The sequence below is a fragment of the Thunnus albacares genome, chromosome 17 (genome assembly GCF_914725855.1).
Source record: "Thunnus albacares chromosome 17, fThuAlb1.1, whole genome shotgun sequence".
Lineage (NCBI taxonomy): Eukaryota > Metazoa > Chordata > Actinopteri > Scombriformes > Scombridae > Thunnus > Thunnus albacares.
This window is the reverse complement of record NC_058122.1, coordinates 25,961,513-27,085,987: the sequence shown is the minus strand read 5'-3', so window position 1 is coordinate 27,085,987 and position 1,124,475 is coordinate 25,961,513. Positions and strand designations below refer to the sequence as shown.

Below are 1,124,475 nucleotides of genomic sequence, written 5' to 3'. Positions count from 1 at the left end.
ACCTGAGAATATTCACTTTTAGGAAACTGGAATCAAGAGAATTTTAATTTTTTTTCTTCTTTTTTGTCAAAATGGCTCAAAATGATGAATCAGACGTTAATTGACTGTTGATCAATTTATTGGTTAATCGACTAATAGTTGCAGCTTTATCTGTAAACAAGTTTTAAGTTTAAATTATATCGACTGTAAAATGTTGATTTATTTAGCATTTTGATTCCAGATTTTTCCAAATTGATAATGTTTGTTTGTTTGTTGTAGATTTTGACCTAATTTTTAGTAAATTTCCTCAATATTGTTTTTATTTGACTTTAAAGGGACACTACACTGATTTTACATATTAATCTTAGTGAACTCATCATGACGAGCAGTTGTCTAGCCTGTGAAAACAGCCGTGTCATATCTTTTGTGGCTCTGGAGGATCTCTCTCTAAAGGCTATAAGAGTAAATAACCCTGATGATGTCATAGTGATGTCATCAGGGTAGGGCTTGAGACTTTAAAAATGTTTAACAGAAAGTCAAACAAAGTGTTGCAAACTGGAGGAGTGGAGTTTGAAAGATGTGATTTGAAGATTCCTCAAGCAGGGAAGTTCAATCAAATGATGCCAAATGTTGCATTGTGGGAAATGTAGGATCCAGTGTTTTTCTTTTTTGGAGCTTGACTCATACTGAGGATTAAAAATAAGGATATCTCAGCATCTGTCGCCTCGATGTTGACCACTGTTTCAATGATTCTGTCTGTTGTGAGTCACTGAAATGTATGAAAGTGTTAGACCACGTCACGGAGGGTCCTTTTAAGTTAACGAGGTTAACATTAACTCAACATGGACTGTATATCCTACACGGCAAGTGAAATATCACATCTGTGCTGCACCAGCTGCTCGTAAATCCATCACTAAGTTTGTGCTTTAAGTCCTTCTGAGGGTCTTAGTAACTGATAAGTTAGTTTCAAACTAGTGATTCACTAAATCAGGTTGAATCATTAATAAATGTCACATCTAGTAAAGACTTTAATGTGTAAATTGGGTGTCAGTAGATATCTGTAGAGCTGTAACATAACTTCCAAAAATAACCATTTATGGAGCCAAAAGATAAAACAAACTTAACTGTGAATCCTTTGTGACTTGATCTGCATACCTGGATAAATAAGTGTGTTGTATTATTAGTAATATTGATGCAGTTTACAGTGAGAGGGAATTATCAGATTATGCTAAGCTAACAGACGTCAGGTCAGATATGTAGATGTAACAACTCATCTCTACGTAGGAACTAGTTTGTGTGGTTTTAATTTAGTGATTTAGTGTAAATCTGCACTTATTAATAACAAGACTGCTGCAACCGGCTGCTGTAGTTGTGTTAATTTTTAGGCTTTGACATGTTGGATAAATGACTGTTTTACCAGTGAGAAGAGTGTCGTCGTTCACAGTGAAGCTGCAATGATTAATCAATTGATAGAAGATTAATTGGCAACTATTTTATTAAAGGAATAAGTCATTTTCAAGGAAAAAATGTCATTTTTCCTTATTTATTATTTCATTTAATTGAAAAACTAGTCCTAGTCACAGTTTTCATTATTTGATTTCTGCTCTGTGTGGTGTCAACAGGCCAGAGGTCAAACAAAGGTCAGAGGTCAACCCGACTCCCATCGACGCACCAGAGGCCGACCCCGTCGCCAGTGACGATCCAGACGTCAGCTCGACCTCCTCTGAACCACCGGTGACCGACTCCGCCGCCCGAGAGCCTCAGGTTGATTCAACCGCCGACGGTGATATTTCCAACATGGCCGACCAAGCCGACGACAGCAAGTTCCTCTTCACGGGAAACGACTTTCGCAACAGCGGGGTGGCGCAGGCCGACTGGGCCGCCAAGAAGATGGTGTGGGTGCCGTCGGAGAGGGAGGGCTTCGAGCCGGCCAGCATCAAGGAGGAGAAGGGTGACGAGGTAATGCACGCCTGATGATGTCATCGCTGTCAGACGGTGATGCTGTAGTCACATGACGTATTTTAACCCTTTAATGGTCCTACCCAGAGTTCATCTGGGCGACGTATTTTAATACGTTTCAATCGACCACACAGTGTTTTTAGTTATGACACTTGAGTTGATCAATCTGCATAAATTTGTCTCCATTAAAGTAAAATAAAGTGATCAGATTATCGTACTTGGCTTTATTGGATCATTATTGCCAGAATAATAATAATTAATAACCATATTTTCATTGAAACGTCTAAAAAAATGTACAAAAAATCTAAGTAATGCAATGATTTCAAAAGAATTATGTTTGATTCATCACATTTACAACCGTTTTATAATCAGAAAAGTTTGCAATTTTTAAGTTTTGGTTAAAAATGAAAAACAAACGTTAGCACCTTTATCGCTAACGGACATTTTAACTGATTATTACAAAGTCATCAGACATTTTTAGGTATTTACATCTGTTTAATAATCCTTTTGAAACTTATTTAATAAAAATGATAGGATTACCTCCAAAATAAACATGATGCATGCTGGGAGTTATTTTAACTTTCTGGTAGGAATCCAGATGATTCTGGAGATGTTTTGGGGCGTAACACTCTTTAAATGACTGTCAGAGAGGTACAATTAACTTATCAACAAGATATTACGTCTCAAAACGTGCTCTACTGAACGACTGAGAAAACCATTAAGAAGTTAAGTGTCTACATGGCTGAGAAATCACCAGCAGAAATACAGCTGTGCTTCACTTATTCTCTAATCCTGTTAAAAAAAAAAATCACATCTGCAGGAAGCTGAAAATAACCGGGTTGGGTTACATCAGTGCATCTTCACACACCGACTGATCCTGTTTTAACCAACCAGAGTCACACACATTTTATTTATGTGCTTATACTGAATGTCTGATAATCTGAAAGAAATCTGACTTTAATCTGAGTTTAATCACTTTTCCTTCAGCTCATCGTCCAGCTACATGTACACATGTGGATTATTAGAAACAGAGGAATTGGATATAGTTTAAAGATTTAAAGATGTAGATGTAAACAGGCATAAATTGGCATAAAGTTATATACAGATAAACTGTTAAACTGTTGCTTCTTAATCCCACAACATATCAACATTTCACAGAGCTGCTTGATATCAGGACATATTTATTAAGTGATGTTATTGTAAAATGATCAAATATCACAGGAGGATTTATTGCGGAGGTGGTTTCTGGCTGCAGGTGCTGGTGGAGTTCTCCAACGGTCAGAAGACGAAGGTGAACAAGGACGACATCCAGAAGATGAACCCGCCCAAGTTCAGCAAGGTGGAAGACATGGCCGCCCTCACCTTCCTCAACGAGGCCTCCGTCCTCAACAACCTGCGAGAGAGATACTTCTCCAGCCTGATCTACGTGAGCAACACACACACACACACACACACACACACACACACATATGTGAGCCCCCTTACTGACATATTGGCTTCCCTAAACCTAAACCTACACCTGACCTTAACCCTTAAACCAAGTCTAAACCCTCAGACAGCCTCTCTGAAGGAGTTATTGAACATACAAACTGGATATTTGGACTCAAAGTGGACATGAAACGTGCATGTTTTGGCGCTGGTAGTGTGAAAATATATTTAAAAATATGTTTTTGCCTAAAATTTGATTGTAAAAAGTTGTTAAAAACACAGATAACGTCACTAGCTATATCTAGCTAGTGACGTCACTGCCTGCGTAACGGGGTTGGTCGGTCGGTTCCGTTGAACGCCACATGTTTTTTGAAAATGGAGGAAGATGAACTCGAAAGGCCCGTTGAGTCTGTGACAAGTCCCGTTGCATACGAGCCAATAAGGTGAAGGGAACTGAGCAGCGGTACGGGTGGAAAATCCCATTTTTAGGGACCAAACAGTCAAATTCTGCTTATTTACTAAACTTGTCTTCAGAGAGATTTTGCACAGGTCAAATAAAGAGAGAGTGATGATTGTGAAAACTGCATCTTGGGCTCATGTTATGTATATTTTAATGTACATTTTTAAAGGATTTATCACCACAGACTGCAGAAAAAACTGTTTAAACATTTAACGTCTGGGAAAAGTAGATGTAAAATCAGCCGCAAAGTGTTTTTATCTTTGAACAGAAAATATTAAATTTCATCAAGTCCTTCTGAACATCTCTTTAATGTGAAACCTGCTTTTTTAATCCCATAAAGTGCTTATTGACATACAAACCAAAGGCTGAGGATAGTACAGATGACACTACAGTACGATGGACCCAGTGTTCTTCTGCCAAAAATAAAAACTGACTGTCTGTGGGAAAAAACGTCAACATTTCAGCCTAAATATGAAGAGAACAGCATCAGAGTGGAGGTCAACGGGTGACCACAGACTCCCTGTTAAACCCCAGCGAGTTGTTTAAGGACTGTGTTCAGAGACTCAGGATGTACTGGGAGGATCAACGGCTTATGTTTTTTATTATTTCAGTCAGTCTTACAAAGTCTAATAAGGTACGGGATGTAAAATTAAAATCCAAGCTTATGTATCTAATACAGAACTGCCATGAAGATCGGTGGGAGATAATAAGTCGTGTCCCTTCGCTCCATATATGAGCAGAGAGTCTTTAAGCGGCCCAAAATAAAGAAAGTCATACCCTGAACTCTGAATATGAGCTGGAAGATGACGCAGAGTCCCAGAAAGTAAACTAATTATGTTTCTATTCATGGCAACGTTAACAGAGATTAAAAAAAGCAACAATAACCGGCTGAAGAGTTTGCAGGATATACATTTCATGCAATAATGAGTTTTTATGAAGATGAATTAATGCAGATTTACGTTCATGGAGTTTTATGTTGGTTATTTTTGAGACGATACAGTGAAAAAAGGAAAAATGTCTCTTCATGAAGCAAAAACATTCAGATGTTTTATAAAGTTCTGATTCTCTCAAATGTTGCAGGGATTAGTAAAGATTATTTACCATTAATTACATTAATAATACTCTTTATTTGTTAGTTATGATCCTGGACAGTCGTTACTTCTAAAAAAAAACCCAAAAAAACTCAAACACCCCCATAGTAAAGGGGAAAATAAACAAACAAAAAGATAAAAAACACAACAACAACAACAATAATAGTAATACTTTTGATTAAGAAAAAAATTAAATAAATAAATAAAAGGTGAGTTTGGCTCTGTGGATCTTGACGTAAACACACACAGTTTTTTATTATATTTCTATATAAGTTTATTAATTGTTTTGTCAGTGCAGCTCCGTCTGTATCAGTTAAAGTCACAGTGAAATGAGAATTAAAGCATCTTTGTCTTCAGTCATGTGACGTATAATAATAAGTAATAATAATAAGTTTATTTAGTGTAGCATCTTTCACAGAAATGAAATTCACAAAGTGCTTCACAGGAACAAGAGTTGAAAATAAGACCATAAAAACATACATAGTGTAAAAAACATCTGCCACAAGTTAGAATAAAATAAAATAAAAAATAAATAAATTTTAAAAAATAGAATAAAAATGTGTCTGAGAAAATCACTTAAAAAAAAACAAATAAAGATACAGAATCCAGATATAAAGTCGACTAAATATCAGCTGACTGCATCATTAATGGTCCTAATTATAAAAGTAACACTACAGGAAGAAATAAAAAAGGAAAAACTGCATTATAGTTACAAGAAATATACAATTACATATATACATATAAATAGTATATATATACCTATAAACACAATGTTTTTTTTTACAATATGTGCAAAATTAATATGTAATATATAATGCAAAAAAATGTAGCAGTGGGAGTGAATGATATGTAATGTGCATAAGACCAAAAATAACAGAATAGTTCAATGTAGATTTCACAGATACAGATTAATATATTGAACAATGTTCAATCTATGGATGAATAAGAATTTATCTTATATCAGGATAAAAGATCATTTTATTGTGGTGAATTTCCATAATTGTAATAATCATGAATCTCCTCATATGAGAGACTTGATGAAGCTCGTTAACTGATTGATGTTGAATTGACATTAACCTTCATCTCTTCAGTCCTTCGTCATCATGTCTGTAAGAACGTGAATGTTTGTACATCAGGTCGGATTCTTTTTATTAATGTTGGCGAGAGTCTGAATGTGTCCTTGTTTGTTTTTCACTTATAACGATGTTCATAAGAATATTCTGATGATTATCAGGATAATATAGTTAATCATAATTATTGTAGCCAGAACAATCTAATCTATAATATGTAGCTCATGTGAATAGTTTGTTTTTTTGTTATTTCTGTGATGAAACATCTCAGGAGCTCTTGATGTTTAACTTGATGAAGGTTATTAATTATTAACATTATTTACATTCTTCACCAACGATCAATAAACCAGATGATCTTTGGCTTTGTTGGTCATGAAGCTGATTTACCAACATGAATTAAAACCCAAATATTAAAGAGTCAATAACTTTATTGACCCCAAAGGTCAATCGTTTGCAGCAGTACAAACAGAGGAAACAAACAAAACACAGAATGTATAAAAAAAGATTTAAAATCATATATACAAGTCAAAACAGTTAAAAATGTAAAATACAAGAAATGCATGCATGTTTTAAATGGCCACATTCTGTCAACTTCTGTTCATATTATTATAAACACATAATAAAACACATGATGATAAGTTATCATGAGTATTATAACAGCAACATGAACAGCTGATCCTGCTGTTATGGCGTTCTGTCATGTTGTTTGTTGTTTTTGTTTTTGCTTCGATATTTTCTAAAATGTAGACTAAAGCTGCAACGATAAGTGCAACTATTCTGATAATCGAATAGTCATCTAAGCAGAAATGAAACATTTGCTGGTTCAGAGCTGTCAGATGTGAGGATTTGTTGCTATTCCTGGTTTTACATGACTGTAAATTTAATATTTTGGGGGTCAAAAAAAGGACAAATAAGACATCACCTTTGACAGAGTTTAGTTTTATTGACAAAACAATTCATCAATAATAAAATATAATCATAAGTTGCAGCACTAATGAAGGCATCAGGTGGTCACAGGCAGCAAAACTCAACACACGAGCTGACGATGTAAAATAATGCAGAATTCTTCTTCCCAGACGTACTCCGGTCTGTTCTGCGTGGTGGTGAATCCCTACAAGATGCTGCCGATCTACTCTGAGAAGATCATTGAGATGTATAAAGGCAAGAAGCGTCACGAGGTGCCGCCACACATCTACTCCATCACAGACAACGCCTACAGGAACATGATGCAAGGTGACTGTACTGACCGATCAATACATTGTTGAGTTTCCTCACAGCTGATTTCATTATAGAATTAACAGCTTTTTTTTAATGGAAAGTGGTTCAAATGTGAGATTGAGGTTTAAAGGGTCAGTTCACCCAGTTTCTGACTTTTCCTACAGCAGCTACGTTCGGTTTTATCTGCTCTCTGATTTGACATTTCTGCCTTCAAACCGATACAGTAGAGCTGGATGGAATTTAATTAACAGTGTTCACAGAACAGCCTGACTCATACAGGATGTAAAAGGTTCCCTTAAAGTTGTTTTCCTTACAACTGGTGGACAAACATGACGTATCGACGGCCGAAGAGCAAAACCTCCCATCTGCAAAATGCACTTTTTTGAGAAAACTTGATGAAAAACAAGTTTTTTTTAGTTTTCTCAAAAAAGTGCATTTTTCAGATGGGAGGTTTTGCGCTTTGGCCATCGATATACAACATGTACACTGATATACCTGCAATTATCTGGGCTCTAGTTCACAGCATGGAACCAGGGTTATGTTAGTGTAACTTTACTAACGTTATTAACTGCAGACTACAAGCTGCTGACAGGGAACAGCAGGCAGGTGAGAGGATGATGTAGAAGTTGACTGAGAGTTAAACGTAAGAAAAAATCCCAGTTCACACAAGCTGCAAACCACCAACCAACTCTCAACACTGACTGGAGGTAAATGATAAAATATATTTTTATGTTATTTGGGTGAATTGACCACTTGATGTTGATTCAATTTCACACAAATAAGCATGAAAACTCTCTGCAGAGTGAGCTCTGTGTTCCTGATGTAACTATGTGTTTCTGATGATCTGAATAGAGTGAGACACACAGAGAAGCATAAGTTGAATCAGGGTTTCTGTCACATGCAGATACAATGAACAAGCCAACTTGAGCTGGGATCTTTTATACCTTATACATATGTTTTCCATTATCAGTGGAGTTATGATACGGACCTGTCAACATGTCAGACATCTTGGCGTCGTTCCTATCAAGCTACTGAATTTACAGCTGAGGGCCCCTCGCTAGATGATGCTCCAGTTTGTCTTATTGATACATGAAGACGGTGCCTCGACTGAAGGTTTCTTACATTCCTTAAGATGCAACACAAAGAAAATACCTGATATCACCTGACTGACTCGGCCCTTATTATTATTATTATTATTTTTAATTACATGTTTTTCTCTTTAACTCCATATTCATCATATATGTTATATGTTGTTGTGAGTTTATCACCACCACCATTTGGGACAATAAAGTTCCTAAACACTAACAGTCGCTGGGTTTGGAGCTCAGTGGCAGCTGATTGGTTACAGCGTATAACTGCAACGTCCCTGATTGGACGTCACCTTTAAACCTTTGTTTCCTGTCTGTTTCTCCACTATCAGCTGTCAGATGAAGGCACAAACGCCCAAAAAAATCACAGACTGACCCAGCGTGGGTCAATATAGTGATATATTTTACATTTTTATGTTCTATTTTACATTATTTACTGAGTACTTGACTTGTGATACTTGTATTCTCTCTTAACTTGTATATTTTGATGTTGTGTTGAGCATCTTTTTTTCTGATTTTTCTGATTCTGATGCAACACTGGGTTGAAATAAATCCAGTAACCCAACAGTAATATTAAAAGTGAGTAGAGTACTTATTAGTTTGTGACTGACTACTACTGCTGCTGCTTCATCTATCTACTATTTTAAGGACAAACAGTCACATTATAGTACGATATGCCTCCAAAGTCCCAGTTTGTTGTATGTAACGGTGGTATTTTGTATGTTGCAGTCTCTCACAGCACTTTATGAAACAGCAAACGCACAGTTACAAACTAAAAGTCGAGCGGTGGCCCCGACTGAAGCCTCGGAGCGTGCTGTCTCGTCTCCGGATGGTCCACCGGTGACCTCAGACCAACTCCGTACTTTCCATTCAGCTCCAGGATGGCCATACATGGAGCAGTGAGACAAGATTACAGCGACGGAGCCCCCGCATCCACCTGCTATTTTTAGCTTGATATGAGTGATGGAGACTAATCTCCCGCTGAGAACCAGATCTCAGAGCCGGGTTTTGCTATCGTGTCCGCGTGAAGTGGCACCGCCTCAGAGTTCATGTTTGGTCTGTTCGGCTTGGCTTCAACTAAGGAGTTCGGCTCAGTCAACATTTCACATTATTTCCCCCTTTTAACATCCCTCCCTCCCTCTCTCTCTCTCTCTCTCTCCTTCTCTCTCCACAGACCGTGAGGATCAGTCTATTCTCTGCACGTGAGTCAAAACATACAATATTTAACCTTTTTTTCCATCACACTGAACCACACATGTGATCACACTCACACAAACTTGTCTCCATCATTTGAAGGGACACTGCATTGACTTACATTTATTCCCTGAAGACCCAGTTCATACTGGATATTAAAAGATCCTTCAAATGTGCTTACAATTGAAGTGATGGAGGCCAAAATCCACAGTGTGTCCACACAGTCATTTAAAAGTCTCTGTGAAGCTTCTATTCAGCTTCAGCAGTCTGAGTTAGTCATATCAAGTGGATATCTGACACATTTACAGTCTTTTTAGCATCAAATTCCCTCTTTGTGTTTCCTCGGACAGTGTTTCCCTGTTGAGCTGCAGGTGGAAGTATAGTAACAAAAAGAGGAACTTTGGCACTAAAAAGACTGTAACGTTGAAAGATATCTACTTGATTTGACTCATTTGGACGCTGAAGCTTCATATTAGCTTCAGATAAACTTTTGTCCTCCATCACTTCCATTATGAAGGGATCTTCAGTATGAACAGGAGGAATGATTACAGCAAGAAAAACAGCTTTAATGTTCATTTGGGCTCCTGACTGAAAAATTGTGAACTCGTCCTTTAACCATAACCTGAACCGTTGTCCCCAAAAGGGGAGGCGAATCCCCACAATGTGACAATGTAAACAGATTTATGTATCAATTAATCTGCTAATTATAAGTGATTAGTTGTTTGGTTTATAAAATGGCAGAAAATAGTGCACAGTCCCCATGAACAGCTTCCTAAAGATTTAGTTTTCTGTGTGACTCGACAATTAATCAAATATCAAAATTGTTGCTTATTATTCTGTCAATTGACTCACTGATTATTAAACTAATTGTTTCAGCCCTAATTGACTGTACATACCAGCTACAGTTAAGAATAAAAACATAATTTCCTTCATACAATCCTGATTGTGTCTCTTCTCTGTTCCTCGTCTCGTCTCTTCCCATCACGTCTCCCAGAGGTGAGTCTGGAGCTGGGAAGACAGAAAACACCAAGAAGGTGATTCAGTACCTGGCCGTCATCGCCTCCTCACACAAGGGCAAGAAGGACGTCAACCCTGTGAGTAGAAACGCCTTCAGAAACTTTACCAACGTGCTTTAAGAGATGCTTAGAAAGTCTTCACAGCAGCTAAATAATGAGATAAAAACATAAATAAGGTCTGCTCCTCTCAGGTAACTCTTTTAGATCTTATCTAGGGGTGCAACTAATGATCATATTCATGATTGATTAATCGGTCTATTAATGTTTCCAAGTAGCAACTTAAAACGTCTTCTCTCACAGAGAACTAAAGAAACCACGAAATATTCACATTTAAGAAGCTGGAATCAGAGAATTTGAGCATTTTTTCTTAAAAATGACTCGAAATGATGAATCGATTAACAAAATAGTTGTTGATCTGTTGATCTGGTGCTCTCCTTTAATTTCACAAATATAAATATTAGGTTATAAGTCATTATTTTGCCTTAAATGTGAATCAGAATTACAGCTAACCTGAACCTTTTTCCATACAGCCCTCAGGTCAGGACCCCTTCTGAACTGAAAGGGTTACAAACAGTATAAATTTCAGTGTATTACACACATGAATTGTGGTTTCATTAAAGACTAAAAGCTCACCTAAAGTCCACATGAATGCACTTTTTTGAGAAAACTTGTTTAAAAAAGAATTTTTTTTTTAATATATCATATATATACTATATTACTTTATCATGTGGTATTGTTTACAGTCTGTTTGTATGGTTATTATGGTATTGTTAACACATAATATAGTAATATAGTCCAAAAACAGTGTATTATGTATTGGGTATCCTTACCCTCTGCAAGAAAACAACAAGTTTTTTTTTAGTTTTCTCAAAAAAGTGCATTTTTCAGATGGGAGGTTTTGCTCTTCGGTCATCGATATGTAGAATTAAATGAAAAAACGAACAAGAAGAAAACAAATATGTGCATTTTTAGCAAATATATAATGTGTGTTTCAAGTCAGTTTCAATGCACTTTACATCACTTTTGGCTCTATAATGAATTTAGTCTGTTTATTTATATTTTACACATTTTATGATGAAGCTGTTCCACAATTCAGTAAACTTAAGATATGACTTACCAAAGCTGTGATATGAAACAAAACTGTAATTTAATCTGAAGGCAGTTATATTTTACATGTTTCAATGTACATGACAGGATTCAGTTGCTGCCGCTGCGACCAAGGTGAGGAAACAGATTAGTGTTGTTTGTGTTTCTGCTGCTGCTGGAGCTTCATTTTCACTCATCAAACTGTCTGAAGAATTAAAAAAACAGAGACATCAGTAGACTTCATATCTTTCCCAAAAATCCTCCATATCAGCCGCTCTTTGCTCAGCTTCATATGATCCGGGGATGAACTATCTGTGGGGTGTTTGTTTTATGGTGTTTCATTGACGCTTGACTCTGCTGCTCTGCTGCGTTTCAAGCTGTCGTGTGGGTGTCCAGTGTTGAGTAAATGTCATATTTGATTTTCACTGGTTTTCTAACCAGTTTGTGTTTCTTTCTGCCAAAGCAGCAGCAGCAGGCAGGATCTCTGGCTTATGTGAGTATAAAACCTCATACAGACATGTTTGTGCACATTAAAATTACTTAGATGTGTGAGTTGTGTATATTGTATTGTTAACTTTGTTTTATTTGTCTTTATTGAACATTTAGCATCATAGTGCATTGCATAGATAGGCTACACATTTCCAACAACAATAAAAAATAACCAAAAATAAAATAATAAATAAATAGATAACATTTAAATTATTATTATTAAACATTAATCCATGATGTCATTATAAAATTAGCAAAGCCAGTACATACATAAATGAATAAAAGGTGATAACAGGAAGACGTTATGGTAGTTGTTTAGATGTGTAACCTTGTTTCGGGCTGCAGGGGGAGCTGGAGAAGCAGCTGCTGCAGGCCAATCCCATCCTGGAGGCCTTCGGTAACGCCAAAACCATCAAGAACGACAACTCCTCGCGATTTGTGAGTTTTTAATCCACCGCAACCATTTGGTCTTTTAATTATCTCAGTAACCAATCGAGTCCTGAAGCCGCTGTCGTCATCTCTGTCCACAGGGAAAGTTCATCAAGCTCAACTTTGATGTGACCGGCTATATTGTCGGGGCCACCATCGACACCTGTATCCTTTTCAAGAAAGAATTTAAATTTTCATGTTGACGCCTGGGATTTTCTGTATCTTTCCTGCCTGATAGACCTCAGCTGTTGTCCAAAAACTGTTCCTTCATCACGAGGAATTCGGTCACATTAATTGGTTTAGAAACGGCTCCAAAGACTAACAACAGCGATCATGGAAGTAACCACCGTGATGTCACCCATTGGTTTGTGGACTCCGGTTTTGAAGCCTTGAGTTTACATTTTGACCGTCGCCATCTTGGATTTTTGGAACCAGTAGTGACCATACTTGGATGAGAAGGGGGAGCTGACCCTAACACTAGCTGCTAGCTGCTAGCTTGGTTAGCACGGTGCGTTTACAGTCTATGGTTAACTGTGATAATGCTAATGCTAATTTTCGCTAGTGAAAAACAATTAACTTCAATTAACTTTCATGAGCTGAAAACACACCGAAATAGCGACAGCAATGCTATACTCTGTGAATCTGGTGTTACGCCATGGTTACATAACCTAACCGATGTTGTCACCATGGTAACGACTTGCCTCCGATGGCACCCACCTGTCACTCAAAGCAACCACGCCCTTAATTATGCGTAACTTTAAGCCTCAATAAAATTTACACGGGTAAGTTATATAAAAATTCACCCTATGTACAGTTGTCATGAACGCGGGAATTAGCTACAGAAACCAAACCATTTTTTGTACCAGGCTGTAAAAGTGTTTATTTCTGCTGTAAATTTGGGTATTTTATCATGGAGGTCTATGGGGATTGACCTGCTTTTAGAGCCTCAAGTGGCCGTTGGAGGATTCACTTCAACGTTGGCTTCATTTTTCAGCCCCAGAGGTTGCAGTTTGGGCTCTAAACGTGAGAGTTATTGACAATAGGAAAAATATAGAAAATCACCAGCATTATCCTTTAAAACTACTAGTAAACATGAATTAGACAACCAATTATCATTTTAAAAATATAGAATTTATTTATCCTTTATTCAACCAACAATAATTACACAACAAATAATGATAAATAAATATAATAATAATAACAATAAATAAAAAATACATTATGGAAAACATAATACAAAAAATCTTGGAATTAAAAGATCAGAATTTAGCAAAAATGAAATGATAGAATTGTGACTAAAAGTGATAATAAGAATCATATGTGAGAAACAAGCTGAGTTGTCTAAAACAACCAATCTAATACTATCAGACAATGACTTAATGACACACTAACACACAACACAAAACATCAGCAGCCAGTCTGCAGGCGGAGGGAGCAGCGTACATTAAAAAAACTCTTTTACTCAGTTTCAGTGCAGACTTTGGAAACCGTGAATGAAAATGAGCCCTGAGAATGAAGGACAAAGCTGTTCACACATTTTTAGTGAATCAATTAAAATAGATAAGGTGGTTGTAACCTGAAAATTGGAAAAAAAAGTATTATATAAATTAATGGAAATATAATGGACTGCATTTATATCGTTCTATCATCCAAAGCGCTTTAATATTTGCCTATTTGCTACTGTGCAAGGTGAGCAAATGGGATTTAGTATCTTGGTCAAGGACACCAGACTGAATCATCAACTCTGTGATTAATGGACGACCCACTCGCCCATGTGAATTAAAGGAGTATTCCACCAATTTAGCATCGCACTACTATAACTTTTTTGGACGCAGGATGGACAGTTTTTTTAAAAAATTGGATCAAAATTGATGGAGCAGAACCAGAGATATTTATATATTTCTTTGTTGTCAAAAAAGATGTGACAGACATGGTTATCTGCTTAACCCTCTCCTGACCGGATCAGACCTGCTGGAGAAGTCTCGCTGTATTCGTCAGGCCAACACCGAGCGAGCTTTTCACATCTTCTATTACATGGTGGCAGGAGCCAAAGACAAGATGAGGGGTGAGCAGAGACAATACGAGCAAAAAAACAAACATAAACTCTTCTCTTACGTTTAGATTTTTTATATCCTTGAAGGAACAATATGAGATTTCCTGGGAAATCCTCTTGTTTGCTATCTTACTTAGAGTCAGGTGAGAAGGTGGATATCCATGAGGTGTTTAGCCTAGCTTAGCACAAAAACTGGAAGCAGGGGGAAACTGCTGTGCTAGCTCCATGAAAAGTGAAAAAAGACAAACATTTTACATTTCTAAATCTTCTAAATAAAGAAAAGATACATGGTGTGAACTTTAGAGTTCTTGGAAGGTTTTTTTGATGGCAGTTTCCATCTACTTCCAGTCTTCATGCTAAGCTAGGCTAAATACATCATTGACCTTTGTACTGGACACACAGAGAAGAAACTGATAGACAGCACTGTGCAAAAGTTTTAGGCACTAAAAGTAAAGTGAGAATGCTTTTTTAACTTGATACAAAGTTGAGTAAACAGCAGAAACAGGTACTCGGCAGCTCGGTTGTTCCTGCGTCTTGGAGAAGTTGCCACAGTTCTTCTTCTTCTGTGGATTTCAGCGTCTCAGCTGCTTCTGTCTCTTCATGTTAATCCCAGACTGACTCCATGATGTTGAGATCAGGACTCTGTGGGGGCCAAACCATCTGTTGTCTTGTTCCTCTTGTTGTTGAAGATAGTTCTTTATGACTCTGGCTGGATGTTTGGGCTCATTGTAATGCTGCAGATTACATATGGGACCATCAGACGCCTCCCTGATGGTGTTACGTTATGGATATAAATCTAAACATCTATACGATATAAACTAAACTGCCTAAAACTTTTGCACAGTGCTGTAAATGTTCTCTGCTCTGGGTTTGACAGCTAACAAATTGTCCATGTTTCATTAAATATCACCAATACTGTCACATGTTTGCTTGTGTGTGTGTGTTTTTAGAGGAGCTGCTGCTGGAGGACTTCAGCAGCTATCGTTTCCTGATAGCGGGACACGTGGAGATCCCGGGTCAGGAGGATGACGAGATGTTTGATGAGACTCTGGAGGCCATGAAGATCATGGGCTTCACCGATGATGAGAGATTAGGTATCACACTGCTCAGTGTTTCATATTTGTCTGTCCACCCAACCATATTCTAACCTTCTTTACAGTTGTTCATGTTGTCCAAATCCTGTCAAGAACTTGCTGTCTTAACAGATGAAGAATTTCTTTGTCCTCTGACACATAGACAACCATTTAAAAGGAAACCTGTGATGCAGAGCTATGCAGCTGCCCAGCACACCTTTGACTTTAATTTAACTTTAACTTTAATGTAGTAGCTGATCACAAACAGGTTGCACCAGCTTCATAAATCCATCACTAAGTTTGTGAGTAAAATCCATCTTAAATTCTCTTAGATATGTAAATCATGCTAGGCAATATCTGTGTCTTTGTAGCATCACAAGCTTTAACATCCAGAAATGACAGTTTTAGAAGCCAAAAATATAAAATAAATCCGCCAAACCTTTGCAGAACGTAGGTCTGACTTTGTTTTATTTCTATCTGCTTACCTGGAGAAATATGTGTGTTTTAGCATTAGTCATGTAGTTTACAGTGAGAGGGAAATATGCCATTATGCTAAGCTAACCAACGTTATTTGCTCATTTAGATCAACATTGTTTGCATAAAGTTTTGTAATTTGAGGTATATTGTGTTTTCTGTGTAATATAATAAGTCAGGTCAGATATGTTGACCATATTCTGTATCAACTCTTTAGTCTTAACGGCTCAAATATTAGCATGCTAACATTAGCTTTGTCAGTTGGTTCAGTCAGCTAGCTTCAGTTAGTAGCCTCGGTGTAAACATTTAGTAGCATCTCATCTCTGTGTAACCACTACGTAGTTGTTGTAACTGGTTTTAATTTAGTGATGTGTAAATCTTTATTTAGTAAACACTTATAGTACATTATAACAAGGATAAGTGTGATTTTACAAACAGCTGGAGCACTTACTTCCCCAAGGATATCATTATCTCTGATGTCCATCACCAATAAATCTCCATAAATCCACTTAGAGATCGTTTGAGAATCATCACATTTTTTAAGTTTTCATCAATCCACATAGTTGTCTATACATCCGCGGCTACAATACAAACAGGAACCGCTAATAGCTAAATTCAACTTACTTGTAACGGCGCCAATTTACCAAAATGTAGACAAATATCGACTAAAAACGAGTCTGAAAAGAGAACAGCAGGTTTTATTTTTTTCAGTTGTATTGGTTCCCAAATAGGCCGATATATTGTTGTTTGCATGTTATCATGTATCAGATTAGTAAAAAGATTTTTATAGTTTAAGCACAAGCAGCTCTACCTGCCAAAACACATCAGAGATCCACTTTAAAATACGTTGCTCTGGACAGGATTTAATTTAATTGTAATTGCAGTAGACTGGATTAAAATCACCTCCCCAAGAGAAATAAATACAGTCCAAATGGGGCTTAAGTTAAGGTAAAATCTCTTTCAGGACATCTGTAAACATGCTGGAGATTTATTCACCATCTTGTTGTCTTTCTCTCTTGCTCTCCTCTTCCTCGCTGCAGGCATGATGAAGGTGGTTTCCACTGTCCTCCAGCTGGGCAACATCAAGTTTGAGAAGGAGAGGAACAGCGAGCAGGCGACCATGCCTGACAACACCGGTAACCGTTTTAAATATAACACTAGTACGGTAAATTAACCAGTAGTGGGGAGTAACTAAGTGGTAGTTATACTTTACTTTAATATTTCCATTTCATGCTACTTTATACTTCTACTCCACTACAATTTAGAGGGAAATATTGTACTTTTTACTCCATTACATTTATTTCACAGCTTTAGTGACTAGTAACTTTATTACGTTTAAATATTATTTTACTTAAGTAGGATTTTAAAAGCAGGACTTTTACTTGTAATGGAGTATTTCTACATTGTGGTATTGTTACTTTTACTTAAGTAAAGGATCTGAGTACTTCTTCCACCACTGAAATTAACCTCTAAACTTCTTTGACCTCTTCTCGTCTTATCCATCGACCCCAGCCGCCCAGAAGGTGTGTCACCTGCAGGGTATCAATGTGACCGACTTCACCCGGGCCATCCTCACCCCCCGGATCAAAGTGGGCCGAGAGGTGGTGCAGAAGGCGCAGACCAAGCAGCAGGTAAAACAAACCTCACTATCTACACCAGTTATTTACTTTCTCTAAACCTCTTTCAGTATGATGTAGAGACCTTTGAAATCATCCGAAAACAAAATGAGAAAGAAGGTTTTCTCCTCTCTCTCTCTCTCTGTCCATCTCTCCCCTCCTCCGTCCTTCCTCCTCAGGCTGACTTTGCGATCGAGGCTCTGGCTAAGGCCATGTACGAGCGTCTGTTTCGCTGGATCCTGGCCAGAGTCAACAAGACGCTGGACAAGAGCAAGAGGCAGTCGTCCTCCTTTCTGGGCATCCTGGACATCGCTGGCTTTGAGATTTTTGAGGTGACGGATTTCTGAAAACACTCATTTAAATACTGTTTTGTTGTATGTTGTTATCTTATGTATTTAGCTCCTTTTGATCTTTACAGTAAATCTCTGAAACATACAGTAACAGCCAGTAAGCAGAGCAGCTGTGGTTGCTAAAACACGACTAAATTAACTTTCTTGGGAAAACAAAAATAACGTGCTCATGTTTATTTTCTAAGATCTGTTAATTCTCTTAATTATCTTCAGGATCCTCATGTTTATTCATGTTTATGTTTATTTAATCAAACTAACAGCAACAAACTATGTTTCTCCCAGGATCACGTGTGTGTGTGTGTGTGTGTGTGTTCATAATAGTGATTATTACCTGCTGATGATTGGATTTTTAAGCCTCTGTTCACTTTTATTCGAATACAAATACAAATAATTTTGCTGCCTCAACAAATACAGATACAAATACAATACTGGGCTCTCCGCACATCCCTAGTATATATGTATGTATATATATATATAGATTCATGTGCAGGCGTGTTGTCATTTATGCCTAATGAAGGTTACTTAACCAAAATGTCGCTATTTAGTAATTTAACCATAAGTGCTGACAGTGTGCGGGAGTCAATTTTCTGCTCTGAACTATATTATGAGATAATGAGATAATTAAGTCAAGCTGTAAAGATTCATCAGCCTCCACAGCTGAGGATCCTGTAAGACTCTCTACACATAACCAGACCCAGTTATGACCAGTATAACCATATAAACGGTGTTTCGAAGCACGTTTTAAATAACACGCGATCATCGTTTCTCCTTCCTCAGGACAACTCGTTCGAGCAGCTCTGCATCAACTACACCAACGAGCGTCTGCAGCAGCTCTTCAACCACACCATGTTCATCCTGGAGCAGGAGGAGTACAAGAGGGAGGGCATTGAGTGGAACTTCATCGACTTCGGCCTGGATCTGCAGCCCTGCATCGAGCTCATCGAGAGGCCGGTCAGTGTTTCACTTTACCAGCCTGTTTCAGACAGAGGCTGCATAAAGGAGCAGTATGAGATAAATAAGGAGTTTTTAACTGGAAATAATGCAAAGATATTCCAGTAGAATATAAATATAGACCTGGAAACGTGCAGAATATGTCCCCTTTAGATATAAAATATTAAAAAGCGTTGTTCTGGACCTGCATCTCAGCCAGTTCCTGTCCCAACATCCAAACTCTGACTCTGAAGACTTTGAAGAACACAAGTAATCGCAACAGGAAACAAATGCACTGATATGACCTCAGATCAAACCTTTGTGTCCTTTGGTGTCCTGCAGAACAACCCTCCAGGCATCCTGGCCCTGCTGGACGAGGAGTGCTGGTTCCCCAAAGCCACCGATTTGACCTTCGTGGACAAGCTGCTGAACACCCACACGGGTCACGTCAAATTCTCTAAACCCAAACAGCTCAAAGATAAGCTGATGTTCAGTGTTCTGCACTACGCCGGCAAGGTGAGAATCACCAAGAGCTTCAGGAGGGATCAATAATCAGTCAAACTGTAAACAACACAAACAATTTGATTATTGTTTAAAGGGTATAGATGGTGAACACATTCACTGTCCTGCTGCCAGAAATGATCACTGGAGCGTCAAATGTGGATTCATCCGCTGTTGAAAATAGTCCCGAACAAACGTTCTATTTCCTGTTTGTTTGCTGAAAGCTACAGTATGCGGCTGTTTTAGGAAATTACTGAGCATTTTTAAAAATGAAACTACATATTTGTGAGTTTTATTTAAAGATTTACATCTTCAGAAGGAACAAACGGTCAGAAAGTACTGAGAGAGACTCTGATATTGTTTCATTTATTGGTTTTGGTATTTTAATGGGATTTGTTGACCATTAATATGTTTACTTTTTATATCGATGGCTGAAGAGCAAAACGTCCCATCTGCAAAATGCACTTTTTTGAGAAAACTTGTTGTTTTCTTGCAGAATGCTTTTTGTTAAGGACACCAAATACATAATACACTGTTTTTGGACTCTATTACTTTATTATGTGGTATTGTTTATGGTATGTTTGTAATGGTTATTACGATATTGTTAACACATAATATAGTAATATAGTCCAAAAACTGTGTATTATGTATTGGGTGTCCTTAACAAATAGCATTCTGCAAGAAAACAACAAGTTTTTTTTTAGTTTTCTCAAAAAAGTGCATTTTTCAGATGGGAGGTTTTGCTCTTCGGTCATCGATATGTAGTTAAAAGAGCCAAACAACATAAAAACATAAAAAAACAACACAACACTATTACACTAAGCCAAACAATGCATCATATATTACTGACATACTGAGCAAAACAAAACAAAAATCTATATTATTACAATCTTTTTTTGACCAAAACGATGATTTTCTAGTCCAATAAGTTCAAGTCCAAGCATTTGATTTTTAAAAACAATGTTATTATCATGATAACTTTACACTAAATTGAAGTTCTCTGTTAACTAAAATGTGTTTCAACGTTTCCAGGTCGACTATAACGCAGCCGACTGGTTGACAAAGAACATGGACCCTCTGAATGACAACGTGACGGCTCTGCTCAACAACTCATCCAGCAACTTCATCCAGGATCTGTGGAAAGACGGTCAGTCCTCCACGAGAGGGAAACATGTCCTCGTTTACCTCGTTTCAGCTGGAAGTTTCACCGTAAATCTTTTAAGTCGTCATGGTAATAAAACGCAGTGTGTATCTTTCCCGTGTCAGTGGATCGAGTGGTGGGTCTGGACACCATGACCAAGATGTCAGAGAGTTCAGTGCACACTTCCACTAAATCCAAGAAGGGCATGTTCCGCACGGTGGGCCAGCTGTACAAGGAGTCTCTGGGCAAGCTGATGACCACGCTGCACAACACGCAGCCAAACTTTGTCCGCTGCATCATCCCCAACCACGAGAAGAGGGTAGGTCGTCTGTGGAGCTTTGAAATGAATCAGACGTGATGTGTTGTGTGTTTTTTGTGCATGAATTATGATAACCTCAGTCAGGATTTTTATTCCTCTTTAGGTATGAAAAAAAATATTTGATTTTTTTTAAACATGCATTTTTCAAGGAGTTTTTCACATGTCCACTCAGGTGGACAGCATGCGTTTGAGTTTTCAACTGAAGGATTATTATACATTATTTGAAAACTAAAAAATAATATATATTTTCAAAGTTGTTAAACTAATGTTTTAACATATTTTAACATATTCTAATACTGTTCAGTGCAATGCAGAACACTGAAACTTGTTCCTGACTCCTCAGCCTCTTCCCTCTGTCTTACTGCATTAATTAGCACATGAGCTACAGATGACTTGAAATGCAGAAGATCCTTCTTTTCTAATCCAGACATTCTTTTGAGGTGCCAGACATTCCCTCAGCATCCTCAGTATCCTTAGCATCCTTTGCCCCCTCAGCATCCTCAGCATACTTATCCTCCTCAGCATCCTCAGCTCCCTCAGTATCCTTAGCCCTCTCAAAACTGCAAGTTACATTCTAATAACATAAATCAATTGATTTACAACCAAAAAAGTTACTGCAGATGAAGTATTTTCAAGAACAACAAAGTTGCAGTAATAGTATAATTGTAGTTGATGATTAATCATCATTTTCTCCCGACATACAATCAGTACTTGGAAATTTTAACATTTGTATTACTCCTTAGTTGTTACTTGATGTTACAAAATTTTATTTACCTGCAATGGTCTACTACCACGGAAGGATTGGCAAGATGTTCCTGAGCTGCTGAGCATTTCCGGCCAGCCGGCGGCCATCTTGGTTTTGAGAACTTTGTGTTGCATTTATAAAGGCTGGCCAATGGATGGCAGTGTATGGGATGACGCACTAGAGTCCACTGTGTTGGCTGATATGCAACTATACCATTAAAACCCCATGCATATATAAGAAAACGGCTTTTGAATAGCTGTCCACTGTAGTGACCACCATGCATGAAAGGGTTAAGCTACAGTCTGTGGAGAGGAGATAATGACTGACTGACTGTACGTTCAGTGATTGTTGGTTGGCTGCTGTGCTGCAGGCCGGTAAGATGGACTCCAACCTGGTTCTGGAGCAGCTCAGGTGCAACGGAGTGCTGGAGGGCATCCGGATCTGCAGGCAGGGATTCCCCAACCGCATCGTGTTCCAGGAGTTCAGGCAGAGGTGAGTCTGCAGGGCTCAGGATGGGGTTCAATAGCACTTTATCAAATTCTGAATCTTTTTGAATCTGAATCTGCAACCTCACCACTAGATGGCACTAAATCCTACACGCTGGACCTTTAATTCAATTCTGAAGGATCTGGGAAATAGTACTCCTGTCTGATTGTTTTTAAATTTAGTGTTCTTACTTAGATTGTTCTGGAAAATCACACCTGTTTATGACTCTCCCGGGTCAAAATTGACCCGGGAGGACAACAGGACAGTTTTCATTTTTAAAAATGCTCAGTGGTTGAAAACTAATCAGCAACAATTCTGAAAACTGATTAATTGTTAAAGTCATTTATCCAGAGTCCATAACCTCGATGAGACTGAAGTTCTAGATGCTAATCTTAGCATGCTAACGAGCTGATGTTCATCAGTGGTTTCAAATCCTGACTAAGAAATTATGAATTATTTTTAACTATAGTTGAGATCAGAGGAAAATATGTTGATGGATTGTGGCAGACTGGTTTATGTAAAAGTTTAGTCAGGATACTGTTTTAAAACCATCTCAATTTTTTTGATGACAGCACATAATGACACCTGTTGTCTTCACGGGTCTAAATTGACCCGTGAAGACAACAGGAGGGTTAACTGGATTGTATTATTGTTGTAACTATGTTTTTATGCTGCCGGGTCTCTGCTGATGAAGGATGTAACTGATGATGTGTTCACTGGTTTGATAAATAATAGGAATAAAAAGAGTAGTTCCTAGTTTTGGCTTGTTTTAAGGAGTACTGTGTGATCATTTAATATCACAGTAAAGTGTCAAACTGTCTGTTGTTTCCTGTTTGCAGGTATGAGGTCCTGGCTGCTAACGCCATCCCTAAAGGCTTCATGGACGGGAAGCAGGCGTGTTGTCTGATGGTGAGCTGGATGGAGCTGAACACATGGAAAAAAAATATTTGTGCATATTGAGTTTGACTCATCGGTTGTTTCCTGCTCTCCTCTCCTTCAGGTAAAGCACCTGGATCTGGATCCTAACCTGTATCGTATCGGTCAGAGTAAGATGTTCTTCAGGACGGGAGTTCTGGCTCAGCTGGAGGAGGAGCGAGACCTCAAACTGACTGTCATCATCATCTCCTTCCAGGCACAAGCAAGAGGCTTCCTGGCCCGCAAGTAAGAGAAAAATACTTAGACTGATATTAGTGTCCCGGTGCCTCTAAATGAAGCTTTCGTCTGATTTCTTCTTCGTGTGTTTGTTTTCAGGGCGTTCAGTAAACGTCAGCAGCAGCTGACCGCCATGAAGGTCATCCAGAGGAACTGCGCCTGTTACCTCAAACTCAGAAACTGGCAGTGGTGGAGACTCTTCACTAAGGTTACACACACACACACACACACACACACACACACACACACACACACACACACACACACACTGACTGTTTACATTACATTAGTCTAGTAAATATGAGCATAGTATGTTAGATATTACTTAAAAATGAGCATGTTAACATGCTAAAATACAAAATGTTACATACATGTCAGGTTAGCAAAATACTTTCGTCAAAGTCACATTTGATTGGATCAATTTGTGTTTACGCCTCTGAGCTCAAGATGACTCATCAAACATTGGAAACTGTTTTACAGGAAGTAAAAAGACAAACAAGACAGACATTTTTTTTAAACATATATTTGGCATTAACAAGAGATAATTGAACAGTTAACACAAGGACACAGGATTAAAACTTTCACTTTCACTGTTTCTTTAAACATGTTAGCGTTAGCTGTGCTTTAGTACTGAATGCTAGCATAACATTAGCATTTTGTCAGGCTGATATCACCACAGCTGAGCCTGAAACTGAGGCTGACAAAGTCCTGCTTAGACTGATGAAAGTTGAGCCAGATAGCTGAACCTAAGGTCCTATAATGGCCGCCGTACAGAGATAAACTCTTTTGATTCGGGTAACAACGAGGCCCTTTTCTCTGGAACCATTATCAGGATAAATGTCTACTAGAGAAATGACAAAGTAATCTCTTCATTTATTATCCAACATGACTTTTTCTTGTTTGTGGCGTCTCCTGTAAATGACATGAAATCATGCACTTTATATCTGGAAGGAAAAGAAATCAAACTAACTCCTGGATGTGTGTGTGTGTCCGTCTTTCAGGTGAAGCCTCTGCTGCAGGTAACCAGACAGGAAGAGGAAATGGGTCAGAAGGAGGAGGAACTAAAGGTGGCGAAAGAGGTGGCGGCCAAGACCGAAGCTGAACTGAAGGACATCACCCAGAAACACACTCAGGTGACACAAATACAGGTTTTTACAATGTTTTCTATTTTTAAAAACTACATTTCTAGACATGATTCAAGTGTCTGTTTGCGTAGCTGATGGAAGAGCGAGCCCAGCTGGAGTCGAAGCTTCAGGCGGAGACGGACCTGTGCGCCGAGGCCGAGGAGATGAGGGTGAGACTGGAGGCCAAGAAGCAGGAGCTGGAGGAGGTGCTGCACGAGATGGAGGCCCGGCTGGAGGAGGAGGAGGAGCGCAGCAACTCACTGCAGCAGGAGAGGAAGGACATGGAGCAGCAGCTACAGGTGAACACAGTATTATTATTATGATTTTAGCCATAAAAACACAGCACTACCATAGTACTGTGTCTTATTTTCAGGACTTCAACCAACTAATTATTGATTAATCTATTTGTTTTGTCCAACAAACATTCTGAAATCCAAATATATATTAACTTTAAAATGATAAAAACTTGAGAAATGCTGCAAATCTTCACATTTGAGAAGCTGCAATCAGCAAATGTTTGACATTTTGGATGAAGTGCTATAAAATTATGATTATGATTTACTGCTGACTTTTCCTCTGATATCTTTGAGGTGAAATATCTCAACAGTTATTGGATGGATTTCTGAAACATTTTGTACAGAAGTTCATGATCCTCAGAGGAATTTTAGAAGAAGAACTTGAATTTCTTCCATACTTTGGTTTATGACCAAATACCTGCAAAACAAATGACACACAGCTGTACTATGTGTTAATTAGCAAATATTAGCATGCTAACATGCTAAACTAACATTTATAAATTACATCAGCTTGTTAGCATGCTAAGATTAGCATCTAGAAGTTCAGTTTATTTTATTTTACTCCTTTTTTGCTTCTTACCAGATGTGTAAAAAAATATGAATTCTTAAGTGACATAATTAAAGATTAGGAAAATACCCTTTTTTTAAGATTAGTAAATTTTAGAATATTTTTTTAACAGCAGCTTAACTTAGGAACACTCGAGCTCAGCAGATATATTTGCCTATATTGACTTATTGTAGATATATTGATAATGATGGCTTACTGTAAAATGTGCACCTCAGTACATATTTTGGTCAAAACTCAAAGATGTTTGTTTATGTTATGTGTTAAAAATAATTTCAGCGTTATCTGTTTGTTTTTTTTAAATCTCAAATATCAATATTGGTATCTGCTTTCAAGAAATATTATATTTGACTATAGTGAACACAGATACACTTGGAAAGTTCTTATAATAATAATAGAACAGTTTTGTAATTCTGTTTTACTCCTTTTTGCGTTTTGTTACACGCTTCTCTTGTACCTGATCCATGAGTAAGTTTTGCTCCAGTATCTTCTGACTCTTTTGGGCGTTTTAAACTGTGCTTTCCTTTATTTATGAGCTATACGTTACCTCACGTGTATTTTCCTGCAGCTTTTGGAAGGCCACCTGGCGGAGGAAGAAGACGCTCGGCAGAAGCTGACGCTGGAGCGAGTGGCTGTGGAGGGAAAGGTGAAGAAACTGGAGGAGGACATTCTGCTCATGGAGGACCAGAATAACAAACTGCAGAAGGTATAAAAGGAGCAGTTTTGTGTGTTTTTAAACATTTCACACGCAGCGCATGCCGTACTCACATGCTCTCATGTTTGCAGGAGCGAAAGCTTCTAGAGGAGAGGCTGGCTGATATGAACTCCAACCTGGCCGAGGAGGAGGAGAAGTCCAAGAACCTGACCAAACTCAAGACCAAGCATGAGTCCATGATCTCCGAACTAGAGGGTCAGTCAGCACAAGCACAATCCTCTGTCTGCTTGTATCTGCTCAATACTGTGGAACTTCATTAGTCCTTGAGTTTAGAATATTAAATAATGACCCTAATGATATGTTTTAACCAAAAAAGAACGTTTTATAGAGTTGTATTCACTATATCGAGTGTCTTTTTCCTCACTATGTGTCCAGTGCGTCTGAAGAAGGAGGAGAAGGGTCGTCAGGACATGGAGAAGGCCAAGAGGAAGGTGGAGGCGGAGCTGGCCGACCTCCAGGAGCAGCAGGCTGACCTGCAGGCCCAACTAGCCGAGCTCCGAGCCCAGCTGGCCGCCAGGGAAGAGGAGCTCCAGGCCACAGTGGCCCGGTAAGACGGACGAAGAGGATGTCCATTAAAATCCCACAAGACAATCTGGTGTTTAAACGACATACTGAGGTTTCAGGTTCTGGAGACCCTGAATATTCAGAGCAAATTTCAAGGAAATCTGGTCATCAGATATCATGTTTACAAAGCTGATAATTTGTCCTGATTGGTGCTGAAGGCGTGTAACCTGCTAATCAGACTGAATCGTCATTTCATTTTCACTTGTTTTGAATTTCTTGTTGGGATGTTTTGTTTTATTTTGACCAAACCAGTGACATATCCATCCTGTCAACGTCATTTTCAGTCAACAGAAGCAAGTAATGGTTGCTACCGAGGAGTTGTTAACTTAAAGTCCCCTTCCACTGTTTTGACATTCATCAGCTGAAAGTAGAAAGTTTTACCTGGTTAAATCTGCTCCTTCTTCCTGATTTCACTTTCATATTCATAGATTCAGAATTTTGTAATGAGGGAGAAGGAGTAGATGCCATTTTAAGGATTTTAAAATAGTGATTATACTTTTTTTTGTGGGTAAACATATGAAATGTTAACCTTAAAAGACCTTATTCAGAGGTGAAACTTTCTTCTTGTGTCCGCAGCTTGGAGGAGGAGAGCAGTCAGCGCGGGGCGGCGGTGAAGCGTGTTCGGGAGCTGGAGCTCCTGCTTTCAGAGCTGCAGGAGGACATGGAGGCAGAGAAAACAGCCAGAGGGAAGGTCGAGGCGGCGCGACGGGACCTCGGCGAGGAGCTGAACGCTCTACGCAGCGAGCTGGAGGACAGCCTGGATACCACCGCTGCCCAGCAGGAGCTACGGTCTGTTCAAACTGACGTATCTCACATATCATGTATGTCAACTGACTGATCCACAGTCTGAAGATCAGTAATGTTTGTTAGTGTTTGTACCTTACAGGCTGAAAACAGGTTGTGAATGAATGTTCTCAAGTGTATAAATTATTCATTCATATAGCCCAATTTTATTTATTTTTATTACAAATTTGCCTTAAAGGGCTTTAAATCTTAGACCTTGATGCAGAAAAACTCTCCAGAAATCTATTAACAGGTTTAAAAAGGAGGAGAAACCGCAGGAAAAGCATCAGAAGAAAGACATTTATGTAACATGTTGTGCTATGAAGGTTTATTCATATAGCAACTTTCAACAACAAGGCAATTAATTATGATCTACATAAGCCATAGAAAGGCGAAAATAAAAAGACATTAATTCAAGATATTAAAGAAACACAAGGTGACATGAAGACATAAGTCATAGAAGATAAAAATACGAATTAAATGTAATAAAAACAGTGCAGCCAATTTGATTAAATAAAAGGTTTGTCTGCTGGTTAAGACGCATGTCATGTAAACACAACGTCCAACCTTTGTTACATGTCTCATGTCTCAACTGTCGTTATCCAATAAAGGCATAAAAATGCCCCAAAAAATATTTTAAAAAAGAAAAAAAAAAAGAAAAGTTTCAAGCCTCAATACATTTTTCTTCAGTTTTCTCACCAGTTGCTTCATATGGAGCTTTAAAAAAGATAAAGAAAAAACATATTTATCTACAGATAGTGGCTCAATCTCTGCAGTAGAAACAGTGGTGACAGGTGGAAGGTTTTATTGTAATTTATAAACAACATTACTTTCCTTTTTCTGCACTTAGAACCAATTTCAAATAATTTAGTAGCAAAGTAAATAACAGTGTCGTCTGCATACAAGCGGAATTTTGTAAGCTGCCGTAATCAGATTTCTAGGCTGCGTTACTGTCGTATGTGTTCTTGTGTTGATGTGTGGCGTGTTTTGCGGTCGGCAGGGCGAAGCGTGAACAGGAAGTGGCCATGCTGAAGAAAGCCATGGAGGACGAGGGGCGGAGCCACGAGGCCCAAATCCAGGACCTGAGACAGAAACACAGTCAGGCTGTGGAGGAGCTCAACGAGCATCTGGAGCAGGCCAAGAGGGTACACACACACACACACACACACAAACACACACACACACACACACACACACACACACACACACACACACACATACACACACAAACACACACACACACACACACACACAAACACACACACACACACACATTACCCCAAAATGTATTGATTTATTCTGTGGGCACATGTTAAATTAACTCATTCTGAGCCCCCTAGTGGCCATATGTCATGGTTACAGTGCACTGTTATTCATGCAAACGACTCTCTCTCTCACTCACCTGTCCGTCCAGGTGAGGGCCAGCCTGGAGAAAGCCAAGCAGGCTCTGGAGAAGGAGACGGCCGACCTGAGCGCCGACCTGCGATCCCTCGCCAGCGCCAAGCAGGACGTGGAGCACAAGAAGAAGAAAGTGGAGGGTCAGCTGAACGACCTGCACTCACGCTTCAACGAGAGCGAGCGGCAGAGGATCGAGCTGGGGGAGCGGGTCTCCAAGATGACCGTGAGTAATAATATCGAAGCATTTTCATTGACAATTAATCTGTTAATTATTTTCCCAATTAACTGATTAGTCGGTTGATCCATACAATGTCAGAAAATGATGAAAAATGTTCCTTCCTCTTGTTCTCTGCCAGCTGGAGCTGGACAGTATGACAGGTCTGCTGAACGAGGCGGAGGGAAAGAACATCAAGCTGAGTAAAGACGTCTCCAGTCTTTCCTCACAGCTCCACGATGCGCAGGTGAGAGACGACTATATTCTGTTCTTCAACATGGACGCCAGTTGGGTGTAAAACTTCCAGACCGCAATGAAATATCGTTACTAGAGCTCAACTGATGCATCTTTTCCTCACAATCTCTCCTTCTTGTCCTCCAGGAGCTGCTGTCAGAGGAGACCCGTCAGAAGCTGAACGTGTCCGGACGTCTCCGTCAGATGGAGGAGGACAGGAACAACCTGATGGAGCAGCTGGAGGAGGAGACCGAGGCCAAACGGGCCGTGGAGAGGCAGGTCTCCAGCCTCAACATGCAGGTCAGTAACTTCAGAGAAGCTCAGAGACAAATCAGTGTTGTTAGAGAAGAGTAAACGGTGTCATTCTGTCTACTAATCTATCTAATCAAACTCCTTTAACCTCTCACTGTCTCACCTTCTGTCAGCTGTCCGACTCCAAGAAGAAGCTGGACGAGATGTCGGGGACTGTGGAGCTGTTGGAGGAGGGAAAGAAGCGTCTGCAGCGTGAGCTGGAGGCGACCAACAGCGAGTACGAGGAGAAGGCCTCGGCGTACGACAAGCTGGACAAGAGCCGGAGCCGCATGCAGCAGGAGCTGGAGGACGTCCTCATGGACCTGGACAGCCAGCGGCAGCTTGTGTCCAACCTGGAGAAGAAGCAGAAGAAGTTTGATCAGGTCAGCCGGCTCTAGAGGGGTTTCTGGAGGATTTCATTGTGTGTTTGACTCCACAAACAGACGTAAAGGCCAGATTATACAATTTATAGATATTTAGAGTACATAATCTTATCTCCATTAAGGCTGACACTGTCCTCAGACAGTTATTAGACAAAGATGAGTGAAACATCATCTGTAGAAGCACGAAAGGGGAGAAAGAAACTTTTTAAAACTAATTTTAGACAACAATTTTCTACTTTTTGTAGGTTTTGTTGAGTTATGGGACATGATTTAATTAATTTTAGACACCCAAATCATTTTGAAAAGTCTGTCACACTGGCATCCAATGATAATAAATAAATAAATAAATAAATAAATCCACTGTTCACTCTACACTGGAGACCCACTGTAAGGGCGACTCTACTGGGGTCTGACCCTCACTGTCATTACAGCAATTGATTGAAAATGAACCGACACCGCAAACCACAAAAGACATCATGAGGATTTACAGCATGAAATAAAAAACATGAAAGTAGTCCACAGGGTCGAGACTGGGACCGATCCAGATAGTTGTGATGAAAAGGTATCGGCTCACGGACAGATGTTTGCTCTGGAAATAGCAGCTGTCAAAAAACGACCCACAATGCTTTGTTCAAACACTGATCGTTGAGCCGTTAAATAAACAGCCAGTGAGTTAGAGATCACGCAGCTGCTTTGGGTTTCAAAAATGGCCTTTCTGTGTTTTTTTTTAAGTGACATTTTGCAGGTGAAGCACACTTTGTTGGTTGAAAACATCAATATTTTGTTAATTCTGAGGCTGAAGAGAGTCTGTCTAAATCCTGCCCAGACCTTCCTGCCACAACACAAAATATGGAGGGTCATGTGTTGATGAGAAACAGTGTGAACTGATATATTTATATTCCATGAGACAGACGTTTAAAAAGCTCCACAAAACATCTCAGTGTGAATAACTTCCTGTTCATTTCATTTCTAACGTCCTGTGATCTCCTTCATCATCGTATTCTTCAGATGCTGGCGGAGGAACGCGCCGTGTCCTCTAAGTTTGCAGAGGAGCGGGATCGAGCGGAGGCGGAGGCGAGGGAGAAGGAGACGCGGGTGTTAGCTCTGGCCAGAGCGCTGGAGGAGAACCAGGATGCTCTGGAGGAGGCGGAGAAGACCATGAAGGCCCTGAAGGCTGACATGGAGGACCTCATCAGCTCCAAGGACGACGTGGGAAAGAGCGTAAGAAACCGCTTCCTGAGGTGACGTTGATTAGAGAGTTTGACATGTCTGATCATCTTTCCGTCCTTCGTCAGGTCCACGACCTGGAGAAGGCGAAGCGAGGCCTGGAGGGCATCGTGGAGGAGATGAGGACCCAGATGGAGGAGCTGGAGGACGAGCTGCAGGTCGCTGAGGACGCCAAGCTGCGTCTGGAGGTCAACAGTCAGGCTCTGAAAGCCCAGCATGAGAGAGAGCTGCAGGCCCGAGACGAGATGGGCGAGGAGAAGAGGAAGCAGCTCCTCAAACAGGTGGAGTACAACCTACTGCTGCTAGTCCTTATATCTTTAACATCTCCTCATGCTACAGGAGCTTTGATGTTGTTGCTCTCATCCTCCTTTAATTAGTTTATTAGTTTTCATAGTTTATCTGCACAAGTCAAAATCATTCTCTCTCTGTCAGGTGCGTGAGCTGGAGGCGGAGCTGGAGGAGGAGAAGAAGCAGCGAGGTCAGGCGTCAGCTGGGAAGAAGAAGCTGGAGGGGGAGCTGAAGGACATGGAGGACCAGCTGGACGCCACCAACAGGGGGCGCGACGAGGCGGTCAAGCAGCTCCGCAAGATCCAGGTATTTATTTAACTATGTTATATACTTATTTTTCTTAATATTACTTTTGCCTGATGTCATGATAACACGGTGAATGCATTGAAACTAGAAGACGTCACTTGTCAAATGAAGCCTGATACATGCATCATGGCCTCACAGTTCTTCTGTTAGAAGCTTTTACATTTGGCCAAATAGGTTAAAATTCTATAAAAAGGGTGGATGTTAAGGGGTTAACTATTCACCTGAACAATTAATGATGTTGTATTTGGTATTATTGTAATCCTTGACCATCAAAACATGGCGGTAGACGTCACCTTGTCTGTGTTATCATGTCTGGTTCAAGTGATATGGTGCAAAATACGTAATTCGGTTATGGCGGAAAGCAAAATGGACGCCATGGATGCCACAAAGTTATTATTTAGAGCCATAAATGATCAAATAGTTGCTTTTATTTACTTTAACTGAAGGGAGAAGCAGCTCTGTTATTAATCATAAATTTGATCAGATTCTAGTAAGAAGTCTGATTGTTTTCTGATCAGTTTCTGCTTGTTAATTTAACTGTTTGCTGCTAATACAAACAGTCCAGTGGGTTTAATATTATATATTATATTTTGTCCCAACACCAAGTTCATTTTGAGACCTTTGTTGAGTCTCTTTCTCCTTCATGTCTTGTCATTTCTCTGTAATAACAGCTTAAAAAGCCCCAAAAATACTTAAATACTGGATATTTTCCATATTTCAAATAACACAAGAGGAGAGCTTATAGATATGTAATTATTATTAACTATTATATATTGTTATTTCATTCTCTCAGTGTTTTTAAATGGTTTGTAGAATTTTTGAAAATTATTGGAATGTATTTACTGACTGTGTTGAAAGTCAGAGGGTTAAAGTTGGCCTAATACTTTTAAAAATCAATATTCAACATCTTAAAACATCAGAGTTACTCAGCGTTACCTACATGACGCCCCTCTGCTGTCCTCGCAGGGCCAGGTGAAGGAGTTCCAGAGGGACCTGGAGGACTCTCGTGCAGCCCAGAAGGAGGTTCTCGTCACAGCCAGGGAGTCTGAGCGCAAAAACAAGACCATGGAGGCCGACGTGGTCCAGCTGCAGGAGGTGAGGACGTCAGTCTGCTCATCACGTGTCACCAACATCTTTAGAGCTTCTCGTGGGGTTTAAACAGTCCAACTGGGTGATTTTTGTTCAAAAAACATGAGATATCTCACTTTAAAAACCTCTGAAGCTCTTAGTGTTATCAGATTATTCCTTATATGCGGCAAACTATGATTTAATAAATCTTTAAAAACAGCTCACATATAGTTTGATTTCAGCTGAATCATCAATGGCAACTTTGATTGTTTTTTAACATCATGTTGATTTGTTGTTGTTTACCTTTTCCCTCCGTCCGTCTGTCCAGATGTTGGCAGCAGCTGAGAGAGCTCGTAAGCAGGCGGAGACAGAGAGAGACGAGCTGTCTGAAGAACTGACCAGTAACTCCTCTGGGAAGTAGGTGTCCTGTTAACACTGTTAGTATCTATTCACAGTCATCAGAGAGGAGATCAGTTAATGGGTGGAAGAAGAAGACGTTAGTGATGAGAGGAAATGAAGCATTTCATCAAACATCACCTTCACTTGTCGCCACAGATGAGACTTTTTACTCTACTGGGGACAATTAATGTTTACTGTTAGTTTTTAATGTCATGGATTACAGTAAATAAAGGGGAGGATGTGTCCTGAAGGTGGCACTAGAGAACCGTATTCACTGACCCCTCTTCTCATCTCTCAGTTTCTACATCCTCGCCTCCTCTCCTCGCGTCTTAGTCCCACCTGAGATGCGAACGGAGGAGTCGAGGAAACAGACATTTAACAAAATGAGACGTCCTCGCTTCAGAGGCGTCATGTCAGTTAAATATAAACGTGCTGCAGAGCTGCATCATCTGTCCGTTGTTGTGTTACAGCCTGCTGCTGTATCTTATGATCTCTGACAGATGAGCAGAACAGTGTTCATGACAACTTATATATTTACTATTAATTCCAATTGCAACATGGCGTAATATAACAAGAATGTACTTATATATTTTATTGTGTGAAGCACTACAAGTGGTTTGTATATTCCACCTGTGTATCTTCGCTTATAGCTGCTCCGGAAAGCCTCCTCTCTCCTCAAGATGCGTTTTAGGAATTGAGACGTCCTGAAACACGGCGCGCTGAGATCGATTTCCGGGTCACGGGGCGAGAGGACGGAGGAAACGAGGAGACGAGGAGGCACAAAATAGAAAAAGAGCCCTGTGTATCTTAACTTAACACTAGGAGTCCTCAATTATAGTGACTATTTTACCAGGTGATTCATTGATGGCCATGAAATCTGTTGTTGCAGTTGGTGATTATTTACACAAAAGTGTGAATTGGTGTGATGCTTAATTCTGACAGACGCAGTTATAAGTCCATCCTTGTGTAAACCATTACTGCTGGTGTTATTCCTTCCAAATCCTTAATCCTGCCATCAAAATATAATATAAAAGTCATTATTATGATTATTTTACCAAAAAATCCCGATGTGAGGTGAGAGGGCACATTACCTGCAGGTGTCAGTCACTCAGGAGGTTTGTGAAGTTATGAATGACACGTCTCTTATTTTTAGTTTTAGTCTCCAAACTCGGCCTGTTAGGAGCGACTTTTAGCCCGAGGATGTTTTGTGAAAACGGCTCCTGGAGTATCTTTTTTTTTTAAAAATGTACAGATATCCAGCCAGTAGTTGTTGAGATATCTGATGTTTCAAGAATTCAAGAATTTGTAAAGACTAAATATAAACATCTATTTTGGATTTTTATCACCTTGTTAGGACGTCAGTTATGTTAAATGTTTTGTTGTTGCTACAGACTTAAGATTGTAAAATTGTGCAGAATGAAAGTTTTGTGACACTAACAGGAATTAGAAAGAACAATTAAATCTCACTCCAATCAATTTTTGGGATTTCTATCTCCCTCAGATGATTCTGAAGTTATTCATTATTTAATTTCATGTATGTTCTGATAATCATGTGAAACAGTAAGATTTTCTTCTCATGTTCACTCTCGTCTTCTGTTCAGGTCCATGATGTCCGATGAGAAGCGTCGTCTGGACTCTAAGATCGGCCAGCTGGAGGAGGAGCTGGAGGAGGAGCAGGCCAACGCCGAGAGCCTCAACGACCGTCTGAGGAAGAGCCAGCAGCAGGTGGGTTCAGGGTCCAGAGGGGACCGGAGCAGGGTCGACGTGGACTAGACGAGACTCTGATTTGACTAGAGAAGCCTCAGAGGGAACAAGGGAGGTTTAGAGGGGACTAGATTGTAGGTTTTAGATAGTTATATGAAAAAAACAGTATGCTATATTTAAACATCTATACTGTTAAAGCAATAACTACTTTATAATAGATAATATAACTAGTTATACTATAATATAGTTACTAGTATTTGCATTTTTACCACAAAGAGCTTTTTCTGCCTTTCTGTATGATTGATGCTTGATTCTAACATCTGATTAGTAGAATATTAACTGGTATTAAAAATATTTGTATATACGTTTGTATATGTATATAATATATGTTTTTACCCCATAAACATGCAGAGAATGAAGGGTTTTTTTGCCCTGAGTAGTGTCTGCAGTCGACTCAGATCAGTATATCAACATTTTTATCAACTCTGATCTTCTTTCATCTGGATTTTACTAGTCGGACGGTGAGACGACACAGATGATTATTAGTAAGAAAATCAACCTGAGACTGTAAAAGTGAGGAGAACAAAATAAGAATTAGAAAAATGAATCATCAAGCTCATGAAAACAGGAGGAGAAATTAGATTTTGATATAAAAACACTCAAAAATGATCTTTTTTTGAACACATATTTGTCATTTAACGAGACTAACGGGTACTAGCTACTCGCCCTTCTCTGACTGTTTCTTCCTCTTTTTTCTTAATTTTTGTCTTGCTCCGTCCGGACTCCTGCTCTGCAGGTGGATCAGCTGAGTGCAGATCTGGCAGCGGAGAGATCCGCCTCTCAGATGCGGGAGGGATCCAGGCAGCAGCTGGAGAGACAAAACCGGGAGCTGAAGGTCAAACTGCAGGAGGTCGAAGGTCAGGGACGCTCCAAACTCAAATCCTCCATCGCCGCCCTGGAGGCCAAACTGAGAGAGGCGGAGGAGCAGCTGGAGTTCGAGAGCAGGTAATGATGGGAAATGGAGTTCAGTTCCACATCACCTGTGACAGGTAGAGCAAAGAGACTTTATCAAAATACTGTAAGATGAGTTGAAACACAGAGAACAGATGCAATTTACAGCTGGATGCTGTTGGTTAGTAATTTAAAAATCTGTTTGACATATAAAATTAGACATAGACTGACTACATATATTATAATGCAACATTTTGATCTAAATACACTCCACATGATAAAGATATTTAAAGATTTCAGAGGTTTTATTATTTGTCACAGTGTGGCAAGCCCTAGTGCTGTGCTAAAAGGCTAATGTGAAAAATAAGAATTAGAGAAAACAAATATAAAGGATACAAATTAAAAGATAAAAAATTATAAATATATGTAAAATGTACATTTGTCACAATTTTAAGGTAAAATATATAATAAAATATTGTACATGCTTGAGTGTCAATATGCAAACGATTCTCTGAAGTCAGAGTTCACCATCCTGATGAGTCTCTCTCTTAGCTAACGTATGCTAACGTATGCTAACGTATGCTAACGTGGCTCTTCGCTTCCCTCACTCACGACTTTTCCTCACGTCTTAGCTCCACAGTTGGGAGGTCGTTCTTCTAACTTCGGTGTGTTCATGAGCGTTGAAGTCGTAATGTGGAAACAACATAGACGCTACAAAGACGATGTAGAACGTTGCTTTACCTGACTTATTATCAGAGCTAATGCTAATAAATAACCGATCTAACTAATCTAGGTCACTCTACATGGACTACAACTAACGGTTACAGCCTGATACCATATTACAAATTACATGAGCAAAAAATTGATCTGCAATATGTGAATTAATAAAATGCCATCAACCAAACATTTACTTTCGTCCGCCATGTTTCTGCGTACTGTATATGACGTCAAATTCGGCAAGACATACCAAAATTTTCACCGACTTTCCAAATTGTTCCGACTTGTAGGGGCGTTCACGTGAAACTCATTTTTCTGATTATTTTGACACCACATGAACGCCACAAAAGACACGAGGACGGAGGAATTTACTTCACCAAACGGGACGGCAATTTTTTTTTTTTCTTAGGATGGTGATGGAATGACCCGACCTACTCTGCCTCTGATTGGCTAGTACTCGTTGCCGTCATTGGTTAGGTCGGTTAGGTTTAGGCAGACTAAAAATCTGACTATTAAATCTAATTTGGCTTCAGAATAAGAGTCACTGTTTTGTTCTGTACATTAACATTTATGATGACTTTTATTTTGTAGAGAGCGTCAGACCAACGGCAAGAATCTGCGTCAGAAAGAGAAGAAACTGAAGGATTTAACCATCCAGATGGAGGACGAGAGGAAGCAGGCACAGCAGTACAAAGACCAGGTAACACGCTGCACTCCGATCCTGACCTCAGTAATGACAGAGAGTGATCGATTAGAGCTGCAATAATTAGCTGATTCATTGATTAGTGATTAATCTGCAACTATTTTGATAATTAAATAATCAAAAATGCCAAAAATGTGCCTCTTAAAACTGATGATTTCATATTTTTCTTTGTCGAATATGATGGTAAACTAAATATCTTTGGGACATTTTATAGACAAAACAATTAATCAAGAAAATAATTGGTAGATTAATCAATAATCTCCCAAATAGCTGCCAAAACAAAGGCGATACCTGACATAACTCATCGTGCTTCCAGTCATAAACATGTAAATTAACTTTGTGCAGGCGGACAAGAGCAACTTGCGGGTGAAGCAGCTGAAGCATCAGCTGGAGGAGGCAGAGGAGGAGGCACAGCGCATGGCGGCGGGCCGCAGGAAACTGCAGAGGGAGCTGGACGAGTCGAGCGAGGCCAACGACGCCCTCAACAGGGAGGTGTCTTCACTCAGGAGCAAACTGAGGTAACTGCAGGAAGCTGCTTAATCAGGCCTGCAGCAAACAGTCACTACTGCAGCTACAGCAGCAGGAAACATCCTCTCATAACGGACAGATACAACTTAAATTAACTTAAAATATTTTATTTGTAACTGGTTAATCGTTTAAAATTGGTGAACTGATGAATTACATCACTAAGAATTATTTATTATTTGAAATTTAAGCTGAGGACAAACCGCTTCAGATGCACCGTCTCGTTTTCAAGACAAAAAAACAAAAAATAAAAACAAAAATGAAACAAAAAAACAAAAAAAAACAACAGAAAATAAAAAATTAAATAAAAAAAACATTTCTAATAATGATGAAAAGAACACAAAACAACCAGCAGGTGTCTCACAAAATCCCAAACTCCTACAGACCAAACAAAACTGACCACAAACTAAAAGGATACAAATAATAAAAGATGAAGATAAATACAGTCAAAAACAAAAACAAGAACATCTGAAGTAAACAAGCAAAGAAGTCGTCTCGGTCTGATGAAGCTTCTTTATAGCTGCAAATTACTGACAAAATAGTGAAGTTATATAAATGTTAATAAATTCATGTAATTAATAAATACTTATAGTTCTTATCGTCTCTGCTGGTTCCATCATTGTTTGATTGTAAAACTGTGAAAAAGGTGTTAAACTGTATTCAATCTGGTGTTTAAAAAGTCTCACATTTCATTTGGTGAAACCTGAAGTATGTCTTTAACCTTCTCTGGTTCCAGCTTATCTGATGTGAAGTTTTCCTGCTTTTCAGTCGTATTTTTTGGATTTTGGACTGTTGTTTGGATAAAATGAGACATTTGAAACCGTCCAATCGGGCTCTGAGAAACTGCGAAAGGCATTTTTACTATAATATTCATTTTATAGACTGAATTGGTCAGAAAAATAATGAAAAAAGAACCAATAAAAGATTAAGTGATCATGAGAATAATCGTCAGTTGCAGCCCTAGATTAGAAATGTATGGAAGATGAAGCAAGTCACAAAAATAAATGCTACTAAAAAAAATCATCATCAAATTAAGTATTCAGTTAGAGTATCCTCTGAAGGTGTAATCCTTTAGGATTCTTTAAATTAGTTTAACATATCACAATTTTCTTTAAAAAAAAATGTTTTTGGTGCATTACCTAATCCATTTAACAACTATCAATTTAATTTTCAAATTCAAAAGAGAAAAGTAGTAAAATTCTCTAAAATCTCCCTCTGGGACAGTAAGAATTGTGTGTTTTGAAGACAGAACAGCAGATTAATCTGTTAGGAAATATTAAATTATTTGAGTCTCCTGCAGCAGTTTTACAATAATAAAAATGACACTCGTCCCTGAATCTTTGTAATAGTGTCTGTGAAGGCATGAGATCATTTGTGATTTTAAATTTCCTTTCCCTCCTTTCATGTCTGGCTGCTCTTGCTTCACACTTGTCCTCAGACACCTCTGATCTGCAAACTGTCCTCACGGCTTCGGGGTCAAATTCTCCTTCACTTCAGCTTCCTGTTCGCCATCTTAACCCCTTCCAGTTCAAACCTGCTTATCAAGATTTCAGGGGCTTTAACCTCTTTTTAAAAAAATATAATCTCGCTTTATAAACAAACCACCAAGTGCCCCCCCCCCGCTCTCAGTCCTTCCTCTGTCCTTCGTCTCCTTCTGACCCTCCTCTTCCTCCTCTTTCTCTTCCTCCTGGTGTGTCGGGTGTTCCCAGGCGTGGCGGGGAGGCGGGCTACAGCAGTCCCAGTCCTCGGAGCGGCGGCGGCATCAGGAGCTTGGGGCTGGGAGGAGGAGGAGGAGGAAGCGTCAGCCGGAGGAGCACCATCAAGGAGAACTCAGTGGAGTTCCAGGAGGAGGAGCCTCGGTCCCCGTCTCCTCCCACCTGCGCCTCCCCCGTGGAGCCCCGCGGGGAGGTCTACACCTGCTCCCCCGACGAGTAGAGGGACCAGACGCCACGTTTAAATTGGTGTCACCCGAGCGTGCCTCCACAGAGCAGCATTTCTGTTCCAGAAAATATTTGTAAAAATTCAAATTTAAAAGTTTTTTGAAGTAATTTCAACCTCTAAATGTTTCTGAAAACAGAAACACAGGAGGACGTTTTAACGACACTGAGGATTTTTGTTGAAATTAAAATTTATTTTGGCCTCTGAGTAATTAAAAAAAAGAAAAAAGAGAAAAAAAAAACAACCAAAAAGGAAAAATCTCCCAACAAAACAATACAGTAGAAAACACACAGCTGACCGCATCGACCCTCCGTACGAAATACAAACCTGTCTGACAAAACTTTTATACAATTTCATTAAATTATTTGTTTAAAATTTTAAATGTACAAAGCTTGTAAAATCAATCCACAAACATTTTAATAATTTGTTAATAATTTCATTTGTTTTCCAAACAAATATAACAAACATTTGCTGTTTATTCGAGATTCTCAAATGTGAAGATTTGATGCTTTTTGTTGTCAAATATGAAACTAAACTGATGTTCAGATAAAACAAACAATTTGAAATTACAGCAGGCCTTGAACATTTGCTTTCTGACATTTTATAGACAAAACGAGAAAATAATTTACAGATGAATCAATAATTTGTAGCTCTGATGAAGTAAATTTTTTTCCTTTTTCTTCAATATCCACATTCCTCTGAAGTCATTAATGTTCCTCATTTTAAACAACTTTTATGTGATAGTCGTCAGGTTTGCCTTTGTTTCAGAGAAATTGCTCCAAACACTACAGATCCCATGATCCTCAGCAGCGTTTCAACAAACCACACTTTGTAGCAGCAATCAGGAACAAAATATTGATCCAAAAAATGATTTGATTCAAACCTCGACGTTAATCCAAGTACTACAAACATCAGACGTCATCGTCATGGTAACTGCTTCATTTGTTTCAATGAGGCAAAATCTCAAGTGTTCGAGCTCTAACACACAGTTACATGATATTATCTATCAAATGAATGAACCAATCCTTCATTACTCTGTTTGGTTCATTTAAATCTAAATTATTATTATAGTTTCAGCGGATGGTTTTATTGTATTTCTATTGTTATCTGATTGTTGGAGAGAAATATTGGCAGCTTCAATCCAAAAATACTAGTTTACCTAAAAAAAACTCAAAACGCTGACGAACCAAACTTTTCTCTGTTGCATCATTTCTTCCCTCCTCTCTGCAGCTCTACTAGGTGACTGATATTTTACTCTCCTGTGGTTTTATCTCCCCCCTTTTAAAAATAAATAAATACATTGGTTTTTAAAAAATTAACAAAACTCAGTTCAAGAGGTCAAAGTTACATCTGAACCTGACTGGACAGAAGAATGAAATTTTGTATATATACTTTAGTAAATGGTGCCGTTAAACAGGACATTTATACCATCATGGCGAGTATTTTAGTGCCGTTAAACGGTTTCTGTTTAAGGTTTTTGTGCCAAATTTGAACCCAAACATAGAAAAGATCACCTGCAAGCAAAATGCAAAAGCAGGCATATTAATTCTGTATCAAACAGACTATTGACGACAGGAATCTGCATCAGTAGCTGCTTCCTGTTTGAAACTGAACCTAAGATTAATTTACAAGATAACGATCAGCTGACGGAGTCGAACTGAAGAAAGACTGGTTTATACGTCTTTAATCATTGGATATACCGACACGTTATTAAACCAATATATTTTTATATTTATAGATTCCAGATTATTTATTTGGGGGAAATAAAACCTCATTATTTAAATAAAGAGAAATATTTAACTAGCAAATACAAGAAAATATGGATTTTAAGTCCTCAAACAAGGATAATAATTCAGCATGATTATTTTCACGTTTAATTTCAACATATTAATATTCATTTATATTCCAGGTAGTTTAAATGATTCCCGTATAAGAAGTCAACTTTTCTTTACACACATCCTCAGAGGGTTTTTTTGTTTATTTGGAGACTGAATGTAAAACTTTTTTAACCCAACTGTTGTATATTCATTCTTGAGATTGAACAGTGTGATTTAAACACAACACATACGGTAAAACTCATGAATATCTTATAGATGGAAGATATTAGCTGACTTGTGATGACTGCTGTGACGCAGGACTTTCTGCTTTGTGAACCAATGAAGTGCTATTAAACCTTTACCCAAACCTCACAGCTGTGTCACGTTTCCTTTCAAAAAGAAATAAAAATCAATAAGAGGTTGTTTTGTTTTTTTTTACATTTCAAGTTTTATTGCTTTTTGAGAAGCATCATAAGCAGCACTGAAGGTAAAAACAACAAACAGGTCTTAGCACTTAGTATGTGAGCATGCAAATACTTTAATAGAGTCACATAAACAAAACAAAAAAAAAAAAACACCATTTCCCGCTTCTGCTTTCTCACACTGACCTTTGACCTTTACTGTAAAGTGTGCTGCTGCTACAGCTGCTTTGCACTCGCCCTGAGCAGCTCCTACCACGACCTACATATTTAACCTACGTTAGTGATCCTAAAGTAGAGGTACAGTATTCAACACTACAAGTCAACCTATTACATACTTTTCTCTTTTTAACATAAAACACAAGTAGCCTTCACTGAAGTATTCATATCTCCTCATTAACATGAGGAGTTTCCATTTTCACTCCTGCAAAGACAGAAGTGGAGCTCTGCAGAGGGCTTTATTTATTTTAAAGAACGCCTCCTGCAGTCTGAAAGTGCCTGATCTACTAGACGGCTACGCTGACGGTGCAACAATGGAACGAGACTATAAGTATAAGCTTCTGCTAGCAGCGCTTGAAAGGATGAAGCTGAAGATTTTCTATATTATTCTTATTGTCAACAGATCTCATGTGCAAAACCAAACCAATAATAAACTGATCTACTAACTAGTATTGTGTGTGTATCAAAGCCTGATATTTATTATTTATTCCTCTGTTGTTGTTCCAGAAACTATTAAAAACACGTCAGTGAGTCAAACCGCTGCACTGAAGAACTGAAGAGTTTGGTCACGTTAGTTTGTTTAGAAACGGCTTCAAACACTAATAACAGCATCATGTTTTCAGTCTCTGGAGAGTAGTTCTGTGTACGGCAGACGCTACTGAGCATGTGCAGGAAGCCTTTACTGTTTACAGCTTCACTAGCTTGTTGTCACAACCTCTGGACTTTGTGCGTAAGTTCTTTCCACTGCACATAGTTTCACTCTTTAATCAATTACCTGTCAGAAGATCTAAAAATATACATTTTTACTTTAACATCACACTGATTTGTGAATCAGGAATATATTCTGTTGTTTATCTCCAGAACCGTAGGTGCTACATGTACCAAAATTTGAAGTGCATGATCATCTCATCTGCACATGTACGCCAAGTTTTGCACTTTCATTACTAGTAAGAAGTTATAAAATTAGTTTTTCCATTAAAATTGCAGTACGATTTTAACAAGTTTTAACATTTTTTATATCTCAGGAACAGAAGGTCATAGTGACACGGGACAAAGACCAGTGTGATCAGCGTGTAGGAACCCATCCCCCCACTGGGAGTTGATTTCAGTCTGTATCACTGACCATTCAGCAGTAATAAAATGAAGTCCTACAGTGACGTCATACAGTTTGGGAGGAGCCAGACAAACACAGGAGACTATAAAAGCTGACGTACAGATTCAGCTCATTGGAGCTTTGTCCACCACACTGATCTCATCCTTCCCAACACGGTGCAGTAAACCTTTGACACGGGAGGCATTGTCAGCAAAAATAAATGACCTCAGACAGGACCTGCCATTTATTTTGCAGTTGTTGGACACTGCTGTCACCCTAGAATACAGTACAGATGTTGATCTGTACATAATGGCCACTTTGTTCAAGTTTGGCCAAAAAGAAAAAGTCCCACTTACACTCGACTTCACTGACATCATCTCTCTCCATGTTGCATGCACCCGAGGACCCAAACACCCACATGATGTGGTCCAGATATGGTCTGCAAGACCTTGTTGGGTCAAAACCAAGTATGTGTCTGGACCGTGTCTGGTCAATGTGTGAAACAGTCAGTGGTCGAGTCCATAATGTGACTTTCTGGATAATAAATACTCATCTGTAATTTTCTGTACTGGTCCCAGTAATATTTGCTGGTAAAGTGCAGTGAAGTAGCATCAAAACATAAATACATGCAGCTGCAAGAACAATACTTTACACTCATATCTTGAGATGTTTGATTTGAAAGAGAACTTATTTTAATTCTGATTATCTGTTAACTCTCTCTGTTCTTTCATCTGTTTCACTCTGCAGACGTCTCTCGTTTTTCACTCTGAAGTGTTTAATCAGAGTGATGGATATTTCTGGTGCTTGAAGTCTCCCTCTGATGCGTCTATGAGCCTTTTTTCTGCCTCTTTCCTGGTCAGGAATTACGGAGGCTGCAGTGGAAATTACAAATGAAATATTTGACAGCATTCTGGGTGAAAATTCAGGAGGCTTATCTCCACCCGGTTACCGCAGTTAGTCAAATCAAGCGCACCTGCAGAGCAGCCGCCCCACGCTAAACGGGTATAACAGCTACACGAGTCTCCTGTTTTACCTGCAAGACTCGTGTTTTAACGCTCGTTTGTGACGTGACAACCTAAAGCTGACGTCCTGGTATCAGTTCAGTTATAAAATCCAAACGCACCGCTGAGCATCGATCACACTGGACGGTAGAGGAGGAGACGCAAAGTCTGTTTAAACAGGAGTTTAGTTGACTTCTCTGCATTTAACACCACAGCTGAGAGCAGGAAACAGTCTGCTGTCCTCTGATTCCATCATCTTATGCTAATTAATTCTTAAAGTGTAACAGCCAATGAGGAAACTCCGACACTGCTGCCCGACCAATGGTGTAACTATAAAAAACACACACACACTAACACACATTTACATTCACACTCAAACGTGATACTTGTTGGTAGATCAGTTCATCGATGGTTTGGCTCTGCACGTGAGATTTGTTGAATATGAATAATATAGATAATCGCCTCCTTTTTCCTTTAAATTCATCTTACAGCCTTGACAGTAGTGAAGCCAGAAATGTGAAGTTTGTCCTGAGGGTGGCGCTGCGGGAAAAGGTCATGTGTTCATTCAGTCAGATACCAACAGCAGCTTTTAAACTTCCAGTTGAACTTCTGCTTCTATCATCAGGGACGACGTAGAGGCAGCGACGCTTCCTCTCGCACTAAAGCAACAATACATCCAGCTACATGTAGTCACCTTTTAAAAAAAAAAAAAACACTATATTTCCTCATTCAGAGTCAAAATAAACAACTGCCAGAGTGAGAGTGAATCATACAGTAAATGGTTCTGTAAAACCACAAATATCAGCTAAAAAAGAGGCAAAAGATCTCAGCAGTGATAAATGTCTGTGCCTTCGTTACGACAAACAACCATCCGTTCACATTTGATTCATCGTTTGTATACAAAAAAATATCAATTAAGGCAGCTGTACATGCAGTACCGCTGATGGGCACAAGGTGTAGGCTGGGTCTGGATTTAAAAAGTGCCAATTTCTCTTTCAAATACAAAGTAGTAGTTAGTAAATTGTTCCATTCAACATTATGCTCTAGATAATTTTTCTAACGTCTGTCATAGTGGTAAAAAAAAAAAAAACAGTGTTTCATTAAAAACATTAAGGCTTGCAGAGGTGTGTTTAAAAGTGTTTTCTTGATTGGCGGATCATATTCAGTCGAGGTGTTTGCTGCTTTTCTTGACGAGACATGCAGCTCGAGGCCAGTAGTTAGTTCAAGCTAAGTGCTGAAGTGCTGAAAGGAGTCCTGTTAATAAACAAACAAAACACTCTGACATCCCAAAGTATCCACAGTACGATATATCATCTATGATGGCTGGTGTCCTGAAGAGGCGGAGGGGGAGGGAGTCTGAAACCACCTGTGTGATGTGCGACTCGGTACCGTTACGTGTGAGAGATCCGGACTGGACGGACGGGAAGGACCGAGCGGCTCGGAGGGAGGGTTAAGGATCGAGGTTGGAGAAGTTTTCACCTTCAGAGTAGCAGCTTGGGTCCGGCTCCGAAGTCTAACCTCTTGACCAGCCTGTAAAATACAACAAACACACTTAAAGGGTGGGATCTCCATCATGAAGCAAGTTCAATTAAAGTGTGGTGCTTTTATTTTGAACGTTTGATTGACATGTGTACTGTCAGGTGTGTAGAGACAATAAGTAACTGCAGCTGGACAGAAAAATACTCATATTTGAATGGAGAGTGTGAGCGAACCCACACCTTTTTGAACATTTACTGCTTCCACATAGTTTTAGATACAGACTTCATTTGAACTTTAAATGAGTCATCAGACTTTGACCTACAAATCTTGAATTTACATGTTTTTTCTATCTTTTATTGTTTTTGAGATATTAGAGTGTGAGTTTTAAAGTCTTTTCTTGCTCCTCCTGTGATTTTATAATGAGTGTGTATTGCGGAATGTTTCACAGCACTGAGGGAGTGACATCACCAGGAGCAGTTGGAGAGGAGGATTTTAGAGTACGCTTCTTGTGAAATCTCCTCATAAATCCCATGACTTTGGCCAAATCTTACATTAAAAATCGTATTTTAGTGGGAAATTTCGTGGCGAATCCATTGATACAGGTTTGAAAGTGGTCAGACTTATAGTTTAGATGTCAGAAGCCTCTGTTTGACACAAAGTTCATGCCTCCCCTTTGTTTTACATTGTAAGAGTGATGTGGCACTGCAACTTTCAGGGCTTATAAAATCCAAACCGTTCGAGTTATTACAAAGTTTTTAACAACTTTTTATTCAGCACAGTGTCATAAGTCACCTATTAGAGTTTGAAGCCGATAACATTAACGTCCTCAGAGGAGATAGAGTTTGTTCGGGGGCCAAAATTGGGGCAAAGTCTTATTTTGAAAGGCTAATTGTGGACTTCCTGTTGGATTTAGGTCAGGGGTGTCAGCGTATGATTTGTAGGTCTTGATGAGACGAATAATTGAGTTTTGGTTTGATCTCTCTACGACATTCTGACAGGCCATGGCGGGTATTTTAGTTACATACATACTCCTGTTTTACAGTAGTCCTGCAACTGTAATTGCGAGCCCTGTCAGCTTACCCCTTGTTGTAGAGGCCGTTAGTAGGATGCGTGTCTGAGGAGCTGTTCTGGCCTGCCGCCGCCCCCTGTCCGCCCCCGTGGCCTCTGCGGTTAGCGGTCTGCTCGTGGACGTAATCCCGACATGACGCCAGCTTGGACTCCAGATTCTACGAGAAGTGAGGGAAACAGTTCAAATCCTTCTGTAAACTTTCAGCTTCAGATCGGTTTTCTACCAAAGCAACAACACCAGCAACACCACGAGGAAAAGAAAACGTCTAAACGAATCTAAACCGCTCCAGTAAATTGTAGTCCGACTGTTCAGAATAGATGTTTCTGTTATGATGAGGTGCAGGTATTTGATCATAAACTAACGTACTGGACAAATTAAAATCTTGACCTGATGATGGCGCTAGATGAAACATGAATATCTGTACAAAACTTCATGGCGATCCAATCAACAGTTGTTGAGATATTTCACTAAAAGCCACAAATGTGAACCTCATGGTGGCGCTGGAGGAGAAGTCAGAGAATCATCAAAATCAGCAGGATTCATCATCATCATCATCATCATCATCGTCAATGTCTAAACAAGATATTTAGTCAATAAGTTCAATAGTTGAGATATTTTAGTCTGGCGCAGTAAACAGCCAGAAACAAATAATCCACAACTGACAGTGAAGTTTCAGTTAAGAAGTATTAACTGTAGTTGTTAATGTGTTGTGTCCAGTAGTGGAGCAGCACATGTGCATGAAGTGCAGATGTTTCGACCCCTGAAGTTATTTTTAGTAAATGTTTCCAAACCCTGCAGTCTGGGCACAGGCTGCGTCTTTGTTTGAGTTGTCAGCACTGTGAAAACACTGTCAAATGTACTTATTACTATAATTATCCACTGTGTGTTTTGTGTTTGTTTGTTCTCTATTTGTTCTTAAAAAAAAAAAAAAAAAAAAAAATCAATAAACTCTTGAGCTCCGGAGAGGAAGAAGTAAAAACCAGAAGCACCCTGCAGCGTCTCATGATGATAAGTCATCCGTTAATAGAAGCAGCGAGGGTGAACCGGTCGATTCAACAAACATGGAGTGTGCTTCTTACCCCGACTTTCCTCAGCAGCTCTCCGACGATGTTCAGAGCCGAGATCCTCGCCGACGTGGTGAGAGGAGTCCCCGAGAGGCTTTCACCTGCAGATGACGTGTAAATCTGGATTAAAAATCATTATTTAGACCCTCTGCAGCTGTTTACTGTTTGTTTGCTTGAGAAAATCTTTCTGTAGACTGTGTTGAAATGTCCTCTGGCAGCAGGAAACACTATAACTTTTGTAGGCTTGGAAGCATAAAATCTGAGTGAAAATCAGTTTAAATGAAACAACATTTTTCTTAATAACAGGTCTTTAAAAAAAGCCTTATTGACGAAGTTCCCAAAACTATGTTCCTTCAGATCATTGAGCAAGAAACTGAGAAATCATCTGTGACAAGTGAAGTGAAATGTTTATGTATAATGAGGTTTTTAGTGACAGTATTGGTGTGAAACATTGATGTATTGTGTTGTGGTTACTAAACTAAACTAAAGACAGCGATGCTCAGTTGCATCATGCATATTTTCTGTACTGTGAAGTGCTGAAAGCTCTTGGTAACAGGCTGGATACCTCAAGTACTGATGACCTACATTTGAATAAAAAAACTCTTTATTCTAGTTGGAGTGTGACAGGAAGTGAGGAGGATAGTTAGTTCAAGGTTATAACTGTGTTCATAGGCTACGGCTGAGTGCTCCCAGGTCCGTGTCCTGGGGGTTGGGATACTCTTATGAAGATTTCAAAACACACATGAAGCACAGACTGGTTGGGTCTGGATCAGCTGATGGACTGACCTCTGCTGATGGAGGGCGCTGGCGTGGTGAAGGACTCAGCGGTGGCAGCGGCGGCTGGAGGTCTGGAGGGCGTGGCGGCAGGGGGGACGGGCTGGTTAGAGGACGAAGACGTGGTTTTGTCTTCTGTTCTTTTGTCTTGAGGGGTGAGGGGTGGGGTGGGCAAACCCGCCGAGGAGGAGGAGGAGGAGGATGAAGGCTCTTTGGTTGAACTGCTGAGGGACGGTTTCCTGTCTTGTACCTGCTGCTTCTGCTGCACCGCCAGCTCTTGTCTGAGGTCTGTCACACACATGAAGGACGACAGTTACAGATGTGCAAAACAGACTTAAAAGTGGTGCAACAGCTGTCACCTTCACCCGCTGAGTTCATGATTGATCTGAATTCATACTGATACATAAGCTGCAAAATACAGAACCAATAGTGTTTAGACAACAACTAAAGTCTACAGATATATCAGGCTTTAGATACACCAGAGTTACACCAGACTTTTAATTTGACGGCCATTATGGTCGTTAGTATTCCAGCCATATAGAACAACTATCAGACATATGTTTAAACAGCCATAAATGGCCTCCATTTAAACAACAATAAAACACAAACGCTATGATCCAACAAATGTATTTTAGTCAGCTGAATGAACTCTTCACAAACTGAGCATATAGGCTACAACAATAAATAAAACTAATAGCCTTGCTGTTGTTAATGAAATGCAGCCTGCAGCTCCGCCACCACCTCCACCTGCCGCTGTCTCCCCGAGCCCGCCTCTCACCGAGGCCGGGGAAGAGTTAAACCAGCTGCATCATGTGTCAGGAACCAAACATATAATAATATGTTAGTTTCAAGCGCTGTAAGCTGCTGTAACTGTCATGCACCCCGCTATAAGTTAAACGTTTCCCTACTGATCAATTACATGTTATTTAACCGTGGAGCTCCGGGCTGCTCCGTTAGTTTCACTGTGCCAAACGCTGGATGTAACCTTACCTGAGAGAAAACACGGTAAGACTTTTCAGAGTTGTGTTAACTGCTGTCGAGCCTCAGTGCAGGACTGATGTCTCTTGCCACGCTTAGTCACATGACCAAACACTCAATGAATCTCTCAATGTCTTAACAGTGGAAGCAAAACCAAACTTTAGCATCATGTAAGTTTGTATTTAAGTTGTCTTGGCAACATATCTTATAGGCCACACGATATTAGGCTATTTAATTTCAAGTTATTTATTCAGCAATCTGCATATTTCCCACTGGACATTTCAGCCGTTGATATTTTCATCTGCTAGACAACTACACGTGACGGACAACTACCAGCAGGAAGCCGGCATATACCAGCTAACGTAAACCCTGCGATACACACACGATACTTGTTAGTAGATCAGTTTGTTGTTGGTTTGGCTCTGCACATGAGATCTGTTGACAACAATACAGAAAAATCAGCAGCCTTATTTGACAGACAGAACATCTCTCAGCTCTACCTCTGGCCTCGTCCTTCAGTCTCTGGACGGACTCTAAGAGATTCTCCTTCTCGTCCAGTTCGCTCTCCAGGAAGGCGTTCCTCTCTATAACCTGGTTCATCCTCTGCTCAAAGTCCTCCAGTGACATGATGGTCGCTCTGAAACACACACACGACACAGTATCAGTGAGGCTGAGGAGACTCGAGGTGATTGTTACCACAACACCAGCAGCCTAAACATCTTCAGGCTGCTTTTCTCCAGCGCTGTTACTTTGTACTGTCAAACTTATAAAGCTGGTGGAGAAGTGAAAATCAACAAGTGTCTTTCAAAGTTAAAAATTAGAACAAACGTACTTTTCACAGTCTGCCTCGTTTCTGTTTTTTTTTTTTTTTTTTTTACCTCCGTTTAATTTTGCAAACATGGCTGATATTTACAGTCATAACATTTTCAGTTATAATCCTAAAGATTTGAATGTAATCAAACCCCAGTTGTGATACTATTATGTTTTTTTTAATGGATTTATACTCAGTCGTTACTCTGTTTATGTTGTTTTCATTGTTAGTGGTGGAGGCTGCTGTTCCTGCACTGGATTCAAACGGCCTTCACACACATGTGACTCAGTAAAACTATGCAGCATGTAATTCAGTGTTATTGTTTGTAATTTCACCTCTTTAATATCAGCCTCACTGTTTACTATCAACACAGAGTCAGAGCTGTATCGAGTTACTGCTGATGCTAACCCAACAGTTTCTACTGCTGCTGCTGGTTCACATTAAAAAACAACTGGTGAAACACAACAATAGTCTACAAAACAAAACAATCTTTCAGTCTTTTTTTGGCATTTTTGACAGTAGATTTAAATACTACAGGAAATAATAGAGGAAGAAGAAGAAGAGCAGCAGCATGTCAGCACGATAATCAACTCCTTAATGCTGTGACTGACTGAGTTCTTCATCATCATCAGAAATACATCAGAGGAGCGACTGGTGTTTTGTCACACCTGCTGATTGTGGGGACAGTTTCACAGAGATATTTTAGATCTTTAGATCTGTGGATAAGCAGAAGTGAAGAGCAACAGGTGTCCTTCAAAGTTAAAAATTAGAACAAAAGTACTTTTCATAGCGAAGGGAAAACACAGTAAGGCAGCCTGCCTCACTTCTGTTTTTACCTCTATTTAGTTTTGCAAACATATTTAAAACGTGTTTAATCAGACTGTGAAAGCCTCGTGGATTTCTTCAATTCATGAGTACAAAATTTTCCCTCAACTTCTTTAAAGTTATAATCCTCAAGAGTTTAATGAAATCCATTTATGGTTTTGGGGTTTTTTTTTGCATTTACACTCTATAATTATCTCTCTTTATAGTCGTTTTAAGTGTACATGGCGGAGTCCCCAATTCTTTCTTCAAATTGCTTTCACAAACTCTCACAGTAATGAGCTCTGCCTCATTACGAAGCTACAGCACCACAGGTCTGCACTGAGATTTAATGCTACTGGAGGTTTCTGTATTCTTGGGGCGGGAGCAACAACATAAACACAGGAAGAAGGTCCTGAAGAAGCTCCATCTGTTCATCCCAACATGCAGAGCACACCTGGCTGCAGGAGCCGTTTAGCTCAAACTTGAAGAGTACGTCTTGTGCTTCATTCAGATTTAAGTCGGATCAGGTTCCCACCACAAATGGACTCCATATTTCATCTCTGACCACATCCTCAAAGGGTCTCGGTGTGGTTGTTGTGGTCTGAGTATGATTGCTGTGTTCAGATCTGTCCAAACAAACTGTACTAAAGGAGGAAAATGAACCGAAACACATAGAGCAGGTCTGAGAACGTCCTTATTTTATGAACCAGACAGTTTTGTGCGACGGATGAATTTAAACGTCTATCTGAAGTCTGATTATTAGTCTCATCAGGATCAAGATTAAGTGTAAAACCAGCCTCAGGACTGAAACCTTAAGAATTATCATTTTAACACGTTAAAGGACCAGTGTGTAGAATTTAGTGGCATCTAGTGAAACAGACTTGGCAGAAATGGAATATAATAATATTCATAAAAATGTTTTAATTAGTGTATAATCACCTGAAAATAAGATCCATTGTGTTTTCGTTAGCTTAGAATGAGCTCTTTATATCTACAGAGGGAGCGGGTCCTCTTCCACGGAGCCCGCCATGTTTCTACAGTAGCCCAGAACAGACAAACCAAACACTGACTCTAGAGAGAACCACCAGGAGGGATATTCAGTTAGTTGTGATCTGCAACCTCACTGTTAGATGCCTCTAAATCCTACACTCGTCCTTTAAGTGACTTTCTACCAACTCAGTTTGCGGATGTGCGGATGTGTGTGCGTGTGTGTGTGTGTGTGTTTGTGTGTGTCCTCTGACCTCTTGGTCCTCTCCAGGTCATCGTTGGCCTGCTCCAGCTCTCGGATGTATTTGTGAAGCTGGTCTCTGATGGCCGTGGTCTCGGCCAGGTCGCCCTCCAGGTTGGAGATCTGTCGGTAGGCCTCGGAGTGCTGCGTCTCGTACTTCTCCTGACAGGAGGCAGAAGGCGGCGTCAGAGGAAGACAGATCAACATACAGAATAGAAAGAAGAAAGGTGCAGGGAGGCAGAAGAGAGAGAGAAAGTCTCTGACTAATAACTGAACACATGAGCTTAACATCCCTCAGAGATTCAAGAGGATGAATTTCAACTTCAAAGCGTTACTCCTGAAGCGGTATGTGGAAGTGGAATCATTTAAATATCCCAAACCTTTGAGGCAATTTAGTTAAACCAAAAAAAATCCAGTGATTAAAAGAACAGCCAGCATCCACAAGAGAAATAGGTACAGCAAAGAACACATGGATTACTATTTCAGAGGCTGTGGAATCCTTTAACTTCATCACATGGTGAGAGCGGCATATTTGTACTTTTTTTTTGCCTTATGGTGGCAAACATCCGGCGTACAGAGCCTGCAGGAGGCAGTGTGAAGCTCCCAGCTGCATGTGGCAGGAACAGAGGACAGGTATGACACTGTGTCAAGCTTCAGCATGCTTTCACTAAATTCCAAGAAGTCTCTGCATACTGGTCATGCATGTTGTCTCGGCTGAGGCCCTCTTCCTGCTCTGAGAGGGACAACAAGCCTTTTCAACGTCAGTAGTTTCTTATTCACTGTGTGCACGTATATGAACTGGATTTTAACGTTGTGAATGAGTCGGTTCTTCCTGTTAGACCTCAGACCTGGCACCAATAACTTAAACAGTTCATATCTAAAATCTATCCGTTTATTCAGCTTTTACTTTTTGCTGTAAATCACTGAAGTGTTATTAGATGCTGTTAAATCTCAAGTGTCAAGCTGTGTGTTGTAAATATTATAAATGAATCCTGGTAAAAGTTTCAGTGCTTCTATAAGTTTCATTATTCAGTATTCATCATGTTGCATTAAATATATCTTAGTTATGGTTCCTTCACCTTGTAATGGGCTCATAGTTGTTTAATAAATTTAACTTGTTGGCTGTTTCACGTTATTTATAGTGACATGACTTTCTAAAGAGAGGAAGACTGAGACAAAGAGCTGACACCTGAAGGAAGAGCTTCTTCATATACAGCTGTTTGAGAGCAGCAGCCAGCAGCTGAATCATCAAGGTTTGTTTATGTTCACACAGGCCAGCGTGATGGAGGCCTCCGCACACTTCAACTTTACCTCTGACCAACATACCACAGCACAACTACATTATTAACTGTTCTGCAAGATTAACTATAATGAATCTTCAACGTAAGCAGTGATAATAAAATGTTACATTTACAGAAAGAGTCTGAAATACGCAGTTTGTCTCTGTGTGTTTTTTTAATTAAAATTTGTTTTTTGTTTTTTGGGGGGGTTTATTTTTGTAATAGAGCCGCTGCCCCTCACGACGCCTGAGCACATCTGTTTTGTGATCTAAGCCGAAGGAAAAACTAATAATTTCTCCTCTTTACGGGGAGAACCGGGAGGTGAATGAACTATGACATAACATGATTTATGGGAAGTACTGCCGTCCCCTCCAGACACAGACCAAGCAAGAGTCATCAGCTGCCTTTTCTTGCCTTGAATCAATCCTCTGTGAAAGTGTGTAACTGGCTGTGTGTGTGTGTGTGTGTGTGTGTGTGTGTGTGTGTTCAGACAAGAGCACCAGTGAAGCCTATTCACCAGAGGCAAATGGGAGCCATAAAAGCCAATGTACCATCAGCTGATGATGGATATGGAAATCCCCAGTCAAATCCACTTTAACGGGTGGTCAGTTAGTTGAATGCTATTGAAATGACCGTGGTCATCTCTGATAAGGTAGCTTTATGCTCCGGTGTGGGATATGAAACCTTGTTGAGACAATGACTTGTATTATAGATGCTTCTCAAAGCCTTCATGGTGGGTTGAGAGGAAACACTGCGAGACTAGTACATCTATCTTGGTGCACTGGGACAGAACTGCTTTATTCCTCAATTATTCAAGCATCCACGGTGTGATGTGTTGTCTTCAATGACTGCAGGACAGTTTCATCTGCATCTGTTTTTTTTGCTTCATATCTCTACATCACCTCAAGTGGTAGTTTCCTGCTTTTCAGTGCATTGAAATGTCTTGTTTAGAAAGCTGGGATGAGGGATATTAAAATTCTTTTGCCAGTATCTGATAACTGTTAACGTCCTCCGTACCTTGTAGTTTTCCAGCTCCATGCGGAGGCGGTTGTTGGCAGCGAGGAGCTCGCGGTTTCGTGCCTCACACTGTTTCAGCTCCGTCTCCAGCTCCACCTCATAGTCCCGACTCATCTGCTGGAACTCCTGCAGCTCTTCCTGGGCTTCCTCCGCGCTGCTCACACACACACACACAAAAAAACATAGGAGTAGAAGTCACATGATACCTTGGGACATTTTAACAACAAGTCAGTTTGAACTAGTTCGCCTCACAACACATCTCTCTCACTTTAAGACCAAAATAATTACACAAAGATGCTGCCTGAGAGGTTTGCTAAAATTAATCTAATCCAGACCTGTTTGGATAAACAACATAACTTGATTATTTTCCCACCAAACCACAGGATTCACTGGGAATTATGGGTTTAACACAAGAATCTAAACATCGCAAAAATATGTTTAAAAAGGAAACCACCAAAAGGTTCACAATTATTTGTCTTGCAGGAGTGTCTGCACACTCAGATTTAAACAAACTGAAATGCAGAGCAGTGAAAAGGTATTCATTATTATACTGCATTCATTACCAAACCTCAGAAGTAATGAAAGATGATTTTCTTTTCATGCGATCACAAGCAATTATCCTGCCTGCACAAGCTGTCAACCTGTTCACACAAGACATTAGATCCAACTTGTGCACACAAGATAAATAAATATCATCTTTCAGGATTTGAGGGTCTCTGTAATTTGCATGAAAAGTAGGGAAAACACATCCAAAAAAATATGACACACTAGAGCATGTCAGCAGTAAAGTCAGCTGAAAGAGGCAAAAAATACTTATACAGCAAAAGAAAACACCTCAGGCAAATGTCTGATATTTTAGTTACATCCATGTCTAAAATCCCAGATACAATATACTCTCATCTCATGATACAGAGTCAATATTATGTGTACAAAGTAAGTCCAGGTCATCACTTTAGGAACCAGCTGTGAAAACGGAGTCTGGTCTGATAATGAGAAGTTAAACAGAGGAGAGGGGGGCTCACCTCTGCTGGTGCCTGGCAGCTTGTTCCTTCCAGTACTCCAGCTCTTCCTCCAGGGACCCAAACTCTGGAGGCTCCGGATCCCCCATCTCCAGCCCGGCCCCGGTGGGGAGACAGACTCCTCGCGGTCACAAACCACCAACACTGACCTGCAGGACTGTTAAAACGAGACGGTTAGACAGTAGAAACTCCATTTAGAAATCAGGCAATTTATCGTTAACGTTACACCGGTTAATGGCTAATCTTAATTTATCATAAAACATCATTTCAGACGATTTATTGGGATTTTCATGTACATTCGGCGAAGGAGTAAACCATTAAGAAACACTATATTTAAAGTAATGTTTGCTTACTTAGGGAAGATAACGGAAATTCAGCCCAATCTCATCCAGTCTCAACCTCACAGTTACAATAAATAATGTTTTTTTTAATATAATAAATATATGCGGAACTGAGAGTTATATTTTATCGGTTTGTAAAATATGTTTAACTTAAGTCATGTTTGATAACTTCTGAAATGAATTAGATAAAAGACTTTTTGGGAGTCTGGCCACGTCAAGCTGAACTAAAAACGGGAACTGAGTTGAAACAAAAAACAACCGTTAACTTATAACGGGTATTTCAGGATATACCGTCGTGTGGTTTATCGTTACTAACACCTGCTTTTATTGACATTAAAGGGAATTAGCTCAAAGTATTAACAACAAAACTACAACCAAGTGAGAGGAATGTTCTTAGCTTGTAAATGAAAACAAGTTAGCTCGTCCAGCTAACGGAGTCTAGCCTTAACCATTTAAACCCCAGCTGACATAAACACCGCTGCTGTAACTTACGTTCAAGCTTCGTTCGACGCGATTTTAACGGCCAGATACTTTTTCTAAATCCTCCTCGTGTGCCGTTAGTTTTACCGACAAAGTTTGCCGGTTAAACGTTGAGCCGAAACGATGAAAGAAAACTATTAGCCGACTCGCTCGAAGTTGGAACCCACAAAGTTGTTGCTGCCTTGGGAAGACGTCGAACAATACATGTTGCCGTTCATATTGTCCAGACGAACTAACCAATCACAAGTTAGATGACAGCCTCGTCACCTGTTGCTATTGGTCAGTAATCTGTCAATCGATTAGTGATGGGCGGGATCGGGGATCGTTGTCCAATCAGAGTGGTGATATCAGTGGGAGAAAGGGGGGGTGGTGGGGGTATCTGCATAATCTGCACAGTCTAGACGTTTTGATGGATTACCAGCACGGATGTATTATAAGAGCATCCATGATTATAAGAGGCCGGTGCTGCCTTCTGGTGCTGTCGGAAAGATAAGACAACAACAAAAACAACAATAATGATAATGTATTATTATTTTATTACTTTATTTATATAGCACTTTTCAAATGTGTGCACATCATTGGCAAAAGATTATTTTTTTTAAAGTAACAAGATCTGGTATGAGTCTGGTTTGCAGTGGTAACTACATACACTCACAGAGCACTTTATTAGGAACACCTGTGCAGTCTAATATAGAGGCTCTGCCATAAATTCTACTTTTAGAAAGCTTAGACAGTTTCAGTTTTCAGCTCTGTTGATGGGGCGGATATCATATTAGGAACATAAAGTAGAATTATCACCTTTCTGACAATGTCAACAAAAACTGAAAATGTATAAGCTTCTTAAAAGTAGAATTTATGACAGAGCCGTTGTATTGGATTGCATTAGATTGCACAGGTGTTCCTAATAAAGTGCTCTGTGAGTGTATTTTTAGTATAATTAGTCAAATTTGAGATGAACTTTTCTCAGTTATTTCTGTTTTATGCTACTTTATACTTTACTACTTTTCAGAGCAGTGAAGTACTACTACAGCTGTTACTAATTACTTTTCAGATGAATATTTTACTCACCAAACATCCCTTTCTTTCATGCAAAATATGATGATTTGTTGCTATTTCTTTTATTTTTTTTCCTTATACAGGAAATGGGCTTCCATAGACAATAAAAAATTAAATAAAAACTGTTCTTCTTCTCCTGAGTTGTGTTCTGTGACTGCTGGGACAACCTAATACTCACACACAAAGTACCATATACTTCTGGTTCTGGAGCTTTCAACCACATCTCACAGTCTTCCTCGGTGGATGGAGTTTGCTCATGTAGACAGCTCAGTTTGGAGGGAATTTCACATTCAGCTAAAGCTAAATAGTTTATCCAGATCATATGTTTGTAAGTATTGCAACACAAATATGCAAGAAACTGGTACTGTTGCTGATATCTTTATAATTGATTATCAAGAATAAAAAGAACGTGAACCTCAAACTCTTAGTGATGTTCACGAAAGTAATAAATTCCCTTTCATGTGTTCTTAAATGTGCTTCTATTTAGTTTTTAATAAGCCCAACCACAGACAATATTGAGTTAATTGACCATGCATTGAATACTCACATCTCCGTTGATGTAAGAACAAACATTTAATTTAAATAAGGCCATAAACAAGCCCAGCCAGCTTCCTACAATGCACCAAAAATTACTGTTTTATTCAGATCAACAGGTGAAAAGAAACAAACAGCATTAAGAGGATTTACACATCATATCATCTTCAACATCTTATTGCTGTTTTCTATGTCATTTCTTATTATTATACTATTATAATATCTTATTATTCTTAATTATTGGCCCTGAATACAGGTCCCCTCCACCTCCTGCTCTGCATCCTCTCACTTACCTGACGTGTGACAGTGGTTAATGTTTCTGAGGGTTACTGAAGGAGGGCGTGTTGAACGGCTGTCTGGCACCTGACAGCATCCTGGACTCTGATTGGGAGGAGTTTCACTTCCTGTCGGTGGGGTCAGAGGTCACACTGGGTCATCTCTGTCCTTTTGCAGAGGGATTAACGAGGCCTATCTGATCCTGGTTAATCCACACGCACCATCACTAGAGCATAAAGCTGTTTTATATATACACACACTGCATTCCACTTCGTCCTTGCTTCATATCTGAGCTACATAACTGATGTTTACAGAAACTCTGAGGTCACTTCAATGCTGCAGCTGGCTGATTCCAACTATTTTATGTGCTTTTGGGTGGTTTCATTTACTGTATAACAATACATCATATTTTATTTGATCACATGTGCAGCAATCGGTTGGTCTAGCACTTTGGTCGAGCCTGAAATATCTTAACAACAACCCCCTTATGAGTCAAATAACAGCCCAGAGTCATCTGGAAAGGATTGTTTTAGATCGAGGTCGGTGACAAGAGGTGCCAGAGCCTTCACTGTCATCGCCCTGTGACCTCCGAACGCCTCGCCAGAGCAACTCAAGCTCGCCATTTCAGTGTCGACCTTCAATTCCCTTTAAAAACACACTTGCACAGTCAGGCAGTGTCATGTTTACAGTCTATAGCGTCTGTCTTTTATTGTGCTGTGATTACTTTATATCTGTATTTGAATGTTTGGTTTCTGTTTGTTTATGTTCATTATGTTCATTTTAGTGTTTTTAATATCTGATTCTATGTTTCAGTTATCTTCGGTGTTCTCTACTCTGCAAAGCACTTTATAACTATTATCTTAAAAGGTGCTTAACAAATTAAATTACAGCTGTTCATGTTTCCCAGAGGGTGAATCCCACTGACTTTGGTGACCCTCTGACCTCCTCTAGCGCCACCATGAGGTTGATGTTTGTGGCTTTCAGTAAAATGTCTCAACAACTATTGGATAAAAGGGTCATTTGTAATAACTTTGGTGATGTCTTGACTTTTCCTGTAGAACCATCATCACATCAAAATGTTGGTTTATGATCAAATCCCTGCAAAACTCCCATCAGCCTCACCTGTACTTTGATTTTAGTGCTTTACAGCAAAGGTTAGCGTACTAACACTCTAAAAAAGATGGTAAACATGGTAAACATCACACCTGTTAAACACTGTACTGTAGGCGCTCAGTCTTCTTTTTATTACCTGATTCTGCATCTTATCTTTTACATTTTTGACATTTATTAAACTTTCATTGTATTTAACTCTTAAAACATTTACCTCAGTAAAACACCACATAACAACAATTAATAGATTAGTCAGCTGAAAGAAAAATAAAATTGACAACTATTTTGTATTTTGGTTTGGGGATTTTTAATTAATTTTTTATTTTAACCTTTAAAAAAAAAAAGAATTGAATGAAGCATTGAAGTGAGAATCTACAAAACATAAATTAGATTTGGTAAACTGATTGTTGCTGTTTGGGTAAAATCTAAAATACTTACTGCTCAAATGACCGACTCTTGGAAGAATCTCACTTTACAGAGATACGAGAGTTTCACTCAACGTTGACAATATAAATGAAATAGAAACAGAAACGCTGACTCAGAATCTGTTGAGATATTTACATCTTGATCTCAGTTGTCATGTGATCACTTTTCTGTTAATCGATGAATCATTTAAGTTATTTTTCAAGCAGAAATGTCAAACATTCGATGGTGTAAAGCTCTGACGTGTGAGAATTTTCTGCTTTTCTTAGTCGTACATCATAGTAAACTGAATATTTTGGATTTTGGACTGTTGGTTGGACAAAACAAGAGATCTGATGTGATATGAATGAATCCAAACGATTAATCAAGAACATAATTGACAATTTATTCGATGGTGAAAATAATCATTAGTTTTAGCTCTAGTGCTGTATAAATCAAGTTTATTGTCATTATTATTATTATTTAGTGAAAGTGCTTCTCCTTTGGTTGTAGGTAATTATAATCTCTGCTGAGGAGGTTTTTCTTTCTGTTCATGACTTTTTAATGACTGAGATGTTCTTTAAAGTGTTACTGCTGTCGTCCTTGTGTCTTAATCCGCTCCAGGAAGCTGATTCGACACCTTAAACGCTGTTCGTGGCTTAACTCTGACACAATTTACCAATCGAATCTCATTAAAACCTGTGCTCACGACATCATCAGATTTACTCAACAGAACAGAAGAGAGGTGTGAAGACTCAGTTTGACTCTGGTTTATTCATGTCTGGTGCCTTTTCAGAAAGGACATAAAAGTGTTCACACAACAAAGAAGCGTCCTATTTCTGAACATATCAAAGCACTAATGCTGCACTACGACATCGCTGAGGTTCTCACAGTTCGCTGTAAACCAGTCATCACAATATCATGCATAATATGGACTTTCATACACTGTTTTGAACCATATTGAACATTTTTAAGAGGTTTTATTTTCATTTTGTACACGAAAAAATTGAATGTGTATGGTGTTATTGAAGCTTATCTACAGAAGAGCTGTGTCCAAACCGCTAGCAGTGTGTATAAACTCGGTTCTAACTAGTGTAACTGATAAATCGAGATACTTTACCCATAAAAGTACAATGCATGACTTTTCACATACTATGTGTATATTCAGCGACAAAATCTTCAAATTTCTTTTCCATATTAAGTTTTTCAGCTTTACTAAAAAGGTCATTAGAATCTAAACAAGAGTGAACAGTGGGTCATAGGTTTAATTAACTGAGGATGTGTTACACGATAAGGTATCTGGGCTGATGGCAACCTATTCGGTGTTTCAAGTAAGAGGACAGGATTAAGATACTGTAGCTTCACAGGTCAAACTAGGAGACACAACACAAGCGGGATGCACTGATACTGATCCTTTCACAATAACGCATAACGAGCCTGTTAGATTGGAGGTGATGAACTTAAGATCATTGTTATCCGTCTTAAAGGAACAGTTAAAGTTACGTGAAATTTAGCGGCAGATTTTTAAAATTTTCAACATAAGCTGTTTCCCCCTGCTTTCCGGTCTTTATGCTAAGCTAAGCTAACTGGCTGCATGCTGTTATATAAAGAGTATTTCCCAAAAAGCGGGACGATTCCTTTACATCTGTATGTCCAACACTTCAACTCAGAGGTACATACCTTTCAAAATTACCGGTAAGATCACCATAAAAATAGTTGTGAATATTTATGATCCCTGGACGATGATTCCAAATTATTTTGGTGACACCCTGACCTTTCCTCTTGAATTATTTTCTCCTTGAACACTCTGACAAAGTGTCTTGAAACCTATAAAAGCTGTGTTTCCATAAAATCTACTGTTTTCATGATCCCTCTAATGTTTTTTGATGACCTCCTGACCTTTCTGCTACCCATCATTTCTTTCTTTTTAATATTTTATGGGCAGATTAGTGAGCACATTCTTACTTCCCAGATGACGAGCGCTTCTGATTTTTCTGTTACATCAGTGCATCCCAAAATAAATTCAGAAATTCAGTTTAGTTATAATTGTACACACACATACACACACACACACACACACATATATAATTATATATATATATCTCATGTCACTAATGACCATCAACAGTCAGCCAAACAATGCAAGCTTGCAGATCAGTGCTCGGGGCAGTCTTGTCACCAAGAGAAGGCACGACTGGTGTAAAGCAGGAATATCGAGCCCTTAAATCTGGTCTCAGGTGCTGCAATGCATTATGGGCTCAGACCGACCCAGTGCCACCGGCACAAAAAGCAGTAACGACCCACCATCACAGCAGAGGTGTCCTCTAAAGTGTCTGGTCTTAATTCAACTGAAACCTCATTTTATATGTTGTTCCAACTGTAGACAACGTGTGCCTGGCTCTAGCACTTAGACCCGACATCCCATAAATGAATTTCACTTTGCTGGAAAAGTTTTCTTAATGATTAAACTTCTTATTTGTAGATCTTGAGTCTACAATTACTGGCAGGATTCTGTAAAAGGATGAATCCTAATCATTTTTGGGGACCCCTTGACCTTTCTTTCAGCACCTTCATCAGGCCAAAATCTCCTCTTTATACCCCTTCATACGCAAGAAATGTCTGAATCTAATGAGCAGTTTGCTATAACATTTACTAAGCACCTTTACGCTCTCCGGATGATGAACCTACTACTAGTAATGCCTATAAGAATTATCTGTATCTTGTTTATTTCCTCCAATACTTAAGTATTGTGGGCCGGTTTGGGACTAGTGGGGTTTATTCACATTACAGCAGAAAAACAAGGGTCCTATGCTACACGTTTTGTCAGTCCCAGCGTTGCCAGATGTACGATAAATGTTGTAGTTGTACAATCATTTTGCCCTCTGTATGATCAATAATGCCAAAAGTCCCATAATGTACGATAACTTGATCATTTTGTGACACTTAGTGTTATGGAATTTTCCATCTTTAGGGGTTACAGGTTGGAGTGACATCGGATCAAGAAGAAGCCTTGAGGTCACACTGTAACTCTTAAACTCTCCTCGAGACGTCAGCTGTCTGTGAGGTTTTGGGGAAGGCAGAAACCTCTCTGATAGAGGGTATATCAGCATTTCCACGGTTACCGAGGTCAGAGGAGGCTTCCCTAAACAACACAGATGGGTGGACAACACAGTCAGACGCTCAAACCAAAACTGGTAAAGTGCAGTCCCTTGTTTAGAAACTAGTGAACCAATCAGACTAATTTTTCATATTGTAGGCCGATAAAGACGAGGACTTGGACCTTCAGAGACAGCATCGCAGCAGATCACTCTGGTGTTGACTGTTTTTCGTTCTCCACTTGGCCAAGTGCTTCAATAAACAGTTTTCAGCATTAAGACATCAAAAGTCTTGTGTGCGCCTTTCTCCACTGCTGACCATCGCTCAAAATATCCACAACACTTAGTATTAGCAGCTATAATCAGTCTAGACTATCTCATTTTAATTAATTTCTTGACACGATCAGGATATTAAAATATGGATCCTACGTCTGTGTTTACGCATCTCTTCTCACATGACGTCTTTCCAGCCAATCATGCTTGTTGTGATGATGAACGTGACTCATGAGCACGGCTGTAGTTCTCCCAAGAGATTATTGCTGCATCCATGTCAAAAAAAGTAAAGAAAATGAGATTTGTAGGTGGTGTCAAAAAGTTGTTTGTCTCAATAAAGACATGTTTTCTTAAATTACACATTTAAGCCTTTGGTACGATACTTTAACGTTTCCCATCAGGCAACGCTGGTCGGTGCGGTAGTGTTCTGCTCTGGAACTGCTGGTCGTGCTGGACTAAACGGTGCCACAAGCCTACAAGCTACAATGCTAATGTCGCTAGCAGTAGATCGCTACGTTTCACAGACTCAAACTGTTTTTCTATGCAGATATTTTACCAAGCTGATATCTTTTTTTTTTTTTAATCTGGTCTTAATATGAGGCTAATTTGTTATTGTGCAGCTCTGAAAAAAATCAGACACACAAGTTATTAGTTTTTCATCTATCTTACAGTTCAAGCAGAGGTCGACTGTGATTGGCTGCACCCACAAACGTCAGCGTAGCTCGGGTCAAAAAATGTAACTTTCGCTGCACCCCTTGCTCCGCTCAGCGCACCGCGGACATTTGCAAAAAGCCATTGCCGCACACAACATACATTAAAGTGAAGGAGGGGAACATAAAAGCTGTTTTTACCCCCCCAGTAATGTGAACACACCTTTATGTTGCAAAATCAACTGTAAAAGTCGGGCGTAATAGTTGTTAAAACTGAGTATGAGTCCATAATTGGAGACTCCAGCGGTTTAGTGTAGTACCCATATATTTGGGGAGCCTGCGAGAGACAAATTTAAGGAAAGAATTACAAATTTATGCAGCAGAGGCTGAGATCCTGACTTCAGTCCCTTGGATGAGTCAGTCCTAAAATCACTGGGTCCTACAATTCCCATGATGCACCACAAATCTTTCATTACATCCATCCTGCCCACATCCTTCAAACTCCATGCACTGAGAAGCCTCCTAGCCCACGCCAGGACCACCCCGATGACTTTGCTATGACATCATCGGGGTTATTTATTTGACAAAGCTTCTCCAGAGCTGACGAAGACGTTATACAACTGTTTCCACACGCAGAGTAGTACTTATCACACTGAAAAAAGTTGGTGGACTGCCCCTTTAAAGAAGTCATTCTTGTGTGTGTATGCAGGATTTCACCACCGTACCTGATATTAACATTATAACAGTTATTCGCCAGCTGTCAGGGTGTGTTTGTTTACTGTTGAGTACTGTGCTGTTTGTTATTTGTTCATTTTGAAGCCCTAATCTGAATTGATTAAAGTATTATACACAAATTATAACTACTATATTTTCTTATTAACCTGTTTCAGTTGTGTTTCATTATCCTCTTTTATCTAAATGCTTTCCCATGTTATTAAGATTTCATTTTGGGGGAAATACGACATGTTTTTAGCATAAAAAAGGTCCAATAAAACAATAATATTCAGCGCAGGAAGATTAAATCAACATATCAGCGGCTTCAAGACCAAATATGTTATTATTGTTATTACACTGGCCTTCAAAACCCATATCTGTTAAACTGTTGCGTGTGTATGTGTGAGTGCATGTCTCCAACCAGTAACATGCTCTTCAGTATGTGGGTGCAGGTTAAGCAAAAGAGAAAACCCGTCAGTCCTGCTAAAGCTCAAAGGTCCGAATGACAGAAGCAATGTCCTCCTCCCTTCAGTTTTCCCTCTGGATCCTTCGCTTTTTTCGGGCCAAACGGGCCTCTCGCATCTCCTCCAGAGTCTTGCGGGGGTCCATGACGAAGGCCAGAGCCACGGCGGCGGTGCCGTCGCCGCTCTGCCGTGAGAAGCACAAGAAAGTGGCCCAGAGGAAGGCGCAGCAGCCCATGAAGGCTGTTCGCATGTGCAGCGGCATCAGGACAAAGTTCAGAAACTGTGAGGAGGTGAAAAAAATGTGACATGAATTATAATGTACTTTCATAACAGGTTACATAATGTCACTGAACAGCCTTTTTTCAATGGAAACATACTTTAATCCTGTGTAGATTTAACATCTGTCAAAGCAGAGAAGTCCAGTATTATCACTACTGTAAAGAACAAACAGTATAACGATGCTCTTGTTCATTCAATGAATATTTTGTTATTTACAATTTAATTTAATTTGTTTATTCTTGTAGTTTAAGATGTTTAGTTCTACATTTTCACCAAACGTTATTTCTTATTTGGATCAATAGTGATGATGAAAGACTAATATGAAACAGTTCTTATAGAAGTCAACCTAAAATCAATAGTTTGTCAATAAAGTTTTTAAAGAAGTTTATATTACAATCTTCCGAGGTAAGTTTAAAGGGAAACCTCATGAATTTAATTCTCATTTAATGTGTGTTCCTGCATTGTTTGTATTTTACATTGTGCTCAACAATGTTTCCACAATTGTACACAATTATTTTCATTTTAATTAACATTTTTTTTATAAATGATTTAGATTTGTATGCCTTTATTGTTATACAGTTAGTTATTAAGAGTAAATGTGGTCAGATGGGCGACGCTGGCTGCTTCCCAATGTTTATGCCTCTTGTAGATGAGCTCAGGTTCAATGATGGATTATTAAACATTAAAAATAAGGAAATGATTTATTAAAGTTTACATAGTTTGATCAATGCTGTTAAAATTGGGTTCCTTGACTTAAAATTCAGTTTCAGTTAGATAAATGGAATTATGTTGATTCAACGTTTAAAGTAGGATAAAAGTAGGACTAATTAATAAATTATGAATTCATGAATTCACTTTATTCCTCTTCCGTATTTCTTGTTTGGTGACAGAAATACCAGCCAGTCATCCATCACCATCAACGGATTTAATGTGTTTTCACTGATTATGAGATTTTAATCAGATTTGATACACATATTTATTAAAGTTGTACTTTTACATCAGGTTTTAGTGGACATATATGAGGCTAATACATGTCATTTGTGGCACAAAATGGTCAAAGCATGAAACATTTCTGTCAGACAGCACAACAACAAAGATTTTAGTTTTTCCTTTTTAAATCTATAAAAGCAAAAAAAAAAACACAACAGATATAAATGCCCACAAAAGAATAAATTGTTTTCAAGTTTACCTGCATGAATGGCCAGTACATGAGTCCAGTCTGCAAGTGAAGATAGGACATGATGAGTGTTGTGTTATAAATGCAGATGAAGATACTTAAAGATTAGATCGGACGTGTTGATCCTTAAAACACCATAAAGCATCTTTCTAAAGTTGTGGAAATAGACTGTGTGCAAAGAAGCAGCACATACTGCAGCTAACATGCACTGAATAGTATTTTTTTTATCATAAAAAACTGGATTTACATTCATTTCTCAAGAATAAAATCGTTTTCATGACAACACTGCAGAACCATCAGTCTGTACAATCTCATATTCAGCCGTCAAGACTTATTGTTGAAAAGAGTCAAACTTTTCTCAGTGTTTCCTCGGTTAGAAATGAGCAAAGAGTATCTCAAGATAAGACTGAAAAGGAGACACTGCTGTACTGGTATTAAGAACATGCAGTGGTGGAAGGAAGTACTCAGATATTTCCAGGAAGTAAAAGCAGAAAACGCCTATAATAAAAAAAAATTACTCTGTTACAACTTAATAAAATCCCTGCATTCAAAACTTAAAAGTGCAGTTAAATGTGCATGACAAAAGTAAAAGTACTTAATCTCCTGTTGATGTTTTATATATATATATTTGATTATTATTACTGATTTTACAGTTGTAGTTGGAAGAGTTAGTTTAATCTATAACAATAATTCTAATCTAAAATCTTAATCTAAACAGCTGTCAAATACAAGAAACACAAAATGTGAATAATTAAGTACTTTAAAATTGCACCTAATTGCAATATTCTAATAAATGTACTTAGTTACTTTCCACAACTGTTGATCTGAACATTCTTTCAGAGATTTTAGGATTCTGTAATCGACTAAAATGACGGATTGAACATGCAGAGCCTTAATTCCAGCCTTGATTAGAAAATGGCTGCACACGTATCAGAACCATGAAGCGTTACACCTCAGAATCACCCTGCACTTTATATCTTGCAGGATTTCAACTCTGAAAACACGCAGAAACTCGCTGACTTTTTTTTTTTTTATCCGCTGGCAGTACTCACGACTGAATTACCCCGTTTGCTCCCGGGCTTCGTGCCCACTGCGCAAAAGCAGCAGTGGCATAATCTAGGTTAATCTGGTTGTGAGCTCGCAGCGGCAGTGACCGTGTGTGTGTGTGTGTGTGTGTGTGTGTGTGTGTGTGTGTGTGAAGGGAAGGTGACTTTCCTTCGCTTGACGCTGCTGAGGCCTTCCTTACCTTCCAGGTGTTGAAGAACTTCTCCCTCCAGTCTTCAAATATATCCTCCTTATCCTCCAGGAAGCTCACGCCTGCAGGACAGAGGAAACGTTTACGCAGGTTTTGTGGTAATAAGCGATTGTGCGCCGTTACGCACGATTTAAAACGTGCGTAATGACTCCTCACCTTGGCCCACATGATGTTTGACTGACAGACAACCTTGATAGGAAGCCTCATCACGTCACTATCGGCTTAAATGCCTGTATTCCCATATACCAGTCGTACTTCTTCCTGCTTTTCTATTCAATGACGCTTTAACGTTTTTAATGACTCTGGGGGGTTGTGACAAAGTAGCCCCAGTGAAAGAATTACAGCAGTCCAGCTGAGCCATTGAGTTATGTTGTTATAGTTAAAAAGAAAGGAAAAATGTATCTCAACAAAGACATTGTGGGCTTGTGCTCCTGCTCTGATGGTTTGGTTACTTTTTAACTTGAAGTTAGTGATTTAGGATGTTTTTGGCATCAGAGGACATTAGACGGTGGTCTTCAAGCAGAGATTAACAATCTACTGTTTGTTTCTTCCCATTAGCTAGACTGAATCATTTGCTACATTGAGATCAGGACATCTTACCCGTGTAGAAGACACTGGTGCCCAAAGGCGACGCAAAGCTTTGGTCCAGCAGGAGTTTGCGGAAAACCATTCCTGCGGACTTTCCAGGAAAACGCCGCTCCAGGGCCCGCAGCCAGAAGTAATTAAAGTTTCCATGGAAGCTAATTGCCACGATGGCCACATTGCGAGTGTGTTTCCAGTCCATGCGCTCCTTCTGAGCCATGAGTTGGTGCACCAGGTCACCGCCGGCGAATAAGCACCCGTACAAAGTGACATTGGCCAGCCAGGGGAAACGTTTGGCGGCTTCTTTCAGCACAGCTCTCCTCATTTTGGCACAAGGAGGAGAAGCTGGGTGTCCCGTGTGCACTTACAAATTTATGCTGGACGGACTTCAATACAGCAATCAAGACGCAAGCATAGCAATTAAATTAAACTGACTAGGCCCTGATGTCAGCCGGCTGGCCGACACGACGCAATCCATCTGGTAATCAGGGAGGTATTAGACGTTTCCAACAGCAGCAGGAATATCATACATGATCAGATCCCAGATGATGAGAAATGCCGAGTCCGCCGGAAAAGTTTCTCAAACACTCCTATTGGCATATTCACGCTCTGCGTAAGACCTGCCATGACTCCACTTTGGCCACTTGGATACTCTAAAACTATCGCGTCCCGGAGTTAGGCTATGCGTGCGTAAAATGCGCCTGACAGTGATATAGTAACAGAGAAGCTTGTGGAAAAGGCTCCGTTTGAACACACATATAAATCTAGATCATTCTGTCTGCTCTGACTCTGCGTGTCGCTCCCGGTGAATCAGGTGCCTCTCCAGCAAATCCTGTGGGTCAAGCGCTAATCTGAAGGATTGTCTCGGGCTGCCCAGGCGTACATCATTGCGTAACTGCGTCACTGATATCAACAGCGCCAGTGTGCTGTGCAGAGCGCTGCTCGACCGCGCGTTCAGCCAGTCCATGCACTGTCAGATCAGTGGCGAGCACAGAGAGCGCAACGCACTGAGCTGCTCCCTCCCCCTCTCTCTCTCTCCCTCTCTGTGCGTTACTGGCGTCACTGAAATTACAGTAGGCTAGTGGCAAAACGGTTGTAATAATAATTAAGAATGTTAAGAGGAAAGACAATGAAGGTGTCGTTGCAAAAAAACAATTTAAAAAAAAAGGCTCTCATTTTTTCCCGAACTGTAAAATTATTGATTTGAATGAAGAAACTACTGACAACTACACTGTAAAAAAAATAAGTTATTTCACTGAAATTTACTGTTATTTTACAGTTTGTTTGTTTTTTTTCTACAGTAAGTGTAAATGCCATAAAAACACAGTAAATTATTTTTATTAAAAATATTCACCATAAAATAAAGGCTGTAACCTGTAAATTAATATAATGGAATATTGTAGTTTTTTTAACATGATTTTTCAATTACTTAATGGTCTTAAATATTACTTTACATTGAATTCTATGAAAAAATACAAATAATACACATCCTATTACTGAATGTAAAATTAAGGCAACTTTCTGTTTTTTTTTTACTTTAAATTTCATGTAAAAAAAAAAAAAAAGTAAAAAAAGTAATTCTAACCTTAAACCTAACCTTAAATAATGGCTTGTTTTATACAGTACTCTTTTGTAAATTCATAGAATTGTCCAATTTATCCTTAAGACTGCCCCATCAAAGCACAAATTTCTGGATGTAAAACACAAAAAAATGATGTAAAATTATATTCAAATTATCCTCCTTTAACACCCATTAATGGTATCTTGAGAGCTTTAGGTTTTAATTGTATGTGATTATCTCATCTATTTACAGTAAATTCATGGTAAAAAATATTGGTTTGATACTGTACAAAACAATAGGATCATGCGAAAATGGCTTACAAAAACATAATTTTAATAATCATTACCTTATATAAACATTATCTGAAAGTAATTACAAGCAACTATCCAATATATCTACAGACTTTTCCAATTAATGTATGAGATTTACTGTATATAAATAGTATTTGACAGTAATTACAAGCGACTATCCAATATATCCATCTGACACTCTTCTTCAGAGGGATATTTGTTTGATATTTGTCAGTTTGTTTTGTGCATTGCATTGTTGGAGAATATTATCCATCAATAGCACACACAAAAATAAACCAAAAGTCAATTTTGTCACTTCTCCATTATGAACACACTAAACATGTAAACCTGTTGTATACTGAATGAGTGATCCAACTGTGGTGAATGACGAATGAGCAGAATACGCTGAATGAATTTATAGATAGGCATTTATGCAGTGACTAATCTACACAGATTGTGAACATCATATGAAGCATCAACTATTGTGCAGTAAATCAGTTTGGGACATCTCATCCAGGTAGCATCAGTTAGAATCAAGCTCTCACTGGACAGTAGCCTCCATCAGCTGTGATCATGTGGAGCCACTTGATAACTGGCAAAACACACTCAATGTAATTCTGTAGACCGTTTAGAGACTCATCCTACCTGATAGGAAGGGACTGCTTTACAGCTATTATGGAGATAGGATGAATAATTTCTGCCCACTAATAACTTTGTCATCATACATTTGACATTTGAATATTGTATTGAGATAGACTTGAAAAAGTCCAAACCTATCCTTGAATCTACTTAAATTTTTAAGAATGCTACAGGAGGCATTCAAGTTCGTTTCCCATACAATATGTTATGTCAACACTGTACTGATAGATATTGACATTTCTGTGAGTGAAACCCATGGATTTACAAATGTAGTTTTAAATTTTGTCTAAGAACAATTAATATTGTATCTTAGCATGTGTGTGTATATCACAATATGTGTTGTTATGTACTTTAGTAAGACTTTTATACCACTGCCTTTAAGCCAAGAAATGTACCACCAACATAATCCCATCATCCTTGATAACACTATCATGTTTAGTACTGTTCTGCTTGTTTCACTTTCAGAACACTAAAGCTTCTATCAAAAATGCAAAATTAGGAATCATGCAATGGCTAAATTGTAAATACTTTGATTAATGGAGTAACCATATTCAAGAATTTTACCCACCTGTCCGTGGACAGGAGGGGACTGACTCTGCTCCCCCAGAACTCTGCAACCCCTGAGATTGGCCAGGATGCATCTTCTGGGTGGGCAGACTGAAACTTTAAAACAGTGTCTTATCTGAGACTCTGTGCTGTTTTGGGCTGCTTTTTGCTGGTTGCTGGTTCTTACTGCTTTTGTCTTTTGTCTTCTTCCTCTTCTTCTTCTGCCATACCAGTTGAAAGCTTGCATTTTGCTAGTTTGAAGATGTGATTCAGAACAATAGGGGGTGAAACCTCAGAATGTAGAGTCATGAGTTGAAGATCAAGCCTAAGACAGCATAAACCAGGAGCTCTCTTCCAATGGGAACTTTCCAGCTTCTTACCCCAGCACATCAGACTCCATTCTCCACAAGAAGCCACCCCAGGGAGCAAGCAAGTATTCATACAAAACCTTCATCAACTTGCTTAAACCCTAGTGCTTTCATGATTTGTAATTTCAATTGGCAATTCAGAACTAAGCTGTTGTACCGTTGATTTGACTCACTGCTTCTCATTTGTTTATCAGGTCTCTCATACTAAGCTACACATTAGATAACTCTACATCATGTATTTCAATCGTTCACTAGTCACTAGTCATAGCCTTGTGTACCAGTTTCCCTTTCCCTCTTGTGTCTTGGCTGTACAATGTTGTCGTGTTTAGTACTTGTAGCTGTAGTACAGTGGAAACCGCTTATAGTGATCACAGTTACAGTGATCAACTGCTTATATGGATCAAAAAGCTCAGGACAGAATCATTCCTATACAAATGTTGTTTAAATAATTCGCCTCCAGTGTTCATTTTGGGTCTTTTCATACATGAAAACAAAAAAAACGGAAAAAAAGAAAACTAAGGTAACTCTATTTTCTTTTTACCTTGCTCCAGTAGTTCACGTATGAAGTGTGTTTAGCGGCTGCGGCACCATCATCAGGCGTTGCAGCACACCTCTGCAGGGTTGTGTGGAGGTGCGGGGTGTGGGTGTTTATTTGTAACTGCCGTGAAACAATCAGACAATAATGTTTTCTTCCTCTCATTCACCGGCTTTCTCGCTACCACTGCTCGCTCTGCTCATTCACTTTCTAGCTCGCTCGACCACTGCTTCTCTCTCTCTCTCTCTCTCTCTCTCTCTCTCTCTCTCTCTCTCGTCTATTTAAAAATGAGTCGGGAAGCTGTCAGGAAAGCCTAACTTTACCTTTAATGTTATCAAATGAGGAGAAATGTCCTCCCCTCCTCCTAGTAATGTTTTTGTCTTCCCTCATGGCAGGGTTGTACAGCGTTACAGGTTGCGTTTCTCCAAAAGTTGATTCTGGTTCAACTTTCTTGCTGCGGCCCCCATCCTCGTAGCCTAAATGCACAATGCACAACCCGTCAGCCTGCCAGCTGGTTACCTGAGGCTGCGTGCATATTGAAATCATAACGGGAGAAATAAATCATTTTATCTCAATGAAAAACGCAGTTTCCTTGAAGCCAACGAGATGCAGCAGTGAAACAACCAGCATTTGAAACAGCTGTTCTGTATTTTGAAACAGTCAATAAAATTCAGTAAATAGCGAAGCTGCTCGTTTCATTACTTAATATTCATGTAATAAATATACAAATGTCAATTAGATGGTAATCTGCAATTAAGAAAAAGAAACAAAATCGGTCATAATATTCATCCACTTATAGTGATCAATTTGACCTGGACGGAAGTGATCACTATAAGCAGTTTCCACTGTATTAGTAATAAATGTATATGTAACTAAAGTGATATTGTTGGTGTTTGCTTGTGCTTGCATCTCAGTCACTTAACCTTAAAAGACCTTATACCCTCGCAAAATCATAATTAAGATTAATAACAATCATAATTCTAATAGACCTTTCTTGCGTGGCCAACAAGGAGGACTATTTCCCTATTATTATACCTGCTCTAATATGGGTTATGTCGCTGGACGAACAATTTCATGTTGGAGTTGTGCACAATAATATAATTCCCCCGTAAAATCATAAAGATATCTGAGTGCACAAATTCCTACAACTAGGTGTTAAAAGAGCAAAATCCCCTGCACAGATCTTTCTATATTAGTATGTAAAGTAGTAGTACTATAATGTAGTATCCATTGTTTTTTTCAAATTGAATGTGCTGAAGCACAGAGCCTGAAGAACAAAAAATGTGTAACTGTACAAATACTTACTGCCTGGACTGTATATTCCTTGTAAATATAGTATAGTTTTTCCTTTTTTAAAAATTTCTTAGTGCAACTTTTATATACTTTGTTCGATTTTATTGCCAATTTCAATGTTTTATTCTATTCTAATTTGAAATATTTTAGTATTTGTTCATATATGTTCTGTGTAATGAGGAGTTGGCTACAACTACATTTCACTGTGCAATCCTGTATTGTATAATGACAATAAAACTGAACGTTGAACCTTGAAATGGTCTTTAGTTTGGGAATCAAACCTCCAACCCTGCCAGTGGTGATGCCTTGCTCCTCAGTGAGTTTTGTACTCTGTGTACTGTGTGTGTGTGTGATTCTGGTATATTTGCTGCTGTAGCTTTGACAGCAGGAGTAAAGCAACAATAAAATTTCACGCCTCAAGTTGCATGCATGTGAATATTATTGAAACATTTTCATGACAAGTTTTACAAATCACATTTCATCTTTTAACAGCTAAGAGATCCAGACAGTTCAAGTGCACTCTCTACACAGTGTGAGTGTGCTGATGTTTCTTTAAAGTGCCCCATCAAATGAAACTTCCTGCACTGCTCACAGCCGGGAGGCTTTTCTACAGTGTGAGTGCTCCGATGGTTCTTTAAAGCTCCAGATTGAGTGAAACTCCTACCACACTGCTCACAGGTGTAAGGTTTTTCTCCAGTGTGGATACGTTGGTGATACTTCAAATATGTTGAGGAAGAGAAGCTCTTCTGACATTGCTCACAGGTGTAAGGCTTTTCTCCAGTATGAGTTCGCTGATGTTTCTTTAAATCTCCAGATTGAGTGAAACTTCTACCACACTGCTCACAGGTGTAAGGTTTTTCTCCAGTGTGAGTCCGCTGATGTTTCTTTAAAGCTCCAGATTGAGTGAAACTTCTACCACACTGGTCACAGGTGTAAGGTTTTTCTCCAGTGTGGATACGTTGGTGATACTTCAAATATGCTGAGAAAGAGAAGCTCTTCTGACACTGGTCACAGGTGTAAGGCTTTTCTCCAGTGTGGAGCCGCTGATGTTTCTTTAAATCTCCAGATTGAGTGAAACTTCTACCACACTGCTCACAGGTGTAAGGTTTTTCTCCAGTGTGGATACGTTGGTGATACTTCAAATATGCTGAGGAAGAGAACCTCTTCTGACACTGGTCACAGCGATGTGTTTTCTCCACAGTGTCGGCTCGCTGATGTGGATCCATTTGTCCTCCTATGAAACTCTCCTCACCCTCATCATGAGGTCCAGCTAAGTTTTTGCTTGTTTGTTTCTATTATGCAAAAAGAGAGAAAGAGAAAGACACAAGGAGTGTAAGAAGTTTCCTGATGCATGAAAAACATGGACGAGGTGAAGAAGGCATTTCCTTTTCCAAGCCAACAGTTTTCTATTACTAAACACCTGTGAGTGCTGTATGGCTCTTACATCATGGCCACTTACCAAAAGAACAAAGAGACACTGTGTTTAAATCATTCTCTGTGTATTCAAATGTGTTTGTTGTCAGTTTAACTCATGGTGAGATTAGCTTCACCTGTCAGTTAGCTGCTAACAGAGCCTGAAGCATCAGAACTGTTGCTATGGTTACAGGCAATTTAGTCTTGAGCCTTCATTTAAAAGAGTGACCAGAACTAAATACATACACATTTTTAGAGACCCTATCCAAATGAAATCAGTGTTGTATAATGTCACTGATACATGTAGCATGTTTCTTGTCCCACCAACATTTGTCAGGTGTGTTGTCTGGTTCTCACCTCTGCTGATGAGCTCATTTTATTGCTGTTTGTCTTCTCCTCTGCTTCATATTCCTCCATCTATCATCATAAAATAAAGACACAAAAAACAGCCAAGTTGACAAAAATTACAACAGTACACTGCTAGAAGTGATTGTCAACCACAGACAGTTAAATAAGACTTATTACTCTGACACATGTGTAAACAAACTTATATAACCCAATCAGACTGTGCAACTCTGAACAATCATACTTCTTTGTGCTTTTATGTTGTGATTTTTTAAATAACTGCAATTAACTATCCATTAACTATACATTAACATAGTTAGCTTAATTAAAATGAGCACATACTTAGTTATTTGAGAAATATAAGTGTAAATAATAGCACTGAACAATTTGGCATTAGCTTGAAGTTTGGGTTTCTGTGCAGTAAAAATACTATTTTGAATTTTAGCTACAAGTGAGAGTTATGAACATCAGACACGACCAGCAGACATTTAAAATAAACTTCCAAATCAAATTTTGTTAATGACCAAACTCACAGTTAACTAACAGTTTGGCTCCTGAGTTCTCTGTCTGTCAGTGTGATTTAAGTTGATGGTTTATACTGGTAGTTTGACCTGCAGACCATCAACTACCAGTATAAACCAGCTGAATAAAGCCGGTCTGTTCTCACCGTTTCTGTGCTGATGAAGTTTAACAGACTCCTGCAGGTGATGGGCGTCTTCACTGAGCTCCGAGCTGCAGGTGTTGACAGGATGCGCTTGATTGTTTCCATGGCAACCGCGGCTGAATCCGATCCACAATAATAACATCCTGACATCCAAACGTTTATTGAAAATAAACACGTCAAACCACGAAGCCTGTAAGTCTGGATCATTTAGTGAATTTGCCACTTGATCATCATAATCTTCATTTATTGCAGTAAAACATTATTGATAGATGATAACATGGTCATTAAGTTGATCAGTGTAACCCCAAATAAAAATTCACATAGTCAACCACGGAAACGTTTTTTTTAATTGTAACTTTATTAACAAATCAATATGTACCAAGGCTACAACATATGTACGACATAAGTAGAACAAAGAGTAAATACCGATTAATATATATATATATATATATATAATGTTACCTTCCAGTCTATTTCTCTTTTATGTGCAGCATGTGGGATTACAAAATATTTTTAAAAAGAAAAGAAAATATTATTTTCCAGTCACATTGCCTTAAAAAAAAAACAAAGAAAAATGTCCTCATAAGGGATTATGATGATCTCATGTGAAAGTCTACATTTGGTGCCAGTGGGGTAAAATCAACAACCACCCAACAACGAAACGGCAGCATTGTTAATTGGTCTTCACTTTAAGTGATTAAAGTACTAACACACGGTGTAAATACAACAAGGCCAGTTAGTCAGGTGTTGATTGGGTGTCTAGTTGTTGGTCTTCCTCCTTCTATTCTGTCTGATACTGAAACTCCTCCTGCAACTGTCTTTGTTATGACTACAGCACAAAACAGAAAAACTTTCTGAAAGTCTGCTTCATTTCTGTGTCAGAGTGCAGAACTGCAACATCAAACTACTGTGAAGTAAAACAATCTGCACTCCTGCTGTTTCCACTATGAACCACAAGGGGGCGACGTCACTCCTCACAACAGCCTCTGTTCACAGGTCAATTAAAGCGCCTCAACAGCCAAAAGCAAACACATTTTGTTTTCAGAGTGATTTTCATATATATATATATATATATATTATTCATTCAGTTAGCTGTTCATTATATTTTCTTAAAGTTTCTTCCTAGAAATAAACTGCTGCTTAGAAACTTAACACAACCAACATGACTGTTTCATGAACTTTGACTCCATTTTCTCTATACTGTAATTACCAGATGACACAGTTCTTTCCAGGACTCTTTAAAGGAAACTATTAGGAAATTTCAAGTCTAAAGGCCGTTTCAGTGACTATCATTCTGGTGGAGAAATATTGAATCTTTATTTATTTATTATTTAGGCCAACCTTAAAATTAGTCGTATTAGCCCCATTTGAAAATAATAGTCTAAAAATACTGAAATCAGACAAATAAATGTTGACAGAGTAGAATATAAACTTTGAGGGACATGAACTCACTGTCCTGATATTGTGTTGGAAATATTCTTTTTTTTTTTGAATAACTTTATTTATAAGTCAGGGACAATATAACAAGATAGACCACAAGACTAATGTTAAAAATAATTACATAAATAATGAATGGACAGTCTAGAGCTGCAGCAATAAGTCTATCAATGGAATAGTCATTAATCAACAACTATATTGAAAATCAATTAATCGTTTTGAGTCAATTCTTGAAGAAAAAATATCCTAAAACTCTCGTTCCAGCTTCTCAAATGTGAATATTTTCTTGTTTTTTTAGTCCTCTATGACAGTAAACTGAATATCTTTGGGTTGTGGCCAAAACAAGACATTTTAGGTTGTATCTCAGGCTTTGGGAAATGGTCATTGACATTTTTCATTATTTTAATCAATTATTTGAGAAAATAATGGACACATTACTCACTAATGAAAATACTCATTAGTTGCAGCAATGATACAGTCATCCATCAGTCTGTTATTAGTATTAACAGGTAAAAACAACTGACTAAATATTCACAAAGAAATGTTAAACTAATTATTTACTTTACAAAATGAGCATAAATGAGAAATATCTTTATGTTTACTGACGGATTTGTTACATAGATAAAAGTTGAGGTGAACTCCACTTATCGAGTCTGAAAGAAACTTTGAATGAAGGAAATTTGGTTGACCACCAACAGTAAATATCATTTTCTTATCCCAGATCCTTCAATACTGAGTTCTGGGATTTGTTTAGAAATGCTTTTTTATAATGGTTGATTATTGAACAGGAGAACTGAGAATCATAATCTTCTATTAATAAAAATTAAACAATGCAATAGAAGATGAAACACCAGCAGTGAAAGAAGTATTCAGATCCTTTACTCGAGTAAAAGTACCAATACAGTAACATAAAAATACTCCATTACAAGTAAAAGGATATATATGACATCATTAGATTATTAATAGTGAAGCATCAGTGTTAGAGCAGCATGTTACTGTTGTAGCTGCTGGAGGTGGAGCTAGTTTACACTACTTTATATACAGTTAGCTAGTTTAGTCCACTGGTTCCCAACCTAGGGGTCGAGGCCCCTCCAAAGGGTCAGCAGATAAATCTGAGGGGTGGTGAGATGATTAATGGGAGAGGAAAGAAGAAAAAACAAAGTTCTGATACACAAATCTGTTCTCAGTTTTTGGACTTTTTCTCTAATCTTTGATTTTTGCTGAAATATTGGATCATTTGAACATTTATTGAAATGAAAGCATGTGAGAAGTTTAGAGGGAAAAATCACTATTTGGTGGAGCTGTTAACAACTCATAGACATGTGAAATGTGACCCTGACTACACACTGCTTTTTGTAAGACGTCAAAAACCAAAAAGGTTGGAAACCACTGGTTTCATCTATAACAATGTGTTGTATTTTAAAAGCTTGTTATATTATCCATTGTGTCAAATCTTCATCTGAAAAGTAACTAAAGCTGTCAAATAAATGTAGTAGAAGTATACAGTAGCATCACATGGAAATACTCAAGTAAAGCACAAGTACAGTAACATTGTACTTAAGTACAGTAACGTTAGTTGAGTAAATGTACTCAGTTACTTTCCGCCGCTGATAACATTACATCCAGATTTGGACTCACATCAACTCATTTCATCAGCTCCGCTGTGACCCGAGGAGGCGGGGAGAACGGAGCACCTCTCATTCCAATTGGCTAACTTGCTTGCCGATCGAAATAATCTCGCCTGTGATTGGCTGTCGTCCTTAAAGCCTCGGAAGTGTCATTTTTGGACTTGAGCAAAACTTCAGTTTATCGAGCGGTGGTGTGGCGGCGGCTTCGAGCTGATTCACAACTTTCGGGGACGAAATGGCCACCAGAAAGCACTAAAACAGGTACGTTTTTGTACAACTCTTCTCCGCATAAGAAGGGAGACCTTTTAATTTCACAGGTTAGCCGTTGTTTTTTTAGCAGCTAATGAGATTGTGTTGGCTTGCTCTCTTCAGCATGACCCGAGTTTCATTGTCTTTTGGCCACAAGCTAACTTAGCTGTAACTTTCCTAACTGTCTAACGTGTCCTGAGAGAAGGTAACCTACCTAGAAACGCCACATAAATGTGTTCATGTCGTCTTGATAATAAGCAAATTCATAACTACTAGCTTAAACAAATCACTTATCAACCATCCACTCACACAGTAGCGCTCTTTCAGTCTCATTTACAGTTAGGTTTTTTTTTTGCTACTTCGTCTGTTGTCATCACCGTTTTCATCTTTTAAATTTGACATTTTATCCATAAAGTTGTTGCCTGGTGAATAATTTCTACGCCGAATTTACCTAAATACATTGTTAATTCATATAAACTCCTGCTTGCATGTATTATGAGGTATTTAGGTTTGCGGACAGTAGCGCCAATTTAAAAATACAATATTTTGCAACGGAGTTTGGGACAATTTCCCTCCTCAGATTAGATAAAGGTTAGATAATCTGCACCAGAGCTACTAACAAGCCTCCTCGTGACATGCAAACTGGAAAATAGGAGAAAATATGCAGCATGAATTATGTAAATATGCATTTTACATTCTTTAGCTGCTGAAAAAGATCAGAGAAATCCACATTGAGGGGTTGGTGGGTGGGCGGAGGGTTAATTTGATGGAAATAAGCACAAAATACGGAAGTTGTGGAGAGCGAGTGTAGACATGTCTGATGTTTTCTTGTCAGTCTTCTGCTCTAATAATAATATCATGGGGTTTATGTCTGAGTGCCTTTCATAACTTTCCTGTTAGTCAGAGCATGTGTAGTTGCATGCAGCTTCTTTAAACAGCCTGCAGGTCCTTTTTTTTTTTTGCATTGATGAAACTTGAAACATTCATATTTGGGTCATAAATCCATTCAAGTGCATCAAAACAAAGCGCTGTTATCTTTTTCATCTAAATAATCTACTGTAAGTAGCAGCTAGTATGTTCATGGACATTAAGAAGAATATAAAAAGTAGAGCTGCAGCGATTAATCGATTAGTTTCAAACTATTAAATAAATCAGCAGCTGTTTTGATGATCCACTAATAGTTTGGAGTCAGTTTTTAAGGAAAAAAATGTGAAAAATCTCTGATTCCAGCTTCTTAAATGTGAATATTTTCTGGTTTCTTTAGTCCTTTATGACAACAAACTGAATATCTTTGGTTTGTGGACAAAACAAGACATATTTCACCATTTTCTGACAATTTATGGACCAAACAACTAATCGATTTAAATGAGGAAATCATCAACAGAGTAACTGATAATGAAAATAATCATTAGTTACAGCCCTAATATAAATACACAGTAATTAACCAGAGCAAACAAACACTCACTAAAGCAGTACAACAAACCTTTTCATGAATTTAATTTGATAAGTCAATATTTGTCATCTCTGTTGCAGGAATTGTGATCTATCAGATGGCTTTCCCTCTCCTTTGACACATTGTCTTAAAGTATTTCTTCACTTGTCATGACTCGGTTGCAGCGACTGCATTGTTAGGAAACATTTCTGACACTGTTGCGCAGGCTGTCAGACGTGTCACAGCAGGACAGTGGGTCATCTTCCCATGCAGGTTGACCTAAATACTCTGAAAAGCACACTGCTGCTTTAGTCTCCGACTGCGTATTTACATAAAAAAAAATCATAAAAACAATTAAAACAACAAGAAGGGGATTAGTGTCAGTGAGTTTGTAGCCACACCCGGATCATATAAATAGATAGGAGATTCTTCATTTTAGAAATAGCAGCTAGACGTTTGCTTGGCTAAACGCCTGGCATTCACTTTAGTCTTTGGTAGGTTTTGGAGAGAGATTATAAACTATGGGATTAAACAGGGAGAAACAACCAGAGCCCCTTTTTTTTTTTTTTTTTTTTTTAGAGGTTAAAAAAAAAAGTGTAGCTGCTAACGGCTGCTGCTCTGAGCGTTTTGACTGTGAGACGGTAGTGGTGGGTGTGAGTGAGCGAGCGAGCGCATACCTGCATAATTCTGTATCTCTGCATTTGCATTCACGTGTGTATAAATGCAGACGCTGTCGGTCATTGGTGGAGTTTTGTTGGGTGTGTTGTGGCCGTAACAGTAGATCACTGTTTTGGTTGAATGTTTTTTTTTGTGGGATCTGATCTAAATGTTCTGTGAGAATCAATTCAGGTTCATTCAAAGTGATAAATATATACAGCACAGTACACATTAGTCAGTTAAACGGCACATTTGATCTTAATCAGTTAATCATTTCAGTCGTATTTGCTGGTTGTAGCGTCTCAAATGTGAGGATTTGCTGCTTTTCTTTGCCATTAGTGTGAGACGATATGGAAAAAAATGAAACATCACAACATTTTTGACCAAATACCTCGATATCGTGACAATATTGTAGTAAGATTTTTGATAAATAAACATCAGTAATGTGGATATAATGACTAAGTTTACAGTAACGCAACTGTTAAAAGCAGGAAAATACAACACTTAGTCTCATATCAGGATATTGATATAATATCAATATATTGCTCAGCCCTATTTGCCATATATGGAATATCTTTATGTTGACAAAACAGGCAATTTGAAGACGTCTCGTATTTTCACTACTTCTTGATTGTTCATAGACTAAATAAACTCAACCAGACAAGAAAATAATTGGCAGATCTTCAAATGTCTTGTTTTTGTTGGATCAACAATCCAAAAACCCAAATATATTAAATTTACTATCATGTAGGAAACATAAAAGCTTCAAATCCTCACATTTGAGAAGCTGCAACCTGCAAATATTTAGCATTTTTCCTTAAAACTACGATTATTTGCTTATTAAAATAGTTGCTGATTAATTTTTTGTCAGTTGATCAATCAATTAATCAACTTAAACTCGACTATAATCACAATAATCTTAACTTTAAGTAGTGATGAGAAGGTGAAACCACATCTTGTGAACCGTTGGCTGTTTTAAAAGCTGTTCATTATTGTACAGACGGCAAGTTTAAATGGTCCTATTTTGGATTTAAAGTTGAGACGCTACACCTATCATAGCGTAATGTACGATGCTCCTGGGCCACGTGACGGTGTAGTGTGTACTGTATGTGGCAGAAATGATGAGGCCCGTTTAGCGACTTCCTCTTCAGATGCTGTGAAGGAAGCGTGGCCGACCGCAGCAGGAGGCCAGGTTGTGTCACTTCTGTCAGCGCTGAGGAAGACGTAGCCATCTAAAGACTGAGGTGAACGTTATTTTCAACCGTCATACCGTATCTTATATTATATATATATATATATATTTATATTGCCAAAGAATATTTTGTGGCCGTATATATGAGTTACAGGAAGGGATCGATCAGATCAGCTGGGTCGGTGTCAGGGTTCCTACTGACTGTAGAAGCTGTTTATTAGTTTGTTTGTTGGTTTGTTTGGTTCTTTTTTTACCAGAACAAAACAGGCAGCAGAAGCCTCATTTCCTTCTGCTTTTTTAATGTCACCTCACATCCTCGTGGTGCATCAGTGAGCCTTTTGATTCTACATTTGATTGACTTTTGATTTTGATATATTGACAAATGACCCAATAGGACCCCTACTGGGTATGATGACACCCAGTACGGGTCCTATTGGGTGTCGGTCAGACTGAGGGCTGCGCAATATATCAAATTACTTTGATTCATTTCAATTTTTGTTTATTTCATGATGTGTAAAATGTGTAAATGTGTTAGAGGAGGGTTAGTGGGGTAACAGAGAGGCTGGTGTTGGTGTCAGGTGTCTCTTATTGTTCTGCATCACAAAACTTTTGAAGAATCTGATGTGCAATAACAGATAGACGGCAGGAAGTAACCTTTGCTTGAATGGTTTTTAAAGTGGGGAAGAAACAAATAATTAATGGACTCCAAATTTGCAGCAACGTTATTAACCCATCCTCCCCTTCATCATCATCATCATCATCATCATCATCATCTCACATCATGCTCAGGTTGATCTGGTTTATATGTTGGGAGTATGAAGTTCTGCTCGATTATTTCACCGAAAACGATTCACTTTCACATGTCTGTAACAGGAAGACCTTTTTAGGGTAGCGTCAAAGGAAATTAATCTCATCTTCAGTTTCATTATGTCTGCAGTGTAAACTGGGATTTCCAACGCTGTCTCCATTTTCTTATATCAGTTTCAAGTGAATTCAAGTCAGAGTTTGTGGGTATGATGATGCTATCAAATATGTTTTATGATTATAATTCGATTTAATGAGAATCTCTGTTTAACATCTTGTCTTGTAGGTGAAATGATGTTGTTGAAGTGATCTTTCAGATGCATTGCAGGAAATTTGGGGGTTTTTTTTCCAGTTCAAACCAGTTAGAGCTGTAAGATTAGTCGTTTTATCGTATCAGTTGACAGGAAATTAATCAGCAACCATTTTCATAATTGAATAATGGGTTTTGGTTGCAAGTGTACTGAAAAAGTTGCTGCTCTTAGCTTCTCTAATGTGATGATTTGATGCTTTTTGTTCGTCATACATGATAAAAACTGAATACCTTTGACTGTTGTTTGGACCAAATAAGGTATTTAAAGATGTAATCTTTGATTCTGAGGTGTTATGACGTGACATTAACACTAAATGGCAGATCAATCGATAAAAATAGTTGCAGCCCTAAAACCTGTCAGAAGTACTTTGGCTTTTGAGTGAATTTTGTTGTACTGGTTTCAGTGGTTTCTGTGTGTCCTGTTAAATCACTGTAGAGGTTCAGCTGCCAACTCTCCTAAACTTTTATGCAGTCGTGTCACCATGGTGACGCTAACACTGACGTTAAAGCTGTTGTTTTAAAACTAGATGAACTCTGTGTGTTGATGTTACTTTGTTCTGTGCTATCAGTTTTCCCATACACCGAGAGGCTTTAACATTAACACGCAGCCAAAATAACCAAACGTAGCGGAGCAGCAACATTATTTTAGTGATTTTTGATAATAGACGTTAAGGTCACAGGAAAGAGTTTATTAAACTGACTGTACTTTACCTGCTGAGGCAGCCAAGAAGTGTATTCTGTGGTCAGCATAGTATAATAAATATACCGCTTTTGCATTGAGAGGAAGGTTTATGTTGTGCGATAGGTGGACCACACTGAGCAGCTGTTATCCAAAGTGTATTATGGTCAATATAAAGGTCAATATCAGTCTAATCTCTCTCTGCTGGCTACAGAAGTCAAGAGTCAAGCTTTAAGTGTTGTTGTGAAGTGACTGGCTGGTCGGTCAATAGGCAGCAGGCTGGTAGCAGTAGGAAGTGGTTTTCATGTTGCCACACATCCTCTGTCTGTCAAAGTGCCGTATAGTTTTTGTTGTGCAGGATGCAGTATTATTCTGTAGCCGTCTTATAGAGGCGGATCGATCATCCTAATGATTCTCAAAGATTCAGTTTATTGTAAAAATATATCACATTCTGCCCTTGATTTGATTCAGTTCAGTTTGATTCATTCAAGTTTTTCCACAAATGTAAATCAGGATAAGTACTTGTCATTATCAATAAGCCTACGATTTGGTTTTTCAATACAAAATATCAAAAAAGTCATGAAAAACTTTCCATTGATTTGCCAGAATCCAAGATAACAAGCCAGTCAGTTCATAAAGACATAAAACAAAGCTGGAAGCAGAGGATTTCTGCTGTCACCTATAATTTTTCTTTCGATCAACTAATCGTTTCAGTTCTACCTAAACTTATTGAACCAACAATAAGCTGCAGCTATTGTTTATTTTAATTATCATTTAATCTGCTGTTTTGATATTCAGTTTATTAACACTTGAGACAAAGAAAAGCACCATATTCCTCATGACTGAGAGGCATTTTTGCACAAATGACTTAAACGATTAATCAATTATCAAACTAGTTGACAAGTTTCAGTAATAATGTCACCAGTAAAAATGAGGTAAATAAAGAAACAGAGTGAAACTGATTCCTCTGGCCGTGATCTTTCCAAATAAATCTGTGAGCTTCTGCTGCCGTCTGGTTTCATGTTACGCCGTATCTTCAGTCATGTTTTGTTAAGTTTTCTTCTCTCTTCGTGTGCATCAGGAGGTGGGAGGATGTCTGTGGAGGTGGACGTGTTGCTGCAGGAGGCGAAAGAAAGCATCGAGGCGGCCCAGAACTACCGCAGTGAACTCCAGCAGCGTCTGCATGGCCTCAACCAGGCCCGCAAACAGGTAGCCGTTCACACTTCTACATTTTTAAAATAGGCTAAACAAGCCCGGGTATAGCGCCACCGAAGCTCCTCCTCCTTCAGAGTCATCATTCTGGTTTCTTCCTCTTCTTCTTCTTTTGTGAAGGAAAAAAAAAAAATGTCTCGTGTTTCTGAGATGTGATGGACTCTCTCCTCTCTGAATGCCATCTTTGTCTGTTGCAGTCACTTGTACAATCTCTCTATCAAACAAACTCAACCAGAGCAGGGCGACGTGAAGCGTGTTAGCCTCTGACACAATCCCAAGAGAGTATATTCTCTCTCTCTCTCTCTCTCTCTCTCTCTCTCTCTCTCTCTCGCTCTGCTATCTCTTCCTTCCTCCCGCTGTCTTGATTTACCCGTCCAGCTGCTCACAGTAAACAATGCTGCTATTTCCTGTTGCTACAGACGGACAGCGAGCCTTAGAGGAGAGATGAAGGAAGAGAAAGAGAGGAGGTCAAAACATCAGACTGGGACATGTTGGGATTCTTCAGTTATTACTGATAACACTAAAATCTAAAAGTTGGATTTTTATTATGTTCTGTTTTACATTTTTCAATATTATTACTGATGGGAGAAAGGGCACTTAGTTCACTATCTCGCTTTGAGGAATGTAAACATCAAGCTGAACTTCATGCTAACGCAAACATGAAGCTTTGCCTGAATAAGGCCTAAAATTGTCAAAATTATGATTTTAAAATGAAATAAATATCTGATCAAACAATTAATAAACAAGTCTCCAACTTTCAGTACGTTTTTCACACTCTGGTCTGCAGACACATTTTGTTTAGCACCAAAAAGTTATTGAGGTTCGATACCCAATTAGTCGACTTGATCGAGAGAAAAAAATATTTTGATAATTGATTTTTTTCATGTTTCGAATGATTAATAATAACCAGTGAATGACATCAATCAGTCTCAGTATCAGAACATGCCAGTGATCAGTTTGATCCGGCAGCATGGCAGATACAGATGCAGAGGGCTAGGGTTAGGGGTTAGGGTAGGGTTAGGGGGTTAGGGTAGGGTTAGGGTTAGGGTTAGGGTAGGGTTAGGGGTTAAGGTTAAGGTTAGGGGTAGGGTTAGAGGGTTAGAGTTAGGGGGTTAGGGTTAGGTTTAGGGGTTAAGGTTAGGGGTAGGGTTAGGGTTAGGATAGGTTTAGGGGCTAGGGTTAGGTTTAGGGGTTAAGGTTAGGGTTAGGGGTTAAGGTTAGGGGTAGGGTTAGGGTTAGGATAGGTTTAGGGGTTAGGGTTAGGTTTAGGGGTTAGGGTTAGGATAGGTTTAAGGGTTAGGGTTAGGGTTAGGATAGGTTTAGGGGTTAGGGTTAGGTTTAGGGGTTAGGGTTAGGATAGGTTTAAGGGTTAGGGTTAGGGGGTTAGGGTTAGGATAGGTTTAGGGGTTAGGGTTATACAGATTATTGATCCGGCACTTTGGTTCAGAGTGAAATATCTCACCGTGGATATGACACAGGCCTCCATCATTGATAAGTTGCTTTGGACAAAACAAATACTAAAACTAATAGTTTAACTCCCATCAGCCGCAGCTCTACTTTGAGCTTCCTTCCTTCCCCTATAAATGTCTCACAGATCATCGACAGCAACCATCCAGTTAACGGTTGTACATCCAGGAGTGCTGACTCGGCTACAGTCGGACTTTTAGATTTAGCTTCAGATTATTTGTCTGTCGTGCAAAAAGTTTCTTCAGCCCTGAATAATAATAAGGAAGTTCAGAAATAGACATCTGCTCATACAAATTAAATTCTGTTTTCAGCACTGTCACTGATAGAAACCAGGCATGAAGGCTCATACTGCAGTTCCCAGAACCACAGACTCAAGTCAATGAAAAATGTTTTCTTATAATCTATCTGAAAGGAATTTTTTAATGTGGATAATACTGTAGAGTGCATTGCGGATACTAGCAAGGGTATCATTTGTATCATTTCTCGAATACCCGCGGACCCCAGGACCACATTTTGGGAACCGCTGCTTAAACCGCTGATTGCTTGCAGTGCAAACCTGAACCAGTCTAAGCCCCCAGTTTCCATGGTGGTGGTGAAATCTGCTCTGGATATGTTTGCTTACACACAGTGAGCACGGAAAAAATAAGTGATATGAGCTATAATGTGAAAAGCAGCAATTCCCTAAGAGTAAAGATCCAAAGGGGAAAAGAGAAAGTATTGGTCCTCTCTCCCTTTCAGCTACATTTACTGCTGAGTCATCATCAGATGAGTCAAACTCCAACAGAAGCACATATGAACTTTACATTATAAACTAACCTAAAGTCTGTCAAACTGATACCCATCAATGTCATTTTCAGTCCACTTGGAAGCTGTGATGGGGGTTGATAGGAGCAGTTAAATTGACATTTTTCATTACAATTGAGGAATTTTAGAGTGTAAGAGTGGTTATTCTTGTAAGTCAACTTAAAACAACCTGTACAGCTGCATCAATCACACCATTTCCTGTGTAGAATGTACAAAATGTCCCTCTGAAATGTAATGGTGTAGAAATATAAAGGAGTATAGTGTGGTGGAAAGAAGAATTATTTATTTATTCTGTTATTTATATCCTGTTCTGATGTCGGATGTTAAACATGGTGAACATATATAAAACTGCTGCCTGCAAGTCAAAAGTCAGGGCTTCAGTCTGTGCTGAACTCTCCATTTGCAAAATTACTTCTACTTCCTCCGTCTGTTTTGTAGCCTTTGTTGCTAACATTGTTGTTCACTCTCATATTTCGGAACTGATTTGGGCTCCAACATGTACAGATGGATTTGAGAAGTTCATATTTTGAGTAAAAAAACAAGAAAAAGAAGTCTCCTTAGATGCCGTTTCCTGAAGCTAACCAATCAGAACAGAGTGGGATCATCAGGAGGCGGGTCTTAAAGAGACAGGAGCTAAAACGGCCTGTTTCAGACAGAGGCTGAACTGAGGGGCTGCATAAAGGACCAGTAGAAGATAAATAAGGAGTTTTTAACTGTAAATCATGCAAAGATATTCCAGTAGAGCCCCAGAATATAAATATAGAGCTGGAAATGTGCAGAATATGTCCTCTTTAAGGGGCCAGTGTACTCTGTCAGAAGTGTTTGTCAGATGATTGACAAGCTTTAGAAACCTCTGATTAGCGACGACTGTGTACAGACATTTCAGTAACTGTCAGAAACCGACGAGCCGACGTTCACGCCCCTTCACGCCGTCATTGGTCAGCTGCTCGGAGGTGAGGAAGGAGTCGGTGTTTGAACTTCTCTCTCTCTCTCCCTCTTCTTTTCATTCTTGACACGACTCTTCACACTTTCCATGTCAACAACACAGTGTAACACTGTGACTTCCAGGAGAAACTATATGTGTTTTTAACTGGAAGTCATGCAACGATATTCCAGTAGAGTCCCAGAATATAAACATACATCTTTAAATAAGGTCTCACTTACAAAATCATAGAGAATACAGCTCCTGGTTACTTCACTGTTTCAGTCTTATTAGGGATTATCATAATTATGCAACAAGAGGTAGTTTAATTAATGTTGTTCTTATTAGTTTCAAGAGCTCCTCAGGCAAAAAAAACACATTTATACATGCTGCAGTTCTCCAGGATCTCTGAAGCGACAGCAAACTGAGAGGAGTTTGAAAGGTTTGGTAAAGGAATGGTTGCCAAATAGTCATAAGTCTGTTTTGTTTGTTCTCATAAGTTTGTTTTGCTTGTTTGCATAACTCAGTCACTCTGTTTGTTTTGTTTTACATGTGTTTAACCTGTCTCGCATGAGTTGAAGATCTGCATTTTACCCACTTTGCACGATGGAAATATAAGCTCAGAGCTGCTCTCTGAAACTGAAAACATGATCGCTGTTATTAGTCTTTGAAGCCGTTTCTATATAAACCACAGTAACCATTGTCTTCATGATGAAGGAACATGTCACTCAGTGCAGCGACGTGGCTCACTGATGTGTTTTTAATAGGTTTTGGACAACAACAGAGGTCTACGGCACAGAGGAATGAGATATATCAGTCTTTAGATACACACACACACAATACTTGTTAGTAGATCAGTTCATCGTTGGTTTGGCTCTCAGCAGCTCTTTTCCATAAAAATGTCTAATCAAAATAACATCTTTATTTGAATTCTTGTTAAGAGGAAATACAATTTAGGAGATAAAATCAAGGAAAGGAAATCCAGAGTAAATAAACCAAACTTAAACTTTCATTCTTAGTTCATAGTTTTTGTTTGGAAATGTTAAAAATGTTCACAAAAATGCTGCGACACATACGTAAGTTTTATGTGTATTAGACACCCTCCGCCCCATCCCAGCTGTTCTATCGTACATTATCCTGGATCAAGTATGCGGTGGGGTTTGTTTTCCATAACCTCCTTCTTTCCCACAGAAGAGATGGATCACCAGCAGAGGATAGAAATCCAGGAAACATCACTAACACACACACACACACACACACACACACACAGAGACAAAGAGACCCAGTGAGTAATAAGAGAGGAGATACCAGAACGTGTTTGAAATCTCAGACAATACTATCACCGCTGCATCTCGTCTTGGTTAAGAGTAGGAGTCCAAACATTTAGGAAAATTTTTCCTGACCCGCCTAAACGTCATATCAGCTCCTCCAGTGCAAGACAAATAGTATGACGATATTTTTAGTGTTACTATTATTTTACCAGCCACCAAAATATTGATCATTGCTCGTCTGTTTCGTGCTGATAGTCGTCAGGAAATGATGCGTTGTCTCCAGTGGAAAATGTCCTGTGTTAGCTCAACTCACACACACACACACACACACACACACACACACACACACACACACACACACACACACAAGGTTCAGTGTGTATTCTGGCAAAACCCCAGTGTGTTTTCCATTCTCACAGTCAAACTGTCCCGGTTTTTATCAGTGCAGCAGTTGTCAATCAGCCTTCTGTTTCCTGCTATCTCTTGTGTCTATCGTGCCCTCTGTATGCTCATTGTGTAGGCATATAAATGTGTGTGTGTGTGTGTGTGTGTGTGTGTATGAAAGTGTGTTTTGTAAAGAGGAACTGAAACATGACCATTACTGCTGGTGACAAGCCAGTAAGCTTCCTGACAAGCTACTGTGTGTCATAGGCGCAGTAGTAGGTGAAGTTATGATGTGTTTTTGTCTGTATGTCCGCTGGCTTTCACCACAATTTGATTAATATTCTTTGTTTCTTTGTCTTACTTCATCTCGAGAGATAATCATGTTCTCAGTTCAGGAACTACTGTAGAGTCTAGATCTTCTTTAGCTGATATTTGTTTCCGTTTTGGGAAATTGGCGCCATTTAAAAGTACGTGGAATTAGCAATTATCACTTCCTGTTTTCAGTGTACCAATAGCAGTACAGACAACTATCACTGGATTACTGTGAGACTGTAGGAAACTTACATATGTGATGTCATTCAGGCAAGATTTGTGTCTTTATTTTCTGTGATTTCTAAGCAGGTTTATGGACGTTTGTTTGTGATGCTCATCAGAGATGATGATGATGATGATGATGGAAACCTCTTGAAGTTTAAGTCACACTAAATCTCAAAATACTGTGTGTGCTTCATGTCTGGATTCAAATTTGACTGAGTTATGTTCAGAGTCATGTTGAGAGCTGATTATTCTAATAATCGATTCATTGTTTTAAGTAAAAAAGTCAAAATTCTCCAGTTCCAGCCTCTCAAATGAATATAATATCATATATGAATAAAGATGTTCTTGTTTCTCTACTCTTCACTGATTAGTTAACTGAATATCTTTGGATCGTGGGCTGAAGACATATGAGGTTTGATCACATTGGGCTTTGATAAACATTGATCAACATTTTTCACCATTTTCTGTCATTTTATAGACTAAATGACAAATCGAGTGATCGAAAATGAAAATAATCGTTATGTTTTTTTGGAAATCTGAGGACATGTCACATATATTTACCTTCTAAAAAAAGTATTTTTATTGTTTTTCAGCAAGTTGGATTATTTCTAGATGCTGAAAACATTCCAAATATAAAAGCTGTGTTGTGTCAGTGTGTGTTTTCTGTCCTGCAGCTCCACACATGTCTCTGAGTGTTTGTAAACAGGAAACCAGTCCAGACCGAGTGTCATGACAGTCTGTCAAGTAGTTGTCAAAACCTCTTAACATTTCCCTCCACAGACACTCTGATAGTTTCAGAAAAAAACTGTGATAATCGTTTTTATAGATTAATAGGTTGTTCTGTTAAATGTCGGCTGTGAAGGTTTGAAACTGTAAATGTGAAGCAGGACGATACTTAATAACAACAAACGCTTTTTGAGTTTTCTGGGATAAAAGTGAAGACATTAAGTGCAGTTACCGTGTCTTTTAACAAGCTAAAAGGACACTGTGGTGATTGTTGTCAGTCTCACATCCTCACCTCTTTCTTACCTTCTTCCTCCTCCTGTGTGTGTGTGTGTGTGTGTGTGTGTGTGTGTGTGTGTGTGTGTGTCGTTCAGGTGCGGGGCAGCTCGGGTCAGGCCCGCGAGGCCCTGCGGAGGCACTTCGCGGAGCTGCAGACGGCGGCCAGTCGGTTGCTGACGGAGCGACTGACCGCCCTGCTGGCCGAGGTGGACGCCATCGAGGCCGACAGCGTCAAACCGCTGGATGACTGCCAGAGCCTCATCGAGCACGGGGTGGGCCAGGCCGACGAGCTGCTGAGAGAGGGTGGGTCTCAGAAATACAACGCTTACATCTGCTGTCGGACAACATCTGCAAAATGTGTTTTTTTTTTTTTTAAATTTCCAGGAAGGAAAGAAATGATTTTTCTACTCGTTAGAAACAGCTTTTTCTATTGTTATGTGATGCTAAAATACAGATCTGTAGGTTTTGGACTGTTGGTCAGACAGAACAAGACATTTGTAAATGTCACAGTGGAAAATTCCCCAACATTCTGACTTTTTTTGTTTTTGTCTGAAAACTTTTTCATGGAAGTGTTAAATATAGCCTCTCTCTGTCTCTCCAGGGGAAGCAGCTCTGCGTTGTGGTCTCGGGGAGAAAGAGGACAAACTGGGTAGTTTCACAAAGAAAGCCATGCACATCCAACTGGACAGGTAGGACAGACGCTAACTGCACCTGTAACTGTCCTGCACAGTAATTCATGATGTTTTATATTCACAGTGTGCAGTTATTCCTCTCTATTCGTGTCTCTTCTAACTGTGTCTGTGTGTGTTTTCCAGTCTACCAGAGGTACCAGCGTTGGTGGATGTCCCGTGTGTTTCAGCCCAGCTGGACGACTCCCTGCTGGGGCTGCTGAGGGAGCGAGTGTCCCGCCACGGCTCCGTCTCCTCCCACCCGCCCGTCCAGATAGAAGAGCTGCAGGAGAGACCGGGCAGCATCCTGGTCCGCTGGTGTAAGGTCAGCAAGGGAAGGGGCACAAACATGGAGAGAATACTCACACACACACACACACATAACGAACATGTCGATGTACGAGCGAAGTGCTTTAACGTGTTATATGTCCGCATCAGGTGGACGAGGACTTCGCTGCCGCGGATTATCGGCTGCAGTACCGGAAATCTGGCAGCGGAGGGAACCAGTACGAGGACGCCTACATCGGACGGGACTGTGAGTTCCTGGTTCTCCACCTGGACCCTCACACCGATTATTTGTTCAGGGTGTGCGCCCGCGGGGAGGGTCGCACCGAGTGGAGCCCCTGGAGCATCCCACAGACGGGATACACAACGCTGGCGCCGCACGGTAGGAGAAGCTGCTGTTTCTGACCCAATGCGGGGTGCTGCAGGGCTTAAAATATTATGGTATTATAGTTTAAATGTGTTTTCAATGCTGTGAACACCACAAACCAAATTCCCTTTATCTCTGTTATATTGGTGTGAGGGCAGAAATCTCAGAGGTAAATATCTAAAACCTTGACAAAAAAACCCCCTAAATATCTGCATGTTTGGATACGACAGGAGGCAAATAAACACAGACAAATGTAGACTTATGTTTTATAAACTTTAAACTGAAGGGCAACACACACTGGCAGCTCGTGATGTGTGTCAAAATGCCTGCAGCCATTATTTTCCTATGTAAGCTCACACATCGGCGGCGTTTTGAACGTGTCATGGGTTGATGCGAGTCAACGTGTCAGGATCGTCCACTGTCACTGTTACTCAGTGTCGTCGTGTGTCAGTGCTCCAGAAAAGCAGCATTTTTTTCCTTCATTAGAGACGGTAGAGAGAGCTAACAGGACATGAGGGGAGCGATTACATGATGCGTGTCTTAAACCCCTCGGCAACCGAGACGCCCAAAAGTTTTATCGCATTTGCAGCCGGGACATCCCATCAGCTGTACCACAGCTACTTCTGTGTGTGTGTGTGTGTGCAGACGGCGTCAGATGATGCGTGTCAAATGATGTGGCTCTCTGTGACGCACGCTCGCATGGGTGAAGTTAAATGTCCGTCATGCTTTTCTCTCAGCACATGTTCGCGAGCGGACAGATGTGCAAATCCAACGGACACACCCAGAGTCCAGCAGATCCAGTATCAACATTCACAGTGATTCACAGAGGGATTCAGACGATCCAAATAATATCTTTCCCTCCCTGAAACTACATTTGCTTATGAGCTGTGTGTGTGTGTGTTCTCTCATCATCTAGAGTGGTGTCCGGGCACTGAGGGTTACATCCTGAGCAGCAGGAGAAACATCGCGCTGCGCAATGACTCCTCCCAATCACGCTGCCCCGTCCTCTACTCCAACGCACCCACCTACTTCTGTGGACAGACACTGACCTTCAAGTAAGTGCACACACACACACACACAGTAAATCCACACAGAGCCCATTCAGATACATGTAGATTTATTTGTGCATTTCAAGTGGCAAATCAAATGAATTAATCACCGTTACTTACACATTTTTGATAGCTGTAGTTTGTAATCTATACATGAAACTGTGTTTTTGTGTGTGTAGGATCTCGGCGGCGGGTCAGATGGATCGCAAGGACGCTCTGGGCGTTTGCGTGGACAACGGGAGCGGGAAGGAGTCGCTTCAGAGAGACCAGGCTGTCTGCATTTCCACCAACGGTACGCTGACACAGAGAGAGGCTGAGGCTGATCGCTCTAACTCTTATTAGGGACCGAGCCCAAAATGCAGAGGACTACTGTAAAACAATAGAGTCCTCGCCTTTAGGAATGTCGTAGAGAGATCAAACCAAAACTCAATTATTCGTCTCATTAAGACCTACAAATCATACGCTGACACCCCTGACCTAAATCCAACAGGAAGTCTGCAATTAGCCTTTCAAAATAAGACTTCGCCCCAATTTTGGCCCCCGAACAAACGCTATCTCCTCTGAGGGTGTTACTGGTATCGGCTTCAAACTTTAATAGATGACTTATGACATTACGCTGAAAAAAAATTGTTAAAAACTTTGTAATAACTCGAACGGTTTGGATTTTATAAGCCCTGAAAGTTGCAGTGCCACATCACACCTTACAATGTAAACCAATGGGGAGGCATGAACTTTGTGTCAAACAGAGGCTACTGATGTCTAAACTATAAGTCTGACCACTTTCAAACCTCTATCAATGGATTCGCCACGAAATTTCCTACTAAAATATGATTTTTAATGTAAGATTTGGCCAAAGTCATGGGATTTATGAGGAGATTTCACAAGAACTGTACTCTAAAATCCTCCTCTCCAACTGCTCCTGGTGATGTCACTCCCTCAGTGCTGTGAAACATTCCGTAATACACACTCATTATAAAATCACAGGAAGAGCAAGAAAAGACTTTAAAACTCACACTCTAATATCTCAAAAACAATAAAAGATAGAAAAAACATGTAAATTCAAGATTTGTAGGTCAAAGTCTTGTGACTCATTTAAAGTTCAAATGAAGTTTGTATCTAAAACTATGTGGAAGCAGTAAATGTTCCAAAAGATGTGGGTTCGCTCACACTCTCCATTCAAATATATGAGTATTTTTCTGTCCAGCTGCAGTTACTTATTGTCTCTACACACCTGACAGTACACATGTCAATCAATTGACCAGGTCATGTGGGTTAAAAGTCTTTTTTTCTAAAAATAGACTTGATGAAAATTAGGAAAATAATTTGTTTTACACACAAACTCATCAAGAGTTTTCAATTTACTAATTGAAATTCAAGTGAATGGGCACAAAGCTTACATAATTTTGATGACACAGGTGTGAGCAAGACAGACATGTCTCACCCTGCAGAAAATTCTCATCCTGTCAATCAAACTTTCAAAATAAAAGCACACCACACTTGTAAGAATTATCCCTCATTTTCAAAAAGCAAAATAATCTGATCTCAACAGGCCAGAGTGCGAGGTCCCGACCAACGCTGCTTGCAGCTTTAATTCAGATTTAATATTGATTAAAGGAGTATTTCCTCTAACATCGGTGCTGAAGTGCTGTTACAGTAGTTTATAGATTGTTTTTTTTTTCTTGCTCAGGTGCTGTTTTTGTCAACGGCAAAGAGATGACCAACCAGCTGCCCGCCATCACCGTGGGCTCCGCCGTGACCTTTGACATGGAAGTGGTCAACCTGTTCCCCATCAGCAACAACAACCTGAGCGAGGGGGGCAACTTCAAGCTGAGGGTGACCATTGGCTCAGGGAACCGGGAGGTGGTGTTTGATTGGCTGGTGGACCAGGCGGTGGACTGCCTCTCCTTCGGCTGCTCTTTCGTCCACTCCGGCTGGAAAGTGCTTGTGTTTTAAGGGCTCCGTCACTTTTTATTTTATTTTTTATTTTTTTTAAAAAGAGGAAGTCAAAAATGAATCCTCCAATGTGCTGGAGTTTAGGAACCCTCTCACAGGCTCAGTTACATCCAGTTTAAACGTTTCTCTTCTGTTGCTTTTCCTCTCACACCTGAGACACGAACAAGGGCGGCTGTAAAATCTGGAATCAAAGGAAATCAATCTTTAAAGTGACAGACTTCCAGAGTTATCTTTCCACATCAGCAGCTGCATGCAGCCTGGAAAACTGGGAATTCTGTCAGGAGTTTTCCATACATTGGAAAATGACAATATTGACCAACACGTCCAGGAAAACAGTCGGCCGGCTGAAGCAGACCTGTGAACTTCTGCCGAGATGCTCAAATAGAAGTGAAACTTTGTCAAATACATAATTTAAGAGTTATGAAGATGAATCCTCGTCTGTCCTGCGGCTACAAAATAAATTTCCTCTGGAGTACATTTTCACAAACTGTAGGATTATAACTTCATCCTTCATTTATTTTTAGAGACTAGTTCAAACTGTAGCTCCTGCTTCTCCAGAGGGAATATTCTTTGTAGCCGCAGAATAGATTATGAAGATTACAGACAAGTAGGGCTACAACTAACGATTATTTTCATTATTTTCTGGTTTAATCAAGTCAAGGCTTTGTCTACAAAACATTAGGAAAACTGTGAAACATGCACATGCAAGATTACCCACAGCCCAAGGTTATGTTGTCAGATGTTGTTGTCAGAACTCAAAGATAATTCAAGTAAAAGCAGTAGAATCGCTAATTTAAAAAGCTAAAATCATTAAATGTTTGGTGTTTTAGCTTGAAAACAGACTTCAACAATAAAATAATGGATAATAAATTGCCAGTGAATTTTCTGTCAGTCGACTATTTGCTTAGTCGTCTAATCGTTGCAGCTCTACGGACAAGTTTTGATGAACGCTTTGCTGCATTTATAAATGACCGGAACTTTAGTTCTGCTTATTTATACAAAACAGCTGCTTGTTTCTTTGGCAGCGGAGGCACAGATTCGCTGCCATTACATGCTCGCACAGTAAATAACCGGGTTACTGTCGGCGTTCTGCAAATAATCTGAATTTGTCACAAATAGACGACAAAATCGGTTTCTACATTCACGGTAGAGAATCAGAGCGATTTTCTCCTGGAGAAAGGTGATAATTTCTCAGACATGCATCACTGATTGTCCTCAGACAAGAGAAACTGTGACAGTAGAGCAGCTGAATGAAATATAGGATCATTTCACATCGTGGTTCAGTCTTGTATTTAAAATAATTGAACTCAAAACTGAAACTAACACAAAGTCGCCTCTAAAAGTGTAAATAATGTTTTCAGCTGCTGAAATGTTCACATTTATCATCAGCTAGCAGTTTCTCACATTAATAAAATACACTTAAAATCCATTGTCTTAAAGTACTTAAAAGATTTTCACCCTGCTGCGTGTACACGACCGCGTTCAGACGGACAACAGCACTGTGTGAGATAGTAAACGCCGACGTTGGCCAATCAAAAAAAACATGTATTTCTACAGTTCACCTCGCAATTGTTACTACGTGATTTCCTCAGTATTATAAACCTCTGTGAAGTGTTTTAACGTCTGTTACTCAAACCGCACTTTGTGGGTCGTATTGTATCGTCTCACCTGTACCTGAAACGTCGCTCCCACGCCATCCGACGCACCTCCTTGTGTGTTTTTTGGGGTTTTTTTTTTTGAGCGCAGGGACTCCACATGTCCTACAGTTTGCTACATGATCTGATTTCTCTGAGTAACCTTGTTTCTTGTGTGCATGTAAACATACTGACTGCCTCTCTGGATGGAAATCTGATTGATCCCGATGATTCCAGACTCTTTTTTTTTTACCCAGCAGTGATCCAGATCTTCTTCAGTCTTCAGGGAGCCACGTTGGAGGAGTGATATCTGTTTTTTTTGAAAAGTTATCTCATCACATTTTTCTGGCTTCTAGTTTGTTTATGTTTCAGTTTGATTCCCGGGCCTTCTTACAAGGTTGTCCATTGTTTACAGCTTTGTGGTTTTCTCCTTGGCACATCCCTCGCTGCGGGGAAAGAGTTGATCTATGCATCGTCTTAATTTAGCTGCATTAATAGTTTGACACCTCATAGATGTAAAACACAGCCTGTCTGGACACACACTCCGTTCCCAGGAGGCTGCAAAGAGGACAGATGTTAAATTCTTTTTGCTTTTTAAGGGTTTGTTGTTTTGTTGTTTTTGTTGTTTTTGTCAGAAGCAGGAAAGCAAAGTCAGACACTTTACAATCTGCCGCTGCCTCTTTAAAGGGTTTAACTGCTAAACCTGCTGGACTTTTTTTGTTTTTCATTTAAACAAAAACTCGTCACTGTGAAAGTCGCACCTCCTTTTTGTATTGATTTTTTTTTTTTTTGCCTCTTAAACTAGTTCATCATTTAAAGGGTCAGTTCACAAAAAAACAAAACAAAACAAACACAAACCGCCCCGAGTGTTATCTGTCCGTCATTTTGCAGAGACAAATCAGCTAAATCTCAGCCTGATACAGGAAACCCTCCTACAAACTCAATACGGCACCAAATGTGGATTCATCCGCCACTGAAAACAGTCCCCGACAAATGCACTATTTCCTCCTGGTTTGTTTGTTTTCAAAACTACAGCGTACTGTTTAAGGAAATTCCTTGCAGCTTCACACTTTAATTCGTATTGACCCTCCTGATCTCTAAGCCAATCAGAAGCTGTTTGGAAAAAGCAGAGGCTGACAAAAAAATCATGATTTTTTGCAGGTTTCGAACCTGAAAACATCCCAGCAGGCTCAGTGGAACAAGATCTGTGCTGCTTGTTGCAAACAAAAACCGAAAAGCAAAGTTTCTGCACATGTAAAGACGTCCAGAGACTCATCTGTGAACAGTTTCATCATGAAAGACTTTTCTGCAGAAGAGCAGCTTTTAATAATCATAAACTTTTTTTTAATTATTATTATTATTATTATTATTACTTTCAGCCCATTAGGATTGTGTGACTTAATTATTTTGTTTTCTCAACATAACAAAAGTGTTTTCTTGTGACTGTGACTTATGGTGCCAATTTTATTTTTAAGATTGTAATCCAGACATAATAATAACAACTGTTTTTTTTTTATCCTGAGATAACGACACGTCTTTAGATAATGTGAAAACTGAATCATTATCTTGGGATAAGACACTAACAAAGTAAATATGAGCACCATTAAATTTTAGATAATTTAATCCGAGATAAAAAAAAAAAAACACACTGCTGAATAAGCACAGCTCAGAAGATGAAAACAATTGATCAGCCGTTGAAAACGTACGTGAACTGTTACCTTTAAGAAAGACACGTTGCTCTTATGTTTTAAATCCACAAACTAGAAATAATCTGAGCTACAGCGGATGAACTGTCACCTTTAAAATAATCCTTTTTCAAGCTGTTACAGCTGTTGAATCATCAACTTTTTTTTTTTTAGCTTTTTTTTTTTTGCAAAGACAATCCTAACAGATTTTGACGAAGTGGGAGGTTGAGCGCGTGACACCGAGCTCGTCAGCTCCGGATACGAGTGATGTTATTGATTAATCTGCTCCGACAGCCTGAATTATTACTGTATGTGGCTGCTGTTATATAAGGGGATCCGTGTAAAGACGTGACTGTCTGTGTTTAAGTGTTGATACAAAACATGTTTGACGTGTAAACAGCAGAAAAACAAGGTAAAACAAAGGACTGAGAGCTTCAGTTATTAGTTTAACGTCATAGTTAAATGAAGAGTTCAGTTTAAGGTGGTTTAATTGGCATTATAACAATTATTTTCACTATAAGCAATTACTTTTTTGATTAGTTGATTAATCATTTGGCCTATAAAATGTCAGAAATTGGTGAAATATTCTCCAGTTTCCAGCATAAAGCCTCATTGTAAAAGCATCTTGTTGTAATAATAGTTTGGGGAAATATTTGTTTTCATGCTGAGAGTTGGAAGATTTAATTTAAAATAAAAAAAGGGAAAAAAAAATCTATCAGTGTTTCTAACTCTGGTACATCATGGCGTCCCGTTACGGTTTTCCACAATATTTATGTTACTTTGATGAATATATTTGTCTCCTGTCAGTTTTATTTCTTTTTTATTTGAAGTATGTTGTTGAGACTGAAAGGCCTCTTGTCAGTTATTTGAAGTCTTGCTTTCATCTACATCTGGCAAACTTCATGTCATTAAGTCACATTTTGGCTTTTCTCATTTTAAAGTCTAAACAAAAGAAAGGCTCGTGTTCAATCTTTCCACTGTGTTGATATTAAAGTTTATTCATGTGCAGATTTGACACGAGCATAAACATCAGTCGATGTTTGTTCTGCTCACAGGAAGCGTCCGCACCGCTGACTTGTTTTTTTTTTTTTTTAAATTTTTAAAAATACAGTAGAAAGTTTTGAGCCATTTCAGGAAACCAACACCTCGTCTTCTGCTCTCAGGTGGCCACAGATTTTTTTGATCAATGAGTCAGCCCGGCTTTTGTTTCGTCCTTCAGAGATGTTTCCTTGTTTTTCTGCTGATCTGAGGTCAGTGTTTTTGTCTCTGTGGAGGACAGTGGGACCATGAACGGGTCCAGCTGATGGTACAAATGAACACAAACTCACTGTATCTTCTTACTAACTTGAAGGAGGGAAAACTGGTGACTGACCACGTTTAAAAAAAAAAAAAAAAAAAAAAAACAACTTTCAAAGCGTTTGGCAGTGAGCAGAGTGACATCTGCTGGTCAAACCTTTGTGTTGAATTTGTTCTGACTGCTGTCATCCTTGATATTTTGTTCAATAAAGGTCATGTTATATAAATTAATCACTTTGATGCAGTGAGTGTGGACTTGATTTTTGCAGAATTACTCTACAAGTATGAAACAAATTTAAAATCAGTTGGACCAGGGGCAAAAATGAGCTTTCTTCAACTTTCTATGCTTTGTGTATGTTTTAGTTTATTGTCTTACAAACTTATTAAGTAAAGCACGAAATAATGTGAAATAACAGGTACTAAATAAAGATCCTGCACACTCACTCAGGAGTTTTTCACTTTTTCTCAGGTTGAAGTGGGGCAGAGATACTAAAAAAACCCAATATATTCTATGACAAATTATTCATAAACAGCCTCTTTTTATGGTTTTCTAGACCTGTTTTTTAAAAGATTCTCTGGCCTACACATTGAGATCTTAAAAATCAATTTTCAATATGATTAATATTAAGTTTTACACCCAGTTAAAGAAATAGAGATCTGTAAACCACTGGAGGAAAACCAGCAGGATGCTTTTATGATCAAATAATTTTCAAAAATGACAAGTAGACAAATGTTTATTACAGTCATGCCAATTAATCCCTTTTAATTTAAATTTCTTTACCTTAATAGATCAATGATCAAAATAAACCTTTTTATAATAAACAGAGGTTTTGCAGTGTGACCGCACTGAACTCATGATTTTACATTTAAAACAAACACTAACTCGTTACAGCGAGACGCCGTTCGTGGTGGAATTACGTGACTTTGTTGAATCAAGGCATTGATACAAACTACATGGTGATAACTCAGCTTTAAAAAAGGTCGACAGTGTGTTGAGTAGCTTGATTAATGCATAATATCGCCGGAGAGAATTTAATAAGTCAGCAGCTTAATAAAACAAAACGTTACTGAAAGAAAGAAAGAGACCATGTGGTCGACAACAGTACAAAATTGTTCTTTTAATAGAAAACCATTCTGACTCAACTCAAAAGTTCACAACGTCAAGCTGGTTTTACATTATTGTTTGAAGAAAAGTCTTGTTTTCTTGACATGGCTCCTCCCATCTTGTGCAAAATGCTGCTGGTCTCGTGAACGGACAAAAAAAAAAAAAAAAAAAAAACCCTTTAAAAATCTACAGAAGGCTCCATCCAAACCAAAAAGTGCTCTGCACGTCACTCAGAACTGTCACATATATGAACCCAAACAGCGAACCAGACTTCTGCGTGCTGGATTTGTCACCGTCAGATCTCTGATTGATGTAAAGCTTTTTCTTTTTTTTTTTTTTTTAAAGAGCGGGGCTATAAAACGAGAAGTTCCTATCAAACCTCGAAATATGATCAGTTCCCATGTCAGTCCCGACAGCTGGCTACATCTGCAGGCTCGTACTGCATATCATCTGTTAAATATGGAGCAGTAAAACTTCAACTTTAATGCAGCATCAGCGTCTGAACTATGTGCTGTTTCTCTCACTGATGCCAAATTTTCAGATTTCAAGGCAGTGAGGACACCGGGTCACATGGTGCCAGTTCACAGATGCAGCCTGAGTCTGCTCTGAAGATTTTTTTTTTTCCATTTTTTTTTTACAAAAAAAAAAAAAAAAAAAAAAAAAGCAAGAACATTTTCACAAGAGCGGAGAAATCTGCAGCAAATTCATCCCCTTTGGTCTGTAAACTAAGAAACTACAAAAAACCCTCCAGCTGGTTTCCAAGCAATCATAATCCAAAGCTAATTTATTACACATAGTTTCACAGAGTTTTATATACATAAGAGTTGCAGTGGGCGGTTGCAGAAACAACACGAGGAAAAATATACCAAAAATGACAAATGATAAAAGAAATACGCGGCTATTTGCTCAACTCCAGTTAATGATGATATTGATTGATTGATATCTAGCTGTGTGCTGTTTCAGGCTCTGCCTCCTTCTTCATTAATCATTCTTCTGTTAATTAACCATTTGAGTTGATAAAAGGAGGGAACAACACCCATCAGCTGTTCCCAGAGTCCTTTTGTTTAACTGTCCAAAAGTATTCAGTTTATAATGATTTCAAAACAAAAGCAGCAATTTCCTCAATTGAAGAAAAACTGGAACCAGCACCTGGATAAACACCTTGAAAAACGTAGAATCAGTAACTTATTTTTGATAATTCATTCACTGTGGATCAACAAACTCAGCGTGGCCTTTTTGTGGACTGAACCTGCACCTCCACATCTACTCTCCTCGACTTCAAACAAACACTCGACTCACACGACACTTTTCAAAATAAAGGCTGCAATTCTGAGAGCTACTGAAACGCGACGCTGCGTCACTCTGTTAACGCGACAACAGATTCTCTCTCTCTTGATTTTTGGACTTCAAAGACGGAGGATGAAACGTGACACTTCCGGGCTCAGCGGAGAAACAAACAAACAAAAAAAAAAAGCAGTGATGCATCCTGGTGTTTGCGAGCGCTGGCAGTGGAGGTCGCTGTAAGAAGTGGGCCGAGACTTATTTACTCTGAGTGATTAAAAAATAAAATCTAGCACCAGTAGTAGAAATGAACCGGAAGTGTGAGTTCATGCACACTAGTGTCCCACTTCTTATCTGCTTTTTTCCCCCCTGGTAAATCCAGTTTATTTGCCTGCTTACAGAGTCTCAGCTGAGCCCTCAAACCGGATACTGAGCTAGTTTGTATTCGACTCAAGTCACTCAGCACTTAAAAAAACAAACAAACTAAGCATCATGATAAATAACAATATAATGATGATCAATGTGGTGAAGTGAAAGTCTGATATCAGTAACGAGTGAATCATTAAGAATTAAATGTTCTGAGACCGAAATCCACAAAAAAAAAAAAATGGCGTGAAAGAGCAGCAGAGTTCAGGGAGCCAGAAACCGAAGCGGCTTCATGTCGACTGTTGAGGTTCAGAGCAGGACCTGGAGACCTGGATCGGAGTCCTGTGACACTAACGTGCATGTAAACACACTCAGCGGTTAGAAAGAAAAAACCTTTGGTGGAGTGTTCCCCCCCGGAAGTTCACACCGAGGAAGACGACAGAAATGATCCCATGTGAAGTTTTCTGTTGACGGAGCACAAAAATCAAACCGCGAGTTTTTAACATCTGAGCGCGTGCGGCGTCAGATTTTGAAAATTACAGTTTAGAGAAGAGTCGGTGTTTGTTGAGGCGAGAAGGAAAAGCTGCGTCTGTAAGTCGATCAGCTTTATCATTTTGTTTTTTTTTCTAAAACACGGTGGAAAAAAAAAAAAAAAAAAAAAAAAAAATAGAGTCCAGCAGCCAGATGTGATCAGATGTTTCCCTGTTGAACCTTCCAAAACCGCTGCAGAAAAATATGTCAAAGCAGATTTCCAAACTTCGAGATCAAAAAAAAAAAAAAAATCCTAAAAAATCTGTGCTCGGCTCAGTTCAGTCCACAAAATCCAGACCGAGGAGGACTGGATTTGTTTTGTGGACTGATCCGTAGTTAATAAAGCTGGTGGGCTGGAAATGAAAAGAAGGAGAAGAAGAACATGTGGCAGTATTTGGTTGTGAGCTGAATGAACCCTAGTGTGGGAATCTGTCCGGACACTATGTGGGAGAAAATAATGATTTCATAGCTTCAAGTTTTCTGAATGTCTGACTCCCCCCCCCCCCCCCCAAGTTATAAAATGCTTCTGAAGTGTCTCTTCAATGTAAAAATGTGAAAAAAAAAACACCTTCCATAATTAAAAGTTTGTCTAGTTTACGATGTTACCTGCCTTTGAAAACATCATCCCTGCAGTAACCTGTGTGTGTGTGTGTGTTTTGTTTGTTGATTCTGGCCTTTGCCATCTGCCTTTTTTTTTTTTTTTTTTTTTTTTTTTTTTTCCAAAACCCAACGTCCTGTTTGGGATCTTTGTGGCTCTCCGGTTTAACTTCTGCCAAAAACAGCAACTCTCAGTCTGAATCCGGACTGGAGAGTTTCTGCTCCCGCTGGTTTCCATTCTCCAGGCAGCCGCCGCCTCCGCCGCTAGTCTCATCGCTACAGGGTTTATACTCAGACGGATCGGGATCGGGATCGGGATCCGGCTCCGGCTGGGACTCCACGGCCGTCTCCCAGTCCTCCTCTTCCTCCTCTTCCTCGTCCTCTACCTCCTCCTCAACCCCCCCCACCCCTCTGTCTTTGCTTCTCTGAGCGGCCTGGTTCTGGATGAGGCGGAGTCCCGCCATGGCCCGGTCGATGGTCGTCGTGCTGATCAGGTTGAAGTCGTGCATGCTGATCAGGTGAAGCAGGAAGTTGCGGCAGAGGTTGTGCTGGACGATGTAGGCGCCGTGGTGCTCGGCGAACACCAGGCAGGCCTTGTTCATCTGGTTGTCGGCTATGAAGCTGGAAGGAGGACAGACAGAGTTAATACGATGGTTGAAACTTGTCTCTAAATACACCATTTAATGTGTTTACATGCTCAGAAGAGACCAGTTGACTGTGAGAAATCAGCTGTGTCTTATATAAACTGTAAAACCTCAGTTTACACATGAGATATTATTTTTTAGAAGAATTAGGCCAAAACAAACTGAGAGTTTTAAATAAGTCAACAATCGTGCAGCGCCCGAGGCTTTAAGCGGCTTTTGCGCACACACACACACACACACACACACCCGTGCTTCATGACGTGCAGGTTCCACAGCTTCATGATCTCCTTCTCGCCCTCGTTGACGTCAGTGAACTCCTCGATTTGCTGCAGTGAGAGCAGAGCAGTCAGACAAGATGTGGGTGATATTTATTCCAAGTCAATACAAGTGAAGAGGAATATTATTACTTAATTATATTATTAGTTTTCCCAAAGTAATTGACTGAAAAACGCAGTGAAGCGTCTGTGGCTGCAGCTTCCAGAGTAATATCACAGGAACGAATCTAGAGTCTCTGAGAAAGCTGAGGCACGATTTAAATTCACCGTTGTTGTTGTTTTTATTGATAGTGCAAGATAAGTGATTAACACGGAAACCACGCAGGAGAAGGCAAGAGGAAGAAGCGACAAAACAGGCAAGAGAATAAAAAGTCACATCAACAAAAAGAAAAAAGAAATGGTTTCATACTTTTTCTTATTGTACTATGCACACGTGTGTGTGTGTGTGAGGCAATAGAAGGGAGAGAGAGCAACGATGGGCGGATAAAACAAACAACAAAACAAAGCTCCATGGACGTATTAAACACTGGATGAGGATCCAAACATGGCGTCTCTCTCACATGAAAATCTTTATTGAGCTCTTGGTGGATTGTAACTATATACCGAACATGTGATCATTCAAATAGCAATTTTTTTGAATGTGAGGAGTGTTTCTTCTTCTCTTTCTGGGTGCAACAGCATCATGTGACCTGTGGTTTATTTTATGCTTTATGTTATTTGGTGCTGACAGATTAAAGGGGTGCTCCGGATATGCAGTATTTGGGGGACCTGTGAGATAACCTCCCTCACTCACCTTCCCAACTTTTCCTGAAACAGACATTCATACCCGCAACTGTCTGTTTCCACATGCTTAGCAGGACTCCCCCACGAAGAGTAAACTGACCTTTACGGTCTTCTCTTTGAGCCAGTCGGGGTCCCTCTCATCCTCGCTGTCCACCTCCATCTCCTGAGGCCGCAGCGGCACGCAGCTGTCACTGTGGAAGTAGAGGCGGTTGTGTCCGCTGATGTACGGCCTCTGCTGCTCCGGATCACCGTCCTCCGACTCCAGAAACTCAGACAGACTCGGCTTTGTCCTTTTAGGTCTGGACGGAGAACAGAGACGGGACAGCGGGTTAAATCCTCAGATATTCTTGGCATCCTTGTTAGGAAATAAGGCTCGTAGAGAAGCTAAATGATGAAAATAGAGAGTAAATGTTTCAGTCAGTACCTGCAGACCAGAATGTGAGTAACAGCGGTTCTTTTGACGGGGCCGTTCCTGCTGAAAGCGAAGCCCGGCTGGCTGTGGATGTCCTGAGGGTTTCCTGCATATGAACCATCGTAACTCTCGTTGATAGACACCTCGATCTTCGCTCCTTTAGCATGCGGCTGCCAGAGGTCACAAAGAGGTGTGTGTAAATAAAAAAACATCAAAACAACATAGTAAACCACAGTGGACTCCAGACTGGATTATTAATGCCATGTCAATTATTTTCCTTTATTAAATCGATCAGTTGTTTGGTCTATAAAATGTCAAAAAATGGTGAAAAATGTTGATAATTGTTTCCTGAAGTCAAAGGTGACGTCTTCAAATGTCAAATTCTGTTCATTTAAGAAACAGTAACCAGACAATTGGGACTTTTTTCCTTAAAAAACATAAATAAAAAGATTAATTGATTATCAAAATGATTATTTTTCTGTCCGTTTATTAATTATTATAACTAATAACTGCAGTATTTGAACATACATCCTCAAATATTGATGAAGAACACGGTGACGATCAGTAGGGATCGGATGATAAGAAATTTTTACAAATGTATAACTGGACAAAATAATGGATTTTTTTTTTTTTTTTTAAATATTTTAATTGAAAACACAATTTATATTCAATAAATTCATATTTGGATGCGACTATGTTCACATTCTGTAGCGTTTATTTGCATGAGAGGGAGAAATAAAGCTCTAGTCAGACAACTAGAAGAAAAAATGTTGTAAAACACCTCAGATTAAAGCTTTGTAATCTGAACAGATGTGGATACTGTTATGGAGTTTTCCATCTTTAGGGGTTACAGGTTGGAGTGACATCGGGTCAAGACGACACCTTGAGGTCACGCTGTAATTCTTAATCTCTCCTCGAGACGTCAGCTGGTCTGTGATGTTTTGGTGAAAGCAGAAACCTCTCTGATAAAGAGTATATCAGCAGTGCCATGGTAGGCCAAGACAACAAAGATAGGTGGAAAGTGTAGCCAAATAGAAACTAGTGAACCGATTAGACTGATTTTTCATATCGTAGGCCGAGTTAAACACTCAGACTGTCAGAGGGCAGAACGGGAAGAGACAGCATCCGAGTTACACCAACTTGGATGTTCGCTGTTTTCGGTTCTGCTTCATCAAGTAACTTACAATAAACATTCTCAGCATTAAGACATCGAAGGCTCGTGTGTGCTTCTCTCCACTGAAGTGTTGACCATCGCTTAGAAATATCCACCAACAGTTATAACCTGTCATGACTCAAGACTTTCGCCGCCTCTGTAACATTTTTAAAAATCACTCAAACTTCTCATCATTTCACACCTTTGTTATCAACGTCTAAGGATAGAGGATGTTGTGTTGCTGTGCAGTTGAATGTAGGGACGCCGCGGTGAGGAAACTTCCCCACTGGTTAATTAACTTGTCACAACACCGGTGTTACCAGTTAGACCAGACATTTCACAAGATAAGATGGTGCTCAATATCTGTAGAGAGCTTACTTTGATCTTTAACGTTAGATTTTTAGTTTAGCTCTTCCCCTTATTTAAGAGTTAGTGACGGCGGGCGTCAGGCTGTTGCCAGCGGGTCGCCCTCTGCGTACAGCCGGGCTGCGGCGCACACAGACGCAGGGACGAGCTGGCGGACGACCAGCTGGTTAGAACCAGTACCGGAGCAACCCGCCTGTCATCCGGAGAGAGAGCAGGCTTAACAGGCAGAGAGCGGGAGAGTTTCTGCAGAAAAAACAAGCACCGAGATCCAGGGAGACATGAGAGCAGCTGCTCGCTAACAGCGACGTGTGTTTACAGCAGAGAGCAGGAGGGAGGACAGACGTCTCACTCTGCTGCAGACTCACAGACACTTTCAGGTTATGATAGTAGCGTCTGTCGTCAAAGTTTTGATAACACACTTAATATTTTTTCTTTTATTTGATGAATGTGGGCACTGATACTTTCTATTTAAAAAAAAAAAGATGGTGGTCAAGTAATGTAATCAGTGTATGTTTTTTTATTTAAATCTTTTATCTTATTATATTTCTTGTGTAGTATGTTAGTATATTATTTCATTTTTGTATCTTACATCGCCTGCTTACTTTGTAAATACACATTTTAATCTTGATTCATGTATAGGTGCTGTAAGTGCATCATTATTTATATTATTATTACTAAGGAATTGAGAAATTAATGCAGATGGATGGTTTGTTTGGCTTTTACATTTATTTATACTTATACTAAATACTTACTGATTTCATCATCTTGTCAATAATCAATTATTAATATAGACACTATTATATATAGCTAAATGCAAGTTATCTGAGACTTTACTTCATTTATGCAGGTTTTGTTTTGCCATTTGTCTCGGTCTTTTATCCTTATATAGTCAACACACCAATATTTAGCTTTTAAGAAGTCGGTTATTTTACAGTCAGCAAATTTCACATGAGCTACTTTTTCAGTTTCTATTTCTTTTAAACTTTTAGTTTTACTTTGACTCAGTAGTTTTCTTAATTTGTCAGGATATTTCCGGTGTAAGTCCGTCTCACCACGTAGTTGAAGATGAAGCGGGAGTGGGACAGTTTGAGGTGTTTGACCAGACTGTAGAGCTTCCTGCAGTTGAGGGTACACCAGGGACAGTGGAGGTCGTCTCTGGCCTCCGTCTGCTGCCGAGTGTTGTGGTTGTACTGGAACTGGACAGAAAAACACAGACGATGGATGTGAGAGAGAGAGAGAGAGAGAGAGAGAGACAAAAACGCCTACTGAACCCTGAGCAGAGACGGAGGCAAACTCATATTAGAAACTGAATTTTTCCGCTCTTGGTCACAGACATAAAAGTGTTTGTTTCTCTACGTTATAAACATATAAACTATTTTTAATCAAGGTTTCCAGTTTGACTTTGGACACATGAAGCTACAGCTGTTGGGGGAAATGCATAAAATTGGGTTGACCACAGCAGGAAAAGCACAGGTGTAACTACTAACAGGAACTAACAGGTTCATTCGGCCAGTTCAAGGGCCCTGGCGCTAATAGCTCACTGGTAAGGCTCCATAACATCATCTTTTCAGCCAGCAGCTGTCCTCTCAGCTCAGCTGGTGGTGAGGACACTAGCTGTGCTAACACTGGTGCAGTGGATGGAACTGATGTCTCGCCTCTGGTCTCGCCTCTGGTGTGAATTAGTGTTAAAACTCGGCTTCATTCATGCCGAGTTTGATTACATAACGCTGCAGCCTCATGTGAATCCAAGGACAACCCCGATATTTCCATAATTTCAGGACGCAAAGTGGAACAATGACAGATAAGTGACGTGATAATGTTTTGTTAAGATGATAAATAAGAAGATGTGGGTCATAAAACTTTTTGTCTATTATTATATTATTATTACATATGTGAGCGGACAAAAATGACATGTGGAGTTCCCCAAGGCTCCGTTCTGGGTCCTCTTCTGTTCAATATCTACATGCTACCACTAGCTCAGATTATGGAAAACGACAAAATATGTTACCTCTCGAATGATCTGATTCCTGGTGATTTGTAGTTATAACGATGATAAGTCTGTGATAAGGTCAAATGCAGACTCTCAAATGCAGATCAAGGAATGCTACGTGGATGTCAAGTGAGACTCTAACCTGGTAGAAGATCCTAAGTTTCTGTCGTGGCTCGGCCGAGATTAGTTCTCTTCTAGTTTGAACGTCAGCGTTGATGGATTCTTTAACAGCTGCAGCAGCACAAAGGAGAAAGACAAAGAGTTTTAAATGGAACCATATGATTCACTTTTAACAGAGCAGATGAAAAGTTTCACCACTGTCTGATTAACTATAATTATTTATATGAAAAGAAACAGATTTCTTGCTATAAAATCTAAATCATTACATGTGCCGCTGGTTTTTGAGTGACTTTGTCTTTTGCTCACCCAGTGTGTGTGTGGCTCTCAGGGTGCTGGGTCTGGGGTCCTGGTTGGTCTCAGAGTTGCGGGTGGCCAGAGGTTTAGCTACAGGTGCAGTGGAGCGATCAGAGGAGTCACTGGTCCAGCGCAGGGTGAACTGCAGCGTGGGACCCTGAGAGAAACTCTCAAATGGAGGCAGGCGCTACAGAAGGAGAGCAGATGGTTTCACTACGCCTGCTTTAAAATGATAAATCTGGTCATATTGTATTGTCTGTGTATCCAAAGAGCTTCATTGTTGTCCAAAAACTATTAAAAACACATCAATGAGTCACACCATCCCACTGGGTGACATGTTCTTTCATCACCATGAACACACACACACACACACACACACTGCGGTTTATTTTAACTCAATCCCACACACACACACACACACACACACACCATCCTGCTGCCAGAAGTACTGACTAGAGAACCAAATGTTGATTCATCCACCGCTGAAAATAGTCCCCAAGAAATGCACTATTTCCTCCTGTTTGAATGATGTTTGCTAAAAACTACAATGTGCAGCTATTTTAACAAATTACTGAGCCTTTTTTTAAAAAATGAGACTATATATATTTGAGGCAGAATTTTAAAGATGAGATTTTCAGAGGGAAACAATGGGCTTGGAGCTGAAAGCCACAGACAGGGTCTGGAAGTTAGAAACTTCTGGGAGACAAAATAACACATTGTTTACTTTGGTCTTTTCATGCAAATGTGTTGACATGAACAAGAACATTGAATATCAGTAGGCTTATCCTAACTTTTAACATGACTATTAACCAGGTTAACTCCAGATTGACTCTTTTCAGAGGAGTCCCAAAACCATACTGAAACATCTGTGTTTACAATCCAAAAATGAACATTAACTCTTACAAATGTAAAGTTTTTTACATCCCTGGTAAATGTATTTGTGTGATAAAACATAGAGAGAGACACCATGACGGTGACAACATAACATTTACATTAAAAGGCCCTGAAAACATATTTTCTCAGTCAGATTTCTTACTATCAGACATGGGGTCCTACATTAACACACTATTTTCTGCCAGAGTTAAAACAGTTTTGGTTATTTTTGCATTCCTGTTCTTGATATTGCTTTTCTCACTGATCTGAGGTGGATTTAGCAGCATTTTAATCTAAATTTGATACTAAACTACTGTTTGTTTATTAAAGAATATTTAACGGTACAGAGAAAGACTTAAACCCAAGTTTTCATGGACTTTGAATATTACAGGAGACATTTCAAGCTGAAACATTTTACTTAATTTAATTTTATTTAATTCTATATTATATAAAACATTACGATCGCTCTAGCAGTATTGGTTTCTCTTATCTTAATGAGGCAGATGGAGGACGGTAAGATTCAACCAACTAACAGTGAGTTTAAAGGTAGGATCATGTTTTTATATGTTCACAGGGTCACTAAATTTTTGTTCTATGAGTGTAAAAAAAGACTCTTTCCTGTTTATGTCAGTCAACTTGATCTGATGGCTTTTTTTGTTACGGTTGACCTCAGCCTGTGAAGATGAGTCAGATTGTTCAATGAACAGGTTGAGATACAATCTTGTATCGCACAAAATTAAATCTTTGATGTGCACGAAACAATACAAACACACGGACTGAACCATAAGGTACACGTTAATTTAGACGTGTGGAAATATCTTCAGTGTGAAGCTTTGCTGGATCAACATTAATGCTTCCTCCCTCAAATTGCTTTTACAAGTTTCTCTCTCGCACAAACCTTTCCGTCCAGGATGGTCTCCCAGGTCGCCCTTTTCTTATTGACGGGACACTCCTCCATCTCTTGCATAGACACCTCATATTCCCCATCTAACAACTGCAGACGTCTGCACAAAAAGCACACGACAACAGTTTTTCACTTGCTGCAAAAGAGATTATAACAACACTTTTTCCTGTTTGTAAGAAGGTGACAGTTTGTGTCAATATGTGTGTGTGTGTGTGTGTGTGCTTTTCACCTGTTTTTATCAAAGACAGTCATCTGAGCCACAAATGTGGTTTCTCCCTCCTCCCTGAGAGAGGAGCTCCTCCTCTTCCTGTTTATAACTTCCTCTGTAAAATCTGAAACAGACACACAGTGACATGTACCCCTTTCTCTGCCACACAAGGCTGAAGATGAAGGTCAGGATCAGAAAATTTGATTTATGTATCCTCGGTGATCACAAACAACCAGATACCAGTGTGGTGATCACATTCTGATATCCCCCAATCAAGGAAAAAAGATACTTGATTCTTTTTTTTGTAGTGTAATTCTTGATATGATGAAAAATTGTCATATGATTTATCGTACTAGCCCAAATGTAAGACGATATTTTACTCTGGAAATCACACTTGAAAAGGTGGGGTCATCTTATATTTGAGGACGAGACAATTACGTGTTCACATGATCAGAAATCCTCTCTGAATGGAGAGAGTATCACTGCGACACCGGCTTCAATAAGGTGTGTTGCATTATGGGTTGTTTCTAGCATTAATGTTGCTAGGATAGTGAGTGTATTTAAGTGAGTCAGCTGTAAAAGTGTTTGGTTAGCTCAGTTTAACCTGAAGGACTCTCTGAAGGTTTGTAACATCTTCATAACAGGACTGCTCTTGTTAAGGTCTTCAATGACATTCACTTAAACACTGACAATGGCAGAATTACACTATTAGTATTACTGGATCTGCATTTGACACGGTTGACCACAACATATTACTAGACAGACTGGAAAACTGGGTGGGACCTTCTGGCACAGTACTGAGCTGGTTTGAATCCTACTTAAAGGACAGGGACTATTTTGTGTCTATAGGTAATTACACATCTGAGCGGAGTTCCCCAAGGCTCCATTCTAGGGCCTCTTCTGTTCAATATCTACAATGTTCCCACTGGCTCAGATAATGGACAACAACAAAATATGTTACCACAGTTATGCAGATGACACACAAATTTACATAACCGTATCACCAGGGGACTATGGTCCAATACAAGCGATATGAGTAAGTGCATTGAACAAATCAACGACTGGATGTGCCAGAATTTTATTCAATTAAACAAAGACAAAACTGAAGTCATTGTTTTTGGGGCCAAGGAAGAGTGTTTAAGAGTCAGCACTCAGCTTCAATCGATAATGTTAAAAACTAAAAACTAAGCCAGAAATCTTGGTGTAGTCATGGACTCAGACCTGAATTTCAACAGCCACATTAAGACAATTACAAAGTCAGCCTACTATCACCTAAAGAATATATCAAGAATTAAAGGACTTATGTTTCAGCAGGATTTGGAAAAACTTGACTACTGTAACGCTGTCTTCACAGGTCTCCCTAAAAAATCAATCAGACAGCTGCAGCTGATTCAGACGCTGCTGCTCGAGTCCTCACTAAGACCAAGAAAGTGGATCATATCACTCCAGTTCTTAGATTTTTACACTGGTTTCCTGTCTGTCAAAGAATTGATTTTAAGATACTGCTGTTGGTTTACAAAGCACTGAATGGTTTAGGGCCGAAATACATTTCTGATCTGCTGCTCCATTATGAACCATCCAGACCTCTCAGGTGGTCTGGGACAGGTCTGCTTTCTGTCCACAGAGTAAAAACTAAACCTGTTCAGTTTTTATGCTCCACGTATCTGGAACAAACTCCCAGAAAACTGCAACTCTTCTTTTATGTCACAGCTGAAGACTTTTCTGTTTGCTGTTGCCTTTTATTAAACCAAATTTGAGGGTTATTCTCCTGTTTTATCCGTCTTATTCCTCTTTAGCTTCTTTTGGTTTCCAAATTTAACACTTGTATTGTACAATTGTATTTAAATGTCTTTTTACTTGTGTTGCTTTTATATTCTGTTTTGATGCCTTTTATGCTCTATGTAAAGCACTTTGAATTGCCTTGCTGTTGAAATGTGCTATACAAATAAACTTGCCTTGCCTTTTTCTGTGACGGAGGAAAAAAATGAAAATGACATCTTTAAGGTCCAAATCGCCTGTCAAGCAGCCAAGGATTACTGTTGTCACAGAGGACGAGGAGCTCAAACAGTCTGAAAAATGTCAACTGCCGAAGAAAATTATTTTGACTGCTTCCAAAAGCCTGACAAGAGAGAGTTCGAGTGTGTGACTGATGGACAAGATGCACAAATGTGGGATTTATGTTCTGTTTTCATGGGAGTATTTCAAATTACAACAGAGGATGAGGACTCTCTTCACCTTGGATTAACAGTATCTCTGGGAAACTTTCACATTCCCAGATCCCAGACATACACTGATATGTATAATATGTACAGAAATAACAGTAAAAACTACAAAAATAAGACCCAAGTACAACAGTACCTCTGTTGTGGTGAGTCTCTCCGTTGGCCAGGCCGTTGATCTGCGCTCGGGGGTATCCGGGCCTCGATACTCTGAAGAGCAGCGAGTAAGACTTGACCATGTGAGAGTTGCTGGGTTCAAACTCGCTACTGGGAACCAGCAGGGAGGGGAAGGATCCTGGCTTGGCCTGGCCTCCGGCGCTTGTGTCTGGGTTCAGAGGAACCTGCTTTTTCCCTGTAGGGACCTGCTTTACTGGGCAGCTCACATCCTGGACAGGACACAGGAAAAAGGGCTTGTTTATAGTTCTGATGTTCCACTAATTAACCTTCATAAAGCAGAAAATAGCACGACGACATCACTGGTGTTGTGTGCAAACTTCACAAAGTCCACTTTTCAGTAGCTAAGGCTCCTGTTTGTTACTTGTTGATAAGACATGCACACACCTTCCTTTTCTTGTGGCAAACTTTGACCAGCAGCACCTCCAGAGAAACAGAGTTCTGCTCATTCTCACTGTCCTGAGATGGCTTCCCTAAGAGCACAATAATACATAACCAGACAAAGGACGTGAAGTCAGTGGAAATGCCAAATCTGACAAAAGCTAAAAGGAAGTCTGAGAGGGACAAACTTACCAGCTTTATGAAAGAAGCCAGTAAAGGTGAGCTGCAGATTAGAGGCCAAGCTGGAGAGAAAAAGCAGAAGAAACTTATTACTTTTCCATTAAATATTAATAGGTGATGTTATGTTTGATCAAATATGCACTAGACAGGAAGTTCACATGGTCTGAGAATGGTCATGGTCACAGAAGAAATTAATCATTTATCCACTTCTGAATCAAGTTTTAAGTCAGGAAGTTGCATGATTAAGACAGGAAACTGGTTTATTCATTCATTTACTGATACACATGGACAGTCTAATTACGTATACACTCCCAACAATAGATAGGATATGGGACTGATATGTTGGAAAGTACTGACTGAGGCCAGCATGTCCCCGCTGACATCTTCAGGTCTTCTATATTTGGGAAATATGCTTATCTTGATAATTTGATAACAGAACATTGAGTCATATTTGGAGCACTGGGGAGTTTTGGCAGAGACAAGTGCTTTCTAGAAACTTAACAGAGACCGGAGAGAGAATGTTTACCTGTGAGTCTCCTGTTCGCCTCTCATTTTTTCCACTTTGAACAGCAGATTATCAACCTTCGAGCTTTTCCTGTACATGCAGACGAACAGCAGGTGTTAGTGACCTCACCACCACCACCACCACCCAAAAATGACAAAACTACAGGCAGAATAACACATCACCGAAACACAGGAACATTTTTTTTTATCTAGAGAAACTTCAGAGCACTTTTTCTGGACATAGATTGACTCCATTGACAAAGTCTATTAAACAAATATTTGCTTTTGATGGTCACCTTTTCCCCACTAACTCAACTGTAATGTACTTCAGGCTGTGTTCATACAAATACAGACACATCACTCAACAAAAGATGCTTTAAATACTCTGTAACATAAACACAGTATAATTTGAAACATACATAACTGAGTTCTGGTACAAAACTGAAACAAACAAATATTAAAAAGGCCATAAGAATCAACAATGACGCACCAGACAGTCAGCGGTCTGTGAACGTTGTAGCAGTTATATGAGTTTTAGTCAATATTTGCTGATAATCAAAACAGCAGTGAGTAGTGGAGATGCTGTTGTAAACTTAACTTAAATCTTTTCACCGCTTTTAAATGTTGGCAGAGAGTCCAGAATCGTTTCCATTTGGATTCAGCCACAAAAAGCCGCGTGAAATATGTGTTTATTAGTCATTAGTAACATAACCTGACCCACACTGGATTTTTGAGGCTGATATCATTTTTTGAGAGTTTAAAAAAATCTGATAGTAAAGCATAGACAAAACATCCTGATACGGCTCCATTCGATTTGTTTAAGAAAAAAAACAACATTGTGACCGGGTTACATACAGAGCAGGATGTTTTACAGTGTAAAATTCATCTGTGTAACGGTGACACAGTTTCTAAATTACTTTATACCTATTGCGTAGTTTCTTTACTGCATTTTTTTGTTACTTATCAGCCAACATATATACAGATTAGGGCTGTAACTAACTGTTATTTTTGTTATCGATTAATATTTTAGTCTACAATATGTTTACTTAGGTTTTGGGAAATTGTGATGACATTTTTCAATTATTATTTGACATTTTGTAAAGTATTCTTTTATCCAATCACACGTCAAGAACCCCAAAATACTCTTTTCATAGACAGTACTGTGCAAAAGTTTTAGGCACCCTAGATGTTTAGATTCTTATCCATTATGCAATACCATCAGGGAGGTGTCTGATCAGTCCAAAATGTATTCATGACATGACAATGACCCCAAGCATACAGCTAGAGTCATAAAGAACTACCGAGTCCTGCAACATGGTTGGATGGTGTGGTTTGGCCCCCACAGAGTCCTGATCTCAACATCATGGAGTCGATCTGGGATTAACATGAAGAAGCACTTGAGATGGCCTAAATAATAAATCCACAGAAGAACATTCTTTCTCCAGGATGGTTACAACAACCTGCCCGCAAGTTACCATGAAAAACTGCGTTAAAGTGAACCGAGGAGAACTGCTACTGTTTACTCAACTTTGTAAGAAGTTAATTGATAAATTAAAACAATTTATAGCAATATTTTTGAGAGCATTCTCACTTTACTTTTAGTGCCTAAAACTTTTGCACAGTACTGTCCGACAAAAGCATCAAACAGTCGCATTTGACAGTGAAATTTTGGCATTTTTTTCTGGAACACTGAAATTATTCGATTGTGTGATTAATTTTCTGATGATCTGATGTTATATCTTACACTACACTGTAACTTTTATTCTCCTGTTTTATCTCTTATACTTGAGTTTCTTTTTATTTCCAAATTTAAACACTTTTTAAATTGTATTTAAATGTCTTTTTACGGTGCTTTTATATTCTGTCTTGATGCCTTTCATGCTCTATGTAAAGCGCTTTGAATTGCCTTGTTGTTGAAATGTGATATACATATAAACTTGATATATTTGGTATATGAGCCTGGCCATTTTATCTCTAATCTGTACTGTTCAGCTGCTGTTGGTATAGGTACAGGTGTGCAGGTGTTTTGTTTACTTGCTGCACAGAGCTGTTGATTCAAATCGGCTTCAGTGAGATGTTTTGTGTGCCGCGTTTAAAAAAATAAAATCAGATGCTACCACAGCCAACCGGCTCAAACCAGCGGGTCGGGTACTAGAGTGCATCATTAATACAGAGTTTGGTGAGCGCACATAAATCCCAGCGCAACTCTGCCCCAACTTCAACCTGAGCGCACGTCTAATGAGCCACAGTAAGTGAAAACACCTGTGAGGCTGTGCAAAGCGGCACAGAATGAAAAAAAAAAAACAAAAAAAAAAAAAACAAAGCCATCAGTAAGTGCGGCCTCCTTTTTCATTTTAATGAAACCACCGTGTTGGCTCATAAAGCCGGGGTCACTCTGGCTCAACTTTTACTGCAATACAAGGCAACAGCATCCAGCAACGCACTACACTGACCAAATATGTGCACTCGCTCACTCCTGGTAGATTACTCTGTAACGTGAGCACCATTATTCTACTGTTGGAAATGATTGTACACAGTTACACACAAAAAAAAACACCTAAAAGATTTGCGATCCAGCTCAGATAGGATGGGTTATGGACCCATTTTTTTTTTTTAAAAAAAAGGCACTTTCAAGAAGGCAACAGAAGAGAGAAGCTCTGTTTTGTTTGCACAGAGCTTTATAAAGAGGCGCACTATATCACGACCGTGGCGTGGAACGCCTCGCACGAACACTAAACCAGTTTGATTTTCAGTAACGAGTCAAAACAAGTCCAGAAAATTAACAGCATTTGATTTAATTTATGAAACCTCCTGTCTGTTTCCTAGTTTCTGCTTTGTTTTTCTTTTTTTCAGTTTTTCATGCTCTGTGAATGATTAATACAGAACTGTGGAGTGGCCCCGTGTGGAGCGTATTCATATCGAATCACAAGCAGTGTTTCATGTGACCGAAGTGTTCACGAGTGCAAGCAGAAAGTGAAACTGAGCCGAGTGGCAGAGACGCGTCACCTGGTTCACTACATCCACTTCAAATCAGGAATAACACACACACTAATCTAACGGCAGCCATTTTAAGTCCCTGACCAAGTCCAGAGAAATGAACACAACTTACTGAACCTCAATGAAGAGAAGCAGCAGTCTGATGAGTCAATGTCCAAAAAATAGATTGAAAAAAACAAAAAACAAAAAACTATTTAACCCGAAACATGAGCTTGTTTCAGATTCAGATAACAATTATTCTGAACATGCCAACATAATTCATCTCTATATCTTTTAAGTTTTAATTGATCGTAGAGAGGATAAGATATAATGAGAAAATATAAATGACGAATCAAAGAAAATTGGTTTCAAAAGACTTAACTTGTTAATGTAATCTTTAAAATATTACATGAACTTGTGCTGTAATACAATAGGAATTACATATCCGTAGATTACTAAATGAAATACTGTAAGAATTTCTTTAAACGCAGAAGAACTTTTCTTTTGCACATAAATATGTTTTTGGACAACGAGAACAACAAAACAAACATAAACAAACAGCTGCCAGCTTGTCTTTCACATCGGAGGTAATCTTTCGATACCAGTGACAACATGATACTTGCGGTTTGGTAATAATCCCAAGACAATACTTTCCTGATAATTATACAATTTTCTACAAAAGTCATAACACAAACAGTTGTGCAAGATCAAACATTTGGTGCCAGCTGTATGCTTTAGATACTCAATAACACAATTTGGTTGCTAATAAAAAGCTAATTATAACCCAATTTTTCAATTTGCATCTGATTGGTGTTAATTGAATTTTCATTGATAAAAATCAGCCATCACAATTATTCAACCCGCCCTTTTAAACGCAGTATAAACTGCATGACCTGCAGAGCTGGCATCAACATTAAAAACCCATGTGATAACACCAGACAAAGTCCCTCCATATATTTTAACACACTCTTTAAGCACAGACTGAACCACAAGCAGTAGCATGTGTACCAGATGGATCTTTTTTTTTGTGTGTGTGTTTCTGTGTGTGCGGCGTCTGTATGCAAAGCAGCCTAACTGAAAACTTCCCTCCTATCTGAGCTCTAACTGATCCAGCCAGCCCCCACCTACAGCAGCCGACACGTCGGTTAACTTTCACTCAAGATAACAGTTGACCTGTTTTCTAAGAGACAAACTATTTAACACAAGCTTTCAATCCGACAGTTATGAAACCTAAAGCAGAAAGAAACAAAGTCACGAGATAAGATCCTTTGACTAAAACACAAGGGTGCCTCAGGAGAGCTGATTTGATTTTCTGAAAAAAACTACTGTAAAACCATCATGAACGGACACAAAACAGCACATGAATGAACAGCACATTTTTTACCTTTTGGTGTTATTCCTTGAGTTTCTGTGGGACATGTAGGTGAGTGTCCTGTGCAAGAATATAGGCTGAAAAGGAGGAGTAGTAAAGTGAGGTTACAGTTCAACTTCAACATGCCAAGAGGGACAGAAAAGTTTGAACTTATCTGAAATGGGAAAGTTGATCATGTGACCATATCAAAGAGAAGGCGACACTCACAGCTATCAAGTTCCTGGTGCGCAGGAACCTGTAGATTTGGGTTGGCTCTGCGAATAAATACAGTTGCATCATCATCACATTACTTTATGTATTATTCATCGTTTAAAATGAAGACTCTGAATCTGACAAACACAGATTGATCAGTCACTTAGTTAATGATCATGTCAACTTTGTTAATAAATCTTCTCAAATGTGAGGATCTGCCTGCACGTCTTTGCTTCACATTTATATACATATATATACACATATTGGGCTGGCAAAGTTTGACGTTTGATGGCATCAATTTGGAGTATTCTTAAGTCATTTTAAGACATTTTATTTGAAACAATCCTTGCTTGTAGTCCAGCTTCCAGTGCTTGGAAGACAGTTAAAACACGTGGTTGAACAGGAACAACAGAACGACTTAATAATCTACCTGTGCCCCAAAAACTTTTACTTCATCTAGTAAGTTCCCCTTGATTGAAATATGCAAAAACAACCAGAAAACATGCAGCTACCAAAAGTTATGCGACAAAAAATGTTAAGTATGACAGCAGTGCAGCACGTACAATTACTAGTAAATCAGCATTAACCATGGCTAAAATTCAAAGTGTACAGTAGTAGCAAGAACATGAGTCGTCTAAGATGATGAAAGTATGCAGTAGGTTAACTCTACAGCTGTAAAATTATGTATTCCTCCAGCTATGCAGCCACTCATCTCACCATTCACATGGCCACTATAAAGCTTCCCTGTGACCTTAATGATATATTTAAACAAACAACTTGCTGGCAGCAGTAACTCACTCTCGAAGGCCTGCAGGAACAACTCGTGGTCGGCTTGAATGAGTTGCATGTTGGGCTTCTTGGCTGCAGCCATCGCATCGGAGGACGACTGATATAACCCGTTAGCTTTCCCCCCGGAGCCAAAACCCACCGGCTGGCTTCCACCTGAAGAGCTCTGCTTATGTGGGGCCATTGCCAAGACAAAATGTCCAAAGAAACTATCCAACCACCAGATGTGAACTGGTGTGAAAAAAAGAGAAACTCCGGTCCTTCCTTTGTCAAAACAAAAGAGCAGCGATTCCAGAAAACAAGCCGCTTAGCAGAAACGGCGTCGAGGCTTCATTTTAAAAGCGGATTACGTGAGTTTCAGTGTTTTATATTTGACATGGGTGTAGCTACGATCTAACGTTGTCGTTTAAGTGCCGGTTTCGCTGCTCGAGAGGCCGGTGAGCAGGCTTGAAATGCGCGAAACAAGAGCGCAGCCTCCGGCAAGCTGACGCGGCTTGGTAGCTAACTGGCTAACTTCCTTAGCCGGCTAGCTCTGCCCGGCGCTCTGACTTCACTAATAAAGAGCTCCAAAGCTTCTGCGAAACGACGACTGCTTAAACACAAAAACTGCATACATCCTCAACGGTTTCGGTACCATAGTTTCACCAAAATTCCATTATTTCTCGCCGAGCGCCGGTTTGCAACTTGGGCTAGCGGTACTATAAAGAGCAACAAAATAAGACGAGTGTCATCCCGTAAGTATTTTCAAAATAAATTCTAATAGCTAGCGTAGTAATCATAGCGACATTAAAGGTGCACTATGTGAGATATGGCCAGAGTTTTACTTAAAAACATTCAAAAATTAACTGAAATTATCAACAGAATATGAAGAAATAACAGTTTTGATGTTATGTTCAAGACGTGAATGTATTGTGTTGCAGAGATATCTACTGAAGTTCGCATGCTAACCAGCTAGCCCCAGCCTGTCTCATAATACCACTTTGTACTTCAAGAGGCAATAGTGAGTCACTGTAGCGTCCAGTCTGCTCTCAGTTCAACATGAGAGGATGAAGTAGCACCTCTTCTATGTTAGATTTATTCAAGCAAACGTTAACTCAACGTTAGCGTTAGTCAAAGTCATAATCACTTAGATGGCTAACTAACAGAGCACTGATAATGCACTGTTGATTCGCCACTAACATACTGAAGTGTAACATAACGGACACCCCAATTTTCTGGTGATATGCTGCCCCCAATTGCTTTGGAGCAGGTGGCCAAATCTCATACAGTGCACCTTTAAAGTGTTACAGCAGACACTTGACATAAATCAAAATGCAAAAAAAGAGACAGAAACAACTGCAATTAAGGTTAAATTATGTACAGTAACTAAATAGACTAACTCAAACCTAAAAAAATAAATAGATTAACTAAAAAAATAGAATAGAGACTAGAGATATAACCATAACAATAATATATTTTTTGCTGAGTATACACTGTTCAATGATGTTAATATGCTATAGTACACTGTACATTAGTGCAAGTCAGGTGGATATTGCTAAGGTAGTAAGGTGACTGGATGTTAGAACTGAGTGTACTAAATATTGATACCTGAATAATTTACACAATGTATATATCCATATCATAACAGACAGTACTTTAAAGATTATCAAAATATGAATCTCAAATATAGCTGATGGCTAATGTAATAAAATAAAAGTCCAGGTGAGCAAATCTGTCCTCACTGTCAGAGGAGTAATGAAAAGATAAAATCATTCAATAAGAATATGAAATACTCTGAAATACTATTTATATCGAGGGAAGTTTAAGTGTCACAACAGTACACAACAATAGAATACATTGAATATTAAAATGGAAAAGGTTATTATTATACATTGTGCAGTAATTATATATGTAGTATATATTACAATGAGAGTAGTGAGATAGATAGTGAGATAAAAAAATAGTTATCCAATGTGCAATGATTATATACATAGTATATATTGAAATATGATTAATAAAATGAGTATAATTATTATTATTATTACAGTGCAATGTGCAATATAAACAATATTATTATTATTATTGTACATTGTGCTAATACATCTCCATGGAAACACTAACTGCATTAAAAGCATAATTTCTGAAACTGTTACCTTGCGCAATTGTATGCTTTTAAACTGAAGGCAGAATGAGATATTTCTGCCTCTTGCGGACTAACTTCGACGACTTAACTAATGTAGTTTGGAAGCGTCCACTATTTGTGTTGAAAGATCCCGCCTTCTAACTGCTATACCCAATCACTGTGCTGGCTTGTGAAAACGAGAGCTCTCATTGGTGGGAATATTGGCCGATCTCGAACTTCAAGCAGGAGATGAAAGCAGAGTTATATTTGCCGCCTGTAGCTTGGCGACCCAGTTTTTTTTTTTTTTTTTTTTTTTTTAAGTCTATTAAAATTCTTACTTTAAAATAGATTTAAGTAAAGTTACTTACTATAATACTGAAACGACTAAAGCCTTAAGTGGCCAAAGAGCCAGAATTGTTTATAATCCCTTCTTTTCCTTTTAGAAAAGATGGACTACACCAGAGCCACCCAGGTTCAAGGATGTTAACTGCAAACATTCTCCAGTGTCTCAGCTTCTCCACGCCAATGACTGATCATTGAAAACACTTGTGCCACTATCTGCTGTCTTGCAGACCTACACGAAACCCACTTTACTACATGACACGCCCCACCTTACCCTTGACTCCTCACCCCTCACCCTAACCATCTCAATGCTCATGCCTAAACCTATCCAAGTGGATGTGTCATGTAGATACTAAGAGTCCACAGATAGACCTACTTGTGTGCCACTCTGGACACGGATATTGTCACTTCCTCTCTGCCCAAAGCTTCCTCAAGCCCTGGGCATATTATTAATATGATGAAATATCTTATCTCTCTTATCGATTTTATTTGTCTTTGTTTTGTCTTTTTAATCTATTTTATCTAGTTTTTTTAGTCAAGCTTTTATTTAACTCTATTTTATTATTATTGTTATTATTATTATTATTATTATTATTATTATTATTATTATCATTATTATTATTATTATTATAGCTTTTAAATCTGTTATTATATTTCATTGACATCATTTTTCTTTTTGTTTTGTTTTTTTTTATCTTTTTTGTTGTTTTTACGGTCTACTCTTGTTCTTTCTTATTATCGCCTTGTCAGTCATATGTGAAGCACTTTGAACTGTACTAACCTGTATGAAAGGTGCTATACAAATAAAGTTTGAATGATCGATTGATTTCCTCAGATTTTTACTTTTTCTGTAAGACACAGACCATCATGATTACTCTCATTTAAAGCTATTATGAAACACACACCAGTTAATATGAAGTGTCCATTGACCAATCTGATTGCTGCTAGAAAAGATGTTGGGGCTCAAGGTAAAAGTTGCTGTCCCGGTCCATACAAGCCTCTTGGATGGTGCTGTGTTTGTGTATTGAAGCCCACTTCTGTCACTCTGCCACAGGAGGTGAACCTCAGCAGGACTTAAGGTGGTGTACAGAACGGCAGCAACATGCATGTTGAAGTCTGTTGTTGTGGAGCAGTGACTAAACAGCGATGTATGACCTGAGGCAAGAGACAAACAAGTATAAGTGAAATAATAAAAAGTGTTTATGATAAAAAATAAAAATAAATAAATAAAAACACACACATGACAGTACACTAACTCTGAGCTGATCATATAACTCCATAGACTACCACTGTGGTGACTCAAATATACACAGTAACAACAAAACAACAAAAATTAAACATAACCTGCTTCAGTTTCATAATACCTCGGTGTACGACCTTGAAATGAGTTCATGCTTATTAAACTGTTGACAAAGGTCTCATGATCGCATGACTTCAGCCAGATATTAAAGTTAGCTGAGTGACATTAAGTTACACAGGGGCCATGCTAACAGCTGGGCTAACTGTGTGTGTTGTCTCGGCAGCAGCTTGTAGATTTGCACTTGTTGTTCCTAGCACTTGGTTAACTTTCAGGAGAGCTTGCGTTAGCTAGCTAATATTTTCACTCAATTTCAACATCAATTACAAATGTTATTTACATCTCAGATCTTCTACAGATTTTCAACATGTCTCTTCTTTAAGGTGTCTTCCTAAAGGCCCTGAAAACTGCCGTCATCATGCCACTCTTAAAAAAGAACAATCTAGACACTTCACTAATGAGCAACTATAGGCCCATATCAAACCTCACATTTTTAAGTAAAATCATTGAGAAAGCTGTTTTCTAACAGCTGAACAACTTTGTTGTACAAGCACTGAGTAAGTGCATTGAACAAATTAGTGATGTGCCAGAATTTTCTTCAATTAAACAAAGATAAAACTGAAGTAATTGTTTTTGGAGCCAAGGAAAAACAATTAAAAGTCAGCACTCAGCTTCAATCGATAATGTTAAAAACTACAAACCAAGCCAGAAATCTTGGTGTAGTCATGGACTCAGACCTGAATTTCAACAGCCACATTAAGACAATTACAAAATCAGCCTACTATCAGCCAAGAATATACCAAGAATTAAAGGACATATGTCTCAGCAGGATTTGGACAAAGTTGTCCATGCATTTATCTTTAGTAGACTTGATTACTGTAATAGTGTCTTCACAGGTCTCCGTAAAAAAAATTATCAGACAGCTGCAGCCAATTCAGAATGCTGCTGCTCGAGTCCTCACTAAGACTAAGAAAGTGCATCATATCACTCCAGTTCTTAGATCTTTACACTGGCTTCCTGTCTGTCAAAGAATTGATTTCAAAATACTGCTGTTGGTTGATAAAGCACTGAGTGGTTTAGGGCCGAAATACATTTCTGATATGCTGCTATATTATGAACCATCCAGACCTCTCAGGTCATCTGGGACAGGCCTGCTTTCTGCCTCCAGAGTAAAAACTCAACCTGGAGAAGCAGCGTTAATTTTTTATGCTCCACATATCTGGAACAAACTCCTTTATTAAACCAATTTGAGGGTTAATATCTAACACTGCACTGTAACTTTTATTCTCCTGTTTTATCTGTCTTATTCTATTTTAGCTTCTTTTTTATTTCCAAATTTAACACTTTTTAATTGTATTTAAATGTCTCTTTACATTGCCTTGTGCTGCTTTTATATTCTGTATTGATGCCTTTTATGCTCTATGTAAAGCACTTTGAATTGCCTTGTTGTTGAAATATGCTATACAAATAGACTTGCCTTGCCTTACCTATAATTGATTATGCTGAAATTGTCTGTCTGAACACCTCTGATACTTATCATAGACCCCTAAATGTAGTAAGCCAGGAGCTGCTCACGGGAGGGGAGGCTTCTGGGGGATACTGATTTACTTTGTTTTAGCAGCGCGGGGACCAAAAGGGTCACAGAAAGTCTAAATGGAGAAGCTAAATGACTCAGCAAATGCAATAGTGAATCGGAAAAGGAAAAGCAGCGGGGAAATGGAGATGCAAATGGGAAAAGGAATTTCCCTTTCAAATGCCTGATTAAAAGCTATACTCTTAATTCAGTTTGCAAATTCAGTTCATTATTTCTCTTTTTAAAACTGCATTTTCAAATAGATTTTGAAATTAAGTTTTTTACTTTGGAATTCATCAATGTATTTTCAAATGATGTACTTATTGACTATTTTGAAGTTGTTTATGTAAATCCCTTTTTAATTTGAACAATTTACTGATGGACAATCATTTCATTTATAAATTCTTTTTATAATTCCTCTTTTTATCACCCATTAATAATAATATCAAATAATGAATGACTTTGTAATTTATTAATTCCTGTTTTTGATTGTAAAATTAGTTATTGCTATTTCTGTGACCCTTGTGGTCCTCCACAGTGGGCTGGCTGGATGATGTGGTTGAAATCTTTATCATGATAAAAAAATCTGATATATCGCAATAGGGCATAATAGATGCAAAATCACTGATGTTTTTTCAGAGGCTGAAGTTAGCTATTTGGCATATCTTATAGATATTTTAACATATGACTTACAGGTGATACTATCTCTTTCACTAAGTAGTTATACTGTGCCCCATTTGCATCACCAGGTTACCAGGCGGTGACTAAGTGGTAAGGTGTTGGTCTCATAATCATTTGAATCCTGTTCATGCCTTGGACCTGTGTAAACTGTAAAACTCATTTTTTGAGTATACCTTTATATTGTAGATTTTACACATAAATAGAATAATCTTTATCGGCCAAGTACTTTAACACATAAAAGGAATTTGGCTCCAGTTTAATGGCTCTCAGTGCACATACACAAAATAGCAACTCAACAATCTTCAGAAATATCAGTGGTGGAAAGTAACTAAGTACATTTACTCAAATACTGTTCTTAAGTGTTTGAGAGACGTGAACTTTACCTGAGTATTTCCATTTGATGCTACTTTATACTTCCACTCCACTACATTTCAGATCAGCTGTGCTTCTCTGGCCTCGGCACTGAAGTCCAACCCCTCTCATCTGAGAGAGCTGGAGTTCAGTGGAAACAACCTGCAGGATTCAGGAGTGACCCTGCTGTGTGATTTTCTGGAGAGTCCACAATGTAGACTGGAGACTCTGAGGTCAGTTCACTGACTGTCTGTTACTATTGTTAATCTTAATGTTTAACAACTGAACCTCATTTATGTACATATATAACTTGAACTCATGAAGTTAATTTCCTTTTTTACATATTTCCCTTTTTTTAAGGAAACTATGGCTCAATCTTTTTTTTTTTCGATAGGTATGTCATAAAATATGTTCTCATTCTCTGGCATTATCTTGGCCAGTCAAGAACTGAGTAGGCTAGTAGTTTGATGCATGAAACAAACATCCCTCATGATTATGTGAGCACTGTCAAATAGAGGAATCAGTGAAGCATGTAATTTTTCACTGCCATAAATACTCTTGAGAATGAGAAACATTAAAGAGGGCAATTTGGAAGCTTGTAGTGTAAGAAATGAGTCTAAAAAATGTTTTTGCCATCAGGCTAGGGAGTTTATTCCGTTATTTAATAGAAACTGGGCTGTTCAAAAGAATTTAGTGTTCATTTTCAATATGCAAGATTGTTTGCTTTGTATCTATGACACTCCGTGTCCTTGTTCTGTTTCATTTACTTAAATTAAGATTAATCATGACAATTAACTTTAGTCTTTGTTGTTATTTGATAACCTCTAATAAATAAGACAATTTGTGTGTGGGCAAGTAAAAACTGACTTTGGATAAGTAGATTTCTGACCCTCTTGCCTGACTGGGCAAGTGAAAAAAAAAAGTATGTTTTTGTTTTGTTTTGTACTGTTCTGTTACTGTGCATATGTTTTAATTATGACCTGCTGAGGGACTGCAGATGAAAATGAGCTGTAAGCTAACTCTGGTACAGCACATCTAATGGTAACATTTATGTTTAATATTGTACATGGTCCCTTACAAATACACTAAATAAAATGATGCCACAATTAGAACTGAACAGGTGAATGTTGAAATTCAATTAGTGTCATTTTATTGAAATAAAAAATATTCAGATATCATTCATCAGCAACAAGGTATATTATTGTCCATTAATATGTTATCTGATCTGACCCGGGCTGATAAACTGTGATTGAAACACACTGAAACAGTAGAAACTACATCATCCATCAACATGTTTCATGCAGCAGCAACACTTGCTGGACAAAACACTCACCTACAGTCAGTGCAAGAGGAAATACACACACTTCAAGTAGTACCACAGTGTAGAAATAATTCTTTCACAGGAGTTGATGTTTCAGCTGACTTACAGTACTGCAGTGTGTGACTGTGGAGGAAAGAAGGAAGCAGCCAGGAACAGAAAAAGAAGTCAAACTCAAGTGTAAATCAGGATTTAGATGTTTTTCTTCTATTTTAAATGAAATCTATGATCAGTGAAGTTTTAACTGGATTTAACTTAAATTATTTTTCATGTCATTAAATCAAAGCTTTCATTTATCAACTTGAAGGTCTGGTCTGGTTTGGATCGGCCACCGAACAGGACAGGAACAGACTACAATGGACAGTCAGGTCTGCTGTCTTGCCCACCATCCAGGACCTGTATGTTGTGTCTGCTTGAGTATCACTTCAACTTATAATACAAGTTACAGCATTAATCAGATGGAGGCCGACTCTTTAGCGCAGCAGTGGCTATTTTATCTTGTCTTAGACTATAGGTGTGCCTTCTAGTGACTCTCCAACAGGTGTCAGTAAGAGGCCACAAATCACAATAAATGACAATGTACACCTCCAGAGTCAGGAAATGGGCAGGGAAAATCGCTGCAGACCCCTCACATCCTGGACATAAGCTGTTCCACCTTCTCCTCTCTGTACACTTAAACCACCAGACTCAGGAACAGTTTCTTCACCCTTGCTGTCACACTTATGAACAGTTCAGTCACTGTAGCAGTATGCAATAAACCTGGAACACTATAATACGCACTGCACCTACAAATATTTATTTTAGTTTGAAATACAAAATGTGCAATAACGTGTATGCATTTCATGCATTATTTGAACAGGCTGTATATACTGTACATAACCATGTACTATAAAGTTGTTTTTTTTACCATTTTTTTACCATTTAATATTTATGTCAGCACTTTTCACTTCTTTGCACTGTTTGTGTCATCTTTACAGTTAACAGAAACTGTTTCACCGGTATATAGTCATTGCTTGTGTATATTTCTGAAGATTGTGTTGTTTTTCTGTATAAGTACAAGATCTCATCATCGCCTCTGACCCTCAGCAGTGGCCTTCACTCAGGCCTCTAATCCTCCAGGTCTGATGGCTCCAGGATGAGGATAGCACACTGGGTGAGTACACAGTTTCAGTTCAGCATCATGCTTTTTCCACAGCTGATCTGTACTGATGAGTGCCAGTAATCTCACTGGGTTGTGCAATTCTTCTTCACAGTCACTAGAGACCCTGCCTGATCTGAACCGTAAGGTTCTCTGTGATCACAATGAATGGATATGTCTATAACTCTGTGACATCATCAGGAGATCTGGATCAATGGACCTAATGCTGCTTGTCAAGTAAATATGCACTTGTGTTTATTCTATGGTGCAATGTTACATTGTGCAAGGTGTTTTTAGTTAAGTAATGTCTATTTTGCTTGTCTGTGTTTTTTTATTTAGCCTGGTAAAAGCTCCTGTGTCTCCTTGAACTGGTCTCATCTTCAGTACTTCAGCACATCAGTGCAACATGGTGAGGAATGAAACTTTTACTGCTGTTGGGTCATAGACAGACATTTGATGTTAATTATATCACATTCAGTCATACTGACTTCTGTCCCTCCAGCATCTGTCCAGACTCTTCTGGTTATCCTCCTTCACCTTATACCTCCATACATTCCTCCTCTGGTCAGACTGCAGCCTCAGCCCTCAGCTGATGATGCATGGTACCAGTATAAAAAAAACATCAGAACTTTGTTCCAGATGAGATTCGATCCTGTGCTTGCTTGAGAAGACAGCAACAGGTTACGTCTAGTCATGAAAGCCCTTTACACATACCAGCAGCTGGCCACTGTATGAAAAGCTGAGATAGTGTCCGCTATACTAACAAGGAGAGCTGATTTGAAGGACAGATGTGGTTATTGGAGTTTGGTTGTTGTTTTACTAATAATAATTAATATTGTTTCATTATTCATTATTCTTCTATTTGCTTTATTTAGATTAGATTTTTATAGTTGTTTCTTTAGTTTAATGTGATCTATAATAAAAGTTAAATAAAAGGAAATAGATCATGAAAAGAAAAATCTTGTTTGTGGTTCTTATGTTGTTCAGACCAACAATTAACACAGATTTTTAACTAGATGGTGAATCAGAAAACAAATGAAATGTAAAACTTGGGAGTGATACACTTGAGTTGAATCTATAATTTGTCTCCACTCAGTGATGTTGTGATGTATCAGATCAGTCCGATCAGCTGCAGTGTCCAATCAATAACTGATTTCCAATAAGGGGGTGTGTTAGCCAGTAAAAGACTGCCGTGAAGGCTGCTCTCATGTATCCTTGCTCATGGCTCCTCAGAGATCCTGTTGTCACTACAGGATTTGAGTCATTTTTGGTGGAGTGGCACATGCGTGAACGGATCCGCCATTTTGGACAGCTAGGTACAGCAACACCAGTTGGACAAACCAAGTTGTCACTACATGTGAATGTCAACAGTGGATTTTACACACATTTCTCTCAGCACATGAGTTATTACTTAAAAATGTTTGGTTCATTTTCAAATTCTTTGGCAAAATGCAAAACTGTACTCATTCAATAATGTACCTGAATGTGTTTGTCTGAGCTCTGTCTTGTGTTTCTTCCATCTTTGACATTAATTTGATAAAACGCCGGGACTTTTTTCTTTTTATTTAGTTGTCTTTATATTGTTTATTTTGTTTTTGTTTTGTTTATGTTCAAGATGTAGTTCAAGTAGTGTTGCCGTACCAAGCTGTCCAAGATGACGGATCTGCTCTTGCATGCCCAACTCAAATCCACAGTTGACTCAAATCAATTCAGATTAAATTAAAATGAAAAAGAGCAGCAAGGTCTAAGAGATATTCCATCATTTACAACAATTTACAAGAATTATTTACAGCTCTTCTAATGAAATACTGTTGGGATAGGGGGAGGGTATTCAGGGTATGAGGATGTCTTGTGGGTGTTTTAGGGTCCTCAGGATCTAGCAAGGCACTGGCACTGGGGTATGTTGGGAGGTACTCAAGGTATGGGAAGGTACTTGGGGTATGTGGAGATCCTCAGTGGAGGAACTTTGGGTGGCAAGGTGGTTTTAAGGTGGTGTTCAGGGTGTGGGGGAAGTACTTGGTGTATAGGGAGGTAATCAGGGTTCTGGGTTTTACTCAGGGGATGGGAGAAGTACTTTGGATATGGCAGGGTACTTGAGGTATGCAGAGGTACTCTGTGTACAGTGTATGGCCTTTATGGTATGGGGGGTAGGGGTACTCAGGATATTTGGAGGGTATTCAGGGTATGGATAGGTGTCTTCAGGGTGTGAGGGTGATAATCAGCATGTGGGAAGGTACCCAGGATATAGGGAGGTAATCAGGGTTCTAGGGTTTACTCAGGGTATGGTGGTCAGTATTTGGGATATGGCAGAGTACTTGAGGTACTTGAGGTACTCAGTGTATGGGGAGGTCCTCATGGTATGGGGGCAACGGGTACTCAGGACATCTGGAGGGTATTCAGGGTATGGGGGACCACCCTAAAGATCAAGTGGGATGACGTAGCCCTCAGCTGTGTTTGATTTAAAGTCCTGTGCTCCCTCGTGCCTTTAGTGTTTTCAGTTCTCTGATCTTTTATTTAACTTGTTGTGTAAAGTGTGTTTGAGCCCTGAACCTCCTAGAGTCAGTTACTGGTGCAGGAGCTGGTTAGAAACTCTTAAAGTTTTTATTTCCACCTTATATATTACCTGAAGAATCTTAAAAGCATGAGTTTGTAACTTCCTCAAACTGATGTTGTGTAACTGCCTGACAGGCAGTCAGAGGAGATAAACATCTTCACCTAATAGGGAACATGTCCATATTTCGTAAGATGTTTTTCGTGTTAGCTCCTAAAAGTTGCCATTGTCACCGCTCGACTGTTGGGTAACTTCCCGAGAAGACAGATGCTGCGATGGAGATAACTTCTGTGTGCACATGGTGTTTAAAGATTTGTTGGTTTCAAACAGCTGACACATGTATAATCAGTTGGACTCATCATATGCCAAGTAATCCTTATTTATTCCATGATTTATGTCCATTACCAAAACAATGGCCATGGCCGTCATTGCCCCTTGCTCTGGCTGTGATGCCCCAAAAATCATTGTAGGCCCTACACAGTATTTGTGCCCCTGCTACTGTGAAAATCTTGAGGTAGCTTTAAAAGTGTCTGTGGTCTCTTAGAACAGCAGCAGTCCTTGCAGCTTGGATATTAAGAAAATGGGGTGCAAGAAAATATGATTATATAATTTTTTGTAAAAATGTGGTTTAAAAATGGATAAAAAGTCAATTCATGACAGCTGCTGGCAGACAACCACAACAATGACATATTATCTTGTACGCATATACTCTTTGGTAGAGGGAGTATGATGCCAGTGAATGGCGACCAAACGAAATGGACTGTTACCTTGATTAAAATTATGGATTTCTCTAGGCTTGAAAATTGTTAGAAACATTTGGGATAATGAAAGATGTTGATGAGTCATATTAAAGACTCCCTCTCTCTCTCTCTCTCCCTCAGTTCAATTCAATTCAATTCAATATGCTTTATTGGCATAACGTTGTGGATCAAACATGTTGCCAAAGCAAAAAGTTACATATAAACAATAGAATATGAAGAGTAAATAATGAACACACACACACACATGGAGTACTGCATTTCAGTACTCCCAAGAAGACACCCCCTGCTGTTGAGTTTCATTCCTTTATTTGACTCTTTGACTTTATGACACACACTCTCCCTCCCTTCCTAGAAGAACAGGTATGGAAATTTAGAGTTGTCAGAGAGCGAGTAGAGGATTGCTTTACTTCCTTTTTTTTTTCGCTGTACGTTTTAGTAAGAGACATAACATTAAGGAGGAATATAATAGGACAACTTCTAATGTTTGTGTTTGTTGTTATTAATATTAAAAAAGTGAATTATTTATATTTTTCATGTCACTTCTTTTTTTTCTTATTGGAAAGTCAAGTTATTTATTTGTAGGTTCCAAATCCTCATATTTCATTTTCAGTATTTCAACATTTTGTGACATTGAAGGCCAAATGGCCTTGCCCATAAAATGACAAAATTCCAAGCCTGTTTACAACTCATCTCATATTGGAGTATGCTGATGTTGTATATCAGGCTGTATCCAAAACTTATCTTCCTCCTCTCAATATAGTTTATAATAAAGTATGCAGATTTGTTCTTGGCTGTACTTTCACAACTCATCATTGTATAATATATGAAACTCTTAATTGGCCCTCTGCCATCTTACGAAGACAGTGGCAGTGGCTGCAGTTTATTTTTAAATGTATAAATCTCAATTAACATTCAACAAACATTCTAATTATCAATTTAGACATTTTATAAAGCTCTTTTTCCTGTTTCTGCAGTCTTTAAGTCAATAGCTAGGAAAGCCTTTATGTTTAAAGCTCCCTTTGATTGGAATAATCTACCTGTAAATATTTGATCCATATCATCCTTCCACTTGTTCAAAAATGCCCTGTCCTATAGGATCAGTTGTACTTGTCCATAATAACACATCTATAATTATGTTTTATAACTTTATTTCTTAATGCTATCACTGACATGAATACTTTTCTATAATCTATGAATGAATTATTATTATCCATTTTATGCTCTGCTTGGAGTATGATTTGATTTAGATTTTTTGATCTTGTATGTTTTATTATTTTATATTTATTGGGGGTTTTAGTTGTTTGTTTTTTTTGTCACATTTGGTATGGTTTAATTATCTTGTTGTCATTTTGTTTTGTTATTTTGATTATTCCTAATAAAGAATTTCCAACTAGCATGAGTTTGTAACTTCCTTAAACTGATGTTGTATAACTGCCTGACCAATAGTCAGAGGAAATAAACATCTTCACCTAATAGGAAACATGCCCATATTTGGTAGAAAGTTGAGGGGGTTGTCTCCTAAAAGTTGCCGTTGTCACCGCTCGGCTGTTGGGTAACTTCCCAAGAGGACAGATGCTGCGATGGAGATAACTCTTGTGTGCACATAGTGTTTAAAGATTTTTTGGTTTCCTATAGTTGATACATGTATAACTGGTCAGACTCATCATATGACATCCAAATATTCCTGATTTATTCCATAATTTGCTGTCCTCCAAGTGCTTAATAGTCAAATGGTACTGTTCATGGCATCATCCATGCCCTGCCCTTGCCTGTAAGCAAATTAAAATGGATCTAGTACAGAACTGACCTCTGCTTTGAGTACAGACACCATGTATTTTTCAAAGTATTTCATCACAATTGAAGTGAGAGCCACCGGTCTATAATCATTATTTTCAATTGGACAAGGTTTTTTTGGATACAAGCGATGTAAGCATTTTTTATGTTTTCATAACATATGTATGTTACACTTCACATATTGTTTAAAACCAGTGAGCAACAGATCTAATTTACAGTGATTAAAGTCCCTTAAAATGAAAATAGGGGCCCCGGGTGTATGTTGTAGTTGCTGGTGAATACACCGCACCAATTATAATGTTACTCAACTCCCTTGGAAGATAGACAGGTCTCAGGGACAGGCACTGCAATTCAATGTTAGTGTTGCATACAGTCTCTCTCATGGTGTAATGTCTGCACCAGCTGTCACTGACAAACAGTGAGAGACATATTATCTCACATATGAATTCTAGTACATGTCCCTTAGGCATTATTCCCTCATGGCTACTTAAGGAAGTGCTGGACACTGTTGGGCTTAACATTTTGTCAATAATCAATAGCTCTCTGGTCTATGGTTATGTCCCAGCTTGCTTTAAAACATGCTGTCATTCACCCTCTGATCATCAAAACCTAAGTTAGATCTGTCTGTTCCTAATAATTACTGACCAATCTCAAAGCTCTCGTTTTTGTCCAAAATTCTTCAAAAAGTAGTTTTCTCCCAACTCATCTCCTTCTTGAACAAACACAGCATACTGGACAAATTTCAGTTTTAGGACACTCCATAGCACAACCATCAATCAAACCATGCCATAATTTTAATCTCTCTGTAAAGCACTTTAGTCAATGTGTGTTTGTAAGTGTGCTCTATAAATAAACTGACATGACCTGACCTGACTTGGAATTGTTTGGCATGTTATGAACAATTCCCAAATAATTAGTGCCAGAAATAATCCTGGTGCAAAAGTAGCCACGGTGTTCTTAACCCAACACACACCTATTGCAGTCACACCACACAGACCAGTTAAAAAAGAGGCCGAGTCATGGTCACAAGCAGAACAGTGCCACCGTATTATGATAACAATCAGACAGTTGATCTGATAAACTCTTTCCCAAGAGTAATTTTAATGTATTCCTCTTCCAGTGGCTAACTGTCCATATTTAGTCAAACGTGTGAGACTCATGAAGCCGCAGCATCATGTTTGGATGGTGAAATGTATATAAGTAGAGGTGTGATTGTGGAAGCTGTGCTCAGCTGGTGACTGTGCTGGCATCAGACAACACAGGTACTGGCATCAGACAACACAGACACTGGCATCAGACAACCCAGGTACTGCTTCTTCTTCTCTGTCTGTTTATCTGACATATTAAACTAATACAAATCCAGCCTTCATACTTTAAAACAGAGCAATAAGAACTGTTATTGCTAGTCATATCTCTATCATTATTATTGTTGTTATTGTTATTATTGTTGTTATTATGCTTCTTTGTCTCTCAACCCAACCGGTCAAGGCAGATGGCTGCCCACCTAGAGCCTGGTTCTTCCCTTTAAAGGGAGTTTTTCCCTGCCACTGTTGTTGAGTGCTGCTCATGGGGGAATTGTTGGGTCTCTGTAAATGAGAGAGTACAGTCTTGACCTGCTCTATGTGAAAAGTGCTCTGAGATAACTTTTCTTATGATTTGGTGCTATATAAATAAAACTGAATTGAATTGGATTAAACAAAACTACTTCTAAAGAACCAAAAAACTCATTTATAAACCAAATTTATTGAATTAAAGGCTCTACAATTATTTGGTCAACTTTAAATATGTTGGCCTCATGTCCAGAGCTATGTGTCAGTATGTTGACTGTCCTTCTTCTTGTGTTTCAGGTTTTTGCGTCAAGATGACTTCCTTTGTTTTGTCCACCTTCTTCTTTGTCTCTTTGGTTGTTCTTTGTTGTTGTGATAGTCATTTTGGCCACAAGGAGCCACAAGTGCACCACTACCCCATGTTCTAAATAGGACTGAAAGCATTCCTGTTTTAACTGCTATTGGCTGTTAGCGCGTTAGCTAGTGGGCTAGAGATGGAAAAAAAAACTTTGTGGCCAAAATGAGTATTACAACAGAGAACAACAGGAAAAAAAAATCACCTGCTACTTTCACACCTGAAAAAAAAAAAAAAAAACTTAGAAAAATGATCCTGGCAAAACTTTTTTTTCATCTGGCAAAACTTTTTTTCACCTGTTTCACAGAGGAAATTTTTTAAAAATTTTTTTATGGAACTTAGAAAGATTTCAGGTTTCATGGCACATAGTGTGTTTTATTAACAAATACTGTAATGATAATAGTCCAAAATTATGTAAAAATGCAATGATGCAGGACCCCCAAACCCCCCAGCCTTTGACCTGGTTATTTTATTTGAGCCAGGTGATTAAATAATCATACTTGCAGCTTGACCGCTGCAAGTATGATTATTTAATCACCTGGATAGCATCATAAAACAATAACAATCATATCATATCAGCAAAATGGTGCAGAACAAGAAAAAATGCCGCCAGTCCTCTATTGAACATCTTAGCTATGGATACATATCCTTCTGCTTTTTTCCAGTCACCTCAGACTCTTGCTGAAAACAAAGTATTCGAAGCGTGTTTTCAGTGACGTATTAGTAGTATTTGTAGTGTTATCAGTAAAGTATTAGTAGTATTTGTACTGTGTTTTCAGTAAAGTATTGGTAGTATTTGTAATGTTTTCAGTGAAGTATTAGTAGTATTTGTAGTTTTTTCAGTAAAGTATTAGTATTATTTGTGCTGTGTTTTCAGTGAAATATTAGTGGTATTTGTACTGTGTTTTAGTGAAGAACAAGCTCTGATCTAGAACATAGGATATGGCAGTTGGTTGGTAAGTGTTTTTGAAACTTCCTGGTTTCCCTCTCTGAGTTTCAATAGGTGGGTCAGCTGACGGAGTTCACACTCTCTATTGTTGCCCTGCTTTGAAAATCTGAAAGTCGTTCAGCCGTGGTACTTCCTGGTACTAAAACACACAAGCTCAGTTGTAGCGTCAGCCCTCTTTGTGCGAAGACCAAATTGGGACCTGTGAGTCCACTGAGCGAGGACACCAACTGGTCAGTCCTTCTCTACTATGTATTCACGTAGCCCGCCACAGTCACAATAGGCTACAAAGACATCCCCTGTCATTCAAGGCTTTTAAAAAAAACGCATCTGTCATTGGCAATGCAACCCTGAAATCCTCTATTCCCTCAGAAAAGCCTCTTCTACTCACTCCTCCTTTACTCTTGGCCCATGGAATTGGGTGTAAACAAAACAGAATTTATCCAACACTTACTCTCTCACACTCAACAAGCTGCTTCAGACATACTAGGCCATGGTTCACTACGTGGTCTACGATAATGGCCAGAGCTCGTTTGACATATTCACATCTTCCCCTCCCTCTTCCCCATCCTCCCTTACCTCCCCATCCTCTTTTTGCCCCTCTCCCCTCTGCCATACCACCATACACACGGACACCTTCTGCAGCACCTGCTTCTCCCTCTATTCTCAGCTACTGGAACCCTTGGCATTATATGTGCTTGTGAGTGTTTAGTACTGCAACACTTTGCACCTGTGGGATGGGATTGGCATCATGTGTTCTCCATCACTCGTCAATTGTGGGAAGGGAAGTGACTCACTCCAATCACACATCATGCTTGCCTTCTCTTGCAATGCTCATTGTACATAGTATTTTGCATGCAATGATTAACCCAATGAACAACTGTGTCAATATGAGTGGGAAATGTACATAGCCAACTGAGAAAAGTACAATTTGTGTTGGCTGTCATGTCATAGTTGAATGAGAATTGCCCCTACACAATGACAATTGTGTTTAGGGTTCTGCAAATTGTGCATTTTGTGTGAACTCAGTGAGAAATTAAATAATGTTGTGGTCAATTGCGTTAATGGTGTGAGGTTTTGAGGCACTGTTTAGAGAATGAGGTTACACATTTGATGACTGCATCAAAACAATTTAGAGAAACTGTTTTCCAATAGGAATTCCCCCAAACAATGCAACATCTTAATAGGAAATTTGTTGCGTGCCATTTTAGTTTATAATGCTCATGATAATCAAACATGAGTACTCATATTGTCTCAACAACATGAAACCATCATAATACATGTGCCAAACAATAACCAAAGAAGATGAGCTCTGCCACAACAGTAAATGATTTTAATTCACATTTAATATTTCACAGCATCCTGCAGACCCATGCCACTAACACATTGCACCTGTGTCTTTTCTCTTTCTTTTATACAGTCTCCGTACTGAACCCAGCACCAAAGGACATCACCTCTAACAGAAAAATGCAAACAGATCAATTTCTTCTGTCATCTCCTATGTCAAGACAGAAGAGACAGGCTAGATCTTCCACCTCAACCCTGAAATGGGTTCGTATGCATTCTGGCAATTCTCTCCCTAGTCTGCAAATGCGGTTGTCAAGCCGGTTACTATGGTCGAGGTACATTGTGCCGCTACCCCGGTGTTGCCAAAGTGTTTACATGCTCCCAGTTTGAGATCCTGGTGAACAAAGACAACTTTGAAGTTTTGGAATGGACATCCAGCAGCAACGGTAAAGTGCCTCAGAATTCAGTCAAGACCTGCTCCAACCAAGACATATATGTTGGAAAGAACGTTTATGGTCTTGGGAAGGTGCAAGTTAGACATAAGCACTTCTTTCTTCCCTGGTACGGTACCTTGTATAAGTACGCTTCCTACCAGGTCCTGACCTTTAACAAGAAAATTTCCAGAGAGCACATTTCTGATGTCAAGTACAACATTAAGGCAGCTAAAATAACCGGTTATAGCCCAAAGATCATGGTCAAGTCTGCCATAGTCAATAATCGGTGGATCCCAATTATGAAAACATTAACGTTTTCAAAAAAGTATCAGGAGGAGAAAAGGTGGGGCACTAGCATTGCCATCACGGCTGGTGTCCGTGCTAGCATCACTGCCGGAATCCCATTCTTCAGCTCGGCAGGTTTTAAGGTCAGTGCTGTGACAACAAAGCAATGCTCCAGTGGGAGCACCATGATGATGTCGAAAACCCTCTCTATGAAGGAGGACGTATCTGACCCAGAAGAGCACTCCTGCATTGTCAGTCTTTGGGGACATAGGTACAGGGTAAAAGTGCCTTTCACAGCACGGCTTAGTTGCACCTACCGCAACGGGGTAACCAGACGAACATCCATCTCTGGGATGTACAGCGGTGTCAACGTTGCAGGCTTCAGTGCTGTTGTGGATCGCTGTGATCCTTTATCCGATGCTCAGCATTGAAAGAAAAATGGAAGAGTCCTTAAAGGGGACCTATTATGCTCATTTCCAGCTCCATATTTTTTTTATTTTTTATATGTGAACTCCACTAGAGTAGCTTTGCATGATTCACAGTTAAAAAAATATATATATATATATAAAAAAATATATATATATGTACATAAACAAAATATAGTGGTCCGATTTTGCTTCTTGTTTTCATTCTTTACTCAAAAAATAGATCCATACTGTTGGAGCTGAAATCTGATCCAAAATATGCGAGTGGACAACATGAATATCCGCAGCAACAAAGATTACAGCAGGACATATCTGGCCCATTACCTGCTTATTGTTTGATATCTTTATCTTATCTGTGTTCAGCTCTCAGTACTTTTGTGGCTTCAAACAGAATCTCTGTGGTTTAAAGTTTAGTTTCTCTCTGCGTTCGTGTTTGTACTTTCAGATGTCTAGCTTATTTTACTCTTTACTGATAGCTTTCAGCCATATCAGATTTGTGTTAAGTTACTGCTGATGGAAACCCAATATTTCCTGTTTTTGCTGCTTCAAATTAAAAGCTTTTAAATTACTAAATAATGGGAGACATTTATTATGAAGAATTTACAGGAAAATTAAATTTGTTTATCCACCATTTTAGCTGAGCTTTAGTGGCACAATTCATCAATAAAACCGGTCAACACAACAAGATATGGAGATATTTTAAGCTCTTTGTTCAGCTGATCAGTCAGAAATAATACAGGGAGGAACAATGCAAGCAGCATCAGCCACAGAATACCATAATGTTAGTAGAGTGGAGCAGCGAACTCCAACCGGAACAGCTGACACACACACTGCAGTACTGCACCATATAAAGAAACCTGTCAAGAGTTGACATCAGCTCGGTTTGAAATTATAAAGAAATGTTGGAAACTGAGCATTCAGAGCAGTCTGAAGCTGGTTCTTATTGCTCACAGGGATTACTTCTACTTAGATTTACCTCATTATTTGACACTTTGGCCATGTTTAGTTTGAAAATCCAACTTTGTAATATTATATATATATGACTGAAAATAAGTAAAAGCATAACAGGTCCCCCCTTAAGATATCTGATATAATAAAAAAGTTAAAAATTTAAAGTTAAATATTGGTGAAGTTCTACTAAAAAGCTAAATATAAACCTGCTTTGTTCTTTAAGTGTCTTACTAGCCCTAACCTTTATTCTAGCATTTTAACTTTTCCTTCATGTTTTAGATGTGTCATCTAAGAAACAAATGCAATTTATGAAAAAAATAGCATTTTACTGCTATATAACATATGAACTTACAGGCAAACTAACCGCAACATCTGTGTTACAATCACACAAATATTCAATAAATATGTAGGAACATCCAGTCAGGAGCAAGAGCATGATAGTAGTATGAAACAACTTAGAGATAAGTGGTGCTTGGACAACAAGTGTAACAAATGAAGGACCCAGTAAAATGCCCCAAAGTGCAAAAATGCTAAATATAGGCTACTATATATAACTATACTCTGTTTTCTAAACCAATTCACCAAATCTGCTGGCGGATTAGTATTAAGTTATTACATGCAGTCATCAGAAACAGCAGATGAATGCAGTCTTATAATTTTAGTGTCAAACATTACAACAACAAAGTACAAACTCAGCGTCTACCTTTATATTAAATGATATCATACATTCTCTGGAGAAGAAACATCACTGTGTTGCACTGTTTGTTGACCTTTACAAGGCTCTTGATACGGTTGACCACTGTAATTTACTGAACAAAGTATGTTGTCTTGGTTTGTATGATCCTGCTCAAAAGTGGTTTCATGCATATTTGTCTGAAAGAACTCAGACGAACTGTCACATCAACCTCCCTTTTAACAACCAAAGGGGTACCACAAGGTTCTATGCTTGGTCTATTATTATTTGCAGTCTACATAAACGTTATTATTCTAACACAGACTAATGACATAATTTTTTATGCAGATGATATCATTTTGTATACACATTAAAGATGTGCAGAGCCCAGTATTTGTATTCATATCTATATTTGTTTAAGCAGCAAAATGATTTGTATTTGTATTCAATTAAAACTGGAATTTGGCTTAAAAATCCTGTTTTTGTTTTTTATTACTCTTTTCATTTTAGAAAAAGAAAGTGTTACAATAAGTGTTCATGAATAAACTACCTTACGAAGGAGGTCCCTACACTGGGTCTCGAACTAGAGTCTCCCAGATCATAGACCACTATGCTGACTACTGAGTTAAAACTTTGCTCATTGCCTCATTGCAGACAGACCTCTACCTATGTATACACCCATAACACAGAGACAGCACATTGTGTAATGTGCAGGGAAGAACTTCAGAGGCAATTATTGCTTTGAACTTTTCATTTATTGCCTATTTTTTACAACCTAACTTTTTGGAAAGGAGAAGAAGAACAACAGGTTATGGACAGTCCCTTGGGAGCACTTTGTGTGTGTCAGTAGCTCAGCTTTATCTCTGGGGAACACCCCCAACTTCAGGACTTATGTCCATATAAGAAATGTGCATCATGGCAGGTTGATGTGACTCCCCTCGTTGAGACCTGCTGATAGATGTAACAGCGGAGCAGAGGACAGAGACTGATAGCGATGTAACTGACCTGCACACTGGTATTTGACATGTTTATTTTTTCTTCCCCAAAACAAATAATTTAAAAAATATTTGTATGAAATAAATATTCATAAAAAACCCATTATTTGTGCTTTTTTGAATAATGTATTCAGATCCGGACACACCACTAGTGCATACATTTTAATTGTGACCTGCTGAGGGACTGCAGATGAAAATGAGCTGTAAGCTCAATAAAATCTATGATCAGTGAAGTTTTAATTGGATTTAACTTGAATTATTTTTCATTACATTAAATCGAAGCTTCCATTTATTAACTTAAAGGTCTGGTCTGGTTTGGATTGGCCAGCGAACAGGACAGGAACAGACTACAATGGACAGTCAGGTCTGCTGACCTGCCCACCATCCAGGACCTGTATGTTGTGTCTGCTTGAGTATCACTTCAACTTATGATACAAGTTAAAACAATAATCAGATGGAGACCGACATCTTAGTGCAGCAATGGCTATTTTATCCTGTCTTTGACTAGGACACTTTTGTGTGCCCTCTAGTAACTCTTACATCTAATGTGGTATTCTTGCCAACAGGTGTCAGTAACAGGCCGCAAATCACAATCTATGACAATGTACACCTCCAGAGTCAGGTAACAGGCAGGGAAAATCACCGCAGGTCCCTCACACCCTGGACATAAGCTGTTCCACCTTCTCCCCTCTGTACATTAAAACCACCAGACACAGGAACAGTTTCTTCCCCCTTGCTGTCACACTTATGAACAGTTAACTCACTGGGGCACTGTGCAATAAACCTGGAACACTATAATATTTACTGCAATATACTTTACTGTCCCCATAGGGAAGTTTGTCTTGGACTCAAATGCTGCACACATGACACATGACATACTGTCTTATCATATAGCTGCTTCCATAGTAGTACATAGTAGCACATCACACCACAAATTACACATATTGCACATATTAAACAACCAGTGATAAGAACAAACAACATATTACACAACTCCTTGTGTAATTAAGCTACATTATTTAAAACATTATTTAAAATTTCAATTGAGGTAGGCACAGATAAGTTTTTTAAATAGCTGAGTTCAAATTGGGGTACTCACTCGTCTGCCAGAGGGTAGGAGCTCACACTTGACATGCAGAACATGAGATCAGACACTATTCTCTGTGCTTGCCTGAGAACAGACTGCTCATATATTGAGTGGAAGGACTGGTGTTCATCCCTTCTGTAATAACTGAAAAAACTTTGTCAATTGGGCCTATAGATCTTCAGCTACACAACATCTTTTAGTCTCAAAATTGGTCAAACAACTCAAAAATAAAAGACAGTACTTCAAAATTGAAGAAAAACACTCAGTCAGACAGAGTTCAGTGCAATATTAGATTTACTGTGCAAATAGCGTAATACAATAAACCGAGGCTTGGTTCATAAAGCAAAAACCTAAAAACCGAATAAGAAACTATCATATATACCCTGGAGAGCTCCTCCCAATGTGGAGCGCCAGGGTTCCTCCCATGTCACAACGTCCAGGTATCTTCCACCATTAAAACCTCTTGCCACCAAATTTGATATATTGCCAATAATGATCTCAGTGGACAGTCCCTGGCATTTGTTCAACATCACCTCTTTCTTCCACCATTATTTATCTTGGCTTATGTGCCTTTATTAATTACACTTACATATTGGTTTATAACATTACCTAACACACACAAAACAGCTTTTTAACATTAAAGCAAGTTACTTCACCTCTTTTTCATCTCCTCCTCACCTTCTGTCACCCTGCTGCCACATCATGCTCCTGTGGGCAAATAGGCAAGTCCCTTATCTTCTTCTTGACATGTTTATGCCAGCAACGTATTTTATCTTCTGGTGGACTTATACTGCTTATATCAGCACCTTATTATCTCTTCTGGTGGGCTCCACCCCTGCCACCATCAGGCTCTGGCTGGTACCTGTGTCCACTCATGCTTCCAATTTTGGCTAAACATCTACGACACAGTCCACATTGCCTATAAATTTTCCTGACCTGCTCATGCTTTTTTTGTAAGAGACACAGACTTCATACACCCACCGTACCTCTCCACCTGATACAAAGACACACATATGTTAAATCATTTTGTTAGGATTAAATGTATTATATGCATATACCATGTTAATCACATAAAAAACCGGGCACTTTGCACCAGATGCACAGTTTAAATTTTAATGGTACAGAGAGATTGCCACACTATGCTGATAAAGCAGTTTCACAGTAAAAATGAGTGTTTCTCCAATGTTTCTTTGGCAGACAGAAGATGTCAGGAGGGGCTGTAATCCGAGCTGCCGCTAATGTTTGCTCAGCTTGTTTCTCTGATAAATTAAGATAGTCTAAAATCCTTCATCCAGTTAAAAGATATAACAAACCGTTATACAGACTGTTATGGATTTCTCTAGGTTTGAAAATTGTTGGAAACATTTGGGATAATGTAAGATGATGATGAGTCATTTTAAAGACTCCCTCACTCTCTCTCTTCCTCTCTCTCTCTCTCTCTCTCTCTCTCACACACACACACACCCCTCTTGCTGTTGAGTTTCATTCCTTTATTTGACCTCTTTGACTTTATGGCACACACTCTCCCTCCCTTCCTAGAAGAACAGGTATGGCAATTGAGAGCTGTCAGAGAGCGAGTAGAGGAGTGCTTTACTTCCTGTTTTTTACTGTACGTTTTAGTAAGAGGCATAACATTAAGGAGGCATATAATAAGACAACTTCAAGTGTTTGTGTTTTTAATTGATATTAAAAAAGTGAATTATTTATGTTTTTCATGTCACTTGTTTTTTTTTTCTAATTGGAAAGTCAAGTTATTTATTTGTAGGTTCCAAATCCTCTTATATCACTCAATGGCCTTTGTTCCCTAAAACATTTTGTAACATCAAAGGCCGGATGGCCTTGCTCATAAAATGACAAAATTCCAAGTCTGGTTACAACTCATCTTACCAATATTAGATTATGCTGATGTTGTCTATCAGACTGTGATCAAATCTTCCTCTCGATATAGTTTATAATAAAGTATGCAGATTTGTTCTTGGCTGTACTTTCACAACTAACCATTGTATAATGTATGAAACTCTTAATTAGCCCTCTACCCATCTTACAAAGAGAGTGGCAGTGGCTGCAGATTATTTTTAAATGTATGCATCTCAATTATCCTAACTATTTAAAACAGTTAATGGTACCTTTCTCTTCTAATGATCAATTTAGACACTCTATAAAGCTCTTTTTTCTGTTCCTGCAGTCTCTGAGTCAATAGCTAAGTAAGCCTTTATGTTTAAAGCTCCCTTTGATCGGAATAATCTACCTGTAAATATTTAATCCATATCATCCTTCCACTTGTTCAAAAATGTCCTATAGGGTCAGTTGTACTTGTCCATAATAGCATATCTATAATTATATTTTATAACTTTTCACATTTGGTATTGTTTAATTTATTTTTTATATTATTTTTGATTTTGTTAAATGTTTTGTCTAATTTTGCTTATATTATATTATTGTTGTTGAGTACCCCATTGAAAACAAGGTGGTACATATCAAATGATTATTCCTAATAAAGAATTTACATCTAACATGAGTTTAAAGTTCCTCAAACTAATGTTGTGTAACTGCCTGACAAATAGTCAAAGGAGATAAACATCTCCAACTAATAGGAAACATGCCTATGTTTGGTAGAAAGTTGAGGGGGTTGTCTCCTAAAAGTTGCCGTTGTCATTGCTTGGCTGTTGGGTAACTTCCTGAGAAGACAGATGCTGCTATGGAGATAACTTTTGTGTGCACATAGTGTTTAAAGATATGTTTGTTTCACAAACATACAATTGACACATGTATAACTCATCATATCACATCCAAGTATTCCTGATTTATTCCATGATTTGCTGTCCTCCAAGTGCTTAATAGTCAAATGATACTGTTAATGGGATCATCCGTGCCCTGCCCTAGCCTGTAAGGAAGTTGGACCTCTGCTCTGAGAACAGACACTATGTATTTTTCAAAGCATTTCATCACAATTGAAGTGAGAGCCACCACAGGTCTATAATCATTACTTTTTACTAAGGTTTTTTTGGATGCAAGTGGTATAGGCATTTTTTATGTTTTCATAACATTTTGTTCAACATCAGGGAGAGACAGATCTGATAGACAGTGATTAAAATCCCCTAAAATGAAAATAGGGGCTCCAGGTCCATCCTCTTGGACTGCCTTAAGCATGTTGTTAACATTCAAAGACAGGCCCTTCAGTGGTTTGCCTCCTACCTCTAAGACCAACCAGCCTTTGTTAGAATTGATAACAAAGGCTGCAACCATCTCCTGTAAAGTACCACAAGGCTCCATATTAGGCCCTATTTTGTTTTCCCTGCATATGCTTCCTTTGGGGTATATTTTCGGAAAGTATAATATATCCTACTATTGTTATGTTGATGACAGCCAGCTATACATTCCACTGAAACCTTGTGATCTATTCAATTCAATTCAATTATTTTATATTTATATAGCACCAAATCACAACAAAAGTCATCTCAGGGCACTTTTGACATGGAGCAGGTCTAGACCGTACTCTTTCATTTACAGAGACCCAACAATTCCCCCATGAGCAGCACTTGGCGACAGCGGTAAGGAAAAACTCCCCTTTAACGGGAAGAAACCTCAAGCAGAACCCGGCTCTAGGTAGGCAGCCATCTGCCCTGAACAGCAACAACAACAACAACAATAGATACATGACTAGCAGCAACAAACAGCAACCACAGCAGAGGGGTGTTCCATCAACGCAGCTAAAGAAAGCTGCGCTTACTTGAAAAAGCCTGGCTAGAATTAACGTCAACTTTCACTTGAGGCTCAAGTTGTTCCACTAACGCAGTTTAGCTGCGTCTAGTCAACGCTAAGTCTGGCCAGACTGGAATAAGCTTGAAGTGTGCGTGTGCACAGAGTACATAAGCAGCCCAGAACAGTCGATTGTAGAAAAGACGATACTATGTCACAAAAAGAAGAGAAAACTAGAGCGGTGTTCTTCTCCGCAGCAGAACAAACCTGCTAGTGAAAGTATATGAAGAATATAAAGGGGTTTTCACCAAAAAGGCCAATACTGCTACAATTAACAAGGTGAAGGAAATGGCTTGGCACAAAATTGATGACAGATTAAATGCATACCTGTAGGCTGGTAGTGATGGTCTAAAGGTTAGAGGAGTGAACTTATCACCAGAAGGATGAAGGTTCAATCCCTGCATCCGGCTTGAAAGTGAAGAGCAGCGCTTGTCCCTGTTCATGATTATATCTTTATTTGTTAATAAATGAGCATTCAGTAGTATTGCCCTTCAGATCAGTGTGGTTATATTAACACTGGCTAGATAATATCAGATGTATAATTAAAATTACAGTGTCGGCAACTTAAGAGAACCAACTTACCAACATTATCATTCTCTTTGACACATTTTCTCTTTCACAAAATGTCCATTAGCAAGCGCCAATGAAAGTTAAAAATGAAATTGCAGTTGGAGATAAAGAAACTGGAGAAGGATATGAATACAGTGAAAACCGCTTAGTGATCACATCTGTCCGGGTCAAATATCACTATAATATCATAACCTTTTGTTTTCCTGTATTTCTCATGCAGATTACCATCTAATTGACATTTGTATATTTATTACCCTACATGAATATAGAGTTACTGAATTTTATTGACTGTTTCAAAATGCAGTACAGCTGTTTCAAACGCATTGTGAGCATTTTTGAAGCAGCAGGTTCTGACTTTTGTCAGTGAGTGAAAAAGAAGTTCCTTCTTTTCCCCGGCGGCAGAAAAGGCGAATAGAGCGGTGAATTTTGCTTACTATAAGCAGTTAATACTGTATAGGCCTACATTTAAACACAGCAGAAGGACATAATTTAGCCTTTATTGAATTTTCTTTTTGTCTTCACAGCTTGAACAAATGAGTGAATGAATAAATAAATAACTTCAAAATAATGCAGGCACACTTTTATTTCTTAAATTATAAACACTAAGCTTTTAAATAAAAGGGTCCAGTCCAATACAGGAGTGACCATGAATAAAATAGGGATTTACTTAAGTATTTTTGTAAAAGTCCCTCACAGTTCTTCTATTTTATGTTTCCTGAACACAGACAAGTGATGCGAGTGTGAAAAGACACTTGATGTCTTTTGAGAGTCTGATTCCGTCTGTTGGACATTCTTTGACATGCAGCTGAGTTAAGCTTGACCATTAGCCTGTCACGGAGCAGGCTAGTTCTGCTGACTAAGTAACCATGGTTACTGAGCTGGGACTCATATAAGCCGCAGTGATGGAACGGAACTCTCACTTAAATTAGCGAGGCTTAACAAAATAAGCCAGACTATCCCATTAGCCAGCTTGATGGAACACCCCCCAGGTGAAGGACAGAAGAAGGACATTAACATGTCAGCGTGGTTCATGGGGTTTCCTGCGGATGAGAGAGCACAAAGAACTCCAGGGCGGAAGTCAAGTTAGTAACATGCAGTAATGGTAAAAGAATACATACATACATACTATACAGTGTTAACTCCCTCCTAAATTGCATTGAGGATGTAAAATCCTGGATGGCAAAAAGCTTCTTTCACCTAAACCAGAGTAAAACTGAGGTCCTAATCTTGGCCCTAAATTGTGGAATAGTTTGCCACTACATCTTCCCCACTAGATCTCCCCCTCCATTGATATCTTTAAAACTAGTCTAAAGATCCATCTCTTCTCTTCTTAATTGTCATCATGATGTCATGCCTGACCACACTCAGGCTTTTATTTGTTTGTATTTTATTCGTTGTTTGTGCATTGCTGTTTGTGTTGTAATTTTATTTGATTTTCTATCTAATTTATGTCTGTGTTGTTACTTTGAAGCTGTGTTTTTGTTTGATTGTAACCATCAATCAAATAATCTCATAATTTCAATCTCTCTGTAAAGCACTTTAGTCAATGTCTGTTTGTAAGTGTGCTCTATAAATAAATCCACCTGACTTGACTTGACTTGACCTGGTATTATTTGGCATGTTATGAACAATTTCCAAATAATCAGCGCCAGAAATGATCCTGGTGCAAAAGTAGCCACGGTGTTCTTAACCCAACATATGCTTATTGCAGTCACACCACACAGACCAGTAAAAAAAGAGTCATGGTTACAAGCAGAACACTGTATTATGATAACAATCAGACAGATGATCTAATAAACTCTTTCTCAAGAGTAATTTTAATGTATTCCACCTCCAGCGGCTAACTGTCCATATTTAGTCAAATGTGTGAGACTCATGAAGCTGCAGCATCATGTTTGGATGGTGAAATGTGTATAAGTAGAGGTGTGATTGTGGAAGCTGTGCTCAGCTGGTGATTCTGCTGGCATCAGACAACACAGGTACTGCTTCTTCTTCTCTGTCTGTTTATCTGACATATTAAACTAATACAAATCCAGCTTTTATATTTTAAAACAGAACAATAAGAACTGTTGTTATTGCTAGTCGTATCTCTATTATTATAATCATTGTTATTGTTATTATTGTTGTTATTATGCTTCTTTCTCTCTCAACCCAACTGGTCAAGGCAGATGGCTGCCCACCTAGAGACCAGCTCTGCTTGAGGTTTCTTCCCGTTGAAGGGGAGTTTTTCCGTAACGCTGTTACCGAGTGCTGCTCATGGAGGAATTGTTGGATCTCTGTAAATTAAAGAGTACAGTCTTGACCTTCTCTATGTGAGAAGTGCTCTGAGATAAATTTTGTTATGATTTGACGCTATATAAACGAATTGAATTGAATTGGATTAAACAAAACTACTTATAAAGAACCAAAAAACTTTGTTTATTGAATTAAAGGCTCTACAATGATTTGGTCAACTTTAAATATGTTGGCCTCATGTTCAGAGCTATGTGTCAGTATGTTGACTGTCCTTCTTCTTGTGTTTCAGGTTTTTGCATCAAGATGACTTCCCGTGTTTTGTCCACCTTCTTCTTCGTCTCTTTGGTTTCATTGGTTGCTGCCGTCGATCCAGCTGACCTCAAACTGCAAACCACCGACAGAACTGAGGATGTAAAATGTAAGATCTGCACACAGATTAAACACTGATCTTCTGTCAGAAACATTTAAACTCTTATAAACTAAATATCTGCAGAATGTTATATTTTTGGTCAGAACAAATTTTATTAAGGAAATATTTCAGGAACAACAAGCAGCTGCTTAAAAATCCTTTCTTGTTCTTATTTCATGTTACTGTAGACTAGTGTTTTCCAACCGGGAGTGGTACCACCCCTCAGGGGGCATTCAGAGCACTGGAAGCAATATTTTTGAGAGTGGGGCATTGAGGTGTTCTTGGGGGGTGTTTGTGTGTGTCTGTTTTTAATGCCAGTTTAGTCCTACATTTGAATGCACATTTTCACAATTTTATCATTAGACTTAATGTTTTTTCACAGTGCTGTCAAGTCTATTTTGCTCCATTTTACGCACATAACTGCAGTCAAATTTGTGTATTGGGCTCTGAGTGCTTCCAAAACACAGGTGACCTATGCTCAACACTGTACGTGAACGCTTCCTGTGTAGACACAGGGAGGCCCTGCTGATGCTGCTCTACTAAATGTGCCTATGCTTTCTGTGTAGACACAGAGAAATTATGCTGAGTCTCCACTGCGTTTTGCTGTCATTTATGGTTGTGCTTGCTTCTCAGTCTTCTCTGCTGCGCTATTTGTCAGTGTTTGTGTTTAGCTTAGTTTTTTTTAAAAGATAGATTTAAAAAAGATTAAACAAAAAAAACAACAATTCTTCAGTAATTAAAAAGAACTGATAACAGTATTGACAAAGACCCGGCCTGATAAGTGTAGGCCTATGGATAAGATAAAGATAAAATTTTAACCATACCCGTCCCTACAGCTGGCTAGTGGCTACAGCTTGACTGATGGGAGGATGAGAAAATCGCTGGTCAAATCCATTCACTGTAAGCCTGTTTTACCAATGTTTTGTGATTACTATTTTTTAATAAATATTAAATCAATTATCAACTGGGTAGCATCATAAAACAACAAGAATCATATCATGTCAGCAAAATGGCACAGAACAAGAAAAAAAAATGCTATGGATACATATCCTTCTGCTTTTTTCCAGTCGCCTCAGACTTTTTCCTTGGTAGGCTGCTCTTCTTTTCTGTTGGAACAATTAAATAAAATGCTCCTTGTTTGGCACAGGCACCAAATTACCACTTTCTGATTGGTTGCTGTTTGTGATCAATAACAAGATCTAATTAAAGTTTGAATGTCAAATTTCTAACTGTTGCATTTGTTTGACACTCATAAATATAATTACTATCCACATGGCTTTTTTGCTCCCTGGGAAACTAATGATAATGATATTCCAACTGTCCAGTTAAAAATCTGTTATTTGGCATCCAATGACATGCTGTTTTAATGATATAACACAAAATAATAATCAACATTAATACTGAGGGAAGACAATTAGTTTACATTGTAATTGACAGGATCATCATCTGCATCAAAACAATTTAGAGAAACTGTTTTCCAATAGGAATTCCCCCAAACAATGCAACATCTTAATAGGAAATTTGTTGCATGCCATTTTAGTTTATAATGCTCATGATAATCAAACATGAGTACTCATATTGTCTCAACAACATGAAACCATCATAATACATGTGCCAAACAATAACCAAAGAAGATGAGCTCTGCCACAACAGTAAATGATTTTAATTCACATTTAATATTTCACAGCATCCTGCAGACCCATGCCACTAACACATTGCACCTGTGTCTTTTCTCTTTCTTTTACACAGTCTCCGTACTGAACCCAGCACCAAAGGACATCACCTCTAACAGAAAAATGCAAACAGATCAATTTCTTCTGTCATCTCCTATGTCAAGACAGAAGAGACAGGCTAGATCTTCCACCTCAACCCTGAAATGGGTTCGTATGCGTTCTGGCAATTCTCTCCCTAGTGGAGCTGTTTATATTTACAACACCTACGGAAAACGCTATGACTACGTCTGCAAATGCGGTTGTCAAGCCGGTTACTATGGTCGAGGTACATTGTGCCGCTACCCCGGTGTTGCCAAAGTGGTTACATGCTCCCAGTTTGAGATCCTGGTGAACAAAGACAACTTTGAAGTTTTGGAATGGACATCCAGCAGCAACGGTAAAGTGCCTCAGAATTCAGTCAAGACCTGCTCCAACCAAGACATATATGTTGGAAAGAACGTTTATGGTCTTGGGAAGGTGCAAGTTAGACATAAGCACTTCTTTCTTCCCTGGTACGGTACCTTGTATAAGTACGCTTCCTACCAGGTCCTGACCTTTAACAAGAAAATTTCCAGAGAGCACATTTCTGATGTCAAGTACAACATTAAGGCAGCTAAAATAACCGGTTATAGCCCAAAGATCATGGTCAAGTCTTCCATCGTCAATAATCAGTGGATCCCATTTATGAAAACAATTACGTTTTCAAAAAAGTATCAGGAGGAGAAAAGGTGGGGCACTAGCATTGCCATCACGGCTGGTGTCCGTGCTAGCATCACTGCCGGAATCCCATTCTTCAGCTCGGCAGGTTTTAAGGTCAGTGCTGTGACAACAAAGCAATGCTCCAGTGGGAGCACCATGATGATGTCGAAAACCCTCTCTATGAAGGAGGACGTACCTGTCCCAGAAGAGCACTCCTGCATTGTCAGTCTTTGGGGACATAGGTACAGGGTAAAAGTGCCTTTCACAGCACGGCTTAGTCGCACCTACCGCAACGGGGTAACCAGACGAACATCCATCTCTGGGATGTACAGCGGTGTCAACGTTGCAGGCTTCAGTGCTGTTGTGGATCGCTGTGATCCTTTATCCGATGCTCAGCATTGAAAGAAAAATGGAAGAGTCCTTAAAGGGGACCTATTATGCTCATTTCCAGCTCCATATTTTTTTTATTTTTTATATGTGAACTCCACTAGAGTAGCTTTGCATGATTCACAGTTAAAAAAAAAATATATATATAAAAAATTATATATATATATGTACATAAACAAAATATAGTGGTCCGATTTTGCTTCTTGTTTTCATTCTTTACTCAAAAAATAGATCCATACTGTTGGAGCTGAAATCTGATCCAAAATATGCGAGTGGACAACATGAATATCCGCAGCAACAAAGATTACAGCAGGACATATCTGGCCCATTACCTGCTTATTGTTTGATATCTTTATCTTATCTGTGTTCAGCTCTCAGTACTTTTGTGGCTTCAAACAGAATCTCTGTGGTTTAAAGTTTAGTTTCTCTCTGCGTTCGTGTGTGTACTTTCAGATGTCTAGCTTATTTTACTCTTTACTGATAGCTTTCAGCCATATCAGATTTGTGTTAAGTTACTGCTGATGGAAACCCAATATTTCCTGTTTTTGCTGCTTCAAATTAAAAGCTTTTAAATTACTAAATAATGGGAGACATTTATTATGAAGAATTTACAGGAAAATTAAATTTGTTTATCCACCATTTTAGCTGAGCTTTAGTGGCACAATTCATCAATAAAACCGGTCAACACAACAATATATGGAGATATTTTAAGCTCTTTGTTCAGCTGATCAGTCAGAAATAATACAGGGAGGAACAATGCAAGCAGCATCAGCCACAGAATACCATAAAGTTAGTAGAGTGGAGCAGCAAACTCCAACCGGAACAGCTGACACACACACTGCAGTACTGCACCATATAAAGAAACCTGTCAAGAGTTGACATCAGCTCGGTTTGAAATTATAAAGAAATGTTGGAAACTGAGCATTCAGAGCAGTCTGAAGCCAGTTCTTATTGCTCACAGGGATTACTTCTACATAGATTTACCTCATTATTTGACACTTTGGCCATGTTTAGTTTGAAAATCCAACTTTGTAATATTATATATATATGACTGAAAATAAGTAAAAGCATAACAGGTCCCCCCTTAAGATATCTGATATAATAAAAAAGTTAAAAATTTAAAGTTAAATATTGGTGAAGTTCTACTAAAAAGCTAAATATAAACCTGCTTTGTTCTTTAAGTGTCTTACTAGCCCTAACCTTTATTCTAGCATTTTAACTTTTCCTTCATGTTTTAGATGTGTCATCTAAGAAACAAATGCAATTTATGAAAAAAATAGCATTTTACTGCTATATAACATATGAACTTACAGGCAAACTAACCGCAACATCTGTGTTACAATCACACAAATATTCAATAAATATGTAGGAACATCCAGTCAGGAGCAAGAGCATGATAGTAGTATGAAACAACTTAGAGATAAGTGGTGCTTGGACAACAAGTGTAACAAATGAAGGACCCAGTAAAATGCCCCAAAGTGCAAAAATGCTAAATATAGGCTACTATATATAACTATACTCTGTTTTCTAAACCAATTCACCAAATCTGCTGGCGGATTAGTATTAAGTTATTACATGCAGTCATCAGAAACAGCAGATGAATGCAGTCTTATAATTTTAGTGTCAAACATTACAACAACAAAGTACAAACTCAGCGTCTACCTTTATATTAAATGATATCATACATTCTCTGGAGAAGAAACATCACTGTGTTGCACTGTTTGTTGACCTTTACAAGGCTCTTGATACAGTTGACCACTGTATTTTACTGAACAAAGTATGTTGTCTTGGTTTGTATGATCCTGCTCAAAAGTGGTTTCATGCATATTTGTCTGAAAGAACTCAGACGAACTGTCACATCAACCTCCCTTTTAACAACCAAAGGGGTACCACAAGGTTCTATGCTTGGTCTATTATTATTTGCAGTCTACATAAACGTTATTATTCTAACACAGGCTAATGACATAATTTTTTATGCAGATGATATCATTTTGTATACACATTAAAGATGTGCAGAGCCCAGTATTTGTATTCATATCTATATTTGTTTAAGCAGCAAAATGATTTGTATTTGTATTCAATTAAAACTGAATTTGGCTTAAAAATCCTGTTTTTGTTTTTTATTACTCTTTTCATTTTAGAAAAAGAAAGTGTTACAATAAGTGTTCATGAATAAACTACCTTACGAAGGAGGTCCCTACACTGGGTCTCGAACTAGAGTCTCCCAGATCATAGACCACTATGCTGACTACTGAGTTAAAACTTTGCTCATTGCCTCATTGCAGACAGACCTCTACCTATGTATACACCCATAACACAGAGACAGCACATTGTGTAATGTGCAGGGAAGAACTTCAGAGGCAATTATTGCTTTGAACTTTTCATTTATTGCCTATTTTTTACAACCTAACTTTTTGGAAAGGAGAAGAAGAACAACAGGTTATGGACAGTCCTTTGGGAGCACTTTGTGTGTGTCAGTAGCTCAGCTTTATCTCTGGGGAACACCCCCAACTTCAGGACTTATGTCCATATAAGAAATGTGCATCATGGCAGGTTGATGTGACTCCCCTCGTTGAGACCTGCTGATAGATGTAACAGCGGAGCAGAGGACAAAGACTGAGATAGCGATGTAACTGACCTGCACACTGGTATTTGACATGTTTATTTTTTCTTCCCCAAAACAAATAATTTTAAAAATATTTGTATGAAATAAATATTCATAAAAAAACCATTATTTGTGCTTTTTTGAATAATGTGTTCAGATTCGGGCACACCACTAGTGCATACGTTTTAATTGTGACCTGCTGAGGGACTGCAGATGAAAATGAGCTGTAAGGTCAATGAAATCTATGATCAGTGAAGTTTTAATTGGATTTAACTTGAATTATTTTTCATTTCATTAAATCGAAGCTTCCATTTATCAACGTCTGGTCTGGTTTGGATTGGCCAGCGAACAGGACAGGAACAGACTACAGCGGACAGTCAGGTCTGCTGACCTGCCCACCATCCAGGACCTGTATGTTGTGTCTGCTTGAGTATCACTTCAACTTATTATACAACTTACAGCAATAATCAGATGGAGACTGACATCTTAGTGCAGCGATGGCTATTTTATCCTGTCTTCGACTACAGGTGTGCCCTCTAGTAACTCTTACATATAATGTGGTATTCTTGCCAACAGGTGTCAGTGAGAGGCCATGAAACACAATATATGACACTGTACACCTCCAGAGTCAGGAAACAGTCAGGGGAAATCACCACAGACCCCTCACACCCTGAACATAAGCTGTTCCACCTTCTCCCCTCTTTACACTAAAACCACCAGACACAGGAACAGTTTCTTCCCCCTTGCTGTCACACTCATGATCAGTTAATTCACTGTGGCACTGTGCAATAAACCTGGAACAGTATAATACTCACTGTACCCACAAATATTTATTTTAGTCTAAAATACAAAATGTGCAATAACATGTATACATTTCATGCATTCCTATATATTTGAACAGGCTGTATATACTGTACATAACCACCTACTATATGTACATAAAGTAACATGTGAACATCTGAAGATTGTTGTGTTGTTATCTGTGTAAGTACAAGTTCTCATCATCACCTTTGACCCTCAGCAGTGGCCTTCACTCAGGCCTCTAATCCTCAAGGACTGATGGCTCCAGGATGAGGATAGCACACTGGGTGAGTACACAGTGTCAGTTCAGCATCATGCTTTTTCCATAGCTGATCTGTACTGATGAGTGCCAGTAATCTCACTGGGTTGTGCAATTCTTTTTTACAATCACTAGAGACCCTGCCTGATCTGAACCGTAAGGTTCTCTGTGATCACGATGAATGGATATGTCTATAACTCTGTGACATCATCAGGAGATCTGGATCAATGGACCTGATGCTTCTTGTCAAGTAAATATGCACTTGTGTTTATTTTATAGTGCAATGTTACGTTGTGCAAGTTGTTTCTAGTTAAGTAATGTCTGTTTTGCTTGTCTGTGTTTTTTTTAATTTAGCCTGTTAAAAGCTCCTGTGTCTCCTTGAACTGGTCTCATCTTCGGTCCTTCAGCACATCAGTGCAACATGGTGAGGAATGAAACTTTTACTGCTGTTGGTTCATAGACAGACATTTTATGTTCATTATATCACATTCAGTCATACTGACTTCTGTCCCTCCAGCCTCTGTCCAGACTCTTCTGGTCGTCCTCCTTCACCTCAGACCTCTACACATCCCTCCTCTGGTCAGAATGCAGCCTCAGCCCCCAGCTGATGATGCATGATACCTGTATGAAAAAACATCAGAACTTTCTTCCAGATGAGATTCGGTCCTGTGCTCGCTTGAGAAGACAGCAACAGGTTACTACCGGTCATGAAAGGCCTCTACACTTACCTGCAGCTTGCCGCTGTGTGAAAGGCGGAGATAGTGTCCACTAAACTGAAGAGGAGAGCTAATTTAAAGGACAGTTCCGGAGTATTTAAACTTTCCCTCAAATGTGGTTATAGGCGTTTGGTTGTTGTTTTACTAATAATAATTAATATTGTTTAATTATTTGTTATTCTTCTATTTGCTTTATTTAGATTAGATTTTTATAGTTGTTTCTTTAGTTTAATTTGATCCATAATAAAAGTTAACGGGGAAAATAACAGAACATGAAAAGAAAAATCTTGTTTGTGGTTCTTTTGTTGTTCAGACCAACAGTTAACACAGATTTCTAACTAGATGGTGAATAAGAAAACAAATAAAATATAAAACTTGAGAGTGATACATTTGAGTTTAATCTATAATTTGTCTCCACTCAGTGATGTTGTGATGTAACAGATCAGTCTGATCAGCTGCAGTGTCCAATCAATAACTTATTTCCAATAAGGGGGTGTGTTAGCCGTGAAAAGACTGCTGTGAAGGCTGCTCTCGTGTATCCTTGCTCATGGCTCCTCCATGTTGTCACTACAGGATTTGAGTCAATGGTGGAGTAGCACATGCGTGAGTGGATCCACCATCTTGGACATCTAGGTCCAGCAATACCAGTTGGACAAACCACATGTTGTCACTACATGTGAGTGTCAACAGTGGATTTTACACACATTTCTCACAGCACATGAGTTATTATTTAAAAATGTTTGGTTCATTTTCAAATTCTTTGGCAAAATGCAAAACTGTACTCATTCAATAATGTACCTGAATGTGTTTGTCTGAGCTCTGTCTTGTGTTTCTTCCATCTTTGACATTAATTTGATAAAACACCGGGACTTTTTTCTTTTTATTTAGTTGTTTTTATATTGTTTATTTTGGTAAAACTGTTTGGTTTACATTCAAGATGTAACTCTTTGGCCTGAAATGTGATAGAGATGGTTACTGAGTGAATTACTCTGTTTCTACACCAAACATTTTTATGTAATAACTCATATGCTGTGAAAAATGCATGTAAAATCCACAGTTGATCGTATAGTGACTCAAGTCCTGTAGCAACAACATGTGGTTTGTCCAGGTAGTGTTGCCGTACCCAGCTGTCCAAGATGGTGGATCCGATCTCGCATGCCAAACCCAAATCCACAGTTGACTCAAATCAATTCAGAATAAATTAAAATGAAAAGGGGTAGCAAGGTCTGAGAGATATTCCTTTATTTACAACAATTTACAACAATTATTTACAGCATTTCTGATGAAACACTGTCAGTATAGGGGGAGGGTATTCAGGGTATGGGGATGTCTTGTGGGTGTTTTAGGGTCCTCAGGATCTAGCAAGGCACTGGCACTAGGGTATGTTGGGAGGTACTCAAGGTATGGGGAGGTACTTGTGGTATGGGAGGTTCCTCATGGAGGAACTTTGGGTGGCAAGGTGGTTTTAAGGTGGTATTCAGGGTGTGGGGGAGGTACTTGGTGTACAGGGAGGTAATCAGTGTTCTGGGTTTTATTCAGGGTGTGGTAGAAGTACTTTGGATATGGCAGGGCACTTGAGGTATGCAGAGATACTCAGTGTATGGCCTTTGTGGTATGGGGGGTAGGGGTACTAAGGATATTTGGAGGGTATTCAGGGTATGGATAGGTGTCTACAGGGTGTGAGGGTGATAATCAGCATGTGGGAAGGTGCTCAGGATATAGGGAGGTAATCAGGGTTCTGGGGTTTACTCAGGGTATGGTGGTTGGTATTTGGGGTATGGCAGGGTACTTGAGGTACTTGAGGTACTCAGTGTATGGGGAGGTCCTCATGGTATGGGGGCAATGGGTACTCAGGATATCTGGAGGGTATTCAGGGTATGGGGGACCACCCTAAAGATCAAGTGGAATGACACGTAGCCCCCAGCTGTGTTTGATTTAAAGTCCTGTGCTCCCTCGTGCCTTTAGTGTTTTCAGTTCTCTGATCTTTTATTTAACTTGTGTAAAGTGTGTTTGAGCCCTGAACCTCCTAGAGTCAGTTACTGCTGCAGGAGCTGGTTAGAAACTCTTAAAGTTTTGATTTCCACCTTATATATTACCTGAAGAATCTTAAAAGCATAAGTTTGTAACTTCCTCAAACTGATGTTGTGTAACTGCCTGTTAGAGGAGATAAACATCTTCATCTAATAGGGAACATGTCCATATTTCGTAAGATGTTTTTCGTGTTAGCTCCTAAAAGTTGCCATTGTCACCGCTCGACTGTTGGGTAACTTCCTGAGAGAACAGATGCTGAGATGGAGATAACTTCTGCGTGCACATAGTGTTTAAAGATTTGTTGTTTTCACGCAGCTGACACCTGTATAACCAGTTGGACTCATCATATGACAGCCAAGTATTCCTTATTTATTCCATGTGTATGTTCACTACCAAACAGGAAGTAGCATGTCCTTCATGTAGGGAGGTGGACGGTTTATGTCCCATCACTGACCTGACCTTCACACACAAAATCTGATTATTTTGTTTGAAAAAGATTCACTTATAAAGCTGCTGCAGTGGATTCCTCAAACATCAGTCACTTCAAAACTGAATAAATATTCATGTAATTTATTAGAAATTGAATCAGCTTTGCAGACTGATTTTAATACCCTACAATACTGGCTCACAGCTAATAAATTACTACTCAATAAAACTAAATCTCACACTATGATTTTTGCCAAAGCATTAAATCAATATCTAAAGCTTATTAATGTGTCATTGCCTGTCTTGATGGCGCTCCACTGCAAAGAGTTGAACACACCAAACACCTGGGCTTATGGCTTGACCCTATGACTTGACTTCATTTAAATGTCATATTAATGATATTGTGAAGAAACTGAACCTTATTATATATTCAGTGTTCTTTACCTATCCAGAAACTGCTCTTCATTTACTGTTAGAAAGAAGCTTGCATTACAACCAGGGTAGGAATTTCATGGTGGCCACGATCGCCACAGCCGTCCGTCGTTGCCCCCTCATTCTGGCTGTGATTCCCCAAAAATTATTTCAACCATAGCGCTGACATATTATCTTGTATTCGTATACTCTTTGGTAGAGGGGGTATGATGCCATTGACAGGTGACCAAATGAAACGGACCATTGCCTTGTTTAAAATTATGGATTTCTCTGGGTTTGAAAATTGTTGGAAACATTTGGGATAATGTAAGATGATGATGAGTCATATTAAAGACTCTCTCTCTCTCTCTCTCTCTCTCTCTCTCTCTCTCACACACACACACACGGAGTACTGCATTTCAATACTCCCAAGAAGTTTCATTCCTTTATTTGACCTCTTTGACTTTATGACACACACCCTCCCTCCCTTCCTAGAAGAACAGGTATGGCAATTGTCAGAGAGTAGAGGAGTGCTTTACTTGATACTACTATACTATATGATACTATAATATGACAACTTAAAATGTTTGTGTTTTTTTAATTGATATTAAAAAAGTGAATTTTTATTATTTTTCATGCCACTTCTTTTTTGTTTTTTTTTCTTATTGGAAAGTCAAGTTATTTATTTGTAGGTTCCAAATCCTCTTATTTCACTTAATGGCCTTTGTTCCCTAAAACATTTTGTGACATTGAAGGCCAAATGGTCTTGCCCATAAAATGACGAAATTCCAAGCCTGGTTACAACTGATTTCATGTTGGATTACGCTGATGTTGTATATCAGGCTGTATCCAAAACTTCCTCCTCTCCATATAGTTTATAATAGAGTATGCAGATTTGTTCTTGGCTGTACTTTCACAACTAACCATTGTATAATGTATGAAACTCTCAATTAGCCCTCTACCCATCTTACAAAGAGGGTGGCAGTGGCTGCAGATTATTTTTAAATGTATGCATCTCAACTATCTAACTATTTAAAACAGTTTATGGTACCTTCCTCTTCTAATGATCAATTTAGACACTCTATAAAGCTCTTTTTTCTGTTCCTGCAGTCTTTAAGTGAATAGCTGAGAAAGCCTTTATGTTTAAAGCTCCCTTTGATTGGAATAATCTACCTGTAAATATTTAATCCATATCATCCTTCCACTTGTTCAAAAATGCCCTGTCCTATAGGATCAGTTGTACTTGTCCATAATAACACTATCTATAATTGTGTTTTATAACTTTATTACTTAATGCTATCACTGACATGAATACTTTTCTATAATCTATGAATGAATTATCCATTTTCATGCTCTGCTTGGAGTGATTTGATTTTGATTTTGTATGTCTTACTTGATATTTATCGGGTTTTTGTTGTTGTTTGTTTTTTTTTTGTCACATTTGGTATTGTTTAATTATTTTGTTGTTATTTTTGTTTTTTATATTAAATGTTTTGTTTAATTTTGCTTATATTGTATTATTGTCTTTGAGGACCCCCATTGAAAACAAGATGGTACAAGGGGTTCAAGAGGTTATTCCTAATAAAGAATTTATTGAGTTTGTAACTTCCTCAAACCAATGTTGTGTAACTACCTGACAGGCAGTCAAAGATAAACATCTTCAACTAATAGGAAACATGTTTGGTAAAAAGTTGAGGGGGTCATCTCCTAAAAGTTGCCATTGTCACCGCTCGGCTGTTGGGTAACTTCCTGAGAGGACAGATGCTGTGTTGGAGATAACTTTTGTGTGCACATAGTGTTTAAAGATTTGTTTGTTTCCCGCAGTTGATACATGTATAACTCTTCGGACTCATCATATGACATCCAAGTATTCCTAATTTATTATTAATAGTCAAATGGTACTGTTAATGGCATCATCCGTGCCCCATCCTTGTTTGTAAGCAAATTGGATTGGATCTAGTACAGACCTGACCTCTGCTTTAAGTACAGACACCATTTTTTTTGTCAAAGCATTTCACCACAGTTGAAGTCAGAGCCACAAGTCTATCATCATTATTTTCAATAGGACAAGGTTTTTTTTGGAACTGGAATAATGATTGACTTTTTCCAGATGGCAGGGCCAGTTTGTGAGTCCACAGACCACTGGAAAACAGGGCACCATGCTAGGGTGAGTTCTTCTGCACAGGTCTGTAAGAGAAGATCAGAGATGCCATCTGTGCCTGTGGATTTCGTTGTGCATACATGTCTAAAAAGTGACTGAGTCTTGTGTGGGTCAACCACCAACCTGAAGCTTGGGTTAGTAGTTGAGATGGTCTCCAGCACATTACATTCCAAAGAAAAGTCCTGCGTTTCAATCCTAAGAAAAAACTCATTCAGTTCATTGGCTTTTTGCAGATCATCATTAGTGATGAGGCGCTTCCTATTTGTGTTCATAACTTTCATAGAGTCCCATATCTTTTCTATTCTATTCTATTGAGATACAATTCTGGTGTATAATCTCCCTGTGTTCCTACCTTGCATCCCTCAACATTTGGTTAAGTTCCTTTCCTTTTTCTTGATTTCTGAAAGCAATATTTTTCTGATTGATGCAATCCTTTACCTTCTTAGTTATGTAAGGCTCATTGTTGGGATACATGAATGTTATGGCACCAATTACAAGTAGAAGCCCATAGCGAAACGCACATATATGATAAAAAAAACTGTGTCACCAAAAGGTACAGGCTGGCTCACTGTAGGCCATCACTCTCACACATAATGCACACATATGTGTACTTACACACACACACATACACAAACAGATGAAACAACCAAAGTCCGTTCCTATCTTTAAAATGTCTTCCTCCTGGTTTTACTTGTAGGAAAGTTCAGAGCTCTAACAATGTCACTTTCCAATGTCATCAATGTTAAGTCAGGCATGATTTAATTTTAATTTAATGTTTTGATTTGACGTTTTGATCTTTAACAGATGTTTTGGTTTAACTGGTGACTGTGACTGTCTGTGTGGATGTGGATTGCAACGAGATTCAGAGTTTCATCTCAAGCAAGCTATTTAAAAAGAGTGATGTCAGAAAAATAAGTGAGGAAATGTGAATGCTTCTTGTTGTTAACACCTGTTTCGGTTTAACTACTGACTGTGTTAACTAGCAACAGAACAGGTTAAGGGGTCAAAGGCCACATATAGGTTTAGGCTCTTTCCTTCCTGTGTCCTTGGGAGATGTGGCTCTTATCAAGCATACATGGGCATATAGATGTATACCTTGTGGCTATAATCATATAAGCTGATATACTGACCGATCACAGATCATTTCTCTGTTCCTTCTGCAACTATAATAGAATAGGTTTGCTCTCTGGTCTATGGCTAAAAAATGCTAAATATAGGCTACTATATATAACTATATTCTGTTTTCTAAACCAATTCACCAAATCTGCTGGCGGATTAGTATTAAGTTATTACATGCACTCATCAGAAACAGCAGATGAATGCAGTCTTATAATTTTAGTGTCAAACATTACAACAACAAAGTACAAACTCAGCGTCTACCTTTATATTAAATGATATCATACATTCTCTGGAGAAGAAACATCACTGTGTTGCACTGTTTGTTGACCTTTACAAGGCTCTTGATACAGTTGACCACTGTATTTTACTGAACAAAGTATGTTGTCTTGGTTTGTATGATCCTGCTCAAAAGTGGTTTCATGCATATTTGTCTGAAAGAACTCAGACGAACTGTCACATCAACCTCCCTTTTAACAACCAAAGGGGTACCACAAGGTTCTATGCTTGGTCTATTATTATTTGCAGTCTACATAAACGTTATTATTCTAACACAGACTAATGACATAATTTTTTATGCAGATGATATCATTTTGTATACACATTAAAGATGTGCAGAGCCCAGTATTTGTATTCATATCTATATTTGTTTAAGCAGCAAAATGATTTGTATTTGTATTCAATTAAAACTGGAATTTGGCTTAAAAATCCTGTTTTTGTTTTTTATTACTCTTTTCATTTTAGAAAAAGAAAGTGTTACAATAAGTGTTCATGAATAAACTACCTTACGAAGGAGGTCCCTACACTGGGTCTCGAACTAGAGTCTCCCAGATCATAGACCACTATGCTGACTACTGAGTTAAAACTTTGCTCATTGCAGACAGACCTCTACCTATGTATACACCCATAACACAGAGACAGCACATTGTGTAATGTGCAGGGAAGAACTTCAGAGGCAATTATTGCTTTGAACTTTTCATTTATTGCCTATTTTTTACAACCTAACTTTTTGGAAAGGAGAAGAAGAACAACAGGTTATGGACAGTCCCTTGGGAGCACTTTGTGTGTGTCAGTAGCTCAGCTTTATCTCTGGGGAACACCCCCAACTTCAGGACTTATGTCCATATAAGAAATGTGCATCATGGCAGGTTGATGTGACTCCCCTCGTTGAGACCTGCTGATAGATGTAACAGCGGAGCAGAGGACAGAGACTGATAGCGATGTAACTGACCTGCACACTGGTATTTGACATGTTTATTTTTTCTTCCCCAAAACAAATAATTAAAAAAATATTTGTATGAAATAAATATTCATAAAAAACCCATTATTTGTGCTTTTTTGAATAATGTATTCAGATCCGGACACACCACTAGTGCATACGTTTTAATTGTGACCTGCTGAGGGACTGCAGATGAAAATGAGCTGTAAGTTCAATGAAATCTATGATCAGTGAAGTTTTAATTGGATTTAACTTGAATTATTTTTCATTTCATTAAATCGAAGCTTCCATTTATCAACTTAAAGGTCTGGTCTGGTTTGAATTGGCCAGCGAACAGGACAGGAACAGACTACAGCGGACAGTCAGGTCTGCTGACCTGCCCACCATCCAAGACCTGTATGTTGTGTCTGCTTGAGTATCACTTCAACTTATTATACAACTTACAGCAATAATCAGATGGAGACTGACATCTTAGTGCAGCGATGGCTATTTTATCCTGTCTTCGACTACAGGTGTACACTCTAGGTATTCTTGCCAACAGGTGTCAGTGAGAGGCCATGAAACACAATATATGACACTGTACACCTCCAGAGTCAGGAAACAGTCAGGGGAAATCACCACAGACCCCTCACACCCTGAACATAAGCTGTTCCACCTTCTCCCCTCTTTACACTAAAACCACCAGACACAGGAACAGTTTCTTCCCCCTTGCTGTCACACTCATGATCAGTTAATTCACTGTGGCACTGTGCAATAAACCTGGAACAGTATGATACTCACTGTACCCACAAATATTTATTTTAGATAAAATACAAAATGTGTAATAACATGTATACATTTCATGCATTCCTATATATTTGAACAGGCTGTATATACTGTACATAACCACCTACTATATGTACATAAAGTAACATGTGAACATCTGAAGATTGTTGTGTTGTTATCTGTGTAAGTACAAGTTCTCATCATCACCTTTGACCCTCAGCAGTGGCCTTCACTCAGGCCTCTAATCCTCAAGGACTGATGGCTCCAGGATGAGGATAGCACACTGGGTGAGTACACAGTGTCAGTTCAGCATCATGCTTTTTCCATAGCTGATCTGTACTGATGAGTGCCAGTAATCTCACTGGGTTGTGCAATTCTTTTTTACAATCACTAGAGACCCTGCCTGATCTGAACCGTAAGGTTCTCTGTGATCACGATGAATGGATATGTCTATAACTCTGTGACATCATCAGGAGATCTGGATCAATGGACCTGATGCTTCTTGTCAAGTAAATATGCACTTGTGTTTATTTTATAGTGCAATGTTACGTTGTGCAAGTTGTTTCTAGTTAAGTAATGTCTGTTTTGCTTGTCTGTGTTTTTTTTAATTTAGCCTGTTAAAAGCTCCTGTGTCTCCTTGAACTGGTCTCATCTTCGGTCCTTCAGCACATCAGTGCAACATGGTGAGGAATGAAACTTTTACTGCTGTTGGTTCATAGACAGACATTTTATGTTCATTATATCACATTCAGTCATACTGACTTCTGTCCCTCCAGCCTCTGTCCAGACTCTTCTGGTCGTCCTCCTTCACCTCAGACCTCTACACATCCCTCCTCTGGTCAGAATGCAGCCTCAGCCCCCAGCTGATGATGCATGATACCTGTATGAAAAAACATCAGAACTTTCTTCCAGATGAGATTCGGTCCTGTGCTCGCTTGAGAAGACAGCAACAGGTTACTACCGGTCATGAAAGGCCTCTACACTTACCTGCAGCTTGCCGCTGTGTGAAAGGCGGAGATAGTGTCCACTAAACTGAAGAGGAGAGCTAATTTAAAGGACAGTTCCGGAGTATTTAAACTTTCCCTCAAATGTGGTTATAGGAGTTTGGTTGTTGTTTTACTAATAATAATCAATATTGTTTAATTATTTGTTATTCTTCTATTTGCTTTATTTAGATTAGATTTTTATAGTTGTTTCTTTAGTTTAATTTGATCCATAATAAAAGTTAACGGGGAAAATAACAGAACATGAAAAGAAAAATCTTGTTTGTGGTTCTTTTGTTGTTCAGACCAACAGTTAACACAGATTTCTAACTAGATGGTGAATAAGAAAACAAATAAAATATAAAACTTGAGAGTGATACATTTGAGTTTAATCTATAATTTGTCTCCACTCAGTGATGTTGTTATGTAACAGATCAGTCTGATCAGCTGCAGTGTCCAATCAATAACTTATTTCCAATAAGGTGTACACATTCAGGTACACATGTACCTGAATGTGTTTGTCTGAGCTCTGTCTTGTGTTTCTTCCATCTTTGACATTAATTTGATAAAACACCGGGACTTTTTTCTTTTTATTTAGTTGTTTTTATATTGTTTATTTTGGTAAAACTGTTTGGTTTACGTTCAAGATGTAACTCTTTGGCCTGAAATGTGATAGAGATGGTTACTGAGTGAATTACTCTGTTTCTACACCAAACATTTTTATGTAATAACTCATATGCTGTGAAAAATGCATGTAAAATCCACAGTTGATCGTATAGTGACTCAAGTCCTGTAGCAACAACATGTTGTTTGTCCAGGTAGTGTTGCCGTACCCAGCTGTCCAAGATGGTGGATCCGCTCTCGCATGCCAAACCCAAATCCACAGTTGACTCAAATCAATTCAGAATAAATTAAAATGAAAAGGGGTAGCAAGGTCTGAGAGATATTCCTTTATTTACAACAATTATTTACAGCATTTCTGATGAAACACTGTCAGTATAGGGGGAGGGTATTCAGGGTATGGGGATGTCTTGTGGGTGTTTTAGGGTCCTCAGGATCTAGCAAGGCACTGGCACTAGGGTATGTTGGGAGGTACTCAAGGTATGGGGAGGTACTTGTGGTATGGGAGGTTCCTCATGGAGGAACTTTGGGTGGCAAGGTGGTTTTAAGGTGGTGTTCAGGGTGTGGGGAAGGTACTTGGTGTACAGGGAGGTAATCAGTGTTCTTGGTTTTATTCAAGGTGTGGTAGAAGTACTTTGGATATGGCAGGGCACTTGAGGTATGCAGAGATACTCAGTGTATGGCCTTTGTGGTATGGGGGGTAGGGGTACTAAGGATATTTGGAGGGTATTCAGGGTATGGATAGGTGTCTACAGGGTGTGAGGGTGATAATCAGCATGTGGGAAGGCGCTCAGGATATAGGGAGGTAATCAGGGTTCTGGGGTTTACTCAGGGTATGGTGGTCGGTATTTGGGGTATGGCAGGGTACTTGAGGTACTTGAGGTACTCAGTGTATGGGGAGGTCCTCATGGTATGGGGGCAATGGGTACTCAGGATATCTGGAGGGTATTCAGGGTATGGGGGACCACCCTAAAGATCAAGTGGAATGACACGTAGCCCCCAGCTGTGTTTGATTTAAAGTCCTGTGCTCCCTCGTGCCTTTAGTGTTTTCAGTTCTCTGATCTTTTATTTAACTTGTGTAAAGTGTGTTTGAGCCCTGAACCTCCTAGAGTCAGTTACTGCTGCAGGAGCTGGTTAGAAACTCTTAAAGTTTTGATTTCCACCTTATATATTACCTGAAGAATCTTAAAAGCATAAGTTTGTAACTTCCTCAAACTGATGTTGTGTAACTGCCTGTTAGAGGAGATAAACATCTTCATCTAATAGGGAACATGTCCATATTTCGTAAGATGTTTTTCGTGTTAGCTCCTAAAAGTTGCCATTGTCACCGCTCGACTGTTGGGTAACTTCCTGAGAGAACAGATGCTGAGATGGAGATAACTTCTGCGTGCACATAGTGTTTAAAGATTTGTTGGTTTCACGCAGCTGACACCTGTATAACCAGTTGGACTCATCATATGACAGCCAAGTATTCCTTATTTATTCCATGTGTATGTCCACTACCAAACAGGAAGTAGCATGTCCTTCATGTAGGGAGGTGGACGGTTTATGTCCCATCACTGACCTGACCTTCACACACAAAATCTGATTATTTTGTTTGAAAAAGATTCACTTATAAAGCTGCTGCAGTGGATTCCTCAAACATCAGTCACTTCAAAACTGAATAAATATTCATGTAATTTATTAGAGATTGAATCAGCTTTGCAGACTGATTTTAATACCCTACAATACTGGCTCACAGCTAATAAATTACTACTCAATAAAACTAAATCTCACACTATGATTTTTGCCAAAGCATTAAATCAATATCTAAAGCTTATTAATGTGTCATTGCCTGTCTTGATGGCGCTCCACTGCAAAGAGTTGAACACACCAAACACCTGGGCTTATGGCTTGACCCTATGGCTTGACTTCATTTAAATGTCATATTAATGATATTGTGAAGAAACTGAACCTTATTATATATTCAGTGTTCTTTACCTATCCAGAAACTGCTCTTCATTTACTGTTAGAAAGAAGCTTGCATTACAACCAGGGTAGGAATTTCATGGTGGCCACGATCGCCACAGCCGTCCGTCGTTGCCCCCTCATTCTGGCTGTGATTCCCCAAAAATTATTTCAACCATAGCGCTGACATATTATCTTGTATTCGTATACTCTTTGGTAGAGGGGGTATGATGCCATTGACAGGTGACCAAATGAAACGGACCATTGCCTTGTTTAAAATTATGGATTTCTCTGGGTTTGAAAATTGTTGGAAACATTTGGGATAATGTAAGATGATGATGAGTCATATTAAAGACTCTCTCTCTCTCTCTCTCTCTCTCTCTCTCTCACACACACACACACACACACGGAGTACTGCATTTCAATACTCCCAAGAAGTTTCATTCCTTTATTTGACCTCTTTGACTTTATGACACACACCCTCCCTCCCTTCCTAGAAGAACAGGTATGGCAATTGTCAGAGAGTAGAGGAGTGCTTTACTTGATACTACTATACTATATGATACTATAATATGACAACTTAAAATGTTTGTGTTTTTTTAATTGATATTAAAAAAGTGAATTTTTATTATTTTTCATGCCACTTCTTTTTTGTTTTTTTTTCTTATTGGAAAGTCAAGTTATTTATTTGTAGGTTCCAAATCCTCTTATTTCACTTAATGGCCTTTGTTCCCTAAAACATTTTGTGACATTGAAGGCCAAATGGTCTTGCCCATAAAATGATGAAATTCCAAGCCTGGTTACAACTGATTTCCTGTTGGATTACGCTGATGTTGTATATCAGGCTGTATCCAAAACTTCCTCCTCTCCATATAGTTTATAATAGAGTATGCAGATTTGTTCTTGGCTGTACTTTCACAACTAACCATTGTATAATGTATGAAACTCTCAATTAGCCCTCTACCCATCTTACAAAGAGGGTGGCAGTGGCTGCAGATTATTTTTAAATGTATGCATCTCAACTATCTAACTATTTAAAACAGTTTATGGTACCTTCCTCTTCTAATGATCAATTTAGACACTCTATAAAGCTCTTTTTTCTGTTCCTGCAGTCTTTAAGTGAATAGCTGAGAAAGCCTTTATGTTTAAAGCTCCCTTTGATTGGACTAATCTACCTGTAAATATTTAATCCATATCATCCTTCCACTTGTTCAAAAATGCCCTGTCCTATAGGATCAGTTGTACTTGTCCATAATAACACTATCTATAATTGTGTTTTATAACTTTATTACTTAATGCTATCACTGACATGAATACTTTTCTATAATCTATGAATGAATTATCCATTTTCATGCTCTGCTTGGAGTGATTTGATTTTGATTTTGTATGTCTTACTTGATATTTATCGGGTTTTTGTTGTTGTTTGTTTTTTTTTTGTCACATTTGGTATTGTTTAATTATTTTGTTGTTATTTTTGTTTTTTATATTAAATGTTTTGTTTAATTTTGCTTATATTGTATTATTGTCTTTGAGGACCCCCATTGAAAACAAGATGGTACAAGGGGTTCAAGAGATTATTCCTAATAAAGAATTTATTGAGTTTGTAACTTCCTCAAACCAATGTTGTGTAACTACCTGACAGGCAGTCAAAGATAAACATCTTCAACTAATAGGAAACATGTTTGGTAAAAAGTTGAGGGGGTCATCTCCTAAAAGTTGCCATTGTCACCGCTCGGCTGTTGGGTAACTTCCTGAGAGGACAGATGCTGTGTTGGAGATAACTTTTGTGTGCACATAGTGTTTAAAGATTTGTTTGTTTCCCGCAGTTGATACATGTATAACTCTTCGGACTCATCATATGACATCCAAGTATTCCTAATTTATTATTAATAGTCAAATGGTACTGTTAATGGCATCATCCGTGCCCCATCCTTGTTTGTAAGCAAATTGGATTGGATCTAGTACAGACCTGACCTCTGCTTTAAGTACAGACACCATTTTTTTTGTCAAAGCATTTCACCACAGTTGAAGTCAGAGCCACAAGTCTATCATCATTATTTTCAATAGGACAAGGTTTTTTTTGGAATTGGAATAATGATGGACTTTTTCCAGATGGCAGGGCCAGTTTGTGAGTCCACAGACCACTGGAAAACAGGGCACCATGCTAGGGTGAGTTCTTCTGCACAGGTCTTTAAGAGAAGATCAGAGATGCCATCTGTGCCTGTGGATTTCGTTGTGCATACATGTCTAAAAAGTGACTGAGTCTTGTGTGGGTCAACCACCAACCTGAAGCTTGGGTTAGTAGTTGAGATGGTCTCCAGCACATTACATTCCAAAGAAAAGTCCTGCGTTTCAATCCTAAGAAAAAACTCATTCAGTTCATTGGCTTTTTGCAGATCATCATTAGTGATGAGGCGCTTCCTATTTGTGTTCATAACTTTCATAGAGTCCCATATCTTTTCTATTCTATTCTATTGAGATACAATTCTGGTGTATAATCTCCCTGTGTTCCTACCTTGCATCCCTCAACATTTGGTTAAGTTCCTTTCCTTTTTCTTGATTTCTGAAAGCAATATTTTTCTGATTGATGCAATCCTTTACCTTCTTAGTTATGTAAGGCTCATTGTTGGGATACATGAATGTTATGGCACCAATTACAAGTAGAAGCCCATAGCGAAACGCACATATATGATAAAAAAAACTGTGTCACCAAAAGGTACAGGCTGGCTCACTGTAGGCCATCACTCTCACACATAATGCACACATATGTGTACTTACACACATACACATACACAAACAGATGAAACAACCAAAGTCCGTTCCTATCTTTAAAATGTCTTCCTCCTGGTTTTACTTGTAGGAAAGTTCAGAGCTCTAACAATGTCACTTTCCAATGTCATCAATGTTAAGTCAGGCATGATTTAATTTTAATTTAATGTTTTGATTTGACGTTTTGATCTTTAACAGATGTTTTGGTTTAACTGGTGACTGTGACTGTCTGTGTGGATGTGGATTGCAACGAGATTCAGAGTTTCATCTCAAGCAAGCTATTTAAAAAGAGTGATGTCAGAAAAATAAGTGAGGAAATGTGAATGCTTCTTGTTGTTAACACCTGTTTCGGTTTAACTACTGACTGTGTTAACTAGTGTTGTGGAAATTTTCTCTCGAGAAAGAAGGCACGTGGAGACATAAAGAAAGCATTAAACATTGTTACTTGTTGAAGCAGTTGTAAACACTGTACAATCCATCACATCATCAGTAACAATTATACAAATGTCCAAACACAAACAAAAATACAATCATCTTGTATTTTTGGAGAGAAAGCATGTTGTTCAGCTGGCCCTTTCCCTAAAGCCAGCCCTTTCTCTAAAGATTGTGAACTCAAACTAGACAGCTTTATACCTCTCCAGAAGCAAAGCTAAAAACAGTCTGGTCCCTAAATGGACACTTCCACAAACCGGTACACCTTCTTACAAACAAGTATGGTCTCTAAAACAGTAGGCTTAAGACAGATATCTCTAGCTAACCCCAGAGGTCAGCAAGCAACCCTCAGATAGAAACAGGTTCAAGAGTTCAACTAGCCTAGGAGTAGGATTTCTTCACCAACATGTGTCCCCAAAATGACGATGACATTACATTCAGTTGATAACAAACATTGACTCCTTAGTTTGAAAACATTTGTAACATATATACAAAAGATTTATAAAATGATAACCTACTATTCAATTTGCTTTCACATTCCCTCCTTTTATCATTTCATAATCCTTTGTGCATATCAGAACTCAAGAGACCCCAAACTCAATACATTTTCCTTGAAACCTAAACACCTAAACACTTAATCATCATTACATTGCAACAAAAACACTACATCTGATGTAAAATTAAACCTCTTTCAACACATTCCAAAAAGGTAAACATGAGATCCCCTTTTAACAACCCACAAATCCTTGACTCTTCTTACATTGAGACATTCTCAAACATGAAACTGCATGTATTATACAACACTCAGTGTACAATAACTAGATGAAAAGTGTCCCATGATGATGAACAATGTCCCTTGCTCTGATGTTTCTCCTTGTCCCAGAGCCATATACCTGGGTTCGATAGTGACGATCTTACCAAACCTCTCAACACTGTCCCAGAAACTTGATTTTGCTCGTCCCAGCCTTGTGAGAACAACTCTTGCAGTCAGAGTTCAAGCAGGCTCTTCTCAGAACCAGTCTTGCTCAGACCCTTGCAGCCACTAGCTTATAGCAAGTGTTGAATCGAGTCCTTTTGTCCTTGTATTACACCAGGCTTATCCACACGACCCTCCTGGTCCTTCCTGTGGCTTCTTCACAGCCCTGGTGCCCCGAAGCAGCTTCAGTTTTGCTGTCCAAACTCAGTTCAGTGTCGTTCATGACCACATGCCTTCATGTGAAGGAGTTGGGGGAACTGCTGCACAGGGTTATTTTAGACCCTGCCTGTGTGTAGGCCTCTCTGCTTACTCTGTCCCACAAAACCTTTCAAAATGACTTGACACTCGATGACATCTTCAACAGTCCCATTTCGTCCAACCAAGCTGTCCAAAACTCAAACACAGTCAATTAATAACAACATCACAGTTGAAACACGACTTAAAGACAGTTGAAACAGGTGTGGGCCGAAGCTACAGCATGTCATATCTACCCTTTTAACACACATCATGTTTAACCGTGCAATGCAACAACAAAACAGTCATACACAAATTCTATATCAGAGTTGTAGGTCTCTTCAGTTCCTCACTGATTCCCTCCTGTGTTCCATAATCTAAGCACATCTCCATCATCAGAAAGAGCCTAATCATGTGATGCATCAATAAAACAAACCCTTGTACAACCACTTAAACACAAACAATATTCAATAACTTTGGTTTCTTACTTAAGACCTATTTTTTTATCTCAGATTCCTAAGAGAAACATGTTGTAGACTCCCATATTGAGGAAATCCTGAATTCTTATGCCACTTTTGGCAACAGAGCCATCATAACTCACTTTTCTTTTCTTTTTTTCTTTTTTTTTTCCACTTTTCCTTTACTCTCCCGAGTTTAACAACTTATTGCTAACATTTGCTTTGGAAAGTTAAATCTTTTCTGAACTCTCCTCTCATTAACTTCTTTGCAGGTAGGAGCTGCAGACACATACCCGCACAGCAAAATGCAGTAACTCAAACAAAGAAAAACAGTACCGTACAGCACGGACTCGAACCGTACTAAGCGCTTCTTAACAATTTACGCAGGCTCACATATTGATAGAACTCTGATCTCACCTCGTATTTTAGGCCTTTTTGGGGACTCTAACCCCTTTTATTTCTATGGCTTTTGGTTACGCAGGCTCACATATTGATGGAACTCTGATCTCACCTCGTATTGTACGCAGGCTCACGTTTGTTGTTCCCGATCTTACCTCGCACTTTTAGCCCAGGGGACTCTAACCCCTATTAGCTTTTATCAAGGACTCTAACCTTGAAAGGGACCCTGGCAGCGGACTCTAACCCTGCCTCTTTTCTGTGCACTTTTTAGGCAAGAGAACACTTTTCTCTCCCTTTAGGCAAATTCCCTAGGAATTCCCTCTCTAAGCTTAGAGTATCTATGACGCCATTAAAACTTCAACAACCACCAATGCATGCCTTCGAACTAAACTCCCTTCCTTTCCTAAAAATTTTGGAGGCAAATAACAAATGCAATTTCCACCGAATTAATCACAATTACCAACAAACCAAAGATTGCTTACCACTGTCCCCATTTCCTGGAAGGTGACCCCAGCCTTCTCGCAAAAAGACCCTAACCTACATAGGTCCCCGAGGTTTCTGCAATCTCCTAGGATCGGTCCTGGCCACTGGACAGGTCAACTCTCCCAGGAAAAAGGTCAGTGGGTTAGCATCCCGGACGAGCCCCCAAATGTTGTGGAAATTTTCTCTCGAGAAAGAAGGCACGTGGAGACATAAAGAAAGCATTAAACATTGTTACTTGTTGAAGCAGTTGTAAACACTGTACAATCCATCACATCATCAGTAACAATTATACAAATGTCCAAACACAAACAAAAATACAATCATCTTGTATTTTTGGAGAGAAAGCATGTTGTTCAGCTGGCCCTTTCCCTAAAGCCAGCCCTTTCTCTAAAGATTGTGAACTCAAACTAGACAGCTTTATACCTCTCCAGAAGCAAAGCTAAAAACAGTCTGGTCCCTAAATGGACACTTCCACAAACCGGTACACCTTCTTACAAACAAGTATGGTCTCTAAAACAGTAGGCTTAAGACAGATATCTCTAGCTAACCCCAGAGGTCAGCAAGCAACCCTCAGATAGAAACAGGTTCAAGAGTTCAACTAGCCTAGGAGTAGGATTTCTTCACCAACATGTGTCCCCAAAATGACGATGACATTACATTCAGTTGATAACAAACATTGACTCCTTAGTTTGAAAACATTTGTAACATATATACAAAAGATTTATAAAATGATAACCTACTATTCAATTTGCTTTCACACTAGCAACAGAACAGGTTAAGGGGTCAAAGGCCACATATAGGTTTAGGCTCTTTCCTTCCTGTGTCCTTGGGAGATGTGGCTCTTATCAAGCATACATGGGCATATAGATGTATACCTTGTGGCTATAATCATATAAGCTGATATACTGACCGATCACAGATCATTTCTCTGTTCCTTCTGCAACTATAATAGAATAGGTTTGCTCTCTGGTCTATGGCTAAAAAATGCTAAATATAGGCTACTATATATAACTATACTCTGTTTTCTAAACCAATTCACCAAATCTGCTGGCGGATTAGTATTAAGTTATTACATGCAGTCATCAGAAACAGCAGATGAATGCAGTCTTATAATTTTAGTGTCAAACATTACAACAACAAAGTACAAACTCAGCGTCTACCTTTATATTAAATGATATCATACATTCTCTGGAGAAGAAACATCACTGTGTTGCACTGTTTGTTGACCTTTACAAGGCTCTTGATACAGTTGACCACTGTATTTTACTGAACAAAGTATGTTGTCTTGGTTTGTATGATCCTGCTCAAAAGTGGTTTCATGCATATTTGTCTGAAAGAACTCAGACGAACTGTCACATCAACCTCCCTTTTAACAACCAAAGGGGTACCACAAGGTTCTATGCTTGGTCTATTATTATTTGCAGTCTACATAAACGTTATTATTCTAACACAGACTAATGACATAATTTTTTATGCAGATGATATCATTTTGTATACACATGAAAGATGTGCAGAGCCCAGTATTTGTATTCATATCTATATTTGTTTAAGCAGCAAAATGATTTGTATTTGTATTCAATTAAAACTGAATTTGGCTTAAAAATCCTGTTTTTGTTTTTTATTACTCTTTTCATTTTAGAAAAAGAAAGTGTTACAATAAGTGTTCATGAATAAACTACCTTACGAAGGAGGTCCCTACACTGGGTCTCGAACTAGAGTCTCCCAGATCATAGACCACTATGCTGACTACTGAGTTAAAACTTTGCTCATTGCCTCATTGCAGACAGACCTCTACCTATGTATACACCCATAACACAGAGACAGCACATTGTGTAATGTGCAGGGAAGAACTTCAGAGGCAATTATTGCTTTGAACTTTTCATTTATTGCCTATTTTTTACAACCTAACTTTTTGGAAAGGAGAAGAAGAACAACAGGTTATGGACAGTCCCTTGGGAGCACTTTGTGTGTGTCAGTAGCTCAGCTTTATCTCTGGGGAACACCCCCAACTTCAGGACTTATGTCCATATAAGAAATGTGCATCATGGCAGGTTGATGTGACTCCCCTCGTTGAGACCTGCTGATAGATGTAACAGCGGAGCAGAGGACAGAGACTGATAGCGATGTAACTGACCTGCACACTGGTATTTGACATGTTTATTTTTTCTTCCCCAAAACAAATAATTAAAAAAATATTTGTATGAAATAAATATTCATAAAAAACCCATTATTTGTGCTTTTTTGAATAATGTATTCAGATCCGGACACACCACTAGTGCATACGTTTTAATTGTGACCTGCTGAGGGACTGCAGATGAAAATGAGCTGTAAGTTCAATGAAATCTATGATCAGTGAAGTTTTAATTGGATTTAACTTGAATTATTTTTCATTTCATTAAATCGAAGCTTCCATTTATCAACTTAAAGGTCTGGTCTGGTTTGAATTGGCCAGCGAACAGGACAGGAACAGACTACAGCGGACAGTCAGGTCTGCTGACCTGCCCACCATCCAAGACCTGTATGTTGTGTCTGCTTGAGTATCACTTCAACTTATTATACAACTTACAGCAATAATCAGATGGAGACTGACATCTTAGTGCAGCGATGGCTATTTTATCCTGTCTTCGACTACAGGTGTACACTCTAGGTATTCTTGCCAACAGGTGTCAGTGAGAGGCCATGAAACACAATATATGACACTGTACACCTCCAGAGTCAGGAAACAGTCAGGGGAAATCACCACAGACCCCTCACACCCTGAACATAAGCTGTTCCACCTTCTCCCCTCTTTACACTAAAACCACCAGACACAGGAACAGTTTCTTCCCCCTTGCTGTCACACTCATGATCAGTTAATTCACTGTGGCACTGTGCAATAAACCTGGAACAGTATGATACTCACTGTACCCACAAATATTTATTTTAGATAAAATACAAAATGTGTAATAACATGTATACATTTCATGCATTCCTATATATTTGAGCAGGCTGTATATACTGTACATAACCACCTACTATATGTACATAAAGTAACATGTGAACATCTGAAGATTGTTGTGTTGTTATCTGTGTAAGTACAAGTTCTCATCATCACCTTTGACCCTCAGCAGTGGCCTTCACTCAGGCCTCTAATCCTCAAGGACTGATGGCTCCAGGATGAGGATAGCACACTGGGTGAGTACACAGTGTCAGTTCAGCATCATGCTTTTTCCACAGCTGATCTGTACTGATGAGTGCCAGTAATCTCACTGGGTTGTGCAATTCTTCTTTACAATCACTAGAGACCCTGCCTGATCTGAACCGTAAGGTTCTCTGTGATCACGATGAATGGATATGTCTATAACTCTGTGACATCATCAGGAGATCTGGATCAATGGACCTGATGCTTCTTGTCAAGTAAATATGCACTTGTGTTTATTTTATAGTGCAATGTTACGTTGTGCAAGTTGTTTCTAGTTAAGTAATGTCTGTTTTGCTTGTCTGTGTTTTTTTTAATTTAGCCTGTTAAAAGCTCCTGTTTCTCCTTGAACTGGTCTCATCTTCGGTCCTTCAGCACATCAGTGCAACATGGTGAGGAATGAAACTTTTACTGCTGTTGGTTCATAGACAGACATTTTATGTTCATTATATCACATTCAGTCATACTGACTTCTGTCCCTCCAGCCTCTGTCCAGACTCTTCTGGTCGTCCTCCTTCACCTCAGACCTCTACACATCCCTCCTCTGGTCAGAATGCAGCCTCAGCCCCCAGCTGATGATGCATGATACCTGTATGAAAAAACATCAGAACTTTCTTCCAGATGAGATTCGGTCCTGTGCTCGCTTGAGAAGACAGCAACAGGTTACTACCGGTCATGAAAGGCCTCTACACTTACCTGCAGCTTGCCGCTGTGTGAAAGGCGGAGATAGTGTCCACTAAACTGAAGAGGAGAGCTAATTTAAAGGACAGTTCCGGAGTATTTAAACTTTCCCTCAAATGTGGTTATAGGAGTTTGGTTGTTGTTTTACTAATAATAATCAATATTGTTTAATTATTTGTTATTCTTCTATTTGCTTTATTTAGATTAGATTTTTATAGTTGTTTCTTTAGTTTAATTTGATCCATAATAAAAGTTAACGGGGAAAATAACAGAACATGAAAAGAAAAATCTTGTTTGTGGTTCTTTTGTTGTTCAGACCAACAGTTAACACAGATTTCTAACTAGATGGTGAATAAGAAAACAAATAAAATATAAAACTTGAGAGTGATACATTTGAGTTTAATCTATAATTTGTCTCCACTCAGTGATGTTGTTATGTAACAGATCAGTCTGATCAGCTGCAGTGTCCAATCAATAACTTATTTCCAATAAGGGGGTGTGTTAGCCGTGAAAAGACTGCTGTGAAGGCTGCTCTCGTGTATCCTTGCTCATGGCTCCTCCATGTTGTCACTACAGGATTTGAGTCAATGGTGGAGTAGCACATGCGTGAGTGGATCCACCATCTTGGACAGCTAGGTCCAGCAACACCAGTTGGACAAACCACATGTTGTCACTACATGTGAGTGTCAACAGTGGATTTTACACACATTTCTCACAGCACATGAGTTATTATTTAAAAATGTTTGGTTCATTTTCAAATTCTTTGGCAAAATGCAAAACTGTACTCATTCAATAATGTACCTGAATGTGTTTGTCTGAGCTCTGTCTTGTGTTTCTTCCATCTTTGACATTAATTTGATAAAACACCGGGACTTTTTTCTTTTTATTTAGTTGTTTTTATATTGTTTATTTTGGTAAAACTGTTTGGTTTACGTTCAAGATGTAACTCTTTGGCCTGAAATGTGATAGAGATGGTTACTGAGTGAATTACTCTGTTTCTACACCAAACATTTTTATGTAATAACTCATATGCTGTGAAAAATGCATGTAAAATCCACAGTTGATCGTATAGTGACTCAAGTCCTGTAGCAACAACATGTTGTTTGTCCAGGTAGTGTTGCCGTACCCAGCTGTCCAAGATGGTGGATCCGCTCTCGCATGCCAAACCCAAATCCACAGTTGACTCAAATCAATTCAGAATAAATTAAAATGAAAAGGGGTAGCAAGGTCTGAGAGATATTCCTTTATTTACAACAATTATTTACAGCATTTCTGATGAAACACTGTCAGTATAGGGGGAGGGTATTCAGGGTATGGGGATGTCTTGTGGGTGTTTTAGGGTCCTCAGGATCTAGCAAGGCACTAGCACTAGGGTATGTTGGGAGGTACTCAAGGTATGGGGAGGTACTTGTGGTATGGGAGGTTCCTCATGGAGGAACTTTGGGTGGCAAGGTGGTTTTAAGGTGGTTTTCAGGGTGTGGGGGAGGTACTTGGTGTACAGGGAGGTAATCAGTGTTCTGGGTTTTATTCAGGGTGTGGTAGAAGTACTTTGGATATGGCAGGGCACTTGAGGTATGCAGAGATACTTAGTGTATGGCCTTTGTGGTATGGGGGGTAGGGGTACTAAGGATATTTGGAGGGTATTCAGGGTATGGATAGGTGTCTACAGGGTGTGAGGGTGATAATCAGCATGTGGGAAGGCGCTCAGGATATAGGGAGGTAATCAGGGTTCTGGGGTTTACTCAGGGTATGGTGGTCGGTATTTGGGGTATGGCAGGGTACTTGAGGTACTTGAGGTACTCAGTGTATGGGGAGGTCCTCATGGTATGGGGGCAATGGGTACTCAGGATATCTGGAGGGTATTCAGGGTATGGGGGACCACCCTAAAGATCAAGTGGAATGACACGTAGCCCCCAGCTGTGTTTGATTTAAAGTCCTGTGCTCCCTCGTGCCTTTAGTGTTTTCAGTTCTCTGATCTTTTATTTAACTTGTGTAAAGTGTGTTTGAGCCCTGAACCTCCTAGAGTCAGTTACTGCTGCAGGAGCTGGTTAGAAACTCTTAAAGTTTTGATTTCCACCTTATATATTACCTGAAGAATCTTAAAAGCATAAGTTTGTAACTTCCTCAAACTGATGTTGTGTAACTGCCTGTTAGAGGAGATAAACATCTTCATCTAATAGGGAACATGTCCATATTTCGTAAGATGTTTTTCGTGTTAGCTCCTAAAAGTTGCCATTGTCACCGCTCGACTGTTGGGTAACTTCCTGAGAGAACAGATGCTGAGATGGATATAACTTAAGACCTGACCTTCACACACAAAATCTGATTATTTTGTTTGAAAAAGATTCACTTATAAAGCTGCTGCAGTGGATTCCTCAAACATCAGTCACTTCAAAACTGAATAAATATTCATGTAATTTATTAGAGATTGAATCAGCTTTGCAGACTGATTTTAATACCCTACAATACTGGCTCACAGCTAATAAATTACTACTCAATAAAACTAAATCTCACACTATGATTTTTGCCAAAGCATTAAATCAAAATCTAAAGCTTATTAATGTGTCATTGCCTGTCTTGATGGCGCTCCACTGCAAAGAGTTGAACACACCAAACACCTGGGCTTATGGCTTGACCCTATGGCTTGACTTCATTTAAATGTCATATTAATGATATTGTGAAGAAACTGAACCTTATTATATATTCAGTGTTCTTTACCTATCCAGAAACTGCTCTTCACTTACTGTTAGAAAGAAGCTTGCATTACAACCAGGGTAGGAATTTCACGGTGGCCACGATCGCCACAGCCGTCCGTCGTTGCCCCCTCATTCTGGCTGTGATTCCCCAAAAATTATTTCAACCATAGCGCTGACATATTATCTTGTATTCGTATACTCTTTGGTAGAGGGGGTATGATGCCATTGACAGGTGACCAAATGAAACGGACCATTGCCTTGTTTAAAATTATGGATTTCTCTGGGTTTGAAAATTGTTGGAAACATTTGGGATAATGTAAGATGATGATGAGTCATATTAAAGACTCTCTCTCTCTCTCTCTCTCTCTCTCTCACACACACACACACACACACACACACGGAGTACTGCATTTCAATACTCCCAAGAAGTTTCATTCCTTTATTTGACCTCTTTGACTTTATGACACACACCCTCCCTCCCTTCCTAGAAGAACAGGTATGGCAATTGTCAGAGAGTAGAGGAGTGCTTTACTTGATACTACTATACTATATGATACTATAATATGACAACTTAAAATGTTTGTGTTTTTTTAATTGATATTAAAAAAGTGAATTTTTATTATTTTTCATGCCACTTCTTTTTTGTTTTTTTTTCTTATTGGAAAGTCAAGTTATTTATTTGTAGGTTCCAAATCCTCTTATTTCACTTAATGGCCTTTGTTCCCTAAAACATTTTGTGACATTGAAGGCCAAATGGTCTTGCCCATAAAATGACGAAATTCCAAGCCTGGTTACAACTGATTTCATGTTGGATTACGCTGATGTTGTATATCAGGCTGTATCCAAAACTTCCTCCTCTCCATATAGTTTATAATAGAGTATGCAGATTTGTTCTTGGCTGTACTTTCACAACTAACCATTGTATAATGTATGAAACTCTCAATTAGCCCTCTACCCATCTTACAAAGAGAGTGGCAGTGGCTGCAGATTATTTTTAAATGTATGCATCTCAACTATCTAACTATTTAAAACAGTTTATGGTACCTTCCTCTTCTAATGATCAATTTAGACACTCTATAAAGCTCTTTTTTCTGTTCCTGCAGTCTTTAAGTGAATAGCTGAGAAAGCCTTTATGTTTAAAGCTCCCTTTGATTGGAATAATCTACCTGTAAATATTTAATCCATATCATCCTTCCACTTGTTCAAAAATGCCCTGTCCTATAGGATCAGTTGTACTTGTCCATAATAACACTATCTATAATTGTGTTTTATAACTTTATTACTTAATGCTATCACTGACATGAATACTTTTCTATAATCTATGAATGAATTATCCATTTTCATGCTCTGCTTGGAGTGATTTGATTTTGATTTTGTATGTCTTACTTGATATTTATCGGGTTTTTGTTGTTGTTTGTTTTTTTTGTCACATTTGGTATTGTTTAATTATTTTGTTGTTATTTTTGTTTTTTATATTAAATGTTTTGTTTAATTTTGCTTATATTGTATTATTGTCTTTGAGGACCCCCATTGAAAACAAGATGGTACAAGGGGTTCAAGAGATTATTCCTAATAAAGAATTTATTGAGTTTGTAACTTCCTCAAACCAATGTTGTGTAACTACCTGACAGGCAGTCAAAGATAAACATCTTCAACTAATAGGAAACATGCCCATGTTTGGTAAAAAGTTGAGGGGGTCATCTCCTAAAAGTTGCCATTGTCACCGCTCGGCTGTTGGGTAACTTCCTGAGAGGACAGATGCTGTGTTGGAGATAACTTTTGTGTGCACATAGTGTTTAAAGATTTGTTTGTTTCCCGCAGTTGATACATGTATAACTCTTCAGACTCATCATATGACATCCAAGTATTCCTAATTTATTATTAATAGTCAAATGGTACTGTTAATGGCATCATCCGTGCCCCATCCTTGTTTGTAAGCAAATTGGATTGGATCTAGTACAGACCTGACCTCTGCTTTAAGTACAGACACCATTTTTTTTGTCAAAGCATTTCACCACAGTTGAAGTCAGAGCCACAAGTCTATCATCATTATTTTCAATAGGACAAGGTTTTTTTTGGAATTGGAATAATGATGGACTTTTTCCAGATGGCAGGGCCAGTTTGTGAGTCCACAGACCACTGGAAAACAGGGCACCATGCTAGGGTGAGTTCTTCTGCACAGGTCTTTAAGAGAAGATCAGAGATGCCATCTGTGCCTGTGGATTTCGTTGTGCATACATGTCTAAAAAGTGACTGAGTCTTGTGTGGGTCAACCACCAACCTGAAGCTTGGGTTAGTAGTTGAGATGGTCTCCAGCACATTACATTCCAAAGAAAAGTCCTGCGTTTCAATCCTAAGAAAAAACTCATTCAGTTCATTGGCTTTTTGCAGATCATCATTAGTGATGAGGCGCTTCCTATTTGTGTTCATAACTTTCATAGAGTCCCATATCTTTTCTATTCTATTCTATTGAGATACAATTCTGGTGTATAATCTCCCTGTGTTCCTACCTTGCATCCCTCAACATTTGGTTAAGTTCCTTTCCTTTTTCTTGATTTCTGAAAGCAATATTTTTCTGATTGATGCAATCCTTTACCTTCTTAGTTATGTAAGGCTCATTGTTGGGATACATGAATGTTATGGCACCAATTACAAGTAGAAGCCCATAGCGAAACGTACTTATATGATAAAAAAACTGTGTCACCAAAAGGTACAGGCTGGCTCACTGTAGGCCATCACTCTCACACATAATGCACACATATGCGTACTTACACACACACACATACACAAACAGATGAAACAACCAAAGTCCGTTCCTATCTTTAAAACGTCTTCCTCCTGGTTTTACTTGTAGGAAAGTTCAGAGCTCTAACAATGTCACTTTCCAATGTCATCAATGTTAAGTCAGGCATGATTTAATTTTAATTTAATGTTTTGATCTTTAACAGATGTTTTGGTTTAACTGGTGACTGTGACTGTCTGTGTGGATGTGGATTGCAACGAGATTCAGAGTTTCATCTCAAGCAAGCTATTTAAAAAGAATGATGTCAGAAAAATAAGTGAGGAAATGTGAATGCTTCTTGTTGTTAACACCTGTTTCGGTTTAACTACTGACTGTGTTAACTAGCAACAGAACAGGTTAAGGGGTCAAAGGCCACATATAGGTTTAGGCTCTTGCCTTCCTGTGTCCTTGGGAGATGTGACTCTTATCAAGCATACATGGGCATATAGATGTATACCTTGTGGCTATAATCATATAAGCTGATATACTGACCGATCCCAGATCATTTCTCTGTTCCTTCTGCAACTATAATAGAATAGGTTTGCTCTCTGGTCTATGGCTATGTCTCAGCTTGCTTTAAACATGCTGTCATTCACCCTCTCATCAAAAAACTTAACCTAGATTTATCTGTTACTGATAATTACTGACCAATCTCAAAGCTCTCGTTTTAAGCCAAAATTCTTGAAAAAGTAGTTGTCTCTCAACTCCGAACAAACAGAGCATACTGGACAAATTTCAATCAGGTTTTAGGACACTCCATAGCACAGAGTTCGCTCTCCTGAGGGTAACAAACAATTTGTTCTTATGTTTAGATTCAGAAAATGACACTATTCTCATTCTTTTAGGCCTCTCGCCTGCCTTTGATACAGTCGATCACTACATCCTCGTGGACTGGCTTAAGCATGTTGCTGACATGCAAAGACAAGACAGTGGTTTGCCTCCTACCTCCAAGACTGATCAGCCTCTGTTAGAATTGATAATGTGTCCTCTTCCTCTGCACCCATCCCCTGTAGAGTACCACAAGGCTCCATGTTAGGCTCTATTTTGTTTTCCCTGCATATGCTTCCTTTGGGCTGTATTTTCAGAAAGTATAATATATCCTACCATTGTTACGATGACGATACCCAGCTGTATCTTCCACTGAAACCTTGTGATCCATACAGTTTTTAACTCCTTCCTAAATTGCATTGAGGATGTAAAAGCCTGGATGGCAAAAAGCTTCCTTCAGTTAAACCAGAGTTAAACTGAGGTCCTAATCTTCGGCCCTGCAGACAACTCCGCAACCACATTCAATGCCCTCGGGCCTCTGTCATTGAATGTAAAGTTCCAGTTGGTGTTATTTATGATTCTGGTTTTAAATTTGATAAACAAACAAATCAACTCAGTTGTCAGTACTAGCTTCTTCCATCTGAGATCACTTGCAAAGTTAAAATCATTCCTGTCCACTAAAGATTTGGAGACTATAGTTCACACCTTTATTTTCTCTTGCCTCAACTCCTGCAATTCTCTCTATGTAGGAATCAGTCAGTCAGCCCTACAGCTAGTTCAAAATGCAGCAGCGAGACTCATCACTGGTACTAAGGAGAGAGACAATAAGTACAGAATTGATTTGGTTTTAAAGCATTGCATCTCCATTCCACACACCCAGTTAAAAACTAAAGGTGATCGAGTGCTCTAGGTTGTTGGCCCTAAATTGTGCAATAGTTTGCCATTAAATCTCCACTAGATCTCCCCCTTCCATTGATATTTTTAAAACCAGTCTTAAGACCTATCTCTGTTTTTTAGCCTCTTAATTGTCATCATGTCATGCATGACCACACTCTGGCTTTTGTTTGTATTTTATTTGTATTTTATTTGTTGTCTGTGCATTGCTGTTTGTGATTTCATCTGATTTTCTATCTTATTTATGACTTCGTTGTTATTTTGAACCTATGATGTTGTTTGATTTTAACCATCAATCAAATAATTCCATAATTTTAATCTCTCTGTAAAGCATGTTGGTCAAATATCTTTTTGTAAGTGTGCTCTATAAATAAATTGACTTGACTTGACTTGACTTGGAATTGTTTGGCATGCTGTGAACAATTCCCATATAATCAGCGCCAGGAATAATCCTGGTGCAAAAGTAGCCATGGTGTTCATAACCCAACATACACCTATTACAGTCACACCACACAGACCAGTAAAAAACAGAGGCAGAAAAGCAGCAGGACATGAGTCATGGTTGCAAGCAGAACAGTGACACCGTATTATGATAACAATCAGACAGATGATCTAATAAACTCTTTCCCAAGAGTAATTTTAATGTATTCCGCCTCCAGTGGCTAACTGTCCATATTTAGTCAAATGTGTGAGACTCATGAAGCTGCAGCATCATGTTTGGATGGTGAAATGTATATAAGTAGAGGTGTGAATGTGGAAGCTGTGCTCAGCTGGTGACTGTGCTGGCATCAGACAACACAGGTACTGGCATCAGACAACACAGACACTGGCATCAGACAACACAGGCACTGGCATCAGACAACACAGGCACTGGCATCAGACAACACAGACACTGGCATCAGACAACACAGGCACTGGCATCAGACAACACAGGCACTGGCATCAGACAACCCAGGTACTGCTTCTTCTTCTCTGTCTGTTTATCTGACATATTAAACTAATACAAATCCAGCCTTTATACTTTAAAACAGAACAATAAGAACTGTTATTGTTAGTCATATCTCTATTATTATTATTGTCGTTATTATTATTATTGTTGTTATTATGCTTCTTTGTCTCTCAACTCAACTGGTCAAGGCAGATGACCACCCACCTAGAGACCAGCTCTGCTTGAGGTTTCTTCCCGTTAAAGGGGAGTTTTTCCGTAACGCTGTTACCGAGTGCTGCTCATGGGGGAATTGTTGAGTCTCTGTAAATGAGAGAGTACAGTCTTGACCTGCTCTATATGACAAGTGCCCTAAGATAACTTTTGTTATGATTTGGCGCTATATAAATAAAATTGAATTGAATGGGATTAAACAAAACTACTTATAAAGAACCAAAAAACTCTGTTTATGAAATTAAAAGCTCTAAAATGATTTGGTCGACTTTAAATGTGTTGGCCTCATGTTCAGAGCTACTTTTCAGGATGTTGACTGTCCTTCATCTTGTGTCTCAGGTTTTTGCGTCAAGATGACTTCCCGTGTTTTGTCCACCTTCGTCTTCGTCTCTTTGATTTCATCGGTTGCTGCCGTTGATCCCGCTGACCTGAAACTGCAAATCACCAACAGAACTGAAGATGTAAAATGTAAGATCTGCACACAGATTAAACACTGATCTTCTGTCAGAAACATTTAAACTCTTACAAACTAATATCTGCAAAATGTCTTTAACTACCTTCTAATGAGGACAAAATGATCAGCAGTCCTTTTCCAAACATTTACTCAAATATGATAATTATGCACAATAGTCTGAAAATAAAAACTTTACAAAACATCTTAAAATATTTGTGCTTTAAAAGTTTCAGCATGTTGCATAAACAATATGCTCTGATTTATTTAAACTCTTTAAAACTGATCAAACCTTTAACTCTTCATCAGAACATGTCCTACATTCAAATCACATTTTCACAATTTCATCATTAGACTTCAGAGTTTTCCTATGTTTTTTCACAGTGCCGTCAAGTCTATTTTCCTCCATTTTATGCGCATAACTGCAGTCACATTTATGTATTGGGCTCTGAAAGTTTCCAAAACACGTTCTCTGCTTTCTGTGTCGACACAGGGAAATTATGCTGAGTCTCTACCACGTTTTGCTGTAATTTATGGTAGCTCTATCTTCTCAGTCCTCTCTGCCGCTCTATTTGTCGAAGTTTATGTTTAGCTCAGTTTTTAACGTATATTAAAATTAGGCAAATTCTTGTAAACTTACTTACTGGATCAAACCAGTCCTCCTCTCAACCAGCAGCAGAGGGAGGAGGACAGGAGGAATGCCTAATAGTGTGTGTGTTCTTCATTCTTTCTAAACTTCACTCAGTATTTTAACGTCAGGAATATGATTTATTTGATTGACATTTTTGATTTCTTTCCTGTGAGATATTATTGGATTTATATAGTGATTTTGCTGATGGAAACATTACTGAAACAATATTTTGTCATATTTAAAATAGAAATCTATTCTAATCCTGTTCTGAATTTAATCTTTTTTCTTTTGTAAAGATAATTTGAAAAAACAACAAACAATTCTTTAGTAATTAAAAAGAACCGATAACAGTATTGATAAAGAACCGGGCTGATAAGTGTAGGCCTATGGATAAGATAAAGATAAAATTTTAACCATACCTATTATAAAAATTATGATTACACTGTGTATGAGTGTTACTATTTTATCTAGATCATGATGAATTGTTCCTGTCTTGTACTGCAACTCTGCAACATCAGCAGACTCATCAGCTAAGGTTAAAGGAAGTTCAGCATTATATTTGTAAAGAGGAAGATGTAGAAATTAAAATTCATTGGAGACAGGGTGAGACATGTCATCTGGGGGTCAGTTGGGCAGGATGGCTCCTGGACAGGAGAACTAAAAACTGACATGATGTTATCTGTATCTGTAGTCTGTATTTGATAGATTAAGAAAGGAACTGTAACGTCCACTTAAGGTGTATAAAACCCTGTTGTAGGCACTCCTCTGGGAGCCTTTTACTTTGTAACCTCATCCTGTGTGTTGCATTGTGAAACACTCCTTCTTGTAGAAGAAAATAAATTCTATTAAATTTTGATACTTCGGCTCCGGTCTCTATTGTAATTTGGTCATTAAGATGAAATTTTCTTAACAATACCCATCCCTACAGCTGGCTAGTGGCTACAGCCTGACTGATGGAAAGATGAGAAAATCACAGGTCAAATCCATTCACTATAAGACTGTTTTACCAATGTTTAGTGATAACTATTTTTCATGGCACATGGAGGGGGGGGGGGGGGGGGGGGGGGGGTAGTGGATACTGGATAGGGGGGTGCTGGCCCAAAAAAGGTTGAAAACCACTGCTATAGACGTATAGGAATAAAAACAGACTCAGCAGTTTGTCTTGATGTGAGTAAAACAGACGAAAAAAGTACAAACACTCTCCAAAATGTCAGCAGCATTAAATCCACAAATAACAAAATCTCCAATGTTAGCTGATCCAAAATGACTACACATGAAAACACAGTTCAAATACTGTGTTTTCAGTGAAGAACTAGTAGTACTTGTAGTGTTTTCAGTTAAGTATTAGTAGTATTTGCACTGTGTTTTTAGTGAAGAACAAGCTCTGATCTAGAACGTAGGATATGGCAATTGGTTGGTAAGTGTTTTTGAAACTTTGTTTTTGGGTTTGATTTGGATTGAAGCTGTTGTCAGGCTGTTGTTAGGCTTTGTTGCTTTGAGAATCTGAGAGGGACGGGTTAAGCCGTGATACTTCCTGGTACTTAAACACACAAGCTGCGCTGTAGCATCAGCAGTAGGATCAGTGTGAAGACCGAACTGGGTAAAGACCTGCGAAAGCCTAGTTAGTCCTTTTCTACTATGTATTCACGTAGCCTGCCACACTCACCATGTGCTACAAAGACATCCCCTGTCATCTAAGGCTTTGGAAAAAAACATATCTGTCATAGGCAATGCAACTCTGAAAACCTCTATTCACTCAGAAAAGTCTCTTCTACTCACTTCTCCCTTACTCTTGGCCTATGGAATTCCCAGTTGGCTGTAAATGAAACAGAATTTATCCAACACTCACTCTCTCACACTCTACAAGCTGCTTCAGACATACTAAGGCCATGGTTCACTACGTGGTCTACAATAATGGCCAGAGCTCGTTTGACATATTCACATCTTCCCCTCCCTCTTCCCCATCCTCCCCTATCTCCTCATCCTTTGTTTGCCCCTCTCCCCCCTGCCATACCACCATACAGACAGACACCTCTTGCAGCGCCTGCTTCCCCCTCTATTCTCAGCAACTGGAACCCTTAGCATTATATGTGCTTCTGAGTGTTTAGGTGCTTTGCACCTGTGGGATGGGATACACATCATGTGTTCTCCATCACTCATCAATTGTGAGAAGGGAAGTTACTCACTCCAGTCATACATCATGCTGGCCTTCTCTTGCAATGCTCACTGTACATAGTATTTTGCATGCAATGATTTACCCAACGAACAACTGTGTCAATGTGAGTGGGAAATGTACATAGCCAACTAAGAAAAGTACAATCTGTTTTTGCTGTCATGTCATAGTTAAATGAGAATTGCATCTACATGATGACAATTGCATTTAGTGTTCTGCTCATTGTGCATGCGCATTTTGTGTGAACCGAATGAGAAATGAAATAGTGCCTTGGTCAATTGCATTAATGGTGTGGGGTTTTGAGGCACTGTAATAGGAAATTTGTTGTGCGCCATTTTAGTTTATAATAATCAAACATAAGTAATCATACTGTCTCAGCAACATGAAAGCATCATAATATACATGCCAAACAATAACCAAAGAAGATGAGCTCTGCCACGACAATGAATGATTTTAATTTATATTTAATATTTAATAGCATCCAGCAGACCCATGCTACTAACACATTGCACCTGTGTCTTTTCTCTTTCTTTTATACAGTCTCCATACTGGACCCAGCACCGAAGGACATCACCTCTAACAGAAAAATGCCAACACTTCTGTCCTCTCCTATGTCAAGAGAGAAGAGACAGGCTAGATTTTCCACCTCAACCCTGAAATGGGTTCGTATGCGTTATGGCAATTCTCTCCCTCGTGGAGCTGTTTATATTTATAACAGCTATGTAAAACGCTATGACTACGTCTGCAAATGTGGTTGTCAAGCCGGTTTCTACACTCCAGGTGATATGTGCCGCTACCCCTATAGTCACAAAGAGCTCAAATGTTACAGCTTTCAGGTCCTGGTGAACAAAGACAACTTTGAGATTTTGACATGGAAGGACAGCTCCTACGGTAAAGTGCCTCAGAATTCAGTCAGGACATGCTCCACCCGAGACATATATGTTGGACAGAACAAGTATGGTCTTGGGAAGGTGCATGTTAGTCAAAAGTGCTTCTACCTTCCCTGGAAAGGTAAGGAGTATTGGTACAGGCACTACAAGGTCCTGACCTTTACCAACAGAATTTCCAGAGAGCACATTTCTAAAGTCAGGTACAAGATTTGGGAAGCTAAAACAACCAATTACCCAGAGATCCTGATCAGGTCTACCATTGTCAACAATCAGTTGAACTCAATAATAAAAACATTCACGTTGTCAAAAACTTATAAGGAGGAGAAAAGGTGGGACACTAGCACTGCCATCACAGTTGCTGGCCCTGCTAGCATTTCTGCCAGACTCCCATTCTTCACCTTGGCAGGTATTAAGTACAGTGCTGTCATAACAAAGCAATTATCTGGTGGGACCTCCATAATGTTGCCGAAAAGCATCTCTATCAATGTGAAGGTACGTGTCCCACCACAGCACTCCTGCAGAGTCAGTCTTTGTGGACATAGGTACAAGATAAAGATCCCTTTCACAGCACGCTTCAGCCGCACCTACCAAAATGGGGTAACCAGACGAACATCCATCTCTGGGATGTACAGCGGAGTCAACGTTATTGACCTCAGGTCTGTTGTGGATCGCTGTGTTCCTTTATCCGATGCTAAGCGTTTGTCACTGGAATAAAAATGGAAGAGTTCTTAAAGGGGACCTATTATACTCATTTTCAGCTCCCTATTTTTTATTTTTGGACTCCATTAGAGTAGCGTTGCATGATTCACAGTTAAAAAAGACAAAAAACCCACAAACAACAAAAAAACAAACAAACAAAAACAGCATAAACAAAATATAGTAGTTGGATTTTACTATACTTATAGACAGCATAAACAAAATATAGTAGTTGGATTTTACTATACTTATAGACAGCATAAACAAAATATAGTAGTTGGATTTTACTTCTTGTTCTCGTTCTTTAATCAAAATATAAACTTCCGCTACTGCCAATACATCCATACTTGTTGGAGCAGAAATCTGATCCAAAATGTGCGAGTGGACAACATGAACATCCACAGCAACAAAGATTGCAGAAGGACATATCTGTTTGGTAAAGCCCATTACCTGCTTATTGTTTGATATCTTTATCCTATCTGTGTTCAGCTCTCAATACTTTTGTAGCTTCTCACAAAAACTCTGTGGTTTGAAGTTTAGTTTCTCTCTGCGTTCATGTTTGTACTTTCAGATATCTATCTTATTTTACTCTTTACTGATCACTTTCAACTGTATCAGATTCATGTTAAAATACTGCTGATGGAAACCCAGCATTTCCTGTTTTTGCTGCTTCAAATTAAAAAGCTTTTTAATGACTAAATAATGGGAGATGTTAATTGTGAAGAATTTACAGGAAATTAAATGTTTATCCACCATTTAGTGGAGCTTTGTTAGCGATGTAATTCTTCAATAAAAACTGGTTGACACAACAAGATCTGTAGGTATTTGGACCTCTTTGTTCAGCAGATCAGTTAGAAATAATGCACAGAGGAACAGTACAAGCAGAATCACCCAAAGAAACGCCATAATGTTAGTGGAGTGGAGCAGTGAACTCCAACAGGAGCAGCTGACACACACACTGCAGCAGACTACCATATGATGAAATCAGTCACAAGTTGACGTTGGCTCGGTTTAAAATTAGAAAGACATGTTTAAAACTGAGCGTTCAGAATAGTCTGAAAATTGGTGCTTTTGGCTCACAGGGATTACTTCTACATACCTTTACCTCATTAGTTGACAGTTTGGCCACGTTAAATATGAAAATCCAACTTTGTAACATTATATATATGACTGAAAAGAAAGTAAAAGCATAATAGGTTCCCCCTTAAGATATCTGACATAATAAATGTCTCCAGGGTAGGTTTCAGTAGTGGTTGCAGTCAGAGCAAAGAATAAATGATGTCTAATTAAGTTTGTTTTTTTCAAAACCAATTCTCCAAATCTATGCATCTCTGCTGGCTTATTAGTATTAAGTTGTTACATGCAGTCATCAGAAACAAGATAAATGCAGTATTATAATTTTAGTGGGTTTTTTTTTAGAGGTTCTGTGCTGTTTTTGGTCTATTAGTATTTACAATCTACATAAACAATGTTATTATTCTAACACAGACATGATTTTTTATGCAGATGATACAATTTTGTATATTCCAGTATTTGCATTTGTATCTATATTTGTTGAGGCAGCAGATTTGTATTTATATTTGTATTCGAATAAAACTGGAATTTGGCTTAAAAATCCTTTTTTTGTTTTTATTACTTTTATGTCTTGTCTTTTTTTTATTACTTCACCACTTTTATTTTAGAAAATGAAAGTGTTACAATAAGTGTTCATGAATAAACTCTTACAAAGGAGGTCCACACACTCTACCTATTTATACACCCATAACACAGAGACAGCACCGTGTGTAACATGTAGGGAAGAACTTCAAAGGCAATTATTGCTTTGCACTTTTCATTTATTGTCTATTTTTTACAACCTAACTTTGTGGAAAGGAGAAGGGGAACAATAGCTTATGGAGAGTCCCTTGGGAGCACTTTGCATGTGTCAGTTGTTCAGCTTTATCTCTGGGGAACACCCTCAACTCCGGGAGTGATGTCCATATTTGGAAATGTGCGTCATGTAGCAGGTGGATGTGACTCCCCTCATTGAGACTAGGTATATATATATATATATATATATATATATATATATGTGTGTATATATATTTACCACCATTATACTCCTTTAATTGCTTACCTATAGCATTGTTCCTTAACTTTTCATTCAAATTTTGTCTCATGATGCTCTATAAGACTGTAACCTCCAAGAATTTAGTTTTTTTCTCCTCTTGTGCTTCATACAGCTTTCCTTCTGCAACAAGTCAGTTTTTTAATAAAATTCAATGCAATTTAACATATTTTTACAGCTACGTTGCAATCTTCTATCTCGTTATTTCAAGTTCAGCATCTTGTTATTTCAGGATAACAAATGTTTTCTTGTGATAACGGGATAATTATCTCAAGATAGATAATTATCCTGAAATAAGGAGATAATTAACTTGTGATCTTGAGATGATAATAACACATTGCAACCACTGCTTTGTAGAGAACAAAAAAGTTTTCATTAAAACATGAACAAGTGGAAAAATGCAGAGCTTAGACGTTAATTATGATTTATTATTTATTATTCAAACATATTCCCTTTAATAGTGGCCATTGTAGTGGTTTGTCAGAGTAACATATAGTAGTGCGTACAGTACACTGAAAAATAACCCCAGAAAGTCAGGTACAACAGCAAGTGAACAATATTTGATTGAATCATTAGACCATATTTTTAACGGTTAGTAAGAAAAAGCATGAGAAAATGGGTAATGACAATCTCAAAACAGTGTCAACAGTCACAACAAGCCTTTCCAAAACACTTAGACAACAATAAATAAATAGATGGACCTCTAAAATCCCACATCTCCGACCCCTTCTCTTCCACATGAAAAAATAGGTCATATATAGGTTGAATTAATTCCCAGTGTTTACTTAATTCTTATCCTGGTCTGTCACCTGAAACCAGGACTGACACAGACCACAGCAGCCGAAGGCATCTGTAAGTTTTTTAAACCCCTGCTCTGACTTTACCGTAACAGTGTAACAAGATCATTTCCAGCCCTTAAACTAACTCTGCAAGTTAGAACCACTGACTGTCCCTCTCACGGCTCTGAGGGAGGTTTGTGCAAGACTCAGGAGTCCAATTTCAACCGATTATCCCCAGTTTGACCACGGCTACACATTCCCATCAAAGCACTGCTGTGTATGACAACATAGCATGACATCAATTTTAGAAAGTGGAACACACCGTCTTCTGGGAGTCACATGCTGGCACCCTTATCCTCCCACCTGTTGGAGACAACACATCTTCACCATATTTACCAACTAAATCCTGCTATCTCAACATTACAACTTAATTATCTTGAGAAAATAAATTGTACTGTAATAAAGAATTAACTACAATGTTTTTGTGACTTAAATGTCTCAATATCACATTTTATGGTTTATCCAAAGTGGGATCCAGCTTGGACACTTTTCTCTCAGCTTTGAGAGAGACAGAGGCGTCGCTGAGCACAAATGTCAGAGGGGAGAGGAAGGAGGCCTGCAGAGTATTAGTTAAGACCACCTTTTGTTAACTCAAGATAGAAAAGTACCCTTCATGAGATAAATGCCAGGATATCAGGATAATGAGATAAATTCACTAGTATCTCAGGGATACAGTCTTAGAAAGCTATGCTATGCTACAAAAACATCCATCATTTCCTAATAAATGGCATGATTCATTTGTAAACACAAGGCAGTTGATCTCAAGGTAACTTTGTTGTAATCTTGTAAGAATAGGGTTAAAGAACTTAGTAGCAACCAATGTCACTCCTTGCGTCCACAACAATTCAAGTTTTAAATCCAACAGCATCTCCACTGTCCAGAGAAAGCTGTCATAACCAACAATGACTAAACCTCTCCACCACATAAATCGTCACCCACCATCACACACGGGGAAGGTGTTTAATCTAATGGCATCATCTCAGATGACTTTTCTAGACAGTGAAGTCTTTCAAGCTTGGCGAAATAATGTCAAAGTGCAAAGTTGCCTCGAGAAGCTATTATGATTTGTTATTAATGTGGACAATGATCTGCAGACATCTTCTCAGGACAGTTTAACATCCAAAAAACATACAGATAGACAGACAAAGCGCTCACTACACGCACATTGATGGAGTCCTTATTAAGTTTTGTTGCCTTTGTTTAGTTTCCCATCAGTGCTGCTGACCTCAATTGGGACCTCCTAACCATTATCAAACATGCTTGATCTTCAACTGTGAGCAGTCATTTGAGCCAAACTGTCACATTTGCCAATATCAGGATGGAAACTACCCTGAGCAGTGGGCATTTGGCCTTGGTCAGTGTTCAGGTTCAGTGTTTTCTCCATAGTATATATGTCATGAGCAGGATGAGGCCTGCCGACAGGGCCGCGATCACAAACTGGTGGATAGAGAGGACGTTCTCCAGCGTGTGGATCCTCTCCTCCATGGCGTTGGTGTGGAAGTAGTCGTAGATGCCGGCTGTGATGCTCCACAGCGCCCACACAGCGTCCACCACCAGAGGCATGGCAGAGCAGACAGGGAGGCTCAGCTGTGCTGCAGGTCAGACAGGCTCTGTCAAAGACTGGAACATGGATACAAGACAGAGTAAGATGTCAACAAGGCACTGAGCATTGAAGGTCAATGCTAAAACCTTTTCTACAGAATGAAGCTGTAAATTCCATCACAGTTTTCTTTGTTGGCACATGATTCAAGTTCTGTAAAAAATCCACTGTGTAAGTCACATTAGGCAGTGGCTTAACCTTTGATAAAAATGCCAAAAAAAGTTCTGTCATGTTTCATCAACAGGAGTATTTCAAAAGTCACAGCAATTTAGAAAGGCTAAAAGAATCATATTGTTCTGCTTTTATATCCGTTTGATGTTGTAATGCCTTGTTTATCTGATTTATACAGTATACAGTAGGTGATACGATCGAAATCTTTCTCATGATAAAATATCCTGATACATCACAATAAGGCATAATAGATATAAAATCACTGCTGTTCAATATAATGAATATTGTTCCAGACAAAACTCTTCAAAAACATGACATAAAACTGCTCTTTTTGTTATATGCCGATAAGCCAATAAATGATCTATGATAAATATTGAATTACCTACAGTAGCTTCAACCTTAACTTTACTTTGTACGTCATGGGATCAACCCTGCTTCAAAAAGAGGAAGTAGGCTTACAATTTTGCAATTTATAACGTTAAAACTTTACATAAGGATATGCTTTGGTGTGCCGAATTGAAGCATGGCTCATAATCAAATGTAAACACCTTTAATTCATGCTTTGTATGTATGCAAAGTTGTCAGTCAGCGCGTATTATTTGAATATTTAATCATTTGTAATACAATTTGGCGCAGGTAAACACGGCTAAGTGAAATTCTGTTAAATGTGGAAAAAAACAGCATAAAATACTGTGATTACTGTAACCTCAGATACTTGCAGAGGCTGGACTAGTTGGATGTGCAGGTTAATTATATATCTTGCACAAAAACTGAGCATAATAACATAACATGGAGGAGATCCTCTGCTGGCAAGCTAGCGCGTTAGCTTACACACAGGCTTGTCTCTTATAACCGAGCTAGCACTGATTTTCACGAAAAGTATTACTTACAGCATTAGTTAGCTTTACTCCTTAAATTCGCGAAGACCACACACGGTTCCCACCGACATCTCACATTATCATATAACATCTACAGCCACCATGTTTCAGGGGAAAAGACTGATATATGTTGCTGCTGCCGGTGAGCGAGTAGCCACTTCACTTCCGGGTGTGTACTCAACTATTCCCCTCTCATGTACGGAGATTAAAGCACGCCAAACTTCATTTCAACAATCGACACTTTTGTGACCTCGCCGACATGCAAAAATAAAACAACACATAAGACGTTTTATAAACAGTAATGCCGTCTGCCTCCACATTCGGCAGCATGCAAGAATATCGACGAGGTCCATTTTGTTTTTAATAGTTCGCATATCAGTAACGCTAACTCTCATGGTGCATGGTGATTCGATAGAGGAAAGTTTGCGAACCACTTCCAAAACATGAATGAATCGTGAAAGAATATATCTTTTTTTTTATATAAGTTAAACAAGAGCGATTTGCCCGTCTGTTGCTGAGAAAGAGAAAGTGGAAAATAATGGAGTCTGGAACTGTGGCCTTTTCCCTTTTGACATCACGAGTTTGTGTAGAGACTGAAGTTAGCTATTTAGCATGTTCTACAGATGTTTTAACATAGAATTTACATACGATATTGTCTGTCACTTTAAGTAGTCATACTGTGCCCCATTTACATTACCAGGCGCGGTGGCCAAGTGGTAAGGCGTCGGTCTCGTAAACCGAAGATCGCGGGTTCGAACCCCGTCCGTGCCTTGGACCTGTGTGAACTGTAATACTTGCTTTTTTGCAGTGCACCTTTATATTTTTGATTTCACACATAATCAGAGTCATATGGTCGAGTATATTCACGCATACAAGGAATTCCGGTTAAATGGCTCTCAATGTACATACACAAAATGACAAGAATCTTCAGAAATATACACAAGGCATGACTCTATACAGGCAAAACCGTATCTGTGAACTGTAAACAGGATTCAAATAGTGCAGAGAATTGAAGAGATAAATATTAAATGGTAAAAAAGCTAGTTACTTTATACATATAGTAGGTATACAAAATAGAGGGATGATGAAAGTCCTGCCAGAACATTAAGTACGAATTAATGTGATTTAAATTATCAGCTGTGTGTGTGTGTGTGTGTGTGTGTGTGTGTGTGTGTTGTCCACCCATAACATTAAAGTGAAGCTTAAAGTGCCCCTCTATTCTATAACACCCCCTCTATAACATTTAGCTGCTGAAGGGGGAAATGTTTCTCTGTGCTCACCTTATATATGAGTTTAAGAAATATATGCACAAGCATGATTTGTGATGTCACGACTGGAGCCAATCGTGGTCCAGTATGCAACTTACACAAGTGTGATCTGGATCTTTTAGTGAGAGAGAAGCAGTAGATGTGTCATTTTAAGAATTGTGAAGTATTTAATTGGACTTTTTTGTGTTTTTCAGGTGATTATTAAGCTAAATAACCCATAAAGTCCCTCAAAATTATTTGGAGTTGGAGCTGCAACTAATACACAAAACTGCTCCACTAGAGGGTGCTGAACAACACATATAGCTTACTCCAGATTTTTCCATAAGCCATTCAATTTATCATAAGAGTGCACTATTATTATTATCATTATATTTATCACAACACCCGAGTTGTCGTTAGATTCAGTGATAATAATCCTGAGACCTCAGTGTTTTTCTGGCCCTACAGTTGGAATAATAATTTGTAATTTCACAGTCGCATGTGAGGTTGAAAAGTGTAATTAATTGAGCTAATTGTTTAAAGCAGTATTATTTTTTTTATTAATGGTTGTACTACAGTCATAAATTATATTTATTCTTGTTGAATTTTCATGCATTTAAACTTTAAACTATTTAAACTAAATATTCAATTTAGGCAGTTTTTAAAGCACATCTACTGATCAAAGTCCAACTATCATTAAAGGTCAGGTTCACAGTTTTTCGAGTGTGTCTTAAAACAACAGTCAGATGTCTATATGAACAGTGAAAGAGGTTTTTCCTTGCTGTAATTATTCCTCCTGTTCATACTGGCTATTAAAAGATCCTCTTCAAATGTGCTTTCAATGTAAGTGATGGAGGCCAAAATCCACAGTGTGTCTATACAGTCACATTTAGCGCAAAAATGCATTTAAAAGTCTCTGTGAAGCTTATAAGAGGCTTCAGCAGTCTGAGTTAGTCATGTCAAGTGGTTATCTGACACATTTAGAGTCTTTTTTAGCATCAAATTCCCTCTTTGTGTTTCCTCGGACAGTGTTTCCCTGATGAGCTGCAGGTCGAAGTATAGTAAGAAAAAGAGGGACTTTGGCACAAAAAAGACTGTAACGTTGAAATATATCTACTTGATTTGACTCATTTGGACGCTGAAGCTTCATATTAGCTTCAGATAAACTTTTAAATACATTTTTTGCACTGAGGGAGAACTGTGGATTTTGTCCCCCATCACTTAAATTATAAGTGCATTATGAAGGGTCAGTATGAACAGGAGGAATGATTACAGCAAGAAACAGGTTTCAATGTTCATTTGGGCTCCTGACTGTTGTTTTAAGACACCACTGAAAAACTGTGAACCCGTCCTTTAATGTCATATCATTAATTGAAAAACACAAAAATGGAACAGCTAGTACAGTTTTGTATATGTTAGGTGAGTACTGATGCAGTCTTAGTTTGACATTATCATGAAATATATTCCACCATAACAGCCATTGCATGCATAGGTTTTTATATTATTTAAAAAGAATTACAGTGAGACCCCATATTTGTGGTAAGAAATGATCATTAATGACACCGACATGAGTGCACAGACTTTAATTTTGATCAACAAATCATCCTCTGATTATATTCCATACAGGTTTAATGTGTCTACATTGACTTCCAGAGCTTTATATGGCCTTACTTTACATTATGACGCTGCCTATATTATTCCAGCATGTCATATGTGACCATTATAGCTACAGTTCACGATTAAGAACCGTTGCTCCCCCATGAATTTCAAACTGTATAGCTTCCCACTCAAAAACGTTTCCTCTTGGCTCTCTATTCCCAGAGGACATGCGTTGGATGGTGCTGTCTGGGAGGACAGAGTCCCACATATTAACATCACTGATCTCCCCGACAAAACTCTGTTTGGCCTCAAAAGAACCCCAATAACTGTCCAGATCTTGTCCGAGGATAACCCTGCCTCCAGACTGCACTCTGTGACCCATCTTGTAGATTTTAGTCAGGCTTCTCCTCCCATCCAGGAAGAGGGCAGTAGCACCTGAACTGGAATCCCAGGTGACGCAAAGGTGGGTCTCAAGGGCACCAAACTGAGGGACTTGGAAGTGAACAGCTTCTGAACTTGATCTCAGGTACAGGGACAATCTAAACACACACATATATACATTTCATTTGTACAGCGGTCTAACATTGCAAAATTAAAATATGTGAGTGTTAAAAGGCATGTGTCAGTGAAGTCAGTTTAACACATAATTATTACAGATTTCATCAGTTTAGTTCATTCTCCTGCAAAGCTGAATTTCATGTAATAACACATGAGTACATGTCATGAATATTTGTAGCCGTAGAAGAAGGAGTAGTGGTAGTATTGTTATTATTATTGGTTAATACACTTGCATTGTTTTTTCCCCTTTTCCTTTTTATTAATATTTTATCTTATTAAACTTAAAGGCCGAAAAAAAGACTCAATGTATTGTTAGTAGTAGTAATACTACTAATAATAAGTATTGAGAAGTAGTAGTGCATCAGTAGACGTAATATTATTAGTAGTAGCACAAGTATTGCTAGTATTAGTATCACAGTAGTCGTTGTACTATTGTTAGTAGGTAGTAGAAGTAGTAGGCTAGTTCATCATTGTCCATTGTGGTAGCAATTTTGTCAGTAATAGTAAAGGTAATACTAGTAGTATTGTAAGTAGTTAGTAGAAGTAGTAGTAAACTATTGTCCATAGTAGTAGTGGAGTAGGACTAGTACTATTGTTAGAAATAATAGAAGCAGTATTGTACTTATTGCTGTACTGTATTGTTAATAGTAGTGATATTATTGTAGTAATAGTAGCATTATTATAGTAACTGTAGTAGTATTAATAGTATTAATTAATTGTAGTGGTGGTAGTAATATAGTTAGTAGAAGTAATAGTATTGTGAGAAGTAGTAGTAGAAGGGTTTTTTGGCACAAAAATTATGAAATTTAACAGAATTTAATGCCAAAATATTGCGTCATCTTGGATCCTTAGTATCTTAAAGCCAAAATATTCTGTGTTGTTGGGCTTTAAAGTGATGTGTCAACATGTCAAATATTTAGAGTTTAGTCAGAGCTTTAATCTTAAGTGGATTTCACAAAGTGTGGAGCTCAAAGTGTCTACCTGCCGTCTTGTTCACGCCATACATTCAGCTCATCAGCGTTTGGAGTCCGATAAGCAAAGAGGATGACCTCACGCTTGCAACTGAGCTCTGTGGCAACACGCATGCACAGAGTGAATGCCGCCAAGTCCAGAGGTTTACGAGCGATCAACTCAACATAATCAGAATCCGTCTCTGTGGGGAATACCACGGTCTTAATGGTAACACTCACTGAAAGACAAGAAACAGAGATTTTATTAACGAAAGTTCCAAAGAGCTTTTAACCATAAAAAACATCCAATTGGCAAATGTGTAGAAATATGAGAGTATGTCAATAAACTACAAATACACTGTTTAAGTATGGATTCTGGACCCTAAAAGTAAAAATAAAAATCCATCACTTACACTCTCTTCATATATACACTTGCAAACCTTCTAATTAAAACAAATTCTTACAACTTAGACATATTATTAAGGGAGCTTCAGAAGTGTACAGAGACAGAGGTGAGCAAACTTTCTGAGATATGTTAAGGAATTACTGTACAAAATGCAATCAGTAATGAAATACTGTATATGTATTCAGAGTAAAGTATTGTTAGTCTATTGTTTGAATTTAATTTGAACATTTGTTTGGATGTAACACTGCTTTTATTTGCCAGCAACACAAGTAACACAAAAATTCATTCATGCCACAAAAGCCTGCATTCATTTTGTTTGCAATCATTTTCCAAGTATCTTCACTGCTTTTTAATGTGGTACTAAAGTCTCAGTATTACCTTGTCTACCAACAGAATTAGGTTTTCTTCTTCTTTCTATTTCAGCCAGCTCCGTTATTTCATCCCTATTTACATATTTACTGTGTATATATGTAATAAATATATCAGAAAATTAAACGATTAATCAACTATTAAAACAATTGCTGATTAATTTTCTGTTTATCAATTTATCGATTAGTTTCAGTCAGTTAATTCATTCCCTTTTAAATTTGAAAACAAACTATTACATTTATACCATGCATATACAGATGTGCACATTAAGACACTAGAAAAGTAGACAAATACCTGCCAACTCCATGGAGATGGCAATGAGAAAAAGAACGCATGAAAATTTAATTTTGTCCGAGCAAACCTGCAGAAAATGAGAGAATTTACTCAACTCACTGCACATATGTTCATGCATCTTGTAATTTTGAGTTATATGCAGTGTTTGACCACTGTCAGTAGTTCTGATGCATAGAAAAGAATACATAAAGATATAAAAGCAGAATGAAGCTGTATACATACTGTGCCGCTGTGAAGACCCTGCTACAGAAAATCTGAACAGAGGGTTTTTATAGCCTGACCGCCCAAGCTGATAACAGCCCAACAACATCTATTTACTGTTCCTTGTTTGTGTTATGAAATGGCTTGAGACAAAATCTGTTTGGCTGTTCAGACAAGATTTTATCTAATTAATGTTTAGAGGGCAGGCAAACACACAAAGTCCAGGTATGGTGAACAGGTCTTCTCCGGACATCTTACATCCACGTCCAGATGAATACGGTTCTTGTTGAAAGCAAATATCAAAGGGCACAAAAGAATGTCTACAAATCCAATGAGAAGACCAAACCAAAAATAAATTGATCCTGCTAAAAAATACTGTCTGTGTATCAAAAGATTGATATAAAAAGAACTAAAAGAAGATATAATAAATAAAACCTTGAAATATTTCCAATATCCAGAATGAACCCTGAGCTTCCGGTAGCCTAGGCCTATAGTTTAATCCAGGATGTAGTGCACTGAAAAGAACAGAATTTCAATCTGAAATTGAGTAAGTGTAGTCCTATACAGTAGCATAAAATAATTAAAGCTGCAAGCGGCATTGAACGGGCCTTTGCGCCTTTATGCACGTCGGGCCGTGGCGCAGTCGAAGGGCTTCTGTCACAGGCATGTAGATGTCTTCAGACCTGGGCTGTTTTCAGACAGTGCAAGGAGATAAACATCACTTCCTTTGTCCACTATTTTGCCCGCTGCTGCGGCTGCTTTGCTGCAATTTCGTAGGGGGCGCTATTCAGCCAGTTTGCATCACTGACTGAATATTGTCAAGAGGACGTGTTCAGGCCGGGACTCAAACATGCAAAGTTTGGTGCAGATTGGAGCATTTGCACTAAAGTTATAGCAGTTTCCTCTGTCATGGCGAAACATCAAAACTCAACGCCACGCCACAGCCACACGCTTCAATGATAGCTTAATTATAGCATATTAGGCACATTACCGCCACCCTCCGCTTCGGACTGTGGACCAAATATTAAATCCTACACATCAATCCTGTCTGTCTAATACACTCAAAAAAAACCCAAAAAACTGCTAGTCCACCCACTTGGCAGGTTCATTAAAGTCTTAATGCTGATCTTCCTGAGTTCTTCCCTCATATATTGTCTTTTTTGATCATACTTAGAACAATCTATGCTTGTATGTGTAATAGTTTCCTCAGCCAAGTGGGAAAAAATATGTGCATATATCGGCAATTGCCAAAAATGATAACATGACACATGTACTCCTTGACAAAAAAGTAAGCATTGAACACTGCTGTCAGGTGTGTAGAGACAATAAGTAACTGCAGCTGGACACAGAAAAATGCTCCTATATTTGAATGGAGAGTGTGAGCGAACCGCTAGGTGCTTGGGCCCTAATAAAGGAAAAACTGCAGTACAGAGCTACAAATTTTAGTTTCGATTTTATTTTTCTGCAGCACTTTATCACTAAACTGTCACTCTCACTCCATTTTTTCCCTTCCCCTCATAGGTCATCCCCACTACTGATTTGTACGTATAAGACTCATAATTATTGTAAAATAAATGATAATAACACCAAACTTCATACAAAGTTTGTATATAATGTACTGTATGTATATAGACCTTTCTGCTGTATCCTTCAAAAATGAGCTGCATTTAACCATGACACCCATCCCCCCACTTTCTTCCCTCCTTCTCCCTCTCAGCTGGAGAGAAGGATTTCAGGGCAGTCTTCTAGTGGAAATATCTTCATAAATCCCATGACTATGGCCAAATCTTACATTCAAAATCATATTTTAGTAGGAATTTTCATTGCGAATCCATTGATACAGGTTTGAAAGTGGTCAGACTTATAGTTTAGACGTCAGACGCCCCAGTTTGGCATGCCCAGAGTCCATGCCCAGAGATTGCCTCCTCATTGGTTTACATTGTAAGGTGTGATGTGGCACTCCAACTTTCGGGGCTTACGAAATCTAAACCGTTCGAGTTATTACAAAGTTTTTAATAACTTTTGTTCAGCACAGAGTGATAAGTCATGTATTAAAGTTTGAAGCCGATACCATTAACGCCCTAGGAGGAGATAGAGTTTATTCCATGTCCAAAATTGGCACAAAGTCATACTTTCATGGGTGAATTGTGGACTTCCTGTTGGATTTAGGTCAGGGGTATCAGCATATGATTTGTAGGTCTTGATGAGATGAATAATTGAGTTTTGTTTCAATCTCTCTACAACGTTCCTACGGGCTGTGGCAGCCATTTTAGTGACATAGGTGGCGCTATAGAGCACATTTTGGCACTTTGGGGATAATTTTTACATTTAATCAAATTTTTCACCAGACCTGATGTGCTTGCCAAATTTGGTGAGTTTTTGCGCATGTTTAGGGGGTCAAATTTAGGGTTGAAGTGGCGGATTAATAAAGAAAGAAAGAAACAGAACTGATACAAGAGGGTCTTCGCCCCTTTGGGGCTCAGGCCCTAAAAATACTCAAGTAAAGTTCCTCAGAATAAAGTAGGCTTACAATACTTGAGGAAATGTTCTCTTGTGTTTAATTTGCATGTCTTGAAGCATGAACTGATGAATTCCCACAGCCTAATTATCCTGTTTATCAGCTGCAAATAAGTTTTTTGGGGACCGAGCCCAAAAGGCAGAGGACTACTGTAAAAAACAATAGGGTCCTTGCCCTTAGACGAGGACTCTATTGTTTTTCGTGTGTTTGTTTGTTTGTTTCTTTATTATTACGCCACTTAAACCCTAAATTTGACCCCGTAAACATGGTCAAAAACTCACCAAATTTGGCATGCGCACCAGGTCTGGTGCCAAAATGTTCTCTCTAGCGCCACCTATGTAACTAAAATGGCCGCCACGGCCCATAGAAATGTCATAGAGAGATCAAGCCAAAACTCAATTATTCATCTCATCAAGACCTACAAATCATATGCTGACACCCCTGACCTAAATCCAACAGGAAGTCTGCAATTCGCCTTTCAAAATAAGACTTTGCCCAAATTTTGGCCGCTGAACAAACGCTATCTCCTCCGAGGGCATTAATGGTATCGGCTTCAAACTTTAATAGATGACTTATGACACTGTGCTGAAAAAACAGTCGTTGAACAGTCTGGATTTTATAAGCCCTGAAAGTTGCAGTGCCACATCACCCTTACAATGTAAAACAAAGGGGAGGCATGAACTTTGTGTCAAACAGAGGCTTCTGACGTCTGACTAACTATAAGTCTGACCACTTTCAAACCTCTATCAATGGATTCCCCATAAAATTTCCTACTAAAATATGATTTTTAATGTAAGATTTGGCCAAAGTCATGGGGTTTATGAGGAGATTTCACAAGAAGTGTACTCTAAAATCCTCCTCTTCAACTGCTCCTGGTGATGTCACTTCCTCAGTGCTGTGAAACATTCCGTAGTACACATTCATTATAAAATCACAGGAGGAGCAAGAAAAGACTTTCAAACGCACACTCTAATATCTCAAAAACAGTAAAACATAGAAAAAACATGTAAATTCAAGATTTGTAGGTCAAAGTCTCGTGACTCATTTAAAGTTCAAATGAAGTCTGTATCTAAAACTATGTGGAAGCAGTAAATGTTCAAAAAGATGTGGGTTCGTTCACACTCGCCATTCAAATATATGAGTATTTTTCTGTCCAGCTGCAGTTACTTATTGTCTCTACACACCTGACAGTACACATGTCAATCAAAATTTCAAAATAAAAGCACACCATAATTGTAAGAAATACCCCCCATTTTTAAAAAGCAAAATGATCTGATCCCGATGGGCCAGAGTGCGAAGTCCCGAAAAATGCTGTTTGCAGCTTTAATTCCAATTCTGTTTTTTTTTTCTCTCATTTTTATTTGTTTTGTCAGGGCAACTGTGATATTATATAGCTGTTTAGTGCATATAGTGCTACATAGTTTGGCCTGTTTATATTCAGTCTTTACATGAACAGAATGTAAAAACATAATGACCACCATATACCCCAATTAATATCACATTTCCAGTTGTTGCCAGATTTATTTGAAGAATGCTGGTCTCGTGAAATGTATCCAGTATGTGGGGCTGTTTAAGAAGTCTGTGTCTCAGTATCACTTCAGTGGATGTGTCTTTACACACTAAATTTTCATTCATGTGTGTGAACTTACTGTTGAGTCACCACGGTGTCACCAACACTGCTAAATAAATTACATGAACACAAAATAAATAAATCATGTGAATCTTGCATTTCGGTTGATATCAGCTGTTTTGGTAATGTTGTACACATCCCACATTGCACAAGTGTGGGGGTGTGATCCCGGGGTTCAAGGCAACACAGACTGTTTGGTGATGTCTGGACAAACTGTCATTGATTTATAACAGAGCAAGTGTTCATAAAAAGGTACACCAAGATCGAGTTCATGTTTGACTACCCAGAAAGTCAAAGCAGATGGCCGCCCACCAAGAGCCGGGGTCTGCTTGAGGTTTCTACCCGTTAAAGGGGAGTTTTTCCTTACCGCTGTCGCCAAGTGCTTGCTCATGGGGGAATTGTTGGGTCTCTGTAAATTAAAGAGTACGGTCTTGACCTGCTCTATGTGAAAAGTGCCTTGAGATGACTTCTGTTGTGATATGGCGCTATATAAATAAAAATTGATTGATTGAATTGATTGATTGAAAGTCTGTGGCCCAATTCAAATGCTATTGTTTAATAGCATCTTTTTAACTTTGAACACAGATTCTCTCCTGTGAACTACATACTTCCAATAAAACAATCAAGGCCACTGACTGGCAGCTTAAAAGATATATTTCTATATGCACTAACAGAAATAATAACAAAACCCAGGCCTTTAAAGTGACAGTTGAATTTCAAAACCATCAAGGCCATTAAAATTAGACATCAGCTATTCTTAAATGCACTAATATAAATGATAATTAACAACAATAAATGTGTTCCATGTTCAAGTGCCAGTTGAATTTCAACAAGGTCTACAGTAGTCCTGCAAATATGGAAAAAAAAAAGAACAAGGAAAGATTCTGATTCACACATGGAAGACAGAGAGAGAGAAAGAGTTCAAAGGGACCTCTCCCTCACCAAAATTTAGCCTATCTTTAGTTTTTAACACATTAAATGTCAAATTAATTCAAAAATTAACATGTTAATTTGACAGTACTAATTCAAACACAGTGTCCAGAGATAACAAATGTCACCTAACTGAACAACAGCTGTAACTGCTGGTAAAAACTAAGCCAAACACCAACAGTTTTATAAGTTAGTTCTTACTTATGTCTCTCTGACTGCACCATAGGAAACAACATTAATGTTAATGCTTCATTTTTATTGTTTTTTTTTAAATTTCACACATTTTACACTTTGAAATGTTGACAAATTTGTGCTCCTTTGAACATCTTAACTATACTGTAGAGCAATAGGACTTACAGTTTTTGAATTATCACAGTTTAAATTGTATACTTTTTTCAGTCCTTTTCTGAGTTTATAATGGATGTCTATGGTGACTGCTCACCTTATCACTACTTCTGCCTTAAAATGACTCAGCATTTTCAGACTCCACATACACAGAGATAATTCTGATTGGTGGATTACCTTTAAACAGTGTTTGCAGCTCTCAGCTTCTTCAGCTAATGCACTTCAGCTCCCAGTTCATTTTACATGTCAGCTTCCAAGTTTTCAAATCAACGCATTTCAGTTGATATCAGCTGTTTTGGTTATGTTGTACACACCGCCACATTGCACAAGTGTAGGGGTGTTATCCCAGGGTTCAAGGCAACACAGACTCTTTGGTGATGTTTGGACAAACTGTCATTGATTTATAACAGAGCAGGTGTTCATAAAAAGGTAGGCTATGGTCAAGTTCATGTTTGACTACCCAGAAAGTCTGTGGACCAAGGCACTAGTCAACATTATGTCGTCATTTTAATTATAGCCGATCCAATGCTTTCACAATTGAAAAACATAATCCATTGAACAACATAGAGTGAGAGATTGCAACCAAATTTGGGAATGTTGTACAAACAGCCACATTGCACAAGTGTGTAACATTTCATACAATTCTATCCAGAGAGGGTGCTAAAGTAACATTATAACATGATATTTCTGTAATTCTGTTGCCTAATAGAAATGAAACTTGGTACACAAGTTCTCCATGAGAATGTGCAGGACATACTAAGTCATGGCACCAATAGCCCCACCTTGTGGCCATTAGTAAAACACCACCATACTACTTATTAACTGCCATATCTCTTATATGTAATATTCCATGGTGACCAAATTCAGCAGAGGTGTACAGATGGGGATGCTGAACAAGTCTGCAGCATTTGATACAATTTTCACCTGTACGTGGCGCTATAAGAGTTAAAAAATTGCTGCTGGAGCAGTCGCAGCAGCTAACGGCTTCCAGCTGTCACACCCATCTTCTTCAGAAAATGCAAACATATTCTAGTTATGATTATTAATTTATTTATTAATTTATTTTTAATGTCTGTATTCAGTTGATAGGGATGGGGTGATGGGAGAGAGAACAGGGTGAAAAATGTTTGCTATGTTTTATGTAACTGCTGTTCACTGTACAATTTGATGATGATGTTTGAATACCAATAAATATATTGTTAAAAAACAAAATACTGATCACAGCATCTCTTTCCTGTTCCTTGCTTCTGATATGTAATGGATTGAGACATAATCTGACTGTTTAGACAAGATTTGATCTAATCAATGTTTAAAGGGCAGAGAAACTGAACTAAAAACAAAACTAAACACATGAAGTCCACTTATGGTGAACAGTTCTTCTCTGGACATCTTTGATCCACATCCAGATGAATGAGGTTCTTGTTGAAAGTAAATATCAGAGGGCACAAAAGACCGGAGCAAATTGGTTAATTTGCAGCCTTTTAAAGGGCAAAATGTCTATAAATCCAATAAGAAGACCAAAACCAAAAATGAATTGATCCGGCTAACAAATATTGTCTGTGTTTCAAAAGCCTGATATATCTTCTTTTACTTCTTTTTTTTAATAATAAATAAAACCCTGAGCTTTCGTTAGCCTAGGCCTATAGTTTAATGCATGATGTAGTGCACAAAAAAGAGCAAAATTTCCCTCTGACATTGAGTAGATGTAGGCCTATAAAGTAGAATAAAATGAAACTACGCAAGTAAAGTTCCTCAGAATAAAGTAGGCTTACAATACTTGAGTAAATGTTCTTTTGTGTTTAAATTGCAAGTCTTGAAGCACAAACTGATTAATTCTCATAGCCTAATTATCCTGTTTGTCAGCTGCAAATAACAGTGTTTTTTGTTTTTTTACAATTCTGTTTTTTTTGCTCTCATTTTTATTAGTTTTTTATTAGTTCATCACGGCGACTGTGATGTTATATAGCTATTTAGTGCATATAATACTTCATAGTTTGGCCTGTTTATATTCAAAAAGCTTTTGGATCGGGCTTGTAGATCTGTTTTTATTTTGGATTGGATTTGACAGCTGTTACCATGGAAACAATCAGTACATCTGTCAAACCTGCAACTCAGAGCTCAGTCAAGATGCCCATCACCTGCAGGATTCTATTAAACTCCATTAAGACAGAAACGGTAAGAACATACAAGCGTTCATCTGTTTTATACTTGTAGCTGATGATCTGCAGGTTAGAGCATCAACAAGAAAACTTAAATCACATCACAGATAGAAAACACAGGTACCAAACAATGTTAGTTTACTGTAAGTTTGGTTATAAATGTTATGCTGTAAAGCATTTTGGTATTTATTTAAATGAACTGATTTGTATGTTTGTTCTGTAAATTGTAACTGGTCCTGTTGTGAAGTGGATGCACTTCTTCCTCTGCAAAAGTGAAGACTCTGTGTTATGAAAGACGCTGCGGAATTAACTATTTTGACTGTATAGTCATACTTCAATGGTTTTATCATTTCCACTAATGGCTATTTCTGAAATATAATGCTTACAGTTAGTTCATTTGTAAACAGCAGTTATTTTAAAAAATGCTCATCATAAAGTGAAGTATGATGCCTGTGTGCCACCTGTGTGTTGCACATGTCTGACTGGATTCTTGTTTATTAGTCTATAACTGTCTAGCTAGGGTTGACAATCACTTCTAGCAGCATTGTTGTACTTTTGTTAACTTGGCTGTTTTTGTGTCTTTATTTTATGATGATAGATGGAGGAGTATGAAGCAGAGGAAAAGACAAACAGCAGTAAAATGAGCTCATCAGCAGAGGTGAGAACCAGACAACACACCTGAGAAATGTTGGTGGGACAAGAAACATGCTACATGTATCAGTGACATTATACAACACTGATTTCATTTGGAAAAGGTCTCTAAAAATGTGTATGTATTTAGTTCTGGTCACTCTTTTAAATGAAGGCTCAAGACTAAATTGCCTGTAACCATAGCAACAGTTCTGATGCTTCAGTCACTGTTAGCAGCTAACTGACAGGTGAAGCTAATCTCACCATGAGTTAAACTGACAACAAACACATTTGAACATACAGAGAATGATTTAAACACAGTGTCTCTTTGTTCTTTTGGTAAGTGGCCATAGTGTAAGAGCTATACAGCACTCACAGGTGTTTAGTAATAGAAAACTGTTGGCTTGGAAAAGGAAATGCCTTCTTCACCTCGTCCATGTTTTTCATGTCTCAGGAAACTTTTTCTTGTATCAGTTCCACTATTTAATACTTTCTTACACTCCTTGTGTCTTTCTCTCTCTTTCTTTTTGCATAATAGAAACAAACAAGCAAAAACTTAGCTGGACCTCATGATGAGGGTGAGGAGAGTTTCATAGGAGGACAAATGGATCCACATCAGCGAGCCGACACTGTGGAGAAAACACATCGCTGTGACCAGTGTCAGAAGAGCTTCTCTTCCTCAGCATATTTGAAGTATCACCAACGTATCCACACTGGAGAAAAACCTTTCACCTGTGACCAGTGTGGTAGGAGTTTCACTCAACTTGGACATTTAAAGGGACATCGGCTCACTCACACTGGAGAAAAGCCTTACAGATGTGACCAGTGTGGTAGGAGTTTCACTCAACTTGGACATTTAAAGGGACATCGGCTCACTCACACTGGAGAAAAGCCTTACACCTGTGACCAATGTGGTAGGAGTTTCACTCAACTTGGAAATTTAAAGAGACATCGACGCACTCACACTGGAGAAAAGCCTTACAGATGTGACCAGTGTGGTAGGAGTTTCACTCAACCTGAAGATTTAAAGAGGCACTGGCGCACTCACACTGGAGAAAAGCCTTACACCTGTGACCAGTGTGGTAGGAGTTTCACTCAACTTGGAAATTTAAAGAGACATCGACGCACTCACACTGGAGAAAAGCCTTACAGATGTGACCAGTGTGGTAGGAGTTTCACTCAACCTGAAGATTTAAAGAGACACTGGCGCACTCACACTGGAGAAAAACTATACCTCTGTAACCAGTGTGGTAGGAGTTTCACTCTATCTGGACATTTAAAGAGACATCAGCGCACTCACACTGGAGAAAAGCCTTTCACCTGTGACCAGTGTGGTAGGAGTCTCACTCATCCTGGAGATTTAAAGAGACATCGGCGCATTCACACTGGAGAAAAGCCTTACACCTGTGACCAGTGTGGTAGGAGTTTCACTCAACTTGGAAATTTAAAGGGACATCGGTGCACTCACACTGGAGAAAAGCCTTTCACCTGTGAGCAGTGTCAAAAGAGCTTCTCTTCCTCATCTAATTTGAAGTATCATCAGCGCACTCACACTGGAGAAAAGCCTTACACCTGTGAGCAGTGCGGGAAGTTACATTTGATGGGACACTTTAAAGAAACATCAGCACACTCACACTGTGTAGAGAGTGCACTTGAACTGTCTGGATCCCTTGTATGTTAAAAGATGACACGTGATTTGTAAAACTTGTCATGAAAATGTTTCAATAATATTCACATGCATGCAACTTGAGGTGTGAAATTTTATTGTTGTTTTACTCCTGCTGTCAAAGCTACAGCAGCAAATACACCAGAGTTACACAAACACACAGTACACAGAGTACAAAACTCACTGAGGAGCAAGGCATCACCACTGGCAGGGTTGGAGGTTTGATTCCCAAACTAAAGACCATTTCGAGGTTTTGGGTTCAATTTTATTGTCATTATACAATACAGGATTACAGTCCTCGCTACACACACAGAAAATGGATGAACTGATACTAAAATATTTTAAATTAGAATAGAATAAAATGTTAAAATTGGCAATAAACTCGAACAAAGTGTATAAACTTAGCACTAAAAGAAAACATTTAAAAAAAGGTAAAACTATAACTATATACACACATCTACAAAATCAATGTAATATGCAAGTCGTGGTGCAAAAAAACTTAATGAGGGAATAGTGGGAGTGAGTGAAGTGCAAAGACAATGGTATGGTAAAGACATGTGCATAAATGTGCATGATGTGCATTTCTACTTAAAGCTGCAACTTCTGCTCTTTGTAAAGGAGCTGTGATCAATCCCACAGAGAAGAACTGTATTCTGGCATATTGTAGACTGTATGCAGCTATGGTGTGCCACAATCATTATTAGAGATTAATTGAATATATTCCCCATTATAGATTGATTGACATTTTCCAGATTTTCTTCAAATGTCAAATTACTTAAAGAATGTCAATGTATATATATCATGAACATACTGAAGGTTTCTACAACAATGTGCCGCCAATGCTGCAGCCACTGACTGCAGATTTTGAGCGTGTCTCTGCTCGGATCAACTAGAACTTCACCTCATCACACAACACTGGAACTTTCAGCTATCAGGCTCCTCTCCTGTGGAACCATCTTCCAGATTCAGTCCGGGGGGCAGACACCCTCTCTACGTTTAAGAGAAGGCTTAAAACTTTCCTTTTTGATAAAGCTCATGGTCAGGGCTGACCAGGCTTGCCTTGGACCAGCCGCTAGTTATGCTGCTATAGGTCTAGACTGCCGGGGGACTTCCCATGATACATTGAGCTCCTCTCTCCTGCATGTTACTAACTTGGCTTCTTCCCTGGAGTTTTTTTTTGTGCTCTCTCATATCACAGGAAACCCCTAGATCCAGGCCGTGAGCCTTTGCCTCAGGGATGGTGGCGCGATCCCATTGGTGTCCTTCTCCAGCTATTGCTGCTATTTGGTATTGCTAGTCATATCTCCATTACTATCATTCTTTTTGTTATTATTGTTGTTATTCTGCTTCTCTGTATCTCCCCCTGTGTCTGCACCTCCTTCTTCAGCCACTTCAGCCCTTTCTGAGGGCCAGGCTGCTTCCACCTCAGCACAGACTCTCTCTGCCCCATAGCCACCTCTTCCATCTATTTTTTCTCTAGCTTCACTTACTACTCGTGCACATACATCCCTCTATCCCAGCATCTCTTCCTCCTCTCTTGCACCTATCTTTGCCATCCCTTCTTTTTCAGCCACCTATGATGCTTCCATCCTGGTACCAACAACAGCAGCCTTCAGTGGTGCCATCCTGGCCACCGCTTTACCTCTACCTCGCACCTCGGCTGCAGAAAAGCAAAGCCCTGCGGTTTTCTGTAGCTTACCCCCGGCAGCTCCTCCTCTGTCCATCACCCCCAAACCAGCCATTGCCCAGCCATTCACCCTTGGCTCCACATTGATGAACTACAACATTAAAATGCTCTTACATCTATTTGTTAGTGATGAAAAACAAACAATATAATATACTGTAATAATTTAACACTCTAAAAGAGGCCAGTCGGCATAATGAGTACTTTTACTTTTGATACTTGCAGTACATTTTGCTGATAATACTTCTGTACTTTTACTTAAATAACATTTTGAATTCAGGACTTTTACTTTTAATGGAGTAGTTCTAGGCTGCAGTTTTTCTACTTTTACTGAAGTAAAGGCTCTGAATACTTCTTCCACCACTGAAGATTACCCAGAAGAGCAGGCAACAGAAATTGTGGTTATGTCATAAATTGACTTTTATTCAGTTTTAAGCCACATTTTTATGATAAACTTTTTAGATCTTGGCCATTTTTAACTATGTCGTTTAACCAGATGAAGGATTTTATTCATCAGACATCTAGATCTTTATCAGAGAAACAAGCTGAGCAAATGTTAGCAGCACCTTGGGTAGCAGCCTTTCCTGGACGTCCTCTGTCTGCTGAACAGCATCAGAGAAACACAGATTTTTTACGTGAAACTGCTTTATTCAATATTTTTTCCTGTTTTAATCACTGGGTCATTTTGATTGAGGGACCCCTAGCGGCAGAAATAACATATTGTGTGTTTAACCAACTGGTCCTGTTCTTAGCTATTCACACTAGCTTCCTGTGTCTCAAAGAACTGATTGGAAATACTACTGTTGGTATAAAGCTCAGAATAGAACCATCCTGACCTCTGTATCACTGAAATACCTCAAAATTGATAAATCTGGATGTAACATCTGATTGTCTTGTTGCAAGCTCTATTATAAGTTTGAAAAGTACAGTAGTTTTCCTTTTTAACTGTTTGTGGCAGACTTGAACTGTAACAACGACCACCTCTACATCAACTCTAAGAAGCTCAATTCAAATTATGTTTTACATATATATTGTCCAGACCCTTCAGTCAATATTTACATGCTTTGCCTTTGTCTGGTGAAAAAAACACCAAACATCACATGCCTGGAGCTAAGTGCTGATGTCTTTTTTTTTGTTTGTTTTTCTTTTATTCCATCAGGAGTCACAAGATCCCAGTCAGAGGACAGAAGGACTTCTTCCCCAGTGACTCAGATGAGCAAATGGAGCAACTTTCAAGAAAAACCTCTTTCAATGTTCATTTGGGCATTTGACTGTTGTTTTAAGACAGCCTTGAAAGATAGTGAACCTGTCCTTTAATGTCATATCATCAATTAAAAAATCTGAGCCAAAAATGATTTGGTATATGCAATACATGCAAACATGGAATAACTACTCTGGTTTTGTATATGTTAGGTGAGTACTGATGCAGTCTTAGTTTGACATTATCATGAAATATATTCCACCATAACAGCCATTGTATGCATAAGTTTTTATTTGATTGAGACACCATATTTGTGGTAAGAAATGATCATTAATGACACCGACATGAGTGCACAGACTTTCATTTTGATCGACAAATCATCTTCTGATTATATTTCATACAGGTTTAATGTGTCTACATTGACTTCCAGAGCTTTATATGGCCTTACTTTACATTATGACACTGCCTATATTATTCCAGCATGTCATATGCGACCATTATAGCTACAGTTCACGATTAAGAACCTTTGCCCCCCCATGAATTTTAAGCGGTGTAGCTTCCCAGTCAAAAACGTTTCCTCTTGGTACTCTCTTCCCAGAGGACATGCGTTGGATGGTGCTGTCTGGGAGGACAGAGTCCCACATATTAACATCACTGATCTCCCCGACAAAACTCTGTTTGGCATCAAAAGAACCCTCATAACTGTCCAGATCTTGTCCGAGGATAACCCTGCCTCCAGACTGCACTCTGTGACCCTTCTTGTAGATTTTAGTCAGGCTTTTCCTCCCGTCCAGGAAGAGGGCAGCAGCACCTGAACTGGAATCCCAGGTGATGCAAAGGTGGGTCTCAAGGGCACCAAGCTGAGGGACTTGGAAGTGAACAGCTTCTGAACCTGCCGATGTTCTCAGGTACAGGGCCAATCTAAACGCACACACATATACATTTCATTTGTCAGCGGTCTAACATTACAAAATTAAAATATGTCAGCAAAAAAAAGAGCTTGGTACATGTGAGTCAGTCCCCCAAGGAAATTGTGATTTTGTGATCACAATAATTAACACAAATTCAAGAAATCTCTGCAACATTTGCGAGAGCTTGCAATTTTGCTAAATTACTAGAACTTTTCCGCATGAAATTTCCAAATGAACAGACCGCTTGTGATTTGGAGGATTTGTCGCATTTGGTGTGGTGGTAACTTGCATGTTCAGGTGAAAGATGGACAAATCTCACCTGCCAACAAAACTGATGCCATAGACCAAGCAAAACAATTCCCAAATGTTCCCAAAGAGTTTTGCATTCAATTGGTCAGAAGAACAAAAGTTGACAGGTTGTTCAGACAGGAAAGCTGGACCTAATCTACCTAAAACATAGAAATGGGCCCTTTAAATTAAACTATATTTTTATGTTAATGGATTTATTTCAATGGCATTATTGACTCATCTTATTTGTTGCTAATGTTGAGGTGAAAGTTAATTTAATAAAGGCTTATAAATGAAAGTCAGGTATTTTATTACAGTATTTTATTCAGGATCTCATGTTCAGAAAATAAATCTAAAAATTAGCACTGAAATAAAGTTGTTTCTGTGATATGCAGTATGCTTCTCATCTAAGGAAGTGATTACATATGACTCCTCATTGGTAAAAAAAAAATAAAATCAAGTTACTTTCCTTTGCTTGCAATTTTTCCAAATTTCTGCAATTTTAACACAAAAACACATAAAACAGTGCAAACTGTATCAGAATTTTTGAGAAAAAACACTGCAAAATTGAGCATTTTTGGCTGCTATAATCACAAAAATACTGAAATCCTGGAGGGATTTAACACATATTTCTTACAGATTTCATCAGTTTAGTAAAAGTGGTGAAATTTAGGAGAATGTAATGACAAAATATCTCTCATCTTGGATCTTTAGTATCTTAAAGCCAAAATATTCTGTTTTGTTGGCCTTTAAAGTGATGTGTCAATGTGTCAGATATTTAGAATTCAGTCAGAGCTTTAATCTTAAGTGTGGAGCACAAAGTGTCTACCTGCCGTCCAGTTCACGCCACACATTCAGCTCATCAGCGTCTGGAGTCCGATATGCAAAGAGAATGACCTCACGGTGCCCACTGAGCTCTGTGGCGACACGCATGCACAGAGTGAATGCCGCCAAGTTCAGAGATTTCAGAGGGCTCAACTCAACATAATCGGTATTTGTCTCTGTGGGGAATACCACGGTCTTAATGGCATCACTCACTGAAAGACAAGAAACAGAGATTTTATTAGGAAAATGTACAAAGAACAGAGTTCCAAAGAGCTTTCAACAACAATGAAAAAAATCTAATCGGAAAACGCTTATATATATGAGAGACAGAAATTTATTAGGGACCGAGTCCAAAAGGCAGCTTAGGGCGAGGACGCTATTGTTTTTCGTGTTTGTTTGTTTGTTTGTTTGTTTGTTTGTTTCTTTATTATTACGCCTCTTAAACCCTAAATTTGACCTCCTAAATATGCTCAAAAACTCACCAAATTTGGCACACACAGCAGGTCTGGTGAAACATTTGATAAAATGTAAAATATAACCCCTTAAGTTCCAAAATGCACTCTCTAGCACCACCTATGCAATTAAAATGGCCGCCACGGCCCGTAGGAATGTCGTAGAGAGATCAAAACAAAACTCAATTATTCGTCTAATCAAGACCTACAAATCATATGCTGACACCCCTGACCTAAATCCAACAGGAAGTCCGCAATTAGCCTTTCAAAATAAGACTTTGCCCCAATTTTGGCCCCCGAACAAACGCTATCTCCTCCTAGGGCATTAATCGTATTGGCTTCTAACTTTAACAAGTGACTTATGACACTGTGCTGAAAATAGTTGTTAAAACTTTGTAATAACTCAAACGGTTTGGATTTTACAAGCCCTGAAAGTTGCAGTGCCACATCACACCTTACAATGTAAAACAATGGAGAGGCAATCTATGGGCATGAACTTTGTGTCAAACAGAGGCTTCTGACATCTAAACTATCTAAGTCTGACCACTTTCAAACCTGTATCAATGGATTCCCCACAAAATTTCCTACTAAGAAATGATTTTTAATGTAAGTTTTGGCCAAAGTCATGGGATTTATGAGGATATTTCACAAGAAGTGTACTCTAAAATCCTCCTCTCCAGCTGCTCCTGGTGATGTCACTCCCTCAGTGCTGTGAAACATTCCGCAATACACACTCATTATAAAATCACAGGAGGAGCAAGAAAAGACTTTCAAACTCACACTCTAATATCTCAAAAACAATAAAAGATAGAAAAAACATGTAAATTCAAGATTTGTAGGTAAAAGTCTCATGACTCATTGAAAGTTTAAATGTAGTCTGTATCTAAAACTATGTGGAAGCAGTAAATGTTCAAAAAGGTGTGGGTTCGCTCACACTCTCCATTCAAATATATGAGTATTTTTCTGTGTCCAGCTGCAGTTACTTACTTATATCCCTCATTTTTAAAAAGAGAAATGATCTGATCCCGAAATGATCTGATCTGACGGGCCAGAGTGCGAGGTCCCCACCCATGTGAGTGGCACCGGAAATATGTTGCTTGAAATTAAAAGATTCAGTAATATTGAGGAATTCAGTGGCTACACAATTAGTGGAATCATTGATGTGCACGTTACATCACCAACTAATAACACTTTGTCCAGCTTAATAATACAAGTCAGAAAGTCAGTAAACTCAGATAAAAACTGACCTGCTGGACCAGGAGGTCGATAAATTAAAATACAATAAAATGGCTACAGCCGACCAACTTAAGTCAGTTGTAATTCAAAAGTAGTAAAGGCTTCTGTGAAAACCAATTGATTATATTTAGTTTTCCAATCCAAACACTGATGTGACAAACACTAAACTCTCCTCTGATTTTACTTCCTTATTAAACTGGTTCCAGGAACATCATTTAACTGTAAATGAGTACTTTTGCAATCTAAATCATAAAATTTTCATGATTAAACAGTGCTTAATGGTATTCATTTGTAATATCAACTATGTTATCACATTCTCCCTTCTTCACTTTGTTCTATATTGCCAGGACATTACTCCATAAATATTTTTAGAAAATACAATAATCAGTTGCGTTATTACCATAATTGCTGAAGGGAAATCTGTTGCTCGCTCCCTGCAGACATACATGTTATGTATCCACAGATTTACCTGCTTTTATTTCCTCCTTCCTCTGTCTACATATTCTTTTATCTCAGTGTGTTTCATATGTTCATGCCATATTGTATAATTACAAGGAGCATGAAGACTTGTTATGCATTTTACACTTTAATTTAACTAACAAATTACAAAGTCATTTTCAGGGACGTAGTGGCATTTAAATGCACCTAAATTCAGTTTTAAGCAACTAAAATTCATTTTTTATGTTTAATTTGTTTTGGAAATTAACTTATTGTTTTGTCTATAGGATGACAGAAAATAGAAAAAAAGTCTATTATAAGTTCTCAGAGTGCGTAGTGATGTCCTCTTCCATCCAACTAAAAGTCCAAAATCCAATGCTACTTAGTTCACCATCATAAGAGACAAAGGAAACTAGTTACTATTAACATTTCAGAAGCTGCAACCAGATCATTTTTGCTTGAAAAATGACTTAAACGGTTCATCAACTATTAAAATAGTTAAATTTAAAAATTTTCTGTAAATCAAATTATCGTTTAGTTTCAGTCATTCAGTTCATTGACTTTTAAATTCGTAAACAAACCATTACATTTATACTTTTCATGTATGTACAGATATGCACATTAAGCCACAAAAGAAAAGTAGACAAATACCTGCCAACATCGTGGAGATGGCAACGAGAAAAAGAACGCCTGAAAATTTCATTTTGTCCAAGTAAACCTGCAGAAAATGAGAGAATTTACTTAAATCATTGCACATATGTTCATGCGTCTTGTAATTCTGGGTTAAATGCTGCATTTGACCACTGTCAGTAGTTTTGATATGTAGGAAAGAATACATAAAGATATAAAAGTAGAATGAAGCTGTATACATACTGTGCCGCTGTGAGGACCCTGCTACAGAAAATCTGAACGGAGGGTTTTTATAGCCCGACTTCCCAAACTCCTCCCCTTCACAAAATACTGACAACAGGGTCTCTTTACTATTCCTTGTTTGTTTTATGTAATTGCTTGATATAAAATGCATGTCACTATTTAGACAAGATTTGATCTTATCAGTGTTAAGAGGGCAAACAAACTGGATTAAAAGCAAATATGAACAGGGCTTCTCTATAACCCTTCTGTTCACAGGCAGATGGTTGCGATTCTTGTTGATAGGAAACATAAGAGGGCACAAAAGGCCGGAGCCCACTGCTTAATTTGTAGCCTTTTAAAGGGCAAATCTGGTGATTTTCTATATTTTTCCTGTTTTCAACAAATCCAATGAGAAGACCAAAACCAAAACTGAATTGATCCTGCTAAAAAATAATGTCTATGTATCAAAAGCCTGATACATTTTCTTTTCTTCTTCTTATAATAAATAAAACCTTGAAATATTTCCAATATTCAGAATGAACACTGAACTATTGCTTGAGTTCTGCCAGTAAGATAACTGCTAAACCAGTTACATGCATTTGTGTCAAACAGGTGCCAAACAATGTTAGTTTACTTTGAGATATTGTACTAATAAACAAAGTGGATTTTTCATTTGGGATCTGGTGAACAACATATCATTAGTCAAAGTTTAAGTTTATTCAGGGCCTTTTGAATTGCCAAAAAATCTGCCTGTAAGTTAGACAAAACTTTGTCAACAGTAAATGCTTTAGACAAATCAATGAACAGGGCAATACAACACTCCTTCTTATCCAGAGAACAGATTACATTATTGACCACCTTGCATGCTGCTGTCAATGTGCTATGTTCAGACTGATGGGGGTTTAAAATGCAGTGCTCATCTTCAACTGAGGTAAGTGTAGATAGATTTTGATTTTCAAACGGGTGCCCAGAAGAAATAAAATGAATATTAAAAATATCACAGATTTCCAAAATCCAAAATTGTTTTCCAAAATGTTCCTGGATTACCACTACAACTACTACAAGATCTGCAAATCTGTAGAGGACTCTTGAGCCTTGTGCTTTTGCCCATGCTACATCTGTAGCATACCCCACCGAAAGATGGTCTGACACTTGAACTGATGATTTTAGGTTTAATGACAATCCCAAAACCAACGTAAGAGCTGGGTACAAATCACAAAACAAACAATATATTAGCCACCTTACATAGCTTAACATTAGCTCGTATTAAGCTAAAGCTAACTCAATTAGTTAAACAAACAGTAATATAACGTTACGTAAATTACTTTAAGAACTAACCACACATTAATATTACACTAAATGCTAACCTTGTGCCTCTTCGGGGGGTGCTAAAACATTGCATTTTTCCTTCTTAGTTCCTTCATCTTACTGTTTATCTTTACTGTTTATCTTTACTGTTGCGTGAAGCAGGAACTGGGCGAGTACCAGAATGCTGCCTTCAAAATAAAAGCCCTTCTAATCAAAATAGGAAATAAGGCACTGCGAACCTGAAACAGATAAAATATGTAATAAAAACATATTGTAACAAAATGATGTTCAACAGGGCTATCTTTTCCTTAGATCTAAGACATAAATTGGGTTATTTACACTCCCACCAAAATTATGAATATTTCATAATAATGATATGAACTATGAATAATTTTCACATTAGGAATGATAATGTTTGCTTATAGTCATGGGCTTAAGAAGCCTCTAACAACAGAACTAACTTCTGCACTGGTCGCTCTAATATGGAACGTGTACTAAGGCGTTCACCCTTCTTGTTCAGTCTTTTATCTCCTACTGAGATTTTCACTCTCCTTACAAGTCCATCTTTACCACTGACAGTCTCTAAGACTCTTGCGAGTCTCCATTCACTTCTGGGCGACAGTTCATCAATGTCCATCACTACATCACCCACTTGTATATTTCTCATCGGCATGTGCCATCGTTGCCTTGTGATGATGTTGTGAAGATACTCCCGTTTCCAGCGGCTCCAAAACTGCTCTGCCAGATATTGTACACGCCGCCATCTTTTCGCTCCGTACAAGTCCTCTCTGGGGAATGTGCCATTGGGAGGCAGTGCTATGCTGGATTTCATATTGATCAGATGATTGGGGGTGAGTGGCTCCAGGCTGTCAGGGCTATTTAAGTTATCCACGGTGAGGGGTCGGCTGTTGACTATAGCCATGGCTTCATAAAGTAGAGTCCGTAATGAGGCATCGTTGAGTCTGCCATGAGAAAGTGATAGAGTGGAGTTCAGGACACTCCTGACAGTCTTTATCTGGCGCTCCCACACGCCGCCTGCATGACTGGAGTGGGGTGCGTTCATGACAAAGTCACACTGCTTTTGTGACAGAAATGTACAGAGCCTCTGTGTGTCGAGCTCCTGCAGAGCTGCCTTGAATTCATTCTTTGCGCCAACAAAGTTAGTGCCTTGGTCGCACTGGATTTGACGGACTGCACCTCGAACAGCAATGAAGCATCGCAGGCCGTTGATGAAAGCATCGGTGGACATGTCGTCTAGCATCTCGATGTGGACGGCCCGTGAGCAAAAGCAGGTAAAGAGCAGGCCATATCGCTTATGCTGTTTTCTTCCCTCTGTAGTAACAAAAGGACCAAAACAGTCCATACCACAATATGTGAATGGTGGGGAGGGCTCTACACGTTCTGTAGGTAGGTCACTCATTCTTTGGCCCTCTGGGGGTCTCCTGAGCTTACGGCAAGTCACACACTGACGAATGTATGAAGCAACTGCTCGGCTCATACCAGGGATCCAATAGCCATTGGATCTGATTTCATTTGTGGTGAGGCCTTTTCCCTGATGTTTTGTCTTTTCGTGGTTGTGAGCTATTATTAGTTTTGTCACATGATGCTCTTTGGGGATGACAATTGGGTGTTTGAATGAGTCAGCAAGGGATGAGTGGCGGAGTCTTCCCCCAACCTTGAGGATACCGTCCGTGTCTAGAAAAACATCAAGGCGGTGCAGTTTGTTGCAATGTGGTAGTTGACTTCCTTTGTTTAACAGCTGGATTTCCTTCTCATATGCTTGACTTTGCAGGTCTTGGATTATGACACGTTCAGCATTTTCCTGTTCACTCACTGTAGAATGAACACATGATTTGATTTTCTTAGCCCGTCGCAGAAGGCGGGCCACAGCCTTGGTGGCTCGGGACCATGATGAGAACTTGGACAGACGGTCGGCAAGACTCACTGGTTCTGTGGTCTTTGTTTGCAGTGTTTGTGACCTTTTGATTTCTGGATCTCCTACGCTTAGGTCCGGTATTGCATCCCTAGGTGCAGGTATTTCCTTTTCCCAGAGGAACATGGGACCAGTAAACCAGTTGGATGTGAGCAGTTCATTTACAGTTTTTCCCCGGGATGCGCCATCCGCTGGATTCTTATCTGTGGGGACATACAGCCATTGCTGGGGACTTGTGCTATGGCGGATCTTCTGGACCCGGTTGGCGACAAAGGTGTGAAAGCGCCGTGCATCATTATTTATGTAGCCTAAGACTACCTTTGAGTCTGTCCAGAAGTACTCTTTCCCATCGGCATAACCAAGTTCCTCTCTGAGCATATTGCTGATGGTGACTGAAACCACTGCTGCAGTTAATTCAAGCCTTGGTATTGTAGTCAATTTTGTGGGAGAAACACGGGCCTTTCCTATCACAAGAGAACAGTGAATCTCTCCTCTTTGGTTTCTGACTCTCAGATAAGAGCATTGTCCGTATCCACTGGCGCTCGCATCTGAAAAGTGATGCAACTCTGTATCTATGACCTCTCCAAAATTGGCAGGTACATAACATCGAGCTATGTTTACTTTCTGCAGGTTGGCAAAGTCGTGACGCCAGCTCTCCCACCGTGGCTTCAGCATCTCTGGTAGGGGGTCATCCCAACCAATACCTTGGTGACACATTTCCTGTAAGATCCTCTTTCCTTTGAGAACATAAGGCGCAAGGAAGCCGAGGGGGTCATATATGGAGGCAACAGTAGACAGTATGCCTCTACGTGTCGCTGGTTGGTCTTTCAAGGTGTTGTTGAATCTGAAACTATCCCCCTCTATGCTCCAGTGAATCCCTAGCGCTCGCTCCAGCGGTATAACGTTGAAGGTCAAATCCTTTGTCTTAGCGTCTATTGCACATTCTGACGAGGGTACACTCTGTAGAACAGCATGGTTGTTTGACACAAATTTATGAAGATGGAGACCACCTTTGGCACATATCTCTCTTGCCTCGTGTGCCAACTGAATGGCCCTTTCCACCGTGTCTGTACTTGTGACTCCATCATCATAAAAGTCTCTGGTGATGAACTGAGATCCTATTGGATGTGAAAGACTGTTTTCCTTGGCTAGATATTTCAGGCCATAGTTCGCACAGCCAGGGGATGACACAGCACCGAAAAGATGTACCTTCATTCGGTATTCCTGAGGTTGTGTGTTTGTATCTCCATCTTTCCACCACAGGAAACGCAGGTAGTTGCGGTCATCCTCCTGGACATGGAACTGGTGAAACATTTTCTCTATGTCACACATGAGAGCTATGGGATGCTGTCTGAACCGTATGAGGACGCCCGTTAGGTTGTTTATCATGTCTGGCCCTGGAAGAAGGTGTTCGTTGAGGCTTGTGCCGGCGTGCTTTGCAGAACAGTCGAACACGACACGCAGTTTTTCAGGCTTTTTAGGGTGGTAGATGCCATGATGGGGAATGTACCATCGTTCACCGGGAGTTCCATCTTCGCATACCTCCTCCACATCACCTCTTTCAATGATTTCTTTCATGTATGTTGTGTAGTCTCTTTTATATTTCTCATCCCTGTAGAACTTCCGTCTTAGATGACTGAGCCTGATTTCAGCGAGTTTCCTGTTGTCAGGTAAGTGTGGCCGTTGCTTAAAGGGCAGAGGCATCTCATAATGTCCCTGGTCATTTTTCCTTATGCCTTCATTTAGTTTGCTCAGGAAAAGAAGATCCTCTTGTGAGACAGTCTTGTCGTCTCTTTTAGTGTCCTTAAAGTCCGACTCCAGGACACTTATCACATCCATCGGTGTTACTGGAGGGAGTTCCTTTACTGTGACTCTGTGACACAGACTAGAGTCTGTCTCATCAACGCATGGTGTTGAGCAGCCAACAATGCTCCACCCCAAATCTGTAAGAATGGCATAGGGCTCGTTGTCTTTTCCTGTTAATACCTGTCTGGGGGTTAGTGCTCTGGGACAGTTGTATCCAATTAGGAGTCCTACATCACAGCTAAGGAGAGGTGGCACCTTATCGGTGATTGCTGTTAAGTGAGGCCATCTCTTTGCTGTTTCATGAGTGGGTATATGGTCACGGTTCCCAGGAATGCAGTCTTTTGTATATGAAGGAGGAAGGTCAATGTGAAAGCATGAGTTGTAGCCTCTCACACGGAGTCCAGCCACCCTTTGACTCTTCATGATCATGCTCTCTCCGAGCATAGTGGTAAGTTTCAGTTTCACCGGGTGGGAATCTGTTTGTAATTCATTACTTATTCCATTGTCGATGAAGGTGCTGTCACTTTGAGTGTCTAATAATGCATAGACAAGCTGTTCCTTAGATGGGTTTGTAGCAGAGGACACCCATACAGGGACGATCATGGAAGTGCTGCATGACTGACCCCCTCTAGTGACATTGAGTGCCATGGCTGCTGTGGTTTCGTTTACTATGTTTGAAGCTGTGTTCACATTAGCTACAAGCCCTTCTCTACCTTCACGTCCTCTGTAGTTCTCATCATGGAGACAGGTAGGATGTCTTCCCTTGCATATATCACAAGTGTGGCGGTGACGACATTCCTTGGCAGTGTGACCGGGTTTCACACATCCGTAACACAGCTTATTGTCCTTCACATGTTTTCGCCGCTCCTCCAGAGACCTTTCCATAAAGTCTGCGCACTTTGGGAGTTGATGCTTGTCATCTTTGCACCACATGCAGGGGATTCTTGATTTTCCACTGCTTGATACTGATTTAACACTGTTTATGGCAGTTTGAGTGTTGAAGACATTGGCTTTGCTTCCCTTTACTTCCTTTGTGTTTCTTTTGTCCTGGAATGAGTTAGAAGAGTGAAGAGCATGTAGGGAAGTGACTGGATTGCATGCTATCTCTGCTTCTACTGAGACAAAGTTAGCGAAATCCTCAAAGGTGGGAAACTCCTTACCTCCCATGAGGGCTGTTGTGACCTGACGATTCCAACGGGATGCTAACCAGTCAGGAACTTTCTGTATCAGCTTTTGGTTTTCTTCACAGTCACTTAATATTTCTAGACCCTTCACATGAGGCATGGCTTGCAAGCAGGCATTTAGGAAGTCTGAGAATGTTCTTAATCCTTCTGCATCCTTTGACTGTATTTTTGGCCATTTTGCCAGCTTGTCCCTGAAAGCTCGTTGGATGACAAATGGCTGACCGTAGCGTTGGTTGAGCTTATTCCATGCATCTCTGTATGCCTCATCATCGTTTCGATAAAAGGTGCCTTCAAGACATTTGTGAGCAGGGCCACTGACGTGCTTCTTCAGGTAATAAAGTTTATCAGCTGAAGAAATACCTTTTCTGTCTACAAGTGACTTGAATGAAGCCCTCCATTCAATGTAGTGGATTGGATCTCCACTAAAGACTGTGGGCATTGGCATCGGGAGTCTGTTTATGGCTATGCTGTCTTGAATTGCTTGGGCCAGATAGGACACGTCTGTAAGGGGTGCTGGTGCGACAGTGTGAGGGTTTTGGTGGTATACAGGGGGGCTCTGTTTAATTTCTCTGTCATAGATATCCAGTCTGGCACGAGCTGCCTCCATGTCCCTTTCTGCTTGTAGACGCTCTAATTCAGACCTCTGCATGTCTAATTCCTTCCTATGGTGCTCCTCCATTATTCTTATTTTTTCCTTTTGCTTTCTTTCTTCTTGCATTACTTTGTATTGAGCCTCCCTTGCAGCTAGCTCTGCGGCTGCATCAGCCCTTTTTGCAGCTATGCTTGTTGATTCAGAGTGGTGACTGGCACCTGACAGAGAGGCAGTACCATATATGGAGTAAGCATAGTCATGGGCTAGTAGTTGATGGAGCTGGTGTCTTTCACGCTCTGCGTCAAAATAGCCATCTATTGCTGATAAGCGTTCATAGACTATTTTCATAATGTCTTTAGTTACAGCCTCACATGCATCTATTTTGCGTCTTAGTTCAGTAGATGGTGTGGCACGCTCTCTTATTTCATTGTAAGCTCTCATGAGTCCATCTTTTCCTTTTTCAATGGTGTCTGCCATTGCAGCCAATTCTGTTTCTGATATGTCTTTCTTTAAATTTTCTTTGGATTTTCTGATTTGAATTTTCCATTGTTCATACATGCTGAGCAGTCTTTTTTCCTTTTTACTCAATTCCTCCTTTTGGTAGGCTAGCATTTTCTCTGTGGGTACACTAGGACGTTCTGAACGACGTGGTAATGTTAACCCATCAGTGTCATCCATTTTGTGTTGAAGCTCAGCAAGTCGTTTTTCTCTGCTTTCAATTGTCTCCTTTAATTCCTGCCTTGATACGTCTTTATTTTCCTCTTGATGTAGTAAGCTCCTACTTTCCTGTATTTCCGTTTGTAGCTTTTGTATCTGTTCCTTTATGTCATCCATTTTGAGCGTAGTTGTATTCCTTAACGTCTCCTTTGACCATAACGTTCAGTGCTGCAACTTGCTGCTCTGTGTGCCGTGCCGTCGTATCGTGGATTACATAGGCAGCATGGTGTAGCAGGTACAGGCGAAGCTCTTACTGTAGCATACCCCACCGAAAGATGGTCTGACACTTGAACTGATGATTTTAGGTTTAATGACAATCACAAAACCAACGTAAGAGCTGGGTACAAATCACAAAACAAACAATATATTAGCCACCTTACATAGCTTAACATTAGCTCGTATTAAGCTAAAGCTAACTCAATTAGTTAAACAAACAGTAATATAACGTTACGTAAATTACTTTAAGAACTAACCACACATTAATATTACACTAAATGCTAACCTTGTGCCTCTTCGGGGGGTGCTAAAACATTGCATTTTTCCTTCTTAGTTCCTTCATCTTACTGTTTATCTTTACTGTTTATCTTTACTGTTGCGTGAAGCAGGAACTGGGCGAGTACCAGAATGCTGCCTTCAAAATAAAAGCCCTTCTAATCAAAATAGGAAATAAGGCACTGCGAACCTGAAACAGATAAAATATGTAATAAAAACATATTGTAACAAAATGATGTTCAACAGGGCTATCTTTTCCTTAGATCTAAGACATAAATTGGGTTATTTACAACATCCCTTAATCTTAACATCTCTGAGATTTCAGGTGTGAACCAAGGATTCAATCTATTTCTTACCCTGTATTTCTTAAAGGGAGCATGTTTATTTGCCAAGGAGTTAAAAGCATCTGTGAAATGGCTTTATCATGAGGGAAAGCCTGCTCAGCAAAATGTTTAAGGTCTTTCTTTATAATGATATGTGATGGAATATTTTTCGTCTGGAATCTCTAATGCAGAAAACTGGACAATGATCACTTAAGTCTAGTGCAAACACACCACTGGCTGTGAATTTATGTGGTTTGTTTGTTAGGATTATAAATTTAATTCAATACAATGATTTTTTAGCCCCTCAGAAGAAGAATGTAAACAATCAAGGTTAAGGTCATAGATGGGCAAAACTTCAGAAGCCTCTTACTCAGGTAATAGATTTACTAATTTATCTAAGGTACTTTGATGAACAGACGGGGGGCAATAGGCCCCGATTAGCACCATATTATTAAAAGCTAGGAATTTAAAGCTAGGAATTCAAATTCTTTTGGCAGAGACACAGAGTGCAACACAGACGCAGCAAAAGAGTTTCTCATAAAAATAACAACTCCTTCCGCCCTGTAGTTCAGTCCACCCTATATGTATTGTAACCGTCAAGTGCAATGACATCATTCTTAATTTTATCAGACAACAGGTTTCTGTTGGAAGTAAAATATCTGGATTGGTTTGTTGGACCCAAATTCTAATGGGGTCCAGTTTTGGTACCAACCTTCTCACATTCATGTGGATTAATCCAAGACTTCTGCAGTTAAGGAAGTCAAGAAGAGTATCAACTAAAACTTGATTAGTAGTGTCATTTCTCAAGCCAGGCCCTTGGTCATAAAACAAATACAAGGGAATTAGCTTTAGATTGCCAATATATATACCATTATGTCCATGCCAGCCAGGTCAGCAGATAAGATATGCTTAGGAATACAAAGTCAGTTCAACATTTGTTGATAAAAGGTGTGAGCCTTCCTGGGAAGGATGGAGGCCATCTGGTTTACAAGCAACAAAGCTTATTTAAGAAGGCAGCAAAATTGTCAAGGGGGCCAGATGTCATACCTGTGAGCAGTGCAGGAAGTGTCTGGTTCTCTTAGCTGTTAAAAGATGACATGTGATTTCTAAAACCTGTCATGAATATATGTCAATAACACTCCAATAACTTGAGTTACAATATTTTTGCTTCACTTCTGCTGTCAAAGCTACATTAAACACATTAAGAAAAACAGGAGTATTCATTGTATAAAACATCATTCAACAGAATCTTAAAATGTTCTAGGGTTAAAAAATGTTCTAACTTAAGGGTGTCTCGAAGCTTATTCCCCCTATGAGGAGCATAGTAGGTGGATGCAATCTTTCCCAGCTCTGTATTCATATAAGAGACATTCAAGGTAAGTAAGTAAGTAAAACTTTATTTATGTAGCGCTTTTTAAAACACACAGTTACAAAGTGGTTCACAAACACACACACACACAGAGTGTAATTTAAAATATAAAATATAACACAGCACAGAGAGAAACAGATCAAACTGTTGGAATTGTTTGTTGGACCCAGATTCTAATGGAGTCCAGTTTTGGTACCAAGCTTCCCAAATTCCTGTGGATTAATCCAAGACCTCTGCAGTTTAGGAAGTCAAGAAGAGTATCAACTAAAACTTGATTAGTAGTGTCATTTCTAAAGCCAGGCCCATGGTAATAAAACAAGTACAAGAGAATTAGCTTCAGATTGCCAATATTTACACCACTTTGACCATGGGCTTTACGATAGGCTTTACAGGAATGCAAAGTCAGTTCAATGTTTGTTGATAAAAGGTGTGAGCCTTCCTGGGAAGGATGGAAGCCATCTGATTTACAAGCTGCGGCTTATTTAAGAAGGCAGCAAAATTGTCAACAAAGGGTGCCAGATGTCATACCTGTGAGCAGTGCAGGAAGTTTCACTTGATGGGACACTTTGAAGAAACATCAGCACACTCACACTGTGTAGAGAGTGCACTTGAACTGTCTGGTTCTCTTAGCTGTTAAAACATGACATGTGATTTCTAAAACTTGTCATGAAAATATGTCAATAACACTCCAATAACTTGAGTAATGATATTTTTGCTTTACTCCTGCTGTCAAAGCTACATCAGCAAATACACCACAGTTACACACACACACTCAAGTACAAAACTCACTGAGGAGCAAGACACCAGCACTGGCAGAGTTGAAGGTTTGATTCCCAAACTAAAAACCATTTCAAGGTTCAATTTTATTGTCATTATACAATACAGGATGGCACAGTGAAATGCAGCTGTAGCATACTCCTCACTACACACACAGAAAATGTATGAGCAAATAATATTAAATATAAAATTATAACATTAAAATTCAAACAAAGTATGTTAACATTAGCACTAAAAGAAGTAGTTAAATAAATGAAAAACTATAACCATACACACAAACACACACAGTTTTTTGTTTTTTTTTCTTTACAATATTTGCAAAATCAATGTAATTTGCAACTCATAGTGCAAAAAAACTTACTTGAGTTAGTAGATGGAGTGAGTGTAGTGCAAAGACAATGGTATGGTAATATGCATAAATGTGCATAATGTGCATCTTTACTAAAAGCTGCAACTTCTGCTCTGTGTAAAGGAGCTGTGATCAATCCCACAGAGAAGTACTGTGGAATATTCTGGCATATAGTAGACTGTAGGCAGCGATCGTGTGCCAGAATCATTATTATAGATTAATTGAATACATTCCTTACATTAATGGGGGAGAAAAGAAAAAAAAAAAACAACAAAGTTCTGATATACAAATCTGTTTTCAGTTTTTGGACTTTTTCTCTAATCTTTGATTCTTGCTGAAATATTGGATCATTTGAACATTTATTGAAATGAAAGCATGTGAGAAGTTTAGAGGGAAAAATCACTATTTGGTGGAGCTGTTAACAACTCATAGACATGTGAAATGTGACCCCGACTACACACTGCTTTTTGTAAGATGTCAAAAGCCAAAAAGGTTGGAAACCACTGGTTTCATCTTCAACAATGTGTTGTATTTTAAAAGCTTGTTATATTATCCATTGTGTCAAATCTTTATCTCAAAGTAACTAAAGCTGTCAAAGAAATGTAGTGGAGTAGAAAGTACAATATATCCCTCTGAAATGTAGTGGAGTGGAAGTATAAAGTAGCATCACATGGAAATACTCAAGTAAAGTACAAGTACCTCAAAACTGTACTTAAGTAGTAAGAGTTGGAAATTAGCAATAGCTGTAAACTCTCTGTGCAGTACATCAGTTTCATGCTCTGTATCAGAACTATGTTAAATTGCGTCGTCCCTATCAAATAAAATAAAAGAAGAAGAAGTACAGTAGTTGAGTAAATGTACTTATTATGTGTTATTTTCTACCGCTGTATGTGACTCACTGTCCTGGTTGTCCAGACATGTTATATTCATTCAGAAACCAGTCAACTGATGATGCATTACTTATGGTCTAAATATATATTGTGACCAAAATATCCCATTGAGAAAACACTCTTAAAAACAGAACATTTCCAATCCTCCAAACAGCATTTACCGATTAATTCTTAATTTTTTACATTAGTTCCCCTTCTTCTTCTCACCATTGTTTTTCAAACACACAGGGGATGGCGACAGAGAGCCCAGTGTAGATTACCACTGATGAGAATAACAAAGAATAGTGCAACATTGATTGACAATATTTTTATAAATGTAAGGGAAGATACAAAGTGGACTACTAGTGAACGATGAAAATGATCATTTGCCTGTTTTTACAGTATTAAAAATGAACAATAAGTTAAAACTAAGAACAAATAGGCAGACTAACAACTTGGTTAAAATAAAATCACCAGAGGCAGTTATGGCTCTTAAAGCAGAACTTTTAAATCATGACTGGCAAGAAGTTTATGTAGATACTAATGAATCATATGATGCATTTTTAGATACATTCTTGAAACTTTATGACTGACATTGTCCATTGAAAGAGTGTAGCCTAGACAAAAATTCTAAAAAGAGGGGAAAACCATGGTTATCAAATGGTTTGGAAAAAGCTTGTAAAAAGAAAAATAGGATCTACATGGAATTTATCAAGCAATGAACAAAGGAAAAGAAGGACAAGTACAAAAAGCATAAAAACAGACATCCATTATGTCTATCTATTATGTAAACTTAAGTTTCTTGTAAATCTGTAAACACTACTTGACCATGTAGATGGTCCAGGTATCATCGGATAATTTGTAATTCATTTGTAATTTGTAATTCATTTGTAACGAAAAACCAATCAAACCTGGCCCATTTTTGGTTTTTGCCGATTCGTTTTATCGTTATTGTTTTTTAAAATTGAATATTGAGCAGGTCTGCGGACATCATTCCTTTTTAGTTTCCCAACGAAAATCCAGAAAACCAAATTCAAAAGACTGTGCAATTTTGGTTTAGAAATCAAGTATTTTTGTCAGTTTTGTACGATAGCGGAAGTGGCTACATTAGCTCAGAGAAAACCTGCAGCGTCTCATTTGTGTTCATGTTCAGCAACAGCGAAAAGCCAGTCTGTCTCATGGCATTCGTGAATAAGTCATGAAATTTAATCTATTAATTTATTTTTATATGTATTCGTGTACATGGACACGATATTTTCCGTGACACTCTGCACGACTTTCAAACTAATGTATTTCAGTTGGAAGTAGTTTCGCGCCTGCAGCAGTTTTTCTCATTTGTTTTCTTCTCATTTTCTCATTTTTAACTATAACCGCTACATCACTCAACATTTACTCACAAGATATTTTCCTCGTTTTTATTTCCTTATTTTAATTTTACCAGTCCAGTGGGCGGACCGAAGAGGATAAATATGAGTATTTTCCTCACTGTCGATTTTAATATCTTTCACGTTTCCGAGAGGTTATGGCCATCCGTTTTAATTATTTCACCTTCGACCCTGAGAAATCAAGTATTTTTGTCAGTTTTGTACGATAGCGGAAGCGGCTACATTAGCCTACCCATGATCCTCAGCGACCGTTGCTATGGTGAAGATGCCAGCGACAGCCTTAACATATAGTCAGTATAACATTATGTAGTACTGCAGATTATGGTTATGATTGGGATCAACGTACTTTACTGTACATTGAATTGTAAAGAAAATAGTGTGTGCTATGGACAAAGAAACAAAGTGTATGAAGTATATGAAGGTGACAAGAATAAATTAAACATAAATAATTAATAAATAACTACATTATGTAGCAGCAGAGGTTGAATAAAATGCACAATCTAAAGTCCAGTTTGATGAAAATTACGAAAGTGAAAGTGTAGGGCTTAAATGAGGCCCCCCATCGTCATCCCGTTTACACACGCGCGAGGCTGTCGCTGGCATCTTCACCATAGCAACGGTCGCTGAGGATCATGAGTAGGCTAATGTAGCCGCTTCCGCTATCGTACAAAACTGACAAAAATACTTGATTTCTAAACAAAAATTGCACAGTCTTTTGAATTTGGTTTTCTGGATTTTCATTGGGAAACAAAAAAGGAATAGATCACATGATTTTGTTTTTTGTTTTTGGTTTAGAATGAAAAAAGGAAAAAAACATGTGACTTCCGTTTTTGGTTTCATGTCCGCAGACCTGTTTGATATTCAATCCAAAAAGGAATAACGATAAAACAAATCGGCAAAAACCAAAAATGGGCCGGGTTTGATTGGTTTTTCGTTATTTGATTCTGACACCAAAAATGTTTTTTTGTTTTTTGTTTTGAAACAAACAACAGATTTACATTTTTTTGGTTTTTGAATTACAAATGAATTACAAATTATCCGATGATACCTGGACCGTGAATCTACTAATCCATTATTCACAGGGTCCTTCACGTTAATATTTTAGATATTATATCACTCACACTGTTGGCTAAAAATGACTAGACCGATGTTGTATGTTTTGTTGAGTTGTGTACGTACATTATCCCAAATGTTTCCAACCACTTTCATGCGCAGAGAAACATGTAATTTTATCAGGGTAACGTTTTGGTCGCCTGCCAATGGTGTCATACCCCCTCTACCAAAGAGTATACACACATAAGATGCATGTTTTGGCATTGTGGTTTTCCTCTACAATGGTGTTTTCCTCTACCAAAGAATATACACCCACAAAATAACACATCAGCGTTGTGGTTGTCACCCAGAAACTGTCATAAATTGACTTTTATTCAGTTTTAAGCCACATTTTTATGATAAACCTTTTAGATCTTGGCCATTTTTAACTATATCTTTTAACCAGATGAAGGATTTTATTCATCAGAAATCTAGATCTTAAGTTATCAGAGAAACAAGCTGAGCAAATGTTAGCAGCACCTTGGGTAGCAGCCTTTCCCGGACGTCCTCTGTCTGCTGAACAGACTTAAACTGTAACAACGACCACCTCTACATCAACTCTAAGAAGCTCAATTCAAATTATGTTTTACATATATATTGTCCAGACCCTTCAGTCAATATTTACATGCTTTGCCTTTGTCTGGTGATAAAAACACCAAATATCACATGCCTGGAGCTAAGTGCTGATGTCTTTTTTTGTTTGTTGTTCTTTTATTCCATCAGGAGTCACAAGATCCCAGTCAGAGGACAGAAGGACTTCTTCCCCAGTGACTCAGATGAGCAAACGGAGCAACTTTCAAGAAAAACCTCTTTCAATGTTCATTTGGGCATTTGACTGTTGTTTTAAGACAGCCTTGAAAGATTGTGAACCTGTCCTTTAATGTCATATCATCAATTAGAAAAATCTGAGCCAAAAATGATTTGGTGTATGCAATACATGCAAACATGGAATAACTACTCTGGTTTTGTATATGTTAAGTGAGTACTGATGCAGTCTTAGTTTGACATTATCATGAAATATATTCCACCATAACAGCCATTGAATGCATAGGTTTTTATTTGATTGAAAAAGAATTACAGAGAGACCCCATATTTGTGGTAAGAAATGATCATTAATGACACTGACACGAGTGCACAGACTTTCATTTTGATCAACAAATCATCTTCTGATTATATTTCATGCAGGTTTAATGTGTCTACATTGACTTCCAGAGCTTTATATGGCCTTACTTTACATTATGACGCTGCCTATATTATTCCAGCATGTCATATGTGACCATTATAGCTACAGTTCACGATTAAGGACCTTTGCCCCCCCATGAATTTCAAGCCGTGTAGCTTCCCAGTCAAAAACGTTTCCTCTTGGTACTCTCTTCCCAGAGGACATGCGTTGGATGGTGCTGTCTGGGAGGACAGAGTCCCACATATTAACATCACTGATCTCCCCGACAAAACTCTGTTTGGCATCAAAAGAACCCCTATAACTGTCCAGATCTTGTCCGAGGATAACCCTGCCTCCAGACTGCACTCTGTGACCCTTCTTGTAGATTTTAGTCAGGCTTTTCCTCCCGTCCAGGAAGAGGGCAGTAGCACCTGAACTGGAATCCCAGGTGACACAAAGGTGGGTCTCAAGCGCACCAAGCTGAGGGACTTGGAAGTGAACAGCTTCTGAACCTGCCGATGTTCTCAGGTACAGGGCCAATCTAAACACACACACATATACATTTCATTTGTCAGCGGTCTAACATTACAAAATTAAAATATGTCAGCAAAAAAAAGAGCTTGGTACATGTGAGTCAGTCCCCCAAGGAAATTGTGCTTTTGTGATCATAATAATTAACACAAATTCAAGAAATCTTGCAATTTTACTAAATTACTGCAACTTTTCTGCATGAAATTTCCAAATGAACAGACCACTTGTGATTTGGAGGATTTGTCGCATTTGGTGTGGTGGTAACTTGCAAGTTCTGGTGGAAGATGGACAAATCTCACCTGCCAACAAAACTGATGTCATAGACCAAGCAAAACAATTCCCAAATGTTCCCAAAGAGTTTTGCATTCAATTGGTCAGAAGAAAAAAAGTTGACAGGTTGTTCAGACAGGAAAGATGGACCTAATCTAACTAAAACATAGAAATGGGCCCTTTAAATTAAACTATATTTTTATGTTAATGGATTTATTTCAATGGCATTATTGACTGATCTTATTTGTTGCTAATGTTGAGGTGAAAGTTAATTTAATAAAGGCTTATAAATGAAAGTCAGGTACAGTATTTTATTCAGGATCTCATGTTCAGAAATTAAATTTAAAAATCAGCACTGAAATAAAGTTGTTTCTGTGATATGCAGTATGCTTCTCATCTAAGGAAGTGATTACATATGACTCCTCATTGGTAAAAAATAAAATCAAGTTACTTTCCTTTCTTGCAATTTTTCCAAATTTCTGCAATTTTAACACAAAAAGACACATAAAACAGTGCAAACTGTATCAGAATTTTGAGAAAAAACACTGCAAAATTGAGCATTTTTGGCTGCTATAATCACAAAAATACTGAAATCCTGGAGGGATTTAACACATATTTCTTACAGATTTCATCAGTTTAATAAAAGTGGTGAAATTTAGGAGAATATAATGACAAAATATTGCCTCATCTTGGATCTTTAGTATCTTAAAGCCAAAATATTCTGTTTTGTTGGCCTTTAAAGTGATGTGTCAATGTGTCAGATATTTGGAATTCAGTCAGAGCTTTAATCTTAAGTGTGGAGCACAAAGTGTCTACCTGCCGTCCAGTTCACGCCACACATTCAGCTCATCAGCGTTTGTTGTCCGATATGCAAAGAGAATGACCTCACGGTACCCACTGAGCTCTGTGGCGACACGCATGCACAGAGTGAATGCTGCCAAGTTCAGAGATTTCAGAGGGTTCAACTCAACATAATCGGTACATGTCTTTGTGGGGAATACCACGGTCTTAATGGCATCACTCACTGTAAGACAAAAAACAGAGATTTTATTAGGAAAATGTACAAAGAACAGAGTTCCAATGAGCTTTCAACAACAATGAAAAAAATCTAATTGGAAAACGCTTTTAAATATGAAAGACAGAAATTTATTAGGGGCCGAAAGGCAACTTAGGGCGAGGACCCTATTGTTTTTTGTGTATTTGTTTGTTTGTTTCTTTCTTTCTTTCTTTCTTTCTTTCTTTATTATTATGCCTCTTAAACACTAAAATTGACCTCCTAAATATGCTCAAAAACTCACCAAATTTGGCACACACAGCAGGTCTGGTGAAACATTTGATAAAATGTAAAATATAACCCCTTAAGTTCCAAAATGCACTCTCTAGCACCACCTATGCAATTAAAATGGCCGGCACGGCCCGTAGGAATGTCGTGGAGAGATCAAACCAAAACTCAGTTATTCGTGTCGTATACCTACAAATCATATGCTGACACCCCTGACCTAAATCCAACAGGAAGTCTGCAATTAGCCTTTCAAAATAAGACTTTGCCCCAACTTTGGCCCCCGAACAAACATTATGTCCTCCTAGGGCGTTAATCGTATCGGCTTCAAAGTTTAATAGGTGACTTATGACACTGTGCTGAAAATAGTTGTTAAAACTTTGTAATAACTCGAACGGTTTGGATTTTACAAGCCCTGAAAGTTGCAGTGCCACATCACCCTTACAATGTAAAACAATGGAGAGGCAATCTATGGGCATGAACTTTGTGTCAAACAGAGGCTTCTGACATCTAAACTATAAGTCTGAAAACTTTCAAACCTGTATCAATGGATTCCCCATGAAATTTCCAACTATAAATTGATTTTTAATGTAAGATTTGGCCAAAGTCATGGGATTTATGAGGAGATTTCACAAGAAGTGTACTCTAAAATCCTCCTCTCCAACTGCTCCTGGTGATGTCACTCCCTCAGTGCTGTGAAACATTCCGCAATACACACTCATTATAAAATCACAGGAGGAGCAAGAAAAGACTTTCAAACTCACACTCTAATATCTCAAAAATAATAAAAGATAGAAAAAACATGTAAATTCAAGATTTGTAGGTAAAAGTCTCATGACTCATTGAAAGTTCAAATGTAGTCTGTATCTAAAACTATGTGGAAGCAGTAAATGTTCAAAAAGGTGTGGGTTCACTCACACTCTCCATTCAAATATATGAGTATTTTTCTGTGTCCAGCTGCAGTTACTTATGGTCTCTACACACCTGACAGTACACATGTCAATCAAACTTTCAAAATAAACGCACACCACACTTGTAAGAACTATCCCTCATTTTTAAAAAGTGAAATGATCTGATCCTGACAGGCCAGAGTGCGAGGTCCCCACCCATGTGAGTGGCACTGGAAATATGTTGCTTGAAATTAAAAGATTCAATAATATTAAGGAATTCAGTGGCTACACAATTAGTGGAATCATTGATGTGCACATTAAATCACCAACTAATACACTTTGTCCAGCTTAATAATACAAGTCAGAAAGTCAGTAAACTCAGATAAAAACTGACCTGCTGGACCAGGAGGTCGATAAATTAAAAAACAATAAAATGGCTACAGCCGACCAACTTAAGTCAGTTGTAATTCAAAAGTAGTAAAGGCTTCTGTGAAAACCAATTGATTATATTTAGTTTTCCAATCCAAACACTGACAACTGAACTGAACTGTAAATGTAAAAAAAAAGAAGATTGATGTATGTATTTCCCTTGTCTATGTCTCGTCCCATAGTTCTGGCCAACCAGAGCCTTACTAAGAATTTTAAATACCTTGGTGTTTATCTCAACACCCACCACACATTTGAAGAGCAAATTCAGGGACTAATAAATGAGTTGAATAAGAAAATATATCTATACAGTCAGATCAGGCCATATCTTACACTTTGTTTCTAATACGTATCTTCATGCCGTTATAATTACAAAAATGTCCAACTGTCTCCCAATTTGGTCTCTTACCACCTCAGAACATATTGACCCAATATCTAAACTCTACAATAGAGCTCATGAAATTCATCTTTGAGTTTTTCCTTGGACACATCATTGTATAGTACTTTTGCAATTTAAATCATAAAATTTTCATAATTATACAGTACTTAGTGCTATTAATTTGTAATATCAATTATGTTATTACCTTCTCCCTTCTTCACTTTGTTCTATATTGCCAGGACATTACTCCATAAATATTTTTAGAAAATACAATAATCAGTTGCGTTATTACCATAATTGCTGAAGGGAAATCTGTTGCTCGCTCCCTGCAGACATACATGTTATGTATCCACAGATTTACCTGCTTTTATTTCCTCCTTCCTCTGTCTACATATTCTTTTATCTCAGTGTGTTTCATATGTTCATGCCATATTGTATAATTACAAGGAGCATGAAGACTTGTTATGCATTTTACACTTTAATTTAACTAACAAATTACAAAGTCATTTTCAGGGACGTAGTGGCATTTAAATGCACCTAAATTCAGTTTTAGGCATGCAACTAAAATTCATTTTTCATGTTTAATTTGTTTTGGAAATTAACTTATTGTTTTGTCTATAGGATGACAGAAAATAGAAAAAAAAGTCTATTATAAGTTCTCAGAGTGCGTAGTGATGTCCTGTTCCATCCAACTAAAAGTCCAAAATCCAATGCTACTTAGTTCACCATCATAAGAGACAAAGGAAACTAGTAACTATTAACATTTCAGAAGCTGCAACCAGATCATTTTTGCTTGAAAAATGACTTAAATGATTAATCAACTATTAAAATAGTTGCTGATTAATTTTCTGTAAATCAAATTATCGTTTAGTTTCAGTCATTCAGTTCATTGACTTTTAAATTCGCAAACAAACCATTACATTTATATTTTCCATGTATGTACAGATATGCACATTAAGACACAAAAGAAAAGTAGACAAATACCTGCCAACATCGTGGAGATGGCAACGAGAAAAAGAACGCCTGAAAATTTCATTTTGTCCAAGTAAACCTGCAGAAAATGAGAGCGTCATTGCACATATGTTCATGCATCTTGTAATTCTGAGTTAAATGCAGCGTTTGACCACTATCAGTAGTTTGTTATGTACAGAAATAATACATAAAGATATAAAAGTAGAATGAAGCTGTATACATACTGTGCCGCTGTGAGGACCCTGCTACAGAAAATCTGAATGGAGGGTTTTTATAGCCTGACTTCCCAAACTCCTCCTCATTACAAAATTCTGATAACAGCATCATTTGTCTTTTCCTTGTTTGTGTTGTGGAATTTCTTGAGAATTACTTGCATGTTTGATTGCATTGACTGTTTAGTTTTGATCTCATCCGTGTTAAGAGGGCAGTCAAACTGAACTAAGCAAATATGAACAGGACTTCTCTAGAACTCTTCCGTCCACATGCAGCTGATTGTTATTCTTATTGATAGCAAACACTGCTGCCCACTGCTTAATTTTCAGCCTTTTAAAGGGCAAATCAGTGATTTTCCATATTTTTCCTGTTGTCTACAAATCCAATGAGATCTTCTTATTATAATAAATAAAACCTTAAAATATTTCCAAAATCCAGAATGAAAGTTGAACCTTTAAACTGCCAACATGAACAAGAAGTCACTCAGAAAAAAATGAAATGTGAACATTTACAAACCAAACACCAGATTGCTAATACTGACAGCAGCTGGTCGTAGTGGAAGTAGGGGTAGCCACAGCGACCCCTGAAATCTCATTGGCCACCACTGTGGCCTCCCCAGACCTGACAGGTCATTGGTCAAGTTCATTAATACAATAAGGCGGGACAAATGCTGGTCAATCAGTGATGACAGCTGATCAGCTGATATAGGGCCAGTTTGCCATTTCCAGCTACTACAGTATTGGTTGGACTGAGCCCATGAGAGCTGACCTCTGGTCTGTGGATTTAAGACCATGAGTCAGAAAAAAGCAGGTCTCGAAATCAAAAGCACATGCTGGCTGCCAGGATTCAGGACTCCGTTCACAGTGACTGCAAGCTGAGCTAACGCCACGATGATATAACTAACACACTGACGACTGTTTTAAATATGTTTTGCACAGGTAAGTATAATGGGACTGTTATGGTGACAAAATACAGTAAACTGTTGTGGATATTGTGTCATACATTGTAGCTCGGCTCAGTGCGTAGATTGTGTGCGTAGCGAGTGTGTGATCAAGAGAAAGGGCCTGTGTGTGAAGGTGAGGCTGGCAACCGGAGCAGAGAGTATGAAATTAGTAGTATAGCTGGGAACATAGCAGTGCAGTGTGTGTACAGTTTAGAATATTTGTCAGTAAATAAATGCTACAACTGCTCAAGAGCCAAGTCAAGTTCCTTTGTCTTGTTTGCCATCTGCTGATTAAAGTGAAGGGGGTTAGCCCCAAAGTTAGCAACAACCTTGGCTCTATAGCAGAACACAAAGTGTCCCCTGTGTGTCCGACTACGGTCTGGACACTGAAGCAGGAAAGATTATCAATGTGTTTTGACTCACATAAAATGTGAATTTGAATGTACATGTTGGGCTGAGAAGTGTGTGCTGGAAGTATTAGTGATTCATGCTAGCAATTAGCGTTAGTGATTGGAATGTTTAATTCACAGTTTATTTCTTAACGGATAGCATTAATGACCATTTTGACAACAATAAGTCCCATGAAATGTTTAGTTTATGTGCAACCACCACAGTAGTTTGTTCAGTTTTGGTTAACTGCATTTTTCTGTGTAATGTAGATGATGTTATTTGTGTTCAGGGTGTGTACTGTAAGAGGGAGATAATTGCTAGGATACAGGTATTATAGAGCCTGTGAAATGTTTAGTTTATGTAAACCCAACAGTAGTTTGTTCAGTTTTGGTTAAGCGCATTTTTCTGTGTAATGTAGATGATGTTATTTCTGTTCAGGGTGTGTACTGTAAGAGGGAGATCATTGCTAGGATACAGGTATTATAGAGCCTGTGAAATGTTTAGTTTATGTAAACCCAACAGTAGTTTGTTCAGTTTTGGTTAAGCGCATTTTTCTGTGTAATGTAGATGATGTTATTTCTGTTCAGGGTGTGTACTGTAAGAGGGAGATCATTGCTAGGATACAGGTATTATAGAGCCTGTGAAATGTTTAGTTTATGTAAACCCAACAGTAGTTTGTTCAGTTTTGGTTGAGCACATTTTTCTGTGTAATGTAGATGATGTTATTTGTGTTCAGGGTTTGTACTGTAAGAGGGAGATCATTGCTAGGATACAGGTACTTAGGCTGGAAAGGTTTATTTCCCACCAATAGCTAGACTCGACAATAGACCTCATAAAATTCATATTAGTGTTTCTCCATGGACACATCATTGTGTAGGACTTTGGCAGTCTTAATCATTAAATTTTCAAGATTATACAGTACCTAGTTGTATTAATTTGTAACATCAACTATGTTATCACCTTCTCCCTTCTTCACTTTGTTCTATATTGCCACGACATTACTCCATAAATATGTAAAAAATGTAAATAATCAGTTGTGTTATTACCATAATTGCAGAAGAAAAATCTGTTGATCGCTTCCTGCAGCGCAGTACAACTGTGCCTTCAGTTCAGTTAGGTTTTAATTACAGCGCTCTCTGAAAATAAATTTGGTAAAAAACAGGTAAAAGCAGGTAAATCTGTTTTTACCTGCTTTTATTTCCTTCTTCCTCTGTCTACATATTCTTTTATCTCAATGGGTACGTTTACATGCATACTAATATTCTACTGTTATTCCAAATATGACAATATTCTGAATTTGATGCGGGTCATGTAAACAGCATATTCCGTTTGGATATTCCGAATTAGGCCTTATTCCGAATTTCATCATTTTTGATTAAGACAGGTGGGATATGCTGGTATTATTCTGGTTTTGGGAGCATTCTTTGGACATATATACATTGCATTTGGAATATGCGTCTCAGCTGGGGTTTTTGCTGCAGTTTACGACACACGGCCCTCTTGCCTATTTACCCCCGCACAGGCACAATAACAATTACCGGACCAGGAAGGCAGCCAGAGGAGAGGAATGACAGGAGAGTGGAGAGCTGTTCAATGCGGGCTGGAAAAGCAGAGTGAGCCTTCTTCACAACGGGGACGGAGGGGTTTGGTTATCATCCTGACTGACGGTGACGACTCGGCGTGATCCATCAAAAACACTCAGCAGTGTAGTAAACATCATGGGACAACCTAGGTACTGGATGTGCCTGTAACTGTAAATTTATGGCATCAGTTATATCAATACCACTTATAAATATCAGGAAGAAGCTCACTCATGTTTTTCATCTCGCTGGTTTATTTCCTCTGTATGTATGTAGCAGCTGTACCATGGTGGTTGTTCACAGGGTGAAGAACACCAGCAACACCAGGAATCAGGGTCTGCACATTTATTCTATAAAAGTAGCATGGAACATAGTTAGTACACAGACACACAGTGGCAGGCTCTCTCTCAGTCCCCAGCACAAAAGCTTTCCAACATTTTTTTTCATTAAAATAAACATAACAAAATACTGCTATAAATAAAATGCGTGCACACTAAAAAAATGTATCACCTTACAGTAGTTACACATGTGTATTTGAAATCAACAGTTACAATAAAAGCAAAATGAAAGTAATAATTGAATAAAATTAATATTCACTGAAACAAAATTTGATGTTTTCACTAGATGTCTCACCTCCCTAGTTTACATGTAAACAGAGCATCTCCTCAGAAGAAAAAGAAAAATACACATTAAATAAAGAGCGTATTTTCATGTTGTTAGGCTACTCATTCAATGTAGTCCTTCCATAGAAGTACACAAGAATATTACATAATGCACCTATAAGAGTAGCATGGAGCCCAGTCAGTACACATACACACAGTGGCAGGCTCTCTCAGAAATAGAAAAATATTGTTTTGTCTATAGGATAACAGAAAATAGCAAAAAAATGTCTATTATAAGTTCCCCGAGCGCATAGTGATGTCTTGTTTCATCTGACTAACAGTCTAAAACCCAAAGTTACTGAGTTCACTATCATAGGAGACAAAGGAAACTAGTAACTATTCACATCAGCATCTCTTTGTTTTATGTATGGACTATTCCCGGATACAAGAGTTAGATTAAAATATGTGTTAAGGGATAAGCTATAATAGGTGCAGCCAGTAGTAAGAGTCTTGTATTCACAAGGTCTACTCTAATAGTGTTTTGGGTCAATTGAGGCCAGGGCATCAAAAACCTTTATATCTACTACACTGTGTAGAGAGTGCACTTGAACTGTCTGGATCTTTTAGCAGTTAAAAGATGACTGTGATTTGTAAAACTTGTTATGAAAATATGTCAATAACACTCCAATAACTTGAGTTGATATAGTTTTGCTTTACACACTTGCTAAGCTCACTGAAGAACAAGGCATCACCACTGACAGGGTTGGGGGTTTGATTCCCAAACTAAAAACCATTTCAAGGTTCAGTTTTATTGTCATTATACAACATAGGATGGTACAATGAAATGCAGCTGTAGCATACTCCTCGCTACACACACAGAAAATGTATGAGCAAATACTAAAATATTTTAAATTAGAATAGAATAAAACATTGAAATTGGCAATAAAATCAACACAACAAAGTGTATAAATGGAACACTAAAAGAAGTAATTAAATAAATTAAAAACTATAACCATACACACAAACACACAGCTTTTTTTTGTTTTTTGTTTTTTTTTACAATATGTGCAAAATGAATGTAATGCAAGTTATGTAAAACTTACTTGAGGCAGTGGTGGGAGTGAGTGTAGTGCAAAGACAGTGGTATAGTAATGTACATAAATATGCATAATGTGCATCTTTACTAAAAGCTGCAACTTCTTCTCAGTGTACCACAGAGAGGTACTGTGGAATATAAAAAAAAAAAAAAAACACAATTGTTGCTTGGATTATCTTCAGTGGCAATATTTTTATGAGTCAAAGACATGCTCTGGTTTTTGTCACTTCCCCTCCACTCAAAAAGCTGTTTTTCCTCTTGTTCCTACAATTGGATGTTTGTACGTGACTGTGCAGAATGATACATGTGCAGAGGTTAACACTTGAAGGCTGTTTTCATATTCATCTGCTAAAAGTAGAAAGTTTATCTGTGCTCATTGAAAATCAGATTTTTAAGGGGCGGGCTTATAAGCATGATTTGTGACTTAGCGAGTTTGGAAGTCAATCCTGGTCCAACATTCAACTTACACAAGTGTGATGTGGAAACTTAAGTGCACATAATGGACTTTTCAGTGAAGTAGGAGACATTTTGTGTCCAGTAGTTAAACTTCTGAAATGAAATATATTTGCATATTTGTAGATTCTTGAATTTTTAATGAGGGAGAAGGAGGAGATGCCATTTTAAGGATTTAAGTGATAATTGTACTTCTTTTTTGTGGAAAAACCACATCAGACACACATAATTGTCCTAAGCAGAGTATTTATATATATTTTAATATATGTCTGGAGGGAATCTTTAACCAAGACCACAATCTTTTCCCAACTTTAACCATGTGCATTGAGTGCCATAACAATGACAATGTTGATCATGCTTATACGAACTGATATTTCAGGGGAAACAAATAAAATACTTTGTCAATTGATCATCAAATCCTATTACAGAGACTGGGTAATTTAATTGGCATTAAAGGAACTGCATTAAGCTGGTTTAAGTCCTATTTATCAGATCGATTTCAGTTTGTACATGTTAACGATGAATCCTCCATGAAAGCAAAAGTTAGACACGGAGTTCCACAAGGTTCTGTACTTGGACCAATACTATTCACCTTGTATATGCTTCCTTTAGGTAATATTATTCGGACACACTCCATCATATATTTAGCAATGAAGCCAGATGAGACCAATCAGTTAACTAAACTCCAAGCATGCCTTAAGGATATAAAGACCTGGATGACCTACAATTTTCTGCTACTTAACTCAGACAAAACTGATGTTATTGTGCTTGGCCCTAAACACCTTAGAAACACAATATCTAATGATATAGCTACTCTAGATGGCATTACCCTGGCCTCCAGCACCACTGTGTCTGGGAGTTATTTTTGATCAGGATATGTCCTTTAACTCCCACATAAAACAAATTTCAAGGACTGCCTTTTTTCACTTACATAATATTGCAAAAATCAGGCACACCCTTTCTCAAAAAAATGGAGAAAAAATAGTACATGCATTTGTTACTTCTAGGCTGGCTTATTGCAATTCATTATTATCAGGCTGCCCAAACAAGTCTCTAAAGACTCTCCAGCTGGTCCAGAATGCAGCTGCACGTGTACTGACAAAAACCAGAAAAAGAGATCATCCCATCTTAGCTTCGCTGCATTGGCTTCCAGTAAAATCCACAAGTGAATTTAAAATCCTTCTCCTCACCTACAAAGCTCTTAATGGTCAGGCACCATCATATCTTAAAGAGCTCTTAGAACCCTATTATCCCACTCGAGCACCGCACTCCCAGAATGCAGGCTTACTTGTTGTTCCTACAGTCTCCAAAATTAGAATGGGAGGCAGAGCCTTCAGCTATCAGGCTCATCTCCTGTAGAACCATCTTCCAGATTCAGTCAGAGACACCCTCTCTACGTTTAAGAGCAGGCTTAAAACTTTCCTTTTTGATAAAGCTTATAGTTAGGGCTGACCAGGCTTGCCTTGGACCAGCCGCTAGTTATGCTGCTATAGGCCTAGACTGACGGGGGACTTCCCATGATACATTGAGCTCCTCTCTCCTGAATGTTACTAACTTGACTTCGTCCCCGGAGTTCTTTGTGCTTTCTCATCTGCAGGAAACCCCAGGGACTGCTCTGCCGTGGGGATGTCCTTCTCCTGCTTTTGCTGCCGTTTGTTGTTGCTAGTCATGTATCTATTGTTATTGTTGCTGTTGTTGTTCTGCTTCTCTGCCCCCCCCCTCCACCTTCTCTTTCTTTCTCTCTCAACCCAACCAGTCAAAGCAGATGGCCCACTTAGAGTCGGGTTCTGCTTGAGGTTTCTTCACATTAAAGGTGAGTTTTTCCTTACCGCTGTCGCCAAGTGCTGCTCATGGGGGAATTGTTGGGTCTCTGAAAATGAAAGAGTACAGTCTTGACCTGCTCTATGTGAAAAGTGCCATGAGATGACTTTTGCTGTGATTTGGCGCTATATAAATAAAATTGAATTGAATTGAATTGAATTAATGTTCATGTTTGTATGAACATTTTGTGATTGTCCATTAAAAACGTTCCCTAATTATCTTGATTAAAAATGTAATTCAGGTGACGTTAGATTTTTCTCAAAACTATACTAACTTTAATTTCTAGGAGACAAGGTTGATCCTCTTCATCTGAGGACAGACTTTGTCTGCACATTTTCAACTCTTTTCTCTTTGCAATAAGGATGTTATTAAACACATTCAAAGCTGCTTTATGAAACAGGATTTTCTGAAAATAAGCCTGATTTACTGAAGTAAGTCTGGTCTATCTGTAGTCTTGCTTTCTGAAACCCCTCGCCCCCACCCCCCACCCCACCACGATCACTAAACTCACAGATCACATGAAATCCTGTTGCATTAGTGCTGCAGTTAATTGACAAAACCAACAATAAGTGAAGTGCTTTTGTATTTTGTGTATTTTCTCTGTCACAGACTAGTCATGGTGACACAATGTTTCATGAGTTCTGTGTGCTGCAGCTTTAGATTACTTTCTGAAAAATGTCTCAAAATGTGGAACCAACTGTAGAAATACATTTAATCAAATAAACTAAAGCTGAGTTAAATGTGAGTGAATGCTTTCTTAAACACTTACACTGTCTATGTCTGCACTTCCAAACAAATAGCATTGAACAAGGACAACTTGCCGCAGATTCAGTTCCAGTGTTGTGTGACGAGGTGAAGTTCTAGTTGATCCGAGCAGAGACACACTCAAAATCTGCAGTCAGTGGCTGCAGCATTGGCGGCACATTGTTGTAGGAACTTTGAGTTTGAGCATGTTCATGAATATATACATCGACATTCTTTAAGTAATTTGACATTTGAAGACTGTCAATAATTTTAACAAAAATATGGAAAATGTTAATCAATCCATAATGAGGAATTAATCTATAATCTATAAGCTTTAGTTACTTTTCAGATTAAGATTTGACACAATGGATAATATAACAAGCTTTTAAAATACAACACATTTTTAAAGATGAAACCAGTGGTTTTCAACCTTTTTGGCTTTTGACGTCTTACAAAAAGCAGTGTGTAGTCGGGGTCACATTTCACATGTCTATGAGTTGTTAACAGCTCCACCAAATAGTGATTTTTCCCTCTAAACTTCTCACATGCTTTCATTTCAATAAATGTTCAAATGATCCAATATTTCAGCAAGAATCAAAGATTAGAGAAAAAGTCCAAAAACTGAAAACAGATTTGTGTATCAGAACTTTGTTTTTCCTTCTTTCCTCTCCCATTAATGTAAGGAATGTATTCAATTAATCTATAATAACGATTCTGGCACACGATCGCTGCATACAGTCTACTATATGCCAGAATATTCCACAGTACTTCTCTGTGGGATTGATCACAGCTCCTTTACAAAGAGCAGAAGTTGCAGCTTTAAGTAGAAATGCACATTATGCACATTTATGCTCATTACAATACCATTGTCTTTGCGCTACACTCACTCCATCTACTAACTCAAGTAAGTTTTTTTGCACTATGAGTTGCAAATTACATTGATTTTGCAAATATTGTAAAAAAAAAACATATAGTCATAGTTTTACCTTTTTTTAATGATTTCTTTTAGTGCTAAGTTTATATACTTTGTTCGAGTTTATTGCCAATTTCATTTTTTTTATTCTATTCTAATTCTAAATTCTAAATATTTTAGTATTTGTTCATCCATTTTCTGTGTGTGTGGGGAGGAGTGTAATCCTGTATTGTACAATGACAATAAAACTGAACGTTGAACCTTGAAATGGTCTTTAGTTTGGGAATCAAACCTCCAACCCTGCCAGTGGTGATGCCTTGCTCCTCAGTGAGTTTTGTACTCTGTGTACTGTGTGTGTGTGTAACTCTGGTATATTTGCTGCTGTAGCTTTGACAGTAGGAGTAAAGCAACAATAAAATTTCACACCTCAAGTTGCATGCATGTGAATATTATTGAAACATTTTCATGACAAGTTTTACAAATCACGTGTCATCTTTTAACATACAAGGGATCCAGACAGTTCAAGTGCACTCTCTACACAGTGTGAGTGTGCTGATGTTTCTTTAAAGTGTCCCATCAAATGTAACTTCCTGCACTGCTCACAGGTGTAAGGCTTTTCTCCAGTGTGAGTGCTCCGATGTCTCTTTAAATCTCCAGATAGAATGAAACTCCTACCACACTGGTCACAGGTGGGAAGTTTTTCTCCGGTGTGGATACATTGGTGATACTTCAAATATTTTGAGGAAGAGAACCTCTTCTGACACTGGTCACAGGTGTAAGGCTTTTCTCCAGTGTGAGTGCGCTGATGGTTCTTTAAATTTCCAGATTGAGTGAAACTCCTACCACACTGGTCACAGGTGTAAGGCTTTTCTCCAGTGTGAGTGCGCTGATGGTTCTTTAAATTTCCAGATGCAGTGAAACTCCTACCACACTGGTCACAGGTGTAAGGCTTTTCTCCAGTGTGGATACGTTGGTGATACTTCAAATATTCTGAGGAAGAGAACCTCTTCTGACACTGGTCACAAGTGAAAGGTTTTTCTCCATTGTGAGTGCGCTGATGGTTCTTTAAATTTCCAGATGTAGTAAAACTCTTCCTGCACTGGTCACAGGTGAAAGGCTTTTCTCCAGTGTGAGTGCGCTGATGGTTCTTTAAAGTTCCAGATTGAGTGAAACTCCTACCACACTGGTCACAGGTGTAAGGTTTTTCTCCAGTGTGGATACGTTGGTGATACTTCAAATATTCTGAGGAAGAGAACCTCTTCTGACACTGGTCACAAGTGAAAGGTTTTTCTCCAGTGTGAGTGCGCTGATGGTTCTTTAAATTTCCAGATGTAGTGAAACTCTTACCACACTGGTCACAGGTGTAAGGCTTTTCTCCAGTGTGAGTGCGCTGATGGTTCTTTAAAGCTCCAAGTTGAGTGAAACTCCTAGCACACTGGTCACAGGTGTAAGGCTTTTCTCCAGTGTGGATACGTTGGTGATACTTCAAATATGCTGAGGAAGAGAAGCTCTTCTGACACTGGTCACAGCGACGTGTTTTCTCCACAGTGTCGGCTCGCTGATGTGGATCCATTTGTCCTCCTATGAAACTCTCCTCACCCTCATCATGAGGTCCAGCTAAGTTTTTGCTTGTTTGTTTCTATGATGCAAAAAGAGAGAAAGAGAAAGACACAAGGAGTGTAAGAAGGTTTTAAATAGTGGAACTGATACAAGAAGAAGTTTCCTGATGCATGAAAAACATGGACGAGGTGAAGAAGGCATTTCCTTTTCCAAGCCAATAGTTTTCTATCACTAAACACCTGTGAGTGCTGTATGGCTCTTACATCATGGCCACTTACCAAAAGAACAAAGAGACACTGTGTTTAAATCATTCTCTGTGTGTTCAAATGTCTTTGTTGTCAGTTTAACTCATGGTTAGATTAGTTTCACCTGTCAGTTAGCTGCTAACAGAGACTGAAGCATCAGAACTGTTGCTATGGTTACAGGCAATTTAGTCTTGAGCCTTCATTAAAATTCTGGTTCTCACCTCTGCTGATGAGCTCATTTTACTGCTGTTTGTCTTCTCCTCTGCTTCATATTCCTCCATCTATCATCATAAAATAAAGACACAAAAAACAGCCAAGTTAACAAAAATTACAACAATACACTGCTAGAAGTGATTGTCAACCCTAGCTAGACAGTTATAGACTAATAAACAAGAATCCAGTCAGACATGTGCAACACACAGGTGGCACACAGGCATCATACTTCACTTTATGATGAGCATTTTTTAAAATAACTGCTGTTTACAAATGAACTAACTGTAAGCATTATATTTCAGAAATAGCCATTAGTGGAAATGATAAAAACCATTTAAGTGTGACTATTCAGTCAAAATAGTTATTAAAATAGTTAATTCCACAGTGTCTTTCATAACACAGAGTCTTCACTTTTGCAGAGGAAGAAGTGCATCCACATCACAACAGGACCAGTTACAATTTACAGAACAAACATGCAAATCAATTAATTTAAATAAATACCAAAATGCTTTACAGCATAACATTTATAACCAAACTTACAGTAAACTAACATTGTTTGGCACCTGTGTTTTCTATCTGTGATGTGATTTAAGTTTTCTTGTTGATGCTCTAACCTGCAGATCATCAGCTACAAGTATAAAACAGATGAACGCTTGTATGTTCTTACCGTTTCTGTCTTAATGGAGTTTAATAGAATCCTGCAGGTGATGGGCATCTTGACTGAGCTCTGAGTAGCAGGTTTGACAGATGTACTGATTGTTTCCATGGTAACAGCTGTCAAATCCAATCCAAAATAAAAACAGATCTATAAGCCCTATCCAAAAGCTTTTTGAATATAAACAGGCCAAACTATGAAGCATTATATGCACTAAATAGCTATATAACATCACAGTCGCCCTGATGAACTAATAAAAAACTAATAAAAATGAGAGAAAAATTGAAAAAAAAAAACATAATTGTAAAAAAACTTATTTGCAGCTGATAAATAGGCTGTGGGAATTCATCAGTTCATTCATATTTATATTATTATTTATATTTTATACGCATTATTTTTCTTTTTAGTGCACTACATCCTGGATTAAACTATAGGCCCAAGCTAACGAAAGCTCAGAGTTCATTCTGGATATTGGAAATATTTCAAGGTTTTATTTGTTATAAAAAGAATAAGTAAACGAAGATATATCAGGCTTTTGATACACGGACAATATTTGTTAGTGTGATCAATTCATTTCTGGTTTTGGTCCTCTCATTGGATTTTTATGGAGGGTTTTGAGGGCCGAAACTAAATATATAAATGCATAAATAACTATATAATTAAATACTTAAATAAATGAATAATTATATAATAAAATGATTAAATTAATAAATAATTATGCAATTTAATGCTCAATTGCCAACATAAATAAATGCATCACAAATTAAATGAGACATTAAATATATAAATGTTAAATTTATTTGTGTATTTATTTATCTTACAGAATTAAAGTCTTTTTAGTGTCAAAGTCCCTGTTTTTGTTACCATACTTCCACCACAGATCAACAGGGAAACACTGTCCGAGGAAACACAAAGAGGGAATTTGATGCTAGAAAGACTGTAAATGTGGCAGATATCCACTTGATATGACTAACTCAGACTGCTGAAGCCTCATATAAGCTTCACATCAACTTTTAAATGCATTTTGGCACTAAATGATAAAAAGTGGATTTTGGCCTCCATCACCTACATTGACAGCACATTTGAAGGGGATGTTTTAATAACCAGTATGAACAGGAGGAGTGATTACAGCGAGGAAAACCTCTTTCACTGTTCATTTGGACGCCTGACTGTTGTTTCTCTTTATGTCCTTTGTCGCCCCCTGCTGGCTGTGTTTATAACTACTTCTAAATACTGAACCTGACCGGCACCAGGACCCAGAGGAGATGTGCGGCAGGGAGGTTGGTAATCATGGCGGACCAAAACAAGACAGACACTCAAGAGAAGTTCTACAGTGAAATATTAAGGTCTGTTGTTGCCTTTATTATCAAATATTAATACATTTAAAGATAGACAGTAATAACCTTTCTGCCATTCTCACTCAGCGGCCCTTTTATACTTTTTCTCAGCCGTCTGAGCTCTTTAACGGTTGTCCTGTCCGCATGCTGAAATGGCTCATTTACCTTAACTGTCAAGTCTTGTTAACTAGCTAAGTTTTGGAGTTATGTCAAGATATATTTATGTTCAGGGAAAACATCACTTAAAATTTGCTGAGACAAATAACCTAGCTTTATAGCCGTAGCTCTGGTTAGTTTATTTCCAGAGGTGTGGCGGTGGTAGAATATTATTTTGAGACGTTTTATGAATCATTGGTAATCTACACTGGGCTCTCTGTCGCCATCCTCTGTGTGTGTTGGTGAAAAACAATGGTGGGAAGAGGAAGGGAAACTAATGTAAAAAAGATGAGAATTAATCGGTAAATGCTGTTTGGAGGACTGGAACTGATTTACACAACTATGGCAGTGAGTCACATGCAGCGGTGGAAAATAACTGAGTACCTTTACTTAACTACTTTACTTGAGTATTTCCATGTGATGCTACTTTATACGTCCACTCCACTACATTTCAGAGGGAAATATTACATTTATTTGACACTACATTTATTTGACAGCTTTAGTTACTTTTCAGATGAAGATTTGACACAATGGATAATATAACAAGCTTTTAAAATACAACACACTGTTAAAGATGAAACCAGTGGTTTCCAACCTTTTTGTCTTTTGACGTCTTACAAAAAGCAGTGTGTAGTCGGGGTCACATTTCACATGTCTATGAGTTGTTAACAGCTCCACCAAATAGTGATTTTTCCCTCTAAACTTCTCACATGCTTTCATTTCAATAAATGTTCAAATGATCCAATATTTCAGCAAAAAAAATCAAAGATTAGAGAAAAAGTCCAAAAACTGAAAACAGATTTGTGTATCAGAACTTTGTTTTTTCTTCTTTCCTCTCCCATTAATCATCTCACCACCCCTCAGATTTATCCGGTTTGGTCCTTATATCTTTGGCCCATTTCCCAGCCTTCAGCATCAAAATTCAGACAAGCTTTTTATACATTGAAAAGGTTGTAACTTATCATATATATGACAAGCTCCATTCAATGTGAAGCAACTTCTGCAACTTTGTGCATCAGTTTTTGTGAATGTGTGTTCCCACAAAGACTTCACAAATAACAATAACAAGCTCTAATTTAAAGCTCTGGATATGACATCTTACATTCAACTGAGTTACTTGTTGCAAGCTCTCTTATAAAAAGTACAGTGGCTTTCATTTTCATCTGATCGTGACAGGCTTATTAAACTGTAATGACGACCACCTCTACATCGACTCTAAGAAGTTCAATTAAAAATTATATTTCATCACGTCCAGACGCTTCAGTCAATATTTACATGCTTTGCCTTTATCTAGTGATAAAAGCATCAAATGTCACATGACAGGAGCTAAGTGCTGATGTCTTTTTTTTTTTTTTTTTTTAATTCCAGTCCATCTGAGCTGTTCGCAGCTCGGGCCAGGAGTCACAAGATCCCAGTCAGAGGACAGAAGGACTTCTTCCCCAATGACTCGGATGAGCAGAGAGAGCGTCTCGAGCAGAGTTTAAATGAACACTGGAGCCTGATATCAGAGGAGAGAGTGGAGAGGCTGTGAGTAGGCGTTCATCCGTCGACGAGGAGGAGGTTTTCAAAGCAGACGTTTCTCACAGCCGCATCATGATATCATGTCATCATCATTATGAGACAGTAACTCAGTACTTTAAAGTAAAAAGTAGAAGAGAAGCTCTGATTAGGGCTGCAACTAAGGATTACTTTCATTATCGTTTAATCTTTTGGAGAATTTCTCGATCAGTCGGTTAATCATTTAGACTATGAAATGTGAAAAAGTAGTGAAAAAATGGCCACAGTGACGTCTTCAGTTTGCTTGTTTTGTCTGACTAACAGTCCAAAAAGATATTTAATTAACAAAAAAACAGCAAATATTCACATTTAAGAAGCTGAAACAATCAAATTTTCTGCATTTTTGCTTGAAAAAAACGACTGAAACGATGAATCAGATATCAAAACAAGTTGCTGATTATTATTTTTGCAGCTCCAGCTCTGATAAACCAACTTCACACTACTCACTCAGCACCAAACAGACAAAGTGAAAGACTAGCCGGTGGCTAAAACAGTAAGAAACACACACACACACACACACAAGAAAATCGCTGACTGTCTTCTATTTTCCTGTAGAGGAAGCCTCGTGAAGGCCACGTGGGTTCCAAGTGACCAGATTGTGGAGCTTCAGTCTCCAGCTGTGAGTACGAGATCACACCGAGCGACACACTGTGATCTCCTTTTCTTGTTTGTGTTAAGTTATTATAACGTATCTTACGACATGTTATTACACAGGGCAAGTTTTGGCAGACGATGGGCTTCTCTGACAACGGCAAACAGTATCTCCTCCCTGAAGAGGCTCTCTACCTGATGGAGTGTGTGAGTGACAGATAAAAAAAACCTGTTTGTCAGGATGCGGTTCACCGGTTCTTTGTATTTATTCAGTTGTATAACACTCCATGAGTCTACCGCTAGCACATGATCTGTGAAATATTGATTTGATGACATGAATGTACTGTGTGAACAGGGAAACCTGCAGGTGTTTTACCAGGACCTGCCGCTGTCCATCCAGGACGGATATGAGAGGTTTCTGTCCTCAAACACAGTGAGCCTCCAGCAATATCAGGTACCATTAAAAGTATGATACATATTCTGGAGAAGAAACACAATGCTGAACTGGTTTAACACCTCCTTTTTTTTTTTTTTTTCCATCACCAAGGTGTTCGGGCATTTGAAGAGACTTGGATATGTCGTGCACAGGTTCGATCCCAGGTAATAGAGTCTTAATGCCTCATCCAGACGGCATTAGAAATATGAGATAATCAAGCTGTGATACGTGGTAAACAAGAGACTTTAGGGAATCCACTATCAGTTGGTCCAGACTGAAATTTAAAAAGTGTATTCCATCCATCAATCCGTAATCTGTACCTGCTTATAAAGCTCCTTTCAGACATGCGCTTTGTTACATAAATGCAAATGCAGTTTTACATGTTGGTCTCAGGTTTGCATAAACACACGAGTCAGATAAAACGGCAAAGTTACGAGGTCAGACTGACTAACAAGTAACTTACAGCAAGTCTGAACTGAATGCCGTCACGTTAATGTAAAGTCTGCAGCAGCGAGAGGTTAAACAGACGCCGAGAAATGAAGCGCACGTCTTGTTCACCTTCATTTTTATAAATGTCTCTCCCAGTTGTCATCTCCTGAGGAAAGGGAGCTGATTTTAAGTTGATTATCAGAATCTACTCCTGTCAGACTGATCTATAAAAATGGGAGGAAATACGCAAGTGGATGCATACCAGGCAGTTGGCTTAACATCTAGAAAAACACTTTATATATGTGAGCAAATTGGATGAAAAACAAAAGAGCATTACTTAAACAGACAGCAGTGTTACTTGTTCAGTGTCTGAAAGGGCCTAGGATGGGTTCATAACTTCTCCTTTAGCTTGACTTTGGGGTTAAAAATGAAATTGAACACTCTTTAGAAACCGATCGATCATTCGCAGCAGTTGAAACACGTCAGATTGCTGTTATAGTTAACTGGAACTGAAATTATTACTGGGATTAATGGGTGAAATCAGCTGAAGTAGTACTTGTTTTTTAGGGAAACTAATCATGGCTTGACTGGATATTTAGTGACTCGTTATTTTGGTTTGTGTTACTGTGGAGCTCTAGAGTTCAGCTGAGCGCAGGTGTTGTTTTTGTCTTTTTTTTTTTTTTTTTACAGTTCAGAGCCGTCATCCTATGCGAGACAGCTCAACCTGCCTCAGTCACATGACAGAGCAGGGAGACAAGTGAAGAGGAAACGCAGCACCAGCCCCACGCCTACATCCAGGTAAACAGAGGCTGTACCCGGAAATAACTTCCTTTGTACACACACACACACACGTCCGTAGCACGTACACTACTGTTTGCTAACAATCCCACAGTGCAATCCGTCACATTTAAAAGATGCAAAAACTAGAGTTGTGCAGTAATGATGATGCAAAATAAAGAATAATTGCACACGACTATATTTTCTTGTTAATCTGCTTAATAAAGAACAATTAATAAAGTAGAGGCTGGTGTAGATAAATCTGTTAATTATATTTTTGATTAATTTAAGGGGCGCTCTGTACTCTGAATCCTACAACTCTCATAAAACAACTTAATGATGTCTTTTTATAAATTCTCTGTGCTTGTTCAATGTCATAAAAAATGATCTTTGATGTGTAAAAATCTGTGGATTTCCCCTTTAGTTGTTTAATCTATAAGTGTTAAAAAAATACAGAAAAATGACCCTCACAATCACAGAGATTACAAATAACACGTTTTTGTCTTACCAACAGTCTAAAGATATTTAATTAAAGATGATAAATGGCTTCTGGGGTTAGTTAATTTTCTGTTGATCAACCTATTTAATTAGTGACTGACTTCAGAAAATGACTGTACAGAGCAGAGGTCATTCATTGACAAATTTATGTCAAGTCCATTTATTCATAGAGCACAAACACACACACATAGTGATGAGGATCAAAAGAAAATTAATACAAATCTAGAACTGAATAAATGCAATTAGGATAAAGTCATAAAAACACAGTGGTAGCATTGCACAGAGAACTAATAAGTAATAAAAACAGCTTTTTGTGGCCATTCATGTCTTAATAATGACTATTATGAAGGCATGCTAATTTCAAATTGTATAGCAGCTCATTATCTGTAAAGTTTTGTTCAAACATGTGAAATTTTCCATAACTGGTGTTCACGAGTGTCTTTTCTGCAGTCATACTGACGCACAAGACGCATCCACGACGGAGAGAATGGAGGAGGATGAACGCAGCCATGAAGGCGAGGAGGATAAAACACTTCCTGAGTCGCACGTGACGACCTCTTCAGAGGCCCAAACCGCCGCTACAAGTCCAGCGGATAAATGCGAGGGCAGGACCTGGTGGGTGACGGATGTTGGCGGGGACTCAGGCCATCAGGCGGATCACCACGCCGCCTCGGGTTCAGCACGCTGGGACTTCAGCTCCATCCTTTTCCCAGACCTGGGCTCCGGCGAGCGCCTCTCCAGCTGCCTGGCCTCCCCGGACTCCTCTCTGCTGCCCGGGGCGTTGGCTGTGGGAGACTGTGACGTCGCCCCCTGGAGGCAGAGAGTAAACCTACGAGAGGTAAAGATGTCGGCAAAGGAGAGGGAACAGGACAAGCATAGGCGTCACTGGGATGTCAACAAAGACAAGGAGGTTTGTAGCAGCTTCAACATATAGAAAAATGTCTCATTCTCTACTTAGGTTTTGCAATGTCATCAGTTTTTATCTTCAAGTGGTATTAACGGGGGACATCACGGGGGGGATCACGTTCCTTCTTCAAGGTTCGGCAGTGCAGAAACTGGGCAGAGTATCGGGATCTGCTGGCAAGGCGAGAGAGGAAGCGTAAAGGTCAACAGGCACACTTGTGGAACAGCGAAGTCGCTCCTTTACATGACCCAAGACAACAAATCCCCACCGGTGAGTTGACATATAGAGTGAAAACAGTTAATCTACTTTATTGATCTTTTTTTTGTTTGTTTGCCTTTCCAGTGTCAAGAATAAACTTTCATGCTTGACCTCCTTCAGTCTGATCTACATTATCAGTTGTTTCTGATCTTAAACATTTGTGTTTTTTTTTTTTTATTCCAGGGGAGCTGCTGGATAAAATCAGTGTGATTAAATCCACCCATTTGCTGGAGGGAGCCTCCAGGTATCACTTACTTCTGTTCCTATTGTTGTATTGATTAAAAAAAATGTGAAAATGATTTTCCTTATCTGACAGCAGTTCAATCAGGAGAGACTAAATGTAAAATAAAGTGAGGAAAGTGCTTATGATTGGCATTTTATTGGTTATAGATTACTCTGTATGACTGAAGAGATGTACAAATGGTCTTTAACATCAGTAAATGATCAGATGTTTCCTCCTGACTGAGTCTAATATCAGGTGGTGAAATCACAGACATGTCAGCAGAAAGCAGCTCACATAGTGTTAAATTCTGACAGCTACAACATGAGCAGTTAATAAAGGGATTCAGTGTTTGTTGTACCTTTGTGTGCATTAGGTTTAAGATTACGGTTTATCCAAGAAAACTATACGTTATATAGTATAGTGTAGTATAGTAGTTATTTTCATGGATCCACTGACAAATTTCAATCTGAGACTTGAAATAGACTTTGTAGGTTTGCAGTTCCAAATTGTAAATTAATAAAAGGTGACCTTATGTGAACTTGTATTCGTTGTGATTAGAAAACATCAACTCCGAGTGACTTGTGAAGGAAAATAAATCAGATTTTGTACTTTATGTGAACTGAGCTTGTATTTCTGTAATCACAGGTCATGATCTTTAATTTACTAACCTACAAAGGACGGAGGAACAAAGGAGCGTGATGCTGTAACTCCAGTGTTTGTCAATGACTCGTTGTGCCGCTCGTACAGCTGAGCGTGATGTATTGTACCGTGAATGGAGAGCGCATCGTTCAGGAAATATTGATGACCTCTGTGTTTTTGTCCACGTAGGTTGAAAGGTTCAGACGAGTGGAGGATTTGTTTCAGTGTTTACCAACCTGACTCGGTGGCTGATTTCAAGAAGAGCAACCCGGGGAAACCTTACTCCCGCATGTGTGTTTGCAGGTAAGAAGTGATGTTTATTCAAGATTGGCTTACAGAAAACAACAGACTTCTGACTCAATTTAAATAAATATCACAGTTGTTTGAGATGAATGGAGCTTTTGTCTTTTCTGCCTTTCAGTGGTTGTGATAGAGATGCAGTTAACCAACTAGTCTGTTGATTAATAATTTAGCCCTCCTGAGTGTAGCTAGACCATGTTCTACAAAACATTTAGTATCTTAGTTTATGATATTGACAGGCGTCTTTTGTCTCAACTGTGAGATTCTCAGCTTTCCGAGGTGCCTTTACAACCATCAGGGCTGATTTACGGCGCGTGCAATCACATGATACAGGAACAGAAGCTTGTTAGCTTACAGGCTTTACTCGAGTCACTGTGCAGCACCCACTACACAAAAATTAAACGACTGCAGTCTTCCATATATCAATAGGTCAGGTTGTCTGTTTTTCAGTGATATAGAACACTTTGATATTTACTCTCAGAGTTTATATTGACCAAAATATAAAGACAGCATTAAAATGTACATATTGTCACATTGTTTACTAAAAAAAACACCCAGGACAATATGCAAATAAATGGCTGTAACTCGCTGAGGAAAAGGTGTATTTCTTGTCAAACACGGTATGCTCACACAAAGGTAATGCATGATGGTAACTTCACACTGCATCAGAAAGAAAGGAGCAGGTTCCCCTGAATCATATGATGTATAACACTTGATACTCACTGAAAGAATAAGCTCAGAATTGGCAAAAAATATAAAACTATGTCCAGGCTCTTCTGTAAAATGTCGGAAAATAGTGAGAAATGCCCGTCACAGTTTCAAAACCCAAAGAGATTTATTTTATAATGATGCAAAACAGAGAAAGTAGCAAATGCTCAGATTTGAGAAGCTGGAATTGGCAAATGTTCGACATTTTTACTTGATGAATGAATTGTTGGTTCATTTTCTGTTGATTGATTAATTGTTTCAGAGTACGCTGGCCTGTCTCCCGTTACATAATTTGATTCTTCTCTCTGTCGTGTCCCAGTTTCGACGGTCCCGTGCCCGACCTGAAAGCTATCAAGCTGCTGGCCTTCCAGAGCGGAGACATCCCGGTGGTCTTTGCTGTGGTGGACCACGGAGACATCTCCTTTTATACCTTCAAAGACTTCCAGCTGCCCACCGATATCTTCCCCTGAGACCTCACTGCTCCCTAAACCTTTACCAACATGTATCCAGACCTTCTAAATAAATAAATCTGCATCTGTTGGACTGGCTGGACACACTAAAAACAAAAATATCAATCAATCAATCAAAGCTCGATGTAGCAGATTAAAATAAATCATGAAAAACACAAAGTTCCTTTGTGTGTCTGACCAGTGATTTGCAGTTGGAGGATCATTTTAGTGCCTGAGTCGGTAGAACATCGTCGTCTGCCACTGTGACCTTTTTGATACGACAATAAGCGGTGCCAAACAAATGGAAATTTTCAAATTCTACATAAATTCAAATTCTTTTTCCTTCCTAATCTGGACAAACAGACAGTTAGAGTTATTTCTATGAGCTATTACAATGACCAGACTTGTTGTTGTTAATTTTCTGCAACAGCTAAAGTTAGATTGAGTATTTTATTAATCCTAATGGGAAATAAATTGTAAAGTTGCTACAGCAGCCATGCAAAAAAAAAAGTTGTATAACTTAGTTTTGTTTACAAAGAAAAAGAAGATGATTTAGAGTAAGAGGAAAAAAAAAAGATACGTTGTTGGTTTTAATGATGCTGTATTTTTAATTTAAAGACAAGAGAGTGTGTTGTTGTAGTTGTGTGTGATCAGAAGAAGAGTTCCTGACACACCCTGAGGATCGTTTGTACTCAGCAGTGCTGCGAGGTGAGAAGTTAAACCACAAGAGTTCAGCAGAAACAAGATTTTCAGCTGCAGTTGAGATGCTCTTTATAGACACACTTCCTGACTTAGTCACAGCGCTCATTTGTTCCCCCAAATCTTCTTCCGTTGCACTTTTAATGTGTTTAGACTCATTTCACAGTTTCACAGACACAAAACAAATGATTCTATCTTTAAATAAGAATAGCTGCAATTTACATTGTTTTTGAGGGAAATCGAGGGATGTTTCAGCTTCAAATCAGGAGAACAGGGACGACTAGTCTTTCTACTCTTTAGGGATAATATGTGGTGATTTATGAACTGTCTTCATTAAGCCACTGTGTGTCTACATGTATGCAGTTATATAATGTGGGCCACTACTATATGTTCAACGTGTGTTGGGGAAGTGTAAATGGTTTGTCATGTAAATTCTTTCATTTGCATAATTAGAAATATAACTTTTTAATAAATTAATCTTAAGATCCACTTAAAATCTTTCAACCTTGTCTTTAGAAACCTCGAGTTAAGATGAATTAGTCCAACTACAGAAAATCAAGACTAAACTTTGATGCTCAAGTATAACAAATTTAATGTCTGTAACTTGCACTTTGCAAGAAAGTTGTGATCTGTTTGGTTTTTAACTACAATCATATGAAGGAAAATGTTTTCTGTCTGACTGTCGCAAACTGTGAGCAGACATGGGAGACTTTATTATTTAAATCTTGAAATGTGCTGCTGAAATATTGCTGTTTACTTTCTTATGTGCAGGGTTTTTTTTTTTTTTTTTACTTTCCAATTAAAAACCTTGAATCATTTCCTGTCACGTGTCTGTTTCCCCCTCGACCGCGGTGTGCACACTGAGTCATGTTGACTCTCTGCCTCGGCTGCAGGTCAACAATAGAAACGTACAGGTGATTTGTATTATGTCACCAAACTACAAAACCACAAGAGCAAAGAGAAATCCAGTTCTTACACTGGAGATGAACACCTGTTGATTCCTCTTCCGCACTAAATGTTGTATTGTTCTTCTGTTTATACAAGAAGTGTTGCGGTTTAAAAAGCTCAGATTAAGCTGGAAGCATCAGACTAACAGCCATGTCAGCAGCTCTCAGGACTCTAGCTTTCCTGGCTTTAATTGGTGAGTTATTAAAGGTTTTTTTTTTGCTCCTTGAGCTGAATAAAGATGGAATGAAGATGCTGCAGGGTTTGTGTCTGCTTCTGAAGGTTCAGATGAGTGTTTTCTCTGCTTATAAAGTCTATTTTTCTCCTTTCCCAGCAGGTATTTCCAGCAGTCAGACTCCAGACTGCTCCTACTTGGGTCTTCTGAATCACTTAAACCTGTCGACAACAAACAACGTTCTAACAATCATGCGACCTGTGAAAAACTGGACTACATCCACTTTAGTTCAGATTGACATGTTGTTGTTTGGTATTTTAGAAGTGGTAAGTGTATTTATAGTCCTGTGTGTGTATTGAATGGACCCTGGGTTGATATTTTAAAGGGTCAGTTCACACAAAACACTGGAAAACATCAAGTCATGTAGGTAGTTTTAGTTTTATGTGCAGAGGGTTTATCAAAAAACTATTTTACTCTGGATAATGCACAGGCCTCGCTGTGGACAGTTCTCTTACAGGAACTATTTCTTCGGTAGAAAGTAGTTCCAGTGAAATTTGTCGACACTGAGGTCTGTGACTGTAATCAGTGTGTTGTTTCTACATTTCTACATTGTTATTTCAGTGCTGTGAGTACCACAAATTCAACTCTGTTCACCTTTAAGTGTATGACCTGGGAAAATAAACCCCAAACTACTTGCGTGGATAGATATCACAAGATTTAAGTGAGAAAAAGTGTTTTTTTTAACTTGGATTAATTGATTTTCTTCAATTAAACATCTATTTTTGTTGAAAATACCCCCCGACCCCAAATACTTACCACAGTGCTGCTGATTGTCTGCAGGATGAGAAGTCTCAGACTATTAAGACCCACATCTGGATGCAGATGGTAAGACTCATTTTCAATGAGTGGTTCCATCACAACACGTATCTACTTCAGCATCATTTTGCTTTTAGTTTTCTGACTTTGCTCATCATGTAAAATCTTTCAAGCCCAGATTTTTCTTTACGCAGCGTTGGACAAATGAATTCCTAACTTGGAATTCGTCTGATTTTTGTGGGATAAACATGCTGACTGTTCCGAGATCGATGCTCTGGATCCCTGATATAACCATCCAAGAGGAGTACGTACAATATCGTTCATTACATAATATATCACATGTATTTCATCACATGTATTGTGAAAACTGAACCAGGATTTAACTGTTGTTTCGGCAAACCTGAGTTTAAAAACTATTCGTTCATGACTTTAAAACACAGACTTAAGACATCGAGCACAGATCTCATCGGTTCACAGTAAAGAAAACGGACATGCAAAGACAAAATTGTGATGTTTACAGCCACAAAGCAGCTCGTTTGTAATAGATTATAAGGAGAGTAAAATATTGCAGCAAAAACTAAGTGAAATCACTTCAAAAAACAAAGAAAATTAACTTTTGGCAGCGTTTTGTAGGTCAGCAACCCTTCTCCTTTATGAAACTGAATTTCCTGAAATTAAGCTCAATTTACTGAAAGAAACACGGTTTAACTGGTAATCTCACTTCATAAAACACCCTTCAGGCTAGTCTGGAGGATTAAGATTTAATGACTAACTCAGGTGAGACTTATTTAAACTGCATTATTAAACATCAAAATAAATGAAACACTGATATAAGCCTGGCTTAACTGGACATCTTGCTGTATGAAACAACCTTCAGTTTCCTCACATGGCTTAAAATTGTGTGTACATACATCCTAATTCTTGTCCATTTACATGAGTGTTTTATATAAAGAAATAGGAAAATAATAATGTGTTTCAGTGTGCTTTAGAGAAAAATATCTTTGCGATTCTGCTCTAAATACTGAACTTTAATCCTGGTTCTGAAAAAATGTTTAGATCTCAATTGATAAATGAATGTTCTCTTTTCTCTCCGTTTACTATTATAAATCTTCCTTTGTTCCCATCAGCGCTTCCGATGCTGGGAGTAGTGAGAAGAGTCAGTTTGTCGGTGTGTTTCCCAGCGGTTTGGTGCTCGCCGACTCACGTCAGGTGCTGACCTCCACCTGTCAGCTCAATCTTTTCCGCTTCCCCTTCGATGAGCAAAGTTGTAATATCACATTTTCCTCCATGAACTCTGAAGGTAAATGTTGTAAACTGCACACTCACCTATTTTATTTTTTACATCTAGCAATGCTTGTGAATATAATTGATGTAATTGTTTATTTCTTCTTCTTCTTCTTCAGAGAAAACTATAAACCTTGGAACCTTCAACAATGACACGATCCTGACTAAATACTCTGAGATGATCATGATTACGCAGGGAGAATGGCAGCTCACTAACATGGAAGTTGAACAATACACACATACTCAAAGAAGACTTGTGTACATGGTAAGATATGACATGAAATTTGAGCTTGTAGAAGTTCTCCTCTTCTCCGAGCGTCGTCGTTAAATTTGACTGTTTCTTGCAGGTCAAAATCACCAGGAAACCAGTGCTTTATGTGATCATCTTAATCTTACCCCTTTTCTATTTACTGGTTCTGGATTTGGCCTCCTTCTTCATCCATGAGGCCAGAGGTGAAAAGCTGAGCTTCAAAGTGACCGTACTCCTGTCCATCTCCGTCTTACTGCTGATTCTTCAGGACATGTTGCCGTCCACTGAAGACAGGCTGCCATTGATAGGTGATTTAACTGTAGGCTTTTTTATTTTTTTTTTTTTTACTGCTGCCAACACCCCCGTCTCACCAGTAGTGTTTCTGCACCTTTATTCTAGCTACCTACTGTGTTACAACCTTCACCCTGGTGGGGGTAAGCGTCCTGGAGGCCATGTTGGTGAGCTTCCTCATCGACCTTGAGGGTCCCTGTGGTAAGAAGGCTCAAAGCTCAGTCGATGCTCATGTGGATATTCAGATGGAAGCCGACCATCAGAAAGGTGAGTTTTTTCAGCCCGTTTTTCATCCTGGTATTGTAATGGAGATTTCAAAGGCAGGTAGTATTTTAAACTATAGGTGGTGGTCACACTGAGGATGATACATTTGTATAATCGTTCATTTAAATATATTTTTTTTTATAGTCAGAAACAAATGAAACCATGGAGGAACCAATCTAATGCTGATTATATTTTTTCTTGTGTTTATCAAATTTAAAAGAAAAGGCTGGTCATATTTTATATTTTCTTATTGTCGACAAATCTCATGAACAGACTAAAACCAAAACTAAATAATGCAAGTTTTATCCTTTGTTTTCATTGTGATACACATGGACATGTTTAACTTTGCAAGTTTCAGAGGACGGATTGTTGTTCTTTCATCCTTTAATCTGGGTATAATTTACTTTTTTTTTTTCAATACTACTGCCGATACAGTAGTAACTAGGTTTGGTACCAATGCCAGAATAAATCTTTTTTATCAGTACCTTTTACTCTGAGCAATGAAAACTGTGATTCATATCAGTAAATATCTTAATGAGACTATGAAACTGCCAGTTTAATTGAAGTATTGAAGCTTGATACTCAGATCTATTCATCCTGTCAGGCTTGAGTTCAATATATGATGGTTTCCAGATCAGATGATGCATTTTCTTCAGCAATTAGGCAAGATAAAAGACTTGTTTTTGGGACTGATTGACTTTAGCAGGGAATAGGAATATCAGCCATGATTCCTAAAGTAAAAAACAGATGCATCAGTCAACCTACAAGCGCTGAATTATCTTCTCGCACACAGAGCCAGTTGGAGCTGAAGAAGAGACAGGCGAGGTGAAACCGGAGAAGAGTTACCCTCCTTCGGATTGGCCCAAAGATCTGCTGAAACAAATCCTGGAGGAAGTGAGAGCAGCTCAACAGGAAGCTGGAAGACGAGACAACGTCAAGACAAAGCCTGGATACTACAGACGTCTGGCTGAAATCATAGACTCTGTGTTCTTTGTCCTCTATTTTTTAACTTGTGTCATTTTTATGATGTTCATGTTTATATTGTGGAATCCATAGTTGGAGACTGACAACTAGATGATGCGCGTACATACGACCTGCCAATACGTGCTCTGGCTAACCTTCTCCTTTAAAGTGCAGAATAGATCTTATTAACTTAAGAACTGAAGTACAAAATACAGATTATAGCATGAAAATTGTGTTATGTACAGTATCAGGATGAGAGATGATATGTTCTTAGTTCAAGATCAAGTTGATTTGTGTTAATATTTGTGGTTGTTTGATGTGTGACGATTGACTGTTTGTTATACTGTAAATTACAAGATGCAGATTCATGCGTCAAGACCGGCAGAGTGGGGAAAAAGAACCTTTTCCCAGCAGATTCTTCTGGATAATCCAATAAACAGGATTATTATGGGGTGATGTCAGTTCATGCTATCATTTAAACGGATTAGTCACACTATTGCTTCGCTGACAGTACGGACAATAGTGGCATTATTGTTCACACGAACCTCAGCTAAATCTGACTAATTAAATTCAATCCCTCTTTTAATTTTTAATAAAAACAAACCGGCAAGGAAAGAAAATCTCAGTGTAAACACATTAAAGAACTTTCGATTAATATGATCTTACAAACTTTGTTGAAAATATTCCCTAAGAACAGGCATTTTTCATTCGTGTTCACCCTCCTGATCTTTATTCTAAACTAAAAGAGTGTACGTTTATTGATGTGTATATTACAAGCAAATTGACTTTATTTCCCAGAATTGGTAAAAACTGATAAGCTTAACTTCTTTTTGCTTATTTCTCTAGATGTTGGTGTAGAAATTGTTGACAGTTTTCCTCCTCTTTTGAAAATTAATTTATGTATAGTAGTGTAGGTAACAGGAGGTAAAAGTAAGGGGGAGGTAAGGGGTTTTGGTGTTTATATGCTGTTTGTGATGGAAGATTTTTGTATAATGGGATTTTTTTTTTTTTGCCTAAATACCCATATTAAAATATTATGACCCTATTGTAAGAATAACAGCTGCTGTATTGAGGAACCTGAAGAAAACTGTCCATTAACTAATTTCTAATGAATTTAAATTAAAGTGAAATGTAATGATTTTTGGAGGGACCCACCATAAAAAAGATCTTTAAAGCTATTCTGAGACTGCAACAACAACGACACATTTCATATCATCTGAATCATCAGACACATTCTGAAGAAAGAGCTGGTTGTTCGTTGCTCCACTTCACCTCTAATTATCCTTCTAATTCATATTGTGTCTTTGTCTGTCTGATTTTATTTTTTTAATTGTTAACTGTACACATATATCCTGTTAACACACACATAGTTTATTTACACTCAAACTTATATTTATATCTACATTGGTATTCATACTTCTATTTATATTCTGTTTTATCATGTCAACATGCACACACACACACAGTCTTTATACTTCTATTTATATTCTTATATTTGCACACACATAATACACCCCCCAGCATCTTAGTACTAGTACTATCCCTCTTTTTCGTACACTGTTATGTTTGTGTTTATGTTTATTGTTTAATATTCATGTTTATTGCTTTTTCTGTTGACATCTGGACCACATTGAATTTGCTTTTTGGCGAATAAATCTGATTCTGATTCAAAGTATTGAGAATAAGTATAATATTGCTGTGGATGGATATGTAATGGGAGCGCAGACAGGTGTGCATGTCATATGACATGTCCACGTGTCATATGACAATACATGCCAGTGAAGGGTTGGCCGTTTTGACAGCCTGGGCAGCACGGAGGGGCGGGTGATTGAAAAAAATCCGGGAACAACACAATTTAAAGATTTGCTGATTTAACCAACGTGCATTAAAATAATGTTCAGTATACTGAAAGTAGCTAATGATGAACATCCTGTTGTTAGTGTAACGATATCTGACAGCGCGGATGAACACAAACATAAAACATGTGACTTCATTGGGCCCCTTCAATCAATTCTCGAGTAAACCGCAGCCGTATACGGCATTGAAGTAAACAACTGACAGAGCGAACCAGCTAACGAGGGCATCAAGCTAAACATAATAATAACAACCCCAAACCTATATGGCCTTCAGAGTAAAAGCGCCAGTATGTCACCCAACACCGCAATAAAGGCATGGTTATGTAGGAAGATTTATTTTGAAATCTAGTACCGGAAATGTGGTTTTGTATTAGATGTAGCTTGACGTGCGGTCAGCTGGATGCTTAGTTTACTGCCTCTGGTAGCTAAGGTCCTCGCTAGCCCATGGGAAAGTGTTTTTGTCGGAGCTTTCGTTTCACACTGACTTCCCTTCTCCCGCTTAACAAAGAAACGGCTCATGTTAGCTAGCTGGCATGGCTCTGCTTTTTATTTAGTGTGGATTTGATGCAACTGACAGCTTGGAGCGTCCTGCTAGCTTAACAGCTAAGTTAGCGAGATACACTGGGGAGAAGTAAGGTGAGGTGTTTACTTTTGTTTAAAACGACGACAGTCAGTCGCGAAGCTAGCCACGGGGTAATTCTCACTTTTACCAGCGTATTAGAAACAGCCACATTCATTTACATGATATCCCGACATAGTTTTGTGTGATAAGGAAGCTGCCAGCTTCGATGCTAGCGAGGCAAAGTCAGCTCACCGAGATCACTACAAAAGCTGTGACTTAAACTGAATTTTATAGTTGTTACAATTAGATACACACACTGTAACAGTAATATACCGTCAAATGTTAGAAAGAAAGAAAGAGTTGGCAGTTCCCATAGTCTCTGTAACCACATAGAACTGTAATAATAGACAGAAAACATGTGGGAAAAGACTGTTTTTCATATATAATCCGTGCTGCTTTGTGGATCATGTTTATGCCGAATTAAAAAGCGACCCGTAAGAAGTCAGAAATGTGTTGAATCTAGTTTTCAACTCGTGATTTTTTGATAACGTCAAAATAAATATTAAATTGCTAGATATGTGACTGGAGTTCGTTTTACCATGCAAGATAGAGATGGTAAACCACTTGTTGTCTTTTTTTTTGGAGTTCTTATTCTTACATTATAAACTTTGTACAACCTGTTTTGTCAATACTGCACTGTCAATAAAGGAAATATTAGTTTTGACAAAGATAAACTATTTTTCCCTTCAGGTGAGGACAAGTGTCATCAACCATGGCAGGTGGAATCACAGACACAGGGGAACCCTACTCCGCATTTGTGAGTATCATGCAGGATGCTGCAGTTAATTAATTCTCTGGATAATTAAAGGTCAGGCATGTTTAACTGCCTTGTAACTGTAAAGTGAGAGCTCTGTAAAAATGTGAGTTTCCTTTAGGCTTTAGGGGCTTGAAGCTGCAGTGGATTCATTCATGAATGCAAAGGACATTTTTAAACCCTGCTGCCTTTAAACAAGAAGAAGGCGTTGTATTATTCTCCTCCAATTTCTTGAACATTCACGTCGAACTACGTGCTTCTTTTGAGCCGAATAGATTGCCTGCTCATTATGTTAACTTAGGTCAGAGAAAGTTACAGGTCTGATTTAACATTTTTTGTAAATATGGATTGTGCATAGAAAAGCGGACTGAATAATAAAGAGGAAGCTAAAATGCTTACACATCCTCTTTCTTTCACACCAGGCCCCTTTATGGTCTATACTCAGCTTTAACGGCTTCATTTAAGTCCTAAACTTTGCTTATGTCAGCATGACATCGTCACAAAGCATTAACTTCTGCTAGTCAGATGTTTTTTTTTTCCAGGAAGCCGAAGCTTTGAATCATTTAAACACTCTGTTACCCGATAGGGATAAGTGCTTCCCAATTAGCCCAGTTGCCTTCCTTGACAATACTTGTCTGATCTTTATCGACCAGCGTGCTGACGAACACCTGATACCCCAGTGTAACCTCAGGTGTGTCTGAGATTTCGCGTATAAGAAAAATGACCTTTAAGAAGTCATTAATATAAACTTTAATGATCCTTGTAGAAGAATGAGGTCAGTGAAAGTGAAAGTGAAAGGTTTTAGACTTGAATGTATCTTTACCTTCCGTCATGTCTTCTCCAGGTGGGGCTGGTGTACATGTTCAATCTGATTGTGGGAACAGGAGCTCTGACCATGCCCAAAGCCTTCGCTTCAGCCGGTTGGGTGGTCAGCATAGCGCTCATCTCCTTCTTAGGATTTATGAGGTGAGTCTTGTCGTACCCGTCCTCCGCTCCACCTCCGCCTCCCATTTCAAACACGTCTACGTCGCTCTTTCTGTCCGTCATACGACAGCGGAGGCAACATCTGCTTTCTTTTTACAGTTTATATTCTCTTTCAGCAATAAAACGGCACAACATCTCCATCTGAAGGAAGATCTAAGATAAACATAATTAGTGTATTCATGCATGCAGAGTGAATTAGGCTGAAAGTAACAAATCGCAGCACAAATCATGAATATTAAAATAAAATAAAATTGTAAAAACTATTTAGTTAACTATACAGGCAGCTGAGTAATTTGTTAATCTTTACTTAATTACTAATGTAAAAGTTTTGCGACCGAGTAGAGAGAGTCTACTGCTCACTGATCATAAAGAATCCAAAACAATGAAACAAGACGAGGTTTATAACTGTCTGTTTCTGAATATGAAGAAGTTCAGTCATGTTCTCTAATTATTATGATACTGACTAATAGTTACTTAAATAATTATACTCAAAACAGTCTGCAGATATAAAAATGACCTGATATGTAGATGATTCATTTTCACCAGTCTGCATTTTTATTTATTTTAGACATAACAGGTTGTTTCTGTTATTTGTGAAAATGATTCGCCAATGTTTGAACGCCTCAAGTAAACCTTCGACTTTCCCCCATTTTTTTTTTGAATTTTTTAATCTGAGGCATCAGTTAGCACTGATTCACCACTGCTGGACTATTTCACTGTTCAGGATCACCGTCGCCCAGAACTCAGACATATCAGTCACTTAGTAGCTCATAAAATCAATTTTGGGAAGATTGTTGAAAATACTAACTAACTATAGATGGTGAACAAACTTCTTATATGTTGGGGAAAAAACAACAACTGCTCGGTGCAAACGGCAAAGTAACAAAAACACACTATTTACTCTGAACAAGAAAGATCTTTTCCATTAAACTCAATACAAACCTTTAACATTTCTTCTTCACTCACACTAGAGTGCTGCTGGTGGAGATATTACCATAATACCATAATACTACACACTAAAAGCTTCCAGGCAGCACTGAACACACTGCAGCTGAACAGCACGTCAGTCTGATCTTGGATTTTACACGGATCATATTGACTTAGGTTTACAGAACTTTCCTCGCAAAGTTAATCATGTTTCGTTTCTTACTTTGCAACCTTTTAAAGTTGCTAAATTTTCTTATCTTTCTGTGAGTTTGTATGTTCAACATCCCTCCAGTCACATATTTAATGAGCCACTGAATGACTGAAATGTTCCGGTTCTGGGAGATTACAGTCCTTGCCTGGGAAAAAGTGTCCAAAGATGTTTGACACATGGTGCTACTGCAGCGCACGAAGAACATTTGTATTGTACAGCCGATGGCCATGACGGTGTTGGAAATACTTCATTTCAACATCAGTGTGATTAATGGCAGCTCGTTAACCTCGTTAACCTCGTTAACCGTCGTATCTTTCAACCCTCCCCTCAGCTACATGACCACCACCTTTATGATCGAGGCGATGGCGGCGGCCAACGCTCAGCTGCGCTGGAAGAGGAGAGAGCAGGAAGAGGTGAGTCAATGAAGTCTTACTCTATAAGTTCATATACTTAATAAGATGTTGGCTGGAGGGATGTGACAGATAAACCAAATATTAAAGAAGTAAATGCTCCTCTCTGTCAGGGGGAGTTAAATGTCTAATAAGACATTACTATTTACACCCAGTAGGCGAAAAAGTGGAACTAATGTCAGTAATAATGCAGTGCAGCGACATTTCCAGTCTTTATCTCTTGTAAATTAGCTCACAGGTTTTGTTCTGACATGATGAAGTATGTTTAGGCAGCTAATAGCAGAATTAAACCTGTAAAATAATGTGTCAGAATAATGTAAATCCAGAGTGATTACAGTCAGGGAGTGTGATGTTCATATTCCAGCTGTGTGCTTGTGTAGAACAGCACTGAAAGACAGACATAAGAAGCAGTGTTTCTTCTTCTCTTTTTGTTTTTTTTGCAGCGTGCTGGATCTAGTTTGTTTCATTGATTCTCAAAAATAGACTTCAGCAGATGCTGCTATGATACAGATTTGGCTCTGAAGACACAAATACTAGATAATATGAGAGCTTGCAGTGCACTCACTACAGCAGATTCCTGTTATTATAATGTCAAATCTTGTGTGTTTCTTATAATTTGCATGTCTCACTGTCAGAAAGTCGGTAAACTGTCTATGTTGGCGTCTGTCCTTGAGATGAGGTAACTTCATTGCCTTTATGACAAACTGAATGTGTAAAACTGGATCATATCTGAAACTTCCTCCAAAAAACATACTTTTTGAGATTTTTAAACCTTAATTTTCCATTTCCATTTAGCAGAGATTACATTTGCAATAAATTTAAACTTTTTTCACATTCTCAAATGGTTTCCTGGCAATGTTTAGGAGGTAGTTTCTTCTCTTTAGCTCTCCTGAAGTCTTTGATTATTTACGTATTTTAACTCATGTCAGATCATGTTAAGTAAATTCTGACCAATACTGGATTTCTGAGTCTGATACCAATATTGACAAGTTCAACTTGTCAGCGCTCTCTAATGAACCGCTCGCTTTGTCATTTCCATAATAAAATATTTGCGGTGATTCGTGTAACTCGTCAGCTGACAGACGTTATATGCTGATGTTGACATATCTGTGGGAAGATATTGTGTTTTAGATTTGAACCGCCTGCTTCCTGTCTTGTGAGAGGTCAAGAAACCCAACAGCACATTGCGTCTGTGACTCAGGAACTTTACAGTTAAAAGTAGAACTATTGAGAAACTGTATACAAGCACACATGACAAAAAACATGGTGATCCACAGATCTGATCCCGCTGTGTTTAAAAGCTTCGAGCATCTCTGGAGAATCAAAGTCTGGTGACCTTTTCTGACCATACAAACATCTCCTCCTTCAGTTGAGAGAAACAATGACTTTTTTTTCATTTTAAGCTCATTAAACAACTAAACTTTGAAGATAAATTCACCGTTAATAGCTCCGTTATTTAGAGGGCTGTTGTTTTATAATCCAATACCTCTCCGGCCACCTGCTTGTAAAGAAAAAAACCCAATTTGGATGAAAGTGTCACTGTAGGACTGTACTTGATTAACAAGGGAAACAACCGAGTCTTCAATCTTTTTTTTTTTTACTTTGACTAAGAAAAAGACTTTGTGCAGTCTAAATGGCCGGGCCTTAGCTTTTAGTTTCTCCCCGGGTGCAGAAGTCATCTTGCTTGATGCCTTTGGGGTTTCCAGTCGAGGAGTTATGAGCCTGAGGACGATAGCCCGGCTTTAAACACTCAGCCTTGATTCATAGCTCCTGTACTCCTCTAAGCCCTTTTTTTTTTTTTTTTTTTTCCTCCCACGTAAATGGAAAACAAAAGAAGGAGAAAACTGGAAATGTTTGCCACTGAATGCTTTTTATTTCTCTCTGCTCGAGCGAAGCGTAATAATAACTGAAATACAGGCGTTTTTTGTTTTTTTTTACAGCGATGCATCATCATATGTTTTTCAGAGAAGTCCCATATAAGTTTATTGGGCAGAAACCATAAGTGTGAGAGAAGTATATCTGTCTGCATATTAAATAATCTGAAACCTCTAACTGTGTGTCTGAGTGTGATAAGTCTGAAATATCACATAACTGATTGTGTTGCATATTACAGCTGAAATAGTTCATGTTTGGCACTGACTGCTCTGATGTTACCGCCCTCTGCTGGAATTTTAAGAAGAGTACAACTAGACTGTACTCTTCATAAAGCACCAACATGGACTTTATTAGATTTTGATTATGAGTTTACAGTGATTCAATTGATGGGAAAAGAACTGATGATACTTTAAATGATGGTTGTGTAAAACTGATGTATATAATACATGAAATATACACTTAGTCACATCTACACATACAGCTTACTGCCTGAATCCTAGCCTATATATAAGTGTGCACTCACACAGATGAGTCTAGATCTGTGCAATTAATTAATTCTAATTAATAAATTGGAAGTGTACTAATTGAATCTCCATTTTAGCTGTAATTAATGGGTACCTTCCTATGAGATTTTTCATTTAAATATAAAATTAGAAAATTATAGGAAACTATGAGACCCATAAAATTTAAGCCTTGACGAATACAACATTATACCAAAACTTATATTATTAAATGTTAAGCACTGTTTTATCACAGGCCAGTTTATCTTACATTATAACTTTTTTTTTGAGGTCAAAACCATGATGTTGACATCTCTCAGCTGTGTTGTTGCATCTTAGAAAACTGTCTCCAAGAGCCTTAAGGCATGAACAATCATCTGATTTCCATCCGTAGCTGCACATTTTAATTATTATTATTGGGTTGCCTGTTTGCTGTTGCTTAGCTCCTGTCGTTCCTAATTCCTACTTCTTCCCTGCATCCCAGCCAGCGTCTCACATATTAATTCAGCTCATGACACTCACAAAGTTGACTACCATTGACAGATATGTGGGCTCGTGAATGGTTGTGAACTGTAAAAGTCCTCGGTTCTCCAGAGCACCTCCCAGCTGTTGCTGGTAATTTCCAGATGTTTTCCTCCCCTGCATCACGTACAGGGCAAATAGACACTGTGTTAATAGCTTGTAAACTGACTCATGTTTATGTTGGGAAATTAGGGAAACAGACACTCACTCATATCGTCCTCTGCAGATCGATGACAGCGATTCCACATCTGAGTATTCGGATGATGACGTCATGGGCAGGGGTCGATCAGAGCCGGAGACGAAGCCCATCTTGTCTGTCCGTGAGTATCGTTCTCTGTACTACGACTGGTTATGGTATGTAGTTTGTATTACTGTCATTAGTGCAGTAACTGGCAACAAAGACGAGGTTGAGCCATTTCAAACCGGACCAGTTACATGTTGGTAAGTCCTTAAAACCACAAAACAACAAAAACGGGTCGTGTGTTATTGTCTTCTGAAAGGACGAACATGAGTGTTTTCTGCTCCGACACCCCTACCAGTAGGACATAATCTTCCAAAATTACTGTCACAAAAATGTTTTTATGACCTTTTTTTTTAGGAACAAAAACTACTTGGTTAAGATTAGAAAAACATTGCGGTTGTGGCGAGTGTCAACTATTGGTAGGAAACAGGATGCGAGTAGTGGTTTCCTGTTTCAAAGTCAGACGCTTTGGGAACCTAACCATCCTCCCTAACCTCCTCCTTCAGGGGTCACACTACTTCCACCTTTGCTCTTGACAGACAGAAGTCATAATTCACAAGGCCAGTAGACGTTCTTGTCAGGAAATCGTAGGAATTTAGGAATTTCAAGAAACTGATGCTGTTGTTTTTCTTGTCTTTGGAAAATGTTTATCTGTATGTACTATCAAGATGGGAGATAGAAAAAAAAAAAAGACAGAAACAGGAATTTGAAGGACATCACTTAAGGTTCTGGGAAATTGTGATGGACACTCTGCAGTCTTTATTTTCTGTTATTTCATAGACCAAACATTTAATAAACTAATCCAAAAAAAAAAAAATCAATAATAAAAATAATTGTTAGTTGCATACCTGGATGAAATTGCACATTCAGTTTACTTTTATACAAGGTTTTAATAAAAGTTTACTATAAAATTACAAAGTTGTTCCAGTGGTCATCAGAGCATGTTTTATTACTCTTTAAATATCTGGCCAAGATAATCGTACTGTAAAATTTAAGTCCTGCACATGAAATTTGGGCTCTGTTTTCATGTTTCTCTGGTTTAGCCATTGAATCTCAATATTTGTGAACAGGAAGTAGTTCCTAGAAATGAAACAGTTACTCAATTAATTGATTAGTTGAGGGACAGAAAGTTAATCTTTTGTCAAAAATTCTTCTCAAATTTGAGAATTCCTCTATTTTCATTATACATGTTAAGTTTAAATTAAATGTCTTTGGGTTTTGGACTAATGGTCGGACCAAACGAGGAGTAAGAAGGCGTCAACTTGGACTGTGCGTATTTGTAATATTTTTCACAATTTTCTGACATTTTATTGGCTAAAGATTGATTGAAACATTTCCTCCTAAGTTCACATTTGTGCTGTTTTTTCTTTAAAAGTGTGATGAACAAGATGTTTTGCTGGTATCGGTATCTTTAGTATTTAAATAACATTGAATGCTAAATGAAGGCCAACATAATCTCACTGTAATATTTTCATTTTGACACATAAAACGTGAACGCTGCTTTGGTGTTACCTGAATTTAACCATTTAATCTCAACAATAGTGAACAGTAAACTCATAAAGTTGGTCATGAACCAGTTTTTAACCCATTTTACATAATAAAAAGACTTAACTCTGACATTTAACCACCTCCTTCGTCCATGGTATTTACTTAAGATGGCGTTTTAATGTTTTCACAGAGAGATCAGGAGGTCACGTCGATCATTTCGACATTGTCGAGCGGGTTGAGATGGGTCAGATGGCCTCCATGTTCTTCAACAAAGGTAAATGTTCTTCTTTCCTTTGGCCTCAAGCTTCTACTGTCACAGCCCATGATTCAATTAACTGCAGACACCACCTTCAATAGCCACATGTAACATTTATGGAGGAGCAGTGAAGGTTGTGTGGGATGGTTTTAATTTTTTTTTTACACCTTTCATGTGCAATCCTCACAGTCACAACGGAAGGCTGCTGGATCTCTAATTGGATGTAATTATATATGGATAAATTGCCTTTGGTTGTAATTACCTGTTTGAGACCCCATCAAGGCTGTTAATCTCCCTGCTGTGCATGTGCGTGGGTGGAGGTACAACCTCCAAGGCTTCTACCTGAGTGATACGGGAGCTAATGAACCTTCTGCTCACTTGTTATGGCAAATTGAAAGCAGAATCCCACTCTCCTTGAACCCAAAAAAAAAAAAAAAACCTTGCAGCTTTACATTCCTCATTCATATCAGCAACATTGTCCCCGGTCGTGTTCACATGCAGCAGCCACGTCTCCTCGTCTCCTCCCTCCCTCCCCCCTTTTTTTCTGCTTGAATTACACCGACTGGCTCCTCTTTACCAGATGTGAGTGACTCAACAGTCTGCAGCATCCCGGTTGTCAGTCTGCGGCGTCTCTGTTGTCGCAGGAATAAAGGAACAACAAAAGGTCAAAGCTCTGACAACATCATCTGTGCTGACATGTTGTGGCCTTCAGCTTATCAACACTAGGTGGAGCACTCGGCACACATGCGCTCACAAGCACAGCACACATCGACCGGGCTCATGTTCACACCCACACGTGTGAACGCACTCATGCATGCCGTCATGCAGCTCACGCTGTGAAAGCTGCAGTGTGCTCCCATCCATTCAGCCTCTTGTCACTCAGCTCGACTGTCCTGCCTGTTAAAGGTGAAGTGCTTAAAAAAAAAAAAGAAAAAAAGAAATCTTTGCTGATGACCTTTCCCATCATGAAACACTGTGTGCAGGTGAGGCACGTGGAGGTATTGATTGGTAATAAGGAAATGAGTTTTCTCTCCTCTTCTCTCTCTCCCCATGCAATGGGAAAGCTGCCCAGGGACTCTAATCAGAAGTGAATTAGATAGGCACGAGTCCCAGCACATGGTGAACGAGGAAAAAGGGGAAAGGCAGCTCTTTTGTCTGTCCTGACAGCACCGACATGCTCAGTTTCTTCTTGCTACTTGTGTGAGACAAGTAATGAAATGAAACAGATAAGGCTAGGTACATCATTTGAAATTGTTCAAATCTAGTGCTGATATATTACCTCAATGCCAAAATGACATTTTTTTCAGTAACTAAAAATATAAACATGTTTTTCTACAAAACCATTTTTCATTTAACAAAAGTTTTCAAGTTTTAAATATCGCCTAAACACAAATAGCTGTACAAGGAGATAGCATACATAAAATGGGTTTTTAAATCAGGAACTGTCATCATCTAATTAAAGAATGAATAGGAAACAATTACAAATCTGACCAGACATTTAGTAAGATTAAGTAAATAAGATTTTATTTGTATAGCACCCTTTTAAAACAACATTACAAAGTGCTGTACAGGATAAAGATACAAAAAATAAACAACATACATTTGTTGTATACAGAAAAATAAATTGCAGCACCTTTGCAGGGAAGGCAAATCAGCAGAGATGGTTTGAGAAGTTTTTTTTAAAGCAGTTTACAGACTCAGCTAATCTAACAGAGTCAGGGAGATTGTTCCAGAGGGACGAGGCCCTAACGGCAAATGCACAATCACCCTTGGACTTGCGGGTATAAATAAGAGACCTTGGTCGGAAGAAATCTATTCTATATTTTATGGGAAGCCAATGAAGGGATGCGAGGATTTGTGTGATTTGAGATCTATAGTTGGTTTTGGTCATCAGTCTGACTGCAGCGTTTTGCACGAGTTGCAGGCAGGACAGGGCTGCTTGAGACAGGAGAAAAGAGTATTGCAGTAGTCAAGGCATGAAAAAATTGGGGTATGGATTAGTGTTAGCATTGATTTGATTGTAGTCAAAGATATACACCCAGGTTTCTTGAATAGGGGTTGACATTGGATGCCAGAGAGCCGAGTTTTCACTTCAGAGACAAACTTATTAGGACCAATTAGAAGAACCACGGTTTTATCTGAATCAAGCTGAAGGAAATCAAGTGACGTCCATTCTTTAATAACAGCCAGGCAGTCATGGAGGGTACCGATATTACCCATATCATCTGGCTTAACTGAAAAATACAGATGTAATTGAACTGGCTAAAAAGGTTGCCCAGAAGAAACATGTAAAATGAGAAAAGGATGGGACCGAGGATTGAACCCTGTGGGACTCCGCAGAGTATAGGGGCAGTTGAGGACGCAAAGTTGTCTATGACAACCTGAAACTTCCTGTTTGACAGATAGAACGAGAGCCAATTGAGAGCAGAGCCCGAGATACCTACCCACTTGTTTAGATGTATCAACCAAGATGGAGTGATCAATAGTATCAAAAGCAGCTGATAAGTCAAGCAGGACCAGTTTTGAAACGTTTGCCATCGTCAGCCTGCTTTAGGATGTCTTTTGTCACTCTCAGCAGTGTTGAATCCGTACTATGTTGGTGGTGAAAGCTGGATTGAAATTTATTGAAAATATTGTGTCCTTCAATGACCTCAAAGAACTGCTGTGCAATGATTATTTTCAAGAATTTTGTAGATGAATGGTAGTTTTGAAATTAGTCTGTAGTTATTTGGTTGGGCTGGATCAAGGGCAGGTTTTTTTTTTTTTTTTTAAACGGGTTGGACGCTCGCCATCTTAAAACCATTTGGAACACAGCCAGAGGTGAGAGAGAGATTAATAATGGAGAGTAGGCGAGGACCCAGGATAGGCAGGACCTCTTTAAGGAATTTGGGGTGGGGGGGGGGGGGATTACATCTAAGGGGCAAGAGGAAAGACACATATGGGATGTGCAGAGAGATAGGGGAGGAAACAGACGAGAGTGTAGGACAGTAGAATGATGAATCAGAGGAAACGGTAGCATTGTTAAAATTAGATCGAATGTTATTGATTTTGTCAACAAAAGAAGACAAAAAAATTTCAGTCTACTGGGGAGGAGGCAGATACAGAAGGTTGGGCAAGGTTTACAAGCCGGTCAGTGGAGGAGACGGATGCCAATGGTTTGATGCCAACTTTTAGTATTTGCTGGTTTTTGTCACTAAAACAGCAAAGAGTAGTCAACTAATTGATTATGAATCGGTAAACTATTTTGATAATTGGTTAATTTTTTGTCATTTCACTATGCCAAATACTCCCTCATGCCAGCTTCTCAACTGTGGGGATTTGCTACTTTTCTTTGTCATATATGATCTTTGACTGAATCTCTTGGGATTGTGGACTGTTTCAGACAAAACAAGACATCTGAAGATGTAATCTTGGGCTTTGGGAAACGACGAAGGGCATTTTTCTCACTATTTGACATTTCATAGATTAAACAGTTAATAGAATAATAGTAAAAATAATCAGCAGGTTAATCAACAATGATAATAATCATCAGTTGCGGCCCTGCAGAGCCATTATTCAGTGTAATCTGTGTTTTTTTTAATGTTTCTAAATATTTTATTAGTCCACAGTGATTACTTTTCTTGGAGAGCACTTTATCACTGCTGCATTTGTTGTTGGGCTTAATGGGTGACTTAATTAGTGTCAGTAAAGTTGCAGACTCAGTGCCAGGTGCGAGCGCTTACAGAAGGGATTCTGACACTTGATCCTGGATGACCTCTGCATGCTCGGGCTAATGGTATTTAATCTAAAAGCATGTAAATCTAATTAATGAACACAAATAATTTAAAGTTAAAAATTCTACCATCAGTCATCTTCCAAGAGAATTGCTGTGCAGTTTGTTAGAAGTGACAATTTAATCCAAACAAACTCCTAAACAAACAACTCAATTGCAAAAGCTTATTTGGTGTGAAGAGACAGATGTTGATGTCTGATAATCAGCAGTTCCTGTTTCTTGGAAAGCGAAGCAAAACAAAATCAACACAGAGCAAACAGCAGTCTGGACTGACGGTTGTATTCAGCGCTGTCTTCGTGTTATTCACTGACATGAAGAGCAGGGAGGTAAATAACAAGCAACAGTGCAAACAAGTCCATTATGCCTCGCTGAAGTTCCAGGACATTAAAACCGTTTTAACACCACCTCCTCAGTCCTCACAAGACAATAAACTGTAGGCGTTACTGCACATTTTTCTTTCTTTCCCTGCACGTTTGCTGGCAATTAACACACATCTCTCCTACTGTTGAAGAGGCACTCTTAGAGGGCATTTGACTTCCTCCCGAGCTAAACTGACGTGGCAGCAGCAGCGGCGGCAGCAGCAGCAGCGGTAAGGCAGGCTTGGAATAAGGCCATGGGTATCGTATCAGCCTGACCCGCAGTCACTGACAGGAATGTTGATGGGGGGGCTGGTTTATCTGCACCACTGTGGAAAGGTGTTACTATAACCTTCACATTGATGATTTGAAAGTTGATTAGAAGGCGACTTTGGCTAAAGTCACAAAGAGAGAGAGAGAGACTAAACAGAGTGCTGTCCTTGAATCAGCATCTCTTCTCAGCTTTTCTTACCTCTGTGATGCGACGTGGCGGTTAACATGGCGGCTGTGCAAACAGCAGGATTGTTTCTTCAATGTGAGCCGCCCTTCCCCTGACATACGGAGGACCATGGCGACGAATACTAATTTACTCAGCTGTAACCTGGGCTTCTGTCTTTTTAATGAGAGCCAAACATGTGCACATTCATTTTTAATACTTGAGTGACTTTTACTTAAATGTCATATTTGTGCATTGAGAACACTGGCGAAAATGAAAATCAGGAGTCGCCTGTGCCACGGAGAAGATAAATGGACATGTTTGCTTTAGCTTGCAGCCCAATCATTTTCCATAAGCCGCTGCTACATTAGCTTCCTGTGTCAGCTTTGTAAAGGATGCACTTTAATTTCCGGGGGTTTGTTATAATAGCTAACCGCGACCAACCCATCAGATCAATATCACAAGTTTAGTCCGGGAAGAAAGCTCGCTACACCAAAGCTTAATTTGTCTCTTAAAATGAAACCAAGCAAGCTTTGCTGTAACTAATAACTTACTCAGACCTCTGCTCTGTTTTCGTGATGGGCCGAGGTGTATCTACAACTGTAGAGCAGAGCACATTTCATATGATAAATGCTTCAGCAGGAAGCTCATGTCTGGCTCAGAGCCTAAAGAAAATAAATCCTTCGAAGCTTAAACAAGAAATGGAAAAAGGCATTAGCGGCTCAAAAGTTTTTGGCATCATCAGTGATAGTAAAGCTGAAAAGATTTGTCAAATAATCCATTAGTTGACTGACGGATGATTAATCTGCAACAATTTTTGATTATTTATGAATAGTTTTACTAATTTTTCTTGTATAAATGCCAAACATCCAATGGTTCCAGCTGGCGATTGGTAGAATAAAACAAGCAATTTGAATACATCACTTTGAGCTCTTTGGAGGTTCATTTTCACTATTTTCTTACAGTTTATAGTCAAAAGAATCAATTGAGCAATTAATCAACAGTGAAGATAATCATTGTTTGAAGTCCTAAATGATAGAATTATCACTGTGTTGTATTTCTCTTACTACTAACTGTTGTCAGATGTATACTTATAAGATTTGAAAGTCTTGCTATAATGTACAATACAGTACATCCCACTCTCAAGGTAATCTCATTGTAATTGGCATGGCTGCTCTTAATGGTCAATAAAGCAGATATATTGTAGAAAATTGCCATTACAGAGTTTGTCTATTAGAGGGTGTTGACAGGTTTATTATGTAAGTGTCCCGCTCAGTACATATCTCGACTACAATTCTTTAAACGACACATGTAAAAGGATCTTTATTAAGATTTACCTGCTGTTCAGACCTTTGAGTAACAGCCCACACCTCTAGTTTTTTCCAGCGATTCAAACTGTCGCGGTGTTGTGCTCATTGACGTCTGATTCGCTCATTGGAAGAACAACCAAGCCAATCAGAGCTTTGTAGGTATAAATGGAAAGATAAGAGTCATCCTCCTGCGCCAGACCAAGAAAAAACGCTTCTTTTCTCACTGAAAAGGATGCTGACGTGACGGAAATATTGGCTTTTACCAATTATTTAGGGAAAAAACCTTCAAATATTGATATCTGTATCTGCCTTCCTGTCTCTAGATGTAAACAAAAAGTGATTTAATTATTAATTATATAAATGATTGAGTTGTGATAAAGAGATTCAGTCTAATATTACCCTTGTCACTGCATCATCATTTCTCTACTCTCCACTGTCCTATTTACTTATTTTTAGAGACGTATCGTTAATGGCGTTGCTGCCTGCAGGTGTGGCTCATTTTACATTTTTTAATTTTATGGATGTCTATAATCTCACTTCATCATCAAAAATCTCACACTAACATTCCCCAAAGAAGCAGAATTTGAGTTATAAGGAGAGAGGAAGGTTAATGAGGTGAATCTCAAAGTTAAAATTTACTTTATTTTATCATAGTCATTTGTGACAAAACACCATGAAAGCGGGAGAGTTTGTCCTTACAGGAGATTTCACACCAGTGAGAGGTCAACGCTAACTTTTTAGAAAACAATAATTAAAAGAGCGTATTTTCCTTTCCCTGATGTGATTTAATGTATACTATGAAATCTCTAAATACAGTGCTATGTCTTTAAACTACTTTAAAATACTTTAAATCTTAAAACTGGCTTTCCATATTGTGCGCTCAACTACTTTTTTTTTCTGCAGCTGCTCACAGAGAGGCTGTCAGGTCTGCTGTCAGTCAGAAGCAGCGCTGTGATGGATATATATGCGTTTCACAGCTACACGAGAGGCCGGGCTCCTACGTGAAGACCCATTTTACAGCCTTTTTGCCTGTGGCTCTGGGTAATTGGGAAATATTAGTTACAGTTCTGTGAAGGCCTGCATCCCTGTGGTCATGCAGCGCCTCTCGCCTTGCTATCGCTTACTGACAGTGGCAGCAGAGTTTACGCCCTGTTTCTGCTATCTGCCACCGAGCTGCTAATATGCCTCATCCATGTTGGGCCATAGGAGACATTACGTAGCATAGACGGATTTGTTTCTAGTCAGAAACATGAGGGAAAAAGATTGAGAAAATTAATTTTCCCTCCTATTAAACCTTAAAACATATGCCAGTTTCTAACTCTTCAACATCATATTCCATCATACTGCTTCAGTATGATACTTGCTCAGTTGCTCCAGTACAAAAGTTTACTGTACTTTGTATGTCAGGATACACTTAAATTATTACAAAGGTTGTTTTGTGTTGATGTACCTGCATTTTACAAGTATACAGGTAACCAATCCAAGAATCCCCCCCAAAAGCAACCGATCTTGTCAACATATTACGTGCTTTTACTCATAACACATGTATGTGTAATTCAGTTTTATTTTCAATACACATACAGCCATACCACATACACACTCTAGTAGCCAAAGATTGGCAGATTAAGAACAGGTAAAGAAAAAGAAGACAAATCTGACAAGACATTCATTTCACTAAAGAGGTAACGTACGAATAGTGCAAGAAAGATTGAAAACTTTTTAAAAATGCGTGTTGAAAAAGGAAAGTGTTTATTTCTTTTGGGGATGCTTTACGACTGTACTGGAGAGATGCCAAAAATACGGAGGTCACTTTGTTAATCAAGGATTCCTCCAGTATTTGTTTGTGTTCTGATGAATCTGAATACCAGCTGATTTAATCTGTCAAGTCTGGGCATTTCCTCAAAGGCGTTCATGGTGTTGTGGCTGATTGTGCACACTAAAAGTGACAGAGCTAGTTGTGTAGAGAGAAGAGCGAGAGCCTAAATCCTGCTAAGTTTTACACGTCTGCACATCTTTACAATTATTGCATGAAGAGGGTGTGATTGTTTCGGAAAGTGGACCGGACTGAGAGGGAACTAGCGAAAGGCAGAAATGGTGAAAGCTGATTTTCATGTTAACAGTCAAAAAGTACAAATGAAAGCTTTGGGTTTATGTCACCCTGCATTTTAATGCCACCAGATAAGAGAATTCATTTTCAGAATATTGATTGAATTGAAATGAACAAGACTGAAACATAAACTTTTCAAATCACTGCATTGATTCACATCCAATCTGGGTTAATGCTTTTATTTGTTTAATTTGAAGTTAGTTTCAAAATTAAACAGTGCATTACTTACTTTCTCATAAAACTAGTAACATTTTCCGTGTCACATAGAGCTGCAACTAACAGTTATTTTAATAATATAATATAATATAATATAATATAATATAATATAATATAATATAATATAATATAATATAATATAATATAATATAATATGTTAATATATTATAAAATGGCTTGTTTTGTCAACCAACAGTCCAAAAACCAAAGATATTCAATTCACAATGATCTAAAAGAGTGAACAACAGCAGCAAATTCTCACAAATGAGAAGCTGGAAATGGGGAATATTTGGCATTTTTTGCTAGTTTGATGATTTGCTAGTTAAATGATTAGTTCAAGGTGTCAAAATAGTTTTTCTGGCAATCGATTTCTTTTTGTTCTTTGTAACTTTTGAGTGGAAGCTTTAACTTATAAATTGAGAAACCTCCTCAAATGTGGTGTGCCAATTTAGGCCAAACCTCCATTCGTGGCAGTATAGAACAACACAGTTAATGTTTATACACACTTCCTGATCAATTTTCCAAAAAAATAGCATATTGGTGGAAGGGCAGCAATAAAAAAAAAACCCACCAAGCAAACAATAAGTGGCAAGAATATGATCAAGAAATATGTGATATCCCAGTTGAGGTCCAGTCATTCACTGGGAGTGTTTTAATTATGCAAAATAAAAGGTAATAATGAGACCTGGAAAAGTCTGTAATGTTTGATTCTGTTGTGAAACAGCTTTTTTTTACAACAGGATGAACGGCTGTTTATTGGGCTACAAGCTCCTCGTGTTTTCAACTTCTATCTCGGCTTAATTTAACCGTTCGATAGGCGCCCTCGGCCCTTAATTCATAAAAGAATCAGTGTAGCCCGTAAAGCCGCATATCTGTCACTTTTTATTTCTTTTTAATGGACTCTATGCTCTCATTTCCTTGGCAGTGATGAATTAGCTGATAGGTCCAGTTGGACTGTTGAACCCCCTTTTCTGAGAATCCAAGAGCATGATGGATGTGTGGTGCACCGTGATGATCTGTCCGCTGTTGAAAGCTCTCAATCTTGGCTCGGCAAAGGCAGCCGGGACGGGCCTGCGAGTCGGCCGTGTGGATGAAGAGAGAAGGGTGGGGGGGGGGGGGGGTAGATGGTTAAAGAGGTTGTCGCTGTGGAGAGTAAAGGCTGATGAGGAAAACTTCCTCCGTGGAGTGATTAGTTTTTTAATTACTGCTATTAATATTGGACCAATAAGATGTGCTGCTAACGTACAGGCTGCTGCTAGAGATGACGCCGTAGTGGTTAAGTTTCACACACAAGGTCCATCAACAAATAGATGTTTGGACGGCTGATAAAAAGATGAAAAATGTGTTTGCTCGTTACCTTGGGGCCTCATGTTACGTCATAACCGTGCAGATTTTCTTCACAGTCATGTAGACGAACCTGTCTCACGATAATGAGTCATTCATATCTTGATCTTTTTTGTTTTTTGTCTTTCAGTCGGCGTCAATATGTTCTACATCTGCATCATAGTGTATCTGTACGGAGACCTGGCCATCTACGCAGCAGCCGTGCCTATATCGCTAATGGAAGTTGCCTGGTAAGTCCAATATAGTTAATTTATCACTTTCATTCTCAGTTTTATTGTGAGATAAAACTTATATAGAGATGGATTTTATAGATGACCTTCTTGAAGAACTTTTGGAACATTTGCTATTTTCCGATTTGGCAAGACAAAGCACATCCGTCCTCATCTTATTGGCTCCTCTGCCCACACACTTTTGGTCCCTTTTGTCACCTTCTGAACTCCGGAGTAAGACAATAAAGCTTTGCTGACAGAGGCCTTTAGGCCTGCTGACCTCTTACTGGTGCTCCAGGCGTCTGAGTCATGTTGACTTGCTTCCAGATAGATTTTTATTGCAAGCCTGTTGGGCGGTCTGAATACGATATTTCATATAGGTACAGACTTGCCCTCCAGAGCCTGGACCACAGAAATAGCCATTGTCCCCTTAACGCTGTTCTGGTGGGATGATATCAGGGTGGTGACAATTAAAGTTTCTGACAGTGATGTTTTTGATAGTTTCAGGCAGTTCCAAAAAACTTTCATTTCCAAATAAAGAACAATACCTTGTATGACCTTTGATCAAACTGAGAATTTCTATTTTATCTTAATTACTTTCTCTGACGTCAATGTTTAGAGTAAACTAAGATCCTCACTGAGCCGGGTAAATATGAAAACACTGCTTATGCATCCAATTAACATTTTCATAAAGATCTTTATCTACACTGAAATGTCTGAACTACTTCTTTGTCCTCTTTCAGTTGGCAAACAACAAAGTTAGGTTGGTCTGCTGGTTAAATCACTGTTCTGCCCCTCTTCCCTCTCTTCCCTCTGTCCCTTGGTGTGGACGGATTGGTGATGTTTTCAAAGCCATACTACAATATTTGCACAGAGCCGGACCCTAATCAGACAGTTATTCATGTTTTTGTCCGCCCAACTCGAGCCCCAAATCAAACAAAACACAAAAAAACACACTGAGTTGCTTTTTATTTATTGGCTGCCAGCTTGCTTTTGGCTGAGCAGGGATACACTATGGTGGTGCACTGAGAGACTGAGATCTGATCTTTCATCAAAAAAAGACAATAAGTTAATAATACTTCAACTTTACCCTCCACAAGTATTTGGAAAAAAACTTTTGATTCTGCATTCAGCCACTTTTTCCTGCTTTGTTGAATTAACTCGGTTCAATCGCAGTACAAATTTTGAGTTTCAATATATAAACTGTATCCTCCTCTAATTGTTGTGACAAAGCAGACCTACCACATCCTGTCCTGAGGCGCAGCACGCTGCCTTATCGTATTAAATTCTCCTCCACTGTGATCTAAACCTTACTAACCTTCCAGCAAGAATAAAAGTGAGATGTAACTGAGACTTCAAAAGCAGTTTGCTTTGTCCAAAGGCACAAACTGCAGACTTCTTGGAGGCACGAGCAGAGCCGGATGATTTTAGTAAAGCTCGGTCGACAATGATAGTTTTAGTTTTCACAGCGACAGCTTTTTCTTCATCTGATTCACCTGATTGTGCTTTTCATGATATTTTGCACCAGACATTTTACATTACAAGTTGTAAGGTGTCACAATGTTGGGGTGAAACTTAAAGCTCTGTCTGTTTGTGTGGTTGTTTCCTGTGCAGTGGAAACCACTCGTGCAGCGCTGGAAGTGTGAAGTACAACGATACAGACCCGTGCTGGGGTTCTGTCACGAGGAAAGACGCGTACCGGGTGTTTCTGGTAAGTGTTGGTTCCTCATTTACCTCCCAAGTAAGTTTGCAGAAGTTATCAAACATCCTTTTAAGTCCTGGGAACTAAAGTGAGATCCTGGACCATAAACTACTTTCATAATTCTGTATGGATATCTCTCAGAACTCATAAAATTTATGATGGAAATAATGTTTAAAATGCAGACTCATCAGAGCTGCAAAGACAGAAGATTAATTGGCAACTATTTTGATCATCGATTAGTCCATTTATCGTTCGTTTTAGTCATATTTTAAGCAAAAAATGACAAAATCTAACTGTTTTCAGCTTCTCAAATGTGATGATTTACTGTTTTTTTTGTCATACATGGTAGTAATAGTGTCTAAATAGTTGCAAATAATAGAATAACGAACATCTTTGGGTTTTGGACTGATGGTCAGAAAAGAACAAGACATCTGAATAGGTCACCTTTGACTCTGGGGAATTGTAATGGTAATTTTTCACTATTTTTCTCACATTTTATAGAGCAAACAATTGATTAATTACCTAAGCTGTAAAAGAGTGGAAAGCATTGATTGGTTGGGATCCAATGTATAGTCTGCTATGCATGAATTTATGACTCATGATTGCCTAATCTGACACAGTGATCATCTCTAAAGACCAAAATATGTTGTAGCTGATTCTGGCACTACAGATCCTGTGGGCCGCTCAATTATAAGTCAAGATTGACAGTACAACTTTCTGAAGTTCCTACACTTAACTGTTTACCTGTTCACAAAGATAAGCTTGAAATAGATGAGGATTGTTGAGTACAGCCTCTTTTCACAGGGGAAAGGCAATAAAACCAGTGCTGTCTTTTTAACAATATACTTTTGGTCCGAGCGGCCCAGCTGAAACCTAACTGCAGACATCAGATGCTTTCATCTCCTGTGTGAACAAGGTGTAACGTGCCAAAACCTCGCCTGCATTTCTGTCAGATTGGGCTCTGACAACATTTTTGGTCCTCTGAGTCCTTCTCTCACTCAAATCTCCCCTGACACCCCACCTCTGCAGCCCACAGGCGGAGTGTGGTGTGTGCGTGTGTGTCCTTGAATTGTTAAGCGAGCCAAACTCTGTAATTTTCACCGGAGCTTTAACTTTGCACAGCGACAGTGATAGATGTGCTGATCTCCTGCTGTATAATTTCTCAGCCTCCCTCCCTCTCTGTTCTCTAGCTCTCTCTCCTCCTTATCCTTGCTTATATTTTAATGGAATGATCCAACCCCAAATAATTTGCCAATAAATTAACTTTTTACCCCTTTATCTGCTATGGGATAATCCTCTTACTGTATGTAAGCAAACTGAAACAATGCTGATTTGTAATCTCCGGCCAATTTGTTTACACTTGCACTTTTGCAGACTAATTTCCAGGTTTCATCATGACCGCCCAGGGAAATAGATATGTAACGCCAAAAATCATTTTCACCAGTGAACACTTGACAAGTACTGACTTTTCTCTCCAACAATATCGATACTCAATATTAGCGTGTTGATGTCTGGGACTGCCGAGTTGAGACATTCGTACACCGATGTTCCCATTAAGCCTGTGCAGTTTGTAATTGTGTATTATTATGTTCACCTTGTCTAATACATGTATCATACACTGTTTCTGCTGTAGGATTACTGGCGTTATGTAATTTGTTCACTGAGTGTAATTACAAGCTCTCTTTACCAAACCATTTCACCTGTTTGTAGCTCTCTTACCGTCAAAACCGACCCGCTAAACAACGTAACTCTGCTTCACTCCAGCTGCTAATAGTTTGTCTTTTAGTTCAGACTGTTTTCTGAGTCATTCTCCTTTATCAAGCTTTGTTAAACATGTAATGAAAACAAGTGGACAATGTCTAAATCTGCTTTTTTAGATAGAAATCTCTTGGTAATGTTAGCCAACCGTGAATGTCATTGTCAACACTTTCAGTGTCACTGTAAAAGTTCCTAACACTGCCTTTCACTTTATAATAAATGCATTTATTTTGGAGCGTGCAAGAAGTATCAATGGTAGCTTTACATATTTTAGTTAACCACAGCAAATGAATGGAGCAGAACAGAAATCTGTGTTTAATGTGGATCTGCTTATAGTCAGTTTCTGCACTGATACAGATCCAACTGCTCAGATGCATCGCTACTGACAATTAAGTTTGTAAAAAAAAAAGTAATATTTTCTATAGAAATGATTGAAATGTGATGCATTGGTCACATGGACCTTCTCATCATTATCTCAAAAAATAACCTTAATGTTAAAGTTGTATTCTGTTATCTAGTATATTTCATAAACATTAACCTCATTTTGCATGGTATGTATTAGCACTTGTAGGCAAATTTTATAACCTGTATTGTTAAGATTTTATTTGCTTGGTCTCAAAATTTGGCTTTTCTAATTTAGCTTTGTTAGCTGGTAGTCATGCAGTTTGTCACGATTTAAATGTTCATTATTTATCCATTAAATTCTCTTATTTTTTGTCCTGGTGACCTTCCTTTGAAAACATCAAAAATGATTGAGCTGTGATAAAACATTCAGCAGGTCCTGTTAGCTTACAGTACAGTGGGTAGACTGTCTCTTCACTCCACTGTGTCTAGGCCTTTACAGGGCAGAGGCTCTGGCCTAAAGACACAGCCCAGACTCTGAATGATGAGTCTAAATAATTGACTATCTCTTCCCAGCCAACGGCTCTTATCAGCTGTGCTGTGCCCTGCGGAAAGAGCTATCAAAACCTTGCCCCACCCAGGATCCACCTGGGCTCCTTTGTTTACGTTTCGAGCAGATCCGCAAGGACACGATGCCCTTCTTCCCTCCACAGTACTGAACTGAGTGTCACCATTTCCACTCAGGTCTTCCAGGGGGACTTCAGTGAAGCCATGCTCAAAATTGCTAGCTGCAAAAAAAAAGAAAGAAAAGTTGTTGACATCTAATTCTGAACTCTTTTTTCTCTTTTCTAAAGGGTGCGTTGGTTTGACTGGAGTTTGGAATATCTGAGTTTGTGTCTCACTGACAGTTTTGGTTGTTTTAAAGAACAGTAATGTCTTTAAAGCAAGATGTTGTCTTGTTCCAGCTAAGTGATCTGTAAAGTCACTGTAATTCCTCCTGATCCTTCCATCCTGAAGGAGTCACAGGGTGATTTATGAGTTATTAGAAGACAAATACAGCAGTAAGATTGAAACTGACATCGAATAAAGCATCTAGAAATAGCAAAGCATCGGCGTTCACAGAATTGAAACGAGTCTTGCCCTCACTTTCGTGTTTGACAACAATCTCGGCGCAAACTGTGAATGAGTCCGACTATGAATGTGAAGCAGGCACTTCTTGCACCACAAAAACAGAATTACATGTTGTCATGCCATTTTGGCTAATTATTATTATTGATATATTGCAAACCTATTTGAGTTGGCATTAAAAAATGTTTTATTCTACTTTTATTTAATTTGAGCTGTATGTGGTCATGTGTGGGCTTAGGGTTAGGGTTAGGACCAGGGTTAGGGTTAGGGTTAGGACCAGGGTTAGGGTTAGGGTTAGGGTTAGGGTTAGGGTTAGGACCAGGGTTAGGGTTAGGGTTAGGACCAGGGTTAGGGTTATGGTTAGGGTCAGGGTTAGGGTTAGGACCAGGGTTATGGTTAGGGTTAGGACCAGGGTTAGGGTTAGGGTTATGGTTAGGGGTAGGGTTAGGGTTAGGACCAGGGTTAGGGTTAGGGTTAATGTACACCAGTGGATGCCTGTAGCGGTGTAGCCAGTTGCTTGTGTCCAGGGGATTCATTCTGGGTGATGCCATGAGACGTTACTGCAGACATAACATTTTTTTTTTTTTAGAGTTTAGAAAATGATGAGAGATTAAAGAGCTGCCTGATTATGGTGTTGCTCTAAAGTGCTTTAATCCCTGTGTGGGTGATTGGTGTTAGTAGAGGCAAAGAGACAGTAAAGGGTGGTTGATGTCAGAGTGATTCAGTCAGAGGGAATGGTTGTATTGATAGACGGAGGCTCTCTCCCTTGTGAGTCCTGCAGGATAAATTGTCCACACGAGTTCAGAAGCTTTCATTCAATCCTTTCCTTCTACTGTACTTTACTTTTGACTTAACAACCTGTGGATGTTTGCAGCATCTGTCGTCCGGATTTTGAGAATGAATAGCGGCCACAGTGGTCACATCATCAATTAATGTTTTCATTATTTTTCCTATTAATTGAAAACTGTATGGCATATGTAAGGTGCTGCCTTAAAGTCTTTTTTTGTCCAATAGTCCAAAGTAAATATCTGGTTTACAATGATATAAAACTGAAAAAAGCTGCAAGTCTTTAAACTTTATAAACGATAGCAAGTGAAAGTTTTACTACACAATCAATTAATTATCTGAACTGTTCCTGTTGCTGAGTCAATAGACTAATCGACTAATAGACTATTTTCAGGACTTGGCTGCATCATTAAAAACAGACAGTTTAACAGCCAGGCTCCTAACAGACCTTCCTGTCTTTGACCTTAATTGGTAGCGTCCCCTCTGTCTGGATTTTCTGTGTGAATCTCTTCAACAGTTTCGCAAAGTTTCCCCCCAGACGGCTGCTCTGTAGCGATCGGGGTCGCTTTGTTTGTAGTGGACAACAGATTGTGGGTTATTTTTAGGTTTGAGAACAGCTGTCCCTGTACAGATGACTAGACCTTTACCAGCAGCACTACGGTGATGAGGAGGAGGGACGAGGAAAAGTGAGAAAAACACTCTGTTGGAAACCTGCTTTAGTTCATTTTTTGAGTCTCTATGCTATTTGTAATCCGCTGATAATCACTTCAACCTTCATTCCAACAGTCTGGTGTTTTTCTTCAACCTGTTGCTCCCAGTTTCTTGGGCTCCCTACAGATTACATGGCCCTTGTTTCTCACTTTTAACACTCGGAGGGCACGATTGAATTTAGCGTGTTTGCAGGCATCACAGTTTCTGTTTTAGCTCCGACACCTGGGGCACGTTCCTGCATCATGTGTCAGTCAGATCAACTGAATGTCATTCTTGACACTGACTCTCAGCCTGGGGAGATTGTGGGATATAAGTATTATTTACACAAAGTTAAATTAGCTGAATTCTGCCTGATCTTCACGGCAATCTATCCACTATTGTCATGATTAATTTTACTCATTGCTCAAAGGCTACAAGCCACAAAAAGAGTGGTATTGATATTGTAATACACATCAAACTCCTATTATAGTGGGCATTGTCATTTTTATAAACACCTCAGTGCTGAATTCACAAAGAGACAGACTAATTACTCCATGATGAGGCCTGAAGCACCCGGTTTATATTTCATCAGGTCAGATCTTTGACTTAATCAGTATTGACTTCACACATCACCACTATCGACTGCGGAGATGTCACGACGGCCGTTTTCTTCATCCGAGGTTCTGAAAGCTCTTAAGAAGAAGAACAGTTGACCGTAATTTGATCTGCCGCTGATTGATTCTCATGTTCAGCGCCCGACTGAGAGCTTTTCTTCCCGTATATCTACAGTATTTGTCGGCTCTGTGGGTGTGAAAAGGAGATGATGGAGACCATTGCATAACAGAACACCCAGTGTTGATCCTGGCCCCTTTTTACCCAGCTGTGATTTGAAAAGATTAAGCGACCGTGGCAACAGTGGGGTCTTTCTGGGTTTTTTTGTTCAGCTCCAGCAGAGATTCCTGAGACCTCAATTAAACTTCTCTGTCCTTGATTGTCCCCCTGCTAAGTTTTCTTTTTGAATATCATTTGCAGCGCTGCGGTGGGCTTTATAACAGTGTCTATTCAAGCAGTGGTTGGTACACTCTACCCTGCTGGACAGCCAGTACAATTTTAAAAGGCTGATTTATTGTTCTCCCAGTATGTGGAAAGTGATGGAAAATCAATGCGGTATATGAGCTCAAAGGCACTTCATGCTTACACTGCACTGTTCAACCTCTTATCTTCATGCAGATGTTTCAATTACAGTTTGTGTCTATTGAGCCGTACACTGTCTCATGTATCGGAATAAAAAATAATTTGAAGCACAGCGAAGTTGTTGCTCGTCCCCTAGGAGTTCAGAAATGACCCGCGTTGCCACTTTCCTCAATACAGAGCTGACTGATGAATTAACTGACTAATAAAGATTTATTCCAGGAGGAATTTCAGTGACCTTGATGCCTGTTCCCTGTGGAGGCCTCCATCATCTCTCTATCTTTTTACCGTAGTGTTTTTTACCCTGTTACACACAGTTGACAGCACACATATAAGATATTTATGTCTAGTTTCAGTTGTTAAGCTAACAGAGGAAAGGTTGATACAAACAATAGAGTGAAGGAGGAAGTCTGGTGTATTGAATTGAGTTTTTATGTGTTATGGGATGTTGTCTAATTTGGCATCTGTTGTCTAATGTGATAGAAGAGCCAAACTATTACTTCTCTGGATAACAGCTTTGTCCAGTGTGTGTTGATGATACAAGACACTACAAATGGTTGTAGTATAGTTGTTTAACTTGTCATCAACTGTGTTTAATCTGGATCTTTTTCTGAGTGGCATATTCTTTAAATCTTGTACAGATACCAGTTCAAACTGGGCAGAAAACTAACGTTTAAAATGAAGAACAAGCTTCAGGACACACTAGTGAAGATATTTTGTAGCACTGGTGACTTTGGCACCCAGAGAAGGTTTCAAAGTCAGTAAAACTTTTAAGGAAAACTTATTGTCTTAGTTCTGGACATATTTTTTTTTTGTACTTGCCAAAGTAATTGCTGAGATCTGGTAACATGGTGAAATAATAAAGTCTGGTGAGGTTTAAGAACACCGGCAGTCAGATGATGAAACGGGTTGTAAAGAAGACAACAGTTTATCCCACATTGTCTAACTCTCTTTTAAGGTGCAACCAAAAGTGACTGCACCTGAAATGTTGGTAATAATAATAATCCTTCATTTTCACAGGAAAACTAATAACAATGGTAAAAATACAGATGGTCAAAGTTGAAGCAGGAAGTGGGTCTGTTATGCTTCCCAAATAATGCTTTCCAACAGTTAAATATTTAATTTCAAGAAGCAAGAAGATAAAAAAAATACATATTCACTCTATTTTCTTAGAATTGCAGTCTGTCTTAACCAGTAGCTAATATATCCTTGACCTTCTCAAACAGCAGAAGTTTTGAACTGTGGTTTCTGAAGTCACATTTTTCCTCCTCCAAGCTCATATCATTTAAGTACCAATATCAGAATAGCTATATTAAATGATAAAGGTACTTAGGAGAAGGCTCGACCTCAATCGCCATCCCACAGATCTACTACACTTGGCAGAAACACTCCGGTTCGATGTGTACAGTAAGGAGGTATACTGTAGTCCTGTGGCGGCGACTTCAGGGCCGGAGCTGTGGGGAGATGACAGTGCAGATGGTTTAATAGAGATTATCGCAGCAGGAAGAGGTGTTTGAGCTGCGATCCACAGGAGGGGAGTCCACTCCACACAACAGCAGGAAGCTGTATCAGAGCAGCGGATCAGGACGCGGAGGGGGGGGAAGCACGAAAGCTGCTGGCGCTGGAATGAGAGCTGGTGACTGGAGACGAGGGAGCAGTTGTCAAGGAGACACAGAGGTCGAGGAGAAATAACTTGGTTGTTTGGATTTATTTAGTTGTTCAGGCCATTGTGTTTTAGGGTTATGGTTAGGGTTAGGGTTATGGTTGGGTTAGGGTTAGGGTTATGGTTAGGGTTATGGTTGGGTTAGGGTTATGGTTAGGGTTAGGGCCAACAAAGTGGCAGTTTGGTGTGTGTTGCATACATGGATGTACTTAATGTCTGCTATTACAATGTTATCGCGTACCGTTTATCTCACCTTATCATCTTTTATATATATCCTACTTTTTCTACATGGTTCTGGGGGAATTATTATGTTTCCAACAGCTAAATATTTAAGTTTAAGGTGATTGTTTTTTTAAAGTTATACAGGTATTTGTATGCATCTTCTTTTGGAGGGTAAGAGAAAACATATTTGTCCCTTTACTGCTTTAACAAGGTCTTTCATCGTGATTTTTTTTGGAATGAGGGAGAGCACAGAGGGGAGGAAAATTCTGTATGCCGAATGCAAAGAGTGTAAAGCTGGTTATCTTGTACAAGGATGTTTCAGAGTGATGTAATAGTCTCAACTCTCTGCCTGGATGGCTGAAGGCAAATGAATGTGATTTCCATAAAATGTACAGCGGTTCATTTAAAATGCAGACGGGTTAACAGTAGCCATCTACATTGAGACCCAGTGTAACTTTGAGCTCATTACGCGTCCGGCTGCGTGTTTGTGGGCTTGTATGCTGTAGGTTGCCACCAGAGCGGTAGCCCACCTCGGTGTCCTGAAGTCAGGTCATGGTGCTCTGTAGTTGCAGCTGCTTAAGTGCCGTCCAATGAGCTATTGAGTCCTTCCCCAAAGTAGGGAATAAAATGTCCAATCGTTGGCTTTTTCAGTTACATCTTGACATGTAGCATCTATACTAAAAAGCTCTACTTCTGATTCATTCTTTTATTTGTTCATTAGGTTTATCATCAGCTTAATTGAGGAAGAAGGTGTCTTGTAACTCCTCTTCTTCTTCTTCCTCCTCCTCCTCTCTCCTCTGTCTCCCTTTTACATTAGTTGGGACCACCATGGGCAGAGTGAAATAACCATTGTCCTATTAAACCACAGGCAAATTATAATTCCTCATTTCCTCCCCAGATATGTCCCACGCCTGTCATAAATCTTCACTGTGTGCTGTTGCTCGTTATTTTTTACCTAGGTAGGTGTGTAATGGTTTCTGTTTTTTGAGGAGCAGAGCTGCGTGTTACAGGTTTTAATTAGGGAAACGTCTCGGAAATAAAACAGCCTGTTCAAAGTCATAAAGGCTGTGTCACATGGATGCTCATCAGTGTTTACTGTGACAAGTGACTGTCCTTTCCTTTTAAAAGGAATACCTGTAATTAATTAATGTCTTTCAATGCAACTGCAACAGGTTTTTTTTGTTGACTTAGGGTTTGCAAATATAGCCACATTATTAAATGGTGAAGTAAAAATATCTCCTTTCTGGGAGCTGTTTGGAGTTCATTAACAAACCAATTGAATTATTCATGATCTACCATAGTGATTGGTTGGCAATGTTGCTGACCTCACACCATGTCCTTGACCGTAGCCAGAGACCACATCTAGCTGTGTAAAAACCCTCATTCAGACCCTGAATATCATTAATCTTTTTCAGATATGACATCAAACGGAGCGGCAGTTTCTTTGAATGGTGCAGTTTTATTTTGTCAAGTTGGTGAAGCAAATAACATTTTAACAGCAAAATCCATCCCCAAAAAAATTGTTTTTCCCCATAAAACATCCTTTTAAAACCCAATTAAGTTTGTGTTTGATGTTCATTAATATGCACCTGCCAGTGTGTAAAACCTTTAGAGCCAGTTAACAGTGTGATAATGAAAAAATTAAAAATATAATTAAAAATATAATTAAAAATAGTCATCCAGTCTTGATTATCTAAGCTAAAACTATTATTGCAGTCTATGCAAATTTAAGTATAGGGACTCATAACTGACCATGGGAACACACATCTATCACTGACCTTTTGAACATAAAGTATGACCTTCAGCAAATGGCACAGAAACAGCGGTTACCATCTTACATTCGTATTCAACCACTTGTCATCACATAATTGAAGTTCTGTATTTGATGACACAATCAAGGGACTAAAAGGGTCTAAATCTCAGGAAAAAGGCTAGTAAGTGAACCTTGAGTTTAGAATATATATTTTTTGTTTTGTAGCTCTGCTTGTTATTATTTTGCACGAAAAGAAGAATAAAATGTAGGATTTTCAAATGCTACACTGTACAGCTGTTAACGAGTCAACATGTGATTATCTAGCAGTGACTCAGTGTCTTGCAGTGTGAAGCAGTGTTGCTGAATCCTGAATGAATGAGACATTGTCTTGCCTCTTACTGGCTTCTATTAAGAGAAACACCAACTGTGAGTGAATGTTTGACTCACTCTCTGGCTCACTTACTTACACCCACTCACTTCTTCTCACTTACTTATACTTACTAGGCCAAAACACACTGGCAGTACATGACGTGTATAAACAGACACTCTTGTTATTATCTGTGTAAGCCCACGTCCCAGCGGCAGTGAGACATGCATTAGCACGGATGGACGAGGCGCTCTGTGACAGCAATACGCCATTGTCCTACTTTTCTAGTGTCAACACAGGTAAAAAAAAAAAAAAAAAGCAGCACTTAACACATAATGGTATCCAGACCTCTACGACCCACAGCAGCAATGTAAACATAACATTTAAACCACATTTCCTGAGGACGAGAGATACTGTAGCAGGTGAAATTTGACTTTGCAAGGGATGAATTATGTAAAATAACATAGAAATTACTTCTGAGTTCAGGCAAACACAAATTCGCTCATGCTTCTTATTATGTTATATAGTCTGGTTGAGGTTGTGGGTCTGGTGTGTACTATGGTGTTAAATGATGTTAATAATATGCCCAAGGCTAGTTATATGAAGTTTTTCAGTACTTGTGCCATTATGTTACAATTCCAAAAGTATACTTTTTTGTTATCTTATTTAGATAACAATCACCTTTTAACATCTATTTAACATTGATGTTTTTAATGTGGTTGTTCCACTTTTAATTGTTATTATTGTTAATTGACTGCTGTATGCTGTTCTTTTTAACTGTAAAGTGTGTTGGGACCATGCCTCATGGTGGTGATTCTGCACTTCAAATAAAATTGAATTGAATTGAATTGAATAGAGAAAAGTTTTTAAATTTTCTCCACAAAACACCTTAAGGTATAAAATGTAGAAAGAGTCCTTTGTGTTGCTAAAGGATAACTGTGACTGCCTCGGTTTACAAATGATTTTGCCTTTTAAAACTCTGATACCACCATACATATATATATATATATATATATATGAGTACCAGTCAAACGTTTGGACTCTATATACTGTATCTGTTGTATGAATGAACATTAGCATCCATCCCTGTAATACCTTATTTTGACAAATATAGAAATAAGAACAAAATATTTTATGTGGTGAGTTATTATGTGATTTTACAAAAAACAAACAAACTTCACAACAATGGATGAATAACCTCCTGTGAGTCGCATCGTCTTCCTCTTGACCTGACAGTTCATTCACGGCCCGGTTCACTTGCTTCCTGAAGCCTGCGTCAGTTGTCTTTTGGATACAGGACATGTTCAGAGAGATGGCATTATTTATTCATCCCTATATGTGTGTCGGTGTGGGTTTCTGTGTGTGTGTGATGGCAGAAGATGAATTTATGTAGCGTGATGGTGATCTAAAGACCCAGAGGGGTGGGAGCGGCGTCCAGTGCTGACAGAGATGGTCACATAAGAGATGGATGGAGAGGCTTCTGCTGCCAGCAGATAAGCCCTCAGTTATATTCAGTCTTTATGCCTATCTCATAAAAACAAAAATGTGCCCACACACTCCAAGAAATTAGCATAATATTGACCTCTAAGTCCTTCATTCATAAATTATACTTCTAATTAGATTTTTTTCTAATTCAGAGACGTATCTTCTATTTGTCAGTGTTAGAAATGTACGGTGTCCCGCAGAGGCTGAATTGATGTAAATCTACAGTTTTGTTCCGCACGCTGAGTCAGCAGAAAGGGTTGCCAGGCCAACACTTGTCGCTCATTTTGATGCACTGTCGACACTTTGAAACGGCAGCTTAGACACTCGAGAGAAATACAGCAAATGTAGGAAATTTGCAGAAAAATGGCGTGTCATGATTTTGTCAGCTTCACATTTAGGAAAGTTATTCCTCTTTTTTTCCCCACAACTCTCCTCCATTGTTGTTTTTGTTCCTTTACTGTAGCTAGTCATTACCCAGAAACACATTCTTTCCATTTTCACAGCTGATATCCCCCAAACATTTACAAACTACAGTAAAAAGCCAATTTCCAGAAAAATTAATTGAAACGTGCACACACAAGGTCAGAGATGAGACTGGTTTTTTTCTCCTTAATCTATTGTAATTGGAACCCACAGTTTCAGTCATTCTTCATGGACATAGCAATTATTTTCATTATTAATTAATCTCTCTGTTATTACTTTGACTAATTAATTGTCAGAAAAAACAGTTTAAAATGTCTAACAAGCTCTCAGAGCCCCAGTCGACATATTGGTATTGCTTGTTTTGGCCAAACAACAATCCCAAACCCAAAGATAGTCAATCTACAATAAAATAAGACATTTTAGATTTAGATCACAATTTAGAAGCTCGAACCAGTGATTGTTTGGATGTTTGAGAAGTTAAACAATTAATCAGTTATCATAATTGTTCTTGATTGCTGACTTACTTAATGGACTAATCGTTACAGCACTGCACTTTACTAAAGTAGACTTAAATTATGATAAATTACCATTGTCATTGTTAGAAAATAAATCGTCACCTGACAAATAATTACTTTAAAGGCTGCAAAAATTGGCGTTCAAACACAAGGTACAGTACACCTAAAGCTCATTTTGTCCTCATAAAGGGAATCTAAAGCTGGATGGAAGCATATATCTTAATTTCTTTCATCCGTTTGTTTTGAAGCATGACAACTCAAATCATTTCATTCATCCATTATTTTATTCACTTACTTCTTTATTTATTTATGTTAATTATGTCTGCTTGATGGAGATGTATGCTGGTGATTAATGATGCTGACGGTGGACTCTCTTTCATCCTGACAAACACATATAGTTCCAATATGGTTTTAACTGCATAGTGTTGCCTCCCAGGCACATGTCTCTACTCCCCTCTGTATCTTCTGTCTTTGCTCACCACACCAAACCCCTTCCTGCAATCATGTGCTGAGCATCCTCCCCGCTGCCTGTGTGTTCAGTGAATCAGTTGACTTGTTATTGCTATCATAAGGGTTCGCGCGTATCTCCTGGGCTTTTATGGCCTATTTTATGCCATTTCCATTCCATACCACCATGGTCAAGTTACCCTCAAGTCTTTTATCATACATGTCACAACCAAGGCAATGAATTGCTCCATATTATCCAATATTCCATGCGTTCTGTATATGATGTAGACGGTCACAAATCACTTTATTTTGTTTTGCATCGTTAAGATGTAATATTGTCCAGGAATCTAAATAATCTGTCATTTCCTGTCTTTGTTATGAACATGTTGGGCCCGAGCCATATAACTCTCACATGATGTCTCTGTGGATTGAATGCTTTGTTCATTTCTCTCTGCTGATTAATTATAATCAGTCCTAATGAAAAGAAAAGCAAATTGTGGATCATTCGCTCAGCAAATGTGAGGAATTTCTTAATTTCTGTCAGACTCTCGGTCGGTTGAAAAAAAAAAAAAAAAAAAATTGTTTGAGTCTGTACTTCATATATTCAAGGTCTCAAGTCAAGGTCTTAATTAAAATTAAATGATGCATGCAGTTGTAGAGGTCTTAAATTATTGCCAGTTTTGCAGCTGTTCTGCTGGTGAGAAAGCAGCCCAGCACTGTTTCAATCGGCATTTAGTTGTCTGCATTGCAACTACACATGTTTCTGTTGTGGAATTCATATCTAATTGATTACAGTTGACATTTACCTCCCTGAAAGAGGCAGTGTCACAGTGTGTCATGCAATTCTAAACATTGAGTTGCATGAAAGGGGGAACTGTTTTTAGTTTCTGAGTTGGGAAATGTGAAAGAAACAGCTCAATCAGTCACAATCCGGTGGGGATTTGTGAGGAAAAAAATCATAGCTGTGCAGCAGGTCGGACACCAGGCTGACGTTAGTTGATAAAAAACCAGCTAGACACCCAGTCAAGCTTTATTTTCAGCCTTTTCCCAAAAGCAGTGACATTGGCTATAACCAAAAATCTATGGTCCCCAGTAATAAAGAATAAGTGAATGATTGGTGGCCTGCAATAGCAGTATTTTGTGTTTGAAATGTGTTTGGAATAAAGATTAACATCAGACACAAATGGCTGGGGGATCTTGGGACTGTGGGGATTGGGAATCATAATCCTTCATTCTCTGTTTGATTGTGGGTGGTGGTGGTGGGGGGGAAGGATTAACAGTGTCCAGGCTGGACCACGGCATGGAACCACCAGGGCACTTATGATTTCCATTGCTGGACTTTCTCCCTAGCATGATCCCTACTTACCCTCTGGGTCTTTGACCATTAACCCTCTTTGTGTCTGACAAAACACCAGCCAACATCATTTACCAAACTGAGCAGTGACTTTACAATTGTTCAGTGCATGACAGCTTGGCAGTCAAGACTAAAGCGGTCCCTTGGATATAAATTCAGCTACATTTGATGTCCAAGAGCTTGAGGACATCTGTGCAATCACAGTGTTTGGCTGACCCTACGGCAAAGACCAGAAAAATATGTTGATTAATTAGTTAAATGGGATGGATGGTCAGGGGTTGACTTATGTAGCCCAACTGTGATGGATGAAGAGCCTACGCAACACGTGGCCCAGGAGAAACGCTCACATATGTGGTGATTAATGAGACCAGTGGATTGGCTCATGAGCTCCGAGTGACGCAATCTAATGCCAATTAAATGCCCTTCCATACTCTCTGCACTCTCTCATCTGCACAAATCCAAAACACTGGTCTTTATAGACTTTGAAAGTGATTGACAGCTACAGCCTGGGTTACCAGTTGGTGGCGGGTTTTCACCATTACTGAGATCATTCACCATATCTAAGCCCTATTAATCTCTTTATCCCAAATTATAACTTCACAGCCTCACAGAGAGCGCTGGAAAAGTTGGAGAAAAGTGATGTTATTTTGTATTTTAAAAGTATTTTTCCCCTTTATTAGAAGACAGAGAAGAGCTGACAGGAAATGAAGGGTTGAGATGCAACAAAGGTCCCGGGCCAGACTCGAACCTGGGACATTGTGATCACATAGTTGTAGCCCCAGCTCACGCTGTTTGTTTGATTACTTTTTAAAACCTTTATTTAAAAAGCAGGGTGGTTTTGCTGAGAGTTATTCTCTCTTTCGGAAGCACCTTCCTCCACATTCACACCTGGAAACAGCTTGGAGGTGTTGTTTGTTTACTGCCACGCGGAGAGGTCGAAAAACAGAGAAGTAGGTTTAGAGAACAGGAAGCAGCAGGTTGTTGGGAGCTCTGGCTCTAAAAAAAGTTGTCCTCTGAGTGTTGCCATGATTTGGGTCATCATCTGTAATGAGACTTTGGTATAGCAATGAGAAATGGCAACAAAAGTGTTGTCGGGAGCCGAAATAACGGCGTTATCACAAAGAACTGAAAGTGTGTTTGAATGATGATGAAATGCCTCGTGTGACAGGAATGTAAAAACTAGATCCCAAGTGATAGCAACGACGTGTCACATCGACTGGAGTCAACAACAGAAAAGATTTGTTATCTGAGCTGCTCATTAACTGTGAGCTCCTCATTTTAGCAAAAAATCTTCAGAAAGACTAGATTGAAAGGTCGCAACATCTTCGTCTCATCAGTTGACTTGCATTTATTGGTTTTAACATCAGTGGATGAACTTAATCTTCAACTAATCATTCTGTCTAGTACTGTGTTTGACTTTCTTGACACGTCTCCCTAGACTGACAACTTGGGTCACAATGTGAAGAAATTCATTCCAGGAATCCCAATGTAACTATCAAATGTTCATAATATGAGCGTATTATATTAGAGTTGCATGGAGGTTAAGTTGGAAGCACTGCACTCAATAAGTGGGTTGTTTAAAGTCCAATGATAATTGATCCTAAATGCTGCAAAGGACTGAGTGGCAATGACCTTACATGCAAGACAGGTTATACAATAATCATTTTTCCTCAGTATTTGCTGATGCGCCTTAAGTCTGTACCCTTTTAAAGAGAGGTAATAGGACAGATCCCCATGTTTGTATCCATCATTGCCTTGGTCACCTTTGCAGTTTCTCATTTCAGACTCACCGTTTATTGCGTTTCACTGAAGTGTGTGATTGCAGTCAGCCAGGTGGTTGTCGCTGAAAGTGTTGTCTCATACTGGGGGAGGAGAAATGGGCGATTTTTAAGAATGTCTTTGTTGTCAAAAGTGAAATGCTCATAGTTGATGACTGTGCTGCTCCGGAGGAGCAAAAATCCATCAGCTTGCTGAAGAGGAGGGAATGTGGGGGGGGAAGCATCTAGCCAAAATTGATTCATGCCACTTTTCTCCTGATAGGATTTGTTTTAGTTTATTGAGACATTTATTAAACCGAGCATGAAACGTAAGCAGTTTCTGTGGAGACGAGACAAAACGCAGACAAAAATCTGTGTGTTGGCCGTGCGAAAAAGAGTGAGATGAAATTGCTAGAACAGCCTGAACAAAGTATTAAATGAATAAATGCATTGGAACCAAGTGTCATTCAATCTGTCCACGTTATGAAATTCTAGTATATTCATCTCTTGTTCTGTTGTTGCCTGGCGGTTTCCTCTAGTTGACACTGCTGCACATTTCCAGCTGAAATGATACTAGAACTAAGGTTGTAGTGTGTGATGTTATATAATTACTAACGTTTAAATATTAAATCGTCAAACGTAGGGTTAGCTGATTGATTGACAATGAATGCATTTTTACTTATGAAGGGCTAAAGGCTTTTCATTTGGTTTGCATGTCTCACTCTGCGGCTACGTTTTTTATATTCGGCACATGAAGATCCTTGAATGTCTTCAATCATTTTTACGCTTTGGGAAGTCTCAAGTGCAAAACGCATCAGCCATTATGTAAACCTCTCAGCACCAACATTATGTGTCACAGTGCTCAACAGAACCACGCAGTGTGGGACAAGCAAAATGGATATTGTAGTTACACGTTTTTGTTAAGAGTAAATCTAAATGTGTTAACGTTCCCCACTGTTTCCTTCTCCGTTCCTTACAGTTCCTGTAGAGACGGTATCAAGCTCACCAGACATTTAATCATAAGGCTGTGGGTCATTTAGTATCATCAACAGCAGCCCTTTTCCCATCAATTATGTTAGCCAGAAAAGAAAATACCAGAAAAGGAGATGACATGACACTGCTTATACATTTGTTCTTATTAGATAACTGTGGGGGCTTAAATGCAAGTGTCTGGTGTTTTCTAATATCTGCCTTCAATAACAATCTCTTTACTGCACTAAATTATGACACTTTGTGATCATACATACTGTAAACTCTCATAGAAAGCTTGGTCTCAACATGTCTTGCACTTTTTCACATTTAAAGCCTAACCGAAAAGGGAGGGATTTTACCCTTTGAATGGCTGGTAGGCTTTTAATTCAATGTAATTTCACACCATAATGTTTTAGTGACAGGTGTGTAGGATCAAAACCAAAGAATCCATTGCACTCTCCATCACTTGATCTCACTTTATTTAACACAGCATTTCGATTCCTTTGACCTTCATCAGGCAGAATTCATGCAGATTATCTTGGCAGTTCTTCATATTTTAACCTATTAGGCCCAACTTGCACGTAACATTAGTGCTGACCACTTTCCCAAATATACCAAGGTTTTAGAAATCAACATAAAAATGATGGTATGCCTTTGTGTAAAACCTGTTGAATCTACTGCTATTTGTTTTTTCTTGCGCTGTTGTTGAACATCTGTGCAAAGAAAGCTCTTTTATTTGGAGGGACGTTTCCTGGACATTATTTCAAATGTCAGTTATGGTCAGTTATGTATCAAAGGTCAGTTATGTATCGAAACAAAAACACCACCAAATATAAAATTAGGCTAGAAATACAGTGTTAGTCCTTGTAATCTGATTGGTGCAGGTACAGTTTTCTTTACAAAACAAGGAGATGTTGCAGAGTTATTTATTTCAGCAGTGCTCTTGTGCTCTTGTGTTGTTATTGTTGAGGATACAGTTGAGTGCAGACCAGTGTCCTCAGGACATTGTTCATTGTGGGAGTTTTGTGGGAGGTTGTAAGCTGTTGGGGGTGCTGACTTGATTCATGAGTGCATCAGAAACTACCATGAAATTCATCAGAAATATAGAAACAGGTTCAGTGCTGTTAACCCTGAGGGATGTTACTTGAATCTCCGTCTCACTAAGGTAGATTCTGACCTGGTTTTAAGGTCTTTCTTTGTTGGAGATGATAATTAACTGTTAAAAGCTTTGGAAATAAATTATTGTGTCTTGTTGGCATATGAATATATTTTAAAGGAATGAAAAATCTAGATGTTTAATGTAATGTTGCAGCTGCTATACTTTTCAAATACCAACAAAATCACTCTGTATAGTAATCAAAAATCAAACACATTAAAACATAACTCCTGATTTAAATTAGGATTATTTTGCACATTTTAAACTGTAGACTACAGATTTTGACTTTAAACTCCACATAGACTTTTAAGGTAAAGTTATACTTACATAGCTTTTAAACACTGATGTACTGAAAAATTTTGGTATATCTTTAAAAATGCAGACAAACATGTAGACAAACATATTTAAAGTGCTCAAACTAAGAATTGGAAAAATGGATTATTTTACAATCATTACTGAAACTCTGGTAGTATATTGGTACTAGTATTTCAAAGTCAAAGAACAATTAATTTAAGTAACAAAACAAAACAAAAAAACAACATTCCAGTGCTGAGTGAACTACATGTTGCTTCATCAGATTCACTTGATTGCTTGAATCTGATGGAGAAACATGCAAAACAAGTAGTTTGCTCCTTTTGTTTTAATGTAATCCATTAATAAAATAGTTTCAATCCTAGTATCTTGGTGTGTGCCAGCTGGCACCCAGGAGAGAAGCACTGCTGTGCATGGGATAACCTCAGTTTCTGAACAATTAATTTAAGGTTATGTTTACCATTTCACTATAAAGTCCCTATTGAATACCATAAATATGCAGAAAATGCATAACACTGAAGAGTATTATGCTGATTTTCCAGTCTGTTTCAAGGCCACATTTTCTTTTTTAACTCTTAATGTTATCCATCAGTCTGTATTAGGTGAAGTCACACTAAAACTAAAAAGGTGATTTGACTGTAAAACACTGTCAAAGTTCCAGGTTGGTCATTAGTTGTAGATAGTTACTAAACAAACCATTATGATTAGGTATAAAAATTGTGTTTCAGGCTTAAAAATATCAAAAAATGGACCCATGTTTAACATCACGCTGTAGTTTGTAAAGACATATTTAGACTGAAACCAAAGGTGCTGGGACAGGGAAGACTGTGCTGAACCATTCAGGGCTAAAATACTGCTGTCTGTCAGCCAGCTGCCATTAATTTTACTTTCTTTTTCAGACACATTTCTCTTCATAATGGTTCATTCATTACCTCCGATGGATGTTGCAGATTTATGTTTTGGCTTGACTCAAGCTTAGACTGCACTTTGCCAAGAAGACAGCTGGTAATACTTAAATATATAGACACATAGGCATCATCATTATTCAGCAGAATAAAAAGGTTTTGTTTTTTTCACACCCCCAGCTGTCCATCTGTACCTCTGGAAATAATAGCTGACCCTAGCAGTGTCCGAATTCATTCACTAGCTCACACATAGGAAATACTTTTTAGTCTACTGTTTGGTACTTTTGGATACTTTAAAGTAATTTCTTTGCGACGCCATTGCCTGGTCTTGCATGAATGCCTAAAGAGTTCCCATGGTCACTGTTCCCTAGACCCTAGACTTGGTTTGGAGTCATATCAGTACTCATGTACAAACAACTTAAAGGGGACATATCGTGCTTTTTGTGATTTTCTGTCATTTTTATACTGTTATAACAATGGATGTTAAACATAGTCAAATGTCCAAAATTTGACGTGAACATACTGTTTGTAAAAATGCCGCCTTCAAGTCGAAAGCCAGGGCTTTAGCCTGCTCTGGATGCTTGGTTTGCAAAGTTACCTCTACATCCCCACAGCACTGACGTCAGATCGTTTACACATGCCCACAAATGGCAGTCCATCGGTAGCCTTTGTTGCTATGGTTGTTGCTATGGTTTTCCACGGGTTGTTCGCCTCGCCCGCTTGCATATTTCGAATCGGATTTCGGCTCGTACATGTACAGATGTATTTGAGAAGTTTATATATATTTTGAGTAAAGAACGAGAAAAAAGAAGCAAAATCCGACTACTATTGTTTGTTTACGTAATCATCCGATGCTTTCAGAAGTCTGTTTGGGGGCAGCTTCCTGGAGCTGACCAATCAGAACAGAGTGGGCTGATCAGCAGGAGGCGGGCCTTAAAGAGACAGGCAGCTAAAACGGCCTGTTACAGACAGAGGCTGAACTGAGGGGCTGCATAAAGGACCAGTATAAGATAAATAATGAGTTTTATGAACTGTAATCATGCAAAGATATTCTAGTAGAACCCATAAATAAATAAATATGTAATAAATATAGACCTGGAAATGTCCATGATATGTCCCCTCTAAATTAATGATTAGTCAAAGTTTATGATATTGATATTATCAGACTCCATTCATCTATCTGTCCCTTTTTCTTTATGTTCACACTTTTCTCTGTGTCCTACGCTGAACTGAAGTCTTATTCTGTGATGTGTATTTAAGTGTGTATGAGTCCATCTGTGTTGGATGGGAGGGTGAAATCCCTGTTTAAAAACCCTGCAGGCTGCTCCTCAGATGAAATAGCACACAAGCGACTGCCTTAGAGATCACATGCCACTCAAACTGCGCAGTCAGACCTGAGACTGCCAGAGAATGGGGACAGAGGGAAGAAACGGATGAAGGGAATGAGTTTGAGCGGGCGTAGAGGAGGAGTGAGGAGAACTGATGGAATTGGAGCTACAGTAGCTGAGCCACTGCCTCTGATTGCAGCTCGTGATAAAGAAAGTATCTGATAGGCAATCAGAGTTTTGTGGCCTGAGAGGATTTGAAATTTTTTGGTCAAATATGGATTGGTCCACCTGTTCATCTGCTCAACCTATCTTTGAGACCGCTGATGGGATTTTGAAGGTACTTGGGGAATGATGCATCTGGTGGTGTTATCAAAATTACGCCTCAGGGAAGCAGCGCAATTACAAGTCAACAGCTGCAACTTGAAACTGATGTTTCAAGCAAGGACGCAGAAACTTGATAAAAGCACAAAGTCAAAGGCAAACGGGGTCTTTTTTTTTACTAACTAATCAATTATTGTTTAGTGTATGAAATGTCAAAAAAATGAAGAATAATTCCCGTCATAATTTCCCAGAGCTGAAGGTGACCTCTTTAAATGACTTGTCCTGTCCAAACAACAGTCCAAAACCAAAAGATACAGTTTACACTGACATAGACAATCAGCAAACCCTCCAACAGAGGTGTGAATCTTCACTGGTTTCACGATTCGATTCAATTACGATGCATCTCAAATCAGACTGCAAGTGTGACCCACCTCAGTACATAAACAGTATAAAAACACAAACATGTAACGGCTACTCGACTCATTGATTCCATTACCTGAGCTTTGGTTTCTCTGTAGAGTTCACGCCGAGTTATATTCTTCATCTCAAAGTTGGTTTAAGTTGTTGTTTTGTTACTGCTGGAGTTTGCTGCTCTGTTATACTTCAGGTTCATCTCGCAAAGCTAATTATTTAGTCATTAAATCATAAAAAGCTTGCAACTGCTGCCTTTTTTTTAAAAAGATGAACTGCAAGACACCCAGTGTGTGCGCGCTGTAGACTGTCTGGGTGCTGCTCTGCCCTCGCAGCTTTTTCATTCTGTCAACATCACGCTATTAATTAACATTTAGAAAATTCATTTTTGACATTTGTGAATCGATTCACAATCATCCACTTCTGCATCCACACCTCTACCCTCCAGTTTGAGAAGCTGGAACCAGAAAAAGTTTGCTTTGCTTAATTAATTGACAATCAAAATTATAATAAAATATTATAATAAAAAATAATAATGATTTATGTACAGACTTGTTTTCAAAGTTACAAAGTCCTTCACATTCAATTTTATTATTTGTTTTTTACAATCAGCACTGATTAAATACATGTAACACACCAGTGTGTAATATCCATCCTCTGTAAGTCAGACACATTCTGCATTATTTGTGGTGGGTAACTGTTATTGCATCGGTTTCCTGTTATTTTCCTGCTTATTATTGGATAGTAAATGAGGTTTCTCTCTTATGACTGCTTTTATTACATGACTGTGAGTTTGGCTCCTCTTTTACCTCTCAGTGAACTAGTGATTGATATTTCTTACAGCTTTTTTCTTTTTCCTTTTCTTTCCCTTGAGTAAGTAGAATATATTTTTTTGTCTCATAGGATAATTAAAGTATTCACCTCTTACTCTTTGTTCCCTCCTGCAGAGCGTGTTCACTCTTCTGTTGGGGCCTTTCACCTTCTTCAACGCTCAGAAGACCAAATATCTTCAGATTCTCACCTCACTCATGCGCTGGATTGGTAAGAATAAACTATTTCTACTTTTACTCTTTAACACTGATGATTACTGATATGTTCAATATATAAAACCGTCCATTTTCTCTACATTTTACCGTTCTCACGCCTTGCTTTCTTTGAGCCCTCGCATTCTGTCTCCTCTTTTTCTACCCACACATATTTCCATTTTCTCCGTGTCTCCCCCCATTTCTTTCATCCCTCGCTCCCTCCTGCTCTCGCCTGTGTGGCTGAGGTGCTCAGGTCCGTCCATCATGGTTCGGTCCTGCTCTGTGTCTTTGATTCCCATCTCCTCTCATTCCTCAGCCTGACAGGCTTGACAGCCCGTCTCAAGCTTGATTGGACCGTCACTCACAGGGTGACGGACGAAAATAAACCGCCCGTCCGGGGCCCGCAGTTAAAATCACAACACCACTGAATCATGGCGCTTCCGCCACCCCCGCACGGCCACGTGCAAGCTCGCATAAACAACACACACAAACACAGCAGCATCCACACACTGTCCGCTGCTGTCTGGCTGGCTAAATACCACAGGGGGTTTTAGCCGCACCTTTCACTCTTCCTCGTCTTGTCTTCACCCTCCCTCGGCTCTCCCCTGGCTCTCTCTCTCTGTACAGTAATTGATTGGTCGTGTCACTTTTGCAGGGCTCTTTATAGCACAGGCTAATGATTTAAAATGGCTTCAGCAGAAGCTCTGTGTTCCCTCTGTGTATTTAAGCAAAAACAGGAGGAAATGAACACTCAGAAATTCAACAGTGTGTGTTGGATCCAATAAGATAAGGGTTTGAATTTAGATTGTTGAAGAAAAACGTTATGCATTTCAGATTTGGTATAATATTTATTATATTTTGATATCTTGTCTTCATCACAAGATGATATGCTGAACTTGTTGCAAACAGTTGCTTATTTACACATCCAGCATTTGCACAAAGTAGCAACATTATCATTCATTTGGAGTCGTGTTTCTGTCCACCTGGTGAGTTTAAGTCCAATATTCACTCTCTTTTAGCTCTGTTTTTGCTCTCTACCAACTCCTGAGATAAATATCTGGCCAAAAACGACGCTATGAGAGTGCTGAGAGTGAACCAAAACAGCAAAGACAGCTAAACAATGAGCTGAAACTCACTATAAAGTCCGTATATCCGTAAAGCCTTCCTAGTGTACACAAGCAGTTTGGGCTACGTATGGATTGTTTGTTGCAGTGTTGTGCTACTTGAGGATAAGATCATATATTATGCTGTTAAGATATTTTCTCCTTTCAGAAATATGTAAGTGTGTTTTTGTCGGACAGCTACAAGGTGTTTGGAGTCATGTAAAGTGCTGTATCGAGTATCTTGTTCACATGTGGATCCCAAATTGTACCTTTTTTAAAATATGTGTTTGTCAGTCAAAGGTATGTTTACTGGCAATTTAAATAACCATCTTAAAGTGAAACTCCACACAAGATCTGCCTTTTGTGTCACCTGCAGGCTTGAAGGGTGCCTGTAAAAATTGTAGTTTACTTTTCCACCAAAAAATGTCGGCGTGATGATGCATTTTTCTGATATACAGTATTTATCCACTCATGTTTGTGTCTCTGGGTCCATTTTATTTGAAACCACTGACATTGAACAGTCTACAGACGTTAGACGCCCCCCCCCCCGCCCCTCCTCTGCTCCTGACCATTACTCACCACTCCCAGGTGCACCTGCAGTCACCTGTGTAGGGGCGTGCTGTGTAGGAAGTCAGGGTTAGCAGCTGGCCGGTGCGTCGGGGCTCTGCTTCCTGCCCTCGGCTTTCGGCCTCCTCACCGTTGTTGCCGCTCAACTGTAGTCACCTCCTTGTCCAGCGAGCCTTGTTTTTTTTTTTTTAACACTAAACATGAGTGATGGTGTGACCGCCTGCTGCTCTGTTGCCTGTAACACACTGTGATTTTCAATGGAGAAGCCATTAGCTTGGGTCAGTGTGACACTTTTGTAAGCCAGAACTCCTGACTGCAATCATTTGGTAACTTTTTTTTTTTTTTTTAGTTGTTCCTGTACATTAAAATGGAAAGCGGTGCCCATCAGCCCATCAGTATGCTTTTTAGTTTATCACTGCTTTTATATGCAGTATGTCAGTAGATTTTCAAAACAACTAGCTACAAACCAAAAATGATGCCTCTCACAACAATGTTCTGGCGTATTAAAGATAAAACTCACAAAGAGACAACAAGGACGTTACAACTCAGATCCAATCAAAAAAAAATCTGAATTGTTACTGATTTGCTTGTGTTCTCACTTTTATGTAAGTTTTATTGAATTTTACAATATAAAACCACACAAACCAGTACATTAAGAACTCTTGATGAAGTAATATCTTAAAGAAACCCACATACAACTTTTTTTTTTGTTTATATACTTTATTTTATTGTCATCATGGCATTTCATACATTTTACTGATGTTATATAGCCCATGTAATGATGAGAATACATTTTCTTTTAATGGTATGCATAAATAATGTGTGTGTGAGTGTGTCACCCCGTGATACATCATACAATAAATTAAAATAATAAATAAATAATGACAATTTTACAGTACTGACTTTGATTATACAATGTTGTAGTAATTCTGAATTAATAGAAAAAACGTCTTTGATCCCATTTCATATTTGAGAATCTACTTGAAGTATTCCATAAATCCATAGTTTATTCTTCTATCAGCCTTAAATTGTCTAAACCACAAACCCAATAGCTTTAATTCATTGTTCATTTATTATAATAACTTGACTTCTCGGGCCATCTTTTTTTCAAATAGCTTCAAGTCCCCCCTGATTTTATAAGTTAAATATTTCATCTGATATATTTGTTGAACATGTTTTTTTTTGGAGCCAGTTTCTTGTTATCTGTTTCAGTGCTGTTTTACACGACATCCTTAACAAATATTTATCATTTTCATTTCGTATCATCGTGTAATTTCCTCGCACATTTACGCAGACACACGTGTGGAGAGCTGAATAATGTTGCAACCTGTAACATCTCCAGCCTTCTGCCCCCACTGTAAGCAGAACGGATCATTATCAGCACTCCAGAAGACCACAAACTCCTAAACGCTGACAAGAGCGGAGAGCTGTTTAATTGATATTGAGTGGTATGAGAGAAGGGGAATAAGTTAACAACCTCCTCACTCAGTAAACGAGTATTAACCACTTCCATCCCTCTCCCCCCTGGGACACACAGATAGCTGTTTGGAATCGTACTGTCTATATTAACTGTAGTATCAGTGGCATATGGATCCTCCTCTTCCCGAGAGCAGCCATCACTTCAGAGAATAGACGTTAAAGATTTCAGTGCAGTGCTCCTTGATGAAAAAAGTCATCCTGCCATCGGTTTGTTTACATTTTCCTTGATTTTTCTCTCTGAAGCATCTTTTCTGAGTGTATTTTTGACAGCTTACAAGAATTTGCTGCTAAACAGCTCTATTTAACAACGACTAGTGCCTATAAAAAGTAAGCATCCCAGCATTGGAAGTGTAAGAAACTGTTTGAATCAAAGTAGATTTAAAGTAGTTTTGACTTTCTCTTTGACATTGAAGTGTCTCCTTCTGTTGATCAGCGTAAAAAGACGCATTAAAGCTAATTTGATTCAATTTTATAAAACCATAAAACAAGGGAGTTAATACTTTTTATAGGAACGATCCAAAGATTTATCGTCCTATGTTAAAATACAAACTCTTTGAAGCGGCTATAATCAATATTTCTTAATACTGACACCACTGAAGAGCTGTCAGGGTGTAATGTGTTGATGTAATGAACCTACAGAGAATTATCAGTGACTCTGCAGCTCCTCTCGGCTTTACGGAGCTTTATAGTGAGTTTCAGCTCATTGTTTATCCGTCCAGCTGCAACTTTACTGCTCTGGTTCACTCTCAGCATCTCATAGTGTCGTTTTCAGATAAAAAAAAAAAGCTCTAAAAAGCCACTGTACACTACCTGCTCAGCACCAAACAGACACAGTTAGCTGTAGACTAGCTGGTGAACATAGTGGAGCATTTAGCAGCTAAAAGCCAGATATTTCCCTCAGGAGTTGGTGGAGACCAAAAACAGAGCAAAAAGTGAGTGAATATTGGACTTATATTCACCAGGTGGACAGAAACACGACTCCAAATGAATGATAATGTTGCTCCGTAACTGCTGGATGAGGAAATAAGTTTGCTAACAAGTTCAACATATATAAACTTAAAAGGTTGTTGTCAGATGTTTATGCTGCCCTCAAGTGGCTAAAAAGTCTGCTATTGCAAGTTTAAAAACAAAAATGTAGCATCATTGCATCTTTTAAAGCAACCTGACTGATTGTGATAAATGGATTTTTTTGTGAAATGCAGTAAACAGTTTCAACATTTTCCTTCACTACACCAAGACAACATAAACAGTAAGACTCATAACTTGTATGTAATACACTTAGATGACTACAACATACCATAAGGAGCTAAGAGAAAGCCCTCAGGGATACTCACTGCTGACCAGTGCCATTTGAAATGGGTTGAGGGAGGGAGGTATTGTATTTGAAGGTCACATGGACTCTGGTGGCTGGTTGAGTGGAAAGTTCAGTTTGTCCAGAGCATGCAGCCCACAGGGGGGGGACGGTGAAATATGACTGAGTCTTAATGAACCGTACAGCAGAACCACAGTTCAGAGGTCCTGAAAAATTACACTTTAAAAGGAGAAAAAAAAAAAATCCCAGATTGGAAAACATCACTCTATCTGTCTTTCTATGACTATCCTGTTCTGAGCCAAGGACTAAAGCATCAGACCTTTTCCAGTGTAACTAAACAGCAACATCCACTCTCACTGATCTTACTTACAGTTATTAGTGACCCTGTCCTCCGTCCCTGCTTAGTATCGATGTTTCTTTTGTGTAATAAGAGATTTGACTTCCTGTTAAGATGACTTCCAGGGTGATTAGGGGAATGTTTGGAGGATGTCTGCTTTGGTCTGTGAACATGATCAATTGGATCCATATGCTGTAACTAAGCTTTTAATTATAGTTGGCGACCTCAGTGCCTTGTTAACCTCAGAGCTGCCTTCGTTTCATGACAAGAGAGATTTGGAGGGAGGATTCAACAGAAGTTATTTTTAATAAGTTCATTTGTTGCTTAGTAGTTTGTACTTTATGTTAAATCCTAAACCCGTGAAGGTTGGACTCGGCTGTAATCATATGCAGATGTAGTAAGAAGAGACAAAACTCTATTTATTTCATATTTCAAGGTATATTTGGCCCTAATTGGTTTATGTACATTTTGCACATTTTTGCATTTACAGACTGATGGAACAGAACTTATTTTCTTATTCAGGCTTGATTTTCTTATTTTGCACAATCTTTAACCGGCACTGCAGTCTCAATCCCAATTCTTCTTCTTCTTTTATTTTATGTGTGCATGACAGGTGACAACTTTTCAATCACAGAAACACATTTCTAAAATTGTTTTTAGCTTTTTAGGGCCGTAACTAATTAATTATTGTCATTATTTATTAATCTCTAGACTTTTTTTTCTGTTGCATTTTCAATTAATAGCTTAGCATATATTTTAATTTCAGTTTAATTCAATACAACTTTACGTATCTCTGTAATGGTGATTATATGCAGCAGTTCAGCAGATACACACACAACAACATGTGAGAAGAAAGGTAAAAAAACAATCAATGGATATAAGAAAGAACAAAAACTATTATGTGAAGTTGGTAATGAATATAATAAATATAAACATAGTAAAGTAATGAGGGCATACAAAAGCATAAAAAAATACCTACGAGGATTTCAGAGTAATCATTACTTTTACAGACAATTAGCAACGTCCTGAAGGCAATTATGAGAATCTACTTGTTAAAATACGCTCAGGTTTAAAAGTCAGAAAATAGAGAAAAAATGCCCCATGTGACATATTTAAATTGCCTATTTGGTCCAACAAACTGTCCCTATGATTATCAATGTGAAACGATATACGATGAACCAGTGAATGTTTGGAATCTTAAATGTTTTCCACCTGATTTTCCATTGATTTATCATTCAGCACTTGAGATGTGAGTGTTTTTACAGTTTTTTATTATAAAATACACTATAAACTTAATAAATCGAACAAATGTTCTTCCTGCACACCGAATCTATCCAGTCCATCCTGATGGAGTGGAGAGTGTATGACGGAATATACCAGAAAACACAAACATATCATTAGTTGCTGTCTTATTGCTTTAAACATTTTAGAGTTGCTTGCAGGTTAAAGAGACAAGTGTGTTTAACTTCTTTATCTGTGGATAATGTGCAAATTTCCCTCCACCTCGGACCGACTGAGTGGACTAATTGATGTTTTTTTTTCATGAAACTGTTAGATAGTGTCATGGAGTTTGGCCGGTTCGTCCCTGTGAACCTGAGCGTCTGTATGGGGTGCTAAACAGTAGGCCAACTGCTGTGCTGATCTGTGCCGTGTTTACTGATATCCCTATCTGACATCGCAGAACTTGTTAAGAGGCGAGGCAGCCACTTATCACCCGGTCGTCCACTGAACGGATCGACGGCAGCAGCCCGCTAGCTCCGCTCCTGATAGATTTGACGTGATAGACGTCTACCGCAGCAAGAAGTACCGAAACCCTGGTGAGAACTGGGCAAAGAGCCGGCGCTACTAATTACCCCAGAGATTATCCAAGAGTGCTCAAAGAGTGTCTCTCTTAATTAATGATATGATGATTGCTGTGCTCTAAAAGCACTAGAGGGAGGAGATGTTTAAATTAGCAAACAAGAAGAGAAAACAACCCTGTGTTTCTTTAGTGCTGTCACACCAGCGCCTCTTCTTCTCCCATCAAACACTGAAGCACAGCTGAGAAGTCCTTGACCTTCCCCACTATCATCAAGGAATTGCTCACGTTTAAGTGTTATAAGTCATACTCTCCGAGGAGCGAGACCCCCCAACTTGCAGCTTTCTCCTGCTCCGTCGCACATGAGATTGATCACCTCTCACCTTCAACCGTTTTCTACTCATTAATTGAGTCCAGGAATCCCATCTCTTCTTCTAAGATAGCCACCGAAGACTCCTTCTCCGTAGGCAGTCGATGACTCCTCGGAGCATTGGGATCGTCTGCCAGCCTTGGCTTAACAGCAACAGCTTTGTTTGCCATCAGCGAGAATACAGCTGTAAGAGCCTCCTCTGGAGGGTTGTTAAGTTGAGGCATTCCTCACAAGGTCATCGCCATCCACATCCAGGTAATATAAATCACAGGCTGCCAGATCGACGGGCGCTAGTTATGTGGAAGTGATATGTGACTGTTTGACACCCGCTCAATTTACTCAGTTCCCGTTGTCGCGTGTCAGGTGTAGCGGAGAGAGAGCATTGGCTGGGCCTGCCGTGTCAATTTGAAAGTGCGTGTAATCACCCTATCCTGACAGATATCTGCAGGGGTAAATGGCTCATCCACCGTCTGAATGAATGAGTTTTGCGGGACGGGTCTTTGGAAAGGCAAGAGGAGATAGATTCGATGCTGTTGCTACATGACTATAGACGGTGACAGATATGAAGCGGATGAGACTTCATCAGGAAGTCACCGGCTTCCTTCCTGTCAATACATAATAAGCACAGATACCATAAAGGAAGCCGGAGGCAATAATGTCTATAAGAAGAGATGACAAGTTTAGATTAGAACACACTGTCACGCAGATGTGTTTCATCTCCGTGTGTCAGATCGGTTTCAATGTCATTTGCAATAGTCACTGAATAATGCATATAAATGTGACTTGCGCCTCTTCCATGCATCAATCCACTGACTTGTACCGAATTTACTATGTAAATAAAGCATAAACTCTGTTTCCCTGCTCCTTCACAGCAGTCAAGGTGATCAGAGCTAATATGCTCTTATTTCATGGCTGCACAGTGCTTCAGCATTGACATTCATAGCTATACGTGCAATGAATGCGATAAAATTGTCACAGGCAGGCCCCGGTTTGCCCACCTCTCGTGCCGTATGATGCAGCTGAGTGTCGGTGACAAATGAGCACATTATGAAAAGCTTCATTCTAGTGGCTTTTGTTCTCGGTGTTCGGCTCCTCTCTACCATCTGATTGACTTTCAATTTCTTTTTTGAAAAATAAGGGGTTAGTTCCTGCGTCGTAAGTAAGACAAATGAGTTCCCCTGCCTCTAATTAGCATAAAACCTTGCAAGTTGTGGGCAGGAAAGAGTTGTTGTGTTGTAGACTTTACCATTTGTGGGAGATTCAGAGTGTTATTTCTTTATCATTCATATTAAACTGGGAGCATCCCAGTATGACCAGCCGTGTCGTCCTTCCCTCACAGGCTATTGCTACAGCACCTTAATCTTGGCTGGACTTGGGAAAAATGTGTTTAAGGTAATATAGTTATGCCCAGCCACCCAGAGGCACTCTTAATTAAAAGCCCCATGCCTGTTTTTTCCTTCCTGTGCATCCTGCAAGTGTTGATGTCAAGGAGGGAGAAAAATGCACCTTTTTTCCTCCCTCCTGTACGGCGGACAGACAGGTGGCTGCGCTCGCCTTTTTCACACATAGCTTCTTTACAGAGCAGAGGAAGGTGGGAACAAGATGTGAGTTTGAAGGAGAAAAGAAGACAGGAGGGAGCGAAGGGAGCAGACAGATGGGTTGAAGGGACGTTAAAGAGGTTTTAGGCAGAGAGAGTATGTATGTCTGCAGCATGGCAGACATATGTGAAGACTGTGTTTTATGGCATCTGAAGACAGAGATATAATGATGTTTTCCCCCAGGTGTCCACGTGTCCTTGAAAGTTGGTCCGCTGCCCAACCGTTTTCAACCCCTCGTGTGTGGCGAGAGGAGAGGATTGCAACTCGCAGAGCTTTTCCTCCAAGCCAGAGATTACATTGGATGTAGGCCAAAGATGCATTAAATATTGAACACTTGTGCAACAGGTTTACAGACTTGTGCGTGTGTGTGTGTGTGTGTGTGTGAGATTGCCCACATCTACTCTGATGTAAGTGTATGGAAAGTGTGAAACAAGGGGTTGGAATGTAGCTAAACGCTCTGTTTGATCAAAAATCAGTTTATTTCTCTGTTGTAGTCGATGTAGCCTTAAATCCATTTCACCAGACAGAAGAACCATTAAAAGTTAATTAAATGAAGAAGGAAACTTGCATCATTTATTTCCATTTAGCATCTGCATCTCATCCCCTTTTGTTTCGTTTTAGACCAATAAAATCGAGACAGAATACACAGTAAACTCGGCAGCCACACATTTCTCTTGTATCTTCAGGTTATGCTAACCCATTGTTGCTAACTTTGGAGCTAACCCCCTTCACTTTTCCAGCATTTGGGAGAAACAACAGACGTGACTTTATAGCATTTATTAACATTGACACACTGTAGTCTGTACTGTACATTTACTGCCAGACTGACAACTCACTACTAACCTTTTCCTCTGCTCCGCTGGCATCCACCGTCACTTCTCTGCCCCTCGCTCTTTCCCCGCTCGCTACGCAAACACACTCCTTAACGGAGCCACGCTACCAATAGTATAGTACTCCTGGAAGGCTGTTGATGTAGCACTTTTCTCCTTATGAAAATAACACGGCGATTATTCGACCAATGAGAATTTAGTCGGACGAGAGCATATCGACCAACTAATAGACCAGTCGACCAGCAGACTACAGTCCTAATAAAATCTAGTTTGGATCTTCCTCCTGCCTTCTTTATAGTAACCAGTGTTTATTAAAATGAATGTTACTCTGCTGAGTCTCCGCTGGTTAAACCTCCATCATTCTATCCCGTCTTTTTCTCTCATCATCACCACCTGGATGCTGTAATTAATTTTTTTTTGCTTTAGTCTCAGTATGTTTCAATCTTGATACTGTATCTCAGTGAAGTATTTTTACACTCTCCGTTTTCATCTTCTTATAATAAAATTAAAAAGTAATAGTTTTCTCTTAATACCTTGCAGAAAACTTTTTTCTAGACACTTCTGTCCCGAATGCCTTTGTCGCTGATCACGGTTTCTCCTTCCCATTGTGCAGTCCGCACCCGATAATTGGAATTTGGATTTTCATCCCCCCCCCGACATACATTAGTGTGTCATTGCAAGAGCACACGGTAGCTGATTAATAGAGCCTCGTCTGAAACTGAAAGTTCTCGGCCTGAATACTTTTCCCTCCACCCCGTTAAAGCGGCGTGACCGGCGCTGGAAACAGAAAACAACAGGATTCTAGGACCTGCTGTACTCGCCCTCCTAAGTATTCCCATCAAAGGCTGCAGGAATGTCACTCTCTCAGTCATGCATCACACTTTCAGTCTCACAGAGCAGCGTGGAAGTGTACGGTAGAGAACGATTTTCTGCATATGTGTGGCAAATTATGGCGCGAGTGGCACTTTCCTAAATGTCACCCTGTGTTTAAAGGACAGCTTGATGATGAAAGTTGAGGAGCTGGCTGCTGGCCATCGCCAGGGCTATGACTAACTCTTGGGTGTCACGGGCTGATTGAGTGTGAGTGGAGGTGAGATGGCTTACTGGGCCACATGACTGTCAGCCCCCTAACAGGATTGCATGCCACGCTCAGAGGTCTCCTTTAGATACGCTCATGCTAGTTTCCAGAGAGGCACCTCTAGAAATCAATTGGAGATGCGATGTGAACAGCAGGAGGTGGAGACACAAGGGGGCCCTCCTCCTTTATCCTCACCTGCCTCCAATGACTTTATACCGGGGCCATGAAATGTTCTTTAGTTGGTTTTTCCAACCTGGTGTTTCTGGGACAAACAGCTGGAAGGCAGTTCCACACTGGGAGGAAGACTTATCACCTTCAGCTTTTAAAAGCTGTAAATGTAGTGTCTTAATATCACTATCATGAGCAGGGTTTATGAATATAGCACATTTTATACATAAAGGGAATTCAAAGTGCTTTACGTAATGCATTAAAACATAAAACAAAAATACTGCAGGCCATTAAAACACAAACTTAAAGATTACAATTTAATTAAGATAAAAACTGAATTAAATTGATGGCAGTTCAGGATGTAGGAGCAAAGTAAAGACAGTGTAGGACATATAATGTTTGATATCTTCTGGACGTTTGTTCCAGATCTGTAGTGTTTAGTAACTAAATGCTGCTTCTACATGTTTGATGTTTGATGTTTGATGGTAAAAGACAGTCAGGGATGTTAGATTTATGAGTAACGAGCCGCTGTACAGTCGGTGTTACCAATTCACATTTTGTGGGGAGGCTTCTTAATTAAAAGACTGGTACACTGTGGTAGAAAAATGGGTTTACAGTACAAAACATGAACAAACTGACATTTGTTAAAGGTGGTTTTGTTGTCAGATGATGTAGAAAGGTATTTAAAGCCAGCGGAAACATGCCAGCGTTTCCTCTGTAATTGTACAAGCCAACGAAACCCCCACCAGGCTAAAAAAAAATCTTTTTCTAATGCCAAAAATAACGCCAAATATCCAATCATTCGGAAATCAATTCTGCATTCAGGGGCGTCTCTGGTGCAGCACCGGTCCAAAAAATGAGTCAACATCTGTGTCGTTGCCTGAGAAACTCTTGAAAGCTCCTTTTAATGAATAGGGCAGTGCGGGCGGCAGAAAAGTGACGAGTGGAGCAGAGGAAAAGGTTAGTAGTAAGTTGTCAATATGACAGTAAGTGTACAGAACAGACAACAGTGTGCCAGATAATAAATGCTGCTGCTTGTCAAGACAAAGAAAAGTCAAGTCTTTAGTTTCCTCAACTGTGAAGGAACATGAAGGGGGTCAGCCCGCCAAGATCTGTTTTGTTGGCGTGCATGGATGGTGGAGTTTGTCTTTGGACAAGAATGTAGTAATGCAGTTCAGGGAAAGCAGCTAAACATGGGATGATGTTATTAACCTGCACGCATGTTACTGTAAGACTCCTCATTGACGAATGAAAAGGATGGCTCAAAACCGGCCATCGGAGGTAAACTGAGTAAGGATGACCCAGTATGAGCTCAACACTCCACAGAGAACAGAACCTGCCCAATATGGAGTTTCAATCTAGTACTGACCTACTTCTTTAAATATTAATGAAGACTGATTACACCACACATTTATTCAGTTCAGTTGCCCAAAGAAAATAGTTCCTGAGCTGTGAAATTGAGACCGCAGTCTATAATTTCTTAACTACATTGAGAAATGCATATGTGACTGTGCCATCGATTTAATTTGAATATGAAATAATAACTTATAACACTTAACTGACTCGCAGGAAGAGTCTGTACTTGATCCACCCAATGTGTTTTGATACAATAAGGGTGCATTTGGGTCTTTCTCTTTTATTTAAAGCGACACTTTTGAGAGAAGAACCTTTCTTTTACAAATGAAAAGTTTAATTTAATTATCCATCTTTGGTCTTCGGTTCAGAGGTTTTTTCAGTTACGCCGTGGTCTTTAATACGTCTCTTTTGTTTTCTTTTTACAGCGTTCACCATGATGATCATCTTGGCTCTGATCCGTATCGGTAAAGGCACCGGCGAGGGCCACCCGCCGGTCGCCTCCCTCTCCGGCGTGCCCAACCTGTTCGGAGTGTGCGTCTACTCCTTCATGTGCCAACACTCCCTTCCCTCCCTGGTGACGCCCATCTCTGACAAGAAACACGTCGGCACCCTGGTGTTGGCGGACTACACCCTGATCCTCGGCTTCTACGTCCTCCTCTCGTTCACCGCCATCTTCTGCTTCGACAGCTCGCTGCTGCACGACATGTACACCCTGAACTTCACGGACAACTGCAACGTGTTGGATATCCAGTTCCTGCGCTACTTCTTGGGCTTGTTCCCCGTTTTCACCATCAGCACCAACTTCCCCATCATCGCCGTCACGCTCCGCAACAACTGGAAGACTCTGTTCCACCGGGACGGAGGAACCTACCCGTGGGTGGTGGACCGCATCGTTTTCCCCCTCATTACTCTGGTGCCCCCGATCGTGGTAGCCTTCTGCACCCACAACTTGGAGTCCTTGGTGGGCATCACGGGGTCGTACGCCGGCACGGGGATCCAGTACATTATCCCAGCCTTACTTGTGTATTACGGTAGACGCCATCTGGAGCCCGTGATGGGCAGGGATGCCATCAACAAGCACCGGTCTCCCTTCCGTCACACCTTCTGGGTGTGGTTTGTTGTTTTGTGGGCCGTCTTCTGCCTCATGTTTGTCACAGCCAACATCATCCTGACTGACACCAAGAAATGAGAACTCACTGTTCCAAGAACTTTCGATTAAAAAAAAAATATATATAAATATCTGTTTGGCCAGTCTCCCTACTCCTGTACACAAGGCCTTACTTGCTGCTGGTTGGACAGTGTGCCTTTTTATGGGACTTTTGTTGCATATGTTGTATGTAATTAAGAGTAATTTATCAAATTTGTTAAAAGGGACCAAATGACAACTATTTATGTTCCATTGTAAAAGCTGGAACAGTGCATGACAATAACAAACTTGGAAAGGGTCATTTATTAAAAGTATGTTTTGTCAACATATAACTGACAGCCTGAGGTTTTCACAAGTATTTGCACTTACAGTACACAACTTTTAAAAAAAAAAAAACATATTTAAAGGGTTCAGTATGCTTCAAACAAACTAAAAGGAGACGCTCGACGGCGGGGTCAAAAGCTTGACCGTCGTGCTGTAGATGACGCACAATGAATCATTTGAACGGAGACACACTTTCAGACACTTTCTCCTGGAAGGCATTCGTCGTGTCGCGCTCGGTCGTTCACACGGAAAGTGACAGAAGTAGGTGTGAAGAAAGACAGATAGAAGAGCACTAGAGAGAGAGAGAGAGAGAGAGAGAGGTTGAAATCCGGCATATTTTCTCACCTCCGTATGTGTGGTTTTCAGGTTTCTGGAAGTTACAAAAAAAAAAACTTGTGGGACTTAAGCCTGAGGTTATTTCAGACTGCGTTTGACAATCTGACAAGCACTTTGTTTGAAGCATGCCGACGCCTCAAGACTTCTGTAGGTTGTCCGTTTTTCAGTACGGCTCATTCAAATCCCAAACTATTGAGAGTGCTGAGTGATCCACAGGACCTACAGAGCAAATAAAATATATCAAAGCAATTGAAAGAGGAGAGTAGCAACAAGAAAAAAAGACGTCTCCCTGGTTTAATAAGGAACTTGGAATAACAACCAACAAACGAATCAGGGATGATTATTCTTTCGTGGCTGACGTGTATCCATCCCTCACCGGTTGGCTGACTCCGATCTCGTCATCCCCCCACCCTCCCCCACTCCTTGTGAACAATGAAGCTCCGTCCGTGACAGATCCACTGACAAATAGGCCTCCAGGATGAGCTCCATCTCTGTTTATCACCACACACACACACACACACACAGGGCATGTCTCCCGTCTTTTACTGCTCAGCACCCGTTCATGACTCTGTCAGCTTCATACTGTATCCATCACACATCCGCCCCCCCCCCTCCTCCAAACACCTGACAGGGTAATAGTGATCTGCAGTGTTCCAGCTTTGGCTAAAGGGAAGGCATCTGTGGCCAGAAGTTAAATGTACTGAGCCGACTGTGACTGCGGATCTTCATACACGGACACTCTGTACTGTGGTTTAGTAACGCTGATTTTCACTGACACTCTGGCAGCTTCCTTTTATGAGTTGTGCCTGTTAATGAAATTCATTATTGCCCTTACAAAGATATGACTGTATGTTTGTGTGTGTGTGTCCATGTGAGTGATTGAATAGATATTGTTTGATGTGATTCTGATGACTCTTGTTTGGAGTTGTGAAATGTGCCTTTTTACAGGGTTAATTTTTCTTGCCCTAAAACTTATCGACTCTGCTGTTTTTTCTCGTCTTATGAAAAGCTGCCTGATAACATCTGCATGTATTTCATTTAACTGTGTCCCCAAATATACTTTGGGATATAATCTATATAATAATAGAGATTATATAGATTATATATCAGTATAATTTTGGGTGTATAATCCTTGTTTGTTTTTTTTATTTCTGTTCTTTTTTTTTGTTACGTGGTTTTTTTTCCCCTCTCTTGTATCTCTGAGAATCTTTTCTATTTGTTTGGCCAGGTTGTGATCAGATCATTGATATGGATGTTTACTGCTTTAATGGATGTTCTGTTTGATTTTTATGATTCACAAAGAAAATAAATAAAGGCTTTATGTTCATCTGAGCCTCATGAATCTTAATTACTTGAAGGACCAGCGTGTAGGATTTAGTGGCATCTAGTGGATGCGGTTGCACTCCTCCTCCTCCTCCTCCTTCTAAGTACGCAGGAGAACCAACGGTGGCTGCGACACTCAGGAAAGACCCTCTCTAGAGCCAGTGTTTGATTTGTCCGTTCTGGGCTACTGTAGAAACATGGCGGTGCATAAAGGGCTCATTCTAAGGTTACGAAAACACAACAATTCTTATTTTCCAGTGATTATACACTAATTAAAACATCTGCTCGACGCAAATAAATTCTACAAACTGCACCTTTAAAGGGGAATTTGGTTTTCTTACAACCAGGGTCGTCTTTTGTAGTTTTTGCCTTCATGCATATCATTTATTTATTTGTATTTTTCTTGTATTTTTGGACATTGTGCGCCTTTATTAGATATTAACAGTATAGAGATGAAACGTGAGATGGGGAATGATGTGCAAAAAATCAATTATCTGAACTACTTTGTTCATGAACTTATGATTTCTATTTTAATGTCATTGCATTGCAGAGCTTCACGATATGAACATAAGTTAGTTTAATATAAAGGAAATCCTGATGTTACAGAACAATAGTCTAAAATGTTATTCACACTTTGTGGCAGCAGTTTGTGAACTTTCCTGTTTCAACACGACGATACAACTTTATAGTCTACTCAGGTGGAACATTTTCAACAGCTCCTTAAAACATCACACACGCCACAACGGCCATAGGAATACTCCAGGTAATAAAATACAATACAAAGAATGTAAGAAAAGCAGTATAGAGCATGCCAAAGGTCTCTGGCATAAATTCCTTCTTATTTATACACTTTGTAGCCGGAGGCGCCCCGTAGCACAAAAAGCCGGCTCCATGAAGAAATGGTTTTCTCAGTTCGGTGTGGAAGAAACGTGACCGGCCTGCACAGAGCTCAGACCTCAACCGGAACGCTGCGAGCCAGATCTTATCACCTAACATCAGTGTTGGGCCTCATTGATGCCCTATGGGAGCGAATCCCTGCAGCCGGCTTCCAAAAAATCTGGTAGAAAGTCTGAAACCAGGAAGAGTGGAAGCTGTTATAGCAGCAGAATTGGAATGAGACGTTCAACAATGGGTGTGATGTCCGTGTGTCCACACGCTGAAAGCCATACAGAGCACTTTTCTGGTTGAAGGAATGACCATATGTATGTGTTTATTTTGAGTGCAGTGGTACAGTATGTGCCTCTCCTTTATAAAAGATACTGTATATAATATTCCAGTGATTGCAGAGATGAGCTAGCTTATATTCAGATTGAGAAACACACTTCACTACTATGAATAAACATTTGTGGCACAGGTTGTTTGAGCTCAACAAGAAAGTAAAGTTGTGGCTTTGCAACGCAACCGACTGTTAATATAGAAATATGTTTTTGCTTCCAAATAAAGAGCACATACTTACATGAAACATTTAGTGTTATCTGCATCCAAATCAACAGAATGACAGTCATGTGATACACGTGTCATTCAAGTAGAGGCAGTGATTACGATGTTATAAAACTTTAAACCATTAAAGCCTGTGTAAAGGTAATGAAAGACCAAAGTGTTGGCTTATCGTTTTAATGTGCTAGAGTTGTGCAAGGATGATCATTTGCTTTGTTAATGTGTGCATGTCCTTGTAAGAAGGAATATGTTTTAGAAGGCCAGCTCCTCTTTCCGTTCTTGTTTAGGCTCAGATAAGGTGACATCCCGGGTCTGGGAGTAAACAGGTCAAAGGGTTAAAAGCCACAGACAGGTTCGGGAGATGTGACTCTTATCTAGCATACATGGGCATGTAAATATTTACCTCATGGCTGTTCTCCATTGGCTGTAATCCATAAGTTTGTATAATTTGACCAATCGGTGACCATTTCTTTGTCTCTGAAGACCACAAGAAGGTGAGACAGGGGAATGGTTTGCTTTGTTCTGTCTCCTTATTGATCAATAATAATTCCATTAATCTTGTGTCCAGTGTTTTAGCGGCAATTCCACGACACCTGCTCACTGTTTCATTGGCCTGTGGATTAATTTAACAAATTTCATGAAAACCTGTTTCCTACTTTTTGAGAAATAAGTAGGAAAAAGTCTGCAAACAGACAGACGAATGAGACTGAAAGCATTAACTCGTTGGCAGAGGTGCTGTAATGATGTTGACACCACAGTGAAGCTGGTTCCAAAACAAAATCTTCCTTTAAGATTCAATGTACCTGGTTAAATGTGGGAGAAATTCATCATTAGAGATGATATCTGTGCTCGCAGCAGGACGACGTGTGTTTGAACGGTGCCGTTTAAAATCATTTCACCGTCTGGCCAGTTTCCAAACTCGCTTGTTTTGAGAAATAAATCCAGTTCGTTCCCACTGCCTTTAAAAAGATTCACTCTCGGGAATTGAACGCATGAATCAGCGCAGCTTTGCTGTTGCTTTAGTCATAGCACAATTCTGCATTCAGCTTTACATCTACACAATTTCACAGACTCACGGTTGGCAGTATGTGTATCTGCTCTCCAGGTAATTGGCTTTTTTCTTTTTTTTCACCTCAGAGTTCACCTCAATCTTTCCTGAAGCACCTCAGTAGTTTTTTTATTGACATACGAGATCCTTGTTTTTATTATCAAAGCAAACCTCCCTCTCTGAATTTCAATCTCAGCAGGGCCGCTCCGTCGTAATTTAATTTACCCTCTGCCCTTTTATGTATGTGGGGTGTGTCTGCATGTTTGGGGGAATAGCTATAATTGGAAATGCAAACTTGGCGCCGTTTAATTAATTCACAGTGTGCTTAATTGCTTGCATGGTTTATACAGTGCTGTTTGCAGGCTGGAGGAGAGAGAGAGAGTAGTTACTGCCTGCTGCTTGTTTGCAGATATTTCCTGGCGTGAAATTTAGTATTTTTTTTTTTTAACTGTGTGTTCATGAGCATCTATCAAAACTAATCAAAAAACCTGCAATCAGGCAGTTGTGTCATCTTCCTCACTGAAGCAGCAACTGGATCAGATTATCTGCAGAATTAAACTCTGCTCCCTCGTTAATGAGCTGATATTGATGCACAGCGTTGCGTCACACTTCACATCTCCATATATTTGATGTATTTCACGTTATATGTACTAATATTGTATTTAATCTATTAACTTGTTGATGTGCATTTAAATGTATGAACGCTGTGCACATGTGTTTGTTCACATCTAGTTGCAAGAGTAGCTTTTTACCTCACATTGACTCATTATGGAAATATTATGGAACATTTTGTGTCTCCAAGTCAGATTCCAGGAGAAAAAACTATGTTGGATTGTTTTATGACACAGAAGAAGAAGAATCTGTAACCAGAAGTGAAGTGAAAATGCAAGAATATGATACATACTTCACTCAAAGACAAGCAAAAAATATTAAAAGAAACAGAAACAAAGAGAAACCATCCCTAACATGCCTTTGAGAAAAGAAAGGTCTTAAGATGAGATTTAAAATATTCAGCAGAGTTTGCTGACCTAACCCCCCCCCCCCCCCCCCCCCGGGTAGACTGTTTCACACCCTGGGGGCCGGGACAGTGAAAACTGGGTCACCACAGGTCCTGAAATAAAGAAAGAAAGAAGAGGAACAGGAAGAGAGGATTGTGATTGGTTCCTCTCATTCAAATACAGCAACAAAAGAATCCTGAGCACACTGGACCTTGACCAAAACCAGTCACTGCATTGATGGGGAAGGTTTCAGTGGAAGATTAATAAGGACATTTACATCCAACACCGGAGACCATCTTTGAATAGAGACAGAGGTTACAGTTTCCCCGACATATACAAGACCAAAGTTACATACCGAGGTCACATAATGACAAATGAGCCGGTTTGAGTTGCAGCTTATTATGGTGAAATATTACGACAACAGTCCGACTCAGTGTGAGTCTCGGAGCGCGGCAGGTGGGCCGACTGTCGATCACAGCCGTCAGTCAACACCCACAGAGCAGACATCAAAGCTGCTATAAGTCTTAAAATATTATTAATGGAGCAAGGATTTCCAAAACGACCACCTGCACACTTATTAGAGGGCCTGAATTTAGAGATTGAGACCATAATGACTCGAGAGACGTTGATGTTTTTTGAATGGGAGTCAGTTGAAGTATCTAACAGCTGTCGTTAGCGCACTCTGAAGTATTTTCACGCTGTGGTCGTTGCCACTTGGCTAATAAAGGCCATGAGATGAGGTTGAAAGCTGCAGAAAAAGGTAGTTAGCAGACACACTTTTTTGCATTGTTTCTCGGCTGCATGATGAAGTAATTGTTTCCAATTCGCTCCTGCAATGACCCCATTTTGCCGCCGGAAAGACAGAAAGATTCATCACAGCCGTCGTCCCTTTACAGGAGCTCAGAGTGTTCGTTGCACAGGTTGGACGGTCAGAGAACGACTCCCAGGTTCGTCCTTGGGAAGAGATAGTAACACACACACACACACACACACACACTGAACCATCTGCAGTCGAATCCATTCTGGCCTACAGCTTTATTACTAGATTTATTTACTCTGGCTGCTCCAGGTGCCACTGTGAGACCTGCTCGCCCCCCCGACAGGTGAAGCCCCAGCGGTGGAGGCGATTATGACTCTACAGTATCAACTGGCTTTATTGAGCGTCAGCAGCAGCAGCAGACGAGACACTACGGCACAGACACAAAAACGGACACCGCGTCCCGTTTCAGGCTGCTCGCCGCTCATTAGCGGGTCACATGTTTCCTCTGTCCGCCGTCGTGCTGTACAACCGTAATGGCTGAAAGGTTGTGTTCACCTTGGCGCTAACGGGAGTCATTTCAGGCGGTGGCGGTAAACACAGTTACAAGAAAAGATATAAATGCATTGAAATGTTGGCTTTATTGCTAAGTACCCGAAAGAAAGAGCAAGATTGAAAAGAGGTATTAAAAGTAGCAATCTTCCTCATTTTCTAGCTCCGTTTGTCAGTCACCAACATCATTCACATTTAATATTTCCCTGCTTGAGGTTTTTAGCACATTTGGAACTCATTACCAGTCAGGTGTAGTCTCATCTAGTAATGACAGATGGCTTTCTTTTAATTCCAGACAGATGCTTCCCCCTTTTTTAATGACCTCTTCTTTTTTTTTTCCCCCCTCTTCTCTCGTGCCTTTGCCGCTGTGAGGTTCATTAGCACAAACAGAGTTTAGTAGAAGTCTTGGGGAGAGATTAGGCTCACAGTATTTAAGGGATGGTAGCCAAGCCCACAGTGAGCTGCTCTGACAGCCTGATCATCATGCAGGACAGAGGTAGCCGTCTGTCCCTGTTGATAGGAGGCTGACTTTTTACATTTAGAAAATTTTTCACAACTGTCTCTCTGCATTTTCTTCCACGTCAAAAGCATTGAGTGTTTCTAGCTCATCTATAACTCCGATCAGGGTTCACTGTGAGAGAATTTGAGCTAATTTGAACATCTGTATCGTCTATACAAGCCGATAAAGGAGGCATTATTATTGTGAGATTTATAATTGAGTTTGTGTAGAAAATGATACCAGACTGATATGTATATCGATATTTAAGACAAACTGACAGAACGCTTGAGCAACATCGGCGTCCATAGAACCAAAGTCTTTAGGGAAGTCCCAACATGACTCATCGTCTCCTCCTCTTCACTAAACATACATTATGTCCGCTGCACTAATTGACAAGAAAGTAAAAAATAAAATAAAAAAATAATTAAAATACAGAATTTAAAAATTTATATTATATCATCAAGCAGAAACTTCTGTCAAATCGGTGTAAATCTTTGGACTGTTGGTTAAAGAACAAGACTGTGATGGACATTTTTCACCATGTTATGACATTTTAAAATCAATCGATTCATTGGAACAAAAAAATTAAATTATTGTTTGTTGCAGCCCTTGTTGTAGGTCGGGTCAGTGGGCAGAACATACAGCTTAAAGAGAGACAAGAACACTGGGAAAGTTTGATTTAAAACAGTTGTTTCACTTCATGATGTTTGATTAAACCGCAGACGTCATAAACAAACTTTGGAAGATGCGACTTTATGTGACCAAACTGTGGTATAATTAATATAAGACTTATGATGGGCTGAAGGGAACAAATGGCAACGCAAAGCGATGATTATCAATATGTTAAGTTTTAAGCGTAAGTCTATTAATATGAAACACTGTCAATCGTTATGTGTGTACGCGTCACAGAACTCTGTAATCAATGAAAAGGGCACATAATATGTTAAAGATAATCATTGTAAGCATGAAAACTTCATTATTTTTTTTAAAAATAACCTCAAGAAAGAATTTAGAAATAATGGTGTAAAATAAATCTGAACAGCTTGAAAAATAAATGTCTGAACAAAGAAAACATGTCCAGGCTCACCCACAACCTGTTCTTAGGACTTTGGGTCTGCAACAGGTGATGTAAAGAGATTATAATGGTGTAACTGGCTAAATATGAAGAAGTTGGACAATAGGCGACTGAGGCTTGACCCCAAATAACTCGGGGCTAGCTGAGCGGACCTCGTGTGCACTGTAACTGCTCTCCTTTTGTTGCCGGCATTAAAGAACACATTGCTGCTCAGAACTCTGACTCCTGATGATCCTTTTTTGACTCCAAAAAGAAGTTTTTTTTCTTGAGATTCAAACATTTATTCCAACAAAAACCTGCCGCCAGACAAGAACGTGTAGATATCAGACAACTCAACAAAACTGCATTATGTTCATGCCAACGTTCGTCTACGTCCACTGCCAGCATTTCCCGACCTAAACATCTTTACTCTCCACTTTGCTACATAAAGGAAACACTGTTTCCTGCATTGTCACTGAATGTTACCATTGCATGTAAATCAAAAGGTGCTAATTTGTCCAATATGGATGTAATACTGAGGAATACTGGACCATGGATTCACATAGGGAATGATGAAGTCACCTGCAAAGGTGTATGAATATATACTGTTTTTTCTTTTAATTTTGACCTTAGAAATAGTCTTAAACTCATTCCCGCCATATTCTCTCTGTATATTTTCTGTCATTCTCTCCTCTTCCGCTCTGATATATTGACAGAAGTTGTAGTTGAATATTCTGCCGGTGTCGTGTTGGGGAAGACTGTCAGTGCGTGATTTATTACTGTTACACATAACGTGCCAGATGAACACAATCAGCTGCTAACATATTGTTTCCATTCAGGCGGCGTCCGTCTTTGACCTGATCAACCCAGCAGTCATTCATCACTCAGCACTTTCCGCTCCAGCTCAGACCGATACGTGTTTATTTAGCAGGTGTTGTGTTTTTATTAACTGACAATTCATTTTACATCTTACTTACTTATTAGGACTTATTTTTTTATTTAATACATATCCACCTAAAAAAAAAAAAAGCTCCTTTGTATCCGAGAGTTTTACTGTCACATAAAGGTCTAAATGCTGTTTAGAGGTTTTTCCATAGTAAATACTGGTCCAACATCACTATCAGCCTCCAAAAACCCCATACTGGTTTAATCCTAATCCACACAGTATGATGTCTCTGCACATTCAAGTCATTTGTGTGTCCAACAATATCTAATAAAATGAAGCAAAGCACAAATGAATGCAGCTTCTTTTTGAGAGGAAGCGTTTCTCTCGGGTCGGTACGGTAGGAGTTTTGACTTTTCGGCGGATAGAAAGGAAAAATTAGATTGTCATTCTGAAATTCCTAATCAGGTCTGACAGACTGCAAGATGGCATCTCGTGTGCGTCTCTCTATTAGAGCTGTTGGGTCAACGAGCGTCTGGCTGCTGTCTGCTATCAGCTCGCCGCTTCACTGGGAAACCTTTTTAACTGAAACCGGAGACTCTGACACCTGTCTGGTTAACAGACTCGGTCCGTGACACTCAACGTACAGTGCAAGCAACGCCTCGCAGCTCTCTGTCATTCATAACGCTCAGCGCTTCTGACACGTGGACCTCCAGTCCAGCAGGTGAGCTCCTGCATGTAGGTTTGATACGTAACAGGTGGCTGCAGTAATACAGTGTGGTTTCAAGACCAGCACAGACAAGTTATAGTAAACAGAACATTTTAGGATGAAGTAGAGGCATTTACAAAATAGCAAAACTACAGATTGAGGGATGAAGGAAGCAAGTAGCACCAAAGGGAAAATTAAAAGGGTCACTTCCAACCTGCCTTCTGTTAGGAACTGAACTCAAATGCAGACAGACTCAGTTGGCACGTTAAAAAAAAAATCAGTCCTTTAATCACAGCTGGGTCGGTACAAAGGTGATCAGTCAGCAAAACAAGAACCTCCAAATCAGTTGGCTAAAGGCGAGGTCAAAGGTAAAAACAGGTCAGGAACTATAAGGCTTACAAGGGGAAAAAGGCTGAAACGCTGACACACAGGAACAAGACGAACTGGCACAGAGGGAAGGGAACACTGAGACTAAATACTCTGAGGGAGGGGAGACAATGAGACACAGGTCATAGGGCAGGGCAGGTAATCACCAAGCGGCAACCTCCGGGGCTGTAAAATGAAGCCAATGCAGAAGTGCCAAAAACTGCAGTTCCTCGAATGACCACTTGAGGCGAGTCAATCCCCATAAACCCCCATGTTAAAATGCCCAACTTTACAGCAGAAATAAACATGTTTACAGTCTGGTACAAACAACGGTTTAGGTCTCTGTAGCTAATTTCCTCTTTCATGACAACTGTACGTTTATAACTCACCCGTTTAAATTTTATTAAGCTGTAAAGTTATGCATAATGAAGGACATGGCTGCTTTGAGTGACAGGTCCGCCAGCCGCTAGGTGGTTTGTTTCAGCCATTCGGCCCGCCTCTTTGCCCATTTTTGATTGGCTGGGAGTTAGGCAGCGTCACGCACTGCCAAGATGGCGACGACCGGAGCGACTCACTTTGAGCTTCAAAACCGCTCTTCAGAAACCAACGAAAGGGCGATGTCACGGTAACTACGTCCATATTTGTATACAGTCTATGGTAATCACACACGAGGGCAGGAAGTGAAGGACCTGAAACGAGACGAGAGGTGAGTATCAAAATAAAACAGGAAGTACAAGACAAAGAACGCAGGGAGAAACAAAAAGATAACAAATAACTATAAAATGACTTTTGTATACAACTAATTTGCTACACCATGTACATTTAGTTGGAAATATAATGCTGATTGGATTAAGTCTAAAAATGATACCGAACATATCTGCAAAATGTTGACTGACAACAGGGGCGGATCTAGAAAAATATTTATGGGGTGGCAAAAGGGGGGCAGGAATTTTCGAGGGGTGGCAATGAATTAAATCACAGTTTGATAAGACAATAGTAGACATAATTTACACAAACACTTCTGCTTGCAGGACTTTATACATAACTCAAAAACATGTCTCATATGTGGATATAATGGCATGGGCTACTATTTACAAACTCATACAAACTTAATCTCATGCAATCAGTGTTTCATATGAAACAGTCAACTGAATGAGAGAAAGAACTTTGATGACACTGCTGTATGTGGGTCATTATCACATGAAAAGCATTAAGGTAGGACACTGGTGATGAATGACATATGTGTGAAAGGAAGAATAAAACTGTGTCAGAGTGGTAGCATTGCAGGATGCATTTGTATAAGTAACTATCCAAAGTAAAACTTACCCATGACGATCTATGCAGTACGCTGTACTAAAATTAGTATTGCTACATCTGATTACCTCATGTCACTGATGGCCCTGGGTCAACTATGGAAATAAACAGTATTCAAACAAGGACTGGACATGACTTTTAATGGTTACTCAGAGCATACTTTTGACAAATGAGGTTTTTACCAATAAAATCATATCAAATACAGAACATTACAAAAGAGTATGTTAAATTAAAATCTCCACAAACCTGGAAAGGAGTCACATGAAAATAAACCTTGCTCCCAGTCATAAAATGTACAAAGAACTTTTGTGAGTAGACTGTTCCTGGACAGTTTTATACATACAGTGAAAAAGTTTTTGGGCCCATGCATTTTGAACATTGCATTAAGAATCATTCTTAAGTCTTTAAGTACAATTTATTTTAGTACAGTCATAGCTAAACTCTAAATAAAGAAGATGGAGGGGAGAAAAGATTAAAACTGCACTACATATGAACTAGTCTTAAAATATAAGAACTAGAAAATACAAAATAAATTTGGAACTGTCATTGATTAGTTATAACTTTCAGATTGTGTAAACACACAGTAACATTTAGAGTATTTTTTGATTCATGTGTTTAATTTTGGCAATCTAAAATACATTTCAAACAAAATATTAAAATTCTGTCCCCATCTAATTACACTTTCACATTTACAAGTTCCCCAATTATTCATATTTAGACTAACAAGAATATTTATATTTATTTGAAGAAGTCTAAGCAATGTCTCTTGTAGCAAAATTTTATAAGGCATTAATTAGCATATAATAGCTAATACTTAGTTATGGAGTTTAACTTGTGGTATATTACTAATCAATACCAACATTTTCTCTTGTAAATAATGTAAATTGTGTCATGGTTATTATTTTAATACAGTATTTTCTATTACTGAGTTTTTTTTTTACTCTATTTACTGTCCACTTGCTGCTGTAACTTATCTTATGCATTATCTTATTTCATACCATGTGGACCAGCTCGACTGGAGATAGCTGGTGATGGTTCACTCCTTTCCCTTTCTCTTTCTGAGCCCTGTACTTCATCTTCTCTCTTATTTTCTCCGTCCTCATCTTGGTGGTGCACTCCCTCCATATAATCTCCGCTGTGTTCTGTCACCTCCTCCTGTCCCTGGTCACCTTGGCCTTGAACTCTGTCGCGTTTCTGTTGCCCTTCTCTCTCTCCTTTCAACTCGTCTCTGTCTTCTTTCTTTCCTTCCATCTCCTTTCCCTCTCTCTCCACCTCGTCCTCTCCTCTCTCTCCTTCCTCATCTTTTCTCTCTCCTTTCACCTCATGTCCTCCGTCTACCTTGCTCAATTGTTCATTTTCAATCTCTTTGGCTTTTCTCTTCGGTCCGAAAAAACTGTGTATGTTACCTTTCCTCTTCATTTCTGCTGGATTCACAGACGTTTAACGTTAATCAATGTTAGCTTAAATTAGACGATAGCCAATATTAATGTAACGGTTACATGTACAAAATAACCTTCTTCAACTAGATTTTTTTCATCTTAAAAGCAACATAGCAACTGTACAAGTTACACTAACTAACTAACTTACAACTAACGTTAAACTAGGACTGTACTTTCATCATTCGATAATTAATCGGTATTTACCTCTTTACTCCCGTGTCTTCTCTCCTTGCTCCTCTGCTTCGCGCCACACAGTTTAAAAATAAAATAAACAAAGAAAAGGTCCAGTAGTGCCGCTCTGACGCTCTCGTGCTGCATTCGGTGCAGTAGGACATCAGAGATTCGCGCTCGTAAAAGTCAAGTTGGCCATAACTTTTCTTTGAATTCGTTGCTGCCAAGTGGGGTGGCAGCAGGGGAGGCAAGGCATTATTTTAGGGTGGCAGCTGCCACCCCATGCCACCCCGGTAGATCCGCCACTGACTGACAACAATCTACAAAATCCACCAGTAGCCACTGAAGCATGATTAATGTTTGTTATGGTTTTCTGTTGAGGCACTCGAAGCACTTCTTGAAAGATGATGATCATGGTTTAATAAAAAAGAAAAATCAACAGTGACTTGAAGCATGAGGAACAACATGTTTACTGTCTTCACATTTAGCTGAAACCATCCAGTCTGCATTTTCATTTCTGTTGTTTATATCTTCATATTTCTGACTTATTTACACTCACTGCACCAAATATTATAAATCCATATTGTTTGCTATCGTACAGCAAATTCAGAGTCGATCAAGTCCTCGAGCTGATGTTTACAATCGACAGTTTGGGTAATTTAATCTTTAACTTTCTCTAATGAACTCTATTGTCGAGTCGCATTGATTAAGATCAACTACAGTGAAAGAAAAACAAATGTACTTTAGCAGATAAACTTTGGCTGTGTGTGCTGCCAAAAAAAAAAATCGATAATGAGTCACTACGCTGTAGAACAATTCAGGAAAAACAAGGTGAAGTTACTCCAACAGTTAATGAAAGAAGACTGTCACCACTTTAATTTTACTTTCTTTCTTCAATTTTTGAACAACTTCCAACACGCTGATTCATTTTTAACTCATCAAACTCTCTGAACAAACTAAAAGTCTGAAGCCTCATTAAATATCTGAAGTCCATTACAAACAGCATACTCACGTTTTAGCTTTAGCAGTAGCTTTTAGCAGTAATGGAGCTAAAAATGTAGTTTATCCTGACGATGGTATGAAAGGAAAGTTTATTGGGTCATTAAAATGGAAAGTGTTGAATCCTCTGGGGGGCAGGAATCTGCTTAGTAAATTCTGTCTGTCATTATCTTACCTGTAAAGTTGGTATTTTGGCGTAATAATAATCACTGGTGATCATCCTCAATTTTATCTATAAAAACTGTTAAATTTTGTAATAATAATAATAATAATAAACTTTATTTATATAGCACCTTTCATAACATAAAATACAGCTCAAAGTGATTTACAGAAAGAGGTAAAAACAAGCAAGCAGACAAAAAAGATATTTTATAATATTAAAAGAAAGGACAAAGATAAATATAATATACAATAAAAAAAACCTACAGTGATAAAAAAGAGGTAAGAGGATAAAAGGAGGTAAAATCATGAGATAAAAAAGATAAAACAAGTAGTAAATAAGCTAAAAGGCAAATAAAAGGTTGAGTTAATTAAAAGCAAGATCATAAAAAATAAGTTTTGAGCTGCTTCTTGAAAATATCAAACAGAGGATGTTTGTCTAATATGTAGTAGCTGCAAAAAGCTGCCTCACCGTAACTTTTGGCATTTTGTTTGTGGCGACCTGAGCGAACGGTTTGGAACATATTCTTACAAGCAATCTGAGAGATATGAAGCTGCTCGAGACCTTTAAAAACAAGTAAAAGAATTTTAAAATCTATCCTCAACGTTACAGGTAGCCAGTGCAATGACGCTAATACTGGTGTAATAAGTTCCCTTTTCCTAGTTTCGGTTAAAATTCTTGCTGCTGAATTTTGAATGAGTTGCAGGCGATCGATGGTTTCATTTGGTAAACCAGTATGAAGTGCATTACAATAATAAGCGTGAAAAAACAAAGGCGTGAGTGAGTTTCTAGGCATCTTCCAAAGTAAAGGTACGGTCTGACTCTTGTACAGTTTCCTTGTTCTGCTGTAGATTACCTGTCTTTTGAAGGAATATATGTATAATTACTATTGAATACTATGACTGTTTTTTTCCAGGTACTGATAATGTATTTCATCTTGTATCGAGTTGTCAGCATGACTTAACCAGTTTGTTGTCTATGTACAACTTGCTCTTTCATTTTGGCTGTTTGCCTTGTAGGGTTGAAACTTTTTCAGTCAAATAAAGTTTTTGGGCACTAAAAACAATGCTGCACCTTCCCTAAACACAAGATAAGACAACTATCTCTCTGTTTAATCATCCTCCAAACAACCCAGTAGTGATGGAAATATGTTGATCTGGACCAGCACAATATTCATGCTGTAATAACAGAAAACACAGCAGCAGTGGTTCAATAAATCCCAGTATAAATAGATGGTTTCAGTGGGATCCCTCTCCTCCGGCTGGTGTTTTCTCAGCGTCCCGCCTGCCTTCACCTCGGCAGTGTGGACTGTTTGCAGAGCTCCATGTCGAGGACGCCTCTGTCAGGCCCCCCGTATGTACCCAGAAATCACAGAAGCCTCGGCGGGTTACAGGATCACGATGAGCAAACACCGAGAGACGGAGCTGCCGTCGTCGGACATTGCGGCTGGTATTTTCTCTCTCCGTCACGTTGTCAGGGGGGGGATCGTCCTCCAGACAAACGCAAACAGTCAGTCGCTCGCTCCCCGGCTCTGTGACAGGAACTCTGTTTTCTCAAGGAGTTCCTCACCTTTTCAGTGTTATTTCAATTTTGAACCTTTTGAAGAGTCGCTTCGTGTGCTGACACAGTCCTTCGTTAATTGTCCCTCTTACAGAACAGATACACTTCTGTCTCTACAAATGTATCAATAGACGCTAACTGTGACCATCAATATGTAACCTTCTCTTGCATGCTTTATTCCCACAGGCAGCCATTCAAATCCCTTTTGTTCTGTGTCTATATCTGCTGTGGCTCGGATTGTACTTTTCTCAGTCGTACTTTTGCTTTGAACACAAGTCAAAGGAATAAATGTAAATGTAATGTAAATCTATCTATTATGATCAATCAAGGCCCTCCGGTTCCTCTGTGAGCTTTTCACAAACGTTTCACTGAGAGATTTCAGACTGAAGGTGAGCACAGAGAAACTTTCCTCCTGCAGCAGATGAATGTAAAACAGCTTTCTAGTATTAAACTCTGAATATAAATGTGAAGCTCGAACATCCAACTGAAGCAACAAGCACATATTTGATTGGAAGTATGAATCCTATATGTTGAAAGGTACGTTTGAAAATCATGCTGTGTCATTTTCACTGTCAGTCTTCACAGATCTGAGAGATCTGGACCTGAAGGACCGGAGACTTGACTTGAATTTGCCCCCCCAGAACTCTTTAAAGACAACACAATGAAACATCTCTTATCCCTCCAGCTGCACACAGATGTTTTTACGTCTGTGTTTGGCTCCATTTTAACATGATCTTTGCACAGTGTGTGTGTCGTTTTTGCATGAAAAACATCAAGAGACGGAGCACACGGTCCTGTATCAGAGAGACCGAGAGAGGGCTGCTGTTAAGCTGTGAATCTGATCCGAGGGATAAGACCGTCTTGCATCCCTCAGAGCTGTCTCTGAAGCCTCCTCATCCATCACCGGCCGATGCTGTGATGTGTGTTACATGGCAGACTCACAAATCACACCCTCATATACACATTAATACCTACCATACACTTGGAAGACTTTGAAAAGACTTTGAAAAGACTAAAGTCTGACACCCTCTCACATCTAAAGACTGTGTCGTAATTTTGCAAAGACCTTGTGTGCGCCGTTGTGTGTGTAGTTGGTTTGTTCTGAAATAAAAAAAAAAAAACAAGCCAAAAAGAAGAAGAGAAGACACCGCAGAATGTGGACATGACCCCGGTTGTGAGAACGGGGACAGCGAGGTCTGTCCGTCTTACAAACGTTTCTCCAGTTTCTCCTCCTTTTTCACAGTCCAAGACAACTGAGACTTGTTTATGTTCTTGTGCCTCCCCGGAGTCCCCGCCATGTTTACTATCACTGCTTCCTGTTTGGTCCTGGAGAGAGCGCACCTATTGGTTGTAGACAATGTTCACGTCATGAAGCTTAGCGTAAACTCAGGCAGGAAGACTCTTCTCTCTCAGCTCCTCCCGCTTTCACATCAGCTGTTAATCGCTTCACTTCTCTAGTTGACAAATCAGATTCCTCCACGATCCCCAAACAGCCAATCACGGCCCTAGCTGTTAAACTTTAAAACTGTTTCCCTCTCTGTCGCTGTCAGCTGTCATTCCAGGCAATAATCGCGTCCACAGCTGCAACACCGGAGCTAGCTCCTCGCCTCTCCATCCCAGATCATCATTCATTCGTCTTCCCAACCTCACGTCCCGGCGAGGCCCCGAGTCTCCAGGAGCCGATACCATGACACCTCGATCCACGCCTCTCCATCACCACCACCAGTGTCTAGACTCCATCCGGGGGGGGGGGGGAATTATCCTATTCATGCATTCATCGCCCAGTGAGACGTCGGGACATTTGCAGCCGTTTGTATTTTATTTTAACCCAAACCACGATCTTTCCCTAAACCTAACCAGACCTTAACCACAAACAGCGTTGTCACATCATAAAACATCATTATTCAACGTATCCGTGGTTTGCATAAAACGTACGATGCCAACGTTTTGTTCTGTTGATCGGGTTGTGACACCAAACCATCGAGATTGACGGGAGCCCATCACAACTCTAACAATACTCTCATTTTATTGCATCATTGGAAATTTGTCTGTGACAGTGAAATCGCTTGAATGGAGGCAACAGAGAAACAAATGTCATGATTGGAACTTGATCACTGTGTATTTTGTGTGTTTAAACTCCTTAAACTTGCCAAATTAAGATTCAGGTGGAATAAACATCGAATTGGCAACTTTAAGAAGGAAAATAATTAAATTTGATCCTTAAAAGACCAAACTGAAGCCCCCTAAATGTTAATTATGCTCCCCAGTCTGCTATTATATTCATCATTGAGAGTTTTCTAAATAGACCTTCGTCCCAGCGGATGTTTAGAGTCACAGGTGTAACTCAGGCCATTAATTATGGCTGCAGTTCAAGTTGTGCCTCACCGGAGCCGTCGTTAATGTTATTAGTTCCAGGTGTAAATTTCCCAGCTACAACAAGCCCAAAAATATCTGCAGTGAGAAAGTCCTCTGATAGAAGGGTTATTTAAACTGCCTGTACAGTAATTAAAGTAACGGAGAACTCAGTCATTAAATGCGGAGATTAAAGGGGTGAAGAGTTTATTTAGCGTAAGTGTTGTGTGTGTGCTTAGATTATAAGATGATTAAGAGATGTTTGTCTGATTGGGTTGAGAGTTTTTTCTCCCAATTGCTTTTTTTAAAAAAATGCTAAATGATACATCAAAAAACAGACTGCAATACGTTATTGTCAATTTTATAAATGAAGAGCATGGAGTATACAATTATATATATATATATATATATATATATGGATGGATGGGATCATGTGTCAAGGATACACAGATGTTTTGCACTGGAGTTAATTACTGCAATGTTTATATATTCATCTCCGTCTTCTTTCAGTCTGTTTACCTCGTGAGCCTGATGAAGGTTTCTGACTGAAAGCCAAATAGATGTGTGCAGATGTTCTTTTTTTTTTTTTTTTGTATTTACATATCAAACAAATAGTAAAATATATTCAGTCTTTAACCTCCCTGCTTACTTCTCATCTGGGTACCTCTCTCTCTCTCTCTCTCTCTTTTTTTTATTTTTGTCAAATCAAATGCAAAAACATCTTGTCGTATTTGATTTGACATTTGACAAATATTTAAATCAAATAGTAAAATCAGGTTCCAATCTTTGTGTCTCTGATCTGGAGAAAGTAAATTAAATGCACCTTAAGTCAAACTTTTTTTTTTACTCGGTGGTCTTAAACTGCGCCTGATGCTGCGTTCATGTCATATGAGATTGATGGTCCCATGTTATGGACATAAACTCATGATGGTTGTATGATCGGTGGCCCAGTGACGTTTAAAACTACTGTGCATCAACAACATAACACTCTGAAGTATTTGACTATATGTGCATTTCTTCTTTTTCCTCTTTTTTCCTCTCTGGGCTGTAAAGCTTTGAATCAACCGTGTTTAAAGTGCTATTTACTGTAAATAAACTCAAATTGAGAAAAAAAAAACAGTATTTTTTTTATTAAAATGAACTGAGGAGACAGCCGAGATGCACTTGTGACAGGTTTAGTCCATTTAGAGTTATGCATTTGGAAGCTGAGATCTCAGAGGTGTAAAAGGTTTCCAAAGCACCAGATTTGAAGAATTCTTTGTTCTGCAAATAAAGATATAGATGCAGATTCCTGCACAGGTTGATATTTTAATATTTAATAGCAGGCAAACACTGAATCAATCAGAATGAAGATGCATGTGTTGTTAATTACTGTTAACATGAGAGATGCCATTTTTGTTAATCACCCATTTAATAAAAAAAAAAACCCATCAAACCCTGCTGTCCTGCACACACATGAAATGCTGCATATCCAGGTCCATTTCTCCCATTAAGTGCTTCCATGAATCAGCTTGTTAAAATTCTCATCCACATCTCAGTCTGTTCACTGAGGTGAAATCACTGCCACACCTGTAGGAAACCTGTGGGAAGGTTAACAAAGTTAATTATTTAAATATTTGACCGTCCTCCCGGGGGAAAAACCGAGGCGACTGCTAATCATCATTCACATCATCATCATTCACGATGTCTTCTTCATTCATTATGTATGAGCCTAGAAGTCATGCGTTGAGCTGGATGGCAGAGCAGGGACCCACTCAGAGTGTTGACAGCTTGAAATCACAGAAATCAGTTATTCAGAGCATGCAGCTGTGGAGACGACTGTGTGTCTTTATTCTAAAAAAACTGAAAACAGCTTTGAAAAAAAAAAAATCCTGAAAGAAAAAAACATTTTGAATTCTTTCCTCTCCACCATCTACACACTTTTTTATTTATAAGCATCTTTTATATTCTTTGAAGTCATTTATTATTTTTCCCAGGATTTTATTAGTTTTTTGCAGTTAATTCCTAAGAAATAAAAGTAGTTTACCATGGATGACACTGTAATTAAAGTAGCAAGAGGTGAACTCAAATGCAGGAGGCAGCAGCATACTCGAGAATAACTCGTTATTCCAAAAATATAGCTGGCGAAGCAGAACACGACTGAACAGACAGAACAAACTCGAACAGAGAACCAGGACTTTAAAAAAACTAAGTGAACTAACGAGATGAGGTGCAGGTAAGCAGATAGGTGGAGAAGCTCAGGGGAGGAGGAGTGAGGTGAAGAAACAGGAGAACAGACAGAGCTGATTGGTTGGGGAAAACACAGAGCAGGGCAGGGCTAACAAGACTAGATGCAGGACAGGCGTGGAGGGAAAGGCAGACTGGGAATACGGAGGGAAAAACACACCAGGAAGATACAGAGAAAAGACCAACCAGTAAAGGCAACCGAAACAACAATGCCAGAATCTTCAAAAGACACAACTCAACAACTCATAAACAGGTGGAAAAGTCCAAAACATAATTCTCTATCATAAACCAAAAACTGATTCACCACTTGGAGAGTGAACTGCATGAAACCAAAACACATTATCTATCATATATCATTAACTCTTCCAATAGAACACATGTATACAAACTCAAATGTCAGGACCAGGCGGCAACCTCCGGGGCTGAAAAATGAAGCCAACAGGAAGTGCCAAAAACTGCAGTTCCTTGAATGGCCACTTGAGGCTCCAAAAGCGAGTCATTCCCCGTAACCCCCATGTTAAAATACCCAACTTTACAGCAGAAATAAACATGATTACAACCTGGTACAAAACATGGTTTTGGTCTCTGCAGCTATTTTCCTCTTTCATGACAACTGAACCATTTAAATTTTATTAAACCGTAAAGTTCTGCATAATGAAGGACATGGCTGCTTTGAGTGACAGGTCCGCCAGCCGCTAGGTGGCTTGTTTCAGCCATTCGGCCCGCCTCTTTGCCCATTTTTGATTGGTTGGGAGTTAGGCAGAGTCACGTACTGCCAAGATGGCGACGGCCGGAGCAGCTCACTTTGAGCTTCAAAACCGCTCTTCAGAAACCAACGAAAGGGTGACGTCACGGTGACTACGTCCATATTTGTATACAGTCTACAGTCAGGACAAAGGACAATGAGCAATAGTATCTCAAGTGGTCCTTAAATATAATCTACAACCCATCTTATCTGTCCATCTCCCACTCAGTCCAGTATAACAACCAGAGAAAAAGTCTGAGGGCATCTGGTGGACTGATGGAGTCAGAGTGGGACAGACGCTGCCAATTCAACACCACAAAAAGAGAGAAAAAATGTTTTTTCCTAACGTTTAACACTTGTTACCTGAGATCTTCCTTTTGTAATGGAGTTATTATTATAACAAAGGTTCAGGAACAAGACCACGCCCCTCTCTTTCACTAAATTCAACCCCCCCCCCCCCCCCCCCCCCAACCCCATTCTTCTCCTCTCTCCCCTCTCAATGGGCGTCACGGTGGCTAACAGTGGTTAGCACTTATGCCTCACAGCAAGAAGGTCCTGGGTTCAAACACTGGCCGTCCCAGGTCCTTTCTGTGTGGAGTTTGCATGTTCTCCTTGTGTTCATGTGGGTTTCCGCCGGGTACTCCGGTTTCCTCCCACCATCAAAGACATGCTCGTTAGGGTTAATACTTCCACATAAGTGATTCTTCTCGTCCTATTCTAGGAACCACAGGGGGACGACGAAGCAGAAAGCTCATCGAGACACGTGTCCCCCACCCTGAGTCTCGACCCCCGGGTTCCTAGACACTTCGTGATTTCCTTTTGGTCTCCGGTCATCCCCATGCCATTGACCCCCTTCATCCTTCTCCTCGACCCACATCCAGCCCACCATACACTATCCTCACCAATCCTGAACCCTCTCGACAATCCAAATAAACCTACTTTTATACCGTTCAAATGGCGTGGTCTTTGTTAGTGAATCTGTGTGTAATACCTCTTCAATATCCTGATTGCAGTATAACTATACACATTTACCTAATTACTAAGTACTTGAGTGTTTTCATTTTCTGTAACTTTATACTTCTACTCCATTTCAAAGAGAAATATTGCAGTTTTTTAGACCTATCTGACAGCTATAATTAAGATTTTACACACAAAAACGTATAAATATGCATTATTATAAATCAACCTGCCCCATCGGTATATAAAGTAGTTAAAATGAGCTAAACCCGAACTTGCTGCAATATTAAAATGCTGCTTACAAGTTAATACATCAGTGATGGATTTAGTTTTCATACATCATACATCTTTAAATATATTAAATTTAGTAATTTTTCAAGTGTGAACTTACTACATATTCAACAGCTGCTTAGAATTTTAGGGGAAAGAGAACATCTTTGTTTTGTAATCAGTATCAGCGGCCCTGCCAGGTGGCGGCTGACGGCTGATTCAAACACTGACATCTTATTGATCTTTATGACTGTTAAAATATGAATCTCCATCTTTACAGCATCTGTATACCAGTGCAGCGTTCACTACAAAATTAAGCTCAGAGGTACTGTTGCATTTTAACTGACCGCCCTTTTCCAGGAGTTTCCATCAGGACAGTAGCCTGATGCGAGCCTGTCCTCTGAGGATTATGTGACAAAGTTTGGATTGATGTGGTCTGACAGCGGGGTGGCGGTGGGGGCGGTGGTGGTGGTGGGGGGGTCACAGAGTCACCTCCACACCCTCATTAGGAGTTGCCTTTGGAATGCAAAATGATGAAACTGACAGCGGCTTAAATCCTGCAGAGTGATGATGCTTAAACCGCCGCAGAGGGACAGCAGACAGGTTGGACATGAGGCCCCCGTGATCAATGCTGAACCTTCGCGTCTCGTTCTGACTTTGGTTACAGTGTCGTTTATATACCGACTGTTTGTGTTGCACAACCTTACTCAGCACCAGGAATCATGACACAGCGTCTCTATCTCGAGGACATTGTTCATGAGATGAGAACATGACACCAGTGTTTCACTCTGTTTTAATGTAAAGACAGAGAGAATTATGTTACACACTACTAAATACTAATAGATTTATTGAGTGCAGCTGTTGTGTCAGTGATCATTTTACCACCTTATCTTCCCCTTTGCAGCACAGTCAGGTAATATATACACAAGAAATATCCATATTTAAGTGGCAAATTGCCATGAAATTACTGAGCACTTCCAAGGGAGCAAATATTTTGATTTTAGACACCATATTAGCCATAATTCTTTCACATATCCCCTGGTGGATGGAATAAAAAATGTGCCAGCATTATGATTAGGTCTGGATAAAAGGAAAAAATAAAGTATCTGTGTTATATTTCAATTTAATGTTGGTTGTTTGATGTAGTCTGTAGTTGATGTAGTTTGTCTTTGGGATCCAAGATTTTTTTGTATTCACATCAGCATAAAAACTCACCTTTATCATTTTTTCACTTTGTTGAACTGACTGTATTTGTCATGAGATTTTCCTCTGGCACCACCAACATACTGCAAATGTATTTCCAGATTGTCCGTAACGCCGCATCCAATTTTCATTCATACTTTGATTCATTCATATTCTGTATCTCTTTACTGCACTTTTTTTTTTGTTTACACTTTCACCGCTGCAATGACCCAGTTTACCCCACAAGCATGACTCAAGTCTCATCACACCCTCCCTCACGCCGTCCCGCTCAGATGTTTTGTTTGTGTGTATTATGTGTGTGTGTGTACCGGTGTATTAAGGCGTGGATTTACGCATCATGAGCGTGCCTACATGCTTGACTGAGCTGAGGAGATTCCTGAGATCTTGCAAGCTTATCCCGGTGTCTTTTACTCAGAGCAGATTAAGATGTTCTGTACTGTATCAATCACACCAGGTTCTGACTTTACAGTATCCCCCCTGGCGACTGAGCTCCTCGTCCCTGCAAATCCATGGCTTCGGGTCCCGTCTGCCTCTGCTGATGAGGCACATTATTGATTCAGAATCTCAATCACAGCGCTGACTAAGACAGAAGAATCTAGACTTATTCTGCATGGTCACGATGAACATTTCTGACCAAGTTTAGAGCAACTCTGATAGTAACACATGACAGAAAGTCAAAATAGACAAGTTTGTAGTGATAGAAGCCATATTTGATACCGCAATAGATTTGCATGTCTGTGCTCCCAATTAAACCCTCGTTGCTTGAATTTTCTCACAGGCTCGATGTTCAATCTGTTGCTGTGTCTTTGAAATTTAACAGGAGCATCATTTGGGATTCAGGCTGCAGTTCAAATGAATTGATGATATACTGTATCCACCCCCCCCTCCCTCCGCCCCCCCCCCTCCTCCGCTTTCGTCTGAAGCCATCTGTCTCTCCCCGTCCTCCACTGCTGCTTCCTGCATTGTGGCCAGAAGTGCACATGTGCAGCCACACTGTTGTTTGTTATCGGAAATAACAGGGCTTCTCTGAGGGTCAGAGTTTGCTTCACAAGCTTCAACCCTCGGAGAAATCCCGCTCTAGGACTCCTTCATACTGTATCATGTGAGATACTATAAGACAGTAAGAATCATGGGAAGAGCTCAAGGTCATTCCCCTGTTTGAGCGGTCGCCATTACTGCTGAGGATAGTCTCAAACTGTGACATTTTCTCTATAGTGAAATGATATAAAACCGTTGTATTTAAAGCTGGAGTGCGGCGCTTTTGTCTCCCCCTTCTGGCAGTGACAGTAATCACAAAAACACTGTCGACACAAGCTGACGTCATATGCTCCACCGTAGCCTAATCTGTGGCTAAAGTTGCAGCTGTAAAACGGTGGATAAACTGTTTTGAATGTCACATAACCCCCGCAAAATGACTCGTTTGACTATCAGAATTTGATTCATTGGGTTCAACATTTCAATTCAGTTCATAACATTTGGAAAGTCTAGAGGAGCCGCACGATTAAATTATTTTATCCTCATTCAAGTTAGCAGAGGGCTAACAGGAAGTTAGCTGCTCAGCCGGCAGAAGTCTGCATTCATCTGGCCAGCGCAGTAATGTCGCCACCGACACCAGATTTAAAAACTCTGTATACTGTGAAATACAGAGAGATTTACCTGGCAGTGAAAGGCTCAATCAGCATTGTGTGAACTTATCGGGCAAAGACTTGCATGTAACAGATGTTCATTTACATGTAGAAGTTCCACATTGCAGGTTTAAATCTATATCCAGTTAATAAAATATTTTTGTTGTCTTTTGGCATTTTCTGCAAAGGTTTTCTCCAGACAAATACAAACAAAGTCAAAGAGAAGAGACGCCAAGGTCACACTACTACAAAAAAAGAACCACAAAAGAAATTTAAATACCTTTGTAGTTGTGGGGTTTGTAGTGCAAACTTGGTTCCCAGGGTTGGCGTTTGAAGAAATATTGGGTTTTTTTTTATTATAATACATGGTTGTTATTTATGGTAGCACTGTCCTGGTTAAATATAAGTTAAATATAAGTTTCAACCTTGTGTTGCTCTGGACTAAAGTCTTAGATGGTCTGACTGGCATCACCATCTTCAGGCTTTGCCACAACCTGCAACAAATCTAACAATTTTGACTAACTACTATGTAAATTCCTAGGTATTTGGTTGGTACACTGGTGCAGGAGCCAGTTGCTGTAACAAATCCTGTACATTTATATGTGAATCAACTGTATGATAAAATATGTGATACATTTTTTTTTTTAACAGCCAGTAGGTTGTTTTCTTTGAACACTGGACTGCTGTTGTGCACTCTGACTATAAAACATCCATATTCACTGCCAGCTATCCTGTAATAAACCTGTACTGTTGATAAAATAAAGTGAGGGAGATTAATTTTTGTTAGATTAAATGAAAATATATGGAATATCTTGTTATGTAGGTTGGAAAAATACGTGTAAAAGTCTATAAAATGTCAGAAAATGATCAATAAAAAATCAATCCAAGGTCCAAGGTGACGTCTTTAAATTGCATGATCTGTCTGACCAGTTACCACTGATTTGTGATCTGGGAAAAACATGGGAATGTTTGACTTTCCTTTCTTGTAAAAGACTTAAATGATTAATCGGTTATCAAAGTTTTGTTGTATAATCTTCTGTTGATGGATTAATCACCTAATCCTTGCAGCACTTTGTTTAAATCCTTGTCGAATGCTCATTGCTGTAGTTTTGAGATCTAACCTCCCATAAAAAGCAAATGAGAGGAGTCTTCATCTCACAGGGCTGTATTTAATATCCTCTCACTTCTACACTTTCAGTAAGCTTTTCTTTCAGATTTTCTTTCTTTCCTCGCTGCCTCGCCCTTGGTCTAGGTCAGTCCTGCCAAGGCTCATGTGTGTAGGGTACAAATTGATAGCAGGCTTTGGATGTCATATCTAATTAGTCTCCAGGTGCCTTGTTTCCCCCTTCACCCATCCCGTTCCACCATCTCTCCATGACTTTGTTCTATAAATGCCAACCTCGGCCTCCAATTTGTTCTCACCCAAATGACTTGTCAATAAAGCTGCGTTAATCATGTCCCACATGTGCCGACAAGTGCCAAGAATTTGCCCGGCAGTCACTTGCATGCACAAAGTCACCCCTGCTCAGGGTAACATAGGTGTTTTGGAGAATTTCTGTATTATCTTTATTTTGTCTTAATTTACTGTTCGTCAAGCCCATCCCCCTTTCTGTAGCTATACCTGCCAGACTTTGCATTCTTGCACGGCACATAGAGTTTATGCTGATAATGGTGGCAGATTTACCACTAGTAATTTTTAAAGTAGAGTAATTGATTCGGAACAGAGCAGTTTCACATTTCTGGAAGATAACCATCTGTCTCTTACAGCGCTAGTGAGCTAGCTAATTAAGCTAAGGTGAAACTAAAATGGCTGCTGACTTTTTAATGTCTCCAGCTGACTCTTTTTAAAACCAGAATCCTATAAAAGAGGCTTTACATGGATGCTTTGTTTGTATTTTCAAACAGTATGTTTTCATTTTTAACATTACAAGAGTGAAGGCTTTTAGGATGAGGAAGGACGAGTATTCGTAAACGCTATCTCGCGTAAAACTAGGCTAGGGTTACTGGAGTGTAAACTTTCTCACAACCAGTAAAGAGATGCTAAAGTTAGCATAACATCCAAAAATACCTTCCACAAAGTGGTGAAATAGTAGGGGACTGCCCATTAGTCCGACAGCCTGTTATTCTGAAAACAAACAGCCATTGTTCCAAAGGCCCGTTGCTCCAAAAACACACACTCTGGATTTGTTGGAGTTCAGTTCTGCAGGCTTACTACTATGTTGTGACAACACTGTGGTTAAGGTCTGGTTAGGTTTAGGCACAAAAATCATGGTTTGGGTTAAAACGATCACTTGCATGTCAAAATGCACTAAGATATCAAGGACAAACTCCAGGGAGAGTGTGTATTTTCAGAGCAACAGACCTTTGGAGCAGTGGACTTTTGGTTTTGGGTTAACAAACTATTGGGGTTTTGGAATAATGGGCCGTTGGACCAACGGCACCGAAATACTACACAGTGGATGTATAGACATGAGTGGGGCTTTCTTGATTGTAACCCCACAAACTTATATAGCCAGCATTATATTTTGTACTTCCTGACCTTGGAAGTAACGCTTTGTTAGTACTGTGAGTAGTAATTTAGTTATCCAGATATGCTAACAATTGCTGCTCATTGAGAGAAATCCAAAGCTTGACAGGCCTGTGCATACTTAATGTTGCTAAGATATGATTTTGGAAAACCACTGTTTGGTGGAAGTATAGTGAACAGTTTCGTGGACTTGTCTTTCCACTGCTGTCTCTCACGGTTATTACCTGCTTGGTCTTCACCTGTCAACAACTTGATGGCTCCAGATGAAAGGCTACTTGGGACCATAAATCACATTTATGAGCCGATTCTTGGTTTTATATCAGTGCATAAAAGCGCAGCTCCGAAAATGTGAAAGTAGCTGCAATCTTAGAAACTGATAGGCTGGATTAACCTTACTCTTCTCTGATATTAACTGATATCACATTACTAAATATTTTAAGTGCAAAAATTAGACTGTTTTTCTTGTATCACAGCTTTCAAGAAACAAGCTTATTTCCTTTTTTTGTGTTGATCATAAATGAGAGAAATAGAAATCTGATCCTTGAAGTGGCTGAACTAGCAGAGTATAACATAAATCTTACCACTTAGAGGGATATGCTACTGGATAGTGTGCAAAAAAAAAAAAAAAAAAGTAAAACCAGAGGAGGGAAGTGAAATATCACTTTAATATCCCATTTGAACAGCTCATAGACACCGCCATGATCCACAAGTTTGTCCATTTGACAAACAGTACTGTCCTTGCTGTCTCAGTAATCTGAGCCAGTTTGTCTGAAAGCTCTCCAAGGACCAAAGGATACGTCTGTTTTTATGGTCGGTATTTACGGAGACGCGACACAATATTTGTCCCTCTGAAACGTTGCCCCTGCCTCTGAAATTGTCCAGAGATTTACACTTGTTTTTTACTTCTGGCTGCAGCCGCCTGCTTTGTTTCTTTTTGTGGGCAACTAGCGCTTCTCTCTCAAGGGAACCTGTATGGGAACAGTGTGGTTGTCTCAAATGATTCCCTCCCAGTCCGCACCAAGCTGATGTGTGATGAGCGGTCTGGTGTTCTCCCGTGCATCACCCGGGTGGGTGGTGCACATTGGTGGTGGTTGAGATGATTTTCCCCCCTTCACTGTGAGGGACTTTGTGTATCAAGATAAAGCGCTAAACAATTGTAATCCATTATTATTATTATTGAATCTCCAGTGCATCATGGCATGTGTGAGACACTGATCTTTTCAGTGGCCGTGGGAACGGTGCAGGTTGGCCGCAGGTTGGATGTCCTCTGGATTCCACCTGAGCTTTCTTAATACTCTTGTTCATGCCAACTCCTAATTGGTGTATTATGCTGTCTTTGCTCACCAATTAAATGGGGAAGAGCGGCATGGAAAGGTGAGCTGGTTGGCAGGGAACTGTGTGTTTTCCCATCAGTCTCAGTTTTCATTTAGAGAGTCCATTGCTGACAGGCATTATTAAGTAGTAGACTGGGATATTTATAAGTATAATGGAAAAAGAAGACTTTTTATGTGCCAATGAGTCTCAACTGCTCATCTCACAGCTAAAAAGTAGTATTTCTCTACAATGGTAAATATTCACAACTAAATGAGCTACAATCAAAGGTAAAGTGAAGAGAAACACCTTTTTTTTTATTGTTTAACAGTCAAAAACTTCATCAGGACTGTGTGAATATGGTTTGATCAGAGTTGACTGACCTGGCAATCACATTTTTATTTTTTTTTATTGGCGTACACAAGTATATGATAATAATGTTTCAACTTGAGCAAAAATCCAAACTTATCCCAAAGCTAGAGCTAAACTGAATGAACATAAGAGGAAGAAGATGAAGAAATAGGAGAAATATGAGATTGCAAAACTGGTTTGTATCCAATATAAATGTAGGTTGATGGAGGAGCGTGCTGACTGAAAGCCAATGTGAGTAAAAGGGAAGATCCTCTAGTGAAATATTCAATATATCACTTATGTATAGTCATTAATTGGCTAATTAGTACCATTCATGTTTAAAAGAATGGTAACAATCAATTTTGATGGATCGTGGACAGTCTTTGGTAATATTGTATTGAAGTTGGGTTGTAATATGTTGTGACGGTGTGGACAACTAATTAAAGACAATGAGTTTCACCTGATCTGGACTGTTGCCGCTGACAGCGACTCGGTGAGCTGATTGTTCTCAGCTGGCTTTGATTGTGGAGGTGGCAAACTGGTAAAGGGGCTGCCGAGAGAGCGGGAGCGAGTCCTGGGGAGCGGAGCATGTATGTCGCGGGTAGTTTGCCCGGCGAAGCTACTGATACTGCACTCACGGTAGGGGGGCGTGTGCCGTTCGTAGCCATCTAGGGCTGTCAGCGGCGAAGGCAGATAGGACAGGGGGAGATGTTCCTGTGGTAGGGCTGAGTTTAGTCAGGGACACACTAGGAGTGCCCTGCTGCTTCCCAGCTTTGTATTGGAGCGTTTGACTTGCTGTCAGCTGCTCCGGTGCTGGACCAACAATTCCCCCACGGGCTCTTGCTGCATATGGGCCGTGTTGGACTGGCGCCACATGCCTAGACCCCAGGGGGGGGGTCTTGTTTGACCGGACAGTTTAATGGTCATTTTAAATAAGGACATTTTAAGTTTTTGTGTTTAGTTTTGTCTGTTACTGTCCTGGTTTATTCTATGGTTATTTGTGACTTTTTATAGATCTTAAAAGCAGCAGCAGCAGTATATTGGTGGCAACCGGGGCAAACTGGTGGAAAGATAGCTGATAGAAATGGGGGAGATACATGACTGTCTCGGCTAGTTTAGTCTGCACGCCCCATAGTAGTGTGAGATCAAGTGTGCCTATTTAGGGTGGAATCATGTGGTTTTCACTGTGTTAAGTCTAATGTGTTTCCTTAAATGTTTCTTGCAACAGGACGTGTGGGTGTGTGTGTACCCACCTGTCAGCTGTGTTACTTGTGTGGGGTGGTTTTGTGTGCTGTGACACTCAGGGCAGCTGTTTAGCTGGGGGGGGGGCAGACTGTCTGAGGGGGGTATGTAATAGCTTGGCCAGTACTATCCTCGGTCCATGAAAATGCCGTTGTCTGAACTCATTGCTGTAAAATAAAGTCTGTGTGTAACTTACCGGGAAAAAAGGTGGTGGCAGCGGTAACTTTTCAGCCAGTCCAGTATTAAATATTCATACCTACAACAAGGTTTATTACAATATTTTCCTTTCATTCAGATGACACTAATGGCGGTGAGCTACCATGCAAGGCGCTGACATAAACCATCAGTGGTCAGTGTCTTGCCCAGGAACTCATCCACGTGTGAGTAAGAGGAGCTGGAGTTCGAACCGCCGACTATGCCACATGGATGTCTGGGGCTATACAGGATTCATATAAATCAGCTTTCAAAGTTGCACCTGTTTGTATTTCCCTACACCTTGAACCCCTCCACAAACATCTACAGCCACTTCTGACCCCGTCCATTCTGCCTTGCCTCTGAGGAGACTAATAATCCAGGTCATTTTACCGCAAATCTGACACTCCCCAACCATAAGCTGTAAATCCACAGACTTGTTCAGCTAATAGCTGGAGGAGGCAAGTCGTTAAAGCTGCCAGGAATGGCTCATCACTCCGCTAAGTGACCAAAGTCACTTGAAAAAAATGCAGACTATTTTTTCCATTTACTTTTACCTAAAGGACACTCTGAAAACCAGCAGAGTGAAGAGTTTGCAGCTATCATGAAACAGAATTACCTGCAAAGCACAACCAAGGTTCCCTCTCGCTGGCTTCCAGTAATCACAACAGGACGTTCACAGTTCCTCTGCTGGTTGTAATGCTGATCTACAGGAATACAAAGCATTTGTAGCATCTTGTGACAGGTGTGCGCCACTAATTTATTGGGAAAGTAATCACTCTGGGATAACTAGCCACTAGTGCTAAGTGGGATTCATTAAGGCTATGATTGGTCTCATCAGCTGGTTCAACCAGGTAGCTCTGTGCTGTAATGATCAATGCTAATGTATGTTTGGACCCCGATGTACTCAGTAATTATAGGATATTTGCCCAGCACGTTATGAATGAGCACATTACTGCTCATCTTGCCGGTGTCCCTCATCCATTCTCTTGAAGGCCTTGGCACATTAACACATGGAGGAAACCCTGACCACGCTGCCTCGGCTCAGCCTCGGCGGACAAGCCAGGCCTGTCAAGCGGCATCTCCTCCCAATAAGCCACTTGGCTCAGATCAGTCGTGCAAATTGAACATGACAATGAATCAAGGGCCCTTCAGCTGTCACACACTGTCTCTGTTTAGCATATGCTGTGAAATTTACTCTGCTGTTCAAAGCTATCTGCAATAGTTACCGTTGGCAAGGCCCCACATTCTACACCCATCCTAACTTTTCCACACTCTTCTGTCGCCACATCTCTACCCTCTTTCACTTGGACTATACTAAATGGACTCAAGAGAGAAAAAGTCCAGAATTTTCCAAGTTGGGGTTAGGGTTAGGGTTAGGGTTAGGCTTTCCTTTTTATTTTATTTTGTTATGTGCTTCTGTTGTTTTTTTTCTTTCTTACATATTACAAGTATATTACTGATGCTTTTTCATCACCACACCTTTCTATCATTCATGGCATCAGCCCAGTTAACACACTAAGCTCCTATAACACACATCAAGTCTCACGTTTTAGTGCCTGTGATCACTCTGTGAAGAAAATATGTTTAAGAAACACTGAATTTACTGAAATACTATCAACATGCATCGAAGCTTCAGGTGATTGTGAGCATCAACAGACAAAATGACAACATTTTTATGACCACTTTTCAAGTCTCCAGCTTCCTTTCTATAGAAAGCATATACAAGTAGAGAAAACATAATAATATTACTTAATAGATAGTCACTGTATGTCACATCTTTTTACAAGATAAAAAGTTGCTGATATACGTAAATGTAATACAATATGTTGTGAAGAAGCACAAAATTTCTGAAAAACTAAACCAATTGTTTTCTTTTTTTTCATGTGTTTAGGGACCCTCTTGCGGTCCCAGGGCCCTAAGCAGCTTTGTTTGCTCACTGCCGGCTCTGGAAACACACTTTTCCTGGTGTTTTGAGACGGCGCAGCAGCAGAAAAGCAGTGGGAAGAACTGCTGTGGACGGACATTTCTCATCCTGGGCGGAGGAGGGGGAGCAGACGGAAGGCAGCTCTGCACTGTCTGGGCTCCACTGGGAGCTTTGGCACTAATTTTGTGGGAGAAGAAGATTGTTTTGGCTATAATGAAGGATCTGTTTGTTAACCCTGTGACCTTGCTGTGGATTGGGAGTTTGTCCACTCATTGTATGCCAGCTGACTGTTGTTTTGCACTGCAGTAACTGCGTTGGATGTGATTTGAGGTTTTACAGCTTTGATTATGTAGAAAAACAGCCTGGAATAAAAATAAATGTAACCCCTTTGATCCATGCGGACATGTTCGTACATCTCTGAATGTCGCAGCTGAAGCAATTATCATTGTTAGTGTGTTTTTTTTGTTATCACTGCCAAGCTCTTAGATTGAATTTGAGATTGATGACCATCTACAGCAATGAAATCTCAATAGCCACAGCTTTGGCTCCCACAAATCCTTCCCCCTGTGCATGCAAGACCTGTAGACACTAAGAATAATTCTTCCATGTCTGAAGCCTTGAAGGCTCAATCCATGATGGAGCTGTCTTGAAGCTGCTGCCAAGGTTCAGTGTCAAGGTTGGTCAAGGAGAATGACTCCACAAAACATACTGCATGAGCACTGTGTGTTGCTTTCAGCCATGCTACCTCATATATCTTGGCCTGTTGCTAAAATATCTCAACAATAATTGGATGGATTTCCATGAAATTTTGTACAGATGTTCATGGTCCCAACAGGATGAAGCCTACTTATCTTGGTGATTTTTTACTTTTTCTTAAGTGCCACCATGAGGTTGACATTCATGGCGTCTGAGTAAAATATCTCCATGACTATTAGATGAATTGCCATGAAATTTGGTACAGATATTCAGCATCCCCAGGGAATTCATCCTTTTTTCTCCTTTTAAATGGTTTTTGGGAGACTTTTTTCCTTATTTGAACAGGTTAGTTACTTTAGAGTCCTTTTGTGTTTTGTGGTTTTTGGCAATAAACATATAATGGACATGAATTGAATCCCCATAATATTGGTGTCTCCTTAACATCTAGTCCAGCATCATCATCAGGACAAAATTCCAGTTTTAAAACCTTTAGTTTTGCAAGTATTTGGTCATAAACTAATGAATCTCATATGAACGTGACTGTCTGAACTAGGGGTGTGCCCGAATACAAATACATTATTCGGCAAAGCACAAATAGTGGCTTTTATATGAATATTTGTTTCATACAAATATTTTAAAAATTATTTGTTGGGGGTGTTCCCCAGAGATAAAGCTGAGCTACTGACACAAGCAAAGTGCTCCCAAGGGACTCCAGTTCAAGACCCGATGTGGGGACCTCCTTCGTAAGGTAGTTTATTCATGATCACTTATTGTAACTCTTTAATTTTCTAAAATTAAAAATGTCATATAAACAAAAACAGGATTTTTAAGCCTCTTTCCACTTTTATTCGAATACAAATACAAATAATTTTGCTGCCTCAACAAACACAGATACAAATACAAATACTGGGATCTCTGCACATCCCTAGTCTGAACAAACTTTCTGAGCAATCTATTTTATGTTTGTCAAGATATTTCCATCTGGACAAGAGTGGTGAGGCGATTGACTGACTGACCAACCAAATCATATTGCCATCCCTAGAGCTGAGAGAAAAGGGGTAGATGTTGTCAAATACTGTCACAAAAGCAATCTGAGAGGACTTGCATGCAGATTGCAAATGGTGGCAGTGTCACAAGTCCTTCAGAGCTCTTGCAAGCTCATGTATGGGTTGCAAGTATGACTTTTGTTGTGATTTGTGAAGAATAAGGCAGAATCAGTAAGAAGAAATGACATCATGTTGAAAATCACAACTTAAATGTTGCAAATTTAGTGAAACAGTATTTAACCTTAGCTGGAATACATTTTAAGGCCTATTTTCTGCTTCTAGTAACCTTTTGATTCCTCCAATGCTAAAGGTTCATGGTGCAAAGTGTTGTCTACTTTTGCGTGTGCAGTTAAATGCTTTTGAAGCCTATTTTCCATTCTCCTTGCAAACTTTAAGACGAAAAAAAAAGTGAATCTGTCAGCATCTGGTAACATCCCTGTGACTGTTTCATCTGTAGGTAAGTCATGACGAAAATAAGATGAGAGTGCTCCGACGGTGAGGAACCAGACCGAGTGTGTAAATCTGAGCAGAAGGGCTAAACGAGCATGCCGGCAAATGTGGCCAGAAGCTTCTGGGAAGTGCACCATGACAACAACAAAACTAATATGCGTCTTTGGGGCTGAGAGAGACTGACTCATTTCCAGCTGATAATATGGCCATTCCTTCTTTCCCCGCTCTCAGCTGTCCCATTTATTGTGTTACATAAAGCGACAGAAAAAGGTCTTTCCATGAGAGGAGTTAAAGTCACATTTTTATTGCCCATTAGTTTATTTTTTTCCCGTCATCCAAAGATGATATATCTCCACCACCTCTGCTTGCTTGCCCTCCTCCTCCTCCTCCTCCTCCTCCTCCTCCTCCTCCCCTTCCTCTGGCTTCAGCACCTTTGCTCCAAATCTTTCAACCCAAGGTTCATTCCAGGAATTACACTGGATCGATATTATATTATTTGTCTGTCCATGTTTTCTCAGGAGTGAAATGGAACCGGCCTCCTACACAACCGTCAAAACAAACCTGCCTTATCTCACTGAACATAATAATTCATGTCATTCTGGCGTTGTTTTTAGTTAGGGGGACAGGCAGACAAGGCTTTTTTTCTGACAAAAAAAAAAAAAAAAACACAATCACATGACATGATTCATGACACGCTGCTCAAATGACACGTGTCACTACTACTTCAAACATGTGTTCTACTTTTATGTAACATCAGGACACAAAACTTTCAGCAGCAGTGAGTCAGTCTTGTTGAAGGCCAATTAAACAGCTTCCTCACCTTAGACGACACCACACAAAATCTGTGTTTTGAATATCAATAACCCTTATAGCCTTATAGGATTGAAAGGTGGCCCTGAAACATTTGTAGTTTGGTCTTTTGCTAAGAGCAGTTTCCAGTTTCACAAAAAAAAAGAAATGAAAACATTCAGGGCACCCTGGTGGTCACTGACCATGAACAGCGATGTCTGTCTCATTTCTTGTCATCTTTCCACTGTCATTGTAATAATAAATGAATATTATGCCCAAAAAATCCTTTAAAAAGTCATTTTACACCAGGTATAAATTAGGTTCTGCCTGTATTGGGATCTCAAAATGCAAATTAGGCAGGTGGAGCTGCAACACTTGTAAACAACAATGATGCGTCTCAGGTAAAGTGAAGCATTTTGGGATACACTCGAGAGACTGTCATCAGCTGTGAGACATCTGTAGGCTACTTTTTTGTGTTGTTTGACAAAAAAAAATAGTCTCTCAACACAAGGTCCAACTTAATTTCTGTTTTGGGAGTTTGCAACTATATTTAATGGCAGTTGGTCGTTGTCACTTTCATCATAATGTGCTCAGACCCACAACAATTAAGTGAGTTTGTATACCGACTTAAAATGCAGTCATTGGTCTTGTGTTAAATTAAATGCTTGTAATGTCAGTAAACAAACTCTCTGGAGCAAACTCTCTTGCTTCATCTCCCCATCTGCTGAAGTCCGCAACCTGGGCGTCATCCTGGACTCTACCCTCTCCTTCCAGTCACACATCAAATCCGCCTTTTTCCACCTCAAGAACATCTCCCGACTCCGGCCGCCACTCTCCGACACTGTTGCTCACACCTTGATCCATGGCTTCATTTCAAATCGTCTGGACTACTGCAATGGAGTCCTGTTCGGGGTTCCCAGTAAAACCCTGGACGGGCTCCAATATGTCCAGAACTCAGCTGCCAAGGTTCTTACCCACACCAAACCCTGGCAGCACATCACCCCCCGCTCTCATTCACCTACACTGGCTCCCTGTGAAATACCGCATCTCCTACAAACTCCTCCTCCTCACCTACAAATCCCTCCACTCCCTGGCCCCCTCTAGTACCTTTCAGACCTCCTCCACCGACCCACACTTTCCCGAAGCCTGCGGTCCTCGGACTCAGGACTGTTCTCCGTCCCCCCACACCAGCCGACGCACTTTCGGAGACAGAGCTTTCAGCGTGGCAGCCCCCCAACCTCTGGACTCAAACCAGCCCTCAAAACCTTCCTGTTTGCACAGGCTTTTGGCCCACAGTTAACCTGTTAACCTCTCAGTTGTTTATTATTTAAGCTCGGCTTAGTTTTCTTTTTTCTCTTCCTTTTTCTGTAAAACGTCCTTGGGCGTTTTGAAAGGCGCTATATAAATCTAATTTATTATTATTATATTATTATTATTATTCTCTCTTTTTAAAATCATGAATCCTTCCATGTTCATCTTTTTTTTGCATCATTGACTTTCACTCTAAGCTTTTCACAACAGTGCACGCACACACACAAAATAACGTTCCTTAATTACTTTTCATCTCTAATATAAATAACTATTAAAGTTATTTTCAGGTTCCCGGACAGTGATGAATCTCTACCGCAAAGCAATGATAATGTAATTCAGGGTAGAACATATCAATGTTTATCCATCATCATAATTACACTACATGGAGTATGTAGTGCTTGAAAGAGATATAACTGATTAATTCTGTGTATTTATGCATTAATGTAGAACCAGACTTCAGTTATGTTCTCATTTGAATCCACACAAGGCTAAATAGTAAAAGGTAAATGTGTTGACTCTTTTGGAAAATTTGTCAAGAGCTGTTTTCATTTCCCACTCAGATCATGCTTCTTAAAAATGATGTTTATAGACTACAAATTTGCTTTGCCAAATATGTTTTAGAGTAAATGTAATTGCTGCTTGGATTATTTTCACTGGCAATATATATCAAATATAGCTGTGTGATGTCCTTATAACGCACATGAGTTATAGAAAGAGATGGAGGTGGATTGTTTTACCTGTAAAGCACAAAACTTAGACACCAAACACTGGAGTTGAAGCTCACATCTATCGTTTTGTTAGTTTTCAGCCACTAAAACACCAGATTTGAGTTAGAGAAAGATGTTGGCTTTGATTAAATATTGAAAAGTCAACACAAGTTCTATATTCATGTCATTTTTAGGAGACAAGGTTGCCTCCTGACAGTGTAACGCATGCACTCAAAATGAAAAAGAGTTTTAGGGTTTATACTTATTTTGTCTCTTAACTTGAGCAGCAAACGAGATCGATGTCGGGTCCTCGAAATGTCAAAAAAAGACTCAAAGGTCAACTCTTGTTTCCGTGGTTGAGATAATTAGCTATCGGACGCAGAGACACACATTGAGGTTCTTCTCATCAGTCCATGAAGATGTAATTTTGTGAAGGCAGGATAAACAAGAGACCAATTTCCTGCTCTGGGAAGTTTAAACGCTTTCTTCCTTGACCAAGAGCGACGAAGAGACATTTGGTTTTGTTGTTAAGGCTGCTGCGTTCAGACCGAATCTGACAATGTGTGAAAAACAGCAGCACCTCCTCCTATTCACTTGAATGAGGGCGGTTTAATTACGCTGCGGATGTGGGGACCAGCGTTTGTCTGGCAAAAAAGTTAAATCAGACTCAACTTTTGCCAGAACGCAACGTGATGTCATCCAACAAGACGCAATCATGTCATCAGATGATCAGATACATATAAGCAGTTATACATTTAACTACTTATTTCCACCTACATACAGTCAGATAGGAGCACATAATGAACAGACAAGTATAGACATATGTAGACATATAGAGATTAGATTTTAACCAAACAAAACCATCAAAACAGAAGCAGTTAATATTTAGTTTGTGCTTTTGAAATAATAGTTTGTTCTATGGATTTACTTGTGCACACATATTAACAGGACATAATGTTAAACAGTATCGCCCGGAGTCACTGTGTTTCTCTACTGTGGCCTCAGGCCAGCATTGGCTGTCTGCCCGTTTTACTACTACAAATTACAAATTTGTGTGCATTAATTTAATAAAATACTCCTAACACCTGCTGGACTATCCAGATATGGCAAAGAAACTGAGGGAGAAAAAAAAAAAAGCCAAATTTGGATGAAATGGTCAACGGAGAGACGAGGACACAAGCACTGTAGTCGCAGGTGAGCTAACTTTGTGAGTGAGGTGAAATTCATCTTAGCTGCGGCCAATTTTTTTAAATTAGTATTCCTCCCGCCTGACACATGATGTCCCGTCAGATGATGTCAACAGTCACAAAAAACACATCTGTTTAAAATAAACCCAGTGAGAATGATGATGATGTGATGACTGGAACCAAAAGATAAACAACGACAATCATTAAACACCTTAAAGGGATAGTATGTATTTTTTTGAAATGGGGTTGTATGAGGTAACTGACTATGTATCTATTGTGTTTCCAGTGTTTCCTGGACTGTACTGCTGTAGACGGGGCCAGCAGCAAAATGTATTTTAGCGCCCTAAATAAAGGCACACCAAAAAAAAATCAATATCAGTTTAAGTGTATGTTATATTTAGGATATTTAGTGCTTAGCTTCCATGCTGGTACTTCTGTCTGCTGACCCAGATCTACTGCAGGTAATACACTGACTCTGGATCAGTACCTCATACAGCCCCACTTCAAAAAAATACAAACTATCCCTTTAAAAACCTGTTGACTGTCAGCACCAACTGGCCCAGACTCCAATTTGGTCCAATCACTCGTGTAGCTTTCGTCAGCCTGACATCCTGCATTTAGACACCACCGGTGATCCCCCTTCTCTTTGTCCTCTGTAGACAATGTTGATACCAGCTCTGAGTTAGACCTTTGCAAGAAGAAAACAGCAGACTTGTATTCAGCTTTTAATCAAAGCAGCAGCTGTGGTTAGCGTGTGGTGGTGGTGGTGGTGGTGGTGGTGGGAGGGGGCAGAGTCTGGCCTCCCCCTGGGTAATCAATTTGCAAAGGCAGATGCTCAGCAGGGCACAAACTTCTGTGGTTACAACAACTATTCTCAATATCAAGAAACATCGTTTCTCTTTCTAGCATCGTGCATTTGTTTATTCATCAACATTTCAAGTAATTGCTCAAATCCTGATCAGGTTTGATGAAACTTTTAGTGGATTTGAAGCTACACTGAATGACTCACTGAACACAACAGCAGCAAAGATCAAGATCACATATTTACGGCTGATTAGCCTCGTGGACGACCGCTTAATTCACGAGGGAACGCATGTTTGTACCATTGACTTATTATAATTTGCAGTTATTAGTCTGCACCTTTTTTCCCCTCTCTCCTTTTTCTTGCAGGCGGAGCTGAAACACCAGATGTCAATTTCTCAGGCAGCACCTCCAGCGGCGGACAGGTGGAGACAGATGGTGCGACGTTGGCGGCCGTTCAAAAAAAGTTTCCCGAATCTTGGACACTGATGAATCGCGAAGCGTTTGCGAGTGAACAGAAGAATGTGCGGCTTCATCAAAGAGTAAAGAGAGGAGCACAGAGGAGCGAGACGTCCGGTCATTAGAGAACACGGCCAGATTTAACGTGTCAAACTACACCGAACATTTACCAACACACAGAGGACCACCTGTCTGTATCTGTATCTGTATCTGTATGAGACTCCAGGATTTCAGATTCTTCCAGGGCTACATGTGTGCATATTATAGACTTTTACGGTGTTTAAAAAAGTTTATTTATCATAATTTATATTCTATAATCTATTTCCTTATGTTCTTATTCTGTTTTTAAGAAGTTATTATGAATTAATTATTCATTTTTTAAACAAAACTACACAAAGGCTTTTAAATTTTATATAATTATGTAAATATTTAGAAGGAGAACCGGGATGACAGTGACACTTTTCGAATAAACGTCATTTTAAAAGATAACAACATTACAGACAGATCAACAACTCACATGTGTTCGATCAATACCAGCTGATATTTTGTACAAACGTGGAACGACCTCAGTATAAGTTACTTTCAACCTCATCAGTCGGGACAAAAGTAACACTCAGGTGGATCAACAGTAATGCAAAGGTATAAACTTGAATTGTTTATGTTATTCTTGTTTTTATTAAAAAATGTCTGACAATGTCCTTGTTAATATGTAATATGTAACAGCCCGTTCTCACTCCCAACTCGTCACATATCGACGCTTGGTCAGGACCCCGTGGCGTCACTTTTTAACGCGCTGGGTACCCTTTTATCGTCGTTTTTTTTAACGTGCAGGGTAGTCAAATTTCAGCCTGGTTGCCAGAATAAAACGTTGGCATTATACGTTTCTGCAAACCACAGATACGTTGAATATTAACATTTCAACAATACATATCATATCGACATTTCTGAAGTGACGTACTGCACATGACATCTGTATAAGCTGACTTACTTTCTCATTAGGAGGAGGAGGGGTTGTAATGTTGTTGGCAGAAAGTTGGAAATCAGCGCAGAGCACGATTCGAGACCACCTCGCGTTGTCACACCATAAAATATAATTATTTTTTATCAGTGGCTACTGTGATACTGCGTGTTAAAAAGTGATGCCGGGGGGGTCCTTACCAAGTGTCGATATGTGACGAGTTGGGAGTGAGAACGTGTTGTAATCATGAACACATTATTATGTCCTTTATCTTCATAAAAAATGATGAAATTTCATTTTTAGAACATAGAGCATTTCCTTGAATTCCTGCTTTGAATCATATTGAGTGATTTACAGTTCGATGGAATTTATTATAACATCAACTAATCACTTCCTGTCTCCCGGACGAATGAAACACCTGTTACAATAGTCCCGTCAATGACTCTTGACAATTAAACCTGACTCACTTCTATACTGAAAAACAAACTTCAGGATGTGTTTAAGTACTAAACAATCTGTCAAATGATCATGACTGTGACACATAAAAAAATAAACACAACAAAAAAATGAAGCTTCTTAGTAAAACTCTGTGAAAGTATGATGCAGCCATGAGATTCTTCCTGGTTCTGATAAGTGTTATTGTCATTGTTGTATGTACTGATGCAGTGAGGCATATCAGACTTGTACGGGCTGTTACCGTGTTACTTCTGACCCAGTTCTCCCCCTAAATGTTATTCATATTTGTCTCCTTATTACACATTTGCAGTTTCTAGTTCTAGTTTCAGAGTAGTAACAGGATCTCTGATTGGCTTGTTAACAGGTAGGAGTCATATGTGGAATAAAGAAGAATAACTTAAAGAATAACCTCTTCAGTTGCTTCTGAAAAAGCTTTACAAGATTTTTGACATTTAAGACATAAACAACAAAGTCTTTTTTCATTGCATTTGTCTTAAGTAATATAAAATATGACCATTTCATACGTGCTTTGTTTAATAACTGTAGGTACAACCAGAAAACATTTTTGAATACAGGTAGCATGGCGCTTCTTTCAGGACTATTCGACCCCGTTGACACCTGTTATCTGTACATGGATAATGATAACTGATCACATTTACACCCATTATTAATAAGTGTTCGTGTTATCTTGATTTTACCCACATTGTGTTCGCATCAGATCGAGTGAAGTGACGTGAGATACTCTTTTACGGACTGATAAAAAGTGTAAGAGGAGGGTCACATGAGAGATGGAGACAAGCTCAGCGACTCCAGTCTGTCACATGACGAGATCCTTGTCTTGCACATCATTTTGGTCCCTCTTAAAGTGATTCATCTGTCCTCATCATCATCATCATTTTTGCAGAGGCCGAGTTTGTTTGTAGCTTTTTGATGAGCAACTTGAAATAGCAGAAAGTAAGTGTTCCTAATATTTTGCTCTTGTCATGTATGTTAATGGAGTGGGACAAAATATTAAGAACACGATTCAATATAATGCACCACCAGCACCACCCACCACAACCTAGAATTAGAATTATCAACAAAAACTGAGAATGTCTAAGCTTTGTAAAAGTAGAATTTATGGCAGAGCTGTTGTGTTGGATTGCATTAGATTGCACAGGTAGATTAAATTTACACCTGATGCAGACTAGACAAGTTCCAGATGCAACCCTGTTTCCTAGAAATTACGATTATATACCACTAAATTGCAACAGTGAATACATTTTGAAGGAAATGTGATTGCGTTTCTGTCAATATAATGAGAAAATGTTTTTAATAATAAATGTGTCTGGAGTGAAATGTTGACAACATACTGTATTTTTTTTTTTTTTTCACAAATATCCAATCTTGCAGGACAATATCTGCTGGTAGAAACTTTTTTATGGTTATGTTTAGGCACCGGCAACACTTAAGTTAAGTTTCGGGGAAGATCATAGTCTTGGTTTAATGCAGAAAAAGTCTCATGAGAGATGCGTTTATATATATATATATATATGTGTGTGTGTGTATATATATATATATATATATATATATATATATATATATATATACATGTAGCGCTTCATTCTATAATCCAGGCAGCAAGTATGTTTGCCAACGCAACATAACTGATAGAACAACACACAAATCATATGTTAATACCAGGTGTAAATGGGATGTGTATATATATATATATATATATATATATATATATATATATTCATGCTGTATAGAACTAGAGGTGTCAGAGTTGTGTAGAGTAACTCAGTGTTTTCAGCGGCTGTGATGTGAAGAAACTCTTGACCTTGTAGCCAGCGACTTTGAAATGTTTCCACATCATGCTCTGTGGAAAAAAAAATAAAAATAATGAATAAAAACTGAGTTAGTGGGAAAAGAGTGAAGAGGGCGAGCAAAGAGGGAACAAATTTGTGTTAGAATGAGAAACCTTTGGGGCTGAAGGTACAGCAGAGGGCAAAGTGTCAGCGGGAGCGGGAACATACTCAGCTCCTGTCGTCGTCACAGAGCACATACGCACACACACACAGACACACACACATATACACACATCCCCTACTGCTGTTTCAGATGAAGAATCTATTAAAGTGTCAGCCTCACAAGATGGAGATTAAATGCCATTTCTTCCATTTCCTGATAAAAAAAAAAGACTCTCTCCTCTTTCTCTCTGTGTTACCTTCTTCCCGGCTCGTTCTGTGGGAGGAAATTGTTGTTTGAACTTTTATTGTTTTGCTCCTGGAGCTGTCTGTTTCCTTTTGCCTTATCTGTTGGCCACTCTGAGAGGTACACAGGAACGCCGACTGCAGCATCTCTCTCGCTCTCTCTATCAGCTGATCACTGTGTTCACCAAAACTCATTACTGAGCTTTCAGTTGTCAACACAGTACTGATGTGATTGTGATAGAGCTGCTAACACAAGGTACATTTTCAACATTATTATAATTTTACATAAACATCAATAAATATACAAATGTAATTATGTATCTTTGATATATTTTTTTTCCTCCTGACAACACCTATAAAGCTGCAGTGTCTTTACCGCTGATTTGTTTGCTAAATTGCAGGTTAATCAACTGTTTAGCACTGACAATGTGACCTTTATCAAGACTGTATGACATGATGCTACATATTTCAACATATCTCTGTGGTCAACATCCTTAACCTGCTTGTTTTCCATGTTTTTTTTAATTTACATTTTTGGTGATAAAAACAGTTCTGTATCACTTTGTTGAAAATCTGTTTCTACATTTAAAAAGACAAACTTTTGCTGCTGTAAACCTGCCTTAGTTTTAGTTGAAATATTGGAGTGTTGGTGTGCTTCTTAAGTATAGGCACCAGGGATGTGCAGAGGGCCCAGTATTTGTATTTGTATCTGTATTTGTTGAGGCAGCAAAGTTATTTGTATTTGTATTCAAATAAGCGGAGAGAGGCTTAAAATTCCTGTTGTTGTTTGTTTGTTTGTTCAGCTAAATGTTAAGACAGTAAACATGCTTCAAATCACTGTTGATTTTTCTGCTTTATTAAACCATGACCATCATCTTTCAAGAAGTGCTTCGAGTGCCTCAACATAAAACCATAACAAACATTAATCATGCTTCAGTGGCTACTGGTGGATTTTGTAGATAAACAAATAAAATACGGTATGTTGTCAGTCAACATTTTGCAGATATGTTCGGTATCATTAATCCAATCAGCATTATATTTCCAACTAAATGTACATGGTAGGGACGTGCAGAGATTCCAGTATTTGTATTTGTATCTGTATTTGTTGAGGCAGCAAAACTATTTGTATCTGTATTTGTATTTGAATAAAAGTCGAAAGAGGCTTAAAAATCCTGTTTTTGTTTTTATTACTTATAATTTTAGAAAATTAAAGATGAAAATTAAAGTGATGTCCAAATTAAGAAATATGTATCATGTAGCAGGTGGATGTGACTCCCCTCGTTGAGACCTGCTGATAGACTTCACAGCGGAGCAGAGGAGAGACACTGAGATAGTGACTATAACTGACCTGCTCGCTGGTATTTGACGTTTTGTTTTTTTCTTCCCAAAAACAAATAATTTTTAAAATATTTGTATGAAACAAATATTCGTAAAAAAAAAAAAAAAAAAAACAAACAAACACTATTTGTGCTTTGCCGAATAATGTATTTGTATTTGGGCACACACTTAACAGGCATTTACACATTTGCATTAAAAATAAAAAGGTACAGTCTTATCTGATAATTATTAATCTACTTTTATGCATTTGGGGATACGATAGATAAGGCTTTATGATCAAAATATGCAGTCTTCTCCTTCAAACATACTCATAGATGTCTTCTATATGAGTTGTGGATCTTTCAGGAATGAATTTCTCCATTGAAGTGAAGCACAACAACTGTACGCTGCTGTTTTGCTTGTGTCTTATTTGTTTTTCATTGGAATTCATGGATATGTCAGTGCATGTTATACTCTGATGCTTGAACTTGCTCCACTTTTATATCCAGCACAAAATGGGTTCCAAATTGAGAGGTTTTACAACAGGTAGAGCGTGATGAAGGTCAGGGTGGCGCGGCTCCCAGAGATGTGGGGGTTTGTACAGGATAATTTCTTCGCAATAGGGAAGACTGAACACATAAATGGTTTCTACTCTCTCACTGATTTCCTCGGGGGAAATTTCCACTTCAGAGAGGAGTGGCTGTAAACCCACAATGCCTTACCTACCTCTCACACAAACTATTGCTCTCTTCTTCTCTGGTTTGGTAGGTAGATGTTTTTTCTTGTCCTTTTTTTTTTTTTGTATTTTGCTCAGGGGAGGGCTGGGATGCAAGGGTGACTTTTGTATTTCCCTCTTTGCACGAGAGAGAGATGCATTTATTTTGAGTGACCATATTTTATTGTGAACAACATACACTTGTCCTCTGCTGATACCAATTACCAAATTGTTCAAATTTTGGATAAATGAGTTGGAGGCAGGCAATCAGTCTGGAAATTGATGTTGTTACTTTCATCTCTCTTTGGGGATGAAAGAAACAGGCGCAAGACAAAAGCAACAATTGGATAAACGTACAAAAAGTACTTAATATTTCTGGCAGATAACACTGATTAATGCTTCAGTTAGTCCTCCAAGCAAAGGACCCTCTCCAATCAATTTATCATGTTAAATGTCAAAATTGTATGAAATTAGTCCAATGTGTCAAACTCACCTTTAGTGCATAATCACCATTTTCTCTCATGAGTAACACTGGGTTGGAATTTAAGATGTTTAAACAGTCACAGATCTTTACCCATCACATACACTCTCATCTCCAAATCATGTGTCTTCCTCTCTTTTACATTGACAGCGAGGACAGTCGAAGCAAAGATAATCAATTAAATCAATGGACCAGCAAGGCTTCACTCAAGGCGAGTTATTCCAGAGAACTTTTTTTATTTTTTTATTTTTTTACCATTAACATATTGATGTCAGTTGTACAGACGCAAAGGTAATAAATTAAGTGAAACTGATCAATGACATTTTCATTCAGTCCCTTGTTTAGAACATTAGCCTTTCATTAAAAATAAAACAGAGTAGCCTTGAGCAATCGATGCTGCACAAACATTTATTCATTGTTTTTTTTCTGTGTTTGTTTGTTTTCAGGTCACATCTGGACTGCTGAGACCTCTGTTGGTCTTCCTCACGCTGACCCTGGGCATTTCCTGCAAACATAAAGAGCAAAGAAATAAATCTTTAATAATAGCGGGACAAAAGTAACACCATGTTATTTTCGTCCCTCCTCCTGTCTCTGTCAGTTTTACCCTGGTTAGCACTTAGATTACAGATAAGTCTAACAGATTATATACATTTACAATCTTTAACAAGTAAACATTACCTTTAAAACAGGAAACACTTCTGTTTAGTATTTCTTTTTACTATAACTTTGATAAAACTGATGTTACAAGAGAAAAGGTCCATGTTGCAACCAGCCCTCCCTTACTTTACTTTATGTACACATGTCACTTTTTGTTGTACACATTTTATGGTCTATAGAGTAGAATTAAAATGGCCTTGCTTTTCTTGTCTTTTAGTTCTTTCCATGTGTGAGATAAGGAGATGGATGTTTGTACTTGCAGGAGTTCTCTGAGCACAGGAAATCTAGACTGCAAGTATAATGGAAATTTCTTTTGATTTAGTTGATATAATATATATATGTAATATATTTAAAATTACACATTTATGTAGTTGATTTCATAACTAATTCAAAAAAACACCACAATACACAGATTATAGTAAAATACAAAATACAAAACAGTCTTTACAGCTCTTCAGATCATATGAAAATACAAACAGAAATAGGACTTTGAGTTCAAGATTTGGTACCTGAGTTTAATTACTGGGCCTTCTATAACTATTTGCTTAAAAAAAAGGAAAAGAAAATAAAGTCCCAAACCCTCCCATAGAAATAAAAGTCTTAACAAAAACTGAACATTTGAAGTAAGGTAGAATTTGTTGCAGAGCTGCTGTATTGATCTGCATTAATCATACAAGTGTTTCTATTTTTTGGTTGATTTTGGCTTATAATTGTTTCCAGGAATGACTCATTTTGAAAACATTTGTCCCAAAACTAACTTTGAAGAGTAATTTCACTGATGCTCTCTTTCCAACAAATGATCTCCAGTTCTTGGACCTGTTCTGTTCAAGATTCTTGGATTCTTGGAACTTTGGTGCTATTTAATGAACCAGCACACGTTTCCACTAGTCTTGAGCGGAACCATTATAATCAAGGATGTGTCATCAACACAATGCACAGCGGAAGTAAACAGTAGTAGCAAGATGGCGGATCGCAGTGATTACCTGTGAGTTCTGTTATTACAGATATTTGTTTTTATCCAAAAAACAAGCATAGACCAACTATTAATGATAAGACGATGCAGAAGACTATTATGAGCCAGATGAATGGTATGTCAAATGTTTTCATTTGCAGACATATAGCCTACACAAATGTAAAGGAAACTCTATGTAGAATCAACAAATAAATCTTAATTTTTTATATATACAACAAAGCATTGTAAGAAAATGGAAATGTAACAAAAATTTAAACTTTACAGGTATGTGCATACACTTTGAGAAGATGGAGGGCTGTTGTGTGGACACATCCATGAGCGAAGCTATGGTGGAATGTTCCTGGCTTCAACAACGAGCAGTTACTGAGCGACTTTCAGGTGTTAAAGTCAAAACACCAACTACTGTTTGTGTATACCAGTAAATAAACAGGTTGCCATCGCCCTGTGAGCAGTGAATACCGGAGCATAACTCATCAAGACCCCTGATGCTAGGAAGCTGATAGAGATGGCAACTTCCTAGAGCACATAAATGTGTTGGGCAGCCATATTCCCATAATAGCACCAGAACTGTACGTGACAATCACGATAGAGAAGGATGGTATTCTATCATACTGCAGGCTGTTGTTGATGGAAAGGGTCTGTTCTGGGATGTGTGTGTTGGCTGTCTGAGGAGTGTGCATGATGCACGAGTGCTGAAACAGTCACATTTGTGTGGAGCGGTGAGCGATGGACAGTTATTAAGCCAACACACTGTCAATATCTCTGGCCAGGATTTAGGACACTACTTAATTGGAGACCCGAACCCATGGCAAACTTGGCTCATGAAGCCTTTTTTTGATACTAGCAGACTGACCCCACAGCAACAGAGGTGCAATGCCAGATTAAGCAGTGCAAGGACAATTGTGGAGATGACCTTCATGAGACAAACAGGTAGATGGATGTGTCTCCTGAAGAGAAATGACTGCCCATTGGACCTTACAAAGGAGATGGCTCTGGCCTGTCGTGTGTTGCACAATATTTGTGAAGATTATGGGGATCAGTACTTGGAAGACATTCCAGTGATGCATGTGAACATGGAACCTACTGTTTGTGTGTTACAAGCATGTCAACAGCATGAAGGAGCTGATGTGTGAGCTGTATTGGTAGAGTATATCAACTCTGACTGATGGACTGAGAAGAATTGTGCTGTACATATTGTTTTTTTTTTTTTACAAATATGCATATGCATTCTGTATATATTTAGTTATTATACATTGTTTTTATGTAGCACAGTGGAGAGAGTGGTTGCATTTTTGGCATTTCCCTGTACACAATATTGTAGCAAAGTTCTTAATTAAAAGAAAATAGGACTATCTGCAATACCTTTTTTATATGTAACAAATGAAAATAAAATGTCTGTGGTAAAAAAAAAAAAAAACATCGTTAAAAATATTCTTTAACACTGTATCTTAACATAAGTAATTGAAAATCAAGTATAAAGTATATAGAAATATAAAAATGTAAACAAAGAAACGTCAAGATAACAAACTTAAAAAGAAACAAACTGACTCCAAATGTCAGGCAACTTTTTTTTTTTTAAACAAAAGTAACAGTTGAAATAAAAGTAATTACTGATTCTGATCCTCTTCCTGATTCGGATTCCCTCTATGGCAGTGACAATCCTTTCAACCAGCCCCAGCGGAGAAGTGGCAGACTGCTGCATATATTTCAACATCCTGTCCTCTCTCTCCTCAGCTCTGTCATCCACTCTCTCTATATACTCAAGGACATCCTGGACGTCTTGTCTCTTCCTTTTTTCCTGAGTAAAATAACAGCATTGGTATAAAAAGAAAACTTTTATTAATCAATGCAGAAATAATTTTACGTTAATTACTATGTATGGGAACAATATACTTTCTGAATATTCAGTAGCAGGTCAGATATATCTAATGGTTATAAACTGACCCTGGAAAAATACAGGAGACGCTGCCCAACATACTTACACTCTCTTGTCTTCGGTTACTCCTGTTCTTCAGGGATTTCTCCCTCCTCAGAAGCAACACTGGTACCAGGGTCTACTGGCACAGGGCTCAGTATCAGAAGTAAGTCTACTGGTGGAGGTGTCCCTGATCTTGGACAATTCTAAAGGCAATCTTAAGTCAACTTACACATCACATGTACGGCGAATGTACAGTATGTAAAAAGCTTGGAAATTTGGGATGCTCAAAGTTGACAGTAAAGTCACCATCCTACAAAGTTTCCCAAAATAAACTTTGCACATGTATTTAAAAGACAGAATATTGTAATATATTTAAGATGTTTGCACAGCCTTGCAGACATCACACCCCCTATATCATATCACCTACCGAAATTTAGATAGTGATGGAAATGTAATAACGTAACAACATGTAGGCTAATGGAATTATTCCAAGTTACATATTTAATCAACATAAATTACAATTATCTATACACAATGTACAATGAGTGGTATAAAAAGACAACATAATGCAGTCAACCTACTGTGACTGTATGCCCGTGTAGATTGGGGATGCAATGTTGCTGGACTCCAGCTCAACTGTGGCTGAATTCAGCGTCCCAGTCATCTGGTTTGCTGGTCTCTGACTCATCACATCATCAAGGAGATCATAACATGGTAACATATTACCCTGTCCAGCTCCACTTTTTGACAACTCTGTTTTTGAGTCTTGGTAATCCTTCTTAAGTGTTTTTAGTTTGTTTATCATTTGTTCTTGCGTTTGAGTGAACCCAGCGTACAGCTTACTCTTTCTTCTAGCTTTTCCTGAAACTCAAGAGATGACCAAATCATCACCAAGGGCTGGGTTTCGTAGGCAGACCTCTGCATGCTCTTTTTTTTGACAATTTTTTCACTCGACTTTCCAACCTGTAGAATTAATGACTCGCTCATTTATGTCATGGCGGTTTGCAGTCCAGGTCAAGGAAAACCTTCTATTTTTTGGTTCCAGCTGGGAAACCTACTTTCAAGGGTACAAACCAATTTTATTTTTGGTTGAAATGCTCCAAATGGTTCAAAATTAGGTTTGCAAACCAGAACAGAACCTGGTCCATGTTAGTGGAAAAGGGGTATGAGAGAAAAGCACTGGAAGACAGTCTCTTAAAGCAGTTGAGGATTAAAATGATCAACAACTTCAATTAAACTCCAAACTTGAAATGTCATTTTAAGTGAAGTCCTCTTTTCTTTTCATCTCCACCCAAAAATGTCAGCCTGATCCTTCCTCTCCTAATGGGTCATCTCTGTCTGTGCTGCAGAATGAGTAAATTTTGCAGAGTGGAACCTCCTGCGTACTGCATGTATCACAGCAGATTTATGTGGTCATTTCTCCTGCGTCGACACTGAGTCACATTTGGCCTTGTGAAGAAAATCAATAACAAAAATGATCAGGAGTCAACCATCTGTAATGTCTATGATGGTGAAATCCATAGGAGAGTATGAGGATGAGTCGATTCCTTGTTGCCAGACTGCAGGCTCATTAACTACGGAGCAGAAAACAATTCATGGATCAAGCCAAACTGATGGATTGCATTGTCTAGAGGAAGAGGGAGCTGAGGATATGCTTTATGACACTGGTACTGTAACTACATTTCCTGGCCTTGAAGACAGTTTTGAGATGTTGCAAGTAGTTTATGATGTTGGTACACAACAGCTGATTAATATCCACTGAAACGGCTGTTGTTGATTTTCTTTACACTTTATTTATCCAGAGTTTGCTAGGCAGGAACACTCTGGTGTTTGTCTAGTGTCATTTTGATAAAGAAGGTAGATAGGGTGGAAAAAAAGCACCACATGGGCACTTGAGCTGACCAAGGCGGCATTTAAACTGAGTAGAAGACTGCAGGGGCATCTGAAACAACTTCAGGGGTATTTGGGTCAACTAGAAAGGCAGGAGAGCTGACCAGAGGGTCACATCAGCCAATTGGATGATTGGATTGAATTGGATGATCTAATTGGAAGGAGTATTTGGATTGAGTAAAAGGGAACACAGGTATTATAGGACCCATTTAGACCAAATAGAGGCCAGTAAAGATGATTAGAGGAGCATTTGGACTGACTAGAGGGGCAGTAGAGATGACTACAGGGGCATTTGGACCAATTAGAGGGGCAGTAGAGATAACCAGAGGAGCATTTGGACTGAACTGACTAGAGGGGCAGTAATGATGAACAGAGGAGCATTTGGAATGACTAGAGGGGCAGTAGAGATGACCACAGGGGCATTTGGACTGACTAGAGGGGCAGTGGTGATGTCCAGTGAAGCATTTGGACTGACTAGAGGTTCTGCATTTGGATGGAGTCGAAGGGCACTTTGGAGCATTTGGATCAAATAAAAGGGCACTTTGGCTCACCATATGGGCATATGAACTGACTAGAGGGGCAGTTGGGTCGACCAGAATAGTGATGCGAATTCCGACTCTTTTTGGGGGGCTCTTTAGAGAAAATTTGGCTCAGCTCAGCAATAAGAGCCGGTTCTTTCAGCTCCCAAATGGCTCTTCATTTAGTGCCACTTTCGGTTTTTATAATTCAGCCAAATTTAGCAATGTTCTGACCCATGATTGGTATGTGTGCATATATAGCACTTAAATTATTCAGTGTAATTATACTAAGCCTTATAATTTCCAGAATACCATAATTTAACATTATGTTTGGTATAAAAACTTTAATCCTTTCATGCATGAATTATGATAACCTCAGTCAGGATTTTTTTCCTAAGTGTTTTTATTCTTCTTTAGGCATGAAAAAAAAATTGAACTTTGAACTTGAACTTAAACACGCATTTTTCGAGGAGTTTGTCCAACTTAGTGGACAGATGATTGATTGTCATTTTCTCCCAACATAAAATCAATACTTGGAAAGTTTAACAATTGTATTACTCCTTAGCTGTTAACTTGATGTTACAAAAGAAGAAAGAATACATGTTTACGCCCATGTTTGGACAAAAAAAGGCACTTGGGATAACCAAATAGGCACCGGGTAGGTATTTTTGGGCAAATATGTCTTAAAGTGGAGGCATATCCTGGTTAAATTTACATTTTAAAAATAACAAAAAGGGAACACCACTTCCAATGGAGCAGCACCACTGCAACATCCAGCAGTTAAGAACCTTGCTCAAGGGCAACCCAGTGGTTATTATAGACAAATGGGCAAATGGTTCTCAATTACCTCCCAGGTAAGATTTATCGTGCTGGTTTGAACATCAAACTAGCAATATTTGGTTAACACAACCTTTTATGTCAAAGCTGCCCTCATCATCATCTTTTGCAGATAGAGGAAGTGTCTCATATTAATCAGTCCCTTCAGTTTACAGATTCAGTAAAGTAATCCTGTTAAGCCATCCCTTTAAAAAAAAAAAGGTTAAATGGACAAACATGTTGACATTGGGGTTTCTTCAGGGAACATTAAGCTTGTATTGATTTTATCTTGATTACCTACAGGCTTCCAGCGTGCATACAAACACAGTCTCAACAATGTTCTTACAAATGAACTCTGAAGAAAAGGTGAATCAACGGATGCGAAACAGAATTTTTCTCATTTTTTGCTTAACCTTGGCTGTGGCACTGTCTCATTACCAGAAAGGAAATAGCTCTCCATAATGATCTGGCATGTCCTCCTTTCATGTCCCTCTCATAGACATGGTAAATGAAATGGAGGAGGAAGGGAGGACCCCATTAAAGCACTCCCATTGCCCTTGCACAAGACATGCAACGCCAGAAGATTAAGTGCATGATGAGAGGAAGCATATGACTGATATGGGATTTTGAAGGTCAATATAAGATGACATTAGAGGTGGATGACACTGATCAGCTGATGTCCAATTTAAAAAACATTGGCCTGACTGACCAGCAGCCCCACACACACTGGTCAAACCTTTGCTATAACACTTGTAGATATACATTCTCTATCGTTTCGTATTCATTTCAGTTGGTGGGTTTAGACACTGTGCTCGAAAAGAAACATTATTTGCTGCTCCACATGACAGGCAGCCTCCAGAGCTTCAAAATACAGTCACATGTTGGCTCAAACTGGCCTGACAGCATCATAATGTCATACTGCAATGTGCAATTGCATCAATATTGTAATACCTCCTTTCCTTTGTGAGTTTGGGAATTTCTCACAGTGGTTGAGGATGATTCGTGAGCTGGCCCTAAATCAGTGGATCCTCTGAGACCTCTGGATACCTGCATTTAGGCTCATGCAGGTTTGTAAAAATCCAAGCAAATACTGATGCAAATGCCAGAGATATAATGATATAAGTGACACAACATGTGTAGAAAGCTGCTACACACTTTGCCTGTGCAGGTGGTGTCTCATTATAACTCATCTCTAAGTTGACTTTGATAGATGTCACTGGAATCAGGGGTTTGAATTAGGTTCATGGGCAGATCTATTCTCTACAGATCAAATTAACAGTCTATCCACATACAGAAACTCACTTCAGTTCTGTGACATGTAAGTCTTTTTTTTTTTGGCAGACTGTACTGGCGTTAAACTTACTAAGAGCAGTCCAGGACAAAAAGTCCGTTTCACTTCCCAATTCATTACTATCCAATTGGCTTTGTAGCTTTAGTGGAGGATATTACTCCATTATTTCTGGGCTTATTTTGCCTGTAATAGAATAATCATCAATGTTAGCTAATAAAAGTACAAGGACGTCCATCCAAGCCAAGAAAACAATTGTCAATAGGACAAGTTTTTCAAAGATGAGACTAATATCATGCAAGAAAATTGATAAAAATGATTAATACTGATATGCAGTAGTAGGACTTGCACAAGGATTATGTTTTCTTGTTATATTTGTCTGTTAGCAGTCTTGAACCTAATGAGATTCTAAGGAAACTGTTTCACCAGACTTTACATCAGGACAAAAGAATATTGGATTTTTGTTGTCATCACTTTGGTCTATATAAACAGAGATTTCTTGCATTATGTAGCAAAAAAGCTCATGGGTCCCCGACTGAATTAAAAAGTATAAGTACTGGAATCAGCCTTTAAAGGACAGTTTTAGTTGAAACCTGTTATTATTGTCAAATAATTCCTAACCTTTCCATAATTCAGTATTTTGAATACAATGTTTCAGTTACTTACCTTTTCAGTATTTGCATACACACATTTTCTTCCTATGTTTGGACAATTGCTAAAGTTGCCTGTTTTATATGCAGCACTCTTTGCATAAAGTATTGCATAAAGTATAGATATTAGGTTTTTCTCCCCTTGCCTTCCTCTATCTGGTGAACTCTGTCTTATTTTTATTCTTATCCACACTTTGACCCTCACACCACCCCCAATACAGCTCCCACTGTATTCTCAAAGTGACTCTTAGCATCTGGGAAAATTTATGGAGTGTGAGGCAATTTATTCAGTGTGGATGTTCCGAGAATTCAGGAGCTGCTCTGTGGACGAAAGCAGGGCTCAAGAGGACAGTAGAACGATACCAGAAGCTATGTGCCTGTGTGTGTTTGTGTGTGTGTGTGTGTGCCTTAAAATGTCTGTTATCAAAATTAATTTGTTTACAAAAAAGAAAAGTACAGAAAAAAAGAGATACTTCTTAAGAATTTTGTAAAGTTGCCTGACTTCCCCACTTCATGCTTCGATGCTTCGTATGTGTTTTATTTAGAGGTTTAATGATGAGGTTTCTGTAAGACACCGCTCACATGAACACATATTAATTTGAATGCAAGTGAGCTGTGCTGCAGAGCAGATAAGTGGCATGACATTAGTAACATGAATATGGCTTAAAGGAGGAGGGAGGAGAACCAGCGGAGGTCATAAAATCAATTGTGTTTGCAAATGGTCTCGAGCCACTGCTTTTTGTGTTAATTGATCAAACTGCAGCTTAATGAATAGCATGCCACTTTAATGGAGGATGAATACTCATCAATGTCACAGGGTCAGTAAGTCAATTGCCCCCCCAAAAAACAGAAGGAGGATCGTGTGGCTTTCATTATTATTATTATTATTATTATTATTATTATTATTATTATTATTATTATTATTATTATTATTATTATTATTATTAGGGTTTTATGTAATGTTTTCTGGGATTAAACACGTCCACTTGACATGAAAAAAGAGCTCACACTGAGAGGTGGACTTGAAATGTAAAATATTCAAAAGAATACACTTTAAAACACATCTTTCCACAACTCTCCTTTCAGCTGTCACATCAAAAAATCAGTTAAGGTTAAGGTCACTTAATTTGCATGATCGAGCCGATGGCGGACGTATCATCACCGCCGTAACAGTGCAGAGAAATGCTTGTGAACAGCAGGTCACTGGTTTTGAACGCTGGGTCCAGATGGCAAAAAGTGGTCGCAGAAAGTGAATGATTAAAGAAAAAAATGTAAACTGGCTTGGGACTTTCAGAGTAAGGCCATATGGTCTTCATTTTCATCAAATTTTCAAGGGCACAGATGTCAAATGCCTGGACAAAAAGGTCAACTATCACAGTTTTGCGCCCAAGGAAAAAGATTTTCATATGTCAGTTATTATACTATTTATTGAGCCATAATAAATAAAGTATTCATATATACTTTATTTATATGTCTCATAATTTGGAAAAGTGATGTACAAACAACATATTTGATAACTGAAAACAAAGAATAATGCATAGTAAACAAGGACACGTTTCATCAAGCATTAAAAGCTGCGGGGAAAAAAAGGCATTTGAGACATGATTTGAATGTGAGGCTGCAGATCTAATATGCAATGTCTAAATTACTGAGTGCTTTAAAAACAAATTGTAAATGTTTGGCATTCCAGGAAGTACTGTGCTTGGAAAGCTACGGATTTTCAGCATCACTTAATCTGTCCTTCCTGCTTGTGACCTGTTTCACCAAACAGAACAAACAGAGTGTGCAGGCGCTAGAATAAAAATAAGGAAACTGAGATAGCTCCCAATATATTCAACAGACCAGATGGGAGCCGTCAGTAAAGTGTGCATATTGTTTGTCTAACTTCAGTCTTCAGTTGCCTAACCTTAACCACACACTCTACCAAAACCACATTCTTTCTCTAATCTTAACTATAACATAGTTGCCATGTGCAGATATTTTAGAAAGAAAAAAACTGAAAGCATGGCAATGAACCTTAAAATTCTTCAGATTTATTGAGCAGTTTTGCAGAAACATCCAATATTTATGTTCTTGTCTGGCAATAGGGTTGCAAGTTGTGATGAAATTAAAGCATGAATGAATGTATAAAGGGTATAAAATGCTAGGATGGGCTTGTCTTTGTCGTCAGTACAAGGTAAGAGGTAATAAGACATTCCAATAAGTCCCCCTCCACTCAAAAACATGTTTTTCTTTTTGTTTCTTCAGTTGGATGTTTGAGCTTCACTGTGCAGAATGATGTTCTGTTTGACACTGGAAGGCTGTTTTCACTTTCATCTGCTGAAACCATGCTCAAATTTTAAGGGGCAGGACTACGTGCATGATTTGTGACTTCACAAAGAGTTTGGAAGCCAATGCTGGTCAAATATGCAAATTGCACAAGTGTGATGTGGAAACTTGAAGCGTCCTGTGCACAAACACTGAGACTTTACAGTGAAGTAGGAGACATCTTGTGTCCAACAGTTAAACATCTGAAATGAAAAATATTTGCATAATTATAGATTCTGGAATTTTTAATGGATTTCAACAAGATCATTTAACTAACTCTTGCACTTTCTTGTTCTATCTTCGCCTGGGACTTGACGTATGGATCAGTCAAATGATGCAGTTAAATGATGACATAATCTAAACCCAGAATACAGTACAGCCACTGTAAGCAGAGAGCTGCCAGCACTATTTCTGTTTGCGTCATTTCATTCCCCTGCTCTTCTGGCACCACAGACCCTCACATTTGGGCGGCCATCTTTTCCTGAGAGTACACTTCAGAGGAAGGCTCCTATGGGACCCTGACTTATCTGCAGGCCTTGGATAATGGATGATGGAAATCAGGCTCCATCATGGCCACCAATCTGCTCCGCTGAGGGCTTCTGGCCCTGCTTACCGGCTGGCCCAGAAGCCTGGCATTCGCTCAGCACCAGCACACGCTGATGGTTGCTTACTAACCCTGGGCCCAGATGCCAAGGCATCTGCCTGCAGATATAACGTAATGCTGATGCCCTGTGGGCCCGGAGGACTGGCTGGATGCCCGCAGCCTGGAACCACGTCTGTCTCTCCGGCTTATGAATCCATCCTCTACAGACTTAAACTGCTTCATTTCATCTATCCATTGTCATTTCATAGATAGTCAAGATTTGTGCACGTTTGTGATGGACATAAAGGACATCTTTGTTGATTGATAAATTCAAGAGGCATCATTTTATTTGACAATATTTATCATTTTATTTAGATCTAATGCATTTTTATATCACAGTTTCTTTGGATGCTATAAGACACAGAATCACTTATTAGGCTATGTTGTAAAGTTATACTTTGATAATCTGTAAATATTACATTTTTGAGTTATTTTTTTCTTGCAGAATTCAGATATTTAGTCAGTGATGATACAGTGTGGTATCTAATGTGCTTTGTACTGACTTTCCTCAGTCAGAGGAACCTAAATTGACTGCAGTTCAGGAGAAGCTCAGTTGGCTCTAATGGCTCTGTTCCATTCAAGTGTCCCAGTAAACCATATCAGTGAGACAGCATGCACGATAAAGGGCCTGGGACTGGCTTACCTACAGTAAAAGCTCCTTTAGACTGTGTGACAACAGCAGCAGTGACATTGTGAGAATTTGCTCTTAAATTTCAAGTTTTTTGTCTTTTGTTGCAAAACCTCCACATTCGTCCATCAGTAGACGAGTCTCACAGTGAGATCTAGGAGCACTGTTTTGGTTTGAAGACCAAAGATTTCACCATGTTTCTTTCACGATAGTCAACTTTCATCTCACACAGCCCAAAATTACACAGTGTAAAGGGGCCTTAAATAAATGTTTGGATTAAATGAATGTCTGTCCTGAAGAAGGGAAGAAGATGTCCACCTGTATATAACCAATTCCTGCCACTCAAATAAATAATATGTTGACGCTGTCAGACAGGTTTTCAATTACTATATTATTTAACTATACTTTTTGCTTGGTTCTGCAGGTCAGTTGGTGTCACTGATTGTTACCATGGTAACATGGGTCTTAGGCCTGAGTTAGCCTGGAGGTAAAGTGTCTAATTTTTTTGGCTTAAAATTAGCAAGTCTTTAATTTTGTGAAACAGTCTAATCTATGAGCAAAATTAAGACTGGCCTAACACTACAGACCAGTCTAAAATGGTCATATAAAAAAATATGTTTCTATTTTTTTTTTTTTAATTTTATTTGTTTATTTATTTAACAGGGACAGTGCACATTAACAAACATTGCTGTAAATGCGCCAGAGTTAGCCAAGAGGCTATTTTTCATCTGTAGTCCCTGGACAGATGTCACAGAGTCACTCTAAAAACAGAATATGAAACTGAGATTGAAATTACAAAGTTACTGAGGTCATTTATAAGCATGCGGAACAATTAATAAAATGAAGAAAGAAGAGCATATATAATATTAATAAAAAACATCATTCAGGACATCCTTAATACAACACAGAGACTCATGATATAAGATATGTAAGACAATAAAAACATGAAGATATTAATGTTAATAGAAAAGTGGATTGAATAAAACCACACTGAGCTGCATTGTTAGACACTAACTAGAACATGCAAAGCAGAAGCACAGGTACAAAAAGCATGCACAGTATGTAAAACACATAAATTAGTCTGACACAATAAAAGCAAAACCACAATAAGACATGCAGGTACATAAAGGCAGACTGGCAGTAGCGAGATAGCAAGATAGCGACAGGTGACAGCAGACAGCAAGGTGCGACTAAGTCTTTAATTAACCATTTCTCATATGAACTGTAATTATCCGTGCCATATTCATACAAATAAATATATGAAAATATAAATGAAATTAAATATCTATATAATGTATTTCATATATTAAAGCATTTGTCATTTAGATATTCGCTGTTGAAGCTGACCTGTCAGAAATGCTCTCCGAAGCACTGGATAGTTTTGAAAAATGGTCATACATAGATTGGAGTATTGATCTTTTTCCTTCTGCATATCAGTTCTGCATTTTAGAATTGGCAGCTCTGAGGGGTCAACAGTGTTGCTGTAATCCATACCAGTCTCTGCCTTACTGCATTACTTCAGACTTCCATTAGCCTAATCTACTGTACCCTCTGACCCTACGTAGACATCCCACCTCCCCACCCCGCCCTCCTCCTCTGGGCTTCATACAATTAAAAGCTACCACATATCCTGATGAAATGGATCCAGTCTATTCCTCAAAACTACATCGACATGACTGCCCTTATACCACACACACACACACGTTTAGTCCTTCACTTACCAGATGCTTGTCAAAGACTGTCAAAGAATAAGAATGTGAAATAATAATATGAAATTTAACATGAAATGTTTTCACAGTCCTCACTTCTACCAAACTTTGAGGTTTTGTATCATACACTAGACTACAATAAAAAAAATGTGACATCACAAAAACTTTCTTTACATGAGAAACCTGCAAATTTTAATGCCACTCCTTTCTTTACATACATTTTTCTTCTAGTTTTAAATATTTTTAATCAGGCTGTAGGATAAGTCCTCCTTGCCTTAGTTATTTCCTTCTCCATAAGTCCAAAAAACATAAAGAAAAATAAAGAAATTCAAATTATAACTGTATTTCTGACAGATGTTTGTGACTCAGGCCTCATCACCTGTATGTAGGACGCCAGGTTTTGGTTTTCACTATTGATGTCAGTCCGTGTTTGACTGATAAACCTGCAGTGCAACAACAACTGTTTGATCTTTGGATCTCAGTTGCATCATTTGGCTTTGAAACCTCACATAATAAAGGTGCTCATTATCAGACATCTTTTAAAAGTGACACAGTTGACTTGTGTGTTCTCCTCGCCTTTGTAAGTGTGATTTAGTTAGATAAAAGTTAAAAATCCTTTTCATGTGCCCCCCCCCAACCCCCACCACCTCCAACCCTCACCCTCGTGGCTTTGTGTTTCCATCCGCAGAGCTGTCATTCCCGCGGTGGAAGCGGGGTTCAAGGATTCATCAAACAAACAGCAGGCCTTGGTCTCTGCAGAAACTTAGCTCAGCTGGTCAGCCCGGGTCCACACATCATGACTGAGCTAATGAGAAGGGCTGCGACGGGTCATTGTGTGTGTGTGTGTGTGTGTGTGTATTTGTGTATGTGTGTGTGTGTGTGTGTGAGAGAGAGAGAGGGAGTGAGTGAAATCTGGCTCTCTGCCAACTCTAACCGATCCAGGTGGTTTGATTAAACACATCACTAACACATTGTCTGTGGGTTAAGCAGGTCTGGGAGAAAACGTGAAGGGTAAAGTAGACGGGGTAAACAAACTGAAGCAGCTGGGCTGAAGGCACGAGTCAAAAAAGACTTCAGTAATTACATTTTTCCACATATCTCCAATATCCGGAGGCATTGTATTTTTCATTAGAAGCTATATTGACCTATTATTGCCTCCCTCTGCTGTGTGTCGACTCTCTGTCTTTAGAGCTGCTGAACAACAGCAGCTTCTTCTTCCGTCATGGGACTGGTGTTTCAGCGAGTGTATCTTGCTTTTTTCACTGCCATTTGCGTTGCAGTCAACTCTGACCTGTTTATCAGTGACCTTTGAAACTATTAGGTGACAGCTATCTGTGACTTACAATTTTATTTTGAGCTATGTCTTTTATTGCTCATATTTTCTGTTATTATTTTAACTGTTCTGTTACCATTTAGCTATGTTTTATTGTTGTCTTGTTCAATTAATTCTTTTAAAGTCGGTTTTATTAAATCTTTTTCTTTCTAATCTATTATTTTCTTGTATTATTCATTGATTTTATTTAATTTTTTTGGTGTGCATTAGTCCCTCAATCCATATTTACCATCCTGTGAATAAGTCACATTGAATTGTATTTGACTTGTATGAAAAATGCTATATAAATAAAGTTTGATTGATTGATTGATTGATTAAGATGAAAGTGAACCATGAAGAGCTCATTGTCTATTAGTTCCCAGACTTGTGTGCCATCTTACAAGACAAGGCTGATGACGTTCTTGGGCAAGATACTGAACCCCAAATTGCTCCCGATAGCTGCCATCAGTCTATGAATGTGTGCGTTAATGGGTGACTGTCAGCATGTATTGTAAAGTGCTTTAAGTGGTTGATAAGACTAGAAAGGCACTATATAAATGCAGTGTATTTACCATTCTATTTATTCACTAAATCCTGTGAAAAGACCAAAACTAACAATGAATTGATCTACTAACAAGCATTGTGTCCAAAACCTGAACTATCTAATAGGGTTGTGCAGAGGACCTATTATTTGTATTTGTATCTGTATTTGCTGAGGCAGCAAAATTATTTGTATTTGTATTCGACTAAAAGTGGAAAGAGGTTTAAAAATCCTGTTTTTGTTTTTATTATGCTTTTAATTTTAGAAAATTAAAGTGTTACAATAAATTTTCATGAAGTGTTCCCTTGAGAGCACTTCATTTGTGTCAGTAATTCACCTTTATCTCTGGAGAACACCCCCAACTCCAGGAGTGATGTCCAAATTAGGAAATGTGCATCATGTAGCAGGTGGATGTGACTCCCCTCATTGAGATCTGCTGATAGACTTAACAGCAGAGCAGAGGAGAGACACTGAGATATGTAACTGACCTGTGCACTGGTATTTAACATGTTTTTTTTTCTTCCCGAAAACAAATAATTTTTAAAATATTTGTATGAAACAAATATTCGTAAGAAACCCCACTATTTGTACTTTGCGGAATAACGTATTTGTATTCGGGCACACCCCTACTGTCTAACGTTGCACTGGGTGACATGTTCATTACAAAGATTATGGGCGCAGTAGTTTCTTTAGAAACTGCTCAAAAGACTTATAACAGTGATCTTGTTTAACTTGTATGAAGTTAGTGTTAGAAAATGAAGTGCTCTGATGTGTAGAGTAGGAACCAATGGGCTTGGAGCTGAGTGCGGCAGACAGGGCAGGAAGTCAGAGAGTATCGACTGACACATTATTGGTTTTGGCCTTTTCAAGAGATTTCTTGACAGTAAGGAAAACATAGAATAATGCCAGCATTATTTTTATGACGTGATATGATTCATAAAGTCATATCACATCAGCAGTGAGATGATACAGGTTTGTAAACAGGAAAGTAGTAAATAATGACACTTTCCTGCTAACTGGTGCACATTGGTGACAGAAACCGTTGCTGTACTTTGCCCCTGCTCTGTACTCTGAGAGCTTCTTTATTCCCTTTTCACTTCTCTCTCCAGATACCATCAGCTGATTGTTCCCAGCTGTGGGCTACAGATCAAGCCGTCATTGGACAGTTTGAAACCCAGTCATCTAATCCCCAGCAGACAAGTTCCTTTATATCAGGACTCTATCTTGACTCTCTGTTCTGTGTGACCTGTGTGCTCTGTCAGTTGATCAGGTAGTTCTGTTGGATCTGCTGCTTTTTAGTTCATCTCAGCTACTTATGAAGTCAGCAGTGAAAATGAACTGCTCAGTTAATTAAGACGTTAGACTCCCATCTTTTTGAAAACCATCCAAAGCGAGCGCCTGAGGCTTGCAGCTGACTTTTCTACTACAGATGCACATCAGGAGCTACCTCTGACTTGATCTAATTTCAATATTTTCAATATTTGGAGGGATTCAAGAATGAAATTGTATTCATAAACTGTTCCCTGACGCTAGATAATAATCTTGTCAAGTATTTATGTGGTAAAATTGGGAATTGAATTGTCCTGCATGGCTCGTCTATGTTTGCCCACTTTCTGTGAATTCATACATAGTAAGGAGGAGTGAGAGGGAATGAATTAGTCACGTTACAAAGCCCACAGATCATAGAATTAGTCATTAATTACTTTGTGAAATGAATGAAGATTGGTCTGGTTAGTGAGCATGGTGAAAAAGTTCATACGGTTTATTCGTCTGCAGAGATTTACTTTAGGGTTCAAGAAATTAGAGTCAGTTCTCACACTTATTAAGTGCTTGTGGCATTAATCTGTCTTTGTCCAATTAAGAGTCCTGTTTCTATGATACTGAGCTTGAGTGAAAAAAAAAGCCAATCGCTCAGTGATATCAGTGAGACGGTTGATGAGTGCACCATGCTGGGAGGCATCTGTACTTAGCATTAATGGGATTCAACCAAGAAAACCTTTAAAAAAGATAAAAACTCATCTTTTTACCTCTATGTGTCAATGTATGTTAAGTATGCATTATAACTACACGGTAAATGTGTAACATGGAGATATATATATATACGGTACTGTATATTTGCAAGCTACTGTAGGACCAGCACATAAGGTGCAGACATTTTTTATTTATTGATTATTAACAAATATGCAGTAATTGCAGAAATACGGAGATTTTGATTTATTTCTACAGCATCCAAACTGGAAACATGAAAACTCTAATTTCCCTAATTTCTAATTTCCCTTTAAAAATGTTTCTCCTTTGCTCTTTCATGCTTGAAGTGAGAGAAACACAGTTCATTCATCCTCACATTAAGTCAAGGATCACAAACATCAATATTTTTGTGATCATAATACACAAGAAATACACAGAATACACAAAATGATACACAAAAATCAATATTTTTGTGATCATAATACACAAAAAATACACAAAAAATACACAAAATACACAAAAATGATACACAAAAATCAATATTTTTTTCACAAAAAATATACAAAAATACGTAAAAATGATACACACAAAAAATACACAAAATACACAAAAATCAATATTTTTGTGATCAGATTTTTCAATCTTGCAGTGTATATGTTTGGATTGAACTGTAACTGTGGCCTCTTTTCCTTTTTTTTCTTTTTTCTAGGCATTTTAGATAGTGAGAGTACAGACGGGAAACATGGAGAGAGAAGAGGAAGAGGGTGTATCCCAACAGCAGCCAGGATTGAACTCAGTTTTCACTCATGATAACGTGTCCAGAAATTGTATTTTTGGACACAAGACAGTGAAGAAGTGCATGCGCATCTATTTTGTCCACATGCTATGTCCAGAAACTGTCCTTTCATGTAATATAAATACAAAAAATAATGACAGCAATTCACAATGACAGATAAACAATGACACATTCTAGCTGTTTAACATGTAAAATACATGTACAGTACATGTAAACCTGTGTGGTTATCCCTCCTCTGTTGCTCTTCCTCAATTTTTCCCCTCATTAAAGGTTTTTTATTTTGTCTGGAGTTTTTCTTTACCCGAGATTCAAAGGATAGAAGTTGTTGTATGTTGTACAGACCATAAACTTCTTTGAGACTTTATGACTCAAAGTAAAATTCACTTAACTCTTCCTAACTGGCTAGCTGTAATCTTCTTGATCCATAACTGGGCAGTTTAAATCCATATATTCTTAATAACTAGCTCCTATAATCCTGCATGACTACTTAATTCTTCTATCATGTCTTCATTTGAAATTATATTAGTCGTACTGTATGTTATTGAAATGACTTGTGAATATTATGGATTTCACAGCAAGATATTGCAAATCCCTGATGTAAACAGCTTTAACTTGGCTGCTGATGTGACATTAATAATCAAAGTTAATAGTTTTATATCACATAAAGCTCTAACTACAGCTCTGCTATCTCCAGCAGCATGCAGTTCAGTACAGCACGTGTGTGGCTGTGGATATTTTAGACATGGCAAATTGCTGGTGATATTTTATCTGCATGTGTAGAATCATTCATCATCTGCACTGCAATCAGCCAGCCCCCCCATCAATTCTGCAGGTCTCAGAGTGGAGTGCAGAATACATAAATGCCTCATCACTGCACCAATAATGTCCCTGTTTGTCTCTGAGCCAAACCTGCAACCTACACAAGAGCCGGCAGCATGAGTTTCACAGATACATGGATCACTGATAACATCACTGCAGTTTTGCTATAGATGACTTTTCATATTCATTTGAATCAGATTGTTTAGGGTCGATGATGAATGCTGTCCTTTAAAATGTGTGAGTTTAAATGACAGTTATGTTGAATCACTGTGAGCTGTGATATTTCAAACACTACAGGATGGATGATTGTGTGACGGGGGAGATTCAAGGCTTCTGTGTTTGACTTATGTCTTAACTTGTGCTTCACTACTGTGTGACTTTTAAAGATTAAGAACTGAGTTTGGCTCACAGCCCCGCTCAGGGATTGATGTAAATAATGGTCAAAGTGAGGGCAAACTTTTATTTATTTAAGGGGTAAATCGTGTAAGCCAGCAAATCAAACTTTCTAAAAAATGGAGGAAGCCTAATAACTTGAAAGCATTTTTGAAAATCTCAGTTTTAACCTCTTCAGCTCCCCTGGGTCAGTCATTGCAAATTTGTGCTGTGCAACCAAACATTGTTCAAACTTGAGAACATTATTTCTAGTGGAGATCCCAAAGTGAGTATAAAATGATAAACAAGACGTCTAGAATACTTCCATCTGATGGTGCCTAAAAAAAACAAAAAGTACTTAAAAAATGGAGCTGACACAGAATACATACAGTACTTTTGAGCCACTTAACAGGAAATATAAGGGATTTGTTTGAGGACCCCCTTTGAAAACGAGATGGTACATCTCAAGAGGTTGCTCAAATTAAAAATGTAGTTATTCATTAAACATTTTGAGATATATTTGTGCACATTATACTTTTTTAAAATATACATGTCATTATTTCCTTATCATAATATGCACCTGATGTTTTGACAGACAGGTGGTGGAGGGCAAATACAGCTGTTGTTATATCTTTTAAAAGATGATTATGATAATAATTATAATCATTTATGTTTAATTATGTATTTGTATTTGGTGTGTTTCTTTATTATTAACTAACAAAACTAACACTTACACTTAGCCTGTGAGCTAGTTCAGGCTTTTTATTGTGCACATTTATTTAACATTCTCGCAATATTTTATAATTTTTCTGTTTTTATTTTACAACAGTTATTTTTATTTTTACATAGAATTCAGTGTAATTGAACATTCAAAACCATTAAGTAATTGAATAATCTTGTTAAAAAAACTATAATGTTCCATTATATTAATTTACAGATTATAGCCTTAATTTTTATGATGGATATTTTTAATAAAAATAATTTACTGTGTTTTATGGCATTTACACTTAATGTAGAAAAAAAACTGTAAAATAATACAGTAAATTTCTGTGAACTAACTTTTTTTTTTACAGTGTGGAGTTGAGTTGCAGCTCCACTGTCACATGACAGACTCTCTACTCCCCATAACACATATGAAACGCACCCTTTTGCAACAAGGTGGATTTTTAAAATGTTGAAGTTCCACCCTGTTATGGTTGCTGTCCTGCAGCATGTAGTAGCATGTAGCTCATGTAGCATGAAGTTTGCCTATAAAAAGTCTCCTATGTTGCTTCTTTACAGCTTTTTGGAGAAGTAATACTAGCGCTCTGCTGTAGCTGCTGCTGGCCTGTGACTGTTATCAGCTGTTTGACTACAAACTACATCAAGGTGAAGATGCAGTTTCCTGTCCATACAGCCTGGAAGCACTGTGGAGATCTGCAGGGACTGCTTTACCTCAGCAAAGCAGACATCTGCTGCTTGTGCTAACATGCTAATTGTGAGTTCAGCTCTTGTTTCTGTTTAGTTTCTGTTTGTGTGCTTGGAAATATGGCTGCACAGCTGCTTGTGTTTTATGTCTTTGCTTGTGCTGGCTGCCAATATTTGCTCTAATGCTGCTGTTTTCAATTTATGTGTAATATTTTAATCGGTACAAGTTGTGAATTAATTTCTTGTTTCTTGCTGAGCTACCTACTTGTGGTTCAACACATGCATTATGATGCTTTTATGCTGCTTATTTGGGCAGTGATGAAAAATAAATACTGATGTTTGAGTGTGTTGATTGGTTTTGCATTGCATTTGACTCCAGGTTGTTATTGTGTTTCCTCTCCACTGTAACCAGTCTAGAAGCTAAGGGTAATATTGTATGTTGGCTTTAACAATGTAAACATCAGTGTTGTCACATCATTATTTTCTTTAATATTGGGTTACTATCTGCTGTTCGTATGTTTACTTTTCATGCAGCTTGAAACTGTAGAGGTTCCTCCCAACACGGACTCTGCTGATGATCACTGATTCACTTCAGCAAGGTAAATGTCTGCTGCTTGTGTTTACGTACTTATTGTGAGTTCATAGGTGTGTCCCAATTCTATGCTGCACACTGGAGGTTCTGAGTATGTTGTTTGGTCGTACTGATAAACACCAGTGTACCACGATGCCATGCACAAAGGACTCACAGCTGCAAAAAACTATATAATTTGCAGATATTGGTTAGACAGCTCCAGGAGGATCTTGGAAAAGAAAACAACAAAAATAATGTCATATCATTTTCTGTTTGTACAAAGCGGTAGAGTTTGTTCAAAACATGTGTTCTATAAATCTTACTGTATATTGTATACAGTGAAGATGTAGAATGGAGGTGGGACACATCTTTGCTCTGTTCAGTCAGTGTTTATATGCCCATAAATATGGCTGCTGGTTGCTTTTGTTGCTCTTTTGTTGCTGCTATGTTCTGCTTTTAATTTCTTGTTGTAAGTGAGCTAATTTTCTTCTGGCTGCGGTTTGTATTATGTGTATTATGCTGCTTTTATGCTGCTGATTTGTGCTGTGATCAGTTCTGATTAAGGATGTCTGAGTAGTGAGTGTTATGGGCCAGATTTATTTTGCATTTTATTTCCGTTCCACTTTGTTGTTGTTTTGTAACCAGCCCTGAGGCTAAGCATTATACTGTGTGTTGGCTCTGGGTATGCACCAGTTTTGTGTTGCATGGAGCCAAGTCACATAATTATTTTCTATAATATTTGGACTTTATTTACATTTCATCATAATTTCAAGCCTGAAGCAAAGTTTCCTGTCTGAGCACTTTGAAACTGTGTGGTTCTTCCAGAAGTTCAGCCTCTGCTATGACACTTGACACTTCAATCCCTTTCAACAAGTGTTTAGTTTTCGTGTTAACATGCTTATTGTGAGTTGATGTCTTGGCTCTGTTCAATTGCTTTTTGCATGCTCAGAAATATGGCTGCTGACATTTATGGATGATTTTGTTGCTCTCTGCAGATCTGCTTCTGGTTGACTATTTGCTGGCTACTCTTATGTCTGTGCAAAATTTGTAGTGTTTGGTATCAATAATGAATTAAAAATCGTGTGTTGGCTTTGCTACAGTAATTTCCTGTTGCTTGTTGTTTGGCACATGCACTTATGCTTTCATGGTGTTGATTTGTGCAGTGATGGAACATGAATACTGATGTTTGAGTGTGACGGGCTGGATTTGTTTGTTGTATTGTTTCCTTTTAGCTCACAGTAACCAGTCTTCTGTCTGACGTTATTTAGTCTACTGGCTTTAAAAATGTAAATGTGACTGGTGTCATAAACAAAAACCCATTATCACAACTGTCTTCTGTAATATTGGCTTTAGAACTGCAATGATTAGACAATTACTCAATGAACAAAAAATTAATCCCACCATTTTCACCAACCACCAACTATTTTCATAATTATTTTTTAAGAAAAAATACTAATATATTGTAGACTGTTGGTGGGGACAAAACCCTAACCCTAACCCTAACCTTTTAAGTTGCATCTTTGGCTTTGGGAAACAGTGATATTTTGCACCATTTCTGACATTTTATTGACCAAATGACTGATCGATTAATCTGTCAATTATGTTCTCAATTAATCGATAATGAAAATAATTTTCTACACACTCTTTGAACTTTTTCCCTCAGGAAAAAGACTTAGATCTATAAAAACCTTCACCAGCAGACACAGGAAAGCTGTTGCTCTACTAAACAGCTGAACCGTACTGTTATCAAACCGGACTTTACATTTCACATTCCGCGTTAAATCCCTGCACTGGTCACTTTCATATATTTCATCAAACTGGACTTAACATTGTACACTGCATTCAACCTCCACTGTTACATAATTTAATTATTTATTACACATGTCACATTTAATTTTTTGCACTTGTCACCTTCATATATTTCATACACTTCATATCTTTGTCCATACAGTACAGTCCACATTTCCTTTGTACAGTCAGTATTTCATTTCAAGTTTTATATCCCATTTCAAAACTACTATTATTCCATTCTGTAAATAGATTTGAAATTTAAGAATGTTCGTTTAATTTTAGCACTACTTTTTTTGATTTCATTATTATTCTTAGCTTACTCTTGTTCTGTTTTTATTCCTCTGTGTTGCATTTGTGGGAGCAAATGCCAAAACACATTCTTTGTATAGTTGCATACTTGGCTAAACCAGTGTGTTTATATGACAGCTAGATTTACTGTTTATCATATTATAATTACATCTAAATGGCTTCTGTTTTATGTTTACACTGATGCTCGACTAAGACACACTCACTGCCAATTCGAAGCTTTTATCCAGGTACTGTTGGTCATCTGCTGCTACACGGATGAAACCATGAATTTTTGTGTAATTTCAACTTTTATTTAGCTTAGATGATCTAACTTCCTCCTGCATACCAGGTGGCTTGAGTGGTTCAGGTTTATCTCTCAGTTCACATGTTCCCTGCAGTGTTTGGAGGTGCTTTGTTGGAGAATGAACACATAGTGACCAAGGTCAAACCTAATATCAACTTTTACTGTATTCACACAATAATCCGTTCTTTGTGAGTTCGTAGATTGAAATAACAGAATGTGTATACAAAAGAGCACATTCATTGTATCACCGTATGATGTAAGAGCATGTTTTACATACACATAGAAATGACAGATGATGATTCCAAAAGGTCCTTGAGATGACCTTGTTCTTTATTAAAGGGTAGTGTAACAATGGAAATACACATTATCATTTTTATGGTTTTCCCTTTTTAAAATCCCAGTCAAATTACATTAATAACCAATGAAGCAGAAAACCTCAGAGCAACAGCGCCCCCAAGGTCGTGGACTTAGAAAATTCCTGGAAGACATGTCTGTGGTTTGATCACAAAATTGTCTTAATAATTTATCTCTTAATTGAAATGGTGGATACTGAAATGATTTTTGAAAACTATGAGAAAAAGAAATGTCTCAAGTCATAATCAGATTGTGAGGCTACAGTATATTGTCTCCAAGAATTCTTTCACATAGCAACACAGTATTTAAAAATCCTTTAAATAACAATCAAGAGGTTAAATTCTTATGTATTAAATACTTTTCGACATTGCCTTTTCTTTTTATTAGTGTTTTAAGTTTGGCTTACAAAGTCCCAGCAGTAATTTGCTTGTCAGTGTCTTCTCCTTTACATTTTGCTGCCCAAGATATTATTGCACTGATAATTGAGAGTCAACACTCTCAAATACACTATTGGTGTAGAGTTTCATTTTTGCTTTAACCAAAGGCTGAGGAGAGAACCCCCAGGCATGCCCCCCCTCCGTCAGAGGGGCTCAGTCTGAAAGCCTAGTGGAGGTCCAGTAAGGACGGGGGCTCAGACCTCAGACTCCAGGCTAGATACCCTGCCCCAGGGCTTTGGCACATAGGGACTGTTGACTCTGCGCGCCACCAACACCTGCCTCCGCTCTCCTCTCCCAGAGCCCAGGTCTTCCCTCTTTCCTGTGCCATCGTAGGCCCCAAACATATTGTTCTGGTAAACCATCTGCCTGTCACTCATACGAGGCAGCATTGCTGCGTTATCTGGGCAGTGGCTTGTGCAGGGAAACAAGTGGCACATGTCCTTGGAACTGTCATAGAACTGTGGCGGTCCCTGGGCCAGTGGCCCTACATACACCGGTAGGTCTGTGTACGAGTTCAGGTAGGTGGAGTAGTGTCTGTGCACCACTGTGGAGGAGGAGCGGCGCAGGGCAGCGGCATTCTGGAGGATGGCCTCCCTGTAAGAGGGCAGCCGGGTTGACTCCGAGTACTTGAGCTTTTGCTTGTAAGGGTAAGAGCGCATATGGGCTGGGTCCAAGTAAGCAGGCTCAGCAGCCAAGGGGTAGCAGGACAAGTTATGCCCCAGGCTGCCATAAAGCTTATGGGGCTTTGGGTTGGCCACTACCACCCGCGGAAACAGGTCAGGCATGTCTATGCGGGTCGAGGGAGATGTGGATGTGGAGGGCTTTGTTTCATCTACCTGATGGACCCTATCGTTACCCCATGTGGCTTTGAGGAATGAGGCGCGGCGGTTGAGTTTGTCCTTCCCCAGGAGTGGTATGTCATCCATTTCAGGCTCCAGGTAGGACTTCATACAGGAGTTGCAGCTGGTGCTGCCACCTGGGTAGTGTCCTGTAGCGCAGGCCATGGCAGAAGCGTCTGGGGCATGGTTGTTCAGGAGGTGATTGGCCCTCAGCTCAGAAAGGCAGGATCGAGGTTCGTTATAGTCACCTCTCACTCTGGGGTCTGCAGCATCAAACACATAGCTATGGGACCTCCTCCTCCGACTCACACAGTCAGGGGGGTAGCTAAACTTCCTCCTCAGTGGCCCTTTGTGCTCCAGGTAGATATCGGGCACCTGGAATTCCCTGTAAGGGACAAAAGAGGATGCGGGGTGCCGGGGCTGGTTCTCCACATACAGCCTGCTGCTGTGGTGGGGGTTAGGTGGACCGGATGGAGCAGGGTCCCTAATGGCGATGTGAGGGCTGCTGAGGCTGGAGATCGGCAGAGTCCTCTCTAAGACATGTTGACTGCTGCGGGCAGGCAGCGTGTAGCGGAGTGGGGTGGGCCGGGTCACCACCCGGGGTTTATCCAACAGGGGCTGGGTGGCAGGGTCCCCATAATGAACTGGGAAGGTGGGTGTGAGAGCCCTCTGAGGGTACGGTAAATGGTTGTCTGTGATGCTGGAGATGTAGGGCAAGCGACCATGGGTCATGTCTGTGGTCATCACTCTGGGTGGCAGGCCGACTCGCACATTGTCGGCCCCTCGCCTGCTCCAGTTCTCTATGGTCTTGGTTGCATTGTCCAGAGAGTTCTCCACTCTGGCAGAGGACACCATGTTCTTGGCTGTCTGCAGCATCTTTAGCATATTGGCTTGTGAATAGTTGGTGGTGACGTCTGGACTCTGCATGCTTCCATTGCGATCAGTTTGCTCTACTCCATTGAAGCAGCTGTAGATGCCCTACAGAGAGAGACGACAAAGCAAAAACACAATCGTTAGGCCTCATCAGATACCATAATGAACCAACAAGCTACTGAACTCCCAAAGGTTTTCACTTATGTTTTACCACAGTCACTGTAATTAAAGTCAGTCAATTTCTATAAAAATTATATTAACTTTCCAGGGAAATGAGGTGAAAACATTTATAGTATAGGAAACTGTTACCGTGGAATGAGATTTATTGTTGTTTATGGTAGGTTTATGTTCATGTTGCTGTGTTCCAAATGTTGTTTGCACACAGCTTGATCTTAAAAAACAGCTCAGGCATATAAATGAGTGAGTTGCTGATCATACACTTACCATATTAATTTCTCCGTTTTTATCCCACCAGCTTTATTTTACTTTCAAATTGTGTATCAGTTTGGAATACTTAATCTCATCTCTCACTACTGTCGACACACAGATGAAGGTTTTTTAATGGAGCAATTTAAATTCAATTTCTCAGGGATCATGAACACCACAGTATTTCAGCAAATATCCATGACATTCTTTTATGCTTTAAACTGATTTTATTTCACTATATTTTTTATTGTTGTTGCCCTTGAACTACTCTGGTTGTGTACTGATTTGACTTACTGCATTGCCAGTATTTCTAGGCTATGTTATGAATGAGACCTCAGAAGGAGACAGCAGCCTTTACAACTGCATTTTTTTTCATGCAGCAAGACCATCACGTAACTATTACATTTCTGTGAAACTCATGTCTGCAAAAAGTGTTTTGTTACTTGAGTGTGGCATATAAATTACTTAAACTTTGAAAATATTTATGGAGTGCCCACAAATCTCTGCATGCTATTAAGGGAAGCCTAATGAGACCTAATAATTTCACATCTGCAGCTGTATTTTCCTAATTTTTGCTAAAGATTTCTGTGAGAGGACACATATATTACTGCAGTTAAGTCTTAAATGTCACAGACCAAATAATTCCATTACTCTTTGAATAAGCAGTACTCACTTTTTAATTTTACAGTTTTCCCTTATTTTAACAGTTACAAATCACCTTATGCTGTCTGCAGTTTTTCATAAAGACAACTTACTCTACTGATAGCGAGGAGGAAGTCCAGGCGCTCTGATTTGTGGACTGAATGTCTCAGTTTCCAGTAGAGCAGATGTTCCCAGGCAAAAACCAGCAGACTCAGACCCATGGCCACAAGCAACATGTAGAAGACCCCCGCCATGTTGTCAATGTCCAGCTTACTGCTCATCACCTCTTTCTTCTCATTTCGGCAGATGCCTGTGAGCCAGACGGTCTGCAGCTTCTGTGTGTCACCTGTAAGTGAGGACCACAGAATAAAGACCTAAGTTTTACTGACATAACATTAGTATTATGCGGTGGCATTTCACATTAAATGCATTTGGATGAGATAATGGAATTCTCTCAAATAACCAACATCCCCTATACGACTGTATAAAGTTACAAGGTTCTTCTGCTTGTGATTTAAGTCCATCCGTATTACTTCTAATTCTTTTGTGTAGACATTTGTCCTTTTAGAAGAAGAGAAGCAAATGACTGCTGCTATCATATCATTTTATCTAATTTAAAGCATTGTAGCAGTGGTTACGAATCTTTTTAGCTTGTGACCCCTTTAAAATGAACCTATGACTGATTGTGACTCACTTTTCACCAGTCAAATCTCTATTTCCTTGTTTTATTTTAATAATTTTTAGAGGCCAGAAGATGTAAAATTATCTAGTTGACACTTTCTACTTTGCCAATAAGGTACATAGCAATTTTGCACAGGATTAAGTTGACTGATAATCTGCCCAGTTATCAAAAGACTGGATCTCCTTTGCATATCGTGATTTTTTTTTTCTTAAGTGTGTCTCTTAGCTGTTGTCTAACCTATTACCAAGTAACAAAATGGCTTTCTGTCTAAATAACATGAATTTTCTGCTGAAAGTCCCTGTGAGAAGTAACAATTTCACAGGACTTCGTGTTGGCGGACTCCCAGTTAGACACATTACGCAACAGGCCATACTCTTCTTACCATCTATTGCATATTTCTCCCAAAGGTGACCAGGCTTTTGCACAAGGCTTCAACATAACTTGCCTGAGGAACTTCGGTCAGCAGAATAAGTGTCATATTATAAATCACCTCTCACTGACACGCATTCATGATGTGTCTCTCGGATTCTGATTTATTCAAATAAATAAATATTTTGTAGCCTATATTCATAGCCATTTTCTGCTTTGTGTCTGACAGCTTTTATTGTTGTGCAAATATACCCATTATAAGCATTACTTTTATTGTTTTATGAAATGCAGCATCTACTGCATATATATGAAGAATTTACCATCAGCCAGGAACTGGAGCAGGGCCAGGTCGATGGGTCGTTTCCAGCGTGAATCCTTCTGCAGAGCGATGCCATAACCAGTGGTAGCAAATACTTTCCCACTGCCAATGGTCACCAGCTTGCAGCCCTCGTCTTTGCCAGCCATGTAATTCAGCACAGCAGCATCATAGATAAAGGCATCCAGTTTCCTTGCAGGGGAAAGAAAAAGATTTTTACTTAAATAGCTGTTATATAGCTGTTTGCCTCCACTCTGGCTCTCAATCCTGCAGTATATATATATTTTACGATTCTTGGCAAACACCTACCCTGTTTTGAGACTGTTAAGGGCATCCTCTACTCCCTTCTGGTTGTATTTGACCATGTGGGAGTGCATCTCAGGGTAGTTACTCCTTATGTTGCGCTCTGTGCTGCCATTTGGGACTGTACCAAAGCGGAACGGAGGGTACTGCTCCTGTGGCTTTTGAAACTGTTAAAAGAGGTAGAAAGAGAATATTTCCAGAATTGTCATAATGATGACAATGGTTTGTACAATTGATTGCTGATAACATGTAATTCAATAGGAATTACATCTACAAAAATGTTTCACCTAAGAAATAACACCCTTGGCATGTGATTTCTTTATTTTACTCCTTTCTGTCATTTAGAAGCATCATAATAGCTGTAAGGCTTAGATACAAAGCTCAGAAACTAATTCATGACAGTGTCCACCTCGGCATTCTTGTGATTTCTGCCTTTGCTCTCCAGTTCTGTTTTGCCAGTTATCCTGCTGGCCTTTTGCTCTGTTAATTTACACATCTGATTGCATAATTCAGACCCAACAATCAAGGAATGAACTTGTGTCCAGGACACTGTGTCCCAGGGGATCATAATTTCTTTCATCCTTCCCTTGTCTGCAATGAGAAATGAACTGCTCATTTAGTACTTTTGCTTTTGGCAGTAGTATATGCATTTAATTAGCTGTGGGGACAGAACGCTGGGGGGATGGAAATACAATCGACAAAATTGTACTTTTCATTAACCTTATGCAAATACACTCACAGTACATTAGTAAAGGGAAAATTTTGTGTATGAGAAAAGGGGCGATATCATCTCAGGACATTTTAAAAATAAACAAGCCTTCTTCTGCATTCTCATATCAAACCAATATTTATATTAGTAGGTATATTAGTAGTAGTAATTGTAATATATGTATAATTGTAACTGTAAAATTATGAAAATTACAAAAATTATAATTGTAAAATTACAAAAATTGTTAATGAAAATTGTAATTGTAAAATTACAATTTTGACAAACATAATTGCATTATACAACCAAAAATTGCAAAGGATAAACACTGTAAAGTGCTTGGAATACAGAATAACTGTTTTGCCGTACTCAATCTGCGCTTCAATACCAGAAAAACAATGTTACCAAACCTTGATAAACAAAGTCTTTATTTCAAAATGATCCTAAATTAGTGCAGGTGTTCAGTGTCATTAGTACATGTTGTACATGACCTACAAGTCTTGGAAAATTGGTAGTTTGTCATTATAAAGTAAACCCATCTGAATGTTTTTTGATGTGCCACCTCTTTGGTTAAGTTTAGGTATCTAAAATTACTCGGTTAAGATTAGGGAATGATTGGGGTCATGTTTAAAAGAAACCTAGATTGACTGTTGGCAGGAAACAAGAGCAAAAGCAAAGTCTCCATCGTGTCTGTTATCTTGTTTTTGTTTTATCATATTGTGTGTTTGACAGTTGCTGCTGTTTTTGTTATGACTGATTTTGTTTGGCTGCAAACCAAATTTCCCCCTTGGGGACAGTAAAGATTGATTGACTGATTGAGAGGGCATTTGGATGAATCAAAGAGGTTTTGCAGCTCTACAGCAACAACACAACACTTCCACCATGGATTCTGTGAGCGAACGTTCATTATATGCAAGACTACAAGAGGCTGCATGCCAGAAAAACATGGGTTGTTTTCAGTGTTTGACTAAAGTCTAATGCTGTGATCTTTCTGGTCAGTACAGTACTTATATCTCTCCACAGATTGAAGCATCTCACTATATTTTGACCATATGTCACTGAAGCTTCTTCTGCATACACCTGACTGGTGCTGCAAGTGGCTGACAGATATGCAATGTGTCACACGCAAATGGTGGATTGAGGGAGGTTGAGCAATGTCAGAGTTAACATGATGTGTTGCCACATTACAAGGACTTTTCTTATAGGTGAAGTGACTATTCCACGAGATGAGGTAATCATCTGCCTTAACACAGCACGGCGTCCTTAGAGCAGCTCTGTTCATCTTCATAACTCTCCTCTGATGCAAGGTCACATTCTGTGGCTTCATCTTGTACCTCATTTACATTTATTTAACCTAAGGGGCTCGGCACAGCTGGACAAACAGCAGTTCAGCCCTCCATTCCAACCATGCAGCCATGCGGACTGCTGCTCAATAATCTATGGACTCGCTGTCAAAATGGCTGTTTCTTCCTCTTCATAGCAGAGTTAATGTATAATGAGACGAGAATTGTAAATGACTTAGCCAGAATTGTAATGAGCAGTGGACAGCTCTGTCTTTTCCTCAAATGCCTCTTTAATCCCTTCAGTTGCCTGTGAGCAAAGAGTCTACAAATCATTTCTTGTGCTGATGGTTTAACATGGATTTCCTTGTCAATACCCCTATAAAACACATCCTTGGGCCAGAAAAATATGCATAAGATAATACCAGAAATTATAATCACTGTCTGCCCAGAAAATCCACTTGTGCATTACATTTCATTGGCTTTTCACTGACTTCTCCATCTAAAGAGTCTGGGGATGTAATTCAATCTCACCACTTTCACTGTAAAGTGAAAAGTCACAGCCATGACATTGCCACTTCTGGATATTTGCCTTTTTCATAGCTCTACCACACAATATTTACATACCCAAAATAGACCCCTGTGTTTTTCCTAAGCTGTACATCAAACACAACAACCTGCCTGACAACACACACAGGACTGTCAATGACAGAGACAGAGCGCTGTACCTTTTTGTCGCTCAGTCCAGAGACGGTATCGATGTATTGCTCCTGGATCATGAAGGCTGCCAGGTTAGCTGTGTAGGAAGCCAGGAAGATGACAGCGAAGAAAGCCCAGACCAGGACCATGATCTTACTAGTGGTGCCCTTGGGATTCTCGATGGGGACCGAGTTGTTGAAGACAATTCCCCACAGCAGCCACACTGACTTCCCGATGGTGAAGGTGGGACCTCCAGGATCTAGGGAGGAGAAAATCAAGAGAAGACAGGACTCGGTATCCCTGTATGATGGCTATGTTCACACTAATTCCAACGAATCCTCAACTAGCTAACAGACAAAATAGGTTGTCAGTGACTTCCAAAAAAGACCCGTCTGACTTTCTTAAAATGATTTGTTTGAACCTTTTCTGATGTGCAAACTCTATGATTAATGTCTGGTAAGAATTGACTTCATGGCTGAGGAAACTGTCTCTGGTGTTAAAGTCATTTTACTTGTAATTCAGCTTATATAGATCAGATATTTTCTAATCAGTGAGAACAAACGAAAGAAATCTGCACGGAGTTGAAATTCAGAGCATGTCTGCACTTGCACTATGCGGGTATGTAATACAACATTAGATCCAAATACATGCGACCTCTGTTATTGGCGCAGTATTTGAATGCAAATTGGAAGCTGACGGTGTTGCCATCACAGTGAAGAGATCTTACACCCTTAACTTGAAATTAAATGTCAAAATGTCTGCAGCTTGACTGACAGAGGACAATAACGCGCAGCTGTGAAGCTGTTTTTGTTTAGTAGTTGGAAGTCAGTTCAGTCAAAACTCAGTCACGTATCTAAACTGAAATGTGTACATATAAAATGGGCAGAATCTAGTCACGGAAACAGATTTGCCCTTTTTTATGCAATGTGCATGTGTCCTTTTGACATTATTATACATCTTGACATCATACTGTATATGGGATAGCTCCTAAAATACATAAAAAACAGGCATCTAATGAATGTTAGAAACATGGCCTCTATTTTATAGACCACATGTCTCCAAGATGAAACTGCAGTATCTCAATTTTCCAGGCATTGATCCAATATGTGACCACTATAAATAGGCTCAGATTTCACATGTTCTCTAAAGCCCCTCGAGACCTGTGAGACTTCAGTGTTTGTCACACCTCTATAGGGAGGTTCAAGTATGCCAATGTGAAAATGAAATCAATTTATCAACTTAATTTTAAATAACAATTTTATAGTATTTATTTTGTCGGACACAAATAAGCCCAATGAAAGCATGGACCTGTAAACAAGCCCAAACTGTGCAAAAGCACACATTCAATTTCACTATTAAAAATTAATTATCATAAGAATTTCAATTTTCATTAAACTTTACTTCAGATTTATATCATGTAGACAAAAATGGCGAATTAATTTTTCATTCAATTAAATCATTTCATCTTAATATTGGCAACCCCAAACTTCTATACATAGGTTATGAATCTTAATACAGCTCAGCATGGGTCTAAAACTGAGACTTGAACCTGGGCTTTGTGTTAAGACCAGACCCAACGGAACCAGACCAAATCTGAGACGTGAACAGACTCAGTTATATTTTTGATTTATTTCATCCACTGCTAACTTGTTAGCTGACCAGACTCATGCAACACATTAGCAAAAAGAAAGAATTTTCTTAGTAAATTGTGTAAAAACAAAAAATAAAAAGTGTAAAAGTAACCAGACTTGAACCTGACCCGAGCATCAAGCTTTATGAAATAAATGCCTGAGCCCAAAACCTGATACTAAAGGGCCTGTTGGGTTCTGGTTGGGTAGCAGAACTCCTAAATCACACAAATAAAACATGTAAACTTCAGTCTTTTACAACTCTTCCATCTAAACAGATGATTCTTTATGTAAAGTTCTAATTTTACACACTGATGATGCAGCTTTTTGCCACAGAAAGATCAACATAGTGGATTTGTTTTCAAAAGAGAAAGTTTCGCCAAGAGAAATTGGAAGAGAAAAACTTTTCTTCGCTACAGTTTTTATTACTGTTTGAGTCGTATTATTATCATTAATGATTTTTCACAATGTACTGTAGCATGATGAAACATTGTTTCTATGCACACATTGTAAGTCAAACAAGCAAACAAACAAACAAACAAATCCAAGCATTGCTTTTACTCTTATCTTCTACCCTGTTGTTGTGGTAATGTCGGGAGGATCGGCAGATGGACGGGGGCGGGAGTTGGGACTCACCTTTGGCAGTGACCAGGCTGCGATTGTACCCGACTGGACTGCAGTATTCAAAGACGAAGACTGTGATGGCGACCACAGTCAGACACATGACAAACATCATCACCCAGACCGCCGGGCTGTACGGCTCTGCAGGGACAGAGAGCACAGAAATTCACTGAATAAAAAGTGCTGACTGAGACATTTAAGATCCAAACTTCATCTGTTGGTAGTGATGAAGAAAACTGAGTAAGACTGAGCAAACTAAAACAAAGACAAATGAAACTTTTATTAAAGACAGCAAAACTCTATTCCACAAATGAAAAGGCTCCAAGACTGATGTGGTTAGCACATACTGTATTTAACCATGTCCTGAAGGTGTAATATTCATTTTATTAGTTTATTTGTTACAGGCAGATGTTTTCATTATTTCAGAGAGGAGTTCCTCACCTAAAAAGGCAGATGGTGAGACCGTCCCGTTACTCCTGGCCACCATCACACTGATCCCCGTCTCCACGAACGGCACTGAGAAGTCAATAATCTCTGAGCGCTCTTCGTTTATGGTCAGCGAGCCGATGGCCATGTCCGCCCGCTTGTAGAACACCTGTGGTGGCGGGAGAGTCGATAGAGAGATTTCTTTTGGTGAGATGAGAGTGCGAATGGAGAGCGGATGTTTGTCTTGCGGCATCATAAATCTGACCTTGTGTAGCGGTGTCTGACATAATACCGGACGTTCATTGCTGACCTTTGAGATGAATCTCATTTATCAGCAAAGTCAACATACTCGGCCTCTGTCCCTGAGGTTGATATACTGTCTGGTCCTTACGCCGCCCACCCAGCTGCCCAGACGGACACAACTCAAAAGACTATCCCAGTGATATCTTGCCCTTTCATCACTGCATTGGAAAACACGATCCACCATTTAATCCATCCCTAATCCATTACAAGGTATTGTTACATATAGCATAATACTTGTTACATAAGGCGTCTGCTGACAAATAAATTGCAACGCAGGAAGTGGATCTAATCGCTGTAGAAGATCACTGATGTTCTGGTTGAGTAGGAAGTGATGCTGTTTTCACTCATGTTTTGAACCTCTCAGTGTACCACCAGTTAAAATGCCCCCGCGACTGGCTTTCCTGACTTTTCTGCCTTACCACACCACTGTTTATCATGCTGATGGCGAGCTGGGAGATTTACAGTCCAGACACTCTGCCTCATACAAGCCATTATCTCTCCTATGGAAGCTGATGCCTCATTGAACACAATAGCCTTCCTGTTTTTGAAAAAAAAAAAAAAAAGGGGGGAAAAAGCTAATGTTGTATCCTCCAACTCCTCAAAAAGGAGGGTCGGCCACAGGAAATATGACTGTGGAGATTATTCACAAGGACACCTACTCCTCCTTTTTGTACAACAGTCCCTCCCTCACCCACCACTGTAACCTTGGTACCTATTTATGTACTCATTAATCTCCTCTTCAGATTGCTTTTTCCTTTTTTTATTTTTTTAACTGAAGAAAAAAAAAAAAGTGCGTCTTAACCCCTAAAGCAGTTATTTACCACAAGATTGGTGGTTTTAAACAACCAAAGAAAAGGATCCAAGTTCTACTTTTTGTTTCCTCTTTTCAAATTTGATACCACAGTTGGGCCAATCTTACCCTAGAATATGTATGCACATGCACAAATAACTCCTAATAAGAATATACATTTAAGAATTGATTAAAGAAAGTTTAAAATTGTCACAACAGCATTTACAGTGAGGATGGAAAAACGAATGTACAGTATTTGCACATAAGCTTCACTTCTCTTAAAAGGGTATTATGATCTTACCCTACATGTCATACAGGTTCTTGCTACTTTGTTTTGATATCAGGATTCCCTCTCTTCTCCTCATTTCATGTCAAATATTGGCAATTTTGTGCTTCATATCTCATAAATTGGAGGTTAGGCGGGAAATTATCTCGCCGCAACAACCACAGACGATGCAAACAAGCAAAAATGAATCTGTTTTATGGAGTATAATATAATTCACCGATGGTTGCATTAATACAGCCTAAAAATTTGCAGCTTTGTTATAGTTTAAATAAAACCCGTAACATTCTGTGTCTTGGCCCATTACGTGCATAGTTGATACCAAATTGATAACTTTTTGTGCAAAGTTTCCTTGGTAATCTTCTGCTGCTTTTTGCATTAAAAGCCCTGTACACACATGGTAAAACCTGACAGGTGATTTCATTTATTTTGGCTAAATAGAGCTCGTCTCAGAACTGTCTGTTCATGTGTAGACAATGTTTGATTAACACCTCCTTTGCTCTCCTGTTGGCTTTATGTTGCGTTCATGCTGAATGTTGAATGGATGGGACGGATCGGAAAGATTTCCTCTTTAACTTTTGCAAGTGTTCACATAATTTCACAACTCAGGAAGGCTTTGATAACTGAGTTGGTCGTGCAAGTTTAAAATACTGACAAAATTACATTATATTAATTAAATTTGGGTTTTATTACATTGAATAATGGACTTTGGCTGACATGGTTTTCAGGTACTTCCATATTATCAAGTGCCAAGTCTGATATATTGGGGCTTTCAGAAAAATCCCAGTTTTTCAGTCGTAATTACAACTTGGAGGTTGACGCGATAATGTTTAGGTTGGAGTTAACTAACTCCAATCTTTCAAATTATAGATGGAGTCCAGGGACCTCGTTTTCTAGTAGAGCTCTGTGCCATCTTCAACCTGAGCAGAAGTCAATCAGAATATGTGAAAAACACCTGTGTGGGTGTGCAGGGCCTTTAAAGGGGCATTCCACTGATTATACGCATGATCAGTTTACTCGTCATGAGGAGTCTTCTGTGACTCTGAAGGAGCTTTTTAAAGTCTGAAAACTAATGTCATGGTGATATAATCCGGGTCATTGTTTGTTCATATTGACCACAGAAAGATGAGTTGTGCCAAGTTAAAAACTAATATGGGTCTATAATAAGGAATTTAACAGGAAGCCTGTTACCAACTAAAATGTTTGATGGGTTTTTACTAAGGAATGATGCTATTGAGTTGCACTATGGAAAACACAGGATCTGCCCTTTTCAGAGCTTGGCCCATACTAGAAGTTGTATCACATCTTTGACCTTTTTCTTTTCTTTTTTTTTTAAAGCTGTCCCTCACAAGTCCCTCAACTATATAGAAGTGCAATACGAAATTCCGAGAGTAGTCATTTAAACAATTTCAATGAGAAGCAGTGAAAGAAACATCCGCCAAAAAGTCAGATTTCAGGAATTTATAGAAAGAACATTCTACTGTCATTGGTGCATATCAAAGAATATTTACTTGGGTTTGCTAATCATGAACGTTTTTGCGTGCATTTAGTTCAGCATGCACATGCAAGGTGACCAAAGTAGCTGTGATAGAGCCAAATCTAATCTAAGTGACCTTAAATCTTGCATAACTGATTAAAAGAATGTGTGAGTAGATTTATAAACGTATCTCTTGATTTGAGGCATCTTTTCCCCCAAAATAGTGGATGTTCTGCATCTTGTTGGCAGTAAATATTTCATTTCAGGCTGTTGACTGTAATGATGAGAAGAAGCTAACGGCTCATTCATGAGCTTGGCGATGTCACTGTGGCCCTCCTGAGCAAAATGTGACTGTCGCAGCGTAAAACTAACTGCCGGTAATTCCTACAGCTCTTACCTCTCCGATCATCCCGTTCCAAATGCCACGGACCAGCTTGCCGTGCTTGCCGTTGGTGACCAGGTAGAGGTCGTAGGAGAACTTAATGTTGCGGGACAACTTCTTCAGGATGTCTATGCAGAAGCCCTTACAGCACAGTTTTGTGTAAGGCTCAGTGTGACCTACGATACTGAAAGACAAAGAGAGAGAGAGAAAGGGGTGAAGCTTGTTCTTCAAGGGTTCATTTGGAGGTCAGAGCAGTGTCTTTTCTGCTCTGACGCACTGAGAACTGGTTATCAGTTTTTTTGTTGATAAGACAGCTCAGTTCTGATAATAAAAAAAATTATGTGATTAAACTCTCATTATGAGTTATCAACTGAGTGGGAAATAACCAATTACTATCTTCAATAGATAATTTGGACAATGCGAAAATCAGCAAAGCTTATATTTGAAATGGTGAAAATTATGTGAATTAGTGACAGTGGTCATTGTTGGAAAACTGTGTGTGGCCACAACTATAATGTAACTACAGTAAAGCAGTAAGTCAAGTGTTAGTAGAATCAACAAGTTAGTCTGTAAACTGTGATGGATGTTTACAATAAACAGGAAGGATTTAACTATTTGCATTTGTTTTCTCTTCCAAGTAAGTTCGGTTAACGTCGGTTTTCTTATTGTCTGACTGTTTGTTTCTTGACTCGTCAGTTTTCATTGTCCAGATGTCGTAATGTTCTCAGATCTCTATAATTAACTTGGCAAGTACATTGTTATTATTAACAATAAGAATGATGGCAAAAACTAGGATATATGACATATGTAGCATAAAACCTGATCTTCCCTTTAAAATACTGAGATTTTACTGAGACAGCAGTTTTTTTTTCCGTACTTTGTATTGGCCTGCATTATATCAAAATGGTATTCTTATTATTTGGTCTGCTTCGTTTACACACTTTATATGCACAATCAAAAATATCATAAACAAGTTACAGTAAAATGCTATTCATAGTCATATGTAATAACCAACCAAAATGGATTTCTTCCTTCATAAAAATCGTTATAACGTTTATTTTATGCATTCTAGCATGAATCATACTGACTCAAAAGATCCTATTAGTTTAGTAGATTAGTATCTTTCATTGGTCAAAACTACATCAAGTGTCACTGTATTCCTTAGCTTAATAAAAACTGTAGTTTGAGGGTTCATAGAGACATAAAAACTGCACCACACTCAGTGTTATACTGACAACATCCAAGTAGTGGTACACACAAACACACACACACACAAACAGACACACAGCTCGGCCATTAAGCAATCAGGATAATGCAAATTTTATACATATTTTGCACAAGAAAAGATTAATATGGAACGATAAATTCTTTCAAATTCTTTATTCTCTCAATGCCCAACAACACTATGGATGAACATTTAGACTATTGAGTATCTTTAAGTATTTAAGTAATTACTTAAATACAAAGAACAACCACTGCATGTAATAATAATAATAATAATAATAATAATAATAATAATAATAATAATAATAATAATAATGATAATAATAATAATAATCTTAATACATGCTTGTGGCATGAGACTATTGCAGGTGATGTCTTTTTCCTTGCTTACACTTCTCATAATTACATAAATGATCTCTAAAATTGTGTTTTACACTGTTTCATCAAAGTGTCTCTCACTCCCAGTCGGTCAGCCCCTCCCCTGCCGTGTACGTGCACTCGCTCACATACAAACACACACACACAGAGGCTCCTGCTGCTCTGTGGCTGCTGGCCGGTGAGAGCCAATCCGCACCATCCAACTCACACAAATATGTGTTAATCAACCACCTGAACCTGACCCATCCCACAAACCACCAACTTTTTTTTTTTTTACCAACCGTGTTTACTAAACACTGGTAGGCTAAGTGAGTTGTGGCCAGGGAGCAACACGCTGTGGTCGGGGAGGTCTCATTTTTTATGTTAGATTACTACCCATTCACTCATTTCTAAATAAAAGATGATTAATACGTGTAAATTGCTTCACAATTCTACATATAAAACCTTTAAAGGACATAAAAGACAGTTCAAAGAAGTTAAAACTCAAGTAAAATTAGGAAAGGCCCTCTGATTATAGTCGTTTTCACAAAGGGTTTAAAAGAGATCAGTGAGCCTCAGGGCCCTGACTGCAAACGCTCTGTCCCCTTTAGTTTTCAGCCAGAACTCTGGAACAGACAAAAGACCTCTGCCAGAGGATCTCAAAGTACATACCGGCACATAAACTACTAAAAGGTCAACGATATAACAAAGAGAGAGGCCATGAGGAGCCTTAAAAGTCATCAGAAAGGAGCCGGTGTAAAGAGATATTTGGTTCAGTCAAGTAAAAAGGCTGTTGCAATAATCCAAGTGTGAGATGAACGCATGTAAAATGGTCTTGGTGTCTTTGAAAGTTAAAATAGATCGTATTTTTGAAATATTTCTATGATGATAAACGTATGATTGCACAAACTTTGTGGTGTGCTGCTCAAAACTTAAATTACTATCAAATCAGATGCCAAGATTCCTTGCAACAGGCTTGATATGATCCAATAGGGAACCAGCAGATGGAAGAATTTGTTTTGCCATGTGCTGGGGCCCAATGACAAGGATGTCTGTTTTGTTTGAGCTTAGCTGAAGAAAATTTTTCGTCACAAAGGCAGCCATTAAGTGCACTCATGTTCTGTGGATCTAATGGGCAGGTACCTCTGTGTATCATCAGCATAACAATGGAAAAAGACACCATTTCTATCAATAACGTGCCCAAGGGAAAGCACGTATAAGGAAAATAAAATAGGTCCCAAAACCGAGCCCTGAGGCACACCATACTTAACAGAGGTATAGTTGTTCAGAGACACAAAACTTCCTATTTGTCAGGTAAAATTAAAACCATTTTAAAGCTGGACCAGATATCCCCAACCATTGCCTCAGTCTGTCTAACAGGATGCTGTGATCAATCATGTCAAAGGCTGCGCTAAGGTCCAGGCCATCATCAGCTGATGTTAAAAGGTCGATGGTAACTTCAAGTGCAACCAGACTGAAACTTTTCAAAAATATTCTTATTTTCCATTGCAGAGAAAATTTGCTTGGAAGTTATTTTTTTTTCTTGAAATACTTTTATCAAGTTTTTAATAATATTTTTCTATATTTTCTATATTTTTTTCTGTGACTGAAAATACATCTGTCCACTCCAGTGGGCACCAAAGGGTATATTCTGCCTCTTGGGCCTATGACATGTTTTTCAAATGTCCTCTCTATTGTTGTTGTTATTTAATGTTCCTATGTGTATTCATACCATTTGCTCTTAGCAGTAAAATAATATATATAAAAACATATGTTTTTTTTTTCCTATATTGATTTCCATGAATCACTTTTTACTCCGTTGATGCATGGTGTCCACTACAGTGAACACATTTCTAAATACAATATTTTTTTTTTTTAAAGTTATTGCCATGATTTTTCACGAGTAAACAAAAGAAATAAATAATAAAAAGTTATTACTCTTTGATTTCATAATTCATGATTGAAAGGGTTAAAATAATCAGGGACACCGCCGTTAGACAAGGAACTGTTAAAATAGAAGCAAACAGGGTCCGACAGATTCCTTTACTTTTAGTAAAAACTTTGTTGGCATTACGTCAAGAGGGCTGGAAGACACTCTCATATATGGTACTGTTTCTAAAAGTTCAGACAAGGTAGTGGGATAAAACTGGTTCAAACTATCTTGTTGCGGGTGATGGAGCACTGGGGGTAACAGACGCTCTAATTGATTCCACTTAACCAGTAAAATAAGATAAAAAAACATTTTATTGTGCTTTTGGGTTTGCGACTACCTTGTTGAAACTTGATGGGGACCATTTTTCACCCCAACCAAAACAGCATCATTATTATGATACACAGATGGTGGATTTTGTTTGGATGTGTGCCGGATCATCCGCTTACTAGTGCTCAGTGGCTTTCTGTGCCATTTTTCTCAGTCTGCTTCGTTTCTCTTCAAACTTGTTTCAAACTTCAAACGCTGTTTCAGGGAGGGTTAATTAGTTAGTGGATTGTGCACAGATCCTTTACTGACATTGGATCGGACATATTACTCTATTACTTTTCATCCCATACTATACTTCAAATGGAGATATCCAGTTTAAAACTTCCTTGGGGTTCTTATTTAGCACTCTGGAATAAACTGGCAAACGCTTAACCCAGTTAACCCCTCTCTGCTGAAAATTCACAAGATCATACATGATCTTTTTCCTTAGCACTCTGTGGGTCCTCTCTACCTGTATTCTGATTTGCATTCATTCCATCAGCCTTTGCATTGCTCCTTTAAATTCTCTTTCTTGATCATGCTGCAAAACTTGAAGTGGGCCACGTTCAGAATAGATATCATCAAGATGTTTTGCAATCTCTGAGCTATCTCTACCTTTTAATGGTCTCAGCCACGTGTATCGACTAAAGACATCAGTGAGTTTGTATCACATATTTATGATAAAAATTCGCTGTAGATTTGTATTACATATTTAACAGTATATGAAATGGCCAAGTCTAATCTTCCATTTCCGAAAGTCAATCTGATGCTGGTACTTTACTTCTTTGGCTCTAATGGGCCTTGGAAAAGGGTTTATTTCCAAATCTAGCCTTGTGGAGTCGGTAGTGTTTGGAGCTGTCCAGGATTCTTTGAACCTTTCTTTCACTAATTCCAGAGTATTTCTCATTTAGTCGCTTATTTAGCTTCCTTGCACCTGATCTCTATTCCTCCTCAGCCTCAAGTCCCAAAGGGTACAGGTCACAATAGTGGTTAATTGCAGATCTGTCGAACACATATCACAAATTCCATTAAATATATGCCAGTACTGCATGGTGAGTCTTGTATTTAATAAGTTCTTATATGTGGTAACTTAGATATTACCATTGTGGAAATGTGTTCTATTCACTTAATGTTTTCTGTTTTGTGAATAAATTGGTCATTTAACTAGCCAATGTGCTGTAAACAAAGTGGAGGGGTATAACAGACAGTATCAAGAATGTTGATTGTATAATTATTAATTTCCCTCATTATCACATTGTTTAATAAAATGTAGCCTTTGTAATTTTTTCTAACAGGCCAGGAAATTTGCATAATCTGTTAACTACTGTACTCCCATGAATACATTCATATGATGTTAAACAGACCAAAATCATTTGCTAGGTTAACTAGTGTTGTCATTCCTGACCAGCATAAAAGGGTTAGTTTTTATCTTTTATCTTTAAATAACATTTTATTCACACTTAGTGTCATATCTTTCAACATGTTGCCTTTCAACGAGTGGCCAGTGATAGACACTACAACTTATTCTCCCTCTTCCAAGTCAATGCAACTTTATTTATAACACATTTTTCATACACACTGGCAATTCAAAGGTGCTTTACAAAGACTAAAAGATTCATAAGAACAATAAATAAATTAATACTGGTGTGGATAAAAACAAGATTTGAAATAAGTTTAACTTTTTTTTTTAAAGAACTCAAATAACTCAACTAAAAGCATCCATGAACAGTGTGGTTTTGAGTCCTGATTCAAAAGTTTCGAGGATTATGGTACTTTTAAGATTGATAGGTGGTCTGTTTCAGAGATGCACAGCATAGTGACTAAAGGTTGCTTCACCAAAGTTTAGCCCTGGCACTGGTCGCTACTAGCAGCCCACTCCCACCCCCACATTTTGTAGTAACCAATGCAATATGTAATAATTTATTACAAAATGCAGGGAAACTTATTACATATTGCGTTCAAGCTGTGTATTACAAAATGCAGGTGTTATTACATAATGAAGTGAAAATTTATTACATTTTGTCGTATTATTACATAATGCGGTGTTATTACATAATGTATTGTTACAAGGTTTTTTTTTGCAGGGTTGCTATGTTGGATTGCATTTGCAATTGTTTCTATTTTTCTGCTCACCTTGTGTAAAATAATCCTTTAAAATGACATCAAATCACCACAACAGCACCCTGAGAACAAGCTTGCAAATTACTGAAGTTCAATTTTCAGGTACTTAATACTTCTACTTCACTACACTTCAGAGGGAAATAATGTACTTTTTACTCCACTACATTTATTTCACAGCTTGGTTAGAAGTTACTTTTTAGATCAACATTTTAGATGTAAAACATGATCATTTTATAAAAAACATGCATTCTGATTAATTAGAAAACCCAGCTGTAAATAGAAATTAAAATTAAAATTAAAAAGCTTCTTACATGTTAAGGAATCAGTAAAAATATTCCAATAATTGATAAATAAAATAATTATGAGTGCTTTTACTTTTGATACTTTAAGTACATTTTGCTGCTAATATTTGTGAGGGAGTATTTTTTCATTGTGGTCTTGCTGCTTTTATGTTAAAAAATCTCAGTGCTTCCTCCACCGCTGCCTAGTGTTCAGGTCTAATGACACCTCATATACAGCTGGTCGACGAGACTGAGAGGTAAATGTAAAGTGAGCGATGGAGCTGGTGGACCTGCATTCTCCTCCACACTGAGGCTCTGACGTCAGGATATGAAGGATGCAGGAGGGAGAGTTGCAGCGACTCCACAGGCTTGCGCATTATGTCACGGCCCCAACAGATGGACTGACAGCTGGGCGGACCAAAACAAATCCGACATAAATTAATCACAAACAAACAATGGCAGACAGGAGTCAAACTCATTGCTGGATTATTTGGACTGGATAATGGCAACTAATCCATCGCCACCAGTCTTCAAAACGTTACCTGAATGGTAGTAAATGAGTTGTAAAAAAACATCAATATGTCATTACCAAATTAAATTAGGCTCAAATAAACCTACCATATCATGATATACTGTATATCAGGGCTGCAAATAACCATTATATCCACTGACGATTAATCTGCAGAATGTTTGCCAGTTAAAACAATTGATTGTTTGGTCTATAAAACATCGTAAAACTGTGAAAAGTTCATCACAATTTCCAAGAACCCAAGGTGACGTCATCAAATGTTGGTTTTGTTTTGTACGACCAAAAGTCAAATGCCCAAAGATATTATGTTTCCAATGATACAGAAAGAGAAAAGCAGCAAATCAAATGACTTTGTGCTTAAAAATGTCTCTTTAAATAATTACCAATCAATTGTTTTGTTCATCTACTAATTGTTTCAGTTATAATCAAATCTACTCCTTCTAGAAAATTGGGGTGTTTTAAGTGAAAATCTGTAAATAAGATTATAACATTGAACCTCACCAGTAAATTACATGTTGACCTTTAATGAATTAGTATAATTACTGTAAACAAAACCAGTTAAATGTGATTGGCAGCTAATTCTGCAGGTTAACCCTAACCCCTAACCCTAACCCCTAACCCCTAACCCCTAACCCCTAACCCCTAACCCCTAACCCTAATGGTAGTTAGTTGTTGTAAAATTAAGACCACACTCCCCATAAACCCCTGATACCCTTCATCTTACTCACTTTATTGATATGGATAAACATTCAGATTATAACTATAACTATATTTTGTTCCATACAGCATACAAGCACAATTTCCAAATCCATACTTGTAGAACAGCACATAAAACACAGTGTGGAAGCTGGCAGGTGGCCAGTTTCCTCAGCAATTGTTGCAAATCTTATGATGCTGTATTGCTGTTAAAATGCTGCACATTGCACCTTGTAACTGTTTCCTTTTTAGATTAACACTTACACCTTCCCCTCCCTCTCTCCCTCTCTTCCAAAGACCAAACAGTTTGACCCAGACTTGGATGTGATGTTGACTACAGAATGCTAAAGCTTTTTAATGAGGACATACGCTTGTGTAATACCTACCGCATGCCAAGTGACCCCGACAAAAAAAAAAAAAGACCCGGCGTGCCTGCTTACATACAGTACTGATCTTCAGACAGAGCACGCAACAGAAGCTTGAACGGACAGTTTCAGGCTCTGCATACCAAGTAAAAGTGGCTGACGTAAGGGTTGAAATCAATTCCCTTTACTTATCAGCGGGATTACCAGGAACGTGGGGATGAAAATGTCCTTCGGTTTCACGCTAACAGGATGACTGCGGTGATGTGAGTCAGGAAGAAGAGAGAAAACACAGAGAGTCTAGTGCCTTGTAAAACATCCGGTGCTCAGAGATGATTTAGGGGGAAAGGTGTCCACAAAGTCTGGATTACTTCCCCTCTCTCTCTCTATCTCTGTGTGTGTGTGTGTGTGTGTGTACTATGAACGTGTATAAGCAGGAATGTGAACGCTGCTTTTTCAGGGGATGCATACAATAGCGCTGAAACGAATGGTCCATTAATTTAGTCAGTGAATTGATAAAAAGTTCATGGGCAATCATGTTGCTATTGTGAGCATTAATGTGAGCATTTTCTTCTTTTCTTTCTTTTACATCATTAAATTGTTCGGACAAATCAAGAAATTTGGAGATGTTCATTCATGTTTTACAGATCAAACGATTATTCACAAAAACTGTAGACAGAATATTTTATCCTACAGAGTCTGATGTCATTTTTTAAAATTGTTTTTTCATTCACTATAATGAACTGCACCACTTAATTTGTACCTGTTAATTAATTTAATCTGTTACCTTTACATATGAAAGTCTGTGCAGAGCAATAATAAATGTGTTCTGAGTTTTTTCACACCACAGAAAAATGTTATTAACCACCCAGCCAAATTGGACTGATTTAAAAAATCGCCAAGTACATAAAATTAGGTCTCAAAATCATGGAAAAACAATCAGTATTTTGAGCTCTTAAACGCTGGGGGCGCATTCGCTGAAGATGCTGAAACTGCACCCCCAACTGAACAGTCTGAGCCTCTGAACGCAACAACGCTCATGCTGCATTCCCTTAAAAAAATATACAATTTAAAATAGACCTTGTTTGCACGTGTAAGACAAGCAACATAGATGATATTTCAAAAATAAAGTAATTATTAATGCGGCACCTATTTTGTGGGTAAATGACTTATTTCAGTAAAAATGTAACTTAAATGAGTAGTTAATAAGTGATCCATCACAATCATTGTTATGTAAAATTATTTTCAATGAAGTTCGGTGTCATCGTTACTCGCTTCTTTGAAAAGTGCAGGCAAGGGTCTGGATGTAGCATCTACCAGTACCTTCAACTTCATGGTTTTTACAGAAACATGGCTTAACAGTAGCCTCCCCGATAGCGCCATTGAGCTTCCAGGCTGCTACATCCTCAAGGTGGATACAACAGTAAGATCAGAGTGGCGTGGGGGACTGTGTAGTTATATTTACAAAGCTTGGTGCACCGACAACGCCATTAACGAGAGGCACTGCTCTGCTAACCCAGAATATCTGGTAGTTAAGTGTAGATCTTTCTATCTGTCCAGAGAGTTTATATCTACTGTTGTGACTGCAGCATACATCAGGATGCTAATGCTAAGCTTGCAATGAAAGTACTGCATGCTGCCACTAGCAAACAACAGACTACACACCCAGCCAATGCCAAGCCTCTAGTTCTTATATAGTGTTGGGGGTAAAAAAAACCCAAAAAAAACAGTAAACAGTAAAACACTGAATAAAGCAGTTTCATGTAAAAAAAAAAAATCAGTGTTTCTCCAGCACTGTTGGATGGAAAGAGGACGTCCGGGAGGGGCTGCTAGCCAAGCTGCTGCTAATGTTTGCTCAGTTTGTTTCTCTGAAAACTTAAGATCCAGATGTCCGATGACTAAAATCCTTCATTTAGTTAAAAGATATGGTTAAAAACAACCAAGATCTAAAAAGTTTATCGTAAAAATGTGGCTGAATAAAAGTCAATTTATGACGGACAACCACAACGCCGACGTATTATCTTGTAGGTGTATGCTCTTTGGTAGAGGGGTATGATACAATTGTGTCACCATATGAAACGGGTCGTTACCTTGATTAAATTACTGACTTCTCTGGGTTTGAAAACTGTTGGAAACATTTGAGATAATGTAAGTACACAACTCAACAAAATATATAACATGTCTAGTCGTTTTTAGACAATTTAATGCGGAATAGTTACATATTATAGCTTTAAGGCACTATTTTGTGTGTAGCATCTAACTCTAAAAGTGTCAGAGAGCAGCTTTATTTCCTTGAGGTCAGCTGGATGGGATCATATTAGACGAACTTGATGGTCCATTTTGTCTATTTTTATTTATCCTCAGAGAGGTTTTGGTACACCATCAAACATTTATTTGCTTTCAGAGAAACCAAAACGGACACACCTGCTTAGCACATAAAGCGGGCAGTGTGAGGTGATGCAGCAGCGAACTAGTGAGCCGTGGGCTTGATGCAAAGAGCACTAATGACACATCACCCCCCTAACCTCCCCCCAGGCCTTCAGTCTAATGGACTCTGCACCTACACATCAGGACTGGGAGGCAATGAGTCGAGCAGACGAGGCAGCGGGCAGGCACAGCCGAGTCACAACGAACAGAAACAAATGAACACTTTAGAGGAAAACGAGGCTGCCACAGCAGACCGCCAGAAAACACAATGGTCCCAACATCCCCCGTCTCACCACCTGCCAGGTTACAGGGCTGGGCTTTAAGTTGTTGCATGAGTGTGAGGTAATTTATTCAAAGTGTGGACATCTTTAGAATAATGTTTTGAAGCTGCTCTATGGATAGTGACAGGATGCAGTGTGTGTGCCAAACAGTTATTTCACTGTGTATGTATTCTACACAGCTGCACCAGGTGATCTTTCATGCAAATATACACCTAACTCATACCTGCCAACGTTTATGTTTCCAAAATCGGGAGGCTTTTTCAGGTGGGTTTACTCAAAGTGACGATACGCTTGTTACTGTAAGTGCAACAAAACCTTTGCGAGTAGGAAGCCAATGTTTACTTCAATCAAACCACCTGTTCAACAAGCATGAACATGTAGAAAAGTGATATTTTAAACTGCTTTGCCCGCAGCATTTTACACAACCACAGCACATCACAATGAAAGCTGTCTGTATGTAGCCTAACTGACTTTGCCACGTATTTTTTAACATTTGGCAAATTCTTGTAAATTTAGTTACTGGCTGAGACAAACCAGTTCCTCCTCTCTCTATCAGCGGTACCTGCAGGCAGTGAATCACATCAGCAGCAGAGGACAGGATGAAAGACAGTCTGCGCAGAGAGCACCCGTACACACACACACACACACACACACGCTGTATACTGCCAGAAACAGGTTGTGATAACGAAAAGGAAAAAAAAAAACTATGAAATCAGGAGATTAACAGGAGTAATTACCAGTCGGGAGCACAGAGGGAGATAGGGGTTAAAAATAGGGAGACTCCTGTGTAAATTGGGAGTGTTGGCAGGTATGCTAACTTATTAGCCTGAGCCAAATTAGGGGCTGCAAAGTAGAAGTCTCACTCCATTCACCCTGCTGTGATGCTGCAGATTTGCCAAATTTGCAAATTGCAAACCATAAACTTCCTAAATTAGTAGTAGTACTAAGGACTTTTTGATATTTTTCACTTTGCAATTTTTGTTAAAAGGACTTTTTGACTTTGCAACAAGAAATTCTAAAAGCAGGCTTCACTGGCTCTGTGCTAGGGGGCCCCCCGATCCCCTTGATCCTGCACCGGTGCTGGTAGGCCTGTTGGGTATCAGGTGGTGAGACCTCACAAGTAGGCAACTAAAAGGTTTGGGAGCCACTGTCCTGAACAGTAGTGAGCAAATTCTCTGTCCAAACATGCAAGAACTAAAGTGAGTCTCCATGCAGTATGCTGTCTGATCACGTGACACAATTTAAAGTTCCTGCAGTTTTCAAACACTAGCCTGTGAATCCGCCCATGCCTTACTAGCTTTGTGCAGCTCTCTGGTGTTCGTGGTCCTGTTGCTGCGAGACTCCGGGGAGCTCATCTACTGCACGCTGCTGCTTTAATTAAATCAACTTATGATCTAACTCCCATTGAACGCGGCTAATATATGATGACATTATCTTCCCAGGTCAATACCACCCTTCACCAGGGGCATTACCTCAGAATTAATCTCTGCCAGTGTGCTCTGAGGGAAAACCAGCTGCCTGCAGTACAAAGCCAGTGAGGAGGAGAGTGTAAGACTCTTCTCATCCTGCTAGAAAAACAAGTCTGATTCAAAGAGAAAAGGAGTTTGTTTTAACTGCTTTGGGCAGCTTTAGTCAAGTCTGTACCCGGCACCCATAGCTGTTTGTCAGGCCCCTCTGAGGACGAATGAGCGAACTACACAGATGGTCTGCCGGGCTGGCCGAATGTATGGCCCAGGGGTTGAGGGATTGAGATGGAGAACCTGCATGACCAATGACCCCCATTTAGAAAGCACTGATGTGGGTCTGAGTTGTGGACATGTTTAGAGCTTTGGGGGAACATTAAGGTGTGGAGGAGATTCATATAATGAAAGGTGACCTCACGCTGCCTGCATCAAGGATTAGGGAACACAATTCTCGAGTTTGGTTTTAAACTGAGTCCAAGTAATAAATTGGCCAGCCAGTATCCCAAATGTGTCCGTGTCAACCAATAAGAAATTGAAGTACAGAAATGCCAATGATATGGTGGACATAATAATATTTTGGAAATGGTGTTGCCATTGTTGGCATCCTCATGAAAAAGGTAATGTATGTGTTTATGTAAAAAAAATTAATATTGCTAGATATATTCTTATCATTTAAAAAAAAAACAACTTATCAATATTGTATCAGCTTGAAAAGTACAGTATCAATCAAACACTTTAAAAATTCAATTAATGATAAACAAAAAAATGATAATCTATCAATTGTTTTGGTCATTTATTATGGAAAAACTAAAAAATGCTGGTTTCAGCTTCTCAAATGTGACGATTTGTAGATTCTTTTCATTACTATGAAATTTTAAATTGGATATCTAATAATAATTGTTTCAGACAGTTGGTGGAACAAATTTTACTATTTGTGGATATTTTATAGACTAAAATAACCAATCATAAAAAAAAAACAATCACCAGATTAATCATTAATGGTCTCACTATGCACAAAAGTCTATCCTCAGGTTGACGTATAGCTCCTCACTCTTCATTTCAACCTCCATTGGTCAATGTTTCTCATTAAGAAGAGCCAACATGCCATTTGCTTCATTGAACTTCTCATTGACTTTATCTGCTTTTTTCTTTTTTTCTTCTTCTTTTTTTTTTGTAGAGCCATGAAAATGTTCCATTGTCTGACATAAGTGGAATTATGCACTTTTTATACATGCAGCATGATTTGGTCAGCGTGAGCGATAAAGCACTACAGTGCTCCATAACACTGAAGGGACGTGATCTTCATCTTCGGTCCCCCTCATCTCGTTAACGCCATTGTCAGTAATGGATAATGGCCAGCACCTCTCTCCCTCACTAATGAACACCAATATCAGTCTCTAGGTGTTCAGGATTGATGACATGGCCTAATCGTCCCATTTAATTGATACCCCACCATGCAGCACATATATTTCCCTGATTGGGTCACAGGGTGATCCCTGGGATATTACACTCTGGCCAAGCAGCCTAATGAGTATCTCACCTCATTGAGTGATAAGAAGCCATGCCTGGGCTAATGGCAGGGGAAGAGCCTCTTAATCTCACACCTAATGGCACTCTCAAGTTAGATACAAAATCAATTAAGCTGGACATGTTAACATGTGAGAGCACATGTGGGACTGTGCAGTGATATAAAGTGGGTTTGCATAAGATGGTTTCACTTGGATCGTCTACACACAGTTTGGTAACAGCAAATGATATGAGGACACGTCCTAAACCATGATTAACAACATCACACCTTTTCATGTTTGTAATTTGGCACCAAAATAAAATATTTTAGATGACTTTTGCTTTATATACATATCTCCCAAATTCAGCCTGACATATTTAGTATTTTAAATGACTTTGGGATCTTATGTAGAATTGAGAAATTTTGTTGATCTGAGCAAATCTGTCTTTTTGTTTTGTTTAGCATAACGTAGAGTTTGGTTTTGAACCCAAATCAGATTCTAGGTTGATAAAATTCCTTTATTTGATCTTTTGATTTTAAAGATTTAAGGATAACAATGTCTTATTAAATCTTTAGTCTTTCATGCTTTTTTTATTAGCAGTGTAAAAAAAAATTCAGTTAGCAGGCTCCTCATTTTAGATGACAAATGTTGCCAATGGCAGATTATGTCAGCTGTAACAAATTAATGTTAATGCTGTGAGTAACTTGCCAAAATGTCAAAATGAACCCTAGTTTGGTTAATGTGCTTTCTGTGAGACGGGGATTATGCCTCTGCAGAGTTACACGCAAGGTGGCAGAGGTTTGCAGAGGAGTCGACACGCACACCCCAGAAATCTCAACGTGTCATGTGAACCAGCTGAGTGTTAGATCTGTTGGGAAGCAGTTCTGAATGGCAGTTATACAATGTTATTACACAAGTTGTACATGCAGAAAAGAGACACACGGACATCTCTGAATGTGTCTGAACCTGTGCGAAAGAGGCAGAACTCTGTAACATGACACAACAACTGAAAGTGCACAATGTGTTTTGGTAGTTTAACAAGGCGAGACAGTGTGGTGAGTCTTCTTCAATAATTCTGAATCGGGACCTTCATTATTTTGAGCAAATAGCTCGTAAAGATAAGCTGTTGTTCCTTCCCTGTTATACTGCTAATCTTATTGGTTGTATCCATTTAGCTGACACTGTAGAGTTTATTTAATAAATAATTTGAGTTTTAGTTATTTACAGCTTTACTACTTGCAAATGCTGAAAGCTGAAACTAATTAGACTCAGAAAGCGATTCAAAAGGATTGACTGATTCAAGCGGATTAGATACTGGATTCAGATTTGATAAACTAAAACCCTAAGTTTTAGTGAACTGACCCATTAGGTTTTGGTGTGTACTTGCATCCGATCTTGGTTGTTATGCTAAAATGGGACTATTGAGTGTTCTTGAGTGGCAGCAGCACTTACGCCTCCGTCTTGTTGGACTGGCGTCGGCAGGGTACAGTGTTGCTGACACATGTACCGGTCACGGGGTCCACCGCCTCCACAATGACAAAGGGCCGCTCCTCCAGGGTGGCCACCGTCAGATGCCTGTAATCCGACACCGGTTCCAGGTAGGAGCCGTACCGCGGCCACACGGGGTATCTCATCTGCAGGATCCCTACCTCGTAGGTCCCCACCTGGAGGCGTCGAGAGAGAGAGAGAGAGAGGAGGGGTGGATGAAAAATCTGTGCACCAAACTCCAGGTAGTTATCAAACTGTATGACAGTTACAATGATTCCTCTTGAAAGGGCTACGTATAAACAGCTGAGAATACTATAATCCTGTTTAACTCCACTTTAAAAGACAAATAAAGGCGAGAAATATCTGAGAAATAAGCCTTTTTGCCTTTCATACATCTGATGAATCTGGTGAGGGCACGACTGCGTAACACCGTTTATCACAACCTCCAATCTTAATACCGTTGTCCCCAGTTCCCTACCTGTATACTTTGTTATCGCACATCTTTGTGATTTGTACATCTGGACCCGGTGCAGCGAGGAGAGTTTTTTGTTCGTAGACAGTTTAGAGGAAATTGATTTTTGGGTCACTGGGGATGGAGAGAGTACAATTATACATTTAACGCAATGAAAGCAATTCCACCCCTTGCTATATTACCAGCTAGCGAATTTTAATTGGATGTTGTGGGGAAATGAGTGTTCAAGCAAGCTGAATACATAATCAAGATCTGAAATTAAACATTTCAAGCTCACTTACTTTGAAGAGCCATGACCTGTTTAGTACCAAGTGTTACAAATTTGCCCCCGTCTGACTTTTATTGTTTGATTCAGGCTGTGAAAATGAAGGAAGAGGACCAGTTGAACCCCAATTACCCAAAACACTCACATCTCACTGATTAACTTTATGCTGAATGGCCAATGAATGCTGCTTTGATCGCCATAATTCAGCAAACCAATTACAAACAGATGATTTACATTCGTAAGCATTCGCCAGACACGGTAATTAGAAGAAGAGTTGGTTCTGACATTTTGCTCAGGAAACATGATCTTTGCAAGGGTCAAAGATAATAACTGCAGCTACTTCACCACTATTTCAAACTGCCTGTTTCAACGTACATAAGGTGATTATGCAGATGTGCTTTTATTAACGAAACACTCCACAGTTTTGATGTTTTGATTAATGTAGTGTAATGAGAATTGCTTTATTACATCGACTGCTGCCAGACCCTGGAAGAAGTGCTGAAATTATATTAGTAAGATAAATTGGGCAGCACGGTGGTTCAGTGGTTTGCATTGTTGCCCAGGTTCAAATCCCTGCTGTCCCAGGTCCTTTCTGTGTGGAGTTTGCATGCTCTCCTTGTGTTTGCATGGGTTTCCACCAGATGCGCCGGCTTCCTCCCACCATCAAAGGCATGTATGTTAGGGTTAATATCCTCCTGTCAGTGCCCCAGACCAAGACACTGGCAAAAGAACTGGTCCCTGCCACTGCTCCTAGTGTGTGTGTGTGTATAGGATGGGTCAAATGCAGAGGATCAATTTCCCCACAGGAATCAATAAAGCACTTCTTCTTCCTCCCCTAATTTTATAAAGTATTTCTATTTACAAGGCAATGATTAACAAAAGTAATTAAACCATCAACTATGTAATATTTTTAATTATTCATTTTTACTGTGTCAATAAACAAAAAAGTATATGAGGAGGTGTTGTTTGCATGTGTGTCATTACATATTTGTTACATTTTCCATTTTTTTAATGTGTTTAATTGTGTGTGTGATTGGTTCTCCTACTCTTCATCTTAGTTAGAATGTTTCAGTTTTTAGTTTTACTTTCAGTCTTAGGTTTAAGGTTATTTACTACCTCATAGAGTGCATATTTAAAGCATTATTCCAGCTTTAGTGCACAAAGTCGAAGACCACACAACAGGGATAATGAAGGTTGTGTTTGAAGTCACAAGGAAGTCGATTATTAGGCACATCCTTAGATGTGTCAACTTTATTTGTATAGCCCAATATCACAAATCATAAATTTGCCTCATTTGTTGTACAGCAATACAACATCCTCTATCCTTAGACCCTCGATTCAGATTAGGAAAAACTTTTAATGTGGAAAAAGTGGAAGAAGAAACTTCAGGTAGAGCAACAGAAGAGGGATTCATCTCCCAGGACGGACTGACATTCAATAGACCAAGATAACAAAATAACAGAAATACAACACGGAAAAACAGGATGACAAAATTATAGACAGATTGATAACATGTGAAGAAGCTTTATTCCCTGCAACCTGAGCTCGTGTCTTTTTTACTAGTTTTCTGTTCTTATTGTGTATACTATACCTCCAAAAAAGTGCAATATCATCCCCCTGTGTGGTGAGTATTTTATATGAGGAGAACAACAATAAATTCAACCTTGACCTTCATGTACTTCAGTTGTAAAACAGCCGGCCTGCCTTGCTGTCAGCATTCTTCTTCATCCTAAAGGTGTTGGATGGAGTTGAGGTCAGAGCTCTGCAAAGGCTAGTCAAGTTTTTCCACACCAGAGTGGGAAAGTAGTGCACGGGGGGGTATTGTCATGTTGAAACAGGAAATGGTAAGTGTTGCCGCAAAGTTGGATGCACACTATTGTCTAAAATATTATAGATTAAACTAGGGGCCCAGACCACAAAAGGTAGACTGGAGTGTCCTCGTACTTATCATTAATTCCATTCATAATTCATACATAAACTCAAGTGGGGCAGAAAACTGCATAGTATAAAAAAGTGATTTTACAATGTATAGTCTCTGTCTTTCCTGTTAGTGGAGATACAATAAATCTCTCTAAATATGATCTGTAGATTCCTTTTTTATAAATCAATAACCATGTATCTACTCAGTCAATGCAATAAAATAATCTATATGCTCGACAGGAAGTTGCCGCCTTTAATGTGCACAGTTTACCACGTGGGGATGGATGTGTCACAGCTACAGGGGAAGTATAGAGAGATGAGAAGAGCTTGTTGCCTTCTCTTCATCTTCTTTTCTGTAGATGGATCAATTCCACTCACAATTCACTTGTGATAGCGAGGTAGTTGGTGCAAACGTGAGCTGACTAACATTTAAATGATAGTCTGTTTAGTTCACAAATTGTGCTGCTGCAAATGTCATTAACTTCCTGTGGAGCAAAAAAAAAAAAAAAAAAAAAAGTGTCAGTCTGGACAAAATGTTTTTCCTCCCACATAATCTCTGGTGTTTATGCAGGAAGCGGGGCAATCCTGTCTGATCACACAAGTCGGTACAGCTTGTCACAATGAAATGAAAACACTGAAAGAGGAGTGGGTGGATGGGGGGGGGGGTATCTCGATTGTCTCTGTGGATGTTTTAGTTATTCCAATCTCCTGCCAGCCATATTGATCAGTTCTGCTGTTTACCTATCACTCCACTCATGGGCATTTAGTCAAGTCAATCAGAATTTCAAATTCCAACAAAATACACTGAGATGAAAAACATTGTGTCCCCGCGGTTGCTCAGGCGGAGATCTTCTTTGTTCATTCGTCTCGGAAAACACTTCAAAAACCTCTTGTTTTGCTTTATGTAGCACATAAAAAGTGGCGTCAGTGATCTCTAATTGACAGAAAGAGGAAATACATTATTTTAGAGCTGATTCAAATGCTGCTCTGAGGTGTGTATTCAACAATCCTGTTAATAAAAAGAAGATTATACAGTAGCTGTCACTCTAGTGGCATATATTACAGGAAATCCATTGGGAAAATACTTTAGTTAGATTTTTTCCCTCAAGTTTACAAACCCTTTTTCAGCTGGCAAGACTGTAATTTCAGGGTTTATGTGCATCACAGATATATAGCTAGAGAATAGCAGCTTTTCAGTCCCGTATATCATCCTGCAAGATAACAGCAGTGACAGGAACACTTCCTGTCCTCCTCTAGGGCTTCTTCTCTCTGTCGCCGCTCTCTGTTGTCATGCTGTTTGTCCATCTTCCCTACGTTACCTTGACTTTTAGATTCGGGAAGAAGTCGGAGAAGCAGCTGAACAATGACTCTAGGGAAGTTGTAAATTACAGCGACTGCGTTTATCGGTATTGATGTGATTTAAGTTTAATATATAAAAGGTGAGGTGTGTAATGAAAGGTATCCATTTATATACAGTGTCGGGCTGAGGCTGGTTATACATATGTGATGCATGAACGTAATAGACCGGCTGCCCTGGAACATGTATAAGAAGAAGGCTGGCAGAGAGGCAATCAAAAGGTGGAATTGATTTTCAGCTCTCAGAGAAAAGAAGCCAGAGGCAAGTTAAGCACACCAGAGGTATCGCTTCAGACATCTGAGCCAAAATGTGGTGAAATGGGCACAATGTTGTGCGAGAAATATGTTTTCCTCCCACAAAAGGGTTTATATAAAGGTCAGTGTGGTGGAAAGCTGTGTTAGAGTCAGAGTTGAATGAGAGAACACATTTAATTACAAGTCTTATGTCCCAACTCATGCCAAGAAGTCTTCAAATGTCAGTAATGTGTTATTTGATTGAGCATGACCAAAGCCTTACATTATCTCAAACCCAAATGTTTTGCCTAAATAAGTAAGCCTTGTCGTGGGACAGTGTCGTATCCAATTCATGTTACTGTGACTGCATTCAATTTAATTTCAGTCCTCTAGAGTTTGTGCTAATTCTATAAAATTGGAGGAGACGGCGTTACACTTCTGGGAGGTTTCCAGAGCCAATTTTCCTGTTTGTCTTTGATAGCTCAGAGGACGATGATGATGATATGAAGATTGGTTAAAAACCTCCCTAATCTACTAGGGGTTGTTGCAGGGGGAGAACGATGCCCTTCAACATGAACGTCCAGGACAGGAGGTCTGAGAAAAGGTTAAAGACTTCTTTTGTCTGTCATCACATAAGAAACAGCTCATCAGGAACACAAAAAGGAAGAAAACTAAAATGCAATGAGGGAGAAAAGCTTTAGTTCGCAATGAAAAGTACTTGTTTAAGGTAAATGGAAAGGAACGATTGACATCATAAAGAGACAAATGTTGGCTGTTGGTATTAGCGTGCCCAACCATCCACCCGACTTCCTTCCTAAGAAGTTTTTGCTGCAGTATAACAACATCACATTACCTCAGCCTTTGCTTCTACAAGATTGTTATTTTTTTTTACAACCAAGAGGTTGCTTCTCGGTGAAACGTAAGCCGGTTTAAGCTTTTGATCAAATGACAGATGGTGTCATTTTTCTTGTGAAGACAGCATCTCTTCTCCTTACTGACTCCAAACAAACTGGACATATAAATCACATCACGTCCTGTTGTATAACATCTTTTCATAGGATTTTAATCAAAAACGCCTGATGCAACAAAAATTAACATTTTTACCCACGGGTCTTTGTATATTACTAATTATCATTACATAACATTGACTGCATTAAATACACCAGAAATGGAAAGTAATTTCCGTTCTAACAAATATCTTTATAATTGACCCATAGCTGCTGTATTGATTCATACACAGCATGGCCTTTTCTGCCTTCATATTTAAATAGTTGAAGCCCCTTTTACCATCACAGCTTCCCATTAGCTGAGATCCTTGATAACATATTGGACATTAATAGGAAGTAGCACCCGAATACATCAATGTAGCATAATTAGCTTTGAAACGCCTGCGGCTGTTTGCTTTGAGTGTGATGTTTAACCTTCTATTCAACTGGTGGAGGAAGTGAAATCCCTCCACTCTGGTGTCCACATCACATCCGCCCCCAGTGGTTAAATTAATGTTTCAATCTCCAGTCAAGTCAATGAGGCTGCAGAGGCAATGAGGCAGTAAAGTTACCTGACAAAAGTGTGTGTACGTGTGTGTTTTCTTTTAATATCTTTTGGAGAGATGAAGGGTAGGTGTAAATGACGGAGAGATGTGTGTGTGTGTGTGTGTGTATATAATTAGGAGATGATCCTTCATTAAGTGGTTCACTGGTGTCAGTGGAGCTCCGACTCCTCTAACTAGTCTTTACAAAGAGACCAGTGATGTATGAAATCACTCTGCTTTTAGCATGCGGTGAAAGACGCAGTGTAATTGTAGAGCAGCTCTTCTGATTTTTAATTGTATGAATTAAAATGTGATTTTGTGCGTTCGGTAGTGATCACACAGAAATGGATGTAGTTTAAGCATTAAGTCTTATGAAAAGCTTACCTTGTCCCATTGTCTTTCTCTGTCCAGGGTGATAATAATCATGGCGGGATTCACCAGGTAACCGTTACTGTTGAAGGAGAAGTCGTTGTGTTCCCAAGTGACATTCAACATGTGCCTGCAAAAAGGAAAAATACAAGAAAACCCAAAGAGAAAGATGATCAGAGACTCAAACATCAAAAACACACCATTAACATTTTCCAATAATCAAGCTGCTGTCTGTACTGTATATTAGATAAAATGCATTTACAGAAGTCCAAATAAAAAATATGATATTATAAAAAATATAATTTCTCATTAAAATTGTAATTATGTCTTAGAATCTCACAATTATTACATAATGTCTCCTAGATGTGACTCAGTGAGTCAGAATTACGACTTTTTATCTCTTTAGATTTATTTTCATAGTTACAACTTTGTATTTACTTTTACTGAAAAAGTTTTTAAATTTTACATACTATACAACTAGTTGTAAACACCTTATGAGAAGCAAAGTCACAAGTGTTATATCATTTTACTTAGTTCAAACTATTTATTGTGGCAAATAACATATGGTTAAGGCATGGTTAGGGGGAGGCAACTAAAACTCTTGGTTACAGTTAGGGATCGATTATAGATAAAAAAAAGCAAGCTTTTACTGTTAGATTAAGACTGGATGTGAACCTGTGTGTGTTTCCCTCATGAAAGTTATATGTGCTATATGCTTACATGAAGGGCACAGAATATCTTTAATTAATTAGGAATGTTGGTATTGGGTGTAAATCATGAGGCGCAGGCTTGTGCAATATGAACGTGGTTCCAACATGGTGATGAGACAGAACCAAAACAATAAAGTTATGGGTCATAAAACCAATAAAGAAATACAAATGGCTCCGTAGAGCTGAGGGGAACTGCAGAGTCAGGAGATAAATGTCTATGGGCTCATCGTTAAGGGTCAGCTTATGCTAGAAAATGCTGGTTAATACGACGTGTTGTCCAACCATGTTGGAAGGACAGGAATAGAGAGAGAGTTCAGACCCTGCTTACTTTCTCACCTCTGAACAACTGCTGTGTGAAGTCAGTGTGATCGTTGGCTTCAGAATATTACAGGAATTGTCCCACATCCCAAATCCCATGTCAGAAAGGTGTGGTGGGAGGGGTGTTTCAAAGTTGTTATGGAATTTTCCATCTTTAGAGGTTACAAATTGGGTTACATTGGGTCAAGCTTGGCTTTGAGGTCACACTGTAATTCTTAAATCAGAGATTAAGATATCTTCTCCTTGAGACTTCAGCTGTCTGTGAGGTTTTGGGGAAGGCGGAAACCTCTCTGATAGAGGGTATATCAGCATTTCCATGGTTACCAAGGTCAGAGGAGGCCTCCTTAAACAACACAGATGGGTGGATGACACAGTCAGACGCTCAAACCAAAACTGCTGAAATTACACGCAACGTGACTTAAACTGTCACGGGTAAAGTGCAGTCCCTTGTTTAGAAACTAGTGAACCAATCAGACTAATTTTTCATATTGTAGGCTGATAAAGACCAGGACTCGGACCTTCAGAGGGCAGAACGGAAAGTGACAGCATCGGAGCAGATCACTCTGGTGTTTACTGTTTTTGGTTCTCCACTTGGCCAAGTGCTTTCAATAAACATTTTCAGCATTAAGACATCAAAAGTCTCGTGTGCTCCTTTCTCCACCGCTGACCATCGCTCAAAATATCCACAACAACACCTGACAAACAGTTCTGATGGAGTATACTGGTGCCTTAATAGCGCCACCCTTCACATACACATAGAAGATATTGATTGGCGCAGCTTTAAGTTATAATTATAAGAAACTAAAAAGGTTTTTGTTTTTATTAAATGCCTATTTATTTTTCATACATACTGCATATATACTGCACATGTAGCGTATTGCTGTTGTCAGCCAATATGCTGTGCTTAGGATCATGAAACCAGTCAAAACTGATCGGAAAACATAGTTGCTTTCATCGGTTTGTAAAAAAATGGAGAGACAAGGTGACATGACAGCTGCTGCACCGTGTAGAAAACAGTCATCTGCCTCCTTTGATTCCACTGTTTCATCACTTACATCCTCTGTTATATTAGACCTGTGGCGCCGCTCTCTCACCTCGCCCGTCACTCCAGCAGAGGTGATGAAAGCCTGCTGGTAGGAGGATCGCCTTCAGCCTGGTCTGTGTGAAAAGCCTATTTAATCTGGTAATCTGTGATAATCTAATTAACAGGTGAGCTGACTCATTATTAAAAGGCTGAAAAAAAAAAAAGAAAAAGATCTCCAATCAAGCGAGGACATTTCTGAGAACCGAGGGGGATGTAAATGTTTGATCTGGCAGGAACGAGAAAAGATGACAGACAATAAAGCTAATAGAAAGTGCTTTGTTCTATCTTGTCAACCGTCACATTATTGGCGAGAGAGACACTTCTAACTCAAATCACACCCGCTGGGTTTAGAAAGCTGAAAAAGAGGGGTTTGCACTGAATCAAAGCCTGAGATAATGTTCACCATTTCCAATTTTTTTTTTATGGACGGTCTGGGTTTACAAAAGGAAAAGTTGTCTCCCCTACGGCTTCGCAGACTCTGAAAGAAGAATTAATTCTGACATCAGAGGGGAGAGAACGATGTTGAATATGCAAGAGAAGTGTCGGATGATGCTTGAGTCCCATTAGCAGCCCTTTTGTGACCATATGTAACAACACATACAACACAATCCCAGTCTCTCTTGCTTTATATGAGCCAAGAAGAGCTGATGCTGGAGCCACTTTTTTTTTTTTTCTTCTTCTTCTTTCTTTTTCTGGCTCTTCCCCTTGCTGATTAAAACATTTTTCAAACAAAATAGGATTTGTTCCATGGTGCAGATGGCATCAGATTGCTCTTTTGGGCTTGGTTTCTAAATGAAGAGGAGAAGCCACGCCTTATCTGTCGTCACCAACCTCCTACCACTCAATTACCTCGCTATCTCCAAGAGATACAGGGGGGGGGGAAGCACTCGCTCGGCGGCGAGGAGACGAGGTGATAGATGGCACCTGGGCAGAGGACACAGTTTGGAAGAGTGACAATCACCATAAAATGTGCTCCATGACACCAAACAGATGAGAAGTCATGAATAAACCGTTGACCTCTTTTTTTTTTTGCCAGATCCCACAGATATAAGTCAGCACAATCTGTTAGTGTTCCTGATATATCAGAAATGAAGGAGAACTGATATTACCTATGTGACCTCTGCCAGAGACAAAGCTCTTCTGCATGTCCTAAACAAGGGATGACACATTCTGTCATCTAGGTATACGACTTTTTCCAACCTTTTCCCAATTATGTTGCATTAGCAAACATAACCACCGCCTTGATAATATCCATAGACAATGTATTTTTGAAAGAATGAAGCACTACATTTATGTATCACAGTGAAGTTGCAGGGAGGTCGAGGTTTGCATCCAAAATCTCATCTCTGGTAAGGTTTAGGCAACAGAAGCACTTGTGAAGATCGTGGTTTCGGTTAAATGTTAATAAACATGATGATATCTTGTCCTTCGTGTCACTGCAGGCTTTCTCTTTATTATTCCAAGGCCAAGATCTTTCCCCTAAAATTAACAAAGTGCTGTCAGCGCTTAAACATACGCATTAAGTGTTTAATAATGCATTAGGCAAGTCAGAACGAGTAGATATTATACTGCAAGATTGTTTTGGTTAGAAAAAAAAAATACTGTATCAACATTTTTGTGATTTGCGAGATACGTTAATTAACAACATTTTCTCATTAGTTGACAGAAATGTAACTCAGCCGGCATTATGTTTCCTGCATAAATATATTTGCTGTTGCAGTTTAGTTGTGTATATAAATGCAATTTCTAGAAGACATGGTTGAGATATAAGGATATGGTTATTCATGTGAAAAGTTACAGTAGTTGTATCAAAATAATAAATGTTTTATGCACACCTCTCCAACTGTTGCAATCCTTTAACAAAATTCCAACCAATTAACACTAAAGCCTTAAAACTACATTAAGAAATGTGACAAAATATTCCTTCAAAAATGATTCCAACAATAAACATTGAAGTATTAAAGACACTTTGAAAAAAAACCCAAAAAAACAAATGTGAGTCCTGAAGATTGTCTCTTTTTTTGGATTTGGCTCATCTTACACACTTCTACTGACAGTTGGTTCCCATCTGGACATAGTGGACAGAAATAGCATATAATCTTTCGTGTCTGGTCTAAATGCAACAAATGAAATACCATAAACTCCATATGTGATGGGGTTCACATCTCATGTTCATGGACTAGCGCAGCAAATAGCAAACCTCTGCAAAAAAGGTTTTCATGGGAAGAGCTTCCACTTATGAGAGCTGTCCCACTACATCTCCTTTTTACATGTGTGCATTATGCTTTGTGTTTCTGTGTGCACCAACACACGGATCAATACAGCAAAGGATCGGCTGACCCTGCCGCCAAACACTGAACTTTCTTTATAAAGGCAAGTATTTAGTAAAAGGAAAATACTTTGAAGCATTCCACAGAAACAAAACCACAAGTTCTCAAATAAAAGTTTTCTGTTTTTTTTTAAAGATGTCACATTTCCTGTTCTTTTTCACATTAAAAGCCTACCAGGAAAGGGAAGGGCTATTCCCTTTGAGCTTCTGGAAGGCCTTTAATGTGAAACATCAGTGCAGGAAATGTCAGGTTACTTAGAGTTAATATGTGAAAGAAAACTATATTTCAGTATAATGTAAGCCTGTTTCAGATGAACAGCCGGATCTCTCTGCAACTGAGGTTAATGATGGCCACTATTGAGATATTACAGTATCTAATTTGGTATTTTTCAGATGTGACAATACTTAAAATGAAAAACTACTAATTAAAAGTTAATACAAAACCATCAAATTACAATTTAAGCTAATTACAAATTCAAACCCTTGCTAAGTTGTTCTCAGACCACCTTCTTGCGTCTTAGCTTACCTGAACAGCGTGTCATTGGTAGATGATGGCTTGACCGGGTTGTGACAGTCACTGTGGCCCTCTGGAATGAAGCCTCTCTGTTTCCGAAAGCTTTGCACGCCCTTCACCACGATGGCCACCCCGTCCCGCACCCTCTTCCTCAGGCTCATCCTCCACCGGTCTGTGATGATGCTAATGAGCCCCACGGGGAAGCTGTCAGGTGGGGGGATGTCCGGGTTCCCCACAGCCAGGCTGGGGATAATCCAGATGTAGCCCGGCCCAACCAGTCCAGCCTCGGCCGCCATGCTGAACAGGTACTGGGCCTCTTCATGAGAGCAGTAGACCAGCAGCACCTGGGCATCTATCTGCTGCAGCAGCCTCCGTGCTCGGATGTCGTTCATGCCATCAGCGGACATGTCGAAGGTCAGCACATCCTGAAGCTCCCACATGAAGTAGCTGGTGTCTGTGAAGGACTTGATGTAATCCACGTAGGTTTCGTAGCCTGGGTAGAGGCTGGTTATGACCACAAAGCTGTCCCAGTTGTACTCCTCCATCACCTTGAACATGCCGTTGATCTGCTGCTCGATGGAGGAGCCCAGCTGCAGGAAGTTGGAGCCCTCGCCCTGGAGGTAGAGAAACAAATGGCGTCAACATGAGGAGATGGAAAATGTTTGAAAACCTTTACGGTTAGTTAACCCACTACAAGCAATTTACTCCTCAGTAATAAGCAAAATTAACACATCGTAATTCAATTTGTATAATGTGCAGAGAGATCTCTGGAGGACCCTCTTCATATCTACGAGTGTTCTCCTGAGTAAATACACATCATTTATTCTCAGACAAATCACACACAGAGACATGAGTTGCCCAACCAGTAGGGTCTGTAGCACAGCTTTTGACAGGACCTAAGTGGTTCTGCTTTATTTTGCTCTTCCAGGAGCTGCAGACCCATTCATCACTTAAACCCACATGTCTTACTTTTGCCACGCAAACACTGGCCGTCATCCATATTTGCAAATTCAGAGGGATGGCACTATCACTGTGGCCGGCTCTGCGTTTCATCTGTCTTTTCTGCAAATGCAATGACCTTGAGAGAGGAATGAGGTTGTCTTTTTTATTAACTGTTTTATTAAAAGAAGTGGAGAGGAGAGGAAAAATACTTTAGAGCACCTTGTGGAGTGTGATAATCTTCCCTTTTAGATTTTCATTAAAATGGTGTTGACCAGCCTTTTAAAACCACACTTTAGCTGAAGTAAAGCTTCAGGTGGCGTTTTTGAATCAGCGTTGAATCTCAGAGCTTTCACATCAGTTGTCAAAGACAAAACATCTGCTGTGACATCACTGATTGGGGTGTGGCCAAAGGAAAGATTAGGGAGGAAGCAGCACAGCAACAGTTTTCCCCCCCTGTGATTCACTGTTGAGGGACCGTTTAAAGGGGCTGTCTGCAATATTTTACCATTGAAAACATTCCTTATGCATTACCTGGTCTTTGATGGGAAATGTGCTTAAGACACATAGCACAAAACCAAAGAAATAGTTGTTCTTCTCACTCAGATAAAGTTATAGCGTTGAGAGTTTATGGTGGCGTTGGTGACAGAGCATTTACAATTTTTTAATGACTAATGCTGATTTCTTCCACAGAGAGTATGTTGGCTTTTTTCAAAAACCCTCTCTTTAATGTCAAGATCACAAAAATTAAAGTTTTTTTTTAATGAGAAATGTGGGATAAACTTTAAAAACTACACTAAAAAAAAGAAATTAAGAAAAAGTTCTTACTTTCTAATAAGCCATCATCAAAAGTTTGTAGGTCATTTGCAGCTATATGTGTTAACAGGTCATTAATGAAGCATTTTTACATCAAATCAAACCATTCAATTTGCAGTTGTAAATGTTACTAAATTGATAATAATAAATGGTTTATTAAACATTAATAAAGCCATTAGTTACAACTTTTAAATAAAGTGTGCTGCATTAGAGATGGATACCCAAATACTAGCAACTGCTAAGATAATCAAAATAAAGTGTTTATAAACTGTAACTAATGGCTTTATTAATCATTAATAAATCACTTACTAATCCTTTACAGATCATATATAAGCCATGTCTAAATATTATTAACATTTACATCTGCAGACTTGATGAATTGCCGTGAAAAATTACAATTAATGACTCTTTGAGATTTATAATAGCAGGTGACTTAACGTATCTATCTAAGTAAAGTATATAAAGCATTAATAAAGCCATTAGCTACAACTCATAACCTTTTTATAAACGGAGACCTTGTGAGAAATAGATACTGAAATACAAGCGACTAACGATCCCACCTGCATGAGAGGGAGGCCGGCTAGATCAGATCAACTGAGATCTCATTTCTTCACGGTAATTAAACCAGGGTATCGTAATTAATGTGACAGTGATGGATTGATGCTACTGTACATGTAGACCCGTTGGACTCAACGTGGGATTATTGATTCTTCAGCAGATTCCAATTACTCTGCCACATTTGTAACTGTGCCACGTCGCTCCGCAAAAAAACCGACATCATCATGAAACCGTAAGTCGTTTGTCATAGTGTGAGATTAGTGTCGAGTGATAAATTACATCAAGTTGTGACATTTTGTTGTTTACCTAGGGTAAAATGATGAGAGTTTCTGTTTTTATTGACAAAATGAATTATTTTTTTGCCTCTAATCTTTCTAAAGTATAAATATATGTTTTGACATGTTGTGATCTTGTTATAAAAGCTCCATGTGTCTGCTGGCTGATAGGTAGGTGGCCCCATCCTGACCCTTTTACCTCTCTGGGGTGGAAAAAAAACCCACTCCATCCTGAGCGCCGGGCCCTCGGAGCTCAGGAATGGGGGGGGAGAGGGGGGGGGTCAGGTATCCTGAGACTGCAAACAGGCCTGTGATCTTATTCAGCGCTGTTTCCTCGTTGTCCTTGAGAGAAGTTCAGCTGTCTGGTGATGTATGAGCATCTTATGATTTCAGACGTCACAGCTAAATCCACTGACTCTGTGCCTCTGACTGCACCGTGCTCGCAACCCCTGAAAATATTTTCTTTTTCTGTTGCCTTGTTTCACTTGTCACTGAGCTTTTTTTTTTCCCTCACACATCCTCCATTTATACCTTTTTTTTTTTTTTAAAGAATCTGAAAAGAAAAAAGAGCTGTTATATCTCTCTATATAATAAGTAGATCTTTTATGTGTGATGTTTGATTTAACATTCATTTATTCATTGAAAGTGAGGTTGCCAAACCCAAATTATGTGAATAGAAATTAAGTTAAAACAACTGAATGGAAAGAAGTAATAATATCTATTCCTTAGCAACAGGAAGCAGTCTTTATTTATTGTTACTCCATTACATTAAAACCAAAGCTAGACCAAAGCTTTTTTTCTTTAAAATATCTCGTCTTATATGTTTTTGATTAATATTCACATACAATACTGCAAATGAAATTCGGTTATCAGCATCTGTACTAGGAATTGGTTTGTGCTCTGTAAGGGACCTGCTGTGGACTAAGATGGATAAGACCACACTGTAGCCCGCTTGCTGCATACATCCATATTGGGTGAAGGGATCTTATGCAGGTTAGTCACGGAGGGGCATGAGAAGATCATATAAATCTACTCATTTTCTCCATCTCCACACTGCCCCACAGCATCTGCAGCCTTGCACACAATCAGTCAGACAGGTGCTGAGGTGTCAGAGCACGTATGTGCTTGTGTCTATGTTTACGTATGTGCTTATATCTCAGTATGCCTCGGACATGCTTACTAGCCTGAGGGTCTGTCATACAAAATAGCCCCCTTCCAAACTACAATCTCAACAGCTCAATTAGCAGAGAGCTGACTGATGGCACGGTGCAAATTAGCCCGGGGCATTACCAGAGGCTCGGCTGCAGCTCAAAGCCTGAAGTCACGACTGCCTATCAACATGCAGAACATGCACGGTACGGTCCAAGACATATAGTTGTAGGGAATTAAATTTATTGTGACAACTTGCCAGGAGAAACATACAGACCAAAAAGTTTATTACAGGTCGTACGATGTGTCATCTGACCGCATCTGGAAGCAAAACCCATTTTCCCATTCCCCATTCTCTCTCCAAGAAGTCTGCGTCTTTTGCATGTCTTTGCATTCTCAACATGATTGATCGGATAAATGGGAATAATGAGCGCACGTTGGGACGGACTCTCTTTGAAGGCTCGCTGCACTTATGACATGTGACAGGAGTAGTTGTGTGTAGAATGCAAGCTTGCGAGGAAAGTTCAAATCCTAACTATATTTTCTCGCCTCCACCAAACTCTGTTTACTTAAAGAGCGACTCATAGTCTTGTTTTTCTGTGACATCACTGTCAGGTGTGGTTACAGGTGCAACACACTTGAAACTTTCAACCAGAAAAGGTATATAACCTTTATTTAATAAGATAATCCAAGGGGAGATATTAAATTACTCTCAAAAACAATACCAAAAGGTGTAACTTGTTCTGCCTTTAGACAAAGTTCACACTGAATCCACCAAAATTGAATCTGTTTTCATTTATTTTGGTCCTCTGTCCTCACGATAAGTACGGTCACACTATATTCTCTCTGCAAATAACTGAAGCCTGTTCAACTGACGAATTCAGGAATGTATTTTCCGTTAAGATGTAATCTCTGGTTGGACCTGAGTGGTTGGCCAACAGAAAAAAATGGAAGAAAAAACAAGCAAGTTTAGAATATTTGACCTAAGAGTGAGGGTGTAGTAGCTCAGCCACGCATGCAGGAGCCTGACCGTGCAAAGCTCTGTAAGTGAGAATGAGAATTTTTAAACTGGATCCTTTATGCAACAGGGAGCCAGTGAGGAGATTTAAGTATAGGGGTAATATGAGATCATTTGTTTGACCTGGTGAGTAGTCCTGAGGCTGCATACTGGATAGTCTGCACTGAGCTGTAAAGAATTTTCCGCCGTCTCGTCTCTAAAAGCGTTAAAAGGTGTAGCGACATTTCTTCTGGTTGACAAATCTCCATTATTTCCCGGCTCAGTATATATATATATATATGACCGTATTGCCCAATATATTAATAATGCATGTTAGATTATAACCGGGACATTTGTAAATGGGTGTAGACCATGACTCTCTATTCAGCCAGTAAGCTGTACTTCCACAGTGTTGTCCACAGAAGCTCACAGTAATAGTCTACAGTCCCAAAGAAGATTACAGCCATTGAGTGGAGAGCTTAGCTTCACAAGGCTGAGATTACATTCACATGGGTAAAATATACAGAAGAACTCATATCTGTTTACAAACACAGATGCAGAAATTCTGTTAGTCCACAACTTTTTTTTTTCCTTTAACATTTTATCATGCGTGTAGCGTTTCGGTCTCGATGTTGCATGAGTGCTTTGCAGAATAAAGATTAGTTGTTAGATTCTTTGAAACTGGTGTGAGATGGAGTTTGATGAGACTGTAAAGCAGTGATTATCTCTAAACCACAGCTGTTTATATGAGAACAGTCACTGAAACCAATACTGTTTTGTTTTTTTTTAATTTAACAGGACCAACACACAATTACTGATCTTCACCTGTTCTAAAACACTCTGTTTGATATCTAAAGGTTATTTGAATGACTCAGGTGAGGTGGGACTACTATGCATCCAAACCTCTTAAGGAAACACGATATTGACATCAGTTGGCTCTATGGGAATAAAAAAAAAATGATATGCTGAGGATATGGAACAGAAAGTGGTGCATGGTTCCTCTGGTCACATGACTGAGCTGCAGCCATTTCTCTCTCTCTCTCTCTCTCTCTCTCTCTCTCTCTCTCTCTCTCTCTCTCTCTCTCTCTCTCTCTCTCTCTCTCTCTCTCTATGAAGAGTGACTTCTGGCCGCAGCTCTTTGCTGCGACATATGTCTGCCTCCGCCACGCCGCAGGAAGTGCCCTGGCACCGCCTTCCTGTGCAGCTGACGTCACAGAGATCCTGCACGGCAACCAGGAACAGATACACAACTCCCTGGTCGTTTGCCATTTCTCTGTTACGGTAGTGTGTAGACGTTTTGGAGCAAGATTGAAAGCAATCTGTGTGTTTGACAAATAAAAATGAAGAGAAGTCAGTTTGAATATAGGAATACAGCACCAAACGGCATCTGCTGGGACTGATCACGTGGTACAGTATGCAGTATATCCATCTGTGGAGTGACTCAAATTAACATTTTGCATCAGTTTCTGATAAAATAACAGTATTGAGTAACTGCAACTGTGCAATTCTGTTGTCAAAAGCACTGACCAAAAAATAAACTGATCAAAAGATCCTAAAGTTTGCATGATGCAACTCCAAAAGATCTTTAAAACTCTGCACATCTCCAGAAGACATACAGCTGTCACACACTAAGCACAATTAAACTGACTTTGACATGTAAAATCTGTGGATTGCCCCTTTAATATATGCTTATCATTTCTTTCAATCATCTGAAAACAATTTGATCCAAACAACGTTCTCCTTGATTTGTATAATGTTTAAGTTACACTGCACAGACATATGTACTGAGTCAATGTTACCTTGTCTTGCTCTCCCCTTTGACAGCTTTGTATAACTCCTTTGTATTTGCCCTGCCTCAGTCTAGACAGGTTACACTGTAACTGTGCCAGTGGTTTTAAAATGCAGCGGGAGGTGGAGGTAGAGACAAGTGAGTTCAGGACGCAGCGAAGGCAGACAGAGGAGGAAAAAAAAAGGGGAACTGCTCTAGTTTTTGAGAAAAGCCTGCAGGCTCTTGTTCCTGCAAAGACAATCAGGTTTTCACTGGTGTCTGACTTACATTTTTGTTCATTTACAGCTCTGTGGCTCGGAGGATGTGATCTGTCAGGCCTGAAGAATGAACGCTTCAAAGGATGCTTTGAATTTTAGGTCAGGATATTGAACTAAATACATAATGAGAGAAAAAGCAGAATCCGCGCTAAGCCTCTTTAGGAAATATAAAGCTACAACAACCTCTTGAGTGTTTAATTACTTTGAAGGAAATCTTTATTTGTTCAGAGAGCATGCTGTCACAGTTTTTGTGTGAGAAGCTGCACTAAGAAGGATTTTCAGTGAAAACTAATGTACAGCTTTTACTCTAGCTGAGATGCTGGACAATATATTCACCCTGATGATTCACATGATTCTTTTTCATGCATGTCACTTTTTTCATGCTGCAGGAAGTGATGAATCCAGTTAAAGTCCTGGAGAAATTACAGCATGTGATGTATTATCAAGTGCAATGACATGTTTTTTGCATGGTATCATTTTGCGAGAGAATAAGAACTTCCCTCTGGAGCATTTAACACAACCTGTGTTCATGTTTAATTGACCATGGATGACTTGTGGTTGTCCAAATGTAGCATGATGTTGTTATGATACCAGAAAAGCACTTAAAGTGGATAACTGGGTGTACAAAGTGTCTGACTTGGACACTGGAGACTGCTGTTTTCATCCTGTCTCGTACCAACAGACAATAGATTATTTTAAACACAACTGTGGCCGTTCCCTAACCTCAACTAGCTGTCAAAACCTGACCAAAAGCTTCTGAGCTATATAAGTTGTTTGGCTCAGATGTCCTGTACTGTGGTGTCTGGGTAAAAGAAGCAGATAAAGCTTTTAAACCTGCTCAGGTCCAGCTTTCTTTAGGCTTCACTAACATTTCAGTAATTTGTGTCAGCCATGATCACTGATATTGATTCAGCAACTGTTTGCGCGCTGTGCAGGCCCCTTGGGAACCGATTGACCTGACTGGCAATAGTGAAGTACGCAGCTTTGATTTTTTTTTGTTCATCTCAGTTGACATATGGCTGCTCGCTCGAATGAACTTGATCTTTAGATGCACACATAGCAATATTCTCAGTGGAGCGAACTTTCTTTAATACATCCAGTCTTAACATTTCTTCCTTCACTGGCTGAACATTCGCTTGCAATGATTCCATTACTTTTCCCCTTTTTGGAAGGATAATAAAGGGAATAATGGTACATGTGTCGTGATGTTACCAATCAACAAACTCACATGTCCCGAGGACAGGAATTGGTTTATCACCTAATTTAATGCTGTCACTTTCAGGAAGATCAAAGCCTCAGCTCTCAGCGATACGTATGAAAAATGAATGAGCTCCATCACCTTGTTGACTACCTTTGACAGCGTCACATAAATCAATCGACGGGCGGCGTGCTGATTATTTAGAGAACATTCAAAGAGGGTTGGACAAAAATCATCTCTTTCATGTCTGACATATTGTTACATTTACAGCATTTAAATATTAATTAAATACAAATTGAAGCATACATAGGTGATTACCAGTGTTGACATGTGAGAAAACCTTTTTACAGCACTGGAAAGGCAAATGATTTTTCTGCCAGTGTTTATGTCCAATAGAATAAGCTTCTATTAATCTAGCAAACCATGAGTTTTACTCTCTGAAAGAATAACTTTAATAATACTGTGTGTTAGATTTCCGCTCATGCAGTAGAAACCTGGACTTCCGCCATCTGGATTCTGTGAAATGCTCCGCTATAATTACTGTGGATAGACTGATCCCAGAGGTAACATGCCATCACTCCAACTCTCTGGGTGTGATGTAATCTATAGTGGTCCCTTGGATGTTACGCTGACAGACATCTTTCTCTGCTTCCAAACAGCCTGCTATTGGCAGCCCCTCTCTGAACTGAACCACCATAAAAATAAAAAAAGGTATGCACATGCCTGCACCAACTGCAATATATTTATCTATATATATCAATCTATAAACATCAATAGTTCCAACACTAAATGGTTTTTGTAGAATTTACAGGCTTGTTTTTAAAGGACCAGTGTGTAGGATGTAGCGGCTTCTAGCAGTGAGGTTGAAGATTGCAACCAACTGAATACTCTCCCCCCCACCCCCCCTTCCAAGCATGTAGGAGAACCTATGGTAGCTGTGAAACTTGCAAAAAACGCGAAAGGCCCTCTCTAGTGTTTGGTTTGTCTGCTCTGTGCTACTGTAGAAACATGGCGGTGCAACATGGCGGCCTTCATAGAAAGGGACCTGCTCCCTATGTAGATATAAAGAGTTCATTCTAAGGTGACGAAAACACAACAATTTTTATCTTCATGCAATTATACACTAATTAAAACATACTTATGAATATTATATTCTATTTCTGCCAGGTTCGTTCCTCTAGATGCTACTAAATTCTATACACTGCACCTTTAACTTGTACAATTTTACTGGTGGTTTTACATGTTTTAGCCCAATAAATGCAAATCTTGTATGCTTTAACTATACTACTGAACCTTTTCTAGAGAACATAAGTTATTAGAAGTGTGATTACATTTACAGTACAGTCAGAAATAATGCCCAAATTGTGTGTTTTGGCAAACACACAATTTGGGCATTTGGGGTTCAGTATCTCACGCTCAAGGACACTTTGACATTTGGACAGCAGGGATGCAACTGAGCTATAGCATCTCCAGATTGCTTACCTACCAGGCAGCTGTTAGTTTACAACACACTATGAAAACCAACTTAGAGACCTTTTTGTTAAAGCAGGTACATAATGAACATACTGAATGGCAAGGACTGTTTTGGATGTCCAAGTGCTTGTGGGAACTTTCCCTTGTTTGTCTTCAGTGTTTGATTTCCGGGAAACATAATTAAGCTCATGAATAAAACTATGTACTAATATAACGGGATCAGAAACTCTTAAAATGTACGGTATGCTTCAGAATATGGTCAACAAAAACTTTTAATGGAGGAAATTTTTGAGTTAAAAGGGAAAAAATATGCAAAACCACATGTGGAGCTTTGTCTGCATAGGGACCTAAGGCAATGAGAAATGGTTATTTGTCTAAAAAAAATAATAAATATAAAATTATTATTTGAGGCAGGGAGGTGTACGTGTCAATCAGAGGCCTGGTACCTCAGTGAGAAGCAGAATATTACGGTTGGTTCCCGACTGGGACCATCCATATTAATAATGCATGCACTAGCGGTTCTGTGAGGCGCTTTTAATGCATTCAATACTCGACATGTATTAATCGTCTCAACTTTCTTCGCCGGCTAATTACCGATGAAAAGCAGTCTTTCATTAACAGCTGCCAGCCTTTGTCATTACGCATATTTCTTATTACATGTGTTTATTTGGTAATTTATTATGATTGAGTTGCCGTTACTGTCTTCAAGTTAGAATAGTTAGAGTGTAAATGAGCAGCGGGAACCATTAACTGCTGAGTGACATCTCTTTTATTACCTCAAGAAGCCATGCTGATGACAAGCACCCAGCATGTTTTCTGAAATGATTGCAACTGACAGGGGAGCTGTCTGCAAACTCATATGTATTAAGGAAATTACGAGAGTCTCAGTAGTGTTTCATTATTTCTCAAAAAAGTAGAGAATGTTGCAAGATTCAAGGTAGTAGGGAAAAAAATGATTGTACTCTCTAAAAGATGACTAAAGATTTCAGATCATTTCAGATTATTTGTAAAAGGTTCCCTATAGAGTTCAAAGCCTGCATCTGAAGACTGAATGCATCACAGCGGTGCAACCAAGACTGTCCCATTTCAAACGCAGCCAAGAAATGCAGCCTTCCAACAGATGGATCCTTCGCAGCCCAACCCATCCCAGAATATGTTTCGCACCAACCAGCAGCGATATGACAGAGATTTTGAGCCAGGTTATGATGTTGTAATTTTCGTTGTAGGACTGCTAATATGTCACAAGGCAAGAAAGTAACCATTTAGATTCCCAATATGTGGCCCATTTATCCAAATAACGCCTGTTTGGAAACGTTTTCGGAGATGGACATCCAATGAACTGATTTGCTCTTTGATGATTTACTGCTGGCTCTAATGTCTCTGTAGCATTTTGATATATGATATAATTCCTTTTGGCAGATAAATGTTGGTGTCACAGATTGTTGCTGCCACATTAGTTTGTCTGAATGTAAAGTGAAGCTTCATGTTTTTACTGGACACAACAGCGCTGCCTCTGGGGCTCTATATGTACAGATATCACCACGTTTCCATATATAAATGTGTTAAAATGAACGGATCAATCTAGCGTTAGTGGAGCTTTGAGTTGACATTATTTTGTCACGGTACAGTCAGGTAGTTGTGTTGAAGCTGAGCTGCTGCAGAAGAAAGAAAACTGAATAGTAGGTTATCATTTGATGTATTTTTTGAATATATCATACATGTTTCAGATAGTCTTTAAGTTCAGTTTAGTGTTAGTTTGTGTGTGCTATGTCTATTCTAAACTCGGTTAATTGCTGTGTAAGATAAGGCACTTGTGTGTTTAACACTTAAGTTTATTCTCTTATACCCTTACCTGAGCCAGTGATAAGATAAACTATAGTTATGTAGATGTTTATGTGTAAATCTGATAAGCTTTTAGAGGACAGTGTGGTTTGTCCTTAATTTAATATAGTAGTAATGTTATTTGTACTGTCATATATGGTGGAAGAAAGACTGTTCCTAGGTTAGTTGAACCTTTGACTTGTGTTTCTATCCGAGGGTTGCTGACCTGTAAAGTTAGTAAACAGATATCTTAAATTCTGTTCAGTAGTATTTAAGGGACTTTTCAGACAAAGAAAAGATAGCTAGGTGGTATCTTTGTCTCCAGAACTATGATGCATTATACTTCTGATTGTATTATTTGATTACATTATTTCATAACCTAACAATGCTCTCTTTGTGTGTTCATTGAGCGATCAGCAATTTCCCCATTACACTAGTTCCAGTTGTAGAATGACCGTACTGCATCCTACCGAGCTGCTTAAGAGAAAGAGAGACGGAGAGGAAGAGCTTCCTCAGCTCATGAAGGAAGACATGAGGTTGCAGAGAGAGAACGGACGGGCTCGTCTCTCTACTCGAGACATCAGTTGACGAATAAAACATATTGAATGAATGAATTAAAATAAAGTAATTGTTAAATACAGTGTTTATTTCATTTACAGTGGTCTTTTCAACTATTTACAATATAAATAAAGTACATGAATTCGGGTTGTTTTCTGGATATATGATCTATTATGGGAAATCTTTGGCATTACCACTTGGAAATGTAAGATTTTCTGATTTATTGGGACATTCATTCCTTTTCATTTGTCTCCTAATGGGTTCAGGTATAGGCATTATTGTTTCTTTTATGTTGGATGGATAATAAAAATGAATCTAGACCCAGTGGTGAATGAAATTAGAAGAGATCTTCAAAGATGGAGCCTTTTATCAGTATCACTACTTGGATGGGTTGCCATTATAAAGATGAATGTTTTACCGAGGCTTTAATACCCAATGCAGATGTTACCTAATTACATCCCAGTTAAATTTTTTTAAAATCATTTTATAGTATGATTTGTAAATTTGTGTGGATGTTACCTGCACTTCCCAATATAATGTACTATCACTGGGTTTCACAACTTAGATACATTACAGAATAGATAAAAAAATGACCTTTTTCTCTACACTGTCTTGATTTGGAAACTACTGTGTGTGAGCTTGTTCTTTCAGACCTGCCATTTATAAATAATGCAGTTTCACTACAGGAGATGAAGGAAAACCTAAATACTCTCAAAACCTGGAATCTGGTACGCAGGCTGTACTGTCCTTGCTGAAGTGTTGTAAGTTCAACTAGACAGCCAGCCAAACTGCATACAAACAACTCGAGAGTCAGGATGTAGCATTCTAGCTCTGTTTTTTATTGCAGAGCCAATGTGCGTATAGTTGAATATCAGGAGTGAAAAAGCAATGTTTCTGTTGGGAAGAACGACCAGATGACACCAGATTGACACTGAACTCCAGCTACAAACTTTTGGCCTTCAACTAGACCATTGTTCACCACCTTCCTACTTCTGGTTTACACAGGAAGTGATTCCAGTCTACACAGGAAGTGATGCAATCTGACTGAACAGTAGAAAGCATTAATCTACATGAAACACACACAAAAATATTTAGAAAACAAATTGCCTGAAAGGCAAATCACAGGCACTTGAGGATAATGAATCGTCACTCTTCTTCTATTGTATGTAATCCTGATTTTTGACACGATCTTGTTCTGATGTGGGTTTCAAAATATTGAAGGATGCTGGTATTAGTAAAATGCAAGATCTCTTTTTAGGAGGGCCTCTTAAATCACAACTCTACAGTTTAGGAGTCATGTCAAATCTATATCGACATATATGAGTTATATAAGTTACTTTAACTGAGGTACCTGCCTATCTAGTATTGTGTAATTTCTTCATGATGCACTATGTTGCATTTAACAAGTCATTATTGTTAATGTACAAGTTTTATTTTGACCCAAATCTTTCAGGATTATTGTCAAGGAATTAATAATAATAATAAGCTTTATTTATAGAGCACCTTTCATGACATAAAATGCAGCTCAAAGTGCTTTACAAAAGAAATATAAAACATATATACATATATATATATATATATATACACACATGCACATACACATAGATATACATACATACATACATGTATGTATACATTCATTCACATACATACACATTAAAACATAATAAAAGAGTAAAAGACAAAATTCTGGAAAAGGGATAAAATCATAGAAGTAAAACAAAATCAATTAAAGGCAAGGTCATAGAAGTAGGTTTTGAGTTGCCTGTCTGATATGAGGAGGGAGCATGTTCCAAATCCTCGGTGCGAAACGACTGAAGGCAGCGTCGCCGTACCTCTTGCTGTTCGTCAGTGGCACCCTCAGCAGACCGGCACCATGCCATCTGAGGGAGCGATTGGGAACATACTCCGACAGGTAGGAAGGTGCTAGCCCATTCAGAGCTTTAAAAACAAGTTACAAGAATTTTAAAATCTATCCTCAGTGTTACTGGGAGCCAGTGCAATGATGCTAAAACAGGAGTAATGTGACCTCTTTTACTGGTTTTTGTTAGAATTCTTGCTGCTGAGTTTTGGACAAGTTGCAGCCGATCGATAGTTTATTTTGGCAAAGCAGTATATTGCTGATTAACTCAGAGTGTAGAACTCGTCAGGAGACCACAATGTCTTATGCAGGAACATTTATTGAAGCTCGACCGAGGAGAACAGAGTTACAGCACAAGTGAAAACACTGCGCAGTGCCACTCCATTCAGCCTTATCAAGACAGCTGCTTACCCCAGCCAACCTCAGTAGACATAGAGATGAACTGCTCATGACCTACTTCTCCCGGGATAGAAAATGACCAGAGAATGACCCGAGGAACACAAATGTTTCTCCCCACAGTTATCAGTTCACAGTACAACCACTCCATGTTGCATGACTATCTCTGTCTTTCAACATGTGATGTTGGGGTTTTTTTGTGTGTAGGCGAGCTCTGTGTCTTCTACTGCAAGAGGCACTGAAATGTCACCAGGAAAAAAAAAAGCTATTTTGAAAGGATTATAGTTGGACTAGTTGTGGTTGAGCCTTTTGTAGTGGATGATTGTGCTCCTATAGATGGATCATTGCTGCTAAACCTTCCAGCCTCAGCTCTAAAAGCAGTTTGATGGTGATGTGTGTGTGTTTTACAAGCACATCTCGAGACGTTTACCCCACCTGAGACTCGGGACTGCATACAGAGCTAATCCAGTACTGTTAAGTATGTAAAACAGGCTTTGAAATTCACAAATTACATAGTTTGACCAAGTAAAATGTGTGTTTGACCTTGACAAAGTTCATAAAGATCTTTTATTGCTTCCTGAACTTGATGTAACTCCACCGCATTCCTGTGCAAATACGCATTTTCTGATATTTATTAATCATTAAGTCATGTTAAAATGACAGATTATAGCCTGTCCATCTATCTAATGCCCATTATCGCTGATGTAATTAGCACTCAAATGACTGTACGTGTGGCCTTCTGTGTGATTGTTTGACTGCCACAAGAAAATAAATCTGGACCTTCGTTGGAGTTGTGATTAAAATGATTACATTTTTGTGTTAAGGGCTGTAATTACTATAGACTCTGCCCCGCACTCTGAAGCAGTTAATTGAATATTCAGAATGCAAGCCAAATCATTCATCTAACTCCATGTTCAAAAAAAAAAAAAGAAAAAGTTGGTAAAATAGTAAATGGCAGTGGCAGAAGGTGCATTCACTACACAGCATTTCAGTAGGAAATATGACACTTTTTGCTCCTTTACATCTACGTGACGACTGTACTTAACAGTTAGATTGCAGATAAATGTTCACGTCCAAAACACAAGCTTGTTTAATACTGATGCATTGCTTTAAACTTCCCAACAATATAGTCATTTGAATTAGCTCCACATTGACCACTTTGCTCAATAATGTGTCAGTAAGTCTGTTCTGCACAATGAACACTTTAAAATTTTGATATTTAAGTACATTTTCCTGATAATACTTAAACGCACAATATGTAATTTCAGCCGCTAGGTCTCTCAATCAAAACAATGACAAAAGCTGGAGTGTGATGACAGTGTGAAGTAGCAAGGGATCATGGGAGTTGTTGTCTTCGTTGTTAAATAACCAGCTTCACCGGGATAGGATTACTCCAGTGTTAATTGTTGGGATGGGGATGTTTGACTGGGATGTTTTTACCGGGAGCTGAATTATCCACAGAGGTCTCTTCCTCTCCAGAACAAACGTGCACACAGATTAAAATCATTAAAAATACCAATTAAAGCTGTTTCACCTAAAAACTCAATATTTCACCAACGATGTTTGGTGACCACCGGACTTCCTGGAGGGGCTGTTAGCCGAGCTGCTGCTAACGTTTGTCCAGTTTATTTCTCTGATAACTTAAGATCCAGACGTCCAATGACTAAAATCCTTCTTCCGGCCAAAAGATATAGTTAAAAACCACCTAAATTTATCATGAAAATGTGGCTTAAAACTGAACAAAAGTCAATTTATAACAGTTTGTGTGGAACAACCACAACGCCGATGTATTATCTTGTATGTGTGTAAGTTACTCTTTGGTAGACGCCATTGTAGCGGACAAACACAGCGCCGCCGTATGCATCTTGTGCGTGTTTACTCTGTGGTAGAGGAGGTATGACGCCATTTACATGCGACCAAATGAAACGGTCCGTTACTTTGATTAAATTACGGATTTCTCTGGGTTTGAAAACTGTTGGAAACATTTGGGATAATGTAAGTACACAACTCAACAAAATATATAACACAGGTTTAGTTGTTTTTAGACATTTTAATGTGGGATAATTACATATTATACCTTTAACTCAAAATTTGAATACAGGACTTTCCCTTGTAACGGAGTGTGTGGTATTTGGTACTTTTACTTGACACTTTAAGCTGTAGTTGCATGAGACTTTAAGACTAGCCGTGGGTCCTGTTTCATCACAGATATATGATTTATTAATGTTCTGTGTGTACAAAACACCACTCTGTAGGTTTTCTCTCATGCTGTCAGTCAGATAAACAGAAAGCTAACTATTATAACCCGCCTCTGTAGCTCTGTGTGTCTGCTAAAGCTCTGAATTTAATAGCAGAGGAAAAGCAGAATGGCAGTGAGAATGTAATGAAAAGCTTTTGGCTGTCCCCCCTGTTTGGGTATGAATTTGTGAGTCTGTCATTTAGCCTGTAACATTAGGAAATTACGCAGGATTTACAACCCAGAGGTGGACTGTAGCTGATGGCGTCTCTGCTGCTGCTGCTATTCGATGCCTGTTAATCTGTCTCTATCCTGTTGTGCCTTGTGCTCATTGTTATACACAGCTTTCTGTTTACAGTATCATATGTGGGTAATGATATCAATAAAAAAATACCTGGAGATTTAATCAGGTACGATAATATAATGAGTTTGCAGCCTTAAAGGTTCATATAATCATTCAAATGTTATTTTATGCACAAAACGTTGGCTTAAACTGTGAATTCATGCATCAGGAAGCCATATATATGTGTGTCTTTCAGTTAAACACTACAGGCAAAAAAAAAATGAGCGCCACCTAAGTAGTGGGCGTGGTTAAAACATCAACCAGCTCTTCACTGGCCTCCTCCCAGACCCCACCCTCACACTGACCTTGTAGGGCAGGACGACAGCAGAGCCTCCGCTGATGCCCACGATGGGCACAGCCGTCTGGGTGGAAATGAAGTCCAAGATCTGCGCCACGGCCTCCGACCCAACGTTGTCCTCGAACACCACGCCATGCACGCGGTTGGTGGAGAGGGTGTCACAGATGCGGGTGAGCAACGCCCGTGGGTTGGTGTTGTTGACCAGCACGGTGATGGGATTCACCTCCAGTGGCAGGTCCATGAAGTTCTCTCGGCTCAACCGCCCTTTAATCTCTGTCTGGTAGGCCGAGCCGCTGAACACCACCGCCACGTTCACCGATGGCGTGGGAATCCCGAACGGCCGGCCTGAACAGCAGGGGACAGTGCAAAACAGCAGCAGCAGCAGCGGCAGCGGCGGCCACCACGGGGAGTCGCTCAAGCAGCCTAGACGAACGCCCATCTCAGTCACCTACTGCCTGGAGGAGGGGTCAGAGTGGAGGGAGGGGTCAAAAGAAAGGATTGACATATTAGATACACAGAACCGGTCGCTGTCTTTTTCTGAAATGTTGTGATAATGCTCAGTAATCCCAGCTGGCCAGCCAACCAAACCGCCTTTTGTTCAGAGTTGGCTTATTTTAGTTCCATCTCTGCCTCAGTGTACTGCTCTGCCTGCCATAACTAAGACAGCGTAAGAGCCCATTAACAGAGCCCAGAGTAGTATTTTTAGAGTGTGTCAGCATGCAACATGAGGCTGCGGCCAGGCTGTTGTGTCTTAGGGTGGCAGCTGCCACCCTGCTGCTGTTGTATTCTGTGGTCCAACCCAACAGATGGTGTCCAGTGTTTAATGCAACAAATGGAGAACAAGAGGATTTATAATTTTTCTCTCGTGACATTACTTTTGAAGCTGTTGCTTAATTTTTCAGTGGTCGAAAAGCATTTAAACTTAATCTGCCAAAGGTCTGTATGCATGGGTTTTGGATGATTAATTGACGTCCATACTCTCATTGTGAGCTGAAAGTTTTTCTCTTCTGGTTTTGAAGCTGACATTTTTTTTAATTATTCAAACAGTAAAGTCTATATTTACAAAGGGATTGAAATCCCCAAGTTCGCCTTTGAACAAATCCGAGCTCTTTGTGCAACATTGCATCACTAATGGACTGGATTGCAACCAGTAACTCTCGGCCAAACTACCTTAATTTCTTCCAAAACCCGTAATTGCATTGCTTTCTGGCCTCAGGAAGGTAATGGAGGAGAAATGCTAAGGCAGAGCTGCGTGATGTCAAACCCTGTAGCGTTAGTTTAACATTCACATAGTAACCAGACAGCGGTTTGTGTTGCGCTGTCAGACAGACTCAGGCTCTTTGTCAAATCTGTCACAGTAGTGTTTGTGGCCCTGAGGGAGTGCTGCACACTGGTCCCCTGTCAGAGAGATCTGATCCACCATGTGATGGAATCCCAGTGGGGTGAATATATTGTAATCCCTCGGTAATCCCTGCCAGGCGTCATGGCCTACGGCTTGATTGTAGTGTATAAACTTATCAAGAGATTTGGCTACTGCACGAGGCTCAGTGTAGCTGTGTGGCACAGTTCTCTCTATCTTCTACTTCCTGTGTGGGACTGAGCAGTGGGCTTCTTTTAGAAAACATTACAAAGCAGGCAGGCTGGAGAGGAGCATGCATGCTTGGTTGGCACGTCCCAAGAATACTTATTATGGAATTGTTTTTCCGGTCATGTCACAAGCTGAAATCCAAATAAAAGACATGCACACATGCGTTGGAAGCTGTACATGCTACGTCTTGCATGTTATTCTCCAGGTACGCACTGCCTCATAAATCATTTTATAAATTGATTAGTCCCTGCTGTGAGAGAGGGCATTTGCCACATTCTTTTCAATGACATTAGCCATGTTTCAGCTGCGACACCGGTGGAATAGTTTAGGGTTAATGTCTTTGACGGGGAGCGACGTACGTGGTCCAAATGCTTAAAAAGCTCTGACCTTCCACGTGTTTAATCAAGGCGGCGAAAAAGCTGAGGCAGATATATGAAGGTCGAATCCTGGAGGAACGGCGGATATAGAATTAAACCAAACAGGGAATGAGTCATCAATAACTTTGTGACAAGGCTTTGTATTGTCAACATGCCTTTTTTAATACCGAGAAGAGGAAATAACCGGAGAATCCTACTCTGGTAAACAAGAGCTTTCGGTTTATACCTTATCTAATGTTTAGATTCGGGACCGTGCTGTCGTGTAAGCTTCGTGACGCAGTCGAATTGCAGATTGGCACTGTAGATTTGCTGGGCACTGACCCCTGAAACTCTTAAAATTCCACTGAATCTGTAAACTGTACCAATACATAAAGGAAAGAGGCTTTTCATCTGTGCTTGGACTAAATCCCTCCCCCCCCAAAAAAACCATTCCTGTGTATGTACAAGAGCTGAAGGCTTCGCTCTGATGTTGGGGATCAAAAGTCACGGTGGACATCCATTGGTTTTTTTGAGAGATTTAAAAAAAAAAGGATGCATAACTAGGTACATCCATCCAGAATTATCACAGCACACAGTCTGTTTGGCTCTGGGGCCTGTGGCTGTAACAGAAACAGTACATGATACATGCTGTAGTTCAAGCCAGAGACAGGTTGCCATTTGCGTCATGACGCTGTTACAAACTGGATTCTGCATGAGTCATACTGTACCTGGTGACAGAGTGAGTGGAACTAATTACTACCAAAACCCTGCTATCCTTATGTCTTATATAGACGTAAGCTTCCCATGAACCCAGATGACTTATCTCATATTTAGGTAAAACACCCAATTAAATATTATAACACTTCCCTAACTGTACTTATCAAATATTATTTTATCATGTAGTTAGTTATTAGGTTATATAATAATGATTCAAGACACAGTTGATGATAGATCAACGTGCTGTGTTGCAGAGATGTTGCAGAGTTATAAATCAAAGTGCCGCCTGCTTGTCTGCAACAAAAGAGTAGAGTAACAGTCATTCTGAGGTTTGTCTTCTGTTCTTTTGTTGAATTGTGTTCACGACTTGCAGCCAAGGACCTTTCATTTTTCTTTATGTTGCTTTTTTCTCTCCACTTAAAAGCTCCCTTTTCCCTGCTGTAGATAAAAAAAAAAAGTACCAGTAAAAATGTATGTTTATGAATGCTAACATATTGATGTCTGCACAGTAGTGTTATTGTGCATTTTTAGGTGACATGATGAAATATTTCCTAAATAAAGTAGATGAAGCCCAACCCAAACAGTTCAGCTACACAAACAATACTGATTCTTAGGCTTTGTCCTTTCCATATGAACACTTAATGACTCTGCTCTCTCTTCCACAGAGAATATTTAGTGATTGCACAGATCAGATGATGAGATAAAGCGACAAGAGATAAAGTTACAGCGTCTTACACCACCTGTATGACCGTGAACATTGACTGCAACTGCTGCAGCTGCTGTCCCTGTTGCATTGGAAAAAAATGTGATGAATAGTTTCAGTATTGAAATAATATCTGTGTCAGACAGCTTGTATTGATGTAGTAAAGCGGCATGGAGAGATGGAGTCATTTATATCTGAATGTGTCTCACCAGATGTAGTTTGTTTGAGCAATCTGCTGTTATAAAAGTCACTCTGGTTGCATTTACATTTGTTTTTTTAATATATTGATCCAATCTGCTTAATGGCCAAAGAGTTAATAGAGTATTAGATTGTTTGGAAGCTCCCGTATGAATAGAGAATATGAATAAAGAAGCACAGAACAAACAAAGACATGAGTCTATTTTTTTAAAGATCAAAAGCTACCATTTACATGCCGTGACTCATCAGTCACATTCATTCCCAGCTTAACCTGAACTTTAACCATAACTGATAAATGCCTACCACCGTCTTTATCCTAACCTTTATCTAACCCCCAACCCCAAACCTAAGTCTCTCTCTCTCTCTCTCTCTCTCTCTCTCAGTCTGTGATTAGAGGGTAAGTTGAGAAGGTTAGTCCCCCCGTAATGTGACTGCACAAACAGATGTTTGTCCCCACAACATGATTAATACAAGCACGCACACAATGCACAGCCCTATCTATCATCTGCAGATAAGCTGAATAGCTGACATTTCTCTGTCAGTGGGCTCTCACCAAAGTCAACACCAGTACAAGAGGGGACGTAGAGAAGCGATATGACCGGAGAACATCAGATTCTTACTGCTGTTTTAAAAGTTTAAGAGATTAGATTTATTAAGTAGATGTAACGTGAGAGCACAGTTTAAAGTGAGAAACATCACTAGTCTGTGGCATCAATCTTTGTATCCTCCTCCTGCAGAGCTGTTTGACTAACAAACATTGAAGATGTGCTTATCCCCCTCTAGTGGGTGACACATAGTGGAAGCAGTTTCTTTTACAGAATAAGCTGCCATTCAAGAAGTGCAGATAAAGGCTGAATTCAAAATAACCGCTGGGATTTTTATCATACTATAATATTATAATTATTTTTTCCTTGTGGTTTTTAGTCGGCGGTACCTCCACACTTCTGACATCTGGACTTTTGTGATAAAGTGAAACGAGCAAATATCCACATCTGCATGTTGAGCCTGTAGCCTACATAAGTTATCTGCTCCTGTAAATTGAATATTGTTGATAAGGTAAATAGAATTTTCTGCACACCTCAACTATTCCTGCTCAATATGTATGGACTTCGTGGACTCAATGATGAAAATATGAGCACATCATAATACACCTACCTGCTGCAGTATATTATGTATATTGTAATCTCATGCATTGGTTTTTCTTTACATTATAATTTCCTTTTCATTTGTTTTCTTATTTGTTATATAGTATATCATTCTTCATTTAAAAAAACACACTTCACATGCTGTTCTGTAAGCTGTTTATACTGCATTTATATTACTCGTCTCTACACTTTTACTTTAGTGCCATTTCTTTGCAGTGTCCTGATAATAATTGCTATTTTATTCTGTAAACTCAAGTTCCCCACTTCTTCATTTTCTGATACCGGCGTTCTGAAATCAGATAAAAAAAAACAAAAAATTGCCATCTATCGATGAACTGCTGCTGAGGTGTCAAGTCCTCCAACTGGTTCCTGATCCAGCTCATTAACGTGAAGCCGCGGCGATAAATACATCTGGCTGAGAAGTGAGGTCTCATCCGCGCAGTGTTTAATGACTGCTTTTATATTCTGGGCGTGATGCCTGCGCTGCAGTTGTTTAACAATGTGCACCTGTCCCATCTCCTGCTCCGTGATCAATACACTCATCTATGGATCTGTGAGCCCGCTGTGTCATGTGGCTCACATGCTGATAAACTCATCCTCCTCTGTGTCATCATCAGGAGAACTGCTGACCATCCAAACGGTCCCAAGAATCACCTTGTAGGGTAATCTCTCATACAACCATGTTTTAAGAGCCATCATGGTATCTATGACCTTTATTGACCTCTATGGATTAACTATAGGAACTGTAATAACACTATTCTGACTTGTGCTGCAGCAATCTGTAAGTGACATCGGCAAAGTCACAAAAGAAGAACAGAGCTTCTACATAAACAAGTGAAGCTGCCAACAGAGACTTTCTGTATCACTGAGCAAAATAATAAAGAGACCATCCTCCCAAAACAATGACAAAAGTTATAGAGCTGCAACAATAGTTGACGAACTGGCAGCTATTTTCATAATTGAATAATTGTTTAATAATAATAATTGTTAGTCTTTTCTTTTTAAAGCAAAGATACCAAATAGTTCCTCCTTACAGCTTCTCATATGTGAGAATTTGACGCTTTTCTTTGTCATACATGATAATAAACTGAATATTTTGGGGTTTTGGACTGTTGGTCGAATAAAAAAAGTCGTTTGAAGACGTCGACTTGGCTGTGGTAAATCATAACAGCCATTTTTCAATATTTACAGACATTTTATAGACAAAATGAAAAGATAATAATCAGATTAATTAATATTGCAGCCCTGATATGTTTAGCTCTCAAAGACCTCTAGAGGATGTGAGAATTATGGTTCATCTGTCAGGAGCAAAGGCTGCAGTAGCATAACATGACCTTCTCAGGAAGGCCAGTTTGGACGCGTCGGTCAACAAAGCATGTGACTGAAACAGGAAACTGTTGTTAATCTCTCATTTCAGTCAACATTGGTTAATTTCCATAACTTTAATCATCTAGATTTATCTATTTTTTGTCACCCAAACCAAACACATTTCTCAACAAGCTGTTCTGTGCCTAAAGCCAATAAGTTTATACTCACAAGTATTCATCGGTATCGGCTTTGATGCTTTGCTTGAGAAATGGAACAATGTTACCTATACGTCAGCTGCAGGTATGACTTTAGGTTTTTGGTGTTTTTTTGAATACATTATAAATAAAATGACTAAAGTAGAGTCTATTAAAACATGACGCGGGTCAGAAAAGTTTTGTAATTGTCTTGCTATTGGCATTAGAAAATGTCACAATCACCTCTTTGTAGATTTGTTGTGGGTATTTTGTGCTTTGGAGTAAAGTAAATTAATCATATGTTGCTTTCAGTTCAGGTTTTCATACAGTCTTTTCACATAAGTGCCACTTTATTTGTTACGCCTAAATCATCAGTCAATCCTTTTTTTAATACTGATTATCCTGTTTAGGGTTGCGGCTGTAACCTTTTCCAACATGCATTAGGTGAAAGACTGTGAAACTTACAGCCTCTAGCCTCCACGGATGTATGAACAATATCAATGCTTTCTGAGTTTGAAAGATATTTTTGTGATATATCTTGGTTCACAAAGACTCATATCACCAAATAATTACAATAAACACGTCTCTTTTTTTTGCTTTCACCTGTATAAATATGTTTAACCAGGCTCTACAGCCATGCTAATCTCCTTAAAGCGTTTAACTAATCTGTAGATTCATCACCATCATAAGTACAGTGAGAGCAAAATGAGGTGACTAGCAAAAAAAAAAAAACAGTATCTTAAAATACCCACAGTTTGACATAGTTTTAGTGTCCACAGGTTTCTGTCAATGTCAAATCAAAAGTGTCACGCTGCGAGCTGTAGCACATCCAAAGCTCCTTTTTCTCTCCGCTGGTCTAAATGTGATCTATCTGAAGTATTCTTTGACCCGTCTGAGATAAATAAAACAATATCTGGAGCCACAATCGCAGTTATACTGTAACATCTGTGACCCAAAAGGAAATATCTCTGATCTCCCGTGCAGGTCCTGAACCCAACATTTTAGGGAACTCTGAATCAGACTATCTCCACCAGTCCCAGTGTGTCATCATAAATAAAGTTACATCTCTACCTATCCCCCCGTTATCCCCGTCTGATCTTTGTACAGCTATCTACAAAACCAGGCCACATACTGTCCTCAATCCATAATTTCTCTGTGAATTGTTTGGCTGCTCTTCGATGATCCTCTAAAACATTTGCACAGCTCATAACGTTAGTTATAGGCCACTACAGAGCCTCGGCGAAACAACAAACACACTGTTAGCTCTGATAGGCTCGTATTAAGACATCAACCGGGCTTTACATTCATTCATTATATTCAGTCTGGCACGGCTCCACTTTCCTCGGTGCTGAGTAATGGAAATTAGGTACTGAAGTTAATTAACACGGCTGACTCCTCAATAGTCCAGATAACAAATGCTAGACTTAATTTTAATTTCCAGTACCAATCACAACACCAATATTGATTTTTTAGCCACGCTTGGCAACAACACTCGAGATATCAGAATGAAATATCTCAACCAGTAAATTTTGACCAGACATTCAGGATCCCTTATGTACCGTTATCTTTAAATAAAAGTGGCGAGTTAATGACTCATTTAGGGCTTCTTTAGCTGAAACGTTTAGGAAACAAGTGCTGAAACCTGTGATGAATTAAGCAAACCAGAGTGCACAAACACCTCCTGCATTCACGCAATTAAGTTTGCAATTATCTAATCAAACAGTAATGCATGCAAACACTCCTCTGTTTCTGTTTTTTTTTTTATCTCAGACTCTCGCTATTTGGTATTACTCTGAAAAACATCCGTGTTTTCAATGCTAAACACTCTGCTATTGTGGCTTTGTGCTGCACTTTCCAAAGATCATGTGTGAATTATGGGGTTTCCAGTCCTGTGATGTCTCACTGCTGTCATTGGTGGCCCTCTTGTATTTATCAACTCAGTATCTGTATGTTTAATCACTACTTTTATAAGAATAAGCAATGGAAAATTAATTGTTTATGTAAAGGTTTTGCAGGTTCTGACTATCATTAATTGGTTTGTTTTAATTAATACACATAATAACTTACTAAACTACGAAATTGGTTTTCGGGTGGTTTACAAACCCCCCCCAAAGAAATCTGGACCTGGAACCAGAACAAGACAATAACTTGCTGCCAAAAACAAGGGAAAACAATTCAAACCAATCTGTAAAAGTGTGCTCTGAGGAGTGACGTTACTTATTCCATTAGACAGGTTGTTCCACAGTGCAGTCTCATTGTCTAATTGTAAATGCTAATATTCAAAGTTCAATACAAAGAATTTAATACTCACATGGGAAGTAACACTGGGTAAATTTCATAAAACTTCCAGTTCCAGTCAGCTGATTCATTGTTATATGTGAAAGATAATACTCGGAGCACTGGGAATTAATGCGGATGCGGTACAGCCTAGAGTCCCTAGCAGTGATGTCTGGTGCCAGTGCAGGAAGTAGTCTTGTCCTATGTAGCGGCGCAGAGTCAGGATTAAAGCCAGGATGGTAGTCGGGTGTTTAGCATGTGTGACTTTCATGCAGAAGACAGTCGGCATCCAGTGACAGACCAACAGTTAATACATCTTTTAAAAGTTTGCAATTAACATTTAAAAAAAAAAAAACAGAAAGTTGCTTCCAAATGTCGGGATTAACACATAAACTGTAACTCATATCAGACACTTGTGCCTGTTTTTTGGGGGCTAATTGGAGAAAATGCCTTTAACTGCTCAGTTTTTTCTGAAGGTCAAACTGAGCAGAATCCACCTGTTGACCATCTCTAAACCTGTCTGTTGATTTACTTCTTTATTCTTTATGGTTTTCTGTATCATGGCCACGTGATAAACGGCAGCCATATGAAAAAGTATAAGACCAAGCCGGCGTCCAGCAGCATTGCCTGATGAGGTGCACCCAAAAGTGAAACCACAAGTAGTCCAAACCAGCAGTGATTTATCTCTGCTGACCCCTGGAGACAGAGGCACATCAAACAGATTCACTCAGTGATATTAGTTTCTGTCACGGACCCCCCCTGCCTTCTCTTCTGCCAGTGGCAGGGCAGACTTATTTAAGACATGCACGCCTCTACATTAACTGTACATGACAAGTGATTGATCTGCCACGGGATGAAAACCTGTCGAGCTGAAATCCCAATAAATCTGACGTGATCTTTACTGCTGTATCTGAATAAGGGAGGAGGGAGGAGGTGTAAGGGGGAGGGGGGTGGGGGGTTAGGGGGTAGTGGGGGCGGGGGGGCTTCCGAAATTGGCTTGTAAATTTTCACATAATGCAAGAGGAATCAATCGAAGGGTATTCAGGCTTTGGCCGGTGTCGTCGGTGCATTAAAGGATTTAAATATTCAGGAGGGAAGTGGAGCTGAACTGAGCAGTTGGATTTTCTGATTCTATAGTATCAGAGGAGCCGTGATCAGCAGGTTTTAAATGCCACAGCAGATGGAAAGCTATGTAGTTCTGCTTTATTACAGTTGTGTCTTTGAAAATCCCATCTAGCGCTGAGGCAAAGCTCCCTCGCATAACCGTGTGTAGCATAACCTCGGTCACGTCGCGCAACTTGAGATTGTATGTGTTTGTGCTTTACGTTAAATACAATCAAAAAGTCTAAATAGTTTGGTCACGAGATCAACATTTATGCTAAAATACCAAGGACACAGGCCCATGTGCATGCTTGTCATTGGACAGATGTTTGATATATATATCTCTCTCCTCTCTGCTGTATCACATTTATTGCGAGTGCGACACTCCATCAGGCGGCGGTTCACTTTTGTCAGGACGCCGTGTGAGCGAGATTGAACAGATTGTATGTGCAAGTGTTTGGAGGGTAATAATAATTGCGAGGCTGCAGATTACAATGGTGTTTTGAATGTAATCCATTTTGCCATAACACATGGGTGGATGTTTACCTGAGGCTTAAGGGGCCTGGACACGGCGCTCTGATATTAATATTCCTACTTTGACCCTGCCGGCTGACCTGGCTGTAAAACAGGAGTGTTAGGGGACGATTGGATTGGAGGAGGGGGGGGGGGGGGGGGGGGGGGGGTTTGGCGGGTAGCAGAAGAGTTCTCTGTCAGTCTTTGGTGGCCCCTATAGCCTCATGTGCATTCATATGTGGAGAAGGGATCAGTGTAAGACCCTGGTTAAGCTGAAACAGTGGCTGCCCGTGCAGAACCAGACCACCTCCTCCACCCGCTCCACCCCCACCACCACCACCCCCCCGCCACCGGTCCAGCTGTCACCAGCCTGCTCTCAAAGTTGACTCGGTGGCTGCCCACACATACAGCTGACCCCTGACGTACACACACACATGTACACATGCTCTAATCCACATATGAGCATACCACTTTGTTTTTAATCTATCGTGTGTGTGTGTGTGTTTGTGTGTGTATGTGTGGTCTTGTGGTTCCAGCTGTGCTTTAAATTGCACTGACAATGATTTCTTCCTCTTTTGCTAATGTTTTTAAAGCAGGGATGTATAAGATAAACCCAACTAAAAACAGTTTAAAGGGCGCGCTCTCCAAAATTAAACACACATACACACACACAAAAAAAATGTCTCACTTGCCCTTAATAGTATCTAGCCATGCAGACAGTACTGGTTTAATGTGCTGAGGTTTTGGAGTACTGGTTTTGAAATATTTGTCGCCAATGGAGCCATGCAAGAATGTTGATGTTGGACAATTGTACAAAATCCCAGATTATGTTCAGTGACAGCATCTTCTAAAAGTATTTCTTTCTACAATATATGCACATTAGATTGGCCAACTAAAGGTGTTTTCAAACCTATACTTTGTTTTCTTTGGTGCGAATCAGTGGATGAGTTGCTACCAAAATGTATAAACAAAAGCCATGTGGGAGCTGTCACTCCGTTCATTGGTCAGAATATCTTTTGGGGTTGTTGGGCGGAGAAAGGAGAGTTTGTTTTTTCCTGCGGGATTGGGAGGGTTTGGGTCATATATCAAGCCAAAATATGTGAGCAGAATGGCACATTTGAACGCACTTCAAGGCGACATCTAGAGAGGACGATGAGCTGCTTCATATTACATGAAGAAGAAGACGTGCTGCTTTCAGCCGGCTGAAGAGGAGCACATATTGAGCACGTACAACAACATAATGCATAATAATAATAATAATGCACAGTGCAGCTGGCTACGGGAGCTGTTTTAATCCAAAAAATGTGCAATGCTTCCTGCAGTTGGGTCGGATCTAGGTCGGATCACGCTCATAGCACAAATGAACCATACCAACAGTTTATAACCGGGACAAGGTCACCTCTTCAACAAGGTCTCAGTCTGAGAGTTTTGGTCAAAAATGGCCAAAAACACTTGAAAACTACTTCCTGCATTGGCACTAAATGTTGGCAGTGGACGTAATTTGTGAGTTGCAATCTGAATGTAATTCTTAGGGATGTTAGGCTGGCAACGACAAATACGTTTGAAATATTCAACAGCAAACCATGTTTACAGAAACAATGTTCCAGTCATTCAGGATAATCCACAGACATCACTGTCAACAGTTTTCACTAGGACTACTTCACTGAAAATTCTTCATAGTGTATTATTGTTAAAAACAATTTTTTTTAAAAACACATTTTCAACTATGACTCAGACTATAAAGAAATTCTACTGACGTCCATTGTTTCGTGAAGTTTCAGAGGTGGATATCTCAAATTCACTGTGCATAAATCCAAAACTATGTGCATGACTGGCTGTTCTGAAATCCACTGCAGTGTTGATGTTTAATTGAAATATAACACACAGAGTTGTGCATGTAATTTAATCTCACATTTGTGTAAACAGCTATCTGTCTGCCTGACAATGCCCTTGACTGACCAGGTAATGTCTTTGATTGTTAATTGCTAGAGTGATTCCATTACACATTGACATAGCGTCGGATGATGTCGAGAAGTAATTTGTTTAAGCACGGTAAATATGTCAGTCTTGATGTGCGACAACGATCCCCCATGTGGATCACAAAAAATTATATGGATTTTATCTTTAACCGCCTTTAAACCAGAGTTAAGTCTACTGACCTTTGTAAATTTGCATAATTCAGTCATGAGAGAGAAGAAACACATCAAAAAAGCTGACAGCCATAAATATCTGACATATTATCACTCTATAAAGTTGTTATGGCTAACATGTTCGCAAACTTTAGCTTTGGTTAGTTTGGTTAATCTGTCTGCTTATTGCTGCTGACCAAAACTTGTAAATAAATTAGCTAAAGGAGACTAAAAAGCTCTGTAGAGCAGCAGATCACAGGATCATATCATATGATCATATGATTCATTGTTAATATGACAAATATTGCTGGATTACAGTCAGATACTGTAAAAAAAAAAGTAAGTGACAGACAGGTCCTGTCCATCTAACGGCAGCTAAAACATGTAAAACTACTCCATAGAAAACAATAAGAACATGTCATAAATAACTTTGGCTTTTATAGTTCCCTCTCTGGAGATGATGTATTGATTTTTGCTGCAATAAACAGTCCCCAGAAAAGGGAAAACAATTCCTCATCTCCGGGGAAGAGTGTTTATGCAACTTGTAGAACACGGTGTCGTGCCAAAAGTTGTACCTCTTTGCGACCATCTTTCTTTAGACTGTTGAGGATTTTGGCTTTATTTGTGAGGTGGTGAGATATAACAAAGAAAACCAGAATAAATCTAAACTACGTCACCGTCACAAGCTGCGTGCCTCTGCCAACTGAGCCACCAGGACGCCCTGTGTGTCACTTTTTGTTAGACATTATATTGCAGCGTATCCAGCCTGATTTCTTCAGATTCATCATGCAAAGTCAAACCGCTCTTTATGTTCGAGAGCCGTGTCACCAGCCCCTCACTTTTTTTGCAGGCGTAGTTTTCTAAGGTTATCGTTGTCATCATCCTTCATGGAGATGCTCCCCGCCGTGTCACCGCTCTGGGCTAATTGTGAAAAATTAAGCGGCGCACATGTAGCTGTGAATAGAAAGCAATTAGCCTAATCAATTCCCATACTACAAATTGCATATGCAGCCACACATGCACACAAACAACTCAGGTTGGGAGTATCCACAAAAGGCGGAGGAATGACAGGGAAAAGAGAGGAGATGCCTGCTCCCCCCCCCCCAGCCTACGGCGTGTCAGTTTTCCTTCTCAACAGGGATAGGACGTTAGACGAGGTGCAAGCGGCGCTGCGCCATGAATATAAATGAGACCAGACTCTGTGTTGTGCCCGTGAGCGCAGCCATAAACTTGAGGAGGGAGAGCAACGCAGCCTGCCAGACTTCTTCTGCCCCGAGTTTAAGATCTCATCAGATAGCCCGCATAGCATGAGAGCACCCCGGAGGATCTCTGTACCTGTGGTATCGCGACACAGATCTGTGCTTCAACATGTAAAAGTGGCCTGTCAGGTCTCTATAAATTGGCGGGAAAAGGATCACATGGTGATGCAGCATCGCCTGATTCTGAGTGAAATTTACTGCTCCTCTCTCATGACCTTGGATAGATTGCCCTGATATCCTGCAACCTCCGCCCCTCCCCTGCAGTAAATGTTTTACTACCCTGGATGCTTGTGGCTGGCTGTCAATCATCGCAATATTCATTTAGAACCGTTGTCTATGCAAGCGTGCCCAATCGTTTTTTGTGTTTTTTATCTCTATGGCTAGTTTTCCCCCCACCGTTCTGTCTTTCCTGTGTCCTATCAGCCACCTCCTCCTCCTCCCTTTCCTCCTCCTCCCCTTCTCCTCTCTCGTCTCTGCAGAAACAGTGAAGATGGCGTGAGGTCTGGTTATCTTTAACATTTGATTAAGCAGATCGGCTCTAAGTGTTCGTGGAAGAAGCTGGACAGCTGACAAAGCAGCAGCTAACCCTGAGATACAAACCCAGAGGTCGTTTCAGTCTGCCTGCAGGCTGTAAACACAGGCGAAGACGCTGCAGAGTGACATGCAACAACACAGCAGGTCATATGAAGGAACAATTTTCAGTCTGTTAGATTCCTAAAAAATGCTTAATTAACCATTTTCAGAGAACTTGGTAGTCGTTCTTGAAAAGTCTCCTTTTTTTGGTTTTGCTGTCAAACAGTGAGGCTAAACATAAAGGAAGTTTCTGTTAAGTTTCTGAGTTTCTGCTATTTTCCTGACCTCTGCTCATACTAACAACTGGGCCTGCATAATGATTATTTCCATTATTGGTGACTCTTTTTTGACTAATCATTCACTCTATAAAATATCAGAGAATAAAGAAAAATGACAGGATCACAGAGCCCGATGTGATGTCTTCAGAACTGCTTCATCATCACCTAGTTGTATTGTTAAAATCAAAATTGATGATTTTCTGTCTGTTGACTCATCAGTTTACCAACTACAAGTTTCAGCACCACAAACCCAGTTCCATTTATTCCAAACAAACCACAACTATAAATGACATCACTTCCTGTGCCGAGGATTTTCAAAAAGTAAAACTCTACCGCTGGACACTGAGTGAATAAAACAACAAATGTCATCATGACTTAAAGGAATCAAGCAGAAAGAATCATAACAAACTCTTAATATTCATGAAAATATACAAATATAGTGTCAACTATTCCTGAGTGATTTAAACCAGTGTGCAAAACACCAACACTTGTACTACAGTATTCAGCCTTTATTGTGAAACAACTGCAAGAACTGTTGACAAAGTTTGTGAGGGTTGCTAACAAATACCTGATTTGTCATTTTGTGGTTTATATTAAAATTAAACAAAGTGCATTTTTCAGCAGAGCACAATCAGAAACATTTCATGGATAAACGGGATCACATCTCTGACCAGGCATGATATAGGACAGCAGATCAGAAAACAATGTGGACCTACAACAAAAAACCTCTGTTCGCACTCTGAGGTTAAGCAGTTCGGTTCTGGGTTCCCCCGTTTGGGAACATCTCATCCACTGCATGGAGTCCTGGATGGTTCCCATAGAGTAGCTTAGAGGAGTGGCTGTGCATCTTTTCTCTTGTAAAGCTGTTTTGTCTTGTAAATGTGTTGAAAGCACTTCTGTAGAGCTTAAATTTCACCTTTGTGTCACCTGTCCATGTTCGGTTTTGATGGTGGAATGTGCTCATTACTGTCCCTTGTGGTCAGAGCCGGTTCTAACATATTTGATGCCCAAAGTGAGCTTCACCCAAGCAACCCCTCCCCCGAAAAATTGAATAGATAAATAAATGAAGACGTGCAGCAATGGTTCTAAAGACACAAACACGCCTTTCGTTTATTACAGTATTTACTGAAACAAATCCAATTACAATTACAATATATGACTAAAACACATCAAATCAAAATCAGCAAAAAAAACAGAAGAAAGACATGCAAAACTCACACTGGGGAGCCATAAAGAGACATTACAGAACTTAAATATAAATATAATTTAAATAGAAAAGAGATTAATGAATAATACCCAACATGAATACAAATACAGCCTCAAAATGTGTAGATTCTTTTTGAAACAAATACATGATTAATAACTAAAACCTTTCACATCACATCATTTAAAACCAAAACAAAGATTTTAAATAACAATAAACAATGTGAGAACATGATTGTCAAGAACTACGAGCACTGACAGCCTTAACATATAGACAGTATAACATTATGTAGTACTGCAGATTATTGGTTATGATCGGGATCAACGTACTTTACTGAACATTGAACTGTAAAGAAAATAATGTGTGCTATGGACAAAGAAACGAAGTGTATGAAATATATGAAGGTGACAAGAGAATAAATTAAACATAAATAATTAATAAATAATTACATTATGTAACAGTGGAGGTTGAATAAAATGCACAATCTAAAGTCCAGTTTGATGAAAATTACAAAAGTGAAAGTGTAGGGCTTAAATGAGGCCCCCCATCGTCATCCCGTTTACACACACGCGTGGCTGTCGCTGGCATCTTCACCATAGCAACGGTCGCTGAGGATCATGGGTAGGCTAATGTAGCCGCTTCCGCTATCGTACAAAACTGACAAAAATACTTGATTTATAAACCAAAATTGCATGGTCTTTTGAATTTGGTTTTCTGGATTTTTGTTGGGAAATAAAAAAAGAATAGATCACGTGATTTCGTTTTTCGTTTTTGGTTTAAAATGAAAAAAGGAAAAACTCCTGTGACTCCCATTTTTGGTTTTAAACGCAAAAACGAATTGGCTGAATGTCCGCAGACCTGCTTGATATTCAATCCAAAAAGGAATAACGATAAAACGAATCGTCAAAAACCAAAAACAGGCCGAGTTTGATTGGTTTTTCGTTATTTGATTCTGACACCAAGAACGTTTTTTTGTTTTTTGTTTTGAAACAAATAACAGATTTACCGTTTTTGGTTTTTGAATAACAAATGAATTACGAATTATCCGAAGATACCCGGACCATTGTGCTTCCTGTTGATTTTTTTCATTCTATCTCTAACCAGCTTAGCTGATGTGTCAACAGACTAAAATCTTCAGAAATACATACCTTTATATTTGGCATGCTTCTCCTCTTCTTCTTTTTTTTTTCTTTTTCTGACCTGCACCCCTGATGGCTTTTGTCTTTTCATGTTGAAATGCACTTCTCTGGTTCTTCCAGTCCCCACACACTCCGCTTGCTCATCCCTGAGTCTTCCTTTGACATGTTGAGTTGTAAACAAGGTGCACTGGGAGCATGTTAACCGCAGCTTGTTCCGGTGCATAGTGAAATTGGCTTGTTATATCAGCACCCCCCCCCCATTAGATGGTACCCTAGGCGGTTGCCCAGGTCGCCTATAGCTACGACCAGGTCTGTTTTTGGCCATTGGAGGGAATAAAATCCACCGACTCCAGTCATACCAGTCAGTGTTTTCCACCTTCCGGCCTCAGGGGCAGTAATGAGCAACCTGAGCACCAGAATGAGGTGAGGAAGATGCCGCACTAGAAAATCTACCAGGACAAGAGACACAAAGGTGAGATCTATGCTCAAACAGACGTGTTTTTCGGTTTTACAAGAGAAAAGACGTTGGCGATGAAGACTAAATGGTTGGTTTAGCGGCGCACAGCTGTGTCCTCAAGCTTTTCTATGGGAACCATCTGGTACCATGTGAGACAGCCTTGGAAATGTCCATCATGGGACAGTTTCAAACAGGGGAAGGGTTTTTGGCTTGTGAGAAAACAGAAGAAAAATATGGATTTATGTAAGATGTTGGGTAGAAAAGCTTTGTAGAGTTGCTAAATGTGATGACGGTAGTGTTACAAATGATCACAGCAAGCTCAGCACTGTTTTTAACAAGTAAACCTACATAATAAACTGTAACTTATACATGTATTAAGAGTCAAATGTTACTGCTGCTCCACAGTTTTATTGGATTAGTTGCAACTAGTCGACTACTGTAGAAAAACCTGGTGACCAATAAATGTTCTTACTGTGTGTCTTCTTACTAAGGGTGTGCCTAAATACAAATACATATTTGTTTCATACAAATATTTTTTTAAAATATTTGTTAGTTAGAGGTCTGTCTACAAAGAGGTGACAAGTAAAGTTTAGCTAGTCAGCACAGTCGTCTGTGGTCTAGGAGACTCCAGTTCGAGACCCAGTTTGGTGACCTCTTTCGTAAGGTAGTTTATCCATAAACACTTATTGTAACACTTTAATTTTCTAAAATTGTGTAAAAAAAAAAGTATAATAAAAGCAAAAACAGGATTTTTAAGCCTCTTTCCACTTTTATTCGAATACAAATACAAATAATTTTGCTGCCTCAACAAATACAGATACTGGACTCTCTGCACATCCCTACTTCTTACATCTAGTTTTGTTATGAATCTGACTTTCGACCCTCACAGTAAGGACATTTTTTTGGATGTGAAGACATGTTGTCCTGTCCTCCCTTCTTCAGAATGAATGTATATATGTCAGTGAGGTCCTCACATGTACAGAAATACAAATATGTGTGTGTGTGTGTGTGTGTGTGTGTGTGTGTGTGTGTGTGTAGCAGTGGGGATGGGTGGATGTGGGATTAGTAGAGCATCTGTTTAAAACAAAATAAATAAATCTGCTTAATCACTGAATGTATCAGTTATTGTTATTGATCAGTCTCCTCGCTCAGACTGACATCCAGATTCCTCCATCATGGTTGTCGGTGTGTGTGTGTGTTACCCTGTGCAACAATGTGTGTGTGTGTGTGTGTGATAGCATCATATTGTGTGATGGGCTGAGGATTCCTGCCTCGGTTCCTCCTGTCATATGTTTCCCAACACACACACACACACACATTGACATGGGTGTTCATATTGCACTCACATACATATCGCTACATCCCATTACTGAAACTAGGATATGGTTGGCATAACATAATGAACAGCCATTTTTCACCTGCCTAACTGCTGCCGCACTGTTCACACTGTCTCGTCCCACACTCCCATTCATTCTCAGGTGAAGCTACTAAAAGAAAAATCATATTTTATGTACACAGACTCAAACTTCCTCTTGTGGAATGGATGAATTTGCTAAAATTCAAACCAGTAAGAGATATTTAGTGACACTGACTGTCACTGCTGATATCTGACTTGTTTTACAGTCAAACCACTAAGTGATGAATGTACAAATCAAGTTTCTGACCCATTTTAAAGGAACAGTTAACCCAAATGACAAAATGAAAGGCATATTATTTTTCACTCACCTTTGTGGTACCTAGCCTTGGTTCAGTTACTCAGACACTGAATTATCTGCCTCTGACATTTTTTGCCTTCATCCCAATACAGTGGAGGTGAATATGGTACAACATTAAAATCTAAATAAATTTTAAAAAATGTATTTGGTACAAATAACCAGTGAGGTCTGTGGATTCTTCAACATAACTGGGAGAGTAGACGTCCCAGTTTTGGTTTGAAATAGAACAATAGAAACTAGAGAAGATAAAATCTGCCATATGAAATGATTTTTTCTTAACTTTTCTTAAGTCTTCTATCTTGCTTGATGATGAAGGGTAATTTCCCAAAAAATAATCAAGGGTTTTAGAGCAGAAACGGGGCCAGAAAGCAAAAAAAAAATCTATCTCAGTGATGGATTTTGTTTTTCAGATTTCTCTCCAATTTCTTCCTTTTTCTAATTTTAGCTCATTAGGCATTTAAAATGACCAATAAATCAGTCTGAGAGGTAAAAGAGTAAAACCTGTGATGAGGAGCAGCGAGTGGACTGAGCTGTGATCCCCCCCCCCCTCCCCCCCCCCCAATCCACCAAAGTCAGTCACAATATGTTTCTTGTCATTTGGGTGAACTGACACTTTAAAATGAGGCAGGGACGTTGATGCAGGATCTTATCAGTGTGTTTTGTTAATGTGTTGTGAGTCAGAGCTCAGCAGTCTGTGTCATTAAGTAAAAAAAAAATCCTCCATAACACCAGCTGAATTCTGTATTGATTAGACTTTGGTTGCACACACACACACACATACACACACCACTTGAGGTAAGTGAGATTTTTGTTTTTTCTATAATTTGGGTGAGCTGACCCTTTAAAATAAACATTGTCAAACAGCCAAAGAAGCAGAAGAGAGACAGATTCACTTCCTGAAAAGCCAAACTTGTCAAGTCTACAGCAGTGGTTCTCAAACTTTTTCAAGAATCCCTAAACTGACACAATTAGACGACAGACCCCCATCTGTATGAAAAGTGTATGAAACCCATCACCAAAACATTCATACATGTCATCGTGTTACTTATGGATGGAATTATAGTGAAAATAAATTGCTTGGGACCCCTTGGGACCCTCTCAAGGACCCCTGGCACTCCCCCAGACCCCTCTTTGAGACCCACTGATCTCCAGGAACGTCCCAGCGGATTCCTCGTCTCACTGCATCTCTGTCACGTCTGATTTGATCAAATGCAGGAAGAGCTACCTTCCTCTTGACGTGTGACCTCTCTGTCATCACACTCACTTCACTGTCACATGACTTTCATACATAAATGAATGAATTCGACGGGCTTTCATGGTCAACGACGGGATAATCTGTGAGATAAAGAGGCATCACTCAGTTATTCTGTCAGTTATGGACAGTCTGATCATTTGTTATGGATGAATTCCTCCCTGTGTTTGGCTGATGGCTTCTTGAGACTTTGTAATAAGGACACTCGACACGTTAGTTGATGTAACTGATCATCTAGGTGATCTTCTTGCATTGCTGGATTTATATCAAGTATGGCGTTGTCCTTGTTCTGCTCTGCTGCTCTTTATTTATTGCCCTGTGTGTGACTGTCTCCGTGTTACTTTTAAAGGTTTTCAGCCCTCACGAACCCATTAATTTAGTCTTGTTTATCTTTTATTTTGTTCATCTGCTCTACACGTCACTCTCAGCTTTCCCACAACCGATCTCAGACAGAACTGAGCCTCCAGTTTGCCGATTCAAGTCTCAAGTCTCATGCCTCCAAAAAAAAAAAAAAGACCATTTCTGTATTCACAGAGCCAAAGTGCCAGAACGGATCTTTCAATAATTACAGGAACCTCTCGTTCTCTCGCGTCTTGAAAAGTCACTCTTCAGTGGCAGTTCAATTTCCCCTGCAGCAGCAGCAGCAGCAGCAGCAGCGGCAGCAGTGTCCCAGGTCCCACGGGCAGGTAGCCTATCAAAGCCCCTCTCAGCTGCTCTAACTGTTTACAATGACGCATCGATCCGCTCTGCTTAATCTCCCCCCCCCCCCCCAAGCAGCTCGGTGAGTTAAAGCAACAGTTACACACACACACCTTCACAACACAACAGGCACAAAAGTCAAACACAGCGTGCTGTCTGATCCCCTGACAAGGATTCTGTCGAGTCCCGCTTTTGATCTGATCCTCTGTGCTCTGATAATTCCTCTATTGACAGTAAGAGGAGAGGAGGAGGGAGGGAGGAGGGAGGAAGAGGAGGAGGAGGAGGAGGAGGAGGAGGAAGCGGGGACGCTACTTAAAAAACTACAACACACCTTCAAACACAGGAAAAAAGAAGCAGAGAGCATTTCTATACTTTTCAGTTTTGAAAGTGAAAAAAAGAAACATTTGACTTCAGCGTGAACAGATGATGAGATCAGTGAAGTGATGACACATGTAAGTGGAAGATGAAGGTGATGCGTTACCTGTGTTGGCAATCCACATCCAGCCCTGGCTCGTCACCACTCATCCCTTGTCTGCGGCTTCAGCCGTCCTGTTCCCGTTTTTTCTTTTTTTCTTTTTTTTTTGTTCCTCCTCTCCTGTCTCTTCCTTCTTTCTCTCCCCTTTGGCCCTCTTCTTCTCTTCCTCTCCCTCTTTCGTCCTCTCACCCCCCCTCCTTCCTCTTCCTCTCCCTGCACTTGTTTGAGTCTATTTCAGTAGCAGCAACAGAGGAGCCCGCTGCGACGGTGGCATGGTTTCCAGCACTTTGGCAGAAGGTCACATTATCACTCGTTGGTAAAAAGGGAGGGAGGGAAGAGGAAGAGGTGGAGGAGGAGGAGGAGGAGGAGGAGGAGGGGTAGGAGGAGGATGGACGGAGTGATGGAGGGATATCGAAGTGAGCAGGTGCCGGAGGAGGAAAAGGAGAAATAAAACAAATTAACAAATCGTAGCCGTCCACAGTTGCACTTATGTCTCTCGGCTAAGTGGTCCAGGCTAGAATAAAGTTGAGGCAGCTACCTCAGAGCAGGATTTTCAGGTAAGATGTCCCAGAATGCTTTGAGGAGAAACCTGTGAGCGTGCATATTTGTGCAAAGCCCAGTTAAAAATCTTCAGCGGCTGCTCATCTCTGGGAAAAAGAATAATTCCTCTCTTGGCTGGAGATTGAGATTTGAAAAAAAGCTCCAAAAAGCTGCCAGAAAACTCACACCGTATTATATATATATATCAACACAAAAACAACAAATCCTCAACAATCAGCTCTTCGCTCTTGTCCGTCACTGCCATGCAGTTCATGAAAAACACAGATGTACTCCATTGTTGGCACCTGTCCACATTGTGAGTCCATCTATCACAGATTCTGCAGGGTGACCCTTGTCTTTCTTTCCAAGCCTCCCTTCTTCGCCCTCCTCTGGTGCGAGCGGCGCTCTTGTGGCCGCTCCATCAAAAAATGAGACTCGGAGAAATGATCCAGCTGCCCGGGATGAGGCTGTCAGCGGCCGGCGACAGATGGCCAGAGCATAGGGACAGATGCGAGTAAGCCAGCCGCTGGAGTTTGGAAATATCTTCTAAAATGCTAGTTTTGGCTTGGATCCGCCTCCTGCTCCCCCCCCCCTCCGAAACACACCTTGTTTGCTTGCTCCTGATATTTCACTTGAATGCACTTGTTGTCCTGTTTGTCTTTTTTTTTTTTTTCGCTCTTCCTACCTGTGACCCTTCTTCCCCCATCAGCAGAGCTTTCACTCTGGTTTCACTGGCCGGCTGTAATCCTGACTCCTACACTCCGTGTCACAGGAAGGGCTTGTGAGCTCTAATCATTATGTAGTAAGGATTTGTCCTCTCATTCTCCCTCCCTCCTCCCTGTTTCCCTCCCTCCCTCCCTCCCTCCACCCCTCCCGTTTATTTCCCTCCCTCTGCTGCCGGAGCGCCGGCCGCCCTGCAACTCTCAACATACTACAGCCTCTTTTTCAGCCATCACAGTATAATGCATCATCTTTCCTCACTCTTCCCTGACACCCATTCACTGTCAACATATTCTTTTTTTCTTTTTTTGGGGGGGTGGCGGCTGCTGCCGTTCCGCTCCATGTCTTGTCTGTCTTGCTGCAGCTCACATCAACAGGTTTGTCCTTGAAATGTACTCTGGGACAAACAGAGTCAGTGCTCGCATTTTATATCCTATCTTTGTGCTTATTTCTGTAAGTATGAACTGCATGTGCCTGTGTATGTACAGCGCGCTGCATGGATTTCTATAGGCATGCATGTACAGTATACAGTACTGTACCTTCATACTACTGTATCCAAACATATGTCCGGTGGAAAGATATTGTATCAGCATGCATTTCTGCTGATAAGTCACAACAAATGCCTGAAGTGATTTAGAAACTGTGCTGCCATTACAACATTTACCCAACAGGAAGCACTGACATGTTTATTTTTCATCTGTAAAATGTAACTCAGTACTTAACTTTGTCACTATTCTTAACCAGATAAGGAAACCTTGTTAGAAATATTAATTTATGGAAGCAACATATCCCATAACACCACACTAAAAGTATTTGGACACATGACCATTGTTGAACATCTCATTGGCATTGATCTGCTGGTCCAACAGCCTCCACTCTTCTGGTTTCAGACTTTCACACCACAAGGTTTTTGGCTATTTTGCTCCTATTCAGCAACAGGAGCATTAGTGAGGTCGGCCACTGATGTTGGGCAGTAAGGTCTGTCACAGTCACAGTCAACATCCCAGTCCAGTGTAGACCAGTTAAGTTGTTTTACACCAAACTGGGAAAACCATTTCTTAATGGGCCTGACTTTGTGCATGAGGGCATTGTCACAGGAAAACCCCAAACTGTTTCTACAGAGCTACAGCTACACTATAGTCTAAAATATCACTGTATGGTTCAGATTTGCCTTCATTGGAACTAAGACGCCTTCCAAACCAAGAAAAACAGAACAAAAGTACATAAATGTATGTGCTCAGAGGTGTCTACATACTTTTTTTGTCATTCCTGTTGTAAAATTTCTTAGCCAACATATACACTGATACCAGTATACATTGTGTATTATATGACCAAATTAGTCAGTTGACCATTACATAGTCTATGAAAATGATACATCTAATAACGATAATTTGATCAATAGTCATTTTAAAAACAAATATTGGTTGATATACTATCATGGGATTTTAAAAAAAAAATGCAAATATGGATATTGGCTTAAAAATCTTAAAAATCTTTCTGCATGCCCTTGTTTTCTCTTTCATTCATCTTTTTCTTTCTATAATCCCAAAGTCCTGCTGTGGTAACTTTGAGCCTTTTAGCAAAACCCAAGTCAAGATGAAACTGATTTTTGATTTTTTTTTCCATTTACATGTGGAGACAGACAACTCCAGGTGATTATTAGCAATTAATCCGCTCTTTGGTTCAGGTTGAACATTGAACATGAGCGATTTGTCCTCCTCTCTTCTTGTTCTGGAGTGCAATGATTTATTTAGCTTCATGGGAGCCAAATACCTGAAACTGCTGGATTTCCAGTTGCAGTTTGTTGCTAATAGAAGATCTTTTAGTTTGAGAAAAATGATCACTTAAGAGATTTACTGTCCACAAAAATATGTATTTCTGCTGAAACAGGGAGTTTCAAAATATTCAGATGTAGATACACCACTCACAAGAAGATGACTGATAAAACCTCACCGTCTTATATTTATGTTAGTAAAACCCATTCCTGACTTAATTGCATCCGTTTTATGGATGCTACTTTGCACTAGACGAGACCGAAGCTGCTTTTTTTCAGCAATATAAAGATTTATTGGTAGAGGAGCGAGCTTGTGACCGGAGGGTCGCCGGTTCATTTCCCCGGACCGGCAGGATAAATCTGGGGTGGGGAAAGTAAAGAAGCAGCGCTTACCCCTCTCTCATTACCACCACTGATGCGCACTTGAGCAAGGCCCTTAACCCCAACTGCTCCAGTGGAGCTGCTCAGTGGCCGGCAGATCAGACTGGGGTTGTATTGGGCAGCTTCCAGGTATGAATGTGTGAACGTGTGTGAATGTGGTCAAGGCTTTCCTGAAAAAGGGAGCATTGCTCTCAGTGAAATTCCTCTGAATAAATAAAGATTTTAAAAAAGCCTATTAGCCTTTTAGCCTTTAAATTCCTGCAATAAATTTCTAAGATTCCTGTACAGCTGCATTGTAATGGATACGTTACATTATGATAAGAAATTTGAGTGTTGCAGCAGCACAAAGACAGAAAAGTGAGTACAGGTAAATAGATGAAAAAGTAATTATAAGAATGAAAAAATAAAAATATCAATTAAAAATAACAACTATACAAGAGCAATTCAAGTCAAATGGCTGTCAACTATCATTAACCAATTGTTAGAAAAAAATTATACTCAATCTATAATTATCTGGAATAATTTGTGTGCTCGGTTGCCCTGCCAGTATCCTAGAAAGTCATCTGAATTGATAATCATGACTCCAAACCATCTGAGAAGTAAAGTGAGGTAGCATTTAGGGCACCATGTGTGTGTCCTACATCCCATCAATCTGTATTTTTATAATTTTTCATTATAATTAAACATGGATTTACAAGATGTGGTTGACATAGTTAGTTTACTAAGTCATGTTGTTATGACACAGACTTTCATTAATAATGTAAAATATTGAGAGATGAGATATTTAAGTGAAATGCCAGAACAATGATCTCTGGATAGTTCTTCACCCTCTGCATCAGTGTTAATTATACAACCTCTGCTTTGACCTTGACTGACCTTGGTCGTCGTCAGATGAATGTTTTCTCTCCACTGCTTATTTTAACTGCCCTCCACTCAGCACAGAACCTTGGTGTTGTTGTGTTTAAAGTTGAAATCTTTGAAAGGTCATGCTGGTATTCAGGACATGAAACAGCACTGAGACAGACCTGACTTTAACAGACCCATGCAGGCTGTCTGCAGGTGACTCATGTCTGTCTCTTCTTTTCTCAAACTCTCCATAAACTCACTGCCTGGAGCTATTTTAGCTCCAGTTTTCTCTTTGGGTCGGGGCCTGAGCTCCCCCTAGAGTCAAGAGGGAGAAAGGCACTTATTGCTTTGCACGGTAAAGGACGCTTCAAAAACACCTTGGGTTGTCTGTGCACTTTGCTCTCTCTTCTTAATATTTTAGGATTACAGCCTGTACTTCTCTCTTTCACTTCACCAGTGACTTTCAATAAGCACAAAATAATTTTGCGAGCACCCATTTATGCACACCCTGGTTACATTTGCATATATTACATCGCCGAGCTGCAAAAAGTCTCCCTCACAAAGACAACTGAAAACTGTAGCAGAGAATGAAAAGCCATTAATCTTAATTTCCTCCCTTGTGGATGAATCCCTCGAAAAATGAATCCTTTCTCCGAGGCAGGAGGACATCAGTGGGATTTTATGAGCCTGTCAGGGCTGCACTGAGAGATGTGTCAGCAAGGCCATATTTGTTTCTCCTCGGCCGATAGCGGAGGCTGGGCCACATGACCCCGATCGATCGCTGCACCGTAATAAATGTCCATGAATCCCCTACTTGTGATCAAAACCTTATAGAGTAAAGTTGGCTTTCCTTGATCAATAGGTGATCGATAAGGCAAACAGATGGGACTGTAAAGCAAGAGATAATTACATGTCGGCCAGTGTCAGGAGAGATTTTTGTATTTGTGCTTGTTGAAGATAACAGGAAGATCTTCAGTCTGCAGCCTGCTTGCTGTCAGCCAGGCCCTTGATACCACGAAACACTGAACTATGATTAATGCTGCATTTTACCCATAATTCCTTAACCCTAAGAAGTCACAGCGTTCACTCATATTCATAACTCATTGCTCATGACATGCAGAAATATGTGGACAAAGTCATGAGCACAGATTCTGACTTATTTAAGTCTTTTCATTGAATAGAAATTGTTCATAATAAAATTGTACTAATGCGGTTTTATTCAGTGGAAATCATATTTGTGTGTAAAATGTTGTCACACATAGATAGAAAACATATTTTTTTGCAGACAAACCAGCCATTAAAAGCAGATAAATGTCTCATAAAACATCCCATAATATAAATAATAATATAAGTCTAGGGAACCATGCTGAGAATTGTTTTTGAGATTACAGCAAATTTTTGAAGGTTTTGTGAAGGTTTAAGTTTTGTTTGTAGAGTCACTTCTGTGCGGCGCTGTCTTCTACAGCAGCTTCATGATTCTGCCACCAGGGGGTGCTAAAGTAGGACATTTTCAAACCAGACACATAGCAGCTTTAAATATTTAACCTTGTCTACTTAAAGTATGTGACAGCGGACCACAGTTTAGGGCTTCGCTTTGGTCTGTTAATGAGAAAATTCTGCTATTTTACCTCTTAAAGTAACTTATTCCATGCACATTGCACCTTAATTTTAATTGTATTCCTATACTTATTTTTAAAATGCATACCATATGTCATATAGAGTGTTGGTTGTGCACATCCTCAGAAATTAAGGCTTTATGGCACAAGTTGCGAATAAGCATATGAACAGTGGGTGCAGTATATCAGGATGGAAACAACAATTGCAGTAAGTTTTGAAGAGGAATTGATAAATAAAAGTCTTAATATACTATCTAAGATGGAGCCATTGCTGCTTTTTCTGCTGAAATCTCAACATTAACTACATACTAACCTTCTGTAATGTTGCTATGTCCATTTATGTTTACATTATTGCAAAATTTTACATCATTCCATTGGATTTCAGGGATGATTAGGCCCTTATCGGCCCACTATTGGATGGATATTTTTTTAATCCCCCAGGTACAAATGAAGTATGCAGGCCAGTAAACAATGGAGAAGTGGGTAGAAGTGGAACATGCCATAAAACTGAGTATAAGAACTTTAATATGTAAGGGTTTTGGGAGGTTTAGGGAATAAATTCAGTAGTTCTGTTCACTATAGTGAATGAAAAGCAAAAATAGCCTCTGAATCTTAATGTTCTAATAAATTTTTTATCTGTTTGCTTCCGCAGCCTTTAGGATCAATATAAATATGATTATGATGTATTAAAAATATGAGCCAGAATCAACATCTTCTCTGATGAGCCCTTACACTCTAAATTTAATCTCTGCAGACCGACACAAGCTGCACACTGTTGCTGTACGGCTGGCCTTCGTAGTGAACTATAAGGCTGCGAGCGAGCAGGTGGGCTGATCGAGGAGGAAGTAACACATGTCAGGGTCAGCAGCAGAGGGAAAGGCAGGCATATGCTCTCTCTCTCTGTGGCCTGGCCTTCTCGCTTCACTGGACAATATGGCCGAGAAGCACATCTGACCCAAAATAATATCCTCACAGACGGCAAACCAAACGTCATCTCGGCCGTCGCCGTGGCTCAAACTCTTTTGGCATTTACAACCGCGATTGCTCTTTTTCTATCTGGGTTTGCTCGGAGCTATTTTCAGCAGCGTTCATGTGACTGACGCGGGGAAAAACAAGAGAGGTAAAAGGCCAAACTTGGCTATTGTAGATCCCCAAGAGGGAGGCTGAATTTATCCTCGTCATCTCCAAGTATTGACCAATAGCATCTCAGCTTACACCCTGAAACCTCAGTTTCTCTGTTGCACAGCGGTGCTCTCGCTGCTCTCTGTCTCACTCCGTCCATCACTGCTGCCTCTGACAACAGAGACTAAATCCTAACAAACATATTAATTCTGACACATGCTGTTTGTCGATTGGTTGTGATCAAATGTCGTCTTTCTAAGGATGAACAGCGTGTGTAGTATGTGGCGATGTTTTTTAATACTTGTAGCTAAAAATATCTTCCCCAGTAAGCATTGATTTTCAGGCCAACAGATGTCTAGACGTCAAGGCTAAAACCAGGCTAAATTTCAAGTGTGTACATGTTGAGGTTATGTATAAACAGATTCTGCAGAGTTTAAAAGATTCTATTTTAATGTGAGCAAATATAGCAAAGTACCATATAAACAAATATAGTCTAGATGTCCTGCAAATGACCAAAACCATGCTTACTAGAGTGTGACATGTGGACATTCAACAGAGTTGGTGGTGGACGAAATATTTATACTCTTCACTTAAGCAAATTGTACCATAAGATGACAATACATCATCATAAGAAAAAAGAAGTCCTGCATTCTTAATGTATCTACAAACAAACTTGCATCACAAAAATGCCCATGAAGTTATATTTCTTAGGGTCTACATTATATTTTTGATACTATTATGACTGGTATATTTCTGCAATAGCCACATTCAGTAATTGCCTCTATATACATTGCAGTTTTCACTGGTGGAGAGCGTGCACACAAAGAATTCACAGGAAACATACATACATACATGAACTGGATGTGATGTGGGAGACAACAGCATAGAAAGTAGGGGTGTAGATACACAAGTTGCTCCTCTTCTGTTGCATTTTGGAGAAGCTGCTCAAGACAAGGGATCATGGGAGTTGTTGTCTTCGTTGTTAAATAACCAGCTTCACCGGGATAGGATTACTCCAGTGTTCATCATTCAGGATGTTTTTACCGGGAGCCGAATTACCCGCAAAGGTCTCCTCCTCTCCAGAACAAACAGACCCGGAGATTACAGGTAAAAACACTGAATAAAGCTGTTTCACCTGAAAAATCAGTGTTTCTCCGACGATGTACGGCGACGACCGGACTGGACATCCGATAACCTAAGATCTAGACATTCAGCCGGTTTCTCCCGGGAGCCGAATTATCCGCAGAGGTCTCCTCCTCTCCAAAAACAAACGTACACGCAGATTAAAATCGTTAAAATACTAATTAAAGCTGTTTTACCTAAAAAATCAATATTTCACCGACAATGTTTGGTGACCACCGGACTTCCTGGAGGGGCTGTTAGCTGAGCTGCTGCTAACTTTTGCCCAGTTTATTTCTCTGATAACTTAAGATCCAGACGTCCAATGACTAAAATCCTTCTTCCAGCTAAAAGATATAGTTAAAAGCGACCTAAATTTATCATGTAAATGTGGCTTAAAACTGAATAAAAGTCAATTTATAACAGTTTCTGTGGAACAACCACAACGCCAATGTATTATCTTGTATGTGTGTAAGTTACTCTTTGGTAGACGCCATCTTAGCGGACAAACACAGCACCGCCGTATGCATCTCGTGCATGTTTACTCTTTGGTAGAGGAGGTAAGACGCCATTGACATGCGACCAAATGAAACGGTCCATTACTTTGATTAAATTACAGATTTCTCTGGGTTTGAAAATTGTTGGAAACATTTGGGATAGTGTAATTACACAACTCAACAAAATATATAACATAGGTCTAGTTGTTTTTAGACATTTTAATGTGGAATAATTACATATTATAGCTTTAAAAGACCACATGCTCCCAACATTTTGAGTTAATTCTCAAAATCTCTTTATATATTGCTTAAAGGTCATAGTTCTCCAGTTTTCACAAGTTTTTTGTCCTTTTTTGGTAATAAATGTCATATTTATCTTGATTGGATGTACAGTATAATAGGAATTTTCTCTGTAGTATTGTAGTGGAGGAAAAGTAGTACGTCTCCCAAAATGTAGTACAGCACTAGCACTTCAAAATGTTACTGAAGCACACTACATGAGAATTTACTCTTAATGTCAAAGATGAAGCCTCATTCACAGCCAAAGTTGGTTTTACGGTTTGTGGTCATCTTGAGGTTTTACACTGTGGTGTCATCCAGCTCAAAAACCTGTTTTTTACCAGCCAGCAGCGTCTGAAGTTGCCGCCTCAGCTGAGTCCACTGGGTGTCCTGAGGCTGTCTGGCAGGGCTGTTGAGCAGCTAGCAGCGTTTCAGTCAGGGCCCGAGAGCCTGGACACAACCTGTCATGCCATTAAGCATCTGTGCTCTCTGGGAACTTGTGCCAACCTGAGACCTGTTGCCTGATGGATGGTGCAGTCACTGTAAACAACTCAACATCACTGCTCAGGCAACTGGTGCATTTTCTACATTTACAGCCATATGTTGCCAAAAAAGAAAACAACAAAAAAAATGATCCAAGTATACACAAAATGAGGCTCAGCTGTTTTTTATAGAGCTTGTCTGTTATACAGGTAAATTTATATCCTCACATATCTATCTACCACCCACAGCTGAGCTTAGCTTGGCTCTATATTTACAAATGAGCGTACACAGAAGTGGTGTATCAACATCTTACAATCTGTCACTGATAAACTTCCATCTTGATCAAACACACATCCTGATGGCAGACACATGTTGGTGTTATCCTGTAACTCACAGAATTACAAACCAGAGGGGAGAGATGTTGTTTGCAATCCAAACCCATTAGCTGAACTGTCACAGACTGATAGCAGGCCTCTATTTCTGGGTGGACAGTTAGTGCGGCTGATGAATGTGATAGCAAACTAAAACATGCAAAGGGAAGTTAAATCACTGCAGAAGCCCCTGCAGCCACCGGGGTGTTCTAACAAATCATCAGGGCCTGTTTACAGTCAAGTTTCAAGTCAAGCTTATTGATATAGCAATAAGTCATGTTTGATCCTCTGGGCTTTACAATCTGTACAACCTTGAGAGATGAATCGAGACACTGTCTCCTATCCTTAGACCTTTAAATCAGAAAAAAACTCCTCCAAGGAGCTAAACATGGAGAAACCTCAGTAAGAGCACCAGAGAATTAATTTCTCTTCCCAGGCAGACAGACATCCAAGAGGTGATGCATGTCGACATTAAACTGGAGATGTTTTTCTTTGTTTGGACTATACTAGGCCCCTTCTTTCCAATGAAAGAACACATTAAAGCTACAACTTTACAAACAAAGTAAAATGTATTTGTATAGTGCTTTTCATAGACACTAGTCACAAAGTGCTTTACAAGGCATAATACAACATACAAAACAGGAAGAAATCATAGCAGATGAAGTGACAACCCGCAACAAGTCACCTTAACCCTAAACCTAACCCTAACCCACTAACCCTAACCCTACTAACCCTAACCGTTAACCATAACCCTAACCCCTAACCATAACCCTAACCCAGTATCCCTACTAACCCTAACCCCTAACCATAACCCTAACCCCTAACCATAACCCTAACCATAACCCACTAACCCTAACCGCACTAACCCTAACCCCTAACCATAACCCTAACCCACTAACCCTAACCCCACTAACCATAGCCCTAACCCATTAACCCCTAACCATAACCCTAACCCACTAACCCTAACCATAACCCTAACCCAGTATCCCTACTAACCCTAACCCCTAACCATAACCCTAACCCACTAACCCTAACCGCACTAACCCTAACCCCTAACCATAACCCTAACCCACTAACCCTAACCCCACTAACCATAGCCCTAACCCACTAACCCTAACCCCACTAACCATAACCCTAACCCCTAACCATAACCCTAACCCAGTATCCCTACTAACCCTAACCCCTAACCATAACCCTAACCCCTAACCATAACCCTAACCCACTAACCCTAACCGCACTAACCCTAACCCCTAACCATAACCCTAACCCCACTAACCATAGCCCTAACCCACTAACCCCTAACCATAACCCTAACCCACTAACCCTACTAACCCTAACCATAGCCCTAACCCCTAACCATAACCCTAACCCACTAACCCTAACCCCACTAACCATAACCCTAACCCCTAACCATAACCCTAACCCAGTATCCCTACTAACCCTAACCCCTAACCATAACCCTAACCCACTAACCCTACTAACCCCTAACCATAACCCTAACCCACTAACCCTACTAACCCTAACCCCTAACCATAACCAAAACCCTAACCCCTAACCATAACCCTAACCCCACTAACCCTAACCCCTAACCATAACCCTGACCCACTAACCATAACCCTAACCCAGTATCCCTACTAACCCTAACCCCTAACCATAACCCTAACCCACTAACCCTAACCCTAACCCCACTGACCCTAACCATAACCCTAACCATAACCCTAATCCTAACCCACTAACCCTAACCCCACAAACCCCTAACCCTACTAACCCTAACCCCTAACCCTAAACCACTAACCCTAACCCTAACCCTACTAACCCTAACCCCTAACCCTAATTAAAAAATGCAAAACTAAAACACACAATACACAATGAAAAAACATAATACACAGTTAAAACATAAAAACTTTGCAAACAATGATTTTTTTGTACAATAGTGTGCTTTCAGCTTTGGGTCAACAGTTTGTGTCTTTCCTGTTTCAACATGACAAAGCCCTCATGCACAAAGCCGGGTCCTTGAACAAGTCCTGACCTCAACCCCATCCAACACCTCTGGGATGAACTGGAATGTCAGACCTTATCACCCAACATCAGTGTTGGACCTCATTAATGCTCTTGTGGCTAAACAGGAGCAAATCCCTGCAGCCAGACTCCAAAACTTTGTTGAAAGTCTTCTTAGAAGAGTGGAAGCTGTTACAGCAGCAGATTAATGCCCATGATGTCAGAATAAGACATCAAGACATTAACTGTAAGAGTGTAATGCTCAGGTGTCAACATACTATTGTCCATAAAGTATAGTTGAGTAACAGAATTTACAGCCAAGAACGAGATACTATACAGAAATACATTTCACTGACGACTCCATGTATAAACAAAATTTTGCATATACACAAATGGCGAAGGACTTTAAGAGTTTCAAGCAAAGTATTAAGGTGTATAAAGTGAAGACAGACAAAAAGATAATAGGACTGAGTAGCATAAAAAAACAGTTAGGGCTTCAGTTTGGTCAAATTCATTTATTTCAACCTGTTCCATTTAAAATCTGCCCTAATATAAAAAAGTTTAAGGGGGTTTTAAGGTTTAAATTAAAATGTTGTCAGAATCCACGGGGTTAAACAAACAAATCTGGTTGTTCTTTGCTTTCTTGTGTAATGATGAAAACTACAAGCCAACTGTTAGATTTCAGATTTCAGAGCGAGCAGCACCACTGCAGTGCCTTTTTTTTTCACACTGTGACAGACACAGAGGTCTGATTGAGGACGTTCTCTGCAGGCGAGCGTCACTTGTTAGCACTGGCCCTGAGACTTCACACACATGCGGCGGCTGAGAAGTGTGTCCTCAACCCCCCCTCCTCCCCGCCCTCCCCCTCCCCGCCTCGTCCAGACAGCTGCTCTCATCACCAGTGTGTCAGCACCCTCTAAAGGCAGCTCAGAGACTCAACCTGACACCATTTGAATGCTGTTTTAGCTTTGCCCTCTTGGCTTAAAAAAAAAAAAGTGAAAATATGGCAGCTTTTGTAAGGTATCGAAAATGTCCCACTATTTTCCGTGCTCTACATCCAGGGCATCCAACAGCATGGCCTTTTTTTTGGCTTTGGTACCGGGAGGGCAGCCGTGCCAACCAGTCCCATAATCCACGGGGTGAATAAAAATGGATTTGGCTGGAACAAACACCCTGTAAGCTGCCTTAAACCAACAGGCAGGATCGTCCACAACACACACTCTCTCATGCACTCCTTCGTTTTTAACAGGTCATGCTGCTCAGGCTGATAACGCTAACCTGCAGCTCTGCAAATACACAAAATCCCTCTGCTCTTTATCTGAAATTAGACTTATCATGCAAACGAATAACAGCAGCCTTATGATTATTCTCCAAGTGCACTTCAGACCAAAGGTTCAGCATTAAAACATAAAAAATTACTTTGATCATAATCTGATTTCACTGCAATTTGCATCAGTTTGCACAATATGACAGCAGAGAAAAAAAGCATTTTCTTCTTTATATGCTGGATGCTTGATACCTCCTGACAACAATTTTTCCACGCAAGCTGCATAACTGCACATGTCTGTGGAGGACAGGGGGCTGTCAGAGTGAGCGAGTGTTTCCTGGCACGGCCTTCTCTCCTCCCTCCGTCTCCAGAGGCCTCGGACAACAGACGGGTCACAGCGAAGCCACATTTTAAATCCGGTGTGCAGATGGACACCAGTAGTGGTTCTAAATCCTGAGCGTTTTGGCAGCCGGCAGCAGCAAAGAGAGGAGAGAGCAGGGTTAGACCGATACATCATCAGGTCGATATTACGCTTTTACTATGAATCACATGTCAGGACATTTTTTGTCTGCAGTACCTCTGATATCGGAGCTCGCTTCCTGAGCAGTCAGGTAAATGTTTTGGGTGAGAAAAGCCTCTAAAAGAGAATTTTAAAGTTATATATATAGAGAGAGGAGAGTTAAAAGAATTTATTTCTCTTTTCAGCCAGAATATAGCAGAGAAAAGCATCCCGCCTCCCCTTTACTGATCCACTATCTCCTGTAACTTACTATTCTTTTCATCGAAGGTTTCTTTAATCAGTCTTTCTTTGTGTCCATATTTTAATCTAAATGTGTATCTACTACTGTGCTGGACAGTAAAGGTTCTTGTCATCTAACTGAGAAAAAAAATGGTGATTTTATTAGAATTCAACTATTTTAAATCAAACGAGGCTTTGACAGCGTGTTAATAGACTCATTTGGTGCATTATTGTTGTTCTTTAATAGACTTTTAGAGGATTGTGTCACCTAAAATGAGAAAATACTCTCAAATGACGCTAAATTTTCAACTGAAAGAAATTAAAGGTGTGCTGCCGAGTGTCCTTGAGGCCTAAAAAACATTTGAAGAGCCGATTATTGAAAAAAAAAAAAAAAAAAGTTAAATCTTCTTAGGTCGTCTTCATTGCCTTTCTTGGCACATTGCTACATTTGCCAGCATGTTCCTCAGTGGAATAGTGTGAAAATATCAGCAGGATCGTGTGTGATCAAACCTGCACGCTAAACATCGCTCCGGTGTTGCTTTAGCAGCGCTGATTGATCCTTTATTGATCATTTATTTGGAAAAGATGCCACATTTGTTGTTCCAGCTTCTCAAATATGAGGATTTGCTGCTTTTCTCCCTTTTACAAACAACAAGAAGAGCTTCAGGAACTTGTGATGGGTACTTTTCATGCTTCTTAGACTAAACAATTAATCAATTAATTGAAAAAACAGTTGTTAGATTAATCAGTAATGAAAATAATATTTATCTGTGGCCCTAATGACATACAAACTTTCATATTAGCCACCTTAACTCATTATTATATCCCCCCCCCCTCCTCTCACTCTCCAATTTCCTCCGTCTCGGCCTCATTTCCTCATTTCTCCATCTGTCTGCGCCGTCGTTGATTAGCTGCCTCGTGCCAACAAAGTGAGTTTTCTAATGCCCGGCTCTCACATCACCGAGTTCCCCACCTGACCTTGCATTACCCATAAGGCTGCGGGGTCATCAACTCGTGTGCTCACCTAATCCTTCAAATTGTGGCCGGAGCTCTTATATTCTGTCGAGCCCAGCAGTTTTGTTTCCATTTATACCGCAGCTCTTTTCAGGATTCTTATCATTATTTTCCCTAATAGGTTGAAGGAGGGAAGGTGAGTTTCAGTTGTAATGGGTATTAAACCACAATCATATTAAGCCGTCCAGAGTGGAGCGAGTGTCACACAGGACAGTATTTCTTCTTGCCTTTAGGCTTCATGTTGAGGGTGAGAGCGGCCTGCTGACGAGGCTGAACGCAACTTGTTGAAAGATATTTTGTGTGTCAGCCTGCCGGGCTGTGCTGCATTCAAAGGCTGCAGGACATTTGTATACACGCATCAATAAAATATGACAATAATAATAAGATAATTTATCGACATTGACTGTTTTCTTTGTATTCTTCCATCCTCCTCATACGATGATAAACAACTTCCATAGAACTTTTCATAATAATTTTCACTGTCAAAGTTTTCACCATTGAACTTTTTAAGACTCTTGTCCGAGTTTTTAACCGCTTCACAACAAGTGGCCTCCCATGGGTTAGACATGACACATGCTTGCAGCCAAACAGTCATCAAACACGCCAAACTTTATTTTCAATTGTAGAGGAGATTTCAAAGTTTCCAAAGATACTAAACGTCAGGCTGTATTTTAGAAAAATGTGTATAAAATGATGCACGATACGGCCATCGGGTTTGAATGTTTCACTCAGTGTTAACATCACATAATAATAATAATAATAATAATAATGATAATAATAATAATAATAATGATAATGATAAAGATTAACTTTCAAGTGAACTTGTAACTTGCAAATGTAGTAGAATAAGAAATATCTTATATATGAAATATAGTGGATTAAGTCGGGTAAAATATCAAAATACCAAATCAGAAAAGTACATGTTTCAAAAATGTTGTTCATGAAGTTCACTAAACTTGCATCTGGTTAGGGAACTTAACATAAAATGCACAGAAAATACTTTGCTGAAAGAAGATTTCAGTTTTAGTCTTTGTTTGTTTGTTTGTTTGTTTGTTTTTTAGTTGACAGAAATGATCTTAATGATGGAGTTACTCATCAGTGTAACATTACAGCTAACTAACTGAGACTGAAACTATAACTGGAAATGCTGAACGGCAAAGAAGCAACTCTTGTCAAGATAAACATTAAAATAATATATTATCAAATCATTATTTAAACTATTTTTTTCTTTTAAAGTTATCAAGCTAGTAAGATAATTCTGGTTAGACTGCAGTTTTCACTGCAGGATGTTTCTTCCTTAACATTTACTTCCTACTGTGTAACCAGTGAGATTATCTGAGAATATTTCTACCTCTGGCTGTGAGATGTCTGTAGAAATAAAACAATGGTACACTTGTTTCAGTGACTTGGTCCCATTATAATATTTAACTTATAATGATCATGTAAGAATAGGATTTCTGTGCTTCCTGTTCAAAGCCTGTCCATGTTTCTAAGGCATTTGTCTCCCTCTTGTGGACAGACTGTGTAATTACAGCATCTTCATGTGTCCTACACAGCACAGCACAGCACAGTACAGTATACCAAAGATAAATGCTGCCAGAATAATTAATAGACCCTAAACATGAAGTTATGTGAACAAAATATCAAAACAATCAGACTTATTGTCAAATTCAAACTTTATTTGGATGATTGATGTTGCAGAAGGAGCCTGTGATGTACAGTTTTTGCCTTTTATACTCCTCTTTGCATCTGATATTAACTTTTTTTTATTCTTTTTTTTTTATTTGACAAATCAAATTGCCACCGTTTTATAAAGGGGTTCCTGTTCTACTTAATAAAAATCACACAGCACTTGTTCTGAGTCCAAAGTAAAACTTCTCAGAGCGACGATGTGAGTGAAGTCGGCTGCAGATGGCACTTCACCGGGCCGAGCGCTGCCGTGTAGCAGCAGATGGCGGAGAGCGGGGCTGATGGATGCACTGTCTAAAACTCCAGACAAGAAACCTGCTGCTCCCCCTCCATCTGAGAAACTCAGAGACAGTAAGGACGAGACTCTTCCGCTCCCATACGTACACACCAAGTACTGTTAAACCACTGCTGCAAGAAAAAAAAATATGATGCAACTGATGAATGCTACATTAGTTGATTTATTAGAGGCACAGTGGGTCTTATCTTCTTCTCAGCTGGTATTTGTTATTGTGGAAGGAACTTTATGGTCCACACTGTGGAAAATTATCTTTGGTTTAAATACAAAGCACCAAAAAACAGGACAGTTGTCCTCCTAATGACGTATTTCGTCATTTGATTTGGAGGATTTGTTGAAAAATATAGAAGACAATACACTACAATAAAATAAAATGGGAGTGATCGGACAAAGTCTGTTAATACAAGTGAGTAAACTACAACTGGAATTCTCATATGTAGTACTGATCAAGTCGATCAAAAGAAAATTAGATGCAACAATTTTGATTTATTGATTAAATGATTTATGAAGCAAATAGAAAGACAAACAAAATTATCTACTTCCAGCTTTTCCAACCTGAGGATTTGCTGATTTTCCCTGTTTATATCATTTTTAATTGAATATCTTTGGGTTTTGGACTGTTAATCAGACAAAATAGTAATAATTTTGTCACTTTGCACTTCGGAAATGGTAATTGGTGATGAATGGTGATTGGAAATGGAAACTTTTTGACTATTTTCTGACATATAATAAACTAAAAGATGAATTGTTTTGTCAAAATAGACTAAATAACAGAATAACTGAGAATAATTGTTAGTTGCAGCCCTATTGTTATTTTTTATGAATAGTATTTTATAATTGTTGTCTTTATTTTCATAGTGGTCATGTTAAGTTAAATCAAAAACATTAAAAAAAAGAAAAACAAGAAAAGAAAAGGTAAAAGACCGTTAAAAATATAAATTTTGTATGCATACTCACCCATGCATGCATGCACACATTCAGTGTATACACATGCATATACATACTTACATACATACACAGTATACATATTTAAAATAGCGGTATGTAAATAATAAATAAATTCATAAATAAAGAAAAAAGAATACATAAATATATATATGTAAAAACTATAAAGTGAGGAGGGACTAACACACTGCATGTGCTGGATACACATGTGTGCATAATGACCATCTAAGACATTTGCAGTGTATTTTTTTTTACACATATGCACAAATATACACTCAGCTGCCAATTTATTAGGTACAGTCATTGCTAAAACTGATGCAGCATAAAAACAACAGCCCTGCAGTAAATCATGCCTTCAAAATAATAATAAAATATTTTATTACAACTATTTACAGCTCATTTCATACAAGAGATGCAACACACTTTGACAAAAATTGTAAATACACATAAAATGACGATGCAAAACTTAGGGACACGAAAGAACAGGTCCAGAATTTTTCAAGTCTGTCGTTAAACAACAGTCAGGAGCCCAAATGAACATTGAACCAGGTTTTTCTGGCTGTAATCATTCCTCCTCTACTAATATATTTACAATGTAAGTGATGAGAGACAAAATCCTCAGTCCTCATTTTGAGCAAAAATGTATTTAAGTTTGTCTGATGATAATATGAGGCTTCAGCTGTCTGAGTTAGTCAAATAAAGTAGAGGGCAGTAGAGGGAATTTGACACTAAGAAGACTAATTTTAAAAGCTTTTGATTTGATTGGTCTAATTTAGACTGTTGAAGCCTCACATTAGCTTTATGTCTTTTAAATACATTTTTGCACAGAAGAGCTGCAGATTTTGTCTGCCATCATTTACATTATAAGTGCATCATGGAGGGATCTACTAATGGTCAGTATGTACAGGAGGAATGATTACAGCAAAAAAAAAAACCCTGAATATTGTTTTAAGACAAACTTGAAAGCTTTTTTATGGTAATTTTTGAAGTTATGGTGCTGTCAAATTGTATTGTGCTGTACTGACAGGTGTTTCTAATATTTTGTCCACCCTGTTATATCAATGGAGGTAGACAAAACATTAGAAACACCATGAATGACCATAAAGCTGAATCCACCTCATGACTGAACATCTTGACGGTGTGAGTCTAGCATTAGTTTTTATCAAGGTAAACCTAATAAACTGGGAACTGGATGTGTACACTCATAAAGAAAAGACAGGAAAAAAAAACCCACTCAGCTCTATTCTTATGGCAGCTGAGATTAATTAGTGTAATATAAATACTTGAATAAACTGACAAGCAAACTGTGTTATGAGCTGGTTTGGATTCAGTAGTAATTTGGCTCATGAATCATCTTCATTAATTTTATTTGCTGTCAAAGCGGCACGAGGGAATCCTGTACCTACAAAATTGATAGCGCCTACAAATATTTGAGCCGTGTTTTTCTTTGACACCAACAGACTCGCGGTTTTGTCAGCGGCTCTCTGGTCCCCTCTGCTAGATGTGCCGTGTCTTGATATATCGGGTCTTTTAGCCCCTGCTTTGGCTCAAATCCAAGGCCCATTTGTACAGATGGGGTTTTACGTGGGCCATTTTAGCAAAGCACCCTCCACATAAAGCCAAAGTGTCTCATCGCTTCATAATTGTGTGATTATGGTCAATTGCTGTGGTTAGGGTGACAGATTCTATTCGAGCCCAACAGATGCTTTTATCATATTTTAGATCCCCATTTGACCTTAATCAACCGTTACATGTATGAATGAAATGAGGAGATAATATTTCATTGCTCAGGTGTCTGAGAGAGGAAACGCTGGGACTCTGAGGGAAGCTGAAACACTTCAGTTAACACAAATGAGTAGCGGTCAAAGCTAAAAAACCAGTAGTGTTGATTGAATTATACATCTGATGAGGCCTCCAGTATGTCTGAGAGAGAGAGAGATGGTGCCACCAAGTGGGTGTTATATGACATTACAGTTACTGTATGGAGATAAAAACAATAGAGCAAATTACTCTTAGCAGTCACTCACAACATTTTAAAATGATAAAGTTATTATTTTTTAATTTACTATTCTTTACTAATGCTGTTGTTCAGTAACATCTGTCCAAACATCATTTTACTGTGTTTTTTTTTTCTTTATATCCAAATGATTTTTTGACGTTCCAGGAAGACATTATGTATGAAATTGGGCAAAACAAATAAACTTGATCGTTCCCTCTGATTACAAATAAGCTCAATCTGGTTGATTGCTCTCTTGTGAAAGAGTAATAACTGATAAATCAATCATCCATCTACCAGCCGTCAACCATTAACAGTATAGCTGTGTCCTGGTTCCATACTAATAAACAGATGTTCAGTATGTGTACTCTGTGGGAAAGTGACAAATTTAAGTCAAAACAGTCAGTATGCATATAATACTAAATCTTCTTAATTTAACCGTTTCCCACAATGCAATGCACAAAAGAAATAGTGAAGAAACTCAAGACTGAAAAACATTAAAACATTGTGCAGACGGTGGAAAATAAAATTAATCCTTTGTAAAAACATTTTGCAGTTTACCAGTAATATGACAATTACTATTATAATGTATATAACGCAGTGTTATATACAATACTGTTTTTCAGTAAACAGTGCTGTAATATTACAGTTTTAAAAGCCAATAAATTGCATTACAGTTACTAATTCTAGAGAAACTCTGTAACTTTGACATTTTGGGAAGTTGGATGAACTCAGATGACATGCGAGAGTTGACGGTGTTTGGTTAGCACGCTAAATGTTAGCTAAAGGTGTGTAACTCCACAAATTCACTATGAGGACAGGACTTCTTGAGAGCTGCATGCAGTCACTGGGGTTAACATTAATAATAATAATAATATTAATAATAATAACTTTATTTGTATAGCACCTTTCATACAAGAAATGCAGCTCAAAGGGCTTTACAACAAAATAAATTACATGCACATTTCACATGAAAGGGACATAAAAAGAACATAAGAGCATGTAAAAAAAAAAACATTAATGTAACATAGGATGGAAAATAAAACGTGTAAAGCATACAGTGGTGGTTATTTGAGACCTAACGAGCAAAAACTCAGAAAGTATTTCTCCATGTGTACACAATCTGTAAATCGGCGCCGAGGTCTCTGAAGCTATAAGCAAACAGAACCTCCCTTTTTTCCCAACGGACGCAGACTCACCACCGGTCTTGATTAACTGAAATAAGCTTCTTCCAGTTTACCCCAGTGTCTAACCCTTAGTGGTGCTGTGGGGGTTAAAAAAACACACACAACACAGTCTTTTCTCAAACCTACCAACTGCTGACCTCAGCACCTATGTAACATAAAGATGGAGAATGAAACCCACTTGATAATAATAATAAAAAAATACGATACAATAAAATGAAAACAGAATAAAGCCCCCTTGATAATAAAAAATAATAGATAAAATGGAACTAAAAATACATAGAATGTGTAATATAAGGTGGAAGATAAAACCCGCTGACACATGAAATAGCATTATTAAGCTAGCTGTTGATGGTCAGTGAATACATCCATATTGTAGTGCAGGCTGCTTGTTAAAATAACTCTTATTTTAGTTTCTATACATGTTAAACACAGAAGATGGAGGAGAAGATGTTGTAGGATCAACGCTGAGTAAAGAAAGTAATGTAAATAATGACTTCTGCTGTTAAGAAATTAGTAAAAATATACTTTTCAGTTAATATGCAATGAGTAACTGATTAAACATTTCAAATAACAAGCCCAACACTTGCAGTATGGAGCTGGGCACATGTGACCGGTGCTTTACATTCCTACTGTATGTACAAAGTTTAAACCAGGTGACTCCTCACTGTGAAATGTAACACAAATCACATGTCAGAAACTGAGTCTGGACTCTTCAGATAAGCTTGATTAGGTGAAATTAGGAGGGAAATATTGGATCCATACAATATTCTACAGTAAGTCCACGCAGCCCGTTCTCACTCCCAACTCATCACATATCGAAGAAGCTTGGTCAGGTCCCCGTGGCGTCACTTTTTAATGCACTGGGTACCCCTTTACCATCATTTTTTAACGTGCAGGGTAGTCCGATAGACTTCTGTTGAACTCCCATAACGTCTGAAATAGACGCCATGAGACCGATGACGTCTAAATAAGGTGACAAATTTCAGCCTGGTCACCAGAATAAAACGTTGGCGTTGTACGTTTCTGCAAACCACAGATAACGTTGAATATCTACATTTCAACACCTGTAATATGTATCATATCAACATTTCTGAAGTGACGTACTTCACATGACATCTATATAAACTGACTTTCTTATTAGGAGGTGGATGGCTCGCAACATTGTTGGCACAAAGTTGGAAATCAGCAGAGAGCGCGGTTTGTTATTTTAACCCAAACCATGATCTTTCCCTAACCCTAACCAAGTGATTTTTGTGCCTAAACCTAACCAGACCTTAACCACCGCGACCCTGTGCGTTAAAAAGTGACGCCACGGGGTCCTGACCAAACTTCTTCGATATGTGACGAGTTGGGAGTGAGAACGTGTTGAAATATATCCAAACTATCAAGTATGTACTGAAGAGTGTGTTTGTACACACTTTCATGACTGAGGCTGTCATATACTAGTTGTCCATCTTCAATAAACGCTCCATCTTTAGCCTCAGGCTAAAAATACAACCAAACACCAACATTTAAAAAGGGATGTGGAACACTTTTACCTTTTTTGCACAGACCATATTGTGCACATTTTGATTTGCTGCAGCAGTGACACGAAACAACAATGTTTTCTGGATATTCAATTTTTCATCTTCTTATGCTTTTTTTGGGGGGGCTGTGACAAAAAAAAAAAAAATCCCATCTCCCATTGTTTGTAGAGGCTCAAAGGATTAAACAAAGTCAACAATGATGGAGAGGCGCTGATCTTTTGAAGTATTTACATTTGTGTTTTTTTTTTTTTTCTTTTGCTTCTCCTTCTTCCCCCTGAAGGCGTGTGTCTATATTTTTCCTCTCGCAGGCTTCAGGGCTTCAGAGTTTGTCTTTCCTCTGGTTGGGTAAATGGCGGCCTCGGCGACAGACAGGTGCTCTCCATCTTGTAAACCCGGAGGGGAGTGGGGGGGGTGGGGGGTGGTGTTTGGCAAAAGACAAATGGGTCTGAGAGCGTCGCCCCGCCCCTGTTCCACCTGGCTCATCTCATATGGTGTCACGGTGATGTTGCGTCATGGGATTTGTAGTCTTACCAGCAGTCCCAGTCGGCCCCCCGTGCATGCAGCAACTCATCACTCACCACAAAACAGCGCCGAGACACGGAGGCTGAAGTAGACAAGTTTATTAATGATAATAATGAGGATGATGAGGATGATGATAATATTAATAATTAGTCATAATTATAATAACGTTAATGTCATAATAAATAGAACTCTTCATCTGAAGCACGTAAAGAGAAGCATACAGAAAGAGAAAAAACAAAAACACAAAGTTTCAGAGTACAGAGCCAGAGGAGGGGGCAGGGACTTCTAGAGACATTTTTTTAACCTTTCAATATATCCATTTAATTTTTTAACATTTTTAAACTTTATTTAACTGGAACATTTACAAAAAGGAGAAAGAGATAGATTTTAAAAAATCCTTATAAATAAATTTTGTCATTATTAGAACAAAATACAAGATTTTGGGGAGTCAGAGGATCTTTTTTTTTTTTTTTTTTTTTTTTTTTTTGTCATTTTCCCTCTGAAGGGACGGCTGGGGGAGGAGAGGAGGGGGAAGGAGGAAGAGGAGGGGGGAGGGGCGGGGGGGGGGGGGGGGGGGGGTTATTATGTACAGAACACCAGGAATACAAAAGGGGCCAGTCGACTCACATACTGGAAGGCGGGAGGTGGAGAGTGGATGGGGGGTTGTAGGAGGACAGGTGTGAACGGGGTTGGTGGGGCAGGTGTGCTGGGATCAGGGGGAGGGGTGAGGGGGTGGGGGTAGGGGAGGCGGGGAGGCAGGGGGGGGGGGGGACTCTCAGAGGGGGGACATCCTGCTAGTGTCACAGCTCAAGCAGTTGTGCTCAGGAAGATCAGGACCAGTTCATTATACTGAAGGCATCTGAAGGAAGGAAGGGAGGGTCGCTTCAACCCCCGCCCCCCCCCCGCTCCAATCCCACCGCTGAGATGCAGGCTGGAGTTTTACATGAGACTGACATTTTTGTGAAAGGGCAGGACTTCTCCGGGCACGGCGGTAGTTCAGCGGGCAGAGATGTACAACCACAGTTTTACCACAGTAAATAAACTAAAAATGATTTTCCGTATCCATCCATGACCACTGATGTTAGTACGGATACTAACATGGAAGACCAGTAATACTAACTAGTTAGATAAGTTAAAACTCTACCTATTGATATCTTTATATTAACAATGGATAAAACGCCTGTGTGTAACATGAAAGTGGGTGCTCATAGTGACAAACTACATCTTCCATGAATCTTAATCAGAGACGAGCAATGAGAGTCTTGTGGGAAATGTAGTTGGTGAATAGTTTGTTTTATCCTCTAGAAAATACAATAACGTGTTGAAAGCTACTAGAACAGACTGGACTCTGTCTCTCCATAGTCATTATCAATCACAAAGGCTCATGGGAGCTGTAGTTGTTTTTATTTATCTTCCGTCCTAAAGAGACTCAAAATAACTGCAAAACAAGTGGCCAAAACACAAATGAATGCAGCTTTAATGTATCATCTACTGTAGTACTAAGAGACCTATTAGCATTGTAAAGTTTTGATTTTGATTATGAAAAAAAATAATTATGAAAATAATATTCAGTTTAACTTTGGTACAACATTGTAAAATGTTACTACTACTACAACTATTACTACTACTACTACTACTAACACTACAACTACTAATGATAACAATAATAACAGTCATGATAATAATAAAGAGAATAAGAATAAAAAGAACTAATGACACCTATTTTGGATACACAAAAGTGCAAATGTAGCTACTATATGTGCATCAGAATCAATAGAAACGACGTCTTTCGGAGTTAACCGTTGACGACTCGACATTTAAATCTGCACAAAGTCAAAAACAGCGGCAGCCTGATATCTGACATGCACGGCCGCATGACTGTCCAAAAGAAATGCTACATTGTGACCTCTCACAAAGAACACACAATTTAATCAAGACAGTGTTAACATCGTCTTATTTTGAAACAGACAAATGAGCAGAAATGTTATTAGATCTGTGGACACCTTTAAAAAAAAAAAGCAGCTCAAGGCCCATTTGTTTACACTTGTCTTTGTTTAATTGTTCTATTTATTTCTGTTCTTATTGTGTTTTATGTCTGTATGTATGTATAAATAAAGTAACTTACTTACTTATAGATGTCAGGGCTAGATGGGAATTTATGCCTATCAAAGGAAAAAAAAAAGCTGGTGATATTCTATATTTTTTTTTCCGTATTATCAACAAATCCCATGAATCCTGAAAGCTTGATATATCTTATTCCTCTGTGTCATAGAGCTCTGTTGTTCAAAAACACATCAATGAGTCACACTGTCGCACTGGGGTGACATGTTCCTTCATTATCATGAAGACATATTTTGACTCAATCACACACACACACACACACACACACACACACACACACACACACACACACCATCCTGCTGCCAGAAATACTCTCTAAAGCACCAAATGTTCATTCTCTCTACTTTTTCAGTAATGTTTGCTAAAAACTACAATGTCCAGCTGTTTTAGGAAATAATTTAGACCTTTTTTTTTTTCAAAATAAAACTATACATTTTAAAAATATCTGTATCTTCAGTAGTAACTGATGGGCTGAGAGTATTGAGAGATGTTTTGGCCTTTTCAAAGGATTTGTTGACAGTAAGATAAAAAGGTTTAAATAACGCCAACCTTTATAGATTTTATGAAACGCTAGCTAACTAGAATAAATAAGTGAACAGTGGATTAACAGTCTTCCTTAAAATGTGCCTTTCACATGTGACATCATATCTGTTTTTTGTTGCAAAGTGCATAGATCATTCAGTGGACAAAATCAGACCAAACTTCACTGTTGGTAATTAAAAACAATAGAAACTTGTGGTTCTTCATCTCTGCCGATTAAGTCCGAACATTAAGCTGATTTTTTTTTTTTTTTTTTTTTACCTCCAAAGGGGCAGCTCTGCCTCCCCCAGGAAGTTCCTGTCAAAGTAAAACTCCAGCCTGCTCCTGAGTCTTCTCTGACCCACCACAAGTCTGTAGTGCTGCAAGTAGGCCAGATGAGTCATGTGACTCTCGGAAACAAACCTGCAGGTATGAAAATGCTAAGCTTGCATATGATCGCTGCATGGGAGAACAAATGACTGACTTTACCCCAATTAGACATCACAACAGTAAGTTGCCATGATATAGATACTCTTTGTAATATATGAGAAGCTGTCTACAGATGAACAGAGGTCGCGTGGGTAGGAGCCCTGATTTTTTTTTTTTTTAAACCTGAAATAAGATGAAGTTAATCAAGAAGTGTGAGGTGAGATTTACTGTACAGGATATTAACAGTACACACTGTAGTTTTGTACAGGAAGTCAGGAGCTTAAACCTAGTGTTACCCTCTTGGAACAATTCACACAGAACCACTACTGATGAAGTAGTGTACCCTGAACTCTCAAACAAAGTTGTGCTTCACCCGAACCTGCTCGCCTCTGATTAAAATAAAGTTTCTTCTTAGGGCCAGCAGGTTATTTCCAATATGCAATAAAACAGCCCGTCCACCAGGGTCAGCATGAGAACAGCGGTTCACGAACTGAGGCTGCTGCTGCTGCTGCTGCTGCTGCAGGAAGCTGCGAGCCGGGCTTAATCAGCTGGAGCTCGTTACATTAGCAGAGGGAGCGAGCTCTTCCTCAGCAGCGATGAGCGAATGAAATCTGGGTCACGTCAATACACATCCGGGCTCCGCCATCATCACCGAGTCCCGCTGTCTCCTGATCAAAGAGCACTGAGACTGTGTGTTCAAATCATACTTTGGTTCAAGTAAGAAAAGAAAAATCAATAGTCCTAAACTTTTTTTTTTTTTTTTTATCTGACACCCACAACACCTTGCACTATTTAGCAAGTCTTCCCAGCTCCGATTGAAGGGCTGAAATTACTGCAGATTTTGCCTAAGTGTCTGTCGGGGGGTAAAAGTAGGATCTGATGTTTTTACTCTGGGTGGGGCCAAAAAAAATTTGTGTGTGTGTGTGTCTGCACAGGATGTGTGTGTGTTGGTGTGTGTGTGTGTGTGCGTCTGTGGTAAAGAAGGGTTTTTTTTTGGGGGGGGGGGGGGGGGTCATTTCACACTATCACCATCACACTTTCAATCATATAACACATGATCACATGTTACAGTAAATATCAGGGACATATTTAGTTGGAAGAGGGGGGGGGGGGGGGTGTGGGGGTTGGGGGCGGGGGGCGGGGGTTAAGGGTCTGATATCTATGTTCGGGGGCCAAAGGCTTTCCTGTCCACCCCCTCTACTCCCTGACATCACCACAGCCCATATAATAGATATGTATATATATTTATATACAGAAAAAGAATACATACTTATTGGACACCCTAGACATTAAAGTACATTCAAAGAACTGAACCAACATTCTTGTTTAAACACGTTTACAGTGACTCTCCTGATATAAAGAATTAAGGTTTCGCTTTCACCAAATTAAAACTTTTTTCCTCTTTAAAAGTTTTCAGTGCTGCTGCAAAAAAAACAACAAAAAACAAAAAAAACAAAAAAAAAATAGAAACCACACAAATAAATATTCTCAGAATACATTGACAAAAAAATTGACATATTTCAGCCCTCGTTCCTCGTTACCGTTGGATGGGCACTACTGTATTTCTATAATGTTTTATCTAGCGACATAGTCTATATGTCTCAGGCTTGTGTTTTGGTTATGCACCTGCTGATGTAGTACAATGGGATTATTCGATTATAATTCAATTTGTTACATGGACGTTGATGAGTTATTTTCGTCAGGTGGAAACGTGCATCCTTGGTAGTTGTACGCACCTTATTACCGCGTTGGTCTGATAGTTTGTCCGTCGGTGCAGAGTGACACAAAGGCTTGGGCTCGGAGTCTGGCAGGTGAGTAAAGTCGGCGACTTATGCGCCATTTTCTCTAACTAGTCCTCAGTCATTGACCTCTGCTGGGGCGTGGAGAGGGGCAGACTGGGGAGGCTCGGCGTTATAACCGTCTCACCATCCCGCTGTGGCTCACCCCCCACTCCCCAACGCTGTAAACCAGTGACTCTGCCCATTGGGGAGGGCGGGGATGCCCAATGGTGCTGCCAGGAGGAAGTGACATCATGACAGTATCCACGGGGGACGCTGCTAACAGTAGGCGCTGCCGGTCAGTGACACCGCAACAAGGAGGAAGGAGCGACATCACCGGCGCAAAAAGGAAGGAAGGAAGGAAGGAAGGAAGGAAGGAAGGAAGTTAGGAAGGAAGGAAGGAGGGCGAGGAGGCTGGAAGGAAGAAGGTGGAGCAGTGAGACCAGGAGGCTGACCTTTGACTCCACCCACAGGAAGTACAGCGTAGAAAGTGCTTCTGCCTGGATGCCGAGCTCTCCCTGCCACCTTTCTGTTTATGTTTTTGTTTTCATGACCTCGGCGACAGGAGCAGTGTGCCATAGAGAGAGGAGGGGGGGGCTCCTCCCTCCTCCTTCCTGCATACCACAGAATCAGCATCAAGGGCCAACTGTTCATCTCCCTTACCAAAAAACATAAAAACAGATTTGTACATATATACTGCTTTATACACACTTTTTTACCATTGTAAATCACAAAAGTATAGAAAAATAAAATGTTTTATAATAACGGGACACTTTTCATTCTCTCTCTGTCTTTTTCTACCCGGCAAAAAGGTGGTCCCTGGTGGAAACTGGCTCACTCCGTCTGTCAAGTTTGTGGCTGGTTTGACACCGCTGCCGCGGCGCCACTTTGTACGCCTCCCGTCTTCCCTCGCCAGCCTCAGTAGAGGGACTCCTTCTCGTCTTCTTCTTCTTCTTCTTCTTCTTCTTCTTCTTGTGTTATTTTCTTAAAGCTAGTTCTCCTCTCTTCATTGTTTTCATCTGTGATGTCCATCAATACTGAGTACAGCTCTTCCTTTTGTATTTACTGGAAACAGGGGAGAGAAGTGGGGAGACTGGTAAATATGCAGAATGTTATGTGTCTGATAGGCATACATAATGAGAGGTGCTATGAAAAAAGACAGTGTGGAGCAGATGTTGGAAGTTTTTCTTTCTTTCTGAACAAGTTTTTTTTTTAGTTGTCACAGAAAGTATAGGCTAGAAAATAATTCTTTGACAAAAAAAAAAAACACAACATATGAGATAATATATGTAATAAACAACACACACCCTCTTTAATGTGCTCCCACCCCGACGGCCTTTTCTTATCTACGTAATGTATACTCTTACAAGGAGGAAAAAGTTCACTATATAAGGTTAAGACACACCGTTTGACTCACTACAGCTGAACGGAAAACCGCGTTAAGAACTCTGGCTACAAAAAAAAAAAAAAAAAAAAGTTTGAGAGGCAGAGAGACAACAGCTTCATTCACTTTTCATCCCGGCTCTTGTAACGTTGCATAAAAGAAGCAGGAGCAGAGGCCTTACGCCTGCCAAAACAAGTGCTACCGCCTCTCCCCAGAATAAAGATCAGAGTGCGCTGTAATCATACAAGTGGAGATCGGCAGTTTGGCAGTGCAAAGTGAAAAGTCTCGGTGTAATGGATGGATGGGAGCGGAGGAGGAGGAGGAGGAGGAGGAGGAGGAGGAGGAGGAGGAGGAGAGGGTGCGTGGGTGTTGAGGTGGTGGGGGGAGGGCGAGGCAAGGAGAGTGTCCCAGGACCCTCGTCATGACAGATGCTCGCTAATTCGGAGCGATCTCCGGCAGCTCCGTGGAGCTTCTGACAAAAAAATAAATAAATAAATAAATGAATGAAAGAAGACGAGGCTTTAATTTAGAAACGGCTTTGTAGTGCATCACCTCCCTCCCCCTCCCCTCCTCCCCCCGCCCCCCCTTTACTTCCAATCCAGAGAGACAAACAGTCAAACAAGTGGCGTGTTCAATCAGCGTCCACCTTCCCTTCCTCCCCCCTTCCTCTCTCTCTCTATCTCCCTCTTCTCACGGAAAGAACCGGCCCGAGCTTCACCACCTCCTCTATCTATCCCTACCTCAGATTTACTGAGCTCTCTCACTAGGGACCCTCCATACAAAAATATCCGCACGCAGTCTTATAGCTCAGCAGGGAGGGAGCACAATAGCGCCGGAGCTACATATAGTCTCCTCACTGACAGGAAGCCCAGAACTGAAAGAGCTGCAGACACAAATATATTAATCACCCACGGACATGAAGGATTCAGGAGAGGGTTCGCTCACGTCTTAAAGCTGCTACTTGCTTTATAAAGAAAAAACTGTTCTATGTGTAGAAATTCAAACTCATTAAAGGGTCACCTAAATTACAAAAATACATATTTCGTCTACTTAGACCTGGTGGTATCTGGCCAAGCAGATAGTTTTTGGTTTGGTGAATAAAACTTAGTTAGTGGTTGTGGCAGCAGTGCAGGTCGGACAGAACAACAGGAGTTACAACTAATCCGGTTCCAGTTTGATCAAATACCTGGATTCTCTAAGATCAGAGAGACTCAGAGTCTCTCGATACTTGTATCTATATGTGGCCAAAGATGACCAGTAAGGTAAAAAGATGCACCACTCTGTTGTTTTTGTAGCAGAACGAGGGCAACAGAGTGTCAAAATCTTCTCTAATGAAAAGGATCCGCTGATTGCATCACATCATCAGTATCAGTTGTCTCCACTTTCAAATCATATATAAATAATTTAAGCCAATCAAACTAATAGTTCTGAATCAGGATCTGCAGCAGCTTTTTTTTTGAAAATTACGATGTGCAAAAAAAAAACAACAAAAAAACAAGCCGGCTAGATGATTTCAAAGTGTCAGATACATATTTAATCATTTTAAATGTGATGCTGTTCCTCTTATTTATTTATTTTTTTAGGTTGTGAACATTAATAAGGCCATTTCTGCCTTTCTCAACCGATAAAAACTACACATCAAGATCAAATCTTTGAGTTATTTTCAGCTTTACAAATGTTTAAAGCTGAACAGACGGCTCAGTAAAGGATTCAAACCTAGTTACAACAAAAGAAAGTTCTCAATGACCATGCTGGTAATCTGTAAATACCAAACTCTATAACGTATAAGACACGTCCAGTTTCTTCTGCAGGACAGATGTTTCCATCATTTGCTTCTCTCCTTAAGTCAAAGTGTGCTGATCTGTAGAAAAAACACCTATTAGCAACTATCTTTATGGCCAGACACCACTAGGAATAAGTGAAAAAATGTTTTTAAAAAAAAAAAAAAAAAAAAAACCCACAAAAAATGAATTAATATTAAAAAAAAAACCTGTTAAGTCGACATCAGCAACATCATCCATGTGTGAAAGGCAGACATAATGTTCTTATAACTGCTTTATTCTGACACTCAAAACAATCAGAGGTTACTTATATGTCACATATTGACAACAAAAAAAAAATAATTCATGATTTAAGGAAGAAAAGAAAGAAAAGTCATAATAGTTTAATACTTTTTTTTTTTTTTTACCTATTAAATGAATTCAAAAGAAAAAAATTACACCTTTCAGACAATATATTCTCATTATAGAAATTACATACAATTCAAGAACAAGTTCAGCTGAATTGAAAATACACAGATGACCCCACTCATATAGGAATACATATAAAACAGTTACTCAGAGAATTGCGATATACTGTGTGTGTGTGTGTATATACATTTAAATGTATTTACAAGTACTGTAACTTTTTTGCTTGGTTCTCTTTTGTACAAATCTTTTAGGTGGATTAATAAATGCACCCGCCAGCTTATCAGGGCTTTTTATGAATACTTGTATTAAATATAAATTATGGATAAAGAGTATTTTCTGCTGATATGTAAACATACCTAAATACCTACTAATAATAAGTACGAACAAATGTTTTGGATCAAATAGAGGTCTGGTTGCATATTTAAGCTGGTAATGGAATACAACGAAAAGCAAACTAAACGGAAAAATATCAAAGTGTTTTGTTTTATAAATTCACACCTAAACTACGTTTGACTTACTGTAAGCGTAATAAAAATGGCTCAGACCTCTACAATACTGACTACCAGAGTTATTATTTACATGTTATGTCTTTAACATTTTAAGCCTTGATAAGCTGACACCTAAACAGGTTAACAACGGTTAATTTGAACTTTTTTTTTTGTTGTTTTTTTTTCCTGTAAACTTGTGACAAACCCGTGCAGACTGATAGGAGCGACTCCAGATGACAACACAACAACTCGAAACTTGTCCCTGTAATAACATGACTTATAGGACTCTTAGTGTATGGGATCGTTCACAATTTTAATGTCAAAATTGTGTTTTAATTTAAACAGTTGACCGGACGGTCTTTGAATAAATAAAACTGTTATTTGTTGGACTAAATGTAGAAAGCAGGATGTCAATGATACAGTTGAGGAAGAGCTACTGGCTTTAAGTTTGTCCCATTGGTCAGTTTACCTAAATAATTATGAGAAGAACAGTATTCAAGCACATTCAAGATCATGTCTAGTAGTATCATGTGATTTACAAGTCGTTTGGATAAACTGGTATAAAAGTCGGAATCAGATCTGACTCATCTGCATAACAAATTTAGCTTCTTACACTTTTTAAGTCTAGAGGGAAGACTGATGGAGGCCCAAGGAGGTTCCAGGTGCACCGTCAGGATCTAGATGGACTTTATTTGACCGCGTGGGGAAAATCTGTGGAGCTCTGCGCTACCAGAGCAGCCAGCTTAAAACTAGACTATGGGAAAGTGAAAGAAGAGGCCATGCAGCACATTAAAAGTTGTGTTTTGGTGCTAATTTTGCCAAATTAAGCGTCTTGACCAGGTCTCTCCTGCAAAAGAGGTTTCCAACCTCAGTGGGACTTAACTGGTTATTATTATTATTTATTTATTCCTTTATTGCGCACATGAATTAGTATCGTGTAGTCTCGAATCAATAACTGAATGAATCGACTTTGGACGGAGATATATAAAGATACCTGTTGATCAGTGTTGTGTAAATTCTCTCTTTTTTAAAAAAAAGATGAAAAACAATTAAATGTCACATTCTGCTGATTTGTGCACACAAACGATTAACTCCAGAGCACATATTAAGTCATTAATGGAGGCACAAAATAGTAATTCATGCGCATTTTGTACTCAATTATGTTATAATTAGTTGTTAGTTGCTTAATTGATTGATTTACTATCCTAATTGTCCAAATACATACTTTGCAAATCAATTGACTGATTGCACTGATCCAATACATCAATTTCTGCAATTAATCCTACAGTCTCCAGTCTCTACAGTCTGTATATATGTTTGTTTTGTTTATATGTTCATATGTTTACTTCACGTGATATTAGTTAAACAGACCAAACGGGTCAAACTTCCTGAAAGCCAAAGTAAGTCTCCCCTTAAATGAGATGAGGAGGAGTTTTTATAGATATCCATAAAGTGTCTGTATTTATTTTTGCTGCCGCTGATGTCACATGAGGTCAGAGTTGAGCGGTCGTGATGTAATTACAGGGACGCAGAGTTATGTCATGTAAAACCGTTAGCTCACTGCAAACTACAGTATGTTTGCAACCTGTGTTCATTTCCTCTTTCTCCTCCCTCACACACACACACGAACACACACACATTCAAATGCATATATATATCTATATCTATATATATATATATCTATATATCTATATATATATATGCATAGGCACACACATTCAGATCAGAAAACAAACAAACAAAAATAAACTAGTTCATTCCAGTCTAGCTTACTGATAGTGGTCACTAACTGAACACCCTGCTGCAGAGTTTATATGACAAACTCCTACAAATGCACAAACCAGTTCTCCCATTTGAAAATGGTGAAAGTAATAATTCAAAGTTCATTTTTGACTCATATAAAACCCCCCCCCCCCCCCCCCAAATGGTGAGTACTTACTAGCATATAAAAGGAAGAACAATATCCCACATTTAGATTTTCTTTTTACTCATGAGATAATGGGTTCATCTTCTTTTTTTTTCTTTTTTTTTTGGATATACAACATTACTCTTATATCATTTTAACATCTGGACTTAACATAACTAGCTGTATATGATACTTTTATAAATATGTTACATCTCGGAAAGTATACAAAAAAGAAAAAAAAAAACAAATAAAGTGCAACAAACATATTTTTTTTGTTGTTTTTTTTGTTTTGTTTGGAGACCACAAACACTTTAGTGAGTACATATAAATTAAATATTATTGGCAATAGCTTTGAGTTCCATAGCTGCACTGAAATCTTTGACAGCTAAACAGTAGCTACACAGAGATTTTTTTTTCTTTTTCAGATCCACCTCACGTAGCACAAAGTTGTAATAGAAGCCAATGCGACGACTGTAATGTTGACTAAGTGGCGAGCACTGCCGCGCTCTCACACGTTTATCTCCCGGGTGCTTTTATAGAACATCTGACTGTACTCGTGGTACGTTTTTATGTGTGTATACAGTGTAAATGTGTTATACAGTATATGTCTACATATATATATAATACAGTAGCTTTGATAAAGAACAACAGTACAGTCTTATTTTATTATCCTCTCTTGGGGGTCTTTGCTTAAACAAAAATCAAAAGTTAGCTCTTCGAGAAAAGCTGCAAAATGTTGCAAAGAGGACGAACCTGCTGCTGGTTGTGTTAGAAATGAAACTGTCCTGCCTGCTGAGAAGTGAATAGCACTGTATTCTAAGTTTGGGAGTTTCAGTTAGCTTATCCTGAGGTAAAACTTTTTTTTTTTTTTTTTTTTTGTGCAATGCTTAAAAAAGAGACCGGTGACTCGTAGCAGAAACAGCCCTCTGTCAGGTTCACCCACCTGAGTGCTGTGTCATTTACTCTGTGTGTGTGTGTGTGTGTGTGTGTGTGTGTGTGTGTGTGTGTGTGTCGATGTGGATGTGTGTTACAGTGCACCTCGAGTACATTTAATCTGCCATGGTGTATTAGTGACGATACGCAACCGTGTCTCCTGCAAAAACTTAAGTTCATATGCGACTATTTTATATTTAGCGATTATGTTTTGGGGGGGGAAACTGGAAGATGCTGCAGCTAATGATTATTTTCATCATCAATAAATGACCCTTTTTTTGTTTAATTAACTGAATTATTAGTTAAACTACAAAAGTCAGAAAGTTCCTCAGAGCTCAAGGTGATGTCTTCAAATGTCTTATTATTTCTGATAAACAAATAAAACGAAGAAAAAGCAGAAAATCTTCAGGTTTTAGGAGTCGGAACCACATGATTAATTGATTATCAGGATTTTCTGTCAATATACTAATCAGTTAATTGAATATTTGCACTGATTTAATACAGTACTACAATAAATCCCATATATACTCAATATACAATCCCTATGATCATGTTTGAGATTGTAATTTCTGTAGTTTGAGGTTGACAAAATATCAGAAACACCTTTTGATATAATGTTTTCCATTATAACAACACCACCAACTCAGCCTCAAAATATTACTATATAAAGCAAAGTCATTTCTAAGTGAGTGCAAACTTTCAGTACAAACTTTTTTTTGCAATATTTGTGGCAATTTAAAGGGCTATTCCACCAATTTAACACATCAAAATGAGTTAATTCATCATGAGGAGTACAACTACCCAGTCTGTGAAAACTAACGTCTTCTATGATTCTGGAGAATCTTTGTCAAGTCTGTTAACAAAAGTCACGATCAAGTTGCATAATGGTTATTATTGGATCCTGTATTTTTGAAGCTTGACTCATATGAAACACTAAAAACACTGCTGATATAAAGTTAGGAAGAAGATCGAAGCTGCTTTGTTTTTTTTTTTAAATCTCCTCATGTTATGGAATTGCAAAACTGACCAGCTACTTGTATGATATGAGATGCAAACCCACACTCATCATCCACTATATTTAATTTTGGCTGCACTTCTATAAAATAACGCAGTCATCTCCGCCCCCTCGAAACATAACCGCCACAGCAGAACAGTTGCAAATAAACGTCCAATCATTTGCAGGAGACTTGGCTGCGCTATGAGACAGAAATCTGACCTCCATGACCCTTTACAGTGCATGCTGTCATACCACATAGTACAGCTTGTAAGGCTCTACTGTAAGTGCACAACAGTAGGACACTCCAACGTTTAAAAAAAAAACAAAAAAACAGAACAAAACAAAAGCAATCAGAGCAGTGCTGTCTTTGAACTAAGAATTAGCAAAGGCATGTTCATCAGAGTCTTTACTTCTGTGTGTTTAATGGGAAATAGAAGCTCTAGAAAGTAATGAACTGGGATTGATGGGTGATCGGCGTCAACCTGATCAGACCTGGTTGTGTGTTTCCTGTTTGATGTCATGTATATATGTTATAGAAATGCCCCAGTATATTCTTAGTCAGATGACAGCGACTGCATACACACACCTCTGAGCATGCATCATGCGTGCTGCAGTAGGCTCACATTGGTTATGGTGACACAGCACCCGTATACAGCAATCAAGATAATGCACATGTGCATAAAAAAAAAACAACTTTCCAAAATAAAAGCACAAAATGAATACGAAACAAGAGCAGACCAATGATGACATCAAAAAGGTTGTCGTAGAAATATCGGCTTGAGAGGGTGTCGGGGGGGGGGGAAGGGGCTCAGCATGGGGGGGGGACCTGGAAGCTTTTAGTTTGATTTAACTCTCCACCAAGGACCGGGTGTTCACTTGTTTTTTTTTTTTTTTTCTTTTTAGATTATTTTGTTTATTTGGTGGGAGAGAGAGGGGGGGGGGGCGGGGGGGAAATGTCTCTGTCTTTTCTCGCTTTTTTTCTTTTCTCTTTTAGTAGGGAGTGAAGCGACTGTACCCTCCTCTGTATAGGCTAGCCTGCAACATCAAAGATGAAAAAGTACCAATCAGTATTCAGGTGACAGCTTTAGTCGGTTTGTTTTTTTTTTCTTTCTCCACAAATCTCCTTCCTTTTTCCGGATATGTTTTTTTTTATATATATATATATATATAGCGGTTCTCTGATAGCAATTATCATGAAGCAGATTGACAGGTTAATATATTTATTTAAGCCCGTTACTTGATTTTTTTGGTGAAATTGATCCTCTAATTGCAGACATTATGAGTGTGTGTTAGGAACAAGGCAGAGTTAAGGTGGATTGGTGGGTTTTTGAGCTTAATTAAATACGTGATTTAAATTTTTTTAACCATAGTAGCAAAAAAAAAAACACTTTTTAAATTCTTGAATTAATTACGTTAAGCATTGTAAAATAATGTGCTTTTTTCCCCCCTAGAGGAAAAAATATTCCTTTTTTTTTTGTGGGCAGTAACAATATCTGAGATTCAACCAAAGCAGGATAAGTTCAGAGAGGTTTAATCACAGCTCCTTTTCAAGTCTAGCGGAGGTGTCTGCACCTTTCAGGAGGGGGCAAACCACCACAGGATATTAGCCCTTAGATTTAGCACCATGCTCAAGATATCTAGGACAGACACACATCAAGCATGCATGGTGGGGGTGGGCGGGGGGTGGGGGGGGGGGCCTATGCATGCACACCTGCACATGCACACACACACACACACACACACATACAGTCCCTCCTCTCATCTTTCGGTGGCTCTACTGCAATTAGGAATTCAGAAAAAAGCTACTGAATGTCTTCAAAGGCTAATTTTGGCTAATTTTAGGGGGAGCCCTCTTCTACAAAACTTTTATCCGTATATGAGATGCTTCTTTCTGTTATGCTGGGGAATGAGTAAAGAGAATTTCAACCTCAGTGGAACTAATTATTGTATAGCTTTTAAATGCTAAAAAAATGACTCCTTTCTGCTAGAGAACCATTAATCATATATGATTAAAGAATTAGGAGCCAAACTGGTCTTTTCTCCTCAGCTCGCCAGTCTATTAGATGTTGGCCTCAGCACAGAGCACGGTCGCATTTCCCTGTAGCCTTGCCATTTGCTCACCACCACACACACAAACACACACACACACACACACACCCTCTCTCGAGTCCGTGTTAACTCCCTGAGCTCCCAACACACACAACATTAGCTCTGATATTTTTTTTTTTTTTTTTTTTTAGGGGGGGGGGCCGAATCCTGTCTTCTACTTTCATCGAGAGGACGATTAAAGTGTCAGAGAAATGGAAGGAAATTTGGAGGAAAAAGAAGAAAGAATAAAAAAAAACATTCAAGCACATTTTTTAATTAAGTAAATGAAGAGGAAAAAAGAAATGTCTTAATTAATGAAAGCTTTTAGCTAGCAGCTGCACCGGGGAACTGTACGCTTTTTTTTTTTTTTATGTTGTTGAAAAATCGCATGCATGCCAGAATGGTAAATTTGAGTCATTTCTCAAGCAGAGAGCACGCCTCCGATCAAGCTTTATAGGGTAGGAGGGGAGACGACTCCCTCCCTCCATCTCGCTCTCTGTTTTATGTCCCACGGCACGCTGCTGCATGCGTTTTGATGGTCCTTAATCTCTAGGTTTTGGTCTGCGAGCCCGGTCCCATCCCCTCATCATCATCATCATCGTCATTTAAAAAAAAAAAAGAAAAAAAAAATCCAAAGAGAAACTCTTCTCCGTTTTCTTTTATTTATCATCACTTTTCATCTTTGATGTTACAGTAGCTGCAAAAGCTAGCTAAAAACAGACATTAACAATTCAACGTCATCCCTTCAAATTTTGGTTTTGGCTGAATGGAATAAAAAAAATAAATAAAAAAAACATAAAGATGAGCCAACTCGCTCTGTAGCGAGCTGAGTGATGTAGAATGAAGAGAGGAAGCTTGGAAATGTAGTTGTTGTTAAGATGCAAAGTTCATTTAAAAGAAAAAAAACAAAACAAAACACTGCAGTGATCACTCATTCTCATTTCAACAGGAACTGGTGTCAAATCAATATATGCATGAGGTGAGCTTGCGTGTTTTGTTGCAATAAAATGTCTGAGCCATTTTCCACATGCCGGGGTTTTTATAGTACTGCTCAGCTCCACTAGGGTGTGCCAGATAGCATGACAAAAATCAATTAATGAATAAATATATAAATAAAAACCAGTGACTGCTGCAGTCTCTGGTCTTTATTTTGGAGTGTGAGTCGTGTGTGTGTGTGTGTGTGTGTGTGTGTGTGTGTGTGCTTGTGTCGTGATGTTTCAGACGGGGGGGCGGGGGGGTGGGGGGGTTGCACACAGACAGAAACGGATAACGGATAGGTCTCACTGACTTACCATAGTCCCCACACTGTATGTGGCGGCAGGGCCAATCGTGTGGTGGTAGGGGTCTGCTGTTGCATAGACTCTGCCATAGCTGCACGACGGGAGGCAAAGAGAACACGGTCATTGATCTATCATTGACGAGGAGAGCAGAACATTTATGCATGCTTGTTTAATGCTCAACCCCTCAAGTCAACTCTTTCAAGTCTCTAACACAATCAATTATTTCCCTCCTCAGCCTCCTGGGCTTCCTACATTATACAAGGGGGTTCAAAAAGGGGAGTTCAAAGGTTGGTGAATTATACTTGTCTTCTCATTGTCATCTTGATTAGGTGGATGGAATAGGTAATGAGCACAGAGAGAGAGAGAGAGAGAGAGAGAGAGAGAGACAGAGAGAAAGAAAGATGCAGAGAAGGAAACACAGTTGGTGCTGGAGGGCTTGGTCTCTCACCCTGTTCTTGTTTACCCAGGCTGCACACTGGGCTCACGCCCCTGTCTTTTCATTGTTGCTGGTTTGGAACTAATCCTTCCAATTTCCTTCTGAGACAGGACAAGATGTGTCTGCCTTATTTATTTATTTACTCGACTTCACATATTCCTCTATTTACTTTCTTTTTTTTTTTTTTTTTTTTTTCCTCAATGCTCGCTTGCAAATGAGGGTCTGCACGGAGCAGATAAGGCACACCCAGCCAAGGACTGAGGGCACCAAATCAACCAGGAATAAAAAAAAAAAAAAGTGGAGAGAGGAGGAAATTCTCCTAAAGGAGACAACAAGACATACAGCGTTCATGCCTTTCGCGTGAGTTACATTGAGTTATATAAGATTTTAAACGCGGCTCGGCCCGTTTAAGTCCGGCAGCACCCAAGGTCAGCGGCTAGGACGTGAAATCAAAAAAAGGGGCTGTCTCGGCTCCTTTGGGGAGGAGGCCGGTGCCGTGAGATGGTCAGGGGGAAGTCTCCGTGGTCCTCTTATCTTCAGCGAGCACCGAACCCCACAGGCCCTCTAAAGCTAATATATCTACAAAATGACTCTCACCAGAGTGGCACCAGCAGGTCAAACCACCCTGCACAATGTCACAGAGCCGACTGGGGTCTCTACGCTGTGACCGGCTCCTCACAAGGCCTCTCTTTGATACATTAGACTGCTGCTATGTATGAGCTCTGTTTAGTTACTTGCTTTGGTAATGCACCCCGTGTGCACTGTAGGCTTTTCAGATTATAAATGTTTCATATTTTTACAGGGGGGGGTTTTCACGCACCTTCCACAATGCCGGTGACCTCTTTTTATGATTGGCTGACTGCTTCACGGTTAAGTCTGATAAGGTATTGCTGAGACAATACAGACAAACCCCTATTGATCCAATGGGCATGACCGCTTATTCAAAAGGAAACAAACAGACAAAGCAAAACAAACAACTTGGAGGCGAATTACATTAAATCTCAGGGAAAAGTATAGGCAAGAGAAACAGGAATTAAATCACTCCGAGAGAGAAGGGGGGGGGGGGGGGAGAAAAAAAAAAAGCTGCTGTCCAATTTCTGCTCTCGCCGAGCACGGCTGCTCATAATTCGAGCCGCGGCGAGGCCTGATAAATCTTACATTATCGATATGATCTTCAGGCTCTCAGGCAGGGTGTACGTTATCACAAGTGACATGCTCAATCCTTCCCAGATTAGATTCCCAAACCAGCCCACATCCCGGGCTGACAACGGCTTTCAGGGGCCGAAATGAATCAGCGACGCCTCCTCAAACGGAGCACACCTGAACCGGAGTGACATCACTCAGAAGTGATAGAGTTCCTGCTGGTCCCTCTCCCTCTCTCTCTTTCTCTCTCTCTCTCCCCTCCGTCTCCCTTCAGACCTGAGGCCATTCATAAATACCACAGTGATATACCCACTCTCCCATCACAAGCAGAGAGTCACAACATATATCACCGCTTTTCTCATCGAGTCCAACGAGGTTACTCTTTTTTGTGTGTGTGTGTGTGTGTGTGTGTGTTCTTTGGCTCTGAGTTAAAAAGAATACAACGGTTTTCCCTAATAGATAAGATAACTGGAAAAAAAAAAAAGGAGGGAAAAACCCCGTAAGAAACCCCAAAAGAAAGCACTTCCTCATTCATCATATCCATTCTCTATCTACGTTCGGCTCACAGAAAACTGCTGTATTTAATTAAAGCGAGAAAAAAAAAAAGAAATCCACCCTTTGCTTCTTCTACACTGTTAGATCTCAATCTGTGATGTTCAGTTCATTCCAAGAATTATTTTTCATGATGAAGTGTGTTTTTTTGCGGTGCCGCGCTCATTTTCCTCCAATCTTCCTCATCTATTCTTCCTACTTCAGTCGGTAATTGCCTCTATTTGACAGCCCGCAGGATCAAATTGTTGTTTTAAAAAATCAACGTGCACATAAGCACAGATAGATAGCCAGCCGAACGTAGTATCATGTGTGTTATCTGCATCACATTCTGTTTCTTTTGTCTCCTGCTGATGGGGAAATTGAATCTACGCCTGTTCTACTGTAGATGTTTTGAACATTTGTGCAAAAAAAAAGTAGCTTAAGAAAGAAGCTCTATGTTTGATGGAAACATACCCCCCAAAAAAAACTAACAAAACGGACTCAGAGATAAAAGATACATCCATCTAATGAAGTATTTTAAGGTGGACTTTGCCTTTTAAGACCGCTGTGATTACATAATGATGCATATATTGATTTCTGACGCTTATATGTAATGACCCGGGACTCTTTATACATCCGGTACAACAGGGAAACCGCATAAGAGGGATTCTCACCTGTCACTGTAAGCAGCGGTGGTGGTGGGCTGGGCAAATCTGTATGCTGCATATCCACCCTGCAAAAAAAATACCACAGTGTTAGTTAATCAATGATTAAGCACAACTCGCACAGGGAAAGGTTAGCTCTCTGAGACACCAAGGAAACAACAATACAGATATAGAGCCTTAAATTGCCTTAATAGTTAAATGTCACTGCACAATATTTTGACCAGCAAAGACACACATTCCCTCCGATGCAGGTCCAGTTTCAGACACCAGAGGGTGCTGTTTGATATATGGTGTATAAGAGCAGGTGGTGGCAACAGAGGGAATGAATGATGTGCTGAGAGCTTGCATATTTTGGGGGGGGTGGGTGGGTGGGTGGGTGAAGTAAGTCATTGACACCAGAGGCTCATCCCAGTAGAAGCAACAGCATAACAGAGGCCACGTGAGCCAACTCCCCAAAATTCAGCCCATTTTTAGATTGAGGAGGCTCTGCTGTTCCATTATTGAAGAGCCCCTTTTTTCCTTTACACGACCCCCCTGGCTCACAAATGAAGTAAGAAGGCAGAAGACGGTCGGACCGTTGGGGAGTCAGGACCGCTGTATTCATTTGCCAGAGTGGGGAAGGAATTAAAGACCTCATTGTGGAGTGCTGCTATTACTCTCTTTGAAAAATGAAGCTGTTCTCCCACTGTTTTTCTATTAGTGCCAGTGGAGTGTGTGCCCATCTGCGTCCATACGGTGGATAGGTGGCTTTTAATAATGCATGTTTTTCATTCATTTTTAAACTCGAGAGGGGGGAAAGACGTCCGATTGGAGAGCGGTGCAGAGAGGCGACGGTGCGGTGGTTTGCGGGCCGCGGTTGCACATGAAATCAGGTCAGGGTCCTCATCGTTGAATTCCCCCCCCCACCCCCCCCCCCCCCCCAGTTCCCTTCAAGGTTTTTCCACGGGGACAGGAAGTCACAGCACTTGAGGCAGATGACTTCCTGTGGGACAGACGTGCCTTGGGACTGTGCTGATTACAGCAACAGCCTGAACAAACACGGACCAATAAATCACTCTCCCACATTGTCAAATCCTGCACACAACAGAGCAGCACATTTGTTATTTTGTCTGTTATGTGTGTGTGTGTGTTTTTGTGTATTCATCTGTTTCTACATGCATACAGTATATATTAGCACATGCAACGTATGTAATGTGTATTTATACCTGTATGCATTCAGTATCCTTTTCTACTAATGTGTTAGCAGGTCATCTATTTCCAAAAGGAAGCTTCAACACATCTTTACAGCAAGCCAGTGTCCACTGAATAATCGTGGAGGACACTGAGGGCTAAGAGATGGCTTCCTCTTGGTCACTCGAGACCTTTGCGCACACTCAGCCAGTCTGAAGCAGTGCAGTAGCCAGTGCCAAAACTAATGGCAGTAAAGCACAAGGGGCTGGCCTGACTGGTTGAGTGATGGACCGACCCGGCCAGGTCTTGGTCAAGGGACGCCGGGGTGCAGGACTTAGCTGGAGGTGGCTGAACAAGTGCGAGAGACAAACAATATCACTCAGAGCACAGAGCCCATGTCTCTTCTGTGGCGGTGGGTGTCGCTACAATAAAAGCCAGTGAAATACAGTCCTATCATGTGGGCTCTGGTGTGTAAGTCATATATCACTGGGGTTCAGCATTTCGTTCCCAGACACTGGTCGTTGTCAGGGTGAAAGTGAGAGGCAATTGTCATTGCCGCTGTGCCCACTGTCATCTCGCTATCTCAGCAGACGGCAGCAGGAAAAGAAAAAGGCAGCAGAATCAAAGGGACAAATTACATCCCCCCGCAAACGTTTGGACTGATGTCAAAGTGGGGCAGCGTGGTAATTTTAGCATTATCTCCACAGCCTCCATGCTTTTCTCTGTCAAGGGCGACGTGCAGCAGGGCCAGCCCCAGATGTGACCCTGCCTGCACGGACAGCTCCAGAGGGACGGCTAATCCCTTTATCTGCTGCTGCTCCTCTTATCTCCCACATGGTGATGGCTGGGAGGAACCGGCTCCACTCAGGCCTGCACAAGACCCCCTGGGGCAGGCAGGGATATCCCAGCCAAACCCTTGGAGTGTACACAAACACAAAAACAGGAGAGAGGAGCAAGAAGGAGGGAGGGGAGGGCTGCAGAAGACAAGCTACCCCAAAAAAAACCCAGACAAATCTAAAGGCAGAAATGACCTAACTTGACACGGGACACTGAGCCCGGGTCTGCCTCTTTGCCAAAGTCTGAGATCATAGGAGGAGAGAAGAGAGAGGAGGGAGGAGCTGAGGGGGTTTTAAATTTTGTTGTCGGGTTTCTTGGCACAGCAGACAGAGGCCTAATCGACGCCGGCTTGGCAGCAAGGCTGGGAGAACGCTGAGGGCTGAGGGGATCACGTTTTTGTCTCCAGGGCTAGGCTTTTTGTCTGCTTTACTTCTGTTTCATCTAAGCAGGCAAGAAGAAAAGCCAACTGTACTTACATAGATCTCTGCACCATAGAAGCCATCTTGGTACACCACCCTGTAAAAATGGAAGAACAGGAAAAGGAGAATTAGTTGATTCGGTGTACATGCTACCCGACTGAATCTCAGCCCTTGATGTTCTTCCTGTCTCAACCATTTGTGGGTCTGTGGGGTCAGCTCTTAGCAGCGTTACTGTACTGTACCACAAAAAAAAAAAATTAAAAAAAATGACACATTAAAGCGAAAAGTGCAACCGTTTCACATCCCCCGTCCAATTTTCTGCTCTGGTAAAATTGTTTGTCTTTCCAGTTGCTGCAGTGTTGTCAGGAGGGCTGGTGGTGTTGGTGGTGGTGGGGAGAGGAGGGGAGGACAAAAGAAAGCAGCGAAGGAGCTCCGTCACATGACTCTGCTATATAAATCAACCAGCTGCCATCAGTAGCAAAGGGCCCCGGAGTGGGAGGGAGGGGATAGGGGGACGTGGGATTTCCAGTCCCAGCTTCGGCTGCGAGTCTCTCTGCAGTAAGACGGATCCTGATCTAATCACAGATAGACAGCTATACTGGGCCCTCGGCCGGCCTCCGTCAGACCTCTCCCACGGCCACACAGACCACTGCTGATAAGAGATGAGTGTGAGGCAGGGCTGCACAAAGCCAGGAGATCAGCATAGGCCCTGGTCACAGTCCAGTGAGATCTGCACAGTTATACGCTATCTCAGCCCTCTACAGCTCTCCCTGTGGCTTTGTTTGCTCCTCCTTTGTCAACAGAAAGTGTACAAATATAAGGATAGGCCGAGGCAGTTACAGCATATACATACCTAGATACCAACAATGATTTTATTCCCTGAAGACCCCTTTAGAAAGAATAACAAAGTAAATGGACAGCAACACCTGATAACCGGTAGTTGAAATCAAACACTGGACACTGAATCTAATCGGTGTTCTCTAACAAACTAGCTAGATATTGAAGTTTTCCAAAATTGAGAAAGCCTAGTCTAATCCTGTACTCTGACTTGTTTGTTCAATATGTATTGACACTCATCACCTCAATCCCTCTCGAACATAAAGTTCATGGTCTTAAAATATAATCATGTAAATATCACTTCTTTGAAACTGGCAAATAACGACTAACACACCTAAACTTAGGAAAGAAACGCAAACACGGTGCGTGTATGCAAACAGAAAAGACTCGTTCACATACAGAACAAACACAGTCAGAACAACACGAACACAACTAAAAGTCTGGCACTGTCTCAAGCGCTCATTGTTGTTTCCTAGATTCAGGTTAGGGATTTGATACTCACGCTCCGTAAGCTGGGATTGGTGGTGGTGGTGGAGCTGTGCGGAACGTATTGTACACAGCCCGCCCCCGACCTCGCAAGTGGGCACCCCTATAGGCCACCGTAGCGCCTGTGGCAGGATAGGGAAACCCTGTTACTATGGAAAGAAAAGAAACACACAAGAGAAGAGAAAATGACTTTCAGAGAACATCCTCGACTTGGCATTGCTTACCTTATGACAGAATACATTAGAGAGAGACGTGTGGCACTGCTTTCCCTATGACAGAATGCATTATGGGGAAGACAAGGAAACAATAGATTTAATCTTTTCTAGGTGCGCCTCATCGAGCACTCTCCCCTTTCCCAGCTCGCTGCTTTGTGCCGTACTCAGCAAGGATCCACATTTGCTGTACGCATCCTTTCCTGATGCCTGGTGAGGGGCAGCCTTGAAGCATAGGCAGGTAATGGATGCAATACCACTAAGTTTCGCACCACGGCTTTTGCATAGTTTAGACACAATGGGCTAGCAGTGAGGGGAACAGTGGGAGGGTGGATGGGGGAGAGGTAGAGGGCGTTTCTAGGTGTTGGGTAGAGACAAATGGGAGGTGAAGGTTGTTGAACAACCCGACTAGATGTTCAGAACTTCCCCAAGGGGGAATGGAGCAGATGGGCTGGACAGTCAAGGCCCAAACCTCAGCATGACCCCATCTCAAAACCCATCTGGGACCATCTTTAGCCAATCACGCAGCTACATATGTCCTCTGCTGATGGCTGGGTTGGGGTGAAAGGCTTCAGGGTGAGTAGAAAGGGTCGGTGTGACGGTGCGACAAAATGTCTGCGGTCACAGATTAGAGGGGAGGCGATGTGATCCACAGCTCTCTACTTAACCTTCAATCAGTCCAGTGGACGTCTGATTACAAGCTGTGGAGGTGCATATAAACACACCGATCTCTAGACGTGATTAAGTTGGCCTCCTCTCTACCGGCAATCGAAATTCCCTCACATCCCCCCTTCCCTCTGCTCTTCACCCCCTCTCCCTCCCCCAACGCCTAGTCCATCACAACACAGTCATCCCCATTATTCTTCATCCCCAGTAACGCCCCCTCGTCACCCTCCCCTCACCTTATTCTTCTTTATTCATTTCCATGACATGTTTTGGGTGAATTCACCACACACCAATTCAGTCACAGATCGCTCTGTGATGGGGAGCGGCGATGCTCCTGTTTGATCTTGTTGGGGGGGCTCATTTCGGGGGAGTAACACAGGTTAATAATATGTATCCAGTGTGTTTCAGGTGGAACCCTCTGCTGCAAAGAAGACAGCAGACAGTCCCTCGCAATCGCAGATAAACTAGGCTGCAATGAAGATCCATGGTAGCTCGTATATAACCGGTGGCTTGTAGGTTTCTGCCTGAGGAATGACGGCCCGGCGTTACTGTGCCGTGTGCAGTGTTAACCCTGCAGGTGGATGATACCAGTGAGCATCCTAATGAACGATGCACACCCTAGCCCCGCTGCTTCAATAAAGCTGACAGGGAGACAGATTAGTGGTGCTTTTAAAAACACAGAGAGCCAGGTTTAATGTCTTCTGCCATTAACATCATGCTCCATTAGTGGGTCCGCACACATATTCAAACTCTGTGTCTCATTTGGCCAGGTAACGCCCATATACCCCCCCCCTCCAACCACCCATTGAGGTGTAGGGCACTTTGTTTGCTGCCAACGTACCAATAGACTGCCTGGACTTGCAGGGTGCCCCCTTTCCCCCGAGTGATTTATAATGCTGACCTTGACATTTAAATTAGTCTCTTCTTTTGGAGCAGTGGACATCTGAGCGCAGTTGCTAAAGGGCGCAAAAACAATTCTCTTTGATAATTTCCAAGGTGTTTTTTTTCCCCTCTTCTTAACAAATCGCTACTATTTCTGGGCCCCAGAAAGTCCAATTGCTCTTGTTTTTTTTTTTGGGGGGGGGGATTTGTATGCAATATGCATGCATTGATGTATGTGAATGTAAACTCATAATGAGTTGGCGATAGGCTACACTGCTTCAGTAATAACCCATAAATCAAAGGCACTGTCACACCTTAGTAAGCCTGTGAAAAGCAACAACAGCCACGGTGTATGAAAGCACAAACCTGGTCTAGCCACCAAAGTCAAACACCTTTTCCGGGAGGGGGGCTGGAGAAAATATGAGTTATGCGCTGGAGGGCGGCGGGGTCACGCTGCACCTCATATGTCATATGTGTCAACTTGAGAGAAGCTCAATACCTGCAGAGCCAGTTGGACCTGAGGTAATCCAGCTCTGTGCCAATGATGGGGTCATAACCGGCTCCCATAAAGAAAGATCTGATTTTCCACAAGGTTGATCTCTCTAATACTTCCTGCTCAAATACATTGGGCAATGAGCACTTAATCCACGCACTGGGGACCAAAAACAGCTTAATCTAATCAAGAGTCTGGAGCTTAATTATCCCCCTAACGTACACTCCAACAATGAGTGGATCTGTCTACATATATTAAGATGGCAATTAGCCTTTCTTTTCTGTCATTTACACAGCTGGTAGCTTTTCACGAGTCCTCAAGAAAACTCCACCTCAGTAGTGGAAAATATGAACTGTTGAATGAAAAGCTACTCATCTCCTGTCTCCTTAGGAATTAGCTGCAGAGGAGAGTTTCCTTCTGTTAGCCTGAGGGGACTGACCATACGAAGGGATTTCTAAGTGGCAGCTGTCCATGGTGCTGAAAACATCCAACATGAGGAATAATCCAGAAAAAGTTTGCCAATTATTCTAAAATGAGCTAAACAACTCAATATGTGCTGCAATAAGTGTTGTACACAGATCTGCTGCCATATTTTATTTCTTTGTCTTATTGTATTAAATCCATTTTTTCCACTTTTTTCACTGTAATATTAATCCATGCAACCTGTTTTTTCTTTGTATTTTCTATTATAAATGATAAAATAAATGCCAATTCATTCAAAATGTGCGTGATTAAATGCTGAAATACATAGGTTTGCATATAAGAACAATAAAAATAAAACACTTAATAATGTCAACGATAAGTCATTAAGTGTACTGAGAGAAAATCAGTTGGCAACAATTTTGATATTTGATTAATCGCTTAAATTGTCTTTCAAGCAGTGCCAAATATATTTTGTTCTAGCATCTTAAGTGTGAAGATTTACTTAGGTTCTTTGTCTTATAGGATATTAAACTGAATATTCTGGACTGTGAGTTGGATAAAACAAAACCTTGGACTTCAGAATTCGATAATAACAATAACTGTTAGTCGCAGCCCTCATTAGGATGTAAACAGAATATAGAATACATACACAATTAAAACTTAATGTATAGATACATCTACACACTGTATACACCTGAAATAACTGATATTTGTACTGTAAATAAACAAAGCTTTAGCTGCACACACACTTTGTATATATAATTATATACAGTATAAACAGACACATAATTACATATGTGACCAAGTACATAAATCTGACCAATACAGACACAGTCAGATGGTTGTTATGTGTTATTTACAGATAAAACTATATGAACGAGGCAGAGGAGGACAGATTTTGGGGTTTGTTCTACAAAAGTTTCCATGTAAACCAGATCAGAACACAATAAAACAGGAGCACAGACACTGGATACCTACCAGCTACCACACACACCATGATTTGTACCACTGCCATGTTTTATTGCAAATCCCTCCATTTGACTGGGAACTCAACCACCTTGCTCCTTTTTCCTGGACACCCTCCTCTGCAGCCCCCCCCCACCCCCTCACCCCCTCTTCCACCTCCCTCCAGCAGGGCTCTGGGGGAGGTTTGGGTGTTAGGTGGCAACAGAGGACATGGACCCGGGGTTGGCGCCGCCTGCCTATACCCTACCAACCACTCCACCCCCCTTCCTCCATCAGTAGGAGGAGCCAATCTACCCTGCAAGAGGTTAAGAGCGGGGAGCCGGCATGAGGCTCTCATCCGTCATTCTCCTGAATGGGTTTTGAGGACAATAAACCTGTAGCGCCAGGACGAATGGAGACGAAGTGTGCTGTCAGTGAGCCAGGATTTATGGCTCCCAATTTCACTGATCTCCCGCACAGAAATGAGGACTGATAAACAGTGATTAATCGCCTTTATATCCCATTTTACTCCCACCAAAAGTATATTAACTGTAGCTATGATGATTTTGGAAACATCCTGTGAACCTGATTCTTGTTTTTTTTCCCCTTTGGAAGGCATGGTCAGTGGGGTGTTTTTTGTTTTTTTGAAGCTAAAATGGCTTTTTGGCGCTCATTAGGACAGTTTTGTTTCAAAAATGTATCTCTTATTTATGTCTCAAATCTTCCCAGCTGGCAAGCATATGTTGTCATTTAGGCTTGGCAAACTCCAGCACCATGTCAAGACGACTTGAAAAATTAGCAGCCAATAAATCACCCAACCCCTCCTGCTTCCCCTGCCTGGAGTGGTGGACCACACTCCCTCTGATTTATGAGATGATTTGGGAAGTGTGTGTGTGCGTGAGTGTGTGTAAGTGTAAAATGGAGAAAGTGTGCATGAAAGAGGGGACATGTATTAGTGTCTGTGTTCTACATGGGTTATCTATTTCTGTATGCTGGAATGCTTTGGTCTAAGTGTAAAAAAAACAGGGCAAGGGGTAGTTTTGCGTGTGTATATATAGGCCAGAGAAACGCATGTTAATATTAGTTAAGACTTACTTAATGTGAAAATTCTACCTGCCCATGGCATAGCAGATATGTTTCCGCATGTGCAGGCACCTATAGAGGGATGTGTGTATGTTTGTGTGTCTGTATAATTATCAGTGGAAGATGTCGAAACCAAGTGCGTGTTGGGGGGAGGAGGAGGAGTGTGGGAGGAGGCATGGAGGGGGTGAGGGGTTGGGGATGAAATAAAAATGATAGATGACTGCTTTCTGTCATGGACAGTTATTTAGAGGTTCGCCGTAAAGCTGTCCGGGGAATGAACAGATTTTAGTCTAATGAGCAGAAAGGAAAGCCGTTAAAGTGGCGCGATGTGCTCAGCACTTCTTCCAAATGAAATAGTACCATTTCCCCCTCATTAAAATGCAAAGGGTTCATATAACATACAGCAATAAAGCTGGCATGTCGAGGCAGAGAGAGATAGGGAAAACCCCACTGAGCTCATCTCATTCCTCCATTACTGAGACCAGAAGGAATACCGGCCTTCAACAGGGTAGGTGCCAACAATATCACTCACTCAATCTCCCTTATTCGGTTAGCTCTGTAAAAGTCAATCTGGCGCACTTGGCAAATCCATCCACAGCAGCAGCCTCCACAATCTGATAACAGTTGCAGGGGCGCTTGCTCTTGAAATCATTTTTTTCAGCTTTACAGTTGCACACCACGCAAACAATAGCTCAGGCTCCCTCAGCCACTCAGAGAGGCTTGGATCATCCACTGCTTATCTAGGCTGCTCTCAGATTCACTTTGATTTGAGGGGAATTTCATGTTCAGTAGGTTCAGGATGAACCTGATTGTAGAAATTCAGGGTTCAGATTGGGATTGGCTGCGGCTGATAGTGGCCTCAGGTACGGTGCGGTGCAAGTGTTGGAAGGGAGAGCGTAAAACAGCCTGTAAATTCTAACTGCAGAGGGACAACTATAAGTTCTTACCGGCATACAGTTCAGGACCATAGACAGCTCCTACCACTGGATTCAGCTTCCAGCCTGGTGAACAGGGGAAAACTCAAATAAGAACAATAAGAACTAAAAGGACACTTTGTTGTTCTTTAGTGTTTTATGATAAAGTTCGGCACTTACCATTCGTGTAAGGGTTGGCCACTTTTTTGTTTGTCATCACTCGTGCTGTTGCATTGTTCACCTGCTCAAAGCAACAAAACACAGGATCTGTGATTACTGACCTTCACATTTAATATCCAGATGTCTAGGATGGGCCAAAAGCAAGCAGCAAACCAAGACAAATTCATAAAAAAAATAGATAAATAAATAAATGATTATGTAAATTTGTAGCACTTTGGTGTGATTGAGTTTGGTTCACCCTTTCATGAATTTATTCATCATTTCAATTTTCTTACAGATTATTCAATTACTGGACAGAGGGGGGAAAGCATGCACCAATTACCCACAGATATGAATAAAAAAAGAACATCCTCCAAAATCAGTAATTGGTTGGATAAACAAATGGATTCCAAAAGAAAAACACAGACAGTGCTTTGATTTTCTTCTATTGACCTGATGAGAATGACTGAGTGGGAGCTCCGCTCGTCGTAAACAAGAGCAGAATTAGAGCAGGCAACACTAAACGATGGTGACAGGGGAATGCAGGCCTTCTCAGTTTTGACATGAACCCAGAGGATGATGGCATGCATTCATTCTGCATTGTCAGGTAATGATGGACAACTGGCGTGTCCAGGTTGACATGTATGGATCCCGCTTTCTACTGAGAACAAGTTATATGCACCATTATGCATGCATGCATCCAGGCACACGTACACTCAGGGATGCATATATACTCACACACACACACACACACACACACACATACACACGCTGACACACAGCCACATGCTAATGCATGGGTTTATAGGTAAGTAGAGGAGGAGCTTGGCAGCAGGCAGGAAGTCGAGAAAGATGAGGAAAAGGGGAAAAAATGAAAGCACCTCTATTTTGCGTCCCTCTACGATTGTACCGTTTAGTTTCTCCCGTGCACGATCAGCATCTGTGCTTGTTTCAAAAGTTACAAACCCAAAGCCCTGAGAGAGAGCCACGTTAGCCACCGGTGAGGAAAAAAGGAGAAGGAAAGGATGGACACACACATACACACACACACACACACACACACGCACACACATAGAGGAAAAAGAAAGGGGAAGGGAGGAGAGAAGGGAAAGAGAGGTGAGAAGACAGGAGTAGGTGAGCAGCAGCGGCGGCGTCAGAGTCGAGTTGTAAGCAGCCTGATTAATTAGAGGCAGTTAGTGAGGCGTCAGGAAACAGCAAACAGAGAGATCCGAGGAGGAGAGGATAACAGTGACATGACCTCACACAACAACACCAACAAACCTGCCTGCTTTACCCAATTAAACAGCATAGCACCGGTGCCATGGGTGAATGTCAGGAAGCAACGGATGCAAAACACTCTGTTAGCTGCCATAATAGTCGTATAATTATCTACACAACTTCAGCAGTGTGCTGCTCAAACGGCCCCCGTCTCCCTTTGAAGACGTGGGCAACAGGAGATAGAGTGAGGATGAATTCTCTAAAGAGATGCTAACTTGATCTCTGACTATTTCTAATTCACTGCACTTATAAGTAGGACATTTTTTTATGGAGGCAAAATTGCACCAGCTCATTGATGCAAAAAAAAAAAAAAAGTGAACGGTGTCACCGTAAATACCATCCTCTGTGATAGAGAAGACTGAGGATATTGACTTTAAACCCTGACCAAAATAAACCCAACCTCTCATTTTCATCCGCTCCTCCCCAACTCTCTGTCTCCCTCGCTCCCCTGAGGGAGGAGGGAGGGGAAGGGGGGGGGTTTGTCACTTCCCTGAGTTATGTGGACTGGGATACTGGACCTGAGCTCTATAGTGGAAGCATTAAGATATGCTGGCCAAACAAGTCCCATTCCTTTGGTTTCTATATATACTTATAGAGAGGTATGGGCAGGGGAAGAGGGAGCATGGCCGGCGCTGCCTGATAATTGCTTGAGGATGTAATACATGTGAGAGATGGTGAGCAGTGTGATCTCGTATGCATACACAGGATCTCCGGGCTGCTATTCCTAGCATAAATAACACGGGGCCTGTCCTTGGGGAAAGAGAGATAAAGAAATAAATTCAAAAAAGGAATTGAGGGCAAAATTAATCCTTTGGACATTCACCCGACTGTGGTTACCCCCTCTATCTTTTTTTATCATCATGCACAAATAATTAGCTTACAAGAGGGGAGAGTGGAGCCACCATTTTTCAAAGGAGACAAACATATTGAATGCAAATTGCCAAAGCTTCATAGGAAATAGATTGTTTATTAATGGCCTGGTAGGTTCATTATATAGCACACAGGGTGCGGGAGAGAGAGAGAGAGGCATCATGGGTAATGGCTTTGTAGGGCACAAACAATAAATGCTTGTTACGGCGGAGGAGGCAGGTTTATCCGGTGCTCAATCTTGTCTGGCAGAGGGGGCTGAGTGCAGCAGCATCGCCAGGTTCCAGGGCTCCCTGCATGCCTGTATACGAGCCCAAACTACTCCCAGGTATGAATGGGAATCAATAGTATTCATGCCTCAACACCCAGCCAGGGAGCCTGTCTCCTTTATGAATGGAAAGCTGTGGAGCTTAGTACACTCTATTAAATGAACAGCTGGATGAGTAGCACTCAGCTGTTCACACCACTGCAGGCTTCACCTGTCCATGGTAGGTGGTTAGGAGACTGATACTGCGGTAAATGCAGCAGCACGGCGGCTATTTTTCTGGTGGCTTGTTGTTATTATTGGTTTAGGGATTCATATTTTCGTCGAGTACTTCGTACATGACCAAAGATCTGCAATGAGGACACTGTTAAAATAATTTTCTTTGATATTTTCTGGACAATTTTCCTTCCTTATACTCAATATATCCCATGAAACCAATGTGTATCGTGTGCAGCCTGATGTATCTCATTCCTCTGTGTCATAGAGCTCCATTGTTGTCCAAAAACTATTAAAAATATGTCAGTGAGACAAGCTGTTCCACGTACACTGTCCCGCTGCCAGGAAATGCACCAAATGTAAATGACTTCACGGCTGAAAATAGTCCTCAGAAATGCTGCATGTCGTCCTGTTTGATTAATGTTTTTTTTTAAAACTATGGTGGCCAGTTGTTTTAGGAAATTACTGACCCTTTTTAAAAAATGAAACTATATATTTGTCATCCTTTTTTTTTTTTTTTTAAAGATTTATAGCCTCAGTAGGTGCAGAGTAGAGAGAGGGCAGGGGAGTCAGAAAGTATTGAGAGATGGACTAACACATTGTTGGTTTTGTTTTTTTTTCATAGGATTTATTGACAATAAGAAAAAATATAAAATACCACCAGCTTTATCCTTTTGCTAAGATTGGTGTTTCTAAACTGTTGCATTTGGCCATGATTAATCTTAAACAGATGAATTAAATTAGCTTGGATGTGGGCATTTTTTGAGTAATTAAATGTGTGAATGCTTCTTTTGTTTGCCCACAGCTTGACATATGAGGTGAAGCATTAGCCTTCAAACAGCATTATCCAAAGATATGTTATATTTCAAAACAAAATGAGAAAAACCTGAATAACGTTGGACCTACTTAATAAACTCTGAGGCTCCAAAGAGGACCAGGTCCCTAAACAAGTGGTTTCAATTCCATAAGCTTGAGGACCTGCAGCCTGCTGGTGGATTAAGTGAATTGTGAAACAGCTCAATAATGAATTGATTGACAGGGCTAATGATTCACAACTTGGGTTGGAGCTGCAACAACAAAAACAATAGGGAGGGAGGGAGAAAGAAAAAGAGAGGCATGGTGGATGCAGCTCTCCAGGACCAGGCTTAGAGACCACTACTCTCAGCCAATGTACACACTACACTAATGCCATCATTAGGAAAACGGAAGAAGTACATGGTAATGAAGCAGCTGGCGTTCTAGTTCACTTACCTTGGATCCTCGCTCATTAAAGATAATCTCCACATCTAAAATCTTTCCAAATTGCTGCAGAGAGAAAAGAAAAAGAGAAGAGAAAGAGCGGGGCAGAGATGAAGTTAGAAAGCCTCACTGACTGTGAATTCATGAGAAAGACGGCTGGAGAAAGAAAAAAAACCATTAAGGCAATATGGAAATGTTACTTTTGTAAGGAAATGGCGGTCAATTTGCATTTGTTAGCTTGGCAAACAGTTCTTGAAGCTGGCACGGCATCCTTTAAAAAGATAATTCATAGCTGCTACTTTTGTGCAGTTTTGTAATTTTACCAATATTATACGTAACAAGATCACAGTATCTGCTGTTTGTTTGCCCGCTTGTTTAACACAAAGACAAAAGAAGGAGCGTCGGATGATATTTCGATGTTGTCCTTCCACTTCCGTGATTACCTAGGGGAAAACTCTCTCTTCATTCACGTCTCCTGAGCAGATAACTGAGCTCTGACTTGTGGAGAGTCCGCTGAAGCAGTTCTGACTGTACCTTCCTATCCTATTATATGCCTCTATCCAGTTTTTTTTTTTTCTATTCTTTATTCTCTCTTCCTTCTCTTTGTTTGTGTGCTCTCACAGTCAACAGGACCTAAGGGCCGGTCCCCGGGGGTTAACATGCTCCAGCCTTTCGATTTAACAGGCCTGCCTTTGGATCATTAGAAAACAGAGGAATGAAAGTAAACTGTAAGTTCCTCTAATGAGTGGAGTGAGAGCGACTTTTAATTGCTGTCTACAATGGCCGTATTATTTCATTAAAAGTAATTACCCTGTCAAGCGGTCCGCGTCGCCTTCATTTCAGCACAACAGGGAAGAAATGGGCCTTCCATGTGGTCGACGCTCAATGGGAATGGATGGATCGTTTGACTGAGCCACTAATAGGGGTTAGGAGGAGCTGGCTATTATCTGGCTGGAGTGAGTGGAGTGGTCTTGAGGAGGTAAGGGGTTTATGGGTTAGCGAACAGCATATGTCCCCCCCCTCCCGCTTGAAAGGGTAACGCAGTGACTTCACCGCGCCAAGTTAAAGAAAAAGACCTTCATTACAGCAGTGTGTATCCCCCCCCCCGCCCCCTCTATATATCTTGAAAAGAGATTCTATAGATCCCGTCTACACTTCAGCCTCATACGGCGCTCAGCTCCATTGATTTGGATGGGAGGCGTTGGCTCGATCACACACACACACACACAAACACGCAGGCATTTATATCCCAGCGTGATGCCCCTTTCTCGCCTGAGATGACAATGCTTCCCCCACGCAATGTACAGATGCTAATTGTTTTAACCGAGCGTAATGGGCTTGTGGCGTCGATTAATTAGTTTCAGAGGAAGTCGTCTTTGTGGATTTCCACATGGCGCTGGGGACTGCTCGCTGCTCACGAGTGATCTCATGCACTTCTATCCCCACCCACCCACTCTCACACACTCACACACACACACACACACACACACACACAAAAACAGCTGCATCAGCAGCGCCGATAAACAATAGCTTCAATGGGAGGAGTCTCCAGAGGGAGGACAAGAAAGAGACTGACGTCATCTGAGAGGCTGCAGCTAGATCAATGCATTTATAGACTATAAAAGCAATTCAGTATCAATATGAAAATGATCAGAAGCATCCAAAAATTAAAGAACTGTACCAGTGGTTTGCATGTTTCAGCTTATTTATCTCAAAGACTTTATTTTAGTTTTACAGCTGAACATTTTGCAACCATGCAGCTCTGTTTTAGACATTTAAGTACCTTTTTTTTTTTTTCTAATGCAGACTTTCAAAATCATTCTGCACTTAAACACTCCTATCATACCAAGAAATAGAAATGATAGTGTAACACTGACAAAAAATGACTGCAAACCTGATGTTCACTGGGACGGATTGCACCACACAAGCAGTGTGTCAAGAATCTGCTAAATGATTTTTTATACGACATCCAAAAATCTGAAATCATACAGCATGCATTTAAAATAGTCAGCAAAAATTTAAAGCATACATTAATATCAGATGAGCTAAAACTTGTAAACACACTGGTATGATTCCCTCCGAGTGTGCGAGCAACAAACAAGATCGAGGCCACTGAGCCTCCATCTTTGATTCGCTTGAATATCTTTAAGCTCTTCAGAAACCTATAATTACACTAAAAACAGCCCTGTGTATTCAAACAGTAGAGTGCCAGTTTAGAGCATGTTCAGGCACAGTAGTCAGTGTGACAGCAGGATGGGGGGGGGGGGGGGGGGGGTGGCGGGGAGGGGGCAGAGGTCCTGATTGCTCTGGGGAATGCTGTGAGAGCCCTTACGTGCACTGAGACAAGCGCTGCCGAAGAACACAGTTGCACAAACGAGGGCACCCTCGAGCAGCGCAGCATGGGCGCCGCGCAGAGCTCACTCACTCGCTCGCTCGCTCGCTCGCGCTTGGAGTGTTTTCATTTCCCCCACACTTGCTAGCTCTCAGAGATCACAGTTTCTAATTACTGATTAAGGTCCGCTGTGGTCATCCTAATGAGCCCTTCATTCAGCGCCTCGTTAAAGACTCACGGGTTTCTTCGCAACCTTAACCCTGTGGCGGGCGAGGGGTGAATCTCAGGCACCTCCCTGCTCATCTTAGGGTGCCGGCTCCAAAGCGCTTTCTACTGGTGGCTGAACCTTCGCTGCTGTCACCAGAGGAAGGGTTCGTCTGTGCCGTGTGGGAGCAGATGGAGCTCCTGGCGGGGCTTTGATCAGCTGTAGGGGCCTTCTCTAGTGGGCCGTGCAGCACCTCCACTCTCCCTTCTCCTCTTGCCTTACTGCCTGCATGTCTGTGGGTTTCACTCATGCGTAACAGTAATGGCGTATTGAGCCGGTGGCACTCCAGAAGCCATTAGAGCTAGAGGGATGAGGCTTTGCACATGCTGATCACACAAAGGCCTATTGTGGAGGGCCATGTCAGAGGGTGGAGCGGACCAGCTATCTCCTTGCCAAGCTCTACCCAAGACAATCAAGCCCACAATCCTCTACTATGCCAACCACCAAGAAGGGAAAGGGGGGTGGGGAGGGGGTGTAATGGGAAGGAATGGGCAACACGTGGGTGAGGAGGGTGATTGAGGGGGACTGGGTGGGCTGCGATCAATTTTGTATCGTATATCTGCATGCGGCGGCCAGGCACACAAAGCCTCCGAGCTAATTACTGAGGCGATTTGGATTCCACACGACCTGCACCAGAGCTGGGAACAATAAAGCCAACAATCAGAGAGAGAAAGAGAGGGGGAGAGAGAGAGAGAGAGAGAGAGAGAGAGAGTAGCCATGTTGTCTGCAATTTATAAAGCCACAGTCAGGGCTCTTGAGTAATTAATATCATCAGCTGGATGTTGTCTTCATATACGACGAGAATTAACGCCTCCGGGTTCTAATGGTCCAATTAGCGCATAACATTTAAAGTACATTTTTGGCAATCGTCTCCATTCAGATCCATTATCGTTATTGAATTGGGGATGTTTGGTTCAATTCTTATTGAGGCTTTTGTGAGACACAAGGGTGAGCTGTTGAACTATTCATTGCCTCATTAATTGGGCAAGAGACAGAGACAAAGAGAATTTCTGTCAGGGACCTCTGGTATGTTGATGTGCGATCTGATTGCATTTGTCTGCAGCTCACTTCTCTCTATGTGTGGCCCCTAGACAGGTAAGTCAGGTAGAATAATTTCCTTAGTCCTTATTCCAGATGATATTTTAATGTTCTGTGATGATCTAACAGGTACTAAAACGAGGTCCAACGGGGCAGGAAACTCGAGCAATAACAGGTTTTTAGACAAACCTCTTTGGGAGAAAAGGTGGAAGACAAAATTATTACCACTCTCTGTATCTGTATCTCAACTAACTTCAGTGTGGTGTTAGATCTGCAGTGCAGCAGTGAGCTTTTGTTTTTTTTTTTCTTGCATCAGCACCTGATTGAGACTGATTGGCCTGTTTGTCCCTGCTTTCCCCATCTTGCCAAAGCTCTGTTACTAGATTGCCAAATATTCTACTTCACAAAAGTGTAATAATCTCCTTTGACGTTTGCGGAGGCGCTCCTCTTTGTTTCAGACGAGGTGGGGCGCCTGCACTTCATTGGGAAACCCCCCCAATGAAGGATTATTACAGACATTTCGGTGAGCTCAATTTTTGTTTTACCTCCAAATAAAGTGGTTTTGATAATCTGCAAATTGTTGGTTTATTCACAACCTGTCTAGTCTGGTGTTTCCTGCGCTGTCGCTGCAGACGTCAGCTATTAACTTGGTTAGTAAACCGTATCATAACTGATATAAATAATGGCTAAAACAGGGAAAATAAGATCCAAGTGTAATTAGGACTCGTGGCAAACATGAACTCAATAAATAGTTCTTTATATTAAAACTACATTGGCAGAATTGGGTGTTTTTGACTGGGGTCCCCCAGGACACCAATACATTGGTATTTCTAAAAAGCACTAATTAAAACAGACACAGAAAACAATGATATGAAGTCATTTGGAACAAATTGGTTGACAAAGTCATGAAAGATTGGAATGACAGAACAAAGCACCTGTGATGTATGACAAAAAGTAAAGTCCCCCAGCCGGTGGGATTAAGGTTAAGGTACTCACCCCAAACATTTGCCTTAGGTCAGGGTCCCGGAAGCGGAAGGGAATGTTGGAGACATGTAACCTTTTGGGCTGCTGCTTCTCTGAAGAGTCTGAGTGCTGGAGCTGGAGCTGCTGAGAGCCCTCTGTTTGCGTCACGTCATCTGTCTGCCAGAGGGAAACAAACAGAGAAAAGACACAAGCTGCTCATTAGCTGCTACAGTATACTATACCTCCCGGTCCTGAAGTATGGAGACGGGGGGGGGAGGGAGGGCGGGGTGGGGTGGTGGGGTGCAGGGTGGGGTGGGGAGCAGGCCTGGCTGACTAACTTACTCAGCGTCTGCCATTTTTCAATCTGGCGAGAAAGCCAAAGCGATAAACAGCTGATGACTTATAGTGTCAAACCTGAGATTGTGCATTACAAATCCACTTATTAATCTCTTGCACTTAGCTCTAGAGCAACAGGAAAGATTGAAGGTGCTGACAAAAAAGGCGTGGATATACGTAGATCCCACAGAGCCCTGACATGTCTAGACTAAAGACACATTATTGGTGACGTTTGCACACAGCCATCAAGAGTGCGAGGCCCAAAGCCCTCAGCGTTGTTGTTTCCATCATTATGCGAATGCTATGCTGACATTTCTATATAAATGACGCGTCTCATGTCAATGACAAATTCCACTTGTTTCTCTCTGTGACACCTGTGATAGATTTCACTAAGGGGTGCTGGTGGCTTGTCTGTTCAGGTGGACCTTGTTTTTGAGGCAGTTGTTTTTTTGTGATGTATTTTCTTTGCACAAAACCTCATTGGTCAACAGCACACTTTATCCCCTCTTCTATGCATTATTATGGAATGATAAGTCTATCTGCACAAGTCCTCATATAAGGCAAAATAGATCATTTGTCAGTGTCTTTCAAAACATATTTGACTGTTACAAAAATCTGTCATAAAAGCATTTTCTGACGAGCCAACTTACAGAACTTAGAGAATAAAACTACTTGGTTAAATGAATAGTTAAACATTTTGGAAGGTATAATTATTTGCTTCAGAAACTTAGATGACAAGATTGATTTCAATCTCATGTCTGCAGTGTGGTTGTAAAGCCAGGGGACAATTAGCCTAGCTTAGCATATAGACTGACAGCAGGGGTAAACAGCTAGCCTGCCAGTGTCCACAGTTAAATAAAAATATATCTACCAACACCTAACCCTAACCCTAACCCAACCCTAACCATAACCCTAACGCCCTAACCCTAACCATAACCCTAACGCCCTGACGCCCTAACCCTACCATAACCCTAACCCTAACCCAACCCTAACCCTAACCATAACCCTAACCCTAGCTAACAAAATTAACAGGTTTTTCGTTTGTTTAATCCGTAGTACACAAGCAGAGATGTAAAACGTCAATTTGTGGTTTTAGCGGGAGTTACATGCAGTCACTGCAGTCATTTTGCAGAAAAAAAACAGCCGGGTGCAGAGACTTCCTGATTAATTATTTTGGTCACAGTTAGATTGCCAGGCCTTCGTGCCTGAAAGTTATACTAAAATTTTAGTATAAGCTGTAATTATCAACAGTTTCTGGCAACCCAAGCTAAAGCTCTGAGCTGATAGATTAACTGTTGTCAAGAAATAGTTTCAGTGCCAAACTTGCCCTTAAACATTTTTACATTTCTCTTAAGGTACAGATAAATTACAATCTCTACCTTAAGAAAAATGCTAATTAGTGACATTTATAGGTGCTTTTTTTAAACTTTGGAGCGAGTTAGTCCTGGTTAAAAGAAACCAGAGGTGACTGTTGGTAGAGAGCAGGAAGTCTGACACTTTGTACACAAAACCGACCACTTTCCTCCCGCAAATCTATAACAATGTCACCGCTTCCTCCTTCGCTTCTGAGAGAGGACAGTAATTAATCTCATGACCATCAGGGGTCACTCATCAGCAAAATGCAAACAAAGCTTGTTTGGAGCATTTGAACAAACAACCACTGCTGACAGTCTCTATTCTACAATAGCAAGCAAATGGTTAAAACACAAATGAACTGGGATTTAAGTGCCGGTGACTCTGGAAAGGGACTAAATAAAGCGACACAGAGAGGAAGGAAGAACGGGGGAAATGTGAGAGTGGAAGTGGCAGATATTGAGTACAAAAGCTGTTTGAATGTGATATGTAAACTGCAAAGTCTCCTGGGAAGTGCTCTCTGAGTATGGCAAACACACTATACACTGGCTGAGGGAAGTCACATACACAGACACAATCTTGTACCGAGATACAGACGTGAAAAGGGAGTAGGTTGTTGCCAGAGTACAAACGGTTCAAATGACACACACACACACACACACACACACTGATAACCCTCACCCTGCTCCGAGGCTGTCAGATGGCTGCAGGCCTCTCTTAGTGATACATTTCCCACCATTTAGGAAATGGGGTAGGGATTTATTCATTATAATTCATCATCACAGTATTATCATTATCATCATGATCGTAATGATGATCGCCTTTATTATTCTCATTATCATAATCACAATCTCCACTGTAATGGCTGTCATTTATTTGGTTTTTATGGCCCATTCCGAGACGGTGACATACATTGTTAACAGTGACAGTTGTTTGATTCAAGGTCCCACTTTGTCTCCCCTGCAGCCATCCAGGTAGGGCAGGGTTGGTGGCAGCTTCCTAAGTCCCGTCCGGGCTCGACGACGACGACGACGACGACGACGTCCGAACCAGAGGTTAACAAGTGGCGAAGGACACGGGAGCCGGGAAAAATGCAGTGAGCCGGTCTGCCCGGCTGGTAAGGAGTGGATTTGTGACAGCGAGAGACGGGCAGAGGGGTCTTAACTCTGCCGTGTCCTCGCACGCTGGAGGTTAATAGCCTGAGTAGCCATGTTGGGCCCCAGGGGTGACACATTGCAGACAGATGCTGGGACCGTGGAGGGTGACAAGGTACCAGAGCCCCGCGGGTCAATCTGTTTCATCGGTCACACATGACACTATCGACCTTTAGCGTATGTTACCAGACTACTGAGCACCGCTGTCCTCCAGCTCTGTCTGTCTGGCTTTTTATCACGGCAGGCGCAGTCGCGTGTTTGCAAACATCCAGATTAACTTTCACTCGGCGCACAGACGGGCCAGCAGCATACTGACATCGGGGGCAAACACACATACGGTGAACACAAATACTAAATCGCTGACTCCCTAGCACCCCAGACTGCATCCTACTAACTCAATAACTCGGGAGTTGTCACCGAGATCCAGGATATCTGCCTCTGCACGCCTCTCCTCCTGAGTCTCCAACCTGCCCGCCTGGATGTGAGATGGTGGTGTTGCAGAGGAAAAAATAATTACCGGCGTATTACCATAGGAGGCCACCTTCAGTGGCACTTTACCGTCCCGACAGCTGCTGTCACAAAGAGGAGAAAGGAGGTGGGATGCAAAACACGCCGCCAAAGCCGGCAAACCAGAGAGTGAGAGAGATGTCAACTCCAGCAACTCTCGGGCTTCCTGTTCAGTCATTTCTCTAAAAGACTCCCTTGCTGTTATTTGCAAATCGCCTGCAAAGTGCTCTGCTCAGCACTTTCCCCCTCCTCGCAGAGTGGCATTACAAGAGCATAATTGAAACTATCTGATTGGAATGCTGCCAAGCAGGTAGATTACATCCGATTAAATAGTGGTGGTGGTGGGGGGGGTGGGGGTTGGGAGGATACTGAGTCTTTGCTCACAAGAATTATAATGCCTGAGCTTTAATTCATTATTTTCCACTCCTGCTCCTCCACTGTTTGTTTTCTCTTTCTAAAGAAGCAGCAAATATATCCCCTCCATCACCTGAGAGAGTAAGGGGGGGGGGGGGGGTGTGTGTGAAGGGAGTTAATGCGGAGAAGAAGAGCGCTACCACACCACCTCTGCCTCTATTTATATAGAGTAGCAGAAAAGTCTCATTCATTTGCTGCATAGAGGAACGTTAAGAGACCGACGGGTTGAAAGACTTCAGAGGCTTGAAACATCAGTATAAAAGAAGAGACACAGTGTGAGTAATATAACTGCTTCTTTGATGAAAAATAAAAAATAAAAAAAAATCAAATATACAAGCTTGCGGACACTGAGGGGAGAAGTCAACTCCGTTTCCCAAGATTCATTTGGATGAGGGAGACTACTGTATGCTTTGCATAAAAGCAGTATAAATGAGTTCACTTTCAGATCCTGGGTGAATGTAGGAGGAATTCACTATAGCTTCCCATCTGCGGCAATGAAGCATCCCTAAGTTGCTAAAGCTCTGATTGATCGGCTTGTGTAGCAACAGTGATTGAATCATGGGTATTGTAGTATTTAGAGATATCCGCCAAACCAAACTGATGGGAAAAAAAGAGCACGATTTCTCCAGGAACAATCAAATTAAACGATCAAAACTGATGAAAATAACACGGTATTGTCAAAAAAATCCCATCGAAAAGCCAAATTCAACTCTGAAGTATTGTCTGCCTGATATATCTCTCGTCTCTCTGTGCTGTAGACCTCCGCTGTTGTTCATCAACTATTAAAAACAAGTCAGTGAGTCACACCGTTGCACTCCGTGACACGTTCCTTCATTATCACGTCGTTTATTTTGAATCAAATCCCACACACACACACACACACACACACACGCCGCCCTGCTGCCGGAAATATTCACTAGAGCACCAAATGTAGATTAATACGCTGCTGAAAATAGTCCCCCCGATAAATGCACCGTATCCTCCTGTTTGTTTGTTAGAAAAACTCCAAAATGAAAGTATATTTGTATATATATTCGCAGTTGTTAGAGGATTCAGGAGGAACCTGTAGACTCGGAGTAATACAGTAATTCAGGAAGTGGTGAGAGATGGACTAACGCATTGTTGGTTTTTTGGTCTTTTCTTTGGATTTGTTCACAAAAAAACAACATAGAATAATGCTAGTCTTATCCTTTAAATTACCCAGGAGAGTTTCTATGCTGAGGAGCGCTGAGGATATCTATTATATCTTTGAAAATGGGAATTTACAATAGAGGAAAAAAACCAGCAGCTCCTCCCCTCTTAAAGATAACACAGGCATTCCCTTTTAATGGTGCCCTACATGCTGTCATCAGCACCGCCTCTGAAAGCGACACCCTGGTGGAGTCTCAATCCCTTAAACACAGCTCACATGAGAGATGAGAGCGTGTGTGTGTGTGTGTGTGTGTGTGTGCGTGTATCCATGGATGTTTGCATGTGCTCGCCCGTGTTTTCCGCATGCCCTTGTGTGTTTCGTGTGTATGTATGTGTGTGTGTGTCTATGTTATCACAGTCCCCCAGAATACCCTTTGGAAAGTCTTCATGCTGCTGACACGGGCTGTGAAAAATCTGGAATTGAGTGCTGCCCTAACGCCACTGCCTTAATTTGTTATCTGAAAAGAGAATGATTACTCATGAAATTCAACCAAACCTCAGACTATTTGAACTGAGCCAGATAACGAGCTCGGTTTTTTTTTTTTTTTTTTTTTTTTTTTTCTCCAGCAGAGCTCCCTGGCAGCCCTCTGCTACCCTCATCTCTAAGGATTTGGAAGAGAAAAGTTGGGGGCTGCCTCTCTTCCTCAAGTCTCCCGCTTTCAAGTCAGCCTGTTTGAACATGGCACGGAGCGCGGTCCCAGAGGTCTGGCTCTGGACAACGCCACCTTCCCAGTATAGACGGGGAATTGGTTGACACAGACAGAAACAGAGAGAGAGGAGAAGTGGGAAAAAAAGAGTCCCCGCGCCTCATTAAAACATACACACTCTCTCCGCTCTCTGCGGGGGGAATTCACACAGAATCCATACGTTTCACTGAATTTTCACTGTCTCTTGACTCTTTTTAAGTCTTTAAGTCAAGAAGATGTGCAGAGTAAAGCGTCGTCGTGGGGTAGAGGAGCTGAGCGCAGCAGAGTCGAGCCAAGGGAGGAGGAGGATGAGGGGAGGGAGAGAGAGAGAGAGAGAGAGAGTCGCAGTGAGAAGCTGATCTGCTCCCTCAATCTGTGTTTCTGCAGGGTGCCCTAATCAAAGGCACCCGGGCCCGTCTGTGGCACCCAGAGCAAACAGGCTGGGTCTGTCATTAAAGCTGAGGAACACAGCGGTGGGCGACACTACACCAGCGGCCCCCGAGGATTAGACTCTCTGTTTACACCCCACTAATCTCATCCCTCTGTCCTCCCTGAGAAAATATGGGTGGAAGTGGGGGGGGGGGAGGGGGTTGGGGGGGGGGAGAGAGAGAGTGAGGATGCAGAGAATGGAGACGGGGGGGGACGGCGCAAGAAGGGGAGAAGAGCATGAAGGGAAAAAAAGTAAGGCGAGCTCTCATCTCTCCGTGGCTACCATCTCTGGGCTTTCTTCACAGTGGGTGAACAGATGAAATGAAATCAAATGCGAAATGGAGAGAGAGAGAGAGAGAGAGAGAGAGGAGAGACAGAGAGCGGAGGAGTGGTGTACAGTGTCGAGAGGAGGGAGGGGAGGAAGAAGAAGAAGGAGGAGGAGGAGGAGGAGGAGGAGGAGGAGGAGGAGAGGCTGAACCTCCTGCCAAGTCTCTCCTCACTTTAAACTCTCTTGTGTGTCAGCCATTACTGTAAGTGCGCCACATAACCATGGAGCAGTTGGAGAGCGTCACACATATCTTCAAATCAAACATTGCTACATTAAAGAGAGGGGGGGGGGGGATGATAATATGCAATGCAATGCCATTGCTCTGCTTGTGCCGTATAAGCACTTTTCTGCTGCCAAATGTCCATAGCTGTATGGTAATTGTAAAGCTGGGAGAATTGAGTTATTAACAGCGTTCTTTAGGAGTGACCCAGATCCCTCTCAGGAGGGCTGTGGCCTCACCGTGACTTCTCTCCCAGCAGGTGTTTTCATGCTAAAGGAGAAGAAAGACGGTCTGAAGGTCTTATTTTTTTCATCTGTGCCAGCATTATTCCTCTTTCTAGATGTGCTTCTAAAGTTCGGAGCTAAGTCGTCCTCATTTTTTTTTTTTTTTTTTATCTACATCTGCCTCTCGTGAAGGTAAATCCCAGGTCAAGGCGTTTCGTACGAGAGCATCGGTACACAAGAAGGAAACGTATCATTTTGAATTTCACTCACTTCCAAGCGTGTATCTCAATATGCAGCATAGCCAGAGGTTTGTTTTCCACTTATGAGTGCCAATGAATGAAAAAAAAAAAAGGAGGATAATCAGGTCCTGGCACAGCTTGTCAGAGGATAATGTCTTATGGTTAAAGGAAAGTCTCAAATGTTCGGGAGCGGTTAAAGATAATTAGCTGATTTGACTCGATATCGAACGGTTTCCACCGGTCTAGAAATCTCTCTTCTGCTTGTCAGAGATGAAGGGGGGGAGGGGGAGAGAGGGGTGTGTCCTCCCCCCCAAAAAATAAAAAAGATCCTAAATCATTCATGTCTACAGCATGTCACATCTCATCCATGCAAATAAATAAAGTCACTCAGGTTTTACACGTTTTCAGAGGGAGTAGTCGCAAATGGCTCTTCAGAATTCACCTCTAACTTTGAAGCGCTGACATCAAAGTCCACCGGCGCTCGCTAATGTGCAGCGCTGTCATTCTCAAACCTCACTTTTTTTTTTTTTTTATTAAGAAAGGTCATTTTTGTGTTTGTAGTGCACAATCCTGATAACCTGATAGAGCTACAAAATAAAATACAGGGACCGTATTTACAAATTAAGACAAAAAGACATATTTTCCAAAGTAATCTGTTGACATACCTTGTTTAAAATAATTATATATTATAATTTATGCATTGTATAATTAAAGGTGTAATTATTATTAATTCATTACCACTTTAATTAAGGATTTGTGCTTTCACCTCTAAACTGCTTTTTCTGTTGCGTGCTGAAGGAAAATCTTGATTTCTGTGTAACACAGAGAGAAACTGCAGAGCAAACAGAGGCGGGAATGGCGGACAATGGCAGATGAGTATTATTATAGTAAAAAAAAAAAAAAATAATAATGTAAAGTTTCTCAGTAAAATGAAAGTTAGGAAGAGAAAACAAGCAGCAAAATCTTTAGCTTTGTGAGATAGAAGCTGCTAATCATTTTCATCTCTTTTGTTAATAGTAATGAAGTATCACAATTTGGCAATTTTATATTAATATGAAAAACAACACAAGTAATTCTCTCTAGACACACGATGAATGTTATGTAGAAATAATGGTATAATGCAACATGGTAAAATAATGATAATATAAGTATATTTTACTTGCTGACAGCGAGTTGAGAACAGTGTTTGCAGATTCTGAGGGACACTGACCGGTGCGGTCGTGGTGGCGGTGATGGTGGGCGTGCTGTTGTCAGTGCCGGCCGGCTCGCTGTGCGTCTGTGTGGGAGTGTACAGGGTCATGGCGTGCTCAGGGACCCGGCTCTGCCCGGTGTAGTCCTGCGTCGGGAGCGGGTGCGGTGCCGCGAACTCTGCGGGGATGCCATTCTGTGGGGGGGGTGGGTACTGGGCTGGGGTGTACGGCTGGGCCATCGCTTCTGGGGGGTTGGTGGCCTCTTGGTTACCCTGCGAGAAACATACACACAAAAAAAAAGGCGGCGAGCGTTAGAACTACAGTGGAGATTAAAAGTTAAAACACATTGTTTGACTTGTACGACAGACATGAAAGACGTTTTGAGTTTCCCAGCGTGAGTTTGGAAGGCAACTGGGGAGAGATGTCCTGCAAACTAACTAAGTCAGGGGAAAACAGCCATCATATCACATCTCCGCTCGCATTAGAGGATTCCTTGATCATTGCTAATGAACACAGTTTATGTTGTAGAGCATGGCTCGCTGTTGGAGGGGCAAGAGTCAGGGGGGAATCTCAATTGCACTCATGGCAAAGCACAAGAGGAAAGATCAATTAATTGATAAAATTTTGATTAAGGCCTTTGATTTCAATGACAGGTCTGTTAAACTAGCAGCTGCTCACTCTCTCTCTCTCTCTCTCTCTCTCTCTCCCGAGCTCCACTTTTCGACTTCTAACACCAACCTGTGTCTCACTTTATGAGCTTTCCCGTCTGCTTTCTATCCCCCGCCTTTGTTTCTTTGTTTCTGTCTCAAGTATCATTAAGATTTTTTGTGACAATGCTTTTCTGCAAAACCCTGTTGTCTATTTATGAAAATAAAAGAGCAAGGTTTGTCTTAACACAAGCAGCAGCACAATACATTTAACAAAACTATATAAATCATTACTAATAAATCAGCATTTTATGACAACTTTTGGTACTTGACAGTTCAACACTCGTTGCTGGAAACACGTCTTCGTCGGTACGGAGACGTACTGAAGTTTACTAGCAAGCCGTAGTCGTATAACTCATTCTTCCATATGTCTCCAGCACACACAGTATGTGGTATCCTCACCACATATGTTTTTTAGTCTCTGCTCCTGACTTAAGTGATAGATGGCCCCTTCGCAATGAAGCAGTTTCACAGACCCTTTGTCTCATGTGGATGCTTGAGATGATGAGCTGCAGAAATAATGGACTTTTCTGGCTGGTGCACATTGTTAAACTCAGTAATGGCTGGACTACCGAAGTGCATGTCTTATTGTTGCGAAGCACCGCGCTCTGCGAATCCAGACTAATGAGCAGAACAGTGAGAGATCAGTGCTGCTGGAGCGGATATCCATCCCAACATTAAAAAACACAGAGAGAAAAAGGTGAGACAATAACACTGAAATCCAATAACAGCCCCCCCCTGCAAATACACTCAATCAAATTTAAAGATACAGATCATGCGAGCTCGACGCATAACTCTTTCGATAAGAGAGAGGGAGGAAAAAAAAAAAAAAAAAGAAGAAGCACACAATAGCAGTAAGGCTTTATGATTGGAGAAAAACAATAACAGTAAACAGATAGAGAAGTTTCTGTCTCTTCCTTTACAAGCTGGCTGGGGATGGTGAGATAGGAGATAAATGTGTTTTCTTCTTCTCTTTTTTTTTTTTTTTTTCCGCCGCTGCTGTAGTGTTTGGCCTCCTTCTGCAGATTTCCACAGAAAGCTCTATCTGGGCAGGAGGAGGTTGTGGTTTTAATGAGAGAGAGCTGAGCAACACTATACTGTAAAATGTAGTGGAAATAATTCTACTCTGACGTGTTGGCAAACAAACCTCGGTCTAAACTGCGCTCTGCCAATTAAGGAAATGCTCCATTATCTAAATGAAAAAAGAGAGGAGCCTTGAGAGGGGAGAGACTGACCCGAACCGGCCTCCTGCAGCCTGCCGGGCCTTCAAGGCTGCTCCTTCTGGAGAAGTGGACCCTCACTCCTGCCTGACCTAATCCTCCTTCTCTTTTTCATTATACTGTATTTCTATCTCCTCTGTCTCTCCCTCAATCCCTCCTCCCCCCTTTTCCCTTTCATGCTCATCTCTTCCTTCTCTCCCCCCCCCCACCTCCCCACCCCCCCTCTCTCTCTTTTTATGCAGAAAGTTTTTTAATCTCTACCCCTGTGCTCTACTTTTCCTCTCCCTCCAGTCATGGCATTATATAACACACTTGCATTGCGGGGCATTCTAATTCAAGGAAGCTCTTGATGTTGGCAATTTTCAACTTCTGAGCACCCATTTTTAAAGGAGAATGGGGGGGGGGGGGGGGGGGGGGGGGGGGGGGGGGGGGGGTTGGTTACCTAAAAAAAGATGCACCTCCTGGTATGACAGCTGAGAGTACTACCAGATCCGTGTGTCCTCCTTTTTTTAACCATCAACAACATCAGCACTCAACAGTCCAGCAGAAAACAAAAAGCTCAGCAGCGTGAAAACACAAAAAGGTGCTGTACATCAAACACATGTTCATGTCATTAAGAGCATCAAAGCTTTACTTACATCTTTTTCGTTAAGTCACTGTCACGACCGTGGTCCTGATGGGTGTTTACTGAGGAGTGTGTTTACATGCACACTGATATCCTCTGAATATGAGTATATGAGTAAACAGCATCATGTAAACAACATATCCTAGAGATCAGAACCCCTTTGAGAAAACTCTCATTTAAAGCAGGATATTGTGACATGTAAACACCTTCAGCCATCAAAAAAACTGCAAAAAAAACATGCAAATAAAAAGTTGAATCCGGCTCAAACAATATAACGTCATCCTGCAAATCAAATGCATCCGTGTGCACATTACCTATACCTTCTGATTGTTGAAACAGAAGGTAAAATAGTTGTTGCAGTGATTTCTAGAGTTGTAATCTAAACTTCTCTGCAGTGTTTTTTGTTCTTAAGCCTTCAAACATACGGGTGCATTTCTCAAACTGGACCTCAGGGGTCATATTTTACCTTTCAACCAGTACCTGTGCCTCACCGCCGCACTCTCACAAACACTATTTCCAACTTATGATGTGATGTGATGATATCATATACTCAGATGTGCCTTCTCAATACAACATAAATATTAGCCAGCAAAGCAAAAAAAAAATATGATCCACTCCCTGAAATGAAAACGAAAGTCTGAAGATGACAAGTATTGTTGCTCTTATCTTCCATTACTAGTGATTAGATATGGAAGGAAAAGTCCCAGTAGCAAGAGAACAAATTTAGTTTGTTCCCAACAGTTGAGAACGAAGGTGGTACAAAAAAAAAATGAGCGTTTGAGACGTGGAGGTGTCAGAGACACTTGCACCAACGCAGACAGTTAAAAAACCTGTAAAGTGTAGGAAGCGTTCACAAGAGCTGAATAACAAGGTTCCTTTGTGTGGTGCATGTAAATGTCATATTCCAAATATGATCAAAGCAAGACTTAAAACTGGGAACTAGTCTGCATGTAAACAAACATATAATGTGGACTGCGGCATTGATCGGCCAATGATGTTGACTATATCCCCAGTTTGCTTTCTGTGGATCCTTGTCTGGCCATGAAATGCATTTCCCTGAGAACATGAGGTGTGTTTGCTGCCCTATGCTGTTATGTTCTTGTTTGTGATATCCTTAGTTTACAGAAATCTATGATTTACTTTCCTCTCTTACACTACTGTTTGCTGTTTCTCCTTCATCCCCGAGTTCTGCATTAGTCACGACATGTTTTACTAAACTCGTTAAAAGCATCATCTGCCTTCGAGTGTCCCTCCGCGCTCAGGTCAGAATCCAAATTGTTCCACTCACAGAGCACACAGGCCAGTGTATCTGTGTCAGGTCTGTTGCTATTTGAGCCTTAAACAAGTGCAAAGAACTGAGACGGAGCCAAGTGACACACAAACAGGATAACAGCCGGGAGCTCGGTATCAGAGAAGGAAGACTACTAAAGTGTTGTAGCACCATGCCGCTGCTGTTTCAAAGGGCAGAAAGGCAAAAGCAAGGAGGCGGAGAGTACAGGCCTCATTAGTGAAACACAAAGTAACGCTGGCTCTCGTATGATCTTCGCCTTCCTCTGATGTATGTGACAAACGAGCTATTCAACTGGAAATGAACTGGGAGAAGAAAAAAGGCCCATGCAAATCAGGGGAGTTGTGCTTGTCCCACTGCAACCACTCGCCCTTTTCACTGGGGCTGACTCGCCGTTGTCAAGATAATCCGTGGTGCCTAATGAAAAGCCCTCCATGACAAACCAGTCAGGTACACAGCACATCTCATTCCGGCTGAAAGAGATTGCTGTTCATTATAGCTGCAAACGAGAGCTACGAGTCGTCGTATACGGGGATCCTGGTGAATGTTTTTCTACCTGCAGGCCTGTTTATGGGAAAAGAGCAGGTCCCTTTGCGGCACTTTAATGCCCCCTTACATGGCCTGCTGCCATGAGCCGCCTAAACCTCGTCTCCACGGACACGACAACGAAGAATAAAGGCAACCGGAGAGAGCAGCTTTTATCGATCTCCCTTTCCTTTCCATTCCTCTTTTCCCTCCTTTCCCTCCATCTCTCCTTTCACCCCTACTACTCCTATTACTGAAGAGCACAATAAAAAACACTATCTCTAATCTTAAGCACTCTCCTTGTGTAAAATTGGATTGGAAACCCTTACTTAAGGAGATCACTTTTGGAGCGGAGTTTTTTTGTTTTTACAGTCAGCTTCAGCAGCCAAAGAGGTCATCTTGTGGTGATGCCCACTGCTGAGGCTGCCAGTCTGAGAGAAACTCACAGCATTCAGTACTCAAGAGTGAGACAGAGACTTTCACCGGTGCTAACCCCCGGCGAAGATGGTCAAGGCTATATTCCAATCTCGGGCAGGTACAACCGCTTGGCCGCTCGCCAGCCATCCGTGATCCTCTTTAGCGGCGCTGGGAGGGACGGTGTTGAGAGGCCAAGAGGAGATGGGCTGTGCAAATACAGAAGCTGTTAGGAGGAACTCATATCGGCAGAGTGCTGCACTGACTCATACGTGCGACGGAGGGTCAAAGAGCAACGCGGAGGCAAAATACGGCGAGCGACTAATTGCGTTGCATTGAATCCGGAGGGAAATCACTCAAATGGGGAGAGGGCTGATCAATCTCTGCGATAGGAGCTGTGATGGAGTGGGCAGCTTTATGGCTTCAGCTCAGTCACACACAGCTCGGATCATTTTTCAGCAAAGGGCCTTCCTACTTTACATGGTTCCTACTGTATGACACTAATAGTCTACAGCAAGCAATGTTCCTCCTGATTTTATACACCGAGCAATTCAAACAGATTTATGAACAGCTCTGCACTGTTTTTTTTTTTTTTTTTTTTTGCATAATCCAAACAGCATGAATAGTCTAATGTTGACTTAACATAAAGCATTGCTGTCTCATCCCTTCATGGAAAATGTACACAAGCAACTTGCTTTGTCAAATAATGGATGACATAACATTTTTTAAGTGAATCTTAAGCTCCTCGGTGCTTGAAAAGTTGTTCTTGTCTCATCCGAAGCATCATTCACGGGGAGCGTTTTCTCTCCAGAACCAGAGAAGTAATGCTCATTTGGTTTTAATGACCGCCTGACAGTGACAGTGGCAAACTTGTGACAAATCCCACTAGGCCGTCACAGCACAAACCCGAGTTTATAGTGAAAAGTGTAACGCAGCAGCTCAGCGGAGGCCAACGTACGGCAATCAGTTGATGCAACACAAACGAAACACTGAGAGGTTTTCAGCCAGCTGCATGAAAGCCTCTTGTTGTCCCCGGCTCTGCTGCTGATGCTCGGTTAATTGTAGCCCCGCACACAGACAGGCAGGCAGGCAGGCGAAAAGACGGCCCGAGATGATTTCCACAGGCAACTGGCATTCATTTTGTCTTGAAGGCGCATAAATAAAGGCTGTCTAGCCGGGTCCATTTTAATTAGGCGAGCCACATGATCTTACTCCAACTCTCTCTGTTAACACACACCAGAGGCTGCGGCATGTGTTAATTACAACCACATGCCACACAGTGAATCCAAGGTGAGCCAGAAAAGAGAAACTCAGAAGTAGTAAACAACAACGCCCCCCCCTACCCCTCCCCTCCTCTCCCCACCTCTCCTTTCTCCCACCTCCCCTCCCACCTCAACAAAACCCCGGTCTTCCTCACCACAACAGTCGGTTTATGATTTCAAATAGGCTGGGGAGAGGGTTATTGTTTTGTCTCACATTTCCTCTCTTGCAAACTCCCGTCTTTCCATTTTTCCACCTCATTTGTGGAAAAATCAATTCATGAAAATAAACACTCGGTGTCTACACTCCGCGTCCGAGTCAATTTATATTTCGTGCATGTTTCTGCCCGCTCTTTTTTTTTTCCGAGAGGCTTAATCGTTTTCACGTGTCACATATGTTTCATCCCCTCTAACGTGATTTTTCCTCGTTATTGGGAGCACTTATTTGCACCGCGGCCTTGGACGGAGGTATTAGAAAGAGAGTTCATTTTCCTCAATCCCTTGCTGATTTGTTCATTACATTGCAGCGGAGAGACGCCGCACACGGATCCTTGTACCGAGATGTGACTGCTCTTAGCGGTTGCGACTGCGAGTGTTACTATACCTCAGAGACGGCGGAGCGCCACTTAATAAACAGAGTAGACAGAGGATCACTTTGAACTCCTGTGACATGTAATGAACCTGTCTGTCTCAGCCACAGCTCTGTCTGGGCTCAGGCGCTGCGTGGTAAAAAAAAATTCAGATAAATAAAATAAACAACAAGAAGTACCGCCTCGTGGTTACACGCCTCCGCCAACCAGTCAAGTTGCAGTTTACATCCATGTCTGTCCAGTGGGGATGTGGAGAGAGCCCAGTATTTGTATTTGTATCTGTATTTGTTGAGGCAGCAAAATTATTTGTATTTGTATTTGAATAAAAGTGGAAAGAGGCTTAAAAATCCTGTTTTTGTTGTTATTACACTTCTAATTTTAGAAAATGAAAGTGTTACAATAAGTGTGCATGAAGTGTTCCCTTGAGAGAACACCCCCAACTGCGGGAGTGATGTCCAAATTAGGAAATGTGCGTCATGTAGCGGGTGGATGTGACCCCCCTCGTTGAGACCTGCTGATAGACGTAACAGCGGAGCAGAGGAGCGACACTGAGATAGTGATGTAACCGACCTTTTTTTCTTCCCGATAACAAATAATCTTTAAAATATTTGTATGAAACAAATATTTAAACCCACTATTTGTGCTTTGCCGAATAGCGTATTTGTATTTTGGCACACCCCTACTGTCCAGACTCATATAATATTTGTAGTGAAGACTTTGAAGGAATTTAATAAAAGGTATTAAGTGTATTTTCCTTGTATGTGTTCACGTTTGGCCAATAAATTCTGATCGAACACAAAGTTGTAGCCATGACAGTAGACGACGCTTCATATATGGATTCTAAAACATGGATATACGCTTCACACACATCTTCAACCAGGCGGCACAGAAGATCTAAACAGTCACCACAGTGTCAAGATTAGTGTCACTGATTCAGTATCCGACCAAATATGAAATATATATCCCAATCTCCCCGTCTGTTCTTGAGTTATGGCTTTGAATAACGGCCAGTAAAGTGTTTTTAGCAGAACATTATGATGTCTCAATGAAGTTGACCTTTGACCTTTTGGATATAAAATGTCATCACTTCATCATTTTATCCTATTAGACCTATTTGTGTGGAAATTTGTCATAATTAGCGTATGAATTCTTCAGTTACGGCCAAAAAAAAATGTGTTTTATGAAGTCACGGTGACCTCGACCTGTGACCACCTGAAATCTAATCAGTTCATCCTCGAAGTGGAAGTTTGTGCCAAATTTATGGGAATTCCCTCAAGGCGTTCCCGAGATACGGCGCTCACAAGAACGAGACAGACAGACGGACAGACAGACGGACGGACGGACAACCTGAAAAACATAACGCCTCCGGCCGCGGCTGTCACCGGCGCAGAGGCATAAAAAACACATCCAAATAAGCCTGGAGGCCCTGTGGAAAAAAAAGCCATCAGTTACACATGGTTAGACTCGTAGCGTTTTGCCAACGCCATAAGAGGAGATAATTGTCTGTTTCAGTGCTGTTGCCTCTTTTGTTGCATAACAGATATTTACATCTGGGACTAATTACTCCAGACTGGGTGTCAAATTTCGGATTAACTTGTGGGATGCATCCAGTTTGGTGTTTAGACTCATTTATTAGTGAGAACAGATACTGTGCTGCTTTGACCCCCGTCAGAAACACACCAAAAAAACTTTTTCATCTACTTTTTTTTTCTTTTTTTTTCTTCTTTAAAGTTGTCAGAACAAAGTGAAAATTGACTATTCTATTAAAAAAAAAATCCTCCCAAACTGAAAGACTTCTTTGAGATTGCTATTGATCACTAAGATAAGGACATGAATAAAATGAAAACTGATAACTGAACAGTGGGATGTTCTGTCATTCTGGTCATATAAACCCCCCCCCCCACCCACCCCATCACCCCCCCCTCCCCTATATCAATTCCACACTGTCGTCATGCCAGTGCATCGCTCTTCAGACTACAGATGAGTCTTTGAGGAAATTCTACAGGGGATAAAAATGCCAACATTTGTTTTACAATCAGCTGATTGTCATGTTAATTTGCTCTTTTTTTTTCATGTGCGGGGGGGGGGTTATGATACAGGGGGGCCAGAGTTCCTCGTGGGGACAAAATGCCATTACTTAAGCATGCAGGAATCTCAACATGACATTCCTTGACCGCTGTGACAATGGCAACATATGCAAATGAAGGAGAGTGCCACTCTCATTATGACCCTGTCAAAGAGACTCTGACACCTCCCACCGGACCCCGAGCATGTTCGGAAAAGGAGGAGAACTGAAAAAGAGAGATAAACGGGAACAAAAAAAAAGAAGAAGAAGCGACGACGACGGGGGTTCTGGGAAGAGAACAGGTGTAACGTTATGTTATCTCTCCTTCCCTTCCTAACCTATCGCTCTACTTCGCCTCTCTCTAGATTCTTAATTTTTTTTTTTTTAGTCTTCGCTCTGCAGTGGAAGGAGGGACAGGTTTACATGGGTGGGATTTCTTTGAAGTGAAAATGCTGAGTCCTCCCCGCTGTAGCCAAAGCTCATCTAATCAGGGGGCTAATTCCAGTTATTAAGATTTGAGAGATAACTTTGATTCATCACAGTCCATCTACCCCGATCGGTTAATCACTGTCACGCTAAGCTCTTTTTTAGTCATCCTTTTGTTTCCACTCCCTCTGGCACGCTGAGAGGGGGGGAATAAAGAGAGATAGAAGAGAAGGAAAAGGAGAAGATATTAACAATATTAATGACCCATGATTCTCGTCTCCTTAATGAGAAGGGTTATTAACTGTGATTATCCGTGATGAAATGGTGGTAATTCTTGAAAGCTTGAGAAAACTTGTACAATCGCTTGTCTGCTGATTTGCTCCTGTGATGTTTAAAGAAAGGAAAAAAAGGTGAGCATGGTGAGAAAGACAGAAAGAGAACTTAAAGGATAAAGAGGCGGGGGCAACCTGGGGGAAATGGAGATGCTCGCAACAGGAAGCTGGGAGGGTTTTTTTATTTTTTTTTTTTTGGGGGGAAGCTAAGACAACCGTCTCTAGTCCCAGCGCTGCTGCATCTCAGACAGTTAAAAATCTGTCTTCTTCACAGAGATGAATCCAAACTCTGAAGTGTTTCTCCCTCTCAAAACCCTCGGCGCCGCGTCGCCTCTGGCGTCCTCTCCCCCCCCCACCGATTCCTCTCCCGTGGCTAACGAGTGGGCCAACGTACCCACCCAGTCGCCCATCTGCCGGTTGACACTGCTGAATGGCTGTTTGAACACCTATGCCGCTCTCGCCAGATCCCTGATACAGCATTTCCCCTCTTCTCTCGCTAACCTTTTTTTTTCATTCCAATTATAGGAAGTTGCATGCTTGTGGAGTCCCTGTCGGCTCCATATGATTCCCACAACGGAGAGGACGGGGGAGGCGGCGAGAGAGGAGGGGAGGGGGGGGGGTGCTGTCTGGTGAATCATTGATGTGCAGTCAGACTGTTTCATTGCAGATCTGTGTGCGTGTGTGTGTGTGTGTGTACGGGGTAAGAAGGGGGTTAGCAGCAGACAGATAACAATCTTGAATTATGCATGTCTGTCCCTTGTGAGGAGTCGGAGGGAGAAAGGGTGGAGGGGGGGGGGCTGGCGACGAGGATGAGCCACATCCTCTTATCCCCAGGGACAAATTTGGATAGAAAAAGAGCTAGGTGCGGAAAAGTCGGGACCACCATGAGCGCAAACCTGACTGCTTCACACGCCCGTCTTTAGCTCGACAAACTCCTCAAGCTGTGATGGCTGCCGTCTCACAACTGCACACGATCCACTCGTTGACGCACAGAAAAAAAAAAACCCATTCAGGTAAAAAAAAAACAGCTAGGTGATGAAGCCTGCTCTGTGGTAATAATGCTAACGGGCCGGTAGCGGCAGATTTGCCAACTTATTTGTTAGATGTTCCTCTTAAAAGCATCTCTGGGAATTTAAGCCCGGGCCACGTAAAAACACTATCACCCTCCTAAAATTACACTGTATCACGGAAACACCTGCTGGGCCCATTTTAGATAATAATCCCATTTCTACATGCCAGTACAGCTCTCAGACGGGAGAAATTGGATTGTTTGCATTACTGACCTGTGGAGCAAGGCAGTCTGGGAAAAAAAAAAAAAAAAAGCAACAGCCTTGAGGCTTTATTAGATTCAATCGGTCTTTCATAAACAAAACCTTACTTTTCGAAAAGGTAGAAAAAAAAAAATCTACTAAATGTGGGCAAGCCAGCACTTTGTGGACACACTCCATTTATTTTCTCCAATTAAATCTCTTTAATTGGATTGAGGGCTGGCACCTGGTTTACACTCTGTCAACCACGCAATCCACAATAATTGATGCCAGAGCCGTGGTGGTGTGTGTGTTTGTGTATGTGTGTTTGTGTATGTGTGTGTGTGTGTGTGTTTGTGTGTGTGCGTGGGATGTGTAGCGATGGGGGAGGGATTTAGAGCATGTCTCACTACTCCACAATTTCACTGTGATCAATTTATCAATGGCCCGCCTCGCTGTCCACCAGCGTCCACAGCACTGAGATGGGAAATACCTTTACACACACACACACACACACACACACACACACACACACACACTCACGAGCAGTAGTGGAACAATATCCACATTTTAAAAAAATACCATACGAGTGAAAGTATGGAAGTAATATCAGCTAAATGTATCAAAATAAAAGTATCCATGCAGAAAAAATGACCCTGTGAGCTAATATTATATATTATATTTTATTTATTTATTAGTATGTTTTACTGTGTTAGTAGCATTAAGTGTGATAATGAGCTATTGGTCAGTTTAATCCATATATACATATATACATATATATATACTCCATATACAGGATTTATCCCACAATGCATCACTCAATCGATGGTCACTAACTGAAAAGGCAAATTTAGACCTCAGCAGTGTCTGAAAGTGCTTTTATTTTTTATATTTTTCCATCTGACACACTATGTCGCCCTGTAGATCACAATCCTTATATAATGTGTGGTGAATAGTGAACGATATCTATAAAAAGAACATTTATTTCTGTATTAATATAAATTAGCAGGAAGAGGAAATACTCTACTACTCTGTACTGGTGTACTCATGCACCACAAAAATGAAGCTGAGCACTAGTGTAAACGTCCTTCCACTTTGCACCACTACGCACCAGCATAAAGAGAAAAAAAAAATCCACACACGCCCTCACATGTATGTACATTTAAAAAGTTCAAACAAATGCTAATGCGACAGATTTACATACACAGTTTCTTGAGCTCTGATATCACGTGTGAATATTCACACCTACTGGAACTGGGATCCTCTCTCTCTCTCTCTCTCTCTCTCTCTCTCTCTCTCTCTCTCTCTCTCTCTCTCTCTCTCTCCTGAATACAAATGCCTGAGCGGAATACAAATGGTGTGCGCCCACACGTGGAAAACGCGCAGAGATACAAATCCGAGAGATGCATCAACGGGCCGCTCCTGACAGCACCTTTAAGACACTTTGAGAAACACCCTCGGCTCCTGAATACCGAGCTCGGGCTCGCCGCCGTACAAATGGAGAGAGGCAGAGACGGAGCGAGAGTGAGGCCGAGGGAGACCCGACACAGTAAATAAAAATACAATTTCCTCCGGTGACATGCCCATTCTGTTGGAAGCCTGACTCTAATTATTCTAAGCACTTTGAGGGATGGCTTTCCACTGCATTAATCTACACATCCCACTAGCCCATCCGCAGTCAATGCACTTTTAACTACCTAAGGATGCCCCCCCTCCCCCTCCCCCTCCTCCCGAAACTCTTCCCTAAAAACCTCAGGAGGAGGAGATTGACTTTGTACAACGATGGGCTAAAAGTGCTTTGCCTGAGTGAATCTTTCTCTAAATCTCGCAAGCACAACAACCATGCCACAATTTTCATTTTCAATTTCAAACCCCTCCCCTCTAAAAAAAAAAAAAAAACTCAAAGAGGGAACGTGAAGGCTGTGCGGCTCAGAATAAGTGAATTCTCATTACATGGGGGGCTTGTATGAGAGTGTGGTTGTTTTTTTTTTTTTTTTTCTCCTCTGGGCAAAGGAAAGCACTCGTAGCTCATTTGGAAGCGAGATGAATCGATATATCACCGGGGGGACTATCAATCAATCAATGAGCCTATCAATACTCTGGCTCCTCCCACCGCGAGAAGCCATCTTTGCTAAGAATATGTCGGCTAAATGGGCTTTTAACATAATAGCTCCGTCCACTTGTGCCTGAGTGCCGGATTGATGCGGTGCGATGTTTACGTGTTGACACGAGCTGTAATAGTGATACACAGCAGGTCCCGTGTTTACATGTAAAATAATCAGGACACACACACACACACATTCACACACACACACACACACACACACACACACACACACACACTTCAGATCATGTTTATCAGAATCTAAATAAGATCAAACCTTCTTTGAAACAGCTCGGCTCTCTGATGGAGGCTGTATATTTGGCTTTGCTGCACTGCTATATCTACTCTTTATAAACATCTGCCCCCTCGGTGCACACACACACACAGAGAGAGAGAGAGAGAGAGAGAGAGAGAGAGAGAGAGAGAAAAAATTAAAAAAAGAAGGAACGATACAGAAATAGAGAGGCCGGAAGCAAAGATCTAGCTTTCCTTAATTAATCAGCCCTCATTTTTAAGTACAAAGTTTGTAAAAACGAGGACTTACAGCAGCAGAGACATGATGAGGACGGTCACATGTGGATGTGAATCTTAGGGCAGCAGTGAGACTGTTAAAGGACGAGACTGCTGATATTTATATTCTTCTTATTGTCACCAAATCATCACCATTAATGAATTGATCTATCGTGTGTGTGTACATACTTTATTCCTCCGTGTCATAAACCTCCTCGTTGTTCAAAAACACATCAATGAGCCACATGTTCCTTCATCACACACACACACACCGTCCTGCTACCAGCAATTACAGTAACACACTAGAGGACCAGATGTGTATTAATGCTGCTGCTGAAAATAGACAACAAATTAACTACACTAAAAATGAAACTATAGATTTTTACGCCATTTTTTGTACAAGATTTATATCTTCCGAGAGCTACAGACAGAGGAGGGGAGTCGGCTTTGATGGCTATGATGCATATGATGCATCAACGGTTTAATAATCAAAGCCTGGTATTAATAAATGTTCCCTTTTTAGTGATCAGTGGTTGCAGGAACCTGAAATGCTGAATATGATTCCTCCTCTCACCAGCAGCAGCCAGTGTAAAAAAATTTTTTGGCAGATACATTAAGTTTCCTCTTAAGTTCCCATCTCCGACCCCTTCAGCAAAGCACTTTTCTCCTCCTAACCACCCGGTAGCCATCTTCACTGCACCCAGAGTTTATGTGCACGAATGATGTGCAAGAGCACTGCAGGGCGCTGCCTGCAAAAAAAGAGGTTGCACACTCAGCAAACACATGTCGAATTTAAAAAAAAAAAAAAAAGTAATGAATGAATAAACAAGCAAGCAAACAAATAAATACATAAAGTTGTTTTTACTACAGTTGAGTGTGAATTTGTTCCTAAAACTAGCGGATTACAAGCATTGATTTACATTATGGGGGAAAAGAGGTGGTTGTATCCTTTTTTTTTTTTTTTACTCAGGCGACCTAATCAAGGTCTGGAGACTTATAAATGCTGGAAGAAGAGAAGAGGGAAATAATGCTGTCAAAGAGACAAAAAAAAGGGGCGCTTGTGTGCAATTCTGTAGCAGCACAGGGGATGTAAACACACAGAAGAAAGTGAAGTGACATTGATGTGAAACCGAGGAGAAGGGGAATTAAGTGAAAGTAGCCGAAGAGAGGAGGTCCGTTATTGTGTACGAGTTAGAACGATGAGTGAGAGATGCGTCGCTGTTTGTAATTTGTCACCTCTGAGACGAATCCGTACGCTTTGTTTTTTATTTTCCTCTCAGTGCGCCGCCGAGGCTGTGATCCTGCTCCTCTTAGGACAGGTTTAATAACATCTGTAAAGTCCTGAAGTCTTGGACCTGATGCACGAGTAAGAAGTGGTTGAGCATCTATTTGTGCATGTGTCTAACAGTGTCTGCTAACGGTTCTCTAACGATAAACTCCAAAAAAATAGAGACTGTTTAGGTAGGCTGCTAATAACTGGCGGCAAGGTGGTTTATTTCATTTAAATTCTTTGTTTTATAATCAAAACAAATCAAAAATGCACAGTTAAACTGATGTAGAGCATAATAAAATGCAAAAATATAAACATGGATTTCAGGGTTTAAGCGTGATTATTCTGGAAAATGACACCAACACTAATGTTTTAATGCTGTTTGTATGTTGTTACCACTATAACAAGGCTGCACCTGTAGAGGATCCATTAATGTTGAGGACCCTTATTGAAATCAGCACGAGCTTACATCCAAAAAAGCAAAGGCTGCATAATTTGTTTGGAATCAAAACACCCATGATGATGATAATAACATGTATTATTTTCAACCATAGTAGTTCATGGAGAAACAGTCGAAATGTTCCAAAAGTTTCAATCTTCTAAAAAAATTCCTGGAGCCACAGAAGCCTGTTGGCCTGTGACCAAACTTTTCACCTAATTTCACTTGTCTTTGGGAAACTCCATCCCGCTACAGTAGCTAACAACCACACCGACCACCAAATTGGACCGAAAAAACCTCCTCGGAAAAGTTAATGATCCATCCGAGTTTTGGTCCTAATGCATGAAGGCTGCATCACATCGGAGGAGCCCGACTGGTGACACCCGGCGGTTATTTAAAGGGCCAGAATACACACATCGCATGTGTTTTTGCTGTGCTCTGAATACAGTGCTACTATGTGGCGGCTGACACGATAGGGGAAACCGATTGGTGGCTGTGCAGCTCTCCATCACATCGCAGCGGAGAGAGGAAACGTGAGGCCTAAGGGGTCAGCGCTGTGGCTGCCTGCAGACACGAGGCACCGGGCCCAGCCATTACTGTTAGCTAATTGGAGTTTTCCTCGGGGTCAGGCTAGCCATCTGTGGTGCCTTTACCCCCCCACACCTACCCCCTGCATCATTTTTAACACTTTGTCACCGCTTGACGTGACTCTCTTCCCCCCCCCCCTTTAAGGACAGGGAGGTTGGGGAGGTTGGGGATGGGGGGGGGGGGGGGGGGGGGATTAAGGAAGGAGTGTGATCTTCCTCCGCTGCTGCAGCTGGTTAATAGGAAAAGTCTCTGTCTCCTCTGTGCACCATTCATCATGTCAAATGGTAATATCTTTAAAGGTCAGACCGAGTCATAAAGAAAAAAAGAGCCTTGGCTAAACTTTCCCTGGGATTTCCAGAGGTCTAATCACCAATCACCAAATCTGAAGTGTCTCTTTTGATTGGCTTTTGATGGCCTTGTTTCAAAGTGAATCATTACCCAAAAAAAAAAAAAAAAAAAAAAAAGGAGGAGCATTTAGAAGAGCAGAAGCTGGCTAATTTTTTAACTTTTTTTTTTTTAACATGAAGGAAATTCTCTGGATGGAATTAACCAGCTTGATAAAAAAAAAAAAAAAAACAAGCACAAAGAAGGAGGAAAAATACAAAAAAAAAAACACAAAACTGCAGCACGGCATGATTTACCAGCTGACTTCAAGCTGGAAAGCAGCAGCAGGGTGCACAAGAAAAGAGTGTAACAGTTAGAGATTCACATAAGATTCTTGATTCTTATCTCCTGAATCGATTCACAAATGTCAAAAATCGATTTTCTAAACGTTAGTTAATAATGGAACAAAAAAGGTGGAACTAAACTGCGATGCCGGTGCAGCATCAGGACAGTTTACAGCAGTGCACACGCTGGAGTTATCTTGTAGTTCATCTAGCGGATACAAGCATTTTCTTGATTTAATGACTAAATAATTACCTCGGCGAGATGAATGTGAAGCATATCGTGAACTTTTTACACCACTCAGAGACTAAAGCAGAGCAGCAGTAACAAACCAGCTGACCCACATATACACACACACACACACTGCAGCATTAAACAACGGCTCAGTCTGTTTCACCTCAAAAACCCTGCGCCCGCTCAACGTCTCGGACGGCGATGTCTCCCCCCCCCCCCCCCCCCCCCCGGAGCTAATGCAGCAGCAGAGAAGCTAACAACAACAACAGCCGATCAATCCTCCCCCTCAGTTTGTTACTCTCATACAGGACGGAGACTGTAAGATGCTTTCAAATGAATTCATTCATTAATTAATGCTGTTAACTTTTTATAAAATAAAAAGGCTGCGGACCGTTTATCTTAATTGCCGGTTAAGTTTCATATCGTATTCCAGTGGACTAAGGACACCAGTATATTAGACACAGCACACTAGAGCGAGAGATTGAAGATGGCGCCACGTTTTCTATTCATCCGATCAATCGAGAATCGGTTTCGAATCGATAATCGATTTTGAATCTGGTGGAGAATCAGAACATTCAGACCCCTAAAGGAAAAGGTAGCTGGCGGAGGGTGAATAAAAAGAGAAGGCAGAGGAGCTAAAGACTGCTACTGTCTGACAAGTGTCACACTTGCGCTTCGATCCAGCCTTCCTCCTGCGCTAATGACTGTCAACACGACAAGCAGGGCCGTCTGAAGGGGGAGAAAATTACTCGCTGAAAAGCAATTGACTGACCCCCATCATTTCTCAGGGAACCAGTGACCTGTGAATATTTCATTATGGGGAAAGTCGTGAGGCCCATATAAATTGGGGGCAGAGGGTGGAGGGTGGGGAGGTGGTGGTGGGGGTGTTGATCTGCTGAGCTGTGCTGCCCCATGCCGAAGAAGGGAAACCAGGGGGGCAGACCTTCCTGCCTGCCTGCCTGCCTGCCTGCCTGCCTGCCTGCCTTTGTGGCCCTGCTCACTACTCCTACGATGCATATATCAGCGCAGAGACGGAGAGGAAATTCATTTACAAAGTAAAGTCTGAAGAGAAGGGAGGATTCGGGAGTGGAACGAGAAGAAAATAAAGTGAAGAAGAAGAAGAAGGAAAAAAAAAGAAGACAGAAATGTTTTGTAGGTTTGGGTCACGGCGAGCCATTCTTTTATCCTCGGCGCGACATTTGTCTTACATTGAGAAACATCAGAGGCCTCGGAATCGAGAGGGGCAGGAAGAGAAAGAGAAGACCAGAAAGATGAAAGAAAATCAATCCCCCCGGCAAGCTTGATTGATCGGTGGAGTTTTGGACAATTTCATCAGGAGACTCCACTAACCAGAGATGACACGACCCATATTGGAGGGAGAAGGCATTGTGGAGATTGATACCCGCATTAGAGGCATCAGGTCGGATAAACGCGGGCTCTGGCAGTAAATACACTGGGCCGGCGTGCCCCCTCAATGACGACTTAATGCCAGAAAAATCCTCACAACCCACACTTTACTTTTCAAACTTTGACTGGACGGGATAATTGAGTCAATTAGGAGCACCTTAATCCGTGGAAGGGATCTTCAAAAGAAGAAATATACAGTCAAGGTTTGGGTTTGGTCTTAAGGATATAAATAAAGAGAGCTCGGAGATTGTCTCTGTTTATCCAACGATGGAGGGAAAGAGCAGAAGGATTATTTCTGATCTCGTTCAGGAACCTCATGTTACATATTAACTTCTACTCTCAAGCAAAACTTTAATTCACCACTTTCGGAAGGAGCAACACTATTTTATAATTACTTCGTGACAGTTAAGTACTCGTCAACATTGGAGGAATTGTTATGTTCCGCGACGAGAACCGAGACGATAATATCAGGAATGAATTAAATCAGATAAGAACAAGAGAATCAGGTATAATATCATTTTCTGGTTATTCTGACATTTTCTCTTTATTCCCCCCTATTATTCTAAGACAAGCTTCAAAGACGGGGAGGTGAAAGAAAGTCAATAAGCGCATCATGATCTAAACTTCCGCTGGATCCAACCTCGATGAGAAGCGAGTTCTCCTCCGCTCTCTCTCCGCCGTGTATGTCAAACCAATGGAGGGAGGAAATGGACAGGGTGAACTAGGGGGGAGGTGCGGAGGGACGGAGGGAATACTGCTGATCGAGCAGATCGGGCAAGAAAGCATGAAATACTACATTACAGAGAGAAAAAGGACAAAAGCAGCCACCAGGGCCTGATCATGTAGGCCTGACAGTGGAGGCAGAGTAGAGGGGGTGAGGGGGTGGGGGGGGTGGGGGGTGGTGGTGGAAGTAATCGAGGGTCACACGGGCTAGATGACTGATCGGGGGACGTCGGGCAAAGTGACAATTTTTGCGGATGGTAAATATTTCAACAGCGCTCGGTCGTGCGGTGGAGGTCAAGCAAGCTCCATTTTAAAACACAATAGACAGACACCTTTAATAAAACATCCCACATAAACACACATACCAGAGCTGCTCACACACACACACACACACACACACACACACAGAGAGAGAGAGAGAGAGAAAGAGAGAGAGAAAACTGTTCTTTTTCTTACGGTAATGGTCTAATTTCCTCGGCTGCAGCCAGAGGAAGTTGCCTTTAGAAAAAAAAAAAAAAATGAAATTCAGGTCTGCGCTCATAAGCAGGTGGGGGGGGACGTGACCATGACTGTCGGTGACATTTTGCAATGATCCACTTTTAATGCAACAAAAAGGCCTCCTCAGCCCCCAGTCTCATATCTGGTTTAAAAATCAAAGCCTTAAAGAGCATGTAGGATCCTTCTTCTCTTTTTTTTTTTTTACTTTTTTTTAAGTGCACTAGCAAAGGAGGAAGGGGGGGGGGGAAAACGGCAGTGAAATTTAAAAAAAAATTAAAAATATCCTCCTAGCTTCCAGCTCAGCCGACTGACATCCCTCCAGATGAGAACTGGAGCGTCTCACTGATGTACAACAGCGGCGCCGGTGTGACAGTGCACATGGATCTGGTCCACGTATCGCTGGCTGAACATCACTTGCAGCACCTCCTGCAGACACATCCAACTCAAAGCCTTTGTTGACTACCCAGAGTGCCCCTGTTCTCTTTGTCCGTCAGCACAGGTAGCTAGTCAAAGCACAGGGAGACAAAGCCTGACTGTAGTCCAGAGGCTTTCTGCTGAGCCCCCCCCCCCCCGCCCTGCCTCCCCAGCTCCTGTAAACTTGGCAGCTGATGTCAGTAGCTGCTGAGTGGGGTCAAAAAAAAGCGATGTTCCCCCCTTTTTGCTCACCATCCTCGTTTATTCGTGATAAGGCGGCTTGAGAGTGAGCGAGGAGGAGGGAGGAGGGGGCGGGGGTGGGTGGGGGGGGGGACAAACGAAGCTTGTTATAGTGTCAGAGACGGGATTGGCTCCAATCCTCTGTTTTACATTACTGCATGTCTGCAGGAAAGTTGATTAAAGCTCACGCACAGATGTGAACTCCTCACCTGCTCTGCCTTTCATCACTGTTGGGGTGTGGTGGAGCTTTGGGGGGGGGGATGTTGGGGGGGTGGGGCCTCCTGCCCTGCTTTGCTTTGCTGTGCTGTGTATGCACTGAGATTATGACCATGAAGGCTACATTACAGTGCTCTCAAAGGGTAATCAGAAGCTCTCGGGGGTGGGTGGGGATAGGGTGGCCTGGGTGTGGGTGGTTGCAAAGAGCTAGATGGTGGGTGCTCATTTATCAAACACCTCCAGGATAGATAACCTCCCTTCTCTTTCTTTCTCCTCCATCAAAAATGTGCCGTGCATGAAAAAAAAAAAAAAAAAAACCCAGCTAGCTTCACTTTGAGCCTGAACCGGTGCTTTCTGGAGCTCCGTCCTCGTGGCAAATTAAGACCCATAATGAGCTGGAATCCAGTCCTCAACGCTGCCATTAAAAAGGGCCCTTGGGTCTTAGGAAGACTCTGTGACAAGACCATCGGTGTGTTGAAGCAGTGAAATGCATACCCTAGACCTCAAGCATGTAGCGGCTGAACTCTGGAACACCCCGTCCCATCTACAGCTGATATCAGTCCCCTCTGACACGGTTCCTCAGAGCAGCAGTTTTCCTGATCCCAGAGCCTATTCACCCATTTACCTATTTTGAAACAATAAAACGGCCACAATGACTTCTTGGACCGGATTCAATAGGTACCTCAAGAAAAGGGAAACCTGCTGGGATTGGCTTAAATGATGAAAACTATTGTGCTCAGAAAGAATCAATCGCCGCTTTTCAGCGTAATTCGATTCTATTCACAAAGGGGATTGGGAGGCAATCTTAAAATGGAAATGCTACTTTGCTTTGGAGTGAGTGGGGAAGAGATGAAAAGAAAGAAAGAAGGGGTAGTTTGCATGGAAAGACACCATCTCCTATGGAAAGTACACCATCCAATCATGTCGGCATGTGTCTTACAAGCCGCTGTAGGATTTGTGCTGAGTGCGACAAAACTCGACTAAAGCAGGTGATCGTTTTCAGCCAAATAATTATGGTGATTGGGGGGGGTGGATGCCACAAAGCAGCCTTGCAGCCTTCACAAACTGCAGTCCTTTAAATGCGCAATATTAGAGCCGTTTAAAAGACTTGTAACGTTGGTTGGAACTGAGTATCAGTTTCCTGAAAGCAGGAAAAAATAAAAAGACTTTTTGAGGCGACGTGAATGCTACAAGTTCAGTTCAGGTGGTGGCAGCAGCAGCAGCCAGAGAGCCTTACAGGTATTCAGTGTTGGGGGACTGTGTTACATATGGTTGCATAAGATATAAAATATGACATCCTCAGAATAACAGAATGTTGTTATCTAATCATGGCAGAGCTACAAATTGGTACATTCAGCTGTTTTGATAAAAGAAAGCCAGAGGGCAGTCATGGCACAAAAGTAGAACATTTTTTTGTGCTTTAATCAAAAAAAAAAATGGCACCTCTTTGGTGGATTAACTAAATTTTTGCTTGCACCTTGAGTCAAGCTGGTGGACATTTAGAAAATGTAAATAACTACACATGCACAAGTTCATCCTGCAGAAGTAGAGCGACCACATGTGCAAAAAAAAAAAAAAAACTAAAAAACTGACTCCCCCTGTCGAGCGCCAGTCCGGCAGGATGTCGCTTATCTCTCTGACTGGTAAAGTGCGGTTGAGGCTCCGTTCAGCATCTTTAACCGCTATCTGTCACTCTACCTCTTCCCCCTTTTTTTCCTCCTCACCCCCACCCCCATTGCTGCTCTGGGACCGGCTCAGTTTCAACCTGGCTGCGGTCGGTGAGACGGACAGGATGAGGTAGACGGGGAGTTGGACTGCAGGCAGGTGGGGAGAGCTGCACATGAAGTGGGTGAGGGAGGTGGGTAGTGGTGGTGGTGGTGGTGGTGGTGGTGATGAGGGGGCATTGTTAGAGGCTAACCCATGGGGCTGTTCAGTTCAGGGTCCCCTCTCCTCTCCTCTCCTCTCTCTCTCTCTCTATGTCTGTCTTGGCAAGAGAAGAGGTAGTGTCTCCTGCATCATTAATGAAGGCGGTTGACGCCCCGTACAGCGGTGCCCGGCAGCCAAAGTCTCCCCTGCCTGTCACCAGCCTGGAAGTTTGAAAGAGAGCTGATGTAGTGTATATCCACACTATGGTAATGACAGAGGTAAAGCCAGGCCTCACTCTACTTTGGCAGTCCATGCTGTATAATCAGCCATGACGAATAGAACAACTCGGGAGACGGAGAGGTCTCCTAACTTTGGGGCTGGACTCCGTTGTGAAGTTTATGAGTAATAAAGAAGACGAGATTCAAAAATAATCCATCACAAACTTCTGAACATGAAAGCTGCTGTCTGTGTGTGTATGAAATTTAATCTCGACTGAGCAGGGAAGAACAATAAACTAATTAAAAGGTTTTTTTTTTTTTTTTTTCAAAATTCAAGTTTGATTGAACCCTGGATAACTCGCATCTCAAAGAGAGAGATGGAGTCTCTGTCAGACTGTTTACTGTAAAATGCACGATGGAGACAGACAGATAGAGGGGTGGAGGGAAAAAACTACCTCTACTCTCCTTTCATCTACAGTGAAGACAACCATGTCACAATTGTTGCCTCCTCAGATTTCCTGATCAAAGTGCCTTAGTTCAGTTCCAAGCCTTCAAATCACATCCATACTTCATTCCGGGAGTTGAACTCTCCATCTGTGCAATCGATACTTCTTTTTTTTTTTTTTTTTTGATTTCAGCAGAAAAATTTGCCACTTCTCAGAAATCTCAGCAAGGCGGATGACAACAACATATAAACTGTATTTAGAGGCCCAACCTGTAACTCAGAGATAAACACAGGCTAGCCCCCTACTAAAACATCTGAAACAAGAGACAGGGAGCTATCATTCTCAGGTACGATATGAAACATCCTGGTGACAAAAAAAGCAGCACTGCAAGGTCTGACGGTATGTTACAGTTTGTCAGCATTGACTAAATACGTCTTTGTTGCCCACCAAACCGAAAGGTAAACAATACTAAAAGTCATAACTGACTCAATCCCCATTATTCAAAAGTAGATGTGCAGATGGAGGCAAGCAAAATGCGCCATAAATTGCCTTTGTACAGTAAGTGGAACACTTTGATTTACATTTAGGGACGAGTAAGAGGACTAGTAATGAATTTAACATGTGGAATCTTACTTTAAAAATATGATTATTAGTATTAAACTACTCTCCTTTTCTTTTTAACTGTTATTTAATTTGTGTGTTTCCTCTTTTAAACTGTTTTCTCTTCATTTAAAGGACTTTGAACTGTATTTCTTCTATGAAGTTTATTACCATTATTTACTATATAAGTATATTGTCAGTGCTGTTGTCTGTAGCATCTGTAGAACGATGACTTCGAGTTCACAACTGAAACGTTCAGACTGACTGTGAGGTGTCTGTTCAAATACATCAAAGACGTTCATTTCTGACTTCATTGCTACTTTTTACTGGACTCAAAATTCATGTTTCGATATGTACCTCGGTTTTGGGTTCACGGTTCGGTACGTTTTTTTGGTACAGCAGGAAAAGAAAGAAAGGGAGAAAATAACATGTAAACATCCAACAATGGCTCATCGGCCAAAACTATTACTGAAACAGTTTAGCTTTGCTGCAATGGAGCAAAGCGAGCGAGCAGTCAGGACGCCTGCCGACAGCTGTGTTATGCTGATTTAAGTTCTAACTGTATATAAAGTAGTGTAAACTAGCTCCACCTCCAGCAGCTACAACAGTAACATGCTACTCTATCACTGATGCTTCACTATTAATAATCTAATAATGTCACATATAATAATATATCAGTCAGAGGGAGCGAACCGCTACTTTTACTGCAGTACTTTTTAACCGCATTTTCCTCTCTTAGACCCGGTTCTTGTGACGTGCTGCCTGACCGCATCAGAAATCAAACGTTGTTTCATTGTAAGGTTGAACAGCTTCACTCGAATGTGGAGTGAAAAGCCGACTGTCGCAGAGAGGGGGGGGGGAATAACGGAGCACGTTCTCGTTTGTTAATCTGATGGCAGCGAACCAGGCTAACCAGGCTACCTCGGCTAAACCTGCTAGCATACATCTATAGAACTGGTGCTCTAGAATTATTGTTCAAAACGTTGGAGAAAGTGGATTATTACACTTTATTTTGACAGTAATCGAACATCCTGTACTGAACAGTTTGAGATAAATACACTCTCCTCACATGAAGCTTCTTACATACCTGTAGATACACCAGAAGCTAATTGGCAAGAAAGCAGCTGACCTGGCAATCCATGGTGTTGATGTCAAACAAAACTGCCTGAATACATCAAAAAAGAATTTGGCTACTGTTGTCTGTTGGGTTTTCATGAACTCACTCGCTTCCATAGACGTGTTATAGTAGTGGGCAGTGGATGCTTTGCAGTTGTGGGATTTGTTTACTTCTGCAACATATGGGCTGCACAGTCTACTATATGGTATGTGTAGATTCAGAGAATGTCATTAAATATTTTATTCCATACCACCTGTTTTAGAGCACGCCACCTGTTTTAGAGAGTTTTAGGGCTATCAAGCTGTAAATGTTGCCCAACTTCTCCCTGACATTTGTTTGCACTGTCAGCAGGGCCAACTAAAGAGTAAAATGCAAAAAAAAGTAAAAAAAAATAAACTTGGCGCTTCAGGATGGGGAATTAAAGTATCAGATAGTTGGACACATTTAAGAAAACAAGCCAGAAAACTCATCCGAGTACACGGATAGATTGTTGAAGGGACGTTTGTGCAACTCTTGACAAAGTGCTTGTCAGTCCCATTTAAATAGGGGGGGGTTTACAGAGCGGTCAATGCTAATCGACATATGAATAAAGCCAGGGAAGCGAGCTGATTCAGGAAGTGTACCACTGCAGCCCTCCACTCCCAGAATAGCCTCCAGCTTTACTGTATTCTTTGGCTCTTTGTTAGCGCTCCGCCTCTAGCCTCAGCCTGCTGCATTTGTGCAAAAGCGACAACAAAACACTTGTTTTTAGAGGGAAGAGCCCCGAATCTGATTCAACTTCAGAGGATTAGAGTAACAATGGGGATCTCGTGCACTCACAAGCGTACACACACACACACACACACACACACACACACACACACAGAGGAGCAGTCCCTGCCCAAGTGGGAATGAACTGCTCCAGAAAGGCCAGGGCCTTGGCAAGGTAATTAACCGAGGGTGCTTGTTTCACATGGCAGAGTCCATTAAGTGCCATGTCACACTGATGTCAGGGTAAAGGTAGCACACGCACGCACACACACACACACACACACACACACACGCTCCGCTTTCAAACGGGGGGCAAGAGCATCCGAGGTGGAGATAGCGAAGTGAGAATGACAATGGAAAACGAACAGAGAGAAATGGCTGTGGCTTCTCCGCGGGCTCTCTAACCAATTCCTCCCTAATCAGCAACCCCCACTCCCCCCCCCCGCCCCCCCACCACCCCCTCCAGCCACATCCATCGATCGGCAGCACTACCACCCCGGCGCTGTGATGAGGAGCAGGGGGAAGAAGTGGATGTGATACCCCCACGTATACCCTCTAATTGCCCTGCCTGGGTTATCACCATCCTAGCAAAATGGCCCCCGCACCGACTGATGGAGCAACAATTCTGCTGGCAAAGCTTGAAAAAGGGCCCCCGACGTAAGCCCATTAGGCACGGATGACCGAACCAGACACTCCGAGAGTGAAGGGTGGCAGGATGAGCGGGAAAAAGGGCTTGCATTAGCTGAAGGAGGAAGTGGGTATACTCAGGTCCCATAACCGCAACAGTGAACAAACCGCAAAAGGCACCACACACCTGAGAGCGTACGCCTGCTTGTATGCGCGCGAGTATGAACAACTACACATTTTGGCACATACACACACACACACACACACCCAAGCATATACCTTTCTGTGCTTCAGCAGAGAGTACTGCTGCATCTCAGATAACATTGTCCCCCCCCCCCACCACCACCACCACCACCACCACCACCACCACTGAAGAGACTTCCACACAAGCTAACTGAGGTTTATCTCCCACTTAACAGATGAGCCAAAGGAAACAAGAGAGGCACTCAGGGACTGAACCAAGAGAGGAAAGAGAATAGAGGAGGGGACAAAAGAAGAGGTAGGGATGGAGAGAGACAAAGCAACAAAGAGGCGAAGCAACAAAGCGGCTAAACAACAAAGTGGCTAAACAACAAAGTGGCGCCGCAACACATGGACGTCGGGCGAGGGGGTGAAAGCGCTCGGCGAGAGGGAAAGGATGATAATCGCAGGACAGGTTTCTGTGACTGCTCTTAAGATGATGATCACACTGAGCATTGCTTTAAATAAACTTGATTGCATGGTGTGTGTGTGTGTGTGTGTGTGCGTGTGTGAGAGCGGTGGAGCGTGGCGGTAGCGCAGTGACGGATGGATGTGCGCCCGCAGCCCTATGAGCTGCCGTTACGCCGCCCAGAGCAGCACCGCAATTAAAACGAGTAGAGGCCTGGACGCTAAGACCGGAGTAGCAGGGGGGCCGAAGAGCTCTGGACGACGGTGGTGAGTGCTGAACTGAACACTGTGCTGATTTGTGCACTGACTGTCCCCGAGAATAGGGCCATGTATTTTTAATCAATGTCAAAGTGATGAAGTGTGTGTTTGCCTCAGAAAAATCCCCTGACAAACACAAATAGAGAAAGACAAACTCCCCAAGGGGCCCCTTTGTGCACGCACACACACACACACACACACACACACACAGAGATATAATGTGCCACAGTGTAAAGACCGGACAGAACATTCCAGCAACTGACCTGAACAGCCTCCTCAGTCTTACTTTTAGTGCACAGCATGATACAAAAAACCTATTTCTTCATTAGTGTTGCATAAAAAAACGAACAGGAAAAGCAGCCCGGCTTCGGAAAGCAATTAACATTCTTTTAATAACAATAAATACTGTTCGGATAAGTGGTCGGCTGGCCGATAATTAGAAATTGGCGGATCTATGGCCATCCCTCAAGACAGACAGATGCTGACGTTTTCTGCAGGTTATCTGGTATTGGGAATCATTCCTGAAGCATAAACAAGCCAGGGAGATAGGCTGGCTGCCCTCCAACGGCGTGTCTCCTCAATTTTACAGGCCTCTTTTCCCCTTTCAGCCAATTCAGCCCCAAATATCGATCGGCAGAGATAGAGAGAGAGAGAGAGAGAGAGAGAGAGAGAGAGAGAGAGGGACAGAGAGAGAGAGAGAGAGAGAGAAATTGAAAGAAAGAGATGGGTAGAAAAAAACAGAGAAGTGTGGGGAATTAGAGAGATGGAATGGGGAGAGGGAGGAAAAAGGCGGAAATGGAGGCCAAAGAGGTGAGGTATAAGTTGCAGAAAGGCAGAAAGTTTTTAGTGAATTCCGCGCACACGCGCACACACACACACACACACACAGAGAACCATGTGACATGAGTAAAAAGAGTGGTTGCAAAGCAAAGAGGGAGGAGGATGGGGAGGATGGGGAGGACGGGGAGGGGGAGCGCACACTGTAGAAGAAAGCAACAAAACAGAGGTGTGAAAAGAATGAGAGATCACGCCCCGCGTCTCAATCCAAAAAAAAAAAAAAACGACATCTGATACCGAAAGCCGCGGCGCCGTAATCAGATCATTAACCCGAAGACCATTGACCTAAGGAGAATGCTCGGTGATCCCTGACTGAAATGCAGAGCACTAAGGAGGCTTCTGGATGATTGCTTCAGAATTATGAGACCACAGAACATGGGCAGGCGGGCTTGTGGGCGTAAATGAAGCCGCAACCGCAATTCTGTGATACATTATTCTCATAAGTTCTCTCAGCTTTTATTGGACTCTTTACAGTCCCCCCCCCACCACCACCCCACCTCCTATTTGGACTCCACTGTACTGTATGTAATCTGACAAGGAGCTGCAAGGGGCTTGATGCGATTACATGAAATGAAATTACAACATTCAATGCGCCAAAGCACTCCGCCTTATCAAAAGAACCGATCGGAATGCTACTTTGAAGAAGCGCCAGATGTTATGTGGCGGAAGACTCGGGGATGATCTTTGACCCTGCAGGAGAGCCAATCAGTATCAACGCATCCTCGGTCCTTCATCAGCAGCAGCAGCAGCAGCAGCAGCAGCAGCAGCAGCAGGGGGGCGGAGGAGCAAAAAAAAAAGAAAAAAGGGGGCCAGTCGAAAGGCCGGCTGTACATAGTTTTACACACTATAAAATATTCATTTGCTAAGTGGTACAGCATTTTGCCCTTTGAGAGGTTCATGCATTGTTTAGGCAGCAGAGCACAGAAAGAGGAGGAGGAGGAGGAGGAGGAGGAGGAGGAGGCCGGATGGTGGCAGAGGAAGTGCTCAGTAATGGGGCCAAACAGTAGTGCTGATTTATGTACACAGTCACCTAGGTAGAAGAAGAAAAAGAGGGACAGAAGAAGGAAGAAGAAGAAGAGTTTCAGCGATCTTCAAAAGCAGTTCACCTCCTCTGCACTGCACCTTTTTTTTTTTTCGGGGCTCAGCTATCAGCGACGGTTCACTGTCGGTGATGCTCAAGAGCTCCGGCGGCGTCGCTGCGGTTAAACTTTTCCTCAATCGCATCCACTGTATTTTTAATTGCATGTGTTCTCGACTGTCTATTAAGTCGAAGTTAAAAGCTACCTCTGAGACTTGCTCTTTTTTGATGAAGTAGCAGATGGTGGGCTGCAGAGAGCCACCCAGCATCATTGACTGATCTGTGGCATGCGCCGCTGACAGCCACACACACAGCCTCCCTGTCTGCCGCACAAACACAATGCAAACCCAGTCATACTGTCATCAGGGTATACTTTCCTGGCTCATTTACACAAATGTTATGGCAGCCGTAAGTATCATAAAAAAAAATAATAAGCAAAAAAGTTGGAAACAGACCACAGCAGACCAGACTGGGCTAAATTCTCAAAACACAGTGGCTGAGTGGAAATACACTTCAAACTGGGTTATCTCTGAATATCTGGATACCAGGCCTGTAATGCAGTGACACCTCCCTGTATCCCACAGTCACAACAATAGCATACAGCTAATGCTCGGGCCAGGAGTGGTCGCCACATTCCCGACAAACACAACCCAATCCTTAACCCCTTTACAGTGCGCATGATATACTTTGCAAGCAGAGGCCAAGGCTTTATCCATTATGAATGAGACCCATATTACTCCAGGCATTAGCAATGTATGAGCTGGGCTTTAGAAACACAAGGTCTGGGGTTTTTCTGCCTGCTTCCCTGCCACTCCTTCCTTCCCTCCTCTCCTCTCCTTCCCCTTCGCTGTTGTCTGTCCCTTCCTAGCCACGTGCTGCTGCTGCTGCTCTCACACAGCTTTCCACCGATGATGCCCTGACTCCTGCCCGCCTGACAGCTCGTCTGGGCTGAGCCCCCCGCTTGTCCGATCGGCGGCTCTGAGAACGCAGAGAGAGTTTGAAGAGGCAGGGCCACGTCCGGGGGGGCTGAAGCCCTCCACTGATCTTAGCTTTGCTCGCTCCTCAACTCACCACTTCTAACCCGTCCGACCCTCGGCTCAGCTCCGCTGCTTGCGCTCGCCCCTGTCTTCCTCGGTCTGATCTCAGTGAATCTACTGCCTTTGTGATTGTATAAGATTTCTCAAAAGCCAGCAAACTGAAACTTTAATGCAATGCAAGTGTACAAAATAAACCATAAAGGCTTTCGATACATTTTTCATATATCTGGCGGTTTACATACCTTTAACATGGATTGTTTGTGTGCCTGGTAGTTAATGTGCTTGTGTGTACAATTTGCTATAAAGACGTCATGCTGGGAAATGGCAAGAGCATGTCCAAAGTTCCTCAGCAGCTTCCAGGAAAACATGGACAACTTCTTCATTTCAAGCACAATTCCTTCCTCATCAGATCTAATGAACAAATCGATGAAGGCAGAGTTTGAGAGGGAGCGGTTGTGATGACTAGAGCATCTTTACTGCTTACTTTTAGTATTTTTGGCAGCGCAGAGTAAGGTGGGAAGATGGGGCAAGTGCTCTCAGCGGAGACTGGGAGTCCCCAGGGCTGCAGCCCTCATCTCCACCTCCTCTCTCTCTCCATTCCCTACTGTGGGACAACGAGATTACAGCAGCCCCCGGGGAGAGCCAAGCTCCCGGCAGGCGCCACAGTCCCCTGCTGGTTGCCTATATGAGAAAGAGAGAGCTCGCTGCAAAAATTCCTCTCCGGCTCTCGCTTTTAAATGAACAAAAAACAACATGCTCAAGCCATTAACCTCTGGTATTGTCTTGCGTCGCGTTATTAGACAGCTGCAATGTGATTACTGGCTTTGACTTGAGCTTAAACAATGCGCAGACTTGTGGTTTCAAAGCCATTAAGGATTGGAAATGCGCAGAATGTTATTAGCTACGAGGTTAAAATACGAGCGCTCGTCCCATGTCCGTCCCCGTGTAGAAAGGAAATTAACATAGTTTCAGCTGTGTTTCAGCCACAACAAATAGCGGAGGAACAGGAAGGAGTGCGGTGAGCAGCCAAGCAGCAAGAGGCCTGGACAAGGCCTATTATGACAGGAAGCTCGACTCATCAGCCATTCAGGGCGCTGTAAGAGGAGACATAAATCAATGGTGTGCCAATTATGACACCACACTGAGCCGTGTGAGTGCAGGGAATTAGCTGCACAAATCTCAGTATCAGGTTCAGTTAGATGGGCTGCTCTGGAGTGGGGATGGAATGCCAGAGAAACACCACAGGGAGGATAGAGAGAGAGAGAGAGAAGAGAGAACAGAAGTAAATGTTGAAATCTGAGGCAACTCATTATGGTTGATAAGGAAATCAGCCAAATGCATTTCTGTTTATCTCTTTTGTTCTTTTTTTTTTTTTTTTTTTTTTGCAGCCCATACAATCACAAGGGCTCTGCAAGCCCCCATTATCAAGTCTTCACTGAACCAGTGAGGAGGTGAAAGCGTCTGAGGTGAAAACTGTAAGACTGCAGTCGCTACACATCAAGAGCTCTCCTCATATTTCATTCTCTCACACTGAGATTTCTCTCTTAAGAACATTAAACTTCACCTGACCCCCTCCCCCAATCCCCTACCCCCCCCCAAACACACACACACACACCCTTACAGAGTGCAATCAAGCAGGCATCTCAGCCAATCGCGGGGAGGCTGGGAGTGCGGGTTTGAAGCAGGCAGCAGTGTCGTTCAGCTGGGCCTGAACATGATGCCTCGACACCACTGAGCACACAGCTGTATCCCAGAACTTAGATTCTGATTAAATGGAAACAGAACAGCCCATTAAAGTCATTGACATACATCTAGAGTATGCATGGGGGGATGTGCACCAAAGGATGTGCATGCACAGTAATGTAGCGCATATATTAAGAAAAGATCCGTAGATAGGACTTGAAAGAGCATATCTTGCAAAAGCTTATATATATTATTTATCACTCAGACATCAAAAAGGAGACTTTGTAATGACCTTTTTAATTCATATGCAAAGGTAATGCAGATTCTGAAACTGGAAATCCGCCAAAAAGCAGCGAGCACAAGAGGCTGTACAGGCTCGACTGTACTGGCATAGCATGGCATGATTTTTCTATTTCACAGTTGCCTGTATGTTTAATTTAATGTCACACTGGATATGGTACCGCTTTATCTCATGGGCTATCATGAAGCACATATGCTTCTTTTAATTTCTGAGATTAAGATGTGGTAGTTATCTTGCTCGGGTAAAAAAAAAAAAAAAAAGAAAGAAAAAACGCCTGAAAAGAAGAGAATGCGTAACTAATATGAGAATGTTAAGTAAAAATTTGGCAACAAATTTGAACTCATTGGCAAGATCCTTTAAAAAAAAAATCATATTTGCAATGTTAATGGAATATAAGGCAGGAGAGCCCAGTATCTGTATCTGTATTTGTATTTGTAGAGGCAGCAAAATTATTTGTATTTGTATTCGAATAAAAGTGGAAAGATGACTTTGCTGACTACTGAGGTAAAACTTTACTCATCAGCCTCAATGCAGACAGACTTCTACCTATTTATACACCCATAACACAGAGACAGCACACCGTTGTTTCTTCCTGAAAACAAATAATTTTTGAAATATTTGTATGAAACAAATATTCGTTAAAAAAAACCCCCACCATTTGTGCTTTGCCGAATAATGTATTTGCACTGTTCACACCCGCTAATATAAGGTAGAGACATGTTAGAAATACATTTGCTTCAGAGTACAAAGACCTCAAGACGATGAGAAACCAAATATTGCTTTGTTTAGCACAATTCTGAAGAACTAAAATATCTCTTCTCATCTTGCTAATGAGGCAAACAAACAGCAGAGTGTGTTTTTCCAGCGGTGCAAACATTAACATATACTGAAATATAGACCGCCTGTCAGAGATGTGAGATAGAGATGTATCCTGTGACTGATAACTCATCCCCCCCTCCAGAGTCCACACACTTGGGAGAGCTGCAGGAGCCGGAGTGTCACTCTGGACCGAGAGTTATTTGATATCCCCAGCGAGCTGCTTGGGTCACACTCCTCTACAGTATATATGTGTGTGTGTGTGTGTGTGTGTGTTCAAGTCATCAAACATCAAGGTTTGTTGCCCGCGATCCCTGCTGATTTTGGTTTCTGTTCATTGGTTGATAAATCATGAATGTTTTAATTGTACGCTGACCTTGATGAAATGAATGGACGTCATTTATCAATTTGGAGTGCAATGGGGTGATGTGGGAGAAAGTGTCTGCTGACAGAATTATTTTTCATCTCGTCTTTGGCTCGGTCAGCCTCCCACTATAAACGGTGCACCTTTTTAAAAAAAAAAAAAAAAAAAAAAAAAAAGGCTTCTCAGGTTGAAACAATTTCCATCTTGCGGTGATAATGTGTTTTCATTATTATCATTACATTTTCTCCTGCACATAAAAATCCCTCCCCTTGGTACAATCCTCAGCTGTTTACCAAGTATAATTCAAAAGAGAGAGAGAGAGAGAGAGAGAGAGAGAGAGAGAGAGAGAGAAAAATAAAAGAAAGAAAGAAATGTAAAAATTGAGAGCGCTGGTATGACCAGCCTAATCTGTGCGTAGGCGGTTCAGTGTGCTTGCACAGCATGGCTTTTCATGACATGAACATCAAATCCTGAGAGAATACAGCTGCCACGATGAGATGTGTTTTTATGGGGATTTAGGCTCTGGAAGAGAGATTTGAGTATTACCTATTGTCAAAAAATGTGCAATGTTAGGAGAGCTGCAGCGACGGAGGATGGGGATATTAAACAGGCCTGTTAATGTTTTACACAGTGTTGTTGATGCTCCTGTAGACCTGTAAAGTCTTGACGGTATCTCTTCCTTGGTGTTTGAGTGGTATAGGCGACTTATTGAAAAGGTGGCAAGTGGGATGTGCATAAAAGAAGATAATTCTGCTCTTCTGAGGGTTTGGAGGAGCTGCAACCCCCCCCCCCCCACCCAACCCTCATCAGCTATTTCTTACTCAGAGCAGTGTAGCATGCAGAGTGACATCGTTTTTCATCCCTCACAAAAGGCTCAGTGAGCCCTGTGTTTAACCAGCTAACAACCATCAGCCTACCCTTTAGTTCTCCAGACATCTAAATGCTGGTGGCGTCCATTTTAGCCGGGCACTGGAGAATCCGCTGCGGGCCAGTTTTCTAACCTGGAGTCTAGTCAAGCGACGTACCCAGATAGATGTGTGACCAGGAGCCAGGGAAAGCCCAGTGCCGACCTTTTGAATGGTGGCCTGCCATTCTCAAACACTGGGCCCCAGATTGACTTCGCCCTCAGCCAGATGAGAGAGCCTGCTCATGTGTGAACAGCCCTGACTGCCTGCGTGGGCTCGCCAGATCCAAATGCCCCGCAGGTCTGAGGGAGCATTTTACAGCCTGTTTAACAGTAACTTCAAAAATCCCCCCCTGTCCCATTTTTTTTATCCAGAAAGAGATTTCTCAGACATCGGGCCTTGCTTGCTGATTGCCTCTGAACGTGGTGTTGATTAAAAAGTCAGCATTGTTCAGGCTTTCTTGTTTTCTCTTTCTTGTGGATCCTGGGAGTACAAACAGCTCGATAGACTGCGTGTGAAAGTCTTCGGGCCTTGTGTCTGACGAGGGACCCGCGGTGAGAGAGAAAGGGGCCTGCTTGCCCAGCTTTTGGAATCCAATAAAGTGCTTTATTCCAGGGCTGGGGCCGACGTGAGGCTAATCTTTGATCTGAACTGGAAGCTGAGGGCTCTGGAGTGGGCCACGCTGCCCGATTATTTATGGGAACTTCAAAGGTTCCGCTGATCACACTTGTGTCTCATCTAGCGAGCGAGAAACAGCCACAACAACAAAAAGTGACTTTGCGAGGAAGAGTGGAAATTCCGAGCACGGTAGAGAAAGGTAGGGGATAAAGGCGTTTGAAATAGAAAGGGGGGGGGGGGGGTTGGTTGGGGCTCTGTAGGGAGATCTCTAGATTAGAAGTGATCAGGCCGATGTATATGGGCCATCTGCCTGGGAATGTGCCTCTGGCTCTGTCCGAGAGACAATCGGACCTGAGGAGGATAAGTGTTGCTTCTCCCTTTCCCTCTCTGTTCCCATGGAGGAGAGGAAAGGCTGCTGATGTCAGGGAACCCCCCCCATCTCCTCTCTCCTACTCAATCCCTTTTTTTTTTTGCCCTCCCTCCTGCCTCACTCTCCTGCGTCCCTCACTTCGTCTCTACCTCCCCCCCCTCCATCCTCCATCCTCCATCCTCCATCCTCCATCCCTCCTTCTTCTACTATCACCACCACCACCTCCACATCACATCAGAAATGTGACTGGCCTCAAACTGCTGACTTGCTCACAGTCCATTGAGTTTCCTCTCCTTATCAAATTACAGCCACCTCAATAACCCACTCGCTGCAGCACGCCGGAAGAAATGAGGTTTTCTCCACCGCCCGCCCCTGGCACTGCACTCTTTCCATCGCTTTTTTCTTCTCTCGCATTTTTCTTTCAAAAACAGCAGACAGGAGGAAGGAGGGGTGGAGGTGGGGGGGGGGAATGATGGTGGTGGTGTAAGAGGACGGGGGGAAGCTGATGTGAATGTTGGCGTATCTTTTCCGAGTAGGCATCGTAATGTTTCGTACGAGCGCGTGCGAGGGGGTAGAGATGGCCCGTCGGCTGCTGCACATTGCTGATTTGCAGACACGGGCCGATGTCCAGATGGCAGAAGCCTTCCGGGAGACAGTTTTTTACTTCCACCCCAACAACTGCTCAGTCACAGCAGCCCACCAAGACCCGAGCTACCTCTTAGCATCGGCTATACTCGGTCACTTTTCCATTTTTTTTTTTTTGGTCATCAGAAACGAGCCGCCATCTCCCATCGTACTTACTCCCTTACCCCCTCCTCAACAAGAGAACTACCAACATGTCTCGGTGGGGAAAATAACACAGTCCCATCACCTGTTATATACCTGCTTTGAGAGAGCTTTGGGGAGACTAGGGAACGGACCACGCAAGGTCATCCGTCTCATTTTATGAGCGAAGCCTCAGTTATTACAAAGTCAAAATGAAAAGGCTCATCCCCAGGTCAGCTGTCTGACAGTTGATGGATGTCATTTAACCTTCCCAGCAGCTGGTTACTGGTTTACTGTAGATACCAAAGTAAATAAGGCCGAGGGAGAAAAAAGTTGAAAAAACACCTCTCCGGGCCTGGATCCATTTTCTCCTGATATGACATAGTCGCCTCCAAAGAGTAATTGATTTATTTATAACGTCAGCAGCATTGATGTTTTTTTGAGGTCGTAATTGCCGCTGCGTTAATGCATGCAAATGAGAGTTCAGGATAAATTTACAGGAACTTGTACAAACCCCCCCCCCTCCCCTCCCCTCCCCTCTCCACTCCCCAACACACACACACACACACACACACACACTACTCCTCCAATGCGAATTAACATCAATATTTATCTTAGTTCTATTATCCAATTCCTACCTCATTCACATGCTAATTGCTACAATTACCATTAAATAAGGGCCCCGGTTCAGAGGAAATAACCTGCTGCTGAGCACTTGAATCACCGACTCGTCACCTGTGCGCACATGATGCACGAATACACACACACACAACTACACACAGACAACCAGAAAAGGAGGGTAGATGGAAAAAGGTATGTTAACGTCTGTCTTATGCTACATTCTTTAAAATCCCGAAACACCCGACAGAACGACAACGCAACCCACGAGTTTATACGTATCTTTGGATCCCGTCAGAGGCATCACGGTCGGTTCTCTGACATGAGTAGGCAGCAAAATTAACTGATTGGAAGAGTAGCCCAAAGTGAGAATGAACGCTCATGTATAATGATTGGAAGGAACCCGGGGAGGGTTAACATGAAAGCCCAGCAGAGTGCCAGCCCTAGTTACCTGCAGAGCCGCGGTCGACGTGCTTCTGCCTTCACCTGTTTTATTGGAGACGACGCCGGTGTGTCGGTGACAGCGAATGTCCAAGTTGAGCGGGAGTAGATTAGATTAACTCCCCTGTGAAAGAGCCTTGTCTGCTTCCATTGCGCATCCTGTCTAGTTAAAAAGACACAGGTATGCCACAGCAATAAGCAGGTACGCTGACATCAGAGTCGTGTTGGGAATACTTGCACTGATTGGAAAACCTATAGAGTATTCTTCAAACACAAACAAACGGCTGATGTACAGCTTCTACACCCCCCCCTCTCCCCACCCCCCCCCACTCTCCCTTGAGCGACTGTCTTACATGAAGATCAAGTGAGTGATTCTTCTGGACCGCCGGGATACAAACTGTACTGCGCCGCACCCACCGGACTCCACACTCTCAGTCCCTTAAGGGGTGTTTCTCCCTGCAAAGACATCCATTTTGTAAATCGACATGGTGGAAGACAGCGCAAAGGTATTACTGAAGACGGCCTCGCAGGGAGTAGAGACTAGACACACTACAGCAACCAAAATAAAGGCCTAAAACCTAACTGGATACAGACACCAAAACCCTGCACTAACTGAGTTGTAAACTTCTATTGCCCTTGGGCTGCAGTCATACTCTGCTCATCGAATCAGCCTGTAACATAGGAGAGTGAATTCAGACCTTGTCAAGAAAACAAAAAAAAAAAAATAAATAAAAGCAGAGGGAGAGCGTGTACAGAGACAGAGAACACGGACAATGCAAACTAAATAAGCAAGAAAAATAAGTAAAGAAAATCCAATTCTCCTCTCAAGAGGAGAATTGCCTTTGAAACTTTCTGGGGGGGAAAAAAAAGTCTTTACAGTAGTAAAAAAGAAACTGACCTCAGCACATGATTCAAAGGTATTCTCCTTCTTTATTTGTAGGATAGGATGGGCAAAAAGTTTCCTAGTTTAGTACATGCAGAGTGTTGACCTCCCTCAAACAGAAATATGCATGAAGAATGATTACCGATGTCAAAGCCGTCTTGCCTTTTGGCCTGGCCTCATGCTCATACAGCACAATCAGGGGAGCTGATGACCTTTGCTGATGGCAGAATACCTCATCGTGAAGGCCTCTCAGTCGTAAAGTAGTAGACACGCCGCACAAGATCTATTAGTTTGCTCTTTTATCTGTAATAATCCTGACAGAACAAATAATACCCAGGCATATTCTGAGCGAAAAAAAAAAAAATAAAATAAAGGCTGGAAAAAAAAAATTATCATAATCATTCAAAGTGATGCTTTGGGAATGAAAGGAATGAATGTGAAAATAAATTCAGTTTCGATAAATCGACTGCACTCGCAGGGGCTGAAGTGAATGGAGACTGTGGAGTGGATGGATACCATGGAGCACTGTCTGTCTTACGCACACAAACCTCCCTCGTAAATTATCTTGAGCAATGTAGAATTTATGAGGCAGAGATATCTCACTGCCGGCCTATCATTTCCATGGCTCTGTCACCGTAATTCTCTCCAAAACTGCCCAAACCCATAGATAAAAACGGCCACTGCAGCTACAGATGAAAAAGCGAGAAGAGGCGAAAAAGGGACAGTAAGGGAAATAAGTGAGTGTGGATGAGGGGGTGGCTCTGGTCGCTTTCTGACTCAAGTAGCCACTACATCCGGGTAAAAAGCAAGCAGGAAATATGCAAAGAGAGAGAGGACAAGTGTGACGATTAGAATTTGCTCTGTTGTTTACATTGCATGAAATCAAGTGTCAGGGGAATTTGGTGAATTGGAAGATGAGTCAAATTGCCAGGCTTCCGTCTTTACCTCGGGCCGGTGCGGTTCCTCGGCTCGACAATAGCTTTTTACCTTTTTGAAATATGTATTTGTGTTTCTCTGTGTCAGTGGGAGTGTGTGTGTGTGTGTGTGAGTGTGTGTGAAGAGATTTGGGGGGGGGGATGGGGGGGAGCTTTTAGAGCGCTATCATAGAGTAGGTGGAGGACGGTGGAGTGTATCAGAGAGGGCAGTCCGCACATGCTGCCCTGTGAGATTGGATTCTCACCCATGAAATGTAAGCACACAGAAAAACGCTCGGCAGCAACAACCTCCAATTTACACAGCAATTTTCCACTCGCTCGCGACAGAACTAAATCGCATTTGTCTCCCCTGCCGTTGATACCACGCTGCCCTAGAATTTCATTCATATCCAGTTAATTAGCACTTCCTCGCCCGGCAACCAGAAAGAGCAATCATTGGACAAAATGTGCAGAGTAATTTATTAGTTTATTACAGTTCATTGAGGAAGCCAGAATGTGTTGGATATTAGAATGATTACTTGTGTTTGCGCTGATAGCAGTCTGTGTGACGAGAAGAAGAGGGGGTGAGGGGGTGGTGGGGGGGGTGGGAGGGAGGGAAAAAAAAAAAAGTTATTTACCAAAAACAGCTGGACGGATAAATTAGGCCCTTTCTCTACATGACAGTATCTCCCCCGACTGCGCTGTTTCAACATTTCTGGGTTGAAAAGCGACGTCTCTCAAGCTTTACTCCCTCCTTTGAAAACGTTAATTGCTATTCATTACTCGCTATTGCTGAATGATAACAATGTTGGAGTTACAATTCTGAGTCATTAAATTAGAAGGAAGGGGATGAATAGGAGGAGTGGGCAATGGGAAATCCTCATCCCTGTTGAGCCTTGACAGTGTGCTACGATTTAAAGGGTCGCTTCACCACAAATTAGGAGGGGAAAAAAAAAAAAAACAACTCTCACTTACCTCTTGTGGTATTTAACAATAGCTTTGGTTTTGAATTGCTGGGGGAGGTTTTGGTGGGATTTCTGCCTCCACCCTGATACAGTGGAGGTGAGTGGAATTTAATTTGTGGTGCTCAAAGCGAAACAAGATGTATAAAAATTCCAGCAGTAATATCTGTCTTTCTGGAAACAGTGTCCTTAGTGTTACTCTGGATAATTCAAAGACAGCACAGCCAACAGTTTTTAAAGAGGAAACTGTTTACATTGAGGACATTATTCACCTCTCTAGTACTCAGCTGGAGGCAGAAATCTGATACCTGATACTTAAAACCTGCACAAATAAAAGCAATAATAGATTGTGCATCATTAAAAATGTTTCCTCATTGTGTTGTTACATTTTTTTATTATTATTGTGTTTCTTTCAAGACATATTAACTGTTGCAATTTAGTGTGTAAACATTTATTTAAAAAACGTGACATATGTTTTTTTTTTTTTGCATTTAATTTGTGTGAAGTGACCCTTTAAGACTGAATATCATCAACTGGAGAGAAACCTGGAGGGGGGCTGTTGACTGGTGCTGACACTGCCTCCTGGAACCCACCCCTCCTCCTCCTCCTCTTCTTCCTCCCCCCCCCCCCTCCATCATCACTAATGCAGTACTCACCCAGCAGCTGCAGTAGCAGCGGGCATAAACACTTTCATGTAGGGCTGCTTGCACCACCTTTCTCATAACACACACTAAACCGCTCCTTCATCAACTGGCCACACTTACATCTGTCTCTACACAACTCACACACACTCGGAGGCGGACGCAGGAGCCTGCAAAGGCTGTAATCTGTAATTTGTAAGTTCCATTTGTTTTTAACACACACCAAAGCAGTGGTCCTGTGGGACCTAATAAAACCTCATAAGCACACAGAGAGGAAGCCCGAGGCGCTGCTCTTTCCCACAGATCTCACCTTGATAGATGATTTTAGAAAAACACAGAGGCGTGCTCCACTAACAAAGTGCTGCGAGAAAAAAAAAAAAAAAGCAGTGATATTTAGACTCCTCGTCTGAGGAGAGGGAAAGTGAGGAGGAAGAAAATGAGGAGGAGGACTCTGATTTGGGATAAATTACATGAGCTTTCTCTCCTTTCTTACTGATTACCCAAAGAGAAGCAGAGTAATCAGTGGGATACCTGTTTGGTTGCCTGAGAGGAAGAATGAAAAACAAAGTCTGAGCTTTTTTTTTTCTCTCCTGCTGTTCATGCAATGCAGAGAACAAAGGTCCCTGTTTTTTTTTTTTAAATGTGAAGTCCATCCCATAATCATTTGTTTCACAGTGTTAAAGGAAGAAGCCAGTGGAGATCACAGCCATTACTTTATATTACTTTAGGTCTCTAAAAACAAACGTGCCATAACTGGCAATTTCGGACCCCCACCTCTGCAATATGGAAATAATAATAATAATAATAAAAGGGTTCATTTAATTTGGAGAAACAAAAACAATTATGAGTCTGCCCGGGTGGAGGTCATCTCCTCTCTGCAGCACTTCTCCTCTTCGTTTCTTTTCAGAATACCTGTAGACTTTTTTTTTTTTTTCCAAGGAGAACTTGGAATCAATTTCAAGCCCCATTTAATTTTATACACCCGTACATGCTGACCCACAACAGCATAGTTCAAATATTGATCTTCTTCAGCGGGTGACCCAGGGTGCCTCTAAGTAGACAAACGTACTATACAGTTGCATCCTTTAAAAATTAACTAATGAGATCAAGGGGAGAAAAAAAAAGGAAACTTCTGAGGAGTGTTTGATATGAGAAATCATTTCTTCAAAACTCGGTTCCCACGCAACACGCCCGCTGCACCGATGAAGACAGATAATGACCTTTTGAAAAACAAAAAAATTTCCAGTGTTTGCCTGGAGATCTATTTGTCAGCAGCAGCAGCAGCAGCAGCAGCACCGTGTCTTCCGGCGGCGGCGGAGAAAGAAAAAAACAGACTTGTAGGAGCACAAGGAGAAGCAGTAATAATGCTTTGCTGTTCACCACTGCCATTAAGCCGCTGGTGATAAAAAGGTGCAGTGCTTTTAATGGCTTGTGATAGCTTCTTCTTCTTCTTTTTTTTTTTTTTTTTTTCTTTTTGCTTTCACTTGTACGTCCACTCTGTTAACTCAGCACACAGGGTAATATGTCTCATTTGAGAGGATCCTGCCGAGAGGAGAATGCTTGAAGGACAGTATGAGAGTGACACTACATTATAAACATAATAATCACAGCTGGCTAAGATACTGCAGTAAAGAAATAATTGGACTCAAGCTGGTCTGGCTGCTTAAGCATTTTAGCGTGCCACTTGCAGAAATAGAAAACCTCAGGACAGATTATATTCTTATTCTTAGGGGGGTGAAAGAAAAAAAAAAAAGGCTACAGACGGTTTCTACTGCGAGGTTATCCTCCTGTCTTTATCCTCCTGTAACTGTATGCGTGTCTGTGTGTGTGTGTGTGTAAGTGTGTGTGATGTAGTGAGAGAGCTCCCGCAGTGTAAAGACAGGGAGGTGTTGTGTCGTGTGTCTTGTCTTTCTCCCCCCCCCCCCCTCCCCAACCCACCCCCCACCCTCTCCAGCCCCTCAACTCACTCGCTCACGGTCTCCGTTTGGCCTAAAGGAGCACTCAAGCGAACCGAGCAGCAGAGATTTCAGAGAAAAACCAAGCGGACATTCCTGAGCTGTATTAAACCAAACGGCCTGGGTGGGAAATAAGGCCACTGCAATGCAGAGCTCACAAGACTTGAGTGTCAACCATCGGTCCTTATCTGAACCTTTGCATCTCTGTGATGTAATCCATCATATCACAGATTAAAAGGGATATCAAAGCTTAATACTTTTTTTTTTTTTTTTAAAAAGTACTAACCAGAAAATATGTCCACAGCACTGCGTATAATAAATAAACAGTCAAGTACAGAAACCTGACATCAAATATCTGGTCAGATTTGTAATCTTGTTTACTTGTACGTGATTTAAATCAAAATTGAACATACTTTTACTTTGGTAAAGTTCTCGTACAGCTGCCTGAGTTTAGACTTGACAACTTTGGGTTCTGTAGTTTAATGGAAAAAAAAAAAAAAAGAGAGAGAGTTTACTAGAAAAAGGTGATGATTACTGCAAAAATGTCACGATTAGCAGCGCTACAGATTAGCAAGTAAGAAAATATCTCCTGTGGGTTTCATATTTTCTCACTCGCTGTGTGATGAGCACCAGTAAATGTTTAGCACGGATGTTAATTAAAAGCTTCATTAGAAATTTGCCATCATCTTTTAAAAAAAAAAAAAAAAAAACACAGGTTGGTAATTATTGTGGGGTGAGGACATGTGCAACTGCAGCTTTGTTTTCCAGAAGTGGAGTATATTAGCATCAGCAGCAACTGTGAATGCTAATTCACTGACACTATAGGTCCAGAATATAGACAGGAGCACTCCAGGCTAACGCTCAACATTAATGACTGGAGGATATTTAGCATTATTGGCAAAATGTAAATACACATTTATTGATGCACACCGCACAGCAACGTGCATGCAAAAAACCCCTGCAAGCATCCACCTACAGATGACAAGAATTCCTCACAGGGAAGACAAATAAATATACATATGTAAGCTCAAATATGTACGATCGCATTAAAAATACAGCCAGAGCCCCGGTGGAAAACCTTTGTTGCTGAGTAAATCTATTGCACTGTTTGTGCCATTCTTCTATACAGGGAACAAATTTAATTTTGTTCCATTTACAAAGGTCTAGTGGAGTAAGACGGTGGGTAGCCTTAAGAAAAAAAAAAAAAAAAAACACACTAGTCAGCCTCACTGTGAAGTCTCTGTGAAGAACAAGGCAGCACTCGCTCACACACCAAATGAAATTTCAAAATAAACGACTGAGCTGTGATTTACAATTCTCCTCCGGGGCAGAGAAAAGTGAGAAAACATTTCAATCAGTCCCTCCCGCCTTTTGTTATGCTGCTATGAATCAGATGTTTAAGGGACAAAACAGCTGAACGGCGGCGAGAGAGAGAAAGACTCTGAATGATTTCACACCAAAACATAAGACCATATTGAGAGGTGTATTCCAGAGCCCATGAAATTGGGTTTTAAGTTTTTTTTTTTTTTTTTTTTTTTGATTTGTGCCTGATTGAATCTGAGTGAATTGTGCTGGGGCTAAACTGACTTGGAAAAACAACAACAACAACGAGGCCGGCGTTGCATTGTGATATAATGGAAATATTTCAGATACGGTGTTTATCTATAACAACACGACGGAGAAAAGTCAGATGAAAACGGATGTAACAAACGCTTAACTTTTCTATATTATTACTATACTGTTAACAATTCTCCAAAAAGACCAAAACCAGTGTAAGTCCATCACTCAATACAGACATCCTTCATGCATTTGTTGGGGGGACTACTTTCAGCTGCGGATTAATACACATTTGTTGCTCTAGTGAGTATTTACAGCAGCAGGACAGTGTGTGTGTGTTCATGGTAATGAAGCAACATGACAACCAGTAGTGCAACGGTGTGTCTCATTAACATGTTTTAAGAGAATAAGATTAGGATGCACTTTTCATGGGATTTGTTGGAACAGGAAGACAGCATCAACTATCATGTGTTCACCCTTTTTTTCCCGAGAGGTCAGCAGAGAGATGGTGTCGTAAGGGGTGGTGGGTCTCTCTTAGTCCCATTTCAAGCCCAGTGAGGCCACGGCTCATTTCTCAAACTCATCTCCGATGCACCCACACGGGGCCTAACGAGAGCCCATGTAGGGACAAAAACCTATTAGGTCTCCCCAGTTACAGACAGCATCTCCATTTACAGCTGTCAATAGTACAGCTTGGCCTACAATAATTATCCCCCAGGAAGGAGCCGTCTCTGCGCGGTTAGCATTAGTCCGTCCCCGGGAGACCGCCAACCTGAATCCTTCGATATCTAAAGTCCCCGTGAATAGCTGCGCTTTGGGAGGCAGGATCAAGGCCTGAACCGAGGAGGTGGGGAGGCGAGGGGGGGGGGGGGAGTGTGTCACAAAGTATTCCCAGTCCTCTCCTTCTCTGCATCCCCTCGCCTTTAACCAGATGTATCAGCGAGTGTGCGCGAGGGAGGGAGGGAGGGAGGGAGTCGGTTCCAGTACAGTCGTAGAAAAGAGATCAGCATGAATAGGAAGAGGAGGAGGAGGAGGAGGAGGAGGAGGAGGAGGACGTTGAAACCAGAGAGCTTGGGCAATTCCTCTCAGGATCTACCGACATAAAAAGGATCGCCTCTTCTAGGTGACCTAACCATTTAGAATGATATCGAAGCCGTGTACAGTTAAGGAGGGAGGAGGAGGGGGGGTGTGTGTGTGTGGGGGGCGGGGGGGGGGGGGAATTCAAAACAGGCCGACCAAAGAAGCCACAAAAAAGAAATCAATAGATGCAACAATAACAATAGACATCAGTGCAGCGGAATGCCATGATAGAAAATCCAATTACAAATCAAAGGAAGGCAATTTTAGAAAAACGGGAGATCTGGAGATAAGTCCGAGGCAAAGACACACAGAGAGAGAGAGAGAGATGTGACACCAAGACAATAACAACCGCTGCTTTTTTTTTTTTTTTCCTCCTCTTTAAGACACAAGTAACACCCCGCTTCCCACCCCAACAGCATCGTCTTAGATAATAGAGTTACATTTACGAGCGTTGCCATATGCCCACCCAGCGCCTGGTAAATAGAAAATCCATGAGATGCCATGTTTTTATGGCTCTGAAGACAGCTACTAACTACCACGAGCGAACCTGAGCTAGCCCGTCAGCTTGGGCTCGTACCGTAAATATATTTATACTTTAATACGGGCCTACAGCGGTGAGCGTTGCATCCCGTAAAAAAAAAAAAAAAAAAAAAAAGCCTCACCACACTGTAATTCATAACTCCCTCAATATCCAGCGCCATAACTCATGAAATGAGCCACTACAATACAAATTGACGGTGGAAGAAAAAGTGACATCATCCTGCGGAAGGATGAAGCCGGCACCCCATGTGGTACAGAAAACTCTCCCCCCTTGTCTCGAGGAGAGGAGCGGCCCTTCAGCGGTGTGGTGTGTGATACCGCCACTTTTTTTTTTTTTTTTTTTTTTTTTTTTTTTTTAATCAGAAGCCCACAGTTCTCCCACCACACCACAGGGAGTCTCTCCTTGTGTTAATGAAAACAAACATTTAGCCGGGATTTTATACGCGCCGCAGCCGACTACAAAGAGCATCAAAGCAAACTGCCTGGGAACACACACCCAAACACTGCTGCACACAAATAAAGGCAAGGTATGCTTCGCTAATCTTTTATGTAATAAACTCCTGTCTTCCTGTGATATCATGCGGCACCATGTTCACACATAATAAGCAAAGCTGTTCGGAGCCCAACTTAATACAGTGTCTTATTTGAAATGCAAACAAACTGTGAGGCAGAGGCTATCACCTCAATCTATTCCCCTTCTGTTCTCTGGCTGTCATCTTACATGAGCCGACGCTGCAGCCCTGCACTGTGACGAGGGGAGGAAGCAGGAGAGTGGTGGTGGTGGTGGTGGTGGTGGTGGTGTGGGAGAAAGAGGGGGAGGAGAGGGAGGAGAGGGAGGAGAGGAGAGAGGGGGGGAGGCTGAGAACACGGACAGCATCCGACGAAGGATGCGTGATGTGGGAGGAAAAAGGGATGGATGGATGGAGGAGGGAGGAGGGGAGGGGGGGAGGGGGGGGGAGAGACGCTGGCCACAGTGTGATTCAGAGGGTTGTTTCCCCCCTCACAGCGCTGCAGGGAGAGGATTTACCGCAAAGAGAAAAAAAAAAAAAAGAACAAAAGCTGCTGATACATTAAAGGGGTTTAAAAGAAAAAAGGGGGTGTTTCGTGGTGAAAATAGCAGCACACAGGAAGTTTCAAATTCAGCTGTTTCTTTCTGACTTTAAAAAAAAAAAAAATCTACTGTGGACGTAAACACACACACACGTGGCCAGGTACACACACACACACACACACACACACACACACACACACACACACAGGAGGCTTACCGGCCATCCTGAGGATTTGGATGTAACAGGGATGTAGTGGAAGGTAAACCCATGTAAACTCACTTTACTCACATTTTTTTTTTTTTTTTACTTGTGGAAAAGCAGCTGAGACATGAACATCCTGATACAACTAAGGAGTCATGAAAATATGATATAATATATATAATCTTCATCTCATCTATTTTCTGCCTTTTTGTCTACATAAACAAACCGAAACATGAACTTTAAATTCATCTTTTAGCGTTATTAAGTATGACATTAAGAGTTTTTGGCGAGGTAGGCCTTGGCTCAGTGTGTGTTGGTGGCACCTGGTTGTCCACATGCCTCCCCCCCCCTACTCTCCCCCCTCCCCCCTCTCTCTCCCCCTCCCCTTGTCCCCGGACGGCCCGGCGGGGTGTGCCCGCTCTGGACAGATGGGTGGGAGGGGGTGAGGGCCATTACCATGATGGTGGGGAAGAAGAAGAGGAGGGAGGGAGGGAGGGGAGGCAGGATTCAAAATGAGCAAGCAGGAGGACAACCTCACCGTTATTTCCTCTCAATCACTGCAGTAACACACACTGTTTACTGCAACACATGCTGCTGGTAGTAAAAACAGAATTGGACGCTCGACCCCTCCCTCACCCCCCTCTCACCCCTCTCACCCCCCCTCCCCCTCCACCCAGCACTAACAGCACTGCCGTCCCCCCAACTAGCTGAATTAAAACGTGAATAATTCAGCAGATAGACAGGCACACGGGCTCTTAAGAGTCACCTTGTTGTTGATTTTTTCACCTCCCTTCAGAAAATTGCTGTCTTCAGGTTTCACAAAACAAGAGGATCAGTTACAAAAATCAATTTCCAAAGGAGGAGGACACAAAAAAAAGAAGAAAAAAACTCCCCCAAAAAGCAAAAAAAAAAAAAAAAGGGGGAAAATCAATGTTCATTTGCAGAGAAATATATATATATATATATAATTATTCAAAGTGTTGTTACTCTGTGCTGCAGGAGAGAGAGAGAGAGAGAGAGCTCACTGTGGGGCCTTTACGTTTAACTGAGACAATTTTTTGCAATAAATGAAGAAATTTTCAGTGCGATTTCCAAAGTCTGAATGTAGCCTGCTGGGAATTTTTTATGTAATAGACTCCAATTCTGACCTTTTTCTCTTCTTTTTTTTTTTTACCGTGTGAAGAATTCTTTCTAATCAATGAGATATTACGGCAATAAAAAGTTTACGATAAATCACAAATTCCTCGCTTAATATTTCACAGATGCTTTCATATTTGTTTTCACATTATAAAACTAAACTGGAAGATGATTACGGAGACGTTGCAGCGATGGCCTCCGAGCTCTAACTTCCACAATATACTGGTGTCTTTTATAAATTCTGTCTGGTTTGTACTGTAAGTCCAGGATGAGGAGGGGGGAGAGGGGGGGGAGGGGGTCAGATTAGGTAACACAGTCAGAAGAGTAGAAAATGTAGATAAAGTAGGCGTCGTTTTTTTGGGGGGATAATTCTTTACAAGCACAACCGTAGAAAAAGTTGACATCCTCCTGCATCACAAAAACTCTCAAACCCTCATTTTTTTTACCTAACTGTAAGAAAAAAAATTCATCTTTACAGCAGAGAAGTGAAGAGAACGCAGGACAAACTGACCGAGAACACATTTCCAAGCACAATGAGTCATGAAGCAACTGATGTACACAAACACTGCGTGGTCCCACGTCACACAGTTATATCGCAAATTCACTGCTTTAATTTCACTCAACAAAAAAAAAACAAAAAAATGAGGGGGGGAGGGAGGAAGAGAGGAAGACAAGAGGAAATGAAGAACAGGATGGTTGAAAGGATAAAATTAAAGAGGTGACCCCCCTCCCTCCCTCCCTCCTCCCTCCTCCTCCTCCTCCTCTTCTTCTCCATCCACCTCCTGTCCCCATTTTCCCACAAAGGCAGGGTGAGGGTCAAGGGTTAGGGAAGGAAGGAGGGATGAGGGAAGAGGAGGAGGGGGGGGGTGAAAGTACTCGGGGTAACAACACAAAGCGAGATGCTATCACGTGCCGCCGAGGAGCGCACGGAGGAATGAAAGGCACGGATGGAGAACGAGTGAGGAGGGAGAGAGTGAGTGTGTTAGAGAGAAAGAGAGAGAGAGGAGAGGAGAGGAGAGAGAGAGAGAGCGGGGGCGACAAAGCCAGCTTCTTTCAGTCTTACCTCGGGCAGGTAGAGGAAGGCAGGGGGACACTGGAGCGAGTGAGGTAGCATCCCGGAGCCGGAGAGCAGCAGGCAGCCGGAGTTGGCCATGGAGCTCAGCATGGGGTGACGGGACGCTTTGCGCATTTAGCAGGGAGATCCTTTCGCTCTACTCTCTTTCTTCCTCTCTCTCTCTCTCTCTCTCTCTCTCTCTCTCTCTTCCTCGCTCTGGCTCGCTCGCTCCCACTCACTCACACGCTCCCTCTCTCTCTCTTCGGATCACTTCCTTTCTTCTGCCTCCTCTTGCCTTTTTAAATTTCCCTTTTGCTTTGGCTTTTGTGTCTCTATTGAAGATGTAGCGGGGAGGCGAGCAGCGCACAGACAATGTGCATGTTCCACCTTTATCACTATTGCTCTCTCTCTCTCTCTCTGCCTCTCTCTCTCTCTCTGTAGGTCTCTCCTCTCTCTCTCTCTCTCTCCTCTCTCTCTCTCCCTCCCTCTCTCTCTCTCTCTCTCTCTCTCTCTCTCTCTCTCTCTCTCACTATCCCTGGCGCGACTCTGTTTACTTTGAGCGTGATAAAAGCCAACATAAGCATTCAGACACAGAAGGGGAGGTTCTGTGCAAGCCGAGGAGGAGGAGGAGGAGGAGGGGTTGTAGAGCTGACAGGGGGTTGGGTAGGTTAGGGTGGGGGTATAAAAGAGGTGGTGGTGGTGGTAGCATTGAGGGAGGGAGGGGGGGGTTACTGATGAAGTCCCCGGTGGATTCATACATCAAACGGGGCCGGCTGAATAACAGAGGGGATGTGAATGACATTAGAACAGCTGATCCTGGGCATTAGCACCTCGTGGGACACTGCATGCTGCCTTTTAATTGCAGCCCCCCCCACCCCGCAAACACACACATAAACACACACACACACACACCCCCTCAGTGGCCAGCACCACCTCCCTCCCTCCTCTCCATCCCTGTGTGTGTGTATATATATGTGTGTGTGCTCAAGGACACACACTGTACAGCATGTATAGCAAATACATCTCTGAAGCCAAGGGGAAAAAAAAAAAAAAATGCATTGAAAACAAAAAACAGGCTGTTATTAAGCCCCGGTCGTGACATCCTTCTTCATCTGCTCTTGCATCTACTGAGCTGTAAATATGCATCCAGCCAAGCATGTACCATAGAGCATGCTAAACTGTACAAGCAAAACATCTCCATGCTTCCTTTTAATGTGTCTTTTTTGATTCATTCTGTTTGATATCGCTTTAAAAGAAGCAGACACAGAGAATGCACAAGATGTATTTGTTACATCATGGGCATCAGTTGGGGTATGGAGACTATATTTCTTTAAAGTCTGGGGAAAAAAAAAAAAAAAAATCTATTTTGGGTCTTATCCAAAAAACAAGCCTAGCTTCATTACTTAAATATCTCAACAGGGATTGGTGGAATATGATATGACAAGGTGTGGTTTGTCTTGTGCTCTTGATCCTTTTGGTTCTTGTTAATGCACTTGAGTCAATTTTTATTTATAAAGCCCCAGATCTCTTTACAATCTGTACGATATACGCGCTATATATCCTCAGATCCTTTAGCATGATACTATCACATGCTTCCGAGGAGCGAACGGAGGAGTGAAAGGGTCGGAGAGAGCCATCAAGAATAGATCAAACTTACAAGATGATCTTTTGCTGCCTCCTGGTTCCACATCTCAGATACTTTATCCAACGATTCAAAATAGGTTTTATATTATGCTCATCAATGCACGTTTCCTTGACAATGACAAAAAAAAAAAAAATAGCACTAGAGTGGATGAGATCAATGCAGCTATAAAGATTTTTTTTGCAAGTCAAAGGCTACGGCAAGATATTCTTTTTATGCCTGTATGAATTTTGAGTATAAAGATTTTCTTTTTCTTCTTTTTTTTTCCATTTCGAAACTTGCCTCTCAAAAAGGAGTCGGAACGACTTATCAGCTCGCTTGATGCTTGAATTTGGGAGTTGAGAGTCCTGCAAACACCCAACAGATACATGTATGTCTATCTTCAGGGAACCATAACAACCATCATTTAAGAAATAACAACAATAAAATCAGCTTTAACCGCAACTCTTGGAAGTGCTCCTGCAGCTCCTGCGTCCACTGACATTGCTGGGATAGATACGTCAGGTGCTACTGACTGGTTCCCAACTAGAAAACAGCTGTAACATGAACACAGTCAGACTGAACAATGAAGAAAAAGGGCTAAATGCCAATTTAGTCTGACTTTCAGACTAACTAAAAGCTTTTTTCCTTTTCTTTCTAAAAGTGCATTACCCAAAAAAAAGTCTCACTATTGTAACTTAGGTGTTTTAGGCCACACTGGCAGTAATAACGAGGTCCCGCTGTGGGAGACACGACCCAGCGAGAAGGGAATTAACTCACTCTGGGACACTCCCTCTTGCAGCTTAAATAATTCCAAGCTGGCAGCAGGAAGTAGGGGGGGGGGTGGCTGACCTGTAATTGCACATTCATACCTATATTTCACCAACTCAACAGAAAGAGACTAATAAACAATCAGTCATTCAAATAAATGCCTCACCTCTAGCGGCAGCCAACTTTATAGCCGGTATATAGTCTCATTCCTGGATAACTGGCGGGACTGCTTGATGCACAGATCAGTCATCACAGATATCTGACGTGGTTTGGTATCTGCTAAAGATTGGAATCCATCTCTCCCTGCCTCTCTCCTCCTCTATGTGTTTTTCTGTCTCTCGCTCTTTTGCTCTCTTTTTTTTTTTTTTCTCCTCCTCGCTCTGTCTGTCTGTCTCACCCAGTTAATAATTCAAATGAGCACTGCCAGATCACTCCCTTCAAAGGGAGTTGCTGGAATGTTCTCAACGGTGCCTTTTTCTTTTTGTCATGTGAAATCAAAGCCCTCAAACGTGGTAGAGAGATATATATCCTCAGTTAACTCCCCTTCACTGCTGTTCTGCCAATTAAAGAAAGATCAACAACCGCTGCAAAAATGGCTCGTTGATCACCAACAAAAAAAGAAAGAAAGTGATCTTAATCATCATCATCATCCTCATTTTTTTTTTTTTTTTTTTGTCACTGTCGCCCCTTTTGTCTTCCTCTATTTCTTCCTTGCGGCGCAATCACCACATCGCTGTGGCAGACCCGTAATAATCAGCATAATCATTATTACCACAATCACCATCATCATCACTGTCACTGTCGACTCTGTCACGTCTGTCTTCTGAGCCCAGCGTAGCCGGCTGGCCGGCCCGCTCTGGAACAGGATTCACCCTCCTCCGAGGCTTCAACGCGTGTTGATTGTCCTGAGCGTCATGCATGTGTGTGTGTGTGTGTGTGGGTTCGTGCAAGGAAGGTGTGTGTGTGTGTGTACATGTTTGTGATCATTCAGCTGATTTGAGGCATTTAAATCCAGTTTTTTTTAATCTCCCGCGCGAGAACATCCACTAATACATCTTAACACATCTTCGTCTTTGTGTGTATGAGACAAGAGCTTCAGTGTGACAGAAGATATGGAGTGGGTTTTGTCTCGTGAGCCGGTGTTATTTTAATGAAAAAAAAAAAAAAGGTTGAAAGCAGCAGTTTCTAGCAGTAAAAAGCCATCACATGCACTGGGAGCTCAGTCAGCGATAATCAAAGGCAATACAAGCGGCGACTAATGGGGCCTAAACGATTGGCGGCGCATTCCTGTTCTCCGCTGTTTGTTGTATGACCACTGATCAATACGGCGCACTCGCACTAATCATCATAAGAGATGACTGTTTATTTCCCTTAACTCCCATCACTCTGACAGCAGAGGAAGAAGTATTCAGATCCTTTACTTAAGTAAAAGTAGGAATGACACGCTGTAAAATAATCGATTACAAGCGGATATCCGGGCATCCTACACATACATATGTATGTATAAAATGTATTTAAAGGCACCAAATATGCAGAAGAAAGTGTTACATGACTACTTTATATGCTGTTGGGTGTTTAATCTACAAATATGCATCACATCTTATTATTTAGTGTGTAAAATCACACTCTCAGACTGTATGTATCGTTTACTTGTCTTGTTTTTAGTGTCTTTTTAAGCTACAATGTTAAGTTTCATCATTATGTTACACTTGTTATTATTATTATTATGCCCCCTATATATACAGGGAACTCCTGCTTAAGACAGCTTGAGTTTCAGCTGCTGAGATCGTGAGTCAGCCAGCAATCCCTCAACCGAAATTTTCACCAGACACCAAAATAAAGTCTCTCAAATTATTTATATTTATATCTTTAAATATATTTTATTCAGAAGCTTCTCCACACTGCCAAGGAATACAGTTTTTGAGAGGGGGGGGAAAAAACACTGAAACCTTTATTTTCTTTCATTCATTCCCCTAAAAATAGTGTCATTTAAATATATTGAGTAGAAATACAGAAACAGGATGGTAAGGAAGCAGCAGGGATTTGGAAATACTTAAGAGAAGACAAGTATCTCGAGATGGTACAGTAGCTGATTAAATGTACTTTGTAGGTTTTTTTTCCACCACTGCACTCTGCTCTTCACTATGGACACAGCTCCCCCATCAGGAGGATGAGCTCGCACAACACAAAACATGTAAGAAAAGAAAAAAGGGGGGGGATAATGCAATGTTGTGCACGGACCCAAACTTTGTAAATATGTATGAAAGTAAATCTGGAACTTGCTCTCTGTCACATTCTCCATTAGTCACAGTGTGGAGTATAATTAGCCCCATCTGATCCACTGATGTGATCAGTCCAGTTGTAAAAAAAAAAGAGATTGTAAAGTCCGTTTGGGAGAGCAGGGGATGGGGGAGTATCTCGATTCCCCTATTTCCCCCCCTCCACACCCCACACCCCACACCCACCGGACACACAGCCAAGACCTCTGGAGACGTACACTCAAGAAAACAAAGCAGCAGTGTTTGGTGCTGGTGGATTTTTGTTAAGAAGCAGTGAGGCCATCGGAGGGGCACCCTTGAAGTGCCCCTCTGACAGGCTTTCTCATTATCTGGCATCTCCAGAGTGCCAGCCAAACCCCGCCGTAGAAGAGGGGGCACGAGGACGCCTCAATCAGCCGGCCCCCGGGTGTACCCGGAGAGGGGAGGGTTGTGCTCTCGCTAAAGGTCCACTGATTATATCTCAGGCTCAGAGCTTCAGGGATCCCTGCTAATTAAAGGTTGTGTCATATCTGTTAGAGATAACAAACCTATGTAGCTCATCTTTGTGAGGTTTTTTTTTTTTTTTTTTTCCAAATCAGGGAGTGCATTTTACAGACTCCCCCCCCGTCTGATATCCGTACTTCTTCGGCATCATGTCAGGTAGCGGTCTGTATTAAAGCCTGACCAGCTTTCTGCACCCCTAAGGAAAGGGTTCCTGTTTAACCTGCCCTCACCCATCTCAGCGTGCCAGCGGTGTTGCGGAGGCATCAGGGATCCTTTGTCTGGAGGCATAATTAAAGCTCTCGTTCATTATTTCTTCACTTTGAGCGCAGATCTGAGTAATTAGGAGGCAGTGCCACGGGGAGGGTGGGTGGATGGGGGGGGGGGGGGGGGTGGGGGGGGGGGTGGCTGGGGCTTTCATGGAAGTGTGCACACACACACATACATCTGCAGTCATAAAATCCAGAAGAAAGTACGCCTGTACACACTCACAGGCAAAAAAAAAAAAGGCACACACACCAAATGAGCCGCATTCATCTCCCACCTATCTTTGGATGCCAATATCTGGCACCGAGTGAAGTATGCTTTTTCTCCCCTCAAAGCTGTCATGTACTAATGCATTGATTAAAAATTTTGATTAAATGGACAGTTAAGGGAGGAACTGCAAGAGTGATCTGCGATCCATTCCTCAATTGGACGCCGGGATGGTATGTGGGGCCCGGGTTTTTTGCCGCATTCAGAGCTGGGGCGCTTGCTTCTCTAATGGATTTTGAAAAAGAGCTTTGGCGTTTATATGGTGTCATTCATCCTCATATGTTTTCGCCTGCCGCGTCTCACAATCACTGCTTCTTTATGGCAAACTAATGCACCCGGTGCTAAGATCAGCAGGTTGGCCGCGGCCATCGCTCACCGAGCTCCGGCCAGATATTAGGACGTTTCGAAAAAGCTTCCATCGGAGGAGGCAGAGTTAGAAGCCGAGGAGTACTGACTCTGCCTCCCACACCGTCATATATCAACCCTCCCCGCCCCAAAAACACACATACAGTACACACACTAAGCCACCGCTCCTCCTGCTGCTTTGACAAGGAAGGGGAAGGAGGAGGGGAGGGAGGGAGGGGGGGGGGTTGATGGAGCTTTATGGCTGTGGACAGTTAATGTCAATACATCGAGCGTTTTACCAGCCTCTTATCCAAAGGTCTAGTTTGCGCTTGCAGCTACGAAAAAAGCTGAGGCCAGGCGGCGGTGTGTGTGATAGTCCTCCTCGGTGGTGGTGGTGGTGGTGGTGGTGGTGGTGGTGGGTGGAAGACAGGGAACGGTTTTGTCAAGCCGCGGCGGGAGACAACAAACGGGGGCGATGGTTCACGCCCCGTTAGCCCTCTAGGCCGAGAGCGGCTATGATAGAGAGAGAGCTGACAAGGCAGAGGGAACGGCCAAGCATGGAAATCACATCAGATCAATGATGAAAAATTCAGTGGCGGCAAGAGTCGCTCTTGGGGACGATGTCATATGGGGCATGTAAGCGTGTGGCTACTGGATGTACACGGAGAGGCGTATATGTCAGGCAGAAAGTATGCATTGGCCCATTTTTGTCCGGATTGGTTCGTTAGAAATGAGCTTAATAGCAGGTAATGATTGATTACAAGAGAGATAAAAATGTGTTTGTAGAGATTGTAGAGTTATACTTGTATTATTCTGTAGGTCGAGTCAAGCCAGTGTTATTTATAAAGCTCAAAATCACAAGTTTTCTGCCTGCTTGAGGAGAGGAAAAGAAGAGACGTAACTAAGAGATAAGAACATATCAGAACTACTACTAACAGTATTCTACTAATATGACACAAAATATAATATAATTAGGAGTAGATGATTACTCACAAAATACATAACTGAAGATTTTAAAGGGCTGGAAGCTCCAAATTTCCAGGTATTTTTCTCACCAGATTGGCAAGAAACACTAACCCTAACCCTAACCCTACCATAACCCTAACACTACCATAACCCTAACCATAACCCTAACCCTAACCCTACCATAACCCTAACCATAACCCTAACCCTACCATAACCCTAACACTACCATAACCCTAACTGCCTAACCCTAACCCTACCATAACCCTAACCATAACCCTAACCCTACCATAACCCTAACACTACCATAACCCTACCATAACCCTAACCCTACCATAACCCTAACCCTACCATAACCCTAACCATAACCCTACCATAACCCTAACCCTACCATAACCCTAACCATAACCCTACCATAACCCTAACCCTACCATAACCCTAACCATAACCCTAACCCTACCATAACCCTAACCCTACCATAACCTAACCATAACCCTACCATAACCCTAACCCTACCATAACCCTAACCCTACCATAACCCTACCATAACCCTAACCATAACCCTAACCCTACCATAACCCTAACCCTAACCCTAACTCTAACCTCTCCATCTAGTTATTTTATGCACAAACTAATTCTCAATTGAACTTTCATTATAATTACGTTTTAATTGTTTTCATCCCTTTTTTTGCTGCTGATATTCTAACATTCTTTGTACGACTGGATTTTCTGTGATCTACAATATTACAGTGTCATGGCGTGTGTGTGTATATGCGGGGTGCGATATGAATGAAAACATCAGAGGGGGTGTTTCTGCAATGTTTTTATTCATGAAAATAAATCAGAACCACAGCGGGTTTATATAGACTATAAAGCTTGTTAGGCTGTTTTTTTTTGCAGCTGATACAAAAACATTTATAAAATAATTATGGACTGAAATAAAACAATTACGAAACGTGAACTTTTCACCCTCAGGAATGTGATGTCAACTTCTCCTCCTTGTCCTTTTTTTCATCCAGACACATAGCTGGATGTGATCATATACAACAAAACTTTAGATTAAATGCTAATTTATCATGCCAGAATTAAATCCCCCAACGCTACTTCCTGTGCTGTGAATAGCACTGCTCAGCCAGATGTGCCAATACACTAAATGTTATTCTTGCAAGTCACTGTTTCATTCAGCTCTACGTGCAGCAAACTTCAATTTTGAATAGAAAATAATCACAACATGCAACAACACAACGTGCTGTCATCATAAAAATAAATAGGCTACACTTGTCAGACTAAGAAAACAAATCTGCTTTGATGACAGACTTCTGTCTTCCGTTCATGCTTTCCTGAGGAGGGGTCATCCGCAGTGCGTCGCCCCACTTTTACCAACATCTCTGCAAACTATCTGTTTGTGGGGATGGATCCCAGCCATATCACTTCCCTTTGGGGTATTTTGTTCATGTTTATAACCCAGAAGTACACACACAACCAAACAGCACTGTAATCATGCTATTGCTAAGTTTAGTACCAATCAGTATGTCAGGCCAATGTTCTCAAATCCAGTCATCAGGGTCCAAAGTACTGCTGCTTTTCTCTTCTTCCACCTGGTTAATTGCATTCACCTGTTGTTGTCCCAGGCCTAAATCAGCGGCCCGACTCAAACGGCTACAGCGGATGCTACTTGGCAGAGGTGAAAAGCAGCATTGCTCTGGACTCCTGAGGACCGAATGTGACAGGACGCGCCGCTCGACAAGCACGTTACACATATCGGTTCTTCTTTATAGCCGAAAATGTCCCACAGTTCAAATCTATCCAAAGCAATCATTCTCAAAATCTATCATCCTTGTGCATTTTACATTTCATTGACATTCTGTTAAAAAAAAAAAAAAAAAAAAAAAAGAAGCAACCTTAACCATAATGGCTGCAGCCCCAAAGCGAAGTCAATTACATAGATTGGTGCGGTGACATAAAGTGTATTCCATTTGGGAGCAGATTGGTCATGCCCAGTAATGTTCCCTTCCAACAGGCATACCTTTGACCATTACTCTAAACAGGCAGTTGGGGAACCAGAGACCTATTTCCCCACAACTGTGAATGCTGGTGTGTCTCCCAGAGGGGTCAGGGGTTCACACTGCAGCCTCCATGCTCTCATATTTAGCAGCGGCGGGTGAGAAATGGTACATCGATACTGCCAGAAGCGACACACACACACACACACACACACACACACACACACACACACACACACCTATCATATCTGAACGGAGCGTAAGAAACCACAGCCAGGCCTGGAAGTGTCAGGAAAGGTGTAAAAAATACGAGGGTATGCAGCTGTAATGACTATAGGCATCTGTAACACCTCGACTACTTATGGTGAATGTGTATTTGTTCGATTTTAAAACATTATTTTAACGGTGATACATTGATGTGTGCAAAAAAAAAAATGTGATCACTGCAGAGATGAGTGGTACTGTTACTGTTTGTTTCTCCAACTTAAGACCACCGTCTCCTACTTGCTGCTCCAGACGATACATTTCTTCAAATTTTCCGACTTCACTCAGGAGGATAAACTTGTCGGAAATGACTTTAATATTCACCTTTGATCAGCAGAAAACTAATCTACATAACTGATTTATCGTTTGGCAAGTAGCTTGCCAAGAAAGAAAAAAAAAGCCAAATCACGATATCATTGCAAAAAGTAAATATTTGAAGGTTTTGGACTGTTGGTCAGACAAATAAAGCAAATTGAAGATGTCTCCTTGGCTTCTGGAAACCTGCAATGGTGCAGTTTTACAGTACAGTAGTAGCCTTTTATACTGGTATAAAAGAACCAGACAGATGTCTCACCAAAACTGAACCGCCAATCAAATCATGGATGGACAGACAGACAGACAGACAGATAGACAGACACTTCATTAATCCCAAAGGCAAATTAAAACCATCTTAACGATCAAATACGAAAACACAATTTTTGGATTTTTGAATTTTTGATCAGGATTAAAACAAGGAAGCAGATTCCAATAATCCCGGCAGCCATACGTTGGCTGAATGTTTGTTTTCAGATTCTGATTTCAATATTTTATGGATGTTTTTTTTTTTTTTAAGGGCTCATTAAGGTCTGGCCCCCAGCTTGTTCTCCAACCTTTTAACACCTCGTGAGTTTACAGATTTTTTTAATGTTTTTGAGCATCAAAGTCCAGGCTAAAGACTATAAAAGTGACCTGTCGGTGGCTGAAGGCTGTGAAGGCTAAATCAATGCCTTCCTTTGAATCCTTTCTCAAATACTATTTGTTCCAAAAAGCCTTTTTCATAAATCTGACTGTTGAATGTGTTGGTTTTTTTGTTTTTTTTGGTGACAAGCGCCTGTGTTTTTTAGAAGTGCTTCTTAAATAGCTGCTCTAAATATAAAGTTTGTGTGGGTGTATGCCTCTGTCCCGTTCCCGATGTGTCTCCCTCAGTGTGTCTTCTTATCTCACTCGGTGGTGTCGTCTCCGGCTGTAAATGTGTTTTTTGTGTGTGTGTGTGTGTGTGTAGACACCTGCCAGGCTATAAACCCCCCCCCTTCTATGTAGCGTGAACCGCCCCGGAGCTTCTGTTGTTACCCAAGATTCAACCCTGCCCCTTTGACCACATCACCGGCAGCAACACAACATCCCGACCCCGGCCACCTCCTGCATTCTTTCCATTCCACCGGCATCAAAACGTAGCTACGGGGACTCTCGCACTGATACAGATTTTCCACGGACATCTGCCCTCCGGAACGATGGGGGCTCGGAGAGAGAGAAAAAAAAGGGTTTAAGAAATTCTTGCCCGAAGGAGGTGGAAAGAAATGTGAGCGTAATATCTCTGAGTGGAAGTCATGAATGTAATATCATACCGAACCCACCACCCCCCCCCCCCACCCCCCCCCCCCCCCTTCCGAATGCTGCGATCCCTGCTCAATATTTTAAAAGATGTCTGGTTTTAACGCCGTCCCGTTGAGGGCATAATATCAACGGTTCCATTGGAAAATGTTAAAGTGTCAAACTACTGCGAGGCGTATATATCTCAGAGAAAGAAAATTACAAACATACATACAAGTATATACACGTGAAGGTGTCACGCAGGTGAATGTTTCACCCCCCCCCCCCCCCGGCGAGAGGGATTGTTTTTCCTGGTCATGCGTGTCCGTTGTGATCAGTCATGCTCATGTTGCTGTATTACTTCCTGTGACGCTCGCTCGCTCTTTCCCTAATGCTTCTTTTTTTTTCTTCCTCTCCAGTCTCTAAATGCTATCTGTCAGTAGGTGTTGCAGGACTGATAGAGGCTCGTCTGTTGCCTTTCTCATTACAGCGAGGGAGGGGGGGGTGGGTGGGGTGGGGTGGGGGAGACAAAACCAGGCGAGTGCAGTAACCTTTCATGGAGACAGAGGGAGGGAGGCATCCACACAGAGCCAGCACCTCCGTCTACTTGACATAACCCTATTACCGCTTCCTTAATTTGTCCCGCTGTGACAACTCGCAGCCAAAGAAACGGTTAAAAGAATGAGTGAACAAAAGCTGCATTGCATTATGGGGTGGTGGTGGGAGGGAAGGAGGGAAGGATAGTTGTTGAGGGTGGAAGACAACGGGGAGGTAGAGCTGATGCATCAGCCATATTGGATCATTTTCTAAAACGCCACACATTATCCGGAGGTGGGCCCCCCCCCCCTCGATATACTCCACTTAACTGATCGCTCTCGAAATCTCGCTAGTTAACTTTTTCTTTCAGATTTCTTTCCATCTTCCATCTTGAAAAAAAAGGCTGATCAACTCCCCACTTAATCAAAAGAGTTTGTCAACACTTTACACGAGGAGAAATTTCAAAACAAAAACGCGATGATGTTTTATTCCGTTTTTTTTCCCGCCTTGTTCCCCTTCGAGAACTTTTTGTTAAATGTAATAATGTTTCCTCCCTCATTTAATATTTACCAAACAGCCAGGTTCTGAAGAAAAACCTTCGGCGCTCTCGTCTTTGTTTCCTAAATCTGTTTGTACAAAAAAAAAAAAAAAATATGATCAAAGCTTCACGCAGACAAGAGTGTACCTCGACATGAAAATGACAACGCCTCAGAAAAAAAAAAAAAAAAGAACTAAATGACTGGCAAAATGAGTAACAGCTTCAAAATGGATGATAATAAGAGCCGCTGAAGTACGAGCTCAGTGAAAGTGCCAGACACTCAGACAAATGTGACACTAAATCCTGCATTTGGCACATCCTAAGTAAACAAAAGCGTTGATAAAAGGAAGCCAAAGCAATCTTCTTTTGTGCGCAAAATTTCCTCCCCCCCCCCCAAAACAAAAAAAAAAAAATAGTTTTTTTTTGTCTGTGGCAGCCTCACAGGAGAGTCTAGAGACACTTCACTGTAATCACACACACAGGGTTGCAACTAATAATCTGTGATGTTTCAAATATTGGATCATAAACTGATCTCACAAAAGATTGATTTCAACTTAATTCCAGCTCCTGAAATAACTTTCTTTACTATTCTAAACACACAAAAAAACTGTTTTTGTGTGAACTGGAGCTGAATGATGTGTTTTCAGTGGTGCAAAGTCACTAAACACGTTTGTTCAAGCACCATGAATGAGCACATTTAAAACCACAGTATACTACTTTATACTCTGCCGCAGCTCACGAATATATAGTTTCATTTCTAATAAGGTCATTTTCGTTCATAATAAAGTCGTGCATGTGTTGGGGACTACTTTCAGCAGCGGATGAATCCACGTTTGCTGTTCTTGTGAGTATTTGTGGCAGCAGGATGCTGTGTGTGTGTGTGTGTGTGTGTGTGTGTGTGTGTGTGTGTGTGTGAGGGATTGAGTCAACATAAACTACATTGTGTGTGTTCATTAATGTGTTTTTAATAGTTTTTGGCTGCAACAACAGAGCGATGGACAATATGATGTTTTCATGGGATTTGTTGCCGATAAGAAACAAATAGAATATCATCAGTCTGATCCTTTAAGTGCATTCTGCTGATAGTAGTTTGTACTCTAAAGTGTATGCTTTATGTAGCAGCAACAGTGGTGCATGTGGACTCAGGATGAGTAATAACGAGCTCTTTGGCTGAATAAACACAAAAGAAAGTATTCCTCCTCGAGTCTGTTTTGGAATCAGACTTTAATGTTCTGGAAAACATAAAATAGGGACACGCTCCATAAAAGAGTGTTGTTTAAAGGATGTTGGAGAGTCTTCCAGGCTCTCCTTTTTTTTGGGGGGGGGGGGGGCCACGAGCCCTATGTTGGTGACCTCCCTCTCCTCTCCTCTCCTCTCTCTCTCTGTGGCCTCTGCTATGGGCTGTAGCGGCGGCGGCGGTGGCGGCGGCCACGGGTGTGGGTTCAACGCCTGAGCGCGGGAGCTGTCTATGTAGAGAGATTAAAGGGCCCGTATCGATCCACAAGCGCTCATGCATTTTGCATGAGGGAGACATTGTCAAAGAGGCGTCTCAGATTAAAAAAAAAAAAAAAAAAATAGTAGAGAGGGAGAGTTCTAGAAAATCTGCTGAACTCTGTGAAAAATCTTAATGTTGAAGCGTTATGCATGTAAACTCGCTTTTATATATCGGATTGTCCATGAACTCTCATCGACCTGAGATATTACTCGTTTTTCATTTCTTCCCACCCCTCACACACCCCGCCACACATCTCCTCCTCCTCCTCCTCCTCCTCCTCCATCTCCATTTTTTTTTTGGCGGTGAGGTTGTAATGTTGAAGTCAGACTGTGAAAAACAAGACTCCCGAAAAAAAAAAAAAAAGAAAGAAAAGAAACCGGGCAGCCAGAGTGTGTCTAATGGCGGCAGTGAGTCCGTTGGAGAATTCTCAAGTAGAGTGTGAATTATTTAGGATGTGTGGCTAGTGTGCAGAGCATGAAGCCACTCTGCTGCCCGGCGGTCGGCGGGCAGCAGAGTGGCCGAGAGGATTCGGTGTGCAACAAACATCCGCCTAACGTCTGAGGTCTTTATTTTCTCCTCCGGACTCCGTGTGGGTTTGTCGGGACTGAGGTTCAGCTGACAGACGGAGGGAGTATGTGCCACAAAACAAGCGCTCACATGTATATCAGCCAAAAAAAATCGAGGCACAGAAGAAGTCACTTTGACCCATTTACAGCTCCCATGATGCAACTGATTATTCATCATCAACATTTCATGCGGGTCATCATGCATGTTTAAAGGCACGTCATATCCTCTCTCTTACTGTCTGAGAACCCCTCCAGAGCCTCCTTATCCCGCGAGCACATGTCAATCTCACCTGAACGACCCCCCCCACCCTTCCCGATAACAAGACAAAAGCAATCAATCTCTGATATCGGCCCCGGGTGGGTGGAGGAGGAGGAGGAGAAGAGTCGTGGGGGGATAACGTTAGACGCTATCAGTCGAACGCCACACAAAGACGGAGGTTTTCTGCGTGAGGATGATTAGAAACACGGCGGATGCTGTGACAACGCTGATCTGCGGCGGTTAAACAGAGGCGGCTGTCATCGCACGGCGAATGATGACGCCGAGCCACGATAGAGGAGATGGGATCTATGTGTGTGTGTGTGTGTGTGTGTGTGAGGATCAGTAAGGCTGTGTTGATGCAAAACACACACACACACACTGAGGCAAGGCCACACACACACACACACACACACACATGGAAACATCCAGACCTGCCAATGAAAAACACACAGAAGAGAAGGTTCAACTGATTTTAAACTTTTGTAACTACATCATATCACAGTACGTGAAAAGTGTCCTGAGATAACATCTGTTGTGATTCGCCGCCGTACGAAGAAAACCGACTTGACCCGACTGATCGTAACGAGTCTAAAAACACATCATGTGACCATAAAGCCGCTAATTAACTCTCTCACCTATGTAGCAGTAGGGGAAACGCTTCAGGCTCTTAAACATCCATTTACATAAATAATATCCAACAATCAAATGAAAGACCAGAGACATAAAAATTGTAATTTTCCTGGTCTGTTTTATTGAAACTGTGGTCAGGGACGCTGCTGAAATAGGACCAGTTTCATTTAGTTAATGACCGTTTTTTTTGTCCGTTGATCAATAAAATGTAACTTGCTACAGTACCTGCAGTGTTTTGTGTAACTGGGATCTTCACATTAGTCTTGTTCAAGTCATTTTCCAAAGGCTTCGTGCAGGCGTTCACTGATTTTAAGTCACATATTCTCTGGTCAGTTCTCTGCTTGCTGTTCAGACAGATGAATAACTGCTTTTTAGCCCCAAAAAATGTGAAAAATCTGTTCCCAGAGTCCAAGGTGACGTCCTCAAATTGGTCACTTTTTTTCATCCAACAGTCCAAAACTCGAGGATACAGAATTTACAATTACAGATTTTTTTCTTTTTATAATCTTTACTAAACTTTAAAAAGGAGGAACACTCAACATAAATCATCTAACTGACTGTTTACAGCTTTTTTTGATTAAGTACACTGTATTTCCTCTGATAATGGCCGAGGATGTAGTTGACATGAACGAATAAAGACCCGGCCCCCAAAAACAGGCAGGAGAAAGAACAGCCTGTTATATAATGTTCATACCAGTTAAAGTTACATCCTATAAGTACATGTGTAGCCCTGCAGTTGAGGGGGGAGGGAAGATATATGATATCATTTAAATACGGCAATAACTGCACATATTTTAAACATGGGTAACCAGGGTAACCGGGGTAACCAGGGGTAACTTGGTTGTTGGTAGATGGTTGTAGCTGTAACTGTCTGCACTCACTAGCTTCAAATCACCTCCTCATGTTCAGTTTGTTTTGCATCCATTTCATTTTAATGAAAGTTTCCTCTCTTTTCATGTCTATAAGGTATGTAAGGAAGTAGGATGAGGATACTCTGTGTAGTATCATAATTATAAGTATAATAAGGATAATTATGCTGCAGTAGGTAGTAAACTGCTACCAGACCATAAATAAATCCTCCTGAGTTGTTACAGTGATATGGTCTCAGAAATTAGGTCTCAGTAATTATTTTATAGTAAACTGAAGCAGCGGTTACAGCTGATGTAGCACATGTAGAGATGCACGGCGTTCATTTGGATTTAGCACGTTGTGGCAACCAGCAGGGTGTCGCTGCTCCACCCCTGTAGCTAGCATACATCCATTAGCATGCTAACCCTCATGCTACAGCTAAGTGTCGCACCGCCAAAACCTTCCAGGTGGAACTCAAGCACCGGAATTATCGTTCCGCATGTCGGAGTGAGCGGATTACCGGCGACGCAGGAACAAAAATTGAACAGAGCGAACGGAAAGGAAGGAGATCAGAAAACAAGGAGGCTTCATGCTAAGATATGAGCAAAATATATTTATCAGACAGAGAGAGAACTAGCCACCAACTGTGCACACGCGTCATCATACACGGTCTAACTGCATTCACTTATAATAACTTATTACATAACAATAACAGAAATGTGGAAACAGCTCCAGCACAGCAGAAGAAAAGTTAAACCAAACAACACCAGTAACAACAGAGGAACAGATATATCTGTTGCCCCGGTGCATGATGGGATGTTTCCCTACGTTTCAACCTCCAACAGCTTAATTTAATCCTAATAATAAAATAACACCGGTCAATACATTATTATATAAGTCTGCATCGACCAATCAACAGCATCCTTATACTTTTATCAGTTTACATATAAAAGAGGAAATCGTGTTTTTCGCTTGACTTAAACAATCAATCGATCAACAGAAGCGGTGTCGATACATTCCCCACACTTCTATCAATCGACTAATCGCTTCACTACTAATCCAAAAATATGATAAAACAGCAATAAAGTCATATCGGCCTCACCCTAACAGCCATAAATGCACACTCACGTGCACAGCTGCACCCTCACTATATATATGTGCAGGGTGTGTGTGTAAGAGAGAGGAGTCCCCCCCCCCACCCCCCCCCCCCCCAACATAAAAAAAAAAATCAAAGCATTTAAGTAGATTGTACACAAGCACGTCTTGGAAGCTTGATCTTACTAATCTACAAATGGCTTCTTGTTATTAAACTGCTAATTCAGAGGATTAAAGGATCCATGAGAACACAATCCCCTTTACTTCCTTTCCAGGGTATGCTGAAGGTGGCTTAAATATTAATTAAGCACACACACACACACACATGTTAGCTCACATATACAGCAGCATATATATATATATATATATATATATATATACACATACAGTCCTCACTAAGTTCCGGGACTTTTCTTCTTCCTTTGTCTCATTTTGTCAAACATTCACACACTAGAAAGCTTCACACACACACACACACACACACACACAAGCTTATTTTCATATCTCAGACAACCATATCTTACTGATTAATTCCTTTCATTCTTTTTTTTTTTTTTTTAGGATGCTCGGTGCTGTCATCTCCCCGCTTCTCTCTCCTCACATCCTGCAAAATCCTCATTTGACTTTTTTGTTCCCTCCTCCTCCCCCTCCCTCCCCTCCCCAAAAAATGATTCAGGATGAGGAAATACAGTCAGGTTGCCTCTGTGTCAGGAGATTTCAAGAGTAAGAACACACCTGTATGTGGTTTTTTTTTTGGGGGGGGGGGGGGGGTCAGTTTTGTGTCTGTTGATCCCACTTCTTGTATTAAGATTAGGGCTCATTCTGAATTCATGAGAGCATGTGATGTGGAGAATCTAAAGTGTAGCCCAGTAGAAATAACAAGCTGAATCATTTTTATTGTACTGTATCTCTAACATAAAAAGGACTCAGGCTAAAAAAAAAAAAAAAAAATGTGCTCATTTTATCAGCCAAGGGCACGCCAGGTCTTTAAAAAGCCACTGTAAATTGTTTGACTTTCTTTTTTTTTTTCTGATTAATCTCTTGTTTCTACATTTTTTTTCCCCAACGCTCAGATTGAATTTGTTATATATAGCACATTATACATTATATATAGTACATTAAGACGGACACTAATAATACATTCTGACGTGCAAAAAAAAACTGCTGAGAAGGTGGATTTATAAGGTGTATGTTAAATGAAAAAGTTAAATTATGAAGCAATCTATTCCTGATTTTAACAACACCCTCCGACCACACATTATTTCAAGTGTTCCTGTAAAAAAAAAAAAAAAAAGGCCATTATGAATATAAAACACCTCAAATTATTGTAATATCTTGATGAAAAAGGAAAAGTTCATCTCCGTCCCCATCCCTCTTAAAAAAAAAAAAGACAGTAAATTGACATCAAGTGTCAAAGCGTGTAAAAGTCAAAGAGTCAAACCTGCTCCATAACCCAGAGAGAGGAGGGGGGGGGCAGGGGGGGGCCCAGCATGGAAAAAAAAACTACTCACAGCGGCTCACATTACCTGCCTTTTTCACTGAAATAAGCAGTGTAATTTATCCTGACCTTTTTAGATTACTATGAATGTGCTGTCTGTGTCATTTTAACTGAAGTCCTCAGCAGCTTTGCCGGCTATGAAACCCGAGGAGGCGCTGGCTCGATGGGATCAATGAGGCTGATGCCACCGATACGGCCGATGATACCATACCAAACAAATACTGCCCCCCCCCCCCGACATTTACTGTGTTATTAACACACATCGGAAAGGAAAGTCGCTTTATTTCATCATGACGAGAGAGAGCTTCACCTTCATGCCGACTCCTCAACCGCTTCGGCTAATAACAAAAAAAAAAAAAAGTAGAAGCCTATTTTAGCTGTGACAAGTGTTTCAGGATTAGAATTTCATTCCTAATAGCTTCTCTGGTAACAGTTTAATTCACTACCTATGCGATATCAATTCCATTATAATCTCATTAAGCTATTGCACACCGAGGTGATTTCGAATGAATGTGAAACAGCCGAGCGTACGCCGGTACGTACCCCTCTAATTGAGCAATACTTTTTTTATTCATTATTATTGCCCATTATTAAATTAATGAACTTAATGGACTTATTTTCCAAATTGCAAAGACCCCTGGCAACATGTTTTTAATTCCATTAGCAGACATATTGAACAAAAAAAAAAAGAAGAAGAGAGAGAGAGAGAGAGAGGGAGGGATACACAGAGCAGAGGTGTGTGTGTGTGTGTGTGTGTGTGTGTGTGTGGGCAATTAGCCTACTGCTGCGACAGATCATCAGTGGCACAGTTTCCCTTCTCTCACTAGCAGGAGTTTGTCCATCTTGTCCTGGATGTGTGGGTGACAGCGCTCACCTTCACACACACTCACGTCTCACAGTTTGTGATTAAATGTCGCTCAGAAACCAGTTAAAAAAAACTTCTTACCCCCCTTTTTTTTTCCTGATATTAAGACACACGACCAGACGACATATTTAAATATCATATTGTATAAGCCGCTCTAAACATAACCTGAATAATATATGGAATAGATTTTTCTGAAATGAGACTCTTTTCAGTAACCAGAAGAACCAGAAAAAATTAAAAAAAAAAAAAACCCACCGAGAAGATGAAAGCGGCAAATCTGCATAACTGAACGTCGGATCGATACGTCTCAAACTAAAATGGCAAGTCTTGATAAGGTTATTGAATTTTTTCTTTTTAATTAAAAAGCATACTACTGCGCTCTCTGTCAAATACCACGCCGTCGCTGATGATGATGAGGAGGAGAGGGAGGAGGGAGGAGGAGGAGGAGGAGGAGGAGGAGGAGGAGGAGGAGGAGGGGTGTCCTTGTTTATATTTTCATCACTATTTGAAAAAAAAAACTGACCAGAGAGTCGCAGAACGTCATCAATCAGCGGCAGCCGTGACATTAATTTGTCTCTGGGATTAAGTTGTCATGGAAACCTCTCAAAACCGCCAAACAATCACATTCATGTAGATATTCATTTTTATTACATGTCACTCATCAGCTCTAAAACTATCAATATTCCTCATGTAACACTCATGCAACATTTTCCATGTGATGCTTTTTTTTTTAAAAAAAAAAAAAAAACCCTGATGTTTTTCCTGACGCAACAACAAAAGCAACAGCGATGCATCCGTACGCCCGTCGATTATGTAACACGCGGAGACGCTGCATCCGTTTTGTTTAATGTAAACGTCCAGAATGTGGCACACTCTCCTCCCATATTCTAGTCATGAAAATGCATAATTTAAAAGAGCTGAGACCAAGCTGTTCCTCGGCGGTGCGGAGCCAGTGCTGCATCGTATCAGCGCGAACATCAGTGGATAGAAATACTGTGCTCCCCGGAGAGAGAGAGAGTGTGCCATTACATTCAATCGTCAACCGCTGGATAAAACTCATTTCGCTCTCTCGCGCAGTGTCTGAATGGCTCCCATACATTCATGCACAGGCCACAATGTGATAGCACAGCATGTCAGAAACACGCTTAAAGGGCTTTTAAAGCAGGTTAGAGCTCTGCACACACACACACACACAATCACACACACACACACAAACACAAAAAAAAGCCACCGCACAAAGACACAGAGCAGAGGACAGCACTGCCGCTACAGCTGACCGTCCCTCACACCGCCTGAAGGACCCCGAGTAAACAAACAGAGACGCCGCCGCCGCTCCGCTCCGCTCCTCTCGTTGGGAGGTCCCAGCCAAGTTGTTGACAACAAGATAATGTCAGCTTCTATTTTTAGATGAACGAGGAGAGAGCGGAGAGAGAGAGAGAGGAGGAGATAGAGAGAGAGAGAGAGAGAGAGAGAGAGAGAGAGCGTCTTCGGGTGAAGTGAGGCTGTTTTAAATATTAATCCTTTGCCTCTGTTTAGCACCGACTCTGCACCTGAACAACGGATTCCGGTTGGCGGTCGGGATTCGGTGAAATGTTCGGATGAGACTTCTTTTTTTTTTTTTGGACTTTTGCTGAGTTCCTTAATTTACAGGCGTTATTTTCAGGCTACTTATAAAACGCCATCCTTTGGCAGTCGAGTCCTGCTGTACTTTTGCCTGTATGTCCAATTTTTTTTACAGCAAATATCTAAATATAAATGGATAGAGAGAGAAGGATATGACACTGAATTTTCATGATGCTGGCAGAAAAAGCTCCCGTCACTCTTGCAGTATTTAGGAGTGTTCATGCATTGTTTAAAGACACCGCGAGCCTTGTAGTCACACCGTGTAACCATTATAACTTCATTTAGCTACTTGTGTTGCTAAGTTCTTGTTGTGTTTGTAGCTCTGTGTTAACAAGTGACAGCAAACATTGTACAGATCCTTTCTTATCTGAATTATAGATTTTCTTTAGATGTCTTGTAACTTTTTGCCGCCAGTTTGTCGACTCTTCTTCTTTAAATATTGTCTTAGTTGTATCTCTGTCTCTTATTTAGAGCTAGAAGGCTCACATGAAGAGTTTTACCAACTCTGCTGCTTGTAATTAAGGCCTGAAAACATGACGACATGATGGAGCACAGGTGAGTCATCGTCTTTTTGCATAGTCAAACGATGTAGATTGTTTCCATAGATGATCTATAACTGAGCTCTTTCACCTAAAGATGTTTGCATTTTGTGAATCAGCACTATATAAAAAGTTTCCTGTGTGCACTGCAGCCATCGATGTACACGAAAAAATGAAGAAAGAGGCTCGATTTGATGATCGCGAATCAAGATCTGCACCTTTTTATATCATTTTATTTTGAAAAACATCATCACAAACATCAGATAAACAGCTGCAAGTCGCTGAGTTTTGGTGCATAAAGTGTCTTTCAAGGGTTAGAGGTTAAAACACAAAAGAAAACACAAGCAGTGTTTTGGATTCTTAGGCCACAATCATGTTATCCTCTCTCTCTCTCTCTCTCTATATATATATATATATATATATATTTATATATATATTGGGGATAAAATGACAACTGTGTCACATTATACAGCGTTTTCACTGAGAATTATTTATCAGCAGGAGTTCAGTCATCTTTATGGGCTGGCCCTTTGCACGCTGCTGAATATTTCTGTTTCTAGTGGAAGCTTAAACAGAAGCTTTGACCAGCTCACACCGGGCACGGAAACAGACACCAGTAGATACAAATATACGGCAGGTTATATAATGATCATGAAAAGTACATGAGAGCCAACACCTCCCCCACAGCAAACACACTGGGAAAAAAAAAAACATATCACACTGACAGGAGCGAGAGAGAGAGAGAGAGAGAGAGAGAGAGAGAGACACCCGCTGACACCGAGAAGGCCTGAGAGTCTTGACACGAGGTGAGATGAAGAGTAGCGTTTCTCATCATCCGCTGAGCCTGGCTGCGTCTGACCTGCAGGATGGAGGTAGGCTTGGGGGGGGCATGGCCTCGGGACCCCGGGGCTGGCTGCAGGAGTGGAAGGGGACTCCGCCGAGACTTATAAAGTCCCAGCTACAATTTACTGGGAAGGCTCAAATTGTGGTGTCCGGCGGCCACAGCGCGCCCCCCACCCCCCACCCCCCCCCGCGCTGTCAGCACCACTCTTATTTGCTTCATTCCCTTTGACACCGCCTCTCGATTAGGGTCATAAATTCCATGAAATCGGTCAATAACCTATAACACTAATGTCACTCTCCTGCCATTAATTTTACAGCCCTGTGTGCCACACTGTTTCTTAACCCCTTTTTACGTGACAGGGTGGGGGGGGTTTATACTCCCTGGGATTGATTGAGAAGAGTATATAACAAGCTTTGAATAGAGCCTTTGCAACCGTAAAGATCAACACATATAGGAAGTAGGGAAAAAGTGCATATGAGGGTAATTGTTGTAGTCTTTCTAGCTTGGATCACTTCTTCTATATTCTGTTACTCAACTAGAGTGTAATGATATAAAAAAGTGATGTAGAAACTGCAACATGAAGCCTGCAGGATTCCTCTGAATGAAGACCTCGACTTCTAAACTGTAAATAATTATTTATCTTTATGGGGAGAAATTAGTCTCAGTTGAAAAAAACACACGTTTCATGATTCACAAATACAAACAGGTGTATGACTTTTTTTTGTGAATAAATTACAATGATTGCAAACGCTTCTTCAAATACCACTCAGCTTCCATAAATGTCAAGTATTCCACATATATGAGTCCGTTAATGTCACAGTCGTTTAGCTTATGAGATGTCTTATATGAAATATCTGAAACATTTGTGATTTTATTTTTGAAAGATTTGTCTGATCTGTTTGCACAGATCACCTGACACGTGTGGAGTTTTGAATGTTGTTCAGTTCATAAATGCATGTTGCGTTCAGGTGCTGCTACATAGATGCACAGCAGACAATACACCTACCGTATACAGTAAGTCATAGACATACTTGTGTTTTGAGTATATATATATATATATATATATATATATCTTGTTTATGCATCATGAAACATGCATTTTAGACCAATTTCTCTCCATAAAGCTCAAAATATCATATGTTAACATGTGTAAATATGTATGCTTGTATGAGAGTAAGAATTGTATGGGGATATAATGTTACATAATGTGTATATCGATGGCTGAAGAGCAAAACCTCCTTTCTGAAAAATGCACTTTTTTGAGAAAACTAAAAAAAAAACTTCTTGCAGAATGCTATTTGTTAAGGATACCATATACACAATACACTGTTTTTGGACTATATTACTATAGTATGTGTTAACAATACGATAATAATATAGTAATATAGTCCAAAAACAGTGTATTATGTATTGGGTATCCTTAACAAATAGCATTCTGCAAGAAAACAACAAGTTTTCTCAATAAAGTGCATTTTGCAGATGGGAGGTTTTGCTCTTCGGCCATCGATATATTAGGACAGAGACTGATTGACATACACTGTTGATGACAGGTTCAACAGTATATAGCTGACATGTCCATACGCTCCCATAGAAATGGCATTCTGATAGATTTACGTATCCAAACTCTTTCTGTAATTGCTAAACTCTGACATTAGTTACACAAACTCCAGCTCTCTTTTTTCTCCCTTTGCTTAAGTGATATGTTTTGTTTTTTTTTCCTTCTACCTTCATATCATAACAGCAAAAGTCATTTTACTTCAAAAAAAAAAAAGCTTCAGTTCTCAAAAACCAGTTTGTCAGAGAGGTATTACAACAACCACGAAACACACACTGTGCCAAGACTTTCTGTTTTGGAATTTTGAAGAGCACGACTTGATGATTCTATTTGAATAACTGTGCATAAAATAGAGGAAAGCGCACAAATTACATTTGTTGCTGTGAGAGAGAGAGAGAGAGAGAGAGAGAGAGAGGGCAGAGGAGAGGTTTTCTTATCATGCATGGCAGGTTGCCAGTGGATATGTTGCTGCCGTTCTCACAGGGGCATCGTCCAATCTTTTCCGTATGTGAGAGCTGACACTTCAGGGCATATCTATGGCACAGGCGTGTTAGCGATGCACACGCCTTCTGCTGCTGAGGAGGATGAAGGACCGCCATGAGAGACTTCTGGAGTTACTAGCAGCGCAACAGGCCGACCACAAACAGCAAAATAAATAAATAAGATTGAAAAAAATGGCATTTAGCGTCGGGGAAAAGCTCACTTAAACAGATACTTCTGTTCAAGTACATTTTAAACTGGAAACCGATGCTGAGAGAAGACATTTCTTGTCTTATATCAGCTGAAGAAGGACATTTTTAGGCCGCAGCGTCTAAATTGCCCAGAAATAAGTTGTTTTTTTCTGCTTAAATGACACATCCTATGATACTGTAACATACTTGTTGTCCTACTGTCGATGCTTAAGTGACGTCTTTGTCTATTTTTAGGTGAAATTTGGGGCAAAACCTTTGAACTTCTGCTCCGTTTCCTTTGGATCATCATTTGTCGGAGGAGCCGTGGACTAAATACTTAATGAAATACTTAATTAAATACTCATTAAGATGTGAAATGTCTGCTTGGCTTTAGTTTAAAACATTATTCTGCATAATCACACACATCCCTCCGTGTGTGTGTGTGTGTGTGTGTGTGTGTGTGTGTGATTCATCCAGCTTTGTTCACTCAGTCGTCGAGTGAAAAACAGACAATATCACCTCATGTTTTTGGCAAGTTGGAATGTTTTTGGCAACTTTCCATCCTACTACTCCACTGGCTCTTCCCGCTCCACTCCTTAACTCTCTCCTCTCCTGAAGAGAAAGAGAGAGAGAGAGGGAGAGAGAGGACCCTTTAAACAACGGCGCCGCCGTTAGTCATTAAATTGGATTTTTTATTTTCGCCTCCTCTGGAATGGCTGGAGTCGAATTGACATGGAGCCTCGACAGCGGCGAGGCAAAATGGCCGCTCGTAGTAACAGCTCACAAGCCCCCCGGACAACCTGAGGCATGGCCATCCAATCCCACATCATTAAGGCTAGAGTCCTTTATTGTGTTGGAGGTATTAAATGGTGCGCTGGCTATAGCCCTGAAGTCACACTCCACTAGGAGAAAACAGCAGAAAAATAACGGCACAGCTGGATAATGACTTTTCCCTGGGAGGCTGACCATGTGTACAAAAGCGCTAATGATAGCAGGTGCAATAAGCGAGCGCAAGGCTTTTACTGCGTCCGAATCTATTTTCCTCTGCTAAACTCGCCGGTGATTTCCCCCGTGTAGGTGTCTTTTTGTAGTTTAAGAACACCCCCCCCCCCCCCCCCCCCCCCCCCCTCCCCTCCCCACCCCTTCCTCTCCATCCTCTCTCTCCTCCTGTATCTAATCTCTTTATCAGCTGTGCAGCTAATATCAAAGAGGACTGTGGTGTGAAAATCCTGCAAGTAAAACCTGCTGTCAGAGCCTAATCACAATTAGCCGGGCTCTAGACCCATTAGCCCCGAGGGGAAGAGACCAAAAGCTGACAGAATTATTGTTAAAGCTACTGATTGCTAATGATCCCACAGAGCAAAAAAAAAAAAAAAGAATAATTAAAATACAACTCATCCTTATTTTTTTACTTCTGAATTGATTCGTCATTTGCTAAACTCTCTGCAAGAAAACAGCACAGGGAAGTTGCTTGAATCTCATCGGTATTAATGCTTAAACAGATAACACGTTTCCTGGATTTCCTGACTACACAGCTTCCTTAGCTGGGCTTTGTAGCAGAGCTCTTACATCAGCTGTGCTACAAAGGCGTGTGTGCCTTCCAGATTATAAAACATTAAACTGGAAGTTAATGACTGATTGCAACAGCCGTTACTTGAAACTTGTAAGAAAAAAAAGCAACAACTCACGAGACAAAACAAGGCCCACGTGACACCCCCGGAGTGAATCACCTGCAGTATAAGCCTTTCAAAGAAGCACCTCACATTTGATGTTAAGCCCCCAAACTGTTCTGGCTGTCGGAGGACTTGCCGGGAGATAGAAATGTCTAAAGTTATTACAGCAGTCAGGTAAAGTGTGTGGCAACGCGGTCCTGTAATGGGGGTGGAGAGCCGGCCAGCAGCAGCTAATGAAGGCGTCTCGGGAAGTACTAAAGAGTCTACGTGACACTACTCCTGATTCGCCTGTCTGAGGACACAGATCAATTAATACATTAACAAACGATCGCAAGCACTTCATCTTGCAATATGAAACCGGCGGCCTGGACTCGCTGCCCTCCCGCCCAGAATGGCTGATCAGCTCTGCCTCTACACAGCGTCCGTCATGAATTTCAACATCCTCCGCCGGTTAGGCTGCAAAAAAACACACCCTCCCTCCATGTGGGGTTTGTAATGTCTCACCAGAGGCTGAGACCATATGCATGTATTAACCACAACGCAAGTTGTACATGCATATACGCTCTGTGTGCAATAAGAGTAGATATGGAGCGCTTTGAGCTATTCCTCATCTTCTAAGAAAATCTAACCTACTGATACAATTTGCAATAATGCACCGTATATGACCAAATCACAGCAGATTTGATGGAGCGTCTGCCTAAAGGGAATCCACTCCTGCTAATGACCACAGCTCCAAAGACTCAAACTGGCTCCTTCCTGTTTTTTAAACTGCTGCTTGTGGACGTCTTTTTTTTTTTTTTTTTTTTGCAGATAAAAACAGCATTAATGCAGGCCAAACACACCATGTGAGCAGCCTGCGGCACAGTTGAGTGCATTGGTTGGGGAAATCTAAAGTAAACCATTGCTCCTTGCCATGCCATATATATCCAGTCTCCCCATTACCACCATCTCTACTCGACAGCGAGGGCCCTGCACTGCTAAATTATTCATCACACTGAGGGGAGGACAGAAGCATGCATGGTTTCTTCACTCCATGCCTCTTCCCTTTTTCTTTTCTGTCTCTAACACAAAGGAACAGCCGGGTGGAGAGAATGATATACAGGCCGCCTCTCCATCACTGTGTGGCCATCGCAGGAGATGTCACCTCCACTTCCTCCAATTACAACAGTGGAGTCGAGGTCGGGTTCGACGGGGTTCGCGTGCTGTGGCAGACCAGACGGTCGCTGGCTTTGCCCGCCGTGCATATGGGGAAGAAAGGTGGGTGGCACCCAGGGGCCCCATGCATAACCTGGGACGTCTTTGTATACACATTCATCTATATCAGTGGGCAACAGGGAAATGTAAGCCAAAGGTAATTGCCCTGGATAAGAACATCTGCTTGGTGAATAAATATTCTAATGAGGGGAGCTTGCAGGTTCCCCAGACTGATGCACGGCTGACAGGCCTCCGGAGGGACGGCAGGTAATGCTCACCACCTGCAGTTCAAACAGGAGGCGGTCCCACCTTCCTCTCACAGCTAAATGCTGGCCGACTGATGCACACACACATGTACACACACACATATATATACAGACATGTATGGATACAAGGGATGGCTGGTAAATGATTGATCATGCGCCGGTTGTGATGTTACTTTTCTCAGGGATGACAAGTGTAATGAAATACTCCTGCAGTTCTGCAATGTTCTGCTGCTGAATAGATGTTGATTTTAGGGCCCGGAGCAAAACTTTAAAAATTGACATGGTGAGAAGACATCTATAATTTAAAATCTTAACTCTCTTTTAAAGTCTACTTCTTGCAGTGTCACGCCATTCGCCAACTTCTGCATTGTCACTTGTCGGTTTCTGTCTTACCGATAAAAATACAGATGGATGCTTCTGTTATCACGTGTTTAATAAAAATGCCAGAGAAAATGTCCGTGACAAGGTCTAATCTTCATATTTTTCTTTGCACATTTGTCATACGCACAGTCCTCAATCCTGAATCCTCCGAGCAAATCAGCAGATCCACATATTTGAAAAAGTTGGAATATTTTGCATTTTTTGCTTGATAATTGACAATTTATCCATTATCTAAATTGCTGTTGAACAATTTCCTGTTTAGAATTAATCACATCCTTTTATCACTATGACATTTTTTTTGATTAAAGTCTAAAAAAAAAAAAACATCATCTTATTTTATACCTAACAAGTCTGATATCACATTTTAAGGCTGCAACTAATGATCACTTTCCCTGTCTGTTAATCAGATGATTATTTTCCCAGTGATCACATCAATCAGTTGGTCCACAAAGTGTTAGAAATTTGTCAAAAAGGCCCAAAACAATTTCCTGAACAACATCAGTCAAAAGCCCAAAGATACTGAATTTAAAATAATATGAGAAAAGCAGCCGAGCCTCAAATCAAACTAGAGCCAGTAAATATTTAGCACTTTTGCCAAATAAATGCCTTAAACAATGTATCTATAGCTAAACCGATGTCAGTTGTTAAATAATAAATACTTAAAAAAAAACTGCTGCAGAATTTTCTTTTTTTTTTTTTAAACCTCAAAAGCAGTCGTCCTCTCAGCTGTAGCAAACCGGACACAAAATGGTGAAAACATTCACTTTCACAGTGTGAAAATATCTACCACTTTTATTCTTTTTTAAGCACTACATCACCAACAACACTCTTCAATGCATAGAAGATGTAAATATCAATTTTTGGAGGTAATAATGTCCCTTTTCAAGTGAGTACAAAGCAAAATTATATATTTCTCTTCCTACTAAATGTACAAACACAAGTGCAAAAGCTCCTTCACTGATACACTGATGAGAGAAAAGTTCATCGTTACACAAATGAGACTGAGGAGTTGCAAACTGTCATCATCTGTGTGTGTGTGTGAGACCATCACTCTGACCAGCTGCGATGAAACTGAAGGTGGAAGACAGGTTGAGCTGCATCCTCACAACACACCTTCAATAAGAGGCCGGAAGACACAGTGACGAGCCTCTTTCAATAAGCATATATCTAATATTAAACACTGTTGAGAAAACGCTTTGAGTATCAGAGAGGCCCGCGTTGGAGTGAGGCCCTTATAAAACACACAAAAAAACACACACACACTGCATGCTGTGTTATTTTCCACTTCTACTTGGGAAACAGAAAGTTTTCTCGGTGATTTCAAATGTGAGATCATTTCCCCGCACAGAGTAACTTTGGCCCCAAAACATCCTCTCTCTCACCAGAAATCTGAGCTCTAAATCGATACGCGGCGCTGTTTCATTCATAGCGTGCTTAACATGCTTTATTCATACTTATTCATGTTCTGCTCTCGCTTTCAAGTTAAAAAAAAAACTGTGGTTCAAGTATTAAGTCATTTATAATGGAGTCATCCATGAAAAGTAACTTTTCCCCCAAAATGATGCTCTCTCTCTCCCCAGAAATCTGAACTCACGATCAATAGTTACAGCACACACACACACACACAGTCTGCAGAAAACACATCTGTAACTGCATTACAGCTCAGACTGTTTACAATGTGGCAATGTTGGAAATATGTGTTGCATTAGAAAATAATTTCATTTACCTTGTATTTCTGTGAATGTATAAAATACAAGCTGGAGGATTAAAATGATCTGCAATGTGCAATAGTGAGAAATTAATTGGTGTAAACGCAAAGAGGAGCGAGCGGTGTTAGCAGGTTACTGTAGTAGCGAGAATGCAAAACCAATCTGACTAATCACACATCATCTCAAAACAGAAGAAGTTACTACAAGGAACTTTTCATTTCGTGTTGATTTTAACGACCCCTGTGGACAAAAGCGGTACTGTTTCCCCCCCGAGAATGAAGACTGCATTTCCCATGAGCACCGCCACCCGCCTCATGTCGTAAAGATGTCTCGGCTAGCATGTGCGTTTGTTTTGGAAGCGAGTGAAAGAAAAGACGCTGCTTATTTTTAATACTATTTTTTTAAACACAGCTGTTTGCGGGATGCATAGCGATGATGTAACGTATCTGTTGATGATTGTAATATGACGATGATGCGTTCGCAGTGAATCCGGTAATGCGGCGTCACCATCGTGTTTATGTGTGCTTTAGAACATAAAATGCTGCGAAACAATCAGAAAATAATGATTCACTCCTTTGTTGTCGCTACGCCGCCGGCAATCTCTCTATTCACTCTCTAGCTCGCTTGACCACCGCTCTCTCTCTTTTTCTTTTTTTCTTTTTTTAAAATGAGTCAGTCACTTTTAACGTTACCGAATGTCCTCCCGTCGTCCTAGCAACGTCTTCGTACCCCTTCATGCTACGACGCTACATGTGACGTAAACATCGGCTCTTCCTGCCATAAATCGTCTGGTTTCGCTGGGAATCCGACACGGTTGCAGCCATTTAGAATAATTATATAGAAACAGCCAATTTTCTTGCTGATGGTCTTTTTCGCTTATGTAGGTCATATAGATGCATCATGAGACTGTTTCATAACCGGTTAAAAGTTCCTTGTAGTGTAACTTTAACCATCTGTAATCATCCTCATTGTACACTTGTGAGAAAATGCTATCTTAGTCATATGGGCAACAATAACAACATCATCATCACAATTGAAACACATCGCAGACAAGGAAACCAAAACGTGTCCCCAAAAGACCCTGAACGGTTCAATCTGAGAAGACAGTGGCGTTAAATCAGAGAGATATAGTTTTTAAATGGCGCACATACTGCATGCTGAGTGGTTTGACTGTCAGCAGGAAGTTGAATAACAATAGTTGTAAAGATATTAGCGTTGGCAATAATCACACTCCAATATCCTCTCTCTCTCTCTCTCTGTCGTTTAAAGGCTGAATAAATACGACACGTACACGCAGGCCTCTATAGCATCTGACTGGAGCATCAAGCATCAATAAAATTCATGGAAGTGGAAAAACCATCAGTTCTGTTCCTGCATGTAGGAGGCGCAACACCACACACACACACACACACACATAAACACACACACACTGTATATACTATAGAGGCTGAAACACACTGACTCATACGCCACACACACACCCACACACACACACACACACACACACATATCAACTATCTGCCCATGCCGGAGGAGCGGAGGAGATCCACACTTTGTGGTCCGGTACTCACCCAAAAGTACATCATCATGGTGGAAGCGGGACAGGTGCGGGCAGGCGGGCGGGCAGGCGGGCGGGCGGGCGGGCGGAGAGCAGGGCCGAGCAAACTGAGACCAGTCCAGCCAGTCAGGAGGAGTCCGATCGTTTGGACAGAGAGCTTTTACTGGTTCCCTGTTCCACTGAGGCAGCCCTCCCTCTCAACTGTTCAATGGGGCTTGACTTGAGGTTTCAACCCCCCCCCTTATTTCTTCCTCTTCTTCTTTCACCTTTTTTTTTTTTCCACTACAAGCAGCTTTTTCTTCAGTTAATTTTTTTAAAAGCCCCCCTTCTCTTTTTCTTCTTCTTCTTCTTCTTCTTCTGAGCCAACACAAATAAGAAGGGGGGGGTAAAAAAAGCGGACGGGAGAAAGGAAAGAGAGCTGGGGAGGTGTTATAACCTCTTTTTTCTTTTAACACTCTTCCACTCCACTTGCCTCTCCACACCACTCACTTCGAGACTCTCCCTCTGTCTCTCTGCTCTCTCTCTCTCTCTCTCTCAACTCTCTCTCTCTCTCTCTCTCTCTCTCTCCCCCCCCGTGCTGTCTCTTATTGGTGAATGTGAAATCAGTCGGTACGGCGCCGAGGCTCAACTAGAGCAGCAGCAGCAGCAGCAGCGGCGGCGGCAGCAGCAGTAGCAGCAGCCTGCGCTTGACAGCTGCCTCCAGCGTTCCTCCACCGGAGCCGTGTTGCTCTGCATAGAGGAGTGCGCTGAACAAACCGGGATCCTGCAGACGGTACTGTAAAATTCAGCGTCCCGGGGAGGGGGGGTGGGGTGGGGGGTGAGGGGTGGAGGGGTGGAGGGGTGGGGGGAGGTTGAGGGAGGAAGGGGGGAGGCAGGAAGCCGGGAGTCGTGGTGGTGGAGAGCTCTGCGGGGAAGAGAGGGAGGGAGAGAAGGGAGAGAGGGAGGGAGGGAGGGAGGGAGAGTAGAGGCTTCTGTTGATGATGATGCTGGTGATAGTGGAGGACTAACAGATCACTCCCTCTTTCTTCTTTTCACTGTCTGTGACTGAGATGTTGCACTGAAGTTGTGGCAGTTTTAGTTCAATGAGGAGAAGAAGACAATGCTGAAGAAGAAGAAGAAGAAGAAGAAGAAGAAAAAAAAAACGGGGGGGGGATCTCAGAGAAAACCTTAAAGTATGTCACAGGCAATTGGAGGCACAGCTTATATTCCACTTTTTTTATTTTTTTCCTACTTTTAGCTGCTGAGGTTCACTGGCTTCATGTGTGTGCGCTTGTATGCGTTTTTCTTCCCTTTTTTTTTCCCCCAGTGTGAGAAACTGAAACTCACGCTTTGGTGACCAGGAGTGATAAAAAACACTTTTTCAGGTGGCGTTTTGTGGCAGATCAGAGGCCAGATAAAGCTGGTGTGAAACACCTTTGTGTGCCAAGCTATATTACATTACATGCTTTAGTGTGTTTTCCATCTGGTGGCTGTAAAGGGGGAGGGGAAAACGGGAGAGGGAGGGGAGGCTTGGCTATCTTCTAGACAGCACTGTAACAATGAGCCTGCCTCAGCAATTTTCAAAACATATCATCAATACACGACTGGGAGCTCGCGCTTTTAAATATTAACCCTGTGGCTACCGGGGCAATCTGCGGAGAGCTGGAGTGGTTTTGCGGCATCCTCTAGTGCTGGATCATCCAATAAAAGACGTCCTGGGGGATGAGCTAATTTGCTGTAGGATCCTAAAGAACATTTGCCAGCTATAGAGAACATTGCCGTAATGAACAGAGCAGATATATTCAGGTTATGTTACCCATCAGTAATTGCCACATAAGGAGGCTGAGTTAAATTTGCAGCTGGCTTTGAGCGAATTGATACACAAGGGGCCTCATTCATACGGCGTAACTGTCATCTTAAATTTATCATCCATTTTATTTTTTCCTGCCTCTTTCAGGAAAGCACGTTTGGAAAAAAAAAAAAAAAAAATCAAAACGGCACACTGGCAGTCAAAGAATTGCAATTAGTGATTTTGCAAACATGGTGATGTTTTCAGAGGAACGCTTTATTTTAGAAGCGAAGCGAGTTATGCGCTTTTGATAAATCAAGACATGCATCATATAATTCTCAGGCTGTTCCTCAGTCTCGCCGCCACATCACAATCCAGCTTTTCCATTACTTTGCACACACACACACACACACACACACACACAATCTCTTATTGGTGGCATTACCATGCACATACAATTCCCCCCATATCTTTATACATGTCCACCAAAACCCCAATGGATTTACATTAGCAATCACAGAGTGGGTAACCGCCCAACTCTTCCATCAATCTCTGATGGGAAATAAAAATGAAATGCACTTCTCAGGCAACTCGGATTAAGGATCACGCTTTTATCAAATACTGAAGTCTATTTCAAGTCCTGCTCATAAATAACTGAGGGGAGAAGAGAGGGAGGAAAAAGAAGGGTGGAGGCAAAAAAAAAAAAAAAAAAAGGCTGAGACCGGAGGGGAAGGGGGCAGACGGGCGGGGTGGTGTGGATGTAGACAGAGAGCATCAAGGTCTGAAGCTAAGGGCACTTGGGGAGGATGTAGGGATTAGAAAAAATGTAGAAAATAAGAATCTGGGGGCATTTTAAGCATCATATAATCCCCACATCTCCTTTCTAGGAATCTCCTCCAATTACAGATGGAAAAAAAAATGGAATTCGGATTAAGACGGTGTTGCTCGGGTGTTGCAGAAGACCTGCGTCTTCCCTGCTCGCTTCCCGCATGCTCCGCAGTACTAGGGATGCGAGTAGCGGCTTCCCCCGACCATTTAGATTTCCCACCATAGTCTAGACATTCCCCGGAGACTCCGCCATCCATTATAAAGATAGAGCTTTCAAAGAGAAGAGGAAGTGAAGGCCTCACACAGAGCCAGTTCTTCCTAAAATGTCCGCCTGTCTCGCCGACCTCCACCGAATCTTCCGAGATCTTTTTTTTTTTTTTTTTCCCGTCTTAATATTTTATGATGATCTCACCTCTGTGCTGTAGTGCGCCGCTACTTACAGAGCATCTTCTGTCAAACTACACTCAGATCTTGTCATTAGAAAGACTTGAGAGACTCACAAACTCCCCTCGAGGAGTTCTGGGTTATAGTTACGGCTGTAGCTCGGGCCTTTCTCTCCCCCACATTCATCAAAAGCTTGTGCCCCCGTAACGGCTGTACATGGCCTCAGCTGGTGCCGAAGACAGGAAGGGGGATGCGGCTCCATCCTGACTCTCCCAGGTTTAGTTTTCTCTAATCGCACACTTCACTTTATGGAGTGACCTGTTTTACAACTGGCTGACAAAGATCTACAGCTACGCTCGTTTTATCTGCCTTCATCAGCTCCACAGGTAGGTATTGACATTTCCATTCTACATACGGCTCATCATGGGGAAGTGGAGGCCGTGCAGGGTGATACTGTTTCTACAAGGATGTTTTACGTCTTCTTTTCTCTGTTGCTTTCTGAGCATCATGTTTGCTGCATGTTAGTAATAATTTAACAAGATGAAGCTTTATTTCTTTCTTATTGCACTTACTTTCTCTTTACTTTTATTCTTTTGACAGGAAGTTGTACCAGTTGCTGTTGCAAAATATATGCTAGCATTCAACTGATGATACTAGCATAAGTTTGCTATATGCTTTAACTGCTTTATCAAAGTTTCCTCATTTGATAAATTGTGCACTGTGAATCCATTTAACTCAACACTGAGCTGACAGTGTAGTGTACAGTATAAAAGTCTGAAATCAATCCCAGCTGAATTGGAAACATTGTGATTTAAACTTCAATTTAATTTTGAGCTTCAAAAACTCAAAAATACACTCATAGCGGGTCCGTGGAGAGGTTTCTAAGCATCAACTCAATCAGAGAAGCAAACAAAAACTGAATAAAGCAAAAAAACAATCATTGAAGTGCAGCATTTTTTTTTTACACAGCACTTTTATTTTGAAGTATAATTTCCCACAAAAGAGTGACTAGGCGGCTAGCAGCTTGCTAGCAGTCATGAGACAAAAACTCTTACCTTCTCCTGCTACTCAGCTTTAGCGTGTTACCAAGCTAGTTGCCTCTTGACACTTCCTGTACATACCAAGCTGCTGAAAAATACCAAAGTTTGAGAGTTTAGAGGCTTGTCGTGTTTATGAACCAGAGTCAGACACTCTTGCTTATTAGCTTGTGGATCCCACTTCTGTGTTTGATTGATCGTTTGCATTCTTTTTTGTGTGTTAATACTGTTTTGTGCATTTATTTAAATATTTTTTTCCTGCTACTCTCATGATACAACATACATGTTAATAGGTCTATTTTTTTGTCCAAGTGAATGCACAAGTAAACATTACATGATATCAACTCATCAGCTAAATGTAGACTAGAATTAACTACTTCAGTGGATAATGAAGCACACATTACTTCCACTTTATTACCAACACAATGTGTTAGCGTGTTAGCGTCTTAGCGTGCCCTCTGGCCTAAAGGATGCTCAACACCTAGCACTGGAGAAAACCCAGATTTATTGTTTCTGGAACTATATGAATATACGTGATTGGTTGTCTGTCTATAATATGTCATCTCTGCCCCGCCTCCTGCAGCCCTGCACAGTATAAGCAGTGTTTATAATAGATGGATGAGTTTTAAGCCTCAACTGCACTTTATTTTTGTTTTCATCTTGTAACATAAAATTGAACGGGTGATAAGTTAGCTTATGTTTTGACCGTGACTCATTGTTATGACAAAGTAGGAAATTGTGTAATGCCATCAACACATCCTGACAGTCAATAAATATGCATAAAATAAGAAAAAAACACACGCTGTTACTTATTTCTCTGACTCCAGCCTGCTCACATAGCCTGCATATTTAGCCTTGAAAACAGTAATGTTTTGCTTCCTAGCCCTGGAAGACATCATTAAACATCATTTGTAAGCATACATTACACTATACGCTGCAAATCGCCCATCTGGTGATTTTTGGAGCTGACTGTCTGGGAAACAATAAATCTATTGTATGGCTCCACGTAAAGAATCCCACTCTGTGTAGACATACGTTGAGTACATTAAACATAGCCGTGTGCACAGACTGTATGTAGTGTTAATAATGTAGTGTTTACATCTTGGCATTGAGCAGTCAGTACTGGCCCAGGGCTGCAAACTGGCAGGGCTGTGCAGTAATTAGGGGCTGGTGTGTGTCGGGGATGTGAAGGCTTGCTGCGTGTCATGCTGATACCGCTGCCTGGGAAGACCTGGTGTGTTGGCAGCAGGCACACCGAGGGCTACACAAGGCCACACCTTACCGTCACAGCAGGAGGTCACACCTTCTTTTACCTCGACAAACGCTCCTGCGGCCTGCGAGCTCGGCCGGTACTCGGCGGTCCAAGAACAAAAAGGGACGAAGAGGACGTTAAAGCCACGACGGCGGCGGCTGTTAACTGTCTCCACACCACCATGCACCTGCACCACGATGAGTCAAGGTGCATCAGGACCATTTTGACGATAAGTTACAGTATATTAACTTTTAGTGTTTTCCGTGCTTAAATCTTATGCATAACACCTTGTTAGTTGTTTGTTTTACTGAACATGCATGTCTGTGTTGGATTTATTTGTTTAATTTCATCCAATGGAATCGAGCTTCTCCTTTATTAGATTTTCTTTACTTTTTTCTATATAAATTTGTGCACATCTTGCACTGATTTCTAGCTGTTTGAATATGACTTCTGCATGTTCTGCTTTGACTAATTCATGACTAATTTATGAGAGGAAAGGGTGCAACACACCAGGAATTTACTTCTCGACTCATATAAAGTTGGAGGACTTGCAAGGCAGGAAAAAAAATGGTCAAAATGGAAGCAGACATGTCCTGACTTTTAGTCCCTCGTATCAAACTCCAAAAGAACGCAGGATTCTATATTTCTAAAAATGCAACCCAACCTTGTCTTTTCATTAGATTTGATCTGCCTGGTAAAATGCTCCTTTTGTCTGTAATGTGGATTTCTGTAAGAAATTTAGAAATGTAGACTTGATGAAGCCCCTCAGAGCACTATAAGGAACTCTACTACTTTTTTCATTGACTGCACAGTAATAAACATCAGTGTGTAAAATCGGTGCAGGGTCCCTTTAAGAAGAAGGATTTCTCTTTCTGTTCTATTCAATACTCTGCTTTTACAAAGCTGCCAACAAGTGACTTTATGCATATATATATATATATATATATATATATATGCATAAAAAATTCTATCAGTTGTGCTGTTTGATGTCTTCATTCTCATTTGTTGCATCTTTCAAAGGTTGGTTTATTGGCTACAGAGTGTCGTGTGTGTGTGTGTGTCATGTCGTGCATACTTACTGTAAGTTTGATTAATTTGTGCATATATTACCGTAAACTGTATATAACACACATTTCCTTGAACAAGTTGCAGGTTTTTTTACGATTGTGAAGAGATTCAGTCGCTTCGCCACTTGCAAAACAAGCAAACCCAACTGGAATCCTAACAGCTTCTTGCATCTCCGTTTGACATTAATTGATAATCAAACAAGCCTTCACATTAGACATTTATGAGATCAGCTGAATTATCTATTTAATGTAACCCAATTATATGCAACCCTTGTGCACCAATCAACACTAATTCCCGACTCATAAATGACAGCTACTGCGACAGATTTAATCAATAATAAACATTGATGAAAACTTGCGACCCGCTTAGAAAGAGGGTAATTAACAGGAAGAGAAAAACCGCTGCTCTGAATTTCTTTTTTCTTTAGGAAAATTGCTCTCTGATCCACGGCGGCTTTATGTTGTTCACAAGAATCTCTTCTGTATCATATTCCAGCACCAGAGAGAGAGAGCAAGTGTAAAGCAAACATTCAATTTCCCTTTGACAATTAGGGATATACATTTATCATTAATTCTTAACACAGACTTCAACTGCTCCACTTCTTAATTAGAACCTTGTAATTTTTTTAAGCTGTTGCCAACAAACTAAATGTCATGAATTATTGAGCTTTTTTTTCACTACAAACTCAACATCAGGGCAGTTTCAACTGGAGGAGAAATGACAGCATACATGGCTTCACCTGTGCTTTTAGGGTCAAAGAAGATGCCTCACATGGGATTTTCCCTACATGAAGCTCAAGCCTTCAAACCTTTCTGGAAAAAAAAAAAAAAAAAGTCTGATATGAGATAAGATGCTAAGATGCGGTGGGGGTTCCCTCATCTTGCATCCGCAGCAGACGACTGTCACATCCTATACGCTGAATATATCTTCTACTAACACATGTCAACAAAAGCAGGCATCAAAAGCAGCCCATTAGAGACTTTTTGGGGGGGAATTCTGCACCTGAAGCCTGTTTCGGTTTCAACAGAACCGCACGAAACTCTTCCGACAAAATGGACATAAGTGTAACGCCCGCTGCTCTTACCAGTCTTGTAAAGAGGGGCACTCCCAAATGCCAGAGGTGATCGTTCAGCAGTCCGCTGTACACCACGTTCCCGAAGACAGCAATGCTTCCTGACTTACACAACGTGTTTCCTGCAGGGACACAAAGAAACACAAGCAGGCGTTATTGAAACGGACAGGAAGCAGCGAGACATTTAGCTCTGAGAGAGAGAGAGAGAGAGAAAAAAGGCAAATTCAATCAAAGGAAATCATTGGAGAGGAAGAGGAATAATAGAGAATGCAACATTGATTGTTATAAATATTGATTTCAGAGGTTTATTGACCTTACATGTAATGACAAATACAGAGACAGGTAGCTTGTCTTGAGTCAATGAGGTTGCACAGTTGAGTTGGACTGATCTAATGAGACGCAGGATGAAGATGGTGACAAAGATCTCAAAACATAAAAAGCCGGAAAATCTTCAGAACTCTGAACCAAACCTATAAATGCTCCATCGCCACATTAAAACCCTTACGAAAAAAACACACGTGAGTTATCACATGTGAAGTGCTGTTTCACGGGCACATGTGGTTTTCGGAAGTTTCACATGTGACGCATTCAAGGGGCACATGTGGTTTTCGGAAGTTTCACATGTGAATTTAAGATACAGATGTGATTTTCAAATGTGAAACTCAGGTTCACATGTGAAACCACGACATCATGTGTAATGTTTCACTTCACATGTGACATTATCTTTTTCACATGTAAAGTTTGCAAACACTTGTAAAGCTGAAAACATTTCGTCTTTTTTCACATGTGAATTTTAAGATACACGTGTTTTTTTTCCAAATGTGAAACTTAGGTTCACATATGAAATGTTTCGCTTCACATGTGACATTATCTTTTTCACATGTAAAGTTTGCAAACACTTGTAAAGCTGAAAACATTGTTGTCTTTTTTCACATGTGAATTTTAAGATAAACGTGATTTTTTTCCAAATGTGAAACTTAGGTTCACATATGAAATGTTTCGCTTCACATGTGACACTATCCTTTCCACATGTAAAGTTTGCAATCACATGTAAAGCTAAAAACACGTTGTCTTTTTTCACATGTGAATGTTAAGATACACATGTGAAATCACAACATCACATGTGAAATGTCTCAGCTCACATGCGAAAGACTGAATTTCACATGTGCTTCTTTCGTAAGGGGAAGCATCATATCACTTTAACCTTTTGTGCACAAAACCACTGTACTTGAACCCTTTATTACACTCGTGATCTCATCTGGAAGATAACACTCTGCACTCTTCAGGCTCTTATAACTCACTACTCAACTGGCCTCTGCTAACATTTCACTTGCAAAGGTCTAGGGAAGGGAAACGGCGTCAGTTAAAGGCAGCTAAAAATAGAAATATGAAATAAACAAGGGCATTACATTATTTAAAAAAAACAAGAGATAAAGTGCACAACTCAGTCTTGAGCAAAGTTGTGTTCCACTGATGGACTTTAGTAATTTGCTTTGTAACAAACGTGATTTTAAATGAAACTTTCTTCCTTCTGGAACAGAGTTTTAGTTTCGCTTCAGCTCTCTATGAGTCTTGCCAGCTAAATAAAGGTTAAAAAAAAGTAGAATGTTTGACAGCTACAGCACAACAGCAGCACACTGTCAAGGCTGCTGAAACATGTATAGCATCGGCCCTCATATATAAGTCGTGTCCACTGCCACTAAGCCTCAACACACAGTTCACCCTCTCAAAGACACTCTTAATTAGCTCAGTGCCAATGAGGGGCCTCCACAAACAAAAAACACACATGCATGCATGCCCACACACACACACACACACACACACACACACACAAACACACACACACATGTCCCCAAGAGTGTGATGTACTGCACAGCACACTGACGTCCCCATATTTGTGATGAATGCAGCTTATGGAGCAGCACAGCACAGAAAACACAGGTCCCCATTGTAATTTCTGCACAAAGGAACGCTGCAAAGGCACACCAGGGGTGGAGTGGAGCAGTGCTGACAAGCAGCACATGCATTATTTAAAAACAAAAGTAAAAAATGCCCATTAAAGTGTCAGTGGTGCTTTCGGCAGTGCTGGCTTGGGCGCGGTGTGCGCATTACTGTTATTAATGGGCCAGGCGTGGGGGGCATTGCTTTGGTGTGATTGCTCTGCTGCTGTTGCTATCCGCGGTTCAAGCCTCCCCCCCCCCCCCTTTTTTTTTTTCCATTTCTTCAGTGTGTGTGTGTGCAAGAGAGAGAGAGAGAGAGAGAAGAGGAACAGATAAAGAGCATGATACAGACAGAGACGGAGAGACACGGCGAGACCCCGAGTGCACAGTCAATGAGCTCCTACAGCTAATATCATTTCACATTATTGAATGCATATTAAGGCAGAGAGACCTTGTCAGACGAATAGGAGCAGCAGTGCTTATATCAAATTCTGATCCGCCATCACGGCCACGTCTAAAAAAAAAAAAAAAAAAAAAAAAATGCCGGGAATGTAAGTCAGCATATTGAAAATAAGTGCAAACCATTTTTCTTTGCAGTTTAAGATCAAGGGCTATACATTACCACTACTGACACAGCAGAATGAGGTCATTGTGTATGTTGTAATTACAGCTGGGTAAACACTCTCTGCTTTCTGCTGCAACACTGGGAACACAGAGACGATGCACGACTAATAAAGAGAAACGAGGACATAAACCCACGACTCTTGATCTCTCTGCTAACAGTAGTGGAAGGTATTAAATAAATAAACTGAAGCAAATGATCAGCGAGGTTTGTTACGATCACTTCCAGAGAAATCAAGGCATCAGCTGTTTTTTTTTTTTGTTTTTTTTTTACTGTTAGATAACCAATAAAGACACCTTCCTGACCTATTCTTCTATAACCAGTTTGTTATGGTGTTATTAATGGTGTTTACATGCAGCAGGCAGAGCACATAATCAAATTTTCCATATTTGTGTGTGTGTAAGAAAATGTCACATAGAAGAGACAGCTTCAACTCTGCACAGCTGTAGAGCCGGTGGGTTTTATGTTTATTTATTTCATTTTGCTTATAAAAAATGAATCATGCTCAACATGTTTGTACCACTGGGATGTCTGTAGTTTTATTTTCCCTTTTAATAAAAATCTAACCTTAAATTAATGACATGTTGCTTATTGGATCATGATGAACTGTTGATAATCTTTTTTTTTTTTTTCTTTTTTTTTCTGGGGTTGTTAATTCTGCTTCTTTAGGGCTCCTCTCAGCGTTCGGGTGTTCTCTCATCTGCAGACTCAACAGCATCGAGCCCAACCTCTGATTAATTATTAATTGTGTGATTAAAGTGTGTGTGTGTGTGTGTGTGTGTGTGTGTGTGTGTGTGTGTGTGTGTGTGGGTGGGTGGCTTGCAGGGAGAGAGGTGGAGGAATGCAACCTGCAGTCTACTTTGCATTATCTACAACTTTGACTTTTTATTTCTTCACTGAGCTATTTTTTTTTTTTTTTTTTTGGAAACTTACATTTCAGAACAAGGCATTTAACTGCAGGCATCAAACTATTTAATACCCAAATCACCAGACTTGTACAATACCTGCAAAGAGCAGGAGGAGGAAAAAGGGAGAAGAGGGTATTGTTTTATTAAGTGAGTGATGCCTGGTTGAGTCTGGCTCAATCTTCTTTTGGCTGCAAGTCAGAGCTGCGTTTTCTTAAATCTCGGCAAAGACATACATGCAGAGTTTGGCCAACATAGACACACTTCCAACGGCAGAGACGAGGGAGGAGGCCACACACACACACACACACACACACACACACACACATATATATATATATAGAGAGAGAGATTTGAATCTGTTCAGCTTCACACTTCATGACTTTCACACTTTTCCAAAGAAGTAAGAAAACATAAATATGTTCTTGAGTGAGACAAGATGAACTTAAATGAATTTAAAATGCTTTGTATCTATCACATCAGAGATGATTGACAGGTTGAACTGCAAAACCCTCCATCTCATTACGTCATATCTGTCTATTGAGAATACAGCACTTGATTGTCTTTCCACAATATTGACAAAATTAATATCTGTGTCTTGAAACAAGAGAGGAAAAAGGAGGTTTGCTGCCCTAGAAACAAGAAAAGTGAAACTTGATTTTTAGAAAACATTTGAAGGACTTTGATGTGCGTTAGGAAAAACTTATGTTGAAATCAAGTAAATTACAAAAATGACTTGATAAGATGAGAGATATGAGAGATTTTATCTGCTGACAGCGACCTGAGATGAACTAGAATAAGAGTAGAAGTTACAATTCTAAATACAAAGCTAATAACCTTCATGTGTAATAATGTGAAAAATAAATGATTTGTATTAAAATACATTGTATTGAAGTTCAAATGATCAATCAGTGGATCGACAGAATTCAAACAGTCGTCCTCAAGTATTTTTATAATCAGTTAATTTCAATTTTTAAAGCAAAAATGCCAAATAGTCAGTGGTTCCAGCTTCTACATTTTGATGATTTGTTGCTTTTCTTTGTCTTATTTGGTAATAAACTGATTATTTTTGTGTTATTTACACTGCTGATGACGTCTCTACGGCTTCAGGAAATTCTGACGAGCGTTTTTTGATTCTCTGACGTTTCATAGACTTAACGATAAATAACGATAATGAAAATAACCGTCACAGTGTCTGTATACAAAAACACAGTTCCTCATAGTTTGATCCTGTTCACTGCACAACCAGCTTAATACCGGAGAAAAGAAAATTGAAGAAAACCATCTGAGTGTGGTGTCAACATTATAGGTGACTCTAGTTATTTAGAAATGTGCGTGTGCATGTGTGCGTGTGTGTTTGTGTGTGTGTGTGTGTGTGTGTGTGGCGACCCTGGCCTCCTCCCTCGGCTCTGCCGTCGGAGGTGGGTCGCTTTAAGCATTCAAACTCCAGAATGTGCAGCTCATTTCTAGCAATGAGGCACATTGCTGCAATGCAATAAGGGAAAACAACACTTTTAATAATTCAGGCCCTGAGACCGTGAGGAGGGTGAGGTGGAGGAACGAGGGGGGAGGGAGGTGGGGGGTGGGGATGGGTGGAGGGAAGACGTCTTAAAGTACCGCAGAATGGCTCATTTAGCTCCTGCTACGCATTATTAAAGTTGTATCGAACCCCCTCCTGGGTCTTTCCCAAAGTTTTTTTTTTTTTTCATTTTCCTTTCCTCTTTCCCCAAAAGCCTGCAAGGTAACCAATAACAGCTAGCAACATTTATAAACGACAGAGTATCCTGCACCTTAGAGGAGGAGGTAAACAATGGTGTAGCTCTTAATCTCTCTTTCTCCCCCCCCGTCCTCCCCGCTCACTAGTCCTCCGGTCCGAAATTTGTCAGCGCTTTATCCCGTTTCGAAAACCGTAATACGGAGCCTCTGCTGTCCAGATTATTTTCTGCCTGAGCTAAGCTCACGATGCATAAAAAATGTGGGGAATGAACCTTGTATGGAATCAAATTGAGTAATAAAATCGTGTTCACTGTGGCACTGATGGACGAATGATGGTACTGTTAAGGACGTGTTCAAAGGTACTGTAAATTGCCTCTGAGCCTGATGGCGGCTTCCAGAGCAAAGAGAATGAATATGAATAAAAAATAAAAAAAAATACAGGCAGAAGAAAAATGGGAGCAAGCTAAAATGCAGATTTTTCTTTTTTTTTGGTTATCCTAGGGGTAAAAAACAATATATCACTGCACACAAACAGGTAAATCTGACCTGTATCATCGTCCATTTGGCTGAAATTACCTTTGAGCTCTTTAGAAAGCAAACCGTATATGATATTAACCCTTTAACACCCAGTTCTCCCTTTTTAATTTCCTCATAAGTAGCTTCAAGGTTGAGAAAAACCATCTTAATCCACACTGTGACTGTCTGACAGCATCATAAAGATTCTGTATTGTCTTGTTTCAGCTCTTAATTGCAGCTTTATGATGTTTACACTGTTGAAATATTCAAACCCCAAACTCTGTGTGTTTTATGGCTGCATCATTCCATCAAATGGATATATTTTACATGTGTTGTGCATCATTTTATGCATAGTTTCCCCCTAAAGTTCAGCCTGCTGTATTTTAATGTCTTTGGGGAGAAAAAAAATAAAATAGATTTATGTGTGTTTGAACAATGTTTGGCTGCACAACATGTATTTCCCAGTAAGTCAGAGGTGAATGAAAAAAAAAAAAACGTATGTCAGATTTCATGTTTTCACTTATATTTGCAAGATTCTGTAAGAGCTGAGAAAAACTATAATCTAGTGGTGGTCAACCTCTGAACAAGGCTGTTTTTCTTTATGAAAACCTGACATTTCAGACATACTGTGTAAGGTTTTCAGCCGGCAGCAACAAATTATAATTATTATAATTTATGATTACTGCTTACGTTGCACAATACAATGAAAAAAAAAAAAAGTAAAAGCCCATTAAAATGTTCATTTGGGATATATACACCATAAACTGCTGCAGAGATCTTAAATCTAAGCGCACTGTGCCGAGAGAGAGATGAAGAGACAAAAGACAGGAGGTCAGCAGAGAGAGAGGAAGATAGTGGATGTCAGGCATGTTATGATTGGCTGATATATTGGCCTTTTATGAGAAATCGGATGTGGTCGAGTCAGTGTTGTTCACCTCTGATATGATGGATATGAAACAGTCTGACTGATTACATATTTATTGTAGTATATGATACCGGCTGTCTACAGTCAATCTGAATTGTAACCTGTCAGTCAGATTCCACATAAATTATAATAATAATATTTTCTGCACTAAGGGGGGGGGGTCTCTCAATCAAAACAATAACAAAAGACGGAGTTTGATGACGTCGTAAAGTGACGTGGGATCATGGGATTTGTTGTCTTCGTTGTTAAACAACCAACATTGCGGTTAGGATTCCTTCAGTGTTCATCTTTCAGGAGGTTCGGTCGTCTCCTCCTCTCCATAAACAAACAGACTTGGTCATTAAAACCAGTAAAAACACTGAATAAAGCAGTTTCACATTAAAAATCAGTTCGGTGGAGACAGGACGTCCGGACGGGCTACGAGCCGAGCTAATGCTAACGTTTGCTCAGCTTGTTTCTCTGATAACTTAAGATCCAGACATCTGATGACTAAAATCCTTCATCCGGTTAAAAGATATACTTAAAAACAACCAAGATCTACAAAGTGTATTGTAAAAATGTGGCTTAAAAGTGGATAAAAGTCAATTTATGATAGTGTCTGGCAGACAACCACAACGCTGACACATACATAAAGCAACCAAAGGAAACGGACCGTTACCTTGATTAAAATTACATATTTCTCTAGGTTTAAACATTGCTGGAATCATTTGGGATAATGTAAGTACACAACTCAACAAAATATATAACATATGTCTGGTTGGTTTTAGACACTTTAATGCGGAAAAGTTACATATTGGGCCTTTAATGCTGAGCTGCAGATGTTTAGCTTAACTGTGCATAAAGACAGGAGGTAACAGCTTGCATGAATCTGTCCAAAGTTAGCAAAAATTCACCTACCAGCACCTCTAAAGCTCACTAATTAACACATTACTGTACATCTTGTTTGTTCAGTCCATACAAAAACAGGCTAGCTGTTTCCTCCTGTTTCCAGTCTTTGTGCTAAACTAAGTTTTATATTTAGCATACAGACACACAGAGTTGTGTTGATCTTCTCATTTAACTCTCAGCAAGTAAGCATATAAGCTTTTTTGCCATATATATATATTCCTTTCTATCTTTCCTAACCTATTACAGAAGCTTTTATAACCTCGTGGATAATAATCACCTTTACAGACATGCTATAGGGCTACTGTAGTTTGTTGCTAGCTTAACTTGCTAGCTAGTATCAGACACATCCTCCCTATCACGGACCCCCAGGCAAACAAGCTCTGGATACTTGTATTGATTGAAACAGTGTACAAAGCAGAAAAATAACACTTTTAAAAGAAGAAGAAGAAGAAAAATCTAAAGAAACTGATAAAGTTTATGTCTACACTGTATTTACTAGATAGACAGAAAATGTAAGTCAGTGTCCAAGACAAGGGGAGTTTATTTGTATAGCACCTTTCGACAACAAGCCAATATAAACTGCATTGTATCACCAGGATATGATACACCTGACAGTTAAAAGATGACAACAGTGAATTGTTGTCTTGCCCTCTTTGTTTTTTTAATGGTTTAGAGGCTGTTTCAGATATTTTTCCATCCCTGACAATAACACATTTAGCAGCAGACACATTCAATTTATATTTGGAAGCAATTTTTTTTTTTTAATTCACAAAATCTACTGTATCAGCCAGTTCAACTCCAGAAGTATCACTATGCCCTTTCATAAACACAATTTGACGAGGGGGCCTTGTAAATCAAAGCAATACCAGAGCAGCCAGTCAGTCATCCAGCCAGCCTGAACATCAGACAAACCAGTCAGCCAGCTGCTTCGCCTCCTGCTGAGTGTCAGACATCTAAGCTGCAATCTAAGCTGACTAAACACAGACCCCGTTTTCTTCAAAGCTATGCAAATTAGCCACGTTGCTAAGTGGATTCCTCTTTTTTTTTCGTTGTGGAGCCGCAGGGCCGATTATGGCCAATTTCTATCTGCAGAATGCATACATACCTACATACAGTAGAGCACCGTGCTGCGTTACTCCCCGTGGGGGATTCTCAGTAGTCTTCCCTTTCTCATAACAAAACCCTGCTTTAATAGATCAGTTGTTGAATTTAAAGAACTGAAAATAATGTACATTTCTCTGGTGTAACAATAGGAAGAAAAGGTTAAAAATAGAGGTGGAAGGGATATAATAAAGCTCAAAACACAATAGAGACACACAGTGGCAGTGACCTTTGACCTAGAACATGGATGTTCAATCATTTGTGTTCTTCTATTGCATTATGTAGGCTACATAATATCTGGAGTATGTGGACACCCCTGTTCACTTTTTGGTCTGAGGCTGTTTTTATGGGTTGGGAGAGGGCTCCTAGTGCCACTAAAGGTGAATCTAAATGCTAGAACATACAGTGACATTTTCTTTTTAATAAGTGCAGGAGGTGGAGCAGTACCGACTAGATATAGTTGGGCTCGCCTTTACGCACAGCAACAGCTCTGGAACCAAACTAAAGGAGAAAAACTCTGACTGTTGTTTGTGCGTATGCACCAAACAGCAGTTCGGAGTATCCAGCCTTCTTGGAGTCTCTGGGTGGGGCCCTGGAGGGGAGTGCAGCCCCCGTCAATGCTCATGTGGGCAATGACTGAGAAACCTGGAGGGGGATGATTGGGAGGAAAGGCCTGCCTGATCTGAACCCTAGTGGTGCATTGTTACTGAACTTCTGTGCTAGCCATGGATTGGCCATAACAAACACCATGTTTGAGCATAAGGTTGTTCATAAGTGTACCTGGTACCAGAACAAAGATTGATGATAATCTTTGTAGTTGTGTCATCAGATCTGCGGCCGCATGTCTTGGACATTCGGGTAAAGAAAGGAGCAGAGCTGTCAGCTGATCACCACCTGGTGGTGAACTGGATCAGGTGGTGGGGGCGGTTGCCAGACAGACTTAGGATAAAAACGAATAGTGAGGGTGGACTGGGAACATCTGGCGGAAGCCCCTGTCCATGAGGTCTTAAACTCTCACCTCCGGAGGAATTTCTCTGGCATCCTGGGGGAGGTTGGGGACAATCCAATCCAATCATTGGTGCCTGTTGGGGCAGCAACCCGAGACCCCGCTGGGTGGACACGGGCATTGAAGGAACCTGTCAAGCTGAAGAAGGAGGCCTTTCCGGTCTGGCTGGCCAAAGGGTCTCCTGAAGCAGCAGATGGGTACTGAAGGGCCAAAAGGGCAGCATCACAGGTGGTTGCTGAAGCAAAAACCCGTATGTGGGAGGAGTTTGGGGATGCCATGGAGAAGGACTTTCAGCTAGCCTCAAAGAAGTTCTGGCAAACAGTCAGGTGACTAAGGGAGGGGAAGCAGGGCCCAGGCTGTTATCAGCAGGGGTGGAGAACTGCTGACCTTGACTGGTGACATCGTCTGGTGGTGGAAAGAACACTTTGAGGATCTCTTAAACCCGACCAACATGCCCTCCGTGAAGGAGGTACAGTTGGATGACTAGGGGGAAGCCTCACTCGTATCCCCTTCATGTATGTTAACCGAGTAGACAAAATATTAGGGACACTTTTCAATATAATGCACTCCAGTACACCACCACCACCACCCACTACAACCTCAGTAATAAACATAAAGTACAGTTATTACCATTCTGACAATGTCAGCAAAAACTGAAAATGTATAAGCTTCTTAAAAGTAGAAATAATGGCAGAGCTGTTGTACTGGATTGCATTAGATTGAACAGGTTTACCTAATGAAGTGGCTGATGAGCAGGCCTATATATATATATACATACATATATATAGTTATTTTATTTTCTCTTTCTTTTTTTCTTTTTAAATGATCAGATTACTTTAGGTGTTTCATGCCTTTAAAGAATATATATTCAAACCAAGACATTCTTTGGTTGAACTGGTAACAACTGGTGAATAAGGGTCACAAGTAGACATCACTTTGTTTTAAAGGCATCTGCATAGTGGACCAGGATTGGCTTCCAGACTAGTTATGACATCATAAATATGCTCATATGTACACATCTTAAACTTGTTTTTTTAGTGAGCTCAGAGAAACTTTCCTCCTTCAGCAGATGAATGTGAAAACAAACTGTGCACATATATCATTCTGCACAGTGAGGCTCAAAAATACTAGTAAAGTAACGATGGTCAAAACACATTTTTGAGTGGAGGAGGACTTTAAAGGTGCGGTGTGTAGAATTTAGTAGCATCCAGTGGAACAGACTTTGCAGAAATGGAATATAATATTCATAAGTATGTTTTAATTAGTGTATTGTGTTTTCGTTAGCTTAGAATGAGCCCTTTATATCTACAGAGAGAGCGGGTCCTCTTCCACGAAGCCCGCCATGTTGCATCACCATGTTTCTACAGTAGCCCAAAACGGACAAACCAAACAGTGGCTCTAGAGAGGACCTTTTGCATTTTTTGTGAGTTTCGTGAGTCCATAAAGAACTGGCTTTCCCAGTTTGGTTTGGAAGAACTTGACTGGCCTGCACGGGGCCTTGACAACACCTTTGCAATGAACTGGAATGCAGACTAACAGCCAGACCTTATCACTCACCATCAGTGTCGGACTTCTTTAATGCACTTGTGGCTGAATGGGAGCAAATCCTGCAGCCAGGTTCCGAAATCTGAAACCAACCCCAAACCAGGAGGCTGTTATAGCAGCAGATTAACGCCCACGGGTTTGGAATGAGATGCTGTATGAATGTAACGATCGGATGTCCAAATACATTTGGCCACGTAAGTGTATCTCCGCTGTTTAGCTCACCTTCATGGCTCTGTCTTTCCTCCTTGCTTCCCTTTATTTGACACTCTACGCTCCACACTCTCTTTAATCATTCCTCATTAGTGCACAGCCCCGTTCACTTACAGTAGAGGGATTAATAAGTCACTGGGCAACATTCACCAGGCATCGGCCAAGGCTAAAGGGACTGGGTGGGGATGGAGGGGGTGCAGGGGGGGAGGATGGGTAACTGGTAACAGGACTGCTGATCCTCCTCCTTTTCTAATGAGAAGCAGCAGGGATGAAGGGGAAGGAGAATGACAGGGGGAGGGGGGGGATTTTAGACTCATCATCATCACTATGATAATAATTATTATTATTGGTGTAAAAAAAAAAAAAAAGTGTGTTGTTGCTGTTATGGAATCACACTAAAAACAGCAACCCTATTTGCTAAAGTCATTTCCATTCCTTCTTATCATTATCTCTTCATTATCATTATCACCATTACGATCGGTCACGGTATTATTATCCTAATTGTTCTCGGCATCAACGCAACATACTGCAGCTAATGACAACCTCGAGATGTGGCGAGGAGGGAGGGGTTGTTTTTTTTTTTTTAATGCAAAAATAAATAATGCAAATAAAAAAAAAAAACCGACCAATGAAAAATGTCTGAACTGCCCATCTGGCTTGAAAATGTTCCGGAGACACAAGCGAGAGGATAGAAACCAACCAAAAGCTCTCTTGATGTCTCAGTCTGGATGTGCGTTGGCAACAAGCGAGGGCCTCGGGATTCCATCAGACTATTGATTGTTACCACCGCTCTGGTCCTGCTTTACCACCCTTATAAACAATCTCTCTGTCAAGCACACTATAGGCCAACAAATGATTTTTATTTCATAGATTTCTGGATTTGACTGATGAATTATTCATTGGCGTTCTTTACCTTTGGCGCAAGAAAAAGGAGGGCGAGGGTGTTGAAAAGACAAAGAAATTTCAAAATGTATCGTCAAGAAAGGCCTGTATACATGAACACTTTTTCTTCCGAAAGGTTTTTTTTTTTTTTTTTTTTTATGTCTTTCCACTAACCTACATCAGCTCTGCTTTGTCAACATCAGCTGAGTGAGAACTCCCAAGGGCCAACAAATCTCCTGTAATCTGCCAGACCTCCCTGCCATGTCCGGTGCTGTTGTTTTCCTGTATCCTTCCAAGTGTTATTGAGTCTGCAAACTCTGAAAAATTGTTATCAATTTGGATCAGGTCCAGCACCTGTGTGGTTTTCTTTTTGCCGGTGTTGTTGAATTACACAGACTTTACTGCCAGCACAGATGTTCAGAATAATGTGACAGTAAAACTCCAAAGAAAGATGGTTTAAGGCAGTGAAAGAATATCACAGTTTATATTTTGTGATGTTTTCGATTTTGTGTGGCGTTTAACTGTGGAGGTCAATTGCTACTCTCTGATTTGTTTGAGTAGAGGTGTGCATATGTGTGTCTGTGTGTGCGTGTGTCCTTGGCTGGCGGCTGATGACGTCCGTTTGTTTAAGAGCTCTGGTAGCCACAGGTGGATTCGCATTAGTAATCCTGCACTGGGGGGAAATACTGGCTAGCAGCAGCAGCAGCAGCAGCAGCAGCTCATACTGGTGGAAGCCGAGTGGGGTCTATAAAATATCAAAGCAGATCGATCAGTCTGACCTCATAGCGTATCCACGCTTAGGCAGCCGGGCAGGGTTAAACCCAGTCAAGAGAGGGAAAACAAACACTTCACGACGGCGTTTTGCTGATTTCTCAACAGCATGCCTTTTTTTGCTGCTTCTCCTCTTACAATAAAAATACATAACAATGCGGCCTCTTTGTGCATGCAACTGCACCAGCTGGAGCTAGGGCTGAAAATTAACTTTAATGCCATTCTCTCTTGTGTGAGAGACAGAGGCTGAATAATGTAGCAGCGGTAGCTCACTTCCTGAAAAATCGCCAAAATCACAGGGGATGATGATTGTTGCATCGCGCCTGGCATTTGTGTTGTATCCAGTATCGGACCGAGGCGCTCTCAATTGCACCCTGGAGGCTGGAGCTTGCTAACTGAAGAGAAACCAGGTCAACTGATAGGGGAATTGTGTTGTTATCTTTATATGTGCATGCTGCAGATACAGTGGCACGGCTCTCTCACTAGCAGCTCGCAACATTTTTACAAAGCAATCAGGGCCTGTTATCGACGCATGGGTAGCAGGGCTAAACTACAGTAATCCACTCCATGTTTACTAATGAATCGCCATTTAGGGACGCAGCTCAATTGTGAGTCAGGGCTGAGGGCGGGGCCGAACGCCGGGGCGATTTCACATCCGAGGGAAGGAAGTGAAAGGATGAGGGGCGAGCGGCTGCCTCCCCCCCCCCACCCCACCCCCCCCCACCCCGACTTGACATCCCATCATGATGAGGGGGGCCGCTGGCTGGGCAGCTTGCTGGCAATGCAGAGTCTGTTTGTTGTGCATCCATCAACCCCAGTGTCCTGCCCAGGAGCCGATCGATAGCCAACACAAAAGCTCATTGATGACGGACAGCTCTTGACAAACATATAGCATTTTTTTTCTGTCTAGTATAGCAATAATCTCCAAGGTCACAGTGAGTCATTCAACGGATGGCGGCGGGGGACGTGAGGAGCTCATACGGCGAGTCTTCTGTGTGTCTTTTCACGCGGGGGAGGAACAAAAAAGGGTCTGATGCATTTTAAGTCGGGCGCTGAAAGCTCTTGGCACATTGTTAGGCAGCTGTACACAAGGAGAATGAAAGCATACATACTTGACAAGTGGGTGAAGCTGCCTTGACATGTAGGTGACTGACAGCAAAAAACCCCCCCCAAGGACACATAACTAACCCAACACTTAATGGTGTAATGGAAAGCTGAATTAGCGGACAGTTTCGGGGGTCAGCATGAGCTTAAATGAAAAAAAAAAAAAAACTGGACTGTTTACGTGAGAAATCTTAACGTTTCCCTCTTGTAAAAAAAAAAGTTAGTTTGTGGTGACAGCTGAGAAGATGGACAGCCACACATACACACTGACACTACAGGTGTGTTAGGGGCACAGACTTGGAGTTATAATAGGAGGGCCAGGCCTTCCCCCCCCCAGGCCATCCTGCCAGCTGGCCGGACTGAGTGTGAGTGATGCCCGAGCGAGGCAGCCCCATTAGGGAAGTGCTGGTGGTGAGTGCAGGATAGCTCAGGTAATTAAAGCCAAACCAAAGCAGGCAGGCGAGGAGGGAGCTCCCAGATTTATGTGGCTGAGTAATGCACATACTGAAGTCAGCTCGCCATCCAAAAGGCCTCCCTCACTTACAAACAGTCTCGAGAGACATTAGCCATCCTCACCACTCTGATGCAGCCTATTACTCTCTCTCTCCATCTTGTTCTTCATTTAACAGTTTTGTTTTGAATCCCAGATCCCACTCTGCGATGATCAGATCAAATATATATGATGGGGATATGATTTAGATTTCCTCTGTCCCCTGATATTATTAGGCAATCACATTCTGATGAAAAGCTATCCACTGATTGGTGCATTAGGTTTGATTTTGGACATTTTTATGAATATTGGATATGGGAAAAGCAGCTTATGTCTCAACTTTTATTGCATTAAGGTCTGTTTTTATATTGACAACAAAGCACTCACAGGCTGACTTACATACTTGGGAAGAACTGTCACATAAGATGTCTCATCTTTGCATTTTTGAAAGAACTCTTGGCCAGATCCACAAAATTGTGCAATATTGGTTAAATGATAAAGTGGAGATGCAAGTCTCTGATGTGGCTTTTCTAACATTTTGCTAACAGTCATGTATTTCTATGGTGACTATTTAAAATTGCAGAGACTAAAATATAAGATGAGTTGTGTTCATACTCCCAGTTACTGCTTGTTTAATTGTATGAAATGAGCATCAAATAATATGCATTTCTTAAAAGTGTGATTTGTGGGGTTTTAACATGCCTTCTGTGTTAAAATCTAATATTAATAATGATAATTACAAGAGTAAAGTTAGCAGAGCAAAGCTAAAACTACTGTTTTCAAACAGTAGCCAAAATACTTAACCTCCAATATCTATAATGGCTTGTGAAAATAGACTGATTTTCATTATTTGGTGACTGTAACAAGTCATTAGACGTACAGCTGGTCACCAAACTCTCAGCTGATAGGAATCACTCGTCCTCGTCCCTTGCGTGAACTTAAATATCTCAGCTTGATCTTGATTATAGTGACAAGAATCAAAGTCGGGGCTAAAGTGTAGCTGTGATGTTTGGCAAACCTTGTCATATTCTCCTGACACCCATTAACATGATGTTGAACATTTCGGGAGAAAAAAAAAAAAAAAAAAAATGATAACAGCAGTGTCTGTCTGAGTGGTAGAAACAGTTCTGAAGTCAACACTGTCAAGAAACTGTCAGAGAGGAAAAAAAAAAAAAAAATCTCAAAGATGAAGCTCTCAGAGGAAACCGACCGCACTCGGTGCTGAGGTTTTTGGTCGATCACACCTGTCAGCCTGTACATCAGCTACTTATGTGGGTCCTTGTTAGCTGACTGATGATGTGAATAGCTTCGGACTACCTGCTGCTGCTGCTGCTGCTGCTGCTGCTGCTGCTGCTGCGGATGGTCTGCAGTGGATCAGCTTATTTTCTGACCATAACTTAACCCAGCATCGCTGATCAGATATGCTGGAAAAATAGATCATCTCTGATACTCAAACAGAGAGCTGAGATCAGATCGAGGGGGTCGACTGAGTGACTGTAAGGTAGCATACAGTAAATCCAACCTCCTGTCAGATCACATTTCATTCCCATCTCCGCAAGATGGAAAGATAGCCGTGGACACACAGACGTATCAGATGGACAATGCTTAGATTGTCAAACAGAAAAACAGATCAGCGGGAGAGAATGAGAGTCAGGCAGTCAGGTCCTCTGGAGGGAAAGCCAATGAAAAAAAAAAAAAAGCCAGATGGACAGACAGGCATAGAGTAAATCATGGAGAAGCTCCTCAATGCCGGAGCAGTATAGAGAATGGCAGTGCAGGTTGGGAAGAGTTAGCCACAGTGTGCACCAGCTAGCGTTATCAATGCTGACAGGCAGACAACCCGTTTATAGGGAAAGGAAAAAAAGCATCAAGGAAATCCTGCTCTTGTCTATCCCCAATTGAATTACTGCCGTGATCTGAAGATGGGAGGGATGTGTGTGTGTGTGAGAGTGTGTGTGTGGGGGTGGGGGGGTGGGGGGGGGGGGGGGGGGGGGGGGGGGGGGATAATATTCTTTGACGAGAGGGGCCGCTCCAAATGCGCACAGAAAATGTATCCGTACAGTGTGTCCCTCAGGGCTCACATCTCACAACTTTGCCCATCTATTTTTATTTGTTCCCCGTGCTTCTAGTTAAAGCAGTGCTGCAGCCAACAAAATGGAGAGAGAGAGAGAGAGAGAGAGAGGGAGGAGGGAGGAAGGGAGGGAAGGGGGAGAAGAAGAAGAAGAAGAAGAAGAAGAAAGGGGGGAGAAAGAGAGGAGGGTGCAATGAGACACACCGCTGGGAGGGGAGCGGGGCGTAGATCGCGTGACCCCTGCGATGTTGTTGGAATACTAAGTTCCCTGGCAGAAGATACGGAAGGAACAAAGTGCATAGGAGAATATATATACACAACACACTCAGGTATGTGCGCACACATGTACTACATACACTCCTTCCTTCCCCCCCATAAAACTCGCCGGATAGAGAGGAAAATGGCGAAATCTCAAGAAGCCGAAAGGGACAAACGTTTGCCAAATGAGCCCCTTCGGGCAGCCGTCAAGATGACAGGAATTTGGAGAAGCTTGGTCCAGTTTCACCCAAAACACGCTGTCTAATCACACTTTTAAAAGTGTCTTATCCTGAGCCAATGGCCACATTTTGACATGACATGATGCAAACATCACTCCCTCCTGGGCTTTAAATGATGGTTTCAGTTTATTACAACTTCTTGTTTTTTTTTCCTAGCTGGGACCCATCATTTCTATCAGCTATGAAAATGTGTCCTCACAAAAGTAATTGCTGTAATTTGGAAATGCGACAACATCACTACATCAAAAGGCCTGCGGGGCAAAAAAAAAAACAAAAAAAACACGAGCAGTCAGATAATCAGACAAGTTTTAAACAGGGACGTACCGATCCAACTACTTCTCTCCCGATACTGATTCCAATCTGCTGATACTAATTCCTGATTGGATTCCTGTGGTCTACAGTCTGTAAACCACACTGTGTAGAACTCATCGGGATAATATTTGTCAGGTACCATGAGGACGGCGTTTGCTGATAGTTGAAACACTGAATTTTATTATGACTTTAACAAAAATGAATTGGTAATGTACCCAATACTGATCCAACTAATAAGATCAGTATTGGCCCAGAGACTCTTCTAGCACATTGGAGCATCCCTGGTGGTAAACAAGTCAACAGTTGTGAGTGATCACCTTATTCTGAAAAACTAATGAGCTAAACTAACTAGTAAAGCAGGTCTGTGATGGATGTTTAAAACGGACAGTTTGGGTAATTGTTAGTTTTTTTCTTTCAAATAACTTTGAATAAACTCAGAATTTCTTAACAACATAATGACATAAAGTGTGTTGTTATTAAAACTGACAACCACTCACTAAAAAGAACTCTTATTTTGAAAGAATCTGCATACCGACATTTAAAGAAATAATAGGTTAATCTGTTCATCTGTTCATGGTCACTTGATTAATAATAATAATAATACATTTTATTTATATTGCACTTTTCTTAACAATGTTACAAAGTGCTTTACACAGGAAAATAAAACCAACAAGGCAGATAAAATAAGCAAAGAGGAACAAAGAGGTAAAGGCAGAAGTGCATAGAAACAATAGAAGATGCACGATAATAGTAATAATAGGAGTAAAATAATGATAAATGAGATAAAATAACATCAATTAATAGGTGTAAAAACAGTAATTCAAACATATCAAACGTTTCCAAAAGCTTTCACAAAGAAAAAAAGTTTTAAGACGAGTTTTAAAAGAAGCTAAAGAGACCTAGTGTGTCTGGGTTCAGTGGGCAAGGAGTTCCAGAGAGTCGGGGGCTCCGCGGATCTTAATGGTCGAGGGGGCACATACCAGTTCAGTAGTGCAGATATGTAACTGGGAGCAAGGAGCAAGGTGATTAAAGTTTGGGAAAGATGTTTAAAGATGTACTTTCCATTTTACTTTCCATACATAAAGGGCACACTTCTGCATTGGTATATAGAGCTTTTTGCATCGATTGGCCAAAACTAAGAAAATAAAACTTAGGTTGTAATAAACTGGTGACCAGAATCAAAGGTGCTGGCGGTGCGTTTTGTGAGCTTCTCAGGCAGCCGTACCTGCAGCTAAAACACCAGAGCGCCACAGTGTTTTAGCTCTCAGAGAGACTGATGCCCCAGCAGAAATTGTTGTATTACGGCCAATACTTTTCGCTCAGTCGTCAGCGAGCAGGAAATAGGAAATGATGCATAAGTATCAAGGATTTACTGTCACGTACAGTACGGCTGTCATCACACAGAGGTGCATCGTGATGATATACGCCTCCAATCCTCCATTTCTACTGAATGTCTTTATAACTCTGCATTAACCCAAATCCCTGGCTGGCACTGGGAGGTGTCAGTGGGGGGTTTAAAGTTGGGGGCGGGGGGGGTATTTCCTCAGTCACACCTGCCTATTACGCTTGCTACTCAACTTGATGGCACTTCTAGGCATCCCGAACGTCTCGGTGAAGATCATTTTCTTGACAAAATGCTCAACTCAGGAAGCTATTCTGCAATATTTTCAGAACACCTGTACATAAGTGTGTTTGGTTGAAAAAACCGGCGTGCGAGAGAAGGAACTACACAATGGTTCTCATTATTATCTATTTTCTCCCTCAACACCTCAGCGAGTGTCAGTCGGTGACACAGTTTGAAATACATAATAATAACTAGGCTGTTTTAAATTGTGATGGAACCGTGTTGAAAGAGGAAGAAAAAGCACTGAAATACAGCTCGTGTTGCTATTAATTTATATTTCAGATCTTCCTAAATGAGATATAAACATGTGACCACTGTGATGATGTGCCTATAGCCATTAACACAAAGCAACTAACTCATTAATAGGGACAGACCATTCGGAATGAGCCAATTGAGCACATGCTGCTTAGCTAATCCCACACATTTCTGTACACCATTGATTTCATTTGACCATTATCGTCCGAGGTTGTGACCAAAATTAGATGCATACCGGCTAATTATCTGACAGTCGGCAGCTAATTATCCAGCTGTAGCGAGACAGAGAGACAAGAGAGGGAAAGAGATAGAGAGAGAGAGAGAGAGAGAGAGAGAGAGAGTGAGAGAAACCTCCCACCACCTCTCCCAAACTAGCAACTAGTCATCTGCACGACTTGTGATAGAGACCGCGGCGAGGGTGGAGATCAGGTTGAGTGATTCCACTTAAGATCTGAAGCAGGTTCCTCCAGAGAGAGAAATGGAGCAAAAATGAAGCTGAAATGTAAAAAAAAAAAAAAAAAAAAAACCCCAAGCCAGCCAGACTCCAGAAGACTATGTCCTCACAATAAGCCTAGGGAGGGAAAAAAATAAATAAATAAATAAATAAAAATGAGGAGTGATGCTTGGCCTGATTTCTATCTGATGAAAATCATTTCAATCATTCACCTGACAGCAGGAGGACTCCGCAGACAGAGCCAGCAGACCGTAACACACACTGTGTAGTCAGTCAGCCAAACAAATGACTGGAAGATCACGCAAATTAACACTGGTGCTACTACCAGGAGATCAAATGGTATTAGCATTTTTGTTGGGGGTTTTTTTTGCACAGATTTATGAGGAGATGTCAGCGTGGACATCGGAGGCAGGAGAGGAAAAGGGGGGGGGGGGGGCGAGGAGGGATGTAGTGTTGGAGGACAACTCCTGAGGTCAGAGGTCAGGAAGACGAACTTGCCTCAGATAGACTAATTACCCAGGAGGTTACGCCCAGCCGGCTGCTGCTCTCGCACAACAGGGATGAGCTTCACTGAACAAGTGACACATGCATACACCACAAGCAACATATTTCACGTTAACTGTGAGTGAAGAGCTCTTTGATCTACTTTCTTTCACCGCTCACAGGATTAGAAGATTAACAGAAAACAAATCAACAGCGAATTTTCAGTCATTTATCAACCAAAAATGCCAAATATCCTCATATTTCAGCTACTGAAATGTGAGGGTTTGCTGCTTTTCTCTGATTTCTATTATTGTAAATTGGATATCTTTGGGTGATGGATATAGGACCTTTTCTTAATTCTTCTTTTTCTTAATCTAGGACTTGTGCTTAAATGACTTTCGAACTGCTGTTTTATGCCTACAGAAGCTGTATTTTTAATTCCATTTGTTGAAGAACAAATACTCAAAGCCTGACCAGTCATATAGCTGATGCACATTTAGTAAACATTAAGGATGAATTGGATAAAGAAATACAGAATGGGTTAGAACCTAACCCTAACCCTAACTCTAAACCCCCTAACCCTAACCATAACCCTAACCCTAACTCTAAACCCCCTAACCCTAACCATAACCCTAACCCTAACTCTAAACCCCCTAACCCTAACCATAACCCTGACCCTAACCCTAAACCCCCTAACCCTAACCATAACCCTTAACCCCATAACCCTAATCTCAAACCGCTCTTCAGATCCCGTCTGCTACCAACTGACAACACTGATTTCTTTTAACCATGATGCAGATCGTTTCCTAACCTTAACCAAGTAGATGTGCTTGCCTAAACATAACTAAACCTGACTAAACCTGACTAAACCTGACTAAACCTGACTAAACCTGACTAAACCTTGGTCATAGAGGTGGCAGATCAGAAACCGGCCATATGAATAATTCTTGTAGCTGTTATTTGTAACAGTTTTGGAAAGCACTAACAAACAACTGGTGATTGAGGTGTTCTCTCTGAGACAATTTGGAAGACAAATCACCTATTTTGTCGTTTTGTTTGGAGGAACAAATTGAATGTATTTGATGGTCTCATAATTAAAGAGTCCCTCTCAGACTATAATAAGACAACAAACAAAAATAGCGAAATTAAGCTTTAAAGGCTAAAATCTATAATATCATCGTAGCTTAAGTAAGCTAGAAAAATGCCCTGATAGTTGCACAGAGCTGTACGCTAATGAATCACATTATTATTGATGTTTTGTTGCTTATTTTACATTTTTATCCATTATTTGATATCAATTTTAATTAAAAAAGCTCAGTGAATTTCAGTCCTGTTGTCCTTTTTGCATTTGAATTAGATGTTTACACCAGTAATTGTACCTCCACATAAATAATCATTTGTCTTTTTTTTTATTCCTACTTGCACAGTAAACACACAACAGGCATCTATAAGACATTGTATACATCTCAGATAACCCTTCTTTCTCTTCCTTTCCCTCATGCGTGACCCCGGAAGTACTCTGACAGGAAGCGCCCAGCAGGCGCCGGTTGCCGACAGACTCATCCGCCTGGCTCTCGGTAAACAATCGGCGTGTTTGTGTGAGCGATGGGCACGTCGTTTGTTTTGCTAATGGGTGTTTTTCTCCTTCACACTCCGCAGGGAGTGCTATCTAATGAGCCGCCCACCCGCGCTTTCCCTCCTGCAGCCCCTGTGCCCTGAGTGTGCGGCTTTAACCCCGGTGCAGAGGAGGATGGATCACAGGGGCTGGGGCTACACACACACACACACACATTCAAACACACACATTCAAACACACACTCGCACAAGCCAAAACCTGAGTCACACATTCAGCTAAACTCAACTAAACACACACGCACGGAAGAAGAAGGAGACCGACCTAAAAATACGCTTTATGGAATATATTACACATCTTTAAATATTGATAAGCAAATGCACACACACACCCACGTGAAAATACCATGTAACTATTCCCAGGCTACTGCACAAAAATCTTTGCTAACACATGTGGACATTCGTGAACTGATAAGAACGTCGTAGCTCAGCTGTGCGGCTCTCTAATGCACCAGAGAGGACATTAAATATACATGTGAACCCATGAAGCCAGGGCATCCGCTTCTTAGTAACAAATCACACAGGGGATGTCACGCAAAGGCTCTAGATGATGAAGGAGGTGCAGTGATCAAAGCTCGGGCCTAAATATGCATGTTTACGTGCTTCCATTAACGTTGCCTGGTTGACTGGTTGGATAACGTGTTCTAGCGATATCAGAGCATGAAGCAGGATGTGGTTTGAAGAAGGATTATAAGGTGGTTCTGTTTCAAGTGAATTCAGGACAAGTGCTTCTGTCTGTCAACTCCAATATCAGTGTTTCTGGACTCAAGCTGCTGGTTGTCAGTATTTTGTACTTACATTTAACTTACATTTTTATCTTTATACACTGTGACGTTTGTAGCCATGTTCATGTCATTTCAGTTATTTATTTCCATCAAAAATGTATGTTATTTGTGGACAAGCCGTTTGAATTGTCGCTGTATTAAAACCAGGAGAATAACAATTATTATCCTGATGATATACACTTTGGTTTGTGTGAAAATAGTCTATGTACTTCTAGCACATTGATTTCAGTATTTGTGGGTCAGATCGATGGTCATTGGTGGGGCTAAAGTAGAAAAAAAATAAAATAAAATTCTACATGTAGTGTAGATATTTTCGACTCTGTAACAGGAAAGAGATGCTTGTAGAGCCAAACTCATTGAGAATCAACAGTTTAAAATAGGTGAGTTTCCCCCCTTCACCATGAAGGCTATATGAATGTAATCCATCATCATTATTATTATTATTATTATTATTATTACTGATCTTACAGCTACTGACGGCTCGGAGGAATATTAATGCGTCACTTGTAGGTTCAGGTAAGTTTTGGATTAGTTTTTCTGTCATCACTCTGACTGCTTAAAAGTAGCTGCTGGTGTTTGCTATCACATGTAGCTCAAAAGTTCACGTTACCTAGCAACAGCAAGGGATGCAGCAGGGAAACGCACAGCGGTGCATCTCGCTATTTAGGTGTACGCGGTCGTCGCCCTACGCTACTTTCAGCTCGATGTGATTCTTCAGCCAACAAAAGGACTGTCTAGTTGAGGGTCTGAGGGTGCAAATTAGCATCGCGACTAGCGCTTTTAGCATAAGTAAATGGGTTTTCCCAACACTCTAGCTGGGACGATGGCGTCAGGCTGCTGTACTTTTGCTTGAAAGGTCTGGCATTCTGTCTTTATCCATATTGTGGTTTCAAGTTATTTGTATGAAAGGCTAAGATTCTCACCACTTACACAACAAAGCCCTGCTACAGTTCAGCTACAGCTAACACTGCTAGCTCACCTGTCCATGAAAAACAACACAATAGGTCATGATGTCAGTCGTACGTCTGAGTGACAGACGCCGTGACCTATAGCAATGAATATTGCAAATATTATACTAAATATTGCAATGAAATAACATTACTGTAAACATGTTCAGCGTATGATGGCATATGGATGCCACTGTCTCCACCTAAGGCATAGGTTTTGATGTGCACGCCGTGCTATATTCAGATTAGTGTGACATCATATAAAATGCATTTAGATTTGCTAACCATCTGGAGGCAGGCTGAAACAGGTGTTCCTCCAGAGTGGAGGCGCTCCCTCAACCCAAATCTCTGCATCAATGAGAAAACACATCAATAGTGAACAGCACAAGAAGAGTGCAACAATCCTAAAATCTCATATGTGGAAATAATCCGTCCACTGTCTGGTCTTCAATATGCACTCCTACAGAAATATTATGTGGAGAAAAACCAAAAAAAATGTTTTTTTTCTTTCTGAATGGGAATATGATGTTATCTAATTCAGCCACAATATATCTGCTCCTTCCTCGTTTTGAGAATAATCGCTCACAAAAAAAAAAACGGTATCAAGGCCAAAAAAACAGCCGCATTTGAAATAAATGCTAAATTCAAGCCATACAGTTATTTTAGCTGAATAAAGATGGTTCATTCTGTTCAGTTTGCCTCCCAGGGTGTCTATATTCATATGTCAGATGATGAACATCGCCAAAGCCATCACGGATGAGGTGACAGAGAGACGGGGCAAAGTGCTGTGGGTAAGAAGGAGAAGGAACAGCTTTCCAGAGAGTGCTGAGGGTATATGGGCCTTCTGTAAAACAGTGGCACAAAGGAAGGAAGTGCTCTTTTTTTTTTTTTTTTTTTTTTTTTTTTTAGACCATATGCTCCTGTTCCGCACAGGAGCTCAACTGAATGGGATATGAGGTCCGGAGACACTGCTGGTCCAAGCCGAGCAGGTGTGCTGCTGAGGCTTTCAGTCACACACACACACACACACACACAGATATGTACAGTATATACTGCTGTTTACACTCTGCAGTCATAATGCAACAACTCTTGATGTAGCAGCTGCCCAGATTGGCCATCTCGAACTGGGACGCCGCATACTTACACTGTTAAGCAGTTTTCAGTTAGTAAAATGAAATGTTTTACGACTATGACCGTACAAGAGAACATTGCCGGAGAAATATAAGGTGAGAGTGAGTTCTGCTGCTTTTAGTAAGCAATACTGTCCACCTGATAACTGTGAGGCCTGATGATGTAGAGTGATGTCGTCATTTAGTCTGAAACTTTAGTCCTGAGAAACTTTTCTTTTTCTAACTGGTGGTCAGACTGATATTACATGTTTGCTGTAGATGTTCATGGTCCCCAGATGGTTCATCCTTATTGTTTTGATGAAGCACTGATCTTTGGTCTAGCAAAAACTCCACCTGTGCACAAGAAAACATAAATCTAAACCTAGACTACAATGAGCACATTCATGTTCCCCAGCGGATGAACCTTTTCCATTTTGGTCTCTTAATGAGCTTTCCTCTAGCGCCGCCCGCAGGCTAAAGCGTGAAGCTTGCAAGATACATCTGTAAATTCCAAGTGGATGGAAATGTTGAAAAAACTGACCTCGTGACCTTTCCTGTTGTGCCACCTACAGAATAAATTTGATCTCAACGACTGGTGTTGCTCTAAGAATAGCTAAACTCTCAGTATGTTGTTTGTGAGTCCAGCAGCTTTTAGGTTTTACACTTCATTCTTCTTACTTTTGATGCTGCCAACAGAGATTTCAATCTAAAGTTTTGAAACATATAATTGCAGAAGGTTTTCTAGTAATTATATCTGAGATCTGTTGGTAATATTCGGTGCAAATTTCCAAACTCTTATTGTTACTGTAACTCTTGTAATGGTAAAAGGCCAGCATAACAGTATCAATATATATATAATGCACACTTATGTGGACTTTGATCAAAATATTGAAGAATAATCAATGCATGTTAAAGTCTCTACTCAGGATGTGCACGAATACAAATACATTATTCGGCAAAGCACAAATGGTGTTTTTTTATGAATATTTGTTTCATACAAATATTTTTTTTAAATATTTGTTAGTTACAGGTCTGTCTGAAATGAGGTGATGAGTAAAGTTGTAGCTCAGTAGTCAGCACAGTCGTCTATGATCTGGGAGACTCCAGTTCGAGATCTGGTGTGGGGACCTTCTTCGTAAGGTAGTTAATTCATCAACACTTATTGTAACACTTTAATTTTCTAGAATTAAAAGTGTAATAAATAGCAAAAATAGCCTCTTTCCACTTTTCTTTGAATACAAATACAAATAATTTTGCTGCCTCAACAAATACAGATACAAATACAAATACTGGGCTTTCTGCACATCCCTAGTCTCTACATACAGAACTAATGCATTAAGGATAAATTCAATAAAACATGAAGTAGTTCATCTTAACAGGTGTGCACAACACTCACTGAGCTTTATCCTATTTACAATAAAATGTCAATATCAGCCACTAAAACTATATATTATTGCTTCATGTCCAGTGGGTTAAAATTAGAGGCTGATCAACCACTTTCATCAACTCCATTGACTTTTTTACCAGTCAGGCAGGTATTAAACAGTGGAGTCCCAGTTACATGAACACACACTCTTAGCCTTCAGCCAGGTGTACAGTCCTGTTGAAATACCTGTGCTCAAAGCTCACTTATAAACACACACACACACACACACACACATAAAAATACACATCCATTAATGCATCCCTCCCCTTATTTCTTCAGAGGCTCCAGTATTAGTGAAACCCCAGTCCGCTGGCAGCCCTATCCATCATCCAACAGAGCGCACCCTCGCGCAGCCCACAGTCCCACATTTGCATTTGACCACCTTCATTAAATTCAGCAAAGGTAAGACTAATTTGGACTCTCGCAGGCAACTTGATCTATCCATCAAAACTTTTTTTAAAGATTGTCCTTTAATAGGATTAAAAAGTAAAGGTCATGAGTAGTGCATTAGTTTGCTGATTGAGTTAGTTACTTCATTCCTGTTGTTCTGCAGCACAGGGTGACATCTTCATAATCAAGGTACAGGATTTTTTTTTGTTGTTTTTGTTGTCACTTTGAAAACCTGTTGTAGTCGCGGTAGATTTCAACCCTACACCGTGATCGGTTAATCTTTCTTTCCATCCAGCTCTCAAGACGGTTTTAACGAGGTAAAAAACAGAAGGAATTAAACAACAAAGTTACAGCAGTTTTAGAAAACAGTTCAAACTCAAAGCTCCACCTGTTAGTTTTCACTGGAGGTTTTCTTTATTTCCAATTAGTCAAGAATGAACTTTTGAATGTGTGTGTGTGTGTGTGTGTGTGTGAATGTTTTTGGAGGAATTACTCAACATCCCATTTCCTGTTTTCCTCATGAACTATTGCACTTACTTCAGTCAAAATATCTGGCACATGTACAGATTTCACAGCATTTAATCCTATTAAAATATCATCATTACATGTTGAATAAATGTATTTCCACCACTAGTTAGCATATACTTTCTTTGTTACCGAAAAAAAACCTTTTTTTTTTTGCCCGAGGTATCCCCTTAAACTTTCTGTTGCAATATTAAAATGAAATCAGTTGTGCCACTTTCAAGTGAGCTTTTCTTCTCGAATCTGTCATCGTTTTGCATAAAAACTCTTGGATTGAAACCAAGCTCTGGTTTATTTATAGGAATCATCTGGAGGAGGACCGTAACCTCGCGGCTCTACTCTCAGATGACCTTATGATCTTTAACTATATTGTACACTACTTCTGCCCTGCTGTTTATAGCACTAGGTGGTGTACAGAGTTGCACCAAACTCTCACAGCTTGGGGGGATGTGAATACAGAGAGCGTCAGATTCAGGGGCCTTAACTTTCACGCATATACAGTGCGAGACGGTTGGCCTCTGGACTGACTGACTCCTGCCTCGACCAGGTTCTCTGGAACAAATGTCTCCTTTTGCAAAAAAAAAAAAAAAAAAACAGCTTCAGTCTACTGTGTTTGCACACGATGTTCATTTAATCTTCATTTGCTTCACCGGGGTTGTTGTCAAACCCCAACCCCCCCCAATGCTACTGCAAATGAAAGAGCTACCTTGACCAATATTGGATCTGTGAGCTGGCACACTGTGACATACTGCAATTATTTGTATCATCGCCAACACTAACTATTCAGAAAGTGGGTTATTTGTAGTATTCACTCGATACCGTCATAATACTGTTACACAAAAGGCAGAAACTACTACTAAATGTAATGAAATATACCTTTTTTTTCCCCCAACAAAAAGAGATTAAACAATCAATAACAAATAAATAATGAAAATAATACTGAAAGGAACAAATTAAGTTTTAGGAATAATAAGAAAAGCTCTTGTCGACACCGTAAAGGATAATAAAAAAAAAAAAAAACAGGAAATGTGTGCATACTGTAGGCTGTGTCAATCACACATCCTACTGAGCGCAAGAATAATTTCATTTTCCATTCCTGAGGGAAAAAGAAATCAAGTTGCTTGCTGACAGTGAGCAGTGACTCAAGCTGTTCAATAACTGTGTATGAGCTCCACATGCTGAAAGGTTTTCATGCCGAGATCTGCTGCGGACTCCAAAAAAAAAAAAAAAAAGCCACTAGAGGCAAGTTGAGAAAGAACCCCGGGTTTCTTTCCTTTCAAGTGAAAAAAGTTCCTGCTACTTGAAGATATTCTCATTAGGGGTATCTTGGTTAATCTGCTGGTTCCTTCCTTTTATTGATTTTGTCCCCATCTCAGGTGATAAGCGTTCATTGCTGTGGTGGTTTGTTGTTTTTTTTTTACACTGTAGCACCTAGAGGATCGTAATCAAACCGTGTGTTTGCCGTGACATCTTTCTGTTGATGTTCATAGATGTTATCGCTGCTCATGCTAACTACCTCATTCTGCTTCCGTTTACAAGAATTGGAAAGTCGGAGCTCACATCCGTACCTCTACCTCGTTCTACCGAGGAAACATATTTGTTTATTCTTTAATTTACCCAGACTCCTCTCTCTCTCTCTCTCTTCAAGCTTACAGAAATCTAAAAGAGATCAAAATCCGGGATAACGAGATCTCTAAAACTCAATGGCTTCAATTTAACAGTTAGTTTGTACATGACTTATTCTGAAACTGCACCTGTGGTCAGTTTCCAGCTCAATACATTGATTATTGGACATAGTTTACCACATATCTCTTATTGTGGGCTGGGGCTGGTGGGGCAATCATATTTTAGACAATAGTGTGCTTCTAATTTTGTGGCTTCTAACAGTTTGGGGAAGAACTATAAACCCCTACATACCCCTATAAATCCATTCAGTTTGTCTTATTCCAAATCTAAGTTGCATATTTCATTTATATATATCCTTTTTTTTAAAATCTTGCACTGTGATTTCAAGATATCTGAACCATCTCCTCCCCACCTGAAACAAACCACCGTCCCTGCAGAGCAGATGTCCACCGTTCATCATTTATAGATATCACTGATATACTAATATATCAGGATTCACATGCTGGATGTTATAATATAACGTACTACAAGGGAAGATAAAGACGTAACTCTAAATATGTTGCAGGTTTGTCTCACTCCAGCTCAGTTTAATGCGTGTTAGGTTTGCACACGGTATATATACATCAGGTTGAAACGGGTGAAAGAAATCAAAAGGGGTAAAAGACAAGGTCAGTGGCTGACTTATCACTTGTCTCATTACTTAAAACAGCGACTGTCAGCATCTTCCTCCTGGTCCAGTACGTACCCATATATATATATATACACACATCCTCCAGCAGAGAGGAGAACAGTAGGAAAGGGAAGCTAACTGGGATTGCTCCTGGTTATTCCTTGTTGCTGTGATGTGTCTTCTGTTGAGCTCAATTAACAATAAGAAACCAGAGTGTGGATGATCTGTGCAAGTACAGAGAGGTAGCAGAGGATTTTGATAGTATATAAGAGCAAGAAAGACGGAGTCAGTCTTTAACTAACACACGGTTTTTTGACGATACCGAGGACACTAGCGAGTAGCAACCACCGATGATGATGAGTTATAAGTGAAAGCCAATTATCTCAGTGGGGTACATATTACAGTACCGATGAGCTGTTTGGCCTCCGAAAGTTTCTGTCAAGGTTAAAAAACAATGTTTCAACCTTTAGCATGCTGAAAGAATGAGACAGAAAACAATAGGAGTTCAACTGGGAGGCGCACAGAATGCCAAAGAAGAGGGGAAAAAACTGTGTGTGGAACAAAAAAAAAAAAAAAAAAAGAATCAGAGAGGAAGAGAAAGATGAGGAAGAGAGAAAGACAGACAGAGTGAGAGACTGAGAAGGGGAGAAAACACAAAAGTGTGGCCCTCCTGGGTTGGATGCTGACACCGGTGAGGGATTACTGAGGGGAGGAGCGCGGCCATATGGCTGCATGGCAAAGTGGAACCCACGGGGAGGTAGCGGGCATATTAGCTTGCACGGGGCCCTCCATCGCTTCCTCTGCACTGCGGTTTGCGGGACGCACAGGAACATTGACAATGACATCAGGCTCTCCCACCTCTGTGATGGCTCCCGGATCCCAGCTGAAACCTGCTGGCGAAGGGCCAGGAAGGAGAGGGAAAAAAAAAAAAAAAAAAAAAAATCACCTGCTCCGCCCCGCGAGCACAGAGTTACTTATGCCACTCAATAATGACCCGGGGACCGCCGCAACAAAAAAAAAAAAACCCCAACAACAACAACAAGAAGCACGACGACGGTCACGGGGAAAAAGGCTGAGACTTGAAGGCGTTCACCCGGCGCTCGGTATCACCGGCCCCCTTTCAAACAAACAGAGGAGAGAGTCATAATAGCACCGCGTTTCACACCAAAAGCGCCACTGTCGTTAAATCAATAAGTCATTACCTTTAATGGGATAAGCACTTTGAAAACTAATTGAAAACAGCTCCATTTACTCCAGCCAGGCCCTTAATGCAAACAATACTGTTGTTGCAGCGAAAAAAACTAAGAAAAAAAAAAAAAAAAAAACACAGAAAGGAAAAAAAAAAACGGAGAGAAACACACAGCAAAAGGATCTGATAATTTGGTCGACTGTTTCACTTTTTTTTTTAGTACGCTCTTTTTAAAACCAATACACCCATTTAACCCTCATCACATTTCAAACAGGACTATAAACGTAGAGAATCAGAGGAGCGGCGTAATGGCACTAAGCTCAAACCCAGACAGTGTTATCAACAGCCATGAGCGCACACAACACATCTGACTGAGGGGACTGAAGTTTGGGAGGAAGAAGAAGCGATGTGAAACTTCTTACTTAGCAAGGTAATATGATTAAGTCTGAGTGGTTTTTAAGTGATTTGTTTTTCAAGATTTCACAAACAGACTAATCTCCCTGCACAAAATGTGTCAACAATTTGACCGTTTCACTAGTGCTCCATACTGCAATTGAGCAATAGTGAGTATCAAAAAATGTGTTGTGGCAGGTTTGGAGAGTATTGATTTATATTAGAGAAAATGACTGTGCATTCAATTCCAATCAAAAGCCTCTGTGGCAGGCAGCCAGTTCTGTTACTGGGTGAAAGACACTGTATTAAATGTAAAGCAAATTGAATGCGCAAAGCCAAATATAAACCTTGGCAAGCGTTGCTTAATCAGAAATGGATTCTTATCAACACGGTTACTAAGTGGGATACGTCAGTGGGGTTTTTATCATTTGATGAAAACAAAAAAAAAAAAAAAAAAAAAGCAGAAAGAGATTATGTTCATGTGTTTTGTTTAGGTGATCAATAACACACCTGAAATATATATTTTTAGGGGGTAGGAGCCATATCTGTGACATTTATCAGCAGCATTTGAAATTATGAATATATGGTGACAAATCAAGACTGTGTATCCTAACAAATCCTTTACTCGCACATAAAAGGACAAAAAATCTGCAGAGAAATAGGAACAATGGTGGACAAGTGACAAGATATTATTATGTGGTCCATAGATATATATATTTTTTGAAACAATTTCAGTTTGAAGTATGGATTAAACCTTGATTCAGGTACGGTGGATGCCATATCCATCTGACGCTCATGAAATTCATTCATTTAAGTGTAGACGGCCATCAGTTAGTCTGATAACTAGGTTAGCCATTAGGCTGTTGGGAGGAAGGAGATGATCGTGCTGACAGACCGAACCCAAAGATTAGTTAACAGGTGGGAGGACTGAAGGCACCAACAGTTATCCATGAGAACCCCCGACCCCCCACCCGCCCCCGGCACATACACACACACACATGCACGCAAACACTCATTCCATCTCTTGCTTTTTTTTTTTTTTTTTTACACTTGGAAGAATGACATGCCCACATAAATGGGTGAATAAAAGAACGGGGGCACCATCTGGTTGATCCCGGTGCTAATGGAGCAGCTCAATTACGCTTTGACTTTCAGTGGACTGACCGGGACAAGCGCTCTAATGTTGCTGTGTGCTGTTTATGTTTAACTCCAGACACTCAGTGGACACGTTGGAATGCTGGAAGGCAAAAAAAAAAAAAAAAAAAAAAAAAAAACGGAAAAAAACAAACAAACAAAAAAAAAAAACTTCTGCAAGGGCGCCAACAATATCTGATTGGTGGGGCCTCTGCTGCAGGTAGCACTTCCTGTTCTCTTGGTGTTCCTTCAGAAAATACAACCAACACACGCACACACAAAATGGAGGGAGGTTGGCGTGGTTTGTGGTTTGCTGGGGTAGTATCGGTGGTGGGGGGGATGATTTGACACTTGTTGTTCTATCCTTGAACGAGGTGCTCAAGCTAAATTGGCTGCACAAATGGCTAATGTGTATAATGGAATTGAGAGTTGCCCTGCATAAGGGCGTCTGCTAAGCAAATAAATAATTTAATGCAAATCCCAGCATCGTGCCTCCTGCCAATTAAGCTAACCTGTTTTAGCTGTAAGTGATTTTATTACATTAGCATGCCGTAGCTCTGACTGCATTAGGGAGGGTTTAATCAGTCTGTAATCAAATTAGAGCACAAGACAGAAGGAGGAAGTGCCACGCTTCCACAAAGCACCTTGCTCGCGCACCTGCAGCTCTCATCTGAGAAATCTATATTTAAAATGTTTTTTTATACATATGTAGTGAGCACCATCATGTGCCATGCATGCATATACTTTCACAGTTTTGAGCACTAAAAGCCGGCCGGCTCACTTAACGCAATGCAAGTGCATCCTGTGTTGTCTGTACGTTAGCTTACTCCGGTTGTTTACGAGCAATTGTTACATTATTCCGGTGATGAGTGAGGATGAATCGATTGAAGGGCCGCTCCTTTTGTTTCTCAACACTATGAGTACGGCTAACTACGTGTCATCTTGTCCCTGTTGATGTTGGCTGTCACATTCAATAAAGCATCACCAACAGGCAAACCGCATTACCGGCGTGATTAACATAACACGCTCATGCAATCATCCGTGTTGCTTCATCACGCTGACCAGGAGAAAAAGGAATCGGACATGATCTATGACTACTTTGCACACAACGTTTCAGAAATTCACAGCGAGGTAGCTGCTGTGCTTAAGCTGTCAAGGAGCAGCCTCGCAAAGCCTGACAAATCTTCCTCAGTGTGAGTGAGCGCTCAGAAGGCGCTGCCAAAACTGATACCCTCATTGCCTTGTTTTCCAGCTTTTGTTTTTCTTTTGCTTATTGGAAGCTGGGGTTTTTCGGGGCGTCGGAGTGATGGTGGGAGGGGTGGAGGGGGTAGCAACATGAGAAATGTGTTTGCCCTGAAGGTAAAGTGCAGAGAAGAGTCTTTAAAGATTCTCCGCGCTGACAGATGGCAGTGATGGCTGACAGACACTGTCTCACATGAAGGAGATCTGCTGGAGACGGGTTCAATCGTGAGCACCTTCCTCCTCCAATCTTTCTCCCATCAAGATAAATAAATAAATAAACAAGACAGCTTATTCCCAGCCAATTAAATGAGCATAAACATACGTGGAACATACAAGCGCACGTGTCCACTTTAGTGTGTTTCCATACAGGAAGAAAAAGCGAAGCGTACTGAGAAAGGAAACAAACCCCGCTTAGGTTGATCCTTTCTTTTCCAGTAGAGGTGGTGGGTGGGGTGGTGGGGGGGGGGGGGTTGAGGGGGGTGGGAACTCTCACATCTTGATGTGCTTATCATCTGGTGCCAGGGATGTATGTGTAAAGTTCATCCTTTTGGCCTAATTAACTGATGCCTCCTCTGTCAGCCCTGCAACAGCGCGGCCACTAATGAGGATCGTTACAGGTGGGACAATGGAGAGATTTCCTCACCCTGACATATCTTATGACATTTCCTTTACCAACACACCTTTAAGTACTGGAGGCGATGTTAAAAGTGTATTAGGAAAGATAAAGAAACAAATAAAGCATATGTAGATAGGTTTGATCTTCAGTTTACAGTGAAATGAACTAATGTCAAGGATTTGTTTGAAGTGACCGGGATCAAGTAGAAGATAGTGATCGTGTGTCGTGGACCGACTGAGTCAACATCACTGCTAAAGCCACACAACTCCTCTGAGCAGACAATGATGTAACTTGATGTCATACACTTTTATACGCACTTACCTATGCACTCAGCCCAGTCCTCACTCCACCCCTGCAGCCCTCTCTCTCATGAATTATGGCCTTGCAGTTTGAGAAGTCATTGATAGGAAGGCCGGGCAGGAGAAGAGGAGGAGGAGGAGGAGGAGGAGGAGGAGGAGGAGGAGGGAAGTGAGGGGGAGAAAGAAAAAAAAAAAGAAAAAAAAAAAAAAAAAGAAAATCAATCGGAAGCGTCTCAATTAATCTGGCGAGTGGCGGATTGATTGCAGCCCTAAACTGGGTAAACAGGATTGTCTATTTAAGGGCCATGATCCCTTAATCATCACTTTAGCTCAAATAGACCAGGATCGCCACATCTGCTGGCCTGGCCTGATGCAGATGCCAGGGCCTCCACTTTCAACTTTCAGCCTGCAGCCCCCTTTCCTCCCTCTATTCCCTCCCCTCTCCTCCCCTTCACCTGTGATGGACCGACAAGGCACATGTGGCCTGGAGCGCTCTCGCCCCCCCAAATTGCCGACATGGGACCGCTCAGAATGGTCCAACCTGAACCCTGACCAGCGCGCAAGCTGGGGCCCCGGGTTTGTGGCTTTGCTGAAATGGCTGCTATCGGGATTGAATACAAAACACGGTATTATGGCTCGTTCGGCTCGTCATGAGGGCCGTATTATAAGGCTGCAAGCCGGGTGGATGGAGGGATGGAGGGGAGTTGGGGGGGGGGGGTGTACATGCGCCCGTGAGTCTGTACCAAAAGCCCAGGCTCTTGCGGCATAACATGAATTACAATGGGGGATGTTTTACGGCGGGATGCAGAGTGTAGAGGACCTGAGGGTGCAGAGATGCAGCTCTGAGAAGATGGCTGAGGCCAGATGAATAGTATACCTCACTCTGAGCATAGTCATCACCATACGGGAATATCACTGTATCTCCTCCTTCCCTCCCCTTCCTCTCTCTCTTATTGTCTGGAGTGCCAGAGTTGCCCAGGCTCCATTCTCTAGAGCCTGATTGAAGAGGCTCTCCTCTCCTCCTCACCGGTTTGATTTACTTAGGCTATCTGTGGGAATTGGGCTGGAAGCTTCCTTATTAAGAGGAGACTGTCTGAAGGGTTCCACTGACTGATTGGGCAATTGAAGGCAAGGCACGTGAGCGGAGATACAACAGCTATCGCTATCTCCCACAACACACACACATATATACACACACACACACACACACAAACGCATACAAACACCCCAGTGGTTTATGTATGAGGTCTAGCAGGCACATGTCTGTCACAATTCTTGGTAGCCAGCTTCAGCCCAGTAAACCGGACGGATCTATCTCTATAAAAGGCCCTTAAATCGCTCCCCGGTGGTGACTAGCTTGCATCCAGTGGCTGCTCCCACACATCCTGTACATGCACCGACACACTTGTGAGGAAGAAGCAAAAAACAAAAGATCACAAACAACTGAAAGACAAAAAAAAAAAAAAAAAAAAAAAACCTGCCTGACTGTAATGACAGCTCATCATTTACATTTTAGACACAAACCCCAGCACACATATGCACATACATTACACACTCTCCTCCTCCTCCTCCTCCTCCTCCTCCTCCTGCACTTCCTTAAACACCGTCACATGGCGAGCAACAGAGGCTCAAAGAAGGAGGAACGACGCTGGAGGAGGGAGGCTGAACAGAGAGATTCCGGTTTTTTCCGAAGTCACCCGGCCCCGCGGTCACACAGGCGAGCCGGCATGAATACAAAATGTAGCAAATTCCACCACGCTCACTTCATCTAAGAGACAAAAAATAAAGCCAGAGAACAAGAAATGTGGTTATGAAAGGGGGGGGGTGGGGTGTTGGGTGGGTGGGTGTGGGGGGTGGTGGGGGGTAGCTAGAGCAAACGCATTCATCAAATTATCCCTGCCCATTGACGGCTGTCTGTGCCCAGAGGCCCGTACTCTCCCATATGCGCTGAATACATTTGCGCCAAAAAACACCTTTTTTAAACAAAACTCCTTCCTTCCTGCTTTTGTACCGCCGCCCGACGTCTTGAACGCACGATTCACAAGACCTGCTTGATGACCTCAATTTGCTTCAGTCTCTGTATCTGTAATAGCCCATCTGTTTCTTCCTACTCATAAGCAAACCGGCGTCGTCGCAATCTAATATCATAGCAGTTATTTTAGACACAACAGATAGATATGGATTGCAGCAGTAACTCTGATTGTGTTTTCGATGATGCTAAGAAAGCAATGGAGCTATAAATAAAAATTCAAAGTGGTTCAGACTTGATACTCTCGGCAGCTAATGAAATGAAGGTGACATATTGTGAAAAGCATGAGAGGGAACAGTGTTCACGGACGGACAGAGCCTTTAGAATTCCTGACTTCCTCTGATGTTTCCATGACGATCCGCAGGAAGACAAACACCCGCGTATCATCCATCTATCTCATGACAGAGCTGGGCTCATGTGTATTCATATTCAGCCATATATGCCTCATAAAGATTAGCCTTCATCTTAATCAATTGTGTAAATTATTTCATCATTCAGGGGAAATCACATCAATATAGCCTGGATATATATTTTTTCTGCAGGTCGCTTGCTATTCTGCATACAGAATATGTGCGTGTCATGAATATTTATACTTTTTTTTTTTTTCTGATGAATAATGTTGTCTGTTTATCCCAATGAAAAGGATTGTAATGATCAAACAAAATTACCATTTATGACAGTTATGGTTCCCTCCTAAGACTGTGAATTATTAATGAGGGCCATTGATTGCTTGGTCTAAAGAAGGTGAACTGGGTAATTCCATAAGTGCCATAGCGTAGATTGGTCTGTTAGCTCTGCCTCCGGTTGTGTCGCCGCTCCTCCTCACTCCATCTCATCCTCCATTTGTGCCTCCTCCGTCAGTGCGACCAGGGCAGGGTCTTTCCTGTAATTCCATTACTGCTGCTACTATGGCATCCCATCATCCCGCAGGACAACTTAGGGACCACTTAGAGACTTGTGCACGTTTAGCTGCGTTACAGTAATGCTGCCAACTGGGCAACAAGCACTATCTATCACTATCTAACAAACAGCAGCTCGTGCTCCAGAGTGTGGACGGATCAGTTTAAAAGACACTAGTGGGACAATATAGAATGGAAAATACATCACGATAGAACAGGATAGAATAGGATAAAATAGAGAAGAATACCATGAAAAACATGATGAAATGACAGGAGACGGATAGAAGAAATGATTGAATACGCACATGATGTAAAGACAAATAATGATGCTTACGGATACATAACAGGAAACTAAAGTACAAGTAACAAACATAACATACAACACAATAAAATAAAAAGACAAACTTGACATAATGACACATACAGTAAACATTATATATAGTATAAGATAATAAAACATAACACACACACACATAACATATGATGACAAGGACGCCAATAGCGATGCATATAACGACACATAAGAGTAAACCTTACATAGCCGTACATGACATATTGATATATATAACATATGATGACAGAGAGATGAAGACAAATAGTGATGACACATAACATAACCTTAATATATATATTCATATAAAATAATAGACCATCAAATTACAACACATAACATTGCATAACATAACTTTAACATAACATGACAAGACAAAATGACTTCCAGATAAACTTAACATAATGATGCAGTGATGATGTAATATGATGTAACAACACAACACAGATTGACACATAATATAACCTTAGTGTGTCCAAACTTTTGACTGATACTGTAAATATAATATCATAACATGAAGCAACTCATAACCACATGTAACATGACATCACCGTAACTAACATACGACACATAAAAACAACAACACAACACACGATGATACACGACATGACGACACCTTAAATAAACTTAACATAACATACTGACACATGATATAACAGCATGAAGCCGGTGCTGCAAATATGCATTATCCTACTTCTACTCTATATAATCAATCAATAAATGCAGATCACAGCTTAGCAGACGCCAAATTAATGTTGGTTTCATATTTCAGTCAGCGTTGGTCGGACAAAATAATGAGTTTTCAAAGTATTTTGAGATGCATATTAGTTTACAATAATATAAAATTGAGAAATCTAGCAAATCCTCCCGTTCTGGGAGTTGCAACCAACAAGGTTTGTTCTTTTTTACTTTCGATTTAATTAAACGATTAATCATTTGCTGTAACGGATTCGTTTTCTGTTGATTCATAACAACACAGCGCCGCAAAAAAAAAAAAAAAAAAAAAAAAAAACAGAACGGAGCAGAAACTGAGCAGAGCAGAGGATCTATCGGAGCATAATGGTTTATTTTAGTGCTGTGATGGCTCAGTGGATTAGAGTGTGACCACAGTGGACTCTGTGATGGGCTGAGGAAGTGCTTTTCCCCACACAGGGCTCACTGCTGTACTCAACAGATTAGCAGCCTTTGTTACACAAGTGGTGTTTTCTGAGAAAGGACAGGGTGTCTGAGAGGCTGGAGGCTTGTGTGTGTGTGTGTGTGTGTGTGTGTGTGTGAACTGCAGAAAACATACACACATATATATATACACACAACAAAGCTCAACGGATCAGGCACCGGATCTCATCACCAGCCCACTTTAGAGCACTTGTTCCTCCCTCCATCTTGCAGGCTGGACCCGAGTCCTCCTATGCCTACCTCCACCTACACCAGAGGGGATAAACCGACCTGGAGGAGGGGTCAAGCGTGGGCTCACCCAATAAACCCGCCTCCCCCTAATCACCCTTCTCTCACTCCTCCCTTCCATCCTTCCATCTCTGAGCCAGAGTGCATAAATCTGCCCTTCTTGACAGTTGCAATCAACAAGGGCCGTAGTGAACCGTGCGTAATGGGCGGTTAAGACAGGGGCGTAGGGGAGCGGCAGAATTTACAGCAACAATTATAGCCCCCCATACAACGAGATGCCTCAAGGGGGGGGCGGGGAGCTGCTCAGGAAGGGGGTGAAGGGGGGTTGGGGGTTTTGAGACACACAGGTACGCCCCCCCCCCCCACACACACACACACACGCGGCCAGCCACTCACAGCAGCCTCATAGTAATACATTTGGATCTCTAGCAGAGCGGTGCAATGAATTCCCCAGCGATGAGAGAGAGCAATTGCCTCGCAGCAAAGCCAGAGAGGGATCTGGTAGGAGAGGGGCCAGAGCAGCGCAAAAATAATGTGTAAGAGATAAATGGTGACAAGTGTGAGGAGAATACATGGATAATCCTTTTCAGCGGGTGCTAATGCTACACGTCTATCTTCCTCTGCTTGTACTGAATCTCCGGCTTTGACCATATTACTAAAGAATCCCTCAACTCGCACGCCCGCCGCAGCGAGTGACATGAGGAAAAATATGACGATATTTCAACGGAGTGTGGAGCCTTTCATATATTTGCCTGACCTACTCCACTAATTCATGTATCCGTGGCCCCCTTCTCTGCATCCATCCATAACAAATGGCACTATACACCGTTGGACATGACCCGAGGATATGTGTGTGCACGTGTGTGCGTGTGCGTGTGTGAGCGTTACCAGCGGATGCTTTTAACGATCAGTCATTTTAATCAACACATGTGACCTTTTAAAAGCCATTATGACAAACAGATCAGCCATGAAAGCCGGTGACCTGGTGTGTGGCCCCGGGACGTCAGGCCGCTGCTTCCCAACATGACCCCCCCCCCCCCGCCCCCCCCCATCTCCCCTCCCACCCCTCCTCCTCCCGCCGCTCGCCACCCACGCTATCACACACAAACACACATCCAGGAAGTCCACGGCAGATACAGCAAAGGACAGCGACCATACACTGCAATCTACTCTCAGAAAGGAAGGAGTAAAGCTGAAAATATGTGTCATGTGTCTTAATTTGGTAAAAACCTGCTCACATATTACCTAACGAGCTGACGAGGAACGATAATTGGACTCACCTTTATAATATCTTTTATTGCACAGGCGTCAAGTTGAAGTAAAGTGAAATAAAATACCTTCTAATTAGCGATTCAATGTGCAAATTCATTTAGTTTCAATGAGTGGAGAAACTAACAATATCAGCATTCAATTTCAAATCACATTTTTTTTCTGCACAACATATTGAATTACTCAACTGAACCGAGCGGGGAGGGTTTGGGTGGTGGTGGTGGTGGTGGTGGTGGTGGAGAGATAAACACTTGGTCATTAGTTTTAAACAAGGACTGGGATTCATTAGGATTCACTGAAAAGAAAAAAGAAAAAAAAGTTTAGATAAACTTTAGGGGAGAAAAGAGAAATTGTAATTAGACATGAAAAATATTCCCAATAATCAAATCACATTTTGTACTCGGGGCTTTGAAATTAAATTAACTGAGTTCATATACTGGTATATCTCTCAGCCACTTTCTTCACTCTAAAATGTGTTGCGGGAACACCAGTCCCCAGAGACTAGATAGGAATCTAATTAACTAAGATCAATATTACTCAGAATTTTCTCTCTGTCTTTCCAGCTCTCCAGCTACTAGTGTCTCCTTTGTCAGCCAGACTGAGGCTCAGAAGAGTTTTATTTCTGTAAATGTGCTCGGTAGGAGGAGGTCAACACATGAGCCTGGTTCCCTCTGTCTGGAAGTCTCTACAAATACGGTCCTGCCTCCCTGCCTCACAAAAAAAAATATATATATATCCACAGTAAGGGAGGATACAAATTGCTTTCCGCTTTCAAATTGAATTTTCTTTCCATTTTTACCCTTCTGTGGACATGCATGGGGAATCTTTATATTTGGGTTCACACCTCTATGGCGACCATATGGTGTAACAAACATGTATGTGTTTAAGAGCGACGACTGGATGACTGGATGACTGGAATCTGGCAGAGCACCCTTGCACAGAGGAGCCAAATGTGCTGATTCAGGTGAAAGAAAGTGTAGATTTGGTGCAGGGAGAGTAAGATCCCACAGCCATATGCCGTGTATAGATCAGTGGTTGGCCTTTTTCCTCTTGCGACGGTTCAGATTAATTACGATCATCACGTCTTGAGTCTGGGCCCCATAAATCACACTGACTTTAAAATAATGTAGTAAAATAATATCCCATATATGGAATCGCCAGAAATCCAACACCATTATCGGCCATCTTCAGAGACGAGGGGAAAATTAGATAAAATGTGAGACTCCTTATAAAATCTTTTTCTCTACGCCGGAGCATAAATAATTACATTTCTAGTAAATGGCTGGAGGTTGAGAGCCACTCAGAGCGGGACGACTGAGCCGTGTGGAAATGTAAAGTTCAAATAAAGTGTAAAAATGGGGATATGTGAGGTACAGAGAGCCCACAGAACATAAATCCACTCTAGGAAAATCTACAAGGCTGTCTATCAGCAAGATAAGTTTGAGCTGCCTGTACCCCAACTGGACACAAATCCTCTCAGTCATAAATCTGCAAAGGGAGAGTGGGACAGCCCCTCAATCAAGAGTCAGCTCCCGTCAACACATCCCTCCCAACCCCCCCAGGTGAATACAGCGCTCACATGTGTGTGTGTGTATGTATATTACTGTCTCCGCAAATATTCCGACAACCACCCTGTATTACCCTACAGTCAATGACCCAGCAGGTCAATTCACTGTGATCTGTTTTGCTGAAGGATATGAATGTTGACACTTTACTGACATGACATGCTGTTTCTCTCTAAATCTCTAAATTCTAAGGGTTTCTTTCTGGGTTTTTTTTTTATATTCTGTGTGCACAAGTCATTATCTTGTGGGTATAAGTTACTATCTCATGTGCACAAGATATTAGATCCAAAAAAAGATGTGCAAAAGAAAATCACAGTTTTTTAAACCTTAGTGCTGCACAGGTTAGTCTTAATGTGACCTATGTTATATATGTTGTTGAGTTGTGTTCTTACATTATCCCAAATGTTTCCAACAGTTTTCAAACCCAGAGAAATCTGTAATTTAATCAAAGTAACGGACCGTTTCATTTGGTCGCATGTCAATGGCGTCATACCTCCTCTACCAAAGAGTAAACATGCACCAGATACATACGGCGGCGCTGTGTTTGTCCGCTACGATGGCGTCTACCAAAGAGTAACTTACACACATACAAGATAATACATCGGCGTTGTGGTTGTTCCACACAAACTGTTATAAATTGACTTTTATTCAGTTTTAAGCCACATTTACATGATAAATTTCGGTCGCTTTTAACTATATCTTTTAGCCGGAAGAAGGATTTTAGTCATTGGACATCTGGATCTTAAGTTATCAGAGAAATAAACTGGACAAACGTTAGCAGCAGCTCGGCTAACAGCCCGTCCAGGAAGTCTGGTGGTCACCAAACATCGTCGGAGAAACACTGATTTTTTTTTAGGTAAAAGAGCTTTAATTAGTATTTTAACGATTTTAATCTGCGTGTACGTTTGTTTTTGGAGAGGAGGAGACCTCTGTGGATAATTCGGCTCCCGGTAAAAACATCCCGAATGATTAACACTGGAGTAATCCTATCCTGGTGAAGCTGGTTATTTAACGACAAAGACAACAACTCCCATGATCCCTTGCTACTTCACACCGTCATCACACTCCGTCTTTTGTTATTGTTTTGATTGAGACCCCTAGCGGCTGAAATTACATATTATATGTTTAAATTTTTAAGGAATTTTATAACCTTAGTAAATGATGGTCACCACCTGCCAGGAGTTCCTGGGGTATTAATTAAACACTATTCATTTATTAATACACACCACGTAATCCAGTGGAGGGTGTTCATAGGCTGAATGCCACATCCTGGCCTCAATGATGATGTTAATTCTCACCTTTTTCATTAATTAATCTTCCCCTTTATTTATGAATTTATCTTGATAACTTTGTTTAAAGTTTGAAGTTTTAGTTTTTTGCTTCTGCGGAGGAGTTTGTTTTACACCTGAAATCCTGCAACAAGTTCTTTCTTTGTTAAACTTTGTTACTGTGATGCATCTTATTTTTTATACACTTTTCATGAATTTCATGAATTCTGTGACAGTATTTAGCATTACAAACAGAATAGAGAAGAAGAGCAAAATTAAACATTAGAAGTAAGATAACAAGAACAACAGATCAGAGTCTTGCAGGTACAATACAAAGTTCTGCACGCTTGTCATGTTGCTCCAGTTTTTACATTTTATTTGCATGTTTGTACCCGTTATTATCCCATTTCCTACTGTGTTCATTTATTGACTTGTATCAGAAGCAAGATATCAGCGTACAAATCCCCCATGTGTCTGAGGAGTACGTTTATAGGAGCTGCCTGTGTATGATTGATTGACCCTAAAGTGTGTGGTTGGTATGCACTGGTTTTAATCATGATTCATGTAGCCATATTAGAAAGCCATATTGGATAGGCTTTTCCAATTTTCTCCACTTTAATTTTTGTGGGGATACGTTTCCCCTCAAGTGGACATGCAACATGTTCTTAATGCCTTTTCTATTCAGGTGATATCGCGTTTTAGTGATGAATATTCCCATATAAATATATGGAGTTAATCAAATTTACACAAACTAACTAACAGCCAATGAATCTGGGGCTTTTGGGGCACTTAACGGCAAAGAAGTAAAGACAAAAAAAGTGGCGAGAAACAATATTCCTCGTCCTACCTGCTCTGTTTCTGCCACCTCCAATCTAAGTTTCTGTTCTTGCTGTCACAGAAGTGCTGACATATTCCAATTGGAGGATTTAAATATAAGTCAGAAGTGTGTTGAAATCGGGAGGGTTTTTTTTTTCCAACAAATTGAACAAGAGTGGCTTTTTATGCATTTTTTCCACACTTCCATAAATCTGACTTACATGAGAGAAATTAATTAGGATTTGAGTACTTCTTAGGATTGCAGCAGTGTGTATTTTTTTAGCCTCCAACAGCGGTTTAGGCGTCTTCTCCAGCGGAGACGGCATAATACCTACATCGTAACAAATAGGAAATGTTTGCTTGTCTGCTTCATTTCAGAAACACTGATGCCATGCTGCCTGGGGAAAACAAAATGCAAGCAATGTCTGTTTGTGTTTGCGTATGTATTGTACACAGGTCTAACACAATATTGTGTAATGTCTTCCTTGCAAATAACTCAGTTTGAAATGTGATCCACCGCACTGCACACATGTCGCCGCATGCATAAAAATCACACTGATTGGGAGTGACTGAGGGAAGGTGTTTTACATCTTTGCCTGATGTAAAATGGTGCAGTGGCTCGCAAAAGTTGTAATTCCCCTTTCTTTTGATTGTTATTTTTAGGAGGAAAAGGCGGGGAAAAAAAAAAAAAAAAGCAACAAGAGGCTGCTGGATTACTTACAAAAGCATCATTCATAACCGTGATTTATTTGTGCCATTTTCAACAGAACACAAACTCAGACATTTGTTAAGTACAAGTAAAATTAGAGGCCTTTCCTTGTCCTAGGCTGTTGCACCAGGGGGAGTGTAAAAAATTGATTAGTCATCGTTTCACTCCTGATGAGATTCCAACACTTCATTTGATGGGAGAGAGAAAAAAAAAAAAAAAGTAGAGTGTAAAAAAAAAAAAAAATAGTGTAGAGTAAAAACAAGCGATGTAGATTCCTGCCTTCCTTTCCCAGAGCTCTTCATCTTTTTTTTTTTTTTTTAATTCTCCTGGGATCATAGTTTGGACTCACAGTCTTAAATAGGAAAAAAAAAAAAAAAAAAAAAACGTAATTCTGGCTTAACATAACACCCACATGTTCTCACTGTCTGTAATTCTCCTAAGCATCTCAAACAACAGATAAAAGCACAGAGGCATCAAACAAGAAACATCCCGTCAAAGAGCCTGTGGCCATGCAGGGTTTGTTTCAGGCCATTGTTCTGAAAGAGGAACTCTTTATTTCTGGAGTTCCCCCCCCCCTCCCCCCTCCCCCTCTCCGCCTCCTTCTCCTCCTCCTCCTCCTCCTCCTCCCATCATCACCCACCACCACCTCCTAACCAACTCTCCCTCTTCACGGGGAGTCTGAGCAGTTCTGTGCGTTCAGCACATTTCAGCACAGTGGATATTTGAAATGTCAGGACATTTACTCTGCTTATGTGTGGTAGATCTGAACTTCTATACCGCCAGGCACATTCCTGAACCGGCCACATGTATTATTCATCCCGGGATGTATACAGCGGCCAGTGCACTTGACTTTGTCAACGTTCCGTAAACACATGCGCTAAATTATTGAGGTGTCTAAAGGAGGGCCTGTTGCTCGGGCCGGTGGGCCCGGTGCCATGACAGGTCAGATGGGCAGTAACGAGAAGCTGCGTAAGCACCCTGAGACAACCATTAAAAATGTACGAATCCCCCATCCCCTCCACCCCCCCCCCCCCCCCCCCCCCCCGGCCTAGGCAGAGCATCACGCCGCCACCCGCAACTTCAGCTCAACCTCCAAACAACTGCAACAAGATACACCTGCCAATTCAGTCCTGTCACCTGTCTGCACCGCATCACTGTCACCTACATCAGCTGGGGGACGGAAAAAAGGCGAGTGTCACTCCTTCGCCGTCAGCTGTTAGATTCTGATACTGTTGGGTCATTACACCGCCCTGTGCAACCGGCAAACACTGGAACCGGGGTAAAGAAATAAAGATGCTATCCACAAGTATAAAATCTCTTGGCCTCACGTGTGTCTCACCTAGATCATGTTTTTCCTGACAAGTGTTTGTTGAAAAGATCCTCTATATAATTTTTCTAATGGTACACAATCCAATAGATAGTAATTTCCTGATGGTCTAATTGGTCCCGGGGGGAGTTTTGTCTTCATCTATTATGAGGAGACCCACAGGACCTTAGCTTTATTGGATTTATGACAGCAGAGAGAGAAAAGATACTAAAGGTATACTTTATTAACAGTTTAACAGCTGCTTCCTCCTTGAGCTTCTTTATTTCTGTTGAGAAGCGAGGATAGCCACTCTAATGCGGGTCTCAACTAAAAGACACAAATGCCACCGATATTTAAAACGACGGAGCAGTAATGCTTCCGTGTTATGCAAATTCTACTGTTTCTGACTGGTTTTTATTGAATCACGGTTCTGTTTCCTGGAATATCAGCTCAACTAAAAGAAAACAAAATATGTTGAAAGCAGATATATATATATATTTAAGCAGATTTCGGCTGCCATGAACAATTATTTATCATAAATGTCAACCGCATTTTGTGAGTTTTTCAGGGAATAAAACAAAAAAAAAGAAAGGAAACAATATAAAGCTTCTCACACAAGTTTGATGTTTGCAGTTTTCCGTTTTGTTTACTTGAGTAAGACGTGATGGATCATTCTGACAATGACCGGAGACATCATCATCAAGTCAGACAGACTTGTTCCCTTGCATTAAATTATTTTCCTGCGGTGATTAGATTTCGCTGTCACTTTTCTTAAGCCACAGTCTGCCACATTGTAAACACTACATGTGCATTGATGTATGCAGAACGGCTGATGTGGATGTGGATGTGGAGGGGGGGGGTGGTGAGAGGAAGCAGTAGGTCCAGGTTCTACTTTAGGAATCAATAAGCGGAATCGTAAAGCATGTTTCCCTACAAATTACCAATTCTTATTAATTTAAAACCAGTTCCATGTCAGCACTTGGCATCAATACCCAACTGTACATATCAGTGAAATTACAAGTAAAATGTGTGTACTCTATTCCCACCATGATTCTCAGCCTTGTGTTAACCCTCATAAATAAAACAACAGCGCAATCACAGACTCCACCTTAATCTCCTCCATTGACAATATTTGCAACACTTGCCTAAACTCATCTCCCGGAAGACCTTCCCATCCTCAGCCTCTCATTGGTCCCTGACATGCAATGCCTGAGGACCACAAGTCAAAACGCAAAAAAAAAAAAAAAAAAAAAAAAAAGCCAAAGCAATTAGAAAAGCATCTCCTCCCCTAAAGAGCAAGGTTGATCTGCCGCAGCACCACCGCGGGTCTTGGAGGTGCGCCATTTAAAGCTGAAACACCTTAAGCGCTAACACAGTAAGGCTCTGCCATTAAGGCAATCTGTTTTGTAAAAGGAATGGCCAATCATAATTTATCTGTTTTTAAGCTGCAGTTGAGTACTTTTCCACATCCATCTTGGCGCGCATTAGAATTTCAAAAGCATCTGTGGATCAGGGCTGGAGACCGGCTGAGATGATTGCAGTGGTTTTCTATAGTCTCCTGTGGCGCTCTCCCTGACCCCGAGTCTGTAATCTATATTTTCAGAATAATACAGAGAACCAGAGATGTTCAAGGGTATAACCCTCTAATCTACTCTACTTGCCATGTACTTGGAATGCCCACAACCACTCTTGAGTTTGGAGAATAAAAGCTGCCGATTATAACTGACTTCAGTTTGCTTCAACACCTCAGGTATCTGAGAAATAAACAAATCACAATAATATAACTGCTCAAAAAAAAAAAAAAAAAAAAAATTGGTATGAATATGTTCATCACTTATAATACCTTGCACGTTTTGCAAGAAGAAAAACACACACATGCCTCGCGTGTACACACATTACGCGTGACAGGAGCAAACACAACACGGAGAGAGACAGACAAACACAGAGCATATGCTCCTTCCACAATGATCAGTGACCTCCCAGGCTCGCAACACAGTGCTAAATGAGCAACTTTCCTCTGCGGAGTAGTCAATAACCACACAGCCACAACGATCGTGTCAGCGTCCAGCCTGGCCAACATCCCCCATAATTAATTAGTTCATGTCTCCTCCGCTCAGAGAGAGAGGGAGACAGCACAAGGCATATGTACTCATCCATTACATGTGCTATCCAGGGGTCAGTGGCCCTGGCAGCAGCGGCGGCAGCAGTCGGCGAGAACGCCTGCAGACTTCAACCCGGGCCCATTTTAGAAAATTGCCTTTTGGGTTAAAAAAGCGTGCCTCTTGGCTGCTGTGTCAGTCAAAGACAATTTGATTAATATCAATCAGCATTAGAAGACAGCGGATCTATACGCCGGAGGACAACTTGTCCAGAAGCAACACCAGCCGGCTGGAGAAGAGTCTCTGGGCTCGGGGATGGTTGGATTTGAGGCAGCGGGCCAATCCCTTCAGTCTCAGGGAGCGGGGGCCTCTGCTTTTCCATCTCTGTCTCAGTTTTTCACTTCTTGCTCAACTCCAATCAGCCCTGCCTATCCCCACATCACCGTCTTGTCATCTCCACCAATACAATCCCACCGCCCCTGCACAATTCTCCCCCCCTCCTTCCCCACTCCCCCCTCTCTCTAGACCCTCTCTCTGAAAGTCTCATATCACCGTATGTGAAAAACATGCCCTATCTCTGGGTGGGGAGAGAATCAATCTCTCGCTCTGTGGAATCCCTGACCGTCAGATACCAAGAGAAGGGAGGAGGAGGAGGAGGAGGAGGAGGAGGAGGAAGGAAGGAAGGAACGGGGGGTTGTGGGGATAGGGGGGTATTTGGCACATCAGTCTTCCCTTCGGTCACATGCTGCCTTTTTGACTTTGCGCTGAGTCAGGATAAACACTAAAGACAAAAGCCGACCCCCATCCCCCCCCCCTCTCTCCCCCCCCCCCCTCCCCCCCATCCCCCAATCACAGAGCATTCCCTTTATCGATTCCCTCCGCAGCCACCCTCTGCGTCCGTACGAGGTAGAGGGAGCGCAGCACATCTGTATCAATCTGTATATTTCTATAAGTCTGCACTTTGAGCATCTGCGTTGTCTGTGTGGGGTAGCATTTTAATCAAGGCCTGCACATCAGATTAATGGAGAAATTTGATAAACGTCTCCTATTCGCGAGCGGGATTTTGCCAACTCAGGACTTCGGCTCCAAGCGACGGGAAATGAAGAATTAGAGCGGAGATGAGAGAAGTGGGATGTTTGAGGTCATCTCTTTAAGAAAAAAATGACTTTTATCAGAATTAAAACTGTCTGCAATATCCCAGTGATGATTCCATTACCGGGGGAATCAAGATGTCATCCATTTCGAGGACAGGAACGTCAGAGGTTTGGGGGTCTGGATCACTGGTGGGGTTTTTTTTTTTTTTTTTTTTTTTTTGGGAAAATTTGGAGCAGCTGCTAGCAGAACTAGTCACAGTCATCAAGACAGACAAGACAGGTCTCATAAAATATTCATGTTTTTAAATTTTCTCTCAGCAAAGTGAGCCTTCACTCCTTTAATTTTTAATGAGCATTAAATATCCCCCAACAAAAACTAATTGACATCCCTTTAACCATCAGGGTTAAGATTATGTACAACAATTGAGTTCACCGACCGTGTCTGTCTGGATTCAGTATAGACCTGTAAAAATATGAGCATCTGCATGAAGCCAAACAATAAAACCTCACCGCGACCGTCGGTGTCATAAGTCAAACGTGAGGAAAAAAAAACACACAGAGGAGAAGGGGAAGGAGATTTACTGCAAAACACAGAAGCAATGAAAACACATGAAATGTGTAACAAACTCTTCCTCTGTGTATACAAACATACCTCCATTTTTCATTATGGTTTAAATGGCAGCACACAACGCTGAGGAGGATGGCAAACTTTCATAACAAATATAGATTGGTTGTTTTCTTGCTCTCTTTTGACATTGTCACAAAGCTAGGATAATATTGATGGTGAAATTATTCTATTTATTAAGTAATCTTTGTGAGGCAGGGTTTCAATCGTACGCCGGTTCCACAGGCTACCAAAGTGGCACTTTGCGGGCACATTGAATCGTGTCACCGCTAAGCGAGGCTGACACATCGGGAGATGAAAGTCTTGTCATTCATTTACCAGTGACAACCTGTGTATGCTAATGTCCAAGCATCTTTAGCTCAAGAGGGAGGACAGTTCTGTTCATGTCGACACACAGTTGGGCCTGAAGGGAAATCTGCAGGGACGTACGGCGCTGCCCTGCCCTGCCCTGCCGTACGCCTCGTAACGACGCTAGACGCCGATATATAACACGTGTGTCATAACGGCAACACATGCTGCATTTACTGAACCGCACCTCTGATATCGTCTGTTGCGGTGTAAGACGCTCTGCGGCGTTTTATTTTATTTTATTTGACGTTCTCCAGAGAAGTTAGAACGATGTCAAACAAAACATTTGTTTTCTAAGGATTTTCTTAGCTTCTAAATGTCTTTTTGAACATTTACATGATTTTCTCTCAACTACAGAAATCTCTTCTGGCCCTAGTATCTCACGATTGTCATTCACTATGTACCCAATGTCCCCAATTCAGTTGTGTTAAACACATTTTAAGGATACAGATTCAGTTACAAGTTTTCTGTCATAAAAAGAACAAATATAGCGGATTGTAGGATTGTGCAGCAGTACTTTCAGACTGACTGACATCCTGTACATCACACTGTATCATCTCAAAAAGCAAATGTCGATCTCAAAAGATCCATTAGCAGCTGTTCATATTCATATAGGCAAAGCTCACATGAGGCTGAAACTACTGTATGCAACCACAACTTCTGAGTTGTAATCAAATTGGGAATTTACTGCTTCATGCCATAAACAAATATGACTTTTATATCATAACACAATACAGAAAAGTCCCTGCGGTGTACGTCTCGGTGAAAACACATGACTTTAAGTGTATAAAAGCTAAACAAGGAGGCGTCATTTTAATTAGTTTAATTGTAGCAATGTTCCAAGTGAATGCTATAGCTAATGATTTATTAATGCTATAAGATGCAAAATGCATATTCTGTTATTGTTTGAGATCATAACATTTCATCTTAAAGTAAACACAGCGACGCTGAAATCTCCACACATACTGTTAAAGTCTAGATGATGAGAAACATTCAATACAGCCGTCTCCAGCCAAGTTCTAGTGCCCGTCACCTGGCAACCGAGCCAAATACTAAATTCTTCAAATGCCGCGCGTCAATAGAATTCGCCTTTGAGCGGTATTGACATACAGTTAGCTTTTCAAGTATTCACAGAGGCTATTTAGAGGCAATAATTGCATAGTATGGATCCGTCTTTGTTCAATGAATTAATCGAGGGGATTGATATATTCAAGGTGGACGATGTATTTAGTGATTAATGCAAAATCTATCACATATGCCATCCATGGGTCAGTGTGTTTTTTTTTTCTTTCTACTGAGCAAAAAATAGACTTTGACTTCAGGTGTTTACTAATTGTCTGTTTTATTATGCAGATTAAATACAGTTCATTAGAAGAACCTGTTATCCAAATGTCTTATTTATAAGCATCCAGCATGTTCAGAAAGAGAAAAAGAAAATGTGGAGCTTGCATTATAGTGGTTGTGAACATCTGTTAAGCCGGCCTTAAAATAGGACTTTAGATAATGCAGATGAGCAGTTCTGCAGGAAAATTATGGCCGTCGTTGTTTTTCTCGTTCCTATTACCCGACGATGAGTTTGGTCCCTGCCCCCTTTCCACAAATCTACAAGACGTAGTATATGACCTCCTACTAGTATATCACAGCCTTAAGGTTCCCTGTTTATACCTGCAGCTAATAGCTAAACTGCTGTGTCGAGGTGAACAGTTCATGGTGCACACGTCTCCCATTTCTGACTAAATCAACACTGCATTTCTCTAACTGTAACTCTTCAAATTACCAGCTTAGATCGACCCAGTTAATAAAACAGTCCATTTGATCCGGTGAACCCCGCTCGTGTTTTGGCTCTGAGCTACAGTGTGTGTGTTGATGTCGTGATCAGATGTATTGAGGCAGACACCTGACATGCTGGTGTTACTTTCACAGCAGCTGTCACTGCGGTCTGTCAGTGATTGACTCGCACCAGATCTGCTTTCAGATTAATATTTCATCTCTCACTTAATAGAAAAACAGATGTTCTGCAGCCGTGTACACTGGGAAATAAGCTGGTGGTAATGTATGCATTACTTACAGCCAGCTAACTAAATTTAGAATGAAATATGCATCTGACAGATGCCTCACAATCAAGTTCCAAAAGCCTATAATGGGATATCGACAGATTTCATTTATGCAGGGCAGACTGACCTCATTGGGGGAACTAATAAAACTTTTGGTACATTCAACCGGAAAGATGCCTTGGCTGTATTTCAGTCTTAGGCAGTTCTCTGGGTGCCCTTTAAAGCATTGACCTCTTCACAGAGTGAGGGCTCCTATGTGATTAATACTGCTAGGCATTTATTGGCACGCAAGGCACTTTTACCAATAGGTCACCTGCTTGACCTCAGCACGAGCACAGGGATCGAAACCGAGTGGACAGGAAACTATATGGCTTAGGGTGGTAACAACAGGCAAAATACTAAAAAGGCATCTCAAACTCATAACCATCCCACTCATATAAAGCTATTTGGGCGCACACATACACACACACACACACACACATACACATACATAAGGCTCCTTAGTCTCTATCACATTCACCAAGACCCACCCACACAACACACACAGCCCGGGGCATAAAAGGTTTCTGCGGCCAGAACACAAACAAACTCATTTGTAACCTGCCATGACACACTCCAACACACACACACACACACACACTCGCACAGCCACACACACACACACACACACACACAACAGAAAAGCCAAGTAACATTATCCCTCTGTGCAGCTAGATGGATCAGACTGTTTATCAGAGGCTCTCCACCAGCACACTGTAAGAAGGATCATAATGTCAGCAATCGATTCCATGGCAATCGATATAGATACCTATTCAGATATCTATTGATGCAATTTAACGGGGATATTAGTCCGAGCTCAGGTAAATGTCAAGAGTTCTGCTAAACAGTGCTTCTAGGTCATAATTGGACTGAAAGGTGCTTTAATGACATTGGACGGTTACATAAAGTTAACTAAGTGAGCTAAACTGCTGCTAGGTGATAGAAAAAAATAATGTTTACACTTTTGAAACTGTTTTCTGCATTAGGTCAACAAGCGTCTTAAAATAGGATACAATTTGTCTTACATATAGCAGGATAGATGGATGGCATCAGAATAAGAATAACAAGCAACCCAAGAAATGGCAACACAACAACATGTGCACACTCTGGTTTATCAGCAGTAAATAGCCAGTCCCATGTTGCTGTGCTCCTTAATCATACTGATGCATGTACACAAACACACAATCATGTGCACGCACATACACACGCACACACACACACACACACACACACACACATTCGTTCTTATTCTCTATCTTCCGCAAGCAGTGGAAAACATGCATGCGCAACACACACACACACGCACTCATTCACACATTTTTTTTTTTTTTTTTCCGAGACCAAAGGAAGAGCTGACTGCAACATTTTTCTCCACTTCAAAAAAGTAGCCAGTGTCAAAATGATAAATGAGGGATCATGAGGGAGAGCGTGCATACTTACATTAGACTGCACAAGAGCTTCAAGAGCTGCAGCAACAGCATGGACCAACGCTTGGTTTCAGATGGTCTCAACACTGCTTTAAGGCTGTTGTTATTACACAGAAGGCACCGACATGCAAATTACATGCCACAACAGTGATTAGCAATGTGAAATTACCATCCACGTAACAATAGCATTTTCAACACGACGGACAGGCCCGGGTGTGTGACCCTGACATTACCAGCGGCTGTATGGGGAAAATGTTGTGTGCCTTATACAGGTGTTGGCTGGTAAAAAAAAAAAAAAAAAAAAAGGTTGATTGCCAATTTCCCGGAGGTGAATACAGCTCACAGATGTGTGTGGAGAACATCTGATAGGCCCTTCAGACTGCTGATGTAGGGCGGCGTGGGGGGGATATTTTCAAACATCATTTATAACATCATTTCGGCATCAGTTAGAAAATGGCGGCGGAGGGGGGGGGGGGGGAAGATTGATGGGTGGCGAGGGCTGGTTAATATGCGTGATTGGAATGATACACAAGACCGTACAGTTTGTTGTTGTTGTGACAGTGACGGCGCACATACTGAAAAAGACGAGCTTCACAGATTTACAAGATCAACATTAATTCCGATAAAGCAGATATTGACATGTCTGTCGGATGGGGGGGGTTTGTTTTGGGTAATGATTACAAATTTGCATATGGCGAATGGATGAATAAATAAAATGTATACCAGGTTAAATCTCTTTCAGTGGAACAACAGCAGGTTCACAAGGTTTGCTTACAACAATAATGTAGCACTTCTCTAGATAACAAAAAAGAAAGGAAAAGCCCTTGCAAAGTTACTGCACGGGCACTGCCCAGCACAAGCCTCGGATCAATTACAATGTAATTACAATAGCAGACAGAAATACAACCTGGGTCTGTGCTCTGTCTGCACTGATAACTGATAGATAAGCACCTGAGGGATGGCTGAGAGAAGCACCTGGCCAGAAACACATCTCAATGCTGTCAATAAATTACTCTGCTGGGACCGTTCTTTCCTGGGTAAGGCTACACGATCGGCGGGCACCAGCCACATCCCGACCTCCTGTGCAGTCCATCTAGCTGTCCGTTGGGAAAGACAAGTGAGGGGGGGGGAAAAGCACCAGTTTCGGATACTGCGGTAGAAAAAAAAAAAAAAAAAAGAGAGAGAAGGCCTGTCTTTCCACCATTTCCCCCCCAACACCAACGCTCATGACTTTCTTTGCGAGCAGCAGTTCGGTAACCCTGCAAGTCGCTGCAATTTGCAAAACTCTCATCATCAACCCCCTCTTCCGCTTATCGAGAACCGCTCAAAAAAATTTGTGTGACACCGATGCAGATGTGCCAGTGATCCACGGTCAAAAAGGATAAGTTGCGAGAGCGAATTTTTTTTTTTTTTTTTTTTTGCTGCAGAGAGTGTACAAAGACAAAGAGATCAGCGATAAGACAGAGAAGTGCACCCATATCGACTGCTGTCAGTTAGGAGCATGTTAAGGAGTGTATTAAGGATTAGAGGGGATTAGTCATATCAGATCACTAGAGGGTTATCAGTGGTCACAGCTCCACAGCGAGGAGCTCCCGGCCGCTCCGAAACAAGCCCCCCACCCCCCCTCCACCCCCCCATCCCTCGTATAAGTCTTAATATTAACCCATTAAGTTGGACGATTTATGAGTTTGGAAAAACAATTAAGCCTGTGATTTTTATTAGGAGCTTGATTGAGTGCCTCCTCCCCCGGTGTCTCGACACTACCAAAGTTTACCCCCTCCAGAGATCGGGAGGGGGGGGGGCGGGAGGAGGGGGGGCTCGCTCCAAATATTACCGTGATTTAAGATGCAAAACCAACACACATTAAAACAGCTCAGAGCTTATTCCATACGCGCTTCCACACAAAACCAATTTAGTTTCCATTGATCGCTTTTCAAGCAATTAGATTTCCATTGATGGAAAAAGTAGAGGCTGCTTGTATGAGACGGGGAGGGTCAGTGGTCGGGCGCTGTGATTTGCACGTTTATTCAAGCCATTTGACCACCTCCTCTAACCCCTGACAGATCCCTGGCTCTATCCCTCCTTCCCCTCTACCCCCTTTTCACGTCCCCAACCTTCCGGACAGCAAATAATTCACCCGGCATGAAAAAATGCCTGGCATCAGATTATATATCCGTCTTTATTTCCGATATTGCCTCTTTGTTTCTGCAAACTTGGCTGATTTTCTAAATTGTGGAGTATTGACTGTTTCAGAGCCTGACCAAGCGAGTCTGATGTAACACATTGGAGGTAATGATATCCCAGCGACGGGAGAGGCAGTGGCTGGGGCAGCACTGGATGATGGCCAGACCCTGTAACCATTAGTCTCCTCAGGAGCCGGAGTCTGTTCTGTTCCAGCAACGGGCAGGGCTCGCCATCAGCACAAACGGTAACCCAACTCAACCAGTGAAACCACCAGAACCCCTCCCATGTGCCTACCCGCCACAGACAGAGATGCCATCAGGAATCACTTCCTTTCATAAAAGCCAAGGTCATTTTCTCGTCTTTTCCGGGAATAATCTACAACACGCTTAATCCTCAACTGTCACACGGCTGAGATTCGGAAAAAAAAAAAAAAAAGATTCGATATTCAAAATACGTCGTAAAAGGTGAAAGGGTGAAAAGTAGATTCAAGGTATAAAATAGGAACACTGAATGCCATTAATGTGAAAGTAGGGGAGTAATTCCCAGCATGTTCCCAGAGGAAATCCACCTTTCGCCAAAGCCGGGGGATTTTGACAAATGCCTTTCTCAACACCAGCAAAGGAGACAAATGTTACATTTAAACAGAAATACTTAATTTCCGCTTTTGGTGACTTGCAGCAGATATCATTAATCAACAGAGGCCTACCACGCTCAGTGAGCCTGCTAAGAACCAGATGATCGCCCTCTTCTACTCAATCCATCAAGTATGATTGGAGAAAGAAAAGGTTCAAAAATTTTGAGTTGCGCCCACGCTGGAAGAGTAATTACCCTTGTGCCAGTCGCTGAGGTGTTCCCGTGACACCTCGACCCTCTGTTTATCATGCACCAGATTACTCATGGGGGGTGTCAGCGCGGCGTGACAGAACCAGCACCTCCACCTATGTTCCCCTCACTCATTGCACCGGAGGGAGAGACGAATATGACGTACGAGCCGTCCTGAACTTTTAATGAGCAAACTTATCTCGGGATTCAGAAAAACATAATGTCCTTCATGTTTTTGAGGAAAATACTTGAGGTCCAGATTTTTAATGCTCTGCTCTCCGTCTTTAAAGACCAATCTGTTGATTTTTTTTTGTCATTATCTCGCACTTGTCACATGAGGCAATCGCCGCACCTTCGGGATATTACTCACTGTCTGCTTTATGATAATACGCATTGAAATATATATTTTTTTAAAGATGCTATGTGCAGCATTTTGAACATTAATGCATCATTGTCAAATTAATTGTGATACATTTGTTTACCTCACTTGTAAACAAATGAGACCATTATAGCCGCTAGCTCATGCCACTGGAAGTGTTATAGTGGTCGTAGCTCTAAAAAGTTAGCGTCACAACTACTTTCCTGATGGTTTTTTTTTTTGCTTCTTTAGCAAAAGTTTTAAAGTGATTTGTAGAAAGTGATGACTTACTCTGAGGGAGGTAATTTTACTATTTTAGGCTGTAAAGCAAAAAATAAAAACTTAATAAAGGCCTTAATAAACATTAAGCTGTACTACAAGGAACAAAGCACATTTCCACCGCACTGATTCAACAGCACAAAAGAGTCGTGTTATCTTTGATATCTTTCATAAAACCTCATTCATTTATTATTTCCAATCAGTTCTACTTTGCCGAGTTGCTGAGTTTCACTGGCAAAATCTTAACAGCCAAGTGGAAGGGACTGGGAATAAGTGTTTCTACTGGTGAGTATAACATGGTACTGTTGTTAAACTGATAAAGACAACAGGTAAGCATTGAGGAAGGTTTGACTTTGTGTTAACTGGGGAACATTGGAAATTAAGAATAAAGTCCTGTCTCTAAATAAAAGGCCACTGTTTAAGCATCTATGTTAAGCAGACGTTCCACCAAATCAAGCCTCTTGGCGCACATGTTACCGTTCATCATTTTTTAGGTTTTTTACCAAACAATACACAGATGTTATAAAAAGGAGAACACTGGTTAACCTGATTCAATGACCTCAATGCAAATTTGTTTTTGTTTCTCGCTGCATGAAAACACTGTTTACTGCACAGTGAAATTAAGTCACTGTAATACCAAGACAGCTTAGAATATACTTTGATTAATAAGGTGAAGATAAAAAAAACGGGGACAAAAGACTAATGAGCTGCTAATTATGCACCAGAGTCCCTCTAAACAGAAATCAGCACATGGCTCAACTACAAATTTCACCAAAACTTTTTTTTTTTCTTCAAATACAACTGTGACCTGTTTTCTAACATTTGAAATAAACACCAGTAAATTCCTTTTTTTTTTTTTTTTTGGTAAATGAAAATCAGAAATAATGAGGCCTTCACACTGAGTAAAATGCAGCACTCAGACTGGATCAGGCTACCAATTTTCTCAGTGATGGTCTTGTGCGTTTTCTAGTAATTACACCAATTTCTTAAAATGAAGGTAGTCATATTTATTGATATTAAAATGCTACACGCAGCGTTGTTAACACTGACATACTATTCAGGTCAAATTTGACCAATTATGACATTTGAAAGCAGTAAAGACACCCTGAATGAGATTCTTTAAGCCTGAAACGTTTCCTAAAGTGGTCCAGAATATATAAAAATGGAAATATTTTAAACTGATTTATTTGAGTACAGCTGGTATAAATATTTGTACATGGAGAGTGTTCACGGTCAAATTCGACCCGTATTTATTCAAAGAGATTTTAAAGTCATCAGAGAGGGTCAAATCCTGGTGAAGACTAGTTATGTGGAATCTTAAAATAGAGGAAGTATAAATCGGCATGTCTGCGTCTTCCTGTCTTTGGTACAAGGGGGGACGGAGCTGAAGGCGGACCTTGACACTGTTACGAGAACTGCTATATGTTCCCAACATATTGCTGCATTTGCCACGGTTCCAACCTAGATGGGCATCTGCACCCGCAAACAAGCCTATACACAGTAACAAATCAAATCCATCTATTCCCAGGCAACCGACATAGCGTTCGCCCAACACAGTCCTCCCTGTAGCGGAGGACGGCAGCTTTCAAAAAAAGTACCCGAGCCCCTTGTTTCACTGATTTGGTGGAGTGTAAGGAGTGATTTGGTGGATCTGTTATTCCGAGATGAAAAAGGAAACAGTGAGTTGAAGAGAAAGTATTAGAAAAAAAAAAAAGGACAACACAGACAAAATGGAGGTGACTTCTCTCTTTGTAAAGGCGACGCCACTTTCTCTCTCTACACGCCGCCAGCTACAGCAGCACAGGAGTCTGCTGATCAGTCTGCAGTCCCACAGTCGATTGCAACAACGGGGGACAAAAGAGAGTGAAATGCAACTTCTGTGCAACAAAAAAAAGGAGTGTAAAAAGTAATGTTTGTGTAGCAGAGTTTGTGTACAATTGAGAGAAAAGGAGGGTATGTGGTTCACTGGCAGTGTGGATTGATGGTTTTAATGCTTATAATGAAACCTGCCATTCAAAAAGTGTTGTTACATCCTTCACTTTCAATACAATTCATATACATAATTATGGTTAAGCCTAACCCTATAAACGAATAGTGTCAAACCTACAGAAAACACTCTCTGTCTTTGCTCTCTGACACATTAATGAAGGATTAATCCCCCATTTATTAACAACTGATAAGACATATATGGATGCAATATATATTTGTGGTTCAAAATTGTGTATATGGACTAATTATCAAGGGATACTTGAGCCAAATGAATAATAATCTGCTCCATACTATGAAGGGTCAAAATATGAACAGTATGTACACAAAGAGGATATTTGTTCTTTAAAACATTATGAAAATAGTTTGTAAACATCAAAGATGAACAAATTCAGGCGGATTTAAAATATGTCCGTACATACAGGAGAGTCAGACGAGGACGGATGTGCAGAAGCAATAACAGTAAAGCAAACAGGCTGCTGCCTTTGCACCACTGCTTCTTGCCTCCCTAGTGATACATGCCAGAGATAACAGCTTAATTTCAACCTCAGCACTTTTACTGCACTGTCCGAGGCATTCACTGCATCAATGTATCAATGTACCGCCATGCTAGTCACTCTCCACTGCGACAACTCACAATTTTTTCTATGATGGAGGCTTTCAGAAAGGTACCACGATTTAGCTCGCACACAAGCCGCCCTCCTCTGATGGCTTTGGTCTTGGGAGACTGTGCAGGCTGTTTGTTTCTCGGAGAACAGGTCACAGGGCAGACTTTTGATTGAATCCCCCACACTGTGACGAGTGAAGGGGGCGGAATCGCTCTTGATTTTGCTGCAGAGGCTCTTCCCTCTGCAAAACATTTCCTCCTTCACTTTGAAAAGCAGGTGCTGGAGCTACTCTTAACTGTCTGAGAAGAAGAAAAAAAAATAAATAAATAACATGAAAAAAACCCAACATAAGGAGCTCGAGATTCTTTGTATGAACAGCGCGCTAGTGGCTGAGTTTGTTTTTTCACATTTAATGAGCAAGATCAGATCTACAAAATGATATATTATGTACTTCAATCTACAAAATAATGAGTAATATACTTCAAAAATGTATAATATACTTCAGAAAAAAAAAATGCATCAGCTCTCCTTCTTTGAAAATCTGAAATGTTAGGGATGAGACTTCAAAGATATTTTTTTTTTCTTTGATTTTAATCAATACTTCGAAATAAGAAGAAATTACTCAAAAAATAAATCCTACTTTGTTCAACGGCCACACTGGTGCTATTCATTTGAAGCCTCTCGTAGTCATAAGAGAGGATTTATAAAGAGGTTTTACTGACATGTCTCTGTTGAGAGTTGACATGTCAGGTCCCAAATCACATGTTTCATAAACGGGGGGGGGGGGGGGTTCTGCTAAATTTAATTGCTAAATTGTTTCTTACAAGCTATAGCTCGACAAAACAAAACGCTTGAACCAAGACTATTCTCAAAGCAATTAACGGCTAAATTTAAAATGTGCTAAAATAGATTACATTCATTGCAAATCCTCTGTCAATTCGCATTCATTCTCATGCTCCCAGTGTAGCGGGAGACTCTGCACCACGCTGGCTGGGATTTTCCTTGGAAAAGCTCAGATGTGCGGAGCGTTGACCCCGCGCGGCACTGACGGCACGCTGAGCATGCCGGACTCTTATTAACACTGACGTAAAAGAGGCTGCCCGGGGGGTGCTGGGGGGCCACCGAGGGATCTGGGCACCAGAGGAGATCCACCTTGTTGGAGGGCGTCATGGCGAGAAAGTGGCTACATCACACATCACCTCCATCTGTAGGGGGGGGTCACCGAGGGCAGCGTTTAAAAGGGCAAACATGAGTTGAATAAAGAATTTGTAGCACATTATTCTGTCCTCTATTTTAATGCTTACAGCTGCCTGGATTGTTGAGATGCCAATCCACAGGGCTTCCTTTCTTTCAAAACACAGGAATGCTTTTTTTTTTATTTTATTTATTTTTTTTATGCAACATATAACTGGAAACGACGTGCTCTTTGCGGCGCTCTCTCCGTGCGCTCGCCGTCCTCTGTTATGACAGCGGATCCTCTCTCTTAGCTCATGCATCTTACACATGAGTAATGATCTTGCAACTTAAAAATAACACCGCTATCCTACACTTTCACATAGGAGGGAGAGAGAGAGAGAGAGAGAGAGAGAGAGAGAGAGAGAGAGAGAGAGAGAGCGGTGGCAGCTCTATGCAGGCATGTCTCCTGTTATCCATAGGGAAAGGCGAAATGAGATGTGCTTTTTATCATGTGTCATGAACGCTCTTCATGCCCCCCCCCACCCACCCCCACCCCACGCCCCCCCCCCCCCACCCCTCCATTCTCACTCATCTCCATGTTGAACCCGTCAAAAAATATTGGCAAATGTTGTAATTACGTGCAGAGTATCTGAGCCTTACATGGCTCCAGGCTTGCAGCAGTCCCGGGCCTGATATTTCAGCTTTATCATATTTTAGTTTTATTTGAGGATGGTGGCAGCGCCGTGCCTCCAGTCAGCCATAATTGAAATGAGGGAAGGAAGATGTAGAGGCTGTGTGCCCCACTCCTTGTAATCAAGCCCTTAGTCCTGTGTGCTTTGCCATTTTTCAAAGTGAAATATCCTCGCAATCTTTATAGTAATACGCAGCGAGTCCTCTTCATGCCTTAGCCCGTGGGTAATTAGGCATGAGAAAGTGTACTTTTTTTTTTTTTTTTTTGCTTGCAGAAGAGCCATGCATTAAGAATGTTGAGGCCACAAAACTTGGCTTCGAAATGTTGCGAGTCCATGAGAAACATTCAATTAAATTCATGATCACATACATAACAACATAAAGGCTGGTTTGTAACTAATTTATTATTCTTTCTGTAGCAGGCGTGACATCAGTATTCCACAAGCGATCCCAACATTTTCGCTGTGTGGGTTGTATGTGAGTCGCGTGTGTCGGGAGGCGAATAGTGAAAAAGTGAAGCTTTGGGGCAAGGGGGGGGGCGGCGGCGGGTGGGGTGGGGGTGGGGGGGGGACTGATGGAGAAGTTGATGTATGATCCCTGGTGGCTGAGCTTGTTTGAAGCGTGGAGCTGGGCAGGTGATTCGGAGGCGCCGGCTCTTTAAACAGCGTAATGAGCCAGAGAGGACGCTGCCCCCCCCCCAGCACCACCACCACCACCAGTCAACACCCTCTCCCCAATCCCTCACCCCCCCTCCTCTTCTTACCACCAACAACCAAACCTCTCTCCCAACACTTCAGTATTATTGTTTATCGACATTCAGAAATCATCGTCGTAATGAAACGAGCGGCTTCATAATACGAAACGTTAATTAAAAACGTTTTAAAAAAGTAGTTATTTAAAGCGACATTAATCAATATTTCTCTAATTAACAATTCATATTAGTCTGTCTGAGAAGGGGGGGATGCCTGTAGTGACTAACACACACCAGCTCTGCAGCTCGACTAAGATTTTAGACTCTTTGAGCTCAATGTTTTTTTGTTTTTACGGCACATTATTCAGTCTCTAGGCTCTCATCAATCTCGTCTCCAGCAGCAGACAGCTGTTTTCTGTGAGAAAGCTCTGATAAACGCACTGTAACACAACCTGCCCGGCACTATACAACACACATACAAAGTAGGAGACTAGCTGGTGAAAAAAAAAAGCAGCATCTAAAACAGCTACAGAGCCAGATACATATATTTTTTTTATCAGGAGTTGGTGGAGACCAAAACAGAGCTAAAAGACTCACATTCATCAGGTGGTATGATGATGTTGCTCTGTATCTGCTGGATGTGTAGGTAACACTTTATGTCAGGGTTTGTTGTGGAGTTTTTCTGCCTCCTAGTGGCAAAAAAATATACATTAAAACAGCTTTAACTTCTGTTTCTGTGACATGAATGTGAACATGTGATATATCACCAGATTAGACTCTTTTTTTTTGGTTCATTTTCCGGTTATAAAAATAATCAAGGCACAATGCACAGAAGCGTATCCAACTGAGACCTCTACAGTACGCCCTCTACAATCCAAAAAATGCAATAAGTCCTTGAAAACGTGATGTCTAAATTAATTGCAGGTGTCTGACCCCCCCCGTCCCCCTAAAAAAAAAAAAAAAAGAAAAAATATGCTTTCATTTGTATACATGTTTTTGAACCCATATTGATTTCACCATCCCTACCCTCTGCCTTTATTCCGGTTGTACTGCAGGCATCAAACAGGGTCGGTGTCCTCAGCTTGGCCTCGCAGTCTCTTTGTAACACTCCACCACATCAACCCGAAGACACTCCAACAGGTACGTGCACAGAGGGGACGTCAAGGCACGGGGATAAAGTGTGACTAACAGAAAGTTAATGCAGATACTCAATGTGTTTACATAAAACCAGTCAATTTACTGGTGTGTGTCTGTTTTGCAGACGTTATTTTTTGCGATGCTGAACGGCTCAAGGAGGGGAAACAAAGATGAGATGGGGGGGAGGGGAGAGGGGGGGGCACGTGGGGGGGGGGGGGGAGATGGGCTACAAGCCGTCTATGCAGCGTTTCATTGCTGCTGATAATATATAAATGCATGCACACATGGATGCTGCTCATAAATGAATAAACACATACATCAATTTCAAAATTCAACACATTTGAATTTCAAATGCAGCAGCGCCCCTTTTTTTTTTTTTTTCTTTCTCTTTTTTTTTTTTTTTTTACGATATGTCTCATTTCTCTTGTGGAGATATAAAAGGGAGAGGGCTGAGAGGAAAAATTAGAGGGGTGGGAGAGAACAAATGCTGTATGGAATTTGAGATTATGTATTTGGTTTGTGTGTCTCCCTCCTGTTTAAATCAAACGCGTGGGGGCCGTGTAGCCCCTGGGCTTGTTGCTGGTGACAGTTTCAGTGTTTCTAGACTTCACTCCTCCCCCTTTTTTTTTTTTTTCAACGACAGTCCTGAATTGAGAAGCGAGGTGGAACGGGGTGTGGGCTTCTGGCGGAGGGTGAATTAAATAGTCACTCTCTCTCTCTCTCCTTCTCTCTCTCTCTCTCTCTCTCTCTCTCTCTCTCGCACTTTCTTTTTTTTTTTTTTTTTTCAGCGGCGTTTAAAATCAATTCATTCAGTGGACTGCTGACACAGCCCGGCCCAGAGAGCCCAGGATTTATGGCTCCCTCTAATGGGCATGCTCTGAACCAAAGCCCTGCCGTCAGCACAATCCTGCCAGCCACCCGTCCACCCCACTCCCTCACTCCATCTAGCTTTTAAAGACACAGGCAACCCCCCCCCACCCTCCCTCCCTCCCTCCCTCCCTCCTCTTCCTCCCTCTGCTCCTCCTCCTCCTCCTCTTTTCTCTCATCACCACTGTGGTGAAGGTGGCGGAAGAAGAGGCCCTGGAAACAAAACGTAGAAATCTGGAATATTTACCACAACATGATGTGAAGAAAAGGAATGATGTGACACTTTTTTTTAAAAAAATGTTTTGGTGTTAAATGTTTTCTTTGGCCATGTTGACAGGAAGCTTTTCTATTCACCATAACATCACAGGATTTCTTTTTGTTCTATATGACACTGTTCATTTCACTTTTAAAACACAAACACACACGTTTTCTTCTTGTTTTCTATCATCACTGAAATCCTGGAAAGCTTTTCTACCAAGTGGTGCTTCTGAAAGCAGAATAAAGCATCTCTCTCTCTCTCTCTCTCTCTGATTATTTACTATAACAGCAGAGGATTTGTGTTTATTTTTCCAGAAAGATGATAGACTATATGACACTATTCATTTCTATTTTAAAACACAAATTTACATGTTTTTTTTTTAAGTGTGTTGTGTGAAGCTTTTCTTACAAGTGGTGCTTCCCAGAGCAGTATATAATATCTCTCTATCCATTACCTTGTCTGACTAGTGGAGCTTCCTAAGGTCTTCGGAGTGTATATATATATATATATATATATATATATATATATATATTCATATATTCATAGCCAAGTCTAGTGTCACAGGATCTGAAACAATTTATGGCGCAAGAGGAAAAAAAAAAAAAAAACATGATTGAAAACATTCGCCTATGAACCCAGCCCAGTGTAAAGATATATAAAAAGGATCATGGCCTGAATTGCGATGACAACATGAAGTCGCTCCCGTACGACACTCGAGTTGAGCGAGTTTAGCGCGTCTCTCCGTCTGAGTGAGTGTGTTTCTGTATTGTATTTATGTCCGTGACACTGTCTCTGCGTACGCTCCCGGGAAAAAAAAAAAAAAAAATATGCCACGCTGCTGTTGACCCTGTTATATCCTCAGGCAACCTGGCAATTTGCAGACAAATACAGACCTTTACTACAGCCTCAGAGCCTCTAACGTACATCCTTCCTCCAATATTCCGGCTCCGCTCTGCAGGCTGTCAAGGCGTTATGGGCCCCGAATTAGCCTCCCATTACAGCAGGGCTCCAGCTCCCCCTAAAGTTAACCATAACTGACCATTTGCCGTGGCTTCATTATAAAGCCATGCATGTAAAATCAAGTCATGGTCCCCGGCCGTCACATCCAATTTCAAAATACAATCCCCCACCACTAACCCCCCCCACCCACCCCTCAGAATCTCCATCTTTCTCTCTTACTTAAGTTCAACCTTCTCCTCGTTTCATAAAATATGATCTAATTAAAATAGATTACACACCTTGTTAGCAGAGCGTTTCATATTTGATACAGTGGCGGCAACCTCCTCCATGATTCAAAGGGATTGTGGCCTTGTTCTCTGGCCTATTTGTTTAATAAGCTCTGCTACATCAGTGGGCCTTTTAAGTGAACACACTCCCCTGCAGCAAAGGCAAAGATCAATACCCACACCTGTATAAAAAAAAAAAAAAAAAAAAAAAAAATTAAAAATACAGGAATCACAGCCAAGGATTTTCTCCTTCTAAGGAATAAGAGGCAAGATAATCAGTAGCAATCCTACTGTATGTGAGGAAATCCAAAACAGGAAGCAGCTTTTATGTGCTGACCTGTAGGGAGAGCTACAGGTCAGCTGTGAAATATTCAGCGCTGATTAGTCCACCACAGCTTAAACTAAAGCTTTTCCAGTGTCTCGATCATGAGAGACTGCAGTATGCAAATAGGATATTATAAAACAGAAAGAAGAAAGGCATGAGCCTTTGAGGGTAAATGAATTCATTATAATCCTCACCTCATCTGCTGACTGATGGATGACTTTGCGTGTAATCGCTGATGGGGGGGAAAACCTTTCTACTGTACTGAGGGAGCTCAGATGTGGGTATAATACTGGGTCATATCGCCTCAAAATGAAAATAATACTCCCCCATTTACCGTGAACAAAGTCCGTGTAAGAGGGTAAAATGTAATACTGTGCTTGAGGAATGTAATTATCATTTAGCGAGTCCGTGAGCTGTGTTTGACAGGCCCTGAACTGCGTGAAAAACTAATTTTCATTTTTCTTATTATATCATGATTATATAAACATTCTTAACCAGTGGCCACAGCAGCAGCAAATTATTGCAAATTAGCCACATATTGCCAGTTTTTAGCAGAGGCAAATGAACAAGCACTAGAACTCCAGTGTTTATTCCATAAATCAGCCCAAACGCCGCACCTGTTGAGAATGTAAATAGCTGAGACTATTTGATTAAACTCTTACATCAAAACATTTGAAGAGCTCTTTCTCTTTTTTTGGGGTTGTTTATCCTCCTGTTTTCTTCTCAGCATTATTCTTCTCTCCTCTTACACCCACTGAAAGTGGAGTTTCATCGGGCGCTGACGGGGGAGACATAACACCCACCAGCTATATACGTGGGGGCACGGGAGGTCCATCATTACCAAGCCACAGTGGTGATCACGGCAATAATATAGAACTATAACCGAGCAATTAGACTAATGGAAAACGTCCCTATTTCTCCTGGTGTGCTGCAGCAAGACACGCCGTGCGCCCTACGGTACCCCCGCCCCCCCCTCTCTGGAGATGAGGCTGGAGATGTGAAGTGGAGAGGAGGTAATGGCAGAGGCCCATTGATCCTCACTGCCACCTGCTATATGGCTCCGCAGAGGACGGGCGGGGAGGCAGAGGAGTCCATCTGGGGAGAGATCGGCCCCAGCTCCTGGGCTCTCAGGCATATGGATAAGCGTCTCTCTCTAGTCTTCCGCTACTTAACCGGCGCACATTAGCACAATATGGCCGTATAGGGGGAGAGTAAGGCGTGAATACATACAGGCTTTATTACAGCGAGGGCACATCCGCACACACACCGAGGAGGAGGAGGAGGAGGAGGCGTGAAGCTGTTTTCTCCAAAACTCGTGAAGCTTCTCGTGTGAGGCCAGGTGAGAGAGCGCGCGTAGGAGTGGAGATGAAATCCAAAACGTAAAGGATACATGAATAAAAGGAGACGGATGTTGATAGTGGACAGCCGGCAGCAGATGTAAACCCATCCAGAGGGTCAGACTTACTGTATATTCAGACATTAGCGGCAAGATATGAAAACAGACAAGTTGTTCATCATGTTAACAAAAAATCAAAAAAAAAAATCTCACTTTTCTCACTGCGGCGTGGTGGAAAGGCGACGGATGAATCACCTGTGAGACAGATGTGTGTTCATGCAGGCTGCAACTAGCTGATTGAAAGTTCTCTCCTTCACTCAGACATCAACGTGAACCTCACCTACACCTGATTGGATATAAACACACAACTCGTCGGGGGGGGGGGGCTCCGCGTCTGATTTTCAAACCGGAAAAATCACGCCGGCTGCTCTGGCTGTCTCATCAAATCAGTTTCTGAATAAAGGATTTAGGCTTTATTTAAGAACTACACCTGGTTTGAATTGTTGTCGATGAAGTTCAGGAGATTGGAGAGGCAGAGGAAGTCACAATAACATCACACTGTTTGCGCCGTGAGACACGTACAGACGGTGAAGATGTGTAGCGCACAACAACAACAACAACACACACACACACAGACATGGAGGAGGAGGTGGAGAAGGTTGTTAAGAAGCTGACCTGCCCAGCTGGGGGTCTCCATGTACAGGTAAAGCCGGTCGGGCTGAAGCTGTCTCACTTGACTCGCTGCTGCTGCCACAGGATCAGATGAACCCTGAGAGGAAAAATACAAATAAATAAAGAAGCTTTTGTAAGTAAAAGACGAAGCATGTGTGACTGTGAATACGTTGGTTTAACGGTTAAATGACGCCATAACCAGCGGCAGGAAGTAGGTATTGTACTTAAAAACAACTTTCTTTTCCATTTTCTGCTACTTTATACTCCTCGTCCTCTACATTTCAGAGGTAAATGTTGTACTTTTTACTCCTGCTCAACAACATATGATCATCTTATAAAACATGGCGCCCTGCTACGGATTAAACCGTCCAGAAAGGATATAAAATAGACAAACGTACGTCCACTTTGAGCAGATACAACAACACAAAGGTGCTGCTTACACATTAATGCATCAGTAAGATTAATCCCATGAAAGTCAGGACTCACATCAGGATTTTAACCGTTTACTACAATAACACACAAAAACCCGACTACATGCTAATACAGGAAGCAGTGGTGTAGTAGTGAATGAGTATCTGTATATTATTGGATGATATATCAAACATGTGACTATAAAAACAAATTCCACGCCTGCATGAACTTCCACAAGGCTACAAAAATATATAAGATGGTATAATACACATAATGTACTTGTGGTACATTTAATAATACTTCTGTACTTTCAGTTTCCTTGTAATGGAGTATTTTAACACTGTGATACCGGAGCCTTTATTAAGGAATCTGATTGCTTCTTCTACTACTGGTAATAACTTGTAAACAGAAACAGTATCCGTCTGAATTTACTGATCAAAATGTAATAAAACACGATGGTAGAACTTGTTGTTTTGACTCCATACATCTGGTACAACAACAGACATTTGACATCTATCTGCATGTGTTTGCTTCCATGACTACAAGCTTGTGAGTGAACATTACGACTCACACAGCCTGTACATACAGCTCATACATTTACAGCGTGTTTAAATGCCTTGGTGTGTGTGTGTGTGTGTGTGTGTGCGGCTGTTCCCATGCAGCGAGGGCTTTTCTGCTGACTTGTGTATCTTTCGCAGGCCTCAGGTTGGCTGTTGCCCAGAAGCCCAGCCGGTGAACCGCGGAGAAAAGCGCATTGATTTCATCCCAGCAGAAATCCCTTCTCCCGGTACCCGCCTCCCTACCCCGCCCTGCACCTGATTAAGCATTTGCAGGGAACCATGCCAACACAATTTGTCATTTATCAAAAGTAATTAAAAGCAATTTCTTTTCTCTTGTTGATTGGGAATTGACTAATTGTTGAGTCTATGAAAACGGGGGAATAAATAAAACAGGGAAGGATGAATTTTACATAAACTCGGAGGAAAACATAAACGCTGTAAAACCAGAGCCAGACATCTGGCCCTGTGATTTCTCTCTACGTGATTACGGCTGCAAAACCGAAACAGTTGTTTAGTGCATTCTGATATACAGCCCATAGGCAGTAAATAATATATTTCAATCAGGACAGACATAGTGAATGAAGTAAAGATAATTGTTTATTATAACAGATGATGTATTGGTAATTAAGTCTTGGTCAGGAAAGTCTTTGGCGCTTAGGCTCTACAAGGAGATTTTTAATCGAGGGGCATCAGCCCTGAGCAGAAGCATAATAAATCCCCCCATGGAGTCCAGACACTGGTGGTGCTGGTGGCTGATGACTTCTGCTGAGACTGATAAGGCTGATGAGGCTGATGAAGTGATGAAACTGATGAATCTGCGAAGACTAGGCGGTGATGGGGGAGGGAGGGGAGGGAGGGGAGGGAGGAGAGCATAACGGCAGCGTGAACGCACTAAAGACAGAGAGAGAAACATATTTAAAAAGACAGCGGCGAAACGATAGGCTAACAATGGAGGCGTGTCGCCGCGCTATTGGATAGATGGTGAACAGCTGATGTGAACAGCTGATAGCTCAATCGACAGCCTCGGACGATGACAGCCTGGGGGGGGGGGGGGGGGGGGGGGGGGGGGGGGGAATTATGAGCGAGGGATGCGTGAGAGATGGGGTGAAAAACGAGAAATATAACCTGACTGAACTTTGACTTAAAAAGGGTGTTTTTCACTTCTCTGCTGTGTGAACACAAGAGTGGGAGGGAAAATACAAACACCGGTTGGTTACTTGTTAACAGAAAATGAAAAAAAAAAACTCCCACTTGTGCCAAAAAGAGATATTTGAGCCGGTAAATACCAACATCTCAAGTCTGAGAGGGAGGAAAAAAAAAAAAAAAAAGATGGAAGGTAGAAGAGAAGAAGAGAGGGAGGGGAGCTGAAGCCATCCTACAGCAGAGGTTACGGTACTATCCAATGAAACCAAGCAATACCATTTCAACATTATCGGTAACAACCTTTTGAATGCACCATTACCTTCTATAAGGGCAGAATGAAATGTCAGAATTGATTCGAGAGGGGAGGGTTGAGATATAAGTGGGCAGCTAAGGTGGCCATTTTGTTTCAGTGGTCCTTTATTTGGTGTCCCTGGATCATTAGCAAAAAAAAAAAAAAAAAAAAAAAAAAGGGAGCTGGAGGAACATGAAGGAGGTGTGGGCGGCCGTCATGATGCGCGTCTCAGGTGACAGCGATGTGAAATAAAAAACAGAAACACACATAACAAAAGGTAGAAATCAAAGAAGAAGAAAAAAAAGGCACGCGGCAACGCCACCACTTTGTAAATACTTTTAGCTGCACAAATACCTGGCTGTGCTCTGACCGGATAAAGAAAGATTCCAGCCAACAGTTTATTCTCCGCCAACAATGAGACGATTTTGAACATCCCTTTGAAGGCTGCAGATGGACAAGCTATCGCTATCATTGCCTGGTGAACGACAGAAATAATTGGGCAACAGTGGGAGAAGCCTACATTCACGTGTCTGCTCAGCCCTACTCGGGAATATCTAATTGAGCCTCTCACTCTCCTGCCTTTTGTTTACATTCCCATTCATCATAAAAAAACTCAATTACTTATGTTCCATAACATGTATGGTTATTAATGTTCTAATTATGCTTCTCCCCTCTAATCTTTCGCTGTGCAATTTGGGTGATATATGCCTGAACAACACGCCGAGTCCCCCTGGAAGTGAAAAGCTGAATTAGGAATCTATGTGCAATAACACACCTTCTCCTGGGAGCGATCTGACGGAGGAGAGAGAGAGAGAGAGAGAGAGAGAGAGAGAGAAAGCTTGTCATACAGTAGTTTGTCTATACGTGGGGATTAATGCCAGCTCGCTGAGCATGTGTTATTATATACTGTCTTTGTTCGACATGCATTTCAAAGCAGAAAGTTGACTAATCAGCTCTCGCTAGCATCTGAACAGATGTAGCAGGGGGGGAAAACTGACAAGAAGAGCCAAGAAAAAGAAGAAAAAAGCCCCCAAAAAACAAAGCAAACTACCTCTGGCCAGCTCTTCTTATTCTTCTTGTGAAAGGCTATGGGTATGACAGCTTTAGAGGTATGGAATAATGTTGGTGAGAGCCTTGAGGAGCCCCTGCAGAGAGGCTGAGAGGGTCCTGTACTGCCTCAAGCAATGAGTGTTCTTCAAGGCTTTTCCTCAGAGCACTTTTACAAGAGCACAAATTAGGTGTAAGGAATGCCTGTGTCGGCGGGCGCACCCAGCCAGCACACGGAGAAAAAGACAGAAAAAAATAAAAAAATAAAAAAAATTTAAAAAAAAAAAAAGGGGCAGAAACTTGGATGACAGTGAAGAAAGGAGGGCGTCATAAAGTGCGGAAAATAAGCTCTCACTTTCAAACGTTTACGGCGGCTCAATATCTGATGATACCTCTCATAGCTTTTAATCTTTAATGTGAAAAATTAATCATCCCATTCATTATTTTAATAGCTGTCATTTTTCTCTCCCCAAAGTGATGATTTATAACCATTAAGCCCTGCGTAGGCTTGTGTGAGAGGGATTTATCGTAATGTTTGCACCAGGTAGCCTCCAACCATATTTCATTACTCTGACAAGCCATTAAAATGCCCTGGTGATTAAACAACAGCTCTGAGGTCAGTGTGTATGGCTGTTTCTTTACCCATGCAGGAGCGCAGCAGCACAGCCTTTGCAGGCGGGGACCCGTAGCCTAACAAAGCCCTTTTCCCCCCGCCGGTTCCCTCCAGAATGGTGATTGTTGTTATAGATCTCTATCTGGCTGTGTTGTGCCAGGGCGGCACAGGGGCGGATGAGAATAATGTACATGCACAGAAGCTACAATGAAATAAAGTTAAGAATGGGGCTATTATGCCTTTTTTTTTTTTTTCCTCAGAGATTTGACACCGTGATAACTGTGCACTTAGAGGAAAAACTGCCCTCAGATGCTCTCATATCCATCCATCTGTAGTGTTCAGCTTGTTCTGCCAGTTATTTTGTGATCATGCCTTGTCATTTAGGCCTCTAGTCAACCCTTCTCTCTTCTACTTCTATTTCCGTTATTGATTCTCTACCAATCCCCACGTGCAGGGGTGTTTTGAGAGCATCTGGGGGTAGACCCTACATCTGCTTTTTGGATGTTCAAATAATAAGCAGAAACCATAGACTGCGTATATATAAAGATTAAGGTCCATCTTTTCTGGTTGGAGCCAGGACCTTCCAAATAAGGAATATTGGGTGTTGCCTTTCACGCTCTGGAAACACGCCCCGCTACTTTTGACCCAAGCTAACGCTAGCTTACTGGTAACACTGAGCGCTGCAAACTTAGGCTAACATTAGGTGATCTAACTGTCAATCACAGCCAACACAGCAGACATCAAAGCTACTATAAGTCTTTAAATCTTACTAATGGAGTAATAATTTCCAAAATGACAAACAGCACACTTATTAGAGGGCCTGAATTTAGAGACTGAGACCGTAATGACTTCTAGTATTTCTAGAGAGAAGTTGAAGCTTTTTGAATGGGAGTCAGGTGGAGCCATCACTAGCATAGCAGCCATCAGTAGCATTGCACTTTAAGGTACTGTTGCACTGGCTCAAGTCATGGTAGTTGCTGCTTGGCAGAAATCTGTTGCTTACAAGAGTAACGCCTGTACACTGACTCCATTCACAATGAAAATGACAAAATCCACTACATCAACAAATGCCACTATGCAGACTAAAAAGCTTGACTTTTATGTGCTGTTGTTGTACACTGATGTCCCACAGTTCAGTGCACAACTGCAATATATAAAATAAAACAAATAGATGGTGATGAGACATGTTTCAGAAAACACACAGAAAGGTTTTTTGACAAAAATTCTGTCTTCTCTTCTGAAGTTTCATTCTAAAGGCAACGTTTGGTTGATGTCACTCTTAATAAGATAAATAGCAAAGTACACAGATTTCTTGTATATTAAACTGTATGCTGCCAGTGTTGAACACACAGTTTACCATGTTTTACTGCTGCAATGCATTCTGGTCAGCTTCATTTCTGCCTCTTCCTCCTGGTGTTGTTATTTAATGTCAGTATAACATGGCAGTTGTAGAAAGACGTCCTTACTGATTCATTCTGACTTATTCACTTCTGAAACGTGACATTTCACTTTGATGTTTTGGACAACTGGAATGACAAAATCCTTTTTTTTTTTTTTTTAAACCAAACCCATTGTTTTTGTGTAGGAAAGTGACATTACTGCATCTGGCCAGTTATCTAACGGAATAGGAAACATGCACACAATGACAACAAATTCAGCCAGAAACATGAGGCACAGTGTCAAACACTGCTTTTTAATAATATTAAAGTTTTAAATGTTGGATTTTTATGTGTGAAGGGGCCATTGTTGGAATTGTGTGCAGTGAAATGGACAGATGTCGCTGAAGAGGTAGCAGGAGAAACAGCAGCCTTCATCTGTAATCATTCCTCCTGTTCATACTGGATATTAAAAGATCTCCTTCAAATGTGCTTTAAATGGAAGTGATGGAGGTCATTTTGTGCAAAAATGTATTTAAAAGTTGATGTGAAGCTTATATGAGGCTTCAGCAGTCTGAGTTAGTCATATCAAGTGGATATTTGACACATTTACAGTCTTTTTAGCATCAAATTCCCTCTTTGTGTTTCCCTGTTGAGCTGCAGGTGGAAGGATTGTAACAAAAAGAGGGACTTTGCACTAAAAAGACTGTAACGTTGAAAGATATCTACTTGATGTGACTCATTTGGACGCTGGAGCTTCATATTAGCTTCAGATAAACTTTTAAATACATTTTTTGCACTGAGGGAGAACTGTGGATTTTGTCCTCCATCACTTCCATTGTAAGGTCATTATGAAGGGATCTTCTAATGGTCAGTATGAACAGGAGGAATGATTACAGCAAGAAAAACAGGTTTCAATGTTCATTTGGGCTCCTGACTGTTGTTTTAAGACACACTTGAAAAAGCTGAAGCATGAATATCAAGTACTCTTCTATTTAGGATAAGTTCTTTATTAGACATTGATGCATATGTGTTTTGTCAAATATTTTGTTATATTAAAAAGGGTCATAACCCTCAAACTAATTCCTCCCATCCCACCTCCCAATTCCTGTCAATAACAACAATAACAATAACAATGGTGTCACTAATACAAAAAAATGTGTCCGAATGACACCCAGCCCCAATGATCAGGATGCTTTACTTTAAAAATAATAAGTGTAAAAACATTTTTACATCTTTCATTCAAAATTTGAAGTAACAGTTTGTATCAGCAGCTTCTGTATTATCTGCAAAATGTTACTGCTTATGCTGACTAATCCCTTTCGGAGAGGTGTTTTATCACATGTATTATGGATCATTATTAATGATACATTCCTTGTAGCTGGTCAAGATAGAGCTAATTATAACTGCTTTTAAAAAATGTGTTGGCTAGTTTAATCTAAAGCAACATCTTATTTTATAAACCAGTCACATGTTTTGTGATGTTAAAAAAATCTACTTGAATAACTTGTAGCTATAACTGTCAGATGAATGTTGTTAATATATGTAAGATATTCAGATGCAAGTCCGTACATATGAAAAGTCCTGGAGATATATTGAGTAACTTGTGTTCAAACATTTTAAACAGACAGATATTACTGGCAGAGAGATGAGACTTCAGCCGGTGCCAGCGTCTAAAAACCTTGTAAACAGGTACATCTCCTGTTCCTGAGGGACAGAAGTGATCATCAGTGAAATCACCTCATAGATTTATAAGCCTGTAGTGAAAAATTAAGACATATACTGCGGCTCGTGGATTTGCCTGAATCTTCTGCGGATGAAATGTTAAGAACATCTCCTGTTTGGCTGTTTTTTCTGCTGCGCTACACGCCGATCCAACAGTTGTCACAGAGACAAGAACAAAAGCTGCAGAGAGAAATTTGCATCTTAATGCGTTTAACGTCTCGTATTTGTTGTGTCCCTGATGAGAAGCACAGGAAAAAAAAAAAAGGAAGAAAAAAAAAAAGGGCTAATTTGTAATAGATATCAAAATTTCCAGCATTAAAAAGTTAATTACCACGGCAAATACAGCGGCGATAAAAACGGCAGATAATGCCGTTTCTGCAGAGGACTGTCGTTTCCGCCAACCAGAAAAATGATATTTAGTATCCAGCTGTACTTCTGGATGCAAGAGGAGGAGGAGGAGGAGGAGGAGGGAGGAGGGAGGAGGGAGGAGGAGGAGGAGGGGCGGGAGGTACTTGTAATTCTGAATATTTTTTCTGCAACTTAGCAAGTTTTTCATCTATCAGCAAGGCACATTAAATCCCAGCTGGTCAGATGCTAGACTCCTGATGCTCGGCTTTAGACATGAAACAAACTACTGCTGAAATGAAAGCAGTTCTCAGAGCTGTGGAAATTCGACTCATACAAGAGTCTATTAAAAATACATGTTCAAATGAATCTTGGTGGTGATGACAAGTTTTACCATATTCTTCTTGAACTTTTAATGTACCCAGCCACGACTTCAAAGGGGAAATTAAATATTAAGGCTATTATCTAAGCTGTTCCCAATATTATCCAAGCTTAGGTTATTTATATAGTACAGTAATAATTAAGTTATATAAGCCAGTTTTCGTTTTTTGGAGCCAACATAATGATCAAGAGGTGGCTGGTTTGCAGTTTTGCAACCTAAAATGAGTAACCTAATTCATATATTTGCTGCAGTAAACTCAACAAGATTATGTAGATTTATTATAGCTGTCCTAGGTGGATATTGTGAATGTAAATATATTTATTATTTATGACTGCAGAGAAATAGATCATTTACAGTGACTGTGAAGAGTAGTTTGGTACATGCTCAATATCATTTTTTTTTTTTTGCATCTGTTATAAAAAAAAAACAAACAAACAAACAATGAATTATTATCTGCTCTGATTTAGAAGAATCACAGTAAATCTGGTGCCGACTAACCCGGATCACCGTTGTTTACCCTGCGGTGAAACGGTAAATACCCTGGCTGACATTTGAGGGGAGGTTAGTGTGCTCAGAGAGCAAAGTGGAAGTGGAGGCTCAGATGAATTTGTCTGACAAATGCTTCTGGAGTATGTGTTGTCGACTGTGCTTCGGCGAGGCCCTGGACTGGGATTTGAGTCTGACTGAAGCCAAGCAAAGCATGCCAGATCACTAATTGCACAATTTAAAACCAAAGTCCCTGGCAGCTTGTCATTTGAAATGGAGAGAAGAGCCATTGCTTAATCAGTGAGCTCAACATAGATCTGCGAAGCTCTCCGCCGAGGAACCCCAGACGTACGTGGCTGAAGCTCGGTGTCAAACTGCCAAAGCGAAAAAGACAAAGTGATTGGCTGGCTGGCTGCTCCTGCCGCTGTAATTGAAACGTTTTATGATCCGACTGACGCATGTGATTGGATGACTAAATCGCTGTGCATCAAATGTTGGTGCGCTGACAATGATTTCATTTTCGTTTTAATCGTTCGTATACGAGCGGGCAACTGTTGCTAACAGTTGGTGGTGATGAATTTCACAGCAGCTGTTTGATGTCTCTTAAAGTGGTCAAACAGTGTGGCCACTATGCAATTTTTTCTTTCTTTTTATATATATATATATTGTACAAACTTTCAACCTCTGTTTAACCTGCTTATCCTGCAGAATCCGTGGATGCATATAAACCAGATTTACAAGTTTCTAGCAGCTGATCATTCTGTTTTTACTGCAACACACCTTGTATATCCTCTCAGCTCCCCATAAACTATACTATTATTGATTGTCATGTTAACTTAAAGACCTGCAGGTGTCGTCTTTCCGTACAGTATCACAAACATGTAATCTAATATCACTATCAGGAGCAGTTAAGGTGTCCTGAGCAAGTCAACTTCAAAATCACACCTCACAATCTGAGCTACTGCAACATTTAATTGTGTCAGAATTTTCTGTAACATCATTTAATAACATTTTTTCCAGACTATAAACACATCCGGATTCATATGGATGTATTTTCTATGACTTTCCACAACTCAAGCGAAGCTTTTTCTAAAAGTCGACACATGTATCTCCATCGCCGGCAGCTGTTAATGTTGTTTTTATGAACCTTTTATATCATAATGTTTAGATTTGTGTACAGGCAGGTCTGAAAAAAAAAAAAAAAAAAAAATCTAATGCAATGAATGTGTTGAACAAGCTGTAAGATACAGCGACCTATTTTAAAATACTCATTAGAGAATTCAAAAAATCCCAAGACTCCCCTTGACTGGAGTTCATATCTCTTCATTAGATGATATTCCAGAAATTTCAGGACCGGTGGGAAACTTGAACATGTTTTAATTAAACATGCAAAACACCCTTTAATCCTCTCCCTAACTGTCTCTTCAGAAAAGAGCAACACAATAAGAAAGACATCCTTCACTCTTCAAAATATATATATAAAAAAATACAGTATATGTTTTACTGCTGCTATACGACGTAACTCTATAGGGCATTAAATTCTCTATTTCCTGTTATAGCTATGTTACAAGTCCAGGCAATTCTCCACCGGCTATTGGGAGGAGCTGTAAATATTATTACTATAGAGAAGTCGGGGTTGTATTTTGGTGAGAACATTAGCAGAGTGCCAACTTACTCATCGCCCTAGCGACGTGAAACTGAAGTTGAGTGTGTCTCTGGCCTAATGAGAGAATATACACACACACACACACACACACACACCATCATCAGGGAGACAGCGGTTCAGAGAGACACCCACACAAACACACACACACACACACACTCGTACAAAGTAAGGCAAAAAAAAAAAAAAAACACACTGCCCTGAAGTCAATTCCACACTCAAGCAACATCCGTCTCTGATCTGGGAGCGTTCTCGCAGCGGCGGCGCACAACAAGAGTGATGCTGCACTGAGGGCCATGAATTAAAAAGTCAATATGTAAAACTATAGAGGGATGCCATTTTGAAAAAGCGTTCCATCAATGGAAATCATATTAACATGATAAAGGGCAGATTGGGGAGGTGAGGGCATTGATTCAGATGCCGCTCCGTCAGGCCCCCGCCGTGTCCACCTCAAACATGTTAATGAATCGCGCCACAACAACAGAGGTGGGGCAGGTTTGACGTGGTGGGAGGAGGGGGGGGGGGGGGGGGGGTGAAGGTCGTCTATGTGTGGAGGTGTGAAAGGGGGTGGAGGGGCGGGGGGGGGGGTCACATGAGGGGGAGAGGAGCTGGCTTTAAAGCAACAGGAGGAGCAGCCGCACCTCTGGGTGTCACATCAGTCGGTGCATCACTTCTGGATTGTTTTTCTGAAGATGAAGTTTTTTTGGGGGGGGAGGGAGGGGAGGATAGAGGATAGGTGGCTGACTTGCAGAGACTTTTTTTTTTTTTTTTTTTTGGGTGGGGAGTGGTGGATCCAATTAGAACGAAGCCTGAGAGAGAAAGATGAAGTACTATAATGCCACCCAGAGACCAAGAGTGCAGGAGCAGAGAGAGAGAGAGAGAGAGAGAGAGAGAGAGAGAGGAGGATTCACCCCCTGTTGACCATGACTACAGACACATAGCCTGGGGGAGGGAGCATGCAAGGCGTCACATATGCACACACACACACACACATAGAGAGAGAGAGAGAGAGAGAGAGGGAGTGACATGAAAGCAACAAGGCAGTGCTGCCAGGCCAAACAGATGAATTACTTATCAAAGACGCGCACAGCAGACTGGCTATGAGGCTGCAACACACAGACAGCTGGGGCATTATCAATTCACCTTCAATTAGCTGTCCTTGGCACTGCCTGCCAACAGGACCTGGAGTATCAGTACATTCACAACGCATAAGCTCATTCAACAACAACAACAACGAAAAAAAAAAAAAAAAAAAGCGCAGGAGGATCAGGTGGATTCTTTTGAGGAATTCAATTAAAACAGTGTCGACATTTAAAAAAAAAAAAAAAAGAAAGAAAGAAAGAAAGAAAAACACACACATACAGACACAATTTCTATAGCGGGATGAAAGCAAAGGGATTATTTTCAATGCCATAGGAGGCGAAAGAAGAAAGAGAGAGGGGAAGGAGAAAAAAAAAAGAAGAAAAAAAGCGCTCTTTCCTTGGAGTCTGATGGCACAGCACCTTTGTTAAATATGAACTAATTAAGTGGAAAAATGAAAGTGTTTCATCTTCATTAGTATCAGACAATAGGACTATGAAACATAATTGAGAGTAGTTCCACTTTAATAGAATGAACAGAAGTCATTTGGTATTGAAATGTGCGGGGTGATTTAGCCAAAAGAAAGTGTATTATTAGATTTAATAGAATACCTACCCCATGATCAATGCTCAGAGCACAGGTGGTAGTTTGTCTCTGGTTTCTTCAAATGATTAGGCCGACGGAATAATGGCCGACCGGATTCGCGTCGCTCCCGCATTGATTACAAGGAGCAGCCCCATTTTTCATGAAGTGGAGCTCCACACACACACGCACACCATTTGTTAAAGCCTTTACACATGTGACATAACAACTGGCACCACGCTGGATTCGGTGAAACGGTGGGATGCGGTTGGTGAGGCCTGGCACAGATACGCTACGCTGCCAGAAGTATACGGACGCCCTATTCGCGGTTTGTCGAAGACGTCGTTCCAAACCCAGAGGCCGTTAACCCGCTGCTAATAACAGCCTCCGCTCTTCTGGTTTCAGGCTTTTCCTCCCACCAGATTGTTGAATTTGGCTGATTTGCTTCTATTCAGCTACAAGAGCTGCCGAGGTCCAATTCATCCCAAAGGTGCTGGATGCAAGACTGGATTACCAACCGGGCCAAGAGACTTTCCTGGAACCGCAAACCCCCAGAGGTCACCAAAGCCTCAGATTCACTGCCTGTCTGCCAGCTGTTTTTTGGTACCAACATTAGAAATTTGCACCAGTAAAGTATAATATTAACTATAAACTCATCCTGCTTGTAGAGGGAGCCTTCCTAAATCCTCAATATTTCAGTTCATATCAATCAGGAGAGACTCAACTCCATGAAGAAAATGATGTTTATTTGAACAGCATGAGAGATGAACTGGAAAAATCTTTGGCGAATAGACTCCGTCGTGATTTCAGCGGATATGAGAGGGGGGAGGAGAACGCGTGAGTAGAATAGATGGTGGTGGTGGTGATGAACGGCGTGGATCTTGGTGGTGTAGGTCACGGAGAAGGCGAGATGGTTATCGGGGATGAAGAGGAGAGGAGGAGGTGGACGGGGGTGGAGGAGGAGGGTCGCCATGATTGCTCTGAGATGACAGCTGACGGCGGCAGAGAAGAGAAAACGCATTTTAAAGTTTGACAGCTGAGCCGTGATTGGCGGTTAAGAGATCGATCGTGGAGGAATCTGATTTGATAACTAGGAGTGACGCCACCCTAATCAGCTGATGTGAAGGCGGGACTAGCCGGGGGAGAGTGAGCGAATGGGAAATGAATGAATGGTTAAGGTGTCTGAATTTATGCTAAGCTCCATATTGTGCTCAAACGGTGCATATTTCTAAATAGCTGCTCTATATGACATATATATACACAGTGCATAGAAGGCAGGAGGTGGGTGGGAGAGGGGTTAAATATGGGCCCAGTAGCAAATTTGTGCCCTTGGTCCACTGGGACACAGCTGGCCATGTAGTACATCTGTGTCCTATAGATTAATCTGGTCATGGCTGGATGGGGTTGAGGTGCAGGCAAGTAAAGTTCTTTCACATCAAACTGGGGAAAAACCATTTCTTTATGGACTCTCATGTTAAAACAGAAAACTGCTTTGTTTAAAACATTATGCTGCAGGATTAAAAAAATGTCTCTTTATTGGAACTAAAGGGGGGGACAAACCAGGAATAAACAGCCCCACATCAAAAAGCACAATAAAGTGTTCACCGGGTATGTCCACATACTTTTGGCCATCATCTGTACACCGGATATCCCCAACTTCACAGAAAGTGTAAAGAGTTTTGCAGCATGTGACCCCCAAAGAAAGGAACAGTGGCAAAAAAAGCAACACGGTCATTTTTTAAAAAACATGAGCGCATCACAGAGGCTCGGCCATATTTGAGACGGCTGTCTTGAGAAACAGTGGGTCTTTATCACTTCAAAGGCTGACATCCCTCCGGCGTCTCAGGGAAGCCGTGACTGGCACTCGTACAGCCCTCTTTCTGCTGCATTTGTCCAATCTAAGAAAGCCCAGAGTCAGGAAACACAAGGTCTTTTCAAAGTTAGTCAACAGGCCTTTGAAGCGCAGCCAACGGAGTCAGCAACCCAGTGACAAGGTGCCGAGCCATTATCATTCAATAGACAGCCGGGATTTTGCATATTTAACAGGAAATTTCACTTTGCTTTTTTGACACGGGGCATTATGCATCCTCTGTACATAAAATCCATCAGCACCTTGCCAATTTTGTTTGTTGCTTTTTTTCCCCCCATTTCGCTGGGGAAATGTGTTTCTCTTGCAATGCACACTACATTCAAAACATGCACCGGAATTAAATTATATGTCTGTTTGGACAAACAAATTGGACCACAGGTTCAAGGTAAACCGTTTTTTTTTTTTTTTTTACTCATTTATTTATTTATTTTGTTCGCCTGTTTGTTTTACTGCTGATATAACCTCGCGGGCTTGAAAAAAAAAAAAAAGCCTAAAATTGCGACATTTGTTATCTTTGCTCATTTTGTGAGAGAAATAAAGGTAAAAAAAAAACCACTGTGTTCAGATCGGTTTCCTCACAAAGAAGAAGGTAAACACTAACAGTGGAGGCAAGAAAATACACCCTAAAATAATATTTGTTTTTGATATTATGTTAAACCTGTTTGATAAATCAGATGTTGATGATACAGCGTCAAATCGTATCACATTCCTGTGTTTTGGTGTCACACTCTCAAAAAACTATGAGCTATCCAGTTACATTTTATATCTAAGCAGGTAAAAGCCTCGTTTTCGAGGAAACTCTGGCCAAGAAGGCAGCATAAAGACCAGTGTTATGATGATAAAGACACCACGGACGACAAGACGGAGCAACAGAGCAACCAAAACATTCATGATCCAGTAACCATTAGGTTTTGTTGTCAGTTCCAAACAGAAAGAAAAACCCCTAAAGCATTTTTTCTGGACCAGTTTTGCACTGATGTTTAACAGTAATGTGAGAAGTCAAATACAGAAAAACTCAGGGGCACCGACGTCTCATCTACAGTAGGAGGACACACACAAAAAACTTTTTGTTTTTTAAGGGAGAAGTCTCTCCTCTGGGATGTGTGTGAAATGAATGAGGCTTGAAGTGCATTGATGCCACAGACTGATGCTATCTAACAGTATCAGTTTAAGAGTGAAGAATCTCCATTTAAGAGCAATTCATTGTTTTAAACTTCAGTCTAAACCCAAGAGCGAAATGCATCCACATACAAAAAAAAAAAAAAAAAACACACTGTTGGCATTTATTATTTGGAACTTCGGGGCACCATCGTGTCTCTCTGGTGTCTTCATGAGCTTTGGTGTCCCTCAGCAGTCGAACAGTAACAGTAATAGCTGCGCTAGCGTCTGCTGGGATTCGCTGTGATGACCCAACTCAAGTGCATCCATTCCTAATGAGTGTCAGCCATCGCTTGTCTTCTCCTGTGGGCTGTCAGCTGTCTGTCCCCTGGTAGAGGAAAGGATGGAGAGCACCCAGCAACCGCCCCCCCCCCTCCCCGGAAGGGTGACTTCATAGTACAAGGTCCCACGGCGAGCTGCTAATGATCCATATGATGGCCCGGGCTAGCCATTGTTTGGGCTACATTACCCAAAGAGGGACAAACAATCGTTCGCAGTGTCACTTGATAATGGCCCAAAAAGCAAATCTCACAGACCTTCATTCTTCACAAGGGTAATTAATTCGCCGCTGTGTTGGGATGCTTCGCCTCTTCCAGCTCCTCTTGCGCTGCCCCCACTATACTCTCCCAAAGATTTCCAATTGTTTTGCAGACAATGGTTTCAGAAGGCAGTAAAAGAGCATTGATCTGAAGGCTATTTGCAAATACCCGACTCCATACCAGAGAAATGCATCTTACTGTGTTGCGTTAAGCAATTCCACATTTTAATGGGTGGACTATTGATGGTTGATGCCAAAAGAGTATGGTATTGACGCGCTCAAACACATCCACAATGAGGTCTAGAGGGGATAGCACCAGCTCAGCACAATAAATTAAGAGAAGGGGCATCAAACTGAGGAGGAGGGATTGCATAACACTGCAGAGCCCTCATAAAAAAGTTACTATAATGTGTGTCATGATTGACTTTTATGATCAATGCTGCTGTACGTCCGAAAGTCAGTGCAGCAGCAAAGCAACCAATAAGCAAGTCAGATCCATACTTCTCAGGGCCGGACTACGTAGTAATTACAATTGCCGATTAGCTACATGTGCATTATTGGATGTAATTAGGTGTTGATTAAAATTGGAACATTACTTGCAACAGCTCCATTTAGAGTGATAATAGCGAGGCCAAAGATTGGACCTGTGTCTCCATTCGTCATTTCAAACACAAAAAAAAAATACACAGGAACATAACAAGCATTTGCTCTCCCTGTTTCTGTATTACCAATAAATCCCACGCACTAAGAGAAATGAATTATCTTTCGATGAAACAGAGACAAGCACGAGACAAGACAAATGTCTGTGCTTACATCAAATGTTCCCAGATACGAAACAATCCAACCACACCAATAAAGCAATCAATGCTAACCTAATCTCTGCAGCCTCAGCGGCACTTGCTTGCAATTTCTTAGCCCCAAAATGAAGAGGAAAGGAGAGCCTGAAAGGCATAAATAAATAAACCTCAAACCACTCGTGTTCTATTGCTGCCACTAAGGATGGAGGACGGGGGGGGGGGCGAGGGAGGGGGGGGGGGTCGGGGAGCACAAACAGCCATCACACATCTACAGTATATAAAGCTCATTTTGGATGGGAGGGCAGCTTTATTCAAGCGCAGAGGTGAATTACAAACACAGTCGCTTTCAAATTTGGTTAAAGGAGAGAGAGAGAGAGATAGAGGAGGAAGAGAGGGAGGCTGAGGATGAGTCATCTCTGCCGGTCTGGTTGCCCACACTCTCCTCGTGCAGGGGCCAACAGGGTGGGGTGAGCTTTTTTTTTTTTTTTTTTTGCTCTCTAAGTGGGGGAACAGAGTGAAGCTGGCCTAGTCAAAGGTGCTTTGCGGGATAAGCTGGGCACTGTGTCTCAAATGGGGACACTCGAGTGGGTAAAGCCTGCCTTAAAGAGAGCTGTGCCTTTTTTTTCCCCCCACTGTGACTCTTCATACCTCCATCCAAGCAGAACTAAGGGCGCAGCTCTCCCAGATACAAAAAGGGGGACAAAATCACTGTTTCACACTTCCACACTCCCAATCTCTGCATACTCCCCCATATGTGTGTGTGTGTGTGTGTGTGCACAAGTGTACATACTGTACGGCCGCAGACAAAGACTCGCAAAGACTGCTCCCTCCTGGTTGCACCGTGTGGCTACACTCCTCCCCCCCACCTCCCTTCCACCCTCCTCCACTCCCCCCCCCCCCCCCCCCATCCAGCCCATCGTCACATCGGGAGCAAAAACGTGGCTGGATATTGTCCAGATGCAGTTATAATTTCACTAATGCTCACTCAAATGTCAATGGGGTCCAGTGACAAAGGATTCTTAATCCCTCATATGAATTTAGCACCCAAAGGCAGAGAGGAAGGCAGTGTGTGTGTGTGTGTGTGTGTGTGTGTGTGTGTGTGTGGCAAATATGAGGGGAGCTGCATGAGGGGGCATACATTACACACGACTTGTCTCTGGCCTTAATGGTGAGTGTTCAGTGAATTCAGCTGATATTTAAAATCAGCAGGCAGGAAGTGTAGGAAACGGCGAGGATGATGAGCGTGTCGAACTATTGAACTTTTCCTTTATTCACCTGTCCCCCCGCTTGGAAAACATCCTTCTGCAAGTAAACAGAGATAAGTTGCAGTTTAAGCCAAAAGAGCTGCACACCACACAAACACACCCAGCCCCATCAGCCTAAATCACTTAAGTGGGGCAGAAACAGAGAAGAGCTCTTCCCTCCCCCCCTCCCTCCTCTTCCTCCTCGTCGTCCCCTAAGTGAGACGCTGTAGTTTCACTCTATTTGCCCAAATTATACTCTGCTGTCGGTGGGGCTGCCTCATCCTCAGGAAGTGATGAATCAAAAGTGAAAGGCTAAAACTGCTGCAATTTGACTTTTTTTTTTTTTTTTTTCCTCACTGCCATTAAAACGTTGGGAAAAAGTTGAAACCTGACAATGTGTTTCAGAAACTGCACAACGGTTTGCAGGTTTGCGTCTGTGTGCTCCTGTTGTTCTCAAAAGTCCATTAAAACAAAAAAAACAAAAAAACAGCTTCCATAGCCGTACTGTCGCCATCACAAATGTAATATACATCGGGCTGAGCGGCACTGTAGTTTTATTGTTTCATTTATTTCCAGCTGCGGGTTTTTTTTCTTTTTTTTACAAACATAACTTTATCTCATAGCTGATGATCGCTTTAATGGAAGACTATTTTCCAGTTTTTAACATCACTTCTCACTCGTGTGTGTGCGGTGGCGGAGGTGAAAAATCCAAACAAAACAAAACAAAAATTCTTCCACATGACTTCTAATATCTGATCCTGTGCTTTTTTTTGCAAACTGTGAGCACTGACATCACATTACAGGACTTAAAACATGTCAAACTTCTTCCTGTCATCACGAGCAGGAAGTGTGAATATTTCGAACGATTTCAACAACACATTTCCTCTTCGCCAAATCTGAAAAGGATCTCTTTTATGAGGTTAGATTAAAGGACAATTACAACTGACATTCAGTGATTTTGTTTCTCTTTAATTTCATTTGAACATAAATTACCTGACTGCTCGCGCTCTTGTCACAAACCCTGCACGCACACACAGGGACCATTGTTCCCCTCTAGCAGTGGCCCTCATCTGAAGGGACAGCTCCTGCAGTTTCGGCACCAATAATTACTTGACTTCATGTCATAATCAAATCCCTTTAATAATGGGAACAATTCAGTGATTGCCTGGCGTAATCAAATTAGCCTGAGTCTTTTTGGATTTTCAATTATCTCCAGTCGGCGAAGCACTTTATCCGGGGCGCTGGCTCCGGCTCTGACTCGGAGCTCTGTGCTGCACCGGGGCTGACAGCAGCAGCCTCACAATTACAATGAGGCCCGGGCTAATGTGATGACAAGATCGCCTGCCTGCCTTGCTTAGCCTTTCATTTATGCCCGGTCTCCTCTGTGCGCGTCCCCCTGCCGCTCTTATCACCATGTCCATGTACCTGCTCTGCACTGAGTGGGCCCCCCCAAAACACACTGCTACCTCTGTTTACCTCCGTTTATAGAGGGCAACCAGCGTTTAAGCTGTGGGTCCAACATCTTTTCTCTTTTACAATCTGCAAAGAAAGGTTTGTTGAACAGGTCTGAAGCACTTTCTCATTCATAGAGCTCTACACATGCACACCAGCGGGCCAAAAAATACCAGTAAAGCAAAAAGGGCATGTACTGCTAGCTGGCAGCTAGGTTTGGCTTAGCACTTTGGTTATGAGGAATGAGGGGGGAAAGAAAATGAAATCTGTTTCCCTTTAAAGGAGCTTCATCTAAATATCTCAGTATAGTTGCTCCACACAGGATTTTTTTCATGTTTTTATTTCTTTTTCCTTCCTTTCTGTGTTAAAAAAAGACCCCCTCCGGACAAGTTTTAAGATATAAAATAAAATACTCTGCTTTGAATAATAATGTGTGTCTGATGTGGTTTTTCCATAAATAAAAAAAATTCCTGGTTAGAAATTCTTCAATGAAATTTACTCCTTCTACCTTGTTAAAAAATCTATAAATTTATAAATATGTAAATACTGTATTTTTTCATTTCAAAAGTTTTCCTGCTGGACACAAGACTACTTTACTGTAAAGTCTATTCACAGTGTTTGTGCACCGGAGGCTTCGAGTTTCCACAACACACATGTATAAGTTGCATAGTGGACCACGACCGGCTCCCAGACTAGTTATGATATCATAAATCACGCTCGTAGGTACGCGCCTTAAACTTAGATTTTCGGTGAGCTCAGAGAAACTTTCCCTCCTTCAGCAGATGAATGTGAAAACAAACTGTGCACATACATCATTCTGCACAGTGAGGCTTAAAAAATACTAGTAAAGTAACGAAGGTCAAAACACACTTTAAAGGTGCAGTGTGTAGAATTTAGTGTCATCTAGAGGAACAAACTTGGCAGAAATGGAATATAATATTCACAAGTATGTTTTGATTAGCGTATAATCACCTGAAAATAAGAATTGTTGTGTTTTCGTTAGCTTAGAATGAGCCCTTTATATCTACAGAGGGAGCAGATCTTCTACCACGGAGCCGCCATGTTTCTACAGTAGCCCAGAACGGACAAACCAAACACTGGCTCTAGAGAGGGCCTTTTGCATTTTTCGTGAGTTTTACGGCCATTGTAGGTTCTCCTTCACGCTTGGAAGAGGAAGAGGAAGGAGTATTCAGCTGGTTGTAATCTGCAATCTCACCACTAGATGCCACTAAATCCTACACACTGGTCCTTCAAATATTTCCATTTGACGTTGTGTTAGTGGTTGTGTTGTGTCATCATGATACTGGATGTTGGGTTGGACCTAAAGTTGGGAAGAGTCTTATTTGAGGGAACTTAATGCCAGCAGCAGCAAAAAAAAGCTGATTAGGTGTAAAAATCGATGAATATTAGATAAACCAAAATCAGAATATCTACCAAGATACCTTGTGTATAATTTCTTGTTGACTGATTGAGGCAAACTCAACTGAAAAGTGTAATACTGTAGAAATGTGCTGAACACATTTGCTCACTCATACAACAACACAGACGTTCAAACACAGACAACCCCAGTGTGCTGTTCTTTATAGGTGGAGAGAGGATGGGATCAGACTGTTAAATAAACAAATAGATGTTGTGTAATTAAAAAAAAACAAAAAACAAAAAAACACTGTAGCATATTCAAGATAATTACTGTAACAGTGCAGAAAACAATAATTAAATTTTTTAATTATGCATATTTATCAGAAAATCCCACATGGTTCTGTCCTGTGTGCTCAAATTTGGTTTTGATTGTCTCGATGTGAAGGAGAAACTGACTCGTGCACTACGGTAAGTACTTAGAGATCAACTTAATTAGCTTCGTCTTCGCGTGCCGCCGTGTTTGATGTGACCTCTGACCTCGTCGCTGATTTGTCATTAACCGTTGGACTGAAGTGGTGAGAGGCAAAACTCCAATCTGCCAGATTTCAGAAACAATCCAACAGACTGTGTGTGTGTGTGTGTGTGTGTGTGTGTGTGTGTGTACCTGTGGTGCCTTTTACTGCTGCCAGAGAGGCTGACAACACTGCTCTTACTGTTGAGGTAAAATGAAAGCAGGCGGCGACACTGACACTGACACTCACCAGCATCTACTGTTCATAAAATTCACGTCCAACTGGAAACATCCTGTGTTCTTGCATGTTGAATTTTTTTTTTTACCTTGAATGATAAGAGAACTGATAGAGAAGACCTTGAAAATAACATATTGATGTAGATAAATAAAATCTGTTCAGTTGTCTCGGAGCCTTTGGTGTGATAAACAATCCAAGTTTGCAGATAAACTTTCAAAACAACAAACATGACGAGTTTCTTTCCCGTGAAATCAGTCGAATATTATTAAAGCAAACTTACACTGAGACATAGTTAGTTTCACAGTTATTGTGACCTTTCTGATAACTGAAACATCGCAAAATCTTATAAACTTTTACAGTTATGAAAGTCACGTAGTGTCCTCATCACCTTAGGAACGAATTATGAAAAGTGAGTGAACATCTTTCACATTAGAAAGCAGCATACGAGGGCTTCAGAGAGGCTGTTCACAGAAAACTGCACACCTATAGCACAAATGGCAGTGTTTAAACTCTGTAGTAGCCACAGCTGGATAGAAGCAACAGGCTCACCATCAGAGTTATTAGAGTTTATAGTATGAGGCGTTTTGGACCAGACTACTGAGCAAAATTTCACGCATTGTTGCCAATAAGTCAATTTTTAGTTGCAGACAGAAAGGATTTTTAATTTAAAGGATAAGACAGGTGATATTATCTCCAATATGTCCAGAACTCAGCTGCCAGGGTTCTTACCCACAACAAACCCTGGCAGCACATCACCCCAACTCTCACTCACCTACACCCTAACCCTACCATAACCCTAACTCTACCATAACCCTACCATAACCCTAATCTTACCATAACCCGAACCCTACCCTAACCCTACCATAACCCTAATCTTACCATAACCCGAACCCTACCCTAACCCTACCATAACCCTAATCTTACCATAACCCGAACCCTACCCTAACCCTACCATAACCCTAACTCTACCCTAACACTACCATAACTATAACCCTAACCCTATCTTAACCCTACCATAACCCTAACTCTACCCTAACCCTACCATAACCCTACCATAACCCTAACCCTACCATAACCCTAATCTTACCATAACCCCAACCCTACCCTAACCCTACCATAACCCTACCATAACCCTAACCCTACCATAACCCTAACCCTACCCTAACCCTACCATAACCCTAACCTAACCCACTCCTCACCTACAAATCCCTCCACTCCCTGTCCCCCCCTCAGACCTCTCACACCTCCTCCACCAACACACACATTCCTGAAAGCCTGTGGTCCTCGGTCTCAGGACTGCTCTCCATCCCCCCGCACCAGCCGAGGCAATTTCGGAGACAGAGCTTTCAGCGTGGCAGCCCCCCACCCTCTGGAACTCTCTCCTTTTCCGAGATATGTAACGCTCCTACCCTAGACTCTTTCAAATCAGCCCTCAAAACCTACCTGTTTGCTCAGGCTTTCGGCCCACAGTTAACTTCTCAGTTGCTTATTATTTAAGCTCGGCTTAGTTTTCTTTTTCTCCTTTTTTGTAAAGCATCCTTGGGTGTTTTGAAAGACGCTATATAAATCTAATTTATTATTATTATTATTATTATTGCTCTATATTTTTTGTTATTGCCAACAGATCCCATGAAAACACCAATTATGTCAGCTCATCTCTGTTCCTACTCTTGTCTGTGTCTCTCACCTTCCTACTGAAGATGTAAATCTTTAAAAACAGCTCACAAATACATAGTTTCATTTATAAAGAAAGGGCTCAATAATTTCTTGAAACGGCTGCAAACAAAACAGGAGGGAATAGTGCATTTGCTGGGGACTATTTTCAGTGGCGGATGAATCCACACTCGGTGCTCTAGTGAGTATTTCTGGCAGCGGGACGGTGTGTGTGTGTGTGTGTGTGTGTGTGTGTGTGTGAGGGATTGAGTCAAAATAAATTACAGTGTGTGTGTTCATGATAATGAAGGAACATGTCACCCGGTGCAGCGGTGTGGCTCATTGATGCATTTTTAATAGTTTTTTGGACAACAATGGAGCTCTACAGCACAGAGGAATAAGACATATTAAACACAGACAATACTTGTTGTTGCTTTTGTTGTTATTTTCCACAGGATTTGCTGGCAGTAAAAAAAAAATAAGCATAGCATATCATCAGCCTTATTTAAACTACAGTATCTTGTCACCCTTCTCAAGGAGCCTGGAAGTAGTCTTGCCAAAAGTAGCATGATTCATTCTCCCCCATTCTCTGCCAGTGTAAAGATTCAAAGCAGCTGCTTAGAGTCACAGGTCCACCTTCCTAAAAAAAATTGCACAATGCTCAAAGAAAGATTTCCATAATTTAAACATTACATTTTAATCATGTTGTCATGTGAAAGGACGAAAGGATAACGACAGTCATCTCACTATTTACTGTAAATGTGCCTCCTCTTTGTTTCCTCACAGACAGTTTCACTGAAGTGATTATTCGCCCCTGTTGAGGATTTTTTTTTTTCCTCTTGAATATGCTCTATTTGAATATTATTCCATAATCAACATAACATGTTGCTGCTTGTCTGTGTTTACATCACTGATTTGCATTCAAATCATATTTCCTCTTTCTCTCCCAGCATGCTCAAGTGCAGATGCTCCAGAGGTAGCAGGGAAAAAAGGTTGTGTGTGCCAAATATACTGTAGGAATAAATAAACACTTTATCAGGGCATGGAAGAGAGGAAAAACCTATGTACGGGGGAGGAGCGGGACCGAAAAAGGAGGGGAAAAAGACTCCATTGTCCTCTTTCGTACGAGCAGTGTGAGAAGTGATAATTAACCGGTAATTAATTTGGTGGTCTTTATCTCAGAGAAATGCGTGCTCTACGAAAGATTAGCAGAGCTTTTTTTAATAAGCGGCATAGAGTTTGATTCTGCCTATTTCCGCCTGCAACAAATAAGCCTGTGTTTGTTTATTCCAGACAGGCAGCTGGCAGAGAGCTGCTGATACGTTCACAGGAAGGCTTTCCCAGTTTATTCTCAGTCTGATGCTGCTGCTGCTGCTGCTGCTGGTGCTGGTGGTGGAAGCCTGAAGCCCGGTGTGTGTGTGTGTGTGCTGTGCACCTGATACCAGATCACCACTGATAATTACAAATGAATGCATTCTCTCCTGATGTGGGCAGCAGCACAGAAGCTTGAGCTTGGTTATTTTGGGGCTAAAAGACCAAAATGTTGTTATGGATTTAATTGATGTGCACTGTAGAGCTGAAACAAACGGTGGATTTATGGATTTGTGGAGTCAATCGACAGGAAAGTTAGCAGCAACATTTTAGTTTTGAAGCAAAAATGCCAAAACTTTTCTGGTTCCAGCTTCTCATATGATGATTATTTGCTGGTTTTGTTGGTTTTCCAGGGTAGTAAACTGAACATCTCTGGGTTTTGGACTGCTGGTAAGGGAAATTTTCACCATTTTCTGAAATTTTATTGAGAAAATAACAGGCGGATGAATCAATCATGAAAAAAATCATTAGTTGCAGCTCTAGGATGAGTCTTTTTAAATGTTTATAGGCGAAAAATACAGGAAGAAATGTGACTGAGTCATGTGTATGTTTATATCACTGTGAAATTCACCACATATTTGTACATTTTTAAGCCAAAACAATTCAAAAAATGTCTTTAAAATAAAGATGCTGTTTGAGAGCCAGTTTTCTGTATATAAAGAGTAATTTCCTGAATGGGAAAGCTGGAAAATCTCCTGTTTATACTCATAGCATTTCACTCTCAGATAAATAAAGGGAGGATATGAGAAAATCTCGTTAAGAGCATTATTTCCTTTGTGATATGAATGTGTGTATTATGTTGATTGATTAAAAAAAAAAAAAAAAAATCAAACGCCACCATGGAAGTTAAGAAATCTGATGTATAAATACTTCATTCCTTCACAGAGACAAAAGATGTTGATGTGGTTTGTTGTTTTACAGTAAAGCTAATCCAGAGCACTGCTGCCATCTACTGGTCAGGATTGACAACAGAGCAGCACAAGTGATGGAAGCACAGTGAGGCAGAGCAGCACACTGACAATATACAAATGAAAATATATGATAATAAAGGTCCAGAAATCTATTAACAGAAAACACTGAACACAAGATTACTGTGAGGTTTTTAACATATCCGGTGAGTGTTTCATTTATTTTGAAGTGTATTATTATTTACTGGACATATGTTAAACAATTCATCCAGGTCAGTTTCAACCATCTGTTGGAGTTCACACTCCTTCAGATTCCAAAAAACCTGCCGTGAAGAGCTGCTACTGACTAATATTCAGGAAAAAAAAAAAAAAAAAAAAAAATTGTTTCAACTCTGCAGTCCCGTCTGCGTCCACCAGATGTCCCTGTGCAGACAGAAATGCCACGGGCGCACGCCACTCCTCTGTCCTCAGCCGACCCCTTCCAAAACTGCAGCAACCACCCAGCATGCCCCCCTCCGAAGCCCCCACTCAACCCCCCACCCCCTCCCTTTCCTCCCTTTCCTCCTCTGCCTGACTATACCAATCAGCCTCTGCATCCTCAATGGAGGAAAGTCATCACATCACCTCTCTGAACCCTGCAGAGGGAACAGATTCAGTCTGTTTAACAGGACTTAAACCGTCTCCAGGTTTATATTTAACACGTTCAGAGGAGACGGACTCTGTAAGGAGCCGTGTCCGAAATGTCACACAAACCCCACACTACTTCCTCCTGTACGTCCTTCACCGGATGACCTAAATCAATTGTCAGCCCACACGACGGGGTGAGTGCCCCCTACTGGAGCTTGACCTTAACACTCTTGTCTCCTGTTCAAAAAAGGGCCGGGAAACAAACAACCAACAACAACAACAACAAAAAAAAAGATTAGACTGCTCGCAAATACAGCCAGCCTGTGAATAATGAATAGGAGATGAACACTGTTCTAAACAATAGGGGCCCCGGTGGTCGTTCTGCAGCTGTTCCGATGGCTCCCAGCATGCACTTCACTCCTGGGCAGTCCGCGCCTTTATACTCTCTAATACAGTGACACACAGAGGCTGCACCTGCTGTCCCTGTGGCTGCCCCGGGCCCTACGACAGCCAACGCCACACAGCCAATAAAAGAAATATGAGCAGGATGTAGCGGGAGGGCAAACACACACACACACACATGCACGCACACACACACACACACAGAGTGCTCCCACTCTCTCTGTGAAGAATGAGGATATACGAGCACACAAAATCCAACTCTATTTGTCTCTACTACCCCCCCCCTCTCCCTCCATCTCCATCCTTTCCCTCCGCACTCTCTCTTCATCTCCCCACGGCAGAACTGACTAAAAGTAATTATACATGTTTAATAACTTCAAGGACTATAAAAACCGCTGTCGGGGGGCGAGGAGGTCCAGTTTAACGACGGTGATAAAAATGAGGGTAAGGAAGAGGGGACAGAGGAGGGGAGGAGTGGTGACAGTAAGAGAATGAGCTTGCGAGAGGAATCGAGGCCTCGGAAAATATCCAGGGAATTACGCCGCATGAAAAGTAGTTCAGGCCCATTTCGAATTTCAACACTGAGTGTTAACTCTATTGGCATTAGATGAGCTGAGCGGCGCTCCGTCAGAGGCCAGCGCCTACTGTCTAACCAACAATCCTCCTCTTCTCTCTCTCTCTACCAGTAAAGCCCGGAATATGCGATGCCCGTATTCCTCGGGAGTATCGTCTTTAAAAGTCAAACAGACAATGGCGATGAGGGAAAACCTGTTTCAAAGGCGCTGAAGTGAAGCAAATCTTTTGTAGCTCGCATCCTGACGGAGTCAGACACTCGTGGGTCGGGCTTGTATTAGTTTGAATTCTGGGAGTGTGGGATTGACGAGACAAAGCTACGCTGTCTGCTGTGTGAGAACACAGGGCGGTGAAGGACAGATCGGGCTTTTTTGCTATAGACACTGAGTGATCCAGGGGTTAGTTCTGAATTTCTTTGCCTGCTCTGACTGACTGCGGTTCTGCCTATTTGGTGTGCAGCACAGCATGAAAATCCCCCCGAATAACCCCCAGTTCACTCATTCCCACAGCAGCCTGAACACACAGAAGACTTGCCGTGTTTTGGGCAAAGGAAACACATATTGGAACACGCAGCTCATCTACTTTTACTGACCTTGGCTGAGTTACATTTTTTGCTTTCGTGTTGTTTTCACTGTAACCTCCTGATCATTGAATTATTGGGAAAAAAAAAGTGTAGGTTTTTCTCAGCCTGGTCTAACTGTACAGTGGAAATTCCTTTGCAGTTCATTGTGAAGAGGAACAGAAGGTCTGCTGGGTTCATGCTGCCTCTACTCTTCTCCGCCCCAGGCCTGTGCATTTTTGCAGTTATGTATTCTTTCCCAACTTCCTGACCTTGTCCAGGTCCAGGTGAGTGTAGCCGGGCTCAGTCGACCCAGATGCCCGGCAGGTCGGCTTGGCCCGGGCTGTGTGGAGGCGCCCGCTGCCCCGCTGAGGGCGTGGGCGAGGAGTGTGAGGGACGCTGGGAGGAGGAGGAGGAGGAGAGGACATTCCTTGGCCTCAGGTGAAGCCGGGCACTGTGCCGCAGTGCCGGACGCACACTGAGAGCAGGAATATATAAACACACTGAGCTGCAAGCTGCACCCGCTGGCACACATACACACACACACAGAGTCAGGAAAATACATGCATGCATATGCACAAATACCTGCTTGGATGTGCACACAAATCATATTCATAACAAGTCTGACTGTAAACAAACAAAATGAGTAAAGTGCTCATGTCTGGCATAAGAATACACAACTCTAGTTTGACTACACAGGTATGTTTCTGTATTTATATCACAAATACAACACCAACGCACTGTTGGGTATTACAGCACACAGCCATCCTCCTGCTGCTACTTCCGGTAACGACAGCCAAGGCCCCAGCTCTAAAGAAAGAGCTAAGCCAGGGATCAGGCCTGCACGCCTGCCAACACAAACCACCACCATCCCCCCCCCCCCCCACCCTCCAGGACCATACTGCCCCTCACATAAACCCACTCAGCTCCAGCACAAAAGCACAAAAGGATGTGGGAAGACTGTGGCATGTGTCCCGAAACGGAGTGGACACACATACACGACAAAATATTTTGCTGATACAAACATAAGGCGGAGAGAAGAAGATGTAGGTGCAAAGTTGCGCATTGACATCCAATACAGGCCCAAAAAAAAAAAAAAAAAAAAAAAAAATCCAAAGAACAACAGCGTTCAATACTTCCTCCAGATTTTTATTTTTGTCAGAGTGGAGAAGCCTCTGAAACAGCATCACGGGACACAAACAAATCTTTATTCAGTAATAATGGAGCTAAACCTCCACTGTATTTGTATTAATAATGAATCAAATGACTACTTAAGACTGATTGCAAAATGTAGAGAGAATGATCACTAACTATGCAGCTTCACAGGGCTTTTTTTCATCTCTTTTTTATCTTTTACCATCTTTAATTTTGTTTTACAACACATTTACTCTCTGGTTCAGCCTCAATGCTCTCATCAACCCATTTTCCAGCTGTAGCAGGCAGATGTTTTCAGGAAACAAACTCTCTACCTGCCCTGCATCAAATGGCAGGCAGACAAAGTTAGCAATGAGCTGGTGAAGATGGAGAAGCTAAAAAGCCTGATATATTCATCAGGAATTGATTTAAACTTAACACAGTCTAAAAAAAAGGGGGGGGAGTGAATATTGGACTTAGATTCATTAGACGGAGAGAAATGTGACTCCAACTGCAGAATAATTTGCTCATTGTGTGCTAGATGTGAAAAAAGGCAAAAAGGTTGCTAACATGTTTTCTAAAACAACTTTATAACACAGTAATACTGTATGTCAGTGTGTTTTTTCTGCTTCCTTTGTGGCCAAAAGTAAATTATTGCAAAAATACTGCTGCTGCTGCTCACGTGCTTAAAATATGAGTGATATTGTTTTGCATAAATGGGCGAATTCCACTGAAACTAATTGGCCTTCTCTTGATTGCCAACCAGGAAACACTTCTGCTTTATATGCTGTAGATCTGAACCCCAGTGAAACTAAACAATCTTCAATAATCCTGCTTGGAGTCAAGTTTTTCTTATCTTATCTTGAGCTAAAGGTTTCCCCATACAACCAGCGCAATATTGATGACTTCTAATAGGGCTTAATTTATCTTTAGTGTCGAGAAATGTCAGAAAATACTTTCCAGATCCAAAGCTGATGTCTTCAAATTGCTTGTTTTGTCCAAAACCTGCAGATATTAAATTTAACTTGAGATAACCATAACCCTAACCATAACCCTAACAGCAAATACTCACATTTGAGAAGCAGGATGGTCAAAAAATAATAATAATAATAAAATAATAAATACGTCACTGCATGATTTATATCATGTCAGGTTTGGGCCAGACTGCCAGATCGCATCACATCTGACTTTAAGTAAAAGGCCAGCACTGAGCCGCTGCAGACACAGAGAAAGACGGACTCGCTCTGACACAAACACACTTGTGCCTGCGGAGTGACAGAGGAGAGAGATCTGTCGAGGAGACATCGCCTTGGCCTCAGAAGATGGCTTCCCCTTCCAGAGCCGCGGGAGACAGGAGACTCAGCGCTGGCTGGCTTCGGGTTAGCTCCATTTGGCAACCAGCAGGCCGAGCTGGCCTCGGCCGTGTTCACAAATGAGCGCGGAAGGGAAAGGTGATGATGTGTGCGCGGTGGCGAAGCCAGCGGAGTCATTACGAGAATCCATCATGACTTATTATCACCATAACTGATCATATCGTACACACGCACGGTTGTTCTGTTCTTGGATGACAGCCTCTTATTTTCTCTGTACAAACGCTGATAGAAATGAGAGGCTTGTTGTTGCCGCCGCCCCCGCAGCACCCAACCCCGGCCCGATCATGAGATACATGCAGTAAAACTGCACGCCTGCTCGTTTGATGACAATGACCTCCCTGGCTCCGCTTCCTTTTTTTCAGGGAGCTTTCAGGAAGTGTCTTTTTGACAGGCTGACATGCCGCCGGTGCCTCCTCGTCGTGAAAGACAATTCCAATCAGAGCTTCATTCAGATAGCGCCATTCAGAAAACAGGAACAATGGAATAACTGAAGTCTATCATGTTCTGCCATGTAAAACAACCTTTGGGCTAATTGTTCCCAATTAGGTGGCTGACACAAAGGGAGAATGACAAGCACACAGGTGCCTGTCTGGCTGACTGTCTCTCTCAGAGGAGTATATCCTAGCTGCTTTAGCTTTGTTAGCTTCACAAGCCTCTCTCTCAGTTAGTCTGTGGCACATCAAACCAGAGCCTGAGAAAGAAAAAAAGAAATAAGTGGTGTGATTTATAATGAAATGAAAAAAAAACAGAGGAGGAGGGAGAGAGAAACAGCAAGGACTTTTTCGTTTTTAGCTGAGTGAATTATTCAGGGTGTTAGTCTGACACTGGGATGCAGCTATAATGTGCACATTTGCTTCACAGCTCAGTAAAAGTTTGTGGAGATTTGGACAAAGAAATGTAGAAGCAACTCAGCTAAAAAAAAACCACTATTTACTGTATCTTATAAGTGCATAAGAAGTAGCTACCTCCCCTCTAAACCTGTAGATTATCAAGATTTGGTTTTATGTTACAGTATGTTTAAATGCTATCTTAGACTGCAACTAGTCTTTGTGTAAACGTCAACAAGATGATGGATAACAGGTTTAACATCAAGGCTTAAAAGTCTTCCTCTCCCTCTCCTCAAAAAATTGCCATCTCCAACATCTCCTGATTTGAATATTGACTTGACATGATGAGCCCTTCCCCTTGAGTCTACTCAGTAGACGCAAGCTGGTGCCATTCATCACTAAAGTGAAGATATAAAATGAAGGCTGACATCTAAATGATTCCGCCCAATCCCGCCATATTTCACAGGAGGCCTACTAATATGAGTGTTGACATTTAAATGAACATTCTCATCTATGGGAAGGTCTAATTTGATCAATGGAAAAAATCCAAAAAAGAGGACATCCCCCCCCCCATACATACACACACACACACACACAGGGATGTGCATCTCACTGTACATCTGTCACCGTCATGAAGGGAGACCTCCCGGTGACCTGGCCTCCATAAAGACAAGTCGTTGCTCACCGATTCACCAGCGACTGAGCCTCATCCACCATCGACGCCGCTTTCATCCAGCGTGGCTACAGGCAGCCGGGAACATACGACACACACACACAGCAGCTTCACACAGACATGTGACGAACAAAACGCTTTCCTCGGCAGAGACGGCAGTAAAAACTGAGATAAAGATCTGGCTATTCTGCAATAAATCTCCCAAAACCTGCAACTAAATATAAGTTTTTTTCCCCCCTAAAGGTGTTAAGTTTGATTTAACAGGACCGGTATGATACACTTCTTCTTTTGTGCTTTGTGACAACTTTTCACTTATTTTCCCAAATGAGCTACACAGGAAATGATGAAATATCTTGACAATGTCATTCATGACGCACAGAGAAGAAGCAACAAGGAGCAACTCAAAGCAACCACCAAGAGATGATTGACAGAGATAAATCTTATACTCTGTTTAAAGCAAGTGTATATTTCATATTTCCAGCTCTATATTTATATTCTGGGGCTCTACAGGAATATCTTTGCATGATTAAAAGTTCAAAAAACTCCTATACTAGTCCTTTAAGCCGCCCCTCAGTTCAGCCTCTGTCTGAAACAGGTTGTTTAAGCTCCTGTCTCTTTAAGACCCGCCTCCCAATGAGCCCACTCTCTTCTGATTGGTCAGCTTCCAGAGGCTGCGTAAACAAACAGTAGTAGTAGGTTTTCACTTCTTTTTTTTTTCTCGTTCTTTACTCAAAATATAAACTTCTCAAATATGTCTGTACATGTTTTGGGCCAGAATCAGATTCAAAATATGAGATTGGACGACGCAAACAACCTTAGCAAAAAGCTACAGAATAGACGGCTGTTTGTGGGCAAGAACAATCTAATAACAAGGAGGAAGTAGAGGTAACTTTGAAAACAAATTGATCAGACTTTTGACTTTTAGGGAGCATTTTTATATAAGTTCACCTCAAGTTTTAGACCTTTGACCATGTTTAACATCGACATCCAACAACATAACAGTATAAATACATGACAAAAAAATCACAAAAAGCATGATATCTTCCATATTATTCTTCAAGCTCTAATTTTTCAGTTTTCTTTGAGATTATGATCAAAGCTTTCTAGGCCTCATTGCATTGTATTTTTTTTTTGTAATTGCTTCACAATACACTACAAAAGTGTTCAGCGATATAACAGTTATGGATAACAATTCCTGATTGCGTCCAGAGGATCATAGCAGGCGCCCTGTATGTATCCGTGTTAGCTGATCCATCTCCAGTCAAGTCTTTAACTCCCCATGACGTCGGTGTGACTGCGACAGCACTTATGATCAGCTGGAGACTGATAGTCAAAGAGTGGAAGTCGCCGCAACCTCCTCTGTGTAAATGGTACCTGCTTATAAGTAGAGTGGCCTCTTAGCAGAGATTTCCCCTCCATGCTGACAGAGAAATCTAACATCTATGCAAAGAAATGGCAAACTTTTCTTGACCCTATCAACAGTTCTTTGACAAACATTATCTATATCTGTCATTTATATGTTAATTACCGTAGCTGTGTTTTTTTCATTATTTTTTGTTTGTTCAATTATTTAATTTGATATTTCTTGCTATTATTATTGGCAACGTCTCTGAGCTGCACTCATATTGTACGAGTACTTCTGGTATATAACGCCTTTGTATTTTGAAACTTTTTTATTAAAAATTTATATTTAATATATTTTTATGTATGAAATGTTCTAATAATCAAGTTAAAAGTGATGAATTCCCATATTTGTTTTTGAAAAACAACAAAATAATACTAATGAGCCCATTAAACACACAAAATATATGGTGGACATAGCCATAACCCTAACCCTAGCCATAACCCTAACCCTAACATAACCCTAACCATAACCCTAACACTAGCCATAACCCTAACACTAACATAACCCTAACCATAACCCTTACTCTAACCCTAACCCTAACATAACCCTAACCATAACCCTAGCCATAACCCTAACCCTAACATAACCCTAACCATAACCCTAACACTAGCCATAACCCTAACCCTAACATAACCCTAACCATAACCCTAGCCATAACCCTAACCCTAACATAACCCTAACCATAACCCTAACACTAGCCATAACCCTAACACTAACATAACCCTAACCATAACCCTTACTCTAACCATAACCCTAGCCATAACCCTAATCATAACCCTAACCCTAACATAACCCTAACCATAACCCTAACACTAACATAACCATAACCCTAACCCTAACATAACCCTAACCATAACTCTAACCCTAACCATAACCCTAACCATAACCCTAGCCATAACCCTAACCATAACCCTAACCCTAACATAACCCTAACCATAACCCTAACTAATGCATGAGAGAAAAAGTAAAACAACCTAATTTATCTAAAAATGCATTTGCTCTTGTTACTGATGCTTTACATGCATGAAAACATCATCCTGAGTAAAACACCGCTGTATCTCCTGACACTCGATACAGAGCCTGTTTCCTAAATATAACATGTAACTGCAGGAACAGCTCACCCAGCCTCACATCATGCACAGCCAGTACACACACACACACACACAAACACACACACACACACACACATTAATAGACCCACTCAGACACACACACATCAATCGACAGCATATCAACACCTACTGTAGCCTCCCCGCCTGCTTATGAGAATGTGTCACCTCTTGTGGCACCCGGAGCAGATAGCAGGAGGCTGAACCAGAGTGTTTAACTCGAGCTCGAGTGAATGGCTGTAGGTCACCGCTGTATCATCTCCCCCACCGCACACACACACACACACACAGGGGTTACCAGGTGGCTTTTATTTGACTTTAATGTGAAGAAATATTAGATTTTTCCTGGACAGGCTAAATCCTTCCCCTGGGCTCCGAGATAGCCCCGCAAAAACCCCCGTACACAGAAGACGGGTCAATAAGAGCCCTGATGCCAAATCTCCTTAAACTCACTCTTTATTCATGAATATGTGCTGAAACAATCTTTTGGTGGTATTAGGGAGTTTGTGAACAGAGCGCAGGCCTCTCTAATCCACTTTAGTTAACACTTTGGACAGAAATTTAAACATGCTCACTACTGCACTTTAAGCCCGTAAGGAGGACAGATGATGTGCCACCTTTGGCTGGTCCGCCTGTGGAAGCTACATTTTCACTTTTTTTAATCATCGCTGGGTTATTGTTGAAGTGATTAGGCTGCCTACTCTGGGTGTAAGTACTGTAAACAAATGAGATGCATTGGTCCAATGATTGGGATGTCTGTGGTATCCTGAGTGATATGTTTTCTTAAGATTAAGACCCACAAATGTTCTTCCTCTGATAAACAGAAGTGTGAATACGGTGTAGAAGATTTAGCCATGTACTGCTGCCAGAAACTCTTTTTTTTTTTTTTTAACTTTTAGTTATCTATTGAAATTTAAAAAATCATCTAAACCAGCCTCCGTAGTTCATCGACTCATCTGGTTTCCAGCTGTTGGGCTCAAATCGATTCTCAGTCGGTGTTTTCTGAGCTAATATCTAAAACTGAGGCTTGCAGGATTTATGCAAGCTTCTGCAAGGCTACCGCCATGTAAAATGCAATTTAAAGGCTGGCAGGGGCTTCCAATCTTCTCTGCAATTATGTTTTTTTTCCTCTCCTTTTGTTTAATTATACAAATCTGTCGAAATTCACATAGTAATGACTATTAATGTCAAAATAATACATGTATCACCTTTTTAGTATTTCTTCCCAAGCTAATTAGAGTAGAATGTCCCACCTCATATTAGTGGCTTGGACACCGTCTTTGTTTTATTACGGCGCCATTATTGCCATTAAATCTTAATTGCGTATGGAGCTGTCATCAGTATCTGAATTAAGCTCAGGAAATGGTGAAGAAGAATAGTGAAGGAAAAAAAATACATCCGAGCATAAAAGTCTACAAATGACTGATAGAGAAATATAAGCAGCGGATACACTGATTGATTGGCAATTGATACATGACAAGAGCAAAAATAGCAGCAGCACACCATCAACAACAACAACAACAACAAGAAACTCATGGACTATGATGTAATTCAAAGCTGCACTAATCAATATTTATATAAGGACAAAAGGATCAAATTATTATATGTAACGTGAAAAGAAACAAACAGAAAATGATCATCTGAATCTGCAATTTGCGTCTTTCAGCTCATTGTTTTGGTTTACTTTACTGTTTTACTGTGTGTCTGCATTTATTTGTTGACATATTTGCAACAACAACTTTATAAGGTGATAATATGCCAGATGTTGGATGTTTCTAGTTTGTTCAGCTGCCCCCAAGTGCCCCAACAAAAATCCATAACTGCAGCTTTAAGTTGTAAGTAACGCAAATGATAATTAATGACAAGGTGTCCAGACATACAAAAATAATGGAAAAGGCTTCACAAATGGACTTTTTTTGCTGCAGTTGTGTTATTTACATGTAATCTACTATTTCTAACAATGTTCAAATATATGTTGAATCTGCGTGTTGGAAGATAAACATGCCTCCCGGCGCAGCTGAGGACGGTGAGACTCTAAAACTCAACCGACTTACACATTCATCTACATGCCGGCAAGATGTAAGTACAGATAGATCTGGATACTTTTGTGTGTGTGTCGCATGTGTTAACCGTTTCTCACATTAGGGGGCACGGACCAGCACCGTGACAGTAACCGGGGACGAGGTGCCGCTGATAAGAGGAATACATGCGCTCAAAAGCCGCCTCGCATAACCGAACGCTTGCCTCTCGCATCCAAGCAGCGACATTATCTGTGACAGTAGCCGCGTCGCGTGCGTGTACATGTACAGGTGATACACAGACTCTGCATGCACAACCATCACTTCTCTATGTGTTCTGGTGAAGGAGGGGGGCAGCTGATCAGTTCATCAGACAACCAAAGCAGGCAGTGCTCGTTTACAGGTTGTGGTAGGTCGTCTGATAAATTGATGAAGTGCACGTAGGAACTGATCAGTGTATCCAAGAAACCTTAAATCCGATTAAATTATGTAATATCAGCCAGACTTTTCTTGTGGAGAAATAATGGAAAATGATGAGTTTTCCTTTTGTATCAAGCAGCCAAAAAGTTGTAGCATGACATGTTTGAGTTAATTTCTCTTGACATTATGCATCCTGTATTGTGATTGCAACGTCGATGCTGAAACGATATATCCTGCAGCTCTACTGCCAGCCAATTAGAAGCAAGTTCATTTCATGTCTTTGGCATAAATACAGATATAATATTATTCTTAGAATATAAAAAATCTGTGTCACAGAGCAATATTGCAGCATATGTCAACTTACTAATGGTTCATCCAGCAGGCTTTTGTCAACCCATCCTCCCCCTCCCAACAAACAAACAAACACAGTATCTATACAGCGCATAGACGAGAATATCTGCACAGTGGAGCATTAAGTGCGAGCGCGTGCATTTGCGAGCCTTCTTTAATGTAAATACGCAGTATGACAGACACTCGTGTGTGGGGGTGTGGTTACATATGGTGAGTCTGTGGGTGATGAGCACATATGTGAGTGGGTTTGTCTGGTTTGCCCCAGAGAATGACCCATAAAACACAAGCACACACTCATACCTATACACACAGAAAGAGAGAGAGAGAGAGCTCGAAGAGTAGCGACTGTACTCTGTGACCTCATGACTCTGGCGCTCCGCCCTCTTCCTCTCTCTTTCTCTCTCTCTCTCTATCTGTATCAGCCAGCTCAGTGCATCTTTCCCTGTGTTTTACACTCATAATAAAATGCTCCATCCCGCTCCTACACACTCCTCCTCCCCCTTCCACACGTTCCCCTAATGAGATAAATTAGCGCCTTGCAACAGATGCATGGAATATACACTAATGGCCACCATCTGTCACTCATCTCTGGGAGACAGAGTGAGAATGCGGCGCTAAATCCGATCACAAGCCCCTGGCAGAGCCCCACCGTGGTGAGGAGGAGGAGGGAGGGAGGAAGACACACAGAGAAAGAGAAAGAGAAAGAGAAAGAGAGAGAGAGAGAGGAAGACAAAGAGGGAGATAAAGAGTACAGTACAGAGCGAGGAGGGGGTGGCAAGTGTGGGGGTTTAGGTGCAGACTGGACTGAGGTACAGTACAGTAAGTGGTGGAGAGGCGTCGGAGCTGCAGTACAGCGGGTTAGACCTGCTGGTGATTCAGCAAGCACAACAAGATTTTTAAAAGTGTGGAAGGGGGTTGTTCAACTCCCTCTGGCCACTAATAGAAAACAGTTTTACACCGAGTTATTGAGTTTGTTACTTAAAATACCTTTTAACTGGTAACTCTCTGTTGTGTTGCAAGTAAATGTAGGAAGACTGTGCTGATTGCCTCCTGCTGCACATGCTGAGGGGCCTTTCTAGTGTATTTCTCTTAATGTTTTACTTATTTGCAACCTTTTTGGGACTTGAAGGTAACTTATCTCAGTGTAATTGATGTATTTTCACTTCTGTATTTCTTGATAATCCCTGCATTTGGAGAACATTTCTTTAATATTTGTCCTGAATACCTTTTTTGGGCTTTGAAGCTTTAGCAGAAATAAATTACAGCCTTAGACTATAATAATTAAATTGCTCATATGCACATATGTTATACATCTACTGTATATCTTATGAAGTGTTTTTTTGTGAGATGCAGGCTGATGGTTGATGTGGACGTCGATGCACCGACAATAACAGATGACAATTAGCCATAGTTGGTATAATAGCATCAGGTAAAACAGCAGGTAAGGTAACGTTGTTAGCAGGTTGTGCTAACCTTAGCTTTATCAGAAAGATAATAATAATTATAATGTGTGGCGCCACATGTACAAGCAAGAAACTTTTTTCATGCAAGACATTTTTCAGGTGTGCCGGTTTCTTTTGGCATACCTGCTCAGCTATTTGGGGATCATTTTCACATATTTTATTTGTTATTGCAGATGCTTGATGACTTTATGAACATCTTGCCAAAGCTACAGCCACATGTCCTATAATTTATATATAATCATGTTGCTGTTCCAATATTGTGGCATCAAAAGTATTTGGGTCAGCCGAATATTTGTGCCACCGATACCATTTTCTTGACTTAATTTACTACTGTGGATACTTCCCTCTTTAATATCACATTGTAGATTAAAATTAAGATGTTATAACAGTAGAGTTGTCCTTGTGGGTTAAACAGCTTTAGAAAAAGAGAAAAATTAGATTTTCACTTTGGAAAAAAGGGAACAAACAGAATAGAAGTTCACTCTCAATACTTTGAGCCTTAAATACTTTAAAGATTACAGGTTTCAAGATCATTAGTCTTTGAGATTCAGGAATTCTCCGTTAAGATGACAATTTTCAAGACACAGTCTCTTAATTAAGTGTATTGTGAAGCCTTTCAGTTAGTTTTAAAAGTTCCTCGCACTAACTCTGAACTGGGAACGAGTGTTTCACAGTAACGTACACCTCACCGCTGGGATGAATTGCTTTCAGATATCAGTTTTAGGTTGGAAACTGTATCCAACCGTTTGAGAACCTTTAAATAATATAAATGACTGCTGTGAGAGTGCAACTTGCTGGGAGCAGCACAGCTTTGCACTTCAGTTCAATGTCAAAATGAGCGGGGAGGAAATTGTGTGCGAGAAAAGACTTAAGCGTCTCTGCGAAGGGCTTGAGTAGCAGTCTGAATTGCACCATTTATGCATAAGGTACCTAAAAAAAAAAAAATCACTGGGAAAAAAAAAAAAAGCCTCGACGTCAACTCTCCTTCTGGGATCCATCACAGATATTCTAATAGAGCTTCCCCCCTTGACGGCCGGTAATTCCCTCAGCATCGTTCGCCGTCAGAACGGCGAGCTCCTGCAGAGCAGACGGACGTTCTGACAACCTGCTGGGCTCTACCTGCGCCGAAAAAAGTCAGCTTTTCATATCTAATGTCGCCGTGACACTTCCTCTGTGCAAATAGCCACAAATCCATTTATAGAATGTAATCAGACAATGATATATTCCAGCCTCTACCCCTGGCCGCACTGTACATTAGCATGCGGCTTATGATGAAAGTGAAGGGAAACAATGAGAAACAAAAAGGGGTGATGAAAAGGTAGACGAGCTACGTATCTCTGGAACCAGGAGAAATGAATCACCCCGGCGAGCCGCCCTGTACAGCTTCCATGAGAACAAATGGACTAAAGCCAGCGATAATTAATCACTATTTGCATCAGATTGGCCATAATTCTTTTTTTTTAAACTGGTTTAACTAATGACAACAAGTGGAAATTAATTACTCGTCGCTAGAAAAGACAGAGTGGTGGCCATAGGAGACTTTAAAAGATGATATAGCGATACAAATGATACAAAATAATGAAAATAAAAGGAAAACATCCATCTGTACAGCACAGTGGGAGTTTCATCCTAAAGCAATTAGATTAAATATTCATATATTCAAAGTGAAATGTAAAATTATGAGCTATTTCTCTGACGTTTTGTGTTAAACAGAGGCCGTATAGATCGGACAGAACCGACTGATCCCTATAAACTTCCCAATCCAGCAATCATACCGCATCAACATTTCCACTGAAGGTTTCACATAAAACATAACTGGCCTCATAAAAGCTGGTGTCAAATACGGCCAACCTCTCATAAAAGCACTGATGAAATTCTCAGACAAAAACTATAAATGGCATCTGTATAGAAAAATAAAATACTGCACTTTATAGAGTGGAGCCAGACTGCTTTAATGCGTTTTTAGAGTCAGATATGTAGACCCCGTGACTCACATTTGACCACTAATAGCAACACAAATCTTCTGCAGCCTTGAACGTCAAAATGAGGAACGAAATCCAATCTATACATCCTGAATATACTTTTATATTTATACTTTGACATTATTTTTTATAACTTTCTGAAGACGGGAACTGATTAAGACATGAATGGAGGGTTGAAATTCCATCACTAGGTTTGTGTTGAACGTCTCTCCTGAGTTCTTACAAACTGATTCACTAAATCAGGTTGCACAATTGAAAGTTAAGGGGTATTTCTGCTAGTAAAGACCTGAGTAATGTAGATGACATTTTTAATGAGGCACTCAATATATTAAACTTGTAAAAAATGAAGGTATGACTTTGCTTTTGTGTTTATACCACCCTACCATCATAAAAATGTTGGCACTTTAAAGCACATTTTCTTTATTGTCATCTTTCTAATGATGTATGATATTTTATTTTTTATATGTTTTGATTATATGGATGGATTAATTAATATGCTTCCTGCTGCACTATGAGCTCACCAAGTTAAGTTTCTTACTATATTTGTTGAAAAGATAATCAAGAGAGCTCAAATATTTTTTTTAATACCGAAGCCAAACTTCTTCTTCTTCTTTGCTTTTCTTTCTTCTGTACACAGCAACTACAGCACAGTAGACTGTAAATAAACGACACAGTAGTTCAAGGACGGGTTCACAATGTTTCAAGTGTGTCTTAAAACAACAGTCAGGAGCCTAAATGAACAGTGAAGCATGTTTTTCTTGCTGTAATCATTCCTCCTGTTCATACAGACTATTAGAAGATCCCTTCATAATGCAATTACAATGGAAGCGATGGGAGGACAAAATCCACAGAAGCTAATATGAAGCTTCAGCCGTCCAAATGAGTCAAATCAAGTAGATATCTTTCAACGTTACAGTCTTTTTAGTGCCAAAGTCCCTCTTTTTGTTACTATACTTCCACCACAGCTCAACAGGGAAACACAAAGAGGGAATTCGATGCTAAAAAGACTGTAAATGTGTCAGATATCCACTTGATATGACTAACTCAGACTGCTGATGCCTCATATACGGTGTATATAGTAAAGTATATATGGTAAACCACCGGCACAACCTGCAAATCCTCCTTCACTACATACAGGACGCACTACTTCCTGCGCATTCAAGGCAACATCTGGAGAACGATGTGTTGCTTCACGTTATGAGAAGAAGATGTGCTGCTTTTAGTCGGCACATCTTTAACATCATCTGTCGTATTCATGCAGTTCAGAGTGAAATAAAAATATATCTGAACGTTTTCTCATTTGAGGTACATTGCATTATTTCTACTCTCTTGGACATTAAAAGGAGATTTAGTTCAGATTTAATTAAAGTTAGTTTTTACACTCGTAGAGGCGGGAAACATGTCTATATTATAACAGTTGACATCACTATAAACACATACTGTATATCGGGCAGCTAGTTTTATTTTGATAGTTGTCGATTAATTGGAAACCTCTACTTAATGAACATACATCAACACTTAACACTGCAAATAAGCCAAATGTAAATGAACAGCTATTATTTACTGTATGTTAATGACACAGAGTGGCTGTGTGGAGAAGTGCAGAGATATTTAATAGAACAAATATCTTCCTGAGTCTAATAAAGCATCAGTGTGTCTGTTTCTAAGGCTGATTAGAAGGTTTGGTACACAACCACATCCTTTCAAAACACTGTTTCATTTTATTTTGTGATTGGTTGCTGATTAGTTGGACGTAATTGGATTTTTTGTTGTTGTTTTTTTGTTCCTATCTGTCTTTTCTTTATTTTTTGTCTGTCTCTTTAAACTCCTCAGAGACCTGCGTGTGATAAAGGACTATGGAGATAAATGATCCTGAACTTTCACTTGAACTTTGTCCGCCTCTCTGTCTCTTTTCTTCTTGTCTTCTTTCCTTCTTTCTTCTCGCTCCGTCTCGCTCTCGTCGTCATTTAACATGGCCCGGGCTGCAGAGCTCTAACAATCCATTAACTCTGCAAGGATGTTGAGGAGATCCATGCAAATAAGTGTGAAATTACACTGTAATCAGTCATGTAAATCGCACCGGTTCTCAATCTGGGCATCATCATTTCTTTGTACTTGTTTAGAAAATGGTGTGCGGGGGCGATGGGTGAGGTTTTATAGAGAGAGAGAGAGAGAGAGAGAGAGAGAGAGAGAGAGAGAGCACAAGGGGGAGAAAAAAAAAAGACAATAAAAGACGTGTTTGACAAGGAGGGGGGATATGAAAAACACTCGGAAAAAAAAAAAGCTTTGATTCCTTATTCAGAACTCAACTTTCTTTTCCTGTTGGATTCAGATTTAAAAATTCATACCATGATCAAAATTGTTCAGCAACGCAAGACTTCCAGCGCAAAGGCTTTCCGCCTCTTCTTTTGATGAGGAGAAAAGGAGAGGATGGAGAGAAGGAGTCTGATGAGACAGAGGGATGAACCAGTAGGTATGAGCTTTGTTCATAACAGAGCAGCTACAGCGCTGCATAGTAATGTACAGGAAGGAGAAATCAGCGAAGAGGGGCGGTGTTTTTCATGAAAGTGTAGCACAGATAGAGCGATGTGGAAGAAAAACTTTTTGACCATAATAAAGGTTGAAATGATTTTTTTTTTTTTACTTTTTATGAAAAATATTCAAAGAAGGATTTGTTTCCAGCAGAGTGTAGTGAGAGCTCTACTCTGAAGCCCTCAGCTTTTCTATTGTTTTAAAAAAATACAAACCAGGTATTAGACACTAAAAGATGTCAAGTAACAGAGAGGAAGTTTGTTAGCTGGCAGGATATAACAAAATGGGTTTCAAGGATAACAACGGTGTCATTTTATCATCTAAAGACACAAAAACAAACCGATAATTCATCCTTATTAGGCAGAATTCAAATAGATATTAACACCGTGTCCAAATAAAATGCATCTTCCTCAAGTCAAGCTTCCTTAAAAGTGCGATGAGCCATTCAAACTCATGGGTTTATTTGGTTTAGTGTTTATTTATAACATACACCGGTCATGTATAGAAGTGTTGCATCTGTGTCACACAACAGATTCAACATACAGACCAAAGAAAGAGTCAAAGTACTGTGTGGGTTGGAAATATGGATAAAATTCTCTATCAGAGAATGTAATTTTTATTTTGCAGTATTGATTTATATTCTGATATGCTAAACTTTCTGGTAAATCCATTGAGAAACTGTTAATGGGTAAAGGAACGTCTCACAGGTACAGAATCACATATAAAAATCCAACATGGACATAAAGAAGAAGTAATTCTGCTCACTGATTTGTAAAATTTCCCACAAATGGTTTAATGAGACCGGAGAAAATAAAGAGGTATAAACGGCAAAATCTCATATATATGTATATATTCATATCACCATTACTAGCGGGAGGTAATTGGTTGGTTTTCAGCCACTTTGTGCCACACACGTCCAGTATAATATCTTCTCATATAAACACAATAGATTCATTGATAGTTTTCAATTGATTTGACCTACATCATTATGAGCAGATAAAATATCACTAGCTGTGTTTTAACTTTTTAACAGAACAACAATCTGTTTAAAGCATCAGACCATCGAGCCACTGGACCGACGTGAAGAAGACTTTCCATAATAGGCACTGGTTTAGTTGATGGGAGAACTGGTTGCTGGATGTGAACAGGCTGATATGAATGAATCCCACTTTCACTTTCAGATTCAGTTTCACACGGTCGCCAATGTCTCCTGTTGAATACCACAAGCTGCAACACAACATACCCCCCCCCCCCCCTCCCATGTGCATGTGCATGTGTGAGTGTGTGTGAGCCCTTGTATATACATGTGTGAGCGCGTCTGAGCATATGCATGTCGACAAGACCGGGAGGAGTGAGAAAGCAAAGCACGAGAGGAGCAGCGAGACGAGGGATCAGGATTTTTTGGCTCAAATACAATCTGTGGAGGAGTCACTCAATGAGCTGACAGCCGTCAGTGAATCCTGGTGGGGAGAAGGCTGAGCCACTGTGGTCAAACACACACACCACGCTAACACACAAACACACACACACACACACACATATACACAAACACAAACACAGACAGACTCCATCAGCACCGGGAAGCTCAAACAGACAGATGGGCTAATTCGTGACTGACTGTGTGTTATGAAACATTATCTCTGTGTCAGTGAAATCAAAATAACATTTTGGGTGTAAACGCCGAGCCTTGTAACTGCCAACAGAACACCACATGGCCGTGATAGATGCATATGGACCGTGATGCATGGCCCTCGGAATGAAAAAAAAAAAAAACAAACAAAAAAAAATGTTTTGTTGCTAAACTGCTGCTGTTTATTGAGTCATCTGGGGTGAACTGCATATGTTTGCCAATCACATCCCACCTGCCAGCACCAAATTAAGCCATCGAATCAATTTCAAGAGTCTGGAGGAAAATGAAGGCCATTATAGGCATTGAATTTTATTTGCTCTCTATTCAAAATTAAAGGCTATTTACAGACGGCTTTGTTTTGTTCTCTTTCAACCACTCTACGGTTAGAGTGGGGATAGGTGGCTGCATTCTAATGGCCTGCCCCTTTAACGGTCGGCTACAGAGCCACTTTATAATCCCCCCCCCCCCCCCCCCCCCCCCCCCCCCCTCTCCCTCCACCACGCTGGGGGATTTGTGTATGCGGGGAGTGTATTGTAGCTAACTGAACCTGGCTCACTGCTCTCCGCGGATGTTTTGTTGTCAAATAATGGGAGAGTGATGGGGTCCTACCCCGCTGCGAGCCACCGCAAAGATTAGACAGATCTTCACACTGGACGATTGGTGAAATTTATCACTGTCACTGGATGCCAATCCAAGCTGGGTTTTTTTTTTGTTGTTGTTGTTGTTGTTGTTGTTGTTTTTTTTCTTCTCCTCCTCCTCCTCCTCCTCCTCCTCCTCCCACCACCTCCACCCACTATGTTTGTGGAGGTTTCTCATTTGGAGTCTGCAAACCAGTTGTCATGTGTACTTTCCACTCCGATAGTGATAGCTTTAAGCAGCGCCTCAAAAATCACCCTCTGCTTCATGGTCTCTGCACAAATGCTCATTGCGTTCTCTGTCTGCCATGCATGTGAAATTTTATAGGGGGGTCGGTGTGAACGTGTGTGTGTGTCAAGACTTCATTAAGCAAGTGATAAATCTGGAAAAGCAAAAACAAACATTCGATATGTGACGGGTTATGGTATCAAGTGATTAACTACAAAACGCTGACTTAACTGAAATATCCATACATTTAAATTCATCGTGATTTATTCTCTCTCTGATTTGCTCTGCCAACAGAAGAGGCAATTCCCAGGTTCAATCTCCACATCTATTCAGGGTCTTTATGAAGCGACTGAAACACCAGACCTGTTTTCACACCTATAGTTTGTTCGCTTTGGTCAGTGGATGAGTTGCTTCTTCTTCTTCTGTTACAGTTTTCCTTTTGGTTCAGTTTGGTTTCACATGGCGAACTTTCAAGCGAACCCAAAATGTATCAACAAAAGCTATGTGGGGAGCTGTCACTCTGTTCATTGGTCAGAAATCTTGTCGGGTTGGCGGGCGGAGAAACAGTTTGTTTTTTTTCAGAAACGGCAGATAGACGACCATATTTATAAAAGACTCGATTTTCCTTCTCTGCTTTGTAAGACAGAAGATAAAACTAATGTATGAACTGTGGCACTCGGGGATACAGAGGTGTTCTTGTTCTACTATTTTAGTTAAATGGTCTGTGAACAATAAGATATTCTTATTAATAAGCAATAAGAATAAAATCCAAATTAAGGGCTTTATAAATGGTGTATCTGCCGTTTCTGACCATGAAAACTATTTAGGTTTTTCTTTTTTTTTCACGCCGGCGCCTCCCAGCATGGCAAATTGGTTGTTGCCCCCGGGCACTCGCCTGATGTGATATATGGATAATCCAGCCTAGTCGTTTGGGTCATATACCAAACCAGGATATGCAAGCAGAATCATACATTTGAACACACTTCAAGGCAACATCTAGAGAATAATGAGTTGCTTCATTTTATACAAAGAAGTCACGCTGCCTTCAGTCGGCTGAAGAGGAAAAGGGAGCTCATATTGAGCACATACCACAACATAATGCATACAATAATATAATAATAATATAAAGCACAGTGCAGCTGGTTACAGGAGCTGGTTTGATCCATAACATGTGCAATTCTTCCTGCTGTTAGGTTGAATCTGGGTCAGATCACGTTCAGACCACAAACAAACATACCAGAGTTTGTTTGTAACCGGAGTGAGGTCTCCACTTCAACCAGGTCTCAGACCGGTTGTTGTGGTCTGTACCCGAGTGCGACTGCTGCGACCTGCCCGAACGAACCGCACCGAGGGGGTAAAAAACGCTCCAGGCTGCAGTTTAACCGAACTAAACAAGGCAGGTGTGAGAGCACCCTCAAACACTTCATTTAAACACCGTGTGCAGCTGTGTGTTAACATGCATATATGTGCAAACCGGTTTGCTCATAAAGCACCGAGCAGGAAGGAGGATTTTTTTTCCTTCTTTAGTGAGTTGAGAGGCCACGTTTCTCAGCTAGCAGATTTTGATCCCTTTCGAAGCGCCGGTGGAATTAGCATGCAGAAGAGAGCGCTGAAATGTGCTCTGGCCCTTAACTCAATCTCTCCCCCTCACTCCCCCTCCCTCTCCCTCCCTCTCTTCCTCAGGTAAAAGTAATGGATTGTAGCTGGCTCTGGCCTCCGTCCTGTCGCGTCACGCCTGCTAGCCAGCCAGCCAGCCAGCCAGCCAGCCAGGCGAGAGGGCAGAGCTGTAGGCTCTGTTATTTAGCGTCCATTCCTCCACAGTCACACCCGCTAACTCTGAGGCCAGCTGTCCAAGCACACCAGGCCTCGAGGATGGCAGCACCACCTTAACTGAGAGGTGACAACCCCCTCCATGTTCTTTAACAGATTGCCACCTCTGGCCAGCATGTCTGAATACCAATGAATGGAAAAAAAAAAAAACCTCCTTACTGCAGCAGACACAGTGAGGTAAAATAAAAAAAAAGATTAATGACAACAAATAATGAAATGTCGAAGTAAGTAGATGCAGCGGAATGTGCAAGTCGGAGTGAATGTTGATGTACAATCAGTGCAGGAGTCTCTCACTGAACCCGCAGCTGTTTGTGAATCCTGGTAGAGAGAAGCTTGAACCGCTGTGCTTAATGAGTATGTGCTGCCATCAGCTCAGGATCTCAACCAAAACAGCACACACACACACACACACATCAGGATGTGTTGTACTATAACATTAGCAAGAATGTAAAATAACACAGAAGAGAAAAAAAAAAAAAAAAGTTACTTGGGAGTAATCACAATTACAAACGCTGCTATGGTGAGTCATATTAGGTTGAATGCCAATGAGGAGCATTGTCAAGCTAGAAAAAAAAAAAGAGGGTCTGGCAAGCAGCACTTATGTGGCTTTTCAAAGTATCACAACAGTTCTAAAGAGGACAAATCATCAGAGCCCACATTACAAGTGCATCAGTCAAAAAAGAAAAAAAACAAAAAAAACACCGAAAAACTGCAAAATGATTTAATATCTCAAGGGGAACGAGTGTGGAAAATGAGGACAACATCTGCCAAACACAAACTGCATCTGCAGAGAAAAAAGCTGCAAAGACACAAGCTCAAACTTAGCAATGAGGATGTGGCAAAAAAAAAAAAAAACCTGCAGTGCAAACAGTCGCCAAATGACAAATGCTGCAAACTGGCATGATGATCTAAAATGACCCTTTTGTTTAGGAATGTTAGCAAAGGTGATTCAGATACTTTATGGCTTTTTTTTTCACAAAGTAATAATGTTAAGAAAGGAGAGATGTATATTTTATGTATATTACAGTTTTTGTTTATTTTTCCAATATAATACAGCTGTATGATACACACTTAAAAAGTAGGACTTACATTGCCTACGTTAAAACCGGTGAATACATTTAAATATGATTGACAGCCAAGTAGCTCTGCATTAAAGCGTGACAGTTTTCCTTCAAGGCCTTCCTATAATATATTTTGTTGTGGCCCTATATATATACTCAAAGACACAAAAGCAATACTTTGGATGCACTGTGGTAAAAAAAAAAAGCTTTGAATAGGCTTTTGACAGGCGCTTTAGAACCAAAGCGTGAACAAAAAACACTGAAGTTCAAATGCAGGAGCCAAAAGCAACAAACACTAAATTGGAAATGGATCAGGCTTAAAACAGATAGCGATTCAATAAAAAATGAATCGGGGGGGGTATACAGCACCAATTATTAGGTCTACCCCCTGGATGCAAAGACAAAAAGATCTCTTTGCCTCTAAACTATACTTTATTCTTCCATCAGTTGTCTTAATATTTGTATAGTGAAAGGGAATCTAATGATAGTTTGGCATCATGAAACTCCACTGACAAGACTCAATTTTTAAATTTTTTTTTACATTAATGTTTTTTGATTGTTTGTAATTTCCTTCTATTGCAAAACCACTAATTTTCCTGCTACACTTACTTAAAACTGAACAGTGAAAAAGGATCATGATTAAGATTAGTTTACAAAGAGCCCAGTATTTGTATTTGTATCTGTATTTGTTGAGGCAGCAAAAATTATTTGTATCTGTATTTGTATTCGAATAAAAGTGGAAAGAGGCTTAAAAATCCTGTTTTTTGTATTTATTACGCTTTTAATTTTAGAAAATTAAAGTGTTAGGTCCCCACACCAGGTCTCGAACTGTCTCCCAGATCATAGACGACTGCGTTGACTACTGAGCTAAAACTTTTACTCATGGACTCATTGCAGGCAGACCTTTGAGTATTTATACACCCATAACTTCAAAGTTATGATTCTTGCTTTGCACTTTTAATTTATTGCCTATTTTTTTTACAACCTAACTTTGTGGAAAGGAGAAGGGGAACAACAGGTGATGGAGAGTCCCAAAAACAAATAATTTTTCAAATATTTGTATGAAACAAATATTCGTATAAAACCCACTATTTGTGCTTTGCTGAATAATATATTTGTATTCGGGCACATCCCTAGACTCTAGTTTTCCACATGTAAGCACAGCTGCAGCAACCTAACTTACAGTATGTTGTGATATATATATGGTTGAAGTAACCCCCCCCCCCCCCCCCCCCCCACCGAATGAAACACAACATTGAACAAGTATTGAGCAGCGCATGTATTTTTCTTTTTTCTTTTTTTTTCGTGCCACTGCTTCATAAGGCCGCAGTCACGCAGCGGCAATCATATCACAAGACAAAATGAATTTGAAGAGCTCGCTGTGTGTATCTGCCTTCCACGCTGCCTTAACTTCTGTTCTGCCTCTTCACTGCCAGGAGAATTAAACCACAGTGTGCAGTAATGGCAAAAAGTGAAAACAGTCCCCATTAAATGTGATAATAAGCTGTGTAATAAAACCATGTTCGGGAAAAAGAAAAAAAAAATGGCAATACATGTGTTGTTCGAGTTGATGTATTAGTTCAGGTAGCAATTTGTTTCTGCAATGCTGTTTTTAATGGATTTTTTTTGGAGTGTAGGACTTCTGGAAGCGAAGGTGCATTAAAAACAGATAGTATGAGCTTTGAACTGGGACAGTGGGTTAGGGTTATGGTTGGGGCTATGGTTAGGGTTAGGGTTAGGGGTTAGGGGGTTGGGGTTAGGGTTAGGGCCAGGGTTAGGATCAGGGTTAGGGTTAGGGTTAGGGCCAGGGTTAGGGTTAGGGTTAGGGGTTAGGGGGTTAGGGGTTGGGGTTAGGATTAGGGTTAGGGTTAGGGTTAGGAAGCCTTTTGACATAAAACACCAAAACAGTCCTCGTTCATAGAGATGAGGTTTATGTAATTGTTGGAAACAGAGGAAGAAAAGTGGGGTTAAAAGGACATGTCATGTGGCCTACAAGCCTTGACCCCTCCCACCCCCACATCCATCTGGAACTGAGCGCTCCAGCTTAAACTTTTCCATTGACCAAAATCTGTCACACAGCCATTTCTCTACTGTCTTTTTTTTTTTTTTTTTTTTTTTATTGCCTGAAACGCAGGCTGCAATGACAGTCATCTCAGAATGTCATCTAAGCGAACAATTAACAGAGCAGCAAAAATGTGAGGTCAGATATAATTAACATATGTGCTGCTCAGCTATAATTGCTCAAGTCTAAAGCAAGTAATAAAATCATTCAAAGTGAGCCATGCAGACAATGATTGACTGAGTTTTTCCACACACATCTGCATGAGAGGGGGGAGCTGGTACGCTTTGCACCTCTCCGTCACACCACCCCTGGGATTGCAAACGCATATTCACTGCACACACACACACACACATATACACACAGAGCTGAGAAGCATTAGACGCTCTGCTTGTAATCGTCTGGCAGGAATAGCTAATATCGAGGGGGATGCTACGTGCACTCGAAGGAGAAATGGCGTTCACTCCTTCGCCTTCTTTCTTTATTCTCAGGAATCACAGAAGTTCAGTCACATGCTTAAGGTGCTGCTAATTGACGGCGCAGAGAGAGATCCGCTCATTATGATACATGCGTCAGGGCCAGCCTGTCAGACAGAAGGGAGGTGGAAGGGAGCGGCGTTACTGTAAGCGAGTGGCAGGAGCATTATCAGTCTATATTTCACAGGTGTCAGCGGGGACTTGTCCCCGTTTCGTCCTCTGGGTGTCATTTATTAAATGGAGGAATGAAAGGGATGTTTAAGGTAGAAATACAGGCCTGCTTGGACAAGGGATTATACATTGTTACGGGAGGAAAAATTACATTTGAACCTCGGATACAAAAATCCAGGCTCCAGGGTGTTTCATTAATTTATTTTCCTAACAGCTACTCATGGTCCCATGTAACCAGCGTGGTTAAGGGTAGAAGGTGAAGAAGAATTACCCTGCCAGGCAGCTGGATTCGCGAAATCACGCGAGAATCCATCTTGTCAGGCTTCAAGTTATGTCACTTGTGTCGGTGGTTAGGACCAATCAGCGTCGTGAATCCAGCTGCCGTGATAGACAGATGGTTCATCCAATCATGTGCCAAGTATATATTTTTTTTGAAAGTGCCTGCCCCTTTTTCAAACAGTTTCCATGGATGACTTCTCAGATGGTTCTGTGTAACAAACCATCTGGCACGTCAGGTTAAAAGAAAAACACACCAGACAGGTTTCTATAGAAACCAACCAGGCTAACGGCTCAGGCACACCAGCATTTGTAAAACTGACATTTTGGATGACATTAATGCATTTCAATTGAAACTATTTCGTTTGTGTTTGCTTTGCTTTCTTATAAAATACATCTATTTCATGAAACCGAGCAGTTGACCAAGTGCAAACACCTCTGAGCTTCGAGGGTCCAAAACAGAGGAAGCCATCATTTTAGCTGTGTGCACCATCTAATTTTATGAGTCCTTTAAATCAAATGATGAAATATGTTGTTTGTAACAACCCACCAGAAAATACACAGAAGCATTTTCTGATCTGACACCTCTATCAGCAGGACAACAGCCTCCAAAACTGTTGCATTTGGTTAAGTTTTCAAAAAAACAACTTATTAGAGCTTGGGGGAGAATGTGGTTTGAGTTCAAATAATAACTTGTTTAGGGAATGACTGTCGTTGTTAGAGGAAACCATTGGCGACTGAAGGTGGGAAGTGTGCAGCAAACCCATTCAATCACTCCTAGCTAACAACGTCATGCTACCGCGTCCTTTGGTTCCTGACTGACAAGAATAAAACATCCGATGACCACTAGAGGCCTTTATCGCTTGAACGTTAACATGATGACGTCCGGCACTGAGAAGCAACACCAATAGATCTATTCTTCATATTCTTTTTTGCCACAAACAAAACTAGGCAAGCACAAAAAGAATTTGCAGCCCAAATGAATTCTTTCAGTTCCTATGTTCAGCACAAGGGAGGGAAAAATAAAACCAGGCACAACCAACAACCTGAAAGAAGTCTCTACTTATTTCGATGCCCAAAAGAATTCTGCTGTGCCACTTTCTGGTGTGACCAAGAATAATAAAATCCCATTCATACATTTGGGTAATGTGGAGTCTTCAGTCTACCAAACTTGCATATCCATGGGGGGGGGGGGTGAGGAGGGAACTGGAGTACCATGGGGAAACCCACACAGGCATGAGGAGAGTGTACAGCCCTCCACACAGGGAGGGAGGGCCACTGAGTCCTTCCTGAGGATTTGTTTCTGTCAAATGAAGAAAGGCGCTGGCAACTTTTGACATTATGTTCTCAGCGGACCACGGATGAGGTCAGAGGCAGTACATCATCTTTTCTTTTTTTCTTTTTTTTTTCCTTTTTCAATGGTAAAACACAGCTATAGAGTGCCTTGTTACAGTGTGTCTTCTTTTTCATAATAAACCAATATGCTTTCAACCTGCCTGGCTGAGGTCTTTCTGAGCAAATTCAAAACACTTCACGTGTGCTCTGTTCTTGACATTTAAAACCATATGAAAATGAAAATGGATCCCAATTAGAGCTGCAGGAAGGATAAGACCCTCTTGGTTCTCTTAGTAACTAGCTGGTTTAAACATTTCCCCCCATGAAATGCCTTGAAAATTGACCTTCTCATTCTGCGAGCGGCGATAAAAGCAGCCTTTAGTGGCCTCAGATCAAACTATTTTGATAGTCGTCTGTGAGGATGAAAATGTGGAAGTAAAAAAAAAAATAAGTCAAGGCAAAAGAGGAACATAATCAGACAGTGTACTGCTGCAGAGGTGGTGCCTTGCACTTAAATGTTCCACATACTCTCAGTAAAGAAACATGACATTAAACACTGGGTATTAATGTAAATCACAGGAGAAGGAAGGCACTAATAGCCACTTTAGGACAGATGATCATTATTGATGTGATCGTCAGCAGTTTGACATTGTGTACTGAGCAAAAATTATAGGAAATAATGTGAGTACATCACACAGAGATACTGACATAAACACACAGCAATGCTGTAAAAGGCTAATGTGAAGGGAGGGTAGAAGAGAGAAAAAAAAAAAAAGAGAAAACTATGCTATATTTAAACTTGAGGGCGCCGAGGCAGGGATGTCGGTTGGATCACCTGTTGAAAAGCATTCATTTCAACAGGGGAACAAAGGTCAGCGTCCTTGCTGGAGCTTTGATTGGCAGGCGGGGGAGCTTGATGCCCACAGCAGCAGCCCAGCGGAGCAGCCAACGGTGGCGTGTGGCTTGGCTGGGCCACATTTCTGACTCAATGCTGACTAACTGAGTGTGTCTGCTGACAGTGTGTCTGACTGATAGGATCACCCCGGGAGGCTCTTCCAGGGCCTTTACAAAGTGTCTCTGATAGGCCAGGCCCGTAGCACTGCCGCGAGGGCCCGCCGACAAATTCAATTTAAGCCTTGCTAATGCATAGCGTAATCATGGAGTGAGGTGGTGATAAATTTTTCAGCGGGGTTACCATGGGCAGCAGCAGAGGAAGAGAGCTCTGTGTAGAATCCGAGATGGCAAAGAGAGGAGAGAGGCGGCGGTAGCAGAAGAGAGAGGGAAAAATAGCCGAGTGTGACCTCAGCGCCGTGCTGAAAAATCCTGCGCTCAAAAGCCAAGGACTCGTATGAAAGAACAACAATAACACGCCATTATGAGATGTAACATTTTGCGACGACCCGCGTTTCCAGGGGGAAATTTGAAAGAAAAGCAATTTCACATTAAACTATCTGACACAATGCAGGTCTGTGGAGTAGAAGGAGGGGGTAGCGGATGAACAGGGCAGGCAGATAGCGAGGAGAGAGTGTGTATGTGTGTATGTGTGTATGTGAACAGTTGGAGGGTTGGTGGTGGCGATGGTGGGTAGGGGTGGAAGGGGGGGAGGGGGTGGGGGGGGGGGGGGGGTTGTTCAGGAGCTTCCCAACAGCCATTGGCCAACTGGAGCGAGACACACACATCCCCTCCGCCGAGTTAAAATGGATGGATTGGATGAAATTTCAAAGCCTCCCCTGCAGACACATACTCTGCTTTGCACACATCAGCACTGAGATGTTGAAATATTCGACTCCGCTCCGTTCCAGCCTGGTTCCCCTCTCCTGTAACGCTGGTATCAGACATGGGTTTTTTTTTTTTTTTTTTGCTGTGATTAATGAGAAAACCAAACCCAAAGAAAACGGCTCTCCACACATATATGTGTGTGCGTGTGTGTGCATATGAACACTCTTTACACCCAGTCTAAACGCCCCCCACCACCCCCTTTCTTCCCCATGATGCAAAAAAAAAAACTATCCTTAATTAAAAACTGTGTCTCTGAGTCGTATATTTCCCATGATTACTTGCTGCAGGCGGTACAAGAAAGCGAAAGTCACTGCGAGATAAGAAGGGAAGTGGCTGACATTCACCTATTAAACTCCATTCACTTATTATGACCAACAATGCTGCTCTGATTAACCGGCACATTTACATCGTTCTAAGACACAGTGGAGAAGAAGAGTAACTCTGCTGCCCTTGTACAGACAATACGGAGCCCTCAGAGCTGCAGCGTGTTCAGCTCTCCCTCCTCCGCTTTTATTTCCTGACTTGACAGCCTTGATTTGACCACTCGCCTCCTTTTCTTTAGGAGTATCTCTCACACGAAAAAACATCTGGACGGCCAATGTCACATCAGTCCGTGCTTATAAAAACAAAAGCAGAAGAATTTTACTCTGAAATACTAAATCGAGTGATAATTCTGAGATCTCTTCCTTTTTTTTTTTTTTTTTTGTTGATGATGATTTTTTTTTTCTTGTTTTTATGTTTTTTTTTTTTATGTTAGCAACATCTTTGTTGCTAAGCAGTCGTTGCTGTGGTGATTTTGCACTGCACTTCCCAGAGATCACAAGTCAGTCAAGAGTGTGGCCGGCACTGTGACGTCTTCTCTGGTGAATCTGATGAAAGGGAACTTTTTTTTTTTTTTCCTTTTTCTTATGCAAGTTGAATGGCTCACACCCAATTATTTTTCAATTTATTCCACATGCACTGGAAGCATGGAACACATCACTTCATCATCATCATCAAACGACTAACCGGCATTTGTAAAAGCTGTGTAGTTATCAGCGATATAAAGTACCGAAACTGCAAACGTATTCACACACACGTCTCAGATTTCTGACTTTAAGGCATAGCATGATGTCATACCTTCCGGAGAGATTGATATGAGTAAATTGCTTGACTTGCTGACACATCTGGAAGGCTTTTTTTTTTTTTTTTTTCTATTTCTTCCTGTCCAGAGATCTCTAACATCAGAGGGGAGTCAGGTTCACCTATCGACTGGTCTTCCACCACCACCATCCCCCCCCCCCCAGCCGCCTCCCCCAGTCGTCTACTGGTATATGTACTCAGACGCACCTCCAGAATCACTGTCACCCTCACTGAGTAATTACAGCGATTAATGCACAGACGGAGCTCGCCTCTGGCTCTGGACACTCTATCAAGACGCGTGCGGTAATGGATGAAAGTACAATCTTAATAGAGAATCCATAGTGCCTAAACCTAGAAAAAAAAAAAAACAAAAAAAAAAACATATACCTTTTTGATCAAGACTGCCTTTACCCACAATCCTCTTGGGGGAGATCGTTTACCAGCCTAGAAACAAGAGAGAAAGCGGTCAGGTTCTTTCGCCCTTGTCGTTGCGCTCGCGCTGACCTCTAAAAATGGACAACAAAGATCATATCACGAAACCAATACTAGCGTCAACGGCCTTTGCACAAATTGATTTAGCCACCCAGAACTCACTCCCATCTCAATGAGGTGGCAGGATGCTCACAGCATATATCACTGTCACACAAGCACCCTCTAGTGAAATGTGATTTTTATCTTTATGAGCTTTTTTTTTTTTTTTTTTCCTCTCCTCTCCTTTTGCGTTACAGCATGTAGCGGGTTGTGATAAGTGATGAGAAATAAAGGGGTTGGCACATTACGCTAATACAGGTGCTCCAAGCGCATATGGGTGCTATCACACAGGGAGAATGACATTGTTGTGGTCCTGTGCATTTTGAAAGTGGCTGGCGAGGCAGCAGGGGGGCCCTGTGGTATATGGCTCATAGATCACTAATGTGTGGGTGAGAGTTGTCACCAGCCAGCGCCTGGCTGCGAAGCACAACATAGTTTATGGCGCACAACTGCTAGACGTAAGCATGAATCGTGGCCCAGGCAACAATGAGGAAAAGCGCACTAAAAATAGATAAGCTTTTTTTTTTTTTTTTTTTTGCGCTCGCCCCAGAAACAATGGCTTCCTTTTGATTTTTCATGTGTTCAAACGGTGGTATACAAAGGATAAAGAGGAGCATAGAGTATAATGTCTGCGCTTGTAGTAAAAGATCAGAATAAATACAGCTGAGTAGGCCCACGCTAACCTGAAACGCACCCTGGGTGGAAGGCTGGAACGACACGATAAATGTTGCACTTTCAAGTGTGTTAAATGCACTAAGATTTAGGCTTTCTCCCTTTCCAACTGACAACCTCTGTTACACAGTTAATTACAGCCAAGTGCAACTCAGCGCTGTGTCAATTATCATCTGCTTTAGCTCTCTCCCAATGGATATTTTTACTGCCTGGGTTTCACTGCTAAAGTTTCTACCTTCTTTTATTGCTATTCTGCCCAGGTCTTGAAGCTGAATTACATTCGGTAGACAGAGCTGTAAAAACAGAAGGGATTTAAGGATTCAGATTGGTGGAGGGTAACCTAATCTTCCGTAATTGGGGGAATGGTTCTCATTTATATCAGCCTACTTTAGAAAGCAAGCTCATTGGCAAGCTGGTATCATCCCAGGCGTTTTACTCTGCCGATTCATTTTCATAAAGGCCGAGGAAAGGGAGGTGGGGCGCCACGGCCACGAGCACACATATTAGACGTAATCATCATTAATCAAAACACTACTCTTACTTAGCGGGTCGTGGAAATCAACATACACACAACAGAAACAATAGCACAAAGATCCCTCATGTGCTGTTTTTTTTTTTTTTTTTTTTTTTTTTTTTTTTTTTGCCTGAGCCGGCGTGCTGCTGCTGGAGTGTGCTGTGAAATAACACATTCTGGGCTGCGTTGTCTCAAAATGGAACTAAAATGGTAATCCTCTGCCAGGCGAAGCGTTCTCGCCTCGCCAGATGCTTAGTTCTAAAATTTGCCTAATTGCCACGCTCAGATCAATCCCTTTTACTCTGCCAAATGAATCTGCGAAAGGGTGTTGCGAGCATTTTGTTGGCCCAATATGCTTTTTTTCACTTGCAAAGATTTTTGTGTTTTTTTTTTTTGTTTTTTTTTCGTGACTCCCGGCGAAGGCCTGCGAGAGGTTTCGGGTCTCGGTGACATATCCGCACACAGCCGGATGCATGTCCACCCCTGCTGACCTGTGTGCCCATTAGCCATGGCGTTGCAGTAAGGGGCGCAGGGCCTATCCATCTCAGCCCACACACACACACACACACACACACACACACACACACACACAGAGAGTACACCCACTCTTCATATGGCTCAGACACATGCCGTGGGCGGACTAAATGTGGCCCTTTGATCAAAGGCCAGCGTGTGGGAATGGACACTGACTTACTGACCTCCACACACACACACACACACACACACACACACACACACACACACACACGCACAATATTACATATATATTAATTCATATATACACACACTATAAACTCATTACTGTGAGTGCATAAGATGGCTCAGATGACGCATAGTTCAGTGGTAACGTGTTTCCTGCAGGCAAATACACACACACACACTACAAATAAACACAAACTGAAGGTCTTTCACAATTATTAACACACACACACACATATGTGAGCACAAGTGTTGAATGAGCTGATTTGTGCAGCTGCCACTGTAGTCATACAGACAAATTATGAATGGCACACACATGCTAAGCACATCTTAGCGTAGGTACGGTATGTACCAAGACATCTACAGCTCATCTTCCATCTGCACAGACAACACATCTCATATAATCATGAGACTATCAATGACTATATGATGTAAAAGTGCTCATGCCAAAAAAAAATGATAAGAGCAATGTCAGTAAGAAAGGAGAGAAGACAGAGGAGAGATGCCTTTGTGTGTGTGTGTGTGTGTGTAAATATGGAAAGTGATGGATGAATCAGAAGTTTAGTCAACAGAGAGAAAAACCTTGGCTCCAGCTGCCCGGCTGTCTGATGAGCCACTCTATGCTTGTCAACATCATCCCCTATCATTCTCGCACAACTATCTACTCACAAAACCAAGACCCGCCCCCTTCATCCCTTCGGCAATTCCACCATCCTCCAAGAGGAGAAACACCTCCGAAAGCAGAACGGGTAGCTCGCAGCAGCAAGCAGCAGCAAGCGGCAGCGGCGGCGGCAGCGGCAGCAGCAGCAGCAGCAGCAATCTCTTCCCCCCCCCCAACACCCCCCCCTTCCTCCCCTCTTCCCTTTTGCTCTCCTCTCTATTTCTGTGCATCCTCTCTCATTCCTTTTTGTCTCCACTTCTTTTTCTACCCTTCCCGCGCTGCCGCCGCTGCATTCGGCGCGGCGGATGAAAACATAAAAGAAGGCAAAGAATAAAAAAAAAAAAAAAAAAACACACAAGAGAGAGAGAGAGAGAGAGAGAGACAGAGAGAGAGAGACAAACCGTCGTTGGGGAGGCTGGAGAAGCCAAATTAGCATGAGAATACTCACAGTGTTGTTGTTGAAGGAGCGCAGGGATGGGAGCGCAGCACCGGTCCCTCCGTCAGATACAACCTGCACACACAAGATTGAAGAGGGAAAAAAAAAAGAAAACTAGGCTGTGAGAGCGGCAAAGAGAGAGGAGAGAGGGGAGAGAGGAGGAGGAGGAGGAGGAGGAGGAGGAGGAAGAGGAGGAGGAGGAGGAGAGAAGAGCAGAAAAAAAGGAGGAGGAGGAGAAGAAGAAGAAGAAGGAGGAGGAGGGAGGGAGCAGAGCATCCAATGCACGCACCAACAGGAGCCCAAATAAAGAAATAAAGGATTCCTCAAGGAATGTGTGTGTGTGTGTGTGTGTTTGGCCAGTGTGTTTGTGTGTATTGTTATGAAGGGGAAGGGAGGAGGGGGGTGAAGAGGTAGGTTGTCTTTGGAAAAATATGAAACACACACACACACACACACACTCACATGCGGGGTTGCACTTGGGTGCGCAATCACATCTGACGGGTCTGATGTGCAGTCCACCTACCTCCTTATCGCTACCTCACTCTTCCACAGCACCGTGCTCTCTCTCTCTCTCTCTCTCTCTCTCTCAGTATCTCTCTCACTCTCTCGCTCATCCGCTCTCTCTCTCTCTCTCTCTCTCTCTGTTGCTCACACTGATGCCAGAGATTCAGCCGCTACAGGGGAGCTATCGCCCTCATCGCTGTATGCTACCAAAAGAGGGAGGGCACTGTCGGATCTCCCGTCCGCCCACTCCACCCGGCTCAACTCCACCCCCCCCCCCCCCCCCCCCCCTTCCACACACACACACACACATACCACATCACCACATAACTCTCCACCCTCCCCTTCACCTCCAGCTCCACCTCGAATGTACAGAGAAAGAGAATGCTTCAATTGAATGAAAACAATCCCAGTGGCATTGAGGCAATTATAGAGGCTGCTGGCGCTGTTTTCTGCTTTTTTTTTTTTTTTTTCCCGTCCTCCCCTCCTCTTTCTCGTTCCCTCTCTGTCCTCTCTCGGGCTGGTGGAGGGTCTGTTTTCTCTCTCTTTCCGTCTCTCCGTGCCCCAGACATATGCCACTATTAATGTAGCTTCTGTCACTTCAGCTGTTTCGGTCAGATCACTTCTGTCTCTCCGCTTCACGTAGAGTCCACCTCTTTACCTGCCTGCCCGCCTGCGCGGCTGCTACACCTTTCATAGCCCCGACCAAAAAGCTCACACAAAGTCTGAATCTTCAACTCCACCTCGCACAACCTGACAGCACCATTCAGCTCCAGCAGCTACAGAGAGGTAAAACATATTAATCCTCCCGGCCTTATCAGGTCTCGCACGGCACCCACGCGGCGCCCAAACAGCGCAAATGATTCAGGAGAAATTTTAATAACTGTCTTTTAGGTGTGTGTGTGTTTTTGATGCATGCTGTTCCTGTATTTTCTTTCTTCCTGTTTTTTTTTTTTTTTTTTTTGAAAATCTTGCAGTGCATATATCACCCAAAATAAAAGAAGAGCAGTAAGTCAAACACCTCAGCCTCTAATCAGGTAGCCCTCCCTCCTTCCCCTCCACCCCCACACATCGCATCCCTCCAGCCACTACTGCACTTTATCTCCCCTCAATTAACATCTTCTGAGCGAGCCTCTATTATCTTAACCACACAGAGCAGAGGGGTCCTCCGAGGAGACGCCGTGGAGGACGGGCTGAGCTGTGGACAGAGGGCTCCCAGCCCTGCTGCCGCCGCTTCAATTCGCAGGCCTAATTAAAGCCCGAGTCTGACATGACAAACGGCGAGTGGAGGTGCAACAGAAACAAACACCGACAGAAGTGTTGCCTGTGCGGGAGCGTGTAGCCTGCAGGATTCTCTTTGTGAGGATTATCTGCCAGAAAACAGGCACGTTCACGTCAATGTCATGACAACATCATCTAAATCTCTTGACTGTTTGCTCAGTTTGATCGTGTTTATCTTCTACCTTCTGTATAGGCATCACCACGGTGTCAAAGCATCCGCTATAAATCATTCTCCATATGAGGGAGAGACAGTGAGACAACGCCGCCTCGCTATATCTCAAGGATTCCTATAAAATACAGAAAAAGTGATACAGTTGGTCGGCGTCATGCTTATATATAGCTAATTTCTCTGTATAATACCCCCAGTGCCCTGTTTCATCTGTTTAGTTGCCCTCACCAACTTCAATTTCACCCTATGAAGCCATCAAACCACCCATTAAGCCATCAAGCTGCCCTCTTTGTCCTTGCTTCCCTGTTTGACAACAACAGCGAGAGCCGGTGTCGTGTCCCCCTGCTCTCTCACCACGGAGGTAGTCTGGCTATTTGGCCGGGGCCCCCGCCGCCGACTTTGGCTCAGGCCAGACTATTAAGAGTATTCTATTACTGTTGGGTTAACCTGTCACGCTTGGCTGTGGCTCTCTTTATTGTCTGGCTGCTCTGAAAGGGCAGGGGATAAAACTCCATCAGCGGGACAAACGACCACACATGCCGCCATTCATCAGATGCTCGGGGGCTTTCCCCCCCATGGACGGTGGCCACTACTACTTCTCTGATGCTGCCCCCCCGCCCCCCCCCCCCCTATAAAATGTGAGCTCCCAGGGGCAAATCTACACAGCGGGCGGATGAACAGGTCTCCCTCTTTAATCATGACTTGGGGAATAGCAGTTCTATCAGCGTTGGAGGAGCTAATGTATTGACTAAGATCAGGTAGTGCAGCAGGCGGTGTGGGGAAGTGATTAAGAAAACAGACTAGTGATCAGTGGATGACAGGGGTCAATCCCCTGTTGGGCAATTGGGTAGTGGCCTTGGGCTAGGTACTTAGCCCCAACCCACCACGCTAGACACTCAACTGTGCTAGTGGATAAAATGTCAAATTCAACTTCACCCTTTGCAAAGGTTCAAAGCAAGGAGATGACAGCGAACGCTTTGGTTATTAAAAAATTCATATCGTAATGAAACAGCCGTGTTCCATCTTCACACATCCCCCCTGCAGCAAACACGGCACTCCTTTTTTTTTCATGGGATCCATCAAGGGAGGGCCACAATTAAGTGACTAATTTGATTAGGAGATAATGTGAGTCCCACTTAATGGAAAGGACAGACTTCACAACACAGGCAGATTAGTTTGGTGGATGCCTGCTTATTAATTAAGACAGCCCTCCGTGCCCATATTAAGTCAAATGCACAGATGCAGTTTTTAATGGGTCAGGGTATGCGCAAGTAAGACAAATGGAAATCAGTATGTGCAAAAAAAAAAAAAAAAAAGAAGAAGAAGAAGCTGGTTAAACTTGATGATGAAAACTGAAAATGACCATAGAATGTTTTAATTAAACTTGAAATAACTGCTACTTATAAAAAAAAGAAATGAAAACGAGTGGGTATACCCTTAAATATTTATTCATAACGCATTCATAAGGCAATAGGTAGCTGGACTTGTTGTTAAAACATGCCAAAGTACTTCTCATCTTGAATTGGACTGTGCACTGTGCTGTGTCTATGTTTCCACTGTGTGTCATTGCACACCATAGTAACAGAGAGTCATTATACTTGTTCAAATTACCTCTCTTGCTGTCATTCAGTTTTTTTTATCCCTGATACTACATAAGCCCTTCAGCAGATCTCCTGCTTTTTATTTATGATTTGATCTGCACGCTAAACCGCCGCTACGACTAGCGCTCCATCCCTCAGAATAATTGCCATAAACATACAATGAATAATTCATTAATAAACTAATTTAGCAAAAAGCTAATAAATGGGGCCTGATTTTCGCTTCTATAAGCTATGATTTAGGCTGAATTCTTGTCTTGACGTATAGGCTATATATATGGACGGTGGGGTTCCTGTGCGAACAACTCTCTGTACCAAAGTCATTTTCTTTCGGCTTTCTCATGTGATGTTTCTTTTTCAGAAGTCCAACAGATTTTGTTTGTAGCTTATGTCCTGCATGCCCCAACGGTTGCCCGCTGTACACTGACAATCAGCCAGACGGATCTCCAGCGCGACGATTTCTGAGTCCCTGTAGGAGAAGGTAAAAACCACAGACCTAAGCATGAGAGATTACTGTATTTGCAGCAGTCCTTGAGTTTTGTGCTAGGCGTCTGGCTGGCGTGTTCAGCCGCCGCGGTGCTCTGTCATTCCGGGCACACCGCACACTCCCAAGCGCTCTATTTACGGTGGCCGAATCCCTGCTGTGTGGAGTGGGAAGGGTATAATCTCCCAGCGGTATTCTGGGTGGTGAATCTGCCGGTGTTGTCTGTGCATACCAATGGCAACCTCACCTCTGTCTAAGGAGTTATTATCTATAAAGAAAGAAAAAAAAACCCTCAAAAAAACTGCAAGCCATGATGCATCAAGATGTTAGGAGGGGAAATGAAGGTGTCTGGAAACCCCTAGTGAAGAAAGACATTCACATCACTCCTATCAACACTGCTAGTGCCAGTGTTACCACTTTGGTAGCTGCTACTCCTACCACCTGCCTCTGTGCAGTCACACTGTGCTGGATTCAATCAAGCAGCCGTGTAACACATCCACATCTATGCACTATGTTTTTACGCATCCCGCCACCTGCAGACACGTGGCTCATTCTGAGGGGCCGCGATCATCCCGGTGCACAACAACGTGATTGGATTTTATTTGACAAGTGGAACATTTCTGCAAACTGAGAGGTTAAGGAAGATGTAGGTTAAACTGCTGTGAGACTTATTGTCTTTGGATTACATGCAAAAGGAACAACTCCCCGAGGGAATATGCACGGCTCTGAAATCCGTTTAGCAAAACTTGCAGAGTTTGCACCACACGTGTGCATATAGTTGCCACATACGCATCGTGTGATAAAGCCCCAGAGTGAAAAAGCTTAATGAAGCCATGCGAAGGGGCTAGTGTCTGCGGAGCAAGGTGTCAGGTGACTTCCCTCCTGGCTATACGCATGTCTCATTGATATGTGCGGCTCGATGAGGCCTTGGCTCTCTTCTGATTATGATGTCTGCTGAGAGCTGGGCCAGCTCAGGGTGAGAGCCAAACCGACAATGCTGAGATGGAGGGAAGATTCAGAGAGCCTCTGTTCTCTCACCGGGGGATCCCCCACATCATTTAGCGCCTCATGCAGATCGCTGCTAGTGGTAACACAGCCCTCTGGGCCCAGGGAATTAATGTACCAAGCAATGGCAGAAGTGATTTATTAAAATAACACACCCTGATGAGAGAGAGGAGCCAGGGTTGCTCTTCCTCAGCTCGTCCCCATATGCTGCAGAGAGAGGAAATGGAATCATATACGTGCTACGGAGAAAAGCAAGAGAGGAGAGACTGAGAGAAAGTGGACAGCCACTGCACAAATTGTGCGACAGTCCTCGCTGTCATTGCTTATTTATTTACCCTCTTTCCATTTGAGTCAGGCCTTGTATTAAATTGATCCCTCCTGCCGCGTTTTGCCTTGTTGAACAAGCGCAAAGCCCCGTTAAGTGTCTGTGAAAGGCTGGTGATTGTGTTTGCGGCGCCCCGGGTGCGCCGTGGCCGTCCGCTCCCCTCTATCTCCCCCGGACAGACGGGATTAGAAGCTGGGAGAGGGGCTGAATGACCCTCTGGGGGGGGGGACAAGAGACAGGCAGGCAGTGAGCAGCTTGGTTCGGGGCTCACAAACACACACACACACAAATACACACTGACAAATACAAGCCTATGCATGCTCATGCACACACATTCTCTCAGTCACACACGCACACAAAGTGTTTAAGGTTGAGCTTAGCTTGCCCCCCAGACAGATGCATGGCCATGTGCAAAGGTAGACATGCACTTATCCATAAGGTCACACGTTAGCTACTGTACAAGCAGAGAGCTGTTGTTGTATGTAGCCTCCCACCGCTGAGGATATGTAAACATCTGCTGTGCAGCTAAACATACACACAAACATACGCTGTTTAATAGCTCAAATCTAAGCTCTGACATTTTATTATTTTTCCTGTTTTTTTTTTTTTTTTTTTAATCTAACCAATCAGGATTTGTGTAAGTCCCTGCTGACCTCAGCCCTGAATGTTACTGTAGACTGGTTACACAGAGGTACTAAACAGTGGGGCACTCTGTAGACTGAATGAAAGGAGCTGATGTGATTCCCTACTAGAGCTGCTGATGGTTATGCACAGTCAGACACGGAGCTGTACACAGGAGTTCTCACATTTACATACATTTACATCTTAGACATTTAGCTGACACTCTTATCCGGAGTGGCTTACTATACATATAAGAGTGGAGTAATTTCAAATTACTGAATTGCAAACACTTCAAGCAGCTGACAATAAGGAGTGCAGAGGTTAGAATAAGAGCGGCTAAACGGCAGAAGAAAGAAAATCTCTCAAAAGTGCGACCGAAATTGTGTAAAAGAGATTTAGTGGGAAAAGGAAGACAAGCAAAGTTGATTTTTGGGAGACACTGGTAAAAAAATTCATACGTAGCATGAATGTAGCATCCTTGAGGAAAAAATGGATGCCCAGTACTGTACATCTCAGATCCTGGAGAAGCTGTAGCACACATCTCCCAGCCTGCTCCATCTGAGACCCCAGGGGAACGTTACTGTACGGCCCCCCCCCCCCCCCACCCCCACCCGTCAAAGCAATGGAGCAGCACTCATTCACATCAAGGAGCACGCTTTGAATCCATTCAGATCAGATGATTACGATGCCGGGCACCTGCCTCGGCGGGGCAGATAAGTGGAGAGGCTCCGTTCGACATTTACATCTCATACACCTCATCAAACACCGGGTCTTTGTAGTCATGTGTAACATTTGAATAAAGCAAAGTTAGAATTTTTAAGCACTGTGAAAATTCATCAAACCTCCCCGTCCGGCGAGGCCCTTGTCTCTCCTAGCAAATAACTCTTGGTTACCTTATTCAAACTGAAAGTGGCAGGGCTCAAATGAAATCAAGTCAAATCAAATTGTGCTCAGATGAAAAAGTGAGGCGTGAGGAAGGAGAGGAAAAGGGCTCGAAAAACAGTCACATTTTTTTCTAAGGGAGTTCCAGTTCTTTTCTACCCTTTAATAGCTCAGAACAGCAATTTACTTAATAATGCAGATGAATTTGCACAAAGCTAGCTTTAAAGCGGCAACCGTTTTATTGAAGTCAATGTCAAGTGTAGAGACAGGTAAGGGAGTCAGTGCACGGTATACAAAGATCAATGAGAGCTTTGCAGAGTTTTATATATGTAGCACTCAATACTGTGACCTTTCATCGTGTAATTGTGTCTAGGGCTGTGACGATAACTGCATTACTGCAATACCATGGTCATGTGATGCCTACCACGGGGTTGAGCTCATTATCATCATCGCTGCAATTTTTCTTTTGTATATATATGTTGCTGGAGGAAGCGGAAGCGAGGCAAGCTTGGCTAAAGGCTAACCCCGGTCAATCAGCTCTCCCATCAGTTCCTATAATAAACTAGATACGTTGCTTTTTCACCATGGTAAGAACAAATCCATACAATCACAGCACTAATGTCTGTGTCACTAGATGTCTGATATAAGAAATCAGTTAGAAAAGACAAGTGTTTATCCAAAGACCTGAACAGGAAGACTAACGAAAGGAAACTTAATAGGCTTGCCGTGGTAGTCGGTGTTGCCGGTGTTACACGGTGCATACACATAATTAGTTCATTTTCACGTATCAGCACCCATTCCATCAAATAAAAAGGCTCTTATTTGTAAAATATTAAGCATGTTATCAATAGTCAGTCAAACGAGGAACATTACAATTATAAACAGAAGCAGTAACAGAGTAGCAGAGTGAGACATCTGTCCTCCCTCCTGCATTCTGCTGTAGACACACGTAGCTGTTAGCAAGCAGCTGCTCTCATGTCTCCCCGGATCTCGGTGCTTGTTTTTTCTGCAGGAACTCTCCCGCTCTCTGCCTGTTCAGCCTATTCTCTCTCCGGATGGTAGGCGGGTTGCTCCGGTTCTGGTTCTAACCATCAGTCGTCCTCTGGCTCGTCCCTGCGTCTGTGTGCGCCGCAGCCCGGCTGTACGCAGAGGACGAGCCGCTAGCAGCAGCCAGTCACTACCTCTCAAGTGAGAGGAGGATCTAAACTAAAAATAATATAACTACATAACTACAAATATAACTATAAATAACATTAAAGATCAAAGTAAGCTCTCTACAGATATTGAGCATCTAGCAATATCTTATCTTGTATAATGTCTGATGTAACCAGTAATGTTATTAACCGGTGGGAAAATTTCCTCACTGTGGCATCGCTTAACCTTAAACTCATGCATGTGGAAGCATAAATGGGAAAGATGTTGTTCAATGACATGTCTTTACATTACAAAAGTGAGATGATGAATGGATCCAGACAGAGAAAGAGCCGAATGCAGACAAAGGCAGACGATGTAGGCAGACTAACAGAGCGACACAGAGCGAGAGGCAACCTCGATTCGTACCGGGTTTCCTTCCTGCCTTCAGCTTGAACTTTCGTGGCAAAGATGAAATAAAATAACAATGGGTTACCATAGCAATAACTGTGGAGCACATAACTAAGTAGTATGAGAGATGGGGAGCATCTCGCGGGGGCATCCAGCTTTTATCTGTCAGCCGCAATCCTCCATCATCAAAGCTCTTCTCCACTTTCAGTGCCAAGACTGAAAGACACCAGTGGATCATTAGTCTCCAGTGAAGAAGACAGTCATTTATCCATGTGTTTTTTTTTTTCCCCCTTCTTTTCCACAAAAGTTAAGAGTGAAAAGAGGGTTTGTGTGGGTAAGAAGGAGTGAAAGAGAGAAAAAAGGTAGAAATCTTTTTTTTTTCAGCAAGTCAATTTCTCTGGGCGCTAACCTGGTTCCCTTTGGGCTACCTGTGCAGGTATCAAGCCTGCGGTCTGACGGGCTCCTCTCTCTGTGAAGCAGCAGCCCTTTGCAGCACATCAATACACTGAACTTTTCCTGCCGAGTACCTGAGCTCTCCTGCATGACCCGCTCCTCCTTTATCTATTCTGTTTAAAGATACCAGTTGCAGGAGAAGGAGCTTGATTACCTCCTGGGACAACCCCGCTCCTCTTTAAGTTTGCCAAGTGAGAAAGTCTTCAGAAGTTTGTTGACAGATCTCTGCTGCGGCGGGAGGGAGCAATGGACATGGTAACCTTGGCTCTCCAAAGGACAAACAGGGAGTTTTGAAAAGATCAAGCGGGAGGGAGTGTGTTTATGGAGAGGAGACGGACAGGAACAGGACGGCACGGCGAACACAGGTGTGCATGGGGAAAATATATAATACCATACGCAGAGCTTTCTAGGATTCCAATCTTACTCATGGATATGATCAAGATAAAGCGACGTCCCTGGAATTCCTTTTGCATGAAGAGGAATACAAATGAGAGCCTAACATGTTGAAGCAAACAATGTGTGAAGCACGGACAAAAAGGCTTCATTTAAATGTGTTAAACAGGCAAGCTTTCATTCCTCTGCTGCATTCATAAATTCGGGTACAGCGTGTTCTTTTACAGTCCAACAAGGATGCTTGATAGTACAAGAATGCTTTTTAAGAATCGGTTTGTACTTTTTTATGTGAAAGTCTCTGGCAGTGTTTTTTGTAAATCAAAGCAAATTGCCTTAAGCAAATGTCGGACATGCAAAAAACCCCGGCATTTCAGCATTTGGGCAATTCGGCAATGAGGATGCAGCATATTTTCGGCAAGATAATGAATACTGTTTATGTGAAAGCAGTGTTTATGCCTGAGACTCTCTTCAGCAGTGATGCTGTTGTGTGCGTGCAGAGCCGCACAACAGCAGTGGAATAACTTAAAACTACCTTTTTAATTGCTCCAGATAGGTTGATTCGTGTTCATAAGCGACGTTTCCACCACAGGAACTTTCCCCAGGGACTAAGAGCCTTTTGAGGAAGTCAGTTCCCCTTCCTGTTTCCACCAGTAGAGGTCTAGGGCTGTGACGATGGAGCTTTGACAGTCACTAGAAGCACATCCATGGCCCCTTGTTTCTGTGTGGTATCTGTGTTGTAGCTGAGCTAGCGTAGCGTGCTGATATTTATACAAACTGAGGCTATTATGTGACTATTTCCTGCTCTTTGAAATATTTTTTCTTTCTTCTTCATCGTGATATATCTTAGATTATTTCTTTGTGATATATCATGTATCGCAGAATCGCCTTTGTTGTGATATCTTGTTATCAAGGGAAGAATATCGTCATAGTATCGTATCGAGAGTTCATCTGATTGGTCAAACACACACACAGCGCTTCATTAACAAAACAAGGAAGTACTCTAGCATTGATTTAGGACCAGTTAGGGACGAGGGGAGGATGTGAAAAGTAAAGTTAGGCTTTGTTGTTGCCTTCCCGGGTTAGGGTTATGGTTATGGTTATGGTTATGGTTAGGGTTAGGGTTATGGTTAGGGTTATGGTTAGGGTTATGGTCATGGTTAGGGTTATGGTTATGGTTAGGGTTATGGTTAGGGTCATGGTTATGGTTAGGGTTATGGTTAGGGTTATGGTCATGGTTATGGTTAGGGTTATGGTTAGGGTTATGGTTAGGGTCATGGTTATGGTTAGGGTTATGGTTAGGGTTATGGTTAGGGTTATGGTCATGGTTAGGGTTATGGTTATGGTTAGGGTTATGGTTAGGGTCATGGTTATGGTTATGGTTAGGGTTATGGTTAGGGTTATGGTCATGGTTAGGGTTATGGTTATGGTTAGGGTTATGGTTAGGGTCATGGTTATGGTTAGGGTTATGGTTATGGTAAGGGTTATGGTTAGGGTTATGGTTAGAGTTAGGGTTATGGTTAGGGTTATGGTTAGGGTTAGGGTTAGCAGCAGTGGAGAGAAAGAAGCCCGTGAATGAGAGAAATGAAAATGTTATTTTCTGATTGTTTCATGGCGGTTATATTCTAAAGCAAATAAATAGAAAATAAATAATCATCAAATACTCAACAGATGATTTACCGTGTGGAGAAAGAAAGTCTTAGTTTAATTTATTTTCTCTTTTTCCATTCATTCATTCATTACACGCAGCAGTAAACACAAAGAACAACAGGACAAATCTGTGTTGTTTTTTTTTTCCTCATGTGTGAACGCTACATTTTAAGCACCAATGTAATGTTTGATTCCTCATGGATCTAGTTTGCATGATCTTCCTGGTTCCTCAGATGCGGTGGAAGTGCAAACAGGGTTGCACAACTAGTTCCAAGTTTAGTTCCTGCGATTAGTTCCTCTGGTTCCTGGAACTTTTGGTCAAAATAGGACTAAAGAGTCATGTACGTGTTAATTTTACGTGGAGTTTTTAATAGTAGAAAGGCTCTGGGGGCCAGGATAACTATATAAATGTCACAGAATGGAATGTCTCAACACGGAAAATGTGTTTTTACTCAACATAGATATAAATAGATAATATAAATACATATCAGATAAAAAAACATGGAGCATAATAACTATCATAACACTACAGAGTGGGTCCAAACTGTACTCGGTCTAATCGGGTCAGATCTCCTTTTACTGCCGCAGGTCTTGAGTCTGTATGTCGATGGACCCAATGATGAGACCCAGCTGTCAACATGTGGTACATCACAGTCACAGCGGGAGAAAACAATGTGTTTTGAGTGAGAGGAGAATGTAAACTGTGAATCGACGTGAGGAAAAAAAGTAAAAGAAAAAGGAGAAGAAGGAGGTCAAATCAACTAGAACATCAGCTGTTTTTGCTCCTGTTCTACGCAAGATTCGACAAAGATGAGAAAATCAGTTGTGCACAAGATTTATGTTGTTAAATTAAATCTGGAATTTGATTCGCAGATGTAACATTTGTTATTAATTGATATTAAATAAAATAAAGAGTAAATAGGTTAGAACATTGTCTTTTGTCTATCACCCAGAAGGTTTTATTGTTGGTACAGGAGGAGGAATGGGATCTTTAGTTATTATATTACATGTTATGTAAGGGATAATCAACGAGTAGGTGTGCGTTAAATGGTTTTAAGACACGACGTGGAGGCGCCTCCGCGAAGTACACGCCGCCAGCCGCACAGCCACACTGTAGTCGCTGCCAGCTTGAAACGAGGCATAAAATTCACGTAAGGTGTCATTAAGCATAACCGCAGTCTCCAAAATCAGTGTTCTTTTGTTTTTTGGTGGAGAAAGTCTCTCAGTATATTAACTGCCCATTTTGTTGCCTTCCTTGTATTAATCTCATCCTCCTCTTCCTCTGTCATTTTAAGCTCTTCAGGTGTCACTTCCTTGTGCCGTTTATCGCTCGGTTTCTTTCTTTTCTTCTCCATTTCTTTTTTCCATCTGCTGCATCTCATTCGTCAAAACTTCATGACCAGTAAGCTTTGACAGCTGCGCTCTTTAACGTTGCTATGGTTACGGATTACAGATGAATTTAGAACGGTGATTGGACTTGAGCCGAACTATGTGTGCAATACACGGTTTTAACGCCAGTACTCACTCAGACCATCGTATAACTGTGTTTGAAGCGTATAAACAAATTATTTTCCTTTCTATGACTTTACATCCATTTTTAGGGCTTTATTATTATAACATCGCTGCTCTTTCTCACCTAGGCAGGTCTATGTGGGTCGGGTCTGGCTGTGCTCGGGTCCTCCTCGGTTCAGGTCTCTCTTTTTTGAAAATTAATTTATTATCGGGTTTGGGTAGGTTTTCCACAGGTTTGTTTCAGGTCTAGTCCAACATTTTGGACCCGTGAAGACCTCATCACTACACTACTACTACACTACAACAACACTCTGCAGCCTCAGTGGTGCAGGCTACATCCTGTCAACAAATCCTATCCGACAAATCGATACCACCTAACCCTTCGCTAGTAACAACCCCTTCGCCACGGACATTCAAAACGTTGATTTTGTTGAAGTAATTTCTGGTCCTTATGTTATAATTCTACTGTCTTTGCCTAACAAGTTAGCTAAATACACCACCGCTTCGCTTGAGTCAGAAACAATCGGCTGCACATTTGCTCTTTCTAGCAGCATCACAGCACACGCACTGTAGCCATGGTGACTCGCATTCATTGTAATTATTATATACCGTGTGAAAGTTTCAGCAGCATCATTCGTCATTTAGCAGCGCTGCTGTAGGTGAAACACTGTGAAAGTGTGAATGTAATATTTTTCAAACATACAGGGGAACACACTGATGTTAAACAAGTGAACAACGGCATTTGGCATTCAAGCAATTCAGCGTTGAGGTGATTCGGTCGAGCCTGGTTTAGTCTAACCTGTATAACGGATCATGGTTCATTAGTATATGAACCTCTTTTTACAATCATACTGTTTGTGAAAGCTTCTCTCAACATTTTCAAAAGCTAAGCCATAAATGTATAATGCAACTGATACAACTGATATAGACTGCAGAGTATTTGGTATATGATGGATATAACTTATATCTAGTCTAGCCTGTATGATGGATTCATGTATCTGAATGTGACTTCCATATATAATGTTGTTTATGTGAAGGCTTTTGTTAATATTTTCAAAGGTAAAGCCTAAAAAGCATAAAGCAGCTGTTACACGGGTGAACAATTCGGCATGCAGGCAGTTGAGCATTGACACTGCAGTGTATTTGGACAAGATGATGAATATACCATACATCTAGTCAAGACTGTATAATGGATCCATGTGTCAGAGTGTGACTTGGAGGTGTTTCCTGAGGAGCGCTGTGTGTCTCCGGGCCTTTATGAGATCCAGTTGGTTGTATAAGTGTATGTGTGTATGTGTGTGTGTGTGTGTGTGTGTGTGGCTTTGTAGCTGCTGGGCTCCACAGGTACACAGGCCATCGATCACACGATGTGACCATTATACACAGGCAGGGGTGGAGGTGGATAATGCTCCCACCGCTGCCACCGCCAGGGCCTCGACCGCTCGCGGGTCAAGCGTTTGGCTGGCCAGCGGTAATCAAGCCGACAGCGGGCTGCCTGTCTGCATGACAGATAATGTCACTAACACTCATCTGTACTCACAAGCACGCAAATACACCCACCCACACACACACACACACACACAGTCTACCAGTTGGCTTCTGTGATGCAACAAAAAAAAAAAGCACCTGCAGGAGGTAGCAAGGTTTAGATTAACTGACACAATTTCACATTAACTTTCATCACAGAAATGGATATAACCTGCTGTATTTTTCATTAAGAGACCAAAAAGCTACAACGAATTGAACCTAATGTATCTCAGCATGTATTAAAAACACATAAAAGAGCCACACTGTAGCATCTGGATGATGCATTCTTTCATTTTGATAAACACACCCAGTATGTTTTGTTTTTCTTTTCGCTGTGAATATTTAAAATCCTTCCCAGAGCATGCTCACTGACATCTCGCCAACCGTTACTCTCCGGAGATCAAAAAAATTACTATCACACAGTTCTTCCGCTATGAAATACGCTTGCCACGTTGCTCATAATGAAGTAATACGTTATTCAAGCGCAATAATGTGACTGTTTCATGTGTTTTTAATAGTTTTTTTTTTTTTTTTGCACAAAAATTTATATAGCACACAAAGGCAATACTTGTTAGCAGGATAAACTCATTGTTGGTTTTGGGTTCTTCAGGGGATTTGTTTATAAAATTAAAAAGAAAAAAAAAGAAGATAAAACAGCACTGGCATTATCCTTTAAAGCTGCTGTATGAGATATTTCTGCAATAATACAGTAACCTCATTAACTTCAAACCGGGAAAGGAGGCAACATCAAAAGAGTGTTTCCACTCCTAATTTTAAGGCTAGCTGTAGAGTGAAGATTCAAAACCAGCAGGTTAAATATAAAAATTGTGAAACGGCGGTGAGAGATTCAGAGTTTGGCTCGGCAGCGATGGTTCCACCTGTTCAACATCTCCGCCGTCAAGACTCGAAAAGACGAGGAAGACCAGGAAGTGTTAAAAAGTATTTAAATCATCAGTTACATCCAGATCCCATTTGTTGTTGTCAATGTGACGAATCAATGCCAGAAAGAGATGTGTATACCCCAATTATTATCAAAAAAAGAACCACATACTTCATTTCAAGTTTACTTTAAGCCAGACCGTATTTGCTAAATGTTCTAATTTGCAAAAGCAGACGACATTCACGCGAGCCGTCACATCGCCGTCTACTTCACGTCAAAGCATCTGCTGCTGTTTGAGCCTCCGAATGGCAGGTGGAAGACACGAGCGAGGAAGGAAGGAAGCAGGTGAGACACACAGACGAGGGTGGGGGTGGGGGGGGGGGTTGGGAGGGAAGAAGAGAGACAGAAAGAGACGGAGACAGAAATAGAGGAGGAGAGCAGATAAAGAGAGGGGAGAGGATGCGGTGAGGAAGCAGAGCGTAGTAGAGCCGGCCGCTGGGACTGTGAGGAATGAGCTGGCTGTGCTATAGGAGGCCTTAATGAGCATTCTCTCTAAAACCCAGGAGAGTCTCTCTACAGCTCTCGCCCAATCTCTGTCTTTTCTCACAGCCAACAAGGTACAGACACACAAAGCATGCTTGCGTGATGCCGTATGCACAGATTCATACGGAACTTAAAAAGGGGAGGTTGACGTAGACTCTCGTATATAACGCGCAGTAACTCGCGCGCCGGGGTCGGTTATAATTCACTGTCACCTCCGCGGAGCTCACAGCCGTCTAAATCCTCTCTCGTAATGAAACAACATTAACGGGCTACATGACACAGTTCTCTCCGCTCCTGCAGTAAACACTAATATCTTGCTCTTTTTCAATTCCGTTGCATTAAATTGGTACAGTGAAGTCAGCGTGGATCCTAATGAACCAATAAACCTGAACCAAAGGGAGAAGTGTGGCAGCCGTTGCTCAGATAATGGCCACTTTATGCATTAGCAAAACACCTGTGGTAATAATGGCTTCCTACTGTAGATCCGTTTTTTTTTTTTTTTTTTCTTCCTCTCTGCAGACTAATGTGCCCTTGATTCTCTCTCACTTATCACTCCTCCCAGCTGTAGTTATGGATGGAAGGGCATGACAGAGGGTACCCTTGTAAGTGTTTGTGTGTAAAAGCCTCGGGTTCTTATCCCCCACCCCCCCAACCCCCCCACATCCCCTTAAAAAACAGCCCCTTTATTTTTTTTCCCCCAGGAAAATGGCTGAATGACAAGGTATCCGCCGATCCTGAATTATGACTCGACGCATGCGGGCCTGAAAAATGGAAAAATGATGAACAACGGGACAAAAAAAAAATTCAGGGGGAACAAGTTGCAGAGGCGACAGGGACAGCTGTAAATCTGTTTCTGGGACAGGGCAGGAGATGAGGCAGAAACACGACCGCAGGAGGAGGAGGAGGAGGAGTGTGTAGGTGTGTACATGTTTGTTTTCTTTCTTGCTGTGTGCATAGGTATCTACAGAGGATGAAGAAGAAACCACCTTTATTTAGCAGAAGTGATTAGACCTCTCTGTTGCCTCTCAATCCCAGCCCCCTGAGTGGCTATGAGGCTGCTGCCCATGAGCAGACCGGGCCTTGGAAACCATCCAGAGCCTCTGAACGACTCACTCTCATTAACTATTAACCAGTGACTCGGGCCTTAAATCATCTCAGTGGTCCCCAGCCTGCTGACCCTGCTGTGGATGGTGAAGGCAGCAGCGGAGCAGTGTTTCATCAGAGCTTGCCCACCGGACACCCTGCTGATTTAATGGGCTACAATTACACTGCTTCTGACACAATATATGGCAAACATTTATAGATTTCCCTCCCACCAACTCCACAGCTAGCAGCACCAATACAATTTTTTTCCCCTCCTCACCAACCTGCTTGACAACCAGAGCATCAGTATGACTAAATTACATGTTGTGAATTCAGCACCACGCTGACCTAGAGGCCAGTGCATATGGTAAATCCTGCCTTGCCTGAGGCTATTGTATCATGTATACAGTACATAAGAACACACTATACAGTAGAGCATCACTATACTCATAAAGCAGCTATTTATTATTTATTTCACAGCCCGCTAGACAAGCAAGGACTGAAGATAGCGGCTCACTAGTTGTGTTAAAGAAGCGATGTAATGAGGAACCAGTCGTCACGGTGGAACCATATGGCTGGCCTGCTATTTATGTATAGATGGTCTGATTAAGTCAGGTCTGGAGGCCCCAGAGTACAGCAGTTAGTTGATGGTGACTGGAATGGGCTACTAGGACGCCACCGAGCCCAATCAAGCGCGACGGGAAAAAAATTAGACAACAGTCCCCGGAGAACCGTGCCTTGTTTTTTTTTTTTTTTTTTTTTTGTTCCTTCGTTAAAGAAGACATGCTAATGTGTATCTTACTATAAGTGGATCTCAACTGAGATAGTGCACAGGGAGCTCTGGGTCGTCATCAATCATACCGTTGATGTCTATTGATTCTGTCCAGACTCATTATGACAGACGCCTGGCCTCCACATGTGTCCTGTACGTCGTTGGCGTCGTTAGGGATTTTGTGGATGTGATGCTCAGATAAACATGTAATGGGAAGTTTTTTGGTCAAAGAGTCACAGTGGCTTGTGGAAACGTCAAAAACTACACACCGCTTGGTTTTTTAAATTAGCCAATTAATGTAAAAAAGAAATGTACGCTGGGAAGTATCCTTCTCTTGACATTCGTGTTTGCTTGTTTTCCAGGTTTGGTTTGCAGTGACGTGGCTCGGCAACGCTGCATCATCATCTGCACCACGCATCTGAATGCAAAATCTCACATTTATAACTTTATAACCTTTTAGATCATTTTAACCCTGTTTTACTTTTTAATCCTTTGTCCAGAACATCATTTTTTCTAGTTTGTATCCTCATTCTTTATGTGTATTTAGTTTCTTTTACCTCCTATACAGCACTTTCTAAACATGTTTTGAAAAGCTCCATACAAATAAAGCTCAGCACGACCATCAATACCAATCTGCAAATCAACTGCATCAATATACAGCAACATAACTTTGACAAAAAGCCAGAACATTCAGTTTAAAACATGTTTTCACTAAACCTTAGTGAAGCTGTGAATGAATGTCTGCATTTGATGACCAACACTTTCTCATCAATAGACACAGTATGAATAGAAAAGACAATAGGCACTTAGGAAAGAAGCTATCTATATAAAGTTTGAGAAACACCAAAAATGGCGGCACGTGCATTTGACAAATTTACATGTATTTGTCCAGTGACTGGTGTTAATTAATTTCTTACCCTTGAACTAACCCTGACCCCTGACGCACATACAAACACAACCGACTGTCCTCCAAGTATACTAATCTCGTAGTGTCGCCAAGGTTATCTCACTGAAATACCGTTTTTGTCTCCGGGGGTTTGACAGCAGTCTGGAGTTTTGGTTATCAACATTTCTTGGAGGCAGACTTCCCTCAGAGGAAGAAATAATTAGTCTGATAAACAGATTGAATTGCCACATTGTTTTTTTCTACATTATTTGGTTTGACATCGTGTTCATGTTAGCTTTTTTCTATTTTGGGAAGGGTCATGTCGATTGAAGAAATATGCCTTGACTTAAAGTACAACTGAAATTAAATTGCCTTTTTTGTCTACTACAGCATACATATCTGCTCTGTAAATCACTCGTCCTGTGTTCTCCTTTGAGAAAAAAAAAAACAAAACAGAAACCAGAGAGAAAAGGGGGAATTTTAGATTTAAATTAAAACAAAATTAACCTATGCTTATGTAAGCTGGAGTCCTTATTTCAATACAAGCAAATCAAATCTTTGCATAAAGTGATAACGCCGTTCTATCATCGGCAGAGCAGACGGTCACACTGAGCCTGATTGCATCCTGCTACACAACACAAGAACCACAGACTCTGAACAACAACCCACATTAGCTTTCCTGCTAAAGTCTCCTTCTATAACTATAACAAACATAAACACGCGTCTTGTCCTGCGCCTTCGCTTGTTGAATAAGCCACCAAACAAACATTCACTGGAGAAAAGTACACCGCTAACGTTAGTTAGCAGGCTAATTCGGATAGCTAATCAGCTGCTCAGCTGCAGCACATTAAACAGCATGTAAACATACCTGCGAATGTCATGTCAGACCTGCTAGATGCTAGTTTGGTCGTTGCTCTTCAAAGTCCCTGTTAGCGACACGTTGTCTGTCCATGACGGATAGCTATAGCGGTTTCTTGACTTTGTCGCCGTTTGCTAACACCTGCCAGCTGTTGTCACTACAAACTAGCCTCTGACCCCAAATCACAAAAGGAGCATTTCTGATATTCTCCCAGAGATCTTTTTTCTTCATTCTGATAATTTAAAACTATTATTAACACATTTAAATAACATGCAGACATTATTTTTGACTGCAAAGAGGGATGATTAAACGTCATTTCAGTCAGACTGTAAAACAACTTGTACAGCATTTGGTGTCATAGAGGATGATGGAGAAACAGCCTTCAATGTGCAGAACAACAGACCTATTTGAATTGCTGCTGAAAAAAAGTGAAGATGTTGAAGGCTGTTTAGTCTGGAACCAGAAAAAGAAAATAATGTTTCATGTAGTAAAAATGTTTAAACATCATACAAGTCAAGAACTTTATCTTTAAAAAGAAAAATTAAAAAAATTAAGCTCTAATGAAAATGTTAGCAAGACAGGATGACACAATGAGGCAATTTTACATCTTTAGCACTTTAATAAATGCACTCAGTAAAAAATTGTGGGCTCTCACCATTAAAGTTTGCCTAAACTGGTGATATTATTCCTGTCTGTAGAGCAGCTCTGCCTTTGAGAAATACTCACTATTCTTCTTCTTTTTTTTGTCATTATTTTGCAGGTAGGAAAGGAATGCATCACATTTCTTTTGACAAAGAACAGCAGACAGGAGTTTTCAGAAAAAAAAAAAGGCGAAGCTACTGTCTGTCAGAAGAACACCAATCTCAGTAACGTAGGAGTAATGCAAAATTCTGACAAAATAAATGACAGTGACCCATGCATTATCCATTAGCTGGTTTTAGCTCTGTCACTATAGGGCGCAGTGGAAAAGCCTCTATAAGAGTTAATGATTCAGACTGGGATCCGGTGGGAGGGAACCTGCTGGGTAAAACCGGCCTGTAGGAGTTGGCCTCCAGGCATGTAGGAGGCCTTTGTGCCAAACACAAGGCCTGAATCCACCACACCACCGCACAGTGACAGGAAGAGGGAAAGAGCTGAGATATCGGGCCTGTCCTCCTACTCTGTACTTCCTGAGATGAGTGTGTGGTGTGTGTGTGTGCTTACTCGTTCTACGAGGTGGTGTATATATATGTACCGTATATGTCTGTTGTAAACAGAGTGCCCCTCTGCAAATACACCATATGTTGTATAACGTTACTTTGAGGTTTGTTTTCTTGCTCTCTGGGTTTTGTTCGGTGGGCAGTGTGGATGTTTTGGGAGCAGAGCAGTGTGGAGGCGACCACAGCGTTCTCCATGGCTCAGACCTGGCCTTTGGACCATGCGTGCAGTGTAGGCCTGCTGACAGGCATGGGACTGATGCACTTCACAGCTCCCTGTGACCCCCCCAACCCCCTCCCCACCACAACCACACACACATAGTAGAAGTGAGCTTGACTTGGCCTCTTGATTTAGCACTGTGGGTGGCAGAAGCCAGAAGCCAGGAATCTAAAAGGAATAGAAAATGGCCTGACTAGTCTGTCGTTTTCTGCCTTGCAGTATTTTTTATTTTTTTTATTTCACCGAGCCTTCTGTCCACCTGGTGAATGTAAGTCCAATATTCACTCTCTTTTAGCTCTGTTTTTGCTCTCAACCAACTCCTGAGGGAAATATCTAGCACTTTAGCTGCTAAATGCTCCACTATGTTCACCAGCTAGTCTACAGCTAACCGTGTCTGTTTGCCGTTTGGTGCTCAGCAGGTAGTGTACAGCGACTTTTTAGAGCTTCTTCTCTGAAAATTCAACGTTATGAGAGAGCTCAGAGTGAAGCAAATCACCGCGGCAGGAAACGGTGTGTTTAGAGTGAGAGGAGAATGGGGTTTTTAGTTATTATATTATCTGTGTTTGAAGCGTTTCTATGACTTTACATTCATTCTTAGGGTATTATTATTATTATTATTATTATAACACTGCTGCTCTTTCGGCTCGACCACATTTTGGATCGGATCTGTTATGTTTGGATCTATTCGGGTCGGGTCTGGCTGTGCTCGGGTCAGATTTCTCTTTTTTGAAAATTAATTTATGCACATGGGGTTCGGGTAGGTTTTCCATGGGTTTCGTTACGGGTCGGGTCCAACATTTTCAATCAATGAAGACCTCTACTGTAGATTGTCATTTCTTACATTGTTATTGTGGAAATAATGATTATAGCAGAGGTTCTAAAAAAAGTACCGCATTGATCATTATCATAAGGATGTTACCACATGCTGCTTCATACTAACTGGTTTGGTGACCAGTCAATAGCATTTTAAAAAAAATGTTTTTATATCAAACAGATGGTTCTGTGTCTCCAATGTGAAAAAGTACACTGGCCATTTCAGCCAATATGAAAACAGGAACAACAAATCTCAAGAATGCACTAACTTTCTCCATCACCGTCATCTGACACAAGCCTATCAAATGTATTGCAGTGGTGCAGCCACGACAACAACAACACACACACACACACACACACACACAGCCAGTCAGAGTCAACTGCCTCCTTTCCTTTTCCCGTCTCTGACAGCTGACCTGAAATGACAATTTTAAAGACTGAATATTAAGGGTTTGGAAAATCACTTTAATCTGATTACCTGTCGGCTGCAAATTACCACACGGGAAACTTTATCGACCGGGGAGAGTGAGAAAAGAGGTAAAAAAAATACATCTAGTGCACATATTTTTTGACAAATGCGATGATAAATGGAAGTTAACTGGTCGACGGAAAATAAGTGTAGAAGTGCCGCTGCCTGCCGCTGTCTGTTTTAAATGGAAAAAAATGTTTTCAAAGATGATATTAACACTATCCATCACTTACGTGTCACCATTACTCATGCATGATCCATCAATCAGATTAGCTATCATGCAGCGTCTATGATAATGTTTACTGATGGTGCTCCCAACAGAGGAAATATATATTACTATATTTTATCAAAGGTCTTAAATAAGCACAGATGCTGCAGAAAAAGACCTGCTCAGACGGTGGTGACCAACTTATTGTGGACACCTTTGTTTTTTTGTCGTGCTTGTTTTAGCCGCTCTAAGCATCACTGTCATCAATTACCACCCAAACTGGCATTAAAATGTGTCTGTGCCATCCGCAGCCAGCAACGCCCCTCAAAAAAAAAAAAACACCTTAGACTGTCAGACAGAGGTCCAGTCAGCGCTGGCACCAGACACAATTAATTGGACGAGTGTTTGACTTCTACTGGCAGGCGCTGACAGTCAAGGTTGTTTTTTGATTTATTTTATTTGTTTTGTTCTTCATGTTGTCTTTCTTCAGCAGCCGAAACCTACAGAATAACTGCATTCTGCAACCGCTTGTAGGCACACATCAAAATAATTAAATGGTCTTGTTATTTTTTAATATGACAAACTTCATTTTGAAAGATGAGATTCCTCATCTTCCTCAGTGCCAGTTGTTTGATTCTCTTTATAGGGTGATGTTCATACCCTAGCAAAGGCACCCTTATCTCCTAAAAATTACATCCATATACTACTAACCTGCAACCACAAATATGTTTTGTAAGAGACGTAATGTTGCCAGAAAAATGTTTTTTATGAACACTATACAGAAATGGTTTTAATGAAAGCAACTTAGGATGTGGAAACAATGTCATCTTAGTTAAATATTGAAAAACACAACAGCGATTATTTTTAGCGATTATTCTTTTTATAATTCTACCAAAAGCATCTTTCCTTAACTTGCTCTTGTTGCATTTGTTGCCTCAACATGAACACACATGTGACTAGGGGTCTGCTATAAAACCAAGAACTGTGTGTCAATAAAAGATTTGTTATTGCAAATACTTGTCACGAAGAGTGAGTCTTAAAAATTTCATCAATGGCTCCTAAAAAAAAAAAAAAAAAAAAGTCTTGGCAACCTCGATATCACTGCTGTATGATTGTTCATTTATTTAATGTTTTACTTTTAAATAAAAGATGAGCGAGATATGTTTATTTATTTAAAACCATTTTATATAAAAAAGGAAATTAAATTAAAATAATGTTTTGTTTACATCTAGCAGTTTAAATGCACTTACTTTAAGCCGCTTAAGATGAAAACCACGGCCGAATTATTGTAACACATAGAAAAAATTAAATATGAAACACCGAAAAAATACAGTAAAAATCCAATAGAGAAAGATAGAAAGACAAATCTACAAACTTGAATCTACTAGGGGTGTGCCCGAATACAAATATGTTATTCGGCAAAGCACAAATAGTGGGTTTTATACGAATATTTGTTTTGGGGAAGAAAAAAACAAAACATGTCAAATACCAGCGAGCAGGTCAGTTATAGTCGCTATCTCAGTGTCTCTCCTCTGCTCCGCTGTCACGTCTATCAGCAGGTCTCAACGAGGGGAGTCACATCCACCTGCTACATGACGCATATTTCTTAATTTGGACATCACTTTAATTTTCATCTTTAATTTTCTAAAATTATAAGCATAATAAAAAACAAAAACAGGATTTTTAAGCCTCTTTCCACTTTTATTCGAATACAAATACAAATAATTCTGCTGCCTCAACAAATACAGATACAAATATTGGGCCCTCTGCACATCCCTACATGTGACTCAGGATGTGAACCAGTATACAATGTAAAAACCTTGTGTTTCATATGCCAACATCTACTCTGACAACCTCCCTACAACGTCTGTGTGGTTAAACTGCAACATTTCCTGGATTGGAAAAAAACTGAATGCAATTATCGTCTCTCCAAAACATGTCAGATAAAACTATTCAGAAATGTGTAATTGTAATTTCTAGTCATCTGTCATAAAGAATATCATATATCCTTTATCTTTTTCATATCTTGGCCGAGCACCCACAACAGTAATCTTCATCAACAATCAGTAACACTGCTGACAGAAAACTTGTTTTCATCTCCTCCAGTCTTTTTCAATGCATATAACTGCATAATACATCCTGTCACTGCTTAACAAGTCTGACCAGTGTAAGAAGTGTGAAAATGAACAAACAGGGCCAGAATGGGTATGTTGTTAGACAGAAATACGGATTATTTTAAAGAATTCAGCCTTATTAAGCTTATTAAGTTGTCAAGTAACATCATGTCCTCTACAGGAGCCATATTGTTGTTCTCCAATACTTAGAAATAGTGACAAAATAGACTGTTTTTTTCCTTTCTGTGTCTGAATACAGTGATTGAAAACAAGTCATCGTATTAAGAGTACGGTCATATCTAATGTGAAGTATGAAAAGCCTCCTAATTGCGCTGCAGGTCTGATGCAGAGTTAAGTTTGCATACAGTGCACCGCAGTCCACATGTTGGGATTTTGGGGAAGGCAGCTGTTTGTAGCAACAGCTGAGCGGGGCAGGTGGTATTTTAGTCAGAAAACACTTTGAAACAGTTGACTGGTCGGAGTGAGGATGTCACCGACTGGCAAGATATCAGCCTGATCCACAACTCATTAGTCAAGGTACAGAGACCAGCCAAACAGCTGTGGAACATTTTAATTCCAGCCCCAAATCAGCAGCTTGGACCTGAGCTACTGCTTCCAATGACCCACCGCCGAAAAATAACACTCATACCGACACGACTATACAGTGAATAATTCTTCTGTCCCTCATTTACCCTCAGCTCCCCCCCCCATCCCTCTGCTCCTCCCTTATTCTAGCAGCTACTTCCAGAGCCCAAGGCCACGGTGTTGATATTGCTTACCCAAGTCTCAATGAGCTAATTAAGGGGGCTGTTTCTAAAGTGCTCTTGCGTTTTGTTTATCTGTGTATCACCGGAGCCCCACAAATTACACAGACCAAAGGCTTGTCTGAACTTTTAATCTAATCACGCCTACCGCGAGCCCCCGTTTCCTGGTGTCAGTTTGCTTTAATGAGGCCTGGTCTGAGCCGTGGCCATTAGTGGAGCTCAGTAGTGGAACAGTACCGCGACGAGACAGGCTCGGCGCAATGCTGCTACAGAGCCTAATCCCCCGGTTGCTCCCTGTGGACCCGCAGCCATGAAGTGAGTTGTAAAAAAAACCCCCACTGTGCAGAACATGGATGACATTTGAAAACATACAGTGTCTGGGTGGCAAATTAAGAGATGAATGCATTAAAAGCAGCACTTAAAACGACATAAAAAACGACTACCAGGTGTGGCGTGAATAGATTATTGAGCTATTTTTCCTGTGACATAAGCACTGAGGCAAAACGCTCGGGTTCAGACGATGTCAGTTAGTTGTTGAGTGCACAAACTTTCATGTATAATAGGCGTATTAATGCAGGAGTGTTTATTATCATCGACAACATGATGATTTAATGCCACTTACCTTTTATATCAGCTTGCATTCTATGAACCGGCAGTATTTTGCCTTGGACAGTTGCATTAACATCCCCATTAGTACAATAATCATGCGGAGAAGGTCCCTACACTATTCATTTTCCATGTAAGTTTCATTAATTCAAATTCTGAGAGAATTTAGTGCGCTTTCCCGTTTCCAATTTGAAGTGCTTTGAATTCTGCTCACTGCACCCGTTTCTGTGTCATCAGCCCACTCAAAGCCTGAATAATTCATAACAATATTTATTAGCACTCTGAGGTACAATTAGATGAATTGGGATTAAGAATTGGCTCGTCTGTGGAAGAGAAAGTAGAACAGCTCTGCCGATGGATTTGGGCAGGCGTAGCTCTAAAACATTATCAAAATAAAGCCAAGCGGATTAATTCCCTTTCTCTACTGTCCTCCCTCCCTCCTCCCCTACCTTCTCTCCCTCCCTCCCTCCCCCCTACACTTGTGTTTAAAAGAACATACTTAATATTCCATCTGCAAGAGTAAATCAGAGATGACAAGTTAAAACAGAGGCTGAGCAGAGGCCTCACGTTTTTACTTAATCTCAAATTCTTTGGCTAACATACATTTCTACCAAAATCTTTCTTTTTTTAAAAAAAAAAAAAGCACTGATGGATCTTTTCATTTGAGGCTGAACCTTTACATTTCTTCACCAAATGACCTTACTATTTCTGCAGAAATTTTTAAAACATGCTTTTGATTCTTGAATTATAGGAATTCACCTTCTTCTTTTTCTGATAGTGTTCATTTTTGGCACCTCGTTTTGATTTAAAATACACTTTGAGTCATCTGAGAATTGTTTTGACTGCTCACAGTTTTAGTCATCAAGAATTTTGGTTGCGTGTGTTGTGAAGTTAATGGATGAGACACTGCTGACTGTTTTATACTAGACTGTATTTGCTCAGACACAAGGTGTCCGTGTCACTCTGCTCCGCCGTAATACAACACACTCGCTCTCTCCTCAGTAAAAACGTCTGTCATTTAAACTCTCAATTTAATTAAGCAGGTCTTTTTTTTGCGCTGCTATAGTTGATCCTCTACCGTCACAGAATATGATGAGTCACAGATCTCGGTGTGTAAACATTGGTCACTTCCTGACATTCCTGTTCACTTACTGCTGCTACTTATTACTTTATTCATGCAGATTCACCAGAATACTGTTCAACCATCTGGGTTCAGCTTTAGACGAGCAGCTGTCTATGGGATGACGCAGTACTATCGCTTCAGAAGGTATCTAGAAGATTTTTATGGTTGACAGTTGACACTAATGCACTCAATAGCTTATGAACTTGTAGCTATGACCTTACATCTACAGCCTTAAATAATGTCACGTTGATGCTAGCTTACGTTTCGGTAAATGTCGGCGTGCTGGTCTGTCTGTTTTTGTAGTTTGTCTCAACTTTTTTGATGCTGCTTCTTGTCTAATTAATTTCAACAAATCTATGTTCCTTTCAAGAGAAAATTACCTCACATTAACATTACTGACACATTAAGCCGGCTAATTCTAAAACGCTGTTTTCGAGCAAAAACAACATGCGTACACACCAAGCAAATACCTCTGTCAACATTATCCCCTTAACATCCACCGTTTTTATAGAATTTTTGACTATTTGGCATACCCAAATGGAAAAGCTTATAACAGAAGAACTGATGTATGTATTAGCCTTCATTTGACAAGTGACATCTTCTAGTTTCTGGAAATGTGTTTGTTTAGCATGCGGCTAAAACACAAACAAAACAACATCAGCTCAAATAAGGCTCAAAAAACTGTTTTTGGTCGTCGTCTATCATGAGTCATATTTGAATAACAATAATTAGGACATGCTTTATGCCAGAACTATACAGAACACCATATATACCCTCTACATCTTGTCGACGTATATAATATTCCAGACCTCTAGGCCTAACCTTATGGGAGGTTGGGAGTTTTTAGTTTGTGGTGTCACTGGTGTCCCTGAACCTCTCCAATCATCTCCAATTGGCCAAATTGTGCCAATTGCTTTTACTCATTACTGCGTGATGCTACCGCTTACAACTGGTTTAAGCGGGTCGCAGGGTGGATGTTAAGAGGTTAAAATGCCAAAACAGGTAATTCTCCTCCTAATAGGCTTGTTCAGAGGCGAGCACGCCATCAAAAGAAAACCAGGGAAGAAGAATCAGTTTACTATTTCTGTTTCCGCCCCCTATAATTTTGAACATATTGTTTATTGCAAATTACAACAATTTCAGTGAGAGAAAGGTTGCAGACAGTTTAGTTTAACTCTAGACAAGCTATCAAAGCAGACTATAAAGAGGACAACACTTGCGTGAAGCCATCCGCCATTGTTATCGTCATTGTATGACGGTTTAGTTCAAGAAAACAGTGAAATGCCGCGCTACTGTCACCGATATGACGGCGTTTATACAAAGCTCCATTTTCCCCGTACACATTTTCAAATTTACACGCTCTGGAAGCTGTTTTAGAAAAGCTAAGTTCGGGCAGAATAATGCTGTTTGAGTCTGGACAGAGAGAAAAAGATGCAAATTTTTCTGCCGTAGTGTGGAGATGATCTTAGCAGACAAATCTGAACTTCTGAGGAACTCGATCACAGTTTACTTTTTAAAACATGACTTTTCTTTAGGTTGAGTCTCATTTACATTCACTGACCAAATGAACACTCAGTAAAAAATAAAAATAAAAAAAAAAGCAGTTGGTTTAAATTAGAAAAAGGATTTAGATCAGTAAATGTGTGTGTCGGGGTCTTATAAACAATAGTCAGCATAAATCATGGTGTTTATGTAGATTGGGTTTTTTACCTCTGTGACAATGTAATTCTAAAGCACTGAGCAAATAAAGAAAGTCACACTATGGCTCTCTGATTGCCTGAGTCACCTCCTCCATCCTCAGGTCACATCAGGTGTAATTTCCAGCACTCTCAAATTGTAAAAAAAAAAAAAAAAAATAGAAAAATAGCCGGGTTTTTGGACGAAGGCAGATATTAAGAATATATGAATTACAGCTTCAACTCTAAACTCATTATCTCGCCGCGCGCAAATAGAAAATGAAGCTGTGACAAAGTTAATCATGCTGGAAGGGAGAAGAGGATTGGAGGTTTCTATGAAAAACGTTGACCTCAACTCATGACCCATCCACTCAGCTCAATTGTTTTTTTTTTCTCTCTCTCCCCCGTCTTTTTTCCCTCATCCCCAATTAAAGGAGCTTCCGTCTGCTCGTCTCTGTAACGGATGAAGCCAGCAGTTCTTGAACTCCGCGTTAATTAAACATAAGTGCACGTCTCACTATAACTTATGGTGGCTCACAGTCTCTCCTCTATCCAGATAATACCCTTAACTCCTCTGGGTCATCACGTCATCACAAACAAGGACTAATCTCTACCTTTTTTTTTTTTTTTTTTATTATTATTGAAAAAAATAAACTGCTTTAAGGACGTACCTGGAAGCTCTTATGCAACACTCTAAAGCTCAACAGAGGCAAGGGCCAATTTATTTGATGTGTGGGTGTGCAGGCAACAAGCTGACTATGCTGTCAATTAAAAATCCTTGAGCTCATCTTGGGAGTTCAGCTCATCAGGATTCATCCAGAGCTAACTTTAAACCTTTATTTAAGACGTTTTAGGGATTAACCTGTGTGTGTGTGTGTGTGTGTGTGTATGGAGAGATATATATACGTGCCTCAGTAAGCAATTCATACGTACAGTTTTATGTATACTGAACACGTTGACTGGATGTGTATGCAGTGACTAAACTCAACTTTTTGGGTTTCACCTGCCAGCAGCTGGTAAATTCCAAACAAATACAGCCGGTAACAGCATTGAGCGGGTTATCACAGCATGACAAAGAGTGCAGTGGATTTCCTGATGTCCCCGCAAAGCGGAGTGGGTATTATTTGTTATTATCACAACACAGCAGAACTTCAAATGGCTCTACTATCTGTCAGATGTCAGCATTTCATGTTACTTTGTAGATTTCCTTTCCGAGCGGCCCAAAGAACTACAAGTGGACTTCAGACTATTTTAGTTCTTCAGCGTTGCCCTTTAAGACGAAATATTTACAAGTGAATACATGTATCTTATTTTAGATGACTCCTATATAAAGGCTTGTCCTGTATGAGTTCATGTCATTATTAGCTGCAGTTCATGATGTTTATATTCAACACAATTGAAAATGTTGTAAATTAAAGGCTCCACAGACAAATCTCTTCCAAATTCCAGCTTCAGGACTGCAGAGCAGTGGGGCTAAACTCAAAGCTTAAATGTAGTGTATGTATGTGTAACATGTTTTAAGGTTAGGGTGTAATAATGTCATTTATTTCATGTGGGTTAGGGTTGGGGTTCAGTGTCCCACTGAGGGTTCTGTTGCACTGGACCACAGATTGGACTCTGGGTGCCCCCCATGAGGCTGGGGTTGGGTGAAGTGTGAGGTTGAAATCAGTTGCTGTTGTGTGTTAAATGATATAAGGTAAGTGATTGAGTAGGTATTATGGAGGTAATTTATCTGGAGAGATAGCTCAGGGGATTGAGTCCAGCCCTCCCTTGTGGGGGAACCAGGTTTGAATCCCTCCCCACCACCTGTTAGATTGGGTGCCGAGTTCCTTTGGGGGGTTCAGTGATAATGGATTTTCAAAGCTTAAATGTAGTGTATGTATGTATAACATGTTTTAATGTTAGGGTATAATAATGTCATTTATTTCATGTGGGTTAGGGTTACTCCCTTCATCCATGTCTCCTTCAATGCTGTCCAATGAGGGTTCAATTCCCCTTCAAAAAGTTATTAAAATATTTTGAAATATCTTGAAAACCTGATGGAGATCATTTGAGTATCCTGTTATGTTTTATGTAATGGATTTATTATAAATTGCTAATGGTGATTCAGTCTGATTAACCGTCTTCTATTGTTTCTGCCAAAATTATTACAATAACATTTTCACTAAATCTTAGATAGTTCCACTACTATCTTATTGTGATAGGTTAATTTTACTGACTTACGCAACTTGTTTACTCGAGTCGACCGCTAAACGGTTCCCCCGCTCTATCTGATCTGATTTATGAAAACCCAGAAGGCTCTAACCTGGCCGGCCGAGCCGGGGGGGCTTCTTCGGGCGACGGAGGCTCAAGCCTCTTTGTTATCAATGGAACAGTGGTGGGTAAACACAAGATAAAGAGGCTGAGTGAGACTCTGCCATGTCTGTTTTCCCATCTTGTCAGTTAGAATGACTCAAGCCATTAAGGCAGTTACCACAACATGCTGACAACATGTTCGGATGCCACCTGGACCCAGATGTGCCTCAGCGGTGGGTAAATGGAGAGAATGATGGAGAGGAAGTTTAGGGGCCATGTCTGCGCCAGCATATGCCCCAACCTGTACGTCCTATTACTCTTCCTCTGATGGTCGCTGCCTGACTTCCCAGCTAGGGACAGAAACAATAAGCCATTGTTATTCTTTATGAAGAGGACACAAAAAGCCACAAAAGGGGGAGAGAAAAAAAAAAAAAGTGGAATCACTGTAAAGTCCTTGGCAACTCGGCTGCATTTTTCCCCGTGTCGCCTTTTGATGTGCACGGCGAATTGAAAAAAAAAAAAAAAAGGCGAAGGTATTGTTGATGGCTGCCCTTTCCCATGCCTGAATACCGGAGTACATATTTTCATACAGTGTCTATGGTTCAATGAAAGTGATCGCTTGGGAGGGAGGTTTTGTTTGCGTAGACAATCACTGGTTCTGTGTGGAATAGACTGGGGACATCGGGATCATAAAGAACAGACCAGCGATGAGCACAGAGACAACAAAAGCCCCCCTCGCACTCTTATCCCATCTGTGTCGATACAGAAAAAAAACAAAAAAAAAACAATGGAGGATAAACCCCGATCGCCGCGTCCAACCGAATCGTCCTGAATATTCAACTCTGTGTCACTCCATCTTGTCTGTGAATATCACGCCAGCCTCTCTCACTGTCTTGGTCTCTCTCTCTCTCTCTCTCTCTCTCTCTCTCTCTCGTATTAAGCAGAAGGGTATCAAGCAATTACAGACCAAGGTCTCCACTCAGTTGGGGATTCTTTCATCCCATAAAGTTTTACTACAAAGACTGACAGTGACCTTCACAGGGTCAAAGAATCGAGCAAGAGGCATCCAGCGCCTATTTAAATGATACAGACTCTTTATGGAGCCTTCACAAAAGATTTAGTGGAATAACACGATGCAGATAATACTGTTGATAGAGAAGAGCTTTGTCAATGTTACTGCAGGAACACAATGTGATGCTTAAAACTAGTTCTTTACTAATGCAGGCGTTTTTAAAAAAAAAAACAAAAAAAAAACGCCACATTCATCATGATTTATCTCGCCGGTGTCTCGTACAGCCGAATTTGCAGCAAAAGACAATTTTTGGATGCAGAAAATATGCAGACAAATAACAGACTCTATGCATTTATATGAGCATAGAAAAAAAAATGTGAAGTGATTTTAATATATAGTACTTGAAGAACTTGTTTGTGAGGCAATTTATCTTGAGCCAGCACAGTGCAAACAGTGATTTAAAGATATTTCAAGAGCTGCGACTAATATTTTCATTATCTGTTATTTTCTATGATTAATCGATTAAAATGCGTAGTTTATAAAATGTCATAAAAGAGTGAAAATGTCCGTTACAATTTTACGGAGCTTAAGGTTGCATCTATAAATGATTTGTTTTGTCTGCAGACAGTGATATTCAATATACAACAATTATAAATAAAGACACTGGGACTGGACCGGGCATTTCTGTTTGATAAATGATTTATACGATGAATTAATTACTGTTAATGATTAGTACTGGATATAGGACCTAATAAAAACAGTGTGCACATCGACATGTGAGCCTGTCTTCATCTCCGCCTCAGTGTTTGTTATGTCATTGAGTGAGACACAGCCTCTTGTGACTGCCATGATGCCACTGCACTTAAAAAAGGTTTAGAGCACAAATCAATCACCAAAGTCTGACAAATGAAAAGTATCACAAACTTAGACTTTTAATCTGCCAAACAATCTGGGCTAGGTCACCTCTCTGATTTGGGGAAGATTTTCTCACTTTTTCAATCTACCCCACAGGCTATCTTCATCTTCCCCCCCCAACACAAGGCCAGTGGGGGCTTGTTTTCCAGCACTAGGCCACCCAGGGGAAATGTAATTCCCTTCCTCTGGTCGGTCAGGGGAGTGAGGACTTGGAGGAGGAGGAGGAGGAGGAGGAGGAGGAGGGGATGCTGTGCCTGGCTCCCTGATTAGGGAGCAGAGGATGTGACTGGCACGTTGCTGGCGTGGTTTCACAAACACACACACACACACACATCCGTGTGCATGTTTAAGGTGATCAGAAAGGCGGGCCGCAGCGCTCACGCCGCGCTACATAAAGCGAAAACAAATGACCAGCTGTGAATCACGGTAAGGTGGGGCGAGCATCAAACACTCGCAGCCCCCGCCTGCCACCTCCCCACCCGCTGGCGTGGCTCACCCGCCCTCCCCTGCGCCTGCCTGCAGGGCAGTCGCTGCGTATGATGGAGAAGGCAGGTTAGGGAACAGGGACCCCTCTCTGTCCATTACTTATAAGCGTCCTGGTGTTTCCAATCCCCATTCACAATAGGGTTTTTGAGTGATCACACACCAAATACCATGATCACACACTGAACTGATTATAGTGCGCTGCGAGGGGGGCCTGGCTGGGGGCGCACTCCGCTCCCGTAACCTTTAGCTGCACTGCCGCTGTTCCTTCACACTGCAGCCGGACGACACCATTAGCGGGAGACATTTGAATCCCTGCTTACACCTTCAGGCAAGTCTGTCGGCTTTTCCGAATTCCCTTCATTTTATTCCATTCTTACCTTGAGGATCATTTGAATTTCTTGTCATTTGTGCTTATTTTTGTGGTTTTGACCATCGGTGATACTAATATTGTACTCGCTGAGATCTGAGAATGTGGGAAGTAAATTAAATCTGATGGGGCAGGAAACACAAGCATACAGGTTTCATACAAACCTCCAGGTTAGCCAAACATATGTGGAAGATCTAGAGGATGGCGAAATTAGATTAGATAATCCGGTTAAAGTGTTAGCTTGTTTACAACCTGTCTGATTGTCTGACTGTGTTTCTTGCCATTTGTCAGATGCCTAAAATTACCGATATTTATGTATGTTTGCCTGACAAGGACCGCTGATGGCCTGCAAATTATGAGTCTTGTCTGTGAGGAACAAAAGCAGAAGTGAAGTTGTAGCTCAACAAAACCTTTTAGGAAGAAGGTCGAGGTGGATATTTGTAGTTGTGACGTTGACTCGGTAGACCTCGTTTCATTTCCTGTTTCCTACCAACAATCGACGTCGGTTTCTTTTAAACACGACTCTAATCTTTCCCCTAACTTATACCCAAGCAGTAGGGATGTGCAGAGATCCCAGTATTTGTATTTGTATCTGTATTTGTTTAGGCAGCAAAATTATTTGTATTTGAATAAAAGTGGAAAGAGGCTTAAAAATCCTGTTTTTGTATTTATTACGTTTTTAATTTTAGAAAATTAAAGTGTTACAATGAGTTTTAATGAATAAACTAACTTACAAAGGAGGTCCGCACACCAAGAGTCTCCCAGATCATAGACGACTGCGCTGACTACTGAGCTAAAACTTTACTCATCACCTCATTGCAGACAGACCTCTACCTATTTATACACCCATAACACAGAGACAGCACACCATGTAACATGTAGAGAGGAACTTCAAAGGCAATTATTGCTTTGCACTTTTCATTAATTGCCTATTTTTTACAGCCTAACTTTGTGGAAAGGAGAAGGGGAACAGAAGGTTATGGAGAGTCCTTTGGGAGTAGCTCAGCTTTATCTCTGGGGAACACCTCCAACAAATAATTTTTAAAATATTTGTATGAAACAAATATTTGTATAAAACCCAGTATTTGTGCTTTGCCGAATAATATATTTGTATTCGGGCACACCCCTACCAAGCAGTTTGCGGATATACCTAACCAAACCTTAGCCAACAGCAGCAAACAGTCATGAGAATCATTTTTGTAACACTCATTTGCATTTCCAAAGCCCCTGGCAGCAATGTCGCCCTAATCACATGGGTTGTTTTTTGGAAGGCAATGTCAAAGTGTCACACTTTTGTTTACTTAATTTGGAAGACTTGTTTCGTTGTCAGATCCCAGCAATTACTTTAGCGAATACATTATTATAACTGATAGAAATGAAATGGCCTGAAAAGTACAAAAACAAAACAAAGAAATTACAACAAACTGGAACTATCCTTTCAAATGATTCTCTCTACACCATCTCCGACAAACCATCGAGTTTAATCTGTTATCATAGCGGTCTTTCCTATAAGTAAGTACGTATCTCCGGACAACGATTCCTCAGCAAGCCTCTCGCCGATTAATCCGGCAGATTCTTCTTTAATATCCAATGGCGCCAATACATTTTAATGCAGCCTGAGATTTGGGTATGAGACCTGTCCTTAAAAAACTCCCTCTCCCTCACGGGCTTAAAGGAATGCCTGTCCTCTTCTCGACGTAATTGAAAAAGATGGATCTCACCAAGTGTTTCACTGACGCAGCGGGGAGGAATTGGATTGGGAAATGTGTTCTGTATCATATTGCTATGTATGTGTTCGCCAGAGGCTCGCACACAGTTGGTGAGAGCAACGTGTTCCGCTGCCCATATTGAAAGGCAGGGAAAACAGAGAAGGGAGACATTTGCAATTTTATTACTACTTTAATGGGTTTCTCTATCATTCAGGAATTGCACTTTCTAATGCATTGGGCCCATAAATACAAGGTTCAATAGACAGCCGCTCTGCTCTCCTCATTATTCATACATTCAAACAAATTAGAACAGAAGGTTGAATAAAATATGCTGTCCATTTCCAACGTGACACCATCAAAACTTGATCATGCATACAATCTAATCGGTGGCGTACTAGGAGATGTAATATCTAAAACTTGCACATAGCATGGGTTATATGTGTATCTACAAATACTAATCATTTGTAATGTCACCCAAATAGCATTGAGTGATTATTGACTGTCTCAGGTGAAAATTGGACAAGCTTCTCCTCCATCACTCTTATAATGAAAAGTGTTACGCCGGTATAAATACTAAATCACCAGGTATGATATGTCAGTAAAGTTTTGTTAATACAACACATGGGTTCACTAATGTCAGTCTGAGTTTTTCAATAATAATTTTACCTTCCCTCCATTTTCAGGAATAAAAGTGTGTTTTTTTTTTTTAACCTGCTCAATTTGATTTCCAGTGATGGCTTACAGAGGTGCAGGGCCAGTTAGAGAGTAGAAAGAAATAAACACTCCATATTTTTACAGTTATTTCTGAAAAAAAAAAAAAAAAAAAGATGTTTCTCTCTGAGCATGTCGTTATTGATTTCAGAGATAATAATCAAAACATATGCTGTCGAAAAAAAAAAGAACATGAGAAAGAACATGAGGGCTGGTTAGCCTGGTCAAAGGCGGATGTTTTATGAATGTTGCTGAAACGATTAGTTGCTTTTAGCGTGTTGTGTGTATGAACTGACAGCTATTTTAATTGTTTTAGGTCATCAATCGCATACAACCGAGGAAATACTTCTCCAGTGTGAGTATTATCAGCTTTTCTCTAACTTACACCATTATAAACAAAGCTGAACCACTGATAATATGTGATGTGCATTTGTCTTTACGTGGGCCAACAGACGTACGACTAATACAACTCAATCATGTGCACAGAAAAGAGAAATAAGAATTATAAATGAAGGAACATAACAGGCTGTCAAGAAAAGTGAAAGATTTAGTTCAATTAAAACTGTATTAGTTACATATAGAGCCAAAAAACAGATTGTTGCCTGGAAATTTGCAGAGGTTGTTTTGAGGTTGGTTGTGTTAAGATTTGGCAACGACGATCAAAGAGGGAAATTTAAATGATAAGCTTGGCAGTATCGTATATATTTGTTTAATGTCAACAATTCCCATGAAAAGACCAAAGCCAACAATGTGTTTTTGAAGTTACTGAAAGTGTTGGCAGGCAGATCATCTATGATTATGTTATGTTTTTTATTTTATGAAGGGGGAAGGCAAGATTTTTCTTCTGTTCCTTTTTTACACTGGAATGTGTAATTTGTTATGGATTATTGTGTAAAATGTAGATTAAAAAAGACAATAAAATTAAATTGAATCATTTCTAACTTTTTATAGACTGAAGAGGTGATTGATTATAGGGAAATTATGATAATATTAACCTATAATGAAAATAATCAGTTGCAGATAAGTAAGCTTTAGTTGGACATGTTGTATCCTCCATATCAGCAGGAAAAGACTTCAACCTGTCTCAGCCAGGAAGCGACGGGGACTATAATGATTTCTTCTGGATTCACTTAGCTCACTCACCACCACCACCACCACTTCTTTGTGGAAAGAAAAACTTACTTTTTGGCATGTAAGCAAGTCTAAATTTAAGTCCAGGTCTTTAGCCAGTATCTATAAGAAGCAAGCAGACAATTAGTAGCTGATGGGATGCCAAGCCCTGAAGCCTGGCTTTCACAGTGACAGACAAGATACGAATGGAAGTCTGATCCGTGGGCTGACCGACCCGCAGCCTCCCCCCCTTCCCTCCCCACCACCGTATACCCCCGCCACGCCACCTCGTTCCTGCCTTTCAGATCTAAACTGTTTTCATAAAGCAGAGAGGCTCTATGGCCAGCCAACTGGAAGGAAGAGGGATGTCAGAGGGGAAAAAAATCAAGACGTGGTGATAAAAGAGAAAAAGATCAAGTGTGGATAAAAGAGATCAGCTTATCCGTCTGACTAAAATCGAGTGACAGCCAAAGAGAGAGGATATGAGAAGGGAAGGGCTGGAAGACAACAAAATGACTCCGAAAGAAAAGAAGAAGAAAAAAAAAAATCCAATGCAGGAATGGGCACATCATAAGATGGATGGCAATTTGAACGACTCCAAATGGACTCATAACACGTCTGCTGCAGCCGCTGCATGAAATCTTATTTGGAAATGAGGTCGTTTTGGTTTTCAGCACTTTCATATCAGTTGTTTGATGGTAATCAGTTGTTGTGAATTTCATTTTAACACTGTAGTTGCAGGACAACACATGCAAAGTGAGCAACAAAACAGGTATTTAATTATTCATTAATTGGTCAGTAGTCTGTTTCAGTGCATTTGATTCACTGTACATGCAATAAGGAAGCAGTGAGTCCAGACGCCACTGCTCCCAAAAAAAAACAAGAATGTGTTGCAGATCAGCAGAAATCAGAGAGCAAAAAAAACAACACAGGCTCTTCCCAGTATGTTATACAATATAAAACCCAGGTACAGCACTACAGCAGCAGCTATCATTAGACAGTAAAAGTGTCACGGGGAGCTTGGAAATGGAGTGCATCTAATCAGGGCAAAGCAAAGAGTCCCTTCCTCCAGCCTCCCAGAGGAGGCAGCTGTTCCCAGGCCCTCCACGACTTGTTCATTAATTACTGTGAATTAATGCTTTTCTGCCGCCGAGAATAAATAAAAAGATTGTGGTAAGGCCTCACTAATCAAGAGTGGCTTATTTTTAAATACTGTGAAAATGTTAGCTGGTTGTGGTTCAATCGGAAGGGAACAATCTGATCCCGGCTCCACTCCAATCAAAACATGTCTTTGCTGAGTCGGGGCTAAATTGCCGGCACCTGTTTCACCGAAGGCCCTGAAGATGTATTGTCTTTGTCCAAAGTGAGGAGTAGTGGCGGTGGTGTGGAGTGCAGGGCGTAGGAGGAGGAGGAGGAGGAGGAGGAGGAGGGGGGGGGGGGGGGCAGCAGTGGTTTGTATCCAGGGCCAACCTTCACTGAGGCTGTGGGTTAGTTCATCCTCTCAGGAATCTACATCAAATAAGACTATTGACTGCCAGCGCTTGTAGTCTTTCACTAGTGGAGCCCTTTGTCTGGTCAGTTTTGTCTGTCTCTGCTTGATCTGAGATTGCTGGTGACTCACTCAACCTGTCAATGGAATGAAATGCGATTTTATAACTAGTGCTACAAGTACACAAGAGATTATTTCTATTACTCATTAATGTCTATGATGTCTGTTTATAAAATGTCAGTAAAGTCAGAAAATAGTGAAAACACCCTGCTCAGTTTCCTCCTAAACTAATCAATATTTAAGGCAGTTATCAGCAGGGTGACATCATTTGTCAGTACCTTCCAAACCCATTACATACATCACTGTTAACTAATGATGATTAATGATGTGGCAGCGCTATGGTTAAAGTCTGGTTAGGGTTAGGTACAAAAAACACTTTAGTAAAACATTGTGTTTTTTGGGTTTATAGTGAAGTTCTTTTCAGAAATGTGCAATGAAGCACAAAGTCAAGAGGTGAAATCTTGTGTGATCGCTGTTATTAGTCTTTGGAGCTGTTTCTAAACAAATTGCCGTAACCATAATCTTCAGGGTGAAGGAACATGTCACCCAGTGCAGCGATGTGGATCACTGATGTGTTTTTAATAGTTTTTTTTTTTTGGAACAACAACGGAGGTCTACGGCACAGAGGAATAAGATATATCAGGCTTTGGATACAAACACACACACACACACAAACAATACTTGGAAGTAGATCAATACGTTGTTGGTTTGGCTCTGCACATGAGATTTGCTGACAATAAGAAAAATATATAATAACACTTTGTTGTCATGTTTTTTTTTTTTTTTTTTAAAGTAGGAAAGAAACTCATCTCGGTCAAAAAATGGCACCATTTTCAAGATTATTGTTAGTGTAAATTCTACTTTACACCATTGGAATAATGTCTGCATTTTTATTATTGTATCCATGACAACAAGATTATGTAAGTTGTTTAATTTATTTAATTTATACATATATATTTATTTGTATGTTTACAGGATAATGGCACATTGTATTTCCCAACACTCTGTAGAGTCTTTTTGCTATAAAGACACAATCAGTAACTGACTGAGAGCGAAGGGGAATGGGAGCACAAACAGGAAACAAACATATTTTACATGTTTATTTGTATTATAATGTAACTTTAGCACCAGTAGTGCAGAGTCAGCAAACTGACAATTTGAAAACTTATATCTTTGAATTGAAGTAGCAGCCAGTTTCTCTCTCTAGGATACATAGTCGGGTGTCTTTTTTCAGTAATACTAATGTAAGTTACATAGCAATATCTAAGCAAAACCCTTGAGTGAACTGCATGGTTTGCTTGTGAATTAAGTTCTTCATTTGTAAGAAGAAGATTCTTTTTCCTGTTTTAAAAGTTAGCCAAACAGTCTGGCTTTAAGATCCCGTTTCCTGTTTCCAAGTCTTTCTGTTCTGTCGTCTAATCGTCCAAGTTGAGATTCTATAACAAAAGAACATGAGGGCAGGAGTTGGATGGGAATGAATCCAACAGCAACTCGGCTGATGAGAACAAATGGAGAGCCCCCGTGATTCATTGTGAGAATGACACATCACATCCAAACACCGCAACAGTCTATAATACAGAACCGCTTCAAACAGATGGGAGAGACAACAGCTGTGTGTTTTAATTGGTCACACATGCGATGTCAAGCACGCAGCCCATCTAAAAACTGTAAGGACGCTTCCCTCTCTCTCTCTCTCTCTGTTCAATCTTCTCCAAGATAACTGGGAGGGATCGTTCACCACAAGGACAAAAACAAACACGGACTTGGCTTTCTTGTATTTGATGCTCACACGCTCAAGAGAACAATACCTGCTTCCTGTTTTAGGCAATCTGTCTTTGCGCCATAAAACGATGCAGCAGATTTACCACCAAATGCAACCCTGTGTGTGCCGTTAAGTTGGATTTTTATGACAGCAGAGGCTACTATAAAAACATACAGCACAACATAATCCAGTGTGTGTACACATGCAGGTGCAACATGTGAGAGCAGCGACCTCAGGGAGACATGATATGATAGGACTAGACTGTAATCAGTTGAAATGATTTAGTTATTCACATTTAGAGTCATTTTTATAATCCCAAAGTCCTTCAAAATCCATCTTTTCAGTTACAGTTACATAATGGAGGCTTGTTATGTGTATTTTTATACACTGGATATCAGGAAAACAACTACTTTGAAAGGACAAATTCATTTATGAATATAATTGCAGACACATTCATTATAAATGTTTCCTTACAGGTTGTTGATAAAAATGTGATCTGGGAGGCATCATATTCCTTTCTAGTGTATAAATGTTTGTTTTGGAGCCAGTGTCGCCATGATACTTATATAAAAATAAACATAACTGGTAATAAAAGCTAATTAAAAACCCCTGAAAATGTACAGTTGTTGGCTGAACTTCATGTTTTTAGTTTGTCTAGTTGTACATTAAAGCTGAACCAACTATTTGGTGGTATTCGGTCTTATCCCACATATTTTAATGTTAAAACAACTTAATGTTTTTTAACAGTGTAGCAGATGACAGGCGATCAGTCTGTTCTACATAAAATAAAATGTTGAATAAATGAAGAAGAGAGGCAGGCTGTGTTGACGTTGATAACCAGGAAACACTCGGTTTACTCGGCCAACATGTGGCAGATATGTTTTTTTAACAATATTGAACACAATTACTACTTCATTTTGACTAAATCTCAAAAGGGGGACTCCACTAATTTCACATATCAAAAGCAGTTTTCGAGTCTTTGGGAGTACTGCAACCAGAATCTGTGAAGATAGCTGTATAATGTCTTCTGTGGCTCTGAAGTCTGTAGACTTTGAAAGACATGAGTGTTTAGACACCACTGAGCTGCATTAGAGGAAGATTCACGGGATGTGCAGAGAGTCCAGTATTTGTATTTGTATCTGTATTTGTTGAGACAGCAAAAATTATTTGTATCTGTATTTGTGTTCGAATAAAAGTGGAAAGAGGCTTAAAAATCCTGTTTTTTTGTTTTTATTACACTTTTAATTTTAGAAAATTATTATGATTACTGAGCTAAAACTTTACTCATCGCCTCATTGCGGCCAGACCTATCTATATGTACACCCACAACACAGAGACAGCACAGCGTGTAGGGAGGAACTTCAAAGGTGATTCTTGCTTTGCACTTTTCATTTATTGCCTATTTTTTTACAACCTAACTTTGTGGAAAGGAGAAGTGGGACAACAGTTCATGGAGAGTCTTTAAGAGCACTTTGCTTGTGTCAGTAGCTCAACTTTATCTCTGGGGAACACCCCCAACAAATAATTTTTAAAATATTTGTATGAAACAAATATTTGTATGAAACCCACTATTTGTGCTTTGCCGAATAATTCATTCAAGGCTTTCTGGAGCTTAATGTCAGTCTCTTTTGACCATGTATTTATTTGTCTTTCTATCTTTCTCTATTGGATTTTTAATGTATTTTTCTGTGTTTCATATTTAATTTCTTCTATGTATTACAATAATTCGGCCGCGGTTTTTCATCTAAAGTGGCTTAAAGTGAGTGCATTCAAACTGCTAGATGTAAACAAAACGCATTATGTAAAGTTATTTTAATTTCCTTTTTATATAAAACGGCTTTAAATAAATAAACATATCTCGCTCATCTTTTATTTAAAAGAAAAACATTAAATAAATGAACAATGTTATTCACAATGCACAACCAATCATACAGCAGTGATATCGAGGTTGCCAAGACTTTTTTTTTTTTTTTTTAGGAGCCATTGATGAAATTTTTAAGACTCACTCTTCGTGACAAGTATTTGCAATAAGGAATCTTTTATTGACACACAGTTCTTGGTTTTTATAGCAGACTGACTCCATCTTCGAGCGTTTATGGTTGCAACTGTGGAGTAACTAGTGATACAGGGACAAAAAAAATCACTTTGAAGTAGCCTTGGTTACTTTGACAGTTTGGTTGGCTGATAGTAAATTGCTTAAAGCTCACCACAAACAAAGCATTATGCAAAACGCATGCAATTAATCATTGAGAGGGCGGTTCATATTTTTTATGATTATTAATGGCCTTTGCCATTCTGTGGGGTCATCTCACCTCTTCTGAAATATTTACATCATAAACAGCATGAATTATGGGGGTTGCAGGAAGGGCACCGCTTTAAAATACAGTTTCCTTTATTTTCATCAGCTGGGGCGGTCAGAAAACTAGCCATCCGCAGAGCTCTGTATGCTAATGAGATGCTCCCCTCCGGTCACGTGATGCCTGAAGGACGTTGTTAGGATTCAAATCTTCTGTTGGTCAGTCAGTGTGTGGTGGGAGAAGTTAGGGAAAAGTAGCTCCAGGCTCATTAGCCACAGTACGAGATCAATATGATAATGCTGACACGTAGGAAACAGGGATTGAGATGTTTTTAGAGGCTCTGCGGATAAAACAAAGGAAGGATTTAGACGGTTTCTCTTCATATTTCTGTTCCCTTTTGTCCTTTTGCTGCTTCTAACTTTCCAAATATGATATAATAGAACAAGAAAACACATTCAGACAGTTGTAGAAAGTGTTCTGACTTGATATCAGTAACATATATAAACCTCCAGATTGCAAAAAAAACAAAACAAAACCCAGAAACAATACAGCTGGCAGCAGGATTTTTCTTTGCTCGTCTCGATTTCAGTTGGCAGCTTTTTGTTACAGAACATTTGTTAAACGATGCTTTGAGTTTGTTTGACTTTCTTTCTGGATACTTGCAGAGGCGTTCAGACGTATTTATTGTACTTCTGAGTTGAGCCATTGTGCTGTAAGTAAACTTATAAGCTGCTGTTCAGGTTTGTGAAGTTTGTGTTAAAATGGAAAAAAGTTTTAATATTTACATAACTTTTTCTTTTTTTTTTTTGCATGTAGAGACTCTGCCAGCTTGCCTGTGTATATATGCATTATTTATAATGTATGCATTGGAACATGTTAAGCTACTAATATGCCACATAACAAAGATACATGTTGATTTGACATGTACATGCTCCCACATGGAAGGTGTGACTATAAATCGTGACATTACACATGCAGCTGGATAATGTTTAAAACATGAAGAAAGGAGCTGAGAGTTTGAAAAATATGTGTTTTATTGTAATTTGTCTGCACTTTGTGTCAAAGTTTTGGTAATCAGTAATGCTGTTCTTATAATCATGCTATTAGAATTATTATTGTTCCTTTTGTGATCTGTTATTAATTATTAGATGTATTCATGTTGATATTATAGTAGTTGTAATTGGTTATATGTGTGTTATGTTGTAATGATGGTTATATTAAGATACAGTGAATTTGGTAAAGATATTGATATATTGATGTATATCTGATGTTGATATTAGTTATATATTTCTAACTTTTCCTTTCTGATCTGCTGCTACGTTATGAACCATCCAGACCTCTCAGGTGCTCTGGGATCAGGTCTGCTTTCTGTCCTGGAGAAGCAGCGTTCGGTTTTTATCCTCCACATATCTGGAACAAACTCTCAAGTCTTTTAAATCACAGCTGAAGACTTTTCTGTTTGCTGCTGCTTTTAATTAAACCAAATTTTAAGGTTATTATCTTACACTGCACTGTAACTTTTATTCTCCTGTTTTATTATTCTATTTTAGCTTCAACATTTAACATTTAAATGTCACTTTACATCACCTTGTGTTGCTTTTATATTCTGTCTCGATGCCTTTTATGCTCTATGTAAAGCACTTTGAACTGCCTTGTTGAAATGTGCTATAGATATAAACTTGCCTTGCCTTACATTATTTGGATTATTTAGACTATAAATGATCCTGACTGCCACCCTCAGGCCATTCTGCATCTGTGCTGTAAATAAGCTCATAGCCGATGCATGAATCAATGCATTTTAGTTGTTAATGTCTATATTTTGCTGTTTGTTTGGCTTTATTGTCTAAATGTGGTCATGAATAAATGAGTTGGAGAACAAGTACCAGAAACATCTAATCTGATCTATTTCTGCAATCGATGTGAATATTTAACTGTTAGCAACAGCTACCGCTAACCTTCTTTTTGTCAACAGTAAATTATTTTATCAAATACAACAAATACATCACTCAGTATTGATTGGTTCAGGCAAATCCCTCCCAAACAGCAAAGAAGCTAACATGAAGAAGTGAGATGACGTTGCAGTTCAGTCAGATAGTTTATTCAAGACCATTATTAGATATAAAGAAATGTTTTTTTAAGCACAGAGACCAAGGCCATACCACAGACTTCAACACATAATACCTGCATTTACTGCATCTCTATATATCTGCGTCCAAACATGAATGAAATTTAATTTTCCTGAATGCGGTTCTGAACAATACGAATCAAGCAAATCAGACCTATTCCCTCAGTTCCTTTTTGTTCTATTCTAATCCTTTTGAAGGTCTGTAAATGCTGCTGTTGTTGTGTGCATGAACGCAGCCAGTTTTCAGAGAAGGGAAATCGTCCTTGGAGCAGATCATCAGGAGAGAGAAAGACCGAGGATGCCTCCACCTCCTGTTGTTTGTCCGGGATGCCAAGCTCACGCTCAGCATGCCAGGCCCCATGCGGGCGCCCAGGCCGGCCGGAAAAGACAGAGCTCTTGGAAGACTCAGGTCTGGTCGGAGCCAACACGATGCTCATGCCAGGCAGAGCAACTGTGGCCAGCGTCTGCTAGTGCATCTCTCCCCCTTTACCCGTCAGCACACGGCGGACCTCAGGGGAAAGGATGCGACCATCAGGGGACCGCTAGTCCATCCGGGCCGAGCTGGAGGACAGACCCCATGTGGCGGAGAGTGGGAGGTTTGTGGCAGCTACTCGGAGAAAAAAAAAAAAAAAAAAAAAAAAAAGAGCTAGCAGCCTGGAATCTTGTTTTAGTTTCCTAACACTGATGTCTAATTTAAGCCAAAGCATCCCCACTGCCTTTAAAAGTGCAACGTGAGGCATTTTTATACATGAGCACACAGTACAGTAATACGATCCAATTTGTGATTCCTTTGTGACCGGCGGTGATATTGATGGTACTGTTTTACAAAATTGTGAACCCGTTTAATACAAATCCATTTACTTCCTGGGAGCAAATGGGAAGGAGGATACTGGTTAAAAAAAACTCCTCCTAGGAGCGACTGAAGTTTTCACCATTATCCCAAATTGGAAGACTTGATGGCAGGATTTTCGAGCCTTTCCTCCCAAGAAAAACGACACAATTGGTCGCAACGTCAGTCGCCCAAAACGACCTATAGCTACGTTTGAGTGACGCGACCCGGAGAAGTGACGCAGTTTAGATGAAAGTTACGCAAGGTGACAAATTTCCAACCGTGAGTTGCGACAGTTTTTAAAAAAAAAAAAAAAACGTAACTATGATTGTTGTAGTGCTTGCTGTTGCCATGACAACAAGGGTTGCCTATCTTTAAGGAAGTAGTAGTAACCAACACCATGTTTCAAGTAATCATTTTAACCCAAATCATGATCTTTCTCTAATTATTAAGTCCCAACACTGATTTTTATTTGTATTTTTTGTAATTTGGAAGAAGTGCACAAGAAATAACACTTACTGGTTTAAAGGAGGATGTCGTAGTAAAACCAGAAACATTAAGGTTCTGTTGTTAATGAGTAAACTTTGGGTTTTATTTAAGCTGGTATTTTTTTAAATTCATGCAGAGCATCACAGCCTGTGGCGCTTTTGCATGTTGTTTTTGGTCGGGGGGCTTTCTAATCATATAAAGTCAAATAAAACATGAATAAGACTATAATATAAAAGGCACACTTATCAAGGTTAAAACAAGCGTCTGAGGTTTGTCATTGAACACAATAATAAACATTAAAGATTTCAGCCACAAGAGTAAAATGTAAAGTCAAAACTATGATCAATGTATTTGCTGTAAACCTGCATTTTAATGACACCAGAAAAAAAAAGGAGGAACTGATGCAACCGGCTCAGGAATCCTTTGATTGTTCTGTGCAAATACATGTAAAACGTGTGTACTTTCTTACTGAGGGCAGCTGTAAAAATATGCATACATTTATATTTCTATCATGGAGTCTATCTTGCGGATGATGAGGAGGAATGCTGCAATCCTTGTGCAGGATCTGGAGGATGTGTTACACATGAAAACTAGCCACTTGTTTTGCTGCTGCTCTGAATTCTGAATTAGTGGGCGTTTCTGAGGAAATCCTGATGAGAAAAAGGAGTTAACGGAGCTTTGTATGCAATCACTCTTTCTGCTGCTGCAGCTGGTTGATGCGACCGATCATCTCGGCAAAGAATTACTGAAATATCTCAGCTGTGACCTGCATGCACCTGACTGAGAGGAGCAAGAGGATTCGGCTAACGCAGCAGTCATCCGATGGTAGTTTTTTGGTTGACACACAGCATGAGTTTTATCTGTTTCAGTGTGTTATTTTCCCTGTTTGTTTTATTTTTAATGCTGCCATGCTGCCAGTCAGATAAGACCTTTGCCACTGAAGCTGTGACAGTACATCTGAGGCAGATCAGGTTGCCACACCGCTTTTTGAATGATAATACTTGCAGCATCATGTCTCACATTGATTCATTTTCAAAGAGAGTCAGTATTATTTTTTATCGATCATCCTTTTTTCTTTATAAACAAAGATGATATATAGGCCTAGTAATAGGAGGATTAAATTACACGGCCTGAAAATAACCCCGGATCGATAAAAAAAAAAAAAAAAAAAGTAATTTAGCACAATTCGGTTCAATTTGTTTGAGGAATCTCGGGGCCGTCTGTGCGTCGTCTGAGTTAGCAGGTGAGGTGAAATGCCACAGACGCTACACGCTTCGACTATTTCCACGCTTTTACATCATTTTCTTCCACGTTATCGATGCAATCCGACAGTGAAAGTTTTGTCGGGGGAGGGGGGGTTGTGGGGGGGTTTAACTAGTTGACAGAAAACTACTGATACTGCAGTAATGTTGTATCACTCGACAGACAGTTGCAGCTGTTGATGAAACCCTCACATCATCATGTTTCCAAGTGTGGGAGGACTGAAATTAACATAACTGAGGGTGAGGGGGGGGGGCAGAAACAGATTTATCCGCCACGTCTCAACACATACTAACCAGGTGTATATGAATGCTGCAAGAATGAGGCCCCCCCCCCTCCTCTCCTCCCCTCCTTCTCCCTTCCTTCTCCCTCATCAGTGCCACTAAACCAAATGCTGTGACTCTCATTTGGGGCATTTGTTTGCCTGTGTGAAAAATAATGGCGGCAGGAGCAGGTGGAATATTGCTTCAGCAGCTTACCCATATGGATCGGGAAAAAAGCCGCTTGCCAAGTCCAAACTCCACTTTTACAAGCACATCTGGAGCAGAATCTCCATATTAATTGCCAGTTAATGTGTTTACACACAACGAGGATTAATCCCTGAGAGAAGTTGGTTGACCCGGGTCAGCCGGTCGGCGGGAGGGTTGTGTTTCCGGGGGCTGGAAAGCAGTGGGGAGAGCTATCATGCCAAATAGGCGGACAAAGGCACATCCATAAGCTTAACATGGCCGCTGAAAGCCATCTGTCATGTAGCTATTTTGTTGTTTTGACAGCTTTTATGTCAATATTCTTCGACGTGCTACAAACGGCAGTGAAAGTTCATGCGGGGATTTACAGCTGTGATCACATGAGACGCTTTGTTGAACACACCTGCATTTTTTATTGTTTATTTTGGATGTTTGGTCACAGCAGGCCTGCTCTGTGTTAAATGATTCAAGGGGGGGGGGGGGGGGGGGGGGGGGCGGAGCTGGACAGGAGCCCTGGAATATGTCTGGGATGACAGATATTTATTGTGTCAGAGCTGTTGTTGAGCTGTTGTCACGGGGACCTACATTTCTAACACGGAGGCGTGTACCTCTTTAAATCTATGAACTGGACGGCGGACAGCGCTCTCTCACAAGCTCCGAGACAAAGCGTGCAAGAAAAAGGAGTAAGAGTAAAAGACATGAGTACAAATCAAGTGCTCTCAACCACATCTCAAGGTCTTCCTCAGTGGATGTAGTTCGCTCAGTGTTACTTACTTTCCCCTCCAACACTCTATACGACCGCCTGGAAAGTCCCTGCATGAGCTTTTTTTCTTATGAAATGTGTGAGATGTGGCTGAGAGTTACAGAGAAAATAGTCAGTGGACCTTGAGTAAAGATTTCTTTTTGTTAAACTAACGCTTCCAGGTCCCGCAGGGCGCCATAGTCGCCTAAAGGGTTTAAGGTGCCGACAATGAACCTATTGAACCTGTCAGTCTCCATCGCTCTCCCCTCATTTCCTGTCATCTCTCTACTGTCGGATCACTAATAAAGGCATGAAATGTCAAAAAAAAAAAAAAACTTAAAGATTCCCTCCAGAAATGTATTAAGACATTTAAAAATATTCTGCTTGGAACAATTATGTGTTTCTGATATGGTTTTTTCCATATAAAATGTATAATTACTGCTATAAATCCTTAAAATGACATCTACTCCTTCCAGAATCAATGAATATGTAAATGTATTTTCCTGCCGGACACAAAACGTCTCCTACTTTCACTGTAAAGTCTCAGAGTTTGTGCACTGGAAGCTTTGAAGTTTCACACTTGTGTAAGTTGAATACTGGACCAGGATTGGCTTCCGAACTGGTTGTGATGTCACAAATCCTGCTCAGAGACCCGCCCCTAAAAAAATCTAATTATCAGTAAGCAGAGAGAAACTTTTTCCACTTTCAGCAGATGAATGTGTCAAACTGCACGTCATCATTCTGCACAGAGACGTTCAAACATCCAACTTTAGGAACAAGAAGAAAAACACGTGTTTGAGTGGAGAAAAAATACTGTTATACTGTTAATATATCCTGTTAATACTGACTGTCAGCAGGGAAGAGCAGCAGTTATAAAAACATCACAGTTCTTTGGCTTTTGCTCCCGTCATAATTCACATGAGCACTAGATACATACCAATTAAGGTATTTGAACAGGTGACAAATCCTGTCTTCTTTCTGGAAAGAGCAATTTCAAAATAAAATAAAAGCTCAGGATGATTTCTATTTGGCTGCCAAGAGTGAAAAACAAGGAGCCTCTTCAGTCTACATATATTATATACATAAGCCAACACAGCAAATTACAGGAAGTGTTTTATCATGAAGTGTGATAGCTAATATATTAACTTAATTACCTCCATGACAGAAGCTGTAGCCACTGAAGAGGAAGAATATGAGTTACGCACAAAACTGAACAATCAAAGAAAAGAATGTGGAAGTTTTTCCTCTTTTTTTCAGGTAAATCAATAAAATTTGTGCTACTAATTCTGGTTTTGTGGTATTTTCTGATACTGGTACTGATCTATTTTGATTATGATTTTTCAGAATTGCTCTCTTAGACATGTTAAAGAGTATTTCAGATTTTTTGACTGATGTATCTCCAGTTTGGGAAGATTTGACTGTTTGAAGCTCTGTCGTCTCGTGTCGCTTACGTGTCAAAGTGCTTGTTAGCGGACCTCCTTCTCATCTGCTGCTAACATCTGCTGCTAACTTTTATACTGTTCTCTGTAATAATGAAGTCACTTTGGTGTTAGTTTGCTTTCTTTTCTTAACAGAAAACACAGAATAAAACAACATACTACTTGTATATGTACCTTTCACCCTCACCTACAATTACAAAAGACCTTTTTTACATCAGTGTTTGTCCCACGGAGCCTAATTCCAGCCGATAGCGGCGTCAGACGGCACCTGAGCCTTCGTCCCTCCCTCCTTCATCCTGGAGATAGCCCCCGTGTCTCTGAGGGTTTGGTTTAGAAGGACCTCCTAATGAGAGATTTACTGTATGGAGATAATTACAGGGGGGGGGGGGGGGGGGGGGGGGGGGGGAGGCAACATCTAGCTCAAGCCTAATGAGTAAGATAAGAGCTCTTCAGTGGTTTTTCAAGCGGCACCCTCCTCCTTCTGACCTGTCACAGTATGGAGCTTCTAGTGGTCGTGCAATCAACTAGAAAAACACTAAGGTTACGCCTATACGCATGACAAGTGCAGACGCTCGCTGACACACATACCCCGATCACAAATCAAGACAGAGAGGACGCAAAAAAAACAAAGCAGCGACTCCCTGATATCTCTGCCATTTTATAAATCAGCCACCTGGCCGATTAAGGGGGGAAAAAATAAGTGAACAGAATCAGAAACGCGTGCTCTTGTTTATTGCTTTAGAGAGTTAGCTGGCGAGGAGGCAGCCATCGTGTGATGATGAGAGTGGCCCCTCTGGAGACGGGCGTTCACACACTGGCAGAGGAGCTAATACAGACTTTCATTAGGATGCACACTTCAACACACTGTCATAGTATTTACAGTCTCACACTGGGGAAACAAATAAACTGCGTGATTAACAAGTTTTCCTGATGCCTGGCGCTTCGCTGTGCGCACATTGGAGTGCCACCTCGCCGACTTAATGATTCTTAATGGTTTCTTAATGACTTCTTAATGACTTCATCAGGAAGATCCTGCAACAGCACATTCTGACAAGCGGGAGCCTCCCCCTGAGACCCAGGATCACACCACAGAGCTAACCACCCCCCCCCCCCCCCCCCCTCCCACCTCCAACCCCCCCCTCCTTCAGTTTTCCTGCTCAAATAATACACACTTTAAATCTGCTTATCTGAGACAGCATCTTCGACTTGGATGACACAAGCATTTGATCCATGGTTAACGATGGGGATATGTGATGTAATGTGATGTGAAAGCATGTGAGCTGATGTGTGGAAATGCACTAAAAGGCGAATAGGGATGTCCACCAAGGTTGTGGGCAAATGCAGTCACATCAAACTAATCTCAGAACATTGGAGTGACATCTAGTGTTGTGTAACCAGAATTAAACTCCATTGTGCGAGGGGTATCTAGGAAACCCATTTGGTAGCATTCAGTGCAAAGCTGTGACTGTGATGCAACAGAGAGAAGAGGGGCGGGTGGGGGGTGGGGGGGGCGCTGGGGGGGCTGCAGGAAAAACAAAAGAAAACGGGAGCTGAAGAGCTCAGTAATTGTAGAATTTCATTACAGCAGAAAAAAAAATGGACAAAGAGATGACACTCAAAAGTCCAGAGAGAGAAACAACCAGCGTCTTGTTGAGATGGGAACAAACTGTGGTCAGTGCTGGAAAAATAAAATCCCCCCCCCACCACCCATCCCCACCCCACTCCCCCCCGAAGCATTTAATGACATAGAATTTTCTGGGTCACCTCAATGTCACTGAGCAACAAATAGTTTGGAGTGTGAAGTACATAGCGCCGGCCCATCATAGACCGCCATGTCACTCTCATGCCGGCGAACACGAGTTAAGCCTGCAAATTATCGTTCTATCTCCGCCAGTTGAAAGCTCAGGGCTCTTTTCATCTAGGCCATGTTCAACAGGATTAAAAGAGAAGCTTGCCTTTTCTTTGAACAAATTCTTAATTATTTTTTGATAAAACAAAAGCTAATTAGCCAGCGAGCCAATTATGATAGTCGGTGTCTGAAAATTTAAAAAGACATTAATGGAAAAAAATAAAAAATGGAAGAATAAATTCACGGCAAAAAAAAGTGAAATCGAGTTCAAAGAAAGTGAAACTAAACCAAATCCGTGAAAACATAAGGGTCATACTGTACACCAGGCGTCCAGAGAAACACACACACACACACACACATTTAACAACTGGTTAACAAATTGTATTAGCAGAGAAGCGTGACTGCATGGCAAATTAAACCTGTCCTGATGGATGTCCTCTTTACGGGTTGTGGAAGCAGGCTGAGGGGCCATGGAGAGAGAGAGAGAGAGAGAGAGAGAGAGAGAGAGAGAGAGAGAGAGAGAGGACGAGACTTCAGCCAAACACTCAAAAAATGATGCATAGCCGGCCATGTGTCACCGCTTGGCAGAGACGGGTGGGTTGGGAGGTGGGGGTGGGGGGGTGTGTACCGCCCAGATACTGATGCCCGAAACACAGAGAGACACGTGCTGCACTCGATCCGTGGCGGCGATCAGGAAGGACGGTGATACTGTTTTAACCTGCTGAACCCTAAAGGCCTCTAACATTGTCACTACATATGTTACATGCTGTATATAGTTATTTTCAATAAATAAGGCCATCAAATGATGCATGTTCTATCTTACAAGTTGGTAATTTCTTAATAATTTAAATCATCAAAGCAAGTTTAGAGACAATGTTAGCGTATTAGCCAGACTAACTTCCCAAAAAACTATTTTAACTGTCCCGAAGTGAATTTAAAAACCTCCTAAAATCAATTTCTTTACTTTGTAAAGCAACACAGAGTTTGCCTGGAGAGGCCCCTGAGGAGTGTTTTTCTTTAACAATTTACTTGAAAGATTAGAGATGCTGCTTTCAGTAATTGTAAAGGTTTCTATAGTGAGCTGTGCCTTTGCAGTACACTTTCATATTTATGTAGCCTACTATGTATGCAGCCTGCTGCGGTCCCCCTGTTTCTCTTCCTGATAACACATGCGGTCTGGAAAGATTGTAGCCATGCTGAGTGCACCGAATTTCTTCCAGCAATCTCTCTTGTGTAATTGTAGAAATAATTGTTATTAGTGTCTGTATATATTTCTTAGTATTCCCCGTTGTTAGTTTGCTTAGTTGTGAGTCGGTAATTTGTGCCTGTGACGAAAAAATGAAGCTGAGCAGCAGCGGACCGCAGCTCTGCAGCTCTGATATGTTCTCATTTTAAACAATGTAATTAATATTTTCCTCATTAAAGATGTATTATTTCATCACCTGTGACCTATCCACTATTAATCAGAATGTAATTTTTTATGACCAGACCCAACCGATCTGTGTCCACATACAAGCTATGTTAAAGGTTTAGATTATAACAAAAAAAAAAAAACCCACAATAATATATTGAAATTGTCTAAATGTAGCTTATGTTTTGGCTAATATACTCACACACACAGCAGGGTAGCGCTGGTGTTTTGATTAACCAGCACAACATATTTGTGAGGTGCTGCTAGCAAGCTGTTTGTGACTGAGAGGGAACGACGGAGCGGCACAGCGGGAACGTTTCAGGTCTCACGCTGAGTAGCCAGGCGGTGATAGTAACTATAGTAACAGCATGAGAAGACGTGCTCCCCGTCGTAGTCAGCGCTCGGTTCAGTCTGTCATTTGCTAAGCGATAGTTTAAAATAAATAAATCCCTTTAGTCCCGGAGGACGGGATGCCGCTAGACTCCGGCCCTGATATTAGCCCACTTAAAGGACCAGTGTGTAAGATTTAGTGACATCTAGTGGTGAGGTTGCAGATTGCCACCGACCCTGCTAGGCTTCCAAGCTTAGCTAACACATAGTTAGTCAGATGCATACACAATTTCCAATATGGGAAATAATATTTGACAGACTGTTCATCACTGTTTGCAGCTTTAATCTCATTTGGAAAAGTTCTTGTCCAGCTGTGTGTGTTAAAATAACATTAAACACAGATGCAATGATTTATTTTGCATATATCAGTAAACAAAACAGACAGTTTTCTACATAAATATCTTTATATTTATCAAACTAATCTGTACGAAAGAAAGTATTAGTTATTAGTTGTAGCTTCTACAGTTCTAGGTTGGGTCATGTTGAGATGTTTTGACACTTGCGTCTCTTTAAAATCTGATTTCTAAACAGATTTTAGATATTTAACCTCAACAAACACTGATGAAACGGTTCAGCTGGTGCTATTTTTAAAAGCAAAATATCTCAATTGGACACTAAGAGCAAATATAAGATGGTTAATCAGCTGGTAAATAGATCTGAACGGGTACAGTAGGCGTCAGTTTGAGACATCTAAGACGTGTTATAAATACTGCCTTTTGCCATGTCGCTGTGTCTCCACGGTATATGTGTCGGATTCACACGATGCGACCTTCCTCTGGAGACCTGGAAAAACACATCCTGTATCAATTAGACCACCGGGGGAGTTTGTCAGGCTGTGGAGAGCACAGAGAAGAAGAAGAAGAAGGAGCCCATGACGTGTCTGCAATGTGACGATCGACCACTTCCTCTGAAGCATCCAAACAAGCGTTGTGAGAGAGAGAGAGATAGAAACAGTGGGGGGATTTACTGCCGGTGGGATTTACTCCTTGTTCCAATTTGCAGGGGGATTACTCATATTTTTTTTTTTCTCCCTTTATTTATTTATTCTACTCCCAAAAATCATTTTTAATTCACCTGAAGGAAAAAACAAAATATCAAGGCGAATGCATAAATACTGTCAGAGTGAATAGATAATGACAGCAGGTCAAGTTGTGAGTGAGTCAAGTCTTCGCTTCCTGGAAGAAAGTAATTACTGTAACACAGCACTGACAATCACCACCACAGATAATCCCATTTCTCACATGGAGCTCAAATTGTATTATGTCACATTGTATTTCGCATATGCTATCAAAAACTGGATTTAGATATGCAAACTATCTGGAGAAAGAAAAAAAAAAGTCAAATTGTAAAGAAAAAGGAAAGGAGGGAAGGGGGAAAGAGAAAACACACAGCTACAGGGTTGGTATCCAGGCATGTCATTTTGTCAAGCTGTCTGGTTTCTGAGAGAGCTTGATGGGAGGGGAAAGCGAAGAGGAGGAGGAGGAAGAGGAGGAGGAGGAGGAGGAGGAGGAGGGGGGGAGAAAAAGTGTTGAAAAGGCGTGCTCTTCTCCAAGATGAACAGATGGCAGAGTCTAAGTGTGGAGATTTGTTTTATATCTCCATCCCATGTTGTGGCGCAGTGGATGTGGGCTTCCGTTTTCTTTTTTTTTTTTTTTTTTTTTTTCACCCCCCCTTCGTCTTCTTCTTCTTCTTCTTCAAATGTTATCTTACAGGATAACGGATACATGCAATGTTTGAGCTAATGAGGAGTGGGTGTTGCTTTGTCTTCGTCTTTTTATTTCTCTCTCTCTCTCTCTCTCTCTCTCTCTCTCTCTCTCTCTCTCTCTCTCTCTCTCTCCCACTGACACATCCTCTTGCTTTGCATTCTCCTTCAAAAAAACCCACGCTTGGAGCGGAAAAAACCTATATGCCACACACACACACACACACACACACACACACACACACACACACACACACACACACACAATTATGCAATGCAAACTGGGAGTGCTGCTTACTTCCAGCCCCTGGTTGGCCATCTATAAACATAGCTGACTGTAGAGTATCTGAAGGAAGGGGTTGTAAGCAGCTGTGCATAAAGTAAGTGAGGATATTTTTTTTTTTTTTTTTTTTTTGGTAAGAGGTGTTTGTTCTCTTCTCTCATCAAGTTCATCTGAGCGGGCGGAAACACAATCTAGAGAAAATACGGAGGGGGGTGTTTCCCCGCCTCCGCAATCTGCATGTATGAGTGTGTGTGTGTGTGTTTTTTTTTAACCTATTTATTTTATCACTTATTTATTTCCCCCTGACCGTTCTGCAGCTGATTGCATGTAGCAAAATGGAAAACTGGCTGTGATAATCTCCCTGATATGATATGTTTTCCTCTTTTGATTCTTGAAGTGGACTTTTAATCAAAACGTTGATACTTTAAATGATTTTACTTTGAAAAGGTGGAGTAATCTTTCCAATCTGATGTTTAGAAAAACAGCATATTAATTAGGGTTAGATCCTGACTGTTTTGGAAGATTTAAATAACCTCTGCTGATCATTCCTGCTCTACACATCTTGTTGTGAGAGACTTACTTGTATGATAACATGTATGAAATCTTCTCCAGCCACACTCAAAATTGTATTTGATGCACGTATCAATCCACAGTAGATCTCCTAGATTCATCTGAAAGAAGAATAACTGAGCAGGTTTTAAAGCAAAACACAGTTTCGGGGTCAAAATGAAGCAGCAGAATTGCTCTGCAACTCCTAATTAACGCAAACACAATCCTTCTACAGCGGCGTGTAAACAAACTTGTTTGGAGATAAAAAAAATAAATAAAAAAATTAGCAATCGCGCACAAGACGCATAAAATAGTCCAGTGCCTGAGGAAAAGTTCATAAAAACTGGGTTTGCCCTGGAGGAAAATATCGTCCATTGTCTAATTATGAGAAACTTCAGAAAGCTGTCAGACTACTCGGAGTTCCAGCGTGTTAAACTCACTTTTTCATGTTGACTTTTTGCTCTATTTTCTTTAAAATCTCAAAAAAAAAGCTCTTTTAAATGTTTAGCCATAGCAACATGAATGTAAAATTACACAAACAGCTGCATTATTTCCTGTAATGTCAACCCTGGATGCATCTGTGCAAAGAGTGTTTGGAACAGTTTCATCAAAGTAATCCGGATCCTTCAGTTTGCTTCATTTGGCCGAGTGACAGTAAACTGAAATACAGAGTGTTTTATTCTCCTTCCAAGACAACTGGAAAACAACTTATTAGAAATGAACCATCAACGAGCAGGAAGCAATAAGGAGAGCGGCGTTGACGTCTTCACAGCCTGCAGTTCATCACGCTTGAGAAGAAAAGTGAAACCAAAAAGAACAAACGGCCCTTTATGCTTCATGTGCCCTCAGAGTGTAGACCGTACGCGTCTACGCTCGTGTTAAAATGACAGGAAATGTGATGCGTTTTGACTCCTCATCTGCCACTAAAAACCTCTAACCTGACAGGATGACAAAACACAATCACTCACAAGTCCGTCTGACAACTACTTTTAAGTCTTGCTTTAACTGCTGTACAGTAAACTTCTACTGCGGCTCAGACCAAAAGAAGACATCCTGTAAGTGAGTCTTCGAAAAGCTTCCAAAACAAGCAGGGAGGAGGGATAAGAAGCCTGGGAGACCAGCCCCCCCCCCCCCTGCACCTGTGACCAGGTAAACTTTCCACACAGTCGTTAATGGACACGACGGCTGTTGTTTACTGAAGACTCCCCACAGAGGAGACTAGCTGACCCATGTCTGCAACCAGTGAGTGGTACAAATGGCAAACATCTCTTGGAGTCATTATTTATGCAGGAATGCCCTTGGGAGTCTTTGCACTTGTTTACACAGTCACGGCACAGTCCATTCATGACGGCTCCGAGTAAATGAGCCGCTTGCTACCAATTTGTCCTGGATGACGAAGCTTTGGGGCTCTACTACCCACAGTTACCTTGGGGTGTATGTGTATGTGTGTGTGTGTATGTGTGTGTGTGTGTAGAGGGGTGCCGAATGGAAAAGAGGTTAACGCAGCACTGCTGCACTGTTGGGAACCGACCTGGAACTACGGACACAGAAGTCCCAAGGGTATTAGGAAGCACGGTGTCACATTTGAGAATAAATGAGAGAATGTTTTCTTCAAGAGGAATGCCACGGACTCTCACCTTTGAAATGGGCTGTTTGTTCGCCCGAAGACAAGGACTGTGGTCAAAGTTAGCGAGCACCACGTCCTCCCATAAAACCAAGACAGGAGTTTTATGTAGGTTGAACTCAAAGGCAAAAGTGAAGACGAAGTGTACGCAGCGTGAGAGGTTCAGGGAACAAGGGTACGCTGCTGCTTTGAAACCCATATCAATGTTCCTTTGAATGCATAATGCACGGCAAGCCGATGTAAATCACTTCCTGTCGTAACAGTAGAAGTTTGTGCGGCCCAGTTATGGAAGTATTTGGACCCTATAATTGAGAAAAAGTAGAAAGTCTGCTACAGGACACTCATGTAATATTGATATTTGATCTCAGTGGTTTCTGACCCAGAGATTAACAAGTAAAATGCCTTCAAGTATCAGCAACATGTAGTCAAATTATCAAAAGTTGAAGTATTGTGAAGGGAGAGTTTGCTAAGATGGAGCTCGTTTTACATACTGTCAGGTCATTTACAAAGCATTTTATTTTATATTCCGGTGTTTTAAAACCTTTATCCGCATTTTAACTACAGCTCTCAAATAAATGTAGTGGAGAAAACCAGTAAAAACACTCAGTTAGTGAGTAAAATGCCTTCAAGTATCAGCAAAATGTAGTCAAATTATCAAAAGTTGAAGTATTGTGAAGGGAGAACGGTCCCTTTACATGTTAGTAGCATTTTAGCTCTTTCTACATACTGTCGAGTCACCTACAAAGCATTTTATTTTATATTCTTGTGTTTTAAAACCTTTATCCGCATTTTAACTACAGCTCTCAAATAAATGTAGCAGAGAAAACAAGTAAATATTTCTCCTTCCCGTCCCTGAATTGCGGTGGAGTAGACGTGTAGCATAGAAGAGCATAAAAGTTAAGAACCGACTCAAACCCCCTGGAGAAAAATATAAAATAAAATATGAATTCTACTGTTGCTGGACAAAACTCTAGCAGGGTGTACAAAATGTAAAATTTATAGAGATGGGAATGTTTTCTGGAAGAATGAGCAAAAAAAATGTTAGAGAGGAAAAAAACTGCTTCTTTTTTATAAAAGTACAGCAACTACTGACCAGGATGATCACATATTAAACTGTTAAATGAAGCAAACATGATGCATCTTGAACTTTTAACCTCATAAACAATATGTTGATGAAAGTAGAGGATCCTTAAAAAAAATGTGTGTGACAGTAGCATCCACTGAAAAGTGACAAATCCTAAGGCGTATATTTATTTATGTATGACTTTACCTAAACAGAAGCAGAGCGAATGTGCTCGATGTCTCTGTACACGTTTAATATGTGACTGACAACAACGCAAAATAGGAGAGAATTCAATTAAACCGGCGAGTATTCGAGGAAAAAACGACTCCTCCTATAGTTCTCAGGTTTTCATCCGGCGAAACAGTAAAAAAAAAAAAAAAGGGAAGAAACGTGATTAATGAAGAGGCAGAGCGACAGAGAGAGAGTGAAAAAAAGGGGGGAAAAAGAAGCGATGGGATAATTTAACAAGCTTCCTCCTAAACCACTCCAAAACCTCCAGAGTTTAATTGCTGGGAGGCAACATTATCCCTAGCAACACTGTGTCTGTCTCTTGGCTGGGATTCGGTGGGTACCTGCTGTATCCACTCCCCACACAATACAGCACCCACTGAGCCATATAATCCTCTCAGGCCCTCCTCTTCTGGAGAACCACATTCAATCCCGTTGTGACACGGGAAAATCTCCTCTTCTCCATTTTTTTTTTTTTTTTTTTTTTGTCAGGGTACGTGCTTCAAATAAGCCCAATCAGTAGGTGCTGTTATGTGTGTGCACAATGCTACAGGGAGCCGTAGAGGAAAGAGAAAACAGAACGGAAGAGTTAAATAAAAAGACGTTTGATTTGCCGCTGTGAAATTTGGGGCTACTTTCCATTCCTCTACGGAGCTCCCTGGAGCAGCAGCAGGGTTTTTTTTTTTTTTTTTTTTCTGTTTATGTTTAAATGTGAATCAGTCAGATGGGCTGTTGGGTTCCTGCTGAATCATCCTACACACTCCCCATCACAAAAGCGCTAGGGTTACTTTTTGAAACCGTCTGCCTTGTAGGAGAAAAAACAAAAAAAGAAAAAAGAAAAAGAAGCAATGCCACTTTTCTTCCTGACTCCTCTTTCAAGTTGCCCTTGAAAAAAGAAAATTACAACAAAAACGGCTTTGATGCGAGTCTGACATGCTCGGAGATATTCTCCATAAGTGCAGACACATACTAGATTATCATTCCAATGAGTCTGTTCTGAAGTCTCTTAGCTGTCTGAGTACAGCACAAGAGAGGAAAGCGTTTTCAGCAATGTGCACAGGGATGAAAAAAAAAAACAAAAAAAACAGTGGCTCATTACACAAAATGGCAAAGAAGAAAAATGGTATTTCTTTTTGCTGTCCAATGGTTTGCAACTTAAGTCAATATGGCATTTAGAGACCTGCTGAGACATCTTTTAATTAGAAAATGAACTAAATAATGAGCAAGTACAGATGTGGTGCACTGAAAAACATCACTATGTTTTATTAATTTTACTTTAAGGCCATCTCACACTTTTATGCTTCGTTTTCCAAAAATATTTCTTGCATGAGAAACAGTTCAAAATGTGAAGGCGCAAATATTATTACTTTACTAATATTATTATGTTTTACTGTAACCCCCCCATATATATTATATAAATACTCTTCATTTTTTTCCTATGGCTCATTGTTACAAAATAAAAGTCTCTGTCATTATCCATCAGTTCTGTAAGTCTTGTGAAAGTGAGTCATCCTACCTGTCTGAGAGGTCAGAGGTCAGTAGGTGTTGATCTGAGGAGAAATCACTTGTGACCGCTGCTGCTGAGAGTGACGTCCACTGTCAACGTCGCACGATACCGATCGGTGACTGTGAGAGAAAAGGAAAAAAAGAGCAGAGCACATGTTGGATGGTCCAGGTACTGAACAACACATTTCCCACATATCCCTTCTGCATAATGTATGACACTGAAGTTCTATGTGATGTCTATTGACGTGAGCCAATAACCTACAAGAGAAATGTAAGAAAAGTTGATCTGCATAATCTTTGTGTCTGAATTATTGATCTCAGATAGCACAAGATACAGTCATAATAATAATACAGATATAATAATGAGTAATAAGTTACATTTTTATGTAATAAGTCCATAACTTTAGACATTAGGGGTTTTAACAGTTAAAGGATGAGTCTGAGTGATCTTCTAGATCAGAGGTCACTAACTGGCGGACCCCGCGGTCCGGGTCCGGACCCAGAAGCTGTCCCATACGGACCCCCGGACGTACAGCCGAGACAGAAGGGTATGATTTAAAATCTGACGGGGCGTTTCTATTTTTAACTGGCGCAGCTTTTGTAGTCTTTACGGTAGACGGAGAAAGGGAGAGAAAGTCAAGATGTGAAACACGTTAAGAACTTTATTTGAACATTTTATTTATTTTCTCTTATTTTCAAATGCAGCCCTATTCTATTTAGTAGATGAGATTATTATTATTATTATTATTATTATTATTATTACATTAAACATATCAGCAGTCATACATATATGTTCAGTTCTATGTCAGGTATTGATGTTGATACAACTACTACGCTACTTAAATATATATCACTATAAATATTTAGACATTATGATCCTCCAGACCTTTGCTTCAAGAAATTTTCTCTAACTTGACCTCTTTAAATTTTAGTTGAATATCCCTTAAACCAACAATGAATCAGTTGTCCGTCTCTAAATACTTTCCTACTCTGTCTGTGGATCTGAGCTCCAAGCTGATTGGTTCCTACTGGAGAAAGGCTCAGTAATCTCTTAAAAGCTGGGAGCTGTAGTTTTTTTGCAAATGTTACTCAAACAAGAGGAAACAGTTCATTTGTCAGGGACTATTTTCAGTGGCGAATGAATCCACATTCGGTGCTCTAGTAAGTATTTCCTGCAGCAGGACGGTGTGTGTGTGTGTGTGTGTGTGTGTTTGTGTGGGATTGAGTCAAAACAAACTGCAGTGTGTGTGTGTGTGTGTGTGTGTGTGTTCATGAGGGAACCCAGTGGATCACTGATGTGTTTTTAATAGTTTTTAGACAATAATGGAGCTCCGTGGCACAGAGGAATAAGCTATATCAGGCTTCAGATACACACATGATACTTTTTAGTGCATCAAATTATTGATAGTTTGAGTCTTTTCCTGGGATTTATTGAAAAATAAAAGAATTTCACCCGGTTTATCCTTCAAACTTTAACAAAAAGTAATGGATACAACACAAAGACAAAAAAGATAAAAAAAAAAAAAGGTAGTAGCAGCAGAGAGACTGCTAATGATGGGATATAAGTAACTCCACTAAGTTCGGAGCAGTTGTACTTTTATGACGCTGCTCCCATAATAATGTGGAAAAATCTTTCACATCCAACATTTCATCTGTAGAAGAAATAAGACGGCGAGGTGGAAGGTTAGCTCATAATCTATAACAGATAGTTGAGTTTTTTGGCCACGTTGGCATCGAATCCTTATGAAAATTGTAGCGGGCCTTGGCACAAGCACAGAACCTAACAAATCAAAAAAAAACCGTGAGACTTCCGCTCATTTGCAGTCAGGCAATGAAGATCATTTCTGAAAAATTTTCATCAACATTGTGGTCAGCCCGCTGAGCTCCCCCCACCTGCTGCTTTTTTAACGTCTGGGATTCGTAGCATCACGGCTGCCGTAGTGTTAGCGCTGAACGAGAGGCTGTGGTTAAAAAAACACATTCGCCAGCACGGCGAGTGATTGGAGTAACATTAGGTTATATAAACTGTTAGTAATGAGGCGGCGGGAACGGCATCTGTGATCCGCAGAGGTCGACCGTAGCATGTTGTGAATAAAATGCATCCTGAGTGCAAACTTTAACGGCCTTAACATGAGCAGGTACATGCAAAGAGACAAGTGGAGGTCTGAGAGGTCACAACACACAACACAACAATGATACACAAACACAACAGCTGACGAGGGAGGGGCGGGGGGGGGGGGGATATGAGGACTTCTGAAGCGCTGTGAAAATGTATGAAGAAACGGATGTAAGGGTCATTTTACTGAGTAGCACCATTAACATCGCTGCCCTTGTCTGAACTGGAGCTCAGATCAGTCACTCACACACACACACACACACACACAAAACATGTATGCACACACACACACACACAGTAACATTTCTCCTCTTTTTACATTTCTCCTCTTTTCGCCCTCAGAGAAGGAGAGGTCGACATTTTAACTGCAGCAGCGAGGAGATGGCTTCCTTTCACCTTGACGGGCATATAATGAACATTTTTCATTTTGAGCTTAGCTTCACTTACAGAGTCAGTCAGCTATTTTCTCTTTGAACCTTTTTTTTTTTTTTTTTTTTTCTCCTTCTGACATTTCCCTCTGTGGTTTTGCCAGGATGATCTTCACAGTAAATTTGTGCCCCTTTTAAAGAAATGGGATACATTTCTGTTGATTTTTTTTTTTTTTTTTCAAAGCGCCTCATTTCCATAAAGGTCCCCCCGTATAACACAAATAGGCCTACGGTGCAGCATGAAACACAAACAATATGCTAATCACACCTGTTTCAATTAGAGCCCTGGAATCCATGAAATCCATATCATTATTTACTTATTGTTTTTGCATTTTTGCCTCAAAGGAGAAAAGCTGCACTTTGAAGGAACATGACAAAATATTTGACTGATGGGCATCAAATGTTTATGAAACCACCATCAGAGTAGTTTAAAAGGAAATTAAAACAGTGGACTCACACACAAACAGTACCGGTGAGTCATAGCGATGTCATCATGTCATCAGGGTTCACTTGGCTTCAGTTCGAGACATCAAATTAATATCAGGAAGTATTACAAACTGGGTTTGAGAGGACTGGCCTAATTAAAGATACTAATAAATTGCATTATGGGGAATGTAGGACCCAGTGTTTCTGAAGCTCAGGATATATGTATACTGTATATAAATTATACAAATATGCTATTTGGCAAAGCACAAATAGTTGGGTGTTATACGAATATTTGTTTCATACAAATATTTTAAAAATTATCTGTTTTCAGGAAGAAAAAAAAAACATGTCAAATACCAGCGCACAGGTCGGTTACATCACTATCTCAGTGTCTCTCCTCTGCTCCGCTGTTACATCTATCAGCAGGTCTCAACGAGGGGAGTCACATCCACCTGCTACATGACGCACATTTCCTAATTTGGACATCACTCTCGGAGTTGGGGGTGTTCCCCAGAGATAAAGCTGAACTACAACTTCACAAATGAAGTGCTCCCAAGGGAACACTTCATGAAAACTTATTGTAACACTTTGATTTCCTAAAATTAAAAGCGTAATAAAAATAAAAACAGGATTTTTAAACCTCTTTCTACTTTTAGTACAAATATAAAATAATTTTGCTGCCTCAACAAATACAGATACAAATACTGAGCCCTCTGCACATCTCTAATATATATATATGCTTGAATATTACATTATCATCAACTAAAATACAGTATACTGTATATCTTAGCTTAATAAAAGCTACGCACATCTGTCAGTGATGTATTAGTGAGTCTATGTCGAGGCTTCCTGACATGTGATGTGCTTTCTGGGTCGTAGTTGTGGGTTTATAGTAAACAGAGTAAAGTAAGAGGCTGGTGTTGTACAATAACAGTAGATGTTTGTCTGACCATCATTTCTTGTTTTGAACCATTTTACTGGGTTCACTTTGTTTTTACTACTAATTATCTGTCTGTGTTAGTCACAGAGTGCTAATTAACAACAAAACATTAGAAAAAAATAGGTGGTAAATCATTATTAAACATGTTGAATTTGGGAAAACAGCAACTGGACAGATTGAAAACAGTCTTACTGCAAAATCATGTTTTATGGTTAGGGTTAGGGTTATGGTTAGGGTTAGGGTTTTTAGATTATTCTCATAATAACCTGCATGATTCATTTATAATAGTAATAGATAACATTTGCTTTACATTAAAGTCAATAATTAGTATTATTGAATAACACTGACATAATAATATCTACTGAAACTGGGTGACAGGGAGAACATTGGGAATTAAGTTTCATAGCATGCACTCCTTGTTGTCATGTTGCCCGACTGTTGATGAGGATTAGAGGGTGGGTTGTTGAGATTAGTAGGCGGCCCGCCCACTAATTGTAAAGACAACACTGCAACATGAATTTTCATTCTACATTCATTCTTGTCATTCTGTAGATGTATTACAGTTGTTTTTTAATGTCTTAAGCATATTTCTATAGTTAAATATTTATCATATTTACATATCCGATACATTTTATTTTAGGCTTGCAGTGAAGTGTCTGCAGCTCGACTTTGACTCGTTTTTTTTGATTGACAGAAGTGTTTTCTCTTTTCGAGTGTTGCAGAAAGTACATTAATATTAAATGATAAACAGAACTTTCCTGTTTCCAATATGAGAGTATATAGCCTGATGTTTATTCTGTAGTGCTTTGCAGAACATGGTTGTCATCTTTTCATTCACAGTGATGGATTAGCTTTACTGTCCACAACAGTAGGTGGATGAAAAGTGTAATACATTTTAAAAAGTTCTCACTTTACCAGAAGATACAGGAATTATGTATTATTCTTAAACCCAAAGTCTAACCCCTGGAAATATCTTATCACCAGAATAAGCATAAATGTAACAAACGTAAACAAAAAAACACCCCTCCTACCAGAAACCCCCAAAACTATATTAACAAGGCTAGCATAACAAGACCACATGCACTACAGACACACTTACAAGCACACTCATGCCCACATTTGCCCACACATGGGGGGGGGGGGGGGGGGGGGGGGGGTGGGGGGGCTGGCAGGGTGCGTTCCATGACAGCTGGTGAAAACCGGGTGTGCTCTGGCTGCTAGAAGGAGCAGATTCAGGTGACATCTGTGCCTCCTGTTGCAGCGCAATAGTAGAAACACTAAAAGTGAATTACAACATTAATGATAGTGCTCTGCAAGCTGTCGTTCCATATTACGCATCCATTATTCCTTGCATGGGTACTCAGAGGCATCGTGAAGGAATAGGACCGCACTCCCTCCCCCCTCCCCTCCCCCCCCCCCTCCCTTCCCATCGCCACCTCCACAAAAAAGCCACCTCGCTGAGAGAAGAGCAGTTGTTTAAAGGAGTGTTGCTTTATAGTGTAACACCTTCTATCACTATACCATGTCACCACATGGCACACTGCTGATTCTCTTTCTCTCCATTTCCATCCCTCACTTCATCTTTCAAGCAACAACCCCCCCTCCTCCCCGCCAACCCCCCCCCCCCGCCCCCCTCCTCCTCTATATCGCCGCCGCTATTTCAGACAACATTTGTTTGATCTTGCCGCCCTCTACAGCTGAATGAAATCAATCTAGGAAAGATGTCATGTGTGAGCAGAAATGATTGGCCACAAGAATAACATGTATTTGAGAACACGGTGGCAATGCCCTCTGTCTGAGAGACTGCGAGGCTGGACGCATGCATGCACGAACGCACGCATATGTGTGTGTGCGTGCGCGCAAACACACACACAGCAGCGCGGCAAGGCGTCACATAGACATCTCTGAGCTGTCACCCATCCCCAGACTTTCAATAACTTCAAATCCCCCGAAAACTTGGGAGAATAAAGGCAGAGTCGATCACTCATAGCTCCCTTCACTCGGCTCTTCTCTTCAGGGAAATAACAGCCGAAGGAGAAAAACAAAGTCAGGATCCCATCCTCTCCCGCAGAAAAAGGACTAGCATCCCCGGAGGACATGGGGAGAACACTTCTTTCATCATTCTGGTTAAGACACAATAAAAAAAAGATTCATTTAAGATGTTGTGACATAAATAGCAACACAGGTATAAAGCAACTATATGGGAGGATCAATGGTAATCAAAGGTGGATTTTTTAAGAATAAAAACTGGAGGAGAAAGAAGCGAGTGATGTTGGTGGCATCACTGACACAGCGATACGGCTTTCACGCCAGCCTACACATTTCTATAGGAGTCTGTGTGTGATTTCTGGATTTGTGCCACGCAGGATTGAATGGCGGGCGCTCCCTCAACAACGTCTCCAGAGAACACAAACAGATCGTCGGCACATCTAACCGCAGCTCTGCGCCGCTGACTGGCTGTGATTTCTTCATTCAGGAGAGAGTGCCACAAAATGTGTGTCGTACTTGAAGTGTTTTACAATTACCAGCTGATTATATCAGCCGCATTAGCATATTAAAAGGAAGACTACTTGAACACACAGATAATGACAGAGTGTTGAAAATAATTTCCCCCCACTCATTATCGACGGCAGACACTGAGATCTGGGAAAGGAAATGTCGATGAATACCCGTAAACCTTTACTGTGTAAATAACAACAATTACGGAGAAATTAGATCAGGCTGTGTTGGTGAAAAGGGAGATGATTCTAATTAAAAAAAATAAAAAAAAGTTGCAGATATCTGGAGAAGAAAGCTCTGCAAAGCGTTTCTTCACTTCTGTCACAATGACTGAACCAACTCAGTATTCTCCTTTTAATTTAAATATCAGCTGACAGTTTTGCTTTAATCCTCCATCCTGAAAACGCGGTGTTCCCGTCACAGTAAAGAAGGCGGATAAAACGACATCAATACTTCATAAAAAAGGACTTTATCTTTGAGGTAACTCAGAAACCACTGCACATGTGTTAACTCCTTATATGTAATGTATACATCTGATATTAAGTTTCAACTTTTCACATAAGTTTCATCTTTGTAAATACAGTAAATACAGTATATACTGTATGCTTTCATTAGATTTTCATTTTTGCATAAGAAATTTGCAGTTTGTTGACTGATGTGTTCACAGTTAGTTAGTATGTTATGATGCTTTGAAAACTTAAAGTTGCCTCTTTTATAAATGAAAAATGCTGCTAATTAGCATCCAAACCAATTGCACAGTTTACACTGGTGACAGTGTATGAAACTATGGCAGAGTAATACTTCAGTGAAAATAATTAGGGACTAATAATTATTTCCATAATCGAGTAATCCGTCTTGAAATTCCTTGTTTTATTAAACCAGCAGACTAAAACCTACAGATATTCAGTTTATAATGATAAAGAGCAGAGAAACACAGCAAATACTAATGAATAACCCTAACCCTAACCCTAACGCCCTAGCCCTAACCCTAATGCCCTAACCCTAACCATAAACCTAACCCTAATGCCCTAACCCTAACCATAAACCTAACGCCCTAGCCCTAACCCTAATGCCCTAACCCTAACCATAAACCTAACGCCCTAGCCCTAACCCTAATGCCCTAACCCTAACCCTAACGCCCTAGCCCTAACCCTAATGCCCTAACCCTAACCATAAACCTAACCCTAATGCCCTAACCCTAACCATAAACCTAACGCCCTAGCCCTAACCCTAATGCCCTAACCCGAACCCTAAACCTAACTCTAACGCCCTAACCCTAACCATAAACCTAACGCCCTAACCCTAAACCTAACTCTAACCCCCTAACCCTAACCATAAACCTAACGCCATAACCCTAAAGCTAACCCTAACACCCTAATGCCCTAAACCTAATGCCCTAACCCTAACGCCCTAACCCTAAACCTAATGCCCTAACCCTAAACCTAACCCTAATGCCCTAAACCTAACGCCCTAACCCTAAACCTAATGCCCTAACCCTAACGCCCTAACCCTAAACCTAATGCCCTAACCCTAAACCTAACCCTAATGCCCTAAACCTAACACCCTAACCCTAAACCTAACGCCCTAACCCTAAACCTAATGCCCTAACCCTAACGCCCTAACCCTAAACCTAAACCTAATGCCCTAACCCTAACGCCCTAAACCTAAACCTAAACCTAATGCCCTAACCCTAACGCCCTAACCCTAAACCTAAACCTAATGCCCTAACCCTAACGCCCTAACCCTAAACCTAAACCTAATGCCCTAACCCTAACGCCCTAACCCTAAACCTAATGCCCTAACCCTAAACCTAACCCTAATGCCCTAAACCTAACACCCTAACCCTAAACCTAACGCCCTAACCCTAAACCTAACCCTAATGCCCTAACCCTAACGCCCTAACCCTAAACCTAACGCCCTAACCCTAAACCTAACCCTAATGCCCTAACCCTAAACCTAACCCTAATGCCCTAACCCTAAACCTAACCCTAATGCCCTAACCCTAACGCCCTAACCCTAAACCTAATGCCCTAACCCTAAACCTAACCCTAACTCCCTAAACCTAACACCCTAACCCTAAACCTAACCCTAAACCTAACGCCCCAACCCTAAACCTAACCCTAACGCCCTAACCCTAAACCTAACCCTAACGCCCTAACCCTAAACCTAACGCCCTAACCCTAAACCTAACCCTAACCCTAACGCCTTAACCCTAAACCTAACCCTAACGCCCTAACCCTAAACCTAACGCCCCAACCCTAACCCCAATTTTCTGTCAGTCTATCAATTTATCAACATTAATCAATTGTTTTGGCAATAAAATGAATTTTTTAATTTAGAAAGACGTTAGTTGGTTTGGTTAATTAAAATAATAAATCTTAAGCAAATCTAAAAAACTGCGGGGGGATTATTATCAGATGACCTTGACCCAAAAATTGAACATGAATGCGGTGAACATGCGTTTCATCCTGCATGTTGCACACCGTCATGCATTTCAAGTAAGAGCAGGTTATTCACCGGCTATAAAGAGCCAGTTAGTCATTTTCTGTGTGAAAATATAAAGTAATCTGTGAGTTATCTGTCAACGACCAGCAGGACATTCCAGCCTTTTGATGTCAAATAAAGCAAGATTAATACTTCTTTGCCATTTTGTTCTGGTTTCGGCTTGAAACTGAGGCAAAAAGCTTTCATCAGCGGCATGTCGCTTGCTCATTCTGGAGCTCTGTCCTCTATTGTTGAGCAGCTGAAAATGCATGTGGACGTGAAGGAGACTGAATGTCATGAAATTCATCAGGCTGCAAGTTTTTTTTTTTTTTTTTTTGTTCAGCGTACAGGCAAAGTAGAGTTTTCAGAGGCAGAAATCACAGCAGCGGGGTCAGCAAATCCTTAAGTTATTAACATTTATCAACAACTATGCAGATATGTGATGATCATTTTTGTGATTTTTGCCCCTTTTGAAGTATTACAATGCCTTACCTACCTTTTTTTTTTCCTGAATCCCACCACCACCACTGTTAATCAATACACACTTTTCTTGCCCTTTTCCTCCTACGTACACATATCTCTCTGTCTGACCAAACTGGTGAATTTGTGCTCTTAATCAGCTTGCCTGCCTTGTCTCTTCACTGGAGGCTGGCGACACGCTTCCCTTCCCCCTTAATTCCCCGGCTCTCAACAGACAGGCGCGCTGATTAACATGCACGCCCAGGTAGGAGCTCCCTCCAACACAACCCCGCTGCCCACCAGGTCCACACACCATTATCCCCGCTACTCAATAGCACCCATTTCAATGCACATCTGTCGAGCTGCCGCATCCCCGCTCCTTAATTAGCTTTACAACTTTCCCCCACTTCTGGATGGAAAATAAGGGATAAATTTGTGGCTGACGCACAGATAGGAGGGAGGGAGTGTGGGAGACAAAGGGGGGGAGGAGGGGGAGGAGGACATATGCTGAATGCTGAGATGGAAAATGAAATCGTGTGTGTTTGAGGGGGTGGTGGCAGCGGTGGCGAGCGGCGGCCAAGATTCACATTAATTCCTCTCATGTCCAGGCCCCAGCATCACCAGGAAACCCTGTCCTCCTCCTTTGCCTCCACGCTACTGTCTCTCCACCCGGAGGATACATCCCTACCAGCATGCGCCTTATCTTATCAGTCTCCCTCTCACATCGATTCCCCCTTTTGCGCTTTTGAGTTCCCTCTTCAGAGTTCGGCTTCAAAGCCGCCCTGACTCCCTTTTGATTCTCATCCCCTCTCCTCCATCGACGCCTTCGACGTCGGCCCGGGTGACGGCGATGAAGGTGGCGTTTCATACGTCGAGGTCGGCGCTGTGGCTAATGCTAATACGCTACGCTTCTCTGTTGTCCCACCGCGGCGCATTTGTCAGCAGCTCGAAAACAAACCAAAGAAGTAGACGGAGAGAGAAACAAGAGACATCCAATTAATATGAAATTGTCTCCAGAAGTCAATAAGGTTTTAGTTCCACTTGAGTGTGTCTAAATTCGCAGAGTAAGGCTAATTACTCTGCTCATTTAGTATTATACTATTTACGCTTTGCCCCTGTCATTAATACAAGCTGTAATCCTCCGACCCGTGTTATCTGCATGTGTTGATGAGCCTTATGCCAGTTGCCAAAAATACTTAAGCCCATTTCCCATTCCTGAAGGCTCCAGCAACTATTTCATGCTCAAACAATGTGAAATTAATCACCGTTACTATGGCAATGAGCATCGAACAATATCATAATCAGCGCTGCCATCGAGAATGCAGTTTCAATCCAGAAGGGCAAAGGTTGCTGAGGGAAGAAGAACAATGAGCTATTTTAGTCAATCTGCTACTCTACATACGTGGCAGCTTCATTAGAACTACCCACTGTGTGCATAACCTTCTTCTGCAGGCCTCCTTCCTACCATCTCCAGTATTAGAAATACTAATCTCCTATGTGTATTTCACCCTCCATCCTTCCTTCCATCCAGCAATTATGCCCCCCGCCATCAAAAGCCATCAAAACAGTAATTTCACTTTTTTCACAGGCAGGCTTTTCACATTTCCTTCCGTGAAAGGCCTGAATCATCCCCTTATCTCCATGGCTATTACACAGTGTGCATGAGAGTGAAAACAATGGGCTCGGCGTGATGAGATCATGGCACTTCATTTCTCCGAGGCCCTTCCGGTAGACACAAAGACAATCCACCGGCAAGCAAGGAGGACGGAGACGGTGAGGGCCGCGGGATTTCTCGGTCACTGAGCCCAGAGCTGTGAGGCAGGTCATCCCCAGTAATAAGAGAGGGAAGAAGAAGAAGAAGAGGAGGAGGAGGTGGAGGAGGAGGAGGGGAGGTGATGGTGGTGAAGGGGCTCTCACAGCCTTGGTGGAAGCTTCTGAGGGCCCTGAAACCGAGATCAGTGACTGGAACTCAAACTCAGACCTTTTATTCCTGCTTGTGTACGGAAACCCTCGGAGGATGGAGTGATGCTGCTGTACGAGCGGTGTGCTGCTTGTGTGTGCTGGGTCGGTTCTGCATCTTGCAGAGACAGAGAGAGGGAAGGAGGGAGTGCTCGACTGAAGAGGATATGGCAGAGTGAAGTGACAGGCCCGGGGAGGGAGGGAGGGAGGGAGGAGGCTGGAGTTGCAGGAAAAGACAGCTCACTAGTGACTAAAACAGCAGGTCTGAGATCCAAAGTGTCTTCACTTGCTTCCTTGCTGCAGCTATCTCAGTCTCTTCCATTTTCTCTCAATCAGTCAGCATTTTAGAGAATATCCTAAAGGCCCTGAAAAAGATATTTTCTTAATCAGCTTCTTCCTATAAGTCACTGGAACTCATCCTTTTTGGCAACAAAGAAATGTAATATATGTGCAAAGGTTGTGGTGAGTTCAACCAGTTCTCCTTTTTTTTCCTTGTTTTATTTGAATAATGTTTAAAACCATCCAGCAAATATTACTGAATGTCTGAATAAAGGAATATAATCTTGCACAGCAGACGTACGTATTGTTTTTCTGCGTTCGTATACTATTAATCAGCTTATGGACCTTTAGATTTATTTAGAGAACCCTTCCGGGGAGGCGGCGTGCCACATGATGGGAACTCATCATCGACCCTACATGAATAATTATGTGCCAAAGTGATGTTAGACATTTCTGTGCACCAATGAGGCCAACAGATTATTTTAACCTCATCTTTGTTGCATATTTACTTAATATCAAGAAACGTATTCTTACTTACTTGATAGTCTTTCTAGTACACTTGTGTGTACTGATCTTTCTTCATAGTTTGCACTTTATTAACTTGACGAGTCCTCTTTTTGTGAAATTTTGAAACATGTTAACATCATGTTTACCACAGATGCACCATGTGTCCAAATCTTCTGGGTTCAGTATATTCGTTATATCACTATATTGACTATTTATTTGCACCGTATAGATCAATATGTAACTGATACGTTGGATGTTTTATGTTGTAAACATTGTAAATCATGTCATATGTACATGTTGACGTAAGGGCTTGACCTGGCTATTTACAGTACAGTCTGGACCTTCTTGGTCACATGCTGTTTATTACCTGATGAAGAAGGAATGAAACATCGTAGCTGTACTAAATAAATCTTTTTTCATGGCATCTATTCAGTGTGCAGCCACCTGTTTCTTGATATTGTTTTTGCCTCTCTGCCAATGCAGCTGATAAGCCACACATCTAATATTGTGGAGAAATAGCAGTGGTTTTACATGTTTTGGCACTTTTACTAACAATCATGTATACTTAAACATTACAGCCTACCTAAGTAGTCGCAGGTTTCTGCTAATGGATTTTCACACTGCATGGAAACGAACTGAAACTGCCTTTAAAAGAGAGAAATATACACAACAAATTCTGAAACCGTTCAACGCGCCTTTGAAAAAACATAAGGATTCATGATTTGTAGTTTAAGAGCTAATGTGCAGTATGGTCCTTCAAGATTTGCAAACATGCAGCTCCCCTTCACATTGCTATAAAAGTCACACGCTTATGAGACGCGATATGATTCAGTGACATATCTCCCGTCCTCCATTTCCATTACTGAGCTGTGTTTCTGTGTCTTTAACTCTGCATTTGTCTGTCTTGTGCAGCACGTGTACACACACACACACACACACACACACATACATAAAACACACATGCACACACTTCCTCTCTGTCTCTCACTCCATCTCTCTTCCTCTTTTTCTCATTGGAAGGGGAGGGAGGTGTGGGGGGGGGGGATCGGGTGGGGTGGAATGATCGTGTTAGGGGGTTCACAGAAGACTGACTGTTTATTATTGTCTTCGGCCCACTTAACTCTGACAGTAACAGAATGAGATGGGGAGAGAAGCGAGTGCCATTAATCACGGTGTCGGGAGGGCCTGAGCCGAGCGGAGATGCATCCATATCGCATGTGCCTGGGAGAGGAACACAAAGTGATTTTCAGGCCAGCCGGCCTCGTAGCGCCGCTGTGCAGCCTCCAAGTTCAGGCTGCTAGCGGATGAAGAGTGCAGGGGGGGTAGGAGGGGGGGGAGAAGTGGGCGGCTTTTCACACTCAATCTTCCTCAAATGTTCTGACACATTGCACCTACAGCCACCCCCTGTTACCGGCAAACCTAAACAAGGATCAGCGCTATTTAAAAACCCAAAATGCCTCCTGCAGGAAGTTAGATCACTGGAAGGGGGAAAGTCGTTAACCGGTGCTTTTATTTGAACCTATCCGCTGTAGCACAGCACTAGTAGATTAACTGGATTAGTTTCGTCTGTACTGATATTTTTAAAGTCTATTACACACACACACTATCTGGCTAGAGGGAGCATTAGCACTTGGTCATTTTCAACAAAAAAGTGCATTGGGCTCAGACGTCAATGGCAGCCTCAGTCTGTCAGGCGTCAGTCTGTGTGAGCCTGCCCACCATGCAGGGATGCTATGAAGCCTCGGCGCCGGTGCCACCTGGCTGATTGACAGCTGTGTCTCTTAAGTCTCTCCCTCCCTCCCCTCCCTCTTCCATAGCAACACCAGCCACACACCTTCCTCTGCTATCAGTGACACCCAGATGTGCTATAGCAGCTGTCTCCCAGATTATTCCTCCGCGTCTCTGAGCCACCATCTACATAGACAGCCGTCTAAATATTTAATTGTGCCAGAAGGCGCTGCGGCACTGCACACTTTAGCCAGGGAAATAACAGTATCTCCACCTGAAATGACTGTGAGAGATGAAAGGCGAGGGCAGAGAGAAAGAGAGGACGAGGTGAAAGGCTGCCGGGGTCACGACTGGGGCCTGGCTGAGTTGAATTACAGGTAAAAACCTAAGATGACAATATATGCCACAATTTTTTTTTTTTTTTGGACAAATGACAGCGGTGCTGGAATAGATGACAGGCTGCATTTTGGATACACCCTGAGGACAACCTCGCCTGACATCAAAATGTCTAACAAGCCAGACAAGACCATTCTGATATCCTGCTTTACCTTCAGGGAGAGACTCAGGCTCCCATGAATGTGACATTGCTAACCATGATGCAAAAATTACATTGTGTATATGTGGATGTCTGTCTTTCTGTCTTCAGCTGCTTTATTTCCGCGTGCGTGTTCATCTGAGTGTGTCATCACTGACAGCTGATCAGAATACACACAGCGCCTCAGGTACTTTCTGTAATTTTGACTTTTTTTTTTTTTTTTTTTTAAAGCTTTGGCTCATTCCCAAGCAACAGATTGCTGCTGTCGCTGGAGTTGCGCCTCACAGATGGAGCAGCATCACTTCCTGAGGAGCCTGACAGGATCAATCCAGGAGCTCATTCGCTCGCAGTCAATTAAGCCATGTTAGTTTTGACAGGAGCCACGGGCAAAATAACAGCCGTCACTGTCTGGGAGGAAAATATTGTGACCAAACAAAAAAAAAAAAAAAAAACACACTTGTTTACTGGAGGGGGGACTGACTTTGCAGAGAAAAAGGGCTGCTGGCTGCATCGAGCCACAGCGGGAGCTCCTGCAGATATGACGGAGAGTGACGGCTGAACCTCAGCAACAGTCAAAGAGTTTAATTAGTTTGAAAACATAAAGCGCCCCGGGTGATTTAATGAATTCCAAAATGAGCACTAATCATGACCTTAATCGATTCTGATGGCATATTCAGTCCATCTGTCCAACTCATGCTTTCTCAGCCAAGATCCTTTCCTCTGTATCTTTGTTTTTTTTTTTTTTTCATTCTTACATGTGATATAGGTCATTTGAGTTGTTCATAAAAAAAAATGCTCCTAAAATGCCTCCTCTGATTCCTTAATAAAGCAAATTATTCTGAGGTGAATAATACAATACAGAAAATGAAACAAGCTAGAAATCTCCGTGTACCACCCACTGAGAGAAGAGGTGGAACTGGTCTCTTTGAACATATTGGAAGGAGAGTAAAAACTCTTTGATTAGGACATGTAGGTAGGTAGCTGTGGGCGATGGACTGAAAACACTTGGCATCTGCTTGCAAGTCTCCACACACCCGAGGTGAGGGACACACACACTAACACGCACACACTCTTTTCCCTGGCTGAGCTCGGCTTTACCCTGGGCATCATTACAGACACTACACATCCCTCCTTTGAAGGGTTATCAAGGCTCCTCATTAAAGATGTCCCTGGCTTTCTTAGTGATGTGGTCCTCCACAGGGCGTAATATACCCCTTTAATTAGTTTGCAAACTCATTAGTGTGTGCCGGGCAATTAAATGTCCTTCCTTCAGAATAGTTTACACCAGGACAAAGGGATCCCAGGGGCTGTCAAGGAAGTAGGGCTCATAGCTGAGACGACTGTCCCTTCTGCAGTGGACTGTCATTAGGGAGCCACAGTCCCTCAATCGGTTCTCGTCTCCCACTCTGCTGAGTTGTGGAACAATCTGCTTCTGGTCATTTACTGGTTTTGAACATTTGTGTTAATCACTGACATGCATGTTTACAACCCTCTTAACAAATTCTCCTCTTTTACCATCATTAAAGAGTAACTTAACCCTCCTGTTGTCTTCCCGTCGACCATGCAACTTTTGGGTCAAAATTGACCCGGGAGGACAAAAGTCTACAGATGCTATAAATTTTAATAAAACATCCAAAATTCAGTGAAAGTAGTGATCAGTACTTCTACTTGCAAAGTGTGTGGTATGGAACCATCCATGTGATTTTCAGGCAATTAGATGAAAGAAATCCATATTTCTGATATAAAAACATTTAAAAACGGGTCAAATTTGACCCGAGGACAACAGGAGGGTTAAACTCCACAAGGATGCCAGCGTCCTCGGCCAACATAACTGCCTTTCAGAGGCTGTAATAGGCTCAGAAGATTCTGGTATCATATAAATCTAGAAGACCTAAGGCATCCATTAGTACCAACTGTGTCATGTTAGCTTGTCGGGAAGGGGGCTAAATGATGCTCCAAAGTTAGGCTAAATTTTGGCGAGGGGAAAAACTGGCATGGCCATTTTTCAGAGGGGTCCCCTGACATCTCACCTCAATATATCTGAATGAAAATGGGGTCTATGGGTACCCACGAGTCTCCCCTTTACATACATGCCCACTTTATGCTAACAAATTCTCCTCTTTTACCGTAAATTAACCCTCCTGTTGTCTTCTCGTCGACCATGCAACTTTTGTCCTCTCGGGTCAATTTTGACCCAGGAGGATAAAAGTCCACAGATGCTATAAATTTTAATAAAACATCCAAAATTCAATGAAAGTAGTGACCATTACTTTTACTTGCAAAGTGTGTGGTATGGAACCATCCATGTGATTTTCAGGCAATTTAGATAAAAGAAATCCATATACCTTATATAAAAACATTTGAAAACGGGTCAAATTTGTCCCGAGGACAACAGGAGGGTTAAAGGATAATTCTGGTGATTCTCTATGTGTTTTCTTCTTGTCAACAAATCCCATGAAAAGACCAAAACTAGAAATACTCACTTGGAGCACCAAATGTGGATTCATCCGCCATGGAAAATAGTTCCAGACAAATACCCACTTTTTCCTTCTGTTGGAGAAATCCTTTCTAAAACCCACAGTGCCCATCTGTTTTAGGAAATTAGAGCCTTAAAAATGTAACTGTATATTTGTAAGCTGTTCTTTTTTAAAGATTTATTTCTATTAGGAATCAATGGGCTCGTGCCACAGGCAGAGTAAGAAAGTCGGATAAATATTCAGAGATGGACTGGGTTTTTTTTCATTGTCTCGGTTTTAGCTAATACAGCTTTCTACACTCATGTGTAACTGTAAAACATCTACAGTAATGTCCTCGCACGCTCTGTCTGTGGAGGTCAGGAAGAATGAAACTGAAATCTCCCCATTTATACGTCTTGATACGAGGCCGCTGCACAGATTGAAGTGAAAATTAAGTTGCCTTGTACTTGGGGGACACGGAGTACAAGGCAGCTTGACAGATATTTTTGGTTTAGATGACAGAATCACTAAATGTTCTTTCTTTTCCTTTCTTGAACACTATAGCTATAAGCTGTCCTCTGGGTCACCACAGTGAGTCTAAGCTGAATTGTTCTCCTAAAGCTTTATTTTTCATTAAATATTAAACAAAACTGTATTTGTATCACTCCTGTCAGGCAGGAGATGCGGCCGAAAGTGCTTCACAAAATAAGATTAGGCAGAGAAAACTAACACCAAAATAAATAATACTATAATATATTGTTTGAAGTAACCTTCAAACATTAAAATCAATGACAATAAAATATATAAAAAGGGAGAAAATATAGATATAATGAACATAAGGGCCATGAGAATTTACTCCAGTGTGAAAGATAAAAAGACAGGCCTCTATTTTTAAGATAGTAAAATATATTATTACTTTTTCCTATATAGATTTATATTTGGTTTATCATGTCAAGTTCACAGCTCTGTGCTCTCTCTGATACTGGCCCCAGAGGAGTCCAAGGCGCATCCCAATGCACTGTGACTCTCTATAAATCCAGGCAGCATGAAATCTCAAGGAGCTAACGTTGAGACGAGAGCCAATCTCCCTTTTTTTACACCATCTCATCTTACACAGAAGCCTTGGCGGCTGCCCCACAGAACCCCCCCTCATCCCCCCTCCCCAAAACATGTTTGCAGAAGTGTTCATGCTGAACAAAGTGATTGTATCATCTGGGCCTACTCTTCCATTTGTGTTGCTGCTTCTCCTGAAACCCGTTTCAAGCTGTGTCACCCCCAACTCAGGCGAAGTTTGAAAAATGGAAGAAGGGAACCATGCAAAGTGGACATATTCTCCAGCCTGCCGTAAAATAACCGGGCGATGGACCATTAGCCATTTGCTGCTACCGACCGAGTTGCAGATCTCGCATCTGCACAAACAGAAGGTCACAAGAAACTTAACAAAAGAAGAGGAAATAATGTAAAGTTTAAAAAAAAAAGAAACAAAAAGAAAAAAGATATCTGTTTATGATCTGATTTTTTTTTCTCTGTGAAATAAGCTCATAGCACAACTGATAAAACACTTAAATGTTGTTTTATTTAGTCCAATAGAATTGTGCAGTAGATAATCCGGCTCATTCTCTGACCTCGCTGGGTGATGACTTGACTAAAATGCCAGATCCACCTCCCTCTGCCCTATGTTAGCCCACCGTTAGCGAGGAGCAGGGTGGACTAGACATGTTCAACCACTTTTCCAAGACACAAACCAGTCAATTTGTCATCCAGTGAAGAGGTTGAACCTTTAATTAAAGTGGAGAGCTGCAGCCATCAGGGCCCAGCTAAATGTCACATGATAAATAACGGCAGAAGATCTGAAAAGCTCCCTTGGAGTTTCCTTCACTCAAGGGGATAAAAGGCCACACACATTACAGGGTAACTGCATATCAATATGTTAAATAGGTTCAATTGTATAAATTGATTAAATGACCCAATTGCAAACCAGCCAAGCTTCAAAGACCCTGTTGTTTGAGCAGTGAATGTTGACAATGTCACGTAGGCTAGGCTATTAATGGAAACCAAGCAGAGAGAATGTGGCGGTGAGTGACATTATTAAAGTAGATGATGGGTTTCTGAGCAGATCATTCACTGAATGCAATCGATAGCTCTGTGTCTAAACGCTCAGGCAGAAATTACACTTCAAGGCATATCGCCCGGGGTAAAATGACACTGCCATGTAAATGCATTGCTATGGACACTATTAGAAACGATTGGCTAATTACATCCAGGAGAAATCTGGATTCTTTATCGGTCCTTCACATTTACCGTGAAGAAATGGCAGCGCACAGGAGACCTAATTCATATACATATTATATATATATATATATATATATATATGTTCAATGTGATCTGTGCATTCATGTAGTGTGGCAGGCAGTGAGACTGTTGACTATACTATCCAATATTTCCAAAAGACTGTTGTCTGATACCAAGTCATTTGTTGAAGCACTGACAACCCTCTTTGTCTTCGACCCCCCCCCCCCCTCCCCCTCCAAGTCCTCACTGCATCAGCATATATTTTCAAAATTGGTTCATTTCACTCTGCTTATTATCAGGCAGCTTAATCTTGACCCTTCAAATCTCTAAAATTATCGCCCTGTCTCTTGTCTTCTCTTCCTCTCGGAAAAACCCTTGAATGTGCTGTCAATTCCACTAAATTCCTCTCTCATCTTTCAGCACTTGATCCCCTAATCTTGCTTTTGTGTCACTCACACAACGGAAACTCTTCCTCTGCAATTCAGTGCTTAAACGCAGCTTCACCTCCTTCTGTTTTAATACTCCATCAATGCCTCACAGATTTTTGAGCTACCACCAATGACTTTGAGCTACAACATATTGTGCTCGTTTCTAAACAGTGTAATTTATCCCACGGAAAAAGGTCACAGTAATAAAATATATATATTGCAGTGCTTATTGATTGCTAGACTTTTACCTCAGAAACTTTCACATTTTACAGGATTTATAGAAATGTTGCCATTAACATTCAACCACATAAATCTGTTTCCCCTCTAACATTAACTTATATATACATATATACATATATGTATATATATAAACTTTACTCTCACATGAATAGATTTTCATGTTTAATCCTGGACGAGCCCCCAATTTGTTACGACCCGGCTGACAGGAGAGTACAAACGGTTGTACGAAAAAATCAATCAATTATATTCATTTTTAAAGAAGAAAGTAGTAATCTAATGTGTAAAGTGGTTAATTAGTACATCAGTAGTGTTGGTGTGTGAATGTGTAATGTTGTAAGGTGTAAACCAAGGAGAAATGCAACAAAAACCAAACAATAGAAACATGTGGTGCCAGTGGGGAGAGCTTCTGGATGGACTGGCCAGGTGCACCCAGTTGCATTAATTGAATCTGCGCCTACCTGCACCTAAAGGGAGAAACAAACACAGTAGCCCAAGGCAAGACACAAGGGCCATGGCAAGCCAGAGGGCTGTCACACATGTATACAGCATATACAGTATAAACTATACAGTGTTTCCCTTATATTCATTCAGCAGCGGTGCAACGCCACTGCAAAATTATGAGCGCCGCTGCTAAAATTTCAGACGATCATTAATATTAACGGGCTACTAATGATTTTCACTCGTACACTGTGTGAGCACAAAAACCCTGCGTTACTGTGGATTTTATTTAGTCATCCTCCCTCTCTTCATTCTTCAAAGGACATCTATGTGAAAGGTACAAGAGTAGCGTAGCTCCGTTAAGGAATAAGGCAGTGTGTGTGTGTATGTGTGTTTAAATGTGCGTGTGTAGTTGTGCGAGTGCGAAGGGCGAGAAACAACGTTTCGTGAGCGCGAGCAGAGTGGAGGAAAAGTTTAGCAGTAAGTTGTCAATCTGGCAGTGAATGTACAGTACAGACTACAGTTTGTCAGTTAATAAATGCTGCAGCTCCTCAAGACAAAGAAAATACTCATCTATTGAAGGGGGTTAGCCCCGAAGTTAGCAACAACATATTAGCTTAATTTGACCAGGCTCACTTTAGCCGCTCAGCCGCTCTTTAACAGAGAACGGAGAAATGGCTGATGAGTCTTTCCCTTGACTCATTCCCACATATGATAACCCCCCCCCCCCCCCCCCCCCCCCCCCGCCTCCAGTGCCGCCGCCGCCACTCCAAGGCAGTCAACCTTGGGAAAACACTGCTACATATATTTAACCTTTACAGAAATACACTTACATGAATATACTAGCATGTTCTTATACTTTATACTCACATAATGTACATATATGGAACCCTGTCTCCTAAAAATGTCATTTATATACTGCTAATTCGCAACATTTTCATGGATAGTGTTTTATATTATTATATGTTTCGTCCAACAACCATTTACTGGTTCAGTAGTACTTGACTCTCATTGGCACATGAAGTTTGCTCCTGGCCTGCAAGTCTCTCTAAATCCAGGAATTACATGTGCTCTACTTGTTTAGGGCTGTTACGTGTCATCCTGTTTGCTACACTGAACAATTTTAATAGTCACTTTGCATTGAACAAATGCAAAGAGAAGCTATATATTTGTTTGTGTTGTCTGGAGGGCTGTATGGATAATTTTGAGACCGTATTTAAATCTTTGCAGGATTATCTGTCCTAGACTCGAGCAATAGGGATAAAGTGCTTGTACGGATGTCTCTTACTGTATGAAACCAGACAAAGAAACATGCCTGAGAACATGAGAACAGCTGCTGCTTGTTTGCTTTAACTAGGGGTGTTTTTCAGTTGCATGTTGTATTGCTTTTGTGTTTCATGTCATCCTTCCACGCTGCCTGGTATCTGGTACCTGATGACGCTCATTCACGCTCCATCCGAGTGACCTTCCTTTTCCTTTTCAACTATCCTGTCACATATACGTCCCTTTTTTTTTCCTCACACACAGAGCACTAAACTTTGTATACATATAGTGTCACATTTTCATCTTACATACCCTACATACCTCTGCGCATGTATTATTTATAATAATAAATGTGTATGTATGAAAAGTGAACGCATGTGGGAGTGATATTAGATAAATACGAGAGGCCCACAATGGTTTATGGCATGTATGGCTCTTCATTTCTGGCAAATCTTTTCTACAGGAGCTTTTCAAATGTAATGTAGTGCATGTTAAACTCCACCTCTAATGACTTTTTTTGTATGTTGGCAGATGTGCTTCTTTTTCTATAACATCTTAATCAACTGATACAAATACTGTTAATAATTCAAGCCTCATTTGTGTACTTAATCTACCTCTTTTTCTAATCTCCCTAATAATTCATTTGTTCAGTGATTAATTACACTCATTTGTGTCATGTGGAAACAACATTTGTTTTTAATTGTGCATGTCAAAAGAATTTTCCAGTCATCCCATTTACGGTATGCTCTCGCGCTGGGTGTTTGGAGCTTTGGTCACCGCGGGGTTCCGGTGTTTAGTTTTTTTTTTTTCTCTCTCTCTCTCTCTCTCTCTTCTTCGACTCCTCTGCATCCGCCAGCGATCAGATTTTTCCACCATTGCGCCATATGTGGCATCACAGTTAATTACTCAAGAGAAATTGGCTGAAGACGTGCCATAACAGCAGGTGAGGAGCTCCAGCCCAGAGCTAAACCAACACTAACTGGTCAAGCTCAGCTGCCCTCGCTCCTCCAGTGCCTGAGACGCGCAGGATGGGCTCATTCACGCTGTTTGGCCTTCATTACAGATCAGGGGAAGGTGCAATTAGTAGCAACCCCCCCACCAGTTTATAATTACCTTAAGACACCCACTTAAACAGAGAACCTTATAAATCAGTTCCTGTTGCCTATCACGGCCCTGGACGCTACATTATGCCAACAGATGTCAGCTGCAGCCATGGACAGGCCCCTCGGTGGCAGTGACAGCCAACAACACCGCAAGCTCGTCTAATGAATAAGAATGGCCTTTAGGTTTGGCTTTAAAGAGGGGGGGTTGGAGGGGGGGGTTGCCTCAGGTTTATGGCTATATTTCTTGTGAATTGAGAAATAAGAGGGAAAAGAAAAAGGGGTGCAGCGAACAAAAAGTCAATTAAGAGTTGGCGAAAAGCAACAGATTACAGTTTGTTTGATGTTGTCCTCCGTGTCTGTGACATTCCTGCCGTTTTTTTTTTTTTGTTTTTTTTTGCTGAAATGTTATTTTCCAATTTACAAATGCAACGTGTCATCTTTTCTACCAAGCTAATTCTTAAATGGAGGTGCCTTTTAGAGTTTTTCTTTTTTTTTTGGAGGGGAGGGAGTGGGGGGGGCATCTGCATATATTTGCATCCCCACTCTGGAGCTGCACAAAGAAGTAAACAATGTAGTGACAAACACATTATTTGCAGATTGAGTATCTGCAGTTTGGGAACTGTAACACATATTAAACAAAGTATCGTACCGATAGTTAGTTAGTTTGACATTGAAAAGTTGGCAGCTGCTATCTGCTCTCTATTGTCTCAGGTCTTTTGTGTTAGATTTATTTACTTAGCTATTTTTTTTTTTTGCTAAAATTGACCTCATTTTCAGTTCAATTGTGAAAATATAATTAAATCACTGACTCTGATTGAAAGAATTTCTTTGGGTGATTAAAAAAATAACACCTTCCTCAGCGCAATATCAGAAGCTTGACCTTCACACACCTCATATTGTCGAGGAGGAGGAGGAGGAGGAGAAGAAGAAAACACAGAATGTATGAAAGTCTACTTTAAAGACGTCTGACAACGGAGTACTGTAGTCGTGCGGAGATGACATCCCTGTCCCTGGACTTGAATATTTAAAACGAACTGAAAGCCAGTATCCAGGAGATCACCTCTAACCTTTTCTCTCGCTCTCGTGCCGACTCCAAGGAAACATACAGCTGGAATACCTGCAGCTGCAGAGTAAAACCCACTAGACTGTGGAAAATCAACACTGTTTCAACGATGAATATTTCCCTCTAAAAATAAACCTGAATGAATCTCGGAGGTTAAATGAACGATGTTTGTGCTGAGGGAATTTATATTATTGGAAAGATGAATACACTTTCAAGGGAGGCATACTGACAAGAAATAAATGTCTTTTCAAACAGTAAAGAGGCTCCACATCTTCCGTTGAGAGTAATTCATTCAGAAAAAAAAAAAATTGCTTTGGAGTCTCAGTTTAAAGCCCAAGCACAAAGTAGCAAAAGCAACAATTCATGCATGAAGCATTGCTGAGCACTTTTTTAAGGGCACTGTTGCAGAGAAACAGCTCAGTGCAATAAGGCTAGCTTCATCTAAGGATGTGTATCGACGTGCAGCACACTGTATTCCTCTCGGACTGAATGTGAGATAAATAACAGGTTCGCTTTCTCGCTGCGTCTTCTGACAATTTTTGGAAATAACAATTTGATACAGTACATTTATTTAGATTTTCAGCAGCCAACAAACAAACATGTTATTCAGACAATAAGGTTTCAATAAGGTTGTTTGGACCAGTGATCTTAAAGTACAGAATTATGATTCAGCTATAGTAAATGTACTTAATATATCAAAAAATAAAAGAATTAAAGTACTAATTATCCTGTCAGGTAAATTATTATATATTACAAGACTTGTTTATTATTATGATGCATTTGTGTTTCAAGTTTTAATGTAGTAAGTGAGTAAATATCTATTTATAAAGCACTTTTCACAAAAACGAAAGTTACAAAGTACTTCACATTAAAAGCATGACAGTAACAAGATGTATATTTACAACCTAGAAAAAATATTATCTTAAAGGAAATTGTATGTTGTATGTTTGAGAAAATGTTCATTAATAATGTACTGAATAAGTAGAAGAACATGGTTTAACATGGTACTTTGTGTTAATGGACACGACGTTGTTCAGTGAAGTATTCTTATCTTTTGCTTTCCCAGGAATTCATCGAGTTATTTTTCATTGATGCCGCTCTACTTTACTTTTGAAGGAGTATAAAGTGGGGAACACAATGAAGTACTTGGTGAATGTAGAAGAGGAGGTATAATAAGCTTTGTCTTCAGCCTACAGCCTTTCAGTCTTTATTTAAGAGGATTTGTTGACTGCTTTTGTTAAATGTGCTTTTTAGTACGTATTCCAGTTTGACAACAGTCACATTTTTCTTTATGTGCTGCAGAAAGAAATAGAGCTTGATGATGAAAATAAAACAGAAATAATATCAACAAACAAGAACATTGATTTTAAAAAAACAGCAAACATCAGTTTAAAAAAGTGAAGGAATGTAAGTGAGTTTTGAGAAGTTTTTTTCTTTATTTTATTTTTTTATAGTTTGGTTGAACTGGATAATCTGATGGTAAGAGCTAAACTATTCCAGAGCGTTAGACTCCCTTCATCTTAAAGGACCAGTGTGTAGGATTTAGTGGAATCTAGCGGTGAGGTTGCTCCCAACTTCCAAGTGTGTAGGAGAACCTACGGTGGCTGTGAAACTTGCGAACAATGTGAAAGGCCCTCTCTAGAACCAGTGTCTGGTTTGTCCGTTCTGGGCTACTGTAGAAACATGGTGGTTCAACATGGCGGGCTCATGGATGTTTAGTAAGAGCTGGATAGGGCGCCGCCGCTCAGCCTAGCAGCCAATTTTTCCCAGTGGCCACTCGTGGTATTGCAGTGAAAAATCCCCCTGCGGCCCAAAAAGGATTTTCCCCAAAGACCACCATTGTAAAAGAAACTGTTGACATGACCCCTCCAACTGCAACGTCAATTATGACTCTTTCTATTATGAACTTTTGATTCATGGAGGTTTTATATTTGTAAAACTTTCCTCAAGCCAAGAAAAGCGATTTAAAAATCTGTGATGTCATCACAATGTAAAGTCTATGGGCCGAGCGGGAGCTCGTGGGCGGGGCCAGCGGGGGGAAACACTACTGCGCATATTCAGTGGGCCGCACAACGCGGAAGCAAACCCGGAAGCTAGAAACTTTTTTTGGCCTATGCGCCAGGCGAGCAATTCCTATAGGACTGAATGGGCGCCATTTTTAGTCCGGTATTCAGCTCTTATGATACATCCATGGGTGGGATCCATGGAGGAGCACCTGCTCCCTCTGTAAATATAAAGGGCTCATTCTAAGCTAAAAAAAAACATGACAATTCTTATTTTCAGGTGATTATACACTAATTAAAACATACTTATGAATAATATATTCCATTTCTGCCAAGTCCGTTCTGCTAGATGCCACTAAATTCTACAAACTGCACCTTTTTAGAATCGGTTGAATTGATAGAACTGGATTGGTAGAACTGTGTGGTAGACACAGTAGAAATGATCAAATCAATGTAAAAACTAGTATGTGTAATGTTAATGATCAGGGAAACAAAAATGTGTGGAAATGTTTTATTTAGGTGCAAATGAGATAAGTTAAATTATTTTTTTACAACTCGTTTTCCACTTCTGCCTGTTTAAGGGTCTAAAGTCGAGCTCCAGTAGACGCTGGTTAGCCGATCTGAGACACTCTCACTTCTTAATGTGAAATGAAAAATCCAGAGAAGAGTCATAAGTGACATTTAAATTCTTAGAATACTGCTTTACATTAGAGGTTAAAGATCCTAAAGAGTCTTTTTGATGTAAGTAGTTGCTCCTGTAAAAAGGTCAAATAGCAAAAATAACAATATTTCATTCTGAAATGTGGTGGAGTAGAAGTATAACGTTGAATAAAATGGAAGTCCCAAAGTAAAATACAAGTACAGTAGTTCAGTAAAGTTATAATCTATCTCTGGTTTGGACCAGCTTCATCCTAAATAATAATCAAGTCCGTTTGTCTTTGTTCTTTCAACTGTTCTAGTTCATTGTTTTCTTTTTTTTCATGTATGATCTTGTGATTTGAACCCCATATGTGTATCCATGTGGTCCCAAAGGCTGAAAAAGTGTAACTGAGGTGCCCAAAGGTACTTATTCTGCAAGATTCAATGACAGTGACGACAACACTAATGTATCTTATATTCCCAGTACATCACCAACAGGCTAATCTAGACTAACTCATTACAAAAATGTCCTGACACGTGTAACTATGATACATCTTTCTTTGTCAACACAATCGTCTGAGCTCCTCTGAAAAAAAAGTTATTACCCATAACTTAATTTCACCTTCCTGTCATCAGGAAAATAAAAAGCCATCAGGGTATCGGTGTGGAAAGAGAACGTCATCCTGTCATTTGTATGAAGTCTGAAGTTTAGCATCCAGCAACGTTTCTGATTCTGACACTTTTTTTTCTTTTCTTCAAGAGGCTGTAACTGAGATTTCTTTTCAAAAGAAACTGCCATTTTCCAGCAAAGTAATGACACATAAACAGCGTGTTTTCAATTCAATGGTCTCACCTGCTTGTACAGTTTTTATTCGGCCTTGGTCACAAATATCACAAAGATAAGAAAATGCTTCGATGCGTCTGGTCTGTTCGGTTCAGCTGCTGAGTAAACACAAAGTCATTCTGGTTGTGTCAAACTCCTGATTATGTTGTTACATCTGTAACAGTTCTTCATTTTATTTGTTATTCCATGTGGTTTTCTCAATTAATATTATAGAATTCATTATCTTGTATACTAATGTGTACTTATTGTAATCAATAGTCTTGAATATCATTTGTTGTGATCTTATACACCAACCATCCGACTTCAGAGCAATATATAAATGTAGCGCTTCATTCATTTGAAAAAACATAATGCAGGCAGTGATTACGGTTGTCAACGCAGCGTAATTGGGAAAACAATTAAGTAGTAGTAGTAGTAGTAGTTTCTAGGAGACAAGGTTGGTCAGAAACAGGTTGAAAAGGCAGATTTTTGACACTTGTGTGAAGAAAGTTTGTTTTTTTGGACCCAATTACTGATAAAAAGTTATATTAAGGTATATCATAAATTTCTATCATAAAATGCTGTGGTTTTTTTTTACCTAATCAATTAATTCAGCTCAAAAATGACTTTCAGAGTTTGGCTGCTTGGAGACATGTTGATGCTGTTGAAATATATTGGCATACAGAATGTCTTCAATGAATTAAAATCCCACCACGTATATATTTACATCATTGCTTCATGGGTTCATTTCTACATCTCTCGCCATTACCGTGTTAACTTTAAAGCAAGTCAAATTAAAATGTACTTCGTCTACATATCACATAACTGCTTCAGATGGTTTTGCAATCTCCCCGACATATGGAAGCCTCTATACTTAAACCCTCAATTCAGATAAGGGAATTAAAACACAACAACAAAACATTTTAACGAGAACAAAAGGAAGAATGAGGACCGTCCATCCATCTTTAAGGGCTCCATGCATCACACATATGCAGAGTAGGCAAAAGCATCTTATCTTTTATTTTTTTTTTGACTTTCTACATCTCTCTGACTCTTCCAGTGTGTTTTTTTATATGTGTGTGTGTGTGTGTGTTATATGATTGTGGCTGCTTCATCTGTCACAGTTACTACAGCTGGACACTTCACATTTGGAGGTCAGTGAAAGGTAAAGGCTTTACCCTCTCGTTGATTCCCGGTGACACACGGTGCTGCGCTCCGCGTCCCTCTGACAGAGGCTAAAGCAATCTATTCCAGCAGCTCGTCCTCACAAGAAAAAAAACGACAGTAGAGGATTCAAATTCAGGCCGGCAAAAAAAAAAAAAAAAAAACGACCTATAGTTACGTTCACGCCATCTAGTGGCCGGAGTAATTATGACCCCGGGGGAAGTGACATAGCTCAGATGATGTCAGTATGAGGTGACTTGATGAGATGATTTTTTTTTTTGCCTTATTAGGAGGAGGTGGGTTTAATGGTGTTTGCTGTTGCCATGACAATGAAGGTTACATAACCCTAACCCTATCCCTAACCCTAACCCCTAACCCTAACCATAATCCTAACCCCTAACCCTAACCCTAACCCTAATCCCATTTCAAGTGATCATTTTAACCCAAACCATAATCTTTCACTAACCATAACAAAGTGCTTTTTGTGCCTAAACCTAACCAGACCTCAACCACAGCGTTGTCACACCATTAAACATCATTATTTTTAGTATTTATATACTATATATTTTTATATTTAGTAACATTTTACATCCTTTGTAACAGTTTTGGAAAGTAGTACATTAGAGTGCATTATTACAGTCACTAGATGGCGTAAATGGAACTATAGGTCACCTATACTGTCATTTAATGTGTTGTATTTTAGACACATCTTCAACCCCTTTGTCTAAACTGTTGTTCTCATGTTAACATGACATAACATTACGAGACATCAACAAGGCATTTTTTCTTTTTTGGTGGGTTTAAATCTTGACAGATCAGATGATCGCGTCCAGCAGCGTGACCTGTCAGACTAAACCATCTCTCCAACCTGCTGAAGCTTCACTGTTTGCATCTGATCTGAAATCCGTTATATTTCATGTGGTTTTCTTACTTCCCGAGAAACGAGTTCAGCTTTAGTCAAGCCTCACTTGCGCACCGTATCAACATCATTTGTCATTTCTCCTCTTTTTAATAACTCGCTCAATATTAACAAATTAAATGAGTTTTTTTTTCCTCTGCCTTTTTCTCACAAACTTTTGTGAGAAATTATAGGTTTCTATGGTTGACAAGACAAAGCAGGACAAATAAATCAATACAAAGCAAATGAAAGCAAATTGAATCTATTAAAACAAAATTACTGGGAGAAAAAAAAAAAAAAAAAATCAGCCAAACGCAACGTAACCCACAGAGTCATGGCCGCAGACAATTAATGACAGAGGGAGCAAAAAGGTGCTGGCTCATTAAACCTGGCCGGGGCTGTGCATGCAGACAAGGCCACCAGCCAGACCAAAACAGACCAGCGGAAACCAGTCTGCCCGGTTACAGCGGTGCTGCAGCCCTGCAGGCCCGCAGGGACGTAGCCTTCTACCTGCAGCCACCGGAGGCTAAACGCCAGGGATGTGTTTGATTTAGTAAAAAATGCTGCCCAAAAAAAAAGAAAAGAAAAAAAAAAAAAAAGTAAATTGTAAAAGATGAGCCTCCTCCGTACCCTCAGCACCTCCCACGTCCCTGCACCTCCTCCCATACCTGAGGAATGCCAAGCAGCAGGGTGCCACAGAGGACCTTCAGATCAGTGTGAGCCAGCGAGGGGGGCTCTCCCGGGCAGCGATGAGTAATTAGCACTAATTAGTGGCAGTGATTAACCGCACTGGGGAACGTGGGGGCCGGAAGGGAGCAGATTGATAAAGCTGGCCCTCCTAACCCATAGAGGCTCCACTGCATCTTAAGCAGGGGAGGGGGGTGGGGGGGATGGAGGGGGCCGTGGCTGCCAGCCAGATGCTACTACGGCCATAAATAAAAGGTGGAACATGCATCGAGCATCCGTAAAGCTATTTCAACATCAGGGAGGTGAGAGCTGGCGTGCAGCTACTGAAGGAAAAGTCTCAAATCAAAGGCTGTCGATTCATTATACCCTAAGGCAGGGTTATTCAAATGGTGGTCCTTGGGTCGAAACTGGCCCTTAAGTCATCTCAGAAAGGTCCTTTGAGTGATTCTGAGCAGCTAATTGAAAACAGTATTGACTGATTTAGCCGATAAAATGTGTCCATCTTGTTTAAATTTCCAACAACAGAACAAAATTTTTGATTATTAGTTGTCAGCCCTTTCCTGTGTCTGTGGCTACAGACAGTGGTGTCGGGACATCGTGTTTACATGAACAGGTGAGCAGGAGATATGAGGTAATGCAGGAAAGCCGACAACACATTTATAGGCACTGCAGTAACCTCGTTACTGTAACAAACACACATATATATATATATAGTACATCCAGCAGGCTATTTTAAAGCATGAATGTTTCGTTAACTATGAAACTAAATATTCAAACAGTATGAAGTCACTTATTGTCAGTTTCAGCTGTAGCCGAACCTTGAATTAAAGGTGCAGTGTGTAGAATTTAGTGGCATCTCTAGCGACTTGGGAGAAATTGAATATTCATAGTATGTTTTAATTAGTGTATAATCACCTGGAAATAAGAACTGTTGTGTTTAGACCTTCATGTTTACATAAGGAGCAGGTCCTTTAATTGAGTTCGATAGAGGATCATTCTCTCTGTTGAGAGAAATAAACAGTGAATGTTTTTAAGACTAACATCTTGCAGAAAACTCTGAAATCAGAAAAAAATTTAAGGTTTAGGATGTCAGTGCCTCTTATAAACATCCCTGATAGTTCAATGATTTAAATTACAGCTAAAACAAGTATAAAATTAACTGACAACAATTTTGATAATCAATCATTCATCAGTCAGCATTCTGTCTCCAGCTTCTCTAATGTGAGACAGACAAATTGGACAAAACCAGTAATTTGAAGTCATCAACCTTACTCAAACATGAGTACAGTCCCACTAATTTCTGACATTTGTTAAACTAAATAAGGACGTTTATACTGAGATGTTTATATTTCGAGTAAAGAACAAGAAAAAGAAATCCTACTACCACTGTTTGTTTACGTAGCCTCCTGAGCTGGAGGAAACTTCCTGAAGCCTACCAATCAGCCGTCACGGGAGCTGACTGCTGAAATACACCAGACGCGACATGTCATGTAAGCGGGGTGAAGCAGGTTTTTTTTTTCTTACTACACAGCCTCGTCTCTGTATCATGCAGGTGCGTGCAAGCCGTGTCTTCTGAGGACATTTAAACTAGGATACTTTGGAAAGTTAAAGCATTTGCCACTGCTACAAAAATAAGACCAGTCAACATGCAAACTGATTTATTTTCATATCCTATGTGCTTTCAGCTGTGTGTGATCCAAGTGTGAAGTTGTAAAAGTACTTTACAAATTACTTATGTTACTTTCCTTGTTTTTGCTCATTCGTGGACAGCTCCCGCCATAAATAGAAGCACCAACTTTAACCAATTACAAATGAACGCTAAGTGAAACCCAAAAAAAAACCCTCATAAGTTTTATTGGAGGTCATCTAGATATGGCATGTACCACGTTTGGTGAAGATTAGATGAAATATGTGCCAACAGAAGCAAAATAAAATGCGTTTACCAAACAAAATCCATAATGGCGGAAAATTTTTTCCAGGTGCAAATGGGCGTGGCCTATATCAGATGAATCGGCATCATCCAAGGAACGCACTGTGCAAAACTGTTTTGCAACACCTGCACCACATTAGACAAAATGTAAAACACTAAATGGTGGCGCTATTGGTACCATGTTTTAATATGTTAAGCACCTGTCCATGGAACATAGACTGTCCGTTATGAATTTTAATATTTTTAAAAAATGTATATAAAATCACTGGAATATGTTAGCAAGAAGAAAAGTCGTAGCATAAATGTCCTTAGAGAGATGAACATTTTGATATTTGAATGGTTTCTGTAGCTGAAAGTATGCAGACGTAGTTAACAAACGTAAAAGGAGGAGAATAAATAAAGGTGTGAAGAACAGTAGCGGTAACGCTCGTCAGCATTTACACTAATTATGTCGCTACAGTCAGGTGAAAGAGAAGAGAAGATGCATTATAAATACTCCTGGATATTTTTTCCCTCTCTCTTTTTGCTTCATTATAACAAAAACTAGATTAAATTTTGCCTCAGTGAGCTTCAGTATTACACCTTGCCATAAGCAAATGAATGCCCCTGCTAAAATTAAAATGTAAACACCTCAAGCAGAGCTCTCCCCCCATCTTTTTTCTCTCTCTCTCTCTCCCTTTAATGAAGTGACACACACATGCTAGTTTCTCCACATGGCTTGAAAACAAATGACATGATAACTACACGACGGGGCCAGGTTGAAAAGCTATCCGAGCCTTTGTGACAAAACAAGCGGGACGTGTGGCGCTTGATTTTAAACATCAATGACTTTAATTAGTGTCAATCTACAATCACCAATAATAGTCCTGAAAAGTGCGGGGCCCTGCCTCTGACAGCAGCTCAGATCTGTGGCAAAGCAGGGGGCTCTTAACAAGATAAGCCCTGAAATCAGCGAGCCTGAAGGAACATTACCTGAACAAGAGTGCTGATGAAAATGACTGTAGTGTCGGCCTACTTGGAAACAACTGAAGTGTTGTTCACACGTCTTATGGTACAACAAGCCAACAACACAAGTAGCATTACACCGGATAATTCCCATCACTTCTAGGGCTGAGAGAGAGGGATCATCCCTTTGTATGTAAATGATCCGTTTGAATCTTTGGATCTGCGGTAAAGAATTGGAGAAGAAGAAGCAAAAAAAAAAAAAAAAAAAAAAAGCTTTTTGAAAAGGAGAAAAATGAGAACAGATTAAACAGGTGACTCAAATCCTGTTTGAGGATTGAAAACGTCTGCATCTAAATGTATTTTTTTAACTGCTTTTCTGTCTTTTTTACCGATTGGTGCTCAGGAAACACATGACTGTTAGTCTATATTTTTTCATGAAAAGGCCATTTCTCTCTATAGATGAGACAGCTGACTAAATAATCTCAACTCAAGGTCAATTTAAGGGGCTGTTCTGAAGCTTTTGATTATATCGTATGATCTTCATCATCAACATGTTTTGCCCAGGTGACACTGAAGCATAGGTGTTAGAATTTGTTTATTTTTTCTGAGCATTTTAAGAACTGTCCATGTTTCATCCTTGATCATTAAATGAGCAGTAGACAAAACAGTTGAACCTCAAGGTCCATTTAGTAGCTTCTCCAGAGCTTTTGATCATATAACATGATTGTTATTAGCATCAGGAGCTGAATGATCAAGACTGATTTTAAGCCAACTAGTATTTCCTTAGAGTGCTCAGAGAATAAAATTAAAAATGTAGATTTGAACATCTAGGGTAAACTTCCTATTAAACCCACGCACCATATAAAGGTACATTAGGTACCCATTAAGCCCATGCCAGACTTTTGACATATTTTGACAAATTAAACAATAAAAACATTAGAAATTGGTATAAATGAATTATTGACACTTCAAATGAGAGATTTCATTTTAATGAAAATGTTCTTTCTTAAATTGGAGCATTATATATTAAAAATGTCTGAAAAGCGGATTTGGTGGGCTTAATAGGGAAGTTTACCCTACATTACTTTGACAACTGGGAAAACTAAATCTAAAGCTCCAGAACAGCTAGGAAATGGACCTAGAGGTGAAATTATTTGGTCCTTGTCTGTGGGTCTCAGTCCCAAGCAAATTGGTTCCAACGGAAGATGTAAACTTTAAAAACACTTCATAAATATAAAGTTTCATTTTTAAAAAAGGCTCCGTAATTTCCAAAAACAGCTGGTCTCTGTAGTTAGTAGCAAACATCCCTCAGAAAGGAGGAAGTAGTGCTTTTCTGGGGACTATTTTCAGTGGCGGACTGATACACATTTGGTGTTCTAGTGAGTATTTCCGGCAGCAGGATGGTGTATATGGGATTTATTCAAAATAAACTACAGTATGTGTGTTTATGGTAATGAAGGAACATGTCAACCAGTGCAGCAGTGTGGCTCATTGATGTGTTTTTAATAGTTTTTGGACAACAATGGCGCTCTACGGCACAGAGGAATAAGATACATCAGGCTTTGACACCACAGACGACATTTGTTAGTAGAATCAATTCAAATGAATGAATTCTAATGTGTGGATGACCTTGGTTGGAGCACACTTTTGAGTGGCTGCACCCACTTGAGGTTCAATTCACAGTGAGTGTAAAGCTGGGGGGAGGGATGAGCCAATGTGTATGTATACGTTTAGGTTTATGTTTGTGTTTGAGTCTTGTTCTTTGACTGCTTTTGGAGGCAGAAGATAGCGCTCTCATAATACAACGACTGAGATACTGACTGGTTGCAATTTCCTCCATTCTGACAGCCCATCTCATCCAAAACTTTGAATAAAGGCGGCTATTGTGTGAGGCGTTACTGTAAACATCAACACATCACTTTCAGATCAAATGTTCCCCAAACACAACCCAGACCTTTAAGCAAAAATGCCTCGCACTAACATGATAGATGAGACGATGTATCACATAATAATTAACTACAATCACCAACCAAAGTGGCTGTAACATTGATTTAAACACAACAGAAGTGAAGTGAAGTCGTGCTGAATGGCGCGAGCACCGTTGGCTAAAGAGACGAAGAAAAACGTTCAAGTGCACTGGTGACACTCATTGAATTACATGTTGACAGCTCTGTGTTAGTGAAGAGATGAAAGCAAAATGAGATTTTCAAAAGTGAATATGGGGAATGATGGTATTGCTTTCTCCACATTGTCAAACTTGACAGTGCTATTACCATCACTGTAACATCAGGTGCTGGTATACGCTATTCAGTTAGCAGGAATCAGCTTTCTGGGTGGAATATTGATTGCATACCAGGCGAAAGGATGACTTATTGCACCTAAATGTTAAAAAAAAGTAATAAAAGTAAAATTAAAATATTATGGAAGGAGGGGTAAGGTGTGAATTAAAGTTACAGATCAAAAGTAACTTAATAATTAGTTGACAGGGTGCTCAGATGTGTGCAAGGAGATTACAGAAAGGTTTAATATGGAAACAGCCAAAAACATTTATTTAGTTTGTTGTGATTGATGTAGATATGATACGTTATAAAATTACTGCACAAATGTAAAGAGGACAATAAAGGCTAACTTTTTAGAATCACTACTTCACTTATTTAATAAAAAAATTAAGGATAAACTCCTTAATATGGGTGATCTCATGTCACATTGGTCCCACTGCCAATTGAATTTTTAATAAGCAAATTGTAGTTTATGTAAGAAAAGCAATTTTTACTGACATTCTTTTTGATCTTTTTCTTCCTTCAAGTGCTGACAGGCGATGTAATTAATATGAATTCATCTGTGACGTTACATTATACTCTCTGTGTTCATTCACACTGACAGAAGAACCACAGCTATTGTAAGAAAAAAGGTTTCACATTATCGGGCGTAATTATTGACTGAAAATCCATTATCAGAATAATGGATTTCTCATTAATTAGATGATCATATACCACCCTACCAACCTACATATATAATATTCAACCTTAAAGAAAATTCCACTTGAATGGTAGGTTAAGATTTAATGTACAGAAAATTGTATATAACATGATTTTAGAAATGATCTGTTAATATGAATTGTGCCTGTAGCCAAAAAGAATGTTTTATTTGGCTGAAAAATGATGAAATGTGCAAACATGTACAGTAGGAATCTACGTAAGAGACTGAGAGAAATCGGTGACATATTATAACTTACATTAAAAACATTCATAAACATGTGAAAGAAGGATAAAAAAGAAAAAAAAAAACATTGTCAGGACAAAAAAGAAATATTATTCCAGGATTCTGCATTGTGATACGTTATCTCTTCATTAAACATTTATGTTGGATCTCTGCTCTAATTAGTCATCTTATTCTTTTTTTGCACTGGGAGATGTGTCAGTTTCAGGTAGAGCTGTCTCCGAGCCTGAACACACCAGCATGACAGTTTAGGAGTGAATTCGTTGGTGCATTCAGTTTGACATTTTTCTCTTCGGTCACTGAAAACTGTGAACACAGCAGCGGCTGTGATGTCTAGGATGCCCGAACTAGTCACAAGGCGTAGTTGCCTGCCGCTCTTACAAACATCAACCCACTCAGCCAATGAAAGTACAGCAGAACATCCAGCCTCCCCTGTCATCTTCTAGAGATATCAGCATATTGAGCATCTCCGGCGCTGTGCTCATCACTCCAGAAAGCATTTAGACAGGGAAGGACTAAAAAGACAGTCAATGTATATCATTCCACTTCATCAACCATGCACGCCACCTTTCTAGGACTGCTTTGGTAGGATTTTTCTTTTTTTACTCAGAAGATTAAGACTTTTATTTAAAGGGGAGGTATTATGCTTTTCCTTATTTTCAGACATATATATAATGTCACAATGTCGGATGTTAAAAGTGGCCAACATGTCAAATAACGAGGTAAACGTATATAGCAGTAATCCCTGAGAGCAGAAAGCAGCAGCTTCAGACTGCTCTGAACACTCAGTTTCCGACGGTTTTTTCTACTTTCAGCCCGAGCTGACGTCAGTTTGTGACAGATTTCTTTATATGGACATCTACAATGTGCACAGCTCAAGTAGCCATGACGCAATTACACAGCACAGCAAAGTAAAATAAGTAGTTTACCTGTTGGAGGTGTGCTGGTTGTCTGTAGCTCTTCATAAAACATCATCATCACTGTGGCTGTTTCTGCTTGTACTCTTCCTCCCTGCGTTATTTCTAACTGATACGCTGAACAAATAGCTCCAAATAGCTCCATATGTTGTTGTTTCGACCGGTTTTTAGCACCGCTAATGAAGCTCCGCTAATTCAGTGAGGAACATGTTTTTACTTCCTGTGAATTATTCACAATAAAAATCTCCCATTAGTCAATTATTTAAAAGCTTTTAATTTGAAACAGCAAAGCAGAAAATGTTTGGTTTGCATTGACAGTGAAGTTACACAACTCTGATACGTAAAGCTGGCCAATCAGAACAGAGTGGGCTCATCGGGAGGCGGGCCTTAAAGAGACAGGAGCTAAAACGGAGTGTAAGAGAAACTGTGTATATTGAGGAGCTGCATGAAGGGCCAGTATAAGATAAATAAGGAGTTTTTTGAGCTTTGAATCATGCACAGCTACTCTAGTGGAGTCCAAAAATAAAAATTTAGAGCTGAAATGTGCATAATAGGTCCTCTTTAACTTCTAGACTTCTTTTGCTAATTGTACTCAGATTTTTACTCCTTTATTAAGGTACTGTTACCCCAGTGCAGGGTCAAGTAACATTAATTAAAAGTGACAGATTTATCCTCTTACATACAGTACACACCTGAGAATTCCTGTATTCAGCCAGTGGCAAAACTAGCAGCTAATTGAAACTGCAATAATTGTACTGATTTGCATCGTTTCCTAAATCATCTCAATGTATTCAATCCTAAAAAGTAAATTATATTCTCAAAAGCATGAAGACAACTGGAGATTACACCCATATGTAACTGTCAGCCCAGTATCTCTAGGAATTATGTTCATATTAGATGATTATGCCCCTCATGATTTACATGTAATGTTGATTTTCAACACAGGAGGAGACCAGAGTTTTGGTCCCAAACAGACTTTTTTCTACCGTGACCACAGTCCTTCCTAATGTTATCCAAGTGTTTTAGTGACCTAACTTAAACCTTCGTAAAGGTAAAGAACATTGCACCAAAAACAAAATCAAAGTTGTAGTTGAATTACACTCCTTGTTGGTGGAAAGTTAAGAATGAACCAACCATGAAAGTGAAGACTACTGCACACTGAAGAAAGCTTAAACATCTGTGCATTTTGTGCTCAAGTTTGACATATAACATGAAATAAAAGTAACAATCTAACTGATTAGGGTATGCAAACCCTTTTTTATGCTATGAACTCCAAACCTTAACCATACCCCGAGTTGTCATGTGAAGATATTGTTGAAACAATGATTTTTAACAACTTTGTCATTGATCATGATCCAGGGGTTTTGGGGAGTCAAAATCAACTCTCTGTGATAGGGTTGGTAACTGTTGTAGATCTCAGGCTTCAGGCTTTCAACAGGATTTTGGAACCTGGACGCAGGGATTTGCTGTTAGTCAGTCATAAGAGCATTAGTGACGCTGATGTCGGACAATAAGGCCCGGTAAGAGGTCAACATTATGGTTCATCCCAAAGGTGTTGGGACGAGGTTGAGGTCAGGGCTCTGTGCAGGCCAGTCAAGATCTTCCACACCAAACTGGGAAAACCGTTTCTTTATGGGCCTGGTTTTGTGAGAAACATCTTTCTGAAATGTTGCCACAACATTGGATGAACGCTATATGAAAAAGAAAATATCATTGTAGGCTGCAGCATTAAACTTCCCCCTTCAAAAGGAACTAAGGGGCAAAACCATGAAAAACAGACCAAAACCAACCAAACATACATGGAAATTTCATTAAGAGTGAATTATCATTTAGGTTTCTATGTCAATGCTTGATTGACTGTGAAGTTTTCTTAATGTTTTGTTGCAGTGGTGTATCTTTAGCTTCTCAGTACTGTAGCTCAGTCAAATCATGCTGATCTCAATCTCGCTTGGCACTTCAAAAACGCAGTCCCTTAAGCTGCCAACATCTCATTGATCCCCAGTTTATTTAATATATGCAACTATTAGTGCCAAGTGTGGTGGAAATCTTCCATCAAACTATTATAATTAAACTGTGAGTTTTCCTTGATTAAGATCTGCTGTGGTTGATTGTGAATCATCAAGTCGACCCTGTGGTCAGCTGAAAGTCAAAACAGATATTTGTCTGCATGCACTCGCGGCTCAAAAAATGTCTTATCTAGCGAGTATTTGGTTGACATCATTGTGAATAACACCCACATACAGTTCTGTACTCCTAGTGACGTGGTAAACAAGCACATTTCCCACATTAGTGCAAGAATATCTGCAACAAATTGCTCCTGGCAAGGAACTGAGCCCATTATCTGATCAGATCTTACCACGTATTCCTCACTCTATCCAGCTGACAAAGACAGCACAAGTGGTTAATGTGCCAGCCGGTGATGATCTCAGACTAGGGGGGGAGAGGTTTCCAACACCTTTCCTCACACTTTGGAGCTCTTAAGTCAGGTCCACAGCGGAGACTTCATGAATGAGCCTTAATGTGACAGAGAAATTGGGGATCACTTTCTCTGTCTGGCTCTGCCAACAGTCTGATGATATCGACGACTAGATGGCGTGAACGCGGGAGACTCCAAAGAGCGGATTAGAGAGGGGAGATAAGGCTATCCACTGTAATTAAGCCCTATCTCTGTACAGCCACTGAAGAAAATAAATCACCCTTCAGAGCCTGCCAGTGTTGAAATGCATGAACAATTATTCAATAATTAATCGTTATACATGCAGGCTCCAAACACTAATAGGACATATTTTAACTACAGCATTATAGCACTGTTAAATTAAATTAGGTTTGAATGCATTTAAGATCAATGTAATAGATCACCTATTTAACCTTTTTTAATCACTCTAATGTAATTGTATTAGCTCTGTTATCAGGCTTTTTATGATGTGCCCTATGCTAATTTCCCATTTCAGCCATGTATAATTGGGAATGGAGATATATAGGGTGTGGCACCAAACATACTAGTGGAAAACATTAAGCGGGGCCCTGGAGGAAGGAACCAGTCACCACCCAGTCCTGGTACTGCAACAGGCTGTGAGTAACATACAGATGAGCTCAAATATGACCTTACAAGGTGTTAAAGTTGCTATTTTACAGTCTGCTACTCCCAAAACAACCAATATTACCAAAAAGAAGTCACAGAATGCAAACGTGAATATTCATTTTATACACAAATATATACACAAGTGACTGACGCTATATTTATGAAAGCGTGTCCATTTAAGATACTGTTTAAAAGGGTCAGTTCATCCACTTTTTTTCCACTTACCTCTAGTGGTATCTATTCATGCAGAAAGTTTGGGTTTTATTTGCTGAATGTTTGGTATATCTATCTCCGAGTTCTCTCCTGCCACCCTGATATATTGGCAGTCAATGGAGTTTTGTTTGTAGTGGTCAAAAACTCAATTTTTATTTCCAGAAACATGCTCCTGATTACTCGTTGTCGTTTTTGCAGTTTGGGTGAACTGACCATTTTAAGACCTGGTGTCTGCTAGGTTGTTTCTGAGGAGAAAAAATCCTCTGGCATAACATAACACTTTATGATTTTGGAGTAAACAAATCTGTGATAGCCAGACGAGCATCACTAACATAAGCTCAAACGTCATCAGCGGAAAATACAAAAACACCTCAACAGTAAGCGCTTCAATAGAAAGATAAAAAAAGGTCTTGTAAAGTATAGCAGTTAATTACAATGCCAAGAGCTGAGACATCAGATATTCTCATTTTTTCCAACATCTGTTAAAATAACACATCCGTTTGGAAAGTAGTGAGCAGCTCTTATCACAACTGGAGAGAAAGGGTAGCAGATATCACATTTATTCTCCTTATTCTCCTATTCTCCTAAAGAAGTGCAGATATATTTTCTTCTCATTGTAAAAAAAAGCATGTTGGCAACATCATCCTAACCATCTTCCTACTGAACACATCATCATTTTGGATTGGCGAGGGGATAATATACAACAAAACTAATGATATAATTGTTATAAAGCAGGAAAAGAAGAATCTGTTTTGAAATCTTTGCACAGAAACAGCCTTTGAACAGATACCTAAATATTTCTCCTCACAAATCTTTAGTAATATATGTACTTGCAAATTCAAAAGTGCACATTTTTTTGCAGCAAATCAATCATATGTGCAGTGCATCCTACAACACACCCTGCAGTTAAGCTTGTTTTGCTTTTTGCTTTATGGCAGTTTGGTTAGAGCTCCTCCAGGTCCGTATTAGGCAGTCAGAAGTAAAAGGATATTAGACATGAATAAAACAGAAGTTCTCTTTGAATTGATGTGACATTTCCATATCAACTGGAATGAAAACACTGTGGTACCCTTGATCTGTTTATGTGAAACTGAGCCAAGCAGCGAGATACTGTGATGTTTGATGTTCTGCTGAGGGTTTGAGTCAGTCGGCCAGCTGGTGGTTAGACGGACAAACGTCTGAAATTCCTCTAAACACTGCGGTCAACAACATGCACAGACATCTGAGGCAACACACACACACACACACATGGGTGTATGAGATGCCGACAGAGTGAGACACAAACTGGCATTGTTAAATTTGATGTGTGTCTCAGTTTTAACTGTCAGCATCAGTGAGGGGTTTTTTTTGCCATAAAAATACATGTATATCATGATGAAAAATAAGCATTATGAAATGAAATATGTTTACTGCTGTGTTTACAAACACTGCTCACGAAAACAAACCTTCAAGGGCATCAGGAATATTTAAAACTAACTCAGTCTGGTAGTGATAGCAGGCTCCGACACTGTGTTTTGAATTTTGGTGGTGAAGTCTTTTCAGATTTAGATCCCTGATTCTGCTTTTTTTTTTTTTTGCTGTCATGTTTTCTGTAATTTCATTTAAAAACAAATATACGATAATCACAATAATCTTTTAAAAATTACGCTGTAATTTACAGGTGTTAAAATAAAACACGCAGCACATTCAAACTTGCAAATTGGAGCTTAAAGTCCATCTGAAATTAAGAGTAATTCGTGCCGAGAGAAGAGTAAAGTCTTAAAGTCAGTTGGATATTCTTGGTGTTTGTACCAATTTGTTCAAAGCTGTAATATTGAAAAATAAGAAATTAGAATTTTACAAAAAGATTAAAACTTATAGCCCCCAGTATCCCCACCCCCCACTTATTACGCCTCATATTTTCATTCTACAGGAATCTTTGGTTCCGACAATCTAACAATGTCTTACTGAAATTTGATTGGTGCAATGTCTGTGTTAGAAGGCACTTAAAATAGTTACTTATATGAATATATATTATAACAGATTACTGGGCAGTTTTGAGCAGACTATGTATGAATCTCAGAGAAATGTACAACACTGAGGTCACATCTGGAGCTACACATAAGGTAACATTGCTGACCCTTTGCTTTGACAGTGTGGTCATTTGTAGGATTGCAACTAATGATTATTTTCATTATTGATTAATCTGCCAACTATTAATTGTTTTTTTCAATAAAATGACAGAAAATAGAGAAAAATTCCTGTTATAATTTCATAGAGTCAAAGGGGACATCTTCAAATATGTTGTTTTGACTGATCAACAGTCTAAAATCCAAAGATATTCAGTTTACTATCATGTATAATACATAAAAGCTTCAAATTCTCTCATTTGAGAAGCTGCAACCGACATTTCTTTGGCTTTTTTCCTTAAAAAATTACTAAAAATTATTATCTCAGTATCATAATAGTTGCTGGTTCATTTTCATCGACTAATTGTTGCAGCTCTAGTCATTTTCCATCACCACATCTGGACCCATGGCAGAAAGACTAAGGTTAATATTTGCTAGACCTTCTCTTTTCTATAATGCAGGGTAAACACACAGTGTGCAGGAGATGCCGGTGACTCAGCAGGTGTTGAAATCACATGAATGAAAAGTTACGTCTAGTGGGAGTCGATGCTAACTAGCTTCCTGCTTTCTGAGTGAAAACAAACTTGACAGCACGATGGGTTTTCCCCAAATGTTGAATGTTGTAAAGAGACGTACAGGAAACTGCTAATGGTTGATAGGTACTGCTACGTCATCCCATGTAAAAAACAAATACATGTCTTGTATCAATGATATGATGTTCTCCAGTCAGTCATGCACCACAGTAATCAACAGCACCTCTATTAGCGACACCAGCTGTCTGGACAAATGTGTTCATAAACAGTTTTACTCCCTTTTAAACAATGAGAAATATGCACAACATCTGTATCATCATTATAGTTTATGTCTACTTAAACAAATTTTCAGTTTGACTTTAATAGCAGATGTGTGAACTCATTGTCCTTCATTCTACATTCCTAAGATTTGACAGAAAAGGTCATTGAGGAACCTTTTAGAGGTCGCTTAAAGGTTTGAGTGTTAAGTTGGACTCATTTGTTAGAGAAAAACAGACTTTTTAACCACGTCCTGCCCTCAATCACATTCTACAACCGTCCAAAAACTGGCTTAATACTTTTTTTTTCTTTCACCTTCTTCCTACCTTACCCCGAGGTGATTGCTGAGTTTGGTAGAAAGACTGGGACAGAGCAGCATTTTTGCCAGGAGCATAGAATCACTAGATTTAAGTCAGCGACTGCTTGACTCCTCTGAAGAACGACAACCACGAGGAAACAAAGACAGCATGATGGTTTGACTGACAGCCTTTCATGTCTGTTCACTACAAGGTCAGATGTTCCGCAAAACAGAAAATAGATGTGAGTGATCCTGAATTTTCTTAAAGCACACCCTTCATGTAGGATTCGACACTGTATGTTTTGGTAAAAATGAAGATTATGAATTATGAGTGGCAGTGAAAAGGACTCTTCTAAAGTGTCAACATCAAAAGAAGGAAACCAAATAGCGGCAGAGTAGAATAATCTAAATATAATTGTGTGACTGCTAGCATGTCAACTTCAACCTTGTCTCGTAAATGCCATAAGGAGGAAATGTTCTCGGAGGTTAATTTCATTATATTATCAAGGGAATTAAGGCAATTACCAACAAATGACAAAAAGAGCTATTCAGAACCAATTCTGAGGATACCTGACCGTGCTATGTCCTCTCAGCAGGTGGTTATTCATAATACAGCAGGTGATTCACATGAATTATTTCCTACCTGTCATTCACTTTGCTCTGCCGCCTCAGTCTGTCCAAGTAATTGTAGTCCTGTAGATTTCACTTTGGCACCTACGGCGGGATTCTTGGCTGACCTTCCTGGGCGCTTCCTTCAAGCAATTATCTGTGGACATTTTGGAGAGAGAGAGAGAGAGAGAGAGAGAGAGAAAGAGCCTAAATATTCCAGAGGGAATCCCGAAAACGGATACTGTTCGATTCACAGAGCAGCTAGAAACACAGGAAGTAAAACACAGTTACATAAAAAAAACAACCACAGTCATTGTTTTCATGTCTGACCACCAATACAGGAAATGTCCCGCTGGAGGAAGGATTATTCTTTTTTTCTAAAATATCACATAAAGAATCAAACAGCAGTCAAATATGTGCGGTGTTACCTTCCACATCCTGTTTCTACCTGATAAAATTGTGCAGTACCCCTGGTATTACATGTGTTGTTATCCTTGGCACCTTAAAAAGCACAGAAATATATCATAATCTGTTCTCAAATGATGTGTTACAGTACCACGCTTTGGTATTTTCCACATATGCTTATTCAATATCCCGGAGATAAAACCAGCAGGACCTCAATTTGCCTTCGAACGTTTAATCTCCAAAAGAAAACACTTCCAAACAAAGCAGCGAGAAGCTAAGTAACAGTACAGGGTCATTTGGCGCCAATGAAGTATTGGTAAAATGAGTTTCCATGGAGACTGATAGGCTCACAACTAAAGACACATTTTGCATTTTGGAATGAGTGAAGCAAACTGTGGGGCACAAAGATAGCAAGCATCGACAGAGACATGATGTCAGCACAACTGCATTCATCTCGCCTCAGACTTTAACCTGTAATCAACACGTAGAATAGCTGCAAAAAGGTAGCAGACATGAGACGTAGGTGTATATCGGACCCAGATATAACGCTCTCTCTGTGAATCAAAACGCTGAACTCTTGACAGAAAATTTGAATTGGCAAATGGACAAGAGTTGAATTTCACCATTCAAGGGACAAGTTATGTGCATAGTGATTAAATGAACATCCATTCCACAGAAGAGGTTTAAAGTTTATATGAGCCACTAAATCACGGTGCCTCTTGCACTGTTTTCTTTGTACAGCACAGGAATATAGAAAACTTACGGGTCAATGTTTGTGTCAATGGTGTTTTTTTTTGTTAACCCATAAGAACCCATGGTGACACAGGTGTCACCAACCCTTTCAATGATCTGGAAAATTCCTTATACAGCTTTTATCCTTGATTTTTAACTCATGAAGTCCCTGAGTGACATCTAATGAACATCCTGCTGCAGTCATGTGACCATGTGTGAATCTGTGTACCCATGACATCACTTCCTGGTCAGCAAATGTGACAGAACTTGCTAATTTTAAAAAGCTTGTTTTTTTGTTACTAAAGGTAGGTTTCAACCCATTTAACAATCCTGATGCTTTAATATGACGTCCTGTATTACATTTAACATTTAACCTGTTCTGACCACATTTCGTGAACTAATTGATATAAAACAAGTTCAGAAATGTGTTCCTTATGGTCCATTTGGTCTGTTTTATGTTCCCCATAATTTTCCTTTAAGGAGAAATGGGTTCTTATGGGTTAAATAGAGAGTTTGGAACTCTGTACAGGCCTACATATAAGACAATATGAATTACTGCAACCTTTCTGCAACAACTGTTTCTGAATAAAATATTTCTGAAGATGTAAAAAAACTCATGATAAGGTAGGTAGAAGGAACATATATATGACATTTCTGACATATTTTAAATGTACTGTCATGTTTAAATTGAAATAAATAAATAAAACAATAGTAGGAAAAGCCTAGAAAAGACCTGGTTGTGAGTATATATATAATGTGACCTCTTTTGACCACTTTTCATATATAAAACACGTGCCGGTGTTAATGTCAGGGTTGGAAAGAATAAAGTAAATCTGATTTAAAATCATACAAAAATCCAGGCTACAACAATACCATTTACAGTGCAAATATATTATTATTTGTCAATTGATTTGGTATTATTATTACAAGGGAATCACATTCATTTTGTAGCATACAAAGTAGAATTTTGTGTTTTTCCTCATTTTTCTCATAACTATCTGCAGTTAAGACATATTTTGAGCCAGTCTCCCATTCTGAGGAACACATTCATCTTTGATACCAGAGGTTTAACGTATGCAATGATTATCTTTTCCTAACCCTTAACAAAACATTTTAGTTGCCTAAACTTAACCGTACCTTTACATATACTGTAGTTGTCATGCAGGAATAATCATTGAATGTAATCCAGGCTTTTGCAGAACAGTCCAATAAGAACATTCAGCTCAGCTTGTATGAGATATTTGTCCTCCTCAAGAAGGAAACAAATAAAGTTGAATAGATACACTACTTTTAATAATCTGGGTATTTCTGTTGAACATCTTTAAAAGCTGAAAATGAACTTTGCTTTACTTTAAGAGGACATGATTTCCTTCTGTCTGAAACAAAAACCTTGCATGAAGGTAAAGGTGATTGAGATTCAAATAATGTACGGAGGTGAATCTGCACGATTGCCTATAAAACAGATATAAAGCCATAAAGTGTTGCTCAGAGGTGACCTTTATTTTGAGGAGCCGCTGTGTGACATGCTGTGAATTAGCCGACATCAACGCATCCAGAAATGTATGCCTTTGCCGCGGCTTGACCTCTAAGTCAACAGTACGACTGGAACGATTGTAAGGAAAACAGAGCCTGCACACACAGCAATAAATGTATGACAATGCACGCTCACTCCAAAAAACCTCTGATGTCTATCTGCCAGCGAGCCACTGCGGCCACTGTCATTGGTTACAAGGTGAGCCACCTACGTGCACCCGAGAAAACGTATTGATGTGATCGAGTTGGGATTTTTTGCTTATCACCACAATATCAAGTCACCTTGTTCTTTTATTTTTTTCTAATCAAAAGTCAACAACGGTGCTATCTAACCCTGATACGGAGCCAATTAAATCCTTGTCTCAATCTATGGCGCTGTGGAGCGCATTTTAATTTGTAGTCAATTCAACCTTTAACTCCTCTAAGTCTTGTGTGCTTAGAGGCGAGCGAGCATAAGCCGAGTAAAAGTTTTGATACAAAACAATGACGGAAAATACAATCATACGAGGCGGTTTGCAAGTGTACACAGACTGAGATTTAGTACCATCAGCCTGTGTTTTATCACAGGGTTGAGGGAGAAGATGAAGCTATTGACACACAGAGGTACGGCTAAGCCACTTCACATCCCAATCGATCACAGGTCCACTCTACGACAAGTGGCATTCGCCTTATGAGCTAAGATTTCCCTGCCCGCTCTGACATTCAGGATCCAGACACCTGGCTGGACTTTGGTTATGGAACAGTGCAGCACTCCTCAAATCAAAACTCAGTCAGTTGAAGAAGTTTCAGTCAGTTTCTTAGCTCAGGGTTTGGCTGGTGAAAAGGCAGGAAGCAGATGGCTGGCTATTTCTGGGAGATACTACACAGTGTCCAGCTCAAATAAAATGTTCTTTCACAGGATCTCGGTGTTTTTAATGTCTGCATAGGGAACTTCATAAAGCATTGGACCAAGAACTTGTAAATGGCCCGTGACAATGAGATTATAAAAGGAAGGTTTTTAGGGTATTTGACATTATTATACTGAATTCAAATGCCTCCCTCCTTACTTTCTTTAACTCCGGCTAATCCCTCCCTGGAGGATGCCTATTAACCTGGACCAACACTCTGCCCCTCCCTGACGAGGCTGCAGACAGGCCTCCTCTATTTGCTTTCCTGATCTCTGTCACTCAAACGGTCACATAATTGTGTGTCTTCACAGGTTACATAGTGGATATTAGCTGAATTGTAAGCAGACGTTAATTACATGAGCAAGTGGACTGAGTTAATAAGGCACATCTGAGGATGCGCCTCCGTGCACGGTTACCATGGAGTCATGTGTACGGATATGGACACGGATGAACCGGGTTGTGTTTATGTTCTCCGGGTGTAAATAAAATCATGGCACAATGATAAGCTCATTCATGACATGCCGTGTGGCAGGCGCTGACAGTTTGAAATTACATTAATCCTTATCTATTCATTATGAAATTTTCGTGAGTCTAGGTGTAGCAACGCCTTATCGTTCGGTATAGTGCCTCGGCTGAATTTGAATTGATTTCTATCTTTCTGGAATCCATTGCAGATTCCTCTCATGGCCGGCAATGCAGGAGGCAGTGACTGCTGCTCACAGGTCAAGTCAGATTCATCTCGGGCTATCTGATCAGCCCATCCCAGAGCTGTGCTATGTGTGAGAAATAGCACATTTTTAGATTACAGCACTCCCTCTAAAAGCCTTCAGCTGTAGTGCACGCCTTTCAATAGTTTGGAACAGAGCATTCATTTCATCTCTGGAGCGCTTCTTTTAAAGGCTATCCCACAAGGTCCTATCACTAGGAGGTTCAAGGGCAAAATAAATCAGCGATGACACGTCCCATCGTTGTTATGTAGGGCACCGAGGTCTCCTGTCTGCAGCGGGAGCTCAGGTTGAGAGATCCCCTTTGTGTCTGTAGCGGGATCACATTAACGGCCTGACTCATTACATTAATAGCGGTGCCACCGCCGCAACATGAATAATGCCATTCCTTGTGTGAAGGGGTTACAAACCAGTCTGACAGCGGAAAAAGCATCAGACTATTATTAACCATAAATCCATAAATGACACACACACTGTCCATACAGGGTGGGGTGGGGTGGTGGTGGGGGGGGTGTATATATTTAGAGCTGAGCCGGGGTACTTTGTTGAATCCATTAACTGTGGATAAAACATGATATGAGTAAAACCCATTGTTTAGATTTCAATGAAAGACAGATGGAAGATACCAGGTGATAAAAAAAAAAATGACTTCCTGGCAGATCAGGTGTCTGTATAGGTGCAATCTGCCCCCAGGACCCTTGCCACACGTCTTTTCCTGTTGTTGTCAAATAAAGCAAAAACGACAGAAATATAATCTTCAAAAAAATACGTCTAGGCTGCAAATGCTTCGTAGCTCGGTGCCCTTCATTGTTATGAATCGCAGGAATGCTTGTGGCAGCTCTAGCGGATCAGCAGAATTTGGAAATTCTTCAAAAGCTGAATCTCCTCTAACCTCTCCCCACCTGCCCCAGCACCAGGGGATCTGTCACAAATCAAGGATGGGAAGGTCAATAAAAGCAAACCATGCCAGACTCTCTGACTGACACATCAAAAGTTCCCTCAGCAGCGCTCAACACCCTGCCTTCCTTCCCTTCCGACCAATTTAGCGGAGTCCGAGGGGAGCCCCTAATCCATGCCTTTGAAAGTGCGCTTAATCAACCTCTGATTAAGAGGGAGCACGCCAAGGTGTCCAGCAACATCTTCACTGCCCCATCCACCGCTGAAGTCAAACATAACAGAAAGGAAACAGGATTTATTTGTCTTCACAGCCTCCCGTCCCTGATGTACCCTCTCAAATGTCTCAGTCTTATTTTAGGCCCTTCATTCACCGCACATCCACCGATACAAAGCAAACACTCCGTTCCTTTTAATTTCTTTCCTCTCCCCCCCCCACCCACCCCACCCCCCCGTCTATCTTTCTCTCCTTTTGTCTTTTTTCTGTTGTTGTTATGAGTGTCCCCCGGGTGTCCGGGAATGAATTAAACATCAGTATGTTGGTAGGAAGGGCACAGATTCTCCTGAAAGGATTGAATGCAGAGCGTTATTTGAGGGGAGAGCAGCAGCGGAGGTGACAGAGGAGGCTTTGCTCAGCACGAGGACGCGGAACCATCAGGGAACCACTTTGACCTCTAACATCTGATCGGCTTCATGCATAGTCATTTTTTCTTCCTGAAGTCCCCTACAAGTAATAGGGGTTTTCCAAACTTTTAAAAATAGGATGCATTGTCTGAGCATTTGTTGATCTTGTTATACCAGTGTGCCTTGTCAGCCTTAGTTTACATCCACCATCCACTGACATCATACCAGTGACTACTGGAAGAACGGTTTCTAAATAAACATTATTATATCATGCAGATGACAGCGTGAATTACTTTGTTGTATTTGCTGACGAACTCCAAAGAGAGGAGAGAGAAAGGCTTAAATCCAAAACACAGAAGACAATAACACACATGTAAAGACTGCAGCCCAGATTATTATTTTCTATGTCAGCAGTAATGATCAATGTAACATTCCCAACGACAGTGAGGCTGCATCCACACTAATACGTTTTTGTTTTAAAATGCACAACTTTTGCTACGTTCACACTATTCTGGCGTTTTCTTACCCCTAAAATGGAGCCTTTTGAAAACGCTGCTGACTTTGGGATTGTGTTTTAGTCTTGACGAGTGGAAACAGAGACACCCACATTCGCTTCCTGATTGGGTCTTATCAGTCACAATGTGTCCTTCCCTTATTTATCACGCCTGTCACACGACGACTCCCAATCTAAGTTTTCCACCACCTTGACTGCCTTATACTCATATTGTTACTTTCAGTAACAGTTCCACCTCGTCGTTGGCAACTAAGCAACCAGTCACAGAGTAGACAATCTACTTCCTGTTTACACCAGCACATGCATGCCCAGTGTACATGAATGGTCATGAACGGAGATTATTTCAGTGCTAACAGTGTTAAAAAGCTCATGTGGATGGAGATCGTTTTTGTTTTTAAAAATGAAACATACTAGAGTGGATGTAGTCTGAAGCTGTGGTAGACATTGGAACAAGTAGTTCACATTTTTCTCATCAAAGTTTAGACATTTCTGAAAGCTAACTCACAACAAGCTGTACATCGGTTGCTATTTTGTATCTGGAAGAGAAATATGAAATACCCATTTCTCAACTGTAAGTGAACACGACATCAGACCTATTGGAACAAATCTGAGATACTGTATTATGGCGATTCAGGGGTTTGGAACCAGGCTATGATGGTGGCAGTCCCAACTCTGCCCATAACAACAATAAATTCCAGATACAGACCCCTTTGACTCCAAGTCAAGCAATATGAAGATAACTGTTAAAGGCCGTCCCCTAAACATAAATGCAAGAGAAATAACCAACAAAAGGCTCGTAGTTTCTCTCTAAAGACAACAGAAACTGAGTTAATGTGATAAACCTGAAGGTTATCAACAGGAACAAGCGAGCAGTTCACTGACTGTTTCTGTAATGAAGCTGTATAATATTCGCTCTGCTATGATTGCTAGAAGAGGCTAGCATAACTGCTAACTTGTAGCTCATGAGAAGAGCTAACGGTGATGTGAGTGTTTTGTTTGCTGTCATCTGAACTACAAAGACGACTGGACATGATTAGCTACAAGGTTGTCCTTCAAAATATTTTGTGCTCAACAGGCTTTTATTAATAGTAAAAATGTGAAAGCTGGGGGGGCTTTTTTTTCTTTGACTGCTTTAAGACAAATGGAGCGTGACTATCAGTCATTCAAGGATGACAGACGCTCAGACTCTTTCACTCAGAAGACGCAGATTTTTATACCTGGACAGAAGAGATTGATTTTATTCAAGACCTTTATTTGTGTAGAAAAGTTCGATACATACTGTCGACTGAAAAAAAACAAAACAAACTTCACACTACCAACTTTAGAAACTGAACACTGTGTTATAATGTTGGTTTTAAATCAATATCATTGTAAATTGTAATGTGTTTGTTTTTTTTCATGTTTCTGGGATTCCGGGATCCCGCAAGAGTGCTGTAAAGACGACCCCTCGTTATGCTGCCTTTTGATTTTTTACATAACTGTGTGTGATTTTAGATGGCAAGGCGGCAAACACAACTGTCCATTTTACACAGACGTTGATCCAGCAATGTGACTGCCTCCTGTGCCTGCTTAATAATGCCCCTCCAATCCTTGTTCATACCTTAAACAGACTGTTTAAAAGGGGCTTCAGTTTCGTGCCATAAAGACGCCACAGAACATCCTGCACTGCACTGCACCAGCATGTTGCGGGTGCTATTGCCAAAGACTAATTTCTTGTGTTGAAACTTAGCATCTGACAAGTGGATCATTTACATAAATAGTGTGGTGGTTAGAGGTAAACAGAAGCCAAAAAAGAAACTGAGAAACACTAACGAAATAAGCAATATTCTTAAAAAAGAATTTCCTGATATTATTATAGGGATTATTTATCAGTTATGATGAAGTGAAACCTCTGGGTTTCCCTCTTAATGTACTTCATAAAAGCACCCACCAAATTTCTTAAGGATTTTCTTGCATAATCTGGAACTTCTAAGCTCAGAAAAGCAATGCTGACATAAGTGGGGCACTGCAGTGTGAATGAAAGGGTAGGGTGTTTATATTTTAGAGAAATACACCAGCTATTGTACTATGTTCTGTTGTGACTATGCACAAATAACGGAGAAAGACTGTCAGCTCCTCTCCATGTATCTTCTGAACTTATCGGGGTCATTGATTGATTGATGGTCTTGCTGCTAAAACTAGCTATGTTTTAAGCCAAATTGGCTAAAATACAGTGTTTGGACCAAAATGTTCCATCTGCTGACAGCTCTAAAAGTAGGAAAGCTACATTTTAATTAATGAGCGTTCGTCTAGATTTATTCATTTGCTTGTTGGCATTGCACAGTGCATGTGTTAAGAGAAGCTGTGCTGCAATAAATCCCAGCTTTTATTTCATTTGTTTTTCTCTCCAGTCTAGTATGCCGACTTTTAAAACCCTGTGTGCACTCATGAAGCATTTTAAAGGTGAAATATCTGATTTTTTCCTCTTCTTCTTCTTCTCCTCTAAGTTCATTATCCAGGAAGGAAAAAAAAATGAGTCTCATATTTCAAGGCAGAGTTCAGTGAACTGTGGTCATGTGATTAATACCCTTGTCTGAGACTTTGCCAAAGAGCTAATGCCTGGCTTTTGGTTTACAATAACAACGAGATTTGTGTTGTGCATACGGTCAAAAACAAGAACAGAGAGTCAAAGGCTTTTTTTTTTTTTTTTTTTTTACCAGAGTGAGAACAGACTCGGTAGGAGTGTGGGTTAAAAGGAAAACATCTATGTATCTCCTCAGCCCAACTCCTCTGTCAAATATCTCTGCTCTTTTCAGAGTGACTTTGATCAACAAAGCACTGCGCTTGTCCACGGCAACACCCACATAAAACACACAGCCGAGGTTGTGTAATCTTTTTTGCATTACATGTAACAGAAGAAGACTCTTTTTTTTTTCCCATTTTCAGCACTTAGCAACAGAGAAAACATCCACTGATGAGGGTACTGACCTGCAGCAAAAAAAAAAGAGGATGACACTCCCGCAAGTTGATCCGTAAGATACATCCAACTACTACTACCTGCACGTCGTATTCAATGCCCTGAAACAGCTACTAATAACAAACCGTGAGATGTCAATCAAGTGCAGTCTGTACACGCCCACGCAGTCAGAAGAAAAAGTCTAATTAGCCAATAAAAGTGAAAACACCTGTGTGGGAGGAGTGTGGCTGTGTAAGAGCAGTAAACGATTAGTTCACCCACATCACAAGAGACTATCTATAGTATCTATCCGAGCTGATTGTTTCTGTGTTATGTTTTGTTTTTTTTGGTGAGATTTTGAAGACATCTGCTGCTGAGACTTCTGCTACCACCCCGAGACAATGAATCAAATGTTGTTTTTGGGTGCGCAGCAAATTTTGCAAACAGTTTTCATTTGTATAAAAACTGTTGATAGCGAGGTCTGTTGATTTCCCCCAAAAATAACCAGAATATTATTTCTACAGAAAACATTGTGTTGCTGGGTTTTTTTTTTAAATTTAAATTATCATTATTATTATTATTATTGTGCATTTTCACTCCTTTTAGTGGCAAGTTTTGGAGTTGAATAACTCAAAGTATTTTAGACAACATAATTGCTTGTCGTTGATGTAACATCTGCCTCTTACATGTTACATTAAATACATAATTTGAGCTTTAAATGGTCACTATGTCTAATAGCAAAAAAATGTAATATAGAATATGACTTTTTTCAGTAGTTTTACCTTTGTTTGATAGCTGTAAGGTGTACATATTTGTGTTATTTTCATATTTTTGTGCTGTTATCTTATATTTCATATCTAATACTTGGCTACACAGTATCCAAGGTAACGATGCAACTATAAAGCCCATCACCGGGGGAACAAGTCAGACCGGGCTCGCATCCCTCAGGTGTGACAGGAAACCTGTAAATATTTGTGTATATCCTATCTGAAAGAGATATATATATTACAGAGTGATTATCTACAGTATGTGTACTGATTCATCTGTATCAATAGTGTCTTTGTGTAATTTGTAATATAAGTCTTTGATCCTGGTCAAGGTCGGACCGTCGGTCCTGTAATTTGTCAGTTAACAGCTATTGAGCTCCGCTACAGAAATCATTCATTAGTATTGTAAGTTTCCTTTGATAGTGATTTTATTTCATACTGAATAGTTTCACCGACACCGAGCTCGTATCTCCCAGACCCCGGAGTGCTTGTGAGCGTGATAAACAACTCATCACCGAGCTCTCTTCGCTCGTGTCTCTTCGCAGGAGTCGACTACTAACTGTCAGCTGTTAGTCCACCGCCATCATCAAAACACAATGCGGAGACTGTAGGCTGTCACCACTATCAGCGATATAAAAGAGATTTAACGGGGGCATTATTAACTGTGAAGTATAGATAGACAGAGAAGATAGACCTCCCTGATACATTTATACTGTACACAATAGAGCTGACTCATTCTACCGTGCACACTCTTCAGTCTGCCCTTATTTATCTACTTATATCTAAGCACTTCCTACTGTTTGCACTATCTGGTTAGATGCTTGCGTTGTACTGGTACCTGCTGCAATGACAATAAAGTTGAATTGAATCTATTAGGGGTTCTTGGTGGTTGATGGAGAACCTGAATGAAACCTTTATCTAACCTCAACTTTAAGCATTTGCTCACTCAAGTTATGGAAAGAACTCTATAGTGATGTCATGCAGCATTTAATTTAATATAAAAGTCTTGCATTATGCAATGTTAAATAAAAGTTGTGGAGGAAGACATCACCTCCCACATCTACTCAGCCCTCATTCTTTTCAATCCCTCCTTTCTCCGCCTTGTATCAATTTGTTTTTTTTGTTTTTTTTTTTGTTTTTTCTTTGCATGTCATGTCAAAAGCATGTTGTCACAGGAGACAGCTCGCTTGTCTCGCGCACATGATCGAGGTAGCTGCAATTTATTACGTACCGGCTGGAGCGACAGACCTCACTTATCTCCGGGCCGGCTCCTCAGCCAATGCCCTTTCACTCAGCCAATGAGGATGAAGGTTGCGGGTTTCGTTACTTTGTCAAAAGCAAGAGGAACCATTACAAATCTACCCTATCCATCCTTCTGTAGGGCATGGAGCTTTTCCCCTGGCGCGAAGCTGTTGCAGACCTGACTCTCCTCAAAGCTGTCTGTCTATCTCTCACGCCCGGGAAGCTCACAGGGGGGTTGTTATCACAAAGGGCCAATTTGTTATCCTGGTTTCACTCCATCACAGAAGCCATTATTTGGGACTTTTATCTATCAAGAAAAAGCTGTTAATGTGAGCAAGTAAGTGTGTACTCTGTCATTATGCCACTGAGGCTATTGACTTCACCTTATACTGATTCTAGCTGAATGAAGCGGAGGCAATTACTCCAGCGAAAGAAGATTGACACAACTGCGCCGATGTGAACTACCTTGAACTTTTAAGTTGCGCCCTAGTGGAAACAACACATCTGATCCTCATGTTAATACTTTTTTTTTTTTTTTTACTAATTGCACCAAAGCCCTTGATGGAGTAGGTACTTCCAGCGTAGGCGGATCCTCCTATTAGTCGCAACACAGTGCTGCCTACGTGCTCTGACACCAGCACCTCAACCCAGGAACACTGACTGCTAGATAATGCATCCACACCTGCAGGATGGACAATATTTCATAAACCAAAGAATGCAAAGCTGTGTGATTTATCACTTTCACTTATTAGCCAAGACACTCGGAATGATCGATTGGTTTATCCTCCAAGTTGAAGCTATGTATATATATCAGCTATGAGAGAAAAAAAAAAGAAGGGGAAAAAAGACAATTACCTGCCTAGGTAGCTAGGTGTGGAGGATATTTCCTGAGAGTCAACCTTCATGCGACAGTCTGGTGCCCTTTGTGTCTCCATCATGCACTGTGACTTAGCCGTCATTATCAGACAGACGGCTGCTCCGTCTATGCAAATGCTCTCTAGTCTGTCTCCTGCAGGTTTGGATGGATTTAGGGGACACTCAGACAACAGAGCGAAGCACTGAATAACTACTAAAAAATACAAGAGAAGGGAAATGTCAGGAGGATGTAACGGACATTAACGTGAGACAGTGTTACAGGTGTCATCTGGAGAGAGAAAATACTCATTTAGATTTGCTGTGAAAATATTTGGTTTCCTTACCAGAACAGCTACTGTCGTTTTTTGGAGTTCTTTATTTTTCGCATCAGTCTGTGAAACATCTATTTGGCTTTCTGACATCTGATCCAGAAAGTCTTGACATCCACAAACCCTTCCCGGTCCGGCCCCCAATCATTTGTCACACACTGCAGTGTGGGCTGCGGGCCCCCCTATACCCTCATCACAAGTCATCATTACACCACAAGCTGTCAAATTAAAACTTTTTAAATTGTGTGAATGCCTCCTCGGAACTTTCCCTTTTTCCCAGCAACATATTGCAGAGATAATTGAGGATATTAGCAGCCAGACTGTTACCAAGAGATGAAAGGCAAGGAGGGAGCGGTGACAGCTCTTCTCGCTCGTGGCGGTAACGAGGGACTGTCAAAAGTCTCTCCGTGTTTATCTCGGATCATCTAGGGGGATTTAAAACCCTTACCTTCACAATTCCATTCTTTATGGCACGTCCTTTATCCACAGTGATTTACGGAGGCTCAAGCCCTGCGCCGTGTGATGAATGAGCACTCTTCACAAGGTGTCAGGGCCAAGCAGTGGTGGGCGGCGGTGACTCCCCCCCCCCCCCCTCACATCCCCTCACTACTTCCTCCCTCTGCTTCATTTTTCTTTGGCTTTCTTTTTCTCTCCTTCCACTCATTTTGTCTCCAAATTGGGCTGATCAGCTGTTGACATCGAGTGGATTTACACAGGAAGCTCTGATTAGCGTGGGGCGGTATGAATAGCTCTGTACAGATGATAGTTTGAATAGACGTGACATTTGGACACGTAACCTTTTTGATTGTATGGGACACTTGCCATTTCACTATTTTTTTGGTGACTTTCTTTCTGTGTGAAAGGAGAAAAAAAAAAAAAAAGGCCTCAGGTTAGATTGAATCTAACAATGTTAAATTCAATTCCAACCAGCTTCAGTCGAGCTTTCCATCAAGATAAACCTTCACTGTAGCTGCAGTCATCGCCTCCCATGAAATAACTATTCTTATAATTAAGATTTTCCCACAGATTAATACATTCGAACAGCAGAACATTGAGGTCAGTTTACTTGAGGGCTTCTACTCAGTCTGAAAGTGAAAAACAATGTGTCTCTGTGCTTCTGGAGGAGCTCTCTGTAAAGTCTGAGATGTCATCTGTGTTATCTCGGTTCGGGCTTGTTGAGACGACAAGGTTATATCGGAGAGCCTGCGATACAAACTGAGAGCGTGGAATTTGAAGGATGCTACTGAGTTGCATTATTGGGTAATGTGTGATCCAGCAGTTTTGGAGCTTGACCCGTAAAGTCTGGATGTCTCAGCCTCTGCCTGCTGCATCGATTTTGACCGTTCTTTCTTTAAAATCTGTCTGTTGAGAGTCACTAGAGGACCTCTTTACATCATAAATAAATCAAAGAAAAGATACAGGAAACCAGTCGCCATGTTTGTTTGGATCAAGGAACGGCAACGTGGATTTGAATTGGTGCAGAATTTTACTTCTTTGCTCATCCAAGGAGACTTTTTGTAGCTAAAGTCAAGCATTTTTTTTAAAGATATTATGCATGTCTGCCAAAGTTTTGTGCAGTGTGTCTTGTAATTTTATTTGACAGAAGCTGTAGCTCATTTCTGTGCATGTGCATGTAACAATTTAGCGGTTCCTGACTCTTGACCTGCACCGAAGCTGCACGGAAATCAAGTTAGAGGCTATTTTTTTTTTTTTTGCAGGAATTACCTTGAACTTGCCACAGTCTGTATATGCTGCATTTATCCTGATTGCTCCCTGCCATGCCCCCAACACACACACACACACACACACAAAAAAAAAAGATTTTAAACCAAAGTAGGTCATCAGTACGCAGGTAACCAGTGGGTAATTACCTACTTCCAGCAGTCAGCGCTACATTAAATGTGTGTGTGAGCCACTTCCTGAGAGTTGCTGAGACGTACAGTATCTTTCTGTATTAAATCACAAGTGAGTTGAAGGAAAAGAAATCTTTATAGGAAAACCTTCCAAAAACTTTTTTGTGCAACTTTTCTGCAGAGAAAAAAATCCCTGATAAAATGCTGGATTTTTAAATATTAATAGAATATGCCTCTGGGTTAGCTCTACACAGTGTGAACAATGATTCCAGCAAACATTTAAACAACAGAAAAAACTTTTTGGAAAATTAGTGGATTGCATTTGCATTTTCAGTTCATACATTTTAATTTGTTTTAGGGCAGCTGTCAGGCTGATTGTAGAAATTGTGTCACAGATTTAGATGATGTGGAGAGCTGGGCGGAGGAGTTGGTGGGGGTGTGGGGGGTGGGAGGGTTTTTCTGTTGGTGGGGGGGTGGGGAGGAAATACCTCACTGACACAGAAAGTGAAGTGTCATTTTATTGACATTGTTATGCTGACAACATGTTAAGATTTGTTTTAAGAGTTTGGAAATCCAGCCCTAAGATCCTTCGGGAGTGCGTACGTGACTTTGCATAAACATCTCGCAATTAGCATTCAAGGGCGGAAAGTAGATTCTCGCTGACAAGTCACGGCTCAATAATTTTAAAAAACAGCAGGTCCTTTGTGTTTGTGCTGCTGTGAGTTTGGCAGGGTAGTCCATTAAGCAGAGTTCAGCTATGTATGAACACACGAGTATAATACAACACAAACACAATTCAACACACACCGCAGCGTCGCAAGGAGAAGAATCAAGGTTACTTTAGTTCCACATTTTCCGAATCAGTTCTAGTTTCAATTAGTTTTTTTTTTACTTTATAAACCTTCAGCTCATCTTAGAGGGGGCATCTTTTTAAATTTGGATCCATCATAACCCCCCCCCCCCTACTCACTTACCTTTCTGAAGGCAGATTATTTCACCTAATCTGGTAAACATCCTCGATTCAACAAGCTGCTCCTCTCTTCTTGCATTCTGCTGACTGCTTTGACCACAGCAGCAGCTTTACTGAAGCGTGATGTTACAGTCTGTTGGCTTTTTGTAGCTGGTTGACTATATTTTGGGACATCAGCACATCTTTTAGTGCGTCTGTGTCTAATTCAGGTGCATTTTGAGATTTGTTGGCTGCCATGTTTTTATTTAATCCTGCATTGAAAAAATATTTTCTAATTCTGATGGGCCGTGTATTAATAACGCACATGTTGGTGTTGATGCAATATCAAGAAACGCCAGGGAAGATAATCACTTATATATTAATATTCACGCTTTCCTTCATGGAAATAAATACATGTGGAACCACATAAAGAGATCAATTCATGGATCAGTAATCTGAAAGCAGTGCAGCCTGTCAGGTGAAAAGGTAATTTCTTATTCTCTGTAAGTCTGAAAAGCTCACTTCTGTTTTCAGTGGGATCTTTTAGTATTACAACGTGTTCCTCCTTCTTACTCTCGGGCCGCAGCTCTACACTTGTCCTCCTGATTAACTCGGATAAGTTTGAACAATGGAGGAGCATAAAAGTTTCATTCTTGACCTTGGACACAGTAGTTTGACAAAGAAATAAAAACTTAACTCAAGGCCCCTTTTTAGTAGCTTTTTTTTTTCTTTCTTTTTTTTCCCAGAGCTCAGTAGTTCGACTTTGAGTGAAGATTTTTATGTCAAAGTTTGAGCAAATTTGTGGGCAGTTATTAAACTAATCTCTCCTTTGTCTGTAGCTGTATATAGTCACAATTTAGCAGCAAATTGAAGATGAATTTGTATTTAAGGCAAAACTCAAAAAAGAGGAGACTGCATTATACTAAAGTGACGTAATACAGTCGTCATCGCTCTCTCGTCTGCAGCTTTGTTGCTCAGGTACGTAAGATGACATCAGCTCCCATAAACTGTTAAACATCAACGCTACAAGGTTGGTAGAGGTCTAAGATATATTTCTATCCAGTGGATTCCTGCCGTGTCATTGAATTTTTGTCCCTGAAGTTGAGTAAATAAATGTATAGTCTATTAAGCCCACTTGCAACTTCTGAGTCAAATAAAAAAAAAAAACTACATCATCATTTTTTGCTGTGTGATGTTTTCCTCCAGTAAAGCTGCTTGTTATATAAATGCCACTTTTTATTGTAAGCCAATCGGATTTGTCGATATGGAGTTATGGAAGCACATGTCTGACGTGTGCCTGCTGATCCCAGAAGAAGTTGCAAAAAAAACTTTGGTGATTTTGGTATTCTCAGAAGATATTTCAGAAGATTTCATATTTCTACTCCTGTTTATGGTAAGTACTCATTGGTTATCAAAATTTAAGAGATTAGTGTTTTGAATAAGACATATGTTAGAATATTACTTGAATTAGAAATATTGTTTCTTTTGAAATCAAAATATGAGTTTTAGCATGCTAGCAAACATGCTGCATCAATAGAGTAGCTGTATAGTACGGTTCACTGCAATGACATAAAGCATGGTAAGCATGTATGGCTTACATTTTTGCATGCATTATATATTATTATACTGTTAAATGGACAATAAATGTGTATGTTTATCTTTTTTTTTTTTTTTTAATCAACATTTTTACCTGGTGGGCTTAAAGGGGACGCCAGCAAAAAAATCACTGCGTCTGAGGTGGATATAAATGAGTGCTTTTCATGTTATGTTTAGTGCACCATATATAGATTTATTTCATATAGTTGTTTTTTTAATGCCATGTGTGTCTTTTAACGATAAAGTCACTGATGTTCTCTTTAAGCCCACTTGACTGTGTTTCAATGGGGATTTTCTCCCTTTTGACCTTTGAACCATTTTTCAGCCTAATTTTGGTCAATTAAGTCTGGATTGACCCATATTCTTTCCTAACATTAGCAATATTTTTTAATCTTGTCACATGAGTTTTAGCTTGAGATGACTAGAACACGGAAGAACTACAGTTCATGCCCACACATGATAGAAGCACGCTGTCTGTCTGGAACAGTGCGAAATCTCTCATTTCTGGCAAAAAGTTTATTATAACGTCTAAGTTTATACTTTAGATTTGGATGACCTGATTTTAACTGTAATTTTATGAGTTTTTTTGCTCCTTTTTTTTTTTGCTCCATATATTCTGCACTACACTATAAATTATTCTACTATAGTATGTTGAAAACATGCCTGCCCTCATCACAATAACATGACAGGAAGTAACATAATGTTACATGACATCACCTCACATGTCTATGAGACCTGACAGAATAAAGTACGTCATGCTTGATTCTGTTGTGTCCTGTTGACACCGCTGTCTTCCTGTCTATTGTCCATCATCGCTCTCTACCCAGAGAGAGAGACATATGAGTCTCTCTGCCAATCCATCTACCTCGTCTACTGTTTGTCTTGCTGAGTGTCAGTGTCACATGTTAGGGGCATTAGCTGTGAAGACATCAGTGGATGAGGTCAGCGCTGACACTGTACCTCTATTAAATCAGCGGCCTCTCAAAGTGTGAGAACAGCGTGAGCCTCGCTGGCGCGTCGGGTCCACCGAGCCGAGGGTGACGGACGTTTTATCCTCGCCGGCGGTGAAGAAGATGGCTGTCAGATGGGTGTGGCGGCTAAGCTTTACCGAGGCTCACCTCCACACACCTGGCTCCGCTACAAAGCCGACAGCAGCCATATGCCGATCCGCTCTCATCACGGGAAATGGAAATAAGCAAACCTCGATGTGATCCTTCTAACCCCTCAAATGCTTTTTTTTTTTTTTTTTTAAAGAAGTATTTCATAGACAAACCAGCCAGCAGATGGTTAAAGTGACAACAGTCTGGGATCTGGCAGATAAACTGCTCTCCAAAACAGTAAACACACTCAGTAGGACATTATGGTTTAAACTGGGATAACGACGCAAGGAATTAGTGTTATATTAAAATATATGCAAAGAGTCCATTTAACAAAATGAACCGAATGAGCAATGAGAATCACAAAGCCATCTGCCCTTGAGTGGTTGGATTGGTGCTAAGTTCCTGTCTAAATAAGTCTTGCTTAAATGCACGCCGCTCCTCTCTCTCTCTCTCTCTCTGTACAATAATCATGCCTTTAGTGCTACAGAGTGTTGCAGTGCATTAAGATAAAAGCGCTAAAACAGTGTTTGTGCTGCATCCCAAATGGAGGCTGCTAAGTGAAGTAGCATGCTGTTATAGGAGTCAGGGATGATGCTAGCATGAGTGCTTCTCTGAGTGGGAACACTTCACACTGCAGGGGTTTGCACTGATGCCACAGCATAAATTTGTCATATATCTTTTTCTCTTGCTTTTTTTTTTTTTTTTTTTTTTTTTTCTCTACAGCTTTAAATGTATGCTGAGATAAATCATCACATATGCTCATTTAGCCCATATTTTTTTGGATTCCAGCTACATTACTAATCAAAACATGATTTTACATTTTGGGCTTCTGCTGATTTTTTTTTTTTTTTTTCAGATGAATGACTTTGAAGACTGTGAATCAAAGACTTTTTTTAAGGGGAGGGGGGGGGTGTGTGTGATGTTACAAAGGAGCAGGATAACTTGTGATGAAGCGAATTCACAGTCAGAATGTGTCGATGTGCTCTCGATACCTCCCCCCCCCCCCCCAAAAAAAATTGTATCCAAATAGGCAGGAATATAAAAGCCGCATCAGAAAATTTTAAGGGGTTGGAGCAGAAACTACTGTTCCCATAATCCAGTAAGTCACACCCTCAGCTGGAGAGAATGCTGAGAAAGACTGTCGGCTTTACACTCTAATTCACCTTCCATAGACTCTTTTTTTTCTTACTGAGAAGCTTAAAATGGATTAAGCTCATAGGCCCTCAGATGAAAAATAACAGAAAGGTGCATTTCACCATATAGCCATCAATCTGCTTCATGTTATATGACGAGAGCTAATCACCTTGAGAGCTTGTTTTTTGGCTACACTGAAAGATAAACACCGCTCTGTGACGGCGAGAGACCTTCCCGTGCGGTCTAACATTGAACCTGCCGTGAACGTGTCACCCCAGGCGGAGGGAGGGTCCTTAATGTACCGAGGAGCAGTCAGAGAGGTCTTAAAACTCCGGGGTGGGCCCCTTCCGACCGCTCGCCGACGATGATTCCGAAAACATTCTTATAAAACCGCAAGGGATGAGGAAAATAAATTTGTTGTGATGTTTACGAGTCTGCGCTGGGTGAGGGCATCGGAGCATTGCATAATGTCATCCTGCAACAAGGGAGGGGGGGGGGTGGGGGTGGATGGGAAGCGGGGGGGGGGGACCTTGGCCCTTACTCTTTCACACAAATGCATACATGCACCGAGCCCGATAATGAGAATCCACCTCACCAAATCTTTCAATTCAAGGACTTACTTAGATTGACTGTAATGCCTAAGTAATCAGCCTGTTCTGACCCACCCTGTCCTCAGCCAGGATTTATAGCACCCAATTACTGATCTCTATTACCCGGTGTGCTAAGGGGATGGACGAGTGGACAGACGGCTAGCGGTCTGTCTGCCAGTCTGGGTGACCAGGTGATGAGAGGGTTGGCTTCTTCTTCCGCTCCTCTCTGCTATCCGCCCATCTTTCATACAGTATTATGTGGCCAGAGGCTGGCGGAGAATTTTAATGTTCTCCCGAGTGTCAAACACTTTTGCATGTCAAAGTTTCGGGTAAAATACTGAGATAAATGTCACACATTTCATTATGGTTTCAGCGTCTCGTTTTTTTTAAGGAAAAAGAAAAGTTTGAATGGGAAGTAAATGCAGGAGTCAGTCAGTCCCTCGAGGAACTATGTGAGCACAGAAATTAACACAAATTTGATAATATTTGTAAATAATTCAAAAGGAAACAACTGGAAAGAATTCTTGCCATTTTTTTTTTAATCATCACATTCCTTTGCATACAAACTGTGCAATTCAGAAGCACTTTTACAAACCAACAGCCTTGCAACTGCAGTAAATTACTTTTTTTGACCTTTTTTTTTTTTTTTTCTCAGGAAGCTCTTGGCTCCTGGCTTTTTATATCGCTCCCAACACTCTCCAATGATTAACCATTTTTGAACATACAAAAAGTGAAGCATCTTTAAACTAATAACCCAAACTGACTCTGAGGTTTATGAGCCAAAAAAACAAAGTCGCATGTATCAACGAAAGTAATACAAAAACTGTGGTGAAAATGTTATTGCGGTTGTTTTATAATGGATGCTGCAAAGTCATTTTGAGCTTCATTCAACACACAAACAAAACAAAATTAAATTGAATAAATCCTGTAATTTTCCTACATGTGTGTGTTTTTTTTTTTGTAATTTTTTTGCTCTTCCAGAACAAATTTATAATTGCTAAGAACAAAGTAGCATCACAAAAAGAACAATACAAATGATTTAAAGACTTGATTCAGGTCAGAGTGATGCTCCAGCTCAAACAGTATTATATTTATAATGGTCATCAAAGTATGAAGCTTTTGAAAAGAAAATTAATTGTTTTGGAAAAGTGTAATATGCATATTCACTGAGACTCTTTATAGTAGACACTTTGCAATCAGTACTGAGGCTACATGAATGGGAAAAACAACAGATATCTCTCACCAAAGAAGGCTATTAGCTCATAACAACAGTAAAATAATACCTTAAAATGTGACTGTTTGCTTCTCATCTATTACTTTTTTGCTGGAATATGTGGAACAACCCCAACCAGTTGCATAAACATATATAACTCAAGCATCTGATGGGCAAAGGACAAAAAAGCAGGAAATGCAAATGTTGCACATAGCTTCGCCTGCTTCCTTAATTTTGCTGAAGCAATTCAGTGAACAGGTGTTTCCTGCAACTTGGGCAGTTTCCTGCTACCAGCTCCATTTAAACTGATTTTTCACCCCCTCATTAATAGATTTTACCTCAGGGCTGTTCAGTGCTGACACGGCAATAAGTCTGTGCATGCTGGAAATCAAGAATAATGGAAATTATCTTCAGAATGTAAGAAGAGTCAATTCTCTTCATTTTGTCTGACAGAGAAAAGCAGGATAAGTTATTTCTAGTGTTGTAATTACATAAATGAAGTAATCAATATCAAAATAATGTGTTTATGTAAGTGTACGTTCAGTTTGTTTGATTATTTGTGTGACTATCCGCTTTGTGCGAGGCAGAAAACCTAAATGCTTAAATTGCAAAGATATATACAAGTTTTAAAGTGAAACTACATGTGATCAAATGGGTTTGATTTACAGTTCACAACTCCAGCAGCTCTTCTCAGGCACAGACATCATACTCCAACCTAAAGTTCTGCTTTGGAAACAGCAGGACCGGATGTCAGAACCGCCGTACTGATGGACTCCACTGTGGCTTTGCCTTCATGGCCATAAGGAGGTGCTGCTGAACTTTTTAAAATTTTGATTGTGAAGCTATACGCTGAACCTGGCTGCTGGCCACGCTTTAAGCAACGCTGTAACCTGCTTCTAAAGCGCCAACAGGTCGGTAAACGCCAGTAAATATTTGGTGCCATCAAGTGGGAGCGTTAATGCTACTTGAAAGTAAAATTATACATTCTATAAAACAGTTGACAGAAATACAACTGACAAAAGAAAGACATGCAGAAACAAGGCGCCTGTCAAAACCTGCTCATACTTTTTTCCCCTAGCAGCACAACTGTGTCGTTAGCTAGCGGCTAACAGCTGCTAGTGCATGAATTCATGCTCACTTCGTCCTGTAAAATACACCAAACAACACGCACATAATTCCGCTGCAAACCCAACTCACCACCAGTTCCCCCTTTTGACAGTGAGATCCCAATGACTGTTATTTCTTCCAGCGAGTTCTCCCCTGTTGTACTCAGTAAAACAGCCAAGATGGCGCCAGTCGCCGTCTTCCCGCTCATCACTGTCCCTTTAAAATGGACAGGTTGAGCTCGAGCTGAACACAAACAAACATCCTTGTGGATACTTGGAGATTTATTTCACTTTCACCTTAAATAAATATATGTTTTTTTACAAATCTGCATGATTCATATCCATAATAACTACAACTCTTGTCCTTTTATTCAGAAAAAAAAGCAGCATTGTTGATCCTTTTTTTTTGACACACTTGTTTACTTGCTTATAGTTCACAACGAAAGAGCCGCCTTCTTGACAACATGTGAAAAATGAACTCTGGCACTCAAAATGAGAAAGAGACTCACAGACAGAAACAGCTGCTACAACAAGAACCTTTGTTCATTACGACGTCTCATAAATTTTCTCCGAGGCAAAAGTTTTGGTTTGGATTAGAGACTTTTTTAAACGGTGGTTTGAAATATGGTCTCGCAGCAAAAAGGTCCCACGTTTGAACCCTGTCTCTCAGGGTTAGACCCCACCTCTAAAGCAATGCATGCTGGGACAAGGTCCAGCCCCCTCAGCTCTGAACAGGATAAGCTTCGCTAAGATTTCTAACAGTATTTGTCTAAAACTAAATCCAGTTTTTCATGCCATGACATTGTTTTGATTGGTAGCATCAAAGCTTATATTAAGCCCTGTAAATACAAATAAATTGGATTGGATTGTACGGCAGGGTGTGCTCTGCTTTTAAAATATTTAAGTACAGTTCATGGATCATTCATGGACGGCATTTGATTCCAATTTCCAAGATTTTGACGTAATGAAAAAAACATTGCAGATATGAAAGGCTTGTGTGAAGTATTTGTCAGTTATTTAGACGAGAACGGCAGCTCGCAGAGATAATTTGGAGGTACGGAAGTTCACAGTTTAGATAAAGTAAAAAAAAATCATTCCTCATATACAATGACTTTCTTTTTGAATAACTTCACAATGTTCACTTTCGCACATAAAGTCTCATCGTAAAGCTGTCGTTCATCTGTTGGTGACGACTGTCAGGGAAAAAAAAGCTTTGTGGGCTTTTATGATGTATCGAAATAATTTTTTTTAGAAAGAAATTTCATCTCAGTGGAACACAGGAAGTCAAGGCCATGTCATATTGTTTGGTTTTGAAGGGGTTTACTCTCACAATTCAGCTAAAAATGATTAATTCCCAAAACAAGTTTGAAGGAGTGAGGGCTGTGTTACAGGTTTGAGAAGTAAAAAAAAAAACGTCATATGTATTGTATAATATGCTTTTGAAAAGCTCCAGTTAATAGCTGAAACACATCAGTGTCGAGCTCCAGAGCATCAAACGTAAATCAGTTCAGAAGCTTCTCAGTTCGATTCATCGGTTCTTATTATTTTGTTCAGAAAACTTCAGATGAAGTGAGTAGAGCACAATGACTAACACAAGTTCCACTGTAAAGTCTGAGGTACGTTCAAGGCAATTAGATATTACATAACCTCGACTTGAACTCGCTGACGTCTCACATTCTCAACACTGCATCTATTATCTCTTTCTAACCACAAGGTTGCCTTCATACTCTACATGTGAGCATTCTGGTCGTGTTCTGTAACATTTCTTTGTTTTCACTGCTGAAGTCAGTAAACAGTTTAGATAAGAATACCACTGTATGTAATTGTGCTCCAGATTCGGTGATTTGCAGGTCAAAAGATCTGTTCTTTCAACTGCATCTACATGCTGAAATATTCTCACTGAAATGCTTCTGAGTGAACTAAACATCTAAAAATAAAACACATTTTAGCCCTTTTTGAATTCAGACACCTAGACATAGTTTAACCCGCAACTCACAAAGTCAGAGTCGTATATTTCTTCAGACTAGAGAACATACTGTGCAACGAACTTACTGTAACCTTCCAAACTGTCAACGCAAATACAGTTTGTTTCATTTCACTTCTCAGATTAGTAGAACAAGTTGGCAATGTTGAACTTACATTATACTATAGGCTTATATTGTAATTTTATATGACACATTTAACCTTCCTTTTTTCTGCTCCCTGCTATATTGCAGTATAAAGTGACTTGCACAGTGAAAAAGTGACATATTTTTTGATGACATTCAATCACTAATAACGGTAAAAATTGACATGTGTCCTGTTTCTTGCAAACAGACATTAGCTACTATTTGATTATGATGATGAAAATAAATGATGATGATACAGATATATGACTGCTCATTACATATGGCAAAACAGTCCACACAAAAGCCATCTTATGTCCAGTGTTTTGATGTAACTATCCCACAAAATCTCACAAAGGAAAGCTGAAATAAATATAAAAAAAACAGCAAGTTGTACACACTAAGAGCAGCCTCAAAGCGGCTATAATCAATATATTTTTATAATAACACTGTATGAGCTGTCAGTGTGTAATGTGTTGGTTGTGGCTCGTAGTGATGAACCTGCAGAGAATTATCAGTGACTCTGCAGCTCCTCTCGGCTTTACGGAGCTTCATAGTGAGTTTCAGCTCATTGTTTATCTGTCCGGCTGCAACTTTACCATTTCAGTTCATTCTCAGTGCTCTCAGTGTCGTTTTCAGCCGCAGCACGCAGCTGTTTTTAGAGAAAAAGCTCTAAAAACTACACTACCTGCTCAGCACCAAACCACAAACAGACACAGTTAGCTGTAGACTAGCTGGTGAACATAGAGGAGTATTTAGCAGCTAAAGAGCCAGATATTTCCCTCAGGAGTTGGTAGAGAGCATAAACAGAAGCTAAAAGAGAGTGAATATTGGACTCACATTCACCAGGTGGACAGAAACACAGCTGCAAATGAACTGCTGGATGTGGAAATAAGTGTATAACTGTTAAATAACTGATTGCGTTCCACATATCAACTTAAAAGGTGACGATTAGTCAATATTACTGTATTTTCTCTAATAGTGGCCTTTATTTACCTCAACTGCAGAGGGTACCAGGCCTTTATTGGAAGCAAGCTCATATTAGAGAAAGGCCTTTATTCCTAATTCCCTCTGCTCATATTTTAGTACGAAGCCTCCCTGTTTTCTGATCTGCTTCCGTTTGCTGTTAAATTTTTGTTACTACATTATGCTATTAATAAAATAAAAGCCTTCATTTCCCGACTTTTATTGTGAAACATAACACAAACATTTCAATATAACTTGTGTGAAGTATAACCGGTCAAGTACCGAAGGGGAAATATGGCGAGTGTCAGTTAAAAACTAAACAAATCTGAGGTAACGTTACGCTGGATATAACCATTAATAGCCAGTTAACAGCACAGTCAAATATCAAATATCAATCAGCTGCTAGCTCCAAGCTAACTTTCTTCCTCCCATCTTCAGCTAGCCGTGCTCTCCTCTTGTCAGCTAACAGCAGCTCAAGTTTCTGTTTTTTCCAGTATTTGATTATTTTCGGGTCAGTGTCAGTGTTTCCCAACTCATTTTATAAAAAAGACGAGAGAAAAAGAGGGAGAGGGGGCTAGAGACTGAATGAAGAGATGGAGCTGGTAAGAAAGCAGTGAATCAGATCAATAAAAAAAAATCTAATTGTTTCACAGCAGTTACTTTCTAGAGCACAAATAAACACACCCACACCCCCACACACCACCGCACAACCCTGCAGCAGTGCACAGCAAAACCTGATTTGGTCTGAATACGGCCTTAATTCATCCTTGTTTTTTCCCTCCCCGGCCTTTATTTGTTCGTGTCGACCACACGCCCGGCCATTATTGGAGACCTGGCATTTAATTGAATATCAGCCACCATTAGAGAAAATACGGTATGTTCACAACTTGTTTCTGGTGCCTCCAAGTGGCCAAAACATCAGTTAATGCAGGTTTAATAGTCAAAAGCTAATTTAAGGCTGTGCATTTATGCCAAAATCTGTCTTGTTTAAGCGGAGACATAATGGGTTTAACCTACACAGGATAATCAATGGCAATGGAAAATTGTGACCACAGAAGATTATTAAAGGTCCAGGTGCAAGGTAGTTGATTCAGAATATTTGCCAACAAAGCTCTGATAGAAAACATATTGACTCAAGGAGACCTGAATCTCCCCTCACCAGTCACTGCAGAGTTGTTATAGGAAAGGTCTCGCTTGGAAGACTAAACTCATGAGAACCGTTTCATAATTCCTTTCATAAACTCCACACTGAGCTAATGGAGCTTTCTGCGCTTCGTTGATCCTGTCGACAACAACAACAACAAGATGCTATCTGGAGGTCTGAGGTAAGGTTAATGTTGTGAGGCGAGGCCTCCCACCTAGTGGAAGACATCGGCAGGAGTAGATGGTATAAAACACAGCTCTGTATGACGGCGTTATGTCTGTGTTGTCACCATCACCACCCATCTACCCCCAGTTCACCCACCAGCTGTGATCAAATGGCATCAGTGACAGGAACGCAAAGAATACCAAGCCAACCCTGAACACACACACACACACCTCTAAACAGACCATACATTACACACCTGAACACACACTATCCAATCTTGCACACAGTGCAAACACTCCTCCTCTCTTTACAACAATCTGAATTCTGCTGTTGACTCTTAATGCACCCGTTGGGGTAATAACATTGAAATTACTTCTTCCACTGACTCTGCTGATTCAAATAAACACGCTTGATGCTCAAGTGCAGATTATTTCTTCTCTAGAAAGTAATACCAATGAAAACTGTTCATGAAAACTGAGGTCTGTGGTTTACCATGAGAAATCAGGACATTGTTTCTACACAGTGACATTGTTATTGTGTTCTTATGGTGGCATTTTTCAGTGTTTTTGAGCACAAAAGTAGAAAAATGGTTATGCACTCACTAAACTGATGCAGAGACTCCAAATACATTGCCTCTAGCCAACTGTATTGACCCTACAAGCCACCTTATAGCTTTTAGTGATCCAATTAGATTATACAAGAATAGTAATCTACAAAAATCTACAACAAACAGCTCATTTATCCAGTAAAGCAAACCATCAAATTAAAAGTAAACTCAATTGTAGACCAACATATGATATGTCACTTCATTATTCAGTCTGACATCATGTTCACTTTAGCTGTTTTAACCAATCAGCAGTGAGTGATGTACAGTATCTATCCAACGCCATTTTCAGTTGACATAGTAGCTTTGGTTGCAAAAGAGTCAAAGGGGACATATTATGCTTTTTGTGGTTTTAATGTTATTTATATATTGTTATGATGTCGGATATCTTTGCTAAACATGGTCAAAGTTCCAAAACTTGAGGTTAACATATGTAGAAATGCTCCCTGCAAGTCAAAAGTCAGGGCTTCTTCCTGAATGGCTGTTTGGAAGGATTTTTTCTACCTTGCCGACAAGCTGACATCATCTTGTTGACGGCTGTTTATGTTGTTTGCGTTGTCCAATCTCATATTTCGGATTTCGGCTTGAACATGTACAGATGTATTTGAGAAGTTGACATTTCAAGTAAATAATGAGAAAATTTTGAGAAATCCTGTTACTATAGTTTGTTTCATGGTTTGCCTCCAGAGCTGGCAAAAGGGGCAGCTTTCAAGAGCCAATCAGAGCAGAGTAGGGTCCTTAAAGAGACAGGAGCCAAAACTGCCTGTTTCAGACAGAGACTGAACTGAGGGGTTGCATAAAGGGCCATTATAAGATAAATAAGGACTTTTTTCAACTGTAAAACATGCCAATATTAAATTAAATATTAAAAATATAGACCTGGAAACGTGGTCCTCTTTAACATTTTTACGTTTATTCTGTAAGTTGACTAAGAAACATCCTTTACAGTTGCGTGATCTCATCCAGACTTTTCTGTCACCATTTTGCTAGCTCTCAGACAGACAGATGACATCCCCATTCTTAATACCAGCTACTATTGGTTCAGTAGGCGCGAACTGCAGTTAATTAGCCCAAGACCAGACTCGTTTCAATCCCTGGAAAATTAGAAATGAGAGCAACGATTCAGAGGTCTGGAATCAGGATAGTACACTGCAAATCCAAATAGAGTCAACTGTAAAAAGGTATACTTTTAGCCATAAGGCTAGGGACAACTTATGTAAACAACCTTTTTGTACCAAGAATAAAAGTTGAGGTTTTAACACTACATACAAAATTCAATCACCCTCCATTGTATTAGCATAGCGGTAGAAGCCTATAAGCAAAACCCAAACTATCTTCATGGGTAGATGCCACCAGAGGCAAGAGTGTAATTCAGCTGTGTGGTTTTGTACAGTTGTTATGTTGATAACAGGAAACCAGAAGCATTATTCTATTATCAGCTGGACCATGAAGGGGAAAAGTTCATGCTATTAATTGCAGCCCATTAGAGGTTCTTACAGTTTACAGTGTGAAAGAAAGCAAACACACCTGCTCCTTTAACAAGTCTTTCTGATAAGGTAGAAGCGTCTGTGTTTATGCAGTGAGAGAAATATTATGAATAATTGGGGAGTTGACGCGCTGAATTTCTTCGGCATTAATCGAGCCTCTGAAATCTCTGATATTAGCTTCGCATGAATCATTGTTAATTCCCATGAATCCATTACTGTTCCATGTGCAACTAAAAATAGAGTCCTGATAAATCAATGGGGACACTCAAGAGTGAAGACGGGGGTTGGTGCTGCTTGCTTCTGAAGCTTCTCTTTTTCTGTTCAGCATTATGCCCTTGCTTCTCATCAATAATTATTCTCCATAATTCACTCATAGATTTCTGTGTTACAACCAATGGGGGAGGTACATCAGACCTTGAACACAATGCTTCAGCCCGATCCTAAATGAATGTGCATTCTCCACATTTCCACTTTGTTAAGGCCCTTTGATAGTGCACAACACACGGCTTTCTTTTTCACTGGCAGCATACTTGACTTAAATATTTCTGTAATGACAGCGACCTATTCCTTGTTTATGGCAACAATGACAGGAGGTTTTTTGCCAATTTTCCTCTATGTTGAAAGGAAGCTTAATCCATTTGAAATGGTGTGGCGATCTTCTGTACTGATTGCATTGGTCACAGCTCAGCAAGTGTGCTGCCTGTGTGTGTAGACAGACAGTGTGTAGACCCCCCCCCCCCCCCCCCCCCTCCTACCCTCCCTCACCCCCCCCACCCCTCCTGGACCTGCACTCTTCTCTCCTGCTCTGAAAGCCTTCGCACACGATGGGCATTGCATGGCCTCACTCATGCACTGGGTGCAAGGGCAGACAGGTTCATCGGCACACAATCACAACGGACGGCCGCATCCCATTCCAATTGCATTTCCGCTCGCGGGGGGGAAAGATCCCGTGGTGCATATTACTGTGGCTGAGACAAATTTAGCCGAAATGGAAGGGGAGATGGAAAAGGCTCACCTCTTACACTAATCTGGGCAAACGACACGGCACCGGTTCCCTACAACAACATCCCGACTGAAAAACGGTTTCTAGATGACAGAGCCGCCCTGCCTGTCTCTGACGGAAGACAGTGAATTAATTAAGATAATAAATTGCACATGTCATATTTGTCATCTTTTCAATCTTTACTTAATGAGGTGGAACACGTGCAAGGGGTGTGTTACTGAGTAAAAGTTGTCTTTGCTAAAGATTATACACCTAAAAAAAAAAAAAAAAAAAGAAATGCTCGACATTAAAACCGAGTGATCCTCAATGTCGGCTGATATTTAATATATGTCATGTATACATTCATAGCTTGGCATTCCTGTGTGGATTCACAGACAGTCACAAATGCAAATGAGGCTGAGAAGAAGAAACGAGAGCAAGACACAGAGCGAGAGACTCAGAAGTCTGCATATCTGATAGCAAAGCGCCCTGATTAGAATTTTGTCATGCCACACTTTACAAATTAAAATGAATTAGATCTTCCATGCCCTGACCTCCATTAAAAACACTTCATTGTTGATGAGCCATGATAGCATCTGCTATTGATTGGAGGAGCATCAGTATGGCCAATCCCGTCTCTTCACGAGGAGGTCATCCAAAGCAATTTAGGCATATTGAGAGATTGATCAGGGCTACGGAGCTGCCACTTGGGTCCACTCAAGGCATAAAAGTCTGAGGTGTGACGCAGCCACTCCCTGCTGCTCTGCAGGGGGAGCGTCTCAAATCTAAATGCTAATGGTTTCTTTAAGAGCCTGGCTGCCCTTTAACCACTACAGTCAGACGTGAAGGATGGCTCTCAGTGTTTCGACAGCTCTGTCTGGTTTTAACCCCTCGCCAGTCTCCTCCAACACTACCAACATCAAGCACCCATTCTCAGGATTCTACAGAACCCCAGAAAGGTCATGGTGAGAATTATTTTCTTAAGCTATTTTGCGTTATCTCTTAATAACTTTTGGGTTTACCTCACAATAGTTGTTGCATTCCCCCTGATGCATAATAAGGGTTTATGTTGGGGCATTCCTTTAGAGAATGCACTGCAGGTTTAGGGTAACACTGCACTGGAGAGCTGATGTGACACTTTACGTTATGCATTTATTGCTCATTACTCCTTTCCTTCCACTGGCTGTGGTGGTTGAAGCTGAGGATATGGTTATTGCTATGGCTACGGCTGCAGATGTGGTTGTTTCAATGGTGCTGTAGACACGGTTACAGTAGCTGAACTGTGGCAACTCTCTACCAATCCTATTAACATAAGTCAAGGGAGTATTGTAAAGCCAGACAGGATTTGAACCATGCTGCTTCTATCAGATATGACAGATGTGTTATCATACACCACAGGGGTTTCAGGAATAGCTTCACCACAACACTCAGCAAGCACAGCCCTGTCACTTCACTGGACAGACACCTCTGCATGTAGAGTGTTTGACTCATTAAAAACTAACTAACCAACCATGGTAATCATAACAACCGCAGCCACTACACAAGCCACAAACACAGCGACAGCAGCAGCCGAAGCCATAGCCATCCAATGGTTATATTTATAATCACAGCTACAGCAGCAGCCAATAATAACACAGTGTAGAGAACTACTTAAATAGCCTCTGGTAATCATCTTAACATTAGCTGCAATAATATAGAGACAGAAAACAGAAAACATATTGTGAGGGAACACAAAAATAGTCCAGAAAAAAGCTGAAGATATAACCTTTCTGGGGCTCCGTAGGATTCAACATCAAATATGAGGAAAGTCATTGTGTACCTGCAACAGTAGAGCAAGTTTTTTTTGATACGTCACCATCCTGACGGTTAAATGTACCTCAACTATACTGGAAAGAAAACTCTTATCCTAGCTTAATACAGCTAGTCACTTTTTAAACATTTTCTTGTGCCAAAAATGTATTCTAAATAGTTTATGTGGTATTTTTGTATTAACATTGAAAGGGTATTCTGAAATGCCAGGAAAAAAAATCTGTGTAAATACTGAGCAGAGCTAAATAAAGAAATGTTAAATTTGAATATGAAAGTTAAAAAAAGTCACATTTTTACCTTCATTGCATAGAATTAATTCTCACGGCTCCGTCGGTACATCTTAATCAGTTCTCGGGTGAAAGAATTTCCCTGATATTTATTATTTTTGATCTTTGCAAATTCTTCATTGGTTTCCACAGTAAAAAAATAAATTTTTCACTGAAGGTGAAGCCCAATTACTGTACACAAACTTGAATGAAATGCTTTCCATAAGTCAGACAGCTATTGCTCACCGTTTTGCTTTGACAAGAAGCAAGAAGAAACCTACAGTGCCTGACATATCTAAATAGGATTTTTAGGATGTAAAGTGTAAGAGATGTAAATGTAAAATCTTTACCAACATCTGCATATAAAGTTTCAGAATGTAGTAATTAGATTATTTCTCAAAAGTCCAAAATGAGGCAGGAAAGAGTATTTTCCAACATAAATGCATTTTACTACAGAAAATCCTGCAAAAATGGAGGGAAATGGTGCAAACATTATATAGCTGCTAAGTAGTGGTTGAAATGGTTGAGCTTTCATCACTGAGAGCTAACCATATGCATACATTAGCAAGATTATAATCAATTACAAAGGGAACTCATCAGAAAGCGCCTAACAGAAAATTAAATCAAATGGCAACAGCGCCATTTGGCAACCTTGGTCTTTGAAGCATAACCAAGGTTGAGAACACACACATGAGCAACAATGGGAACTATTCATGTGCAATAAATATGTAGAATCGTCAATATTTGCAATGTGGCAAGATTTAAAAATAGGTTTCTGTTAAAATGGTGGTAAAATATGTCATTTTAAAAGAAATTACATTTTCAAAGATGGAAATGAAGGGAATATGTGGTGAGACTTTCTCATATATATTGTTTAAATCTCATTCTTATTGGGATGTACGGATGGTTTTGGTCCCTCACCCAACAGCACATAATTAAATTATGTATTGCAACTGGAAGTGATTATCTGATGCACAGTGTGTTATAGTATTACCTCTTCACTTGTACAAAAATGTAAAGGAGTGGAGTGGTTTAGTCATCAACAGCAGTGGTCCCCAACCCCCAGTACCAGTCTGTAGGTCATTTGGTACCGAGCCACACAGAAAGAATAAATAACTTACATTATTTCCGTTTTATTTATTATCTAAGTCTGACCAATGTTTTGTCGAGTTGTATTTCTCACGCACTTTATATTTGTTTTTGTGGTGTATCTTATTTTGAAGGCATGTTTAAACGTTACCATAGCGACCAGAGAGTGTTAGGGGGCAGAGAGGATGTTACTCATGTTATGTTGTCGGCGTAATGTTACGAGGATGCTGCTAATAAAGTTGCATACGAGTACACAGTGGATTCAGGTTTATTATTATATTTAGAAAATACCACAGTTTTTATGCCGGTCGTATCATTTTAGTTTGTTGTATTTATCCGCCGCACCTCAAAGGCCGACATTAAACCGGTCTGTGGCGCAAAAAAGGTTGGGGACCTCTGATCAACAGTATTTAAGGGCAAACATGTCCCTAGTGGTCCAAAGAGGAATAATACTAAAACTGAAGAAGCATGGACAGAAATCCAGAGAGAGTTCAGCATGTCATGAGGGGCCCTGAAAATCTGAGCAATGAACCTACAATTTATACAAAATTGGCAATTTGCAGAGACCGTCTCATATTGTTGATCTCACTTTCTCTTTTAACCTCTACAAGCATTCTTATACAGTACTTGCAGGAAGCACATCACAGGCACATTGTGCTCTAGTATCATATATCTATTGTGCCTGAGTTCTCAATGTTGTAAGCTTCACCATGGTAACAGAGATCAGAAGGCAAAGGTCAAACAAAGCGTTGGTAGAGGTGTCGCTCGCAAGGGCAAGGTGGGGGCGGAAAACCCTCCACATGGCCTTTTTCCATACACTGAGCACGCTCATCATCTCCTGTCCTCCAGCAGCTCCTGCAAGGTTAGTGAGAGTCAATAAGCCTTCTGCAAAGGTTAAGGAGACCTATAAGAAAGATATTATGCAAACAGTGATCTCTCTGGATCTAGCAGAACCACAAATAGAGTGGCATAACCGTCTTTGTTCATTTTCCATCTGAGAGTGAATCACAGAAAGGTGCTCCGTTTTCCTGCATGACTGGCTTATGAATTCAATATGAGCCATCTATACACTTCGACACGGACTACTTTGTGAATACAGAAAATGAAAGACAGCATATCAAATGTCATGAACTGGCAGTTTCTTACAATGAACAATCATTATTTATAGATCACTCTTCAAAGAAATTTAGATTTTTCTGTAGATTTTACTGAAAAATGCAGGGAGCGGATGGATTTATTCATCAATACCAGTGACTCAGTGGTTACTTCAGCAGGTACTGACAGTTCTGGCTTTCAGAACTCACTTTAAAGACTTTCATTTACTGGGAAGGAATGCAGTTGCATACCTTAAAGTGACAAAATTTGACCTCATTTGTGCTCACAAGCACTTTGTGTTAGGAAATGCTTTTACATTTGGGTGCAGCAATAATGAGGCGCAAAAATGGCAGAAAGGATTGTTAAAATATGTCATCTATCTCTGAAGAAAATGCACATGCCCAGAGGAAGCACACACTAACTTCTTACAGATGAAGAGCTTTGCCTGCTGGATTATTTGTATAGACAGAGAGGAGGACAAATAAGGCAGTGTCCTCCATCTGAGATTTACAGTCCTGTAAAAGTCACAGGATTAATTAACAAACTTTAAGACTGCAAGTCATATTCATGATGAAAATGATGATGGTTATAATCACTTCTGTAAGAAGCTTCCAAATCAAGGGGAGCCATGCTGAACCCAGACTAACAAAAACACATCATCAATGGTTCATCTGTTGATCTACAGTAAAAGTTCCCTCACAAACTGATACCTCACTTACAAACTGGTAAACATTATCGGGAAACAAAGCAAAGATTCAATAAAAGTCAGGAATATAACCATAATTCTGTGCATTAGAAATGCTTCTTTTTCATCTTATAATCATCTCACAACCATCAGATTTATGTTGTGACTCATTGGGTGATCCCAACCCCCGAGATGGGCACCACTGTCTTAGAACACACGATTTAAACTTTGTCAGAAACAACTTGCGGATGGCAATTTGCTGAAAATAGAAGATAATGTGTACCACTGGCTTCAAATGTCAGCTGTATGGAAGCTCAGTAATTCTATGAAATCTCCAACAACCACAGGAAATACAAAGAACTCTCACAGTGTTTGCACAGATTACACGTGTACCTCAGCTACCGAGACACTGGAGGTAATCCAGGGAAACTTTGTGAGTGAAAAAGCTTTTTTTTTGGTCTTCGGATCTCTGTGATGGAATTATGTGTACCGAAATTAGAGTGCAAATTTGAATCAAACCTCTAAGCAAGATCTGTGGGTTCTTGGCAAAACAACAGGATTCTCGCACATATGCCATGCACATCCGCGAGAAGCTCAGCAGGCTGCCAACACCAAAGTGTTCATCACTCTCCACCCACTCCTTTTTCATAACACAGAACAGGAAAAAAAAAAAAAAAAATCCCAACAGTATCGGAGCAAAGCCCGACCAATCAGTGGTGAGGATCAAAAAGCAGACGTTCAAGGAGAATGAAATGCCCGCATTGATTGGCCCAACTGCTTTGGTCCCCCGCCCCCCCCCCCCCACCCCCCTGCACAGTCCACTAGTCGATACCTGAGAGATAAGCAGCCATCAGCTACTGACATTGGTGATGTATAACTGCTGCGGCTGCACGGCGACTGATGACTTCTTGCCGTCTTGGTCTCACCAGAGCAGCTTGGGTCGAAGACACCAAGAGCAAAGACCAACCAACCAACCAACCAACCGACCGACCAACCAACCGACCGACCAACATCAAACCAGCATCGAGCTTCAAGCTGCTCAAACTAGACCACCTTTTATTGAACCCTTTCATGCATGAATTATAACCTCAGTCAGGATTTTTTTCCTAAGTGTTTTTATTCCTCTTTAGGCATGATAAAAAATTTGATTTGAATTTCATTTTTTTTTAAACATGCAACTTAGTGGACAGATGATTAATTGTCATTTTCTCCCAACATAAAATCAATACTTGGAAATTTTAACAATTGTATTACTCCTTAGTTGTTACTTGATGTTTCTACCTGCAAGGGTCTATTACTATAGAAGGATTGGCAAGATATTCCTGAGCCGAAGAGCACTTCTGGCCGGCAGGCGGCCATCTTGGTTTTGAGCTTTTACAGTCTATGGTTTTGAGAAATTTGTGTTGCACTTACAAAGGCTGGCCAATGGATGGCACACACAGTGGACTCTATGGGATGACACACTAGAGTCCACTGTGTTGGCTGACGTGCAACTACACCATTAAAACCACATGCATATATAAGAAAAAGGCTTTTGAATAGCTGTCCACTGAAGTGACCACTATACATGAAAGGGTTAAGGTAGTCATTGTCTACACATATTCTTCCATCTCTTTCCTGTCCTCTGCATCTTCTTCTGTCACGCCAACCACTTGCATATCTTCCCTCACCATACTCATAAACCTTCTCTTTGGCCTTCTTCGTTTCCTCTTGCCTGGCAGCTCTATATTCAGCATCCTTCCCCCAATATAACCAGTATCTCTCCTCCAAACATGTCCAAACCATCTTAGTCTCGTGTCTTTCGCTTTGTCTCCAAACCGTCCAACCTGAGCTGTCCAACCTCGTCACTCCCATCAAAAATCTTAGCATCTTCACCTCCAGCTCCGCCTCCTGTCTTTTCGTCGGTGCCACCGCCTCCAAACCTTACAACATAGCCGGTCTCACTACCCTCTTGTAAACCTTCCCTTTCACTCTTGCTGGTACCCTTGTGTCGCAGATCATTCCTGACACTCTTCTCCATCCACTCCACACCGCCTGCACTCTCTCTCTTCTTCACCTCTCTTCCCCGCCGCCCGTTACATCGAACAGTTGACCCAGAGTATTTAAACTCATCCACCTTCGCCACTTCCACCTAACCTACCCCCCCCCCCCTTGTCCTCCCTCCCTCTACATCTTCAAGTCAAGTCATCATCATCAAGTCATCTTCTACATATGACCCTCCACTTTTCATTTGGTGACATCACGCACGGTTAATCAGCCGGGGTGTTAAAGCTTTAGGAATGTGAGAGTAAAGCCTCACACACTGCAAGAAGGATAAATTACCTGCAAAAGGAACCACTGTTATCGCTCTGTTTGTTTTTCAAAAGACAATAATGAAATAAATAAATGAGAAAAAAATGGTTCAGAGAAAATGAAATGATGGCGTGACGGTGTTTTGTGAAATTGTGCTGTCAAACGTTTCTCCTTTCTAATTTCCTGGAGCGCAGATGATGGAGCATGTGTTCTGACAGCTGAATCAGATAAAAAAAAAAAAGAGGGGAGAAAAAAAAAGACTTCTCCTCTCTTTCCACCTCACGAGCATTTTTAAGCGACATTTATAAATATAATAATAAAACAATTAGTCTGTGGCGAATGACAATTGACAGATAGCATGAACTTGTGTGCACTATGGTCATTTATTAAAAGTACTGACAGGCGCTGACATAACACTGTGATTGAGGCACCAAGAGAAAGAAACTCTCAGTCTAATGTTTATTTACTAGGAAAATGCTTTTCAACTACTTATGTTAAAATTTCTTATGATGCATTGACTTTTCAACAACCGGGGGGGGGAAGCTGTGACTCCGTTAAGAAACTTACAAAGATCTCAGAGCAAGCAATCTTCTGCGTGTGTGTCTGTGTGTGTGTGTGTGTATGTGTATGTGTGTGTGTTTGATGGGACCGTCCCAGCACAACTGTCACTTCGCTCCCCTGTTACAGGTGCTCCGCACAGGGGGAGCTGGCAGCTCTGACGGACGCCTCCTCCCAGGGATTTATGGGAGATGACAGCTCCCGCTAAATAAAGCCGAAGTGGCCGGGGAAAGGGAAGACAACGGAAGTTCCAAACCAGGAGCGCACAGGGCTGACACTAGCTGAAATTTATTTTCTCCACTCTGCTTGGCAATTTAGCTGGAAATGTGCTATTCATACTTTTGGGTCTGAGAGTAAGAAAGAAAAGGGGGGGAGGCGGGGGAGAGGGGGAAGGGGGGGGGGAGGAGCCCCGCCCTTAATCTACTTCCTCTGTTTGGGGTAATGGTCTATGAGGTCTTTCTGCCAGTGAAAATCACATTTCTTACATGGCTGACTCTTGATGAATTATTTCACATTTCACTTACTTACCTTTTTAAAAGTTAATCTACATCAATAACGTTAAAGGAAAATTTCACAGCCACAAATGAACAGTTCCCCTTATTCAAACCGGAGCGTTTGGCTGCTTAAAAAGTCCATTTCAAACTTCATCATTCAACCGTTCGACAGCATATGTGAATGCACACGGGCCGGGTTGGCGTTTTGATTTTCTACATATTTAAATACAGACCATCTTTAATTGAGCAGAAACCGCTGCGGAGAACAGTGCTGAACTAATACTGAGGCTGAAATATCATTACACTGATGGAAGCCGGGCTCTCTGACTTTTATTGGCAGCTCGCGAGCTAAATGTGTGGTTCAATTCAAAGGCAGCCATAGCTACAGAGGCAAAGTAATCGACTTTGGGACAAAATGGTGTGGAAAATGACGTGCAGGCCTTTGCCTAAAGCCAACCTGGTGCGGGCAGAAATCTATCAGTCAGGTGCACACCAACATTGGCATTTTCACAAATGTGATTTGGTCAACGATACTGGAGAGCTGATGTGCTGGACCAGTGCTTCTGCTGAAAGAAAACTACCATTTCCAGCCATGCAATCTGCTGCTCCCTGCTGCTGAGAATGTCTGTGCATTTTGAATTCTTCCATGTTCAGATAAAACAATGTTTTACATATAAAACCCTGCAGCGTATCAGAGCATATTTAGGTCAAAGTATCCTGAACCTTGTGAGCATTTGACTCTGAATTTTAAATCTCTAACCTCGTTCAAGTCGTTTCTCTCACAGCCTCTAGAAAATCATGCCTTTGTTTTGAGATGAACACAAGATTCACTGCTGTTCCATACTGTGCAGAGTATTTTTGGCTCAGCGCTGCCAAAGTTTGGACACAGCCATTTATAATTCTCTCGCAAAGAAAGCAGCTTGCCTCTTTTTCCAAACAGACTCCCCGGGATACAGACTGCTCGCAGAATCACATTATTTCTAAGTAGCTGAGGCTTTAGCTAGCACCAAAGCCAAAAGGGCTTCGACCAGTAAACCAAACATTAATCATCACAATAAGACACAATTAAACAGCAATTATGTAAACAACCTCTTTTGCTTTGGGAGTGTCTCAACCCTTACATCAGCTTTTAAAACCTCAGATTTCAGAGTGTCTCTCTCCCAGCAGCGAGCCTGGAGGAGCAACAGTCACACCCACACACTTGTGCGCACACACACATACACTTGCAGAGCCACAGAGCAGATCAAGTGTGCCTGGAGAGCTCTATAGAGAGGCCAGTTTTCCTCATTAGGGCCGCGTGTGCACCACTCTCCAAAAAAACCCCCTCACTCTAATCACTGTCACCAGACCTCGGCTGGAAAACAGATAATTAATGTTGGGCCCTGCCTCAATCGGTTTCCATGCTAAACAGCTCAGCGTACATATGTGTGCGCATGTGTGTGGGTGTCTGCATGTTTGTCTATTTGGAGTCTGTCGATGTAGGAGGCCCCCCCTGGGGGACCGCGGATGCTCAAGCCATCCACAACAACGATTTCTCTCAGGCTCGCATTAGCTCTCAGAAAGAACAATTGCAAACCGAATAATGCACAAATTTTTTCTACAGAAGAAACATCCAACTGCAAAACAAAAGCCGTCTGCTGCCCCTACAACACACCATCTCCATCTTTAGTCACTGCTTTTTCTTAGGTCTTGCCCCCCTTCTTTGCTCCCAGGACTGCCCTTTTATTTCTCCTTCACCCATTTATTAAATGGAATGGACTTCTTAATCGTGTGCTTTGCAGAGAGCAGATTTATTTATGTTCTTTTTTTTTTTCCTTCCTAAAGGCAGTTATTAATATCATACATATTTGATGATACTTTGCATGACCCTGCAGAGAATGACACAGAGAGGTAATGAAGGTTAACGCTGGGGGTACAGACTGATTAAATGGCGACTGAGTGGCGAAAAAAGCCCACGCAGGGCTGCTGTAAACTTTCTATTAACATGAGACTAAATAAACAATTTAGCTACAGTCAATTTAGAAAAGGATATTTTTCCTCCTTACCAATTGGGTTGGTGGAGTTTCTCCCCATGCAGATAGTTTTTTTCTGCTTCTGTCTGTCTCTGAGATTTTTTTTTTTTTTGCCTCCACATAAAAATGGTGGAGGTTAATGGAATTTAATTTGCGGTGCTTACAACGTCGAGAAATGTGTTTCTTTTCAGAAAAAAAAAAAGCCCTATTTATTATGGATGATCAACAGACTTCACCAGTTTTACATGAAGAGCTGAAAGGATTAATTGATCATCAGAAAAATGAATTGCCAACAATTTTGATAAACAAGTGAATGTTGATTCAGTGGTCTAAGCTTTTCAAATGTGAATATTTTCTGCTTTCCTTAGTCTTTGATGATAGAAAAACTGAATATATCTTTGAGTTTATAACTGTTGGACAAAACAAGACATTTGAAGACATCAGCATGGACTCTGGAAACATGTGATGTGTATTTTTTCTTGTAATTTGCTTACATTTCACAGACCAGGTGATTAATCTATGGCTTGGTCTGACTGTTTCTACAGTAGAAGTAACCACAAAATATCTTTTAAGACACATTGTTGGGCTCTCTTCAATGTTTTGAGCTCCACAAACTAAATTCCATTCACCTCCATCGTATTGGACTGGAGGCAGATATCTAAAAACCAGACAAATAGAATCAAAACCGTCTACATGGATAGATACTACTAGAGGTGAATAAGAAAATGTGTTGTGAGCTGACCCTTAACGTTGCAGAAGGAATTTTGTGAGTTGAAAATAAGGTTTTTTTGTTACATGTAAATATGAACATCTTCCAAACCCCCCCCCTTGCAACTGGAGTCATATGGTAATCCTCCTGTATTTTTTTTGTTCAGCAGCACTTTGCCCTGCAATTACCATCTTTCTCACAACGTTTTTTTGAGGAGAAGCTATCCTTCCCAGGCTCACTCAACAAATCAATTCTGCTTATTGGCTTTCCACCAACAGGGAAAAAAAAAAAAAAAAAAAAGTATCTTCAGTATTTGCTACACGTGTCCTTCATCATAGAATTGTGGTATTCATGAGTTTTTGAATAGGCTGTGTACTCCATTGTCTAAGAATGCCAACCAGAGCAAACAACCCCAACAAAGCACCAATTACAGCATCAGCTTTACTACTCAGCAACACAAAGTAAAGCACTACATTCGTGTCAAGACTGGAGAAAACATATGATGGGGTTTGCAATTGTAATCAACATCATTTAAATGGTAACAAGTTGGCGGCAAATTAGTGAATTCCATCACTCATTTATTAAAGATGTGCAATTACTGGCATCCAATACCCCCAAAGTTAGGTGGAGATTTTGAGAAAATAAATGAAAACACCCAGGAGGAGCTCAAAACCATTTCTTCCAGTCGACATAATTTAATCAGCAAAGTATCTGAATATTTAAAGACCTCTAGCATTCAAAATTTATTGACTCCCCCCCGAATGTGTCTTTCTTTATACATTCAGACATGGCTGAATACCTCACAAAAATGATTTGAAGCTGACATATATAATTTGACCTTGTCAGAAGCTGATCTCCATCCCCACATTTCCTTGTGCATGCTGTGTAATTGAGCCTTCAGGGAGAGTGGAAAGACTATCCGGGCCCTGGCCTTGTAAGGATCTGTATTGATGATCAGGACTGGTTACCAACCAAACTAATCGATAAGCGCACGTACACGAGCAAATAGTAATAAATATGGGATGACTAACTTATCTCACCTTCGCAAGCGGTTTAATAACTTAATAACAAAGATCACAGACTTACATTAAAAGCACCTCTGGGGTAAATGCTTTGCTATGAAAGATATATGCAATTAAATGTTTCCTTGCATAAAAGGCTATTAACTCTACCCTGAAATATACAACGTGAAAAATAAATTCAAATCGACGGTCACTGACCGAGTCAGAAGCAGACAGACTCTCCGCATTTAAATTACATGAATTTTCTATGAAAGCCACAGGCAAATCCAAAATGAAAGTTGCCTTAATTGAGAGAGTTTAAATTACTTTTTGTGATGTAGCTTTTGTAATCTTCTTGTGCTGCGAATATCAGAACTTTGATGGTGGTTATAGGTGATGTATGTAGGACTAAATCTGAATCAGCTCGCCTTTTCTAGTAATCATTGCATGAGGGGAAAAAAAGGGGGCCAAACGCACAAGAGAAACGGATAGATAATTGTCTTGGTTACCTTGATTTAACATGTGTGTATGTGTGTGTGTGTGTGTTATAAAGGAGGAAGTGGAGTCTCAGGCTTTTCATTCACTTTTGCTGACACACGAGCAAAACTAGAGGCTTGTTGGGCCTCAAGAGCCACTGATGTGTCACTTCACATTTCTAACAGTGAATCAAATCAATCCCTCGTTTAGATTCAGCGACGTGGGGGAAACATAAAAGATATCAACTATATGAATAAACATAGAAAAACTCATGAACAACAAAGAAATAGAACTACAAAACGAGGAGTGATGTGAATTCAATTTAAAACACGCTGTCTCGCACGTGATTTGTGTTCAACTGCGTCATAAAAATGCAAATACAGTAGTTCTCACTCCAGGAGTTTATAGTCCGACAACAAATCTAATATATTGTAGGATGTTAAACACATATATCTTTTCATTTTCCTCACATTTGCTCATCAGATTGTCAAAGCAAAAAAAAAGTGATGCACCACACAATATCCTGGGCCTCGCAAATGTAATATAACCTGGATTGAAACAGGCCAGTGTGCGATGCAGCTGTGGCATTAGGGGCCAATGGGAGCTCTTTAAATGAGAGAGTGGCCGTAAACACCACGTCTACTTTCTCCCCCCCCATCGCCGGCATTACCGGCGGAGCTGATGACAAGTGCCGAGCAGCCCTCTAGTGCCTTTAATACAGCGAGAGCGCATTCTCCAGGGGAAATGCAATCTGTGTCCTCTGTACAGATCCACTGTCTGCACTTCCCCGCGTGTGAGCCACTAACATATTATACTCCCCGCTCTCGAAATGGGAGAAGGAAATAGGAAATCGCCTCAGCCAGAGAGATGAACCAAGGAACATAATCAAAAAATAGTGTGGCGCAAACAGCACAGATCAGACCCCGGCATGCAGACCTCCCTCGGCTGAGCGCTAAACAATAAGCAGTGGGGATTGCTTGGGATTCTTGTGCCGTTGGGAAGAAAGTACGCCCCCTTTTTTTTTTCCACCCCGCAGGCATCTATTGGCTTATAGTGGCTTATACGTTTAAGATGGGAGATAAGGACGGGGACGCTTCCCTCATGTGGTGATCCAGCAAGCTTATATTGCCAATAAAAACAGGAGAACTGCATAAAAAAAAAAGGACAAAAAAGAAGCTCACAACATGAGGTGGAGTGTGTGTGAATTATTCAGTTGACCTTGCATATTGCTGGGGTGATTTTTCATCTGATTCAAACAAAGACACATGAAAATGGATTGTTGACTTTTGGCACACAAAAAAAAAAAGCATTAAAAGTGAGGGAAAATGCCACACAAAGATAATGCAAAGTATGTGATAAACACTCTCGGTGGATTTGTTTTTGTTTGCATCCTGTACGTTGCATTCAATACATTCAAGCTAACAGCACACACATGAGGAAACACTCTGCACATGTTACCAAAAAATAAAAAATACTGCACTTCTCTGGCTGTTATTTGGTGTGCAAAAAGACAAAGACACTTGAGCATTAGATGGATAGTGAGTAGAGTCAAGTCACTGTGTGTGTTTGAAGTAAATGTGCCGGACACGTGTGCGTGTGTTTGTGTGTGTGTGTGTGAGAGACGAGGTGTGTGTGACAGCTTTAAGCCTGAGTGAGAGGTGAAAGGACTGCTGTACTCACAGTTGTGCTCTTGTTTCCCTGTGGTCTGTCGGCGTGTCAGAGTTTCATCCTCTAAGCGTCTCTCTCCCTGGGCTAGGCTTCCTCTTCCTCTTCTGACCAAAAGGTGTGAGGAGGAGGAGGAGGATGAGGAGGAGGAGGAGGAGGAGGAGAAGGAGGAGGGATGTACGGATACAACGCAAAGGAATGAAACCCAGAGTGAGAGAGAGAGAGAGAAAGAAGAGGAGGAGGAGGAGGAGGAGGGAGTGTGAGTGAGAGAGAGAGAGAGAGAGAGAGAGCGTGTGTTGTGGAGGGAGAGCGAGCGGTGGCCTGCGATTGGCCTGTCAATCCGGGAGAGGGAGCGTTGGTCTCGGCGGTGTCAGGGCGGTGGGCTGCCTGCACCCCAGTCGGTCTGCAGGCGTCTCTGAATTAAACGCCTCAAGAGTCGGTCGCGCGGATTCCTACGGCGCACACACGCGCTCGCCGGCTGGCTCACGACTCACACACTCTGCATCCACATCACAGAGAGAGAGAGAGAGAGAGCGAGAGAGAGAGAGAGAGCGAAACAGAGAGAGAAAGAGAGAGAGATTGAGGAAGGAGGAGGGAGGGATGATAGAGTGAGGCAGACAGATTCAGAGGGCCGATGACAGCTTCAAGCTGAAGCTTCTCCTTGGCTCCTCATCAATGACAGGTACTGAGGAACAAGAGACAGAGGAAGCTCCCCCTCCTATTCACACGCCTCTACACACACACACACATACACACAAACCACTCCTCCACATCTCACTACCAGCAAACCCCCCCCTCATCCACACACACACACACACACCCTTCCCCTCCCCATCTCAATTACCATAGCCATGGCAGATGTATTGGGCTTGTCAGCTCTCAAGCAAAGGCTGTGGAGAAGATGTGGGCTAACTTATCTCATCTAATTTAACCAAGCTATAATCAGACAACACTGTGGAGCTCATTTATGGTCAGACTGAGGATGGAGAGTTTTTGGAGGTGGGGGCACGGAGAGACACACAGACAAACTGCAATTAACTCGTCCCAGGTCAGAGAGCAGCAGGGAAACAAAAAGACAAGGAAATGACTGTTATATTCATGTAGAAAATTGAAGACAAACATATAATTAGAAAAAGAAAATCAAGATTATCAACAAGCGACGGGGTGTGACCCAGTTACACTGATATTCTTTAACTGAGATTCATAATGCAGTCAATAAAATGCAACTAATTCCAGTTGGCCAACACCCTAAACGTCCCCAAAACCAGATTCAGTCAGAACAAGAAGCACTGTCAAGGATATTAGGCCTGACGTTTCTGCAGGCAACGCCCAGTTTGCAGCCGAATGTCAGGCTCCGATATTTTTTCCCTCATTAACCGTCGTGCCCGGTCAACAGCGGACTGACTCCAATCAGCTCCACACAAAGTCCCAGGAATCCTATCTCCGTCCTCTTCACTCCACCAAATTCAATTAAAAAGAGAAATTGGCAATTAGATCACTGTTATGATCCTGTAACAATGATCTAATCTGTAATTCATTGGCTGGTGTTCCCCTGGGGTGGGGGGTGGGGGGGGAGGGTTGCTTGATGGAGTGGCTCGGAGACTCCTTGGCATTCACCTCGGCTCGGGCGGCGCACAAGGGAGTGGGCGGAGCTGCCGCGGGGGCCCCGGTGCTACCGGAGGCCTCTGCGGTGTCACCACTTGGGGCCTCGGTCGGCCCCCCCGGCAAGAACGCAACCCGTGACACACGCTCATTTGTTTTGTTTTCATATGCATGAGAGCTCATTTTGCAGGTTGCATGTGTAATGTATGTGCGAGCACGCACGGGGGACACACATGGCTGCAAAACGCAGAATGTACACAAACACCACCTCCTCTCACGGGAGGAACATTTTTACTCCTTAATTGAATTAAGTCAATTCCATTTGTTTAATGAACGGGTGGATGGGGGTGCTTTGCCCTTTCAGGGGCTTCAGGCTAACAATCACATTGAGACATGGGGGTGGAGGTGCATAGAGGAGGGTGGGGTCACAATCTCTAAACTGTAACTAGTGTCTTGTCACCACCCTTGTGCCTGGAGTCCTGCTATTGGAGCAGCGCTACAGCTCCACCGCATGTGAACCGTCTGCAGCACTTAGCATCACCGCACTGACCTGAAGCAGCCATGTTTGTGCATTTGTTATTTAAAAGGCTTGTTACCTGGCAACATTTAATACTTTAAAGGCTTTTTTTGTATCTTATTATCCACCTCGTGGAGCTTATATTTAGTCCAGGGATAAATGCAGTGTCCTTTATAGCAAACACACATACCTACACAGAGCCGGTAGCAACAGGAAAGCAAACTGACTATCATATATAGGTGTGTGTGGGCTTGCGACACACACACACACACACACACACACACACACAGAGGTATACAGACACAGGAACAGTGTGATTGCTCTGCTTCGCTCGTTTAGCACTTCTAAGGCAGAGATCCCCAGAGGCCACCCATCACATCCAGTTACTGTGGCACACAGACACGACCGGGCCCCACCTGGCTGCTCTCACCTCAATCTGTAGGAGGCAGGAGGCACTAGCACCATGTCATTCTCTTTCTAACTCACTCACACACACACACACACACACACCACTCACCCAAAGATCAGAGATGTGGTCACACACACACACACACACACACTGATATCTCTTATCAAAGATCAAAAGGACTTTCCGCTGCACAGACTTGTACAAACTTGCTGTCACGCATATAAACTTGTTACGAATCGCCTCCTCGTCTTAAATCACAAAAGTACACTGCTAGAATGTGTCTGGTAACCGACTGTATCAGAATCACTCCGACTTTTCACGGGAGGTGTGAAAAAGCTCCAGCCAGCAGTTCGGCAGGAGTAGACTATTATATTTTCATCACGGCACCCATTTTAACAAATACTTTTGCAATTAACATAAAACGAGTAAAATGTGTCAGTGAGAATAACAGATGGAATAAATGGAAAATGTCTAAATTAACAGATTTTTCTTTCTTTTTTAAAAAAAAAAAAAAAAAAGAGGACTAATGAGACAGAGCTGCTTTGACTGTTGAGTCATGCTGATGGCATCAGGTGCTGAGTTAAAGATGTAATGGCTTGCTCCGGGGTGCTACTCCAACAGATACAGAAACAAAGACGGGAGCCAGATAGCTTGAGTGGGAGTGTGTTGAGCGGGGTGAAAGCGAGGGGTAGGTGGGGAACAAGAGGGTAAAAGAGGTGGAGGAGGTCTGGCCAATGATTAGTGAGCTCCCGTGCTGGTTGAGCTTGACTTGTCACAGGTTGACATGGGATGCAATTACAGAGGGGAAGTTTCCAGCTCCTCAGGCATGTGCCAGCCATGCTGTCAATGCCAGCTGATGTGTGGGCTCTTGGCACTGCCAAAGGTGTCACAGGTGCTTATGTGTGCTCAAAACTGCTACGCTCCCATGAAAATTGGCCTTAGTTTTCCCAGACGCATTGATGATGACAGTGTGCGCGCATGTGCCTGTGCGCACATGCTCTGTTACCTTTGTTTGAGTATTAGTTAAACCTTACTCTACTCCCAGCCTTCCCCTCCGTCTCGCTCTTTCTTATTTTCTCTGAAGCTATGAGGTAAAGCCACAACACTTGTGATTCTGCTGGCTTCTCATGCTGTTCCCACATCTTCTCTTTTTCCCGTATCAGCCTGCATATGACTCCGCCAGCAGTGCGAGTAAACTCTATAAGACCCAAGGCAAATTACCTCAGCGGGACTCTACACTTCTGTTCCCCCTTGCTTCTTCCTCTTCCTTGTCGTCGTCTCTTTTCCCCCTTCTCTGCATGTCACAAACCAAAGTGTGTACCTCAGCACAGGCTGCACGTCGTGGGAGTGCAGCTTAATACAAATTCAATGTCCTCCACCGGCAGATTCGTGTCTATCCTACAGTGTGAGAAAAAAAAAAAAAAACGAGTCAATTTCTTCACTTTGTGGTAAAAAAGAGAACATGGTCTTTTACCAAAGGACACAGATGGTCACCTGGACTTTTGTCCAACCTTTCTTTTTGTATCATGACCCCTTTTTCAGAAAATTGATTTGTACAAAGACTTCCATACTACCATCTAGTGGCTTTCAAGCCACTAGATGGTAAGCTAGTGGGCCATCAGGTGTGATTTCAGACAATTTTTTTTTTTTTTTTTACTGGGGATAGGGGTGTAATTGGATCCTCTAGCAGCTCACAGTTTCTCTAAACTAGCCTTGGGCAACACAATACTTAGATGCACCCCGACTTCTCTGCCATCTTTTCCAGAAAGATCCAAGTTCAAAATATGCTGCCACTAATCCCAAGAAAAGGGACAGAAGGATAACTCTGGGTCTGACGCCTGACCAATGCACATCTGTGCACAATCACTACAAAGATAATTGTATAACATGTTTAGAGGAGCGTAATTAGAAGGCCAACTCTGGTTAAGTGAAGCCAGCCTGTTAGCAGGCCTATAGGAGTCACTGGGGTCTGCTGCTGTGCCCTGTTAGCGTTGTTAGCAATAACCGTAGTCAGCCGGCAGGACGTGTCCCCGTGTCCTCTACCTGAGGCCCCGCTGTGATCACACAGCAGGCGAACATATGATGCTTCCTTGCCCCTCACAGTTCATAGCCCAACACCCCAACCAAGAGGGCCTGATTAAATCGGAGGAACATGGGCTAATTAAACAGGGTCTGATCAGGAAGGAGTAAATTATTTAACACTGCCCACACATACTGATGTCTCTCCTTCAGATCCTGAACCTTTTTGTCTCCTCCCTTTCATTCTCTCTCTCTTTGTCTGCCTCGTCTTTTCTGCTGTTTTTACGACATTTGCACCACTGCTCTTTCATCTCAGAAATGGTGCCATTCAGTTGCCACGGCACAGTCGTGAAGCAGTCACAGAAACAAATGCTGGGCCAGGACCGGCGGATGATAACATTGTGTGTTGATTAAAGACATGGGGGGAGTCTCTTTCCGACATCCTTTTGAATCAACATAGAAAGGGTGACAGAAATATCTCCCTGCGGACAAATTTAACAATGGGACAAGTGAAGATGTTAACGTTTTTCTCCTTCTGCTTTCACACTGATATTTCTTATGAATACCTCACTATAACCTATGCATTTTGAAATAAATAACCCTTCCTGTTTTATTATACCCTTTAGAAACCTGTAGACTGTTAAGAGTGCTTTTTGCTGATGTTGTGATTCAAGCAGTACGACCAAAAGTTCACAGAGAAACTCATGTATTCATTCACTCAGCAGGGGAAGGCATTTTCCATTTCTTTCTCTTCAATGTTGTGGTCTTTTTCTGACGCGGTGCTCTCTCTGGGCCAATTTCAGACTTTCTGATCACCCACTGCACCATGCACATCTTTCAACTGCTACAGGGCGCTAACTACAAAACCTAAAGCCCACAGAAAATCACTGACCCGTGACAGTGAGGACTGGAGAAAAAATGTGGTCCATTGCCTTGTAAACATTGCGTTTTGCATTTACAATCTGTTGTCATGAAACAATTAACCTTGAGAAAAGCTGCAAACTACCTCCGCGAGGGAACATTCAAATGGAGCACTCCATATTTCCCATCATTACAAAGCCTCTACCGGACAAACTGAATGAATCAATGAGTTTACATGACACCAGACCAAGTGTAACTTTAAAAAGGAAATCAGGAATGATTGTTTAAAATTGTGTGAACTTTGCAGAGAAAACTACGAATGTACGTTTGTGTTTTTTGTGTTTTTTTAAAAAGCACTGCATAAAACAACGGGCTACCTAGGTGCGACCGTGTTGCTTAAAGGGGAACTCTATCAATTTTACACATTAAAGTCTGTTTAAAGGTCTTGAGGAGTAGGCTTACTTCTTCATACTGCATGTGAAAAAGTTGTATAAAACCTTTTATGGCTCCAGAGGGAGCTCTGTGAAATCTGATAATCTGATAAATTGCCTCCAGTGTTTGAGTCAGTGTCTGTCTGTCTGGCTGAAGAACTACAAGTTCTTTGTAGCCCGCTCCTCATCTCTGCTCGAGGTTAATGGCTCAAGGCTACATTAGCCGCTACTAGCATAACATACCTGAATCTTGCAGCACTGCGGTTAAAGTAGGCAAAGATTTTTGTCGAGGAAGATGAACACATGGAATAAAAACAGACAATATCTCTGGGTCTGCTGTATTAATTTTGATATTTTTTAAAAACTATCCATTGCGAGTCAGAACATTTTATAGGAGTGCAATACAAATTGGGTTGGGTACCCGTTTAAAGTACCAATGAGATGAGGAAATACAATGCAGGAATACTAGACTGAGAAGTAAATCAATGAGTTTGAAGGCTTATCAGATGCCAAAACACTGGATTCTACAGCTCGTAATTGAAAGTTATCACAGTCTCAATCGATTTATCCTTCTTTGCAATGATTACAAAGTAAACAGTAGAGTTACTCTCTTCACCTTATATGCCAATATACAGTAATATACCCAGAATGCCAAATTTGAAGAACCCACATAGTGCATTGCCGGATGGTGATTGTATTTATTTATTTTTTCTCCAAATGACCTGCATGTTTTTGCTGGAGTCCTTTGCATGTGCATCCCCACTGCGTCAATGTAGTGGCCTCATAGAATAAGTTGGCTAATGTTTGTTTGAACAAGGCCATACTTGTGTACTGTTTGTGGAAAAACCATGTACCCAGTAAATGAGGATTGGGAGGAAATTGCGATGGAAAAGTTTCTTTAAAAGATGGCTTTTGTAAGTAAACAACATTGTGTAGTGGTGGGGCACAGATACAATGGTCAGTGTTCCCCAAAAAGATATAGGTACTCCTGTAGTTCTGTAAGATTCAAAGAAGAGCTTTATGCCACCGACTGCCATCACCATTGGCTGAATTCCACTGGGACTTGGGGCCTTGCCTAGTTTGCATGTTTTCAGTTGACAGCATACATCCTCCTGCGTGAAGGGTGCAGAGGTTCTTTGTCCCCGCAGTTCTTTGTACTTGTCTGAGCAGTTGAGGGCGCTGAAATATGCACATAAAGTTTATGGGTTTTGGGAAAAGTAGCAGGGTCAGTTATGGTAGGAAAGGTTGCGCTTTGGGTCACTGATGTTTTAAAGATAATACTGTATTTGTCGACCAGTATTAAACTATTTAAGATAGAGCAAAGAAAACTTCAGGTTTATTCCCAGAAGAGCTGTTGACTTTTTCCAGGTTTCAGGAAGCATGTCAAGGGTTAACATTAGACATTGGATTAAAGTAGTCCTGAAAATGATGAAAACTCAATAACACTGGTATTTTCTTTTAATTATCTTGATGTTCATCATGGTCGAAACCGGGTCCCCAGACTGTGATATTTGAAAATTAGAACTAGAGTAACGTTGTCATGGAAACACAAGTCAGCAATACATGTGGAGCCTTGACATATCACCAAGTAAAGAGGTCCAGGTACATGAAAAGCATCTTTTAACAGCCTCTGCAACTGAACATTACTTTAATTATTAATGACATTCCTAGCGGCCAAATGAATAACACAGTTTGCGGTAAAATATCATGACACAAAACTAATAAAGGGAGCGACTTTTAGAGTTCTATTAATGAAGGTATGCATTTGCTGTCTAATGTGCTTTTGCTCTCTGCGCTTAATGCACTGAGACTGTACGGACTATGTTGTGTCTGTGCATAATCTAGGGCATATCCATTATGAAAACAACACTTTACTCCAGGGGCTAAATGATGTTGACCTTTGCAAAATCGAATACTAGCAAACCATGTCTCATTGTTCAAAGATAATAGCTGGGCAACATCCCTTGTAAGGCAGATGATGTTGCTGGCATGCTGAGTGCCAGCCTCGCTATTGGGTGGGTGTTGGACTGGTGATGACTCATTCTTCATCTGCCTTAGAGAGACCTGGGTGACAGGTTTCTGTTTTAGCTGCTGCAACAAAGTGTTTCCTGTCATTGGTGAATTTTACCTCACTTAGATAAATGATTGAGGAAAATCTCCTTTTGTCTTTGCAATACCAACCTTAGATTTACTCAGTGTGGCACGTAAAACACGAGGAGGAAGAGAGAGAGTGGGGGAGGTATGAGCATGAGAGTGAAAAAAGAGGGGGGAGACAGTGGGCCAGCCACCCTAAAGAAGTCTCGTTCATTCCCCAGGGAAATTGCATCACATATTGATCCATGTTAGCTGCATCTAATGGACACAGAGGGTGGAATTGCTGGTGGCAATTGGGAAATAACTATGAGAGTAACAAGGAGTCATTAAGGCATAAAACCCAGGTTAGTCACATGAGGACCTTTTACCTGCCTTCACACAGTCCTCTCGGTCCAGGCTGCCTGAACAGCCACATATATACCGAGGAGTCAGATTGCCAAAGCAGCGGGTTCACAGGCTCAGACGAGCATTTGTCTCCATTACAGCCCTTACGCTGGCAAATAAACAGGGGAGACAGACAATCATTCTACATTACATCCATGACTATAGCACTTTACATTTTCTATCAAGCACTCACAATCACACATGACCCAGACCGCCCACTCTACCAGCACTTTACCCTCCTTTCCTTCTGGCTGCAGGTATAGACTACCCATGTACAGAAAGGCCTGTTTTAGCTTTGTTCTTACAGACATACGAGCCTTAAATAAGTAACCTCCCTTTTCCATGTGTTTGTCCGCTGTGCGACCCTGTAATTAAGTGTAAATCCTGTGTTTTGTATAACTCTGTATAACTTTGTATGTCTTAACTTGTTTGTGTTATGTATGCACCTACTGTGGAAAAGAATTTCCTCCTTGAGGACAAATAAACTATCTATCTATCAACATAACAGACTCCCTGAGCCATCTCACAATCCTCTCATTCATTTTTTACTACCCCGCACACATTCGGCTGCCGCTCATGTGCACAGATGGAGCTTTTACCAGGCAGGGATTTCCACTACTGCTGTAACATTTATGGCCCTTTCTCCAAAGGCAAAAACAGCAAGATCCAAAACAAGGTCTGGCTCCTAACCCAAATCTGTCATGCCATCAGTGTTATCGTACTACTTCAAAACAAAAAAAAAACTAATTGCAAAACACCAGTACAACTCTGCTCCTACTCTTTTCTCCTTCAAGCTCAATGTCTGATCTGTCCACAGAAAAGGGCAACAGCTACATTTCAACCCACTGTGGCTTAGTTTTCCTCGAAAACAAATGTATTCAAAAGGGTTTTTTTTTCAACACTATGCTAAAGCAGTAAAAGCAGCCTGTAGAGAGAGAATCTGTAATTATCATTAAAGTAGAGGGAAGTGGTACGACTTAATGACGATTTTAGTTTCTGGGTCTCACAGTTTGATGTAATGTTAAATGTTAGGGCTGCACAAAAGGAAGAATGATCCTTTTTGGCCTGTATTCTGTTTTTTGTTGGGGTTTTTTTACATCTAAACAGGCAAAACTAATATATTCTCTCAACATAATCGCATTCCTTTTAGCCGTAAATGCACAACAAAAGGATTCACCTCCCTGTACAATTTCAATTAGATATTTAATCAATTTTTATGGCTCTTTTCAGCTAATAACAACTCTTAACCATCTGTATTGCAATGCAAATACTTCTCCATTATTCTTGGAGATGTGTGGACAATTTCACACATATAAGGCATTTACCTACAAGTAAATTATTGATCACCTTTCCAACCCTAAAAAAAAAAATGAACCAGCTCTGTGCATGTAAATAAGACGCTGCACTTAGCCGAGGTGTTTCACCCCGACCGGTGGTGATTTTGATTCGGTGCCATTTGGATATTAAGTGCAGTGGATATTGAGTGCTATTACAGCCGGGGGACAGGCAGCACATCAATCTCTGTCAAAGAAGTGGAAATCTGTCTCCAGACAGGAGCAGCCAGGAAGGAGCTGCAGTAGCCAACACGAGCTACATCAAAACTGGAGTCCCAGGAGTGATGGAGAAACTGGTTCTGTATAATGAACTGTATACAAGCTTGGATATAGCATCTCATCTTGGCCTTGTATAATGAACTGTATAATGAACCGAACAAGCTAAGATATAGTATCTCATTTTAGCACTTGGGCACTCACAACATGTCTGTTATGATAGCAAGGTTTTATGCAGATTCAGCTCGTTTGATTACATATCAAGTGTCACTTCGATATTTCTCAGGATAGGTGTCACGTCCAGCATATTTTGACAACCGTCTTTTCAAGTTTTGCACTCTGCTTGCCGCCGCTGTTGGTGTGAAAGAAAATTGAATAGTAGGTTATCATTTTATAAATCTTTTGTATATATGTTACAAATGTTTTCAAACTAAAGAGTTAATGTTTGTTATCAACTGAATGTGATGTAATGTCATTGTCATTTTGGGGATACATGTTGGTGAAGAAATCCTACTCCTAGGCTGGTTAAACTCTTGAACCTGTTTCTATCTGAGGATTGCTTGCTGACCTTTAGGGTTAGCTAGAGATATCTTTGTCTTAAGCTACTGTTTTAGAGACCATACTTGTTTGTAAGAGGGTGTAACGGTTTGTGGAAGTGTCCATTTAGGGACCAGACTGTTTTTAGCTTTGCTTCTGAAGAGGTATAAAGCTGTCTAGTTTGGGTTCACAATCTTTAGAGAAACACAAGATGATTGTATTTTTGTTTGTGTTTGGACATTTGTATAATTGTTACTGATGATGTGATGGACTGTACAGTGTCTACAACTGCTTCAACAAGTAACAATGTTTAATGCTTTCTTTACGTCTCCATGTGCCTCTTTCTTATGAATATTTCCACAACATTGGTCAACAGAGCTACAGCATGGCGGCGAATGCTGTTTTTGTGCATATTTGTCGAAGATCTGCCATGCTATTACTCTCTTCTCGCAGTGCTACTTTTGGCTTCAAGCTGCCTCTCATGGGATCACCCCCCTAAAAAGTTACCTGATAAGCCACCGTCCTCACAGGAAACAGGAAGAGAGGAGAAGGGGGAGAGAAGGGGGGTGGAAGGGGGGTAGAAACAGAGACAGAGAGAAAGAGAAAGCTCTCATTATTTCTTCCTAATTGCCCACGAGTGACCCTCCTGATTCCCCCCTCTGCAACCAGGTGCGGTGCCTCATTACAGGCAGCCTCCTCAGTTCTCCCTGGAGAAACCCATGAAAAGGCCATGAAAGGCCTCGTCTGACAGGGGCCAGCCAGACTGGACCAATTAACAGGGTTTTTCTGTGCTCTGACTCGCCACACTGCAGTTTGCAACTCATCTTATGGTGTGAGACTTGCAGACGTCCTAGGTCAGGTTGGGATGGTTTGTTCGGAGGGTAGAAGGGCTAAGGGGAAGGGCAGTGCCATCTAGCCGTTGCCTCTGTAACATTTACATGTTTCTCACGCCTTCTTTTCACTTTTTCTCTTACTATTTGGGAAAATATGTCTGACTGTGAAAAAAAAAAAAGCTGTTTGTTGTTTTGATTAGCTTTGAGAAGGAACATTAACTGAGAATTAATTACACCTGAGAGCAGAGCCAATTTTAATTTTCTATCCAAGGCAAAAAAAAGAAAATTATTTAATTTTGGATCACGACTCAAGCTGCGACAGGCCATTGAAAGTTTAAAATATAGATGTTTTCTGGTGCCCTGGCATCATTGCTCCATGAAGGCTAAATGTAATTGTCTCTCAGCCTCCCAGTGCCAGGTGACTTAGTGTGTGTCTGAATAAATGACCCAGTCAAGGTGAGCTCCCCGTGTCAAGCCAGGAGCATCAAAGACAAACCACGTAATCTTGCCAGAGGGCCCGTTTTCCTTTCACCTGGAGAACTCCATTTTCACTCTCCAAGGCTTGATGCATTCAAGCCCATCCTGATCTTTGTAATGACTGGTCAAAAAGAAGAAGAAGAAAAAAAAAAAAACATCATTCAGACAGCCTCCTGTCTATTAGTGACATGAAAGACAAGACTTTCAAAGAGCGTTCTCCTTCCTCTTCAGGTCTGAAAGACACAGACATTCTCTTCAAGGTCACATCAGTTTCCGCTGGAGCGATTCAAAGCAAAAATCACCTGAACGTAAACAGCACTGACTGATAGAGTGGAGGACAATGATGGGGCCAAGCGACAATGATACCACTCAGCAAAAGAGTCTATGACAGTTGCAGCGACACTGTGTTTTGGGCCAGAGGAAGAGGGGAATGAGGCAAAGAGGAAGGGTTGTGAAGGGCGGGGCTGGATGGAAGAGGGGGTACTGATTGGCTTGCCGTCTCATGGGGTGCGTGTTTGCCTGCAGGGAAAGGTCACGGGAGGGAACAGGAGTAACGAGGTGTGAAGGGAAGGCACTATCCTCGACTCCCGGGCCCTAGGAGACAGTCCCGGCAAGGTGTTAATGCAGATGCTGCAGCCTCCCAGGTTCTGTTTATTACACCTTTTCGAGGGAAGCCAGCCTGGAGTTTCACCATCAGTCAATACAGCTGAAAAAATGCTAATCAGAAGCACAAACTGGCAGTGAATCTGACTCCAAGGCCCACAAGAAGGGATAAACAGGGAAATGTGGAGAAGCGTGACTGTATTCTTTTTTTGTTTGTTTGTTTGTTGCAGTGTGTACACCTCCTGTTGTAAACATCTTTTTTTCTCAGAAAGAAGGGGTTAAACTGCTGGAAAGGATGTAAGCTTGATGTGTTACTTTCTGTTCTTGTTCTCAGTAACTGGCCATGTCACAAATCCAGTTCATTTTTCTCTGAGCATGTCCGCTCCTCTGTCAGGGACTAACCTTCAACCCTGTATTTTAAGCTGTGAGAGGCTGCACAGCTCGCATCTTTACGGATGTGTCATGAGACACTTTAAAGCATTAACATTATTCTTGTCAAATTTATTATAATACTTCAGTATAATTTGTAAAAACAAATGAGAAAATGATGTAAGGCAAGGCAAGGCGAGTTTATTTCAACAAGGCAACTCAAAGTGCTTTACATAAAGCATAAAAGGCACCAAGACAGAATATAAAAGCAACACAAGGTGATGTAAAAAGACATTTAAATACAATTAAAAAGTGTTATATTCGGAAATAAAAAGAAGCTAGAATAGAACAAGACAGATGTACATGATTGGTGTTTTTAATAGTTACTAGACTTCCCATGAAACTTGATTCCAAGGATGTTGCCTTGCTGTATTCTGTGTGATTTGCTTTCTCTTTGGCCTTACTGCAGGGGATAAAAACTGTCTGTTGCTCAACATAGTGGCATCAAAACAATGGCTTCTGCATCACAATCCATGGCCCCAATCATGTCGCAACTGTATCAGTAACTAGTTACCGAGTCCTTAGTTAGTTTGACAAGCTTTCAATGCCGCCATCAAGATGATATAAGAATGTTGCTGTGTCTCAAATCGCATACTTCTGTACTTACATTTAACATTTTGAGCGCATGAGTGCGTTCACACTGAGAAGTATGGGAAATGCAGTGCAGTGTGAGTACCCAGATGGTGCACTCAAAACGGTCTAAAAGTTGAGTGTGGAACTAAGGACGCTTCTCGCCCTCAATGGTCGCCATCTTGGCTACGTAGCGGAAGGGGAGGGACCACTTTTCAAACTGGAAATGGCGGCCGGATACGTTGTAACTACAGTGAACATCGCCGCATTATACAAATGTAAGTTATACATGTGTTTTTTAGCACTAAGCACCACTATACTGTAGTCGGATATAAGCCATCAGTATGTTTTTAGGGTTAATTTAGCAGTCTGTAATGATATGATAGCACAAATGCTAATGCTACCTAATGCTAATTTGCGATTGTCATTTCCGGTATGTGCACAACGGCTGTGTTTGATTTGAGACAACACTACCCTGTCAAACTTTACGCACTACGCCAGTAATACATAGTGTACACGGTGTACTACATGAAAGTGTACTAACAGAAGTATGTGATTTGAGACCCAGCTTGTAATTTCAACTGTTATTTTCTACAAATAGGCTTCTTATATTGTCATTAATAAAATAGTTTTCAGTCATGTGATGTCATTTAAGTCAAGGTTTTATATCAACATTTTGATCAAACATTCAAATGGGATTAAAACCTTTAAATACCTCCACAAATAAATCTAATAAATGTGGAAAATTAACATTTTGGTTCATGTCAAAATAAGAATTGACTAATTGATGTCATCCGTGAAGAGGAGCACCAAACCCCATCTAGGTAAGAAATGATGTGATATAAAGTGCATCATAGTTATTTATTGTCTGTGCAAGTAAGTACTGAACTAACTGAGAAATATGGATGTTTTATGAAAAAGGGAATTTTTTTTATTTGTAACTGGCAGCCTTATTTTAATGGTGTATGCCAGCGTTGCTATATTTGCAATACAAACATGTGTCTGCATAAGATTAATTTGAACTTTGCACAGATGTCTGTTTTTTTTTCTTCTGTTTTGTTAACATTGTTGCTTTGACTGATGTTGAATTATAATTTTAAGACACTGTCTTGCTTTGTGTACACACAGTAATTAATAACGGATATATTTTGATTTTTTTTGTGCATTGTGTTGATTCTGTTTTCATCTTATGCTTCCAGTCACCTGCTGGTTGTCTAATGGGTATCATTATAACTACGTTTCATTCTCATTGAAAATCAAATCATTAGAATTTTTTAAAAAATAGCAATAAATTGTGTTCACTATTTATAGACCTACATGTTTGTAATGCAGTGATTTAAAAAACATGGTTAAAAACATGTAAAATTCACTGATTGGTGAACGTGTTAGTAATTCTTAATATAGCTCTGTCAGAAGTTGATCCATTAACCGAAGAACATTAGCGGTTTATGTCAAGGAAAAAGCGAACTTCAAAAAGACAAAGTCATTACAAAAATGACCTTAACACAACCCGATGTGTTGCAACCCTTGTTTTGTTTCCAGGATGGTCCCTGCAGCTGCAACAAAACTGCTGGCTTTCCATGAACTCAACCTGCTAGCAGACCACATGGGAGACCGACCCTCATTATGTATAAAATATCATTAATTAACTTTATTGAATGAGTCACAGTTTGGTTTCCACCACATGGTTCCCTCAGGGTCCCTCGCCCAAGACCCCACCTTGCACTGTTCTGGAGCTAGTGAGCCAGCAGCCTTCACATCAGCCCATTCTCTTAGCCGTGGCTGGCTCTAGGTGACTTTCTTCCCCTCTTGTCATTGCTTAGAAAGCTGCCAGTAATTTATAATGTTGTGACAGTCAAATAAACAGGGCTGCTGCTTGCTGGAGTGAAAAGTCCTGTATTAAAGGGAATCAAAACAGCTCCAAATGGTGCCTTGAATGGAAATAATCTTGGTGTAAGATCTGTTCTGGGCTGGCTAATTTAAATTTGTTCAGGGTGACAGCTTACTGGAAGAGGGACATAATGAAGTCCATTATCATCAGTGGTACAAATTCTAAAGAACGATAACTCTCATTATCAGCGCTTTCCTGTATACGAAGGAAATATGTTCATCCATTATGAAATGTGCTGAGAATGACAACATGGAGCAAACATAAGATGATGTAAGCTGTGACTCGCCTCTGGAGAGGGAAAAAAAAAAAAAATGAATTGGAGCTCACTGGAGACTGGACAAGCCTCTTTTTGTACAATGCCTTCACTTGCTTTATTTATGGATGAGGTGATGGTGATTTTCACCGCACACAAGAAGGCCATGTATTGGATTTTAACAGACTGTAATAAGTTGATAATTTTGATATCACAAAATGTTGTATGCAGCAGCGAGACAGTCTGTGCTTTTATTTACAGTGCCTTTTCTTGTGGTAATCTGACATCTGGTAGACCATGCCAGACCTTGAACAGTGTCTTCCCAGGCATTATCTCATAAAAACAGAGACTTGATAATGCTGTTCCATTAAATGAGTAGCGGAAATAACAATAAGTCATTTTGGCCAAAACTGACTGATAAACAGGGAAATGAGGGAAGTCTCCAGATCTGTAACCCACGATAACCACAGCTTTACTAAACTTAGGGAGCGAGGACTTCAAGCTGCTTTCTAAAATATATGCACTTCAATAAGAATGAAAATATGTTTGGTGCCAGAATAATCATCAAAAGTAAGTTTAGTGCCAGTAAAATGTGTCGCTGAATGAAGTGGAGTGGAGGAAATGGGGAAAGCCAGGTGTTATGTGTTGATGACTTTTTTTTTTCCCAGTGGCGCTGCTGTGTTGCGACCCCGGCTGCCACGCTGCTGTCTCGTTAGTGTTTTGATTGTGCTGAATGTAATGCGTGTTTCAGCTTTTTTTATACTTGACAAGTTCAACTGATTGAGTACGTGATGATGGTCTTTTTGAAAGTGCTGTTTCTGAGTTTAATCATCTGGGAACTTATGACACAATGCCACTCGACTCCAGCGTGTTGGGAAAGCAACATGGTGCTTCTACGCTACACCCAAGACCAACTCCTCCTGCTCCCCAACCACCGAGAGAACCCCAAACAAACAGGTACGACCGCATAAGAGAGGAAAGCATGGAGGGGTGAGACAGCTACTGCATCGAAGAGCAAACAGACCCCCTCTAACCTCCCATGATTCTGCCCGTTCCCTGAAGAGCAAAGTTGACTAATTACGAGTCAACACCAGAGTCTGACATGAGTATCGAGATTCGTGCCTGCTTGTATTCACCGAAACCTGGCTACGGGGGAGATGTGCACGACTCGCTCGTTGCCCTGGAAGGCTTCTCTCTGGTGCGCTCCAACAGGAATGACAACTCTGGGCAAGAGTAAGCGAGGAGGCATCTGTGTCTTTGTCAACCAAAAGTGGTGCTCCAAATTTACACCAAGGGAGTCCGTTTGCAACCCCTGAGCTGGTATGTCTAAGTCTCAGACCCTTTTATCTCCCCGGTGAATTAGGGAATTTAATTATGTTGTTTATACCCCAGCGAGTGGGAACGCTGCAAAGGCAGCCACCTTAATTGTGGACTGTGTGCACAGACAACTGCAACGCACTCCAGAAGCACCTTGTTATATTGTTGGTGGTTTTAACCATTGCAAGCTTGAAGCCACACTACCTGGATTTAAGCAATTTGTGGACTGCAAGACTTGTGGCAACAGAATTCTCAATAAATGTTATAGCAACATTAAAGACGTGGCTAAACCCCCACTAGCCAACTCTGACTATTATGTTCATTTAATTCCCACCCACAAGTCTCTGCTTAAAAGCAGTAAACCACAAATAAAAACTATACTATATGTCTGGGGCAATGATGGCACTGAAACTCTGAAAGGTTTATTGTACTGACTGGGAACTCTTTCACAGCTTGGACTTAGAAGAGGCAACAGACGCCACTACAGACTACATTAAATTCTGCAGAGACCTAACTCGGAAGAAAATAACTATGTACCCAAACAACAAACCCTATATTTCAAAAGAAATTGCATAGTTCAGAAAAAAAATGCATTTCAGAGCGGGGACCTCGTGGAAATTACGAATATTTTGAGAGAACTTAATCATAATTTACTGTACGGAAGGCCAGGAGGAAAGAGAAGGAGAAATTTGAAACTCACTCCTCTTCAATGAACACTAAAAAAACACTGTGGCATTCTATGAAATCTATGACGAACATGATCCCAGCTAAAAAAAGTGTTTTAAAACGAGGATGTGAAGGCCAACGAACTAAATGACTTCTATGCAGGGACTGAAGCAGCTGATTTCTCACAGGAGCAAAAAAGTGGCTCTGGATATATCACCTGTATCCGATTGTCCAACCGACCAGCATGTAGTCCAGAGGCTGTTCTCACGCAGCGGCCCCAGGAAGGCCTCTGGGTTCTTTGTTCCTGCTGAACTCATGCAGCGATTAAGTCTTTTGGACTTACATACTGTTCCTTTCATCTGGAAAAATTCTATTATTCCTGTTCCTAAAAAAGAATGCTGTTAGGAGAATAGTCGCCTTGACTTCTGTAGTTATGAAATCATTATCAACCTATTGAAAATAGAAGCAAACTGTTCACTAGATCCTTTTCAGTTTCCTGACAGGTGTAACTGAGGTACAGACAATGCCGTCACAGCCTTGCTGCATTTTACATCTAAACACTTAGAGAATTCTGCTTCTTATGTATGTCTTTATTTGTAGATTCAGGTTCAGCATTTAATCCTGTACAGCCACATCTATTAATTAGGAAGCTGGATGAGTTGAATTTCCACACTCTCATTATTAGATGGTACCACTGATTTAGACCAACAATAAACAACAGGGCAGTGTTAATGGTTTTCTTTTAGTAACCTGAACTTTGAACACAGGCCCCCCCCACCCGGTGTGTTAGTTCACCCGTCCTTTTTATTTTATACACTAATAAGGCTAGAAGTCATATCCCTACTAACTACATCATTAAATTCTCACATGATACTAATATCTTAGGTTTAATGAAGAAAGACAGCGACATTTCAGAGTATTGTTTAGAAATACAAAGATTTGTAGCATGATGTGATGATAACCACCTGGTCTTGAATGTTAAAAAGACAGAGGAGATGGTGTCTGACCCTAGAGGAGTGAGTGAAACGATGAAACCATCTCACAGTACAAATATCCCTATGTTTTTATTGATAGCTCGGTGACCTGGTACACGCGTGTTGACAGTCTTTGTAACAGATTACAACAACATCTGCACATCTTGCAGCGACTCAGAGTTCACGGTGTTGATCAGGAGTTTATGGTAGTCTTTTATCAGCCAGTCTTTGAGAGCTTAATTAGATACGGCATCACAGCTTGGTTTGGTAACCTCTCTGTACAACTGGAGTCCAAACTAGTCCGACTCATGCAGACTGCTCGGAAGATAATAGGTGTAAGACAGCATCCGTGTCTCACACCTACGAACAGGCTGTTCTGAGGTAAGCCAACAAGATAATAACCGACCCGTCCCATGTGCTCCACACTGAGTACCAGCTCCTGCCATCAGGGAGGAGGTTTAGAGTGCCACGTTGCCGACTGAATAGATTTAAAAACTCTTTTATCCCTACTTCAGTAAACTTTTTGAGATGAAATAAGGATGACATTGATATAAAAACCAACAGAACTTTATTTTATTTAACCATTGATGATTGACTATTTTCAAGTTGTAGTGCATTTCTGTACTTTTTTCTGTATTACAGGTGTTTTATCTACTTGACAACAGTGTATGTTTTGACTGTATGTTTTATTCATATGTTCTTAGATATGTTTCTTGTTCCCTGTAGCTGTCTTACGCTGTCTTTTATGTATGTGGAATGTTTTTTTATGGATGCAGCATGGGGTGGATCCAAATTTCCTACAATGTGGGTAAGTGAATTTTGAATCTTGGAGAGAGTCATACACACATACACACACACACTCACAAATGTGTCATTAAAAGTCACGTGCACATATTCAGGGACAGAAGATCACTAAATCAAACACAAAGAAACACTGAATTTAAAAAATATTTTGTTCAGTTTAACATAATTAACATGTTGATCCATCCAAAACTTTCATTTAGCAAGAAAGAAACAACAGTGACTCAAAATATTCCAATAAAATTGCCGATCATCCTCAACCAAATAAACAACAATCTAGTGGTTTCCACAATAAAGCTCACTTAACCGATTGTGTGCAGTATCCAAAGAGCTTTCAACATTACATTCAGTAGAAATCCACGAAAAGTTACAATTCACGATGTGAAGCAATGGTCTGATATTTAGTAATAACACTCACCGGCCAACCAAAACATCGAGTTTGACACAGCCTGGTAATGATAGCGAATAATGACCGACACAGAGAAATGTGCCGGCTACTTTTCCATAAAGCAATAGTTCCTTAAACATAAGACTACCACCAGCAAACAAAGACTGGAGACAGTTGGAAACAGCTTGCCTGGCTCTGACCAAAGGTGACAAAATGCAGCTTTCAGCACCTCTAAAGCTCATTAATTAACACATTATATATTGTTTGTTTAATATGCACAAAACCAAAGTTTTAAAAAAATGACAATTTGCCATTTTACAAAGGAAATAGTCTTGCAAATAACTCTACCTAAAAAGGGTAAATACTTGTTTTTACACTTTAATTATGTAGCCTTAAATTATAAGTGTATATTTAATGGACAGATATTAGAGTGTTGATGCTCTCTAAATCTCTCTAAGTGAATTTCCCAAAATGTCAACATATTCCCTGGAAGGACGTTATCACATCATAGAAACAGGAAGCATCAACTAACCAAATCAAACATGATGAAGTGTTTCTGCAAGTTTCAGCTCCTTAATACAAATTACATTAAAAAAAAAACAACCTTTTATTACCAAGCAGCCATTAGTTCTCTTGTGGTTTGTTGAAACTTGCTCGGGTTGTGTAATCCATCACGGTGAAAATCTTGTCTGCATTAATATTTTTTTTCCCCCAAAGTTCATCAGTATGGCATTACCTTGTAACAATATTGAAACTTTGAGAAAACTCTCTGTAGACTTAACATTCACACTGTGATTGATTACACAACACAACTGAGAGAAGTTCTTTCAGTCTGGTAATCGATTTTCAACCAAGTAAAAGAAATGAAAAATACATTCAAAAGTCTGAAACACCACAACATGGTTTTCAAAACAGTCAATAGACGTGCACAATGTTAGTGGTCGGCATACCACTTTTAGATACATTAATGAATTAAATTATTGTTATTGTACCAATAATGAAAAATGTATCCGGTAATTACTCTCTGCTAGCCTTGCAAGACTACTAAATATTGTGAGTTCATGCCACAAAGAACTTTTTGTCAGTAAGGCTACAACACATGTGTTTCATATAGTCTTAAACATGAAGGCTCTTCAGCTATTTGGTGAAGAGTGGCAATAGAAATGGCCTTTCTTGTGTTAACTACAAATTTGATGTAAAAAGCTGGGAAATTAACTGTTTAAATCTACATCTTTCAGTCTTCATTATGAAAATCAGATGCCAAAGAAAAGTCTTGGATACGAGTGACTTTCAAGGCGAGAATGACAAAGGACACACGTCAAACACGCTTGTCCTCTAACAACGTTCACCGCATTCGGTCCCCGTTTCCATCTCGGAGGGATCCTCATGTCCCGCACGTTCCTTTTCACCCACTCCTTCAGGTCAATATTAGCACAAGGAACTCTCCAGCTTCTTGATGTACCCCAGTCAAATTTACCAAACACTGTTTGACTCATGCTATTAAATCTGAAGATGAAAGAATCGCCAAGGGCAAACAGCTCCTAAGGCTATACACCAAATTCCCGGACTCTCTACTTTTAACAGTAAGGCACAATTAAGAATTTAAATGGAGCCTGCATAAATGTGCTTCTGCTGTGAATCTGACTGACTTTGAAAATATCATAATTAGTGTCAAGCCTAGATGACATTGTGCAAAGTGTAAAGTCCAGCTATCTTCACTGATGCACTGCAGTGATAAGTTCATCCCTGTGATTACAGGGTAAAACCAGGAAATATGACAAAATGTACCCGAGAAAGAATAATATAATTAAGTCGGGAGCTGTGGATGTGTACTCCTGGAGGGGCCTCTGTGAAATCTAAATCTATTTTACCTCAACACTATTTACCTTCAACATATAATTCCAACTCTATTACAGGAGATAGAGAAGGACAAATATGACAGAGCAACAGACAAATGGGAAGGAAGAGCGAGTGAGAAAAAGAGAAGGAAAAGGAAGGGGAGAGCTGTGAGAGATAGGCGGAGTTGGGGGATGATAAGGAATCACAGATAAAGCCTCTAGGGTGCAGACGTGTTCCAGAGAGGAGTGACCAATCAAGATAGAGTGAAAGAGGGGGTAAAATTGTGATAAGAGTGATGACAGAGTGTAAAATGACTCAGTCAGCCCTGGCAATGGCATTGGCTCTGACCTCGTATTCCTCATCCTGGTTCAGTGGAGTCCTGAGGTTTTAGGACTGTGCCAGCTGGTTGGAGGACGCTGTTTGAACCTGCTGATTTTGACAAAAGCTCAAAAGCTGTAAACCCTCCAACACAAATTGCTCTGTAGACCTGACAGCGTTTCACACACACAAACAAGATATTCTTCCAATTAAGCAGTGATTTGCTGATTTGCAGGACAAATCCCTATTCTCTGATCTGCCACCTACATGGTTAAAGGTACCCTGTGCAGATTTGATGGGTAGCTACTATGGTGAAATGTTTTTTATGAGTGAGCCTCTCTTTGGTTTGTTCTTGTGCATACACACAAAGGCCCACATACACCTGCCAGAACATGCAGGTAACATAACACACGGTCCTGCCAATGGTTTCACACTATAAGCAGGTGTGTCAAGAAAGACAACAAAGGCAGTGAAGAAGGAGACTGTTTGCAAGTAAACACAGATGTAAATATTGCAAGTTTCAAACTTGACTTTACAAAATTGAGTTAACAAATGTTCTATTTGGATGGAAATTAATGCATTGTTTGTTAGACCTCAAGGATACACGGTGTAAACAGAAACTTTGTTCGTTCAGAAGAAAACTGCATGGGAGACCTTAAAAGTTTTGTTGTTAGGCAAAGATTGTGGTCATCGTTAAAAGAAACCAATGCAGGCTGTTGGTAGGAAACTTACTTCCCTTTGTTGACTCATTCATCCACCACGACCTCCTCCCTTTCTGATCCTTTATCATTGACTCTATATGGTATATGCATTCATACCTCAAGTAGGTTAGGAGCTCCTTAGTGAGGAGGCAGGTTGTAGAGACATCCGCCACTGCAGCTGTTATGTAAAATCCTCAGCTGTGTCATCTAAACTGAAACTATAGCAGGACCCTGTCAAATGTACCTAACTGTACTGTGTGGCTCAAACTCGAAAAAAGTTGTTCATAACAAATGTCTGCGCGGCACCATGGAAGATTTTTCCGGACACTAACCTTTTCAAATGGAACAAACAGGACGGGAATGTGTGACTAGGAGTAGGTGGAGATTGATGGGCCGTGATGTGCTGCAGTGTCAAGACGGTAACATCCTGAAGCCCCTTAGTTATCTCAGGAATCCTGGAGAGAAAACGCAAAACATCCTGCGGGGGGACAGCGGAAGAACAGCTGATGGAAATTAAACCTGACTTGAGGCGCAGAGGAAACTTTTTTGACAATCAGAAGTGAAATTGTCTTGTTTCTATAATTTTATGCTCCAGAAGTGCTTATGTACTGTATAATCTTCTTGCATCTTGGTCACCAATACAGAAAACCCCTCAGTTAACTACACTTAACCTGTATACTTATATACTGAACAACGGATTCACTCATATTGGATTTGAGCAATTAAATTGAACATTTAAACAAGATAACCAGGAGACAGACGCATTTGCATGGATTAACTATTAAGTGAGGCTGCAACTACAATCTCCCCCATCACTCCACATTATTTGAAAACAAATCCATTGCTCGAGCTTAGTGCAAAATCTCAGTTAAATATACTGGGAACTCTCTGTTTTCTACCTGCATCATAAATTTTCATAAGCAGTTGAGGCGGGGGGCATATTTTGTTTTCTGAATAGTTGACAGTTGCAAAGTGCACACATATTGACAGTGATTAGAATCTGCGAGGGCTCACTGCCAATGAATATTCAAGAGCACCTGTCTGCTGCTGAACCCGCAGTTCAACAATGCGTGGTTGGAGCGTTCAATTGGAGTCTCTAAGATGGAGTCCTGCTACACTCTGTAAAATGAGAAATCACAAGCATGTGTTGGGTGCACAGAGACGTGCACTGAAGAAAAATATACGCTTTTTAAATCTAGCTGGTTTACTCCTAATTAAAGAATTGATATTTAGTGATTCTCTTAATGTACTTTGTTTGTTGCAATTCTGTTTACATCTCAGTCTGGGTTTTTTTTCACATTTTTGCTCACTGGCTCATGAAAAAAAGTCAACTTTTAAAGCTCCTACAATGTCTTCAATGATTAAATTCTATTGCTCATTTACAATCTTTTTGTGGAGGGGAGGGAGTTGTTCCTTATTTGAATCATGGGTCTATATATAGGTCTGTATTGCTGTACAGATTGTAAAGCCCCCCTGATGTAAAGTTGTGATATTGAGCTCTACAAATAAAATTGATTTGACTTGACTTTTATTTAGAATTGTGTTTGGTTTTGTAGTCTGGACTACTGCCAAAGCTATTAGTTTTTATTTTTCATGCTGCAGTGTTTTCTTTGAATTTCATATTCACATCTACTGTTAAAGACACAAAAATACACTTTTTATGCATATAAAGTATGTGGATACGTTTGGTCAGGGGCTGTTTTTGGTTGTTTGATCTAGTGGGCCGTTTGGTTACAATACAATGATATTTTTAGACATCAGTGTTCTTCCAACTTTGTGGCAGCAGTTTGGGGAAGGCCCTTTTCTGTTTGAACATGATCATACCCCATGTGCCGAGAAATGGTTTTCCCCAGTTTGGCATGGTAGAACAGAGTCCTGACCTCAACCACATCCAAACACCTTTGGGATGACAACTGTGATCAATGCCTTATCGCCCAACATCAGTGTCGGACCTCGCTAATGCTCTTGTGGCTGAATGGGAGCAAATCCCTGCAGCTTGGTTCCAAAATCTGGTTAAAAAGTCCTTCCCAGTATAGTGAAGGGTGTTATAGCAGCATATTAATACAATTTGTGGTATAAACAACTGACCTAGATCAAATTTTTGTTATTCTTGACAGCAATCTGTCCCAGTTCTGATGACACGCCCCCTGCTGTGCTGCTCCTCCATCTTTGGCGCAGTTTAAAATGAGTCACCAAACGTGAACAGAGAAAGCAAAAGCCTGCTTGTGCCTTGTGGAAACAAAAACAACAAAAAAAGCCACCTATCTGGATAAAAGCCGAACTACAATTGAACTGAAGAATATAAATTTCAGGGATATCATTTTTACCTTTTAACCCAGTGAAAAACAGAGTGGTGCAGACTGTCTACATGTCATAGCGCTGAGAGACAATGAGGTCTTTTATCGTTACATGGGCTTAATTTTATTTTAGTTGACTCATGTACAGTGATATAACCTAGTAAATATAGATCCATGTTTTGGATCCCTGCCTGACGAAGCCAGCTGGTTCAGTTAAGTGTGTGATGCTTTCTCTGGCACACAAAGTGAAATAGGTGGGTGGGCGGCAGCGAAGCAGTTTCAGGGTCTGGAATTGATATCATTGTTTGTGCAATTTAAATGATGATAATATTTGATAAACAAAACACAAAAGACTGATGTAAACCATTATCAAAAGCACCACACCATCATTTACCACAAATATTCAATTCGCCAAAGCAATTGTTAAAGACTTTGATCACAATTTGAGCTTTGCACTGCTGAATGCATAGCATGCAGCTGCAAAAAAAGAAGCAAACCTTACACAACAAAGCCTGTGAATCAGATTATCATGAGCTGTTTTTTTTTTTTTTTTTTGCAATTTAGCTGCCACTATCATCTGTGAAAATGCAGTATTTTGTGTGAAGTGAATGCCGCTATAGATAGGAACTGTAACCCTGCCATTCTGTAACTATGGAAACAATAATGAGGTCATTGTGCTATTTTAGCTGGGTTTACTTGGAGATCATTACTGACATCACCGCACTTTTTCAGCTGAAGTTTGTGGAAGTTCAGTAAGACAGAGCCTCGATGGAAACGGAGGGAACTTGTCACACACACCGAGTCAAAATTAAGCTGTGATGCTGCCGGCTATAACCTTGAGTGATCTCACACGGAGCTCATTAGTCACTGCAAACAGTTCAATCCTATTATCAGCCGTGTCGAAATCAGAGGAAAATAATAATGTCAAAATATCTACTTTTTATTCACAGTGATTACATTTTTGTTTAGCCTTCAATCTTGAGAGAAATTCCTCATCTCCAATCCAAATTCTTTTTTTTTTTTTTGAATTAAACATTTGTTTGGTGAAAGACGAGCTGTGTGATGTGATGCTGATGTGAGAGGTCTGGTTCACTGAATATATCTGTGGGTACTTTTTTAATAAAAAGGTTCCCATCACTGACTAATTGAACTGCTTGTGTTGGGACTAAGAACTCTAATTTGAAATAGATTCCTGAAGCAGCTTCTTAAATTCACAGTGGGGGTTTTTTTTAGCTTCATCTGAGCACCCTATGATAATGTCTCCATCAATTAAAACATGTCTTTTTAATCAATAACATAATGAGTGGGTCACAGTGAGCACAGGCAAGCAAACCAAGTATTATGCTTTAAATTATTACACTTTAAACACAAGAAGAGAAGGTAACTGAAGCAAGGGAATGGTTTTATTTGGTGATTTGCTCTGCATGTCATGTGCCTCCATGTACCTCAAAATGAGCAACAAAGGCGTGTGGCTTAAGTTAGCTAATGCTAAATACTTCAGTGTGGCTGCGGCTTTAGCACAATCAAACTCAGCAAAAATGATGATCTGATAATCATCTTACCATCTGGTGGTCTGTTGGTCATATGTTGAAATGCCTAAAATAGTTTATGTTACATTTACCTGAGAAGCAACCTGTTGTGGCCATACAATTTATGACAGATGTCACTCAGAACTAAAGGCAGAGTTAAAGTGACTGTGTCATAGAAAACATTGGTCAAAACCTAAGCAAACTATGATTAAATATAGTAGTGGTAGATCTGTAAACATATCATATGAATCATTTTTGTACTGCTCCTAAGTTTAGGAAGGCACTGACAAACGATTTCATCCCGCTTATAGGGATGTCTGATGATATGAGTCATATAAAACGATCTTCAAGGAAAATCTTGTCTTTTGGTTTGGAGGACTTGGGTGTCACGTTTCGATTGTTTGGCATTGTTGGTATCAGTGTTTATTTTGAATATTTAAAAAAAAAAATGGGCAAAAAGAATCTAATAGAAACTCACATACACACAAAAAAATCTTTAAAATACCATTTGCAGCATACAAATTGAGTAGTTTGACCATTTATTGTCTTTTACTGTTAATTACTCTGAAGGTTTTAATCAGCAGTTGACTTGCAGTCTCTCCCCATTTTATTTCCATTAGCAGAAGCATTATCTTCGCTATGCTCATCACTGAGGTAACTGCTTTATTGTAAACCCGTAAACTGACCGTTGCCTCACTGCAGCAGAAAACACCTGTTTTGGTTCTTCAGAGAAATAAGTGAATCTGCTGCTTTTCAAAAATCCAGCTATTTGATGGTGATAAGCAATAAAAACTGAAAATGATGATACAAATAGGTGGGTCGGCAATTGTGTGTGTAATTTATATTTGATAATCAAGACACCAAAGACCAACGTAAACCATTATCAGCTGCACTACGCCATCATTTAACACAAATATTCAACTGATTAAAGTATTTGTTAGAGAATTTGATCACAATTTGGGAATTTAAGCTTTACTTTGTTGAGTGCATTAGTACCCAGCTGCACATCACTACTCATAAATCAGATTATAATGAGTTTTTGCAATTTAATCTATACAATGCACTGTAGTGTAGACAAATACTGGACAAGTGCAGAACTGACATCCCTCCAAAAATGTTAATTGTGTCATTATTATGGGTTTCATCACAATGCACCATATAGACGGATATAATTCAATATTAAAACATTATTTATAATTTATAATCGCATTATAATTCCTCATTATTGAGTTAATATTTCATCGTGCTACATATGTGTTTAATAATAAGGGATTTACGGAACATCGTGATAAGGGATGAATTGACAAAAAATTGAACAGAAATATATCACCATCCTCCAGTGTGCAGGCCAGATTGTGGCTCATAGATAGCAACACTTAACAGTTTGCACACACATTCTCTGAGCATCTGAGTGAATGTTGTCCCCCATGTCTTGGCTCTGTCCTTAACCATTTGTACTCTGGTAATGACTCCAACATGCTGTGTTCACTAGATCGAAAAGGAAGAGAAGATAGGGGGGTGTGGAGGTGTAGGGTGGTGGTGGGGGGGAAGGGGGGGGGGGATAAGAGAGGAGGCTTATCGTACAGTTAAGCTGCAGCTGCAGTTTCCATAACAACTACCTGCAAAAACCCTGCTCCCTCGACCATCATTAGAATAACATTTTTACTCGTCAAGTAAGCATTAGCGGAATCTACATGAGCAATGAGAAGGGAGTAACACAAAAAAAAGTGTCAGTGTCCGTTGGAGCTATCGTTTGACAGCCGTAGCAGGGAGCTTCTTTTTTTTTTTTTTTTTTTCCTGCAGCAGGATATCTAACAGTGTAATTACAGAATGGGAGTTGTAAGCTGTGTAGTTTCCCTGGAAAATGTACACATGATGTGTAAGACTTCCAGAGGCTTATTGTGCAGCAGTTTAGCATAGCAAATTATTTATACCTGGGCTCGCTTCACATTGAAACACATTGAAATACAAAAAAACATCCTGTGCATAGCTCAGGGCTTAAGAGGCAGACCCTTGATCATAACCTTTCCTTTTTTTTTTTTTTCTCCTCCCAGCAGGAACTCTGGCGACCGACTCAAGGAGAAATGCGTCTTTCCCATTCAGCCTCTCCTCTGATCATGCATTACAGTATCAACTTGAAAAGGGGGATAATCGAGAGTTTAACGAAAAAGTAAAAAGGAGAGGAGAACACATTAAGTGGTGGCTTGTCCAGGGTATCATTTAAAATCAGCGCTGATGGCTTCATCGCTGCCAGGCTGTATGGGCTGTAACCTTGAGCGAGGGCTGGTGGGGCCCTGGTGACCAGGGAGGGGATGGGGAGAGGGATTGGCTCTTTTTGCATTCACATTCTGCTCAGCAGGCACCCGGGGGCTATAACCCTGAGAATCCGTATTAGGTGAGCCAAAGTCACCATTAATATAGAGCACTGGGCCATACTATAACCTTACACTTCACATCTCTGGGGTGTCCTGAACTGAGAAAAAATGGTACTTTCGAACAATCACTTGGGAGGACTTTCAAAAGTGACCTCTTACCAAAGTCAATCCATTTGCTTTTCTCTTTTTTTTTTTATTTTATTCATTTTTATCTGTGTTTGCTGTTCCTGCTCAATCTCTCCATCTCACTCTGGCTTTGCACCGCGGCTCTGGCCTCGTGCTCCATGGCCGGTCACGTCACAGAGGCTGTTCCTCCTTTCACTGGATGCAATTACAGATTAAGGCTAAAACACAGGTTGAGGCCATGCTGCTACCACATCTTTAGCAGCTCAAGCCTCCGCTGAATCTACGCCGGTGTGAAGAAGACCGAAAAATAACACATACGGAGAGTAAAGTCCTCAATGTAAACTAGTGAGATGACGGTAAATCTTCTTAAAAAGGTGTCAAATGTAGACTTTAAATCTTAGAAGTCAGATTTCAGAAGCAGCTTAATGTTTATGAAAGACCGAATAAAAACTTTCCAACAGGGCAGAACTTATTTATTATTATTAATTAGAGACAAAGCTGGTATCTCCTCTGCCCGTCATTTCATGAACTCTTAATTTGCAATGTTAGATGATAATAAATTGTATATAACGTTATTTTCAAAGTCTCAGCCATTAACATAAGATTAGACAGTGGAGCGCAGGGAACAAATTGGGCTTCATTTTGGTGTTTGGTGCTTTTTTACCCATCGGATTTACTTATTAATTGCAGCCCCTAGCTTTAGTCTTCATACGAAAAGTTAACAGGGGACGCTAGGGTATAAAGTCAATTAAGTTTAACCACCACAAACGAATAAGATCATGGCTAAAAGACTGAAAGCCTACATTGGCTGGTCTGGCACCATGCTGAAAATTTGGCTCAAAATTTGCTAGATTGTTGTTTTGTTTTTGTTTTTTTAGCAAAAATGGAGTTCTGCACAAAAAAAAAAGGGAAAAGATGATGTTGTTTTTCATAGCAGATGGTGGAATGAGGACAACATGTTTGTTTTCTTCAGTAAAATCTAAGAGACTGTGTGTCTCAAGGGAGGGTGTGGGGAAGGGGAAGAGTGACAGGAAACAGCGTGGTTTGTGGGTAATTCAATGTGTAGTGTGCAGTGGTGTGAAGATAGAGGTGATTTCAAGTAATTACACTAATGTATCATGATGGATTTGACAATGAATGACATAATCATGAACGTATAAACTAAAATACAACATATAATATCATGAAAAAACTACTGTTTTGGGAGGATAAACCATATAAAGGTTATAACATCTGTCTCTAGAACTCAGTCTTTTTTATTTCAGGATTATGCCCACCTTATACTAACATAGAATGGAAAGAATAAATATTTTATATAGTTGCTTCACTGTATTATTTTCAATTTACCCTTAGAAAAGACTATATTCAAGGAAACAATCACTTTGTAACAGTGTATAGATTCCTTTCATATGTTACATAGAGAGTATAAACATAAACCATATGACGGTGTGCTCTGGAAAGGAATGAATACATGAATAAATAAATGAGTAAGCAGTCCTCTGTGGTGATGTGATGTCTAGTAAATTCAGTTTTTTTTTTTACACCACAACTAAAGAAATACTTGGTCTGAGTTTGTTTGCACAGGATTTTGGATTCTTGTCTTATGTCCTGCATGAGTTTCAGTTCACACAAACACTTGAGACAAGGTTTGGGAAAGACTGCAGTTTTGGTTAAATATTGAAGAATATCGATGGCCAAAGCGCAAAACCTCCTATCTGCAGAATTTTCTGATTGGTGGATTTCACTTTGGATGATGAGAACAAGGAAGGCTGCTCATATTCAGTCTGTCTGCAAGATAATCCCGCCCTGCGTTGTGACAGAAAAGTCACAAAACAAAACAAAAACACAACGCAGACTCCCTGGATGTGTTCCAGTGGACAAGGAAGCACATACACTGAATTTAAGGAATTTCCCACTTAAGGAATTCTGACCCTCGTATACTACAATGTTGTAACTATTACATTCACTACATCTTTTTACCTGAGAACAAACTTAATAATTAAAATTAAATTAAAAATAAAATTAACTTAATTTAGAGCATCGTTTTGTAGAACCTCTTCCAACTTGCACCAAGTGCAAAAGCTCCTATCTGCGCTTTGCAAGGCATTAATATCTAGTCAGTATTGTTAACACATAATATAATAATATAGTCCAAAAACAGTGTATTATGTATCAGGTATCCTTAACAAATAGCATTCTGCAAGAAACAAGTTTTTTTTTTAGTTTTCTCTAAAAAGTGCATTTTTCAGATAGGAGGTCTCTTCGGCCATCGATATGTCTTGTCTCAAGTTATGAGTCAGCGTTGAATTTTTCAATATGTAACCAGGACTGCAATCTTTCCCAAACCTTAAAAAGAGCCTTGAGTGTCTAAACATTACCATAAAAACATTAAGCTTTAGTTGTCATGAGAAGATTTTGCAGGGAAAACAAATAAAATATGTTGACAGTGAATGTTTTGCAGATACATTCAGTATGAACATTTTGTGACCTTCTCCATTATGTTGGGAAAAAAAACATCATATGGGCGGTGTTAAGTTTCTTTCCAAATGCATTTTCCGTTGCAAATTAGTGGTATATCAATGTCATTTTGTAAAATGACAGGTAGGATAAATCCAAGCTCACTGACAAGACTGTGGACGAACCTACTGATGACACAAATACACGATACAATGACAAGCTGACAGCAAAATTAAAGTTCAGTTTCTCCATTTCCTAAAGAAATGTATCAGCATCAAAACACTTTTTAGAAAAAAAAAGCAGCAATCAGCTGGTATACAAGCTTTCATTAAAAGGTGAGAACGCCTTCGGCGCCAGTTTCCCTGATTTGACCTTAAGTTCAATTTGATTTCTGTCTTGTCGTCATTGGTTTAACACTGACCAGTCCATTGGGGAGAGCAATGAAGTTAGTAATTCATCTCAGAAAAGGGCAGTGTCAAACCCAGCGAATCAGTAAAAATAATGTGCCGCCAGCGATTCATGGGATCTGGAAACCACGCTCACCTTTGACCTCTGACCTTTTTGAAATGGGAAACCTTTTGCCAGGTGACCCGTTTGAATCCCCACGACCAGCTGGGGAAAATGTGGCTGGGGTACATGACTGGGGGGAAAGCAGCTCTGTCTTCCAAAACCATTGGCTCCAACTGCCATGGTGCCCTTGAGCAAGGCAGCTGCTCTAGTCTAACAGCATGCACACTTAGCTCTCCACGCTTAGAAATGTTCCAAATAACAATACAGAAAGCAGAAATTTTCAGTGAAAAGGTTACAGAATCTTTTGTATTCTGAAGAAAGCTCAGACGGGGAATAAGATTGCCAACTGGCTTTAGCAAGGGTCAAAGAATATGGCCCGTCTGCCAGAACAGGGAGCAGATTAAACTCTCCCCTTCCTCAACACAACTGCTGTGAAGCCACCACAGGCCTTCGGGGGTTGGGGTGGAGATGGCGTTGGGGCTAGGAGGTGGGGGGTTGGGGGCTTGATTATAATGATTGGCACCTGTGAAAGAGGGCTTGGGCAAGTGCACGGACCATATCAAAGAGGATCAGCCAGGGCACAGTGTGACCTGACTATTATTAGGTGCCAAAATGAAATGGCCGCTCTATAGCCCTTCAAGAAATCATTTAACCAGTCACAGCTGAGAGAAATACACGCATGCATGCTCACACTCATAAAAGTCAGACAAATACACACATACATCGTACAGTAAAAGACCAAAGGTTTCAAGTATACAATAACTATGCCTTGAAAGGGGAGAGCAAGTTGAGAAATCTGTTTGTCTACAAACACAGAAAGGTTGTGACGATGTGAGTAATGATCGTCCTGTTTGATGGTGCAGAAACATGCACTCAAAGAAATGAAATGTTAGATTTATTTAATTTAGTTATGTCAACTGGTCCTACATAACTGAGTTGAATGAATGAGAAAAAAGCATAGAGAATTGAATACTGTCAAGCAAATCTCACTAAACTGTGTTAATTAAATGCTAAATCATTCATTTCTGAACTTAACACACTAGTTTGGAATTTACTCCAGACATTTAGGTTTTAATTTAATGAACACAAATTGACATAACATAGCTGAGTTGTAGTAATGTTGTAGGGTTAGGATTGTATTTAACATAACTAAACACCACAAACTCCATCAATGTGTGTGAGTAAAATAAATACAACTTAAGTTACTTTACTTCACCTGACTAAATAAAAACTTACAAAGAAATACATAAAAATCACACAGTCAAAATTAACAAATAATTACCCTTATTAATAGTCTGGTGTGCATTGCCTGAAAGTTGATAATGAATAAAGCCCAAGGTGATTAAATTGCCACGTTTGTGCATTCAAACAGCAGCTCACAACAGAAAAACTTCTTTCTTCTGATATCTTTCTTGTCTAGAAAAGCAGTCTAATATGCCAAAATGTTCAGTTTACAATGATATGATAACAGGCAGCAGCAAATACTAACAAATTAGCAACAGCAAATGTTTGGCAGTTTTCACTGACTGATGACAAATTTTGTAAAAAATAATCAATATTCTGCCTTCAGAGCTCCTTTGTCTGGAAAGCAGTCCAAGATCTGGAGACGTGCAAATGCTCAAAACTGGAAACAAATGTCTCAACTGTTGAAATTGCTTTTTTTGGTCCAACGAAAAGTCCAAAGACAAGCAGTTAATTGTCCAATGAACCCAACCCAAGGTTCACAGTCTCATCGATTGCAGGTGAGATTATTCATGTAGTCTGTTTTTGAGGACCTGTACCTTTGTGGGAAGCCTGTTGCCATCCAACTCTATCAACACTTCTTGACACAATTCAAATGTGTATTTCAGATCCTTGGGGTAGCTCAAGTTTAGGCTGAACATCATACCAAGCAGGACTGCACACCCATTGGCCACATCGCTAAGATTGTATAGTAAGAAGTGGCCATAAGAACTTCCCAGAGCCCACTGAGACATTTGGACAACATTTTTGAAAAGCGTCCAAAGATGTTGAATTTACAATGATATAAAGACAGAAAAGGAGCAAATTTTCACATTTGAGAGGCTGTAAACAAGAAACTTTGTCATTTTTGCTTGCAAATTACTTATAAACAATATCATCAAAATAGTTGCCAATTACTTTGGTCTCTCAACTAATCCAATTAATCAACTTATTGTTTCAACTCTCACTAGAGCAAAGGGAGATTTGGATTTGCATTGTCAGCATGGCAAAATCAGTTAAGCACAACCCACAAATACACTGGACACAATAACAAGTTTTAATAGACCCTGCCTGAAAAAGCACCCGGGTCGATATACCAGTAAGAAATAAAAGTGCAGAAATTCCAAAGACATGTTTGAGTTTGACTTTTCAGCATACCTGGAGTTATTCTAGAGTTCTCATGCAGTAGAGAGAGCAAGGAAGCTACACACTGATGTTTGAGATAATTTAGAAACAATGATACCATTAAGTAGATTGTCAACCAGAGAATACAAACAACTTAATTTTCACATTGTAAAATGTCCCATTCGGTACATTTCTTTGACATCGTGATTCTGTTGGTTAGACTATGGTTCAAACTGGTGCAACTCACCAAATACTTCATTATGAGGGTGTCAGGCTATTCATTCAGATAGCAGCAGAGGCCCTTTTAGGACACATTTTCAATGCTGGGATTCTATGGAGATGAACAAACCTTCACAATCTACACGCAACAACACAGGCTATGCCATATTCACACTACTGATGGCGTTGACGGTTTTTTTCAGCCTAAATATCAGGGACCAATCACGAGGGACTGTATTATCAAGTTGTCTTATGTAGTTGTCCTTAATGGTACTTCATATTCCAGGCTGGTGTTTCCTCTAAACTATTTATCATCTACTCAAAAATGAAAGAGACCGAGACAAGCAGATGTGGTGACAGACAGGTAGGTAAACAGATTGAGTAGGAAATTGATACAGGACAGTAATTCACTTTATTTCTAGCCACATGATAACTTATGATCATCATAGTTGTGACTTCTAGTCATTTCCTTTACTGGACGCCGTCCATTGAGAGTTAGCAGTATTCTACAGAGGTCTTACCTTGTTGATTGGGAAATGGATGATGTGACAACACAACCTCTGCCATCAACGGAAGGATGAGAGGACAACCTGAAGAAATGGCCTTGGATAACTTACAGTAGGATATTTAGCTTCTTTGTTGATTCTGGTGCTGCTGATTGAAGCAATGAACAATCATAAAAGTGAGGCTCTGAGACTCATCAGTACTCAGTAATAAACTCTGATGTGTCGGTAAAGGAGGTAGAACAAAACCCACATCTATCTCAAGAAATACAAGGTCAAGTCAGAGCCTGCAAGTCCCACCTCACTTACATGTTTTGTTACTGCTATACAAGGCCATTTCTTCAGGTTGAAATAAAAAGACATTCGCCATTTTGGTAAATAGCTAGCCTGGCTCTCTCCAAAGGTAACAAGGTCCACCTAAGAGCAGAAAACTCACTAATTAACATGTTACTTGTTTAATTCACACAAAAACAAGTTTAAAAATGTCAAATTGCTGTTTTACAGATTCTAATATTTTATTTAGGGGGCAGACATGACAGAAGCATCAATCATCTCGTTCAACTCTTGGTAAGAAAGTTATAAAGCACATTTCCCCAAGAATGTCAAACTTTTTGTTGTGTGACAGGCTGTGCTCCCACATCATTTATTTCACTTTTTTTTTTTTCTTGGTAAATAAAAAGAGACAACTGTTGCATGCTGCCAACTCCCACAGACGCTGGTTCAGTAAAATTACCATAAGTCCTGCCCACAATTCACACAAGGTATGTCACTGTTTGGAACATGGTGGGTACAAACTGATATAGAAGAAGAAAATGGATGTAGACACGGTGATTAAGGCATTAATGCATAAACTAAACAAGTGTAATAGTGTTTAGAGCAAAACTTAAACCCACAAGCATCAGTATGAATTAACCACACACTGTGTTCGTGACTGTGATGATGATGATGATGCTTATATTGCATCCTACTGTTCCCTCCTTCTTTCTGAACACCCTCATTAGCTGGTTTGTGTCGTGATCCAGTTGGGAGACATGGTAGTGATGCAGGTGAATGGTTTAAACAGTTTGTATTACTATGAAACACTCCATGCATTACTCACAAAACTAACCCATGTGACTCTTCCCATATGTGAAATCCATGATCTCATTTTAAATATTAAATAAACTCATCACTTACGGTAGCAAGGGAATGGTAGATGGACTGTACTTGTATTGTGCCTTTCTAGTCTTCCGACCACTCAAAGGGCTTTTACATGACGAATCACATTCACCCATTCACACACATTCATATGCTGAATGGGTACAGGGGCTACCATGCAAGGTCCCAACCTGCCCGTCAGAGGAAACTAACCATTCACACACACATTCATGCACTGATGGCACAGCCATCAGGAGCAATTTGAGGTTAAGTGTCTTGCCCAAGGACACATTGGCATGTGGACTGGAGGAGCCAGGAATCGAACCGCCAATCTTCCGATTAGTGGACGACCCGCTCTACCTCCTGAGCCACAGCGGCCTGCTTTCGGTTAAATCTCTTTAGGTGGTTGGTAAATATTAAAAGATGGGTTTACAATTTTTCAAGTCTGTCTTAAAACAACAGTCACTCATTTTTCCTGCTGTAATCATTCCTCCTGTTCATACTGACCATTAGAAGATCCCTTCATAATGCACTTATAATGTAAAATCCACAGTCCTCCTATGCAAAAACGTATTTAAAAGTTGATCTGAAGCTAATATGAAGCTTCAGTCGATATCTTTCAATGTTACAGTCTTTTTAGTGCTAAAGTCCCTCTTTTTGTTACTATAATTCCACCTGCAGCTCAACAGGGAAACACTGTCCGAGGAAACACAAAGAGGGAATTTGATGCTAAAAAGACTGTAAATGTGTCAGATATCCACTTGATATGACTAACTCAGACTGCTGAAGCCTCATATAAGCTTCACATCAACTTTTAAATGCATTTTTGCACTAAATGACTGTGTGGACACACTGTGGATTTTAGCCTCCATCACTTACATTGAAAGCACATTTGAAGAGGATCTTTTAATAGCCAGTATGAACAGGAGGAACCATTACAGCGAGGAAAAACCTCTTTCACTGTTCATATAGACACCTGACGGTTACTTTAAGAGTATCTTCTTCAAGTGGGTATTGATATGGAAAAAAAAAAACTCTCTGACTACTAGATGATATGACACTTCCTGGACACAGAGAGCATGTAAATGTTACAAGCTCTGCACTTGTTACAGCTGAGACATCAACATGACACCTACTTAAATGAGTCTTAAGAGCATTCCATGATTTGAATGAGCACAATCATGGTATGTGCATGGAATTGAAAGCCTCTGACCACAATGGCCGTGCTTTACCTTATGAAAAAAGACAAGTGTTCAGCATTGATTCTACAACATGAACATGACCATCCATTAAATTCATACGTAGTTCTCAGTTGCATCTAGTGATATGCATTTGTATGTTTCCAAAACAATTAATCCTCTACATATCTTTATATCTACAACAACCGCAATTAATTAAGTTTTTTTTTTTTTAAAGTAGTGAGATATGCTTACCACCCTCTGACACAATTTGCAAATCTGGAATTCATAGTTAAAGCCACACAATGAACATAATACCAAAATGTTCCTGGAATATGAAACCAGAGTATGGAACTTACAGCATTTAATTATAGTTATTTAAAATGCCATTATAAATTCATTACATCTCTGTTAACATAACGTATTTACAAACTAAACTTGCAAATTAATAATTCAATTTCCTTTTTTTTTATATATATATATAACAGGTTAACTGCACACTAAATCATTTATTTTTGCTGTACTCAGATAGGCTTATGTTTGCATACGATGTTAAAGGTGATTTTTCCAGTTCAGCTGAGTTTTCTAATCATAACGTAATGAAGAGCTGCAGCTCCATCAGAACTTTTAAAACAAAATTAAAAAGTCTGCTAAAAGCTACTCAGCTCTGTAACCACTGACTCTATATTTTATCTCATGGTCTTCTCATGAATGCAAATAGTCTTGCTTTCAATTTGAAAAGCATATATTTGTTATTTCTAGTTGACATTTTGGATGTGCGTGATGTGCTTTTGTTTGAAAGTTTTTATGATGTGTCCTGCGTGGTTTTTTTTGCATTGTATTGTTTATTATTGTGCTGTTATATGTTTTAACTGTGACCTGCTGAAGGGACTGCAGATGAAAATTTGCTATAAGCTAACTCTGGTGCAGTACATCAAATGGTAACATATATTTTTAACACCATACATAGTTCCTTACAAAATATATAAATGAATAATAGGAAAGACTATATTAGATATAGATAAAGATATATTTTATGTCAGCTGCCGTCAAAGCAGAACAAAGCTAACTGTAGCCTTAGTTTGTGCCTCTCAAACCGCAACATTAACTAGTCTGATAAGAGAGACGACGACCTAACAGAAGATGCATTCAATGACAGTAAATATAACGCACTGGGCTGCTGATAACTGTGTCCCCCTCAAGTGTGTTAATGGGGTGGACAAAATATTAGGAACACTATAATATAATGCACTCCAGTCCACCATCACCAACAAAAACTGAAATTGTATACACTTTGTAAAAGTAGGATTTATGGAAGAGCTGTTGTATTGGATTGCATTAGATTGCACCGGTGCTCCTAATAAAATGCTCGGTGAGTGTATCGCAAAATAAGAAAGATCTTAAAAAAGGGTTCAAATCAGTACTATTCAAACACTTTGGGGTAATGTTTAATATCTTGCTGCCTTTCTGTCAGATTTTAACTCTGGTGTGTTCAGACAGAATGTGAAGCGTATTACATACAAAGTAAATGCCAAGAAACAATTAGGTGCTCAAAAGATTCCTGCAAGTTGAAAAAAATTGATTGAAAAATTTGAGTCTATCATGGGTGTATTTGAACGTACTTCATAAACGTAGAGAGAGAGGGGGGCAACTGAGAGACTGGAGGGAAATAACAGAAAGAACCGGAGTTCCTGAAGAGTTCTGAATTCATTGAGAGGCTGAACTGAACACAAACACACAGACACCTCCTGTTGCTAGCTAGCTTACAGCTAATGTACAGCAATGTATTTTGGCTGCAAATAAACGGAATAGCCGTCAAATTCGTGCGAGTAATACAAGGTGAAAATTCGCTTTTCATTCTGCCTGAACACACAAGACAAACAGGAGCAGAGGAACATCAATTAATAGTGTTAAATTTAAGCTAGCAGCAACACACTTTTCAAATCTAACATCAAACAGAGCTGCCAACTCCCATGCAACTCAATAATGTAATTTCTAATGTATAAACAGCTGCAGATCTGTGGGTCTGATGGGGCTGCGCTTTGGATGAGTAGAATACTTATTTTAACACTTTAATATCCTAAAATTAATATAATAATATAATTACAAATATAAATAAAAAATTAAATTATACAAACAAATATAATTAATACCGGGCTCTCTGTACATCCCTAGTCTCTTCACCATGACGCATCGATAAATTATATTGTTGAAATAAATCACATACTTACCAAAAGAATCGACAGATGGCTGCAGATTGCAATAAAAACTTTCAACCAACAGTCGCTATGAGCAAACGGTCCAGTTGCAGTTGAAAGACAAAATGACTGCTAAACTGTGCAAAGAAGTACGGAAAACACTTTATTCAGTCCAGAGCCTGCCAAAGGTTTTAAATGACTTGATTACATAGCTTCAAATCAGCAGAATTATATATTAATTACACTATAAATGTAATGAAAATGCAATGTAGTTTTGATGGTCAAAACTACAATTATTCAGTAGTTTCACCATAAAACAACTATGTAATGCAAACAACATCCAAGTTTCATTTCTTAGAGTGTGGTACGAACAATGAACAGTAAAATAAAATGTCAAAACCTCAATTTACTACAAAGACTGAGATTGACGGTGCCATGCTGTGAATTACAGTACAATTTTTGAAGTATATGCTCAATTAAAATTAGTCATTTTCAAAATTGGTTTAACTTTGTTGACTGATTTTTAAAACTTAACATAGATGGATGTTATTATAAGTTACAACATGGTTTTTCTTGGATTTTGCTCATATGTGATGGAGATAACAACAACAACAAGGATATTGACAACAAACAGACAGCACCATTTTCTGGACTGGATAGATGTTGACACTTTATGGTCAAATGGTGTGGATTTTCAGCACTCTGAGTAACAGCCATTATCAAGAAAGCCAGTCTTTATTGGTTGCATAGATTTATTGAAATTGGACCAAATTTGTGGAAGATAGACAGCAAGACCAAAAAATAGGTTTTAAGTGTGGGAAAATGTCACAGTTGAGATGAAAGCCAATGTGTTGAGCCAGTGACTCCACAGTTATTGGCCAACATATCAGATTGTGGTGATATTGTCCAAGAGAATGCAATTTATAATGCTTACACTTTTGCTGAATGAGTCTGTATGAGTGGTCATGAAAGTGAAACGGGGAAGAAGAAAGCTTTACATAAAATTTCAGATCTCAAGTGATCTGTTTAAGATCTTGCTGTCTGAGTAGTGACGTAGAAAGAAAAGAAGAAAAAGAAGAGAAAGAGAAAGAATTCAATCACTTATATGTGAAGTCAAATTGTTGATCTCAAGCTATAGTCCTGGAAATGTATGGCACCATTCGGTATCTTTGTAAGCCTTTATTTTTTTATCCATCAATATAAAAATGTGTGTGGGTGAAGCATCGGTAATGCCAAAAAGAAGTTCGACATCCATTTATATCGACTTCTTTGATCCCTGTCCTCTCACCCTGCAAAGTCTGTTTACACAGTAGAATAAATAGTCAGAGCTGGAGCAGATGATACTAAAACATGTCAGATCCCTTTGAAAATAAGCAATACTGTAGGAGTGCATGACTTTAAGAACAATCTTGAAGTGCCAGAATTGTAGATGCAAATATTATTTTTGGCTGGACCGCAGCGGGCTAACCCTATAAACACTAAAGTCTGTCCCTGACTGATTGAGTGATGATGTAATTTCATCAGTTGGCTGAGTGTCGCCACTTCCTGTATCAGTGGTTTTGATCTAGTCTTGTTACTTTTATTATACTAAGGCAGATAAAGTTTAAAGAGAGTATTGAAGCCTCATTCCATTTCCCCTCTTAGAATATTGGACCAACTCCACCTAATCTTCACCTGGACTCTGCTCCGGTGTTCAAATGGCATACAGTTTGTTCATAACAAATATTTCTTAGTCACTTAGCAGCAACCCCCCTCCCCCACAAACTCCCAGCACATCCCCTGCTCATCAGCCGTGTCTCCGTTACCATTTCCTCATTTGTTGTGTCTCCACATTGGCCAGGCCTGCCGTCCCCTTGAGGGACTGCTTCACTCATGACTTCCACTGTTGTGTCTCGGCAGTCCTCTGCCCTTTGCACAAACATATCGATCACTTCCACCTCTCCTCCTTTGTCACCTTTTCTGTCCTGGGCTAAAAATACATTTTCACAACCAATTCGTGTCACCAACAACCACCTCCAATCTGCTCTCCTTCATCCTTTGACCCCTCTCCTCTGGCTTCAATCCTTTTCATATTTCTTTCTCCAATGTTTGTTTCGTCAAAATCCGTCTCGCGACCTCCTCGAGACTCTGCGACCTTTAGATACCATTGCTGTTAGTCCGAGGTTAGAGGGTCTCCTGTGCATTTGCAGACGTGTGTCACAATGGATTTCTTTGTGAAAACCCACAAATGCACAGTCTTCAAATAAATGCTGATTGCTGTGTTATTAGGTTCCTTTAGCTCATAAAAACATGACAGCCCTCCATGTTTACAGAGCCAGGCACTTTACAGGGGTCAATAAAAGAAAATTGCTGCTCAGAGAAGCTGTGGGAGTAGGACTCAAGACATACAACTCAAACTATGACCTGATCTAAACAGAAAAAAAGGTAACACAGGCCTTCAAGGCCCTTGTCTCTACAATGGACTACAGAGAAAGTCCATCGTCATTGTTTAAATGAATAGCAATGCTCAGTCTTGTGTCCAAAAAAGTGTGTCTTAACTCTGCCCTCGTTTACCCTCATTGATGAAATCTCACCTGTGATCCTCTTATCTCTTTGACAAGACTGACAATAACAAGCGCGAAGGTCACTGCAAAGACACTGCTTTACTCTTCAAATAACAAGTTTAGGTTTCATAAAGCTGAAGTAGTGGCAATAATGCCCTTTGCAGTAAAAGACAGGTCTACTTGCGGGAGGCTTTCGGAAGGTCACAGCGGGAAAGGCCTCCACTGAAGTGTCTCAATCAAGGCAGAGCAGAGGCAGAGTCACCTGATGGCCGACGCCGTCTGTTCCAGAGAGTACTTAACCCTGGATGAGTAGCTAATGGAGGGAGTCATCCAGAGCAGATTCACCTAACCGATTTAAATAGGCATCTACTCACAAATGCATGGATAACCGTGGAACTGCTGAGTGCTACTAAGCCATTAAGGGGACAAAATAACACTCAACAATATACACAGAAGCTGTGTTGGTGTGCGCTGAGCAAACAATTTAGGGAGTGGAATGTAAAGAAAAAAAGCATTACCAATACTCAAGATTTCTTGATTTGCCATTATTTCAAAGTAGGATATTAAGAATTTGATTTGACTTGATTCTTTAAAATGTAAAATCTACTCATCTAAATGTATACTTTTTTAATTTTGCGAGTGTATATTCAAAGAATAGGCCCACACTGACTTAACTGCACTGACAGTAGCCGGCGTAAAAAAGGGGAAAAACATGCAGTAAAAAACTTGACAACATATTAAATCTGATCGCGCTGTAACGAAAAGCGAGCAGTGATAATAATAAGCTCTGATGGGGCCCTCTTATGGCCCATCGATTTCCAATAGCTGAGATCATAGAAAGCTGGGGGGGTAATTACACTGTGCAAGCAGAGGTCGTCCTGAGCAAATATCATTATCATCAGATTAGAATGAAAGGCTGGCGTGGGTCGAGCACATGGGGGTGAAGGAGACCCAGAGGAGAAGCTTCTCAGCACACATTTCTGACCCTTCATCTGTCTCAATGTCCCCCACCTTGCTCCCACCTCCACGGGTCAGCCCTACATCACACTGACACAAACAAGGGAGGGGGGAAGGGGGGGGGGGCAGGTCACTGAAGCACAACCATTCATCAGTGAGAGACAAGGCATATGATGAGAATGATACCTCAGTAGCAAACAGATAAACAAGGGGACAACACAACACGGAAAGTATGCTCAGTACACCAGAAGGTACAGTGCATTCTTTGACCATAGGTAATTAATATTAACATTAATTTGGATTAATTTTGGATAAAAAGTATTTTTGAGTAGTAATTTTCTCTTCGATTGAAATGATCAGATTGTTTTCCAGGACTGCAATGATTGTTTTATTATCAATTATTTCCTTGATATCTTTTTATTTTTATCATTTAGTCTATAAAATGTAAGAAATTAGTCATAAATGCCAAAAGTCCCAGTCCCAGACCAAGAAAGTGAGTCCACTTAAACTTGCATTAATAGATTTTTTTTGGCTTATTTGTTAAATCCAAAATAAATACAATATTCACTCTCCTTTTCTTTTAGGCTCCACCAACTCCTGAGAAAAATATTTGGCTCTCTAAGCTGCTAAATGCTCCGCTATGTTCACTGACTGGTTGCTAAACTTTTTTTTGCGGAAAAAACAGCTGCCTGCTGGAAACGATAATGATGAGAGCAGTGAGAGTGAACCAAACAATAAAAAGTTTCAGGCCATAAAACCAAAACAAAAAGTCCTCCAAGATACGTTGTTGGTGCAAGAACTCAAGAACGACATATAGAAGCGTTTTCTGATCCGATGCCCCTAAATCGTCCCTAAATATGTTTTATGATGTGACACCTCTATGGTTAAGATCTGGTTAGGTCTTGTTTAGGTTTAAGGAATGATCATGGCTTGAGTTCAAATAAGTGCTTTGTTAAGGTTAGGAAGACATTGTGGTTTGCGTTAACACTACTACTTAGATATAGTTAGGGAACCTTTGTCGTCATGGTTACAATAATAACAACGGTTAAGGTTAGGGGATGATCGCGGTTTTTAAAAAACTATGTTGACTCGCAGCTGGAAATAAGAAACAACCGTCAATCTCTAGTGTTAAAGTTGATGTTTTGTTGAACCATCCATCCACTGCTACCTCCTCCTATAATAACGTCATAATTACTACAGCTAACAGGGGGCGCTGTCACTTGAACATTAAAATATGTTGTTTTGGGGGAATTTGCTGAATCAACTGATCGGTAGGACAGACTCAACCAAAACAATGAGCTGAAAGATGTTAAAAAGCTTTACAGAACTGAGGGGAACTGCAGAACTTTCACATTCAAACCACTATTTGATGCATTGTTAACACGTAAATATTGATTATATCAGCTTTAAACAATTAATTAACTAACAAAATTCTTTAAATTAATTTCCTGCTGATTGACTAATTGATTAATTGACTAAAAACGTCAGCACTCCCATGAAAAATAGCATAATACTTTTTTTTATACTATTAAATAGAATGATTCTGCTATTGCACAGCTCACTCACTTAAAGAATCAGCTTCCTGTATGAAGTTTGGTACATCAGTTATGTCCGTTTTATGAATAACGCAACACATGCATAGAAAATAAAGGCAAAACCGGCAGTGCATAGCTCGTTTTGATTGTAACTGTCAGGGTCTGACCCTATCAAAATAAAACAGAATAGAGAAAGAGGCGGTATAAAAATGCACATTTTCAAAGACGCATACATTAAAAGCAGAATACTTTCCCCTCTCCCTTCCTCCCCGAGATGTCATTTATGGTTCAAACGAAGTGTGGAGAAGTAGATGAACCATCCACAGATGATTAAGGGGTGGGAGTCCCAGCAGGCGTGCCTCACTATCACCCATCTCCCTCACCCCCGGTACTCCTCCGCTGCCAACCTCTCATACGCTAACGCAGAGATCCTGGGTAGCCCGGCAAGAGGTTGCGAGTGCCACTCTGACGAGCCTCTGACGTCTCTATCTGCACTGCTCAGCGTGGGAGCTGGCCCGGGCCACCTACATTAACATAAACAAGGCGTGCTGCTGGGGTCTGCCTGTCAGGGGCTGTCACCGCCGAGGACATAGGAGAGACGCCTCTGCATTAACCTCCAGGCTTATCTCACTCTCTGTGCGTCCCGTGAAAAAAAGTGGGGATTAGTGCTCAGTCAGGAATTGCTTTTGGGTCCTTGTCACTCCTGCACGATTATTGAACTCCCTCTTCTACTCTCAGACTATTATTCTCATCTTCCTCTGCCACTTTCCCAGAGGGAGGGAATCCCTGGCGTTTTAACACGACAGCCCACAGGATCTGAATGTCTTTTATTTTGGTGACACCTTTGGTGATAAGTCATCAGTGCAGTGATTTTTGTGTTTACATACACAGCCAATGAAACTCATCAGTACAAATTATTAGACTCGCACCACTATAACGAGACCCTACCTGCACCCAGTTAGACTAAATACAATTCAGGCGTAGCTTGACTGGGTTATCTGGTCAGTTTCTAGCAACCAAGTGAATCTGTGAAGACGTCTAGTTTGGACTATTAGTCTCACACAGTTATCTGAGGCTTATACTGAAGAAATATTTTTTTCCTGCAGCTGAGAGCGAGCCACTACAACACGGAATCTGTCCGAAACTACAAATGTCATATGTGCAAACAAGCAGAAAAAAGCCAATAGTATGATGTTCTGAAAACAGAAGATACTCAGTGAGCATTTCTGTGACAAGTATTGAATAGACTGGGAAAGATTCAAACTTGCATTTTTTACCAATTAAGGTGTTCACCTGCGGCTTTTTTTAAAATCTGACTGAGCTCATATTCTGAATATTAGTGGAATAAAATGCTGTATGGAAACACAGCTTAAGTGGACAGTACTGTTGTAGAAGACAAACATGTTTGAGTTGACAATTTTTGTCTAACTTCTTCTATAGTCCACTTAATAGTTTTTTTATGGAGCGTGCAACAGCCAAAGCTGGTAAGTGAACCATGGTACAAGATCAAGAATAAACTTTGCCATTGTAGAAGTTTGAGTAGGTCTATGGCGTGTTCAGCCATGCCAGCTATCACTACTCATGCTTCAGTCATTCACTCATGCACACAGTTTGTTGGGACACGTGAGGCACAGCAAAACATAAAACATATGATTTATTGTTTTAGCTTTGTTGACATGTCCTCTAGCTCCAGGGATGTGTGCACACACCAGCGTCACCAACAACAACGTAGCATTACGGTAAAAGGTGTTCCAACACCTCCACGGAGAGTACAAGTTGAAGGTCATGTACTTTGTTGACAGGAAAAGTGAGCAGCAGTTCAGTTCTTCCTCTTCTCCTCCCTCCTCTTCCTCAGTCTGTCTCTGAACGGCCGCATGGCTCCCGGCCAACAAAAGACTGCAGCGTTCTATGGCTGTGCCTGCAACATTGTAAGAGCCTAATCCATATCTCCAGACCTCAGGCCTAATCAAACAGACTGAATGTAGGGAAGGAGTCAATAGCTGCTTAATTACTAACGAGAGTAATGACAATAACAATCACGTTCCTTTCCGGCTGACGTAATTAAGGGAGGCATGAAAGGCATACCGAGGGAGCGCTGCCTCCAAGCAAGGCAGCAATTAGGGCAGGAGCTGAGGAGGCAGCTTGTGGCAAAGACATGAGATGAGCTGCAAACACTGTCTCAGCCTTGTCTTCCGTCTAACACCTTGTCCTCCTTTCAGGCATCAGTATCATCAGTTGGTGCCATACACTGACAGCGCTGGGCTTCATTATATCTGTCCTGCCCATCGGTGGTGCGAACACTGTGCGGTTCAACCGGCTTTCTCCAGCACGTCGCTGGCGGCTGCCATGTTTAATGACCCTCCTCCTCCTGTATCCAGCACTCAGTAGGCACAGCATGAGACGTGGGGAAACACTCAATTTCTGTAATGGCTTGAAATGGAGTAAATATCACTCGCCCCCCTGCATTTGTTACTCATTCAAGCCCCGTTATCACTTGCTGCCTAATTTCCTGGTGCACTGACAAAGGCAGAGGGCGTTTCCATGGAGAGGGAACCCTTGCGGTTTTCGTGCTTCTCTCAACTTGGCACTCTGTTCATTTCACAGCAATTATCCTGAGTCATTCCACACATTCTGCCACAGAAACTCAAGGGAAGGACCTTTCAGCTAATTGCTTTCAAATGGAAATAAAAAAATAATCACACGGCTACTTTGTCAAAATGACTCCTGTTATGCAGCATTTGGTATGGGAAATTGATGTGGGATTCCTTTTAATGTCCCATTTACAATGCCTCCCGCTCTATTTCCAGATGAAAACCTTTCTTTAAATGCATTTGGGATGAAACCCTGACACTGCATGCACCATGATTCCTCAGTTTCTGAGACACGGAACATATTTATGTGAACAACTTTCTTAAAAGTAAAGGTAATTTGTTTTTTTACCCCCAATGTTCAGGTCTATTTTTGCTGTAGCAGCCCCAAATTCACTTGTGAATGTCCTGCATATGAATACAGATATCTATTTATTACAAAAATTCATATTTAATAATGTCTCTCATAGGTATTGACTTTGTCTTTACACATACAGCACACTAGTTTTTCTTGTTTGTTTATGCAACTTCTCCAAAATCTCTGCAGCAGGAGAAGAAATACATAATCTATTTTCTTCCTGCTAGTATCCTATTCAGGTAATACAGATAAAACATGAAGATGGCATGCTGCATACAATAATTGTGAGTCCACCCACACAGTGTCTGTTATCAGTCATGAATGAGCTGCCAATGTGTTTTCAATATGCTTGTAAAAACACAAAATATGCCGGCAAAAAAAAAGACCTGTAAACAATGTGGCTGCTGAAGAACAGTCCGCTTGAAGATGCTCCAGGTCTGAAACACATCCAGTGGACATCCAGGGTTAAGCTCAGTCTATGGAGATCTCCTCTTTGCCAAACAGCAAGAGCCCTCAACTCTTTATCTGCATGATGCTGCTGAGTTTCCTTTCTTTATGTATGCTCAGTTCAAACACAGACCATCAACATAAGTACAGAGAAACAATCTGGAAAAGTAGATGCTAAGTATCTTCTTTTGCATTTCAAAAGAAGAAGACAAGACAAAGAGCCTCCAGCCATGCAAGCGGCTGTGTGAGAATGTAGTTACGCACTGTGGTGCTTTGAGCTAAATGCTAACGTCAGCATGCTAACACGCTCACAATGCTGGAATGTACAGCTGGTATAACGGTTTGCATTTTCACCATCTGAGTTGTTTGTGTAAGCATGCTAACATTTGCTCATTAGCACTAAACACACAGTACTGCTGAGGCTGGTGGGAATGTCAATAGTTTTGCAGGCATTGCAAGTATTGACCAAATCTAACTTTTTAATGACCAATGATGGCACTAGATGAAAAGTTAAGACAAGATTTTGGTATCAGATGCATTCTGGTTTCCATTTGTAGTGAATAGTATTGACTAATCACGTTTGTACAGGCTTTGGTTGCATGCAGGTAAACAGTCCATGTGGAGAGCAAATGAGGAGGGATGCATTGGCCAAAATGCAATCTCAGAACCCACTGGTTATCATGTGATGATGATTTAGATTTTTATTAGCTTTTTAAAAAATGTATCTGCATTTATATGTAGATATCTACTTATAGAAATTAGCCGAAACGTTGTCTGGACCTAAAACACCTACAAAAAGTTGCTAATCGGACTGTAAACAATGACTGACGCATGGGAGAGGAAATCTTGGCCCGGATATCCGTGTTATTGGCCGTTGCTCCCAGAGGCTAAATCGTCCTCAGACAGATAGCCGATGGGTTCCGAGATTGAAATTAATTTGCAATTCATTTGGTTTTACTAAAAACCACAAATGTAAGTAAATATCCATCCTCTGGGGACGATGGATATCTCTATCAAATGTCATGTCAACCCATTCAGGAGTTATTGAGATAAGTCATTAAAAATCAAAAATGAGACTCCCTTGAGAAAAAGTCAAGGGATCACTAAAGTCAGTAGGCTTCATCCTCTGGGGACTACAAATGTCTAAAAAATTCATGGCAATTCATCCAATAGTTGTTGAAATAAAGAGTGATGGGCCAATCGATCATTTAGGAACACTACTAACCCTAAATCCATGCTGCTAGTGTGCTTAACAATTTAGACTACCTTCACCTATGCATAAAAGGTCCACCTCCTGTTTTTCCACCTTCTACAATACAGTTTTGACACATTTCCTCAATTTTCCACTAACTTCCACAACGATTACACAAAACCCTGCTCTGCAAGCTCAATCTAACTGCAACTGAGGTGCTCACCAGCAGAAATATTTATATCAAGACGTATCAACCATTGTAATACGAACTGCAGTAGGCTATTCTTTCGGGTTTAGCGAGCCTCATATTTTTTTTTGGGTATTTGAAAGCAGGCAGGCAGGCAGGCAGGCAGAGTGGTACTGATGTGTTGACGTATGGTGGGAGGCAGGAAGAGGCAGCTGCTGTTCATCTCGATGAGATGAAGGCCACTCTGAGAGGATGAGTGGAGAGGGGCCTTTCAGAAGATCTCTGAGTCAGAGCGAGTGGGGAGGCATCAGGATATTATTAGGGAGGTGTGCCTGCTGCCCTGCTATTATGGCTGAAATAAATGGTTCTGCTGCTTTAGACCGAAGATACACCTACCCTGCGTTGTTCCATCAGATATTATATGTGAGATGTAAAAGAGATTTGATGCCATTAAACCTATAATTCCCATCAGATTATAGGCCTGATTACACACAAAGAAGACGAAGGCCAACAGGATGAAACCAGTTCGCTGACGAACCTAGAATAATGTAGCTGCTAGCCACCAGAGTGTGGGAGATTTAAGAAAGCGAGGAATATGTTTAGCATTCACTGCAGTTAATTCTATTTGCTCCTTGTCTTCAGGTACATTTTAGTAATCTGAAACAGTTACAAGAAATAACAGAGCCTCCAATAAAAGCCACACAACTGGAGGCCTGCTTTTTTATTCTCTTGAATTCCTCGGCTGACTGAGGCTCCACAGACTCTGTATTATCTCAAGTGAAACAGCCACACTGCACTTAATCTCTAGTTTAAATGCACTTAAATAAATGATTGAATGTATGGTGCAGGAACTGAAATGTCACTGATGAGCTCCTTTTTGAAGCTTTGTGTAAAACATAAAGGCAGAAACGAAAATGTTAATGAATTGTCTGAGGAGTAGAAGATCAGAGAAGCCAAACGAATTTCATATCACACCTAAAGACTTGGCATTTAATTAAAGTGGCCTGAAAAATGGCTGCTTGGTTGGCTGACAACAGTTTCTCTTGAAGCAAATTAAAGAAATCAATTACTGCCGTGTGAAAGTGTAATGCCAGCACACTGGAGCCCCACAGCGCCACAATGAGACACCAGGCCAAGGGGAGAGGAGCGAGGAGGAGGGCGCCTCCACTGTGCCACATCTGACTGGCTCGGCTACAGAGTTTATCACGTCAACCTGTTACAGGCGACAGAGCCTGAAAGGGCCCACGCGCTGGAATGAAGCCGCAAATCAGCCTAGCTGCCTCCACAAGCCTGAGCCTCCTCCACTCTGCTCCCAGCTCTTACTCATTCTCTCACCTTCATTCTCCCTCTCTGCGTCTCACACACACACACACACACACTAAACACACAAGATACACAAACTAGGGTTAGAGATATTTCAGGGTAATAATGGCCATTTAATACATGCTGCATATTGCGTGTTGGCTCAGCAATGGTGTCCACTATAAATATAAAAAAATGTTCCTTTCCCGCCTACAGATATCTGTTACATTCAAGTACAAGATTAAATGACAATGTAATTAAATACAAATAGATATTTTATGTTTTATATGTCATTTATTCATCTAATTGTTTAGTTATGTTGTTACCCTGGAACCGGGGGGGGGCTACTTTTCCTCACCATGAAGCCAATTTTTCCTCAAGAACATTCAGAAATATCAACATATAAAGTAAAAATTGCTGTGAATTTCACTGAAAACATCCTGGTTTCCAACATCAACTTGTCCTGAGGTTGAACTTGTACATCTTTGACCCCACTAGAGGTCATACTCTAAAAGGCCAAAACAAGTTAGTCTATTTCTCTCACTTTCTGACCTCCATACTCTGTGGCTCCAAGGCCGTGTTCAGACCAAATCAGGCGTTGCTGCTCACTGCCGCAGGGCTGTACGGAGGTGTGGGGGAGGGGGGGTGTGGGTGTGTTTATTTGTGCTCTAGAACGTAACCGCTGTGAAACAATCAGAAAATAACGTTTTATTGATCTGATTCGCTGGCTTTCTCGCTACCATCGCTCCCTCTCTTCATTTACTCTCTAGCTCTCTCGACCACAGCTGCTCTCTCTCTCGCTCACTGGTGCTCTCAGCTCTCTCTCTCTCTCTCTCTCTTTCTATTGTCTTTTCAAAATGAGTCTGGAAGCTGACAGCAAAGACTAACTTTACTTTCAACATTATCAAACGAAGATAAATGTCCTCCCCTCCTTCTAGAAACGTCTTTGTACTCCCTCATGGCAGGGGTGTACAGCTCTGATCAGTCTGATCGTCAGCTATGATTGGCCACCACAGCATGACGTCGGGTTTTGTTTCTCCAAAAGTTGATTCTGGATCAACTTTCTTGCTGCAGGCTGCTCCAACCAAAACCACCACAGCCTAAACACACCACCCCCTTTCAAATGAATGATTTGGTCTGAAGATGGCTTAAGCTCATTGGTTCCTGCTGAAGATGTAAATCTTTAAAAAAGGGTCACAAATATTGTTTTTTTTAAAAAGAGCTCAGCAATTTAACAGTTGGAAACTAATTTATAGAAAATGTTACTAAAACAGAAGTAAAAAGTGTATTTACTGGGGACTTTCACATGCATCCTTACAGTCTAGTGATTCTGTTTATTCATTTAAAAAGCAGTTAAAAACACCTGTTTATACAGGTGTTTGGTTAACCTGTAAGGAACAAGTCAGCATTTTTATGTTTCTATGATTGTGTTTTTTGTCTAATGTGTGTTCTTTGTTGCATCATGCTCATGTAAAGCACTTTGTGACTAATGTCTGTGAAAAGCGCCGTATAAATTTCACTTACTTACTATTTCCAGTGGTGAATTAATCTACATTTGGTGCTCAAGTAAAGATATTTTTTGGTGTTTACCTACAGAACTTTGATTACAAATCAGCTTGTAGTATTCTTTTTTTATTGGTGAGTTGATACCTGTTTATGGTGCATTAACGGCACCAACACGTACAGTACTGTACATGTATGTATGTGCTTCCATGAGCACATGTCAAGACAGAAACCTGCTGATCAAAACACTGCTCTATAGTGCCAAAAACTCCACAAGACACCTTAAAGGTCCCCTGTGGAGACCTTCTGACCTCTAGTAGTGCTATGAAGCAGATTTTCATGAGTGTTTAACCATTTTTTGAGGACGTGCATGACGATGGACGATGATCTGATTTCCGATGGATGATTTCTATTGGTAGAGAAAGGAGCGGCTGATGTGTTGAGGAATCAAGACACAACTAGCACAAATGATGAGAAACTGGGATATTGTTATAATCATGTAAACATGGATATGAATAAACAGGTTATATCCCAAATATGATCAAAGCCAGGATACTTGTGTGCATGTAAACACACTAACAACACTAGTGACACAGACAGGCCCTGCAAGCAAGAAGCCAAATTCCATAATAACAAAGTTATAGCAGTCACATATTTACTTGACAATGTTAAGAGCCCATAAGGAATTAGTGAAGGAGAAAGCTAATACACAGTAGGTTAGCAACAGTAAGATTCACAGTGCCGGTGGACTGAAGTGAAAATAATTACATGCTAGTGGCCGCTGGAGGAAGAGGTACTGTATTATAGGAATATCTGCTGTCACATTCCTGCTGTTCAATTTTAATACAGTATGTTACGTACACTGTGCCATTCAGGCGGAACTGTCACCCTCTCTAAATGTTAATCTCATTGTTATCAAATCACCGTCAACACACATAAGAGGAGCAGCATTCACATATAGGCTCTGTGCAAGGGTAGAAACATACATTCAAGGTCAGTTTGAGTATAAATTGAGTTTGATGAAGTGCTGACTTGGATATTAGATAATGATACAACTAGCCAGATACAATAAGGCTAGATATGAATAAAGGGTTTAATCATTATAAAAAAAAATCAGCTTTCACCATCTGTTCACTTTGTGGTGAATCTCTGGACACTGTGCTGTCATCATGTGTTGACCATGTGAGTGCGGACTGTACTGGACCAGTAAAGTTACACACCTGTACACACACACATACTCAAAAAAACCCTGCTCAGCCTTCTTCAAGGTTCAGCATGGTTGTTTGATGGGCGTGAAAGAGTCCTCCATTATTCTGCTGCACCAGGAGCTCAACACCCTCAATATCCAGTCCCCTTGCAGAAATCTGGTGTTTCCCTGATAAGACTGCACCACGAGGGAGCCTGTTGGGAGTCTATAGGCCTGGTCCATGTGGAGCACGACTTGCTAAATGTCAAGAAGACGGAGATGAAGGACCAACTCATATGCAGACATTCTGGGTCAGCCTTTGATGTTCAGTGGAAACATATAGGGTCAACGCAAGAAGTTGACTTTCTTGCAGAAGCTTGGTTGGGCGTATAAAGGACTGTCAGAACAGCACATCTAATGGATCATGTAAGGGTGGTCGCTGGTGAAGGAAGTACTCCTTCACTTAAAGTGGCTATAATTGATATTTTTACAATAACAATGTATCAAATAACAACATGTAATGTGAGAGGAGTTGCTCACAATGATGAACCTACAGAGAATTATCAGCGACTCTGCAGCTCCTTTCGGTTTTACAGAGCTTTATGGAGATTTTCAGCTCATTGTTTAGCTGTCCAGCTGCAACTTAACTGTTCTGGTTCACTGTCAGTGCTCACATGGGTTTGTTTTTGGTCACAGCAGACAGCTGCGCACTACCTGCACAGCACCAAACAGCAAACAGACACAGTTGGCTGTAGACTAGCTGGTGAACATAGTGGAGCATTTAGCAGCTAAAGAGCCAGATATTTCCCTCAGGAGTTGGCAGAGAGCAAAAACCGAGCTAAAAGAGACTGAATATTGGACTTAAATTCACCAGGTGGACAGAAACACGACTCCAAATAAATGATAATGTTGCTCCGTAACTGCTGGATGTTGGAAACAAGCAACTGTTTGCAAACATATGATCCCTAAATGGCCAAAAAATTTGGTATTAGAGGTTTAAGTAAAAGCAGCAGTACCACAAATAGGAAAATACTACATTACATAGTAATTTAACATACACAGAAAGGTTTAGACAAGTAGAAGTGATAAATTGCCTCAAGTGATGTGACTTGATTTAGCATCAGTTGGCGCTGAAGACTACAAAATCCGGGGTCATAGAGTTAGAAAGAAGTGAGACTACCACACCCCTGTAGCCCACTCCTCTCTGTTGATGCTAGCAGCTCCAGGCTACATTAGCCGCTACTTGCATAACAAACCCAAACCTCTACAGTCGACAACTCTGGTTTCACTGCATCAATTTTGCTCATTTTTTATTTTACTGTTCATCGTGAGTCTGAATATGTTGTAGGAGAGCAATGCTAAATAGGTGGAGAACTCTTTTAAGTATCAACTTGCCTAAAATAAAAGTCTGAATGTTGAATTATTGATGCAGTGACATGTGCCTGGTGTGGGATAACACATCAAGAATTAAAATCCCTGGAAAAACTGGAGCAAACTAAATAACAAAAGCTATCAAAATTGCAGATATTTAGAAGAAAAAAAGATTGTCTCCAAAATCAGAGTGAAGAAATGTTACCACATGTGGATATTGACACCAATATCAATTGTTGGCAATTTGCAAATATATCTATTACCAGTGTTCCATCTGATTTGTTGAGGAAAAACATGAACTTGGATGGCATTATGTTTCCTCCAAACGTGCTGTTTTACTGATGGAAATGGATGTGATTGACAGGAGGGAGAAGCTGTGTGCAAAAGTGTCTTTAATATTTTGAAATGGAAATCTTTTCGTTTTGGGTCTCATGTTACACAGATAGTTTGGATATCTGATCAGTCAGCCTTGTTTGAGCTGTTGGCTAACAAAACTGATATATATATATATAAAACAAACAACATACCTGGTTTCTTCAGTTAAAGCAATAACTATGTTGAACAGACTCTTTCAGGTATGAAGTCCAACTTTATAAAAACAAACAAACAAACAAACAAAACCTTTATTTGGTGAGAAGCATGCGTAAGACTTAAGTGTTCCTCCTGTGAGCGAGAGTTTCTTTGTTCACATCGATCTCAGGCATGCTGGCGTGAACTTGATGGTCTACTCTGGAGTCACAGCAGTGAAAGAAGCAGCTTGCCATTCAAACGCAGAAGTGAACAGAATACAGATGTAGTTAGGAATTTATTTTCACCTATAAAGAATAGCTGTGTTTATGTATTTTAACATTTGGATCTCTTTCATCAGCAATTCTGACATGGAGGACAGGAGTGAACATTTTTAAGTGCATTGTGAAAATTCAAATGTTAAAATGTTCATGAGATGAGCTAAATGATGTTCTTTAACATGTAAATCCTCTCATTTATCATTGACAGAAGCAAAAAAAAAGCATTATGATAGTGTTGAAAATCATAATTCTATTTAAAACTTGTGACATTTTGGTCTATTGTATAAAGATTAGAATAAATCCGTACATCCAGATGTTCACCACTGAACCACTTACTTACATTTTCACTGAAACTGAGCAGCTTTACTGCATGTTTTGTTCAGAGCTACTTTATGTTTTCATCTCCATCTCAAGGGACTAATTTTGTAACATTATTTGACACAAGATGTCGTTAAATAAAAAAATATCTGAAGCAAAAGTGAAAAACTCCACCTCTTCCAAATATACACATACTGATTCAGAGGACCACAAGATTCACACAACTGGTGATTGAAACATAGTTACTGGTATATCTGTAACATTGTACATTACATCTACTAATACTTTCCTCATTCAGGGGTTATTGTGTGGATGGATAAACTGTATATGCATTCATTAAATTGTGAATATTGGTCCTTTATCCTCATCATATCCTCAATATGGTCTTTCTGACTTTTCAGCAAAGCAAGTTGGATTTATTGAAATGCTCTTGGTGACACTGTAAGATTCCCACTTATGATTAACTTTGGCAATTTTACCCTTTTTTTACTTATTTTACTTTTCCTAAGCTTTTGAAAGTGTTATTTATTTTATTTATTTTACAGATTTTTTTAAAAAGATGCTTTCTTTACCTATATATGTATGAACTACTGTGTGTTTTCTACCAGTTGAACTAATTTTCACGGTAATTTCCATTGCATCAATGTAAATACTGTATATTGAAACTGTTGTAATACTTATTCATACACCTGATGAAGGCCAATGAGACCATGTTGTATTCAATAAATAAATCAGCAGCAATCATTTTTGTCTATAACATAAAAAAACAAAAATCAAACAAAATCATTCTTGACAGAAGACATTAGTTGACAACTTTTCTTTTGAGTGTGTCAGCTCAAGAGTTGCTGATGTTACATATTCAGAAAAATGTAGCATCCACATAACTTTTTTAATATCTTCAAGAATTTACTGATCGGCAGAGAATATAAAACAAGTATCTGGAAAGTTATATTAAAGTCTAATTAACATAAACTTAAAGCTTAAAGATACAATATTGTATCCTCAGCCTGGGAAATAACTTGCCTTTCATTAGATTACTGTACATGCTCTAACTCAAAGTGATATAGTTGTTTTGGCTCTCAGGTGGTACTGCAGTGGTTGTATATGGGCAGCAGGGAGTGCTAAAGGCACAAGCCTCCCTTTTCTTCTTCAAGTAAATGTGAGAATCCCTGTGGAGATCCTGTACCGGATTGAGAGGGTCAGATAAAGTTTGCTTGCCCCTCAAGTTCAGAGTGTGTGTGTTTGATAAAGTTCTCATAGCAGAGATCTGAGACTCGCACAGGTCTCAGCAGTCCAAAAAACACTACTCCAAATCTTGCTGACAGTGGACGACGAGCGGATAGAGTTAATATGAGAACGCTAATGAATATGAATGAGGTAAATGAAAGCTGATGAATGTTATCCCTTATCTCCATAAAGATTAGACACTTCCCTTGAACCTCAGCCAAGGACACACACAATAAAGAACAAATTTGAAGAGTTAGCTTGTCTAGCGATTTGATGGACGTTGATAAGGTTACATCACAACGGAGTGATATATAATGTCTGGATGAGAACGCAGAGTATGATCTGAGCTGAAACACTGAGGAGGCTGCGGTTCATTTTTAATAGTTTGTCCATCGTCATGGGCATTGCTAAGAAAATCAATGTAGATTCTAAAGGATCTTTTAACAATATCCTGGGGCTAATATACACAGAGTTATTAAAATGAATATGTCTATTAGGGACTTTTCTTCCCAAGAGACCACTGATAGCTGACCAAGAGATATATACTCTCATTTTCCTCTTCATTTTCCTGGTGTCAGATCAATCATGCACCATCCCAACTCAAGGTGAAACCCATCAAAGTGTCATTCCCCCATTGTCAGTGATTCACAGGAAACTCTGCCACACAGACAGGCACGCAGGCAGACAAACAGAAAGACAGCATCAACAGCCGAGTTAGGAGGAAACAAAAAAGCATGATGCCCGGAGAGATTAATCTGCTTTGCTGTCAGTCCTCAAGAGCAAAAGAAGGAGGGGGGGTAAGTGGGGGGGGTTCACTGTGAACACGACTCCCAGCCGTAAAATCAGCTCATAAACATCACCGGGCCACATGCAGAAAAGTGCTGAGATAACGTCTGCTCAATCCACGAGATAAGATAAGTTTGTGAAACTTTGCTCAGAAAATCTTGGCTGAGAAACCTCAGGTGAGCTGCCAAGAAGAGGAGGATCCTCTTGTAAATAAAATGGTTTTAGCCGGAGGATAGAATCAGTTAAGATCTGTGAAGTGTTTGTGTTCACCATGCTGTGGACCGCAAGTCTCTACCTCCTCTGGGCCTCCTCCGTCCTCGGAGCTCCTACGGATAAACCGAGGCAGAAGGTGCTGCTGATCTCCTTCGACGGTTTCCGATGGGACTACGACCGCGATGTGGACACGCCGCACCTCGACAAAATGGCCAAGGATGGAGTCAAAGCCCTGTATGTCACACCGCCTTACCTCACCATCACCAGTCCTACACACTTCACCCTGTTGACAGGTAAAGTATTTCATTTTCTACGACGGTGCTTCCAGTTGGCAGAGGATCTGCATATCATGGTGGGAAAGGAAACCGCCTTAAGTTTACTTTGCAAGGATTGAAAAAAGCCATGGGAAAAAGGAATTAGTTGTAATTGAATGTCCCAGGGTCCAACAGCTTTTATAGCTGACTAAGATGATTATGCTTGGATGACTGAGGGAAGAATTCTCTGCTCCTATTCTTATTTTGACTCTCAAGAAATTTAACTTCCTTGAAATTAAATTCCTCTAATCTGCGAAGTTGGTCGTAAGACCTTGTCCAAAAGCGTCATGCCACTCAGCCCGTTAAGTTGATAGAATTTTTAATGTGAATGTGTCACGCTGTGAATAATGAGTGCACACAGACTGACAGTGATTCTCTTCTGTAGGCCGCTACATCGAGAATCATGGGGTAATCCACAACATGTGGTTCAACACATCCACCGGTCAGAAGAAGCCTTACTATCAGACTCAGCATGTGAATGAGTGGTGGGACAATGGCACTCTGCCTATCTGGATCACAGCACAGAAACAGGTCTGTGCAGAACAATTTCCATCTTATCACTGTGAGAGACTGTTTCTGCTGCTTACAGCACTAGAAAACCATTTCTCTTGACAAAACACCTCTGAAGGCCTGCTGAATGATTTCAGGTGGATCACTGCAGTTGAAATTGCAAATTATTTTGCAGGTGTAGATGTCAACTGCATGGAGATGACAGTTGCTGCCAAAAACCTCAGCTGTGGGTTTAAGAAAATCAATGTAATAATTAATTAGTAATAATACGGATTTTGTTTGCTTGTATGTGACCCACAGTATGAACAGGCTAACCTTTGGCATGCTTGTAAGTATGTACTTGTGTCATATTTATGTGTGTAATGTTAATGTAGCCTCTTCTTTCTACTCTTCCAGGGCCTGAAAGCTGGCTCTCTTCATTTTCCTGGCACAGCTTCCAGTTACCAGGGACAGGTTGCTATGGTGCGGGAAGTGGAGCCACCGCTTTACAACTACAAGAACGAGACCGCTTGGCGAGAGAACACAGACAAGGTGATGGACTGGTTCAGTAACCAGGATCTGGACTTTGTGTCCATGTACTTTGGTGAGCCAGATAGCACCGGCCACAAATATGGCCCAGACTCCCCACAGCGACGAGAGGTGGTCAAGCAGGTTGACCGCACAGTGGGCTACATCCGCCAATCAGCTGAAGAACACGGACTGACCAGCCGCCTGAACATCATCATCACAGCAGACCACGGCATGTCCACGGTGTACCGCAACGGGCTAGTAGAAGAGATCATCCTGTCCAAGATCCCAGGCTTCTCCTTCCGTGACCTGTCCTTCCACCTGGTGGACTTTGGCCCCTCCGGGATGCTGTTGCCGAAGCCGGGCAGGCTGGATAAGGTTTACAACGCCTTGAAAGGGGCCCATCCCCACCTCCATGTGTTCAAGAAGGAGGAGATGCCAGAGCGTCTCCACTTTGCCAAAAATGACCGAATCCTCCCCATCATTTTATGGTCTGACCCTGGATATGTAATCAACGGGGTACGTTGAATTTCTTTTCTTTTTTTTGATTAAGAAATGTGTTGTTACAGAGACCATGACTGTTTAATTTTTACCAAATCACTAAGAGAGGCTGCAGCAGTGATTTCAAATCATGTTTTCCCCTAACATCACTGGCTTGGGTTTGGCCAGGTGTTGGTGCAACATGCTGGAAAATTTAAAACCATAGAGAGACATGCAGCAGCAGTTTTCTGCTCAATGCAATTCCTATTGATTTACCCTTTAAAGTAAACAGTTACCTTGAGTTGCCATTTGTGCCCATTAACATGCCAAATTGCAAAGTGCGGCTTTAAAACAGCAGAATATTGTGAAAACATTAGGGAATGACTGTGTAAGTACTGAGGCTACTAAGAACAAAAGCTGCAACGTTTACATTTCATGCTGCAATTGTACTGGTAGCATATTAACAGTCAGCAATTCACGTGCTAATGATTAAATTAAGAGGTCATAAGGCAATCAAGTAGCACGCACTGATTTATTGTTACAGATAAACAGCCAGATAATCTCTACGTGCCTTCCAGTTTATTCTGGAAATATCCTGCATTCAGCTCTTATTCTGAGTAAAACTACACTGAAAAAAAAAAGCCAATTTCATTTGGCTCATAGGAAATGTTGAAACCGGACTCTTTTCAACCAGAAACAAAGAGTTAAATTCTAATCTTAGTGCATTACAATTTTAATCAAGTGCATTTGCACGTCCTCAGGATAATCCAGGCCGGGCTGATGACATGCAGTGCTCTCAAATGCTTCATGAAGCTATTCATGGCTCAAAATTCAAAATTAGCATTTTCATTTGGCTCCACTCGCTCAGTCACTCCACTGTACGACAACGCTGCAAGTGAATGTGTCACTCAAAACCGAGAACCATCAAATCATAACTTAATTTAAAAGAGTAAATTACTGACACCATAAAATGCCTTCAAATGCTGAATACGTGAAAAACAATCAGTCCTGTGAACCCTCTAATCAAACAGGTTATCAAAAGTCTATAGGTTATGACCGGCCATGATCGTGATGACTGTATTATCAGATTCTTTGTCCAGCCTTTATGGCCACTTCACCTCTTTTCAGTTTGATCCCAGAGAAGGATAAGCATGGTGAGAACGTTACGTAAGAACTGAGATAACCGGGTGTTATTCACACGGATAATTATATCACACTTTGTTGGCAATAAAACTTATTATATACTACAAATTGATAAAAGGAAATGAATGAAAAGGAATGAAAATTTTTAAAGATGGGCTTAAAAATCTCATTCAGGCAGTGTTAAATATCTTTCTTTCCTTGGTGGATAGTGGATCACAAAGAGATAAAAGGCCTACTCTTTGATTTGGCAACCTCCTTTTCACTTAGCCTATACCTCCCTCTGCTGTCTACATGAGAGTAGGCCAAAATGTGTCAACTCTGTGTTAATATGATTCTAAGATATAATTGAATATAACAAACTGGGTCATGCGAATTGTGTTATTCGTCCCTGTGTGTCCCTGCAGTATCTCCCGGTTCAGTTCCACAAGGGAGAGCATGGCTATGACAACCAAGAGATGGACATGAAGCCCTTCTTCAGGGCGGTGGGTCCAGCGTTTCAGAAGAACCTGGAGGTGGGGCCCTTTGAGACGGTGAACATCTACCCCCTGATGTGTCACATCTTGGGCATCCAGCCGGAGGTCAACGACGGCAACCTGAACGCCACCAAACACATGCTGGTTACTCACGTTGAGACCAGTACTCATGGTGAGTTTTTTTATCAGGCTAATGAGTCTCTCCCCGTGGCCCCCGAAAGTGTGTCGCCTCAACACCTGCTCCTTCATTACTAGGCCATTCATCCATCATTTCCAGCTTCACATATGTTCAAATCAGACGTAGAGTTACTGTAGGTTAAAACTAAAAACCAGATCTGGTGATGCTCACAAGTTTGGAAAGATTTTAAACAAGAAAGACTAAATATTTGTGTTTCGTATACACATATAATGAATTAAAACAGATTATCATCTTGTTTATACATCAGCATGGGACAGTTCTTAAATTAAACCCAAATATTGTCCTGTCAGTGTCATCTACCTCTGATATGATGGATATGATTCACTTTGTACAATTGTATTTGCAAAAATTACACTGATTGTCTACAGGAAGCACTCAGTTATAAATTCTTATGATCTGGCACTTTAATAGTAGTAGTAGTAGTAGTAGTAGTAGTAGTAGTAGTAATAGTGGCGGTAGTAGTTCTAATGTTGGTAGCACTGTATGTATTGCAGTAGTAATAAGTAGTAACATGTTTATTTTATTGCATTAATACTAAATTTAAAGTCTCATTTGTTTGGCCTAGTTTAGCCAATTTCCTACAAATCATACATACTAACAATGCTGTTCACCATTTGCAAAGTGTAATGTTTATTAAATGCGGTGTACAGTGGTGTGTTCAAGTGCTGGTGGGAAGATCTGACATCAGAGCATGTACATGTACTTAATTACTTGTTTTTTTTTTTTTACTTATTTTCACTGAATAACTAGTGTACTTTGATCAGTTTAAACTGATTCACTTCAACTGATTGGGGTATTTCCTAGGATGTAAAAGTCACTGTTATAGCGCCATCATGTGGTCATTCAATGTTGTTGTTGTTGTTGTTGTTGCCTGAGTGGTGGGGGGGGGGGGGGGGGGGGGGGGCAGACTTTGCACTTATCTAAGTATCTCACAAGATTGGTTGCTGTATGTTTTGTCATTTTGGAAATCCAGACACTTTTAGTGAATTATCAGCATCAACCTTCAAAAAACACATATTTGGTATGTAAATATGTTCTCTCTGTTCTGTCTTGTTTAAGATGTGAACATCCTGCAGAGTGTCTTCACCGGATTCGCAGCGCTGGCTGGATTTCTTGTCATCGTTTTTATAGTGATGATGTCTCACAAAATAATCAAGAACAAACGCAAGAATAAAAGGTAATGATTGAATCATTTAATTAGTAGTAATTCATGTAGGGCTGGGCAGTATGGTTCAAATTAATATCACTCACAATATTAATGCTTTGATATTGATATATATCACAATATGGTTGTTGTATTCAATTTTTTTTTAAATAATCAAATGAATTGATTCCAGTGTTATTCATTACATCAGACAAAATTCAGCAACTATTTATGCACGCAATTTGCATGAAATTATAAATTAGGACGACAGAATTTTGGAAAATCATAACATCATCATCAATAATTTCTTTTTTTTCCCTGTGTTTCAGATCAGACAGTTTCTCAGATCATCCAGAAGACGCTAAACAAACTTCACTTTGATCATCAGACACACAAAAAAACCCTCTGCAAAAATGCTTTTATCTCAAATAGAGAAACAGCTGTAAACTGTGGACATTCCCTCTGGCTGATTTTGTTAAACCACTGTTGTGATTTTGCAACTTTAGCCAACTGTTTTGGTACATAACAGAGAATAAGCTAATATTCGACAGAACTGAGGGAACTTAATAATAATAATAATAAATCATATTTATCAGTTTGATGGCACACAACAAGTTTTTGTTTATTTTATTTGGTATTTGGTTGAAACTTGTGACACAGTGTGCTTGTGAGGGAGCAAAATGTACATGTATGTTAGGAATCTGTCGTTTACTTCAGGTGTAACTTTATGTTTTGATTAATAAACTTGATTTGAATATGATGTAATCATGTAATTACCTACACTTTGTGGTTTTGACGTTGACTTAAAATTGTACCATACCATTAGTTGCTCTGAATAAAAGCAACATGGGACAAAAAAACATAAATCTATCAACCACTAATGTAAAAGGTGTTGTGCAACATGTATTGAAACCAGAAACTAATAAAAACATGAAGGTTCTATAAATTAAATATCTTGAAAAATGGTGAAAAGAATAGAATCAAGACACCAGTTATCGCAGGCTTCATGTTTTGGGGGTTTATGTCTCCACTTTCACTTGTAAGTGGGACATGTTTCCATCAGACTACGGTGGCTGCCCAGGGACACATTTTAAGCAATCACATTCTCAGTTGCCCGCCTCTCTACGCCCGTTTGTATCAAGTTATCAGGGAAGCGCAGCACTTCCCGTTACAACTTTCAAAATAAAACTACAACTTAGAAGCTTTTAAAAGCAAAAGGCTTTTCTTCTGCACACTACTATTTGTGTAATTTTTTTCTATTTCTATTTAATAAACAAATATAAATTTCTAGAGGTAAAAGAAAGTTTCCATGAGGTAATATCACTAGGGGGAAGGTTGTCTACACCTTATAGCCAGACTATTGAAAAACTATCTCTTTCATAACTTACTTGCTACTTATAATATTCACATGATAAAATTCACAGTGCCTTTAATTTAATTTAATTAATAGAATCAACTTTGTAATTTTTACATTATAAAACTCCCAACTATTCAAACATTTTAATTAGCTTACCGGCTTGCTAGCAAAGCCAAAAATCAGCATTGCTGGAGTTACGTACCTGAGCTTATTTACCCACAAATACAATTTTGTGCATGATATTTATACTGCATATATCAATTTTATGAAAGATATTGTTTTATGCTATATTTAAGGTGCATTTTTGACATCTCAGAGACAACAGATGGAAAATAGCTAAATACAAAGACACTTTTTTTTATTTTTTCTCTTGATCAGTGAGCATTGTCCATTACAAATACATAAATAAATAAATGTATAATTATTTTAGAGTAGAGCTCCTACGATTAGTCAAATAATCAATTAGTTGATGAACCTAAAATTAATTGTCAACTATTTTGATTATTGATTCATTGTTTTGAGTCATTTTTTTTAAGAAAAAATACTGATATTTTCTTAATCCAGCCTCTTAAAAGTGAATATTTTCTGGTTTCTTTAGTCTTTTATGGCAGTAAACTGAATATCTTTGGGTTGTGGACTGTTGGTCGGGACAAAACGAGACATTTAAGGTTGCATCTTAGGCTTTGGAAAACAGTAAGTGACATTTTCCACCATTTTCTGAAATTTTATAGACCAAATGACTTATTAATTATTCAAGAAAATAATCAACAGATTAATATAATGAAAATAATCGTTAGTTGCAGCTCTATTTTAGAAGAGGATAAAAACAGTTGGGTACCACAGAGTGTATTCACAAAGCTACCTTAACAACATCACTATTGTTTATAACATAGCAGATGTTTCTTATTTATACCAGTTTATTTGCACATAGCCAACTTTCCAACAAGTAATGTTAATATTAGTGTAAAAAAAACTCTTGTTGAGAGTGTAACTTTTCATCTTCCCCCTCTGGTATGGTCATTTAAATTGTAGAACTAAGAATGAACTTTCCAGGATTGTCCTAATTGCCTGCAGAATAGTTGGCAAACCCTAAAAGTCTTTGATTCAACTTTTTACAGAAAGGACAAAGAAGAAAGCGAGGAGTATCCTGGCAGACAGCTCCCATCCTCTATTCAGCCAGTTTGAACCTTTGAGCTCCAGGAGGTGCTATAGAGAGCGTCTGGCACCTAAAAATGTTTTTAAAGTTACTACAAGGAACTTTTAACTGGTTATGAAACAGTCTCATGATGCCTCTGATGCCTCTATATGACCTACATAAGCAAACGAGACCATCAGCGAGAAGATTGGCTATTTCGATATAGTTATTCTAGATGCCTGAAACCGGGTCGGATACCCGCGAAATCAGACAAAACGATTTACGGCACACAGACAAGAAGAGCCGATGTTTACAGTACATGTAGCATTGTAGCATGAGGGAGTACAAAGATGTTGCTAGGACGAGGGGAGGACATTTTTTTTCTTCATTTGATAACATTAAAAGTAAAGTCAGACTTGTTGTCGACTTCTGGACTCATTTTAAAAAAGACGAGAGAAAAAGAGAGTGAGAGAGAGAGGGAAGTGGTGGTTGAGCGAGCTAGAGAGAGAATGAAGAGAGCGATCGGCGGTGTAGTGAGAACAAAGGAGTGAATCTGAGATATCAAACGTTATTTTCTGATTGTCTCATGGTGGTTACGTTCTAAAGCACAAATAAACACGCTCACACCTCTGCAAACCTCCACACAACGCTGCAGGATGGTGCCACATTGTCTTATTTGGTGTGAATGCAGCCTTACATGTTGGTACTAAAGCAAAGTTTACTTTACTTAATCTTAAATAGCCACAAACAGATACATTACCTCATCGCTCTAAATCCTGCAAACAGCTGTGTTTAAAAAAGAAAAATAGTATTAAAAATAATAATCTTTCACTCATTTCCAAAACAAAAGCACACGCTAGCCAAGATCTTTACAACACGAGCCGGTGGTGCTCATGGGAAATGCAGTCTTCATTCTGGGAAAACACTACCACTTTTCTCCACACAGTCGCCAAAATCAAATCAAATCAAATTTATTTATAAAGCACATTTAAAAACAACCACAGTTGACCAAAGTGCTGTACGATAAGATATCAAGAATATATTAAAACAACATAACAAGGTAACATCAGACAAGAAACAAGAACAAATAGAAAACAAATAATAGTAGAACACTGGGTTTTAACGACACTCAAAGGCCCGAGCGAACAACTGAGTGTTAAGTTTGGCCTTAAAAGTGTCTAGGGAAGGGGAAGACTTAATTCCAAAAGGTAAGCTGTTCCACAGTTTTGGGGCCTTACCCCTCAGCCGCGATTAACACAAAATAAAAGCTTCTTGTAGCAACTTTAAGAAGTCCCGCATCCCAAGTGCCATCAGTTATGTTAACTCTACAAAGTGACTGATAATGAGTAACAGCAAACATGAACTATTTTTAAATGTGTAATATGACCCTGTCTCTGTTTGTTATACTGACTGCTTAGTTGTCTCTTTCTTGTAAGAATCATCATATGTAGTGTGTCTTCATGTTTTGGTGAACAGAAGATAATTTTTTTTCATACTGGTGGACAATAAAGATCTTTTTCTTTCTTTTTTCTTTTCTTTTCCTTCCTTTCCTGCGAAGACCATTACTTTGAAGGCGAGGCATCGAACATCCGGTCCCACGCGAGCTCACCTCTGATTGGCTTGACGCTGCTCGTCTTTTGATAAAGGCTTCTTAATCGGGGCGAAGGCAGACATGGAGGAACTGAGCGCCGTGGGAGAGCAGGTTTTTGATGCGGAATGCATTTTAAACAAACGACTCAGAAAGGTCAGAGCTGTGAAACGTGAAAACTTTTAAATCCGCGTCGTTTCTGGCGTCTGTTTGCCAACGTTTTCTCTCTCTCCCTCTCCGTTTTCTTTCAGGGAAAGTTGGAGTTTCTTGTGAAGTGGAGGGGATGGTCATCCAAGTAAGTACAAGTGGTGCTGCTCTGCCCCGAAACAATGAAAACAACAACAACGTGTCGCTTGTTGCTTTTCGTTAAAACTCTTAAGCTAAACCGTGATTTTTTGGGGTAAAAGCAACGAGTCTAAACTACAACAACGACGGGATGGTGTTACATTTTGTTCCCGAAGGCAGTTTATTCAAATACAGCTACACAAATTCTGCCTTTGCATATGCCTCCTATTGTTCATAACATCTCAAATTTAGGAAGTTAGCAAAAAAGCCAGAGAAAATATTTATTTAGGCTACATTAGTGCTATCTTTCTGCTTTTTTATGCCTGTATTTATTCATAAAACCGTAATGTTTAACACATTTTATTCCTGACCTGAATCCATCAAGTTTTTGTGTGTGGCTTTGAAATCAATCATTCAGTCAAGTTTACTATTTGATATTTGATTTATAGCTTTTTGAAAATAAGATGTAACAGTCTTTAAACACCTAAGGTTTAATTTTTCTGCTTGTAATGCTTCAGTCTGCCTTCATTTCTTGTCACTTGCCCTTTCTGTTCACTCCACATTGTTGCTGTAATCCACCATCAATGCACACTGTTGCCTGCCAGCTCCATGGCTTTCTGTTAGACCCACATCCTTTGTGTGTGTGTGTGTGTGTGTGTGTGTGTGCGTGTGTGCGTGTGTGTGTGTGTATGTGTGTGTGTGTGTGTGTGTGTGTGTGTGTGGTAGGGAAAAAGGGTGGGGGTTGATTATTTCACTGGTGACTGCTGATCAGAATAGGCCCTTCAACAACAAGTGATGAGGAGAAAGGTCATAACATATGCTGTAGTCCAGATCACTTCAGGGGGAAAAAAAACAAAATGGCCTGTTTTCAGCTTTTTAATTTGCAGTAAACTGAAAGTTTTTGTTTTGCTAATGTTGTACAAATTATCATATAATCACAATACAGCTTGTAATGCACAAGAAGGAAGCGGTCTAGAAAAAAAGGTAGAGTACACCTAAAAAAAAAAAGCACAATTAGACACTTTGGTAGTTCAGCGCTGGACTTTGTTATGATACACAGATGCTTCACTGAAACAACTGCAAAACAAAGTAATCTCAGCTATCTGAAAGATACTCCATACTGTGCTATCAGCAGCAGTGCAATAAACATGTTATTTTTAGAGCTTCCCATAAATTTCAGAGCACTTTCATGACCTGGAAATGTTCTTCCTTCCTGGTTTGCTGTACTGTGGAGACAAAAAAAATAATAGAAAAAAAACTGAATCTGATTCGGTGGCTGTGGGAGACGAGTTGTAAAATACTTTCAGTGATATTTCACTCAAGTGACCCCCAAACTGATAAATTCAACACACGTTTCTCTGTAGCATCTCCAGAATATGCATCAAACTCTCCACTTTGCCCTTTTTGGAGTAAAGAACAGATAATCCTGGAAACTGTGGAAACCTTTTTTAATAGGGATACGTGGATGATAAAGCCATTTGACCACTTATACTTGACATTTTGCTCTAAAAAAAAAAGTACAATGTGACTAGAGGAATAATCTTTTTGCAAATTGCTCTCATTAACTCACACTACTACATATAAACCAGTTCAGGAGTACACATCTGGTTTCTCAAAATGATTGATTGGTGGTGTTGGGATACAAAATCTATTCATCATTACAAATCATTTCCAGGTTTGGGTGTGGCAGAAAAAAACAACTAAAGCCTAACTTTTGATTTAATTAATCTCATTTATCATGATTCTACTGTTTAATATTGTGGGTTATTAATACTGTATCTACATGGGTAATAAGACTATATAAAGTATAAATAGAACTGTACAGATCTGTGGACATCGGTGGTTGATATAAATTGACACGTTTTCATTATCGGTTCATCTGCATATTTTTATTTTCTTGATTAATCGTTTAGTCTATATAATGTTTAAAAAAACAGTTAAGAAAAAGCTATTAACAATTTCTCAGAAGCTGTGGTGATGTTTTCAATTTGATATTCAGTTTATCACCATGTATGACTGAAATGCAGCAAATCTTGAATAATTGGCATCTTTGATTAATCGATGATTGATAGGACATTTTCTAGGTAAGGAATTTTACTCATTATGAAGATAAAAGATATTACAAGTTGCCAAAATATCTGTCTGCTCGTTTCTATAGTGTTGTATTGATTTGGTTTATACACCTCTTTGAAGCAAAGAAATTCTCATTTACAGTATCACCTCATTTGTTACAGCTGTATGACAGATTTGAGTTTTTACACTGTTTTGGGAAAGCTGCCACGGACGGTATTTCTTAGTCGTTAAATAATTTCCCTCAGGTAACATACATGTAGCCTGTAGTAAGTTTACGGCTGCCGGGACAAGAGAGCCCTCTGTTACTAAATGAATGAACTCTATTGAGAGGTCATTTTTTTTCCTAAATTTTGGAGGTTACTGTTGTGGCTGCAGGGCACCTTTTTTAATATTTCTGGGCTGCGTTGCTTTTTTTTTTTTTTTTTTTATGAATACTGTGCTGTGTAACACTCTTCATGTCAATTAATTTCAGACACAACAGCTGGGAGCCCCAAGAAAACATCCTTGACCCGAGACTGTTGGCTGCTTTCAACAAGAAGTGAGTGTCTTCATCAAAACACGCCGTTGGTGACACGCCTAATGACTCGTCTGTCTTTTAACATTAAAATCAACCTTGTAACACTTGAACATACATATGATTACAGACTTTAATTTTTTCTAGCCATTACCTTTTTTTACATTGCATCAAGAAGTAGAGAAACACCTGATATCTGAAACAAAGCAAATAAGTTTGAAGTTAAAACACATTAGATCTAGTTATAAAAGGAGTGATGTCTCGCTTAGAAGTTTAGTAAGATATACATACTTCTGCATTTCAGTTCTTGTTAAGAGTCGTGCCATTGATTGCATCATATTCCCATCAATGTCATAGTTAGTCATCTTGACTAAACCCTTCAAATTTAGTAAAAGCAAATCTGTTGTGAACCCAAAGCAGTAGTTGGTGAATACACATCATTTCTCAGTTTAACAATCGTTGAAATGTGTTTTTATAGAGAACAAGAAAAGGAGCTTCTGTTGCGTAAGAGAGGGAAGAGACCAAGAGGACGACCACGAAAAATCCTTGTAAGTATAATTCAGACGGGAACACCTTTCTTTGTTGGCGTTGTGTTTTTTAGTTCACAATATTCACTGTTTTTTTTTTTTTTAATTTAGGAAAATGTGCCTGAAGCTCCAAAGTCGAGCAGCTCCTCATCTGGCTCATCATCATCGTCCTCTGATTCCTCCTCCTCATGCTCCTCCTCTTCATCCTCATCGGACGACGACGACGACGACACCAACAACAGCAGCAGCCACGTTAAACAAGCAAACCCGGGTGTCAGAACACGAGACCTTCATCCTGTCCCTCAGAAGAAAGCACAGATTGTTATGGCGAAACAGGAGCCCGCGAAGAAACGACGCAGAAAACCTCTGCCCCCTGAAGTGAAGGAATTTCAACAGAGCAAGGGCCCTCGCAAAATTCTCAAGACGTCCAAAGATACAGATCTTCCCGGAGCGATCAAGAAGCCCGTTCACCCGGCCAGCTTCACCTTCATGGGTTTCCACCGGGGCTCGGCCAGGGATACAGTGGGTGGTCAGAACAGGAGCTCTCTGGCCCAGGGAGGGGCTATTAAAAACTCCATGAGCTCTGTTGGATCTGGCAGGTCAGTCCAGCCTTCCCCCCTCTCTCTGAACAAATCCAGCCAAAGCAGGAATGTCACTGAGGGTAAACTGTCCATCTCCAGTATGAGCAGCGAGACAAGTCTGGATTTGAAAGCAGCTGCCAGTAAATCAAAAGGAGTTGCAGCGTTGAATTTGAATACATCCAAACACCCCATTCAAGGAACCACTCAGCATACACTAAGCTCCCCCAATGGACAAAAGAAACCTCAGACCCCCATGTCAACACTGCAGAGGATACCCAATACTAAAGCAGTGGCTTCCTTACCATCCAAGAACGCCTCCACCAATCAAGGTTCTGGCCTTCAGCCGCTCAACCTTCAGAACAAACGGGTGCAAAGCAAAGATGCTCCCGGAAACGGCACTACACCAGCGTCAGGTCTGAGAAATGCAACAACCCCGGCAAGGAAAACTACTGTAACCCAAAATCAGGAGTATAAACCCGCCCAGAGTCCAGCTACCCCTGGAGGACTACAGGCCAGGAAGAACCAGTCTGGAGCAGACAAAGTCAAAGAAACGACTGAAATCCAGACCTCAAGAGCCCAAAGCAGGCTGGAGAAGAGCGGTGTGCATAAATCCTCCACAGAGGTCCAGAGCCAGCAAGAGAGGTCGGCCTCCAAAGACGGCAAGAAAGCCAAAATGAACGAAATGAGCACGGGCGAAGAGGAGAGCAGCTCAGATTCCGACCAGGACTCCTCCTACGCCGTTCAGGATCGCTCCGTGATGGTCCAGAACCAGGACTGGAAGCCCACACGCAGCCTGATAGAACACGTGTTCGTCACGGATGTCACTGCTAATCTAGTCACCGTCACAGTCAAAGAGTCACCCACCAGCGTCGGCTTCTTCAGCATCCGAAACTACTGACTGGACACTAGACAAAGCAAACTACACGGGCATTGAAGCATATAGAGGGGAATTTAAAGTTCCAAGCAAACTAGATAAAACTTTGGACGGGGAAATCATCAGGAGACGAAGGTTAATTTGCTCTTCCAATTTCTTCCAGTAAAAGACCATTTTTAGCTAAAACAAAACCTAAATGGGGGGAAAAAAAGGACAGACTGTTGGTTATTGATTATGGTAATTTATTTCCTTATGTCTACAAAATGTTCAAGAAAATGGCAGCGGAGGAAGGGCAAAGACTTTAAATCATAAAGCTTCAAGCCCACAGAGATGCAAGAGTTTGCAAAATGGTCTTTTCCTGATAATTGTGTGGTTGCAGTGGGTCCAAAATTACATAGTTACCGGAGTTCTTGAGAAAAATAGCTCAAGGTCAAGAACTTTGTTGAAGGGAATGCAGGGTGTCTGCAAAACCGATGCCCTTTTCAAATGTTTTGAGTCAGCAGCTGCCAGAAATTCAAAGCATTTTTCTTTTAATCTGATTCAGCCCACCATGATAACCACTGGATGTAGGTTGGTTAATCTATGCGAAAAAATATGAATGTTAATTTCCATACATTCATCCATATCTCCTGTTTCTCTGCTTTGTTATAATAACGTACACTGCAGATAAAAGACGAAATGAAGAAATTACGAAAGGGTCGGCATGACCGGGAGGGTTAGCTTCTTTTAATGGCTAGCAGATATTTAGTTCATAATGTGTCAGTGTTGTGAATCCATATCAATCAATAGGTAATGAAAAACACCTTTTTTAATTCTTAGTAGTATTGAGTCAATAGTTATGTTTATTTTTGTAATGTTTCATAAATTAGCTACCTCTGTTTTACTCAACATTTGCTGCATTATGTATATTCATTTCTTTTGGGATAGGAGAACCTTTCCCTCCAGGGTATACTATCATTTTGTCCATATATAATTGTTTTTATTATATAGCTCTAAATGTACTGGACTCTCATGTTGTATTTGTGTTAGTACCGGCGACCAGTTTGAGCAGCAGACAACAGCTTTATTTCTGTGTAATGAAAAGCTTGCGGTGTTGAACTGTGTGTGCACCATTATCGGGCTCAAAAAGAAGTTTCATAGCACAGTGCAGCCGGTTTATCAGTGCAGTTTTTTTCCAAATGGGTTGAAGCATGTGGGGAGTCAAGATACAGTATCTCTGTTCCTCCCCGGCGCTCAGATAAGACTCGGGTCCTGACTGAGGTTTGCTCTTCTGTCTTCTTCGCTTCAGTTTCCACTTCGACAGGGTATTCACCAGCAACTTTAATCATCTCGGACTTGTAATTAACACGGGACAGAAATCAGAGAATAAGTGCTCGTGTTGAAAGGGCAGGACGATCGTGGACGGTTTCACCTGACGAGATTCTTCCCCCTCCTGAGACCGCTGAAGGCAACTGCTTTGAAAGCGTCAAGGGGAGCGGCTGGGTGTGGAAGAAAACCCCGACAATAAACGGCTCGGCATTGTTTGTTGCTGACCACAAAACTCCAGATTTCATTGTGTCTGTAGCTACTGGTTTTCAAAATGTCTAGTACTGAAATGCCAGGGTTTTTTTGTCTTTTTTTTTTTTTTAACTTGCAGCTGCAGACGTCTCATTTCACTTGCCTGCATGGGTTCAGGAGCTGCAGGCCTGGCCTCCCAGAGAAGAAAAAAAAAGTCTTTATCTGATGTAACGGAAAAGAAACCACAACAATGTGTGCTACTTTCTGCTCCCTTGAGAGGAGTTCAGCAACAAAGCACTTCGACTGAACTCTTCTGTCTAATCCTGCTCTGCAGACTGTGCCTTTCTTTCTGTCAAAGACTAAACACAAAGGCATTACCCCAAAGATAGCTAGAATTTCAGGTTGTTCAATAAGGAGTACCCCTAGAGCATAGGATGGAGACTGTGCCATTTTATTTTCTTGTCTGTATTGTTTTGGGGGGAAATGTATGAAATGGACAAATATTTGATGCCTTATTGAAACAGTAAGAGGGGTTTAGATTCACGTAATAGAGGTAGTTTCCATTCAGGATCAGCAGAAAAACAAAAGGAGTGTATTCTCATATCACATGTGTTACAGGTGCACATCATTTAGTGTCTTTTTCCAATATATCTCAGGATATACTGTATATGTTTTTACACATTTCTAGGCTCATTTAAAATGTCACTTCTCACTACCGTGTAATAGGCTATGGGGTAATGCAAAGTGTTCATATGAAAATGTTTTGTAATTCTTGTAATTTGGGAGAAAAAAAATGTTTTCAGTTGTGATTTTTCTTTTTTTTTTTTTTTTTTTTTTTAGATCTACTAACCATCTCAGTGGAATGTTGTTCTCTTTTCAACCTATTTATTTCAAATTAAAGAGCCTTTCAGGGTAGGACAGTGTCATCAATACTTGTATCGTGCCACTTGTCAAATTGACTAATAAATGGTACAACCTTAACTCTGATTTGGGACTTTTTTTTTTTTGTTGTACATACTATTTACAATTTAAGTTGCCCTGTGGAGATTTTGACCTCCTGTGACGCGATACGCATTCCTGCCAATGGTTTCGCACTATTCCACTAATCTACAGATGGCTGTAATGTGTCAAGAAACACAGGAATGTGTCAGCAAAAGCAGTAAAGAAGAAGAATGCAAGGTAGTAAACGTGGGTGTAAACAATGCAGGATTTAAAATATGTAAAAATAGCCTACGTTCTGGTGAGTTATACTCAAGGTAAAAATAGCTTTTCTTTGTTGACAAGGGAACTCCACAAGGTACATTTAATATACAACAGAAAATTAACTAAAAACAAATTTGTCTCTCAAAAAGTATGGATTTGCTGCTTCTCTTGGTTGTAGTTTGGGGCTGGTTTGATCTCGTAAAACACAATATATATTCAAAAAGGTACCCTGACTGACTTTCTCAACAGCCCAAACTTACACGATGTCAAGACTTGATTTGAGCTTTCATCCTCTCTTGAAGCCTTCATCAGCACCACTGTTAAATAATATTTCCCTTTAGTAACAATTAATACTTTTATATTGCACCCCAATTGAACTGAATTATCAAATAAAGGAAAAATCTGGATGTGAAAACCCCAGTCAGCCCAGGTTTTCTATCTCCTATCTCTACTATGACTGGTGGACGCATTTCCCATTAGAGCCACTAGATGGTGCTGTTGTACTTAAAGGAAACACAACCTGAGAGTGCTTCAGTCTTAATTAAACATAATTGTTTAATCTGTTAGTTTACACACTTGAGATTGAAATCCTTAAACTTAATGTATCTCATTACATGCAGCAAACAAACAATTTCCTGAGTTTTTCACATTAAAAGCTCCCAATATAGTAACTCTTTAAGATTAGTACAACAGTATATAATAGTATGTCTTCTATAGTGAAAGGGACACCTAAAAAATATCTTTTTTTACAACATTGGCTCAGGTTTTTAGTTATCTATGACCACAGTTTCTAATTTCAAGTGCTTGCCAAAAGAAATGTAGATGTCTTCTGTTTCCACTGCGTGCTCATCTGATGATCTTGATAACAGCGGAGACCTGTACATGCCTCTGACATGCCAACACTTTCAATATATAGCTAGTGATTAAGTTTCAGCCACTCATTCCATGTGGGTATCGGGTGAGTGTATGGCTTGGCGCTGCACTACCTTGTGTCTCTAACCCACAAACTTGTGGCATCTTTTAAGTGTTTTCCACTGAGAAAAGTAGAGCTCTAGACCGGAGGCAACCACAGAATAATTCAGCTTTTTGATTTGGCGCTAAGTTGCTCAAATCAAATAATCTTTCAGTAACGGCAGAACAGCTCTCTGACGGGACAGAAGACAATATAGCTGTGTGATCCCAGAGAGACACCAGTATGGGCCACAGTTGTATTAACCCTTGACGGCGGATGTCACTTTTGACCTGCTGGTTGTATGTATGAGCTGTAACTGAGATGAAAACTGCTGCGTTCTCTGACTTGTAAAAATAAAAATGACTAAAAAAACTGTAGATTCAAGCTTCACCAATGTGAGTATTTACAGCATTTCTCAACCTCATATCATTATAAACTGAATTTCCTTGTTTGTTTGGGTTTTTTTTTTACTGTTCAGGCAAAATATGCAACTGGAAGACGACACCTTGGGGCTCTGGGATTCTAATTTATGGACTAGACTAAACAATTAGACAGTCAATAACATGAAAAACACATTGAAACTGAGGAAATAACCTTTAGTTACATCCATGTTCTGTATTACTGGTGATATGGATGAGGAGATATCAAGGGTTATGGTGGATTTAGTGGTCATACATCATGGGCAGAATGCTAAAGGTGGCTCCAGTTGAGTTTAATATAACCAGTTATATACTTATAGGCAATTCCCAAGGTAGATTTATTCAAAAAAATACTCCATTACAAGTAAAAGTCCTGTATAAATGCTTAAATAAAAGAATAGAGGAACTATCAGCAGAATGTAGTTAAGTATAGAGGTTGAAAATTCATTCCTGATCTTAGACACAGCATGCTGACAAAATAATCTCATCTCAAGGTCCATTTAACAGCTTCTCTGGAGCTTTCAGTTATATCGCTTGATCTTTACCAGCAGGTCAAGAATGAGCTTTTAGACTTTCAAGCTAACATGGATGATAAGTCCTCAAAAGAAAAAATGTAAATCTGAACATCCTCAATCCCCCCGACAACTGATAAACGCCATCTACTGATAAAGATGATGAGATATGATTGAAAGCTCCAGAACAGCTATTAAATTGACCATTCATGCAATCTTTATTCAGAAATTCCCTGCATGTAATTATAAATATTATACTGTGGGATGATTATGACTGATGCCTTCATGTGTAAGCAGCATTTTATTGCTGCAGCTGGTTGGAGGTGGAGTATAACAAAGCACCATATTTTACAAATGTTTGTATATAAAAACAATCAGCTACAGCTGTCAGATGAATTTAGTGGAGCAAAAAAGTACAACACTTCCCCTGTGAAATATAGTGGAATAGATGTGAGATACTCATTATGTATAACAGACATGTAAATGTGCTTAGATACTGTACATGTCGCTACTGGTGAAAACGTGGTGAAAGTGGTGCAAGAAGTTCAATTTAAAGTATTGTTATTGTTCGGCTGAAATGAAAAAGAAAGTCTGCAGCACCATTCAACACACAGACGCCCCTCTCCCTCTTTCACCACCCCTGTATTTACACACTCTTAAAAACACTGTCACACAGACTGACTAACTGACAGAAGTTATCATTACACAAAGCGCTCGATTCCATAATTTATAGAGATCCCCGTCCCAGTCATGTGGAATTCTCCCAAAATAAATTCAAGTAAACACTTACGCGACAAAGAGGCACTCACAGTGGCCTGGTATGCATAAACAGTATGAACAGTGTGACAGTGTAATCCCAACCCCCCCGCCAACCCCCCCCCCCCCACCACCCCAACACACACACATACTGTATATACCCAACAGCCCAACCCAGCACTGACTTCAGGCCGGGGTTGGAAATGAGCCTAATATCCCCTCCTCCTCCTCCCTCACCCCCAGCGCCGATACACCATTCCCTGACCCCCACCGCCCCCACCGCCCCCACCGCCCCACACCTGACTCTTGGCAAAATAAGCCAGACTCCAATCCATCTTCCATCGCAATAACACACACCCCAAACCCCGTGTTGTTTTGAAGAGCGTTCAGCAAGTTCATCTCCAGGGATGTTTTTTTGTGTTTTTTTTTCCTTGGGACATCGTATTGTTTTAGCAACACAAGATGCGGTAAATCAATCAGCTTAACTCCGGCCTTTGTTTAAAAGCCAGAAATAAGCTTTGTCCATAATGCAATGTGTGAAGAGAGCAATCGATACACGGGACGCAACAAATATACTTGTTTTACTTACCTTTTCATATGCAGGAAAACGGTTTTACTCACCTCTGCAGCCTAAGAACAATCTACATAACATAATACACAACATATACAGTAGCGTCAAAATAAAGATGTCTGCTGGGAAAAGTACATTAGATATAATGGTGTTTTTCTTTTTTAATATTCTGCTTTATCACTGGGCAGGATCCGGGCATGATGTTGACTGATTATGTGTATTTAAAGGCCTACACTGATATTGATGTTTAATTTTCTCTGTTTGTATTTTTGTTTGGACTCCTCTTTACCTTGAGGATTGTAACCGAACGCGGCCTGGTTGAGTTTAAAACGCCGGGGACGGTTGCTATTCGATTTCAAAGGGAATGTTTAGAAACCTGATCCGACCCTCCAGCGAGCATACCTTCTACACCCACGTCTCCCCTCGCCCCTCATTCTAAATCACTCCACTGGAGCAGTGTAAACAAACTTCAGTTTGCTCTCTGATATTGAGAGGTTAAGACAAGCGGCAATCCTCCACTATGACAACACGGCCTCAGACAGACGATGTCATCCGTCTTACCTCACTCTCCATCCATCACTACGGCGGAGTCGACAAGTCTGACAGTCCCACTCTCGCTTTTCTCACTGGCACAGGCCTCCAACATCTGTCACATTTTCCCTCCGAGCTTTACTTTTATTACACCAGATGAACTCCACCTCCTTCCCTCTGAATTCACGGACACCTGAAGGGCAAGCAGGCAAGAGAGAAAACATATTGATTAGTCATGGTATCTGATGTCACCTTGGCTCCATAAACACTTTTTCAATTGCCGCTAAGCTACCTGTAAGACGTGAGACGGAGATGTCTGAGCCGTATTATGAGTGCTGCAAGAATTCATTGGATCCAAATGCAAATGTGAAGATATAACAAGTAAATAAAATCCTGAATCAGCAGCACAACATTTATTTATTGGGTTTGTAAGGCAAATATGGTTCTGAGGTTACAAATTATCAACTAAATGCATTCATTTCTTGAGTATTTTTAATTCGTAACATAAATAAAATAATTACAACTCCTTAAAAGCTGGAATAAAAAGATTGAAGCTTGGGTTTGATAATATTAATGTTTTATGCTTTTCTCGGCTCTACTAGGAGGCTGTTTTAAAGGGTTGATGGGGGCTTCATGGGGATTGTTAGCAGGGATTCACTTTATGATCTTCATAACCAGCAAACCCGACACATTGTAATGCAAAGCCATGCACCAAATAATTAGTAGGTTTTAAAGTCAATTAGTGTTTACAGGGAACCAACATAGAGATTTTCCTTGTTGTCTTTTCCTTGTTGGCAGAATTTTGGATTAACTGCTGCTGATTTATTGCTTTTTGAAGTCTTGGCTAAAATCTGAATATGTTCTTCAATATAACAAGATTTTGACCTGTTAAATAGTTACATAGGACATTCATAGCTATACATTTAACATACAGTACAGTTAAAAAAAAGGCAGCGGCCATCAGCACATAACGATGTGTCTCCTGATGACATCACCGAGGGAAAAGCATTCAAGTATTAAAAAGGAAAGCATCTAATCTCAGCCTTGAGACAGGATCTGTCACATGTCCTCAGGGTCCTTCTACTTTGTCTACTTTGTGTTTATGACCAAATACCTGCAAAACTAATGACATTCACATCAGTCTCGGCTTTAATTAGCATGCTAGAATGCTAAACTTAGATGGTGAACATAGTTAACATGACCTGCTAAACATCAGCATGTTAACACTGTCAATTCAAACATGTTAGCATGCTGATATTAGCTCAAATCACTGCTGCACAGAGCGTCTATCATGACTTTTGACATTTAACACATTTTCTGATGTGCTGTTATAAATCAGGCTTTAATTTATAATGTGGTAAAGAACCTTATCTAAACAGCAGAGAGGAAAGGAGAAACTAAAATATGAAGTCAAAAAAACAAGAGAAGTTATTGCTCAAAAGCGATTTTTTTGACATGAAAAAAAAGCTGTTTCTATCCCAGCGAGCAGTTTCTTCTAACACCCACAGGGCAGGAATAAGAAGGAATCTCCCTCTGCTGTGAAACTGAGGTAACAAAGTCAAACTGTATCTAGCAGACAGAAGGTGCCAGCGGGAAGTTTACCCTTCTGATCTTTCTATAATCTGCTCTGGGGAAGACACAGCTACTCTGCTTACCACCTTCAAAGGCCCCTCTCCTTAACATTCAGCCTCACATCCTAATCTGATTGAGGAGGAGAGAAAATATTGACAATTTCACAGGACAGAGGAGAGTAAATATTTGAAACCATTGCTATGATACACCACTGGAACTGAAGCTCATATAGTAACAATTTAACCAAATAATTGTATTTTTCTGCTTTAATGCATTTCAAGCTGTTTTAGGAGTTTAATGTCAAGTTGCTCCAGTGGAAAATCCACAAAAGAAGTAAAAGTAGAAAGCATGTTCTTGTCTTTCTAAGCTTTTTTTCTTTTTTTACTTTAAACTGCGAACTTTTGGTCAATGCTCATAAAACTCCACAAAGCCAGTGGCACCAGGAGAGGCGCGCTGATAAATCAGCGGCAGGCCGCGAACAAGGCCCGGTGCCGGCGGACCTGTGTGCAACAGGACAACTCTATCGGTGGATTTCACAGGTCATTACTCTGGCTCCAGCCATCGCAGCCTCCAGTGGCTCTGGAGACGGCAAGCTTTTTCTCAGAGACAACAGCTTACTGGGCTTTGTGCTAGCTAAACAAGCGTGTCTGTCTCACAGCAGTAGATTAATGTCTAGATAGAGGGTTTGCTCCTCAGGGAGACCTGTAGAGGAGCCATCCATCAACCTTTGGAGGCCATTACACAATAACAAAATAACAAAATCTGAGAGAGGGGCTCATTGACTGAACCCTGTCCTCTGGGGCTACAGAGAGGTAGACAGAGGAAGAGCTTTCTGAATTAAGTCTGAGCGAAGAGAGGAGGGATGGTTTTACTGAAAACTGGAGTGAGTGCGCATGAAAACTGCTTTAAATGATACGCAGGGTCGAACAGAGGTGATAATTAATGGATGTAAATGATTAGAAACAGTAAAAGAAATGTATATAAAAAAAAGAGAGAACACTTGTATAAGGCTGCAAGTAATATATCATCTTTTCAATTAATCATTTTTTCAAGTTGACGTCTTCAGATTCCTTGTTGAAAACCCAAAAATATTCAGGTTACTATCATAAAAATAGAAGTAAGAAAAGCAGGAAATCATCACATTGGAACACCTAAAACCAGAGAGTGTTTGGCTTTGTCAATTGAAAAACTATTGAAATTAATCAGTTATCAAAATAGTGGTTCATTTTCTGCCGATTGACTAATTAATTGATTAATTGACTAATGGTAGCAGCTCTTCAGATGTGTCATCTGTGAGACGTTGTGTGTGGTAAACACAAACCCTCTCCCCTCCACATGAATGACAGTAAACAACACAGGATCTCTGGCTGTGCCCCCCCACCACCACCCTCCACCCCCCCCCCCTACCCCAGAGGAGAAAGGGGTCACACAAACACAGCATCTGACCGGCTCTTAATTTGTTTAAAGCAGCCCATTCAAACAGGATCCCCAACAGAGAGAAAATCTCGTTTCCAAGGCTGTCGCCATGGCTCGCGCCGTGTTGTTTAGGAAGGAGATCAGGACGCCGCTGACGACTCAGCTGACCTCCAGCGCACACAGCTTCCACAGAGGTGCCGGGTTGTAATTAACACTTTGCAGATTACGTTTACAGGACCAACATGGTCTGCCTGACTTTTATTACCGCCTGGGTTGTACTTCTGCCCTCAGGGGATACAAAACACTCTCTGTTTGACGCTGTCCTGTCCTGTGTGGGAGCGTTTGACAGGTTTTGATCATGGTGAGAGTCAGTTGGCTGTTCACCGTACCTCATGTGCAGAGATAATGAGAATCTCCCCTTGCCTCTGCCAGTTTTCCAGCTATGACTGGATGAAGAGACATGCCGCAGTCTGAAAATATTAATCTATTTCTGTCCTCTATCTGCAGCTTTCATTCATTTATTTGGCCTCACGCTGTTGCTCTAACAGTCTTATTAGAGGAGCAGCGAAACTAATCCATTTCTTGGCAGCAGGCGGCAGACAGCTGGGCAGTGAGGAGTCGCAACAAAGTGGCTGATATAATTGCGGTGAAATTATTTTCATGCAGCTCCTCAGTTTCTTCTCAGGCTGCAAGCAGCGCTTCAGGTTAACATGCTATGGTAATAAAGCAGCCATTAACGTGCTAATGACCTCAGAATATGAGGGCCAAGTCATTTAGCATCACACATGCCATTTACAGTGCAGATAGAGGACATGCATAGTATTTCAAAAAATGTAAATGTAAGGTTTTTGAGGTTCAGACGGCTATAGGCTGGCAAAATATTTGGTGGAAATATCCTGGGATCTTGATTTACCATGTTGAAACTGTTCAGCAGATTCCTCGAGTGTTATCTTAGATCTAAATATATCAGATAAAGGCCCGACTAATGCCAGCGCTAATATTAGTCCTAGTTAACATGCTGAACACTTGTGCTTTTTAATCACGGACCACAGCAATGTGGCAGTTTGCAATCTGTATCCATCATCACTGCAGACAAGCAGAGGAGGATCTGTCTGAATTACATATTGAGCGCAGCTGTTGAAAACATCTGCACACATCTGCACCACTAGATGGCAGATATCCCCTGAAATACTCTTCAGTGCAGCTCTTCATACTGTTCAGCAGCAGCTGTCATTAATATTCCTTCAATGAAAATTCAAAACTGATGGCTTCCAGTCAGGTCAGAAAAAAAAATAGAAACTGTCAGCGGCTAAAAATAAATCTGAAGTTCAAACCCAAAACAAGACATACTTCAAATACTGAATCTACTTGCTGCAAATTACCGCTGAAGCCTGTCAACAACTTGCATCCAGCTGTGCCAAATACTACTGAGAGAGAGTTCATTATAGATGAGAATACAGAGGGGTGTCACTCTTGACGGAAAAAAGCCTGGGTTTCCCATTTATCTCCCCAAACCACACTTGTGTGTCTCAAACACTTCACACTGAATTAAACTGAAGTGGAAACCCGCTCTCCAGACTAGCAGCACTTCTTTCCACTCTACGGCCTGGGTGATAAATCTGTAGTATTCCATCCTCTGCTGCCTGCTTCGCTTGTTCTTCCCTTTTATAAGCTTTCTTCTCTCTCTGGTCAGACTTCAGTGAGTTGCTTTGCTCACAAAACAGGTGGAGGGGAAGATCAGCACAAGAAAATGTCGACTCTTATTCTTACGTTCCTGTAATGAACCGTGAACCATGTGAAAATGCTCAAGTTCCAACAGTAGGCTATGAAAGGGCACCTCACATTTGTAAATGTGACAATAAAGCAAAGTGCAGCAACAAATTACATGTCTAAATGTTATTTCTAGAGAATGGTATTACTTTTCATTGTTTGGGACGAGATCCCTTATATCCAGTAAATCCTCAGTTGAATTAGTTCAACACATATTCGTTTTCTTTCCAGAATCAAAAATCTCATGTGCGGAGCCAAACCAACAATGAACTGATCCTACTTACAAGTATTGTGTGTGTATCTAAAGTCTGATATATCTTATTCCTCTGTGCCGTAGATCTCTGTTGTTGTCCAAAAACTATTAAAAACACATCAATGAGCCACACAACTGCACTGGGCGACATGTTCCTTCATTTTTCATTTGACATTTTCAGTCTCAGGAGAGTAGTTCAGAGTGCTACATATCACAACCTCCACAACTTTCTCAAAAACCTTTAGCACAAAGTCAAGAGGTAGTATGTAGCACAACAAGCTAGTCAAGCGCTTCAAACTGAACCACATTCCCATGCTTGTGCACTGACCTCTGCTTTACACAGAACTACTCTCCAGAGACTGAAAATGTGATCTCTGTTATTAGACTTTGGAGCCGTTTCTAAACAAACTAACACTTTGTGGTGAAAGAACATGTCAGCCAGTGCAGTGGTACGGCTCGTTGACATGTTTTTCTCCTCACACCTTGAGTATTACAACAGTCTTTTCTCTTGTCTTAATCAAAAAAACTTTAAACTACAGACTACGCAGAAAATCAGCTGCCAGGTTTTTAACCAGAACTAAGAGTGACAATCACATCACACCTGTTTGCGTTGGCTCCCTGTTTGTTTTAGGATTGATTTGAAGATCTTATTGATTACCTTTAAGGCTCCTTATGACCTGGCTCCAGATTATATTTTCGACCTTTTAATCCCCTATGAACCTTTGCGTAGTTTGATCCTCAGGCAAAGGTCTTATGTCTCTTCCAGAGTCCAGGCTGAAAACTAAAGTGGACAGAACCATTGCTATCAGGGCCCAAAGGCTCTGGAACGACCTGCCCGAGGAAATAAAGCTGTCTGAGTCAGAGTCTTCTTTCAGGTCTCTACTTAAAACGTACAACAATGGAGGTCTACGGCACAGGGGAATAAGATATATCAGGCTTTGGATACACACACACAATACTTGTTAGTAGATCAGTTCATTGTTTGTTTGGCTCTGCACATGACATTTGTTGACGGTAAGAAAAATATAGAAAATTGCCAGACGTATCCTTTACATACAGAGTTGGAGCTATGAGGCAATTAGCTTAGCTTGAAGACTAAAAGCAGAGGGAACCAGCTAGTCTGGCTCTCTCCAAAGTAAAAATGAAATGCTTACCAACAACTAAACCTCAGTAATTAACATGTTGTATCTTGTTTGTTTGATTGTTATCAAATAGAAATATTAAAAACAACAGTTTGTGGTTCTGGGAGGATTTATATGCTGGAAGTATTTCATGACAAACAATGAAATGTCTGCAAAATCAAATCCATGTAGTGTGAGTATTAGACCGTGCACATCGAATGTGAGATACTTGTCAGTTAAGTCTTCTTTAAACAGTCAAGAAATTTTACCTTTGCATCAGAAAAATCTGCTTACATCTCACTACTGAAATATCTGGCCTTAAGTAGTCTTTCCCATAAAACATACAGTATTTATGTGACATGTTTGTGCAGCACCTTGACAGAATGCAATTATATCAGCAAGCCACAGGCGTGTTAATGATGGTGCTCCGTCATCAGGATGGAGACGTGAAATTGGTTTCGTCTCAGTCTCTAGCGCTGGAGGGCTTTTGCTCCTGATAACCTTTTATGTTTTATGAACCCGCCGTTTGAGCGAGACTGTCAAAACTGTTATTTTCAGATAATCTCCGGTATGTTGCACATATTCACCTTTTCTTTCTCACTGTGACAGCCACAACGTGATACTCTCAGGGGAGATATATGGGAGTATGACGAGGCCCCTACATCTTTTTTTAACCGTCCTATTTCTCCTCTTCTTCTTTTTGTTTCAACATTATCTCCCACATCTGCTGCAAACCAGCGCTGAGTTTGGCCCATTTCCTTCATTGGTCAACTGTCAGCATCATGACATTTGCCAGTAAGCAGAGACAAACTTTATAGTTCCACTGGTTATACTTGAACTTATAATTATACCAAGAATGCAACACTGGATAATCACTGGGGGGTGGGGGGAGGGGCAGTATACTCCATCAGAATTACTTGTCAGATGGTCAAATAGTTTCTGAAACCGCCTCACCGACACCTTTCCGATGTTACTTCACACTTAACTTCTCTCTCCAGCTCTCTCTTTTTTTTTTTCATTCGACATAACTGTTTGTCACTTTTCTTGTGAACAACCTTGTACAACACTATGCCTTCTAGGGGTCTGAAAATGTGCACCATCCATCCATCCATCCATCCATCCAACCAGAGCAGGACTGCTGGCAGACCTGGTCATGATGCAAAGACGTAGACGTGTAGTGACGCTTTAATCTCCCACATATTAAGCATTATGAATTCCTGTGAACCTGTTTGAACAACACTTGGAGTGTATCCATGTAATGTTCAACATCCAGTGAAAAGAGAAACCATCCAGCTGAGCCTATCCAGGAACGCTGCCAAACTTATCCCCAGTTTCCCAAACCAGACGCCATGCTTCATCTTGCTTCCCATCATCTCGTGGCTGCCAAGGACCCGAGGTTTTGTATATTGTCCTGAACCAATCTGGACTAAAACGTCTAAGACAAAATTCTGGTTACAAAACAAATCAAACAAAACAGGACTCTTTCGGCTTCTTCCTGGCGAACATCAAGTGGACACATTATCTTTGGTGTCACCATGTCTGTTACTGTTTCTACAGTATTCTTTCTTTCTTTTTTAATATTATTTTGTGGCTTTCTGCCTTTAAAACTGGGCAAGAGAAAGGGAGCAATAAATGATCTTTGTCCAGATTCAAACCCAGAATTCTGTGGTTAAATGGTTGAAAGAAACTACAGAAATACCAGCCATAAATTTGTCAATGTGCTTTTTTTTAAAAGAAATGGCATAATTTATATAATCCACAACATGACTGTGAATCGTCTTAAATCTTAAAGCACAGAGTAACAATTGGATCTGAATGTGATCAAACTTCCACATCTATACTGTTTTTAATAACTCTCTTGCAAGCATCCTGTGGGTTTGACACCTTTAACGACCCAAGATATGAAACGCGCTGTGAGTTTATCCAATATCATGTCGGTATCGAGTGAATGCTGAACGGTATTTTAGGAACCAGAAATAATATCAACAGAGCAGTACTATTGGTATAACTTTCTGAAGTTTTTCAAGGTGTGTGGTTAAATCAAAAAGAGGTGTATCTGGAAACAATTTGCAGAGATCCTGCGGAACAGCTGAAGATCTAACAAACCTTCCAGAAATGATTTCTTTAGATACCTAACATCTGATCAAAGCCAAGTGTAAAGACTGAAGAATTAATAAATATCTTAAGGCTGATTGTTTAGTTGTGCAAAAGATGGCAGGATGATAAGAAAGACTTGGCATGCGCTGATGAGGGTAAACCTGAATATGCTTGAGGTGCCAGTGGAGAAGAAGGAGGGAGGAGGAGGAGGAGGAGGGTGCGCACTGGGAGAAGCAGAGAGAGAGAGAGAGACACGGGAGAGGAATGATGGACGGCTCACACGCCAGCCATTGTGAAAGAATTATAGCTAGGTGCCGCCAACTGAGGCAGTGTGGCGGCCAGCCAAAGCCCTGGGAGAACAAAGGCCCAGGATCCCTGTGTGTGAGTGAGTGCCGGCCCGCCTGCCCGCGGAGCCCCAAACCTTCATATTTACATGCGACGCTGAAGAGTTAATTGCAGTGAATTCCTGCGCTGGGTGCAAAGTGGGGGCTGTTGTTGCTTTATTTTACATAACAAACACACTGTTTCTACTCATTCCTATCTATTTCTAACATCAAAAGATACTAAAAAAGGGTTTTGAGCTCTTGGAAATAAAAAAGTACTTCATCCAAAATGAATAAATTAATAATCACTGTTATTTGCTGTGGTGTGGTTGAGGAATTAGAGGAATAAGTGTAAATTTTAAAATTTAATATCAACAAAAACAGAAGTAGTACCTGCTGATGTTTCATTTATATATTCTGTGTTATCACAGAGCTTTCGTCTTATAAACTGTATTGGCGGCACCCTGAGGAAAACATGAAAGTTACACACACATTCCTCCAATTACCCTGCGTGTTTGGGAAATGATTTGTATTTGATTCAGCTTCTCAGGAAATGTTCATGTGCGCGCTTTCAGCTGCTAGGAGAGCTAAGAGGCCCCTTTTAACAAACCAGACCTCATCCTCACAGTAGTTGATGGACAAAAGCCAAAATCTGTCAGGGTTGCTACGGTTCCTGATCTTTCGTAAACGAACAGTGCCCTCTCGGCTCTCTAGACTTGGCAGAGCTGCCCCCGTGAACATCAAAGTAGGGTCTGACCTTGCATACCAGATGAGGTTTGGATTAACGAGCTCTGGACATCAAACAGCAGGATCACCCCCCCCCCAGAAGTCATCAAACCCAAGCTCGGCGAAATTTACAGCGGACAAAAAAAAAAATGCTGGAAAAATCAACATCAACCTTGCCACGCATCTCAGTTTGAACATCGTGACCAGGACGGGGAGCAGCAGCAGCAAGCAGCAGCAGAAGAGAGGATATTTCAAAAGCCTCCAATTATCTGATGTGTGGGAGAGCACAATGAACTGGGCCGCACGCCAAACAGCATCCTTTACCAAACAAATAAAACTTTTGACAGGACGTGTCTGCCTTTCAGTGGACTGCACACCAACAAACTGTTCATGCAGGGCAGCGACAAACGCTTCTGATATCCAGAGCTCGCTGATCTCTGGAACTTGGAAGAACGTTAATATTAAAAAAATAACACTGATATTTTTTTAAAAAAAGCAACTCCAGAGTAAAAAACAAATGGACATATAAGGTTTTAGGTTTGCTGAAGTACCCAAAAGGCTTTTTACCTCTAAATTTCCTCCACCAAGCAGGTTAGTTAGCAGTCCATCTGATAACAGATATCAGTGAGGTTTGGTTTAAAGTCGAGCCATCTACTGAGGCATAAATGATTTGTTTTTTTGTTGCGGGTAGAATTTTTTTAGAAGGGTTTCTTGAGGACATGTCTGAAACAAACTAGTTTGAATGAGGTGTCATCCAACCACATCTGAAGGCACAAGTGTTTATAGCTGTTTCTAACAAAGCCGAGCCAAAAAGAGCCTGTCGTCACAGAGGAGAGGGGGGTTGAGACACCAAAAACCGTAGCATGAAAAATGTCAAAAGTTCTTATCCCTCCCACGTTTTCTCCTCAGCGCACCTGGATCGATCGCAGCGTGACGTGGAACCTGAAAGATTTTTTAAAAGTTCTATTATTAAAACTTCCTGGCTAAAGTTATACTTTTGAGTACTTTGATTACAACTACTATATACACTGGAAGCCATCTTTCTTGACATGAGGAAGGAAATACACTCAAATAACGTACAAATAACTACAACGGGACCAACTGTCCAACAGAGCGCGACAGAGCCCGAGGGCTAAAAAAAACAGTTGAAACACCTCTAAATAAAGGCTGAAGACAGGAGTTGGCCTTTGATGTTAGTCGTGGCAATCGTGACACTGTGAAAACTGTGAAATCGGACAATAAATTCAAACCAGAAAAAGATGAAGCAATAGCAAGAAATCAGATATTGCGGAATTAGTTTCAGTGTTCCTCATGAAAGGAAGAAACAAAGTAGTCAAAGAGCAACATGAAGTCCACAAAGAGAGTACAGCACAGTAGTTAATCTAGTAAACATACACAAGAGTAAAATACCCTAACCCTAGCTTCATGTTAGCCTCACGCAGCTAGCATTATGGCTAGCTTATTAGCAAATTAACAAATCACGAAGCAGCTGCAATAAAAGAGTACATACAGATAAGATTTAAGATGCTTACCAGTATTTTCTTGGTCACAGATCTCCAACTGCGGACGGTGTACGAGCAGGGAAACTTTTCTATGTGATGATCAACAAAAAAATTGTTGGGACTAACAAGGCTTTATCCCGGCGACAGGTTCATATCTGAGTTGTGTTAACAGCAGAAACAGCTGCGAGCGAACACCTGCCTTCATTCAGGGATTGTTTCCCAGAGGCCTCTGCTGCAGCCACAGCTGGACATCTGGACAGCAGCGAATGAATGAAACTTCTTTATATTTCTTTATATTTGATCATATTGACAGAGGTATGCAGACAAATCCTATTAAAGCTGGGGGCTCGTCTACACTGACAAGCTGTGAAAGACAACTCTTAATAGGTCAGACATGTTTATGACAGATTTCAACTCACCGATTGAAAACATGATGAAAAATTTTTATTATTGGGATTTATGTGTACAACGTTTTCCACTTGTGCAGGTTTTCTTTCTTCAACTTTCCCCTTGATGTCAATGAGGGAACACAACATGCAGTTTCCTAATTTGCTATACAAATCTTAAATCTCAAGTCAAGGTTTATTTAAGGGATAAGTCTGGTAATTTTCTATGTTTTTCTTATTGTCAACAAATCTCATGTGCAGAGCCAAACCAACAATCTACTAACAAGTATTATGTGTGTATCCAAAGTCTGATATGTCTTATTCCTCTGTTTTTGTCCAAAAATTACTATTAAAAACACGTCAATGAGCCACACCGTTGCACTGGGTGACATGTTCCTTCATTATGACGAGTTTGGTCAAATTAGACTAAAAACAGCGAGAGTAGTTCTGAGGCAGATGCCACTGAGCATGTGCGGGAACACGGTTCTGTTTACAGCCAAGCTAGCTTGTTGCGCTACATATCACGACCTCTAGACTTTGTACTGAAGTTATTTACGATGTACAATGTAGTACAACGTCAAGAGTAAGAGAGAGAGTGAAGATTGTTTCCTCTGAGGTCAAGAATGATTCTTTGTGCTCAAATCTGTTGGGTTTACGTGCAAATTCTGGCTAATTTCTTCAGCAACAACTGGCCTTAAACTCACAACTCTGGGACAAATGCATAAATATAAATAAATACATTCCTGTAGGTTATGTTTTGTACAATTTTTGACATTTCACGACACTGTTACTGTTATCTAATGTCATGTTTTATATGTACACTGACTGAAACCAAAAAACGAGTGTGACACAGTTCATTTTTGACTTCGGAAACGGTAGTTCAACAATAACGAAAAACTTAACGTAACTTTACTACTAGCATTACTTTTTTCAGAGCTTTCAACTACATGTCACCGTCTTCCTCTGAGTACAGTTGCCTCCATTCTTAGGTCACATGAGGACAACTACGCTATTGCCATGGCAACGGAGCAAACTATCCACTGAAGAAGTACGGAAAAAGCTAGCTATTGCTTTGAGTTACGATTAATTTAAGACACTTGTTGGACATTTTCTTGACATCTGATTTTGTTGTTGATGATTTAATAAACTTTCCCCCCAGATTTCCCATATTTGGTATCTTGTGAAACTTTTTGGATCACCATTAACAATTTCTTCTCTGCTCAACATGAGTTTGTAAAGCTGGTGTCAGCGTCGCCATCATGAACTGAACAGAAACGCACTGTACACGAGCGAATGAAAAATAGATGTAATTCACTTTCCAAATGATGTTTTTTGGAAATATAATCTTTTATTGAGTCACTCGTGGCCTCAACTCTGACAAGCCTTGAATTTGGACTTGTTTACGGCTTTTTAAATGATATATTTTAAACAAAATGTGTCTAACAACAGAGTGACTCCTGTTGCCAGTCGACGCTCCGTCTTTGAAGCTTTGTGTATCATTTTATTACAGAGTTAAGGTCCAAGTGTGGTGGTGAAAGTGTATTCAGAGTTTTCGAGCCTGATCATTACAGCACATCCTTTCATGTGCTTGAACTGTTTTAACAGCATTATTTGAAATACGTCACAATCGCTGAATAAACATCGCTCTGCAGTCTGACTTTTTACAAACCGAGCCGGCTTGATCGGATTGTTATTGTATTTGTGATGAAGGTGCCACGGAGGCTACCTTTGGCCTATTAATGAGCCAGTCAAAGTTATGAAAACTAATTTTATCATCTGTAAAGAAAAAATGAACGGCTTGTGTTTGATATTGTTGGCAAAGCTAACAAAGAGAAGTTTGCTTTGATCAGGAAAAATATCTGAACCCTGTAGGAGAATTTAATCAGCAACAAGGTTTTGGCTTGAGAATATCTGCATAGTAAAAAAAAAAAAAAAAAGTTGATTAGGTTAAGGGGGGGGGAGGGAGTAGAAAAGCAATAAAATAAGCCCATACCCGAGGAGATCATTAAGTTAATGGATTGCTGGTGGCTAAAAGCATTACGTTGTAGGGGTATCTCAGACTGCAGAGATCTGCAGACAGCAGCAGAGGCCGGCCAGCGTCACGGTGAGCGACGAGGCTGAGAGTGTAGAGAGAGCCAGCTCAGAAGTGACGAAGGGCATTAGCAGCCCTGCATCCTCCAGTCTGCAGCTGGTATTAGCAGGCACCGAGAGCTCTGTCAACACGTATTACTCCACACACAAATCATCTGACCAGCATCAGCACTTTGCCTGCGCTACGGCGGGGGAAAACACTGGAAGGGGAAAAAAGGGAAAGATCGAACGACTCCTGTTCCTCAGAAACACTTGACTGAATGGTTATAAATAAAATAAGATAAGATTTACAGTGACACCGATGTAAAACACCTGTTACTTCAAATAATAGCAGAGAAATTAAGGAGTATAAAAGAAAGTTACAAGAAACTACTGTTGCATATTTTCCAGGCAGCGACAGGACTCTAATCTTCTGGGAGCTTTAACGTCCGACTGTGACACACAAAACCTGAAATAGGTGGATATCCGCAGAGCTTGTCAAGCGATCATCAAGAGCTTTATGCGACAGAGCAAACAGTATCGCTGAAAAAACAAGGATTACTGTCAAACACGTAGGATCCAACACACATATGCATCACAAGCTGTTTTGGAGAGGGGGGAGGGAGGGTGGGGGGGGGATCTTCACCCTTACGTTGCTGTTCTCGGTGACAAGTACAGGGATTTGTCTGCTTGCATGTGTAAGGCCTACGTACAGAGCTGGCTCTGAGGCTAAGGAGCATCATTACGGACTAAACACAACTAAAACAAAACACAGGCTTTCTGGTGCCCCACTGTCTGCCCGACTGAGGCTGTGGAAAAACAGAGGGAGGGGGTTGTCGTTGTCAGTGGAGAGAGAGAGAAAGAGAGAGAGAGAGAGAGAGAGAGAGAGAGAGAGAAGCAACAACTCAAAAGCAAAACTCAGACGATTACAGAAACTAATTTATTGAAATACTGTTGTTAATTTTAATAGAGGAAAAGCTCCGTCTCTACAAGGTCGTGTTGTGTGGCTGAACTGTATTCAGATTTTAGTGATAGTCTGTGAAGTTTCCCAAAAAAAAAGCCAAACATGTCAGGTTGAATTTTGAGGGAAATGCTGATAAAATTGAGACATTTACAATATTAACCGTCTATGTGATGTAGTGGTGCAGAATATACAGTATCGTATACTGTGGAAAGAGTTCAAGAGTTTAAAGGATTAACTGGCATCATCAGATTCAGAGTCAGTAAAAGTGAAATTATGAGGTGGAAGTAAAGTGAAGAAAAGGTGCCTGACGGCCACAAGATGTGAAGCAATCTCTGATGTTTGTGCTTCACACAATGGAAGATGTACTCATATGATTGACTTAATTAGAGGAAGCGACGCCACACTGGACTCGATTACAAGTCCTGCATTCAAAGTTATACTCCAATGTCTTCTAATTAACATGCAAAAGACATATATTTTTATATAATGTCGCCATATTATTAATAATGCACGAATGTGTTTGCATCATGCTAATGTTCCAGCTGCAGGAGGCGGAGCTAATCTTCACTACTTCCTACACTGTTGGGTAGTTTTTACTCACATACATATCATTTTGAGGTACTTGTACTTCACTATAAGCTACTTTAAATGTCTACTCCACTGCAATTCAGAGGGAGATGTACTTTTTACTTCGCTATGTTTATCTTACCTTGCGGATAAAAAGATTTTAAGCACAAAACATATGATCGTCTAATAAGATATGATGCATTCTTATAGATTGGACTATGTAATATTATGTAATGTCATTAGAATTAGCATCACCTCAGCCAGACACATGGTTAAAATGCTGCTGACATGTTTATGCATCAGTATAATAATGTTCTGTACGGCTGCTTTTACTCTCTGTAAGTAAAGAATCTGAACACTCCTTCACCTCTCATTTTAATATACAGCGATATATCACATTTTTTTTGTATCTAATATCTAAATCTGCAACGTAGCTAGTTATTATTGCTGTTAAATAAATGTAGTGGAGTACAAATCATTATACTTCCTTCTGAAATGTAGTACAGTAGAATTGAAAGTAAAGAACAAGTTTCTGTTCTCTTTTACGTGATAAATCTACAAAATTCTTGTTCTTTTTATATCTTTAGAAATTACTCATCGTCACTCTTGTCAAACAGGGAGTTTTAAACACAGACCAGCTGACGGGTTACTCATCACACAGTATAAACCGGTGTTAGAAAACTAATTTATTACACGTCGACGGTGTCACAGATGCTGCAGTTATCTGCTTCTCTCACTGTGGAGCAGAAAACTCCTGCTGGGCTGCAAATGTGGAGGAGGGTCTGCGTTAGATGAAAGTGAGTGAGAACTGTTAGCAGCTGCTGATTCCTTCAATCAGTCCAATCACAGCCTCTTCCTTTATCAGCATGTAACGTGTCTGATATGTGACTGGCACTTTTTTTACAGTGATAAGATCAGTGTCGGTTACCTGGAGGCCGGGAGAGGACTGGTTAGAGCTTTGTCTTGTAATATACTAATTCGTCTACTTCCAAAAGAATTCTATTTATCACCAAATCCTCTTAAGCACATGATGTTTCACGCTGAAACTGTGACACACAATAAACAAGACACAATGGTTCTGCAATATAAGTTCATGATTGTGAAAAGTACCTGATGCGTAAAATGGTGTTAGCGTGAGACCTACACATTGTGAGCAGGTGACTTAATGGTATCCGACCCACAGCTCATAAGTGTTCAAAAAGAAGGGAAAGAATACATTTAGGATCATTTCAGTGTCGTTTTATTGTACGAATATAAAGAATAAATAGCAAAAAAAAAATTTCCTTAATTTACAGGATAAAACAAGTCATTGATACACAACTGTATCAATAATCCCACGTTTAACTCTGAGGTCGATCTGCTTCATCCAAATATGGACAACTGCAAGTCCTTACGTGGCTCTATGCGCCATATCTCCATAAATACAAAATATATAACCAATTCTCCACAAATAAAGTAGACTCTGGTTACAAATAATACTGACTTTGTACAGGGAGCTATATAGAACTGCATGGCACCGCATATACAGAAAATACATTCCTACACTCGGTAGTGCATGTGAACAAGAATCACAAAAATAATGAGCTTATAATTTATTTTTGCTGCAGAGTCTTTTTTTTTTTTTTTTTTTAACTGGAGCAGGAGCATTTGCAGTCTGTGATGATCGGATACTGAACCGGTATCCACGCGCATTTTAGTCCCCCTTTCCTCTGCACGCATCTCCATCTCAGTATCGTCAGGTGGGTCGAGTTCGCAGGTTTACACACCATCCCTTCCGGAACCGAACACGACCTTTTGCTCAGGCAGCTGCCCACCCGCACGAACCGCGGCCAGAACCTGTTCCCCAGGTCGGTCCAGGTATACACGATAGGACAGAACGAGTACGCCCACAGCCACTGCTGCAGCCGCCGCTTCAGTTTCTTACTGGGTTTGTGCTTCTTGCCGAACTGGACGTCGAAATCCACCGCTCTGATTTCCTTTGGGAGTACTCCACCGGGTTTTAGGATCTCAAAGTCCTCCAGTTCGTCGTTCCCGGTGTATTTGTCCTCGACTGGAGGTAAAACGGACAAAAAGCGGCTGTCAAAGTCTCCCAGGACGCTCTTCAACTCGGTCTCGTTAAGGTCCCTCTCCTTGGGGTCGAAGACTGGGTCCGGATCCTCTTTTAATTCCACAAGAGGCAGACTGTCACTCGGTATCGGGCGGAGAAGGTAGTAGTGCTGACAAATCCCCCTGTCCATCATCAGTCCGAGGGATAGCACTAATAGATACATGGCTACAAACTGCGGAGACTGATCCATGTCAGACAGGTCCAGCGGTGAGATCAGTGCGCACAGGGAGCAGTCAGGGAGCGCTGAAGGGGGGACACACTTTCTTGTGCGCAATTACGCGTGAGCCGTATCCAAACTTGCCTCGTGAGTGTCCCTTAAAAATCACACATTCCCATGATATAAATCCGTGAGGGAAATAACAAAAAAAAAAAAAAAAAAAACGTGTGTCCGTTGCAGCGTCAGTGGAAACTAGTTTTTATGATAAACTGCGTGACAGCGCTCAGAAGTCTCCTCGGGCTCCCTGCGCGCGGGCTCGGCATGATGCTCCTGTTGTCTCCGCTGCAAAAAAGCGGTGCGACTAACCCGCGACCTCCGTTATATCCTCCGCACGGAGCGTGATGTAATTCGTGTGCCGCTCTTTGAATATGGGTTTGTTGTCTAGGAGGAGATCCCCAATACCTCCTTCTTCCACCGCGCTGAAGGGGGGAGGAGGAGGAGGGAGGAGGAGGGGGGCGGTGGTGGAGGTGGGGGGGAATGCCGGGAGAGATGAGACGCCCCCTGTCGGTTTTCCAGACTTCCTTCAATCAGTCTCACAGTAGGAATGATGCACAAAGTCTTTCATTCTGCTGGAGCTTCAGTTAAAGTTCCTGCAGAACATCTTCTTCTTCTTCTTCTTTTAACTTCTTATAAAACACAAAGTGTCACTTGGTTCAGAAGAGTTTTGAGGTTCTTGTGCTCAGAGTGTATTTTACTAGATGCATTTCAGAGAGACATATACATGTTACTCCACTATATTTATCTAACAGCTGTAGACACTCTGCAGATTAATATTTTACATACAAAACATGTGATCAGTTTTAGAACAGTAAACTCCCTGACAATCATTAAAATTAGCTCCCTCTCTGCCAGCTCACACCAAAATGCTGCATGTTAATACACTTAGGAATACAACAATCCACTAATATAATATAAAATAATATAACATTGACAGTGAGCGGCCATTCTGCTGTGTTATTAGAACCTTTACTTTCAATATTTTGCTGTGAATTCTGTATAATTAAGTAACAGCAGGACATTTACTTGTAATTGAGTATTTGAACATTGTGGTATTTTTCAGGATTTCACAGATTCAATCACATGACATCAAGTCTTTCTTCTGTCAGCCAAATTAAACTTAGATAACCACCTATTTAATCAAATAATACACTTAGAACACCTAAAGTATCAGTTTATGTCCACTTGATATTTGTTTTTATTGAGATACAGCTTGCAAATGATTTGTTTGGTCTTTTCTTTACATTATTGATTTAAAGGTCCATGACCTTAATATTAGACGTCACTCCAGAATGCATATTTTTTGTTGCTTGTAGAGTTTAGTCAACTTTGATTGTTTCAATGACAGGGAGGCAACTCTCCAAGTGTCTTTATGTTCCAACTGCACAACTATTCAGCCTTGAAAAATAAATGAATTCACTTATTATTGTTAAGTGAATTATTGCCTTATTGTCTTTAAACCCACCTCAGTCATTACAAACTCATTCTATGTATCCAAGTTCTGTTCAAACACACACAGACCTGTATTTCGAAATTCAAGTGAAGATCAGAAAGTATATGTATGCAAATGTGTTTACACTGATGCACAAAACATCTGGATAATATTTGCATTTGACAGAAAGCTGCAGCCGTAAAAACACTCAGTCTGAGGTTTGAATATTTCACTTAACATCAACAAAGAGCTGGAAGCAGCTGATACAGAGAGTTCATGATAATGTCAGGCGGAGTGGAATGAGATGATTTTAACAAACTGAAAGATACTTAAAGGGAAACTAAGGGTGAGTTTATTTAACTTGTGTCCAATTCATAAGAATCATTTTCCTGATGAACAATGCAGGAAACAATGAAGTGACATGATCTCACCTACTCTGCAGAACCTTTTTTTTTTTTGAAGAAAAGCGCAACATACAGCCAAACTATGAGATGAAACGGCCTGTGTTAAGGACACTTTTTGCAGCGTATTTACTGCTCGTGTCCAACTCAAGTGGGACAATATTTCTGCCTGTTACCGTGCTAGAACGAGCCTCTCAATAAAGCCGGCCAAATTAGCTCCCAAATAAACAACGCTCACTAAGCAGCAGCCATGGAAAGTATCACAATTTGTGAACCTGTCTAAACTCATGCTCAGAGAATCATTCTTTGAAAAATAATTTAATGGAAGAACTTAGCCAGCTGCTACATCAGCCATAAACCATTCGCTTTAGATAAATGCATCTCTGTTTCATTTTTGAATGAGCTAATTCACACAAGCACTTGACCACACGACTCATTTACTTTACGGTCAAATGATGGTGAAAAGTCTGGAAAATGTCACCCGTATATTTTTCATCTGACCAGCACGTATCATAAACTATCCCCCCCCCCAAAAAAAAGCTTGACAGATAGGCTCAATCCATTGCATTCACATGGTAACGTCAGCCTCTTCAAATATTCATGAAATCACCAATTTTCAATGAATCATGCAAATAAAAGATTAAGAGCAATTTACTTTTGAGCAATTTAAATGAAGTAGTCGCACACTCGAGGAAGCATTAAAATGAAATCGGCATTTTAGTTCTCTTAACGTGCTGTAATATTTCATTTCTAACGTGTCAGCAGGGGTTAAAATCCAAATATGGTTTTCATTAAGTGTCATCAGGATTGCCAGGCTCATTTAATGCTGAGTTGTTTTTGTTTCTTCTAATCCCTTCCTACTGTTTTACCACAGGAACATTTTGATAGTGAAATATTCCTCCCTAAAAAAGACAGGTTACTTGAGACAGACGCCTGCTTAATTGAGGAGTTTTTTTATTCTTGAGTTAACAAAACACAGTTTCCTTGGCTAATAAACCCACCGACGTAATGACCTCTTTTTTTTTTTTTTTTTGTTGCGGGGGTCTGGTTCTTGAGAGGACTTTTAAACCTGCGCTTAAGGATATAGCATTCAAAATGAATCTCCTTGTTTGAGCCATGCGCGGGTCATTGTAGCCTTCCCTGCTGATTTCTCATTTAGTGAGAAAAAGCAGACTTCTCTCTTGGCAGACACCTTCAGCGCTGGTACCAAGAAAAGGCACGCTCAGGTAGAAACACACAACAAAAAAAAAAAGGACTCAAGGATTTTGATAGCTTTCATCCATGCAGGAGCAAACCACAAAGACCCAAGAAGTCTTTTTTTTTTGTTTGTTTTTTTGGAATAAATCTGTAAAAAAGGACTTTTGAGGCTCGATATCCTGAAACTTATCAATAATGGAGAGCAGTTAGAGCGACTGAAGAGTGATTCAGGAAACACAAAGCACCTTTTCACACGCTTTATCTTCCTCGGTACGTTGTTTCACACCTCCTGCTAATTGTGGCCACAGTGCCAAGCTGAATACACACAGACATGAAGTGGGTGCCACTATGTTTACTCTGGCACTTGGGAGGTGTGCAATTTACTAGTTTGTTTAGCACTTTTTTTCCATTCCTCTGCAATCCAAGAGCACACAATCACTATAATCACCTCTGCTGCCAGTTTAAAGTAATAATTTTGAAGAATTTCATTTAAAATAAATGTCTGTTAAGTCGCTAAATGGGGAAACACAATGGTGATTGCGCCTACGGCTCACTGATGAAAGCTCTTGCGTTTGCAGTATTATGAACTGGGTGACAGTGGCGACGTTTCCTGGGAAAATCACATCTCAGTTAGTGACACGTTTTCCACCACCCAGCAGTGGTTGGTCTGCCAGAGAGGGTAGGCGGAGCTAACGCAACAGACTCACTCATCTTCAACTCACTTGTTTGTGAAGCGGCGTACTGTTTTTTTGGTTCATGCTAGCGTTGCCAACTGCCAACTGACTGATGTCACACCATGGATGTATTAAAGGAGCTGGATACTGGACCAAAAATGGCATCCATTCAGTCCAATAAGAATTGCTTGCATGGCAGATACGCCAAAAAAGTTTCTAGCTTCCGGGTTTGCTTCTGCATCGTACGGCCCATGAATATGCGCAGTGGTGTTTCCGCAAGTTCTCGCTCTGCCCACAGACTTTACATTGTGATGATGTCATAGATTTTTAAATCACATTTCTTGGCTAAGGGAAAGTTTTACAAGTATAAAACCTCCAAGGATCAAAAAATCATAATAGAGTCATAATTGACCTTGTTTGCAGTTCAAGGTATTGTGTCAACAGTTTTACAGACGTCTCTTTTACAACAGTTGTCTGTGGGGAAAATGCTTTTTGGGCCTCAGGGGGATTTTTCGCTGTAATACCGCAAGTGACCATTGGGAAAAATTGGCTGCAAGGTTGAGCAGCTCTTGAGCTCTTATTATACATGCATGTATCACACAGGCAACACTGTTTGGATCTCTGGGAAGTGAAGTCCAAAAACACACCTGCAATTACCACTTATCACCACAGGCGTCGCCAAAGAGAAAAAAACAGAGAATTCGAGATCGTTACTTTAACTAAAATTAATTGCGACGACTAACCACTGACCATTTGATTTTGCATGTCACACTGTTTATTTTCTGTTGGAGAATTTAAAGAATTTGTTGAAATCACTTTTTTACATCTATGTAGTCGATCTTGTTTTTCAGGAAGTAAATATCAAACAAATTTTGGTTTGCATCAACCTGAAACAGGCATTCAGACGAGCCTCTGTCCTTATGACTAATGACTATTTCAGTCTGCAAAAATCTATTGTAAAGATTTAACTGGTTGTTTATATGTTTACAAGTTAATTTAAGAGAAATCTTATTCACAATAACATTTTGATAATGTACTGGCACTCTTACCAGTACATTATGATTATCAAACTTAGTTATCTATATATACTCAAATAAATACTAAATACTCAAATAAATCGTTTAAGTCAAATCCATTAGAGTCATCTTCAGGTTGTGCAGAACACTCATAAATATCTGTGGCTTTTAACAAGCACTATAATTAGCATGTTTAGTTCATTTTTCCCATAGGTTGCAGAGTTGATGCCCAAATGCTCAAAGCACCCAGAGCCTGGTATGTGAGTGTTTTCCTTCCATTCCTCCATGAAGGTTTCACAGACAGAAACTCTGCACCCAAACAAAGTCATTAAGTCATAGTACACGATCTATTAGCAACGCCAAAACTCAAAATACTTAGTGATTAGTCAGAAGACTGAGTTTGTACTTGGGCATACGGGTGACAGACAGGGTCAGAAGAAAGCCAGAACTAGTATACTAGTGCTTCAGTTGTCAATATCAGAAGAAAAACAAAAAGACGATGATCCTTTAGAGGAGCTGGAGAAGAAAATATGTGACGTTTCTTCTTTTTCTGCCTTAAAATAACCTGAAACTTACAAAACTTAAGTCCTGGAGCAATCACATGGTTGATGGGGTTTAAATCTCCTGCACTGCTAATCAGGTATTAAATATTACACAATGTTAGGCATACTGAGCTTTTACCCCTCAGAGCCTTTGGCTCTTTGTAAATATCGTTTTTTTTCTTTCTGCTATAATCATTTTTCCAGTATTTTGAATTTAACTGGTTGAAGGTTGAGTTGAGTACAATTTTACAAACAGTACACATGGCCTCTTAGATTACAACTAATAATTTTGAAAAGCCACATTATTTTGGCAGTAATCGAAAAACACAACAGACACAAACAGGAAGTGAGGCCTAATTCTGTGTTCATGTCATATTGGAGTTATCATAATTATTTCCAACAAGTAAATAGCATTCAGGTCAACATCCAAGTCATAATTACAACTAGGAAACTCCGATATATCCAACTTGGCGCTTCATAATACATAAGTGCCTGAAAGTCAAGCAGAAAAGAGATTAAACCCACATTCGCTGGACCCTCAATCAACCAACTGTGTAATCATACAACTGTCCTGAATTGTCCTGAATCTTTCCCATGTCTACCATCCATCCCATCTGACACGAACGTGGCACAAGGCTGCATTCAGACCGACTCATTTTAATGGAACCACTTTCAGCTCAGCTGCCGGGCTACCCCCCCCCCCAAAAAAAGTTGAATCTGGCTTATCTTTTGCCAGAATGCAATGCAGCATCATCCAACAAGTTGACACTTTGGCGAATCAAATACCTGCAAAACGTACAGAACATGAACGCTGTACTTCGGTTAATCTCACGATTGTTGCAACACAAGATAAAACTGCCGTTGTGATAACTTCCCAGAGAAGTAAAACCTTCTCTCATAATATTATACATGACGGTAAAGTGTTTTGGTGTCTGATAAACTTTCAAACTCATGGACTGGTTACTCAAACTGGACTTCCTGGATCTTTTTTTTTTAACCCTTGACACTAAAACCTCCATTATCTCAGATCTGTGACCATCTTCGAGTTTCCAAAATGATGATTTGAGTTTGTTCTCGCTGTTTTCCCTTACTGCAGTCAATTTTAATCCAATAAAATCTTCATCAGCTCGATTTGGTCAAACTCTGGTATGGACTCACACCCGCAAGTACACACACAGAAGCAGCATGCGCTGCCCAGGTCAGCAGTTTTTGATCAGCCTTTATTTTACTAGAATCCAAGTAAATACTTCTGCACTTGATGGATGATTCAGCACTCCATCAACCCGCCGTGTGATATAAATGAAGCCTGACGATCAGCACAGGCACACAGCAGGCGTCCTCTGCGGCTAGCGGGGGCATTTAGCGCATTTCAACGCCAGGCCAAAGCCGAGGCGTTGATCCCCACATGCCGATCTAGCTGGATTTTTACAGATCATCACAAGCCAAAGCTGCAGCCGTGCCAGAGGCTCCTGTGAATGAGCGAACAGGCCCGGGAGTCAGAGCAATAGTAGTGGAGGCGGTGGAGGCGGGGGGGATGACGGGAGGTCGCGGCGTCTCCAGCCCCTACAACACAGACGTCTGTTTGTGCCATGCAAAACCCCCTCACCGACCCCACCTTGGTCTCAAACTCTCAGCTCCTAATTCACACTTCATAAATCAAGATGACTTGTCTTCATGTGAATTCATCTCTCTCTGCGTTGGATAATAGTGGCGCTATTGTTCCACTCCGAGGATTCATTTCAGAGACATAAACTATCCTCGAGGCTGATGTACGGTCTTGATAGATATAGCAGCTCCTGGTTGTCCACGCGGAGACGTCAGGGGCTGAAATTGCAGTCCTCCGTGTCAGGCCATGTCTGCTCGGTTATATTTTCAATTCCTCTGGCAGCTAAAATAGTTCCAAAAATAAGAACACTAATTGGCCAGTGTTTATTTCTGTATGGGAGAAATACTCTAAGTGTTTTTAGCAGGTTGTTTGTGGCACGATGGTTTAACAGTCAGGTCTCTCTGGGAGGTACGGCTCAGTCCACTGCATGGAAAAAGAGCCGACTCTCCCCTTTTTTTAATAAATAAGGTCTTTTATGCGAAAATTGGTAATACAGTATAGTTGTGTGTGAGGCTGGCAGGGCAGCGTGTGACATCATGAGTGTTGACTCATGAGCAGATGAGTGATGCACACTGAGCTTTTTTTTTTTGACTTGCCTCCTCTCAAACTCATGTTTAGTGCCACAGAAACAGCAGTAAAGCCTCCCTCTACTTCTGTCTGTTGCCCTGTTGCTCTCTAGGGCTAAAAGGGGGTTGGGGAGGGTGGTGAGGGTGGGGAGGGGGGGGGGTTCTGGTAATGAAGCAAGTGTTTCTACGCGGGTGCGAGGGGGCTGTCAGCTCTACACACTGCAGACCTCTGTCACCTGTTGCCACCAGCGGGAGGCTCGGACAACAGGCGGCGAGCCAAGCCTGGCGGCCAGTAGCAGGGCCCTGGCTCCACCTATAGACAGCTCAGTAGGGTGATTTGCAGAGGTGTCTACGGACTCCCGTGTGTTGAGCAGCGGCTTACAGCCAGGCAAACGTCTGAGTTTTTACGCCCCATCTCATGTAGACATGAAACAAACTGCTGCGCTCTTTTTGTGTCGGACGGACGGCTAATCGGCTCTTTCTTTAGCGAATTTGCCGAAGATTATGCCATCTAGAGAGAGGACACACTGGAAAGTAAGAGTGTTTATACCTGTTGTGAATGGTCACATGTGAAGGCGGGGTGGAAGGCCTGCCCTCTTGCACATGCAGACTCAAATGATGACACAGCGAAGGCTCAGCTAGAGAGATTAAAAAAAAAAAGCACCCAGCAAGCAACAGCCAAGCAAAGAGTTAATCACACTCGTTTTGATTCCTGTGGAAACGGGAGTTGTTTACTACCCCAGTACACTACATGAAATAACTTCAAACAAAAGTTGAGGAAAAAGCTGGTTGTCACAGTCTCCGGTTTCTCTCTACGACGTGTATTTAATGAGCTACCGGGAACCATTAAAAGAACAATGATGGAAGTGGAAACAAATCGCTGACATTGTTGGTTTATTGGTACGCCGGCTACGTGCTCGATGCAACGTACACAGAACTACTGGTTGATGAGAGGCAGGAGACTGACGACTGCTTTGCATCCATACGTGTGAACGCAACATTAGCCTCTTTCTGGCTGCTTCTCCAAGAACTCTGTCTTTTATGTGTCTTTGTAGTGTCAACGCAATGAATAGTACAAATGGGGATAACGGCGAACACTTCCAGACAGTCTGTCCTCAAAGGAATTCATGGTGTTGCACTCAACTGTTTACATGAAAAGTGACAGAAGAAGTTGTGTGAAGACTGAAAAAAAAAAAAAAGAGCTTGACAGAGAAGGTTTCAATCCTGCAACACCTGAGCAATGATTGCGTGAAGTGGAGTAAAGTGACGGTTTGGGAAAGTTGCAAAAATTGGCAGACGAAGACACCTAAAAAATGTGAGAGGTGTGACGGGGGGGGGGGGGGGGTTCAGATTTTCAGATGCTGTTTGAAGGTCTGACAAGCATTTTATGTATTACTCTATTTACATGAATGACAAGAACCAGGCGCAGATGTTTAATGGTTATCTATCACAGTTAGACCTTTTCTACTATAGGAACTTAACAGCCTCTAACATCTGCCCCTAACTGGAAATTTGTGCAGTTTTGACACTTGCATTACCACTGTATTTTATAAATCGAGATGTTTGGAAATATGTAATTAAAAAGACAAAAAGGGGATGAGCTTTGCTATGTCACACAAGTATAACAATGTAATTTTATGTGCTGTTTGGTAGACAAGTAACCACTTGTAGACGTGTTTGTAAAACATAGCAGTGCAGTGTGTGTACAGTTTAGGCTATTCGTCAGTGAATAAATGCTACAATTCCTCAAGACTCAAGCCGAGTCCCTGTGTCCCACCTGCCAATTAAAGTGAAGGGGGTTAGCCCCAAAGTTAGCGACAATGGGCTAGCCTAACCTGAGCAGTTCAGTTCAGTCAGCAGGAAGTTTACATTTCCCCAAGCTGAATCCAAGACAGCCAGGATTAGCCTCCTTTCTCACTAGAAGTCCATGAACTTTGCATTTTTGTGCATCAACTTATGTCCATGAGGCGCTCCAGAACCCTGAAGCTGAGTTTTTATGAACTGAGTGACATCTGCAGGAGCATGAAAGTGTTTGTGGCGAAAAAGTGAGTTATCCAGTATTATAATGGATCTCTGAGATAACACAGTGTTGTGCTTATAAGCCAAAACCTGAAGAATAACCACTTATCATATCTTAGTCCATGATCAAAATAAACCCTCATTAAATCTAAGAGATCCGAAGGAGGAGAGAATGTCATGAGGGTGAAATCCAGAGATTTCAAAATCGAGAAGACAAATAAGTTATTTTTTCCTCCGTACAAACACATCGACGTGAGCGCACATGAAATTCTTCAGGTGAGCTGTTTGGCTTTCTGTGAAGCTGAAAAGGGAAACAGTGCAGCAGTAGATGAGACAGAGAAATGAAGACTGACAGCCAGAGGAATGGGACTTGAGTTGGGAGGGATGGTTGGGGGTTTGGGCCTTGCCAGCAGCAGCAGCAGCAGCAGCAGTCAGTGCTGCAGTGGAAAGGGTTAACACGAGACAGTAAAGTGAATCCAGATGTGCTGTTATTATTAATATCTCTGGCTGATGAATGGGAAGGTAAAATTACAGGCGCCAGCCAGGGAGGCCCCGTGTGTTGCCCTGCCACCCAGGCGCTTCCCAGCTCACCTCCACGGCTCCGGCGGCAGCAGCAGCAGCAGCAGGCCGGGGTGAGACCGTCAGCGGGGTCTCCACGTGGCTTCGGCGTGTCAAACGCTCAGGGAGGCAGCGCTGGCAGACAGGCAGGTAGACAGACAGGCAGTCACTTTCACCGGCCCGGCGTTCCAACGCTGAGCAGAGCGGTGGGCAACAGACACATGACTTCATACCTCACTTTCATTTCAGTCGCTGCTCTGTGTCAAGTCGAAATGAGGAGGGAGTGATTTCATGCTAACGTCTAAACAAAAACGAACCCCTGAAGGACAAGCTGCTGTATGTGGTAATATAGTTCTCAGATTGAAGGTCGATTCTTCAGTCCAACAGAAGAAGGGTTAAGACAATGGAAGTAGAGCTGAAATGATGAGTCGCCTAATCAATTACACATCGACAGGCAACGTTTTTCCTGATTTCAGCTTCTCATATTTGCAATTTTCTCTGTTTTATACGAAAATAAGCTGAATATATTTGGATTTTGGACTGCTGATCACACAAAAAAGGCAATTTAAACCATCATCTTGGGCTCTGGGGGAAAAATATTGACTAAATGATTCATTGAATAATAAAAACAACAGAAGAATCAATAGAAAATAATCCTCATTGCAGCCTCAGATGGAGCAAGTAATCTGAAATTAATGTACAAGATTATATGTTCGTCAGATTAAATAAAGCATCACAAGTCTGTGAAGACAAAACCAACATGTTTGTTTAGCAATCAGCTGCTGTTAAACTGCGGTAACAAGCAGCACGATATGACGGAACCTATATTCACTTTGTTCGTTCCGTGAGCTCGTCGCACCTCCTCCGGTTCACACCTCGGTCGGTCCAACATGTGACCGCTTGATCCAAACAGACGCGGAGACAGACGGGATTTCATATGATTTCTAGGAGCCAGAATATTTTTTTTTTTTTTCCTCTCTCTCTCTCTTTTTCCCTTTAATCATAAAACGTGACACTCGGGCAGTGACGTCTCTGCGTCCTGTTATTTAACAGAAGCTCTGCTGGTTTAAATCAGGAGTTTCTCAACAAGTGTTCAAAACTCAAACAGACACAGCAGAGCCACATCCACTTAAAAACATGTGCTGAAGACCCTCAAATGGTTCCATTTAGTTTATTTGTTTTACTTATTGTTTCTCAAATAGCTGGTAATAAAAGCTCAAACATGAATTCCTGCTTTTCAGTTTTATGATTAGTTGGTCAACAGTGCAGAGGTCTCGATGTACAGCTCTACGGGTGGTATTGCACAATTTTTTAAATCATATTTATTTTTGTTAAGAGAGTTTATTGTGTTTGTGTGTGACTGAAGACACACTATCTGGGATCATTCTGAACATTTACATTGGAGCAAACTTCACTGTATGTTGCATCATCAACATCACAAAAGAAGAAGAAGAAGAAGAACAAGAAGAATGTAACTGGAGCTGCCTCGCAACTAGCAGCACCTAATGATGATCTCTACTCTGTCTACTTCTCTCTGAAGTGCCTGCAAAGTGCATCAACTTGTGGTTTGTGCCGAAACAAAAAGTCAACTAATCAATTAATTGACAATTATTTTGACAATCTTAATCATTTGTGTCATTCTGTAAGCAAAACTGCCACATTTCCTGATTCCACCCTCTCTAATTTTCAGCTTTTTCTCTATTTTATATGACAATAAGCTGAATATATTTTGGATTCTGGACTTTTGATCGGACAAAACAAGCCAGTTAATGATGGACGTAACTGTCACCATTTTATATTAAGGACTATACGGTTAATCAATTAATAACAACAATCTGTAATCCATAAAGTCTCAACATAGGGTCAGTGCCTTGTTGTAGCCCTGTAAATAGAGAGAGAAAGTCAGAAAGAGGAGAGTGTTTCTGGCCGATGGAGGATGGAGCAGCAGACAGAGGGACGGGTGTAGGAGAGGGCGGTGGGAACTGAGAAAAAGGCATAAATCCACTAGGGGAGTTGGAGCCTGGCTGGCCGCAGGGGCTGTTGTTTTAACCGTCAGACGCATGGCTGCAGGGAGGGGGTGGTGCAGTGGTTGTAGGTGGGATTTGGAGGGGAAGGTGGGGGAGGGGGGGGGGGGGGGGGGGGGGGCGTCCCTCTCGGGTTGCTGCTGTCCCCAAGCAGTCCTGTGGGAGCTCCCCCAGCCAGCCTCTCTGTCGCTGTCTGCCCCCCCCTTCCCCTCCGCCTCACCACCACCACCACCACTGCCCGGCATGGGGGCCCCCCACCATCCCTCCACATGACAGCCCAGAAGACAACCTCATGCTGGCTTTATTCACCCTCCTTTGTGCATTTTCAACACAGGGATACCAGACAAATTATGCTTAATGACCGGCGGTGGTTGCCAGAGGAGTGGCTGCTTTGTTGCCTGTGCCAAGTGTGTAAATGTTGGGGTGCAACCTTACACAGCCACCCTGGGTCCTGCTGGGAAGATGCCCTTTCTGTTACTGGATTAAACAGGCTGGACCGGGTTCAGGTCTGACTCCAGAGACTGTTACTCTGACATGTTGTGTCCATACAGTAACAACCGGATGTCCTCAGAGTCCAGTTTAAAATGAAGGACGCGTTGCCCCTTGTGTTCTTGTGCTTGTTACTATCCCGTCTTTTATTGTGAAGGACCTGTAACCTTTGCTATAAATAAATCTAACCTATAGATTGATAAAACCTGAAACGATTAGTCAAAATTAACTGACAACTATTTTGATATTCAATCAATCATTTAGGTCATTTTTTTTATAGCAAAAGAACCAAATCATTCTCTCGTTCCAGGTTTTCCAGTATGAGTATCAGCTGGTTTTCTCTCTATGTAATTGTAAATTGAATATCTGGAGCAGCATTTTCCAAGTTTGGCCAAGTTTTTGTAAACTGAGATACAGTAATAATCGATCAATCAAGACAACAATCAGAGGACTAATCAATGATGAATAATAATAAATAATAATAATAAACACTAAATATAGAGCATATTAAAGGAAATGAAAAGTTTAGTATTTGCTGTAAAACTGATAAATTATACTGTATTTCATAACAATTTGGGATGAGATTTTGTTGACAGTAACAAAAATATAGAACATCACCATCCTTATTCTTGGTCAGATACAAGTTTCCAAAAATGATGTGTAACAACGTCAACATTTATTTTTTTCTATGTGAAATAAACACACATAATTCAAATATATTATATATATGAAAATACTGTATATAAATATATATATTTTACTGTTATTTGCTATTGTGTGTTGAGTATTTGCACTTATTAGACTATTATTTTATTGGGTTTTTTAAATTGTTTTTATTCTAGTTTGCTGAATTTCCTCTTGTGAGACAATAAAAGTCTGTTTCATTTTTAGATTTGTTAAAAGTCAGAGCTAGAAAAGTAATGCAGACTCTCTGCTGTGAAAAGAAAAAAGCTCTGATTTATCTACAGTGGAGTTGAATTGCAGAAAGTGACTTTCAAACAGGAAAATGTTAATTGATTTCTAATCAATGTAACTGAGCTGTGTGGGTAAGGCGAATAGTAAAAAGCTTGGATTTCGACTAATTCTAAGGGGGTCTGAAAAATGAGGAGTGGCGAAGAGAGGAGACTTTTAAAAAAAAGCTGGAGTCAGTCTGATTGCTCCCCAGGGAGACATTTCCACCCCAGTGTCCCACAAATGACATGTTTGTATGTAACATAATATGCTTTCTTTAAGAGGTGACGCTTTAGTGGGAGACACATTCCTCCCGAGGGCCCTACAGTCAAACTCTGAAAATGTGTTGGTGGTTCGACTTCATCTTTCTTTTGTCAAACATAAAAATACTAGTGAGAGATCCTACCTGCTCAGGTGTCTAATTAAGCTTGATTTATACACTCTGCTGATTCCCAGAATGCCTGGAGAGCCTGCGAGAGCATAAAAAAGTCACTTAGCTTTACATTTATCTGTACGTGCGGCATGTAGAATGTGAACAATCAGACCCTTTAAGCTTATACACATCCACCGGTGTAACAAATTAACTATTTTCAAAGTGGAATTTGATCTTTTTTTTTTTTTTAAAGAGGGATTCTTATGTCAAAATTTATTGGACAATGAAATCAAACATCTGTGTTGCACACAAGCGAATTAACAGGCAATTTGTACCATTGAGATCTGTTTTAGTTTAAATTAGACCGTCACATAAACACACACACACAGAAACAAAGACGTTTTCCTGCCACTTCGGCCTGAGTGCTGTTTGTTTTCTGAAGCATTTTTTCTCACGCTCAGAGCCCGACGTAAAGATTTCACCAGACACCCGACATGGAGCCTACGGAGATCCACAGCAGACACCGGCTGCATTCATGTGTATTTGACGTCAATAAAAAAAATGAGATGACAAGAAAGTATTGAGATCAGAGCCCAGCTGAAAAATGGACTCCTGCAACTGATCGCTTCCCAAAACCTGATGTGTGACAAAAAAGAAACAGGAAGTACAGAGGACAGAGGACAAAGAGAAATAAAATAAAAACTATACAGCACATGCAAGTGTTTTAATTTCGTGCAGAACAACATTTAATCAAGAGTTCTCATTTTATTTTAGATGTAGTCTGGTTTTTGTACACAAGGAGAACAATTATGTTTGCATTAACTGAACATGAATAAACTAAAAGGCCTTTTCACAGCTAATGTTGTCATAGTAGGACAAGTACAGCCATGTTCCCATCCAACAGCAGCTCAAGTTTTAAACAAATTTAAGAGTTATTGCGCCTCCACTGCTGTTAATGTGAATATTAGGAGTTGATTGATCAAGATAGACCATTTGTGGCGCTAATTCTCCAATCTGGTGCCGTTAGACCATTGCGGACGAAGAGGACACAACGAGATGAGGTCAGGTCTCTTATTTGATCTTCCAAAGATCCTCCATCCTGAACCGGAAGTCTTTCTGGTCCGCCACTTTGAAGGTTGTCTCACATCTCTTATATCTGCTCTGAGGAGCCTTCAAGGATGTCTTTTACCGTCTTTTACATGCCTCCTTGGATTGGAAGGCAGTTACTGATTGGACGCCGCAGCTGATCGGACTGATACATCACAACATCGCTGCAGTTTCATACCGGAGTGGAGCCAGATTACAGATTAAACTGTAGTGTGTATCGCTCCCCCAGATTCACCATCTGGTTAAAAATCTGTGACTTGTCAGTCTGACCAACAAAAGAACCATAAACAACTTTCTTCATTTACAAGAAAGATTTTTCTTTTCATGATCTGTTATTTTCCCCCCATTAACTGTTATTATGGATGAAATTAAAGTCAGAGAGAGTCTGTCTGTCAGCAAGAAACACATTTTAAACACATTTTTTTATTTGACATCATTTATCGTCATTTCCATACAGTCACATGTGAGGCTGAAAATTCCTGAGCGTCGGGTTTCTTATGAGTTACATAATTTCCTTTTTCCCTCAAACATTTCGCTTAATAAATAATTTCCAGCGTTCAAAAGACACTCTGATCATATTCTGGGTTGTTAAATAATGAATTCACAATCAGAATATCAATGAATACACACGGAAATGATGACTAAATAATATAAACGCAGGTTTTTATTCATGTGCAGGTGTTTGTTGAACAGGTAAAAGCTGCTGCTCTGGCAGTTAGAACTGTTCACCTTTACTAGTATCACCACAGTGCACGTGTGTGGACATAAACCATCAGAAGTCTACAGCTGTTAAAGCCGACTGACTGAGACTGACTGACTCATCAGAAACGGACGTCGCTTCACGAGACACTTCAGAGGAAAGGACGTCTCATTTCTCTAAAAAAAAACATATTTCCTCGTTTCTTCTTCTTCTCCTGGTTCGGTTTCCTTGCAACGCAGCCTCGGTGGGAGGGACTAAGACACGAGGAAAAGACGGAAGTGAGGGAAACAACATGGATGCAGTTAAGAGACTTGAGATGTATCCGTTAAAAGAGCAGCGGTCAAAGCTCAGACGTGGGAAACGTGATGGAAATATGACATTTCTGTTTGTTTCATGTATTAATCGCTCCACACAGATCTGATGCTTTGTTTTGTTGTTTAGTTTTACGACTTTTTTTCAAATTTTTGGTTTTCACTCAAGTTTTTTATGCGCAAATTGCAGTGTTACAAAGCTACTGACTGTCGTTAATCCTAAATTTTACATTCAAATCCTTCAGGTTTATTTTTACTGTCGATCCATCTTTTTCAGTCTATAAAATATGATAATATAGTGAAAAATCACAATTTCCCGGCGTAGTTTTTGTCCAATAAAGCGTTGAAAACACAAAAAAATTCAATTTGTATTGATATAAAACAGGCAAATGTTTGGCATTTCCCTTTAATGAATGATAACAATGAATGAATGATCAAAATTGTTGTCAATCAGCTAATCAATTAATCAACTTACTGTTTTCAGAAAATGTGTTGCAAATGCTTTATATGCTGCTGAGTGTTTTGTCTTCTTTCTTCTTCTTCTCGTAGCGTTTCAGATCTGCTGCAGATAAACGTCGTTCGTTTGGGGGAAATCTAGATTGATAGATGATCCGCCGTGTTGTGATTTGGCAATTTGGCGTGGAATGGTGCACTGTCACCGAGGTCCAGTGATCAAAGGAGTCACAGGGGTCAGCAGGACAGCTCACAGTCTTCACACCCAGAACAGCCCTCCTTCAGAATAAACTGCAGATTTTCCCATCTTATCCCCCCTGCCATGTGAAAACTCTGGAGGTCAAGACTTTTGGGCCGCAAAAGACAAACGTTCTTATTCAGAAGCCACATATGTTAAATTCTCTTTCCGGTGTTGATGCTTAATGGTCATTTCGGAGGCGTTTAGTACAGCACTTCATTGAGATTACTTGGTAATTTAACAGTGGGATCCCACAATGTCATATTCTTTGGATTGTGTGTTGTTAAGGCTTCAGTTGCCTACTTTAAAGTACTGATTATTCCTTTTATTGTGTTTGTTTTAAGTCAGATTTAAGTGGTTTAAATACACATCATTGACCTGGTAGAAGCTCTTTGGGGATCAAAGAAATTCTCCGCCAGCATGGGTGCTGTTTGACTGTGAAAACTCAACGTTCTGCCTCTGACCAGAAGGGATTCACTGTGAGATAGAGACGGAGAGGGGATCAGTGACCGGCCTGGCTGAGGGAGGGAGGGAGGGAGGGAGAGTGGAGGACGGGGGGGGGGGGTTGAAAGCAAACAGCCTACTGCCAGTGTGATATATGTTTAAGCCCACTGGGTGCAAAGCAGAGACACCCAGCTTAAGATCTTTACCTCGTCTCAGCAACCGGGATGGTCGATCCCTGCCGACGCTGTGACTCAAGCTGGTGCTTTATTAAAGAAAAACAGACGCCGCGCTTAAACGCCCATATGAAAGCGAAGACGAGAGAATTGTCTTCGAAATCTGCTCAATTTTATAAAAGATTTCTTCATTCTTGGATACAAATACAACTTATTATTGTATCCATAAAACTAATTTGAGACTATGGATCAATAAAAATAATTTTTTCCAGGCTACTGCCAACACATTCCTCACCGTTTTTGAAAGGGTTAAATTATGTAACTTCTCCTGAGGGCTTTTATTGCTAAAAATGAACAAGTGATACTTGTACAAAAGTATTTTTAGAAAGAAAAAGAATGTGCTCAGCGAGTTAAAAGGGAATATCACAGTTTGTGGGATAGAAGCGGGCGACACAGAGAAAAAAATATCCTCTATGACAACATATTATATCGCAATATCATCACATGTATCTCAATACAGTAAATATTCCAGGAAATCAGATGGTCAGTGGATTAAATAACCAGACGGAAATGTCTGAGCCAGTGAATTATATACTTAACAAATCAAGAAACTTCATCACATGGATGCAAAGTTGTGTTATAATAGCCTAATAACTCAGAGGAAATATTTAAAGGGATAGTTAACCCGCTATAAACGGTATGAAACACATCTGATAGGAGACAAATTACACAATACAGGATGTTTTATGTGTGTTTTATCTGGTTATACAAGCTTTTCACTGAGAAATGGCTAAACAGTTGAAGCCATTTTAATATTCTTGAGCAAATCAGTGTCAACTGCAGCATTATGTCTACAAAAACTACATTTAGGCTTACAAAACTGAAATACAGTACACAGCTTGTCTCTACTACACCATGCTTTACTCACCAGATGTTTTCAGCTGTCATCACGTCTGGTGTCTGAGACTGTTTCCTGTTTTCTTTTATACAATTCATTAATCAGTCATGTGACTGATAAACCATCATAGATACCAGGTGTAGAAAACAACATTATTATCACTCGTTTCTTAAAAAAAATACTACTCACAACATGTGTTACTGTCAACCACAGATTGACTTTGAAATGAGTTAGAATTATACATAAATATTAAGAGAGTGAGTATACTCTGTTTTGAAAAATGAGTTTGAAAAATGAGGCTGAATAAATACAGAATTTGTTGCCTTGTATTGAAAAATGAATATTCAACCTTTTTACCCATTGATGCATTAAGATGAAAGATTGTTATTTACAGGCTTTGATATTTCTTGTTCAGACTTTGCATCGACTAGGAGTAATTATATTCCATCAAAAGTATATATTTTTTTAAAGGATGATGATGTTGTTTTGTGTGCTTTATCTATGGTATCCATGGTGATTTATCAGTTAATTGTCTGTAAGGAAACCAAACAGCCTCGGACACCTCCCCGATGAAGGCGAGACAGCCGAAGACATTTGATGAGTAAAACACGGCGCGCTGGAGAAGAATCATGCAACGACGTGTTTTTTATTCTGACGGACTAACGTTCACACTAGTTTGCACTTTACTGTTTCCACATTCTCAGAGTTAGAAACCGTAGACTCGTGCTTACACCGAGTTAAAAGGGCGAAGTATTCAAAGGTCTGTGGAAGTTTTGGCGAACGTACGTATGTTTAATTTAGTTCCTTGGCGTGACGAATCAGTTAGGATATTGTCCACATGTAGTGATATTTCATCTGATTATACTTACTGTTCTATGGTGTCACCACTGAGAAATTGCCACGATGGAACTACTTTCAGACGGGATCTATTTTGGTCAGAAATGACATAACTCCTCTAGAAATTCACACCACAAAAAGTTGATGCTATTATGTTTTGTACTCAATCAGTGTAAACGGCTACAGACTTTTATGTCGAAATAACAAAAGAAAATTATTTTTAGACAGAGAGACAGAACATTCAGAGGACCGTGGAAGTTTTTGTTTTAACTTGTGAAATAATCTTTCATCTGATTATACCAACTTTTTTTTTTCATGCCATAACCGAGATGATGATGGAATAAAGGCTGATTTAGCTGTCAACCAGGACTAATATCTTCTGGTTAAAAAAAACCGACTGAATTCTTCCAGAATTTCACTTCAGAAATAGGTTGATGTCATTTTAATGTTCTTTAGTCAATCAGTGTAAACCAGTGAGAGAAACCAGAGAGTTTAAATCGACTGGAACGATGATGCATCTGTATGATAGATATGACATCCAATCACCACCGTCGACTCCCGTCTGTTTTTACATTCGGGCCTGACGTCGCTCTGCTCCGACCAGCTGCTCCGACCGATTCTTAACAGCGCCGTGAAAATCCATCATACTGTCTATGAAGGTTTACTGCTCCAATTCAACTTCCCAGACACTCAAGTATGAAAATAGTGGCTCAGAGACAGAGGCCCGGTACCCGACCCTGGGACTGACTCACAGTTACAATTTTGTATTTTTTTTTTTTCTCTTTAAATGTCAGTCTGACGCCAAACTGAGGTCTGCAAGTAAAGACAAGGAGGGGGTGGTGGGGGGGGACTGCTATTCACCATGCTGTAACAATTAATTAGGAGTCACTCAAATTACCTGAGCGGTCCAGAGACAGTCAACCGAGAAACTCCCCATAGCGGGAGAAGACCAACTCGGACCACCCAGAGCCTCACAGAGAAACGCCGCTGCTGTTTCTGCAAATCATCTGGAAAAAAAGGAAAACAAATAAAATATAAATATTGTGTCAATTAAGGCAAAGCATAGCTTAAAAAAAAAGCCTAAAACTGAACTGAAAAAGCCAAAAAAAGAAAGCAGAACACCAGCTGGTCACGGCATCAAATCACAAAAATATGGATATAAAAAAAATAAAAAAAAGTTCCTTGAATGTGTAACAAATAAAAAATGAAATGAGATAATAATTTAAGCAATCATTTGAGCAGTTTTCACAGCACTGGTGGTGATAAAATGAGCATTAAAAATTTCTGAAGCATGATGCCCGAACTGGCTTTGTGCAAACTTCCATTCTTTTCCCTGCGGAGTTTTTAAAAATAACAATGGCACTCAATCTTCTGGCCTTTGCAGAGTTTGCGAGAGAGAACTGCAGCGAAGTAGACCGAGTTATGACAATCACAGCTTGACAGACAGTAGTTCCTCTACCTCTATGAAGTTGATTTATTTAATATTTAAACCCATTTCACAGAATTTCCAGCAGCAACAAACAGGTTGAGCTGGTGAGGACAGACGGGAAAGTGTTGACTGTGAAAGCTGAGGAGTCTGTGGTCGGATGGTTTTTATTGTCTTTTTGATTCCGCTTGGCGGGGAGTCTGCTTCTGTGCTGCCTGATATGACTTATACTGTGCTTTCCTTAGCGTGCTGAGGTATTGACCTTATGCGTTTCAGCAACAAGGAAGTGCTCTGACTCAGTTATTTTGCCTTTTAACATCCCATTTTTTAACCCTTACAGCTCATAAGGGAAATATCTGGCTCTTTAGCTGCTAAATGCTCCACTGTGTTCAGCAGCTAGTCTACAGCTAACTGTGTCTGTTTGCCGTTTAGTGCTGAGCAGGTAGTGTACAGTGACTTTTCAGAGATTTTTTCGGCTGGCAGCTGAAAACAATACTATGAGAGCACTGACAGTGACCGTAAAGCCGTGAGGAGCTGCAGAGTTGCTGATAATTCTCTGTTAGCCTCTCACATCGCACACTACCATCTCATCCACTGTTATGAAAATATCGATTATTGATGCTTTAATGTTGCTATAGTCACTGTACATTTACCAAGCAATATATTAAATATAATTATATTGTTATAATTAGAACATTAAAATGTTGCTTACACATTCATGCATCATTTAAGACTCTGAAAGAGACAATTCTTCAGCCTTCGACTTTTACTTTTAATACCAAAGTATTACATCCAAATATTTTTGCTTATTAGTTTTATGAGAGAGACCAAAGATGAGCCATGGTTAAGATGAGACTAATTTTCCTCTGTCACTGGCCAGGTGATCAAAGCCAATACTTGTACACATATATCATTTTATTTAAAGGCATATTATGCAGGATTTTCCTAAAAAACAATGTGTAGACTTATACGACAGTAATCCCTCTCAATCATCACTTATGACCCACTAGAAGTGTGTGACTAAGTATGTATCTACAGATGCCCTCTGTCTGTATTTTCTTATTATTTTGCTGTGTTCAGGACATTTCTGGTTGTCAGCCTAACAGCGCACAGAGTGTGAGGTTGGGACTCGTAGCGTAGCGACCAGGTTACAGCTCTGTCTCTCTCCTCTGCTCCACTCTGCTCTCTGTCTCTGTGTCACAGACGTATAAAGAGCTGCAGGTCTGTGTGTGCGTTTGACCGAGGGCGGGGCTGAGCTGCACACACACGCAGAGCAGAGAGGCCGCAGCGGACAGCGGATGAAGCTGCTGCATTCACACCAAATCAAGCAATATGGCAACTTCCTGCAGGATTGTGCAGAGATACGGGCGTGTTTATTTATGCTCTAGAACATAACCGCTGTGAAACAATCACAAAATAACATTTTATTTATGTGATTCACTGCTTTGTTCTCGCTAGCGCCGCCCCATCTCTTCATTCGCTTTCTAGCTTGCTTGACCACCGCTTTGCTCTCTCTCTCACTCTGGTGCCGTTGAGCCGAGGAGGAGGGGCCAACTTTGAATGTTGTGTCTACAAACAACAATCCTGCATAGTGTGCCTTTAAGTACAAATTTGACCACAAAGGACTTTAATTTTTAATTGACCTTTTTCACATTGTGGTATAACTACTTGCATTTAAGTGAAGGGTCCAAATATATTTCACCACTGAGTTGAAAGTATTGATACAATATTGCTGCCTGATGCTCAATTCTGAGGATTTGAGACCAAACCCTATGGTTCCCACCAATGTCTTAGATAGAAAAGGGTTATTATAACTCCTCTAGAGACATCTCAACATCAGTCCAGTCCTTATGTCTTTTTGCTGAAAACAGTGATGTCTATTGTAGGACAGTAGCACCAGTTGAGAATCAGGGTTATAGTCTATGAGGCTTTAGGGAGCTGACAGTGAATGATGTGCTGCCAGTCATTCAGGCACTCTGAGATTGGCGTCTCCAAAGGCTTTAGCAGGAGAAGAAACACACTAGGGTCAGACTAAACAAAGCACCGTCCACCCCGGCCTCTCTGGAGACTACAAAGGGCAAAGCTGCTCCTGTCAATCCACTTGGATGGGCTCAGAGAAGGTGGCAGGTAAACCACTTAAAGAGCTCAGATGATACGGTAACACAAATAATCAGTGTCATATATTCTTCAAGGAAATGACGATCATCCCGTCACTTCAAAGATGTTCTTATCTTTCTGAGTGACGGTTGTTTGAAGTAAGCGTTGCCAGTTTTAACCAAAGTTAATAAGATTAAGGACACAACAGAAAAATAGAAAAATACTGAATTAATTCTTTTTTAGATTATTGATAGATCATGAAAGGATTCTGTGTAAACATGTAGTCTCTTCTATGGTTTCATGCTGAAATAATTAGTCGCTTAATTGATAAGTCGATTGACAGAAACTTTTGCCACTTCTCGCATTCTCAAATTTGCTATTGTTTTCTGTTTACCTTTGGGTTTTGGACTGTTGGTCAGACAAAACAAAAACTATTTGAAGACATCAATTTAGGTTCTGTAAACTCATAAGGGGCATTTTCAACATTTTCTATCGACCAAACAATTAACTGTTGGTCAAAAAACATTGTCACCTTTCTGACAAAAGTAGAATTTATGGCAGAGCTGTTGTATTGGATTGCATTAGATTGCACATGTGTGAGTCGGCCAGTGAGTTCCATCAATTTGACCAATCACATCATTAGTGACAGTGTCTAAAGCTTCACACCACTTTTCTAAATTTAAACTGAGATTACACATTATGCAATAAAGATTTTCAGTGCAGGAGCTGCTCTAACAAACTGACAGAGTCACAGTGTTATAACAGAAGGACATACGGAGGTTTTATTCTGAGCTGAGGCTGAATTCACACTGTGTAATAAAAAAAAAACACTGTTCAAAGAAATGACTAATGCGCATAAAAGCGGTAACTTTAGATAATCCTTGAGTAACAAACTAATATCCAACCAAGATTTAGATTCTGACAGACAGTAAACCTCCACTAATGGTTTGCGTCAGTTACCATAGTTACCATGGTAACCCCAAGTTTAAATTAGCTGTCTTTCTGACCTGGAAACCTAGAGTTTCCCTCATCTCAGGGTTAACAAACTCAGAGTTTTTACTAAACCCACTTTCTGGAATACCACCCTGGACCAGCTCCTAGTTATGCTTCTATAGGCCTAGACTGCCAGGGGGACTTCCCATGATGCACTGAGCTCCTCTCTCCTCTTCTCCCTCTCCATCTGTACGCGTTCATGTCTCATTAATGCATCTAACTAACTCAGTATCTTTTCTCTCCTGTAGTTTTCTGCTTTCTCGTTTCCTCCTGTTGCTTTCTCCAGATATTTCTGCCTCCGGAGCTGTAGAGTCTGGATCTGTGATTGCAAGCCACTTACTGCCCCCATGATCCTGCTCAACACCCACTGCTACAGTTATTAGAAACCGAGCCTAAAAGGCAAAGGACTATTGTAAAACAGTAGCCCTTGCCTAACGGCGAGTACCCTATTGTTTGTCGTGTGTTTGTTTCTTTCTTTCTTTATTATTACACCACTTAAACCCTTAATTTGACCCCCTAAACATGCTCAAAAACTCACCAAATTTGGCACACACATCAGGTCTGGTGAAAAATTTGATAAAATGTAAAAATTAACCCCCAAAGTGCCACAACGTGCTCTCTAGCGCCACCTATGTAACTAATATGGCCACCACGGCCCGTAGGAATGTCGTAGAGAGATCAAACCAAAATTCAATAATTCGTCTCATCAAAACCTACAAATCATACGCTGACCCGCCTGACCTAAATCCAACAGGAAGTCTGCAATTAGCCTTTCAAAATAAGACTTGGCCCCAATTTTGGCCCTCGAACAAAAAAAAAACAAAACAGTTTAATGACACAGGTGTGAGCAAGACAGACATGTCTCACCCTGCAGAAAATTCTCATCCTGTCAATCAAACTTTCAAAATAAAAGCACATCACACTTGTAATCATTTTTAAAAAGCAAAATGATCTGATCCCGACGGGCCAGAGTGCGAGGTCCCGACTAACGCTGCTTGCAGCTTTAATTATCATCATTATTATTATTATTATTATTATTATTATTATCATTATTATTATTATTATTGTTATTATTAACCAATCTCAGTGTGGAACATGCATTGTGCTATTCTCTCTCTCTCTCTCTCTTCCCCCACCCCCCACCAACCAACCCTCCTCCCAACCAGTCAAGGTAGATGGCCGCCCACCTACAGCCCGGTCCTGTTTGAGGTTTCTTTCCGTTTAAGGGGACTTTTTCCTTGCCACTGTTGCCAAGTGCTTGCTCATGAAGGAATGTTGGGTGTCTGTAAATAACATTGTAAAGAATACGGTCTAGACCTGCTCTATATGAAAAGTGCCCTCAGATAACTTCTGTAATGATTTGGTGCTATATATAAAAAAAAAATTGACTTTAACTTGACTTGGCTGATGTTATTACACTTCAAAAAGGAGACCTAAATCAAAGACTACATCCAAATTTTCTTTTAACAAGCTCAGATTTTAGATCAGCTCATCCTATGCCTTGTGTTGAGATCGGTATTTGAGGGTCAAGCATTTTCCTCTCACAATATTTGTACAGTTCAGCCTGCTAGCGATTGTATATACACATGCTTATTTTGAAGAGTGTGTGTGCCACTGACAGTTTAGAGCTGCAAAGCTAAAACAAACTACAACATGTGGAATCATCCCACGTAAGAACCGTGGCACCAGACTCATCCAGACAAGCCTGAATGGCAAGCTCTGTAAGAATCCAGTCTGCAGCTTGAATTCCTTCCAGTATTTGTGAGACGGCTTAATAACTGTAGAATTAAACTAATTACAAACACAAAGTTAACGGCGGCAGAGCTGATACGTGCCAAGCTCAGGAAAACCCTGAGAATCCGGACCTCCGCCTATCTTCTGATTCCAAAAACAAACTGACAAAATAACCAGATTAAATTGAGGTAGATTGAATAATGTATGTACACAAGTCTCATTTTGTTAACTCTGTTGTTTGTGGATGCAGAAGGCTACAGTTCACTGCTGAGCCAACTTAAAAACCAAAACCCAGCGTGTGCGTCATTTGCTGATGAGGAAATAAAGAGTTGAAACATATCTCCACGTTTGAACCGACACCAACACCAAACGCCCGCGTGCAGTGCAGTCATTTAAGATACATTTTTCCAGGAAATAGTGAAAGAGACAGAATTTCTGTTGCCATGGCTGCAGCCATTAAACACTTTCGATTCCCTCCAGTATGTGTGGATCCAAGGGCAAAGTCGTAATGAGCAGTGGCATTAATGATACTGCAAGATGTGCTCCCGCCACAGCCCGGATTACTGCAGTTAACTGGGTTTGTAATGGGGTAGTTTTTCAGGCACGTGTCTGAAAAGAGCCGACAAAGAGCAGGACTCAATCATATCTAAGTGCATTACTGGAAAGCAGGGAGAGGACGTGCAGTCATTACTGCTCATTACTGCCGTCGTACAGAGAGATCAGGTCAGGCGAGGTGGAGAGGAGCTTCATCTTTCATTTTTCTGACTTTCCTTCCAACAGGCTAAGAGTACAAATATGCACTTTTTATGTTGAAATTTTGACATTTCACTCACTTTTTAAATCATAAAGCATTGTTTTATGTAGCTCTGCAACTAGTAGATTAATTGGCACCTATTTATATAATCGATTAGTCAATTTGAGACATTTTTTTAACAAAAAAACACCCAAATTCTCTTGTTCCAGCTCCTAAAATGTGAGTGATTGTGATTTTCTGGTTTCTTGAGTCTTCTATGACAGTGAACTGAATATCTTTGCTTGTGGACTGTTGGTCGGGACAAAACAAGACATCTTAGGGAAACAGTGATCGCCATTTTTCACTATTTTCTAACATTTTATAGTCCAAACAATACTCAACAGATTAATCGTTTATAATGAAAATCGTTAGTTGCAGTCCGAGTTTTATGTGCTTACAGCAGCCAAGTTTAAAAAAAAAAAGGATTTTGACATTTCTTGCAGCAGCACATGAGTTATATCTTTTACTAGTGATTTGATAGTGTGGAGTGAACAACAGCGGAAAGAAAATAACAGTAACACTGTCACGGCCATTGTGTGTCTTCCCTCAACTCCCGCTCTGTTTGTGAGACGCGACGATATGAGGACGACTGGCCTTTGATTCTGGGAATCAGTAAATCAGTCTGCAGCCTACAATGAGACATCTCATTTGAGGTATTTGTGTACTTTGGGCTTATTGGTCCCAAATGCCCACCTATCCATCTCTGACCAACACAGCATTTTTTCTTTTTACTAGAGAATACACTGTTGAGAAGTTTATAGAAGAGCACTTAAGTTCACAGACGGGTTTACTGCTGGCTCCGTGCGCTTGGTGTGAAATAACAAACATTTCTCTTAAAAACTGTTTCACTGCTCAAAAAGAAAGTGAGAGGTTACTGAAACCCAAACAGCAGTGGAGCCACAGAGATTCATATCTGCCCTAATTTCATAAAAACACTCTTCATCAGTGTCCACAAAGTTCTGTAGCACAGTGTCATTCTTGGTTAATTTGATAATTACAGTGTAAAATGCAGCATGCAACAAACCACAGACTAAGAGTGCTTACCTCGGGGTAAACAAGACATTTAAAGAAAATTAAGATACAAAAAAATTATATTACGCAGGCATAATTATATGTTAAAAAGTACAAACTCATAAATCTGCTCTTTGCACTTTGAAATGATCCTTTTGTTAACATCTTGTTGTCTAATTGATCTGAGGATTATCATTCATTGTAAAACACATTTCATGACGATCGGAACGTGTTAAAACATGACCCTTTCCAGAGTAGTTAAGCAAATATTTCTCTTGTGTCTGGACTAATAAATATTTTTTCTTTATTTTAATTTAAATGATGAAAATAATCCCTCATAAAGAGACAGTTTTTGTTTTTATTCCTGGTTTCAGACCTCTGCATTGATGCCCACATCTCAGATTTTCTCAGCAATTCAAATATGGCTGCTGTTTCTCCGGCCAATTAGATCTTTGTAGTGAGATTAAGAATGTGGATGTCAACTTCCTATGCAAGAGCTAGAAAAATAACAGCAACTTTAATGTAGCTGTACAGGATGTTTTAAGTTGATTTACACTTATAACAACTCTTGAATCGACATATTTCTTTGATCAACATGTTAACTGCTCATTGCAACAACTAATGCAGCATCTATGGCTGCTGATAATTATGTTGATGGGTTGGATACATCAGTCATTTCTAATCTGAATGGGTTATTTTGCCCTGCTCAAAAAGAAAACAGCTGACGTGAAGTGAAAACCAAATGACCGTTCAGTCTTATCATCAGACTTTTTAAAGCCACTGTGTGGAGAGTATAAACATTCCCAACTTTGGTTTTCCCCAGTGCTTTTATCACAGAAGAAGCACTCAGCAACACAAAAGCCGGAGCAATTTTCATGAGGATTGTCTTATTCATCTATAACAGCCTACAACGTCAATCAGAATTGTTTCTAGCTGTTCCGAACAGTCACACTTGGAGGTGGAGTGAAATGGTGACCATCGTAGAGGGGGGAGACGTGATATTGTTAAAATACGGGGATAACAGGGCGTATTTTCAGACGGTCTCTCCCGGAGGACGTTCATAGAGTTGCACTCAGTTGTTAACATGAAGACTGACAGAAATAATTGTGTCAAGAACGAAAAAGAGAACTGGAGAGAGAAGTTAAAACTCCTTTGTTGCCTCAGACCAGCCGGCCAATGGGTGTGAATGTTGGATCGTTGGTTTCGTAAAGTTACCCAACAACATTGGACAGATGTGGTTTCTGAGGCTATTCAACCGTCCAACAAGCAGATTCTGATTCTGAATATACGTGGCTTTAATTAATAGTTGAAGTAGTTGCAGTGTAGGAACTGTCTAATACACTAAAACCTGCCTTTTAAACTCTAATTTGAATTGTAGGCCTAATACTTCTCCAACACCAGTCACAGGTCGAAAGCTTGTTCAATATTTCAAAGACAAAAACTTCTGCTGTTACTCTTATTGCAGGTCTAGTATTTCTACTTCTTGAGTGGTACAGTATTAGTATAATTTAGCCTAATCCAAATAATCACAGAGGGTAAAGGTAAAGTGCTCCAAGAAAAGCACTTTGGATGGTGCCAGTGCAAATCATGCTGTTTATCATTCCTCAGTAAACATGTCTCTGCATTACATGCATTTTCAACCAACACCCTTATTTTCTGGATGCTTTACACCTTCTTCCATTTAAATAAAACACTTAGCATATCAGCACATACTTTGCTTTTACTGTACGTGTAGGTAAATGGGCTGTATTTATATAGCGCCTTTCTAGTCTTCCAACCACTCAAAGCATTTTGCACTACATGCCAACATTCACACACGGCGATGGCACAACCTTTGGGAGCAATTTTGAGTTCAGGATCTTGCCCAAGGACGTTTCAACATGTGGACTGGAGGATCAAACATCTGACCTTATGATTAGTGGACAACCGGCTCTACCTCTTGAGCCACAGCTGCCTGTGTGTTTGAGCAAAGGGGGTAATGACATAATGTGAGGTGTGGGATCCTGGGAGTTTCATTTAGTAAGAGTAATGGATCAGTTCAGGAGCCGATCAGCAATCACAATAAATCAGACACTGAGTGTACCGACAGATCTTGGAGAAAATGTACCACCGCTTCCAAGATGGTGTTTAGGGTATTGCAACATAGTGAAAGAGAAGCTATGCAGCTCTGAGTGCCTCTTCTGAGGAGGAAACAGTGCATGCCGCACTTTGGCTTATGAAGGAAGAGAAAAACTGTCCTGCGGGTGACAAAGAACGGCAAAATGAAACCGAGAGAGAAAACACAGATTCCACCTCTCAGTATCCAAAAAAGAAACGCTTCACCTACTTTATGTTCTGCCGTTCATGCTGCTTTGTTTCAAGCTGCTTGGCTGACTGCGGGTCTGGCCTGCTGATTGCAGTGATAGACATGGAGGAATCTGGCGCTGGCTGCCAGAAACCACAGAAGAAAAAGGAGAGGACCCTCAGTCTGTGCCGGTATGGAGAAGTAAACACAAAGTAGTCCCCTCCTTGGTATGCAGGGCTTATGTTGGCCCAGAGAGGAGCTGCGACTCAGAGGAGGTGCCAGTCTGTGGTCTGCTCAGTAGAAAACACAATTATTTTTAATGAATGCAAAAAAAAAAAAAAAAAAAAACAACTAGGAAAACAGCTCATGAGCATTACTGTTATGCAATCAAATCCATACTAGCACAGACAAGCAGCAGAGTTAAGTCTTTTAAATTTAGGATGCATTTACTGTCAGTGTACTGTAAAGAGGAGGAGGTCTTAATTGCAGTGTATCTCCCGTTCGCTATTCTTTGGAAACCACTAACAGATATTGTTGTAACGCTCGCTTTCACATGGAGTCTAATAGCCTCGTACAGAAAACTACATAATGTAAGGAACCAACTTCACAAGATAGAAAATTATATGTTTCATAGAGTCAAAATACCTGTCTTTTAAATCTGATTCAGATCTCCAAATGTCCTCTGACAAAGCAGCTTTTAACACGTCATAGTCGCATTTGCTTAAGATTATGTGCACAAAAAGCCATAATTATCTCTCTGTTTTGGCCCTCTCCATCCACACTAAGCCGGCTGTTTTCACACACACAAAATCTTTAGAAAAAGGTCTCCAGAGTGTATACAGTGAGGACACAAGTCCAGCAGTACATTTAAGAAGAAAAAAAAAACTTTCTGTGGCCTCCAACCTTCTCTGTCAGCTGTGCTTTACCAGACGACTTCATGATCGTAAAATAGTGATTTGATCAATGTCTCACTGCAGCAGCACAGGAATGTCTGTTTGTCTGGATTTTGTTGAGTTGTAGGACAATAAAGCAGACCCTCATCCAGAATGTACAGTGTCAAAAGCCCGAGCCTGCCCTCCTGGTGGTTGCAGGAAAGCAACTGAGACAGTATATTGTGTGCTTGTAAAGAGAAAATTCATTAACAAGGGATAAAGTACTGGTTCTAGAGAAGAGACTGTGCAAGAAAGATGGCAGGAATGTCTCTAAAATAGAGAAAAAAAGTTTTTCTAATCATCTAAAATTGTTTGAAATGGCAATTACAAAAGAGAAGCACAGCTGGATATTACTAAAAAATAATGTACTTCATTGTTTAATGTACTGAGAAACGTTAAACATATAGTTCTGTTAAAGGCCGATGGTATAAAAAAAAATCCCATGACCTTCCTTGTAGTTTTCTAAATGCACACATAGATCACATCTAAATTACAACGCCTGAAGACAACTCCCTCTTTCATAGGAAATCAGTCATCTGAATAAGCACTTAAGCTTTGATGAATTATCATTCACTGAAGGCTGAATTACCTCAGAATGTTTCAGTGTTTGATTTACTCAGCAGAAGACTGGCAGGAGAAATGCAGCTTTGCTAAAGTTAGTAATGTTGACACCGAGTTGTACGACGGTTGACTGCAATGAAAACTGCATTATGTCACTCCTGTAGCCTGAAGGTGAATATTAGGCTGACATCAGATCATTATTAGCTGTTATCAGTCCAAGTTTTTTTTTCACTTTACAGTTGAAATTACTTTTTATTACATTCATTATGTATCCATAGACAGGCTGTTATGTGTTAACCTTTTTTAAAGAAGTTTTGTAGCACAAATAAAAACACTGAACTTAGACTTTCTAAAAACACTTCTCACGACACAACGGTTAATTAATTAACTGTCAATTAATCATGAACGAGGATGGATGAGATCAGTGCAGCTGCACAGGTTGTATTGAGTTTACTTACTGAAATAACAAAATTACATTCAATTAAATGGCAATTCAGTCTGTTTATCAGGGAAGGGATGGAGGACAGACAGAATGGATCAAATTACAGACACTGTGAATGTCTTACCAGCCTAAATTTACTCCCATTGCAGTTGAATAAATTCATATGAAACCTATAGAATTAAACTGAGAATAGCTATAACAACCAACCCAGTCATACAGTCATAATGCTGAAAGTCCAGTGCAGAAATCACCAGTCATACAGTCATAATGCTGAAAGTCCAGTCCAGAAATCACCAGTCATACAGTCATAATGCTGAAAGTCCAGTGCAGAAATCACCAGTCATACAGTCATAATGCTGAAAGTCCAGTCCAGAAATCACCAGTCATACAGTCATAATGCTGAAAGTCCAGTCCAGAAATCACCAGTCATACAGTCATAATGCTGAAAGTCCAGTCCAGAAATCACCAGTCATACAGTCATAATGCTGAAAGTCCAGTCCAGAAATCACCAGTCATACAGTCATAATGCTGAAAGTCCAGTGCAGAAATCACCAGTCATACAGTCATAATGCTGAAAGTCCAGTCCAGAAATCACCAGTCATACAGTCATAATGCTGAAAGTCCAGTCCAGAAATCATCAGTCGTACTGAAAAGGAAAAGCATAAAAAGTAAGACAGGACAAGACAAGAAATGTCATGTACTGATGTATTAAAAAAACACTTTAGAGCTGCAACAATTCGTCGACAGAATCAATAAGAATCAGTCCCCATCTATTTTGATAATGGATCAATACTTTTGAGTCATTTTGTAAGAAAATAATGTCCAAATTCTCTAATTCCAGCTCCTCAAACATGAATAGTTTCTTGTTTCTTTAGTCTTCTATGACAGTAAACTGAATATCTTTAGGGTTGTTGGTCGGGACAAAACAAGATTTTTGACTGTCAAGTTGTCATTTTTCTATTTTTTGATCAAACAACTAATCTATTAATCAAAAAAAGAATCGTCAGAGTAATCGATGATGAAAATAATCATTATAGTTGCAGCCTAAAATACTTTTTCTTAGATATAAATGTATAGGCTACATGTGACTATAACACAGACTTACCAGACTTATCACCAAGCCCTAATCTATAATAATCAATGACAAAAACACTGTATTACTTTTATTACTGTATTGTAGATTTTAACAGATGTAATGACACTTGTGGCTTAGATGTAAGAAAGTCAGCCATCAGAGTGTCCTGACATCATAGGAAATAATGTTCAGGCATATAAATGTGTAATCTGCACTGTATATTAAAAAAGAAACAATCCAAAGCAGAGGTTATATGAGCTCATGTGAATCTGCATGTACATTAGAGCTAGAAGGCCTTTGTCAAAATATTGCTGCTTTGCAAAGCAGAGTGCAGAAAAATAAGAAAACACATAAAAAGCCTACTCAGGATCAAGGATTCCCTTGAGTACACAAATATCTATAATAGTAATCTATTAAAAATCACAAAAAAAATAAAAAACGACGTTGAAAAATAGGCTTCCAAGCAGAGCCATTATTTTGTTACCTCTGGCAGACAGCAAGGCACCTGGGAAATCTGAGCTGACGTTAAGGGGGAGCAGCAGTCCAGCAGAAAAACTATATCACTTTCTTAAACTAATTAGCCCTGTATATTACCAATCAAAAGAACCTCACTCTGAAACACAATGGCCAGCCAAGAAATATATTTGTCTTCCATTCGTGAAAAGACTGGCAGTGGAAAGACTCCAGGACTGAATATTATTCACCCAAGACATTCCAGGGGATAAAATGTTGCATTAAAGTGAGATCTAAGCGTCTGATTTTTGTCACTGCTACCAATGTTATTCCCAAACAAACGGATGAGAACTTTGTTGAAACTAAATCTCGCCATTTCAGATCAAATCAGTCGGATAATTAACATCAAAAACCGAAGAGAAGTTCTGACTCCTAACCCACCGGAGAGAGAGAGGTGACTTTCTGTATTGTTACATTAATCACTAACTTACTGTTTGCCTAGAAAGTTAAATTACAACAATGAGTTTTCATTTTAGACAAAAGTAATTACTGAAGTACTAAAAATTACTACAAGTAGACAAATAAATTTTCTGGTTTTCAGAGTCAAACTTTCTAATAAAGTTTAACGTGACAATTTCAGGAGCAGAGCAGTTTAAACAACATTAAGACAAAATATATCTTAATAACAGGTTTTGAACATTTAACATGGTAATCTACATGTCGTACAGTAAGTCACATGACCGATCAACGGACTCTATCTAAAGAAACTGGATCAATACTCAGACATGTATGTGTACTGGAGAAAAGTTCAGTTAAGTGTGTTTTATTTTTGAACATTTAGGTAAAAGTCTGAGCAACATAATTGTCTGTTTTAGCCATTTTATACTTTACATGTTTCACTTCATTTGGAAGATTTCCCTTGACAACAAATATCACCAGTGTAAAGAGGTGAAATCACATAGACGTCCTTATATAGTGAAAAAAATTAATTTTTATAAAAACTTTCATGACTTTTTGTGTAATTTCTAAATTTTATTTGCATCACCCAACATCATTACATGTTTCCCCTTTTTTTAGCAAACTGTCTTATTTCTGACTAGTATCCAACTTTGCTATTTATTGTTCAATATCCTATTGATACACATATTAAGACCTTTTTTTAATGTTTTGTTCAACTTCTTTTTGATACTGTGTTTTTTAGGCAAATACTATAACATTCACTATTTTACTGGTGGATCATCAAAAGCATATTTGACCCATAAATCAGACTTGAATCAGATTTCTTTATGTGATTAAACATAAATTCTTTGTGACAGAATGCACATATATAACTATATATTACTGGCTGTAAATATTGTAAAGTCAATAATCAAACATCTGAACTGTTAAAAAGTTGGCTCTGTAAACAAATCACTGCCTCAAGGCTACGAGTGTGACCGCCATGTTTGGATCTCTTCAACTCTCAGAATTTAGAAATGTAATAAATTTTGCTAATGTTCCCAGATATTCCAGCACTGTGTTGAAAGCAATGTTTCATAACAAAACGATAAAAATGTGAATCTGTTAACTGATTTATAAAAGGGAGCAGTGGAGACTTCAGGATTGATGTGCACAGATTGCACATAGAAACTCCAAACAGTCGATACAGAACTTCAACCAGCAGAGGGAGTAAAAACATCAGAGATCTGTTTGAGCTGTGAGACGGAGATGGTAAATTGTGAATGTATCTTCCTGTAGAGCAGCTTAGTCTTGAAAGTGTCAGTTAAATGTCAGTGGGCATTTAAAACAAACTTCACAGCCATTCATTCATGAGCATACCGCTTCCTGAAAAAGAAAACTGTCTCTGACTGACCTAAAAACCAAATTATCTCTTTTCAGGATGTCCAAACCTTACTTGATTTTAAGTACAGTATCATTGTATTATGTATAATTACTTCATTTTACAGTTACAATATTGCTACTGTAACTATAAAGACAGTCAACCTACTGTAATTTAGTTTTACAGTAAGTTAAATAGCGGTAATTGCTTGTGTAACAGATTTTTTAAAGAAAACCCTCTAGTTTTGTAAAACAGTACTGTATACAAACAGTTTCTATACAATTTATCATTTATTTTTTAATCTTTATGAATATCTGTTATCCTCTTACAAAAAAAGCATATACCTTATTGATATCTCCCCAATGTGAAATATTGTTTTTGTGTGTGCAATATAATACTATACCAAGTCTTTATAATAATCATCATCTTTGAACCAAAACATACAGGTGTTGATCCTCATATCGGACCATATAAAATGTTTATATGTTGTGCTACAGACCATAAAGATCCACAACTGGTCTGTCCTCAAGATCTCTAAAGTCAGACCTTAATAAAGCCAAAGTACCTTCATACATACTGTATTTCTTGCTGGTCTTTTAAACTGCATTGAAAGACTGTTATTACTGTTTTTATCACTCTTACTTTCACTTTTGTGGCTTTTTTTTCTCTGTAAAGCTTCGATACAACTCCAGTTAAACATATGTTCAATTGAAATACAATATTTAGATTTTAAAATAAACTTCAAGAATGGAGTCAGTGCAGATATCCAGTCGCTCCCTGACAGCAGATAGATGGTAGTGGGGGGGGAGAATCCCACCGAAATGATCGCTACTCCACCAGCGCAGTGACCTCATAGGAAACTAGGACCATCTTCTTACCTCAGGAAACATCTGGGCCAACGCTCTAGTTTCACGACTGGTCAGCAGAGGAAAAAAAAAAAACGAAGGGCAGGAGCGGGAGGGTGTGATTGTGGGATAAAGGTCTCTGGCCTGGTTTCACACTAAACTCTGTGGTAGAAGAGTAATCAGGAGGATTATAAGGGCAACAAGGAAATGACCCTGTAATTCATTATTTCCACTGAGAATTCCTCAGAGGAAAGCAACGGGCTTAAATTTTAATATCAGGACTTTTATTAAAAATTACCTCTAATGGCTGAATGCAGTGTGATTAAATATTGTGATCAATAGTCTACTTATCTGTGGAACGCTGTGGCTAAATTTAGGTTTACATCTGATGATTAATTGATGACTCAAAATTAATGGGTCAACAATTTGTCTTTGGGGTTTTGGGCTGTTGGTCACACAAAACAAGACATTTAAGGACTTCACCTTGGGCTGTGGGAACAGTGCAACGCTATTAACATTTTATAGATTAAAGCTGATTATTGCCATAATTGGCGACTATTTTGGTAATCAATTAATAATTAAAGTCATGATAGGAGAATGGTAAATACCACATAATCACAGCGTCCCCCTTTCTCTCCCCTTGTTTCCTGTCTGCCTCTATACTGTCTGCTATCAAATAAATGCAAAAACAAGGCTGAACAATCTAATCAAAAAAAAAAGGAAAATGAAAGTAATCAATCAAGCAAATTAAACAAACCTTTGGTTTTGTCTTCTCCAATGTGAGGATGCTGCTTTTTTCTGTTTACATAATTTGAAAATTGACATTAAATAGACCAAACAATTAATTGAAAATATAATAAATAATTATTGTTCCTAATATTAGTGATTTGTTGCTACTACAACTGAAATAAACTAAACAGCAGTGTGCTTTAAACTTTGTGGGAACAGTCTGGAATAACGCCCTTTCCTGTACCAACCAATAATTCTAATGTTCAGAAAGCCAGGTCCATCAAGAAATGGTTTTCACAGTTTGATATGAAAGATTTGAAGGAACTTGACTCAAAACAATCCAAGACCCTTGAGATTAATTAGAACGCCGACTGCGAGCCAAGTCTTATCGCCCAACATCAGAAGCCGACCTCACTAATGCTTCTGTGGCTGAATGAAAACAAATCCCTGCAGCCAGGCTCCAAAATCTGGTGGAAAGACTTTTATAGCAGCAGATTGTTTTTTTTGTTTTGTTTTTTTTTAAATTTATTTACCTTTTATTTAACCAGGTGAATCCCATTAGGGGTTTCCAACAGGGTAATGCAATATTATGAACACAAATAAAACAATACTAAAAACAAAGTAACCGAGTTATGAAGGCCAAAGTAAGTTAAGCAAAAATTACAAAAATAAATGAAAAAAATGCATGTTTAACTATTTTTCAGATACTTTTGTCCATTTAGTGCCAATGGAATAATCAGCAGTGGGATGCTAGGAAGAACTGCCAATGAAACTATGGTTATTTACAATATCAACTGTGAATTTTAGGCCTTGGTGTCACACCAGAGTACAGTGATAGGAAGTGATCATCAGTTTCAAACCTGAATATTTCCCACAGTACACAACAGTGTGATTATCACACAGCTGCAGCAACATCAGCCAAAGCAACAACACTAGACACTAACCTTCTCAGGACCCAGTCGTCTGCTCCTGCACGCTGTTTATGTACGCAGAAGTACGGCGTCACGGCATCGACTGTTGTGAAAAGAAGACATATTTCTCCTGATTTCCTCTACATGTTCACACTGTAGCTTTTACATTTAATAGACGGGCTTTTCCTCCAGAATCACACATCAGAGAAAAGACTTAAATAAGCCTCTCAATAGATAAACTTGATGTAATTTTTATTCTGGCTTGAGTGCATCCAACTTTTATTTTGTAACTATCTTCTAAATAGCAATAATCATGCAAAAAAAACTGTTGTAAATGTACACACAAAGGGACTAGAGTGTCCTTTAAGCCACCAAAACAAACATCAGTCATGTCATAATAAATGAACATTTTCAGTTCATTACGGTTATTTGTAATATTTCCTTCATAGTCACTCAGCTTATTTCTCTGCGGCCCCAACACAACAGCATTACAAACATATTAACGCATTCTTGTAAATTAAAAAATAAGATAATGGGCTGCAACTAACAATTATTTTCATTATCAATTAATCTGCCAGTTATTTTCTTGACTAAATCGATTAATGGTTTGTCTATAAAATGTCAGTAAATAGTAAAAAAAGCCCATTATAATTCCCACAGTCGAAGGTGACGATCTCAAATGTGTTGTTTTGTCTGACCAACTGTCCAAAGCCCAAAAATGGTCAATTTACTTTCATGTATGACAAAGAAAAGCATCAAATCTTCCCATTTGAGAGGCCGAAACCAGTAAATGTCCAGCATTTTTGCTTAAAAATTGACTAAAACGTTTCTTCGTTTATCAAATTAGTTGCAGATTAATTTTCAGTTGATCAACTAATTCACTAATAGTTGCAACTGTAGTAACATTAACAGATGAAATATAACTGATAATACAAATTTAATTTTGGTATAGGTTGTACAGATCTAGCAAGGAGATATTGTTATGTCCAGCTAACATTTGATAAAAGTCACAACTTGGGAAACTGGTTATTATACAGCAGATGATCAGATTTATCCTTCATAAAAATAGATGCTGAGCTCTGTGACTCAAATGTAATGATAACACCTGACTTGGTCCAGGCTAACAGCCCAGAACCTACATAGAATTAGTTACATTTTCCAAAAAGTTTAGCAAGTTTCAAAAGTTGCATGCCAAAACCTAGCAAATAAAAATATTGTAGCCTGGATGCTTAGCTAGAAAACCTCACTAACCTGTGAGTTCAACTGACTGAATAAAAATAACGGTTGTAGCCACCGTGACGTCACCAACCGCCACCTGGTTTTAAAGCCTGGGGTTTGGCATTTTGACGTCGCCATCTTTGATTTTTGGAGCCAGAAGTGATGAGAAGTAACCATTTGAAGCTGACCCTAATGCTAGCTGCTACTTGGTTAGTACGGTGCATTTACAGACTATGGTTAACTGTGATAATGCTAATGCTAATTTTCGTTAGCGAAAAACGGGCTTAAAACCATTAAAACAAAATGTACTTACTGGAAAAACTGATCCTCGGACTCCTTAGAGGGTCTTTTAGTACAACCAAACGCTGAACAAGACTTTTTTAGGCGACTAAAATGTCATATTTAACTTCCATGAACTGAAAACACACTGAAATAGCAGCAGCTACGCCTGCGGTTACGCCACGTATATGTTACTATACCAACGTTGTTGCCGTGGTAACGACTTGTCAATTACAACGTAGCCACGCCCTAAAGTATACCCTGCTTTATCGTCAACTTTAAATTAAATGGGACAATAATTTACAAAATGAACATCATCCTGTATTGAAGAAGACTGAAACTAGCGATTGAGACCATAAATTCATTAGGAAAGTGTTTACTGAGGTAATAAATCAGCTAGCCTGGCTCATTAGCAGTCTGGTTTCACACAGCTGTGTTCCTCTTTAAATTAAATCCCTGATATAAAGTCGAAGCTACTTTTCAAGCTAGCCTTTGTTCCATTAGCCTTGACCACACAGTATATTTTCTCATAATGGGTTTCTTTCTGTGACTATTTTGTCACACACAGAAACAGACGTCACAAGAAGAGAAGCTAGGAGGCTTGCTTGCTAAAGTTTAGGTTTTAACACTAAATGAGGCATTCACATCACAAAAAGTTGTCATACAAACATTCATAATGTCTTACTACATCTTTGATATTTCTATTAGACCATGATAACGTATAACCTGCATATTGTCCAACAGCTGCACCTCCTGGTCTGGCAATTTGTTAAGAAGAGTTGCTGAAGTGCTAAAAGTCAACTGTAACTGACATATTATAGTATTAATGAAGAGTTTTCTTAAGATATACAAAGTCTAATGTTCATCTTGAATATTCAGTGTTTTTAGATGTGTTTTGGGCTACAGCAATCATTTTATTCAGCAGTTAAACATTGATGTTAATTATAAAAGTGTCTAAGGATTTTTGTATGGTCCAAAGGTTTGAGGTCAGTTTTTTCAAGTAGGGCTGCAACAAATGATTATTTTCATTATGGATTAATCTGCTAATATTTTTTTCACAATTAATCATTAATGTAATTAGTTTCTAGTTTATTTAGTCTTCTATGATAGTAAAATAAGTTGGCTTTGGGAAACAGTGATCAACATTTTTGGACACTTTATAGACCAAACGATTGATTGATAATGAAAATAATTGTTAGTTGCAGCTCTAATCATTTTTACTTATCTCTAATCATTATGCATCAGTGTGTAACAGTGGATGGTGTTGACTGGGCTGGAATAAGCTACTGGACAAAATTAAAACACACAGTTTAAAGTACTGAATCTTAGAGTTTTATTAATTATAATGACACAGCAATATTACACAGTAATAAGCTATTCATGACCAAATCAAATCCATAATTATCTGTATCAACTGATTGACAGAAATTATAGCCTGAGTCCAATACAATAGTATCCCAGATAGTGTATTTTTGGCTATATGCACTCATAATAAATCAGCAAAGAGGATTAAAACATGAATATTTGCATAAGTAATTGACTCTTTGAAAGGAAACACAAAAAAATCTATGAGGTAACATTCCTCTGAAAGTACAGATTTGTCATTTGCTCATCATTGTAACAAGAGAATTCAAGTGAATTGAAATGGACAATGAATGTGAGGGATACAGTGGAAACAAACATAAATCTATTACACTGCATCGGCCACATTTAACATCTACAGGAAACAATTTTAAAACAAGAAGTAACTGGCATGAGGATAGTCATAGGACCTGTAATGTAAACTAATCATTGTTTCACCATGTAAGGCCTAAAATAATGAGTCTTTAATAAAATCTACCTTTTAAAATATTCCAGAAAAGCTCCCCCCACCCCCCAAACCCTGGAGTTTACAGTGATTGCACAGAAAAGACAATACAGTGTTTGTTCATACAGCACAATGGAACAGAATTGATTTCACACCAGCCTTTTAATGAGGGCGGCCGGTCATGCACATGCCTGAGCCAACAGCATGCTTCAACAAGAAGTAGCAGCCCACATCATGCCACATTCACTAACAATTTGATCATAAAACATCCCAAAACTAAAATAATAAAAAAATACAGATTATCAGAGCCCTTTAGCCTGAGCTAGTGTCCTGTCTGTTGCATTCATTTCTTCTGGCAGTAGTTGCTGTAATTGCTGCAGGCCTTCTGCATGTCTGTTAAGAAACCTGGAACTCCACTCTGTTAAAAAAAGAAAAACACAAGGATCATCTCTATCAATGATGTGACAGATGTGCAAAGAGGACCCACCCAGGAGGGGCACCGAAGAGAGGAACTGTTGACATCACCCTGAAAACACATCTGCTAACAATAATGGTGGAAAACCATAAAGCAGGCAGAGGGACAGGGCTCTCTGAGGCCTGCAAGTGAACCCTTTTAACATCATCTTTAAAGCCCATTATCAATGGTCTGTTTGAGCACTTCAACAATGAACATATGTTCATTTTGAAGACGATGACATGCTGGTGGGAAATGGTTTGAATTCCCTTTTCCCAATTGTTGGTCATAAATTTTATTCTTAATATGTTTTATCCTCAAAGTACTGAAAACAAATCTTTCACTGACACTCTCAGGCTTCTTCAAATGTGCATGTCATCTGTATATTGTCATTAGTTCTTCTTGTCTATGCTGGTCTTGAGTGATCTCTTCCTGACAAACTGACCTTGTATCAGGCTGTCCAACAATGGAAAAACAACCCTGTAACCCTGAACACAAACAGTGCCGTTAAAGCAAAAGTAACTCACTGGCTGCTGGCAATAGTTTCATATTTAGCGTACAGATATGAAAGTGGGTTATGGTTAAAGTGAGTAAGAAACATTTCCCAGAATGTCAAAATATTCCTTGAACTTCTGTTTCTTGGAACACATAAACTTCTTTTTGGAAAAAAAAATGTGTCAGCCCACTTGGAAAGTATTTTCGTCTACCCTCAACCTTGTATCAAATAATTTCGCTTATCTAAGGGATTAACTTCAAGGTTATTCACAGAGCTTATCTGAAACCATAAAAATGCTGTAAAATCAGTTTGACCTCTGACTACAACTGCCTTTTTCTTATTTCTAACTTCCTTAATTCTACTTTGGCTGATTTGTTAGTAGTTATGTTACTTGTGTCTGCTAAGTAACAACAAAAATTTTACACTACATCAGCAAAAAACACCATTTTATGCCTTTACTGCCACTGAGTTGTTGTTTTTTTAATACTCCCAGTCTATGTTTTTCTTTCCTGTCACACAAATCCTCTACTTTGCTAAGAAATATCTACAGACAAAGAGAGCTGACATAAACACATAAACTAAACCCAAGTCTTTCTACACAAAATCATGCAAAAGTTAGAAGTTATAAATCTGGAATAAAATATTTCTCATAGACTCAAATCTGTGCTTGTAATGTCTTAGTGAAATCTGGATTCATAGGAATCAAACCAGTCATGTTAAGTTGTGGATTAGTGCTCCCTGAAAGGATATTTTCTGCATGTGACTCACTCTACAGTAACTAGTCAGGAGCAGTTGGCAGCGCTGCACCAGGAAGACCAGAGGCCCTTAAGCTACTTAACAGGATAATCAGGTTTTAAGAGGTTAGATGATTTTTGGTCAAACTGGAAATGATTTACACCTGCAGTGTGAGTGTCTATAGCAGTAAAAAAAATAGGACGTCAACCTGCTGACATGAAGATGAGTAAAACAAAAGTACAGCACTCACCTTAGCTGCCCAGTTCACCAGCCAGGTAGGAATCATGCCGCCAGGGTTGTCGAAGTAATTCATGAAAACTGAAACAAAGCACAAGTTCATTCTTCATGTTTTTCAATTTCAATTAGATGAGCAATCAGTTTTACAAATTATTGATTTATACTTTGAGCTATAAAATGTAAACAAAAGCTCAAGATGACATCTTCAAATTACTTTATTTGTCCAAGAACCAAAACGCAAATGTTGAACTGGGCGATAATTCAATATGATAATATAATATATAATGTAATTATAAATAATATGATATTAATATTATATTATATAATATATCATCCTGTGAGTTCCAGTGTAGTCATATTGTGAAATGATAACATCGTGTTATTGTTTTACAAAATTCTGTTGTTTAATTTTATAATTCAGAAAAAATTGTAAAAAAAAAAGTTTTTGTTTTATGATGTAATGTATAACTGAGTTGGAAATCAACTTGTTTACCTTGTAATTTTGCCTATATTTGCCATATTATGATATATATTGACAACTGAAAAATATTCTAATTAATATTGTGATTGTGTGAATTTTTGTTTCACTTAGCACAACTGAAATACATTAAATTTACATATTTGAGAAGCTGAGACTGTTCAGCATTTGTGCTTGAATGACTTAAATGATCAATCAAATCTAAAAATTGTTGACCATTAACTTTCGATCAATCAAAGTATCAGCTGATGGTTTCAGCATTACTTTATATGCACTCACATATAGTGGTATTTGTCTCATCACGTGTTACCTTTAGTTCCAGAGGCGCCGTCGCTCTCCAAGGCGACGCTCTGCTTGTAATCCTTTACCCGCAGCACTCCGCTCTTCTCTTCACATGCCGTTCCTGTGGAGCTTCTGGCCAGGATCACCCAGATCTTCCTGTTGTCCACAACCAGATCTCTCCGCTCCCTCACGTACACATACTGAGGTGCGGTCTGTTAGGGAAGACACTCTGTGACAGTATCTACAAGAGACAGTATCTCTTGTAGAAAATTGCTGATGTTCAAAGGGAAAAACAGTTAGAATCAATTTTTGTTTGCTCAAGAGATTCGCCTGTCTACTGACTGTAAATACAAGTTTGGACTTGAAGGATACGTCTCTGTTCGACAGAGGGAACGGGTATTTCACTTGCCAGTAGATTGCCTTCTGTCCATCAGACTCCATCTCATAGAGCTCTGCAAAAAAATGACATAAACATTAAATAAAAAAGCTAAACACCAGCTGTAGATCGATGAAAAGTGGGTTAGTCTGTGATCTCTGAGGATATTTATACTGAGATATTCTCATGCATGCACTGGAAATATTGTCCATATCTCATTGATTAAAGCAGGAAATATGCAAATAAAGACATTAATCAACAACGCTAGTCTCTTACAGCAGTGGGCTGCAGTGGTTTCATTGCAGTTTCTCATTATCCATATCAAATAAATTTGACAAACTGTACAATTGGAGGAAGAAACCATGTGAGACTTCAAAAGATCTCATCAGCTGTTCTGTGTTATTATTTGTGTCACAGTACTTTACTCACTGCCAGCACTGGGTGCGACTGAGTTTTACAAAGCTTACTTTATCATTAAAAAATGAGCTGTTACCCTTAAAAAAAACTAAATAAACTGCTATTTTTCACCTTTTAGCCGGTTGTTCTTGAATAATTTGTTTCCAGATCACAGCAATATTGTTTTTATCCTTTACATTAAGCAGTGTCTTAACTGTAGTTCACACTGATCAAGTAGAAAAAATAAAACATCTGGCATTTCTCTACACCATTCCTATCAATCAATATATTTCCTGACCCTGTATACAAGCCCTTAGAATTTTAAGCAAATGGACTTTTATTATTATTATTATACTATTATTATTACTGCTTTTAGAGTCAAGGCTTTGGCTAAAATCAAATGTCAGAAATTAAAAACTAGCATCAGCACCAAAATGTAATCAGTTAATCCCAAATCTGCTCAACTGTCCTTTATATTTAAAGGAAAATGTCTGAGATGTCCTCCTGAAAAACTAACTTATTTACTAACTTACCTGCTGACTTACTAACTTGACTACTTACTACCTTCTTTACCCACCAAGTTACTCACTACTTACTTACTAACTAACTTACTTACTTACTTCAGGACATAAACCTTACCAATTTGATGAGGAAAAATGATTAAACTAAAATTCTGGTGTAGTCAACATTATGGTCTATGTTCTCTAACAAGAAGACACTATAAAATACTTTCTAGATCTACTCAACTGTCAATTATATTTAAAGGAAAGTGTTTGAGATGTCCTGCTGAACGACTAATTAACTTACTACCTGCTTAGTACTTACTAACTTACTTACTACTTTACTTACTTACTACTTACTTACTAACTTCTACCTAACTTACCTGCTTACTACTTATTAACTTACTTACTTACTAACTTACTACCTAACTTACCTGCTTACTACTTACTAGTTACTTCGTACTTACTAACTTACTACTTTACTTACCTATTACTTACTTACTACTTATCTACTAACTGACTACTTACCTTACTTAGTACTTATTTACTTACTATTTACTTTCTAACTTACTACTTACTTACTAACTTACATACTACTTTACTTACTTACTTACTAACTTACTTCGGGACACAAATCTTACCTCCTTGATGAGGGAAAAGAACTAAACTAAAATTCTGGTGTAGTCCACATTATGGTCTATATTCTCTAACAAGGAGACACTACTAAACTACTTTAATATTCTGCTATCACCATAGACACCACTACGTTGGAGGAAAATGCTGCGTAAAAAACACATACACATTGTTCCTGAGATTTCAAGTGTTAGCATAGGGTTCAGTGCGGATTTTTGTATTGGCATACAAGGCAGCTACAGTATATGACTACAGACTAGAGCTGCAACACGTTACCTGCTGGTTACTGTAGAAGTGCATGAAGACAAGGATAGGATATGAGAATTAAAAGGGTTATTTAAGTGTGTGAAACCATGTTTGTATGTTGAGCCATATTTAAAGTTGAGAAAATCAAAGAAGGGACATAAAAATTAATAATGTGAATAGGAGGACTTATTCTTAGGCAGTTGATTTGGATGGCAGGGACAATGTTTATTTTTTTTACCTTTCACATATCCATCCCAGTGTTTCCGATAGGCCAAGTCCATGTAGACATCTGCACACAGCTCTGCAGTGCAGGTGGCGAGCACACCAAAGACTTTATACTCATAAAGTCCAGTTTCCTGAAAACAGCACATGTAGGCTAAGTTCTCTCTTCCAAATGCAGGCCACACAGCACATCCACAGCACATATGTAACTAATCCCAAACCACACAACTCTGATTAGAGCCGGTCTGCGTTACGCCCTCTCTCACTGCGAATGAGGAAGTGTGTTGGATTTGATTCAAAGGGGCCAGATAAAAGCATAAATATGCTTCTCGCACAATTAAATGTAAAAAGCTGAAACACTGAACTTCCAGTAATTGATTTTTTTTAACCAAATTTATGCCTATTTGAAGAGAGAGGAAAGTCCCACCAAACTCCATTCACAAATACAGCCATTTAATGTTACTTGGTTTTCTCCTGGGCAGTGGCAGAGAAACTAACATGACCTTAAGATGTCAAACCAAAACCATTTTTAGACATCACTGAAAACATCATCCATTTGGGAATATAGTCATGTATTATTAGGACTTTCTGGAGATTTAAGAAGAGCTCCAGCCCTTTATTCCAAAAAAAGACAAATATGAGAAAACGTATTTGGGTGACTGTCTTGAACATATTTTAAGTGTGCCAACTTCATTGAAATTAAGAAACTCAAAAGGTTTATTTAAGACACAAGATTGTTGGCAATAATGCAGAAAAAAGTACAATACCAAGTTCTTAATATTTTTTATTATAGATTTCCCAAATGTGCTTACAAGTGTCTTCAAGTTTGCAGAACTTCCTTTTTTTTAACACTTGTTCCTATTTTTAGAAAAGCATGGGACAGGATAAATGCCCAACATGGAAATGGACTCATTCTTCCTTTTATGTGCTTTATTTTCCTTATAGTTTGCCTTTTTAATGCTTCTATATGACTAAACATCAGTCAAAATTAATGGAAGCCAATGGAATATTAAGCTCAAAACTTGCCCACAAACAGCATTTTTATTTCAGGAAAGTTTTAATTATATTTAAATTTGATATTATTTAAACTGGATTTATTTTGATTTGTTCTAGTTTAGTTCAAAAAGGTATCTTGAGGTAGTATCTTGTGAGGTGTATGCCGAGTTGAAGAGTGGATTCTTCTGAATTCATAAATATATTCAGTTAAGTTCAACAAGCTGTGAATATGAACACAAAGTCAAAGCAACCTTTAATTAAACGATTTCGAAATGGAGTTTGGTTTGACTGGTACAGCCGGTTTATGAGTCAAGAAACAACAGCAGCTCTCGCTCAGTTTCCGGATATTTCCCATGTTGGCCGCTAGGACAACACTGCTCATGTGTTTGTGAATGCTGTCAATAAAAGATTTAAACTGAAGATAATAATGTCAAAACGATTATGGGAGGAGAAGGAATGGAAATCGGTGATAACAGCGATGACAGGCGCTCTGTAGAGGAAGCCGCTGCTCATTCAGTCAGTCAGTAGCAGCCGTCTTCCTGTTACAACAGCGGCAGTTTTTTATTATTTGTGTACCTTGTCGAAAAGCCGGTAGATTTTCACTCCCATCGTCTCGGTGAAAAGCTCCCATCCTCCCTCCAGCTGCGGCTCGTCCAGCTCCCCCCACGCGCTCTGAAACTCCTCATCTGTAAACTGCAGCGACATGACGGCTCCTCTCACACAGCTGTCTCACAGCGGCGGTCACACAGCCAGCTTCCGGTCACAGCTTTCTCAATAAAACACCTCAGGATCACCGTATGCAAAGTCCTGTATATATTCACACTGTACAGAGATGGAAAAAAAAAACTTCTTATATTTGTCCTAAATTGCCCTTTTAGCTCCATTATATTTATATTTGCAATAAAGTCACCAGTTACTTTGCAGATTAAGATTTTACATATAAAATATATCTCATAAATCTGATACATTTTTACAGTTTAAACCAGTGATTCTCAAACTTTTTTCACATCAAGGACCCCTTAACTGACACAAATTAGACCACAGACCTCCTTCTGATAAGATTTTGTCCCAGTTTTTATGACAGAAAGTGAACAAAACAGTCATACATCCTGTCATTGTTCTACTTATGGATGCAATTATAGTTCAAATAAACGATTCCCCTTTGACCCCACTGTATTAAACTACTCAACACTGAATAAAGTCATTAAAATAAACTCCACCTCAACCCACCACGGCAGAAATGCTACTGCAGTATTAATATTATATATAATATAACATGGGCCAATTTCTGCATTGAGTACTTTTATTTTTGATACTGTATTTTAGCATTTTGCCAATAATATTTATGTACCATTACTAGAGTAATATTTTCAATTAATTTACTTTTAATGGAGTAATATTACAGTCTGGTATACATTAACTTAAAAAAAGTCTGCTTCTATGCATTGCCTCTGTGCACCGCCTGTTGGCACCTACTTCCTATTTGGACTCAAACTCAGCTTTATGGCGCTTACTCATGTTGTCTGTCCTGACTAGATCCCTGCTTGTGTTGTATCAACTCTCAGATGTATGACACTTTGGATAAAAGCATCTGCTGAATGAAATTGAAAGACTGTAACTTAAGTGAAGGGTCTAAATGTCTCCTCCATCACTGCTGGTAAACTTCACGTCAAGTTTGCCCTTTTAAAGAATTTCCTCCTCCACTCAACTCTGGATGAAAACGTTCTGTTCTTTACTCTGATACATTTTTAGTTTTCAGCAAAAGACAGTCTCATAAAATATCACCTCTGAGGCACAGATCACAGAACCAATGTGAGAGCAGAGGTCAAGAAGACTCAGTCTTATACAGTGGACCTCCCCACAAATTAAGAATAAAAAGTCCTACAAAAAACTGACTTAATTAAATAAAAAAATACCTATAATTGCGACAAAATAATGAAAAATAAAAGATTCACAGCTGACGTGTCTGATTAGACATCACAAATTCAATGTGATGATAATTTCTCTTTCAAAGTATGAAAATAAGTAATGATAGTGAGCTTAAAAATAATATGTACAACTATATCTCAAGAAATACTGATTATATCTAACTTTGCAAGCAGGAAAGTGAAGATGGTCAAAATGTCAAATTGATCCAAAGCCATACTAATAACAATAACTAGGATCCTTTACCTAATCCCTCACTTAAAGGATCTGAGTACTTCTTCCAGCTATAGTATTAGTAATAGTATTAGTAATAGTAATAGTATTAGTATTAGTGCCAGTATTAGTTGCAGGTGGTGCAGATGTAGTTCAAACTGTAGCCTTGCATCATATTTTATCATTGTGTCAGATGTTTTAAATGTAAAATCTCAATATACAAAAACATCAGCTGTCAAATGAAGCAGAATAAGACATATATTTTATTCTAAAAAGTAGTAGAGAGACGACAGGAAATGAGGGAAGACAGTGTATTTTTTTAAAGTTTCACAAATGTAAATAAAAAGTGGAATACTACTTACTGTAGCCTAATATGTATTTAGTTACTTTGCACATATGAGCATTAGAAACAGTGAGAGAAAAAGAACATGCACTGAAGCCAGAAAACGCTCAGTAAGAAATACAGACTCAAATAATGAAAGACTAAAAGAACACAAAATGACATTAAATTAAAGGAAATTTGATTTAAATCAAATAAAAATCAACATTTTTAACTCTGCAAGAATGTCTGGAGGACTGCAGCATCTTGTTGGATGCTGCTGTTTAAAGCAATAGTCTTATACGTGTGATACATTTTATCTAAAGGTTTAAATTATATATTCCATCTAGTCCTACATGATATAGAGCCACATTTTTAATGACTATTTTCCTCATCTTTGCTCAGTAGAACAGACTGCAGCCGTACAGTTCTGTTTGCATGATGGAAGCGTATGAACACAAACGAGTCACATCCATCTGTCTTTAATGTTACAACCAGGATTAGATAAATCAAATCCTGTGACATAAAATCCTTGACTAATGATTAGCATGTTTCTGATTTGTTAGAAAGCGAAACAATGAATGCTCTGTCACTCTGTGTTCGTCATGGGAGTGGTTCGAATTCCAGCTAGCAGCTGAGCATGCTATGGGAAGCGGACGACAAACCAAAATCCCAGTTCACATTTGTGTGTGTGAGATAATCAGCGTTATGCAACAGGGTGAAATCCCTCAGCATAAGGGTGGGAATAAATAGTGTAAATTAAAGTGTAAACACTGTGATGCGGTTGCTGTTGAGGGATTTTGAAGGCTGAGCTTTTTAGCTTCAAAATTATACAAAATGACTTTTAAAATCAAGTTTGAAGGCTTGCTTTGGATTGAAGCGTCTGCCAAATAATGACAAAACATACTGGATGCTAGAGTCCTTTTCAGACATGGAATATATAACATTACCGGCTTCATGAAGCTGTTAAAGTGATGGCTTTCTGGCTTCATTCAGACATGACAGGAGCTTTACAGAAAGAGGCAATGCTCCTGTTATATTTGACACCTGTTGCATAAAACAGGGAGAAAGGTGAGTTAAAAATGTTATAATAGCAAGTAACAAGACTGATTTTGTTCGTTCACAGGCTGCATCACCGACAATAAAACTTATTTTGCTGCTTTGTTGAAGCCTTAACTAATGATTCATACGGTTTCACTTCAGTTTAATGTTATTAGAGAGAGAATCCTGCTGCGTTTCACTGGATATTCACTTATTTAACAATTGGCATGAATGACAGTTGAAAATACAGGAAGGGCATGAGGTCTGATCGTTACTGAGGATGTAAGAGGGGTTTTTTTATGTTAGAAGGTGCAACAAGATGAACTTTTCTCTCTTTCCCTGCATGTTTTACTTTGTGCTGCTGCAGCCTTTATGTTAAGCTGACAGCATTCAAGTCAGACTCGTACTGTGTTAAAATAGATGTTACCAGTTGTGCATTGAGATTGCAGTTGTGACTGTTATGTGAAAGTGAAATGAGACCAACATGGACCCACAACAACTGTTTACACTGGGGTCCCCTAACCCCATATGATGTGATATGTTCCTTCATTACAAAGAGTAATGATTAATTAGTTAGTTCCTAAACAAACATTAGTTAACACTAATAACATTTTCAGTCTCTGGAGAGTAGTCCTGTGTAGGTCAGACGCTACTGAGCATGTGCAGGAATGCGGTTCTGTTTACAGCTTCACTAGCTTGTTATGCTACATATCACAACCTCTTTGGACTTTGTACTGAGAAATTTACAATGTGGCACAAAGCACAAGGAACAACTCTCTGGAGACTGAACACATGATCGCTGTTTCAGTGGAAACTGCTTACTGTGATCACAGTTACAGTTTTATGGATCAAAAAAGCTCAGGACAGAATTATTCCTATTCAAGGGACAGTTTTTGCAGCTCAACACCCCAATAGTGGCAGCTGCAGGGGATGGCAGGGAGACGTCCCCAACTGGCCACTGACCCCCCACTGGAAGATGTACTGGGTGAAATATCAGTGAATGGTAGCTCCAGCTGATGACCCTGCAGCTGACCCCGTGTGCACCGGAGGAGGTGCAGCAGGCAAAGATGCCAGCCAGGAAAAACACCACCTGTACAACACACTTTAAATAATTTGCTTATAGTAATCAATTAGTCCACTTACAGTGTTCATTTTGAGTCTTTTCATGCATGACAACATATGGAAAAAACTTTTTAAACTATGGTAATTATATAATTTTTTTTACTTTAATCCCATGATACACATATGATATGTACTTAGCGGCTGCGGCACCATTATTGCCTCGCAGTAACCCGTCTACTTCCGGCTGATTACCGGAGGTTGGTGCTGCGTTCACAATGACGAGAAACAAAAAACGTCATCTCCTCGAAGCTCTTGACAAACCGCCAAAAACGAGCCAATGAGATGCAGCAGCGAAACAACAAGCGTTTGAAACAGCTGCACTGTATTCGTTTACTGTCTGTTTCATTACTTTATGTTCATAATTGATAAAAATAGATTTCTGCACACTTAGATCTACGCAGTATTTCACTCTATTTTGAGCTTTCAGTCTATCAGACCTTCAACAGAGGAGAAATGATTCAATAATGAACAGGCAGGTAGAAACAACTAATCCCATTCTAATCATCGACAACATGCAACACACCTGTGCACATCCTGGTGGTAGAAGCTCCACCTCTTTGGGAATTGTAGTTTTTATGTGAGGCATACAAATGGAAGCCATACTGGTTATAGAACACAAAAAAAGATGTCCCCAAATATACGAATGGAAATAAGATGGTAATCGGCATGAGAAATAAAGAAGAGTTATAATAATCATCCGCTTATATTGATCAATTTGACCCCGACAGATGTGATCACTGTAGGCGGTTTCCATTGTATTAGTCTTTGGAGCTGTTTCAAACTGACCAAATATCATAATCATAATGAAGGAACATGTTGCCCAGTGCAGCAGAATGACTCATAAATATGTTTTTAATGGTTTTTGGACAACAACCGAGGTTTACAACACAGGGGAATAAGTTATATCAAGCTTTGGATAAACACTCAGTACTTGTTAGTAGGATGAGTTCATTGTTGGTTTGACTCCAAACACGAGATTTGCTGATAATAAGAAAAATATAGAAAAAAATCGCCAGACTCATCCTTTAAAATTGTCGAGAGAAATTTGAGCACCAGTGATGAAGCTGAAAGTCATCGCGAAAGGCGATTTATTGTGAAAGGCAGAACCGGAACAGGAATATTTGGTAGCTGATGTGAGCTTCACAGTCCAGTCATCGATACTTGAAATAGTTGCTCTCTATGGGGATGGCAGTCTGACCAGCAGCTCCTGACCTGCGGACTTACTGACAGGGGGGGCCGTTCCTCATGAATGGGAGTCAGACTGCAGCCTGGAGAGAGACGCTGCTGTCGGGGCTGAACATAGACACACACACACACACATACACACACACACACACACATAAAGAAAAAAAACCCCTAGCTCTCAGTCTTAATTAGATCAATCTGACTGAATATTTAATGAGCGGGTTCACTCACAGACGAGTTTCACTGCAGCAGAGGAGAACTTTGGAAACGGTGCGACATGGAAAACGGCTGTGAGGTAACTAACTTTCTTCTTTTTCTGCTGAGCAATACACATACAACAAGCTGAAGTTCAGGAGTGACGGTAATTAGTTTAGTTAAAACACTGGTGTTAAACAGTATTTGGTGACCCATCAGATTCTGTGACCTGCAGTGTAGGAAAAAGTACTTTAAAGTATCAGTACCACAATGTAAAAACACTTAATTACAAGTTCAAATCCTGCATTTAAAGCCTACTTAAGTAAAAGTATATAAGTAGTATAAAAAGTACAAATGTTGCAGAAAATTGGGCACAACCTGAATACTTCATAAAATACTTCATTACAAGTAAAAATACTGTACTAAAGTATTAAAGTAAAAGTGCAAATTTTGTGCCTGATTTTCTGCAAAATTTGTACTTTTACTATAGTACATTAAGTAAATTCAGCTGGTAATAATTCTACACTTTTACTTGGGATTTAATTGCAGGATTTTTACTTGTAGTTCAGTATTTTTACATTGAGGTATTGATACTTTTAAGTATAACATCCGAGTACTTCTTCCAACACTGCAGGTCACAGAATCTGATCGGTCACCACATACGGTGTAACAGAAGACTCCAAATATAAAGTCAGTTATATTTGTAGTGTGTATGTGGGTGGTGTAGATTAATTAACTTCCACAACGTTAGCTCAAGCTTCAATTACACTGTAAACAAAACTCTTCACATACATGCAACTAGAGCCGCGACCATTAGTTGATTAATGGATTAACCACTCAAATTTAAACTGAACTGGCAACTATTTTGATAATCGATTTATCGTTTAAGTCATTTTTCAAGCAAAAATCTGTCGAATCCAGTTTGAAGATTTTCCTTTTTCACTTTTATGTAATTGTAAATTGAGTAATTGACTGTTTTTCAGCCAAAACAAGACATTTGGATTAATTACTTGGAACTGGGAAAACTGGGACAGGCGTTTTTTACTACTTTTTGACATATAGTTGACTAAACAATCAATCAAGAAAACAATCAGCAGATTAATTGATAACAAAAATAATCATTAGTCACAGCCCTACATGTAACCTAATACATCAGTCAGGAAACACTAAAAATGTTATTCCTGATTGTAAGTTGGACTGTTGAACCGAACAGTTCAGCTCTCTTTTGTTGCTGTTTATCAAACCGTTTGTGTTTCACATCTTGGAGCTTTTTTCCTCCTTTTTCTTTAAAAGGTTTTTGGACACAAACTAACTTAAAGTCACGCAATAATACAGTGAATTACAGTAAATAGAAACACACCTTTCATTGTGTTCACTGCTCTGTTTCTACAAGCAGACGGAGTTAAGTTTAATCAGAAAAATCAATCAACATGAGAGTTTTACTTAATTTTAAAGCTTCTGTTTCCGCCATTTAAAGACAAAAAGCTCCTCTCAGATGGCAGCCGTAGGGAATCTTTACAGAGCGATTGTTCCCAAGGTTTAAGGCTTGTGACTAGAGCTCAGTATCTGTTATCTGTCAATTATTTTCTCAATTAATTGATTAATTGTGTGGTCCAGAAAATGGTGACAAATCTTGACCACAGTTTTCCAAAACCCAATATGACGTCTTCAAATGTCCACAACCCAAAGATATTCAGTTTTCTGTCACAGAAGACCAAAGAAACCAGAAAATATTCATATTTGAGAAGCTGAAATCAGAGAGTTTGGACATTTTCTTCTTAACAAATGACTTAAAAAGATTAACAGATTATCAAAATAGTCGCTTATCTCTTTAATAGCTGGCAACTAATCAATTATACCTCCGGGACTGACAACCCTTCATCGTCTATGAGCTGTGAGCAGTTCAAGTAAACACGGATGTTCCTTCTCAGACAGTTTTTTTAGGGTCCTGAAGAGGTAAATGACGCCACTATGTCACAACAAAAGAGCAAAGAATGTCTCGCAGGGCTGCAGAGTGGAAATACTTTCTTACTCATGACTCCAAGTCCCCTCAATGCATCCCATCTCCTCAGATAATTCTGACCAGACATCAAAAGGAAAAGTCTCAGAATTGTTCAAACATTATTTATCCAACTGCTCAATTATCTTATTGTGTTGTTTATAGATTTTAGATCTCAGCACAGACACTAAATGCTGCTTCAAAGCCAAAAAACACAGATGGGAAAATAGCAAATCTTTCTTTTTTCAATTTGTAGGCTTAAAAGAAGTCAAGCTTAAATATATTGAGGGTAATAATACTGGAATTAGCCGCCATAGATACTGTTTTAAACTGGTTTAACTTCCAAATCCCCCACTGAAAACAGAGGATATGTCCTTAATGGAGGCTCTTGGTGGGTCTTGACCTTTGACCCTTTTAAACTACCTTTCACAATTCTACGAGAGAGAAACACTTTTCGTCTAATGAAAACAAAAACAAAACAGAAACAAAAAGCTGCTCTAAAATCCTGAAAATGATGCGAAGACGGTGGTGACACTGCGCTGCTGCTCATGTATTATCACTCAACGTCTGAATCACGGCTTTCCACGCAGCAGCAGACGCGACGGGAGGAAGAATGAGTGCTTGTGAAATTGCTGGTGAATTTCGAAGCTCCTCGCATTTCACGGAGCGGTTTGTAATGTCATATCCTGCGCTCTCTAGGGAATGTCTCAGCTCGTGCTGGGCTGAGTGGTCCTGCGTCATTCAGACAACTCCTCTGACTGGGTCAAGAGGCGGCTTGGATTGTGCAAAGAGGTTACTTGGGTTTATTAAAGCACCATGTGGCGGTCAGAAAGCTGTGTTGAATTGTGAAATGTGGTGTTGAATTCTAACAAAAAGCATCTGCGAGATCTTTTTTTTTTTTTTTTTCCTTCTGCAATGCTGTGTCCAGTGTTGAGCAACATGTTTGACTTTTTGCACGCTCTCCGCTCTCTTTAATAAACGCTTTCTCTCTCCACTTAGACTGGGAGACCCTAACGAGGAGAAAGGTAACAAGGCAACACAGAGGAACCATCTGTGGTTGGTTAAAAGGAGCCTATTGGATCCTGCCATGCCAGAAGAAGCTAATAAAGACACCATGAGAACGCCAGCGACCCCTGAGAAGGCCAACAACAGCGAGCGTCCTGCATCTGGCGTGACGTCAGTAAACATCCCCTTGGTCAATGAGGTCCAGCTAACCGCAGCCACCGGCGGGGCGGAGCTGTCCTGCTATCGCTGCACCGTCCCGTTCGGCGTGGTGGTCCTCATCGCGGGCATCGTGGTCACCGCCGTGGCTTACAGCTTCAACTCACACGGATCCACCATCTCCTACTTCGGTTTGGTGCTCCTCTCGGCCGGACTGGTGCTCTTAGCGTCCAGCGTTGTTTGCTGGAAGGTGAGACTGGAGAGGAAGAAGGAGAGGCGACGGGAGAGCCAAACCGTCCTGGTCACAAACCACAGGAGTATTTTTACTTGAACTGTCAGTTTTGAATGACACAATCCTGACTTCCGGTTCCTGATCTTGAGCTGGTTTGGAGATGGAGAACCAGCTGCGGACAGATCGTGTTGGATTTCTGACCTGTAAAAGCTTCGACCGCAGACTCTCAAGGCGCGGAACTTAAAGCTTTGAAGACATTTTAAGGGATTTATTTGTCAAACAGACGCCGTGCATCTGGCGAGCCGGGAACGCAGCCAGAAGGAATGTATCACAATTAAGATGAATTACCACTGTGCGAAGCAATGTAGAGGAAGTCTCCCATTAATCTGCTGTTGGATGTGGCGGCTTTGATTGTAATGGGAGGGATTGTGGTTTAAAAAACCCAGGAAAAGGAGAGGGAAACTGGAAAATCCAGGACAATGATTCATGCCTCATTTGCTTCACTTCATCTTTCACATCTGTTTATAAAGTCTCATTGTTCATTTCACAGGGAATTATTATGAATTGCCTGTTGTGTTATGGAAGTATGGTACTTGATATGAGATCTTTGTTTAAAATGTATTTTCCTCAGCTGGCACGTGATGTTATACATAGAGAGGGAATATTTAACCTTAAATATGTATACTCTTTAAGCACTTTGAATCATAATCATCCTATTCAGTATTAAACAACATTTATTAACAAATTACATTAAATTTAAGTAGTTTTGTCAGTTTTGGCAAATTTGAAACATCCAAATTTTTGTTGTCCACAGTGTACTCTCATACTGTAAAAAAAAATATATATATTTTTTGTTTTTATGTAATCATTTGCATGTATTGACTGTTACCAGGACGTCATGAGGTTTAATAAACTCATTATTATTAATCAAACATGAAATTATTGTCACATTTGGGAAGAACGATTGGGAGCGTTTAGTCTGATCAATAGTAGATTTATGAGGCTGATAACAATATTTAAGACTGAAAAGAACAGTTTGTGAAATATGCATCTGCAACGATTAGTCGATTCATTGATGAGTTGATCAAGTGAAAAGTAACAGGCAACTATTTTAATAACCAAATTATTGTTTTAGTCATTTTTTTTAAAGAAAAAATGCCAAGTATTTAGTGGTTCCAGCTCCTCAAATTTGAGGATTTGTTGCTTTTCTTTGTCATTAATGATAGTAAAATGAATATCTTTGGGTTTTTGACTGTTCGTCGTACAAAATGAGACATTTGAAGATATCAGCTTGGGCTGTGCAAAATTATAACAGGTATTTTTCACCATTTTTTTACATTTTATAGACAAAATGATTAATCGAGAAGATAATCAATCATTAGTTGCAGCCCAAGTGAAGTGCACTTATTTGTTTTCTGAGAATTAGATGAAAAGATTGATATCTGTTAGCGTAGTGTTAGCGTGGTTAGCGAAGTGGTTAGCTTAGCTTAGCACAAACACCGGAAGAAGGGGAAACTGTTGGCCTGGCTCTCTCCAAAGTGTAAAAACACATTTAAAAGTGCAGGTTTTGGTTTTGGTCTCTGTGCAAACACAATGATACCAAATCTGGAAATTCCACTGTGATGATAAGACTTGTTCACTAAGAAACTGTTCCGCCACGTAGCCTATCTCCTCGACAAAAACACTTTACAATATATCATTAGTAATATTAAAAATGTCGATTAGTGAGTTTTAAAGGTGTTTGTGGGAGTTTTTTTCTCTAACTTTGGCCATGGCTAGACAAAGAAGTTGTTCAACATTCACTGTTTTTCTCATTTCTAATATTCATTTTTAACATAAACCAACATTTTTTATCCTTTAAATTTGGTTATCAAAGAATTGTGACCAAGATTTTACAGTTACTCTGCTGCACAAACTATGTAATGGAAACACTTTTTATAATTTACCTAAAAAAATCGTATATGTGTATTGCAATCCCATGTTATTTCTCAATGGACAAATACACCAGATATTCATATAATGTAGTTAGTTAATGTCTCAGTCGGACTTTACTGTTTTTAAGAAATCTGACTCTTGATGAGTTGACGTCAGTGTTTGTATTTCTTAGAGATAGTTTATGGGTTGAAGATGTGATACCTCATTATATTAACATTCAGCTCTTTGCTTTCAGTGCTGAATTGGAGGAAATGTTTCTTTCTCTCATGACGTAGAGTACATTCTGGGTGTGCCTGGGTCCTCGCGCACAAATATACAGACTCTGCCTCGTGTTTATTATTTAAGAAACGAGAAGACAGGTCTGCTGAAGGTTGTGCTTTGAATTTTGATGCCATGAAAGTGCAGTTTCAAGTGCAAATGAACAGCTTTCATTAGTGTTGTCACATTTTACGACTAGCCTAAAGGGTCAGTTCAACCAAATGACAAAAAAAGCACATAATTCTACCAGTATCATGCAAATAGTTTTGGTTTTATTTGCAGAGTTTTTAAAATATCTGCCTTCAACTAACATAAAATGGAAGTGAATAGAATTTAGTTTGAATTTGGTCATTATCATGTGGCCCAATCAGTTTTAATGGAACTAATTTCTACTGAAGAAAGAGTCTGAAAAGTATAATAGTCTTTGTCTATTATCTAGAATAGTTAGGTAGTAGTTTTTTTCAGTTTGCAACACTGTGAACACCATTAATGGATTTCCATTTATCTCAATTGTATTTAGATGGAGGCAGAAATTTAAAAATCTCTGTAAATGGAACCAAAACTTTTTCACTAAAAATTATTTCAGTCTTGCTGGACCTGTCAGACATATTTTGTGCTATTATCATGGAGATAGTTTAGTTGTTATCATGTCACCTAAGTATGAGCTTTTTATCAACTGATACATAACTGAAATGATTAATCCATTGATGAAAAAATAATGAACTATTTTGATAATTAATTAACCGTTTAAGGACATTGCCAAGCAAAAATTGTACAGTTCCAGTTCCTCAGTTGTGGAGATTTGCTGTTTTTGTTTTATGTGATATGAATATCTTAAGGTTCTGGGGTGTTTTATAGACCAAGCAATAAATCAAGAAAATAATAAAAACTTTAAACAATAATGAAAATAATGATTGGTTTTGGCCCTAATGTGATAAAAGGTATCGTATAACCATCAGAATTTTGAAATTTCACACTTTGGTCACATGATAACAACTAAACCATCCTAGTCCTACAAATTAAACAACCAAATAATCGTTGACCGAGCGCTCCAGAACGAGCCATAGGAGCGTTTTCTAATCAGACGCCTCTACCAGCAGTAATCTGCAGGACAACATTATTTGTGGTTTCCAAAACTGTTACACGTCACTGTTAAAATACTAATGATGTTTTATGATGTGATAACGCTGTGGTTAAGGTCTGCTTAGGTTTAGGCACAAAAAACACTTGGTTAAGTTTAGGGAAAGATCACGGTTTGGGTTAAAATGATCACTACTTCCTTAAAGTTAGGCAACCTTCGTCGTCATATCAACAGTAAACACCACTGGTTGGAAATGTGACACTTGTGGTGGGAAGCAGGAAGCGAACGGTGGTCTCCTGCAGCAACGTCCACTAAGTCCACTTTTTGCAAGTTGGGATCTAACCTGCCACCCAACCCGCTATCTGAACTACGCCACTTCTCTGGGTCTCTCCGCTAGATGGCGTCTGTCACTCAAATGTAACTATAGGTCGTTTTTGATATTACGAACTATTGCGTCGTTTTTCTTTCAGCAAGGCCACAAGATGTGATTGAAAACTCCAGAAAGACCTGTCAGCTATTTCCAAGATCAAGAATGAACCAAAACTACCTGCATGGCTAGATTCCACCAGAGGTAAGCAAGAAAATCAGCTTTTGTTTTTATGTTTTTTTGTAATTTGGGTGAACTGATCCTTTATCAGTCAACTTACTGCAAACATTTTTTTTTTCACCATTTTTTTTTGTCGTCAAAATAATCACTTCCTGAATTTTCCACTGGACTCTACAGACAATTAAACATTTCAGGACATAAATTCCCAGCGGTAAAAGGAAGTTGAACTCTCCTGTTTGACCCTGTTAGGTTTAAAATAGCCTGGACATGGAAGTATATTTATAGGCAGCATTTGCATTGCTATGCATCCCTGTGACACCAGACACTACAACTAAATGGTTTCCTTGCGTCAGAGGAGAACCTACAACACACTTTGTCACTTTTGGGAGATCACCACCACACACGCAAACATCTATTAGTATTGTAATCATTAGTACATTTACGGGACGCATGACTCGTGAGGCGTTTCCTGCGTGTTTGTCAGGTTGGTGGAAGCCGGACTGAAGCTGGAAAAAAGGGGTGACTTGATATGAAGTTTGACAGGTGCTCTCTGCCAGCGTCTTTACAAACTGCTGGCACCTCATGCAGGGACTGTGTGCGTCACTTTTTGTGCCTCACGCGGTTGTCATTCCACTCAGTGCCATGCTGCCGGGTTAGTTTATCAATAAACAACGAGGAACTCAAATCCTTCCAGTAGAATAACAACACGACAGAGAATTACTCTGTTGTGAGGATACATTTTACTTATACAAGTAGACAAATATTAGAAGTTAAAATAGTCTTTACAGTATCAAAAATTTATATTGTTGGGTGAAAATTTTCTCCAGTTTTGGGGAGTTTCGAGCTTTTAGATTAGTTTAAGAGGGAATGGAGGGAAGGAAGGACAAATGAAAGAAGTGCAGAAGGAAAGAAAAATGGAAAACAGGAAAGAAGCAACAAAAGTGAGAATTCAGGAAAGATGGGAAGGCAACAAAGAAATAAATTAGGCGAGGAGAAGGGAGGGAGGGAGGAAGCAGAGGTGGGAATGAAAGAAATTGAGGGGAAAATGGCCTGAAAGAAAGAAACAAGGTAATTCGGAAAGAAGTAATAAATGAGGAAAGAAGGGAGCAAACAAGGAAAGAAATAAACAAAGGAATAAGGGAAGGAAAAGAAGAAGGGGAAAAAGGCCAGAATGGAGGAATGAGGTTAAGAAAGAAATCTGGAAGGATGTGAAGGAAAGAAAATCATTTGGAAAGATGGGAAGAAATAGATAAATAAGAGAAAGGCTCAAAATGAAAGAAGAGAGCGAAGAAGGATAGAAAGAAATCAAGGAATAAGGAAAGAAGGAGAGAGGCTAAGAAAGAAATAAGGACGAATGGGAAGGGAAGAGGAAATTAAAAAGAAAAGAAGGGGTCTTAAGAAAGGAAGGAAACAAATGAAGTGATCAAGAAAGACGAAGGAAAGAAAATAATCAATGAAGAAGGGAAGTAAAGAGTGAAAGAAATGAGGAAAGAAGGAGAGGGGCTGAGAAAGAAATCAGGACGAATTGGAAGGGAAGAAGAAAGTAAACAAGCAAAGAAGGGTGTCATAAGAAAGGAAGGAAACAAATGAAGTGATCAAGAAAGACGAAGGAAAGAAAGAAAGAATGAAGGAAAGAAAATAATCAATGAGGAAGGGAAGCAAAGAGTGAAAGGAATAAGGAAAAAGTGACAAGAGGGAAAGAAAGAAAAATGAAATCAGGAAACATGGAAGGAGGGAAAAGAAGAAAATAAATGAGGAAAGAAAGAACAGAGGGGAGCAGAAGAGATGAAATTAGGAAAAAAGCAAAGGTGGAAAGATGATTTTGTTTCAATGTTATGTTGGAAATAAAAGTACTGTAAGTTCACTAACATACAGTACTTTGTTGTGGGTTAAATAGTAAAAGTTCCCCTGAATGTTAATATACTAAAGTACCTCGAACAACAAACTGAAGTCTCAAATTCCTGAATTCAACACAACCGATTGCACATTGTTCAAATCCAACACAATTAAACATAATGAGCTCAGCATTACAGGGATCCAGGTCGAGTCAGTTCAGTCTCATAAAACAGCTGTGCAGACGGAGCATGAACAGGTTGAAACAGACCCGACCTGACAGCTTTCTGACCAGCTGACTGGATTAAAGTGACATCCGGTCATTTTTTTTTTTTTTTTTTTGGAACAACCTGGAGCAACGGAGAAGCCAAATGTTTTCAGAGACTTGTTTTACTTGACGTGGTTCAGGTCGTCTTGATTGTTAAAAGTTATTCTGTGGTGCCCTGCTGCTGCTGCTGCTGCTGCTGCTGGAGGAGGAACAAATACTGCGCTGATAAGGATCTCTTCCAAGAAAAAGTTCATGCACTGTATTTTGAGAGCAAAGATAAACTTTTTGGTCGTCAGGAGATGGAGATGGCAGATGAAAACTAAACTCAGGAGACTTTAAGCAACTGTTTTCATCAGATTGTTGCTTTTTCATATGAAAAGTTTCATCTTACTTCAGAATCCACAAGAAGTTTTCTTTTGTTGGTTGGTTTCTCAGTTTTTCCTTTCTGTAGTTAAATTGTTAGAGGCTCTGTGAGGCTGCATTTAGAGCTAAACGGTAACACCAGCAAGCTAACATGCTCACCATGACAACAGGTTTACTGTTTACCATGTTCACCATCTTGGTTTAGTGTGTAAGCATGCTAATATTAGCAAATTAACAAATATTATTAGCTAATTTGCTAAACACAAAGTACAACTTATCCTACCGTGTGTTCAGACAGAAGGTGGTGTGATTACACGCAAAGCTAACGGAAAGACACAATTAAGCAATTTGCCGGGGAAGGAACGAGTTGAAAATGTTTCAACATGAGCGAAAAAATAGCACAGAGACCAAAAGAAAAAGGAGGGAGACTGGAGGGAAACAACAGAAAGAACCGGAGTTTCTCGCAGGGACATAGGGTCCATCCGTCGCTAGCTAGCATACAGCTAAAGCACAGTTGGTTGACTGAAAATCATGCGAATGACGCAAACGGAGTGTTTTTTCTGAACACCTCTTTAGGCTGATGGAATTAGTTTTTGCAAGGATGTAGTCATAAACCAAAGTAATGGACAACTTGACATTTTGACCTCAATGATGTGGTTATATGGTGGCGCTAGTAGAAAAGTTAAGGTGTCACCAAAGTTGCCATAACTCATCGTGAGGGTGACATGAATGTGTTTACCAGATTTCATAATCCATCCAATAGTTGTTTAGACAAATCATTTCCAGGTCTATATTTTTATTCTGGGGCTCTACTGGAATATCTTTGCATGATTTACAGTTAAACACTCAGTTCAGCCTCTGTCTGAAACAGGTCATTTTAGCTTTTGTCTCTTTAAGGCCCGCCTCCCGATGAACCCACTTTGTTCTGATTGGCCAGCTTTAGGGAGTTTCCTCTGGCTCTGGGGGCTACGTAAACAAACTATAGTATTTGGATTTCACTTCTTTTTCTTGTTCTTTACTAGAAATATAAACTTCTTAAATACGTCTGTACATGTTCGAGCCCAAATCAGATCCAAAATATGCAAGTAGACAGAAGAAAATTACAAAAAGCATGATATGTCCCCATTAAAACCAAAAATGCCATCCTCATGGTAGCATTAGAGGAAAAGTTAAGGGTTCACCAAAGTGATTAGGATTCATCCTATTGGGACCATGAATGTCTGTACAGAATTTCACAGCAATCTATCCAATAGTTGTTGAGATATTTCAGTCTGGACCAAAATGGTGAACTGCCATCCTCTGAGTCATGCAGCTAAAAAACTGTGTTGACACTGTAATTTTATAACCTGCTTCAACAACTTAGCACTGACTAGTTGTATCATAAAATGTCAGACATGTATGAGCAGTGTTGTAAGAAGTTCGTCGGGGTGTGGATCTGCTCCGAGGTCTGTACATAAACAACAGCTGTGCAGCAGCAGGGATCTGTGGGTGTCTCCGCTCCTTCGCCCTGGACTAAACCTTCATAGGAGAGGACACCGCCCACTGGAAGGAAGTTAATTTCAGAGTCCGAGCTGGGCATAAAGGTGAGCCAAACTGTATCTAGCAAAATGCTTCACAGTCTCACGCACCAGCTCAGCTCCTTCCTGCCCACAGAGGTGTGTCCGCTCCATGATCTCTTAGATTGTTTTGACTGAAACAGGGAGGTTTTTATTGCACAAATGAAATGTAGGAATAATGTTGTAAAGAATCACAGAATCTCAGTTGTTTTAATAACATGCGTTAGCCACCATGAATGGATAGAGCACCACCATCAACAGAGAAGTCATTTCAGTGCTGGCTGTTTGATTTTCAAGTGAACTTGAATGTTTATTTAACAGACAAGTGCGCACTAATTCATTTTTATGCCTTTTTTAATTTACATGAATGGCTAAAATGTGAAAATGTGAAGAGTTGAAGACATCAGCTGTGTGTAAGGATATAGAGGAGAAAGAGAAGAGAAGGGACAAAAGAGAAGAAGAAGAAGAAGAAGAAGAAGAAAGCTAATGTAATCCCCTTTTTTCTCCACCTCCCGTCCTTGCTCACATTGCTCTCTCCTGCTTTAGGTTGCTCCCAGACGTGTGGGAGGTTGCTGGTCTGTTGCAGCTCTAGAGCAGCCCCCGCCCCCACAGGAGGGGTCCATTCATTGCGGTCTGAGGAGTAACTTTCTATTTGATGGAGGGTTAAACAGGGATTAGACCCTCAGACACCAAGTTGTCCCGAACCAGTCAGGCCCCTTGAACCCCCCCTATTTTTCCCATTAGTCAGTGAAGACTAACAGCCTCTTTTAATGCTCATTATTGACTCATATGTGAAGAATATGTTCTGTGTTGCACTTGGAGACAAGAGATGTACTTTACTGGTTATCTACATATGACAAACAGCAACCTACTTCATTTACGGTTGATTGAAAGTTCTGTTTCAACCGTATCTATGAACAAAAAAAAATTTGTTGAGGCCAAATATTTTTGCCCACAGACTGCTATTTGCCTACCACTGCATCAGTGGATGGAAACACACATTAAATCGCATTTTCTTTTGCTCGATTTTCTGGAAATTTGGTTTAACTTTGCTCCACATTTCAATGGGAACTTGGCTAATGATCTTCCTCTGCAGACTGTTGCATCAGGCTAACCACTATGTGTAAGTTCAAATGTAGCTTAGTCAGTAGTGTGGGAGTTGTGCTGGTTGAAATGGGTTGCAGAAATGGGTTGAGATAGTGCAACTTAGGAAAAAATGTGTTTAAATGTTGTATTGTCTAGCTTTGGTTAGTATCCTGGATCCTTTCTTTCTTTTGGGTTTTATATGGTGACTTTTCTCAAAAACCCCTCCCCACAATCAGTCAATGTAAAAGGGCAAATTTTATGGCTGAAAACCAAAGTGCAAAACTTCTACATTCAACATAATAAGAGCCAACAGGATTTTTACAGTGTGACAGTGGCGGTCAGTAACTCTGCACGACATGCTCTATCTTTCATTCTTTCATGTGCTGCCAGTGGTTCTTGGAGTGTCTGAAGTGTTGGCTGCCCACAGTCCCAGTGGTCCCGCCCGGCTCGGTTCGCCCTCATTCCACCACATAATAAAGAGAAAGCTCTTCCTGGCCAGTTCCTCCCTATTTTTACAGTAAATCCCACTTCAGGATTACAGTGTCATCTTCAATGCATGACTACAAATGACACCCTCTTTAAAAGCTTTATATGAACTTATCACTCTAACTGAAGCCAAAATCCAACAAGACTGCAATTCACAGACTCTTTAAGGGCACAATACTTGGTAACTAATCAATCAATGCGCAGTAATAAGAATGATTAAGTATAATGTGATGATTCATTGTGACAAACCCACACATCATCACCACTCTGCTGCTCTTTCTAGCTTCTTGTAGCACTTAAGTTTTGTTTTTATTGTACATAGACTGTATCTTTTGTTTGTAGTGAGCTCATGAACCTCCTTTCCAGGCGCAGCAGGAAGCTGTTTTCAGCCAACAAGCGCTGATAAAACCCCACTGTACGCTACCTGCCACAGTTAACGACTATCTGGTGAGGAAAGTGGAACATTTAGCCACTAAAGAGCCAGATAGATTTTTTTTTTTCTCAGGAGTGGGTGGAGCGAACACCAAACCAGAGTTAAGAAGGGAGTGAATTTTGGATTTACATTCATCAGGTGGACACACACACATATAACTGCAATGGGATGATCATGTTTCTATGTGTCTGCTGCTGCTGCTGCTGCTGCTGCTAACACTTTTATGCTAGCTTTAACAACCTTGTAAGTGATATGTTGGTACTGTGTGTCTGTTAACTTATTGTGTGGAGATAAAAATGAATTAATACAGCTTTAAATGTTAATGTGCAATGCATTTTTATCACTGAAACACAACACAACCTTGAATTTTTGATGTTTTTCATTCAGTTCATTCATTTTTTTAAAGGTGTAATATGTTATTATTCCACATTAAAATGTCTAAAAACAACTAGACCTATGTTATATATTTTGTTGAGTTGTGTACTTACATTATCCCAAATGTTTCCAACAATTTTCAAACCCAAAGAAATCTGTAATTTAATCAAAGTAACGGACCGTTTCATTTGGTCGCATGTCAATGGCGTCATACCTCCTCTACCAAAGAGTAAACACGCACAAGATGCATACGGCGAAGATAGGTGAAGATACTTCCACATTCCACTTTAGCTCCTGCATATATATCCAAGCTACTAAGCTCGTATGCTACCATGTGGTCACTTAGGTCTTCCAACCAAGACCTGTTCCAACCAAAACCCTAAAAACCAAAGGCGACTGTGTTTTTGTTGCCCTGGCACCCAGACGTTGGAACAATCTCCCCGCTTCCATCAGATCAGCTGAATCTATTGACTGTTTCAAAAAACACCTAAAAACTTACTTTTTTAGAATGGCTTTCTCATAACATTTCATAAATTCAAGTGTGCGCTCTGGGAGATGACTGCATGCTTGCTGTATGTGTTCTTGAATGTGTCTTTCATGGTTTTTGTGTCCCAATGTCACTGTAAAGCACTTTGTAACCTGTGTTAAAAAAAGGTGCTATATAAATAAAGTTTTACTTACTTACAAATAACTTGCCAATTAAACAAGATGCTATTGTTGGTTTATACTTCTGTCAGTTTTTCTTTTGTTAAAATGTTTCATTGTGATACATCAAGAAAGAGGAAAACTGACTTTGAATTATTTACTGTTGGTTCTCATCTGTGTTGGATTAGCAAAAGTGTTGCAATGTTGCTCGCAGATGATCTACATGCTCACAAACTGCTGAGACAGCATGTTCATTTTCCAAGATGACGCGTCACTTCCTAATTAAACCTGGGAGTATAATATTGCTTTTTTTTCCTCCTTAAGCAGTGATTTAAATGAGCGAAACCCATCTGGACACACAGTTCACACATCTCTAATTTACAGAAAATAGGTTTTTTACCACTTAAATGTACTATACACACCACATTAAGTAGTTTAAAAGTGAGTTTACTCATTTAAAGACAACTGGGGCTCGTAAGAACACAAAAGGAATGCTTTGTATGTAGATTTTTATACTGTATACAAGAACAGCTGTTGGAGGTCACAGTGTAATCCGACTGTTTTATTCAGCACTACACCACATCTGAATCTTGTTTCTACAATTTAAAGTTTGTGGTCAACAGCAGAAGAGGAACTTTTTTTAAAAAAAGGACAGAATAAAAGAAAAGTAACACCCTGTTGTCAATTCCATCATGCATCAAGAATGATTAGATCCATGTGTGTGAGGGAAAATCATGACCAGTTGTTTTACTCGAACTGGGACTTTTTTTTCTTTTCTTTTACAGGCAGTTTGTTTGGCTTTTCCCCGGACGGCGATTGGTATCACTTCTTCTGACGCACATGCAATGCAAAAGACGGGAAAAACTGTATGAATGGGCAATGTGTCAGCCTCTAGCTCATCCTCCCACTGCAGAGAACTGATAAAACATTGGTGCAAGTCATTTATGAATACCAAATACGAGCCTGTTTTTATACAGAATATAAAACTCTCCCGAGTGATTTCTGGAAAAGCTGTTTCTAATCTGCAGCGCTCACTTCACGGACTCGAGAGCCAGGGGCCTGTTTCACGAAAGTGCTTTGTGAGCATTGTTTACACACACAGATTACAAGTGATGGCAAAGACCCATTTCACAAAATGATTGTCAATTGCAAATTGCAGATACGTTTCTGAACCCTACAAATCCTCTCTCACGTCTTTCCCGCATAAGCAGCGAGCGCGGTGCTAAATTCGACTAGTTAAATATGTCAAAATCAATAAGAGTGGAAAATATCTCTCGTTCCAAATCACGTCTTGCATGTTGCAACTTTGGCAAAAACGGGCCCCTGAGTCAGAGAAGTGTTTGTTAATCAAAGATTTGCCCCTACTTTGCTGATTTAACTTGTCTGTTGCATAAACGTCTGACGAGAGCACATTAAGCAACTGGAAACTGTCTCACTGGTCACATATGATGCATTTTAGACACAGCTGTTTAAAATGGGTTATTTTAAGCTCCAGAGGATAATGACAGCGTGCCATTAATGTGTCTACGGCAGCATATTGTTGCCATCATGACAAAAAAACACCATTTGGTCAGTTTCTTGTTAAAACAAGGTCATTTTTATTTGTATTGAGAAAAGAACTAATGCCACATACCACAGCATTTATAGCCTTAATAGTTTAAAATACTTTACTTTAAAATAAGTAAAACACATATGTAACAGTACAAAACTCAACAATACATTTACTGTAGATTATAACGAGAAAAACTTGTTATATTATGCAAGTTATGCAGCACATTGCTGCTCTGTATGTGGTGATTTTTCTTCTCTGGTGTTGAGAAAGAGCTTCATGAATAAATGATTTGTTATGATATTATTAGCTAATGTCCAGAAGGAGGATTTAATAGTAGTTTAAAATCCTGCTGTTGCTTTGGTCTGATGTCACAGTAGAGTACTATTATAAGAAAATGTATTTATAACAAGTTTTGTAACAAAGAAATACATATTTTCATTATTAAATGAGAAAAAATACCTTGTTTTTACCAAACCAGCTCCAGTGTAGATCAACAGGTGTCATAATGCCTTGCAGGATGTCCATCCTTACATACAGTTTATGGTCTGGAGAGGATCTTTAACATAAAAACAGGCAGATAATCTCTCACTAGGCTGAAGCTTTGGTATTTTTGGTAGTTTGTTCGAGTTAAAGACAAGAGAGACTTCAGACTAAGTGCAGAATAATAGAGAAAAGGTTTAAAAGGAATGAGATAAAACAAAAATGAGCTTCTGTAAACCTTCTCAAAACTCTTCTATCACACACCTGCAGCTCATTCTCCTGATTAAAATGTCTTATCTCCTGTCAGTATCTTTATATTAAGTGTTTCAAGGACAATCCTGGCAACCGTAAGCCGTCTTTCCTCTGCTCTGTATATTAACTAAATAACTTGAATGGCTCGGGGAGGAAATAAGAAGGTGTGTCTGACAGGCCCTCAGAGGTCATTTAACATAACACAATGATGTCATGGGAAGTAGCTTCTTCACAGCGCTCGGTTTCCTTTTCATCTGAACAGCTGAGCTATGTTGTGGAGCTGAAACTTTCCTGCCTGAGCCTCATAAACCTCGAGCTCACTCCCAAACTGTTTCCACAGCCCGCTTCACCTCCTCACGCACAGTTCATGTACCGAGATCTGCAGCAAAATATGTATTGTTGAGGCTGAGTGAAAAATGTTGCTCGTATCCTATTTTTTTTCAATTGTTCATATTTATCTGATAAAACATGCAAATCACTCCCACATCTGTTTCCAACAAGTTTAAGTTACAGCATGAATCTTTGCTTTTTTTTTATTGAATTTAGGCCTCTCCCTGCACACAAATCAATTCAGCTTTTGCTTTATTCATGTGTTGGATATTGTTTTTTGACTTCTGACGTCCAGGTTTTCATTGCAGCTGTGAAAAGTATCATTTAAATGTAGATTGTATGTAGATGTATGTGAAGCAGCCAGCTTGTAGTAAAACTCAGAATTAGCAACTATGCTGCAAAAACATGGAACCAACATCCTGATGATCTTTTTACCACCATCATTTTACCAATTTGGCCAACTTTTGGCACTTTTACATCAAAATTACAATTTTCAGCTATCTCTACAACTATTGGATGGATTGCCTTGAAATCCTGTACAGGCATTCATGGTCCCCAGATGATGAATCCTAATTATGTTAGTGATTCACTATGACGATTGATTTTGATTGAACTATTGGATGGATTTCCATAAAGTTTGGCACAGATGTTCAGGTCCCCCTCGAGATGAGTTGTACTGATTTTCATGACTTTTCTTCCAATTTTATGACCAAATACCTTCAAAACTAATAACATTCCCACCAGCCTCAGCCTGTACTTTGTGTTTAGTGCTAATTTACAATTTAACAACCAACAACTGATGTTTAGCAGGTATATTGTGTGCCATGAACACCTGCTAAACATGAGCATGTTAGCATCATCATCATTGTGAGCATGTTAGAATTAGCAATGTGCAACCTAGCAGAGCTGCTAGCATGGCTGTAGACTCTGTGATTATGTCAACACTGACGTCTCATTTTAAAACTCTGTTTTCTTGTAAAGACTACTTGCTAGCATTTCCAGGTCGATTTGCCAACAGTGAAACATCTGAACAATAAAAAAATGACTGAAGCAGTGTCTCAAATCACACTGTTAGTGCACTTTCATGTAGTAAACTGTGTACACTATGTACTTACTGGCGTAGCGCACAAATTTTGACAGGGTAGCGTTGTCTCAAATCAAACACAGCCGTTATGCACTTACCGGAAATGACGATCGCAAATTAGCATTAGCTAGTGTTAGCATTCGTGTTATCATTTGCGCCACCAAATCATTATAGACTGCTAAATTAACCCAAAAAACATACTGATGGCTTAAATATGACAATAGTATAGTGGTGCTTAGTGCTAAAAAACACATGTATAACTTACATTTGTATAATGTGGCGATGTTCACCGTAGTTACAACGTACTCGGCCGCCATTTGCAGTTTGAGAAGTGGTCCCTCCCCTTCCGCTACGTAGCCAAGATGGTGACCATTGAGGGCAAGAAGTATCCATAGTTCCACACTCAACTTTTTGACCGTTTTGAGTGCACCATCCGGATACTCACAGTGCATTTCTCCATACTTCTCAGTGTGAACGCACTTATGCACTCAAAATGTTAAGTGTAAGTACAGAAGTACGCGATGATTACGCAGCATGAATCTCTTCTTCGTTGTCCTCTCTTCAGTTTGCAAACAACCAAAACAGCTCATCACATCAAATCTCTGGACAAGCGGACCGAATTATTGTTTTATGGTTGTGACGTCGTCTTGACAAAACATAAATACAAGTTAATGACGGTATGATCAACTTTGTCGACAATATAGCAAATGAGTGATCACACAGAAACTTAAAAACAACAGAAATCATTCAGATCATTTTGCAAAAGCTCCGTACAAACTCAAACATACAGTGTACAATCTTTTGGAAAAAACTTTATTTTTGGGAGAAAAATTGGTGTTTTAATCTGGATGGAGAGTTGAAATAGAGAGAAAAGGTTGCATTTAAGTTTTATCAACTTAGTGTGGATGTAAACATTTCTCTGTCTTCTTTAAAGCATTTCATTTTAGATTTGTCTTGCCTTTGTATTTGTTATACAGATCTGAAATAAAAACAACTTGACTTTTTTCAAGAATGCACTCTTCACTGTGTTTAGAAAACATCGTGTCTGACTCACATAAGTACAAAAATCTGATTTATGGGGCATTTTCAGTGAGCGTAAACATAATTCATGTGAAAATCCCAAAGTCGTAAAGCTAATAAACTTAAAAACCTAAATCCTGGTCAACAAGGGAACCAGAGGCGACTTCAGCAAACCTTTATCCTCCTGAGTGAGTGTTAACAGCGTCACTGCGGGTCCCGGTGGGGGAGGTGTGTGTTTTGATGAGATCTCGGGGTTCTTTGGCTTTTATACGCTGTGGACATTCTTGTGAGTGCTGCCTGGGGAAGAGCGTACCAGCTGCTGTGATGACGTACATGAGACAATGGCGAGGAGTCAGTTTTTACAGCTACCTGCTGATTTAAACTGGGCGTGAATGTGGCTGCTGCACAGAAACCACTGAAGCATTTAAACCAAAGACAAAGCTGGAAGAAAAAAAACACTCAAAGCCCCAACTTACGTCATTAATTAGTGAGACATGTTGTTTATCAGAGAAAATACAGCATCATTTCCACTGAATAGACAAATCTAAACTGAAATAAATAAGAATTTCTTTATGTTGCAAAACTTTTCCATGTTTTCTTGCTGAGAATGTGATAGTACTGTATCAGGAATCACCAGTTTTATTCTTTCAATTGATCAGTTATGTTTTCTGTAAATGTAACATGATGGTTTAGAAGCTGTTTAAACCTTCATCCCACTGCTAGGAATATAAATCTGGTGAAATTCCATCTATTTTGTTTTAATTAAATTAACGGATTCATTCATTTTAGTTGAGAGTAAAAAGTATTTGTATTTTCTAGCTTTCAAAACCCAGTGTGTGTATTTTCTGTGTAATTGTAGAATATAAACTCCGTCTAAGGTGATTAAAACTCCCCACATTCCCAGAAAGGGACACACGATCCGATAGGTCGGTATTTTAACACAGTTTCTATGCAAACGTTGTTCTAACATTCTGAGTTTCTTCTATCTCTTGAAACCATTCAGTCGACTCAGCTTTTAGCCACAGCGGTCCTCGTCTTCACTTTATGCCATGACATATACAGATATAAAATTTGGGTATTTCAGGTATCCTGAGTTGAAGTTTGTGAGCGTGAAGTTTAGTTGTGTCTCCCTGCAGTAGAGGAAGAGGCTGTAAAGAGGTCAGTATTACTATTTATAAAGATATTTAAATCTAAATGTTATTTATTGGTTTTGGTGCTTTTTGCAAATAATTTTACATTCTAGGCCTATGTGTTGACCTTTGACCTCAGTGAAGTCAGAAAGGTTTGTGCAAAGTTTGACTGGAGTAAAAGTTGAGTAAAACTTACTTATTATTAAATGTTTGTTGTTGCACTTTATCACGTTTTAACTTTTGTTAATTTTAACTGTAGTTATAAAGCTGTTATAAACCAATAGTTGGTTTGAGCTACACTGAAAACATTACAGAGTTCACTGATTAGTTTGTTTATTCTACTGGGAAGAGAAACTTCATCATATAAATGCATTTTGTGTGTATTTTTTCAGGCAAACCTCCATCATAAATCTTCAATGCAAAAATTAATATTAAATGTAAATTTTTTTGATTAAGCCTCTTTATTATTCTGAAAAAGAAAATGTGCAATAAGTGTACTTTGGACCAAGCTGATTGTTTTTAAAATACTTTATTTATATTCTACTTCGTTACAAACAATAGACAAGATGTCCAAAATCCAAAAGAACAAAATAGAAATTATATAGTATTTTTGTTTGTTTTTTTATTTAAACTTCATTTAATCAGTTAGTCTCATTGAGATTTCTTTTTCAAGAGAACAAGAAACATTCATGAGACAAACACATATATAAATAGATGTGTTTCATACTTGTATTAACAGCTCAAGATAAAGCAATACATACATAAATATGTATTTCTCTCCATAATTTACAGATGCATTGTGCCTATTGTGCCCATACAACAACAACAAAGAAGAAATTATGTCCATTGAATATTTATCTAACATGCAATACCCCTTTAACATAAACAGATTTCAGCAGGTTTTTAATGGTCTGTATAATCCTTCTGGTTCAGTTGGACGCTGAATGACATACATTCTGGTTGTGGGTCCTTGACGAGAGGAAACCATGAAGTCTGGGAGGAGCAGGTTCCCACACCCAGAAGAAGAGACGCAGAACGCTCTAACACAAACAGTCCACCACTCAGGAAGGAAAGGGCTCTCTTCGGGCCTTTATCAGATCTGCGAGATCCTCGGCCCGTCCGTCACCCGCCGCTATCCGAGAGGTGCGACCCCACCCGCCTCCAGTCTTCTACTTTAGGTATGAGATGAGATAATTCAGCGTACGTCATCATCAGACTCAGGGGCCGCTGATAGAGGAGGATAGTTGAAGTGAGATTTGTGGTATGTCACCATGGTTTGACACATGTATTTTTATTATCATCTGGAGCCTTGTTGCTCCTTCTTCTTTTTCTACCCCTGAAATGATTTGTACCTCAGAGACTGTAGACTCATTAAATAAATTCAAGACTCAAGATGTTTATTGTCACTCCGGTTGTACAAGTATACTTGTGTGAAATTCTTTGGCTTGGATACGCCATTACAGAAACAGTAAAGTAGAAGTCCCTGAGGATTTGGGGCCTCAGGCCAAATTTCTTTAGGCGCCTGAGGCCGTACAGACGCTGTTGGGCCTTTTTAACGACAGTAGTGGTGTGGCTAGCCTATGTCAGGGTTCAAGATCCCCCCCCCCCCGCTGCTCCCCACCTCCTGTAATCCACAATGACCTCTTTGGTTTTGGAGACGGTCACCTCGTCCCTGAAGGCCGCCTTGTCCAACAGCCTCAGTGATGGAGAGGGGAGAGTCCTGGTCTGCGGCGATGGCGGAGGAGGGGTGAGGGGATGGGGGGGTCAGCTCAGGTTTTCAGTGGAGGGAGGGGCATTACGGGAAGGCAGCGGTGGTCATCAGGTGGTCATCAGCAGGAGTGGGAGAGGGGCAGGACATTGGAAAATAGGCATAAAAGCAATTGAGTTCGTTTTATTTTCCCCTGAAATCTGTAATAGCTTTGAGTTCTTGCCACAAGTGCCGCGGGTTGTTGGACTCCATCTGTTGACTGTATTCCCTCTTTGCCTGTTTGATTGTTGTTCTAAGTCTGTTTGTATTCCTCCGGTGAGCCGGAGGTGAAGGTCCGTGCATGGAGAGCTGCACGGACATTACTGTTAATCCATGGCTTTCGGTAATGCATGGTTTTTATTGTTTTTGCGGGGACCATGTCATCCAACTGACTCCCATTCAAAAAGAGTCAACTTCTCTCCAGAAATCATATTCCATCCCCATATTTTTAAAAATTTCTTTCCCAACGAGTCATTATGGTCTCAAAATCTAAATTCAGGCTCTCTAATAAGTGTGCTGGTGGTCATCTTTGTAAATTATTGCTCCGTTAATAAGATGTGAAGACTTACAGTAGCTTTGATGTCTTCTATGTGGGTGTTGATTGTGATTGACAGCTGGCTCCTGGACTCACACTGAGTCCGACTATCGTCGCACTAATTCACTAAGTTTAATGTTCCTTGATTATGATACCTGCCCTGTTAGCACAATTTAGCTAACGTTAGCCCAAGTGTGCAGCGCTTGGTGTTCCCAGTAAGCTAGCGTTAGCTTGGGTCCGAGGTAGCAGGGCGTGTTTCCAGAGCGTGAAAGGCAACAGGACTGAGTCAGACTATTGTTGCAATATCTTGATAAGTTTCATGTTACTTGATTACAATACACGCCCTGTTAGCACAATTTAGCTAAAGTAGCTAATGTTAGCCCAGGCTTGCAGTGCTCAGTGTTCCCAGTAAGCTAGCGTTAGCTTGGGTCAAAAGTAGCGGGGCGTGTTTCCAGAGCATGAAAGGCAACACCCTGCGCTCCTTATTTGGAAGGCCATGGCTCCAAATGGAAAAGATGGCACCGACCATAAGCTGCAAACACTTAAATCTGCTTCTAACTATATAATGTTGTGTTACAAACCATTTATTAAATGTCTTTATACCACTTTCTAAATAGGGAAACTTAAAGTAAAGTGTAAATTTCGACAGGGAGGCTGTTTTCAGAGTCTGGGGGCCCTGACGTAGTTCCTAAACGTTCAATCATCCAAACTTCATACAGCTTTTTACTCACCAAATATAGTCTCACATTTGAAAAATTATAACCATTCTTGCTTTTATATATTGTGACCATTCCTCGCCTGCCTGCACCTCAGAGTCTGTGACGGAGTCTCAGCTCACAGTCCTCAGCTGTCTCCTGGTTGTGTAACAGCACCTCCTTGCTGACCTCATGGAACGTCTCTGCAGTATCTCAAACAGCCCGAAGACACAAAGGAGACGGAGGATCACGTTCACCACAAACCGCTCCCGCCCCCCCCCCCTCTCCTCTCCTCAGTGCCCTCTGCCCTACAGGCCACTTCAGACTGACAAATATTCCCCCTTTTACCCAGTAAAGGAGACTGGAACTACTCCCATTTAAAGAGCATGGACAGTGGCTGTAACCAGAACTATTGTGTAGTTGTGTAACTGTAACTGAGAAGCTTTTTGAACTTTTCTTTTTCAGTGTTATTCTCTGAAGCTAGTAATATTAGCTTTCTTTTCAGCGTGACTTAACATTTTTTTTCCCATCCATGACAGAGGAGAACTGCGAAGACCACAAAATGCATCTGTACTGCAAATTTAGTAGCTTAGTTAACATTTACTGTAGCTAAAAACAAATTAACCAAATGATCTCCTTTGGAAATTGTCTTTATTTTAAATATCTACTACAGAAATCCCTGCTGTGGTTCTGTTATATATAATATATAGCTTTATATATTATTAATGTAATAGTAATAAAGCAAAACTAGTAAATACACTTTTATTAAATAACAGAAAATTGCAGGAAAAGGAAACGTCTAGATGCAACTGAGTGTGAAGTATGAAATAAATACAGAGAACAAAGTTCTTCCTAAAGTACACTTTGTATTTATACTTTAAGCTTTTACCCTCAGGGAGGTGCTATAGACAAGTACAAAGTCCTTAAAAAGCCTCTTATCGTCTCACCGACAACATTTTGCACCTAAACCCCTCTGTGTACTTTTAAAGAATACATTTAAACTGCATCTGTTTCATCAGCCAAAGACCTATCACCAGACTCTAGTTTTCCTCAACACCATGGAGCGTTTTATCATCCTTTAGTTCGCTGATTTGGCTTTTGGCAGTCTCTCCTCTGCCTCATTCCAGCATCAGCAAGAAGTTGTGTTCAGATAAAAAGCTCTGATAAACTCACTACATTACCAGTACAAGCCAATACCAGTTTAGACGTTTCAAGAGATATAATCACAAAAATGTGTTTCTGTCCACCTGGTGAATGTAAGTCTAATATTCACTCCCTTTTAGCTGTTTCTGCTCTCTACCAACTCCTGAGGGAAATATCTGGCACTTTAGCTGCTAAACGCTCCACTATGTTCACCAGCTAGTCTACAGCTAACTGTGTCTGTTTGCAGTTTGGTGCTGAGGAGGTAGCGTAAAGTGGCTTTTTAGATCTTTTTCTCTGAAAACAGCTGCGTGCTGCGGCCCAAAACGATGCTATAAGAGCTCTGAGAGTGAACCAAAAGTAAAAAAAAAGTAAAGTTACAGCTGGACGCTGCAGCTGCAGTGTGTAGGATTTATTTAGCATGTAGCGGTGAGGTTGCAGACTGCAAGTTCCACGCACTGCGCCTTTAAACAATGAGCTGAAAGTCACTATAAAGCTTAATAAGGCCGAGAGAGAGAGAAATCTGCTGAAATCTAAAAGAGAAAATGAAAATGTAGCCATATGTACAAAATTAGAGCCAATCATTGGGGAAGATAAATAAATAAACACAACATTAGAAGGCAGCAGGGTTTTAAGCCTGCTCTTAGACTTGGACACACCTTAGATGAGGGGATGGAAAGATTGGGAACAACAATGCAAAAAAAAAAGCCTAATCTGTCGTAGTTTTATCATTCAAAACACTGTCGCCCTGTCTGTGAGATAAAGCTAGAAGCTTTAAAAACCAAAGTGTTTTCTCTAAGTTCACATCAAAAGGTCAAAGTAGAAGGAACTCAGCATGTTTCTTGCTCCCCATTTGTTTTTCGGCCGGTTGATGGTGGGAGAGCAGAGGCGAGGTCAGGATGTGTGTGATCGAGGGGGGAGGGATCACCGCAGGGGGGAGACGCCACGCTGTGAAAGCAAACAAACAACCTGTTGGAGCTACAGGCCTGAGAGACCGAGGATGAATGTAAAGCGGAGACAAATCCTCAGCTCATACAGTCAAACAGCTGAAGGCTCCTGCAGGATTTGTCAACACATCCTTTCCCATCTCTCCCCGCTGTCAGTCTCTACGTCCCACCGAGGCTGCTGGACTCGCTGGCACCAGAGCCCGGCGCTGGGGAAGATCTAGCTCCCAGATATGAGCAGGAGAAACTCCACCCAAGAGGCCTGGTATACACACAGACAAACCTATTACATCCTCTGAGCTAATCATGCCCCGAGACCACAACACAAACATCCCCAAGACAGAAAGTCCACTCTTCCTCTTCAACTCGCTGCTGTTTTTAGAGCTCTTTATCTTTAAAACTGAAAATCAATCCTTTACAAGTTCTACTCTTTCTTGTTCTTGTCTTGATTTTTTTTTTTTTACTGTTTTTTATTGACAAATCATACCGTATCCCTTCTCATCTTTAAACTCTCAAGTGAACTGCAATGCACCACAACAATAGCTGAAAAAGGGACAAATAGATACACACAACGCCAAACATACTACACAAAGATACACACAGAAAATCAAATAAAACAAAACATAATTTCTATTATAATAGTCTCTTTGTGAAACTCAAAGTTCATAAAATGCTCAGATGGGAAAAAGAGTGTCGCTGGATCGTAGTTTGTTTTGGAATATGCTGACATGATTAGTACCTTAAAGTCGCTCAGTCGAGTTTTCTTGTAGGAACTAAAAGGAACAAAAAGAACCTTTAACAATAAGGCAATTTTCTGTATTTTTCCTATTATGAACAAATCTCATGCACAGAGCCAAACCAACAATGAACTGATCTACTTGCAAGTATCGTGTGCGCATCCAAAGCCTGATATATCTTATTCCTCTGTGTGCCGTAGACCTCCGTTATTGTCCAAAAACTATTAAAAACACATCAGTGAGTCACAGCGCTGCACTGGCTGACATGTTCCTTCATTATGACGAGTTTGGTCACGTTAGTTTGTTTAGAAACGGCTCCAAAGACTGATAACAGCGATGACGTTTTCAGTCTCCGGAGAGTAGTTCTGTGTAAGGCAGACACCATTTAGCACCACTTAGCATTTGTACTGAAGTTCTTTACAAAGTGCAATGTAGTATAAAATCATGAGGTTGTGATATGTTGCACAACAAGCTAGCTAAGCACTGCGTTCCTGCACAAATTCTATGAATTTCTTGCTTTCTCTTCAGTATTGTAGCAAGTCTTGTCAAGAGGCAAATAGCTGAAGAGCTCAGAGACTTGTGACACAGTTGCCAAAACAGTAAATTTTCATTGAGTGGTGATATATTCTTATAGTTCTGAATCTACAGTATATAAACTTTTCTGTCTTGTAGTGCCTAATAAACTCATTTGTTAAAGATATACGTGATATATGTGTGTGCGCAAAGATAAAATATAAACAATTTCTGAAACAAAATGAGAAAGACATGCAAAAAAACTACTTATTGACTTCTTAAAACACCAATATAAAAATGATATCTCATCATTCATCTTCTCTGGGGTGTGATCCATCCTAAGCAGCCTCTTAAAAATGAACTTAAGTCATAAATTATACAAACGTTTACGAACCTTGAGACAGAAATATATCCAGTCATGTCCGTCTCGATTTTTTAATGCGAATGAGAGAGATTATTTGACATTTAATCCAGATTTATGTAATATAAATCCATTGTTACATGAAAGACAATAAATCATGAGAAAATACTGACATGTGTTATGAAATACACTAAGTGGAAATGATGCAGTCATCGCTAACTGCAGTATGTAGAGTGCACTTTGACTCGTCCAGATGTCGACTTCTGGAGTGGGACCAGGCTCAGTGACGCACAGAGGTCATCATCTCTCTTTGACGGATGACTCGTCAGTGACAGCGCAGGTCGCCGCATGTTAGCCCGACACAACCCTCCCGACCCCCCCTCAGGAGCTCAGAGGAGGCCAGGCAGGATCGGGGTCAAGCCTTTTTTGCTTCTGGCATCGGTTTCCTGAACATATAGAAGGATTACAGGCGTAAAACTCAAGCGAGGAGGACTGAGGTCATTCTGCGCTGTATGTGCAGATGTCCATCTGCTGCCTACTCTGAGTGTTACACACCAGGAGACAGGAAACATCACGACTGACAGAGTTTGTTCTGCAGGGGACCTGGAGCAGATTAGTGGTTGATTTCATGCTCTCCTTGTTTATGTTATGAATACTTTTTGTGCTGCAGGAATAATCCTCGTTGGTGCTGTTCTCCTCTGTAGGTTTTAGAGTTCAGGATCAACTGCGGCGTTTGAGGCTTTTTAAATATTCAGTTAAATCGCCAATTATCATGATTATAAGAATTTAAGATGTAAAAGATCCAAAACCCCTGAAGGAAGATATTGTTCTTAGCAACATATTGTAGAGGATGTTTTATTCTCACTTTAAGTGGCTTAAGTGCTGAGCTAGAGCACCAAAACTGTCTTAAGTGAGAACTCAAGACGTCAAGACTTGATATATTGGATCAAAATATGAATTTTTGTAAAACATTACGCTCACAAAATCAGATAGGCATTCATTTGTCTGCTTGTAATGGAGGAATTTTAAACTGTAATCATGACTTCAACGTTTCCAAAAAAATAGCAAACATGTCAGTCTGAATGTGTAAAAGATTATAGAGATGACACTCAAGAGTATTTCAACTCGAATGGTTTGGTTTAAGCAGTAAACATTGTTTTTGGGAAGAACTGAGTGAAACTTATACAGACATTTTCATTTCCACAGTTAGTATAACGTTAAGAAATGTACTTTACTGTTTTATACAAACTGGAAACGACACAAGACATCTGCTGACAGACACTGCCACTCACTCTTTACTTATTTAAAACCTTTTAATCACTATCTACAGTCATTTTTTTGCAGCTGGAATAGTGTCTCAGCGTCCTTTGTGCATTGCATTTTGGGACAAGTCTCCATCAAAAGCACACTCAAAAATCAAACATTTTATATCCATACTGAACTTAATTTCCAGTACTTACATGTTGCATTCTTAAAACCTGCTTAGGACTTAAATGTATTAGTTTTGTCTGGTCAAAGTTCAACCTCCAGCTCTGCAGATGATTCTCCTCCAACTGTTGCTAACTGCTGCCCTCTGCTGTCCATCGGTCTCATAATAATCTCAAACAAGTAGAAATGACTTGTTGAGACAAACACATGCAACTGAAACTGAAAGTGTCATTTTTATAAGAAGGTGTGTGCTCACCTCACCCCACCTGCCTGCACACCAGCATGCACCTTCACACACGCCCTGTATTGTCATGTATCGACGGAGATTATATTGCTGTCCGCTGTGATAATCCCGTCTTCGTTGCTTCAGTGGAGCACAACCAGGAGTCTGACACACAGAGTACAAAGGCAGCTGGTAATCTGCCGGGATTACATGTTAAAAAAAAAAAATTATATGAGGTCACAGATTTTGGAAAAAAAAGATTTCACCTTGTTGTGTGGTTAAATTAAAACTTTTGGTATCATGCCAGCATTTTTCTGAGTGGCTTTTTAGTTGTGCTCTCTGGCCTCTATTTAGCCAGATGGCTTCCTCCGTCAATCCCCACTCACAATCAAGATTAAGATTACACCACACACACACACACACACACACACACACACACACACACACACACACACACACTGAAACATGCACTCAAATACGCCACATACAGAGTAATTAATGTGCACTTGCAAGCAGATGATATAACAGAATCTGTCACAGTTGCTGAGTTACCACTGAGGCTTAAGTTATTAAAGTGGGCCATTGATCGCAGAAATTCAAGGTTGGAGGAGTGGCGCGGATTAAAGTATTTTTACCACAAAGCCACGTATCCACAGCACTCATCTGAAACCGAGAGGTGGGAGACAGAAGCGAGGCAGAGAGGATGCAGGTTGGGAGGGAGGGGAAGGGGGGGAGGACAGGAGCGAGAGACAGATTGAAGAGGATAGATTGAGAGAAAGCCCTGCTGTCACCAGCTTGTTTCTCAGTCTGTAGCGGCCGTCGGTACCTTCTACCTTCCCTTCATCTGAGGCCTCTGATTGTTTTTGGAGGCCTCAGGGCCACCCAGCATGAAGCAGGCACCATGGGCTTTCTGGAAAACTACCAGGAGATCGATCCCGTCACTTTGAACCTTTGCATCCTCATCGCCAGCTATGTTATCTTGCTCCTGGTCTTCCTGATATCGTGTATCATGTACGACTGCCGGGGCAAAGATCCAACCAAGGAGTACGCCCCCGACCCACAACCGACTCAGTCTCCCATCAGGCTGGTGGTGATGCAGAGCTCTCCAGCCCCTGTGGGACGGTGGGACACGGCCAACATGATCACAACCTACCACGAGCCGACGCACTCGGACTTCAGGGAGAAGAAGAGCACGATGGTCTGAGCGAGACTCTTGTACATAACTGACTCTTTTTTTTGTACATACATTTCTTTTTTTTTATATTTCCTTGTTTTATTGCTGCTTGCTGCTTCGGACAATGCTAGGATTTGACCTACACAGGACCAGACTCGGACGGTAAGGGAGAGTGACATGTGTTTAATGTCTTTAAGTGCTGTGTGTATGCACGTGAAATCCCTCTCAAGGATCTCAAGCCAAAGCCTGCAGTCTGCTCTGGAGAGGAGATGTCACAACTGATAAAGCACAAGGAATAAAGAGAGCATTTCTGTTGTTCTGTGTTGACAGAATGAGTAGCAGAGTGGTTTAGAGTTAAGGGTAGGGTGAAGAAAACATTAAGAGAAGTGTCGTAGAGCCTTTATGACACACACATGTGCCTTTAAAGATACTTCATGTCATTGGACTTTATTCCTTATTATCTCGGCTTTAACTACTCTTTTGAAATCAATTGCTCTTGATCAGCTGCCATTCAGGGATTAGTGTTCAACATTTGGTTAAGTCTGGATAGATGGTAACCTGTTACATAACTGGAGGAAGTGTGATGTGCATGGATGTGGTTGTCAAAGCAGGCAGACAGAAAGGTGAAAGCACTGCGATCAAGGTCCTGACCCGCAAGGTCTGGATTCTTATTTTGAGACGTGTGCCTTTAATCACCCCACCCACACAAGAGGAAGATGTTAACCCTTTAGTCTGTTCACCTGCTGTATACCTGCCACTGTGCGAGCACAACCGTGACTGGAAGTTCACCTGTTGTTCGTCTTAAAAACGTTTTGATAAGCACGATGAACAGATAACCAGCACAAAGAAAGGCTATTTAGCTCATATCGCTCATATCACTCAAGTGCAGATACGGTGTTATCGAGATTGTAGACACATGCAAACAAAGTTTTGTGTAAACAAGAATGTAGCACACGATAGCCATGTTTAATAAGTAAACGGAGCACAGTTTGACATAAAACTGCAGTTCTGGTGTCCAGGTCTGAACATAGAGTCTCCAGGAGAACTTATTTTCTCTTCTGATGCACTCAGTATCTATTAGTTTAATAGCATCTGCCACGCCTTAACTTCCATTATATCTGGCATTTGCTTTCATGCTTCTTCCGGCGTTCCTTGTAAATGATCTTGCGTGCAGAGTCATGCTGTAATCTGTGGTGAGGCAGATTGATTAGCTGGAAACATGCAAGCATGGTAGCAACATTGCACAGATGCTATATTTATTTTTATCTACATTTTACTTTATTTATTCTAGTGGTTGTTTAGCTTAGTGGTTTTTATTGTTATTTTTTTCTTTTTAAATCCTGATCATTGGAGCCTTGAACACTTTTATCATGTCTGTCTGTTGTCTGTGTTGTTTGTAAAATGTGTATCAAGATGGATGCCTTGTCTACTGTAAACCAACGGGTACAAACAAAGAAACCTGAACCTGAACCTGGAGTACTGGGCCCTATCAGAGCAGTCAAAGGGTCTGAAACCAATGCAGGGGCTTGTTCAAGAGGCAGGTTTACTGAGTAGTCAGGATAACTGTGCAGAGGAAAACCCAGAAGCCTGTCAAATCTGAAACGTGGACTAAAGAGAACATTTTCAGGGTTTTTTTTACACTACACCTCGGAAAAGGCTCCTGATTGGAGTTTTGGTCAGACAAATGTTTCCTGGAGATATACACTGACAGAAATAATCCTACTGGTTGAGTTTAAATGAAACTTAGAAAGTCAGACTGTACTTTATATGTATTATAGTATAGTTAGCTTGCTAATAACTGAAATAAATATCCTAAATCACATTGTGTATCATGTCAGAAGTGCATAATTAACAGTTTCTGACTTGTAAGTAAGAGGCACTGTGCCCATTCAACTTGAGGAGGCTCATGTTCCCTTCCCTTCTATTTTCTCAATAAGTGCTTTAATTAGGCTTAATAATACATATATATAAAGCCTATATGTAAACAAAAGTCACTTTTCTTTATGTTTTTATTCACATTTAACTTTGCCTGCTACGTACAGACGCCCCTCTCTGTTTAGGCTACTTGGCTCCTTCCAGCTAGAAAACTCTTCGTTGTATCACCCTGGAAGTCGTGTAGAAATGTCGTTAACCGCAGTGTGAGGTATGAATAATCAATCCCAGCTCACACCATAAAACAGTTTGACTTAAATGAATGTATAAATGACTTTGAGCTTCAGAATTTGAAGAGACTTTAGCATCAGAGGTTTTAACTATAACCCACAAGTAATTAACATTAGCGTTAGCTTGTTGTCCTTTACTGTAGCTAAATTATTGTTTTTGTCCAAACAAATCAGCTGTGAAACAGGGGATGGACATAAGGAGATTTATTTTTTACAGAGTCAAAAGCTAAAGAGTGTCAATAAAAACAGCAGCTAGCATCCATGTTTGTGAGCCTTCTTTATGCTAATTAACCAACAGCGCTGCTAGTTAACCAGCTAACGTTAGCCCTGAGTTTAAAACCTTTTCACTAATGTTTTCTTGTTACTGATTAAGGCTGCAACTGATTAGTATTTTCTTGATTAATGAATCAGTCGTTTGTCTATCAAATGTCAGAAAATAGTAAAAAATGTTGATCACCAAGATGACGTCCTCAAATTTATTCTTTTGTCCCAACCAGCAGTCCACAACCCAAAGATATTTAGTTTATTGTCACAGAAGACTAAAGAAACCAGAAAATATTCACATTTGAGAAGCAAAAATCAGAGAATCAGGATATTTTTTCTGAAAAAATGTCTCAAAACATGTATTTTGAGTATTAAAATACTTGTTGATTAATTTTCTGTCAATGTGCTAACTGATTAATCAACTAATCATTTTGCTGACAGGGAGGCGGTTTGATCATAAACACAGCCATAATTATGATCTTGCCTGAAAACCAAACAAACATGAACTCCTCATGTTAGCCAAAGTTTATTGTCTGAGGTAAGGAAACACAAATTATAAGGATATATAGTGCTATAATGTCCATGTAAAGTATTTTTAACCCTTGTTGGTTAATAAATAAACTATCTACCCTAGCGCCTGATTACTCAAGAGACTGTGATTACAGCTTCCAGTTTGTGCTGCCAACAACAACCAGGAATAGATCTCAGGAACCCGAACGGAGCCTCAAGTAATCCTGCTACTTCTGAGAAATGGGCAGTAAATGGACCTCATTCATAAAATAAGTTGACAGCATTCTCTGTAAGGTATTGTTAGGATTAGCCAAAAAGATGCTAAATACGTTATGCAATTGAAACAAATGACATTGTTTCCACGTCCATTATATAACAAAAACTTTGTGGCAAAGGTTTCAGGAAAAGTCTTTAAGTATCATCGTACAAACCAGGAGATGAAGGAATATCCTCATAAGATGCACTGATCAATCTTTGTGGCAATATTTTTGATAGTTTCTCATTAGTTTTCTATTCCAGTGAAACCAGTAGATACAGTAGATGATCAGCTTAACCACAAACTACACCTACTTTCACGAACTTAGTATTAGAGCTGCGATGATTAGTTGATTAATTGTTTAGTTGATCAACAGAAAATTGATTAATTGATTAATTCTTACATTATCTGGTTCCAGCCTCTTAAATATGAATATTTTCTGGTTTCTTAAGTCCTCAGTGATGGTAAATGGAATATCTTTAGGTTAAAACAAAGCATTTGGGAAACAGTGATCAACATTTTTCACCATTATCTTCCATTTAAAGACAAAATGACTAATCAATTAATCAAGAAAATAATCAACAGATTAATTGATAATGAAAATAATTGTTAGTTGCATGTCTTGCTTTCTGCAACACTTGAGCCTCTTTAATCTTTCAGCACTTTTGTTGATTGTTGCACTACTTTCTTGTTTATGGTATTTTTCTTATGCACTTGTCTACTTCTAGTTGTTTCTTGCTTTGATAATTATTAAGAAAACAACAACAAACAAATAAATAAACATCTGTCTAGTGCTCCTTCTCATTGCACGGCTCTTTTTGAGTCACTAACACTTGATTGTCTTGTCTCGCTTTTGTAAGTTGTTTTGTATAATTGCGTCCACCAAATCCCAAAATCACATCTTTCATTATGTCTTACACACAAATACAACATAACATTATTTTAGTCTCCGTATTCGCAAACAAACACAAAAAGTAAAACAATCATTTGGAGTCAAAGTTTTGGCTCTGATCAGTATTACAACCTGATCTCTCAAGTGTCTAAATTTGTTAAAAACTAGAAAACTCTACAAAACAGTTTGATCAATTGTAGCAATGTACCATCATGAAAACATTTCTGTAATTAGTATAACTGTTCATCATCATCATCATCATCATCATCATTGTCATTATCCTGCTTGATTTCAGTAGATATATACAGTATAGTCCTATAATGGTCTAAATGCTGTTAAAGAGGTATTTTTACCTGTAGTTTGGGGAATATTTTGTTTTATAAGTGATCAAATTTGATTATATTGAATATTTTTACTGAACTGTGTTGTTAGTAAAGACATATTTGTATTTCTAAACATTTCTTACAGTATAGAGCTGCAACGATTAGTCGATTAATTCATTAGCCGATTGAAAGACAGTGAATTGACTATTTTGAGAATTCATTCGTCATTTTTTTCGGCAAATTCTTTGCTTCCAGCCTCTCAAATGTGAGGATTAGATTTTTGTCCTCATGACACTGAGGTGTAAAGTGAGTACAGGAAAGCAGCCATGCATTGATGCACTCTGTAATCCTCAACCAGAAGCGCTGGTGAGTTTTCCACTATAGAGCACGCTAGGCTCAGCTTGTTAGCTACAAGATTAATTAACACAGGTGCAGCAAAACACAGCAGCAGCAGCAAAGCTCCTGACCTAAATACACTGTTTAGTTTTGCATTCAGGTGAATAAAGATATTTTTATACTGCAGAAATATACTATATATAATTAATCTGATCCAAATTTAAAGGACCAGTGTGTAAGATTTAGTGGCATCTAATGGTGGGGTTGCAGATTGCAACCAACTGAACACTCCTCACCCTCATCTTCCAAGCGTGCAGGAGAACCTATGGTGGCCACGAAGCCCTTTCTAGAGTCAGTGTTTGGTTTGTCCGTTCTGGGCTACTGTAGAAACATGGCGGTGCCCACTCCCTATGTAGATCATGGATGTATAAAGAGAACTGGATACAGGAAGAGTGCCGGGCTTTGAAGCAAATTTGACATAGTGGCCAAAATGTGTAATTACAATGTCACGTGATGCACACTGGCCCAAAAAGACATACAGATACATTTTTTTGAACGTCACAACCCCAACAAAATGTCTCACTATCAGAATTTGATCCATTCGGTCCAATCACATTTCAAAAGCCTGGAAGTGCCGCACGGTTGAATTGTTTCATTCACCTTTCAAGTTAGCCGGAGGGCTAAACCGGAAGTAGCCGACTCGGCCAGCGAAAGTCACTACTGCACATGCTCTATGGGCCGCACAGATGCAGAAGCAATGCGGAAGTTGTTGAACTTTTTTAGCTTCATGCGCCACTGAGCAACTTTCATAGCAATGAATGAGGTCTCGCCTCCGACGCTGTATCCAGTTCTCCTTATACATCCATGATGACCTCAAGTCTGTTCCACTAGATGCCACTAAATTCTACATACTGCACCTTTAACTGGCACAAGTACATTTATGGAAATATAAACTATTCAATTAGTCACCAACTACTTTGATAATCGATTATCGTTCTGAATAATTTTTTTAAGGAGAAAATGACCAAATTCTCTGTTTCCAGCTTTTCAAATGTGAATATTTTCTGGTTTCTTTAATCTTCTGTGATAATAAACTAAATGTCTTTGGGTTGTGGAGACATTTGAGGACATCACCTTGGTCTCTGGGAAACATTCTTCACAACTTTCTGACATTTTATAGACCAAACAACTGATAAATTAAACTTCCAGTTGACATATTTTGCAGCCAATCATGGATGTTTTTCTTAAAATCTTTGTTGTGTAAACAAATTTTCTGCATCTGTCAAAAGTTTTAAAAGTGCAGCTCTGGTTTTCTGTGCTGACGATTACTTTCTCAGACAGTTTTAACACTTACAGTCTCTAAATTACAGTCAGATAACCTTCCTCCATATTGATTTCCTCACCTTCCCTGTCCCTATACAAGGTAAAACTATGGCCTCTGCATTCTAGCGTGAAACAGTAAACCAATTACAAAGCTGTTTAACCCCCGGGTCACGTGTGTACATAAAGCCTCTTTTATTCTGAGGGCACTCCCACCTACACAGTGCACTATATCTGCCCCATAAGGTCAAAGAGAAGTTGTTGTGTTGATCGTCTGCTGAACAAGAGTCTCCACTAGTTTGTGATCGTGGAGGATTTTCATGTTTTCTATCAGCTGAGAGGAAAAGCGTAGGACACTGAAACTAGGTCAGCGAGCGTCTGACCCTCATGAGACATTGAAATTGTGTCAAAACTTTGACTGCTTTGACTTATCAGGCAGGTGAGATAACAGGACATTTAGAAACTATCCGTACAGTAGCTCTGTGATGAAATTTCACCCCCTGCAACCTACAATACAATACAGACATTTTAGGATGTAAAAAGCTTTATCTTATTAAATATATTTGCAGACGTCTGTCGGAGGGTCAAACTGTGAGTCATGGATGGAGAAGAGCTCTCTCATTGGCTGAGACATCTTGCCAAATTGAAATTCTGGTGGCCGTATGGTTGCTGAGTTGGTTGTGTGAGGATTAATAAACACTATGTCAATTGATGTGAGAGATCATTGTTTGTTTGCTTTTTCCGGGCACTTCTGTATTATTTAAGTCAGAAAAATCAGAGTAGCAATTACGAGTCGGATGCTGACGTCAACTCTATTTACAAGCCAGAAGCTGGTAATTAGGGTAAATCCCGTGACATGAAGCGAGGCATTAAGCCACCGTCAGAACAAAATCTGCATTGTGGTGTGGCCAAAAGCAGGAGCAGGATAGGAAACAGCGTGGGTAGGGTTGTAAACATAAACGATGGGAGCTAATAAGAGAAGTCTACATAGTATAGGCTTACTGCATATTAGCAAAAACTGTACTGTCACTCTCTCTGCACTCACTACAGCCAACAATCAATATTTCTTAAATAAGAGGTCAGTCCCACCTCTCTCTCTTATACTGGCTGGACACCGGAGAGCCTCGCAATTTCACGCGTTAAAGTTAAACCAGATTGAACTCAGCGTGAAGTGAAACTGGTGGGTCGTTTCATGACTGGGATTGAATGCGTCTCTCTCTCTCTCCGTTCCACAGGAATGAATGAGAAGTGAAATGCGGCCTGACTGTGTCATTAGGGAAGATCTAAAGCTAGAGAGGAAGAAGACAGGGGGGGGGGGGGAGCAGAGGTGACCATGACGTTATCCATCAACAGACCTTTTTCACAGAGGACATTTTGACATGTCACAGTAGGAAAAGCACAGGTCTACATAATAAAATGGGTAGATTCTGTTTCGCTTCAGCGTCCTGTCACACTATCACGGCTTACAAAACCATGTAACAACTGTGCTTTTCCTACTATGACAAGTCAAAATTTATGCTGTAAAAAAGGTCTATTAGTCAGCAGAATTATCACAGTACAAAACATACAAGACAACCATCTCTTCAATACATATATATTTAGATATTTGTACAAAATAAATCATTCAATCTTAAACCACCGATGTGTAAAAGCAAGTTAATTTATTTCAACCTCATTTTTCAAAACACATTATAACCCAAACTCTTTAATATTGCTCTTAACATTCATAGAAATATGTAGTTGATTTCTAAGTAAAGTACAGTTGACCTGAACATATCCCACAGTTAATTATCCTCAAAATAATTTAATAAAAAATGGTAAAAAATGTAATATCATGTCCTGACATAAAAGAGTAGATTGTGTGGACTCAAACAAGGCAGATTTTCAGAGTAAAACCATGTTTAAAACAATAGACACCAGTTACTCTGACTGATTAGACCTTTGATGGTCAAGCTGAGGTTTGAGTTTGTGGTCTTGTAGTGTAATATTGTGTCAGCAGGGTTAACGGGACACTGCAAGAATAATAACTTCTCCATTTAATCGCATCATCTGTTGACCGATTTGTGAGTTTGCGGATCAAAGCTGAACAAAAGTCGACTCTGACTTGCGACTGCGCTGCAAACTGCAAAATGCAAACGTGCAAGAAAACTGGCAGGACAGAAGTGATGGAGATGTCGGTTCAGCTCAGTCTGTACATGCCAGCATAAGTGAAAACACCTGTGCGGTTGGACCGTAGATGTAATTCATCCTAACTCTAAACTAAATAATGTACCCAGACCTCAATCAGACTAATTAACCATAAGCTAAAACCTCCAAAACAGTGGCTTTACTTGTTAAATAAATCAAGTTATTAAAGGTCGGGCTGCTTTTGGTTTCTGTTTTTTACTATAAAATAAAAGTGCAGTAATAGGGCAGCAAATTAAAACAGACAAATCTAAAAATCATTGGATTTTAAAGACAAATAAAACAAATTCCAATGTAAGATAAAACATTTAAAACGAATAAAACAGAAATAAAAAAACAATTGAAAGTAAAATCAGGGAAAGGCTCTTTGATAAAAGTATGTTTTCAGATGAGATTTAATATTCTCTCTATTGGAGCCAATGATGTCATAAACTGCAGCAGTGTAAAACAGTGTAGAAACATAAGCTGCCTTAAAAATGTGAATTAACTGAATTAAAGTCGAGTAATTAGTTCAAAGTTGTCTCGTGAGTAAAACTGAATTAAGTCTGAACTCTGCCAGAGATAACGAGCTCAATGAACGTTTCATTTATATTTTCTCAGTTTGAAGAGTCACTTCTTCCTTCGTCACAAGCTGCAGCTGCTGGAGACGCTTTGTACAAAGACAACAAAGACGGCTGCTCTCAGTGACCTCGTTAAATTATGAGTGTATGGAGGTCGGGACCGAATCTGATACCAGATATCTTCACATGTAGTAAAGACACACAGCAAGTTTCCATCATGTATGTTTTATGTTTAAAAAAAAAAAAAAAGGGTCTCTGGAGAGTTTGAACTCTTAAACAATGCATGTTGGGAAGTCAAAATTAGGGCAAAAACTCCAGTAAAATGAAAATAAATAATAAGAATAAGTAAAAAAAAGTTGCAAAAATGATACAATTTGCTGTTCATATGCTGATATGTTTCTTCAGAAACTTAATTTAATGAGTTAAATGAAGGCAGCACATTCATTCAAATCAAAAGACTTCAAGTTTATAAAAAAAATGATTAAAATGTTTTTATTTTTACAGTGAGCTTTAAATCCAATAATCGCTCTCAACTGTTCAACACAGTTATAAAAGCACACAGGTGGGCTGTAAGCTGATACAGCTGTTTTGTGTGATGTAAGCGTGCAGGTTAAACAGCAGAGAAAACAAGCGATCAGTGCGACAAGTCCGTCAAACTACAGGCGGGATTGTTTACAGCCAGGAACAGGAAGTCATCCTGAGCTTCTGTGACACAACGCCAAAACCTGCGTTTGGCTCTCAGGTCACATTAGAGGTGTTAGCGAAGCAGCACGGGGAGAGGGGAAAAAAAACAGACTGAAGCCAGAAACAAGGAGACACTGTCCGCTGACATATGGCCTCTGGCATTCTCCCGTTGTCTGTGCTAATGTCCTTTTTTAAAACACGGACAATGAGCTCTTTCTCTTGGTCTAGATCAATCCCATTATCTGCTCTCACTGGTACAGTAACTGCTACATGTACCACATAGACATACTTATATATTTATTAGGTTATAGCGCACGACCTGACCTCTCCAGAGTAAGAGGTTTTATAATGTTGTGCTTTCTCTTTGGATAAAAGTAAAAATAGAGAACTGAGCAGTTTGGATTCGTCATATAACTCTTGCTTCAACTGTATTTTTTTGTCTTTGTTGTGCGCAGCAGCGTTTAACACCAGAGTGTACAGCTTGAACTTCATTAAGCCTGAGGATTGAACTTTGGTCTTACATAAACACTGTTAAATCTAAGAGTCACTGATCAAGTTGCAGCTCTATTATGTAACGGGGGCTGTTATAGCGTGACACTGTGTGTGCAGTTCACTTGTCTGCTGCAACATCAGGCTCCTCGGGTTTTTTTGCAACAACTCTACTTAGATGTTGGGAAAACGACTGCTTGGCCATCAAAGTTATTCATTTCTTTGTGTATATTAATACATGCAGGATGCTGTTTCTGGTTGTCTTTTAGTCTACAGTTAATCTCATGTTGTGTTTATGTTGTTGACACAAACCACTGTGTTCAGTGTTGCATCTTCCATCTGAGAGGAACTGCTTATGTAACATGCGTGCTTGACAAGAACATCTTTTGTTTAACAGAACATGCCGAAAGCTATATGGCAAATACGACAAAAAATCAACCAAATTAGACTGAAATTCAGATTTTATGGACTTGAAGCCATGTTATTATTGTTTGGAATACAGAAGTACTTCATAAGCACTTTAACAAAGGTAAAAACTCTTGGTTTATACAACAAATTTAACTTGAACACGCAGTAGATGGTCAGTTTAAATAATACTTATTCCTATTATTTCACTCTTGTATTACATTCAAACAAAATGTGCTACTCATCTCCCACACATTTATATCTTTGGCAAACTTTGGTTTTGCAAGCCTTGAAGTTACAAACAGTCTGTCTGTAATTTATGTTTTGATGTGAGTTGATATTTTTCCAATTTGAACTCATAAATTCAACAAACGCTCGCTGTGACACTTTTTTCTAAACTGATCTTTCTACCTCTATTTAGATCTAAATGCATGATACAACAGAAAATACATCAGTATTGTATTTTTAATTACAAAAGTCCACCACTTTCTAATTAATTAACGGTTAAGGTGAAGGATAGACTAATGCAACTACTGGGTTGCCAGGTTGTGAAAATCAAGTCATCACTTCTGGAGTTGTAAACATTGTAAACCATCAATTCTGTTGTTTAAAATGTTAAATATTTAATTTTAAAAATGTGTATTTATAACAGTCTGCAGTCTTACATGATAATAAGTTAATAAATTCATTTTGGTCCAGTTGCCCTGTAGCTCTTTTCCAGAAGGTCAGAGGTCAAACAGTTAGTTACCAGAGCAGTCGTCCTAAAGACGGAGGAGGATTTTTCACTTTAAAGGACAAGTTCACAGTTTTTCAAGTGTGTCTTAAAACAACAGTCAGGTGTCCATATGAGCAGTGACAGAGGTTTTTCCTCGCTGTAATCATTCCTCCTGTTCATACTGGATATTAAAAGATCCTTCAAATGTGCTTTCAATGTAAGTGATGGAGGCCAAAATCCACATCCAGTCATTTTATGCAAAAATGCATTTAAAAGTTCTTGTGAAGCTTATATGAGGCTTCAGCAGTCTGAGTTAGTCATATCAAGTGGATATCTGACACATTTACAGTCTTTTTAGCATCAAATTCTCTCTTTGTGTTTCCTTGGACAGTGTTTCCCTGTTGAGCTGCGGTGGAAGCATAGAAACAAAAAGAGGAACTTTAGCACTAAAAAGACTGTAACGTTGAAAGATATCTACTTGATTTGACTCATTTGGACGCTGAAGCTTCGTATTAGCTTCAGATAAACTTTTAAATACATTTTTTGCACAGAAGGAGGACTGTGGATTTGGTCTCCCATCACTTCCATTGTAAGTGCATTATTAAGGTATAATTGGTATTATTAAGGGATCTTCTAATGGTCAGTATGAACAGGAGGAATGATTACAGCAAGAAAAACATGTTTCAGTCATTTGGGAACTTGACTACAGTATTGTTTTCAGACTTGAGAGACACTTGAAAAATTGAGAACCTGTTCTTTAAGGTCTTATACTGAATTATAAATGATTTATAAAGCATAAGTAAAATTATTTATCACCCATTAATTAACCATTAAGCCATTAGCTAGTATTTAAGTGGCCTTAGAAAGAACTATGTTATTCTATATTGCATCTGTTTTCTTATATTCGGCCATGCCTTGAAAATAACAGTTAAAATAAGCATGATACAGTCTTGAAACATGCAAATACGATCCCAAACTGTCACTGTCACAGTCACTGAATATCACAACAAACAGAAACCACTTCCAGAAAAGAGGAGTTAAAGAAAAACATGAAAAAAGCCGTAGACCTAAACCATTTCCCGGTATTTTGACATTTGTTTATTTATTTGCGTGTTTCTTTCTGTCTTTCAATCAACACATGCATATCCAGAATGTGACTGTCACGCTCTCCTCTAAGACAACGCCTACCTGGCATCTGATTGGCCGGTGAGCCGGTCATCTCGCTGTTCATTGGCTCGAACCGCTGCCACTCAACATCTCACCACCGTTAGGGCGGTGGGGCACAAACTGAAATCATACTTGAGTGTTTAGCGGCTCAGCGGGGAGCTGCCTGTCATTGAACGGTGGGGCTGCTTGCTTGCTGGGGTCTTTTTTTTCTCCTCCCTCCTGTCGGTCCTGGATGCCGCTATGGATATTTGTAGCTCCAAGAAGAGGGAGTGAACCAGTATTTATTACAGGATGGTCTTAAGAAAAAGACTAAAATGGTGCCTTTGTAGTAGGAGTATTAAAGCTGCCGGTGCCTTGTAGCTGTAGAGAAAGTTAGCTTATGAGTAGCATATAACGTTAGCTAGCTGGCTAATGCTAGGCCTTCCGTTTTCTTTGCTTTGTCAGGACAGTTTATTGTTTTATTCCTCCCTTTGTAACGCAGCCAAAGGCAGCCAAATCTTTTGTTTGCTGGCGTTTGCAGATTTTTTTTCTTCCTCCTTTTTCCTATCTCTTCTTGGTAAATAAGACACTGAAATGAAGAGAGTGAACAGCTTACAGAGGTGGGTGAAATCTGAAAATCTGCCTGTTGTTAAAATGATGCATCAGGCAAAGATTTCTGATATATTTGTTTTTGGTTATATTAATAATGTAACTCTCGGTGTCAGATAATCAGAGGAAAAGCTCGTCGGTTGTTGTTTGTTACCTCATTCTTCATGTTCTTTTAACATAATGAAAACCTGTTTTCCTTTCAGGTGCAGTAATACAACAGTTAATTACTTTATGACATATGAACTTTAAATGAAATGAATAGACAGTCAGGAGCCCAAATGAAAAGTGAAACAGGTTTTTCTTGCTGTAATTATTCCTCCTGTTCATACCGGCTATTAAATCATCTCCTCATAATGCAATCACAATGTAAAATCCACAGTCCTCCTTCTGTGCTAAAATATATTTAAAAGTGTATCTGAAGCTAATATGAAGCTTCAGCATCAAGTAGATATCTTTCAACGTTACAGTCTTTTTAGTGCCAGAATCCCTCTTTGCACAGCAGCTCAACAGCGAAACACTGTCCGAGGAAACACAAAGAGGGAATTTGATGCTAAAAAGACTGTAAATATGTCAGATATCCACTTGATATGACTAACTCAGACTGCTGAAGCCTCATATAAGCTTCACATCAACTTTTACATGACTGTGTGGACACACTGTGCATTTTGTCCCCCGTCACTTGCACTGAAAGCACATTTGAAGGATCTTTTAATAGCCAGTATGAACAGGAGGAATGATTACAGCGAGAAAAACCTTTTTCACTGCTCATATAGACACCTGACCGCTGTTTCAAAAACTGTGAACTTGTCCTTTTAAAAGCACATTTACATTTTGAATCAAGTTGCATAAAGTTTGCAGCTCTATAGTAGATACAGGAATACATGCACTGTTGATGGTTCATTTTCTTTATTGTTTTGAACACTAGAATCTACTTTACGTCCTTAAATCAGCATTTTCAGCAGTCCTCTCTTGGTTGAGACAGATTCAAGACAAATGGCTCGTTGAAGAGAAGCTACAGAGAGTTTAATCATTCTTCCATAGTTGTTTATTTTTTTGTTTTTGTGTGTTTCAGGTTCATGAACAGACGGGCCTCTGCTAACTGCCGCTACCAGCCCACCTGCTATGAGCATGCTGCAAACTGCTACACTCATGCAGTGAGTGGTTTTGTAACGTAGATGACACAATCTCACATTGGAAGTTGCTCAAAGTCAGTAGTAGTAAGATTTTGTTGTGAATGTCTTTGAGTGGTTTCATCGTCCTCTCTCGTAGTTCCTCATTGTGCCAGCCTTCGTGGGCATGGCGTTGCTGCACCGTCTGTCCGACAACCGCTGGGAGAGGATCACCGCCTGGGTGTACGGCATGGGCCTGTGCGCCCTCTTCCTGGTCTCCACCGTGTTTCATATCATCACCTGGAAGAAGAGCCACATGAGGTGAGGAGAACAAACAATCTGCAGGGAACCGGTACTGACAGCTGTCATAAAAACATGTATGCACAGAGAAGATAACATGATACAATCAAGCAGTTGAGTGTATGACAGCTGTTAGTATTAGTGTTTAATATCAGTTTCCCCTCAAGGAATAAAACCACACTGATACCCGACTGTTGACAAGGATGTGTTCATCTTTCTGTCATTCTTTAACTTCCTTTTTTGGCTTTGCTTGGTCTTTCTGGCTCACTGCTATTTTCCATATTAGTATCAAGTTTCATGTGAAATCTTTTCTGTTCCTCTTACTGAGAACTGTGTTCAACAGTTGAATTGCTAAAGTCTTTTATCTCCTTTTGTGGAGCAGAGACTCAAAGACTTAAAAGACTTTGTTCAAGAGAATTATCGTCACCATCGCTTTGGCTTTGAAGACGTCTTTCTTTTTCTGCTGGTTTCCTTTTTGGTTGTTCTGTGTGTTTTGCGTTGTTTAAGTTGCGTCGGAGGCATCGCCATGATTACAAATACTATATTGGACTTTTTATTGATATCTGACAACAATGGCGACGTATTTTATGGCATATTTCTACATCTTTGCCTATACAATACCTGAGTTTTGTTACTGATATGAAAAAACACTTACTTTTAGAAATTTAGACAAAATCTTCTTTTTCATTTTAAAAAAAGAAGCCAAAGCTCTCAAATGTTAAATGTCATCTAAACACAGGCAGCCATACACAAACTAAATAAACTACTGTCTAAAACTGGCAGCATTTTCATTTAAATCAGGAACTATCCAATCAAAGAAGAAATAAACGAGATGACGAATCTGACCAGACATTTGAGTCCAGTTTTCACCCCATAATTAGACAACACATTTCAGTCAGAAACTAAAATGTTTTTAAAGGTGCAGCCTTACTGACAACTGATATTATATAAACTTTTTGGTAAATTTACTGTATGTATTTCTCTTGTGCGCTGGATGTGATGACTTATTTTAAAATGCAAAGGAAGGGAGTGTTTTTCTGAGCTCACAGTTGAAATAAACATTTAATTAAAAAAAGTACAATTAATGATACAAAACCAGCACGAGGAAGGTTTGGTTTTTGTCTTGTGAATGTGCATTCTGCCGTGGTGTTTTTCCTTTAAAACTGAAATCTCTAAGTATTTTAATTAACGCTGCATTTACTGTGGTGAGACGCTCTTCACATGTTGCCACTGAGAAATGGTGATCAGGTGTGTCAGGTTCCTGTGCAGTTTAAGATAACCACTTAAAGGGGACCTATTATACTTTTCCTTATTTTCAGTCTTATATATATGATGTTACAATGTCAGATGTTCATATTAAACGTGGCCACAGTGTCAAATAATGAGATAAACATATGTAGAAGTAATCTCTGTGAGCAAAAAGCGCCGGCTTTAGACTGCCCTGAATGTTTTTTTTCTACTTTCAACTCGAGCTGTCAGCTCGTGACGGATTTCTTAATATGGCCATCTGCTCCACACAGCGCACCAGGACTATTCCTCCCTGCATTATTTCTAACTGATCTGCTGAACAAACAGCTACAAATATCATATGATGTTGTGCTGCCCGGTTTTAGCGCAGTCTCCTGTTATTTAGTCATTTAAAAGTTTTTATATTTATTTATATTTTTATGTTATATATGTTACATATTTTTATATAAAGCGGCAAAGGCAGGAAATGTTGGGTTTTCATCAGCAGTAACTTAACACGACTCTGATACAGCTGCTCCTTGGGCCTTAAAGAGACAGAAGCTAAAATGGCCTGTTAGGAGACGGACGCTGAACAGAGTTTTTTGAACTGTGAATCATGCAAAACTACTCTGATGGAGTCCCAGAATAAAAAATATAGAGCTGGAAATGAGCATAATAAGTCCCCTTTAAGTAAATACACACTGTATTTACATTCATCATCATACAGAACAAAAACGACTTGAAGCAACTTCGATCTAATTCATCTGTAGATTCTTTTTCCTTTTCTACATCTTGAAGTTTTGACTGTTGAAGTTTGAGTTTCTGTTTCTTCTACTCTGTGAACCACTCAGTTCTTTTGTGGGAACGTGATATCACTGCCAGAAAGAACATCCAAATAATCCTTCTTCTTCGCACGTCAGTGAGTTAACAAGAAATAACGTGTTCACCTGTTTGTTGTTTGTTGTTTCAGGTCAATGGAACATTGCTTCCACATGTGTGACAGAGTCGTCATCTATTTCTTCATCGCTGCCTCGTACACACCCTGGTGAGTGTCAGACAGACAGACGACCGCATACACTCACATGTATCTTCAGACATGGAGAACTAACAGGTATATATACTGTTTTTTGTTTCCTCCTCCTCTCAGGTTGAACCTGCGTGAACTAGGCCCTCTAGCAGCACACATGCGCTGGTTTGTGTGGTTGATGGCTGCTGCTGGAACCATTTATGTCTTCAACTATCATGAAAAGTGAGTCTGATCACACAGTTAACCTGCACCACTGTACTACCTTTTATAACCTGCAGCACCAATTTGTAAAATGTGCTGTAAAAGTCACTTTTCAAGGAAAAAAAAATCAGGATTTATCTCCAAACTGAATGTCTTTGGGTTTTGGAGTGTTGGTTGGGCAAAAAAACCCAATTTGAATATTTCAACAAGACACACAAACAAAAAAAAATCACATAAGGAACAAAAGTAGAATAAAAACAAAGCAGAAACAAAGTTTATACTTTTAATACTTTCATACTCAGAGAAGTGCTGGATTCATTCAAATTTTAAAAAGTAAATTTAAAAAATTTTACCATAAAATTTGTGTAATTTACTCAAGTGCAGTTCAAAGTCAGTTAAATACGTGTTTTGAGTCTGCAGCTTCCTCCTCCTCCTGCCCGTCTGTTTTGTGTATAACAGATGTGTTATCAGTTGATCTGTAGAGTTTTTGAGGCAGGTTAGACGAGTTCTGTCTGTGCTTCATTTCATTGTTTGTGCTGAGTCACTTACTGACTGTTCAGACCTTTTTATGCATTCAGTGTTCCTCCAAGAAAAAATCCTTTCTGTTATTTTAATTATATGTTATTTTTTCTAAATTTATAAGCTCTATTAAACCACAAATAGGTTGCTTCTGCCAGATTTGTTAGTTATTTTTAACTAGATACATTCCAGCGAACAGTAAAAGGGTCTTTTGGCTGTTTGGAAACTGCTCAACATTCACTGAAATGGTGTTTTTATTGCAATAAAATAATATATTTTTCTGTAAAAACTCTCTGAAGATTTGTTTCTTCTTTCTCCGGTGCTTGAAATTTGCTTTTATTTTCATCACATCGACCTCGTCGGTGAACTTGTTTGTTTGTCTTCACAGATATAAACTTGTTGAGCTGGCCTTCTATTTGACGATGGGTTTTTTCCCCGCATCAGTGGTGACGTCAATGGTAATGTATTATCTTTTAAAGCTATAGTATGTAACTGTTCTGCATTAAAATGTCTAAAAACAATCAGACCTATGTTATATATTTTGTTCAGTTGTGAACTTACATTATCCCAAATGTTTCTAACAATTTTCAAAACCAGAGAAATCTGTAATTTAATGAAAGTTATGGTCCGTTTGATTGTTTCACCTGTCAATGGCGTCATACCTCCTCCACCACAGAGTACCTGCGTACTAGATGGTTATCTTGTACACATGCGTCAGCGTTGTGGTTGTTTGACAGAAACTCTCATAATTGACTTTTATTCAGTTTTAAGACACAATTGTTACAATGAACTTTTTAGATCTTGGTTGTTGTTAAGTTCATATTTTAAGCAGATGAAGGATTTTAGTCATCGGACGTCTGGATCTTTAGTTATCAGAGAAACACAGTCCCTCCTGGACGTCCTGTGTCCGCCGAACAGTCTCGGAAAAACACTGATTTTTAACATGAAACTGCCTTAGTCAGTGTTTTTACTGGTATTAATCAGTGGGTCCGTTGTTTTGGAGAGGAGGAGACCTCTGTGGATAATTCAGCTCCCAGTAAAAACATCCTGAACGATGAACACTGATTCATACTGTCTTCAAACTCCGTCTTTTGTTGTTTTGATTGAGAGACCCCCCCAGTGCAGAAAATGACATATTGTGCATTTAATATATTTACAGTCACATTCAGATTATTTGCATCACTTCATCCACCCAACAGCCCGACAGGCTGCTGCAGCAGGGTGGAGGTGTCTTCTTCTTGAGAGCAGTGGTTCACAAAGTGAGGCATACGGACCCTTTGGAGGTCTTGTTGGTGTTTCAGATGCAGTGTGTCCCCTATAATTGTACAGGTCTAACGAGAACCCCGGCCAGGTGTTTAGGTGTCTTTTAAGGAATAGGGCAGTGCGTAATGTGTGTGCATAACGAGTGAGGGGTTGAGCGAGTGCGAGTGGCAGAAAAGTGAGCTGAATGTGAGCGGATCAGAGGAAAAGTTCAGCAGTAAGTTGTCGGTCTGGCAGTAAATGTACAGTACAGACAACAGTGTGTCAGTTAATAAATGCTGCAGCTTCTCAAGACCAAGAAAAGTCACGTCTGTTGTTTCCCCAACTGCTGGAAAAGTGAAGGGGGTTAGCTCTGAAGTTAGCAACAACGGGTTAGCCGAACCTGAAGACGCTAAACAGAGAAATAGAGAACGGAGAAATGTGTGGCTGCTGAGTTTTAACTCCCGCCCTGTCAGGCCAAAGCACTCAGCTGAGGGGAAACACTGAGATGGTTCCCAGCAAGAGGATTTACTGGTTTCTGCTAAATGTGTTGTATTAAAGAAAGAAGTTCCTCTGAGGTTCTGCAGGACTCGTCCTGCTTGACAACATGTTGTTGTTGTAACTACAAACCATTTTCAATGGTTATCTGTGTTGTCTGCTGCCCTCTTGTGGTTTTGGTGAATATGGCAGCTTTATAAAAAAAATACTGTATAGTGTAAATGATAGTGTGCTCTAATGGTAACACTACACTGTGTTACCGAGGTGATTTTACACCAAAATGATGAATCTCAGCTGGACTATTGATGTCTAACTGTAGAATAATATTAAACAGTTTGAAAATTTTTAATCTTTCTCACAAAAATATTTTTATAACTGTCATCACCGCCACATTTTTAAGTTTTTATCAGATTTTTTCAGTTGTGTTCTGTGATGCTTTGTGGGACAACAGTGTGTTTCAACACCACACTCAAAAGTTGTGCAATTTTTTTGTCTGCATGCTGTTATTTTTAAATGAAATATGATTTTTTTTGTCCTTTTACCTTTAAGTTCTACACTTCATGTAAATAGATAAAGCTGCAGAATTCATTCTTCATAAGTAGCAGCTCATTTAAGAGCTTTAACATATAAGAGGTATAACCTTTAACACAATAAAGTTTAACTGAACCACAAACTACATCTTTCAAAATGACCATGAAGTTGAATCAACAACAACAAAAACTGGACCCTGAGTGTGTTTTTCTTCTTGTGTTGTGTTGTTTGTTCTGCAGAGCAACACAGAGGGGCTTCACGAGCTGGCCTGCGGAGGACTCATCTACTGCCTTGGCGTGTTCTTCTTCAAGAGTGACGGCGTCATCCCCTTCGCCCACGCCATCTGGCACGTGTTCGTGGCGCTGGCTGCGGCCGTGCACTACTACGCCATCTGGAAATACCTCTACAAGGCTCCCAGCGCCGAAACCCTCCTCGACTCGTGACCATGGCGGGGGGCTGGATGCCGGTGCTCCCCCTCTCACCCCCCCCCCCCCCCCCCCCCCCCCCATCCCCCTCTAAGCAACTGTGCTCCTGAGCAGAGGCGCCCGCACACTCAACTCCCTCAACTGCCCGCTAAAGCTGCAGCGACAGCCGAAAAGTTTACGAAAATTTCTGACCATGAATTGTTTACTGTTTTCTAACGTGGAGGAGAACAGTTTTTTTTTTTTTCTCAGCGTCTCCCAACGAACAAAAACTACTTTCAGAGTTGTTTTGTACGACTTCAATATTTCAAAAAATAAAAAAATAAAAAAACGACAGGGAGGGAGGGAGGGAGGGAATTTTGACTTTTTACACTTCGTACTAACCTCGGCACATCGATGAGTATTTGAGAAATTTTATAGCGGTCTTTTTGTATCACTTGAAGTGAGTCACATTCCACAGTCGAGTGTCAAAACCTGGAGATTTCTCGTTATCAGCAGGGGATTTGAACACTGGAGATATCGAACGAGGTGCTAAAAAAGTCAGTTCTTCTCGGTAGTAGGGCTGGGTATTGATCGAAAACACCCCAAACATCTGATTTTCACTTCTGATAGCAAAAATTCTGATAGAAATATTCTTATTTCAACAAAAGAAACCAAAGGTCTCAAAACAAAAGCAACTTTGCCAAAGTAAAATCCCAAAAAACTAACTGATAGAGAGAATAAGTAGAGAATGAATTTGACCGCATGTTTGATGTTGCTCCGTATCAATAAGATGTTTGATACCCAGCCCTAATCAATAGTGAATACAGACTGTGTGAAGTCAGTCAGTCAGCGCTTGGTTTTGCTCTGCTGGTGTTTTTCAAGTCAGGTAAAAAAAAAAAAAAAAAAAAAGAAGGAAATGACAAGAAAATGCTCCTAAATGGACGTTTGATCATTTATTTCCACTTGTTTCTCTTTTGATTTGTTTTTACACATACCCATCTTATCAGTTTCTTTTAGTTTGTGTTGTTTTTTTTTTATTGATAACCAAATGCAGTTTCCAGGGAACCAGAGTTTCTCCTGTTAGTATTTATTCAGCGCCCCCTGCTGGAGGGATGTTGTACGAGGATGATTTGACAGTAGAGCTGCAACGATTAATCGGTTTGTTGCCAACTATTAAGTTAATCGCCAACTATTTTGATAATCGATTAATCGTTTTGAGTCTTTTTGTTGTTGTTGTTGTTTTAGAGGAAAAAAATTGATTCCAGCTTCTCAGATGTGAATATTTTCTGCTTTCTTTAATCTTCTACGACAGTTAAACTGAATATCTTTGGGTTGTGGACAAAACGAGACATTTCGGGGACGTCGCCTCGGCTTCTGGGAAACATTTTAAAGACCAAAATAATCGACAATAACAGACAGATTAATCGATAATGAAAGTAACAGTCAGTTGCAGCTCTAATCGACAGCGTTTCAGCGTGTGTGGAGGTGAGACGGGTGAGGTGGGATTTAGTTAATGAGCCAAATGACGAGAGAAAATCAGCTCAGGCAGTACGAGGAGATCTTTTTTTTTTCCACTGTATAATTAATGTGAACAGAGTGCAGTAGAGTGTGTTTATGCACCAACGTTTTACTGTAGACCAGTATTACATTTCCTCTGATTTCTCTCTCTCTCTCTGTTTTTTTTGATTTTGCACCACTAGGACGACCAGTGTTTCCTGTTTTGGTTTCCTGAAGTGTGTCGAACCAGTGAAGAAACCTCACGTCATGTTTTTTTGCTGTTGGTTTTGTAAATTCCTCTTAATACGGCTCTCTCCCATTCATAAAATCCTTTTCCTCCTTTAGTGACGCGTGGAGCTGAATGATTGCATATTTTTTAAATATGAAATGATCGATTTTTTTTTTTTTTTTTTTCCTTAACCACTCTGTTTTGTAACGTTTGTATATTATGTTGATTACATGAATCCTGGCCTTTGCAGGGAAAAAAAAACAAACTGCTTCTTGTCTGTTCCATTGGCTGTTAATGGTGCTGCATATACATGAATGCTCCTCCACTATACTGAGTATCACCTTTCTAATGTGACAATAATAAAAGATGGAAAAATGCACCACGTCTGCGCCTCCGGATCCGGATCCGCATCATCATCATTCATAATGAGAACTCTCAGGTTTCCATTTTTTAATTCTGTTTGCATTGATTGTCTCAATCGCTCTCGTTACTCAAACGCATTTCCTGCACAGACACAAGAGAAGAAGAAGAAATAGAAACCCTCTGTATTCAATATAAAATACCATATAAAACTAGCTTTAGGCTGCAGTATTGGCTGCGTAAAGCTGGAAAATCTTTGCTTTATATAGAAATATTTTACTATTAACCAAAATAAGTCAAACTTCCTGAACACATCAGTATTAAATTGTCTTTATACACAAAGCAGCTGTAGAGTAAAATCTACAATACAGTCTGAAATGAGCTAAATTGTTATTTAAATCAGGTAACATTGGATTAATATGAGATAGGTATGGAAGACGAAATGTGACTTTTCAGTACGCTGCGCCAGAGATGCTGTTGGTACCCGATAAGTTTGATACTTATTGCCGATGCAATATTTAATATTCTGTACGCATATCACAATAACACAACAATAACATTTCTTTTATATTTTAGCTTCATTTTTAAAAAAATCAGAATAAGCCATATTTCTCAAACGCATCAGTTAAAGCAGCCATATAAGAACTTTAATGTTAATTTGCAGGATTTTATCAATGTTTCATTTAATTTCTTGCTCACATTTAATGGCTGAAAATATTGATCATCCGCCTCTCGCAGCGACTCTTGTGGCTCAACAACAACTCAGCTACATGTTTAAGTGATTTTTTTTGATTGACGTGTCAGTCGGGATGTGTGCAAAGGTTTTATTTGAGTTACGTGTCTTGAAGGTTTCTTTTCTCTCTAAAGGCTGCAATGACTAATGAATAATAATTGGCAAAATTATTATTTAAATCAGTAAATATAAATAATGCTAATAAGATATACCGATATCAACACAATACCCTTTTTCAGTACTTATTACCTTGAATAATTAACTTTTTAATACAGAATCTCTCTTTTATTTACCAGAATCTGACAAAAACTTATCAAATAAATCAGTATATAATGTTTTAACACAAAGATGTTGTAAAACATCTTTGCCTGAATAAAATAAAGTCCTGATTTAAACCAAAAAAACATCTGAAACATTAATTAAACTAGAATCTGTCCAAGCATCTAGTGCCAAATTTTGATGAGACACTTTTTTATGATACTTGATTTTATTGACACATTTTTATTGAATACTCAGAAAATGCTTGATTTTTTTTTTTTTTTCCAGAATTTGTGATAATTTCTGAATACTGTAGACAAGCAGTAATACCATAAGACATGTCAGAAAGAATTGGGATTTTATTAGACACTACAAATTACAGAGATGGAGAGGCTGAGGGCTGAACAGCACAAAAATAAATGTTATGCATCCATTCCATGACAAACAAGACCGAATACTCCTTTATGTTGAATGTTTTTTGTTTTTTTTTACACTCTAAAACAGTCCGTTGGTGTTGCCATGAATACAATGGTTACAAGTCTGTTGCAATGTCCAAAGTAAGAAATGAAAATAGTTGTCAGCGTATATATAATATATTGATTTTTTTTTTTTTTTGATGCACTAAGAAGCCCTTCAGTGCAGATCTGAACCTATCCGAGTGGTGCTGTGATGAGATCTTTACATTGCTGAGAGACTGGGGAACAGTCAGTGTATTCAAGGCACTGGAATAGACTCAGAATTATGGTTAACGTTTCCGGGTGAGGTAGTGAAATCACACGACAGTGAGGTAATTTTGGGATACACATGGATTAATTATTGGCTTTTTCCTATATATATATATATATATATATATATCTATATGTATATATATGTGTATAATTTCATAAAAAGATGCTCCGCACGTCTGGGAGGCATCGTTCCAGTCTTCACTCTTCTCTACGAACCCTGTTCACGCTCATCTGTGCAGATAAGCTGAGGGGAACAAAAACCCTCAAAAAACGCAAAAATATGAAGACGACAGTTTGTTGTTTATAAAAGAATCATTTGACATCGCACACACCTTTGGATCGGATCGATAATGTTTAACCAAGTCAAGACTAAGATGAGACTTAGATTTTTTTTTTTTTTGGGGCTGATAATGACTTTTACGTTTTTTAAAAATCCTGAAAAGAACAAAGTATGGAAGTTCAAGGCTGACGATATTTACATAAACTCATTTATCATCTTGTAAAGCCTAACTTTCATTTTCATATTTAATTACTGCCAAAATGAAAACTCCACTTTTCAGTAATTTTTTTTTCATCAAAAAATTGATGTGAAATAAACTTTTCATCTTCAAACTGGCAGACAGCCTAAACTTGAAAATAAACTGGGCTTTTACATTTAAAATTATCCTAATTTTGGTTAGTTTATGATGAAACACTTTCATAACGACAGGATGCTTTGAAGCCTCTGTTAACCATCAAAACCACTGGGTGAAATATGTTTTTCTTAGCACACACAAACGGAAGATGAAATTTTAATTTACTTAAAAGGTTTCCAGAATAGTCTGTCATTTTGGCAAGAAAGATTATTTACTTTCTTGTCACTAAAGCTCACTAATTAACATGTTATAGCTTGTTTGTTTAATCTCTAAGTAGCTGGCATCTTTTCATCAAAGTGAGTCTATTTACCAAAATATCAAACTATTCCTTTAAATAATTTTATTTTAATACTGGCAGCCTTGGACTTCCATATAATGATTAGAAATGTCAGTATCAGCCTTCAAAAATACAAATCGGTCGCATCCTAGTTCAGACGGATTGGCAAAAAAAAGGCTTTGCAACACTACAGCACAACTAACATTCGGGGGGACTCCACTGTATGCCTTCATTGAATAAAAATAAAATAAAAAAACCTCCCAGTGTCCATCACTCAGGTTCAGGAACACGCTGCGACTGCACTGGCCAAAGGAACCAATCTAACACACAGAGCAGCATTAGTGACCAGCTATAGATTTCCCTTCCTTCATAGTAACTTCATTCAAATCAAATCAGATCAGAAAGAAACAAAACTCACAAGCCGCACAGTTACAAAAAAAAAAGCCTCAACAAGTCAGAATATGCAAGAAAGAAAAGCGTGCTGCTGGACATTAAATGTCGGGACATGTCGGGGGGGGGTGGGGGGGGGGGGGGGGGTTACGACTCTAAACATGAAGTGTGTTTTCTTGTCATATGTGAGTCGACTGATTTTTTTAAAAAAAGGGGGGCGAACTGTACATTCTCTCCTCTGGACTGCATTTTCTGCTTCCTTATTAAATTGGATTAACATGGTATGGAAGCCTAAAGGTGGCACTAACATAAGCAGGAGTGTTGTCATAATAATAATAATAAAAATAATAATAATAATAATAATAATTATAATTATAATGCCCAGGAGGTTTTGGGTGCTGCTGAATATTCACAAATCTCTGTAAACTACCACGTCCTAACTAATATAGAATATCAAAATACAACTATATGCATTTGTCTTTGAGTTATATACTTGTATTCTTTAATAATATTCTGGATCTGTTGTGCCTTTAAAATACATAGTTCAGTAATGTATAGGAAAAATACTGTACAAAAAGAACAACTTATAGAATAGGTTTATATAAACATATCTCTTGTAACCAATATATCATCTCTGTTTGTGAATCGTTTGGTCTGCAGTAAACAAATTGATTGGGTTAACCACAGTATTGGACAACACCATCCAACTTTTTTTTTTTTTGTCAACATCTTTTACATTCATACAGCCATCTTAAAAAGAAGGCAAACATAGAGCTACAAAGAGAGACTACAGACATCTGTATTGATTTCTAAAATAAAAACACTCATATTAATCATGCTAAGTTAAACAGAAGCAAAAAGAATTATCAACAACTTTGCAAAAAAAAAAAAAAAATCAAAAAAAAAAAAAATCAAGGTTTGCAAATAGCTTTTTCGTTCTGTGAAAGAAATCATGCTTAAATCTGAAAACAAGGAGGAGGCTAAACGACAACAATGTCAAGAGTAGTATTAATACTAACAATTATATCAACAGAATATATATATATATATGTATATATATAAAAAAAAAAAAACAACAATCTTCCATCTGAGAAATAAAAGGTAGATAAATATGAGGCGGAGGAAATTTGAGCGAGTGGAAACATTGCACCGGATCAGATTGTGAGACACGCATTAGTGCAGAGGGTCAACTAAGGTTAGCTTAGTTAACGGAGGTTGAGCTAAGATGTGAGGTGTGAAAAGGGGGGGCGGGGGGCGGGTCTGCAGGAAGGGGGGTGAGGAACATGTCGGTTTAGTTGTGGACAGGATTTATTGCTCAGTGTCCGGATGATGAAAAACAAAAACAAAACGTTTAAAAAAAAACAAAAAACAAAACACAAATCTACGTCACGATTGCACAAGAAAAAAAAAATTTTTTTAAGTGCTATCTGAACGTTAGAATACCGAAGATGCTGTTAGAGAAGCTTGAGTTGTGTTAGAGCGCTGGGAGGAGGAGGGAGGGGGCGCGGGGGGGGGGGGGGGGGGGGGGGGGTTAGACTACCAAAATAAAACATGAATATTGAGGAAATAGTTCAAAAAGAGGATGTTGTTGACAAATCTTTTACAAGGCTTAAAAAATACAAGATTTTGAGGGGAGGGGGTTTGGTGGGGTGGGGGGTGGGGGGGGTAAAGCAGGCTCTCGGACACGTCACATGGCTGTAGCACAGAAGGGAAACAGGAAACAGTTTTCAGTCCTGATCTCACGTATAAAATTGGTATGAAAGTGAACAACAAACAGCATGGCATCGTTTCTCAAAAGTGGAAGGTAGCATTGGGGGTGGGGAGGTGGGAGGAGGGGGGGGGACTCAGCTGGTGGGTTGGCTCATAACTCCTCACAGGACATCAAAGTGGGAAGTATGCATGTGTAAATATATATATATTCATCTATGTATATGTATATATATTTAGTTGAACGATGTGTACAGAAATAAAAGAAGGAAACAGACAAATAGAAGCTTATGATAGAAAGTCAAAATGACAGTTATAATACCAGAATCATACAGGTGTGTGTTGGTGGGAGGGGGGGGAGGAGGGAGGAGGGGGAGATGGGCGGGGGGGAGGGGGGGGGGGTTTATGGGAGGAGGAAGAGGAGATGGGAGGTGGTGGTGGAGGAGGGGGCAGTGCCACCAAAAGAGACACATTGTCCTTCAAACTTGAGGGGAAAGTGGGTCAGAGGAGTAAAGTGGGTGTGGATTGGGGTGTTGATGGAGGTCTGGGGGGGGGGGGGGGGGCAGGGAGGGGCCGGTGGGGGGGGTTTGGGGCTCACAGGGGCCCGTGTCGGGCCTCGTATTTAGCCACAATGTTCTTGCAGCGACCCAGCTCCTTCCTCAAGTCCGCTACCTCCATGCGGAGAGCGGCGTTCTCCTTCTCCAGGAAGCCGGCCCGGATGGCGATCTGGTTCTCCTTCAGCCGCCGGGCGTCTCGTGACCTCTTGGCTGCCACGTTGTTCTTTCTGCGCCGCGCCCAGTACCTGTCGTCCTGAGGAGCAGAACAGAGGAGTTAATACGACTCGTTGATCCTGAATCTGAAGATCCTCATCACTTCTACAGGAGGAGACCTGCTGGTCTAATAAGTAGTCTCATGATCAGACCTCCGACCAGCTGATGACGGGGTCAAAAGGTCAGATGACGTTAAGCTCCTACTGACCCAACACTTGCAGTTTAAAATATTAGATCCGGTAAATACAGTTTCCTGTTTAAATTACTGGTGTAAATTTAATTTAATTTAATTAATTCTGATTGAATGATTGACAAACTCCTCCACAGACCCCCTATAAGGCCCCGGACCCTATGTTGAAGAGCCTGGAGCTCAAATATCCAAAACAAGACTAATTATGACAGAAAAGAGAGAAAATTCACATTAAATCCTGGTTAAAAGTTGTGTTTTTTAAAGCTGTAAGATTCCAAAGAAACCAAACAGACTTTCTGTTAGATCCAATTTACCAGGAATTTTTCTAAAAAAAGACATTTTTTTTGGACTGAAGCTACAGTTAACAAAGCTTTTCTACTTATATTTATTATCTTTACTTTTTGGCCTGATGATGATAACGACTTGAAAAGAATGTGCGTTCCTGAGGAACAGTATTCTGTCAAAGCAGAACTACAAAAATAACAACAGACGAGTCAGCAGAAAGCTTTGATGTTTGAAAAATACAAAAAAAAAAAAAGTTAAAGTCAGGTCGTCATGGTAACGCAGATTTCAACAGATGATTAGCTAGTTCCTGTACAGAAAAGAATATTTATTTTCTTTTGTTTTGTATCAAAAAAAATGAAGCAATACTCTGTTGCTGTAAAATGCAAAAAATCCATGTTTCATCTTTAAATATTTATGTTGATGTCAGTTGTTTAAAGTTTTAAGCTGAGATAAACATCTGCACCTTAAACACATATGATTACAGTTTGTTTTTCTCTCTCTGCTTCTTTCTTTAACATCTATTGTCTATTGTCGTGTATGAGAAAGCAGCCTGTTTGGCTCTCAGTCCCTGTTCTTCCGCTGCTCTGGGTCTAAGTGGTCTCAGACCCTGCTTACATAACAACAGGCCCCCAAACATCTGGGTCAAAAACAAGGAGATCTAATCTTTGCATCGACACAAACAACGGCAGACGGGAGCGGCAGAGGTCACCTTCAGGTCCTCGGGGATGAAGACCTTGCGGGCTTTTTTGATCATGGGCTGCGGCTTCAGCTCCTCGGCTGAGAATTTACGTTTCCTGGGGTCGAACATTTCCTGGCCGGGCACGCTGGACAGAGCCAGGTCCGCCGGGTCGGGTTCGTAGGCCATGGGCACCTGAATGGACTCTGGATCGATGGGGCTGGGGGTGTCCCGGGATGAGGGCACAGCTGCGAAAGGAAAAAAAAAGGAAAACATGTTATATGAAATCTGTTGAATAGCTGCAATTATTTGGCAGAGTGAGAAGAGAGGAATCAGCAGGAAGCTAACTATTAGCGCCTCTGATTTTTGACTCTAATTGCAGAAATGCCCCCCCCCCCCCCCATTAAAGGTCAAGGTGATACTTCCATTTGGGATAATTGCTTGTGTGACGTCATGACTGAGCCCCCCCCGTCAGCAGATCTTTTCTCTACAGATACAAGAGGAGCAGCGCCTCTCGTAGCGAGCGTGGTGGGGGGGTCGGGGTTGGTGTTGGGGGGGCTGAATACTGCCTTTCTTCCTCTCTGAGCTCACATGTTTATGTGTCTGACAGCTGATCCTTAAAGAAATGTCAGGCTTAAAAAGGTAGAAGCCTCGCTTGTTGGGTTACATACTTTTAGGATGGAGAAGTATTAGCTTCATCTGACCAGCAGGTGGTGCTGTCTACAAGCTTTATGAACACAGGTAGACACACACACACACACACACATCATTTCAACTGTTTTATCTCTGAGCTGTGCAGTTATCAGCAGCTCCTGTCAGCTGATCTCAAACCACCAGATTTTGTCTTACAAACACGGTCGAGCGTCTCTGCATGCCTTCACGTCTATCTGTCTGTTGTGCACCACCGGCGGAGGGTGGTTCAGTTCCTAAACAATCACCGCATGATTCACGACATTCGCGCTGATTTTTGTTTGGTGATACAAACCAACACCTCGCGTCCTCGGCGTCGTCATACGAGGGTCAAACCGCGTCCTGCTTGTGTAGATTTTAAAAGAAATCAGTTTCAGCCTTGACTGCTCTTCTGTGTACAAAAAAAATCAGACACAAACAGGAAGTGTGTGTGCTGTCTTAACATCAGGAGACACTGTCCTACCCAGAGGAAGTGATGAGCGTCTTCATCTCTTTAAAAAAAAAACAAAAAAAAAAAACCTCAAAAGAATACCACAACTCCTCAGATAATGCTCAAACACGAGGAAGACAAAGAGTTCCTCTTCTCTGCCAACTATGCACAACTATTAAAGCTGCTAATTATCACCTCGTAAAAAACGAACTGAAATATGGTAAAAATACCCCGGCGAAGACACAACAACTACTTCTTTTCACGGACACATGTTTCAGATATAAAAACGCTGGATATGAGTAGAAACTATTATTTTTTTTTGGAACTATTTACTTACAACTTGTTTTTTATTAAAAAAACACTTTTTCAATTCAAGAAAAAAAAAAAAAAAAGTCAGCACAAAAGAAAAACATCAATAAAAGACGTGATTGTCTAAAAGTTTTGCATCTGTTGCAGAAATAAGTCAGAACAGACTGCAGCTATTAATTATTTTAAGTGTTGAATATTTTTATAATTATTCCTTCAATTCATTGATTAACAGTTTTATCTACAACACGCCAGAAAACTGTGTAAAACCCATTAAACCCAGTGTGACGTCTTTAAATTGCTCGTTTTTCCCACCAAAAACCCAAAGATATCAAACGGACTAATCGATTAATTGTTTCAGGACTGAAGTAACAAGACGACGTTTTAATGTTACCGTCTGTCTGCGACTGTTATATCTTTATTATCGACTCATCTGCCGGTTATTTTCTCACTTAATCGCTAAATGATTTGTTCCGTCTTTTAAAATGTCAGAAATAAACTTTTCCAGCGTCTCAGGTGACGTCTTTCAGATCAGCTGTCGATAACTAAAACATACATTTAATTTATTATCACAGAAAGCAAAGAAAACCAGCTAATAATCACTTTTGAGAGGCTGGAAACAGAGAATTTGGGGTTAATTTTTCTAACAAAAGTACTTAAACGACTTAAATAGTTGCACATTAATTGTAATCAACTGATCAATCAGCTGTTTATGAATCTGAACCGAGACCGTAATGAGTTTTGATACGCAGCCGAACACACACACACAACGCTGTTTTAACGAATCACATGACTCCTCTTGTATGCACATTTTTTTTTCCATTATGAGAGTAATTCCATCCATAAGCTGAGACACATATAGCCCAACTTAACCTCCCCACCATTCACAAACCAGGCGCCACCAGACAGAAAGCTTCTTACTAACTAAAACTACACACACACACACACACAGGTCTTAGACAATCTGTCAGGCCCTGAATCAGCCCCGCTACACGGACCTGAAAATAGCCGACCTCGCCCTAATCACCTTTTTACGAGTCCGTTCTGATCTGCTAATTAGCGTTAAGGGTTGAAACACAGTAGCGTATTGTCACGGCCTTTAAGTACAGTAGAGGCCCTTTCGTTGACCTGTAATGTCCTCGACTGATGTATGAAACATTCCAGCGGGAGGGGGGGAGGGGGGGTGGGGGGGGCGGGGAGGAAGTAGTTGAATGTGGATTCACAAAATAGTACCTCCACCTCCTCCTCCTCCGCCACCCCGCCTCCCGAAACAGGAAATCTAAAATTAACGAGCCAGGAAAGGTAGTCCAGGTCTGACCTACAAAGAGCTGCGTGAAGGCTGAAATAAACAGGATTACTTAATACCAGTAAAACCTGTTCTACTGGTTTTATTTGACATGAGAGTTATTTATCTATTTACACGCAGGTGATCGCATCACCGTTACTGTGTTACTGTGTGTGTGTGTGTTATCGCTGAGCTGTGCTGGTGATAATACTACACTTATTGATATGCTGAGCTGATCCGTGTGAACTTTGACCTGGGTGTAACTCGGGCACGACGACAGCCAGTTCCTCCTCTCAATGAAAGAAAGAAAGAAAGAAAGAGAGGGAGGGAGGGAGGAGGGCTGCATTCAGGGACTTAACGGGCAGAAACTTTTCTTTTTTTTCTAATTGGTTTTAAAATAGCTTCAGAATTTTAACGAGACTGGTTCCCATGACTGAAAAAATTCAATATTTGACATTTTCTTCTTGTCAACAAATGAAAGACCAACAATAAATTGATCCAATGAGGACTGTCTGTATCTTATTCCTCTGTGCCAGAGAGCTCCGTTGTTGTCCCGAAAAACTATTAAAAACACATCAGTGAACTCAGGCAGGGCTGCAACTAATCACTACTTTCATTATCGATCAATATGTTGAATGTTTTCTCAATTATTTGGTTAGGGGGAGATGGTTGAAAAATGTCGATCACTGTTCCCAAAAAGCCTGAGATAATGTCCTCAAATGGCTTCGACCCAAAATTATTCTGTTCTCTGCCATAAAAGACTTAAAAAAACAGAAAATATTCACATTTGAGAAGGTGAAATAAGAGAATCTGGACTCAAAATTGGCAATTAAGTCAATAGTTGGCGACTGATCGACTGTTTATTTTGTCCTGCTGCCGTAAATACCCTCTAGACTTAAGGTTGTGTGTTAATCCGCCACTGAAAATAGTTCCCGAACAAACAAAACACTATTTTCTCCTGTTTGAGTGACGTTTAATAAAAACTACAGTGCCCAGCTTCTTTTTTTTTTTTTAGGGAAACTACTGATCTGTTTTTAATGTCGACTCGCGAGGTTCAAGATTTACGTCTTCAGTATCGACGGACTCGTCACGTTGTTGGTTTTATGTCCTTTAAACTGATCTGTTGACATTAAAAGGAAAAAAAGTATGAAAGTATATTTATCAACCAAATCCTGCAGAAATCATTTGTTTCCATGATATACGAGTCAAAAAGGACTTCATTCCTCCGAGTCCCTCATGCAGGACATCCTGATCCTGCCAACAGGCCACATGACGAGACGTTCGAGGGAGCTTGGAGACCAGAGAGAGAGAGACTGCAACGCTGGGAAAGATCAAATTAAAGGGATTTAACTTCAGGTATTGACTGATTACAGCCTTCTCTGATTGTTTTTTATATGTTAATAGATGTAAAAACTCCTTGTTTGGCTCTTGAAATGTGTTGATTTATGTTTCTCACTGAGCCACCTTCCCTTGACTAACACGCTGGAATGCACCACGACCTTTGACCCCTTGCCAACAGCACACCCCGGGACTGACCCTGAGACCCTCAGAGTCTGCAGACTGAGAAAAAAAACAGTGAAACGCCCCCCTTTTTTTACTTCATTGGTTTGGTTCGCGATAACAATGTTATCAGCCACCTGCTGCACTGCTTGCAAGCACAGAGGCGTTGTGGTTGTTATTGTGGGCGGTGGTGTCGGTGGCGGCGGCGGCGGCGGCTTCTGCTGCTGGCGGCTGCTGGTGGCTGCTGGCTGGTTAGGCGAGACGAGACTAAGTGAGCTGGAACAATATTGCGTGCACGTGACGAGAGCACACCCGAGTCCATGTGATCTCTGCAGGGTACAGCCTGTGCCTTGGCTCTGAGTCCCGGCTCTGTGTCGGAGCCGAGCCCCGGCGAGAGGGAGGGAGAGGAAGACTGGATGGGAAGTGGAGAGTGTTAAAGGGAGAGAGAGAGAGAGAGAGAGGGGAGGGTGAAAGGGAGAGTGAGTGAGTTAGGGGGGAGGGGGAGGGTGGGTGAGGAAGGCAAGCTTCATGCCGTGACAAGCTCCTGTTTGCAGCTCAGCGCTGCACACGGCGCCTGCATGTGTCCGTCACATGGCCCGGCACGCTGCAGGAAACCCCAGCCGCGTTCACGTGAGAGGTAAATGTGAAGACACAGACAGAGACAGACCAAAACAGAACACACACACTCATACACACACACACACACACACACACACACACACACACACACACACACACAGCGTGTACGCACATGTGCACGCAGTCACAGGCTGGAATAAACTGTACTGTACAGATGCACCTTCGCTGGAGCATCATTTATCTGTGACTGAAACTCTGCAGCTCCGTCTGACACAAATTAATGATTCACTGTCAGAAAAATGAAGCTACATCACATCTACTTAAGTCTTGATTAAATAAAAAAAGTTGATTTTCAAATAACAGATGTGATTCTTCTCTTCTACGAACGTTTGGCTGCATTTTTAACTTCATAATTAGCTTTGAAAGTATTTTGTTATCACTTCATTACCTCAGAGACTAATGTCAGCAGAACTGAACTGAAGTACAAGCAAACATGCAAATTGATTTTTTTTCTTTTTGTCTCTTTACCCCCTTTTACTCCAGAACACACACACACACACACACACACACACACACACACACACACACACACACACACACACACACACACACACACACACCCCAACTTATGTTTTTACAGAGAACATTTAACCAGTGATGTTGGGTAATAAATACCCTCAAAACTACGGAAGACAAAACGCGCTTCCAAATTAATAAAGTTAATTTTATTTTTTAAAATAAGAAACAGACTTTTCTCTGCTTTTATTTTGACAGTTTAACTGCCAGTATATATTATTTCATATAGCAGTTGGACTCAATTAAGACTCATTAATCAATTAACCTACTGATTTTTTTTTTTTTCAATTAGTTTAGTCTATAAAAAGTTATGAAAAACTGTCCGTTAATTTCCCAGAAACCAACAGTCTGAAAGATATTCAGTTTATAAACATTAAAAACAGAAAAGCTGAAAATTTGAAATTTGAATTTTTGTTGTTTTTTTCTTGAAAAATCACTGACACAATAAACTGATTATTAAAATTGTTGCAGATTATTTTTCTTTCACCTGACCAATCGATTAATTGATTGATCGTTTTGAATCGAGACACCAAGAATCAGAAAGAGATTCCCTCCAATATTTGGTAAACTGCTTTATGCTCAAAAGACGTGTTAATTAATTAATTTAACTAATATTACAACTGATTCATCTTTTGAGTCTTTTATCGAGCAAAAAAATGCAAAACTTTCAGCTTAAATGTGAGAAATTTGCTGATTTCTCTGGTTTATATCATTTCAAATTTAATATTTTGGAGGTTGGAGACAAAACTTGTTATGAGCATATTTGTTTGTTTTGCTATTTTCTGACATTTTTATAAACTTCACAATGATTCAATTAACTGAAATAATACGAGTCGTTAGATGCTCCAGGTTGCACAGAGCTGGCGAGGAGGAAGTAAAACAAGGATGTAAAGTTTTAACTTATTTCCCCGTCTGAATATTAATGAGATGATACAGATATGAATTAATAATTCATTTTCAGAAACTTTAACAGCCTTTCGTGGTTGTTTTCCTCGTTATAAACTAAACCTGAAGGACATGAACCTCAAATTATTATCACAACAATCTACCTTCATCACTAATGTTCACATGTTGACTCACTTCTGATTTGTTTATCCTTTAATTCTGTTTTCTGTACATTATAAATAAACAGTTATTTATTATTTTTCATTCTAATAACATAAACATTAATGTTAAAGCCTCCATGTGTTGTTCTTAAATGTTTTTAATGAATAAATGTACTAATTATGATTAATTACAGTATGAACAGTTAAATATTTTGGTTTCCTGGACTGAAGCCTGATTGGTCGGTTGAAACGTCAGTTAGATTTCATTGGTTGTTGTTTCTCAGTTCAATCAGATGGGATTCAGATCATTTATTTTACGGCTGCGCTAACGATTATTCATATTATTGATTAATCAGCCAATTAGACATTTGCTCTTTAAAATGTTGAAAAAGGTTCACGAACCAAAAGATGTTCAGTTTACAATCATAGAGGACTAAAAAAAAACAGAAAATATTCATATTTAAGAAGATGGAAGCATCATTTTAATATTTTCTCTTTAATCAATTATCAATTATCAAAATAGCTGCTGATTATTTTCTGTTGCAGCTCTACAAGATGTTGATATGAAGACATTCAGGTTGATCAGAGATCAATCTTACAGTCTGTAAAAAACTTAAATATCATAATTTATATGTTACAGCAGCTGTAACAGCATGTTTACAATAACTCATCGAGGTTTCCTCCCTAATCTGAGAGGAAGTGATGTACAAACATCTGTCCCAACATTACAGTTATTATGGGATGTGTGTGGAAACCGTTTCCATAATTTAATAATTAAAATAAAGCACATTTGCTGGTTGCAGCTTCTCAAATGTTCAAATTTGAAGCTTTTTTTTCTGTCATAGACGACAGTAAACTGAATATATTTTGGATTTTTGAGCAACAAGTTCTAAGACGTCCACAAGAATAATCATCAGATTGATGGATAATGAAAATAATCGTTAGCTGCAGCCCTAAATATCGTTTATAAGTCATTTATGAAGCAAACATGTGATTAATTTCATCCTTTTCTTTGTCATTCATGACAGTAAAAAGAAAAACAAACAAGACAAACTGAACCGGTAACGTAACGGAACAAATGAGCAGCTGAGTGACTCCAATCAGTCAATCAACAGCTGACAGGACGGTGATCAATCATCACTCTTCCTCCGTTATCATCCAAACTGTCGAGTCTTTAATCATCAGCAGGATCAATTCACAGCTGCACAGAGGTTAAACTGCATCTAACTGATTGATGAATATTCGACTTATCGGCCTAAAAAAAAAAACACACTGTTGGGCTCTCGGGCTCTCGTTGACACGTCAGTGGGAAAAAATCCACGTGGCTCTTCATCAGGACCCTCCTCTTCAGCGTTTACAGGTGAAACACACACACACACACACACACACACACACACACACACTAACACCCTGCAAACACTCGATCTGTTTATCTGTCACATATCTTCTGATCTTCTGCCAGGAGCTGTTTGTTTTTTCTCGTTACGTTGAGTTTGGAATTGAAACACAAACCGTCCTCGGCGCAGCGGTTCGTGGTTTTAACCACGAGGAGAACGGACTCTGTTTGTGTTTACAGTGAAAGTAAGTCGGCCCTTTAAATGATTAAAAAACCCCCTTCTGGTGTCTGGTGAATTGAAAACCTAAATACTGTCTGGCAGCAACTTAACAAACTCAGTTACACAGTTTAATGCTTCAGTCTAAATACAAACTGCCTACTTAACGTCAGCTCGTTACAATAATAAGATTTTCCATCTGATCACTGCAGTCAAACTCAAATATTCTCCACAAACCGAATCCAAGAATAAAAAGCTTGAAATAAATGAATGTGTGTAAATATTTAGATACATAACTCAGCCTTTTCTGGAAATGTTTAAACAGATCTCGAGAGCAAAATCACAATGTAATTTAATTCCATCTGAAAAAAAAAAAACGTCTTAATATTCATCAAGTCACTGATTAGTAAGAGAGCAACAGTTCATTTAGTCTAGACTGCAAGACAAAGAAGAATATTTCTGACTAATGCATCTCCAAAGCCTGCAGGGATTACTGAAAAACCTGCAACACACCTTTATAACCATCACACACAAAAAACCCACCAAAACTAACTCATGACTCAGATAAAGTGAACGCAAGAAAGACTTTTTCTGCCGATCAGAGCTTCACGAACGAGACCGTGCTGCATCCTTGGACTTGGGAGCCAGTTTAACCTGTACTCTGTGAGTCCAAAGTCCAGTTCAGGGCTGTAAATCAGAGCCAGCTGAAGTGTGTCAGAGTGTGTGTCTAACTTGTGGTCAAGAGCTCCGAGCTCTGAGGCGATGCCCTCAGGCACACGAACTACAGGAAGGACACAAATAGCAAGAACTTGTTCTCCTTAAGCATGTCAGGGTTGACACTGGGATGGGTGGAGAGGGTGTGTGTGTGTGTAGCAGGTGAGCAAACAGCAGCACTGACGAGGCGTGAACAAGCGTGTGTGCAGGTGTGCTTTCAGGTGATACATGAGGCTCCGCTGCATGAGCTTCCTACCTGCTGTGCTGGGGCTGCGGAGGCAGGTCTGAGGCGCCATGGCCGTGTGAACCGAGGTGGTGGCGCGGCTGCTGAGGTCCACCACGGAGGGCGTGGGCGGGGCTGGGGGCGGCGCCTGCTGCAGAGGGGTCTGCGGCGGCTGCGCTGCCTGAGGGGCCTGCTCGGCAGCCTGCGCTGTGTTGGCGGGGATGCCGTTCTCTGACAGGAACTCCTCCAGGTCCATGTACTCCAGCTGAAAGTTGTCCAGGACCTGTCCTAACCCATCGTAGGGCAGGGTCTTGTCCCACAGGGTCGGGCCGAGGAAGGCCGACTGTGGGTGGTTGGCCACGCCGCTCTCATCGTCCAGCTTCTTCTCTTTCTCCTTGTCTTTCCCAAATCCTGCAAATGTGTGCACACAGTCATTTCATTGTCTAACAGTGGAGGAGGATCACGGGTCATTGCATGAGTATAAATAGAAAGTATGCCTGGGGTTTCATCTTAAAGGGTCAGTTCAAACAAATTAACAAGGGAGAAAAAACAATTGGGATTTTTTCACTTTTCACAGGAAACTATTATCTACCAAAGGTGAAAAAAACACTGATCTATCCACAGCAGGGCCATTGTTTCTCAATGCATGTTTGCTGTGAGTAAAAACAAAAACTCCCACCTCATTCCAGCTGGCTAATTGAAAAAATATGTTGGTTTTTTTCTGTCATTTGAGTGAATTATCCCTTTAAGATATAGAAACTAGGACTTTATTCATGCTCAGATGATAAAACAGACAGTCAATACATTCAATAAAACAGCATCAACAACAGCTTCAGAACAGAAAAGGCGCCCTCTACGGACAACCTGATGAATCACTAATATAAATCCCATTGAAGAGCAAAAGGCTTTAAAGGTTATAAGCGGACCTCCAGGCTAAAAACAGCGCAGTCACAATAACAACACATGCGAATAGGTTTACATTTTGCTAATTTACATAATAAATATAAAATAAAACAGCCTGCTAGCTTTATCTGAAGTTAACGCAGACTGTCAGTCAGCTAATATGAAGCCGAGACAAACATCATTCTGTTTTATTTATCTCTGCAGCTCCTTAACTAGTAACGTTACAGTGTTTATTTTTCGATAAAGATCTTGAAATATTAAGAGGCGTCACTCTCGGTGGGTTTAGTAAACCGCGTCCTCTGCTGCGTTTCAGCTGTCAAACCATAGATGTCTTCAGAATGATAATAACAACCAGCAGAGAGAGGGAGAGAGAGAAACACCACCGAGAGGAGGCGAAACCCGCTTCTGGTCTACGTGCATGAAAAAAAGTTTTAAAAACGTACCTTCATCGTGATGGAAAGGCAGCTTCAGAGGATTTTCCAGCAGGGATTTCAGTACGCCGTGAGTCGGCGGCAGGAAAGTTGGGTTAATAGGAAGAGGTCTGGCCATTTTCTCCATATGTCTTCAAGGGCAATTGGAGAACAAAGCTCGCAAAAGACAGAATATTTCCCCCCGAAAAAGACGCGACCGAACTCGCAAGCCGGCCCGTGGATATTATCCTCGCAAAACGGGGAAAAACGACGCCGGGGGCTCGGAGGGAGAAGACGGGAACTCCGCGCAGCAGCAGGACGGTGAGCGGCTGGCTGTCTGTCGTCGAGGCTGGCTGGCTAATAGCTTGGAGGAGGGAGGGAGGGAGGAGGAGGAGGAGGAGGAGGAGGGCGGAGAGGGAGCGGAGCTGCTACACTTCTCCGTCCATGTGCGGAGACGGACGCAGGTGACGTCAAAGCACCGGGGAGGCGGGGACTCTTTATCGCGCTGCGTTCAGGCGATGTGGGAAAAAAAGAATCTCACAGCACGGAGACGTTTGGAACGTGCTGCCTTCAAGGACTGTCGGACATTTGGAATTTTGCATATAATTTATTTTATTTTATTTTATTTTTTTATTGAATAGAGTTCAATACAAAAATAAGTTCCATAAAGAAAAAAATCCGTCATTCACTCTCATTATCCCCCCACTTTAAAGAAGCCCAAACCCAAAATGCTGTTCAACAAAACTTAGGACTGTCACATGTTTGAGTTACTGATGTTTAGATCAGGACAGGGATTGTATTTGGGTGGGCTATGCATAAATATGGAATTGATAACAACCATTAATAACATTAATCCACTGACCACACATGAAATAACTTGTAAAAAAAAAAAAAAAAGATTAAAATAGATAAATAAAGAAAAAGGGAAAGAATAAATGATTACTTCTGCTTACTTCCGTATGAAAAGACAAATATAAAGCAAATTAGAGTCAAACTGTTGCATATAGAATGAGTAGCATCTGCTTTTTTTGTACATTTACAGAAGACTTTATGCTTACTTCTCAATACACATCAATTGTATATATATATATATGTATATGTATGTATATATTGCCAGTCGTGAACTGCAGTTGTAGCATATTTCCCAAACTCTTTTAATATTTTAAATTGCTCTCATGTAATTTTGTTGCGACTGCATCGCCTCAAGGTATGTCAAAAAATCTGTGACGAACAGGCCCATTAACGGACTACGACTCCTCAGTTTTGTTGCATTTACAGACAAAATGTGAAAGTGAGTTTTTTTTTTATGTTGTTAAGAGAATTGTCAAACAAAGTCAAAAAATATTTTTCCAAAATTATGACTGTGGGCGATTCGCTCTGGAAAGACTCATTTGTCTTGATACTACCAGTGAAAACTGAGTGAAGGGTAACTTTCTCAGCTTGTGCCTCGGGTCATTGTCATTGTTTCCAAATTAAATGTGTATTTTCCATCAAGTTTTAATCCCACCGTCAGGTCGAAACCTGTCTGAATATGTACATGTAGTAACAGGAGCTAAACGTCTCCAACAAACATATAAATCCACAGATTCCACCGGACGTTTCTTACATTTTCTAGGTGTAAAAGTACATTTTTGCCTTTTAATAAAACTCATTTAGATGTAAAATATGCTCTTAAAGTCAGACCAGCATCCTGCTCCATGTGAAAAAGGCAGCTGCATTTTGTGCCAGTGACACAGATTAGATCACTTGACAGTTTGTTTTTTTTTTCACTCACACATTTATATGTTTATAAATGTGCATAAGCTCTTCACAAATGTCAAAGTATGTGATTTGTACTTTTCATACCTCTTAGGTCTCTGTTACAACATGATAAAATAATCCTCTCGGAGCTCCTGCATTCAACTGTAGATCCACAATTACAGTAAAGAATGACGTGAAGCTAAACTTGACCTACTTTCAGCCAATGGGTGTTGTCAGACTGCAATTCTATCCGTGCAGGTCGTGGCACATGGAAACTCATGCCTTCTACTGTAGTAGCAGCTGAGTCATACTTTAAAATCCTCCCTCCTCTCTGCTCATTTGTTGGGTTTTTTTTTAATGGTTTGTTAAGAGTCTGTATCATCAGCACCACTTGTTTTCCACCCCAAAAGGAAAAAAAAAAAAAATCCCCTAAAACAGACCTGACATAGAATGACAAGCTGTAGAAAAACTAATTGTATGAAGAGATATATGACAAAGGTCTTATGAATAGAGCTGATTGTGTAGACGATGGATTAGCACCAGACTGGAGAAAATCCTTTTATCTGTAACTGTCTTCATGCCTATGAAAATGTCACACCGTATCAAACCACAGATCTTATTTTTCATGCCATCAAAAGAATTCTTTTTTTTTTCTTTCTCTTATTACATCACAAGAAGTTTAAAAAACATTGAATAAAAATGTCCCTGAAACTCGACCAGGTCAGATTCTGCTGCTGGATTTTCAATTTGCAGTTTGAATTGTGTGCGTGTGTCTTGATGAGACTCTTCAGGGGTTTCGTGCTGTCAGAAGATGTCTTATTGACCAAGGACGTTTCATATTTATCATTTTAAGCGTCTCTCCTTTGAGTCAGTCAGTCAGTTAGTTAGTCAGACTCACATTTGGCCCCAGATGGTGTTACAGCACATCTCTGTATATAAAAACATCTAAAATACAGCAAAACATATATATAAAACTAAAAAAGAAAGATCACTCGTAACATTATATGAAAAACTCCAAATTGCTCCAAATAGCATAAGAAAAAAAGCATCAGGCATATTTTCTATCACATGCTTTCTCCAATTAACTGTCTAATTTAAATGTTTCATATTTGAACAAACTTTATGAAATAATATAATAAGAAACTTTATTTATGTTGCACTTTTCTTAACAAAGTGCCTTACAGAAAAAGAGGAAAGAATTAACAAATAATAGCAAATAAAAACAAACAAAGATCATAAAACACCAGGGAATAAAATAAAGTACTTAAAAACATAAAATGTTAAGAGTGAGATAATAAAGAAAGACGAGGCCAGAACTCCAAATCGACTTTTTTAAATCGCCACACGGACATTACGAGCGAGACGCCCTCCTTTAGCGTGTGTACTGGCAATTTCACAATCAATAGACACAGGTGGGGTTAATTATAGATTAATCATAGTTGTGCAAATCTGTAATTAACCCCACCTGTGTCTATTGACTGTGAAATTGCCAGCACACACACACAGCTGAACGTCCGTGTGGCAATTAAAAAAAGTCGATTTGGAGTTCTGCCCTCGTCTTTCTTTTTCATTATTAACTACTTTGAGGATCCAGAACCCAGTTTTCATGACGATATGAGACGATAAAACATGTCCATGTTCAAAATATCTGTTTCTGTTGTTATCCTATGAGATTACATTTTGTGGTTCCCAGTTCAAAACAACAAGAGGAAACAAAATGGAACAAACATATTTGAATTGGAGCAAATCTGAGGTGTTTGTGAAGCGATTCAGACGTCTGCAAACAGAAACAGATCTTTGCTTTTTGGATCAATTATCCAACATAACTCTCAGTACCTCATTCATATTTAATTATCCTCATTATGTGCAGTTTTTGGTTTGTCGATATGTCATTGGAAGGACTATTGAATGTTGATCTTTTCATTATTAAAAAGATACCTCTGTCTGGTTTGTTTATCCAGAATAAAGTAACTGACTCCATAACTGTGCTTCACACCTCACATGGTTCCCATTCTGTGTCCTGCACTACGGCCAACTTTGGTGCGTAATTGTGCACACCCAAAAACATCTAGTAGCACTTTTATGCACTGATTTACGTGTATAAAGATTTCTAAAACCATGAGCTTTGGCCAAATAATGCATCTCAGATGATTTGTTTTAAAACTATAAACCGCAATCCAAGTCAATCTAAAACGTGTCCATTTGAATTAAAATTGCAGTTTTGGAGTAAGTGTGCAGGTGTTGGTCCTGTCTTTTAGTAGATCAGGCTCCTATGTAAGCC

General features: G+C 40.2%; 26 protein-coding genes, 8 long non-coding RNA genes and 1 other non-coding gene across 50 annotated transcripts; 20 read left to right on the top strand and 15 right to left on the bottom strand.

Moving 5' to 3' along the window:
• Positions 1-1,575: 1,575 nt before the first annotated feature.
• LOC122966737 (myosin-11-like) lies at positions 1,576-39,830 on the top strand. Of its 2 annotated transcripts, none has more exons than XM_044331056.1 (42): positions 1,576-1,938; positions 3,194-3,364; positions 7,064-7,220; positions 9,468-9,495; positions 10,482-10,581; positions 12,056-12,082; positions 12,424-12,516; positions 12,609-12,672; positions 14,474-14,572; positions 15,511-15,654; positions 17,148-17,243; positions 17,620-17,738; positions 17,903-18,055; positions 18,851-19,024; positions 19,346-19,519; positions 20,537-20,651; positions 20,771-20,964; positions 22,080-22,201; positions 23,035-23,104; positions 23,196-23,356; positions 23,447-23,555; positions 24,349-24,480; positions 24,564-24,770; positions 25,901-26,038; positions 26,119-26,242; positions 26,423-26,594; positions 27,188-27,400; positions 28,395-28,539; positions 28,809-29,015; positions 29,149-29,253; positions 29,388-29,540; positions 29,666-29,914; positions 30,923-31,135; positions 31,210-31,422; positions 31,574-31,735; positions 32,702-32,830; positions 33,132-33,220; positions 34,804-34,927; positions 35,703-35,911; positions 37,166-37,274; positions 37,623-37,795; positions 39,512-39,830. In XM_044331056.1, exons 1-42 carry the CDS (start codon positions 1,777-1,779, stop codon positions 39,735-39,737), a joined length of 6,024 nt encoding a protein of 2,007 aa, XP_044186991.1. In that variant the 5' UTR covers positions 1,576-1,776; the 3' UTR covers positions 39,738-39,830. The 2 variants fall into 2 exon arrangements, with proteins under 2 accessions (XP_044186991.1, XP_044186990.1); XM_044331055.1 differs by having other exon boundaries at positions 1,689-1,938; positions 39,241-39,604.
• Positions 33,227-34,439, top strand: LOC122966792. Its single transcript, XR_006398467.1, has 2 exons — positions 33,227-34,317; positions 34,383-34,439. It is a non-coding gene; the product is annotated as an uncharacterized LOC122966792 (long non-coding RNA).
• Positions 39,831-43,947: 4,117 nt separating the features above from the next.
• LOC122966765 (nuclear distribution protein nudE homolog 1-B-like) lies at positions 43,948-56,845 on the bottom strand. 2 transcript variants are annotated; one of them, XR_006398452.1, is made up of 10 exons: positions 56,646-56,845; positions 55,816-55,969; positions 54,794-54,947; positions 52,510-52,658; positions 50,154-50,290; positions 48,688-48,963; positions 47,917-48,002; positions 46,849-46,994; positions 45,679-45,819; positions 43,948-45,543 (listed from the first exon to the last, which is right to left on the bottom strand). XR_006398452.1 is itself a non-coding variant. In XM_044331091.1 (9 exons), the coding sequence occupies exons 2-9, from the start codon at positions 55,899-55,901 to the stop codon at positions 45,771-45,773; spliced, it is 1,083 nt and encodes a 360-aa protein (XP_044187026.1). In that variant the 5' UTR covers positions 55,902-55,969; positions 56,646-56,845; the 3' UTR covers positions 43,948-45,770. The 2 variants fall into 2 exon arrangements, 1 of the variants encoding a protein (XP_044187026.1); XM_044331091.1 differs by having other exon boundaries at positions 43,948-45,819.
• A 4,669-nt stretch (positions 56,846-61,514) lies between these two features.
• LOC122966776 (mpv17-like protein) lies at positions 61,515-69,332 on the bottom strand. The gene is made up of 4 exons (XM_044331105.1): positions 68,519-69,332; positions 67,910-67,980; positions 66,676-66,705; positions 61,515-65,487 (listed from the first exon to the last, which is right to left on the bottom strand). Exons 1-4 carry the CDS (start codon positions 68,823-68,825, stop codon positions 65,272-65,274), a joined length of 624 nt encoding a protein of 207 aa, XP_044187040.1. The 5' UTR covers positions 68,826-69,332; the 3' UTR covers positions 61,515-65,271.
• Positions 69,333-74,153: 4,821 nt separating this feature from the next.
• On the bottom strand, positions 74,154-76,283 carry LOC122966768 (zinc finger protein 239-like). The gene is made up of 4 exons (XM_044331094.1): positions 76,158-76,283; positions 75,503-75,562; positions 74,894-75,024; positions 74,154-74,725 (listed from the first exon to the last, which is right to left on the bottom strand). Exons 1-4 carry the CDS (start codon positions 76,257-76,259, stop codon positions 74,218-74,220), a joined length of 801 nt encoding a protein of 266 aa, XP_044187029.1. The 5' UTR covers positions 76,260-76,283; the 3' UTR covers positions 74,154-74,217.
• A 3,070-nt stretch (positions 76,284-79,353) lies between these two features.
• Positions 79,354-102,819, top strand: crlf3 (cytokine receptor-like factor 3). Of its 2 annotated transcripts, XM_044331085.1 has the most exons (10): positions 79,369-79,480; positions 82,674-82,801; positions 85,624-85,751; positions 92,237-92,444; positions 92,743-92,830; positions 92,957-93,134; positions 93,248-93,476; positions 94,378-94,516; positions 94,690-94,802; positions 96,198-102,819. In XM_044331085.1, exons 3-10 carry the CDS (start codon positions 85,635-85,637, stop codon positions 96,461-96,463), a joined length of 1,338 nt encoding a protein of 445 aa, XP_044187020.1. In that variant the 5' UTR covers positions 79,369-79,480; positions 82,674-82,801; positions 85,624-85,634; the 3' UTR covers positions 96,464-102,819. The 2 variants fall into 2 exon arrangements, with proteins under 2 accessions (XP_044187019.1, XP_044187020.1); XM_044331084.1 differs by lacking the exon at positions 82,674-82,801 and having other exon boundaries at positions 79,354-79,480.
• Positions 102,820-105,031: 2,212 nt separating this feature from the next.
• LOC122966743 (polycomb protein suz12-B-like) lies at positions 105,032-122,454 on the bottom strand. Its single transcript, XM_044331064.1, has 16 exons — positions 121,777-122,454; positions 120,994-121,040; positions 120,799-120,863; positions 116,461-116,529; positions 115,947-115,996; positions 115,761-115,846; positions 115,339-115,585; positions 113,002-113,104; positions 112,767-112,872; positions 111,008-111,182; positions 110,724-110,812; positions 109,644-109,787; positions 107,085-107,242; positions 106,761-106,959; positions 105,849-105,928; positions 105,032-105,579 (listed from the first exon to the last, which is right to left on the bottom strand). Exons 1-16 carry the CDS (start codon positions 121,946-121,948, stop codon positions 105,150-105,152), a joined length of 2,220 nt encoding a protein of 739 aa, XP_044186999.1. The 5' UTR covers positions 121,949-122,454; the 3' UTR covers positions 105,032-105,149.
• A 7,827-nt stretch (positions 122,455-130,281) lies between these two features.
• On the top strand, positions 130,282-131,355 carry LOC122966785. 2 transcript variants are annotated; one of them, XR_006398457.1, is made up of 4 exons: positions 130,282-130,580; positions 130,681-130,802; positions 130,905-130,974; positions 131,068-131,355. It is a non-coding gene; the product is annotated as an uncharacterized LOC122966785 (long non-coding RNA). The 2 variants fall into 2 exon arrangements; XR_006398459.1 differs by lacking the exon at positions 131,068-131,355 and having other exon boundaries at positions 130,905-130,993.
• Positions 131,356-136,918: 5,563 nt separating this feature from the next.
• LOC122966763 (natterin-3-like) lies at positions 136,919-154,485 on the top strand. The gene is made up of 3 exons (XM_044331088.1): positions 136,919-136,977; positions 151,510-151,638; positions 153,379-154,485. The coding sequence occupies exons 2-3, from the start codon at positions 151,524-151,526 to the stop codon at positions 154,440-154,442; spliced, it is 1,179 nt and encodes a 392-aa protein (XP_044187023.1). The 5' UTR covers positions 136,919-136,977; positions 151,510-151,523; the 3' UTR covers positions 154,443-154,485.
• Positions 154,486-158,247: 3,762 nt separating this feature from the next.
• On the top strand, positions 158,248-158,928 carry LOC122966788. The gene is made up of 3 exons (XR_006398462.1): positions 158,248-158,342; positions 158,447-158,516; positions 158,610-158,928. It is a non-coding gene; the product is annotated as an uncharacterized LOC122966788 (long non-coding RNA).
• An 8,423-nt stretch (positions 158,929-167,351) lies between these two features.
• LOC122966787 lies at positions 167,352-168,045 on the top strand. The gene is made up of 3 exons (XR_006398461.1): positions 167,352-167,446; positions 167,551-167,620; positions 167,714-168,045. It is a non-coding gene; the product is annotated as an uncharacterized LOC122966787 (long non-coding RNA).
• Positions 168,046-188,026: 19,981 nt separating this feature from the next.
• Positions 188,027-194,052, top strand: LOC122966762 (natterin-3-like). The gene is made up of 3 exons (XM_044331087.1): positions 188,027-188,039; positions 188,737-188,865; positions 192,193-194,052. Exons 2-3 carry the CDS (start codon positions 188,751-188,753, stop codon positions 193,254-193,256), a joined length of 1,179 nt encoding a protein of 392 aa, XP_044187022.1. The 5' UTR covers positions 188,027-188,039; positions 188,737-188,750; the 3' UTR covers positions 193,257-194,052.
• A 5,480-nt stretch (positions 194,053-199,532) lies between these two features.
• On the top strand, positions 199,533-199,604 carry trnat-cgu. Its single transcript has one exon. It is a non-coding gene; the product is annotated as a tRNA-Thr (tRNA).
• Positions 199,605-201,652: 2,048 nt separating this feature from the next.
• On the bottom strand, positions 201,653-204,495 carry LOC122966773 (pentraxin fusion protein-like). Its single transcript, XM_044331100.1, has 4 exons — positions 204,479-204,495; positions 204,257-204,323; positions 203,219-203,426; positions 201,653-202,218 (listed from the first exon to the last, which is right to left on the bottom strand). Exons 2-4 carry the CDS (start codon positions 204,267-204,269, stop codon positions 201,807-201,809), a joined length of 633 nt encoding a protein of 210 aa, XP_044187035.1. The 5' UTR covers positions 204,270-204,323; positions 204,479-204,495; the 3' UTR covers positions 201,653-201,806.
• Positions 204,496-211,971: 7,476 nt separating this feature from the next.
• On the top strand, positions 211,972-214,414 carry LOC122966760 (gastrula zinc finger protein XlCGF57.1-like). Its single transcript, XM_044331086.1, has 3 exons — positions 211,972-212,055; positions 212,638-212,697; positions 213,208-214,414. The coding sequence occupies exons 1-3, from the start codon at positions 212,008-212,010 to the stop codon at positions 214,348-214,350; spliced, it is 1,251 nt and encodes a 416-aa protein (XP_044187021.1). The 5' UTR covers positions 211,972-212,007; the 3' UTR covers positions 214,351-214,414.
• A 3,113-nt stretch (positions 214,415-217,527) lies between these two features.
• On the bottom strand, positions 217,528-222,082 carry LOC122966771 (pentraxin fusion protein-like). Its single transcript, XM_044331098.1, has 3 exons — positions 222,022-222,082; positions 219,249-219,456; positions 217,528-218,141 (listed from the first exon to the last, which is right to left on the bottom strand). The coding sequence occupies exons 1-3, from the start codon at positions 222,071-222,073 to the stop codon at positions 217,724-217,726; spliced, it is 678 nt and encodes a 225-aa protein (XP_044187033.1). The 5' UTR covers positions 222,074-222,082; the 3' UTR covers positions 217,528-217,723.
• A 15,379-nt stretch (positions 222,083-237,461) lies between these two features.
• LOC122966772 (pentraxin fusion protein-like) lies at positions 237,462-242,579 on the bottom strand. Its single transcript, XM_044331099.1, has 4 exons — positions 242,552-242,579; positions 242,340-242,406; positions 239,198-239,405; positions 237,462-238,121 (listed from the first exon to the last, which is right to left on the bottom strand). Exons 2-4 carry the CDS (start codon positions 242,389-242,391, stop codon positions 237,704-237,706), a joined length of 678 nt encoding a protein of 225 aa, XP_044187034.1. The 5' UTR covers positions 242,392-242,406; positions 242,552-242,579; the 3' UTR covers positions 237,462-237,703.
• Positions 242,580-251,753: 9,174 nt separating this feature from the next.
• Positions 251,754-253,881, bottom strand: LOC122967009 (zinc finger protein 436-like). Its single transcript, XM_044331359.1, has 5 exons — positions 253,768-253,881; positions 253,109-253,168; positions 252,567-252,721; positions 251,845-252,062; positions 251,754-251,761 (listed from the first exon to the last, which is right to left on the bottom strand). The coding sequence occupies exons 1-5, from the start codon at positions 253,864-253,866 to the stop codon at positions 251,754-251,756; spliced, it is 540 nt and encodes a 179-aa protein (XP_044187294.1). The 5' UTR covers positions 253,867-253,881.
• A 1,112-nt stretch (positions 253,882-254,993) lies between these two features.
• Positions 254,994-264,534, top strand: tsen54 (TSEN54 tRNA splicing endonuclease subunit). Its single transcript, XM_044331078.1, has 12 exons — positions 254,994-255,101; positions 256,617-256,775; positions 257,361-257,424; positions 257,520-257,603; positions 257,752-257,850; positions 257,944-257,996; positions 258,952-259,059; positions 259,987-260,446; positions 260,575-260,710; positions 260,882-260,942; positions 261,750-261,863; positions 262,888-264,534. Exons 1-12 carry the CDS (start codon positions 255,046-255,048, stop codon positions 263,036-263,038), a joined length of 1,545 nt encoding a protein of 514 aa, XP_044187013.1. The 5' UTR covers positions 254,994-255,045; the 3' UTR covers positions 263,039-264,534.
• Positions 264,535-264,814: 280 nt separating this feature from the next.
• Positions 264,815-270,052, top strand: LOC122967005 (5-hydroxytryptamine receptor 3A-like). Its single transcript, XM_044331355.1, has 8 exons — positions 264,815-264,857; positions 264,999-265,162; positions 265,790-265,956; positions 266,780-266,952; positions 267,056-267,201; positions 267,284-267,494; positions 267,586-267,744; positions 268,535-270,052. The coding sequence occupies exons 1-8, from the start codon at positions 264,815-264,817 to the stop codon at positions 268,795-268,797; spliced, it is 1,326 nt and encodes a 441-aa protein (XP_044187290.1). The 3' UTR covers positions 268,798-270,052.
• An 882-nt stretch (positions 270,053-270,934) lies between these two features.
• tmem104 (transmembrane protein 104) lies at positions 270,935-328,243 on the top strand. The gene is made up of 10 exons (XM_044331923.1): positions 270,935-271,196; positions 271,873-271,939; positions 272,781-272,902; positions 274,390-274,471; positions 277,592-277,685; positions 279,285-279,368; positions 289,022-289,121; positions 290,715-290,811; positions 313,036-313,129; positions 325,535-328,243. The coding sequence occupies exons 2-10, from the start codon at positions 271,895-271,897 to the stop codon at positions 326,296-326,298; spliced, it is 1,482 nt and encodes a 493-aa protein (XP_044187858.1). The 5' UTR covers positions 270,935-271,196; positions 271,873-271,894; the 3' UTR covers positions 326,299-328,243.
• A 10,706-nt stretch (positions 328,244-338,949) lies between these two features.
• On the bottom strand, positions 338,950-339,772 carry LOC122967269. Its single transcript, XR_006398570.1, has 2 exons — positions 339,500-339,772; positions 338,950-339,280 (listed from the first exon to the last, which is right to left on the bottom strand). It is a non-coding gene; the product is annotated as an uncharacterized LOC122967269 (long non-coding RNA).
• A 16,414-nt stretch (positions 339,773-356,186) lies between these two features.
• Positions 356,187-359,515, top strand: LOC122967294. The gene is made up of 2 exons (XR_006398581.1): positions 356,187-356,391; positions 359,081-359,515. It is a non-coding gene; the product is annotated as an uncharacterized LOC122967294 (long non-coding RNA).
• Positions 359,516-393,656: 34,141 nt separating this feature from the next.
• Positions 393,657-523,457, top strand: LOC122966729. Of its 9 annotated transcripts, none has more exons than XR_006398446.1 (4): positions 393,657-393,963; positions 394,428-394,492; positions 500,862-501,000; positions 523,211-523,457. It is a non-coding gene; the product is annotated as an uncharacterized LOC122966729 (long non-coding RNA). The 9 variants fall into 9 exon arrangements; XR_006398448.1 differs by lacking the exons at positions 500,862-501,000; positions 523,211-523,457 and adding exons at positions 400,725-400,766; positions 401,508-401,653; XR_006398443.1 differs by lacking the exon at positions 500,862-501,000.
• On the bottom strand, positions 396,882-454,177 carry grin2ca (glutamate receptor, ionotropic, N-methyl D-aspartate 2Ca). The gene is made up of 12 exons (XM_044331029.1): positions 453,733-454,177; positions 436,774-437,375; positions 431,822-431,936; positions 425,624-425,835; positions 410,699-410,867; positions 407,464-407,617; positions 407,038-407,163; positions 404,803-405,032; positions 402,095-402,255; positions 401,790-401,977; positions 400,532-400,764; positions 396,882-399,455 (listed from the first exon to the last, which is right to left on the bottom strand). Exons 1-12 carry the CDS (start codon positions 454,162-454,164, stop codon positions 397,833-397,835), a joined length of 4,245 nt encoding a protein of 1,414 aa, XP_044186964.1. The 5' UTR covers positions 454,165-454,177; the 3' UTR covers positions 396,882-397,832.
• LOC122966727 (RNA binding protein fox-1 homolog 3-like) lies at positions 511,624-1,038,201 on the bottom strand. Of its 3 annotated transcripts, XM_044331033.1 has the most exons (22): positions 1,038,167-1,038,201; positions 1,036,669-1,036,738; positions 1,019,429-1,019,537; positions 982,464-982,626; positions 908,198-908,374; positions 860,895-861,017; positions 816,902-817,011; positions 756,583-756,645; positions 753,445-753,501; positions 698,206-698,299; positions 630,020-630,129; positions 543,099-543,350; positions 534,841-534,984; positions 530,222-530,275; positions 527,226-527,318; positions 526,366-526,426; positions 526,219-526,272; positions 520,584-520,716; positions 519,302-519,341; positions 516,828-516,886; positions 514,056-514,134; positions 511,624-511,710 (listed from the first exon to the last, which is right to left on the bottom strand). In XM_044331033.1, the coding sequence occupies exons 10-22, from the start codon at positions 698,225-698,227 to the stop codon at positions 511,666-511,668; spliced, it is 1,146 nt and encodes a 381-aa protein (XP_044186968.1). In that variant the 5' UTR covers positions 698,228-698,299; positions 753,445-753,501; positions 756,583-756,645; positions 816,902-817,011; positions 860,895-861,017; positions 908,198-908,374; positions 982,464-982,626; positions 1,019,429-1,019,537; positions 1,036,669-1,036,738; positions 1,038,167-1,038,201; the 3' UTR covers positions 511,624-511,665. The 3 variants fall into 3 exon arrangements, with proteins under 3 accessions (XP_044186968.1, XP_044186969.1, XP_044186970.1); XM_044331034.1 differs by lacking the exons at positions 630,020-630,129; positions 698,206-698,299; positions 753,445-753,501; ... (6 more) ...; positions 1,036,669-1,036,738; positions 1,038,167-1,038,201 and adding an exon at positions 591,434-591,879; XM_044331035.1 differs by lacking the exons at positions 630,020-630,129; positions 698,206-698,299; positions 753,445-753,501; ... (6 more) ...; positions 1,036,669-1,036,738; positions 1,038,167-1,038,201 and adding an exon at positions 591,434-591,663 and having other exon boundaries at positions 543,048-543,350.
• On the bottom strand, positions 689,797-693,646 carry LOC122966731. The gene is made up of 3 exons (XR_006398450.1): positions 693,407-693,646; positions 692,978-693,069; positions 689,797-690,122 (listed from the first exon to the last, which is right to left on the bottom strand). It is a non-coding gene; the product is annotated as an uncharacterized LOC122966731 (long non-coding RNA).
• Positions 962,286-967,816, top strand: LOC122966726 (ectonucleotide pyrophosphatase/phosphodiesterase family member 7-like). Its single transcript, XM_044331032.1, has 6 exons — positions 962,286-962,581; positions 962,988-963,133; positions 963,509-964,138; positions 965,647-965,887; positions 966,974-967,091; positions 967,388-967,816. Exons 1-6 carry the CDS (start codon positions 962,347-962,349, stop codon positions 967,437-967,439), a joined length of 1,422 nt encoding a protein of 473 aa, XP_044186967.1. The 5' UTR covers positions 962,286-962,346; the 3' UTR covers positions 967,440-967,816.
• Positions 971,184-978,470, top strand: cbx2 (chromobox homolog 2 (Drosophila Pc class)). Its single transcript, XM_044331030.1, has 5 exons — positions 971,184-971,294; positions 971,390-971,433; positions 973,969-974,034; positions 974,489-974,558; positions 974,649-978,470. The coding sequence occupies exons 1-5, from the start codon at positions 971,223-971,225 to the stop codon at positions 976,014-976,016; spliced, it is 1,620 nt and encodes a 539-aa protein (XP_044186965.1). The 5' UTR covers positions 971,184-971,222; the 3' UTR covers positions 976,017-978,470.
• On the bottom strand, positions 998,425-1,006,966 carry nog1 (noggin 1). The gene has a single exon (XM_044331036.1). The coding sequence runs from the start codon at positions 999,495-999,497 to the stop codon at positions 998,829-998,831; it is 669 nt and encodes a 222-aa protein (XP_044186971.1). The 5' UTR covers positions 999,498-1,006,966; the 3' UTR covers positions 998,425-998,828.
• Positions 1,038,202-1,039,441: 1,240 nt separating the features above from the next.
• Positions 1,039,442-1,051,078, bottom strand: LOC122967711 (phosphatidylcholine transfer protein). Its single transcript, XM_044332492.1, has 7 exons — positions 1,050,804-1,051,078; positions 1,046,567-1,046,812; positions 1,045,011-1,045,128; positions 1,042,994-1,043,073; positions 1,042,650-1,042,821; positions 1,041,875-1,041,942; positions 1,039,442-1,040,357 (listed from the first exon to the last, which is right to left on the bottom strand). Exons 2-7 carry the CDS (start codon positions 1,046,693-1,046,695, stop codon positions 1,040,283-1,040,285), a joined length of 642 nt encoding a protein of 213 aa, XP_044188427.1. The 5' UTR covers positions 1,046,696-1,046,812; positions 1,050,804-1,051,078; the 3' UTR covers positions 1,039,442-1,040,282.
• Positions 1,051,079-1,052,008: 930 nt separating this feature from the next.
• Positions 1,052,009-1,056,310, top strand: tmem100a (transmembrane protein 100a). The gene is made up of 2 exons (XM_044332556.1): positions 1,052,009-1,052,091; positions 1,054,990-1,056,310. The coding sequence occupies exon 2, from the start codon at positions 1,055,078-1,055,080 to the stop codon at positions 1,055,480-1,055,482; it is 405 nt and encodes a 134-aa protein (XP_044188491.1). The 5' UTR covers positions 1,052,009-1,052,091; positions 1,054,990-1,055,077; the 3' UTR covers positions 1,055,483-1,056,310.
• Positions 1,056,311-1,081,321: 25,011 nt separating this feature from the next.
• On the top strand, positions 1,081,322-1,081,624 carry LOC122967365 (small integral membrane protein 36-like). Its single transcript, XM_044331975.1, has one exon. It carries the CDS (start codon positions 1,081,322-1,081,324, stop codon positions 1,081,622-1,081,624), a length of 303 nt encoding a protein of 100 aa, XP_044187910.1.
• A 54-nt stretch (positions 1,081,625-1,081,678) lies between these two features.
• mmd (monocyte to macrophage differentiation-associated) lies at positions 1,081,679-1,103,609 on the top strand. 2 transcript variants are annotated; one of them, XM_044331973.1, is made up of 7 exons: positions 1,081,679-1,081,756; positions 1,095,522-1,095,603; positions 1,095,719-1,095,879; positions 1,098,056-1,098,130; positions 1,098,233-1,098,334; positions 1,099,221-1,099,290; positions 1,101,340-1,103,609. In XM_044331973.1, exons 1-7 carry the CDS (start codon positions 1,081,719-1,081,721, stop codon positions 1,101,541-1,101,543), a joined length of 732 nt encoding a protein of 243 aa, XP_044187908.1. In that variant the 5' UTR covers positions 1,081,679-1,081,718; the 3' UTR covers positions 1,101,544-1,103,609. The 2 variants fall into 2 exon arrangements, with proteins under 2 accessions (XP_044187908.1, XP_044187909.1); XM_044331974.1 differs by lacking the exon at positions 1,081,679-1,081,756 and adding an exon at positions 1,093,971-1,094,460.
• A 5,083-nt stretch (positions 1,103,610-1,108,692) lies between these two features.
• Positions 1,108,693-1,121,058, bottom strand: hlfa (HLF transcription factor, PAR bZIP family member a). The gene is made up of 4 exons (XM_044330837.1): positions 1,120,488-1,121,058; positions 1,119,175-1,119,552; positions 1,110,273-1,110,487; positions 1,108,693-1,109,128 (listed from the first exon to the last, which is right to left on the bottom strand). Exons 1-4 carry the CDS (start codon positions 1,120,600-1,120,602, stop codon positions 1,108,913-1,108,915), a joined length of 924 nt encoding a protein of 307 aa, XP_044186772.1. The 5' UTR covers positions 1,120,603-1,121,058; the 3' UTR covers positions 1,108,693-1,108,912.
• Positions 1,121,059-1,124,475: the final 3,417 nt, after the last annotated feature.

Bases quoted from the DNA above. Each gene is read 5' to 3' on its own strand.
- LOC122966737 (XM_044331056.1), top strand. From the start codon at position 1,777: ATGGCCGACCAAGCCGACGACAGCAAGTTCCTCTTCACGGGAAACGAC. The intron at 29,016-29,148 runs GTGAGTAATAAT...GTTCTCTGCCAG, and splicing joins AGCGGGTCTCCAAGATGACC to CTGGAGCTGGACAGTATGAC. The intron at 31,736-32,701 runs GTATTTATTTAA...CTGTCCTCGCAG, and splicing joins AGCAGCTCCGCAAGATCCAG to GGCCAGGTGAAGGAGTTCCA.
- LOC122966765 (XM_044331091.1), bottom strand. From the start codon at position 55,901: ATGGGGGATCCGGAGCCTCCAGAGTTTGGGTCCCTGGAGGAAGAGCTG. The intron at 54,948-55,815 runs GTGAGCCCCCCT...GTGTGTGAGCAG, and splicing joins GCTGCCAGGCACCAGCAGAG to CGCGGAGGAAGCCCAGGAAG. The intron at 46,995-47,916 runs GTAAGAAGCACA...CACTTCTCGTAG, and splicing joins AGCTGCTGAGGAAAGTCGGG to AATCTGGAGTCCAAGCTGGC.
- LOC122966776 (XM_044331105.1), bottom strand. From the start codon at position 68,825: ATGAGGAGAGCTGTGCTGAAAGAAGCCGCCAAACGTTTCCCCTGGCTG. The intron at 66,706-67,909 runs GTAAGGAAGGCC...CTTCACTTGCAG, and splicing joins AGTTCTTCAACACCTGGAAG to ACTGGACTCATGTACTGGCC. The intron at 65,488-66,675 runs GTAAACTTGAAA...ACCTCCTCACAG, and splicing joins TGTACTGGCCATTCATGCAG to TTTCTGAACTTTGTCCTGAT.
- LOC122966768 (XM_044331094.1), bottom strand. From the start codon at position 76,259: ATGGAAACAATCAAGCGCATCCTGTCAACACCTGCAGCTCGGAGCTCA. The intron at 75,563-76,157 runs GTGAGAACAGAC...TTATGATGATAG, and splicing joins ACTTCATCAGCACAGAAACG to ATGGAGGAATATGAAGCAGA. The intron at 74,726-74,893 runs GTTCTCTTCCTC...GTGTCAGAAGAG, and splicing joins TGTGACCAGTGTCAGAAGAG to CTTCTCTTTCTCAGCATATT.
- crlf3 (XM_044331084.1), top strand. From the start codon at position 85,635: ATGTCTGTGGAGGTGGACGTGTTGCTGCAGGAGGCGAAAGAAAGCATC. The intron at 92,831-92,956 runs GTAGGACAGACG...TGTGTTTTCCAG, and splicing joins ATGCACATCCAACTGGACAG to TCTACCAGAGGTACCAGCGT. The intron at 94,517-94,689 runs GTAAGTGCACAC...TTGTGTGTGTAG, and splicing joins GGACAGACACTGACCTTCAA to GATCTCGGCGGCGGGTCAGA.
- LOC122966743 (XM_044331064.1), bottom strand. From the start codon at position 121,948: ATGGCCCCACATAAGCAGAGCTCTTCAGGTGGAAGCCAGCCGGTGGGT. The intron at 112,873-113,001 runs GTGAAAAGCACA...CTTTTTGTGCAG, and splicing joins ACTGTCTTTGATAAAAACAG to ACGTCTGCAGTTGTTAGATG. The intron at 111,183-112,766 runs GTTTGTGCGAGA...CTCCTTCTGTAG, and splicing joins AGACCATCCTGGACGGAAAG to CGCCTGCCTCCATTTGAGAG.
- LOC122966763 (XM_044331088.1), top strand. From the start codon at position 151,524: ATGACTTCCCGTGTTTTGTCCACCTTCTTCTTCGTCTCTTTGGTTTCA. The intron at 151,639-153,378 runs GTAAGATCTGCA...TCTTTTACACAG, and splicing joins CAGAACTGAGGATGTAAAAT to TCTCCGTACTGAACCCAGCA.
- LOC122966762 (XM_044331087.1), top strand. From the start codon at position 188,751: ATGACTTCCCGTGTTTTGTCCACCTTCGTCTTCGTCTCTTTGATTTCA. The intron at 188,866-192,192 runs GTAAGATCTGCA...TCTTTTATACAG, and splicing joins CAGAACTGAAGATGTAAAAT to TCTCCATACTGGACCCAGCA.
- LOC122966773 (XM_044331100.1), bottom strand. The intron at 202,219-203,218 runs GTAGACACTTTG...GTGTGTGTTTAG, and splicing joins TGGCGTGAACAAGACGGCAG to ATTGTCCCTGTACCTGAGAT.
- LOC122966760 (XM_044331086.1), top strand. From the start codon at position 212,008: ATGCCCATCACCTGCAGGATTCTATTAAACTCCATTAAGACAGAAACG. The intron at 212,056-212,637 runs GTAAGAACATAC...TTATGATGATAG, and splicing joins ACTCCATTAAGACAGAAACG to ATGGAGGAGTATGAAGCAGA. The intron at 212,698-213,207 runs GTGAGAACCAGA...TTTGCATAATAG, and splicing joins AAATGAGCTCATCAGCAGAG to AAACAAACAAGCAAAAACTT.
- LOC122966771 (XM_044331098.1), bottom strand. From the start codon at position 222,073: ATGAAATTTTCAGGCGTTCTTTTTCTCGTTGCCATCTCCACGATGTTG. The intron at 219,457-222,021 runs GTATTTGTCTAC...CTTGTCTTTCAG, and splicing joins CATCTCCACGATGTTGGCAG to TGAGTGATGCCATTAAGACC. The intron at 218,142-219,248 runs GTAGACACTTTG...GTGTGCGTTTAG, and splicing joins TGGCGTGAACTGGACGGCAG to ATTGGCCCTGTACCTGAGAA.
- LOC122966772 (XM_044331099.1), bottom strand. From the start codon at position 242,391: ATGAAATTTTCAGGCGTTCTTTTTCTCGTTGCCATCTCCACGATGTTG. The intron at 239,406-242,339 runs GTATTTGTCTAC...TTTGTCTTACAG, and splicing joins CATCTCCACGATGTTGGCAG to TGAGTGATGCCATTAAGACC. The intron at 238,122-239,197 runs GTAGACACTTTG...GTGTGTGTTTAG, and splicing joins TGGCGTGAACTGGACGGCAG to ATTGGCCCTGTACCTGAGAA.
- LOC122967009 (XM_044331359.1), bottom strand. From the start codon at position 253,866: ATGGAAACAATCAGTACATCTGTCAAACCTGCTACTCAGAGCTCAGTC. The intron at 253,169-253,767 runs GTAAGAACATAC...TTATGATGATAG, and splicing joins ACTCCATTAAGACAGAAACG to ATGGAGGAATATGAAGCAGA. The intron at 252,722-253,108 runs GTGAGAACCAGA...TTTGCATCATAG, and splicing joins AAATGAGCTCATCAGCAGAG to AAACAAACAAGCAAAAACTT.
- tsen54 (XM_044331078.1), top strand. From the start codon at position 255,046: ATGGCGGACCAAAACAAGACAGACACTCAAGAGAAGTTCTACAGTGAA. The intron at 257,425-257,519 runs GTGAGTACGAGA...GTTATTACACAG, and splicing joins TGGAGCTTCAGTCTCCAGCT to GGCAAGTTTTGGCAGACGAT. The intron at 261,864-262,887 runs GTAAGAAGTGAT...GTCGTGTCCCAG, and splicing joins TCCCGCATGTGTGTTTGCAG to TTTCGACGGTCCCGTGCCCG.
- LOC122967005 (XM_044331355.1), top strand. From the start codon at position 264,815: ATGTCAGCAGCTCTCAGGACTCTAGCTTTCCTGGCTTTAATTG. The intron at 265,163-265,789 runs GTAAGTGTATTT...TTTTGCTTTTAG, and splicing joins TGTTTGGTATTTTAGAAGTG to TTTTCTGACTTTGCTCATCA. The intron at 267,745-268,534 runs GTGAGTTTTTTC...TCTCGCACACAG, and splicing joins GGAAGCCGACCATCAGAAAG to AGCCAGTTGGAGCTGAAGAA.
- tmem104 (XM_044331923.1), top strand. From the start codon at position 271,895: ATGGCAGGTGGAATCACAGACACAGGGGAACCCTACTCCGCATTT. The intron at 271,940-272,780 runs GTGAGTATCATG...TGTCTTCTCCAG, and splicing joins GGGAACCCTACTCCGCATTT to GTGGGGCTGGTGTACATGTT. The intron at 277,686-279,284 runs GTGAGTATCGTT...ATGTTTTCACAG, and splicing joins GAAGCCCATCTTGTCTGTCC to AGAGATCAGGAGGTCACGTC.
- grin2ca (XM_044331029.1), bottom strand. From the start codon at position 454,164: ATGGGCGTTCGTCTAGGCTGCTTGAGCGACTCCCCGTGGTGGCCGCCG. The intron at 407,618-410,698 runs GTAAGAGCTGTA...CCGCCACCACAG, and splicing joins GGAACGGGATGATCGGAGAG to GTGTTCTACAAGCGGGCGGA. The intron at 405,033-407,037 runs GTGAGTCCCAAC...TCTCCTCCCTAG, and splicing joins CAGCCTGGTCACTGCCAAAG to ATCCTGGAGGTCCCACCTTC.
- LOC122966727 (XM_044331035.1), bottom strand. From the start codon at position 591,559: ATGCGCAAAGCGTCCCGTCACCCCATGCTGAGCTCCATGGCCAACTCC. The intron at 527,319-530,221 runs GTAAGTGAACTA...GCTCTCTCTCAG, and splicing joins TTAATGAGCGAGGATCCAAG to GGCTTTGGGTTTGTAACTTT. The intron at 514,135-516,827 runs GTGAGAATCCCT...CCCGTCGTGCAG, and splicing joins ACCGCTGCTTACAGTGACAG to CTATGGCAGAGTCTATGCAA.
- LOC122966726 (XM_044331032.1), top strand. From the start codon at position 962,347: ATGCTGTGGACCGCAAGTCTCTACCTCCTCTGGGCCTCCTCCGTCCTC. The intron at 962,582-962,987 runs GTAAAGTATTTC...TCTCTTCTGTAG, and splicing joins ACACTTCACCCTGTTGACAG to GCCGCTACATCGAGAATCAT. The intron at 963,134-963,508 runs GTCTGTGCAGAA...CTACTCTTCCAG, and splicing joins GGATCACAGCACAGAAACAG to GGCCTGAAAGCTGGCTCTCT.
- cbx2 (XM_044331030.1), top strand. From the start codon at position 971,223: ATGGAGGAACTGAGCGCCGTGGGAGAGCAGGTTTTTGATGCGGAATGC. The intron at 971,295-971,389 runs GTCAGAGCTGTG...GTTTTCTTTCAG, and splicing joins TAAACAAACGACTCAGAAAG to GGAAAGTTGGAGTTTCTTGT. The intron at 974,559-974,648 runs GTAAGTATAATT...TTTTTAATTTAG, and splicing joins GACGACCACGAAAAATCCTT to GAAAATGTGCCTGAAGCTCC.
- nog1 (XM_044331036.1), bottom strand. From the start codon at position 999,497: ATGGATCAGTCTCCGCAGTTTGTAGCCATGTATCTATTAGTGCTATCC.
- LOC122967711 (XM_044332492.1), bottom strand. From the start codon at position 1,046,695: ATGTCGCTGCAGTTTACAGATGAGGAGTTTCAGAGCGCGTGGGGGGAG. The intron at 1,045,129-1,046,566 runs GTACACAAATAA...TGCTGTTTTCAG, and splicing joins TCTACCGGCTTTTCGACAAG to GAAACTGGACTTTATGAGTA. The intron at 1,042,822-1,042,993 runs GTATCCTTCAAG...ACCGCACCTCAG, and splicing joins TCCCTCTGTCGAACAGAGAC to TATGTGTACGTGAGGGAGCG.
- tmem100a (XM_044332556.1), top strand. From the start codon at position 1,055,078: ATGCCAGAAGAAGCTAATAAAGACACCATGAGAACGCCAGCGACCCCT.
- LOC122967365 (XM_044331975.1), top strand. From the start codon at position 1,081,322: ATGGGCTTTCTGGAAAACTACCAGGAGATCGATCCCGTCACTTTGAAC.
- mmd (XM_044331973.1), top strand. From the start codon at position 1,081,719: ATGCTAGGATTTGACCTACACAGGACCAGACTCGGACG. The intron at 1,095,880-1,098,055 runs GTGAGGAGAACA...TTGTTGTTTCAG, and splicing joins TGGAAGAAGAGCCACATGAG to GTCAATGGAACATTGCTTCC. The intron at 1,098,335-1,099,220 runs GTGAGTCTGATC...TTGTCTTCACAG, and splicing joins GTCTTCAACTATCATGAAAA to ATATAAACTTGTTGAGCTGG.
- hlfa (XM_044330837.1), bottom strand. From the start codon at position 1,120,602: ATGGAGAAAATGGCCAGACCTCTTCCTATTAACCCAACTTTCCTGCCG. The intron at 1,110,488-1,119,174 runs GTAGGAAGCTCA...TTCCTTTCGCAG, and splicing joins CCGCAGCCCCAGCACAGCAG to CTGTGCCCTCATCCCGGGAC. The intron at 1,109,129-1,110,272 runs GTGACCTCTGCC...TCTGCTCCTCAG, and splicing joins TCATCCCCGAGGACCTGAAG to GACGACAGGTACTGGGCGCG.